Source organism: Chrysemys picta, chromosome 9, assembly GCF_011386835.1.
Source record: "Chrysemys picta bellii isolate R12L10 chromosome 9, ASM1138683v2, whole genome shotgun sequence".
Lineage (NCBI taxonomy): Eukaryota > Metazoa > Chordata > Testudines > Emydidae > Chrysemys > Chrysemys picta.
The window spans coordinates 27,614,209-28,713,252 of record NC_088799.1 but is presented as its reverse complement, the minus strand read 5'-3'; the positions used below and the strand labels follow the sequence as shown (position 1 = coordinate 28,713,252).

Sequence of the window (1,099,044 nt, the reverse complement as noted above, 5' to 3'; positions counted from 1 at the left end):
GGAGATCGAGCATACAGGAGGTCTGCCTGCTGGAGGGCAGTGGAGGGGGCAGATCAGCAATCTAGCATACAACAGCTGGGAGAGACTAGACAGGTTTACTCCCCAGCTTTCAAAAAAAAAAAAAAAAAAAATCTGTAACGCTACAGCGACTTTAAAGGGTGCTCAAAGGAACACGTTCAGTAGAAGCTGTCATCTCTGCCTTGAGCAAACCCGTGACTTTAAAGTCCAATACACCAAGTTCCAGCATAGCACCCTTGTATATAAATGTATTCCTGATGGGGAAGAAGGGTTACATAAGAATCATGCATGGAGTAAGACAAGGTACTGTGGCTTTCCTACTCCATTATTAGTTGCTGGCCTGAATAGCAAGGCAACAAGAGGTGAGGCAGTACAAGGCAGGAGCAGAGGCACTGCAATAAAGCCTAATATAGCTCCAGGTACATGCCAGCTTCATGAAGTGTGTAGCAGGAGTGGGGTGGTCAGGAGAAGCTACATCTGTGATAAAAGAATCTCACTCATTCTGAAGGTTCAAGGGTTTAACCATTACTCCCACAACTTTCTATTGCCTACCCTTCAGCTAATCCATATCAGCCTGTATCTTTGGATGAAGCCAATGGCATTAACTTGCAGTCACCAATTCATCCTACTATGCTAGTGCCTGATCACTGCTGTAATATTGCCTGTGCACATATTTAAAGGGGCCTGTCATCTTACTTAAGATGTAGTGAAGAGTCCAGGCTAATAACTGTATTGACAGGGTTCCAGCTGCTAGTTCTGAGTTTAGCATCCTACTTAGCAGGACTAGCAAGCCTGGAGTTTGCCATTGTATGTAGCCGGACTAGCATCATTACCATCAATCCCCTACTACCAGTAAACAGTCCTCCAGAGGATCTTCCATGGAGGCACACAATCACTAGTATTGCAACAGCATCCATCTCTGCACACTAATTTATTTACTGCCTGAATACCACAATACTAGCATACTGGGCCTGTGCATACAGCTTGTGGTAGAATGTTTGTCAATGTACTCTTGCCCAACTATGGGTGCACAGTAGCTACAGCAATTGTTCTGCTTTTAAATAGAACACTCTCTACCAAGCCTGTTTACATAGCTTTCATTACATGAATCTGAAAGGACTTAAAACTCCACCAGTGGCAGTCTGGTGTGGGCCCTAGTGGTATATGAAGGTCTGTACAGAAGCATCTAGATGTTTAGTTAGGAAGGAAAGATTTCCCATATCCTCTGCTCAGATATCTGCCCCTTCTTTTTCAGACTGCGTGCATTTGAATTTAATTTTTTTTTTCAGTATAAAGGAAACAGCCAGTTAAAACGAACTTGATATAAATGAATCTCAGCATTCCTTGACCATCCAACTCACTGAGGACAAGGTCTTTTTCCTTCCAAAGGAGTTTAACAAAGAGCTGCACTCTCACTTAAAGCATAGGAGCTCTTCTATAGCTGTGTTCTTGCTACATTTACTGTAGATCTCAATACCATATTCGCTAAGAAAGCTGAGGCTTCACCCCTTTTCCACAGAAAAGATAGTAGCCACCTTCTGTGTTTCCACTGTTTGAGAGAAAAAAAAAATCCATGTTAGGTGGAGGATATACAATCAGAATTAAGATTGTACATGGAACCATACTACTGAATTAACAGTTTAAGGACCTCATCTTTTAATGAGAGTCTAAAGTGTGTTATTTCCAACTTGACAAGTAATGAAGCTTTTGGCCTAAAAGCTAACAGGGGAGTTCTACTTTTAGGAAAGATTCTTTCCTGAAAAATATTTAGTGGCTACAAATATTTTAAGTAAATGTTTTATTAAGCAGAAAGGCTATACATCACTGCTCCAGAGAGCTAGTGAGCAGAAGCAGTCTGTTTAATTGCCTCCATATATACCTGATAGAAGATGCAGTCAGTTCAGTAGAGTAGTCTGAAAATTTCTTAAGTTTGAGCTCAGAACTTATAAGCATCTGCTACCATTGCTGTAGACTGCAACTTCTTCAATCCATAGTTATCATAGTTCAGTGAAACTTAAAAAGGTCTATGGCTTTCTTCCAAGGCTGGGCCAAAGCTATTTAGCATGTAGAATTTAAGCTCTATACAACAGGCCAATAAAACATTTTCAATTCTTTAAAAGTAGGGGAAGGTCATTCAAACTTGACACTTACTACAAACTTTTATCTCAACTAGGCAGAGACTACCATGGCTTTAGTTTGACCAACCACACCATGTGAGCAGATAGCTACATTCCCAGCCTCTGCTGGTTCATTAAATATTATTTCCAAGCTGCAGAAAGATGAAGAAAATACCCATTCCCACTACTCTGATCTTTTGGGTGTTACCAAAGTAACACCCTTCCTATCTCTACTTCAATTTCTGCGCTGAGATGGGGCCTCACAATGCAAGTCTCAAATTTTAACAACTCCTAAGTGAAGGTGTACGGTATAAATGAGAGCAGAATTAAAGCAACACATGGCAAGAAACAGTGTAAAAGCTGAACAGAGCTTAACGGTAGTAGTATAAGTTGACCAGTATGTGCAGTGATCATTCTCTCAGCATTTTCCAAGTTTTAATATTGCATAGTCAAATTCAATCTTCCTGTCATTCTCTAATGCTGAAGTCAGTGTTCACCATAGCAACAGAAAAAAGGATACAACACCTCTGTGCTCTTGCTTGCATGTTTTCATGCAACTGTATGTTCTCTGCTCTTAGATTTTTGACATATGCACACCTCCTTCCCAGGTGATGTATGTAGCTTGTGTCTTTGCAGACCATATGCCAGTTTTGCTAATAAATCTTATTGATCCATGCTGTAGGTTAGTACTGCTTCTGCATTATCAACATGTACCAGTTTAGTGTGTTTTCATATGCCTGACATAAAAGGGCAATCAAAGATGAAAAGATCACTAGTGCGTGACATTAGTGCCCCAAGAATCTCAGCCTTCCTTTGATATTGTCAGTGATTCAAGCACTAAGGCTCCACTTGCTAGAGTGACTGCTTTTATAAAGCACAATATTTGAACAGTTCATGCTAACAACAGCTGTAACATGGTAGAGAGAACACTAACATACTCCTGGGGAAATTCTGCACCTCTGCGCATGCGTAGAATTTATGTCCCTTGCAGAAAAATGACTTTCTGACAAAGGAAGCAAAGGGAAGCCACACGAGCAGACATGAGACTCTCCCCAGTTTTGGGTGCCCAAGGCAGCCGGCAGAGAGGTAAATCACTGGGGGGTCAGGGACGGGGCAGGGGAAGACCCGGCTAGTGGCTCAGCTGCTAGTCCCGGCTGGGCTGGGGAGGACGGGACTTCCTCTTCCCCTGCATGGCATCCAGGGCTGGGTCAGACCCACCCCCAGATTTCTCCCCCGACTGTAGGAAGCTGCAGGGGGAGGGCTCACTGTGCAGGTAGCTGTTTACCAATCTGCCCAACCACCATGCATCCAGACCCCCCTCATACCCAGACCCTCCTGCTGAGCCTCACCCCTCCTGCACCCAGAATCCCTGCGATGAACCCCACTCCCCTTACACCTGGACCACTCTCAACAAGCCACCTGCACCTGGATCCCCACCCTACCAAGTCCTCACCTGCTGCTCCTGGATCCCCACCCCAGAGCCCCACTCCCCCAGTATCTGGACATCTCCCCCGCCCAAGCTCTGCACACTCAGACCCCCGCACCCCCCCACATCCACCCCACCCACCGCTGAGCCCCAACCACCTTCACCTGGACCCTCCTACAGAATCCCATTACCATTGGACCCAGAACCCTGCAACAAGCCCCTGTGCAGCTAAATTCGCCCATTGAGCCGCCCTCACCCAGATTTCCCCACACAGAACCCCCTCAACCCACACCTGGCTTTCCCAACACTAAGCCCCTCTACACTTGGATCCTACCTTCCTGAGCCTGCCTGCCCACACCTGGTTCACCTGGCATGGAGAGGCAGGCCTGGTCCTTGTGCTGTGTCAGGGCTGGGTGCAGGCTCACCGCTGAGTCCATGTCCCGGGAAGGAGTTGCACAGTGATCTCCCATCTCTGTGCAGCCAGTGGCCTGTGCTCCCCAATGCCATGCTGGAGCCACCACATTTATTTGACAAAATTTGCAGAATTTTAAAATATTGTGCGCAGAATTTGTAAGTTTTAGGCACAGAATGCCCTCAGGGTAACTAACAGAATGAGAAGCCCCTGACAAGGGGCATTTTAAATTGGTATTTAATGTTGCCCAAATTTGCACTCCAGTTTTTCCCCTATGAATTACTGATGCACTTTCTTCCAGAATCAGACAAAAGCCCTATTACTCATTCCTTGGCATTCAGGGGCACTTCCAATGGAAAAGTTAGTAGTCCCAATACACATTTTAAGAGCAAAGACTGAAGCACATTGTTATATTCCACCCAAAAGGGGTAAATAGTCACTTAGAACCCATTCCCCCAATCAATCCCCTAGAGTCTTTTATTGCTCAGCCCCTTTATGAGTGGGAAGCCAACTCAACACACAGCCAACCACAATTAAGACAGGTACCTATCTTAGCTACATATACTGAAGGAAATACAGGCTCAGAAAAGAAAACACTCATCCTGAGCTTTAACCATTCTCTTCTCCCAAACAATATACTCATACATAGGTGAGATCTTCCACTGGTGGTTTATAAAGTATCCCAGCACCATTGTATCTGAACACTTCAGTAGAGTGGGGAAGTAAATTCATGCTCAGGCACAAAAGCTGCTGCAAGATGGAGGGTGTCTACTGGGAGGCAGAACTGGATCAGGACTAAGGTGGAGCAAGTCTCACCATAATTTACCCTCCCCCACTCCCATGGCACTTTGTTCAAAACAAGCAGCATGACTGATTAAAGTTAATATTTGGTGGCCATATTCAAAATGAACTGGTGATACTATGAAGAAGATATGCTCAACTGGAGTAGAAGTAGCAGATGAAATTTCATATCCACCTATAGTATAATGCTCAGGTAGATTACAGGCAAATCACTTAAAGTAGCCTTTTTGAAGCCATCTCTATCCCTAAATTATTTCTACTGAAAGCTGATTTCGTTGTGCAGCATGTGATAAAAGCACAATCAGTTCAGAATCAAATACTTTTTTGGGTTCCAGAGAAATGCCATGCTGCATTAGACTAAAGGGATGAGAGCACCTAGCATCTCCAACAGTGAGCAGTAGGATACTGGATTTTTAAGAGGAAGGTGCAAAATTCTCCATCACGTACCTAACCCTGCAATGGTCTAATCACAAAGAGACGAATGTCAGTTTGTGAGCAGCTTTTGTTACAAAGTCTGAGGATTAAGCTTCATTGTAGTTGTACCTAATATAACAGAAGATGTTTTTATTTATCTAAATATCTAGTCCTTTTTAGAGTTATTAAACTATTGGTCTTGACTTTTGGGTAAAGGGGCAAATCAGTGACTTGGAGGTTTGCTCCAGCATGATACCCCATTCATATCTCTGGGACATGCTATTTCCCAGCTCAGTTTAGGCAATACTGATATTAGTCAATGTATCCTTGCTGAGGCTAGACCTGTGGTTTCAGTCCTTCAGCATCAGAGCAGCAGCAGCTGATGATGAATTATCAGATTCAGAAGGAAGGCAGAGGCCTAAGGCTAAACTGCAGTTTCTAATCACTACAAAATATATACAGCCCCCTTGAACAGCAGCAATAAAGGACAAAACCACTCAACACCCTGCCAGCCATAATTAATTTTATTCTGCTTCACTCCAGTAAGGAGGAACTCAGCTGCAAACAATAGCAAAGAAAAACCTATGGCTAGCCCATGCCAGCCAACTTGGGCTCACAGGGCTTGGGCTGTTTCACTGCTGTGTAGACTTCCAGGCTCAGGCTGGAGCTCTGGGATCCTCCCCACCCACACAGGGTCTTAGAGGCCAGAGGTCAGCCCAAGCCCAAGCCCCAAAGTCTAGACGGCCCCACAAGCCCAAGTCAACTAGCACAGGCCAGTCGTGTCTAGTTGCTGTGTAGACATACCCAATAAGGCTACTAGTCATTTCATAATCTAATGTCCAGAACAATCACAATTCTACCTTATCATTGTTAGGTCAGCATACCTCAGGACAAATTAAAGGTCAAAAGGCTGATCAGGAAGAGCATGCAATAGCACCAGTTGATGTGTTACCTGGTGAGGTTTTCTTGGGAGGGGGAGGAGGAAAGTTAGGCAGGGAAGATTCATTGCTAAACCCACCTCTAATCCATAAGCAAAAACCATTTCCTACTTCTAACCACACTAATTGGATCCACACAGATATCAAGGAAAACTTAACTTGCCAAGGGGCATAACTGCACACGGGTGACCTGCTTGTATACACCTGCTCTACATTTTTTCCAGCATTAGGTTTAATGCACTGCGTTTAGACAATGGGTATATGTGATACCTGCTTGTGGCTGACTGGGATCATACGAACTATATGAATGGCAAATACTAAAAGAGTCAGACACTAAGCGTCATCACTCCTGAAACTATTTTCTTAGGCTTTGTTACTAGTGGTGGTAGAACTGGCTACTATGATTCCTCCTTCTGTCTTGCCCCACACATCAAGGCAGCATCCAAATCTTGTCAGTTCTTCCTCTATAACATCTCTAAAATCTGGCCTTTTCTTTCTCACCACACAGTAAAACTCTCACCCAAGCCATCATCTCCTCAACCAACTTCTCCCTAACAATCTGTATTAAGCCATACAAGTCAATTCAAAACAAAGCTGTTAAAAATCATGCTTTTTTTGCCTGCCTTCACCATATCACTCCTCTGAGTCCCTCAACTGGCTCCTCATTTTTACAGAGTTCAAGCATATTGTCCTCATCACCAAGGCCCTTCCAACTTATCTGTACGTGTATCTTATGTCATGCCCTCGTATAGTTCTTCCCCTCCATGCTTTGTGCATAAAATGTCCACCCCTACCTAGTTTATGAAGGTCCTACCCTCTTCTCCCTAAGACACATTTGTACTGTAAGACCTGCATGAAGTCATCAACTGATAATAGCTATGTAGAAGGTAAATTCATACAAATAACTAGGTAAATGTGAATTACCAGTTAGCTTCATCCTCCCTCCCTATTCCATACTATTGTTTCTTACACACACTTGTTGCATCTTGTTTTAAATTATATTTGTAACCTGCTGGGGCAGGAATCATGTTTTTCCACCTATTTATGCAGCGCCTAGCTCAACGGGGCCCTGATTTTGATTGAGTGCCTTTGGGCACTATGGTAATAGACTAAATAAATATTGCCACCATCATGGAATTATCCAGTCATGTTAAGTCAGCCTTCCTGTTAGGACCATTAAACCAGAAGAAAAAATATAAATATAATGGCTTTGGATCTGTTATTTTATATCTGAACAGAATAGGAACTTCTACCCTTTATATTTAATTTTAAGAATTTAAACTATTCACCCAAAACTAATATCATTGGATGTGCAGTTGCCGTTCAGTTACAATTCTGCACTAATACCTAGAATATTGACCAGCTGATGGTAAATGGAAAGAGGAACATGTCAAAAGCAAATTTTGACCCACTTCCCTGTTACTAGAAACCCTTCTTGAATTTCCCCAGACACACAATTCCCTGCTTCTGATTCTGAGCCCATGATAGTTGAGCCAGGTGTCAGTTATCACATTGGAGGGCAGCATGGAGCAGTAAGGAAGCATATGTCTGGGGATAGAGGCAACTGGGACGAGATTGGTGCTATTTAATATCACCTCTTCCACCTAAGAGCTGAAGTTGGATAAGTTTGAAAGAACAGAACTATAGATTCTCAACTAGCACTTGAGTAATTTTTAATCAAATTGCTCCTTCCCCTGTAAATCAAGTTCTAGACAGATCAGTGTTCCACATGGCATCTTCCAACTTATATATATAAAAAAGTATTTAGTGTTGGGGAAAAAAATTATAAAGCTTCTAACCGCTTAAAAAAAGAAATTTTAGTTATTTTCTCCAAGGTCCAAGTGGGGTTACAAAAAAAGCACAACATCCTTTTATACTGCATACAGCAAAACTATATATGGTGGCATATTCCAAAATCCAAAACACATGGATTGGTTACATGTAATAGTATGTATGTCAAAACTAGAATTTACGTGTTCTTTCCCACATAGCGCCAAAAAAAAAAAAAATTCATATAGAATTACAATTTGTATACACTTAAATGGAATTGTTAACAGAAGGAAAACATTAAATGTAAGTATTTTACATTTACAGTCAAAATAGTTCACTTTGATAAAATCCTGGAGACTCTTGAGAAGCATTCATTCCCTGTTGCAACTGTACATTATACACAAAAGTGTCTTCCTCTATATTTTACTTATATTTTAGAACCTATACAGACTGACAGAAAATAAATCCATAATTAAATATCAGTCTTCACAAGGAGTTACACATTTTTAGTTTTGCAATTACTATAAACTATCAGTCCTGAAACACAATGAACAAGACCTGACAGGTTAAAAATAGTTATGTTCTAGTCTGCATTTTATTTACATTTTTTAATGTTTCTATTTGGGGGAGAGCGGGGGGGCAGATGGTCATATTTTCAGTGCCAGAAACATACAATTTGCATTTTCATTCTAGAAATAGGTCAGAAATTTACAAATAAGAATGCACAGTAAAATAAGTTATATAATTCTGTTTTGAATTTTTTTTGGTCCACCTCTCAAATAAACTACTTGTATACAGAAATGCTGTAATGTTTGAAATATGACTTTTTATAAGTTTAATGAGTACAAAAATATTTAAAGAATTTTTTTAATTAACATTTAAATAGTCAAACCAATTTTTATCCTTGTCAGCTGATTTCACAGGTCTACATTCTATCTGCCAAAGTACCTTCGCAGCATAATTATAAAAACACACATGGAGTGTGTGCACATAAAAACTAATGCCACATCAACTATAGTACTATATCCTTTATTCAGAAAGAATGATTGACCTACCCTCTTACAAAATTATAAATCAATCAGAGTCTTAATTTCATTGATCTTGGTTTGTTTTACTTCACTAACAGTGAGCTTTTTAGCTGCAAAGGCTCCTGCTGCAAGTTCCCTCTTCTTTTTCTGGATTTTCAGCATATTTTCTTCCACTGAGTCCTTCACAATGAACTAACATACATTAAAAAGAAAAAAAAAAAAACACACTTAAAGTAAAAGGCAGACATTTTCAAAAATGGGTGCCTAAATTTAGGCACTTAAGTGATTAATTGGAATTATTCTGTACTTAGCATATTTGAAGTCAGGCCACTTATTTAAGTGCCTATGTATGGATTTAGAAATATAGGCCCATGTTTCTGGAAATTTTACCGAATATGGTAACACTCTGAATGAAATGTGGCTCTATCATTCACTTACTTTGCCAAAAGAGTAAGTGGCAAAGTAAACATAAGAAAGGCCGTACCGGGTCAGACCAAAAGTCCATCTAGCCCAGTATCCTGTCTACCGACAGCGGCCAATGCCAGGTGCCCCAGAGGGAGTGAACCTAACAGGCAATGATCAAGTGATCTTTCTCCTGCCATCCATCTCCACCCTCTGACAGACAGAGGCTAGGGACACCATTCCTTACCCGTCCTGGCTAATAGCCATTAATGGACTTAACCACCATGAATTTATCCAGTTCTCTTTTAAACTCGGTTATAGTCCTAGCCTTCACAACCTCCTCAGGTAAGGAGTTCCACAAGTTGACTGTGCGCTGCGTGAAGAAGAACTTCCTTTTATTTGTTTTAAACCTGCTGCGTATTAATTTCATTTGATGATCCCTAGTTCTTGTATTATGGGAATAAGTAAATAACTTTTCCTTATCCACTTTCTCCACATCACTCATGATTTTATATACCTCTATCATATCCCCCCTTAGTCTCCTCCTTTCCAAGCTTTGGACCCGTTCCAAACCCTTAATCATTTTAGTTGCCCTTTTCTGAACCTTTTCTAGTGCCAGTATATCTTTTTTGAGATGAAGAGACCACATCTGTACGCAGTATTCAAGATGAGGGCGTACCATCGATTTATATAAGGGCAATAATATATTCTCAGTCTTATTCTCTATCCCCTTTTTAATGATTCCTAACATCCTCTTTGCTTTTTTGACTGCCTCTGCACACTGCATGGACATTTTCAGAGAACTATCCACGACGACTCCAAGATCTTTTTCCTGACTTCTTGTAGCTAAATTAGCCCCCCATCATATTGTATGTATAGTTGGGGTTATTTTTTCCAATGTGCATTACTTTACATTTATCCTCATTAAATTTCATTTGCCATTTTGTTGCCCAACAAACAGACAAATCTTGGGTCTTGGGGGAAAGGAGTAATCTCTCTTCTGCCTCCATTTTGATTATTGGAATAACAAATTCTTCCTACTTGCTGCTGACATCAGAAGAGGAACAACTCCAATTTCCTAAATGGGATCCCCCCCCGGTTGGTGTAGGAGGAGGAGGGGGAGACAATTGGCTGGTGAAAAACAGATCAGCAGCTAAGAGACCTGCAGTGACGTAACGAAGAGCACTTGGGTCCCTCCCAAAAAAGACCAAAACCCTGGCTGGCTGGACAATAGCAGCATGCCTAGGGACCTACAGACTGGGTTAGTGGCTCGATTCCATTCAGGCTTCTGGAGCTTGAAACACCCTGAGAATCCAGAGCACAGAAGCTCAGATTCCCCTCACAGCAGTTCTAGTGGGTAGCCAGGAAGGGGTGCTTTCTAGGATCTATGACAGAATGGTGGCAGTGCAGTAGTACGTGAAGATTTTTACAACACTGTTGCAAAGGCTTATACTTCTGCAGGTCTGCAAGAGCACGTCTGTTAGTTTGTCTCAGGTAAAAGCTATTTAGCAAGCACAAATTACAAGCGGTTCATGAAGAGTGGCTTCTGGGCCTGTATGCGCAGTGAAGTCTACCTGCTGCTGATCAGGAGAAATTGGAGTTGGTGGCCAGGATGCACTCACATGCCATGAGGCACAATGGGTCACCTGCTCCAAACCAGCAGCCAGAGGGGTCCCTTTTTCTCCTATACGGCATGCAGTGACAAAGCAGATGGGGCCCATAGATGATCCAGCAGAGGTATCTGCAGTGACTAAAGATCCAGAGCTGTGGAGGTTGGAGGAGACATGGATGGAGCAGGAAGCCAGACATCAGAGTGAGGAGACAGAGCTGGAGCAACAGACGCTTGCTGACCTGGACAAAATGCAGGCAGCTCGAACAGGAGACGAGGGTCAAGTCACGCCCATGGGACCCAGGAGGAAGGACATAAGTGTGTGCCTCATCAGGGGCTAACATACAAATAGATGAGGGAATGATGGACGCTATCACTCTGCCTGCAGCTGAATCACTATGGACACTAACCTTTGTTCTGGGATTCTGACTGTGGAAAATTATTTTTCTTGATGTGTTTTCTGTAGTAGTGTACCAGGATCAAATTATGAGGGTTCAGGTACAAGCCCGTCATGACCAGACTCAGTGCTTGAGGGGGAGAGTTCGACATCTACCCTCACTGGGGAAACTGAGTCAGTGCTGAGTGTGTCTGTGGCACAGCTAAAAGGTGCTGTGGCTCAGAATCTGCTGGGAGCAGCGAGATAGTGGTACAGCTAGGAAATGCTGTGGACCAGAACTCCACTAGAAGTAGGGAAGATTACTGGGGGCGACGAGACACTGGCACAGCTAGAAGGTGCTCTGGACCAGAATGACGCGGGGAGAAGGGAAACAAGGTATGGCTGTAAGGTGATGTGCCTCAGAACTCCCCTGGAACGAGGCAGACTCTGGGTGGTAAAAATGCTGACAAATCCATGCTACCCAGTAAAGAATAGGAAAAGCCCAGACAGGTTATAACCACAGTGGCAAGTGAAGATGTTAAGGAGAGGGAAAAGTGCCCTTTAATCTGTGGGTTTAGCATGGGCATGGGAGATATAATTAAACCTGAGGGGGATGAGAGAAGGAAAACACCTCACCTCTCCCCAAGGGGGAATTAACATGGGAACTAACCTATGACTGTATTTTAGTTTGATTATTGGAACAGTTTATTAGCTGAATGAATGTATGAAGTTCAAATTAATAAGCGGATACCCTGTCCAGGCAGAGAGACTTTAAACCAAGATCTGTGGAGTAGACAGCAGCTAATCCTACTGAATCTATATAGGGGAAAGCTGTGGCACAGAGGCCCATTGGTACCAGCTGACAAAGGATTCGCTGTCCTGTAACCGCAACTCTTAAGAAACCTGACAAATTCACTACAGCTAAACACACTGCTTTCATGGTATTTATCCATAAATTATATCCTGTAAGGTCTGTAATAAAAGCTTAGGTCATACTAATCCTCACAATCATGGCATCATGTATGGATGGATGATATTTAAGGAGTTGTGTGTATGTAGTGAAAATATAAAGACTGTCACCAACTTAAAAAACAAAAACAAACAAACAAAAAACAGGTTTCTTCAAATCAGGAAATAGGATGTATATTCACCTATCTCAATTCACAGGTCAATTAAGCATTGTAAACCAACACAATAGGAGCCAAATTTATATATAAAGTGAACAGAGGAATGGTAAGTCACTGGAGACTAACCCACAGGGGTTGTCCTGCCTCGGGGTGGGGGGTGGGGGAAATAATAATAAAAATAGAATGTAAGGGAAAAAGTCTCATCTATTCACTGAGAAAAAACACCTGGTAGAAGGGGATGCTTCATGAACACTTGGATCCTGGTTTGTCTGAAACCAGCTAGCTCTGCAAAAGTCAACTTTTTTTTTTTTTTGGGGGGGGGGGGGGAGAGAGGAGAAGAGAGAAATCTACATCATATAGGAAAGATAACCATTTATAAGTGTAGACCCTGGTTTGTAATTTATCATTTTATATGTAAAAACAGTTTTGTTTCTAATTATCCTTACTCAGTAGCTCTTAAATCTTAATCTTTGATAATAAACTTGTCTGTTTTCACTATAAATATATACCTCAGTGCTATGATGTCAGATAGGCACTGATCCTCAATTGAATCAAACCAGTTAGTGTGTATTCAGTCCATTTGGGGATAGCAAATCTGGTAATTTCTGAGACTGTCCAGTGACAGGTGCTGGATACTATGAGGGCTCAAGGATTGGGGGGCATCTATTGATAACCTGCAAGGCAAAGAAAGGCCTGGCACAGCTCTGAGGAGATTGTAAGAGTGGCTAACAGACTGGTGGTGTCAGGGAGCAGCTGACACCCAGTTAGGCATCAGCAAGTCTTCCTCTGACTGGACATAGTGAGGAGTAAGAAGGTGACTTGCAGTCCTGGGCACCTTGAGAAAGCATCACACCTACCAACCTTAGGATTTCAGACAGGAACAAGCAAACTCTGCTCCAAAAATTAATATCATCTCTTCAGAGAGAGAGAGGGGGTTCATACCCCATTATTTTTGCACAACTGTCACAAAATTTCACATTTCTGTAAGTGAGAAAAACAACATAGCCCAAGCTAACATTTCAAAAATGGAATCCCAACTAAAGTTATAGTTATGTTATACTATAGCTATATCCTCTGCCCAATTCTTTTAAATAACTCTTTATTTAAAAGAGCATCACTCCTATATCAAAATCACAGTTGTTCAGACAGCTCACCTTAGTGATGATAACATTTTGCTTCTGGCCAAGTCTGTGACATCTGTCAAAACACTGGTCTTCTGCAGCAGGATTCCAAGCCTATCAATGATATATGATCATCAATCTAAACCTTATGGTGAACAATTAGTTTTTCAAAACTACACTGCGAGTACATTAAGACACTAAGAAATTTTAAAAATGAATTCACTAAAACATGTTACCCGTAACAGTATGGCCTATGATAAAAGTAGCCATGTGATTAGCATTGTTTATTTTTATCGGTAACTGTTATTCTTAGGGAATGTGACATGATCACACTATTCTATAGAAGGATGTAGGGTGGATTAAAAAAAAGTTTTTTTAAGTAAAAAAAAAAATCATTTATATTTTCAGTAAAACCATGGATGAGTTTGTAATCAGGACCAGCAAATTCCAGCAAGACTCCATAGATGAAAAGCTCATTCAGTTCATTTATGCAACCAGTTCTCCCTTTTGTTTTGTTCAGAACAAACATTCCATTGACATGGTTCAGTCATTACAACCAGGCTACACTCCACCCAGCAGAACAGACATTGCTGGAAGGTTGCTGGATACAGTGAATGAGAAGGAAACTGAACGATGTGCAAAAAACATTGATGAGAAATGTGTTAATCCGAGCCTTGATGGGTGCAGCAATGTACACAATGATTTAGTAATATGTGCTTGTGTGACAACAGAAAATGCGTTTGTCTATCTTTAAGAAAAAATTGATACATCAGGAAATGCCCATGCAGCAGAGTACTTAAAAAACAGGCAGTAAAAGCTATAACAAAAGCTGAACAAAAATTCAAGTGTCAACACAGCTTTGTCACCGACAATGCTGCAAATGTAGCAAAGATGAACAGAAATCTAAAAGGGGGAACCTGAAATGTATATAGGTGCAGTGCTCATCTGATGCATCTTTTAGCCAGACTTAAAATACCACTCCAGGAATAAATGAAAATGTTGCTGAAATTGCAAAATACTTCATCACTTTTTGTCAGTTTCACTAAAGAGAGCAAGATCCAAACTAATTCTCCCCCATGGTGTACAACTGAATTCAGTGGTTGACTGCTTTGAGCTATTTATTTAAAAAACTTGCCTATTCTGATGACAATTTGTGATGAAAATCGGGACAAAATAAATGGAACTATCACAGCCAAAGTAGTCAACATCAGACTAAAGGGAAATGTAGAAGATATGCTGAATGTCAAAAAATCCATTTTCATTGCCTTAGACAAACTGCAGAAAGATTACTGCTGTATTGCTAATACAGCTGACTGAAGAAAGACTCCAACAACAAAAGTTAAATTGCAGGTAGTAAAGATGCGATGGATCAAGCAGTTACTCCACCTCAATTTCTTGCCAATATTACCAACTCAAAATACTAGAGTAGATATCTCACTATTGAAGAAGATGCTGCTGCTATGACATGGCATCTAATCTCATCAATCATGCCAACCATAAGAGATTTCACGGCTGGAGGTGAACCATTCAAGTAATACATGTTTGCTGAAGATATTTTAAAGAACATCACACCACCAAACTTGTGGGAAGTCCCTAGCTAAGTGCCTGGAACCAGTTTGTTGAAGTGCTAAATCAGCTTTTGACAGCAATAGCCTCTTCTGCAGGCACAGAAAGAACATTTTCTTCATTTGGACTAATTTATTCAAAATTGAGAAATCGAATGGGAGTTGAAAAAAAGCAGGAAAATGTGTCTCTCTTCCAGTCTAAGAATAAAAACGATGAAGGAGGGGATGAGATCTACTAGTTTTAAAAGTATGAAGAACAGCCTAAGTGACTTAGGAGACTGTGCTCTCATTTTCAAGATACTTAGGTGAGTAGGAACTTGAGCTCCAGTCTAAGCTAATCCTAAAAATACAAGGTGAATCACATAGTGCACAAGCGAAGCAAACACTGCCAAGGAGTTCATCTTGCAGCCATGGTCATCAAAAAGGAATATAGGGCAAGTGAGCCTGCTCCACCCTTTATGCCCTCAGTGGAGGACATAAGAGGGTATAAAAGCGGCCCCAAAAGAAACTGCTGACCAAAAAAAAGATCTGATCTCATGCGCATGGGGTGCATGTGCACCAAGAGCAGGAGCTGTGTGGACAACACAGAAAGAATAACCTTCTGTTTCTCCATCTGCAGTCACTTCGTAACAGGAGTGCTAAACTCAAACAAAGATGTTTAGACTGAAAATGGCTCATGCACAACCCCAGTCAGCTGCACTCTGTTTTCTGTGGTAGTTTTTAATGTCAGTACCTCACATGACGTTCCACTAAATTTGACTTTTAGTAAAAAGTCTACTACTACTATTGCACAAGTAGTTCTGCCTTTTCCAATTTTTTTTTATGTCTACACTGCAATTAGACACCCGCAGATGACTCTGGCTAAGGGGCTATTTAAATGCAGTGTAGACGTTCGGGCTCAGGCTGCAGCCCACACTCTGGGCCCCTCCCACCTCAGAGTCCCAGAGCTCAGGCTCCAGCCCAAGGCAGAATGTCTATACACAATTAAACAGCCCTTTAGCAGAAGCCCTGTGAGCCCAAGTTAGCTGGCACAGTCCAGGGTTGGGTTTTTAATTGTAGTATAGGCTTTACACCCACCCCTTCCTAAAATCCTGAGGGACCTACAACTAGTTTTGCATAGATCACTGTCAACATACCAGTGTTAAGTCTATTACTTACAGGATCCATTAAAAACACTCGTGAAGCAGCTGTCAGATTTAAACCAACTCCACCAGCTTTTAAGGATAGCAGCATTATGGTCGGGGACCCTGTTTGCCTGTCTTGGAAGCTCTGAATTGCTTGTACCCTCTTCTTCCGTGCCATGGACCCATTCAAACGAGTAAACACAAACCCTGATTCTCTGGAGTAAAAGAAAAACAACATTTATCAAGTCACTATGACAACAGGAAATACATTTATTTAAAATCCTGACCTCTGCTGTGAATGTTTAAAAGGTTATGCTTCTAGTCAAAACAGAAATTAAGATACATGGATCTATACCATTAAACAAAGAGTAATATGATTCTGTAACATTCTAAAAGAAAAGCATATTTTGTCCAATTTATTTGAAATGGACATTTCACAGACATTTCAGCCACTAAGAAGTACAAAATTATAATTAGTTCAACTTACTTCAGTGGAGTTTCTATTAGAGACAGGAAAGTGGTGAACTGAGAAACAATCAGACACTTTACAGCTGGATTCTGCTTCCTTAGGTCTATCAAAGCATGCATTAGAGCATTGATCTGAAATGCCAAAAATTAAGATTTATGCAATAGGATTATGATCCCAATCTTATGGATACTTCAAAAGCTTTGTTCTTAGGTACTGTGCTGATGCCTGATAATTTATCGTATTAGCCTGTAATAAAGCAGGGCAATCCTAAAGACTTTTTTTTTTTTTTTTTTTTTAGAACAACTCCTGAAAAGAAAATAAGAACTGGACAGTTTTTATGGTTATAAAAGGTGGCTATTGGGAGGTTGGCAACGTTTGGAGAAAGTTTCCTGGAGGAATTAATATCAATCTAATCTGTGTAGCCAATGCACTTTTCTCCTACTGACAAGTGTCAACAATCTTCTTCAGGCCAGAAAGCATGCAAAGAGGAAGGACGTGGAGGTGGAACTCAAAGCAGTGAGACTGAGGTAGGGGTTCGGGGGGGGAAGGGGAGGTAGCAGTGCTATAGAACATCAGAGGAGGAAAAGGAAGATCAAAGATTCCTTTTGGAGCTGAGAAGAATAAAAAGAGTGACGTCCCTCCACCTTTGAGCCCAAAGGCCAAATATATTTGTTCTTCAGCTTCTATAACTGTCAGGATAGAGATATTTTTAAGGGCTCAATATATACTGACTTTGAAAGAGCAGTAACCTTCTTGCAAATTTAAATTAAGTTTGTTGACAAATTGTCAACTTCTGCAATTAAAACCAAAAAAGGAAATCAAATGAAGGCAGGAAAATTTCAGATTTGGCAGTAAGATCTTGTACACTGATGAGGTTGAGGCCAAACAAAAAAAGATAAACTTTAAAAACAGACATAACCAGTTACGTGAACTAGTGAAATGTTAATAAAACATTTGTGAAATATAATGTGAGAAGCTCATTTATTTAATTTTAAATGTATGAACCTCAGGAATTTAAAGAATTTTCTAAACAAATTTATTCATTCATTTCTGATAAATTAAAGATGATTTACTTACATTTAGTTACAAAATATATCTTCAAAAGAAAAAAATATTAGGATTTCTGCTCTTTTACTGAAACAATATTTTAATTATTACGCTCCACAAACAGCCCTTCACTAAGGGAGTTCTAGGTCAACAACATTACTTAGCTGCAATTTGCACTACTTTTGTCTGTTTCCTTGTTGCAACCAAGGCTTATGGTAGGATTTTATGGTTTTAGTAGTGTTGTATTAACTTGATGTATACACTGAAAATTCAATTTTAAAGCTTAGAAAAATATTTCTATTTAACATGCTACATTTCACTACACAAGACAGTGGGAAATTACTTTTGAACTGGATATCCATTCCCGATCGCCCTTCTTCTCAATGCTAGAATCCGACTCCTCCGGAGGACATTCTACCAAATGTTCTACTCGAAGTTCGTTCCTACAAAGAGGACATTTGGCATTTGGCTATAAAATAAAAAGTGAGTTGAAACATTAGGAAAAGCACTTTCTTCATTTTAGATCAGATTAAGAGCATCCCCCCCCCCCCAAAAAAAAACCTACTTTATCATTTGCACATCAAAGAGTTCCAAGATTGCCATTAAGAAGTACATTCAGTGAAATTGAGGACTGCATTTTCATCCAGGCTAATTCACACATGGTACATTTTTCCACATGATAAATAACTCCTCCAAACCACACCTGACAATCATCAAAGCGAGATGATTGTATGTGCTATACCAGGGGTAGGCAACCTATGGCACGTGTGCCAAAGGCGGCACACAAGCTGATTTTCAGTGGCACTCACACTGCCCGGGTCCTGGCCACCGGTCCGGGGGGCTCTGCATTTTAATTTAATTTTAAATGAAGCTTCTTAAACATTTTAAAAAAACCTTATTTACTTTACATACAACAATAGTTTAGTTGTATATTCTAGACTTATAGAAAGAGACCTTCTAAAAATGTTAAAATGTATTACTGGCAAGCAAAACCTTAAATTAGAGTGAATAAATGAAGACTCAACACACCACTTCTGAGAGGTTGCCAACCCCTGTGCTACACCATTAAGACTACACTGACGTTTCCATTTTAATACTATTTTATTTACACTTCAAAAAAAATTGAAAATATTTGTTTGGAACAACCCAAACATTTGTTTATTTTTAAACTTTGAGCTAAATATGGTATATCATTCAGGTCTTCTGGAAAAGGGAGGGAAGAGAAAAGCTCTGTCTTCAAAATATTAGAAGCAGAAAAATAAACCATTTTTAAAAAAATATCTGAGTTCTTAGCTCAAGGATAGTCTTCTCTCTTTGCAGTTAATCTTTCACATTTCATTTTTAAAGTTCAGCGTAGGGATGTGTTTATGCTATATTTAGGGGCAGATATTCGGACACTGGCGGTCATTTTTTATAGGTGCAAATAACTGCAGACATAATTTTATGCCTGCAAATATTTGCTCCCACTGAAATGGAGACCTGGTTAAGGCAGAGCCAAGAATTTCTCTATTAACATTTCCATGGGGCTGTATTCAACAAACATAGTATGGATTGTCTGTGCTGCAGGAATGGAGAAGGGCAAGAGTTCTAGTCTACGAGCTCTAGAGAAGGAAAAGGAAACTTTTACCCCCCCCCCCCAAAAAAAAAAAAAACTTAACAGCCTTAACAAAAAAAACTTCTGGTTTGAGGTTTTGACTGCTGAATTATGACAAGAGAGAATGACATCCATGTAAGAAATAAAGTTTGACAATTTTGAAATAATTCTTCTCCCCTGACAGTTGACTAACACAAGACTACTCAAAAATGATAGGTAGTGTTGTAACTGTGTTGGTCCCAAGGAATTTTTTTTTTTTTTTAAAGTACATCAGAAGCAGGAAGCCTGCCAAACAGGCAATGGGGCCACTACACAACAAAAGTGTTAAAGGAGAACTCAAGGAAGACAAGGCCATTGCAGAGAAGCTAAATGAATATTTTGCATCAATATTCACTACAGAGGATGTAGGGGAGATACAGATGCTTCTCGACTTACGCAAGCATTCCGTCCGGAACGCCTTGTGTAAGTCAAATTTTGCGTATGTCAGGGACATATACCCAACAATTACGCAAAAAAACAAAAAAAACCGCTTACGGAACTTCTTCCATAAGTGCAGGTTTGCGTAACCCAGGGAGCGTCTGTACCCACATCAGACCTATTCTTTTGGGGCAACATATCTGAAGAACTGTCCCAAACTGATGTGTTAATAGAAGAGGTTTTAGAACAAGTTAATAAACTAAAAAGTATTAATTCACAAGGACCAGATAGTATTCACCCAAGAGTTCTGAATATGAATCAAATATGAATTGCAGAACTACTAACAGTGGTATGCAACCTATCACAGAAATCAGCCCCTGTACCAGATGACTGGAAGGCAGCTAATGTAATGCTGATTTTTAAAAAGGGCTACAGGCCAGTGAGCATATTTTCAATACTGGGCACTTTGGTGGAAACTATAGTAATGAACAGAATTAAGCAGACACACAGATAAATACAATTTGCTGGAGAAGGGAAATCATGCCTCACTAATCTATCAGAATTCTTTAAGGGAGTTAACAGCCATGTAGATAAGTTGACACACTGTACTTGAATTTTCAGAAAGCCTTTGACAAGGATCCTAATCAAAGGTTTTTAAGGAAACTAAAGTAGCCATGAAGGGAAGGTCCTCTCATAGATCAGTAATTGATTGAAAGATAGGAAAAAACTTGGCCATATATACCTAGCCTTTCACAATGGAGAGGTAAACAGCAGGATCCTCCAAGGATACAGAGACTGGATGGAACCTGTGCTGTTCAACATAGTCATTGATGATTTAGAAAAGGGGGTGAAGTGGCAAAGTTTACAGACTGTACAAAATTAAGTCCAAAGCAGACAGCTAGGAGTTACAGAAGGGTCTCACAAAACAGGGTAACTGATCAACAAAATGGCAGATGAAATTCAATGTTGATAAATGCAAAAGAATCCACATTGGAAAAAATAATCCCAATTATACATATTCAATGATGGGTTCTAAATCACCTATTACCACCCAAGAAAGAGATCTTGGAGTCACCATGGCTAGCTTTCTGAAAACTTCAGCTCAATGCACAGCAGTGGTCAAAAAGGCTAACAGTATGTTAGGCACTATTAGGAAAGGGATAGAAAATAAGACAGAAAATATTATAAATGCCACTATATAAATCCATGGCGTGCTCACATCTTGAATACTGTGTCCAATTCTGGTTGCCCCATCTCAAAAATGATATAGTGGAATGGAAAATATTCACAGAAGGGCAACAAATATATATGATCAACTGTACAGAATGGCTTCCACACAAGGACAGACTAAGAAGATTAGGGCTATTCAGTTTAGAAAAGAGACAACTAAAGGGCAATATGATAGAGGTCTATAAAAATCAAGAATGGCGTGGAAAGAGTGACTAGAGAAGTGCTATTTATGCTTTCACACAATACAAAAACTAGTGGTTATGAAATTAATAGACAGCAGGTTTAATACAAATAAGAGGAAGTCCTTTTTCCACACAATGCATAACTAACCTGTGAAACTCATTACCATGGGGAGAGAGAGAGAGAGAGAGAGAGAGCTCAGTGGTTTGAGCATTGACCTCCTAAACCCAGGGTTGTGAGTTCAATCCTTAAGGGGGCCACTAAGGGATCTGGGGCAAAATCAGTACTTGGTCCTGCTGAAGTACCAAGTAGGTGAAGGGAGGGGGCTGGACTCAATGACCTTTCTGTTGTGATAGCCAAAAGTATAACAGAATTCAAAAAGGAAAAGGTCCTATCAATGGCTATTAGCCACAATGGTCAAGGACGCAACCCCATGCTCAGGGCAACCCTAAATCTCTATCAGAAGCCCAGAGTGGATCACTCCATAATGCCCTGTTCTGTACACTCCCCCTGAAGCTCTGGTAAAAGTCACCGTTGGAGACAGGTTACTGGGCAACATGGATCATGGTCTGACCTAATATGGCTACTCCCATGTGAGAGAGACAGGGTAGGTGAGATAAGCTTTCAAACTACACAGAGCTCTTCCTCAGGTCTGGAGAAAGTAACCAAAGTGTCTGAGCTAAATACAAGGTGGGGCAGATTGTTAAGCATAAGAGTTTCAACGCATGCTGCAGGAGATCACTCAAAATGAAGTGGGCAATTAAGGATTAGCAGGCAGGAGGGTGGTGTGACAATTTGCTGTAAAAAGCCACACAAATCAGTGCTGCTTTTTTTTAGTGTCCAGAAGAGTTATGAATTTAAGTTCCCATCTTTAGATGGCGTTATGCAGGTTTCCTTTGAGGACTGGGACCGAGAGGTCAGATATGGAGTGATTGCTTTATGACAAGTGTTCATCCACGGGTGATACGGGGTTTTTGTCTTTTATCATTTTTCTGTGTGAATTTATTTGACAAATCACATCATGGAACAGACCACCCAAATATCCCAGAACTTTCTGCAGCACAGAAAACAACAAACCCACAGACAGCACACCTTTAGTTGTTACCTACCATCCCCATACTGGGAACCATACAGGGTATCATTAAACAGTTACAACCCATACTTGATGGGGACCACACAATTAAATAAATCTTTACTAAACACCCTCTTCTGGCCTTCAACCACCACCCAACCTCAGCAAGCTCATCATCAAGCAGGCTCCCCAGAGGCCAGGATACACCAACTCAAAGCAGCATGAGACCAGGCCAAAACAGATGTAAAACATGCAGACGTATCTCCACAGCTAAAATGATCAATACCCCCAACAAACGCACCTTTCAAGATGAATGGGTCTTACACATGCCTAACGCAACATGTAGTGCACCAAATGCCCCAACCACTGAGGACAATCAATATGCTCTTGAATGAACACACACCGAAAATTTTAAAAAACAAAAACATCATATCACTCCTGGGTGAACACTTTTCACAATCACCTCAAATCTGACCTCTCAGTCAGTCCCCTTTCTCAAAGGGGCCTGCATAATACCTTCAAAAAATGAGCCTGAGAACTTAAATTCATAAGTCAGCTCAACATTAAAAATCATGCACTTAAAAGAGACTTATCTGTCACACCTTGTATTTAGCTCAGATCCACTGGTTGCCTTCAAGACCTGAAGAAGATCTCTGTAGCTTGAGAGCTGTCCCTCCACCAACAGAAATTGGTCCAATAAAAGAAAAAAAATTACCTAACCTACCTTTGCACTCTCAGTTTTCGCTATCTCATGCTATCATTCCTTAACCTTCCACTCAGTTTACTATGGGGATAGACAATAGCATCACCAACGTCAACATAGTGTAGGTAGCCTCAGAGTGAACTATTATAAAATGATTACCACTGACCTCTGGTGACAAATCTAGAGTACACATTTCCTCTGCTCAATGCATAGGTATACAGCTTGAACAGATGACAGCTGGCATACAAAGGGGTTGGTGGGTCTACATGCTGTAGGGGAAATTACAAGACTGTTGGGGCTTCCAAATGATCTTTTTTACTCACTTGCACAAATTACAAACAGAACTGCTAAAAAGGATCAGATCCTAAAGGGTCTCCCATATGATGCTAGCGACTTCTTCAGTCACTGAATAATTTTTTTAAAATTCCAGTTATTTAAGTGCTGTTAAACAATACAACAGAAAGTCGCAGTCGAATAGTAAAGAGAGGTGTTTTTGTCCTCACTGGGAAAAAACACACACCTTACTTTTTAGATTCACTATTAATTGGTCATCTTCAAAACACAAAATAATTTTGATTTCTTTTAAATGCAGATGGAGAACATGCTAGCCAAAGGCTTAAACAAAGTATGCATACAACACTATACGCGATGCTATCATCTTTATTTCAAAGACTAAAAAGGAATGACCTGGTATAGCACAGCAGGAATCTCAAAAAATTAATCCCATTTTATCATGAGATTAAAAAAAAATGAACAATGACTGGTAAAATGTGCACTAGAAACAGTTGTGAGGCTCTTATTAAAGCTTATGGGACATGCGGGTGCAACTCCAAAGACAAAATTTGGGCCTTAGGCTATTACAGTAGGCTTAGCATCCATCATATACTCTTTAGCCTTACAGCTGCTCTCTATTTATTAATAGGATTATGATTTGTCATCTGGAATGCAACGTTACCGCCGCTCTGGTTGAAACTGACTGACGTCAACACCGTTACACCAGGGATGACTATGGCCCACTGCCTCAACAAATTCTATGTAGTTTATCAACACAATGGGCAGATAAGCTTCTGGCTGTCCAGACTCAATCCATGTTGCTTTGGGATTGGTCACTACGATTAAATGCAATAACAAAATAGCTAACCTGTTCACTTTGGATGACTTCACAAATGCATGGTTTACAAAACACATGTGCGCAGTGTGTTATCACAGGAAGGTTCAGAGAATCCAAGCAAATTGCACATTCTTCATCTGAGCCAGAGCTGAGAACCAACTTCATTTTATTTACTAACTTCTCACGTAATTCTTCAGGAGTACTATCACCTAATACATACAGAAAACATAGTTTTGTTAAAAACCAAAAAAAGATTTTACACATGGGGCCAGATCAGCAGCATAGTTCCATTGAATCCAACAGAACCATGTTTATTTACACCAGTAAGGATCTGGCCTACAATTTATAAACACACTTAAATATGGCAGAATCATCAAGAATAATTCTGTATTACTATCTAAAAACATTTTTAAGAATATTCAATTTGAGTCACTCAGACTAAAAACTCAAGAAACCCTAACTGACTATGGGCACACTGATCAGTACAGGATGCAACGTGCTCAGTGACTGAGGGGAAAAGAGCATTGTTTACGCAACAGCAGTTTTACACAGTGCTTCTATTATGGAGATATTGGTAGCTACTCTATAGTTGAGATTGCACTGTGATTTCTGCTTAAAAGGAGGAACAAATCTATCTGTTTCACACTAATTGAATGTAGTGTCCAAATTTAGCATAGTAAAACTCTACATGGAAAATTTATGTCCTATGAATTATTTTTTTTTAGGGATAATGTTTAGCAATATTTTAAATTGCTTTCTTTTAAGTTTTGCCCCATTTTTTCAAATTTCTTTGTTTCCAGAAGCTCAAAACTTCATACTGATCCTGATGACACATCAGACATATGATCATTTTGAAATTTTAGAACTGGGCATCAGAAGTTATAACTTATATTCAGGATATCTTAACTGGACTGTGCTAAATGCAGTCAATGGACCTACTCAGATCCAGCAGCTACTTTCCATTTTCTGAAGTTACAGGGACATCTGCCTCTGCAGTGGAGCTGCACACTCTTGGATTCCGAAAACTGTGCCTTCAACTCTCAGCCTTCCCCCCACTCTGTCCTAGCCCCTATAATGGCAAAGGATCATGGGGAAAAGAAAAACCCACAGCTTGCAACTCCACTGCAGAAGCAGTTTCTTCTTCTGATAAAGCTACAGGGCTGTTCCCCCACACCTCACTCATCCTCTTGTCCTCAGAAGGGGAGAAGTGGGCCCAATACATTAATAAACTTTCTATGGCTCAGCAGTGCACAGCGGTCCTCTGATAAACGTCCTGCAGTTCAACAGTCAAGAGCTTGATTGAGGTCTGTAACAGCAGAGCTATCAGATTCAGGGAGGAGAGTATCATCTCCTCCCTGTTTTTAGCCTCCATGACCTCCTATTCTGCTCTGCTTCCCCCCACATGTACTTGCTGACGTATTCAGCTTTTAAATGTGTACTAGTGTTGATAGATCTAAACATTAAAAGTTGATTATAATAGGAAAGAAGGACAACATGGTGGGAGCATGGGGAGCAAGGCTACCCGGGGGCAATTTAGGCTGTGAAGGGCACTGGGGAGAAGTAGGCCAGGACAGGGAGCAAGGCATGGGGGCAGGGGAAGGAAAGGAGGTCATGGGAAACATCAGGGCTTTGCAAAGGGCTTACAGGGGATAATATGTATTAATACCAAATAGCTAATCACGTGTACTAAAAGAAGACTGTCAACGCTGATACATACTCATTAAACCCTGGTAATTTCCACCACCATAAAAACCAAAACATGTACCTTAAAGTTCAGTTTGCTAGACTGTACATCCAAATTCATTAAAAAAAGGCAAAAAACATGCAGTTAAGCCATTCAACACCCTCCTCCTATCTACATGCCGCTCCTTATTCCTCCATTCATAATATACATAGGTCCATTTTCATCCTTAAAATACATGTTGATTGAACTTAGTCCACAAATATAAAATTCACTAGTGCATGCACATGCAGACTTTACATAGCAATTACAGAACGGATATCAAATTTAGAATGACAGATCACCCATTCACAAATTTTCATAAGCATTACAGAAAAAACAAACAATCTCACAGCCACCATTTACAGAGACAGCATACCTCATTTATTTACACACTAATACAAAATCATGTATGGAACTACAGTACAATTTATAAAAGCCACCCTAACCCTATATTAATGATTAAAATAATCAGCATTTGAACACTCAGAATGGTTGTTCAGGAAAAAGATAGTGTAAGGGAGATATTTAAGGATGACAATGGGAACCAATGAGTAAACTGTAGATGGGTTGTTGAATGACTCAGCTAGATATTTTGTTCTTTTTTTAGGGCTTGCCTTTGGTGGGATGTGAAGAGTAGCATATATAACTATAAGTTAGGGGGAGCAGGTAAGTGGGGGAGATGTTTTAAAGAACAATCAAAAATTCCAAATATTGTAGGTAGAACACATTAATATACCCAATTAAATGCTAATTGTTTTTGTCCATAATACAGCAGGTAAAAAAAAAAAATCTACCAATAACATTTCTATTCTTGGGACTCGAACTAAAATGCTGTTACAGTTTTTAGAACGATATACAGAAAGTTCATCTACTCACCTATTTGACAACTGGAAGACGATGTATTTGTGCAAAGATGAGGATGGCAACACAGCTGCCTCAATCTGAGCAAGACACCAAGGACATCTGCATAATGTGCTAGAACAGTTCCTTCATTAAAATACCTGAAGAACAATTTTAACATTATAGTGTGAAAAACATTATACCCTAAATACATGGTCTCAATGGGTCAAGTTCAGCAACATAAATCGTGTCCTATTCTTACAGTCACCTTTTACCTGTTTTTCATGCAAAACATGCCCTTTCATTTTTTGTGTGTTTTTTTTTAAATGTGTACACACCCAAATGGCAAAACTGGAGCACTACCACTTACCTAAACAGTGGTAGCCCTGAATATTAGTGTGACCCCTGAATCTGACCCAGACTTTAATGAAATTGCAGCCGATTACACTGTACACTTTAACTCACAGAAACCAGGGACTTCTGAATGTCTGAACATTCTCAACTATTAAAACTTCTTGTGGTGTAGATTTTCGAAGAGGTACATAGACTTTTAGTCACCTATTTTACATTGACCCTGGTTCTCCACTCACCCATACTAATGTAACTTCACTGAAGTAAGTGGGCCACCAACTAAAATAAATCATGTGGCTGAAACCTTGTGCAATGCTTTGAAAAAATTACTGCTCTGTGTAAGGTGTGTGCGCCACGGTTTCTTTGTCCTGTTTTGTTAAAGCTGTGAAATGCAAAAGCAAAACTGAAAATCTTTCCAGGTTATCTAAACTTACTAAACTATATATATGCGCTTACCATACAGGTCAAAGTAGGAAGTTCCATATACCATCATATATCAGTAACTAGTTCCTAAGACTCATTTAAATTTAAGTTCTACTTGTTTCTGGAGAACATTACATTATTCTCATACATTATTTCAGGAAACAAGTTTTTCAAGTGCTAAAGAATTATTTTTAAGACCACTGTTAGTGTATTTTGTATTCTTTTTGCTTCTCTCAAAGCCAGTTAGGCTCATTTATGGCATATGCTAAACCATTCTTCATTTTCTTCCTCATACTAACAATTGAACAGATGCTACAGTCATTTGCAATTATTAATTCAGGGCATACTAAGAGTGAAAAGTGTGTGTGGGGGGAGATGAGAGAGAGAGAGAGAGAGAGAGAGAGAGAGAGAGAGAGAGAGAGAGTTTGGCATATTTTAGATACATTCTGCTATTACAGCTAATATGCTTGAAATATCTGGACCGGTAGTTTTCAGAAGTCAGACTACAAAGAAAACTGACAACTCTAACAGTAACTGCACAGTCTATCTTTTTATCTACCTGCTAATAGCAGCTTTGCCTTCGTTCTTCACAGACTGATAGATTTTTCTCTCTTCCTCTGTAAGCGTAACATGCTGAATAAATACCTTACGTTCTGGTAACTCCAAAACAGGCTTTCCTTTAATTTTGCTTGTTTTCGTTCTCCTAAGGGTGATGTTTTTAATTAGGGACTGTAAACGCCTAGAAAGACACATGAACCAGTCTTTAGTACACTAACACAAATTACTCACAACTTTTTTTTATTCAGTTTACTGTCTGATTCTTTTGCATAAAATCTAAGCTTGATAATTTTAGTGCGGTATAGCATACTAAGTTATATACTATGTATTGCATTTTACCACCGAAGTATAAATAAATCTCATGAACCAAAAATGTACATTATGTTTAAACAAAGTACAAATGTGTAAGTTTGTCATGATGCACTGGCAACCAAAGATCAGATTTATTATCCACAAACATTTTACAAGCTCTTCATACCTCAGTCCCCCTTGCTCTCCCAGCATGACAGGGCGCTGGATTGTTCTGCGCCACCACTCTCTATCAGTAAAAGGTTTCAGTTTTAAAAAGGAGAGAAGAGACCACAAATCCTTTAAGGAATTCTGGATAGGAGTGCCTAAAATAAGAAAAAGAATCTAGAAAACCTTAAGAACCAAAAATATAAATTTGATTAAAAGTAGTCCACCCTCCACAAATACACAGAGCAAAGCTTTAAAACCCAGAGCACAAAATTTTTTTTTTTTCCAGATTGTTTCATATAGTGGATCTGTGACTCAAAGTATTAGTTTTCATAAACAAAGCACCATTACGCTAGCATACACTTTTTCAGGGGAGTCTTTCTGCAGCTATTTTAACTGCATATTTTAAAATGTATTAGTTTTCCCATATAGTTCCACTTTAAAGAAACAGGCAGGATTGAGGAAGAGAGAGAGAATTGGCTGACAAAGATTCTAACCCATATAATAATGGGACAACATATTAAAATCCATCAGATAACACACCCCAGGTAAAGGGAAGAGCTGTCAAAAAAAGAAAAAAAAAAGTGTTAGGACTTTAAATGATCTTAAAGAAATAATCTATTTTAAATGAATTTTTAAATACACCCCAACAGCTGATAATAAAATGACTCGTTTTCTGCACAAAGTGGCAGTCTCAGCATCTACCACAGAAAACCCCTGAAGTAGCCATACACTTGGCTGAAGTTATGTCTGCAATTTAGAAGAAACTGGTGGTTTGGAAGAGTTGGGGGGATTCCAGCCTGCTCACAGCAGTTTTGACACAAAAGGGCTTTGTTAAGATCGATAGGCATAAAATGTTACTCTGTATTTGTTCATTTTTCATAGATCATCATCATCTTGTCAGACCTCTCATCTTTTAGTCTAGGTGCAAAGGTCATTACAAATCCTTTAGTCTTTTTAAAAAAATAGTTTTCAGAACCAAAGCTTCAGTGCTTCTCCCCTCCTTTTAAAACAAGCAGCTGAGTACTAATAGGAATTCAAAAACAAAATAAAACAAAACCACACACAGTAGTTTAAGTAAAGAAAAGCAAGTATAGTGAAAGTTTTCAGTTTCAAGGGTTATTCTTAAAACAAGCAATTTTTAAATACTGAAATTTCACACTACTTGCATGCAGATCTGAAAGGATATAGCCAAAGTCTTCTCCACCAACAATATTTTCTGTCAGATGCAAAGATAGCTTCAGCCCAAACTGAGCACATAGTACAGTAACTCCTCACTTAAAGTCATCCTGGTTAACGTTGTTTTGTTGTTACGTTGCTGATCAATTAGGGAACATGCTTGTTTAAAGTTGTGCAATGCTCCCTGCTCCCCTAAGTTCCCTGTGCAGCAGCTGCCCAGCAGGCTATCAATTGCTGGCAGTTCAGCTCTCCCTCCCCTCACTGTCATGTGCTGCTCCTGCCCTCTGCCTTGGAGCTGCTCCCCGAGACTCCTGCTTGCTGTGCGGGGGAGAGGAAGAGAGGGGCTAATGTCAGGGTGTCCCCCTGCACCCCACTTACCCTATCTTCCATAGAGCAGGGGACACACATGACAGGGTCTCAGCAAGCTGGTCTAATTAACAAGGCAGTGTATTTAAGAGTAGGGTCAGCATACTTAAAGGGGAAATGCACATCTCTCTCTCACACACAGGGTGTCTCTCTCTGTCTGGGATGCAGTCTCCCCCTCCCTCCATTCCAGCTGCCTTGTAGAGTATGAGAGTTAACCCTTGAGGGCTCAGCCAATTGCTAATTCATCATTTAGCAGTAAGGCATTTTCTGGGAAATATGCAAGCCTCCGACTCCTCCACCTCAACCAAGGTAGGTAGGTAGGTGTGTGATATAGTCTTTTGTCTGATGAAAAAAAATTCCCTGAACCTAACCCCTTCATTTACATTAATTCTTATAGGGAAATTGGATTCGCTTAAAGTCGCATTTTTCAGGAACATAACTACAACGTTAAGTGAGGAGTTACTGTACCAGAAAACAAAAAACCCTCTATTTAAAAAAAAGGGCACATATAACTTCTTAAGAACGACTGAAAACGGAATAAAATGATTGAGTCTTTTTCTAAGAGGAATACTTCAAAAATACTCTGAAATGCTAGACTGTTGTGAGAAATCTAAAGTTTGCAGACACTAGAGAAACTTGGCCACTGATCTTATGATTTGATACTATGAATGACAAAGAATAATTTTTGGGCCTAGAAAAGAGAATGAGAAAGACTATATAGGCTGGTGCTTAGAGTACTCACCCAGGATGTGGGAGACCCACGTTCAAGTTCCTGCTCCCGTGACTTTTTAATTTATAAAAGGTGGAACAGGAGAGACCCATACCAGAATCTCTCATAGTCCAGTGTTAGGGCACACTCCTGTAATGTGGGAAACAAGTTCAAATCCCTTCTCCACATCAGGCAGAGAAGATCTCCCACAACACAAGAGAACACCCTAGCCACTGAGGTAAAGGTTTGAGAGGTTTTCTTCCTTCCCTCGCAGCTGTTTTGTGAAACTAGACATCCAAATACCCAAAATTAAAACCAAAAATCATTTTGACTCAATTTTTTTTGACTTTTTGATTCACTAATTCAACCCAAACAAAATTTTGTTCGGTTTTTCAGAATTGACAACAAACGGGAAAAAAATCCATTATTCACCCAGCTCTATCCATAATACATGCCTTTTGGGCATTATTCCTTAGACAGCACGTTTGCAAGTTGTTGTAGATGGTTTGCAGTTCACTTAGGCCCCAGATCAGGAAAGCATCTCTACTCAGGCCAACAGTTAGGCAGATGATTAAGTGCCATTGATTTAAGCCAAACACGTGCTTATGTGTTGTCCTGAACAAGGATTTTTCCTGAATCAAGGACTAAGTGAACAAAAAAAATCTGGGTTTCAAAGAAATCAAACATGCTGGTTTGTGAGTCAGTCCCTTCCTTCTTTGCTGATCATGTAAAATGAAGCTGGGATAATAGCATTATTTTAAATAGTTTAATTTGGTTGCATTCTCATCAACTTTTATAAAGATGATAGCTACAGCAGTTTTCTATGGACTTTTAATTTGCTACTGAGGACTTATGAAAAACTCTGACATTACTTTTTCAAAACCATTTTGAGATCTTCTTTCTGAACTAAGATTAATTTAAGAGCAGTCTAAAATAAGTGTGAACTTAGAGCCCAGCAGCCAAAATAAATGTTAGGTTTTCTGGATAAAGCCAAAATGAAAACATTTCTTTAAAAATGTAGTGTCACTGTAGTACAAAAATAAAGGTTAACACTGCAATTATTGTAGTGTAAAATATTTTACCTGTCAGTATCCATCTTCTCTGTGCCTCCAAATTTAATGCAGCTTTAGTTTGCTGAGCATTTGGGTTTCGAATTGTGTGCCCCTCATCCAACACCACTCTCAGCCACTTTAATCTGTGTAACAGGCTATCGCCTCTGCTCTGAAATACAATTTTATTTTTGATCCTGTAACTCAAATCAAAATAGACCTTTTTGCAACTATGATAAATCAAGTCATAGACCTAACACATAGCACAAGTGAGGTAGATTCATTAAGACAGATTTCTAATAGTAGAAAGTATATTCATTTTTATCTTGCTTACTCAAAGAACAGTAAAACGAGGAATGTGAGGAACCCACTCTTTTGGATTTAAAGAATCCCTGGAAATGTAAATCAAGTGCCTAGGACTAAGAGGATGCAAAAGGGTGACCAGAGCAGAAAGCAGAGAAGTGGGCTACATGATGCTAAATTAAATAGGAGGGGCCATTTCAAACAACTGATACCCAGATATTTTAAAAGGACTGAGATTTGTATGAAAACAAACCTAGCCAAATGCATGGATTCACATATAACAGATATCTTATTCAGGAAATTAATACATCCCTCAATAAAACAATCAGTTTTTACATACTTTCATAGACTATGCATAGAGTCCTACCAAATTCACAGCCATGAAAAACACATCACGGACCGTGAAATCTGGTCTTTTGTGTGCTTTTACCCTATACAGTATAGATTTCATGGCGGTCCTGCCTTCAAAGCTGGGATCCCAGCCAGCAGCCACCGCTCTTCACCTGCCCATCTCTGAAGGCAGCGGTGGGGCCAGCAGCAGTGCAGAAATAAGGGTAGCAGTACCACAACCCCCCCTCACAATAACCCCGTGACCCCTCCACAACTCCTTTTTGGGTAAGGACCCCCTACAATTACAACAAAGTGAAATTTCAGACTTAAAAATAGCTGAAACCATGAAATTCATTATTTTTGAAATCCTATGACCATGAAATTGACCAAAATGGACTGTGAATTTGGTAGGGCCCTAACTATGCAATTCAAAAAGCTTGACTGAAGTGCCTTGGCTGTGTAAAATTAAGCAGCAGAGTTGGAACCTTTAGATCCACTGCAGAGAGCTCTCCAAATTGAGCTAACAGAGTAACTAATAGCAGTAGTATGTGGTCATCCTTAGGCCTGGTCTACACTAATCCCCCAATTCGAACTAAGGTACGCAACTTCAGCTATGTGAATAATGTAGCTGAAGTCGACGTACATTAGTTCGAACTTACCGCGGTCCAGACGCGGCAGGCAGGCTCCCCCGTTGACTCCGCGTACTCCTCGTGGCGAGCAGGATTACTGGAGTCGACGGGCAGCACTTCTGGGTTCGATTTATCGCGTCCAGACAAGACGCGATAAATCGAACCCAGAAGTTCGATTGCCAGCCGCCAAACCAGCACGCAAGTATAGACAAGCCCTTAGTGTGGATCACCACTAGAAGGGGCTGGGACATTTTGCCAGAGGGTTTCACAGATTTTTTGCTGACATCAGAGCAAAGGTGAGACTCAAGAACCTTGGGTTCCATTCCAAGCTCCTGAGGGGAGTACCCTATATAGTGAGAACAAACACTTCTGCTTAATCCTCTCCCTCCCCCCACCGCTGCCCTTCAACCTCAATCTCTTCTGCCCTGTCCCAGTCCAGTCTCTTTTCCATCATGGCTCCTTGCCTCAGTCCCATTCTCTTGGTCTACCCAATCCCAGTCCCCTTGCCCAGAAAATCCTTGCCTCACCCCTCAGGGCTCCCCATCGGTTATTCTTCTCCCCCACTTTCATTTCCCCTGCCCAACCCTAGTTCCCACCCATCCCCTAGCTTCCTGTCCCCAATCTCCTTGCTCACACAGTCCTCTGTCTCTTTGCTATCCCAGCCTCCATCTTCCTCTCCACCCACACTTCCCATCCTGACTGGCCTCCAGGGCTCCTCATTCAGTTTTAGTGTCCCCCCATACCCCCAGCTCTTTGTCCCAGGTCTCTTTTCCCAACCAGTTCTTGTTCTACCTTTGCACCCTAGTTCCTTGTCAGTTCAGTCCTCCCTCCCATCTTAGAACCAATGTGGGAAGGAGATAAGCCCCAGTCTCTTCCTCAAGCTCTTCATCCAACCTCAGTCTCTACCCATACCTCTATCTGCTGCCTCTCAGCCCATCTGCCCCCCCTACTCCTAATCTCCTTGCACACCTAGTCCCAAATTACCAATTGCCAACCCTGCCCCAAGTCCCAGTTTTCGCCTTTCCTCCAGTTGCCTGTCCTAACCTGCTCTCCGCTCAAGTCTGACTCTTTCCCCCCCGCAGCTGAATCAGGCAGCTTCCTCCTCCATGCTGCCAGGGGACTGAGGGGTCACTGACAGCACTAAAGATACACACTCCCTGCTCTCAGTTCAGGTGCCCAGATCTAGCACAGCCCACTGCTACCCAGAACTGAAATTGTAAGGAAAACCCTGCTCAGCCCCAGACTAGATCAAACCCAATGCAGTCAGAATCTGTGGGGAATTTAACTGCTAAAAATAATACAATAGATACATTCAAAGAACGCCTCCCACTCTTCATAAATGGCCATTTTAAGTTTGTTTGGTTTTATATCATCTGATATAAAAAGTTGCTATAAAGACATTTAGTATTTTACTTACTCCATAATCGCTGGCTAAAATGTTGTAGGTTGTTAGTACTATGTCTTGTTTTGAAAGAAATGATGGGTCTTTGCTGCGATCAGGACCATAATAAACATATATATTCAAGTGAACATCTGGCCTGATATGTTGTTCAAACTGGTCCTGAAAGAAAAGTCATTAGAGAAACTGCGATGAATCAAATGTTGCCACATAACTATATTCTTTAAGGATGGCTTACAAAAACAACTGTAGATTCTGTTCCGACTCTGTGGCATACTGCAACTACCAATGGTGGAACATAGGACATATAACAAAAGTCAACTGTTTTGGGATAAGAGAGGCAGAGGGAACTGTAGTAGCCAACTTAATTACAGCAAAAACAGAACCAAAAACAAAGCAAAGCTTCATAGTGAGTCACAAGGAATTGTACTGCAATGGAGTTGAGGGGAGGGACGGAGGGAGGAGATATTTTTTACACATGTGAAATAAAGCTACAATGGCATTTCTGAATAAATAAGAAAAAATAAATGAAAGAATGACAGGTTAAAAATTATTAGTATGTCTCGTGCTACTAACAACATTTTATTTAAAATGAAAGATTTTCAAAATCTACTTTTCATCATTAGTGTTTAAATTTTTGCTCCTCTTTTAAATAAAATAGTTGTTCTTCACTTGTCCCTTTCTTTTTTGTTTCTAAAGTGTTTCGCCTTTGTCGCTCTCCAGCACTAGCACCATGTTGCAGAATTAGAGCTGCTGACAAAAAGAAGGGGTAAAGTCTAAAGATACTTTTTATTGAAATCAGTTTATCACAGTTCTAGGACGCAAATATAATATATGGAGGGAGTACTTTAATCTCCCTCACTCTGAGTTCTCCACACGAAGCTTCATTTGTTGAGTTTTCTGCAAGTTTCTCCATTACTGAATAAGTATGAGGCAGCATTATTTCTGGTAACTTTATTATAGTAACTTCACGAATCACCAGAATCTAGAGAAGGAATTATAGCTAGAGCGAGGCAAGATTTTTCAGATGAATAGTTTGCAGTTTCAGTTGATTCAAAACTATTTGTGAATTTGTCTCAATTTCAAACAATGACATGAAAACTGTAGTTTCAAATGCCAAGTCCACCGTCCAATTTTGTAGTTTTACAAAAAAAATTTAAACAGACCAACAACAAAAAATTGAAAAAGCAAGAGTATTTTCTCTCATCTCTTTTCAGTTTTAATTATCTTTGTGTTGTAAAATCCAATGGCATAAAGCTTCGACAAAGACATGTGATTTTTAAGCTGAGTGTCCCTTTAACATGTTTACAAACAATGAACTTCTCTCCTGCAATAAAAAAGGAGGGTGGAACTGTGAACCTGTGTGGAACCCATTTGCTCAATAATGACTCTCCTCACAGGGTGACCAGTATTTGTAGCTCTTTAATGGACATGATATCAGTGAATAAAAGCCACTTAGTCTCATGGGACCACTATGTCACTTCAATTTGTTCTAGTATCAAAAATTACTAGGGCTGTCAAGCGATTAAAAAAATTAATTGCGATTAATCACTGTTAAACAATAATAGAATACCATTTATATAAATATTTTTGGATGTTTTCCACATTTTCAAATATATTGATTTCAATTACAACACAGAATACAAAGTTTACAGTAACACTTTATATTTAATTATAAATATTTGCACTGTAAAAATAAAACAGTATTTTTCAATTGACTTAATATAAGTACTGTAGTGCAATCTCTTTATCATGAAAGTTAAACTTACAAATGTAGAATTATGTACAAAAAATAACTGCATTCAAAAATAAAACAATGTCAAACTTTAGAGCCTACAGGTCCACACAGGCCTACTTCTTGTTCAGCCAATCGCTCAGACAAACAAGTTTGTTTACATTTGCAGGAGATGTTTAGCATATCTGGCACGTAAATACCTTGCAATGCCGGCTACAAAAGTGCCATGCAAACGTCAGTTCTCACTTTCAGGTGACATCGTAAATAAGAAGTGAGCAGCATATCTCCCGTAAATATAAACAAATTTCTTTCTTGTAGCGACTGGCTGCACAAAAAGTAGGACTGAGTGGACCTGCAGGCGCTAAAGTTTTGCACTGCCTTTTTTTTTTTTTTTTTTTTTTTTTTACATAACTGCACTCAAAAACAACAAAACTACATTTGTAAGTTGCGCTTTCATGATAAAAAGACTGCACTATGGTATTTATATGAGGTGAATTGAAAAATACTATTCCTTTTATCATTTTTACAGTGCAAATATTTGTAATAAAAACATTATAAAGCGAGCACTGTGCACATTGCATTCTGTGTTGTAACTGAAATAAATATATTTGAAAATGTAGAAAAAATCCAAAATATTTAATAAATTTAAATTGGTATTCTTGTTTTACAGTGTGATTAAAACGGCGATTAATTGCAATTAATTTTTTTGAGTTAATCAAGTGAGTTAACTGCAATAAATCAACAATGCTAAAAGTTACCTATTTTTTGAATAACTGCTTTATTTCAAAATTAGGAGAAGCAGTAATTTTTAGTCAAATGACATGTTACTGGAGCAATGTTATTTGTACTGTCATAATTAAGAGTCACAAAATATTCAAGAATTAACATGATAATGTAAAACCTACAATCCAGTTGCTTAGGACAGAGAGCGGACATATGATCAGTGTTGTTCTGGGACCCTCTTCAGAATCATTTTTCTTAACAGACTGTACACTTGCAGTATCTGAGAAAATAGAAGTGACACTCAGCAGGATAATCATTTACCTTAATCCTTTATTTTGAAAGATTATAACAAACACAATGCTAAAAAAATAAAAATAAAAAAAATAAAAATTGGGTAGTTCCCTGTAGTCCTTTTGGAGGTCCCCATCAAAATAATGTAAACTTCACAGGATAAGAACCATCTGTATAGTATTTCAGTTTGAAAAGAAATAAAAATTCATAAGACTTGTGTTTATTTCTGCATTACCTTTTTTCTTTGCTTTCTTTTTTAATGGAGCAGATGGAGATGCAAGAGCAGACGCAAAGCCTGTGTCTTCTTGGATAATGCAAGAAGCTGCTGCCAAAAGACCACATCCAAATGCAAGACATTTTAAAAATGTGTGCATGGGTAGGTATATTTTTGTTACATTTATGTCACACTAAGTGAAACCTGTTAACCAAACAAACTGATTTTCTCACTGTTTTACAGGTAGCTATTAACATGGACGGTTTCAGAGTAGCAGCCGTGTTAGTCTGTATCCGTAAAAAGAACAGGAGTACTTGTGGCACCTTAGGATGCATCCGAAGAAGTGGGCTGTAGTCCACGAAAGCTTATGCTCTAATAAATTTGTTAGTCTCTAAGGTGCCACAAGTACTCCTGTTCTATTAACATGGAGTAACTCTCAAAGGGACAGAATCTATCGGCTATTAGGACAAACGATTTAGCACAAGTTTCACTCCAGGAGTACACACATACATAAAGTACTTTAGACTTGTTTACACAAACACTTAGCCCACATCAAGCTGGGGTGTAAACCTACCCTCCACTAGCCTGCCATGCACTAAGTGCCCATGTGGACTCTGCTGCTGAGCACGAAAAGTTCCCTAGTGTGCTGGGATTTACTCTGGTTTCAAAGCAGCATAGATCAAAGCGCACTAGGGAACTTTTAGTGCACGCCAGCTGTGTCCTCACAGACACGTAGTGCAGGCAAGGAAGCATGAGGTAGATTTACATCCCAGGTTGCTGCAAAGTGTTTATGTAAACAAGCCCTCAATGCAGAATACCTATAGTCTTTCAGATTTTCTTCCATGCGAGGTATTTAGTTTGACAAATAACGTATGTTCTTATACTTTTAGATTAGCATCTAAGCATTTTATCTTGTAATATAGCTTTGCCTTTCAAATGCGCTTTTTCCATCTCTGTGCCTACATACTACCCATGCTTGTCAGAATCTAAAGCATCTCATGTTTCCTCATTAAACCTTCCACTATCCCATCCCTTTTACCACTGAGGAAAGGATTCTCTTCAAAGCCTGTCACATCATTACTTAACAGCTTTTCTGGCTGAAGAAGTAAGAAACATAAGCCCAGGGAAGGAGTGCATCAACACTAGGCTAGCTCAATAGCCCTTTCTTAAATAAGAGTTCAAGGTTCTACTTCTAATAGATAAATTTACTCTTATAAATGGTTAAACCGAGTTACATGCTTACAGCATTAAACACACGTCTGCAGGAGTTTTACTGAAACATTTGTAATATAGATTTTCTTGATAAGAAGTTGGTCTGAAGTATCTTCTAGTGTACAATTTCTGCTTAAATTTCTGGTATGAAAACATACTTATACTCCAAAGAAACATACTTTTACTTCTCTTTCTGGTTGCTGGGAGATCTTTTTCACATTTGGCTGAAAAGAAAAACAATTGATTATTAAAAACTGAATGAAATTAAATTCTATTTTAACCCAATTATTTAAATACAGCTCACTTCTTGTTTGTTGTGGTAGCCACTCTTCAGATTCTTCTGAGTCACTGCTTACTGTATATTTGGGTTTCTCAGCTTTAGCTCTAAAATATTAAAATAAAAACTTCACAACCAGTACTAAAACTTGAAGAGCGTGTTTTAGCCACACAGACTAACATGCAATAGATATGGCCAATACGCTTTGAAAAGTTCCTCTGAGGGTGGGGGACAAAACAAAATGTACTCTGTTCATTGTTGTACTTCAATATGCAAAAAAAATTCTGTAGAGAGACTATTTTCTCATAAATGTAAAAAAACAAAAACAGATCTTTACACTAACCAATAAAAAGAACAAGCTGTGCCATGATGAAATGGCATGAACATATTAATATGTTTCAAACACAAATCAAGCCAAAAGCTGTCCCTTTTGTCTACAGAACAATGCATCTAAAGCAGTGGTTCTCAAACTTCATTGCTCCGTGACCCCTTCTGACAACAAAAATTACTACACGATCCCAGGAGGGGGACCAAAGACTGAGTCCGCCCGAGCCCCACCACAAAGAGGTGGGGGCCAAAGCTGAAGCTCAAGAGCTTCTGCCCTGGGCAAGGGGCATGTAATCTTAGTCCTGGGCAGTGGGGCTCAGTCTTCGGCTTCAGACCCGGGCGGTGGGGCTCGGGCTCTGGCTTCAGCCCTGGGTCCCAGCAAGTCTAACACCATCCTTGGCAACCCCATTAAAATTGGGTATGTGACCCACCTGGGGGGTCCCGACTCAGTTTGAGAATGCCTGATCTAAAAGTATACTTGAAACACTGAGAAAAACTACTGAATTTAGCCCATCAGAATTTTATATCAAAGTTTTTTAAATAATAAATACAGAATTTCTGGTTCATTTTAATTGTGAAGTCAATACCTGGCACTGCTATCATACCTATCGCTCAGTCTCAATTAGTGGTCTGTGATACTTCCCACCTTAGAATATACACTACAGCGTATTTCTGACAACAGTAAGCTGCAGCTTGGGAAAGAAAAGAGAATATTGCTGCTATGGACACTGGCAGATAAACGAAGCAATCTAACCTTGTTGTTTACATTCTTTTTAAAAAATTCAATGGGTATGAAAACAGCATTACTACAAGAATGGATTACAGTTACCACCTTTGATACTATTATACTGGCAAGAGGGATAAAAACAATTGAGAATGTAGGCAAGAGTCACTTAGAAAAAAAGTTCATGATGGGCAGAGGAGAGGACACAAAACACTTACCACCTAGATAAGATCATCCTTACTCCAATCCAACTGATGTAAAAACCAGGAAGGCACTGCATCTTCTAGTTTCTTGCTAATCTCTTCAATTTTATTCAAATGTCATGTAGCAAGCCAGCAAAGAGAAAAAGTGTGTTTCAGGATATTACCTTTTTGGTCGGAAACTAGAATATTGTGACTGAACAGTTTCACGCTTCTTCTTTACACTAGAAATGTTGGGCTCCACATTACAGCTGGTCCCTTCAGGAGAAAAAAAAAAAAAAGTTATGAAAAGAAAAATACGGTCTTTCTGCCTGAAAGCCAAGCTACCTGAGAGCTACTTGATGAATAAAACTAGTACAGATTTAGATCACAAATAATGTTCTAAATTCCTCAGAGTGAAATTAGCATAACTGGCATTTTGAGTCACGACTGTAAATGTGAAATAAAAATACTATGAAGATCTTCCTAATATATTTCCAGCCATCTAAAATGCTGACATAGTAAAACAACCACTCACCACCTTGCCCAGCTAAATTTGCATACAAAGAAAGTAAAAAAGTGTTAATGGCCGTGTGACGGAACACACCCCAGCATTCACACCCTACACACTACTGTAATAATCTTCATAGTAGGTGTGCCTTTGTAAGATATCATTTGAAAACTCATACTTTGCTGGTCAATATTGACCTGATAAAATACATGTGGCAACATTGTATGTGAAGTTATAAGACTACCGTGTATGATGTTCAAAACTCACGTTCCACCAAAGTGGTCAAAAAGTCCTGTCTTGAACAAAGGAGTGTATGTTTGCCTTAAGTTGCATTTAGGGCCTGGTCTACACTACGACTTTAATTCGGATTTATCAGCTTTAATTCGAATTTACCCTGCAACCGTCCACACAACGACGCTATTTATTTTGATGTAAAGGGCCCTTTAAATCGATTTCTGTACTCCACCCCGACGAGCGGAGTAGCGCCAAAATCGATTTTAACATTTCGATTTAGGGATAGTGTGGCCGCAATTCGATGGTATTGGCCTCCGGGAGCTATCCCACAGTGCATCATTGTGACCGCTCTGGACAGCAATCTAAACTCGGATGCACTGGCCAGGTAGACAGGAAAAGCCCCGCGAACATTTGAATTTCATTTCCTGTTTGCCCAGCGTGGAGAGCACAGGTGACCACAGATAGCTCATCAGCACAGGTAACCATGCAGGCTGATAATCGAAAAAGAGCACCAGCATGGACCGTACAGGAGGTACTGGATCTGATCGCTGTATGGGGAGAGGATTCAGTGCTTGCAGAACTTCGTTCTAAAAGACGAAATGCCAAAACTTTTGAAAAAATCTCCAAGGGCATGATGGAGAGAGGCCACAATAGGGACTCAGATCAGTGCCGCGTGAAAGTCAAGGAGCTCAGACAAGCCTATCAAAAAACAAAGGAGGCAAACGGTCGCTCCGGGTCAGAGCCGCGGACATGCCGCTTCTACACCAAGCGGCATGCAATTCTAGGGGGGACTGCCACCACTACCCCACCTGTGATCGTGGATTCCGGGTCGGGGATAGTCTCATCAGTTACACCTGAGGATTCTGCCGATGGGGGAGAGGAGGAGGAGGAGGACGAGGAGGACGAGCTTGCAGAGAGCACACAGCACTCCGTTCTCCCCAACAGCCAGGATCTTTTTCTCACCCTGACTGAAGTACCCTCCCAACCCAGTACCCAAGACCCTGACCCCATGGAAGGGACCTCAGGTGAGTTTACCTTTTAAAATATAAAACTTGTTTTAAAAGCAAACGGTTTTTAATGATTACTTTGCCCTGAGGACTTGGGATGCATTCGCGGTCAGTTCAGCTACTGGAAAAGTCTGTTAACGTGTCTGGGGATGGAGCGGAAATCCTCCAGGGACATCTCCATGAAGCTCTCCTGGAGGTACTCCAAAAGCCTTGCCACAAGGTTTCTGGGCAGTGCATCCTTATTCCGTCCTCCATGGTAGGACACTTGACCACGCCATGCTTGCAGCAAGTAATCTGGTATCATTGCCTGACAAAGCCTGGCAGCGTATGGTCCCGGTGTTTGCTGGCATTCAAGCAACATCCGTTCTTTATCTTGTTGTGTAATCCTCAGGAGAGTGATATCACTCATGGTAACCTGGTTGAAACACGGGAACTTAATTAAGGGGGCAGAGGTGGCCGTTCCTACTGGGCTGTTTGCCTGTGGCGGAAAATAAATCCTTCCCTGCAGTTAGCCAAGCGCAGATGGGAAATTGGCCCTGAGCTTTTCGCGTTTGGCGAGCAGGGATCTTCCCTGATACCAGCCACGCGGTGGGGGGAGGGGTACAGCGATCATCCCAGAGAATTCATGGCGGGGTGGGGGGGGTGGGGTGGTTAGTTTGTTTTCTGCTGCTGCTGAATGTTAACAGAAAAACCGCAGCACTCTGCAGGCTATGCTTGGTATGTGGGAAAGGAGGGCGCAGAAGCTGTAAGACAATGGCTTACCATGGCCGCATGCAAGCCGAATTCTGTTGCCCGGACCTGTGATCTCTAGCAGCAAAGCCACAGGCACTCAGCATTAAGAGGCAAAATGCGACCTTGCACAGAAATCACATGTGCCATGTAATGTGAATAGTGTTGGTCACCGTGAAAGAGTATAAGCATTGTTCTGCAAAATGTATCTTTTTAAACAATTCTCTCTTTTTTCCCCTCCCTACAGCAGCTGCAAATTCCTCAAGCCTCCCTCCTCCATCCCGAAGGCTATCACAGATAAGGCGTCGTAAGAAGAGAACGCGAGATGAGATGTTTTCTGAAATTATGGAATCCAGCCGCAGTGACAGAGCTCATCTGAATGAGTGGAAGGAAACGGTTTCAAAGTATAGGAAAGAAGCCAGTGAACGTGAGGACAGGAGGGACCAACGTGAGGACATGAGGGACGCTCGACATGAGAGGTGGCGGCAGGAAGATCAGAGGCGGCAGGATGCAACGCTGGGGCTGCTGCGTGAGCAAACAGACATGCTCCGGCGTCTGGTGGAGCTTCAGGAACGGCTGCAGGAAAACAGACTGCCGCTACAGCCCGTTCCCCCCTCCCCCCTCCCCATGTTCCATATCCTCCTCACCCAGACGTGTAAGAACGCGGGGGGGGGGAGGGGGCTCCGTACACCTTCCCATTCCACCCCAGTAGACAGCCCAAGCAAAAGGCTGTCATTTTTTTAACCTTTTTTTAGTGGCCTTTTCCTTCCCACCGATCCTCCTCCCAAATCCCACCCGGGTTCCCTCCCTCTTTTTCTAATCTATTAATAAAGAATAAATGATTTTTAAATGATAGTGACTTTATTTGGTTTGAAAGAAAGCTGGAGGAAGGGGGAGGGTGGGTTCCTTACAGAAAATGAGTCAATAAAGGGGGCGGGTTTTCATGCAGGAGAAACAAACAGATATTTCACACTGTAGCCTGGCCAGTCATGAAACTGGTTTTCAAAGCTTCTCTGATGCACAGCGCTTCCTGGTGTGCTCTTCTAATCGCCCTGGTGTCTGGCTGCGCGTAATCAGCAGCCAGGCGATTTGCCTCAGCCTCCCACCCCGCCATAAAGGTCTCCCCCTTACTTTCACAGAGATTGTGGGGCACGCAGCAAGCAGAAATAATAGGGAGATTTCTTTGGCTGAGGTCAGAGCGAGTCAATAATGATCGCCAGCGACCTTTTAAACGGCCAAATGCACATTCTACCACCATTCTGCACTTGCTTAGCCTGTAGTTAAACAGCTCCTGACTCCTGTCCAGGCTGCCTGTGTATGGCTTCATGAGCCATGGCATTAAGGGGTAGGCTGGGTCCCCAAGAATAACTATTGGCATTTCAACATCCCCAACGGTTATTTTCTGGTCCGGAAAGTAAGTCCCTTGCTGCAGCCCTTTAAACAGAGTAGTGTTCCTGAAGACGCGAGCGTCATGAACCCTTCCCGCCCAGTCCGCGTTGATGTTCGTGAAACGTCCCTTGTGATCCACAAGTGCTTGCAGCACCATTGAAAAGTACCCCTTGCGGTTTATGTACTCGGTGGCTTGGTGCTCCGGAGCCAAGATAGGGATATGGGTTCCGTCTATCGCCCCACCACAGTTAGGGAATCCCATTGCAGCAAAACCATCCACTATGGCCTGCACATTTCCCAGAGTCACTAACTTTCGTAGCAGCACCTGAGTGATTGCTTTGGCTACTTGCATCACAGCAGCCCCCACAGTAGATTTGCCCACTCCAAATTGATTCCCGACTGACCGGTAGCTGTCTGGCGTTGCAAGCTTCCACAGGGCTATCGCCACGCGCTTCTCAACTGTGAGGGCTGCTCTCATCTTGGTATTCTGGCGTTTCAGGGCAGGGGACAGCAAGTCACAAAGTTCCATGAAAGTGCCCTTACGCATGCGAAAGTTCCGCAGCCACTGGGAATCATCCCACACCTGCAACACTATGTGGTCCCACCAGTCTGTGCTTGTTTCCCTTGCCCAGAATCGGCGTTCCATGGATAGAATCTGCCCCATTAACAACATGATCTCCAAAGCACCGGGGCCCATGGTTTCACAGAATTCTGTATCCGTGTCCATGTCCTCATCATGCTTGTCGCTGCGCTGCCGCCGCCGCTGCCTCCTCGCCTCATTTTTCTGGTCCTGGCTCAACATAAACTCCACGAGAACGCGCTAGGTGTTTACAATGTTCATGACTGCTGTTTTGAGCTGAGCGGGCTCCATGCTTGCCGTGGTATGGAGTCTGCAGTGTTCACCCACCCAGGAAAAAAGGCGCGAAATGGTTGTCTGCCGTCCGTTGCTTTCATGCAGGGAGGGAGGGATTGAGGAGGTGAGGCTGTACCCAGAACCACCTGCGACAATGTTTTTTGTCCCATCAGGCACTGGGATCTCAACCCAGAATTCCAATGGGCGCGGGAGACTACGGGAACTATGGGATAGCTATGGGATAGCTACCCACAGTGCAACGCTGCAGAAATCGACGATAGCCCCGGTACTTGGACGCACACTGCCGAATTAATGTGCTTAGTGTGGCCGCATACATTTCGAATTTATACAACCTGTTTTCCAAATTCGAATTATATAAATTCGGATTAATCCCGTAGTGTAGACATACCCTAAGTAGTAAACAGAGTCATCAAGTAGGAAGGGGAAACAAAGGAAGCTCAAACTGGTAGAAAAAAACAGTGGAGAACATCCTTCCACACAGACTCTGTCTCCTAGTTCCCAACTGGAAAAACATTTTCAGGAGAGGGGCAGGGAATTGAAACACCCCAAGACTGCCACTCTCTCTCCCTGTCTGTCTCTGACATCGCACCTAAGTTGACAAAGGAAAACAGCTGTTGGACTCTGGGGGGGCGTCCATACCTGAAGAGTTTGGTCAGTAGCCTTGCTGGAAGCATGTGTTGAGAAATTTTGCTTGAATTTAACATAGTTTGTTAAGTTAAAACACTTACTAGTGCCTATCCTGATTTTTTTTTAATAACCATTTCTGACTTTTATGCCTCATTACCAGTACTCACTTAAAATCTCTCTCTATAGTTAATAAACTTGTTTTACTGTTTCATCTAATCCAGTGTGTTGAAGCTGAAGTGTCTAGGTAACTCTATATAAGATAATAAACTGGCATATTTTTCCCTTAAAGGAAGAACAGACTTAATATAGCTATGCTGTCCAGGAGTAGGCTGAGCAGTACAGGACATACGTTTCTGTAGGGAAATCTGGGACTGGGGGTGTGTTGAGGTCCCCCTGCAGTATAACCAAAGCTGATGAGAACCAGTGAGTAACTAGCAGGCTGCAGTTACACATGACACTCCGGTTATGGCTTGCATGCTGGAAGGCTGTTTGTGAGCAGCCCACGTGGGAGCTACTTCAACAAGGCACTGTAAGGCACCCAGGTTGCAAGGCAGCGGTGACACAGCCCTCCACTGATCTGAATTGTACCCTAGTATGCCACAGCCTGGTTCTAACTGACATAGCTTTGATGTCAGTTTGATAGAAAGCTAAAGATACAAACTAGCTTTCTAATCAGACCCTGAAAGGTATCCTAATACATTTATTGGCTTTTGTGGGATTATTCTAGACCCTTTTTATTTTAAAATTACTTTTGAAATAGATGACCCTTATTAATGTTAGCTTAAAAAGAATACAACATTAAGGATGGGCCTGTATTTAGATATTAATATTTTTTAAATCATACATTATTCTTGGACATTTAAATTGTTATTTAAGTATCATATAGACAATCATGTAAGTTCATACTTAAATACAAAGCACTTTGAGAGAAACACAACTTGTCCCAACAGAGAAGACCAAAAGGACTCAGTCCACATAACAAGAGACAATTAAACATTATTTGACCAAGTACAGTATCAGAGTCTGGCTCTATCCAAAGCAGGTTTATTAGATTAGAAATGGTAGTTAGTAGAGATTTGGTATGTCCTTGTTACTAGCACTGTTTACACCGAGAGGAGAACAGATATTGTGAAATGGAGAAATATGAGACCAACACTGAGCTGATGAAGAGCTAGGGAGCAGAAATAACTAGAAATGTTTTACAACAGAAAAAAGTCTTTCCTCTATAGCGGGATACAGTGACCTTTACCTTATATTAAAGTACATAATAATAAAACCTTACACTTGTGTGCAAGATCAAGGCATAAAATTGGGTCTGACCACATTATTGTAGTAGACCCAAGTACAAAACTTACAAGACACAAGGAGAAAATTAATGTAAATACCATACGGATAGCAAAGACAGTCCCAACAAAGCTACGTCAGGATAGAGCACTTCCAAGATGAGGGTTATTCTAGCTGCAGACTTGACTAATTAGGGATATCTGAGTTTCTGGGTTACCTAAAACTAGTTAAAGTCAACAGAAACAGAGAGCTATGTTGTAACCGATCCATAAATAAAAAAGTAAATAAGATCTTCATCTTAAATAATTGTATCTGTTGGAGAAAAAAGAAACTAAGAATTCCCAAGAAGAATATACATAAAAGTAAATTCAAGAGATAAAATGTAGTAGGATAGACCTGGCGGAGGAAAACTGAAGCAGCTAAACTTGCAGAAGCAGTTTTGGTGTAAGTGTAAATAGTACTCAAAAATGTGTGCACATAAATACCAGAAAATAAAAGGTGAGGAAAAGGCATGTACTGTATGCAATTTCTGCTCTCTCCAACTCAGTAACTTTCCTTTCACAATGAGTTCAACCAAATGAATGCAATGGTGCTACACTTTTATATTACTAAAAAACCCTCACAATCTTGGGGAAGAGAGTGGAAATAACAAGGTAACTTTGACAAGTCAGATGATCTCCATATGCCTCAGTTTAAATGTGTATTTTATTACTTCTCTTAGAGCTACTGAGAGGCTTAACTAGTTTGTAAAGACCTTTCAGGTCCTCAGAGAATTGCTACTGTAAGCAGACCTGGCGAAAACTCAGGATTTCTGATTCATCAGAAATTTTGGCATTTCAAAGTCTGGTATAGAATGAAACCAAAATTATCAATATTTCTCACAAACTAGAAATTCTAAAAAGATATTGGTTTTTGGAAACACTGCCTTATGATGTTTCTGAAACAAAATTTGCTCTCGGGGACCACAGCAGAGGTAACACTGAGAGGAATAGCGATTTGATCCAGCAGCTGCCAGCATTACCAGAATTTGTGGCTCCATACTTACTGCCAAAGGGCACGGACCCCAGGGCTTCCAAACTCCAGGGGAGCCAGCTAACCCATGAGTCTGGGGTCCCTGATCTGAGGCAGTATGCATGGCAGGGTTACCCTGGAGCTACAGACCCTCAGAACCCATCCCAGGACTTCCAGGCTCCCAGTTCTGTGGCAATAATCCTGGGATCTCTCATGTCTTCCCAGCTCCCTACCGCAGAACTGGGAACCTAGCCTGAGAGCCCTGGCAAAACCCCAGTTTCTTAGGGCTTCCAGACTCTGTGCTGCAAAGCCAGGACCCAAGCCCCAGTTAAAGTCAGGACTTCCAGGTCTGCCAGGCTCTTCGCTGCGTAGGAGCCTGGAAACCCTGGCATAGCAGAGCTGCCCCAGAGCCATGGACCTTGCAAACCCCAGGGAAGCCCACATGGTTGGACTCCTCAACAGCCTGCCAGGCTCTGCCAGAACCCTGCTTGTGATTTGGCAAAAGTTCATCGAACTTGACTAATTTTTGTGAGCGATTTCAAGTTTGATGAACCGACATTTTCCAGTTTGGTTGGAAAATTTTCAACTAACTCTAATTGTAATTGCATATTGCTATTCTAATAATAGTGTTGTTGTATATTACTGAGTTAACAGATCTAGCGCTAGCATGTATTATTCATAATTCAAGTACTGTTGTGTCCTTTCACATTTTTACTGTTACCTTTCAAAAGTTCATGTCCTTCATTTTTCACACCAGTGACAACAGATTCCTAAGGAAAAACAACAGTTTATTCTGTAATGTAGTAACAACTAATATGGTAGCTACGGGTTTCATCTGTCTAGATAATTATTTTTTGCATTCAAAAAGATTGATTTAGTGGTAATATATTTACATTAATCAAAAGATTAAAAAGTTATGAGTTTAACACATTCATATAGTTAAAAAAAAAAAAAAAGGCAGATACACCAAAAGGGAACTGTAGACAGGCAGAAAGAGAACTTCAAATTACACGGGTATACTGGAAGGAAAATAAACCACTAAACTTTTCGGACTATTCTGAGCCCAGACACAAAGCATTACCACATAATTTTGATGCAATCATGCTTTTAAAAAAATCCTAATTCCTGTACAGATTACAATAAAATAATCAGACAATGTTTGTACTTACTCTTTCCACGGCATAGTTAAATCAATTTATGGGAAAGGGAGTGAGTGCAGCAAAACTGGCATTTGGATTAGATGATCCAAGAGGACCTTTTCAATCCTCCCTCCCTCCCTATCCTTTTTTAAACTATATGGTAAGAAGGTGTTCCACAAAGTAAATAAATCTGAGGTGTTTCCCCCCCACATTCAGACCCTCTGTTTCATATTTTTAGGTATAGTCTCTGCAATGCATGGGAACTATATAAGCGAGTCCTTAGAGGAAAACATACTTATTTGTGTATTCATCTCTAAATTTAACTCTTCCCTGGAGTACATCGTTTCAAAGTTCAAACACACAGACTATTTTGTTTCAAAATATATTTAAATTAAGTCCTCTAATTATATCTGACCTGGCGGTGTAACATAATACCATTCTGCTTCTTACTTTATATCACTGGATATTATAAGCATAAAAAGCTCATATCAACTGTAAAAATGATATGAGGTAAGGATTTTTGATTACTTGCTAGAAGAAATTATTTCACACAAAAAACAGTAGTCATGGTGTGCCATCCTTTAAAAAAAAAAAAAAAAATACATCTTACCTTATGCAACTGATCGCTTTTAACCTTTTCAACAGGAAGAGGTTTGCCATCATGAAAGTTAGTAAGAATCAATGCAATTGTTACAAGTGTTTTACCCTAGATAAAATGCAAAGGATAAAATTTATGTTTTTTCCAGAGATAAGTCAAACTGTATTCAAATTCACTAAAGCACTACACATAATTACCAATCCCATATCATCAGCCAGTATTCCTCCAAGAACATTTTCTGGTCGTTCTTTTTCAGCGAAGTTTGTAAGTGTATTACAGTAGAAGTTATTTTTCTCTTCCCAAAACAGTGGCAACTCCTTACTGTTCTCACGTGAAACCATCCAAGCTAAAGCCTGCTTTTGGTGTGGAAGTAATGGTGTTCCAACAGCCTATAAGTCAAAAAAAGTAATGTTATACATCTTTCACATGAAATAACCCTTTTCCCTTTGGGAAGGGGGAGGGGAAATAACGTTTGATTAATTGCTCTCTTAAAACTTAAATTAACTGGTATTTAGGACAACTCATTATTCTAGCATGACACTGCTAAACTTTGAAGATATGTATAGATGTTTACATATGAAGTTTGTAACACAGAATTTAAGGCTTGATTTAAAAGCCTATGAAAGACTTTTTCAATAGAACAAATACCTCTGCTCCTTCCATTTCATGAGTTTTATCATCTTCTTTCAGATCTTCAAACAATTTGTCAAACTCACTTTTAAGCTGCAATGCATAAATACAGAAGTTGCAATTAAACTCAACTTCTACATTAAATAAATACTTGATGACATAACGGATGCCAGTCACATGGCCATATGGATACCCAGATCTCCAAATGACTCCTGGAGCCACTAGACTCTGTAAACTGCTGCTACTGGGGAGGGTAGGTAACAAAGAAAAAGCAGAAGTAGTGGGGAAATAGCCACATTCAGATCCCAACTTGGCACTAAAATGTGCATTATAAAATAGGGTGAGGTATACTGGCACAGCTATGTGAAAAAATCTTCACGGTGCTGAGTACACCTGGCCAAATTTAGACTTCAAATGGGTGCAATTCAAATTATATCTGTGAAACTCTTTAGCGTGAACCAAGGCTTTTCATGGCTTGATAATTTAAATGGACAAAGTCAAGTAAAAAACAATAGTGAGCAAAATATTGACAAATATCTAAGATTATTACACAATGTGTTTCTTTTAATTTTAATTTGCACATTTGACAGCACCTTGCGTCCAATTGGTTTCACTGTTGCTGTATGTAAAGCCCACTGAAACAAGGTATAGAAAAGACATTTAAGGAAATAGGAGAATGGCTTTAAAACCATAAAAACTGGCAAATGGACTCTGGGGCAGGTATAGTAGCTGAACCTATAATGGTTAAAACAAAAAACAAAACAAAAAAAGATTTCAAGTTGACTGTGCCCTTTAAAAGATATTTGTTTCAGAGTGGAAAATTGTAAACAAAATACTTCAGTGCTCATGAAAAAGGACTAATCCTCACTTTCATGAGCACCAAGTTCACTTTTTTAAAAGTATATATTTTCAACATAACTAACTACCAAAAAAACCACCACACACCTGTTCTGTTGTCATCTGCACAGCACCATGCCCTGGAGCACTGTAGCTTGGTCCAGCTCTCCCAGAAACCCAGCTTGATCCAAAACCAAATTCTGAACCTGTGTTCCATTTAGAAAAAACACAAACACAGCAGTTAGAGACTTGGCTTGCTCAGATGACTGATAACAGGATATGGTGCCTTTTTCTCCCAGTTTGTTTTTTATTCAACTATGTGTGGTAGAAACCAAAAATTTTTACCAACTAATGGCTATTTGTGACATATGGGAAATGACTATGAGCATAGTTCCTTGTGAAGAGTCCTATTGCTTACCAGTTAGGCATTTTTATTCTTACATTTTGTAATGTTTTAGTAGTCTAACAATTCAATGCACAATTAGATCAACAACAAAAAGGAAAGTGCTGCATAAGGTTTTGCAAGTATAACATATCAAAGCATGACCTGTTGATTTCAAGAACCCTGGTACAAGGGGTTTCTGGGGAAAAAGAAATGTTGACATGATTACATTTCTGTTATAAGAGGGTTTGATTTTTCACCATGCAAAAAGATGAAACTCTGTTTCACTCACATTAAGATCAGGACTATAGTACAGTTTCTTTCATCTTTGTTTTAAATATATTAAAGCACTTAATTATATCTACATGCTCAACAATTTTACAAAAAACACAACTTTACTAATGTCAACATTGTATGTTCATCTACCTTTAAATTATACCAACTCTATGATCTAACCCAGTCAGGAATAAGGAAAAGAAATGGGCCTAATACTATGCCTAAAGCCAACACGCTCTCTTTTGCACACCTGCAGGAGAAGCAATATTTTGGGTCAACACTATGAAAAGAATTAGCATGAACACTTGACCCCCTTTCTTTCACAAGGAGGTTAGTGATACTAACACAATTTCCAGGTCATACCCAGGCTGAAAGACAGAAAAGGATAACAAAAAACAAAAACAAAAAAGATTCCAGAGAATAACAAATCTGCTTTGCCACAACCTTCAATCACTTTTCATGTCTACAAAGTCAAGGAAAAACCCACATTATAGCACAGATGGAGCACAACTGCACATTCACTATGAACCCGGATCTGGCCCGTTTGGGGCTGGTGATGTTGCCAATGAATCCACAGAAATATTACCATTGACTTCACCAGGAGCAGGATCAAGCCTTTAAAGTTTCTTCTAAAGACTGAGGATTTGCAAAGGTCATCTTTGAAATATTTTAAAGACAAAAACAAACAAATCTATAACTTACTTTTTGAAGGAGGAGCCAATTTAAATCCATGCATTTTCAATTCATCTAGAACAGCTTGCTTATTTTCTTCTTTTCCCCAAAAACTCATTTGTACAGGCATAGTAAAGGCATTCTTTGCTCCATAAGGGACAATCCTGAAGAATAAAGAAAAAAGGAACATACCTCTCACTTAAAAAGTAAAACATTTCATAGCAGACTCCAATGGAGAAAATATATAATTAATACTCCCATGAAATAAAGAACTTGTTATAGTCATTAGAACATAGAAACAGTAAATCACAAGTTCCACCAAGGAAGCAGACTCCTAAGAAAACTATCAGGCATTCATTTATATAGTAAGATTCCATTACTGGCATTCTGCATGTCATTATGAAACCCAGAATCTCCATCGTGTCAGTGTAAACGGTATGGAAACGGCTACAAGCATGGTTGAGAGTTTTTTGTTCAGACAATCATCAGGTTGAATCATCAATGGGATTTGTGATGTGTTACCAATTTGTTTTAAGTTCTCAGCCATTTTGACTTTATGAAGTATACCTATGTAACATACAGCTACAGTAAGTCAAGTATTTGTGCCATACCAAGAGTCTCCAGACCATCATGATATCAGAGAGAATTCAACCAATCATTGTTGTTCTACAACTAATTTTCATGCAACAATTTCAATTGGCTGTATGAGGCAAACTGCACAGATAATGGATTACTTGGCCCAAGTGCTATACCCATTCAACAGCCCAAGCTTTCAGCTTCTACTACAATATTAAAATATATAATGGGCCAGATTCACATTTGTACGAAAGCCTGTTTTACACCACTATGGCAGCATATAACTGTGCTTAAAGTAACTTTATGCTCATTTTAAACCCCTTTACCCTACCAGAATAGTGTGAAGTGCCCTTAGCATAAGTAAGAATAAGGCTCATAATACAGTATTTTTATATGATATTAATACATTAGAGATGGAGCAGAAAGTTACAGTTGCCTAACGTTTTCAATTATAAGATCCTGTTTTAGTTACTTATAACTTTTTGAAACTTTACCCACTCAGGTTGAAGTTTTCCATGCAAAATGTCTGCCTGGGGATGAATTTTTCTGGAAAGTTTCAGCAAACACAGTTCAACTGCTCCTCAAATTAGTTTAGGGGAAATAATGTATTATTTTGTTCATGTTAAAAAAAAAAAAATCTTACAAATATTTCATTGGGAAGCTCTAACACTTCCATGTTTTGGAGCAGGGACTTGAAATTTAGCAGGAAACAAAAAACACCAAGGTGCCAAGGACATAGCTAGAGAAATTTTTAAATCAATTTTTTTTTTTTTTTTGTGAGAGGGGAAAAAAAACTGCAGATTTGACAAAACCTTTCACAAATTCATATCAGTTCTGTCAAAGTTGGTCATGTGTAAAAAAAAAAAAAAAAAAAGAAACCCTAAAACTGAGAAAAAGTTAAAACAGTTTGTTATGACATTTTCTATGGGAAATGTTTCAAATTTTTTGGTTCAAAACAACTTTGTTTCAAAATTTCCTTTAGTTTTATAAAAATATCAAACATTCAAAATCACTTGAAATCAAAACAAAAAGTTCTGTTTTAGGTTGTCCTAAACATTTTATTTGACCCAACACATTCCCCCCCCCCCCCCACCCAGTTTTCTGGAATTGCCAGTCTACCAAAAAAACCAATCCATTGTTGGCACAGCTCTAGAAATGTTTCTTTTGCTGTCCCTCATGACAAAATGTCTAAGTGTAGCCAAGTCAGAAACCTACAAAAAATATCTCAGTTCCCACATGTTCAGTAGAGGTATATTAGAGGCTGGCAGCATTAGTAATAAGGTTTCCAGAGGATGCTATTCATGAAGGACAAAAACAAAAATGACACAAGATGAGTCTGCAAAGAGAATAAAGCTGCAAATATTGTTAAAAATAGTGCCGGAGTGGGAGCTGGAATGGGTGAGGAGAATGGAGAGCAATTGCTTGTACAGGACAATTTACACTTTAAGAGCTCAAAATCTGAAGACAATATCCAAATTTAATAAAAATCTAAAAAATGATTTAAATAGTTTCACAATTTTTCCACTCATCTCAGCATGTGTTCTGATTTTTGAATTCTTGGAGTTTGGCACTACAGTCACAGAAAGATGGGATTAGCAAGAGTTAGCCAGGACTGCCAAATTTTCATGACAATTTTACACCGGTTTAACATTATATAATTGCTACTTAACATAAAACATTTTTCTGATTGTTACTGTTTATCAAATCAGAATCAGAAACTGATTCACAGCCACCTATAATTAACATTTTGCAAAAAATCACAATTTTGCCTGTGTTACAAATTGTCATTTTCCAATAAGACAGTTGCTCAGAACTACCAATTTTATTGTATGTGCATGATGAGAACAACTTTTTGCCACATTCACTTTCAGGGGGAAAAAAAAAGAAATTTTCTTTTACAATAAGTCTGCATAATGTATTAGAATATAGATTAGTTCAAAATTTTCCTACAGAAGAAAAAATGTCAATGAAAATTTAATTTTTTGTTTTTGTTGAAATTTTCCATTGAAATATTTTAATTTTCTGAAAAGACTGAAAAATTTCAGCCAAAAACTTTCTGGTTTAGAACAAATATTTTGATGAATAAACAAAAGTTTTCCATGGAAATGAGACACTTTTGGGAGGAGGGGGAAATCATTTAGTCAAAAATCCAAATTTTCCATTAAAAACAGTTTCAAACAGAAAAATTTTCACCAGCCCTACTAGAATCCTTTAAAGGAGCCAAACCAATGAGTAAGAATTACAAAGTAATCTTTTGTCAATTCTACTCTCACAGATGCCTCTAGAATTTGTCATTTACAGAGGAAAATGAACTGCAATCTGGATGGTTCATAAAGGGAGCCTATAGCCTGTTATGGCAGCCATCAGTGTTACTGGCAGTAATCTCAGCTAAAGGAAATACACTTTCATTGTTGCTACATAAAATATACTAAAAATATTAAAATTGCCATTATCTTATAAAAATGAAGCTAAATATTTCATCTGCCCACTTACCCTTCAACTATTGCTAGCTTGTTGTCCATGATGTACGCCAAGGGCGCTGCAAGTTCTTTTTTGATGTGGCCTACCTGGTTTCCATTTACATTGTTTACTTTTACTGCATTTTTATCATAGAGGTTATTGGGCTCTCTCTGAAGTGAAACCATTTCATTATTGTTAACCTGCCAAAAAAAAAAAAAAAAAGCTCAGACTTGTTTAGTTACAAGTTATTTACAGAAATACCTAAATGTATAGCCATTCTGAAGCTAAATTTAAAGATTATTTTAGCATAATAGGCTGGTTTTACCTCTAATAATTCTTTATTCAAAATACTGAAGACTTTAGAAGTTAGGTAAGAGGTGGGCTTCAGAGCCCAAGCTCCATCCTGAGCAGCTACTTCAAAGTACCGTCTACACAGCTATTTTTAGAGCACTAGCACAAACCCTGCTAGGCCAAGTCTGTCAACCTGGATTGGTAGGTTCGCTGCCTGCGGGCTGGTTAGACATATCCTATAATACTTTGTACTTATTCAACACTTCTCATTTGTAGAATTCATGGCTCCTTACAGAAAGCTAGTAAATATCAGCATTCCCTTTTTACCAGTGGAGAAACTGAGGGATAGGTATGTTAAGTGACTTGCTTAAAATCACATGGGCCAGATATACAATCCATCTCTCCTGGCTTCCAGTTCTATTGAAGTGCTATATCATCAAAAGTCTCCTCCATCCACCAACACTATAAAGACTGTGGCTAGCAGGACTGAGCTAGCTACAAGGATCTTTGCACAGTTCTAAATGAGTGTACAACTTGAGAAAGCAGAAAGGGGAGGGCACTTTAAGGAAAACATCTTCCCTTCCACTACAGTCAACTTCCTGGGGGCTACTCTTATCTTATCTCCAGCCAGCTCCAGAGTAAATAACTAAAGCAGATCTAAAAGATACCTTAACAAATCCTGAAGTTTAAATTGCGGGTTTAGACTACTGAATTCTTCTCTTGGAACTGTATAGAATCTTAAATACACTGATACCAACAAATGAATGAGAAAACCTTAGGACTTGTCAGAAAATACTGAAAAGTTGTGAAATTTTAACAACAGAAAGGCAAAATGTTCAATTTTTTTCCCACTTTCCAACTACAACTGCTTAGTAGCACTTTATTATTCAAACTGCACTTACAACCCCTGTGTAATAACGTAATCCAACCACATTTCCTCGCAAGGTTCCAAATAAAACAGCTGAATCTGTATCTTCATCTGTCCCAGGAATGTCATCTGTACATAGAAAGTCTTCTAACCCAAACTGGGAATAAAAATCACGAGAGGTATAATGGGAATAGTTTCTATCTCCTCCAAGATGGGCAGATTGTAAGTATTTCCAGGCAGAATCTCTGCAGAAAGATAGAATAGAAGTTATTTGACATTATATTTAAAAAAGTAGTCTGAATGTTTCAATTACTCTTGATCCCCTTTTATAAATGTCTATTTAATTTTCCCTTTTATAGTGTGAATGTATATATTTCACATCTTTATGTAACCATTCTACCTTACCTGGCAATTTTCACCTAAATTATACCCTTAAAAAAAAAAAAAAAAAAAACTGTCTCCAAGACATTACAGACTCACACAAACAACACATTGTCAAATTATTTTTACTATTTAACTGACTAGAATATAATCTTCAAACACTAAGAAAAAGAGTCAACACTGTAGAGTAGGAGGTTTTGAATGCTTTTAGGGCAAGATTGAGCAGCAGAAGACTAAAAGGATCTTGGTTTTATTTCTTCAGAATTTTTTCTGCTGAGTGGGGGATCAAAGGAGCAAGGGGCAGAAGAGAGTAATGTTTCACACAACAGAGCACCAGAATACTGAGTTGGTCAGGGTTCCTCATGCTCAGAGGTTTATAATTTTCTGCTGAAAAAGGATACAGAGACTTTGCCATGGCAAAAATGCTTTCATTTCATTCTCCAGAAAGGGCTGGAAAAAGGGCAACACTGGCGTTTTTCAATAAAATACTGCCCTAAGCTTCACTGCCCCCCATATTCCTAACTTTGTCAAAAGTCAGAGAGAATACGCAAAAAGACTATGTTTTTCCAACCTTAATAAGAACATAAGAACGGCCGTACCGGGTCAGACCAAAGGTCCATCTAGCCCAGTATCCTGTCTATCGACAGTGGCCAATGCCAGGTGCCCCAGAGGGAGTGAATCTAACAGGCAATGATCAAGTGATCTTTCTCCTGCCATCCATCTCCATCCTCTGACAGACAGAGGTTAGGGACACCATTCCTTACCCATCCTGGCTAATAGCCATTAATGGACTTAACCACCATGAATTTATCCAGTTCTCTTTTAAACCCTGTTATAGTCCTAGCCTTCACAACCTCCTCGGGTAAGGAGTTCCACAAGTTGACTGTGTGCTGCGTGAAGAAGAACTTCCTTTTATTTGTTTTAAACCTGCTGCCTATTAATTTCATTTGGTGACCCCTAGTTCTTGTATTATGGGAATAAGTAAATAACTTTTCCTTATTCACTTTCTCCACACCATTCACGATTTGATATACCTCTATCATATCCCCCCCCCCCCGTCTCCTCTTTTCCAAGCTGAAGAGTCCTAGCCTCTTTAATCTCTCCTCATATGGGACCCATTCCAAACCCTTAATCATTTTAGTTGCCCTTTTCTGAACCTTTTCTAGTGCCAGTATATCTTTTTTGAGATGAGGCGACCACATCTGTACGCAGCATTCAAGATGTGGGCATACCATCGATTTATATAAGAGCAATAATATATTCTCAGTCTTATTCTCTCTCTCCTTTCTAATGATTTCTAACATCCTGTTTGCTTTTTTGACCGTCTCTCCACACTGCGTGGACATTTTCAGAGAACTATCCACGATGACTCCAAGATCTTTTTCCTGACTTGTTGTAGCTAGATTAGCCCCCATCGTATTGTATGTATAGTTGGGGTTATTTTTTCCAATGTGCATTACTTTACATTTATCCACATTAAATTTCATTTGCCATTTTGTTGCCCAATCACTTAGTTTTGTGAGATCTTTTTGAAGTTCTTCACAGTCTGCTTTGGTGTTAACTATCTTGAGCAGTTTAGTATCATCTGCAAACTTTGCCACCTCACTGTTTCCCCTTTTCTCCAGATCATTTATGAATAAGTTGAATAGGATTGGTCCGAGGACTGACCCTTGGGGAACACCACTAGTTATCCCTCTCCATTCTGAGAATTTACCATTAATTCCTACCCTTTGTTCCCTGTCTTTTAACCAGTTCTCAATCCATGAAAGGACCTTCCCTTTTATCCCATGACAGCTTAATTTACGTAAGAGCCTTTGGTGAGGGACCTTGTCAAAGACTTTCTGGAAATTTAAGTACACTATGTCCACTGGATCTCCCTTGTCCACATGTTTGCTGACCCCTTCAAAGAACTCTAATAGATTAGTAAGACAATTTCCCTTTACAGAAACCATGTTGACTATTGCTCAACAGTTTATGTTTTTCTATGTGTCTGACAATTTTATTCGTTACCATTGTTTTGACTAATTTGCCCGGTACTGACGTTAGACTTACCAGTCTATAATTGCCGGGATCACCTCTAGAGCCCTTTTTAAATATTGGTGTTACATTAGCTAACTTCCAGTCATTGGATACAGAAGCCGATTTAAAGGACAGGTTACAAACCTTAGTTAATAGTTCCGCAACTTCACATTTGAGATCTTTCAGAACTCTTGGGTGAATGCCATCTGGTCCCGGTGACTTGTTAATGTTAAGTTTATCAATTAATTCCAAAACCTCCTCTAGTGACACTTCAATCTGTGACAGTTCCTCAGATTTGTCACCTACAAAAGCCGGCTCAGGTTTGGGAATCTCCCTAACATCCTCAGCTGTGAAGACTGAAGCAAAGAATCCATTTAGGCTCTCCACAATGACTTTATCGTCTTTAAGCGCTCCTTTTGTATCTTGATCATCAAGGGGCCCCACTGGTTGTTTAGCAGGCTTCCCGCTTCTGATATACTTAAAAAACATTTTGTTATTACCTTTGGAGTTTTTGGCTAGCCGTTCTTCAAACTCCTCTTTGGCTTTTCTTATTACATTCTTGCACTTAATTTGGCAGCGTTTATGCTCCTTTCTATTTGCCTCATTAGGATCTGACACACTTTTTAAAGGAAGTCTTTTTATCTCTCACTGCTTCTTTTACATGGTTAAGTCACGGTGGCCCTTTTTTAGTTTTTTTTAGTTAATATAGTCCTATATAATAAGTGCTTTACAAACACTAGTTTATTTGGCATGGGTTCTCTCAAAGAGCAGAGTGGCTGTTCTCATTGATGATACCTGATCACTTCTGCCTGACATCACATTTATGGACTGTCAGAATCCACTAGAGACAGCAAGTGGGAAGTAATATAAACAAATTATTATCTGCATTAGCAATCTACACTTTTCAGGTGAGATACAATGAGGTACAAAGCCAAACTGTAATAAGTCACTTAAGTTGCTTTATTGAATACGGTACAGTTCAAGAAGTGAAATTATTACTTTTATAACATATTTATAACACTTCTGAGACAACTACTCAGTCCTGGCATATATAGTCATACTGGACACTCACAGTAAGAATCTTCACCAATGAGATGAAGATTCTTTCTTATACTCCTCCTTTCTTATTATAAAGAGAAATCCTCAATAACTCCTCAGTATATTGTACTTTTTGGCTAACTCATAAAAACATCTGTGACCATGTATGTCAAATACATGTATTCATATCAATGCAAAGAAAAGCACTAACACTTGCTGATCTTTACAAAAGCAACACAAAAATGAATGCTCAGTGCTTTGGAAGGCTGTTAACAGTTAACAGCATAGCACATCATAACTGCACAGCAAGACCTTCCTGCACAGTCATATTATTTACTTAAATTATCTTAAACTACTGTCAGTGTGACTAGGCTTCCAAATGCTGTGTATTTGGAGCATTGTCTGGATCAACTTTGGTTTCTTTTGCACAATATCACTCTAATTTTAGAGCAGGGATAGGCAACCTGCGGCACGCGAGCTAATTTTCAGTGGCACTCACACTGCTGGGGTCCTGGCCACCGGTCCGGAGGGCTCTGCATTTTAATTTAATTTTAAATTAAGCTTCTTAAACATTTTAAAAACCTTATTTATTTTACATACAACAATAGTTTAGTTGTATATTATAGACTTATAGAAAGAGACCTTCTAAAACGTTAAAATGTATTACCGGCATGCGAAACCTTAAATTAGAGTGAATAAATGAAAACTCGGCACACCACTTCTGAAAGGCTGCCGTCCCCCGTTTTAGAGTAATCCATGGTTGAGTAAGAACCATGGAATCAAACCCACAATTTAGCCAGGGTTTACCACAAACTCATCTAAGCTTTGCCCACCTGAGGGCTATACTAGCAACCTGTCAATTCGAAAGCCACATATATGTTGTGCCACATACCTCTTATGTTCTAATAGGACTAAACTGGCATTACATGGGTGTGTGACGGGGAAAGTGAAATACGCAATCAACTCCACCAGCTACTGGCTTGACATGGAAGGGAACACATACCATACCCGTATAAAGGGTGGCTGAGCAACTGGTTCAAGGTGTATTTGCTTCCTGTGGAACTCCAGGTGAATCATCCATAATTCCCCTGGGACTCCTGAGGCAGCACTTTCCTCTCTATATACTAATTCAAGTAAGATGTGCTTTAAAGGCACAATCCTGCCCTGATTTTGGAAATGTGGTGGTAGCAGAGAATAATGACTTAAATGCATTAATGTAACATGTATAACTGAAGTGGGAATGCCAAGATTTAAGGAGCACTAGAGCCCAGCTAAGGAGAAACAACAGCGCTCACAGGATGGGTAAGGGAGGATGGAAGAGACAGGCATCTCACACCAATGAGAACTGGTCACTCTCTTTCCATTATAACTGTCACATCCTCTCAACACTACAAATGATAACTGTCTCCATAATAGGCCCCCTAACCCCCCGGCCCAGGGTGCCCAGCTCCACCAGCCATCCCGGCCCAAGGCACCCAGCCCCAACCCACCCCCTCAGCTCCACCAGCCCAGGACACCCAGCTCCAACCCACCCCCTCAGCTCCACCAGCCCCCCCCCCCCCCCCCCAGCCCAGGACACCCAGCTCCAACCCACCCCCTCAGCTCCACCAGCCCACCGCCCCCAGCCCAGGACACCCAGCCCCAGCCCACCCCCTCAGCTCCACCAGCGCGCCCCCCCCCCCCCAGCCCAGGGCACCCAGCCCCAGCCCACCCCCTCAGCTCCACCAGCCCAGGACACCCAGCTCCAACCCACCCCCTCAGCTCCACCAGCCCACCGCCCCCAGCCCAGGACACCCAGCCCCAGCCCACCCCCTCAGCTCCACCAGCGCGCCCCCCCCCCAGCCCAGGGCACCCAGCCCCAGCCCACCCCCTCAGCTCCACCAGCCCAAGGCACCCAGCTCCAACCCACCCCCTCAGCTCCCCCAGCCCAGGACACCCAGCTCCAACCCACCCCCTCAGCTCCACCAGCCCCCCCGCCCCCAGCCCAGGACACCCAGCCCCAACCCACCCCCTCAGCTCCACCAGCCCAAGGCATCCAGCTCCAACCCACCCCCTCAGCTCCACCAGCCCCCCGCCCAGCCCAGGACACCCAGCTCCAACCCACCCCCTCAGCTCCACCAGCCCCCCCGCCCCCAGCCCAGGACACCCAGCCCCAGCCCACCCCCTCAGCTCCACCAGCCCCCATCCCCAGCCCAGGACACCCAGCCCCAGCCCATCCCCTCAGCTCCACCAGCCCAAGGCACCCAGCTCCAACCCACCCCCTCCACCAGCCCCTTCCCCCAGCAACCGGCCACGCTGACCGCAGTTACACGAAACCTGCCCCCGGCCCCACCCCAGCCCTCACCTCATGCACATCCAAGCCATGGTGCTGCCGGGGGCCGCCGCACGGCGAGGGTGACAGAAGAGCAGGCCCAGCGCCCGACAAGGGACCGGAAGACGCGCAGCCCACCAGCGATTTCGGTCCCAAGCCCGCCGCCGTCAGTGCAGCGAAGCGCTACCAGCCTGACTGACAACAACAGCACCAATCCCATCCAGGGTTTCACAGTCCTCAGCCAATGAGAACAGTGCTGTGGAAAAGGGCGGGACTTTCTCTATGCGTTCTCTGTGCGACGAGGACAGAGCCGACGAAGAGCCGCCAAACCCTCCGTCAGCCTCCGCAGTGTCCCTCCGCCTCCCTTGCACCACCCCTGCGAGTGGGCTGCAGACGGGCTGGTTGCAAATTAATCCCCCCTCACCGTAAGCGGCCACCCTGCTACTGATAGCTCTGTCCGAGGTGGTCTTCGGCGGGCTCAGTGTCCAGACACAACACTCATGTTGCAAAGCGTGCAGAGAAGAGATGCAAGCAGGGGTCAAGGTCGTCTGGCTCACCTGCCTCCTAGTAAATCAACAAGGAGTCCGATGGCACCTTAAAGACTAACAGATTTATTTGGGCATAAGCTTTTGTGGGTAAAAAACCCACTGTTCAGATGCATGGAGTGAAAATTACAGACGCAGGCATTGTTATACTGACACAGGGAGAGAAGGGAGTTACCTCACAAGTGGAGAACCAGTGTTGGCAGGGCCAATTCAGTCAGGGTGGATGTGGTCCACTCCCAATAATTGATGAGGAGGTGTTAATACCAAGAGAGGGGAAATTGCTTTTGTAGTGAGCCAGCCACTCCCAGTCCCTATTCAAGCCCAAATTAATGGTGTTAAATTTGCAAATGAATTTTAGTTCTGCAGTTTCTCTTTAAAGTCTGTTTCTGAAGGTTTTTTTGTTCAAGTATAGCTACTTTTAAATCTGTTACAGAATGTCCAGGGAGTTTGAAGTGTTCTTCTACTGGCTTTTGTATGTTATCATTCCTGGTGTCTGATCTGTGTCCCTTTATTCTTTTGCATAGAGACTGTCCGGTTTGGTCAATGTACATGACAGAGGGGTATTGCTGACACGTGGTGGCATATATAACATTAGTAGATGTGCAAGTGAATGAGTCCCTGAGGGTGCAGCTGATGTGGTTGGGCCCTCTGCAGAGCTGGCTCTGGCTTTTTTGCCACCCCAAGCAAAAAACGCCGGGCCAGCCAGAGCAGCAAAGGGGGGGACAAACCAGCCGGCTGGAGCGGTGAAGGAAAGGAAAAACAGAAACAAAATACCCGCGGGGCAGCCCCCGGGCAGCGGAGTGCGCACCCCGGCTAGCAGGGGGAGAGAGAGAAGGGGGGCCCCCAGGGCTTCCTTAAGCGGGGCGCTTCCACGCGGCCCTTCCGCGCACGCCGCCTGCCAGGAGGGCTCTGCGTCACTCTGGTTGGCAGGCAGGGAAGGAAGTGGGCTGCCCTCTTCAGCGTTCTGTACGGCTGAAACTAACCCAGGAACCAATCCCTGTAACAAACCTTGTTGCCTACTCTGTCCCCATATCTACTCTAGCAAAACCATCAGAGGACCCAACCACATCAGCTGCACCCTCAGGGACTCATTCACCTGCACATCTACCAATGTTATAGATGCCATCATGTTTCAGCAATGCCCCTCTGTCATGTACTTTGGCCAAAAGGGACAGTCTTTATGTAAAAGAATAAATGGACACAAATCGGACACCAGGAATGGTAACATACAAAAGCCAGTAGGAGAACACTTCAATCTCCCTGGACATTCTGTAACAGATTTAAAAGTAGCTATACTTGAACAAAAAAACTTCAGAAACAGACTTCAAAGAGAAACTGCAGAACTAAAATTCATTTGCAAATTTAACACCATTAATTTGGGCTTGAATAGGGACTGGGAGTGGCTGGATCACTACAAAAGCAACTTTGCCTCTCCTGGAATTGACCGCTCCTCATCAATTATTGGGAGTGGACCACATCAACCCTGACTGAATTGGCCCTGCCAACACTGGTTCTCCATTTGTGACGTAACTCCTTTCTCTCCATGTGTCAGTATAATAATGCCTGCATCTGTAATTTTCACTCCATGCATCTGAAGAAGTGGGTTTTTTACCCGCGAAAGCTTATGCCCAAATAAATCTGTTAGTCTTTAAGGTGCCACCGGATTCCTTGTTGTTTTTGTGGATACAGACTAACACATTTACCCCCTCATACCTGCCTCCTAGTGATATTTAAACAGCTCCAGCTACTTGGTTTATCAAAGAGCAGGTTAAGAGCTGGCTTAACTTCATCGTGGTCTATAGCTACCTGTATGGGAAAGAGATTTCAGAGTTTAGATGGGTCTTTAATTTAGCAGAGAAAAGCATCAAAATGAGGCAATTTTAAACTGGTTGGGTAATTAACCATTGCAATAATAACTCACCTGCAGAGGTGGTGACTTCTCTAGCACTTGCAGTCTTTAAATCTGGACTGGATATCTTTCTAAAAGATATGCTATAACTCAGGGGTAGGCAACCTTTGGCACGCGGCTCACCAGGCTAAGCACCCTGGCGGGCCGGGCCAGTTTGTTTACCTGCCGCGTCTGTAGGTTCGGTTGATCGTGGCTCCCACTGGCTGTGGTTCGCTGCTCCAGGCCAATGGGGGCGACGGGAAGTGGCCCGGGCCAAAGGATGTGCTGGCCACCGCTTCCTGCCGCCCCCATTGGCCTGGGACGGCGAACTGTAATTGCCCTGTTCCGTTTATTCCCTCTGAAGCATCTGGCACCAGCCCATAGGCACCAACTCCGTGGGTGCTACGGGGCTGGAGCACCCACTGGGAAAAATTAGCAGGTGCTCCACACCCAGTGGCAGCCAAGCTCCCTCCACCATCTCCTCGCCTCCTCCTCCCTCAAGCTCGCCACATCCCTGCTCCTTCCCCTCCCAGTCCTTCCCACCCGCCTCCTAACAGATGTTTGACAGCACTTAGGACTTTCCGGGAGGGAGAGGGAGGAGTGGGGATGCAGCGTGCTCGTGCTCGGGAGAGGAGGCAGTAAAGAGGCGGGGCAGGGGTGGGGACTTGGGGGAAGTGGTGAAATTGGGGCAGGGTAAGGGTGGTGTAGGGGTGGGCAGGGACAGGGCAAGAGGCCGGGGGGGGTGTCAAGCACCCATGTGGCAGAAGAGAAGTCGGCGCCTATGCACCAGCCTTTGTTAGAAGACAGGATACTGGACTAGATGGATCATTGGTCTGACCCCGTATGGCCATTTTTATGGTCTAAAGTACTTGTCTCTTGCAGGATTGGGCCTGTTGACAATAGTTTAGTTATGGGTGCTCCCAGAAGTGAAACTGAACTGAAGCTGGCTACCACTGCTGCCACAGCTGTAACTGAATGAGCTGTAATTTGATTCTAAAAGCTATCACTGTAGTTGATTAATGATGAGAAGAATGCAGACACAACCAGTTTTTTGTTTCGCAACACAAGACTAATGCAAAATAAAAAAAAAAGGAAAGGAGGGAGAGTGGACTTTTTAAAAGCTTTTTTGGCTGCATACTATATAATACCCCCACCATTCAAGAATACATGAGATTTCAATAAAGAAACTCAAAGGATGCTTTCTGAGGTCATTAAGGAAATAATGCTATTTAGTGAAACAGTGGGTCTTTTGGAAGGGGGATCTATAATGTAACTGTCACTGATAAATCTTCCTGCTAGCTAGGAGAAAGTCACAAATACAAAATTGTGTTTTTTCAGCTGTTTATCCATTAAAGTGTTCCACTGTTCATGTAAGGATTATCAATTGGACAAGCATTCTAAGTAGTGAAATTAATACATCAGAATTTGTTGACTGTATAAGGTTTTCCACAATAACTTCAGTTCTCTGTTACAGCCAAAAGAAACATTGACAACTAAAGTCAGACTTTTTTTTTAAACTAAAAACTATTCATGCAGTGAATGGCTTAAACAGCAACTCTCAGGAAGGACAGTTTGAAAACTGAACTACTCTGCCTTTTAGAAGCCAATTTAGATGAATCAGGGAGCACACTGATGTTTCAAATAAGAAGGTTGCTTTCTGGACATAATCCTGTTCCCACTGAAGTTAATGGCAAAATTCCCATTCATTTAATGGTATAGCATCAGGGTCTTCAAATGCATCTCCACTTCGTTGATTATAAATTTTCAGGTCGTGGATACTCCAGCAAATTTCAACTTGCATTTGTGCCTAGATGCATGCAAGAAAAGGTACATCCAGTTGGGAGATCATAAGTATGTCTGCATATTTGTCACAGACTTTTTAATAAAAAATCACAAAGCTGTCACAGTAAATTTAGTAAAAGTCAAAGGTTACTAATTTTACCATAACTGCTACCTGAGTGTTGATAAAAATTACCCTCCTCCTCACCCAACGAGGGGGCTGGTCACCTGCAGCAGCACCCTTTACCACTGGCTCCACAACCTTCATCCTGGCCTCGTGCAGAGGGGAAGCCCCAGACATATGCAGAGGGATGGCTAGTGTCCTGTGGGGCTAAGCTCAGCACCCCACACTTACCCAAACTGGCAACTCCTGTGGCACCCGTGTGGGCTGGGCCCAGTGACCTGCCCTGGGCATTGCAACCTGGCTCGCAGGGTTACAGTGTTGCTTAGGTTTGGCCCACCCCCATCATAAGGGAGGGTGGGTCAAGCCTCAACAGTTCTGTGAGCAGAGAGCTGGCCCCATCCCTATTGGACAGGAGCAGCAAGAGCCACTACTTTGGGGTGAATCACACACACAGAAAAAAGTCAGACAAATGGGAAAATCACATTTTCCATGACTCTCCCCCCTGCATACCCCTGTGACAAATCTGCAGCCCTAATGAGGCTGCTTATCAGAGATGGTCAGAAACATTCTGATAAAAACATTTTTTCCATAGGAATTTGCTGATTTGTCAAAATCGGAACATTCTGTGGAGATGGTGTCAACAAAGTTTCAATGGAACCCAGGCAGGGTCTGACAAAACCCTGCCGCCCAGGTGGGGCCTGCCAGGCAGGCAGGTTTCTGTCACAAACCTGCCTGGTTTCCTGCCAGTTCACCAGCCTCCTCAGTGGCTCTCCTGACAAAGTGTGGGAGAGCCTAGGCTTTCTGCCTCCTTAACAGCCCACCTCGGAGACTGATGGGGAGTCAAAAGGGAACCCTCGGTTCTTGGCCAATCCCAGTCTCTCCGGTGGTAGGGAAGAGGAAAAGAGGAGCCCTGGAGAGGGGGCAGTAGCCCCCAGGACCTGGCTTTCCACTTCCCAGAACCCTGGGCCACCATCTCCTCATGCCATCTCCTTCCCCACTTTCATTTCCAGGAGCACTTCAGGAGAGATGGCAATTTGGTGAGAACATGGCAGGTAACCTGGGCCCCCTCATTGGGATACTTCTGGTTGTGGCTTTGCCAGGATCCCAGGGCTTATTGGGAATTGGAGTTACCTTTCTCTACCCTTCTCCACTGCTTATCATGCTAATTATGATTACCTTGTGCTCTCCCCATATGCTTGTTGTAGCCACCTGTTGTGGTTCCTCTCACAACCTCATCTTGTAAACTCTTTGTGGCAGGGAATTTATTTTTAGTACATATTTGTATGGTGCCCCTGGCCCAACAGGACTGGGGCCTCTAGATGCTGTTGTGATACAAATAATAATAATAACAAGACAGTAGCACAGGCACTGACTTTTGTTTTCCTGGTGGGTATTCCACCCCAACTCCACCCCAAGACCCTGCCCCCACTCCTCCCCTTCCATCGAGGCCCTACTCTTGCTCCACCTCATCCACCCCGCTCCGCCCCGCCCAAGGCCCCTCCCTCGCTCCACCTCTTCCCATCCCCCAATCCGCCTCCTCCTCCGATGCCCCCCTCCCGTGTGCCGCTCTCTTCTCTCAGGCCTCTCCCGCAAGGCCTCCCCACCCGCCCGCTACTTGCTCCTCTCTGCACTCCCCTGAACGCCTCCCACGAGCAGAACAGCTGGGCGGCCCGCCAAACAGTTGATCATCTGCTATCCCTGGGGCCCGCCCAAACAACCGATCGGCAGCCAGCCCCAGGGCCTGCCCGAACAGCTGATCGGCGGCTACGGTTGCCAGGCATCTGGTTGAAAAGGGACCCTGGCAGCTCCAGTCAGCACTGCCGATCAGGCCGTTAAAAGTCCGGTCAGCAGCGCAGCAGGGGCTGAAGCTAAGGCAGCTCCCTGCCTGCCCTAGCTCCGCATGGCTCCTGGAAGCAGCTACCAGGTCCTTGCAACCCCTAGGTGCATGGGCGGCCAAGGAGGCTCCACGCACTGCCGCTGATCCTATTGCCGGCTCTGCAGCTCCCATTGGCCAGGAACCTTGACCAATGGGAGCTGTGGGGGCAGCAACTGTGGGCACAAGGGCAGTGCACGTAGCCTCCCTAGCTGCCCATGTGCCTAGGGGCTGCACTGCAGGGACTGGCGGCCTGCTTCCTGAGAGCTGTGGTAGGCGCTGCCGGAACCCCGCACTGTTAGATTAGATTCCGTTCTGTTGTGTTTCCCTCAGTTGCCATTTTGGGTTTATAAAAGAACAACTAGTCCTCCATATTGGGAACCCTCCTTCATGGAGCATTTGGCGCCTTTTTCCAAAGAGTGGGAAAGGTAGGGTCATGTGACAGCCTAAGTCTGCCCAGCAACTGCAGACTACTTAAGGGTGGTGCGCCCATCACTCCGGGCTGTCCATCAGAGTGGCAGTCAGTCTCCCACACACACAGCCTGCTGTTATCAGCCCCAGAGCAGACCAGGATTTGGATGAACCCCCTGCCCCAGCCCGGAGCTCTCTCCCACACCTCAAACCCCTCATCCCCGGCCCCACCTCAAAGCCCACACTCCAGCTGGAGCCCTCAACCCCCCTCATGCACCCTAACCCCCTGCCCCAGCCCAGTGAAAGTGAGTGAGTGTGGGAGAGAGTGAGTGACAGAGAGAGGGGGGATGAAGTGAGTGGGGGCAGGGCCTTGGAGAAGGGATGGGGCAGGGGTGGGTCTCAGGCAGGGGGCAGGGCAGAGGTGTTTGCTTTTGTGCGATTAGAAAGTTGACAACCCTACCAAGGGCCCGCCCAAACAGCTGTGGCTGGTTGGTGCTGAGCATCTGCTATTTTTTTCCCAGTTAGTGCTTGAGCCCCGGATCACCCACAGAGTCGGCACTTATGGACAGTAGGACTGTAAGACCAAGCCCCCCAGCTGGAATGACCAATGTGACTGGGTGCAACACACAGGAGTGCACCCTGCACCCTGTAAAGGGGTGTAGTAGATTTCACAGCTGTTTAGATCCATCCAATGCTCTGAGGCATTGTACTTGTCATTGTGCAATGAATGAACTGTAGCACACCAGTAGACCCATATAAGAATAAAGGATAAGGATGCAGGGATCCAGAGTCATTGTCAGCTCTATTGTTTTTAGTAAAGTTTTATTGACACTTCCTTTGGAAAATATATGAAAGCAACTGAAGCATCAGTTGCAAGCTTGCTCCCCAGCTACAGCCGGTATGTTGAAAACTCTCTCAGTCAGACTCATTTGCAAAAAATTGAAGTAAAGTAATGGTGGACAAGGACCAAATTATCATTATTTAGGCCAAAGAATTTATATTTTTGAGTGAGAGGTGAGAGGGGAAGCAAAATCAGGACTTAGGTAAATTTACTTTCAAGTTTTAATAAATGAAAAATATCTCCTCTCTCTCCTTGGTTAATCCAGTCCATTTCATACACTTAATTCCCACAAGATGGCACTGCTGTGTACTTTTTCCTTCTACCAATGCATTTATCGCCTAAAATCTGTAATTACTTTGTCTTTGATCCCAGTGGAGAGATACCTCTAAGCAGTTCCTTAAACCAGATTTCTTTTCTTATTTTATCATTAGCATATACTGTCTTATTTCTGTTTGATCAGTGAATGTGTCCCCATGCTAATAAGTGCCTTGTAGTGATTAGATCAGATCTTCTCAACAAGCATGACTGCAGCAGCAGACAAATGGAATAATACTGCACTCCAGTTCTCTTTACTTCCAAATCAATATACGTGATACTAGTAAGAGCATTTCATAGTAAGCGTATCTCTTCAACATCTCTCTCTCTCTCAAATAGAGAGTGAAACTCTGCTAGGCAGGTGTAATATTAGGAAAACGGAAGAAACTTTCCAGATAGTAACGATTCAAGAAATTTCTACGTTACTGAAACTGACACTTACGTTGATATAATTAGAAAGAAGGCCTGTCTCAAAGTTAATTAACTTTATCTGAGGGTTCTCTCTCTTTCTGAATTCACTTTACTTGCTTTGGGTAGAATGAGACTGATTTGGGCATTAGGTAAATATGAAGTTTGCAACTGGACAGCTACCACTAACTATCCAAACTTTGTATTTTATTTCTTCAAAATCTCTGTTCCATCCCTGTCCTGTAGTTACTAATTTGGACTAGATTTCCTATTCCTTGTGATGGGCTTGATCCCAAGAAGTTTGAGCAGTGGGAATTCATGGGGAGTTGCAGGTGCTTAGTACATCTGGAGGTCAGGCCAAGTTTCAGCACCCCAGTTTGAAAATACTGGCCTCACTGACTGGTCTCTGAATACAGTAGTGCCAACAGCTTGATGAGAACTCAGGAATGTCAGCTTCCAGCCGCACACTGAGTCCACAGGACCAGGCTGCCTTTTAATTTCTGGTACTAACACTCAGCTGAAATATACTACAATTTGAAAACAATAATAATGTATTGCCAATACTACTGGGATACCAAGACAATTTTCCTTTAAAACTCACTGGTATTTTGGTGAGAATTATGTTTACACTTCGATTGTCAAACAAATAAATAATGCAAAATAATTCAGAATCTTATAATTTAGGAATTCACTGCTTCTTCCTTATTTGAAGTTATGGAGATCATGTGGAGGCACAGTGGGAACTCCAAGAGGCAATGTGCTGGGAACAAGCATAATGCCTACTAGAGTAACATGTAGCATGGCCATTTCAACATCCTGGGACAGTATACAATACGGGTTGTCCTGGAATGGAGTTGAGAGTAATGGATTGTGGCCCTCCCCTTAAGGCTAACATCAGGTCAAAGGTATCAAACCTGGCTGATAACTTTGTCCATGCTCCTCTGCTCTATTACACTGAGAGTTCCCTCTCGAAAGGTATAAACTAAGAAAGGTTACTGTATGGGTTTCATCGAGATCCTGTTCCATTTGCATATAGATTGGCATAGCAGCTGGTGACCTGCTGCACCAGCAGTTCTAGGTCTTTTTGTAGAAAATTAGACTTCTCCCCTCCTCTTAGGTTTAGAAGTTGTATTTGCTCCTGGAATTTCTCTAGATTCTAGGGCCAGCCTCAGAAGACATGTAAATCCCAGCAACCTCCAAATCAGCAGAAGACTTATTTGCTGCCACAAAAATAGAGTTGTAGACAGTTTCCATGAGAGTTCTCCTCTTGTGTGACAGAATCCTATGGAAGCATTCCAGCTTGTCTTTGCATCTGAATAAAAATGTGCATATGCCTTTCCTTTAATTAGGTGAAAACCAACTGCTGACGCAATTTTGAAAGTGAAATCGATCGTTTTCCTAAATTCCTCTTAGATGGCCTTATGCAGTGGCACATTGTAGATATCAAGAGAGCAAAGTACCATCCCAAGTGCATATCCCCTCTCAATGCATTGGACTGGAAAAATGCATGGGAAAGCTGAGAAGAGTAAAATAAGGACATTAGCTTTTACTACATTAATCCATGTTGGAAATAAGTTTGAAAATGCTGAATTTAGCACTGTGGAATTTAATGACAGTGTATTGGGTATTTTGACCAATTTTTATTAATTATTTACAGTAGCTCTCATAATGTGCTAGATGCCTTCCAAATACTCATGAAGGAGGGTCTCTGTTCCAAGGATCACACAAACTAAAAACAGATTGACAAGGAGACAGATTAGAGGAAAGGGAGCAATAGGCAGTTCATGTATAATTCAGTTCTGTTCACTGAAGGCCACAGATCAAAAGAGGGGCTTTAAACAGGATAATGGCCTTGTGGCTGAGTATCAGAAGGTTGTACCACACATTGGATAGCATCACACTTCTGCATGGAAGCCATTATGGAGGTGTGTCATAGAAGGTGTCTCTTCAGCACACCCCTTTATGTCCTCTCATGACTCTGCAGGTGCATTGCACTCAGCCCCACTTGGGCCTTTTCAGACAATTACCCAGATCAGATTAGTTCAACCCCTCTTTGTGGGGGCTGGTTTATTCACTCATTCTACAGAGAGTAACTCACTTATTTAGCCACTCAAGTTCATACTCACTGAGTCCATGTAGGAATCCTGGTCAGTTTGCACCTCTGTTCAAGAGGTCCCAGCCCTCCTGCTAGAGCTGAGCTGTATTTCAGATAATCCCTTTGTCCCTGGGGGGACTGACCAGTAAGCAGTACTGCCCTTAACAGGCTGACTACCCCCATACAGGTGATTGTGCAAAAAGCTGAGAACCAGGAATACAAGGCTGGAAACACTGGCAGAGTGGAAGAGACATGGATAATTCAAAGCCTGACAAAGGAGGATAAATAGGGAGATGCAGAGCCACAAAGAGCTTTGAAGGTTGTGACCAGACCCTTGCATGTTATGTGATAGCAGAACTGGACCCAGTGGAAGAAGCTGATCATATCAGTAGATGAAAAGGGAAGGAAGCTCATAAACTTTTATTTCTCATTTATTTCTTTATTCTCTTGTCTCAGAGATGGAAAGACCTTTTGTATATTGCCAGAGATACAGAGAGAGAGAGAGAGAGAGAGAGAGAGAGAGAGAGAGAGATGGTAAAATATCAGGACCCAATTCTGCTCTCAGTTATACTGAAAGAGGTCTTTTTAATTTATAATTGAGAGTAGAAATCAGCCACAAAAGAAGTAAAGAGTCAAAGAAAAATTAACAGTACAAATATCAAATGATCCTCAGCTGATATATATCAAGGTAGCTTCATTGATCTCAAAGGCACTATGTTGATTTATACCAGATGAGGATCTGGCCCTAGTGTTTAGTTGTTAATTTTGATGGAATAATGGAAATGGAGGGAAAAAGTCTATTATGCTTTCATCAGAATTTGCAATGTATGAGGATGATAATGGCCTATGAAAATGAGATACTGTAGGCCTTTCTGATATGGGCATATTGTAGAACATTTAGCACATATTGGACCTGATCATCCATTCTGTTATACCAATTTTATACCATTAATTTAAATGGAGTTACACTGCTGTAAACATGTACCTAAATGGAGGTCAGACCCATCCTATTTACTTCGCAATGTGATATTTTAAACAAAGGGAGTCTGAAAGGCTTAGAACAGAGGTCTTTTAGGGGATACATCAACTCATCTAGATATTTGCCTAGTTTTACCACAGGCGACATAAAAAGCACTAGTGAAGTCAGTATAAACTAAAATTTCATACAAAGACTTGTTTATACTGCTCAAGATACTATACCCTGAAATATAAGTACAATATTTATATTCCAATCAATTTATTTTTTATAATTTTATGGTAAAAATGAGAAAGTAAGGAATTTTTCAATAATAATGTGCTGTGACACTTTTGTATTTTTATGTCTGATTTTGTAAGCAAGTAGGTTGTAAGTGAGGTGAAACTTGGGGTATGCAAGACAAATCAGATTCCTGAAAGGAGTACAATAGTCTGGAAAGGTTGAGAACTGCTGGCTTAGAAGATTGTTAATGAGATATGAAGCCTTTTACCTTTTGATCCCAGATTTATATCCAGCGCACATATATAGTGACTATAAATTGTTGTCAGCTGATGGCTGTAAAATTAGCTGGTATTTTCATCCAAATCTTAGTGGACTGGATTTCACACCACTAAACTATCATTTAATTTGGTACTTGGACGATATATCAAGCATTATTTCTTTATGAAATAAAGAACTTTATATACTGTAATAGGTAATTTAAACAAACAACCTCAATATGTTTCCCTTTCAAGATGACTACTGAAAGGTTAGATCCTGGTTCGTCTCCTAGAATAGACTACAAAGACTGTACCAGTTTTGGTATGGATAAGTATGCTATGGACCTGAATCATCAGTACACTCTGGATACTTTGAGCCACTATAGTGATACAAAGCAGCCACAAACCCAGATAAATTGACTGGCCATCAGAGCAGCACAAACTAGCTGTAGTGTATTGGTGAGCTGGACCCAATGTACATGTGATTTATCTATATGTGTGCACCCCCAATTTTAAAAATGTCCACATTAGAAGATTGAAAAGCAAGCAGGTTAATAAGCAAGTTCTATATTAACAATATAGAACAATAACAAGGTGACACTTTGTCTTTAGATGCCCTGCATCCGTATAGTGCCTTAATAAGAAACAATGGGCCAGATTCTGAGTTAGTTTTAATCAGCATTGCAGCTTCTATGGACTTCAGTGGAACTTTCTAGTGACTTCAATGGATTATGACAACTTCAGTTGTGGCCAGTGCTTACTGGAAACAGCTAAGGATTTATCTTCACTTGTTTGTTAAAGCAACATGAGAGGTAAACTGCAATATAGCAAATATTCTGTGTTATGTTGTTGTTTTTTCCGAATAGGATGTGGTGGACCAATGTCTTTAGGCAGATGATTCTGATGTAAGGGTGTTTGTGACTGATTTACTCTATAAACTAAGCTCATCTGAAGCAGTCCCTTCAAATTTGCTAGCTGAAAATTAAGGTAAAGTAATTAATATTTTAATTCATGTTTAATTTTAAAGAGTTTAACAAGAACATTAAAATTAGCAGAGCACTAATTTTAACCTAGTCTGATGAGTAGTTCTGCTAAAAATAAATAGAAAAGATCAAATGCAATGTACTATTTGTCTTATAACAGAAGACATACTTCTGGGATTTAGTGATGAATATAAATAAATATGATGATCAAATTATTAACACCTTAGTATAGAAGGAAAAATATGTAAATATTGTTTAATTACATGAAAACTACATGGGACTTTTGTTAATTGTTGTGCTGAATAACTCCATTCTCCTGTTGACTACCTGTAGTACATCCAAAAATAGTGTCCCTGCATCATGGATAATGATCTAGAAAACAGAAATAAATAAATTCTACTTAATAGCAGAAATGAACAATACTTAGTGTCATGTTTTAACTATAAGGGGAATCTATCTATCATAAAGAGCCAAATTCTGCTCTCCATTATACTGATGTAATGCTGGTGTTAGTTGTGAGCAGAATTTGCCCTGTTACTGTATTGCAAAAATTGCTATATAATTATTGCAATTAAGTTAATATGCCTGGGCACTTGTGTTTAGTTGTCATCAGTTAACCTTTAGTTTCCTTTCTATTTAAAACTGCACCTACACTTTGCATCAAAATGTAGATTATATGGTAAGAGAGTTTAATATGCGCAAACTGATTCTGAATCAGTAGTTTCCATTTATTATTAGTGCTCAGATTTGTAGGGGGTCCACAGTACCACCAGATCAGCTCCAATTTTAGCTTCATAAAGGAACACATGCACATAGTCTATATTTCACACTGGTAACCATCAAAAACATGATGTTTCCTGGTTTACTGTAATTGACTTTATTAATGACATTTGTGGTATTCTCTCTACTTGAAGGGCTAGACAGTGGCTTTTAAGCCACATCTCTGCTTACAGAGCTGTGCAGAGCCAAAATGCCCCGAAGGAGCATTGGAAAGGATTGGTGGGTGGTGCAGATTAGCCCCCTTGGGTATTGTGGGTGATGCAGAGGGGACTGGGCCACTGGAACTCCTTACTTGCATACAATCTAGCACAGGATGGAGAATATTATGACCATGGTAATATTAATTATAGTAAAACAGTAAATGTCACACATTTTTGCCTTCTTTCTCTTTGTGAATTGTCTACGATTTTTGCAAATGTATTCATAAATCAAAAATTAGTTTCCAAATACCTGTGGTAAATAATGTTTGCTCTGTAAGGAAGCTGCAGTAAATATTCAATTATGATATTCGAAGTCTGAGAGGTGCTGATCATTTTTGATTGGAGGGATAAGTCACAAGTAGTATCTTGTCCTGAGCTTTTGTCAAAATGAGTGAGATAAGAGATTGATGGAGTGATAAGGGTGATTGTGTCACCAAACATGTTACCTGCTATGATGATATCTCAGAAATGACGTTATGACCTAAACTTTTGCATTTCCAGGGTCTGGCCTTACCCCTTACATCACCTGACCCACAACCCAAAGGCCCACCTTACCTAGTGAGGGAAACCAATAGGATTTTCTTTATGGCCCCAAATCCCTAAACCATTGTCTGATATGTTGCACCACCTATAGAAATAACAGACAGCTAAAACAGTGACAAAGCTAAAATAAAAAGAGAGAGGTTTAAAATATATGAAAAGAAACACCCATCTGTACTACCTGCACACATTCATATGTGATGTTATAGCAATTTCAGAGAAATAAAAAGAAATGTTATCATATCCCCATACATACATGCAAAGCCTATATACACTGTCCTGCATGTATACAGGACATGCGGAAGACATACCCCAAAGTACAGAGACAGGCATATTTGTTTTCAGTATTTTTTTAGAGAAAAAAAAACAAATGTGCTAGCTTAAAAGAACTGTATGTGAGAAATATATGTTTTTGCTTATTTTCTGATTTGATATCAGAGCTACACATTATCTAACTTTAGACTAAAGCTGAGTAATGATGCAAAATGCAGAATTTTGTTTAAACTTTTCTCTGTAAAAGAGGTGATAACATTTTTGACTGTTCTTACCAAATACAGTCCCCATTTTGTAAATTAAACCTGTAATTCTGCCATAATTTAAGTTACCCATAGACAGAAATACACGCAGGCATCTTATTTTATTGTGTTTTCAAATAATAGAATGTAATTTTACATATTTTGCATTATGAATGTATTTGGTTCATTTAGCAAAATACAAATTAAAAATCTAAAACACGAGCCCCATAGGTACAAACTTCTCACAACACATATCTCACATGAAAATACATACTGGCAGATAATTTGTTTAAAAGGAAAACTGTGAATACCAGGAGGCCAGACTGCTTACAAGAAAAAACTGGCTTTCTTTCTGACTTCTTCAGAGTTGTCAAAAGACCTCATTGCAAGGCTATATCTAGCCTAATACTTCTTGTCTACAGACATTGAGTCAGTGTGGGATTAAGTTTTGGGCCCATAAACTGTGAGCAATGCACACAGGTTTACAGACTATCTTCCTCTGCTCACCCCCTCTCTTTATACAAAGGTCTCATTGGATTAACATTTCAGAAATACGGGGGAAACTGCACACCAGTTTTTGTGCAAAAGTTAATGCATATACAGATTTACTTAACAGAGTGGCTTTACCAATTTTGCAAAGACATACAGGGCTCATATGAACACCAAGAGCAAACCAGTACAAGTACACCCAGACAGAAACACAGGAAGTTAAGTTAGACATAAACATCCACAGGAGTACAAAAATGCCACTTGTAGATATACAGGGTTTTATAACAATGATTTCAGAAAAATAATGAATTTACACAAATTAATTTAAAAACAGTTGCACCAAACCCTTAAATGAAGAACACTTAATATCTACAATAAGGAAGTTAGGTGCCTATGCTCTTTGAAAATCCCACGAGGCATCTAACTACATTTAAGCACCTAACTACATTTAAAAATCTGGCCCTAAGTCCCATTTTCAAACATTAATGAGACTGGGGCATTTAATATGCTACAGCAGCACACTGCAGTGCTGCAACTGTACCACTATAGGGCTTCAGTGTAGATATACACTACAGCGATGGGAGAGGTTTTTCCGTCACTGTAGTTAATCCACCTACCTGAGAGGCAGTAGCTAAGTTGACATAAGAATTCTTTTGTCAACCTAGTGCTGTCTACACCGGGGTTAGGGCAGCATAGCTACATCTCTCAGGGGTGTGAATTTTTCAAACCCTTCATAGATGTAGCTATGCTGATGTAAGTTTTCAGTGCAGACCAGCCCTTAGGCACCTAAGTCGTTTTTGAAAGTGACACTTACCCTTTAATATGTTATCTATTTGGAATATAGGAATATAGTGTTGTTTAATCTTCTCTGTATGTTTTAGAAGATAAATGAATGCCAGCAACTTCAGCGAGGAATGCGTCTTTGAGCAAGTTGATACCATAATGAAATATCTCCAGCTGGCGATCTACATACCTACTTTCATTCTTGGTTTGATTCTCAATTTGCTAGCCTTGTGGGTTTTCTGCTGCTTTTGGAAGAAATGGACAGAATCATCAATCTACATGATAAACCTTGCTCTTATGGATCTTCTTCTTCTTTTCTCTCTTCCTTTCAAGATGTACTACTCCATACAAGAGGGGCAGTGGGTCTTGTGCACATTTATGGAATCTCTCTATTTTGTCAATATGTATGGAAGTATTTTCCTCATTGCCTGTATTAGCTTGGACAGATATATTGCTATCAGGCACCCTTTAAAAGCTAGGCTTTTCCGATCACCTAGGAGGGCAGGCATGATATGCTGCTGCATTTGGGTTATAGTTTGGCTTGGCAGCATCCCCATACATAACTTTAAAAACAGTGACAAGGTCAGCTGCTTCCACAATATGTCAGAACAGACATGGAGCATGTCAGTCATCCTTTCTGTTGAAATCTTTGGATTTCTCATCCCATTTACTGTGATGGTTTATTGTTCTGTTAAGATCATCCAGACTCTTCTAAAATATAACAACCGACAAGAAAAGAAGGCTGAGCAAGTTACCAGTGTATGGATCATTGCAGCCAATCTCATCGTGTTCATGGTTTGCTTCACACCAGTCCATCTGGGGATCTTTCTACAGTTCCTGGTAAAGCGGAACATCATTGTGGACTGCAGTGTGAAACAAAGTATTAGCCTCTTCATTCAGCTGGCGATGTGTTTAGCCAATGTCAACTGCTGTCTGGATGCCATCTGTTACTACTTTGCTGCAAAAGAATTTCACAAGAAAATTTACTTCAGGGATTTAGCAAAACCATTTTCTGTCTCTCAGACTAGTGCTGGATGATTGAACTTCATGCTAGAGAATAATGTCGTTTCCTCAGATAAAGCTTGTCTAATAGATTTCTGACAAAACTTAAGTTTATTGCTTTAAAGTAAGATTACCCCAGTAATCTTGTATGTGTGCATGCATGTATTTGGGGGGAGTGACAGAATGTGGGCATGCATGCAAATGTGTGTTAGAGTGCATATGCACATAGAAAAATATTGTAAGCATTGTAAAACTGAACATCTTTCTTTTCTTTGAAACAAAACAAAAAGAAAATGTAAAAATAAAGAACAAAAACAAGATGGGAGAAATAAACTTGCTAAAGTAGAAGAATCCTTGTAGTACAAGTGTCCACTGAAATCACTCATTCACCCCAAATCTACCCTTTCTAAAATAAACAAAAACTGTTAGGGATGGATCAAAAGCAGAACTATTTATCTGAAGGTCTTCTCCATCTTTGGAGGTAACTGTGCACACAAATTAGGCATGCATTTTGAGTGTGCAGTTGTGCAATTGGCTTATTAAAAAACAACAACTTAAGAGTCCAGTCAAAATGTAGTCATCATGACCACTATAAGTTATCTGGTCCTGGCTTCCTATAGTGACGATTTTCAGAATATCCAACAGGACTAGGGTGACCAGATCACCCAAGTCAAATATCGGGACGCGGGGGGGTGGGGGGAGGGTGACGCATGGGGGGGGGGGCGTGCGGGGGGGGGGCCAAAAAAACCCCTTCCTCCGCAAGCGCTGGAGGGAGGCCCGGGAGACTCAGGGGAAGCGAGACTCAGGGGAAGCGCGGGGCCGGGGTGAGTAAGAGTCCGGCCTGGCCCCGAGCAGGCAGGACTCAGTTGGGTGGTAGGGAGAGGAAGGGGTCGGCCCACGGTGCCAGGCGGCGGCTGTTCTTCCCCCCGGGCAGCGGGACTCGGGAGCAGCTGCTGCTGCAGCTCCCACTGCCGCGGGGGAAGGAAGCGGCCATGGCGCTTGGCGGCTGCGGCTCTGGCGCCCCCGAACCCGGGCCTGCTGCGGGGACCCAGTAGCGCGCACGCTGCGCCCAGCCCAGCCCCTGGCCAGTCGCGTCTGGGCTGCTGCCCAGCTGGTGCTATCGTGCGGTAGGGTTACCATACGTCCGGATTTTCCCGGACATGTCCGGCTTTTGGGGGCTCAAATCCCCGTCCGGGGGGAAATCCCCAAAAGCCGGGCATGTCCGGGAATATCGGGAGGGCTCGGCCGGGGCCTCTTTGTCTGGGGTCGGCAGTGCGGGGCCGGGGCCGGTGCGGGGCCGGGGGCATGGTGCCGGGCCGGGAGCCGGGCCGGGCGCGCGGTGCCGGGCCGGTGTCCAGGGGCGCAGTGCCGGGCCGGGGGCCAGGCCGGGCCAGGGTCGCAGTGCCAGGCCGGGCTGGGCGCGAGGCCGGGGAGCCGGGCCCGCGGGGCCGGGAGCCGGGGGGCGGGGCCGGGAGCCGGTCCGGGGTCGCGGGGCCGGGAGCCGGTCCGGGGTCGCGGGGTCGCTGGGGTCGCGGGGCCGGGAGCCGGGGGGTGCGCCGGGCCGCCGGGGGGGTGCGCCGAGCCGCCGGGGGCCGGCAGTGCTGGGCGGGCCGGGGGTGGTCGGCCGGGGGCCGGGGCCGGCACCCCAGGGCCCGAGCCGACCCAGGCTGGAGCCGCCGGGGGGCCAGCCTGGGCCGCGCCTCCTCCCCCCACACCTCCCCTTACCTGCTTCAGGCTTCCCGCGAATCAAATGTTCGCGGGAAGCAGGGGAGGGGGCGGAGACTTTGGGGAGGGGGCGGAGTTGGGGCGGGGCTGGGGGCGGGGCCCCGTGGAGTGTCCTCCATTTGGAGGCACAAAATATGGTAACCCTATCGTGCGGCGGCCACGGAGTGGGGGCAGCAGGCCCCAGCCCCCCCGTCCCGCTCGGTCCCGCAGGGGAACGAACGGGGCTGGGCTGCCGATGCCTCCACCCCGGGGCCGCCGCGCGATAGCACCAGCTGGGCAGCAGCCCAGACACGACTGGCCAGGGGCTGGGCCCAGCGTGCGCGCTGCTGGGTCTCCGCAGCAGGCCCGGGGGGTTCGGGGGCGCCAGAGCCGCAGCCGCCGAGCGCCATGGCCGCTTCCTCCCCTGCGGCAGTGGGAGCTGCAGCAGCGGCTGCTCCTGAGTCCCGCTGCCCGGCGGGGAGAACAGCTGCCGCCTGGCCCCGTGGGCCGCCCCCCTCCTCTCCCTACCACCCAACTGAGTCCTGCCTGCTCGGGGCCAGGCCGGACTCTTACTCACCCCGGCCCCGCGCTTCCCCTGAGTTTCCCGGGCCTCCCTCCAGCGCTTGTGGAGGGAGGAGGAATGGTGAGCCCGGGGAAGAGGCGGGGATTCGTGGAGGGAGCCAATCGGGGGAGGAGGGGGTGGAGTCGGGGCCGGGGGGGGGGGGGGCGCGAGCACTTCCGGGCTCCAGGCTCTGGCGCATTTCCTTGTTTGTCCAGTGTCCCGACCGCACGTCGGTCGGGACGCGGGACAAACAAGGAAATATCGGGACAGTCCCGATAAAATCGGGACGTCTGGTCACCCTAAACAGGACCAACTCTAGTTTGGGATTTGTGAATGTTTCCTTATCAGAACTTTTCAAATCAGCATGGGATGTTTTTGCAATTATGGCATGAATTGTCCATGTGAAAAAATGAGACTAGTGCTCTTATTGACACACCATATAAAAGGAATTGTGGTGTAATCTAGCGTATTTATACTTAAGGCAAAGATATAGAACAATACATACAAGAAATTTGCTGCCTTCCTTTGCATTGTTTAACTTTGATAAGAATATTATAAAGGCATATGAATCATGCTGCTATAATCAAAGAGACTTTCAGTGTTTCAGTTATGGAATTTATTTTTCATGACCTTTTAACCCCATCATAACAATTTGCTCTTCCTGAGTATTCACATAAGAAGTTTCTAGTCCTTGGAGTAAATCAGTTTTTTTCAAATTTGAAAAGAAATTGATTTCCCTAAAAGGGCACAATTGTGCTGCTTTTAAAAGAAAATTGTATAGGCAGTTGATCAGTTGTATTGACTAACTGCATGCGTGCTGCAGCTGTGTATATTTATGCCTGTATCAGATGCATATATGTTTGACCTAAGATGTGTTAGCCAATACTAGGAGAATGACTATAACTAATAGGTACAAAGAGCTCTATTGCACACAAATGGCTCTATTGTAACTTGTAATTGGGGCAGACGGGAGAGCTTCTCTGCAGTGGTGGATCCCAGAGACAAAATGTGGCTTTCTTAGTGCTGCAGTTTCAGAAACTCATATTCTTGAGGATATTATGAGTCATTTCTGCCTGCATCAGCCATGTTACTTAGCAAATTGTCAGCTAAAGATTTTTGTGAGCAATAGGGTATTCTTATTTTTTTTTAATTAATACATATTTTTATTTTAATTATAGATTAGAAAACCATATCTTCTTTGAATTTCTTGGGATGACTCTCCAATGTCATAACACTTGTGGGCTCATTTGCATCCTTCAGACTGAATTACTGCTTTCAATGCCTGTATTGGACATTTTCTTTTGAAAACAGTTATAAAAATTAGTCAAATTGCATTCTCCAGGATGATAATGGGGACTCACAATTGTGGCAGTAGAACACAATTGAATCGTCAGAAATAAACTCACAAGAAGGTAAGAAGAGGCCACCAACTCCACAAATTTCAGACAACTAAAAAAAGAATGGAAAATAATTTCTAACTCTATAATTTTCTTCACCCTATCCACTTTATTCCCTGAGAAATCCCATGAGTTCCATCACTCCTCTTTCATACTATGTAATTATCTGACAACTTATATTTAAATTTAAATAATTTAGCACTCTTTTAAAATAAAACATAACATTTTAAAAGTTACAGTCATAGAATAATATTGATCCTTCTTTAAAAAGTTTTGTTTATTTTGAAAATTAAATTGAGAACCATCCGTATGAAAATTCATTTATTTATTTTTTTGCTTCAAGAAGATCCTTCCTAAGTGTTGCTGATGTAAGTAGCAAAGATACTGGAGGCTCTTTGTAACTAGGAGCAGCAAAACTGAAGAAATCCAGTGTTTCTCAGGCTAAATAAATAAATAAAATCCTCTGGCAGTCATGAAGGACAATCTCTGACCCAAGGCCACTGATCAGAGCTACTGCATCTGGTGTCAGAGCCATTGCAGAAGGGTTCTGGTTAGTAAATTATTTTTTTTTACTTCTCACCAGAGTAGCAATACCTGTTAGGTTTAAGGGGGATAGGTGCACAGATTCAGCAGGCAAAGGAAGGAAATATTTGGTTGTTCTCACAGTTACAGGGAGAATCTTAATTTCCAGAGCCTGCCAACACCAGAAAGAGGACAGGCTGGACATCCATATATTCATACCACTGGCCAGAGAGTCCAGGTTGCACTCCGTCCCTCAAATGCAGATGGAAGTATGCATGAATTGCAGAAGTCCATAATCAGAGGAGCCTCTTGAGGAGATTAAGAGAACTCTATGTACAGATGTGCAAGGATTGTGGTTCTATCTGTAGTGAGAATTCAATTTAATTTTTAAAATTAAAAAAATTGTGGTCTACCTCAGAAAATTGGCAGTAAAAATAGCATCATGGGATTGTGTCTGAATGTTTTGCTGATCAGATTTGCTCTATTTATGAATAAAAATATAGTTTTCCTAATTGCTAGCTCTACAATTTCAGAGCAAGATCTGAAAGTCAGGCTGGGTTATTTCTTTGTTATTCTTGGTCATCACCAATAAGAAAGATTTTGCTGACCCAACATACTTTTATATAACTCCCTTGTCTTCAAATTATGTCTTCAGTCACACATGTAGATGAAAGCAGAATGTGGCCTGGATTTATTCAGAAATTCATAGCAGTGCTGAGTATTTATGACCAATAGGAGTTTAGAATAGTCAAATCTTTTCATCACTAACTTAAGCAGATCTGGTAGTAATATTCAGCAAAAAGATGCCATTTTTGCATCATCACTTTTCAGAGATGAACTGCACTTTTAGAAAAATAAAATCAAGATCAGTCTTTGTAGCTAAACTTTCAATTTTTTAGTTATTATTCTGAGTATAGCTTTCTTTAATATAAATTGTTGTTAATTGTTGAAAATCTTATGAAAAAATAAAATAGAGAAGCTCCAACCTCTGAAATCTACAACTACTATTTGTAAAGTTTTGTAGTTGTATGTGAGGTTTTTTTTCTTTTCTGCTTGAAGCCCAGACACACCATTTCCCATTTTGCAGACAGAGACAAACGGAACTGGCTGCCCACAGTAACCGTCTGAGATCAAGACTCAGAGGCAGACTAAAGTAGAAGAACACCTCTTTTGCTCAGCTCAGCAGTCTGAAAATTCATAAGAAACACTTTTGAATAAACTTTGACATTAAAAACAAAAAAACACATTGGTCTTTCTGAGTCAATGCTTTTTGCCATTTGAACTTTCTGGTTGCTCTGAGCAAAATGAGAAGAGCTTTCCCCTCTAATGTTTATTCCTAACACATTCTACCATATATAGTCACACTAGGAGCCTGAAATTCTTGCACAACAGAAACTCCCACTATGGTCCGTGCCAGCCGTATTAAGATGTTAATGAAGTATCATCCAGATGAAAAAATCAGGTGATGACAGAAAAAAAGTAAGGACCCATTTAAAATTTCACATTTTCAACTCTGCTTTCCTCTGCAATCTTGAATAAAAGTTGATTCAAATAACTAAACACTTTAATAACAGTCTGTATTTGATCTGAATTCTTTTGAACGAGATACTAGGTGCTTGTGTTCAGTTGGTTATCTGTCATGATCCAACCCCCCTCAAGTCCTTTTCAGTGTCACTGCATTCCAAGATACAGTCCCCCCATCTTGTAAGCGTGACCTACATTCTTTGTTCCTAGATGTATGATTGTAGCATTTGGCTGTAAAACATATGTTGTAAAAATGAGCCCACCTTTCTCAGTTTTCCAGATTGGTCCATCTCACTGACCTGTCCCCAGCATTATTTACCACTTCACCAGTTTGTTTCATCTACACATTTTACCAGCAATGATTTTATATTTTCTTCCAAGTCATTGATAAAGATATTGAATAGCATAGGATCAAGAACAGATCCCTGCGGGACCCCACTGGAAACACCCCGAATGGATGTTGAGTCCCCATTTACAATTACTTTTTGTGATCTATCAGTTAATCAGTTTTTAATCCATTTAAGATGGACCATATTGATTTTGTATGGTGCTAATTTTTTATATTATAATGTCATGTGGGAATAAGTCAAACGCCTTACATAGGTCTATTATATTAACACAGTTACCTTTATTAACCAAATTTGTGATCCTGACTACCTAATCTCCTCTCCACCCATGTGCCATTCAACTGAGACACTTTTGCTGACTACTGCTAGATTTGATAATCTGGTGGCAAGGTATTCTCAGTGGAGGTTCCCTGACTCTAGAACTCACTTCATCAACTGGTCAAATGAGCCAAAGACTATTGATCTTCAGAACACAGTGAAAGGACCATCTATTTTCTCAGGTATTTCTGTCTGAGGTTGCTTATTGTGTTGAAGATATATAGTTAATGGTGGATGACTTCCAATATTGACAGTAGTTAACAAGTATTTTTGTGATGGGTGCTTTTATAAGGTAAATAAATATGTATAATGAAAAGGGGCACTGTAGAGTACTTTAGGCCCAAACAAGGGTTTATTTTATGTGTAATGTTTTTATATTGCTACATTCCTCTCTTCTGTTCCTTAGGCATGCAAGTTACGTTAGCTTAATTCTTAAACTCCCTGCCCGATTCACCTCTGTATTCATGACGATATAACTGACTTAATTCCACTATGCCACCCATGTGGTGAAACAGTGCTTTAAGGGAGGCTCTAAGTTTGGGTCAAAGTGTTGGTGTCACTAGGCATCACCCTAGGTAACTCGGGGGGGTTGGAAGACCCGAGAGTCGATGAAGCCCCCCCGCTCTAGGACAAAGTGAATCAAAGCCCCTGCATGTTAAACTTTACTAACCTCACAGGCCAGCAGCTGGGAAGCAGTAGTGATAAGGGAAACCTACATGCTTCTAGCTAAAGGACAAGATTACTTGCAGAAAGAAACAGTGAGAACAAGCTGCACAGCCAAGGTCGTGTAATGTAACCAGAGGGAAAAAGGGGCAGAGGTGGGAATGGAGGAGGGGGGGAGAGAAAGGGCGGGGAAAGAAGGGAAAGGCTTAGCTGCAAAATGTATAAAGGATAAAGGCCGCTTATGTTGGTGTGCTTGATTTGAGACGTGCCTATCTCCTTGCTCCACTTTGAGATCTCAAATAAACTTTGTTTGCTTCTCCACCCTGGTGTGTTCATTGGCGCGAAGCACACCGGGCAACGGACCCCGCTGTTGCTGTCCTCGGGCACTCTGTGCCGGCAACAAAAGGATGGATATCTTTTCCCTACCTAGTAGCTTTCAAGCTGAAAGTTGCTGTTACAAAGAGAGGGCAGAAACCTTTCTGTTGTCTTTGCTCTTTACACAACAATATGAGGAAACCACAGGCACACAGATAGGTTCCAAATAACCCTGTTTATTAACTCTATACAAACATGCAAGGCCTAGTTATGTGTTTAAGTAATGTGCTCCTTGGCAACCTTCCAGTAACTTTTGAAATACAGAGTACAGTTAGTGCCAGTAGAAGGTTCACAGCTATTTAAAGGTATACTACCCTGTTCCTATAGGCTTCAGCCATTAGTGTGAGAACTGTGGGAAACCTCCCTTGGGGAAGGGAAATGTCACCATTACAGAAAACTTGAAAGCGGCTATTATAGAGTGAGGTGAAGAGAGGCTATTGTTACACAGAAAGGGAAAGTGGCCATTACAGTTTGCTGATGGCGTCTCCTAGAGCCCAAGGCCTGCAAGGTCACACTATTGCCAACTCTTGCCATTTTGGGTAGAGTGGTTGGATGTCAGAGCGTCTCAGAGCACTTCTGGCAAAGTTCAGCCACGCTAGAAGCTTGCTGAGTCTCTCCCCTCCACTGGCCACTCTCACAGGAGGGTTGGGGAGAGGAGTGAGTAAAGGGACCTGCAGCTCAGCACAATTTCACTCCTTCCTCCCTTCCTATGAGAAAAACTGACAGGCTGTCACCCCTGCAGCACCCAGCCTGGGGAGAGCCAGAGGGGGTGAAGCGCTTCTACTGGAGAAGCCCCTCCCAGCCTGGGAAAGTGGAGATGGGACCTTGCTGCGGACCCCAGGTCTGGGAGAGGGGGCTGGAGAACTCCAGAGGTGAGGCTGGGAGAAGGCTGAATTGAGGGGGGAGCAGAGGGGTCAGACCTGAGAGGGGGTGAAGTGATGGGAGCACAGAGAGGCTGAACTGAGTGGAATGGGAAGGGGGGGCAGCTGAACAGATGGGGGGGCAGGATTAATACACCTAACCAGCACACGTGGGACAGTGCGTAGATCTAATTAGAGCGGGCAAGGGCTCTTCAAGAATCAAAAGGGAAAGACCAAAAACACAACACAGGATTGTTGTATTAAAAACAAAAAAAACCTCATCACGTTTGGGCCAACGTTCATTCTGTGACATGCCACCAACTGTCTCAGCCCCTCGTGGCAGAGGAACGCGCCTAGCCAATGAATGGGTAGGGGGCAGAGCGCGAGAGGCTGGCCGCCAACCAATGGGGTGATACCGCGTGGAGACAGAAAGCGCGAGGCGAGGGGCAGCGGCGGTTAGCTGTTCACAGTTGGCGCGTCTAGCAGGCAGAGGCGGACGTAGACTCGCGATTTTGAGGCGTTCCCCCGTTCACGAGGCACCATGGTGGGGAGCGGGAGCCGCAGGGACGCGGGGTTTGAACTATAGGGTGCCGCTGGGGGAAGGAAACCAGGCAGCAGATTGGAGGGAGCTGCAGGCGGGGTTGAGGGGATGCACTGCGGTGAGGGAGCCGCGGCGGCCGTTAGGTAGAGCGAGAATGGGAAGGGGAGCAGCTTCCGCGGGCGTGAAGCGCTTGAGCGGAAAGTGAGGTGGAAATCGGGGGAACGTGGGCAGTCAGTGGAACTGTAGCAGCGTACGCAGCCGCGAGGGGAGTTTGTTGGCCTTTGGTGGTTGGCCCCTCGCCCAGGCAGAGGCGGACAGGGAGTCTGGGTTGTGTAGCGCGCTGCAGCGTGGTAAGGGAGGATTGAGGCCGAAGGGGAGCACATGGGGAGGCTGCGGAGGGGAAAGCGCGCGCGCGCGTGGATATTTGCGCGCCAACCATGCCCCAGTATTCTGTGCTTCGGGAAAGTGCCCCCTTTTCCCTATGTGGAAAGGAGCGCGCGCGCAGCCAATCGGGGGGTGGGAGTCTGTCCGGCAGCCAATGGAGTTGTACCACGTGTGGCCTAGAGGCGGTTGGCGGGCACAGTCCTGGAGCAGATTCGATCTTTTGAGATGGAGTTTTTCGCGCCATGGTGGGGAGCCATTAGGGCAGAGGTCGCGAGGACTTGAAGCTGGGCCAATGGTGTTGGAAAGGGGCCTGGAATAGAATAGTGAGGGGAGCATTTGAGCATGAAAGTTCTCGGGGAGATAAGGGATCTGGAGTGAATGAGGTGGCAACTGGGGTGAAATCAAGGAGAATTTGAAGAGACAAGGAAGCTATGGTGCGACCAGGTGGAGAAGAGGGGGTGCAGGCACAATGGAGCCCATTTTTTCTCCCTCCCCCAACCTATTTACTCCCTGATACAGGGTCCGGGGGCCATTTAGCTGATGGAGGAGGCTGATTTAAAGGTGCATGGGTGTGTGGTACAGAAGTGAGTTATGGGATGATAATTGTAGGATTAAAGGGTGCTCCTGAGCAGGTAAAGTGACATTCAGGGAGCTGAAGGATGACATTTCTAGATAGGCATCTGAAGAAGTGGGCTGTAGCCCACGAAAGCTTATGCTCTAATTAATTTGTTAGTCTCTAAGGTGCCACAAGTACTTCTGTTCTTATTTCTAGATAGAGTAAGAGAAGGAGATTTGCTGCCCGGTGGGGAGGGGGGAATATTGCTGAATAAGTAGTGGTAAACGTACTTGAGATCTGTTTAGATTCATCAGGGAAAGTTAAAGGCAGATTAGGAGATTTGGTTCTGGACCCTCAAAGGATCCAATAGTGGAGCCACAGAATAAAGAATTGCCAGGCAGATGACCAGAAGTAGATTTAGTGTTAGAGCACCTCACCCTCCCTGATTGAACTAACCTCGTTATCTCCATACTGATTTATACCTGCCTCTGGAAATTTCCCATTACTTGCATCTGAAGAAGTGAGGTTCTTACCCACGAAAGCTTATGCTCCCAATACTTCTGTTAGTATTAAAGGTGCCACAGGACCCTCTGTTGCTTTTTTGATTAAGCTAAGAAAGGATAACTTGTTGGGTAGATTCTGATACCCTTTATCTAATGCATCATTAGACAAGAGATTGGAGGTTTTGGGGATCATTAATATAGACATTTCTGCCCTGAGTATATAATATTATTCAATGAAAAATAACATGCAAATTAAAGAAAGGTGTAAAGGAAGCTAACAGGAACACTTATCAACGATAATATGTATGCAGCATGCTGGAAGGGAAAGATGAGATAATATAATACTTGTACAACTAATTTCATTCATAAGGGTTAAAACTGGAAGATGGAGGAAATTTTGCACAGTACTTTATTATTTAACCGTTGGAACAATTTACCAAGTTTCATGGTGGATTCTCCATCACTGACAATTTTAATATCAAGATTGGATGTTCTTTCTAAAATATATATTTTGGGAATTATTTTGGGGAAGGTCTTTAGCCTGTGCTGTACTGGAGGTCAGATTAGGTGATCACAGTGGTTCCTTCTGGGCCTAGAGTCTATGAAATGAATCTGTTTGTTCTCCGTTTTGTCCTCCTTTACAGCGTGAATGTATCTCTATCCATGTTGGTCAGGCTGGTGTTCAGATTGGTAATGCATGCTGGGAATTATATTGTCTTGAACATGGAATCCAGCCTGATGGTCAGATGCCCAGTGACAAAACCATTGGAGGTGGAGATGATTCATTCAATACTTTCTTCAGTGAGACAGGGGCTGGTAAACATGTGCCCAGAGCTGTATTTGTGGACCTCGAACCAACTGTGGTTGGTATGTATACAGTATGAAGTTAAGAGATCTCTTACTTAAGAATACTTCACTATAATTTGTTTTTCCATTTAGTTTTTCAAATGAAATGGGAACAGGCCACCTTTTAGATTGTGATAGTCTTAAATGGACACTGTAAACTTAAAAATACATTTCTGTCTACATATTTTTACTGTTAAGTTAATAAGACTATTGTATTTAAAGGAGGCTGAAATGTTTTCCCTTTTGTGTGGATAGCAAAGATAAGAAAACACATTTCAAAAAAAAAAAAAAGGAAAATAGAAAATCCACAAAATATTGGTTGGGGGTTCAGGGGCAGGTATTGTACTGGAAATTTTATTGACTGACCGTTAAAGTACTTCCAACTCATGTAGTAAAAAAAACATGTTTGAAATGCTGTTCTTCTGTATTTTTTAGAAACCATATGTCCTAAAATGCTTTTGCTGCAATGAGTGTTTGCAGTTTATTTTGTCTCAAACATAACTGGGAAGATACACAGTTGGTAAAGACCTTTCATGAATAAGGTCATTTGAAGTGCACTGGTGGCATATGAGGAGCATGTAAATGATATCTTGTTTATCTGAAGGTGATTACTACAGTGCAGTGGTCTCCAACCTTTTTACACCCAAGATCACTTTTTGAATTTAAGGGCAACCCAGGATCTGCCCCACCCCACTCACTCCATCCCCCACCCTCACTTACTTTCACCGGGCTGAGGTAGGGGTTTGGGAGGGGGTGCGGGCTCTGGGCTGAGGGGTTCGCAGTGTGGGAGGTGGCTCTGGGCTGAGCCTGGGGTAGGGGTGCAGGAGTGGGTGAGAGGTGCAAGCTCTGGAAGGGAGTTTGGGTGCGGGAGGGGGCTCCAGGCTGGGGCAGAGTGTTGGGGTGCAGGACGGGGTGCAGTGTGTGGGCTCAGAGTGAGTTTGGGTGCAGGAGGGAGTAAAGGGGGTTGGGCTGCGGGAGGTGGTACAGGGTGCTGGCTCTGGGAGGGGGGTCAGGGCTGGGACAAAGTGTTGGGGTGCAGGATGGGGTGGGGTGCTGGCTCTGGGAGGGGGTCAGGGCTGGGGTTTGGGGTGCATGAGGGGATATGGGGTGCTGGATCCAGGAGGGGGCTCAGGCCTGGTTTGGGGTACAGGCTCTGGGAGGGGGAACAGGGCTGGTTGGGGAGCGGCCTCCCACTGGGCAGCACTTACCTCCGGCAACTCCCAGTTGGTGGCGCAGCGTGGCTCCCGCTAAGGCAGGCTCCTTGCCTACCCTGGCCCCACCCCACTCTTGGGAAGGGGCCAACGCGCCGGGTGGCATGAGGCTCCTCGCGTGCTGCCCCTCTCTGCAAGCACCACCCCCGCAGCTCCCAGTGGCCACAGCTCCCAGTTCCTGGCCAATGGGAGCTGTAGGGACGGTGCTTGCAGGCAGGAGCAGTGTGTGGAGGGAGACCTCTCCAAACACGGTACCGTGCTGACCACTTCCGGGAGTGGCATGGGGCCAGGGCAGGCAGGGAGCCTGTCCTAGTGGCAGCCCAGCTTTGCCGGCGGAGATCGCGATTGACCGGTTGGTGACCGCTGCTATAGTGGCTAATGGACCAATTAGCAGACCAGATTGTAACTTGAAATAGAAACCGTTTGTATTTCTAACGCATGTTTCATTTGAGGATTTCAGGTAACTTTACCAAAGTGGGTAAGTAGTGTAATCTCCATTTTATAGAAGGCTTTCCATCTAAGGCAGGGGTGGGCAAACATTTTGGCCTGAGGGCCACATCTGGGAATAGAAATTTTGTGGTGGGCCATGAATGCTCACAAAATTGGGGTTGGGGTGTGGGAGGGGCTGAGGGCCCTGGGATGGGGCCAAAAATAATGAGTTCAGGGTGCAGGAGGGGGCGGGGGAGTGGGGTGTGGGGAGGGTAAGAGTTCCAGCTGTAGGTGCAGGCTCTGGGGTGGGATGTAGATGAGGAGTTTGGGTGTAGGAGGGGGCTCTGGGCAAGGACTGGGGGGTTTGGAGGGTGGGAGGGGGATCATGGTTGGGGTGTGGGAAGGGGTGTGGGCTCTGGGGTGGGGCTGAGGATGAGGTGTTTGGGGTGCAGGAGGATGCTGCAGGCTGGGATCGAGGGGTTTGGAGGGCAGGATGGGGATCGGGTGCAGGCTCCAGGCAGCGCTTACCTCAAGCGGCTCCCAGAAGCAGCAGCATGGCCCTGCTCCAGCTCCTCTGCATAGGGGCAGCCGGGGGGCTCCGCTTTGCACACTGCCCCCTCCCCAAGTGCCACCCCTGCAGCTCCCATTGGCCGCTGCTTCCAGGAGCCGCGTGGAGTGGCCCCCGAGCCTGCTCCCCAGCGGGAGCTCAAGGGCCAGATTAAAACGGCTGGCGGGCCGGATCCGGGCCATAGTTTTCCCACCCCTCATCTAAGGCATAGAAAGGGGAAGTGACTTGATTAGGGTCGGACACCGTTAATGGCTAAATAGGTAGAACTTGTGTGTCACAGGAATGTTAGGACCCAATGCCTTCAGCCTCCTGGGAAGCACATCCTCATCTGGGTTATTTCTCTTGAGCTTGGCTTCCTAATTTTTTTTTTTTTTTTTTTTTTTTCAATGAAAAAATATTTTTAAAGATCTTTATGGAACACATCCTTTGAAAAAACAGCTCCTTAGAGCTTTACTGATACAGGAAGCATTGATTTCCTTTTGAAATGTCACTGCTGTTGTTTCTCCTTGCCATAAGATGGAAATCACCACTTCTTAGCTCTTCCATGGTTCCCTACCCAGCATCAATGCAGTAGTGTTGTACTTAAAGTACTGCACAGGATCTTTTCAGGGGGAATAAGGCAGAACGCCACATTTATTAGTAATACATGTATTCATTAACACTGTATTATATGCATATAATATATTACACTTACACACACACACAAACACACTCCGTCTTGTTGTTACCAATTAGTTGCTCCCCTTAACTTCACTGGCCAGGTGAGTTAGATGGGGGAGGGGGTGGAGCCGGGCTTCTGCCGATCCGGATCGATGCTCCCATGTTGACAAGACGAGACCCGGGGTCCTCTGCAAGACACCTCACTTTTATAGCAGCTTCCCTCTCATGAAAATCTATACCGGATTCAAACTCTGTGTTTGTGTCCATTGGTCCTTTGTGCTGCTTTCTTTTGAGTGTTGTCCCAATGCTGCAAAGAGGGTGTTTCCAAAAGAAGGTGCTTGCTTCTAACCCCCGAGGCCCTCAGTATGTCTGCTTGTCTTTTATGAGCCCACTTGACACGTTTTATTGTCCTAGCCCCTCTCCAACAGTTGAGGCTGTCTGGAGGTGCTGCCTTCCATGCCTTGCTCATCCACACCTCATTCATTCAACTGGGCAATTGATTAAGAGTGTGGGGTGGGGGAGAGCTCTTGTTTTACTGCTAGCAAAAAGAATTTTTTCTTCTATCTTATTCTATTCTTAGGGGCTATAATATTATACCAAGGGCAATGCAAAGTTTCTAAATGAGGCTTTGATACAAAGTTCCATGAAAACAGAGGTCACACGTGGGTAGACCCACCACAAGGTTATATGAAGAGGCACAATGTAAAGTCATATGAAAATTATCAGAGATTGATCTACAGTAGTAATATGTTGCTTTTAAAATCAGACTGAAATATAGCATTGGGAGCTGTTATAGGAATCCCAGTTTGCCTTCCTCAGTTATGAAGATTAAGTACAGTGGCCCGGATGAGAGGCAGATGCACAAGTAGTGAGACAAGTATAGGAGCAAATATAATTACCAGTTTTGGATCCCCTTGCTTCTATGAATCTTCTAAGATTATCACTTAAAGAAGAAGAAATATAAAAATCTTCTTTTCCCCTTACCCAAATTACTTCCATCCTTTAAAATAATGTGATTTTTTTAAATTGTTTTACTGTTGTCACAGCATTGTATTTCCATGGTTTAATGTATATTTAACCGACTCAATCGCTTAGCATAACTATTGTCCTGCATGCTCTCTCAAACCATTACATACTGTTTGAGCCACTTACAAAGTAATAAAAAAACCTCCTATTCTTAAAACTCTTCAAACAAACTGAAGTAAAGTGTGAGATTTTTTTCTCATTAGAATATGGAGCTGTGTGTCTGAGTGGAAGTACAAAGTAGGTGTATCAGAGTTTGCAGTTGAGGAAAATTGGGCTTTGTATCTCCCATTCATGTTAATAGCATCTTTTTTTGTCCATTTGACATCTATGCTGAGCTGCAGGCAAAGTTCAACTCAGTCTCTATCAGCTTAGTCTCTAACAGCAATCTAAAGGCATGCGATGGCTCCAAGGGTAGGTCCCAGTTTTCCCTGGTGGTCATAGGGAACATCAGCCTCAACCAGCTCTTTGTAGGTACATCATTGTCTCCTGAGCAAAGGGACTGAAATTGTTAGGTCTTTACACAAGAGGTGTGTATGTATGTATGTGTTTATAGCAGGGGAGGCTCTTTATGTCCCCCCGTTCCCCTCCCCCGGTGCACCTACATAAATGTCAAGTAAGATGTAGTGCTGAGGTAGCATGCCAAAATTATCGATAGAGAATGGAACAGACCAAATTTACATCTGAATATTTTGTATTTTTGTAGATGAAGTACGTACAGGCACTTACAGGCAACTATTCCATCCTGAACAACTCATTACTGGGAAAGAGGATGCGGCTAATAATTATGCCAGAGGCCATTACACCATTGGAAAAGAGATTGTTGATCTAGTGCTAGATCGCATTCGCAAGCTGGTAGGAGTTCAAAGAGCAAGATCAGTATTTAAAATATTTGCATCAAATCTATCTCTTGCCATACATAATTGTGAAACTGAAGGTTATGTAAATACATACATAAAACTGAAGGTTCTGGTGTGTTTCTTGTACACCCAATGCTTTCTAGTTACAGAGTTTATGTTCTGTGATTCCTTTCTTTGACTCAAATTTTATTGGCTGAACATTTTTCATCAATATTACTTAGACACAGACAAATGGATATGAAATACAGTATTTTTTTTATGAGAACCCAGTAACATCTGTTAGTGATCTCTACTCTGAAATTTTTGCAGATGGTACTTGTACTCTGCTCCTGGCATCATGAATACTTTTAGGGTATAATTTTCAAAAGCATGTAAATGACTTAGGAACCCAAGTCCCATTTTCAAAAGAGAGAGAGTTTGTCATCTCTTTTGAAAATGGGACTTGGGTTCCTAAGTCATTCAGGTGCTTTTGAAAATTTTACCTGTAATTTTTTCCAGTGGTAAATAGATGCCCAATCCAATATGAGCCAAACATTGAACATAAATTCCCAGAACCTGAAAAGCTGTTGTGTGAAGTGATATTCTCAGCAAGGTGAGTTAACATTTCTTAAGCACAGTAAGCCAGCAATACAATTTCATTGCATTGATGTGCAGTCACAACTCTTTTGAATTGAACTGTCTTCCTATCACATGTCTTGCAATACAATTTCAACATATTAAAATCTTAGAACTACTTAAGAATGACTTAATTTAAAATCTAGGTATTTAAAAGTAGTTCTCTAATTTTAACTTACTGAAATTGTATTGCGAGGCATGCATATGAAGGCATGGTTCAATTCAAAATGAAAGTAATTGCATGAATGCTAAAACCAAGATTTTGCTAGGTGTGAATTTTTAAGCCAGTTTACAAACACTGTGACTGTTTTACAGTCTAACTGTAGCAATACTTTTATGTGCAACTGTAATAAAATAATCCTGCTCATATTTATATCAACTAGAGTTTTGCTTTTGACTATACTAGAAGTATATTTGCGCCCTAAAAATGCAGTTTGGTTTTGAAAAGTGATTCAAATTGACATAATAGGGTTCAAGTTTTTCTCAGCATGCATCTATATCAAATTTGCTTAATTTACATGTAAATAAAACACCTTTTTCTAACTACCAATTCTGCAGCTTCTGCCAGGACAGTTAAATTGGGTTCTTTGTTACTTATACATCAGCAAACCATCACAAAAAAAAGTCTATACTGGCTATCTTTTGCCCCATTTATACCTGTAAAATCCCTTTGTTTTCAGTAAAGCTGCACAAATAGAATAGAATCCATTTACACTCACACAGCTGTGGGCCATAATCTGTTTTTATTTACACTGGTGCTAATCTCAATCAAGTCCTTTGACCTCAATGACCGTTCCTTCCCACTTTTGTGTGGCCTTTTTTTTTTCTCTCCTTTAGGCTGATCTGTGCACAGGGCTGCAAGGATTCCTCATCTTCCATAGTTTTGGAGGAGGCACTGGCTCTGGATTTGCATCTCTACTCATGGAAAGGCTTTCTGTTGATTATGGCAAAAAGTCCAAACTAGAGTTTGCCATTTACCCAGCACCACAGGTTTCTACTGCTGTAGTGGAACCCTACAACTCCATACTAACTACGCACACAACATTGGAGCATTCTGACTGTGCCTTCATGGTAGACAATGAAGCCATTTATGACATATGTCGTCGCAATCTAGACATTGAGCGTCCTACTTATACCAACCTAAATCGACTCATTGGGCAAATTGTCTCATCCATCACAGCTTCACTGCGTTTTGATGGAGCCCTCAATGTAGATCTGACTGAGTTCCAGACCAATCTTGTCCCATACCCACGAATCCATTTCCCACTGGCAACATATGCGCCTGTCATCTCTGCTGAAAAAGCATACCATGAGCAATTGTCTGTGGCTGAAATTACCAATGCTTGTTTTGAGCCAGCCAACCAGATGGTAAAATGTGACCCTCGCCATGGCAAGTACATGGCCTGCTGTATGTTATACAGGGGTGATGTTGTTCCCAAAGATGTTAACGCAGCCATTGCCACTATCAAGACTAAGCGAACCATTCAGTTTGTGGATTGGTGTCCAACTGGATTCAAGGTATTTAGAAACTTGTCACATTGCTTAGTTTAGGAATTGTCAGTCAAACATTTGAAGGTAGTTTTCATACTATAATGCAGTAGTGTGCACATTGTTGTACTATTCTTATGTCAGGTTACATTTTAAATATGCATGAGTAAAGCCTGCAAAAATGAGTAGCTGCTTTCATTATTTAAATTTGTGATCAGAACTATATTTTTACAGGGTTTTTTTTTAAGTCATAACCTACTAATACTGTACTTATCTAAGTGGAATTACCTAGGAATGTGGCCATCTTTAATGCACTCAAGTGCATTTTCAACACAAATGCAAATTGCATAACTAAGCTAATTGGAGGGATTAACATTCTTAGATCCAAGTTTTTAAAGGAATATACAATAGAACAGGGGTTCTCAAACATTTTTGTTCTGAGTTTCTCTCTTTCTCCCCTCCCCCCTCGCCCCCGGCAATAAAAACTCCATGGCCCACCTGTGCCACAACAACTGCTTTTCTGCATACAAAAGCCAGGGCTGGTGTTAGGGGGTAGCAAGCAGGGCAGTTGCCTGGGGCCCCATACCACAGGGGCCCCCACAAAGCTACATTGCTTTGGCTTCAGCCTCGTGTTGTGGGGCTGAGGGCCCCAGGCAATGGGACTTCTGCTTTCTGCCCTGGGCCCCAGCGAGTCTAATTCTGGCCCTGCTTGGTGGACCCCCTGAAACCTGCTCAAGGCCCCCTAGGGGGCTCCAGACCCCTGGTTGAGAACCACTGCAATAGGAGAATGAGTGCCTGTATATTTTGTACCAGTGAATGCAAATACAGGATTTTGATCCACTTTTCTTTTTCACAGGGGTTTAAAAACTTTGCCATTCAAGGTATTAAGAACTGTAAATTAACCAGTACCAGCTGAACAAGTAACATCGCCTGCCCCTCACATACTACTTACTCTAAATAATGCTTCAGAAACACTTTGTCTATTGCCATAAACCAGAAGTGTCTTTTTAGTGGATTACTGGTACACACTTCCCGATGATTATGGCGGCTGACTTCATCCTCCTGATAGTGCACAAATTACTTAAGTACACTGTGGCCTGGCTATTGCTATTAGGCCAAGATTTCCTGACCCCCCCATTCCTCCAAAAATTGGGCTTCTAAATCTATATTTTTGGTTCCTAAATACATGTAGTGTGTCAGCACTCTGAAAAATCAGAACAACGCTCATTAAATTAATTAAGAACTGCTTGGTACTCAGGATTTTTGAAAATCAGGTCATTTATTTATTCAGGTGCCTGGATGGTGATGTAGCCTAATAAAAGTATGGCTATTAATAAAAATCTTGCTCTGAGAATTTATCTACTTTAACATTTCAACTATCAAAGAGATTTAAAAAAAAATGTCTTTAGGGGAAGCAGATTATGAAATTGTAACATGGTTCCTTACGCAGGTCAGCATCAGGTTCTCAAGCCATGTCTTGGTTTACTCCCTTACCCATGTCAGCTCGCTAGTGGTTCACACCCAGCACCTGGTGGATGAATATTTAGCTGTCAAGCCAAATCAAGTGTCCATGCATTGCAGGGCACGGAAGACCAAATACAAAAAGAGCCTTCAGCCCTTTTCAGGGTTCAATAGTGTCTCAGTCCACCCGACTTCAGAAGTCTCCTTGGTCCTCCCCAGCCTCTGTTAGTAGTCTTCCCCACAGGGTCTGCCCTGGTGTCCTCTCCAAAACCCTGCAAATAGAACCTGGCATTTGAAAAGGAAGGTATTCTTTCTGGCTTATGCAGCATCACCTATAGAAAAGAGTCTGCTGACCAAACTACCCTTACTCGACCTTGACCCAACCCCGTTTTCCTCAGTGGTGTTACACACATGTAATAGAAATTTGGCCCTGTAATTGGGGTTTAGTTGATTCCGTTGATGAAGCACAAAACAGTATAAACTAGCTTTTTCACTCATCGCTGTGCTAACACTGCAGGCTAATCAGTAAACAGTAGTGACATCTTATAGTTATCACAGAGTAAGAAGATAGACTGAGTTCTCAAAAGAACCCTACTGGTTAAATTCATTTACTCTTAGCATTAAATAAGAGTCAAATGGTGTGACCCTTACTCAGCATGAACAAGGGGGGGCAGAATCAGGGCTGTGGACAAAATTAGGTATTATGCTAAAAATACACATACAGGTTGTCAGAAGCTGAGAAGTTATTTGTGATGACATTGTTGCCAACTGAAAATGAGGTTGTGTTTAGTGTTTTTCTTAAAACTTCAGCTGCTGAAATCATGATATTGCATGAGAATTTCAACTTTCATTTTAAAAAAATGTCTAGCCCTTATGGTTTCAGAGACTAGCTCAAAAATATGAAGCAAGTGCACACTAAAGTCTCAAAACAGGAGGCAGATAAAAATAACTCAACAGTTTGATTTTTTTTTTTTTTTTAAGCCAATGCCATGATTTTCAGGAGCTGGATTTAGGATTTTTGAACATTTAGAGTTGGCAATATTGTACCAGCATAGAGAATGGTAATCCCTCTTGCACAGTATTGTCAGCATGTCTTAGTTTGCTAAATAAACTATGAGAAAAATAGACGAAATGGACACTTTGAAATACTAATTTAAGGTTGCTGTTTTTTTCCCTCAAAGGTGGGCATTAACTACCAACCTCCCACTGTAGTGCCAGGAGGCGACTTGGCCAAGGTGCAGCGTGCTGTGTGTATGTTGAGTAATACAACTGCTATTGCAGAAGCCTGGGCTCGTCTTGACCATAAATTTGATTTGATGTATGCTAAGCGTGCCTTTGTACACTGGTATGTTGGAGAAGGGATGGAGGAAGGAGAATTTTCTGAAGCCCGGGAAGATTTGGCTGCGCTTGAGAAAGATTATGAAGAAGTGGGTGTAGATTCTGTGGAAGCAGAAGCTGAAGAAGGGGAGGAATATTAAAAGATAGACTAAGTCAGAAAATGTTTATTTCAACAGTTTGTTTTTTTTTAATTCAGTTCACTTGTTTGGTTTTCAAATAAAAGTTTAAATGTTATAACAGTATTTTTGTTTGTTATTTACAAAAAAAATTACAAAGCAGGAGTATTTTTAGGCTAAACAATTAAGTAATAAGTGTATTTGTCAAGCAACAAGAAAAGGATGTGGCCTGATGATAGCATGGGGTTTTGTGCTAACCAAAATGTAAATAAGCTATAAGGTACATCGAAATGGTGGTTTTTCATGCCCATTGCTGCTTCTGAAATAAAACCCTATGCATTTACAAACCTCAAAAGATGCAATTTAGCAACAGCGGATACCCAGCAGAGTGACTGCTAGACCTGCAGGCCCTGGCTATCACATTTCAAACATCTGAGGGGGGTTGAGTGGAGAGAGAGAGATTTATTTTATCATTATCATTATTATTATTTTTACAGGGAAGAGGCCCTGTTTCATGTAGAAAGGAGTGTGTGGGGCGGGGGGCATATTGTGGATCACCACTACTATCCTCTTTTCCTTATGCTGCCTTGGTTCAAGTTGTCCCTAGCTTTGTCTGAACCAGTTTACTCATTTTTCACAAGCACCAAATATCTTGACAGAGGAAGACATGGAAGTATCATAAAAAGAAGAGTGTGGGCCAGACTATGGGTGTACAAGAACTTCCGCCCCCAGCTCCCTTGTTCTCTTTGAGCAGAAGCCAGCTGTAGATGCAGTCTCTGCTGGTGTCCCTTGGAATGCAGATTATTCCAAGGGAACAGGGAGTGTACTGTCCCACTTCCTGTCTGTACACCTTGCCAGTTGCAGAGGGAAATGCATGCTACCTCAAGGATTTTTTTTGTTTAAGGTTCATTCCCTTTGAGCCTAATATCTGGGCACTCCAGAAGGCAGTATGTCGCCCTGAGGCACAATACCTGCTGGGGCTAAGAATTGAGCTATTGTGCAAGTTAAAGGCTTAGATATTAAAAACTTGGAAGTTGAGAATGGTGAACAATAAGGCAGAATCTCTCTGGCCTGAGGTGGCATAGGATTCTGTTTCAAATAAATGGGAGATGGCCTTCCTCCCTCAACTAAGCAAACCTACACTGGTGGCTTATGACCAGACCATTCTCCTTCAGCCATGGTATATTTGTCCATCTTTCCTCTTAAATCCTCCTAACTCACTGAACCCTGCACCTGATGTTGGAAATGGGAGGGAATCATTCAAAGCGAGAAGTCATCAATACAGTTGTCTCCAAAGGGGTATTCTAAAAATGTGTGCACAGAAATGTGTACGTGGAGCCATTTCTCACATATTCCTCCCAAGGCCCAAATTATAGAAGTTCATTTCTATTGGTGGATATAAACAAAGTAATTACATAGCTAGGTATTTAGTGGGTAATATGTTCAGGGATACAAGTATGGAACATGGTCCTGTTATGCATGAACACCATGATAACATAAGTAGGTGTTTGTTACTTTGGTTACATATAGAACATCATGGGCTGGATTGTGACGAGCTGTATAGATGTGCATTGGGAAAGAGGATGCAAGAGGCCTTCCCTCACTTGCACTCGTTGGGGACAGGAAGAATCTCAGTACTTGCGTTCCCAGAGTAGAAAGAGTTTGGAACTCCAATGCCATTATAAACCCTCTCCTGTGTAGTATACGACAGTAACTCCCCACTTAACGTCCTCTCTCTTAATGTTGTTTCAATCTTAGATCCCTGCTCAATTACAGAAAATGCTCCATTTAATGTTGTGAAATGCTTCGCTATAATGTCGTTTGGCTGCCTGCTTTGTCCATAGCTGGCAGCCCCCCATCAGCTCTCCTATGCCCCCCCCCTGCACAGTGCCTCCAGCCTGCCGGCAGACCCCACAGATCAGCGCCTTCCCCCTCCTCTTGCCTGCGGCAATCAGCTGGCTTGCAGCATTCAGGAGGGAGGGGGGAGGAGCGAGGCTCCCTCTTCCTCCCCTGCCTCCTGAACGCTGCACAGGCTCCCTCTTCCTCCCCTGCCTCCTGAACGCTGCAAACCAGCTGATTGTAGGGTTACCATACGTCCGGATTTTCCCAGACATGTCCGGCTTTTTGGGCTCCAAATCCCCATCCGGGGGGAAATCCCAAAAAGCCGGACATGTCCGGGAAAATCGGGACATGGGGGCCGGCGGTGCCGGGCCGGGGGCCGGTGGTCAGCCGGGCCGGGGGCTCGGGGGCTGGCGGCTCGGGGGTCGGCCGGGCCGGGCCGGGGGCTTGGAAGCCGGCAGTCGGCCGGGCCGGAGGCCGGCGGGGCCGGGCCGGGGGCTCGGGGGCCGGCGGTCGGCCGGGCCGGGGGCTCGGGGGCTGGCCGGGCCGGCGGTCGGCTGGGCCGGGGGCTCAGGGGCCGGCGGGGCCGGGCCGGCGGTCGGCGGGGCCCAGCCGGGGGTGCTCGGCCGGGGGCCCGGGGCCCGGCGGTGCTGGGCGGGCTGGGGGTGCTCGGCCGGGGACCGGCAGTACTGGGCGGGCTGACCCAGGCTGGAGACGCCGGGGGGGGGGGCCAGACTGGGCCGCGTCTCCTCCCCCCACACCCCCCTTACCTGCTTCAGGCTTCCCGCGAATCAAATATGGAAGCAGGGGAGGGTCGGAGTTGGGGTGGGGACTTTGGGGAAGGGGTGGGGACTTTGGGGAAGGGGCAGAGTTGGGGGCGGGGCGGGGCCCCGTGGAGTGTCCTCCTTTTGGAGGCTTAAAATATGGTAACCCTAGCTGATTGCTGCAGGCAGGAGGGAGGGTGGAGCATGTATGCCGAGTCCTTGCTCCTCCCTCCTGCCCCCTGAACGTTGCAAGCCAGCTGATTGCCGGAGCAAGGAGTGAGGACACAGTGCATCTTTCCCCTCCATCCCCTGCCTCCTGCCCACGGCAATCAGCTGGTTTGCGGTGTTCAGGAGGCAGGGGAGGGAGGGAGAGCCTGCACGCCATGTCCTTGCTCCTGCCTCCTGAACGCTGCAAGCCAGCTGATTTCTGCGGACAGGAGGCGGGGAGGGAGGAGCGAGGATGCAGCACGCGGAATAAAGGGGAAGGATGGGGGGGGAAGAAGAGGCGGGTTAAGGGTGGGGGTTTGGGGGAAGGGGGAGCATGGGCGGGCCGAGGGTTGAGCCCCCCGCCCCTGGTGCTTGCAGAGTAGGGGAAGCTGCTGCTGCGCAACGTGCATCTCCTAGCTTACAGCACCTTCAGCCTCCTTGCCTTCCTCATTGTCTCCAGTGCCAGTGGGCTGTGCCTGTGTGGGGTAAGGTTGAGGCACCTCTCAACTATAGTACTGTATTGTATGGCCAAAAAAACCCCCTCCATTTACATTAATTCTTATGGGGAAATTGGATTCGCTTAACATCATTTCACTTAAAGTTGCATTTTTCAGGAATATAACAATGTTAAGTGAGGAGTTACTGTACCTTAGTGTTGGTTCCCCAAAAAACTGGGAAAGGCTTCTATAGGTGTTCTGTGATCAGAACTACATTGGCACTCCATTGAGATGAACAGGCATTGTCTGCACATTTCAGAGCATTACATCCTCTGATCCACCCCACATGCCCCTGATCTGCACAAATTTGCATAATTTGCAACATAGGTATTTTAGAAACCCCATTTTTCCTGTGTAATGGGAATTCACAGAAGAATCAGAAATGTACATAGGTGGTTAAAAGACCACTGACTAGTATTGTATGCAAGTAAATAAGTATTTCATTTTACTTGTCTGCAGTTACTGTAGATGATTTTACTAGGCCTGTCAAGCGATTAAAAAATTAATCACAATTAATCGCACTGTTAAACAATAGAATACCATTTATTTAAATATTTTTCGATGATTTCTACATTTTCAAATATATCGAATACAAAGTGCTCACTTTATATTTATTTTTGATTACAAGTATTTGCCCTGTAAAAAAACAAAAAAAAAATTATTTTTCAATTCACCTAATACAAGTACTGTAGTGAAATCTCTTTATCATGAAAGTTGCACTTACAAATGTAGAATTATGTACAAAAAAACTGCATTCAAAAATAAAACAATGTAAAACTTCAGAGCTTACAAGTCCACTCAGTCCTACTTCTTGTTCAGCCAATTGCTCAGACAAACAAGTTTGTTTGTTTGCAGGAGATAATGTTGCATGCTTCTTGTTTACAATGTCATCTGAAAGTGAGAACAGGCGTTCACATGACATTGTTGTAGTCGGCATTTGAAGATATTTATGTGCCAGATACATTAAAGGAGGAACCTGAGCCTGAGAAGGAGCCAGAATTTACCAATGTTCATTGCCAAAGAGCCACAGTAATACATCAGCAGCCCCGTATCAACTCCCCCGCTCCCAGCGCCTCCCACCCACCGGAAACTCTGCCGATCAGCACCTCCCCCTCCCTCCCTGCACCTCCCGATCAGCTGTTTTGTGGTGAGCAGGAGGCTCTGGGGGAGAGGGGAGGAGCGAGGGCATGGCAGGCTCAGGGGAGGGGGGCGGGAAGGGCTGGAGAGGGGGCAGGGCCTGTGGCAGAGTCAGGGTTTGAGCAGTGAGCACCCCCTGGCACATCGGAAAGTTGGCGCCTGTAGCTCCACCCCTGGACTCAGTGCCTATACAAGGAGCCACATATTCACTTCTGAAGAGCTGCATGTGGCTCCTGAGACACAGGTTGGCTACCCCTGCATTAAAGATTCATATGTCCCTTCATGCTTCACCCACCATTCCAGGGGACATGTGTGCTGATGACGGGTTCTGCTTGATAACAATCCAAAGCAGTGCGGACTGACGTATGTTCATTTTAATTATCTGAGTCAGATGCCACCAGCAGAAGGTTGATTTTTCTTTTTTGGTAGTTCGGGTTCTGTAGTTTCTGCATCAGAGTGTTGCTCTTTTAAGACTTCTGAAAGCATGCTCCACACCTCGTCCTCTCAGATTTTGGAAGGCATTTCAGACTCTTAAACCTTGGGTCGAGTGCTGTAGCTATCTTTAGAAATCTCACACTGGTACCTTCTTTGCATTTTGTCAAATCTGCAGTGAAAGTGTTCTTAAAATGAACATGTGCTGGCTCATCATCTGACACTGCTATAACATGAAATATATGGCAGAATGCGGGTAAAACAGGAGAATGCATACAATTCTCCCCCCAGGAGTTTGGTCACAAATTTAATTAAAGCATTATTTTTTTAAAGAGCATCATCAGCATGGAAGCATGTCCTCTGGAATGGTGACCGAAGCATGAAGGGGCATATGAATATTTAGTATATCTGGCACGTAAATACCTTGCAATGCCAGCTACAAAAGTGCCATGCAAATACCTTTCCTCACTTTCTGGTGACATTGTAAATAAGAAGAGGGCAGCATTATCTCCTGTAAATGTAAACAAACTTGTTTGTTTTAGCAATTGGCTGAACAAGAAGTAGGACTGAGTGGACTCGTAGGCTCTAAAGTTTTGCATTGTTTTGTTTTTGAGTGCAGTTATGTAACAAAAAAAAATCTACATTTGTAAGTTGCACTTTCACAACAAAGAGATTGCACTACAGTACTTGTATGAGGTGAATTGAAAAATACTATTTTATCATTTTTACAGTGCAAATATTTGTAATAAAAAATAATAGACACTTTGATTTTAGTTACAACACTGAATACAATATATATGAAAATGTAGAAAAAATCCAAAATATTTAATAAATTTTAATTGGTATTCTATTGTTTAACAATGTGATTAAAACTGTGATTAATCGCTATTAATTTTTTTAATCACGATTAATTTTTTGAGTTAATCGTGTGAGTTAACTGTGATTGACAGCCCTAGAAGTTACATTTATTAACTAAATTAGCCATTACCAAATTATTTACCAGTGAACTATTCAAATAAAAATTACAACTTTCAAAAGGAAAAAAATAGGACATAAGTGTGCAATGGAAATGTTCTTGGAGTACCGCTTTCTGACCAGCCGATGTCCCTATTGATATGATTTTCCTTTGATGACAGGACACTGAAAGATTGCTAGGTTTAAGATGTCTCAGTTTTTAAAATTCCATATTAATTTTTACTCCTGGAAATTATATTTTCCCAAAAAAATAAAAGTAGAGAGAGTGGTTCTCTGAATGCATTTAAGCTGTATTCTAGTAAAGCCCATTGATGTAAATGGAAGGATTCTCTTTTTACTTCTAAAGCCTCAAGTTCAGGCCAATAATTCTTTTCCCTCACCAAATGGATCTCCGGGAATGGCGAACCGCGGCCACTTGGAGCTGTGGGGGGCCATGCCTTCGAATGGTCAATGTAAACAAAATGTCTCGTGGCCCACCAGCGGATTACCCTGATGGGCCGTGTGCCAAAGGTTGCCGACCCCGGCTATAGACACTAACTTTTCACATGGTAATTTAATTTTTTTTTAATTAAAGCTAGTGTTAAAATTATATAATACACAGGTTAAGGAAAGAGTGTCTGTACATCTGGGCATAGTGCTTAAATTGTCCAAAAGTACAAAATTTGATTTAAAAGTAATGCAATACATATACTACATAACTTGCAATAACCTAAATTTAGGTTAATAAACTATACAATTTAGATATTAGCATCCAAATATTTGGGTACAGCACTCATGAAAGGTTATACAGAGAGTAGCTTGTGGAAAGCAAATATAGCAATGAGTGCAGCATTTAGGATAGGTTGTCCTTCAGTAGATACAATCCATCAGAGAAGTATTCCAGTTATTTTCTCGACTTTGCTTCTCAATGGCACTTCAGCTCATCTCTCCTGGTATTGCCGATGTCCAGTGATGTGTTCTAAATAGATGTCCCTCAACCACCTGATGGAATCTGACGCCATGACTTGCTACACTGAGTAATCACACTGTTAAAAAATAGAATACCAATTTAAATTTATTATAAATATTTTTGGATGTTTTTCTACATTTTCAAATATATTGATTTCAATTACAACACAATACAAAGTATACAGTGCTCACTTTATATTATTTTTATTATAAATATCTGCACTGTAAATAAGATAAACAGAAACAGTATTTTTCAATTCACCGCATGAAGTACTATAGTACAATCTCTTTATTGTGAAAGTACAATTTACAAATGAAGAATTTCTTTTTTATATATAACTGCACTGAAAACCAAAACAGTACAAAACTTTAGAGCCTACAAGTTCAGTTAGTCCTACTTCTTGTTCAGCCAATCACTAAGATAAACAAGTTTGTTTACATTTACAGGAGATAATGCTCCTCGCTTATTTACAATGTTATCTGAAAGTGAGAACAGGCATTCGCATGGCACTGTTGTAGCTGGCATTGCAAGGTATTTACGTACCACATATGCTAAATGTTCGTATACCCCTTCATGCTTCGACCACTATTCCAGAGGACATGCTTCCATGCTGAATTTAATTTGGCATTCTATTATTAAGAGTATGATTAAAACTGCTATTAATAGCGACTATTTTTTAATCTCAGGACTGAGGGTTTTTTCAATCATTTGACAGCCCTAATATTTATCCTTGCCTCCTTTAACTGTTTTCTTTTTTAAAGTGTCTGGAAATACATCATTAGATAAATTAAACTCAGGATCTTTTCATTATACTGAAGTTTTCTTTGCGAAGGGGCTTTATTCAGTTCCAATAGGCTTTTCAGATCATATCCCATTAAGGGATTAGAGAAAACTTTTGAAATGTCATGTGAGAGCAAGTGCAATTCATGTTGATTTATAGAGAATGCAAAGATATATAATCATATGACTCTCAGCTGAAGATCCTAGTGACTATCTTGGTTGCAACTGATTCTGTATGCCTGAGGCATTGGAGAAAAAACAATCTAATCTTTTTGTTTCTATAACCAGATATCTGGCACAAAAGGAAAAGCTTTAAAAGCCAGAGGAGAGAAAACATACTATGCACATATGAAGATCTTTTAGGTTCTATAGGTGTCAGTAAAGCAATTATAAAGCCATCCAAAGGTAAATTATATGTATTTTAGAAGTACTTGTAAATATTTATTTGCTGAGTCCACAAGAGATAGAACATGCCTAACAAAGAAAAGAACAACTGCACTGAAAAACTTGCCATTTCTTTGCTTTTAAGTTCTAAAATTCTCATCTATGCTCCTCATTGTCCAGACCTCTGAGTCGCTAAAGAAAAGTTGGGCTTTTGGAGTGTTTAATTCATCATAGGAAGAACAATGAGCAGATACAGAATACTTTATTTCTACTCTATTTTATTCACAAGTATTTTTGCCTTTCAGTAAAGATAAAAGAAACAGCAAGTTTCACACATGTGATTCCACTTTCTGAACTCCAGCTAAAGACCTGTGTCTCCACACCTTCATTCAGCAGCAACATCTCTGTTTGCTCCAGAAACACTATTTCCAACTCTGGTGCGTGTCTGTCCCAACCCTGCCTCAGACATATCAAAAGTCCTTTTGTGTTTGGCCTATCACTCAGAAGTATGTCTCTCTAAGTCTGCCTCAGTAAGGTACCAGATAGATGTGTACCTGTCAAGACATGGATAAGTACAGTACACACTGACAGACATGCTAACACAGAGATATACGCCCATGCTGTGATATGCACACTATAACCCACACAAATGCGGACACTAATAGCCGTGCAAGCACACTGGTGCGCACACAGATATAAAACACTGACATGCATGTTTACACAAGTGCGGGCACTAATATGCACACTAGCACTCGCAGATGTAGATCCTCGCACGATGCGTGCACTAACAGTTGTGCGCGCACGCTCACACGGACATGCATTGCTAACACACATGCACGCGTAACTAATACACCCACAAAAGTGTGCACCCCCTAGCTGAGCACATATATACCCTCCCAAGGCCTGAGCTCATTTGGGCTCCAACGCAGGTGCTGCCCCTTTGGGAAGCACCGGCTGGCGCGGACGCCTCTCCCCACCTGACCGGGACAGGGCGGCGCATGTTGCGGAAGGGGCAGTCTCCCCTGCTCTCTGAGGCTGTGCGGGAGGAGTCGGTGTCTGGGGGTCCCCGGGCTGCAGCCTGCCCTGGGCCGTGGAATGCGGTTTGGTTCCGGTGCCCCGGTCAGGAGGGCACCATGGTGCAGCTCTACAACCTGCACCCATTCGGCTCGCAGCAGGTGGTGCCCAGCAAGCAGGAGCCGGCGCTGTTCTGCTGCGGCCGGGATGCGCTGCTGGTGGCCTGCGCGGCGGCCGGCTGCAAGGTAGAGGCGTTTGCCGTGGGCGACCAGGAGCTCTGCGAGCCGCTCGGCTGTTTCAACACGCTGGGCCGGGTGCTGCACATGGCATACAGCGAGGCGGGTAAGAGCCGGGACTGGGGCGGCACCAGCTCCGTGGGGCAATCTCCGGTGTCTTCACGGAGCCATCGTACCCTGTGGGGATGCGGCGGGAAGGTGGGGTGACCCTGCGCAGGGGGTACAAGGTGATGTGCCCAAAGCGATGTTGTCAGAGTTTCTGGGTCCTGTGAATGCAGTTTCGTCTTGCAAAACTCAGGGTCGTGCTGGAAAGGACTAGGCCAGTAGCAGCCTGTTGGGGCCGATAGGGAAGTACAGCCCTTCCTCAGCTCTGTGCCACTGAAAATGACTTGGTTCTTTTGAGACAAGGAGGGTGAGGTAGCCAGTATCTTTTATTGGACCAACTGCTGTTGGTGAGAGAAACGAGCTTTCCAGTTACACAGAGCTCTTTTTCAGGCGTTGTTTCTTCTGTTTGTTCCACCTTCCGATCTCGGTTTTTCAGCTGCTTCCCCTGTTCATTGAACAAGCCCTTCCCCCAAGCAAAAGGAGATTCTTTCAATACAAGATGTATGATTGCGTTTGATTCCTCCTTTGTTGAAAATGATGGGGATGGATGGAAGGGGATTTCACGGGACTCATGGCACAGTTCTGATTGCAGGATCAGGGACTGGATGAGCTCTCAAGTGCCACAGAAAGAAAGGTTAGAAAGAGCCATTGAATTCTAAGGACTCTTCTTTGGCTCTGAGCTAGAGCTATGGGACCAATGGAGCCATGGGATACAGAACTGTAGTGAGCAGTGGGTGACTTTGCCTATGGAGTGTGGAAGGAGATATTTTTATGGTACTTAGGATGTGCTTCACTCTGGCTAAGAAATGTTCAGCTCAGATTTCTCAGGCTCTTAAGTACCATATTTTCACAATATTACCTCTTTTGGAATCTTTCAAACAAGTTTTTGACTCCTTGGAAAACAACTTGCAGTTTGCCGTTCAGCCTAAAACATACACCACTGCCATCAACACCTTGATCGTTATAAAGATTTGTTTTCAGGGTAAGCATATTGTCTATTAAGTGTGAACCTAAACAGGAGACTTTTTTTTTTTTTAAGCATATATGCTGCTTTTGCATATTCTGCTGAATTTATTTTTAGTAAGAGGATAATCCCCCCTCCTTCCCCCCCACCTTCAGACTGAACTCTTTCCTCGTAGCTGAGTTTTTTCCCATGATTAAAACTAAAGATTGAACTACAGGATGGTAAAATGATCCGCCTGGAAAAGGACGGAGGTGTTGACTACACTGTTCTTGGAGTACATTTTATTGTAGTCTTGACTTCTGTTTCAAAAGAGGTCTCTGGAAACTTTTCTTCTGGTTAGCAAGAAAAAGTAATACTAGGATTAGGGAATAAAAGCACTTGTGCACCTACTGAAGTCTAGATTGGATGGTAATTTTAAAAAAATTTCAGAACGTATGTACTAGTACACTCTCTCTAAAGTATACTCCAGATCTACATAAACTTCTCAAGTGCATGCTGGCCTAGATAATTCACATTAAAAGTATTGTAATTTATTATTAAGTACTGCTGACAATAGCACAGAACCCTGGCAAACAAATTGTCTTTCATTGGGGTAGGAATCCTCTATCACTACATTGCTTGTATGATGATGTAGGAGTTTATAAGATTAACTGTGCTTCTAGTTTTTTTAACCCTTTTTATTAAAGAAAATTATCTGGTAACAAGAATAACATTTCAGACAGATTTTACAAACTTGCTTAATTCCATAATTCTTTTAGTCAAAGTGCATTGGATTTAGCAGCAATAGGATGCAAACAGCATAAATTATATCTCATCTATGGGTTAGTGTTACCACAGTATTGTTGGTCTCTTTTCAGGAGATTATTTGGTGACAATTGAGGAGAAAAACAAGGCCACCTTCCTACGAGCTTATATGAACTGGAGATGCATGTCAACAGGGAACACTCGAGTTTGTGTCCGGATGGTGGGTCACAAGATGGAAGAGTCATACAGTGAATCTTCTAAAGTCCAGATGTCAATTGTGGAAATGCCTCTTTCAGATCCACCATTGTGCATTTCGTGTTGTCCTGTAAACGGAGATCTTCTTGTTGGCTGCAAAAATAAACTGGTCATGTTCTGCTTGAAATATCTTGTCATAAATCAGGATCTGACTGTATTGGATTTTAAACTTTCCTTAATTTTGCACATCGATAACGTCACCCCTACAGAAGTAGCATTTTGTGCTGGGTACATAGCTCTAACAACAGAGTTGGATGTTTTAATCCTGAAGCTGGAACCCATTCATAAAGGTGCAGATAATACTGAACTATATGCAGATAAAGTCAGAGCACCAGAAAAGCTTGTAGATGAAGGTAAATATGGAATTTAATTTTCCTTTTCATAAATCTGGAGATTGACTTGTATTAATTTCAAAGTGTGCTGAAGGAAGTTGGTTGCTCTACAAACTTTTTCAAAACATCTGAGAGGGACACATCAGCTTAATATTGCATTTGTCTGAAATGCATTCTGTATTTACACGGAACACCAAAATGATTTATTCCCCAGTCCTGCAAACATGTTTAGCTGTTCTTCGTTGAGACTACTCACATGCATAAAGGTATGCACTTGCATAAATGCTTGCAGGATCAGGGCCTAGAGTCAAAGCAAAAGACTGAACTAATATTTGCATATTTGTCAGCACTTTGTGTATAGTCAGCTTCAATGCTTTTGTGTCTAGTCAGTTGCTGAAAAGACCCTATAAACATCAACAAGGTGCCCTAAAATCTTTTATTTTAAAAGGAATTTAAAAATACAAATAATTCAGGCTGTATTGTATAAAAGGTGGTCTATCAGAAACTAGAATTTTTAAAAGTTAAATCAGTAGTGTGGAGAGCAAAAAGGCAAGTTGACAGGTTTCCCATTTAAATTTCTCATAGCTTGCAAGGATGGCTCTGAACTTCCTCAGATGACGGGATGGAGGCCCGTAGTTGTTGTTCTGTTACTTACAATTAATTGGCAATTTCAGACCTCTTTCTAGGTCCTTTTGGGCACTACTTGCTTGAGCAAAAGTGATCATAGAATCATAGGGTTGGAAGAGACCTCAGGAGGTCATCTAGTCCAATCAAAGCAGGACCAACACCAACTAAATCATCCCAGCCAAGAATTTGTCAAGCTGGGTCTTAAAAACCTCTAAGGATGGAGATGCCACCACCTCCCTAGGTAACCCATTCCACTGCTTCACCACCCTCCTAGTGAAATAGTGTTTCCTAATATCCAACCTAAACCTCCCCCACTGCAACTTGAGACCATCTGCCACCACTGAGAACAGCCTAGCTCCATCCTCTTTGGAACCCCCCTTCAGGTAGTCCACAGAATATCAGGGTTGGAAGGAACCTTAGGAGGTCATCTAGTCCAACCTCCTTGCTCAAAGCAGGACCAATCCCCAGACAGATTTTTACCCCAGTTCCCTAAATGGCCCCCTCAAGGATTGAACTCAACCCCTGGGTTTAGCAGGCCAATGCTCAAACCACTGAGCTGTCCCTCCTGGCTGCTATCAAATCCCCCCTCACTCCTCTCTTCTGCAGACTAAACAAGCCCAGTTCCTTCAGCCTCTCCTCGTAAGTCATGTGCCCCAGCCTCCTAATAATTTTCATTGCCCTCTGCTGGACTCTCTCCAATTTGTCCTTCTGTAGTGGGGGAGGAGGGGACCAAAACTGGATGCAATACTCCAGGTGTGGCCTCAGCAGTGTTGAACAGAGGGGAATAATTACTTCCCTCGATCTGCTGGCAGTGCTCCTACTAATACAGCCCAATATGCCATTGGCCTTCTGGGCAATGAGGGCACACTGCTGACTCATATCCAGCTTCTCGTCCACTGTAATCCCCAGGTCCTTTTCTGCAGAACTGCTGCTTAGCCATGCTAAGACCACATTCAGCACTCCATTCTAGCTGCTTCTCTCAGCTAAGTGTTACTTCTGTTGGGGCAGACACACTTCTGAATGTCCACACAATGTTTATATAAAAGATCTGCTACTTTTCTCCAACAATCACACTGCACTTTCTCTATATTGGGAAATATAGTTGTTCTCTGTCATTACCCTGGACTTTTAGGTTCTCTAACATTCTAAAGATTGAAAAGAACCAACAATTTTATTAGCAAACCAGAATCCCTACAGTTTGAGGCTGATACAAATTACGTCTCTGCCCTTGAAGTATTTAACTGAACACTCTCTCATTTTATTCTTCTGTAAAGATTTGCATGGTACTGGTTTGGAAAACTGATACAATGTTTTAATTGTTTAAGGTGTAAAAGATGAAGTTCCTTCAGCCTTTTCTTCCCAGCATGAATCGGATGACTTTGTCATCTGTCAGAAGCCTATGGAACTACTTGGGGAGGAAAGCAGACTATGCGGAATACTGGTAACACTGGAATCCACAGAGTTAGCAAAAGAAGACACAGAATATTTCCAAGTGCGGTACCTCCTATACAGGTAATAAAAATTGCACTTGACACTATATGGCATGTGTGTGCCTATACTGTGTTGATGTTTTGCCTTTTGGGGGCATGAAATAAGCCATAGTTCACTTCCTGTAGGGCAGAATCCTTATAAATTGAGCAAAGCCTAAGTAAATGGGTTTAGGTTTAAGGAAATTGCTCTGAAACACTGAGGGAGGGTATCCTCAAACCCATCCCTGTCCCATTCCTCAGGGTTTTCAAATCCACCTAGCTAGCCTATAGTCAGTTTCTGCAGGGAATGTGGCCTGCTATTCCATTCCACAATGGATATAAATCTTCTGGCTGTGTTTCAAACATCCCTACTTCCCATCCCGTCTCTGTGCGGCAGTGTATAGAGCTTCCACAGCAGCTTCTCTTGTGTTATGGAGAAGGCTCTGCACTGTCTCACTGATCCTAGAAATGCATTTTTTCCACAGTGTTGGAGCCTTACTCTGGTTTGGGCCTTTTATTGGTTGAGGCTGCATATTCCAATCAACAGGGCACTAGTTTCTGCTGTTGACTTGCTGTGTGACCTCCATTCAAGACACTTAGTCCACACCTTTGAAAGTTAGGGCCTATCTTCAGCTTTTATCAACTTCAACTGGATTTGTATGTGCTCAGTCCCTCTGACATTCAGTCCCTCTCTGTTTCCAGCCAGAAAAAAGAGACAATTAACGCTGCAGAATGTTCTGAACTCATGGGATGAAAAGCACTAAGTTAAAGGGCCAATATTTCATTTTATTAGCTATCAAAGCCATTCAAATGGTTGGGCAAGCTGAATTATGACAGCAGTTCCTGCTCAACAGTAGATTCCAAAGTAAAACATTGAAGAAAATGATTGGCAAGCTGGAGGGGGGAAAGAAAAGACTAGAATCTAAGATGGAAAGTACTGGCTTTAGTTCAGATGAATAAAGAAAACAGGGGACTTGTATAGTTAGAATGGGGTGCAAATCCATGGCTATGTCTCGTTTACTTATTTCCCATCTCTGGTACCCAGAGGTTTTGTTGTAAATAAGCAGATAAAGGATCCCGTTTAGAGGTCTCTTGAGGCCGCTGTGCATATAGCGGTGGAAGCTGTGTGTGCCATACACTTGCCATCACTGTGTCCCCCCTGCTGACAGCCGCTAAGGCCCTGGAGTGGTCTCTTTTCTCAAAATAGCCCTCCATCCAGGTCACTTTAAAGTGTACTCCCTCCTTGGATATCAACGTCCCAAATAGACAGTATCCAACCTGACACCAGTCATCAATACGACATCTTCTTCCTCTTCAGGCTTTTCTTCCTTTCCACTTTTCTGTCAGAGTAATGGCTCCGGGGTTTCTCCTTGGAATCTTTACCAAACTGAGGTGTTCTGCTGAAGACACCCAGAACTGTAAGCCACTGTGCTACCTGTCTGCCTCAGCAGCCAAGAACTTTGCTGCTGCTAAGCTGTGTGTCAGCTCCCTGACATACCAGCTTGTCTGCCTTTCAAGACTCGATCAGTCTACCTGCTGTGCAGGTAACATACAGTAAACCCTAGTTCCTGTGTTTCCCCTAGAGGTGTCTCTCTGCAGTGTCACTGTGACATAGAAATTATTGAGTTTGCTGTCTCCAAGAGACAGTGTACCCACCAGGTAGCTAGGTTAGCTGAAGAGACACACTTCACTTTAATACACAGCCTTGAGATGGTTTTGTAATAAAACAAGAATAAGTTTATTAATAAGAACAGAGGTTTGAGTGATACTAAGCAAGAGAAAAAGACGGTGCCACAAGTACTCCTGTTCTTTTTGAAAACAAAACAAACACGCTTTCTAGTGACTAAAACTTAAGTCTAGCAGTTATATATTTGCCTACAACAGTTTCTCACAGCAAGTTATTCGTGGCTAAGGCCAAGAGGATCCAACTTCCACAGAATCAGAGGATGCAGTTTCCTCTGTTTCCTAAGTGATGGAAAATTAAATGTCTTGCTCCCTTTATATTACCCAAAGTCCACGGTCTCTGCCTTAAGAGTCATGAAGGTGTTCTGGGGTGCAGATTTTGTCCCCCTGATAAGCTCACTAAGTTGTCTCCTCTGCTCATTAGCTTGACAGCTTTGTTTACCTTTTATATGTAAATGTGCTTTCATTGTCCACTACCTGTAGTAAAGCCAGTCAGACAGGCAATCCACATTTCTTTGCCTAGCCTTTGTCCGATTTGGTGTATGCAGTACCTCTCAAACACATTTTAAGAACATATTTCCAGGTCACGCGCACACAACTGTACACAACATGCAGTGATTTTTTTTAAATTATTATTTATTTTTAGGGACCAGGGTGTCACCAGTTTACATATGATTCCTTACATAACCCCTTTTAGATACAAGTTATGACAACAATGTGGTATGGGTAGCAGAGTGTCAGGCTTGATATGACTCACGGTATGGTGAGCCCTCTGTGAGTTGGCACTGAGTGGCTCCCAGGGTCGCACAAACTCAAAACAGAAGACATAGAAACTCCTGCCCCTTTTCCAGGTTTGAATTTTTAATCCATCGTGGCTCATCCCTAGCTCTTCATTCTTTTGCAGAATGCTGACTCTCAGGGGCTATCTTCCTGAAGTCTTGCCCCTACTCTGGATCCTGAACTCCACTCCACTCTTCCCCCAAGGCCATCTGCCTGTGGGTTGGCCTTCTCTCAGGCCCACTTCAAGAGTCTTTCACTCCCGCTGCCCTCTCCCAGCAGGGCTGGGATGTAAATTCCCTTCTGCAGCTCCTCTACTCTCTAGTACTCTGATACACCTTCTATTCTGAGCATCCTCCCTTTATAGAAACCACCCAACTCCTCTCCCAGCTGCAACTCCTCTTTGACTGAACCTGGCCTAACCTCCAAGTACAATCAGATGTGTTAATTGGGCTCGCAAGCCCCTATCGACCATTTCACCACCTGTGTGGGGAAACACCCCATCACACTTAGCTATACTAAAAATGTTTGTAGTTGGACTTTTAAGAACATAGTTTTCTTCTTCGAGTGCTTGCTCATATCAATTCCACTTAGGTGTGTGCACATACCGCCTGCATGGATGTCGGAAACTTTTCCCTAGCAGCTACCCGCCGGGCGGCTGTGGAGCCCCCTGGAGTGGTGCCGATATGGTGCTCTATATATGACCCTGCCGGCCCAACCCCCCCCTTCAGTTCCTTCTTACCGCCAGTGACGGTTGTTGAAACAGTTGTCTCTTGTTATCAAGTGCTCCACTACTCCCTAGCTATCTTCCCATCTCTGTATATAGTTACCATTGTTTAGTTAATTGTTAGTTGTCATCTAGTGTTAAGTATAGTTTATAGCAGTTGGGAGGGGGTCTTCCCCTTCAACGAGTTCCCCGTGGGGCTCCTGGGCATCCCAGGGCTTCAAACCCTGCACCTTCTGCGGCAAGTCTATGCCCACGGGCAATTCCCCACAACTCCTGTCTTTGGTGTTTGGGAGAGGCCCACCAGGCCGACAAGAGTAAAATTCGCAAAGTGTTTAAACCCAGCATAAGAAAGGAAACGAAAGGGACATTCGCTTGAAGCAACTCCTCATGGAGTCTGCTCTCCGCCCTTCACAAGATTCGGGCCAGAGCGCCTTGGTGTGGAGCGCTCCTCCAGTGGTGCCGTCTACAGAACTGCAAAAGGACTTGGCACGCCCTCCTAGGGATCGACCATCTCCCTGGGCCCAGAAGTGTCCCTTCCAGCACCGCTCCCGGCCACCCGTAAAAAGTGGGCCATGGGAGGTCCTCAGAGGCCTGAAGCGGACATCGCGGCCCCAGCAGGACAGGGTATGGACCATGCCCCTAAGACCGACAGACCCTCCACTAGGTCTCAGCCTGCATGGGCCCTTGGTCCCCCAAGCAGCCCTGCACCACCAGAACCCCTGCAAATGGAGGAGGTCACACTGCCCTTCACCCTGGATACCTTTGAGGCTGCTAGAGGGCTCATTCAAATGACTGCGCCTCCACCAGCCCGAGCCCCGGTACTGTTGAGGGGCAAACCGGCAATGTTTGGACAGTCTGCCCCCAGGCCAGCATCACTGTGCCGCTCTGAGTCCCAGCGCCGTTCCAAGTCCCGGCACCGCACGTATGCTACGCGCCGGTCTGACTTGCGGCACTGATCTCACAGCCCCGATCCTCAAAGCCGTTCCCGCTCGAGGTGGTCGTTGGCTGACAGGTCGTGGTCCCGCTCGAGGTCTAGGTCGCGCTCTGACACCTCTCAACACCGCTTGGACCGACGTCATTCTGTGCACCACTCTCTGTTGTGGCACCGCACCTCTCCAAGCTGTCAACCACAGCACCGCTCCCCTTCGTGGCACCGCTCTGTGTCGCAGCACCGGTCTCCATCGTGGCACCGCTCCACGTCACGGCCCTGGCCCCGGTCACTCTCTCAAGTTAACTCTCCTTCAAGGTGAGATCCAACTTCTCGGCACCCATCGACCTCACGGCACCGCTCTCCATATCGGCACCGATCACCACACGAGTATCGCTACTCCCCACGGCACCCATCAGGGGACGCAGTGCCTTCCTTGGTGCACTCGCGCACCGCCTCTCCTTGGGCGTCACGCTCCCAGTCTCCCTCCCTTAGGTCGGGTAGGGCGTCAGGAGCTTCAGACATACCCCGATCAGGCCCGGGAAGTGTTGGACATGACACCTCAGTGCCCCACTGGCAACCCCAGTGGCAATTCTGGACCTCTTGGCCATACCACCAGGCCCAGGGCGCCCCCCTGTCACCGTACCGTCGTCACATTTGGGGCCCCGTCTTCCCGAGGCAGCCCTCAGCCGGGACCCAGCACAAACTCTGAAACCAGCTCCACCCCGGGTAGAAGCTACCCCCGGTGCTCAGGAAGATCCAGATCCAACAGACCAAGGGGCTGTTTCTGACCCGGTGCTCCCAATAACATCTTTCTCATCCTCCCCCGACGAGGTTGTGGCAGGTAGGTCCACATCCGGCCCACCTCCTATGGACTTCAGGGCACTGCAGGAGCTTCTCCAGCGGGTGGCCCTGAATATGAACCTCCAAGTGGAGAAGGTTGTAGAGGATGAGGACCCTGTGGTGGACATCCTGGCACCGGAAGGGCCTTCTCGAGTAACTTTGCCAGTGATTAAAACCATTCAGTCTAATGCCAAAACAATCTGGCAAACTCCGGCCTCCATTCCCCCCACGGCCAAGGGAGCCGAAAGGAAATACTTTGTCCCCACGAAGGGGTATGAATACCTCTTTACCTATTCCACGCCATGTTCCCTGGTGGTAGATGCGATAAATGAGCGAGAAAGGCAGGGGCAGCAGGGACCCGCCCCTAAATCAAAGGACGCAAAACGCCTGGATCTCTTTGGGAGAAAGGTTTATTCCACCAGTGGTCTTTCCCTTCGGATCGCTAATCAACTCGCAATCCTTAGCAGATATAATTACAACTCTTGGTCTGCTATTCAAAAGTTCCAGGAGTTTCTTCCATCCGAGTCACGCACGGAGCTAGGGGCCATTGCCGAGGAGGGCAGACTAGTGGCCTGCACCTCTCTTCAAGGCTCACTTGATGCTGCGGACGCGGCAGCGCACACATTGGCATCTGGCATTGCTATGCGACAAAATGCCTGGCTCCAGTCCTCGGGTCTCCCACGTGAAGTACAAAAAACGATCCATGACTTTCCGTTTGCTAGCCAAGGCCTGTTCGCCAATTCGAGACTGCATACCCTGAAAGATTCGCGCAACACCATTAAATCTTTAGGCATGCATACCCCGGCAACTCAGAGAAAGCCGTTTAAGCCACAGCCCATCCAACAGCATTCCTTCCCTGCTAGACCCAGGCAGGATTTCACCAGTAGGAGGAGCAGATACTCTCGGCGCAGGCCATCACGCCCTCCCCCTGGTCAGGGCCAGGAACAGTCCAAGCCCCCTCCAGGCCCTAAGCTCACCTTTTGAAGATGCGGATGAGAACGGATTACCAGTCCACAACCTGGTCAGCTCTCCTCCCTTTCTGAACCGTCTATCCTGCTTTTATCGTGCATGGTCCCTTATTACATTGGACGGATGGGTCCTCCGTGTGGTAGAGGCGGGATATTCTATCCACTTCTGTTCCACCCTGCTCTCCCACCTCCCTTGCCCATCCCTCTTAAAGGACCCCTCTCAAGAGCAACTCCTTATTCAGGAGACAGTCCCTCCTCGCTCTAGGAGCCGTGGAGGAGGTGCCTCAGGAGCTCAGAGGCAAGGGTTTCTACTCACATTACTTCCTCGTCCCCAAGGCAAAAGGAGGCCTACGGCCCATTCTGGACCTCAGGGAGTTCAACAAATATATCGTCAATCATTAAACACTGGAATAAATTGCCTAGGGAGGTTGTGGAATCTCCATCTCTGGAGATATTTAAGAGTAGGTTAGATAAATGTCTATCAGGGATGGTCTAGACAGTATTTGGTCCTGCCATGCGGGCAGGGGACTGGACTCGATGACCCCTCGAGGTCCCTTCCAGTCCTAGAATCTATGAATCTAAAGTTCTGGATGGTCTCCCTGAGCACAATCATTCCTTCCCTGGATCCAGGAGACTGGTACGCTGCCCTCGATATGAAGGACGGTTACTGTCACATTTCAATCACCCCGTCTCACAGACGCTTTCTTCGGTTCGTGGTGAACAAGACTCAGTATCAGTTCACAGCTCTCCTATTCGGCCTGTGCACAACCCCCCCGCGTCTTTACCAAATGCATGGCGGTTGTGGCAGGTTTTCTTCGCCGCCATCACATACATGTCTACCTGTACTTGGACGACTGGCTTATACAAGGCCAATCTCGCCAGCAGGTAGATTCTCAGGTGCGAATGGTCAGAGACACGTTCGACCACTTGGGAATCATTTTGAACGTCAACAAGTCTGTTCTCACCCCAACCTGAACAATAGAGTTTATTGGGGCAGTCCTGGATGCAAATCAAGCAAGAGCATTCCTCCCAGAGGCCCAACATCTAGCCGTTGCACACATAATTGCCGGTCTGTGCCGTTTTCCCACTACCACAGCGATGCAGTATCTCAAGTTGCTGGGTCACATGGTGTCCTGCACTTACATGGTACAACATGCCAGGTTGAGGCTCAGGCCCCTACAGGCGTGGTTGGCGTCTGTGTATCATCTGGGCCGCGACAGTCTAGACATGGTGCTCACCGTTCCAAGGCATACCCTCGATTCCCTGCGTTGGTGGCTGGACCCTCACATGGTGGGCGCCGGAGTCCCGTTCCACCCTCCTCAGCCCACTCTGACCCTGGTAATGGATGTGTCCGTGTTTGGGCTGGGGAGCACACCTTGGGAGCCTGACAACTCAGGGTTTATGGCAAGTAGAAGAACTGACCCTGCATATCAATATCAAAGAACTCAGGGCTATCCGTCTCGCGTGCCAAACATTCCTGCCCCACCTATAAAACAGTGTGTAGCAGTGCTGACAGACAACACAATGGCCATGTTTTACTTGAACAACCAAGGCGGAGCCCGGTTGTCTCCTCTTTGTCAGGAAGCCCTTTTACTGTGGAAATTCTGTTTAGCCCACTCCATCCTTCTCCAAACTTCATACCTGCCGGGTGTTCAGAACGTACTGGCAGACAGCTTGAGCAGACGAATGGTCGATTCATCCGGATATTATTCACTCCGTTTTCCGCAGCTGGGGGTTTCCCCAAATCTATCTGTTCGCTTCGCGGACCAACAGGAAATGCCCAACCTTCTGCTCCTTCCGAGGTCACAGCCCGTGCTCGATTGCAGATGCTTTCCTGATTCCATGGTCCGGCCAATTACTTTACACCTTCTCGCCATTTCACCTAGTCCAGAAGGTGCTCCTCAAAGTCTGCAGGGACAAAGCGGACGTCATACTGGTGGCCCCAGCTTGGCCTCGCCAGTGCTGGTACCCCACTCTCTTGGACCTCTCGATCCAGGCCCTGCTGCATCTACCTCTCACCCCCAACCTCCTCTCGCAGAACCACGGTTGTCTCCTCCATCCGGACCGTAAATCTCTCCATCTCATGGTTTGGAGGCTCTGTGGTTGAACCAGGCTAAGCATGCCTGTTCGGACTTGGTGAGACAGGTGCTCCTGGAAAGCCGCAAACCTTCTACCAGGATTATATACAAAACGAAATGGAAAAGCTTCTCCATTTGGTGCGCTCAATGGCAGGTGCTCCCCCTCCAAGCTTCAATTCCGTGCATCCTGGACTACCTAATACACTTGAAGGGCCAGAATCTAGCATTCAGATCGCTTAAGGTCCACCTTGTGGCCATCTCGGCATTCCACCCAGGCGCTGACGGCGTTCCGTGTTTGAACACCCCATCGTGGGACATTTCCTGAAAGGCCTGGAAAAAGTCCAACCCCCCCAATGAAGCCCCCTGTACTGGCCTAGGACCTTAACCTAGTCCTTTCCTGTCTTATGGGTCCTCCTTTCGAGCTGCTAGCTTCCTGCTCACTCCTCTATCTTTCCTGGAAGGTCGCCTTCCTAGTGGCCATTACCTCAGCACGATGTGTTTCTGAGCTATGGGCTCTCACGTGTGATCCACCATATACCATTTTCCATAAGGGCAAAGTCCAGCTGAGGCCTCACCCAGCTTTCCTACCAAAAGTTGTATCCCATTTCCACATTAACCAGGACATTTTCCTGCCGTTTTCTTCCCAAAACCACGTGCTAAAACTCCGAGAGCAGCAGCTGCATTCACTGGATGTTAGAAGAGCACTCGCCTTCTACATAGATCGAACAAAACCTTTCCACAAGACAGCCCTCGTCGCCATAGCGGAGCGAATGAAAGGTGCGCCGGTTTCTTCCCAGCGGATATCTTCATGGATCACCGCATGTATTCGCGCCTGTCATAACTTGGCGAATGTTCCTCCGCCTGCTGTTAGGGCTCACTCCACGAGAGTGCAAGCCTTCTTGGCGCATGTACCTCTCCAGGAAATCTGCTGGGCTGCCACATGGGCTTCGGTGCACACTTTCACGTCCCACTACACCATCGTCCATCAATCTCGTGATGATGCGGCCTTCGGCAGGGTGATTCTTCAGTCTGCAATACCTTGACTCTGACTCCACCTCCGAGGTAAGACTTGGGAGTCACCTAACTGAAATTGATATGAGCAAGCACTCAAAGAAGTAAAGACGGTTACTCACCTTTTTGTAACTGTTGTTCGAGATGTGTTGCTCATATCTATTCCATTCCCACCCATCTTCCCCTCTATCGGAGTAGCCGGCAAGAAGGAACTGAAGTGGGGTCGGGCTAGCAGGGTCATATATAGAGCACCATATCAGCGCCACTCCAGGGGGCTCCACAGCCGGCCCGACGGGTAGCTGCTAGGGAAAAGTTTCCGACAGCCGTGCACACGGCGTGCGCACACACCTAACTGGAATAGCTATGAGCAACACATCTCGAAGAACAACAGTTACAAAAAGGTGAATAACCGTCTTTTTTTTAATAACTAATGATGTCTTAAAACAGCTATATTTTCTACAGTTATTGCTATTTACTTGTCCTAGTTAAATGTCTTGTCGTGGTTTCTCATTGATTTCCTATGTTTTTTTCTCTAGACGTTTTACTCCAGATCTGTCATCTTTCGTCTTCTCTGTTGAAGAGACCAAGTTGCACTCTCTACAGCTACTGCCTATGTATCAGACAGGTAAATGTCTGCATATACACAGACTGTGTGATTTTTTTTTTTTTTTTTTTTTTTTTTTTTTGCTACAGAAGGTCTAGGAGAAAACGTGCTTTGTGTTCCCCTGCTTATCCACTTTCTATTTTAGCAGTTACACACTTTCATGAAAAAATGACTTCCTCGTTTTCAATGACTTGTGCTGAGCTTCCAACAATGTTGTCCTCACAAAGTTTATGCAGAACTTAATCTGTAGCGTCATAATAAAACATTGACTTAAACTTAATCTTCCTGTGTGGCAAGCTGACATTTTATGGCACAAGAGCATTGCTCATAAAGGTTGTTTAAATTACTGTTAATGTTATCATAAGATGCTAGGCTACTTATAACCAACAGTAGGAACTTAATTTATATAATTGGAGTGGAGTAAACATTCCAAATCCCACTAAATAGGAATGTATAGTACATGGTAAATCAAATGTTAGCAATAGCTTTCTTTTATTGTTATGTACAGGAAGTTCCATGGCAGTCAATGGAAAAACCGCAGCCAAGAAAGAATTGCTGTGTGTCTTCTGTTTTTTCTCCTTGCCGCATGTTGGGTATCTCTATGCTGTTGGGAGCTTAGTAGAGCTGCTTTCTACCTATCAGTACTCGGAAAAATCTCAGCAGGCAGTTCTTACCCCACAATTCCTACATGTTATTACAAGGTACTATGTTATAACTTTGATTCTTGTGTTCTCTGATCTCTGCTTTTCATCATCTCCCTAAGTCTTCTTCACACCTTTCAGTGCAACTTCCTAGGTTTGCTTATATGACCGTGCTGCTGCTTCCACTCTATGGCTCAATCCACACAAGAAAAATTTTTGAATACACGTGTACTCTGGCAATAACTAAGCAACCAAATCTTTTTAATCAATATTGTCATTTCTCTGCCTTAGTAACAGCTTGCAGTGTTTCACAGTACGATGCAGTGCAGCGGCAGCTCGTGAGGAGGACCCATACATTGATACAACCATGAAGGTGCGCTCCTAATAGTCTCATGACAGATGCAAAACTTAAAAAACAAATGTGGGTACCAAAAGGGCATTTATCTTCCTCACACTGCTGTATGCCTTCTCTTTACATCTTACTTAATTGCTTCAGCCTATAGAAACTAGTAACACAAGAAAGCATTAATGATTTGACTTTAATATTTATTTCACAGTGGTACATTCCTCTGTTCTATTGGGTGTGGAAGTTGTAGCTGAAACAGCATATACTATTGCTCCTTAAAATCCTAAATCATTAACAGAATATTTATGAAGGCTTTACAAATGTGAATTTATTTTTGTAACTTTTAACTAATAATAATGGAATGTGATTGCCTACTTTCCTGCCAAGACCTGAATTCAGGTTCAAAGTTCACCTTGTGGCAGCTGATTACTTTTCTGAAGCCTAAAGTGATGTAGCAAATATACCTGGAAGCCCTCTCTTCTCAGCTGTTGTAGGAGAAACATAGGCCTCTGAGTTTGAGTCTTGGCAAGTAAGGTTTTCAATCCATTAGAGGCTTAGACTTCGCATTCTTCAAACTGTTTCAGTAATAAACTGTTGAATTATCAGGACTGAATTAATATCTATATATTTATTATTAGGGCAGACAGGTTGAAGCATGTTTTAAGCATATTTTGGGGGACTTTCCTATATGCTTTTAAAATATATTGGTTGTCATGTAATTGCTGAGAGAGGGAAGTTGTAGCGCTCTAAACAGGCACTCTACTGTGAAATAGAAGGTGTTTTTCAATATGAGAGTGACTTTCATATAAATGGTGTATGTGAATCTGAACTGAGAGTGTGCATGATTAAAATAACCTAAGAGAAATCTTGGTGATTTCTCCAAGAAGCACATAATCTACTTGATTGATAGTCAATATAACCAGGTATAGTTGCTTGACTAAGTGGATTCACTTTATGCCTGGTGTGTTCCCAAAGGATTAAACATCTTCTCATTCTCCTGAAACTGTTCATCCAAAATGCTGTTCAGGCAGACTCATTTTGCCTTAGGCCCAATATATAGGATAAAATGGTGCTTAAATGATAGAGGTAGAAACCAGTTTAAGATTTGAGCGAATCGGGAATTAAGTTTTCTAGTACAGAATATTGTATGTAATGTAAGTGTTTTTGTTAGTTTATATACTATAGGCATCTCATGTTGGGATTCCTATAGTTAAGGTTGCCTGACACTTTCTGTTATAAAACCCTGTTGTTCAGGGTGGATTGTTTGTGCGTTGTTGTTTTTGGTTGTTGTTTTTTTAAAGCACTGATTTTAATCACAATTTAAATCAGCAAGCAGGAAACTGATTTAAATAATCAGTTTTAATCTTGTTTTGCATTTGTTCTCATTGATGGGACAACCATTAAAGCATGTTGATTTGCAGCTAATGTAGCCTTTACACTAAATTTGGTGCTTTTTGCTAACCAGGCAGATGCACTATATCTATACGCATTTCTTTAAGCAGTTATATAGCTGAATAAATGCATGTTAAATCTTAATTTTTGCATTTTTATGATGATCTAAAATAGTGAATGATGCACTTATTTACTACATGATGATTTCCCCCTTCGGGACTTGTCAAACTACAGTTGGATGGGAATTAACATTGGATTAAAGTTTCACAAAACCAGCATTTTAAAATGTACTAGTTACATCAAGCTACTTTAAATGTGCAGGGTACGCACACCTTTTTGTCAACTGTCTAAAATGGGCCATCTTGATGATCACTACAACAGTTTTTTTTTTTTTTTTTCTTCTGCTGATAATAGCTCATCTTAATTAATTAGCCTCTTACAGTTGGTATGGCTACTTCCACTTTTTCATGTTCTCTGTTTGTATATATATATCTTCTTACTATATGTTCCATTCTATGCATCCGAAGAAGTGGGCTGTAGCCCACGGAAGCTTATGCTCAAATAATTTGTTAGTCTCTAAGGTGCCACAAGTACTCCTGTTCTTTTTTTGAAGAAAAAGTATGTTTATCAAAAAATATTTTCGCATTTAAAAAACTAATTTAGTAAACAGTTAATAAGTTCCTTTGTAATTAGTTAATGGACTGTTTCTGGTTGCCATGGGCCAGATTTTCAAAGCTATTTGGGAACATAGTAGTATTTTTCAAAAGTGTCTAAACAGATTACACACCTAACTGTCATTGAAAGCAGCGTAATTTAGGTGCCTAATCTGTTTAGGCCCTTTTGAAAATACCACTAGGTGCCTAAATATCTCTGAAAATCTAGTCTCCTATCCTTCAAATTCTAAGACTTAGTAGATCTGCCCCTCTTCCTCACGGATTTTATTCAGACTGGAAGAGGAAAACAACCTTTCCTGCTTTTTCAATTAGTCTAAATGAAGAAAATATTCTGTCCACTAGATAAACTGAAAATACAAATACAATAAACAAAAATAATTAAAATCAAAATCTTTTCTCACAACAAAAACAGGAAAATATTTACATTTGGAAAATTTAAATATCAGTATTTGCTCCATTGTAAAGACCGAAAATAACATAGATACTTTCTGCAGTACATGACATTGTGACATATTCATGAAGCTTGAGTTGACTTCAAAAGTTAGATGTCTTCCCCTGATTCTATATATGATTAAAAAAGCAGCACTCTTTAACTCATAAACAAAATTTGAGGAGGTCTCATTGATACAAACTTTTTTAATTTGAATGATAAATAGTTTTATAGTGAGTTTAGTCATTAACATAGGTTGTCCTAAATTTCAAATGTATTTTAAAGAGGTTTATTATTTTAAAATAAACCTAAATAAAGTCATATATTATTTTTTTTTATCCACTCTTCTGTTTTCAGTTCCTTATAACTTAAGCCATTCAGGCAGCAATTTTCTATGTGGAGTGCTTCAGGCTGAATTTTTTGGGGAAGCTTCAGCTAAACCTGTTCAGCCACTTCCAAGAATAAGGTTAGGGAAATACATGTTTTCCCAATGATTTTAAAAAGGTTTGGTTTGTTTGTTTGTTTTTACAACCCTCACTCTATGGGCAACTGTAATTCTGGCATTTCCTAACTTTTGAGTTCTTGGCTTTGTAACAATAATGTTCTTTTAATGTAGTTTTTTTTGTATGTAATTTTAAATAGTTTAAAATGTAACCCTACCTATGAATTCAGATTTTTGTTTCTATCTTGTTAATTATAGTTCTTTAACCCTAAAGTCATCCTTTCCTTTACAGGCTTGCCCACCTGTGTCTCTAGATGTCTGCGCATTAAGAATGCAGCTTTTTATAGGGCTGAAAGCTATTTGTCACTTCAACAACCATGTAATTCTTCTGACTAAGGCAGATAGTGAAGATATTACTGAAAGAAGAAAGCCTCCAAGAAGGGTCCTGTAAGTGCTATTCATGCTATTCAATTTCATGAAAGAGGCAATTTTGGCTTGTTAGGGTTGAAGGCGTGTATATGAAAGGGCGGTATCTGTTGGAAATATAATTAGTCTCAGGATGAGAATAGTAATCAAGATTATGAATTTTTATTGAGCTTTAACACGCCAAATGAAATGGTCCTTATTCCAATGGATTGTCTTGTAAAATTGTGGAAAGGGTAGAGGAAGGCTTATAAATGTCTGTAACCTAGTGTATAAATTACTCCAAGATGCTGAAAAATTGATACCCTCCAAAGAAGCAGTGTGTTACGTTATTAGAAATAAATATGCTTTTTATTCCTACTGTCTTTTATGTTAAATACACATTATAGATAGATTTGTGTTTCTGCGTGACAAATGCTAGAATACCAAAATAGATGTATCACAGCACAGAACAAGGTGTAGTTCTCATACATTCTCTTGTGGGGATTTTGGGGGCATATATTGCCAAAGGCTGGGGTATATTCTGGGGAGGACAGTGTACTTCTGTCCCAGAGAACAAAGTCTAATAGGTATAACAAAAATAGTAGCAGTCATTGGGCCAAAATATGCTCTGTTGCACATATGAAGTCATTAGGGTTGCACAGTTCTAACTGAAAGCTGAGTATGATGCACTACTTTCTATATTGCAGGGGCTTTTAATAGAGTTCTCTGCCACAGCTATCTGAACAACACATTTATCAATCTAATTGATTCAAACGTGTAACTGTATTTCAGCAGCTATATTCAGTTGAAAAGAAAGGTATCTAAATTACTTCACATCATATCACATAAGAAAATGACATAAGTAGTTCTCTATTTTTGGATAGTTGTAAGTTGTGACCTCCCAGAATACTAGAACTTCAAAATATTAGGGACCTTGCCAATACCTGAGATGAAAAAGTTAAGGTTTTGTTTTTTTTTTTTTGACCCACCGTCTTATAGTGACCCCTGTAAAAGTTACTGAAGTGGTAGAACTGTGCTGAATGCTGTGTGAGATGCATGTAAAATCACAGGTACAGATCCTCATCTGGTATAAATCTTTAGCTCCATTGAAGTCAGTGATGTAAATTGTACAGCTAAGGATCTGTCCAGCAATTCCTGCCCACAAGACCTTATAGCCTATGGTCTTGTCTACACATGGAGTTATTTAGGGATAGCAATTGTACTCCCTACCTTTATCCAAATTAACTTTCAGATGTAGACAAGATCTAAAAGATATCTGTGCATGTGTGTGTGAGTAGTTCCTGATTCTGTTTGCTTCATGCAGATATCAGTTTAGTAAGTCAGTGATATAAAGCTTTTATGTTCAGTCACATAATTTTTATTTGGACAGCAATGGCTCCATTCTTTCCTTCTCTCATTTCAGTTCCAGAAAGGCTGATAGTGTCAAACTCAAGACTCCACCCGAGTCAGAACCTGGCTGGAATTTATATATTGTGAATACTATTTCAACCATCCAGCTTTACAAAGAAATGGTATTGCTCAATTCCTGTTTGATTATTGGTGATAAAAGCATCATGTTGTGGATTAGATGTCTGAGATAGCCTATCATGTATATACTGTAGCATGTAATCAGTCAAGATTTAAAATTGTTGTTTCTCCCAACTTTAAAACTGTTTATAAACATTCTGCCTTGTGAGCTAAAGACCTAAGTATTTCTTTAATTTGTTCTAGGTAGATTACAGTAAGACATACGAAAATGTAAGAACGGAGAGTTGCATCCATCTTCTAAGTGAGGCTCACTTGTTAGTTAGAGCAGCTTTAATGGATCCCAGTCTGATGGAATCAGAAGAGAAAGAGAAGCTCCTGGCAGCATTCAGAGAAAGTTGTGCTCACCTAGGAGACTGTTACAGCAGGTTTGTACTTTGAAAGATGTTAATTTTGGGTTTCCCAGGGTGCCCTCCTAGGTCAATTTTAAGAATGTTGGGATCGCTTGTTCTCATCACCATTTTACACTTGTATTGCATATACAATCTCTGGGCTGACTGTAAAGATTTTCATCTCAGTTTGGTTTCTCATTCATTAGACTTGTAGTCTTGGCTTAAGTATGGAGTAGAAATATGTAAATGCTGAAATGTCTCCAGCCTCAAACCGTTTACGGATCAGGGTGAAATCTTCTTTTTTTTTCTGTAAGATTATTGCTGCAAAGGTCCCAAATTCTTTTTCCCCCCATTGCTTTCAGGTTTAACACTAAGGATGCCCATCTTGCCCTGCCTTACTACAAGATGTCTGGCTTATCCATAACTGAAGTTTTGAAGAGAATAGACTCGGTGGTAGAGGGTGGAACACAGAAATATGAAAAAGGATTTATCTTTTACTTAAATCATTCTCTTTATGAAGATTTAAATGAAGAGTTAAGCAAAGTAAGAATAGGAACTTTCTCTTTAATCTACTGCTTATTTCCTATTCTGAGGAACTTGGGACACTTATAAAGGAAGCATTGCTTAACTTTTGAAATCTCCATATCTGTTGGCTCATGATTATTCTCCTTTGCATGTGAGAGGCACAAGGGGGACCCATCCTAGTTTTGCCGACCAAATATAAACAAGACGTAATTTCTATAAACACAAAGAGATTATCAATGATATTTCCTGTTCAGACTCTCCTCAGAAGAATGTATTGTGGTTTTTGTTGTCATGATGCATAAACGTTTTCCAGAGACAGGGCCCCAACCAAGGCTGGGGATACCAACATGCTAGGAAAGTCTTCGTTCAAACTTTTTTATGCTACCCCTATCAATGTAATGAACCGAGCCCAAGCCACATCTCCAAATGCCACCTTTAAAGGGTGCTGAAACTCCATGTCTGCTCTCCCAGCCCTTCAGAGGAATTTTGGTTGAGTTGACAGAATGTCTCTGCAGACATGCTGTCAGGTGGCGTTCCTTTGCCCCTACCGCTGTGGCTTACCAACTACAGTATGCCCCTATGTTTGAAAGCAAGTCTGTATCATTTCTGCACACCAGTAGTTTGATTTTATTTATTCATTCCAATGTATATTCAGGAGGCTAAGCTTATTTTAAATGGCTTTTATTTTAATAGGAATCGGCAGCCAAAGTGCTCCAAATATTCCATCTTGCTGAACCAAACCAGCTGCCCCATGTGCTCTGCAGTCCGTGCATGAAAAATGTATGTCCCTTGATGGCAATGGAGCTTTTGCAGAAAGTGGAACTGATTGTGCCATCAGTGGTATTGACGCTAACCAAAGCTGCCATGGCTCTAAAAATGGGAGACCTAGAGGCATATAAAAACGAGATGGACTGTTATACAGAGGTACAGAATGCTGCCCATGTAGTCACCTTCCCATTTAGTACCAGATTCTCTGTTAAACCCAACTCAGTTGGTTTGGGTTATGTCTCATGGCAGGGGGAAATCCTGCTCTTCCCCCACACGCTTAATGGTCTTTATTGGGCATCTGGGAGGAGGTGGGTTGAGGGGTATGAGTTGTTTAGCTTGTGCTCCAGGGAAGCTAGAATTCCCATTAATATACACATGGGCATATAATTAGACTATTACTTTAATATTAAATATTATTTTAATAATCACAAAACACTTTTTTTTTTAAGTGTTTCTAAATCAAAGTACAGTAAATAAATTAAATATTAGTTGGAGCATAGTAGCCTCTGCAGCCCCTGTGTCTCCCTCCTTCCCCGACTCCCCCCCGCCCCGAGGATAGGTTGCATAGTCCCACCTGACCCTTGGCTTGCACACCAAAAGTCCTTGGTGTTCGTGTGTGAAGAGCTGTGGGCAGGATGTCCATGTCATGGATGTAGAGTTCCCTGTATCCAGTCCACTGCTCTCTTCTGTTTGACTGTAGTCAAGGCACTTTGTCCTTATTGAGAGAGGAGGAGAATGTGCTTTGGTGCAGTCACAGTAGGAATCCTATTTAATGGAAGGAAATGTAGCGCAGCAGGGCTTGATATCAGTCATCGGTGGTATGGATTTACAGACACTTTGAAGGGAGGTCATTATACTCTGACTAAATCTGACCCTGATGTTGATGTTTCAGTCCAAATCCCCATGTGTGAGGTTAAAGGCCACAAACTAGTAGGGTTGGTCAGGGCACGTAAAGACGAGTATTGCAAGAGAGGAAGAGATATTGGACCTGCATCAGGCTCTTGAGTGAGCTCATCCCTTTTGCATTTTTAAATCCGGTTTAAAAATGGCTTTGGAAGGGAAGTCAGAAGTGTCTAATTTTGAGGAGAAAATAAGCCCATGGGTGCATCACAGCCTGGGGTTGATGCCAGAACCATCACTAAGTACATGCTCAGCCTTGATTTCTGAACTGCAGAGTGTGGAGGTTAGGATATGTTAGAAAATCAGCTACAGTGTTGTTCAGCACCACCTGCTGTCTCTTCCGCAGCAAAGCATGATCATCTCTTTCTAACTGGATGCAAAAGTACTGATGAAGTAATATAAATGAGGAACAAGGTAGGTCCTAGAGAATAAAGAGAGCCTCAGATGTCAGGTTGATCTATGATAATTTACATTTGCTGCATAAACAGCAGCAGCTGATGAATAAAAAGGGGCTATTACAATATATACTGCTGCAAAATCATTTTTATTATTCATGGGTAGCATTTTCAAAAGCACCTTATTGATTTGGGAGCACAAGTCCCATTGAAAGCCATTTGGGTGGGGTTTTCAAAAGCACCTAATACATTGGTTTTGGTTTACAGTCAAGTCTAGTTTTCTGTGTGTGTGTATATATAGTGAGTAAAGTTTAGACTCATGGAACTGGAAGATCCCTAAGACAGGGAGCAAGAACAAATGGAATAAAATCTTACAACATTAAGGGTAAAGTATGGAGGACCAGTGCAAACTCCTTGTGCCATATAAGGCACATGATGGGCCTGCAACCCCGGCACACCTTGGATGCCAGCCATGTATAGGGCAGCACTGTGGGCTACACATGGCTGAGATCCAAGATTCTACAGACTCAGTGGCCCAACTGCCCACGCAAGTGGTGCAGAGTATCTGAAGTCATTACTCCTGTGCATAGCTTGAAGTAGCAGCTGTGGGGAGCTGCACTACAGTACCATGGCTTGGCCTAGTGAGAAGGGATATAGTTCACTTCCCATATCCTCCCTGCATTTCACCTACATAAGCCAGACTGCTTGAGTAAGCCCTGAGTTTGGGAAGGATTGAATTCTTTGCCTAACTTGTAAATGGATGTGTCTGTAGATGAGACTGGCATATGGCTTTATTGGGGAACCAAGACTTCTGAGGCAGCAGAGAGAAGGGCAAATTGTTCCGACCGAACTTGCCGTTCATCTGAAGGAGACGTGGCCTGGGTTGCTGGTGGCTTCGATGTTGGCTTTACACGAGAACAGTAAAATTGAATTGGAAGAAGCAGACTCTTACTTCGAGGTTTGTCTGTTTGCGGGATTGTTGCATTTTTAAAATTTTGATTTAACTTCTACAAAGCCCAGGCCTGGTGTTAACAACTAGAGGTGACCAAAACAATCCGAGTGGTCCTCGAGTTACAGCAGGAAAAGCTTTATGAAAGCCCAGCGGCTTCTGTCACTAAGCTTGACAGAAATTTTAACTGGAGTAAGAAACTGGTTCTTTTTGTGAATGGTCCAGCCATTAAATTTAGCCAAAGAAATGCATTAAATTTGTCTTTATGCTCTGCATCCGTCAGTTCAACCAAGCACACATTGATCTTGGAGACTGGGATTTTCAAAGGGAGGTAGGCATCCGGTGCCTATCAAAATTTAATAGGAATTGGGTAAATAACTCCCATGGGCCCCTTCTGAAAATTGCATCCAGGATTAATACCATAGCATACAAATCTTTTTCTAAAGGGTATCAAGTCAGATGTGATGCTACATAATCTTCTATGTACATATTCAAAAACACTCTACAAATGAAGTAAATAGTCCTCTCAAACCTGAGAGAGGTGGGCCTATCCCCACATTACAGATAGAAAAACTAGAACAAGTGGCAGGTTTCAGAGTAGCAGCCGTGTTAGTCTGTATCCGCAAAAAGAAGAACAGGAGTACTTGTGGCACCTTAGAGACTAACAAATTTATTAGAGCATAAGCTTTCGTGGACTACAGCCCACTTCTTCGGATGCATAGAACAAGTGGCTTATTCCTGGCCTCAAAAGAGACCTCTGTCAGAGCAGGAATTAGAACTAAGGAGTTCCTTGCTCCACAGATCTTGACTATTCTTCATTATAAGGGGTTTCGGTCATTTTAGAGCCAAATTATCTCTATCCTCACCGCACCCCCAGGCCTTTTGTGATCTCACTTCCATCATTCTGAATTTTCATCATGAAATTAAAGATCTAACAGTGTAGTTAAGGTTAATGTAGTTGGTTTCAAGTTTAGGGGTTCAGTGTAAATGCAGTAATCAAGGTCCCCAACCTGTCTGGCCAGCATTTAAAAGCCCAAGGAAAGGTTCAATGGTGATGGGGTCCCCCTTGGTGCAGTCCTCCGAACTCCTCACAGAGCCCTATGATTAGCTCCCACTGGCAAGTGAACTGGGGGGTGCTTCCTTTAACTTAGCCCCAACTCTCTGATTAGAATGACTCTTCAAAGGGGACTTGCTTAGGTGTGGACATATTCTAGATGGTGTCAGCATTTCGGCTCTTTAAACATTTTACAATGTGACCACCGTTGATAGCAGAATAAAAACTCACAAAGGAATGTGTTTCTTGCATACCAAACCTATACATTAAGGAATCAAGAGTTTAAATATGTTGCATGCACTTCTACATTGTCCGTCACCACAGTAGCTGGCATCACATATACTAGAAATACATCAGGATTACACAAAAACAAGAACACACTCATCTATGACGAGTAGAGGGAGACTTAGTCTTGTCCATTGAAACTTTTGTACATTCAGATTTCTGTTGCTGTTATTATTATCTTACCTTAGCACCTAGGAACCCTAATCATGGACTGGGACCCCATTAGGGTAGGTACAAACACAGAACAAAGACGGTCCCCTGCCCCAAGGAGCTTACAATTTAAGACATGACACTGTTGGATATAGACAGACGAGGCAGTATAGATAAACAATGAGACAATGTAATAGTCATCTTGATTTTCATTAATATTTGAATCTTCTGTGGTGCTCAGATGCTGTGTGGGAAGAAGGAAGGTACTAACCCTCAGCTCTTAGTAGACTTCTGGGAAGCCCTCCTTGTAGCAAGCTCTGAGAAAGAAATACTCCAGGAGCTCTTATTCAAGCTTACTTCACAGTACATTTGGAGACTATCGAGGAAGCAGCTTCCTGATACCAAACCACTGAAAACAACAGAGGATCTGGTAACTATACACTGCAAATACATTTGCATGAAACAGACAGTGAGTGTAAGGGAATATTCAGTCATAAAACCATCTTGCAATGCTTTAATTCTGGACAAATTGTCCTTAAAAGTGGTGAGAATGCGAGCAGATAAACTTACGTGTTGAGTTACCAAATGCTAATTCTTGCAAAGAACTGCTGGCTTTTGATTAACAGGTCCTTAATGCTGCTGTTGTGGGGGTTTCAAATTGTCTTGTGGAAAAATGCATGCATATTTGTCAGTTCCAGTTCCTGACATCAAGGGGCACTGACATGAAACTAGATTACCTGTAGTTTGACACTGCAGTGTTTCAAGGATGAACTTGTATCAATTATCCGTGTTCTGGGTCATATAAATTACTTTAGAGTATTTGGATTTTGATCATCTGTTAATCTGGAGCTAAATGAGAGACCTAACTTCAGGAGAACTTGGCTTTACCAGCCCTTTTGGGTGGAAAATTGAACATAGTTTCAGGTGCATTATCTGAGTAATGAGCAGGGAAGGTGCCAGCTGAACTGCTCACATAGTAATTTTAACTGGCTAATAATGGAGTAACACAGGCATTGGGCGTACAATTAAAGCCTTGCATTGTTTGATTGGTGGGAGGAGAGGCTTCTAACTAACAAATGTGAAATAAATCATTGGACCGCATTAGGTTTCAAGGCATACTTCATTCACCTATTCTAGTTTGAATATTTACCCAAGATAGAAATAATAGCTACTTTTCTAAAATGGCATCCTTTATTCAGAGATTTCCTTCACTGGAATGGGTTTCATATGTGACCATATTGATTTGAAATATTTTTTCTAGATAAACTCCTGTAATCATTATGGGTTAATTTTCCCTTGGGTGACCTTCATAATGTCATCGGGACGTACATGTGATAAGTATCCTGAAGATCTTTCAAAACTACAGGTATGATGCTCTTATATCTTCACTCTCTACAACTTAGGCCTCTACTCCTGTGAACACCTAAGCATATCCTTACCTTTAAACATTGGAGTTGACCCATCAAAGTTATGTGTGCAAAAGGGTTTGCAGAAATGGGGCCTTGTGAATGTCTCTATTTTTCTTTTACCGTTTGTGTATTTTTCTTAATTTGTGTAAAACTGGATTTCAGTGCTTCAGTCATGCAACCATTTAAATTGTTTTCTTAGTTAATGGGTGTTAGGTTACGTGTGAATAGAAATTAATATTTGGAGCAACTGGACTTTCTTCAAACTCTGTAGAGAGAGCTGCCAGAACGGGCAGTAGAAGCTTCTTTGGGAGTCAAAAGAAAGAAGGTATATCTCCATATTTTCTTCTCATAGAACTGGAAGGGACCCTGAAAGGTCATTGAGTTCAGCCCCCTGCCTTCACTAGCAGGACCAATTACTGATTTTGCCCCAGATCCCTAAGTGGCCCCCTCAAGGATTGGTTTAGCAGGCCAATGCGCAAACCACTGAGGTATCCCTCCCTCAAAGAGTGAAGGAGTGGAAGTGGGTGGAGAGGATGGAATTTTTAGTTTATTTTGTCTACATGACGGGTCCTGGACATGTGCTGGTGTCTGGAAATTCCCCTCCTCGGTGGTGAGGAGACTTGAGCTTAATCCTGAGAGATCCTGAGTGGAGCTAGTCCGAAATTCTCCAACGGAGCATTTTTCCAATGGAGAATGCCCTTTAGTCAAAATCAAAACGTTCTGAGATGGTTTGACGTCTGATGGAAAGCAGCCAGGCTTCTATTGGAAATGTGTGAGGCTTCCTACTAGCTTGCCATCCTGGCCCCTCAGCAGCTTGTTAGGTGGGCTGAGGGGAGCCAAGAGCGTGGTAGCAGCTAGCTCGCAGCTTCACATCAGCCTGGGGTCCCAGGATTTCAGGGTCCCGGGCAGTCAGCCAGGCAGACTGCCTGTGAGGCAGGGACCCCAGGGCTTTCACAGAGAATTTTAAAATTTTTGGTTTTCATTCCAGATTGGAACAAAACTAAATTGTGAAATCTCAAAATCCTTTGCAAAATGAAATTACCTGTCTTTGTATAGCTCTTGCCTGAGCGCTAACATGCCCTTAGTTGTTGCATGCTGTTTCATGACTTTCAAGTTGTCCCTTTGGCTAATCCATGAACCAGCCAAGACAGGGTGTTCAGGGGTGGGATATTGCACATGTCCTGCCATGCTGTACAGAGTTAAGGTGAATTAGTGGCTGGAATGGGAGGAGGTGTTGGATGTTGCAAAAAGGATAAACATAGCATGAAATGCATCTTTCTTGATGGTGAGGGGGGTTACCACCAACACACAATAGATATTTTTAAGAGGGTGTGATGATTTGGGGCTATCTCTGTACAACTTATGAATTCTGATTGATATTGTGAAACTGTATTATGAAAATCTGCTGTGTCATGAGTGCTGTATGTATGTTGGGTCCACCATTGCTGACGGGGCCTGCACCAGGCAGATACAATAAGAAGATACTTAGGACTTAACTCTATTTAGGTGCAAACATCTGGGACAGTGGGTGAGCTGTGTCCTTAGAAAACCAGTTTAGTTTAGTTTACTCCGGAAAGGAGCAGGGAAGGTGGGAATAATGGAAAGTTTCCAGGAGAAGAACAAAACAAGTCAGGTGACCAGGAAGGTGTTAAATAAACACATAGGAAGAAGACCACATGAGCCAGGAGAGAGCAAGATCACATAAGATCCATGAGAGAGAGAGAGACCAGCTAGCATGCAACAGCCTGCGTGAGGAGGGATTCCCTACCTGCCTGCCTTCCTGGATCCAGATGATTCCCCAAGGGCTCAAAATGAAGAGTAAGCTAGAAAGTGAGGGACATTTCAGTTTCAGATGTTTGTTGTTTTGAGCTGTACTCTCCTGTGCTTTACATTATTAAATATAAAAGAACATATGGGTGCTAGAATGTGTAAAGTCTATGCATTGACTGCTTCGCTACTACTGTGGCCCCTGAGAGAGTTAAAATGTAAACCAGAAGCGTCACATCTTTGGGTGGAATTCGGGGGGAGGGGTGTGTTGGGTCTGTGCAGGCCTAGGGCAGGTAGGTCAAGGAGTCCCATTTCCAAGAGATGGTAACTGAAGGTCAGTGCCTACGAAATGTGCCAGAGAGGCCAAATGAGGAACCAGTGCTGCTGCCTGCTGAGGTTCTAGGAGCTTGAAACATCGTGGGGATCCAGAGCAGCAAAGGTTTGTATTCCCCCTCAGAGCAGTCCTAATGGGTAGCTGCCGGGAGGGGGGGGGCGGGTGCTCGCTAGGATCTGTGACAGAGGACCACATAATAAATTGAGTAATATCTCAGCTGCAGGGGGAAAACTGTAGTTTTAAATCAAGGGGGATGGGGTGAACTGTCAATACCAAGGCTGTGTACTTTCTTGTAGAGCCATGGCAGCTCAGATGACTGAGTACAGGAACTACACCAGGTTTAGTGGAGGCCTTGTTTACAATGATCAAACAATCCAGCATAAATTCTTAGGTGATTCTGATTCTTAGGGTGGGCAGAATTTGGTTCACATTGGGTCTAAATGAAGTAAGACTGTTTAAACCTCTTGCTAAACAGCCCAGTATGTTGCTGATGAATATAGATATGATGTAAAGCTGTTAAAACAATACTTCTGTCAGTCAAACTAAACTATGATAGAGGAATGGTGCAAATGATGGGAGAGGAAATGATCAAAGAATTATGTAAATAATGGTCATGTATACTTATATTCTACTCAGTATTTTTAGCCTAATTGTTTAACCAAGCAATATCAGAAAGACAAAACTATTTCTTTTTAAATTAATTTTGTTCGCATGTGAGCATTTTGTCTGTTTTGACATCCAAACGGCAAGTTTTCCTCTTGTCCTCAGTCTCTTTTATGTGGTCCATCAGTCGACATAGCTTCAGTTCTGCCTTTCTTGGAGCCATTATCAGAAGACAGTAATGCTGGTCTCAGTGTCCATGTTCTTTGCACTACGGGGGTAGGAGAGTATGAGAAATCCATTGACAAGCTCCTAGAGAAGTGTCCTGAAGCACTCCTACCATATGCCCAGCATGAGCTGAAAGATGAAAATCGGGTGAGCTTTTAAAATGCGAATCTAGTAATTTATTGTAGTCTTTCTTTCTCTTTCTTTTCAGTAGTTGTTAGCTGTGCATAGGAGAATTTGTACTACACTGCAGAGATAATCAAATGGCACAGATTTCTATTAAAGTTGAAACTCCCATCCTTAACTCACTCTGAGCCTGAAACTGCTTGCATTGAATTTTATGGCCAAATTCCCATTGACTTTAATGGGAACAGGGTTGGACCTTTTTTGCCTAAGTGTTCTAGCACCAAAGGCCATAAATACCTGTTGCTTAGACACTTGCAGTGCACAAGTTTAATGCGACAAGATAGGAGTTTCATCCTTACCCTTAAAAAGCAACAGAGAGTCCTGTGGCACCTTTAAGACTAACAGATGTATCAGAGCATAAGCTTTCATGGATGAATACCCACTTCGTCAGACCCATGCGTCTGACGAAGTGGGTATTCACCCACGAAAGCTTATGCTCTAATACATCTGTTAGTCTTAAAGGTGCCACAGGACTCTCTGTTGCTTTTTACAGATCCAGACTAACATGGCTACCCCTCTGATCCTTACCCTTAAAATTCATAGATTTCATTGACTGGGTTCAAGTCACATTCATATAAATGTCCAATTTTTGCTTTTGTGTTTTTAAGATGGTAGTTTTTACTGCAGATGCTCCTGGTCAAAGTTACTTATACTTAGAAATATGGATTATATATGGTATTTTAGTATAGACTCTCTTTCTGAAAAACTCTTTGGGCTGAGGTTTTCCAGATTAGTTTCATCCTGAAGGTGTGATATTTTATTTTATTTTATTTTATTTTATATTAAGGTTGTGGAAAAAATGTTCAGATGGCTGAGTTACTTGCAAGCAGAGAGGGGAATAATACACTGATATGCTGTAAACAGAGAAAGCTGAGTATTTTTTGGCTTACAAGTAACTCAGAAGTAGCTGAACTTTTTCATGTGAAACTTGCCACAATAAAAAGAGAAAAAATCATTATTAATGTCTCAAAATGCCATGATTAAATATGTTCCCTGCTCCCTAATAACATATGAACTGTATTTTCATTGCCTGATATTGCACCACTGATGAGCAGGAACTTGAGTCTATTCGTGCTTCCTTCCCCCGTGGCCTATAATATTTGAGGAAGAACTTGATCTCTCCAATTCTGGTCAAGGCTCTAGCAGTACTGCTATGGTTTTTCCCCACTCCTTACCAATTAACTGCTAACATAAGAATAACCATACTGGGTAAGATCAATGGTCCATCTAACCCAGTATACTGTCTTCTAACAGTGGCTGGTGCCAGATGCTTCAGAGGGAACAGAAGAGGGCAATTATCGAGTGATCCAGCCCCTGTTGTCCAGTCTCAGGTTCTAGCACAGAGGTTTGGGGACACCCAGAGCATAGGGTTGTATCCCTGACCATCTTGGCTAACAGCCATTGATGTGACTATCCTCCCTTAGCTTGTCTATTCTTTTTTTAACCCAGTTATATTTTTTGGCCTTCACAACATCATCCCCTGTCAATGAGTTCCACAGATTGACTGACTGTGTTGTATGAGGAAGTACTTCCTTATGTTTGTATTAAATCTGTTGCCTATTAATTTCATTGGGTGACCCATGGTTCTTGTCTTATGTGAAAGGGTAAATACTTCCTTATTCACTTTCTCTACACCATTCATGATTTTATAGACCTCTATCATATCCCTCCTTAGTCGTCTTTTCTAAGCTAAGCCATCCCAGTCTTTTTAATATCTCCTCATATGGAAGTTGTTCTGTACTCCTAGTCATTTTTGTTGCCCCTCTTGGTACTTTCCCCAATTCTAATATATCCTTTTTTTGAGATGGGATAACCAGAACTGCAAGCAGTATTCAAGGTGTGGGCGTAGCATGGATTTATATAGTGGCATTGAAATTTTCTGTCTTATTATCTGTCCCTTTCCTAATGCTTCCTAACATTCTGTTAGCTTTAACTACCACTGCACAATGATCAGATGTTTTCAGAGAACTATCCACAATGACTCCAAGATCTTTCTTGAGTTATAACAACTAATTGAGACCATCATTTTGTACATATAGTGGGTTACGTTTTCCAATGTGCATTACTTTGTACTTATCAACACTGAATTTCATCTGCCATTTTGTTGCCCAGACCCCAGTTTTGTGAGATCCCTTTGTGACTCTTCACAGACAGCTTTTGGACTTCACTATCTTGAGTAATTTTGTATCATCTGCAAACTTTGCCACTTTGCTGTTTACCCCCGTTTCTAGATCATTTATGAATATGTTGAACAGCACTTGTCCCAGTACAGATCCTTGGGGGAGTCTGCTATTTGCCTCCCTTCACTCTGAAAAATGTTCAGTTAATAGTGGACATAACTTCTGCTGAATATATCAGCAAAGGGGGAGACACTCCAGTAAGTGGAAATGCTGGAACCCCAGTCAGTACAGCTGGGGCTCGTGTGTGCTCCCTTTGGCCCTTGATCAAGAAGTGGAACAGAGAAAACCAATATCTGGGGTAATTGTAGCCTTGCAATACTGCAGGCAAAGACTAATGGGAGAAGAGAAAGAGACCACACAGAGTTTGAAGAGAGATGGATAGTGTTTTCTTTCCTCCCCTCAGTCTTTATAAACACAAAATGAATAGCTTTTTGTGTTATTAAAATTTAAATGGTGTATTCATGCAACATTAAGATTATTGGAGGTGGAAGGGGTATATCAAGAAACATAAGAGCATAAAGTTCTCATAGAACACTTTTTTACCCACACTGCATCGGGCTATAATGAGAGACTTAACTTATTTGTTAAATCCGTAACCATAATAATGCATTAACCTTTTTTTTCCCCCTGCGCTAATTATGTGGGTTTGTAGTCTGTCTGAACCACATGCACAGCCTGTCAGAAACAGGCACAGCCTTATCTTCAGTGGCACTAGGGGGTGCTATCATCACTCTAATTTGCTGAGTTAAAAAGGATCACACTGAAGTCTGAAAACATTGCATTTCAAAGCACTGTGCAGACTAATTAATTACTAGGCCCATCTCAACTTACACCACTTTTTTTTTTTTTTTGTACCATCTTTGATGTTAGTTCAAAGTACTTATTAAAAATTTGTGTTCACAACCTACTATTCATAGTCACCACTAACTTATTTTTCTTCTGTGGGTTTATTTTTGGATGAATTAGGCCCTATGGTGGAACAAACTGCTTCCTGAACTTTGTAAACGAACCAGATATGTTGGAGATGACTACTCCATTCTCATCTCATCGCTGAAAGGTAAAGAACTTGATTTACAACTAAATTCCATATGTGAAAGCCTTTGTACTGCATCTAAAGTATTTGAAAGCTGTTTCCTCTAGAAACTGCTGTGACATGGCATTTTACCATCATTCAGTTTGGGGAGGAAGGTCTTTCTCTACTCATAATGTAACTCCGCAGAGACAACAGAGTAGTACTGTGAAATGTGCAGTAAGCATTTACACACATCCAAAATTGTTGCATACATCCTTATTTTTTTAATTAATTATTAGGGCTGTCGATTAATCGCAGTTAACTCACGCGATTAACTAAAAAAATTAATTGAAATTAATCATGATTAATCGCAGTTTTAATCACACTGTTAAACAATAGAATACCAATTGAAATTTATTAAATATTTTTGATGTTTTTCTACATTTTCATATATATTGTATTCTGTGTTGTAATTGAAATCAGTGTATATTATTTTTTTATTACAAATATTTGCACTGTAAAAATGATAAACAAAAGAAATAGTATTTTTCAATTAATCTCATACAAGCACTGTAGTGCAAACTCTTTGTCATGAAAGTGCGGCTTACAAATGTAGATTTTTTTTTTTGTTTGTTTGTTTTTTTTTGTTACATAACTGCAGTCAAAACCAGAACAATGTAAAACTTCAGAGCCTACAAGTCCACTCAGTCCTACTTCTTGTTCAGCCAACTGCTCAGACAAACAAGTTTGTTTACATTTACAGGAGATAATATTGCCGCCTTCTTATTTAAAATGTCATCAGAAAGTGAGAACAGGCATTTGCATGGCATTTTTGTAACTGGCATTGCAAAGTATTTATGTGCCAGATGTGCTAAAGATTCGTGTGCCCCTTCATGCTTCGGCCACCATTCCAGAGGACATGCTTCCATGCTGATGATGCTTATTTTAAAAAAAAATGCATTAATTAAATTTGTGACTGAACTCCTTGGGGGAGAATTTTATGTCTCTGCTCTGTTTTACCCGCATTCTGCCATATATTTCATCTTATAGCAGTCTCGGATGATGACATGTTGTTCATTTTAAGAACACTTTCACTGCAGATTTGACAAAACGCAAATGTGAGATTTCTAAAGATAGCTACGGCACTCAACCCAAGGTTTAGGAATCTGAAGTGCCTTCCAAAATCTGAGGGTGACGGGGTGTGGAGCATGCTTTCAGAAGTCTTAAAAGAGCAACACTCCGATGCAGAAACTACAGAGCCCAAACCACCAAAAAAGAAAATCAACCTTCTGTTGGTGGCATCTGACTCAGATAATGAAAATGAACATGCATTAGTCCGTACTGCTTTGGATTGTTATCGAGCAGAACCCATCATCAGCATGGACACATGTCCCCTGGAATGGTGGTTGAAGAATGAAGGGTCATATGAATCTTAAGCGCATCTGGCACGTAAATACCTTGTGATGCCAGCTACAACAGTGCCATGAGAACACCTGTTCTCACTTTCAGGTGACGTAGACAAGAAGCAGGCAGCATTATCTCCTGCAAATGTAAACAAACTTGTTTGTCTGAGCAATTGGCTGACTGAGTAGATTCGTAGAATCTAAAGTTTTACATTGTTTTTTTTAATGCAATTATTTTTTTATACATAATTCTACATTGATAAGTTCAACTTTCATGATAAAGAGATTGCACTACAGTACTTGTATTAGGCGAATTGAAAAATACTATTTTGTTTTTTTTTTACAGTGCAAATATTTGTAATAAAAAATGAGTATAAAGTGAAAATCTAGAAAACACCCAAAAATATTTAAATGAATGGTATTCTATTATTGTTACAGTGCAATTAATTGCGATTAATTTTTTTAATCATGTGATTAATCATGATTAATTTTTCAAATCATTTGACAGCCTACTAATTATGCATGACAGGAATCAAAGATTTTTCCAGATATAAATACGGGTAAAGACATCACAGAACTATCCGTTGAAAGTAATGTGCAATTACTCATTTCTGTAGCCAAGACAGGTGAAAGGAATGCCTGGGGAAATAACTGCCTGGCTTGTATTGAGAACTGTACTGGTGTGCAGTGATTCTAACCACAATAAGGACTCTCTCTCTTCATAGCTGGACTCTTGGCTGAGGGAAGCCATGTTGTGTTGCTTGTGGTCACTGGGATTACACAGAAGGAAGCAGTCAAGTATTTGTTCTGGGGGATTTGGATCCTTAGCCAAAGGAAGTGACTCTCTGACTCTTTGATTTTCCTCTTCCTGAGACTGGAACTTTTTTCCCCTCTTCCTCTGGAAACTTGGCTGAAGGGGCAGTGACCAACCATGGCAGCTGCCATGGTCCCCTTACTCATTGTTATGGAGGAAATAAATAATAGACTAGTGGTTTGACTCTTTTATAGCCAATTCAGAATGCTGAATAAAATTAGTCATATTTTTCCATGACAAGACCTTTACAACACCTGCACAATGTGTGAATAGAGGAGTGTCACTACTGGGTTTCCATAAGAGAATGGCAGTACTCCCTGTCAGAAGCATAAAAGCGGTAAACTTCTGTTGTCAGATACTCATTGTCCAACCATTATCATCTCATTGTAATTGATATTAGTTGGCTCAGGAGAGCCTATAATTAAATAGCTTTGTCTCATAGGTTGCTCCCAAAGTACCAACTGCTGTGTTACACCATCAGCATAGCTCTATTTTAATGCTTCCTTTCAATTTTATACAGCACTGAAGGTGCTGGATGAGACCTACCTGGGATTTGGTATTGTATGTGGAGGTGATTAGTTCAGATAGACGTTATAGTGGTGTGTCTCAATACTTCATCCATAAACAACCCTGAATTGCTACCTTCACTTCTCAAACTGTTCCCCAGTTGCCAAATTTATCTGCTGCTATTTGGGTCTTTCTCTTAAATCTACTGTAATCACAATATTTAGATAACTAAATCAGCAAAATAAGTTAAAGATCACATCTATAATGTGTTGCACTTAATATAGATGATTTTAAACATAGTATTCTTTCCCTGTGCAGAAACTTTATCAGTTGTTGCCATGGAATTGGAGCTAAGGGATTTCCTTAATGTTCTACCAGAGGATGGGACTGCAGCATTTTTCCTGCCACATCTACTTCAGTGCAGCAAAAGGAAATTGGTGACTTAAACACAATGCAAAGTGTGGACTTGAAAGCACTGGAATAAATAGGCAAAACTAAATGGTGGAATTGTACATGAAATATTGTGGGAGTCCATCTACTTGCAAACTACCTGGGTATATTGTAAAAACTGGCCCCTCTGGGTTGTGGCCTTTATTATATGGTATAATGCAATGACAATCACCACTTGAGGTTGAGTATCAATTTTGTAGATGAAAGAAAAGTGTTTCCAGTGATAAAATGTCACTGATACTGGCAAATCGAAAGAATCCCTGTTTATCCTATGGAACTGAATATTGTGGTGTTCAGCCAAATAGTTGATGGAGTTCAGACATTTCCTGAATGAGAATGTAAATTCTTAATGGAGAAAAATATAGCCAGAAGGAATATTGTACTACTTAAAGTTGCACACAATTCTATCCCACTGTAGTGTTCATGTAAAAGTGAAGCAGGGAATGGAAGCTGTCACTCTTGGATCCTGTGTCTTCAGCTAGTTAGGCCCCAATCCACAAAAATAGGTAAGCTCCTGGGTGTCTTTAAGCATGTGCACAGTCTCATTGACTTGTTCTTCCAACTGGAATTTCTAGAGACTTATTATGTGCTTATAGATATGCACATGCTTGAGTAGTTAAATTGAGTTCAGGTTGGAAGAACAAGTTAAGGGGACTGCTTGCATGCTTAGAGTTATGCAAGACTTTGCTGGATCAAGTCTTATTCATCAAGTGTGTAGAAAGTGGTTCCCAAGAGAAATAACTGTTTTCTGTAAGTAGGTGACAGATGTTTCGGTAAGGCGTCGCAGATGTTTTCTGCTGTTAGTGATGGGAGAAGAGGAAACTATATTCAGTCTCTAATGAACAACAAGCATCTTCACCTCTGGTTCACTTCTTTCCAGCTACATTATTTTCTAGATGGACCACCAAACTACCTGTCTGATGTCTTTGTTTTTACCGTGTATTTTGAAAAGGGGTCTCTCAACTATAAGGTCATTTTTCCCCCCTCTGTTCTGAGTGGAAATGCCTTGGTCTTTCAACTGCAACAACTACTATCAGGATGATTGTATGAACAGTGATAATTAAAGTTGAGTATTTCATTTTAATTGTATTAAACTGTTTTTCCAATATTCTTCAATAGAGAGAAGAGTTCTTTTATACAATGTTACTAACAACTCTATTCTAAACAGCTGTGAGCTAATTGCAGTCAGACTATCACAATAAGGATCAACCATCTGAGAATCTAATTAGCTGACAAATTGGATTTCATATTGGAGTAGAGAGAGCCTAGAGCGCTGGGCTTGGGGCAAGATTTGAGGCCTAACCCAGAGGCTGTGAACCAAGGTCAGGCCACGTATTAAAGCAGATACTTACACGTCCACTGTCCAGTACGTGAACTTGGCAAAGTTGTTGCTAGTGTACTAGCAACTAGATATTTACATAAATATATTCCAGCTAGTACAGATACATCCCAATCTAGTACAAGATAAGATGGTTTGACAAAATAATGAATAAGGATGTTTTATGCAAGATATCCTGAACAAGGGGAGGTAACAAACAGATGTAATGAAATACATAAGGTGGTATGTAAACTATATTCCAATTGTTTCTCAGCCTATAAATTTCAGGATACTTTGTCTAAATCCTTTGTCCAGCTGAGGGGGCAGCTGAAAGTCCTGCTGCTGATTGAGCCGAGTCCATTGTAATAGGCATACACGTGTTAGTGTACCTGTAACCATGAAGCCTGGGCACTAGTACCGTTCTTCATTGACAATAAACTTGGCCGAGCGCCTTCGTCACCAAACTGTGCCTGTCTTTCTTTGAGTGACATCAAGGTCTGCTGAATTAACATGTTGCACTGTCTCCAAGGCCAGAAGTACTGAGCAGCCTTAACAGCGTTACCGAGGCAACGACATTCCAGCCTGCAGCACTTAACAACACTGGGTAGTACTATCGAGGTCTGCTGAACCACTTATCTGTGCAGAGCTGGACAGCACACTGAAAGAACACACACATGGAAGCCAACTGACAACACATGTAACCAGTCTCACAAAAGCACTGACATTGCTTAGGTCTGGTCTACACTGAAAACTTACATTGACATAGCTACGTCTCTCAGGGGTGTGAAAGATATGGCTGTCAGGAATGTGAAATTTTTCACACCCCTGAGAGATGTAGCTATGGCGACCTAATCCCTGGTGTAGACAATGGTAGGCCAATGGAAGAATTCTTCTGTTAATCCACCTCCCCAAGATGTGGTAGCTAGGTCAACTACAGCAACGGGAGAACCTCTCCTGTTACTGGAGTGAGTGAGTCTCTACATTGAAGTGCTACAGTGGTGTAGGTGTAGCTGCAGCTGCGCCACTGTAGTGTTTTAAGTGCTGGTATACCCTTAGACTCCCAAATGGTCATTAGAAAGTATCCTTTAGATTCCAAATACTTAACTTAGGGCTTATCTACATAAAACACTTCACTGCAGACACTCACTGCAGCAATGGGAGGGGTTCTCCAGTTGGCGTAGGTAATCCACCTTCCCGAGAGGTGGTATCTAAGTCAACAGAAGAATTCTTCCAGCAACCTAGCACTGTCTACACAGAGGGTTAGGTCAATTTAACTGCATCAGTCGGGTGTGTGGGTTTTTTCCAGTCACATAGCTGGGTCGTTGTAACTGTTGAATGGAACCCAATCCACTAGGTGCCCTCTGAGTATGCCTGACAGATCGGGTCCTGCCCGTGATTTCAATAGCTGAATACCTTTCTTCCCTGGGTATGTGAATAGCTCTGAGGCTTAAGTAGGAGATAGGCACATGGATGCCTAGAGGGAGAAAGATAGGCACCCATGCCTGCTCATGCCCAGAGGCAGAAAGATAGGCACCCAGGGACCTTTTACCTTGAAAAACTTAGGTGCTGAGTGAGCACCTTCAGTGTTGGATGGACATTTTGTGGATCATAGTGGAGCCAAAACTGGGAGTTAAGTGCCTAAGTACTCTTGTGGATCCCACCTCACCTGCTTCTTTATCAGTTCATTTCCAGTGATGCCTAAGACACCCGTGACTCTTGAACTCTGGTGAAAGCAGCTGGGACAGAACTCTGTGAAACAGATTTTATGTTTTAATTTGTAGTCACACACTGCAGTAGGGTTCACCCCACACCAGGCCCTGAAGGGGTTAAGGTGGCTAGGTTGGCCAATTAACTGCCTAGCCTGCACCTGGAGGAGGAGCCAGGAGACATGAGGACTAATGAAAGGATGAAGCTCACCTGGACAGGAACAGACAAGGCTTGTATAAAGCAAGGTAGCTGAAAGCAAAATGGGACTGCAAGGAGGAGGGCTGTAGTCTCTGAGGCTAGGGAGAGAGGGGAGTTTGGCCTAGAGGGAAGGGAATACCTGGAGGAGAGTGAGGAAAGAGCTCGAGGGGCATTTTAGGAAGCAGTCCAGGGAAACAGCAGCAAGGTGTGGGACAGAGCAGACCTTAGCTGTTGCTTGGGTGTCTGGGGTGGAACCCAAAGAAAAGGGAACCCAGGCCCAGGCCCATCCTTACCAGCCACTAGGAAGTTGCACAGGCTGGGCAGTGAATTGAAAGATTGCCTGGGACAGCCAGTACAGAGAGACTTTGGTACATATCCGTGTCTCCTCACCCAGGGGAAAACTACAGTGTCCTGGCCAAAGGGCCAAGCCACAAAGAGGGAGCCATCAAATCCTGAGACCGAGTGAGCACCCAAAGGAAGAGGCATTAGACTGGCAGAACTAATCCCCAGCATGAGGTGCCCTAGTGGTGAGTAGAGCATGCCGACACACAGATATACTGGGAGTTGTGATAAGTGCTTATTTACATATACTAGTTATTCAGGGGTAAATGACAAATGCCACTCTTATCAGAAGTAACAGAAGCAGCAAATGGCTGTACCAGGAACCTCTTTTAATGTTCAGTGGTCAGTTATACAAGAGGGTTTTTTATTTATGCAAAGAGTAATTTATAGGCTATGTATTCACATAGCTGTTCCAAACTATGGCCCATGTGTTATCAGGGTTCTTCTTGGTGGGCCAAATGAAGCCTTTTGTGAACCAAGTTGAGAAAGGAAGTGGTCCAGATGTCCTTTCTTAAGAAGTGCTTCATCAATTGAAGACTTTGGAGAATCCTCACGATGAGTCAATTCCTTCATTCTGTTGTGATTTTGTGTGTGAACTATTCAAACATCCTTGTGAAGAAAGATTGTTGCTCTGCAAAGGGGAAAAGTGTTTCTGTAACACCTCTTATCAATGCAAAAAGCTATTTTTGGTTTGTAAGATAAGCCTAACACAAAGTGATTTATCTCCGCGCACCCATTTTTGGAAGAAGTTAGGTGGGATTTTGGATTTGGATCCTTAAAGTGCTGGGAGTTCAAATTGACTCAAGTCATAACATACAACCCAAACTCTGTATCGTTATGAGGGATCCATTTTACTACATAGGTGTGTAGGGTAAAACAGATTTTACATATCTCACAGTATATTGTGTAAATCAACTTTTACTTGCTGTACAGGTTTGGTATAAGCTATACTTGTACTCTGTTTTCTAAACAAGATTTATTTACAAAAGTTAGATGCATTTTCTGGTATTCAAGCTAAATTATGTACACATTTAAATATCTCCGAGAGACTAACATGGCTACCAATCTCCTCAAAAACAATGAGGAGTCCTTGTGGCACCTTAGAGACTAACAAATGTATTTGGGCATAAGCTTTTGTAGGCTAAAACCCACTTCATCGGATGCATGGAGTGAAAAATACAGCCAGCAGTATATATATTTTATAGCACATGAAAAGCTGGGAGTTGCCTTACCAAGTGGGGGGTCAGTGCTAACGAGGCCAATTCAATTAAGGTGGAAGTGGCCTATTCTCAACAGTTGACACGAATGGGTGACTATCAGAGGGAAAACTACTTTTGTAGTGCTAACGAGGCCAATGTGATTAAGGTGGCAATGGGCGACATCCAACCATTGACAAGATGGTGTGAGTATCAGCAGAGGGAAAATTACACTTTTTAGTGACCCATGCACTCCCAGTCTTTATTCAGGCCAAATTTGATGGTGTCCAGTTTGCAAATTAATTCCAGTTCTGCAGTTTCTCGTTGGAGTTTGAAGAAAAAAATTCTTCAACAAAAAAACTTCAAAAACAGACTCCAACGAGAAACTGCAGAACTCTAAGGTCCACAAGGACTCCTCGGTGTTTTTATTTAAATATCTATGACTTTTAAGTATAAATCAAGGGTTAAAGATGTTTTACTATCTACTTTCTGGTATTTTCAATTGCGGTGTTTACTATAAACTCAACATCTTTTATCCCTTTCTAGCACAGGAAAGTTTTTAGGAGTGCTTTTTTAAAAATGGTGCTCATTTGATTTCAAAATAAGATTTAATTATTCCTCAGATATCTACGCATGGTGTTTGTTTTAAATAAGAAAACTTGTTTTTAATGAGGGCCCATTCTGCAAATCCTTTGTCTTTTATGAGCAATCGCATGTGAGACAGATTTTTGTCTGAAGGATCAAATCTCAACTCTCATATATCTGGGGAGGGGAGGGTGGATAGGAAACTTCACTACTACCTTCCTTTTATTATGTTGATGGCCAGCCTTCTCCTTAACTAAAATACCCTCCCAAGCATAAGAGATTTTTCCTGTTTCTTTGATCTGTTCTTCTGCCCATTGTCATATCCTGTACCTACAGATCCCTCCCAGACTTCATTTTCTCTAGTTTTGGGGGGGGAAGGATGGGGGTGGGAAGGGGAATCAGGCTTTTTGTAAAACAATTGTTTTACAAGTTCTATATTCTTTACCTTCCAGGCCCAGGCCAACGTTTTCTATATGATTAACACTCCCTTATGAAACCTTACTACTTTTAAAAAATAATTTTAATAGGGGCTTTTCAATTTTACATAACAGCTATGGGGAAATATTTATGTAAAATGCCTGTAATACTATAGAAATGGCATTACTTAGCTATTGCAGTATTCTTTCTCATAAATAAGAGTGAACACTGAAGGGATAATGTTTTTATTCTCACTTTCACCGGTGTGAATCTGGTATAATTTGACTGCCTATGGTCCTAATTCTCTAAACACTTCTCCATGTGAGCAGTTCCATTGACTTCAATGGAATTATGCATGCATGTAGGTAAAGATCATGTACCTTGGTAATTGCAAGAATGGGGCCTTTGCCCAGATTCACAAGTGTAACTGAAATGATGATCTAAAGTGTATTTTTACACTTAAGATCATAATGCATGCCCTGTTGTTTGTTTTGTATTACTGTAGTAACCTCTCCTCATATCCTTTTGATGTCCATAAGAGTTAGCAGGAAGATTTTGATAAACCTTAATTGTAAAAACTTCATTTAAGAGTTTGGATTTTTGTTAGAGATCATTAGAAACCAGGGTAACATTTTCAAAAGGGCCTAAATCTCACTGAAAGTCAATAGGTTTTAGGTGACTTGGGCACCTAAAACTAATCAGCAGTGCTCATGAAAATACCTTTAAAATGGCACATTTTATAAGACAATTCATGAATTCTATGTGCTCCACCCAAATATTTGACTTTCCTGTTTACAGTAACTTTTTTCTTTTCTTTTGGTTTAGAACTATAGTAATATATCTCACATTTGGGAATAAATAAGCTACAGATTGATTGAAGGTTTCTGGTACAGGGCCAGAAATAGAAATATAAGTTTGTGGCCAGTGGAATTGTACGTGTTCAGCTGCTTGTGGAATCAAGCCTTTTATCAGCGTTAGTTGCCCCTGCTTACACATGGAATGAGATTCTCACCCCTACTCTGGGCCTTTTAATGCCTGAGAAGACTGTCAGAAAGGCAAAAAGAGGATTTAAAATCCTGTGATGCATCAGGGAATTCCTCCCTGGATGCAGGAAGTGAGAACGACAGCTGCAGGCTGTGTTCCAAGGCTGCCCGTGTAAGTCTTAATGTAGGGGTTGTGCTGGGGCAGGGCCTTGGCATGAAGCACTGTGGAGATTCTGGGCAGTGTTACCCATATGGCAACCCAAGGGAGCTGCTGTAACTTACTGTTGGTATGATAGTGCCTAGGAGTCCATATTGAACTAGGCACTGTACAAACACAAAATAAAAATGACAATCATTGTCCCAAAAAGCTTACTTAGATAACCGCCCCCTTCTCTCCTAGGCTGTCTAAATTACACTGGGGGCTGCGCTGGCCCAGGTTTCTAGAGCACTCCAGAATCAGGAGTGCAGGGGATGCTTAAAGCTACCTTCTCTCTGGTTGTGAATTCTGTGCTACACCTACAAGAGCATAGAATTTCACCCAGGGCTGAATTTGGTCCTTTGTAATACACTTAGGCCTTCTCATCTCTCTTCTTCCCCATGGGCCTGATAATCTGCTGCTCAGCACCTCTCGGGACATGCCCTATATTCAGTAATGCATCCTTAAACATGTCCCTCTGATTGATCTAGGTTAGACATTCTTACCTTCTTTGGGGAGCACTGTGTAGGTAGCTTCCATGCCACCATGGATATGGTCAGTCACATGACAGTGCAGTAACCAGGTGCCAGGGTACTTTGGAAACATTTCCACAGTTTGAAATGTGCCAGGGAAAAGGTCAAAGACATCGGCCCGGTACACTCCAGTTTGCTTCAAGGGGAAAAGTAACAATAGCAATTACACCCATGCAATGGATAAATACACAGTGCTGCATCTATAGATGGCTGTACAATGGGCTACATTCTCCTGAGGTTTACATAGGTGCTCACTCTCTCTCAGAAGTTATTCAGTGGTCTTAACAGGACTTCTAATGGGAATAAGATGACAAAGTTTTGGCCCAAGATGTTAGAGAGACAAGGTGGGTGAGGTGACTTCTTTTCTTGGATCAACTTCTGTTGGTGAGAGAGACAAGCTTTTGAGCTTACACAGAGCTCTTTCTCCAATATGTCAACTCCAGAGCAGCCTCACTTCACAGATCCATTAATTCATACATTCATAGACCTTCCTTTCAAAATTTCTAACTAAAAAAATGTAATTGGACAACTGTGTGAGGGGGTGGGGGGAAGCACAATTTTCATATCTTGAGTGTGGCAACTTGGAGATAAATTATGGAAGTAGCATGAGATATGTACCTATACTAAAATCTCATTATCAAACATTATCTAGCCTTCCCTCATACAAAGGTATTTTGGTCTCAGCAAATATTTTTTATATATAAATACTGTAACTTGTTCTTGCAGGACTGTGGTTTAAGATTGTAACATCCCATTCCCTCATAATCCTCATGAAAAGAGTGAACACAGTAAGAAATGAACATAAAATTAATTTTACCTTATAATCAAAGCTATGGCCATGGAAATGTGCTGTATGCATGTCTACTTCATTCCCCATTCCCATCAGGTACCAGCTTACTTTGTCTCCAACATGCATTGTAAGACCATGTAAGTTTCCAAACAGTTTTCCATTAATGGCTGGGGAGAGGGGGATACAAAACACATTTTGTTTTGTTATCTAGGTTTTAATGGCAGAGGAATTTGAGAGTTTAATGCTAGTGGCAGACAACCAGAACTACTTTGAATGTCCCCTTGAAAAAAATAAAGGCACTGACTGAATGTACTGTCCCTATCAAATAAGGAAACCTATGAGGATAGGATCTGATGATGATATGATACATCCCACATTTGCTCAGTGGGAAAAGAGAGCTCTACCCTAGCATGGGGCTGATACTGTGAGGTCTTGTGAATCTTCAACTCCTGTGGGACACAGAATCGAAGCTATCAGGAGATGCTCAGTACCTTTCAGGATTAGGCCTTATATTATCATTTGGCCCAACATGTATGCTTGTTCGATGAAATTTAACAATTTAGGTTGATTTTAGGGATTAGGATTTCAACCTGGATAACTTTTTTATGGGTAAAAAATTAGAATATGATAAAACCATATTTTATATTTCAGTATTTTTATTTAAATGGAACTTAAGCATATGTTTAAGTGCTGTCCTGACAAATAAGGGTTCTTGCCTGTCTGAGTAAGGCTTGGGCCCAATAACTGGATATCCATTAAAGCTTGGAAAGTCACATATGCACCCAGAACCAAAAGATCACAAGACTTCTATGGCTGTCAAATTTGTTTCTGATTTCAAAGATACAGTGAAATGAAATTGGGAAATGTACCATGCATTTTATTGCTTTCAATAAATTCCTCGTCTTCTTTGTTTACTTTGTCTGGATTGGCAGAATAAGTTTTGATATTTTCATCCAAGTACCAAGACTCGTTTTCATCAAAAATCATAAAAAGAAGAGCAAATTCAACTCTCTTTTGCAACAGAAATTTGGGCAAATACTGCTTGGGACACACGACAAGCGTCCCTATTAATCCACTGTAGGTATCCTGAAAACACAAAAACAAAATTCTCATGGGTGCCTTATCTAAGTAGAATGAGCTTTAATAGCTGACTGAAATACTCATTAGTAACAACAACACTACTGAGGCTGAGAATGCATTATTGTTGGCATTTGGTAATTGACAATTGAACAAGGAAATGTCACAGATAAAGAGGAGGGTTATTCATTTAATCCTGGGGCAGCACAAGGTGCAATACAGCATAAACAGCAACTGTTTCTTCTCTCCGTATATTGTAGTTGTTGCTCGAGTTAATGTTACAAAACAGCTTTAATTTTAATCCTGGTTTAACTTGCTTGTCTCTCTTTCCAAAATTCCTTAGAGATATTTTTTTGTACTTTGTCTCCATTCAAGGGTGACTTCAACTAAACACATATGCAATAACCTCTGTTTTCAGATTTATTTATTTATTTTTGGCACTATTGTGCTCACTTTGCATGTGGCATTGTGGCAGTTTTCCATGCAAATGACCAATTACATATTTGCTCCATTAATTCTCATCAGAATTAATGGAATCAGCTCTTTCGCTTTCAAGGATTTTTAGGATGGTTGCTTTAAATATTAGTTTAGGCTAACCAGTACATAATAGCAGGAATGCAGTGAAATTACAAACCAGTAACTCAGTATGGAATTATTATGCCCTTTAAAGTAACAAGTCTGTCTAAATAGCAGTAGTAGCAGGGGCTTTGGTTTGATCAGAGAAAATGGAAGAGTTCAAACTCCTTTCCTTTTCACTGTAAAGGAATTTTTGTTTAACTGTCATTAGAAATGTACCTTAACTTTATCCACAATTGAGTAATAAGCCCAAGGAATACAGGAGGGATCTCCTTTCCCAGAACCAGATCGGTTAGGGATTTTCCAGACGTATGTTCTTGTTTCACCTGAATTAAATAGATATTAGTGTATTTTAAAGGTGTATTCACTTTGTTCACCCTGTCCACAATTTTATTTATTCAAAGATACTGATGGCAAGTGATTCAAAGGATGTTGTCAAGGATTTTAGGTCTAAAAAATTGATCAAGTTGATGGGGTTCTCCTCCCCCCCACCCTCCACTTGACAATCAAATCATGCTTCACAGGACATTTTAACAAACAACCTAGTGCAAGATACAATTCATTGCCCTTCAGGAAAAGTTATCATCTAAGAAGTTGTCCTGAAGCAGATGGTATTTTAATTTACAGTTTATTTTTGCCGTGAACTTCCTCTTCTTGAGTGCAGCTGTGGCTGACTCATTTATTGTTATTTCCCTTCTGCGGATACCTGAACTCTTGCTCAGATCCCTTTGTGTGATGGCACTATTCAATTCTGCCACTTCTTAGCAAAGTAACTCTGTATTCTATGAAGAAGACAGAGAACCCAGAATAACTTTTGAAATAACATAGAAATTGTATAGGCAAAATCATGCTGTTCTTACATGGCCAAATCTCCTATTTTCTTCAATGGGAGTCTTGCCTGTTTAAGGACTGTGAAATGTGACTGCAGGATCTGGCACTGTACTTCTAAGGCCAATTCTAGATTAAAAAGTTAAGTTGACCCAGCTATGTCGCTCAGGTTGTGAAAAATCCAAACTCCTTAGTGACATAGTTAAGCTGTCCTAACCCCCAGTATAGATAGCACTAGCTTGACGGAAAAAGTCTTCTGTTGACCTAGCTACTGCTTCATGGGAGGTGGATTAACTATGGCAGGGGTCGGTAACCTTTCAGAAGTGGTGTGCCGAGTCTTCATTTATTCACTCTAATTTAAGGTTTCACACACATAGATATAGATATAGATTATATATATATATATATATATATATATATTTTAACTAAACCAGGTGTAGGCAACCTATGGCACGCATGCCGAAGGCGGCACGCAAACTGTTTTTCAGTGGCACTCACACTGCCCGGGTCCTGGCCACCGGTCCAGGGGGCTCTGCATTTTAATTTAATTTTAAATGAAACTTCTTAAACATTTTAAAAACCTTATTTATGTTACATACAACAATAGTCTAGTAATATATTATACACTTACAGTAAGAGACCTTCTAAAAATGTTAAAATGTATTACTGGCATGCGAAACCTTAAATTAGAGTGAATAAATGAAGACTCGGCACACCACTTCTGAAAGGTTGCCGACCCCTGAACTAAACTATTGTTGTATGTAAAGTAAATAAGGTTTTTAAAATGTTTAAGAAGCTTCATTTAAAATTAAATTAAAATGCAGAGCCCCCCGGACCGGTGGCCAGGACCCGAGCAGTGTGAGTGCCACTGAAAATCAGCTCGCATGCCGCCTTTGGCGCACGTGCCATAGGTTGCCTACCCCTGGTACTATGGCAACAGGAGAATCCCTTCCATCACTCTAGTGAGTGTCAGCACTGAAGTGCTATAGCAGCACAACTGCAGTTGTCCCACTGTTGCATTGTAAGTGTAGCATAGCGTAAGATGCAGTGCAATAACTGTAAATGAGGAGCATTACATGCTAATTAACCAGTAGTTCTATGAAAATATTATAACTGATTGTATTTTCATGAAAGTAATACCAGCTTAGTAAAATTGCAGTGGCTGAGCAGAAGAAGGGTTTTGTTTTGTTTTTTCCATCCTAAGCCTTATTAACCAGCTTGAAGTTTGCTGTGAGCATAATGATATAGTAAGTGATATAGTTTACCTGGCGGAGTTACAGCAACAGTGGAACTGTCAGTTTTCACTCCGTGGGCATGTATAGAATACGGTCTCGTGGCCAAATTCTTAAAAACAATTGTAACTTTGTCACCAACGTTTGCGAGAAGCAACGGACCTGTTGGGTTGAAAAGAAAGACAAATCTTTCCCGGCTCGAAAGATGGTCATGCCAGTAAAAAGGCCACTTCTTGTGTAGGGATATTAAAGAAGGTACTAACAGTGATTCCCCCAAGTGACAGTGACCCCCCAGTAATTTGTCCCCCAGACTTTAAAATCCAACAGTTTCACCAAGTACAAAAATCTCTTGGGTCTTCTGTTAAAACTTGTAAGCTACTGTCTGTAGAAACCATTGATTGTATCTGTCCTGTGAAAGATACTTTATCACTATGTAAAACTTACAAACAAGTTAATTGACTTTGTTCTTGAAGTAATTGATACAATGTAAACAAACGCTATAAGCCGTTAAGTGACTTTCACATCATTGTTAACAGCAACGGCTCCTAGGAACAGACCCCCACCCTCTGTGATTAAAGGGCCAGGAGTCTCAAATGAATTAGCACACACCCCAAAAGTGGTGGAGACAGTAAATTAAAATATGGTTAAGATATGGAATGTATGTTGATGAATGCTTGATGTACATGAATGGTTAGGGAGGTGCCAGCCTAGAAAGGGAGTATCCATCGGCCAAAGAATGTGTAAATTGGACCACCAGACCCCTGGAGGGTAAACTGGGATCCACCCCACCACCTGGAAGGATGAGAAACTCAAACTTTTGACAGTGTGGAGCCACCAGGAATGTGCCATCCGCTGACTGAGTCAGCAACAGCAGGATGAAACAGGTCCCATAGACTAACATAGGAATTAATTCCTATAAGAATGGACTCTCAAGACTGAGGATTTTGAGTCTCTGGTTCTGCTGCCAGCCTCCAGGAGCATCAGGCGCACCTGACACGGACTTGGCTCCATCCTAATGACCAAGATACCTGGCCAGTAACTTGGCATGAGCAACTTCTAGGCTGGTAACTATAACACCTACACAGAACTTGAATGAATGATTCTGTGAATGAATATATATATATATATATATATATGGAATAAGTAGTCAAACAACGTTGTTTACTTTTATCTTTTGCTTTACCATTATATTTACAATAAATGTGGCATCTTTGCCTTATCCCTCTTAATAAGATCCTGCTGGTTTTTATTCTCTTGGTATAACACTTGTGTTGTGTGAACATGCAGCAGAAGTAGGCATGAGGTCTCTACTCTAATACCTAGCCCAGGAAAACTGAGTCAAAACCTGGTGAATTATTCATTATGGAAAGAGTAGATTCAATAAGCACAAATCGTGTGTGTATAATAATTGTAAATTGTATATTAGACTCAGATTAAGGCCAGAAGGAACCATCCTGATTATCTAGTTTGACCTCCTGCACATCACAGGCCGCAGAACCTGTCCCATCCACTCCTGCAATAGGCCCATAACCTCTGGCTGAATCACTGAAGTCCTCAAACCTTGATTTTAAAGCCTTCAAGTTACAGATAATCCACCATTTACACTAGTTATAACCAGCAAGTGACCAGCGCCCCATGCTGCAGGGGAAGACAAAAAACCACAGGGTCTCCACCCGTCTAACCTGGGGGGAAATTCCTTCCTGACCCCACGTATGGTGATCATTTAGGCCCTGAGCATGTGGGCAAGACCCACCATTCGGACCCCCAAAAGAATTCTCTGTAGTAACTTGGAGCCCTCCCCATTTAGTGTCCCATCTCGAGCCACTGGAGATATTTGCTAATAAACACAAATGGTATATGCCATTGTAGGGAACCTTATACTATCTCCTCCATAAAACTTATCAAGCTCAGTCTTGAAACAAGTAAGACTTTTTGCAACCACTGACCCCCTTAGAAGGCTGTTCCAGAACTTCACTTCTCTAATGGTTAGAAACCTGCATCTCATTTCAAACCTAAACTTGTTGATGACCAGTTTATATCCACTTGTTCTTGTGCCAACACAGGCCCTTAATTTAAATAACATCTCTCCCTCCCTGGTGTTTCTCTCAGATGTGTTTATAGAGAGAAATCACATAACCCCTTCGCTTGCTTAGCTTAAGTTTCCTCTAGTAAGGCATGTTCTCCATTACTCTGATCATCCTAGTAGCACTTCTCTGCACCTTTTCTAGTTAGAGTTTATCTTTCTTAAACATGGGAGACTAGAATAGCACATAGTATTCCAGGTGAGCTCTCACCAATGCCTTGTACAGTGGTAACAACACTTACCTATCTCTACTGGAAACACCTCGCCTAAGGCAGCCTAGGATTGAATTAGCCTTTCACGGGCACATCACATTGGCAGCTCATAGTCATCCTGTGATGGACCAGTATACCCACGTCCCATTCCTCCTCCTCTGTTGCTTCTGACTAAGTCCCCAATTTATAGCAAAAACTCTTGTTGTTCATCCCTAAGTGCATGACCTTGCACTATTTAAGTCTTATCCCACTTCTATTACTCCAGTTTTCAAGGTCATCTAAATCTTTTTATATGATATTCCAGTCCTTCTCCATATTGGCAATACCTCCCAACTTTGTGTCATCTACAAATTTTATTAGCACATGCTGTCTTTTTGTGCCAAGATCATTAATGAAAATGTTAAAAAGATTGGCCCTCAGACCTATCCTTCTGTAACTCCATTAGTAACCTCCCTCCTGCCAGTTCACATTGCAGTATGACCTACTGTTAGTGTTACCAGGGGTCCGGTTTTTGACACCTGGTACTGACTGGGCCATTAAAAGTCCAGTTGGCAGGGCTGGCAGGCTTCCTACCTGGCTGTGTGCGGCTCCCCGCAAGCGGTGACATGTCCCTCGGCTCCCAAGTGGAGGGATGGCCACCCGGGCTCAGTACACTGCCTGGCCCTCAGCACCAGCTCCCATTGGCCGGAAACCACAGCCAATGGGAGCTGCGGGGGCGATATCTGCAGGTGGAAGTAGCGCACAGAGCCACCTGGCCGCGCCTCTGCCTAGGAGCCGAGGGACACTTCGCCACTTGCTGGGAGCTACCCGATGTGAGCGCCACCTGGAGCCCACATCCCTCACCTCCTCCTGTGCCCCATTCCCCCTCCTCAGCTCAGAACCCCCTTTCACACTCCAAACTGTTCTGCCCCAGCCCAGAACCCCCTCCTGGACCCCAAATCCCTCATCCCTGACCCCACCACAGAGCCTGCACCCCTAGCTCCTGCCCCAGCCTGGATCCACCTCCTGCACCTTGAACCCCTCATTTCTGGCTCCATACATACCCCCTCGCACACCACAACTGCACCCAAAAGCACTGATTAAAATGTAATGTGATAGTTGAATGTGTACTACAGCAGCTTAAAAATAACTGATAATTTCAACTAATGGACATAGCTGATGTATTACTCTGACCAACATTTTCAAACTTGTGTCTGAAGTGACTCACCTAAGTAGGTAGCCTAATTTTCAAAGGTGCTGAGCATCTGCAGCTCTCGTTGAAATCCGTATGGATTTAGCCGTCCAATCTTAGGCCAAGTTTGAAAATAGTGCTGTATATACCCTAAATACAATGCATGCGTTCATAAATTGGGATTTCCTCTTCTACTGCAAACACAGGTCCAATCTCACTACATCTATGTAAATCAGGACTAATTACATTCAAGTCCTATGGAGGTATCCTGGTGTGAGTAGAAGCAGGCCCAGTATTGTTCTGCTTACTCTCTAGTTTGTCTTGTAGTCTAGAAATCAAGGTATTCTGATAGATGAAGTCTGCATTTCTGTAAATTTATTATGACCATACCTAAAATTTCCAGATGCTGCTGCTCCTCTGCCCTTTCCTTGGGAGTGCTGAACGTCCTGTCGGTGTATTCCCTATAAACAACTTTCTTGTACTTCGAGCCAATGAACTTATCTTCTTTATTTAAAAATGGATTGCCAGGGCTAGAGGAAAGGAGACAAACTCAGGAATTCAATAAAAGCCTCTTTCTGTGTTCCTACAGCATCCTTCACAACGGTGTGTCAGAGTCCTGTACAGTTAACCATAATAAATTTGCAAACACTGCTATATGCTACAGTAAATGTACCTCTGAATTGGCTATTTCTACTATACAAATATTTTTTGTTGTGATGTGCCTCTGGCCCATAAAGAAAACAGCCACTGGGAAGAAGCTAGAACCTCAGCAGAGATCAGGAGGCCTACAACCACAAAGGTTCAAATTCAGCAGGTGAGCACTGACCTGAGCGACTTGTGTATGTAAACATTGGGTCCCTGCCCATGTACCAGGCTGAACTGAGACCCTGGTCATTTTGTGTGGGGCTATGCTGATACAGAAGCTGTTTTCCCCAGAAGTGGCTTTGGCACCTAAACCGCCTCACTCTAGAAGGGGGGGTTCCCAGCTTTGGATCGCAAGCAGACATGGGTGCTGCCACATCCCTGGTTTGAAGTGGTTTCTATCATATACAGGGTTTACAGTTTGGTTAAATGGCTCTCAGCCCCCCCCCCCCCCCCCAATGCAAATTGTTCCAGCATCCCTACATGCAGAGAGAGGTGCCTCGCTGCAGCCTGCAATTTGGTGCCTGTGACACTTTCTCAGGGTATCCCGGACTGTGGGTCACCATGTTCCCCACCCCCACTCCGCCTCAGCGAGAGAATCTTGCTGGTATTAAACTTAGTGTGTGTCTCAGCTCCCTGACAATGTCTGTTAGCCACCCAAACAAACTCCTCAGGGCTCTGCGAGCCCTTGCTTTGCCTTGGAGATTAACGCTTGATATACTCTGGGCCCCGGACACCTCAGAAGTGTCTCTCCCCCTGTTGTGTCCAGTCCCCTCCATAGACACTCTTAGTAATTATCAGGTTTGTTAGTATACACACACCAGCTTGTTCGATTCAACTAAGTATCAGCTCCATTATAACACCTCCGCACTGTAATCGGTTTATACTGAAAGCAAGTATAAGTTATTAACAAAGGTTAAGATTTTAAGAGTGAGACAGGGTAATATGTTACAAATAAAACAAGTGTAACACACTTCACTAGATTAAAAATCATAACTCCTAACAAGCTAACCTTGTCTAAAGCAAAGTCCATTGTCTAGAACCCCCTGTGTTTCTAATCTCTGGTGCCTTGCATACACCATGAACGGGTGGATGGGAGACTTAACTTACAATGCTTAATTTACAATTGACTGAGAGATACACGTCTTACATCCTGTCTGGGAAAAAGCCTGTTTGTCAGGTCTCCCTGGTTAGACTTTCAAATAGAATTACAGTATTTATACATAACTTTTTAAATATCAGTGCATGCTTTACACAATAATATCCATGACCAGTATGATACCAGCTTTCATTTGATAACTTACAAGATGCTATTTATGGATGAATGCCATGAAAGCAATGTGTGGGTGTAGTGAGTTTGTCAGGCCAATTAGGAGTTGCTGACAGAATAATGCAGTTGGCACCAATGGGCCTCTGCGTCACGGCACTGACCCTGTGGCTTGGGCCAGGCTTAGGACCCCCCCTTGGTGGCATCTCCTATTGGCTAGCTTAGATGGCTCCCCACCTAGCACACTGGCTTTTGTGGATCCCATACTTGGGTATCTATCTCTTCCCATTCATTGTACAGGGAACCTGGGCACCTATAACTGTCTTTGTGGATTACAATAATTTTCAAGGTGCCCAAAAATTTGGTGTTGCAATTCTCAATGTCCCAAAACCTAAATTCCTTTGTGGACCCAGACTCAAGTGTCCCCAAAGATAGGAAGAAACCTGCAGAACTCTGCAGGGACTGAGAATTGCTGGAGAACAGGGTAGTTAATTGAGAAAACAATGAAATGGGGGGCAGGGGAACAGCTGAATGGAAATATGAGCAAACTAACAGGTGTAAATATAAACAATTACTTGGTATATTTCATTAGCCTTGCCTGGAACTGGAAGCTGAACAATTTTTAGTAGGCAGTGAATACCACGGCTGGGACTCATAGTCACAAAACACCCTAGCTATCACTGACATGAGCTCATAACTGGGGCAAACCAAACAACCAGCTGACTGAGACAATAATAATAGTAGTAGTAGTAGTAATACATCAAGGCTAAGGCCTCATAGTGATGCAGATCTGGTTATGGGGTAACAGTTCTCCTCCTTAAAATAAGTTTATACATATGTGGGAAGTAAAGAAGAGAAGGGTAATTCTCCTTGGTAAATGTTTACCATCTAAACCCTGCATGAGGTTCTCCAAGCAAGTAGGTAAGATGTTACATACAAGTGTTTGTGGCACTATGTACCTCAATGCCCCCATCTTCACCACTGTCATGTAATTATGATATGTTTTGTACAAAATATGTCATGTGAGGTATCATAGGAACGGTCATGATCTGCTGAAACCCATTGTTCTGTCAAAATATATATATCATTAGTGGGTATGAAATTCAGATTTTGCTGTAGGGTTGTTGAAATATGCTGTAAATTTGGGAGTCTCCATTGCTAGTTCTTTAGTGACAACAAAGGCGGTGAGCCACACCCCAGCAGGTGTTACAAAACCATTAATCAGCAGGGGAGTTGTAAACAAGGATTTTTATAATTTTGTAAGAGAAGCACCACACAACTGGGACTGCTCAACCCTGTGACTCAAGGCCCACCAGGAGATGCCTGGGCTAGTTTCCTCCCCCCTCCCCCACACAACCAAAAAAAAGTTAGGCCGTGTCTACACTGGCACTTTACAGGACTGTAACTTTCTTGCTCAGGGGTGTGAAAAAACACCCCCTTGAGCGCAGCAAGTTTCAGAGCTGTAACGCACCAGTATAGACAGTGCCCCAGTGCTGGGAGCCGTGCTCCCAGCGCTGGTTGCTATGCCCCTCGTGGAGATGGGTTTTTTTTAAGAGCACTTTAGCGTTGCTAATGTAGACGTGCCCTTAGTCTCATATATGTTGGTGATGGGGTTTTTGGATATTCATTGTTACCTTTCCTCATGGAATTCATGCCTCTCATGTTCCCATGTCCTGTTGGGAGAATAGTCCCATTCAACTTCCACTGCTGCAATATAATAAGTCTTTTCACGCAAATACAGCGATGTAGACAGATTCCACCAACGGCATTTTTTCACTTTGTATTTCTGTTTCATGCCCCCGGTGTAGTGATCTGTTGTCAAGCACTCCACTTCAAAAACCCCTAGAGAGAGACACACACACATAACAAGCAAGGAGATTAAAAGAAAACTTGCACAGATAGGAACCCTCAACCTATGTGTCCTCTATGTCTGTGCTGTATCACCTGTGTGTTGATTTAGACTATAAACTATTGAAGCACAGACTATAAGCTCTAGCAACATGCAAGGTGCCTGTCCAACGGTTCTACTCACAGTAGTAAACATGTGTAAATACTGGCAGAATTGAGGCCTTAGATTGTGCTAGCCCCCACCCCTCTCAGAGAAATAGGCACTGAAGGAAGGTGCCAATCTCTCTGTTTAGCAATTCCCAGGAGAGGAGTCAGGCAATTTGGGCACCTAAGTAGCTTCTCACTCCCCCCCGCACACACACACACCAGCTACAAGTTATTGGTTAGAGCTGGTTGCCTAGGATGTGGGAGACCCAGGTTTACTTTTTACCCCCTCTCTGCCAGAGGTGGGGGAAAGGATTTGAGCAGGGGTCTTCAACCTCTCAGGAAAGTGCACTCACTAATCACTGAGCTATGGGATATTCGGATGTGGGGCTCTCCCAGTTTGTCCTGGTGAAGCTCTTTGCCTATGGGTAAATAATGAAAGAGTGATTTGGAGCAGGGGTACTGGAGCCGGGGCCTCCCACTTCCGAGGTGGATTTCCTAACCACAAAGTCATTTTTTCTCTCTCTCTTTCTGAGACCCAATGAGTGTTCCATTGTGAATAAATACTTAATAGCCAGAGGCTGCCGACCAGATCTGGCCCTGTGTGCAACATAGGCAGCTAAACGCCTGTCTTCCCCTGGTTTGTGGATTGCTCTGGGGCTTAGGTGGGAGATGCCTGGAATGAGGCACCAGTGTTCCTGCCCAGAGACAGAAACATAGGTACTGAGGGAACTTCTATCCTGAAAGTTAGTCACTGAGTGAGTGTAAGAGCCAACAGTATTCATTGTGATCCAAAAAACCCTGCTGGAGACAAAATTGGGATTTAGGTACCTAAACCCAAGATTTAAGTGCCTGAATCTGGGCTATCGGTGCCTGAATCCGGACTTTAGGCGCCTAATTACCTTTGGATTCGGGCCAACATCTAAAACTGTTCTCAGCTTTACACCTTCTTTCAGTCGTCATGTTCTGTAGTAAGCAATGCTCCATAAAGTGGCAGTCCTCACACTTTCATTCTGGGGAGCACTTTGGAACAGAATCACCTTCTCTTTGCCTAGCAACTCATTGCTTGGCTCAAATTGACTAGATTGTGGCCTGACCTACACAGCCAGCCAGGCAAGGATACAAGGAGATTCCACTTCCTGCTCTTCTGTGCCACTGCATAACCTCCCAGCACCTTGGTTTTGGGGTCAGAAGGATCTGCACACCCACTACCTCCCTCCAAGCAAGAAGGCAAGGAGTGGGTAGAGTTTTGATTCCATCCCTGTGCTGGCCAGCACAGCCTAGCTGGTGCAGGGAGAAGTGGGGGTAGCAATCTACTACTAATAATGGGCAATAGGGAACAGAGAAAGACTTGTATCTGCCTGAGGTATGAGTCCTTCCCTGTACTGCTTCTGGGAAGCAAAACTACCCACACCTTTCACAAGGCATAATGTACAAGCACAATCTAGTGCTAAAATGTGTCATTTTGCAAAGCACTGGGAGGGCTCCACTGGCTACAGTTGGTCCATGGTTCATTGTCAGAGAACTACTGCCATAAAATGATCAACAATGAATTTCCTGGTCTAAGCTGCTAATATTACATTTGCTATGGTAGATGCCTATATCAGAGGCAATGCCACAAAGACCCGAGTGCCCACACTAAAGGGGAAGCATAGTAAGGATGGTCATTTATTCACCTTCAGAGTCAGGCGTCATAATAGCTGTAAGAGTGGTGTGTGGAAACAGGTTTGTTGTGTCCCTTCTTGTTCCTTTAGTTAGGAAAGTGTTTTCTGAGAAGTAGATCCCATGGATATCAACCTCCGATCCCAAGCCAATCAAATGCCAAGAAACAGTGTTTCCTTTACACATGTCAAGGCCGGGCTGGTTTCCATACATATATCCATTAATAGCTACAGGAAAGTTGTGAAAGCCAAAAGTATTCTGATTAGTGCATGTAACACATTCTCTGTTGCATCCATATTTGGTAACACACGTCGGATAATGTGGTTTCCTAGTCTGGCAAAATGCATCATTGTCCTCTTCTATCATTGTCAGAACATAGCAACTTCTAAACTCTCTATTTTTTTATAAATAAAATATTCAGTAACTTTGAATTACATACTTTATTTTCTTGGAAAGTATGAGTCTGATGAAAAACCATTGGGAAAATGGGACCTTTCAATTCAACAGATCAGCTTCCTCTGTGTATTCAGAGTAACAGCCGTGTTAGTCTGTATCCGCAAAAAGAAGAACAGGAGTACTTGTGGCACCTTAGAGACTAACAAATTTATTAGAGCATAAGCTTTCGTGGACTACAGCCCACTTCTTCGGATGCATCCGAAGAAGTGGGCTGTAGTCCACGAAAGCTTATGCTCTAATAAATTTGTTAGTCTCTAAGGTGCCACAAGTACTCCTGTTCTTCTTTCTGTGTATTCAGGAACACATTTGCAGACTTTATTGACTAAAATACAGTTTCACTGCTTTTTACTCCAGCTATCACTTCAGGGCTAATACAGCTAAGAGAGAATGAGATGGATTCTATTCCTTCTTGGTATTAAATGTAATTGAGTGTCAGTTAGCTACACCTGTGCAAACCTAGCAAAGGCAATAGAGCTGCACAAGTGTCACTGAGGGCCTAATTTTAAGGCAATGGGGGTTGCACAGGTGTCAATGAGACCAAAACTTGGCTTGCTGAATTTGGTGATGAGGCACAAAAGACTCAGTTTGTGTAGTAGCCTTCACTTTAAGGTGAATTTTTAATGCTGTTGGAAGGTGCCAGAATCAGCCCTTCAGACTAAGATCCTTCATTCATCCACATAGCTCTCTGCCTCTGCTGTATGTTTTCTCACACTTCCCAATCCATGTCCTTCAGCCCACCCTTGGAGGGACACCCCTTAGGGCAGTTCACACTTCATGCCCATTCAGTCTTCTCGCTCTCTCTGCTGAGACTGCCATGAGGGGTGCATATCAGTGCTAGTAGTGGTGTAGATGCCTGTCTAGAGATCATGGACTTGTTCCCTGAGACACTGAACAACTGTCAGCTGGGGCTGAATTGTGAAGCGGTGGCCTATAGATAAGTAAAGTATCTTCAAACAGCTTATTACTGTACATTAGGGGAGTTGTAGACTATAACTGAGTACAAACACATCCTCAAACTGTTACTTAAGTGACCTTTATCCACCAAACAATGGATCCATTATAAAGATGTTAATCCTCAATGAATGCTTAATATTCAGTTTGCATTTATTATTATACAATAATATTCTTCCTATATCTACACCAGTTAGTTAAACTGTACCAAGCACAATCTTGTCCCTTGCTGCAATCTCCTAGGGCAGAGATGGGCAAACTATGGCCCGCGGGCCACATCCAGGCCATGGGACCGTCCTGCCTGGCCCTTGAGCTCCTGGCCCCTACCCCGCTGTCTCCCCTCCCTCGCAGCTATGCCGCCAGTGCTCTGGGAGGCGGGGTTGCGTGCTCCTGTCTAGCAGCGCGGCAGCATGTCTGGCTCCGGCTGGGCAGTGCAGCTGTCAGACATGCTGCTCTGAGCAGCATAATAAGGGGGCCGGGGGGCTGGATAAGGGGCAGGCGGTCCTGGGAGGCAGTCAGGGGACAGGTAGCAGGGGGCGGTTGGGTGAGGCAGAGGTTCTGGGGGGGCGGTCAGGGGATGGGGAATGTGGGAAGGGTGGGGGGTTGGATAAGCATCTTGGAGTCTCGGGGGGCGGGGGTGTGGATAGGGATCAGGGGACTGGGAGCAGGGGGGTTGCATAGGGGTGCGGTCCGAGGGAGCGGTTGGGGCGGGGGGTCCTGGGAGGGGCCAGTTAGGGGACAAGGAGAGGGGGGAGGTTGGATGGGTCGGGGGTTGTGAGGGGGGCAGTCAGGGGGGCGGGAAATGGGAGGGGGCAGATAGGGGGCAGGGACCAGGCTGTTTGGGGAGGCACAGCCTTCCCTACCCGGCCCGCCATACAGTTTTGCAACCCCAATGTGGCCCTCGGGCCAAAAAGTTTGCCCACCCCTGTGCTAGGGAGACATTTTAAATTGTATTTATACACTGTTGTACTGCAAAAGAGCTTTTTACAAGTAATTCCTTAAAAATAATTGAACTACATTTTCAAAATAGTCTCAATGCAGCCTCTAACTTTCTACATAGAAACATGTAGCACACACCAGAATTTGCTTGAACTGAGATAAAGATGTGTGTGATACTGACAACATGCTTGTAGCGGGGCGGCCTGGCTTCCAGGCGCCCCAGGAAGCGATGAGCCAGAAAAGCCGCCAGAGTGGGCGGAACCACCGCGGCCTGTCCCCGCCCCCCGGAAGTCAAGGGGCGGGATAGGAAGTATAAAGGCCAGGCCCCAGCGCTCAGTAGCTGGCCGGCAGCGGGAAAGGACAGACGCTGGTGCCCGAGCTCCCGCGGACCTAAGCCTGCCGAGAGCCCGGTATCCTGAGGAGGACTGGCCGAGCCTGCCGAGAGCCCGGTATCCTGAGGAGGACTGGCCGAGCCTGCCGAGAGCCCGGTATCCTGAGGAGCGGTCTGAGCTTCCCCCCGCCGAGGGCCCAGAGGGAGCGACAGACCTACCTGGTGCTCGGGGCCCGGAGGAGCCTATAATCTGCAACCCAGCAGACGGAACTCAGGAGAAGCAGGTACCCATGGAGGAGGAGATGGGAAGTGGCCCGGGGATAGCAGACCCCAAACCCATGTCAGTGTGTTGCGGTCAGGATCCCCACTGACTGCGCGGCAGACGGACTGCTGCGGATAGGGCCCCGGGCTGGAACACAGTGGAGTGGGTGGGCCTGTGTTCCCCCCCCCGCCACCCCACGCCGGGTGGCAGTCTCTCCTCCTCCTCCTCCTTGTCCAAGGGGCCTGGGCCCCTGACAGACTATTGGTGTGCTGCCCCGCCCTAACCTAGGGCCTGGGCTAACCCAAACTGACCCAGCCCCTGCTACAAGGCCTGGGCCACTGACTAACTATTGGTGTGCTGCCCCGCCCTGACCCAGGGCCGGAGCTGTTAATTGTGTGCTCAGTCCCTGCATAGGGGCCTGAGCTCTGAACTGCTAATTGTGTGCTCAGTCCCTGCATAAGGGCCTGAGCCCTGAACTGTCAATTGTGTGCTTAGCCCCTACCCAAAGGTCGGGGCCCTAACTGTTATTCGCTTTGTAGCGGGGCGGCCTGACTTTCAGGCGCCCCAGGAAGGGACGAGCCCCACCCCGGACCTACTACAATGCTATATAAAGTATTTGCCTATTTAGTTATAATAAAGTTAAGTCCTTACAGTGCATCTTGTTGGACTCCTGGAAGTCCTCATCTTCCTTGTCAATGTCATTAGGATTTATTAGAAACATCAAAATGTTCTCATCCAAATACCAGCTCAGATTCTCATCAAACACTGTGGCAAGTAGGAAAAACTCCTTGTCTACATTTTTCTGTGGATAAGAACCAGCACAAACAGAAAAATACAAATGAGTAAACTAAAGGACATCAAAGGGCTTCTATTCGTTAATTACTTTGTGAATATATTTACCATAAGGGAGGCATACATAAATATGGATGGATAGATAGGAACTCATCTTTCATCTGAGGAACTCAAAACTCTCTAGCCACCCGACCTGGTCTGTAGCTACCCACACTCTTCTGCCAAACTGTCTCATTACTGACCTGCAGAGACCACCCCTAGAGATGAGGGGGAACCTCAGTATCTATATCATTCAAGCCCCTGGCCTTCCTGCTGAGATTTGCCAGCCAGGATGCCACTTGATGCCGGTGGTGGTGGCTTTGTGATGTGTACATCAGCCCATCAGGAACTGGACTAGAATCCTCATTTCATACTGTCCAACAAACACCCATTAAATAGTGACAATCTATAGTCACTGCTTACCATGATCTAGAAATAGCCCATTCTCAGTTCTCTACTGAATAATCCCACCATCCCAAACAAACAAGACACACATCTTCCCACCCACCCCCCAAAAAGCCCCCCCAAAGAAAAGCATGTTTAGCCTGGCAGGCTTTAGTTCAGGAAGGGAAAGCAGATTGAGTTAGAGTGATGTAAACACTTTCACTTTCTCCTTGAGTTACCTGTTTCCCAGATGGAAGCAGAGTTCCTTTCCTGCATACTAAGAGAGGGCCCACAAGGCCAGAGTTGGTGTCTTTGACTGAATCTACAGCTGAATAGTAAAGCCAGGTTAAGCAATCTGGATCTTCCTGGGTGGGACCCACATCTTCTGATACCTTCCACTCATACGTATATGTAGCACCAGGACTCACGTGTGAAGCAGGAGCTTCAGTGCCTGTTATAAAATCAGCATTAAAAATCAAGCTCAATAGCTAACCTCCTGGTCATAAACACAATTACTTTGATCACAATATACAAAATATATATATTGGACGAAATATACAAAATATTGTATGCATCAAAATATACAATTGCTTGTTCTCTGCAGGAATCTCCTGGTTTCCATATTCACCTCCAGAGATGGTATGGTACAGTGCACCCTCATTGCCCTTGCTGTAGCTCACACCGTGAGGCTGAATGCTGAATGGGTGGCTGCCGTTGTTCTTGAAGGTCACCCTGATGATGTCGCCCACTTCTGCCTTGATGACAGGTCCTTGTAAAGAGCACAGATTTCAATGGTCAGACTGTTTTGACCCAGGTGGGACATAAAGCTGAAGGACTGACACAGGACTCGTGGAAGACAGCAGAGTCTTTTACCTCCTTGAGTCCTTCAACAAATGTACCCTGATCTTCGCCAATGGTAAAGTGCTTTGGGATCTAGAATACACTGCTGCACGTGCAGCTGCAGGGGGCACTCACTGGAGTCCAGCACAGGCAGCTGGGCTCCAGCTTTCATTAAGGGAGAAGCTATGGGGACTGGATGGTTGTGGGGGCAGAGAGAGGCTACATATGAAGGAAAGGAAGGCAGAGGAAACTGAAGGGAAGATGGGTACAGTAACAAAAAGGGTTGTGGCAAGTGTTCTCTTCAGCTAACCGTAGCCCTAGATGGTACCCAGGGAATGAGAGAGGTACTGTCTGAACCCTCTCTCTTTTCCATTTAATTACCAGCAAGTGAAATTCATCCTAGGCAACAGCACATGTAACCCCAACCCTATAATCCTTTTGCTGCCCAAACACGTCCTCCATCTCCTCCTGGTATCCTGCCCATCACAGACACCAGCTCTACCGCTACCTCCCTCCATTCAGTTCATGTACTTCTTCACTCACCCCTCAACAGAAGTAACCCAGTCAATGAAAGCACCACCTGCCCTCCTACCATTCATTCTTTTACTCTGTAGCAGATGCCAGGCACCACCTCCCTGCTCATTCATGGAGCTGACTTAACCCTCTCAATGCCAATATAAATTGTCATTTCCCCCCTTTCTCCCATATGAAGCCTGTAGCATTTATAAGCTCTGTCAGTCAAACCAGTCATGTTCAAGGGGCTTACAAATGCTGCAGGTTCAGAAAGGTAACAAACTCCACCAGCTTTGCCTTAAATTGTTTTAAACAGTCTCACCTAAGAGTCCAAGATGTTCTTCCTCGGGGAGCCTTTTCTTACACTTTGTGAAGGTGACATCTGTGTACTCCTTATAAACCGCTTTTTTATAAGAACCACCAATTCTTTTTTCATTTTGTTCAAAAAATGTCTGAGATTCACTGTTCAGAAGACATTTGATAGAAACAAACAACTTTTAATAATACTGTGCTCTAAGCTAGTGCTTTCATCAGTAGCTCTCAAAGTGCTTTACAAAGGAGGGCAGTATCTTCCTCATTTTACATTTGGGGAAAATGAGGTACAGGGAGGTGAGGTGACTTGTCGAAGGTCACCCAGCAGGAGCAGAGCTGGAAATAGAACCTAGATCTTCTGAGTCCCACTTTAGTGCTCTACCCACTAGATCATATTATAGCTCGGTCCAGCAATTAAAGAATCATGAGTATGCAGAAAAAGCCTAGCAGACCCCTACATTAAATTCTGTACAGCTTGTTTTTCTTTTCTGAGATCCTGCCTTGTTACTCTTATGTACACAGTGCATTAGGAGACCCACAAACAATAGTTTCTGGCCAGTGCTTTGTAATTTTTATTTTGGTTTTAGGAAAAAAGGTATTTTTATTATCAGTTACACAAGAACACAGTGAAATAAGACGAAAAAAACAATTAAACAAGTTTGCAGATTTCATGAAAGCTTACTCTGTGATTATTTTTTTTTAAATTATTATTGCCCTTTTCATTCACTGATCTCACAGCACTTCACAGATTTTAATTAATTAAGCCTCAGTCCAGGAAGGTAACAAAGCGTTGTTAAGCCCATTTGATAGATGAAGACTAGAGATGTTAAATGACTTGACTAAGGGTATGTCTTCACTAGCAACAGCAGCGCTTTAACGTGGCTGTGTAGTCGCGGCAGAGTGCAGGGAGAGAGCTCTTCCAGCGCTGTAAAAAACCCACCCCCATGAAGGGCGTAGCTACCAGTGCTGGGAATGCGACTCCCAGTGCTGGTGCACGGTCTACACTGCTACTTTACAGCGTTGAAAGTTGCAGCGCTGTAAAGGGGCAGTGTAGACAAGGCCTTAGTCTTAGTTAGAAGAATCATATATAGCACAAGGGGTAGATTCTCAGCTGGTATATGTTGTCCGCTGATTTCAATAGACCTGTGACAACTTACACCAGCTGAGGATCTGGCCTCTGATTCGCATTCTCTTACCACTCTAGACTGATGGATGACCAGTCCAGAAATTTTCAGGGACCCTGATTGTTGTGTATATATTGTGATACAACATTTCTTCATTCCCATGTAGTTATTAATGCTACAATGAAACTTCCTTCAAGGTCTCAAGGGAAGTAACAGGCATAATTGTTATGGGCTATATATTGCAATCAATGTTTAAGAAGCACTGAAAACAAGAGGGATTTTTTTCCTTAAAAATCAATGGCTCTTTATGGCTGTGTATATTTAGCATGTTCAAACCAAATCTGTTTTAGTAAACGAAGCTTGTTCACTTGTGGCTATAGTCTATAGCTGCTTTCTTATTTAATAGGAGGTATTTACCTGTCAATAATTAATTGTTGTCCTGTAAAATTGTTTATTGCAGATGGACCATAGTTCCAGATAATTTCCTCAGCTGCAAGGTAGTAATGTCTTATATTTGTATATTCATTGTGATCTGTTGTAGGTTTTTTACAGTCTTTTACTTCAAATATGGCCTGCATACCACCTGGGGAGGGAGAAAAAAGGGAGATACAAATACAACAAACCTTAAGTGGAGAGGGAGGGGATTTTATGTGAACTTTTTTTTTTTTTTTTTTTCTTCTTCTCCCATTTAAAATTGTCTGTTTCCTTCCCCTGGGACTCACTGTTGCATGATATAAAATCACAGACAAAAGCAAACTACATGAAACACCACACCCAAGCCAAATTAGTGTGTAGTATGCAATACAGGCTGCTATGTCGTGGTAAAGGATGTCTTTGTCTTATGAAGGTACAGTTCATATTAGTGACAAATAAGATTAGAATTGAGTGAAAACAGACTGTCAGATATGCTTCAGCTTAGGCAAAATGCTATTAGATTGGCTCTGCTTTCACTCAGAACTTAATCAGTGACTCATTTGTGAAATTCCTAGGCCTCGTCTAAACTAGAAACGGTTTGCAAGTATAACTGTACCAGTAAACCCTCCTAGTGGAGATGGAGTTTATACCAACAAAAGGACTTAAAACAGTTCCCTAAAGAACTTAAACCAGTGCCCGGAGTGAAATAAGCTATACTGACCAAAGGAATATTTTGTCATTATAACTGCATCTACACCAGAGCGTTTACAGGCATAGCTACATCAGTTAAGAGTCTGAGGGGTGGGGTGTTTTCCCCCTTCCCCCCCGCCCCCCCGACATAGTTGTGTCAGCAAAACATTTAAGTGTAGACCAGGCCTTAGATGGGAGAGAAGAAGCCACACAATGGGCCATGAGGTACAGAATAAATTACTGTGGCCTTGCCTGAACTTGGAATGAGACCCAATTTAGCCACTGGTGGCCAGCAACCAATGTAAATAAAAGAAGCTACGATTCACACTGGCTGAGCTTACCCCATTTGCAAGCAGAGATAAACTTATCCAGTGTAAATCATGGCTTTGCTCATCTACATTTGGAATTTGCACCAGTTCCTGCCCACATATTACTGAATCCAAGTAGTGACAATATGTCCATTGACTTCATTGGGCTTTGGTTCAGCCCTTAGTGTAATGCATTCCTAGAAGAACTGCTGAGAATGTGAGACCGCTTTGTTAACTAGACTGTGATATATCAGATGACAGTCTTCCTAACATCAATGTTCATGCAAAAGTGACTCAGTAAAGGGTAAGCTCAGGCACAATTAATTCAAATGGTTAGATCATTCCAGTTCTGACTGGGGTCTTGTATCCACTTATATAATGTTTACTGTGGCTCTTCTGTTTTTTGTATCATGATTATGGCATGCCAAATAAAGCACTCAGGTATGCCACATTCCCCTGTAGATTCTAAGATTCAATAGACAGTAACTTATTTCATACCTTCTATGTGATCATTGACTTGGCAGCTAAGCAGCCATTCCCCAGGGTTCTTCGGTACCATAAGAGCATCAACAAAGGTAGCAGGGAAGAGGCTGATGGAGTCAATGCGGTGATTCCTTTCTGTAAAAACCTGTCCATGGAAATAGGCTGAGTGGACATCAGCTTCATTACCCATGCCAAAAAGATGCCATTTCACTTTGTCTTCTGCACACATGGTGAGATTGGGAAGATATCCATACATGTATCCATTGATTGCTTAAAAAATAAGAAATGCTATTTATTATATATTCACCATCACAGGGCTCATAGACCTTTGTGCAAAAACGTATCTTGCCAGCCATGTAACACTAAAATCACTGCCACTATACTATAAGGTAGAGATGAGCACTAACCAAAACTCGGATTCTGAGCATCCTTCTCATTAGGTCATGGGGTTCCAAAACCTGAATCCAAATCTGATCTGCATGGCTAGTATTTGTACTGTGGTCATCAGTCCTTTCCATGAATGTTTAGTTCAGGCCAGATTTAAGGCTAGAGTCTGTGGTGACACTAAGCAGCACAGACTATGTTTTGGAGTATAGTATAATGCTTGGGGGGAGGAAACAAACTTCTGCCTACAGTGGTCTGGGAAACTATGCTAGTACAGATTCAACAGCAATTTGAGCAGCCCGGTAGGTGACTCAGACCCACTGTATATGCCCTTTGTCACAATTACATGGTTTGGTTTTCCCACACCTCTGGTCCTGCCAGATACTTGCCCTTTTTGTTTCTAGTATTAATAAGTATTGCCCCAATCCTGCTCACACTAAAATCAGTGGCAAAACTTCCATTGACTTCAACAAGAGCAGAAGCAGGCCCTAAACCTTCACTTTTATATAAAAACATCGAAAAAGAATAAAGCACTTAATTAAACAAACAATCTAGCTATAGCTCATCTTTTAAAGATTAGAAAAGGAATGTTAATGGGATACAACAATGATGAACAGATCTTTAAAAAAATTCTTACAGTGCATTTTATTGCTCTCCTGGAAGTCTTCATTCTCTTTGTCAACTTTGGCAGGTTCGGAGCAATATTTCTCAATATTGTCATCCAGATACCAACTGAGATTTTCATCCATCACAGCGAACATAAGGATAAATTCAGCATCAATGTGTTTATCTCTTCCTCCATCCAGTGTGCCTGAAAAAATAGTCATTTTCATACACTGGCTGGTGAAATGCTCCTTTCCTCAATTCTTAGCTATAGTAATTGTGACGTTGCACTCTATATGTTTATGGAAATATGCTTGAGTGTGAATATAATGTAACTGAATATGTTTTATGCAAAAGGTCTCTTGTAAGATATCATTACAAAGCTTATAATCTACTGAGTGTGTTAGCCTATTTGTATGTATGTATTCTTGTATCTAAAGCTAGGAATATGAAGTATTACTCTGACGTCCTATTGTAATTATGCAAAGTGTGGGCCATTAATGGTGGTTTAGAATCTTGATGGATCCCATTGACTAGGACAATGAACTGTGAATGGGTTTGTTTACCTACAAGCCTTCCTATGTATATGTCTTCCAGCTACTAAGTAATGAAGAAGACGATCTCACAGGACATGTGAACATGTCACATGATACTCAAATCCATCTTAAACCCTGGTGCTTTTCCACTGAGAAGGAGGGGTGGGAACCCAGGGAGAGACAAAGGATTTCTGCCTTGTGCCAAAGCTATAAAAGGGGGAGGAACAGAACAAAGGGGGCTGCAGTCATGATAAATCCCCTAGTTACCACCTGAGCTGGAAGTAACAAGGATTGTACCAGGGGAAAGGATTGGGCCCAGACTAGGAAGAAGTCTAGTCTGTGAAAGAAGCTTATTGGAGTATCTCTAAGGGTAAGATTTACCTGTATTCAGTTTCTTAATGTCTTAGGCTTAGATTTGCATGTTTTGTTTTATTTTGCTTGGTAACTTACTTTGTTCTGTCTGTTATTACTTGGAATCACTTAAATCCTACTTTTTATACTTAATAAAATCACTTTTGTTTATTGATAAACCCAGAGTAAGTGATTAATACCTGGGGGAGCAAACAGCTGTGCATATCTCTCTATCAGTGTTATAGAGGGAGGACAATTTATGAGTTTACCCTGTATAAGCTTTATACAGAGTAAAACAGATTTATTTGGGGTTTGGATCCCATTGGGAACTGGGTGTCTGGGTGCTAGAGACAGGAATACTTGCTGAGCTGTTTTCAGTTAAGTCTGCAGCTTTGGGGGGTGGTTCAGACCCTGGATCTGTGTTGCAACAGGTTAAAATGTCTGGCTCAACTAGACAGAGTTCTGAAGTCCCATGCTGGCAGGGAAAATGGGCTCAGAGGTAGTTTCAGCACATCAGGTGACAGTCCCAAGGGGGGTTCCGTGACTGAGCACGTCATAGTAATGTTAAGGTAGATTTATATTGGTTGCCTTTAAATACAAGTTGGTATGTCCGTCTCCTATAGATTATTCTAAGAGAAAGATAATGTAGAGTGACACTACAAAAAGTGTTTTGATAAGTTATTGCTCATTACTAAGGCCAAATATGACAGGAAACACCTTTCACCAGATTTTGCTTTAAAAAAAAAAAATAATCAAAATAACGTATGTGTAACTGGTAGGTTTCATTTTACATTCTATATATGTGCAAACCCCCACACTCAATACCTTATATTCATATTATGCCTTTCATTCCAACTTATTCCAAAGCACTTCACAAGCTATATCAATTATTCAATATGCACAAATTCTCTATACCCAGGGATTCCTACTCAAAGGCAGCTGACTCTGGGATGAAAAACAGTCGCTGTTTAAAAGCATATAGCAACATTACACAGCAATATCTATCTCTTATGAAAATGGAAACCAAGTTTCACTCTTCTGCTTCCTGCTGTTTACATATTTTATCTCTCTTACCTTTCCTGCAAGTTATCAAAGGTCCAACAAGCCCAGAGGCAACATCCTTTGGGGCATCTGTGTGCGAGTGATAAATCCTGGTTATACAATTACTATCTCCCTCAGCTGGACCATGATCTTCTGTCACATCCCATTTGTAAGTATACAGTTCTCCAGGCTTCACAGCATCATCTTTCTTTAGCAAATCTTTGGTATTGTCAGGATAAAAAGCACCTAGGGTACATAACATGCAATGCAGTCAATGGTAACACATCGGCTTCATGGTTTGGAATGAGATTTACAAGTTACAAGCAGGATTGTGTGTGGTTTAGGTAAAGCTACTGAAGATGACTCTTCGACATCTTACACTCTGTAAAATGGAGCTTGTGCATGTTATAAAAGAAGTTGGTAACAATGCACCTGTAATGTTTTGACATTGATTAATTGTGGCAGTAACATAGCCCAGATTTCCAAATAAATAATTCTCAAAAGAGCAGGTGAATACATCTTGTGATGGGTGCTCTATTAAATAATGTGACAAACCCAGACCAGTGGGGTACAGGAGTCTGGTAGAAGGCAAATATACTGATCACTGGATGAGTAGTTTTCTGTTCCCTGAGTGACTAGAGAAGGGGCTGTACTAGAGTAATCAGGAACCTGCTAGAACCAGTTAAGGCAGGCAGGCTAATTAGGACACCTGAAGCCAATTAAGAAGAAGCTGCTAGAATCAATTAAGGCAGGCTAATCACAGCACCTGGGTTTTAAAAGGAGCTCACTTCAGTTTGTGGGGGGAGTGTGAGGAGCTAGGAGCAAGAGGTGCAAGGAGCTGAGAGGGAGAGCTGCTGGGGGACTGAGGAGCGCAACCGTTATCAGACACCAGGAGGAAGGTCCTGTGGTGAGAATAAGGAAGGTGTTTGGAGGAGGCCAGGGGGAAGTAGCCCAGGGAGTTGTAGCTGTCAAGTAGCTGTTATAGGAGGCATTATAGACAGCTGCAGTCCACAGGGCCCTGGGCTGGAACCTGGAGTAGAGGGTGGGCCTGGGTTCCCCCCAAAACCTCCCAATTGACCTGGACTGTGGGTTCTTCCAGTGGGGAAGGTCTCTGGGCTGTTCCCCAACCCACATGGTGAATCTCTGAGGCAAGAAAATCCGCCAATAAGCGCAGGACCCACCAAGATAGAGGAGGAACTTTGTCACAATAAGCACTGGTCGCATTAAAGTCACTACAGTGTTCCTGCAGGATTTTGCCTTATAAATCTATGTAATGTACAGTAACTTCTAGAAATGTCTTTAGTTATACCTTTATCATTTCATATTAAAGAAATAAAATTCACATTGTATTTTTATTTTAAGTTAAATGCGTTTCCATTTAGTGTCCATGCATGAGGTGTTTATCATTGCTTAATGATCTCTTTTTCATGTTAACATCAATTTTCTTCAAATTACCTTAGTAGCCCTGTGTCTCACCTATCGACCTTGTTTGCTGAAGTGTTGATCAAAAATTGTCCTCTTTGCAGATTGATAGGACCTTAGTGGGTTTCTATTCATTTCATATTTTGGCCCTTGAAAAACCTTCCGTGATCTCAGAAATGTCCCTAATTGAATCCTATCTTCTTTTGATTAAATCCTCTCTTAAATCCTAATTCTGTAACTTTTACTTACTTGAGCAGTCTTCATTGCTAAAAGGAATCCCACTGAAGTCAATGGGACTTTTGAAGTACTGATTAAAATCTGGACAGAATCAGCTGAAATTTACCTTCATTTTCTTTAGTGTATTTCACACCATGTGGATGAAGAGTATAGGATCTAGAAGCAAAGTTTTTCAAGTGGATGATAATGGAATCTCCAACTTCTGCCTTGATAATGGGGCCTAGGAATCCCAACCAGTCAGGCTTCTCAACTGTTTTTTTAAAGGAGTTATCAGTGAACTGTTTGTAGACAGCTTTTTTGTAAATGCTTCCTATTCTGTCCGGGCCTCTTTGGAGAAAAACTCTTGCCTGTCTGCAGAGAAAACAAACATAGCCCTGTCAGAATACACAGATTCTTGAAAAAGAATCTATTAAAATGCCAGGGATGATATTATTTGTATTGTGATAGCACCCAGAAGCCCCAGTCATGAATCAGGGTCCCATTGGCTAGATAATGTACAAATACATACCAAAAAGACAGTTCCTGCACCAAAGAGCTCAGAACCTAAATAAGGGAGAGACTAAACATTTGATATTGAGACAGATTTTTCTACCTACAGTTCATAGGGGGATGATAGTATCATTTGGTATATTCTGAGTTCTTCATACATGGACAAAGTAAACGAGGGATGGCTTTCAAAACTTTTTTGAATATATGTTAAATTAATTTTGAATTTTAAACTGAAATGGGTTATTTTACCTTAAAGCAAAACTTGGCTAAGAAAAAAATCCTGCAGCTCCTTATCCAATGCAGGAATATAAATACAAGGGTGTTTGGCTCCATCTCTTCTTATGTTTCCGTAAATACAGTGTATATGTCGCTCACAAATTATATTGAAAGCGTTTACGTTTTATTGAAATAACACATTACATATATACCTTAATTTCTTTAAATCTCATTACAAATGATAAAACTGTTACTTCCATTATTAAGTTATGGTGGCTATAGAGTCACTCAAAGTGGAGAAGAGATATTACTCAGGTGTAGAAAGAACATTAAGGATATTCTTTATTGAGGTGGCTGATGTAGGCTGTGCTAGTCAGGGAGAACTATAGTTCTATCTCCCTAAGTACTGGCCTGGGTCAGATATTTACAGATGAGATTACTGACTATAGCTGGGGAAATTTGGGCTCAATTGGATGTTTATGTGGTGCAAGTATTAGCATTTATGTACTCTTAAATTCTCTCCTGTTGGCTCCACTGAATAAGGACTGCAGGACTGTGCCCTTTGAATTTGTGAGTTTTAAAAGGACGATGCCCTTTTGCAGGTTCCCCATTTTATTAGAGATGATTCAAAACCTTTTAACTAATTCTCCTTGAGCTTTCATAGCTTATATTAAATAGGAGCCAGATCCAAGCTGCCCCTACTTCTTTTTTGTTTGTTTTTTGTTTTGTTTTTTGCAAAATCATCCAAGTTAGTATGACTGGAGAGACGGTATAAAACCTAAACTTGTCTCAGTGTAGACTGGCTTTGAGAATGAGTGAGCCTGGCACACACACAGAAGGTGTGACAATTGAAAGAAAACTGATCCTATCATCATAGAAGTTGGCAGGAGTTTTGCCATAGACTTCAATGTGGTGGGTGGAAGGGGAAGCAAGCAAGTTTATTTTTAAAATATTTAAATATTTTAATATAATTGTGATATATGCCATCATGTGCCAGCAATGCCCCTCTGCCATGTACATTGGCCAAACCGGACAGTCTCTACGCAAAAGAATTAATGGACACAAATCTGACATCAGGAATCAAAATACTCAAAAACCAGTGGGAGAACACTTTAACCTGTCTGGTCATTCAGTGACAGACCTGCGGGTGGCTATATTACAACAGAAAAACTTCAAAAACAGACTCCAAAGAGAGACTGCTGAGCTAGAATTGATATGCAAACTAGACACAATCAACTCCGGTTTGAATAAGGACTGAGAATGGCTGAGCTGTTACAAACATTGAATCTATCTCCCCTTGTAAGTATTCTCACACTTCTTAACTGTCTGTACTGGGCTAGCTTGATTATCACTTCAAAAGTTTTTTTTCTCTTAATTAATTGGCCTCTCAGAGTTGGTAAGACAACTCCCACCTGTTTATGCTCTCTGTATGTGTGTATATATATCTCCTCAATATATGTTCCATTCTATATGCATCCGAAGAAGTGGGCTGTAGTCCACGAAAGCTTATGCTCTAATAAATTTGTTAGTCTCTAAGGTGCCACAAGTACTCCTGTTCTTTATTTTTAAAAAGTCCCTGTCTACAATGGCCAGGGAAACTGCTAGCACTGACTCATGTTTGATTACATGATTGTCAACATGGTGCTAATATTGTTAACTAGGATATTTAGGCCTATAGCCCATGTAATGACTGCTCACATCAATTGCCTTAGTTGTTTCAAAAGGACTAATTGCTGGAGTAAGGATTAGTCTGTGAGGAATCAATCCCCTAATTAGGAAAACATTGTTTGACATTCTGAAGTTCAAAATTCCTCTGATTTCTACTCCTATGCGTAATTTGCTTGTACAAAATCCAAAGCATTTAGTGTGGGGCTGAACCCTGGGTAGGCACAGTTTGTTCAGTCTGTCAACCACACGGCTTCAAAGGACTGATAAGGAGCTCTGTGTAATTTGGAGAGCACAGACTCAGTGCAAGACGCTGAGTTACTGGAAGTCAGATTTCAGGAAGCTTTGCCAGACAAAAATTATAATCAGGGAGCATGTTATGGCTCTTCGTGGACTGTATAAATAAGTGTCTACTTGTAAGTCTTCCTGTTGATAGCTGCATTGTGTTCTTTTCTTTCTCTCCCCTAATAGATAATAGGGTTCATAAAAACACAGCCTCATAGCCTGAGGGTTCAGGAAAAGAGTGAGAGTTAAGGAGCAGTTGAAAATGAAATGGAAGACATGATGAGCCAAATTCATCACAAATATAACTCTACTGAGTTGAGTAGACTTATACCAGGGATGGATTTGGTCCTCTGTAGCTTGTCACAAAGCAAATAAGAGGAGTGCAAACGCATCATCTGACAGCACTGCTCAGCATTTTGCTCTTCAGACTCCAGATCATTTACTCTCATTCCATTGCCCATCCAGCTGTTTGTTGGATCACTGGTTTCATGCTTCATGCCTAACAGCTTCTTAGAAAGAGAATGAGACTGATCGATAGTATCCCATGGGGGTTATGTCTGAAGAAGGGATGTTGTTTAGAGTGAAAAAATTTGAACCCTTCCACCAAAAACCCCAAAAGAAAGTTTCCCTCATTTTCTTTTTTGATTCATCTTTTTTCTATCTGATTTGATGATCTCTGATCTTTTTAATTGTCCATATTTTTGCTCAGTCTTAATTTGTCAGCCTTTTAAAATATTTCACTTTTTATTTTTTCTCTAAAATTTTCTTTCTTCAAAACACTTAATTTCTTATTCTTCCCCACTGACTATTTATATGCTATCCAGTGTTTTCTCTTTCCTTTCTCCGCCTGTCCCAATGTTACCTCACCATTATCCATCCTCCTCATTCACCTTGGCCCTCCTTTCACTCAATAGTGGGGGTGTTGTACAAACACCCCCACTCTTCAGCCCATTTGGGATAGAGGGAACAGAGTACAGTACTGTTCTTCTGACAAATGAAGGTGGCGAATGTCTCAGAGGGTGACTGACAGTGAAATTGCGGATGTCACTCTTCAAATATGCATGAGTTTACAGCCCCATGGTTCTAGGATGTCAGACTTTTAGAGATTTATCTTTATCAGTTAGGAGCATGAAATCATTCCACATGCTTGTGTCAGTATGGCTCAGTTCATTGCATAGTTTATAGCCAGCTCAAGTTCCTCATGAGGACTTGGGCTCCTAGCCAGTGCTGATGCTGCATTGCTGTACTTGTGCTAGCCTTTTCTTCAGCTGGAGCTCCTAACCCCTGATATTTGCTGTGGTTCAAACAAAAAACACAAATGAAAACTCAGCCAAAACTGCTGAGTTGCACTCAGTTTCAAGGCTAAAACCATAAACATGCCCAGGTGCTTTTGGAAGGTTCATAAAGTTCTCTATGAACTTAGTGTGAGGTTTCAAGTTTACAGCAAAATGTAAAAACAGAGAAATTTGATGTAGTCTCAGGATCTGTAGTGAAAGTTTCCAGACCTTGCTGAAGTAGGTGAAAGCTTAGTTCAGTGGTTTGTGCATTGGCCTGTTAAACCCAGGGCTGTGAGTTCAATCCCTGAGGGTGGGAGTTTAGCCATCTAAGGCAAAAATCTGTCTGGAGCTTGGTCCTGCTTTGAGCAGCAGGTTGGCCTAGATGACCTCCTGAGGTCACTTCTAACCCTAATAATCTACCTATGATTCTAAGTATCCCTTCTCTCATTAAAACAGGCTTGAATATCTAAAGCCTGTGTATTATATACTAATATTATTTGTATGGCAGTACTGCCTGTTGTGTTAGGCTCTGAACAAAAAGATGGTCACTCCCTCATAGAGTTTACAATTGAAGTATCTTGTAATTCTATAAACTAAGATTCTGAATGAGTGTCAAATAATCCATCATAATGGTCTATGTACATTACAAAATATGGGATGGTAGTAACCATATTAAGTCCTTGTCTCTATGGCAAAAACAACTTACTAAAGAAGCAGTTTGTTGCTGACCTGCAGCTGGTGGGTTCTTTTATTTCAGAGACTGTTTAGGTTCCAGATGTAGTTATGTGAGTGAGATGTATTCTCACACTTATGGCTGATTTACACATCTGTGTGTAATCATCTTACCAACTATTGCATGTCTTGTGCTACTCTTATCTAACTCATCACTTCATGAATAATGTTCACTTCATGAATAATACCAAAGTGTCTGTGCCAGGTGAGAAACGTTTTTTTCTACACTACAATGTAATTCTAAAACTGAATAGTGCAGAAACTCTTATGGCCTTAGCAGAAAACCTCCAGCAAAATTGTGAAGTCATTAAACATCCAAAGAAGTGGGCTGTAGTCCACGAAAGCTTATGCTCTAATAAATTTGTTAGTCTCTAAGGTGCCACAAGTACTCCTGTTCTTCTTTTTGCGGATACAGACTAACATGGCTGCTACTCTGAAACCTGTCATAGGAATTAAAGGTGCTCCAGAAGAAACATGCAGCAAATGTCAGGAAGTTGCCAACAAAATACACCAGATTCTTAAAACAGTCTGCAAAATCTATTTACAATAGACTTCTTAATACTCCTACTTCCATTTCCTCTCCTTTGGAGATGCTTTTCCATTTCCCCTCTTCATGAATTCTCTCTCTTTTTGAATAGATGCTTTCTCTCGTATCTTTTTCACTAGCACAGACTAAGGCCTGATCTTGCAGTGAGCCCTGTGTGTGTGTGGAACCCTGTGTCCACAGGAAGCCCCTCTCTGGAGGAATGCAAGGGTCTGCCCATGCAGAGCTTACTGCAGGATCTGCAGTTAGTTTCTCTCCTACTTGTACAGTGATTGATCGTGGTCTCTTAGCATTTTGATGTTACATACAGGATTCCATTGTACTGGCAGACAGAAAGAACAGTCTCAATGTTAAAAATAAATCAACAGAAGAAACATCTACTGTGAAAAAGGAATTGTGAACAAAATAATGTGAAATTAAACCAATGATGCATATCTCAGTACTGTACAAATGGGATTAACTAAAATAGCCAAAAGTTAGAGAGAGCTGAATAGCACAGCTTCAGTGCTGTAAAATTCTGAGTTTCCACAGCCACCATTTAAAAAAAACAAAACAAAACTTACCTTTAAATAAATGTATGAACACACAGCATATCTATTTATTGACAGATCAAAATTACACATCATTAGACAGTCAGGGCCTGATCCTGCCATCCTTAATCAGCAAAGCATCTGTTGTAATCACACTGTATTCCAATGGGAGTTTTGCCTATGTGAATGGGTGCCTAGTCAGCTGAAAGGCTCTTCTTCCATAAATACAAACAAATTATTAACATGTTAGGAAAAACAGAAGACCTCTTGCAAGACCTGTAGAAAATTACAAGGAATAAGGGCCTGATTCAAAGGCTATTCAGAGCAATGGGAATCTTTTCATTGACTTCAATGGGCTTTGGATCAGGTCCTAAACCAGCAGTGCCTGCACCAACCATTATTGTAAAGTCAAGAGCATTTATATGTAGTTAGCACAAACTAAGTGTTACTTACTCTTCTTCTGAAAAAAGCTGCCCAGATATTATATTTTTATTCCCAGGTGCGTAGTTCCAAGTGGTCTCTGTAATCCCAATGTAATACTCTCTGCTCACTGCCCAGACTTGGCAACCACAACAAGCCAGCAAGCAGCTTAGTAAGAAAAGCTTCATTTTGCAGTCATAAACCTTGTTGGAATGATGGAGTAAAACACGAGACCAACATTGTGTCCCTTTATAAGACCAGTTCCCCTCCCACCCCCCCAATATGCTTTGATCAACAAAAGAAAAGGTTGCACAACGCCCCTATGTTGTCAGAGTAAACAAACATTTGGATTCCAGTAACTAAGTTGACTCAGGTGATGTAAAGTAGGCAAGACAGTTCCTTCGTTCTTTTTTTGTTTGTTTTTTTAACCTATCATGCACATTAGTTTATGTGCAATAATTTTGTGGATCAATTTTCAAGTGTTTCTGATTTAAAGGAACCCTGAATGATCACAGTGACTCTGAACTCATTTAGTTACTATGTCATCTAAGTAAACTCTTTGCTTTTCCTCTTAGTTTTATTCCTAAAACTCTAAGAATATTGGGGGAAGCTCCAAACTGGCATCTGTTTTCATTTTGACGCCATCAACCCTTGCTTTTCTTCAGTAATGCAATAGAAGAGAACCAGAATCTGTGGGTTGCTCATGTGGGGGCAATGATTCTGCTGTATGCCCCCCTACTCCTTTTGAACCTATGGAAGTTCCTCTTCCTCCCCTTTATAGAGCTGGGACTCTATAGCCAGGCTCTTGTGGAGAGAGTGGGGAAAAGAATTGGTAGAGGAAGGACCTGGTCCCCTGCAGGTGGCAGCTGATATCTGAGCATAGCACCACCCCTCCATTAATGTGGCACTAATACCTACAGTAGCATTTGTGACGTTGTGCAGTCTATATGGTTTTATAAAAATATAAGATGAAAAATATAAGTGAATGTAATGTAACTGGGATATGCTTCGTGCAAAAGGTCTCTTGTAAGGTATCATTACAAAGCTCATAATCTACTGAGTGTGATCATCCTATTTGTAGAAATGTACCACTCTAGTATCTAAAACTAGAAATATAAAACATAACTCTGAGGGCCTATTGTAATTATGTAAAGTGTGGGCCATTAAGGATGGTTTGGAATCTTGATGACTCCCATTGTCTGCAGACGGCTGTATTTACCTGTGAGTCTTCCTGTATATGTGTGTGCTGGCAAGTGAGTAATGAAGTCTTGCAGTGACATGTGATCATGTCACCTGAACTGGAATCCATCTTTAACCTGGTGCTTTTCCAGTGAGGGGGGATGGAAACCCAGAGGGACAAAGGGTTTCCGCCTTATGCAAAAGATATATAAAGGGGTGGAAGAGAACAAGGGGAGGAGCCATCATGAAGAATCCCCTAGCTATCACCTGAGCTGCAACAAGAGCTGTACCAGGGGAAAGAATTGTGCCCAGGCCTGGAAGGTGTCCAGTCTGAGAAAAAACTTACCGAAGCATCTCTGAGGGTGAGATTATCTGTATTTAGTTTGATTAGGCATAGATTTGCGCATTTTATTTTATTTTGCTTGGTGACTTACTTTGTTCTGTCTGTTACTACTTGGAACCACTTAAATCCTATTTTCTGTATTTAATAAAATCACTTTTTATTTAGTAATTTACTAGGGTTACCATATTTTGTGCCTCCAAATGGAGGACACTCCAGGGGCCCCGGCCCCGCCCACGCCCCCGCCCCAACTCCGCCCCCTCCCCTGCTTCCCGCGAACATTTAATTCGCGGGAAGCCTGAAGCAGGTAAGGGGGGGTGTGGGGGGAGGAGGCGCGGCCCAGGCTGGCCCCCCCGGCGGCTCCAGCCTGGGTCAGCTCGGGCCCTGGGGTGCCGGCCCCGGCCGACCACCCCCGGCCCGCCCAGCACTGCCGGCCCCCGGCGGCCCAGCCCCGCGACCCCGGCCCGGCGACCCCGGACCGGCTCCCGGCCCCGCGGGCCCGGCCCCGCGGCCCAGCGCACCCCCCGGCGGACCGGCCCCCGGCCCCGCGGCCCAGCGCACCCCCGGCGGCCCGGACCCCGGCCCCGCGGGCCCGGACCCCGGCACGGCACCGCGCCCCCGCGCCCAGCCCAGCCCGACACTGCGACCCCGGCCCAGCCCCGCAACCCCGGCCCGGCGACCCCGGACCGGCTCCCGGCCCTGCGGGCCCGGCCCCGCGGCCCAGCGCACCCCCCGGCGGACCGGCCCCGGACCGGCCCCGCGGCCCCGCGGCCCAGCGCACCCCCCGGCGGCCCGGACCCCGGCCCCGCGGGCCCGGACCCCGGCACGGCACCGCGCCCCCGCGCCCAGCCCAGCCCGACACTGCGACCCCGGCCCGGCACTGCGCCCCTGGACCCCGGCCCAGCACCGCGCGCCCGGCCCGGCTCCCGGCCCGGCACCATGCCCCCGACCCCGGCCCCGCACCGGCCCCGGCCAAAGAGGCCCCGGCCGAGCCCTCCCGATTTTCCCAGACATGCCCGGCTTTTGGGGATTTCCCCCCGGACGGGGATTTGAGCCCCCAAAAGCCGGACATGTCCGGGAAAATCCGGACGTATGGTAACCCTAAATTTACTCAGAGTATGTATTAATACCTGGGGGAGCAAACAACTGTGCATCTCTCTCTATCAGTGTTATAGAGGGCGAACAATTTATGAGTTTGCCCTGCATAAGCTTTATACAGAGTAAAATGGATTTATTTGGGGTTGAGAATAGCTAGCTAACAGGAAAACAGCCCCTGCAGGAGCTATTCTGCTGTGGGGAAAAACTAGATTTTCCCTTCCTCGTGATTGCCCAGATTATTTGGAGTTGGGAGTGTGGTCCCTTAAACTACTCTGCCCCAGAAGAAATATAATTGTCAAGTTCATGAACTGAATGTCCCAGGGTTTTCTGGACCCATTTTTTCTCCTGTGACCTTTCCATGGGGGAGGAGGGCTATATCTTCTTATTATTTTCAAAACTAAGGAAAAAAACAATTCTGCAATGACAAGGAGCATAACATAGAGCCCGTGTGCAGGATAGCTTATAACTGCAAGATACAAAGTATGTACAGAATGGTCAAGATTGTCTGACCTAATGGATTAATCTAAATCTACATTTTCAAAGGTTTGGCCCTGCAAAATTTGTACATGCACCTGTTGAATGAAAATCCCACAAAAGTGGGAGCTCCAAGTGTGTTTTCCAAAAGCACTTAAGTGACAGTCCCATGGTTCTTGCACTTTTATGTCACCGGGGTGTGCAAAAGAGGAGTCAAGCAGGGGCATGGGGCCCTAGGATGGTGGCGGGGGCAAAGAACATACCCCTCCAAAAGTGATCAAATTTGAAATTCCTGTGCACGTCCCTGTATGTCATTTGATGGAGAGGGATGACAGAAGAGAGATCACTTGATCATTGCCTGTTGGTCCACTCCCTCTGGGCACCTGGCATTGGCCACTGTCGGTAGACAGGATACTGGGCTAGATGGACCTTTGGTCTGACCCGGTACGGCCGTTCTTATGTTCTTATGACATTTTTGAAAATCTCCCTTCACATGCAGAAACAGTCACAAGCACACACTTTAATAACAGCACTTCTATTTGCATAGAGGCCCAAAAAATTCAAATGAGATCTTATCAGAAGCTATTTTACTACATTACAAGCCCAAAATTATTTATACTCTTTCAGACAGAAAATTGTCTACAAGTCAGTATATTGGGTAAACCCAGCAGGTTCCTTTTTCATTACATGGCAATCCAAACATGGCTTTACATGAACTGTTCATAGAAAGAGCAGAGTAGCAATTTTAATTACCATTCCTATACAGCAGTGGTTCCCCAGTGTTACAGGGGGTTCTTGGGGGGGGGGGATCCCTAATGGTGGACAGAGCTGTCCCTGGGGACCCTGGGCAGCACGGGGCCAGCAGCCCAGAGCCCCTGGACTTCCAAGAGCTAAGCAGATCAAAGCAAGCATCTCTATCACACTGAGATTTAAACTTCGAGACTCCTTATAAGAAACAGAAAGGGAGGTGAATATTTTTTGCTGTTTTTAAAATTAAATAGGCAGCTAGTATTGTTTTTAAAACTATTATGAAGAACAAGTTTAAGCTTTGTTGTAACGTGCTTGTTTGCCTGGACTGCTCAAGACCTGAATGCTTTTGTAGGAGGAACTCTTTTGAGTTGGCTTCTTAAATACCTTCATGCTGTTTCACATCTGATACTCCTTGATGAAACATAGGAGCCTTGTCTTATAACAGGCTTATTCAAAGTGATACAAGCTACGAAAGTAAGATCTTGGAAGAGTGTTGCTGTTTTCATAATGTAATAAAAATACTGTAATGATAAATAATAATTAATAATAAATAGTGTATAATAAGCATGTCACAACACATTTTATATTTCCAAGATCACTGCTTTTATAATTTATACTCAGGTAAAGGAGAAAATCCCTGGAAATATTCATTTTTAAGAGGGGGTTCGGGAGACTTGACATGCTAGTGCAAGGGGTTCACAGGCTGTTAAAGTTTGGGAACCACTGCTATACAGGAATTCAGACCGTGTTTACACAAATAAAATACCCAAATTTGCTTTTTGCAAAATACCTTAAATAACAGCTGTATTAAATGTAGGATTCATTATCTAGTTCTCTATATGGTACACAGCAAAAAAGCAGCAGCAACTTTCAAGTGATGACTTGGGTTCATAGGGTTCACGCCGCAGGGCTGGAAATCAAGTCCAGGCTCCAGCCTGCCCCCGAACATCGCCATTGCTGAGACCCAGCTGACTTCCCCACTGGGTTGCTCTGGGAGCAGAGTGATTCTGGTGTTCTGTGTGACACTGTGGAGCTCTGCTTCACTCTCAATGCAGGCCTGGCCTGTGCTGAACACCTTCAATCTAGCCTTAGTGAGTGATTCTCCATTGACTCAGTTTGTTTTACTGTGAATCTCTGGGGCAATAGAGATCTATTACTGGACAATGTGAGCCCATCTACCTTCAGGTACAACTTCCATTGATTTCAAGGAGAAATTTTTGTACCTATGCATCTGAGGCAGATATTCCTGCAAAAGGGCTCAGCAGCAAATAATTGTGCTGGCTTTTTTACCATTAGGTTTCAGAGTTACTTCTCCATTTATATGAATGGGGGCAATTTGCAACTTTTTTAGAGCTACAACCAGGATTAATTTGGCCTGTTGTGTCTATTCGCAGACTTGGGCAGTCTGTATCACATGTATCATTTTATGCTCAGCGGACTTTCTTCACAAGGGAACAACTCTCTTCTGCATTATATCAACTTTGTTTGCTGACTCTAAGGTCCATTCTCCCGGCCTAGATCCATTTTTTTCTGCAGTCAGCACTGCAGAATCAACATGCTGCAGCTGCATAAACAGATCACAGTTGCCAACTTTCACGCGGTAAATAAGCACCCTGACTTTCACAAAAAAACAAAAATAAAGGTAATCCCATTTCAAAACAAGGCCAAAACAAGCCAATTCCCAAGAACCCCAACACTCTACATGACTAGATCCCGCCAGCGTGCAGTCTGGGACTGTGGTGGGCCTGCTGTGCACCCTTGACTCTCTCCCCTCTTGCCTCTGCTTGCCCCCCCCCCCTTGCCAGGAGCTGATAAAAAAAAAAAAAGAAGCAACAAGCCAAAAACTAGCCAACAAGCAACTCACAAGCCAATTAAGCCAAAAACAAGCCCAACTTCAGCATTTTTTCCGCAGGTTTGGCATGTCTGAAACAGATGTTTACTTTGCCTCCTCTACCATCAACAAAGTTACCAGCTATGTTCGGAGTTCAGAATTGCTGTTATCGCATTGAATAGGGGAATAGGCACAAAGTAGGAAGAATGCAGGTTGGGTTTTAGCTACCAGGCAGAGCTAGCAGTAGTTACAAAGATCTAGTTTTGGGTTGGTAATTGGTTAGAGAGGCTTTCATCTCTAGGTCATTAGTCCAAATCCAGCCTTGGTTTATCATCTGAAGGCCTATGTTTTAGCTTAGACCCCAGAGGATCCTGACACAGGTAAGGGTCATTACCAAGGCAGCATGGAGAGATGCTTGCATAGCTGCTGCCTATTTGGTGGATAAAGAGAAGATTTCATTATCTAGAGCTGTCAAACCAGCTCTTTTCATGAGCAATAAAGTCAAACGTCTTTGTTTGAAACTACACAGATGTAAAATGGAAGCTTCTGACAGAGTAAATATGGACCAACAAGAGTTACCATGCTGGAGGGACAAAGTGAGAAACAAAGACAAGGGCTCTTGCATAAGCTTCTCTCTATCGCCAACAGAAGTGGGTCCAATCAAAGATATTACCTCACCCACCTTGCCTCTCTAATATCCTGGGCCGGACAGGGCTACAACAATACTGCACTGCACACACAGTGAGAAACAGTCAATCCTTCTCAGTGGTGCTAAAACAAACCATAATGATACCTACAAATAACATCATTGTTTCCTATGGCTTATGGGTCTCCTATCTGGCTTCATGATCTTCTCGTCTCTTGCTCATGTCTCTTCCCAGCCAAACCCATGTCTTTTTGTTCCATACTTAGAATAATTGCAAGAGTGCTTGAGTGAGGGTGGTGTTCAAAAGATACCAGTAAACCATTTGCTGTAAATGTCCTTTAAAGTTTCTGGTCTCACTCAATTCAATAAAACCTCTCTCAATAGCCACTCTGTGCTTAAGGAGATAATACAGGCTTATCTCATTAATCAACCCAGAGCCTGAACAGAATACCTTGTTTATTGTCTTTCACCAATACAAAGGAGCCTTTTACTTAATGAAGGCTTTGCCATGCTGGGGATTTCTGTTCTTGAGACACACCACTCATGTGATTTCACAATCAAAGATAAATCATCAAGAACTTTAAAAAAAAGAAGCATTAAAAAAAAATCTCCAAAAAATAGCAATTCCACTGCATCTAGGGTTGAAATCCAGATTAAACAAGACATTTGGTTGGAAAAGGTTTTTATTTTCCGCACACTGGATATAAGTATTTGGGGGGTGGAAATCAAACACCTGTAACTTCACATATTTGATTGCTACAACAGTGCCCCAGTGTTACTCTAGTCTAGGGGGAAATGTTCTGGTCTAAGGAAATGCCAAGTGGGCAGCTTCACATTTTGCCAACATTCCTTTCCACCATGCACCTCTGACCTCCCATTCCACCTTGGAACGTGATCTTGGGGACTAAACCTTTTGTGACATTAGGCACTGAGACCCCTACAAGATGACAAGCCCTTACGGTGTGAAGCAAAGTCTCTTCCCTCATTAAGAATGGCCATCCATCTGGTGCTCTTTTAATCCCCCTCTTTTATCCAAGTATATCCCATTCCTCTGCTCTCTAATTACAATAAGACCTCAGCTATGAACACCAGAGTTACAAACTAATCACTCAACCACACACCTCATTGTGTATTTCCAGTTCCAAGTCAGGCAGCAGCAGAGACCAAAAAAAAAAAAAAGGAAAGCAGCATTTTTCTCTTCATAGTAAAGTTTCAAAGCTGTATTAAGTCAGTTGTAAACTTTTGAAAGAACAACCCTAACGTTTTGTTCAGCGTTACAAACATTTCAGCGTTACGAACAACTTCCATTCCTGAGCTGTTCATAACTCTGAGGTTCTACTGTAATTCCCCCTTTTATGGAAAATTCCTGTAAAATTTAATGGGAATTAAACTACTAGTTGTCAAGCTGTCTGGAGTGTCTCAGGAGCATGAGTACCGACCTCAGGGCAGACTGTTGAGAAGCAGGCACAAACCTCAAACTGGTTGTGAGTTCTAGACTTAAATTTGATCTATCAAGCGAAAACGCCTCAGGCATTTTAATGGCCTCCCCATGGAGTCACAGACAATCCCCTTTGAGCTGCTTTATTCTTTTTCAGAGCATGTTGCCTTTCCTGCTGATTTTTATAGGCTCAAAATCTCCTCCCATCTCTGTAATGAACTCTGTATTTAGAAAGGTATTTGTAAACTAGATTTTTTTTTTTTTTTTTTTTTTTTTTTTTGCTCACGAGGTTTAATGTCCTAAGGGCTTGTCTACTTGGTGCGGGCAAAACACATGAGAGGGGAGTGATTTATAAAGCACTTTAATGTGTCTCGCTCTAACTGTCCCATATAGACGCTACTGGTGTGCTCAGAAAGGACTGTTAATGTGAAGTAGGTTCCTTTTTAAAGTGCATCAGCATTCAGCAGGGTCTACATGGGGCAATTAGAGTAAAACACACAAGTGTGCTTTACAAATGAGACCCTTCTGGTGTGCTTTGCTCCGCTGTGTAGGCAAGCCCTTTTAGCAATTCTCCTAAAATATGTTCTAAAGGGATTATTTGGCTCTGAGTATCTAAAGATAAAGAAACCAAAACCTGTTATTCGGTATGTTGGTGATACCAGGTTGAGCATAGCTGCCTTCCAAGCAGTTGACCTGGGGCTTTAAATCACGACTGGATATTTTTCTAAGTGATATGCTATAGCTGAAAAAGAAGTTAGGGATGCAATGCAGAAATATTTGAGTGAGGTTTTTGGCCTGTGTTATGCCGGAGGTCAGACTAGTAGAAGAACCCTTCTGGCCTTAAAATCAAGTAATTTTCTATTGATCAAGAAATTGAGGCCTGACCCTATACACTGATGTCAATGGAAAGACTCCCCTTGATTTACTGAGGCCCTTGGAGACCATCTGAAATATTTATAAAGTCTAAATAAGGAGACGAGACAGTGGAATCTATGAAAGCATGGCAGCTTTACAGCACTTTCTTTATTGAAAACCAGAGATCTCTCTGTGAAGGCAGTTCCATAGCGCTCATACAACGCAAAATGGATGGCAAAGCAAACGAGACACAGTTATCATTGTCTTTCAGGATTAGTTGTGGTTAAGAAATGGCTCTCGTTTTAAAGAAAACATGGGAGAGCTTCATTTTTAGCTATCAAAAACCATTTAAGTGAATCTAAAGGTACATCTCATGAAAGATGTGGGTGTGAAAAAGAAATCAGTGGAAAATTAGTTTTAATGGCACCCACAGATCTGGTATGTAGAACAGTAAACACTGGAGGAGCGAAGCCTGGCTGGCAATGAAGCGTTCTCTGCCACATTCAGATAATCCCCGGCTGCCAAAGGAAATCGGAAGAAGTCAAGGAGACTTGTAGCATTAACTCTCAGTATAACTTACAATTTGCACAATGGAAACATCCACATGATACTAAATCAACAGAGCTTCTCAGGATAAAACAGGGCGCCCAACTGTGCCATCAGTGAAGACAGAAGCAAAGCTCCTATTGACTTCAGTGAGAGCAGTATTGGGGCTCCAGGCGAATCAAACCTGTTTATTACCTACCTGAGTCCTTAGCAAGCAGAGTGTTATGTGGGGTTCAAATCCCTGAAACAGTGACATTCCCATTACAGGCTGTTAAAAGGGGATTTTTATCTCCATTTACTCCAGGCATCTTTTGTTTCACTTCTAGTAAGTAATGTAAATTCTGTTGATTTCAACACTTCATAAAGGAAAAACTAATAATTTGTAGTTTCTCAATACTTCTGCTCAGCCAATGTGTTTTTTGCCTATTTCAGCAGATGCTTTTGCTTTATAGGCCAAGGTAAACATGCTAGAGTTTTCCTTCCCTTCTAGAAACACTTGCCAGTGCATTTTGATAAGACAATCACTTGCTGTTTAATAAAAGCAAAACAACCCCAAGGCTGTTCAGAATGATCTGCCCACGATGAACATTGGGGGCTGCATAAGAACACTAAAGGCTTCCAAAGCTTAATGAATATGGCCATTCTTGAGCTAGCACTTCCAGCTCTACCCAGCCGCCGGAGCGGACAATGAAACATGTCATACACTTTTATAACTGCTGGCTGCCATGCTGAAAATGTTATTTCACACCATAATGCCTACTAGCGGGACCACCTATTTAAACTAAGGTCATTCAACATTATTTTTTATTGTTGTGTTGTTGTGGACCAGGAGCCCTTTGTGCTAAATCCTCACTTCTGAAGCAGGGATTTCTTGGTCATTTTAATAGGGCTCTGCTGATATGTCCCACAGAACAACATTGTGCACATTGACATAAAATACATGCCAAGTTCTTGAGTGCCAAAACCCACCAGGTTGTTTCTTACTCTCTCAGCTATGAAACCCACTTGATGTTAAAGACAAACTTGGACTTGTTCCTAGGAGGTAGATGCTCAGTACTCTTCACTGACACCGAAGTCCTGTATTCTCTATATATTAAGTACTGATGTTTAATTTTCAGGGTCATTTTATTTAACCTTCACAGCCCCACATTCCCAGTAAGATGAGTTTAAGTGAGAAGCCTGGGATCCCTGCATGTTGTATGGAATGACAAGATGAATTTGAAAAGTATAATATGTTGTTAGATGCACTTCACTACGAAGACTGGTATCAGATTAGGAAAGTAATGTTTCAAATTCATAAAAACCAATGGCCAGATCCTCAGCGGGTGAAAATCGGCATCTGAGTGAAGTGATGGAGCAATGCTGATTTACATCACCCTAAGATTTGGCACAGGGTCTTTTGTTACCTGTATAAAGACAGAGTAGGTCCCACAGAGTATCTGTTTTAATTCAGCCATCGCTTTGAGAAAGCAGATAATCACTTGAAGTCCACTAAGGGCTATGAGAATAGAGAATAAAATGATGTTCCATTCCACTACGTGCGCAGGTTCAGTGCACTGAGACCAGGAACTGTACGCAGTGAGATAACTACCAGAGAAACAGAAAAATGGGGAAATTAGACCAGTTTAATGCCTTGAAATTTAACACTCAATAATAATAATTCTAACAGTAATCAGACAAAATAATAAAATCTGTTTGTTCTGATGTCCTGGAGCCAAATTCTGGTCTCAGTTACACCAGTGTAAATCCTAAGTAGCTCAATCAAACCCTGTGGTGTTACTCAAGATTTACACTGGTGTAACTGAGCCCAGAATCCAGATCAGAGTTCACAGAATACATCTTCTTCATTCACTTCACTGCATTTTTGTCATGGAAGTGGTAGAAGTTCTGCATTTTCTGCTAATGATACAAACTGAATTTAAACAGAGACCATTTAGAACCCTTCTTTTTCATGAGTTTTTAACCAGCATAGATCAGCAATGCCCAAATAATATTTCACTATGACAAATGGATGGAGTGGTGACTGAGGGCACTGCCTAAGGGAGTATCACCGTTTGTTATTCCCATTTGGACTTCAGGCCACCCTCTGCCTCCCGGCTAGCCCTATAGAGTATGTCGTTCACCTTCTCTGTTGTATCATCATAACAACGTGAAGGAGATGCAGTATTGCCATCCTCAAGAGATCAGAAACCGTGAATCAGATGTCTCTCTCCGTCCACGTGTGATAATTTCAGAGTGAAAAGTCAGCCTTTAATGCACACAACTGCATACCTCTCCCTGTCTGCTCAGATAGAGACACCACTTACCCTCTCCTCACCCTGAAGATAGGAATGGAAGGCAATTCCCCTATTGCTGTCTTGACTCTCTCCCTTCCGAGTTTATTCCCTTTGATAAAAGAAGGGCTGGATGATAAATAGTTTGAGAACCACTGACCCAATTAATGCACCATGATTCACACTAGCACATAGAATTTATTTTATTATTTAGAATTGATGAGTTACAGATTACATATCAAAGAACTTCTAACTTGTATCAGCCATTCATACAGGTGATAATGGCACAGTACAAACAATATAGGATTGATCTAGCCTTTAGCAAGAAGCAGCACTTCCCTGACACCCCTCCCCACACAAGACTTCTCTGCCCAACACAGGGTAGCACTTTGGACCCCCCTCTCCCACTGCTCCCTCTGCTTTTGGGGCCCCTTTCCACTCCCCTGCACCCTAGACGTGCCTCCTGCTCCCCCTCATTCTTCCCATCAGTCTTTCACAGTGTCTCTGCTGCCCCTCACTGCCCCTGTGTTCTGTCCACACCCCTCTCCCCCAAACCATAATGTGGCAGGCATTTCCCTGTGGGCTTGGCTTCAATCTCATTGAACACAGTAGGAGGTGGCAGCCTACTTTAGTAAGGGCAGTCTCACTTCCACATGCTGATAGACTGCAGGGACATGGAGGCCATCTTGCTGGCTTCAGCCTCCTTAGTAATGGGAGATGGTGACCATTGTGAATAAGGGAAAATTCCTGCATTGGCACCTTTCAAACAGATTAAAAAAAACCATATCACTTGCGTGGTGATAAAATCATGAGAGTTGGCAATACTGGAGATGGCATGGTGTTATTATTGGTTCCAAGAACCATCACTGTAATCATATTTGCTGGCCTCCATTTCGTCTCTATTAATAAATTACACAGTTTGGGCTGAATCCAGAGTCCCTCACTTGGCATCTGGCCCTTCATGTTCAAATCAGGCTCTTTTTTATTTATGAATTTAAAAAATAAAATAAAAACCAACAGAACATTGTCATTATTAGTACATATCTCAATGGTGTCACCATAACCTAAAAACAGAGAATACACCACATGCGTATAAGGATCCACTTCTTTTGTCTCTTCTCTAAACTGAAGTCAGTAATTCCTATATTTTAGAGCCATGGCTTTCAACCTATGGTCTGTGGACCCTTGCAGGGGCTGCAGACTAAGATTTTCAAAGGGGTCTGCACCTCCGTTCAAAAATTTTTAGGGGTCCACAAATGAAAAAAGGTTGAAAACCACTGTTTTAGGGAACAATCCCATACTTGCTGAGGAATTTGGCTTTTCATCTTCTTCTATCTAGGATTTCGTGACTAGTCCAATGCTTAGTGTACTCCACTCGAAGTTGGAAGAACTTGACTTTATCTTACTTGAAATATTTGCATATTAAAAAATCTTATCCTTGAAAAGGAGACAGTTTCAAACTTCTGCATTCAAAGCAGTCACAGGTTGTAGATCTGTACTTGACATATTCTTAGGAGCTTTGATGTCTCACTGGAAGATAAGCCGAATTAGCTGAACATTAAACTTTCTCTGTAAAGATGCAAATAATTTTTTTCCTTTGTGTATTCTGCTCAGAAACAAATTTGAAACATACACTATTCATTGTGGAGCAAAGATTTTTAAAAGCTAAGAAAATACATATGCTGTGATAATGGGTAAATTTATTTTTAATCTATAAATTACCTCCAAAAGGACCTTTTTACCTTTTTTCTGTATAGTTTCTTATAGTAGATATATAAAGATGTTTCTTACCCCCCTGCAGTGTCTTTGAAGATGTAACCCCAGCCAGCTGGCGTATTGCAGAATGGGCCTTGCACTAAGCCCAAAGTAGAGATGATGACACTATATCCAGAAAAAACAATTCCAAGCAGGGCTAACACAACTGAAATGAAACTCTGTATTGAAGAGAGAATAAATGTTATCAGCATGGGGGTTTCTCTTAGTCACCTAATCAGAGCCAACCACCAACCAATGTGCCCTGGCTCCTTTGCCAGGTTTGTACCTTGCATGGTTGTTCAAAATGCAGTAGGAAATGGGATCAGGACAACAGGGAGACCCATCCCTGGCAATAGCATTTTCTCTTTTGGGATTGTGTCCTCAGGGAAAATGCTAAATTTCTCCAGAGGTAAGACAGTTTTACTCCCATTGTTTTTTAAGCTGTACTTTTGCAAACACATTATAGGAGGCCAGGAGGGCATCACAACACTCATAAGACTTGTTTGCATCCCACTCAGCATTTACAGCAGATTATTTATTTTCCATCTAATCGCTTCCAAATGTCAGAAGGGAGTGTGAGGAGGTGAAGGAGCAATTCAGCAGGGGAGAGAGTTGAAAGATAACAGTCCAAGGCCATCAACTCTTTTGTTTCCTGGGGACTTCACATGTGCAGTCGAGGAAGCAACTGGACTTGTGGTAACCCGTGGGGTTGTCTCTACCCTGACCCAGGGTTCGGTCCTAATACAGAGAGAGGAAGGAACTAGCCATAAAGAGGGAGTCAAGGTTTGGCTGGGGAAATGGGGGAGGAGGGGAACTCAGAATGAATGCTGAATAGAGAAACAAAAGACAAAACAAAGACTCACCCTGTATGTTTTGTTACAGCTCTCGCTCTGGCAGCATTGATAGAACGTGTCACGCTCCAATGTTATTAGAAGTGCTGCTAACAGAAGCATCTGTAAGGGGGAGACTGTAAGATGAGTGGAAATAACTGGAGATACTGCGCCTGATTCTCTCCTGCCCGTGCACAGTAAGTGTAAAATGCCACCAGTCTGAACTGGTAGCACTTTACACCCACTTTGCACAGAAGTGTACGACTGCTGCAGGTGCACGGCAAGGGAGAGTCAGGGCTACCGTATTTATTAGACATAACTGGAAATTTTGCAGAAAAGAACTAATGAGCTTCACTTCTCTCTCTGCCAGTCCTCCACATGTAGCTTAGGACTTTTCTCAAAGTGTTAAGTTATTTGACATTGGTTGAGTAATTTCACCAAGTAAATCTTGGACTTTAGATCATAATAGTTTCCAACACTTAAAAAAAACATCCAAGGATGATTCAGTGAAGCAACCAGGACTCTGGACATTTCTCTGTGGGAGAGCTGAGTTGTGGGGCCTATGGGAAGGGCCATACGAGGAAGGGAGGGATGGGCCCTCTGGGTTGGAGGAATGGGGAAGGTAAGAGGAGGAGTGCTAATGTAGACAAGGTGGTGGCAATACCAGCATTTTAAGCACCATGTTGTGTAGATCTGTTAAAATACCAGCAGCCAGCTGGATTTCTACCTACATTAGGACTCTCATGGATGATCCCACCATTGGAACTGAGCCAATAGTAACTACAATGGGAAATTTTAGTAAAAATATCCTGGTGTAGGCACAGCCTGAACTCTTGCTATTTGATTCTCTGTTTGTAAAATGAGGATAATGGTAATTCTCATGAACTCCCATGAAGGGCTCTGAAATAGAAAAGTGCTAAATGGAAGTTTTGAAATCTCTATATAAGGTATTTTTAATTTTTGTGGTTGGTGTTTCCCAAACCTCCAGCTTACTAGTGTTTCTCCTTTTGAGTTTCTGGGCCTCCAGAAAATTTTCTCTGATCACTACAAGTTTGACATTTTTCAAAGACTGATGTAGAACATACCCAGTGATAGTTTCAAAATTAGGTCTCATCTTTATTAATTTAACATCTTTCCCTTTTTAATGCAGAAAGACTCTACCAAATAGAATTGACATTAATAATATAAGGTACCTGTCTAAACACATAAGAGGGCTGTGGCTTTTACATTGTGTACTATGTTCATAGGAACTAAGGGTGCTGGGAGTGCTACCGCACCCCTTGCCTTGCAGTGGTTTTCACCATATACAGGGTTTACAGTTTGGTTCAATGGCTCTCAGCAACCCCACAATACAAATTGTTCCAGCACCCTTGACTATGTTACCACAGATAAGAATATTAAAAATCTATTAGAAAAAAGTTATTGTGCATGATCTTCCACTGGCTGTAATGGATTGACTTGTCTACGTTTTTACACAGCAGCAGAGTTTTATTGATTAGTGGCCATAGCACATCGTGGTATAATATGCACACATCTGCAGTCAGATTTGCAGTTACATATATAAGAATTTCATTTTTAGCATAACTCCAAACCCAAGTAGATGGTTAGCCAATCCCCTCCCACACACTACTGCACAAGCTTTGCTTATGTGACAAAAAGCATGCAAACTCACCTCCCAAAATCATGTAAAACAAAAAATCAATCACGTACATGCCAGTTTTGTTCAGCTGTCCATGATCAGTGCCCTTAATTTTTAAAGTTGATCAAATTTGCTGCCTATAAAATTAGCTAAAATAATTCATCTCCCCTTTAAAAGCAAGATCATGACACAATCACACCTTACAGCAGGGTTATCCCTGTAGATGTGATTGTGCTAACATCATTTGTACTAGCATTTACAACTCAATAAAATCCATAGAACCGACACTTACCATCACACCAGAGAAACATATTCCTTCAAAATACCACACGTAGTTGGTGAGCTGGTTACTGGTGGCGTATGAAGTTTTCCCATTAGGGAAGTATAACAGGATATTAACAACAATACTCCAAAGTGCAAGAGGTATCAACAGACAACTCAAACAGCCTCTGCATTTTTGTAAACCCATCTCTTAAGAACTTTAAATACTTTCGCTATTCTAAGCCCACACAGGGCTACTTCTTTTAAAGTTGCAAACCCCTGCCACTTTCTTGTTTTGATGCAGTCATTTTGTATTCATGGGAACCTGGTTGCTGGGTTCCAGTGCTAAAGTGAGTGCTTTACTGTTTGTAGAACAAAGGGCAAAATATCACTGGCTGAAGGGCTAGTCCATCTCCTGTGCTGGAGCGTGTGACTGTTTCTTTAAGTAACTTTTGTTTCCCTCTAAGGTCTATTCCTTGGGGAGCTTAAGATTCAAATGAGTGTCTAGAAGAATCAGAAGGAACACAACACAGGGTTATAACAACAACATATCAAGCATGTGTATATCACTTTTTCATCTTCTAAAACACGGTTTAGAAATATTAACAAAGCAATCCACACAGCACCCTGCACACAACATGCCTCGCAGGTAGGCCCTGGACTGTGTAGGGTGACCAGATGTCCCGATTTTATAGGGACAGTCCTGATTTTGGGGTCTTTTTCTTGTGTAGGCTCCTATTATCCCCAACCCCTGTCCCAATTTTTCACACTTGCTGTCTGGTCACCCTAGGACTGTGAGACCTTCCAAAGTTTACTATGTTCTGAGGGGCAATGAAGTATTATTAGAACTAACATATTTCGTGTACTTTATGTTATTGTCTTACAGCACTCTTGTGAAGTAAGTAGGTATCACTGTTCAAGAACTGGGTTCTATTCCTGGCCCACTTCTGTGTCTGTTTTCCCCCCACTCCCTTTGTCTCTTCTGTCTATTTAGATTGTATGCTTTTGGGGGCTAGGGCTGTTTCTTACTATATGCATGTTTGGGGTTTCTAAGTGCTAAGTAATATCAATTATGAAGAATAACTTGAGCAATGGGCAAAGCAAGGCACAGAGAAGATAAGGATGGTCTTGTGGGTAAGGCACTAGAGTGGAACTTAAGAAACCCCTGGGTTCACGTCTTTGCCCTGGGACACAGATTTCCTGTGTGATGTTGGGTATGTCACTGATCTTCTTTTTGCTTCAGTTCCTCCTCTGCAAAGTGAGTCTAATAATGCTCCTCAGGGTTTGTGAGGCTAAATGTATTCATGTCTATGATGGGGCCCATAGAAGTTTCTAGATAGAAAGGCTGTGTATTACCTATGGCTGCAGAGAAAGCCAGGATTACAGCTCAGCACACATTGGTACCTGTACAATGGCTTTATACAATATCTGTAAACAAAATTATTTGAAGGGGGGAAATAGCAAATGCATGGGCAGGGAACTGAAAACAGCAAACCTTCACTCAAAACACAGCTTGTTTGCAGTCCTGTCCCTGTAAATGAGGGATCTCCTCTAATAGCTTGCGTAACCCTTCTACCAGGTGGAGCCAGCAGCAACCAGGGCCGGGTTCAAAAGCTCGGGGTCCTTTTCCATTGATACAACAGAGAACCAGCTCGAGCCTCCACCCAGTAACCTGGGAAACTTACACACCACCCCAGGCACCTCTGAGAGGTAATACTTCCCCACTTACAAGCACAGAATCTGAGTGTAGAAAAGAAACTTTTAATTAAAGGGGGGAAGTAACTTGGCGTTAATTTGGGAAACACTGCAAACAGAGTTCATAAACATAAACCACGAGTAAAAGACCCACCCTCAAATAGGTTGGACAGTGTCCTTTTCCCATCAGGTTCTTAAGTCCAGCAACCCAAAAGTCCCTTTCACGTGCCCAACCCTTTTCTGCACCCCGCTGACAGTTGCTGTCCTTGGTCAGTGCAGACCCAGAGTTCAGAGGTGTATCTGCAGAGTTCACCTCACTCCCTGGGTGGGGGGTAAAGAGGTACCTTACTCATTCCACTGCTCAGGCACTCACTCGCCACCCCTCTCTGCCAGCCGCCCTGTTGGCCGCTTATCACACCTCTCTGCTGCACCAGCCACTCATTCACCAGCTGACTGTAAGTCACCTTCTGCTGCCACCTGCCTCTCTGCTGTGACTGCTGCACATCAGTCTCTTAAAAAACAACAAGGAGTCTGGTGGCACCTTAAAGACTAACAGATTTATTTGGGCATAAGCATAAATAAATAAATCTGTTAGTCTTTAAGGTGCCACCAGACTCCTTGTTGTTTTTGTAGATACAGACTAACACGGCTACCCCCTGATACTTGACATCAGTCTCTTAGTAATTTCCAGCCCCTTGCAGGCTGGGCAGAAACACTGCCTTATCTCAAGTGATTTCAGCTCTCAGTGATTTTTAGCTCTTAGCAGGCAGGGCAGAAAGACAGTCCTACCACACCTGATTTCAGCTCTGATTGGGTATTTAACATAACAAAGAGGCTCCTAAAGAATCCTATTTAGCTCTATTTTTTTAACAGTGGGGAGGAACAGGTTAAACCAGTCTAGGGAGAACCCTTGATGAGATTATGCAGTCTCCCCAGCCCTCTTACTTTCACAGGGCTCTGACATTTGAGCCCGTGGCTTAATGAGGTTCTTTGAACTGAGGGTGGCCCCCTCATTTGGGACAGGTTAAGCACCTGATGCTTTCCTGTATACCTACAATAATTATAGGTTTCAGAGTAGCAGCCGTGTTAGTCTGTATCCGCAAAAAGAAGAACAGGAGTACTTGTGGCACCTTAGAGACTAACAAATTTATTAGAGCATAAGCTTTCGTGGGCTACTGCTCACTTCTTCGGATGCATATACCTTAGAGACTAACAAATTTATTAGAGCATAAGCTTTCGTGGACTACAGCCCACTTCTTCGGATGTATATGCATCCGAAGAAGTGGGCTGTAGTCCACGAAAGCTTATGCTCTAATAAATTTGTTAGTCTCTAAGGTGCCACAAGTACTCCTGTTCTTCTTTTTACAATAATTATAACATTGATAACCATATTTCACTACCCCTGCATTCAGTACTAAGGTGATTTGTACCCAAGACCAGCCGAAGTTGATCACTTTGACACCGCAGTATTTGTTGAATATGTAAGCAGAGCAGGAGCAAACTGTATTTACATAAAGACATCCAAAGTCTCTCCCCCGCCCAGCTAGCTGTTAGGGAAGCATTCATTCTGACCCTGCTTACACTTGTAATGCACTAAAAATTTCTCATGTACAGAACAATAGAACATTTCCCAACTGGTGGTTAATTGTATTGGGAAGTATAATTGGGATCATTAAGGATTATAGAATTATGGAATTGGAGATTATCCAGTCCACCTTTGAGCCAATACAGGATCTTCTCTGCAGAATGTTTTCTAGGGTTTTGTCTAATCTAATTTAAAATGACGTAAACAATGAGTAAGACTACATTTTAGCCACGGGTATTTTTAGTAAAAGTCACGGACAGGTCACGGGCAATAAACAAAAATTCACAGCCCATGACCTGTCCATGACTTTTACTAAAAATACCCATGAATAAAACTTGGGGGAGGGCTGCCCGGGGGCCCTGCAGGTGCTGGGGGAGGGTGGCCCGGGTGCCGCAGGGGGCAGACGACGGCACACAGCCTGGGACCAGGGGTGAAAGTAAGGCGGTACAGGCTGGTACAGCATACCGGTAAAACGTGGCTGCCGGTACAGCTGATGTTAAAGCGCTGCCGCGGCAAAGGACCCTGCTTAAAGTGCTGCCATAGCAGAGCTTTAATGTCATTACCCCTTTTGCCCCCCTCGGGCTGCCAATGGGGGAGGGGGGGGCAAAAGGAGCAGCTGCCCCGGGGCCAGAGATTTAAAAGCCCCCGGCCCTTTAAATTGCTGCTGGAGCCCCAGGTGGAGCAGGCCAAGCAGCACGGATGGGCTGGCTGGGGGATGCTGACCACCAGCCCCACCCCCTTCTGCCCCAGGCCCCGCCCTTCCCGGGGGGGCGGAGTCATCCACATACCAGTAAGAGTTCAATTTTACTTTCACCCCTGCCCAGGACCCCCGCTGGTGCTGGGAGGGCCCCAGGCAGCGGTGTGTAGCCCAAGAGCCCCACTGGTGCTGGGGGAGCACGGGCCGCGGTGTGCGGCTCGGGATCCCGCTGGTGTTGGGGGGAGGTTGGCGGGGCCAGCAGCCTACCTACCTGGCTCCCCCCCCACCCCCGCAGCAGCAGCAGAGTTTGGGTGTGGGAGGGGGCAGGATGTCAGGGCAGGGGACAGGGTGAGGCGGGCTCTGGGCAGTGCTTAAGTGGGGGGCTCCCTGGAAGCAGTGACATCCCCCTCGCTCAGCTGCTAGGCGGAGGCATGACCAGGCACCTCTGTGCACTGCCCCCGCCCAGGGCACTGCCCTCACCTCGGGCACCACCCCTGCCCAGGGCACCGCCCCTGCAGCTCCCATTGGCCGGACTGCTGCAGAGCTGCCTGGCCATGCCTCCACTCAGAGCGCTCCTCACCCCACCCCGTGCCCCAACTCCCTACCCCCTCCAAAATCAGGGCTGGCTTTAAGCCGATTCAGGCAATTCCCCGGAATGGGGCCCAGCGCCTAAGAGGGCCCCACAATGTCCGGGGCTGCCGGCGGAGCAGGGGAAAAAAAAAAAAAAAAAAGCCGTGTCCTGCTTCTCCCCCCTCCCTCCAGCACTTGCACTGCCATGCAGCTGATCAGCGCAAGCCTGGGCGGGGGGGGGGGGGTGAGGAGGAGGAATGCGGTGTGCTTGGGGAAGAGGCGGGGCCAGAGCGGGGATTTGGGGAGGGATCCAATGGGGCAGTGAGGGGGCAGGACTGGGGGCGGGGCCAGGGCAGGGATTTGGGAGGGATCCGAGGGGGCAGAGTCGGGGCGGGGCCGGGGCGGGGGGGTGTGAGACAATTTGCGTCCCGGCGTGGGGCCCCGCACCTGCTAAAGCAGGCCCTGTCCAACACCCAAACTCTGCTGGGGCCTGGTGGCTCAAGAGTGGCCTAGCAGTGGCCAGTGCGCTTGGTGCAGGGGCTGCCTGAGCTGCCCCTGAGGCAGGTGCACTGGCCACTGCAAAAGTCACCGAGGTCACAGAAAGTCATGGAATCCGTGACTTCCGATACAAACTCACAGCTTTAACAATGAGGCATGCACTCACTTCCTTGGAAGTCTATTTCAGAGCCTTTTAGCTCTGGGCTGTCTGGAAGCTTTAATAAATATGCAGCATACATTTTCCCTGTTAGTTCAGTCCTATTTTGCTACCATCGAGAATACTGCTCCATCCTTGATCTGTTGAACTAAGTCCTCAGACACCCTGTGGCGACTCTGCCTTGTTTGCTGCCCATTACATATCAGACAGAGGTTTCGGAGGGCTCCCTCTGGTGGATATTAAAATTCAACTTTTGATGCTTTTGATGCTTTTTAATATTATTATAATAACTATGTTATTTAGTTGTATTATTTTGCTGTGTGAGATTTTGGGTCACATTCTGCTCTGTTATACTGATATAAGCCTGGAGGAAAATAAGTGATGCAATTCTGCACTTACAACAGTGTAACTGAGGGCAGAATTTGGCCCAATACTGCATGCAACTTGAAGAGGTGTAATAAAATGTGGTGCTGCAAAATCCTTTTTGATATTCACTAAATGTTTGTTTCGCTGTGAAAAGTGTATAAAGCAAAAGACAGACTTTTCGCCCAACCTTACCTGGCATTACTATAGACACCTGTGCATTCCAGAGTATTAGGGACACCACACTAATTACCTTGTTTTTTGGGGGTGAGACTGGGGACCTTGTCCATTTCTGAGGAGTTATTGAATTAATTCATAAGAGCCAATGAAGAGGCTGAGGCCACAAAAAGGGAAGTTGTACTGAATAAAAAACAATTAAACTTCAGGAGGTTGGGCTGTGAGGATACTTTGGGATATATTTTCCCTTTGCTCCCTAAATGTATGAGCTGCTTAGGCCCCAGTCAAACTTTGCTCTTTGGGGTCCTCTTTAAAGCTGATTCTGTTCTCTGGTTGGTTTATGCACCATTCAAAGTAGCAGTAGTGAAATCACTAGGAGAGCACAGAAGGAAGATGTTCAGTACTAGTTTTGTGATTAGACCATTCTCTCCACCTTTCCTCTGACGTGAGCCTTCTTTCCCCCGATTCTTCCTCCTTTCTCCAGGATCCTCTGTGTTTCTTACAGGTCTCTGAGGATCCCTCATTTACCCCCTGTCTTAATCCCAGATTCCCTACACTGTCTTGGGGCCTGCTGTTGCTCCTATTGAAGTCAATAGCAAACCTCCCTTTGCAGATCTTGGCAGCTTAACAAGACTGGATGGGATGGGACGTCCTTCATTGAGGCTGCTCCATAGTGATCCAAGGGGACATTGTTGATTAAAGCAAGGCATGTCTCATCCACAAGCTACATTTTTATTCAGAGCCCAATGGTTAGTTGAAAACCTGACAGCATCTGCTTTTTTTTTTTTTTAAATTGAAGCCTACAGTAAAAAGTGGCCATCTGTGTTTGTAATCCAATTTGCTGCTGTTTCCAGCTATATTCTGTTCCAGTTAGACTAAGCCTCTCTGAAAATGAGATTTCCTGCACAGAACTTAGTCTGCACAAATAACAGTAAATGATGCAATTCAGGTGCCTTGTTACTCAAATTAAGTTCTGCAGATACCATATTAAATTGGCTTGTTCCTTAGCATGTTGTGATGCTAGAACACACAGTAGCCGTTTTATATGTAGTATTAGGCAAAACTGGTAAACTCCAAGGTCAGTTTCTCAACCATGTTGATCAATGTTGCAAGAGCCCCCGTTCTGTTCCTGTAAACCTCTGGGAGCAGATGCTGTTACCAAAAGTCTTTGATTACTCATGGGGTGAGTGACTTCTCTGCTAACTGAATCAGACTTTATTTAAAGTAATTATTTTCCTAGGGTTTGTTTGCTACACTTGCTGTACACGCTGTTGTGCATCAGCCATTAAGAAAGGATTTCAATTGGATTTTTCATTCTGATGTGGTCTCAGGGACCTAGCACTAATGCTGCGTACTACCACTACAGAGATCGGGGCTGAGCTCCAGTCAAACTTTTCTCCCTTTGTGCACTAATTCTAAAGCTGATTCTGACCTCTCCTCTGTGTCCTGTGTGGATAGATAATGCAAGGAGAAACAGCCATCTGAGCCCAAGGTAAAAAAGTACAATTCCAATAGCATATTATATTCTGTGCTATTCCTGCCCCTTCTCCCAGCTCCCCACCCTTCATCCTTAGCCTAAGGTTAGAACTCGGTTTTCCCTCAACTTAACTCCACCACTCCTCCCTCAAATAATTCTGTTTCACCACGAAAATATCAGCCCAGACCAGCAGCTAGAGAATATCTTATCCCATACAGGGAGGACAAAAATGCCACAGCTACAGGAGGCACAAACACATAAGAGCTGCCATACTAGGTCACACCAGTCCATCATGCCCAGTAGCCTGTATCAGATAGTGGCCAGTACTTGTACTCTACCAACTTCTTTCCTATCCTTTATGCTAGGATATAGAGTTCATCTTTAATAAATTCATCCCTAGAGGATGTCTCCACCCTCCACACCTGTCGGCTTTTCTCTAGTCCTTAGTTTAAAAAATCCTCTACAACCAGCAGTGTGGTTCCATTTTGGTTACGGTTGAGCCCATCTCTTCGGTAGAGGCTACTTCTTCCCCCAAAGGCTCCCCAATTCCTAATGAACCTAAATCTCTCCTCCCTACACCAGCGTCTCATCCATGCATTTAGATCCTGCAGTTCTAAAGGCTGAGGCAGTGACAGTTTAGCTTTAACAAACAGCATCTCTTGAGTTCATCCCATGGGAGTTGAACGAATGACATAGACTGTTAAAATGGATTAGGCACCTAGGCTCAGATCCTCAAACATATTTAGGGGCCTATCTGCCACTGAGGATCCAGGCTCTACAGCTGCGGGCAAACGTCTTCCTTGCATTGCTGTGGATCAGTGAGAGAGATCAGGGCTACATGTTTATCAATTTCTTTTCTGTCTCAAATGTGCATTCTCAGTGTGCAGATTTAGTTGGGAGGGATAGTGTGCTAAGCTGCACCTCAGAAATATGTGTTTAACTTCTGGATACCTTAATTTATAGTGATCATCTTCCTCGCTTGGAGTACTATTATATAATGTACATTTCTGTCTCTGTGGAAAGACTGTAGCAATGCAATGAATAATCCCCAGGATTATCCATGGATCTGAAATATCCTTTCCAAGAATGTCACACACACAAGTCAAATGACTTGTAACACCTTTGCTAGGTTCCAAAGTGAATAATGGTGGCCAGCATTTTTGGCTTGAATCTCTTACTTCTAAGAGGCAAGGTGCATACCAGCTTTTCAGCTGTGGAATGGCACCACCTTGTGCCAATTAATTACTAGCTTGGGGCACATCAATGTGACTTTTCCTTCCGAGATGATATTCATTATATGCTGTAAACCATATCTTGAAGGTCTGACAGATAGAGCATTTATTGCAACATCCCTGAAAGACCTTATTGTATTAAGTTTATGTATTATTGAGGGCCGGGATTGTGTATACAAGCTCTCTACAGGGGAAATGTGACAGATGTGAGACCTGGGAATTCAAAAGACTATATAGAATATGTGCCAGACACGTATGGGACCTTTGGGACAAGAAGTGTGAACTGGATTTCCTGGAAATCCCTAGGGAGGGGTTAATTCAAAGTCACCAACTCCAATTATGCTAAAATTAAGCTGTTTGAAGCTATGCTCTGAGATGAGGGTTAGTGGCTGCTGAATACCTGTTACAGGGGCCAAGGTCAAAGGCCCAAGCTGTATAAAGAAATGGCTGACCTGCCCAGTCATTTCTGGTTCTGAGACAGATGCACTTGTTACTCCAGGAAATCCCAGTTGTGGGTTTTGAAGGAGTAAAACCTACCAGAGCCCTAGTTTGGAGTTGGGGTGAGTTCTAGTAAGGTTTCTAGCTTTATTGTTTTAGTATGTCCTCTGTTATGCTTCTACATTAAGAATAAAAATATGCTTGCTTACAAGGAGCTGTGAGGTAATTTATAACTGCCACCATTAGACTGGTCAGAGCCTGCAGAGTGACAGAAAAATGCAAGTGGTGGCCTTTTTAGGCAGTCTGGCTTGCTGTGGATATCTCAGTGTTCATGGAGCTGTGAAGCCTTAAATCCCTGGACAGAATGGAAAGAGATGCTGGTCTCTGCCCAAGCGAGGTTATAGCTGGGACCAGAATCCTAAAGCAGGTGCCCTTGGTAGACCACAGAGGGAGAATACAGGTGCATTTCCCTGAACTGTGACAAAGCTTCTCACACACGATGTTGGAAGAAATCTGTCTCCATTTTGCTCACTATTTACATCTATGAGGTCAGATAGTGCCAAATTATCACATAATGTTTGGAGTTTATTCATGCTGCATGATGATCTTCTCTTCTGAGAGAATCACAGAACTGGTCTGAGGCAGACAGGATACATCAGCATGGTTATGTGTCACAGGGTTATTTATCTTTTTAAATTATACTCAGATTCCTGCAGGGACTTGCTAATGCTCACCTGCAGTTCTTGGGTTGAGAAGTTTGCACAAGAACTTTTCCTAGTAAATAGGTTTGTTTGTACAAAAACATGTTGCAGGTAAGATCTTGGTTCTACACCTCCTTCCCCTAGCTGCATTCCAGGTTCTCCAGCATTTTTCCTCAGTCTCTCATTGTTACATTACCCCTAATGCAGCCCCACTGGTGGTAGCAATGGTGGAAGCTCTAGTGTAAACATCTTTCAGGCATTTTAACCATCATGAGTCTAAACTTGCTCAGATCAGGCTTAGACAACATGGTAGTTAAATGCTGGTGACCAATGGCAGCCTGTCTACACTTGTGCTCCATTGGTACTACCAGAGGTGGATTTATGACATTGCAGAAGAGAGGCAGAAAGAACCTATTTATCTACCAGCAATAATCAGGGAATGGAAGGGACTGGAAGTTGCATCTTCCTCCCAGCTGGAGAGGAAGGTAAGTGCTCCGATCTTTCCCAACAGTGAAGAGTCGAGGAAAGAAATGGTGAGATCGCAGAAAAACTAAGGCCTTATGTACATAGGAAAAAGTTTGACCACTATAGCTCTACCTTTATAACCCCAGGTGGACACTCTTCTTCTAGTATAAGAGTGACTTTTTGCAGATTAGGTTAAACCCCTTCCCAAGTGATACAAGCTTAACTACAACAAGCCACTGTTATGCTGAACTAAGAGTGGCCACAGAGGGTTATAATTAAAGCACTTTAAATACACCCCTTAGCTTATACAAAAAAAAATTCCCATGTAGACATGATCAAGAGAAACAAAACAGCAAAAGAAGGCAGAGGGGTTGGGGAGAGATGGGGGTGGGCGGAGGAGACGCTAAAAGGCAGCAAAGCTCTAGGAGCAATAGAACTCTGGACCGGAAAGAAAACACTGACAGTGGGTGGGTGTATATATTCTATTTTATTGTCAAATAGAGAGGGACAGAAGTTTGAAACAATCCAAGTTACTACTCCCCTCCCAACTCCCCATTTTCCTTTCTTCAGACTCGTCTTTTTTTCCTACTGTTCTATCTCCACGTCTTTCCTGGGGCGATAGGGCTCCTCAGAATGTGCCTACCCTTGTCTGTCCATTATTTGGCACCATCTGTATTTTCTGTTAGACTAGATGACTACCAAAAACATGGTCTTCGTGGTATTTGGTGTGACCCAATTAAAGCAGCCTTCCTTCTGTGAGTGACAGCTCCTACTGGGGGCTTCAAGGTCAGGATGGCAATGGAACTCTAATGGGAAAAGCAGCTTCTGTATGAAAATCAAGAACTACCATGTCTGTAGTGAGAAACTCTACCCAGCAACACAATTAATCAATCAGTGACTTGCATTATGTTTAAATAAACCAATGAAATCCTTGTATGCAAGGTGTATGTTTATAATGACAAAAATCACAGTAAGCAAAATTCTGCTGTCAGGTGCAAACACATAATGACTATTGTGTTCTTTGGGAATCCTGCACATCTTTCCAAGAACAGAACCTGGCCCAATCTGTGAATTAATAGTGACAGTGCATAGTTTGGCAAGAAGAAATGTAACATGAATAAACTGTTCTCTGTATAATTTACAGTATGTGCAATACAAAACAAGACATTCAAATACGTTTTACAGAATACCACAAAGATATAATTACAGTGATTTTAGTCCATTTCAGGAGCAGATGTTCTAGCAAACGTATTTCTGTGGGGGGGGAAAAAGAATATGTGTTAAATGAGGGAGAACAAAATCACAGACTCACATACTTTGTTATAAAGAAAGATATCCTATCTCCTAGAACTGGAAGGGATGTTGAAAGGTCATCAATTCCAGCCCCCTGCCTTTACTAGCAGGACCAAGTACTGATTTTTCCCCCAGATCCCTAAGTGGCCCCCTCAAGGATTGAGCTCACAACCCTGGGTTTAGCAGGCTAATGCTCAAACCACTGAGCTATCCCTTTTGTTAACACAATAGTTCATCGTACAAAGTAAAGTTAATAGGCTGTATAACGTGTCTTCAGCTTGGATCTATTTCCATGCCCTCTAATCCTCAAAAATCCATTTATGACAGAGCCAGAAATATGTCTCAATGTCCCCAGTTAGATCATGGTGGGGAGGAGGAGTGAGAAAGAGACAACAGCTTCGAAGGTGCCATCATAATCTACCATGTCAATATTATCCATGATTAAAGCTGTGTGCAATAAACATGAAACATCTCAAAAAAAAAACACATTTTAAATATCTGCATAAAGAATGGCTTTTGAAACATCTTTGAGCAGACATCATTATGGCTTTCGTTGCATTTTAAGGGCAATCAAGTTTTACCATCATTCTGTACATGATTTCTTTTGTTTTTGAGAACTTTGATCTTTTTCATTGTAAAAGTTGCCAGCTTTTTCCTTTCACAAAAGAATAAAAGCTATGGAGGACGGAGAGGCACAGTGAGGGAATAAAGACCTAGTGGATGCCAGGGACAGTGGGTGTTTCCAGGATAGTTGAGTGAACCTAGCGCAGCAGACTATAGACCTGCTTGTCTGGCATCCTCAGTTGGCCATATATTGCTCCCACTGAAATCAGTTTGGCAGTTTTGCAGATGTTTCAGTGAAAGGTCAAAAACAAACTAAGCCGCAAACCTATCATACAATTGTGTAATGTTGTAAAATGGGGGCAGGGTAGGAGATTAGGACAGAGAATTTTTTCCTTACCACAAGACTTAGTTCGTGCCTGAAGCATATACTTTATTCCCTGCATGGCTAAGGTGACCAATAATTTCAAAAGGTAGAAAAGGAGATTTCCTTCTCATGTGCATATCTAATTCCTTGCATGTAGCTGATCACTTGCCCAAAATCACTCCCGTTGTATTACAGTCAAATGCCCCAAGGTGTTTGTGAACGATGTGGCTCAAAGCTCACTTACTGAACCTGAGCTTCAGAAGAGGAGCCATGACAGGGAAATAATGGAACTGAATGTTCTCCTGGATTAGACCCTGATGTACTTTAGTTACTGGCTAATACATTAGGCTATATGCTTTTTATTATCTGGGAGGTGTGGTTGTAATCAAATGATCTCTTGAATAGATGCACTTACCTCTTCCCGATTACAGCAAACCCCACATATTCCTCCGAGAAAACCGTTGATTACTTGGATGGAACACAGAATTAATTCAATCCCCCCAAAGACCAGAAGAATGGAAAAGAGGGTCAAGTTCCATTCCACGATATTCCTTGGCTCCCGACACTCAGACCACCTGTCATGCTCAAGCAGATACCTGTTCATATCAATTAAAAATGTATTAGAAACTCATGATTCAGTGAAGCCTGTCACTCCCTGGTATTTAATGTATATCAAGAGAGCAGTTGCAATATGTGGACCTAATTCAGATACTACTAACCTTATAAGTGAGGATGAGGGAAGCAAAGGTTTGCTTCATGCAAAACTCCCTGACACTCTAGAATGCAGAGCAGTTATTAGGTATAGACTTTTGATAAACCTAGCCTTGATTTTGTTTTTAAGTATAAATAGAGGGCAGGCACAGGATTGTAGGGGACAGAGGTAGCGTTAACATACCTTTTTATTCTCCCCAATTCCAGAGTCAGACGGAGTGATCTGGTCCTCAGCATAATTTAGAGCAGTCACAGGGCTGCTCTAAGTTATGCCTGGCCATGGCCATGCCCTGGCCCTTTTTCTCCTAGGATTGGCTGCTAGGATGGGGGCTAGGATGGAATTGGTGTAGAACACAGCATGCTGGAGGTTGCCCTTTTGCAAGAGTGTAGTGGGGCGGTTACCCCGCTCCTACCCTGAGCTTAAAACAGCCCTGGGAGAGGGCTGTGGCAGGGGAAAAGCTCAGCTGATAGGGAAAGCAGCCACAGCTGCAGCCAGTGCAATCAGGGCCCAGCTGGCCCTTGTAAGAGGGCAGTGGGCCAGAAGGAAAGAGAGACACTTCCTAGAGGGAGAAGGACCTGGCTGCCTGAGAAGCTGACGAGGGTACCTAGGGTGGAGCATTGCTGGGGAAGGGCAGAGGGAGCTGGGGAACTCCAGCCTAGCAAAGCTCCAGGCTGCAGGCCGAGTTAAGGGTCCACAAAAGAGTACTGGGACTGCAGAGGGGCAGCCCATAGATAGCAGAGGCAGCTGGTCCAACCCCCCCTTGCCAACGATGAGTGGTTAACAGACTGTCATCTGCCCCAGTGAGCGGGGGCTAAATGGAGACTGGCAGTAGCCACTGAGGTAAGGTAGGGATAGTGGGTTTGGGGTGCTCCTGGGAGGGGAGACCCAGAGTAAGGCGGTACTGCAGTGGGCAGAACCCCTGGACAAAGGGCACCGGGGTCCAGGAGAGACATGGGGGCCAGCGGCAGGCGTGACATCAGCCTACAGAGGGCGCGCCGGGCTGGAAGGAGCTAATTCCCTGGACAACCAGCAAGAGGCGCCGTGCCAGTGAGTCGTTGTCCCGCCACAAAGGGACTTAAATGATGCGCAGCCTTTTGAATGAGCTGAGCGCACTGAACACTTCTCAGATGGGGCTCAGAACCTTGCAGGATCTGGCCCTTATTTTAAGATAGTGATTGCATCCAAAGGGAACTTTGCTCTCCATTTGTCACCGTCTTACATGAGACACTCTACTTGGTATCTGCAAACGCCCCTGAACTGCTCTGACCACAGGATGAACTCACTGTGTCCTAAAAGTAAATGCCTGCAGCTCCTGCCCAACTATCTGATCAGAGTATTCAGCAAAAAATGACTCATCTTCTCCTTTCTGTGCCAGTGAAAGCTAAAGAAACCATCATGACAAAAATAGCCAGATGTGTTCAAATCAGATTCTCTGCTTCAGGGGGCCAGTGGAATGTAGGTGCTGCTTCCTGATTCTCAGGCCAGCCAGCTTTGCTCTGGCACCAGATATGCACTGCTCTGGAAACAGGCCTCAAGGGACTACCCACCAGTAAGGTATTGCTGGAGTACGTCGTGCTCTAACCATGCATGCACTCCACACCCTTACTATGCCCCTTACATGGGGGCTGACTTGGAAGTGATGTAGGACTCAGCTATGCCAACTCTATGTTTCATGGGGACTCACTCCACAAAAGGAGAATCCCAAACTAGGGAAATCCAGGGGCTTTTGGGCACCTTTGTGCAGACCAAATAGTTCTATTGTGCGAATATATATCTGGTCACACTTTTTATATTAAGGATACCTTCAGAAATAATTTATTTTACATGAACTGTGTGTAAAGTCCAGGGTTTAAGCTTGGGAACATACCTTGGTATCAACTGCAACAGCTGGATAAATTCTACCACATTGAGTTGGAAATGCTACCAAACCAAGATGTTCTAAACTAATTTAAAGATCTTTGATATGTGGCTTCTGCATCTTGCTTCTTAACTCTAATAACCCTACTATTAATCACCCTCTATGACACATGGTTTCTCAATATGCTTCAGAATCTTAAGCATTCAAAATCTATAGGATCATCAGGATAGTGTGTTTCTGGTCTCCCTTTTTTAAAACTGATTGTTAATAAAGTCCTAAAACTGTGTCGTCTGTCGTTGATTTCCACAGGACGGGGTAGGGGAAGGGGTGGGAGTCAGAATTTGGTTTGTGGATCTCCCACAGTTGCGTAGACAGGAGAGTTACATGGGTGATGCTCACAGCCCCTGGGAAGGAGGTTGTCATTCATGCTGAAACACTAGGGGTCTCTGATGATAAATGCAGCTTCTGAAAGAAGCACTATGATGACCACCTGCAGAATGCTAGGGAACGGTTGCTGGGCTGCTTGAGAAATATTTCCAGGCTATCGTGGCTAAAACGGGCCATATCCAGAGGCCTGTCACGCAGTGTTTCCTATGATAAGGAATGATGCTGCTTTGGCAGTCATTTTGTAAAGCTTGGGATAGTTGTGAACCCCAGTTTACATGGTCTTGAAAATTCTCTTTCAGCCTAAGGGTACCCATCAGCTTTGCTGGAGGGGGAATAATCTATGAGCCAATTAGGTGGTGAGGCAGGGTGAGAGCTGGAGAGGAAGAGAGGGTGTGTGCTGCTTGGAAACAAACAGTTTATTGCGAACACAAATAACTTAGTGACCACACACTGGTCCTGATTTCACAGGTACTGACGCCTCTTGAAACTTTAGTGGGAGTTACAGATGCTTGACACCCCTTATGATCTTGCTCCTCAGCTGTACAGAAGATGATTAGGCCCCCAAAATGAGAATACAGTAGATCCATTAGTTTCTACAAAGATCAACAGCCTTTCTCCCTCTTGACTAGTTTCGGGTCCAAAAGGCAGTCCTTATTCATGTGAGTAGTCCTATGGAAACAATGGGACTACTCATCTGAGTAAGGAGCAAATTAATGGGACAGTTTCTCCTCTCATTTTACACCAGTGCAAACCTGTGTCAGTGTAATTACCCTCCTATAAAACTCAGTAAGCAGTATCAGGTCCATGGTGTTTATATACTGCAGTGCACAGCTTGCTGGTAAACAGACTACTCACCCTCCACTGGCGTTAGTGAAAGGATAGACCCAGTTCTGTTCTACAGCGGAGAGGCAGTAAGGGCCATGGGATAAACCTAAAGCTGAAATGATGAAACAGTAGCCGGACCCCAGGATTCCGATGAAGGCGGCCAGAACAGAGGACAGCATCTGCAGAGTAAACACACAAGTGATTCTCAGCATTCTGACCATTCCCTCTGAGGGCCCATCCAAAAATGATTAAGCAAAAAGCTCACTTACTGCACAGCTTTTCCCACAGTTCTCATGCCCGCAGCATCCACAGCAATTATCGTGTTCTAGTCCAATGAACACTGCAGCTGGGAGGAATATCTACATAAAAACAAATAATTGTGCCTGAGTGTTTGGTAAACTACCCTACAGGCAGGACTGTCCCTAGGGGGTGCAGGGCCCGGGGTGGAAGTGATGGATTCGTCTCTTCTGGGACCAACCAAGCCAGCCAATTACATTGGCCTGCGGAGCCCCCCAAAGCGTGGGGCCCGGAGTGAGGGGACCCAGGGTGGAAGTGACAGATTCATCTCTTCCAGGACCGACCGCACCAGCCAATTGCACCGACCTACGGAGCCCCGCAAAGTGCGGGGCCCAGAGCGGACGTCTACAGGCCATGCATATCAAATTCTGTCCTCACTTTGTTTTTATTTAGATTTATAATTTCACTATTTAAAAATTCTGCTTAGCCGATTCAGTCTTACCCCCATTCTGCTCAAGCAGAGTTCTCCCCTTGGCTTCAAAAGGGGCAAGACTAGGCTTAGGGATAGACTGTGATAAACTATGAGAACTTCTTTTTTTCCTGTTTGTACAGTGCCTAACACAATGGGATCCTGGTCCATGACTGGGGCTCCTAGATGCTACTGCAATTCCAATAAATAATAGTAATATTCTTCGCTGTCAATCCAACACAGTTTTTGACACACGGTGGGTCAAATCCTGCAGTCCTCTCTCAGCGAAAGTGCTCAACAAAGTAGATGGGAGTTTTCACTGAGAGAAGGGCGGATTATGGTTTTGTGGGGTCCTGGACCAGAGTAAATGGGGGCCCCTCTGAACCCCTTCCACCTGCAGTCCCTCCCGCACCCACGCTCCTGCTGGGGAAATGGGGTCAGGGCTTGAACCACCCCATCCCCTCGCCTAGCACTCCTGCCCGGGAGCAGGGTCGGGGCATGAGGGCTTGCCCCGCTCCACAGGAGCGCCAGGCGGGCTGAGCGGAGCAAGCCCCCATACCCTGACCCCGCTCCCCAGCTGGAGCACCGGGCAGGTGGAGCAAGCCCCGCATCCTGACCCTGCTCCCCGACTGGAGCACCGGGCAGGCGGGCAGAGCGGGTCGGGGTGTGGGGACACCCATTTTTCTGGGGCCTCCCAATTGGCCAGGGCCCCTGGGCACGGGCCCGTTGGCCCAATGGCTAATCCACCACTGACCACACTACTAGGCTATTTTGATTACATCCATCATTTCAACTATAATGAGGTATGATGACACTAGTTACTGAAAAGTAGTTGCAAGTGTTTTGTTTATACGGGATATCTAATATGAATGGAGTAAAAAAGCAAGAAGTTTCTATTATTGGTAGAACTGGGCAAAATATTCCATGTAGACAATATTTTTCCTTTGTTTTCCAAGTTCACAAAACTGCCATAGAATTGCAGAATTTGTGTGAAAACTTCTGATGAATTGACACCTCTCAGATTTTGCACTCTGAATCAGTTAAAATAAAAAATTCACACTTGCAAATTTTCAACCTGCGGTGAAAAGGGAGTGAGCAGCATGACCTAGTGGATTAAACACAGAAACTGCTGAGGCCTCAGCCAATGGCTGGCCTTAGTCATACTTTGTACTCATAGCACTTGATAAACACTATCCAGTGATTGCTCACACAACCCTTAAGAAGGAGGTAAATATCTGTTGTGAGCACTACACACATACTTTAAAACATATGGAAAAGTAAAAAAAAAAAAATTCTTCAATTGAAAATCACAACCAGGCACCTGCTGGCTCTTAAATGACATACTAGTGCCCAAATCCTCCAAAGACTTATTTAGGTTCATAACACTATGCACTGAGCAGGCCCATTAAAGTCAAGCTGGAAATAGTCACATAGTTAAGTAAGTCTTTTAATGTAAGCTTCAAGGTCCCCATCTTGCAATCGGGATCTGCACTGATGCAGGGTTCCGCTCACATACAGCTCCTTTCAGAATCGGGGCCTAAATTAACCATCTGCTGCCCTGTAGTGAAAGTTTCAGTACTTCAGAAACATCCTTGCCTATTTCTCTAACACACTTGGTAAGGCAACTCCCATCTTTTCATGTGCTGTATATTTATACCTCCCTATTGTATTTTCCACTCCATGCATCTGATGAAGTGGGTTATAGCCCACAATAGCTTATGCCCAAATAAATTTGTTAGTCTCTAAGGTGCCACAAGGACTCCTCATTGTTTTTTCTAACACACTGGTGTGACAATAAACAACTGTTGAATTTCCCTGAATAAACACCTAGGACATGGCAGCAGCCAATGCCTTCCAGAAATCTTAGGCACATTTGAAGAAATAGTTACTACTTTTAATCAAATATAATCATTTTAAAAAGGAGAATAGATTAATAGTAAACTACTTTTATAAAATACAATACAAACCCAGGGCCCAAACCTGCCAACATTTACACATGTGCGTAACTTTACTCACATGAGTAGTCCCACTGAAGAAGCAGGACCTTAGTTTGCATTTCTTTGTCATTAAAACTGGGAATGCTCCCGAGATTTAAATCATACAAGATGGCAGATGAATAGTGTGATTAATAGTAATAATTTATATGGCATCACATATATGCTATAAAGTTACAGAGGTGTAAAGACTTGACAAAAAAGCAGTCAGACAAAAATCCTACAACTGACAGAGAAATATGAATCTTTAATCTTAATGTTCCTAGTAAGAAAACAAATTAAAACACGCTAGCTTTAGTTACTTACCAAAATCCCTCCTCCTATAATTCCATGAAGGCACGTCACATACTTGCTAAGCTGATGTTCTGAAGCGAATCTTGTTTCACCATTGGGAAAGTAAAGCAAGATGTTAGCCACAATGCAGAGGAAGGCAAGAATGAGCAACTTGTACCCAATGCACCTAGCACACTTTCCAAAACACATGTCTGAAATTCTATAGATCTTTCTTTAGTAGCTCAGCACTACCACAGACCAGCCTGTATGGTACCCATCCAAGTGAAAAAGTAAGAATAGGTTATAGTCACACCTTCTTAAATACCCTGGGTTACTTAGTTACCTGGATGATGATTACATGTCTACATGAGTGTCAGGCCTGGTTGCAGAATGCAGGAGCAAGATGAGAGGAACGTCACCGCCCATTTTAAATGAAACATTTCACAACAAACGAAACCCAAGGCAGGGAAACAGTATTTTCCCACAGTGCTGCTTTTGGCTTTAATACACAGTTTGGAATGAATTACAGTGGACATGATTAGGCATGAAGAACAACTTTATGCCATAATGAAAGCTCTTTTGGGAATCAGAAAAGGGTCAATAAAAATTAAAAGAAAATGAAAACCCGTTTCAAATTCTAGGTTTATGGCCTGATTCAAAACCCACTGCAGTTAGTGGAAAGACTCCAAGTGACTTCAGTGGGCTTTGTATCAGATTCTTAGTGAACATGTAAGAATAACTGAGCCTGCTGGTACTTAAGAATGTGTAAAACACAATCCCATGTTTTCATCAATGAATAAGAACTCATATGGCCTTGGGATGAAGCTGAAAGATGTCTTAAAAAAAAAGCACAGACATGCTCCTAAAAATGTGTCCTTTTGTATTAATTGTCATTATAGTCTAAATTCAGGTTTAATTCAGATTTGTTAGCGGCCATTTTTGTCACATCTATACAATGCAAATCTCAGTAGAAAATAGTAACTTATTACAAAAAATATTATTGGAATGAAAATGTTTGGAGTTCTGACTGCAAGAAATAATCTTAGGAATAGATAATATAGAAATAGCACATGCTAAAACACACTAGCTTGTAAAAAAAAATTGCTCCTGACAGCGAAATATACTACAGTAAGGACATGAAAATTAGTCTTCCTTTAAGTAGTACATGGCATGTAGAGGAAAAGGACCACTAAACTTAAAATTTTCAGACAAAGCAAAGAACTTGAAAGTGCTTTTGTCTCTTAGGCTACACAAGAGAATATCCTCAAACTCTGCAGAACAGGAGCAGAGAGAGAGACAGACAAATGGTCAATTTAAGATTAAACAGGACTGACATGAATTACATTTTTGGAGACTTCAGTGTGAACTATTAGACCCTCTGTGTCAGTGGAGTAAGGTGCAAAATTATTGTGTGAAGATACTTGTTTAAAAACATACGTAATGAATATTAGATACCAAGATGTGTCATTAAATCTTCATTTTTAGGGCAGTTGGTTTTTATTTTGTTTTTGTTTTTTCTCATTTCAACTCATGGAAGGTATCAGGCTGCTACTGCTTCCATCTAAGAGTTATGGAGTAGATGTGTTGAAAAAGCAGTCCTATAATCAATGTACGTAGAGTCAAATCCTGCTTCATCACTCAGGCAATTTGATTTACAAATAGGCCTACTCACGCAAGCAATGCAAGCAGGCTTTGAATCTTTAAAAAAACAGTGAACTTTCTTGTGCAGATGTGGAGGCGTCATGGATCCTCCGGGTATTGTAACTTTTGGCCTTGGTAATTTCCTTCGATATGAGATAATATCCTCTGATTGTCAATAATGTAGGGTTGAAGTTATTGTGTGTGTTATCTTTGAAGAATTTAAACTAAATGTAAACATCATCCCTTAGATTTCCTCAACAGCAGGAGAGTATATACTCTAACCAGATGAATCTTCAACTGAAAACTCCCTTAATTGTGTTATATTTAATATATGATCTCTGGAAACCAGATACAAAAATCTGTTCTGTTAATAAATTGTATACTTCCATATTCTTAAAAGTAACAAATTACATATGGTCAAGAATTTCCTATTTAATTTGATTTTAAAAGCATAATTTAATTGTGAATTGAAGTATTTTTTCCAGACCAAAGGAATTAAGAATGACAGTCCTTTTAGCACTAGAGATATCTGGTAATTCAATATATTTCTTCTATCCTGAAGCCAGTATTTGGCTTGTCAAAAACTGGAGTTTCTATTCTTATTGTCATTTAAGGGACCAGTCCTGCATTTAGTTACATAGACAGTCTTCCATGACACAACTAATTTACATGCAGGACAGGAGCAGAAAATACTCTTCTCAACAATTATACTAAGAGCTGGGATCTGATTGTGATCTCACTTCCACAATTGTGTACGTGATGAGCTCCTCCACTGAAGTTACACCACTGTAAGATCAGAATAAGACCTTAAGACTCGTATGCAAGAGCTACATTTTCCGTGCTTAGGATACAAGGACAACTGCTTACTTGCTCAGTTATAGTCTCATCTGCCTCAGTGAATTGCCACTCCTTTTTTTCTTACATAACTAACCCCATAACGATGTTGTCTATCTTGAAGATGAGAAACTCATGCCAGAAAATTACATAACATGTGATGTCAATAGAAATGCATAATAAAAAGAAAGAACTAAGTGAATTCTAGATTATGGCCCCAATCTTCAGCTAGGGTTGCCAACTTTGTAATATATAAAAAACGGACTCTCCAGCAGGAGTGTTGGAACCTTCCCTGCCCCGCCTTGTCCCCCTTCGGCCTTGCCTCTGTCCCACCCTTTCCTCCTGAGAACCCACCTCATTTTGCTTCTCTTTCCCCCTCCCCCCGTCGCTCGTTGCTCTTCTCCTCTCTTCCCCCCTCTCCCGCGTGGGTCAGGAGGGACTTGCTTGCAGAGCCGGGGCTGGGAGCTACAGCTTCCTGACACAGGTAGGAGGCGGCCCTGGGTGAGTAGGGGCTGGCGCGGGTGATGACTCGGTGCCTCCCTACCTGCAGAAACCAGACTTTGGGTGTCTGGTCAGTAGATCTGACCGGACACTGTCGGGTCCCCTTTTTGACCAGACTTTCCGATCAACAACCGGACACCTCGACACCCTATCTTCAGCGCTTGCCAAAGAGCACTTGGCACAACTCACTGCAGGGAGGGTGGGTGAGACACAAAGGTGGCTTAAAATGACCCCGCACACATTTCTACACTTTGATCTATGGCAGCTGGGGCTCACTGGGGCACAGAGATGACCAAGACATGCCCCTTGTTTACCCAACTACATCCTTGTGCCCACCTCGGGGAGCAGGTTTGGTGAAGGAGCCATTAGCGCAATTGCCCTTTAGCCAATGACCCCCGTATTGTTCCAGGTCTGGATCAGCCAATGACGCAATGCAGAGCTGATGTGGGGCCGGGTATGGCCCTCGTGTGCCAGAGATCTCGCAATGCCTAAGAGTAAAGGCCACTTACCTAAGTGCCTAAACATGGATTTGATTTTTTAAGAGACTCTGAGTACCCAGCAGCCCCTTATTTTTTAAAATCTCAGTCAATGTTACTTTGTTCTTACAACAATAGAGGGCAGCTTGTTTTGTTTTTTCCCCCCCACAAAACAATTAGAGACAGACATTCTGGGGTGCTGAAAGCAGGCACCAAACCGAGAAATCACTGAGCTAACTTTACACTCAGGCTTTGAAAAGCTGCACAGAGTATAATAAAGTAGTAATTAAATCAGTGAAGAAATAAGCTTTACAAATCAAGTAGGAGAGGAAGGATGGTCTTGTGGTTAAGGAACCAAACTAGGCCGCAGGAGATCTGAGTTGAAGTCCTGGCTTCCCCACCAGGCTCCCTGTGTGGCCTTGTGCAAGTTACTCAGTCTCTCTGGGCCTCTGTTCTCCATCTGTAAAATGGGGATAACAGTAAGAGTGCCTTTCTCTGGCTTGTCTAACAAGGGCAGGGGCTGCATCTTACAATGTGTGTGAGGGTACGTAATAAAAAGGGGCCCAATCTCAGTTGAGGACTGTTGGCGTTACTATAATACAAAACCAGTTATAATAAACGAAAAGAAAAAGGAACTGGGGATTTTGTTAAGTAAAACACATGGCACCTACTAAAATGATTAAGCTTCAGCTGCAACTGCAACTAGTAGCTCTGCTCTGTAGGGGCCAATCCCTTACTAGTGATGAGTACTTGTGACGTCCATTTGGCTCCAAGTGAACCATGCCCATAATTGGCATCCTTGATATCAGCAGCACTGCAAAAAAATATCTAACAAAATACATGGGTGGTATCTTTGGGCCTTGCAGTTCTGTTATCTGAATTCTACAATACTCTATAATACTCACAATGATATTGATAAGACATCACCCTGTATTAAAAATAAAATCAATGTCCAACTTAAATACAGGAAACAGGCCACCAGAGACATCCACTGTATCTGAATCAGAGAGGAATCAAGAAATAAATAGAGGGCCCCAAAGAAACTTGTGAGAACAAAACTGAACAACACCCAGGTTCCTAAGCAGGTCAGCCAGCCCATCTAAAATCAGTGGAGGAGTCATTGTTGCAGTGATAAGAACTGGCCCTTGCTAAAGACGGGGGTCACACCCCTCCATATGTACCTGGATATTAGAATGAAAAGGCTGGAAAACACCCTAATCTATGTACATTGGCCAAACCGGACAGTCTCTACGCAAAAGAATTAATGGACACAAATCTGACATCAGGAATCAAAATACTCAAAAACCAGTGGGAGAACACTTTAACCTGTCTGGTCATTCAGTGACAGACCTGCGGGTGGCTATATTACAACAGAAAAACTTCAAAAACAGACTCCAACGAGAAACTGCTGAGCTAGAATTGATATGCAAACTAGACACAATCAACTCCGGTTTGAATAAGGACTGGGAATGGTTGGGCCATTACAAACATTGAAATCTATCTCCCCTTGTAAGTATTCTCACACTTGTTATCTAACTGTCTGTCTGTGCTGGGCTAGCTTGATTATCACTTCAAAAGTTTTTTTCTCTTAATTAATTGGCCTCTCAGAGGTGGTAAGACAACTCCCACCTGTTTATGCTCTCTGTATGTGTGTATATATATCTCCTCAATATATGTTCCATTCTATATGCATCCGAAGAAGTGGGCTATAGTCCACGAAAGCTTATGCTCTAATAAACTTGTTAGTCTCTAAGGTGCCACAAGTCCTCCTGTTCTTCTTTTTGCGGATACAGACTAACACGGCTGCTACTCTGAACCCTAATCTACAGTTCTCATATTGCAAAACAAAATGATCTCAGCTATTCTGCATATGAATTGCTCTCAACAGCAGTACAGGGCAGACATTGCCAGAAAACCTGTTCACCATCTCCAGGAAAATTCAGAATGGACATGCTTGAACAGGACTAAGGAAATTTCGCTTTCATGCTTCTGGCCCATATATATGTGAAGAGAAGTTTGTGACTCATTCTGAGGCCATGAACACATCCTGGTAATAATAGCAATGCCATACCATTCCCCACAACTCTGCTTTCTATTTAAACAAATGGCCCAGATGATCAATATACCACATTCAGATACATATATCTGCCCTTCTATGCACTGACTGATGATAGCCTAATTCTCCATGTGCTCAGCTTTGCTCTTCATCACACTTCCAGTGTACAACAGTGACACTTATACAAGAACTGTTCAGCATTTCAGCATGTTGCATGCTATGTTGTTATACAGCCAGCTTCACCAACAGGCATACATAGCCAGTGTTCCATATATTGTCTATAACAAGCAATTCCAATACTTAACACCATTTGGGCAGTTTTACATGCAGATTGCAGATCATAATGTAATCTCAACTGGACCTGCCATCCTGAACAGTGCTCTAGGGCAGCTAGTCATGCACAGCAGACAGCAGCAAGTACATATCAAATTGTGTGACTGAGAGTATGTATAACAATGCCTATCAGCCACAATCACTGATGAATGCAGCCCAACTGGCTCTGAAAAATAGCTAATTTAGTCCTCATGTTTATATGACAACCACCTGTACCCTGCATTAAAAGTGATAAAAGGAAATACTTCTTTACATAATTTATAATTAAACCGTGGAACTCATTGCTACAAGATACAATTGTAGTCAAGAGCTTAGTAGGATTGTGAAAAGGATTAGGTATTTGCATGAATAATGAGCTCATTTCAGTTAGCTCGGAAAGAATAAAAACATATAAGGTATGCAAACTGTCTTGGTTCATCAACAAAGCCATTAGCTGACAAAGATTAGGAAGATACTTCCCCTTTGGGCATCTTTCCATAATAATCTCAATATGGTTTTTCTTGCACCTTCCTATGTAGCATTGGGTACTGGCCACCAGTTGGTTGGATGTTATGTCTGAATGATACATCTGGGTGGTGTAGCTGGGGAAAATAATGCTGCTGCATCAAAGGTGGTTTTGTGATAGGTTGTGGAAAACATGAGCAATGCATTATGTGCATATTGGCATGGATAGGCCCCACAATACAGGTGTGTTTTTACAATCTAACCCTCACAATTTTTATTAGGGTTTATTACGTCAGTGGTTCTCAACCTTTCCAGGTTACTGTATCTCTTTCAGGAGGCTGATCTGTCTTGCATACCCAAAGTTTCACCTCACTGAAAAGCTACTTGCTTCCAAAATCAGATATAAAAATGCAAAAGTGTCACAGCACACTATTACTGAAAAATTGCTTGCTTTCTGATTTTGTCTGTATGAAATTTTCATTTATACTGGTGCTTTTTATGTAGCTTGTTGTAAATCTAGGCAAATATCTAGATGAGCTGATGTACCCCCTGGAAGACTTCTGCATACCCCAGAGGTATGCATATCCCTGGGTGAGAACCACTGTATCACGACTGGTCACACGCGCACATTCTGGCTCAGACTGCTGCCAAGAGTGTCTGATTAATATGCCATCACCTGTTACCTCCACAGCATGGAGCCTTTCAGCCAATTGTTCAGAAAAGAGCCCATAATGACCTCTGGCACCTGCCTCCATCCACAGCTTCTCCTTATACAAACCGAAACAGACTCACACCTGAGCAGCCAACCTCCCAATACACAGGTGCTACATTGTTCACGTTTTCCACAACCACCCATAAAATCTCTACGCTGTAGCTATTATTTTCCCCAGCTACACCGCCCACAGATGTATATCAATCACCGCACCCTGCAAAAGAACTCTCAATGGGGACCTCAGTTCTGCTAACATCACAGCTGGCCAGGCTCGCCTGCACAAAACTGACTGCAAAACTTTCATATTATCCATGGCCAATTAGTTGATTCAGCCAAGGAATTCTAATGTAGAGGAGGTACCAACGCAGCCCCAGCACCAGATTTCCTTGGAATGTCAAACAAAACTGGATAGTTATTCCACAAGTAACATTTAATATACACACATCCCTCTTGCAGGGACACAAAAGCTACTTTGAACAGCAGCACAAACCTACTATAAATCACTGACAGCTACATTACATAGGAACTACATGTTAAGTGTGCAACATCATTGCAAATTATAGCTGCATAGTACCATGGTGTGTGTGCTATCCCATCCCATCTCCTAGAACTGGAAGGGACCCTGAAAGGTCATCAAGTCCAGCCCCCTGCCTTCACTAGCAGGACCAAGTACTGATTTTGCCCCAGATCCCTAAGTGGCCCCTCTCAAGGATTGAACTCACAACCCTGGGTTTAGCAAGCCAATGCTCAAACCACTGAGCTATCCCTCCTCCTCCCCATTTAATGCTTAGTATGTAAATAGTAAAGCTGTTGGAAAATAGTCAGCAATACTAAAATTCAGCAAAGAACAGAAAAAATAATTGCAGTGTTTGTCTCACCAGCATTATTAACCAGCCAGTTTTGAAAAACTGCAAGGTTACTGCATTACTCACTCTCTGAGTCTGGGCTCTAATGATGGAATGCTGCTACTGGAATTGTTTTTGCTAACGAATTCTGTGAGTGGAGTTCTGTGAATCTTATTCTGGATTGGTCTTGATAGTTTAGGGAACAGCCCAATTCTCCTGCTTGGGCAGCTGAATTACACTTCTTAGTCATTAGCTGTTTTTAATTTTTCTTTCTAATTTGCCTTTGTCCATTTTAAAACTCGGATTGAGTGTTCTGTTGCATGTGATGGTGCTATACAGCCAGTTTCACTGATGCAACAACTACATAAAGTGGTCATCATTGGACATTAACTAATGCCTTAGTACAACCACACTGGGATTCAGAACCCTCTTAGAGCCCTCGTTCAGTGTTCTCTGGTCAAACCATCTGTTTCAACAAGAGCTACTTTTTGACCGTGTGTATGTCTGACTGTGATGTTGCATACAACACTGTACCTGTGCCAGTGTTTAAAAGATAAAAGCAGAGGACTACAGTAGCTTGAGCTCTATTCCTATTTCTGCCACTGATTCACTGGGTGACTTTGGACAAGTCACTTAACCAGTATGAGCCCGTTTCCTTATCTGTAATACAGGGATAGTAATACTTGCCCACCTTTCTAAATGGCTTTGAGATTCTCAAATGAAAGGGGCAATGCAAGTGCAAAGCACTATTATTAATGTACTGCCAGGGGCGGCTCTAGGCACCAGTGCACCAAGCGCGTGCCTGGGGCAGCAAGCTGCGGGGGGCGGCCTGCCGGTCACCGTAAGCGCGGCACTCAGGTTGCCTTCGGCGGCATGCCTGCGGGAGGTTCACCGGTCCCACAGTTTCGGTGGCAATTCAGCGGCGGGTACGCCGAAGGCGTGGGACCGGTGGACCTCCAGCAGGCATGCCGCCGAATCCGCGTTACCAGCAGACCTCCCGCAGGCATGCCACTGAAAGCCGCCTGACTGCCATGCTTGGGGCAGCAAAATACAGAGAGCCGCCCCTGTGTACTGCAAGCAACTTTAACTACATAATGTGCATGATAGTGGCAGCGTGTTAATCAGCACAGACTAGCATATTGCTGGCACCTCCTGGCTGTGTAAATTGTGTTCCCCCAATGCAAGTGGAACACAAATATGCTGATACAGTTTCTGCATGTTCATGGTGGTAGCCATGCTGTGCAGAATCACTCCCTTTAGACTGAATGGCTCCGAGGCTAGCGCAATGGACTGGGAGCAAGAAGAGCTGGGTTGTACTTTTGGCTCTGCCATTGATTTGGCAAGTCATTAAACCTCTGTGTGTCCATCTGTAAAATGGAGACATATTAACAATGGGGTGGGGGGAACATTTGCCCACCTCTGCAAAGTGTTTTGAGCTCTATAGTTTAAAAGGGATCAGTACTGTTAATCATATCAGATTTTAAATTATATTTGCAGAATCAGAAAAATTGTACCTGTGCTCTCTTTATTAGCATAGGCTACCTCAAGTAGTAGAAATTAATAATCAAGTTCCTGATGATAGTTAAATGTTTTTCTAATTATTTTTGCTGGATAATGCCATAACTACTTCTTTGCAGTGTTGTTGTAGCCCTGTTGGTCCCAGGATATGAAAGAGACAAGGTGGGCGAGGTAATATTTTATTGGAGACATAAATGGTTTGAAGCAGGCAATTAAGGGGAGCAGGCAGTTTGGTGCGTTACAAACTGTAGTAATAAGCCATAAAACCAGTGTCCCTGTCCAGTCCATGGTTTTTGGCGTCTAGTACAGTTATGAACATAAATTCCCAAGCTTGCCTTCTGAAGGTGTTATGCAGGTTTCCTTTGAGGACAAGTATTGAAAAATCAGTTATGAAGTGATTGCTTTGTGAAAAGTGTGTGCCCACAGATGATATGGGTTTTTTGTCTTTTTCTGTGTGAGTTCATTCAAGAACGTAGTGATTGTCTGGTTTCACCCACATAAGTTGTTATTGGGGCATTGATGGACTGGATGAGGTACACCACTATGTGCTTGCTATCCTTAACTGCCCACTTGAGTGTTGTGTGCAGGGAAAGTGCTGGGAATTTGAAACATGGTAGCCACCTCCTTCTCCCACTTTCTTAAAACTCATGGAATTTATGGCCATTCCTACCTCCAATGCAGTCGTGGAAAGAATATTTTATTTGTGTTAACAGACTTGGACAGATTGCAGAAAATTGCTAAACATTGATTCCATTAAGACTGAGTTTCAAATTAAAGTTAATTTCAATTGTACAAGTAGCATTTTATGAACTGATTTAAAAAAACAGAGGTATTGACATTTTAAAACTGATAAGTACCATTTTAAACATTAAATTGAAGTTTATGATAATTGCATTCTATACTGAAGGGCAGCAGAAACGTACACTTGAGAGAAAAATACATGATATGTTAATGGAAATGGTGTTTCCCTAAAACGTCTCTTAAAATAAAGCATTGTTCCTTACTTTTCATGTACTTTTCCCTTATTTTCATGCAACAAAGGTGGTCACTCTAGACAGGAAACCAATTCTTAGGGCACTTTGGGCAATTCATTTTTCCTCTCCTTTAGTTTATATTCTCTTTCAATTTCTAAAGCACCTGTCAAAGTGTCAAGGCACAAAACAAGATAATCAAAAATGAGCTACTGTGGTCCAGGAATGGACTTTATTTAAAAAAAAAACAACTCCCTTGTTTGGGTGAGTGTAACTCTTAGAGCTCTTTAATTAGTTTTCCACAAATATGCTGCAATAGTCATCTGACATTTGCTGTTAATATTTTTGCCATTGTTAACTAGAATAATCATAGAAAGTGAACACAGGCAGAGGGAATTCATTTAAAACTTCAAACCAAAGTTCACACAAATTTTAACTGAAGCATTTACCCCCTCTGCTTGCTACCGATTCCCCAAGCAGGCTTCAAAGAGATGATTAAAGTAAGCCAGATTAGACTGTAGGAAAACATCCTCATATCAATTTTTAATACACTTAAAATTTGCATGCAGTGCTTGTACACTGTCTTTGGAGAATGAGACCCTTGATATAAATTGTGCAGTGTTTAATATCTCAGAGTCCTTTGGTAGAAACAAAACATGAAGTTGATCTGAAACTGGCTGATGGCTGATCAGTCAGCACTGGGATAAAGAACATAGATCAGCAAGGCTACTGCTCTGTTGGGCTGCAGGTTTTCATGGCCTGTCCAGAGGATACTGAAATGAAAGGCTCTTAAATAAGCAGTGAATCCTTCTGATGTTCTGCCAGACATTCCGAAGGACTTACATTACTTACATCCTGCACGTGTCCTTGAGGCTGCGTGAACCCACCCATTACTCCAAAGGAGCACAAGAGGTCCCCAGGGTCTGCTGCAGTAGCAAGGGCAGGAATGATCATGTGGTACAGCCGTTTGCTGGGGGCGAGGCAGTTCAGGTGACTGGGAGATCGTGAGAAACTGGATCCTCTATTCTAGAAAACAAATACAAACCCTTACTAATAGAATAGACCCCCTGGGATTGCCAAACACGATTCATCTGGCTGGACAAGAACCACGCAGCCTAAAGTAAACATGTACGATAGTTACTAGCTTTTCAAATTGTTGGCCAGCTAGCCCACTGACTGACATCACACATGGCATCACCAACATGTACCAAAAGCTGTGCAGCAGCGAGAGCAGCTCACAAAAGCTATTCCTATGCAAGACGTGGAGCACCCAAGTAGGCTCTTGGATATAGGCAGATGAGACTATACCCAAACAAGCCCACCCATGCACTGCTGAGGAAGATAGCCTGAGAAATGATCATACTAACTACAGTGAGCTGCTCTCAAATGGCAGCATTTTAATAGTGACCACTGTAGCAACTGTTTGGGCCTAGCATCATGCCACCGAAGTGTGGGGTCCGTGTCTGGGCCTCATCACTGAAGTCCGTGAAGGTCTGTGGCGCTCCTGCTCCCAACTAGGGGTAAGTTTGGCCTGGGGATACAGTCAGGAAAAAGTCACACATAGAACAGTTAGTGCCAACGTAGTCGATTCAAGAAAAATATACAAGAAGTATCATGCCAAGAAACAGGTGTATTACAAATGCCCTGGAGCTCACAGATTCAGTCTTGGGGTAAAATTTTCAGAAGTGCCTAAGTCACTTAGGGACTCAAGTCCCATTTTCAAAAGTGACTTAAGCACTTAGAAGCCTAAGACTTCTTGAAAGTTAACAGGTGTGAGGTTCCTATGTGCCCAAATCACTTCTTAAAATGAAACTTAGACTCATAAGTCACTTAGACACTTTGAAAATATTGCCCTTAGTCTCTATATTTTTTATTTTTAACATGATAAAATTGACCATTTTCTAATATACAAGCAAGAGTTCAATCCAACCATTAAAAGCCAAATGGTTCTTTAATTATAATTCTTTAATTCTAGTGTGATAGGTAAGGAAGGTGGGGTGGAATAGGGCAGGGGCAGGGGAATGTGGGAGTGAGGGGAGGGGCGTGGGGCACTGGGGGAGGGGGATGAGATGGGGAATGGGAATCATGGGGAAAAGCAGGAGCCTGGCATGCGGCATCCCCTCAGCAGCAGCTGGGGCTCCCCTGTTAAGCAGGCTCATTGAACTGGAGCCAAAAATCAGACACCTGGCAACACTACCTGGACCCCCTTCCGCCCCCCGCAACTGACCCCCAACCATCTTCACTTGGATCCCCTGCAGAGTTCCATTCCCCCTGCACCTGGAACCCCCCAATGAGCTCCTGTGCATCCAGATCTCCCACTGAGCCGTCCGCACCCAGATTGCCCCACACAAAAACCTCTCACCCCACACCTGGATCCACCCACACTAATCCCCTCCACACTTGGATCCTGCAGGACTGAGCCTGCCCACCCACATCTGGTGCAGAGGGGAAGGGCCCCCGGGTGTTTCTCGGGCAGGCCCGGCCCTTGCACTGTGTCAAGGTCAGGTGCAGTCTCACTGCCGAGTCCCTGTACCGCTGGGGGCTTCAGGGTGATCTCTCACCTCAATGCAACCAGTGGCCTGTGCATCCCCACTGCCATACTGGAGCCACATTTATTTATTGACAAATAAAATATGCAGAATTTTAAAATATCGTGTGCAGAATTTTTATTTTTTTGGCACAGAATTCCCTCAGGAGTATATAGGGTATGAAAGGTACTTTAGACGGCAAATTCTCGAAAACAAAATATATGAAATAACCTCCATTTCTCAATAGTTTTGGCAATATTCACATATATTTATAATTCATAATCTCCCAATTATTAATTTCTGAACTGCCACTTCTAATCTTTACTTCTGTTTAATGCATATTACTTAATGTGATGTGGCTTAGCCATTTTGCTAGAGAAAAGAACAAGATATTTCTATATATGTTATCTAGATATAACACTTACAATCTATTATGGTTCTGCTCATGTTCCAAAGACTTTTTATAATACAAATTCAAATGAAAATGTACACTCTAAAAATATAAAATTTGAATCTATCACAAATGTATAACAATTTTTCTTGGCTGTGGGGGATAAAATAAAATTTGAAAATAAGAAATGTTTCAATTCCATATCCATTGTTACTTATAGCTAGTATTAACTGGCCAAAAATAAATTAGCAAAGGCTAATTCATTTTCACTGCGCAAGAAATGATCCAAGGAAGAATGTATGTAGTTGTTTATGTAGGAGAGTATTGAAAAATCTACATGGGTCCCATTGTTCTACTTGTTAAAAGCTGACTGGGCTTGTCATTACGGTGACCTGCTGACCATGGCCGTTTATGCTATTAACAGTAAGTGTCAGGCAAGTCTGAGCTTGAAGCATCAAACTCTGTTTATAAACAATTTATCATGCTAACTTGGTATAAAGCCAAAGAAATACCTATGAAGATTTGTTTATTTGTTTTTTAAACACTGCAACTCATTTCACAGTCTGATCTAACTTAATAAGAAAATATATATTAAGAAATGTAAGTTTAGGATACTGTATGGCAAAGCACTCTAACTGCCTTTTAGAGAGTTTTCATGCAGACTAAAACATGTTATGTTTGGAAAAAATGTCTCACTTGTAAAGTAAATCCACAGCCACCTGGTTCCAGTCCTATGCCAAAGCCCATATAGTCGCTGTTGATGAAAAAAGAGTCATTGCCTTGAGCATGGACCACAGTGAAGTAAACTGTGTCACTTCCTACTGGTAGCAAGTTTCCTTTATTATATTTGTCACTGGCTATAAAACAGGGAAAATAAAAACCATTAGTGTGCATCAAAAATCACTATTTTATGGCCCAATTTAAATTGCATCATAAGGGTCGCATGTTGCTCATCTTACTCCTACAAGTAATCTTAGTTGAAGTCAATGGGAATATTCCTATAAGTATGACGAGCAGCATTTGGCCCTGAATTTTTTGGTGTGGGTTTTGTTTATTAAAACAAAGGGCCAGATTCAGGTCTCTGCTAGTATAATCTGGATTAACTCCAAAACCAATAGAGTATAACGAAGATTAGAATCTGCCCCAAAAGGTTTCAGAGTAGCAGCCGTGTTAGTCTGTATCCGCAAAAAGAACAGGAGTACTTGTGGCACCTTAGAGACTAAGCTTATGCTCTAATAAATGTGTTAGTCTCTAAGGTGCCACAAGTACTCCTGTTCTTTTTGCCCCAAACGGGACATCATGTAAAATTCAACTGACATCATTGAAAGATAAGGCCCAGGAAGGATCCAAAGTCTGTAGTCCTTTTATGACCTAGGTAAGGCCTAGATCAATAAGTGGTTTCTATTGTATATCCCATGTTTGGTTAAGTACAAATATGGCACTGCCAACAAATTTAAGTAAACACTCTTATCTAAAGTACACAAAAGCAGGTTAGCACGCGTTGGTACTTTAAAAAAAAAAATCACATTTAGAAATACCCTATTTTAGTCACTGGTCTCTTGAATGTTGAGACCCGTCATAAGTCTTTCACGCAGTTCATGCAGTTCATTACTTTAAGAAATATATTAAAAATATCCTTTAAAACCACCCTCAAACCCCTGGCTTCGCTATCAACTAATGGAATTATTTCTCAGACATTTCAACTAGAAAGAGGGACATGACAGGGTTGTCCCCTCATCCCTCTTTTTTAATGTCTCACTTGAACCACTGGCAATAGACATATGTCAGCGATTGAAGAAGTAACTATAAAGAGGAAAAAAATACAAAATCGGTTTATAGGCTGATGACATTTTGGTACTATTGAAGAATCCATCCTCATCAATCCCATCATTATTGAATCTAGTTGATATTTTTAGAAAGATCTCTGGTTTTTGCATGAACTGGAATAAATCACAAGCAATGAAAATATCCAAAAGACCAGCTCCTTCTCAGTTTCAGCATTTTCTATTTCAAATATACAAGGAAATATGCAAGGTGCTACTATCTATGCTAATCATCCCAAAATAGATTTGCAACACACAGCGAATGTTGGAGATGCAAACAGTCACATGCCAACCATTCACACATCCTCTATACCTGTCATAAAATGCATGTGGCCTGGAACACAATATTCAGTGCTTTCTCAAAAACTTAAAGCATTGTTAGTCTTTCCTTCCCCAAGCTTGTGTATTTTACGGGTGCTGGATGAGTTGGTATTACATTGCAATAACTATTTTAATGGCCAAAAGAGTTATTCTGAGAAAATGAAAATCTGAAATTCCTCCCTCATACACAGACTGGCTTAGTGAGCTCTCTACTACTGCGTTAATGGAAAAAATGACTGTTGAATAGAAACATCTGGAAAAAATAGGAGGATGTCTGTTCACACATTGCATACTTTTGCAGTTTATTATATATTAGTCCCTGATACTCATAGGTTATGTTCTCACTTATTTATACTTTTAGTCACTTTAATAATTGATGCCTGCATGACCTCTATGCGTTCTGCGGGGGAAGAAGGGGAGATTGTTCAGTTTTGTTCTGTTTTTTCCAGGCTTTACAAATAATGAACACTGAATTTTGGTTTTGTATGGTATTTCCATCCTGCACATGTATTTATATATGTTTTATTTTGTGTTTATATTTTATATAAAAACAATAGAAATAAAGTTTAAAAACCCCACCCTAAATGTCTATGCTTAAAAGGGCACTGTAGAGTTTGACCAAAATGTAAACATCTCCAGCCTCCAATGTGTTATTCCTTCCCTCCTGATACTAATAAAACTATTAGCCATACACATACATACAAGAACAGTGTTAAAACTCCAGCTGGTAAGCTGGATAAGCCACCAGCGATGTGCTCAGGGAGCCAGATTTGTTGCAGGTTTCAGAGTGGTGGCCGTGTTAGTCTGTATCGGCAAAAACAACAAGGAGTCCTTGTGGCACCTGTGAGACTAACAAATTTATTTGGGCATAAGCTTTCATGGGCTATAACTCACTTCATCAGATGCATGGAGTGAAAAATACAGTAGCAGGTATAAATATACAGCACATGAAAAGATGGGAGTTGCCTTACTAAGTAGGGGAGTCAGTGCTATTGAGGCCAATTCAATCGGGGGGGATGTGGCCCATTCCCAGCAGTTGACAAGAAGGTGTGAGTATCAGAGGGAAAATTACTTTTTGTAGTGACCCAGCCACTCCCAGTCTTTATTCAGGCCTAATTTGTTGCAGTGGCTTATGCACTGCATGTCACACTGTCTCTTGTTTAGTCCCCTGCCACCTTTATTCTATACTGGCTGGGATGGGACTAACCAAGAATAGATTTTCTCCCACTCTGTCAGAGCAACAAAGTCAGAGCCCGGGAGTCTGTTTTGCGGAGGATTAGGAGTTTGAGTATTGCAGTCCTTCTTTTGGAGAGCTGGCAGATTTTTCAGTATCAGGGGCAGTGGTGTATTTACATATGCAGCAGATAGGCCAGTGCCCTGGACACCAGCACTTGAGAGACAAAGAGAAGGGTTGCACAGATGATTTTTCATACCTTGTGTGTTTCACTATGGCCTTCTGGATGGCTCTCTGATCACAGGGATCGAGATACAGGGCCTTTTCTTAAATAGAGCAGGCCAGGGAAAACATTCTTAATTTGGACCCTGAACAAGAGAGAAGATCAATCATCATTGGGTGACTTTTACATTAAATTGTTTCAGGGATTCATTTTGAATCAAACTTTGAGTCAAACTTATTTTAAGATATCTGGGCTACTCTCCACTTTTTACACGCTATATATAGTGCATATTTTAAATAAAATCCACTCCTTGATTGTAATAAGCCATTATTGCCCTAAATAAAAGAGAAAACTGCCACTTTTATCTATTCATATGTTGAATCATGTTTGATAGTTTCCTATCACATCTCATTTTATCTTTTAGATACAACCTGGGCTAACGACGTAACACAAACAATAAACTCTTTGTACTTTACACTGAACAGTTTAACACAGGGACAGATTAGGGTTAGAATAAAAGGATATTCAGACCACAGCATATGCAGAAATAAACAAAAAACTCCAACAACTCTTATAAATAGAGCCTACTTAATACTATAGAATGGACTTTTCTTTCTCACCAAGATCAGAAATGTACTTACACTACTAATCCACAAAAGCAAGCGAAGGAAGAAGCCTTACCTCTGTAAATTAACTACCCCCAAGCATCTTTTAGCATACATTTTAGAAAGAAGTTCTTTTGTAGGTACTGGAGCTTTGTCATGGTCAGCACAGAACCAGAAAGTAACAGAGAAGCTGAGTTTCAAGGCTTCAATCAGCACATGTAAATAGTCAGCAGTGTTACGGCTCATGTCTAAAAATGGCAACAAAAAAGACAAACATTTTAGTTTATTTTTAACCTTTCAGTGTTTTTTCAGGCTATAATGACATTGTTTACCTTGCTGTTATTGGACGACATTAATTACTGAATTGATTTCAATGGAGTATTACCAGCGATGGATTTGATCAATTCTTTCCAAGGATACTAGGGAAATAATCATTCATTTTGGACTTAAGAATTCTTCAGAATTTGGCATATAGTCTTCAGGGGTATTAGGTGTTTTATACCACTTGACCCTATCTGAACAACTAGTATCAAGCTATTTATAAAATATCACACTATTTTTGAAGTTATACAGGGCCTCTCTTCAAAGTTGATAGTGTAATTTGCTAAATTTTCAAATTTATATTAAATGTTCAAAAACATAAATCTCAGAGAGGCTGTTTCATACTAGAAAACTTCCCAGTCGAAGTCCCACTGTACTCTGTTTACTATATTGTGATATTTAGTAGAGAATTATCCGCTGTAGAGTGGAGTCATGTCTAGTAACAATTTTATTTCCCCTTCTGCTTGGCTTTGAGGAAAATTTTCTTCAGCGTTGAAAAAGAACATTAACATGTCTGGAAATCTTCCTTTTGTGTCTGCTTAAATCATCCTTAAAGGAAAATTTTACAGACACAGAAAAATTCTTTCCATTGGACATAACTCAGACCTTTAATATTAAAATTGTCTAAAATGTGCAGGGCTATCAAAGCTGTGATTCCTTGTCCGTTTGGAGGGATTTCCCAAACATTCATATTCTGGAATAGTAAGACACATTATTATTCCCCCCTTTTAAAAAAAATACTTTCTAAAGGTTTCCCGAATATTATGACATATGTATATACCAACAATGATGTAATAAAACTGGCATTTCTTTAAGGCAAAGAGAAACCAGGTAACATTAAGGTGGTATAGCTTTTCTTTCACTCAACCTTGTATAACAACAGTATGGAACCCCTATAAAACAGTACACTATTCTACATCAATGGCCCAAACCATTGTCATTATACTAGTGTAAGCAATGTTGTTTTCCCCTTTTATTGTTGCCATAAAGGATGAAATGCTGGTCCTCTGCCTGGGAGCGGATTTTGCCCATAAACTAAATACAGACATTGGCTTTGTAAAACACTTTGAGAATTCCCATATATAGTCTTTCCTAAATATACGTTGGCTCAATGGAGTATGTGGGAAAACGGGATCCTATGTTTCAAATATCATAAATAAAACTTATTACTTTGAGTGCTTATGCAAAGTTGTCCTCGTAACATTGAACTTATCCAATTCAGCTTGTTAAATCTAATGTTAAAACCATTAAGTTCTATATCTGCTTCAAAAGGTTAAATACCTATTTATCTGAAAAGTTTATCAGCATTATCAGCATTAACTGAGTAATATATAGAGTTGTCTGTCTTTGAATATTAAATTATACCCTATAACCCTGTGAGCTTATTTTTAAATTAATAACAAATGAGCCTGCCCTGTGTTCTTTGACAACATCCTCACTTACGTCAATTGGAGTATTCCCTGAGTAAGGACTATACGCAGGGATTGGCAACCTTTGCAACGCGGCTGTCAGGGAAATCTGATGGCGGGCCGGGACAGTTTGTTTAACTGCTGCGTCCGCAGATTCAGCCGATCACAGCTCCCACTGGCCGCAGTTCGCCGTTCCAGGCCAATGGGGGCTGCGGGAAGCAGCGTGGGCCGAGGGATGCCGCTTCCCGCAGCCCCCATTGGCCTGGAACGGCGAACTGCGGCCAGTGGGAGCTGCGATCAGCCGAACCTGTGGATGCCGCAGGTAAACAAACCAGCCCGGCCCACCAGCGGATTTCCCTAATGGGCACCGGCCAAGGGTTGGCGATCCCTGGACTATAGGTTTGGATCTAGACTTGCCAAGTTATTTCAAAATAGCATGCGTAAGTTGCTCTGGGTATGTTCCCTTGTATCTCTATTTAGCAATATTACTCAGTATATAGTGGGTGTGTATCTATGACTAATGATTTTATTAGCAGGTCAGGAAGCACTGACTGTCTTTTGACATACCTTAGTTGTTAGTTGGATGTGCAAGCACAGCGTTTGCCTATGTATGTACTCCATGAATAATGCAAGAATCAACTGTTCATATGGTGAGAATAAAAACGATGCACTCAAAAAATGCTGCTCAGCAATCCTATGATATTGGATTAGTGGGAATATTAAAATATCCAAAATATAATTTCCAAATCCATGTGACATCACACACAGCCAGAGAATACTGCATTTGAAAACACTTAGGGCCCAATCCTGTATTTTTTTATGCACCAACAACTCCTGTGGCACTTAATGGGAGTCTGGGATATGCAAAGAATGCAAGATCAAGCCTAAGAAACCACCAATCCCTACCATTAAAAAAATATTTGTCTTTTGCATTTTCAATGAACATCGTGCTTTGGGAAGGCTCTGCACTGACAGCTCTGGAGACCTGTACTCACAGAGCTGGTAAAAGCACATGCAGTCATAGCATCCCCACACTGCATTACAACTCTGAAAGGACCATCTTTAGAGGTGGGAAAGTAAGTTAGTTTCTGTGCCCATTCAGTAGTTGGCATCTCTGCTGATACTGCCAACATGAGGGCCAGTGCTGTATGAGTTGTGATAGTGGTTTTCAAGGAGAGGAATCCCATCCATTAGGAACTTTGCTCAGGCCGCCCAGGTGGCTGGAATTTAAGTCAGCAAAGTGCAAAAAGGAAATAAGATGCCCATTTTTAACAGGGAAGATAATTAGCCATTGGAACAGATCCCAAGGGCTGTGGTAAGACTCCAAATGATGGAGAATTTAAACCAAGACTGGATGTCTTTCTAGAAAATATGCTCCAGTTCAATCACAACTTGATGGGCGAGATGCAGGAGTCCCATCATGAAATTCTGTGTGTTATGCAGGATGTCAGACTAGGTGATCACTCTGGTCATAAAAATCTATGAGTTTCACGGCATATGAGTTTCATGTAAGTCACTGAACAAAGTTCAGATGACAGTTTTCTACATTGCCTTATTAGTGTCCTCCCAGGACATGGCTGAACTCCCTGCAGCTGCAAAGAACAGGATGTTTTTTTGTCTCCCTTCAGGCTGGGGAGAAAGAGAAATCCGCTTGTGTGACAAGGGAGGAGAGGGAGTCAGATGGAAGGAGGGTGTGAGAAAGAGCATCAAGAAAACTGTTGAGGTAGTAAGGAGGAGAGAGAGTACCTGGATATGGGCTTAAAATGTTTCTGAAACTCCACTCTGGTCAATACTCAGTCTTAGTCCATCTCTTTCTGCAGACGTTCAGAAAGTCCCTTTCCAACCACCCCACAGTTACACATTCCCAAATCCAACCCCTGCTGGAAAAGCAAAGAAGGAGAGAGTCTGATTGTGATCCCATTGTGTAAAGCTATGGAAAATCTTCAGGTCAGCAGTGGGCATAGGGGAAAGGAAGGGTTTTTATTTTGCCAATCTGGCCACCATACAGAGGAGAAGTTGTGGGACAAAGGAAAGAATTCCAAAGATGATTGGCAAGGAAACCTCAGTTCCATTCCAGTCTAGGCTGCATGACAGGAAAGTCCTACTCTGAAGTATGAGGGATGGGGAGGTAGGAGAATATAAAAACAATGAGCAATATATGGTAGCTTCTTGTGGAAAAAGCTCTGAGTGGGGGGAGGGATAAAAGGCCCAGGAAATCACAAGGCTGAATTTTCTCCTAATGCTCCCTTTTCTGGCCTCAGGGTCCAGTTCAGCAAGGTACTTAACAACTTGCCTAATTGTAAGCATGAGAGTAGTTCTATTGATTACAATAGTTCTGGTGCTTAAGTTTAGGCACAGGCTTGTAAGTCCCTTGCTGAACTAATACCTCAAAATTCAGCATATTTTTGGCATTATCAGGGGACTCAGCTCCTAAGTACTTACTCAGTGAGAAGTCAATGGGAGTTTTCCCAAAGTAAAGACTTCAGGAGGTGTACAAATAGGGCCTAGAATTCACAACCTGAATGAGAGAGATTCACTGGCAGGCAGAACACTAGTTTGCTTTCTTTTTAGTATGAATGTTTTCAGATGGATCCCTGCTGAGTGGCAAAGTGCAGCTGCTGGCTACCTCAGCTGTGAATATTAAAATAAACTGCTTAGCTCCTGTAAGTCACATAGAAAGTTGCACTGGACAGCAGATCTACTCAGCTACCCCTCGCTTCCCCCTTCCCTGATAAATACTGCAGCTCAGTGATTTCTTGCTGAATTCCTTGAAAGGCCTGGAGCTTTTTCCCCATGCTGAACAGACTGTCCAGTCTACATTCTATTAAAAATAATTACAATTAAAAGAAATAGTTTCCACTCTTAACTAAAAAAAATTGATTTGCTTTTTAGCCATTCATTAGCTCATCATATTCACATTTACAAGCTTGAATCAAACTCATGGATCAAAACACTTCAAACCTCAGTGTTCAAAATCCAGATCTGAATCAAAATTTTACAGCTTGAGTCCATCTTTAATTTGTAATTAATTCATTAGCTAATTGCTAAGAAACAAACAAAACAGGGCTATGTGTTCTATGTTAGAACTGCACAATTGCAAACACACATTACCCATAACTAGCTGATGTGAACATATATCTAGAATATTTGTATGCCTATATAGCCAGTTAGGCACCTAGGTGGCCTTCTGCACACAAATGGCATATGCATTCACAAGGACAATACTTGAGTTATTAGTGCATGGTGCATATTCGCAGATATAAATTAGGCATGCAAATACATAAGTACACTTCTTCATGCCTAACTTGGTAAACCAAACTCATGATCTCTACCGAGTTCAGAATACTGAACTGTCCAGAATACCTTGAATTTGTGAAAATCAGTTTGACTTCATCAGTGACATGATCTTCTAAATCCATTATTCCTCCATTTTTCTGAACAGTTTCTATAATAGCTTCTGCAACACAACCTTCATAGAATCTTTTCTTGCCAGATTTTGTCAGCTCCTGAAAGAGTTGTAGCATGTAGCCTGGAAACTACAAAACAAAGGACATTCTAGCGAGGCAAGTTTGTCTTGGTCAAAGTTAAATTGGCATCTTCAAGTGGATTAAACTATTTAACTCTACTGGTTATATCATTTGAATTATTTCAGTGATTTACATGGGCCAGATGTGTAAAATCCACTCTGAGAATGATTGTGCATCTGGGAGAACTTTGCTCCAGTTCTGCCTCGTCTTACATCCTATGCAACACATTCAAAGCATTGCATCTCTATTGAAATGGTAGTCTGTCAACAGGGAAGCACTTAGCTTGTTGTCCCTTTTGGTTACTTTAAGCCATCTTTGGTTGAGTTCAGAGCTTTTTGAGCAATATCTGTTGTATCTAGTACTCCCAAAGGGTTAAATTTGTCCTGGCTTACACACTTGCAGAATTCACTAACTCGCATTTAGTAATCCACAATGCTTTCTCTATCCACCACATCACTAGTTTTGATTAGTGAAGACATGACATATTTGCATTGGCAGCACATAGTGTTACATCAGCAATGTACTTTGCATTATTAATATATAGGCAAGGTATGGGCCCAATCCTACTCCCCCTGACGTCAGTATCGAGAAGAAACTCTCAGTGACTTCAGCTCAACCATGACTGAGCCCCAAGTCAGAAAGTTACATTTCCATTGAATGGTAAGAATGGAGAGACTAAGCCAGGAAGAGAAACTAAGTTTATTAAGCAGAAGAAGCCAAGGTATCACAGATACTAGTGCTTCAGCAGGTAGGGCAAGTAGCTTTGTCTTATAATTATATGTGCATGAATGTGTAATGCATTTATTCAAAGAAGCAAGGGTGTGACAGATACTAAAGAACTAGCATATAGGTCACACAGCAATAACTTAATGTTAAAAATTAAAGGGAATTCCATAGCTATATAAGTAAGCAAAAGACAGGGCAAGGTGCATTTTTAAGCTACAATAATGAGATGCCTTAGGGGTATAGCAACAACCATAGCTTGTCATTACCAAGCCAGGATGCTTACTGTGACTTTAGCATGTTAAATTCTAAAGCCAACTGGCTGTTAGCTAAAGGCTAGTCTACACTGGCAATGTTAAAGTGCTGCTGTTTCGTGGTATGCAGGAGGCTGTGTGGAGGAGGGCAGTGATGAGCTCCCAAAATCCTAAGAACCGGTTCCCTACCGGGTCATCGATGGCACTTCGGCGGCGGGGGGGGTCTTCACTCGCTCCAGGTTTTCGGTGGCATTTCAGCGACAGATACTTCACCCGGAGCGAGTGAAGACCCCCACCCCGCCGCCGAAGTGCCGCCGAAGACCCGGTAGGGAACCGCACGATGACTACAAGCCCCACGTGCCTGTTTCTCCCCCCCATCCGACCCCAACCCACGTCCTGCCCCCAACTGACTCCCTCAGAACCCGCAACCCATCAACTCCCCCCGCTCCTTGTCCCCTGACCACCCCCTCCCAAGACCCCCCACCCTAACTGCCCACCCCCTACCCAACTCGCCCCGCTCCCTGTCCCCTGACTGCCCCGACCCCATCCACCACCACCCCAATAGACCCTCGGAAACCCCACACCTACCCAACCCTCCCCGTTCCCCGTCCCCTGACTGCCCCTTCCCCCCCGAGCCTCTGCCCCCTCCAACCACTCTCTGCCCCTTATCCAACCCCTCCTCCCAGCCCTGGCCCGGCCCCCTTACCATGCTGCTGTGTAAGGATGCCGTGCGGCCGCTGGAGCTCGCAGCCCCACCCCCTTACCATGCCGCTCAAAGCGGCAGGAGCTGCAGAGCTGCCCAGAGCGCTGGCACCGGCAGTGCAGCACGCTGGGACTCTGCAAGTGGGGGGAGAGCGGGGGAAGGGACCGGGGGAGCCTCCCCAGCTGGGAGCTCAGGCGGGCCGGGCAGGACGGTCCCACGGGCCGGATGTGGCCCGCGGACTGGAGTTTGCTCACCCGCCCAACCCTTTAGGAACCGGTTCTACACCGGCTTCTAAATTTAACAACCAGTTCTTGCGAACTGGTGCAAACTGGCTCCAGCACACCAATGGAGGAGGGGGAGGAGCGAGGGCACAGGAGGCTCAGAGGAGAGGGTGCGAAGGGGTTGGAGTGGGGGCAGGGCCTGTGGCCAGGGCTGGCTTTAGGAAGTGCGGGGCCCAATTTGAACATTTTAGGCGGGGCCCCGACAGGGATGACTAAAAAAAAAAAAAAAACACGTAAAAAACGCCCTTTTATTTTTTCCATGTATTATTTACTTTCCATAACTATATAAATAAAATAAAAATTGTATATTACATACATTGCTAGCTGGAGGCAGGGCAGGGGCTGACTGGAGGTAGGGTCTGCCTGGAGGCAGGGCAAGGGGTGTAGGGCTGGCTGCGGGCAGGGCAGGGGGTGCGGCAGGGGCTGGCTGCAGACAGGGGGTGCAGGGCTGGTGCGGGCAGGGGGTGCAGCAGGGGCTGGCTGCAGGCAGGGAGTGCGGGGCTGGCTGCAGGGAGGGGCTGGCTGGGGCAGGGGGGGCAGGGCTGGAGGCAGGGCAGGGGGTGCAGCAGGGGCTGGCTGCAGGTGGGGGGTGCGGGGCTGGCTGCAGGCAGGGGCTGGCTGGAGACGGGCTGGTGGGGGCAAGGGGTGCGGGGCTGGAGGCAGACAGGGGTTGGTGCAGGCAGGGCAGAAGGTGCGGGGCTGGAGGCAGGGCAGGGGGTGCAGCAGGGGCTGGCTGCAGGCAGCGGGTGCGGGGCTGGCTGCAGGCAGGGGCTGGCTGGAGATGGGCTGGTGGGGGCAGGGGGTGCGGGGCTGGAGGCAGGGCAGGGGGTGCAGCAGGGGCTGGCTGCAGGTAGGGCAGGGGCCCCCCTGCTTCTACCACCTTGGCCCTTTAAATAGCTGCCGGAGCCCTGGGGAAGCTGTGGGGCTCTCGTGGCTATTTAGAGGACCGAGGCAGCAGAGGGAGCTGGAGCCCCGGCACTTTAAATATCCCCCGGAGCCCCCTGCTACCCCGGGGCTCTGGTCCAACCACTAGACCCCCCCATAACCGCCATAGCTCCCCCTTCTCCTCCACTGGGTACATAAAACTACAAGTCCCAGCATCTCTTGCTTCCCCCGTCCCACCTCCTGAAGAGGCAGCCAATGGGCCGGAGCCGTTTGCTGATTGGCAGGTGCGCGGGCCAGTGGGGGCGAGCCTGTGCCCGGCGCGCGGTGGCAGCTGGCGATGGCCCAATGTACAGGCCCAACCACTCGGCCTTCTTCACTTTAAAGCGCTGCCCGTAGGCCGACAGGAACTGGTCCATCTGCTTGTCCAGCTCCTGCTTCAGCTCCTCCAGGGCCGCCTGTTTCTGGGGGTCCTCGCCCTGCAGCTCCCCCTGGCAGCGCTCCAGCAGCTCCTGGCGTTTCCCCTCCAGGCGTCGCTGCATCTCCACGGGCTTCACTTCTATCCCCAAACATCCTCATATCTATCTATCCCCTGCATACAGAGGTTCCCAGAACTGACGGCTGGGACAGACCCTTACCCAGAGTGAGGTGTGATGGTTCCTTCCCGCTATCTGCCCCCCGCAGCAGGGGCTCCTAATCTGAACATCCTGCCCTCCTCTCCCGCTCATTCCCCTGACCTGGGGTGTTGGTGCCTGTCTTGTTCTGGGCCATCTTCTGTCCAAACCAGGCCTCCAGCCAGTGCCCAACCCCCCCAATCAGGCCAAAGACCCCGGCCCCAATCCCAATGGCCACTGCTTCCTCCCGCCCCACTAGAGCTGCACCCGCCCTGATGCCTACTCCGATACCCGCACCCACCAGTGCCAGAACCCCGCCCCCCCCCCCCCCCCCGCCCAATGTACAGGCCCAACCACTCGGCCTTCTTCACTTTAAAGCGCTGTTCATATCGCGGCAGGAACTCCGCCATCTGCTTGTCCAGCTCCTTCTTCAGCTCCTCCAAGGCCGCCTGTTTCTGGGGGTCCTCGCCCCGCAGCTCCCCCCCGGCAGCGCTCCAGCAGCTCCTGGCGTTTCCCCTCCAGGCGTCGCTGCATCTCCAGGGGCTTCACCCTCAGGCAGCTGCTCGTGCTCTGGTGGTCACAGTCCTGCCGGGATGGGGGAGTGATCAGCCATTAGGGACGAGCATTAGCGTTACCCAGCCACAGGGGGCGCCGCCTCCTCACACACCCGCAGCCCCCTCACTCCCGATCCGCAGCCCCCTGCTACCTCAGCCTTGCCTCCCCCCAGGGATGCTGGTGCCCCTCACTCCCAATCCGCAGCCCCTCTGCACTCACCAGCTCCTGCACAAATTGCTCATATTCCCTCCTAGTGGCTTCTACTGCTCTCCTGTTTAACTCCTGTCTCATCACTGCAAATGCCTCAGCCATCTGTGTGGGGAGAGGGAACGGGGTTGGGGGTGCGGATGGGATGGGCCCATCTCTGAACTGAGAGCCCCCCCACAGTCACCACCTTCCCCACATTCGTACAGGACCTGCTCCTCGCTATCACCTCCGAACTGGTCCCCAACCCCCCACATTTCAATAGAGCCAGACGGCAGCACCTCAACCCCACAGCCATGACCACGTTGCTGCCACCCCAGTGGAGGGGCTGGTTCTCTGGCAGGGCTTCCTTCAGGTCCCCTTATCTCTTGGGTGCTAGGAGTTCTCGATCAGGACATTTGGTGGAGCTGTTGTGGTGCTCCCTTCTGGGCTAGTGTGATTGGCCAATGTCAGGAGGACCCGGGGTTGGGGTCAATAGAACCAGCCCCCACCCCAAATCCAGGCTGGAAAGAGAGAGGCGGAGGGAGGGGTGACCTGGTACCTTCATGGGTGAGGAGAAGTCGTAGCGTTGGGTCTTCCAATATTGGGAGACGCCCTGCAAGGAATAACGCCCGGGGGAACTGGGATCAGGGACAGTGCAGGAGGGGGTGGGGACTGGGGGAGCAGAGCAGGGGGTGGGAGGGGAGAAGATGAGGGTCTCTTACCATCTGGCGTCCCTGCCCTGCTCCTGGTGAACTGAGTGCCAGGGTGGGGCAATAGGTAGCACCGGGTGCCGCTCACCCTCAGGGCTTCCAACACCAGGGGCTGCTCAGCAGAGACCTCCAGGTCCTGCGGGAGTCAAAGCAACATTTGTGGCTGTCAGCAGGGAATCAGACCCGCTGTGGAAACGTTCAGCTCCGCCCCAAAGTTTGCTGTTTCCATGAACACGCGTGGTATCTGATCATTACCTGTGTGATTTCTCCAAGATACTCCTGCCCCGCGTCCGCGCCGTAGGCTCCAGAGAGCTGCCAATCTCGCACCAACAGGTCCAGGCGCTGCAACAGAGAGCACAGGAGAAGGGTCACACTGGGGCTGGGGGCACAGAGAGGAGACCAGAGCTGGAGGCTGTTGTCTAACCCAGCCACGGACACTGAGACCCTGGGCATGACGTGGGCGTGGAGGGAGAACAATGGACTGGCTGTTTCTTTGGGGTTTGTCCAGCATCTGGCACAATGGGGTCTGGGTCTAGGACGGGGGCTCTGAGGTGCTCTGGCAATAGAGACAGTAAATAGGAATAGTAAGAATCAGGTGGGATAACAGGACTGGTGGGGGGTGGAACAAGCATTATATCCTCATATGGGGGGTGATGGGAAACAAGGACCCACCTGGATTGGGGCCAGATTGCAGGTCCCTCTAACCTCCTTCGCAACCTGAATGAACATCTGAGATGCAGAAAGAGAGAGAGAGAGAGAGAGGGCAACATTTTTCCATCTTGAACAAACCATCCCCGCACATGTGACCAATCAAGATTGGGAATGCAAAATAAATGAGTGAAATAAATGCCACTGAAACTAAAGGGATCCCAGACAACATTCAGTGGAAACTGATCATTGAAGAGAGAAAAATTGACAAAATGAAGAGAGAAAACATAATTTCAAACAACAATAACTCAACACCAGTAATCAAAGATATAAAAGCAATAACTGAATTCAGAAAACCCAATAGTTGGTTCTAGAAAAGCAGTCACAGAAGACACAGAAAGCCAAAAATCAAACTCATCAAGCCAACAATTGGAGACCAAAAAGAAATAATGAAAAGAAGAAAACTAGTCATTGGAATCAGAAAACCAGTGATTGAAACCAAAAAGCATTGAAATAAATCACACAATCACTTAACAAAATCAACACACTAATAATTAATGCCAGAAAACCAATGGTCAAAAATAGAAAACCAGCATTTATCAAAGTCAGAAAAACAGTAATCAAAGCAAGTTATCGGGAATTAACGTCTGAAAGCCAACAATAAAAAATAAGTATTTGAAATAAGAAAACTAGTAGTCAAAGAGTCAAAACCAGCAATGCAAGTCAGAAAACCAGATATCAAAGTCAAAATACTGTACCCCAAAGTGAAAGACAGAAAACCAGTAATCAATATCAGAAAAGCAATAACTGAATGCAGAAGTCCAATCAACAAAGCCAGAAAAGTAGTAATGAAAATCAGAAAACCAATAGCCAAAACAGAAAACCAATAATTGAAGTATGAAAACCAGATCAAGGTCACAAAACCAAGTCAAAGTTAGAAAATGAATAGTCAAAGACAGAAACCAATAGTATAAAGAAGCAATAAGTGAACAGCAGAAATGAAAAAAAAGTTTAAACACTCCAAATATATAAAGAAAAATTAAAAGCCGGTAATCAGTAGAGAGACACTAATAAATGAAGCTCTGTAAACAAACACTGAAATCTTGTAACCAATAAACAAAAAGCAGAAAACCAATAATGAACCGCTCCCCTCAAACCAGTGAGATCAAAATCTGACAATCAAAGAATGAAACCCAATAAATGAAATGGGAGTGATGATAACTAAAGCCACAAAACTGACAAGCATGGACCAAAACACAATGAACGAGAACTGAAAACCAAAGGCTGAAAATCATAGATTGAAACCTGAGAAACAATGAGTGGCACCCAAAAACGTGCAGAGAGAAACCCAAGAAATGCTAACATTTGGCTGTTCTTTGAAAGTGGAAATTGGCATGAAAACATTCTGATTTTGTCAGCTTTCCATTTTTCAACAAAACTTTTATTTTCCATCTCCTCACATGGTCACTATGAAATCAACTGACAACTAATGGTGGGTACGAAATAACAAACAGCTAATAGCCAGTAGTGACTCACAAATAATCAATAACTGGCAGCTATTAATGAATATAAAATAACCAATTATACAAGTTAGTTAATTGGCTAAGTGAAGTAAAAGGCCTAAAAGACAACCGGATGACATTTCTCTTTGTCTGTCTGTATCGTGATCACTTTTTGAGACCACATCTGATCAATTCCCAAATTTCAGGGGACACGCTGGGCAACAGTTGAAAGAACACTACTGACTTGGGGGCGGGGGAAATTGGAAAACGGGAAAGCCCAATTTCCATTTAGATCTGGTGAGTAGCATCAGCAGCCAATGAGGCAATCACTCTGGGGAAGGAAGGTAGCAGGGACTTCTGGGTGCTGAGCAGGGAGAATGGGGGGCACATAGACCCCTGGCACAGGGGGAGGGGGAATGAAGCACACACAGAGGTGGGGCTGGGGGATGGGACATAGGTTTAGGGTTAGGGCTGGTTGGGAAGATTCCAATGGAACATTTTCCCCATCACAAACCCTTAACTAACGCAGAGCGATGCAGGGTGCCCAGGGCTGGCTCCTGCCCACCCAGACTCAGTGTCTGGGTGCAGGGCATGTGCAGGTGGCTCCTGCCCCATATGGGGCACAGGCAGAGAGCAGGGCTGGGTGCCACAGGTATATTGGAGCACCAGCCCAAGAAGGCCGAGGTACGGTTGGGCGGGCATTTCCCTTAACTCTGCTGGCCCTGGCTTGGCTGAGCACGACATTCTGGCAGGGCACATTCTGTGAGAAATGCTGATTTCTGGGGGCACCTGTATCTGGGCTACCACTTGCTCCATGGTGGCACGGTGCCAGGGCCACCGAGAGAGGGTTCAGGCCCCCCAGCAAGGGCGGACCGGCTAAACAGGGCCGACGAGAGGGGGGGGAAGCTGGGCTCCAGACCCCCTTCCGGACCGCTGGGCCCCGGGCCCCCTTTCGGACCGCCAGGTCCCGGTAATTTGTACCGGTTCCCCCTCATTGTCAGCCCTGGTTCCACCCACCTCAGCTCTGGGTCACCAAAGCTACCACAAGGCTACCTGACCCTCCCGGAAACCTGAGTCTGCAGGCGCATTTCAGATCACTTACGGGAGTGAACCGGGACACAAAAGTCTCTTCTCCACCAGCACACCAGCAGGTCTAGCACTCAGCAGTGAGAACCAGAGCTAATCGGTTAATGACAAATAGCCACCAGGTAATGATAAAGAACTAGAAATATGACAGTCACTAATATTTGATTAATTACTGCTCACGTATTACTGTTCAGACTCATTGCTCAAATCCCAGCCTGGGGCAAGATCTCTGGGACTTTCTAAACATCAATAATAGCCTCTAGACTGCCCCCCTCCAATCCCTACATCACCCAGGGTCTTGGGTCCCCCCAGCAGAGACCTGGCTGGCAGGTCCGTGTCAGTAGAGCTGTGTGTATCCTTTGCCCTACCCGCCTCCAAATAATCTGCCTCCGTCTGCTTAAATGTACTGGAAATGTTAAAGATCTGGAAAATAATAATAAGAAAAGGTGAGCCCCCCTGCCAACCCCACACCTCACCCCACCGCAGCACAGCCCCCCTGCTGGCCCCCTCACCCCGCTCCCCACAGCACGGCACCCCTGCAGAGCCCTCAGTCCCGTCCCCCGCAGCACGGCTCCCCCACCCAGTAGGAGCTGAGCAATATGCCCAACACGGAGAGCTTGATGCTGGTCTCCATGCGGCGCTGCAGGTCCAGGGAGCCTGTAGGGAACTACAGGGCTGGGACCTTATCCCCATCTGCCCATTTCTTTCCCCCCTCCTCCAGCCCCTCCCGTCCCCCTGCCCCTGCACAGGACTTTACCCCTTCCAGACTCCCCCATTCCCCTCCCCCCCCCACTACTCCAGTCCCCTGCTCCCCTTAGAATCTTCCCCCCACACCACTCTCTTTCCCCTCCCCTACTGCCCCATCCCCCATTCCCCTGCCTGCTTCCCTGCCCCACTCACCCTCCTCCCCTGGGCTTGGACCCAGAGGGGCTGGTCCCAAATCCACACGCCCCTCGTCACGGTCGCTGTCCCATTGCGACACCCAACCCCCCGCAGGGCCTCATCCTCTCAGCCCATCCATGACGCATCCACAGCCTCCTGTAGGGGGTGACCAGGGCAAGGTCAGAAGGGAACGGGGATTGGGTCTGGCATTCTCAGGGGGCAGGGTGGTGGGACACTGGGGGAGGAGGTGGAGTTCTAAGGGTCTGGGGGTGGGGTTACAGCTGGAGGATGGGACCAGTGGTACATGGGGAGGGGCCATGACTGAAGGGTGGGGCCTGTGGTGCAGGGGGAGGGGCCACGACCAGAGGGTGGGGCCTTTGGTGCACGGGGAGGGGCCATGGCTACAGGGTGGGGCCTCAGTTGCTCTGCCCTGGGCCTGGTACAGCGGGAGGGCCCTGCCTGGGGAGAGGGGACCTTTGCTGTAAGGGGCATGGCCAGTCGTGGAGGGGGAGGGGGCCCTTGCCGAGGTGGGTGGGGTTTGTGTTGCAAGGGGCAGGGCCCTGGCTGGGGTGGGTGGGGTCTCTGGTTCAGGCGATGGGGCTATAGCTGGGGCTCCTGTCCCCACCCACCGGGCTCTGGAGCCGGCGCAGCAGGCAGTTCATCAGGAAGGATTTTCCCCGGCACTGCTCCCCAATGATGGACACCAGGCAGACGGGGGCGTCCCCCACCCCACCCTGCTCCAGGCAGAGGCTCAGGACCTTCTCGTACAGGATCAGGCTGCCTTTGTCATCCAGACGAACCAGCTGCACCGGGCGCCCCGGCTCTGGCTGAGCCCCCGGCCCCTGCTGCAGGGACAGAGCAGGGTAGAGCTCGGACCCCATCCCAGAGCCAGCCAGTTCCTGCTTCTGGATGAGAGCCCCGTGCCCCATTCCCATCCCCTGAACCAACTAGTCCCTGCCCCTCAGATCAGATCCTCTTGAGCCATTTCCACCCCCCGTGAGCCATCCAGTCCCCTGCCCTCCAAATCAGAGGTTGCGCCCCCTAGAGAGGAAAGGCCCTGTGTCCCATTCCCCACCCCCTGATCCAGCCAGTCCCCGCCCTGCGCCCCTTTCCCCTGATTCAGCCTGTCCGGTCTCACCAGCTCCATCTCTTCCCGCAGGGGCTCTGTGATTTTCTTCACCAGAGCTCTCAGCCGCGTGTCTGGGGTCATCCTGTCCCTGGAGCAGGGAGTCCGGCACTCGGGACACTGGTAGCCCTGGGCCGAGACCCCGCACCAGTGAGCCACGGGGCAGCCCTGGCAGAAGTTGTGGCTGCACTCGATGGAGACAGGGTCGTCCAAGACATCCAGGCAGATGGAGCAGCTGACGTTCTCCCTGAGTTGATCCATCTCTCTAGACCCGCTGAGTGGGGGGAACCTACTGGGTCAGGACCTGGCACCCGGAGCAGTAGGGCTCTGCTGCAGAACGGCTGATCTCTAGCCCAGGTGTGCCCCTGCCTGGCAGCAGGAGTCTGGGGAGGAGCGAGAGAACATGGGAATATTTCTGTGAACAAGCTGTGTGACTCAGTTTACCTGCCCACTTTGTGTCCCTGTCCACCGGGCAGCACCAGAGAGAGTAGACGGATTCCAAGAAGTCATGGCGGAGATTGGTAGATTCCCAGGCCAGGAGGGACCAAGGCTGAGCTCCTGGATAACAGACCAGACTACTGCCCCCAGTTAATTCCTGTTTGAACGAGAGCAGATCTCTTAGAAACACATCCCACCTCGAGGGAGAATCCACCGCACTCCTTGGTACATTGTTCCCATGGTTAATTCCCCTCCCTGGTAAACACGGATATCTTCTTTCCAGGCTGAATGTGTCCAGCTTCAACTTCCAGCCATGTGGTCACGTTAGAGCTTTCTCTGCTAGCCTGAAGAGCCCATTATTAAATATTTGATCCCCGTGTAGGTGCTTCTAGACTGGAGTCAAGTCACCCCGGGAGGTGGGAGCTTCTCTTTGCAAAGCTAAACAGCTTGAGCTCCTGGGGTCTATCACTCCAGGCCACGTTTTGTAATCCTTTAAGCATTCGCTTGGCCCCACTCTGCCCCCTCTCCAATATATTCACATCCTTCTTGGACTGCTCCGGAACTGGACACAGGACCCCAGCAGCGGTCGCACCAGCGCAAAATCCAGAGGTAAACTGACCTCTCTGTTCCTACGCGCGATTCCCCTGTTTGGGCATCCTTAGCGCCTTTGGCCACACTGTCACACGGGGGCTCACGTCCAGCTGATTATCCCCCATGGCCCCCTACACTCTGTCAGCATCTCTGCGTCCCTGGAGAGACACCCACCCCTCCACCCCCCACCGGGCTGGGAGCATGGCCGACGCTCTTTGGCTGTATCACAGCACGTGTTGTTGGCTTGTGCCCAGCCTACCCTAGCGCTGGGGCTGTTGCTGACACTGGACTTTTCTCTGCTGTCTACGGCCTGGCAGACACCATGTGCCACGGGTTAATCACTGGCAGTGCCACGCCCGGCAGAGGCACAAGCCTCTGAGAGGAGTTTGATCTCAGTCAGACTCGCTGCCGAGGGCAGCTGGGGAGACACAGGGGCTCCTGGAGCCCGAGTCCGGGAGGCACCGAGCTCGGCCTTAGGAAAGGCCACGCTCAGGGCCTAACAAGGAAATAGCTTCCTTCCCATCATACAGTGAGCTGGGTGCTGACTGGCCGAGCTTTCCTCCAGCTGGCGTGAGAGCAAATTCACCCTCTCACCCCCACAGAGCCCTGGGCATTGGGTGGGGGAAACTGAGGCACAGAAAAGGGAAAGAACATGCCCTGGCCCAACCCCACTCCCCTAACGCTGGGCTCTGGTCCTGGAGCACCAAAGTCTCCTCTTTTTCTGCTGGAGACTCCCCAGTTTCCCACCCTGGGATCCCTCCCAGCCATCGATGGGCTCCAAAGGGGACCGGCTCTATCTGTCCTACCATCAGTGATGTCTCCTGAGCAAGCACCAGGGCCAGCCCAATTCGTTTTTTCATCCTAAGTGGACACCCCCTCCCACCCCCGTCAAGATAGAAGATGGGAATTTTGTTTCCCTCCCTCTTTGGATGAAATCTATCAGGATTTCATCCACCAAAAAGTTGCCAGATTCACAGGGCAGTTGGGGTTTTCCTGCAATCCCCAGCTGCTGGAGGCATGGGATTGCTGCGCTGTGATAAGGCAAAGCAGTGCGCATCACAGGCACAAACTAACCCACGGAAAGAGCCAGCCCCCTAAAAAAGAGGGGTTCTATATATTTGCTTGCTGGTCTTTGGAGCCCCTTTTCCAGCTGCTCCCTCCAGTGGCAAGGGCTGGAAAAGCGGCTCCAAAGACCGGCAAGCAAATATATAGAACCCCTCGTTTTTGTGTGTGTGTGTGTGTGTGGGGGGGTGAACATCTGAGGGGCCGGCTCTCCTTCCATAGATTAGCTTGTGCCTGTAAATGTCCCGATCGCGGCTAACGCAAGACAAGCCACTGTTCTGGGGGATTCCAAAGGCCCAAGGGTTTGCCCGGGTTTTAGCTGGTTGAACTGGTCAGAGTTTGACAGTGTTTCAAATCACGCCATGAGCCAGACCCAGCGTTGGGGGTAGATTAGCCGCTGTCTGAGCCTATCTTTCTGCTGGACAGAGGGCAAGGTCCGAACTGACCCTGTCCCACACCCCCACCCCCAGCTGCTGGGAATTTCCGCTCCACAGAGAGCCAGGACTTATCATGTGACTTGGCAATGCCCTAGCACAGTTAGGGAGGGTGAAACATGGGGAACAAGCAGGGACGATCCTGCCCCATGGGTGGGGAATAGACTGCGGGGGACAATCCTGCAACCTGGGGGAATAGAGCACAGGGGACGATCCTGCCCCTTGGTGCGGGAGGGGGGAGGGGGATAGAGTGGGGGGGACAATCCTGCTCCTTGTGGGGGGATGGGCTAGATTGGGGCAAACACCCTCCACACGCCCTCCGCCTCTTGCTCTTAGCCGGCCAAATCTCCGCTTCTCTCTGTGCAGGCAAAATTTTGTCTGAGAAACAAAACCGTAACTCCGTGTGTCTTATTCTTCCAGCAGCCCAGCTGGTGGGAATTTGAAGGTGGGTGGGGCGGCCCTGCTCTCACATTGTAGTGCGAGGGGGTGGGAGGCAGAGTGGGAGGGGAGCACAGAGAGGCCCGGAGAGATGGGGCCAGGCTGGAAAAGCAAGTGACAGAGACTGGAGGGTGCAGAGAATCTTCATTCCCCAGATCCCCCCACGGGCTCTTTGGAGCAGCAGGGTCTGGAAGTGCACGTGCTTTAAAAGGCACTGAAAGTGCCAGGAACTGTGATCAACTTGGGGGGCCGGACAGCTTGGCCAGAGATACACCCCCCTAGTGAATTTCTGGATGTGACCACTGCCTCTCCGTCCAGAAATGACATCCCAACTGCCTCTTCTCAGAAATGAGGCATTTCTTAGAACTGAAAACAAAAACCCTTAGCAAATATTGAACTCTTTCCACCGCTGGGTAATGGTCACCTGGGGCTGAGATGCAGTCACCTCTGGGGTGGAACAGCTGAGGAAAAGCAGCACAGCAACACTACATGGGGATGGCTCGCCCAGCGCTGAGATGCAGCTGTCTCTGGGGTGGCTTCTTCAGATAACGTGATCTTATGAATGGGTCCTTTTGTCTTTGGAACTCACTGCCACATGAGCCCTGCTACGTATCCTGGAGCTCTTTGCTGAGGCTTTTTACTGCTTTTTACTCCTGTTTGATGGTCTCCTGTCTGGTATTTCCCAGGTTTTGGTTCTTTAGATTAAGGGTGAACCACTCAGTAAGACTTAGGCTAGGTCTACACTACCCGCCTGAATCGGCGGGTAGAAATCGACCTCTCGGGGATCGATTTATCGTGTCCCGACGGGACGCGACAATCGATCCCCGAATCGGCGCTCTTACTCCACCAGCGGAGGTGGTAGTAAGCGCCGCCGACGGAAAGCCGCAGAAGTCGATTTTGCCGCCGTCCTCACAACGGGGTAAGTCGGCTGCGATACGTCGAATTCAGCTACGCTATTCACGTAGCTGAATTTGCGTATCTTAAATCGACTCCCCCCTGTAGTCTAGATGTACCCTCATAGACATTAAGGTCAGAAGGTCATCTAGTCTGACCTCCTGTACATTGAAGGCCACAGAACCTCACCACCCACTGCTGTAATAGAGCCCGAACCTCTGGCTGAGTTACTGAAGTCCTCCAGTCGTGGTTTAAGGACTTCAAGTTACAGAGAATCCACCATTGACACTAGTTTAAACCTGCAAGTGACCTGTGCCGCGTGCTGCAGAGGAAGGCGACCCCTCCCCTCAGGTCTCTGCCAATCTGACCTGGGGGAAATTCCTTCCTAGTCCCAAATATGGCGATCAGTTAGACCCTGAGCTTGTGGGGGAGACCCAGCAGCCAGACACTTGAGAAAGAATTCTCTATAGTAACTCAGAGCCCTCCCCATCTAGTGTTCCATCACCACCTGTTGCAGATTTTTGCTGCTAGCAGTTACAGATCGGCTACATGCCATGGTAGGCAGTCTCGTCATACCATCCCCTCCAGAAACTTATCAAGCTCAGTCTTGAAGCCAGTTAGGTTTTTTGCCCTCATTTCTCCTCTTAGAAGGCTGTTCCAGAACAAACTAACTTCTGCCTGAGTCTGTAGTGGGCCTCACACAACAGCTATCAGAGGGGGGGCGAGCTGGCCTCAGTCCATCTCAATGTGGTGCTAACTCTGAACCCTACCAATGGCAAGCCACTTCTCAACACCCCACATCTTCACTTTGGATCTCAGGCTGGGAGGCAGGAAGGCAGTGATCAGACAATGAAAAGTTACACAGCCAGCTGTGAATGCTGTTGGGTTTTCTCAGAGTGCATCACGGCCGTGACACCCTCCACTCTGCATTGGGTTTGTTTCCTGTCTGACGCGGGTGGAAATCGAAAGAAACATGGGAATGGCTCTTTCTGGGAAAGAAAAGATTTAGCAGATTTTATCCACTGTCTAGGCATGCAGCCAGCATGAAGCCCCTCAAAAAGCACTGAGTTGCAGCTGATGCTGGGGTGGGACAGGTGGGTAACAGCTGCAGAGTCGCACTGAAGTTCTCAGTGGGGACCTTGCTGTCACCAAAGGCTGTTCCAGGGGAGCATCTCCTTTGGGCTTTTACTGCCATTGGCCATGATACACTGACACTCTGGAACCCTGTATCCCTCAGTAGCACACAGTATTCACCACTGTGATATGATTATGAGATGTTTTGTATTATGCATGCCTTGTGAGGTGGTATGTAAAATGTCTGGATCTGTTGAACATTAATAACCTGTTGGATGGGATGTGCTGTCATTGTATGGGAAGTTATGCTCTCTGTGCGTTTCTGAAATATGTTGTGAGGTTGGGAGACGCCACAGTCAGCTTTACAGTAGAATCAAAGGAGGGCCAGAAAGGTGTTGATGGCCCATCAGGAAGAAACCACTCTCTGAGAGACTCCTTGGAGAGGGCACTTAGTCAGTGGGGTACTGCCTGACCAAGGGGCTTGCCTGACCCCCATGACACAGCAACGCTCTTTCTATCAACTGAAAGAGAGTATAAAAGAGGGAAAGAGACATCATAGAATATCAAGGTTGGAAGAGACCTCAGGAGGTCATTTAGTCCTGACCTTAAAAAGCTCTAAGGATGGAGATTCCACCCCCTCCCTAGGGAACCCATTCCAGTGCTTCACCACCCTCCTAGTGAAATAGTGTTCCCTAATATCCGAGCCTGGACTCTGTGACTACATTAGTCGCCAACAGGGGAGTGTGGCAGGAGAGGACACAGAACATGACTACAAATAACTTTTTCTGGACTGCTGAGGTGGGGGGAGAGGCCAGATTCCATCCGGCGCTGTAGGACTCTGAGGACGCTCTGCGATCGGGAGCGAAGTCTCTGTAGCCTCGGGAGGTGCAGGTTTGGAGACATGTGGCTCCTACCTAGTCCAAAGTAACCTGCCGTGCTCCCCCATAAGAGCCATGTTAACAGGCAACACTGCCTCTCTTTCTCCTTGGCCACATGTATCGTGTTCTTTATCTGGTGGCTAGTCCAGAAAAGGAGGACAAGCGCTCACTCCTGCTATCACCTGAGGGAGTTGCAATAATCCCAGAATCTGGGACTTCAAGCCCCTAGAGTGACCTCTTACCTTTATAGACCCCCTCCCCCCATCATACACAGCTATTTTAAAGTTTAGCCTGATAGTAAAGAGACCCCTTTTCAACCCTTCACCACACAAGAGAAAGCCGGCAGCATTTGTCATTAACTATTTATTTCTCCTCTCCTGGCTCCCAAACTGCTTCTCCTCCCTACTGCCGCCAGACACCTTCGAGTTCTCCCTCTTCTCTCCCGGCTCTGCTCACTTGAGTGCAGCAGCTCAGCGGATGGTCCAGCTTTACTCTTTCACTTCCATTCTTCTTCACTTCTTTGGGTGGCTGCATTTGCCATTGAGCAGGCTGATGGAAATACCTGAGTGCTCTGTCTAGGCCAGGGGTCTCCAACACACGGCCTGCGGGGCTATTTCTCTAGGTAAGCGGCTCCAGGCCATAGGCCAATGCCATCCTGCACCCCAACCCCCTGCTGTGAGCCCCCTGCCTGCACCCCAACCCTCTGCCACACCTCGCACTCTCTCCTGCCCCCTGCACCCCAACCCGCTGCCTAGAGCCCCCTACTGCACCCCAACCCCCTACCTCACCCCTCCAACTCCCTGCCCTGAGCCCCCTGCCTGCACCTCAACCCCCTGCTGCACCCCAACTCCCTGCCCTCAACCTCCTGCCACATCCTACATCCTTCCTGCACCCCAACTTCCTATCCTGAGTCCCCTTCTGCATCCCCCACCCCCTGCCCTGAGCCCCCTGTCTGAACCCCAACCCTCTGCCACACACCACACTCCCTCCTGCACCCTGTACCCCAGCCCCCTGCCCAGAGCCCCCTACTGCACCCCAACCCCCTACCTCACCCTGCCCTGAGCCCCCTGCACCTCAACTACCGCCCTAAGCCCCTGCCACACTCCTCCTGCCCCCTCTGGGGGCAGGACTGGGGGCAGCGAGGGGGGGTGGTGTCAGTGATGCAGCCCTCGGGCCAATGAACTAGTCCTCAGCCAGCCCTCGTGGTCATTTGAGTTTGAGACCCCTGGTCTAGGCTCACAGGCCCAGCAGCTAAAGCCAAGCGCTGCTGAAAGCAGGGGGAGATTAGCCTGGATTGGCAGGAGTTGAGGCTTGGCCCATAGGGACCCCAGGCACTGCCGCTGCTGCCACCTTCATGGTGAATCCTCCAACGCCTCACCAAAGGGCTCTTCCACATTCTGCAAACTGGCCTCACTGGCTGACTGTCTAGGAGAACAGAAACCCTTTGTTAGAGCCGGAGAGTCTCTTGCCACAGCTCCCTGAGGGTCACAGTCAAACACCTGCGAGTCTCTAGGAGGCTCTCAAGCAGTTCCCTGCTCAGGCACTTGGCACCCACTAGCAATGGTCTCTGACAGCGGCATTTCCAAGGGGAGCTCAGCAGATGGTCCCTTCTATGGCTTCCTGAGTGGGAGGGAGGTCGGTCTTGTCATTTAAGGCCTAGTGTCAGAGTCAGGGCTCCTGGGTTCTCGGACTTTGGAAGTGGGTGGAGTCTAGCGGTTGGAGCTGGACTGGTATCAGTCCCATGCTTCCTTCCTGCCTCTGTCAGGGACGTCGTGTGTGACCTTGCAGCCAGTTGCTTTCTATCCCTATGCCCCAGCGAACAGGGATAATACTGACCCACCTCAGAGGGGCTGGCAGGGGTCACCAGCGTCATGACTCAAGTTGGAACCAGTTGTGCTCTTGGCAGTGAAGGGCCCAGATTCAGTCCCCATGGATGCCCAGGGTGTCTGTATTGTGGCCCTGGTTTGACACAGCTAGCATTACAGGCTGTTTAGCCCGGTCCTGGCCAGGCGTGGTGCATCTGCTCCTGGCCCTCTCATCACACACAAGAACATGGCCCACCAAGGACAATCCATCAGCTCCCATCTGGTGTTCAGCTCCAGGATGGATGGGGAGCCCTAGCCGGACCATAGAAAGACAGGGGGGTGTTCTTTGGTGGAAACTGCTGGAGCTTCAGCCTCTGCTCCCACCTCCACCCCCACGCTAAGGGCTTCAAAAGTGGTGCTTGACCCCAGGTAAACAATGTAGCCGAGCTGAGGCCAGAGTGGGACTGATCCTAAGAAAAGAGCAGATTTCTCCTCTGCTCTAGGGAGATTCCCCTAGGAAAAGCAGCTGGGGTGGGGCGATACAAGCACTACCCCTCAGCCCTTGAATAGCGGGCAACTGGGACTTTGGGAGCCAAGGGACTGGTGTATCTTGCTGGAGATCAGAAAGGGGCAATGGAGAAGTTGTACCAAAGTCAATGTCACGGCTGGGTCAAGTGCAGCCAGACCTACTGGTCAGAGCTAGAGTCCACACTCACATGACAGGAGTGTAGAGTCAGCCAGGTCAGGATACTGGAAGATCAGCAGCAAAAGACAAACTTGCTATCACCACCACAACTCAGATGCCAGGAAATCAAGCCAGGGGAGCGGCAGCAGAATCAGGCAGCGCATGGTCCAGAACCGGGAGCAGGCCTGGTGTTCAGTCAGCTTCGTGTTCCTGCTGCTGTCTTACGCAGGGCCAGTGAGCTTTCCTGGGACTCCTCCAATAGGACCTCATGAGTGGAGCCTCAAACTGGGGCTGAACTTCATGGGTCCGAGGTAAGCAATTTTCAGCAGGCTTCCAGGTGGAGGGTTGGAGCGTGGCTGCTCCCATGAACCCTGCAGACCCAGGTTGGAGACCCCTGGGTCGTGACAGTGAGTGATCTCTCCCCGCTCAAACCTCCTGCAGCAGGAAACAGTCTCCAGGATCCTGGACACCGCCTCTGAGAATAAAATGAGGATATCATGATGAGAAATAGGGCTCTGTACCAGTGCTGGGATCCAGGGACAGGGAAAGCTCCCAGCCAGGCTATGCATCGGGGATGCCATTTCTCCCCCAAGAGACCCACACGCCCCAAGAAGTAAATGGCTCTTACCTCAATGAGGGACTGGGGTCTTCCATCTAAGCCTCTTTGAGAGCCGGCATTGCTGGGACGAGGTGACCTGTCCTCACTGCTCCCTGACGTGGCTCAGCTACAGGAAGCGCCCGTCTGGGAGGCTGTGCCAGATCCCAGGGCCTGGAAGACAGCTGGGAAGGAGGCTCCTATTCCTGTCACACCCAGAGACCCCATAGAAGGGCCAAGGGGAGAATAAAGGGCAGAAGGTGAAGCTAGCCCTGAGCCTCTGTCCCACCCCCACCTCCTCAAAAGTGGAGCTTTCCGAGCTCCAGTGGGGCTGTGGCCCTGACACAAGGGCTTTTCTGCACCATATGGGGCAGGGAGAGCTCTGCCTGGGCGCAACGGGAATGAGCGGGGGTAGACCAAGGAAAGGGGGGAGGGGAGTGGGTGCAAGGGAAAGGGTTCTTCCCTCTGCCCCATATGAAGGAATTTGGGGGGCAGAGGGAAGAACCCTGCTCCACAGAGAGAGGAGAGAGTTTCTGTGAGTGCCAGGGGGCTCCATTTCCCCTTCTCGCTCTCCCAATCAGAGGGAGGCCACTCCAGCTGGCCCAGTCTGGTCCTGACCAGAGTCTGCAGGGTAGCAGTGGGCCCACAATAGGGCTGGGCGGTTTTGACGGGGTTGGGACTCACCAGCAAGGCGCCTCCCGCTGGTCGCTCTGGGAATTAGCTCAGTCCATGGGAACGCCCTCTGCTGGCAGCGTCCCATCCATCTCTTGTCCTCCGTTGGCATCTGGAGCCGCGTTGCTCACCGCTTGACACTGCCTCCAGCAGTGCCCACTAGTCCATCCTCACCCCATTCCAGGGGCGGGGGTTAGCAACAGTCCTTGCACCTGCCTCGGTGGCCAACTGCAACCCCCAAAGTCTAGCCCCTTGTCTCAAGGGCCGGTTACAATTTGTCTCGGCCATCAGATGGCCCGATGCAGTACTGCCCAGCCCAAGATGCTGGTCTCCTGCTCTGGGGACAGACCTTCCCCCATGAAATTCTGGGACAGACTACCTGCTGCTCTCCTGGGCAGCCATTATATAGGGCCTAGCCTAGCCCTGATTGGCTGGCTCTAATCTCGGCCCTGATTGGCTCTCAGTAGGCCCTTCCCTGATTGGAAGACGGCTTGCACAGCCATTCTGGCCTACTCTAGTTCCCTCTCACATGGGGGTGGGGCAGCCGTCCCACCACAAACCCTCCCCCTTAAAAATGCTCACGGGGGAGGGGAGGAAAGGGGTCCCTATCACCACAGCTTCCTTCGTAGTGGGGCCTGCAGGGCATCCCTTTCCTCTCACAGGCCCTCCAAAGTCTGGAGCCAGCTGCTTCCCAGCTGTAGGGTCTGGGTTCCCACTGTTGAACTCCCTGGTCCTACGTGGGTTCCTACTTCTGTTTGGGTTCCCACATGGGCCCTCCTGGCTCCTATGTGGGTTCCCTCATTTCAGTGGGGCCTCTCTGCCCCAGCCCCTTTCTCTCTAGGGGCCTCCGTCTTCACCACCTCTTCTCTGTGGCTAGTCTCTGACCGAGCCCTTGTCTCAGACACTCCCCCTTTCTGCCTCAGGGGGCAGTGCCTCTTTAGATGTCCCCGTTGGTGGCAGTGGAAGCACTTTCTGGGTCTTCCCCCTGCCACATCCCTACTCCTGCTTGTTTGGGCCCTAGCCCTTCCTTCTGGGCTGGCCCGGGCCTTGGAAGTCCTGTAGGGGCACTCTCTTCAGGTGCCCTGGCTCCCCACAGACCCAACAAGCTGGGGGCCCCCCTGTTACTTTCACAGGGGGTGCCTTTTCTGGGTGGGGCCTCTCTGCCCCCTCCCAGGAGGGACACTCCCTCCTTTAGTGTCCCTGTCACCTACAGGCGAAGCAGTTCAGCGTTCCTGGCCTCTCGCCCTCGGTGCCGGATCTCTTGTTTGGTCTGGGTGCCGACCTCCACAGCAGCCAGAACAACTCCCTCTGCTGTTCAGCAAGCCGAGCCACCCAGGCCCTCCAATAGAAGTCTCTTTTCTCCACCATTTTGGTCTCTCCATGTGGCACAATCTGCCTAGTCCGCTTCCCTCCAGCAGTGCCCCCTAATCCATCCTCATCTCCTTCCGGCGGGGAGGGGAAAGCAGGTTAGCAACAGTCCTTGCACCTGCCTCAGTGGCCAACCAAAACCCCCAGAGTCTACCCCCTTGTCTCAAGGGCCGGTTGCAGTTTGACTCAGCCGCATGGCCAGGTGCAGTACAAGAGGGAACGGGGGGACCCAGGCCCACCAACTACCCTGGGTCCCAACCCAGGGATCCTCCAGTGGCAGCGTCCCTACTCTCCCCTTGTCCAACTGTCCCTGGGACACTTCCCCTATGGGCCCTTTCTATCAGGGCCCGCAGTCTGGCAGGTCTTGGGCCGGAGCTGTAGTATGCTCCCTTGAGCCTGCCCAGCACTGCTTTTTCAGAGATGCTGGTCTCCTGCTCTGAAGACAGACCTTCTCCCATCAAGGTCTAGGACAGACTGCCCGCTGCTCGCCTGGGCAGCCTTTATATAGGGCCTAGCTTAGCCCTGATTGGCTGGCTCTAATCTCGGCCCTGATTGGCTCTCAGTTGGCCCTTCTCTGATTGGCTACCAGCCTCTGCAGCCGCTCTGGCCTACTCTAGGGCCCTCTTGCATGGGGGTGGAGCAGCCGCCCCACCTCAGCGATCAGCTGTCGCAACCAGGCTGTGGCCTGGGCTGCAGGCTGGCTCCAGGCACCAGCGGAGGAAGCGCATGCCTGGGGCGGCATTCCGTCCATTCTTGGGGCAGCACAGGCCAGGCGACTTTTTTGTTTTTTGCACTTCAGCAGTTCGGGCGGCGGCAGTCCGAGCGTTGTTGTTGGGTTTTTTTCTGCTTTGGCAGTTCAGGTGGCAGCAGTCCAAGTGGTTGGGGGGTTTTTTTGGTTTTCTTTTTGCTCACTTTGGCAGTCCGAGCGTTGTATTATTTTTTTTTGCTTGGGGCAGCAAAAATGGTAGAGCCGGCGCTGCTGGGCTGAGGTCGCTCAAGTGGTCAGCCCCTCAACACACTGTATTGGGGGTGGCTCAGGCCTGGGCGGGGCCCAAGCACCCCACAAACAACCAGACTTCAAGGGCGGGCCTTGGCCTGGGTGGGGCCCCGGTGGCCAGCCAACAAACAGTTCCTGTCCTGGGCTAGAGCCTCCTTGCACCGTGTAGGGGATCAGCCACCCGGGGTGGGGTGGCAGGGGGACGCGGTCCCACCCTCCTCCCCCGCGTCCCAGCCCAAGGCGCTGGCAGGGGCAGGATTGGTTGCCCCTGCGTCGGCGGGGATCCAACCGCAACACGCCGACTGAGCCGCGCCAGGCTCTGCAGCCAGCAGCTCCTGGGCTGCCCCTGGGCTACTTCCTGCCTCCCCGGGGTTTGGTACCTGCGGCCTCCAGGCCTCTTCCGGCTCCTTGGGGTAAACCGCAGCGGGTACTCCAGGCCAGTCCTCGTCCATGTCTGGGGTTAGGGTTAGGGGACTCTGGAGAACAGGCCAAGTGTCCTCCTCTGTTGCAGGCTGTCCCCCAACTGTGGTGAAGGGCCGGCCTTTTATATTTCCGACCCCACGCCCCGGTCCTTATGGCGAGGGGGGCGGGGCGATATCGACTCCGCCCTCCAAGGGGCGTGTAGGGGGGCCCTCGCTCTCCCGCTCGGAGGGAGGACGCTCAGTTGCAACAGAGTCTACCAGAGGCCCCGGTGGCCAGCCAACAGGCGAGGGGGGTGGGGCAATATAGGCTCTGCCATCCAAGGGGTGTGTAGAGGGGCCCTCGCTCTCCTGCTCGGAGGGAGGCCACTCAGTCTCACTACACTCCCCGTTTAGAGGGAGCAGGAGTTGCTGGTGGCCTTGGAGGCAGAATTCCTGCAGCGCCTCCGGCACTTGGCGCAAGTGCCGGATGATGTGAAGTTGGTTCATTATGTTGGCCGTCACGACCTCCTGCTGCAAGGGAACGAGGACCTGTCAGAGACTCAGATGCCCCCGTGGAATCAGGGGGAATTAAGGGCACCTGGGACCAGCAGCAATTCCACCCAGCACCCGCGCACCTCTGAGGGATGAAGTCCTGCTCCTGACCCCCAGAATGGAGTCTTGTTTTCCTTTCAAGGGACCTCCAGTGCCAACAACCTCCTTGTAGGGGGAGCTCCTGCCACCTCCCACCCAGTGCCCCTGACAGATGTTCCACCTCCAATCCACAGCTCAAGTTCTCTGACCCCTCTCCTCCACCCCCACCCAGGTTGGGCAGGGAGGGGGCTCTAGCGGGGCGGGGGGTGGAGGGATTCTGGCAGCAGTGAAGTGGGATGTGGGCAGCTTGAGACCTTTCCCCAAGTCATCCCAGCCACTGAGGCTGAAGCCGCAGGATGGCAGCCCTGGTGAATGGGGCAGATCAGCAGCCCCTGCTGACTGAATCCTCCCGTTCTCTCTAGAACGAGTCCAACCCTGCCGGCAGCAGGACGAGCTTCCCCCGCCCATGTGCCTCAGAACTGCCCAGTCAGTCGCCATCACCCCTCAGTCCTTGGCCTCCCAGGCTGCCAGTGACGGGAACAACTCTGGGTGGTGGCACGGGTGACAGGAGAGGCTCGCAGAGGGCACGTAGAGGACTCTGCTACCCTTCCCAAGAACAGAAGTCCGTGCTGAGGCAATGCTTGTCATTCATTCGCCTTGCTAACGAGCTGGGCTGGAGCTGCTCCGGGAACAAGCTGGCTCCCTCCTGCTCATGGAGGTGAATTCATCTCCCTTCCCAGGAGCACCTGCTCTCACTCTCATTCCCCACCGGTCGCCTTGCTGCCAGGCCGGCGAATGGCCAGAGGATGGGAATGAGGCCTGGGCCCCGCCCCAATCTCCTGAGTCTAATGCAGCTGCTCACCTTGCTCCCCATCAGCTGCTCGGCTTGCCCCAGGAGGGAGTAAGTGAGGAGCAGCCCAGCCTGGCTGACACGCAGCAGGGGGTCGTGCATGGCCAGCACTGCTGTCTGCAGGAAGAATCTTCTCTGCCCCGCCGAGAAAAATTTGGCAAAAACCTGAAACCAACCAGATGTGAGGCTTCAGCAGATTGCCCAGAACCAGACTCCAAATCCTGGTCTAGAACGGCAACTCCGTCGCGTGGCTCCAGCAGGCAGCCACCCGCACTGCCAGAGCTGTGCCATGCCCTGGCAGAGTGTCCTTACCTCCCCAACCCTGGCTGTGTTCTTATAGCCGAGGAGCCTGCTGTCCTGGTGCCAGTCCCAGCACCAAAGGTCTTGGACCTCATGGATGTTCAGGTCTGGAAAAGAGAGAGACACATACACATTGGTCATTCTGGTTGCAGGGCTTGTGTCCTTCCAATCCCATATGTGGCTGCACAGTGGACAGAGCCCAACAGGACTGTGGGGGTGGTGGGGAACACAGAAAGAGATAGAGAGAGCCTTATCCGCCAGCCGGGGTCACTCGGAGAGAAATTGGCTGGGGTCCCAGTCTCACTCGTCTAGCCGTGTTCCTTACCCCTCTGGCGCAGCAGGAGCTGGTAGAGCCGGTAAACCCCCTCCCTGGCCTGCCGGCTGATGTCCTCGTCTGGGTCACCGACGAACAGAGCCAGCTGTGCCACGTGGTGGCCCATCCTGGGGAATTCAGCTGAGTTCTAATGGAAGGGAAAAAAAAAGGGGACTCCATCAGCATTTTCCTGTCAGCTCCCAGTCCCCGCCTGGGCCAGGACTCTCCTTCCCCTCAGCCCCTCTGCAGGAGATGCTAGAGGATAGGAGCTAGAGCTGAATCCTTAGTTATCTCTGCCCGCAAGGGAGCCCGGAGAACAGAGATGTGGGCAGGGCCCTCCAGGAGGATTTGCTTCCCCAGTTGCTCCAGGATGACAAGAAGGCAAGAACCTGGAGCATGGTCTCCTTACAAGCGAGAGTCGCCACTTAACCAGGACAAGAAGAACTTGACTCAAGCCAGGCTCATTCTCTGCTCTGACTCTGCCTCCCCAAGAGGAACACTCCTAGCCCACAGCCCCTGCAGCAGCAGATCCTCCAGCCCATTGAAGTCAGCCTGCCTACGCCTGGAGTCAGGAAGCTGGGCTCAGAGGCCACTTACGTCAAAGTCAGGGAGAGTGATGACGGACGTCAGCAGGGCCGCACTGCTCCTGATGGCCCTGGCTCTCTCTCGTGGCACCCTGGACACGGTCCAGTAGTTAATGTGCTGTGGGGAAAGGAGGCAGCTCAGGATTGATGAGGGGGTGCATGTGTAGTGCTAATGGCCCCCCCCCATCCCAAGGGGGCTGAGACATTGCATGCGGTGAGGGTGGAATATCAGATTCATTGACCGCAGAGCTTTAGAAGGGGACTCTTGCCCCCAGGACGATGCTTGTATCCTGCAGGTCACAACTTGTCATTGTCTCTCTAGATTGGGACAATGCTTAGTGTCAGGGCTGGTCCCATCCTCCCTGAACTCCTGGTTCCTGAACAGCTCCCCAGGAAGGAGACAGACCCCTCCCCCCTCCCTGGCTCTCAAGTCCCTGGCTGGGTGAAGGGACTGAGTGTGAGCACAATCCCCCCAGGAATCTCGGGGCCCGTCAGAGACAAGGGTTGATTCTCTGGGGCCCTCCTGTTTCTCTAGGAATGAGGCTGTGGCTCTTCTCTGAGGACCATCTTCTGGATCTCCCAGGAGGGGTTCAGACTCTCACTCCCCAAGCCAGCCGGGGGCCCTGTGGTTAGTGCTCAACACAAGCAGGCAGAGCTCTGGCTTGAAGTCCCAGCTCCTTCCTCTGTCCTTCAAGGAGGAAAGGCCTGACCCTGCATTGCACTGACTGCCCTGACCAAGGATGGCCACTGGGGGCCCAGCTAGGAGGACAGACTGGAAAATGGATCTAAGAGTTAAGGTAAAATTGCCCCCACCCCCTCATCGGGCTCACCTCCAAGATGTAGTGGAGCTTGTCCGTGTCTGGGGTCTTTGCCAGCAGGTTCCCCAGCATGGCGTCCAGGAGGTCTGGTATGACCCTATGCAGATCCTGCAAAGCAAGGGAGAGCCATGGGTCAGAGTTAGGGAAACTGGGTCTACACCTGCCACAGGATGGGAAGAGGGATCTCTGGGAAGCACTGGTGAGACCCCCAAACACATATCCTGGCCTCTCTCATTCACATCCCACTGCAGGCAATTAGCAAGGATTCGGGCAGGATAACAGCTGGCTGATCTACCTGGACTTGGTTGGTGTCCGTCTGCGTGCCCAGAGTGAAGACTGCGTGCAGGGTGGCTCGGAGGAGGTGGGTCTCCAGCTCCGGCTCCAGGGCAGGTGTCATGGTGCTGGCAAGAGAGAGGAGCCGGTATTAGACTGTGCAGTGCGGGGGTGGGACTGGCACCAACACGGACGTGAAACTGCAGGGAAATAGGCAGAGGCTGGCGAGAATGGAAACTGAGGCACTGAGCCAGGGAATGATAAGGCCAAGGTTTCCCAGATCGACAGTGGCAGGGCAGGAATGGCGCCTGTTCCCTGGACCCTGCTGCCCCTCCTGTATCTGATCCTGGGAGTCAGCCTCTCCCCAAAGCCATTGCAATGTGACTGGAGTGAAAAGAATAGAGCAGCCAGGAGAGGGAGTGACCCTTCCTGCCACCTCTGCCAGAGGAGCCACCCTTGGGAGGTGAGCTGGGAGTGGGAGGGGCAGTGACTCCCAGCCATGGGCCTGAGCAGCACCGGGGTTAGGGGAACCGGGCGGGAGGGTCTCGGTACCTGAGGTTGGCCACAGCAATGAGGGAGTTGGCCAGGACGGCGTCGGGTGGAGAGTTAGGAGGAAGCTCCTCAATGAGCTCCTGTGAGACGCAAAGGAGACAAAGGAGCGTGTGAGATTCGGGCCTCACTGACACTCCCCAAGGAGGAGATTACACAGCCAGCAGGATCCGCCCAGCTGCCTCCCGCTCCTCCGATTCCTGCCCACTAGTTCTCCCGTCTCCTCTCCCCAATCTTCAGCCCCAGCAATCCCTGCCCTCAGCTGCCCTCCAGCACCAGCCATCCCCCAATCCTCGGCCCGGGGAGACCCCTGCCCCTCCCATATCTCTGTCCACCCTCCAGCTCCCGGGCGCCGTGTCTCACTCACCACAATCCTCTCCGCCACAGCCGCAGTGTGGCTCCAATGTGTAGTCCCCTCTCTGTTGGGCAGCGAGGCACGCGGGGTAGATGGCGTGCAGGAACACGAGCTGCTGCGCCTCGTCCTGCGCCCACCAGGAGTGGGGTTAGGGGAGATAGAGCCAGTTAGCCAGGGACCTCCCTGCCCCAGCCACACCAGCTGCAGGACTTAGGCCTGAATGGGGGATAGTGGGGACCTGCCTATTGTTCAAATCACCCACGACTCCTCCACAATCAGGGTCAGGAACTGGGACAGTGCCTGTCGGGGGAGGAGACCCCGGCTGGTGTGTGACAAACACCCCCATCTTGGGAGTCCCAGATCATGAAGGAGAAAGGTCCCCATTAGAGCCAAGACCTTCTGCAGGGGGTCGGGATGCTGGGAAGGAGCAGGACAATCTCAGTTCCAGCACAGCTGGGGAACGTTTGTACCTTTTCTCGGGCATGGAGCTGCTCTCGGATGTTCATGAGAGCAGCCTCCTCTGTTACCAAGTCTACCCGTTCTTCTTTCTCCTCGTCGTTCTCGGAGTCCCTGGCGGACGCTGCACCAGGGAGAGAAGGGGACAAGGTGACTCCTGCTGCCACTCGGGGGAAGGACAGGGACATGGTGGGACAATGTGTCCCCTTCCCACCTCCGGGACATAGGGCAGATTGGGCCCCACACTCCCCCCTCTCAGTGATGGCATCAGCCTCCAACTCCTTCAGGAGCCCATAGCAAAGAGACCCTCCCCACTGTCCTGGACTCCCTTGGAGGTGCCTCCCCCCACCCCCGCCCAATGGAGCACCAAGGACCAAAGTGGCAGCATCTAGTGTCCGTGGGGTTCACATGGCTCAGGCCAGACACCTGGGCTGGAGACCCGCCCCCATAGCACTGCTCGAGGGCCTGGGCCCAGGGTGTTCACAGCCCCCTCCTCACCCCTCCCCGAGCCCAGCCTGGCTCCTCACCTAGAACATTGCAGAAGCGTCCGTCGGCCAGGCTGCTGGCCGAGTCGCAGGCGCTGCTGCTGTCGGATGGGGAGCGGCCCGGGCTGCTGGGGCTGGCAGAGGGATCCTCCACCTCCTGCCCTGGGGAGGCTGGAAGGTCCTCCCTGACCGAGCAGGGCGATGCCCCCTGTTGGAAGTTGGGGCTGGGCTCCTGGGGCCGCTGCTGCCCACACAACAACAAGCCCCAGAGCCACCCAGCCCGGTTCCACCCCTGGGCTGGGTCCTGCCTGCCCAGCCGCAGCCTGGCCCAGCTCCATTTTGGCCTTGGAGGTGATGCTCCCACCTCAGCGACTGTGCCTGTAGTGGGTTTCCTCCGCCAGAAGGCTGGGCACTTCCACCTCCTGGCGCGGCCGGGAGCTTCTTCCCCTCCAGCGGGGACGGAGGGGCCGCTTCGCTCCTGGGGAAGATGGTGGCTGCTTCCCTCAGGCTCTGGGGCCACCTGCACAGCCTTCTTCCTGAACATCCTCAGGCGCCTGGCCATCCTGGAACCCAGCGGGGAGCAGGCGTGAGTCTGGGGTCAAGGCAGCCTCTCACTAACCAGCCTGTTTGGTCCCTCCCCATCCCTGCCCCAGCCAGAGCAGCTCCTGCTCCCCTCACAGGGGTGCAGGGAGGGCAAGCTACCCCCACTGGCAGGAGTTCATTGCATGCTCTCCTCCCCCTCATCGCTCCCCCTCGTCATCGCTGTGGCTGCAAGAACCAGGGAGTCTCGTCCTTTTCGAGCACTGGGGTCAGTCACAAAGACACTGGTCACTTTGGACAAGCAGCTACCTCCTGCCACCCCAGACCACACTCACACCCCCCCATCCTCCGGCCAGGCTAGAGAAGGAACAGAACCCAGGCAGGGCAGGCTTTAGGCCGATTCGCCCGATTCCCCAGAATCAGGCCCCGCGCCTAAGAGGGCCCCGCGCACTCACCCCAGCGGCATTCGTCTTCGGGGGCCCCGCTCCCCTGGCCAGTGCGGCAGCCCCGCGGGGCCACCTCCCCCAGCCGGCAATCCGAAGTGCCGCCCCAGGAATTGGGCCCCGCACTTGCTAAACCCGGCCCTGAACCCAGGAGTCTGGACTTCTCCTGGGAAACCATTCCCCACTTCAAAGTCCCTAGGCATAGCAAGGCCAGGGCCCCCTCGGTTCCCATTGATTTCCATGCTCAGCAGCTCACTGGGTCTGGCCCAGCTCACAGACTCTCAGCCTGGGGAACAGTCTCCCACAAGGGAAGGGCTGGGAGCCCCATTGCTGGGACCTTGCCAAACACACTGGAGACGGCTCTGGAGAAGCCCCTTCCCGGTCTGAGAGCAAGGGGTTCCTCGGCCAGCAGCAGGGGGTGCAGAACACCGCCCTAGTGCAGGGGTGACAGCGCCTCCGGGATCCCGACATCCCAGCACTTTACACACCTTCCTGGAGCCTCCCAACCCCCCTGGGCTGTCGGGACTGCGACCCCAACCCCACTGATGAGAACCAGGCCTGGGAGGGGAAGCTACTGGCACAGGGTCACACCAAGTGTCAGAAGAATGGATGGGACCCAGCAGGCCTTCTTTCCAGGCCCCTTCGCTAACCACTGCTGCACACTCCCTCCCACAGCTGGCAATTACAACCAGGCCCCCATGTCCACTCCCCCTGCCTTTGAGAGAGAGTGTGCTCCGCTGGAGTGACTGGACCAGGGGACTGGGAGCCAGGACTCCTGAGTTCCATTGCTGGGTTTCCTGTTGGTTCCACTGATGGTTGTTTTCCTTTTCCTGTGGGACTTTGGGCAAGTTGCTCCCCGCTCTCTGGCTCTGTCCCCAGCAGTCAAACGGGGATTTCATACTTTCCCACTATTGGAAAGTGCTGGGAGAAGCCCCCAGCAAAAGCTGCTCTGACAGCGCTAAGCAGCATCTGCCCATTGAAGGTGGGAGCGCACTGCCCAGGAGGAGGAGGGTTTGGCTCTGGGGTTTCACTTCAGCCCAGTCTAGAGAGAGGGGCCCAGCCATGGACTTTGGCTCAAGAAGACCAAGTCTCCAATTTGTTAAGGGCGTTTTGAATTCCAATCCTGTGCTCCACAGTGCTTGGTGTCATTTGCAAATTGTAGAAGCATGCTCTCCACTCCATTTTCCAAATCCTGAAGGAAAATATTGAATAGTACCGGCCCCCGGACTGATCCCTGCCGGACCCAGTAGGTACACCCTCTCCGTTGGACAGCCAGACATGGAGAAGGGCTCTTGGAGTCTGGGCTTTCAACCAGCTCTGCACTCACATTTCACTGATTACATCTAGACCACATTTCCCTCGTTCACTTGTGAGAATGTCCCATGGGACTGTGTCAAAAGCCTTAGAAACACCAAGAGAGATCACATCTACTGTTTACCCACCTCCACTAGGCCCGGAACCCTGCCAAAGAAGGAGCTAGGATTGGTTTGGAATGATTTGTTCTTGACAAGTCCATGCTCACTAGTAGGGTTACCATATTTTAATTTTTAAAAAGGAGGACACTCCATGGGGGCCCAGCCCCACCCCCACTCCGCCCCTTCCCCGCCCCCAGCCCCGCCCCAACTCTGCCCCCTCCCCTGAACGCTCCGCCCCCTGCTCCTCCCCCTCCCCTGCTTCCTGCGAATCAAATGTTCACGGGAAGCCTGAAACAGGGAGGCAGCAGGTAGGCTGGGGCGGGGTGCAGCGCGTCCCAGTCCGGCCCCACTGGCCGAGCGGCTCCCTCCATGCCGGCCCCGGCCCCCGGCCAAGTGCCTGCGCCCCCGGCCCCGGCTCCGGCCGAACACCACGCCAGCCCCCCGCCCAAGTGCCCCCGCCCCCGGCCGAGCACCGCACTGGTCCCCAGCCAAGCACCGCGCCGGCCCCCAGCCAAGTGCCCGCACCGCCGGCCCAGCACCGCGCCGGCCCCTGGCCCCGCGCCCCCGGCACGGACCCCAGCCTAGCACCGCACCAGACCCTGGCCGAGCACCGCACCGGCCCATGGCTCAGACCCCAGCCCAGCACCGCGGCGGCACTGGCCCCCGCCCAGCACCGCGCCGGCACCGGCCTCCAGTCCAGCACCGCACCGGCCCACGCCCATCACCGTGCCGGCCCCGGCCCCCAGCTGAGTACCACGCCGGCCCCTGGCCGGGCCCCCGGCCCAGCACCGCGCCGGCACCCGGCCCCTGGCCGAGCACCGCACCGGCCCCCGCCCGAGCACCGCGCCGGCCCCCGACCCCAGGCCGAGCACCGCGCCGGTCCGTGGCCAAGTGCCTGCATCGCCGGCCCAGAACCGCGCCGGCCCCCGGCCCAGCACCGTGCCGTCCCCAGTCCCCGGCCCCCAGCCCAGCACCGCGCCGGCCCCCGCCCAGCACCGCGCCAGCCCCGGCCCCCAGCCCAGCACCGCACTGGCCCCGGGCCCCGGCCGAGCACCGCGCCGGCCCCCGGCCAAGTGGCCGCGCCCCCGGCCAAGTGGCCGCGCCCCCGGCCCCGGCCCTCGGCCGAGCACCGCGTCGGCCCCCTGCCAAGTGCCCGCACTGCCGGCCCAGCATCGCGCCGGCCCCCGGCCCCAAGCCCTCACCAGAGAGCCCAAAGGATGGCTCCTCCGGCCGTGCCGTTCCGCCCCCGCGGCCCCCCCTCATGGCTCCTCCGGCCGTGCCGCCCCCCCCCATGGCTCCTCCGGCCGTGCTGCCCCCCTTTGCGTGCAGGAGGTCAGGGCAGGCCAAGCTTCAGAGCGGAGCGTGGGCCCCGCCCGCTGGTGCCATGGTAACCCCTGACTAAGGCGCCACTTTTGGAAAATGTGCTGAGGGGAAGTGGCTGCTTCCCCTGCACCGCCCCTAGCTACGCTACTGGTGGGGATCACTGCCGGGGCACTATTTCAGCCCCACATTTTTGGGTGGACCTCCCACCGTGGGAGCTGCAGAGCACTCCCCCGCGACACACAAACACACACACCCTGGTGTTGGGAGGGGAACAGGGGAAAGGACAAAAGAAGCAAGAGAAGAAAAGAAAGGAGGGAGGGCTGGAGGAAAAGGTGAAACAAAAAGGACAAACCCCAATGTCCCCAGTGATTCTAAGGGACAAAATCCCAGGTGCGGAATAAAATTCTGCCTCCTTAAGCTTGTGTTTTCCATGCCTAGAATTCAACTCTCACCCGATGGATCAGACTGAACAGGTTTCAAACCTCGAGGAGGCTCTTACCTTCTACACAGGGACGTCTGCTTTCTAGTACAAATCACAAAAAGGGAAGGAGAAAACTCGACAGAGGTTCCTCCCGCCGCTCACGTGCGTGAACCCGAATGTTCTCTCAGTCCTCAAAGAGAGACCTCGAGACAGAGACTTGCTGAAGCAAAGCCACAGGAGTCTCTGAGGTTTCCCGGGCCACTCGCCTCTGTCCTGCCTGGCTGATGTCAGCATCTCTCTGTGAGGTCAGCACCTTTGACCAATAGTCTGAGGTCCTGCAAAAGGCCTTTGTGATGTCACTGCCATGCCCCTCCCTTGCTGTGCTAATGTCTTGCCCCTGGGCAGGCACTTGGGAGCTTTGAGCTATTCCCTGTGGATCACCCCACTCAAGGAGTGTTCATTTTAGGAAGCAAGCCGACTAGACAGTAAAACCTCAGACGCTGCTCCCAATGCTACACTCAGTTTCTCAGAAATTAGTAGACTTGATGGCCAGAAGAGACCATTAGAGCATCTAATCTGACCCCCTGCATGTCACAGGCCTCCTGTATGACACCATAGCTACTTTGGGGGCAAACACATTCCAGAAAGGCATCTAGTCTACATTCAATGACATCAAGAGATGGAGAATCCACCACTTTCCTTGGTAGCTTGTTCCTGTGGTGAATCATTCTCGCTGTTGAATATTTGTGCTTTATTTGTAATATGAATTTGTCTCTTTTCACCTTCCAGCCACTGGGTCTTGTTCTACCTTTCTCTGCTCGATTAAAGAGCCCTTTAATACCCAATCTTCTCTCTCCATTAAGGCACTTCAACACTTCAATGAAGTCACCTTTCAATCTTCTTTTGATAAGCTAAACAGGTTGAGCTCTTTCAATCGCTCACTAGAAGGCATTTTTCTCCAGCCCTCAGAACATTTGATGGCTCTTTGCTGCCCCAGTTCCAATTTCACAACATCTTTTTCAAAGGAGGACACCAAAACTGGATGCAGTATTCCAATATCAGTCTCACTGATGCCGTGTCACCTCCTGTGATGCTATTGACATAATCTGTAACTGTATAGATCACCGTTGTGACCACTGTTATATATTTGCAGCCAATATTGTATAAAGGTTGTCGTGGAAGGGGTCTATGGAGAGGTTCTGATTGGTTGATTATAATTATGCTATCTGTATATGCTCTATACAAAGGACTGAATGACCCATCCCAGCTGTGGATGTACTCCAGAGACTTGATTTGAACCTGCAGTTTATTCTATCACTGCTACAAGCCTGAACCAAGAACTTTGCCATTATTGTATGCAGGGCTGGCTTTAGGAAGTGCGGGGCCCAATTTGAACATTTTAGGCGGGGCCCCGACAGGGATGACTAAAAAAAAAAAAACATAAAAAATGCCCTTTTATTTCTTCCATGTATTATTTACTTTCCATAACTATATAAATAAAATAAAAATTGTATATTACATACATTGCTAGCTGGAGGCAGGGCAGGGGCTGACTGGAGGTAGGGTCTGCCTGGAGGCAGGGCAAGGAGTGTGGGGCTGGCTGCGGGCAGGGCAGGGGATGCGGCGCTGGAGGCAGGGCAGAGAGTGCAGCAGGGGCTGGCTGCAGACAGGGGGTGCAGGGCTGGTGCGGGCAGGGGGTGCAGCAGGGGCTGGCTGCAGGCAGGGTGTGCGGGGCTGGTGCGGGGAGGGGGTGCAGCAGGGGCTGGCTGCAGGCAGGGGTTGGCTGGAGACGGGCTGGTGGGGGCAGGGGGTGCGGGGGTGGAGGCAGGGCAGGGGGTGCGGGGCTGGTGCGGGCAGGGGATGCAGCAGGGGCTGGCTGCAGGCAGGGGGTGCAGGGCTGGTGCGGGTGGGGGGTGCAGCAGGGGCTGGCTGCAGGCAGGGGGTGCGGGGCTGGCTGGAGACGGGCTGGCTGCAGGCAGGGCAGGGGGTGCGGGGCTGGTGCGGGCAGGGGGTGCAGCAGGGGCTGGCTGCAGGCAGGGGTTGCGGGGCTGGCTGCAGGCAGGGGCTGGCTGGAGACGGGCTGGTGGGGGCAGGGGGTGCGGGGCTCGAGGCAGGGCAGGGGGTGCAGCAGGGGCTGGCTGTAGGTAGGGCAGGGGCCCCCCTGCTTCTACCACCTTGGCCCTTTAAATAGCTGCCGGAGCCCTGGGGAAGCTGTGGGGCTCTCGTGGCTATTTAGAGGACTGAGGCAGCAGAGGTAGCTGGAGCCCCGGCACTTTAAATAGCCCCCGGAGCCCCCTGCTACCCCAGGGCTCTGGTCCAACCACTAGACCCCCCCCCCATAAGCACCATAGCTCCCCCTTCTCCTCCACTGGGTACATAAAACTACAAGTCCCAGAATCCCTTGCTTCCCCCATCCCACCTCCTGAAGGGGCAGCCAATGGGCCGGAGCCGTTTGCTGATTGGCAGGTGCACGGGCCAATGGGGGCGAGCCCATGTCCGGCACGCGCTGGCAGCTGGCGATGGCCCAATGTACAGGCCCAACCACTCGGCCTTCTTCTGGTGTGTGTGTGTGTGTGTGTACACACCAGTGCGAATTGAGAGTTACCAGAAGACGCCCAGAGTACTCTGCGAAGTCTTTTGGCTCGTGACCAGAACTACTCTAACGCAAGGCCGGTAACTAGAGGATCTTTTAGGAGATCTGACCCACGGTGGGCTGACTCGGCCTGGCATCGTCCGGCAAGGAAGCTACCTGGGTCTAGGAGCATGTGAACCCATCTTCCCTCTCCTTTCCTCTCTGTGTGAGCCACTGACAGTCTGATCATCTCGCTGGATGCAAAGAGAATGAGCGGCGCCGTCTCTCTGAGACTAGCCGACGCTCTTTGCTGAAGGGAGGTGTAGGAGGGTCGTGGCCATCCTCGTTAGCCTCTCCTGTGTGAGTATCCTGTAGGGAGAGATCCTTAGTTTCTGAGCCACTAGCGTGGACAGGGCATCCTCCCTGTGTGTGTAATTAAAAAATGGGTGGGGAACAGTCTAAGCATTCCCTCTCAGCCCCTAAGGGTACCCCAGCTTATTTCATGTACGTACATTATGGTCCGAAAACCTGCAGGTATTTAGAGAATTGAAATCTTTACACGCGTGCAAATCCATCTAAACAATGCCCACTAGAAGGTACCTTCAATTTAAATAAACTTACATATCTCAGAAAAACCCTGGCTTCGCCAAAAGCCTCTAATACGCAGTGGGAGCAATTTGTCTATTGGTAAAAGAAAGCAACAAAGAGACTCCACGAGTCTCGGGTGCGGAGTCTAAAAGTGATATATTAAATATCACTAAGGCTAAAAAGGCATTGCAGTAAAATCTAGCAAGTTCAAAAATTCAGAATTTCCTAAATAACCAGCTAATGGCCATTCAAAATGATCTTGAGCATCAGGCTTGGCCCACTGCCCTTACAGACACATCAGAAGTACCATCTAATCTCTGGCCATAAAAACATACTTGGAGACTTTCTGGGTGAAAGTGCGGACGTTCTCAGTGCTCCTTCCAAGCATATGAACCGGTTAGGGGGGTGTGGGCTCCCACATACCGAATCCTGCCGGGTCCATGAAAAAAATGCATGTGGAATTGGGTAATTCACCAAAACATCTAAAAAATTAAACTGCCTGGTATGCCTAATCAATTTTTAGTCAGTGCTCCTAAAATTACACCTGACATTTAAATAAAGTTAGAAAGTCAATGGACAATTTGGCCGTTAAAACCCCCACAGCTTCAGAGTATACGTAAACTAAAGCCAAAAAAAGTTGTCACTGTTCATAATTACGTTTGCTAAAAAAATAAAAAACAAAAAACTACCCTAACAAAACATTTACTTTTCCAAGCTAATAATAGCTGTGTGTATATTAATGGCACCACATTGCACGACATACATTTTAATCTCACTACCACTGCAGCAATCATATTATCTACTGGCCTGCAAATAAAGTTTTGCAAATAGCCCTTAAGTTCCAAATACCCTTTAATTAAACTAGTTTAATACCAAATCAATTTCAAAATTTGCTTTCACTGTTACCAAAGGTTCAAAAAATCTCTAAAGTACAAAAGCAAATTCACATGCTTCAAAATATATATCAAGTTAAAAAGTATGTCTTTCATACAGCTTATAAAATGTCCACCTTATGTACTAAATATAATATATTATGTTTTATAACTAAAAATGTACAACAACCCCATCATATTATCGCTATAAAAATGTTATTGCTTGTATTGTTGTTAGCTAGTGTAAAAGTATGTTATTATTATTGTAGAAAACATAATAATAATACCTTTCATGTCCATGCTCATCATGCATTATCATTACATCCAATCAAAACCCCTAAGATTAAAGCATCCAATGTAAAATCTAAATTCCAAAACTTAATGCAAATAAAAATTTAAAAATATTTGTTGTACTAGTAGTACAAAAGGGGGGGTTGTGGAAGCAGAGAAAAAGTGACAGGAAGGGGATTGCAATGCATGACAGTTTGTTAGCAAGAGTCAGGCTAATTGTAACCCTAATAACGCGAGATTTGTAGACGCGAGGATTGTGTGAGGCGAGTGGGAAAGAACTGTGTGAGAAGTTGTTGCGACCTTGTGTAGATAATGTGTAGAAAATATTGTATGTAGACTAGAGTCAAAACAAGTGAGAAAAATAAGATATCAAGATGGCCTATGTATAAACAAAATGCAGCTGTTGCTTATTATTGTCTGTAATGAAAGGTATAAAAGGTTTGCTGTAACTGTTTACCACTAGAGAGACCTGTTTAGCTCTCTCCCTCTACGCAATTGTTAGAGAAAATAAAGTATCTGACTTGTTGTACCCAAACAAAAAGTGAGAACTCTGTTATTCTCCAACACTATCTATCTATCTATCTATCCCCATCCACCCGATCTATCTATCTATCTATCCCCACACGCCCCATCTATCTATCTATCTATCTATCTATCAATCTACCTATCTATCCCCTTGCATACAGAGGTTCCCAGTGCTGAGGGCTGGGACAGAACCTTTACCCGAGTGAGGTGTGATGGTTCCTTCCCACTATCTGCCCCCCGCAGCAGGGACTCCTAATCTGAACATCCTGCCCTCCTCTCCCGCTCATTCCCCTGACCTGGGGTGTTGGTGCCTGTCTTGTTCTGGGCCATCTTCTGTCCAAACCAGGCCCGCAGCCAGTGCCCAAGCCCCCCAATCAGGCCAAAGACCCTGGCCCCAATCCCAATGGCCACTGCTTCCTCCAGCCCCACTAGAGCTGCACCCGCCCTGATGCCTACTCCGATACCCGCACCCACCACTGCCAGAACCCCGTCCCCCCCCGCCCAATGTACAGGCCCAACCACTCGGCCTTCTTCACTTTAAAGCGCTGTTCATATCGCGGCAGGAACTCCGCCATCTGCTTGTCCAGCTCCTTCTTCAGCTCCTCCAGGGCCGCCTGTTTCTGGGGGTCCTCGCCCCGCAGCTCCCCCCGGCAGCGCTCCAGCAGCTCCTGGCGTTTCCCCTCCAGGCGTCCCTGCATCTCCACGGGCTTCACCCTCAGGCAGCTGCTCATGCTCTGGTGGTCACGGTCCTGCCGGGATGGGGTAAGTCGGCTGCGATACGTCGAATTCAGCTACGCTATTCACGTAGCTGAATTTGCGTATCTTAAATCGACTCCCCCCTGTAGTCTAGATGTACCCTCATAGACATTAAGGTCAGAAGGTCATCTAGTCTGACCTCCTGTACATTGAAGGCCACAGAACCTCACCACCCACTGCTGTAATAGAGCCCGAACCTCTGGCTGAGTTACTGAAGTCCTCCAGTCGTGGTTTAAGGACTTCAAGTTACAGAGAATCCACCATTGACACTAGTTTAAACCTGCAAGTGACCTGTGCCGCGTGCTGCAGAGGAAGGCGACCCCTCCCCTCAGGTCTCTGCCAATCTGACCTGGGGGAAATTCCTTCCTAGTCCCAAATATGGCGATCAGTTAGACCCTGAGCTTGTGGGGGAGACCCAGCAGCCAGACACTTGAGAAAGAATTCTCTATAGTAACTCAGAGCCCTCCCCATCTAGTGTCCCATCACCACCTGTTGGAGATTTTTGCTGCTAGCAGTTACAGATCGGCTACATGCCATGGTGGGCAGTCTCGTCATACCATCCCCTCCAGAAACTTATCAAGCTCAGTCTTGAAGCCAGTTAGGTTTTTTGCCCTCATTTCTCCTCTTAGAAGGCTGTTCCAGAACAAACTAACTTCTGCCTGAGTCTGTAGTGGGCCTCACACAACAGCTATCAGAGGGGGGGCGAGCTGGCCTCAGTCCATCTCAATGTGGTGCTAACTCTGAACCCTACCAATGGCAAGCCACTTCTCAACACCCCACATCTTCACTTTGGATCTCAGGCTGGGAGGCAGGAAGGCAGTGATCAGACAATGAAAAGTTACACAGCCAGCTGTGAATGCTGTTGGGTTTTCTCAGAGTGCATCACGGCCGTGACACCCTCCACTCTGCATTGGGTTTGTTTCCTGTCTGACGCGGGTGGAAATCGAAAGAAACATGGGAATGGCTCTTTCTGGGAAAGAAAAGATTTAGCAGATTTTATCCACTGTCTAGGCATGCAGCCAGCATGAAGCCCCTCAAAAAGCACTGAGTTGCAGCTGATGCTGGGGTGGGACAGGTGGGTAACAGCTGCAGAGTCGCACTGAAGTTCTCAGTGGGGACCTTGCTGTCACCAAAGGCTGTTCCAGGGGAGCATCTCCTTTGGGCTTTTACTGCCATTGGCCATGATACACTGACACTCTGGAACCCTGTATCCCTCAGTAGCACACAGTATTCACCACTGTGATATGATTATGAGATGTTTTGTATTATGCATGCCTTGTGAGGTGGTATGTAAAATGTCTGGATCTGTTGAACATTAATAACCTGTTGGATGGGATGTGCTGTCATTGTATGGGAAGTTATGCTCTCTGTGCGTTTCTGAAATATGTTGTGAGGTTGGGAGACGCCACAGTCAGCTTTACAGTAGAAACAAAGGAGGGCCAGAACGGTGTTGATGGCCCATCAGGAAGAAACCACTCTCTGAGAGACTCCTTGGAGAGGGCACTTAGTCAGTGGGGTACTGCCTGACCAATGGGCTTGCCTGACCCCCATGACACAGCAACGCTCTTTCTATCAACTGAAAGAGAGTATAAAAGAGGGACAGAGACATCATAGAATATCAGGGTTGGAAGAGACCTCAGGAGGTCATTTAGTCCTGACCTTAAAAAGCTCTAAGGATGGAGATTCCACCCCCTCCCTAGGGAACCCATTCCAGTGCTTCACCACCCTCCTAGTAAAATAGTGTTTCCTAATATTCGAGCCTGGACTCTGTGACTACATTAGTCGCCAACAGGGGAGTGTGGCAGGAGAGGACACAGAACATGACTACAAATAACTTTTTCTGGACTGCTGAGGTGGGGGGAGAGGCCAGATTCCATCTGGCGCTGTAGGACTCTGAGGACGCTCTGGGATCGGGAGCGAAGTCTCTGGAGCCTCGGGAGGTGCAGGTTTGGAGACATGTGGCTCCTACCTAGTGCAAAGTAACATGCCGTGCTCCCCCACAAGAGCCATGTTATCAGGCAACACTGCCTCTCTTTCTCCTTGGCCACATGTATCGTGTCCTTTATCTGGTGGCTAATCCAAAAAAGGAGGACAAGCGCTCACTCCTGCGATCACCTGAGGGAGTTGCAATAACCCCAGAATCTGGGACTTCAAGCCCCTAGAGTGACCTCTTACCTTTATAGACCCCCTCCCCCCGTCATACACAGCTATTTTAAAGTTTAGCCTGATAGTAAAGAGACCCCTTTTCAACCCTTCACCACACAAGAGAAAGCCGGCAGCATTTGTCATTAACTATTTATTTCTCCTCTCCTGGCTCCCAAACTGCTTCTCCTCCCTACTGCCGCCAGCCACCTTCGAGTTCTCCCTCTTCTCTCCCGGCTCTGCTCACTTGAGTGCAGCAGCTCAGTGGATGGTCCAGCTTTACTCTTTCACTTCCATTCTTCTTCACTTCTTTGGGTGGCTGCATTTGCCATTGAGCAGGCTGATGGAAATACCTGAGTGCTCTGTCTAGGCCAGGGGTCTCCAACACACGGCCTGCGGGGCTATTTCTCTAGGTAAGCGGCTCCAGGCCATAGGCCAATGCCATCCTGCACCCCAACCCCCTGCTGTGAGCCCCCAGCCTGCACCCCAACCCTCTGCCACACCTCGCACTCTCTCCTGCCCCCTGCACCCCAACCCCCTGCCTAGAGCCCCCTACTGCACCCCAACCCCCTACCTCACCCCTCCAACTCCCTGCCCTGAGCCCCCTGCCTGCACCTCAACCCCCTGCTGCACCCCAACTCCCTGCCCTCAACCTCCTGCCACATCCTACATCCTTCCTGCACCCCAACTTCCTATCCTGAGTCCCCTTCTGCATCCCCCACCCCCTGCCCTGAGCCCCCTGTCTGAACCCCAACCCTCTGCCACACACCACACTCCCTCCGCCACCCTGTACCCCAGCCCCCTGCCCAGAGCCCCCTACTGCACCCCAACCCCCTACCTCACCTCTCCCTGCCCTGAGCCCCCTGCACCTCAACTCCCGCCCTAAGCCCCTGCCACACTCCTCCTGCCCCCTCTGGGGGCAGCGAGGGGGGGTGGTGTCAGTGATGCAGCCCTCGGGCCAATGAACTAGTCCTCAGCCAGCCCTCGTGGTCATTTGAGTTTGAGACCCCTGGTCTAGGCTCACAGGCCCAGCAGCTAAAGCCAAGCGCTGCTGAAAGCAGGGGGAGATTAGCCTGGATTGGCAGGAGTTGAGGCTTGGCCCATAGGGACCCCAGGCACTGCCGCTGCTGCCACCTTCATGGTGAATCCTCCAACGCCTCACCAAAGGGCTCTTCCACATTCTGCAAACTGGCCTCACTGGCTGACTGTCTAGGAGAACAGAAACCCTTTGTTAGAGCCGGAGAGTCTCTTGCCACGGCTCCCTGAGGGTCACAGTCAAACACCTGCGAGTCTCTAGGAGGCTCTCAAGCAGTTCCCTGCTCAGGCACTTGGCACCCACTAGCAATGGTCTCTGACAGCGGCATTTCCAAGGGGAGCTCAGCAGATGGTCCCTTCTATGGCTTCCTGAGTGGGAGGGAGGTTGGTCTTGTCATTTAAGGCCTAGTGTCAGAGTCAGGGCTCCTGGGTTCTCGGACTTTGGAAGTGGGTGGAGTCTAGCGGTTGGAGCTGGACTGGTATCAGTCCCATGCTTCCTTCCTGCCTCTGTCAGGGACATCGTGTGTGACCTTGCAGCCAGTTGCTTTCTATCCCTATGCCCCAGCGAACAGGGATAATACTGACCCACCTCAGAGGGGCTGGCAGGGGTCACCAGCGTCATGACTCAAGTTGGAACCAGTTGTGCTCTTGGCAGTGAAGGGCCCAGATTCAGTCCCCATGGATGCCCAGGGTGTCTGTATTGTGGCCCTGGTTTGACTCACCTAGCATTACAGGCTGTTTAGCCCGGTCCTGGCCAGGCGTGGTGCATCTGCTCCTGGCCCTCTCATCACACACAAGAACATGGCCCACCAAGGACAATCCATCAGCTCCCATCTGGTGTTCAGCTCCAGGATGGATGGGGAGCCCTAGCCGGACCATAGAAAGACAGGGGGGTGTTCTTGGGTGGAAACTGCTGGAGCTTCAGCCTCTGCTCCCACCTCCACCCCCACGCTAAGGGCTTCAAAAGTGGTGCCTGACCCCAGGTAAACAAAGTAGCCGAGCTGAGGCCAGAGTGGGACTGATCCTAAGAAAAGAGCAGATTTCTCCTCTGCTCTAGGGAGATTCCCCTAGGAAAAGCAGCTGGGGTGGGGCGATACAAGCACTACCCCTCAGCCCTTGAATAGCGGGCAACTGGGACTTTGGGAGCCAAGGGACTGGTGTATCTTGCTGGAGATCAGAATGGTACAACTTCTCCATTGCCCCTAAGTCAATGTCACGGCTGGGTCAAGTGCAGCCAGACCTACTGGTCAGAGCCAGAGTCCACACTCACATGACAGGAGTGGAGAGTCAGCCAGGTCAGGATACTGGAAGATCAGCAGCAAAAGACAAACTTGCTATCACCACCACAACTCAGATGCCAGGAAATCAAGCCAGGGGAGCGGTAGCAGAATCAGGCAGCGCACGGTCCAGAACCGGGAGCAGGCCTGGTGTTCAGTCAGCTTCGTGTTCCTGCTGCTGTCTTACGCAGGGCCAGTGAGCTTTCCTGGGACTCCTCCAATAGGACCTCATGAGTGGAGCCTCAAACTGGGGCTGAACTTCATGGGTCCGAGGTAAGCAATTTTCAGCAGGCTTCCAGGTGGAGGGTTGGAGCGTGGCTGCTCCCATGAACCCTGCAGACCCGGGTTGGAGACCCCTGGGTCGTGACAGTGAGTGATCTCTCCCCGCTCAAACCTCCTGCAGCAGGAAACAGTCTCCAGGATCCTGGACACCGCCTCTGAGAATAAAATGAGGATATCATGATGAGAAAAGGGCTCTGTACCAGGGCTGGGATCCAGGGACAGGGAAAGCTCCCAGCCAGGCTATGCATCGGGGATGCCATTTCTCCCCCAAGAGACCCACACGCCCCAAGAAGTAAATGGCTCTTACCTCAATGAGGGACTGGGGTCTTCCATCTAAGCCTCTTTGAGAGCCGGCATTGCTGGGACGAGGTGACCTGTCCTCACTGCTCCCTGACGTGGCTCAGCTACAGGAAGCGCCCGTCTGGGAGGCTGTGCCAGATCCCAGGGCCTGGAAGACAGCTGGGAAGGAGGCTCCTATTCCTGTCACACCCAGAGACCCCATAGAAGGGCCAAGGGGAGAATAAAGGGCAGAAGGTGAAGCTAGCCCTGAGCCTCTGTCCCACCCCCACCTCCTCAAAAGTGGAGCTTTCCGAGCTCCAGTGGGGCTGTGGCCCTGACACAAGGGCTTTTCTGCACCATATGGGGCAGGGAGAGCTCTGCCTGGGCGCAACGGGAATGAGCGGGGGTAGACCAAGGAAAGGGGGGAGGGGAGTGGGTGCAAGGGAAAGAGGTCCTGCCCCATATGAAGGAATTTGGGGGGCAGAGGGAAGAACCCTGCTCCACAGAGAGAGGAGAGAGTTTCTGTGAGTGCCAGGGGGCTCCATTTCCCCTTCTCGCTCTCCCAATCAGAGGGAGGCCACTCCAGCTGGCCCAGTCTGGTCCTGACCAGAGTCTGCAGGGTAGCAGTGGGCCCACAATAGGGCTGGGCGGTTTTGACAGGGTTGGGACTCACCAGCATGGCACCTCCCGCTGGTCGCTCTGGGAATTAGCTCAGTCCATGGGAACGCCCTCTGCTGGCAGCGTCCCATCCATCTCTTGTCCTCCGTTGGCATCTGGAGCCGCGTTGCTCACCGCTTGACACTGCCTCCAGTAGTGCCCACTAGTCCATCCTCACCCCATTCCAGGGGCGGGGGTTAGCAACAGTCCTTGCACCTGCCTCGGTGGCCAACTGCAACCCCCAAAGTCTAGCCCCTTGTCTCAAGGCCCGGTTACAATTTGTCTCGGCCATCAGATGGCCCGATGCAGTACTGCCCAGCCCAAGATGCTGGTCTCCTGCTCTGGAGACAGACTTTCCCCCATGAAATTCTGGGACAGACTACCTGCTGCTCTCCTGGGCAGCCATTATATAGGGCCTAGCCTAGCCCTGATTGGCTGGCTCTAATCTCGGACCTGATTGGCTCTCAGTAGGCCCTTCCCTGATTGGAAGACGGCTTGCACAGCCATTCTGGCCTACTCTAGTTCCCTCTCACATGGGGGTGGGGCAGCCGTCCCACCACAAACCCTCCCCCTTAAAAATGCTCACGGGGGAGGGGAGGAAAGGGGTCCCTATCACCCCAGCTTCCTTCGTAGTGGGGCCTGCAGGGCATCCCTTTCCTCTCACAGGCCCTCCAAAGTCTGGAGCCAGCTGCTTCCCAGCTGTAGGGTCTGGGTTCCCACTGTTGAACGCCCTGGTCCTACGTGGGTTCCTACTTCTGTTTGGGTTCCCACATGGGCCCTCCTGGCTCCTATGTGGGTTCCCTCATTTCGGTGGGGCCTCTCTGCCCCAGCCCCTTTCTCTCTAGGGGCCTCCGTCTTCACCACCTCTTCTCTGTGGCTAGTCTCTGACCGAGCCCTTGTCTCAGACACTCCCCCTTTCTGCCTCAGGGGGCAGTGCCTCTTTAGATGTCCCCGTTGGTGGCAGTGGAAGCACTTTCTGGGTCTTCCCCCTGCCACATCCCTACTCCTGCTTGTTTGGGCCCTAGCCCTTCCTTCTGGGCTGGCCCGGGCCTTGGAAGTCCTGTAGGGGCACTCTCTTCAGGTGCCCTGGCTCCCCACAGACCCAACAAGCTGGGGGCCCCCCTGTTACTTTCACAGGGGGTGCCTTTTCTGGGTGGGGCCTCTCTGCCCCCTCCCAGGAGGGACACTCCCTCCTTTAGTGTCCCTGTCACCTACAGGCGAAGCAGTTCAGCGTTCCTGGCCTCTCGCCCTCGGTGCCGGATCTCTTGTTTGGTCTGGGTGCCGACCTCCACAGCAGCCAGAACAACTCCCTCTGCTGTTCAGCAAGCCGAGCCACCCAGGCCCTCCAATAGAAGTCTCTTTTCTCCACCATTTTGGTCTCTCCATGTGGCACAATCTGCCTAGTCCGCTTGACGGTGTCCTTCTTCAGGCCACTTCCTTCCAGCAGTGCCCCGTAATCCATCCTCATCTCCTTCCGGCGGGGAGGGGAAAGCAGGTTAGCAACAGTCCTTGCACCTGCCTCAGTGGCCAACCAAAACCCCCAGAGTCTACCCCCTTGTCTCAAGGGGCGGTTGCAGTTTGACTCAGCCGCATGGCCAGGTGCAGTACAAGAGGGAACAGGGGGGACCCAGGCCCACCAACTACCCTGGGTCCCAACCCAGGGATCCTCCAGTGGCAGCGTCCCTACTCTCCCCTTGTCCAACTGTCCCTGGGACACTTCCCCTATGGGCCCTTTCTATCAGGGCCCGCAGTCTGGCAGGTCTTGGGCCGGAGCTGTAGTATGCTCCCTTGAGCCTGCCCAGCACTGCTTTTTCAGAGATGCTGGTCTCCTGCTCTGAAGACAGACCTTCTCCCATCAAGGTCTAGGACAGACTGCCCGCTGCTCGCCTGGGCAGCCTTTATATAGGGCCTAGCTTAGCCCTGATTGGCTGGCTCTAATCTCGGCCCTGATTGGCTCTCAGTTGGCCCTTCTCTGATTGGCTACCAGCCTCTGCAGCCGCTCTGGCCTACTCTAGGGCCCTCTTGCATGGGGGTGGAGCAGCCGCCCCACCTCAGCGATCAGCTGTCGCAACCAGGCTGTGGCCTGGGCTGCAGGCTGGCTCCAGGCACCAGCGGAGGAAGCGCATGCCTGGGGCGGCATTCCGTCCATTCTTGGGGCAGCACAGGCCAGGCGACTTTTTTGTTTTTTGCACTTCAGCAGTTCGGGCGGCGGCAGTCCGAGCGTTGTTGTTGGGTTTTTTTCTGCTTTGGCAGTTCAGGTGGCAGCAGTCCAAGTGGTTGGGGGGTTTTTTTGGTTTTCTTTTTGCTCGCTTTGGCAGTCCGAGCGTTGTATTATTTTTTTTTGCTTGGGGCAGCAAAAATGGTAGAGCCGGCGCTGCTGGGCTGAGGTCGCTCAAGTGGTCAGCCCCTCAACACACTGTATTGGGGGTGGCTCAGGCCTGGGTGGGGCCCAAGCACCCCACAAACAACCAGACTTCAAGGGCGGGCCTTGGCCTGGGTGGGGCCCCGGTGGCCAGCCAACAAACAGTTCCTGTCCTGGGCTAGAGCCTCCTTGCACCGTGTAGGGGGTCAGCCACCCGGGGTGGGGTGGCAGGGGGACGCGGTCCCACCCTCCTCCCCCGCGTCCCAGCCCAAGGCGCTGGCAGGGGCAGGATTGGTTGCCCCTGCGTCGGCGGGGATCCAACCGCAACACGCCGACTGAGCCGCGCCAGGCTCTGCAGCCAGCAGCTCCTGGGCTGCCCCTGGGCTACTTCCTGCCTCCCCGGGGTTTAGTACCTGCGGCCTCCAGGCCTCTTCCGGCTCCTTGGGGTAAACCGCAGCGGGTCCTCCAGGCCAGTCCTCGTCCATGTCTGGGGTTAGGGTTAGGGGACTCTGGAGAACAGGCCAAGTGTCCTCCTCTGTTGCAGGTTGTCCCCCAACTGTGGTGAAGGGCCGGCCTTTTATATTTCCGACCCCACGCCCCGGTCCTTATGGCGAGGGGGGCGGGGCGATATCGACTCCGCCCTCCAAGGGGCGTGTAGGGGGGCCCTCGCTCTCCCGCTCGGAGGGAGGCCGCTCAGTTGCAACAGAGTCTACCAGAGGCCCCGGTGGCCAGCCAACAGGCGAGGGGGGTGGGGCGATATAGGCTCTGCCATCCAAGGGGCGTGTAGAGGGGCCCTCGCTCTCCTGCTCGGAGGGAGGCCGCTCAGTTGCGACAGAGTCTACCAGAGGCCCCGGTGGCCAGGCAACAGGCAAGGGGGGTGGGGCGATATAGGCTCTGCCCTCCAAGGGGCATGTAGAGGGGCCCTCGCTCTCCTGCTCGGAGGGAGGCCACTCAGTCTCACTACACTCCCCGTTTAGAGGGAGCAGGAGTTGCTGGTGGCCTTGGAGGCAGAATTCCTGCAGCGCCTCCGGCACTTGGCGCAAGTGCCGGATGATGTGAAGTTGGTTCATTATGTTGGCCGTCACGACCTCCTGCTGCAAGGGAACGAGGACCTGTCAGAGACTCAGATGCCCCCGTGGAATCAGGGGGAATTAAGGGCACCTGGGACCAGCAGCAATTCCACCCAGCACCCGCGCACCTCTGAGGGATGAAGTCCCGCTCCTGACCCCCAGAATGGAGTCTTGTTTTCCTTTCAAGGGACCTCCAGTGCCAACAACCTCCTTGTAGGGGGAGCTCCTGCCACCTCCCACCCAGTGCCCCTGACAGCTGTTCCACCTCCAATCCACAGCTCAAGTTCTCTGACCCCTCTCCTCCACCCCCACCCAGGTTGGGCAGGGAGGGGGCTCTAGCGGGGCGGGGGGTGGAGGGATTCTGGCAGCAGTGAAGTGGGATGTGGGCAGCTTGAGACCTTTCCCCAAGTCATCCCAGCCACTGAGGCTGAAGCCGCAGGATGGCAGCCCTGGTGAATGGGGCAGATCAGCAGCCCCTGCTGACTGAATCCTCCCGTTCTCTCTAGAGCGAGTCCAGCCCTGCCGGCAGCAGGACGAGCTTCCCCCGCCCATGTGCCTCAGAACTGCCCGGTCAGTCGCCATCACCCCTCAGTCCTTGGCCTCCCAGGCTGCCAGTGACGGGAACAACTCTGGGTGGTGGCACGGGTGACAGGAGAGGCTCTCAGAGGGCACGTAGAGGACTCTGCTGCCCTTCCCAAGAACAGAAGTCTGTGCTGAGGCAATGCTTGTCATTCATTCGCCTTGCTAATGAGCTGGGCTGGAGCTGCTCCGGGAACAAGCTGGCTCCCTCCTGCTCATGGAGGTGAATTCATCTCCCTTCCCAGGAGCACCTGCTCTCACTCTCATTCCCCACTGGTCGCCTTGCTGCCAGGCCGGCGAATGGCCAGAGGATGGGAATGAGGCCTGGGCCCCGCCCCAATCTCCTGAGTCTAATGCAGCTGCTCACCTTGCTCCCCATCAGCTGCTCGGCTTGCCCCAGGAGGGAGTAAGTGAGGAGCAGCCCAGCCTGGCTGACACACAGCAGGGGGTCGTGCATGGCCAGCACTGCTGTCTGCAGGAAGAATCTTCTCTGCCCCGCCGAGAAAAATTTGGCAAAAACCTGAAACCAACCAGATGTGAGGCTTCAGCAGATTGCCCAGAACCAGGCTCCAAATCCTGGCCTAGAACGGCAACTCCGTGGCGTGGCTCCAGCAGGCAGCCACCCGCACTGCCAGAGCTGTGCCATGCCCTGGCAGAGTGTCCTTACCTCCCCAACCCTGGCTGTGTTCTTATAGCCGAGGAGCCTGCTGTCCTGGTGCCAGTCCCAGCACCAAAGGTCTTCGACCTCATGGATGTTCAGGTCTGGAAAAGAGAGAGACACATACACATTGGTCATTCTGGTTGCAGGGCTTGTGTCCTTCCAATCCCATATGTGGCTGCACAGTGGACAGAGCCCAACAGGACTGTGGGGGTGGTGGGGAACACAGAAAGAGATAGAGAGAGCCTTATCCGCCAGCCGGGGTCACTCGGAGAGAAATTGGCTGGGGTCCCAGTCTCACTCGTCTAGCCGTGTTCCTTACCCCTCTGGCGCAGCAGGAGCTGGTAGAGCCGGTAAACCCCCTCCCTGGCCTGCCGGCTGATGTCCTCGTCTGGGTCACTGACGAACAGAGCCAGCTGTGCCACGTGGTGGCCCATCCTGGGGAATTCGGCTGAGTTCTAATGGAAGGGGAAAAAAAAGGGGACTCCATCAGCATTTTCCTGTCAGCTCCCAGTCCCCGCCTGGGCCAGGACTCTCCTTCCCCTCAGCCCCTCTGCAGGAGATGCTAGAGGATAGGAGCTAGAGCTGAATCCTTAGTTATCTCTGCCCGCAAGGGAGCCCGGAGAACAGAGATGTGGGCAGGGCCCTCCAGGAGGATTTGCTTCCCCAGTTGCTCCAGGATGACAAGAAGGCAAGAACCTGGAGCATGGTCTCCTTACAAGCGAGAGTCGCCACTTAACCAGGACAAGAAGAACTTGACTCAAGCCAGGCTCATTCTCTGCTCTGACTCTGCCTCCCCAAGAGGAACACTCCTAGCCCACAGCCCCTGCAGCAGCAGATCCTCCAGCCCATTGGAGTCAGCCTGCCTACGCCTGGAGTCAGGAAGCTGGGCTCAGAGGCCACTTACGTCAAAGTCAGGGAGAGTGATGACGGACGTCAGCAGGGCCGCGCTGCTCCTGATGGCCCTGGCTCTCTCTCGTGGCACCCTGGACACGGTCCAGTAGTTAATGTGCTGTGGGGAAAGGAGGCAGCTCAGGATTGATGAGGGGGTGCATGTGTAGTGCTAATGCCCCCCCCCCATCCCAAGAGGGCTGAGACATTGCATGCGGTGAGGGTGGAATATCAGATTCATTGACCGCAGAGCTTTAGAAGGGGACTCTTGCCCCCAGGACGATGCTTGTATCCTGCAGGTCACAACTTGTCATTGTCTCTCTCTAGATTGGGACAATGCTTAGTGTCGGGGCTGGTCCCATCCTCCCTGAACTCCTGGTTCCTGAACAGCTCCCCAGGAAGGAGACAGACCCCTCCCCCCTCCCTGGCTCTCAAGTCCCTGGCTGGGTGAAGGGACTGAGTGTGAGCACAATCCCCCCAGGAATCTCGGGGCCCGTCAGAGACAAGGGTTGATTCTCTGGGGCCCTCCTGTTTCTCTAGGAATGAGGCTGTGGCTCTTCTCTGAGGACCATCTTCTGGATCTCCCAGGAGGGGTTCAGACTCTCACTCCCCAAGCCAGCCGGGGGCCCTGTGGTTAGTGCTCAACACAAGCAGGCAGAGCTCTGGCTTGAAGTCCCAGCTCCTTCCTCTGTCCTTCAAGGAGGAAAGGCCTGACCCTGCATTGCACTGACTGCCCTGACCAAGGATGGCCACTGGGGGCCCAGCTAGGAGGACAGACTGGAAAATGGATCTAAGAGTTAAGGTAAAATTGCCCCCACCCCCTCATTGGGCTCACCTCCAAGATGTAGTGGAGCTTGTCCGTGTCTGGGGTCTTTGCCAGCAGGTTCCCCAGCATGGCGTCCAGGAGGTCTGGTATGACCCTATGCAGATCCTGCAAAGCAAGGGAGAGCCATGGGTCAGAGTTAGGGAAACTGGGTCTACACCTGCCACAGGATGGGAAGAGGGATCTCTGGGAAGCACTGGTGAGACCCCCAAACACATATCCTGGCCTCTCTCATTCACATCCCACTGCAGGCAATTAGCAAGGATTCGGGCAGGATAACAGCTGGCTGATCTACCTGGACTTGGTTGGTGTCCGTCTGCGTGCCCAGAGTGAAGACTGCGTGCAGGGTGGCTCGGAGGAGGTGGGTCTCCAGCTCCGGCTCCAGGGCAGGTGTCATGGTGCTGGCAAGAGAGAGGAGCCGATATTAGACTGTGCCGTGCGGGGGTGGGACTGGCACCAACACGGACGTGAAACTGCAGGGAAATAGGCAGAGGCTGGCGAGAATGGAAACTGAGGCACTGAGCCAGGGAATGATAAGGCCAAGGTTTCCCAGACCGACAGTGGCAGGGCAGGAATGGCGCCTGTTCCCTGGACCCTGCTGCCCCTCCTGTATCTGATCCTGGGAGTCAGCCTCTCCCCAAAGCCATTGCAATGTGACTGGAGTGAAAAGAATAGAGCAGCCAGGAGAGGGAGTGACCCTTCCTGCCACCTCTGCCAGAGGAGCCACCCTTGGGAGGTGAGCTGGGAGTGGGAGGGGCAGTGACTCCCAGCCATGGGCCTGAGCAGCACCGGGGTTAGGGGAACCGGGCGGGAGGGTCTCGGTACCTGAGGTTGGCCACAGCAATGAGGGAGTTGGCCAGGACGGCGTCGGGTGGAGAGTTAGGAGGAAGCTCCTCAATGAGCTCCTGTGAGACGCAAAGGAGACAAAGGAGCGTGTGAGATTCGAGCCTCACTGACACTCCCCAAGGAGGAGATTACACAGCCAGCAGGATCCGCCCAGCTGCCTCCCGCTCCTCCGATTCCTGCCCACTAGTTCTCCCGTCTCCTCTCCCCAATCTTCAGCCCCAGCAATCCCTGCCCTCAGCTGCCCTCCAGCACCAGCCATCCCCCAACCCTCAGCCCGGGGAGACCTCTGCCACTCCCATATCTCTGTCCACCCTCCAGCTCCTGGGCGCCGTGTCTCACTCACCACAATCCTCTCCGCCACAGCCGCCTTCGAGCAGTGTGGCTCCAATGTGTAGTCCCCTCTCTGTTGGGCAGCGAGGCACGCGGGGTAGATGGCGTGCAGGAACACGAGCTGCTGCACCTCGTCCTGCACCCACCAGGAGTGGGGTTAGGGGAGATAGAGCCAGTTAGCCAGGGACCTCCCTGCCCCAGCCACACCAGCTGCAGGACTTAGGCCTGAATGGGGGATAGTGGGGACCTGCCTATTGTTCAAATCACCCACGACTCCTCCACAATCAGGGTCAGGAACTGGGACAGTGCCTGTCGGGGAAGGAGACCCCGGCTGGTGTGTGACAAACACCCCCATCTTGGGAGTCCCAGATCATGAAGGAGAAAGGTCCCCATTAGAGCCAAGACCTTCTGCAGGGGGTCGGGATGCTGGGAAGGAGCAGGACAATCTCAGTTCCAGCACAGCTGGGGAACGTTTGTACCTTTTCTCGGGCATGGAGCTGCTCTCGGATGTTCATGAGAGCAGCCTCCTCTGTTACCAAGTCTACCCGTTCTTCTTTCTCCTCGTCGTTCTCGGAGTCCCTGGCGGACGCTGCACCAGGGAGAGAAGGGGACAAGGTGACTCCTGCTGCCACTCGGGGGAAGGACAGGGGCATGGTGGGACAATGTGTCCCCTTCCCACCTCCGGGACATAGGGCAGATTGGGCCCCACACTCCCCCCTCTCAGTGATGGCATCAGCCCTCAACTCCTTCAGGAGCCCATAGCAAAGAGACCCTCCCCACTGTCCTGGACTCCCTTGGAGGTGCCTCCCCCCACCCCCGCCCAATGGAGCACCAAGGACCAAAGTGGCAGCATCTAGTGTCCGTGGGGTTCACATGGCTCAGGCCAGACACCTGGGCTGGAGACCCGCCCCCATAGCACTGCTCGAGGGCCTGGGCCCAGGGTGTTCACAGCCCCCTCCTCACCCCTCCCCGAGCCCAGCCTGGCTCCTCACCTAGAACATTGCAGAAGCGTCCGTCGGCCAGGCTGCTGGCCGAGTCGCAGGCGCTGCTGCTGTCGGATGGGGAGCGGCCCGGGCTGCTGGGGCTGGCAGAGGGATCCTCCACCTCCTGCCCTGGGGAGGCTGGAAGGTCCTCCCTGACCGAGCAGGGCGATGCCCCCTGTTGGAAGTTGGGGCTGGGCTCCTGGGGCCGCTTCTGCCCACACAACAACAAGCCCCAGAGCCACCCTGCCCGGTTCCGCCCCTGGGCTGGGTCCTGCCTGCCCAGCCGCAGCCTGGCCCAGCTCCATTTTGGCCTTGGAGGTGATGCTCCCACCTCGGCGACTGTGCCGGGAGTGGGTTTCCTCCGCCAGAAGGCTGGGCACTTCCACCTCCTGGCGCGGCCGGGAGCTTCTTCCCCTCCAGCGGGGACGGAGGGGCCACTTCGCTCCTGGGGAAGATGGTGGCTGCTTCCCTCAGGCTCTGGGGCCACCTGCACAGCCTTCTTCCTGAACATCCTCAGGCGCCTGGCCATCCTGGAACCCAGCGGGGAGCAGGCGTGAGTCTGGGGTCAAGGCAGCCTCTCACTAACCAGCCTGTTTGGTCCCTCCCCATCCCTGCCCCAGCCAGAGCAGCTCCTGCTCCCCCCACAGGGGTGCAGGGAGGGCAAGCTACCCCCACTGGCAGGAGTTCATTGCATGCTCTCCTCCCCCTCATCGCTCCCCCTCGTCATTGCTGTGGCTGCAAGAACCAGGGAGTCTCGTCCTTTTCGAGCACTGGGGTCAGTCACAAAGACACTGGTCACTTTGGACAAGCAGCTCCCTCCTGCCACCCCAGACCACACTCACACCCCCCCATCCTCCGGCCAGGCTAGAGAAGGAACAGAACCCAGGCAGGGCAGGCTTTAGGCCGATTCGCCCGATTCCCCAGAATCAGACCCCTCGCCTAAGAGGGCCCCGCGCACTCACCCCAGCGGCATTCGTCTTCGGGGGCCCCGCTCCCCTGGCCAGTGCGGCAGCCCCGCGGGGCCACCTCCCCCAGCCGGCAATCCAAAGTGCCGCCCCAGGAATTGGGCCCCGCACTTGCTAAACCCGGCCCTGAACCCAGGAGTCTGGACTTCTCCTGGGAAACCATTCCCCACTTCAAAGTCCCTAGGCATAGCAAGGCCAGGGCCCCCTCGGTTCCCATTGATTTCCATGCTCAGCAGCTCACTGGGTCTGGCCCAGCTCACAGACTCTCAGCCTGGGGAACAGTCTCCCACAAGGGAAGGGCTGGGAGCCCCATTGCTGGGACCTTGCCAAGCACACTGGAGACGGCTCTGGAGAAGCCCCTTCCCGGTCTGAGAGCGAGGGGTTCCTGGGGGCTGTTTGCAAATCCAATCTCCTTTGGGAGAGATTCTCTCCCCCTCTTTCTGCCTCTCCCCAGACAGACAGGGGACGCCACCGAGGAACCCTAATGCCACTCACTTGCTCTGGTGACGGAGAGAGATGGATGGAGGATGTTCAGGGTCGTCCCTCGCCCTTCTCCTCACTCTCCAAGCCCAAGGCAGGCTGGAGAGGGTGGTGGTGAGCTGAGGAGTTACCCTGCCCAGGAAGCAGGCAGGGTGATGGCACGGGGCGATCGGCTGGCTGTGAAAACAAGAGTCTGTCTTATTGCCAAGGGACAGAGAAACTCGGCCAGCAGCAGGGGGTGCAGAACACCGCCCTAGTGCAGGGGTGACAGCGCCTCCGGGATCCCGACATCCCAGCACTTTACACACCTTCCTGGAGCCTCCCAACCCCCCTGGGCTGTCGGGACTGCGACCCCAACCCCACTGATGAGAACCAGGCCTGGGAGGGGAAGCTACTGGCACAGGGTCACACCAAGTGTCAGAAGAATGGATGGGACCCAGCAGGCCTTCTTTCCAGGCCCCTTCGCTAACCACTGCTGCACACTCCCTCCCACAGCTGGCAATTACAACCAGGCCCCCATGTCCACTCCCCCTGCCTTTGAGAGAGAGTGTGCTCCGCTGGAGTGACTGGACCAGGGGACTGGGAGCCAGGACTCCTGAGTTCCATTGCTGGGTTTCCTGTTGGTTCCACTGATGGTTGTTTTCCTTTTCCTGTGGGACTTTGGGCAAGTTGCTCCCCGCTCTCTGGCTCTGTCCCCAGCAGTCAAACGGGGATTTCATACTTTCCCACTATTGGAAAGTGCTGGGAGAAGCCCCCAGCAAAAGCTGCTCTGACAGCGCTAAGCAGCATCTGCCCATTGAAGGTGGGAGCGCACTGCCCAGGAGGAGGAGGGTTTGGCTCTGGGGTTTCACTTCAGCCCAGTCTAGAGAGAGGGGCCCAGCCATGGACTTTGGCTCAAGAAGACCAAGTCTCCAATTTGTTAAGGGCGTTTTGAATTCCAATCCTGTGCTCCACAGTGCTTGGTGTCATTTGCAAATTGTAGAAGCATGCTCTCCACTCCATTTTCCAAATCCTGAAGGAAAATATTGAATAGTACCGGCCCCCGGACTGATCCCTGCCGGACCCAGTAGGTACACCCTCTCCGTTGGACAGCCAGACATGGAGAAGGGCTCTTGGAGTCTGGGCTTTCAACCAGCTCTGCACTCACATTTCACTGATTACATCTAGACCACATTTCCCTCGTTCGCTTGTGAGAATGTCCCATGGGACTGTGTCAAAAGCCTTAGAAACACCAAGAGAGATCACATCTACTGTTTACCCACCTCCACTAGGCCCGGAACCCTGCCAAAGAAGGAGCTAGGATTGGTTTGGAATGATTTGTTCTTGACAAGTCCATGCTCACCAGTAGGGTTACCATATTTTAATTTTTAAAAAGGAGGACACTCCATGGGGGCCCAGCCCCACCCCCACTCCGCCCCTTCCCCGCCCCCAGCCCCGCCCCAACTCTGCCCCCTCCCCTGAACGCTCCGCCCCCTGCTCCTCCCCCTCCCCTGCTTCCTGCGAATCAAATGTTCGCGGGAAGCCTGAAACAGGGAGGCAGCAGGTAGGCTGGGGCGGGGTGCAGCGCGTCCCAGTCCAGCCCCACTGGCCGAGCGGCTCCCTCCATGCCGGCCCCGGCCCCCGGCCAAGTGCCTGCGCCCCCGGGCCCGGCTCCGGCCGAACACCACGCCAGCCCCCCGCCCAAGTGCCCCCGCCCCCGGCTGAGCACCGCACTGGTGTCCAGCCAAGCACCGCGCCGGCCCCCAGCCAAGTGCCCGCACCGCCGGCCCAGCACCGCGCCGGCCCCTGGCCCCGCGCCCCCGGCACGGACCCCGGCCTAGCACCACACCGGACCCTGGCCGAGCACCGCACCGGCCCATGGCTCAGACCCCGGCCCAGCACCGCGCCGGCACCGGCCTCCAGTCCAGCACCGCACCGGCCCACGCCCATCACCGTGCCGGCCCCGGCCCCCAGCTGAGTACCACAGCGGCCCCCGGCCCAGCACCGCGCCGGCCCCCGGCCCCTGGCCGAGCACCGCGCCGGCCCCCGCCCAGCACCGCGCCGGCCCCCGGCCCCAGGCCGAGCACCGCGCCGGTCCCTGGCCAAGTGCCCGCATCGCCGGCCCAGAACCGCGCCAGCCCCCGGCCAGGCCCCCGGCCCAGCACCGTGCCGTCCCCAGTCCCCGGCCCCCAGCCCAGCACCACGCCGGCCCCCGCCCAGCACTGCGCCAGCCCCTGGCCCCGCGCCCCCGGCACGGACCCCGGCCTAGCACCGCACCAGACCCTGGCCGAGCACCGCACCGGCCCATGGCTCAGACCCCAGCCCAGCACCGCGCCGGCACTGGCCCCCGCCCAGCACCGCGCCGGCACCGGCCTCCAGTCCAGCACCGCACCGGCCCACGCCCATCACCGTGCCGGCCCCGGCCCCCAGCTGAGTACCACGCCGGCCCCTGGCCGGGCCCCCGGCCCAGCACCACGCCGGCACCCGGCCCCTGGCCGAGCACCGCGCCGGCCCCCGGCCCCAGGCCAAGCACCGCGCCGGTCCGTGGCCAAGTGCCTGCATCGCCGACCCAGAACCGCGCCGGCCCCCGGCCAGGCCCCCGGCCCAGCACCGTGCCGTCCCCAGTCCCCGCCCCCCAGCCCAGCACCGCGCCGGCCCCCGCCCAGCACCGCGCCAGCCCCGGCCCCCAGCCCAGCACTGCACTGGCCCTGGGCCCCGGCCGAGCACCGCGCCGGCCCCCGGCCAAGTGGCCGCGCCCCCGGCCAAGTGGCCGCGCCCCCGGCCCCGGCCCTCGGCCGAGCACCGCGTCGGCCCCCTGCCAAGTGCCCGCACTGCCGGCCCAGCATCGCGCCGGCCCCCGGCCCCAAGCCCTCACCAGAGAGCCCAAAGGATGGCTCCTCCGGCCGTGCCGTTCCGCCCCCGCGGCCCCCCCTCATGGCTCCTCCGGCCGTGCCGCCCCCCCCCATGGCTCCTCCGGCCGTGCTCCCCCCTTTGCGTGCAGGAGGTCAGGGCAGGCCAAGCTTCAGAGCGGAGCGTGGGCCCCGCCCGCTGGTGCCATGGTAACCCCTGACTAAGGCGCCACTTTTGGAAAATGTGCTGAGGGGAAGTGGCTGCTTCCCCTGCACCGCCCCTAGCTACGCTACTGGTGGGGATCACTGCCGGGGCACTATTTCAGCCCCACATTTTTGGGTGGACCTCCCCCGGCCAGGCCCCCAGCCGAGCACTGCGCCGGCCCCCAGCCAAGTGCCCGCACCGCCGGCCCAGCACCGCGCCGGCCCCTGGCCCCGCGCCCCCGGCACGGACCCCGGCCTAGCACCGCACCGGACCCTGGCCGAGCACCGCGCTGGCCCACGGCTCAGCCCCCGGCCCAGCACCGCGCTGGCACCGGCCCCCGCCCAGCACCGCGCCGGCACCGGCCTCCAGTCCAGCACCACGCCGGCCCCCGCCCAGCACCGCGCCGGCCCCCAGCCCCCGGCTGAGCACCACACCGGCTCCTGGCCCGGCTCCGGCCCAGCACCGTGCCGGACCCCGGTCCAGCACCGTGCCGGAACCGGCCCCAGCCCCTGCCGAGCACCGCGCCTAGACAGCAAGGCGGTGGCAGAGCCAGAAAGAGAAGCCACCAGTCCTGACTCCTGTTCTAATGGACAACAAACCCCCCAGAAGCACGGCAGAGGGGAGAGTAAACCAGTCCGGTCCGGTACAGCGTAGCGGCAAGAGCCAGTACGCCGTGCCGGACTGGACCGGCTTCCGCGGCGGTGATTTAAAGGGCCCAGGGCTCCAGCCGCTGTGGGGAGCCCTGGGCCCTTTAAAGCGCCGCTGGAGCTCCGGCAGCCGTTCTCCCGCGGTGATTTAAAGGGCCCAGAGCTCCGCAGTGGCTGGAGCCCCGGGCCCTTTAATTCTCCCCTGAGCCCCGCGGCTCCCAGCCGCCCCTGCAGCTGGTAGCTCCGGGGTGATTTAAAGGCCCTGGGGCTCCCAGCCACAGCCGGAGCCCCTGGGACTTTAAATCTTGAAAGGCCCCGCCTCTTCCGGTTGAGGCTACAGCCCCGCTCAGGACTCCGGCGTAATGGTAAATCCTTTAAGTTCCTTTCACCCCTGGGCAGGGATAGAGCCCAGGAATCAAGATGGTGGGGAAATTTCATTGAAACCGTTTCTGTCAGAAAATCCCATTCAGACTAAACCAGTTTGTTTCTTGAACTCATAACAAGTGGGATGAAAGTTCTTTGCAAAAAGATTTTGTTGCAAAACAAAAGCATCTCCTGTTTGTCACAGTGTGTTAAATTGTCTCCTCGCACACCAAGAGGAGACACTTAGATCTCGAAAATTAGATAAGATGCTTCAGTCTCAGCTAAGTAGTTGCTGCTCTTATCAATTTCAAAATAAAAAATACAAATAAAATAAACTATTTTAGCTATTCTATTATGTCACAATCTGATCTGAGTAAATGTGATAGGACACTTCATATTATGCACTCCTCCTAGTGACACTCTCCAATGGATCTCCATCCTCCACCCACCGTGAGGTAAGTAGGAGCGGATCATTATTGTCCCTACTTGAAAGAGGGAGAGGCTAAGGTTGAGAAAGGAGAATTGACTTGTCTTAGGTCACACAGCCAGTCAGTGGCAGAGTTGGGAATAGGACCCAAGAGCCCTGATTTTCAAACTAACTATCGGATCTTGAATTTCCTGAATAAAGTGCTCTCAGATGAGTTCCAGACCAACAAGAGTGCACAGTAATTATTCAGCAAGTATTTTCGGAGAACTGCAATGGTAGAGAGAATCATGAGCTGCTCAGAGACAATTAATGCAGAGAAGCAGCAAAATTCATCAAACCTAGAACTGCTTATGACTTATTTACTTGGTCTTAAAAGAGAACAAGGACCTGAGTCTCCTCCCTGTCAATAACCCCCCGCTCAGCCAGTCAGGGTAGAGGTTGAGGACGGGAGGCTGAGGGTTCTCACCAGAGAGCCCAAAGGATGGCTCCTCTGGCCGTGCCGTTCCGCCACCGCGGCCCCCCCTCATGGCTCCTCCGGCCGTGCTGCCCCCCCTTTGCGTGCAGGAGGTCAGGGCAGGCCAAGCTTCGGAGCGGAGCGTGGGCCTCGCCCGCTGGTGCCATGGTAACCCCTGACTAAGGCGCCACTTTTGGAAAATGTGCTGAGGGAAAGTGGCTGCTTCCCCTGCACCGCCCCTAGCTACGCTACTGGTGGGGATCACTGCCGGGGCACTATTTCAGCCCCACATTTTTGGGTGGACCTCCCACCGTGGGAGCTGCAGAGCACTCCCCCGCGACACACAAACACACACACCCTGGTGTTGGGAGGGGAACAGGGGAAAGGACAAAAGAAGCAAGAGAAGAAAAGAAAGGAGGGAGGACTGGAGGAAAAGGTGAAACAAAAAGGACAAACCCCAATGTCCCCAGTGATTCTAAGGGACAAAATCCCAGGTGCGGAATAAAATTCTGCCTCCTTAAGCTCGTGTTTTCCATGCCTAGAATTCAACTCTCACCCGATGGATCAGACTGAACAGGTTTCAAACCTCGAGGAGGCTCTTACCTTCTACACAGGGACGTCTGCTTTCTAGTACAAATCACAAAAAGGGAAGGAGAAAACTCGACAGAGGTTCCTCCCGCCGCTCACGTGCGTGAACCCGAATGTTCTCTCAGTCCTCAAAGAGAGACCTCGAGACAGAGACTTGCTGAAGCAAAGCCACAGGAGTCTCTGAGGTTTCCCGGGCCACTCGCCTCTGTCCTGCCTGGCTGATGTCAGCATCTCTCTGTGAGGTCAGCACCTTTGACCAATAGTCTGAGGTCCTGCAAAAGGCCTTTGTGATGTCACTGCCATGCCCCTCCCTTGCTGTGCTAATGTCTTGCCCCTGGGCAGGCACTTGGGAGCTTTGAGCTACTCCCTGTGGATCACCCCACTCAAGGAGTGTTCATTTTAGGAAGCAAGCCGACTAGACAGTAAAACCTCAGACGCTGCTCCCAATGCTACACTCAGTTTCTCAGAAATTAGTAGACTTGATGGCCAGAAGAGACCATTAGAGCATCTAATCTGACCCCCTGCATGTCACAGGCCTCCTGTATGACACCATAGCTACTTTGGGGGCAAACACATTCCAGAAAGGCATCTAGTCTACATTCAATGACATCAAGAGATGGAGAATCCACCACTTTCCTTGGTAGCTTGTTCCTGTGGTGAATCATTCTCGCTGTTGAATATTTGTGCTTTATTTGTAATATGAATTTGTCTCTTTTCACCTTCCAGCCACTGGGTCTTGTTCTGCCTTTCTCTGCTCGATTAAAGAGCCCTTTAATACCCAATCTTCTCTCTCCATTAAGGCACTTCAACACTTCAATGAAGTCACCTTTCAATCTTCTTTTGATAAGCTAAACAGGTTGAGCTCTTTCAATCGCTCACTAGAAGGCATTTTTCTCCAGCCCTCAGAACATTTGATGGCTCTTTGCTGCCCCAGTTCCAATTTCACAACATCTTTTTCAAAGGAGGACACCAAAACTGGATGCAGTATTCCAATATCAGTCTCACTGATGCCGTGTCACCTCCTGTGATGCTATTGACATAATCTGTAACTGTATAGATCACCGTTGTGACCACTGTTATATATTTGCAGCCAATATTGTATAAAGGTTGTCGTGGAAGGGGTCTATGGAGAGGTTCTGATTGGCTGATTATAATTATGCTATCTATATATGTGTATCAGTTTTGTAGTTGACGTTATGAATATTGGCTCTATACTGTCTGTATTTCAAACTTGTGCTATGCTTCCGGGGAACACCCCAGACAAGTTGGTGTTAGTTCTGCCTAGCCTGCTTGATGGCCCACTGAGGACCATGAGCTACACAATTGATCCATTGAGAGAAGGTAGATACACCTTGTGATTCAGCAAGGCATGCAGGGACCTGCCTATGGACAGAACTCTAAGGTTTTTCTATGCCACATGCTGGATAGAGTGTCCTTGGGACAAAGAAAGCAAAGACCACATGGCAAGACACTATAAAAGGCTGATGCCTCGTCTCCATCTTGTCTTCAATCCTGCTTCATACTTCTGGAGGGACTTTGCTATAAAAGGAAGCTCTATACAAAGGACTGAATGACCCATCCCAGCTGTGGATGTACTCCAGAGACTTGATTTGAACCTGCAGTTTATTCTATCACTGCTACAAGCCTGAACCAAGAACTTTGCCATTATTGTATGCAGGGCTGGCTTTAGGAAGTGCGGGGCCCAATTTGAACATTTTAGGTGGGGCCCCGACAGGGATGACTAAAAAAAAAAAACATAAAAAACGCCCTTTTATTTCTTCCATGTATTATTTACTTTCCATAACTATATAAATAAAATAAAAATTGTATATTACATACATTGCTAGCTGGAGGCAGGGCAGGGGCTGACTGGAGGTAGGGTCTGCCTGGAGGCAGGGCAAGGAGTGTGGGGCTGGCTGCGGGCAGGGCAGGGGGTGCGGCGCTGGAGGCAGGGCAGGGAGTGCAGCAGGGGCTGGCTGCAGACAGGGGGTGCAGGGCTGGTGCGGGCAGGGGGTGCAGCAGGGGCTGGCTGCAGGCAGGGTGTGCGGGGCTGGCTGGAGACAGGGGCTGGCTGCAGGCAGGGCAGGGGGTGCGGGGCTGGTGCGGGCAGGGGGTGCAGCAGGGGCTGGCTGCAGGCAGGGGGTGCGGGGCTGGCTGCAGGCAGGGGCTGGCTGGAGACGGGCTGGTGGGGGCAGGGGGTGCGGGGCTGGAGGCAGGGCAGGGGGTGCAGCAGGGGCTGGCTGTAGGTAGGGCAGGGGCCCCCCTGCTTCTACCACCTTGGCCCTTTAAATAGCTGCCGGAGCCCTGGGGAAGCTGTGGGGCTCTCGTGGCTATTTAGAGGACTGAGGCAGCAGAGGTAGCTGGAGCCCCGGCACTTTAAATAGCCCCCGGAACCCCCTGCTACCCCAGGGCTCTGGTCCAACCACTAGACCCCCCCCCCATAAGCACCATAGCTCCCCCTTCTCCTCCACTGGGTACATAAAACTACAAGTCCCAGAATCCCTTGCTTCCCCCATCCCACCTCCTGAAGGGGCAGCCAATGGGCCGGAGCCGTTTGCTGATTGGCAGGTGCACGGGCCAATGGGGGCGAGCCCATGTCCGGCACGCGCTGGCAGCTGGCGATGGCCCAATGTACAGGCCCAACCACTCGGCCTTCTTCACTTTAAAGTGCTGCCCGTAGGACGACAGGAACTGGTCCATCTGCTTGCCCAGCTCCTGCTTCAGCTCCTCTAGGGCCGCCTGTTTCTGGGGGTCCTCGCCCCGCAGCTCCCCTCGGCAGCGTTTCAGCAGCTCCTGGCGTTTCCCCTCCTGGCGTCGCTTCATCTCCAGGGGCTTCACTATCAGACAGCTGCTCATGCTCTGGTGGCCACGGTCCTGCCAGGAGGGGGATGAGATCGTCCATGAGGGACAGGAACTAGCATTACCCAACCACAGGGGGAACTTCTGCCTCACACACCTGTAGCCACCTCAACTCCAACCTACAGCCCCCTGCTAGCCCAGCCCTGCCCCCCGTCAGTCCTGTCGATGCCCCTCACTCCCGACCCGCAGCCCCTCTGCACTCACCAGCTGCTTCACAAATAGTCCATATTCCCTCCTGGCAGCTTCTACTGCTCCTCTGTTTGCCTTCTCTCTCATCTCTGCCATCTCCGCCATCTGTGGTGGGAGAGGGAAAAGGGTAGGGGTGGGGATGGGATCCCCTCTGAACTGGGAGCCCCCCTTCCCCCACTCACCACCTTCTCCTAATTCCTCCAGGACCCTGACTTGCTGTACCCAAACAAAAAGTGAGAACTCTGTTATTCTCCGACAATTTGGGGGCTCGTCCAGGATGGCAACGCCCGCAGAGGTACCGGCAGCTGCTACGGATCGTTCCCCTTAGAACCCCATGGCACCACAATAGAGGTAAGAGACCTTTTAAAATCTCTATTGGGGTGTCAAGGAAGGACTGTCTGTGGAGCCGTCTGTCCCTGTTGGGCTCACACCATCCGAACTTATTGACTGTGCAGCAAGATCTGATGCAGAGCGGTTCTGGGGAATTGTTTTGCCGCCCCCAATAAGGTAGTTGTATGTGGTTCTGGGGACCTGTTAGTTTGGCCGCCCCCATATGCATATAAAAAATGCATAGGTATGCACCGGTGCTGAGGGGTTTTTACCGCCTCATAGTGTATTGAGTCTGGACATAAGGTACAGATGCATCGTGGTATTTGGAAATAAAGGCCTTGGTGTGTGTGTGTGTGTGTGTGTGTGTGTGTGTGTGTGTGTGTGTGTGTGTGTGTGTGTGTGTGTGTGTGTGTGTGTGTGTGTGTGTGTGTGTGTGTGACTCATAGACTCATAGACTCATAGACTTTAAGGTCAGAAGGGACCATTATGATCATCTGGTCTGACCCCCTGCACGCTGCAGGCCATAAAACCATCCCCGCCCCTTCCCTGGACTCTGCTGCTGAAGTCCCCAATCCTGTTATTAGTGACCTCAATCGGCAGAGACCCTCCTGCTAGAGATCCCTGCCCCATGCTGCGGAGGAAGGCGAAAAACCTCCAGAGGCTCAGCCAATCTGCCCTGGAGGAAAATTCCTTCCCGACCCCAAATATGGCGATCAGTAAGACCCCGAGCATATAGGCAAGAGTCTCCATCCTGACCCCTTTTAGCCATTATGCTATTTACCTACCATTGCTTGGTTTTCCTTGACAACTATGTTTTACCATTAAACCATTCCCTCCATAAACTTATCTAACTTAATCTTAAAGCCAGACAAGTCCCTCGCCCCCACCGTTTCCCTCGGAAGGCCGTTCCAATATTTCACCCCTCTAACGGTCAGAAACCTTCGTCTAATTTCAAGCCTGAACTTCCCCACGGCCAGTTTATATCCATTCGTTCTCGTATCCACGTTAGTACTAAGCTGGAATAATTCATCTCCCTCCCTTGTATTAATCCCTCTAATATATTTAAAGATAGCAATCATATCCCCCCTCAGCCTTCGCTTGGTCAGACTAAACAACCCAAGCTCCTCTAGTCTCCTTTCATACGACAGGTTTTCCATTCCTCTGATCATCCTAGTGGCCCTTCTCTGCACCCGTTCCAGTTTGAGTTCATCTTTTTTAAACATGGGAGACCAGAACTGCACACAGTACTCCAAATGAGGTCTCACCAGCGCCTTGTACAACGGAAGCAGGACCTCCTTATCCCTACTAGATATACCTCGCCTAATGCATCCCAAGACAGGGGCTGGGGGCTGGGAAGGACGCTGAGCCCTGAGTAGGGGGCGGGGCTTGGCTGATTAGGGGGCCCATAAAAGCGGCCTCCCAGCCAGGCAGCGGCACAGCTGCGAGCAGCGGCACCGGAGGCAGCAAACAGGGCGGCTAACAGGGGAGTTTGAGAGGGAGTGTGCAGGGGGAGGTAAGGGGGGAGGCAGGAGGGCGCGGTGTGGCATGTGCTCTGAGTCCACAGGTGCAGTGGGCAGAGATTGCAGCAGCCATGAGCCAAGCAGCAGCAGCAGCAGACAGAATGCAGATGGCTGCATGTGGAAGCTGTGGTATGTATATGGTCCTAGCAGGGGAGCCGGAACACAGGTATGTGTGTATGAAGTGTCGCCTGATAGAGTTACTGGAGGAAAAGATTAAGGGGCTGCAGATGCAGGTAGATACCCTGGTGGAGTTTAGGCGGGGGTTTGAGCAGCTGATGGAGGACAGGCAAGGGGAGGCTGAAGGAGAATGCCCTATGGTGGAGGTAGAGGCAGAGGGAGAGGATGGTGAGAGGGGAATGGAAGGGGGAGAACATGGGAGGTGGAAGCATGTGACTGTGAGAAGCAGGCCAAGGAAAAGAAGGGCCAGTGAGGGGGGAATAGAACTCAGGAATAGGTTCGAGTGTTTGGATACCGAGGTAGAGGGGCAGCAGGTGGCGACTGAAGGTGGAAGGGTGAGGAAGAAGAGAAGAGCTGCTAGTCCAAGAGAGAGGGGGGAGGATTTGATGGAGACAGCACCAATTCTGGGCCCCGTGAGGATTCAGGAAGGCATAAGGGAAGATAGGAATAGGCACAGGTCAGGACTAGAGGGATCGGAGACTAGATTACTAGATCGCACTGTTGCCAGGCGACGGCAGGTGTATGTAATTGGAGACTCTTTACTGAGGAGATTAGATAGGCCTGTGACCAGGGCGGACCCGGAGAACAGAAGGGTGTGCTGTCTACCGGGCGCAAAGATACGCGATGTGGACCTGCGATTGAAAAGGATCCTACAAGGAGCAGGTAAGAACCCCCTGATAATCCTTCATGTAGGAACGAATGATACGGCTAGATTCTCGTTAGAGAGGATCAAGGGAGATTATGCCAGGTTGGGGAAGACGCTCAAGGAGATAGAGGCTCAGATTATCTTTAGTGGGATTCTGCCCGTTCCGAGGGAAGGGCAGCAAAGGGCTGATAGGATTGTGAGAATAAATAGTTGGCTAAGGGAGTGGTGCTATAAGGAGGGCTTTGGGATGTATGGCCACTGGGAGGCTTTCGGGGACAGACACCTGTTCTCGCGGGATGGGCTTCACCTGAGTAGGGAAGGAAATAGACTTTTGGGAGGGAGGCTGGCTCATCTTATTAAAAGAGCTTTAAACTAGCAAGTTTGGGGAGACGGTTGGGAGATGCACAGTTAATCTCCACGCCAGATTCCAGTATGGAGAAGGTGAGTAAAATGAGAGGAGAGATAGCTGTGGAGATGAGATTGGACATAGGAAGGACAGGAGGGACGGATACTAGGAGGCCCGCAACATATAGTGCTGCTAATGGGAGACGGGCTAATCGACATACATTAGGGTGTCTATACACCAATGCCAGAAGCCTAGGTAATAAAATGGAGGAATTGGAGCTCCTGGTCCAAGAGCTGAAACCAGATATCGTAGGAATAACGGAAACGTGGTGGAATGACAGTCACGACTGGAACACAGGTATGGAGGGGTATGTGCTGTTTAGGAAAGACCGGAACAGAGGTAAAGGTGGGGGGGTGGCATTGTATGTCAATAGTGAAATAAACTGTAAAGAAATAATAGTGGATGGATTAGACAACTCAGAGTCCGTCTGGGCAATACTTACAATGGGTAATAGGACTTCTAGAGCCTCTCCGGGGATAGTGCTTGGAGTGTGCTATAGACCGCCGGGATCGACCCAGGATATGGATAAGGAACTATTTAATGTGCTTAGAGAAGTAATAAGCAATAGAAACTGTGTAATTATGGGGGACTTTAATTTCCCAGAAATAGATTGGGGAACAAACGCTAGTAGCAATAATAGGGCTCAGATGTTCCTAGATGTGCTTGATGATCAATTCCTCCATCAAGTGGTAGCTGAACCGACGAGGGGGGAGGCCATTTTAGATTTGATTCTGGTAAGTAGTGAGGACCTCGTTGAGGAAGTGGTAGTAGGGGACAATTTGGGCTCCAGTGATCATGAGCTAATTCGGTTTAAAATACAGGGAAGGAGTAACAGAATTAAGTCAAAGACTAGGGTTTATAATTTTAAAAAGGCCAATTTTAACAAATTAAGGGGACTGGTAAGGGAAGTGGATTGGGCAAACGTATTAATGGATTTAAAGGCAGAAGAAGCCTGGGATTACTTTAAGTTAAAGATGCATGAGCTGTCGGAGGCCTGTATTCCCAAAAAGGGAAAAAGATTACCAAGCAAGAGATTTAGACCGAGCTGGATGAGCGACCGACTCAAAGGGGCGATTAGGAAAAAACAGAAAGCGTACAAAGAGTGGAAGAGGGGAGGGATCAGTAAGGAAATGTACCAAAGCGAAGTCAGAGAATGTAGAGATAGAGTGAGAAAGGCCAAAGGCCGTGTAGAATTGGACCTAGCGAGGGGAATTAAAAGCAATAGTAAGAGGTTTTACAGCCACATAAACAGGAAGAAAGCAAAGAAAGAAGAAGTGGGACCGCTGAAGACTATTGCCGGAGAGGAGATCAAAGACAATCTAGGCATGGCGCAATATCTCAATGAAAATTTTGCGTCGGTGTTTAATGAGGCCAATGAAGGGATTAGGGATACTAGCACCATTACAGAGGGGCGTTCGGGATGGGGGATTACCGTATCCGAGGTAGAAACAAAACTTGAACGCCTTAATGGGGCTAAGTCGGGAGGACCGGACGATCTTCATCCGAGAATATTGAAGGAATTGGCGCGGGAAATAGCAGGCCCGTTAGCGATAATATTTAATGAATCTGTAAACTCGGGGGTGGTCCCGTTAGACTGGAGAATAGCTAATGTGGTTCCTATTTTCAAAAAAGGGAAAAAAAGTGATCCGGGTAACTACAGGCCTGTCAGTTTAACATCTGTAGTGTGCAAGGTGTTAGAGAAAATTTTGAAGGAGAAATTAGTTGAGGACCTGGAGGGTAGTGGCAATTGCGATAATTTACAACATGGTTTTACGAAGGGCAGATCGTGCCAAACGAATCTGATCTCCTTCTTTGAGAAGGTAACGGATTTATTAGATAAGGGAAATGCGGTGGACCTAATATACCTGGATTTCAGTAAAGCGTTTGATACTGTACCCCATGAGGAATTATTGGTTAAACTGAAAAACATGGGGATCGATTTGAAAATCCAGAGATGGATAAGGAATTGGTTAATGGGGAGAATGCAGCGGGTCGTGTGTGTGTGTGTGTGTGTGTGTGTGTGTGTGTGTGTGTGTGTGTGTGTGTACACACCAGTGCGAATTGAGAGTTACCAGAAGACGCCCAGAGTACTCTGCGAAGTCTTTTGGCTCGTGACCAGAACTACTCTAACGCAAGGCCGGTAACTAGAGGATCTTTTAGGAGATCTGACCCACGGTGGGCTGACTCGGTCTGGCATCGTCCGGCAAGGAAGCTACCTGGGTCTAGGAGCATGTGAACCCATCTTCCCTCTCCTTTCCTCTCTGTGTGAGCCACTGACAGTCTGATCATCTTGCTGGATGCAAAGAGAATGAGCGGCGCCATCTCTCTGAGACTAGCCGACGCTCTTTGCTGAAGGGAGGTGTAGGAGGGTCGTGGCCATCCTCGTTAGCCTCTCCTGTGTGAGTATCCTGTAGGGAGAGATCCTTAGTTTCTGAGCCACTAGCGTGGACAGGGCATCCTCCCTGTGTGTGTAATTAAAAAATGGGTGGGGAACAGTCTAAGCATTCCCTCTCAGGCCCTAAGGGTACCCCAGCTTATTTCATGTACGTACATTATGGTCCGAAAACCTGCAGGTATTTAGAGAATTGAAATCTTTACACGCGTGCAAATCCATCTAAACAATGCCCACTAGAAGGTACCTTCAATTTAAATAAACTTACATATCTCAGAAAAACCCTGGCTTCGCCAAAAGCCTCTAATACGCAGTGGGAGCAATTTGTCTATTGGTAAAAGAAAGCAACAAAGAGACTCCACGAGTCTCGGGTGCGGAGTCTAAAAGTGATATATTAAATATCACTAAGGCTAAAAAGGCATTGCAGTAAAATCTAGCAAGTTCAAAAATTCAGAATTTCCTAAATAACCAGCTAATGGCCATTCAAAATGATCTTGAGCATCAGGCTTGGCCCACTGCCCTTACAGACACATCAGAAGTACCATCTAATCTCTGGCCATAAAAACATACTTGGAGACTTTCTGGGTGAAAGTGCGGACGTTCTCAGTGCTCCTTCCAAGCATATGAACCGGCTAGGGGGGTGTGGGCTCCCACATACCGAATCCTGCCGGGTCCATGAAAAAAATGCATGTGGAATTGGGTAATTCACCAAAACATCTAAAAAATTAAACTGCCTGGTATGCCTAATCAATTTTTAGTCAGTGCTCCTAAAATTACACCTGACATTTAAATAAAGTTAGAAAGTCAATGGACAATTTGGCCGTTAAAACCCCCACAGCTTCAGAGTATACGTAAACTAAAGCCAAAAAAAGTTGTCACTGTTCATAATTACGTTTGCTAAAAAAATAAAAAACAAAAAACTACCCTAACAAAACATTTACTTTTCCAAGCTAATAATAGCTGTGTGTATATTAATGGCACCACATTGCACGACATACATTTTAATCTCACTACCACTGCAGCAATCATATTATCTACTGGCCTGCAAATAAAGTTTTGCAAATAGCCCTTAAGTTCCAAATACCCTTTAATTAAACTAGTTTAATACCAAATCAATTTCAAAATTTGCTTTCACTGTTACCAAAGGTTCAAAAAATCTCTAAAGTACAAAAGCAAATTCACATGCTTCAAAATATATATCAAGTTAAAAAGTATGTCTTTCATACAGCTTATAAAATGTCCACCTTATGTACTAAATATAATATATTATGTTTTATAACTAAAAATGTACAACAACCCCATCATATTATCGCTATAAAAATGTTATTGCTTGTATTGTTGTTAGCTAGTGTAAAAGTATGTTATTATTATTGTAGAAAACATAATAATAATACCTTTCATGTCCATGCTCATCATGCATTATCATTACATCCAATCAAAACCCCTAAGATTAAAGCATCCAATGTAAAATCTAAATTCCAAAACTTAATGCAAATAAAAATTTAAAAATATTTGTTGTACTAGTAGTACAAAAGGGGGGGTTGTGGAAGCAGAGAAAAAGTGACAGGAAGGGGATTGCAATGCATGACAGTTTGTTAGCAAGAATCAGGCTAATTGTAACCCTAATAACGCGAGATTTGTAGACGCGAGGATTGTGTGAGGCGAGTGGGAAAGAACTGTGTGAGAAGTTGTTGCGACCTTGTGTAGATAATGTGTAGAAAATATTGTATGTAGACTAGAGTCAAAACAAGTGAGAAAAATAAGATATCAAGATGGCCTATGTATAAACAAAATGCAGCTGTTGCTTATTATTGTCTGTAATGAAAGGTATAAAAGGTTTGCTGTAACTGTTTACCACTAGAGAGACCTGTTTAGCTCTCTCCCTCTACGCAATTGTTAGAGAAAATAAAGTATCTGACTTGTTGTACCCAAACAAAAAGTGAGAACTCTGTTATTCTCCAACACTATCTATCTATCTATCCCCATCCACCCAATCTATCTATCTATCTATCCCCACACGCCCCATCTATCTAATCTATCTATCTATCTATCTATCTATCTATCTATCCCCTTGCATACAGCGGTTCCCAGTGCTGAGGGCTGGGACAGAACCTTTACCCGAGTGAGGTGTGATGGTTCCTTCCCACTATCTGCCCCCCGCAGCAGGGACTCCTAATCTGAACATCCTGCCCTCCTCTCCCGCTCATTCCCCTGACCTGGGGTGTTGGTGCCTGTCTTGTTCTGGGCCATCTTCTGTCCAAACCAGGCCCGCAGCCAGTGCCCAAGCCCCCCAAAGACCCTGGCCAAAGACCCTGGCCCCAATCCCAATGGCCACTGCTTCCTCCAGCCCCACTAGAGCTGCACCCGCCCTGATGCCTACTCCGATACACGCACCCACCACTGCCAGAACCCCGTCCCCCCCCGCCCAATGTACAGGCCCAACCACTCGGCCTTCTTCACTTTAAAGCGCTGTTCATATCGCGGCAGGAACTCCGCCATCTGCTTGTCCAGCTCCTTCTTCAGCTCCTCCAGGGCCGCCTGTTTCTGGGGGTCCTCGCCCCGCAGCTCCCCCCGGCAGCGCTCCAGCAGCTCCTGGCGTTTCCCCTCCAGGCGTCGCTGCATCTCCACGGGCTTCACCCTCAGGCAGCTGCTCATGCTCTGGTGGTCACGGTCCTGCCGGGATGGGGGAGTGATCGGCCATTAGGGACGAGCACTAGCGTTACCCAGCCACAGGGGGCGCCGCCTCCTCACACACCCGCAGCCCCCTCACTCCCAATCCGCAGCCCCTCTGCACTCACCAGCTCCTGCACAAATTGCTCATATTCCCTCCTGGTGGCTTCTACTGCTCTCCTGTTTAACTCCTGTCTCATCACTGCAAACGCCTCAGCCATCTGTCTGGGGAGAGGGAACGGGATTGGGGGTGCAGATGGGATGGGCCCATCTCTGAACTGGGAGCCCCCCCACAGTCACCACCTTCCCCACATTTGTACAGGACCTGCTCCTCGCGATCACCTCAGAACTGGTCCCCAACGCCCCACATTTCAATAGAGCCAGAGGGCAGCACCTCGACCCCACAGCCATGACCCCAGTGGAGGGGCTGGTTCTCTGGCAGGGCTTCCTGCAGGTCCCCTTATCGCTTGGGTGCTAGGAGTCCTCGATCAGGACATTTGGTGGAGCTGTTGTGGTGCCCCCTTCTGGGCTAGTGTGATTGGCCAATGTCAGGAGGACCCGGGGTTGGGGTCAATGGAACCAGTCCCCCCCCCCCCCCCCCCCGCCCCAAATCCAGGCTGGAAAGAGAGAGGCGGAGGGAGGGGTGACCTGGTACCTTCATGGGTGAGGAGAAGTCGTAGCGTTGGGTCTTCCGATATCGGGAGACGCCCTGCAGGGAATAACGCCCGGGAGAACTGGGATCAGGGACAGCTCAGGCCCTTTCCCCCCGCTGAGCCCCTTCCCGCTCCCTGCAGCCCAGCGCCCCCTACTGAGCACCCTGCCCCGCTCCCTGCAGAATGGCACCCCGTATTGAATCCCTGTCCCCGCCTTGCGGCCCATTTTGCTGTCTCCCATCCAGCCCCCCCCCACTTTAACAGCCCCCACTCTCCCACCTTGATCCTGGCAGCCAGCTGAGCCCCCGTCGGCACCTGCCCGGCTCGCTCCATCCGGACGTGTGTCCCTGCTGAGTGCACCACACTGGTGACATAATCACACAGGTACTGCCGGAAATCCTCGTCCATGTCTGCAGAGGGGAAAAGGACCCAGGCATCCGGGAGGGATCCAGGTGTCCAGGGTAGGACACACGTTAAATGTGATTGGGTGGGCTAGTTTCTGCCACAGGAAATGAGATTCCATCTCTGGGCAACAGCTGCTTAATGCCCCCCACCCCACTGATGGGGGAAAATGGGGGAGAGGCATGAGGGGGCAAGGAGAGGCTGCAGTGGGGAGACAGCAGTCTCCACTGGGTGGTGCCAGGGGACCCATGAAGACCCAAAAGGGGGACACCAGCAGCGTTCCTCTAGCAGACCAGGACCCCAGCAGTGACCCCGCCCATGTCCCTCTCCCCTCCCAAACAGATGCTGTGACCCAGCAAGTGCCCCTGTGCAGTGGGCAGTAGAGTCAATTCTAAGTCAAGGGGGGTGAGCTGGGCACTGGGATTTTGGGGTGGGGGAAGTGCAAGAGGGGAAGAAAGGGGCAGCAGAGGAGAGAGGGTGGGGATGGGGGCAGGGAAGAGGGTGGGGGCAGTTCAGGAGGGGGTGGGGACTGGGGGAGCAGAGCAGGGGGTGAGAGGGGATGTGACAATGCGGTTCTGGCGGAACCCAACTGAGAGCACCAACTCAGGACAAATTGCTAAAACAGGGCAGTTACAGCCCAAGGCTGGGGTTTTTCCACCACTAAGGCAAACCAAACCAGCCAGACTAAGACTTCAGTCTCATCCCACTGGCTAACCGCAAGTCTCACAAGCAATCTCCTTAGACACTCCAGTTTCCCAGTATTACCACCAGTGCCACTCGTTATGGGGACAAATGGTTATGAAAACCAATACTCCAGTAAAAGAAAAAGGTTCTCCTGATCCCAAAGGACCAAGCCCCAGACCCAGGTCAATATACAAATCAGATCTTACCCACAAATCACGCTGCTGCCAATTCTTTAGAATCTAAAATCTAAAGGTTTATTCATAAAAGGAAAAAGATAGAGATGAGAGTTAGAATTGGTTAAATGGAATCAATTACATACAGTAATGGCAAAGTTCTTGGTTCAGGCTTGCAGCAGCGATGGAATAAACTGCAGGTTCAAATCAAGTCTCTGGAATACATCCCCAGCCGGGATCAGTTCAGAGCTTCAGTTTGTAGCAAAGTTCCTCCAGAGGTATGAAGCAGGATTGAAGACAAGATGGAGATGAGGCATCAGCCTTATATAGTCTTTTCCAGGTGTAAGAACACCTCTTTGTTCTTACTGTGGAAAATTACAGCAAAATGGAGTCTGGAGTCACATGGGCCAGTCCCTGCATACTTCGCTGAGTTACAAGGCGTATCTGCCTTCTCTCAATGGGTCCATTGTATAGCTGATGGTCCTTAATGGGCCATCAAGCAGGCTAGGCAGAGCTAATCTCAGCTTGTCTGGGATGTCACCCAGAAGCATAGCATAAGTTTGCCATACAGACAGTATAGAGCCAATATTCATAACTTCGACTACAAAACTGATACACACATATAGACAGCATAATCATAACCAGTAAACCATAACCTTGTCCTAGACACCCCATTTGACCCCCTTTATACAAGATTTGGGTGCCACTACAGGACCTTGGTTGCAACAAAGATCTATACGGTCCCAGTTTATGTCAATAACATCACAGGGGAGAAGATGAGCTTTTGCGAACAGGGGCTGCTAACAGGGAGTTTCGCAAGGGAGTTTGGAAGGGAGCAGGAAGGGGGCGTGGGTCCCTTGCCGGTTCTATCTGTTTTCCCTTTATTCCCCTTAATACTTATAAACCAACTACATTCAAAACTTCTTGCTTAAACAACCCTTTCAGCGGACAGGGGGCTGCAGACAGGAGTGTGACAGAGGGAGGCTTACGATGGTTAGGAAGACCCGCAACACCTGTGCCAGCACTGCTTCTGTCTCCTCCACCTGTGCCTGTAGCCAGACAGAGCACCTGAGCATGGATGCTTCTACCCAGATCCTGGTGTGGTTTTGCAGAGACTGTAACTTGCAATTTCCACTTACTGATATCCAGGCTGGGGGGACCATCCAATGTGAGAGGTGCCTGCTGGTGGAATCTCTCAGGCAGCAGGTGGGAGAGCTACAGGAGGAGGTGGCTAGGTTGAGGAGCATCCGAATCCACGAGCAATTCCTCGACAGTGTCCATGTGGAGACAGCTGAGGTAGCTGTCCCAGTACACAGGACTGCTGATACACCACTGGTGGAGGAGGAGATGGCTCAGGGTGGACACTGGCAGCTGGTTACTTCTGGCAGCAGGCAGTGCTCCACCCCTGCTCCGAACCCTCCTGCCGTGGTAATAGGTAACCGTTATGCTCTTCTTGATACAGGAAAGAAGGAATCACTCCCTACAGTAAAGGAGGAGAAGCCTCGTACCCCTAAGGCTGGGAGGTCTGCTGCCACCACTGCGAATAGGAAACGTAGGGTAGTGGTGGTCGGAGACTCTCTGCTGAGGGGGACGGAGGCGCCCATCTGTCGCCCTGACATTTCATCTCGGGAGGTATGCTGCCTGCCGGGAGCCCGTATCCGAGACGTTATGGAGGCATTGTCGAGGATTATCCAGCCCTCTGACTACTATCCCATGCTACTCATCCATGTGGGCACAAATGATACTGCGCGGTGTGACACTGAGCGGATCAAGAGTGACTACAGGGCTCTGGGAGTACGGGTGAAGGAGTTTGGAGCGCAGGTGGTATTCTCTTCAATTCTTCCTGTCAAAGGTAGGGGCCCGGGCAGAGACAGATGCATCATGGAGGTGAATGCCTGGCTGCGAAGATGGTGTCGCCAGGAGGGCTTTGGCTTCCTAGACCACGGGATGCTATTCGAGGAAGGACTGCTAGGCAGAGATGGCGTTCACCTTTCGAGGAGAGGAAAGACCCTATTTGGACACAGACTGGCTAACCTAGTGAGGAGGGCTTTAAACTAGGTTCGACGGGGACAGGTGAGCAAAGCCCACAGGTAAGTGGGGAACATGGAGACCGGGGAGATGGGTCGGAAACGAGAGGGAGTGTGGGCTATATTGTCAGAGAGAAAGGAGGGTCAGGACAAAACTGGGAGGAAAGATCAAACCAGTATCTTAGATGCCTATATACAAATGCGAGAAGTATGGGCAATAAGCAGGAAGAACTGGAAGTGCTAATAAATAAATACAACTATGACATTGTGGGCATCACTGAAACTTGGTGGGATAATACACATGATTGGAATGTTGGTGTGGATGGGTACAGCTTGCTCAAGAAGGATAGACAGGGGGAAAAGGGAGGAGGTGTTGCCTTATATATTAAAAATGTACACACTTGGACTGAGGTAGAGATGGACATAGGAGACGGAAGTGTTGAGAGTCTCTGGGTTAGGCTAAAAGGGGTAAAAACCAAGGGAGATGTCATGCTAGGAGTCTACTACAGGCCACCTAACCAGGTGGAAGAGGTGGATGAGGCTTTTTTTAAGCAACTAACAAAATCATCCAAAGCCCAAGATTTGGTGGTGATGGGGGACTTCAACTATCCGGATATATGTTGGGAAAATAACACAGCGGGGCACAGACTATCCAACAAATTCTTGGACTGCATTGGAGACAACTTTTTATTTCAGAAGGTTGAAAAAGCTACTAGGGGGGAAGCTGTTCTAGACTTGATTTTAACAAATAGGGAGGAACTCGTTGAGAATTTGAAAGTAGAAGGCAGCCTGGGTGAAAGTGATCATGAAATCATAGAGTTTGCAATTCTAAGGAAGGGTAGAAGGGAGAACAGCAAAATAGAGACAATGGATTTCAGGAAGGCAGATTTTGGTAAGCTCAGAGAGCTGATGGGTAAGGTCCCATGGAAATCAAGACTGAGGGGAAAAACAACTGAGGAGAGTTGGCAGTTTTTCAAAGGGACACTATTAAGAGCCCAAAAGCAAGCTATTCCGCTGGTTAGGAAAGATAGAAAATGTGGCAAAAGACCACCTTGGCTTAACCATGAGATCTTGCATGATCTAAAAAATAAAAAGGAGTCATATAAAAAATGGAAACTGGGACAGATTACAAAGGATGAATATAGGCAAACAACACAGGAATGCAGGGGCAAGATTAGAAAGGCAAAGGCACAAAATGAGCTCAAACTAGCTACGGGAATAAAGGGAAACAAGAAGACTTTTTATCAATACATTAGAAGCAAGAGGAAGACCAAAGACAGGGTAGGCCCACTGCTTAGTGAAGAGGGAGAAACAGTAACAGGAAACTTGGAAATGGCGGAGATGCTTAATGACTTCTTTGTTTCGGTCTTCACCGAGAAGTCTGAAGGAATGCCTAACATAGTGAATGCTAATGGGAAGGGGGTAGGTTTAGCAGATAAAATAAAAAAAGAACAAGTTAAAAATCACTTAGAAAAGTTAGATGCCTGCAAGTCACCAGAGCCTGATGAAATGCATCCTAGAATACTCAAGGAGCTAATAGAGGAGGTATCTGAGCCTCTAGCTATTATCTTTGGAAAATCATGGGAGACGGGAGAGATTCCAGAAGACTGGAAAAGGGCAAATATAGTGCCCATCTATAAAAAGGGAAATAAAAACAACCCAGGAAACTACAGACCAGTTAGTTTAACTTCTGTGCCAGGGAAGATAATGGAGCAAGTAATTAAGGAAATCATCTGCAAACACTTGGAAGGTGGTAAGGTGATAGGGAACAGCCAGCATGGACTTGTGAAGAACAAATCATGTCAAACCAATCTGATAGCTTTCTTTGATAGGATAACGAGCCTTGTGGATAAGGGAGAAGCTGTGGATGTGGTATACCTAGACTTTAGTAAGGCATTTGATACGGTCTCGCATGATATTCTTATCGATAAACTAGGCAAATACAATTTAGATGGGGCTACTATAAGGTGGGTGCATAACTGGCTGGATAACCGTACTCAGAGAGTTGTTATTAATGGTTCCCAATCCTGCTGGAAAGGCATAACGAGTGGGGTACCGCAGGGGTCTGTTTTGGGACCGGCGCTGTTCAATATCTTCATTAACGACTTAGATATTGGCATAGAAAGTACGCTTATTAAGTTTGCGGATGATACCAAACTGGGAGGGATTGCAACTGCTTTGGAGAACAGGGTCATAATTCAAAATGATCTGGACAAATTGGAGAAATGGTCTGAGGTAAACAGGATGAAGTTTAACAAAGACAAATGCAAAGTGCTCCACTTAGGAAGGAAAAATCAGTTTCACACATACAGAATGGGAAGAGACTGTCTAGGAAGGAGTACGGCAGAAAGGGATCTAGGGGTTATAGTGGACCACAAGCTAAATATGAGTCAACAGTGTGATGCTGTTGCAAAAAAAGCAAACATGATTCTGGGATGTATTAACAGGTGTGTTGTGAGCAAGACACGAGAAGTCATTCTTCCGCTCTACTCTGCTCTGGTTAGGCCTCAGCTGGAGTATTGTGTCCAGTTCTGGGCACCGCATTTTAAAAAAGATGTGGAGAAATTGGAGCGGGTCCAGAGAAGAGCAACAAGAATGATTAAAGGTCTTGAGAACATGACCTATGAAGGAAGGCTGAAAGAATTGGGTTTGTTTAGTTTGGAAAAGAGAAGACTGAGAGGGGACATGATAGCAGTTTTCAGGTATTTAAAAGGGTGTCATAAGGAGGAGGGAGAAAACTTGTTCACCTTAGCCTCTAAGGATAGAACCAGAAGCAATGGGTTTAAACTGCAGCAAGGGAGGTCTAGGTTGGACATTAGGAAAAAGTTCCTAACTATCAGGGTGGTTAAACACTGGAATAAATTGCCTAGGGAGGTTGCGGAATCTCCATCTCTGGAGATATTTAAGAGTAGGTTAGATAAATGTCTATCAGGGATGGTCTAGACGGTATTTGATCCTGCCATGCGGGCAGGGGACTGGACTCGATGACCTCTCGAGGTCCCTTCCAGTCCTAGAATCTATGAATCTATGAATCTATGAGGGTCTCTTACCATCTGGCGTCCCTGCCCTGCTCCTGGTGAACTGAGTGCCAGGGTGGGGCAATAGGTAGCACCGGGTGCCGCTCGCCCTCAGGGCTTCCAACACCAGGGGCTGCTCAGCAGAGACCTCCAGGTCCTGCGGGAGTCAAAGCAACATTTGTGGCCGTCAGCAGGGAATCAGACCCGCTGTGGAAACGTTCAGCTCCGCCTCAAAGTGTGCTGTTTCCATGAACACGCGTGGTATCTGATCATTACCTGTGTGATTTCTCCAAGATACTCCTGCCCCGCGTCCGCGCCGTAGGCTCCAGAGAGCTGCCAATCTCGCACCAACAGGTCCAGGCACTGCAACAGAGAGCACAGAAGAAGGGTCACACTGGGGCTGGGGGCACAGAGAGGAGACCAGAGCTGGAGGCTGTTGTCCAACCCAGCCACGGACACTGAGACCCTTGGCATGACGTGGGCGTGGAGGGAGAACAATGGACTGGCTGTTTCTTTGGGGTTTGTCCAGCATCTGGCACAATGGGGTCTGGGTCTAGGACGGGGGCTCTGAGGTGCTCTGGCAATAGAGACAGTAAATAGGAATAGTAAGAATCAGGTGGGATAACAGGACTGGTTTGGGGTGGAACAAGCATTATATCCTCATATGGGGGGTGATGGGAAACAAGGACCCACCTGGATTGGGGCCAGATTGCAGGTCCCTCCAACCTCCTTCGCAACCTGAATGAACATCTGAGATGCAGAAAAAGAGAGAGAGAGAGAGAGAGAGAACATGGGACTATTTCTGTGAACAAGCTGTGTGACTCAGTTTACCTGCCCACTTTGTGTCCCTGTCCACCGGGCAGCACCAGAGAGAGTAGACGGATTCCAAGAAGTCATGGCGGAGATTGGTAGATTCCCAGGCCAGGAGGGACCAAGGCTGAGCTCCTGGATAACAGGCCAGAGAACTGCCCCCAGTTAATTCCTGTTTGAACGAGAGCAGATCTCTTAGAAACACATCCCACCTCGAGGGAGAATCCACCACACTCCTTGGTACATTGTTCCCATGGTTAATTCCCCTCCCTGGTAAACACGGATATCTTCTTTCCAGGCTGAATGTGTCCAGCTTCAACTTCCAGCCATGTGGTCACGTTAGAGCTTTCTCTGCTAGCCTGAAGAGCCCATTATTAAATATTTGATCCCCGTGTAGGTGCTTCTAGACTGGAGTCAAGTCACCCCGGGAGGTGGGAGCTTCTCTTTGCAAAGCTAAACAGCTTGAGCTCCTGGGGTCTATCACTCCAGGCCACGTTTTGTAATCCTTTAACCATTCGCTTGGCCCCCTTCTGCCCCCTCTCCAATATATTCACATCCTTCTTGGACTGCTCCGGAACTGGACACAGGACCCCAGCAGCGGCCGCACCAGCGCAAAATCCAGAGGTAAACTGACCTCTCTGCTCCTACGCGCGATTCCCCTGTTTGGGCATCCTTAGCGCCTTTGGCCACACTGTCACACGGGGGCTCACATCCAGCTGATTATCCCCCATGGCCCCCTACACTCTGTCAGCATCTCTGCGTCCCTGGAGAGACACCCACCCCTCCACCCCCCACCGGGCTGGGAGCATGGCCCACGCTCTTTGGCTGTATCACAGCACGTGTTGTTGGCTTGTGCCCAGCCTACCCTAGCGCTGGGGCTGTTGGTGACACTGGACTTTTCTCTGCTGCCTACGGCCTGGCAGACACCATGTGCCACGGGTTAATCACTGGCAGTGCCACGCCCGGCAGAGGCACAAGCCTCTGAGAGGAGTTTGATCTCAGTCAGACTCGCTGCCGAGGGCAGCTGGGGAGACACAGGGGCTCCTGGAGCCCGAGTCCGGGAGGCACCGAGCTCGGCCTTAGGAAAGGCCACGCTCAGGGCCTAACAAGGAAATAGCTTCCTTCCCATCATACAGTGAGCTGGGTGCTGACTGGCCGAACTTTCCTCCAGCTGGCGTGAGAGCAAATTCACCCTCTCACCCCCACAGAGCCCTGGGCATTGGGTGGGGGAAACTGAGGCACAGAAAAGGGAAAGAACATGCCCTGGCCCAACCCCACTCCCCTAACACTGGACTCTGGTCCTGGATCACCAAAGTCTCCTCTTTTTCTGCTGGAGACTCCCCAGTTTCCCACCCTGGGATCCCTCCCAGCCATCGATGGGCTCCAAAGGGGACCGGCTCTATCTGTCCTACCATCAGTGATGTCTCCTGAGCAAGCACCAGGGCCAGCCCAATTCGTTTTTTCATCCTAAGTGGACACCCCCTCCCACCCCCATCAAGATAGAAGATGGGAATTTTGTTTCCCTCCCTCTTTGGATGAAATCTATCAGGATTTCATCCACCAAAAAGTTGGCAGATTCACAGGGCAGTTGGGGTTTTCCTGCAATCCCCAGCTGCTGGAGGCATGGGATTGCTGCGCTGTGATAAGGCAAAACAGTGCGCATCACAGGCACAAACTAACCCACGGAAAGAGCCAGCCCCCTAAAAAAGAGGGGTTCTATATATTTGCTTGCTGGTCTTTGGAGCCCCTTTTCCAGCTTCTCCCTCCAGTGGCAAGGGCTGGAAAAGCGGCTCCAAAGACCGGCAAGCAAATATATAGAACCCCTCGTTTTTGTGTGTGTGTGAGGGGGGGTGTGAACATCTGAGGGGCCGGCTCTCCTTCCATAGATTAGCTTGTGCCTGTAAATGTCCCGATCGCGGCTAACGCAAGACAAGCCACTGTTCTGGGGGATTCCAAAGGCCCAAGGGTTTGCCCGGGTTTTAGCTTGTTGAACTGGTCAGAGTTTGACAGTGTTTCAAATCACGCCATGAGCCAGACCCAGCGTTGGGGGTAGATTAGCCGCTGTCTGAGCCTATCTTTCTGCTGGACAGAGGGCAAGGTCCGAACTGACCCTGTCCCACACCCCCACCCCCAGCTGCTGGGAATTTCCGCTCCACAGAGAGCCAGGACTTATCATGTGACTTGGCAATGCCCTAGCACAATTAGGGAGGGTGAAACATGGGGAACAAGCAGGGACGATCCTGCCCCATGGGTGGGGAATAGACTGCGAGGGACAATCCTGCAACCTGGGGGAATAGAGCACAGGGGACGATCCTGCCCCTTGGTGCGGGAGGGGGGAGGGGGATAGAGTGGGGGGGACAATCCTGCTCCTTGTGGGGGGATGGGCTAGATTGGGGCAAACACCCTCCACACGCCCTCCGCCTCTTGCTCTTAGCTGGCCAAATCTCCGCTTCTCTCCGTGCAGGCAAAATTTTGTCTGAGAAACAAAACCGTAACTCCGTGTGTCTTATTCTTCCAGCAGCCCAGCTGGTGGGAGTTTGAAGGTGGGTGGGGCGGCCCTGCTCTCACATTGTAGTGCGAGGGGGTGGGAGGCAGAGTGCGTGTGGGAGGGGAGCACAGAGAGGCCCGGAGAGATGGGGCCAGGCTGGAAAAGCAAGTGACAGAGACTGGAGGGTGCAGAGAATCTTCATTCCCCAGATCCCCCCACGGGCTCTTTGGAGCAGCAGGGTCTGGAAGTGCACGTGCTTTAAAAGGCACTGAAAGTGCCAGGAACTGTGATCAACTTGGGGGGCCGGACAGCTTGGCCAGAGATACACCCCCCTAGTGAATTTCTGGATGTGACCACTGCCTCTCCGTCCAGAAATGACATCCCAACTGCCTCTTCTCAGAAATGAGGCATTTCTTAGAACTGAAAACAAAAACCCTTAGCAAATATTGAACTCTTTCCACCGCTGGGTAATGGTCACCTGGGGCTGAGATGCAGTCACCTCTGGGGTGGAACAGCTGAGGAAAAGCAGCACAGCAACACTACATGGGGATGGCTCGCCCAGCACTGAGATGCAGCTGTCTCTGGGGTGGCTTCTTCAGATAACGTGATCTTATGAATGGGTCCTTTTGTCTTTGGAACTCACTGCCACATGAGCCCTGCTACGTATCCTGGAGCTCTTTGCTGAGGCTTTTTACTGCTTTTTACTCCTGTTTGATGGTCTCCTGTCTGGTATTTCCCAGGTTTTGGTTCTTTAGATTAAGGGTGAACCACTCAGTAAGACTTAGGCTAGGTCTACACTACCCGCCTGAATCGGCGGGTAGAAATCGACCTCTCGGGGATCGATTTATCGCGTCCCGATGGGACGCGACAATCGATCCCCGAATCGGCGCTCTTACTCCACCAGCGGAGGTGGTAGTAAGCAACGCCGACGGAAAGCCGCAGAAGTCGATTTTGCCGCCGTCCTCACAACGGGGTAAGTCGGCTGCGATACGTCGAATTCAGCTACGCTATTTCTGTAGCTGAATTTGCGTATCTTAAATCGACTCCCCCCTGTAGTGTAGATGTACCCTCATAGACATTAAGGTCAGAAGGTCATCTAGTCTGACCTCCTGTACATTGAAGGCCACAGAACCTCACCACCCACTGCTGTAATAGAGCCCGAACCTCTGGCTGAGTTACTGAAGTCCTCCAGTCGTGGTTTAAGGACTTCAAGTTACAGAGAATCCACCATTGACACTAGTTTAAACCTGCAAGTGACCTGTGCCGCGTGCCCTCATTTCTCCTCTTAGAAGGCTGTTCCAGAACAAACTAACTTCTGCCTGAGTCTGTAGTGGGCCTCACACAACAGCTATCAGAGGGGGGGCGAGCTGGCCTCAGTCCATCTCAATGTGGTGCTAACTCTGAACCCTACCAATGGCAAGCCACTTCTCAACACCCCACATCTTCACTTTGGATCTCAGGCTGGGAGGCAGGAAGGCAGTGATCAGACAATGAAAAGTTACACAGCCAGCTGTGAATGCTGTTGGGTTTTCTCAGAGTGCATCACGGCCGTGACACCCTCCACTCTGCATTGGGTTTGTTTCCTGTCTGACGCGGGTGGAAATCGAAAGAAACATGGGAATGGCTCTTTCTGGGAAAGAAAAGATTTAGCAGATTTTATCCACTGTCTAGGCATGCAGCCAGCATGAAGCCCCTCAAAAAGCACTGAGTTGCAGCTGATGCTGGGGTGGGACAGGTGGGTAACAGCTGCAGAGTCGCACTGAAGTTCTCAGTGGGGACCTTGCTGTCACCAAAGGCTGTTCCAGGGGAGCATCTCCTTTGGGCTTTTACTGCCATTAGCCATGATACACTGACACTCTGGAACCCTGTATCCCTCAGTAGCACACAGTATTCACCACTGTGATATGATTATGAGATGTTTTGTATTATGCATGCCTTGTGAGGTGGTATGTAAAATGTCTGGATCTGTTGAACATTAATAACCTGTTGGATGGGATGTGCTGTCATTGTATGGGAAGTTATGCTCTCTGTGCGTTTCTGAAATATGTTGTGAGGTTGGGAGACGCCACAGTCAGCTTTACAGTAGAAACAAAGGAGGGCCAGAAAGGTGTTGATGGCCCATCAGGAAGAAACCACTCTCTGAGAGACTCCTTGGAGAGGGCACTTAGTCAGTGGGGTACTGCCTGACCAATGGGCTTGCCTGACCCCCATGACACAGCAACGCTCTTTCTATCAACTGAAAGAGAGTATAAAAGAGGGACAGAGACATCATAGAATATCAGGGTTGGAAGAGACCTCAGGAGGTCATTTAGTCCTGACCTTAAAAAGCTCTAAGGATGGAGATTCCACCCCCTCCCTAGGGAACCCATTCCAGTGCTTCACCACCCTCCTAGTAAAATAGTGTTTCCTAATATTCGAGCCTGGACTCTGTGACTACATTAGTCACCAACAGGGGAGTGTGGCAGGAGAGGACACAGAACATGACTACAAATAACTTTTTCTGGACTGCTGAGGTGGGGGGAGAGGCCAGATTCCATCTGGCGCTGTAGGACTCTGAGGACGCTCTGGGATCTGGAGCGAAGTCTCTGGAGCCTCGGGAGGTGCAGGTTTGGAGACATGTGGCTCCTACCTAGTCCAAAGTAACCTGCTGTGCTCCCCCACAAGAGCCATGTTAACAGGCAACACTGCCTCTCTTTCTCCTTGGCCACATGTATCGTGTCCTTTATCTGGTGGCTAGTCCAGAAAAGGAGGACAAGCGCTCACTCCTGCTACCACCTGAGGGAGTTGCAATAGCCCCAGAATCTGGGACTTCAAGCCCCTAGAGTGACCTCTTACCTTTATAGACCCCCTCCCCCCGTCATACACAGCTATTTTAAAGTTTAGCCTGATAGTAAAGAGACCCCTTTTCAACCCTTCACCACACAAGAGAAAGCCGGCAGCATTTGTCATTAACTATTTATTTCTCCTCTCCTGGCTCCCAAACTGCTTCTCCTCCCTACTGCCGCCAGCCACCTTCGAGTTCTCCCTCTTCTCTCCCGGCTCTGCTCACTTGAGTGCAGCAGCTCAGCGGATGGTCCAGCTTTACTCTTTCACTTCCATTCTTCTTCACTTCTTTGGGTGGCTGCATTTGCCATTGAGCAGGCTGATGGAAATACCTGAGTGCTCTGTCTAGGCCAGGGGTCTCCAACACACGGCCTGCGGGGCTATTTCTCTAGGTAAGCGGCTCCAGGCCATAGGCCAATGCCATCCTGCACCCCAACCCCCTGCTGTGAGCCCCCTGCCTGCACCCCAACCCTCTGCCACACCTCGCACTCTCTCCTGCCCCCTGCACCCCAACCCGCTGCCTAGAGCCCCCTACTGCACCCCAACCCCCTACCTCACCCCTCCAACTCCCTGCCCTGAGCCCCCTGCCTGCACCTCAACCCCCTGCTGCACCCCAACTCCCTGCCCTCAACCTCCTGCCACATCCTACATCCTTCCTGCACCCCAACTTCCTATCCTGAGTCCCCTTCTGCATCCCCCACCCCCTGCCCTGAGCCCCCTGTCTGAACCCCAACCCTCTGCCACACACCACACTCCCTCCTCCACCCTGTACCCCAGCCCTCTGCCCAGAGCCCCCTACTGCACCCCAACCCCCTACCTCACCTCTCCCTGCCCTGAGCCCCCTGCACCTCAACTCCCGCCCTAAGCCCCTGCCACACTCCTCCTGCCCCCTCTGGGGGCAGGACTGGGGGCAGCGAGGGTGTCAGTGATGCAGCCCTCGGGCCAATGAACTAGTCCTCAGCCAGCCCTCGTGGTCATTTGAGTTTGAGACCCCTGGTCTAGGCTCACAGGCCCAGCAGCTAAAGCCAAGCGCTGCTGAAAGCAGGGGGAGATTAGCCTGGATTGGCAGGAGTTGAGGCTTGGCCTATAGGGACCACAGGCACTGCCGCTGCTGCCACCTTCATGGTGAATCCTCCAACGCCTCACCAAAGGGCTCTTCCACATTCTGCAAACTGGCCTCACTGGCTGACTGTCTAGGAGAACAGAAACCCTTTGTTAGAGCCGGAGAGTCTCTTGCCACGGCTCCCTGAAGGTCACAGTCAAACACCTGCGAGTCTCTAGGAGGCTCTCAAGCAGTTCCCTGCTCAGGCACTTGGCACCCACTAGCAATGGTCTCTGACAGCGGCATTTCCAAGGGGAGCTCAGCAGATGGTCCCTTCTATGGCTTCCTGAGTGGGAGGGAGGTTGGTCTTGTCATTTAAGGCCTAGTGTCAGAGTCAGGGCTCCTGGGTTCTCGGACTTTGGAAGTGGGTGGAGTCTAGCGGTTGGAGCTGGACTGGTATCAGTCCCATGCTTCCTTCCTGCCTCTGTCAGGGACGTCGTGTGTGACCTTGCAGCCAGTTGCTTTCTATCCCTATGCCCCAGCGAACAGGGATAATACTGACCCACCTCAGAGGGGCTGGCAGGGGTCACCAGCGTCATGACTCAAGTTGGAACCAGTTGTGCTCTTGGTAGTGAAGGGCCCAGATTCAGTCCCCATGGATGCCCAGGGTGTCTGTATTGTGGCCCTGGTTTGACTCACCTAGCATTACAGGCTGTTTAGCCCGGTCCTGGCCAGGCGTGGTGCATCTGCTCCTGGCCCTCTCATCACACACAAGAACATGGCCCACCAAGGACAATCCATCAGCTCCCATCTGGTGTTCAGCTCCAGGATGGATGGGGAGCCCTAGCCGGACCATAGAAAGACAGGGGGGTGTTCTTGGTGGAAACTGCTGGAGCTTCAGCCTCTGCTCCCACCTCCACCCCCACGCTAAGGGCTTCAAAAGTGGTGCCTGACCCCAGGTAAACAAAGTAGCCGAGCTGAGGCCAGAGTAGGACTGATCCTAAGAAAAGAGCAGATTTCTCCTCTGCTCTAGGGAGATTCCCCTAGGAAAAGCAGCTGGGGTGGGGCGATACAAGCACTACCCCTCAGCCCTTGAATAGCGGGCAACTGGGACTTTGGGAGCCAAGGGACTGGTGTATCTTGCTGGAGATCAGAAAGGGGCAATGGAGAAGTTGTACCAAAGTCAATATCACGGCTGGGTCAAGTGCAGCCAGACCTACTGGTCAGAGCTAGAGTCCACACTCACATGACAGGAGTGGAGAGTCAGCCAGGTCAGGATACTGGAAGATCAGCAGCAAAAGACAAACTTGCTATCACCACCACAACTCAGATGCCAGGAAATCAAGCCAGGGGAGCGGCAGCAGAATCAGGCAGCGCACGGTCCAGAACCGGGAGCAGGCCTGGTGTTCAGTCAGCTTCGTGTTCCTGCTGCTGTCTTACGCAGGGCCAGTGAGCTTTCCTGGGACTCCTCCAATAGGACCTCATGAGTGGAGCCTCAAAATGGGGCTGAACTTCATGGGTCCGAGGTAAGCAATTTTCAGCAGGCTTCCAGGTGGAGGGTTGGAGCGTGGCTGCTCCCATGAACCCTGCAGACCCGGGTTGGAGACCCCTGGGTCGTGACAGTGAGTGATCTCTCCCCGCTCAAACCTCCTGCAGCAGGAAACAGTCTCCAGGATCCTGGACACCGCCTCTGAGAATAAAATGAGGATATCATGATGAGAAATAGGGCTCTGTACCAGGGCTGGGATCCAGGGACAGGGAAAGCTCCCAGCCAGGCTATGCATCGGGGATGCCATTTCTCCCCCAAGAGACCCACACGCCCCAAGAAGTAAATGGCTCTTACCTCAATGAGGGACTGGGGTCTTCCATCTAAGCCTCTTTGAGAGCCGGCATTGCTGGGACGAGGTGACCTGTCCTCACTGCTCCCTGACGTGGCTCAGCTACAGGAAGCGCCCGTCTGGGAGGCTGTGCCAGATCCCAGGGCCTGGAAGACAGCTGGGAAGGAGGCTCCTATTCCTGTCACACCCAGAGACCCCATAGAAGGGCCAAGGGGAGAATAAAGGGCAGAAGGTGAAGCTAGCCCTGAGCCTCTGTCCCACCCCCACCTCCTCAAAAGTGGAGCTTTCCGAGCTCCAGTGGGGTTGTGGCCCTGACACAAGGGCTTTTCTGCACCATATGGGGCAGGGAGAGCTCTGCCTGGGCGCAACGGGAATGAGCGGGGGTAGACCAAGGAAAGGGGGGAGGGGAGTGGGTGCAAGGGAAAGAGGTCCTGCCCCATATGAAGGAATTTGGGGGGCAGAGGGAAGAACCCTGCTCCACAGAGAGAGGAGAGAGTTTCTGTGAGTGCCAGGGGGCTCCATTTCCCCTTCTCGCTCTCCCAATCAGAGGGAGGCCACTCCAGCTGGCCCAGTCTGGTCCTGACCAGAGTCTGCAGGGTAGCAGTGGGCCCACAATAGGGCTGGGCGGTTTTGACAGGGTTGGGACTCACCAGCATGGCGCCTCCCGCTGGTCGCTCTGGGAATTAGCTCAGTCCATGGGAACGCCCTCTGCTGGCAGCGTCCCATCCATCTCTTGTCCTCCGTTGGCATCTGGAGCCGCGTTGCTCACCGCTTGACACTGCCTCCAGCAGTGCCCACTAGTCCATCCTCACCCCATTCCAGGGGCGGGGGTTAGCAACAGTCCTTGCACCTGCCTCGGTGGCCAACTGCAACCCCCAAAGTCTAGCCCCTTGTCTCAAGGCCCGGTTACAATTTGTCTCTGCCATCAGATGGCCCGATGCAGTACTGCCCAGCCCAAGATGCTGGTCTCCTGCTCTGGAGACAGACCTTCCCCCATGAAATTCTGGGACAGACTACCTGCTGCTCTCCTGGGCAGCCATTATATAGGGCCTAGCCTAGCCCTGATTGGCTGGCTCTAATCTCGGACCTGATTGGCTCTCAGTAGGCCCTTCCCTGATTGGAAGACGGCTTGCACAGCCATTCTGGCCTACTCTAGTTCCCTCTCACATGGGGGTGGGGCAGCCGTCCCACCACAAACCCTCCCCCTTAAAAATGCTCACGGGGGAGGGGAGGAAGGGGGTCCCTATCACCCCAGCTTCCTTCGTAGTGGGGCCTGCAGGGCATCCCTTTCCTCTCACAGGCCCTCCAAAGTCTGGAGCCAGCTGCTTCCCAGCTGTAGGGTCTGGGTTCCCACTGTTGAACGCCCTGGTCCTACGTGGGTTCCTACTTCTGTTTGGGTTCCCACATGGGCCCTCCTGGCTCCTATGTGGGTTCCCTCATTTCGGTGGGGCCTCTCTGCCCCAGCCCCTTTCTCTCTAGGGGCCTCCGTCTTCACCACCTCTTCTCTGTGGCTAGTCTCTGACCGAGCCCTTGTCTCAGACACTCCCCCTTTCTGCCTCAGGGGGCAGTGCCTCTTTAGATGTCCCCGTTGGTGGCAGTGGAAGCACTTTCTGGGTCTTCCCCCTGCCACATCCCTACTCCTGCTTGTTTGGGCCCTAGCCCTTCCTTCTGGGCTGGCCCGGGCCTTGGAAGTCCTGTAGGGGCACTCTCTTCAGGTGCCCTGGCTCCCCACAGACCCAACAAGCTGGGGGCCCCCCTGTTACTTTCACAGGGGGTGCCTTTTCTGGGTGGGGCCTCTCTGCCCCCTCCCAGGAGGGACACTCCCTCCTTTAGTGTCCCTGTCACCTACAGGCGAAGCAGTTCAGCGTTCCTGGCCTCTCGCCCTCGGTGCCGGATCTCTTGTTTGGTCTGGGTGCCGACCTCCACAGCAGCCAGAACAACTCCCTCTGCTGTTCAGCAAGCCGAGCCACCCAGGCCCTCCAATAGAAGTCTCTTTTCTCCACCATTTTGGTCTCTCCATGTGGCACAATCTGCCTAGTCCGCTTGACGGTGTCCTTCTTCAGGCCACTTCCCTCCAGCAGTGCCCCCTAATCCATCCTCATCTCCTTCTGGCAGGGAGGTGAAAGCAGGTTAGCAACAGTCCTTGCACCTGCCTCAGTGGCCAACCAAAACCCCCAGAGTCTACCCCCTTGTCTCAAGGGGCGGTTGCAGTTTGACTCAGCCGCATGGCCAGGTGCAGTACAAGAGGGAACAGGGGGGACCCAGGCCCACCAACTACCCTGGGTCCCAACCCAGGGATCCTCCAGTGGCAGCGTCCCTACTCTCCCCTTGTCCAACTATCCCTGGGACACTTCCCCTATGGGCCCTTTCTATCAGGGCCCGCAGTCTGGCAGGTCTTGGGCCGGAGCTGTAGTATGCTCCCTTGAGCCTGCCCAGCACTGCTTTTTCAGAGATGCTGGTCTCCTGCTCTGAAGACAGACCTTCTCCCATCAAGGTCTAGGACAGACTGCCTGCTGCTTACCTGGGCAGCCTTTATATAGGGCCTAGCTTAGCCCTGATTGGCTGGCTCTAATCTCGGCCCTGATTGGCTCTCAGTTGGCCCTTCTCTGATTGGCTACCAGCCTCTGCAGCCGCTCTGGCCTACTCTAGGGCCCTCTTGCATGGGGGTGGAGCAGCCGCCCCACCTCAGCGATCAGCTGTCGCAACCAGGCTGTGGCCTGGGCTGCAGGCTGGCTCCAGGCATCAGCGGAGGAAGCGCATGCCTGGGGCGGCATTCCGTCCATTCTTGGGGCAGCACAGGCCAGGCGACTTTTTTGTTTTTTTGCACTTCAGCAGTTCGGGCGGCGGCAGTCCGAGCGTTGTTGTTGGTTTTTTTTCTGCTTTGGCAGTTCAGGTGGCAGCAGTCCAAGTGGTTGGGGTTTTTTTTTGGTTTTCTTTTTGCTCGCTTTGGCAGTCCGAGCGTTGTATTATTTTTTTTTGCTTGGGGCAGCAAAAATGGTAGAGCCGGCGCTGCTGGGCTGAAGTCGCTCAAGTGGTCAGCCCATCAACACACTGTATTGGGGGTGGCTCAGGCCTGGGCGGGGCCCAAGCACCCCACAAACAACCAGACTTCAAGGGCGGGCCTTGGCCTGGGTGGGGCCCCGGTGGCCAGCCAACAAACAGTTCCTGTCCTGGGCTAGAGCCTCCTTGCACCGTGTAGGGGGTCAGCCACCCGGGGTAGGGTGGCAGGGGGACGCGGTCCCACCCTCCTCCCCCGCGTCCCAGCCCAAGGCACTGGCAGGGGCAGGATTGGTTGCCCCTGCGTCGGCGGGGATCCAACCGCAACACGCCGACTGAGCCGCGCCAGGCTCTGCAGCCAGCAGCTCCTGGGCTGCCCCTGGGCTACTTCCTGCCTCCCCGGGGTTTGGTACCTGCGGCCTCCAGGCCTCTTCCGGCTCCTTGGGGTAAACCGCAGCGGGTCCTCCAGGCCAGTCCTCGTCCATGTCTGGGGTTAGGGTTAGGGGACTCTGGAGAACAGGCCAAGTGTCCTCCTCTGTTGCAGGCTGTCCCCCAACTGTGGTGAAGGGCCGGCCTTTTATATTTCCGACCCCACGCCCCGGTCCTTATGGCGAGGGGGGCGGGGCGATATCGACTCCGCCCTCCAAGGGGCGTGTAGGGGGGCCCTCGCTCTCCCGCTCGGAGGGAGGCCGCTCAGTTGCAACAGAGTCTACCAGAGGCCCCGGTGGCCAGCCAACAGGCGAGGGGGGTGGGGCAATATAGGCTCTGCCATCCAAGGGGCGTGTAGAGGGGCCCTCGCTCTCCTGCTCGGAGGGAGGCCGCTCAGTTGCGACAGAGTCTACCAGAGGCCCCGGTGGCCAGGCAACAGGCAAGGGGGGTGGGGCGATATAGGCTCTGCCCTCCAAGGGGCATGTAGAGGGGCCCTCGCTCTCCTGCTCGGAGGGAGGCCACTCAGTCTCACTACACTCCCCGTTTAGAGGGAGCAGGAGTTGCTGGTGGCCTTGGAGGCAGAATTCCTGCAGCGCCTCCGGCACTTGGCGCAAGTGCCGGATGATGTGAAGTTGGTTCATTATGTTGGCCGTCACGACCTCCTGCTGCAAGGGAACGAGGACCTGTCAGAGACTCAGATGCCCCCGTGGAATCAGGGGGAATTAAGGGCACCTGGGACCAGCAGCAATTCCACCCAGCACCCGCGCACCTCTGAGGGATGAAGTCCCGCTCCTGACCCCCAGAATGGAGTCTTGTTTTCCTTTCAAGGGACCTCCAGTGCCAACAACCTCCTTGTAGGGGGAGCTCCTGCCACCTCCCACCCAGTGCCCCTGACAGCTGTTCCACCTCCAATCCACAGCTCAAGTTCTCTGACCCCTCTCCTCCACCCCCACCCAGGTTGGGCAGGGAGGGGGCTCTAGCGGGGCGGGGGGTGGAGGGATTCTGGCAGCAGTGAAGTGGGATGTGGGCAGCTTGAGACCTTTCCCCAAGTCATCCCAGCCACTGAGGCTGAAGCCGCAGGATGGCAGCCCTGGTGAATGGGGCAGATCAGCAGGCCCTGCTGACTGAATCCTCCCGTTCTCTCTAGAACGAGTCCAACCCTGCCGGCAGCAGGACGAGCTTCCCCCGCCCATGTGCCTCAGAACTGCCCGGTGAGTCGCCATCACCCCTCAGTCCTTGGCCTCCCAGGCTGCCAGTGACGGGAACAACTCTGGGTGGTGGCACGGGTGACAGGAGAGGCTCTCAGAGGGCACGTAGAGGACTCTGCTACCCTTCCCAAGAACAGAAGTCCGTGCTGAGGCAATGCTTGTCATTCATTCGCCTTGCTAATGAGCTGGGCTGGAGCTGCTCCGGGAACAAGCTGGCTCCCTCCTGCTCATGGAGGTGAATTCATCTCCCTTCCCAGGAGCACCTGCTCTCACTCTCATTCCCCACCGGTCGCCTTGCTGCCAGGCCGGCGAATGGCCAGAGGATGGGAATGAGGCCTGGGCCCCGCCCCAATCTCCTGAGTCTAATGCAGCTGCTCACCTTGCTCCCCATCAGCTGCTCGGCTTGCCCCAGGAGGGAGTAAGTGAGGAGCAGCCCAGCCTGGCTGACACGCAGCAGGGGGTCGTGCATGGCCAGCACTGCTGTCTGCAGGAAGAATCTTCTCTGCCCCGCCGAGAAAAATTTGGCAAAAACCTGAAACCAACCAGATGTGAGGCTTCAGCAGATTGCCCAGAACCAGGCTCCAAATCCTGGCCTAGAACGGCAACTCCGTGGCGTGGCTCCAGCAGGCAGCCACCCGCACTGCCAGAGCTGTGCCATGCCCTGGCAGAGTGTCCTTACCTCCCCAACCCTGGCTGTGTTCTTATAGCCGAGGAGCCTGCTGTCCTGGTGCCAGTCCCAGCACCAAAGGTCTTCGACCTCATGGATGTTCAGGTCTGGAAAAGAGAGAGACACATTCACATTGGTCATTCTGGTTGCAGGGCTTGTGTCCTTCCAATCCCATATGTGGCTGCACAGTGGACAGAGCCCAACAGGACTGTGGGGGTGGTGGGGAACACAGAAAGAGATAGAGAGAGGCTTATCCGCCAGCCGGGGTCACTCAGAGAGAAATTGGCTGGGGTCCCAGTCTCACTCGTCTAGCCGTGTTCCTTACCCCTCTGGCGCAGCAGGAGCTGGTAGAGCCGGTAAACCCCCTCCCTGGCCTGCCGGCTGATGTCCTCGTCTGGGTCACCGACGAACAGAGCCAGCTGTGCCACGTGGTGGCCCATCCTGGGGAATTCGGCTGAGTTCTAATGGAAGGGGAAAAAAAAGGGGACTCCATCAGCATTTTCCTGTCAGCTCCCAGTCCCCGCCTGGGCCAGGACTCTCCTTCCCCTCAGCCCCTCTGCAGGAGATGCTAGAGGATAGGAGCTAGAGCTGAATCCTTAGTTATCTCTGCCCGCAAGGGAGCCCGGAGAACAGAGATGTGGGCAGGGCCCTCCAGGAGGATTTGCTTCCCCAGTTGCTCCAGGATGACAAGAAGGCAAGAACCTGGAGCATGGTCTCCTTATAAGCGAGAGTCGCCACTTAACCAGGACAAGAAGAACTTGACTCAAGCCAGGCTCATTCTCTGCTCTGACTCTGCCTCCCCAAGAGGAACACTCCTAGCCCACAGCCCCTGCAGCAGCAGATCCTTCAGCCCATTGGAGTCAGCCTGCCTACGCCTGGAGTCAGGAAGCTGGGCTCAGAGGCCACTTACGTCAAAGTCAGGGAGAGTGATGACGGACGTCAGCAGGGCCGCGCTGCTCCTGATGGCCCTGGCTCTCTCTCGTGGCACCCTGGACACGGTCCAGTAGTTAATGTGCTGTGGGGAAAGGAGGCAGCTCAGGATTGATGAGGGGGTGCATGTGTAGTGCTAATGGCCCCCCCCATCCCAAGAGGGCTGAGACATTGCATGCGGTGAGGGTGGAATATCAGATTCATTGACCGCAGAGCTTTAGAAGAGGACTCTTGCCCCCAGGACGATGCTTGTATCCTGCAGGTCACAACTTGTCATTGTCTCTCTCTAGATTGGGACAATGCTTAGTGTCGGGGCTGGTCCCATCCTCCCTGAACTCCTGGTTCCTGAACAGCTCCCCAGGAAGGAGACAGACCCCTCCCCCCTCCCTGGCTCTCAAGTCCCTGGCTGGGTGAAGGGACTGAGTGTGAGCACAATCCCCCCAGGAATCTCGGGGCCCGTCAGAGACAAGGGTTGATTCTCTGGGGCCCTCCTGTTTCTCTAGGAATGAGGCTGTGGCTCTTCTCTGAGGACCATCTTCTGGATCTCCCAGGAGGGGTTCAGACTCTCACTCCCCAAGCCAGCCGGGGGCCCTGTGGTTAGTGCTCAACACAAGCAGGCAGAGCTCTGGCTTGAAGTCCCAGCTCCTTCCTCTGTCCTTCAAGGAGGAAAGGCCTGACCCTGCATTGCACTGACTGCCCTGACCAAGGATGGCCACTGGGGGCCCAGCTAGGAGGACAGACTGGAAAATGGATCTAAGAGTTAAGGTAAAATTGCCCCCACCCCCTCATCGGGCTCACCTCCAAGATGTAGTGGAGCTTGTCCGTGTCTGGGGTCTTTGCCAGCAGGTTCCCCAGCATGGCGTCCAGGAGGTCTGGTATGACCCTATGCAGATCCTGCAAAGCAAGGGAGAGCCATGGGTCAGAGTTAGGGAAACTGGGTCTACACCTGCCACAGGATGGGAAGAGGGATCTCTGGGAAGCACTGGTGAGACCCCCAAACACATATCCTGGCCTCTCTCATTCACATCCCACTGCAGGCAATTAGCAAGGATTCGGGCAGGATAACAGCTGGCTGATCTACCTGGACTTGGTTGGTGTCCGTCTGCGTGCCCAGAGTGAAGACTGCATGCAGGGTGGCTCGGAGGAGGTGGGTCTCCAGCTCCGGCTCCAGGGCAGGTGTCATGGTGCTGGCAAGAGAGAGGAGCCGGTATTAGACTGTGCCGTGCGGGGGTGGGACTGGCACCAACACGGACGTGAAACTGCAGGGAAATAGGCAGAGGCTGGCGAGAATGGAAACTGAGGCACTGAGCCAGGGAATGATAAGGCCAAGGTTTCCCAGACCGACAGTGGCAGGGCAGGAATGGCGCCTGTTCCCTGGACCCTGCTGCCCCTCCTGTATCTGATCCTGGGAGTCAGCCTCTCCCCAAAGCCATTGCAATGTGACTGGAGTGAAAAGAATAGAGCAGCCAGGAGAGGGAGTGACCCTTCCTGCCACCTCTGCCAGAGGAGCCACCCTTGGGAGGTGAGCTGGGAGTGGGAGGGGCAGTGACTCCCGGCCATGGGCCTGAGCAGCACCGGGGTTAGGGGAACCGGGCGGGAGGGTCTCGGTACCTGAGGTTGGCCACAGCAATGAGGGAGTTGGCCAGGACAGCGTCGGGTGGAGAGTTAGGAGGAAGCTCCTCAATGAGCTCCTGTGAGACGCAAAGGAGACAAAGGAGCGTGTGAGATTCGGGCCTCACTGACACTCCCCAAGGAGGAGATTACACAGCCAGCAGGATCCGCCCAGCTGCCTCCCGCTCCTCCGATTCCTGCCCACTAGTTCTCCCGTCTCCTCTCCCCAATCTTCAGCCCCAGCAATCCCTGCCCTCAGCTGCCCTCCAGCACCAGCCATCCCCCAACCCTCGGCCCGGGGAGACCCCTGCCCCTCCCATATCTCTGTCCACCCTCCAGCTCCCGGGCGCCGTGTCTCACTCACCACAATCCTCTCCGCCACAGCCTTCTTCGAGCAGTGTGGCTCCAATGTGTAGTCCCCTCTCTGCTGGGCAGCGAGGCACGCGGGGTAGATGGCGTGCAGGAACACGAGCTGCTGCGCCTCGTCCTGCACCCACCAGGAGTGGGGTTAGGGGAGATAGAGCCAGTTAGCCAGGGACCTCCCTGCCCCAGCCACACCAGCTGCAGGACTTAGGCCTGAATGGGGGATAGTGGGGACCTGCCTATTGTTCAAATCACCCACGACTCCTCCACAATCAGGGTCAGGAACTGGGACAGTGCCTGTCGGGGGAGGAGACCCCGGCTGGTGTGTGACAAACACCCCCATCTTGGGAGTCCCAGATCATGAAGGAGAAAGGTCCCCATTAGAGCCAAGACCTTCTGCAGGGGGTCGGGATGCTGGGAAGGAGCAGGACAATCTCAGTTCCAGCACAGCTGGGGAACGTTTGTACCTTTTCTCGGGCATGGAGCTGCTCTCGGATGTTCATGAGAGCAGCCTCCTCTGTTACCAAGTCTACCCGTTCTTCTTTCTCCTCGTCGTTCTCGGAGTCCCTGGCGGACGCTGCACCAGGGAGAGAAGGGGACAAGGTGACTCCTGCTGCCACTCGGGGGAAGGACAGGGGCATGGTGGGACAATGTGTCCCCTTCCCACCTCCGGGACATAGAGCAGATTGGGCCCCACACTCCCCCCTCTCAGTGATGGCATCAGCCTCCAACTCCTTCAGGAGCCCATAGCAAAGAGACCCTCCCCACTGTCCTGGACTCCCTTGGAGGTGCCTCCCCCCACCCCCGCCCAATGGAGCACCAAGGACCAAAGTGGCAGCATCTAGTGTCCGTGGGGTTCACATGGCTCAGGCCAGACACCTGGGCTGGAGACCCGCCCCCATAGCACTGCTCGAGGGCCTGGGCCCAGGGTGTTCACAGCCCCCTCCTCACCCCTCCCCGAGCCCAGCCTGGCTCCTCACCTAGAACATTGCAGAAGCGTCCGTCGGCCAGGCTGCTGGCCGAGTCGCAGGCGCTGCTGCTGTCGGATGGGGAGCGGCCCGGGCTGCTGGGGCTGGCAGAGGGATCCTCCACCTCCTGCCCTGGGGAGGCTGGAAGGTCCTCCCTGACCGAGCAGGGCGATGCCCCCTGTTGGAAGTTGGGGCTGGGCTCCTGGGGCCGCTGCTGCCCACACAACAACAAGCCCCAGAGCCACCCTGCCCGGTTCCGCCCCTGGGCTGGGTCCTGCCTGCCCAGCCGCAGCCTGGCCCAGCTCCATTTTGGCCTTGGAGGTGATGCTCCCACCTCGGCGACTGTGCCGGGAGTGGGTTTCCTCCGCCAGAAGGCTGGGCACTTCCACCTCCTGGCGCGGCCGGGAGCTTCTTCCCCTCCAGCGGGGACGGAGGGGCCACTTCGCTCCTGGGGAAGATGGTGGCTGCTTCCCTCAGGCTCTGGGGCCACCTGCACAGCCTTCTTCCTGAACATCCTCAGGCGCCTGGCCATCCTGGAACCCAGCGGGGAGCAGGCGTGAGTCTGGGGTCAAGGCAGCCTCTCACTAACCAGCCTGTTTGGTCCCTCCCCATCCCTGCCCCAGCCAGAGCAGCTCCTGCTCCCCCCACAGGGGTGCAGGGAGGGCAAGCTACCCCCACTGGCAGGAGTTCATTGCATGCTCTCCTCCCCCTCATCGCTCCCCCTCGTCATTGCTGTGGCTGCAAGAACCAGGGAGTCTCGTCCTTTTCGAGCACTGGGGTCAGTCACAAAGACACTGGTCACTTTGGACAAGCAGCTCCCTCCTGCCACCCCAGACCACACTCACACCCCCCCATCCTCCGGCCAGGCTAGAGAAGGAACAGAACCCAGGCAGGGCAGGCTTTAGGCCGATTCGCCCGATTCCCCAGAATCAGGCCCCTCGCCTAAGAGGGCCCCGCGCACTCACCCCAGCGGCATTCGTCTTCGGGGGCCCCGCTCCCCTGGCCAGTGCGGCAGCCCCGCGGGGCCACCTCCCCCAGCCGGCAATCCAAAGTGCCGCCCCAGGAATTGGGCCCCGCACTTGCTAAACCCGGCCCTGAACCCAGGAGTCTGGACTTCTCCTGGGAAACCATTCCCCACTTCAAAGTCCCTAGGCATAGCAAGGCCAGGGCCCCCTCGGTTCCCATTGATTTCCATGCTCAGCAGCTCACTGGGTCTGGCCCAGCTCACAGACTCTCAGCCTGGGGAACAGTCTCCCACAAGGGAAGGGCTGGGAGCCCCATTGCTGGGACCTTGCCAAACACACTGGAGACGGCTCTGGAGAAGCCCCTTCCCGGTCTGAGAGCGAGGGGTTCCTGGGGGCTGTTTGCAAATCCAATCTCCTTTGGGAGAGATTCTCTCCCCCTCTTTCTGCCTCTCCCCAGACAGACAGGGGACGCCACCGAGGAACCCTAATGCCACTCACTTGCTCTGGTGACGGAGAGAGATGGATGGAGGATGTTCGGGGTCGTCCCTCGCCCTTCTCCTCACTCTCCAAGCCCAAGGCAGGCTGGAGAGGGTGGTGGTGAGCTGAGGAGTTACCCTGCCCAGGAAGCAGGCAGGGTGATGGCACGGGGCGATCGGCTGGCTGTGAAAACAAGAGTCTGTCTTATTGCCAAGGGACAGAGAAACTCGGCCAGCAGCAGGGGGTGCAGAACACCGCCCTAGTGCAGGGGTGACAGCGCCTCCGGGATCCCGACATCCCAGCACTTTACACACCTTCCTGGAGCCTCCCAACCCCCCTGGGCTGTCGGGACTGCGACCCCAACCCCACTGATGAGAACCAGGCCTGGGAGGGGAAGCTACTGGCACAGGGTCACACCAAGTGTCAGAAGAATGGATGGGACCCAGCAGGCCTTCTTTCCAGGCCCCTTCGCTAACCACTGCTGCACACTCCCTCCCACAGCTGGCAATTACAACCAGGCCCCCATGTCCACTCCCCCTGCCTTTGAGAGAGAGTGTGCTCCGCTGGAGTGACTGGACCAGGGGACTGGGAGCCAGGACTCCTGAGTTCCATTGCTGGGTTTCCTGTTGGTTCCACTGATGGTTGTTTTCCTTTTCCTGTGGGACTTTGGGCAAGTTGCTCCCCGCTCTCTGGCTCTGTCCCCAGCAGTCAAACGGGGATTTCATACTTTCCCACTATTGGAAAGTGCTGGGAGAAGCCCCCAGCAAAAGCTGCTCTGACAGCGCTAAGCAGCATCTGCCCATTGAAGGTGGGAGCGCACTGCCCAGGAGGAGGAGGGTTTGGCTCTGGGGTTTCACTTCAGCCCAGTCTAGAGAGAGGGGCCCAGCCATGGACTTTGGCTCAAGAAGACCAAGTCTCCAATTTGTTAAGGGCGTTTTGAATTCCAATCCTGTGCTCCACAGTGCTTGGTGTCATTTGCAAATTGTAGAAGCATGCTCTCCACTCCATTTTCCAAATCCTGAAGGAAAATATTGAATAGTACCGGCCCCCGGACTGATCCCTGCCGGACCCAGTAGGTACACCCTCTCCGTTGGACAGCCAGACATGGAGAAGGGCTCTTGGAGTCTGGGCTTTCAACCAGCTCTGCACTCACATTTCACTGATTACATCTAGACCACATTTCCCTCGTTCGCTTGTGAGAATGTCCCATGGGACTGTGTCAAAAGCCTTAGAAACACCAAGAGAGATCACATCTACTGTTTACCCACCTCCACTAGGCCCGGAACCCTGCCAAAGAAGGAGCTAGGATTGGTTTGGAATGATTTGTTCTTGACAAGTCCATGCTCACTAGTAGGGTTACCATATTTTAATTTTTAAAAAGGAGGACACTCCATGGGGGCCCAGCCCCACCCCCACTCCGCCCCTTCCCCGCCCCCAGCCCCGCCCCAACTCTGCCCCCTCCCCTGAACGCTCCGCCCCCTGCTCCTCCCCCTCCCCTGCTTCCTGCGAATCAAATGTTCGCGGGAAGCCTGAAACAGGGAGGCAGCAGGTAGGCTGGGGCGGGGTGCAGCGCGTCCCAGTCCAGCCCCACTGGCCGAGCGGCTCCCTCCATGCCGGCCCCGGCCCCCGGCCAAGTGCCTGCGCCCCCGGGCCCGGCTCCGGCCGAACACCACGCCAGCCCCCCGCCCAAGTGCCCCCGCCCCCGGCTGAGCACCGCACTGGTGTCCAGCCAAGCACCGCGCCGGCCCCCAGCCAAGTGCCCGCACCGCCAGCCCAGCACCGCGCCGGCCCCTGGCCCCGCGCCCCCGGCACGGACCCCGGCCTAGCACCACACCGGACCCTGGCCGAGCACCGCACCGGCCCATGGCTCAGACCCCGGCCCAGCACCGCGCCGGCACCGGCCTCCAGTCCAGCACCGCACCGGCCCACGCCCATCACCGTGCCGGCCCCGGCCCCCAGCTGAGTACCACAGCGGCCCCCGGCCCAGCACCGCGCCGGCCCCCGGCCCCTGGCCGAGCACCGCGCCGGCCCCCGCCCAGCACCGCGCCGGCCCCCGGCCCCAGGCCGAGCACCGCGCCGGTCCCTGGCCAAGTGCCCGCATCGCCGGCCCAGAACCGCGCCAGCCCCCGGCCAGGCCCCCGGCCCAGCACCGTGCCGTCCCCAGTCCCCGGCCCCCAGCCCAGCACCACGCCGGCCCCCGCCCAGCACTGCGCCAGCCCCTGGCCCCGCGCCCCCGGCACGGACCCCGGCCTAGCACCGCACCGGACCCTGGCCGAGCACCGCGCCGGCCCACGGCTCAGCCCCCGTCCCAGCACCGCGCCGGCACCGGCCCCCGCCCAGCACCACGCCGGCCCCCGCCCAGCACCGCGCTGGCCCCCAGCCCCCGGCTGAGCACCACACCGGCTCCTGGCCCGGCTCCGGCCCAGCACCGCGCCGGACCCCGGTCCAGCACCGTGCCGGAACCGGCCCCAGCCCCTGCCGAGCACCGCGCCTAGACAGCAAGGGGGTGGCAGAGCCAGAAAGAGAAGCCACCAGTCCTGACTCCTGTTCTAATGGACAACAAACCCCCCAGAAGCATGGCAGAGGGGAGAGTAAACCAGTCCGGTCCGGTACAGCGTAGCGGCAAGAGCCAGTACGCCGTGCCGGACTGGACCGGCTTCCGCGGCGGTGATTTAAAGGGCCCAGGGCTCCAGCCGCTGTGGGGAGCCCTGGGCCCTTTAATTCTCCCCTGAGCCCCGCGGCTCCCAGCCGCCCCTGCAGCTGGTAGCTCCGGGGTGATTTAAAGGCCCTCGGGCTCCCAGCCACAGCCGGAGCCCCTGGGCCTTTAAATCTTGAAAGGCCCCGCCTCTTCCGGTTGAGGCTACACCCCCGCTCAGGACTCCGGCGTAATGGTAAATCCTTTAAGTTCCTTTCACCCCTGGGCAGGGATAGAGCCCAGGAATCAAGATGGTGGGGGAATTTCATTGAAACCGTTTCTGTCAGAAAATCCCATTCAGACTAAACCAGTTTGTTTCTTGAACTCATAACAAGTGGGATGAAAGTTCTTTGCAAAAAGATTTTGTTGCAAAACAAAAGCATCTCCTGTTTGTCACAGTGTGTTAAATTGTCTCCTCGCACACCAAGGAGACACTTAGATCTCGAAAATTAGATAAGATGCTTCAGTCTGAGCTAAGTAGTTGCTGCTCTTATCAATTTCAAAATAAAAAATACAAATAAAATAAACTATTTCAGCTATTCTATTATGTCACAATCTGATCTGAGTAAATGTGATAGGACACCTCATATTATGCACTCCTCCTAGTGACACTCTCCAATGGATCTCCATCCTCCACCCACCGTGAGGTAAGTAGGAGCGGATCATTATTGTCCCTACTTGAAAGAGGGAGAAGCTAAGGTTGAGAAAGGAGAATTGACTTGTCTTAGGTCACACAGCCAGTCAGTGGCAGAGTTGGGAATAGGACCCAAGAGCCCTGATTTTCAAACTAACTATCGGATCTTGAATTTCCTGAATAAAGTGCTCTCAGATGAGTTCCAGACCAACAAGAGTGCACAGTAATTATTCAGCAAGTATTTTCGGAGAACTGCAATGGTAGAGAGAATCATGAGCTGCTCAGAGACAATTAATGCAGAGAAGCAGCAAAATTCATCAAACCTAGAACTGCTTATGACTTATTTACTTGGTCTTAAAAGAGAACAAGGACCTGAGTCTCCTCCCTGTCAATAACCCCCTGCTCAGCCAGTCAGGGTAGAGGCTGAGGACGGGAGGCTGAGGGTTCTCACCAGAGAGCCCAAAGGATGGCTCCTCCGGCCGTGCCGTTCCGCCACCGCGGCCCCCCCCTCATGGCTCCTCCGGCCGTGCTGCCCCCCCTTTGCGTGCAGGAGGTCAGGGCAGGCCAAGCTTCAGAGCGGAGCGTGGGCCCCGCCCACTGGTGCCATGGTAACCCCTGACTAAGGCGCCACTTTTGGAAAATGTGCTGAGGGGAAGTGGCTGCTTCCCCTGCACCGCCCCAGCTACGCTACTGGTGGGGATCACTGCCGGGGCACTATTTCAGCCCCACATTTTTGGGTGGACCTCCCACCGTGGGAGCTGCAGAGCACTCCCCCGCGACACACAAACACACACACCCTGGTGTTGGGAGGGGAACAGGGGAAAGGACAAAAGAAGCAAGAGAAGAAAAGAAAGGAGGGAGGACTGGAGGAAAAGGTGAAACAAAAAGGACAAACCCCAATGTCCCCAGTGATTCTAAGGGACAAAATCCCAGGTGCGGAATAAAATTCTGCCTCCTTAAGCTCGTGTTTTCCATGCCTAGAATTCAACTCTCACCCGATGGATCAGACTGAACAGGTTTCAAACCTCGAGGAGGCTCTTACCTTCTACACAGGGACGTCTGCTTTCTAGTACAAATCACAAAAAGGGAAGGAGAAAACTCGACAGAGGTTCCTCCCGCCGCTCACGTGCGTGAACCCGAATGTTCTCTCAGTCCTCAAAGAGAGACCTCGAGACAGAGACTTGCTGAAGCAAAGCCACAGGAGTCTCTGAGGTTTCCCGGGCCACTCGCCTCTGTCCTGCCTGGCTGATGTCAGCATCTCTCTGTGAGGTCAGCACCTTTGACCAATAGTCTGAGGTCCTGCAAAAGGCCTTTGTGATGTCACTGCCATGCCCCTCCCTTGCTGTGCTAATGTCCTGCCCCTGGGCAGGCACTTGGGAGCTTTGAGCTACTCCCTGTGGATCACCCCACTCAAGGAGTGTTCATTTTAGGAAGCAAGCCGACTAGACAGTAAAACCTCAGACGCTGCTCCCAATGCTACACTCAGTTTCTCAGAAATTAGTAGACTTGATGGCCAGAAGAGACCATTAGAGCATCTAATCTGACCCCCTGCATGTCACAGGCCTCCTGTATGACACCATAGCTACTTTGGGGGCAAACACATTCCAGAAAGGCATCTAGTCTACATTCAATGACATCAAGAGATGGAGAATCCACCACTTTCCTTGGTAGCTTGTTCCTGTGGTGAATCATTCTCGCTGTTGAATATTTGTGCTTTATTTGTAATATGAATTTGTCTCTTTTCACCTTCCAGCCACTGGGTCTTGTTCTGCCTTTCTCTGCTCGATTAAAGAGCCCTTTAATACCCAGTCTTCTCTCTCCATTAAGGCACTTCAACACTTCAATGAAGTCACCTTTCAATCTTCTTTTGATAAGCTAAACAGGTTGAGCTCTTTCAATCGCTCACTAGAAGGCATTTTTCTCCAGCCCTCAGAACATTTGATGGCTCTTTGCTGCCCCAGCTCCAATTTCACAACATCTTTTTCAAAGGAGGACACCAAAACTGGATGCAGTATTCCAATATCAGTCTCACTGATGCCGTATCACCTCCTGTGATGCTATTGACATAATCTGTAACTGTATAGATCACCGTTGTGACCACTGTTATATATTTGCAGCCAATATTGTATAAAGGTTGTCGTGGAAGGGGTCTATGGAGAGGTTCTGATTGGCTGATTATAATTATGCTATCTGTATATGTGTATCAGTTTTGTAGTTGACGTTATGAATATTGGCTCTATACTGTCTGTATTTCAAACTTGTGCTATGCTTCCGGGGAACACCCCAGACCAGTTGGTGTTAGTTCTGCCTAGCCTGCTTGATGGCCCACTGAGGACCATGAGCTACACAATTGATCCATTGAGAGAAGGTAGATACACCTTGTGACTCAGCAAGGCATGCAGGGAGCTGCCTATGGACAGAACTCTAAGGTTTTTCTATGCCACATGCTGGATAGAGTGTCCTTGGGACAAAGAAAGCAAAGACCACATGGCAAGACACTATAAAAGGCTGATGCCTCGTCTCCATCTTGTCTTCAATCCTGCTTCATACTTCTGGAGGGACTTTGCTATAAAAGGAAGCTCTATACAAAGGACTGAATGACCCATCCCAGCTGTGGATGTACTCCAGAGACTTGATTTGAACTTGCAGTTTATTCTATCACTGCTACAAGCCTGAACCAAGAACTTTGCCATTATTGGCTGTGGCAGAGCCAGGGATTGAGCAGTGAGCACCCCCTGGCACATTGGAAAGTTGGCACCTTTAGCTCCAGCCCTGGAGTCAGTGCCTATACAAGGAGACTCACATTAATTTCTGAAGAGCCACATGTGGCTCCAGAGCCACAGGTTGGCCACCCCAGCGTTAGGCTCATATTAACCACAAGGCTGTCAGAAGACAGGATACTGGGCTAGATGGCCCTTTGGTCTGACCCAGTATGACCGTTCTTATGTTCTCTCAGGTGAGTTCCCTAACCAGCAGGCTATGAAATATTCTGAATCAGGGCACCTCAACTTCCCCTGTTTGAAGCTGTTCCACTGTGGATAAATAATCAGAGAGTCACTGGGCCAGAGAGAGAGCACAAGCATAAGAATGACTCTATGGCCTGGTGGTTCAAGCATTCAACCAGGATGTGGGGGAGACAGCATCCAGTCCACCTGCTCCAATGATTCTTTAATTATTCATCCAAAGTAGAACTGCAGAGTGCCTGATTAAGGCAGAAACATGGTGTCTAAGGAACTTTTACTGGAAAAATGTATGCACCAAGGGAGTTTAGGTCCCTACAAGGTTCAGCAGGGGGTGTTTTGTACATACCATTGGAGCTTGATTCTGGGGTTTAGATGCCTAATATGGCAGTCAGGTGCCTAAATCCTGTTGTGAATATAGCTCTTGCTGAACAAGCCAAGTAGAAAAAAGTCTGCGAACAGAAAGGGTTATAGCTGCGGGAGAACTGCAATCTATTGACCTCAGATGTCTGCATTATGTGCCCCTTTACTAGAGGGTTACAAACATTGGGTGGGATAGGGAATTTGAGGGCCTAATTCATTTCATTTCTGGTTAGTGGTTGCTGTAGTTGGTGCTGACAGCACAGTTTACATTTGAGGATTTTTTAAATTTAAATGAATCTGCTGTGTTTTTTACTATAGCTTTATTTGATCTATGTCTGGAATTTAAGATGTGGGCATACTTGTTATACCTTTATTTTGTTCAGCTTTCAATAAATATTATTTATTTGTATTGCTGTAGCACAGAGGAACCGATCTGAATCACAGAACAAAAAGGTGGCTTCTGCCTCAAAGATATTATAATCTCACTATAAAACAAGACACAACGGCTGGATAGAGAGAGACAGGGGGAGGACCACAAGTGAACAATGAGACAATATTGGTCAGCATGCTAAGCAGTGGTCTCAGGATTAGAATTTAAAATAGAGCGCATCTACAGAAAGAATGGATGGAGTATACAGAAAAATGACCTCTCCCAATGAGAAATATGTTCAATGAGTTTTTTAACAGGTGGCATGGGATTATTCAGGAGAAGATTCTTCATACAAGACCAATTAGTACAGCTGTAACCTTGGCCCCATATAAGTCAATGGCAAGAGTCCCACTGACTTTAATAGGAGAAGGGTTTCACAAGGCTTTTTTCTACTCATACCAGTGTAACTCAAATGACTTAAAGAGTTACTTCTGGTTTATACCACCATTAGCGAGATCAAAATCAGGCCCTATGAATGTTAGCCGCTGCACTGCGGGGTTCCACCACAACCTCTGTGTAGAGATAGAAGGCAGCAACCTTCTTTGATGTGACAGGGTTTTAGCATTTCAAAGGCAATGGTGAATCAGACAGTGCATTTTGCCCCAGGAGGTACTTGGTACTGAAGGGATGAAAGGACAAACAGTGGGATGAGGTGTTTCGTCTCTCTATATAACAAGGGAGTGTTCCCTTAAGTAACAGGTTACAATCTGGTACCAAGTTGTTAAATATTAACAGGAGACAACTAATCAACTGAAGCTCAGTGAACTCCTCTCCTTAATCATCCAGACACATTAAGAAACAAAAGGAAAAAAATGTTAACCATTTACAAAAAATATATCTATTAGAACTGTCCCATAATAATTTCTGCAGGATATACGGCATGGTAATTTTGGGGGTGAAAGGCATAGTTGTGCAAATCATGTACTTTTTTTAACAAACACAATAAACATTTAAAGTGTTACTTGTTCGTATTTTTTACATCTAGACCTGTGTTTGTTAAGTTTGTCTCCTACTTCTGATCTCCTGGTTACCTGATCCTGCCGGACTCCTGCTCTGACCAGTAGTTCAGACCACTCACATCCCAGTTGTGACATTAATAAGGAAATGCATGCTAAAATAAGTTTAATTTTACAAACAAAGCAAACACTTTGTTGGTTCCAAATGTCCCAGGGACTGTAATCTAAAAACAGATTTCCTTATGTCAAAGGTGTTCGCCAAAAAGGGATTGCAGAACCCTTGTCCATGATGAGGAGTGTGGCCATGAATCAGTAGCTCTTTCCCAGGTTTGTTTCCTGGTGCTTGTAAAACATGAACACCACATTTCCAATGATAGGCAGTAATCTCTGACACAGGAAAACATTTCTCAGCCAATTTGATAGCAGGTTGCAGAATCTGTCCCATGAAGAGCAGAATAAACAATTAGGAAAAGATGACAAAATTATTTCCAGATTATTGCATTTGCAACTCGGGCCCAAAACTGCAAAATCTTGCACATGGGCTTAACTTTACACATAAGTGGTTCCACAGAAGGCAGTGAGACTACTCATAAACATCAAGTTAGATATGTGTAACTGTTTGTACGAGCAGGACCTTAGTTCTTACAAAGAAACCAACACATAGCGTATCAGACTGCATCAATATGGCACTTTACCTACAACTGTGCTTAAAGTGCTACATTTGTTTTGGAACTTCTGATTCTTATTATTTTACACATGCAATGCCTACTTGTACCAGTTATAGGTAAGTAAGTGACACTTCAGTGGAGTAGCACGGTACCAAATTACTTTTTCCCTCCTGTTCCCCTGTAATGGCCTATGTAGTAGGGTTTTGCTCAGCTCAGTTTTTATGGCAGGAGAGTATCCAGATTTCAATGCTGACTCTTTATCACTGTTTTTTCTCACCTATTAACAATGAAAGAAGGGCAGGTCTAGGAGGATAGAAGACTTGCCATCCCTGTAATTCTGGGACACGATTTTCCCACCTTCCCTTCTTGCTAACACAACAGTTGTTGAATGGAGCACAAGCGGTGCCCCGTGCTGACTACCCCACTCCTCCCTCAAGAACTGAAACCTCCCATCTCTGCTACACTCTCAACTGCTACCAGTCCAGGGAGCACAAATCCTAAGTATTGCTCCTAGCTCAGTGCTCAAGTGAGCTTTTGATTTTCAAACACCTCTCAAATATTCTTGGTAGGGAAGAGTATTAGGATGGGATGGTGTCATGATCACTCCCCTAATGCAGTAAGTGGGGGGTAATATGAAAGGGAACTTTAAATGTAAATGGCTAATCTGCTTGTCTTTGGGATTTTCTTTATAACATTTCCCTCCATTTAAAAAAAACGCACTACTGTAATTTTACAAATTAGTGTTTCCTATATAAAGGAACAAAAGGAGAGCCATCTATTTAAACAAACACCTAAAGGTAGCTCCTGAATTTTGCCTTCCCATTCCTTTTAAAATGAAAAAAACCTAGGAAAGGACATAAACCAGAACTTGAGACCTAACCCAGCCCCTTAGGAAAGTTTAGATCCATATCCAAGCTTTGCAGTTTTGTCCCATTAGAAAGATGGGGCAGGACCAGGGCCAGAGCCAGAACCGCAACCCCAAATCTGAGCACATGTCTGCACTTGAACTCCTCACCCATGAACATTGTCCTTCGGTTGTGAAATTACTTGAAAAAGAGAAGACGCAGACATCAAAAGGAAACAAAGCTGGATTAAACAGCAGATTTAACAAAGATAAGATAATGGGTAAAAAACTCACAATACTGCTAGCAGAATTTGTATTTATGTACCTAGAACAATCTCTATGTGTATTAAACAACATTTTTAAACAAACATTTTCACTGAGCTTCACCTTTTTGCTTCCATATAGGGAAACAGCTTCTCACCAGCTAGCTGTTGTACTTGGCACAGTGATATTATGAGCATGAAATGAAGAACAGCTCAATGGTCAATGCCTCTGGAGACCTGCCACTGCAAGGCAAACAGAAGTACATACGTAACAGAACAAAATATCAGGCCATCAGGTTCAGTTAACAAAAGAGTGATAGTGACACTGTAAGCACAGCACAGCAGTAACAGCATGCCCAGCAACAGCATGAAAATGCACTGGAACAATTATACCAAAGTCACATTTTTCACAAAACAGTTCCCTATGGCCCATATCCTGCAGTCTTTACTCTGCAAAAACTCCTATGAAATAAAATACATTAGTTGACAACCATATTTAAAAACCAGTTATTTGAATCGCCACCTTGACTTTTCCCCTATTTCATTTCTGTCATAAAGTCAGCAGTCATCCTGTCAGGGACACTTTCTGTGAGGTGCCTTACTTAGCACAGCTGACAACTCACTGGAATGTCCGTGGGAGTTGACAGTGTGTGTATCAGAACCTCACAGGAGATAGCTCTTTGGAAGTTGGATTTCCCGCTTGCATAAAATACTGGGTTCTAGCCGTTTCTGAGATAGTCACTGCTAAAAATAGATCAGAACTGAAATGGGGCGAAAGAAGGTAAAATGGTAATCAGAAAAATGTAGCTTTAAAGCCTGCCATCTTATGAACCACCAGGAGTAGAAGTAAATGCTGTATCATGCTGGTCAGCAGGTTTTCAATGAGATACAGCATTTAGGCCCAAGCCTACAGACCTTGTAGAGCAAAAAAATTCTAGCCTTGGTGACTTGTGAAAAAATTGAACCTTCAAATTGTCACTGGTCCCTTCAATTAGTAATATTTCTGGGCCCTGTTCCAGTATTCAGTATGGCAAGTCCAGGATCCCAAACCAATGTAATTTTTTTCTACTACCCTTGTGTTTTAAGTTTCAATCAGACTTTATCTCATATTTATTTCCAAGAAATTATCTGTATTTTGCTATCACTTTTATATCGTTGATATAGTTTGTGCAAATTATTGCAATGAATAATGGAAAATATTTTCCAAGGGAAAGGATTCTCTAATGGTATTTCCAGCAGAGAGCTCAGGGGCCCTTAGTACAATTGGATATAACTCAGGGTTACATCATTAAAATAGTTTCCTGATTCTTCATAGACAGGTGAAGAAAATCAGTGTTATCTGCATTAGAGTATTCATTGCTCTCCCTCATGACCATAACAAACAAGAATGTAAGGGCACCTGGAAGTGATATTCTTTCCACAATAATACCCTCTAGTAGACTATAAAGCCAACTGCCTGCCTCCTTTATAGCTTCTTGATTACACGTACAATAAAAGTCCACTGTGGAATAACAGTTATTTCTTTGCCGTTATGAATAATGCATTTGAATGGAAGTCAAATATAGGAAAATTAAACAAACAATTGAAAAGGAAACGAGGTGCAAATCTGGACTCTGACCTCTCCCTAACAAATGTCTCTCCAGTGAAACTGGTGCTGGAGACTGGCTAGCCATCTGGAAGTTTGACTGTCATTCAAAAAAGGTATTACACAACTCAGCCTGAGGGCACTCATGTAAAAATGAACAAAGAAGACATGACAATGATGTTATGGATGTTGTCAAGTCTTGTGTAGACAGAGTCTGACTCTGTACGCCTTTTTTTGGTGAAATTCCTATTGAAATCAGTCTAAATTCTGCTCTCAGTTACACTTATGCAATCCCAGGTAAGCCTAGTGGTTTGAACTGGAGTTTTGCTTGTATAAGGGGCTGAAAGATCAGATTCATGGTGACCCTCTCATCTGAACTTGCTCACCCAAAACAATACCAGTCTAGGGTTTGATCCTGTGAGGCAGCTGAGTGCTAGCTGCTCCAACTTCCACGGAAGATTCTAAGGCTCAATCCTGCTGCCATTCAAGTCAATGGGAGTTTTGCTACTAATTTCAAAGGCAGCAAGATTGGGCCTTTATTTAGGCCATGTCTACACTATAGCTGCTACGGTGGCACAGCTATGACGCTGCAGCTGTGCCACTGTAGCACCGTAGCATAGACACTTCCTACATTAACAAAAGAGGTTTTTCTATTGATGTAATTAATCCATCTGTCTGAGAGGCAGCAGCTCGATCGTCGAAAGAATTTCTTCCTTTGACCTGGCTGGATCTTCACTGGGGATTAGGTTGACCACACTATGGCACACAGGGAGTGAAATTTTTCACGGCCATGAGTGACGTAGCTTAGTTGATCTAATTTTTAAATGTCAACCGGGCCTTACTCTGAACTCATTGGGAGCTCTCTCTGGAGTCATCCAGTCACCAGTAGATGAATAACTTTAGTTGTTATACAAGGAGGATTTTCCCAACCTCAAACAAAGCACTTCTGAAAGCCACAACCACTCCAATCTGGCTAACAAATAACACTTCCCTTTTTTGTATCAGCCTCCTGTGACTTTCAGTAATGAATAAAAGTCTTTAGTTATTACAAGGAAATCCAAAATACCTTCCCTTCTGCTCTGGATTGTGCTTTTATAAAATGAACCCTAGAGATGTGATTCTGCAAGTCTTCTGCACATGGAATCCCTTTTTAAGCCCGTGTGAGCTTTCCCCACCCAGAGGGCTTACAGGAGCAAAGCCTAAATCAGATGGTAATTAATGTTATTAATTTTATCTTTAATTTTCAATAAAGTCAGGCCAGTGACAAGTGAAAATTTGCAGAGACTCAGTCGGGAAAACATTTTTTTCTAATCTGATGTGATGTTCTGTAACCAGAGACCTAATCTTCCCTCAAAAATCAGCATTTGGATCAGCAAAACCCACAGCGTATAAGCCCCAGATTCAAGAGTAATAAACTGGCCTCAATTCAGCAGAGTGGTCTGGAAATAATTCTGTGCCTGACAGTAACATTTCACCCAGATGCTTCTTCCCGGAACAATTAAAGATCTCTTGCTGATACTGCCCTTCTTGTCCCTGGTCTTCAACCCACAGACACTCACTTTTCTTTCACACATTTGAACTAATGCCATGGAAGGAAGGGAGAAAGGTGCAAGAAGAAATATCATAAAGTGAAAAGAGATTCTGGGCCAGATTTGCTCTCATTTATAACAGTGTAAAACCAAAATAACTTCCTTTAAGTCAGGAGTTACTCCATATTTATACTTGGCTCCCTAACTCAGGGGTTTTCAAACTTCCTTGCACCTCGACCCCCTTCTGATAACAAAAATTACTACATGACCGCAGGAGAGTGGACTGAAGCCTGAGCCCACCTGAGCCCTGCTGCTCTGGGTGTGGGAGCCAAAGCCGAAGCCCAAGGGCTTCAGCCCCAGGCAAGGGGCCTGTAACCTGAGCCTGTCAGCCAGGGCTGAAACCCTTGGGCTTCAGTTTGGGCCCTGGGCCCCAGCAAGTCTAAGACAGCCCTGGTGACCCCATTAAAATGGGGTCGCAATCTACTTTGGGGTCCTGACCCACAGTTGAGAACCGCTGCCTTAACTGTTCAACAATAAAAATTCTGAAAACTTTTCTTATTTTAAAAAAGGGTTTTGTTCCTTAGAAAGATAGAAATGCTAGGAACTAATTTCTAAAACAAAAATATGAGACTACTGGCATGCGGGGAGGGGAGAGGAGACTGAGAGAAAAGAAGAAACAACATAACCATCCATCAGAAACTCAGAACAATACAAGGGGTGAAATCCTGCCTCCACTGAACTCAATCAGAGTTTTGTTATTGACTTTAATGGGGTTGGATTTCATCTACAGAACTTAAGGAACAGATAACAGAGCCTCTTGTTTTTTACTCATCCAGGGCTTTATATCAGTGGTTCTCGAATGTTTTCATTTATACCAGTTCATTAGAGGAAATCCTCTTGTGGACCATCTCCCCATCCTCCATCTTCCCAGCATCAATATGAAAAGGACTCCGCAGACCATCAGAAAAGATCCTACAAATAGATACCAATGGCCCTGGGGGACACTTTATGGAGGTACATTCCATATTGCTACATGCCACAGAAATTTACTATGTCACAATGAACATTGTACCACTCTGAGGATACATGATGTTATTAACCTCCTACAACATGAATAACCCCAGAAAGAACAGGAAATTTACATGAGACTGAAAATGTTGACAATAGCCAATTACATTTCCTCTGAGGGAGATGAAAGACTTAATTTTGTTCCTCTAGTGAATGATCTGGTAGAAACGTTAAGCAGTTTTATGTAAATGTTTCTCCTGCTTAAAGCAAAGAAAAGCATTTTTATATCCTGCTCTGGCAATATGTCTGACTCCGTCATGTTGAATGGAAAGAGAAAAACTAAATTATACCGGGCAAGAGGACCGAGACATTAAACAGATAGCTGCTGGGCTCTGACGCTGATGAGAACCCTGTCTGTTTGTGAATTTGTAACTAGCCAGACACAAAATTAGGGAAATGATTCTGATTTTTATAGGAATGGGTTATGACAAAATTGTAGTCATAAAACAAGCATTTATGAAAGCATGTGATCACGCGCATGCACACAAATGTTTTACATCTAACCCTAAATGTAACAGGTTTTCCATCTCTATTGTTTCTGATTTAGCCACTAGGTGAAATATCATCTATTATTGCTAATCCATTCTATTGTTTTTCCAGTAATACACAGAGTTCAGAATCAGGATTGAGGCTTCTTTATGTTAAAAATGTACAAGCCTGGAGTAGAAAACACTGTCCATACCTCAAAGAATTTACAAGCTAAATAATAAAGATGCAACAAGTGAGTATAACAACAACAAAAAGGTGTTTACATAGGCACAGCTAGATGGTTTTGAATCAATTTGTATATTAACAAATTAGAGAAACATCTGAAAGTCCTACTGCCCAGCTACCTGGCTGTTATTAGTTGGCAATTTCCTATAGAACAGAGGTTCCCAAACTTGGTTGGCGGCTTGTTCAGGATAAACCCCTGGCAGGCCACGAGACGCTTTATTTACCCGAGCGTCTGCAGGTACGGCCGCTCGCAGCTCCCTGTGGCCGCAGTTCGCCGTTCCCGGCCAATTGGAGCTGCAGGAAGTGGCACAGGCTCGGCCACCGCTTCCCACAGCTCCCATTGGCCAGGAACAGTGAACTGCGGCCACAAGGAGCTGCAGCGGCCGTACCTGCAGACGCTGAGGTAAACAAAGCGTCTCGCAGCCTGCCAGGGGCTTACCCTGAACAAGCCACGAATCAAGTTTGGGAACCCCTACTATAGAACTAAGCAGGTTTTAAGGGTGGCCACTTTATAAGCCAGTTCATCAAAGATGTTTGGCATGGTGGCTGGCCCCTTTAAGAAGAGTCAGGGTCCAGTCTATCCATGACAGGCTTTCTAAAGAGAACAAGGCTTTCTTGGCCCACCTGTAGTAATTAGCTGCCTAAGTGGCTGGTTGGCAGCTAATTGACTAAGGAGCACCTGTACCTGATAAAAGGCTACCAGAGGTTAGTTAAGAAGGAGTTTTCCTAGCAGAAGAGGAGAATTATGAAGAGCTGCTTGCGAGACAGGCTCAGAAGAAGGATTGCTGATGCTGTGCTTTCCCAATGCTAGGCGGGACAGCTGACTTACTAGCGCAGAGCCCAAGAGGAGGGCTGTGAAACTTTTCAGAACAAGAAGGGTAAGCCTGCCTGGCTTGTAGTATGCAGGCCCAGGACTGCCAGACTCCTGAACTTGAGAGAGAAGGCCTGTGGGACTTAGCACCTAGGCTCCCAGAAGGATGAACTTCAGGGACTAAAACAATTGTACCCTAAAGAAGAACGAATAACTTAAGTCCTGTGCAGGGAGAAGCTTGTCTGGGAGAGAATCATTGTGAGATTGCACAGGAGAGGGGTCAAAGTGCCAGGAAGACTTTCTATAATGCTTTCTTATAACATATCTTCACTGGTAATAGAAGAGGAAGTCCTCTGTATTGTGCAGTTTTGTTTTTAAAACTATGAGCCAACATACAGTCAGACAGCTAATGTTCAGGTTCCCAGATGCTAAAATGATGGGTGTGGAATAAGACATTAAAGATCATCTTCCCCATCAGCTCTGCTTCCTTGCCTCAATGCTAATATGGAGGGGCCATCCACTCCAGGGCTAACAACTATTTACTAGTAGTTTGGTCCCTAAACCAGCTCAGTCTTTAATGATGATAAGAACTGGACCCAATTTCTGTGATGTTTTTTATTAATGGAAATCACCTCCACTAGGGGCCGAGTCAAACCCACCAAACATGTCCCTTAGAGCACTTGTCTGCTCTAGGTAGGCCCTACCTAGAAAAGACAAATGCTCCATCTAGAAAGGTTCCCCCAGCCTATTTCTTCTTTTAAATATTCTGAACACATCTGCTTTCCTATGTTCATGATGCTATTAATGTGTAACTCTTAAAAATATCTGTCTGAAATGACATCTGTCACAGGCCCTTATCTGACCAGAAATGTCAAGAACAAAGGTTAAACAAGGTATAGGGTAGGCGGTGCATGTTGCCAGCCTCTGCTGTAGGAAATGGCTGGGGGTAATCTAACGGTTAGTGGAGCCCACTGCAAGGGGAAAGCTAGTGATATCTGGCTTTCCCCCACAGACAATTTTATCCCATTGACTATCCTTCATATGCTTCACTATGTGAAAGTGAAATGAATTATATTAAAGAACTAGAATGAATTAAAGAATGCTGTATGTACCTTTAAGTAGAAATGAGAAATGCTGCAAGCCAGGGGGCAGGAAAGCAGACATTAACTGCTTAATGACTCATAGACTTTAAGGTCAGAAGGGACCATTATGATCATCTAGTCTGACCTCCCGCATGATGCAGGCCACGAAAGCTGACCCACCCCTTTTCCCTTAACTCAGCTGTTGAAGTCCCCAAATCCTGTGATTTAAAGACTTCAAGTCGCAGAGACTCCTCCAGCTAGCGATCCCTGCCCCATGCTGCGGAGGAAGGCGAAAAACCTCCAGGGCCTCTGCCAATCTACCCTGGAGGAAAATTCCTTCCCGACCCCAAATATGGCGATCAGTAGAACCCCGAGCATGCAGGCAAGATTCTCCAGCCAGACCCTCATTGGCCACTGATACTATTTACCAGCGATGGCACGTTGTTGACTAACTGACTAAAATCACTTAAGGGCAATTGGTGAAACATTAGCCTTAGATCGATAAGAGTTAATAAGGAAGCAGGATATGCATATTGTGCCCCATGAAAATTTTACAATTTTGCTCTCTGTCCCTTTGTTTAGTTCGCACCCTTTTATCTGTATAAATAAGACTGTTTGAATCTTGCAGGCGGGCCTCACATTATCTGAATGTATTAGCAGAGCGCTGTACTAATAAAACAAAGTGGTCTAATAAAACAAACCTACCTGAGTCTAACTTTTGACAACTATGATAGCATCCCCTGTCTTGTTTTATGAGAACATCGATCCCATACATGCTCATCTTCCCCATACGCATATTGTCTAGTAACCTGTATGACCCCTGCCCTGGATATAACTGGCCTCCACTATGGCTTCCCCTTCTGTGATATACACCTCCACTTCTAATATGTGGCCCCTTCCCTCAGACGTCCCTGTGCATTCCCTCCCCTCCTTTATGAGATGTGCAAAAATGGGCCCTTGGCCTGATTCACCAATGAGGAAAAACGGTTTACACATGCTCACTGTCTTGTTATGTGGGTGCCTAAAGGCCTGTGTTCCCTATTGACCTGATCCTTCCCTCTACTGAAGAACAGGGTAGCAGGAAGAGAGGAATGGTTTGCCTCTTGGACGGGCAAAGGACCAATTACCTCTAGCTTCCCACCCAACCAAATCCCCTTATTGCCTAAACTGAAATGATGCCACAAATAGGGAAAGCTGTTGTCATGTGTACCTATTTTTAAAAAAAATCTTTCAAAATATGACACTGCCCCCAGTTATTTTATGCAGATTCCTTCGGTATTTCCTTTTTTTTTAACTATATATAACTTTTCAACAGCACAGGCCTAAATGGGTTCGGTTTTGGTGCTGGTACGCACCTTTGGTCCCAGATCTTCTCCCACTGAAGTCAATGGCAAAACTCGTAGAGCTGGGAAGGGGAGAAGAGAATAACCACGCTGGACATGGCCCAATCATTTTTTGGCCAGGCCAAACCTGAGTGGTGCTGTGACTTGGTGCGTGGTATTGCAGTACCACTCACTCAAATTGGGATTGGCCACCCTTCCATCATGATGAAGTAGCACGTGGGCCAAATTTGAATGAGTGAGTGTTGTGACCTGGTGCATGGGATCAGTGGTGCTGTGACCCTGTGTGACAGGTTGCAATACCACTCACCCCACCCAATTTGGAGAGGATGGGTGTTGGAGGTCAGGCTGTTGGGGGTGGGGAGGGGAGGTTGACAGGGAAAGAGGAGGGTCAGGTGTGGTGGGGGGTTAACCTAGGGCGCTCTGCAGCCCCTGACAAAACTTCCATTGACTTCAGTGGGATCAGAAGCAGGCCCTGAGGCAATCTAAGAATTCATGACACATACTGAAATTCAAACAACCTCCCCTCCCCACCCCCAACAGCACAGTGAATGGCTACAGAAATTATGGGGCTGATTTTTCACAAGTGCTGAGTACCCATAAACTTCAGCTGAAGTCAAAGCAGTAGCAAGTGCTCAGTTCCCCTGAAACTCAGGTCATAATTGCACAAATAGTACAATCATCTTGCGATCCAAGTTTTAAAAAATGTGGGTTATGATGTGAGAACTGACAGTTTGCTACTTTTTTTTTTTAAGTGTGAAGTACCATTTTCTTTCTCCATCTATTCAATCATAGAACCAAAAGACTATTCCTAAGACCAGTATTTGTTGCAGGGAGCTGATTCCAAGCAACACAACCACTGATACAAACCACCGGGATCTTCGCAAACAGAACTTAAGCTATGACATCGTCTCCAGGCCAATAAATGTGTGTTTAGTCCAACAGAAAATCTAAAAACAAAACAAAAACACACACCCACACATTAGAGAGCTGATGACTGAACACGAATCTATCTGTGGTCATCTCTATTAATAAACAGGCAAAATCTTAGTACCTGCTCTCTTATATTTTAGCTTACACACTGTAATAGTACTTTTGCCTATCACATGTCCAACGATGCTCAAAACTGCACAGCTGTATCCAATTGACTGCAATTAGAATTTTTTGAATAAGTCTCTAGTTAGATTATTTATTCAACAACTACATTTTTCTCTCTGAACAGATTGTGGTTTCTCAAACTTATTCTTCATTTTAAATTATTTGCAAAAATTACCTAGTGAATAATTCTAGGTCTGTAACTTGTCTGTATATCGTTCATTTTTTAGACTGACATGCCAAACCTTAGCTGTTTTAGGTGGACGCACAAGTTGTATAGTATGTTTCCACCTCCTCAGTAGGCCCTTCCCTCCCTGCATGGACTGCTGCAGTCACAGCTCTCCTGGGGGCAGGGAGCAAAGGGCTGGAGCTCTTCACATGACAGAGCAGGTGCAGAGTGTCCAAGGAAGCTTGAGTATCCCTGGTGCAAACTAGAGCTGTCACCTCCTGAGGCACCCCTGTCCCACTGACTGCCCCTGGAGCGGAATCACAGGCTGTGTTCCGAGGGATAGGACCAGACTAGAGACCTGCCAATGGGACCCCCAAATCAGGTGCCCAGAAAGGACAAGTGCAGTCAGAGAAAAATAACTGATTTGACTTGGTCTGTTTGGAAAAACCTTCATTAGAACATGGGTTTTGGTAGGGTTCTTTTTAGACCGTTGATGAGAGATCAGATAAATTAGCTCACTCGGGTTCTTTTTTTATTCAAAGCCAAAACAACCCAACAGAGAAAGGAAATGTGCTCCAGTAGCACAACTGGTTAGTGCATGGTAATTATAGAGTAGTATAGTATGGAGTGATGCTGGTGTTGTGAGTTCAAGTCTTGCTTGGCACATCAGTTTGGGGGAGGTGTAGCTCAGTGGTTTGAGTATTAGCCTGCTAAACCCAGGGCTGTGAGTTTAATTCTTAAAGGGGCCATTTAAGGATCTGGGGCAAAAATCTGTCTGGGGATTGGTCCTGCTTTGAGCAGGGGGTTGCACTAGATGACCTCCTGAGGTCTCTTCCAACCCTAGTATTCTATGACAGGATTAATGCTTTGTTTCCCAGACTGGTAAAGTCTGGCAGCATTCAAATCTGTTCTGAAATTATGAGTTACATACACAGAGGGTTAAACACATACTTAACTCATGTACAACAATGGAAAGTTACACCCACTTTTTGATCAATTTCTTACCTTGTTTTGAATATAGCTTTCCAGAAGTTGGCAAACCCAGAGATATCATGCATCGGCACTAGGCTGGTAAGGATTGCGTATCAGTACAGCCGCCACAAAATCATCTGTCATGTCTGTATGAGCTGTAACTAGCACATCGTCATATTTGGCAAGCTTTAACAGAACATGCAGCCCTCTGACAGATTCTACATGTACAGGGAACTGGGGGTGCATACAGTTCACTGTAAGCTTAGCATAAGTAAAAAGCATGCTGAGAATGTGATTCAGAGTTACACACTGTTAGCATAAGTAAAAAGAATACAAAGCCTTCTAGAAATATATATTGGCTAACAGTTCCAACTGACTGAAGTTTTCTAGTGCAGTCATGTATTGAGGATCGCTTAATATTTAGAATTTATCTCGATAACACACTTCCCCACTAAGGGTTTGTCTATACCAGAGCAAGAAGTTATTTTTAGAATGTGGTGCTAACATGTTTTTAAACACAACATGGCCTGCCTATGCTAGATATTCTGTTGTATTTTAAAATCAATGTTTGCCAAAGGAAAAAAGGGAAGTTGACAGAGAAACAATTGCCAAGGCCAAAGAAAGTATTGCAAACATTTGAGATTATAAAAATAAAGTTCTGAACAATTACATCCCAGTGCCCTTCTAACTCATGTTACTGTTCAGATCCAGTTGTGGTGAGTTTGTCTCATAGCAACAGAGTGAGCTGGCAAAAGGGATTTTTTTGTCATATGTTGCTTGTGCATATAGAACAAGAGTATATTATCAGGATGCTTGTTTGCAAAAAGCAGGACAGGATTGTAGCAAAATTAGATTTTCATTTTGTGGTATCAGCATTCGGGATATTTTCACTCATCCTCAAGGAATCTCCTGCTTGTGGATATGGTATTTCTCTCTGAATGTACACTTCAGTCAGGAGGACAATTTTAGATGCGTGGGTATGTTGCTACATGTACAATATATAGGATCTTTTGAGGTGCCTTTATTGATGAACCTTGATCCATTATTTTGAAATGTTTTCATTACTCATCCTTAACCTTTTCCTGTTGCTCACAGAGTCCTGATGAGTCCAACATAAATATATACACTAATCTGCCTTAAAAAGAATTCAGGAAACTTCTGCTCTGGCTCTGAACTGAGGGCATGAACCTTAAAAGAATACTCTGCTCTAAGATGGCCATATGCTCTTTCCCATTACATAGCACAAAGGGACGTGCAATGTAGCAACTAGTTACCCAAAAGTCTGGGAATTTCCTATGTGAGTAAGCAGTCTCTCAGTGCCAAGCTCCCAGCAAGAAATATAATGTACGCTAATCAGGCAAAGGCACGGGAAACCCACAAATCCGCTGCCCCATGTGAAGTTGAAGGTCATGTATGATTGAATCATGGATTGCCTAATCCTGGCCTCATGTTCCAAAAAGACACCCAGATTTGGAAAGAATGTTGGTTAGAGCAGAAAGCAAGACCCTCTTCTAGGGCATATGAGTCCGCCCTTTGCTGTGGAAAAACAAGAGTGAGTTTGGAGTTCTGCTTTTAGCTCAGTCTGGATGTCACTTAGCCGTAATCCATTCCTGCTCACAGGCAGTCATAACTGAACACTTAGGGGCTGGCAGCAGCGAAACCAACCAAGGCCTTGCATTTAGATGAAGAGTGAAGTCAGTTCAAGTAACTCAGTAAGAGGCTGGAACAGAAGTATAAGGAGTCTGATCATGCTAGCTGGCCTGCAGGGTTATTGACAGAGAGGGGGAGCAGGAGAAATGGTGTCCTTTTATTTTTTTTATTTTTTTATTTTTATTTTTTATTTAAGGTCAGCATCTTCAATCTGGACCCGGAGTAGAAGATTTGGGATTGTTTTTAGAGGAGAGGGTTTGTCAGGAATCCCAATAAAAGTTTTATCATGGCATCTGCCTTTGAGTTACGTGTCAAGTGGGGGAGGGTTGTTGAAAGCAACACAATTTATACCTTTGTTCCTCTATGCCATGCCAGCGTTCACAGCTGTGGGGAAAAGAGTCATACTCTTGTATTGTTGTTAGTGTAGCACCGAGAAGTCCCAGTCCGGGACCAGGTGAGCTAACTGCTGTACAAACACAGAACAAAAAGATAGTCCAAGCCCCAAAGTGCCCACAATCCAAGTATAAGACAAAAGATAACAGAGGGTTACAGACAGACCAATGGGGGAGTACACAGAAACAATGAGACAATGATCGTCAACATATTAGGCAGTGGGATCTGCCACTAGCAGCCAAAACTGTCAAGTTTTGCCTTGGTTTCATGCCAAAGGGAAGTTTTGAGTAGGGATTTGAAGGTGGATAATAGGGTAACTGTGTGAATATTTATGGGGAGCTTCTCCCAAAAGTGAGGGACAGCATGAGTGAAAGCACAAAGGTGCTTGTTTAAAAATTTAACAAGTGGGCGATGGAGGCTGATGTGGGCTGAGTGCAAGCAGGGGCTAACCTCTGGATACTGAATGAGAGATGATAGGTAGGGTGGGGATAGGTTGTGAAGGGCCTTGAAAGTGAGGACAAGGGGCTTGGCTGCACAAACAATTAGTTTGTGGCAAGCTGGGGTGTGAATCTACTCCCAGGAGCTGCTGCAGACTAATTGTCTATGTGCACCTTGCTAATGCGTATTAACAGCTTGTTAATGTGCTTTGATCTAGTCCTCTTTGAAACAGGACAAGAGCACAGCAGGCTAGCGCAGGCTAGATTCACACCCCAGCTGGCTGCAAACTAAGGGTATGTCTATACTGCATAGTTGTCGCCAAAACTTTTGTCTTTCACGGGAACTCAAAAAAGCCCCCCTGCCGACAAAGCTTATGCCGCTCGCGGGGCTGGAAGTATTTTGTCGGCAAAAGTGCTGACAAAATACCGCAAAAGAGCGTTCACACTTGCTGACTTTTAACGACAAGGCTGTGTCGACACAGCCTTGTCGCTAAAAGTTCCGCAGTGTAGACAATCCCTAAATGTTCATGTAAACAAGCCCATGGAGCTTATAATTGATACAATAGAGAAAAGGGAGCTAGTGAAGGGATGCAAAGAGAGGAGGGGTGACGTCATCAAAGCGAAGGGCTAGCAAAATAATCTTAGTAGCAGCAGCATTCTGCCCTGATATCAGTGGGGCAAGATTACATGTGAAGGACCAGACAGAAGGCTGTTGCAGTAAATGAGATGTGAGATGAGCATGGACAAGAGTTTTTAGGTGTGTGGAGGGATAGGAAAGACTGTGCCTCAGCGATGTTATACGGACAGAATCTGCAAGTCTTAGACATACTGTATTTTCTGGCGTATAAGACTACTTTTTAACCCAGGAAAATCTTCTCAAAAGTCGGGGGTCGTCTTATACGCCGGGTGTCGTCTTATAGGGCGGGTGCTGAAACTTCCGAGCCAGACTGGAGAATCTGCGGTCGCCGCATATGGTGGGGGGAGCTCAAAAACGGCCGCGGCCGCATCCCCGCCCGATGATGAGGTGAGGGGGCGCCTCACCGGGAAGGTGTAAGTGAAGGGCGGAGCAAGCTGCAGGCGTCCGGGATGCCCGGGGTATGGAAAAAAGAGATAGAGCGGCGCTGTGCCCAGAAAAACACGCCTCTTTCACCCGTCTGGCCCGCCCTTGTATCCTATTACCGTACCTCCTTCTCTGCCTCTCAGATCTTGCTCCTGAGGACTGCAGTGAAGCGGCGCAGGCGCGCATGTGCGAGATCTGAGAGGCAGAGAAGGAGGTAATAGGATACAAGGGCGGGCCAGACGGGTGAAAGAGGCGTGTTTGCGCTACCGCTCTGATAGTCTTGGAGACAGGGAGGGCTGGGCAGGCAGGGAGAGCTGACCAATCCAAGCAGGCTTTGTATACAACAACCAGCCAATCGCCGGTAAGGTACATCGCTTGCCGTGATTGGCTGGTTGTTGTATACTGGGTACCACATACAGTACAGCACCAGTATCTGTACCTGTTCATACAGTATAGCACCAGTACATACAATACAGTATACAAATGTCCAACAGTCAAAACCCCATCATGGCTCCACCAGCAAGAAGAAAGAAATATGAAGCCAGTTTCAAACTTAAAGTTGTAAACTTTGCCATGGAACATAATAACTGCGCTGCTGCAAGACAATATGGAGTAACAGAAAAGATGGTTCGGGACTGGAAAGCAAATGAAAAAGCATTAAAGAGTATGCCAAGGGGTAAGTGTGCATTAAGAAGAGGCACTCCACATTGGCCAGAACTCGAAAAACATGTAGCAGACATGGTGAATGAGCATCGCCAAAACGGTTATGTAGTGACACGAAATAAAATACATTTGTTTGCACTTCAGTGGGCCAAATCTAACCCAGATCACAGCAACAGATTTAAGGCCACTGTATCCTGGTGTACTAGATTCATGGGAAGGCATAATATGGTACTGAGGCAAAAGATGAAAATTGCCCCCAAATTACCTGCAGATCTTGATAGCAAAGTAAATAGTTTCCATCGATACGTAATACAACAGCGCACTAAACATGGCTATGCATTAAGTAGTATTGGAAATATGGATGAAACTCCAATGAATTTTGATATGGTTGGAAATAAAACTGTCCATCAAAAAGGTGAAAAAACAATTTTAATTAAAACAACAGGACATGAGAAGTCCAGTTTTACAGTGGTACTAGGATGCACAGCTGATGGCGCCAAACTGAGACCAATGATTATTTTTAAAAGAAAAACAATGCCGAAATTCAAGTTCCCTGTTGGTTGTTTTGTACATGTGAATGAAAAAGGCTGGATGGATGAAGAAGGGGTAAAGCTATGGCTTGATAATGTATGGAGCAGGCGACCAGGTGGACTTATTCAAAAATGTAGTCTACTGGTGTGGGATATGTTCAGGGCTCATTTAACTCCCAGCACCAAGCAAATGCTTGCAAGACTAAACACAGATGCGGCAGTTATTCCTGCAGGATTGACATCGTTGGTACAGCCACTGGATGTGTGCCAAAACAAGCCATTTAAAGATCGCATTCAAGAACAGTGGAATGAATGGATGGTTAGCGGCGAAAAGTCATTCACAAAAGGAGGAAACATGCGTGCTCCACAGTTGGATGTTTTGTGCAAGTTTGTCATAAAAGCCTGGAATGATATTGACGCAGAAACAGTAATCAAGTCTTTCAAGAAGTGTGGCATATCAAATTCATTAGATGGTATGGAGGACGACTACTTGTGGCAAGATGAAGAGGAAGCCGAAGCTGAGACCACACCATCTGATACGGAATTCGATCCGTACAATGACTGCCTTACAAATGTATCACAAGATGTCATTGATGTACTTATGATATCAGATGATGAACAGGAGGATTTTGAAGGCTTTTAAAGGGAAACTGTCACGCCAGCAAAACCTGTAAAAATACCGTAGCTTGCAGTTATGATGGGCGTTGCTAACTCGCCAGGGACTTGCCCGGCACTTGCTCTCTCTCTCTTGTTTGTTATCTTCCTCCTATCATCATCAGTTCCAGTTTGGTTGACAGCTTAGAAAACAAACAGCATGGCAGCTCCCATGGGTTTATTGTCTTATCCTTCCTTTCAGCTTTAGAGCGAATTAGGAAAAGTTTAATCCACTTGCACTGTTTTATGTTTACATGTTTGATGACAAACAGCCTTATGTTTATAAGTGACAGTTTTCCTGCTAAGTACCTGCATGTCATAAGCATTTGAATTAAAATTACCATATTGAAATCAAATCTGATGTTTTTTTAATTTTTTTTGGTGTGCGTTGGAAGAGGGGTAGTCTTATACGGCGAGTATATCCCAAACTCTATATTTTAACTGGAAAAGTTGGGGGTCGTCTTATACGCCCAGTCGTCTTATACGCCGGAAAATACGGTACTTGAATGTGAGGCCTTAGGGGGCCTAGTTGAAGATGGCACCCAGGTAATAGCCTGAGTGACAGGTGCAATGACCCCCAAAACTTAAGAAAAAAAAAAAAGGATTTTGCTCCATCTACAGTAGCTGTATACTGTATGACCATCTGCGCCCATTGTACTATCTGAATTACACACACCCTCCACCAATGGTGAATGACATGAAAGTCCATTTAATGTGGTGGATGGTGGAAGGGAGGAGAGTGGAGACTTTCCGCTTTGGAATTTCCTGCCTGTGAAGGCAGTTGGCAGGCCACAGAAACCCATGGCGACTCTGTCTAAACCAGGGTCGGGCAAACTTTTTGGCCTGAGGGCCACATCGGGTTTCGTAGATTGTATGGAGGGCCGGTTAGGGGAGGGGGTCATGGCCCGGCCTCCACCTCCTATCTGCCCCCCCCAGGACTCCTGCCCCATCCAACCCCCCTGTTCCCTGAGGGCCCCTCTGGGACACCTGCCCCATCCACACACCCCGTTCCCTGTCCCCTGACTGCCCCCAGACCCCTGCCGCCCAATCCAACCCCTACTTTCATTCCTGACGGCCCCCAGGGACCCCTGCCCCATCCAACTACCCCTTCTCCCTGTCCCCTGACAGCCCCTGGAACCCCTGCCCCTTACTGCCCCCTGCCGCACCATCCAACCCTCCCTCCTTCCTGACTGCCCCCCGGGGACCCCTGCCCCATCAACCCCCCCTCCTTCCTGACTGTCCCCCCGGGACCCCTGCCTCCATTCAACCACCTGTTCCCGCCCGACCACTCCGACCCCTATCCATACCCCCACCCCCTGACCACCACCCCGAACTCCCCTGCCCTCTATTAAACCCCACCTGCTCCCTGCCCCCTTACCACGCTGCCTGGAGCACTGGTGGCTGGCGGCGCTCCAGCCGCACTGCCCGGCTGGAGCCGGGCCACACTGCCGCCGCAACCACACAGCTCAGAGCACCGGCTCAGGCCGGGCTTTGCAGCTGCGCTGCCCCTGGAGCTCACAGCCCCACTGCCCAGAGCATTGTGCTGGCGGTGGGGCGAGTTGAGGCTGCGGGGGAGGGGGAACAGCAAGGGAGGGGCCGGGGCGAGCCTCCCGGGCCAGGAGCTCAGGGGCCGGCCAGGACGGTTCCATGGGCCGGATGTGGCCCGTGGGCCGTAGGTTGCCCACCCCTGGTCTAAACCCACCTAACGCTGGCCTGTAGCTGAATAGCATATGCTGAGTGTGCTGCCTAACATACAGAACTTCCTCCAGTGGTTTTTGTGCCTGTTTGTTGTGTTGTAATAAGCCTCTTATCCAAAATGTTTGATTTGACTAATGGATGACTAATGAGCACATTTCTTTCTGAAATGCTCCCCATTAGGTATGAACATCTCCATGTAGGCACACTGGGTGAGATTTCTCCTCTCTCTCACTTAGGGCCCCATCCTGCTCCCCTTAAAGTCAGTGGGAAAACTCCCATTGACTTCTGTTGTGTGAGCCTGGAAACAGATACATCACAGATCCAGGTCTGGGTAATGACAGGAACATGTGTATCTTGGCATGACACAGAATGGAGGAGCTTATGACTGCCCCAAGGGAACTCTCTGGGCATTCAGAGCCAGAGGGAGCCATAGAAGAAGGGCACAAAGTAGTGAGGCTCTGAAAGAGGCAGGTACCCCAAACAATGGATATGATTCACTACACTCCCTGCCTCCGGCAACATAAATATCTGCGGGGTTTTATTGACAAAACCAGCAACTAACACAACTTCTAGATAAGTGACCAAATAGCAAGTGTGAAAAATCAGGACACTGCGGGGAGGAGGGGCGGCATGGGAGTATAGTTGCCTATATAAGACAAAGTCCCTAATATTGGGACATCTGGTTACCCTATTCCAGAACCAGTACCCTGAATCACCACCTAGAGATGGATCACAAGTCCCACCTATCCAGAGGGCACTTAATGCACTGATATAGCTCCACCAGTTCACTGGGAACCACAGGTGTTCAACGCTTTGGGTTTTGTCCGGAGGAGGCAGCATCCCATCCTCGGCTCAAAAACTCGTGGAACTATGTCAGCCCCAGTATTTTAGGTGCCTTCCCCAGCTAGACTTTCAGTGGTATGAGACCAGGCCCTTATGCTGGAGTGAGAGGAGAATCAGACCCACTGTATCTTTAATTGTGAGTTACTTACTTTTAAAAGCAAAGCACTGAAAATTCCCATGGCATCAAATCCTGAGGCCATTACGTGACACTTTGAGCCAAAATTCTCAATGCAGCCAATGGGTGTTTGACTGACCAAAGGCTGAGTAAAAACTGAGTTTGCAGATGAAGGATCTCTGCTGCACTCCTCTTAGGAAATGCTAAGCACCCTGAAACTCTACTGAAGTCAGTGGAGACGCAGGCGTTCAGCAGCTTGCAAGAGTTCATTCCAACGTAGGCCCTCGCATACTTTTTTCCTAAGCACACAAAGTAAGGTATGTGGTATTCTGGGAGTTCTGCTTAACCTCTTTACTGAATTTAAGATGGATTTTATATCACGTAAAACATATTTTCCTTCCAAAGCAAAAAAACCCCCAGAAAATTGAATGAATACCACAATTTTAAAACGTATTATCTATTTAAATAGCAGTGAGGATGTAAGATAGAGCTGGAGCTTTCATATCTTAATCATATGATCTGGCAACTGATAAAAATGTGCTAGGGTTATTAAAAATATGTGAGTTTCTAATTCAGCCTTTCCTGGAAATGGCCTCATATTGTGCAGCACAGCTTCCAGAGGTTACAAAATAAACATAAAAGTCAGCCTTTCAAATACAAGTATGGAAAAACACAGGCTCTGTGGCCCAATCTGCAGAAAATGTCTGCTGTCTTCTGGGCAATATAAGTTCTGGAAGGCCATGGACGTCAGCACCACCACACCCTACTCTGTCAGGGGAAAAGGTCACCCCACTGTGGTAGGCACAATGAAAAACAATCTGTGGCTCCATGGCAGGGAGTGAGACTTGCAGAGCTCTACAGGGGAGAGAATGTCACGTAAATAAGCTCCTCCTGGTAGCTCTGCATCTTCCAAGTCTCAGGGCCGCACAGTTTGTGGAAGTGAGAGCATCCCTGCTCATGACAAAAGACATGTTTTTAAACCACAAGAACCATATGGTGCTACTTGTAATATTCTGCCTTGTGAGCCAGCCTAGGTTTAACACGCTATGGACTTACTGCCTTATAATTCTAACTGGTCCACAGACATTGCTAAGTACATCCTTTCATACTCCTCTAGACTAACTCCGTTTTTTTGAAAAAGCAACAGAGGGTCCTGTGGCACCTTTAAGACTAACGAAAGTATTGGGAGCATAAGCTTTCGTGGGTAAGAACCTCACTTCCTCAGATGCAAGAAGTGAGGTTCTTACCCACGAAAGCTTATGCTCTCAATACTTCTGTTAGTCTTAAAGGTGCCACAGGAGCCTCTGTTGCTTTTTACAGATTCAGACTAACACGGCTACCCCTCTGATACTTGACTCCATTTTTTTGGTGTTGAACACTCAGATTATTCAATGTAGAAAGTTAGAGCCTGCTTCTGCTATGACTTACACCAGTCCTACACCATTGTAACTCCATTGACTTCAGTGGAGTTACTTCCCCTCATGCTGGTGGAAAACAAGGTAACAGGCACTTAAAGTATTACCATGATTGTGAGCTAAGGGCCAGCCTCACTCTTCAGTTTTGATCACAATTCTCAACAGGTGCTTCTTTAGGCAGGTAGGGCCATCACGGTTTAAAAGCACAGCACGCAACTGTACATCATTTATGAGACTGATCTGCTTTTCAAACAGCAGTGGAATGAAATAAAAAATGGTGATGGCTATGGTAGCAGAATGAATAGAGATTAAAAACTGATTTCTCCTAACATTTTTTCTGATAATCTCTTAATTTGTACAATTTAACACGCTAGACTTGATCATCTCATCAGTTGTTCTCATGCAACTCCTATCTGTCTATCTATTTACATGGCCCTCATTACCATGATATGTGAGCACCACAAGTATTTAAGAGAAATAATAACCATTGCAAAATATAAACTTTCCCTTCATAACCTGTCAGAGCAAATTTAACCAGACAGTTGATTTTTTCTGCCTGTGAAGGAATGTAGGAGGTTGAGGTTGATTGTGTATGTGTGTGAAGAGCTATTGAGGGAAAGCTAAATCCATGAAATAAGTTTTGCGGTTGGTTGTGAACATTGTGAAGTTTGGGGTCATCCTTTTCTTTCATGGGAATGAATTTCTGGTGCCCAGGAATGTTCTTTCTTGGGCACTCACAAGCCTTTCCCCGCCTGAGTTCAGTCGGAGTCCCAAGTGCACAGCTGACAGAATGACCATGCCACTTGGATTTCAAAAAGAGCCAGGAAAAAAACATGGCAAACTAATAGCAATATTACTACTAGGACTGCTGCTAAGAGTAAAGTAATATGATCTTTGTCGTTCTTGTGCTTGTTGCAGTCTTTGACCAAAAATGACTACAATTTTGTGTACAATCAATTCTGTGTACATTGCTCGGAAAAAGCCACGTAAAATACAAATTGTTCTGATGGGCCTTCTCTGTGCTCCTGGATGGGTGTGCTAATGGCAAAGGTGGCATTTATCCTGGTATAGACAGTGGGCCAAATTCAGAGGCGACATTTAAGGTGGCATCAATTAGATTTCTTTTATGTTCAGAATCTCTTGCACTCCCTGAGGGTATGTCTACACTACGAAATTAGTTCGAATTTATAGAAGCCGGTTTTATTGAAATCGGTTGTATACAGCCGATTGTGTATGTCCACACATAAAATGCTCTAGGTGCTCTAGTCGGCAGACCGCGTCCACAGTACGAGGCTAGCGTCGACTTCCGGAGCATTGCACTATGGGTAGCTATCCCACAGCTATCCCACAGTTCCCGCAGTCTCCGCCGCCCCTTGGAATTCTGGGTTGAGATCCCAATGCCCGGATGATGCAAAACAGTGTCGCGGGCGGTTCTGGGTACATGTCGTCAGGCCCCTCCCTCCCCCGTCACAGCAACGGCAGACAATAGATTCGCGCCTTTTTATCTGGGTTACCTGGGTTACCTGTGCAGACAACATGGAGCCCGCTCAGCACAGCTGAGCTCACCGTCACCATATGTCCTCTTGGTGCCGGCAGACGTGGGACTGCATTGCTACACAGCAGCAGCTGCTAACTGCCTTTTGGCGGTAGACGGTGCAGTAGACTGGTAGCCTTCATCGGCGATCTGGGTGCTGGCAGCCGTGGGGCTTGCCTTTTGGCAGTAAATGGTGTATTATGACTGTTAGCCGGCCTATTACAAGTCGGGTCATCGCACGTTAGCAGAGTCTTCCCCGAGCAGCCGATTGTGCAATAGGCCTGAAGACCATCGTCATACACTGCCCCGTATTTGCTGCCAAGCACCCAGAAAGATGCCGAGGGCTATCAGTCACGCTGCACCGTCGTCTTAAGATGTAAAAAAATAGATTTTCTCTGTATTCATTTGCTTCCCCCTCCCTCCGTCAAATCAACGGCCTGCTAAACCCAGGGTTTTCAGTTTAATCTTTGGGGGGGACCACTCTGTGACAGTTGTTTGTGTCTCTCCCTGATGCACAGCCACCGTTCTTTATTTTAATTCCCTGTGCCTGTACGCCATGTCGTCACTCGGCCCCCCTCCCTCCTTCCCCTAGGCCGTCAGATACTACGTTTGCGCCACAGCTCGAGCCGAGAAGCGGTTCGCGCCTTTTCTTTGAATTCTGGGTTGAGATCCCAATGCCCGGATGATGCAAAACAGTGTCGCGGGCGGTTCTGGGTACATGTCGTCAGGCCCCTCCCCCCTCGTCACAGCAACGGCAGACAATAGATTCGCGCCTATTTACCTGGGTTACCTGTGCAGACAACATACCACGGCAAGCATGGAGCCCGCTCAGCTCAGCTGAGCTCACCGTCACCATATGTCCTCTGGGTGCCGGCAGACGTGGGACTGCATTGCTACACAGCAGCAGCTGCTAACTGCCTTTTGGCGGTAGACAGTGTAGCATGAGTGATAGCCGTGGGGCTGGCAGCCGTAGTGCTGCATTGCACCAGCCCCTTCCAGGCGATGGTATATTATGACTGGTACCCATCGTCGTCATACTGGTATGGCTGTCAATCATGGCCACCTGGGCAGACATGCTACTGTTTTGATGATGACGGTTACCAGTCATAATATACTATTTTCTGCCAATTGCCCAGTATTGTCTGCTAAGCACCCAGAAGAGGCCGAGGGTGATGCTGGGTGCTGGCGGACGTGGGGCTGGCAGACGTGGGGCTGCATTGCTACACAGCAGCAGCCCCTTGCCTTTTGGCAGATGATGGTATTTTATGATTGGTACCCGTCGTCGTCGTATTGGTATGGCTGTCACTCATGCTGCAGCGTCGGCTGCCACCTTAAGATGTAAAAAATAGATTTGTTCTGTGTTCATTTGCTTCCCCTTCCTCCGTGAAATCAACGGCCTGCTAAGCCCAGGGTTTCCAGTTTAATCTTTGGGGGCACCATTCTGTGTGACAGTTGTTTGTGTTTCTCCCTGTTCCTGTACCTGTACGCCATGTCGTCACTCGGCCCTCCCTGCCTCCCTCCCTCCCTCCCGCCCTCCTTCTCCTGGTCCATCAGATACTACTTTCGCGCCTTTTTTCTGACCAGGCGCCATAGCTAGCACTGGGATCATGGAGCCCGCTCAGATCACCGCGGCAATTATGAGCACTATGAACACCACGCGCATTGTCCTGGAGTATATGCAGAGCCAGAACCTGCCAAGGCGAAACCCGGACCAGGCAAGGAGGCGATTGCAGCGCGGCGACGAGAGTGATGAGGAAATTGACATGGCCATAGACCTCTCACAAGGCACAGGCCCCAGCAATGTGGAAATCATGGTGTTACTGGGGCAGGTTGATACCGTGGAACACCGATTCTGGGCCCGGGAAACAAGCACAGACTGGTGGGACCGCATCGTGCTGCAGGTATGGGACGATTCCCAGTGGCTGCGAAACTTTCGCATGCGTAAGGGCACTTTCATGGAACTTTGTGACTTGCTTTCCCCTGCCCTGAAACGCCAGGATACCAAGATGAGAGCAGCCCTCACAGTTGAGAAGCGAGTGGCGATAGCCCTGTGGAAGCTTGCAACGCCAGACAGCTACCGGTCAGTCGGGAATCAATTTGGAGTGGGCAAATCTACTGTGGGGGCTGCTGTGATCCAATTTGCCAGGGCAATGAAAGACCTGGTGATAGCAAGGGTAGTGACTCTGGGCAACGTGCAGTCAATAGTGGATGGTTTTGCTGAAATGGGATTCCCAAACTGTGGTGGGGCCATAGACGGAACCCATATCCCTATCTTGTCACCGGAGCACCAAGCCACCGACTACGTAAACCGCAAGGGGTACTTTTCAATGCTGCTGCAAGCCCTGGTGGATCACAAGGGACGTTTCACCAACATCAACGTGGGATGGCCGGGAAAGGTACATGATGCTCGCGTCTTCAGGAACTCTGCTCTGTTTCGAAAGCTGGAGGAAGGGACTTTCTTCCCGGACCAGAAAGTGACCATTGGGGATGTTGAAATGCCTATCGTGATCCTTGGGGACCCAGCCTACCCCTTAATGCCATGGCTCATGAAGCCATACACAGGCAGCCTGGACAGGAGTCAGGACCTGTTCAGCTACAGGCTGAGCAAGTGCCGAATGGTGGTGGAATGTGCATTTGGACGTTTAAAAGCGCGCTGGCGCAGCTTACTGACTCACTCAGACCTCAGCGAAAAGAATATCCCCATTGTTATTGCTGCTTGCTGTGCGCTCCACAATATCTGTGAGAGTAAGGGGGAGACCTTTATGGCGGGGTGGGAGGTTGAGGCAACTCGCCTGGCCGCTGATTACGCGCAGCCAGACACCAGGGCGGTTAGAGGAGCACAGCAGGGTGCGGTGCGCATCAGAGAAGCTTTGAAAACGAGTTTTGTGACTGGCCAGGCTACTGTGTGAAACTTCTGTTTGTTTCTCCTTGATGAACCCTCCAACCCCCCCCCCCGACCCGGTTCACTCTACTTCCCTGTAAACCAACCACCCCACCCCACCCTCCCCTCCCCTCCCGCTTGCAGAGGCAATAAAGTCATTGTTTTTTCACATTCATGCATTCTTTATTAGTTCCTTACAGAGGTAGGGGGATAATTGCCAAGGTAGCTGGGATGGATGGGGGAGGAGGGATGGAAAAGGACATACTGCATTTTAAAACTTTAACTCTTATTGAAGCCGAGCCTTCTGATGCTTGGGCGATCATCTGGGGTGGAGTGACTGGGTGGACGGAGGCCCCCCCACCGTGTTCTTGGGCGTCTGGGTGAGGAGGCTATGGAACTTGGGGAGGAGGGCTGTTGGTTACACAGGGGCTGTAGCGGCGGTCTCTGCTCCTGCTGCCTTTCCTGCAACTCAACCATACGCTCGAGCATATCACTTTGATGCTCCAGCAGACGGAGCATTGCCTCTTGCCGTCTGTCTGCAAGCTGACGCCACCTATCGTCTTCAGCCCACCACCTCTCCTCTCGTTCATGTTGGGCTTTTCTCATCTCCGACATTGACTGCCTCCACGCATTCTGCTGTGCTCTATCAGCGTGGGAGGACATCTGCAGCTCCGTGAACATCTCGTCCCTCGTCTTACGTTTTCTCTTTCTAATGTTCACGAGCCTCTGCGAAGGAGAAACATTTGCAGCTGGTGGAGGAGAAGGGAGAGGTGGTTAAAAAAGACACATTTTAGGGAACAATGGGTACACTCTTTCATTACAAGGTCGCATATTTCGGCTTGCAGGCAGCCATCGTAGGCCACAGTGTTTTGGCTTTTTTAACCTTCTTAACATGCGGGAAAGGTTGCAAACAGCAGCGCATTTCCCATATCAAGGATGAATTGGATTGTCCATTTAAAATGGGGTTTCAATGTAAAAGGAGAGGGCTGCGGTTTCCCGGTTAACATGCGGCACAAACACAAGTAAACCCCCCCACACACACACACACACGATTCTCTGGGATGATCACTTCACCCCTCCCCCCCACCGCGTGGTTAACAGCGGGGAACATTTCTGGTCAGAATAGCAGGAACGGGCGCCTCTGAATGTCCCCCTTAATAAAATCACCCCATTTCAACCAGGAGAGCTTTCTGGAGATGTCCCTGGAGGATTTCCGCTCCATCCCCATACACGTTAACAGACTTGCTTGCTTTTTTTTGTAATGTTTACAAATATTTACAAAGCTACACTCACCAGAGGTCTCCTGTGTGCCCTGAGGGTCTTGGGTGAGTTCGGGGGTTACTGGTTCCAGGTCCAGGGTCACAAACATATCCTGGCTGTTGGGGAAAACGGTTTCTCCGCTTCCTTGCTGCTGTGAGCTACCTACAGTACCTCCATCGTCATCTTCCTCGTTCCCCGAACCGTCTTCCCTGTGTGTTTCTCCAGTGAGAGAGTCATAGCACATGGTTGGGGTAGTGGTGGCTGCACCCCCTAGGATCGCATGCAGCTCCGCGTAGTAGCGGCAAGTTTGCGGCTCTGCCCCGGACCTTCCGTTTGCTTCTCTGGCTTTGTGGTAGGCTTGCCGTAGCTCCTTAATTTTCACGCGGCACTGCTGTGTGTCCCTGTTATGGCCTCGGTCCTTCATGGCCTTGGAGATCTTTTCTAATACTTTTCCATTTCTTTTACTGCTACGGAGTTCAGCTATCACTGCTTCATCTCCCCATATGGCGAGCAGATCTCGTACCTCCCGTTCGGTCCATGCTGGAGCTCTTTTGCGATCCTGGGAGGACTCCATGACGGTTACCTGTGCTGATGAGCTCTGCGGGGTCACCTGTGCTCTCCACGCTGGGCAAACAGGAAATGAAATTCAAACCTTCGCGGGTCTTTTCCTGTCTACCTGGTCAGTGCATCTGAGTTGAGAGCGCTGTCCAGAGCGGTCACAATGAAGCACTGTGGGATAGCTCCCGGAGGCCAATAACATCGAATTCCGTCCACACTACCCCAATTCCGACCCGCAAAGGCCGGTTTTATCGCTAATCCCCTCGTCGGAGGTGGTGTAAAGAAACCGGTTTAAAGGGCCCTTTAAGTCGAAAGAAAGGGCCTCGTTGTGTGGACGTGTCCAGGCTTAATTCGGTTTAACGCTGCTAAAGTCGACCTAAACCTGTAGTGTAGACCAGGCCTTAGACATACTTACATTCTACTCATGTGTAAGAAGGTATATGTTAAAACAGCCCTCACCCTACTCTACCCGCTTACAACATTTTAAACAGGTCCTGAGCATGTTAAATGCACTGGCTTGGCTCCCATTACACATGGATAAATTAGCTGTAAGTAGGTCTAATGGAATCTTATAGATTCCAAGGCCACAAGGGACCATTGCGATCATCTAGTCTGATGTCCTGTATAACACAGGCCTTAGACTGTCCCAAGAATAATTCCTAGAGCAGATCTTTTAGAAAAACATCCAATTTTGGTTTAAAAATTGGCCATGATGGAGAATCCACCATGACCCTTGGTAAATTGTTCCAATGGTTAATTACTCTCACCATTAAAAATGTATGCCTGTGTGATGCATGGCTAGAAAGGGTTAAACATCCTGCAAAATAAATAACCCTCAAAAGACATGTGGGGAAATAATGTTCGTGTTTTTGTGTATTTACATATGTATGAGAAGGCTCTACAGTAATCTACAGTCCCTGTCTATGCTGTATTCTAATCATCAGAGGTCAAAAGAAGATCCTATCATTTAAATGAATTGTAAACACATGATATCTCTGCATTCCTCTCTCTTTGAAATGTACTGTGAATGGTGGAGGAACGAGCAAATGGCCTTATGTTAATTTGTATAGCTAAGTACTGGTGATGGACCTCCTTCAAAGTCATCCTAATTACCTTTTGTTCCCTGAGGAAATCCCAACTTGTCAAAGAGGACATGAAATTGTATAAAAGGTCCTTGGGTCCTGATTCTGTCATCTCAGATCCGCTTAGGCTTCATCAGGGGAAGTTTGAGTCACAAGACTGAGATCCCAGTTATGCTGGTACGCCCTGCATGTGAGATTTGGACATTGAACTATAAACTATGAACTATTTCTGAAAGAACTCTTTGCAGCTACAAAGCTCACTATCTCTGCTATGAATCTGCACCTAAATGAATTGAACTCTTGTCTGTATGTACATTGATCTTTTAACCGGACTCTCTCTCTTTTGTTTTTTAATAAATTTTAGTTTAGTTAATCAGAATTGGGTGTAGCGTGTATGTGGGTAAGATCTGGAATATTCAATAACCTGGGAGGTAATGTTTCCAATCCTTTGGGATTGGTAGACCCTTTTCTTTTATACAATGAAATAAGATTTACAGAAATTTTCATCATATTTGATGTGGGTATCTGGGTGGAGGCCTCAGGCTGAATCACTTTAAGCAAACTGTGTTGTTTGAACTTCTGAGTAACCAGTAAGGTAATAAAGAAGCTGTTTTATGCTGGCTTGGTAAATCTAAGTATTGGAATATCCACTAGCTTTTTGGGGTTTGGCTGCCCCATTCTTTGCAGTTCACCCTAATTGAGTGACCATAGCTAGCCCCCATTGGGACCCCAGTCACACCTTATTTCTAGTGTGAGAGAGATACCTTCTGTATCTCCTGTGAATGTAAGTGAGTACTGCATAGGAAATCTATGGCCTTATTAAACATTATATTCCTCTAGTAACGCAGGCCAAGATGAAAGGTTTTCACTTGCAAATCCTAAACAAAGCCTAAAATTGCTTGGGAATCCTTTCTCCCCCAATAATTCCTTCCTATAGTAGTACATTTTCACCTGTGTTGTTGTTTCTGTTTGTTTTCCTAGTTTATTTCATTTCTATAGAATGTATAAATTATTGTGCAATATGGGTTACATTCTATCCATAGTTTAACTGGTGTAAATCCAGAGAAACTCCATGGACTTCTGTAGAGCTATTTAAAATTTCACTTGTAAAACTTGAGAACAGAATTTGAACCAGATGTAAGCGGGGGAATGGTCCCGCTATTGTGGGGAAATTTCCTGACTTCTGCACTACCCCGGTGAGGTGGGCAAGCGAAAGGATCTGAGTCCCCGCTCCCACTTCCTTTACCCAGAGGCCTCCCTGCCCTTGAGGGCTCCCCTTCCACTCTCCTGTCTGGCTGAGTCCTCGTAACCCCAACAAGGCTGGGCCCAGGATTCCTGGGGGGCTCGACCCCCAACCCTGCTGTGGTCACCTAGGACAGGGGCTAGGGTGTCCCCACTCCGGGGTACTCTCTTTACACTGGGCACCTCCCTGACCCACTGATTATTCCATACAATTTAAAGCAAATACAAGTTGTTTAATTAACAATTAATCTAAAGAAAAGAACAAGGAAAAATGGGAAAGGTTAAAGGAAAACACATCACCCTGCTCTGTGGCAGGGAACATCACAACCAGTGTCTCTGGAATGTCAGGGCAGGTCACAGTCTGCTTCTTGTAGGTCCCAGGCCTCCTTCTCAGGCCCAGGCCGTGCTGCAGAGACGCTGCGGGTTGGACACTTGCAATGGTGATGGCCACACACCTCCGGGCTTTGAGTGGTGGGACCCTTCTTCCCAGCGTCAGCCCCCCGTAGGGTTAAGGTCCCCCTCCCGGTCTGGCCTGCAAGGGCCCTTGTCTGGGGGTGTCTTTCTGTGCTGGGCCCTTTGCCCAGGTTCCCCCTTGGCTGGCCCCACTTGCTCACCACACCTGGCTCTGTGGCTGCAGCTCTGCTCCCAGCACAGGATCTGCTCTCCCCGGGCTGCGTCTCTGGCTCTGTGGCTGCACCTCTGCTCCCAGCACAGGATCTGCTCTCCCCGGGCTGCGTCTCTGGCTCTGTGGCTGCACCTCTGCTCCCAGCACAGGATCTGCTCTCCCTGGGCTGCGTCTCTGGCTCTGTATCTGGCACGGTTCTGCTCTCCAGCTCAGCTTGGGCCCCTGCTCTCTCCTTAGCTCGGCCCCACTCAGTCTGACTCAGGCCATTCCAGTTCACACGGAGGACGGGACCCCCTCTGGCCTCCTGACTCCCTGATTAGCCTGCCCGCCCTGTCAATCAGGCTGATCTGGAGCATTGGCCTCTCCCCATGGTTCCTGGGGACTGTCAGTCTCAGGCTCCTGATTTGCCCTCGACCCTTCCCCTTTTAGTGCTGGGAGCTAGCCAACCAAAACACCCCCACTGAATGTTAGTAAGGGGGCAACAGTCCCCTTACATTCCCCCTTGCTAAAATACTGCCACATCCACAATATTCACACCGGTACATCCGGGCCCCATGGTAACAACATAACCCATGTCATTGTATATCAACAACCCATTAACAATTATCAAAAGAACATTTAACATATTTAACATTCCACATCTACTTCTTAATACCATACATAACAATATTCATTAAAACACTACATAGAACCAATAACATAATTATCTCTAAGTCTAACAGGAAGTACACCCTTATTAGCCCTCTGGGACCTTCTTAAGACTGGTGGTTCGTTACCCATATTTCCTATTTCCCTATCCTCGGGTAATACTGGGTCAGTTTGAAGGATCTGGCCATTCTCGTTAGGGTTTGGGTTTGCCCCACTCGGTCCCTCTCTATATTCGGTTTGTGGGACTAGAACCATTTCCCAATTGGTTTCAGCCTCCTCGGGGTGTACTGATCTACGCCTCCTATGGTCCCTGTCTGGACTAAGAGTGCAATGTTTCAACTGGTCCCTATGTACTACTCTCTCAGGACCTCCTCGTTCAGGCCGGATGGTGTAAACTGGTAGCTCAGGATTGTTGTGAGCGACTACAATGTGGGGATTTGACTCCCATTTGTCCTGTATTTTATTACGCCCCCGGTGTCTATGGTTACGAACTAGTACACGGTCACCAGGCCTGATGAGAGCCCCACTGGACTTGCGATCATAAGTCCTTTTCCTACTCCGGGCTGTGTCTTTAGTTGTATTGAGAGCAACGTCACAGGCTATCTTCAGCCTGTCGTGGTGACCTTTGACCCAGTCATCCAAATTGGTCACCTCATCCTCCTCAGGGCCCTCTCTGTCCAGAATATCCAATGGCAACCTGGGATCCCTCCCAAACATGAGATAAAAAGGAGCGTAACCTGTCGACGAATGGACATGGCTGTTATAGGCCAACACCAGCTCAGGAAGATGTTCCTGCCAGGCTCGCTTCTTTTCTGGCGGGAGCGTTCTTAGCATGTCATGCATTGTCCGGTTAAATCTCTTGCACTGAGCATTTCCTTGCGGGTGATAGGGTGTTGTTCGGCTTTTGGCTATGCCATACAATTTACACAATTCAGATATCACCTCTGATTCAAAATTCCTCCCCTGATCCGAGTGTAACCGTGCCGGACAACCATAGTACACAAACCAGTGTTTTATGAGGGCTTCCGCCGTTGTCCGCGCTGTCTGGTTTCTAGTTGGAACTGCAACAGTGAATCGGGTGAACATGTCCGTGAGAACCAGTATGTTCTCATACCCCTCTGAAGATCTCTCTAGCCGTGTGTAATCCATCGCTAGGACCTCCATTGGGGCAGTCACATTAGTACAGGTCAAAGGGGCTCGGTTGGGAGGAAACACATCCTTGGCTAAGGCACACCGTTTGCACTGACGGATCCACACTTGCACGTCGCTACCCATCGTGGGCCAGTAATAGTTTCTCCTCATTACCTCCAGAGTGCTCCTGTCTCCAAAATGCCCCCCATGATCATGCCTGGCTTCATAAACTTGACGGCGGAGTGACACAGGCACCACTAACTGCCACACTTCTTCACCATCTCGGGGATGATATGTTACCCGGAACAGCACTCCACGATGTAATCTAAGTCTTTCCCACTGTCTGGCTAGCTTCTTAGACTCGGGGTATCTGGCCCCAAATCTCCGGTCTGGCCTCGTTTGGCTCATGACTGCCACTAAGACAGGTCCAACATCACCTTCTCGTTGCAGAGTTTGAATCTCCTCCCATGAGTACCCCGAGATTATTGCGCTCTCTCCTCTTACCAGGTTTTGTACTGCATCCTTTACCGTCACTTCGTCCTCGGGCTTTGGATTCTCTAGCCACAAACACGTACGCACAACATCTGCAGGAATGACTAGGAAGTCTTTCTCCAGATCCTCGCCCTCTTCTGACTCCTCCTCCAGAGGCAATCTAGACAGGGTGTCAGCATTGATGTTCTGCCTTCCAGGTTTATACTGTACTTCAAAAGTGAACTCAGCGAGTTGGGCCACCCAGCGGTGTTCAATTGCACCTAAGTTAGCCGTTGCCAGGTATCGGAGTGGATTGTGGTCTGAGATTACCGTGAATTTAGAGTACACTAAATAATCCTTAAATTTTTCAGTGATAGCCCACTTCAAGGCCAACAGTTCTAGTTTAAAAGCACTGTAGTTTTTGTCATTTCTTTCTGACCTCCTCAGCCCTCGGCTCGCATATGCGATCACACGCTCGGCCCCCTCTTGCTTCTGGCTGAGCACCGCACCTAGGCCGTGCAGGCTCCCGTCTGTTGTCACTATAAATGGCAGGCTAAAGTCAGGATATGCAAGCACAGGTGGTGACATCAGCCGATGTCTTAATTTGTCAAAAGCTGTCTGACAGGCATCATCCCACACAAAACATTGATCCCTTCCCTTCCTTTGGGCAGGCTGGCCCACTAGTCCATATAGCGGTGCAGCAATGTGTGCAAACTTTGGAACAAATCGTCTGTAATAGCTCATGAAACCTAGAGCCTGCCGCACTTGCTTGGCATTCTTGGGGACCGGCCAATTTTCCAGCGCCCTGGTCTTCTCTTCATCTACCTGGATTCCATCCTTTGAAATCACATGGCCCAAGAATTTGACTTTTTCACGTAGGAGGCAGCACTTACTTGGCTTCAGCTTCAATCCATGTTCCTTCAATCGTGTGAAAACCAAGTCCAATTTTTCCATATGACTCTCAAAATCCTTGGAAAACACAATAACATCGTCCAGGTATATCAGCAAAGTGTCTAAGATATAGTCTCCTAACACCCCCTCCATTAGTCTCTGGAACGTAGCAGGTGCATTACACAAGCCGAATGGCATACGTGTCCATTCAAACAGCCCAAACGGAGTCGTCACTGCTGTCTTTTCCCGGTCTCGTTCTTCCACTGCAACCTGGAAATAACCAGAAGTTAAATCGAGGGTTGAAAACACTCTTGCACTTCCTAATGCATCCAGTGACTCTTCCACCCGGGGTAGCGGGTAGGCATCCTTGTGCGTTACCTCATTCAGTTTCCTGTAGTCACAGCAAAATCGCACCCCACCATCTTTTTTTATTACAATCACTGCGGGTGATGCCCACGGACTGTGGCTTTCTTTAAGGACACCTTGAGTCACTAGGTCCAGAATGTGTTTTTTTACCTCCTGGAACACTCGTGGTGAGATCCGCCGGTGTCTCTGTTTTATCGGGACAGCATCTCCAGTGGCTATTTGGTGTGTCACTGTGGTGGTGTAACCAAAGTCCCGCTCATCCCTGGAAAAGACCTCTTGATGTTTCTCCAGTAGCGCCCGCAAACGGCCAACCTGTGTAGGGGTTAGCTGTTGGAGGTCCACTTGGACTGGAATGGGTAGCTCTCCATCAGGTGCCGCTTGCGATGTGGTAACCTGTGTGCCTTTTTTTACTTCTATCACCCGCAGCTCATCCCCATTTTCTTCCAAGGCCACCCCCAATGGGGGCACCACTCCTTCAGGACGGTGTACCTCTGCCACTCTGGTTCGGGGGTACAATTTTATGGCCTTCTTACTTGAGTTTAACAGCCTGACTGGCACTTTTCCTTTGCTGGCATTAGCAAGTACATTTGCAACCAGGAGCCCATTAGGGAGACTGGCCCCAGGTGTTGGCTCGACAAGCACTCTGTATCCGTCAAAGTCGCTTGGCACCCGGCAGCGCCCATCAATAATCTTCTCACTCCAGGGAGGTATAACCACCTTCTGTCTCCCTGCCACCTTAACATAGCCAATTTGTCCCGTTGGACCCGGGAAACGTCCATGTCTCTCCACTTGGGCTAGTACCCGCTTCAGTGTAGCGTCCTTCCTAGGCTGCCCGTGACGGTTCATCTCCAGGGTTCCTTCTCCTACCAACAGTAATTCTTTCAGCTCTCTTATAATATTCATCCCGAGAATTCCCGGTACTCTGTTCTCCATTAAAGTCTTTCCTGAAGCTGTGTCCTTTAGGATAAAAATGCATTTCCCAGGGATTGTTCGACCCATGTACCCTACATCAGCTTCAAGACACCCCACCACAGGGATGGCAAGTCCATTAGCTGCCGTTAGCTGTACAAATCGGGTATTATGCATGGTCAGATCTCTCTCTTTTAAGTAGTTTCGGAAATATGATTCAGAAATAGTGGTGACTTCTGAGCCAGTGTCTATCAAACAGCGGGTTCTCACCCCTGCTATGGTTATATCCACTGTCAAGCAGTCCCCGAAAGCTCGGCCACAGAAGTCGTTGAATACACTAACATCATCAGGGTCCTTTTCCTTGCTGCTGACACACTGCCCTTTTCCTAGGGACAGCCGTAGAAACCCTTCAGTCCCCACTTGGCCTTCTGATGGTTGGCTGCTTGCTCCCGGTGCCTTTTGAATTTCAGGCGCCTGGGACTCCAGTCTCCTTCTCAGTGTACAATCTCGGCTAGTATGTCCTGGCCTTTCGCAAGTATAACAAATGTATCTTCCCAGCTCGTCCTTCAGTGGAGATCTTCAGGATCCTGGGGCCCTTGGATATCTTGGCATATTAGTGGGAGGTTTTCCTTTCATCACCTCAGTCATCACTTTCAGCATCTCCCCCTGCTGGACCGCCAGTTTTTGGACAGCTTCACTCAAGCTTTCCAATGTTAGCTGTGTTTGGGGCAGGGCCTTTTCCCCAGCAGCTGCATTCACAAGGCCGCCACTTCGTGTACGGGGGTTAGTCTTTGCTGTCTCTGCCACAGGAACTTCCTCTTCTTCTGACCACATAATAGCAGCCTGCATGAGTTCATGGAACTTCTTACTGGGCTCTTCCTTAAACCTCCTTTTCATTTCACGGCGGAGGGAATCATCCTGGAGCCCCAGCACTAACTGCTCTTTCAGAACTGTATCTGGGTCTGGAACTCGCTGAGGGTCTCGCCGCTCCACTCTGCTCATTTTCTCCTGGAGGTCATATGCATATGCCCGGATAGTTTCACCGGGCTCCTGCTTTCTCTCAAAGAACTCCTTTAGTCGGGTTCCAATAGGTACCTTGTCCCCATACACTTCTAGGAGGAGTTCAAATATCTTTTCCACATTTTTTTTGTCTGCCACTGCCATGAACTTTACTGTGGCCTTGGCCTGGCCCTTGAGGTGCTCCTCTATGAAGTCCACATGATCTTCTTCAGGTACTCTTAGCACACGCAGAGCCGCCTTCACAGACTTGACCCACTCCTCTACTGTAATGTCTCCTGGTCTAGTCGGGAAGCCACCAAACTCCGTGACCTTCCGCTCCCGTGGGACATAAATAGTAGGGGGTTTCTTAGCTTCTGCTGTCTGTTGCTCTATTACTGCCTTGGCCAGCGATAAGGCTTCTCTCTGTTCAGTTCTAGCTTGCTGTAATGCCTCCGCTTGGTCTGATAATCTGCGCTGAAGTTCAGCAAACTGGGTTCGTAGTTCTTCAATTCCAGCCATGGTAGGGTGCTCAACTAGGCCCGGACCATGCTACTAGAACTTAACCAGAAAACCAATGGGATGGACCCTGTGGATAGGATCCTGTTCGTGACGCCAATTATGTAAGCGGGGGAATGGTCCCGCTATTGTGGGGAAATTTCCTGACTTCTGCACTACCCCGGTGAGGTGGGCAAGCGAAAGGATCTGAGTCCCCGCTCCCACTTCCTTTACCCAGAGGCCTCCCTGCCCTTGAGGGCTCCCCTTCCACTCTCCTGTCTGGCTGAGTCCTCGTAACCCCAACAAGGCTGGGCCCAGGATTCCTGGGGGGCTCGACCCCCAACCCTGCTGTGGTCACCTAGGACAGGGGCTAGGGTGTCCCCACTCCGGGGTACTCTCTTTACACTGGGCACCTCCCTGACCCACTGATTATTCCATACAATTTAAAGCAAATACAAGTTGTTTAATTAACAATTAATCTAAAGAAAAGAACAAGGAAAAATGGGAAAAGTTAAAGGAAAACACATCACCCTGCTCTGTGGCAGGGAACATCACAACCAGTGTCTCTGGAATGTCAGGGCAGGTCACAGTCTGCTTCTTGTAGGTCCCAGGCCTCCTTCTCAGGCCCAGGCCGTGCTGCAGAGACGCTGCGGGTTGGACACTTGCAATGGTGATGGCCACACACCTCCGGGCTTTGAGTGGTGGGACCCTTCTTCCCAGCGTCAGCCCCCCGTAGGGTTAAGGTCCCCCTCCCGGTCTGGCCTGCAAGGGCCCTTGTCTGGGGGTGTCTTTCTGTGCTGGGCCCTTTGCCCAGGTTCCCCCTTGGCTGGCCCCACTTGCTCACCACACCTGGCTCTGTGGCTGCAGCTCTGCTCCCAGCACAGGATCTGCTCTCCCCGGGCTGCGTCTCTGGCTCTGTGGCTGCACCTCTGCTCCCAGCACAGGATCTGCTCTCCCCGGGCTGCGTCTCTGGCTCTGTGGCTGCACCTCTGCTCCCAGCACAGGATCTGCTCTCCCTGGGCTGCGTCTCTGGCTCTGTATCTGGCACGGTTCTGCTCTCCAGCTCAGCTTGGGCCCCTGCTCTCTCCTTAGCTCGGCCCCACTCAGTCTGACTCAGGCCATTCCAGTTCACACGGAGGACGGGACCCCCTCTGGCCTCCTGACTCCCTGATTAGCCTGCCCGCCCTGTCAATCAGGCTGATCTGGAGCATTGGCCTCTCCCCATGGTTCCTGGGGACTGTCAGTCTCAGGCTCCTGATTTGCCCTCGACCCTTCCCCTTTTAGTGCTGGGAGCTAGCCAACCAAAACACCCCCACTGAATGTTAGTAAGGGGGCAACAGTCCCCTTACACAGAGAAAGATTATGGAAATTCTTAATGTTGATAGAAATGCTGATTGAAAACTAATTCCAGTAGATCTTAAAGCAGAGGTGGTCCACTGAAAAGCCAAATAAATCAATATTTGCTTAAACGTTACCTAAATAGTCCTTCAGATCTCCCCCCCCCCTCTAAGGGACATATTCAGTTATTTTGCTCTTACGTATGCATATCTTTATCAGGGTATATGTCTCATCATTAGTTCAATTTCCCCTGTACTTTATCCATCTGACGTTTAAATTATGTCACCTTATAATGGCATCTAGAGCCAAACCCTGTTTTGTATGTCTTATCACACATTCTATGTAGTAAGGAGCAATTAACTTATCACCTAGTAAATTCAAGGAATAAATACTTGTGAATAATTTAAGCAAGTCCTTTTTTTGCAGTATGTAAGCATCTGATTTAAAGAGACCTTCTGAAACATCTGATTCTGCCCCCTGATGGAGACATTATGCTGGATTAGATGAACCACTAATGTGATGTAGTGTGGCAAATCTTATGTTCCTACTAAGAGTTCTAGCACAGAGAAGAACAGTGGGAATCCATTTCCAAAATTCCATACGCTGCTATCACTGAGAGCTTTTGAGCTTTGCCTTCTGTTGTTTCCAATGTCTCTTAGTAGACCTTGTACTGGCCCTGTCTCACAACCTAGGGAACAGCTGACTTGCTGCTCCCACTGTTTCCAAAACAAAGAAGAAAAGAAGAAGAAGAAACGTATTTTACTGTTATCATGCCTTTCATCTCAAAATGACCCCAAAATAGAGTTATGGAAATGCACCTGCCTCTGCAATCAGTTGCATGCTGGACAATGGAAAGAGTTGCCCGGGGACAAGGGAACAAATTCCTACTTGGAAAAAAAATGCCACTGGATCTTTAAACCCGTACAGACAAGACCAGACCTTGTTTATTAAGGTCTCATCTAACAGCTCCCAATAGAATAAAGTGTAGGAACAAATCCTGATCTCATTTATACTGGTGACAATCTGGAGTAATTCTACTGAAATCAGTGGAATAGCTCTAGATTACTCTGGGGGTAAATAAGAGCAGAATTTGGCTCCTAAAATCATCTTCTCAACATTGGAAGGATGAAAAGCTGATTTTCATCCTTTTCAGTTTTTATTCATGATTCTACGTAGTGCTCATATGAACCCCAACCTGGTGATAACCACACTAAGCCATCCGTACTAGCACTGCTCACCCCTCAGCCTTTTTCAACCAATTTGATTTATGCTGGAGCATTGAAGTATAAAGAGTTTGGAGACTAAAACACCTCAAGGAGAACAGAAGGAGGGGCCTCTCTGTGATCAGGTCTGAGTCAATCAAAAGTTTCTGTATCAGCAGTGTTCAGATTGAGAAGAGCTTTGGGGGAGCCTAATGCAAAAAGAGCAACCATCCAATATGTGGATAGCATCCTTCACAGCACCACAGAGGCACAGTGGGCTGTCCTAGGTATGGTTGGTCTTGGTGCAGCAAACCATGCCACACCAGAATTGACTCCAGAGGGGGCATGGGAGTCCACAGCCAAGTAGCATTTTCATCCAGCCTGATGTAGGAGTTCCTGGTAGATTGTTCTGTTTCTTGTAACATGATCTCGTTTCATGGCCATGTTATACTGTGAGACAGCTACTCCATGGAGAATGTTTGAAACGGGAAATTGAATGGAGCCTTCCATATTGACCAGGCATCTGAATCACTGTTTTATTGATTTATGAGGTCACTTCTATAAATGAACTTGTTCTTTTGTGCCTCAAGCTATTATAATTATTTTACTCACCAGTTCTTGGATTTCCATATGCTGCCAATAAAAAACATAGTTTTCAGTGGGTATCTGCAGTTTCCAGCTATATACGTAAGCATGTTCATTTCTCTTAATTAAGGCAACAATAGGCATATTAGAAACATATGATTATCAGTTACCAGCCAGAATTCCAGACTGAGTGCTCAGTACTTGCCTGGCTCACAATATCTCATGGACAGCACTGCGTGGAAAAATCAGGAGATTGTTACTAGTATTTGCTCAATCAGGGGAATAGTTGGCTCAGGGGGTTAGCGCACTAACCTTTCACCTGCAGAGTTTCAACTCTCGATGGTTGGACAGATTTTAATAGCCTTACACACCCTGAAAGTACATTACTCCTCAAGCAGGCTCACTAAAGTCAACTTGAATAAAGGGATCAGAATCTGGCCTGAAGTCAGATGTGAAAATGGGTTTTGTAGTTTCCGCCATTAACCATCTGCATCACTGGGAAAATGACTGTACTCAGTTCTACCGCCAATGTTGTTAATGATTAAAAATTAATCATTATGATGTGTAATGTTTATTTATTCCTTGTATTACAGTAGAACCCAGAAAACCCATTCTTTGCTTAGTAGAAGCAAAGGCTGGAATAGCAGAGTTATATCTCAGTAATGAGTCATACTGGGGAAGCCCACACAGAGCCTGACACACCTTCTCATACCTGTGCTTATTGTCCCTCGCTTGTATAAACGTTACATTTAGCCACAAAGAAGATTTCTAACATCACAACTTTTGGCTTAAATAAACACTGTCAGGCTTGGCATATGTGAAACGTGACCTGTTTTTTGTTTTTGTAAACAAGTGCTGTTCTTTATACACACTAGGGCAGATCCCGCAGTACAGTAAAGCTCCCTTACTGCTCTGATGGTGAAAACAGCCCTAAAATTGACAGATTGTGCCACTTGAACATCCTCTGCCTAAGGAAATCTTTGGGTTGTGCAATGACGTGGTTAGTGGCCTTTATGCTACCTGCCCTTCTGGCTTCTGATGCAGGGGACTCGGCAATTGAAAAGGCAGGCTGGCTGGGGCCCTTTGCAGTCAGCAGCAGCCCGTGTAAATTAGAGCAGCCCTGAGGCACAAAACTACTATGAGAAGAAAACTTGTTCAAAGTTTGAATGAAAAATACTTCAATGGTATTCTTTTGGGAAAAGTCACCTGTTTATGAACAGAACTCAGAATTAGATGTCACCTTGGAGATTTGACTAGAATGGAATCCTTGACTTTCTACCAGCGCTGAGCATTAGTGTGAAACTCAGGAGAAGAGGGTCATATTTAGGGGCTAAGTGTGAAGGAAAAGGTCTGAAGTTTAGCATATGTATTAAAAGGCCCTGAGGTCTGTTTTTAACTGAGGCACTTGTTTGAGGGTCATTCACTTTGGTTTGTTCCACCACATTTTGCACATGGCCTAAACCCTATTTGTAAGCTGTGCAGCCTGTTGTGTGCTAGGTTTCCTGGAGTGGGAATTAAAAAACGCTAAGGACCAAATTCTGCACTATTACACCCAGGAAACACCATTGGGATCATTGACATTTTCATGGATGTAGTTCAGAGGATAGAGCCAGATTCAAAGACCATTGAAGTCAAAGGGAGTCTTTCCATTTCCTTCAATGGACTATCGATCTGGCCCACAGTTTGGCTCCACCACTCAGTATTTAACTGAAGAGACTAGCAGCTTTACTGAGGTCTGTATAGAAAGTCCCAGATATCCGGTGTGAGCATGAACTGGGTGTTTTGTAAAACCAGGTTGGATTATTTGGGGGCTCCTTACTATGATTGCCCCAAACTCCTGCTAAGGGGCGTGGAGAGGACATATTACATATCTCTTTTTGTAATGGGAAAGGTTCTTATAATACACATAGTCATATCAACTTCAGAATTATAACTATCCACAAATGATATCTCAGCACTAAGGCTGTGATCCTCCAACTTGTGCAGATACACACGTGTGCCTGCATGGAGCCCACTCAAAGTCAACAAGGCTCTTCATGAGCTCAGGGATCTGCCTGCCACAATTCTGCTTGTAGGATTAGGATCTAATGCCTATTTCTGTTTAAAGGGCTCAACCTTACTGTATTCACTCAGAGAAACCTCTAACTGATTTTAAATGTAAGTTTTGCCTAAGTAAACAGTGTGGTGTCGGACTCTAAGAAATCCTCCTTTAAGACAACAAAGAAAATCAAAAACACAAAAAAGGAGGACATTCAATGACTCTTTTCTAAATGCCCCCATTACGCCAGGATGCTAATGGCAAAAAATGCCTATGTAAATTCTGATTCTGATTGTGCACTAATTCTTAGGAGAGTTCAAAATAAGAAATGCTTATTAGCTTGACCATCCTAAGCCATTTACTGGGGGGGATTCCTGACTGCAGCTGGCTACAACCATCACAAACTGATTAATGACATGTTTTCTTTTCAGTGACAGCTAAGAATTATTTTCCAATGTGGGCATGGACAGTGTGTTACAAAATTGACCATCCAGAACCGAACAAGCTATTTTCCAATAATTGGACTCCACATAACTGACGGTCTAGTCTGCGCTGGTAGAACATTAACAGAGGCTATTGGTCGTCATGGTAAAAACAGAGGTTGGTCTGACTGTAATCTCATTTATGGGGGGTTCAGAAAATTGACATCATGGTAGTGAGAGCTTATAAGTAACTGGAGCACTGGCTTACTAACAGACTGCAGCCTCTCCAAAGGAAACATTCTATAGGCTGAATTCCCCAAGGGCAAAACAGAATTGGATTTTGTAAATTATGCTGAGACACTCCTGTTTAAAACACTGACAAGAATAAGGGATTTTCATTTTTCTTTAGTTTTGTTTGTAATTTTGTTTAGAAAGCATGTGCTCCGGTGGTTGTGCCAAATGCCTGGGAATCACCCTCATTCCTCTGGCTGTGCTATGTACTCTAGCTAACATTTTGCTGTTTTTCCCCGGAGGAGAAGTCGTAAGCAATAATGAACACATCACAGATGAAGTTTGGTACTTTGGAGGGATGTTGGGATCCGGTGTATTGGTGAGTAGACAAATCCTGAAATTTTCACTTTTATTTTCTAAAGTAAAAGGTTGGGTTTTACTGTAATTCCCCTGCACTTCAAATACAGTACAACCAACATTGCAAATGATTCTTGATGGTCCACTTTGTTTAATAAGTAAATAGGCAATTTAAAACTTGTTTTGATTTAGTAATTAAAAATTCAATGTAGTGATAAGAAAAATAAGACACTGGACTAATAGATTAAAACATAAGGTTAACTCAGAATGGTCCAACCTAATCAAACTGTATTTTTATTGTTGGTAGATGATCTTTCCTGCCTTGGTATTTTTGGGCCTTAAGAATAACGATTGTTGTGGATGCTGTGGTAATGAAAGCTGTGGAAAGAGGTTTGCGGTAAGTGGAAAAGAAGGATGTGGCCAACTCCCCCCCCCCCCCCCCAAAAAAACAGCCAAATGGTGACAAACAATGACATTTATATCATGTCTGTCCATATATATTTATGATGTTCTAAAATGTGAATATGTAGTGCATGTGTTTGTTGTCCATAGCACAAAGTGAAAAATCCTGGTATCCTTTTGTGCCCTAAGCCAAGGATTATTGATGTGACAAGATGTCGTTGTACCAAGACCCCTTGATAGTACCAAGACCACATTTATCATGCTGCCTTGTTGGCATGCCAATGCAATACAGCTGTAGCCCTGACATGGCTTGTTAAAAGTGGGTACCAATAAAATAAATTTCCTAAAGACCCACATTTTGCTTTTCTCAGATGAGGGGACAGTTATTTTTTTTCTTTTATGACAGATGTCTTTTGCTCCATTACAGTCACCGTATAGCTTTACTGTGGACCCTACACAATATGTAATGTGGATCTTCTGAAAAATATTATAGCCATTTCCATCATACAGTGATTTCTTCCTTTTAGCAAATCCACAGCACACCATAAGAAAGCCCCTCACTACCCAACAATATTAAGCAAAGGGCTGAAAAGGGTGGTGGTATGGAACGTATGATAGCAAAATAATAGGTTAAAGTAACAGTCTGTTGAAAGCAGTGTTGTTGTAGTCGTGTTGGTCCCACGATATTAGAAAGACAAGGTGGGTGAAGTTGTATCTGTTATTGGACCAAATTCTGTTGGCGAGAGAGACAAGCTTTTGAGCTATACAGAGCTCTTCTTCAGGTCTCAGAGAAGAAGAAGAGTACAAGAAGAAGAACTTTGTGTAAGCTCAAAAGCTTACCTCTCTCACCAACAGAAGTTGGTCCAATAAAAGATAGAACCTCACCCACCTTGTCTCTCAGCGTGTTGAAAGGCAGCTGCCAGGAAGCAGGTGGGGCATATAGAGTGGTTGCTTCGAAATAAGATCCAGCATAAATTGTGCACCTCAAATTGAAGTTTAAAAGTCGACTCAGTATCAGTGCCAATTATAGGGCACGATACAGAAGCACTCTGCAGGACTGCATTTTGTTTGGTAAGAGGTCTCCAAACTTTTAAGTATTATGACTTTTAAGGTGGGGGGAAAATTGTATTTCAAATGGAGGCAGGTCCAAACAACCCCCCTTCACCTCCCCCAGTCTGAAAATCCCTACACTGCACCACCACCACATTTTGGGGAGCTGAGATGCAGAGTCCAGTTCAAACTTTTTCTATAATGGGCTAAATTAAAAATATGGATCCAAACACCCTGAAGACCAGGGCCGGCTCCAGGCACCAGCCTGGCAAGCAGGTGCTTGGGGCGGCCACTCCGGAGAGGGGCGGCATGTCCAGGTATTCGGCGGCAATTCGGCGGACGGTCCCTCACTCCCACTGGGAGCAAAGGACCTCCCGCCGAATTGCCGCCGCAGATCGCGATCGCGGCTTTTTTTTTTTTGGCTGCTTGGGGCAGCCAAAACCCTGGAGCCGGCCCTGCTGAAGACATAGAGGATTTTTGGCTGTGGAGCTGAACTTTTGGGCTTAGGCTCATTTCTAATTTCAAATGCCACTTCCTCCATCGTACACAGTGGAGGGGTGGAGCAGCTAGCACAGGAGATGACGTAGCTGCCTCCATCTACTCTATGCCTGTGGAGACCACTTCTACTTAGGGATAGCAGATTTAGCGGGCTGGAGAATTTGGTCCAGAATCTTTGTAGAAGAATGCACTTCTCATACTCAGTAGACTAGAATGGGCCAGATTCTGATCTCAGTGGCCTGGTGTAAATCCAGAATAACTCCACCAAAGTAACAATTACTCCAGATCTGAACACCTTCCACTAGTGCATTAAGTGATGTGACTACGCATCTCTCACATGTTGTTTGTTCTTTCATCCTCTCTCCAGGGCCCTGATCCTGCATCAAGAATCACTAGCACAATCCCCTCACAGCTGTGCAAAGTCCTGTTGATTTAACTAGGGCTCTGCATAGGTGCAGTGGGTTGCAGTAGTGGATCCCAGTGTAGGTTTAGGGTCCAAGTCAAACTTTTCTTCTTTATTGCTAAATTAACGCTGGAGGGAGTTAATTAAGCTTAGAAGCCACACATTCCACCCCATGACATCTCGCTGCCAATTTTCTGTCACAACAATTTATTATCCCAAATCAGTTCAGCTGTTGGAGAGCTTTTATATCTACCACATATTTTGAACTGTTAAATACATTTAATGCTTTGTGGATAGATTCTACCATCATTTCACCTAGGCAACTCAGTTGAATTTAGCTGGATTGTATACCTGAGAACAGAATTTGTCCTTTCATGTTAATTTGAACACCAGGCTTATGTTATGAAATTAATATTGTCTTGGAATGATTTAAAGATTTGATTATGTGAAAGTAACAAAATGTTTTCGAAGTGCAAGCAAAGGCTTTGGTTCCTCAGTGATTTTTTTTTTTTAAATAATCATGAAGAATGCCAGAATAACATTCTTGGAAAACAAAGTCTTCATTTAGCCACAGAATAGATGCAGCATGAGTAGTAGAAGTATTCCCACCTACGTCCTTCAACTCTGGTCTAAAAGGGCCTTAACCTTTTGGTGTAATATTGTAGTCCATACCTCATGTCCACTCAGTCCTTTGCCTCTCAACTGAAAGTGCCATCTCTGCATTAGTGCCAGCTGTGACGTTGGTTATGATGAGCACAAATACACAATAGGAAGTAAAGAATGTGAAAAGGGAGGGGAAATTTACTGAGGCAGAATATAATTAACCAGACCAAAATTTGATCAGGACACCAAAATTAACAATTCTGCTCTGCGAAATGTGCCATGGCATCTTCACAAACGGTTGGGACTTCAATTTTGGCCATGATCTCATCTGACAGAACAGTCAGTGTGGCACAGTGCCCCCGGACACCAGACAGGGTTAGTACTGATTGAGGGAAGAGTGCCATATACTGAATCACCATTACCACTTCCTGTAGTATCAAGGTGTTCCTTTGAGGTCTCCTATGCAAATGCTACTCCAGTCTGACTTGGTTTAAGCTTCTAAGGACCAATGGGAATTGCAGCACAAAGTGTGATGCCTGCAGACATGCAAGGTACATTAGAGTCTAGTTACATAATGCATTTATCTTAACTGTTCAGAAGTTAGGGTTGAGACTGTACTACACATTCACTTAAGCAGGATACATTTAATTGTTTGTAAGAGGTCAAAAATAACTTAATCTTTTTCTGTCTCTATCAGATGTTTACTTCTATAATATTTGCAGCAGTTGGACTTCTGGGAGCCGGATACTGCTTTGTTGTGTCAGCGGTTGCTCTAAATAGAGGCCCTAAGTGTAACAATGGCAGTAATTGGAACTATCCATTTGAGAATGGGTAAGATATTGCACTGCATCATGCATGGGTTAGCTAGAAAAGATGTGATATATTCACTCACTGAAGCAGTACTGCGATAAGGAAGTTTGTGATGTAATTTCTAGCTTTAAATTTTTTGTGTAAATAGGGAATCGCACACAATCACATTACTGAGACTGCAATGTGGCTGCCTGTTGGATGAAGTATTGCCGTATACTGTGACAGTACATGGCTACACAATATTCTAGAATAAGAATACCATCCCCAGCTGAAACTAGAGGTTTCAAAGAGCCCCAATTAAGATAAATTTACCACTTGTCAGTTTATTCCTTAGATTTTTAAAGCAGTATGGGGGGCTAGACTATAATCATATGATTAAGAGTGTTTTTAATGGGAATCTCAGATCTGAAACTGAGGCTGTTAATATTTAAGAGTTAGTCTTTATGTAATTTTATTTTGGTTATGGAAATTGGAGGGTGTTGTCCACACTATGTAGCTGAAACTTCTTTGGTATCATGCATGTGTGTCACTTGTTCATATCCCTGGATTCCTTAAGTCAGCAAAGTTCAAACTGGAAATAAGATGCCCATTTTAACCATCGGAACAGATCGCCAAGGGATGTGGTAAATTCTCTGTTACTTGGAATCTTTAAACCAAGGTCAGAGCGCTCTCTGAATGATGTATTGTAGTTCAGCTGAAGGGTGTTGGTCAAGGTGAAGGAACCACTGAATGAAATCTAGGGCCTGTGTTATGCAGGAGGTCAGATTAGATCATCATAAACATCCCTTCTGATCTTAATACTGTTACTCTCTAAATTAACAGAGCATTAGGCGTATCCAGAGGCAATATTAAAAAAACAAACCCAAACTGGGTTTTGAAATAACCTTCACATTTTCATTGAAATTGGCAAAGTCCAGAAAATGGCAATGAGGTCTGTCATTCCATCCTTATCTCATTGTACTGTGCCTCAGGACTGGCTTTTAGAACAGCCAGGGATGTGTTTGTGCTGCTGTGTTATCTAGGCACGAGATAAAATACAGGTGACTTGTCAGCATTTGATGGTTTGTTAGAAACGTTATTTCCCTTTTCTCATTGTAGTAGAATTTCCTTTGTTTTGTTTTAATAACAATGTAAAACCATAACAATTAAGAAAAATATTTGGGTCTGAAAATTTACCATTGTTTCCATGTTTGCAACTCCCATTGAAAATCATTTAACATTTTGTAGCACTGAAGTCAATGAGAGTTGCATCCTCTAATCCAGGGGTCGGCAACCTCTCAGAAGTGGTGTGCTGAGTCTTCATTTATTCCCTCTGATTTAAGGTTTTGTGTGCCAGTAATACATTTTAATGCTTTTAGAAGGTCTCTTTCTATAAGTCTATAATATATAACTAAACTATTGTTGTATGTAAAGTAAATAAAGTTTTTAAAATGTTTAAGAAGCTTAATTTAAAATTAAATTAAAATACAGAGCTCCCCAGACCGATGGCCAGCACCAGGGCAGTGTGAGTGCCGCTGAAAATCAGCTCGCATGCCGCCTTTGGCACACGTGCCATAGGTTGCCTACCCCTGCTCTAATCCAAGGTCAGACTTTGGTGCTTAGAGCGTTGAAATCTATCTAATCTATCCCTGAGATGAAATGAGAGCAATCGATATACACTAAGGATGAATTTAGCTCCCCGTGTTCTAAATGCAACCCTATGATTAATGATACGATTCTGTCATGGAGGTCACGGATTCTGTGACTTTCTGGGACCTCCGTGACTTCTTCTAGGGCAGGACTGTGGAGTAGTTGTCAGCCCCAGGGCTGCCAGAGCAGGGGCCAGCCCTGGAGCAGTGGCCACCAGAACAGCTGGTCAGCAGCCAGCCCTCAGGACACAGAGCAATGGTCACTGGAACAGCAGGCTTGGTCAGCCCTGGTGCCACCAAAGCAGTGGCCATCATGGCCCACCCCAGGTCCACCAGAACAGCAGCTGCCGGAATAGCTGACCAGCCCCAGGGCCACTGAACAGCTGACTGGTGGCCCACTGCCATGGTTCCCGGTCCGCTGGAGCAGTGGTTGGGGCTGGATTAGCCCCTCCTGGGCTGGAGCAGCAGCGGTCAGCCCCTGACACAGGAGCAGTGGCGGGGCTGGAGGAGCTGTAAGCCCCGGCAATGCTCTGTTTGTTCCCCCATCCCAGGATATTTTTAGTAAGTTATGGACAGTTTGTGGGCTTCCAGGAATTTTTGTTTATTGCTCACTGTGACAGAGTCCCCCAGGGTGCTACTTGGAACTGGGGTACCACTGGGCCCTCTGACCCACCAGCCTGGGCTCCCTATCACACTGTGACAAGCTGCAAAGCCCTCCAAGCTTGCACTTTCACCAGCATTCACCCAGGTAGGGACACACCAGCTGCAGTCACATGCAGGCTCTCTAACCGCCAGCCTCCCAGCCTAGGACCCCAGAGCAGTACCGTTCTGCCCTGGTCAAATCTAGCCAGTATATGGGTTTAATACACATTACACCTCTCCCTCAATGTGATGAGAACCATGCACACTTGTGGTAACCAAGCTGAGATTTTCCCCAGAAACCTTAGTCAAATGCACAATGGTTTGGATTAAAACATAAAATAAGTTTATTACCTACAAAAGATAGATTTTAAGTGATTATAAGTGATAGCAAACAGATCAAAGCAGATTACCTAGTAAATAAACAAAAACGCAAACTGAGCTTAACATACTAGATAGGTAGGATAAGAATTAGCAAATTCTCACCCTGAGTGATAATCAGGCTGGCAGATTCTTAAGGCACAAGCTACATTAGCTTTGCAGCTTGGGTTTCCCAGGTATACATACACAGCCACACATTCCATCCCAGTTCAGTCTTTGTTCCTCAGGTGTTTCCAGGTGTGTTGTGTAGGGAAAGTGAGGTACCATCATGATGTCATTTCCCCCATTTATATCTTCTTCCCACTTGCTGGAAAGCTTTTTTGCTGTGACCTGGGTCAAACAGTTCCCATTGTGTAGTGCTATCTCTGAGAGGTTTCTATGGTACACAGTCTTGTGTTTATGTGCATTTCCTCAATAAGCCATTAACATTGTTTGGCCTTTTTACTGTTGTACCTGAAAAGCTGCTTGTGGGTGTTTTCAACCTCACAACATGTTTCATAACTTCACATATGATGATAGCACATACAATCCAATGAGATATTAATGTCTAGCAGATCAAGACTTTTAGAATGATACCTCACAAGGCATACTTTGTACAAAACATATCCTAATTATATAACAGTGGTGAATAAGGGGGTGCCAGGGTGTCACATCTGCGACCTGTCCCTGACTTTTACTAAAAATATCCATGACAGAATCTTAACCTTATCTATGATATGCATATGCATATATAGATGTACTGAATTTACCACTAGATGTCAGGGTTGCTCTATACAACTGCATAACTGGAACTGTGTTTAGTAAGAAAAAACACTTGACTTTCAAAGAAAGAAGGATACAAGTTTGGGTGATCACTGAACAGGCAGATCTTTGGCATGGATCTTATTTGATGGTCCTTCTCATCTTCTTCCTTGCTTTAATCCCATTAGCTGGAGTCCACCCTACAAGTCCTCACCCTCCAAAGTGCTCTGTTTGATGCCATATCCTTAATCACACCAACATGTCTTCTTTTATGACATCCTACCACTTCTTGCTCAGTGTCTCTGTCTTTTTCATTCAGTCTTGATCTGTTGGGCCCTCTTACCCACACTGTTGTCAGGACTGTGCTTTACGTGACCCAAGCCATCTGAGCCCGCACTCCCTCATTTTTTCATCTATGGGTGTTTGACTTTGTCTCTAACATACACATTTCTCACGTGGTTTTTTCTGGCTTACACCACTCAGCCATCTCAACATTTGCATTTCTGTGGAACAGATCATTTGCTCATGTTTCTTCTTTGTCCAGCACTTACCACCATACATTCTAACTGGATGGACCACCATTTACTAGACTTTCCCTTTTACTCTTCCTGGTATCTTCCTGTCAAATACTACACCACTTACCTCTCTCCATCTGAGCCAGGCATTTATTATCCTATCTCTAATTTCAGCCTCCATTTCCCCATTTTTCTGGATTCTGGAACCCAGACACTTCAAATTTTGCATTTTTTGTATTGTCTGCCCAGCCAGTTTCAAAGATAACTCTTCAGTGCTCACATTACTGAAAGTACATGCTATATACTCTGGAATTTCTCTCTGCTTATTTTGATCTCTCATCTCTCCAACCCATCTCCCTGTTTATTATCTAGACCATGTTTCTACTCACTGCATAGAACAATATCTACAGCGAACAGCATGCACCAAGGTGTCTTCATTTGTGAGTTTGTTGTGAGGGTATCCAGGATGAGAATAAGCAAGAAAGGGCTCAGTGCTGATCCCTGATGTACTCCCCCACCTTTATCGATAGTTCATTCATTTCACCACTAGAAGTTTTAACTATTAATGTTGCATCTACATACTTGGCGTGAACAAGCTTCATATGAAGTTCTGGTACATCTTATTTGACAGTTCTTGCCTGACAAAATAAAATGAAGTATATAATTGCCTTCAGAACATATTTATTCTTTCTTTACCTGCTCTTTGTTCATGCTGTAGTCAGCGAGATGATGTCAATGTTTATAAATGCAATGGAATTATTTGAAATCAAAACTCTTTCATTATTCCACAAGCAGAAATATAAAGTATCATTAATAGTGATGTGGAAATTATTTTAGAGTCAAGTGGATACAGTGACTCACTTTTCAGATTACAATAACAACAAACTAGTAGTAACACTAGTACTGCATTACTGATTTACATTGACTTCTATTCTTTCTCATATGCTTTTTTCTTTTTTACACAGGAATTATCTAAGCAATGACACCATGTGGGCCTTGTGCAAATCACCTGAACACATAATTCCCTGGAATTTGACCCTCTTCTCCTTGTTGCTGATAATGAGTGGAATTCAAGTAGTGCTTTGTGCTATTCAGGTTGTCAATGGACTCATTGGAACAATCTGTGGGGACTGCACCTGTTGTGGATGCTGTGGGGTAAGCAAATTAGTGTCTTCCTCATGTGATTACATTAATCAATAATGCATGTAAATATTCTTGCCCCACATAATAACTTAATGTAATTGCAAAACTCCCAAGTGTGTTATGGAGAAAGGATTTCAATGTTGTTTTAAGTGACATACTGTGGAAGATTTAAAAGATACTGTGCCAGATTCTCAGCGCTGCTAAGTTCCCTTTGCAGTGCTCTTGCAGCTTAAAGGGGACTTAAAACTGCCCTAAGTGGGAACCTGGGGATTTCCTGGTCATAGGGGAATCCCTAAATGGCATAAAGCTGGTGGAGCCAGCTCTGCATCACCCCCTACCAGCCCTCATGAGGTACAGGGAATGTCAGAAGCATGCTGGCGATTGGTAACGGGTGAAGCCCAAGCCCACTGCGCTCTAGTGAGGTCTACCAGCACAACCGTTCTAAGGTGGATTTTGCAGTTGGTGCAACTTAGACCAGCCCTGAATCTGCTCTAAATTGCAAGAGGGGCTGAACCAGCCCCACACAGCCTTGGGATAATGTGTACTGGAATAATTCCAGTTCAAACCCTGAAAGCATTTACACTTGCTGAAAACATAATCTGAGTCTCTGACAAATTACAAAGATTGAAACAATGCACATTTACAGAGCTTATCTAAGATTCCCACAGGGCTTGCAAAATAATAATAAAATCCATTAAAACTCACATGAATATTAACCAATATAAGTGATCTTTGTATTTTTATCCTTCTAGGGAAATGGAGCTATTTAAAGAGAATGAAGACTGCAGAAATCTCTTCATATGAGGAGAATCCCTTTAGAGGCACTTCTTTTGTACGTTACTTGGTGAGCCATGTTCCTCTGCACACACGCTGACTAAGAAGGTCTAGAATGAGGGGCATTTCATGCTATTGCTACAAAGCCCTGACTGCCCTTCACATGCCATTTAAATCCCACGTCCTAGAATGAATTAAGTGGCTGTTCAGCTATTACACTTATATTTATTTTTGTAAAACAGCTTCCATTTGAAAAGAACCTCTTCAGAGTGGACGTTCATCATCTCTTATGAATTAGCTCTCTGACTGGGGACTGATGAATGCTTCTAATACAAGTTCAGTTGTAATTTAATTGTATCTGTTTCTTTTTTGACACTTATGAAATGAAAATGAGACAAAGCTGTAACTTTCTTTTGAACTCTAGAATAAAGTTTTATTTGTTTCTACATAGAAAAGTGAAGATTTCTGTGCTCCAGACCTGAGATAATTAAAATGCTATTTGTAAAAAGACTTTGTGTTATTAATGATTTTCATTTGAAGTCTAATGGGATTTTCCTTTTCGTTGACTGTGATTGACACACAGCATCGATCCTGCACAACATGATTATTGTGCATATAAATACAAGGGCAAAAGCGATGAGCACACTGGGCAGTGTGGAATGCAATCCTGCAGGAATGAGTGTGTTGTCACTAAGCCCCCAAGTTATTCCTGACTCATATCAGGAATTAAGCCAAAAAGGGAAATACATAGCAATTTAATATGATGATGATGATTTTGCTTATTCCAACATTGTCTTAGTCACCCACTATCTGTCTTACTCCAGTCACTTCAATCAGAGATGTAACCATAGACACACCTGAGCTAGTTTAGATCGATCTAGCTTGAATAACAATAGCAGCGAATCTGCGGCAGCACCCGCTAGTGCAGGCTTGTACAGCCATTACTGCCTGGCTTGATTTCTATTCATTTCTGTAATTCAAGCTAGCTAGATCAATGCTAGCTCGGGTACATCTACACCCATGCTGGTGTGTCATCTCTAATTGCATGGTAGACATAGACTATCAACTAATGAAGTCAACACATGGGACTGGAGACTTACTGCTTACTTGTTCTTTTTTCTACTTGCAAAAGGCAAAACTGATAGCTACAAAGATAGCGACAACTCTGCATGCTGGTCATAGGAGATCAGTACTGCCCTTAGATGCAAGTCCCATAGAAGTCAATTGGCCAAATCCTGCAGTACTTGTTCAGTCAGAACTTCCACTGAAATCAAGAAACCAAGCCATACAGATCTTTCTCAGTCAAAATTCCCACGACAGTCAATGGAAAGTTGATCAGAACAAGGACTACAGGATGTGGCCAGTAGGAGTTATGCCTGTGTATCTGGGCTTGAAATGTTTGCAGAAGGAACTATAATACTCTGCATAACCAATAACTTCATTTCACTAGAAGAAAAGGATTTTGTTTTTTCCCCTCAAAGGTATGGGAGAAGAAAAGATCCTACCTTGTCAGCTACTTCTCAATGAGAAGTATTCTTCTTCATAGGCCAGGTCTACACTATAAACTTACATTGGTATAACTACGTCGCTCAGGGTGAGAAAATCCCGGTGTAGACAGTGCTAGGTTGACGGGAGGGCTTCTCCTTTCAACGTAGCTACCGCCTGTCAGGGAGGTGGATTAACTTTGCCAGTGAGAGAAGCTCTCCCATCAGCATAGTAATGTCTTCACTGAAGTACTACAACTGCAGCATTTTAAGTACAGACCTGCCCAAAGTCTCTTCTGCTCCGTTCAGAGCCCCTCCTGCACCACCCAGCCCTTTTGGCCCATTCAAGTCCCACTTGTCCTTTGCTCCCACACCTGTGCACTTACCCATGCACCGTGTGCTTCTCTCACTTCCTGATGTTCCCCTTTGTCTGCAAATAGCTAAATACTTGTTGTATTGGCTGACGTGAAGGAATTTGGCACCTATGTGCTACAGCAGCATTGGTAAGGTGCCTAAATGACTTAGGTGCCTGAGTCCCATTTTCTGAAGTGCCGTAGGCCCAGCTCCTCAGAGCCATTGAGGCTCCTCCTAACTTCACTGAAATCGGTGCCAATCATTGGAAGCTAGGAGCCTCAATGTCTCTGAGAAGTTGGACTTTAGGAAACTGGGTGGCTGGCCCTTTAAGGGGAATGGGGCCCAGCCTCCCTTGCAGTGCTGCCAATGTCAGTGACTCTGTCAATACCAAAGGGAAAGCCCAGGGCCCCACAAAACCATAATCCGTCTCCGATAATACTGCACCTGTGACTGATCAGCTACCTCCCAGCTGAGACTAATCAGATAATATAAAAGCCTGCAGGTGGCTCAGTTGGGGGTGGAGAGTTGTTGTACTCATGTTAGCACCTATAGCAGACGCTGGAGCAGGGTGATTCTCAGGCAAGTAGCTGGTGGGAACCTGTAAGGAATAGCTAAGACCCTGCAGAAGAGCCCGGGTCCAGGGAAAAGACAGGATTTATATAGGGTTACCATACGTCCGGATTTTCCCGGACATGTCCGGCTTTTGGGGGCTCAAATCCCCGTCCGGGGGGAAATCCCCAAAAGCCGGGCATGTCTGGGAAAATCGGGAGGGAGGGCTGGGCTGGGGTCGCGGGGCCGGGCGCGCGGTGCCGGGCCGGGGTCCAGGGGCGCAGTGCCGGGCCGGGGCCGCGGGGTCGGGCCGCCGAGGGAGTGCGCTGGGCCGCGGGGCCGGGAGCCGGGCCGCCGGGGGGGTGCGCTGGGCCGCGGAGCCGGGAGCCGGGCCGCCGGGGGGGTGCGCTGGGCCGCGGGGCCGGGAGCCGGGGGGTCGGGCCGGGGGGTCGGGCCGCCGGGGGGGTGCGCGGGGCCGGGGGGGCCGGGGGGGTTCGCTGGGCCGCGGGGCCGGGGGGTCGGGCCGGGAGCCGGGCCGCCGGGGGGGGTGCGCTGGGCCGGGCCGGGGCCACGGGGCCGGGCCGCCAGGGGGGTGCGCTGGGCCGCGGGGCCGGGAGCCGGGGGGTCGGGCCGAGAGCAGGGCTGCCGGGGGGGTGCGCTGGGCCGCGGGGTCGGGCCGCCGGGGGGGTGCGCTGGGCCGCCGGGGCCGGGATCCGGGGGGTGCGCTGGGCCGCCGGGGACGGGAGCCGGGGGGGTGCGCTGGGCCGCCGGGGGCCGGCCGGCAGTGCTGGGCGGGCCGGGGGTGGTCGGCCGGGGGCCAGGGCCGGCACCCCAGGGCCCGAGCCGACCCAGGCTGGAGCCGCCGGGGGGGCCAGCCTGGGCCGCGCCTCCTCCCCCCACACACCCCCCTTACCTGCCCAAGCTTCCCGCGAATTAAATGTTCGCGGGAAGCAGGGGAGGGGGCGGAGACTTTGGGGAGGGGGCGGAGTTGGGGCGGGGCTGGGGGCGGGGCCAGGGCCCCGTGGAGTGTCCTCCTTTTGGAGGCACAAAATATGGTAACCCTAATTTATATGTGGAATTTATGTTGAACTGTTTCATTGTAAAGGACTGGCCTGAGAAAGAGGCCCTGAACCAGAATTTGGGTGTGGTGCCTTCCTGGCCTGGGAAATAAGCCAACAGCCCCATTCACTTTCAATGCAATTTAGGCCCCCTAAGTGACTTTTGAAAAATGAGGCATGTCATTTAGGCACTCCCAAAAACTTTACCCAGTGAGATTATGGTTGACTGTTTTAGTGGCCAGATTTAGGGTGGACTATCAGCCTCTATTCTAACGTAGGTTTGTAGAGGTAAATGTTCCTAGAAGAACTGTGGTTTTTGTATATCTCAGTAGCAACCTGACCAGTTGGTCATGGACTCTGTGAGAGAGCTCATCTACCGGAGTGCTTTCCTGGGCCAAAATGATAGTGGACAAAATGGAGGCCTAAAGAATTGTGACGGAGGAGACGTTGGGGGCAATAACTTACCATAGAAAGCTAAGTGGTACTGCACAGTGATGGTTTTAACAACTACTGTAACAGAGATCCAATTGCCAGAGGTAAAACTCACAAATAAGCTAATGTAACCCTGCTATGAACAAAGTTCTTTAGGAGATAAGATCTTTATTTTAAAGGAACATTGCAATGTTGGATTAGTGGTGGAAAGGCAGTGTTCCAGTGCCTCCTACCTCTTCCCCACGGACCTGGTGCCTTTCCTACCAACCCCCAAAAAAATCTCTGATAGGAGAAGTTGCTCATTGACCTTAAAAACACCAGGGAAGGAGAGAGAACCAACAGCCATCAGGCTTCCTTCAAAGACATGTGACAGAAAGGAGGGGGTTCTGTGGCCTTGGGGCCTTAGAATGCCTATCAGCAGGGGTGAAAGTGAGCCGGTTCAGGCCGGTACATCACAAGGTGAGCTGGTTTGGTTTTTTTGGGCAGGGGGGAGAAGGGGAGGAAAGATGGAGTCAGCAATTTGAGTGAGAGAACATGGGGGAAAAGTGATTCTGCTCTCCAAATTGAAGATAGTGACTATCTTTTTCACCTCCCAATTTTTTTCCTTATCATTATAACAACAACATTAATATAGCTGGAAGCCTGGGATCCAACTATGCCCCAACACTGCAATAATGAAGTGTGTATGTAAATCCACTTAGGAATAGGGTTACCATATTTCCACAAGCAAAAAAGATGACACTGGGCAGGGAGGAGCCCCGCTCTAGCCCTGCCCCTGCCCCACCCCCATCCACTCTCTCCCACCCCCTGATTGCCCCCCTCAGAACCCTCAACCCCCCCCCCGCTCCTTGTCCCCTGACTGCGCCCTCCTGGGACCCCTGCCACTAACTGCCCCCTAGGACCCCAACGCTTATCTAAGCCGCCCTGCTTCTTGTCCCCTGACTGCCCCCTCTTGAGAATGCCCTACAACCCTACCTGTCCCCTGACTGCCCCGACCCTTATCCACCCCCACCCCATATTCACACCCCCACCCCCAGACAGACCCCCGGGGACTCCCATGCCCTATCCAACTGCTCCCCGCCCCCGACAGGACCCCCAGAACTCCTGACCCATCCCACCCCCTCTGCTCCCTGCCTGCCTCGACCCCTCTCCACACCCCTGCCCCCTGACAGCCCCCCCAGAACCGCAGACCCATCTAACCCCCCCTGCTCCCTGTCCCTGACTGTCCCAACCCCTCTCCACACCCCTGCTCCCCTGATAGCCCCCCCAGAACCCCAGACCCATCTAACCCCCCTGCTCCCTGTCCCTGACTGTCCCAACCCCTCTCCACACCCCCGCCCCCCTGACAGCCCCCCTCAGACCCATCTAACCCCCCCCGCTCCCTGTCCCTGACTGTCCCAACCCCTCTCCACACCCTTGCCCCCCTGACAGGCCCCCCCCAAACTCCCAACCCATCCAATCTCCCCTCCCTGTCCCCTGACCAGGGCCGGCTTTAAAGAGCCCAGGAATCGGGCTGCACTCCAGCCGGGGTTGCAGGGCTTGGGGCCGGGCTGGAGGTGCTCGGCTGGCGCTGCTGGGGCCCGAGCCGGGCTGGGGCCGGGCCGGGAGTGCTGGGGCCCGAGCCGGGCCGGGTCCGGGCCAGCTCCAGGCACCAGCCCACCAAGCTTGTGCTTGGGGCGGCACCTGGAGGGGGGCGGCGCGGCACTCCGGCCCCCGGGGAAAGCGGGGCCACGGCTGGGCTCGCCGCCCTCCCCACGGCGCTCTGGTTGCCCTCCCCCCCCCCGGCGCCCTCCCCCCGGCTGCCGGAGCTGGGGCTCGCCGCCCTGCCCCCTGCGCTCTGGCCGCCGGGGGGAGAGCGGAGCCCCGGCTGGGGCTCGCCGCCCTGCCCCCTGCGCTCTGGCCGCCGGGGGGAGAGCCGAGCCCCGGCCGGGGCTCGCCGCCTTCCTCCCAGGGCTCCGGCCGCCCTCCCCCCCCGGCGCTTTCCCCCCGGCCGCTGGGGGGAAAGCGGAGCCCGGAGCTCCGGCCGCCCTCCCCCGCCTCCCGCGGGGGGGGGGGGAGCGGCCGGCGGCTTTTTTGCCTGGGGCGGCAAAAAAGCCAGAGCCGGCCCTGGCTGGGGGTGCTGGGGCCCGAGCTGGGCTGGAGCCGCTGGGGCGGCTGAAGCCACTGGGGCAGCCGGGTGCCGCTCGGCCAAGGCCGCGCCTCCCCGGAGCTCTCCTCCTTGCGCCCCCCCGCCCCAGCTTACCTGCTGCTGCCTCCCGCTTGCCCCTGCTTCTTTTCAGACTTCCCGCGAAGATCTGGTTCGCGGGAAGCAGGGGAGGGGGAGGAGCAGGGGGGCGGAGCGTTCAGGGGAGGGGAGGAGGGGGAAGACAGCTGCGGCCGGACAGTATGGTAAGGCTGCAGGGGATGGGGGGAGCCGGGAAGGGGCTTTGGGTGCCCAGCGGCGCTTGGCCGCCGCTTTTCTCTCTATAAATAGCTGACCGGGTGAAATCCCGGACATTTTTAGATTTTTAAAAATCCCCCCGGACGGCTATTTATAGACCGAAAAGCTGGACATGTCCGGGGAAATCCGGACATACGGTAGCCCTACATAGGAACCAATTTTGTCTTCACTTCTATGGGAGCAGCTCAACAGGACTTCGATAGGAGTTTCATGTAACTAAGAACAGAACCAGGCTCCTTCTGCATATAGAATATTACAGAATATAGGTAAACATTCCCTGCCTCCCCCAGCCGTGCTGGAAGACTGATAATTAGTGTCTAATCTTGTTTTGAGAAGCAAGTTTGTTAATTCAGGAATATTAATCAAGTTTCTGTGGCAGAAACCTCGTGTGTGTTTGTACAACAAAGTCTTTCAACTGAGTCTTGAAGAATATTTCTGCTTTAATTCCATGTTAGGCCGTATTGCGCCTATGTCTTCTCATGATAGACCTGTTATAAAACAGTTTCTTGATGAGTCATCTCCCAAGATGTCATCCATTTAGGAGCGGGGAAGGCTCAACATTTTGGCCTCCCCAGATGGCAATTTAATAGTCCCACTTGCTGGCCTTCTGTGCTTGCTTTTCATCAGCTGCTCCACTGTAGGCCACATCAAGAAAACTGTCACACACGAGAAACCTGCAAGGGATTCCATGGAAATGCTTTGCCTCTGCGCAACTGTTAGTCCCACTTTTCCCTTGAGAATCCTTACTGGTAATGCTTATTGCCGCAGAGATCGTGCCTAGAGAAACTTTGAAGACATTCCTGTGAATCCTGCATTTCAGTTGCAATCTTTTCTAGCAGGGCCTCAAAGTTCATCTTTATCTTTAGCATCAACAGTAAAGCTTTTTGCTGTTTTTTCCTCAAGCTTTTTAAAAAAGAATTCTTTCAAGTGTAATGACTAGAATTGTGCATAATGCGCACACAGCACAACCACGTCTGAGTTTCTTTGCGGGGTTTCCCAGATTTGTCTGCCTGTCTGCCCAGATTTTCAGATTTCATGACAAGAAAACTAGGCTGATCACAGTTAACTTCAGGCCGGCCCAAGCACTCTGTTCCTCCGTAGTTCCTGTCAGTGTCCCTTTCACAGCCGTGCCACTTGTGGCCCTGGCACCTACAGCTGCAGCCGCACCGAAAGAAAGTTCTGAGATTGCAGCGGTGGTTCTGCATGTCTGTCTCAGGAAGAAAGGATGAAGTTAAGCAGCTATGAAATGTTTCTTTGAACAAAGATGGGGGAAGGCTGCAAAATTGGGGTGTGTGTAAAAAGGAAAAAGGCACCTTTTCCACCCATTAGCCCTACTCACCCAGGGCTGTCAAAACCTTGCCCTTCCACTCACCTCTGACAAACATTTATGAAAATGCTCCTTAAGGAAGTACCCAGAAAGGCCCCAAACCAGTTCTTTTCAGTTTACTCCTATGCTATCTGCATATGCAAATCTTTGTCTCAGTTTCATTTCCAGAGCTGAGCTGTCAGCAGAAGGCATCAGGTAATTCCTTTCCAGCTATGTTTGACCAGTGGGTTCTAGATCAGATGCCGCCTTCTATGGTCCAGAGTGTCTCTAACACCTCTGCATCCATTCCCCAATGCTCAGATGAAAGCCTGGGCATGTGTCAGGAGCACTTTTAACCTGCAGATTTTTCTAACTTGGTAACCTTCTGGCATTTAGTGTTGTCTCAGGGGGAAAACAAAAGGAAGAAAGAGAATGGAAAGTGTAGTAGGACTGAAAGCACAGCGGAGCAAGTCAGAGCTGCAAGGAATAGCCTGTAAGGGCTGAGGGTGGCCATAAGAAGTGAGACACTGGCAGGTCCCTCATGCTAGGGAGCCTTTGTCTCTCGTAGGTGGTGCTTCACTCACTAGGAGCCTTTTCTTCTTTGTTCGTCTGCTTACAAAAAATGGATTTTAAAACATTTATTCAGGCTGTTGTGATCAGTGATTGTACATAATTATTGGGTGTCATTGGGTTTACTAGCTGGATCACAGCAGTTCTTGCCCTATACCCCACTAAAAGGACTGGGGTGTGGGTTTTTTTTTTTTTTTAAACCTTTAGTGCTGCCAGAAAACACTTCCATGGAAACTTGTCAGGGACTGAGTCATCCTGGGACTTCATCTTTACCCCACATTCTGTTCTATCACACTTTTATTCATGGAGATGGGTACGATGCACATTTGCTTGTTGGTCACCGGTGTGCCTTAGGGCATGGCTGTCAGGCCATGAGACGTTTACAAGCATAACATACACTTGAAGTGTCATTTCTTTTGCAAGAGTCCTTTTGCAGTGATAATGCAGTTACAAGTAATATCACCTGCTGCTGGACACAGCCACACCTGTTAACAATTCTGAGCTGGAAAGGAATATCAGTTAATAGCTGCCAGAATTCACCAATCGGCACATATGTATCTTTGCGTTGCAGACACTTATTTCGCCATTTCATTAGGATCATGTGCACTGCAGTGGCTTTCAGCACCTACACTAGGAACACCACGCCAGGACCACATACTTGCAGGTTGGTTTCCTGATGGACGTTATCGACATTTCAGCACAGGGGGCTGCAAATGCCAATAGCAAGAGCAGTGTCTGGTGAGAAATAATAGTGCATTGTTGAAGCTGTTAGATGAAGATTTTATGGAAATCCCCATCTTATTAGCACAATCTTCTCCCAGTGGGGCACCTTTGGTTCCAGTTCAATTTTACATATTCTCTCCCCTTGCAGTCTGTGGAAAAAGTGATTTGAAATCTCTGCAAGTTAAAATTCATCAAGTTTCAGAGCTATGCTATTCTATTCAGGTTCTTATTGCATGCCCATCACCACGGTATCCAAGCCCCTTCTCCATTCAGTGCTAGGGGCTTGTGCCCATGTTGTGTGAATAGAGGGTCCATCCACATAGATCTCAGGCAGACAAGCTCGGTCTTAGCTCCTGCAGCTCTCTGGCAGCACAGCTCAACTATGTTGCCATTGGCTTCCCCACTGCAACCTACATCTCTCCCTGAGCAGGGAAGAAGCCATGAATGGGGAACTAATGCCACACTAGATTCTCGGGAATTAAGGCACTGTAAAATAAGAACATTAGCCTGATTTAACAGATGTGAATGACTGGAAACTGATGCTATTGGCTTTTGGCTAACATGGCCATTTTAAAGGAAACACAAGCATCTTTCGTTGGGTAGTTGTTCCCTTTGAACTTCAGAAACAAAACTTCTGAAAAGACTCACCAATAAAGTAACATATAGATCGCCCGATAAATGACATTATGCTGATTATTGTATTCAACTTGGTGCACCTGGAGTACTAAATACAAATGGAGAGATACAGCATTTGACCATCCTGGTGTACCAGCCTCATCAGCGGATTTCCCTGATGCGCCACGTGCCAAAGGTTGCCGATCCCTTCTCTAGGGCATAAGCTGTCATTGCTTCTCCAGTTCTTCTGTGCTCCCATGTCCTCCAATTCCCTCACGACTCTTTCTTTCTGCCCCTCACCTCTTTGTTTCTCCTTGCATTTTATTCTTGTCTCATAGTTCTATCCATGTCTGAACTAAAATCTGCCCATCCCCTTCCTTGCCTTAATTTTACCTGGCACTTTGCCTCTGTCTTCACTGATCAGCCCCCAATTGTTACTGAATTTACATTAGAAATATTGGTGCAATTCCCTTAAGAGGTAACTTGAGGTGAACCACACCACAGAAGTCCAATGGACTGCCAGTTATGACATATGCTATAAGGAACTGGAACTAGACACCAAGAAGCATGGATACTGTGTTCCCTTGGAAATCCAAAGTCAACTGGCCCACCTGTTTCTTATCTGTGTCCTGTAGACTTGATGCATTCCCCATGACTTTGAGATGCCCTAAGGTCAGATGCAGCTCTGATTACAAAAGGAAATGCAAGTGTGAGTCTTGTCTTAGTCTCCGGTGGAGATTAGCTCACATCACATAATTCTCGCACAATTGGGCTCGTTAGGAGCTTCTGCTCATGATGAACTAGTTATTTTTAGATCCCATCGACAGTTTCATGTTGGATATTCATTAGTCCAACTCCGATTTATATTATTAATGGCATTAAACATTTGCACTGTGCAAAAAGAACAGGAGTACTTGTGGCAGCTTAGAGACTAACAAATGTATTAGAGCATAAGCTTTCGGGGGCTACAGCCCACTTCTTTGGATTGCACTGTGCAGTTACCCATCACTTTACAGATCACAGATAAGACACATTCCTTGCTCCCAAGACAAGACCTATCAGGCGCAGGACAGCTGTTAACCTTTAATGAAAAGATACGTGTAAGATAGTTACATCAACAGGTGCTAGAGTAAAGGATGATATCACATTCCATAGTAGTATAGTGGAGCAGATGGATGCTGCAGCTGTTTCCAGCTACCTTTGATGTCATAATTTTATAACTGCTTGTGCAATGCATTATTAAGGCCCCTCTTTTCTTATTAATGCAAGTCACAGCAAATGGATTCTATCCTATTTGACATATTTGTGAACAGCTTACCAGGCTACAGTGCTTGTAAGTCCTTGAAGTACTTTACATTCCTCTGGTGTAGAATTAGAGTACATAAGTAGTATTTGCTGTAGACAAAGGGCACAGAATCAGGGTTTCAGGAAAACAGCCTTAGGAAAAAAGATGTGGTTGAGATTCAGAAAGGCTAAGGGATTTGAGAAAGCCAGTCTAACAAGCAAATTGTTTGGGGGATCCTTCTGTTTTCCTTCACCCAGTGGGCAGCATGTATATGTTAAGTTCTAACTACTTTTTTAAAATGATCACCTTCAAAGCACCTTTCCAAAATAGTTACTTAAGCCTCACAACACCCCTGTGAGATAGAGAGGAAGAGAAATTATTTACTCAGCTGTTAATTAGGGAAAACATTATGTGATTTGCCAATGAGAGAATCTGGATTAAGTCTCAGGAGCTCCTGGCTCACCGGCCTGTGTTCAGATCACTAGTCCAAATCACCAACAGCACTTCTGTTATAGTTGGGGGCACAATGTGTTAATGCATTAGCCAATCACTCTGGGATCAAATCCTGATTTCATTCACAAATGGGGTAGACTCGTAGTTCCTGTTGTGAATGTTTAACCACATCATAAAGTAACCCCCACGTTTTCCAAAACTGGTAGTCTTTGACCAAGAGTCTCAGGATTAGAATGCAGTGTTTTGCAGATCCTGCATTAGCACAGGGGTAATTTGGGGAAATTTGTATACTGCTTGTTCATAATAGGATTTAAAGCCAAGCAGGCTACAAGGGCTTCATTTTCATGAGCACTGAATTCAGACCTGGCACTTTGCCTCTGTCTTCACTGATAAGCCCTTACATTACAGGTTTCAGGGTAGCAGCCGTGTTAGTCTGTATCCTCAAAAAGAACAGGAGTACTTGTGGCACCTTAGAGACTAACAAATTTATTAGAGCATAAGCTTTCGTGGGCTACAACCCACATCCGAAGAAGTGGGTTGTAGCCCACGAAAGCTTATGCCCTTACATTACAGATCTTCAAGTTCATTAGGTAGGCTGAGCTGTAATCATGGAAGGTACGGCTTCATTTTATCTTTAAATATTGGCTCTAACTAATGGCTAATGAAGGCAGTGCTTTAAGAATGGTCCTTTGCCGCGGCAGCGCTTTAACATTGCTGCCCACCCCCTGTCGGCAGCCCTGCCAGTACGGACCCTACAGTATGAGAGCAACATATGCCACAACACAGTTGTATGAGTGCAGTAACTGATTTTACAAAAATACACAATGTTATGCAGGTCCTGTGGCACCTTTAAGGCTAACAGAAGTATTGGGAGCATAAGACTTGCATCTGAAGAAGTGAGGTTCTTACCCACGAAAGCTTATGCTCCCAATACTTCTGTTAATCTTAAAGGTGCCACAGGACCCTCTGTTGCTTTTTACAGATTCAGACTAACACGGCTACCCCTCTGATACTTGAATGTTATGCACTTCACCCATATCACATATCACATATCAGAGTGCAGGATATATGGCCTGGAAGCACGGGGAAGTCGAAGTTCACAAGCATATGTTTAGAACAATTTCAGTATTCGTCTTAACAACACATGGTAGATAAAGGCCAGATTTTCAAATGTAGGCCTGGAACATACAAGCTCATTGACTTGTCTTCAGCAAATGATGAAAAATATTCTGTTAATGTGAAATTCACGCCCTGGGCAGAGGGGCAGCCCCAGGCCAATGCACCACTTACACTATATTGTGAGGGCTTAAGTGGTACATTGACCTTAGGGTGGTGGTCCTCTCTTAAAATGAAATTCATTGAGTGACATTGTAGTAAAGCACTAATAGTGGTGAGTTAGGAGGTGGTGGGGGGACAAATGAGTAGTGTGCCTCTGGGATGCATGTTGGATGTGGCATGGGTGGGTGTAACCAGGATATCTATCACCTAATACCTACTCATAGCTATTAATAACCTGAACCATAATTCTGTATATTAAGGTTTCTTTTGCTAAATGTTGGCCACTTAAGCCAAAGGTAATCTCTTTCCACAGAACTGCTTCTTTACTTTATTCCAAGTGGAGTTACACAATGCTCAGCAAGTTCTAAAATCCTCCAGAGAAATAATAGTAAAAAAAATTTGTATGGAACAAAAATGCAGCCAAAAGCTTTAATTCATTTATTTATTTTCTCTTGTATAAGATCAAAGAAATAAAAACCAGAACCAAACTCCGGGTACAATAGTTTGATCTGATTGATTCTGATGCATACCCTCTGTATGCAAAATAACCTAAATTAAAAACAACTGCTCACACATCATAACATAAAATTAGAAAGTAAATAAAAAAGTTAAAGTATTAGCACATACATGGATGCAGTGTATTAAGAAACAGTTTGTTTCATCACCCATTTTCCCATATTCAAAAGACATTTTAAACTCTCTCAGCCCCCCAAAACACCCCAGCATTTGTTTTCATAGTCAACCCACCCTCCCCAAAAAGTTACATTCTAATAGTGTTATCAGAATACAAGTTGTAATTAACATCCTATTACTTCGTAGCCCCAACATTTATGTATGTCACTCTCAGTGATGGTCAACAGTACAACTGTCCCACTAGCATATTTACTGTATTGAGACAAGTAGACAGTGTGAATTCAGTAAAATAAATGTAATTTCACAAATTGAGATAATAGTGAAATATTGTAAAAAATTAAATTGTTTCAATAGAATTACAAATACATATGCTTTTTGAATACTTATACTTCTGTCACAGCCTGTTTTTAAAGTCAGAAAACTCCTTGAAAGGAGGACTTCACAACAAACAGGATAATATGGGGATGGGGGAGAGTGTTTGTGCATGTGATCCAGCACATACTCTCTGTAGAAAAAAGAACATGTTGTGGTGTAAAAAATTACTTTATCTTCACCACCATTTGATTCAGAATGAAAAAAGGGTTGACCTAACTTACAGGCAGTTGGCTTTACAGTAGCAATAATGGTTTACATAGCACCTTTCCATTCAACTCTGCTGCTGTTTTATGATCACAGGAATATGAAAACAATTACAAAATGTAATGTTTCTGGGCCTTATTCTCTTCACTCAACCCTCCCGACCTACACCAGTATACATGTGGAGAAGCAGGCACCAGATTTAGAATTCTGCTCTGTGGAGCTTTGTTTTTTATGACAAAAAAACAAAACAAAACAAAAAACAATTAAAAACACTGACTTACTAGTAAATGCTTACACTAATTTTTCTAAACTTTAATTATAAGATTGACTGAATCATGGTAGGGTTCAGATCACCTGGTGTAAATTGTACTATTAGGCCAGTGACTTCAATGGAGCTTAACTGATCATACAGCAGCTGAGGATTTGGCTTTAAAAGTTTTACTGTCAAAATCAGATACCATAAATCCCAAATTATCTGACTATATAAAGCCATTTGTGTAACTAAAAGAACAAAACCGTAGGACCATCTGATTTTCATTTAAGTTTATAACCTGAAACATGATTCATGATAATACAGTAACAACGTTCAGCCCCACTCGGTCCCTTGTTTGTTCAGAAAGATAATTTCCAATATCTTAATGCTTAGTTCTAACATAAGTGGGGGAAAAAAATAAAACAATGCCCATTCAGCAATATTCTGTGCAGATGCAACTCTGCCTCCTCATCCCGTGTTATATTAAAATACATATATAAAGAACTAGTCTTCTCTGTATAATAGAACTTCATTGGGTAGGTCTCGCTCCTCTCTTGCTTAAAAGACAAGACAGATTCCATGCCACTGTGGTAACATGCAACCAAGCAGCTCTTCTCTCACAAGGAAGTTTCTTGTATTGGGTTCATGGTATGGTATTGTTTAAGTGAACACAGCTGGTTCTCCTTACATGTGTGTCCCTATCTGCAGCCATCCTTCTCTCTCAGGTACGGTTATTATTTTCTGTTACTTAATCATTCACCTTTCCAATCTAGTCCATATTTCTGCCACTTCATCTCTAACCCTTTCACCTGCCTCTTTCCCAACAAGATAGAAAAAATTCTTTAGTGTCCAATATTCTGGTGCACAGATAGGATCTTATGGATTAGACCGGACAAACAGACATTTACACTGAGTGCTACATCTCTTGCTTTCCCCACATAAACTGGATCAAGCTCAGAGACTTGTATTAATGCCTTTCATAAACAGATACATTTTTTTTTCAAAATAAAAAGCTTAAATTCATAGATTATAAATAATAATAAGTTCAAAATACTTAAGAATTTCAGGACTTCATTTGCATTTCAGGGAAACTTTGCATGCTTTGTGTCCTTGATGCTTTCTCAGCCCCAAACATTTGAAAAAGAAACCGTTATAGGATATACAGTTGATATGAATATACAGGATAGTATGCCATGTGTCTTGTATACCAACTCTAGCAAGCAACAAGGATTAGGATTTTAGCAACTTTACCAGACATACAAGCACCTGCCTGGTTATCACTGATCTGATAAAGTGACCATCTGTTTACAAGTATTCAGTTACCTGTACAGTTTCATTGATATTGTCAGTTAAAAAACACTACTACTGAAAACAAGAAGAACAAGGCTTTTTTTTTTTTTAAACTGCTTATGGTATTGTCAAGTTGTGCCACTCTTTTCTGTCCTGATTTTTAAGTATATTTTTGCAGTTGTCAAAAATAGAGTTGCCACAGATTTATTTTAAAAAATGTGTTCATGTATTTAGTTATAAAATTGTAGTGCTTAATAAAATAAACATCAAAATCTAAGATGCATTTTTTTAAAATTACATGTTTATGATTTTTTTTAAGGCGGTAGTTAGTACCAATCTGGTTATTTTACAATATTATTGTAGTGTCAAACTGTTACTGAACCACTCAGCTACTTTCAAATTGGAAGTATTTATCTGGAAGCTATACAGTAATATACTGAAAATAAACTGCAATAGTACGGTTTGTGCCTTTGCAAATGTATAATAAGGATTATCATAGTTGCTATGGAATCAGAATTATTCTGTATTCCATACTGCATAATCTTACTAATAATACAATGATTTTAAAGCTCAAAGCTCAAGTTAAATAGATAAAAAAGCATTTGGTACTATTGTCATAAATATAATTATAAAACTGCACTTGTGGTCTGATTCTGTGCAGGTTTTTTTGAACCAAGCTGCCTATGTGTGGTCAGCTTTTTTGGTTCATTAAGAGTCGTAATTTTAACTGAGAGCCCATGAGTTTAATCATGGACACAGATCTCTATCCCATACTCTGCCCATCTGCGATTCCCATCCCCCCAAAAAGAAACACTTCTATATGATCTGTAAAGGAAACACAGGTTACAGATGTGCAGAAGCAGTTCTTGAAAAACAGAAAGAAATATATATTTTATATTTAAATGACTGTCAATCAAATTCAGGCACAGGTTAAATTGACCATAAAGGTGATATAGCAAGTCATTAAGGCAGCAAGTGTATATCTGAAGATTTTCAGATGCTCTACCTCTATTTCAAGAGGGAAAGGAAATGTTGGCTTGTATTAAGGGCTGAATCAACACTGAGTGATTATTAATTACAGCCAGGTAAGGAACGGCTCACTCTTGTTGAGTACGGACTCCACATCATTGAGAATAGGGATCAGGTCTTCAGACTCTAAAGTCCCAAGGTCTACATTTGTTCCTGGAAGACAGTCGAGGAAATCAGGGAAACGTGTCTGTTGCGAACTTACATTCATGGGAGTCTGCGCCACAGTTTCGCCTGTAAAAGAAAGAAGAATCGTAGAGATGCTGGCTCCCTTCTAAAAATGATTCTAAAACAATGCACACGCTGAAAATCGTAGGCACACTTCCCCCTCCCCCCCGCCGCCTCCCACAATCACTGCATTACAAGTATCTTCTATAAACACTACCGTCAAGCCTCCTTTGCTTACAGAAAAGCATATCCAAGAGAAGGATTTCTCTTTTGTTGTGCTTCAAAAGCACAAAAAAGTTCTTTTGAACAGTATTTGAATGAGCAGCCTCTGTCCCCTCACTTAAGCAGTACAGTGAAATTCATCCCTGTGCAGAGGGCTAATGGAGTCAAACCCCACTTGAGCACTGTGCTCTGGCTCTCTGCACAGGAGTGAATTTCATCCATAGCCCATAGTTCAAACTAAGGCTAATGACTGTTTTACAGGAACTTTCCTTTGCAATGTTATTACTCTATTTTTTTGGGCTCAATTAACAATAATGAACAGTAAAATAATTAAGGGCATAACTGTGTACTCACTGCACACCCAGAACTCCCACTGATTTCAAAGGGAGTCTTGAGTCCCATTGACTTCACTCACTTATTTCAGTAGCTGGAAAGAACTGATGTGTTTACTAATCATTTACTTTCATCTTTTAAACAACGTGAAGATAGTAATACCAAAAAAATCAATATCTAAATGAACTGGATACATGTTTGGAAAGGAAATCCCAATGCAATTGTTCTTCTTAGGAGACTGTTCTCATGACGCAATGAATTCCCACAGAACTAGACAAAGCAGAGATGTGGAAGAGCTAAAACCAATTCACCTAGGATTAGATTCTGCCATGCTTACTCATGTGGGGTAGTACTTTATTCCCGAAGAATTCCACTGACTTAGTGGTGTCAAGTATCAGGCCAAATGAGTAAAGAAAGAATCTGGTCCTATATCCCCGCAAATCAAATCTGGGGCAGATACATAGGAAATCCTTCCAAAACTCACTGGCTCACTTTTGGGCTATATCTTCAATTTTCTGTCAGGGGGATTTCACACACAACTCTCCATACTGACAGATGAAAAACAGGGCCCCTTATTGTGCTCCCTTTTTCAAGTTGCCACTGAAGAACTTGACCCTACACATTCCTTGCATGCCCCAAATTCCCACTGAAATCAGTGATTGACGTAGATCAAGAAAGCTGAGAAGGGGGCCAGCTGCCCCACAAAGATGCCAATCTGGGACCTTGAATTGGGTGCTGTTTGTATCTGGAGTCAGAATATTAGGACCCACATTGTGAATCTCACCCATATATGAATAACAGCCCTGCAGCTAACCATACCAGTAATAAAGTGGAATCCTGAAGTCACTAATACTGTTAACAGAAAAACTATAAGCAGAGTTCACTCTAACAACAACTACAATTTTTCATTTGCATGACCAGGGAAACAATAAGCAGGTTTTATTCTTCACTATAAATTAGGGTGACCAGATGTCCCGATTTTATAGGGACAGTCCCGATTTTTGGGTCTTTTTCTTATATAGGCTCCTATTACCTCCCACCCCCGTCCTGACTTTTCACACTTGCTGTCTGGTCACCCTACTATAAATAGAGTTTTACTATATCAGATTCCACTGCAAGCAGTTGAGTGGTATATGCTTGCTGGAAGTTATTTATATTGTGATAGCACTCACAGGCCTCAATCATGGATTAGGGCCCATTGTAGTAAGTACTGTAGAAGTGCAGTACTGTACTATGTTATATTAACTTTTCAACAGTCCTACATACATTTAGATTGAGGTCTTTCAAAGCCACCTAGGAGATCTGGTTGACAATTTTAAACTCTTACCCTTAGCATCCAATTCATCATTCCTTGCATACCTCAGAGTATTGGGAGGGCAAGGAATGCAGGACTGGGCTCTCAATTGGTAGTGCATGCTCCGACTATATCTTAAAGCATCTTTTTATTAGTTAGGCTATGATTTTATCACAGAGGTCATGGAAGTCACGGAATCCATGACTTCCAAAGACCTCTGTGACTTTATCCCGCAGGCGGCTGGGAGCTGCAGCATACCGCTGCCGCCTGGGGTGGCCAGGAGCCACAGGGTACCACTGCCACCCAAGGCAGCGGGAGTACCCCGCACCTACCAGCTGTCATAGGTCGTGGGGGACCCCGCAGCTCCCAGACACCACAGGCAACTGAGAGCTCCTCAGGCTGGGGGTGCCGGAGGGCTCCCAGTGGCCATGGTCAAGGGGGGACCCCACAGCTGCCGGCCTCTGGCAGCGGGGGACTCCGCAGCTCAGAGCTGCGGAGGGGAGATACCCTGGAGCTCTGAGCCCCCATGGGTGGTGGGGGCCCCTGGAGCTCCCAGCCAGGCCCCTGCAGCTGCCCAGCAGCTCCCCATTTTGTGATGGATATTTTTAGTAAAAGTCAGGGACAGGTCACGGGCTTCTATGAATTTTTCTTTATTGCCCATGACTTTTACTAAAAATATCCATGAAAAAATCTTAACCTTATTTATTAGGACTGGTCGAAATCAAGGCCCCAGTGAAGTCAGCTGCAGAAGGTCTATTTATTTCAATTAGAGACGTAAATAGTGGTTAAAAAAAGTAACCGTGTAACTGATAAAAATTTTATCGGTTACAAGGTTAGACATTTAACCAGGGAACTAGTGGTGCGGGGGGTGCTGCAGCACACCCACGTTTTACACGGGGGCCACACTGCCAGCCCCCGCGCCCAGGTCCCGGCTGCCAGCCCCACACCTGGGACTCTGCTGCCGGCTGTGCACCCGGGATCCCTCCTGGCTGCCATCCCCAGGGCGGCAGCGGAGTTCTGGGCTCTGGCAGGCAGTGGAGTTTAACCATTAACTGTTAACCAAAACCGATAAGACTGATGCTTATCAGTTAACTGGTTAATCTTTTACATCCCTAATTTTAATAGGAGGAGGCTTTCATGCATTATAACTTAAGGGTTCCAGTAGAGACAATACTCTTCATAGGCCCCATCCTGTGAAGTGCTGAGCACCTTTAACAAATGCTGGCATAAATGTGACCAAATGCACTGAGCACCCTGCAGGAGGGGGCCCCATGGCCTGTCTATTCCTATATGTGGAAGGATGAGAGATTATTACTCATTTCACACAATTAGAAATTTGGTTATAAAACACAATTTATGAAATTTTAAGCAAAATAAGTATATTCCTTGTTCCTACCTGTGTCCATCTCATCTACATTGCTGAGGAAATCTTCAGGTGTTGTTGGTATACTGTAGCATCCTAAGCCTAGGCCACTGTCTGTGCTCTGTTCCCTGGAATGGTATGGCCCACTATGAATTGAAACATGAAGAAGCCTCAGTAAAGATATTCTTAGAAATAATCCCTGAGGGTGGTAGTTGAGAAAAGGAGAACAATAGTCCAAACACTAGACTTAAATACGTCGTTAGATGGGCACTATGTGTGGTCATTTGCACTAGTACACAATAACACAGAACCAGGCCCAACCTATGTAACATTTTCAGGCAGGCATTTTCAGAGCAGTGCATAGGATTTGGGCACTGTCTTCCCCATACCATTTTGTAAATATTGCCCTGATATTTTTAGTCAGGCCTCAATCTGGCCTCCAGTACTGCAGAGACAATTTTGTTTCTGCAACTGCACCCATTTGGAGATTTAAACACATGACTTGTGAATGTAGTTAGGCTTTTAAATGGGTGCAACTGTAAACATGAAACTCAGCCTACAATTGGAGGCCATTTTTTTAAAGTCTAGAGCCAAATATCTAGTGGTTGCTGTAGAACCAGTTTTTATTTCGGAGGGAAAAAAACCTAAAACTTTCTCTAGATATAAAAATTGCATTCCAATAGTTCTGCAGTCTAAAATAATGTAATCTATCTGTAATACTGTCTCCAACATACTTTTTTTTTTTAAGGTCCTCTTCTGTCATCTGAAGCATAAACAAAGTTTTCATCTTACCTGGTCTCTCTCACTGAACAGTACTACTGTCCATATAATTTTCATAAAATAAATGTCTGAATGGTTAAGATGTGGCCAGTTCCTTCTTGAGACGACACCACTAAGTTTTCAGAGTTGCACTAGAATTTTGCCAATCTTTATAAAACTTTGAGAATTTAGGAGTTTGCTAGGGAAATGCATCTGCAAAACAATCTGTGCCATAGATAAAACAACAGAACCAAACAGTTGATGAAGAGGACATTAACTTGCCTGTTCAGGAAAGGATCCGATCCATTATTTGTAATAGTCCTCATGTCTTGTGTCATGGCAGGTGTGTTCACAGCAGTCTGAACTGGGGCCATATTCTCTGATTCCATGGGAAGTTGTCTGCATAGTGCAGCTTCCTAAATAAAAATTAATAAATAAGAGAGTAAGAAAAAAGGTAAAGTTACTCAAACATCTCAGAGACATGGCAGCAAAGTGCCTTTACATCTGAAATACCCATTCTAATAAGAAGTGAATCTACAATTCAATTGTTTTTACTTGGGAACCTGATTCCAAACACTATAATTATGATTGCTGGTTTAAGAAGTCACATACTGGCTACAGGGGCAGATGTTCTCCAAAGCTACAGACCAGGGGTCAGCAACCTTTCAGAAGTGGTGTGCCGAGTCTTCATTTATTCACTCTAATTTAAGGTTTCATGTGCCAGTAACACATTTTAACATTGTTAGAAGGTCTCTTTCTATAAGTCTATAATATATAACTAAACTATGGTTGTATGTAAAGTAAATAAGGTTTTTAAAATGTTTACGAAGCTTCATTTAAAATTAAATTAAAATGCAGAGCCCCCCAGACCGGTGGCCGGGACCCGCGCAGTGTGAGTGCCACTGAAAATCAACTCGCGTGCCACCTTTGACACGCATATCCCTGCTACAGACCATGACTAGGTCTTCACTGCAGAGTTAACTACACTGGAGTTGGCCTATATCAGGTGAGCACTCATGCTGCAAAATAACACAGAGCTGCCCACAGCAACTGAATTACTACACAGCGATTGCATTAGCACCACAGAGTGACTGTGCTAGCAGCTGACAAGTTATATGAACTTGAACTGTAGCCTATGTACTCCCCAATGAGCCAATCAACTCGAGTTAAAAGCAGCATCACATTCAGGGGGTTTGTGTGTTGGTAGGATGTGAGTCAGGAGCCATGCCCAACTTATAACTCGAGTTAACTCTGTATTGAAGCCAAGCCCTTTGAAAGAATTAAGGCATGACTCAAAGTGGCAATTATAAAACTTTTTAAGAACCTGATTCTGATCTCACATTTGTTTTATAGCAGTGTAATTCCATTGATTTAATGGAATTATTCCTGATTTATACTGGTATAAAAGAGACCAGAGTCAGGGGCTAAAAATAGACTGTCAACTACTAGACAGACTAATTTATTAGATCTTATAACAGCGCCATCTGGATGAGTAACAGAGTAGCTAAAACATTATCCAGGAATCAGGAATTTGATCCAACAATCTTTAGGGTGAACTGCCTATGGTGTTAATGATCTGTTTCATGTACATTGTACAGAAGATGATAAATCAGTAATTAGAGCTGACGCAAACATTTGAAACTTGTTTCTCTAAACTCTCTTTTTAAGAGACAAATCCAGAGAAACACCCTTGTGACTGTATTTCTGTGGAACAACAGTGACATCTAATGGCAAAATGGATGATTACATAAGGTGCATTATTTCCTAGAGATGGCCCAAAGGAATACGTCTCCTATTCAGAGGTGTAAGAATCAATAAAGTCATATCAGTTATTCACCTCAATTACTAATTTAAAAAAAATGAATTAAAGGAGCAGTTTCTACAAATCCTGGTAGAAAATCTTTCTCCATTCAACCAATTTCAGCCACTTTAATAGGAAAATATTTAACTCCTTTAATATGACAGTAACTATTCCCACTAGTTTTGAAATTAGATTAGTAAAGAAGACTTTATGAAAAGCTAAAATTAAGATTGTCTCAACTAATACCATAAACATGATGTAACAGAATATTCAGAGTTTCTTTGCCTAGGACAGGGGTGGGAAAACTTTTTGCTCCATGGGCCACATCGGGGTTGTGCAACTGTATTGAGGGCCGGGTAGTGAAGGCTGTGCCTCCCCAAACAGCCTGGCCCCCACCCCTATCCGCCCCCTCCCACTTCCCGCCCCCTGACTGCCCCCCTCAGAACTCCCAACCCATCCAACCCCCCCGCTCCCTGTCCCCTATTCACTCCCCCGCCCCCTGACAGCCCCCCCAGGACTCCCACCCCCTATCCAACCGCCCTCTGCTCCTCATCCCGACCACCCACTCCTGGGACCCCCCGCCCCTAACTGCCCCCCGGGATTCCACCCCCTTATCTAACCCCCCCTGCTCCCTGTCCCCTGACTGCCCTCCCGACTCCTATCCACATCCCCGCCCCCTGACAGACCCCCTGGGACTCCCACTCCCAACCCTCCCTGTTCCCCATCCCCTGACCACCACCCCAGAACCTCCACCCCATCCAACTGCCCTCTCCTCCGACTGCCCCCCAGGACCCCTCGCCCCCTTACCCAACCCCCCTTACCCAACTCCCCGCCCCCTTACCAGCAGCAGGAGCTCGCAGCCGCGACACCCGGCCAGAGCCAGCTGCAGTTCCCACGCTGCCCAGCGGGAGCGGCAGGCCAGAGCGCGGCCGGCGTGGCTGCAGGGGAGGAGGGACAGCGGGGGAGGGACTGGGGACTACGCTCCCCAGCCAGGAGCTCAGGGGCTGGGCAGGAGAGTCCCACGGGCCAGATGTGGCCCATGGGCCATAGTTTGCCCACGTCTGCCCTAGGACAACTAAGAACCCTTTACTGGTGTTTGAGGAAAGCAGAGTCAGTCCGGATTGCAATGAGGACCTTTTGGTGTTTTAAATGGTTGTTAATGAAGTTTATTGCTGTTTGCTCAAGACCTCTAATCTCACGTGATTGTACTGTAACTTACTCTTTACTTGAAGCCAAATTTTCTCTTTACTTAAGGCCAAATTCTTTCCTCACACATGCAACTCCCTTTAACATCCAGGTGAGTTGAACAAGTATGAATACCTGAGGGCAGAATTTGGTGCCACGTGTTTTATTGTACCTGTAGCTTACTCTTCCAGTGATACTGGCCAATCTGGACTCTTCACTTGTAAGTGAGTAACTTTTACCTTAACACCATATTTTAGGATAGACGCTTAGTATTATGTTTCATTTAATTGTCAAGATATGAGTTGAGTATGCGAAGAGTAAACAGACTTAGAGCCTTTTTGTAACACCATGTCATCTTGTTTGCCACGCTAAATTATAAAGCCTGCTGGGCAGCCTTCCCACTTACAATTCAAATCAGGTGGATGACAGCAGATAGAACCTAAGTTCGCTCTCACGTGAGTGACATACGTGACACTATTATATCTGAATCCTAGAGCACTGCCAAATTTCTACTACTGCACCAAAGCTTATTGAAAAGGATTTTTTTAAAGCATAAACTATAAAGACCAACCAAAAAAAAAATCAAGCTGGGAGAATAACAGGGCAGAGAGAGGAAAGAAGAACAAAAAAAGATGCAGGAGGAGGTTTGCTAGGATCTGTTTTGCTACAATGCAATCTTTAAGCCATTCAAGGCCATATTTTAGCAATTTGGGCAATATGTTTTCCAGTCATAACTGGGGCCTTCATACATTATTAATGATAAGATTTTGGCAAGGGGCAGAAAATACTGACTCAATATGGGAACTATTTATTCTGTTTGCAAGGATGTAAAATAATTTAAAAGTAAGTTTAGCCAATACTCTAGAGTAGAACTGAGTCTGAGCCAAATAACTGTGAATATTAATATATACTTCTCTCCCGGGTATTTGGAACCAAGTCCTATTCAGAATGGATGGCATCTTTTTACTGGCTCAGGCTTGTGTCACTGCTCCTGAGGTGTTCCCCCAATTAAAGGAAGGGCAGAAGGCAATGGATGAAAAGCATAGGACATGACTTGCATGTAACTTATTCGGTCACTGCCAAGCAGAACAAAAACCAAACAACTTTTGATATCTATTTCTCAGGTAAAACACACAGGACAAAACACAAAACTTTGGGCCTGCTCCTGCTGCCACTGGGAATTTTGTCACTGGCGGCAATGAGATCAAGATTGGGACCTCATTGTGTGCATCACCAAAAATAGTGAAGATTTACAAAGTGACATTTTTTAATTTGGTCACCTTCATCACCTAAAGTTTGTTCCTGCTGGATGTCATGCCAGTTTTGCAATTTCCAGAATGCAAAATAAGTTCATTGGAACTGTAAGGAATAGCAGACTGAATAATCCTGTCTGTGCAAAGGTGACTGGGAAACCTTCCTGTATGCAGCAGCCTGTATTCACAAGGGACCACACTACATAAAACCAACATTTTAACAAGTTCTGGTGCCACTTATAGTAGCAGAAGTCCTTGAATCTGACTAGAAATAGAGAAAAATGAATGTAGAAAGAGATTGGTCTATAAAATGTACTTTACTGGAAAAGGTGATATTAGTGATGAACCAGCAATGACTGTGAGTATCTACCAATTATCTATCACGGGGAATCTGCATCACAGCCCAGCCAAAGAAAATCTACTGAGGTAAGAGTTATCCAGGTCACATGCTGGTAGAGGAGAAAGGCCATTTCTGAAGTGAATGTTTGTTTACAATCAGTAGGTGGATGCACAGCAAGGGAGTTTTGCAACTCTTTTGATTAAAACGGTCAGATGCCTAGCAGGTATGCTATTCCAGTCTCCTGTGTTTCTACAGCAGGTAATGATATACTGGCAGCTGAAAGCTCTCTCCAAGTAATTTTCCATAATTGTTCTCAAACACTGTCAAAGACATAGTTAATTCAGAGTAGCCAGTGAATTCCATTACTCAGGAAGATGTCTTCACTCCACTGGTCCATCAAGTCATTGGGAAAGTGTTATGTTAAATCAAAACAATGGGCGGGAGGGAAGTGGGGGGAAGGAGTCAAATAAGATTTTGAATAATCTGTACACTTCCATAGACTCTGTTGTAAGTTAAATGGAGGATGGAGATAAATACCTTCTCTCTCTATGGAAGACTTTCTAATTAACCTATCCCAGGAATACTGAGGTGCCTTCTTTTCCCACTTTTCTGCCTTCTTCCATGAAGCCCTGTATGATTGGAACTGCCTCCCTCTTTTCACAGACACCAAACAACCTCCACCTCATCCTTCAAGACCCTGATTCCTTTGGTAGCTTTCCAGTGTTGCAGTCTCCAAGGTTATGCAACATGGCCACACAAGAGATCAGCTGCTTGTTAAGGAAACGCAAAAGGGTCAAAATAAAAGGCAAGCAGCAGTCTAATTTGAGCTTGAGGCACCTATATAAATGGCAGTTGCTCCAAAGGCTGAGGAGAGAGGGGTTGCAGATGTAATCCAAGTAAACTCATCATGAACCAGATGAAGTGTCAGGTTATTCATCTAAAGTCAGTAATGACAGCTGTGCTACTAATGCAGTTCTCTCTCATGAAGATAAGGCAACTCCCAACACCATTGTAGTCTGTTCCAGGGGCCACGGAGTGCCATTTAAAGTGTGTGCGGGGGGAGGGGGCACAGATTCCCTCCCAACCTGACCCTCCTCTTCCACCTCTCAGGTACCCCGCCCACCAGCAGCTTAACCCATCCTATTAGTCTCTGTACCTACCTACTCCAAATCTGAGCAAGTGGTGTGGTGACTTGATGCATGGGGTCACAGAGCCACTCAGGTTTGGCTTGGCTGCCCCTCCATCAGAGACAACGCCTAACTGTTGATAGTTTGGGGGCAGGGGGCGCACAAATTAAAGGTTCTGGTGGTATGCAACGGGGTTCAGGGAAGGGCATATAAACCCTGGCATAAGGGGCTGACAGGCCAAATTTGAGTGAGTAGCATTGTGACCTGGTGCCTGGGGTTGCCATGCCAGTCAGGTTTGGCTTGGCCAAAAAGTGGTTGGGTCATGGCTTGGGTACCCCCACTGGCTCCACAGCCTATGGTCTGTTCAACACTGGTTTGCTATACCATACTATTACAACCTAGCCCAGTTCTCCTCTCTGGATAGACCAGTCTGTTAGTGAACCCATCTGATGAATCCCCCATGGTTATAATAACCCTGCTGGTTCTGGGCAGAGGCTGGCCACTGTTCGTAGCTCTGGATCTCACAGGCATGCTCTTGGGTGTAGACCATGTGTATGATATCCTTCTTGGGCAATGGGCTCCTTGCAGTTGGGCCTTCTTAAATCTCGTAACCAGGGCCTCAGCCCACCCATCCCAAGACCTCAGTTGCTTAGACAAGATTCCCCAGAGTCCACCTGGCTGTGGGAGCTCTGGTTTCTAGTTAAATCCAAGACAAGTGGCTGGAAAGCAAGGAACACAGGTTTAACAAAGGAATGTGTTTAACATTACGGTTTACTCTTAACAGAGCACACTATAGAGTTACAGATCTTGGGAAAAATAACTAAATCCTGAACACAGCCTGATCCGCCCTCACCCCCATGTCTGATCCCACTCCTCCTGTTTGTCCTGGGTTTGAGCAACATCCTTAGGCTAGGCAACCCTTCCCTGCCTTCATTATCCTGGTCTTCTTCCCTGTGCTCGTGGTCTAGTTCTTTGCATAGTGAAGCATCCTTCTTTTAAAACAATCTCTGTCCCCTTTTTGCTCATGTGCTTCAGATGGGAGATTTTTGGGTCCACTCCCTCACCCACGGTTGGCTTCTGTATAGAGATTAATTAAAAGTCAATGGCCCTACTAGTAGAAAAAAGTTATTCAGCTTTGATGGCCCTTTATTGCTCTGTCATAGTTTTTCAGACATAGTCTTTCCACTAGGTGTCAAGCCCCTGCTATAAAATGGATACTCTACTCCACAAAGGAAGTTGCAATACAAAATATGAGTCCCTGAAACAAATTGGGATTCACAAAACAAAATGGATTTCACAATTTGATACAGACATATCCCCAACCGGTCAAAAATATCATACAGCGACAGGACAAATTCTGCCCTTGGCACTCGCAGGTACAGAGCGGCTGCACTGCAAGTTTGACTCCCAAGGAGAAATTCTATCTGGCTCAGGCCCGTTCCTGCCATGGTTCCCAGAATGCACATGCCAGAGCAGTAGCAGCACTGGCCCATGAGAGGGGTTAATGTGCTCCTTGCTCTTTGCTCAGCCAGCTCTGTAAGTGGTACAGAAAGGGTGGTGGGTGATGTTCCCAGCCTAACACTGCCCCCTTTGGGACAGCAGCTAGAAGGAAGCAGGGGCTGCACTCCCCAGTGGAATGCTGGGCAACTTGTGCAGAGGCGAAAGGAGAGTGAGGAAGAGCAAGGCTCCCTCCTTTGAATCCAGCCTTTGATCTTTCATGAGAACTGTGATGCAAAATACTTTAGAGAACTAAACTGTATTGAAGAGACCAGACAGGATATGGTATATATTGCTGTCTGCTACTCTCCCTGATCCATCTCATTAATAACTAACTAACTAAATAAAATAATAAAAGGGTTCAACCAGTATAACCTATGGTGTAAATGTGAACAGATATAGTGAAGGCTGTGTGAATACTATCTGTAGAAGAGTGGCTTATTTCAATTTAGTTAAATCTGTTCTGAAGACTTAATTGAAATAAATTACTTTTCTATGAAGATAAGATTGTCCACACTGCCTTTTGCACTGGTTCAACTATATCAGTTTAAAAGCTGATTCAAGTTACACTGATGCAACTTTCTCATACAGACAAGCCCTAGCACTGTCTCCATACAGAAAGTTATAGGAAGGCTTTTCTAGATCAGTGGTTTTCAAACTGCAGGTCGCGACCCAGTACTGGGTTGTGGAATGTAAGGCACTGGGTCGCAGCGACTCTGGTGAGCACCGCCGACCGGTCCATTAAAAGTCCCGTCAGTGGTACTGCCCGGCTAAGGCAGGCTAGTCCCTATCTGTTCTGACACCGCGCTGCGCTCCAGAAGCGGCCAGCAGCAGGTCCGGCTCCTAGGCTGGGGGGCCACGGGGCTCTGTGTGCTGCCCCCACCCCGAGCACCGGCTCTGCACTGGCTGGGAACTGGTGGGGGCGGTGCCTGTGGGCAAGAGCCACACAGAGCCGCTTGCATGCCTCCACTTAGGAGCCGGACCTGCTGCTGGCCGCTTTCTGGGCGCAACGTGGTCCGTGGTGCTAGGACAGGCTGGAAGCCTGCGTTAGCACCCCCACTGCGCCGCTGACCGGGAGCCACCCAAGGTAAGCCCGTGCCCCAACCCCATGCCCCAATTCCTTGCCCCAGCCCTGGGGCCCCCCCAAACTCGGAGCCCCTTCCTGCACCCCAAACCCCTCATCCCTGGCCCCACCCCAGAGCCTGCACCCCAGCCCAGAGCCTTGACCCTCTCCCACACCCTAACCCCCTGCCCCAGCCCAGAACCCCCTCCCACAACCATAACCCCTCATCCCCAGCTCCGTTGGGTTGCGAGCATCAACAATTTTCTTCAACTGGATCGCCAGAAAAAAAGTTTGAAAACCACTGCTGTAGCTCCCTTGCTTTGTAGCTCAAAGACGGCCTTGATACTCAAGGCCTGTCTAAATCTTGGAGTGGAGAAAGCAATCCTCAAATAGATTGCTGACTATGCTATCACTCTGAAGTAGAACAGTCTGAATCCAGATACTATATCTGGCTACATAGTCAATTAATTTGGGCATGAATCTCTCCTAGATGGACCAATCAGTAGTTGGCACCACATTTTCCAGAGAGCTCAGTATCTGAATTCCCTGGCTAAGTGATTATACCAGTTCAGCTCCAGCACAGAAAACACCAAACAGTATTAAATTCCAAGTACACATTGCGAGACTCTCAGTTTGTGCAGGAGCAGTGAGTCCAGTGCTCTGGAAAGAATGGCCATTTTGTCAAAAAATTCTTATTTGTGGGAGGAATGTTTTGAGAAAAATTTTCTGAAATAGTTGACCACTTATCATATTGCCCACAAACTAAACAGCCTGATAAACATGAGGTACCACAGCTGTTAAACGCTTGATGCTATTTTGTTAAGTGTTCTCTTATCTTCTCCCAAAAATGAAATTATCATAATCATAGCTACAGGCAGAGAGTTACAGAAGTTAAACCAAAGTAACCCCACATTAACTGAAATTTATATTAGAAGGTTTGTGGGTGTGTTTGCAGTGTACCAAAATATTACAAATACCAGTTTAAGAAAGTGTGACTTCTCAAAAATTTCTTCTCTTTCTACCAGCCACGAGAGCTCTCCTTCCATATGCCCTGCTGGTGTGTGAATTTTCTTTTTTACAACTACTGCCATCTAGAACAGTGGTTTTCAAACTTTTTTCTGGTGACCCAGTTGAAGAAAATTGTTGATGCCCGCGACCCAACGGAGCTGGGGATGAAGGGTTTGGGGTGTGGGAGGGGCTCAGGGCTGGGGCAGAGGGTTGGGGTGTGGGAGGGGGTCAGGGCTCTAGGCTGGGGGTGCAGGCTCTGGGGTGGGGCAGGGGGTTGGGGTGCGGGAAGGGGTCGGGGATCTGGGCTGGGGCCAGGGATGAGGGGCTTGAGGTGCAGGAAGGGGCTCTGGGTTTGGGGGGGCTCAGGGCTGGGGCAGGGAATTGGGGCATGGGGTTGGGGCACGGGCTTACCTTGGGCATCTCCCAGTCAGCGGCACAGCGGGGGTACTAAGGTAGGCTTCCTGCCTGTCCTGGCACTGTGAACCGTGCTGTGCCTTGGAAGCGGCCAGCAGCAGATCCGGCTCCTAGGCGGAGGCGTGCAAGCAGCTCAGTGCGGCTCTTGCCCACAAGCTCCACCCCCCCAACTTGGAACCGGCCAATGGAAGTGTGGAGCTGGTGCACGAGGCGGGGGCAGCGCACAGAGCCCTGTGGTGCCCCCGCCTAGGAGCTGGGTCTGCTCCTGGCTGCTTCTGGGGTGCAGCACAGTGTCAGAACAGGTAGGGACTAGCCTGCCTTAGCCGGGCAGCACCACTGACAGGTCTTTTAACGGCCAGTCGCTGGTGCTGACCAGAGCTGCCGTGACCCAGTGCCTTACATTCCACGACCCAGTACTGGGTCGTGACCCACAGTTTGAAAACCACTAACAGACCCATTTCCAATCACAAATGGGATTAAGCAACAATGTGTCCTGGCTCATAGCCCTTTTGGTCTATTCTTAGCTGTGATGCTATAAGAAGCCATTCATAGCTCTTCAAATGGCATCACAGCTATAAAAACAAGTCTTAAAAATTAAGCGTCAGCATTATAATCATTGAGGGCATATTAAACATTTCAAAGGCACTCTGACACAAAATCTGCACAAAACCAACATTTCTGACTCGACCATTGAGCAACTGGTGATGGATCTTATTGCAGGACACCATGTCTTAAGGGTGGGTGTCCACACTTTTGAGAAGAATCACACTGAGCTGCTGGAAACACAGCGTCAGGCATGAAAACAATGTGCAGCTCAATCAACACAACTAGGCAAATGGCTCTTTGGCCAGTGCGGTAAACACTGTTCTTCCTGAATTGTTCTACGGAGTCACGCAATGTCCCATTAGTACAAACTGTGATTGTCGACGTTGTCCTTGAAATCGAGGTGACTAGCTCATTATCATCATCACTCGTTCCCTGCTCTGGTCCAGCTCTGCTTTCTGGTGCAGGGGATGCGGTGTGCTTTATAAGCATTGCTGTCAATGATATACCCTCTTGTTTCTTGGCTGACACTGCAACAAAGACCATGACTGCCTGAACAATCCACAGGGGCACAAGGAAAAAGGCTCCTGATGCTCCCTCCTTCCTTTTGCACAGCACTGCAGGACTAGTTACTATCTAGCCCAGCAACACAGTATTAGGCTCCTTATAACTGAAGTGCCTGGCAGTGCGCTGCTGCTGTTCCAATGCCATGTGGATGACAGGTTTGGAGACACATGCTGTAGGACTCCAGCATTCTAGACAGCAAAAAGACAATTCAGCAGCCTTTGGCATTCACTTCAAAGGGGAGTGAATGCCCATAATAATCTGCCTGGTGTTGCAGTAGAGGTTGTCAAAGAGGGAAGGGGATGGGGAATCAGTGGAAACAAAAAGAAAAATAAATGCAATATCCTGAGATTACAACATTGTCAAAATACCTGCTTCTTCGGTGGGTATTTGCTAAAGCTGCCAAAATCTTTAGAGGCTTCAAAGGGGTGCAGCATATTGAATTATTCATTGTATTTGTACATACTTCTGATGTAAACCTCTTTTCAACAGTAAGCCAAAGGATTCTAGAGATCCACTATCACATCTCCTGCAACCCTCCCTGAGAAATATCTCACTGCACATGCTCAGGTTCCAAACTGCCCTTTCAGAATGGGAAGAGAGACTGGTTTGATTTTGCTAATCATTATCATTCCTCTCCTGCTGATCCTCTCACTTATGGTAGAAAATCGAGCATTTCGACACTGCGTGTGCTTTCAATACATAGGGTAGGGTTACCATATTTTGAGTGTCCAAAAAGAGGACACTCCACAGGGCCCCGCCCACGCCCCAACTCCACCCCTTCCCCAAAGTCCCCGCCCCAACTTCGCCCCCTCCCCTGCTTCCCGCGAACATTTGATTCGCGGGAAGCCTGAAGCAGGTAAGGGGAGGGGTGGGGGGGAGGAGGCGCGGCCCAGTCTGGCCCCCCCGGCGTCTCCAGCCTGGGTCGGCTCGGGCCCTGGGGTGCCGGCCCCGGGCTAGCCCCCGGCCAAGCACCGCCGGCCCGGCCCCGGCCCCCAGCCCAGCACTGCCCCGCCGGCCCCCGGCCCGGCCCAGCACCGCCGGCCCGGCCCCAGCCCCCGGCCCAGCACCGCCGGCCCCCGGCTCAGCACCGCCGGGCCGGCCCCGGGCCCCAGCTCAGCACCGCCGGGCCCGCATGTCCTGATTTTCCCGGACATGTCCGGCTTTTTGGGATTTTCCCCCGGACGGGGATTTGAAGCCCCAAAAGCCGGACATGTCAGGGAAAATCTGGACGTATGGTAACCCTAACATAGGGCTAATGGCCAGGCTGTGCACTGGATATACCCTTCGGACTGTTGCTGCAGCCCCAGGACTCTAGGAGCCCAGCAGCCAGTGAGCTCCCACCCCACAAGGACAAAATGCTGGTGGATCTGCATCTGGAACTCTCCCACACTGCTTCTCCCTTGTTCAGGCTTCCCATACCTTCCCTTTTCTGAATTAGAATTGCAGAATTCTGCTGGGCCCTCTGCGCCCATGAAAGTGACATCTGGGAAACATGACCTTGGCTTGGTTTCCCCTGCACTTCATGACAAGGTGAAAAGTTTCTGAAGTTCAACACTTACACAACCATTCAGCTCATAAAGAGAGAGTGGAAACAGGGCACTTTCTCTGTGTGAGCCTTTCAGACCTTTCCCACTGACAGCTCCTCTAATAACGTCCATCTCCAACGGATTTTAGAAAGGCTGGTTTGCCATTTTTTCTCTGCAAGACTGACAAAAATAATCAGTGGGAAAGAAATTGGGAAAATTGAAATGCTTCTGAAATGACAAGGCAAGGCAAGATTCAAATGAAAGCTGAGTCACATTCTGCTTTATGAAACAAAGAACCCTTATTAAACATCAACTGCTCAGCTCCCCACTCAATTGCTGAAGGAAAGAGAATTGTTACTTTTTCAAACGCTAGCCTTCACCTACTAAAATGAAGGGGAGGGAAAAAAACAACACTCTAACTAGAAACCTCCTAGAACTCTGTATTCCTTCACTGCTGGGTGTGTCTCTCCAGCAGAGCAGCTGCGGAGACAGGAATGACTGGAAAGAGCCAGCCAGCCAGCAGCTGCTGTCAAGCTGAAAAGAGATTTGAGGGACCTGCCAAAAGAATTCCACTCCCTTTCACCCAAACCCTTTTCACCTCATTTCGGTCGCCTAGCAGCAAGCACATACACTTACTCAGCATTTTTTTCTTAGACAGGTTGCATTAAAAAAAGCAAAAGCAGCAGTGAAGGATTAGGATAGGAATAACAATGTTTCAACAATGAAGCCCCTCAGGGGTTTGCTACACTCCATCATCCTGCTAGGCCTCAGTACTGCTCTGACTGCTGACAAGAAGTTTATAAAGTTCCTGTTGATTAAGACTACAGGCTACAGATTGCAAAGATACTTTTTTTTTCTTTACACTTTATCTTCTAGGGCAGTGGGGCGCCCAAACTTTTCCTGTCGTGCCTCCCCTTACCAGTAATGGGATCTGTCTGTGCCTCCTTCCATTACGGTATAGTTGGCTCAGCAGAAGAGCTTGTGCTGAAGGCAAAGCTGGGGGCAGAACTGGGTATGGGGAAGGAGCTGGGGCTAGAGGCGGAGCTGGCCTGGGGGTGGAGAGGGAATGAGGGCAGAGCTGGGCTGCGGGTGGACCAGTGAGCGGAGTGGAGCTGGGGCCAGAGCTGGGCTGGGGGCAGGGCACAGCTGCATCTGGGGCTGGGGTTGGGCTGGGAGGGGAGTGGAACTGTGGCTGGGGGTGGAGCAGACTGCTCAGTGTGGAGGACTACACCTAGTGCGTCATCATACTTTTATTCACATGTGAAGAAGCATAATATGACTCCCTGCTGCTTGCCACACATGTACTTGCAGCATCAAAGGGACTTATATGAGGTGTGAGAGTACAGAATTTGGGTACAAGATGTTTGCAGGATTAGGCCTAAACTTTAAGGGCCAAATTCAGTACTGGCATAAGCAGATAAAATTCAATTGGCTTCAGAGGAGTTGTCTCTGCTTTGTGGCCCCAATTCAGCAAGGTACTTAAGCATATGCCTAACTATAAACATGTGAGTAGTTCTACTGAAGGCACTGGAACCATTAACTTAAAATTTGGCACGTGTTTAAGTGCTTTGCTGGATCCAGGCCTATAACAGGACTGCATTTTGATCTTTGATTTTTTTTCTTGTTTGTTACAAATGTAACTAGACAGTGTTATGCAAAGTTTCAAAGTGTCTTGATGCAATCTTTAAAAACATTTTTTTTAATGTGTTTATAGAAATATTTGTAGAAAAAAGGATGAAAGGAGTTGTAAATACTAGTGAAGCAAATTAGCACATTTTATTAGAAAGGGTATTTGCAAATTCTCTTATGCTATATTTGTCCAGCTCTACTCTTTACATCATATAGTTAAAATAGGGTGTCCTTTCTCACTATGTTAGCAATCCTTCCTGTGCTGGTACAGAACACCAGTATTTGATAGCAGAACCTGTAACTTTGAGCCAAAATCTGCACTAACAGCTACACATAGGAAATCCCAAAATAGAGGAAAATTGTTGATTCTTTGCAATCCATCTGTAGATACTATTGTTACAGTGATAATTCAAATAAGACTCCAAGAAAAAAGAATTCCAGACTGGAAACGTCCCAAAGTTTTGATGGCAGAAATACATGGTAAAATGTTCTGGAAGGACCTTGGACTTCTTATTCCTTTTATCAGTAATGCTCCTAGGCACTTTGAGGCTAACAGAGGAAAAAGAGGTAATCACCATTCATTACATTTTTGCCGCATATTGGCAAGGAGAAACGAACCAGCTTGCTGTTAATTTGTGGCTTTGAGGAAACTTTCCATCTGTCCTAAAATAAGTTAGATCCTATATGGGCAGGCAAACATCCCTTTCTGGTAACATCTGCTTTGATAATCCAGATCTCTGTTTCCCTCTTAAAAGCTTCAACGACATGATGACACTTTTGCTCCTTGCTCCCCCAATATGTTCTAAACATTCCAGTCTATTCTCATCACTAACATATCTTCCCTCATTAATTCACCTCCCTAGGTAAAAAAAATAAAAAGAAGAAAAAGTAGATTCACTTAATTGTGGCAAGATAGTCAGAGGCCAGATTCTGCCACAGTCTAGGGGCATTTACTAAGGAATTTTGATTTGAGCTCCTCTTTGCTACTTGCACCAATCACTATAAAAGAAATATCTAAGATCAAAATAAGGAAGTTCAAAATTATATTGTGATAGTGACTATTACAAGCAAACAAACACTGGTACATTTACAGTACACTAATAAAACACCAGAAATATTATGTCAATTGGTGTCATTACCGTAAGAGAAAACATACTTCTATTTGCTGCCAAGAAATGTGATACTGTATTTAGAAATACAGTATAAACAAATGTTACCCTGAAATAACTACATGTATTTAGGCACAAATCCCAAGTCAAGACGACTGTAATCATGAAATAATAATTAAAGCAACAGATTTCTAAGATTTTTCTTTGGTGAAAATGCACCATTTTTTTAGATGTTTGGAACTCTGACTGCCCATTTACAAGGCTACGGTCTATGACCATAATATCCTCAATAAAACGTACTCAGTTCACACTGTGTTCCTAAGGGAAACAGGTTATTTGTGTTCTCTAAGGAAGTTGATTAATATACTATATAACATAACATCATCAGCAGAGTACTCCCTAACAGAAGAAACACATCCTTTGCAATTGTTAAAACTGTTTATTTCCTTAAAGCAGTGCAAAGGAAGCTACATATCTATTTGTATTGTATGAGTCATTATAAAGCTGAGCCTTAAAAATAAGAATACACAAAATGTAAAAAAACAAAAAAACCCACACTGCCCCTGGAAAAATTACCAGCCAGACCACATTCATGTGAGATGTAACTCAAAGTTGTACTGTAATCAAAGGGCAAAATGCCACCAGTAACAAAATTTGGCCTCAAACCTCTAAGACAGACTGTTGGGAACAAATTCTGGGAGTTTTGCCATTGTCTTTAATGGGACCAAGATTTGGCCCACAGTGTTATGCTAGAGCCAAATTCTGCTTTCACTCAAATCAGTGTAAATTCAGCTGAGATCAACAGAGTTACTTTGGATTTACTAGGGTTACCATTCGTCCGGATTCCCCCGGACATGTCCGGCTTTTTCGGGTTAAAAATAGCGTCCGGGGGGAATTTGTCAATGTCCGGACTTCCCCTCCTCCCCCCGCCCATGCAGAGCGTGCGCGCGGCTTACAGACCAGCCGGGGCTCCGACAGCCAGAGCCAGAGCCCTTCCTGCACTTCCCCCCCGCCTCTCTCCTGAAACTTGACACCACTCCCCTCCTCCCCCTCCCTCCCTGCATTCACAGGCCTTGGCTACACTTACCCGCTAGTTCGACGGCTGGAAATCGAACTTCTGGGTTCGACTTATCGCGTCTAGTCTGGACGCGATAAGTCGAACCCGGAAGTGCTCGCCGTCGACTGCGGTACTCCAGCTCGGCGAGAGGAGTACCGCGGAGTCGATGGGGGAGCCTGCCTGCCGAGTGTGGACCAAGGTAAGTTCGAACTAAGGTACTTCGACTTCAGCTACGTTATTCACGTAGCTGAAGTTGCGTACCTTAGTTCGAATTAGGGGGGTAGTGTAGACCAAGCCACATATCGCCAGCTGTTGGTCTGGAGCTCCGAGCCTGCTCCCCTCCCCCGCTGTCGAGCGCGCTGCTCTGCAGCACAGTAAGGGGGCCGGGGGCCAGAGAAGCGGCAGGGAGGTTCTGGGGGAGGGGGTAATCAAGAGACAGGGAGCAGGGGGGAGGGTTGGATGGGTCAGGGAGTTTGGGGGGGGGCTGTCTGGGGGTTGAGAGTGTAAGGTTTTGGGCAGTCAGGGTACAGGTGGGAGGGTCTCAGGAGGGGGCAGTTAGGGTACAAGGAGCGGGGAGGCTTAGGTAGGGGGTAGGGTTCTGGAGGGCAGTTAGGAGCAGGGGTCCCAGGAGGGGGCAGTCAGGGGACAGGGAGCAGAGGGGTTTAGATGGGTCAGGAGTTCTGGGGGGGGCTGTCAGGGGGTGGGGGTGTGGATAAGGGTTGGGGCAGTCAGGGGACAGGTAGGGGGTAGGGTCCTAGGGGGCCAGTTAGGATGTGGGGAAGGTCTCAGGAGGGGGCAGTCAGGGGACAAGAGGCAGGGAGGCTTAGGGAGGGGGTGGAGTCCTGGGGGGCAGTCAGGGGACAAGGAGTGAGGGGGAGGGTTGGGGGTTCTGAGGGGGCAGGAAGTGGGAGGGAGTGGAAGGGGCAGGGGCGGGGCTAGGACAGGACCGGGGGCGGGGCTAGGACAGGGGCGGGGCTCCTCCCGTCCTCTTTTTTGATTGTTGAAATATGATAACCCTAGATTTACACAGTTGCAAAAGAGCAGAATTTGGTCTCTACTCTCTGCTGTTATAGCTATTATGTATTTAGTTATGAAACTGTCAGGACTTCTTTTTTTCCCCATATACTGCACCTTTAAATTTCTAAGGACTTTTAGATGGAGAAATAAGTAGCCACTTTGTGTTCTGTTCAGTGCAGTTTGTGAAAAGAAACACACACATCGTGTACTCGCTAAGACTATTTCCTTTTTTTGTTCTCTTTATCTAAAAGAAAAATTAATTCTGGCTGTACTTGTTTGTGGTTTGTGCATAGAAAAAACATAATTAGACGCATCAAATGAAAAATGTTTGCAGAAAGAGTAGCAGTACCTGTCGCAGAAGCTCCTCCTGGCGCATCCTAATTCTCTCTCTTTCCATTTGGATCCTTTGAAGCCTCAGCTTCTGTTGCTGCTGCTGCTGGGTAGTCAGTGCATTGGGCATGTTCAACAACCCACCTTGAGGGTTCTGGGTAGGATGGCTCTGCTGGGACATGGTTGTACTTGGTGTCATTTGTTGCTGGTGTTGGTGATTCATTACTATGAAAGAGAATGATAGACCTGGTTATGTTACAGTGTCTGAATTCTACTTTAAGACAACAGAGGGCCCAGTACATATGTTCTCCATCTGCGTTCAGTGTACAGTTATTGTTCACACATGGATAAATAGCAACTACTCCCTCTGATGAGATTTGACATAAGTAATTATTTAATAATTAGTTGTCAGTGTTTAAGATTCAAAACCAAAAGTTCAGTTTAGGTTAAGCCCTGATATGATCCAATACTTATCTAACGTTATCATAGAATCATAGAATGTCAGGGTTGGAAGGGACCTCAGGAGGTCATCTAGTCCAACCCCCTGCTCAAAGCAGGACCAATCCCCAGACACAATACTTTATATAGTAAAGTATATAAATTTTTTTAAATTCAATACATTCCCTTGTACATGACTAAGTCTACAGCATGTAATGACCTGGTTGAAATATTTTCATTATTTACATGTTTATCTTATTGACGAAGCTAACTGAATTATTGTAGAACAAGTCAGTGGTCTTGACAGTTTTGTAACAGTGGTGTTTTTCCACAAGTAGTGGAAAAATAACTTCTGTACATCATTAGTGGAGATAATACTGTCCAATGAGTTAGGGGGCTAGCCTGCGATGCAGGAGACCCACGTTCAATTCCCTGCCTTGCTACAGACTTCCAGTGTGACCTTGGAGAAATCACTTAGGCCCAGATCCTCAAAGGTGTTTAGGTCCCTAACTTTCACTGATTTGAAGCCTTACTCTCTCTTGGCCTCATCTGTAAAATAGGAAATAATAGCTTTTCCCCACCTCGCAGGAGTGTTGTAATGATAAAACACATTAAGGATTGTGAGGCAGACTGATACTAAGGTAACGAGGGCCATAAAGTACCATAGAGAGAGAGGGAATGTTATATGATGAGAACCAATGACAAGCGTGGCTCTTAGAAGTAACAAAATTAGTTCAGCAGAGGATGATACCAGATACCAACAAGAGCTCCAATGAAACTAGATAGCCTTTTAGTCCATTTATTAAAGCTCTTACAATTCACATTTCAAGGTAGGTGAAACAATAATAAATATGGTACAAACAGAGTTAATCTGAATCATGAGCACTTTCATAAATAAAAAAACCCAAAGAAATAGTAATAAATACAGATCAGCTGGCTTTTGCCCACTTTTCCTGACAGATGTTTTTGTGCCTTTTGAACAAAGAGTACCTCTTTTTCCCCACATGGCCTCAGCCATTTTGTTTTTCGGCTGCAGTCAGTGGAAAGTTAGCCATCTGTGCTTACAGTATGAGAACTGTTATGAATAGCAAAACAGCATAATTTGCAAGTTGCTGGTACATTAAACCAGTGGTTCCCAAACTTGTTCCGCCGCTTGTGCAGGGAAAGCCCCTGGCGGGCCGGGCCAGTTTGTTTACCTACCGCGTCCGCAGGTTCGGCCGATCGCGGCTCCCAGTGGCCGCAGTTCGCTGCTCCGGGCCAATGGGAACTGCTGGAAGCAGCAGCCAGTACGTCCCTTGGCCTGTGCTGCTTCCAGCAGCTCCCATTGGCCCAGAGCAGTGAACTGCGGCCACTGGGAGCCGCGATCGGCCGAACCTGCGGACGCGGTAGGTAAACAAACCGGCCCGGCCCGCCAGGGACTTTCCCTGCACAAGCGGCAGAACAAGTTTGGGAACCACTGCATTAAACCAATCTCTTTAGCAAAATTAGGAGGGAAAAAACACCCTGCATTGAGAGAATATACCAGGAATAACCTATCAAAAGGCAGACTTTAAAAAGTTTTTACTAAACAGAATAGCCCAAATTCATCACGGGTGTAACTCCATTAGGTCAACTGAGTCAGATAAGACTGACTTTCCAGTCCACAGTTTAAGTCCTGGTGTACACTACAAACTTATGTTGGTATAATTAGGTAGTTCCAAGTTGTGGAAAATCCACACCCCTGAGCAACATAGTTATACTAATCTAATCCCTTGTGTAGACAATGCTATGTTGATGGGAGGGCTTCTACTACTTGGGGAGGTGGCGATCTATGCAGATGGGAGCAGCTCTCCCATCAGTATAGGTTGCATCTTCACTAAACTCTACAGTGGTGCAGCTGCACCGATGCAGCACTGTAACTGTAGATAAGCCCTTAGTCTCTTTTCAAAATGAAAAGTATAATAAATTAGAGATTACAAAGACTAATTTAGATCCGTTTACAATAGAGGCATATGTAAATCTTCAAGATTCTTGGGTTGTATGTATAGAGTGTCTGATATAGTTCATGTCTTACAAAGAAGATCTAGATACTCCTCAGCAAACTTTATTAATATTTGAAACCTTATCTGTGGGAGCATTCAGATTTGGAGTAGACCCATCAAACCGCACCCATGATGGAGTATTCAAAACATTTGTCTTTGGAGGATAGCTCTGCAGAGGGAAGGTGAGGAGGGGAAGCTTTTTTCAAGTAAAATTGATGCAACTGCACTGAAACTAACTGAATGCTCCCCAAACAACACCGGAAATAGACTGGTCAGAGAGTTAGGCTGTGTCTACACTGCCAATTTCACTGCTAAAACTTTAGTTATTCAGGGGTGTGAAAAAACATCCCCCTGAGCAATGAAAGTTTTAGCACTGAAAAGTGCCAGTATAGACAGCGCTTTATTGTCGGGAAAGCTACCACCCTCATTCGGGGTGTGGGGTGGTTTTAATCGCCGGGAGAGCTCTCCCCCGGCGATAAAGCGTGTCTACACTGCCCATGTCACAGTGGTGCCGCGGCTGCGCTGTAACGTGGGCAGTGTAGACATACCGTGTCACTCAAATCAAGGTAGCTTGTTCTGCTTAAATTCAGGGACCACCAATCAGGGGCAGAATTCTTTCTCAGCTGGTGGCTGTTCAATGATATATGTGAAATAAAACAATAGTCTCAATGCAGCTCCTCAGTTGAGCATGTAATCAAAAGACAGTCAGAACAGGCACTCTCAGCAGTGCGACTGATTTGGACATGGATATTGAACCCAGGGCTGCCCAGAGGGGGGGGGCAAGTGGGGCAATTTGCCCCAGGCCCCGGGCCCTGCAGGGGCCCCGTGAGCCGCTCCAGGTTTTCGGTGGCACTTCAGCGGCCGGCGCCGCCCAGTGAGTACAAGCACTGCAAGCGGCCAGAAAAAAAAAAAAGCCGCGATCGGCGGCAATTAGACTGCTCTACTGCCACTGCTTCATTCTTCGGTGGCAATTTGGCGGCGGGTCCTTCCCTCCGAGAGGGACCCACTGCCGAAGACCCGGCCCTGTCCCAGGCCCCCTGAATCCTTTGGGCAGTCCTGACTGAACCACCCTCTGATCCCTAGATGTGGTTCTCTCCAGGATTGGGCTGGGGCAAAGAGGTGATATAGGGCAAGGTGGGGAAGCCTGCACTACCGTTTGTGCTCCATATTATCCACGGGTGGAATACTTCAGTTTCCAGTATTGTCAATCCAATACTTTTCATGGAGCACTAAAACAGTGCACTTAATTTCCCCCATCCCCACAAAAACAAAACAAAAAGCCAACCAACGAACCAAAATAATAACAACTAACAATAAAGTTCTCCACATGCATTGTCTGAATCCAGATTGGATAATGGTTGGCAGCCACAAATTTCCTTAAAAGTTTATTGAACTTCTCTGCACTGATCCATTGCCAGTCCTTTAAGTAAGGAATAACCCAAATAGACAAGCTTCCCTCTCCAAACAAGAACACCCCTAATCTCAAAACACTGTCTTATAAGGAAAATGTTAAAGAAGTTTTTCCTTCCAAAGAAACAGGGATTTTTATCTCTTATCTTTTTCTCATTGTTGCTCCTATCACAAAGAAAGCCAAAATTTTAACTGGTTTCTCTTCCTGTCTGCAGACCAGAATGAGTTTATATTATGTGGATGTCTGACCTTCAGAGTATCTGGTCTTTCAGTATTGTAGATAACAATAAAGATAGAATGAGCAACAGGGACTATTGCAAAACAACAAGCACTACTCAAACTATGTGTCTGAGGTCTTGTCTACACTACACAGTTTTGTCGACTCAAGTTACACAGACGATCAGAAACCGGTTTAATTACATCACTTGTGTGTGTCCACAGTTGGTGCTTTAGCATCAACAGTGAGATCAGTGCACTGTGGGTAGCTATCCCACTGTGCTACTTGCTACCTTCTGCAGCTAGGAGTTGTGGGAAGGTGGAGTGGATCGCAGTGCATCATGGATGCAGGCTCAATGTCCTACGATGCAGTTTTTTCTGTCCCAGGATTCCATCAGCTTTCGACTGCATTTTATGGCACTTTTCAACTGTCCCTGTTTACTACATGCCAGCCATCTCAGTCTGAAAGGATGGATCCTGAACTGCTCTCTACTGTTGTGGTCATTGTTATGAACATGTCACAGATGGTCATGCAGTAGATCATGAACCCCCAATCTGAACAGGAATCAGAGTTGCTTGACTTGCTGTGTGCAATGGAAAGAAACAACATCAGATTACTTTTGGCATTCAGGGAGCAGCTGAACACAGTGGAACATCAGTTCTGGGCTGGGGAAACAAGCACCAAGTGGTGGCATTGTTATGCAGGTCTGGGATGACAAGCAGTGGCTGCAGAACTTTCTGATGTGGAAAGCCACCTTCTTGGAACTGTCTGCGGAACTTGCCCCAGCACTGCGGCTCAAGGACACCAAAATGAGAGCTGCCTTCTTGGTGGAGAAGCACATGGCGATCACTGTGTGGAAGCTGGCGACTCCAGACTGCTACCGGTCAGTCACAAATCAGTTTGGAGTCAGGAAGTCAACTGTTGGGGCTGTGTTAACACAAGTGTGCAGGTCCATTAATCACATGGACTATGAAAGACTGTGACTCTTGGCTATGTGCAGGAAATAGTGGATGGCTTTGCGGCAATGGGACTACCTAGCTGCAGTGAGGCAATAGGTGGCAGACGTATTCCAATTTTGGCCCCAGACCATCTTGTGATGGAGTACATCAATACAAAGGGATACTTCTCTATGGTACTGCAGGATAACCGTGGGTGTTTCACTGACATCAACACAGGGAGGTCCAGGAAGGTTCATGACACATCTACAGGAACACTAGCACGTATCATAGAATCGTAGAATATCAGGTTGGAAGGGACCTCAGGAGATCATCTAGTCCAACCCCCTGCTCAAAGCAGGACCAATTCCCAACTAAACCATCCCATCCAGGGCTTTGTCAAACCTGACCTTAAAAACCTCTAAGGAAGGAGATTCCACCACCTCCCTAGGTAACCCATTCCAGTGCTTCTCCACCCTCCTAGTGAAAAAGTTTTTCCTAATATCCAACCTAAACCTCCCCCACTGCAACTTGAGACCATTACTCCTTGTTCTGTCATCTGCTACCACTGAGAACAGTCTAGATCCATCCTCTTTGGAACCCCCTTTCAGGTAGTTGAAAGCAGACTAAACAATCCCAGTTCCCTCAGCCTCTCCTCATAAGTCATGTGCTCCAGCCCCCGAATCATTTTTGTTGCCCTCCGCTGGACTCTTTCCAATTTTTCCACATCCTTCTTGTAATGTGGGGCCCAAAACTGGACACAGTACTCCAGATGTGGCCTCACCAATGTCGAATAGAGGGGAATGATCACGTCCCTCAATCTGCTGGCAATGCCCCTACTTATACAGCCCAAAATGCCATTAGCCTTCTTGGCAACAAGGGCACACTGGTGACTCATATCCAGCGTCTCGTCCACTGTAACCCCTAGGGCCTTTTCTGCAGAACTGCTTCCTAGCCATTTGGTCCCTAGTCTGTAACAGTGAATGGGATTCTTCCGTCCTAAGTGCAGGACTCTGCACTTGTCCTTGTTGAACCTCATCAGGTTTCTTTTGGCCCAATCCTCTAATTTGTCTAGGTCCCTCTGTATCCTATCCCTACCCTCCAGCGTATCTACGACTCCTCCCAGTTTAGTGTCATCGGCAAACTTGCTGAGAGTGCAGTCCACGCCATCCTCCATTAATGAAGATATTGAACAAAACTGGCCCCAGGACTGACCCTTGGGGCACTCCGCTTGATACTGGCTGCCAACTAGACATGGAGCCATTGATCACTACCCGTTGAGCCCGACGATCTAGCCAACTTTCTATCCACCTTATAGTCCATTCATCCAGGCCATACTTCTTTAACTTGCCGGCAAGAATACTGTGGGAGACCGTATCAAAAGCTTTACTAAAGTCAAGGAATAACACATCCACTGCTTTCCTCTCATCCACAGACCCAGTTATCTCCTCATAGAAGGCAATTAGGTTAGTCAGGCATGACTTGCCCTTGGTGAATCCATGCCGACTGTTCCTGATCACTTTCCTCTCCTCTAAGTGCTTCAGAATTGATTCCTTGAGGACCTGCTCCATGATTTTTCCAGGGACTGAGGTGAGGCTGACTGGCCTGTAGTTCTCCGGATCCTCCTTCTTCCCTTTTTTAAAGATGGGGACTACATTAGCCTTTTTCCAGTCATCCGGGACCTCCCCCGATGGCCATGAGTTTTCAAAGATAATGGCCAATGGCTCTGCAATCACATCCGCCAACCCCTTTAGCACCCTCGGGTGCAGTGCATCCGGCCCCATGGACTTGTGCTCGTCGAGTTTTGCTAAATAGTTCCAAACCACTTCTTTCTCCACAAAGGGCTGGTCACCTCCTCCCCATACTGTGCTGCCCAGTGCAGCAGTCTGGGAGCTGACCTTGTTTGTGAAGACAGAGGCAAAAAAAGCATTGAGTATATTAGCTTTTTCCACATCCTCTGTCACTAAGTTGCCTCCCTCATTCAGTAAGGGGCCCACACTTTCCTTGACTTTCTTCTTGTTGCTAACATACCTGAAGAAACCCTTCTTGTTACTCTTAACATCTCTTGCTAGCTGCAACTCCAAGTGTGATTTGGCCTTCCTGATTTCACTCCTGCATGCCTGAGCAATATTTTTATACACCTCCCTAGTCATTTGTCCAATCTTCCACTTTTTGTAAGCTTCTTTTTTGCGTTTAAGATCAGCAAGGATTTCACTGTTAAGCCAACCTGGTCGCCTGCCATATTTACTATTCTTTCTACACATCGGGATGTTTTTTTCCTGCAACCTCAAAAAGGATTCTTTAAAATACAGCCAGCTCTCCTGGACTCCTTTCCCCCTCATGTTATTCTCCCAGGGGATTCTGCCCATCAGTTCCCTGAGGGAGTCAAAGTCTGCTTTTCTGAAGTCCAGGGTCCATATTCTGCTGCTCTTCAAGCAGGAACTTTCTTTCCAGACCAGAAGATTCCAGTGGGGGGATGTTGAAATGTCCATAGTGATCCTGGGAGACCCAGCACACCCCTTACTCCCATGGCTCATGAAGCCTTATATCAGAAACCTGGACAACAGCAAGAAATGCTTCAACAATAGGCTGAACAGGTGCAGAATGACTGTAGAATGTACCTCTGGCAGATTAAAAGCATTCTGGTGCTGCCTTTATGGCAGGTTAGACCTAAATGAGGAAAATATTCCTGTGGTCATAGAAGCCTGCTGCGTGCGCCATAATATTTGTGAGGCTAAGGGTGAAAAGTTTCCCCTAGGGTGGAGTGTGGAGGTGGATTGTCTGGCTGCTGAATTTGAGCAGCCAGATACCAGGGCTATTAGAAGGGCACAACACGGGGCTATCTGAATCAGAGAGGCTTTGAGGTGACATTTTGACAATGAGCACCAGTAATCTGTCTTTCTGTACAGTACTCTGCCATGCTTTTGTTAGCTTGCCGCCTTGCATGAAAATTGTGATGATTCCTGCCCAGAATTTGTAGTCAGCAAATGATCAAATTGCTACTATGTATTACTCCCAGCAGCAACCACTACCTGTAGGAGACAAATAAAGATTGGTTATCTTTCAGAGAGTTCGTTTTTATTTAATATCAATTAACAACGCACACAAAAGGTTTGGGGGAAAAGAGATAAGAGTGCAGGGCAGTGTAGGCTCTCACAGCTGTGTGTAAGTCCAATTATCATTTTGGAAGCTGTCTGAAGGGGTGGAGTGAATGGGGTACCGAGACGTTCCGGGACATTGCAAGGAATATGTGGGAGGCGTTTGGGAAGGGCAAAAAGAGTTCTGTATCAGCTGCAGGGAGAAGCGAGTACTACCTGGAGCGTGATTAGGGAGTTCAACATCTGTTTGCTCCTCCATCACTTTTATCATCCACTCGTGACCCTTTACAATGTGCTCCTCACTCTCCTTTCTGTCCTGCCTTTCTATTTAAAAATTTTCCTTCAGGGTCTCTCTCCACTCCCTGTGTTCTCTTTTTTCAGCCTCTGAGGATTGGGGTACTTCTCGGAACATGTCCTCCTTGCTCTGCATTTGTCACTTCCTTATCTGGCAGAGGTGTTCCATCAGTTTGTAGAGGGTTCCCCTGAAGATCACATCTACAAAAGCATAAGAAACAGGATTGTTAGTTCACACACAGCACTGAATCATTATAGTAAAATACACCTCTTTTTACATACAAATCACTTTCTCACTGTCCCTTGGCAAGCACACATCTCAGCAAACACCCTAAACACCGTGAGTTCAGCCTGGGGGGTAGGGGGGAGTGGGGGGTTTGGTGCTCAAGATGGGGCAAAGGGTCTAGGTGTTTTTTAAGGGGATCACTGCAGGTGACTAGGGACAATATTGTAAATTCTGCCATCATTTTCCACAGGCAGGGGTCATTGAAGCAGATATCTCACTCCTGAGCATTAGCAAGGATGCATCTCCTGCACATGTGCGGCTTCAGGTCTGGTCCCTATGCTGCTCGCCTGTGTGCCGCTTTGGTCCCGGCACAAGTGATTGCCGATTGGCACGGGAAAGTTTCCTACAATGGGGGAAGGAACAAACCAGCTCTGCCAAGGAACCTCCAGCAGAGGACTGGCGAGTACCTCCAGGACAGTTTCCTAGAGATCTCTCTGGAAGATTCCCATGAAATCTCGGTGTGCATTAACACTCTGTTCTGCCGCACAAGGAAATGTGGAGCACACAGAAACACATCTAGTCTTGTACATTTCTATCCCTTCACCCACTTCTAGAATATACAGAGCAAAGGACAGCTCTACCTCATATAACTGAGCAGCATCAACTCAAAAAGATCACTCACCTGGGCTCTCCTCTCTTGCATTATGCACGCCAGAGACGGACTGCTGGGACTGGCTAGACCCTGCTGCGTGCTCCACATCATCCTCCAACTCGACCTCCTCGTCCACGACTTCATCCTCGGGGTTGAGTCCACTGTCTGCTGCCTCCAGCCCCAATGAAGTATCAATTGGGCTCATTGAGTTGGGGTTGCCGCCAAGGATGGCATCCAGCTCCTTATAGAAGCGGTAGGTCTTTGGCAGAGCACAGGAGCACAGTTGGTCTCCCGTGCCTTCTGGTATGCCTGCCTCAGCTCCTTTATCTTCGCAGGGCACTCCTGCGTGTCCTGGTTGTAGCTCTTATCCAACAAGCCATGGGAAACCTGCCCATAGGTATCCAAGTTCCTATGGCTGGAGCGGAGCTGGGACTGCACAACTCAGATGTGCTCCAAGAGGGAGAGCGTTTGCTGCGTGGAGCCGCCATGGTCAGCTGGGAAGATGTGATGTGAGCTCTCCACACAGAGCAAACAAGAAGTGGAATTTCAAAAAATCCCGAGCCTTCAAAGTGGGAGGGGCAGATGCCTGTGTACCTGAGTGCAGGGCAGTGGAGTTTGAACTGCTGACCAGAGCGTTCAGGATGGGCATTGTGGAACATCTCCTGGAGGCCACTTACAACGACATAACCAAATGCAGTGTCTACACCGACACTTTGTTGATATAACTTTGCCGCAAAAAGCTCTATACCTCTCGTCAAGCCACTTGTTGGCAAAGCAGGAGAGTTTTGCCAGCAGAAGGAGCATTGCAGTGTGTATGCTTCCACTGTTTTGTCGACAAAACCGGCTTTTGTCGACAAAACTGTGTAGTGTAGACAAGGCCTAAGACACAGAGAAGGTCTGATTGTCTTCTTATGTAAATCAGGAGTAACTCCACTGAAGCCTAATGAGTTAAATCATGTAAAACTGGGGTGAGTCCTTAATTCTGCAAACAGTTATGCAAGTACTTAACTTCGCATATGTATTTAAGCATGTGTTTAAATCTCTGCAGTATCTGGGCCTAAGTGAGAGGAGAATCAAGCCCAGCATCATTGATCTCTTGAGGAAAATCACAATACATTAGATTAGATTCTTCTTAAGTGCAAATCTTTTAAAAGTATGGGACAAATGTAAAATGCTGGGACAGAAAAAGTCTATGAAAATATCACTGGACAAACACCCTGCCTGTGCAGATTCTCTGAGGGAAGAGCAGGGTGACAGCCTGAATTGTAGCAGTCTTATGGAATGTGTTAGTCATGGATGTCTACTGGCACAGCTACACTAGAGAGTTTACAGCAGCGCAGAGCTCTCTAATATAGCAGCTCTAAGCTGACAGGAGAGAGCGCTCCCGTCAGCTTAACTACTCCAGCCCCTGCAAGTGGCAGAAGCTATGTCGACGGGAGTTCTCCCGCCCACACCGGAAATTCTATAGCCCACAGCTCTCCTGCCTCCAGCAGATCTCAATTCTCTTTTTGCACCACAGATGGGCTTCTCTGGGGCTAGAGAAGAGAGAAGGGGAAGAATAGGGCAATGCTGTTGAGATGGACCTCCTAGTGTTATGCCCCCCTTCATCCCTCCAAAACAGATCTGAGTCTTTCCCTTCATGGAAGTGGAAGGGAAAATCTGGCTCTCTATTTGTAAACTAGTCACTTAAACTAGTCACTTCTGAATACCGAGTCTGTATTTGGGAATTAGGTCACTGAAATGTACAACTTATAATGTACTTTCTTTCCTCTGCTTTCCAACCATTTTATTACTGTTACATGCTATAAGCTTGGACTTACATTCTGGTGTTAGTGCAGTGAACAGTTTAAACATCACAGGAATATAAAAAATTACATGACACTGCTTGACCCATGAGTGATTAAGTACGCTATACAGCATATGATTATTTTACTAATAAACAAACAAAACAATAAATCAGTCATTTCACTTCCAACAATAAACTACTTCTATCAGCTGAATCTGACATAATGATTTACCTAAAGGAAAATTTTGAAAGTTTCACTGGAGGAGATGGTAGTATTTTATATGAGAGCCCTTTATATTAGAACATTGTGGTATAGACAGGCAGCATCAGACTGGGGAGGAAAGGGCTTCTAAAAAAGGAGAGAAGATAAGCCTCTGATGATGTCTGGGCCTCTGGTGACGGTAGCTGTGTCTACCAACCAAAACCACTGGGGCCTGGATGTAGGAGGCAGGAGGGGATGTCTTTTCTTCCCTTAGATAAGGAGCTGGAAGTGCCCAACTGACTCTGCTTCATATTGTGATTTGCTCATGGACCCAGCTGACTGACTCTGTGCTTTCACTGCAATATGTGCCCTCCAGCCATTTTCTGCCTCTTGTGTTTGAATTTAGGGAAGCATCTTAGATCACGCCTATAATGTACAAAACAAAACAATATTGATTTCAAATACAGCAGGGAACAAGGGACAGGTAGGACCACTCCACTGCCTGTGCTCTCTGGCCCTTCTCCATAGATGGTTCTGTGGATCTAAGTTCTGTTGGAACAATGGTCCTTGCCAGGCAGAACTTGGATCCACAGAGAAATGGTGCTGTTCTAGAACTGTCACTCCTAGGATGGGTCTTTAGAAGGGCCTCCAAGTTCTGGATCACCTGGAACTATTCCTGTAGGCCAGTTTGAATCTTCAGACAAGTCAGTTTTTCCAGCCACAGTTTTCAGCTTGTGAAATGGGGATGAAATAATTATGTATCAGCATAATTATCAGTTCTACAGGCATACAGTTTTTCCATAGCCATAGCTCGCCAGACACATTGAAAATGTTAGATATAGAAGGTTGTTTGCAGTGTTGCTATAGCCGTATTGGTCCCAAGATATAAGAGACACAAGGTGAGTAAAGTAGTTGGACCAATTTTGGTTGATGAAAGAGACAAGCTTTCAAGCTACACAGAGCTCTTCTTCAGGTCTAGGAAAGATGCTCAGAGTGTCACAAGCTGGAGCAGATTGTTTAGTATAAGTAGTTAACACATCTTCTAAGAGACCATTCAAGGTGAAGTGGCACCTTTGCAGTCATAGGGCAAAAAAGGAGGGTTACTGGGTTACAGAATGTAATAATAAGCCATACATCCAGTGTCTTTATTAAGGCCATGTCTATACTACAATATTATGTCGACCTAACTTAGGTGGCATGCACCCACCAGAGTTATTAAATCGCTTGTGTATGTGCACACTTGGCTCCTTGTGTCGGTGGAGCGTGTCTTCACCAGCTACGTTTGTATTGATTGTATTGTCGGTGGCTCCTGAAAGCCAGTAACAGTCGACATAAGAGTACACTTATAAAGGCTGCAGATGATACCAAGCTGGGAGGGGTTGCAAGTGCTTTGGAGGATAGGATTATAATTCAAAATGATCTGGACAAACTGGAGAAATGGTCTGATGTAAATAGGATGAAATTCAATAAGGACAAATGCGAAGTACTCCACTTAGGAAGGAACAATCAGTTGCACACATACAAAGTGGGAAATGACTGCCTAGGAATCGCAGAAAAATATCTGGGGGTCACAGTGGATCACAAGCTAAACATGCGTCAACGGTGTAACACTTGCAAAAAAAGCAAACATCATTCTGGGATGTATTAGCAGGGGTGTGTAAGCAAGACACGAGAAGTAATTCTTCCACTCTACTCCACGCTGATTAGGCCCCAACTGGAGTATTGTGTCCGGTTCTGGGCACCACATTTCACGAAAGATATGGACAAATTGGAGAAAGCCCAGAGAAGAGCAACAAAAATGGTTAAAGGTCTAGAAAACATGATCTATGAAGGAAGATTGAAAAAATTGAGTTTGCTTAGTCTGGAAAAGAGAAGACTGGGGGGGGACATGATAACTGTTTTCAAGTACATAAAAGGTTGTTACAAGTAGCAGGGAGAAAAATCGTTCTTCTTAACCTCCGAGGCTAGGACAAGAAGCAATGGGCTTAAACTGCAGCAAGGGAGGTTTAGATTAGACATTAGGAAAAACTTCTTGATTGTCAGAGTGGTTAAGCACTGGAATAAATTGCCTAGGGAGGTTGTAGAATCTCCATCATTGGAGATTTTTAAGAGCAGGTTAGACAAACACCTGTCAGGGATGGTCTAGATAATACTTGGTCCTGCCATGAGTGCAGGGGACTGGACTAGATGACCTCTCGAGGTCCCTTCCGGTCCTATGATTCTATAAGCAATGCACTGCCTCCACTGACACCACATCAACCTAATTACATCGACTCTGACTCTATGCTGATCAGGGAGGTAGTGTTACTAAATCGGCATAGAGAGGCACTTACTTTGGTGGGAGCCAAATATAAGTGAAGACACTTCCACAGCTAGGTCGACGCACGACAACTTACGTTGACCTGACCGTGCAGTGTAGACAAGGCCTCAGATCATGATTTTTAGTGTCTAGCAAAGTTATGAATTTAAGCTCCCAGGCTCAACAGATATGTCAGCTTCCATTTGTTTAACTGCACTTTTTACCAGGGTATCCGCTGGCAAGTGTTCATCGACAAAGTCTTATTTAAAATGGGGAATTACATCCCTATGACTTGAAAATCAGTTTTCCCTGGTGAGAAAATTCCCTTCAAATTCTTAAATGGTTCATATATAGACAAATATGGGCCTGATTCTTATCTAACCAGCTTTATGCCAGTATAACTCCATGAGAGTTACCTCTGATTTACACCAGCATAAATGCAATCAAAATGAGGTCCCATAAATAAGTTCAAGACATGCTGTGTCTTACTTTTGTGAACTCAACTCAGAGATCTAGCTCCTCAGGTTTTATGTATGTGCAACTTGCACACACAGCATGCAGCTTTTTCATTATGGAACTTTAGCAAATCAGAAATCTAAATCAGATCAAAACAAATATCTCCCTGGAATAAACAAGGAAAAATAAGGATGCTTCCAGTATGTTTTAAACCAGAACCTCTCAAACAAAAGGATTTTGTACAACCATTTCACTTACAATACATGAGCATCCTCCAGCATCACTGGAGAAAAACCTCTACCTCCTTGCCAATGGGAGAAACTACCCTCTCTAACTGAAGCATTATCTCCCATTCAGAGAACACCCCATACCATCTCCAGACCTGCATCTGAAATTAAAACTTCATTCCGCACAAACCTTGCTGGGCATTGTTAAAAACATGAGACATCTGTAATCCCACCTTACATTTCAAATGCTGAAGTCAGACTGACCTCAGAGGCCCTTGTGGTGGGATTCACCCACTATTATGGCTGGTGGGATTTCTGCCAGAGGAAGGCAGCTTTAATTCCTGCCAAGGACTCTGCCAGTTGGGGCTTCTGAGAGGATAATTGAATCAGTACATTCCCCATACACCCAGACTTCCTTCCTGGCCAGCACCCAAATTTTCTGAGCTGTGCTGGCCCCACACAACCTCTCTGATGCAGAGACAGCAGTGGATGCTTTCTGATGCCTCAACCTATCCTGGTGCACTTTCTGCCTCTCTTCCAAAGTCTGTGCTGGCAAAAGCAGAAATGATGTAGTGATTCATCTTCTAGTAGGCATGAAAAGAGCACTTCATCCAAAACCTTATGGTGGTCTCAATTTCCCTTATTATATAAAACATCTTTGTATGCCATAAAATCAGATGGTTTGCTCACATTGATCATGAATAGTTTCCTCTTTGTCTTATGATGGAGAAAAGTAACTGCCTCCTATTTTTACTTGTGGCAACGTCTATGACTTTCCCCAATATATTATGTATTTGCCCTGTCACTTTCACTATTGTTTAGATCTTCAAGAATCTAAACAAACAATTACTCAACTCATTATGGCTAAAGTCAAAGTTCATTTTCCCAGGAAACGTTTTATTTGGGGCTGCTGAATGAACCCCAGTGTATACTTTTACCAGATCTATACCAGCAAAGCTGATTCTCAGCTTTACAAACATTTACAAATTAAATATTGCAACGGACATGGTCTCTACAACATCTAACTCTTCCAAAAGTAAATCTCTGTGTAAAAACCTATGGCTGGCCCGTGCAAGCTGACTCGGGCCAAGGGGCTGCTTAACTGCATGAAGACATTTGGCCTTGGGCTGCAGCCCACGCTCTGGGACTCTCCCACCTAACAGGGTCCTAGAGCCCAGGCTCCAGCCCAAGCACAAATGTCTACACTGCAAGTAAATAGCCCCTTAGCCTAAGCTCCGCAAGCTCAAGTCAGCTGGCATAGGCCAGCCATAGATGTCTAACTGCAGCGTAGACGTACCCTATACAATAATTTATAACAAATGAAGTGCTTCCCCAGAGAATTACCAGTATTTTTTTAGCAGTTTCCTTTAAAGGGTCAACACCAACATGAAAATCACATTTCCATCCAAAAATCTTTTTAAGTCCTATTTTATCAAAACCTCAGATTACTATAATTGAAAGATGAGAGAATACAAATATATTTCTCTCTATTATTTCAGTTTGTTTGGTCTGAGCACATGGTATATTTGCCCTGTATAGTCAAATAGGTGCCTATCTTGCAATGAAATCAATTTGGGCAAATCCCTGCATGCACCCATGCATAAATTACTTCAGTGCCAAGCTTCTCCTATTGTTTGTATGGGGCATCCACAGAGCAACAGGGGAAAGAAACATTAGGAGGGCGGGGAGTGGGAGGAAGAAGGACAATGCAGGTGTAGCAGCTGAAACTACTTTGAACTCATTTGTTTGGTGTTGGCTATATTTCAAGTTGACAGTGTCCCATTAAACTGGCAATTCAGTATCAGAAAGATAGTTCTCATGGAATACCAATCAATGGATAAACAGCCTGTCTACCTACAAATCTGAGATTTATTTTGAAAAAAAATGCCCACCAGCTTGTCTTTCATCAAACTTGGATTACTATTCAACTTTTCTTGGAATGACCCCAAACTTTTATGGATTTCCTATCTCCTTTCTCATGTGAACCATGTAGTTGACCTCTTTTTTACTAAGTAGGTTACAATAAGACTTTTGTTGCATATATTTAATGCCATTCTCACTTATGGCCTGATCTCACCCACTGAAGTCAATGGAAAACTCCCTTTGATGCCAACCGGCACTGGATCACTCCTTTTCAGTACAAGTCTATTCTATACATGGTTGATCTTTAGGATATAATCATATTACAGTACAAACACTTATTGTAGTACTTGCTTGATTTCATTGTCACAGTATTAGTTTTTGTTTTTATTTATGTTCATTTCCTACTGTGCATTCTTGTTATATGAACTTTAAGAACAATTTATTTTTTGTAGATGGTTTATGGATATATTAAGGTTTTACTATGCAGAAAAGAACAGAATTTGGGTCACAAAGAAGAAAAACCTCACAATTCAAGTATAAACCAGACTACTCAACATGAATGCTGGTTTTAGTCCAGTGATATTCATCTGGCAATCCAGTGGTGTTGTATAACATAAAATGTGGAACAGTATTCTACCCTGACATGTTCCAAAAGGCAAGTTTAAGGTGGCATTTCTAATACGACTCTCTTATAACAAACAAGTTTGTTTTGCAGAATGATGCAAGCCTGCTCAATGAGCAGCTATTATCCAACTTACCAGCTCAAATGAAAGTGAACAAAATGTATGAGACCTGGAGTAAATAGCTATAAGTTCATTAGAGTCAGTGGAGTTGCAACCATTTAGTCCAGGTCTGAAGTTGGCCCAATGTGATTTTCTTTATCCAAATAATAAGTAAGTTAGATTTTCAGACATTGGAGGAAAGGCTTTTAAAATAATGTTCCTTGCTGGATATAAACAAAGCAGAGATCATTTTGTGGTCAAAAGAATCTGCAAGCAGCAGAAGCCAAATAATGCAGGTGTAAATTATTTCTGACATATATGTCGAACTGATTGTACCAACTTTTATTTATTTCAGTGTCAAGCATCTGAGTGCAGCTGTGGATTTCTTTTCCCCACTCTGTTTATGGGCAGTCCACAGCCTAATTCATATGAACTCGCCAGCATCAGGTGTCACGCAGCACGGTCTGATGAAAAACATATGTCTGCAGAGGTAAAAGACAAATCTAACCATATTACAGTTTTGACTTAGTCACGACATTGTGAAGAAAAAAAGACCAGTCTCTCCCTCCTTCTCTCTCTCTCTCTCTCTGCTCCTGCCAACAAAGAACTGCTTGTTTTACTTATTTCCCAGAAACTGCATTAGCCTTCCAACAAGGTCAGCAAAAATGCTGCTTTTCAGTTCAGTGTGGATTTCGTTCCAAAAAATCTGTAAAGTATTAAACAAAAAAGTTGCACTATCCCATTGAACACAGAGCACCTTCACTCAGCTTTCTGGACTGAGAATGACCATGTAGAAATTTCTCAACAGTTCCAGCTGTATGCAGAGGGGTCTGTGATTTGTACTTTTAGCAACACTTTCCTGTCTTCATTGCTTCAGGTTTAAAACAATCTGCAAGTATAGCATCAACACTGAATTTAACACAAAACTGTCTGACAGATCTTTTAGAATAACTGAATAAATACCTGGAGTGTTAGCTTTTCTTTAGCACAGCTGGTCTTAAAATGGCAGAGGCTGGTTAGAACTATATCTTAAATTCCTTAGCACTGTTACCAATAACAACTCTTACTTAAAAATTAATAATTATACAAGTGTTTTTTATACTTCCTTATTTTTGTTGTTTCTCTGCTTTTAGCATTTCATTCTGTTTGGACTAGGAAAATGAACTAGTCAATTCCACTTTCTGGTTCTCTTGTATTGGCACAATGCTGAAATGTTGGGGTTGCTAGCCTTGAATGCTTACATCCAAACAGAAACATGTTTTCATTTAAATTAAAAAAATAGGCTTTGAAAAATATTCTAGTGTCTTTTGAACACATTGTTCTTTGAATGTTCCAGGTTCATGCTACTGAAGTTAACTCCTGTTGGTCACTACAGCTTTGTAGCTGTTTCTCTGTAAAATATGAATAAGTTACTCTAATCTAGTCTGTACTAAATCTGCCTAAATTGCTTCTTGGTGGTTTTAATTTCAAATAACCTGAAAACGTGCTTTTCCAGAAGGAGGGTGGCACAAGCCTCATTTCCATGTAATATGCAGGGTCCTCCAGGAAGGGTTCCATCTCTCATATAAATCATATTTCATTAACCATAAACATCTCCTAACATTATTCACCACAGCCACATCTGACTACTGGCTGTACATTTCAGGATATCCAATAATCAAAAGTTATTTGAAACAGAAAGCACTTCTACAGTGCTGGTGATGTATGGATACAGTCCAATTGGGGAAATAACAAACTCTTCCTCTCAATATTACAGATTTCTAGCCAGATTTAAGCAAACTAAGTCTGGCTAAACACAGACAATTCCAAAACACCAAATATTATGTTGGCTATCACTGAAATACATCTTGCCGGTCTTAAAATCTTAGGCGTCTGTGTGGCCTTATCCCTGGAGTCCCATAGTGATAGTGTAACCACAATGACATTTTATCATCTTCAACAATAGCACAGTTACACCCCCTTTTATCACGGCAGGATATGGAAACTTTGGTTCATGCCTGTATTACTGCTAGAGAGAATTACTGTAACTTTTTATTGATTGGACTTCCTCGCTGATTAAAAACACTAAAGCAGGTGCAAAATACCATGAACCACATTATTACCAGGCCCAAATTAAGTTACCACAGAGCATTGTAGTGGTAGGCCAAATATTTTAGTTCACAAGTGAATTTCTGTAATACAAGCCATTGCTAGTAGAAGCTGCTTTCCCTGTTAAAATTTACCCTTTTAACATATGATGTCTTCATCTCCCTAAGAACAATTTATTTAAGCTGCTGAAACTGTACATCTCATACCACTGGGCTCATACTTGCTAGTAGACTTTTGCTCAGGGAAAGACCTCTCTCTCTTTGTAGTGAAATTCTGAAGTTTTCTTCCTCCAGAGTTTAGTGCAGCTCTGTTTCATACAGAGAGGAAGAATGGTCTAATGATCACAGTATAAGACTGAGGGTATGTCTATACTACCTGCCGGATCGGCAGGCAGCGATCGATCCAGCGGGGGTCGATTTATCGCGTCTATAAATAGACCCCCGAGCGCTCTCCCCTCGACTCCTGTACTCCACCAGCATGAGAGGCGCAGGCGGAGTCGATGGGGGAGCGGCAGCAGTCGACTCACTGCAGTGAAGACACCGCGCTGAGTAGATGTAAGTACGTTGACTTCAGCTACATTATTCACGTAACTGAAGTTGCGTAACTTAGATTGATCTCCCTCCCTCTCCCTCCCCCCCCAGTGTAGACCAGGCCTAAGAGTCAGTGTGGATATAAAAGTTAGAAGTTCCGGAGTCTGTTCCCAAGTCTGCTACCTATTTTGCTGTGTAACCTTGAATGAGTCACTTAGGGTCTGATTTTCAAAGGTGATGAACTCTCACAGACAATACTGAATTTAAAATCAGGCTCTTCACTTTTCTATGCCTCAGTTTCTTGATCCATGCCATAAGGCTAATATTATTTCCCTCCTTCGAAGGTGTTTTGAAGCTTAGTTAGTGAGTTAGTGTGCATACAGCACTTGAGATGCTCAGCTGAAAAATGCTCTACAAGTGCAAGCAGAAGCACATATAGAACTACCTGCCCTGCCAGTAATTGATCCCTTAAAAATATATAATGTGTGCTCTGTAATTCCATCTTCTGAAGCTCCTTGTGTGGCATCTATTTATTTGTGATGCCAGAATCTTGCATTTGATAAAGAAAAATGTGTGAGGAATTATTCCAGGTTGCCATGAACTTAATTTTCACCAGGCCCATTTCTGTGGAAATCCATCTAGTTTCCTCCCCATGTTAGACTAGGCTGCCTCACCTTTGCATACCCACAGCACTTCTTATCACCTTCCAACAGCTTTCCCTCAATTCTCTAGGTCTGTATGAGTCCACAGCCTCTGGTGACCCTCCTAACTGGATGACAATAGCATGTAACTGATGAAGAAAGTGGCAGCAGAGACATAAATAACTTGATCCAGATATGAAAGGAGTGTGAGAATATAGAAATTCAGTTCTCAGGAATGACAGTATTTACACAGTTGTAATACTACATATGTTCACATCAATGCATTTATATTGGCGATTAATTCTTACAAAACCTGTGAAGAAGGTATGGTAAGTATCATTACATCATTATTCCCACTGAACAGAATTCCCTGAGGCAGCCTTTCTGCAGAAAGGCTAGCGGGCAAAAGTGGAGCTAGCTGGGTCAGATAAACACTGCAGATCAGGGCAGAATTCAGAAGTCTGGCAAAGCACAATAGAAAATATGTTATGGAGGAATAAATACGACAGCAGGAGTAAGAATAAGTAGGCAAGACTGTCTCCACACTGATGCAGGGGGTTTGAGACCCACAGGGACACAGCTCTGCTCCAGTTCTTTCTGCGTGACTCTGCTTCATCTCGCTGACACTTCTGGCCTGCCAGACAGCCCGTATGCGACCGCAGCTTTTGCACTTGCACCCATCAATCACATCTCAGGGCAAAGATTGCTGAGGCATACAAGCTGCCTGGCATGCCAGAAAAGGAAAATTCCAAGTGGGGAGGGTCAGGCAGGAATTCCATTTCTGGGGGTGCTGCTGCTGTTAGATTGCCAACAGTGAAGAAGGAGACAGAGAGGATGGTCTAGGGCACTAGAGATAATGATGGGATCATCCAAAGGCACTATTGTTTTACTAGTTTATTTAGATTGATCAGCACATTTTAACAACACTCTCTGAATACGTATATGGAACACCTAAATAAATAATTAAACCCCAAAACATTTATAAAGTGACAAAATGCCAACAAACTTCTCCCAAACTATCAACCCCAGGACCCTACTTAATAATCCCCAGGCCTCTAGAAAAAGCATAATAGAACAATTGGGCCTTGCAGTATGCCCTGAAGGTCATAAAATCTAGGCTCTGACAGACCAAAGCAGAAAAAAAAAAAATCTAGCTGTGAGGACTCCTCCTTGAAAAAGACCTGCCGTCAGCTTCTCTCTTTCAAAATGGAAGGGTACAAGCTGGAGCACCTTAGTTACTTGCACTACCGTGAATTCATAAAGAGAGACATGGACTCTGAGGAAGGCAGACTCATGAATATTATGGGATTTTGTGGTTTAAGGCTGTGTAGATCACGGAGCATAGGTATAACATGCTCCACTTAGAAGATAGACACACAGATTCTGTATTAGTTGTACTTTCAGAATAGCCTTGAGGTGTAGCTCCATGTAGAACAAGTTACAGAGATCCAGCCTTAAACTAGCCAAGGTAAGGATGGCCATGGTGAGGTCCACATCTGAAAAGAAAAATCCAAACCCCCAGGTTGTATATCTGGCAATCAATGGTAAGCATATCCTCTCAGATGAGAGTGCCAATATTATCTCTGCCATTCTATAAAAGCACCTCCATTTTTCCTGGGTTGAACTTCATCTAGCAAGACCTTAACCACATCCCAATCTCTGCCAGCACTGTTGAACAGGGGGATTGAGAGAATAGATTGCTGTGGAGCCCCTCATCATAAGGGCCTCGGGGCACATGTACAATTACCCCAAAAACACTCTGAGTTCTCAGAGAAAAAGGACAGGAGTCACTTAGGAACAACTACCCCTCTCCTCACTTGCTCAGTTGGAAACAATTGGAATACCATTGCGAGGACAAAGCAGGTGAAGAGAGCATTTAGAAGCCACTATATCATTTTATTACTCAAAAAGAAAAAAGAACTGTAACACTTTACAAAGTCATTGATAGTAGTCTGTCTGCAAAACTATTCATCCTCAGAGTCCTCATAGCCAACTGGTTCCCTAGGCCTTAAAGGGCAAATCATCAAAACAGGCCTTTTGCCCAAACACTGTGGCTGAGGGCCTGGTGTGTGCACATAAAGCCCTATGCAACCATTAGGGATTCTAGGGCAATGAATGCCACAGTCCCTTTATGGGAGTAGAAGTTATGCTGACTTCCTCACCACAAATTATTTAGAAAAAAGCAGGCGATAGCAGTTGTTACTGATCACTGCCAACTAGCAACATTCACCGGGAAGTATTTTAGCTCTACAAAAGAAGAAGATAAATTACTCTTTCACTTTAAACTGGGAGTAGAGGAAGAAAAGACCATCTGCACTCATGAAACTTTCAAAAACTGTACAGGAATGATAAAATTGGGGGTTCAAGACATGGCTCAAAGAAAGTTGTGGGAACTTCACCGGGAGTGGTGATTTCGTTAGTGAGCTATACAAATGGCTGAATAACAGGACATTTCAGCTTCACCTTTCTTGGATAGAGCATTGCATTACGAAGCCTTTCAAACTCAGAGCAACAAAAAAGTTCCAGTGGGTCAGAAAGGATTGAGCCATGCAAGAATTCTGGTCATTACATAGACAAAACTATTAATTTATCACAGGAATTATTTTAATTGGCGGGTAATACAAAAGCTCAAGACTGAAGGCAGCATTCACAACTTCAATTAAGGAAAAACTGAGCTGTCTTACATTTTGATGGGGCTGTTATGGGAGAACTAGTTATGGGAAGATAAAAAAGTCCTCCAAATATATCTGGGGCTTATGCAACATAAGGATGCAAATGACAATATGCCATGTCAGAAAGGTGCAAAGCTATGCCTTGAATAAGCTCAGAGATGCTAGGGGAAGCCCATGCTTGAGTATCTGATATTCATAATAAAGTGGACTCTTAAATAACTAGGTAAGAAAAACCCTTAAGAATTTTAAAAAGGTGATTAAAAAGCAAAATTTACTGTCGTTCATCTATGACCTTCTATATCTAAGCATCTTTGGAAGGATTAATCAAAAATTCACAATAGAATATTAAAGACAGAAACAGAGACTGACTTCTTTTACCAGTCATTTATTCCAAACGTATCTAGCGTTTGTAGTAAAGCCTCAGTCCTGCAACTGATGGTACACAGCTGTGTGCCTGTACCCATGCTGAGCCCCACTGACTTCTTTGAAACTTGGCCTAATTTTTGGTTAGACCTTTTCTAAATAGCAACTACTCAGCCATATAAACACAAATTGAATTATATCAAAAAGTGAAGCAAGTAATCTGGTGTGTTTTCATTACATTTCATATTAAAGCAATTTGCATAATGATAAATCTGGGCAATATTTAATTAAAGGCCAGACTGTGTTCAGCAACTTCAGTAAGGGTTGTATGTATGCACCAAAGTAGTCCGACTGAAGTAGCTCCAAGGAACCAGAGTGAAAATCTGTGTGTTGCATGATGCACAGTATACAAAGAAATCAAACATTCATGAGGGTCTGCTTTAAAAAAAAATACTTGCCTACATACAGGCTAAAACAATACTCAGCAACCCTCTTACTCCAGGGATTGCTATTAAGGTCACTGCAGATCATATTTCTTTACAACCCTAAGTTTCAAATAATCCCATCGGGGTCACAATTTATATTCAAGTTCCGTTTAGAAATGGTTTATAAAAGATTAATAACTGATTAATAGATGTAATGAGCATGATACAGATGTAAGTAATGTTTGTTATACATTGTAAGCATCATATTTATCTGTCTGACTATATAACAATCTATTAATCATTTATTAACCATTTATAAATGGAACCTCAATATAAAGTGTGATCTCCATGAGCTAAACACTTGGGCAAATTATTAAGAAATAATACAAACAAATAATATACACTTAACAAAGAAGGCTGTATCCTGTGCCTAGACTGAGGTTAGCAGATAAGAAAAGATAGCAGACTTGTGTCTCTAGTCCTAATGAAGGTATTAGGCAGGATTCATAGACACTTCAGAATGGTTCACTGCCCCTTTTTTATTGGGGCAGATCAGTTTGGAGACCACTTTTCACTCACTTTGGAGTAATATTTTTTTTCTTTCAGTCATTTGAGAAAGACAGCTAGTCTTCTTCACCTGATCCATTCATGTTAGGTTAGACAGAAACTGGATTCATGTGCAGATTCAGCATTAAATAAATGGGGCATATCAAGTGTTGATGAAAGGAAAAGAAATACTATCTTTCACTGAGGCCATGTCTACACTACCACTTATGTCAGCAAAACATATGTCACTCAGGGGTGTGAAAAACACACCCCTGAGCGACATAAGTTACACCAGTATAAGTGGTAGTGTGCACAGTGCTATGTTGGTGGGAGAGCTTCTCTTGCCAACACGGCTTACCGCCACTGATTGGGGGTGGTTTAATTATGTCAACAAGAGAGTTCTCTCCCATTGGCATGGAGCAGCTACACAAGAGATCTTACAGCAGTGCAGCTGCATCGGGACAGCTATGCTGCTGTAAGTTCTCTCGTGTAGACCTAGCCTCAGGTCTTCAGAGACACTTCCTTCACCCTATAATTAGAAAACTCCTCCTGCTAAAGTAATCTGTTCTTTGTACAGCCAGATACTAACAATTTTGGAGACACAAATGAGTGAGCAGTTTAGAAATTCCAGGCTTAAAAAAAAACCCCTAACATTTGCTAGCCAATTATATTGATTTTAAGACCAAATTCTGCTCTCAGTTACACATGTGCAACTTCATTGACTTCTGCGGAGTTGGACTAATCTGACCTAGCATATAAGCATATATTGGCTTTACATGAGTATGTCTAGAACTAACAAGATCCATCAAAGAGAGAAATGCCTTCAGTTTTCTATATTAAATAGCAGTTATAAAAACAAACTTTTAAAAGGTAGTGAGAGCATCAGAACTGGTAAAGCTATATGAAACCGCAGATGTGTAGCTCATAAATTTACCACATAAACCATAGTTAAAAGGGTGTGTGGGGGGCGGCATAGAAAAGGGCTGCAGATTCCTTAAAATCTGTCTTCAAATTTCAATGACCATTCACTATAGATTTCTCTATGCCCAAAGCCACAAGCATATTCGGATTTGCTATCATTTAGTCGCATTATTTGCTTTTGATAAAAAGTTTATAAGTGCCTTTGCACGTTTCCCAGAAAATATAGCTGAAGGGAAGTTATAAACCAGTACAACAAGCTGTACAAAACAGACCACATTTTCCATATCATCACAAGAAGCATAGCAAGAAAAACACATGTTAGTAATTGGAAGTGCAGACCAGGACTCAGACCTGGAATACTTAAACGTCTTGCTTGTAGGTGGCATATCTTCAAAAGAAAAACTTATTTTTTAATTCCTACAGTGTTGAAAAAGGCAACAGACTGAGGCGTAGACTGCTTTTGCTAAAAGGTTAGGAACCAACTATCGCCAGAAGGGCGGTTTATCTTGTTATCCAGTTTTCATTTTTCCTGTGATGTCTGGTAGGATGTTGGCACAATAGCTTCTGGCTCAGGGGCCGGAGCACTATTCCAGCAAACTGCTCATTTAAATGTCTGACATGAACCCAACAAAGCAGGTTTTATAACAACACTGGCAGTGTCACAAAATAGCAAAGGGACATGTCATTTTCTTTTGGCAAAAATGATTTCAAAATAGACACACCTGATATGGAACTGAAAACTGGTTATGTGTACTTTGAACTGTCACATCCAGTATCCAGAGTGTGTTTGCATGAGGATAGGTGAAAGTTTTTTGGGGGAAGGTTTAAATCACAATCTTGCAATCTCTGTAAGTATGAACACTTTCCAATTAGACCAGGGGTCAGCAACCTTTCAGAAGTGGTGTGCCGAGTCTTCATTTATTCACTCTAATTTAAGGTTTCACGTGCCGGTAATACATTTTAACATTTTTAGAAGGTTTCTTATAAGTCTCAGAGTAACAGCCGTGTTAGTCTGTATCCGCAAAAAGAAGAACAGGAGTACTTGTGGCACCTTAGAGACTAACAAATTTATTAGAGCATAATAGTCCACGAAAGCTTATGCTCTAATAAATTTGTTAGTCTCTAAGGTGCCACAAGTACTCCTGTTCTTCTTCTTATAAGTCTATAATATATAACTAAACTATTGTTGTATGTAAAGTAAATAAGGTTTTTAAAATGTTAAAGAAGCTTCATTTAAAATTAAATTAAAATGCAGAGCCCCCCCGGACCGGTGGCCAGGACCCAGGCAGTGTGAGTGCCACTGAAAATCAGCTCGCATGCCGCCTTCGGCGCACATGCCATAGGTTGCCTACCCCTGAATTAGACTAAACTGAATTATTTGTTTTTGTTTTTAAATAAAATGCTGTTCCTGTTTTTATTTAGTAAGTTAATACAGTTTTCTTTTTTAGGGTTTTAACACATACATTTCAGTGGTCTATCTAGATCAGTACTTGGATTGTAAAACCAGAAATCCTGATACAGAACCTGATACAGAGCTGATGAAAGAAAAGAGTTATCCTACCATGCAGCCAAAACTCCCAAGGACTTGCTGTACCATCTCACAAAGAAGTAGCTAGGCCCAGAAAAAACCCTGTCATTTGTGTTGAAGAAATCACCAAATCGATTACATTAATGTCGACACTGTGGAAATTAACTTTTTACTTCTATCGCAGTAGTGTCTAGACCTAATAACAGACTAGGATCCTATTGTTCTAGACCCTGTACAAACACAGAAAAGATTGCTCCAAATTATGTGGGGGTGGGAGGTTGAATGAAGTGTACGGAGTAGTTAAAGGTGAAGTCAGTGGAGTTGTCCCAGGGATGAACTTGACCCAAAGTATTTTCCTTTCACTATATTATGGCATCCAAATCCCTTCAAGGAGAAATCCCCAACTAAACCAATGGGTGGTGCCCCACCTGGCTTTTATTTTTAATCTCTTGAATCCTCATTGAGACCCCACACACACAACCTTTAATTTAAAAATACTTTTTTTGTTTTGTTTTGTTTTTTAAATCACTACTTAATGGCTTTGACTCTCTGCCTTTCCTCAAAATCTTTGGGGAAATCCTGTCTTAAAAATTATAATGTGTGGGTTTTCCCCCTCCTTTTTTTTGGTACTGTATGGCGAAGTTAAAGGTGGCAACACCAGCTGAAGGATTGACGTGAGCAAAAGAAAAAATTGTCCCATCTTTTTCCTTTTGAGCCTTTATTTTAGGATTGCTATGAACACAGAGTGAACTACTGGCAGCTGTGATTTTAAATAATACGCACAGAGCAAAGTGTTGGTATTACCATTTAGTGTGACTCACTAGCCTTTTGGAGTTTATTCAGGTTTCTGCTTCAGATGTCCATTCTCGTGACACATCTGCTACTGTCCACTGACTTGCATAGCACAACCAACAATAGCTTTGTACTGTAAATATCCAAGCAGTGACAGTTGTTAGGAAAAAAACAAGTGGTGAGAGCATGGGGTGATTTACCTTAGGGACTAGTTATCAGTAAAGTACTTATAAACAAAACATGAAAATGAGTATATCTTTTGTATTGCTGCCATAGGTGACTCTTGACAACTTAAAGATTTCTGGAGTCTTTTCAATGTGTGAAAAGAGATCCCAGCTGAATTACATATGCACAGAACATATACACACAAACTCAATGGCCAGCTCTCCACTAAAATCTGGTTTATACTCTCAACCAGACCTCTTTGATCTAACTGTCTGATCTTGGGCAAGTAACCTGACCTCTCTATGTTTCATTTTCTCCATATGTAAAAAAAGTTATACTACTTATCTTTGTAAAGAACTTTAAGATCCTCAGATGAAAGGTGCAATATAAATGCAAAGAATTATTAATTATTATTCTTATTATTTCTTAAGCATATAAGGAAGGTTTTTCTTTCCTTTTTAGTTTCCTCTTAAATCTTCATGGACTTACCGTAAGCACATGCTTAAAGTTAAGCACATTCCTAAGTGTTTTGCTGACTCAACAGGTACCTAAGTACCCAAGCCATTCAGCAAATGTCTTCACATTTCATTATTGAAAATCTAGTATTTAAACTGTTTCTTTTAAAATCCATTCCATTTGTAAGTGGTTCTCACATCCCTCCACCTGACATAGATCAATGTAAATAGAATAGCTTTGTTTTGAAAGCATTTAAGCAACTTCTGCTGCAGAATCTAACAATCTAATACATGCAATGGACTTGATCAGATAGAGGAAAGGCTCAAGGCAGATTTCTTCTACCAGAACTTTGTACTATAGCTTTGAGAATGATAAAATGTAGTGGTGGTGAAGGCATGTTTTATAGCACGCTTGAATGGAAAAGTATTGGGGTGATATATTTTTCTGTCCTCCTCAATACCACAAAAGGGATTTGGCGTGGAGGTTCCAAAACAAAAAGCCTCTTGACAATGTCAGAACCTTATCTCAAGCAGTAACAATGTTGTTATTCCCTTGTTCCTGAGATTTCGGAAAGAAATAATAGACAGAGGAAACAGGGACTATACTATTTGGCCTGATGACAGGATCACTGATGTCCACAGTTACCTGCCCTCAAGCAAAAAGTACATTGGAAAATGCTAGTATAATAAACAGCCAGTTCCACTCCTTTTTTTTTAAGTTAGGAAATGACTTGCAATACTTACCCAGATTTGGCTGGGACATTGCCATTGATCTCTGCGGCACTGGTGTCGAAGTCGCTGCAGGATGATGGTTCATATGATTCAGTGGCTGATTCATGGTCTTTCGAGGGTCTTGCCATGTTGTAATTTTTTCAATATGACTGCAAAAGGGAAAGAAAGGGAGATCAATTTAAAAGGAAAACCTCAAGCATACTATGCAGATTGTCAGAACATAGTGCCATAAAAGGAATCAATTATTCCTCAGATCCTTCATTTATCCATCCTTCTCGATTCACCCCAATCCATTTATAAACACCTATAATGCTGTCCTTTACTTTTACTCTTGAATGAATTGCAGCCTTCCAAGTTTTCTATCTGCTGTGACACCACTTTGCTTACCTTTCCGTATGGATCACCTTCACGAATTTGGACAAATGGTGGCACTCACAATGATGTCTTTGACAAATTAGATGTCTTCAGGTCACCAGGACCTGATAAAACCTAGCCTAGAATACTCAAGGAACTGACTGAGGAGATATCTGAGCCAATAGCGGTTATCTTCAAAAAGACGGGAGAAATTCCAGAGGACTGGAAAAGGGAAAATATAGTGCCAATCTATAAAAAGGGATATAACAACAACCCGGGGAAATACAGACTAGCCATCTTAACTTCAGTAACTGGAAAGATAATGGAGCAAATAATTAAGGAATCAATTTGCAAACACCTAGAAGATAATAAAGTGACAAATAACAGTCAGCATGGATTTGTCAAGAACAAATTGTGTCAAACCAACCTAATAGCTTTCTTTGACAGGACAACAAGCATTGTGGATGGGGGGAAGCGATAGATGTGGTATATCTTGATTTTAGTAAGACTTTTGATGCTGTCTCACATGACCTTCTCATAAACAAACTAGGGAAATATCTCATAGTAGCTCCATGTAGGTTGTAAGTGCATAACTGGTTGGAAAACTGTTCCCAAGAGTACTTATCAGTGGTTCACAGTCAAGCTGAAAGGGCATACCGAGTGGGGCCCCACAGGGATCAGTTCTGGTTCCAGTTCTGTTCGAGATCTTCATCAGTGATTTTAGACAATGGCATAGAGAGTACACTTATAAAGTTGGCGGACAATACCAAGCTGGGATGGGTTGCAAGTGTCTTGGAGTATAGGATTAAAATTCAAAATGATCTAGACAAACTGTAGAAATGGGTCTGAAGTAAATAGGATGAAATTTAATAAGGACAAATGCAAAGTACTCCACTTAGGAAGGAACAATCAGTTGCACATATACAACGTGGGAAATAACTGTCTAGGAATTGCAGAAAAAGATCTGGGGGATCACAGTGAATCACAAGCTAAACATGAGTCAGTGTAACATTCTTGCAAAAAAAGCAAACCTCATTTTGGGATGTATTAGCAAGAATGTTGTAAGCAAGACACGATAAGTAACTCTTCCGCTCTACTCGGTGCTGATTAGGCCTCAACTGGAGTATTGAGTCCAGTTCTGGGCACCACATTTCAGGAAAGATGTGGACAAATTGGAGAAAGTCCAGAGAAGAGCAACAAAAATGATTGAAGGTCCACTACAATTTTCATAGAATCATAGAAATGTAGGGCTGGAAGGGACCTTGAAAGTCCAACCCCCTTGAGATAAGACCAAGAAAGCCTAGATCATCCCTGGAAGGTGTTTGTCCAACCTGCTCTTAAAACCCCCCAACAATGAGGATTCCACAACCTCCCTTGGAAGCCTATTCCAGAGCTTAACTACCCTGATAGTTAGAAAAAGGTTTTCCTAATATCTAACCTAATTCTCCTTTTCTGCAGATTAAGCTCATTACTTCAGTGGACATGGAGAACAATTGATCACAGTCCTCCTTATAACAGTCCTTAACATACCTGAGGACTCATCAGTAAGGCTATTAGTCACGGGTATTTTTAGTAAAAAAGTCATGGACGGGTCAAGGGCAATAAACAAAAAGTCACAGCCAGCGACCTGTCCATGACTTTTACTAAAAATACCCCTAACTAAAACTTAGGTGCTGGGGGAGGGGGCGCACTCCAGCAGACCCTGCTGCTCTGGGGTGGGTGCTCTGGTGGTCACTGTTGCTCCCAGGGGGTGGCCTGTGGCCCCACTGCCGTTCCTGGGGTGGGGCGGTCCATGGTCCCGCCGCCACTTCTCCGGCTGTAGGGGGGAGGGGAGGAGGCCCTGAGGCACCGTTGCTACTCCTAGACCACTACTCCCTGTGGCTGGCCCTAGGGACACCGGACCAGTGGCCAGTGTGGCTGCAACTGCAGAAGTCATGGAGATTCCGGAAAGTCATGGAATCCCTGACTTCCGTGACCTCCGTGAAAGACTCGCAGCCTTACTCATCAGGTCCACCCTCAGTCTTCTTTTCTCAAGACTAAACATGCTCAGCTTTTTAACCTTTCCTCGTAGGTCAGGTTTTCTAACCCTTTTATCATTTGCTTTGCTCTCCTCTGAACTCTCTCCAATTTATCCACATCTTTTCTAAAATGAGGCACCCAGAATTGGATACAGTATTCCAGGTGAGACCTCACCAGTGCCAACAGGACAGTTGCCTCCCGTGTCTTTCACACAACACTCCTGCTAATACACACCAGAATGATATTAGCCTTTTTTGCAACTGCATCACACAGTTGACTCATATTCAATTTGTGATCCACTATAACCCCCAGATCCTTTTCAGCAGAACAACCACTTAGCCAGTTATTTCCCATTTTGTAGTTGTGCACTTGATTTTTCCTTCCTACATATACTTGCACGTATCTTTATTTAATTTCATCTTGTCAATTTCAGACCAATTCTCGATTTGTCAAGGTCATTTTGAATTCTCATCCTGTCCTCCAAAGTGCTTGCCACCCCTCCCAGCTTGATGTCATCTGCAAATTTTAGAACCATACCCCACTCCATTATCCAAGTCATTAATGAAAATATTGAAAAATACCAGACCCAGGATTGACCCATGCAGGATACCGATAAGCCCTTCCCAGTTTGACAGTGATTGACCATTGATAACTATTCTTTGAGTATTGTCATTCACCCACTTGTGCACCCATCTTATAGTAACTTGATCTAGACCACTTCCTTAGTTTGCTTATAAGAATGTCATGTGGGACTGTGTATAAAGCCTTACTAAAATCAAGATGTATCATGTCTATTGCTTACCTCCTACCCACTAGGCCAATAACCCTGTCAAAGAAGGAAATTAGATTGGTTTTGCATTACGTGTTCTTGCCAAATCCATGCTGGCTAATCCTTATAACTCTTTTATCCTCCAGGTGCTTACACACGGTCTGTTTAATAATTTGTTCCAGTATCTTTCCAGGTATTGAAGTTAGGCTGGTCTATAATTCTCTAGGTCCTCTTTGTTCCTGTTTTTAAGGACAGGAACTATGTTTGCCCTTCTCCAATCCTCTGGGAACTCACCCATCCTCTATGAGCTCTTGGTTCCGAGACTGCTTCAGCTAGTTCCTTAACTAGCCTAGGATGAATTTCATCAGGCCCCGATGACCTGAATATATCTAATTTATCTAAATATTCTTTAACCTGTTGTAACACTTTAGAGTGCTCTACAATCACTTCAGTCTGTGGCTTGAGTAGTAAATCCAGCATTCCAGCCCCACTCAAAATCCTTGTGGCTTGCCTCATTTCAGATCTTGACTGCATAGTCGGCGTAGATGTCTCAGAAGCAGTGGAGAAGAATGCCCTGACGCTGTTACTAACTATGAATTGGAAACACAGCAAACTGGTATCAGACTTCTATAGATTTGCTGTGTTCACAATTCACACACACACACCTATCTGTGTGTGTTTTTGCATATTTACGGGAAGGGGGGTGCCCCATGCCCTGTATACAGGACCCATCACTGGTATCTTCACTGGACTCTGTTCCGGACCAATTGTCACCACCTTCCTGTTATCACAGTCTCCACCCCTCATCCTAAGACTCCAGTTGCCTTTTCCTCTCTGGGAGAGCTGCAAATCAGGTTACAGCTGTCAAGCTATCTGGAGTGGCTCACAAACGCGACTGCCAACCTCAGGACAGACTGTTACAAACCAAGGCACAAATCCCAAACTGGGTGTGAGTTCTATACTTAGATTTCACCAACCAAGTATCAGCTGTGAACTCCTCAAGCACTGTAACAGCCTTAACATGGAGTCACAGTCAGTCCCCTTGGTCTGGTCTATCTTGCCACCCAGGCAAGCTTGTTTTTGTGATAGATGGCCCCTTGCACTAAAAATCACATCATCATTCAGGTTACTTCCAGTTCCAAAGGACCAGACACCTACCCTGGGTCAATTGTATGTGAGATCACAACAGCCTACTGTGATGTTACCGTCCCACTCCTCCAAAAGCTCTAAAGTCAGGTTTGGATATTGCCAGAAATAATATAAACCCCAAGCAGAAAAAATCCTTAACAAAATGAACAAGTAGTTTTGAGGCTGTCTTTATACCTCTGATAATTGTTTGCTTGTTTGTTTTTACTTTTCATTTCACATTTAACCTACTCCCAGTCTCCACAACTGTAGATCACACACCTGAGTCACTTCCTTTCAAGCCTCGCCTTAATACTTTCTCCTTAGCTGATCATAGGCTATAGCAATACACCTCACTCATGTTTCCCGTCCCCCATTATTTCATCCTTCCATCTTGCCCTCCATGCAAGCCTTTACCACTATTAACATTTCAGCTTTTTTCCATGTATTCTACTTCACTTTCCCTTTCTGTCAGTATAAGAATCATTGTAGCCGGTTCTGTGAAATGATCTCTTTCAAGTCTACCTCCAACTCTAAAGTGTTATAAATGGTTTGTATGAAAGTTGCAGTTATAAAAATAAATTTGGCAATGTTCTCTAGTGCAGTAGATCTCAAACTTTTTTACTGGCGACCCCTTTCACACAGCAAGCCATTGAGTGCAACCCCCCTAATAAATTAAACACACTTTTTAATATATTTAACACCATTATAAATGCTGGAGGCAAAGTGGGGTTTGGGGTGTAGGCTGACAGCTTGCGACCCCCCATGTAATAACCTCGCGACCCCCTGAGGGGTCCTGACCCCCAGTTTGAGAACCCCTTCTCTAGTGTATAGTCCAATTTACTTTTAAATAGGGTGGGGGGTAATTATAGCAACTGTCAATTCTTTTTAAAGGCCCACCATTCTGTTTGAACTGGCACACTAAATTCAAGTAAAAAGATTAAATTTAATCAGGGTTGTGCATTTGGGATTTCTAACAAACATATAGGGGGAAAATGTACTGCCCAAGTAGGGATAAGCATGTATTAAAACATAATCTTTAGAAATTACTGAAATACTATCTTAATTAATCTTATGTCAGAATAGATTCTTCACTTTCAAGTTATTTTACAATCCTTTAAAATGTAGTCAAGATAAAAAAATTAAGCCAGATTAAAATTTCCTTCTAAGTGATTTTCAAAGGCAGATACAGCTTTATAAACTGGAAGCATACATTCCTTTAGAAGAACTTGATGCACAAGTTAAAGTATTTATAAAGCCAGTTGTATTAGGTAACCCATAACTTGTCAGAACGTGCCTGTGACTCTTACTACAAAACAGAAACCTTAAACTGCAACTACCAATTATGTACAATAGGAAGAGCTCTTAACAAAAAGAAAAACACACAAGAATACTAAAATACCCGGCTTTAAAATCCTCCTCTCTTATCAAAGTTCCTTTCAGTATTAGCATTCTTGCATTTCAATGATTTCCTGCAAGCAACAGGCATTAATAGACTAAGAAACATGATTACTTTTTTCTCATTCAGACCAGCAGCAGTGATCACATACAGGGGTTGCATTACTTGAGTCAGTATTGAAGATATTAATGATATTTGCAAGTTATATGTTTATTTTACTTCTTTTGATTCATGTGTATAACAAAGGTACCTGTCCCAAGCTCTTAGTAATTCGTACATACTTTAAAACCATCATTATATAAACAATACATGACTATTAAATAAGCCAGCAATTTCTACCCACCCGACACAGGAAAATCAGCAAGAAGAAATAAAGTCAAACCCAAACTGTACTCCACTTCATCCATAAATACCAGGCCTCATCATGCCCCTCCTCATCTCAGAGCTTGGGTAAATAGACTGGCCTTGCAGAGTGCCCTGGACTATTTCAGACCTTGCATGTGGGGACCAAGCTTCAATGTTAGGGCACTTTAGAATGAGGTAAATATATTTTTTAGTTTAACAAAACAATGGAATTGAAACTCTTTGTTTTTATTAATACATCTATCCTAGTACGATCTGTGATATACTATAAATGCCACAGTCAAGTGATAGCTGTTCTTTTGGAAACATTTGTCACATTTGTCTGTCAGAGCACTTGATTTCTGATCACCAAATTAGGATGAAATGAGTTGCAGTTCTGTAAAAGAGGTTTTTTTCCCCCCTCTTTGTATCATGAGCCAATTCTCCGCCCATTTCATGCAATTTAAAATATGCCCACTGAAGATGCCCTGCCTACCAGGGATTACAAGGAACAGCTCTGCCATTTGCTTCCTGTGAACTTTGTGCCTTTTCTTAGCTATTAGAACAGTCAGGATTAAAACAGCACAAAACATGAAGAAACCAAACAACATCTGATATAAATAAACAAAGAATCATTTTCTTTTTAAGTTAAGACATTTTTAGAAAGTATTATTGCAATCTTACACAAAAATCAGCACAATCTGCACATTTTGTCTTTATTAACTGTAAGTTAAAGATGTAAAACAAATTTAATCAAACAAGCCATGTCACTGCAATAAAACCCTTCTCAGATAAAAAGACTTACAAAAACTGATGATAAAAATGTTCTGCAAATTGCCATGCAAAGCAGCTAGTCACAAAACTGTAGCTGCAACTAATATTGGTATTGTTCAAAAACTTTATCCTGTTTACATGAACAACAATAATCTGTGCCTTAATTATACATGTGAGAAGTAAAGCAATGATAGCCATGTGACAAGGCTCCTGAACATCCCAAAGAATTGAGAAATTGATCCAAAAATGTAGGGATCACAGATCTAAAACTATGCAGCTGCATGACCCCCCTCCCCTCCCCCCCAGGAATGCTCTATGTAAATTTGAAATGTTCTCAATAGCCTTAGCCAAAAGCCACAAGTGCCCTGAATTGCCCATGTTGATGCCAATCTAGCAGTGTACAAACATATCTACTCCATTCAAAAACTTGAAGAGAGAGTTTCTAATATAGGGGCTGAAGTATGGCGTTCATATTGTGATTCTCAAGATCAAGGAATTGTTGATCACTACTGGAACTTTTAACTAAGCCCACTAGACAGGTTTTTATCCCATTATTCAAGGAAAAGACTGTGATTGACCGACACTGTTTATTTAACATTACTAGATGTGAAGAGTTATTGTTAGTAAAAAGAAAATTAGTACCAGTACAGGTTTAAAACTAACACCAACTCTAAAAATTAGATTCCAACTCTAAAGGATCTTGCAAAAAAAAAAATTATATGGCATTTAGAGAGGTAGCAGGAAGTATGAAAAGAGGAAGATGGTTCATTTTCCACTCATATCCAATGCTGTTTTTTAAAATAAACAATAAATCACAGCTCTCTAGATAGTTTTTTTTAACCTTTTGGAGACCAAACTAAGCCCTTGCAAAAGCATGTATATCCCCCCATTCCATTGAAATCAATGGATTTATACCAGGGTAACTGAAATCAGAATTTGGCCCAATGTCTTGTTACCTGGACCAGAAAGGTCTAGGTTGGACACTGAAAAAGCTGCATGGGGTGAGCCTTATACCAATCCCATGACCTCTTGGTTATCAGAACTGACAAGTTTCAATTCAAAGCAATCTCTTTTATGCTAAAGGCTGATGAGCAAGACATGGAACTTCGTGAATGGGTTTCAAACTTTCGAATGCAGAACATCTGGGTAGCTCCTTGTGTTCAGTCTAAAGTTCAAACACTCCTTTAGGGGAGAATCCAGGAAACGCATGAAATTCCAGTATCAGAATCAATTAAGACAGTGGTTCTCAAAGTCGCTTGTTCAGGGAAAGCCACTGGCGGGCCGGGCCAGTTTGTTTACCTGCCACGTCTGCAGGTTCAGCCGATCACGGCTCCCAGGCCAATGGGGGCTGCGGGAAGCGGCGCGGGCTGATGGATGTGCTGGCCAGCCTTCCTGCAGCCCCCATTGGCCTGGAGCAGTGAACCGCAGCCAGTGGGAGCCGCGATCGGCTGAACCTGCGGACGCGGCAGGTAAACAAACTGGCCCGGCTCGCATGGGGCTTTCCCTGAACAAGCGGCGGATCAACTTTGAGAACTACAGAATTAAGATACATTACCAGCACAGAATCACAAACACTGAAAGAGACATGGGTCTTATGCAGAACACTATTATAAAAGTATAACAACATGCATTAAGTTTGGTGGCCAACCTGAATTCAGCAGGGCTGTGCAAGTGTAACTAAGGGTTGAGTTTAGCATTATTTGTGGAACTGTATTGCTTAAAAGTATGATGCTGGTCCAGTGCTTGAAGTAAAAAAAAAAGAGGAGACTGTTTCACTAATACTAGTGAAATGTCTTTGTAACGAAGACTCATTTAAGTATTTCAGCTCAAGTCTGTGTATTTCTACGCAAAATGGAGAGAATCACTATGCAAAGGACTCTCCAAACACCCTTACTGAGGGTTTATATGAGCCCAGCTGCTCCCTGTTTTATTTCTAGAACTACCAATCCCACAAGGCAAGATTTTTACAAAAATCAGACAGAGAGAGAGAGAGAGAGAGAGAGAGGGGAAAGCTTCAGGCAAAACCAAGTAATATAAATCACAAATCATCCCTTCAGTGTTAAGAGGACAATACTGCAATGCAGTTTTACTCTGTTACGTGGACAAGACAAACTACTCCGAAGACGGACAGCAAAGCTTTAACAGCTCATACCATTTGATTCTTATGGCTTCACTGGCTAAAGGCTAAGTATGTATTTATCTTGCAGTATTAAAGTCAGCATTAGGTCTGAGCCTGGGTGACAATGTGTAAAAGCCCCTTGACAACAGAGCCTTCTCTAAGGCCTTGTTTACGTGGGAAAGTTTTACCAGTTAAACCAATATGGTTATACAGATATAGCACCTGTGCAGACACTTATATTGGAATATAACTATATTGGTTTAAATTTAGACCTTAAGTTATAACGTAAAACTTATTTCGGGTAGACAAGACTTAAGAGTTAAGACTTGTTTCAGCAGTGTAATTGTAGCCATGTCAGTCCCAGGATGTTAGAGAGACAAGGTGGATGAAGAAATATCTTTCATTGGACCCACTTCTGTTGGTGAGAGAGACAAGCCACTCAAAAGCTTGTCTCTCTCACCAATAGAAGTTATTTCTATTTCTAAATTACTGTGAGGCACTCACATATTACAGTGATGCGGGCCATATAAGTAGACAGAAAAGACAAAATGCAAGGGTAGGATTTTCAAAAATGCTCAGCTGTGGGCTAACACTCCTCTCCCTGACATCAAAGGGAGCTTTACCATTCATGACTTCAAACATGAGCTCTATGCCCATGAACTCTGGGATCTTAGTGGCTGTCCCATCTTTGTAACATGGTAAAGCAAAAGTCCTTATCTATTTTTAATAAGATTTTTATGATTCTGTTCCATCTCTAACTCCTAGTGCTTTGTGACAAGTTTCCTATCTGAATGTGGGCTTCCCACTTTAAAATGTGAAAGTTCTTTAGAATTTTGAACTAATTCATGTATCATATTTTCAAACTGTTAGGCTCTAATCCCTGACTTCCACTGCTGCCTTGCCAAGAGGGATCAGTTACTTTAAATTAGTAAGCAGTAGCATGAAAAGTCTGTTAGTCCTCCTTTTGCCATTACCCACTCTAATGATAAATTGACCTCACTGGTTTCTATTTCATGGATTTTTTCCCCCCCAGCCCCCATTAGATTCAAACCTAGTCATCTAAAAAGATGAAGGGGAGAGGAGGAGGATGAACTAATCTGAAATCTATTATTTTGCAAGTGTGCTGTCACATAAAATAATACAAGTTTACAATTTGGCTATCACTACCAAAGGTTTGTCACAGGGACGAAAAGAGTGGATTTTGTGACTGAGCCACATCAAAGTAAATCTGCTTTAAGGCAAGCGAGAAGCTGATGACTCATCAACATCAACAACCCACATGTTCTGACTCATTTACTGCTCTTCACAGGGTGACAGCTCACATTGTGCTAGAGAACAGTCATCCACTTCCGGCTATACAACCATTATTAAACATTGGGAAATCTGTTTACATCTCTGTAAGCAGAGCCAAGTCATTGCCCAACTTTTTTTTCCTTTCTGTTCCCTGAAAGAAAGGAAGAGGGGGGGAAAGACGTCTTTTCTCAATTCAGAGTAATTGCAAGTGCTTTAGTATTGTACCATGTGGTGGGCAGAGTTTTATATAAATGGATAGTTTTTTGTTTTGTTTTTTAATTTAAAAAGCTGACCTCGGGCCACAACACTGTGGTCTAGTGATCTCACTCACTGAGCTACACTGCAATTTCTGGTAAAATTACAGCCAGATCCAAGCCGCACAAAAGTTCAATGACCCCTAGTATGAAGGATCCAGTAATGAAAGAGTAACTGTACATCAGGGAGTTAGAGTGTAATGGAACTGCCTTCAATATGTTAGTGTTTCAGGAGCTTATTTTAGAAAACAATCTATTTGCACAGAACAGACATATGGCAAATCTCTGCACTAAGAGCTTCCATTTACTGCCTAGCCAGTGACCTCCAACGTGCTCAGAAATAAACCTCTCTTTCATGCAATAAGGTAACAGCTCCATCCTCCCCAGAGCGATAGCTGCTACTTTTGGCAGATTGTTATGAATTATACATTTTAATCACCATTTTCCCTCTCTCTAAGTGACATTGTTTTAAGTAACTGTTAATGTCAGAAGCAAGCTGACCAAATATTCTCTCAAGATCAAGGTGGGACACACCTCACATTCAGAAGGCCTGCATTCAATCAAGGCTCTCGCTTTGCATGACCAAAGTATATGCATATGACCAGCAGAAATCAAGTACTAATTTAAATGTTCTTCACCCTAGTTATTGTCTAAACCTAAGCTGTAGGCCTGATCCTGTGAGGCGCTAATATTGAGAGTGTTCTGATTCTTGAGTGTTATAAGGGTTTAAGCTTCAGCAGAGCATTTAAAGTTGCCTAAATGTCCTGCAGGACACTCCCCAGTGCCACACTTCTTGTGAATTCTCACAGACTCTGTCACACTCAGGACTGACTAGGGAATTTTAGGAAAAAATTCCCATCAGTAACAATGGGAACGGGAAGCCTATATAAAGATAAAGCACCAGCAGCTTTCGATATTTCTACCACAGCAGTTAAACCTGTCCAGTAGGGTTTCCCACTGGTATCACTGGTATGGCTGAACCTGAGGTAGCACTAGTGGGATTTGTTTCCTAAAATCCCAGTATAGACTTGGCCTCAGAGATGGGAACTAGTTGCAGGGACAGAGACAGAATATAGCCAGGATAGAATTAAACAGCACTGTGTTTAATTTATAACTTATTTCTTGTTGTTAGTTAAGTAAATTATTTCCAAACCTGTCTCAGTTATCATTTAACTACACTGCACCTGATTCTCAGGTACAATACAATCCCCTTTTATACTGCTTTGACGACATCAAGCAGCCCTAAAATTTGCACCCACTCTAAGGTTAGGGTTGCCAACTTTCTAATTGCACAAAACCTAACACTCTTGCCACACCCCCTGTCACGCCCCTTCCCCGGGTGCGGGTGGGAGGTAATGGCTCTGGCTGGGGGTGCAGGCTCTGGGGTGGGGACAGGAATGAGGGGTTTGGGGTGCAGGAGGTGGCTCTGGGCTGGGGCCAAGAGGTTCAAAGTGTGGGAGGGAGTTCCGAGCTGGGCCAGGGGGTGTGGGTGCAGAAGGGGGTTCAGGGCTGGGACGGCATTGGGGTGAGCAAGGGGTATGGGCTCTGGGGTGGCGTCATAAATAAGGGGTTCAGGGTGTGGGAGGGGCCTCAGAGCTAGGGCAGGGGGTTGGGGTGTGGGAGGGAGTGCAGGCTCCAGGTGGCGCTGACCTCAGGCGACTCCCGGAAGCGGTGATGTGTTCCTCCAACTCCTAGGCAGAAGCATGGCCAGGCGGCTCTGCGCTCGCTGCCCCCATCCACAGGCACCGCCCCGGCAGCTCCCATTGGCTGCAGTTCCCGGCCAATGAGAACTGTGGAGCTGGCATTCAGGGCAGGGACAACGCATGCGGAGCCCCCCGGGCTGCGCTTCTGCCTAGGACTCGGAGGGACATGTCGTAACTTCCGGGGTGTCGCACGGAGCCAGGTAGGGAGCCTGCCAGCCCCACGCCAACCAGACTTTTAACGGTCCAGTCAGTGGTGCTGACCGGAGCTGCAAAGATCCCTTTTCGACTGGCTGTTCCGGTCGAAAACCGGACACCTGGCAATCCTATCTAAGGTCACTTTACATTGCCAGAGTGGTGTAAAGGCACTTTACTGCGACTGAGACTCAGGCAAGCCTCCATCTCTAAAGATTGAGCCCAAGGTTGAGATGTTTGGTTTTGTTTATTTTTATGTGTGTGAAGTCCTCTCATTTACCAGCATTTCAGCAACTGTCTTCTATTATAGAGTACTTTGATTTAGGGTACAGATGAGAAGGAAACCTGTATTATTACCTTCCTAGCTGTTGTTTCCTTTTGCAAGACAAGTTCTGGCCTGCTGCAGCTACTGTTCCCCCAAGCTCTTTGGACACTCCCTACCCAAAAGGAAGTCCAAAGGCTCTCACCTCACCAGGTGCTGAGCAAATGCTATACAGAATTTTCTGTGTTTGTGTTGCTCTTGCATGCACATGTGTATTTCTAACAAGAAAAAGAAGAAAGAAGAAAGTCTATCCAATCCTTTTTCTTTTTCTAATCTAATTTGCTTTAAAGTTTCACTACTTAACTACCATATTATATAACAACAGTGCTAGGAAAGGATTCACCGAATCATATGAAAAAGCAATATTTAATTTTATTAAGTGAATGTCAACAGCAAATCAACATTTCAGCTGGCATGGAGTATATAATGTCACAGGGAGAGAGAAATAATATGATTTCTTTATCCATTTATTATGGTGGCACCGGCAAGTATCACTGTCGTTAGTGGCCTTGTCAGTGTTTCCATTAGATCTCTTATTTTCAGGGGTTTGTAACAGAGCTGTAAAAATTTTGCTCCAGACAGAAACGTGGCATCCCAGATCTCAACCTGGGAGTAAACTTTATTGCACAACTGAAGGGGCAAGGAGGAAGCAAATTTTAACTATTTTTACATTTAAAAAATTTACCCCAATTTAGGATTTTTTGTTGTTGTTGCTTTCCTAAGACTACTGTATTGCTATTTATATACTTCTGATGTTCCACTCCTTTACTTTTGGTTTTATATTATTTTGTTTAGAAAACTAAAGAAAATTTTCTGGTGCACTATTCATATTTTGGCTTTTAGTTCAATTAATATCTTTGGCACCTTTAGACCCCAATCCAGCAAGCATTTAAGCATGCAAGTAGTCCCATTGGAAGCAACAGGACAACCCATTTGCTTAAAGGTAATAAGATATGCATATCTTATTTTTGTTATCCTGTCTTCCCTATCTCCAATCCACCTGTTTATATCATCCAGCTGTTATATCTGATCTTTAGACTGTAAGAGCTTTGGGTCAGGGACTATCATTTACAATGTGTTTGTACAGCACTTAGCACAATGGGGCTCCGGCCTGGATGGCCTGTAGGCTCTCCCATAATATAAGTGTTAAATAATTATGAGTAGGGCCCTACCAAATTCACTGCCATGAAAACCGTGTCACGGACCGTGAAATCTGGTCTTTTGTGTGCCTTTACCCTATTCCCCCTTCACGGGGGAAGACCAGCGTTTCTCAAATTGGGGGTCCTGACCCAAAAGGGAGTTGCAGGAAGGTCACAAGGTTATTTTAGGAGGATCATGGTATTGCCACCCTTATTTCGGTGCTGCCTTCAGAGCTGGGCAGCCAGAGAGTAGCGGCTGTTGGCCAGGGACCCAGCTCTGAAGGCAACGCCCCACCAGCAGCAGCGCAGAAGTACGGGTGGCAATACCATACCGTGCCATCCTTACTTCTGTGCTGCTGCTGGCGGTGGCTCTGCCTTCAGAGCTGGGTTCCTGACCTGCAGCCGCCTCTCTCCAGCATCTCAGCTATGAATTCAGCACTGCCTCCAGCAGCAGCACAGACGTAAAGGTAGCAGTACCATCCACAAGCCCCCCTCTCCCACCACCACCACCACACACAACTCCTTTTTGGGTCAGGGCCCCTACAATTACAATACCATGAAATTTCAGATTTAAATAGCTAAAATAATGAAACTTATGATTTTTAAAATCCTATGACTGTGAAATTGACCAAAATGGACCATGAGTTTGGTGGGGTCCTAATTATGAGAGTGAGTGGGCAAAGTGTAGTGCTTGAACACAGAGCCAACTTTCAAGACAATGGGGAGAAGAGAACGGGATTACTTGGATAAACAATTCAAGACACAGAAAATGAATCAGAAAATTTACTTTCTTTTTTCGAGTTAATATTTGATATCGTCTCTCTCCAAACTCCGCCCCACCCCCCAAACCCTTCCAATAAGTACTTTCTCCTTCACTTCCCCTCCCCTTTTCTCTTGTCTCTTCTCCACAAACCTCCGGACATTTCTAACATAACCCATTGCCTCAAGAAAATTCTCTCTCTTGACTCACTTTCTTCTCCCATCATTTGGTCTCCATCTTAAGGTCTTACAATAATTGTTATTTGTTTATTTGTAGAATTCTTTTGCCCCTGATACCTTCACAGCTCTCTAAAAACGTGTTCCTGCCCACGCCCTCCCACTTAAAAAATCCACCACTGACCACCACAATCTCTAATCTTCTCTTTCTTTGCAAAGGGAGTAGCTTTCTTTCTTATCACTCCAAATACTTCATACACAAAACAGTATCCTTCACCAGATCACTCCTGTCTTCAAACAACTTCACTGACTTTCTATTTATTTCAAGATCCAGTTCAAAAAAGCTTTCCATGTTTCTAGAACTCTCCAGGGACTTGCTCCAGTCTATTTCACAGTACTTTTCTCATCTTACTCCTGTCCCCCTATCCTCTGCTCATCTACTGTTGGCCTTCTTTATGTCTCCTTGAACAATTCCATTAGTAATGGGTATGAGAACTTCCTCTTTTGCAGCTCCTTCCACCCAAAAGAACCTTCCTATATATCTCTACCTTATCAACACCCCATCTGTTTTCAAATCTCATTTGAATACACTAATGCAAGATAAACTCGTATTGTACTAAACGTAGGCCAGGCAGGGAAGAAGCAAGTGGGAGTATGTCAAGTTATGCTGTACTGGGGAGGAGGGACATCTCGCTAATAATTAAAAGAATAAATCTCAGTTCTTAGTTGATTAGGCCTTGGTCCCCTCTCAGATAGATTAAAAAACAGCACAGTGTACCTTCTGCATCCTCAGTGGACGGAGAGATGTCCCATTTCTTTTTCAGACTATACTCTAGTCCAGTGCTTCTCAAAGCCGGTCCGCCGCTTGTTCAGGGAAAGCCCCTGGCGGTCCGGGCCGGTTTGTTTACCTGCTGCGTCCACAGGTTCGGCTGATCGCGGCTCCCACTGGCCGCGGTTCGCCGCTCCAGGCCAATGGGGGCTGCGGGAAGCGGCGCGGGCCGAGGGATGTCCTGGCCGCCTTTCCCGCAGCTCCCATTGGCCTGGAGCGGCGAACCGCAGCCAGTGGGAGCCGCGATCGGCCGAACCTGCGGACACGGCAGGTAAACAAACTGGTCCGGACTGCCCGCGGCTTTCCCTGAACAAGTGGTGGGCCGGCTTTGAGAAGCATTGCTCTAGTCAATCTAGCCTATGCTAACTACTAAAAAGCTGTGAGATAGTTGATTTAGTCAGGCTGTTGATAGGTTGCTACACCACGTCAACAAGTTTTTTTTTTAATTATTGTTGTACTGATATTAGCTTTTCAAATGCCTTGAGATCCTGTTCCAGTACTATATGTTAAATATTCCACATACAGAGTTGTTTTTCCAGCTGCAAAACAGTTTTTGACATTAAAAGCCATTTTATAAGAAGCTATTTTTCCAGTCACTGAGCTATGCTAAATGTTAAGCGTTTTAACAATTGCTTTTTCAGGTTCTGTGTGGCTATACATATTTTTAAAGTTATTTTTCCAATCATGCAGTGGTTCTAAAGGTAACTGTTTGAAAGCTGATTTTCCGAGCCACTCCAAATGCTAGTTATTTTAAATCAGTAATTGCGTCTGCATTTTTTGTTCATTTGCTTGTTTGTTTGTTGATTCCTTTATAAACAGATTTATATGGTGGCACAAAAAGGAAGCGAAACTTTGTTGAAAATAACTAACTTTTTTGCTTGGTCTTTTACTTGAAGTTACCAAGTGTGTAAAAATATATTTGTGTTTTTGATACGTGGACTCTAGATTCTGGGCAAGTCACTTCACTTCTTTGTGCCACAGTCTCTCCACTTGTACAATGGTGATAATATTTACCTGCACTGAGCTATGGGGATGAAAAGTGATACAGACAGAAGTGCAAAATCAAATGTATTATTATTTTAATACTGTTTCACGATGGATTGTAAGAGGCCATGCAGCTGATCTAGAGTGATCCATATGTAAATGTAAGTTCTATTAGCCTTACAGAACCCTGCTCGGCAGGGGGAATGTACGACCGATGCCTTCAACTTCTTCAGGATCTAAGTTTTCTTTTTCAAAATAGTGGCCTCCTAGTCCATATGGTTAGGGGAAGAAAGGGTGCTTAAATCATGGACTGAATGCAACTGGTCTTGCAGCTGCAGGGGCAGTGTGAACGCAGCTGCTGTTATACTGTCTGGCCTGTAGCAGGAGCTCCAGCATCCTGCCTCAGTTCAGCAGTGGAATGAATGGAGGAGCAGCTGCAAGAGCTGCTGCTCCCACCACTCCAGTCTTAGACCTATGATAAAGGAAGTAAAGATTAATGATTTCCCAAGGAACCTGCTACCACAAGCCTTTCCCTTCAGACCCTATGAGGCTAGGGCCAAAGCACTTCTGCGCTGGTGCCCTACAGTATCCATCATTGTCTTTCCTTCTGCCCAGCTATGGGCAAGCTTATGAGCAAGACATACCTAGGCTAGTAAGTTTTCTGACAATTTTAAATAAATGCAGTTACATCTCTGTGTGGCCCTTATGATTTCTAGGCTTTCGAGCAAGAGAAGGGCCAAAGATGCTGTGAGTAAGAAAACTTCCCCCTCCAGTTCCGTTGTCAGCTGTCTGGGGAACAGAGCAGGAAAATAAAAATAAATAAAATGAAAAGGCCCAAACCCACCTCATTTACTTATACTACCATTATACTATTATACTATATGGAAATATCATTGGCACTGCCTATTTGGTAAGAGCTGTGAGAAATTTCCTGAGTTCTTGTACAATCACATTTGAGGGAAGGAGAAAAATGAAAGTCCAGAATGGAAAACCCAAATTTTTTAGCCTTTGGATGTATCAGAATGCTGGTGACACTCAGGACAGAGTTTCCTACAATTTTACAAATTCCAAAAAGGATTAATAATTCCTGAAACATGAATTTTTAAGTTTAAGTAATTTTTAAGTAAGCTGTTATTGAAAAAGATTAGTGAATAGCAGCAGCAGAGTGAATTGTTTATAGAATTTGGTTTGTGTCAACATACATAAATATTGAGGGTTTTACATTAGCATGGTTAATTTCATTTAACTGAAAATTCCTTTTAATGCTGGAATAAAATGATAAATCAACAGCAATTGTAATTCCTCAGTTATAAAAACAATGAGCTAAATTGTGTCTATGGTTCCCATGGAAGTCAGTGGGAGTTGTGTGTATGTCCATGGACATCCAATTTTGCCCTATTGATAAAATTCACCTTATGCAGATGCAGCCAAAACAAGCCTATGCACTACTTAAGTTCTGCTTAAGCCTTGATTTCTGACACTATGCATCTGAATATGAAGAAACATTACTGAATGAATGATGGTAATGATTTACTATTTGTACCACGTTCAAAGATGCGTAAGGGGCTGGTGAAGGCCTTTCAGCCTCAATTCAGAAAATGTCCCTCTTATGAGAGTTTGGATGTCTTTGTGGTTTTTTAATTTTCCATCTTAATGTGCTGTAATTTAAATATGTACTGTGAATCCAGTATGGTTTTCTGAAGAGATGGAAGCTTTTTTATTGCAGTATGGGAAACACCAGTATTCTACAAAACACCACTAGCTTTTATGGAGTCAAGATTTATTTAGAACAATCTCTGTTGGTAATTATTAGACAGTAATGAATCCACAATAAAATATGGGATCGAACTCACCCCTGGAACAAACAAGTGAAGTGAATTCGGAAGTATGCTTTTGCTTCTTTAGAGTTAATAGGTGTAAATGTGAGTAATAATCTGTCCACATGCAACATTTTGGGTGAAAGAGTTACTGCATGTGTAAAATAGCCCTTCTTTCCTTAAGGAAAAACCTGGATTTCAGTTTTTCTTCTCTAAAAGAGGAGATACAGCTATACATAATGATCTCTCAAGGCCTGTCTATTCTCTGCAAAACTCCCAAAAGACTTCAGTGAGAGAAGGATTGGGCCCACTTAACTATGTATAGAAAAATAAAAAAATCATTTAAAAAGAAATTTTGAAACTCACAAGTAGATTGAAAAAACATGGTTTTAGCCCACAGCAACGATATTTACTGGCATGGCTCAGCATGGCAACACCAACAGTTCCCTGACTACAGTGGCATAAACGGCGCCACTATAATACTACCATGAATGCCTTGCCTGAAGGTGGTTAGTTTGAGCAAGGGTGGGGCCAAAAAATCTCTAAAGGGGATAAAGAGGATCAAGGAAAATTCTATAATTAAGCAATATTTCACAGCAACCCATGGCAGCTGTTAAAACTAGTGGGAGAACTGGGTGGGGGTTTCCAGATTAGCTAGCAACATTCTCCCTCACCAGATCAAATGTAGCCTATCACTCTTCAGCAGTGTGTATCACTGCTTCACAGCACTACCAGGGACATCTTATATCCAACACCTGTCAGTGCTGGAGACTCATGGCTGCGCTTCAATTATTGCTGTCATTTTCCTAATCCAGACAGGGTGGGGGATTTATTGTGTTCAGTAAAAAAGATTAAACTGAAAATATTTTTGTCATTATTAAGAAAAGTACATTCTCAGTGGGGCTTTTTATTCCATTTCAGCATTAAAGGGAATCACACTTGTGAGAATCCTTCTTTAATGACTGAAAAAACCCAGCATGTTAATTACATCTCCACTTCAAATCGTCTGAATTTGCTAGCTGAACCACCACACAGGGCCTTACGAACATATCATCCGTACTGCATGTGCAGAGACGCCCACTGATCTGTATGGTCATTCTGTGGGCAGAACAGGGGCAGGACACGACTCAGTAGTTGTATGAGGAAACAAAGTTTTCTCTGTCAAATTCGGCTTCCTTTTGTTCTCCCATCCCCCACTTTTGAGGCCTGGAAATTTCTGGCCAACTCCTGGGCTCAGATTGCAAAGTGAAAATGCAGAGAGACCGCCTTACAGTGACAATTTTTTTGTTACTGCTGGAATACCATGACACAGTGACTAGCATAACATATCTCAACAATACTCACTAGAGCCACTGATATTACTGTTATTCATTAATTAGACTGCAGTAGTTCCCACAATGTGGGGGGCACTTTCCAAACAAATTAGACAACCGTAGTCACTACCCTGAAGAGATTAAGATCTATTTTGGTTTTCATTAGGAAATAGGGTGACCATACATTCCATTTTGGCCGGGACAGTCCCCTTTTTAAGCCCTGTCACGGCTGTCCCAACTTTTTTTTTTTCCAAAGGAGGCATTTGTCCTACTTGCTTTTGCTGACTTGATCAGTTGGCAAGAGCAAACGGGACAAATGCCCACTTTTGTCAAAAAAAAGTGGGGTGAGGTATGGCGGAACGTACAGGTTGCCAATTTTGATTGGACAAATTCCTGGAGATTTCATCAAATGACATAATCTTTAATTAAAGATTAATCTTTAATTCCTGGAGACTCCAGGCCAATCCTGGAGAGTTGGCAACCCTAGTGAGGGGGCAAGCATAGATGCCAGTGCACACCCCACCCCCAACCCCCGCCACAGAGGCAGTGCTGGGGAGGGGAAGCAGCATTCCAGCATGGGGGTGGAGGGGCAGCAGGGTTCCAGCAATTCCACTGAAGAAAATGGGGTTTCACAGAATAACTAAAGGCAGACCACAGCAACTATACATTTGCCTTGACTGTCTTTCATTACCATACTTAAATTCAGAATCATAATTTTGTCAACAGCCAGTTTTCCCTCTGGCCTCCACACAATTAAGGTCTAGTGTTAATTGGAAGAATGCATTCTCACATACTGAGAAGAGATTAAATCGTGGGTCCTTACCTTATGTCTACATTCTAACGATAGTGAGGTAATTGCCACATGTGTAGGCATACTTGAGCTAGCTTTAATCCGGCTAGACTGGGTACGAATATCGGTGAAGTCACAGCAGCACAGGCTGTACAAGCCGACCTGGGACCCTGGGTACATTGAGTGGCTACACTGAAGTCCCTGCTGTTGCAGCTTCACTGCTATTGGTACTCATGCTATCTAGATTAAAGCTAGTCTACACATGCTGCAATCACACCTCCAACTGCAATGAAGACATACCCTTAGTGTCTTCTGAGTCTGTGAATCTGTGTGGTATTCCCTCAATTATGTTGGGACCAGAAGTAAAATTTGCTTTTAACAAAATTATAATTTAGAATTTATGCCCTATTTACATTAAGGAAATACACATAGTTAACACTCTTGCAGACCCTTAGAATAGATGTGTTACACCATTGCAAAGCAGGGCTTATACCAGTGCAGCTTGGTCCAGCCAGTAATGACAATCAAGCCAGATTTACAGAGACTACAGTCCACACTGTGCCCTTGGCAATACCCAGGCAATTCAACTCCCGTTTTCCTCAGTGGAAGTGAGGTGTAATCACAATAGTGACTTCAGAATTAGAAGTTTAAAGGAGGCCCCAAATGAAGATGAAAACTGTGTCATAGCTCTAGAGGAAGCTTAATATTTTGGAGTCAAGGGAGCACCTCACACGCTCTACTTCAGATAATTAGATGGGAGTGGAACACCCTACCCACAGATGTCAAGTCAATGGGATATTACCAAAAGTTAAAAGAGCAGGACTGTAATATAGACAATCTTATGTATATGTAATAAGCCATTAGAGTCTTTTTTTAAAAAAAGGTGGGGAGAGAAAAACAGTTTTCCATGAACCTATTCTTTACAACAAATTTCCACTATAACATTTTTTATCTGTACCACAGTATGGAAATTTGACAGGTCAGCAGAATAAATGTTTTTCCACAACAGTTCTTTTTTTCTGCATCACTTAAAGGAAATATCATAGGGTTGGTTTTACTTCAGATATTCCAAAGAAGAGAGTTTTATGACTTTTTCAATATACACAACTGCAATGTCCAGTTATTTGAGGCTGCTCCACCTACCCACAGATGACAGGTGAGAAATAATGATAGTTCCTGTGGGAAATTATCCAACATCATGTTCTGACACCACAGTGATCAGTGCTGTATAGGACAGATTAGTCTTCAATACATTACCTTAGGATAGACATGGATAAATTTACAGAGTGTATGCACACACTGGTGCTGATCCAGGGTTACACTGCAGCTTCTTTGCGCCATCCCACCGGCACAGAGTAGCTATAAGCCTGGCAAACCTAGTCACTGGAAGATTCTTCCTGCATAGTGCAATCCTCTTGTGCTGGAGGAACACTGTAGCAGCTTGTGTGTGACACCTTGCTCCTGACACAGGGGGTTGGCCATAACACTGCTGTTTCTTGCTGATCTTTTGCCAGTTGAAAGAGACCTTGTGGGGTGTAGGCTGCTGGGTGTAAAACAGAATAGCTCTGAGGGCGCACTGATTTACAGTGGCCCTGGAACTGTGAGAGCACAAGGGTGATTTAAGTCACACCTTTGCTGCCACTCATTGCATCCCTGGGTCCTGTACTCAGCACAGTTCACCCCAACAAAGGGGCTGGCCCATAATTTTGCTAACAGTGTTCCTGTGTTCTATAATTAAATTCCTGAAACAACAGGTAATCTATGGGTGGATACTACACAGAATAAATGGGTGAGTTTAGGTTTGCAGGGCAGTGTATGCTTCAGTACAAGTTCAGTTATGGTCAAGACAATTTGAAAACAAACAAAAAATCTACTACAGGTAGATTAATGGAAATCTACAAATAAGTTTTATCTTCGATATCTGAAACATTTTTCACGAGTGAACGGACATTTTACTTCATGAGTTTAAAAAAATAAGCTTTTTCCAATAAAACCTTACAACTCCTACCTCCTAAATGTAACAGATGTGTCTATTCTTAGTGCAGTCTCAAAATACTTGTTGGCACTCAGAATAAATGAGTTTCCCTTAGCCCATGTATACAGCTGTTGCAAAGCACTATGGGTGGCTCCTCTCAATAACCTTGAAACAACTGGTGAGAATGGAGCACCAGGCACTGAAAACAGCTGTTAAATCTTATTTTCTAACTTTAGCATGTTACTTATCTCCTGATACTAACCACTCACTGTAAATCAGGAAAGCAAAAACACCTTGTGTTACTCAAAACCAAAGTATACCAACAGCATTTTACAGGAGGATATATAGAGAGAGATTGCCTGATAAAATGAAGAGTTTAAATCTATATGCTAGTGATCTGATTTATACAATTAATTACAGCAACTGGAATGAATGAGATTTTGTCCTTTGTGAGACCACTAGAAGCACAAGATCAGTATGTCTCAATCTCTTCTCCTTTACAACTTCAGTAATTAGGATTATGCCTACTACCATCATTCAATAACTCAACTATTCATTTCCACTTTCTATGACTGTATACAGTATGTTAGCCTGCAGACTTGTCTAATAAAATTCATGTCACTTGCCTTTACCAGCACTGTTAATGTTTCATGAAAATTTCATGAAGCTGTAACAAGGGGACACAATGTAATTATTTATATTTAATTGATTGAGCCACAGTTCCTGTTTTCCTATTGCACATTCATTATAATTACTGATTCTGAAGCTGGAACATTACAGAAATATTTGAATATTTATTATCCTATGTGAACTACTAATTAAAATAATTTCTTCACTGAAGAGTTGCTCTTTTTCCTGAATTAGTTTCAACAGTGTTTGCTACTGTGAAGAGAACTTTAAGAATGTCTTGCTAAGCCTCCCTGTAATTGACTGATTCCATTGTTAGTATATGCTGTGGACTTAAAAACATTAAACTAGTTATACAAATGGAAACAAAACACCCTTTGAGTTCTATTGATAACTTAACCTTTAGAGTTTGGATGAAATCCCAATTCTTGAGAGAGGGAAAAGAGGACATTGAATGAAACTATTATATACAACATTGTCGTGGGATTTTTTTTAATATATACAGTACATAATGATATAAATGCATTTGTTTGATATGGTTTTACATAATTAATATTTAAAGATACATATGGTTCTTTTACATTTTTCCTGTATTTGTATATGGTCTATATGTAATAAATAATCTGAACACAAATATGCCTTTTCTCAAAGATACTTGAGTGTCTCTGATTTATGAAGACATAGAAGGTGTTAAATACATGACAAAATGAAAAATAAGTAATTGTTCTGTTTGGGGTGGAGAGCCATACAAAATTTCCCAGTGATCACTCCTGGCTACTTACAAGTACAACAACTATGTCAAAAAGAGAAACATCTAATAGCAATTAAAGTTTAAATGAAAAAAATGGGGCTGAACTGTAAAAACAGAAGCATTAGAAAGAATAAGGAACAATAACTTATAATTTACTATAGTGTTGATTAGCATGCAGATTTTAGAATTGTTGCTATTAAAAATGTATTAGTAAAAATTATTATTTTTTTTGTAATCGAGAACTACGTAGCAAGAAATTCATCTTTCTAACCGAAGAGCTAAATTCTGCCACTAAGTCAAAGGGAGTTGTGTGTATACATATCCCAAGGCAGAGAGTGGCACAGTCTTTACAAAGTATCAGAGGGGTAGCCGTGTTAGTCTGGATCTGTAAAAAGCAACAGAGAGTCCTGTAGCATCTTTAAGACTAACAGATGTATTGGAGCATAAGCTTCCGTGGGTGAATGCCCACTTCGTCGGATGCATTCACCCACGAAACCTTATGCTCCAATACATCTGTTAGTCTTAAAGGTGCCACAGGACTCTCGGTTAGTCTTTACAAAGTTAGGGCAAAATTCTCCTCTAAAAGCTGTACTTCAGGGACTATTAATGCCACCAGAAGTTGTGTATACGGCAGCATGAGTACAGAAAATTCAATGCCTTTTCAACACCATTTCTTTCTGGATCAGATAAGTAACCAGGGTTCAGTACATTACTGTATGAGTAATTTGACTAAAACGTCAACACTTGCTATATTTATATAATTTACAATGGATTAATTATTTTTGATCTGTGATTAAAAAATAAATACTCACAAACATTTTTACGATCATTACAGTATTACCAAGCACATGTTCTGTCTTGGCTCTTTCTTTCTTGTTGTTACAGAAACAAAATTTGTTTTTCACTTCAGAACCTCATGTTGACATCTTTTTGTTTTTGACATATTGCAGAACTAGGAATTTCAGAAAGGGACAATAAAATGGCATTACAGGAGCCTCTGGAATCTTTAAGTGTGCATAGCAGTTCTAATATTTTCCTATGACAAGTTTTCTTTTTCTTGCTCTGCTCAGTCAGAGTTTCCAACTGATAACACAAAAGGCTTTCAGGAACTCATTTCTCTAATGGACAATTCTCTTCCACTGGAAAATTAGCACTACAGTTCAAAATACACACACTTGTGTAAAGTAGGTCCTGGTACTGCAGCTCTCACTCAGAGATCATTCTCATAACCCCAGCTTTCAGGTCAGCACATTGATTAACTTATAAAAAAGAGGTAACAGCTTCTGGTCTGTAGCTCTCTGACCTTGAGAAGCCGTAGTCTTTAGATTTTAATACAAATGGCAATTGCAGTAGTGCACTAGACATGCAGAGCTGGAGTAGGCCCTAAAATATATTTTCTCTGTTGTCATGCCAGCAGCTTGTTTTTCCTCAAAGCTCAGCATTCCTAATTCTTCAGGACATAAAGATGGTCAATAAGCCTTTAATTAGTTTGTCAAACTTACTTTGGCAACAGTGTTTTCCCCAAAGATTTATTAAAAATTAAGATGTTAATAATGTATATCAGTAAGAAGTGTCATGCATTAATGGGTCTGCTCTTGGAACTACTCACGTGAGTAGAGTTAGTCCGGTGTATATATATTTGCAAGATCAAGCTCTACACCGTAGTTGGAATTATATAAAATTGCAAACACACACCTCAACATTTTAGAAAATATTTTGTGGGTACTAAAAAGATAAATGCTAAGAGAAACTCTGCAGTAGATGAGAAATATATAAAAAGTTTCTCAGCAGTTCGGAGATTTTGTTCAATGATTTGCCAAATAACGATACGATCATATCTAGAATAAAAGAACTGCCTGTCTCTGCCAGAACAATTGAGAGACGCGTAAGCAAAATGGCAGAAAACATTAACAAAAAGCAGACGACTGCATTAACAGACACAGCAGTGTTTAGCATTGCAGTTGATGAGAGCGTGGATATAAACGACCTTCCACATTTAGCAGTTGTTGTAAGATATTGTGCTTCCAATGAAATCCAAGATGAACTTTGTTGCCTGTGTTGCATGGCACATCAAAGGGGGAAGATATAGTGGAAAGTTTTGTAAACCATTTTGAGGAAAGAGGAGTTGACATCAGAAAAATTTTGTGCGACAACAGATGATGCTCCTGCCATGGTCGGAAAACAGAAGGGATTTGTAAAGTTACTTGAAGATCAAATTGGCCGCTTGACAGTCAAATTTCACTGTATCATCCATCAAGAAAACCTGTGTGCTAAAATTTCTAATTCAGAGCTTAATAATGTGATGAATACAGTGGTGTGAATTGTGAATTTCCTTGTTGCTCGGTCTGCTTTGACGCACAGACTGTTTCAAACACTGCTAGAAGAGATGGACAGTGCTATAACAACATTCCACTTCACAGCAACATTTGGTGGCTAAGTCGTGGCAAGGTTTTGGTGCGCTTTGTAAACTGTTTTGATGCAATGAAGGCCTTTTTGTCAGAAAAAGGACAAAACTACCCTGAACTGGATGGTGACAAATGGCTGTGTAAGCTCATGTTTCTAACTGACATCACTGCTCACCTAAACGAGCTCAACCTCCGTCTCCAGGATGCAGGGCAAACGGTTCTGGATCTTTATGAAACCTGGAAGGCATTGGTTGTAAAACTAGCAGTTTTTTCTTGGGATATTCGAACTTCGACTTTCCGCTACTTCCAACACATAAAAGAGCTATCAACACATTGCACAGTCAGTGTCGATGAGATTGGAATGTACATGCAAAAACTGGAATCAGAATTTTCTGACAGATTTCAAGATTTCCAGTGATTTGGCCCAATGCTTTCTTTTCTAATTAACCCTGAAAAGTTCAATGAAAGTGACTTGGATTTGTCTGTATTTTAGTGGATGGGTGTTGAAGATTTCAAAATGCAGCTCATTCAATTAAAAAGTTCAGAACTGCGGGCATCAGTTTGGAGATCTGCAGAGTGCACTTGAAGCTACCAAGAAAAGTTATGGGGCCTCCATTCTGACCTGCTGGATGTCCCTGCCAGTGAAATTTAACTGTTTGAAGAAAATTGCGTTTGCAATGCTTTCAGCATTTGGATCCACATACCTGTGTGAACAGGTATTTTCACACGTGAAATCTGTCCTCTGTCCCTCTCGGAGCTGGTTAACAACTGATCACTCAGAAGCCTGCGGGCAGCTTAAAGTATCCAAATATGTGCCAGACATTGGAAAACTCAGCAAGGAAAAGCAAGGGCAAGGATCACCCTAAACTGATAGGATCTGCATTTTAATTTAATTTTAAATGAAGCTTCTTAAACATTTTAAAAACCTTATTTACTTTACATACAACAATAGTTTAGTTATATATTATAGACTTATAGAGAGAGACTTTCTAAAAACATTAAAATGTATTACTGGCACGCGAAACCTTAAATTAGAACGAACAAAGACTTGGTACACCACTTCTGAAAGGTTGCCGACCCCTGCAGTAGACAAACATTAAAGTTTATCCATTTGTCACTGCTCCAATACATGAAATTTTTGTTCTGCAGATATATTCAATGAAACAGACAGACATATGAGGTACATTGGGTTGCATTTCAAGATCACCTACTGCTTACGCAGGCAAAACTTCCATTGACTTCAGTGGGAGTTCTGCTTGCAAAGGAAGTATGTGATCAGCCCCTTAGGTGGCTAAGAAAGAATTTCAGCTTTGTGCTGTTTCCAAGTACCGTTCCTCCTTGCAGTGTCAGACAGTCAAAAATAAGACATATTCTTTCAAACCTGTATGTGGCCCATCGCAACATTTAAACTAAGTTTAAGAAATGTTTCTAAATTAGTTTTATAAGATATAACAACATGCACTTCAGCAGATGGTATCCAGTTTCTAAACAGATCCATGCTGCAGCTAGGGTCATTCTCCGCCTCCGCCCCCCGGCCCCCCCATTTTTCCCTTGCTTTGCACATCTCCCTCCAGCCTGTCTGCCTTGGTGTTGGTTTGAGAATCCTGCCTTCCCACACTGATCATCCTGGGGCCTCAGCCCTCATTGGCCAGCAAGTCAGCAACAAACCACACAGAGATTAACATTCTTGAGGCCAATCATAGCTTGGGTGCCAGGTTTAAAAAAACAAAATGGACAACCAAACAAACCCACAACACTCGTATCTCATTCAGATTCAAAAAGAATGTGATTCACACCCTGTGGATGATATGGGCAGAGAAAGGAGATATAAGAATCATTCTTGTGTCTGATGTTAACAATTCCCACTAATCAGAGAGATGCACAGTTACACTTCCTTTTTTCTACGACTTTTTGTCCAGGTGCTGAATGCCCTAGAACCAAATAAACTCCATGAGTTAAATTCTGGGCCCATTCAAGTCCATAGTAAAGCTTCCATAGACTTGAATGGGGCCAGGATTTCATCCCACGTTTTCACCATTCATTGTTTTCTTTATCCTGTACCTCGAAGAGTCTCTTAATCATCAGGGAGAAGGTAAAACCATTATAGGTGCAAAATCGCTTGGAATAAAGAAAATTAGAGGGATCCTAAATAATAAAAAGTGAGAGAAAGATCCTGCCCGCTTCAAAATCCCACACAGGGTAAGAAAAATTTTTAAAAGTACACAAAATTGGGGCACTTGTTGCTAGAGACTTGTTGCTAGACTGATCCTAAGCATCATCAACCCCAACCCCTATGCTGTTCCACTGACTTTATGAGTTGAGGCCACAGGGATTCCTACTCCCCAAGGAATCACACATCCCCTCAAGCTTGTATAGGTTTCCCAATAAAAGATAACAGTGATACTTGGCCACAACATCCATTCCTCTGGAAAAACCCGAAAACTTCAGAAGGCCTGAAAGTTCCACAAGTTTCAGCTTGAGACTTTTCATGGGATCATCCATTTGAGCGGGTTGGGGGCTTCTCGGACTTGTGAAAAGTCCAAGGGCTGTACCCATACTTGCTTTTACACACTTTTGTTATCCCTATGCTTTTAACTGTGGTTGTCAGCTTGCTAGGGAAAAAAAGATTAATTTTCAAAATATGTTCCTTTTTATTAACAGAATTGGTCATCAATTGTTTTCTGTTTATATAACTCCTCCTCCCGCTAGCCTGATCTTGTGAGGTGCTCAGCACTTGTTCAGCTCAGCACCAAACACTGTCAAGCTAAATGAGGGCCAGAGAGACTACAGAATTTCAATTTCTGGAGTTTACAGATTGATCGTCGGTCATTACTACATCCTAAACTTCGACTTCTAAAATGCTGGTTACTGCACTTTAGAAAGTCTTAGTTCACCAAATCTGGAGACATCCAATTTCAAGGATTTTGTTTGTTTGTTTGTGATGGAGGGGTTCAGCTAGTAGATGGGTTATTCTTGGACCCCATTTCTACCTTCTAAATGATAAGCTGATTAGTTCTCTTGGAAGAAAAAACAGTACAAATAACCAGGCTAATCACTAAAGTTCAGAAAGATGGCCTTTAACAATCTCAAACTACTGTGTATCCAGGAAATCCTGCCAGACAGTTGCTGTTTGCAAATGGCTGGGAAATATGGTCTTTTGCCATCAAAAACAGATGAAAAGCAGGATCTGGTTAAAAGACTGTCTTTGCCCAAACGAACCCTTTCCAAAATAAAGAAACAGTGTCTGCTAGCTGCTAATTGACCTCAGCTGAAGAAGGGTGACAGTTCTGCATTGGTGCTCACTTCAAGAATTTTAAAATGGGGCCAGGATTTGAAATGAGATTTAGTTGAACACAAGGAAGTGCTGCCAATTCTGACACTGTGGTAAATCCAATGTAAAGTACTCCCTTCTAAGTAAATCTGCCTTTTTTTTTCCCCCAATCTAAGAAAAAACTTAGTCTAGGAAGACTTCCATTAAGCGGAGAATAATGAGCACACTAAAAAAAAAAGCTAGCTGCAGTTGGTTACAATTATGCAATTATTTTTAAAGAATAAAATAAAACCCCCAAAGGTTTTCTGAATTATTTTGTGCTCGTGCAAGTCTGAGAAGATGCATACACTGCAATGCAGCATGCAGCATTTAAACAAATTAATGCTGTGACACACAACATCACATAATGATTAGGATACAAACTCTGGCTCTAAATCTGTTGATTCCATAATGCTAAACCAAATGTATAGTCTGATCTCACAAAGCCAATGTGACATCTACAATAAACCTGAAAATTGTTTTTTCAGCATTTATCTAATCAAACCAAGTTCTGGAAAACCTAACAAGAGCATTTGAATCCATAGTAAAAGTGTGACCAATCTACACTTTCAACGTTAGAATACAGCAATGTAACTTTGTAAAAATAATATTTTCAATGATTGTGAAGGGTATTTAAATAATAGATAGTGCTAATGTTATATAAGGTTCATAAGTAAATTAAATTCTGATGCTTAATTTATACATATAAATAAAAGACAAAAAATGATTTGGGACAGATTCTACCACCCTTACTCATGTTTAGTATTTTACTCAGCAAATAGTCGCAGGTACTTTTGTGGGACTACTTGCAGAACTGAGAATGAGTAAATACTTTTGGTAGATTGTATTATATTGTTTTGGGGGCCTTCAAAATCCCTGTTTTAGTGAAAACATAAATAATGTGCAGTAATAAAATTCAATACAATATTAAAAGAAAAATTGAATCCTTGACTGCAATTAAAGTAGTAGGTGGCATAAAGACCTCTTTGTCAATAACTCTACAGGAGAATGGAAATGAAGATAGGTTCCACAAGGAATTTTACCATCTTAACAAAGATTGATGATGATTTTTTGGCATGTTGAGCTCAGACAAGAAGAATAGATCTGTTAAAAAAAAACGTTTTGAATTCAAATTATGCTTTTTTCAAAAAGTCAGCCATGTTAAGACGCTTTTAAAACTAACAATAAATCTAATAATCAGCTTGTCAGACAACAGAATGATGTGAATTATTCTAGTCTTTTCTAATGTACTGTTTTCACATCAGCTTCTTTCATTCAAACCTAAAATTACAGTCTCTTTCAGTAGTTATTAGTTAATCATGACCTGGGATATAGATAATTTCTGTGCCCTTCAGGCTATGATCTAACATCACAGACAGTATTATATTACGTACCTTTCTTTGTCCATGTATTTAATGATGTTGAACAATAACTGATAGTTTCTTCAAATAATGCATTAATCGTGTGATATTAACTATGGAATAAAATGCTGTCATAGTAACGTGGTCTGCTGCATAAACATCAAGGCAAAGTCAAATTTTCTGAAATAAAAATGATGAGGTGAAGCAGTCTTGTTTTCAAAGGAGGAGACGATGCTGTAGCAATGTTCAGCAGCAACACCTTATATTCAATCAAATGACTGGTGCTGGTTTAATTTTAGGGATATGGACCTTTGCACAGGGAGATACTTGCTAAGATTCTGCTCTCAGTTAACCACTATTAGTCCTCAAAACCACAATTACAATCATTGGAGTTTCTGAAATTTACACCAGTGTAACTGAGCTCAAAAGTATATTTATTATACTAGTCTGGATGCATTCGGCTGATTTACAACACTAACAAGACCAGTTTAACTATACACAGTAAGTTATTTTTAAAAATATATTATAATTTGATTAATCTGCTGGATGCAAGTGGATGAAATTTTATTTGTATGTATTACTTACTGTTAGACAGTTCAAAATGTTCCACTACCAAGCAAGTTGTTCTGATTGGGCCTGGACCTGTTCGCATTAAAGTCAGTGGTAATATTTCCATTTACTTCAGTGGGAACAGGATAGGATCCCCTATGTGCTATAATACAGGATAATGTGCTAGCTTGCTGATAGAACATTCAAATAAAACCAAACATTTACAGGAGGGGGGGGGAAAAAGAGGTGGCATCTTTTCTTTAACAATAAATAATAATAATAAAGATAGTGTACTTTCACAAAAAACAAAATCCTGGGCAGAGGTGGAGTAGAGCCCACTAGAGCTGTGTGGATATTCCACACTCTACATTTATGGAGGTCACTACATATCCTAAGTGAGAGCCCCTTCAGAAGTGACCATATAAGGCTTCTTCAACTGCCCCACTTCTCCCCATGATTGATGCTCCCTTTGGGCCCTGGAAGATGACTTTTGGAAGGCACCATATGATTAATTAAAGAGGAAGAATGTGTTAGATTCAAAAAGAAAACAACAACATTACACTTTAGATATTTTCTTATAGCGCTCTACCTCAATAATGTGCAAATGTATCTTCTGCTGTTAAGTGCCAACAATACATGGAAAATATCCTTGGGAGCCCTTACTGACTTAAGTTTATGTATGTTTGGGATCCATTGTATTCAATGAAAAGGTTATGTATTGTTGTGGGCATGTAATCTCTCTATGAGGATGATGGGATGTGAGGCCTAGGAGTTCTAAGTACTATACTGAAAATGTGCCAGACAACAATGGACTTCTGGGACAATAAGTGTGAAGTGGAGTTCCTGGAAAATACTTAGGGAGTGGTTAATGCTAATTCCCTATTTTCGGTTATGCAAAATCCCAGGCTTATCTGCTACCTGTTCCTGAAGACTGAAGATTAAAGGCTTGAGCTGGATAAAGAAATGGCTGAACTGCCCAGCCTGATTCTGGGTCTGTATCTGAGACAGTTATTAACCTGTAATCATGGATAAAACTCAGTTGTGGATTTTGAAGGACTGACACCTACCAGAGCCTGAGGCTAGAGTTGGGGTTGACCTCTGGTAAGCTTTTTAGCAAGTGTGTAGATTCTTTTATTGTTTTTAATATGTTTTCTCTGGAATGCTTTCACTTTAAGAATAAACATGCTTGCTTACAAAGAGCTGTGTGGTAACTAACTCCCAGACATACACTGAGCATAGCCTCTCGAGAGAAAGCAAAGCAGAGATCTTTTATACAGTCTGGTTTGCCGGGGACATTGCAGTGTTGACAGGAAACTGTGCAGCCTTAAATATCATATCTCCCAGTCATGAAGGAATGAGATGCAGATCTCTGCCCATGAGTGGTGACAGCTGAGAGCCAGAAGCATGGATGGATCACAGAGGGGCAATACAGCTGCAGTTGTCCTGAAACTATGACAGGGCTCTTACCTCCAGTATGAAAAATGTACGTACCTATATGTAGCAGCTATTGCTAGGATTCCAAGGACTCAACAAATAGTACACAGGACATTCACATTAGGGACTTGATTTTCAAAGATAGCCTTTAAACTTTGTGAATGCAATTTTGCACCTGCCATTAATGAGACTACATTTTGGCATCCACAAATTTCAGGCTCAAATGAGAGGGATTTAGATATTATCTGACTGAGCCCAGAGATAAGGAAATTAGATTAGGAAATCCTTTCATAATTTAATCAGATGCAAATTTATGCCCACAAATTTAGAAGCCAACTGAAGGGCTGATTCATTATTTTATAGTCCATATATCATAACTAGGAAAAGGACTTTGAAACGATCTATAAATCAGTGTCAGAGTTTAACAGGCTAGTTGTAGGTTTACTGTGAATACTAGATATTTTTGTTTCAGTATTTGGATTATTATGAAAATATATATTTTATACCCACAAAAAAAAATACCCTACACTAAAACAACATTATTAAGGTCACAAAGTCAAGCACTCAAAAATTAGGAAATGCCAGAATGAAGGTTGTCTGTGCCTTTTGAGGAAGTTTTTCCTCCAAAATTCAAAATGTGGAATATTTTGATCAACTAGAAAAATGTCAATGAAAATGTTTGTCAGCATTTTTGCGGGTTTTTCCTCCCTGTACATCAAAAACTTTTGTTGGGAGTTCAGAAAACTTCTTCTAGCTCTAGTCAAAACTCATAATCATTGCAATTTAATAAGCAATATTTGCTTTTATAATAAAACTCAGGCATCTGTGTCCTTTGACCAAGTTCTTTCTTTTCATCTCTTCTTAACACTTGTCTTCACTAACAAAAAAGTGTTTTTACTTTGGGATAACTAATATACATTGGCTATCCCACTGTAAAATCACAGTGGAGACAAGGCACTAGGTTTTACTGTGAAGTAAACTAGCCAATGTCAACTCTAGTCGGGGATATAATGCTAACCTTGGCTAGCTACCTTGCAGTAAACATCACACCTGTATTGTTTCCACTTAAGATTTTAAAGTGAAATAACTATGGCGGATTTGTTACCTTGTTGTTTAAGCAGCAAAGACAAAGCCTGAGCATCACAGTGGCCCACCTCTGAGTCAATGGGGGAGGGATAGCTCAGTGGTTTGAGCATTGGCCTGCTAAACCCAGGGTTGTGAGTTCAATCCTTGAGGGGGCCACTTGGGGATCTGGGGCAAAATCAGTACTTGGTCCTGCCTAGTGAAGGCAGGGGGCTGGACTCAATGACCTTTCAAGGTCCCTTCCAGTTCTAGGAGAGGGGATATCTCCATTTATTTCAATGATCAACTGCATGACCATTCTTATTGGGAGGTCATAATTTGTATTACTATATTAACAATAAGGTTTGCTCAGGTTTAAACACCAAATACATTCTTACCACTCTAATATCTATCTTAACAATACTAACATACAGAAGAGCCAGGCTGGTGTCCAGCTATGCATTTGTCAGTGTTCAGTAAGGCCTGGGACCTTGGCTTGAGGTGGTACCAGGTCTGTCAACGCCACATGTAGTGTCTACGCTAAAGTGATTTTTTATTTTTTTTATAATGGAGATATCCTATCTCCTAGAACTGGAAGGGACCTTGAAAGGTCATCGAGTCCAGCCCCCTGCCTTCACTAGCAGGACCACGTACTGATTTTTGCCCCAGATCCCTAAGTGGCCCCCTCAAGGACTGAACTCACAACCCTGGGTTTAACCCTGGGATAAAGTGGCACAGCTGCACCGCCATAGTGTTTTAAGTGTAGACATACTCTTATTCTCCCTTTAATTACAGTAAATCAAGCATGTCAGCATCTTGCAGGTACAATGTAAACAAAACAAAACAAAACAAAACAAGGTTGTTCCAAATCTTCCTCATTTAATGAAGGCCTTGTCTTCACTAAGAAAAAGGTGTGCTTTTAACTGACAGAAGTTAGTTAACACATGATAAACCCTTCTGTAAACATGGCTATTTGTATTTCAAAAATGCCAATATCTTGACATTCAAACAACTTCAAATGTTTGATCGTGCACTGCGGAGGAAAGGGTGCAAAGGGCGTGAGGTGTGAAAGATTTGTATGTGGCGAACGGTGGCCAAACACTAGATCAAAATTACTTAAAATAAAATGACAGTTCTTATATCTTAGGTAGTTAAATTAATACTAAAAGTATGTAACTTAGTTACTGCTATTTCAAAGCATTTTTTTAGTAGCCATCATTGTTTTATTATCTTGATCATATGAACAGTTCTGGTATGTATCAATGAGTATTGTCATTTTACTGTTTATTTCCTATAAAAAGTCCAGTCTGCTGGCAGATTTTTGACAAAGGAAATTCTCAATTGTTTTAAACAAGTTCTATTTACTAGAAATATTATATTTTGTGTATGTGCATGTATCCTGCATGTTACCACAAATGAAGCTCAAAGTGGCACTTTCCAGCTTCATATCTCTGTATTTCTTGCAGGAAGTATGTCCCAAAGAGGATATGAGTCACATTATTTTTTAAAAAGAGTAACTTGGAATATAGATAAAATTGCAAATAGAATCTCCCTAAAAAATAAAGGGTTTTAATACCATGTGTCCCATACGTAACTTAAGTCTTTAGACTAGGACAGATTTAAAGACACACCATCTTCCTTCTTGCATCATTTTGGCACACCTTAAAATGAGATTAAAATCTAATACAGAACAACATGCCACTTTAATTTCTAGAGACTAAATGTACCTGCATCGCCCCAATTTACATCTGCATAACAAATGAGATGAGGAAGAAATTAGTAGAGCCAAAGTCCTGGAGCTGCAGCATTGCACGCACAAAACTTACAAGAATTTGACATTAAGTCATTAGATGAACGTTGAACATTTTTAATAGAAGAAGTATCAGACATGGAAAAGAAAACCCTTTTGATCATTGCTCATAAAAAGCCCTATCCTGATTCTACAGAAGCAAGTGGCAAAATTCCCATGGGCCTCAAAGGGAGTAAGAGCAAAGGCTTGTCTGCTGCAGGACAGCAATGCATAATATGTCTAGCAGCTCTTCTCTCCTTCTACAGCTCTCACTTGAACAGCTCCTATTCAAGTAAAAGGGAGTTTTGTGTGTGCAATGCTGCAGCACCAGGCCCTAATACAGATTTGTTTTTCTTGTTTGTAAAGTCACAGTGTGGTAAAGATTTTAAGTATACATTAATAACTCTTTTACTAAAGAATAACAATCAGCTCTGAGTAAATAAGACAAGTGAAAGGAAAATAAAATTGAAAAGGGATGATTTATTATTTTAGTTCCAAGTTTAATGACTTCAGTGTAAAAATAAAGTACTGTTTACAAGTAAACAAGCAAAATAAATTGGAAAATTAAATGAGCATTGTGCAAATTAAATTAGCTTATAAGAGCTTTTTGCAAAGATCTATGCAGAGTTTGTCTTAAAAACAAAGCTTTTCAAATGAGTAAACTTCGATTTTCCCCCTTCAAGAATGACTTTAAAGGCAATTGTATTCATTTACGTCACTAGCACAGCTGCTAATGCTGCTAGAGTTACAAAACACCACATTGTATTTCAGTGGAGGTATGATTAGTGAAGCCTGAGAACCAGTCCTCCTACAAATGTTAGCTAGAGATGGGTAAATTATTTCAAACACTGTGTAAGTAAAGAGTCCTTTTGGTCACAATAGTAATTGTTTCAAGTGGACAAATGTGGTTGAAAGGGATCTTCTCTTTCTCTCACTCTCTCATTATATAGTGTTTAAGTTACAGTATTCTTCATGGGCAAAACTATTCTTCCTCTGACATTTAGTGAGACGTGATCAATCTCTCATGGGTCTCATATTTTACAAACCTCAAGGAAGATATTCTTGGAGGCTTTTAATAGCAGAATTTATTTTTCTTTCTTATGACTCTTGATGAACTGCCCATTTAAAAAAATATTCAAACAACAATACATTGGCCTCCACATTAAAGTGATCACACCAGGAGATCTGACCGTGATTTTCCATTCTCAAGTGGCAGGATGCTGGGTTTGTCTGCACATTCTCCAGTACTGGGCCTGAATTTGCAGTCCCTTCTCTGGCAGAATTCCCACTGAAATCACGGGGAGTTTTGCCTACACAGAGGCAGCAGGATCAGGCCTAGTGTGTGCACTGGCAGCTGTAAACATAAACACATGCTTCCATTTTAGCTTGCTTTAAGTTACTGGCTATTTCAGCACACACACACTGGTTAGGAGATGAAAATGGGTAAAAAAATCAATTCTGCTGTTATGTGGCTCATGGAATGTTTGCAAGTCTGGCGTATTTTTAAAAAAATGGCTACCCAACTGACAGCGTGTCTTCCAAGAGAAAACTACTGCAATATAAAATATATTCTAATCATTACACTGACTACACAGAAAAAGATATCACTAAAAAAGCTTTGTTTTTAAGAAAAAAACAGGTAGCTGCCGTGCCACCTTAACAGCTTGCTGATGTAGATTATGCTATAGGAAAATGTACTTCATCAAATGAACATATCCTGTAGAAGAGGACTTTCACAGTAAGAATGATTCAAATCCCATCAATATCAGTGGGAATTTGCCTGAGTAAGGAATGAGTAAAACCTGAATAAGACCTCAAGGTGTATCATAATGATAAATAATAATAGCAATAAGTGCTTTGTACTCTTCCTTAGCACCTTCCATTTGAGCAGCTCGATGCATTTTGCCAGAATTAATTAATTAAACCACTTAAAACCCCTATTAGATAGGCATTAGTACTCCCTTATTTCCAGATGGGAAAAATGAGGAAGAGAGAAACTGAATAATTTGCTGAAGGCTCTCAAAACAAATAAGTGATGGAGCTGGGAATAGAACCCAGATCTCTTGACTCCCAATCCTGTGCTTTAATCACTAGATAACTGAATGGTAAATTCCATTCAGTTTTTTTAAAAAACAGATTTTGAGCTAACAATGTATACTTGCAAAAGAGATTTAAAATATTCTCAAGTTTTTTTTTTTACAGCTAGAAAATGTGCACTACAAGTCCTCATCACACATTAGCATTTACTTATTCAAGAATACCTGTTTTGTTCAAGAGCAGCGAATTTCAAATAAAATTATTTTTATCCTGAACTGCTGAAACAGTGGAATAAAAATAAGCCAGTGGAATAACAGCTATTTAAAAAAGCAACAGTGCCATTTAAAGGAAAATTCCAATGATCAGTTAATATTTCAGAGGCAAACCTGGAACAGCCCTATGCACCTGCTAAGAGGCTTGGGAAATGAGGGCAAGAGAAGCCTTTCCTAGTTGTGCACTTGTGTAAGGGCCAGACATAATATGGCTGGGGATAGGGTGCCCAGATGTCCCGATTTTATAGGGACAGTCCCGATATTTGGGGCTTTTTCTTATATATGCGCCTATTAACCCCTACTCCTGTCCCGATTTTTTCCACTTGCTGTCTGGTCTCCCTAGCTGGGGAGCACCTCACTGTGTTAACTTGGTGATAGCCTTACAAAAGAGACACAGGGTGAGGCCCTGACCCCAAACAGTAGGCAACGGAGCTGGCCTGTGCAAAGAGAAGAAGGCCAAACATTTCATGCACAAAAAGTATGGTGGAGCTTCAGTGGCAATATGCACTTCCCCATAACCCCAAGAAGAATTCTAGTGAAGTCAGCAAGAATTCTTCCTGCTCTTCCCACTGTAGCACAATTCCGATGCTTGCCCAATACGTGGTTATAACTTAGAGTCAAAGTATAGCCCCAAGTTAGTTAGATAAATATTTACTATGGGTAGAATTCATGTCCTCTGATCAAAGCCCAAGAAGCAACTAGAGGTGCAGGACAGGTGTGTGTTGGAGGCATGGCTCAGGGTATCTGTACATAGGAGCCACAGTTACTGTCCAAGTACTACAGAAGCAGCAACACGCCACTGCACAGCCTCTCTGTGGGGTTTTCTTCTATGGATCAACCCAAATTGTGGAACTAGTGGCCATTCCTTCCTATTTGCTTACCTATCTAAAACTTCCAAGTGCTATTGCAAAGATGGGTGCCAGATAATTTAGCTCCACAGAGTTCACAGAGGAACAGAGTTCCATGTATTCTGTCCTTCCCAGTCCCTTTCCACACAGTGGAAACACACACTTTGCACTGCACAGAGCACTTACCTGCCTGTGGAACCGGACACAGAATTTCACATATTCTGAACACAACATCTTCAAAACAGTTTTTAAGAAAAGCTGTTTACACTGTTTCCCCTCAATGTCTGGGGCTTTTTCCATGTCTCTCTTCCTTTGGGTTGCTATTTAATGATACTTCCTAGCAGAACGCCCATTCGAATGCAGAGGCCAACTAACAGAAACAGCTTCACCCCATGATGAACTATAACTTTTTGCATTTTTGGTTAATTTACTCTAACAGGTGATTAAAACACTGTTTACCAGGTTAGTGGTTTTTTAACCATACCAACACAGATTAGAAAATATCTTATTTCCCAGGCATTAAAAAGATGACGATTAGATACAGGCTGCAATCAACAAACTGTTGAGGTGGCAGCATCAGCACTAGCTATTCTTTTTTCATTATACTCATAACACTATCAAGATAGTACAGTATGCTTCTGAGTGTCTGAACAGCCTGGGGATAAAGATTTTCTTCTGATAATCGAGAGTTCAGATAATCAGAAGGGCAGGCACCATGTAGCCCAGGGGTCGGCAACGTTTGGCACGCGGCTCGCCAGGGTAAGGACCCTGGCAGGCCAGGCCAGTTTATTTACCTGCTGACGCGGCAGGTTCGGCCGATCGCGGCCCCCACTGGCCGCGGTTCGCCGTCCCGGGCCAATGGGGATGGTGGGAAGCCGCGGCCAGCACATCGCTCGCCCGCGCCGCTTCCCGACGCCCCCATTGGCCCAGGACAGCGAACCGCGGCGAGTGGGGGCCGCGATTGGCCGAACCTGCCGCATCAGCAGGTAAATAAACTGGCCCGGCCCGCCAGGGTGCTTACCCTGGCGAGCCGCGTGCCAAACATTGCCGACCCCTGATGTAGCCATTCAGTAGAAGGGTGGCTTCATTCGCTGCCAGAGGCTCATCCTCTTCCTCCTCGCAATCCTGACCAGCAGTCTCCGCTGCGCCCCACCAGGACTGCAGCCTCTGTAGCAAGATGCAGTAGACAAGATTCACCAGTGCTGGCACATGGAGGTGTAAATTAGATCTCCTTGTCAGCTAGGCACCCCCATAGCTTTTCTCTGTACCCATGAAGGCTAGAAACTACAGCCTGACAAACTTAAAAAGTTTTACTGGTATAACTATGTCCATTAGGGTTGTCTGTTTTTGCTGACATAACTATACCAGTAAAAGCCCTAGTGTAGATACAATTATACTGTTATAATTGTGCCTACAACTTATTTTGGTTCCTGAAAAGGAATAATCTATACCAGAATAAGGATTTTTAGAATCTATAACTGCAACTACACTGGGGATGGGGGGTTGATGCTTTAACTGTACTGGAATAGTTAAAATGGCAACACTTTCTACTATAGACAAGCTTTTACTTTTTTAAATGAACACTGAGATGCTCACCTAATTCCAAGATGGCAGGAGCAGAATTTTTAAGACAAACACCAAATATCATGAAATTAGTAATAAAATCGCAAGAGCTGGCAATACTGAGTATCAACAGTGACGCTCTCCCAGTGATTGGAATAGCTTTTATTATTACATTGCTGTTTTCCACTAAACAAATCACAAAGCATATCAACACAACTTTGCTGACACTGCGTGAGAAAGTTTGGGGAGGAGCGTGCCTGCTTAGTATTTACTGATTTAGTTAAGTTAGACATGCTGTGAGATGCTCACCCTTTCTAACTGATGATCAGTAGAAACAATAATAATTTACTCTGAGATAGTTAACAAAAATAGTTATGGAATGAATGCAAGCAGGATTAACAGCTCTGTATTCAGAAAATAGAATAACTCACACATTACTTGTAATAATGGAAGCCACGCATGCCATTTGTCCTGGAACTGTATTTTTTTGCAAATTTCACTACGGAAACATTGTTTTATTTTTCCAATTTGGACTCTTAAAGCCCTATTTTTATTTGGAAGCTCTTAGTGCTCATAGAGCAACATATAAATATAACCCTGGCTAGATATTGGTATAATGCAGACTAGAGTTATGCTATATTGGCATAATGCAGACACATGTAGCTCTGCCAGTATCCCTCCTTTTTTACCTGCAACACACTAACCTTACGTAAGCAGCACAGACTGCTGATTATGCCATGCTGGTTTGTGGATGTGGACAGATGTCACAATGGAGAACATAGAAAACTCATGGCACTTTGTGACCAAGCATGCATGAACTTTGGTCCACAGAGGCTGGAAACATGACTGAGCATTAAACCCTTGCGGAACATAGACTAATAACCCCTTTCCCCCTCAAAAACATTCTGATCTGGAAACCTTTGTTTTCTGTATTATTCTGAATTTTTTTTAAGGAAGCTATAACAGTAGCTACTGTAAAAATATTAATCTCGAGATTTCCTTTCATAATTTTTTTACACTTTAAACAAAGTTTTTCCCCCAACTTGTCACCATTAGCTTTCATCCAGAGGCAAAAACCATGAAATAAAAACTGCCATCCACAAGGGTTTTTATTACATTATTTTTTTCACAAATAAGCAGTTTTGTAGAAAATTGTATCATTTGGAACCACTCTGGTCTGTTTTGGGTGAAAACATCATTAAGTAATTTTCTGAAACAAGTATGTAACAGAAAGCTATCCATGTCTACTGGGCTCTTTCCAACACTGATCCTGCAAGGCAAAGACAAGGGACCTCACAGGATATGACCCCTAAACTGTAAGCTCTTCTGGGCAAGAACTGGTGTTTTAGGGGTCCATAGAGTACCATGCACACTACTGGGGCTGCAAAAATAAATAAAAACTTCACTAACAGTAAAGTACATATTACACAGAAGTCAGAAGTGTAGAGGTTATTCTCTTCTCTGATTCATATGGTAGAACATGACTCCAATACGCTGTTCTCCCTTTATGCATGTTGTCATTTGGCTTCCTACATGTGTTTGCAGGGGGTGTTTTGCAGCATGCAGGAGACCAGAATGGTAGAGTTGAGGTTTCTATGCAGATCTAAGGGAATTTTGCCCTCAGGATGAATGATTTCCATAGCGAAAATCTTTCTGTGCATATGCAGTAGCTAATTTTTAATAATACAATAATTCATGTTTTCTTTTTTTCAGAGGACCAGAAGCAATTATAACATATTGTCAACTAACAACCTTGTCTCATTCCATTTATAAATCAAAGCTGTTTTTTTTTAATTAATACAAGTGCAAACAAACATCTTAAACTGGTAAATTTATTTTCACTTGTTCAGCCTGAAAACATTTAATCATAGAAGTGCCGATACTACTGTATGTATACTGGTTTGACCAGTGCCATTGGTTGTTTTGCCATTGGGAACAGATTCAAGCAACTTTTATTAACACAAGTAGTTCCACTGAATTCAATGGGACTATTCACATGAGTAAGAGTTGCAACAGGAGTTCTGTAGTTTGTAAATGTTAATATAGCTGAGGCTTCACAAACTTATACAGACTGGATGTACTCTAAAGGTAATCCTTTATTTGTTCACAATTTATTCTGAGCATTGGTTTAGTCAAGGGTTTGTATACTTTTATTTAAGGCGGAATACACTGTGCATAAAACTGTTTTATATATGGTTCAGAGTGGTTCTGAACCTTTCCAGACTACTGTACCTCTTTCAGAAGTCTGATTTGTCTTGCACACCCCAAGTTTCACCTCACTTAAAAACTACTTGCTTACAAAAACAAATACAAAAATACAAACAGTCACAGAACACTGTAACTGCAAAATTGCTGACTTTCTCATTTTGTCTGTATGAAATTTTAGTTTGTACTGACTTCGCTAGTGCTTTTTATGTAGCCTTTTGTAAAACTAGGCAAATATCTAGATGAGTTAATATACCCAGTGGTGAGCTGGAGCCGGTTCCCACCGGGTCGCAAGAACCGGCTGTTAAATTTAGAAGCCGGTGTAGAACCGGTTCCTAAAGGGGCCGGCGGGTGTGCAAACTCCGGTCCGAGGGCCACATCCGGCCCGCGGAACCGTCCTGTCCGGCCCACCTGAGCTCCCAGCTGGGGAGGCTCCCTGACCCCTCCCCCACTTCCCCCCCCCTTGCAGAGCCCCAGCGCGCCAGTGACAGCGCTCTGGGCAGCTCTGCAGCTCCTGCCACTTTGAGCATGGTAAGGGGGTGGGGCTGGGAGGAGGGGTTGGATAAAGGGCAGGGAGAGGTTGAAGGAGGCGGAGGTTCTGGGGGGATGGTCAGGGGACGGGGAATGGGGGGGTTGGGTAGGCATGGGAATTCCGGGGGTCTGTCGGGGTGGTGGTGGATTGGGTCGGGGCAGTCAGGGGACAGGCAGTGGGGCAAGTTAGGTAGGGGGCAGGGTCCTGGGGGGCAGTTAGGGTGGTGGGGTCTCAGGAGGGGGTGGTCAGGGTACAAGGAGCGGGGGGGTTGATGGGTTGCGGGTTCTGAGGGGGGCAGGATGTGGGTTGGAGTCGGATGGGGGGGAGGGAGACAGGCATGTGGGGCTTGTACTCACCGCGCGGTTCCCCACCGGGTCTTCGGCAGCAGGTGTGTGTGTGTGTGTGTGTGTGTGTGTGTCTTCACTCGCTTCGGGTGAAGGACATGCTGCCGAAAACCCGGAGCGAGTGAAGACCCCCATCCCCCCGCTGCTGAAGTGCTGCCGAGGACCCGGTAGGGATCCGGTTTTTAGGATTTTGGGAGTTCATCACTGAATATACCCCCTGGAAAGACCTCTGCATACCCCACTGATTCAGACAATATGGGAGGAAAGGAAACAATCACAACACAACATGGGTAACTGACACACATTTACTCTCATATTGTTTGGTACCTGTATAAATGTAATTGTGGGTAATGGAGTCTATTTCACTGTCACTTGGGGTGCTTAACAGCATCCTGTTTTTCTAGGAAGATGAACCAGGCATTTCTGTCTCTCCAAGATAAAAAAAAAAAAAAAAGCCTGAGAAAAATATTTTTCTAATAGAGGCCAGCCTGACAGAAAAAGGAAATGTACATGAGACAATATCCTCAGCAACAGCCATCCCTTTAGTAAAGTAGACCAGACAATATTCCAAAACTACTCAAATAAATGCAAACATCTGATTATATCTACAGGGAAAATTTGCAAGATAGCACAAAATAGAAACTGACAAAGCTCCTAAAATAAGGGATATTCATTATACTGTTTTATTTGCAAGACTATGTCTTCTTTTAGCCCTTTAACATACAGCTTTCTCTAAGATTCATATTGCAGAAAGAATGAGGAAGACAGAGAATAATCAAGATACCCTATGTCAAAAATTCAAAGTGAAATGGATGTTTTAAGAGAGAGACTTTGCCAGAGCCACACTGCACCAAACAGTAGGAGCAATTAGCGTGCCAAGTTTGGGCATTCATTTGAATTGAAAAATCAATATAAATGCCTCCATATGACTTCTTTTAGTATGAAAGCCCAAAGGCTTTTATTTAAATTAAGTTCAAAACAGTGTTAATTAAACAACATTCAGACTATGGCAGGTTACTGTTTTTAATAGGAGCAATTGCGAATCATGAAAGAGCTGCTTGCTGGACATTCACAAGTCCTGAAATCATTTTTGAGGCCCACAAACTGTCAGCACATTATTATGCTACATCACAAGGGGATGATATTGCAGCACAGCATGATCTTCACCCAGATGTGATAGTAATGCAATGACATGATGGCAGAGTTTGGTCCATGAAACAAATTCATAGAGGCGGAACTATAGCTTGTGACACAAACCAATGCAAATTACAAAACTCCAAGTTAAGGCCATCTCTGCATCCTTAGCATATGCCATTGTGAAAAGAGAACAAAAAGAAAAGTATGAATTGTTCAGGGATATATAGACAACTGGATGAGGTAAGAATAAAGTTAAGCTTTCAGTGCTCTATGTCAAGAATGTACAATAACTCCTCATTTAAAAGTCATCCCGGTTAACGTTGTTTCATTGTTACATTGCTGATCAATTAGGAAACATGCTGGTTTAAAGTTGCGCAATGATCCCTTATAATGTTGTTTGGCAGCCGCCTGCTTTGTCCACTGCTTGCAGGAAGAGTAGCCCGTTGGAGCTAGCTGGTGGGGGCTTGGAACCAGGGTGACCAGCAGCCCCCCTATCAGCTCCCCGCTCCCCTAAGTTCCCTGTGTGGCAGCCGCCCAGCAGGCTATCAATTGCCAGCAGTTCAGCTGTCCCTCCCCCCACTGCCATGTGCTACTCCCGCCCTCTGCCTTGGCGCTGCTCCCAGGAGCCTCCTGCTTGCTGAGCGGGGGGGGGGAGGGGAAGAGGGGGACTAATGTCAGGGTGTCCCCCTCCCCCCTGCTCCTGCCCCCCGCTTACCCCTTCTCCATATAGAGCAGGGTGGGGACATGACAGGGCTCAGGACGGAGAGAGCTTGTTGGCTGCAGCTGCTGTCTCAACTTCCTGATCTACTTAAAAAGGCAATGTACTTAGAGTGGGGTCAGCGTACTTAAAGGGGCAATACACATCTCTCTCTCTCCCACACACAGGGTGTGTGTCTCTGCCTCTGTCTGCCATGTTGTCTCCCCTCCCTCCATTCGTGCTGCCTTGTAGAGTGTGAGGCTACATTAACAACAATGTGTTAACCCCTGAGGGCTCAGCTGAATGCTAGTTCATCATTTAGCAGTAAGGCATTCCCTGGGAAATATCCCACCCTCTGACTTCACCACCTCAACCAAGCTTCACACTCATCATTGCTGTGTACAGTATTAAATTATTTGTTTAAAACTTATACTCTCTGTGTGTGTAGATAGATAGATAGATAGATAGATAGATAGATAGATAGATGGTCTTGTCTCGTGAAAAAAATTTCTCTGGAACCTAACCCCCTCTGTCTACATTAATTCTTATGGGGAAATTGGATTCGCTTACATCGTATAGCTTAAAGTCGCATTTTTCAGGAACATAAGTACAACGTTAAGCGAGAGGTTACTGTAATAGCCTGCGAATGTAGTTTTTGCCACACATTATGTCTCCATCACTGCCACTCTTCCAGTAGGGATTCTGAGAAGTTCTATCCTTGATAATTATAGGAGTATAGTTAAACCTTTTCTTTGCAATTTACAGTATGGATTAGAGATATTGATTTACTTTTTATATTATTGTACTATATAGTAGTTTGAGATGTTTGCAGCATGAGGTTCTATAAAGTATATTATATTGTGTATTGTAATGTTTTGCTGTGCATGCAATTAAAATAAGGCATTATAACAAATGTGTAACAGTTTGTACATTATGCATCCTTAACACTAAAGGTTTTTGCAAAGCTGTTTAAGTGTTAATTACTCAACCTTCCCACTCCCAACCACATGTTTTTTGGGGGGGTAAGGGGGTTGTGTTTGTTTGTTCATTTACATTGCTGTAACTTAACGAAGTTGATCAATCTTTGTCAGGATTTGCTTACATAGAAAAATAACCTTCACTTTTCTGAAGTTAGCCCAGACTTAATTTTTATGAGCAAGGTATAAAGCCTTCAAAATAGGTCATTGTTAGTTTGAAGTTTAATGACACTTCCCATAACTCTAGAGATGTCACAAATTGAAAACTCATTCCATCTTCACTATTGTCTGCCTTCAGTGATTTGATAGACTAAAGATGCAGCGAGAAAAATAAATATGAAACCACATCTAATAACTTCTGGTGATATAGTACTAGTTATTACGATGGATTGAAAATCATGCTTTTATTAAATTTGCCGTATATTCTTTTCACGCTCACCATTTACTTTTTGAAAAGGCAGGATGTGTTTCAAATCACAAAAGTCTGCATAAAAAAGTTACAGTTCAAGAATTTACAACAATTATGTAGCGATAAAGGAGAAAACTGTACTGCCAACATTTCAGTGATTAATCTTGGGGTAATAAATTAAGTCATTCAGACTAATTAGCTATTGAAGTATTCTACTTTTTGCCAGTCAAGTTCAAAGTGTTGCCGCAACCATAATTTGGGAATTTAAGTTTTTATTCCCCCAAGCTAATATGATGATCAGCACCATAACCTGCAGGTGCACTCATAGGGTGTTGCATGCTAAACGCAGTGGCCTGCCATTAAACTCTCCACATTCCTGTACTACTGTTTCAACATGTTGTTGGCACAGATCCAGCCTTGATCACCATTCTGCTGCTGCACAAGGAGGATTTTATATTTGCTCTGAAACCTAAAGTACAGAAACTTTATGCATAATATTTTGCCTCCATTTCATTCTACTTTTACTTAATTTTTCTTTACCTTTTATTAAATGTTCACAGAAAAACCCTGAAAATAAAAAGTCTACTGAACAAAAATATACATATGATTGATCAAAACAGTTTTATAAGATAGTATAATTTACATTATTTCTTCATTAATATGAAGTCTCCACTTTAAAACAAATTTTAAAAGTACCAGTTAACATTTTAAAGACGATCTTTCAAGTAGCCTAAAATAATTAAATTCATTACTTATTCTTGGTTCTAACAAATTAAGTGGCGGATTTTTACAAATCTGTGTATGGATTTTCTTTTTTTAAATTTTATTTGAAGATTCCATTTCAAAGAGAATTCTACTGGGGAAACGAGGAACATAGACCCCACCAGAAAAATAATAAAAACCTACAAAGGTAAAGGGGGCCAAAAAAAATCTAGATAGCATCCTTCAACTCAGAATAGTCCTGCTTAGATAAGCTAGAAGCCAAGAAAAAGAAAAAAAATAATCTGCATTCTAGCCATCATTGAATAGGAGTTATCTGACATATTCCAAGGCTGGGGAAGGAGGTCTCAGTGACAAAGGCAGCTCATTCATCTTGCCCACAGGTATATTTAAATTAACAACAAAACCTGGCGAACAGCCAGGTGACGCTTGACCATCCCCAAGATAGGAGTATTATTGTTCGTTTTCCTAGCTCAACAGCTTCTACGAAATGGAACCAAACACTTCTATTGTCACAAAAAATAATGAAAAAAACAGAAGGGAAAATTTTATTTTGAAAACTACACTTTGTGCCTTATCCTGACAAATGGTGAACCCCTACAACTTTAGCTGACGTCCACATTAGGTATGAGGCTCAAAATCACTCAGGATTAAGTCCTATAGTCTACATTTTCAAGAGTGAAAAGTGTTTTTGAGTGCCCAACTAGAATCACCTTAGAAGACCCTGATTATTTCCAGAAAGTGCTGAGCACCTGCTCTCTGAAAAACAGTCCCCTTTAAAATGAATCATAGAATCATAGACTATCAGGGTTGGAAGGGACCTCAGGAGGTCATCTAGTCCAACCCCCTGCTCAAAGCAGGACCAATTCCCAAATAAATCATCCCAGCCAGGGCTTTGTCAAGCCTGACCTTAAAAACCTCTAAGGAAGGAGATTCCACCACCTCCCTAGGTAACCCATTCCAGTGCTTCACCACCCTCCTACTGAAAAAGTTTTTCCTACCTAAACCTCCCCCACTGCAACTTGAGACCATTACTCCTTGTTCTGTCATCTGCTACCACTGAGAACAGTCTAGATCCATCCTCTTTGGAACCCCCTTTAAGGTAGTTGAAAGCAGCTATCAAATCCCCCGTCATTCTTCTCTTCTGCAGACTAAACAATCCCAGTTCCCTCAGCCTCTCCTCATAAGTCATGCGTTCCAGCCCCCTAATCATTTTTGTTGCCCTCTGCTGGACTCTTTCCAATTTTTCCACATCCTTCTTGTAGTGTGGGGCCAAAAACTGGACACAGTACTCCAGATGAGGCCTCACCAATACCGAATAGAGGGGAATGATCATGTCCCTCGATCTGCTGGGAATGCCCCTACTTATACAGCCCAAAATGCCATTAGCCTTCCTGACAACAAGGGCACACTGTTGACTCATATCCAGCTTCTCATCCACTGTAACCCTAGGTTCTTTTCTGCAGAACTGCTGCCTAGCCATTCGGTCCCTAGTCTGTAACAGTGAATGGGATTCGTCCGCCTTAAGTGCAGGACTCTGCACTTGTCCTTGTTGAACCTCATCAGGTTTCTTTTGGCCCAATCCTCTAATTTATCTAGGTCCCTCTTTATCCTATCTGTACCCTCCAGCATATCTACCACTCCTCCCAGTTTAGTGTCATCTGCAAACTTGCTGAGAGTGCAGTCCACGCCATCCTCCAGATCATTAATGAAGATATTGAACAAAACCGGCCCCAGGACCGACCCTTGGGGCACTCCGCTTGATACCGGCTGCCAACTAGACATGGAGCCATTAATCACTACCCGTTGAGCCCGACGATCTAGCCAGCTTTCTATCCACCTTATAGTCCATTCATCCAGCCCATACTTCTTTAGCTTGCCAGCACGAATACTGTGGGAGACCGTATCAAAAGCTTTGCTAAAGTCAAGGAATAACACATCCACTGCTTTCCCCTCATCCACAGACCCAGTTATCTCCTCATAGAAGGCAATTAGGTTAGTCAGGCATGACTTGCCCTTGGTGAATCCATGCTGACTGTTCCTGATCACTTTCCTCTCCTTTAAGTGCCTCAAGCTGAGTGCACACACACCCCAAGAAAGCATCACCTTTGTCAGGAATGGGAATTCAGCTTGCAGATGGGTTGCTTCAATGGATTCAGGGAATCCAGGAAAATAAATATTGCATATAACTCATGCATGACCTAAGGATTAGGCTATCTGTAAAACTGGTAAATCATTAGAAGTACATTAGACATTATAGTTTGCAAGACAAAGATTGAGTCCAACTCTCCTGTAAGCCCAATGAAAAACTGCCACATTAGCGTACTCTGGGTGGATCCTCACATATCGGTATGGATCACGCCTTTGCTAGGAAGAAGGCAGATCTGGAGCAAAGCCACTCTTGGAACAGCATTGATTTCTACTCCTTTGTCTTCATCCCACATATGGAAAGGTGAACGGGATGAAAAGACAGTGGGGGAGCCAATGGCAGAATGGATCATCAGCAAACCAAACCATTCAGCCAGGATGGGAACAATAACTCAGGGGACAAAGCAGAGGGTCTAGCCCCTCCACTGGATATCTTCACAGTTACTCAGGGTCCATGTATGAAGCCTAGACCCATAGCCCTTCTGTGAAGCCACAAACATCTCTCCATCAGGGGGAAAATATGATGCTAACACCATATAGTCAAACTCAAAGTTTTGGAACTATATTCCACTTCTGGAAGGAGAAGGGAGGAAGTGCTTTCTATGGGATACTGTATCCCACTCTGGAGCCAATCCTGTAATCCCTTATTCAGATGAATAATTCTTACTCACAGGAATAGTCTGGGTCGATGAGACTACTTGCCTGAATAGGCATAGTTCACTTGAGTAAGGATTTGTGGAATCAAACTCTTTGTTGGTAACAGAAAAAAAGCTACAACAACACACCTAACCAAATTTATTTTGTAATGTAAGCCTTCCACCATTAATGTTTCTTGGTATCAGGAAGTTTATCTAGTTAAATGTTTTGCAACACCTTCATTAGATTGTAGGTACGATAAATAAATTTTAAAAACCTATCAGATCACATGATTTGTTAAAGCTGTGCCTTACTTACAGCTTGTTTTTTTCCACTGCCTTTTAAGATAAACAGTCATAAAGAATGAGAAAAAGTTCAGCAGCACTGATCAAACAAAGCCCCAGCTGATAGTGTCTTTTAAAAAAATACTTTAATAAAACCTCAACCCCTAAATAGGACTATTAATTCAAAAGTAAAATGTTGGCCAACTAAAAAGAGGACTTAAAAGAAATTACAGAGAGCCATTTGTCAATTCATGTCTCAAACTTTCCACATAGCTTTGTTTCCCCTTTCCAGATGTAAATTAAATGCAAGGTAAAAACAATAACCACTGCTCCCAAGGGTGGAAAATGTAATATCTTATTGTGTAGTATTCCTGCTGAGTCAGATGCAACCGAGTCTCTGTTACAGCTGATCACGTCAATAGTCCTTGAACTAACAATTCTCTACAAAGGCCTTGACAAGATAGATCAGAATAACTCTGAAACCCAGATTTAACTCTCAATTGTTTGGGTTTGTGAATAAACTGTCAATAAAGAATTGAAAAATACTTGCATTTTACAGGGAGAGAATATACTCAAAGTCAAAAATTACCCAACAGTACCAAATAAATACCTCCAGGAATTCTCAACAGCCAGACTTTATAAAAAAAATTTTTCAGGTCAACTTTAATTGGGCTTGTGCCTGTCTCTGTTTCAATATTATGTTTAAAGAAGGTATTTTATTGTTGCTTTAAAGTCTGGGAGGTTCTTTCTCTCTTTCTTTTTAAACTTTAGGAATATCAGGAGTGCCAAGTTTGGCCTTTCCTGGCTTTGCCAAAAGATCTCCTAGATGCTTAGTCTATAGGGTTGCCAATTTTGGCTGGACGTTTTCCTGAAGGTTTCATCACGTCATAATCTTTAATTAAAGATTAATCTTTAAATCCTGGAGACTCCAAGACAATCCTAGAGGGTTGGCAATCCTATGCTCAGAGCATGTATACTGTGAGCTCTTCTTACACATTTATTAAATGAGCGTAAGTGTTGAATCTTTAACAGATTTAGTTTCTGGAAAATGTTAGTCAAGCACTGGAATTAAATGTGTTATATAAAGAAAAAGTGTTTTAAAACACCTAATTCAAAATCCCTTCCCTTCTACTTGCTCAGTTTCACACTCTTGATTCTTCTGATGTCATAATTTCACTGATTCTCCAGTCACCACAGTGTCGCCCAAGCATAGACAAAAATCTGAATTTTTAATGTAAAACATGATCAAACAAGTAGAACCTCACACCCCTTCTTAAAAAAAAAAGTAATGTAGGTGATAGGTACAGCCTACAAACTGGGTGAGGCCAAGGTGGGAGACACTGTGGCCAGGCTAGCTAGGAAATGAACTGATTCAGCACGTCTTCAGGAGAGCCTTATCGTGAAGCACTGGGCTGTTAACTAAGCTGCCCTCCACCTGGACCTAGAGGGAAAGAAGCAGAAGGGTCAGTGGCTCTACCACCTACCCTCCATCAGCAAAGCTGCCCCTGCCGGCACGGGGATTATATATTGCACATGTACAAACACACGTGCCTGCCTATAGGCTGAATCTGACCCATCGCTTTTTATTTGGGTTAACTTCACCTTGCCTATTCATTTTTAACCTAGGCATGGGCAGTGAAGTAATATGAACGTGCAAAAAAGCATTTTTCCCATCCTTATTTCAAAGCACACAGTTAAACTTCTGTCTGCGTAAGCATGCAATAAGATGCGTAAAATGTCAAAACAATTAGGAAAATGTAGTGTCAAAACCAAAATTTGAAAGAATAAAACCTTTTGTAAAGAACTCCCACACTAAATTCTAGTCTTGTCAGCTTGAAAATCTTGACCTTTTAATGTAGTCCAAGACAATGCTGTACAGTACTGGCTATGTAATGCAGGCTGTATAATGTAATAAACTCATTTACTGCTGCAAAGCCCGCTTTGTTTGAGCTCCCCAACGCCTATTCTAGGTGGATTATGGGACAGGAGCTGCAAAGGGATGGTCCAGAGAATGTCTATATCAAACTTCCTACAAGGTTTAGGCAATAGCACAATTTATACAAGAATTACAAGGAGTCTGGTGGCACCTTAAAGACTAGGACTCCTTGTTGTTTTTGTGGATACAGACTAACAGAGACAATTTACCATCCACTGTGTCTGTTTAGTTTTCCTTAGACAAGGACACTGGGCTAGTCAGTTTCTAATCCATTCCAATTTCTGATACTCATGCCCTTGCTCAATGCTATCTGTCTTCTATCTTTCTTAGGTACCTATGCCCCCATCACCATTGTATCTTAGTGCTTCCTAATCTTTAATGTATTTATCCTTACAACACCCCTGTGAGGTAGCGAAGCACAATTATCCCCATTTTAACAAATGGGGAACTGAGTCACAGAGAGACTAAGTGACTTGCCCATGGCAGAGCAGAAAATGAACCCATGTTTCCTATAGCCCAGGCTAGCACCCTAGCCACTGGGCCATCCATCCTCCAGAATACTGTTGTATTTAGGTTTAAGCATACTGCATGTAAATGCTTCAAGCTAAAAAAACATATTATTCAGATTTGTACAGCTGACAGTAAATGTCCTTTGAAGTTTTAGGAAGCAATGAGATCTTACAGTTTACCAAATTAAAAACATATTATACTCTAATTTAAAAAAATACAGACTTAAAAAAATATAAATTACGTCTTGATTAAGAACTTCTATTTCAAGTTCATTTTGTGAGGCCTTTCTTTTTATGGCTCACTAAACACTTGAAAAATGGGAATGAGAAATATTGAATAGAAATGGTGAGAGTGAATGGAACAGGAAAGCTAACCTTGGGAAAAAAGGATGGAGTGGAACAGTAGGATTAATAATAGCGTGGAGCGTAACTGGGCCACTCACTATGACTCGGTGGCTTTTATCCTCTACTGGGTGAATTATTGGACAGTCAGAGAAGCTCAATCCATAGAGGAATTGGGAAAAATCAATATTTAGAAGAGCTCCATACAGAAATGAAAACCCTGCCCCAGAAAACTAAGGAGGCATCAGCATAGGTGCTGGGATTAGGGGTGCTGTTGTACCCCCAGCTTGAAGCAGTTTCCATCATATACAGAGGTTTACAGCTTGGTTCGATGGCTCTCAGCACCCCCACTATCAAAATTGTTCCAGAACCCCTGAACATAAGGAGATGTTACTCTAAAAGTTTAGTCTAACGGCAATAAGCTCTGTTCAGCTTCCCAAACAATTGTGCCTGTGCCTGTATATTCTTCCCTTATGTTCAGAAAGCAACATATTTAAACAGAAAACAAACTAACAAAAAATAAAAAAACAGGCTCTCCTCAACTGCTGGAGCCACATCTGCATTTTAAAAATTATCACAGGAAAGAAATACTAAAGTATAGTATAATTCCCCTGAGATTTACATTATTTAAGAGTTCATACACCGGGCACAGGCGTCAGCATAACACTGGGTCTGGACTTTGATTTAACCAAATGTAAAAAAAAAAAAAAAAAAAATTTAACTCTCCCTCTCTATATAAAATGAGGAAAAAAATTAATCAATGCCACAAGTCTGTACATTTAAATTCAGCCCATATGACATTTCCTTGTAGTTTAATTGCTTCCATACAATTTATATCTGCTAGTCACGCTAGGCCCCAGAGTACTATATATGCTTTGTTACAAAGAAGCTCTTGTCCTATAATAACCTCCATAATCAAAGTAAAGGAATTATGGGTAAGGCTGAGCAGACTGAGTGAAATAAACAGGTTTTCAACTTCATCCAAAGCATACTTAAAACAGGAAACGAGTCAAGCCTAACCACTGGCTCTTCCATCAGGATTTGAGAGAGAAAACAGCAGAGAGCTGCAAATGACAGACTGTGTAGTCTCTACATTGTCAGACAGTTGAAATCAGACACATTTATCATTCGGGTTCAGCAGATTACCCTGCATACTGTAGCCTATTTATGCATTATAGAGTTGAGGTGTTCAGGGAGATTTTCTTTTCAATTAGCTCATATCACTTTAGTGAGTTTTAAAAGTTGGTAACACCACCAACTCATTAAAAAGATTAAAAAAACAAAACAAAACAAGAAAATTCCATACTGATAGTTCTCCCTTCTTACTCTAATCAGCCCAAACAAGTTATAAATCCTTTACTTCTTTAGTTAGGTCAAGTACACATTTTCTGGAATGATCCCAAACAAAAAGTTTAGTGTTCTAGGCTAACAGTATGAAAATATATGTAAAAGGTAGTTAAACAGCCACTTTATTTTTGTTACCCTTCAGCATACAATATCTATTTGCAGGTTTTTCCTCCCCTTAAAAAAGTACTAGTAACTAGCTGATATTTGTTTTGAACACTACTGTATGTGGAGCAATCAAATTTCCTGCTGACACCAACAGATAGATACATAGGTGATTGGTGTCATCCATTCAATACGCCCAAGGACTTTGGGCCTATTCCACAGACAAAGTTGCACTAAATGTGCAATTTTATACCAAGTTAGCTAAAGTCGTGTAACTCTGCATGCGGACACTTAAAATCATATAAATGTAGGACTGGAAGGGAGCTTCTATTCATTAAATAAGTTTTGCTTGTGTCATTACATTTACAGGTGCAAGCTAAACAGATATAACCAGTGTTAAACTGATAGAAAATAAACTGATATAAGAGTATCCACACAGTGATTTGCACTGGTTTTAAAATAAATAATTTTTAAACCAATTTAAGTTAAACTGGAGCAACTTCTGAATGTAGACAAGCCCTTAGTGATAGGTTTCTCACATATTTCACCCAAGAAACCTTTCTTGGCAATATTTCTGAGGCCTACCGCAGGGCTCATGTTTAGCCATCTTCAGCTGGAACTTCCAGCAGAGTCATAAATAAGCATTTTAGTGCCCGGGGCAAGCAGTCATATTTGCGCCCCTAGAGGCAACATGTGGGGGGATCACATGCCCCCCCGATTTATGCCTCCCATTTAGCACAGCGGGTTTCAAACTGTGGCGTGCACCTCCCTAGAGGAATGTGCCCCACAGTTTGAAAACCGTCGCCTCCTGCCAGGAGCCAGCAGATCGGAAGCTGATGGAATGGCCTTAGTCCACTCGGGCCCCCAGCTCTCCATGCTCTGGGAGCCAGAGTACTGGCTGGCTGCCCACTCAGCAGACCTCCCTGCCCTGCTCCCCGAGCCAGGCCGCCTCTGCGCAGCCTGGTGCTCCCAGACAGAGCTGGTGGCACAACTTCAATTGGCGCCCCAACATGCTCTTGCCTCAGTCCTGAAGGAGCTCTGTGCTGGCCGGCAACATCCCCTGAAGCCGACCCCTGCCCACGAAGCCTGGCTGCCATGAGATGCTCCCCAACGTGCTCCCTGGAGTACTCATTCCTCTTGGGCATCTGGCTCTCAGCAGCCCAGTCAGACCCCGCTTGCCACCCAGGGACTTGCCATTGCAACAGGGTTACTCTCCCCACACTCCCTGTGCGCAGAGCAGATTCGCCCCTTGTTCCCCTTGGCTGCCCTACCCCATGGCTTCTGGTCACACAGACTGAACTCTGAACTTGGCCACACGAGCCCGATGCCCAGCCCAGGGGACAGGCAGCTGCTGGCAGAGTGGACTTGCTCGCACCAGCCCCAGAAACCAAGGCCGTGAGAACAGAGCAACTCCTAAAGTTACCATATTTCAAGTTCCCAAATAGAGGACACTGACAGGGAAGAGGAATTGGAGATGGCATTAGGGGGGTGCTGGAAGGGTTATTTGGAGGGCACTGAAGGAGGTACCTGTGGCAGGGGTACTCACTGGAAGTGGACTGCAAGCGCTGGGCTGGCTTAACCGGGGGGCCCCAGCTGCTGCATGCAGGGCTCCTGCTTCCCCCTCCCCATTCCCCCTGCCCATTTCCTCCTCTCCCTCCCTCCACATACTCCACCCCATTCCGCTATTCCCTTCTCTTCCCCTGCCCTATCCCATCCCCCTTCCTTCCCCACTGCCTCTTCTCCCCACCTCACCCCCCTTCCCCTCTTACAAAAAGAGAAATGAATTATCTAGTCAGATCACATATTTACAATTTCCTCCAGTGAAACAATCTGATTTTAAAACCATCTACTCTAAGTATTCATATACGCCTTTGGAAAAGAAACCTTATATTTCAATGGAATTAGATATTATTTGTTATGCATATTCCTTCTTTTTATTTCACTCTAAACTATAATTGTGTGTTTAATCTTACATTTGGCAGCCCTTGCTCTTAGTATACAAAACAGACATTGTTAAATAGTCCATTTATAACCAGTGTCAGTAAATATGATCTGTCACTTCAGCTGCAGCAGCTCTGTGGAGTCAGCTTACAAACACACTAACTTAGAACTCCAAACTCTGCTCTATTCAGCACCTCTCAAATCAAGACCCAAAATAGATACTTATCAGTCAACAAGATGTCAAACAGCTCTCAAAAGGACTTTCCAGGTCCTGGTCTACATTTACAATTTAGGTTGATATAGCTATCTACACCCCTAAGCGCTGTAGCTGCACCGAACTAACCCCCAGTGTAGATGCAGCTAGGCTGACAGAAGAATGCTTCAGTCGAACTAGCTATTGTCCCGTGGGAAGGTGGCGTTCCTACAGTGACAGAAAAACCCCTTCCCTCATTGTAGGTCATGTCTAAAATACAGGGTATACTGGAATAGCTACAGCTCTGTAGTTATGCCACTAGTCCCATAGTGTAGACATGACCTATGAACGCTAGACACTGTGTCTTAACTGCCTCTGAGTTTCTGCTATAAGAGTATTGCCATTATAATTCAATTTACATTATTGATTTATTCTTATACCTTTGCATACAAATTTCATAACTAATGGTAACAAATTTCATAATATGCTTGTATATTCCAATGATTTGTAATTCAAAATGTTTAACCCAAATAATAGTTTGCTAACTAACAACTGGTGAATTATGAGGTTAAATTAAACACATTGCTGCAAATTCTGGGATTGTTAAACTCTTGGTAATAATTACAAAAGTTGTGCTACTAAACCATAATGTTTTCATCTGCCATTTTTCATTTAGTTTGAAAGTCTGAAAAGTTTTTAAGTTAACCTGAAAATGTTTTTGTCTCCCATTCGAACAACTGAAAGTATTACATTTCCCTTAATGATTTTTAATCCACTTCTACACCTACAGTTAAACATAAGCTTGGTTAATAATCACCACAGCTCAATAATTATTAAAATGTAGCTACAGACAAACACAAAGAACAATTACTTTCACATGTGTGATACTGGTGGAACATGTTCCTTTGAATATAGCTTTTTCAAGGTTTCAACACAGGCCCTGATCCTGCAAGATACCGAGTGGAGAAACCCCCAACTCCACTGAATTCAATGGGAATTGAGAGTTGAGAGCACTCAGCACTTCACAGGATCTGGCGCCTATAGTGAATTTAGGTCTGGTCTATATTTGAAGTCGCACCACTTTAACTAAAGGTATTATTGTAAGCCTATTTAAAATTAAATTAGTGCACCTTTGAATATAAATGTCCTTTTTTCATACATTGAGTGTAAAGTTCAATTTGAGTGCCACAAAATTAATATAATGAAATGGTGCATGTGCTAAATTAAAAATGACTAAACTTTAGAGATTTTACATACACAATAGTTCAACAGGACAACTCACCTAAAGCGAAGATATAATTGAAGACAAATTGTTACCTGTCCTGTTAAGCAACTCTATAACTTACAATAGTGAAGCCTATCCAAGCTTATACCCACTTGACTGGATTATAACAAATAAAAATGAGCTAGCTGATACCTGATGTCCCTGTATCTTACATACTACTTTCTACTATTTTCTCTTTTATATTCTCTGTAGTTTGACTAACTGCACACCTTTGCAGCAATACAAATAAAAAGTGCCTAAAAATTAACTATATTTGTAAAACATGTTTTATTTCTAATTAATCTATACACATGGGAGATCCTAATGCAGTTTTTCAGTTCTTCAATTCAATGTTTCGGAGGTAACATTTGGCATGAAAGTTAATATCTTAAAACTTGGAAATCAACCAAAGCAACACAATTAGCAAACTCACAATTCCCTGCCAATCTCCCTAATGCAATGCACGTTGTCATTAATCGTATGGAAGTTTGCATGTACCATATATGTATATTGTAGACACTGGGTAATACATTTTAAAACTATACAAACATAAAAGAGACATATCAAACGTAAGATGACTGCACTCAACAACTTGTCTTCAGGAAACTAGTGTAAGCTTTTGAATAATCATTCATGAAGTTTCCTTCCTGTTCTATTCTATTATTCTTGACCATCCCTAATAACTCACATGTTTATACAAGTCCTGCATGCAACCCTGGCAATGTACTCTTTGTAATTTGTCAGATATATGTAGACTACCTTTAAGCACCATTATTAGCTGGGAAAAGTACCTAAAACTACCAGAAAGTCAGTTTTACCTTCATGTAACAAGACAAGAAGTTTAAGGACTTTGTACTAAGAGTGTTTAGACTGACATATTATACCTACAATTTTTACTACTAAATGTATCTGCCCAAAGACCATAATTAGGCTTGGCAGAATTCAACTTTTTTTTTAAATCATTTTGATGGATAATATTGATTTTATTTTTAAGCGGTTTTTCAATTTTTATCAATTTTCACATTTGTGCAAAATTATGGGGTTTAATTTTTCTTCAATTTTTATCTATTTAAATTTTCACAGTTGCATGAAATCATGGGGAAGGTCAGATGTTGCTATATATAATTATATAATGACAGATGTTGAGACTCAAAAAGTTAAAGTTTTATAACCATTAAAACAAAAAAATTTCTGTGTTACATGTCAAAATATACAGAGCCTTATATCAAACTCTAATAAGTTCTCAAGCTCCATATTTCTTACTTTGCCTATCTGTACATTTCAATTATCAATGGAAATATTTTTTGTTGGTTTGTGTATACAATGAAATTGACATTTACCTCTATTTACTGATAAATAGGGTGACCAGATGTCCCATTTTTTGGGACTTTTTCTTATATAGGCGCCTATTACACCCCCACCCCCACCCCCGTCCTGTTTTTTCACAGTTGCTATCTGGTCACCCTACTGATAAAAATCAATTTATTTCAAGTCTAACTATAATCAAATTAGGCACTCAAACTCAAGATGTAAAAAGTGAGTATGTATGTGAAAATACAGTTGCAAATTTTTCTGAGCAGTGAAATTCTCATTTGTTACTATTAAAACACAAAAAGCCAAATTTTGCTTTCAGTTCCTTGCGTACAACCACAATGAACACAGTAGGGTTCCAAATGTGTAACTGTCAGCAGAATATGGCCCACCATCTACAGCTTTTATTAGTATTTTCGATCATAACTTTCAGCACCAATGTTACTGACCTGCAAAAGAAATGTACTAAGGTTTCTCATGATTGATTCCCAATTATTATCTCTACTGAACTTAAATTACATTTTTCATAATGACTTTTTCAAACCAAGTTTAAATGTGTGTGTGCATGTATGTGTGTGTGCCTGTGTGTGTGTGTATATATATATATATATATATACACAGAGAGAAAACTCTTCATTGTTGAAAGTGTAAAAGATATTTTGTTTGCACTGTAATAAAACAAACAATCTTCTTCAAATAATACAGAGCCAAATCCTGAAGTCCTCATTTAGTCCTTAATTAGACAAACCATAAAGAACTTTGCGATTTGCACCTTATCAAACTTTGGTTAAGAGAATCAATTTTCAAATTCCACTTGGATTTTCTTTTGTATATGGTACTACAAATTACCAAATCAATGGAATATATAGACTATGCAGTTCCTGAACCTGTAAGTGTTCTCCATGTGGAACCGAATGAACTGACTGTGGGGTTATGTACGATCCCCTGCTTCTTTAAACTGTATTAATGGATTTATTTGCCTCTCCTATTGGATTGCAGTGCATCTCCCTCCGGCACAGGCCAGTCACTCAAATTTTGCACAGGAATGAGGGTTTGACCCCCCAAAAAGTAATTTAAAAATCACAGAATTTAGAAATGGAAAATACTTAGTAGATCAAGTCCATCCCCATGAAACTGGAGAGATAAAGTCAAATTCTGTTCTCAGCTGCACAGAACCTATGGAAGTTACTCTGGATTTACACCAGTGTAACTAAGAAAATAATTGGTCCATAGACTCATGATAAGTAATGCATTAGACATTAAAGTGATACTGGTAAACCTGATCTTAAATTAAAGGTACTTTAGCATATATTTAGGAAAACTACTGTAATGATATATATTTCACCAGCTACCAAAATCATCAAATCTGTTTAGTTTTGATGCGTGCATTCTGACACTCAAATGCTCTGTTAATAAAAGTCAGACATAGTTGAATTGTCGAAGAATAAACTTTGGTTTTGTATTAAAACTTTCATACCTATAAAGGACTTTGTAAAGTAGTTAAATACACACATTGATTGTATACAGCAGCCATTGTGGACTCAGAAATAGATACCACATACCCTTGGACATTATAACCCCTTTTTTATTGAGCGGGAATATTGGCAAGGGGACCAGGATTATCCCCTATGCACGGTCATGGAATCACTACCTTCCACCTGGACAGTCATTAGAGATGGGGAAAAGGCACCTAGATTCTAAAGGATGAATGAAATACTCTAAAAGGCATTGCAAAGTGCCTTCAAGTGACATCATCATAGGACCTAATCACATCAGCCATACCATCAGGGGCTTGTTCACCTGCACATCTACCAATGGGATATATGCCATCATGTGCCAGCAATGGCCCTCTGCCATGTACATTGGCCAAACTGGACAGTCTCTACGTAAAAGAATTAATGGACACAAATCTGACATCAGGAATCATAATACCCAAAAACCAGTGGGAGAACACTTTAACTTGTCTGGTCATTCTATGACAGACCTGCGGGTGGCTATTTTACAACAGAAAAACTTCAAAAACAGACTCCAAGGAGAGACTGCTGAGCTGGAATTGATATGCAAACTAGACACAATCAACTCAGGATTGAATAAGGACTGGGAATGGCTGAGCCATTACAAACATTGAATCTATATCCCCTTGTAAGTATTCTCACACTTCTTATCAAACTGTCTGTACTGGGCTATCTTGATTATCACTTCAAAAGTTTTTTTTCTCTTACTTAATTGGCCTCTCAGAGTTGGTAAGACAACTCCCACCTGTTCATGCTCTCTGTATGTGTGTATATATATCTCCTCAATATATGTTCCATTCTATATGCATCCAAAGAAGTGGGCTGTGGCCCACGAAAGCTTATGTTCTAATAAATCTGTTAGTCTCTAAGGTGCCACAAGTACTCCTGTTCTTTTTGCGGATACAGACTAACACGGCTGCTACTTTGAAACATTGCAAAGTGAGTAGCTTTCTAAATCACAAAATTAAAAATAGTGAAGATGTATGACCTCTTGCCTAACACCATCACACTATACATTAATACCAAAGTAAGCCACAGCGTTGCTGCGCTTTTACATCAGTGGTTGGCAGTAGTTTAAATACATTTATGTAGTTCCCTGCTGGAGACAGGTCCGTAGTGGTTTGGACCAACTACTGCAGAATACTGTAGTACAAGGACACTATTTTTTTTCCTGTTGTGGAACCCAGTTTAATAGAGAGATTGTAAGACTTATAGATAACTCCTCTCCCGTTTGGAACTAATTAACATCTTACATTCATTAGGGCAAATATTTTTATTTTTGAGTACAGTACAGCACTGAGTACATTGTCTGCACAAACAATAATAAATAGTAATCCCTATGGCACTTTCAGAAATTACTTTGGAATTTGCTATAGGAAAGTAGTATTAGGAAAATATGTATGTATAATAATTATCTTTAATACTATACATCTTGTCGGTCCTTTCTGGAAAAAGCATATTCATACTGTCTCCTTTTGCTTCCTATCTCCTCTCCCTTTCCCTACTCCATGCACATGCTCAATAATATAAAACGGACCAGATGTGAAACCAAGCTTCCAGTCCCCCACTGGCACTAGAAGGAAAACTTGGGGCATGCCATATAAACAAAACACTACCAACAATTACACTGCTTTTTCCCTGAGCACGCTTTTATTAGTAAATTTTACTTTAAACTGCTAGCATTTACTATAACATTTTTTAAAAATACACAATGGTAAAGATAAAAGTTGCAACCAGTTCCACAAATTTGTTCAGTACAAAAACTGTACTCTATGCAGACCTGTTTATCCTCTGGAATGAAATCACAATCCAACCAGAAACACTAACACACAAAGAGAAAACACTTGAACCTTAGACTTCATTTGAAATATTAGGCTATGTCTCCTATAAAAATAACACCATAAGTGGTAATAAGTATTAGTTGAAGAATCCTTATTACTACAGACACATTTCTGCATGTTGAATAATATGAAATTGATACTGTCATATACCAAAAAAAGGACCATGCATAGGCATGCCTATCTTTCCAGAAATCCTCTTTATTAGAAGAAAAATCAAATTTAAGGTTTTTCCACACATGCACACACAGCAAAAATGTTTTAGATAACATTACTGCATGAGTGAATGTGTTTATTAGTCTGCTTTCCATCCCCCCACTTCAGTGGTTTGGTATTTAATTACAGGGTGGAGCGGTCCTGGGGCTACTTATGTTTCTTCCAGTCATAGCCAGAACTCCCCTACAGGAATTAACATGCAAGACTGTGATCTCTACAAGTTATAGCTAGTTCTTGGTCAGCAAAGCTAACCAAAACGTATTGTTCATTAACATTTACACCATTACTTTCATTTAATCATCTTGAAAAGATAGATAGATAGATAGATAGATAGACATGCTGAATTTACTTTAAAAATCTTAACAAATACAAAAATATAATGTGCTTTGATAAGAGTAGGACAACTTTATTTTTGCTGTTTGAACTTCCTTCTGCTCCTCTCCCTCACAACTGATTTATGCCAATGACTCTGCACAAATAAATGTTGAAGACAGGATGACAATGTAAACTTTTGAAAAGATAGCCTCTAAGAATACACAAAGTTAACCTTATATATGTGGTCTGACCAAAACTGTTTTTAAAATAAATTAATCTGACTGACCAATCTTATTACTTGTTTCTGACATTACAGATTATTTTTCACTTGGCTCTTAAGAAACATCATTTAACACTATTTTAAATCAAGAACAGGAGTACTTGTGACACCTTAGAGACTAACAAATTTATTAGTCTCTAAGGTGCCACAAGTACTCCTGTTCTTCTTTTTGCGGATACAGACTAACACGGCTGTTACTCTGAAACCTATTTTAAATCAGGATTTCTCCAACAAATATTTTCTCTCAAATATATTATACTCAGTGGTAATATCTGAGTTTAAAAATTGATTATTAGGTAGCTAGGTGTTATCCTCAAAAAAATAATACTGCTTTGCCGTATAACAAAACTTTCATTCCACACATTTTTAATTATAATAAAAAATCCCAGCAATTTAATGATTAACAAATTCTGTTGGACAAATAAAACCCTAACAAACAAACAAAAAGTCCACAACACACACACAAAAGATTCCAGGTTAGACAGCGATTCACACACACAATGTCAACCTTAATTAAAGGAAAGAATAGTAAGTTGTGAACCAAGACATGTCCATTTTTAAAAGTACAACAAATAAAGCACAAAGTAACATAATAAAACAAAATTCCGCAAAACCTGTCCTGATTTTTTTTATTATTGTTATGGGAGAAAATATAGAAGATACTTTTATTCAGGCTTACATGTGCAGGAGATCAGAGGGCCATATTCTTTTGGCCTATATAGCAGGAATGCATCTAACTTTGTGGAGTTTTCTTGGCTGAATATGAATAGTTCTGTGTGTCACAACTGTGTGGCATGGGCTTGGAGGTATAGCTGACAATTTTAAGATCAGATGAACGAAATGAGTAATGATAAGTAAGTACTGCTCCAGGATAACTAGGCCACATAAATGACACATGCCTTTTTACACTTGATCATATCTTTTGATACTTATTTACCAAATGGAATGTAGAATACTAAAGAAAAGAAGTGCAACTTAAGAAATGGACAATCATCTGCAGCAAATGGACTTGTGTGCTCCCATGTGCATTTCCCTTTCCCGGGCAAAAATAGAAGAATGATGGGAAATTGTAAATACTGGTTTTGCAGCTGGGCCAGCATTATGCGCACAGCATGGGTGAAGGTGAGAGCACAGGAGATCACTTTGATCTTAACCAAAAGCCAGATTGCTGACAAAAGTATAGTAACTCATCATGTTTAATGCCACCATCAGCCAAACCCTGAAAATACCTGTTGGCTGAGTCCTAACAGGTATTAACAGAAAAACCTGTATTTAAGGGTGACTGTTTACAGTGCTGTTATCAGTCTCTTTTTAGTCTTTTCTTTCTTTCTATAGCTTTGTCATTGCTCTCTTGGGGACTAATCCTGAAAGATACCCAGTGACAAAGTCTCCCATTGCCTTAGGTGGTAACTCAGAGCACTCAATAACTCACAGGCTCAGACCTTAGAAGCATGCTTATTTGAGCCATCAGAATGTTATCACCAATGTAGACTAACATAAAATGGCAGAATAGGGAAGGTGTATTTTCATGTTTCACAGTAACCTGGAGTACAACCAAAGGCGGGACCTCAAGTTCCACAGGGGAAGTGCATAAATGGTTTGGGTTTTGGGTTTCGGAATCATCCTCAGGTTGCAAAGTGGTCAAGTGATGAAATCATAATAAAACCATGTCACTGATTTTCTTCAGAATACAATCTTCACTAGCTTTACTTCTAGCCCTCTCATACATTGTTGATGCAGATGGCATATATTATGTCATGGCTAGGTTCAAGCTCAAGGAGCTTCCTATTTCCCTTGATGGGAAGTTGTGCTAAATGAATATAGATCTCCTGCAGCCTGAACAGTTGAACTCCCACACTATTCTTATATATTTGTTACACTAACAAGGTTTTCTGTTACTGACTGTTTACAAACTGAATATTCTACCACTTTGTTTACAATGAACTCTGGAGTACAGGAATAAATCTATTAAAAGAAATTTACCAAAATAAATACAGTGATTATCAGGCCTGCTTCACTGCTATGCACCAGTTTGATGTCGATGTCAGAAATAAAATATAATACTCTTTTGGCCAAAATTATTAACCAAAACGATACTGGATGATGTTGCCATACATACGTCTTAAAAAAAATAGATGTCACTAGTATAAAGAAGCATCCAATGTCACTAAAGATATGGAAGCTAAAAATATAATTTACACCGGTTGCACTGCAGAATTACATTCCATTTTCAAAAGCCACCCAAGATATGAAGGATGGCCTTGTAACTAACGCCAGGAGGCCTAGGTTATGTTCCTATATCTACCACAGATATTCACCTTAGGCAAGTCACAAAACTGCACTATGCCTGTTTCTCATTTCTGTAAATTGGGGATAACAATTCCCTACTTGACAGGATTGTTGTAGGGCTTAATTAGAGGATGTAAAGTGCTTTTGAATTCTCAGACAGAAAGCAGTACAGAAAAGCATAGTAGCACAGCCTAGTAGATAGAGCACTGGACTAGGCCTCAGGAGACATGGGTACTAATCCTGATTCCCCTACTGGCCTGCTGACCTTAGGCAAGTGACTTCACCTCTCTGTGTCTCAGTTTCCCCATCTGTGAAATGGGGATAATGAGGCTTACCTCCTTTGTAAAGCACTTAGCAATATACTGATGGAAAATGTTATCAAAAAGCAAGGTATCTTTATTATTTTTGTACAGTGTCACAGAACTGTCTAATTAAGGATCATGTTGTTGAGACTCCATGGCAATAAAGGATTGAACTAAGGACACTAAAGCAGCTTAATCTGAAGACCCTCATTTTTGTGAATTTCTATCTCAGTTATTTAACCTAGTTTACTTGAATGAATGTGCATTAATACTAATTACTGTGGAAACAATGGGAAAAGATAACCTTATATTTCACTGAAATAAGTGTTAATATACTGCAATATTTAACCTGTGATACCATTTAGGTCACATTTTAATGCCTGCAACACAGCATATACTCACCTGAGACCATGAAAACAATCATACCTATATTTTTCTCTTGCTATTTATTAAGTATTCTCATCCTGTTTATCTCCAAGAGTCCTTTCATAAATTGATCATGAAAAAATCATGTGACAAACCATGACAATTGTATTATGGTGGAGTGAACTGACTATAGTAATCTAAGTAAATTTCTCTTTTTCAGTACTAACAGTCAAGATAATTTGCAAATCAAGGAGATAAAACAAACAAAAAACTACAGGATACAGAAACTTCACAAATGGCGTATTATCTCCTATCCGTATGGGCTCAGCCTTCAGTCAGACTCCATCATTCCTTATAGACTCACTTGTAAATGGGTGTGCCCAGGTCCTCCTGAATGAAATTCCTTAAAATGGAGTGATCCGTAGAATGTCTCTCTGTGATTTCTATGGTCTCTATGTGTATGTGACTTGTGAGAATTTCATGAACTTCTCCATGGCACCCACACCAATTTCTGAGTTTCAACAACATACATAAGACCATTGGCAACCATCCCATACCATAGCCTTTGCTATCTCCACTTCAGCATCAACATGTGAGAAATATGGCAACCAGCCAATTAACCCTCCCCCCTTCATCATCAAAACCTGGCAACCACCTTATAGTCCCCATAACTACCCCCCAACCAGCTTCTATGTCATCCTAGAGGAACATGGCAATGACTAACTTCATTTTCAACAGTCAGTAACCCTAGGGCCCCTTTATCCCCACACGGTGCCCCAGTGCAAGAATCTTCTTTGCCCCCATCATCAATGTTTTATATAAGGAACTTGGTAAAAGCCCTCATTTGCCCCCCACACCTGGCCGAAGTCCCTTTTACATCCATCTATCCGTCCCTCCCCAGCCAGCTCATGGTCCCTTTCACACATCCCCTTACACGGCCAGCTTAAGGTCCCTTTTACACCCCTCCACTCACACAGCCAGGCCAAGCCCCTTTAACCACCACCACCACCACCCCCCACACACAGCCGGTGCAAGGCCCCTTTAAACCCACCACCCCAAACACACAGCGGGCCCAAGGTCTCTTTCAGCCCTGCCCTTACACCTGCCCCCAGCCCCCCTCGCCCCGCCTGGATCTCCAGGCACCCTGGGCCCCACTTACTTGAGGAAGTATCTCTGGCCCGTGTGAGTGAGGGCCATCTCCCAGCCGGGCGGCAGCGGCAGCTCGTCGGTCACGTCGTAGGACTGCTGGCGAAGGTGAGCGTGCTGCTGAGCCGGGCTGGGGGTGGCCCCGGCCCCGGCGCCTAGCAGGGAGGCGGGCGAGGAGTGTGAGCGGACATGCTGGGCACCAGCGGCGCTCAGCCGGGGCGGGTGGCTGCCCGAGTCAGTGCTGGACTGGCGGGAGTGCGAGCCCGAATCGGGCTCCTTGAAGAAAGACTCGGGCAGGATCTTCTTCCTCCAGGAGCTGGGCTTGGGGTTCATTACCGTGTTGAAGAGCGCCTCGAGCTCCGTGTCCAGGTCCTGGGTGACATGGATCACTTGCTGCCCCGGAGGCGGAGGGACGGGAGCAGGGTTCATCTTCTGCACCGCAACACCAGCTCAATGCAACAAACTTCCCAACGGGAGGCAAAGAATCAGCAGCGGATCAGGGATCCAGGGCAGATCTCCCCTGAAAACGTGTCTGTATCCCGTCAAGGGGTGGGCAGTCAGCAGCGAATGGGGGGAAGGTGTCCCAGGCAGCACCCCCACAAACTAGGGGATGGGCAATCAGCGAATGAGGGGTGCAGGTAGTGCCTGTATCCTACAAGGGCCTGGGCGATCAGCAGCAGATAAAGGCACTTCAAAGCAGCCCCCCACAAAACGTCACTGCACCCCTCCCTCGAGTGCCCGGCGACCGGACACTCAGCAACAGACCAAGCAAAGGGTCCGAGCCAGTCCCCTCAAACACGAATCTGTATCTCGCACGATCGAGTGCATCCGAGTCAGTCCCCACGCAAAGTTATGCAACTTTCTCTGAAACTTTGGCTACTTGCTGCAATTCCCTGGGGGGGGGGGGGGGGGCTCCTTTAGAGGGCGAAGGAAGAGTTCTCGCGGCTGTCACCAGGCGAGAGCTGGCTGCTGTCCGGATTCCAACGGGGAGCAAGGCACGCGGGGGAGGGGGAGTCTGGGACGTTCCGAATCCGAACGTGGGGACCCAGGGAACGTTCTATCTGCCACCCGTGTCCGGATCCGGGACGGAGTCGCTCGCTCGCTCTCCGCCTCCTCCTCCCCCAGCTGCACAGAGGCGGGCAGGATCAGGACTTTGCTTCTTCTGCGCTGGCACCGCGTTGCAAAGGCGAATTTGAAGGTGGGGGGTGATTCTGTCCTCACATCCTCACAATCCAGGCTGCCTAAGCCTGACGCACAAGGCGCTTTGCGCTGCGGGGGCTGCGCCGCTGCTGCTCCCAATCCCGGTCTGTCCCAAACAAACTTTGCGAAAAATTCTCAACCCTGAGAATAAGGCGGGGCAAAAAGTTGGGGAGCGGCATTATTCATGAGCAGTGTGCCTAGGGCAGCCCGAGTCCCGCCCCCTTCTCCTCCCTTCCGAGCTCCAGCCTCCCCAAAGCCGTCGTGGAGTCTCAGCTATGCGAGAAAAGGCTCTCGGGGGTGAGATCTGCGGGGCTTTCGTCACTCAGAGTCCCCGGCGGCGGGGCTGGTTCAGGTTGCAACACTTGAAGGCACAAGTGGCCTTATTAGGCGGAGCAAAGGTGCCGCCTGGTCGGCTGTAAAGAGAGATCGGCCCGCCGATCCCCTAAGGGAGCCGCAGAAGGGCACAGACTCCCCCGGTCTGCTGTACCAGCCCCGATTGCAGCGTCGGGCCAACGTCCCAGTAACAACGCCAAGCGGTGCCGTTTTCCCATCGTTACCATATTTGGTATCCTGAAGAGGAAACTCGATCTCCCACCCCCGCTTCCCAGCTCCGTGAGACACACCCGGGCGGGTAAAGCGAGCTTTGACCTGTGGGAGGACCCCTGCCCTGCCCTGGGGGCGGGGGGAAGAACCCTCGTCTCCTGTGTCCCTGTGGGGAGAAGAGCCCGGCCCTGCGGGATCCCCCGGGAAGGGCTGTTCCCCATGGGATCCCCACAACTTGCGGGAGGATGGAGAGTGCCAAGCCCTGCTAGGGGAAGAAGAGCCCTGGCTTCCTAAGGGTCCCCCAACTCTTTAGAGGAAATCTCTTAATTCCCCCTAAAGGAGTGACGTGGCACCAGCTCTCCATCTTCCTGGTAAGGCTTCTCACAAGAGACCCCAACTCTCCCCTCTTCTCTTTAACTGTTGTAGTCTCCTGGGGCAGATATTAGGAAGAGAGCCTCCCCGGCCCCTTGGAGATGGAGTCCATCTGCACTACAACCACAAGTGTATTTGGGGACCCTGCAGAGTTAATTAATCCAACAGAGTTAATTCCTTATTGTAATGAGGGGACTATTGAAGTCTCCAGCTCCAGCTGGAACATGATCTGAGGTCACAGTTAAGGTCTCATCCATTCTTCAAGATGGGGGTTAAACCATTCTTTAACAGAGGTGAAGAAAACTGTGTTAACTGGTTGCCTTGACAGTTGTAATTTAGTTGACCTATTTTTTAAAAATTGCCCAATCTGAACCCATGCTTTATTTATGTGGGGAGGAAGGGGGGAAACTAGGATGTAATCTGAGCCCCCAATATGGATGTCATATTATGAACAGGGGGCCTGAACCATTCTACCTAGCATGGTTTGGTATAAAGGTGGCAAGTTAAAGTTTGTGTCTTTGCATTTATTTCATGCAACCGATATTTTATATTAAAATGGATTCTGAAACTTCCTTTGACATTCTATATTTCATTCAAGGTTGCAATTCAAAGAAGTTCCTATAATGCTAGGAAACAGTTTTTTAAAAACTGATTTCTAAATTGTTTCCTCTAACAGCATTTTGGTTCTAATGGAGACAGATTACTACTTTAAAAAAATTCTCAAGACTGTTCAAAAACTGTAATTCAGCTCTCAGAGCAAAAATTTCTTAGATGAAGCCATTTTTAATGGCAGTTTAATAGTGAATTTAGAGCTGAGATGCTCTGATGACAGGTGCCAATATAGGAACTAAACCGATAGAAATGGATGGCAGTGAGAAGCTGAGATCCATAATGACACAAATTATCTGTTTCTAGCTATTTCTTCTGCACTTTGTCCTGTAGCTACACAGAATCTATTTTAAACAGTTTATAAAGAGGTTGGCTTTATGACGACAAGTTAGATCTGAACTTTCTCTAAAATTTTATTATAGACCCACCTCAGTCTGATACATGCATAAGTAGTAACATTTCAGCTATAGTGCTGATATTCTTCTGCATCTGTCCTTATCTCTATTCATCAGTCATTTATATCCTACAGTAAGAACTAGTTGGGTTTGTCAGAATACATTTTGCTCCATTTAATTTACATCCAGTAGCCTAGTTGCCTTCAGAACTTTTTCCTCAGACTTACTGTAAACTAAACCTCTAGGCCTTGCAGAATCTCACTCATTTTCCCAGTGAAGATTCATGAGGTACTTTTGATGCTCTAGCTTGTCTTTGTAGCTTTTAAGCATACACTGATAGGGTGTGCATTACTGAGCTATTTGCACATTTCACAGGTACTCAGAGACATTAAACCTTTGGCTTTGTGCCTAACAATACACCCAAGGTGTGCCCCAAATGTTCTACTATTGCCCACCCTGATGTGGTTTATTTTGTATTATAACAGCCATGTAAAAACACTCTCTAGGAGACATAACTAAGCTAGCAAAGGACAACCTCCTCCCTTCCCTACCACCCCATGGATGCAACTACGTTGACAGAAAAGTGCCTCTTGTGGCATAGGTAATGTTGTTCAGGATGGTGGTGGTCTTATGCTGGCAGAAAAACTCCTTTGGTTGGCGTTTATGGTGTGGACAAGGCCTAAATTTGACTGACATAGCTATTATAGTACATTTCACTGGGGTATACAAGGTCCTCAAAGCATTTGCTGCTATAGTTATGTCAATTAGGGTATGATTTTCTTATTGCACCATTTCTATACCAGCAAAAGTCCTACTATAGAAACAGACATACCAGCTTAAAACTGCTTAGAATCATAGAAATGTAGAACTGGAAGGGACCTTGAAAGGTCATTGAGTCCAGTCCCCTGCCTTCACAGCAGGACCAAGTACCATCCCTGACAGATTATTTTGCCCCAGATCCCTAGATGGCCCCCTCAATGATTGAACTCACAACCCTGGTTTAGCAAGCCCATGCTCAAACCACTGAGTGATCCCTCCACCCCTTGTATTGGTATAGCTTATTTTGCATGAAAAGTGGCACAAGCTATATCAACAAAAGCACATTTTTGCTAGTTTGAGTTATGCTTACATTAGCTATACTCTTGTACCTATAATGGCAAACCTTTTCTAGTATAGACCTGGTCGTGATTCAAAAACCAATAGATGCAAGATGCAATTTGCAGATGTGCCTGAGGAAGGCTTCTCAAGTTTGGATTTCCTTCCTTTCCCACTTAAGGAGGTTATATGACTTTCCCAAGCTCAGCAGGTGAATGAAGAGTAGAGCCCAGCTATCCTGACACACAGGCCTGTTTTGTATATGTATTGTACGCCCACTAGGGTTGCTGGAAATATGATGTCAAACGATGGCAGTATCACATTTCCTAAAACATCTAGAATGCACATTTTTGGTTACAACTGAACAATCCAACCATATGTTGTCAACCAACAGAATACAGCAATATTTTCTTCATTTCCTGTCCTAAACTGTTGGGTAATGTTGTGCACCATTAAGCCGATGCTATGGTGCATCTCAGAAATTGCTGCAGCTATTGAGAGTGTAAAATTGGTAAGGTGCTTTGTAACTGTTGGGGTAAAAAGCTACAATATATATATTAAAGGATTGTTTCTAATACACTATCTAGCCAATCATACTTTGATTTATACCTGATTTGATGCTGTGATTTTCAATAAATTATACAAAGGACCATAAAGAAAATCTCAACTATTTTGCCTTTTTCCCCCCCTGTAAATGAGAACTAGTATATAAATCTAAGTATATAAAATGCTAATCACTCACCTAAAACAGCAATCAAAACAATTTATCCCGATTTTAAAAATACATGCATTGCTTTCTCCTGAATCATCCTTTGGATTAGGGCTTGATCCTGCTAACCCTTACTCAGGCAATTAAGGGTTTCCAGATTTGGGCCCTAGGATATGTGGTTTATGACTGATTTATAATCCATAGAATCTTTCTTCCCAAAGAACTTTACAAATTGTATACATCCAACACATCTAAAATGCAGTCATCATTGGGGGTGCATGGTGATAAACCCATCAGTATGCGGGACATCACAACAATTGTGCAAAGATGACATTTTTGCAAAGGACACTAAGTTAAATGTCTATGAAAAGAATACCATGGAATCTTTAATGTTCATACAGCACAGGCAGGACCTAAATTTTTAAGTTACCTTCAGAGAACCCTGTCTATACAACTCTGTATTAACATTTTATGGATGAAGGTCTGAGTCAGCCTTGCTGGGATTTGAATCTGTGATTCACAGTCTAGGTAAGTCAGACTGCAAGCTGAGACCCCTTACACCAGGAGTGGCCAACCTGAGCCTGAGAAGGAGCCAGGATTTACCAACGTACATTGCCAAAGAGCCATAGGGATACATCAGCAGCCCCCCCATCATCTCCCCCCTTCCTTGCCCACAGCGCCTCCCACTGTGGGCAGCCCCGCCAATCAGCACCTCCCCCCTCCCTCCCACCTGCTGCGATGAGCAGTTTCACAGCATGCAGCCAGGGCCCAGGGCCCAGGACACACACACCCCCTTCCGCCCATTCCTGCTGTGGAGCCACAGGTTGGCCACCCCTGCCCTACACCATCCCCTGAAGCAAGGAGAGAATTGGATCAGGTGATGCAGCTATATGGTTTCTGGAAAGGAATGGCAAACTTGCAACATTTCAGCTTTTTGCACACCTAAAACCCAGACATTTAAAAAAAAAACCCAACAAATACATTATGATGTCAGGATGAGTAAAATAAGGGTGGCTTAGAAAAGCCTTTAGCCTCTCACTTCAGGACATAAACAAACCACTAATTCCTGAAGTTAGGAAGAAACCCTTCCCTATGGGCAGTTTATTCCATAACTGTCCACTGTGGATTTTTTCCAGGTTTCTCTGGCACAGCTAGTACTGACCACCACCAGAGATGTTCATCAGATACAGGATGGAAATTCCTATGTTTCTACATCATGATGGGCCAATGAAGATGACAGAATACGCAGAAAAGGCAAAACTGTCAAAATGAGAGTGAAAACGCTAAGGAAAAGATTATATAAATGATAGCAATGCAAGCAACTCAACAAGTGAATCAAACAACTGAATCAAAATATATCTTATTTGTTAGAATAAAAAGTGTTTGGGCACTAGTTTAAGTGATACCTGTACTTTGAACTTGAATAATTAGAAGCTATCCTGATTGCCATTTTTATATAAACCATAGATGCAAAGTTTTCCATACTAAAGCTATCATTGTTTGCCATAGCTTCATGGAATAATGTTAGCCTTGTGCAGATGTTTCCTGACTTTTGCATCCATGATGTGTTAGCCATTTGATCTGTCATTAACAAGGTAGATACCTTTTTGCACATTAATTTATAAATATACAAACAAATTCCACAGATTCTATTTAATGAAAATTGTTATGCTATTGCCAGTGAAAGTGTATTAAGTTTTACAAACAGCAGGGTAGGCAAACTAGTGTGGGTGTGGGGGGGGATCTTACACCATTTGAAGTGTGGCAGAAATGTATTGCATATGTTCTGAAGCACGCTTGGTCATGATGGTTTGTATCTCAGCCTGAATGCTATTTTCACTTAGGTAAATTTGGGTGTATATATTTGTTGTTTCTCTTGAAACAGGAGGTTCTTGCACTTTGATAAATGGATTGAAAGGTTGATTGGATTGATATCATTTACTGTATAGTGTCTCTAATTCATACAATCTGTAGTCAAATTGAAATTCTTTATTACATAAATCACATAAACATCATTTGTTTTGCTCTTAGCAGTCTGCCCACTAATCCATCTCCAACAGGACTACTAGTAATATTTGAAGCTTCTGAGCAGGTTTCAAACTACCAACTTAAAACAAAACCTGCCACAAAAATGTCCCCTCCCCAACACCCACACTAATATGGATCAGGTAAAAGCAGAGATTTAAAATTATAGTGGGACAAGTTTCACTTGCTATATTCAATCCTCAACCAAAAAAAGCTTTTATGGTCCAGTACCTGGACATAACCTGAAATGGGTGTAGAGTCTCCACAGAGCTGGGGCTGTGCTCCACACCAGACCCAATAGGGTGAGATAGGAGATTTACTTCCTCTTACTTAGATAAACTAGAAAGGCATAATTTAACCTATAAATGTCATGCCAGATTATCTCTAATCTCAGTTTTTCATTGCTACACAACACCTGTTGCAATCCATGGAAGGTTACAAGATACAAGAGACGTGGGGCTTGTCTACACACAAATTGTTACTGAAACAAAATAAATTCTCACACCCTTAGTTATTTTGGTGCAAGTCTCTCTGTGAACAATTATTTCACACGAAGAGTGCCCTATTTTATTTTGTCTTTACCATTTTAAATCTGGCAGATCCAGGAATAAAGCCCAAGTCTCCTGGGTACAGTGGATATGATATGGGACCATACCAAATATAGCTGGGTTTGTGAAATGTGTAGTGAAATGAATAAGGAAGGACATAAAACTACCTCACAGGGCTGTTGTATACAGTGTTTTTGTAGCCACGTCAGTCCCAGGATATTACAGAGGCAAGATAGGTGAGGTAATATTTTTTATAGGACTAACTTCTGTTGTTGAAAGAGAGAGAAGCTTTTGAATCTACACAGAGCTCTTCTTCAGGTCTCAGAAACTTACTTGGAATGTCACAGCTAAATACAAGGTAGAACAGATTGTTTAGCTTAAGTAGCTAACACATATTTCAGTGCCCATGGAGAACAAATTGGAGGATCAGTAAAAACAAAAAACAAAAAACATTTATAACTTGGAATACACATAGGGAGCAGATCTGCTGGGTAGAGACCATTTTAAAATAATTTTTCAGAGTAGCACCACGCCTTAACATGAAATTTAAATACAACAGATTGATAAACATGTCAATCTTTAAAGCTATTATAGTCATACTTAACTTCCTTAGAGAATGTTCTAGGCTTCATTAATTACTGTTTGCAAATTGCTGCAAGGTCTTTGGATGAAAGGCCACATTATCATAATTATTCTATTATATAATTGTAAAAGTTGGGTCCATGTTCCTGCTATAGGCTTCCATTTTCAATAGTTATATTTAAAATTCAGCAATGTACAATTCCTATTTGAAATTTGTCACACAAAGCCACACCCTGTTTTAAAAACAATAGTCATTCCAGGTTCAGTAGCTTTTTGTGTTCAAATAATGCAAAACTAACTTCATTTCATTACACACGGTACACAAATACATCATAGCAACAGCTCCAAAAACAACATATTACATCTTCCAAATTATTTTTTTAAACTTGAAAACAATGCATAATAATGCCAAGCCAAGAGACAGATCTTAACTTATGGCTGAGGAGGAGAGGGCACAAAGGAGGTTGTATGGCCCCCCCTAATCCTGACATTGGCCATGTGCCAGTCTATTTTCCAGAGAGCTGAAGGCCAAGTGGCTGCTCTAAATTGTGATGTCTGCCAAGGGCCTCAAGAGGCCACCCTGACAATCAGAGATGTTCTAGGCATGATCCCTTCCCACTGGCCATGCTCTCTGAATAGCGGCCACCAGTGGTGGTGGTGATTAAGAGTTGCTATGGTGGCTTGACACCAGCTGATCTCTCTCTTTGCTGGGAAATCCATACATGGCTAATTAAGCTGGCTCCACAGAAGCTTTGAACAGGCTGACCAGCAAAAAGCTGCCCAAATGCATCAATGGATTAGGACCAGAGACTGTAATTGATTTTTATGAATGGTTGCTGTCTCAAGTATAGCCCAGATTTAGATACCCTTATTCATGCTAAATAGCACTTTACTCCACAAAAGGTCCTATTGAAACTAATGGTATTTACCTATACAGCAAGCTACTAAATATTGCTCCTAATCAAAATCTGACATTAACCTAAACATACAGATTTTAGGGCTAAATCTTATTCCCTTATTCACACAAGCAGATTGCCTACAATGAGAGGCAACCAAGAGATCCCTTAAGGGTGCTGGGGTTTTTCCTTTTTATATTCAACAGTTACCCTTTACTCTTCTTGCAGAAACAAGACCATTTCCTATTCCTCTATGCATTATTATTTTTTCAAGTTCTGAAAGTGACCTCAGAACCGGCTCTTTATTTTTATTGGCAGAAAATGGAGATGATAAAAAGGTAGCCTATTTAAAAATTAACTGGATTAGAGTTAAGGACATTACCTCAATGTTTTTAATAATTTATGAGAAGTGAAGAAGGCCATGTGCTCTCCAACACTAGAAGGGTTGATTCTGGAAAGCAACAGCAAAGCCATCAGGAAGGAAGGAAATTTTACTTATTTCCTTTAAAAGAACTCTCATTCTGTGTGCTTCAGAAATGGGTGAGATTTGAAATGAGCACTGTAGAAATTCCAGATCCAAATTTGGATTTCAACTTTACCACAGCTCAGGGGTACTGAGACTGGGGGCACGTCTACACTGGCAAAGTTACAGCGCCACTCAGAGAGCGCCGAAGGAAAACCGGTGCTGTGCTTTCACTCTGACAGCTGTCTGCACAAGTGTGTTCACACTTGCGGCGCTATTTGGAGCAGTGCACTCTGGGCAGCTATCCCATAGAGCACCTCTTTCTCATTTGTTGCTAAGACTTGTGGGAAGGTGGGGGCGGTCGTGGGGCATCCTGGGTCCTGTCCCAATGCCCCGTGATGCATTGCTTTGCACTCCAGCAATCCCTGTGCTTCTCTCCGCATTTGGCGCCATCTTTCAACGATTTTTCAGGCTGCAGGAATGGATCCCGAGCTGTTGACCAGTATGCTGCTCGCACTGACCAACACGTCACGAGTGGCAGTGGAGTTATTCCTTAAACTACAAAGTCAAGAGGAGTGTGACGTTGATCTCACTACGCGTAATAGCTACGACACGAGATTGCTTGTGGCATTCACGGAGGTGCTGACCACAGTGGAATGCCACTTTGGGCTCAGGAAACAAGCACTGAGTGGTGGGACCACATAGTGATGCATGTCTGGGATGACGAACAGTGGCTGCAGAACTTTCGCATGAGGAAAGCCACATTCATGGGACTGTGATGAGCTAACCCCAGCCCTGCGGCGCAAGGACACGAGAATGAGAGCTGCCCTGTCACTGAAGAAGTGCGTGGCGATTGCATTGTGGAAGCCGGCTACTCCAGACTGCTACCAATCGGTCACTAACCAATTGGAGTCGTGTTGATGGCAGTGTGCAAGGGCCATTAATTGCATCCTGCTCCAAGACCATGACTCTGGGCAACGTATGTGACATTGTGGATGGCTTTGCACAAATGGAAGGGCAATCAATGGCACACACATTCCAATTCTGGCACCAGACCACCTAGCCACCGAGTACATAAATCGCAAGGGGTATTTCTCAATGGTTCTCCAGGCACTCGTGGATCATCATGGGTGTTTCAGATATTAATGCAGGCTGGTCCGGAAAGGTGAATGACGCACGCATCTTTCGGAACACTGGTCTGTTCAAGAAGTTGCAAGCAGGGGCTTTCTTCCCTGATCAGAAGATCACTGTAGGAGAAGTAGAAATGCCCATTGTGATCCTGGGAGACCCCGCTTATCCCTTAATGCCGTGGCTCATGAAGCTATACACGGGGCAACTTGATAGCAGCAAGGAGCGGTTCAACAACAGGCTGAGCAAGTGCAGAATGACTGTGGAGTGTGCATTTGGCCATTTAAAAGCCCATTGGCAATGCCTGTATGGGAAGCTGGACATGGCCGAGGACAATATTCCTATGCTTATAGCCGCACGCTGTATGCTCCATAATATTTGGGAAGAGAGAAAGCTTCGCTCAGGGCTGGACCACGGAGGCTCAACACCTGGAGGCTGAGTTTGAACAGCCAAAGACCAGGGCTATTAGAGGGGCCCAGCACGGGGCCGTAAGGATCAGGGATGCTTTGAGGCAGCAATTTGAAGCTGAAAGTCACTAATATTTGTTGCTATGTTCCGGATTGCACTGCCTGTAATGCTGGGAGGTGATCGGTGCACATGATGCAAGAGGGGGCCCTTAACATAATTGTATGTTGCTTTGCAGTGCTCTTTTTGCTTTCACTTAATAGAATAAAGATTGCTTTCAAACAAACAATTATTTTATTGAAAGACAACAACCAAAGGAGAGAGAGTCAAACGGAAAAAAAAACATCAGTAGGGAGGGTGATGGGGGAAGAGACGGTATCAAGAGGAAGAGGGGTCCTGGGACAGCTACAGATTTGTGAATGTCCAGGATCATACCCAACCTTTTCCTTTGGAGTACGATGCAGTGGTGCTGGACTTCAGCACAGTCAAACTGCAGAGGGATGGGTGTTGAGTGCAGTGGGTAGTGGGAGTCCACACTGCAGGACTGTGAGGAGGGAGGAGTGGAATGCTGCGGATAGAGAGTGGAGCCAGGAGGTTGATAGCAGTGTGTTGGTGGTGTCTTGGGGGGCACATGGGAAAGAGTTTTGCGACAGCGGCTGCAGGGGAGGGCGGGCACGGAGCGGCTCAGTTTGAAGCGCTAGTATCACCTGGAGCGTGTCAGCTTGGCACTCCATAACTGTTAAGAGCCGCTCTGTGGCTTCTTTCTGATGTGCCACATTCTCCTTTTGGTCCCCCTTCTCGCTATCCTGCCACTCCTTCAATTCTTTTTTCTCGGCGGCGGAGTGCATCATAACCTCACGCATAAAGTCCTCCTTGGACGCTTTCTAATTCTGCGCAGCCGTTCTGTTGCCAATAGCAAAGAGGGAGGCTGTGCTCCCAAGGTCATCTCTGTGAAGTTTAAATGCAACAGTTTACAGAAGCAGTATTGTTTGCAACACAGACAACACTGTTTCAGTGCTTTAAAACACAGCCAGTACTCTCACACCTGACACTAACTGGCTGACCCCAGGCAAGCACACATGAGCCACAAGACCCCCACAATGGTGAGTAGCCACAGGGGCAGAGTAAATCACTGTTCCAGGACCCTGCTGTACAGTGGGGACGTGGCTCTTGGAGAGAGCCAGCACTGTAGGGTGGGCCTGATAATCATTCCTGTCCCCACACTTTCCACAGGATGTGATCATTATGGAAGATATCTCACTGCTGAGAGTGAGCAGGGAATCAAGGGAGGGTCTTCTCCAAGCCTGCGGCTTCCGCTGTGGTGCCTATGTGGCTAGCTTATGCGCAGCAATGGTCCCCCCCCCCCCGTGATGGCACAGTGGCACAGGAAAGTTACTGTTTATGGGGCAAGAAACAAAGCAGCTCTGCCGAGGAACCTGCAGGAGCGGATTGCCCAGCATCTCCATGAGAGTTTCCTGGAGATCTCTGAGGGAGATTCCTGTGAAGTGAGGGAGTCAACAGCCTGTTCCACCGCTCAGACTAGGCATGAGGTGGGAGACAAGCCTGCTTTCTGCAACCCTCCTGCCCCCAACAACTCGCTTCAGCAATTCCCAAAATCAGATCCACTTACCAGGGCCTCCTCTCCTGTTTGCGTTTCGCCAAGATCCAACTGCTGTGACTGGCTAGGCTCCTCCAGGGTAGGAAAGAGCTCCTGACTGCATGCATCTCTGGCCTCCGAGTCATCCTCTGCCTCTCGATCCCCCTCTTCATCCAAGATTGCCTCCTCCTGGCTTGGTCCACTCTCGACTGGCACGTAAGCCAACAAAGTATCCACAGGGTCCTTCGCAGTGGAGGTGGGGTTGCCATCGAGTATCACGTCCAGCTCTTTGTAGAACCGGCAGCTCGTGGGCACAGCCCCGGAGCAGTGGTTTGCCTCCCGCGCCTTGTGGTAGGTGTTCCTCAGCTTCTGCACTGCAATGTGTCTCGGTCATGGCACCTTTCTATCATGCATCTAGAAATCTGTCCGTAGGTATCATAATTCCAACGGCTGGAGCACAGCTGTGACTGCACTGCCTCCTCTCCCCAAAAGCCCATGAGGTCCAGCAGCTCAGCATTGCTCCAAGTGGGGAAATTACCTGGTGCATGGAGCAGGCATGGCCACCTGGAAAGATGCGCTGATACCACTGCACGCATCACCGAGCAAACAGGAAGGGGACTTTCAAATTTGCAAAGGAATGTATGGGGTGGGGCTGACAGTTGGTCACCTGAGGGCAGGGCAGTAGAGTTCAAACCAATGGCCAGAGAGGTGAGAACAGGCATTGTGGGACACCTCCCAGAAGTCAGTCGCAGCACTGTAATCACCACGGTGTCTACACTGGCACCGCAGCGCTGTAGCCCTGACACAGAAAGCTCTAAGTCTCTCGTTGGGTCGTTTTTTAAGAGTGCTGCATCTGCGCACTAAGTGGCTTTGGTAGTGTGTTACACCTCGGGAGTTCCAGCACACAAAGCTGCTTTACTGCGCACAGACTTGCCAGTGTAGACAGGGCCTGGGTTGCTAGTTCAGGCCGTTGGGTTACATCTGCACTAGAGAACTGAACCACTGGTAATTCAATCAATGGAATTATACTGGTGTAAGTGGCCATGCTGCAGTGCATCCAAACTAGCCAATATGTTTCAGTTTTACCCTGCCTCCACACGGGTATTCGATTCCATTGCTGACTTGCGGAATCTTCCACCTTGAACAACAGAGGCAAGGAAAGAGAGGAATTTGCACAATTGGGGACAGGGGCCACTTCTACCCTCATGTGAGGCTGAAACCACCCATTTAAGAGCAGGGCTGGCTCCAGGTTTTTTGCCGGAGTGCCGCCCCTTGAAAAATGCCACCTCAAGCACATGCTTAGGAGGCTGGTGCCTAGAGCCGGCCCTGTTTAAGAGTCAGATTGCGTTAATTAGAACCCAGCAAACTGTCCCTGCAGCCCCTATGTCTGCCTGAAAAACCCGCCCCAATGGCACAAATAATGTGAGCAAGACACGAGAAGTCATTCTTCCGCTCTACTCTGCTCTGGTTAGGACTCAGCTGGAGTATTGTGTCCAGTTCTGGGCACCGCATTTTAAAAAAGAGTGGAGAAATTGGAAAGGGTCCAGAGAAGAGCAACAAGAATGATTAAAGGTCTTGAGAACATGACCTATGAAGGAAGGCTGAAAGAATTGGGTTTGTTTAGTTTGGAAAAGAGAAGACTGAGAGGGGACATGATAGCAGTTTTCAGGTATTTAAAAGGGTGTCATAAGGAGGAGGGAGAAAACTTGTTCACCTTAGCCTCTAAGGATAAAACCAGAAGCAATGGGTTTAAACTGCAGCAAGGGAGGTCTAGGTTGGACATTAAGAAAAAGTTCCTAACTGTCAGGGTGGTTAAACACTGGAATAAATTGCCTAGGGAGGTTGTGGAATCTCCATCTCTGGAGATATTTAAGAGTAGGTTAGATAAATGTCTATCAGGGATGGTCTAGACAGTATTTGGTCCTGCCATGCGGGCAGGGGACTGGACTCGATGACCTCTCGAGGTCCCTTCCAGTCCTAGAATCTATGAATCTATAAAAAGCAACGTACTTTGCAAGGGGTCTTCGTCTCCCAGTTTCTCATCTTGAACCTGCTCAGCTGCCATCTCCAAAGCTTGGGACTCTCTAAACTGGGCCTCGGTTCCAAGCATAGTCTTGGGCATCTCCCAATTCAGCTCCTCCTCCTGGGTCCTTGCTGAAGACATGAAGCCGGTGTTCTCTTTCTTCTCCTCCACATCTTGGTCCCTCACCATCATAGTATACAGAGTGCCTCCATACTATCAAGCAGCAAGAACTTGGTTCAGTGCATCTGACTGGGCGGGTTTGCCTCCATGCCAGCTGCTACTTTGGACCTTGTTATATTGCAACTTCAGCCCTTTAATATTTTCATAGCACTGTGTGCTATCCTGAGCAAGTTCTGCTTGGTAAGACATTTAGACAACCAGTCACAAAGTTCAGCTCCAACTGGATCACCTTGCCATCAGTACCTGCACATCCGCCTCTTGCCAGCTGGCAACACGCATAGAAAGTGTTTTTCTAAGACATTAGACATCCTGATAAAGAAGTGGATCTCAGGACAATATCATATCTGGAGAAGCTGAGGTTGGCAAAATAGTATACAAATGAACAGTGTATGCAGCACTTGGTATAAAGGTTTCTGGAAAATGTAACCTGGGATAGTAGAGTACAGACCATCCACACAGGTGACTTGTACAGTGCAATGGTGTCAGGAGGACTATTTTCACTGTAGGGACTATTACTCCAGCACTAGCCATCTGCACCAGCACTGAACTGGTGGAGATTGTTTACAGAGGCCCGCCGTGCAGCGATTAGCTTTGCTGAAAACAAGTGAATATTGCAGAATATAGCATTTGCCTATGCACCACTGAGAGAAACTGCATAAGCGCACGAGACATACAGAAATGCCTGTGGGATATGCATTGATTATCATTCCCAAATGTTCTATATTCCCAAGGTCCAGTTGGAACTCTCCATTCTATTCAGAATATGGTGGTGGAGGGACAACAAAAATACCCCCATACCTTACAATGATGCCCCACAGACATGGTTACAGAGATTACAAACAGTTGCACATGGTACCAACTGGTCCACAGTAGCTGAGAATAGCTGCAATAAAATAGGTTTTCTTTAAGATGGAAAAGATAGGTGTGCTCAGACCCTCATTGGGACTAGGAAGTGAATGACGAGAGCCTTCTTGGACTTGACCCAAATCCCACTGAAGTGAATGGAGAGACTCCCATTCACTTCAGTGGACTTTAGAATGGGGCCCAACTGAGGAGAGGTCAGTGGGGCAAAATATGAATTGGCTACTCAGGCTATTCTTGCACTTACTCTAAAAATATGGAAGACCAGCACTGACACTGAAAAAAAACAATCAATGGAGATACTAAGTAACTCAACTTGATTGTAGTTCGCTACTTGATACAATCCCCATGTGTGAGATGTGCAACACACACACACACACAGGACACACAGATGACAGACTAAGAAAAACTTGACTATTCTTTCTCTTCTGACAATCAAAGGCTAAGCTATATATAGTCTCTCATTTCACATCAGTTTTCTAAACTAGCAAATAGTGCTTCATAAGCATCCCAAGGAATCTATAGTAAACAAGTCTTTTCATGGATCAGATGCATAACAAATATGACACTGGCATCCAAGGAAAGGGAAACACCATTTATTTCCTCCCCACACAACACCCAGTAGCCCTTCACTAATCTTCTCAAGCAGTGCTTCAAATGAATGTGTAGTAGGCAGTGGTGCCCACCCCTCGCTAATGCAAAACCAACTCTATCAACCTCCACTTTAGCACAGGACTTTGTGTTCTGAACTTAATCCATTCAGAGAACATCCCACTACTGCAAAAGATATATCCTCTGCACCTAATCAAATACTTTTTCTCCATCAAATGATAGCAACAGCAGCCGAGTCCCAGTAGACAAGGCTAGTGGATCAAATTTAGTCAATAATTATCAGAGGAACATCTGTGCTTAACAAAACCCTTTCTGATCTTCGTAGATGAGATACAGTAGCCCTTCTACAACCTGCTAGCTGGTCTTAAGTAATGAAACCGAATAACAAGACTCCACACCAAGGGTCTGCCATTTTTTTAAAATAGGAAACAATACTGATATAAACTTCCGTTGCAGATGGGAGAGGAAATTTAGTCATCATTGTGTGAGTGAACAATTGTGTGAGGGAACCATGAACATTGGCTATTCTCCCCTATGTTCTCCCCTCCCCCCCAAAAATCAAAGAATAAAATAAACTAAACTAATTAAGCTTGAAACTTCTAAATTAAGCCCCTTTTTTAAATAGCAAGAACTGCTACAGTTTAATGCACGTCTGCTGTCTTTGGCTTTAAATGCTACTTTCCACAAGGAGCAAAAACCCAAAACACTAAGAAAATTACAACAATTAAAAAGTGTATTTTATACCATAAATCTTGAACAGCAGCAAAGGAACATTATTATAACATCAACGTGGAAGGAGGGGGGACAGCACGAATTGAAGCCAAATCACACGTACAAAACTCCCCTTCACTATCTGGTCTCTCTCCACTACAGTTCCCATGGTGTATAATGCACTCCCACTAGTAACAACAAAGCGATACTAACATCCAATTCACTGAAGCTACAAAATGTTATACTAAAGCATGAATGAAATGTTAGAAGTCCCATTTTTTTGTCATCCATGTTAGATGCTAAAAGCCACTTACATTTCTTAATTAAAACAACATTCACATGCAATAATTAAGTCAATGTTTCCATTATAAAGCCATCTTTCCACAGGCTGGAAAACTTGCTACAGCTGACCTGTCAGAGAAAAATCCAAGCCATAGAATGTTTTAATCAACAAATCTGAAAAAAAGAGGATGAAGCAGCAGTTGCACTTTTGCTTTTTCCTAATAGCTTTCTTTAAAGCTTAAACACTATCATTGCTTAACCCATAATATTGCTTTTGCTACTGTTCAGATCCCCTGTGTTTACAGTAGAACCTCAGAGCTACGAACACAGCAGGAATGGAGTTTGTTAGTAACTTTGAACAAAACATTATGGTTGTTCTTTCAAAAGTTTACAACTGAACATTAACTTAATACAGCTTTGACACTTTACTATGCAGAGGAAAAATGCTGCTTTCCCTTTTTTTTAGTAGTTTACGTTTAACACCGTACTGCCTTTTTTTTTTTTGGTCTCTGCTGCTGCCTGATTGCATACTTCCAGTTCCAAATGAGGTGTGTGGTTGACTGAGGAGTTCATAACGCTGGTGTCCATAACTCTGAGATTCTCCTGTATGAACTTACGCAGAGCCATTGGGGTTTGCATGTACAAACTATTATCTAAGCTAGCCATTACTAGCTGGTTGCCAGAATGTGCCAGTAGTAACTACTAGCCCTTAGTCAAAGTCACCACTTGCAACGACTCCCGCTGACCATTCTGGCAATTAGCTCTGCCAGCGCACTCTCCTTCCAGTGCGTCTTCCCCCCATCCTGTCTCAGGCCTTGTCTACACTACAGGGGAAATTCGATCTAAGCTACGCAATTTGAGTTACGCGAATAGAGTAACTCAAATCGACATAGCTTGGATTTAATTACCGTGGGGTACACACTACGCGATGTCTATGGGAGACACTCTCCCATCGACTCCCCCTACTCTTCTCAATCCGGTGGAGTACAGGAGTAGACCGGAGAGCGATCTGCAGTCAATTTAGCGGGTCTTCACTAGACCCACTAAATCGACCGCCGATGCATTGATCGCTGCTCGTGGATCCCCCCGTAAGTGCAGACAAGCCCTCAGTCTGCAGCCCTGAATATGCAGCCTATTCTTCGTGGCTTGGCCCTCTGGCCAGGTCACTAAGGTCCTCCCCTTCCAGGGAATTCACAGTCTTTCCAGACCTGCTGTCTAGCTGATACTTCCAATGCCCTGGCCACTCCCCAGGGGCTGGGAAGGGAACCCAGGCCCACTCTCTACACTGAGTTCCAGTCCAGGGCCCCTCAGCTCAGCAGTCCTGGACTTTCCTTTCCTAACCCTCACTCCTCGTTCCCTGTACTGCTTCCTACCATTGGTTCCCCTTCTCTCTCTGGGTCTACCAATTCCAAAACCCTCCTCCCTCTCTCCAGGGTATGACTGCATCCAATGCACTCTGCAGTCTCCAAACACTGCTCCCGCTTTGCAGGAAGAGACTGCCCTTGCCCAGCAGCAGCCTTGCCCAGCAACAGTGACCCCTATCTGCAGCCAGCTACCTGGCTTTATAAGGGCCCCATTTGTTCCTGCACAGCCTGTTCCTCTAATTAGGGCTGCTTTCTTAGCCTCCAATCTACTAGGTTAATTGGCCCATCTGGCCTCCATTAACCCCTTCCACTCCTGCATGAGGTAGCCACCCCATCACACCCTGCTATAGTCAAGGAAGTGCTACCATATTACACATCTTTGCAGAAAGTTAAACAGTAGTAGAGTGCTTTGGCTAACATAAGTTAAACTTAAAAGTGGACTGACTCTCTTATTTGCAAGTCTAGCCAGAAACATAGGAAACATCTAAAACAAACCTACTATTTGTCTGTAATGTGACTTTGATGATATATGCAGCATTACAGAATTTGTTGCCACCTCTTCATAAAAGCATCTTAGCAGCTACTAACAGAAGTTATGACAGGGAAAAGAAGTGGGAACCTTAAGAGTTAAATTCAGTGGTTCTATAAGCATAAGAATTTAGATGGAAGACCAATCCTGGTAAAATATCACTCCTTCTCAGTGTAAGTATTTTTTTATTTTAAGAAAGAACACAAGAGAAAAATGTTGCTTGACAAATATAGCAATGAATACACAATTTTGTATTACATTGAGGCAGCCCTATATAATATTAGGGACACTCATCAAGGAGAGATAACTAACGTAGCGCTGACCAGACTAATTTCTATATTGAGTTAAAGCACAAGACAATTATCCTAACTCACATCAGGCAGCTGTATAAAGTTAGCAACAAAGGAAGTTCGGCCTGTAACCACTGGCTCAAGATCCTGGCACAGGAAAGCATTTCATCTGATCCAGATGTTTATTTTCCTCAAAATGTATATTTGTGAACATTGTTTTCTACTACTGTTTCACAAATTACTTAATGAGATAAGTCACAAATTAATGTTATTTGATGTTGCGGACTATTCGCCTACAATGATTTGTTTTCATTTCTCCCAAGGCTTGTTCCAATTGCTGAATTAGGTGGAGCAGAGTAGCAGGGTCAGTTTGTAATATTTTGGTTGTCTGATCTCCATTTTGATCAAGGTGTAGTTTTATAGTGACAGCTGGTTTAATCTGTTGTCTCAGACTTCTGCTGGCAAGCTTTATGAAGATATTCAAATGAGATGAAATGGGGAAGTAAGGGGAAAAAAAAGAAACAGTACGTGTTAAAACAAAGAAATATGCTAGGTACCCAAGTGTCAATTTGGAACTCAACACTTCTGCAACTTTATTCATAGACTGACATAGTTTACTCTTTCCATCTGTATCTAGTTTTATCATTATTAGATAATGATTGCAGTTTCTGGTTTAAACCAATGTATTTTTTTGCAATGCTGTCATTTGACAATGCTTCATTATATATTACACCAAAGACTTTATTATTTAGTCTATTTTATTGTTTTTAAAGTTATCCTTTAATTTAGTATATAAATCTCTGACTGAACTCCGCATTGTAACAGTGCATAAAACAATGAAATCATTTCGCAACATTAACTATATTCTTTATCTATCTTAAAGCCCCCCATCTTCCAATGCAGACTGGTAAATAAACATCTGCAAATATTTATATAAATGCAGATACTGCAGCCTCAAGCATTTTAAAAAGATTGAATTAACCTTATGTTTTTCACAACAGCCTGTTCTGCCAAAATGTGCTAAAATGAAAATCAGATTATCTACTAATACTAGGGTATGTTACCTGCACATCTAGTCTCCATTCAAGGCTGTGGTAACTGGGAAGCTTTGGGGCCAGTTCACCAAGAATGCTTCTGATCTCCTTTCTGTTGTCAAGGTAAAGCTGGAGCAATAATTTGTTCAATTCCTCTGAGAATCCCAGGACAAGTACAGAGTCTTGGAAGTCTATCTCAGAGATCTAGAAATTATCAATTTAGAATGTAATCAGGAATTGCACAACTGTTGTTGCTATCATTATGTTACTTGCTCCCCGGAATCTATATATTACATTTTCTAAAGTCACATTACCTAGTTACATTTTCATGCAGAAATATAAGAGAGGAATTCCATATCTAGAACCCATCAAACCTCTCACATGTTAACTAATGTATAAATGCTGATATGATATTGCTACCAACATACATCAACTTCAATAATAATATTCAAATGCAACTACTCAAATAAATTAAAAAGGGCAAAAAAATGCTTAACATTTTTGGTACACCTATTTGAAAGTAGTAAGAACCAAAATAACGTACCAATAGAAGGCGCTTATAACAATGACTTACTGGGCCTTGACCGATCCTAGTACATTTCTAGATGTCAAATAAATTTATAAACTACTGTGTAGCATTATTATTAAAATTTTAAAGTACTCAGGCATTTTAGAAATTTCAATCTATGTATGTAAGCACCGGGTGCAACACCAGAGCTCACATTACATTAATCTAGAGTGGCCCTTGTACTTTGACAGTCCCAGATCAATGGTTTTCTACATGTATGTTTTATTTTATGGTCTGGTTCAGTTTCTATTATTCTGGAAGGAGTCATGTACTTGAGAGAAGAGTCTTTCTTTTGCACTGTTGCCAACAGCTTTCACATATTATAAGTGTTCCATGGCAAGCTCTATCCCATCAAAATACCAAGAGAATTTATTTCATTTTTCAGGTCACCCTACTTTCCAAAGGAAGATATTTCACTCTATTCCAAGAATTGGAAGCAATACCAGAAGAATACAAGTGAACGACATTAACTCAGGACTACTAGTCAACTGCTCCACTTATTTCATACATTTGCAATATTCAAGTATCCTCTTACTTCTTGAACAGTCTTCCCAATGGGAAGACAATTTATTAACCAGGTGTCTTTCTTTCTTTCCTATTTGCCTGGATTCACATTACCTTTTATGGTGATTTAGTTAAAATCTCACAAACTAAGCAGCATCAGGCCAATCAGACCAGTAGTAGCCTGGGTAGCTCCAAGGAACAACCAATAAGAGGAGTTAATCTAGTCTGTATTCAGTACAGCGTTTGAACAGTGTCAGAACTCAAAAAATAGATTTCCCTTCACTTAAATTGGATTGTTTGTTTTTTAAAGCATTATTCCTCACCTTCTGTTCTTTATTGTTGTGTATTGTTGCTATGTGCTGTTAAAAAAGTTTAACTCCAGAGCCACTGAAATGCACATGCTAGGCAAAGTGAAGTGAATCACATATACAGTGCTTTGGGATGCTTAATATTACGATACTATGTAAAAATGATGTTGCCTTTATACACACCCTTTCATTCTCCCATCATCAAGAAGTTGTCAAATTTTGAAAACCTGACTTGGGTTCCTTGTCTAAGTGTTTCCAGCATTGTAGGCATATTGTGGAAGCCTTTGTTTTCCAATAAAAAACTGGAGGACTTCTCTCAAACTTTTACCCCCAGATATATACTATCGCGACATTATCCTTACCATGAGCTTGGAGCCCTCAGTGAGAAGATATGTTAATCCCTCAACTCCATGCTGAATAATGTCACTACTAACATTAAGTTTTCCTGAAAACAAAACAGATATTCAAGACAAGGTAAGGTGCATCTGTTCAGGCTATAACACACATGGCATTTAAATACATAAATAAACAAACAAATAAAATAATTTTAAAAAGCACAGCAGAACTAGTACTGACTTAAGCATACATTGCATGGTAAGTCACAACGGGGCCTGAAAGAACCCTTTAGAGTTTATGATATGATTTAATAAAGTAGAATGCTCACTTGTGTATCACTTTTTAAATCTAACCAATGGTGACCAGATTGGTACTAGTGTTGCCAACTTTCAGACTTTGCCCTTTGGAAAGGGAGGCATTATATTAAAGGGACACAAACACCTAAATTATTTAAACCACAGTTACAAGTATAATTTATGATTGCTATAGATGAAAGATTTAAAAAAGAAAAGTAGTGTTTTCAGTTGGTTTTCTCTATACATTTGATAATCCTTAGGGTACAGCTAATTTCATTCCTCCACCTCCCAGCTATAATCCACTAAACAGACAATTTTACCCTGATAATTGGATGGGCCTTTCACAAAGCAACAGGAGACAGAAAAATATTTTTTGAAAACCAGGAAAATGTTACTGTAAAACAACAAAAATTGGAAGAGAAATTCAGAAGCACCAGAAATTTATTTTGTTAATTGCATATTTCAAGTTGATGACATCCATTTAAGGCATCATGATGTTACATCTGTCCCAAATATATTTCTGGATTTTATATTGCTGCTCAACACTGTAGTACAAGGGAGGGGGCAAACTATGGCCCGTGGGCCGGATCCAGCCCGTCAGGGCTTTCAATCCGGCCCACGGAATTGCCAGTCCCATGGCGCAGTGGAGCTAAGACAGGCTCCCTGCCTGTCCTGGCCCTGCGTTGCTCCCAGAAACGGCTGGCACCATGTCCCTGCGGCCCCTGGCAGAAGGGGGGAGGTAGAGGGCTTTGTGCACTGCTCTCGCCTGCAGGCATCGCCCCCTGCAGCTCCCATTGGCCAGGAATGGGAAACCGCAGCCAATGGGAGCTTCGGGGTGGTACCCACACATGAGAGCAACACATGGCAGTGCCGCCTGCCCCACCATACCCCACCCCCAGTAGCCACTGCCGGACATACAGGCCGCTTCCAGGAATGACGCAGGGCCAGGGTAGGCAGGGAGCCTGCCTTAGCCCTGCTGCGCGCTGCTCCACCCCGGAGCCACTCAAGGTAAGTGGCACTGGAGCCCACACCCTGAACCCCTCCTGCACCCCAACCCCCTGCCCTGAGCCCCCTAGCCCCCTGCCACACCCCTTCACCCCAACCCCCTGCCCTGAGCCCCCTCCCACACCCCCTCCTGCATCCCAACCTCCTTCCCTACCCTGCACCCCAACCCCCTGCTGCACCCCACACTCCTGCACCCCACCCCCTGCCCCAAATCCCCTCCTGCACCCCACCCCCCTACCCCAAGCCTCCTGCTGCACCCCAACCCCCTGCCCTGAGCCCCCTAGCCCCCTGCCACACCCCTTCACCCCAACCCCCTGCCCTGAGCCCCCTCCCACATTCTACACCCCCTCCTGAATCCCAACCCCCTTCCCTACCCTGCACCCCAACCCCCTGTTGCACCCCACACTCCTGCACCCCACCCCCTGCCCCAAATCCCCTCCTGCACCCCACCCCCCTACCCCAAGCCCCCTGCTGCACCCCAACCCCCTGCCCTGAGCCCCCTAGCCCCCTGCCACACCCCTTCACCCCAACCCCCTGCCCTGAGCCCCCTCCCACATTCTACACCCCCTCCTGAATCCCAACCCCCTTCCCTACCCTGCACCCCAACCCCCTGCTGCACCCCACACTCCTGCACCCCACCCCCTGCCCTGAATCCCCTCCTGCACCCCACCCCCCTGCCCCAAGCTGCACCCCACCCCCCTTCCCCGAGCCCCCTGCTGCAGCCCACCCCCCTGCCCCAGCCCTACATTCATTGCCCTGCATACAATTTCCTCACCCAGATGTGGCCCTCGGACCAGAAAATTTGCCCACACCCGCTGTAGTATCTAAGCACCTTCTATATGAAATTATCAGTAACAGCCAAGTCCCTAGTGGACTTCATGGAGTCTATGGCAATTCTCCCTTTTCAGGGTAAAATACTCCTTAGAGTAGGGCATATGTTTTTGATTAATAAAATCTAAAATATCTAGGTTTTTTAAATTAGTGTTTTAAAAAACTGAGTTTTAACAATTCCCCTTCAGTCCAGCAAGGTCCCAGGCAGCATTACCCTTCTGCCCCGCTTCTCTCGCTCTTACTTGCGGCTCCTTCGTAGATTTTCGGGTTGGTGCCTTTTCTTAAGAACTCCACTGCGATACGGCCAAATTCACCAACAACTGAAATGAAAGGAGATTAAACGCTCTGCAGACCTGCCCAGTGACTCCTGTGCTTGGGGTAACCCTCGGGCAGTTCCGGCCTCTTGGGAGACGGGGCGTTTTGCAATGCCAGGGACACATTTCACACCTCGGCCAGGTCTCCCTCATTAACAGAGCTGCCGCGTGGCCCCTGCAGAAGACCCTGGGCTCCTAGGGGCCCCTCAACCACAGCGGGCTCCAGAGACGGGTGATGTCAGGCGCTTTGGGAGCAGGGCAGAGGACCCTGTTTCAGTTTATCAGGGCAACAGACCCCACTTCGCTGCCCAAGGGGGGCCGCGCTCGTGCTGGGGGCTCGTGGGCTCGAAGGAGCCCGGCCAGGGCGGAGGAACAGTGCGGGGGAGCGGGGCAGGGCGAGCCGGACCTGCGCTGTCCACCTGGGTCAGGAAGCCCAGGTGCTCCTTGTGCTCCTCCGATAGCACCAGCAGCATCTTCCCCGCGGACTCTCGCCTGCTCCGCTCCTAGGCCGGGCGCCTCCCCGCGGTCAGCTGACCCGCTTCCCGTCAGGGTGGCTCCGCCAGCGCGCTCCGGCCGGCGAGCGCAGCCCGGCACACGGGTTCCGGGGCTCCAGGAGCAGGGGAAAGGCCGGGCGGGGAGCGGCTCTTCTGCACGGAACGGGGGCTGGGCCTGCGTGTGCCGGGGACAATTCAACCCCCCACCAAGGGTCTGTGTCCGCACAGCTAAGAGCCGCATCCAGATTTCAACCCCCCCGAGAGCAGGAAGGTCTCCACGCCCGAGTGTGGGTCAGATTTATCCTGCAGTGCGGCCCACCCAGAGCGTGGATTAACATCTCCGCCGTAGTTTAGGGAAACTGTTTCAGTGCTGCTACTGATTTATAATTTCGTTAATTCCCACATTCAGGGTTTGATCCCGCAAAGCATGAGTGTAATCAAGTCCAGACAGTGCTTTACGCGTGCAAAGCGCTGTACGAGCCCTGCCCCTCACTAGTGAAGAGCTAAAGAATTGGTTTCAAACATTGTTAATATTTATAGGTGATGTGTAGCTGTGCTTCACCTCTAGCTTCCAATTTACTGTAAATTATTCAAAAGGGAAACGAGAGAATAAAGCAGCTAATACTTATTTGTGGGTGCCCTATGTAGGTGGGTGCACTAAGATTCCCACAGCTGGCAGATTTTATTTGGGAAGAAGTTAATTTAGAAATGGAAAAGGCCTGTGGATACCGAGTAAAATATTTACAAATTTAGTTTAAAAGTCACCCATTCATAGATATTCCCCCCCCCCCCCCCAAGTTTTTACAAATCTGGTGAAGGCATAGGGTTTGCTTCATAGACGTGGGCAGCCCATTTCATGAGGGTGTGCACCCAGGGAGACCTGCCCCCATCCACTCCCTCCTACTTCCCGCCCCCTGACTTCCCCCTTCAGAATCCCCAACCCCCTCTGCTACTTGTCCCCTTACTGCACCCCTAGGACCCTACCCCCTACCTGTCCCCTGACTACCCTGACCCTAATCCACACCCCCGCCCCCAAACAGACCCCCGGAACTCCCATGCCTATCCAACCGCTCCCCGCCCCCTGACAGGACCCCCAGAACTCCCGACCTACACAACCCCCCCTCCTCCAACCCCTCTTCACACCCCTGCCTCCTGACAGCCCCCCCCAGAACACCCGACTCATCCACCCCCCCCAGCTCCTTGTCCCCTGACCCCCCCCTCCAGAGACCCCTCCCCCAACTGCCCCTCCAGGACCCTCCTTGCTCCCTGTCCCCTAACTGCCCTGACCCCTATCCACCCCCTGCCCCGACAGACTCCCATGCCCCATCCAACCCCCCCTGCTCCCTGACTGCCCCCTCCAGAGATCCCCCACCCCTAACCACCCCACCCTGCTCCCTGTCCCCTGACTGCCCCCACCCCTTATCCAACTCCCCTGGCCCTGGACCCCTTACCATAAGATGAGGCTCCTAGCCTCCTCGTGGAGCTAAACACTGCCCTGCGGGAGTGCACAGCCCCGCCCCCGGAGCGCTGCGCACGCAGCGGTATGGCTCCAGGGGAGGGGCGAAGGTGGGAGAGGGGTCGGCAGCTTGCAGCGCTCGGCCGGGCGCTCCGGCCCGGGAGCGCAGACCCTGCGGCTTGCCGCGCCGGGAGAGGGAGCCATTTGCCCACCCCTGCATTAGGGTGTGCCTGGGCACACCCGGCACACCCTGTGCGCATGCCTATGTTTGCTTATCCCTAAATCCACTGTCCCCTCCAAAAAGGGCAGGAGGAAAACAATCAGCCTAATGTTCTTTATCGTTTTTCTGCCTGTTCCTTTTATCTAATTTTAAACTATTGGAAATATTAATAAACAGAAAATAATATTCTAAATGAAAATGTTTCCAACTGGTCTGAGAGACTGCCTGGGATGAGTAGGAGAGGTTTTTGTTTAAACATATCACTCATCTACTACAGGGCTAGGAACTGTAAAAAATCCTATAATAGTTTCATTGTGGATATCTGAAAAGAATTATATAAGCAAAATAGATCAGATTTTGATTTTACCAATGCTCTACAATGATACTCAAGTATCAGAGAGGTAGCTCTGTTAGTCTGGATCTGTGGCATCTTTGTGGCTTTTTGTTTATTGATGACATTGTAATTCCTATAAAGTGCAGTCTAGTGTAATATGACCACATTGGGACCAATTCTTTCATGCCACAAAAACAATGAGGAGTCTGGTGACATCTTAAAGACTAACAGATTTATTTGGGCATAAGTTTTCATGGGTAAAAAACCCACTTCTTCAGATGCATGGAAGAGGTGGGTTTTTTTACCCGCGAAAGCTTATGCCCAAATAAATCCGTTAGTCTTTAAGGTGCCACCGGACTCCTCGTTGTTTTTGTGGATACAGACTAACACGGCTACCCCTCTGATACTTGGTTTCATGTCACAGTGGACAAACTGCCACAGATTTAAATGGGAGGAGGAGCAGATCCTAGATTTGTAGTTAAAAGGTAGTAACCAATTGGTTTTAAGTACAAGTATGGTATATAAATGTGCAGCATTGAAAATAAAGATATTATATGCTAATACCTGTCAAAAGAAGATATATAAGAAAAATGGAAATACATTGTAATCATTTTTATTTTTACAATTCTGTAGAAAAACAATCTTATATTTTGTGTGTGAGATTCATGTTGACATTGGTTGAGAAGAATACTGAGATGTCAAAAATCACAGGCAACATACAGTGCAATCAGTTGCTAGACCAACAAATCTATTCCAGTTGTTAATTTAATAGCTCACCTGTCCATCTTTTCTCTCATAGGAGTGAGGGGGCAGAGAAGAAATACACAGGAAGACACACATACGCATTGTTACTCCTGCTTCCCACAGAACCACTGACGATACTATCTCAGGGCATGTCTACACTGCCCTGCAGTTCGGACTACGAGACTGTGAACAGCAGTGCGCACCTAAGTCCTGTGCTGTAACTCTCCTGTGCAGACACTGTGGGAACAAGGTTCCCAGTACTTATTACCACAGTCCTGTTTGAAGAGGACTATATTAATGTAAATGAGAAACCTTTTTGCTTGTGCCTGCAGCATCCACATGGGGGAGTTATAGCACAGCACTTTGGTGTGCACTATTCTTCACAGCCCCATAGTCTGAGGCAGGCCAGGCAGTGTAGGCATGCCCTCAGAGACAATTTTATCATTTTATATTTCAATCTGAAAGTGCTACCTGTATATCAGGGACATTTTGAGAGATGGAAATGATTTATTAAGCACTCTAGTCCATATGCCTGCCAATGCAGGAGATTTCATTTTATGAAATGGCAGGATTTTAAATGTGTGACCCCTTTTTCTTTGTGTATTTTACAGTACTTCTAATTCAGTTCATCTGACAGGGTATGTAATAGAATATTTCACACTAACTGGGGTCCCTGTTCTTCTCCCATTTAAGTCAATGGTAAATCTATGATTTCTGTGGGAGACAAGTCAGGCTCTGTACACCAAAATGCTTTGCAGAGATAAGTAGTACAGCCTCAGTTAGAGCCTGATCATGTTAACTCTTACTCATGCAAATAAGTCTTACTCATTCTAACATTAGCTGATCAAGTCAGTAGATAATCACCCCTGTCATGTGACAAGGATGTTAACTTTTTTTAACCCTTTCCCATATCAAATGACTGGGGTCAGACAATAAAGACCAGTCTCTTAAGCCAGGTCTACACTCAAACATTAAGTCAATCCACCTAAATCACTCAGAGGAATGAAAAATCCATATTCCTGAGTGATGTAGTTAAGGCAACCGAACCCCCACTGTAGATAGCACTAGGGTGACAGAAGAATTCTTCTGTTGACCTAGGCTATGTCTACACTACCACAGTAAATCAACCTACACTACGCAACTCCAGCTACGTGAATAACGTAGCTGGAGTCGACATACCTTAGGACGAATTACCGCAGGGTCTACACCACGGGAGGGGTGGGGTCGACGGGAGAAACTTTCCTGTCTGCCCACCTTACTCTTCTCCTCGGGTAGAGTACAGGGGTCAACTGGAGAGCGATCTGCTCTCGATTTGGTGGGTCTTCACTAGACCCGCTAAATTGACCGCTGGTGGATCGATCTCAGAGCGTGGATCCTGGCTGTAGTGTCGATGTAGCCCTAGCTATCGGCTCTTGGGAGGTGGATTAACTAAGCCAACGAGAGAATCTTTCCCATCATTGTAATTAATTTCAACACTAAAGCTCTGCTGCTGTGCTGCTTAGTATTTCAAGTGTAGACAAGGCCTTGCAAACACTCCTGTTCATCACACATTTACTGCACACAGGACTAGTCCCTTGAGTTCAATGGGACTGCACAAGTAAGGATTACTCATATAAGTAAGGTGTGACAGAACGAGAACCCTAAATAAATATCTCAATAGAAGAGAGAAAGAAAGTATGCAAGAGAGAAAAGATAGATTTGCAGATGAGACTTAAAAAGGGTAGAGAGACACAGGGCAGACTGTTCCGGATAGCAGGAGCTGCAGAAAAGATTTTAATCAAAGTCATTTTGAAACTGTTTTAGATATAGGAGTGGAAGGTCTTTAAACTCCTAGGGAGTGCCAGAGGATGAAGTCTGCTAGCATGACTAGAGGTTCAATGGGAGATTCTCACAGGCTTTGCTTAGCACATTAAAGCTTAGTCCTAGGTGATCTAATTTTTCCTCTCACGGTAGTGCTATACAATGCTGAAAACCTTTGGTTCATACTAATCTAATGAGTCATTCTTTTTCCCTTACACGTTGTATTCAGTTTTTCAGAATTATTTTTGTCACATGATTTAATCTTTTTTCTCTTTAGAGCTAAAGAGATCAAACATCTGAAACAGATGAAGCCCAGAGCATCCACTAATGATTTATACATTATCTTCATGTAATGTATTAATTGTTAATATACCTTCATTGACCATATCTGTGTACTATGTCAGTGGAAAAAATTGAATTTAGGATGCTTGTCAAATAGGACATTGATGATAATGTTAGAGCATTCAAACATAGGCTTTCTTCCCAAACTACAGGTTCCTGGAAACATTTAATATGAAATCAGGCCTTTATCAGTATACAGGTTTGCAGACACTCTTCTTAGCTAGGGTTCTTGCAATTCCCAGTTGTTGAAGCCATGGTTTCTCTTTAAATGCACTGCAAGACAAGTGACAGGACAAATTAACTGTTTCCATATACATATATCGGCTTATATCGTATATACTCAATCATAAGCCGATTCGTTTATAAGCCGACCCCCCCCCCCCAAGATGGATAAGTAAAAATGGAAATTTTTTATAACCCGTTCATAAGCCGACCCTATAATTCAGGGGTCAGCAAACTCTGGCTCCCTGGCCATCAGGATAAGCCGTTGGGGGGGGTCGAGATGGTTTGTTTACCTCGAGCGTCCAGAGGCACGGAGGTAAACCTAAGTAAACGAAGTGTCCCAGCGCACCAGCTGCTTACCCTGACGGGCTGGGACAGCAGCTGGTGAGGAAATTTTTTTTGTGGGGGAGAAGCTGGGAGTCAGAGGAGTAACCCCTGTGACCACCCCCCACATGACCCCACCCCTGGCCCGGGACCCCCACACTCTCCCCATCCCATCCCTTTCCACCTTATCTGGGGAGGGCCAGGGGAGAATGTCTCTGACCTGGTTGGAACTGCTCTGGCAGGCTGGGCAGCGCGGCCGCAGCATGTTCCAGCAGGCTGTGCTGGGCGGCGCAGCCCCAGCCTGCACTGGGGGGTGGGGCCGAGCGGCATGGTTGCAGCCTGCCAGCCTCAGAGCTGCAGCTGCTTCGGAGGCTGGGGAGAGAGCAGTGTGGACAGAAGTGGAGAGACTCTGGCCCTGCCTCTTCCCTTCTGTCTCTGCTGGCTGTGCTGCCCCTCCTTGCTCCCTCTGTTGGGCGGAGGGACTGTGTCCCACCTCTCCCTCTCCTTACCCGTTCATAAGTCAACCCCCTTGTCTGGTGCTTCCCTTTTTTACTAAAAAAATTCGGCTTATGAACGAGTATATATGGTATATCTTGCACCTTTTGCACAGGCAAAACTGCACCTTTTGCACAGGCAAAACTTCCATTGACTTGACTGGGTATTTTTCCCAAGAAAGCAAGATCAAGTTCATAATATACAATTCTTCTCACTAATGGCCTGATTATCAGTCTGACTATGCACAATTAATTGTCTAATTTGTGTGTACAATACCATGATTGAAAGTAATTGAATGTGCATATTATATGGTTAGATACAAACAGGCCATGAGCAGCAACCTGATATGAGTGCACACTGGAACTGCTGTAGTAGTGTGCACAAATTAGACACACAATTGCTCACAGGAAATTTAGAAAATCAGTTAAATGTATGGGAAATAACAGTGAAGAAGAAATATCATAGATTTTATCCAGTGATAAATTAAAACCATTTTTACACATCTTTTATCTACAGTGTCCGTCCATCTAGTATTATTTTGATAACCCCAAAAAACGCATTCACAAAGTATATTTTAAAGCATTTTTATCATATTACCACATTACTTTGTATTCATATATTTTATTCTGTAATCCTCAAGGATTGTTTAATATTATTGCCTAAAAAGAAGCAAACAGTTTTGATAGAGCATAAGCCCAAAGTTTGAATCAGCAGATTCATTTACACAACGCGTACACTACTGTTTTGGTAATAGAATGTGTCGGTCTGTGGCCCTGATCATGGCCTTCAGATTCATGCATCTATCTCCCCTGCTAGAGCAGGGATCTGTGGCACCTACAGCTATATGCATGTTACGCACAGTGCATACTGCTGGGCAGCAGTGAGGGGGAACAGCATTGGCCATATCACTGCCCATTCAGATTTGGTCATAACAGCAGAGGGGGGAGTGCTACAGGGATTAAACTGAGTGAGTGGTGTTGTGACCAGGTGCATGGGCATTGCAGCACTATTGAAGTTTAGCCTCATGTCATGACAGAAGGGACACAGTGCCAAACCTGAGTGGCACTGCGACTCCCCTGCACCAGATTACAATACCATTTATCCCCTCCCTGTCCTGACAGAGGGCTGGTGGTAGGGCCAAACCTGAGTGGGCAATGAGGTGGCCAGTTCTGCTCCTCTTTACTGCTGCTGTGGGACTGGCTCCTGCACAAGAGTTCCTCAGGGGATCTGCCTGGCCCTGCCCCGCTTCAGCACCCTGTGTCCCATCTCAGAGTTGGGGACCTACATAGCACCTGGGCAGGCCGGTCTGGAAGGCAGGGGTGCAGCGTGGTGCTAGGGACAGCAGCTGCAGCAAGGATGGCTTTACAGCAGTGGCGAGCACAGCGGCGGCTCCAGGCACCAGCGCTCCAAGGTGAGGGTGGCAGTCAGGCAGCCTTCGGCGGCTTGCCTGCGGGAGGTCTGCCAGTCCCGCGGATTCGGCGGCAATTCCAGTGGCAGGTACGCCGAAGCCGCGGGGCCGGTGGACCTCCTGCAGGCATGCCGCTGAATCCGCGGGACTGGGGACCTCCCACAGGCAGCCGGCCTGCCGTATTTGGGGTGGCAAAAAAGCTAGAGCCGCCCCTGGGTGGGCAACCTGCGGCCCACCTGGGTAATTTGATTGCGGATCGTGAGACATTTTGCTGACGTTGATCGTCCGCAGGCACGGCCCCCCACAGCTCCCAGTGGCCACAGTTCGCTGTTCCCAGCCAATGGGGGTTGTTGGGGGCAGCCTTGGCCAGGAAAAGTCTTGTTTGTGCATCTCCACTGAAGCGAGGGGGAGGTGCAGGGCTTCTGTGCAGGGATATGGAGGTGGAGCAGCCAGTCATTCCAAAGACAAGGCAACCCTCCCTCTTCCAACAATTAACAGAGAACTCTGAAGAAATCCATGTGGAGTGTTCCTCCTCCTATACTCCTACCATTGGTTTTACTACATAAGGACAGCCATACTGGGTCAGACCAATGGTCCAACTAGCCCAGTGTCCTGTCTTCTGACAGTGGCTGGTGTCAGATGCTTCAGAGGGAGTGAACAGAACAGGGCAATTTACTGAGTTCCAGTCCCAGGTTCTAGCAGTCAGAGGTTTAGGGACACCAGAACATGGGGAAGGAGGTTGATCTGACAATAAAGTGCCACATTACTACTTAAGAATGGCAACTAGAATCAGAAAACCATAGAAATGTAGGGGGACTGGAAGGGACCTCAATAGGTCATCTAGTCCAGTCCCCTGCACTGAAGCAGGACTAAGTATTAACTAGATCACCCCAACAGGTGTCTGTATAACCTGTTCTTAAAAACTTTCAATGACAGACTCCACAACCCCCCCTAGGCAATTTATTCTAGTGCTTAACTACCTTTACAGTTAGAAAGATTTTCCTGATGTCTAATCTAAATCTCCCTTGCTACAATTTAAGCCTATTACTTCTTGTCCTGTCCTCAGTGGGTAAGGAGAACAATTTATCACCTCCTCTAACAACCTTTTACATACTTGAAGACTGTTACCATGTCCCTCCTCAGTCGTCTCTTCTCCAGATAAACAAACCCAATTTTTTTTCAATTTTTCCTCATACGTCATATTTTCTACACCTTTAATTATTTTTGTTGCTTTTCTCTGGATTTTCTCCAATTTGTCCACATCTTTCCCAAACTGTGGTGCCCAGAACTTGACCCAATACTCCAGTAGAGGTCTTATCAGTGCTGAGTAGAGTGGAAGAATTACTTCTTGTGTCTTGGTAATACAACACTCCTGGTAATACATGCCAGAATGATGTTTGCTTTTTCTGCAACCCTATTACATTGTTGACTCATATTTAGTTTATGATTCACTGTAACCCCCAGATCTTTTTCGGCAGTACTCCTTCCTAGGCAGTCATTTCCCATTTTGTATTTGTACAATTGATTACTTCCTAACTGCATTTGTCCTTATTGAATTCCATCCTATTTACTTCAGACCATTGTTCCAGTTTTGAAATCTACTTCTGTCCTCCAAAGTGCTTGTAATCCCTCTCAGTTTGGTATCATCCATAAAATGTATAAGTATACTCTCTATACCATTATCCAAATCATTTGAACAGAAGTGGACCCAGAACTGATCCCTGTGGGACTCCAATTGATACGCTCTTCCAGCTTGATTGTGAATCACTAATAACTACTCTCTGAGTATAGTTTTCCAGCCAGTTGTGCACCCACCTTGTAATAGGCTAATCTAGGCTATATTTCTCTAGTATGTTTCTGAGATCATGTAAACCAATATCAAAAGGCTTACTAAAGTTGACATATATCACCATCTACTGCTTTCCCCCTATCCACCAGGCTTGTTATCCTATCAAAGAAGGATATTAGGTTGGTTTGACATTATTTGTTCTTGACAAATCCATGTTGACTCTTACCTTATTCAAATTGATTGTTTGAATTCAGGTACTGAAGTTAAGCTGATAGGTCTATAATTCCCTGGGCTGTCCTTATTCCCATTTTTATAGATAGGTACTATGTTTGACCACCCTTTCAACCTGCAAAAATGGGACACATGCAGGAGCCCTGCCCCCCAGCTCCTCTATGTCCCCCTGAGACTCTGGCCAGGCCAGAAGTCAAAGCTGGGCAGTGGTAAGAGCCGCCTAGGGAGCCTGGGCTGCTGTGGGGAGCACTGGACCCTCCACCTGCCCTGAGTGGGAGGCCGGGGTGCCCAAGAGGCATGCCACCCAGGGCAGGTGAATCATCCAGGGCTCCACACAGCATTTCGGGCTCCCTGGGTGGCTCTCATTACTGCCCGGCTCCAGCTTCTGGCCTGGGGCAGGGCTTGGGGGGGAAGAGGAGGCAGGGCCAGCTTTAGGACCTGCGGGGCCCAATTCAAATACCCGGCGGCGGTCCAGGTCTTCAGCGGTGGGTGGTCCTTCACTTGGCTCTGGGTCTTCCACAGCACTGAAGGACCCCCCATGCCGCCGAAATGCCGCCAAAGACCCGGAGCGGACCCCCCTGCCACCAAAGCACCGCCGAAGACCTGGAGTGGACCGCCGCCAGGTGAGTAAAAAAAATTTTTAAATTAAAAAGACGCCTAAGGCGCGGAGCCCTCTTAGGCGCGGAGCCTGATTCCGGGGAATCGGGGGAATCAGCCTAAAGCCGGCCCTGAGAGGAGGAGCAGGGGACAGGGCCTCATGGCCTGGGGGGGGGGTGCTAAGGCCCACCTCATCCATCCCACCAAGAAAAGGTTGGCATCACCCCTAAGCCTCGGGCAGGCACGGAGTGGCGCCACAGGAAATTTGGGACAAATGCTGACCTGGACTTGAAATGTACATTTTGGGACTGTCCTGCCCAATTAGGGACAGGTGGGTCACCCTACCTCTGCACAGTGTGACCTTGCATGTGCCATAAGTATGAAGTCACACTGTGCAGAGGACACCATTTTGTAGAGCAAAATGGCATCCTCCATGCAGTATAACCTCACGTGTATGGGGTATGCAAGTTCACGCTGTGTGGAGAATACCATTTTGCTCTCCAAAATGGAGTCCTCCATGCTGTCTGGGGTCTCAGGAGGAAATAATTCATTAAAATGGGGTCATGCCAGCAAAAAGTTTGGGAACCCGAGTTATCGCTTAGTGGAAATAGACTCAAGCTTGGCACTGGCTCTGTTCACACTTGTCAATGTTTCCATTTGCACCTTGGAATCATACATTGCTCTTCTCCCTGTCTTTCAGCCATAAAAAAAATCTGACAGATTCTTCCTGCCACCTATTACTAACAGCAATTCAAAATCATCTGTTTTTCTTGACATTTTTCTGCCCTTTAACAGTTTCACACCCACTTTCTTCCCCTGAGGGCAAAGGAGTTCACCCTCCTCCCAACAGTTTGATTTTTAAAATGAAAGGAGACAATAACAATGTGCCAGATCCTGAGCTTCTCACTCAACATTTACTGAGACAAATTCCCATTAACTGAATAAACACTAACACCCTAATTCATCAAGACACAAGTCCATGAGGAGAGTCTTTGAAGCCAATGGTGCTTAAAATTAGGCATGTACTTAATTCCCTTATATCAGTCCAAATTCTGATGTCTTCACTTAGTTGCAGATTCAACAAGGTAATTATTTTTCCTTTAAAAGTATCTTATTAACTTCGTCTGCATAATTTACATAACCCCCCTCTTATTTGTGCATGTTTAATATTCCTGGGAATGTGTAGTACTTCCTCACTCATAATTTACTGTAAAAAGCAACAGAGGGTCCTGTGGCACCTTTAAGACTAACAGAAGTATTGGGAGCATAAGCTTTCGTGGGTAAGAACCTCACTTCTTGTATCTGAAGAAGTGAGGTTCTTACCCACGAAAGCTTATGCTCCCAATACTTCTGTTAGTCTTAAAGGTGCCACAGGACCCTCTGTTGCTTTTTACAGATTCAGACTAACACGGCTACCCCTCTGATACATAATTTACTGTGTTACCTAGTCAGGGGTGAAAGTAGAATGGAGCTCTTACCAGTACGGGGGCGCTCTGACCCGCCTGGAAGGGGCGGGGGTCAGTGTCCCCCAGCCAGCCCATCTGCACTCCAATGGCAATTTAAAGGGCCCGGGGCTCTAGCTGGTGGTGGCAGCAGCAGCCGGAGCCCCAGGCCCTTTTAAATCGCGGCCCCAGGGCAGCTACTTCTTTTGCCCCAGCCCGTTGGCGGCCCCGTTGGCTGCCCCTTTTGCGCCCCCCCTATTGACAGCCCAACTGGTAGGGATCCGGCAGGGCCGCCAATGGGGGGCGCAAAAGGGGCAGTGATGTTAAAGTGCTGCCATGGCAGTGCTTTAAGCAGAGTCCTTAAAGCCCTGCCGCGGCAGCGCTTTAAAGTCAGCAGTACGGGCCGGTACTGGTGGCTACTTTTTACTGGTACGCCGTACCAGCCCATACTGCCTTACTTTCACCCCTGTCCCTAGTTCTTCTGTGTTTGTTGTTTAAGAATTTTTTCAGCATTCTCTGAAGCTTACTATTTATATTTCTAGACTGAAGGGCATTGGCTAAGTGCAAGGCTTCTGGTCAGCTAAAGATGTTCTTCTATCAACGATTATTCTCAGTACAAGGCCTCAATTGTAACTGATATGTACGTTAATAACTGCTACCAGTAGGTGGCAGTAATCCCTCATCAAACATATCCTACAAAAATTTCCTGCTAATATCTATCCGCAGTGTTGTTGTAGCCGTGTGGATGCTACGATATAAGAGAGACAAGGTGAGTGAAGACCTTTATACACCTCAGAATCATTAATTACAGTAAAGGAAGAAAAAAATTTCTGGAGGGAAAATTATCATTCTTTTATTGCCAACTTCTGGTGATGAGAGAGACAAGCTTTCAAGCTACACAGAGCTCTTCCTCAGGTCAGGGAAAGGTATTGAGAGCGTCACTGCTAAATACAAGGTCAAACAGATAGTTTAGCGTAAGTTGTTAGCACATACTCTAAGGGACCATTTACCTTAGTACCTTTCCCAGACTTGAGGAAGAGTTTTGTGTAGCTCGAAAGCGTGTCTCGCTCACCAACAGATGCTTGGTCCAATAAAAGATATTACCTCATCCACCTTGTCTCTGCCAATATTGGTTATTTGTAACTTCCAAGAAAGTGCCAATTATAATTCACCAGTCCATGATTAAAAAACCTTAGTGACCAGTTGTAACGTCACACAAACAAAATACAGCTTTAAAAAACCTGATAGTTTTTGGATCAGCTTCTACGTATTTTGGTTTCTTTTCTCATTCATTTTAATAACGAGGGCAAAACAGAACTGTAAATCAAATCACATTATTATACCTAGAAAATACAGTTACTTACCTGTTGTAACAGTTGTTCTTTGAGATGTGGCTGCAGATATGTATTCCACAACCCACCCTTGGTGGCAGATCTGGCAATGCTCTTGCACATGAGCCTCCCCCAGACACTTCAGACAGCTGAAGTCCGGGTCGCTCACTGGCATAGGCTTGCCACAGGAGGCACAGAGTTTGAAGTCTGGAGACTGGGGCATGTCCCTCTACGCAACTGTGGGGTCTAACTATATACACTACTAAGAGAAATAAACTAAAGGTAACTAAACCTGTGAAGAAAGAAGGGAATAACAAAGCCACTAGATGAAAGCCTTGCCAAGGCAAGAGGAGTTGTTCCAGCAACCATCTTGGGCGGTAAGAAGGAACTGAGAGGGTGCGGGTTGTCCGGGACCCTTATACCAGTGCACGAGCGCATAGCATCAGAGGGCGCTAAAGCTGGTCCAACGGATACCACTGAAGGAAAAATCTCTAACGACTGTGCCTGGGGCACGCCCACACCTAATGTGGAATGGACATGAGCAAGCACTGGGAGAAGAAAATATAAACACCTGGGAGGAACATAAATAAAGAAGGAAAACAAAAGAGAATACCATACCTGGCAATAGCTAAGCAGTAGATTGCATTATCTCTTGGAGTTCTTCCATTGTGTTCTGAGAAACACTCAGAGGAGGAATTTAAGAGCAATTTAGCATTAGGTGTTGAATAGTAGAAAGGAGGGCGTGAATTTCTGAGGCTAGAAATAGGGGGCAAAGGAACTTTAGCTAAACACATATTTTGGTCCATACTTTCATCTTTTCTAGGCTGAGCAGCCTTCTTTCTAATATTCTTCTTTTGGTGAAGTCTGTGTATGTTAGGGAGCTTATTCGTGTCTTCCAATGGAGGTAATTTGAGCTTTATTACTTTTTGGTTCCCCTTTGTAATTGTCAAGGGACATGACTCTCTCTCATGTGGAGTTTGATCAGTTAGGTTTGGTAACTGATAGTCCGTATTGCCTGCTGCCTTGATCCTGGCTTTGGAAGTCATTTTCGGCTTTGTGAAGCCATCCACAATAACAGTGTCCCCCACTCGTGTTCTGAAGACTGCAGCCTGGTTAAGCCATTTCGTGGTAAAGATGTGACTCTGAGCCCTAAGCAACCACTGCTTTAATTTAATGTAGATCTTCATGGGAAGTGAAAAATTAGGATAAGAAACCACTGACCACATTTTGGTAACTAAATATAGCACACAATCCTTATGCTTGTGTTTGATGCATATGTTCAGAGGAATTTGCCCTGCTGGATTTTGGCACTCTAGGCACAACACACTATAATTGACAAAGGCCTTCAGTATAATTAGTTGGCCTGCTTCTGCAGCTGCATGAACCGGACATTTAGTTACATCTGGATGATGTGTTTCCTGACACCATTCTCGGTAGGGATGAACACCCACAGCCGCATTGGGTCTCACTCCTTGTTTCAGGATCCATGCCGCGAGCTCAAGGTGCCCAAAAAATGCTGCCATGTAAAGAGCCACCCTCTTCTGATATCTGAAAAAAAGAAACATGCAAAAAAATTAATTAACTGAACTGAAGAAATCCAACATCACATAAGCATTAGAAAAATACTACCTTTCAAAATGATGTATATTTCTTTGCAGAATGACAGCACAAAAATATTCAGCCAAACATATGCCAAGATATGTCTGTAAGTCTCATAATTTTGTGCTCTAATGGGCTGATTAGATAATATGATCCCCATATGAATAAGTAATTTGTACCTTTGTTAAAAGGCTTAGTCACTGTTGATCATATTTGTTATCCACAAATGAAAACAGAGGCATACGCTGATTTTACAGTCTGTGGAGAGAAGATTTTAAGATGACCCACTAGAGATATCGTGGGTGAAGAAGGGTTTCATAAAGTGGAACAGGATTTACAGTTTACACAAGGTAAGGTGTTTCACATCCACATGACATTCAAAAATGTGAGAAGATGAGTACCATGAGATCTTTAAAGGCCAGTGTAAAAAGAGTGCAAGTATTTCAGAGACAAATAGTTGGACATTTTAAAAGGGGGGGGGGGAGATTAAATGATACAGGTACAAAATAGGGGACGAGGGTTAAAATACATGTAAAGAGGATAGACTTGTCTGGCTAATTCTTATCTAACAATTCCTTATGTTCTGTGTGTCCTTGTTCTTGGTAAAGACAGTAGAAACCACTTGCTATGCAAAGCCACTGCCACTAAATAGAAAAATAAACCTTAGACTATCACCACAATCTACATATGGAGTAATATTGACACTGAGCTACTATTTCATATACTGTAATCCATATGACAATTATTTTCATTATATTGCATCTTTCATTACATTTCCACTAATCGAGAGCTACTCTATTCTAGCTTAATACTCCGTTCAAGTCCGTTATTCATACATTGCCCCTTTTATATCCTATAGTGCATTCATAATTAGATACCACAAAGGGGCACTGTGTTTATAATGCCCAGATTTAAAGGAAACAGATTAAACTCAGATGAGATATTGCCATCTTCTGGAAAGTAGTATGACTTGTAAAAAATTGATGGGGTGATGAACTATTCCCGACAGCAATAGGCTATTTGAACTCAGGGCAGACTCTATAGTATGAAGGCACTAATTAATTATTTCCAAATCTATAGCGTCAAGTCATTTGTTAGCTAGCATCAGTTGTAAAAAGACACCATTTGTTTATATTTCTGACACTTTACAGTCTGGGTTTTTAATTAGTAAATTAAATATTGAGGAATCTTGTGCTCTACTCCTGTTATAACCCCCATAAGATGGGGGAAACAAAAAACTTGATAAAGTCAAGTTCCACAAGGTCTGTAGCCATGTTCTAAACATGGTGCCACACTATCAGGCAGTGCTGTGATTTCTTACACGGGCAAAGGCTGGTATACTGTAGTTCATTTAGAATAAATCTTATTGTGTTATGTCATGTCTAAAGATCTTTCATAGTCAAATGATCTTCTTTATCCAGTTAGGTCAGTAATAGGATGCTTTTCCCCATGCACTGATAAGATCTGGGATCCTTTCTCTCCTTTGTATCTCTCACCAAAGCTATGTACTGCAAAACAATCTATATGTGTTCAGAGTTATTAAGGGGGCATTAAATATGGCATTGGATTGCAAAAATCTCCATGAAAATGTAGTGGCACAGTCACAAAAGCTACCTGGTCCCCTTTACCATAACAACTTAAAACTAATTATATTTTACTTGCCTAGAAAAACTCATTCCAGGTGAATGGGCAAGTAGAATTTTACAAGGCTAGTTCTTGCTCGGTTGCAAGAACAGTTTATTAAAAACCAATTGTGAAGAAGTGATGGTGATCTTTAGGGCAGCCTTCAGAGATGTCATTACAATTCCCAAATGTCCAAATAAGAGTGACTTTTTAAAATACATACACTCCTGTTGTAAAATAAAAGTGTGATCCTCAGTCAACTGACGTCAATATGGATCAGGCTCCAAATTACTAAAAATGGTAGCTGGTATATTTTTTATATTATGGAGGATATTTTTGCTATACTCCCTTTAGGAGATATTTCAATGCTTGAATAGTACCTTACATCAAAATACTGAAGTAAATTGGCAGTTAAGTCCAAGACATAATCAATTTTCAAAAGACATTATTGGGGAACAGAGGTGCTTGGACTGGAGAAATTAAAATGGGCTAAAAACCAAACGCAATTAGTTACCGTACTTGAGTACTGGTTCTTCATCAGACAGGAAGCGTTGGACTGTATGCTTGTTTCCTAAGAGGCACCCAGTCAGGAATTCTTTCCATCCATCCACACATCCAGGCGAAGTGTTGTGCCTACCAACAGCGAGATGCAATCACTTAGCTTGCTTCCAGCTTTGTTATTTTTGCAATTTATAAATGTCTAAACCTCTCGGTTTGCATATAAAAGATATTTGTCTGCAACCTACTGGCTGAAGTGTGTGTACCACAACCCTCCACTGGAGGGCATGTCAGGCCACACACCTGCGAATAGCTTGTCCTCTAGTGGCTGGCCAGAAAAGAGAATATAAGTCCCCTATCACTGTGAATTTACCAAACTACCCAACAATCTGAAGAAGTGTTAGTTTTGGCTAGTTTATATTCAAAATAGGGGATGTTTGTAGTCTGTTGCACACAGATGGGATATTAATTGGTTACTTGGTCTGAAATAGCCTGAATTTTGTGACCTTACAGGCATGTAGCAAAAACCGTCTATTGGAAGGGGTGTCAGAGAGGGTTGAGGGTATGGTCTCAGAATGATGGGTGGATGGGAGGAGGCTGAAAGGAGCTTTTTGTAGCTGGCTGGCTAGTTGAGTTGTGCTGTTGTTCCTCTCTGATGGTTTGCTTTTTAATGCCACTGGAAGTATTATGTTGTAAACGTGATTGAGTGTCTAGGCACCTAGAGCCTGTGTATAGGTGTCTTTCTTATTATTTAAACCAAAATTTAAAAAAACAACAGATAAATGATACGTAAGAAAGGACCTTGAGGTTTGCTACTAACAATCCACTATAATTTGATATTCACATTTTAAACATAGTCACAGACCCAACTTCCTGTAAAAGATTTGGGGCAGTGAAGTTCAGCAGGAATTTCCTGTTCTAGGAAGTATTGTAATTAAAACTTCCATTAGAGGGCATTAAAAATACTCTGGTCTCAGTCCTGATCTTTTTTTCATGGCTGTAACATCCACTGGTTTCTGGGGGTAGAAGTTGGCCCAGTGTTAAAATTGCAAATATCAGATAGGCTGTGAGATTCTAAATTTAATAGTTTAGAGCCTGTTCCTGGCAGGCTGATTTTATGTTCACACTTAAATTCCATGGAGTTATGTGGGTGTTAAATCAGTGTGAGTGCGGACAGCTCCCACACACAAACCCCCACATTTGCAATGATTGCAACAGCAATTGTGAATGCATCAGGACTGCAAAACTGGGCCTCTAAGTTTTGGATCTCTAACGTGTTTCTGTTCTGGTTTGGAATGTTACTGTGTATATACTGGGTTCAGGACCCTGCACCAAATATTCACACCCAAGATAGTAGAATTATTGATCAGATTACCTAACTCATGATTTCAATGGTTCAGTTTCTGTATGTATACTGTTGACCAAGTCCTGGGGCTTTTTTTCTGAACAGTTTTATAAGCAGTTTACATTTAGATTGTCTGCTGGTGAATGTTTATTTCTGTAATACTGTATAAATGGTATCAGATGTGTGTTTGACCAGCAACTTAATTATCCATCTTTTGTAAATATACTCCTAGAAACCAAACATTACTTGCTTGTTGTAAGTTTGTATTTGTCTGGGTTATTTTATATTTATTCCCTTTCTAAATATTATGGGGACAAATTAAACATTGCCCTGTACCTTGTGTAGTCATCCACATTAATGGAAATTTGAGCAGGTGTAAAGCATTATCAGATCATAATAGTAGTATTTTACACCCATTTTACACTCATTTTATACTGGTATAAATTGACTATACAAGGTGCAGAATTGGTCTGTATTTCGTATTCACTCTCCAGACTTAGGACTATAGTATGTTTAAGTCTATATTAACATGCTAGTTTATTCCATACATTTATCCACAAACGTACATTTTCTACTTCAGGGAAAAATAAACCATACGATAACCTACTGCTTTTCGGACGTCAGAAAGTTAGGGTGGGGGTAAATTCTCCCTTTACATAGGCACCGATTCAGCAAGGTACACAATCCTAACTTTAAGCAAGTGAGTAGTCCTATTGAAGCCTGATCCACCTCCACTAAAATGAATGGGTTTATATGGAGTAGACATGAGGGAAGAAATTGTGCCCTTATCTGTACTATTGGTTGTCATCCATAGTTATACGTGTACTGTGTGATTAATTTCATTATTATTTTTTCTTTCTTACCAATGGGTAAACCAAGGTACAGGGAGGCTGGGTGCTATGCTCAAGGTCACGTAGTGGCTTGTTGGGATACCCAGAAATAGAGACTAGGAGTCCTGGCTTCCAACCAACCAGTTTAATCACTAGTGCCTCAGAGCACGGGGGGGGGAGGTGTATGTGCCTTCTAAAAAACAAAAACTGTGGATGTCCTCATTAGCCACATAAATGTCTAATCCTTTTTCAGTGCTACTAAGCTCTTAGCACAGAGCGCCACAGATAATTTACATGCTGTATGGAATGTCCCTTTGTTCTTGTTATGAGAAAGTGTAAATAAAGGTGCCCTGTTAGCCATCTTTCCAGCAGTCATTATTACATACACCTATATCTAGTCCCATCTTCTGTCTCCTCTCAAAACTAAACAGTCCCTGTCTTTTCAGTCTCTCATACAGAAATCTCTCCGTATACAATCCCATTTTTGTCACTTCTCTCTTAATCCTCTCTGCTATATGTTTTGAGATCAAGTGACCAGAACTGAATATAACATTTCTGAAGCTCCATGTTTCCCTTGTCGTAGCCGTACCATCAGTTTTTGGGCCTCAAGAGCCTCTCTTTCAGAGTCTGGCTACCTGCAAACTATCCACTGTTGGTATCCTTACAAGTTGAAGATCACTGTAAGTCATTAGAATATATTGTAACTAATTGGGCATAAATACATGCACACTATGAATGACTGAATCACAGAAATGTAGGATTGGAAGGGACCTCGATAAGTCATCTAGTCCAATCCCCTGCACGGAGGCAGGACTAAGCATTAACTAGACCACCCCTGACAGGTGTTTGTCTAACCCATCCTTAAACACCTCCTGGGACAGAGATTCCACTACTTCCCTAGGTAATTTGTTCCAGTGCTTAGCTACCCTGACATTTAGGAAAAACATACCTAAATCTCCCTTGCTGCAATTTAAGCCCATTTAAGTCCTGTCCTCAGAGGTTAAGAAGAACAATTTATTACCCTCTTCTTTTTATCAACTTTTTACATACTTGAAGACCGTTATGTCCCTCCTCAGTCTTCTTTTCTCCAGACTAAACAAACCCATTTTTTTCAATCTTTTCTTGTATGTCATGTTTTCTAGACCTTTAATCATTTTGTTGCTCTCCTTGGGACTTTCTCCAATTTGTCCACATCCTACCCCAAATGTGGTGCCCACAATTGGACACAGTTCTCTAGTTAAGAGAGCTGAGTAGAGTGGAAGAATTACTTCTCACGTCTTAGCTTACAACACTCTTGGTAATACATGTGTGACAGAGTGCCAAGCAACAGCACCTGTTCCAGCAGTCTGACCATAGCAACTTCAGTTAGTTGCCCTATGCACACCTGAATGTGGGAACTGAGCCAAACTGATAGGCTGGAAGAGTTAATAACTAATTACCTCATTAACTCAGAAGATAAAAAGGCACCGGAAGGAAGTACAATGGGTGGGAGAGAAACTGCTGTAGGCTGGTAGAGCCAATGACATAGGAGATTTCTCCCCTGCTGGGCTTAGAAGTCCCCAGCTGGCCTGTGCCAGCTAACTCAGGCTCCGGGAGTTCAGGATAAGGGGCTGTTTAATTGCAGTGTAGACATTCAGTTTGGGCTGCAGCCCAAGCTCTGGAACCCTCCCACCACGCAGGGTCCTATAGCCAGGGCTCCAGCCTGAGCCCAAACATTGACACAGCAACCTAAGCAGCCCCTTAGCCTGAGCCTGCTGACATGGGCCAGCTGTGGGTTTTTAATTGCAGTATGGATATACCCTTAGAGCCCCACAATACTGATAAAGCTGCTGCACAGTCTGTGAACAAACTTTGTAAATGAATCACTTGGTATTTTACCTGAAGAAGGTCTCCAAATAGTTTTTTTTTGTGTGGAAAGAGGCAGAAGTGGAGCATGCCTCTGCCACAGCATCCCAGAATGATGTTTGCTTTTGTTAGAACAATATTACATTGCAGACCCATATTTAGGTTGCGATGCACTAATGCCCCCAAATTTATTTCTGCAGTACTCCTTCCTAGGCAGTCATTCCCCTTTTTGTATTTGTGTAATTGATTATTCCCTCCTAAGTGTAGAACTTTGCATTGTTCTTATTGAATTTCTGTGTATTCTCCCATCTTACAAGCAACACTCAATCTGATAATAATCCTCATTCTTCTCTCCCTTACACCAGTTTTATACCAGTGCAGCTCCAGTGAAATAAGTCCCAACTTACAATGGTACAAGTGCAGGCCCAATATTGTTACAAGGGCATGCAGAAGTGCATTATGAGTTCCTTTTGTGCATCATTAATTTTTGTCTCTCCACCTGCCTTTCATGTTGTTTTATTTTGAAGGGCATCATATGACCCAAAATGTTTTTTTAAATACTGTGATCTGCATTAGAAAAGTATCAGTAATATTAATACTTTTCAGGTTTCCCTAAATATTAACTTAATGATAAATATAACATGTCAGTTTTCTGTATTTAAGGAATTAGACACGCATTTGGTCAACATTGCTCTATTTAGTAGATAGTGAAAATAAAACCATCTTATACCTATATCTAACTGGTAATCGTTCAGTATGTTGCAGTCATACATCTCCCTGCCCTCTGGAGTCCTGAGACAATAAACACTATTTGGAAAGCCACATTTCAGGGTTACCAGTGTTTTCAAAAGGGACACTTTTGTAGCAAGAAGATAAATACTCCCCTTAATGGGCACTTTCTCTTGAGTTACAGCATTGTATACATAGAAGGCTGGTTTGTCTTCTTCCTAAAAACAAAAATAATAATGACATAAGTACTCCAGCAACATTGCTCTTGTAAATTGTATCTATAGTTTAGGTACGCTGTTTTTACACATCTAAGGATCTACTGCCCTTTTTGTTTGAGTGTGCTCTAGTGGATAGAGCAGGAGACTAGGTTCTATTACCAGCTATCCCTCAAACTGGTTGCTTGACCTTCACCCATTAACTTCAGCTGAGTAGCATCCGTGAGTTAGAGCAGAATTTGGCTCTATTAGTGAAACAGGAGGAGATGGCAGAGAGGATATCTTACAATTTACAATCTAGACTTCCTATAGGATCTTTGACTGCTTCTGGATGTTCAGATAGCCAGCCAGCCACGCCCCCCTCTCTCCCCCCCCCCCCCCCCCGCATAGTTGCTTTTGTTATCTCTGGGCTTGACTAAGGCCTTGTCAAAAGCCTGTACTTTTGTCTTCTCCAGATTGACTTACTGCAATATGTTCTTTGTGGTGCTATACCTGATGATAAAGTTAGTCAAAATTTTCAATGAAATTTTTTGGGTTTCCCAAGCACCACTAGCTGAAGATCATTCACATTTCAACTAACAGAATAAGGCTGTCTACCCACTTGATGAGATTTCAGCCCTTCATAGTTTGGGTTTTGTGTCCCTTATTATTTCTGTAGTGTCACTGGCATGCTCGACACTTAGGACTTGTTTTTACTAGAAAATGTTATTGTATTTGACATGACTGTTAAAAGTAGCATAGATGACAGCATTAGACACTTAGGGTAGTGGCTGTTCTAGATTTGATTTTTGACAAATAGGGAGGAACTGGTTGAGAATTTGAAAGTGGAAGGCAGCTTAGGTGAAAGTGATCATGAAATGGTAGAGTTCATGATTCTAAGGAATGGTAGGAGGGAAAACAGCACAATAAAGATAATGGATTTCAAGAAGGCAGACTTTAGGAAACTCAAGGAGTTGGTAGGTAAGATCCCATGGGAAGCAAGTCTAAGGGGAAAAACAGTTCAGACAGTTGGCAGTTTTTTAGAGACATTATTAAGGGCACAATAGAAAACTATCCTACAGAATAGAAAAGATAGGAAGTATGGCAAGAGGCCACCTTGAATTAACCAGTAGATCTTCAATTATCTGAAACTCAAAAAAGAGTCCTACAAAAAGTGGAAGCTAGGTCAAGATAAAAGGATGAACATAAACAAATAACACAAGTATGTAGGGACAAAATTAGGAAGACCAAGGCACAAAATGAGATTAAACTAGCTAGAGACATAAAGAGTAACAAGAAAACATTCTACAAATACATTAGAAGCAAGAGGAAGACCAATGACAGGGTAGGCCCATTACTCAATGTGGGAGAGAACAATAACAGAAAATGTGAGAATGGCAGAAGTGCTAAATGACTTTTTTGTTTCAGTTTTCACCAAAAAGATTTTGACTGGACTTCTAACATAGTGAATGCCAGTGAAAATGAGGTGGGATCAGAGGCTAAAATAGGGAAAGAACAAGTTAAAACATTACTTAGACAAGTTAGATGTCTTCAAGTCACCAGGGCCTGATGAAATACATCCTAGAATATTCAAGAAGCTGACTGAGGAGATATCTGAGCCATTAGGTTAGCGATTATCTTTGAAAAGTCATGGAAGATGGGAGAGATTCCAGAGGACTGGAAAAGGGGCAAATATAGTGCCAATCTATAAAAAGGAAAAGAAGAACAACCCGGGGAATTACAGACCAGTCATCTTAATTTCAGTACCCGGAAAGATAATGGAGCAAATAATTAAGGAATTTATTTGCAAACACTTAGAATATAAGTAACAGTCAGCATGGATTTGTTAAGAACAAATCATGTCAAACCAACCTAATAGTTTTCTTTGACAGGATAACATGCCTTGTGGATATGGGAGAAGAAGAAGGGGTGATATATCTTGACTTTCGTAAGGCTTGTCTCGTATCACCTTCTCATGAACAAACTAGGGAAATACAACCTAGATGGAGCTACTATAAGATAGATGCATAACTTGTTGGAAAACCGTTCCCAGAGAGTAAATATCAGTGGTTCAGAGTCAAACTGGAAGGGCATGTCAAGTGGGGTCTCACAGGGATCAATTCTGGGTCTAGGTCTGTTCAATATCTTCATCAATGATTTAGATAATAGACTCATAGACTCATAGACTTTAAGGTCAGAAGGGACCATTATGATCATCTAGTCTGACCTCCCGCATGATGCAGGCCACAAAGCCGTCCCTACCCTTTCCCTTGACTCTGTTGTTGAAGTCCCCAAATCCTGTGGTTTAGAGACTTCAATTAGCAGAGAATCCTCCAGCTAGCGATCCCTGCCCCATGCTGCGGAGGAAGGCGAAAAACCTCCAGGGCCTCTGCCAATCTACCCTGGAGGAAAATTCCTTCCCGACCCCAAATATGGCGATCAGTAGAACCCCGAGCACTTAGGCAAGATTCTCCAGCCAGACCCTCATTGGCCATTATACTATTTACCAGCGATGGTACGCTGTTCCTTTGACTAAAATCACGTTATCCCATTAAACCATTCCCTCCATAAACTTATAATGGCATAGAGAGTACACTTATAAAGTTTGCAGATGATACCAAGCTGGGAGGGGTTGCAAGTGCTTTGGAGGATAGGATTAAACTTCAAAATGATCTGAACAAACTGGAGAAATGGTCTGAAGTAAATAGGATGAAATTCAATAAGGGCAAATGGAAAGTACTCCACTTAGGAAGGAACAATAAGTTGAACATATACAACATGAGAAATGACTGCCTAGGAAGGAGTACTGAGGAAAGGAATCTGAGTGTTATTCAGTCTTGGTCAGCATTGTGTCAGCTGACTCAACTCTACACAGTCATGTTCAAACCACATCATACCATTTTCTAGTGAAGGCAACCTTCATGAGACCAGTTCTCTCCTTATATTCCATTCCAACAACTGATATCAGCTGGGACAGTTAGTCTGACAATTCCTAGATTTCCATGCCTAGGGGTTGTTGACAAAACATTATAGGATGAAGGCTTTCACCTCCCAAAATTAATGTCACCCTTTGTTCCAACAAAGCCAGAATTTATGGACCTTCATGTGCAAAGCTTTTCTATTATGCACGTTTTTTCTAAAGGAAATTGGATTTAGTGGAGAGGGTCTCAGTTTTGGTGAATTGAGAAATCAATTACTGTTGTTGATGCTGCGTCATTTTGCATATATTTTGTAAATAGTGTTTTAAGTACTGATTGTTGATGTGTCTAGTGTTTTCTGATTGGTGTTATGGAAATGCACGTAAATTCTCAACCCTAAAGAGAGCCACATGTTTACGGCCTACTCCCCAGAGGTGTTGAGCATCTCAAGCAAAATGCTGTGGCCTCTCAATTATTGACTCTCTGGAGGCGGTCACCACCTTGCAGGAATGGGCAGTGACTATACAGATTTACCCAGGGAGGTGCTGCATCAGGGTTTAAAGAGGCAATTTAAAAAAGAATTCCTACCACCAAATCTCTGCCTCTTCCGAAGAAAAAGCAAACACACAGCATGCAACATGCATACAGATCAAGGACTTGATTAAATTCAATTTATCTTTCTCCCCAGGGAAACAGCAACAACAATAATGCTAGAACCAGAAGACTTGGAGTAAACAAGCAGCTAAGTTTCTCAAAGACATCTGAACACTGCAGTCCTTTTGCCTCACTGTTCCACTCCTTCTTTTTATGCGCTGCAGCAGCCCTAGTGATGCTGTGCCAGGAGCAGCAATAATTCTGGCCAACTAATCCTATGACAGAGAATGGAGCAATAAGCAAGACTAAAAATGTTCTTTATTGTTTATGGACTGAGGGACCTACATACAGCCAAGCTATCTTCAGGATCTTTCCCGGCTTATATAACAACCATGGCGAGAAGCCAGGCTTGTTAGTGCACAGAAGCTGCTGCCTTGCAGCAGCCCACCTCATTAATTACTGAACATGGCTTTGCAGTTTGCAGCTAATCCAAAAAAAAAAAAAAAAAAACCCCACTCTAAAAGACAGTCTTCCCTGTGTGTATGAAACAGAAATCTAAGGTGCAGTACTGTTGTGTACTTTTATCATGTCTGTTTCTACAATGCTTCGTTTTGCCTGGTATTTTTTTAGCATCAGCACTTATCTCCCTTCTGACAAAAAATTGAAGGTCAAATTGTGCCTGGCCCAGCATAGATGAGTTTGTGGGGAGAAAATGCAGGGATCCTGTTCTCCCTCTTTCCAGCACTCATGCAGGAAGCGTTGCTGAAAGATCAGCTGAAGCCTACCGCCCTGAAACTCAGATCTGGATGAAATGTGCTTGGCACAGGACCTGGGATAGTGGTGATCACAGGTGGCTGTACACCAACATTACATCCCTCAGTCCTGAGGCTAGCCAGGGTCTGGTTTTATCCTCAGGGCTGCTCTAAGTTGTGCTGACTGGTAATGGTCCCAAAAAGTTTATTGCCCTCCCGCCCCCCGCATGGCCACACTGCCTCCACTGGAGGCTGTAATAAGGTGATGTAGGGGTAGTTACTCTGGCACTTCACCTGTTTAAGACAGCATTGGCAGTCCAAAGAAATGGACAAGGCCAAGGATCTGGTCTTATTAATGCATGACTTTTGCATAACCCCCACAGCAGTGGTAACATGGACATGATTACTTGTATGGATGACAGGTGCACAGAGTACTCTAATTTAGTAGCCGAGAAGATCTGATATGCTTATAGACAAGAAGGGTAGTTAGGAGCCCCATGACACAAAAACCACACAAATGCCATCCTGGAGAGAATAAAAGTGATCCTCATGGTGGATGAAAAAAGCCAAGGTTGTTACAGACATTGACTGTGAGGGCCAGAAATAGTTGTTTTGGGTTAAGATTTAATACCAGCTGTAAAAGTCCTGTGCAAAGCCTGTCACCATATTAAACAGTCCTTTTCATGCAAAGGGAACTACTCCTCCTTCCAGCCAGAGTGAAAATCCTCCAAGAGGAGGAGTTGTATTTTCTTTAAAATAAAGACAGCAATCAGCCACCTCAGAAAATTAAGGAAAATGACCTGTTATGGGATTTGGGAGAGGGAGAAGACTCAAGAAAAAGACTATGTGGAGATAAAGGAAGAAGGAGGAACACGTCAGGACCCCAATGGGGCCCTGGGTGATCGCTACTTCTTACCACCCAACACAGATGTAATGAGATTGACTGTAGGACAAGTGCTAGTAATAATAATGGGTCTCAGATTTTTCTGGATGCAATAGCTGATGGATTCCTTCACCAAGTAGCTGAAGAACCAACAAGAGGGGATGCCATTTCAGATTTGGTTTTGGTGAGTAGTGAGGACCTCATAGAAGAAATGGTTGTAGGGGTCAACCTTGGTTTGAGTGATCATGAGCTAATTCAGTTCAAACTAGATGGAAGAACAAACAAAAATAGATCTGGGACTAGAGTTTTTGATTTCAAAAGGGCTAACTTTAAAGAATTAAGGAAATTAGTTTGGGAAATGGATTGGACTGAAGAACTTGGGGATCTAAAGGTGGAGGAGGCCTGGAATTACTTCAAGTCAAAGTTGCAGAAACTATCAGAAACCTGCATCCCAAGAAAGGGGAAAAAATTCATAGGCAAGAGTTGTAGACCAAGCTGGATGAGCAAGCATCTCAGAGAGGTGATTAAGAAAAAGCAGAAAGCCTACAAGGAGTGGAAGATGGGAGGCATTAGCAAGGAAAGCTACCTTATTGAGGTTAGAACATGTAGGGATAAAGTGAGAAAGGCCAAAAGCCATATAGAGTTGGACCTTGCAAAGGGAATTAAAACCAATAGTAAAAGGTTGTATAGCCATATAAATAAGAAGAAAACAAAGAAAGAAGAGGTAGGACCGTTAAACACTGAGGATGGAGTGGAGGTTAAGGATAATCTAGGAATGGCCCAATATCTAAACAAATACTTTGCCTCAGTCTTTAATGAGGCTAATGAAGAGCTTAGGGACAGGGCCGGCTCTGGCTTTTTTGCCACTCTAGCCAAAAAAGCCTCCGGCCGCCCTCCCCCGCACAGCGCGGCAGGGGAGGGAGGCTGGAGCCCCGGGGCGAGGGCAGCGAGCCCCGGTCGGGGCTCCGCTCTCCCCGGCGGCCAGAGCGCCGGGGGGAGGGCGGCGAGTCCCGGTCGGGGCTCCGCTCTCCCCGGCGGCCAGAGCGCCGGGGGGAGGGCGGCGAGTCCCGGTCGGGGCTCCGCTCTCCCCGGCGGCCAGAGCGCCGGGGGGAGGGCGGCGAGTCCCGGTCGGGGCTCCGCTCTCCCCGGCAGCCAGAGCGCCGGGGGGAGGGCGGCGAGTCCCGGTCGGGGCTCCGCTCTCCCCGGCAGCCAGAGCGCCGGGGGGAGGGCGGCGAGTCCCGGTCGGGGCTCCGCTCTCCCCGGCAGCCAGAGCGCCGGGGGGAGGGCGGCGAGTCCCGGTCGGGGCTCCGCTGTCCCCGGCAGCCAGAGCGCCGGGGGGAGGGCGGCGAGTCCCGGTCGGGGCTCCGCTCTCCCCGGCAGCCAGAGCGCCGGGGGGAGGGCGGCGAGTCCCGGTCGGGGCTCCGCTCTCCCCGGCAGCCAGAGCGCCGGGGGGAGGGCGGCGAGTCCCGGTCGGGGCTCCGCTCTCCCCGGCAGCCAGAGCGCCGGGGGGAGGGCGGCGAGTCCCGGTCGGGGCTCCGCTCTCCCCGGCAGCCAGAGCGCCGGGGGGAGGGCGGCGAGTCCCGGTCGGGGCTCCGCTCTCCCCGGCAGCCAGAGCGCCGGGGGGAGGGCGGCGAGTCCCGGTCGGGGCTCCGCTCTCCCCGGCAGCCAGAGCGCCGGGGGGAGGGCGGCGAGTCCCGGTCGGGGCTCCGCTCTCCCCGGCAGCCAGAGCGCCGGGGGGAAGGCGGCGAGCCCGCCGTGGCTCCGCTCTCTCCGGCGGCCAGAGCGCCGGGGGGAGGGCGGCGAGCCCCGGCCATGGCCCCACTCTCCCCGGCGGCTGGAGCCGGAGCACCGTGCCGCCCCCCTCCAGATGCCGCCCCAAGCACAAGCTTGGTGGGCTGGTGCCTGGAGCCGACCCTGCTTAGGGATAATGGTAGGATGACAAATGGGAATGAAGATATGGAGGTAGATATTACCACATCCCGAGGTAGAAGCCAAACTCAAACAGCTTAATGGGACTAAATCAGGGGGCCCAGATAATCTTCATCCAAGAATATTAAAGGAACTGGCACATGAAATTGCAAGCCCATTAGCAAGAATTTTTAATGAATCAGTATACTCAGGGGTTGTACCGTACAACTGGAGAATTGCTAACATAGTTCCTATTTTTAAGAAAGGGAAAAAAAGTGATCTGAGTAACTATAAGCCTGTTAGTTTGACATCTGTAGTATGCAAGGTCTTGGAAAAATTTCTGAAGAAGGAAGTAGTTAAGGACATTGAGGTCAATGGTAATTGGGACAAAATACAACATGGTTTTACAAAAGGTAGATCATGCCAAACCAACCTGATCTCCTCCTTTGAGAAGGTAACAGATTTTTTAGACAAAGGAAATGCAATGGGTCTAATTTACCTCGATTTCAGTAAGGCATTTGATATGGTTCCACATGGGGAATTATTAGTTAAATTGGAAAAGATGGGAATCAATATGAAAATTGAAAGGTGGATAAGGAACTGGTTAAAGGGGACACTACAGTGGGTCATACTGAAAGGTGAACTGTCAGGCTGGAAGGAGGTTACTAGTGGAGTTCCTCAGGGATTGGTTTTGGGACCAATCTTATTTAATTTTTTTATTACTGACCTTGGCACAAAAAGTGGGAATGTGCTAATAAAGTTTACGGATGACACAAAGCTAGGAGCTATTGCTAACACAGAGAAGGACCGGGATATCATACAGGAAGATCTGGATGACCTTGTAAACTGGAGTAATAGTAATAGGATGAAATTTAATAGTGAAAAGTGCAGGGTCATGCATTTAGGGATTAATAACAAGAATTTTGGTTATAAATTGGGGACACATCAGTTAGAAGTAACAGAGGAGAAGAAGGACCTCGGAGTATTGGTTGATCACAGGATGACTATGAGCCGCCAATGTGATATGGCCATGAAAAAAGCTAATGCAGTCTTGGGATGCATCAGGTGAGGTATTTCCAGTAAAGATAAGGAGGTGTTAGTACTGTTATACAAAAACAACAAGGAGTCTGGTGGCACCTTAAAGACTAACAGATTTATTTGGGCATAAGCTTTCGTGAGTAAAAACCTCACTTCTTTGGATGCATACTGTTATACAAGGCACTGGTGAGACCTCATCTGGAATATTGTGAGCAGTTCTGGTCTCCCATGTTTAAGAAGGATGAATTCAAACTGGAACAGGTACAGAAAAGGGCTACTAGGAGATCTGAGGAACGGAAAATCTGTCTTATGAAAGGAGACTCAAAGAGCTTGGCTTGTTTAGCCTAACCAAAAGAAGGCTGAGGGGAGATATGATTTCTCTTTATAAATATATCAGAGGGATAAATATCAGGGAGGGAGAGGAATTATTTAAGCTTAGTACCAATGTGGACACAAGAACAAATGGATATAAACTGGACACTAGGAAGTTTTGACTTGAAATTAGACGAAGGTTTCTAACCATTAGAGGAGTGAAGTTCTGGAACAGCCTTCCAAGAAGAGTAGTGGGGGCAAAAGACATATCTGGCTTCAAGACTAAGCTCGATAAGTTTATGGAAGGGATGGTACGATGGGATAGCCCTTTTTTGGCAATTAATTGATCTTTGATTATTAGCAGGTAAATATGCCCTGTGGTGGGATGTTAGATGGGGTGGGATCTGAGTTACTACAGAGAATTATTTCCTGGGTGCTGGCTGGTGAGTCTTGCCCACATGCTCAGGGTTTAACTGATCGCCATATTTGGGGTCAGGAAGGAATTTTCCTCCAGGGAAGATTGGCAGAGGCCCTGGAGTTTTTCGCCTTCCTCTGCAGCGTGGGGCACAGGTCACTTGCTGGAGGATTTTCTGAACCTTGAGGTCTTTAAACCACGATTTGAGGACTTCAATAACTCAGACATAGGTTAGGGGTTTGTTACAGGAGTGGGTGGGTGAGATTCTGTAGCCTGCATTGTGCAGGAGGTCAGACTAGATGATCATAATGGTCCCTTCTGACCTTAAAGTCTACGAGTGTCCATATAAGAGAAAATTAAGACTATTGATTATTCCTCAAAAAAGGTTTTTAAATGACTTACGGCTATACATGCAACACAGACAGCATAGGAAAAGGAGAAATAGAGACCAGCATTGAATAAGGATTAATATAAATGGCAAATTATATTGCAAACAAGCACAAGTACAGGTAATATTATGCATCAATTACTTACTACTATAAATCATACTATTAGCATTGAATATAAATGGCTGGTGATACTGAAGGCAAGTACACGCAAAGCTACTGTTACTTATTGACTACCAACTTTGCACGTACTGTTCCCGCCACCAGTGGGCACAAGCATAAGTAAACTACTATATTAGCAACTTATAACTACTGTATTCCTAAACAATGTAATACTTTTATTAAGATTTTACTACTATTTTTAATACTGCAGCATTGATACGACTTGAGATCAAATTATTCTGACACTACCATTTGTAATACTGTAGTGCCAACACAACTTGAGATCAAATTAGCTTGAGCAACCCAGACTTCTCTACTCCGTTACTTTATACTGCATGCAACCAGACTTTTTTACTTTAAAACCTTACCCTGCCGAGAATACGTTACCCTTTAGTCGACCGCTCTTTGCACAGATAGTCGGTGTAGTTCAGGGGGTGTGGGTCTGACCGATCAAAGAGAACAACCTCTTAGACCAAGACACACACACAAGCCCACCTGAGGCTCTATACAGTTTATCTCACCTGCCCGCCGTGTTTTGAAGCAGGTCAACCAATCAGGTTAGGCCAAATGTTTACTGTGGTAGTTGTGGTTACTTTGAAATGATGATCTATGCACAGGTACACAACTCTGATTCTCCGAATACAGCCAATTGTCCTAATTGTGGTTAATATGTCAGACACAAAACATCTGAAGCAGCCTAAAGAAGTGCTTGGTTGCTTTACACCTTGACCACAAATCCATATCTAATTTTGCAAAGCCTGCTTTTTGCAGCTGACCACAAGTCTACAATATTTCCGAGTTTACACTTGCTACACTTGCTCTGGTTGCTATGCTTGATCTTTGAGGCTTCCGGAAGTTTTAGGCCTAACATTGAATAGTCTTATCATGCAAAGGTATTGTCAAGCTTTTGTCATAGTTATCACAGGCTACAAGGGACATTCAGACACTGAAAAGCCCTGTATAAAAAAAAAAAAAAAAAAAAAAAACTTTTATACCTTCTTTAACTGAAGTACTTTCTGTTTTTCTTGTAACTGGGAACAATCCAGTCAAAATACTGTTTAAAAATAAATGTACGTGATGGCAATTGGTAATTATCTCATTTTAATTTGTGTAAGCCTCGCTCAGCTGTGTTGTACACTTTAATGGAATTACAGACTTTTAGTGAACATGGGTTAAACTGTAGCCCCCACATGCCATATTCTGTCTTTAGGGCCATGTGTGCAACAGCACTGAAAAAGGAGGACCTTTTGGTTAAAACACAGCATTGAGAGTCAGGCAACCTAGATTGCATTCCTAGCTGTACCCAGATTCCCGGGAAATGTCTCTTAACTTCCGTGCCTCTGTTACCCAACATGTAATATGGAAAGAATACTTATAATAACTAATTATACCTGGCTTACAGGGATGCTAGGAGATTTAATTCATTAATGCTCAGACAATGTTTGAAATCCTCAGATGTGTGCACTGTAGAAGTGCGAAGTATTATTTATTGACTTTCCAATTGTAAGTGAAGACAGAATTTGCCCTAGGCAGGGCCAGCTCCAGGCACCAGCCCACCAACCTTGTGCTTGGGGCGGCACCTGGAGGGGGGCGGCGCGGTGCTCCGGCTCCGGCCACCGGGGAGAGCGGAGCCGCGGCGGGCTCGCCGCCCTCCCCCCGGCGCTCTGGCCACGGGGGAGAGCGGAGCCGCGGCGGGCTCACCGCCCTCCACCCGGCGCTCTGGCCGCCACTCCGCCCTCCCCCCGGCGCTCTGGCCACCGGGGAGAGTGGAGCCGTGGCGGGCTCTCCGCCCTCCCTCTGGCACTCTGGCCGCCGGGGAGAGTGGAGCCCCAGCCAGCTCGCTGCCCTCCCCCCGGCGCTCTGGCTGCCGGGGAGAGCGGAGCCCCGGTCGGGCTCTCCGCCCTCCTCCCAGAACTCCGGCCGCCAGCGGAGCCGCGGCAGGCTCACCGCCCTCCCCCCGGCACTCTGGCCAGTTGGGGAGAGCGGCCTGCGGCTGGGCTCGGTGCCCTCCCCTGCCACGCTGGGGGGCGGGGGATGGCGGGTGGCTTTTTGCCTGGGGTGGCAAAAAAGCCAGAGCCGGCCCTGGCCCTAGGCAGCCCAATTTTGATGTCTAAATATACTTTTAATAGCCTGTATAATCATTGATGTGTCTGAAACAGGTATATATAAACAGCAACAATTTAGACAGCTAGATGCAGGTCTAGGTGTCCAAATTTAGGCTACCAGGTTTGAAAATTATGCCCAAAAGACATCATATATGTCATGTTTTCCTTAGTTATATATTAAGGATACAGTTATTTTACCAAACCGTACCAGCCTAAGTTGCTATTGTATTTTGTGACATCTTTTGCATTGCTTATTTCCTTTAATAGTGTTGGCATAGAACTGTAATACAGAATTAGGAGTTATTCCCCTGAAATTTTAACTCCTCCTCATGTATTCCAGCAAAAGAGTGACTTTTGCTATACACAACAAGAAAAACCCAGGTTATTTCAATATAGGTGCATTTAGAAAGCAAGATGAAATATATTTTCTATTTCCTGAGAATGAAGGAAGAAGAGATTTTCCAGTTACAGCGGAATTGCAAAGTAAGATTTTGGTGTTCTGAATTTTTGCATCATACATGCTGTTTTAGATAGTACAATGCAGGGAGCACCTGTTTGATTTTTTTTCTTTTTTCACATTTCACAAACTGAAATAAACTAGTTCTTGATAAACAGTTTTATTTTGAATTGGACTGAGGCTGGAGCCAGGGTCGAAGCAAAGCAATTTCCACTTTCTATGGCGCTGTCCCCTCCTACCACACCACATTTCCATGCAAAAATTCAGCGGGAAATTTATACAGCTGGGAGCTCTCAACTCCCACTCATGTCCTCTGCAGCTGCTACTAAGCACCTACAGGGGCAGGTGGACCCAATCAGTGACAGCATGTCTCCTGGTGCAGTTGTGTTACTAGAGGAGAGGGAGGCCAATGGAACCAAATAAAAGATGAGCCATCCACGTGGATGAGTTCCTGCCTCTATAGAGAGGGAGATGGGGAAGAGCCCTTCCCTGGAGAACCAGTGAATGCACTGGGTCAAGAGGCCTTACTCCACAGATCTCCAAGTCTCCACCCCTCCTGCCCCCAGATCCTTTCCCTTTCAGGGATTATGTAGATGAAACTCTGCAAGGAAATCTTGCAGTTCCCTGATCCTCTTCCATGGGTATTCTCCATGGCAAGGAGGAAGCCAAACCATGATGCTAAGTTATAATGAATGATAATTCTTCTTAGAACTATGCCTCTAAAATTAACTCAGAATGCTTGGTTCTCACTAGATATAGGGATAGGCTTTGGTTAGGCTTTAGGGTTCAGCTTAGAGGTCTAATAAGGGCCAGGGCTCATCATTGTTTTTAATGGTCTCAAAATCTCAATAGTTGATTTTGAGATTTCAGCCCAAAATGGTGAAAGTCTCATGAGATCAGCTGCTTATGAGATTTCAGTCATCTTGAATGCTGGCAACCTTGCAAGATTAGACCTCTGAATGGTAAGCATTTCTCACACAAGTTTGTCCACAACTGAACCATGAATGGAAAAATGGCTCATTCTGGTTTAGAATCCAATTCAGAACCAAAACCATTGGGGTAGGATTGGAGCCAAGGATTGGGATATAATCGACACCCTCTGAAATTCGAAGAGGTTCAAGTTCAAGGTTCCAGCTGTGGCCTCTCTCTCTCTATTCTCAACAATAGTATTATAAAGACTATACTATGTGCTGTACTTAAAACTTGCTGCACTTAGCTTACTGGAAGCCTGTGCAAGTGGGAGTAGAGAGACAAGTGCTATTTTTCTATTTAATGCAATTTACCTTTAGCTTTTCTGCACTTCATGAAGGAGCAGCAGCAACTGACTGCCAAGGTATATATTCAGCAGAGGAAAAATGACAGATCATGACCTAAAGTCAATTTGTGATCACAGATACTGAGGGAAGGAATGGATTTGGGGGTGACAGAAATATATTGCTGACAAGATCCTCCTAAATCTATTGCCCACAGTGGGAAATGGGTATTGTGCTGTATCAGGCTTTTTCTCCCTATTTGTAAAGGTCTTTCATTCCACAAATTCAATTTCTGTAGCGAGACCCTATTTTTACAGTCTTTAAAGTTCCATGTAAATAGATGCAAGCCCAATCATTCATGTTACCATAACAACTTTTTACACTCATTCTTTGAAGGTCAGGGGGCTACTCTTGAGGTCAGATATTTTCTACTGCTGCTTAGTGATGTTAAATTTAGCACAGGGTCTAGAAGGAGAACCAAACAACACACAATTTCTGGACAACTTAAGACGATCAGTTTTTTAATCATACTGTACCTTAACAACACATTTAATAGTCGAGGAAACTGATATTCCTATGTCAGCAAGGATCCAGTTGTCCTTTAGTATTGCTCCTGCATAGGTCAACTCCAAATATCGTCTGCCTTGTTTGTCTTCAGAAAGTGGAATGTGGAAATAATCCTAAAAATGAATAATAAATTGTGAAAAGAACGTCTATGCAGCAGTGATTCCTACCCAGAACAAATCTGCATTCATTATTGGTGTATGTATATTACAGTAGTGCCTTAGAAAATGCTCTTTGCCCCACAGGGCTTACAGTCGAAGTAAAGTGTTCTAAGAACATACAACTGCTAGATACAAGATTTATACCTTGTTTTGAAAAGAAAATAGTGTTGAGATCTAAGACCCTTGATTTAGGCTAGGTTTATTTTTTGCTTATAAATTACATAAATTCTCTGTATAGGAGGCTAAAGAACGTGATGAAGTTTTGCTGCTACAAATGAATACATCTGATCTATTACAAGTGACACAAAGCTAAAGCAAAAATACAGAGGCTGTGACCTTCTTGCTGGGGAGTTATGAAAGCTCAAGTTTTCCCAAGTGGCCTCTGCTTTTGGTTACCGCATATGTTTGGGTGCCCAACTTTAGGGACCTAGACTACCAGCATCAAACTTGGGTGCCTAAAATGAGGCACCTAAATGAATATTTAGGTACCTGAATTAGATGTCAGGTGGGATTTTCTAAAGAGCTCTGTATTGGCCTATCTCAGGGGTAGGCAACCTATGGCACGCGTGCCAAAGGCGGCACACAAGCAGATTTTCAGTCACACTCACACTGCCCAGGTCCTTGCCACCAGTCCAGGGGGCTCTGCATTTTAATTTAATTTTAAATGAAGCTTCTTGAACATTTTAAAAACCTTATTTACTTTACATCCAACAATAGTTTAGTTATATATTATAGACTTATAGAAAGAGACCTTCTAAAAATGTTAAAATGTATTATTGGCACGTGAAACCTTAAATTAGAGTGAATAAATGAAGACTCGGCACACCGCTTCTGAAAGGTTGCCGACTCCTGGCCTATCTGATCTCATGTAAAAAACGCCCATTGACTTCAGGGGGAGCAGAGTTAAACCAAACTGAGTGCTTTTGAAAATCTCACCCTACATATTCACAGCTGGCATCAGAACTTGTGGACACCAAAATTAGAAGCCATTTTTAAAGTGTGAGCCTGACTATGCAAGAACTCTGGACTCTCTCCTTGAAAGGATGAACGTGACATAAATAGTGCTTTTTCTTGCTGTGTCAAAGTAAATGCATAAAACAATATAGGGTTAATTCAGACAATGCAGCTAAACCTGCAGCCAGAGGGACTCCTGAATCACAGGAGTCTCATCTCACAAGGAGCAAGTTAAAATGTCACTGTGATCATTCTGGCACCATGTAATGTAGAGTGCAAGTTGCTGCACATGTGCCTGGAGTTCAGTGGTGACAATTTGAGACCTCTGGGGACTCAAGTCTCTCTTTTAATTCCAGCCTTGACTGGGGCGTCCCACAGGGTCTTCCTTCCTCCATTGACTGTTCCCTTGACTCTCTACACAAACACACGCTAGCTCTGAACACTTTCCCGGTTGCTCCCATGAACTGGAACACCCTTCCCAGAGCTGCTGGTGAAGGAGACAATCAGATTTCACATAAAATTGTGGCACTTGTTGTCAGTGGTTCAAAAAGATGCCTTCGCAGAGAGACCAATGCTTGTCTGAATTTGCTCTGACACAATGCCACTGAGCCTGTAAACCATCATAAAAAGAAAACAACCCCCAAAAGTAAACTCAGATTTATGTATCCACTTTTAATATTTCTGTCCTGATTCCAGAATATACTACATTGTATCAGCACCAGATATGAGCCCTCCCTCACTTGCTTTCCGCAGAAGACGAAGTGCCTAGACATGTTATGTATGTTACACATGTAAGAAGTGAACATTATCTATCTCCTGTACCTTTACAAGGTAAAAGTTTGTTTCTGAATATTTCCCTGTTAAAGAATAAGGGCTAGATTTTTATGCTTTTCTGGTAGCATAGAAGGACCATAAAGCTGGCAGATCTGATCAGGAAGGGATTCCATCCCACCTGTACAGTAGAGTCTATGTGGGAAACATGGTTAGGGAGAAAGAGATGTGTAACCAGTGTGCTATTGAATTCCTGAGGATTCTTACTTGAGGGAAATGCCCCTTGGGGTTGGCTGCTGGCAGCCAAATGCAAGTTAAAGTAGCCCCGAGATTGCTCTAACTTTCACCAGGAGCCTGTCTATTATAATGGTAGTATAACGGTAGCTTTGCCTGCTGCCCCCATCTTTCATATTGCAACAAGCAGAGCTAGGCTAAATCTGAAAAATCAGGCAGTAAGAGTCTCAGAAGCCTTACACAGAAATCAGGGATAGGCAGCCAGAAGACCTATAAAATGAACTCCCTTACATTAGGGCAGGGAATACTATGCAGTATACATTTATATTATACATGTATTTAAACCATAAATTAAACATATCAAAATTAAAAATAATTAGCTTGATAATTAGTTAAACACCTACCTTTATCATCAGTTTTACAGCTTGTACAGTTTGGTCTGATGAAATGTCAAAAGATTCACAAAATCCTTCAAAAGCTATGAAAATCCTCATCTTGCAAAATGCTCTTAAAAACTGCTAGGAGACCTTGCTGAGCTAACAAAACACATGCCTTGCCAAGTTCATATCCACAATTAATGACAAAAGACAAAAACAAAAAAGCAAAATCCATACTACAACAAGCCAGAGAAGACTACAAATATCGAGCCTAAATGCAAAGAGTTTCTTCTCTTCAAAACAAATGCCTGCCAGAAAAGCCCTGCAGTAACAGGCAGCACTGACCGTGAGATACAATGTCATGAATGTGTTTCTCTAGCTCAGCTGAATTAGGGGGGGAAAATTCCCCCCCCCCCCCATGCGCTTACTGCAACTAACAAACCCCATATTGATTAAGGCAAGTGTGAACAAGTTTCAAACATGTACATACAGGATCCAAGCTAATCGCACTTCTACCATCATACCCACTGTCCACGCAATCAGTAACTATGCTTAGTCAAAGTGCTACTGATTAAAACACTGAGAGTTATCAAACAAGGATCCTTGGCAGCTGTTAAACTGAAATGTTTGCTTATTGCCATCTGCAAAGTGTTTTGTAAATAAGTCTAAGCCACATTTATTCATGTTACCATAACAACTTTATTTGTCTATTTACACTTCTGAATCCACTGTGAGAAACATTAGCTACTTATATTGTTTTTAAAAAGTAAATATAAAGACCAATAGTTTGGGTGTGTGAGCTAGTGTTTAGAGCATGGGAATAAGCTTTAGGATTCTTGGGTTCTCCACCAGAAGCAGCAGCCATGCACCTTGAATAGCAGAGTGGAAAGATGCCCTGCCCCAACCCATTGCTGGAGGGGAGGGATGCTGGCCATAACCTGATTGTTTGGAATTGAGAGCCAATCAGCCAATGGAGAGGCAGTAAATGGAGCTGGGGAGAGTGGGGTGGAGTCAGAGGGGATGGGTAAGTGGAATTGGAAACATAAATTAGCTTCGGCAGTATTTCTATTGTGGGGGCACTAGCTCCTACTACCCTCCTGGTTCTACCACCCTTGTTCTCCTTCACATGCCATTAACTTACTCTTTGACCTTAGACATACCACAGTCTCTCTATGGCTCAGTTTACACCTGGGCCTTCATTCTGATCCAGCAGACAGGCAGGACCCCTGATCCATGGAGAGCCTCATACTCAGGGAAAGGTTGGAAGGACTGACACTGGCCAGAGCCTTTGTGGAAATGGGGGTTGGGAGGTGATCTCTAGTAAGGTTCTTAGCATGTGTGTAGATTCTTTAATTGATTTGAATATGTTTTCTCTGTAGCACTTTTAGTTTAAGAATAAAATATGCTTGCATAGAAACAACTGTGGTAACTTAACTGTTGGCAATTACAGTAGAACCTCAGAATTACAAACACCAGAGTTAGGTTATGTCTACACTACCATGTGGTCTACACTCTCCCATCGACTTACCTTACTCTTCTCCTTGGGGACAGAGTACAGGGGTCGCCTGGAGAGCGATCTGCTGTTGATTGGGTGGGTCTTCACTAGCCTCTCTAAATTGACTGCAGGTGGATCGATCTCAGAGCATCGCTGCTGGCTGTAGTGTAGACATAGCCTTACAAACTGACCAGTCAAACCCACCTCATTTGGAACCAGAAGTACACAATCAGGCAGCAGCAGCGACTCCCCCGCCCCCTTGCAAAAAAAAAAGGCAAATACAGTACAGTACTGTGTTAAACACAAACTACTAAAATAATAAAGGGAAAGTTAAAAAAAATGTTTTGACAAGGTAAGGGAACTGTTTCTGTGCTTGTTTCACTGAAATTAGGATGGTTAAAAACACCATTTTTCTTCTACATAATATAGCTTTGAAACTTTACTAAGTCCATGTTTAGTTGTAAACTTTTGAAAGAACAACCACAACATTTTGTTCAGAATTATGAATGTTTCAGAGTTATGAACAACCTCCATTCCCGAGGTGTTTGTAACTCTGAGGTTCTACTCTGTTGTTAGCTTCTGAAGAGAAAGTAAACAGGCCTGTTTAGGCAGACTGTCTTTTGCTGGGACTAACACAGAAGGTAGGCAACTGTTCAGCCTGGAGATACGCTGGTCACGAGGGAGCCAGAAGCTGGAGAGTGGGTGCCTATGCTAAACGACTAAGAGGAAATATACAGTTGCCCTGTGACTCTGAGTTTCTCAGATTAAAAATGCTATCTACACTAAGTGAGAAGTTGAGCTGGCATACTCTCCCAAAATGACTAATGGGAGTTTTTCCATGGACTTCATTAGGCTTTGGATCAGAACCAGGGTTCTGCTCTCCTCCCATCTCCCTCTCGTGCTCACCCATGAATACCCTATTGTTGAATGGTAGGATTGTGACAGATGCAGCTCCTTCACTTCACTCTCCGCTGTTGTCATCCTTGGAGCAATGTACTGGTGAGTGGTGAGATTGGGATGTCAGAAGGGAGTTGGTTTGTCTGTCTGCATTCTCTTCCAAATCCCCATCCTCTTTCATAATTTTATTTCTATACTCCATAGGGCAACTGAGATTAGCTGAGATGTTCTGGCTGCTTGTGGCAGTAAGGGCTCCTTACTTGGGAACAGTTCACAAAATATAACCTTTTAATTTTGTTTCAAGTTTTGCTGTTTATATTTTTTTGTTTATGCCAAAATGTATTTACTAAAGCAGGCTGATAGTAAAGATCAGTATTGTTTGAAAATAACAAAAATATTGTTGCCTTCTACTGAGATATACATGAGAGAGCCTTGCAGGCTGGCTTTTCACTGGAGGAGAAATCACTAAGTCTGGATATATATATATAAGTGTAAATAAACTATATACAGCAGTCCTGGAACAGAGAACAAACAGCATGCAGGCAGTAGATGGAGAGATTAAGAGCAAACTCTTTTTCTGTTTGCAACAGCTGCCCCTAAAGAATTTCCATCACAAAAAACTATCAATAGAGTAGGGGTGGCCAACCTGTGTCTCCGGAGCCACATGCGGCTCTTCAGAAGTTAATATGCGGCTCCTTGTATAGGTACCGACTCTGGGGCTGGAGCTGCAGGCGCCAACTTTCCAATGTGCCGGGGGGGTACTCACTGCTCAAGCCCTGGCTCTGCCACAGGCCCTGCCCCCACTCCAGCCCTTCCCACCCCCTCCCTTGAGCCTGCCATGTCCTTCCCCCCCCCCCATCCTGCATGCAACGAAACAGCTGATCAGGAGGTGTGGGGAAGGAGGGGGAGGCGCTGCCGGTGGACGGGAGGTGCTGGGAGCGGGGGGGGGGGAGGAGGAGGGAACTCATGGGGTGCTGTTGATGTCTTACTGTGACTCTTTGGTAAATTCTGGCTCCTTCTCAGGCTCAGGTTGGCCACCCCTGCAATAGAGCATTTCTTCAAAGACTGTACACGGCTTTCATTCCAATAAAAATAAATTGTGAGTCTGTGTGCGACAGTGCTATTACAGGCCTGGCTGTATATCCAATCCAGGTGGGTCTCATCAGAGTTCACTCATTGCTTCCAATTGTGGAGCAGAGCTCCTAAGGCTTTCTCCCAGGGTCAGACTTCTTGTCTGGCATGCTTCCTGGAACAAGGGACTGGAAAAAAGACCCTGTGCTAGAAGAGTACTAATGCTGATAACTAGAGATTCCTTTTTAACTCAAGGAGAAAAGGCATTGCTCTGCAGCCAGATTCTGCAATCCTTACTCAATTTAAGTATTCTTGCTGACTTCACTGGGACTAATTGTTGAATAAAAACTACATAATCAGCCCCACTATCTAACTCTTGCAGGGTGGGGATTCCTGGCACAAGGAAAATAGACTGATCAACCCTTTAATCATAAGAGCCACTTCTGTGGTCTGTTTTGCATGTGATAGTAAAAACAATTGGGGATGAAAGGGTTAAAGAGATTGATTTTACTGCTACTACTACTACGTGGTTCATCTTCTTGTATGATTTACGGTTAAAATTTAATTTTGGGGTTTTGGAGATTTATTTTGTAAACAAAAAATAACTTGTAAAAAAGGAATAAGGATATATGTGACCCAATGTGATGCCTTTCATGCTGCAGCAGACTTTCTGGGGTAAATGTGATCTCACCAACACACAGAGCAAACGTGTGCTGGGAAGTCACACTTAGCAGGAGTCAGCAATTGGAATGCTATGGGTTAGGTAGCTAAATCAGACTTTGTGGTTTTGTCTACTGTAGGAATCTTACCAGTGAAGTTTTTGTAAACACCTGCCCAGATGTGCCAGTGTTGGGAGGAGCCCTAATGGAGATCTCTCTCCAGCAGCAATTTTCAGCATTCTGTCAAGCAGCCCTGCACGTCTAACTGGCCGGGTGCTACTGAAAATGGCTGCTGGAGCTAGAGAGACATCTATGCTAGAGATCCCAGCCTGGCTAACATCAATGCAGCTGTATCAGTATTAGCAGTAATGAGAATTCTTACAAAAAATGGAATGTAGACAAGGCTTAAGAGATAATGTGCTTCCTTCATGACATGCCTGTCCTAATATGGAATTTCTGCCTTGTGTCTGAATTAGTGGGAGTATGAATGTCAGAGAATTTAGCACTCAGGAAGAATGACTGAGTATTGGAGACTATAGGCCTCTGTTTGTCCACTGAACATGTACAGCACAGATAATGACAGGCCCAGCTTCCCTATATCACAACATTTAATGGGCCTCATCCTTGATGTGCAGGGACTAGCTCTGTAGGGGTGGTAAAATGATAGCCTAATAATGCCTGTTTGTTCATTGGGCACCAGTTAGGGTAGTGGAGTTTATGACACTGACATTTATCTAGGAGCTTGACTGAAACCATCACATTAGTTTCATATAGGCAACTTAACAGCCATCAGAGGAGAAAAAATGCAATAGTTATTCACCAAGGTTCTAGCTGAACCAGTAACCTAAAGAAAAAGTCATCCTGTGATGACTCACTCCAAAGATGGTAGGTTACAGATCTCGTTCCCTCACCCCCACCCCAGTCTGTGTGATTCCAGGATTTCAGGTTTCTCATCACCTTGCAGGATCAGGTCTCCTGTCTGTAAAGTGCAATTCCTGATGTGTTTTTCCCCTGCAAATTAATGCTTAAATACTCTTTAGAAAATATTAACACCAGCATCCAAAAATTGTAAGTGTATTTTAATTTAGTAACATGGCTTAGTATCTGACTACTGAACCTACTGTATGATGGTGTCTAAAATAAAACAGAAATTTGATCGCTGGATAAATCCTAATCCTAGGATAATTCTGCCTATTTTAAGAATGGTTAGTCAATCTCTGTTCTCTTGGTAACAAATGCTAGAGTCTTCAGAAAATCCCCAGCATTGAAGGGCCTCTGAAGATGTTAGGGATATTTTATTAAACAGAATTTATATTTTTACCACAGTCCTTTATAGGGCCTGAAGTGGCAAATAATACTTAATTTACTGGTGTTTTGTTTTGTTTTTCACTGAAGTGATTCATTTTGTATGGAATCATATAAGGAGCCCAATTCTGCAATTTTACTCAGGCAGATTTCCCATAGACTATTTTGTCCTAGTATGGACTGCAAGATCAGCTCACAATATACCATGCAGTTAAAATGTAACTGACAGTGGGATACAGTACAGAAAGACACAGACAGAATATTATTGCTCACTTGAAGTCATTTCCCCAAACACATAAGGCAGGGGCGGGCAAACTTTTTGGCCTGAGGGCTGCATCGGGTTTCGTAAATTGTATGGAGGGCCGGTTAGGGGAGGGGGTCATGGCCCGTCCCCCACCTCCTATCTGCCCCATCCAACCCCCTCTGTTCCCTGACGGCTCCCCCCGGGACCCCTGTTCCATCCACACACCCCCGCTCCGCATCCCCTGACCACCCCCGGACTCCCGCCACCCCATCCAACCCCTCCTCTCATTCCTGATTGCCCCCCCCGGGACCCCTCCCCCATCCAACCACCCCTTCTCCCTGTCCCCTGACTGCCCCCTGCTGCCCCATCCAATGCCCCATTCTGACTGCCCCCCCGACCCCTGCCCCCATTCAACCCCTTGTTCCTCCCCCGACCACCCTGATCCCTATCCATGCGCACCACTGCAATCCACGAAACTCCCACTTGGCTGCTGCCTAACTCTATGTAGATGCCTAACTCACTCAGCAGCTAACCTAGGCATCTGAGTTTTAGACACTTGGGCATGCATGCTGCTGCCGCCTTGCTCTAGGCACTTGGGTGCCTATCTGCTGCCTAAGTCCCAGAGTGACTCATGAACTGGAGCCAAGATAGATATTAAGCCACTTAAGTCACATGCGGGGCTTCTGAGCATGCCTATCAGGTCCCATTCAAAACTCTGAGGGAGGGAGAGGTAGGCACTGCTGACACCCCCTGTTGCTTTTAGTCCAGCAGTTAGAGCATTTGCCTGGGCTGTGGGAGACCCAGGTCCAATTCCTCCCTCTTTGCCAGAGCGTGGAGAAAAGATTTGAAGAGTGGAGTCTTTCACTTCTCAGGAGAGTGCTCTAACCACTGAACTATGAGATAGTCTGATGTGGATTTCCTTTCATCTCTCCTGTTGAAGCTGTTCCACTGTGAATAAATAATGAAAGAATGACTGGAGCAGGGTGATCAGGTCTCCAACTGCCAGGTGGATGTCCCAACCACAGAGTCCTTTCCTCTCTCTCGCCCAGTCACTGTTCCACTTCCACTGTGGATAAATACTTAAATAGTGATTGGGCCGGGGCATCCACTCCCCCAGTCACTCATTATTTATCCACAGTGGAATAGCTTCAACAGGAGAGACTGAGGGAGCCTCACATCACAATATCTCAGAACTCTGTGCTAGAGCACTCTCCTGAGAAGTAGATCCCCCTAATTAGTCCTCCACCCCAATAGAGAGGGGGGAATTGAATCTGGGTCTCCCACATTCCAGGCACATACTCTAGCTACTAGGCTAAAAGCTATAAGGTGGATGCTGGCAGCACTCCTCCATGCCCTGCTTTGTGTGGAGTGAGGCGCCTAACTCATTCCCACAAGCAGCAGCTTAGATACCAAAGGTGCCTGACTCTCCAGGTGGCAGGTTCCCATTTGTAGATTGGAAGCAGAGATAGGTGACCATCTCCGAAAGACAGGCAGGGGTTAGCATATACCCCTGTTGTCAGCATCTCTGCACTTAGTTGGTTTTTGTTGATCAGATTTTAAGGCAACTATCTCTCCACATTCATTGTATAAGGCAGAACCTAGGCACCTAAATACGACTTTGTGTATTACAGTGTTGTTCTATGATTTTTTTTAGGCACCTAAATGTGAAGTACTGTGACACTGAGTCTTGCAACACATAACTCCCTTTATTGATCCCACCCCCAATGTTTTTCTGATGTTCTAGTTAACATGGCTTGTTTGGCTGATTGATTACTATTCTTTGCAGTTATTATTGCAAGATTTTTTACTCTCTGTTGGGTTTTGTTATTTTCAGCCTGAAAGGTTTCACACACAGAGAAATCATCTCTGCATTGTAATGAGATGTGCAGCTTTTTGTGTCTTGAAAGGAATGTGTTCTCTGAGGGCACACTTCATAAATCAAAAATTATCGTTCTGTCGCCTGATTCAATAGAAAGTAAAGCTGGTGGCTCTAGGAAAGCTGTTCCCCACAAAGCTACTATAAATAACACAGCAACTGACAATTCTAATTCTAAGAATTCTGCTGTATTTTGTTGAAAGGGACATTTTTAACCTGGCCTCTCATTTTGCATCCACAATTAATTGCGGGTGTAAGTGACAATACTTAGGTGTTTAACTACCTGATCTGTAGAAATTTGGATCCAACATCTAAACTACCTCAGAGTGGGTTGGAGCACCAGCTAGTGGGAAGACTATGGATACAAGGTTCCACAGGGAGCAGTGTTGCCAAGGGTGATGGAGATGACTAAAAAAACCCATAAACTCTCTGTGCAGGTACCCCTGTAATTTGTGGATGCCAAGATATCCATGGAATTTCTCTACCATCCAAGATTTGGTGGGTCATTTATGGGTTTTCAGGGATGTGGTGGGTCTTGCCCTATTCCTACTTCAGGGTGGGTAGCTGCAGAAGGGGAAATCCACACACCCCTGGTTTGAATTAATTGCAGATAATTATATGTACTGAAGTTTGGAGTTTCATGGTTTTCCTGCTTATGATTATATATTCCTTACTCTACTCAGGGGAAACTTCCATTTATATATATACACATACAGATGGACAGAATGACAGATATTCATTATGGTCCCAACTCAGCAAGGTATTTAATTAAGCCCCTGCGTAATTAAGCACACATAGTCCCATTGAAGTCAGTGGGATTACCAACATGCTTGAAGACAGACATGTGCTTACTTGAATATCTTGCTAAATCAGTCCCTACGTTGACTGACTTCAATGGGTATTTTGCCTGAGAAAATAGTGTAGGAGTGAGCCTTTCGAGGGCCGTCCCACATTTTATATACATCTTTACTTCCATCCCACATAAACCTGCTATGATCTCTTTCATATTACTGCAAGTTATTTACAAAATAAATGCTGACATTAGAGAACGTGTTACTTACCTTAAAGAAATAAATTTTACATATTTGTGTATTTTTATGTCTACACCTTCCTTTCAAATTTTTCCTCTGCTTTTGGGACATGGCAGTTAGGAAATAAGAAGGTATATTAAGAGGAGCGAAAAAAATCAGAAAAAGGTAAAGTGGGAGAAGCCAAAAACGAAGGAATGATAGGAAAGGAAGGGAAAAGAGAAACAGCAGGGAGGAAAGAGAAACATAGACATGAAGAAAAGAGAAAAACAACAGGTTGGTAAGTGTACACATAGCAACTGATTTATTGTCCCTATACCAGTAATCACAATTATTTGAAAAAGACAGCTTATTTATTAAAACAAGTGCAAAGAAATATACCATAGATGTTGCAAAGAAAAAAAAATCCAACAAAAACATGGCAACAGTGAACTAAAAAGAAATGCACATATTATCTACCTACAATGGAATGTGGAATTTGTGGGAGCCTGGAGTATGACTTTCTTATAGGCCCACGAGTATGAAGTTTACTCCACTAGCAATCTACAAAACCTACCACTACAAAATATTTATTGCAGGCTCTTTCCTAGCAGAGTTATGCAGTCACTCAGGAACCTTGTGGCTGGCCAAAACAGAAAAAAGGCACAGCCATCCTTGGAGTATATAAACTAAAAAATTCCTCTACCTGTGTTATTTATGCCTCTCCACAGCCAAAACATAGGCTTAAAAATAAATAAAGACATAAAGTAGGCTTACTTGCCTAACCTTCCACACTCCAAAAAAGTATATCAGCAAAACCTGTCTCCCTCTTTGTGGGAAGGGTGCTAATTATATATCCTCCCCAGCAGGTTTTGCCAGGACTACAAATATGGCTGCTAGGAGGGACTACATTTCCCTGCTACCCGTAATCTCCTGGAAAGATTGGGAGGGAAACTAGATAATGTTTTCACCTCTCTTAGCTCATTTGTCAGTCTTGGTCCATCACTGCAGCAGAGGAGATACAAGTTCCAGTCCTCCCTACCCATGGAACTTCAGCCTAGAGCCCTAAAATTAGTCAGCAGTGTGGGTTTCTTTACAAATCCCAGAATGCTTCCTCGGAGTCCTCTTTCTCCTCAGTAACCAGGTTCTGTTCTAGTAAAACCTACAATAAGTTAAAGGTCTAATATACATCCTCAGATAATATGCTCAAGTACTATGGTGATAAACACCATAGAAATACATTAAGTACTATATAATTATTCTTAGAAGAAACAATAAAGAACAGTTAAATATCATTTATGCTAGAGTCAGTTCTGAAATAAAACAGACATTGCTGATGCTACAATAATTTCATAATAAATACGAGGTCCAGTCTTGCACCTCAAAAAACACACTACTGAAGTCACTCAGTGTTTTGCCTGAATAAAAGCTTTTTGTTTTAAGGTAACATTTGCTATCAAAATCCTTAACCTAAGTTACTCCAAAGACAAAGAAAAATACTTTTCTACCAACTATCCTGTGTATTCTCTCATTCCTTTTCCATCCTGTGTTGTCGTCATCTCCCTATTCTGAGGCAAAATCTGTTTTTGGATATTTATTCATATGCACAACTGACCATTTAGAAACCTAATAGACCAATTGTGTGCGCAAACACTTGGTTTTCCTGCACAATCATGGCAAATGCTTGTTTCAAATATCTGTGCACAAAACCAATCATAACTTTTGTTCTTTTTTTGTTGTTGAAAATTTGGCTCTTAAAACCCACTTGAAACAGACAGCATCTTTGTTGTTAAGAGCTTGATTGACTCACCTACACAAAAGTAAAGTGCATCCTCTAACCTATGAAGGTTGAGCAGACTCTAACAAGATTTAAGCCTATGGTTCTAATGAATATAGGTACACTATTCAAACCATGATGCTTAGATCACTAAGCTCGTCTCTCCACAACCCAGATTTTCAGTTAAAAGTGAGTTATACAGGTGAAGGGTCATCAGACTTCAGGTTGAAGGACGATGGCTGAAATTGCAGAATTTCTCTTGCAACATCAAATTCAGTCAAAGGGCACAACTGGGGAACATAGAATGGACAGGAAAATTCTATTGAGTCAGAAGCTAGCTGGGAAATATTATTTAGGTCAATCTTTGTTGCAAGGGAGGTAAACACAAAGGGACAAATTCAGAAGTGATCTAAATTACACATTGATAGGTGGGTGTAATTTACAAGCCAATGGAACATTACCAGGAGAAAGAGGAGTCATCCCTGGCATAGCAATTAGCAGGAGGATGTAAGGTATGTTTTCAGAGGTGATTATGCATTATAAATATTTTGAGACAAATTCAGAGAGCGGTTGTAACCTACACACCCGATGGCAGGAAAGGCAAATGTAAGATAAAATAGGACAAAGACATTTGCCTTTCCTGCCATCGGGTGTGTAGGTTACAACCGCTCTCTGAATTTGTCTCAAAATATTTATAATGCATAATCACCTCTGAAAACATACCTTATACCTAACTCATTATCAAGCATTAGTACCTTTCATTCTAAATGTTTGTTAATTTATTCCAAGGGTTTTCAAACTGTGGTCTGGGTCCACAGACAATGACTAAGGGGTCCACAAAAGGTTGCTGTTACCATAGAACAATGGTTACCATGTGGCCCATGAACCACTGGGGATCTGCAACCTATGTCTAAGATTTCCAAAGGGGTCCACACCTCCATTTGAAAATTTGTAGACATCTGCAAACGAAAAAAGGTGCTCTATTAGAAGAGTACCTCCTCTTTTGTAATAAGGCTGATTACACTGGTCTACAATTTTTGAGAAGTCGTCTGCTTCAGAGATAAAATGTGCTATTTATTATGTATTTTGATGTTCTGAATTCAAATATGACAATTAAAACAACTAATTGGCTACTGTTTCTAAGATATTTAAGTTTTTACATTTTATGTCTATGTATATTTTGTAGATAGTAGAGTTTTAATCATAAATTGTAAACCTAGGTCTTTTCATGTATTTATGGTTGCTTTACATGATAATATTTCACCTGTCCTGTTTATGTAACACTTTAAAAATCAGCAAAAGGGTTATATAAATAAAATGTATTATGAAACAAAAGGCAAAAAACTATTATGTAGTTTAGTCCTATTCAGTGTCTACTGGGCGCTTCTTGACTTGTCTCTTGTATTCATTAAATGGAGCATCTCTTGTCACTGTCCAGCAATAGTCTGCAAGCATTGATGGGCTCCATTTGCTCTGATAGCGTTTCTCCATTGTTGCAATGTCCTGGTGAAATCGCTCGCCGTGCTCGTCGCTCACTGCTCCGCAGTTCGGCGGAAAAAAATCTAGATGAGAGTGCAAAAAATGTATCTTTAGTGACATGTTGCAACCAAGGCTTTTGTATGCCTTGAGGAGGTTTTCCACCAACAACCTGTAGTTGTCTGCCTTGTTGTTGCCGAGAAAATTTATTGCCACTAACTGGAAGGCTTTCCATGCCGTCTTTTCCTTGCCACGCAGTGCATGGTCAAATGTATCATCTCGAAGAAGTTCACGAATCTGAGGACCAACAAAGACACCTTCCTTTATCTTAGCTTCACTTAACCTTGGAAATTTTCCATGGAGGTACTTGAAAGCTGCTTGTGTTTTGTCAATGGCCTTGACAAAGTTCTTCATCAGACCCAGCTTGATGTGTAAGGGTGGTAACAAAATCTTCCTTGATTCAACAAGTGGTGGATGCTGAACACTTTTCGTCCCAGGCTCCAATGACTGTCGGAGTGGCCAATCTTTCTTGATATAATGGGAATCTCTTGCACCACTCTCCCATTCACAGAGAAAACAGTAGTACTTTGTGTATCCAGTCTGCAGACCAAGCAAGAGAGCAACAACCTTCAAATCGCCACAAAGCTGCCACTGATGTTGGTCATAGTTTATGCACCTCAAAAGTTGTTTCATGTTGTCATAGGTTTCCTGCATATGGAGTGCATGACCAAGTAGAATTGATGGCGAAACATTGCCATTATGCAGTAAAACAGCTTTAAGACTCGTCTTCGATGAATCAATGAACAGTCTCCACTCATCTAGATCGTGAATGATGTTGAGGGCTGCCATCACACCATCGATGTTGTTGCAGGCTACAAAATCACCTTCCATGAAGAAGAATGGGACAAGATCCTTTTGACGGTCACGGAACATGGAAACCCTAACATCACCTGCCAGGAGATTCCACTGCTGTAGTCTGGAGCCCAACAGCTCTGCCTTACTCTTGGGTAGTTCCAAATCCCTGACAAGGTCATTCAGTTCACCTTGTGTTATGAGGTGTGGTTCAGAGGAGGAGGATGGGAGAAAATGTGGGTCCTGTGACATTGGTGGTTCAGGACCAGAAGTTTCATCCTCTTCCTCATCTGACTCAAGTGAGAATGATTCTGGTGCATCAGGAACCGGCAGTCCTTCTCCGTGGGGTACTGGGCGTATAGCTGATGGAATGTTTGGATAATGCACAGTCCACTTTTTTTTCTTTGACCCACCTTTCCCAACTGGAGGCACCATGCAGAAGTAACAATTGCTGGTATGATCTGTTGGTTCTCTCCAAATCATTGGCACTGCAAAAGGCATAGATTTCCTTTTCCTGTTCAACCACTGGCGAAGATTTGTTGCACAAGTGTTGCAGCATATATGTGGGGCCCACCTCTTGTCCTGATCTCCAATTTTGCAGCCAAAATAAAGGTGATAGGCTTTCTTAACCATAGTGGTTATACTGAGCTTTTGTGATGCAAAAGTCACTTCACCACAAACATAGCAGAAGTTATTTGCACTGTTCACACAAGTACGAGGCATCTCTGCTCACTTTGGCTAAACAGAAATGTGTCCCTTTGCAAAATCAAACCCTGACAAATAAGAGAGCAAGACACTGTATGATTTCTAGAGCTGATATAGGGCAATTTGTTCAGCAGAGTGATGTAAGCTTCGTTATGACTGCATCATCCATGACTTCTAGGAATAACAAGATGCAATTCATATCATGTATGACGCAATACCAGCTTCAGATTGCATCATTCATTGTTTTGCCTAAAAAGCAAGTACTGTCCAAACCCAGTCATAGATTTATTCATAGATCCAGTCAAAGATGTATTTTAGTCATTTCTGGTTTAAATTGAGATCCTTTCCCTTTATAACTCACTTATTCTCCGCCATTCCCAAGTCAAGGGTCATATATACTGACCCAATAGCATATCTTGAAAACTAGAGCCAATCAACAATTTTAAGCATCATTTTCGTTCTCAGTGACCGAGAATTAGTAAAGTTTGACTACATTTATTTCAGAAGCATTTTGGCTGTAGAGCAGTGTTATATATTACTGGCCTCTTCTACAGTTCTCATCCTCCGTGGAAATATGTCTCTCTGGGAAAATCTATGTGTGGTAGGTACATCTGCAATCTAGTCAGGAACAACCTAGAGCTGGCAGCAACTTAAAGTTAGTGGCAGGACTATGTAGAGCTAGCTAGCACCACTAATTCACTGAAAGGCAGCAGCAGCACCAATGGAATTTGGAGGAAACGAGAACCCACCCCAACCGAAACTGACCACATTAAACGAGCTCAGCCTAGCCCATGGCAACTCTTTTTACTGTTGTCCTTTTAAAGGGGGCACTTTCAAGGTTGGGAGGTCAAACCCTTGCCCCCCCCCCCCCCAGCCATGCTGTGCTCTGCCGCACTGGCAAGGACCCCGCTCTCTGAGCTATGTGCGTTGTGCGCAGCGTGCCAGGCATTTCCACTGGCCGCCCACTACCCAGCCATGGCCCTGGGAGCCCGGACCCCGCGCGCAGGCGGGCAGGGCTCCCGCCCCAACCAGAGAAGAGGGCTGGGCAGACACGACGTGGGTCAGGGTCCCACGCCACACAGTGACGTCACTGCCATCAGCCCAACGAAACAAACGGCCGTTCCAGCCGGGTGGACCTGTTAGTCCTTCCGCCGCCCCGCCAGCCGCTCTCTTCAGCCATTCTCCCTCCGCCAGCGCCTCCCCCTGTCTCTCGCTGTCCTCCTCACCGGCCTCTGCCCGCCCCCCGTCACCACCCTGAGCCCGCAGCTCCCGCCTCTCCTCGCCAGGCCCCAGCATCACGTGCAGGCGCGCTACGTGCGGCCCTACCGGGGCGGAGCAGCCGGTGAGTGACGAGCCGAGCGAGCAATTCCCTGCGCCCGGGCTGGCCTCTCCGCCTATGCAGGGGCCCGGGGCGGGGTTTCCGCCGCGCTCTGGCTCCGCTTCTCTCAGCTGACGGGACAAACCCATTTGTCATGGAGTCGCTGTAGGCTGGTCCCCCTGCCCTCGGCCCCCAGGTAAGAGCTGCCTGTGCTGCGGTCGGTGCGGCGGGGTTGGGGGCGGGCTCCGCTCGGGCCCCCCCGGCCAGCTCAGCCTGGCTCGCTGCTGTCACGCTGCCCCCCACTTGCCCCCGGGGCTTGTGGGGGGCTAATGGATCAGTTGCCCCCGGCGAGCCGAGCTGCACCGGGTTGGCGGCCGGGACTGCGAGCTGGTTTTGCGCATCGAGGCCGAGCTAAGAGCTGGGTCTCCCCAGAAGCAGATTCCCTGGCAGCCCCAACGCTGGAGCTGTTGCTAACTTTCACTTCAGCTGAGTCTGGCATTTCCCTTCCCTCCCCCAGCCTGCAGCGAGCTCAGGGTAAGCAGAAGAGAGAAGAACGAGTGAGAAGAATAAAATGCTGACAAAGCACCACCGATTACAGCTGCAGCCCGGGCTGGGGTTTCACTTCTGTGTTTCTTGTCTGTGGTTTTCTCCAGAGCTGCCTGGCCGGGGATGCTGACCATATTTATGATGATGTGATTATCTGTGCTCTTCCTGGCGACATTTGTCAGCTGTGTAAGGGGGAGCAGGTACTGGCTGGAGACTGCAGCCTAGTGCCACCAAAACTTAATAAAGAGATACAAAAAAATGTATTGGGATATATAGACTCTGTTATTTACTGTCTAGCGCAATCCATGCTTTGGTTGACAAAATCCTGAAATAGCGAAATTTCAGTGCTGTCTGCCATTCTTCAGAGCTATTCACGGGTAATGCCCCTGGTGCTTTTTAGTTTTCACTCCCTGCGCAGCAGCTACCCTTCCTTGTCCAGCCCCAGAGGTAAGGCCATCCTGGGATGATGCAGATTCAGATCTCGTGTGGTCTGATGAGAAGCAATGCACTGAAATGCTGTGGGGAGTATCTACAGAATATTATTAACATTAAGCAGCTAAGGTGGATTTGTCCTCTAATCATGAAATTGTGAAACTAACAAACCTCCCCTGCACTACCTGGAGCTTTTTAAGAACAATTAGAGTGTAAATGAAATGAGTGATCCAGATATTAATGTTTCTAAGTGTTTTCTTTGCTAATGATGAATAGCAGCAGAGTTTACCAAAATGCAAACTGAATTACAAAACTATAGGCAATGGGACAAATTCAAGCCTGGCATAAGGTTTCTTCAGTTGAATTACATCAGGCATGAATTTGGTCAGATATTTGCCAGTTCACTTGATGATTTCACATGATGTGTGTGCACGTAAGTATCTTTATCCTTTCTCCAGTGGCAATCTGAGGTAATAGGGCAAGGACTATCATTTGGATGGGGACGACTTATTCTGTGGCCCACACTTTTAACAGATTGTCTGTGGAGAGGAGAGGTTGGTCCATGAGACTATTATTCAGCACCATCTCCCCTCCCATTAGTGCCTGTGCAGACTTTCCCTCCTGTCTTCAACCACATAAGTTCCCTGTCGCACCTACAGCAATTGCTTACATGGAAAATTAATATTAGGAAGATATTTAATATTTTGTAATTATCTATAATGTAACTTAGTAGGTTTGAATAAGAAAACCAGATAGCTCTCAGCAAGCCACAGTATGCTCTCTGTGGAGCAACAGTGGCCTATGGACACTGATTTATATGAATATTCCTTGACAACAGGGAACAGCCAATATACAATTATGCCTTCTATAAATGCTGCAGTATTCTATGTTCAGTAAAGGGTGATGGGTCAGAGGTTCCATTCACCGTCGTGGCAAGCTGTTCGCCTAATTTCACTTTGTTTTCTATCCTTGGTTATAGGGAGCACTGACAGAAACATCTGGAGTTAGTCTAACATTTTCCCCCTTGAGACCCAATTTTCAGTAGCTTTGTATCTTTGCCAAACTAACTGTTCAAATTAAAAAAAAAAAAAGTTGATACAAGATCTCTGCCTCAGACTGATTTTTTTTTTAAGAAGGTTACAGCAAAAGTGCTTTAGCCATTTCTGAGAACAAACTTAGAGAAAAATAGGTTGTTTTGTCAATGCTAAATTTGTAGCACCATAAAAAGAAATGGTTGTATCTCCAGGCAGTGGAGCAGGACTTGACATTTGACAGGGGGTTGCTTGGGGGCAGGGAGGTGCTTTTTACTCTTTATCAAAATATATCCTGAAGAAGAGCTCTGTGTAGCTCAAGAGCTTGTCTTGCTCACCAACAGAAGTAGGTCCAGTGAGAGAGATTCTCAAGTTTCTATGGGTAGGTCTACACTTACCCGGTAGTTCGGCGGCGAGCGATCGAACTTCTGGGTTCGACTTATCGCGTCTAGTCTGGACGCGATAAGTCGAACCCGGAAGTGCTTGCCGTCGACTGCGGTACTCCAGCTCGGCGAGAGGAGTACCGCGGAGTCGACGGGGGAGCCTGCCTGCCGAGTGTGGACCAAGGTAAGTTCGAACTAAGGTACTTCGAACTTCAGCTACGTTATTCACGTAGCTGAAGTTGCGTACCTTAGTTCGAATTAGGGGGTTAGTGTAGACCTGGCCTAAGTGCAGTCTGCATTGAGCATTCTCTAGCTCTAGGGAATTCCTACATGTCAACTGCACTGATCATATACTGTTGCTATCAGTTGCTCCTTTTTAAAGTAGTAGAGATCTGTGCTTTGAATCTAGAACCCTGCAGATGATCCCTATCGGGGTGAATATGGTTCCAACATGATGGAATCCATTTGCTTTTTTTAAAAAAAAAAACCAAAAGACACCACTACCCCTTAAGAAATTACATAAAAAGAACCTCTAAGGAATAAAGTTTGAAGTCCAGGAAATTCCAGTATTAGCATTGCTTGTGTAACCTTAATTTGGTCCCTTTGTGTATATGTATTGTGATGCAGTCTTTTGTTACGTGATCATATACACCTCTACCCCTATATAAAGTGACCCGATATAACACGAATTCGGATATAACGCGGTAAAGCAGCGCTCCGGGGGGGCGGGGCTGCGCACTCCGGTTGATCAAAGCAAGTTCGATATAACACGGTTTCACTTATAACGTGGTAAGATTTATTGGCTCCCGAGGACAGTGTTATTTTGGACTAGAGGTGTACTATGTGTTCTACAACTCCCCAGCCTCATTCAGTGAACAGGGATCGACAATAAATGAGGCACAGAATTTTGAGAATTGAAAAGCTGTTCTTTTGTGTTTGAGGCACTGCACTGGGACCCATGAGAACTGGGTTCTGTTCATTGCTCTGCCATAGATTTGCTACATGATGTTAGGTAAGACAATCGTAATGTGTATGCACAGTGGGGCTGAATTAAGGTTGTCTGTACAACCTTAATTCTAGTATTTCTTAACTTTGAGTGCTTGACTTTTCAACCTTAATGTTATTTTATCATTATTTGTAATAGAATATCTGCTGAACTAACTGAAGTAGACATAATGTTGCATGTTCACAAATTTCCCTCCCTTTTGAAGAGCTATTATTCTTCAGGTGAATAGTCATACCCCCTGCATTTTCTGTACTTCAAAATATAGCTGAGAAATTGTGATAAGAGGGAACTAATAAAATTGTGGTAAGAGAAACTAACTAGTAACAATTCTATGTATTTATGTAAAAATAAAAGTTCATGGATTACAAAACAGGGTTTTTTTTGTTTTTGTTTTTGAGACAGATTCATGTGACTTCAGTTTCCCCTATTGCTCTGTCAGTCAGTAGTATTACAAAGCTTCATGGGTCTAATTGCTATGCCAGAGTCACAAAATTACTTGCTTCTAAAATGTCAGTTCTTCCTTAACTCCCATTAGTAATATTGAATTAAACCAAATGTATCCAGAAAAGACTCACCTTTCAATATTCACTAAAATGCAGATGGAAATCTCAAAAAACATGATGGGAAAACGCCTGCTCCACCGAACATGCAACTTTTGAAGCTTATGCAGGCAAAACTCTCAGTGATTTTGATGCATGACTGCAGGTTATATAATGTAAAAATATAAACAAAAGTGCAATTCTACAGCTAGTTAAAATTAAAATAAATAAAGAAATGCAATGTTAAAGTTTCAAAAGCATCATTAACTAAGTCCCCTCGTACATGCTATATGTTGTATGGATTTACATTGTACAATCTTTTTAGCAGGCCTGATGTAATTTGAAAAGAGGCTTCCAATAAGGAGGAAGCTAGTATAATGTTTAGAGGATAGAACTGTGAGTCAGGAGTTTTCTACTCTGCTCTGGTAGTGATTCCGCAGCATTCTTGTCTGTGACTCTTGGTCAAGTCATCAAGGTCCCAATTTTCAATCCTGGGTACCTACAATTAGGCACATAAATCCTTGTGTAGTCACTCGAACAAGACTACTTATTCAGAGGAGCTGAGTACCCACATCTCAGTGGAGTGCCTCTTTAACAGAATTTTACAGATCAATAATACTTTTTACTATCTCACAGGCATGTTATGAGGTTTAACTCAGTTTTTACTAAGTGCTTTGAGATCCTCTGATGAAAATTATAAGTGCAAATTATTAACAGTAAAATGAGGCACTCAAGTAAAAAAAATCACTTGTCTGATTTTTTTTAACCTATTGTTGTTATAACACCCAACACTAGTGTAACTGAAAGTTTGTGGGGAAATTACACTATATTATACCATTTTATGTATAGCTAGTTTCACTGCTTCCCCTATATAGTCAGTAAGTTTTCCCTCTGCTGTTTGTGCAAGCAATTGTAAAACCAGAGATATTGCTAGAGAGTCAGAGGCAGGTGTGGAACCTGCAACTTTCTTTAACTCAAATTGGCTAGATATGTTGGTTGTGTCCAATTAGTTACCCCACAGGTAGGTTGTAAGGTTCAGATCATGGTTCATAAAACACCTCAAGATCCTCTTATTGAAGATGTTGTAGAAACACAATGTATCATAAACCATATATATTAGTATCAGAGGGGTAGCTGTGTTAGTCTGAATCTGTAAAAAGCAACAGAGGGTCCTGTGGCACCTTTAAGACTAACAGAAGTATTGGGAGCATAAGCTTGGGAGCTTGGGAGCATAAGCAAGTAATTACTTGCATCTGAAGAAGTGAGGTTCTTACCCACGAAAGCTTATGCTCCCAATACTTCTGTTAGTCTTAAAGGTGCCACAGGACCCTCTGTTGCTTTTTACATATATATTAGCTTAACACACAACTATAAATGACAGTAAATACATGTTCAGTGTCACCTAGTAATGCTGCTGTTGGGATCTTAACTTTTGCAATTCCTGACATGTTTATATTCAGGCTTAGAAGGATTTGATTTTTAACAGATAAATGTTAGTAAACATCGATTTCACTGTACTCAAACAGAAAAAATATTTCCATTGATAATCAAAATTTACAGATAGCAAAGAAGGAAAAATGCTGCTTGAGAACTTAGTGTTTGATTTAAGAATATTTATTTTGTCAACATAACATGTTGAAATATACAATTTGTGGGTTCAACAGTTAAATCTTTCACTTTTTGAATCCCAATGTTTGTCATTAAATAATTCTCACCCCCCTCTTCTCTGCCTCCCTAATTTAAACTGTGAAAATTTAAAATTAAAGTTTTAAAGTGCTTTGAAAATACATTGATATGTCAAAATTATAAAAAATTGAATTTTGTCAACCTTATTTATATTTAACTCTACTTACTTATAATTCCATTAATGTAGTTTCTTCTTCATTTAATTTCCTTGTACTAAAAGGAAAGAATAAAAGATTATCTGTGCTTAATATTGGTATTGATGCAAACTGGGCTTTGAAGTTAATGTCATAATGAAGTAAGCAGGGGAGTTACGCTTTGGTTAGAGGCAATTTTCTTAAAACTGAGTACAAGTGGCAACAGGAACACATTTAAATTGTGATGGGTGAGCCTTCAGTAAAAGAGAGAGGTCTAGATCCTGGGCTTCAGCCAAGGACCTTTTATTGCAGCTCAGGGTAGAAGGTGCAAAGATGGCTTTACATTGTGAGCTGAGCTGGACCCCTGATAAAAATTAGATTAGTGTAAGGGCTGCTCTAATTTATGGTGGCTATCAACATCTTCTGGGGCTATTCCAGGAGCCAGAGATCATCTGGGGATTAGTGACATTCTGGCCACACCTTCTTCTGGTCATGTCCTTAAACGGGCCACTGGGAAGGGGTTGCTATGGGAGCAGCATCCTCCAGCTCCAGGTCTGTTTCATGCTGGAGGAATGGCAGAATTTGCCCAATGCTCTTATGTGATCATTATCTGCCATCCCAACCTTGAAGGGATTTTTGTTTTTCATATTCAAGAATGATCTTGTGTTTGATCACATGGTCTTGTCTAATGAAAAACAAGCAAGCATGTGTCTTAAGTATTAAAATGTATTTTCACACTCTTTTGGTAATTTAGTCTGGGATAAAGTTTCTCCAGAAAGGAGTAATTCTTTACTCTTGACCACATATAAAACCAATTCACTGCACAATCTAATTAATCTATTAGCTGCTGAAATTAAAAAAAATAAGTCTAGGGTCCAGTTGAGTGCAAGTAAACCACACTTGGTATCCTTAAAAACAACGAGGCGGTCTTGTGTGGCCCATTCATGTTCTCTTTAACTAACTGAGCACAGGAACAGGCCAATGAACTGATTTGTAAATCAAATGCTAGGGGTATGCATAGTTTATTGTCCTTTAAAGTTCCTCCTCCTTCTACTCCATAAAACTTTTAGAGTAACATTAAGGGGAGTAGTCGGTAAAAATATTGTTATTATGTAAGTACTCAAAAATAGTCTTCAGTTAAAGACTTTGATAAATTAAAATTAGATGTTATTTTTGTGGAACACACAGTGTTAATATGGAGCTATATCACATCACCCTTTCTGAAGCAGAACTCCCTCTGATTTCAGTGGGGAATTCTGTTTTAAAAATATCCTTAATACAAGGAGTCATGGAGAGAAAAGCTAAATTAAATAAAAATTTTCTTTTAAGTCTATCATGAATATTCCAGAAGGAAAGGGATTCTAGATTTACATTAGCAGAACAGACTGTGAACACTTCCTATTTTATTTGGGTCTTCCAGAAGACATTCCATAATTACTACCTCTGTTTTCAACTCTTCTTCCCCTACCACCTCTGTTCTCATTTTTGTATTTTCCTCTTTTCCTCAGTGTTTACTTTCCATTTAGTTTTGTTTGTTTGTTTTTATTTATCTTCTTATTCAGTGGGACTGACAGATGCACATATTCTGTGTTTAAATAAATCACATAAGGAAAAGGGTACATAAACTAATGTGTTATTGTTTTTTGTATACCCACAGCCCGTCCCTTATTCTGGGGGCAGACATGGGGCAGTGTCCCCCCCCCCCCCCCCCATCTAGAAGAGGGAGGAGAGTCAGGCCAGGTTCCCCAATCATCCCTTGGATCCAACCTTTGGCCCATTCCTCATCTCACCCCTTGCAGGGAGAACAGACTTCTGTAGCTCAAGTGGTAGGCTATGCTGCAGTACTGAAGGTTCAGTGTTCAAACCCTGGTGATTGGGGAGTGTTACAGTTGCATATAATGAAATTTGTTCTTCCTTTTAAAAATAAACAAACCTCAAATTACATTAAATGTTAAAAGTCAAGCATTCAGAAGTTAGGAAATGTTAGATTTATGGTTACCTGTCCACTTTTAATTTGCCCTCCTTATGTGTATGCATTATGGTAGTTTTTAATTACATACAGGTTCCCTCCCCCCCAAGATACTGCCTATTAAGTGCATAGGGAAACAGACTTAATGTTTCATGGGCAACATAAATTTAGCATTTCCTGACTTTACAACCTAAATAATTCTTTTTATGTATGCAGTTATTCAGTATTTGTATAACAATAGCAACTCGAGGTCCCAACTCACATTGGGACCACATAGTATTAGATACTGTACCAGCACTTAGTAAGAAATTATGTTTGCCCTGAAGAGTTTACAGTCTAAACAGGTAAGTCAGACAGAGGCTGAGAGAAAGGAAAGTAACACAGAGTGACTAGAGAGATGTTTGGCAAATGTCATGTTAGTTTCATTTAAAAGAAAATAAATATTTAACAAGAACTGATCATACATACTATGCAAGTACATAAAATTTTCCATCTCTATTATTTACAGTCATTAAAGATCTGTTAAATAAGTTTATGAAAGCCATAAATCTCATAACAGGTTTGAAATAGGTGGGTTAGTTATTCATTTCAAAGCCCCATTGGATTTATTGGAGGGGGGGGGGAAGCGTGATTACCTGAGTGAGACTATGCAAGTAAGGATTATTATTCATGTGAGGCTTGCAGGCCCCTAGTTTGTATTCTGAACATTTCTGAGAAGAAATTCCTAAAAACGATTGCCTAGCAAAACAAAAAAGCCCCCCAAAACAATGAATCAGGAATTTTAAAAGGCAGTTCCTTTTTGAAAAATGATTCAGCAGAGAAGACTTGGTCCCTCTCGTTATTCAGAGATAAAGTTGTTGATTTTAGTGGTTTTACAGGTTTTTAACATTGTAGAATGAACACAACTATGGAAGAGGGAGCTGAGATCAATTCTTTCTTGCACATCAACAGAATTGTTTAGGAAGGGCCAGATTCATAGCTTGTGTAAATTGGTGTAGCTTCATTAAAGACAATGATCTATGCATGTTTACGCCAGCTGAGGATCTAGCTCAGTGTTACAAATAATAGGTCCAATCAGTTACACCTGTGCAAACCTGAAGACAATAGGGCTGCACAGGTTAGCACAGCAATATGAATAATTATGCCCTATTCCTTATTTGTATTATAGTGGCACCCTTGGGCTCAGTCATGCATCAAGGCCCCATTGTACAAACACATAACAAAGACAGTACCTGCTCCAAAGAGCTTACAGTGTGTGAGGGCAAAGATTTCAGGAGTGATTAGAGGTTTTGGGTGCACAACTTGATACCTTGAGATCAGATTTTTATAGGACAGGTGCCCAGCACATTCTAAAAATCAAGTTCATGTAAGGTGTCAAGTTGGGCACCCCCCCCCAAAAAATAAAAAAAAAATCACTAGTCACTTTTAAAAATCCTACTGTGGACTTTAAGGTCTTTGTTACCTAAGACATGCTTTGTGCTAAAATGTTGGTGCTGAGCAAAAGAAACATAATAGTGTCTTTTATCCATAGATCTCGAAGTGCTTTACAAAGGTGGGTATCGTTATCCCCATTTTACAAATGGCAAAAATGAGTCTCAGGTCACTTCACAAGTCAGTGTTTGAGTTGGGAAGAGAAGCAAGATTCCCTGACTTTCAGTCATGTGCTCTAGCCACTGGAATATGTGCCCTAGTGGCTAGAGAACTGGACAATGACTCAGGAGACCTGGCTCTACTACTTGGGCAAGCCACTTTCTCTCCTGGTGCCTCAGTTTCCATATGTGTAAATTGGGGATAATATTGACCTCCTTTGTAAAGCACTTTAAAATCTACTGATGAAAAGTGCTATATTGAATGTAGGACTGGAAAAGATCCCAGTAGGTCATCTAGTCCATCCCCTGTCCCCCCAAGTTGGGGATTTTTTAGGTATACTTAATCCTGCCTCAACACCTGTTTGCTAAATCTGTTCTTAAAAGCCTCCAATGGCAGGGATTCCACACACCAGTTATTTCTGTGCTGCCTAAATAAATCAACACTTTGGTATTCACTTCTGTCTGTAGACCAACAATAACTGGTACCTGCAAAAAGTTAATTAAAAATGAATGTGTGGATTTTGAGTTGTTTGTAATTGCTTATAGTTTAGCTATTAGCTTAATATTGTGGCACTCAGCCCATTAATTCAAAGATTAGCAGCTGACAGTGAAATTTGTGAAGTATTGTATGAAATATTATGCAGTGGTTAAATGCTATAATGATGGGGCTACAGAAAACTATGGGCATATATACACACAAAAGTTGTACCTCTTTAATTATACAGGTATAGTTACAGCAGTACAACACCCTTTGCGTTGACACTGTTGCACCAGTACAAAGGTGCTTTACACGATTATAGGTATTTCTATACATGAAGGGGAATAAGCTTCACTGATGGCACCTTCGTACCTATGTAACTGCATCCACACAAGGGCTTGTGTCATTATAATTATTTCAGTTAAAAAAAAAAAGAGCCACACCTCCTAGCTAAAATAGTTATATTGGTACAAAATCTGTGTGTAGACCAGGCCTAAATAGGAATCATTAATTTATTTTACCTTCTCAATCAATATATTTAAAACCAGGTAATAGCTAGTGACCTTAGAAGCCTAAAAGTCAACTCAGAAAGGTAGTAACATGAGGCCACCTTTTAATATCTTTCTACAGACTGTTTAAATTAATATTGATTGATAAAAATGAGTGTCAGACATTTAATGTCTGAGACTTTAAAACTGACGTGGTGGATTTTTGAAGAAAAGTTCTTTCTGAAAAGGTTAAATCTTTTAAGTTGTTACAGTATCTCATTTCTGTTTCAAAACAAATCACTGTTTTCAAAATATGATAGTTCTGAAATTCTCTCTATTGATTGCTTTGTAAATTATATTTTAGCTGGAAAGTTAAAAACAAAAGCTGAATTGATTTCCTTTGGAATCACTTGACGGGAGTGTTTGATTTCCTTTTAAAATACAGTAACTCCTCACTTAAAGCCATCCTGGTTAACGTTGTTTCGTTGCTGATCAGTTAGAGAACATGCTCATTTAGAGTTGCGCAATGCTCCCTTATAACTTTGTTTGGCAGCCACTTGCTTTATCCAGCACTTGCAGAAAGAGCAGCCCATTGGAGCCAGCTGGTGGGGGCTTGAAACCAGGGTGGGCCGGCAGCCCCCCTATCAGCTCCTCTAAGTTCCCTGTGCGGCAGCCCCCAGCAGGCTATCAATTGCCGGGCAGCTCAGCTGTCCCTCCCTCTACTGCCATGTGCTGCTCCTGCCTTCTGCCCAAGGCCGGCTCCAGGCACCAGGCAACCAAGCACATGCTTGGGGCGGCACCTGGTAAGGGGCGGCCAATCTTGGGGTAGCGGGGGGCAGCGCGGAGCGGCGCGGCATTCCGCGGGGGGGAGGGGCACTCCGGCGGCGCTCGGCGGGAGGCGCTCCGGCACGCGGGCGGCGCGGCGCTCGGCGGGGGGCGGGTTCCGGCTGCGCGGCGCTTTTTTTTGCTGCTTGGTGCAGCAAAAAAGTTAGAGCCGGCCCTGCTTCTGCCTTGGAGCTGCTCCCCGAAGCCTCCTGCTTTCTGTGCAAGGAGGAGGGGGAAAGAGGGGTGCTAATGTCAAGGTGTCCTCCCCCCAAACTCCTTTACCCCTTCTCCACAAAGCAGGGGGGACACACAACAGGGCTCAGGACTGAGGGAGCTTGCTGGCAGCAGCTGCTATCTCAACTTGCTGATCTACTTAAAAAGGCAGTGTACTTAGAGTGGGGTCAGCATACTTAAAGGGGCAATGCGCATCTCTCATACACAGGGTGTGTGTCTCTGTCTCTCTCTGCCATGTTGTCTCCCCTCCCTCCATTCCTGCTGCCTTGTAGAGTGTGAGGCTACATTAACAATGTGTTACCCTGGAGGGCTCAGCTGAGTGCTAGTTCATCATTTAGCGGTAAGGCATTCCATGAGAAATATCCCTCCCTCTTCCACCCTCTGACTTCACCACCTCAACCAATCTTCATAATCATCATTGCTATGTATAGTATTCAATTGTTTGTTTAAAACTTATACTGTGTGTGTGTGTGTATATATATATATATATATATATATACATCAAAAATATAGTCTTTTGTCTGGCAAAAAAAATTTCCCCGGAACCTACCCCCCCATTTACATTAATTCTTATGGGGAAATTGGATTCACTTAACATAGTTTTGCTTAAAGTCGCATTTTTCAGGAACAAAACTACAACGTTAAGCGAGGAGTTACTATAAGAATATGCATTATATGCATGTCCACTGCTTAATACCAACAGTAAGTTGCTTGGATAGCTTGCATATTGTCTGTGTAAAGTATTTTCATTGTTCCTGTCAATTAAGAATAACCATAAAATCTCTTAAAATATTCCTTTGAAAGACAACATTTTAGCTAATCTAAATAGATGTTGGCTAGTTTGCTCTGATCAATAGGAGACTAACAGATATTTTTAGGTTTCAGAGTAGCAGCCGTGTTAGTCTGTATCCGCAAAAAGAACAGGAGTACTTGTGGCACCTTAGAGACTAACAAATTTATTTGAGCATAAGCTTTCATGGGCTACATCCAAAGAAGTGGGCTGTAGCCAACGAAAACTTATGCTCAAATAAATTTATTAGTCTCTAGGATGCCACAAGTACTCCTGTTCTTTTTGCAGATATTTTTTCCTAAAAATATCTGCTACATGCCATGATTATTTATTTTGTTTTGTTTTATTTACAGATATTTAATCTAAAATGCTGTTGTCAATAGGAATGTTAATGTTGTCTGCCACTCAGATCTACACCATCCTGACAGTTCAGCTGTTTGCTTTCCTAAACCTTTTGCCTGTGGAGGCAGATATTTTAGCGGTAAGTGTAATAAATGTTTTTACATGCAAATGAATGGGAATTTCTTTCAGATTTTCCTACTTATACATCATATCATGCGATGCATTTTAAAACATTATCAGTGCAAAGTTAATAGTACCTATAGATTTTACCAATTACATCAAGACTTTTCAGGGAAGGTTAGGGTTAGAGTTAGGTGCTGATATCTCTTTGAAATTCAGTGTGAGTAAGACACCTAACTCCCTTTGGATCTCCTGCCATAGATCTTTAAAAAGAACGCCCCACTGATTTAATTTAATGGTCAAAATAAGATAGCTAGCAGACCATAATACCTTCTACAATCAAGAGCTTTTATAAGTTTGGGGTTTTATGCAGAAAACTGAAAATCTGCCAAGAGCTGTTTTTGCCGTGTTTATTAGAGACTTGTATGGTATCCACCCACTAGGGCTATAGGAAAAAAAAAAAGTCACGGGGAACAGGAAAGTGTGGCTTATGCAGTTTTAGAGCCGTTATGCAATGTTGCATATGTTGACTCTCAGCTTCCACAAAAAGAAAACATTTTAGAACGTAACTGTTTAAACTGAGTATCTTTACTCACTTCCCTGTGAACTAAAATCTTTGTAGGGTGTTAAGGATTCCCTCCCTGGAGACATTTTAAAAAGCTGGTTCATTTCAAAGTGAAGAAAATCCTCTCTTCGGAAGCATGTTCATGAGGCATAGCAAGATGTACCCTTTGCTCAAAGTGCACTTTGGCTACAGCCAGCTTTTTGCAAATCTGGGTTAGCATTAGTGCTTGAATTGAAGGAGAGGTTTTCCCAACATTTAGTGGAATTCATCTTTCTTTCTTGTTATTGTTAAATCATTCCAAATAAAGGAAGACTCTAGAGATCTTTTGAGTTTATTACATGGAATAAAGCTCTTCCACCTGACATCTACATCAGATTGGGTTGGGTAATATGTGGATGAAAGAACACCAGAAAACCCCTAGGGACTGGAAGCAGCAGTGTTTATGATTCATTAGTATAGTGTTAGGAGGCACTATGTATAGTACATTTTTGCCCTAAAGAATGTGAGGTTTTTCTTGTTTTCAATTTGATACATGTTACAGATCTGATTTTCTTTTATAATTATGTTTAGTATAACTTTGAAAATGGAACTCAGACATTTGATGATCTACCAGCAAGGTTTGGCTACAGACTGCCAACTGAAGGCTTGAAGGTAAGAAGCAGCATCTCTGAATACACAAAGTATAAGCTAAAACAAAATTGTTGGAATGTATTTTGTGTGCTATGTTGAAAATAACTTTGTCAACACTAGCTTAAAGATAGATTTATAATTTTCACAGATATACTTTAATATTGGACTAAAAGAGGATGTATGAGGGGTTACCATTTTCAAGCACACCCCCTTCTGTCCATGCAGGAACACAGCCCTCACCTCCCTGTTGGTGCTTGCAATCATTTATTCTGACCCAGATACTGAGAACAAGTCCTTTGGTGGGTTCAATTTATTAACTTTTCTAGAGTACAAAGGATCCTTCTTTTAGCCCCTCAAGTCCAACCCTTAATTTAGCTCTAGGGCGAATGACAACAAGCATCCCACGAGTTCTTCTTCGAGTGATTGCTCATGTGTATTCCACAGTAGGTGTGCGTGCTCGCCACATGCACCGGTGCCAGAAGTTTTTCCCTTAGAAGTACCTGTAGTGGGGGAGCCCCGCTGTGACCCCTGGAGTGGCGCCTCTATATCACGCTGCGTGCTCCCCCCACCCTCAGTTCCTTCTTGCCGCCAGTGAAGGTAGTCGGAACTTGTGCTCCAGCTTTGCTGCAGCGTTTTCCTTAGTAGTACGATCTTCGACCGTTACTAGTTTCTCCAGTTAGTAGCCTGGCTCGGGGCATGCCCCGAGCCCCAGGCTTCAAATCATGTGACTCCTGTCGCAATTCATGCCCAGAAGCGATCCACACTCCAAGTCTCTTCGCTGTCTGGGCGAGGTTCACATAAGTGAGCGGTGTAAAATCTTTAAGTCCTTCAAGCCCCGGACTAAACGCGAACATGAGATCTGACTCCGGGCTCTGCTTATGGAGTTGGCTCTGGCCCTGGCACTGGTGCGCCAACCCGACCTAGCGTCGGGCACCACGTCCTCGGTGCAGAGTGAAGCCCCATCCACCAGTCAGCACCGCTCCCCTGCCAAGGAGCAAGGCAAGACCCAGCGGCGCCGAGACAAGGACAGGGGTGAGGCTGGACCTGAGTTGGGCAGCCCACGATCCCCCTGGGGACCCAGACCTCCGACTCGCGCGGAGCAGAGTAGTCCGGCCCTGTCAGCACGTGACTCCCCGACGATGAGGATTCCGACGACACCGGAGGCAGCTCAGGCAGCGCGCGACATCCTCGTCATGCCGGTACCAAGCGGGCCCCCGAGTTGGGGCCCCGCTCCCGAGGAAAGCCGTCGCTGGGCGCCCACCAGCCCTCACCGTCCAGGTCGGAGGTTAAGGTCCCTGCTCAATCCGCGGGGCCTTCCCGTAGCCCGCGTCAGGTCTTCACTCTGTTCTCGAGGTCACCTGGGAGCGAGTCGCTGGAGTCTTCCTCAGCCCACAGGGGCCGCAGGCGCCGGGACAGAAAGTGTCGACACTCCTCGTCCAGCCACAATGATAGCAGGTCTCAACGCCATCGGCACCGCTGATCATACCACGGCGCGTGCCATGCTCTGAGTGCATCCCGACCGGCACCGACGCGTTGTAGCCGGAGTCGCCGACGGGAGTCCAGAGATAGCACCTCCGACGTTTACGTCTCATCGTCATCGAGGTCTAAATCCCAAGGCCGGACCCGACATAGACGGGACCGATTGAGCCGCTCTACGGCACTGTGCGATCTTTGGTCACCACCCTGCAGACTCTCTGCCTGTATGTCCCGCCAGCCAAGGACAAACTCAGGCCGCAGCCCTCAGCTCCCCCCGTAAGGGGCAGATACGAGCCCCCGCCTAAGAGGCCTGGGGACCAGAGGCGTAGGTCACAGCACCAGTCGCGTTTGGCCCTGCGCCCCGCCCCTTGAAGGGCAAGAGGCAGGGGAAGAGGCATTTTTGACTCTTTGCAGGGGGCCACCTGGCCTGTTGCCAGGGAAGCCCTCCAGTTAATAAAGTTGGTTTTTGGCAACCGTTTATCGGCCTTCAGAGTGCATTGGTCCTCTGTACCATCTCCGAGGGGTACAGGCTGCAGTTCGATGCAACCCCACCACATCATCCTCCGTCCCGGGATGTCTCTGGGGAACCGGAACACGCGCTCCTTTTAAATCAGGAGGTGATGCATCTTCTCGCCCTAGGCGCGGTGGAGTGGGTACCTCGGGAATTTCAGGGCAAAGGGTTTTACTCCCGGTATTTCCTGATCCCGAAGGCGAAAGGCAAGTCAGACCCATCCTCGACCTGCGGAATCTCAACCAGTTTCTCGTTCGCTGCAAATTCCGTACGGTGTTCCTGACCTCTATTTTTCCGACTCTGGACCCGGGGGATTGGTTTGCATCCCTGGACCTCCAGGATGCGTACTTCTATATCCACATATTTGAGGGTCACAGGCGCTTCCTCCGCTTCCTGGTAGGGACAGACCACTACCAGTTTACGGTCCTTCCCTTTGGCCTTTCCACGGCTTCCAGGGTTTTTACCAAATGCATGGCCTCAGGAGGAACGGGCTGTAGATCTTTCCCTACCTGGACGACTGGCTGCTCAAGGACAAGTCTCAGTCCCAGGTGCAGGCACAGATAGAATTCCTGCTAGATACCTGCACGAGTCTAGGCCTACTGGTGAACAAGGAAAAGTCCACGTTAGTCCCGGTTCAGCACATACACTTCATAGGGGCGCTGTTAGACTCCCTGGTGGCCATGGCCTCCCTCCCCCGGAACAGGTTCGAGACGCTCAAAGGTCTCATTACCTTGGTCACAGCCTTTCCGGTGATGATGGCACGGGTGTGCCTTTAAATCCTAGGCCATATGGCAGCATGCACCTCCGTGGTGCGACATGCCAGGATCAGGATGAGGCCCCTCCAACTCTGGCTGGTCTCCCAGTATTCCCAGGCCAAGGACGGCCTGGACAAGGTCGTCACGTTGCCACCCAATGTAGTGGCCGACCTGCAATGCTGGTCCCTCCCGAGCAACATGCTTCAGGGTATCCCCTCCAGGGAGCCCCCTCCCTCACTAGATCTGGTGTCGGACGCCTTGGACTTGGGATGGGGAGCCCATGTGGGGAGCTTCAAAACCCAGGGCAGATGGTCACCCTCGGAATTGCATCTGCACATAAATGTCAGGGAGCTCAGAGCGGTGCGCCTGGCGTGCGTAGCCTTCAGCCAGCAACTGGGTGGAAGGTGGTCAGAGTCCTCACGGACAATACGACCGTGATGTATTATATCAACAGGCAAGGGGGCACGCGTTCCGTAGCCTTGTGCCAGGAATCCCAGCTCCTGTGGGAGTTCTGTATAGCCCACAACATCCTTCTGAGGGCTTTTCACCTGCCCGGCAGGCGCAATACGCTCGCAGATCGCCTAAGCAGGTTCTTCTCCCAACAACACGAGTGGTCTCTGCACAGGGAGGTGGCCAGGCAGCTCTTCCTGGAGTGGGGCATTCCCCAGGTAGATCTATTTGCCACTGTCTAGAATCGCCTATGCCCATGATTCTGCTCCAGGGCGGGAGAGGGCGAAGGGGCGATATCTGACGTGTTCCTAATCCCATGTTCAGGCCGCCTGTTCTATGCCTTCCCGCCCTTCCCCCTGATAGGCAGGGTCCTACAGAAGGTAAAGGCAGACGGGGCTCGGATTGTCCTCATAGCCCCGGATTGGGCCCGTCAACATTGGTACGGGACCCTCCTGCAACTTTTAGTGGCTCCCCCGTGCAGGCTGCCGCTCTGACTGGACCTCCTCTCCCAGGAGGGAGGATATCTCCTCCACCCCAACCTGGCCGTGCTCCATTTGACAGCGTGGCTGCTCCCTGGTTGAATGAGGAGGAGGGGAGGTGTTCTGAGGACGTTAGACAGGTCCTGCTTCAGAGCAGGAAACCGTCCACATGTCGAACCTACCTGGCCAAATGGTATCGGTTCTCCATGTGGGCGAGGGAGAGGGGTTTTTCCCCCTCCTCCGCGTCTATCCAGCTCATCCTCGATTACCTCCTGTCCCTTAGGACCCAAGGGCTGGCGCCCTCCTCGGTCAGGGTGCACCTGGCGGCCATTTCGGCTTTCCACCCCCTGTGCAGGGCCTCTCGGTGTTTTCACACCACATGACCTCCCGGTTCCTGAAAGGGCTGGATCGGGCATTCCCTTACGCTAGACCCCCGATCCCGCTCTGGAACCTGAACCTTATTCTCTCCCGCCTCACAGGGCCTCCCTTCGAGCCTCTCGCCACGTGTTCGTGGTCCCACTTATCGTGTAAAGTGGCATTCCTGGTGGCTATCACCTCAGCCCGCCGGGTCTCGGAGCTTAGGGCCCTGACCTCCGAATCCCCGTATACGGTCTTCCATAGGGATAAGGTCCAGCTCTACCCGCACCTAGCCTTTCTGCCGAAGGTAGTCTCGGCTTTTCACATGGATCCGGACATCTTCCTCCCTGTCCTCTGTCCTAAGCCCCATTCCTCCAATGAGGAATGACGCCTGCACATGCTAGATGTGCGTAGGGCGCTGGCTTTTTACTTAGACCGAACCAGGTCATTCTGTAAATCCCCTCAGCTTTTCATTGCTTCGGCTGAGCGCATGAGGGGGTGACCGGTCTCCACCCAGCGGATCTCCCGCTGGATCACCTCGTGCATACGCACTTGTTATGACCTGGCAGGGGTTCCCCCGCCTCCTACAGTGAAGGCTCATTTGACGAGAGCTCAGGCCTCGTCCGCTGCCTACGTGGCTCATGTCCCTATTCAGGACATCTGCAGGGCTGCTACATGGTCCTCTGTCCATATCTTTTCATCGCACTATGCGATCGTCTCCCAAATGCGAGATGACGCCGGGTTTGGTAGGGCGGTGCTGCGCCCGGGTAACCCTTAAACTCCTACCCGCCTCCATCAGGTATAGCTTGCAGTCACCTACTGTGGAATACACATGAGCAATCACTTGAAGAAGAAAGGACAGTTACCTGTTCCGTAACTGGCATTCTTCGAGATGTGTTGCTCAGGTGTATTCCACATCCCGCCCTCCTTCCCCTCTGTCGGAGATGTCTGGCAGGAAGGAACTGAGGGTTGGGGGAGCGCGCAGCCCCCTTTATGGCGCGATATAGAGGTGCCACTCCAGGGGTCGCAGCAGGGCTCCCCCACTACGGGTACTGCTAAGGGAAAAACTTCCGCCACCGGTGCACGTGGCGAGCACACAAACATACTGTGGAATACACCTGAGCAACACCTCTCGAAGAACGCCAGTTACAGAACAGGTAACTGTCCTTTCTCCAGTCCTCCTCCTGGGGCCTGTGTACTGTAAGCCAGGCAGGTTTACCTTCCTTGTATCCAGCCCACTTTCTGGATCCCAATAGGATCCAGCGGTTCCACAGCCATCCTCCTGGGCCTGTGTTCATTCAGAGCTTCTAGCTCTGCATTGGGAAAGCTTAGTAGGCAGCCCTCATCTCTAGCCACTCCTTTCCCTGGGAGCCTGCTTTCTGTGGGAGCACACCCTTCAACTGAGCCCTGTTAGCCTTTTCAGGTCCAGATGCTCATTACTCAGTAAACTGTCCCCCAGCCAAGTAGGCAGTTAATTGCTTACAGGTGGGTTTATTCTCCTTAGAGAAGCCCATCTTAGGTAGATTGGGCCATGACTCCCCTTAAAGGGGCCAGCCATCCCATGACAGGATGCATCTGTTAGTCTTGTTTATATAGGAAAAATATGGTGGTCTACCATATAGCAAAGTCCTACAGTTCACACTGGTTTTTTTTTGATATAGTATGGACCCCATCTTGCAAGGTATTGCGCTCAAATACTATCCTGGCCTATAGAAAACGTGGTTGTCAGAAAAAATAGCCTGAGTGGCTATATTGTACTAAGTTACTTAGTTTTTGTGATAAAGCTCTTCATGTTTATTTTAGTGATAAGTAAGTTTCTTGTATTCAAACATTCATTGCACTGGTCCCTGTCTGAGGTACATATTAAAGGATGTCTGCAACAGATGTGCACTGATTAAAGTGTACATTTAAACAGATCCTGGAGCTATGCAGACATGTTCAGTCCCCAGTCCAGCGCGGAAGAATTACTTCTCGTGTCTTACAGTACTCCTGCTAATACATCCCAGAATGATGTTTGTTTTTTGTTTTTGCAACAGCGATACAACGTTGACTCATATTTAGCTTGTGATCCACTCTGACCCCTAGATCCCTTTCTGCAGTACTCCTTCCTAGGCAGTCATTTCCCATTTTGTATGTGTGTAACTGATTGCAGAGAAAGGGGAAGTAATCTCACTGGAACTATTCAAAGTATGGGTCCTACTAATAAAGTCACATAGTGTTGCAGATTATAGGGCAGAATACACTTGGTCCCTGGGCAGGCGTGCAACCAGAGTGGTGGCAAGAGGACACAATGAAGAAGGGAGGAGAGGGGAAGAAGAGGGTAAAGGAAAGCTCAGCATAGTACCTGGATACAATGAAAGTCTTGATGCTCAGAACTGCAGGAGGAAGCATCCATGGCAGTGTTAATACTACCTCAGAAGGGACTGGGACTATATCACCCCTTGTGCCCATCTCCGTTCTGCTTCTGCTGGGGGAGTGCATACTGTTCCTTCACAAGTCCACCAAAGGCACAATATGAAATAATCCTAAAAGCAAGAATAAGCATTCAACTTCTTTAACCTTAATTTAAAATCTGAGAGTGAATTATACAGAAAGCTGTAGTTCCTTATGTTTCAATGTTAGATTTAAAGCACACTGTTTATTCAGACCAGTGTGATGCAAGGGATGCTGTGGTGTGAATGATGATAACTCAGTAAAATATCCAGGACCATAGCCACTAAAAGCTTCATATACAAGTTTAAAAACTGATATGAGTTTTAAGAAGCTAGTGTAAAAATATTAATTTAGGACTAATATTTTGAGATAATCCACTGCTCATGCAAATTTGAGCTGCAGCATCTGATATGAGTTACATCCTGTGAACAGCAGAGAGGAAACCCTACAAAAAGAGAATCATAGTAATCTGTTCTTGTGGGGGTGGGGAAGGGAAATCACTAATTTCCATACCGAGATGTGGCCCTCAGGCTAAAAAGTTTGCCCACCCCTGATCTAGAGGATAATTGAGCCATGAGCAATAGCACCACAGGGTATAAGAAACAAATCTTAGGGTCCATTCCTGCTCCCCCGATGTGAGTGACAAACATCCCATGGATTTAAATAAATACAGGATTGGGCCCTATGTTAGACAAACTTATCATAGGACTGGAAGGGACTTCGAGAGGTCATCTAGTCAAGTCCCCTGCACTCATGGCAGGACTGAGTATTATCTAGACCATCCCTGACAGGTATTTATCTACCTGCTCTTAAAAATCTCCAATGATGGAGATTCCACAACCCCCCTAGGCAATTTATTCCAGTGCTTACCCACCCTGACAGGAAGTTTTTCCTAATGTCCAACCTAAACCTCCCTTGCTGCATTTTAAGCCCATTGCTTCTTGTTCTGTCCTCAGTGGTTAAGACAACAATTTTTCTCCCTTGTCCTTGTAACAACCTTTTATGTACTTGAAAACTGTTATCATGTTCCCTCTCAGTCTTCTCTTTTCCAGACTAAACAAACCCAATTTTTTCAATCTTCACTCATAGGTCATATTTTCTAGATCTTTAATCATTTTTGTTGCTCTTCTTTGGACTTTTTCCAATTTGTCCACATCTTTCCTGAAAAGTGGTGCCCAGAACTCGACAATACTTCAGATGAGGCCTAATCAGCATGAAGTAGAGCGGAAGAATTACTTCTCGTGTCTTACAACATTCCTGTTAATATATCCCAGAATGATGTTCACTTTTTTTGCAACAATGTTACACTGTTGACTCATATTTAGCTTGTGGTCCACTATGAGCCCCAGATCCCTTTCCACAGTACTCCCTCCTAGGCTGTCATTTCCCATTTTGTATGTGTGCAACTGATTGTTCCTTCTTAAGTGAGTACTTTGCATCTGTCCTTATTGAATTTCATCCTATTTACTTCAGACCATTTCTCCAGTTTTTCCAGATCATTTTGAATTATAATCCTATCTTCCAAAGCACTTGCAACCCCTCCCAGATTGGTATTGCCCGCAAACTTTATAAGTGTACTCTCTATGCCATTGTCTAAATCACTGATGAAGATATTGAACAGAACCGGACCCAGAACTGATCCCTGCGGGACCCCACTCGTTATGCCTTTCCAGCATGACTGTGAACCACTGATGATTACTCTCTGAGGACGATTTTCCAACCAGTTATGCACCCACCTGATAGTAGCTCTATCTAGGTTGCATTTCCTTAGTTTGTTTATGAGAAGGTCATGTGAGACAGTATCAAAAGCTTTACTAAAATCAAGATATACCATGTCTTCCGCTTCTCCCCCCATCCACAGAGCTTGTTACCCTGTCAAAGAAAGCTATCAGCCTGATTTGCACAATTTTTTCAGGACAAATCCTGACTGTTACTTATCACCTTATCTTCTAGATGTTTGCAAATTGATTGCTTAATTATTTGCTCCGTTATCTTTCTGGGTACAGGCTTGATTACATTAAGAAAAACCCCAACCTCCTAATTACTGTGGGCCAGAATATGGCTAATTTGTACAGAGCTATACAGTGTGGGAAGGTGCTACTAGGCAGTGAGGAACTTCCTCCCCCATCACATGGATCTACTCTGCCACATCCCTACACTGCATTGAAACTAAATATCACAGTTTAACCTATAGTCAGTGGGTGAAAAAATGCAGTATGTGAGTGTGATATAGATTTTAGTACATCATCTGATACAGTGTCTATGAAACTCACACTCCAAATTACTTAACATTGACTTGGATAGAAATGGCTTGAAAACTGGCAGAAATCTCAGAAACAAAGGGCACTAATAAAGGGTAACATGCCACATTGCTGGGAGGTACGAAATGGGGTCCAGCAGGAATTAATGCTTGCTCCCATCTTATTTAATAAGTTAAAATGAAAGAGCAAGGTAATGAAATATATATGAGATACTAAATTGGGAAATGCTATAAATACTGGAGACGACAGAAATAATCCAAAGGGGCCTAGAGAGGTTACTAATGGGGACAGAAAATGGAAATCAGCTTGGAATAATGCAACATAATACCTCTAGGGAAAATACATTAAATATCTATTTCAAATTACGGGAGCAAGAATCGCCAGTGCAGGTTTGTGCTGTGTATTCAGGGGAACACAGAGGGTAATCCTTTTCTCAGAGGCTACAGTATGACCATATCTGCAATGTAGGCAAAACAGACAGAAGAGAAACAAAATGGATTCAAGAGGAGATGGGAAAAGGGTGATGGAGGAGGTGTGGATTTATGAATGAAAAGATTAAAGAGAGTCAAATAAGCATAGCATGTCTCATCAGCAACCTATCACCAGGCAGACAAACAGGTTATACTTTTAACATCTGCATCACAATTAAACAGCCCCTTAACCCAAACCCTGCAAGCCTGAGTCAGCAGATATGGGCCAGCCGCAGGTGTCTAATTGCAGTGTAGACATACCTTGTCAAGCCCCTGTACAGGAGTGGGAGGGAAGTCTCTGTAGCATGCACTGCAACGAAAATAGGAGGAGGTATGTAGTGGACAGGACAGGGAACCAATGGTTAGGAACAGGGAAGGAATTGTTTTTTCTCTCACCATCCCCGTGGAGCTCAGGGAGGAAATGTCATACAGTCAGACCATTTAAGCAAGGTCTTTGACCACGTCTGCACTACTGACCTCACAGCTGTACTGCTACAGCTGTGCCATTGTAAGGTCTCCAATGTAACCACTCTTTGCTAGCAGGAGAGAGCTAGCCCCAATGAGCAGCATTAGCTATGCCTGCAGGAGAGTTCACACCAGCACTTTCGTCATTGAAACTTTTGTCAGTGAGGAGGGTGGCTTTTTTCATACCCCAGGGCTGCCTCTAGGCACCAGCTGAGCAAGCAGGTGCTTGGGGCGGCCAAGGGGAAGGGGCGGCACGTCGGGCTCTTTGGCGGCAATTCGGCAGAGGGTCTGTCCCTCTCGGAGGGAAGGACCTGCCGCCGAATTGCTGCCGAAGAAGAAAGCAGCGCAGTGGAGCTGCCGCCGATCGCGATCGCAGCTTTTTAAAAAAAATTTCTATTATTTTTTTTTCACCGCTTGGGGTGGCAAAAACCCTGGAGCCAGCCCTGCATACCCCTCACCAACAAATGTTTTACCAACAAAAGTGGTAGTACAGACAAAGCTTTAGATGCACCTGCCAGTTGCAAAAGCCATGTCTGCGTGGCTTCAGTGGAGCCTTGATGCCAGGGAGTGGAAACATAAAACCAAAAACTGACATGGAGGCACAGGGCTTGACTTCTCATTGATCCCCTGGTATCAGTGCAAATTCCAAGGGATCTCTAGAGTGTGTGGGTGAACCATCTTCCTTGTGGGGAAACATCCCTGTCTCAACTGAACAACTGTAGAGAAATATTGCAAAAGGAACCTTGTATAAATTCACACACCCTGCCCCATGTTTTCTTGTAGGAGGGCTAGTCTTGTGACCAGGGCTAGTTTTGTTTAAGCTAAGATTATGTCTATACATAGCGCTTCAGTGTAGACAACCACTATAGCAATAGGAGGAGTTCTTCCATCGCTGTAGTTAATCTACCTCCCCAAGAGGTGGTAGCTAGGTCAATTGAAAAAATCTTCCATCAACCTACTGCTGTCTACACCGGGGTTAGGCTGGCATGGCTACATCTCTCAGTGATGTGGATTTTACATCCCTCTGAGATATAGATATTCTGATGTAAGTTTGGTATAAACCAGCCCTGAGACACAGAGAAATTAATTTGCCCAAGTCCATACAATGAGCCAATGGCAGAGATGAAAAAGAAATAAGGATTCTTAACTCTTGACCCTTTAACCATTAGACACACTGCCTCTCTTGATCTACTTAAGCCAGTTGCAGATGAGTGATAGGTGTAAACTGTCCTGATCCTTAATTCCTGAAAGTAGTACTGAAACCCTTTCATTTTTCTGTTTATTAAAAATTGCTGTTATAGCTGCTGGTGTAGATTCAAAATGGTGGTAATTATTATTTGATGCTTATGATCAGGCTTTGTCAGTTGATCTACCGATTGTAAATATAATTATTTATCAGCTACTGAAATAGCTGGTGCCAAAGAGTACAACAAAAGTAGTAAATTCTTCTTTCACTTAGAATGATCCATTCATATGGAACCATCTCTGGCTGAGAGCCCTTGTATAACAGCTCCTTCATTAAACATTCTTCATGTTAGATGTTGGCATTTTCTTAATAAATGCCATCTGGTTTATTGAAACATACCCTTCAATTTCTATATTTGCATGTACTTAACTTGAGCAGCTATTTTTCTATAATGTAGCCTGGTATGACTTGCCTAAAGCTTCTCTCTAAAAGCAGATTAAAGATCCCGATTTATTACTCTAGTTAAAATAAAGTGAATATTTTATAAGCAATTACCTAATAAAAGTAACACATGCTGTATGTGTCAGTACTTTTCCATCCATTGCAGTAAACTTGGGGAACCTAACCTTGGTTCCTTGCACAATGATGCAGAATTTGTAGTGGATATTGCTCTTAATAGTTACAGAAAGTGTAATGTGTCCGTCACCACAAACTCAGCAAAGACCTGATTGCTTAAAGGAACACTAATTTTAAAGTTCATATATTTTTCAAAACAAAGTATCTTATTTCTAATTAGGATTAAATCTAAAGAATTTTAAAAATCAAATTTACTTTTCATGCTTTTTATATTTCCTTTGGACAATGAAAAAGAATAAGTTTTGCTTTGGTTTATAGTCTGTTTTGCTTAGTGGAGCACCTACATTAAAACAATGCTGCAATATTTGGGTTGTAGTACTCTAAAACAGTGTTTCCCAAACCTGGGACACCGCTTGTTTAGAGAGAGCCCCTGGCGGGCCGGGCCGGTTTGTTTAACTGCCGCGTCCGCAGGTTCGGCCAATCGCGACTCCCACTGGCTGCGGTTCGCTGCTCCAGGCCAATGGGAGCTGCTGGAAACACTGCTCTAAAATAATGACATGTTAATGAATGTTGACTTAAAATGGAATTCCTGAAGAATTACTTTTGAAACCTACATTGTATTAAATGCGTTTGTTGTTTATTTAAATAAACAACAATCAGTAACAGTAGTTGTCGATGATTAGACAATTTCTTTGAAGAGTTACTATACTATACTTTTTAATTTTAGCCACAAACAATACAGTCCCTTTCTGGAGAGAGACAGAGTTCTGTGAAAATTGAGAGAAGTCTAAGGAATATGTATGAATGATGCTAATAACCTGTAAAAATACAACTTGACCGTTGTAAACTTTAATTTTCTGATCCACAACAGCACAGCTTCCTATAATTTGCATGTACATGAGAAAAAGAGTAAATGCTTTTATTCTTTTCCTGTTCCTCCTCTTCCTTCCCCCTCTCTTAGGCCTTGTCCACACTACAAAGATTTGTTGGCAAAAGATATGCCGCTTTAATTAAAACCACTGCTGCATGTCTACATTAGTTCCTTGTGTCGGCAGAGTGCATCCACAATAACAGCTCTTGAATCGACACAGAGAGCAGTGCACTGTGGTAGCTATCCCACTGTACAACTGGCCACAGGGTGCTTTGGGAAGGGTTTGCAATGCCTCATGGGGCAGGTACAGTGTCATAGCAGTCTCTACTCCCTCTCCCTCTACCCCCAATCCCCACCACAGCAGTCTGCCTGTGGCTGTGTTCCTAAGTGCAGGGCAGAACAGGAGCATTCCACATTAATGATTTGCTCTTTGTTCCACAAATGGAGCAGCACACTCAGCTGTCAGATTCTTCCTGGAACTTTGAAAGGGGAGGGACATATGCCTGCAGTGCAGCGGAGGTCCAAAACAGTGAGCAGAGCAGTCACTGCAGGCATTGTGGGATACTGGTCCTGTTGGGATCCAGGAAGTGTGCAAACGGAAGCCTGCCCACTGCTGAAGAACCTCCCCCCAGCCTAAGGGGAGGATCCCACAGGTCTGGGATTCCAAATAAGTGCAGGGGACAACTAAGGAGATAACAGGAACGGGAGTGAGGTCACGGGGCTAAACAAAGGGAACCTGACGGGGACACGGAGCAGAGAACCCCAGACAGCGCCCACTGCTCCTCGAAGGTGTCAAGGGAGCCAGCGGACGCCACCCAGAGGAACTCTGCCCGGATGCCTGAATGGATTGAGGAGCAGAAATAGGCCCCAGAGTCGCAGGAAACCCCGTCAGCCAACCTCCTCTCCCTGGTTTTGTAGATGGCCATTTTGGCCAGGGCTAGGAAGCCAGTTATGTTGACAAAACAAATAGCAATGTCTACACTGATGCTTTTTTGGTTTAACTTTGCTGCAAAAAGCTTTATGCCTCTCATTGAGATTGTTGTTTTGATGACAAAATAAAACTGAGGTTTGCCACCAAAAGTAGTTTTGTGGTGTGTACACCTCTCCTATTTTGTCAGCAAAAAGTAGCTTACTTCCCCCCTTAGAATCAGAAGGCCTGCAGCTATGGAAAGTTACAAAATGAAAATAAAGTAGAATCTTTTAATTTCCATATATTAACATTCAAGATCTCCACTATGCTAAAAAGGCTTTAGCATGGCTGACTGCCTCGTATTGCAGAACTATTGATTGCCTGGTGTTACGCTTCTTCTACCTTGTCCAACAGGTGAATAACATTTTATACTGCTTTAATGATCTTGTACTCTGTATATCATCATATGGTGATGCATTATTAATTAAAACTAATAAAAAAAAATTGTCAGACTGGCTTGCCCAGTATGGTGTAGTCTTGACAAGTCATGGATTTAAAAAAAAAAAAAAAAAAAAAAAAAAAAAGACCATCCCCTCAGTACGTTCAAATTATTCATGTTTCAAACAATTCCAGGCACTTTCATTATGTCTTGCTAAGCTTTAGGCTTAAACTTCCTTGTTACCATTAGGAGACAGTCAACCTTTATATTTAGGATACAAGACTGCAAAAAGACAATTTTTAAAAAATATTGATTTTTGACAACTGATATAAAAATTTATAGTGATAAATTATATCTTACAATAGGTTCTTTAAAATTTTGAACATATTCAAGCCTGCATGCCTAAAATTAGGTGCCTAAATCTGTATTAAGGCAGCAAAATAAGTGACCTGCTTCTTCAGAGTTACAAAGTACTTGCAACTCCTAGTGACATCAAGAGAAGCACTTCTGAAAATCAATCCTGAAGTGTTTCAAGTAGCATTTCTTCAAGCATGTGCATGCATCACTGCAACCTTGTAAAAACCTTACACATGTAAATGCAAATCTAGTAAGTACTTTTACAAGTATAGAGATGTTCCTCGTCTTCCCTCTTTGGTAGTGCTTGTTGGCTTAGTGTGCCTGTCGTTCTGTTAATTACAGTGAGCAGGCCTTAAAAAAAAAAAAAAAAAAACCTCATCTTGATAATGTTACTGTGCTATGTGCAGTGTTCCCTATACTGAACTATACATACACTAGAAATTCTGCAAATTCTGAAGTGACATTAGTAACTGTTTACAAGCAAACAGGAAAATTAAGGGAAATTCATGTATATATTCAGTTTGACATTGTGTTTTCTCTGTAACCCCAAGCAGCACTTTGGTATTAAAGATCCTATGTAAATAAATAAAATGTAATATAATGTAAAATTCACAGTGATACAAGATTGAGCTCCAGGAATTTGCTTGGCTTTCTTTTGAAAGTATGATTTTTCCCTAGCACTTGCGTTATGTCACATAGAGCTAGAACTGATAGTATGCTGTGACTTTGTTTCAGGGCTTCCTAATAAATTCAAAACCAGAGAATGCATGTGAGCCCATAGCACCTCCACCACTGAAAGACAACTCCTCCAATGCTTTCATTGTGTTAATCAGAAGACTTGACTGCAACTTTGATGTTAAGGTAGGCCTCTTTCATTTTAAAGGTTTGTAAAATTTAAAGCTGCTGGTATTTCTGAATAATGGCCATAGTTAATGCCAAAAAGGACTCTCCCTGACACATGAAATGAAAGTGTCGCATAATCTAGAGGCAGCTACAGTAATCATAGATGTTGGGTAATTTGTGGCTTTTCACTTAAGATAACATGAAGTTTAATATTATATGCGCCATTTGTTCAGGAAGTAACATCTATCACCGGTAAGGATTGAGGAATCTAAAGTGAAAGGCTCTCCATTTCTGAGGTTGGAAAGTTAGAGACTAGAATTATTTGTTTTGGTGAATATCTAGCTTTAATATTTATTACTTTGATAGAGTGAAAATGGGCCCACTATATGGGGCAACAAGGACATGCTAGCCTCTTGGGCCTTCTCTAGCCTATCAAAAATAGTTCCTGTCATTTGCCACTGATTTTCATACGATAAAACAGGGTTCAGGCATTTTTACCACCATGTGGTTTATTAAGAGCATGGTTATGTGATACAGTAGTTAAAACTCATGAATTCTGTCTACAGTATAGTTTCCACTGTTGCTAGTGCTGGCAATGGATTGTGGTCCTATATATACTAGTATAGAGGCAGGCTTTCTGTCTTGTAACCTGGCTCTTGTCCAGACTGAGACTTCCGCAAGAACTTCACAGGTTTAATACAAAATCTTGCCCCCTTCTGTGTATATGTTGTAGTACAGAGGTAGGCAACCTATGGCGGCACACGAGCTGATTTTCAGTGGCACTCGCACTGCCTGGGTCCTGGCCACTGGTCCGGGGTGCTCTGCATTTTAATTTAATTTTAAATGAAGCTTCTTAAACATTTTAAAAACTTTATTTACTTTACATACAACAATAGCTTAGTTATATAATATAAAGTTATAGAAAGAGACCTTCTAAAAACATTAAAATGTATTACTGGCACGTGAAACCTTAAATTAGAGTGAATAAATGGAGACTCGGCACACCACTTCTGAAAGGTTGCCGACCCCTGTTGTAGTAGGAGCAGAAGGTAGATATAGCCACTTCCCTCTCGCCCCTATGCAGCTTCAGGACAAGATTACAAGAATATTATATTGGGGGAACAAGCTACTGCTTTTACTAGTATGTTACAACCTCAAGGGAACGTAATCTTTTAGCTGGGGGAAGTCAGGCCCCAGGTTCCTGGATGCATTCTGCACTATGCAGTACTAGCTGCTTGTGTGGTCTATTCCTTCTTGGAGCAGCAGTAAGGACACTCAAGAACATATTTTTCCCCCATGACCACTTTGAGTGATCCTGCCCTGAGCTGAAGAGAAGATTCTAGTGCTGAATATCACCAGACCCACCATGCGATTTGTCCTTACATCACTCCTAGGAGTTAGTGGAATTAGCCCTTAATACCTTCATTCCTACATGCTGTAAGAATTGGTGAAAAATTAAGCAAGTGGTTCAAGTTAAAGTTTGGTGTAAGACAAAGGGGCATCATGATGTTCTTAAATTGGACCTTAAGAATGGCAACAAGTTGGAGCATAGGCACCAACTCCTTGGGTTATCCAGGGCTGGAGCACCCATGGGGACAAAATGGTGGGGGCCGGAGCACCCACCGGTATCCCCCCTATCAGCACCACCCCCTATCTCCAGAACCACCTGCCCACCACAATCAGCTGTTTTGTGGCATGCAGGAGGATGGGGGGGAGGGGAGAGAAGCAAGGATGCGGCGCGCTCGCGGGGGAGGGGGCGGAACAGGGCGGGAAGAGATGGGGCTGGGGCAGGCGGGGTAGGGAGGTCCAGCACCCCCTAGCACAATGGAAGGTCGGCGCCTGTGAGTTGGAGGGTGTGATGTAGGGTGATCTGGAGTTAAGCTCCTTAGCTTATGCAGATGACAATGTATAAACACGTTTCAATTAATGATACTCTTCGCTACCTTGGTAAATTGGTGTAGTCAGCTTGGATTTACAACCACTTCATCTTCTTGGCATTTATTTTATCTTGAAAAAGGGACAATAGATAAAGTACTGAAATGCAGCAGTGGAGTCTCAGAACAAGTAAAATCTTATGTGTACCTAGCAAGCTTGATAAGTGCCAATAGTTCCAGCAAGGGTAAGGTTAAAAGGAGATGTGCTGATAAAAATAGTACATTTGGTACCAAAGTGAAAATTTATCAAACCAGTGTACTAACAGTATTACTCTGTGGTCTGGGAGCAGTTGCATTAAATGAAAACAGACATCAGAAGGCTGGAGGCAGTAAAGATGAGAGTTATTCGGAAGAAGGCAGGTGTAAAGTGGAATGATTTTAAGACAAATAAAGTTAGGAGAGTAGAATGTGAAGTCAGCGTACGGGATTAATTGCATTCAAAAAGATTACAATAGTGGGGACACTATAGAAGACAAAGAGATGATAGGATGCCAAAAGAGAGAGTGTGAAAGCAACTGAGACAGTCAGATCTAGAGGCTGACTACTGACTAGATAGTGAGATGTACACAGGAACATGACCTGGCTTCAGGGCCGGTTCAAGGAAGTTTCGCGCCCTAGGAGAAACTTCCACCTTGCGCCCCCTCCCCAGCCCTGCGGTAGCTCCCCGCGCCCCCCTCCGCCCTGAGGTGCCCCCCCCCCCCCCCCGCGGCAGCTTCCCCCCCCCACCCTGAAGCGCTCCCCCCCCCGTGGCAGCTCCCCACCCCAGCTCACCTCTGCTCCGCCTCCTCCCCGAGCACGCCGCTCCCGCTGTAATTCTCCTCCCCTCCCAGGCTTGCGGCGCCAAACAGCTGATTGGCGCTGCAAACCTGGGAGGCAGGAGAAGTGGAGTGGCAACCGCGTGCTCTGGGAGGGGGCATAGGAACGATGTAAAAAAAAATTGGGGGCACCGCTTTTTGGCGCCCCCAAATCTTGGTACCCTAGGCAACTGCCTAGTTTGCCTAAATGGTAGCACTGGCCCTGCCCGGTTGGGTTTAATGGAGGAATAAACCATGGCCAGGAATGAATGGTGATACTGTGCTGCTCTCAGTGTCTGAAAAGATGCTTTGTGATGAGAAGATTTTTATATCTTATTGGTGTAATAAAAGTAAAAATGTGCATGAAGACTATTACTAAATTTAGTTGAGCAAATTGTGTTCTGTGGTTACATGCATGCAGCTTCCATTGCAGTCAGTGGGACAGACCTTGCGCCCACTGGAGTCCATGGGTATTTTGCTATTGTGTTCTACATGATAAGAATTTGGTCCAGTGAGTGTTTTTGCATGCATATATAGGGCAGAATTTGTACTTATAAGTACCATTGTACTTATGTCACTGGTAAAGTTGCTACCTAATCTTTAAGTATGTATTTAACAAAGAGAAGGTATTAATCTCAGGATAGTGAGATACTTTTCAACATTTGTATTGATTTCTTACTTGTGGTTTCATTACCACTTGTTTTCACAAGCAGTAACTAACCTCATTTAAAAGGATTTCTATACTGGTGTTGAGATACTCTGTGATAACCCCTACAGTCAATAAGGGGGGCTTCATAGTTACTAAGAGGTTATCAGGGGATTTGAGGATATGGCAGCAATTAGAGATTAATAACTGAACATTTTGCCAGTTATTGTTGAAATCTGTAATTCTACAGCAACTGAGATGTAATTTTGGAACGAGTCAGTGAATCTACAGCCCTTTTTTTTTTTTAAATGCTATTCTGTATTTGCAGACAGATGGTAGAAATTGTGTTACTTTTTCTCCATTTAATCCATGTCTTCCCCATCCCTCTTATTCTCTTGCCACCAGGGGACACGGCAGCTGCTAAGAGTCATCTTGCTAGTTATAACTATAGCCTTTAGTGCAGGCATTCCCAAACTTTTTCATAGTGTGGACCATGTCTTAATAGAGAGATTTTCTCATGGATCTCAAGCCATCCTTCTCTTCACCATTGTGCAGACCACCCACCTCCTCATTTGCTACTGCATGACATCTCTGTGCAATTCCAGCAATTTTGTAAATGGAAAAATATTAACTGTTGGTAAATGGGTCAATATTAAATGCATCAAGTGTTTTGTCCCTTTGAAAACACTTAATCAGACTCTTAATTTCATCTCCTTCCCATCTATTCTTTTCCTCTCGCCTCCTGCTCTTGGCTCTCTGCTGACTAGTCCTCCACTCCCCCCACATGTACTTTTCTGCCACTTTGTTCCCCTTGCGCTCCTTGTCATACTGCCCAGCAACCTGGTCCTCTTTTGCCCACTGCTCCATCCAGTGGTCACCCTTAAATTTGTAAATTATCTTTGACACCAAAATAACTTTACTCCAATATTTGCAGTATTGAGGTTCTTCTTCGAGAGATGTCCCTGTGGGTGCTCCACTACAGGTGCTGGTGCGTCCCTTCGCCTTCGCCCGGAGATTTTTACAGCAGTGCTCATAGCGGCCACGCATGCTCAGAATCTGCCCCCCGCTGTGACTCTAGGGTAATAGAACGCATGCGTGGCCGGTCTCCTCAGTTCCTTCTCAACCGTCCCCGGCCTGAGACGGAGCTCAGCAGGCTCATTAGAGATTCCTTCACTATTCCCTTAATTATCCTTTAGAAACCATTTTTCTGTCAGTTTTTTCTGGTCAAATAGTTACTTACCCAGTTTACCTAAAAAAAAAAAAAAAAAAAAAAAATTTTCCTGTCAGCCGCGGCTATGCCGGGCTCCACCGGTTTCAAGCGCTGCGCTACTTGTAAGGAGGCTATCCCGTCATCGGACGGGCACTCAAAATGTATAAAATGTTTGGGGGAAGGTCACATTCCCCAAAAATGTGCCCACTGCTCTAAACTCAGCTCCAGGGCACGCAAAGACAGAGAGCTTAAACTGAAACTGCTCCTGCTTCAAAAATCTATCGGGTCAGTTTCAGACCCAGGCATTGAAGCCGGCTCCGCTACCCGACACAGCCCCCCCCCCTCAAAAAAGATAAAGAAGTCTACGAAGAAGGGGCATTTTTCCTCACCAGGCAGGGCTAGGAGGCATACAATTTCTCCAGGCAGATCAACGATCTCTCTGCCTGTGATCCCTCGCCTCAGCACTTTTCATGAGGCAGGCTCCTCCGGAACAGCGCAAAAGCCGCGGGAGGCTTCAGCGCCGCCGAGAAGCTCCGGTGCCGAGGCATCAGGCTTCCAGTTGCCTGCCTCAGTGACGGCACCGTTCGGCACCGCGAATGAGACGGTGCCGACATTCCTCGGCACACCGCACCCGGGGCAGCCCGACTTTTCTCGCCCGGCTCCGACAGCGGCACCGACGCCTGCGGGGCATTCTGACACTCAGATCACAGCCAGAAGCCCCGATCGCAGGAATGCTCTTGTGCAGCAGCCTCTATCGGCTCAGTTTTCATCTCCTGCAGCAGCTGCTTTCACACATTTTACCCAGACAGCTGATCTTCTAGTGTCACCTACCTTGCAGTCTCCGCTCATGAACGCATATTCTGTGGCAATGCCTGAGTCAGGATCTGAGCAGTTTTCCTCCAGTGAGGAGGAAGCAGATCCACAGGGAGTTTTTTCCCCATATCATGATTCCCAGCCCCGGACCCAGAGCAGTAAGGGCTATGGAAATACTATCTCATCCCACTCTCAGGACCATGCCCCTTGGGGGATGAACCCCTGGATGGCACCATCAATGCCCTACCCACCACCATGGCAATACTGGACACCATGGGCATCATACCCTCGGGAACACATGCCCCGTGGCCATTCGACCAGGCGCAACACTGATCCAGTGCCGTCTCCTAATACATACGCTAGTGACACGAGACACCTGGCAACACAGCCACGTTCCCAGGATAAACCTAGCCCTTCTCCCGGTCCAACAGACCCGGAGTTAGCGCCGGAGGAAGCGTTACTTCCCCTTCCCCCCACTCCCTCTGATGAATATACAAAATTCCAGGACCTCTTTAAGAGAGTTGCTAGTGCCCTGAACATTAACCTGGAAGTGGTTCCCGAACAACAGCATGAGCTGACGAACATCCTACAGCCCCCTTCTTCCTCCAGAGTGGCACTTCCAATTAACGCAGCCCTTTTGGAACCTGCTAAGTCCATCTGGCAGACTCCAGCGACAAGCCTACCTACCTGCAAGCAAGCGGATAAGAAGTATTTTATTTCTCCAAAGGACTCTGAATTCCCTTTTACTCACCCAGCACCAAACTCATTGGTAGTAGACGCTGCGAACCAGAGGGCTAGACAACAGTATTCTCGTTCTGCCCCACCTAACAAGGATAGCAAACGACTGGACCTGTTTGGTCGCAAGATCTATGCATCCTCCACCCTCCAATTTCGCATAGCTAATTATACCGCAGTCCTGGCAAAATACGACCATAAAAACTATAATAATTTAATGGACTTTATTGATGACATTCCAGAACAAAGAAAACAACAGTTCAGAGCTATAGTTTCTGAGGGCCAAGCCATTTCACGCACCGCTCTCCAAGCAGCCCTCGATGTAGCCAACACAGCGGCAAGATCTACCGCTACAGCGATAGTCATGCGACGGGGCTCATGGCTCTCCTCTTCCTTTTTTCCTCGAGAAGTTCAGAACACGATTGAAGATCTTCCCTTCGACGGGGACAAACTTTTTGCTTCTAACACGAATGAAGTGCTTCATTCAATGAAAGACTCCAGAACAACCCTCCGGTCTTTAGGTCTCCAGACACCTACGGCAAGGAGACGACAATATCGATACCAACCATACCACCGGCCACGTTATCCCGCATTTACACAACCTTCCCATAGACCGCAGGAACAGCAACAGCCGCAACGTCCACGACCAAGATTCCAGCGACGTCGCCCAAACTCTACAGGGGCGCCTCAACCCCCATCAGCTAATAGGCAGATTTGAAAACTTGGTCGAGGGTTTAGAAAGCAATGCCCTCACTCCAGCCGACACACCAATCTTTAGACACCGCCTACGACCTTTTTTCCAACAATGGAGGAGCATTACCTCCGACAAATGGGTCTTAGAGGTAGTTACAATTGGATACGTCATCCCGTTCCTCTCCTTACCTCCCACCCACCCACCCTCCCCGTCCCTCTTCAGGGACCCTTCTCACGAGCAGCTACTCCTCCAAGAAGTGCAACATCTCCTTCATCTGGGAGCAGTAGAAGTCGTGCCAGAGCAACACAGAGGGAAGGGTTTTTACTCCCATTATTTCTTAACGGAGAAGAAAAATGGGGGATGGCGACCAATCCTCGATCTCAGGCGGCTCAACAGATTCATCAAAAAACAAAAGTTCAAGATGGTGACCCTCAATACCATAATCCCAGCGCTGGAGCAGGGCGACTGGTTTTCTGCCCTCGACCTACAAGATGCCTATTTCCACGTCACTATACATCCGGCCCACAGACGTTTCCTCCGGTTTACCCTTGGTTCCACACATTTCCAATACAGGGTACTCCCCTTCGGACTATCTACAGCCCCCCGTGCTTTTTCCAAACTTCTAGCTGTAGTCACTGCTTACCTCAGGAGACAAGGGGTAATAATATTTCCGTACCTCGACGATTGCCTCCTCAAAGCTTCAACATTCGACGAGGCGCTCCGGTTCACACGACTCACAGTCGAGTGTTTTCTTTCTCTCGGCCTACAAATAAACAGAGACAAATCCACATTATGCCCCACCCAGCACCTTCAGTTCATAGGCGCAGACCTCGACTCTCGGACCGGGCTGGCATCGCTCCCACCCGATCGCTACAATTCCATAAAACAACTGACCACAACTATTCGCAACAGCCCTCAGGTAACTGCCCGAGACTGCCTACAACTACTAGGTCACATGGCCTCGTGCACTTTTGTCGTCCAGAATGCACGCCTGCACATGAGGTGCTTCCAAGCGTGGTTGGCAACGGTTTACAAACCGAATGTGCATTCTTTGAACAAGACTCTCTCCCTGCCTACTCCAGTCAAAAGCTCGCTACGTTGGTGGACCGTCCACTCCAACCTTTGTTCTGGAGTCCCGTTTCTTCAACAGGCTCCATCACGCATTCTGACCACCGATGCATCTATGACAGGGTGGGGTGCACATATGTCTCATCACACAGTACAGGGACTATGGTCACCAACCGAGACCTCCCTGCACATAAATGTACTAGAACTTCGAGCCATTCGCAACGCGTGCCGTCACTTCCTGCCACTAATCAAACATCACCACGTACGCATAATGACGGACAACATTGCTTGCATGTTTTACGTAAACAGGCAGGGCGGAGCTCGTTCCCATTCGCTGTGCACAGAGGCGATGAAGCTCTGGAATTGGTGCATTCTGAACAACATCCGGGTATCAGCTGCTTATCTTCCCGGGATCATGAACACCACAGCGGACGAACTGAGCAGACGCTTCCCATGGGACCACGAGTGGGAGATAGACGACAAAACCATTCACGAGGTATTCAGCATCTGGGGCTACCCTACAATAGACCTCTTTGCAACTGCAAAGAACAAGAAATGTCTCAATTTCTGCTCCAGAGCAGGACTGGGCAAACGTTCCCTGGGGGACGCATTCATGATCTCATGGCACCGAAGCCTATTCTATGCATTTCCCCCAATACCAGTTCTCAACAGGGTCCTGATAAAAATACGAACGGATCGAGCCAAGGTGATCCTCATTGCCCCATCGTGGCCCAGACAACCATGGTTTCCCTTTCTCACCAGAATGTCAATCCAACCACCAGTCTCCCTGCCGCTTATTCCGAACCTTCTATCTCAACAGCACGGTCGTTTTCTCCACCCCAACCTGTCCATGCTTCACCTCAAGGCCTGGTTCCTACGTGGTTCTCCCAACGCGAATTAGATTGCTCCGAACAAGTTCAGGAGGTGCTCCTACATAGCAGAACGCAATCTACTCGCAAGACCTATCTTCAAAAGTGGAAACGATTCACACATTGGTGTTCTGCCAAACACCTTTCTCCTACCTCGGTACCTCTTCCGCTTATATTGGACTATCTCTTGGGCCTTAAGCGAGCCGGCCTTTCTTTCAGCTCCATCAGGGTCCATTTAGCTGCTATTACAACTTTCCACGACAGAATTGATGATATGTCTGTCTTTGCTCACGCTACTACGAAGCGTTTCCTCAAGGGCCTACAAACCTTATATCCAGACATTAAACAACCAACCACCCCCTGGGACCTTCATCTGGTACTGTCTGCCCTAACTCAACAACCCTTCGAACCCCTAGCCACGTGCTCCCTTTTACACCTCTCCATGAAAACTGCGTTTCTAGTGGCAATTACTTCTGCCAGACGGGCAGGAGAAATGGCAGCTCTCATGGCTCATCCACCATATACGATATTTTTCAAAGACAAGGTTACCCTCAGATTGCATCCCAAATTTCTTCCGAAGGTACACTCATCATTCCATATTAATGAACCCATACACCTCCCGACTTTTTTCCCGAAACCACATGCAAACTCCTTTGAAGCCTCAATGCATACACTAGATGTTCGCAGAGCCTTGTCATTCTATTTGGATAGAACCAAACCCTTTAGAAACTCCTCTAGACTTTTTGTCTCTATTGCAGAGCGCTCCAAGGGCATGCCTATTTCTACCCAGAGACTCTCGAACTGGATCTCCCAGTGCATCCGACTGTGCTATCAGATGAAAGGGGTTGCACCTCCAGATGGCATTAGAACACACTCCACTAGATCTCTGGCTGCCTCCATCGCGTTCTTACGCAAAGCCCCCTTGGCTGACATTTGTAAAGCAGCCACTTGGTCATCTGACCATACTTTTGCTAAACACTATGCCCTTATTCAAGGCCCTTTATCTGACATACGCTTGGGCAGGGCGGTACTCTCGACGGCGTTCCTACCAGATCCGAAGTCCCTACCTCCTTAAGATACACTGCTTTTAAGTCACCTGTAGTGGAGCACCCACAGGGACATCTCTCGAAGAAGAAGAGGAGGTTACTCACCCTGTGCAGTAACTGACGTTCTTCGAGATGAGTGTCCCTGTGGGTGCTCCACTACCCACCCTCCTCCCCTCTACTTCGGAGTTGGGGGGCCTCCGTGGTAGAGAAGGAACTGAGGAGACCGGCCACGCATGCGTTCTATTACCCTAGAGTCACAGCGGGGGGCAGATTCTGAGCATGCGTGGCCGCTATGAGCACTGCTGTAAAAATCTCCGGGCGAAGGCGCAGGGACGCACCAGCACCTGTAGTGGAGCACCCACAGGGACACTCATCTCGAAGAACGTCAGTTACTGCACAGGGTGAGTAACCTCCTCATATTTGCTATAGTAAATATAGGGAAATGCATTGGAATATTGCCTCTGCCTACTTGTTTTCAGCTGTTTCTTCAGGACTCCAAACTCTTCTTTGCAATCCCAAAGATGCAATGAGAGCCAACACAATTTTTAAAATAAGTTGCCTAATTTCACACAAAATGGAGCAAAAATTCTTTTTAGGGAAGAATGTTCATGCATGGCAATGCCCTAAGTAATGATTTAATTCTGTAGCCCCTCCACAATGAGCACACTTGCAGAGTTGGTTGCATATCACCAAACTGAGAAGCCTATACTCAAGCAAGAGTCCATATACTTCAGGATCTGGCAACTACATTGTGCCATCCTCCCCACCCGCCGAGTCCTTTGGAATGTTAAAGTGTTGTTAAGCTACAGCTGCCCAGCAGAAGTGGCATGGAACATTCTATCTGTGTAGGTAAACATGAGCAGAATGGTAGGTAGCAGGGTAATCTTTGCTATGTCTGATTTAGAAAGGTGGATGGATGGATAGGTGATTCCAAGGCCTAACAGGACCATTGTGATAGTCTTGTCTGACCCTCTGTATAACACAAGCTATACACAGGGGTAGGCAACCTATGGCACGCATGCCAAAGGTGGCACAGGAGCTGATTTTCAGTGGCACTCACACTGCCCAGGTCCTGGCGACTGATCCAGGGGGCTCTGCATTTTAATTTAATTTTAAATGAAGCTTCTTAAACATTTTAAAAACCTTATTTACTTTACATACAACAATAGTTTAGTTATATATTATAGACTTATAGAAAAAGACCTTCTAAAAACGTTAACATATATTACTGGCATGCGAAACCTTAAATTGGAGTGAATAAATGAAGACTCGGCACACCACTTCTGAAAGGATGCCGACCCCTGCTATAGAACTTCCCCCAAAAGAATTCCTATAGTATGTGTCTTTTAGAAAAACATTGAATCTTCATTTAAAAAATTGTCAGTGACGGAGACTCCAACACAGCCCTTGGTAAATTGTTCCAATGGTTAGTTACTCTCACTGCTAAAAATTTACACCTTATTTCCAATCTAAATTTGTCTGGCTTCAACCTCCACTCACTGGATCGTGTTATACCTTTCTCTGCTAGGTTGAAGAGCCCATTATTAAATATTTGTTCCTGTAGTGGGTTAGCAGGGGCTCCTCACCCTCCAGGCCCATGGGAGGCCACTCCGCCTCACTCTGCCTCTGTTTATTGCCTACTGTGGGGAATTAGTGGGGCGACAGTAGTCTACAGCTGGAGTCTATAGCATGGGCCTGTCGTCAGGGGCCAAGCGACAAACACAGTCAGGGAGGCCAGGCCCTTAGTCAGGATGGGGCACTGAGAGTCTATAGCTCGGGCCTGTGTTCAGGGTTGAGCAGCAAGGGGTTCGGGCATCCTCGCTCCAGCAGATGGCCGACAAGCACTGGCTTCTCAGCCTAGAGATGGGGAGACGACCACTCCAGGGTTGGAGTGGCAGGGGGGACACAGGCCCACCCACTCCACTGCGTCCCAGCCCAGGGCCCTAACAGTGGCAGAGAGGTCTGCTACTGGGTCAGCAGGGATCCTGACCGCAACACGCTGACTGGATCTACGGCAACAACACAGCTGGACTAGGGTTGGCTGTCCTGGCTGGGCCACTTCCTAACTCCCTCTTGGGTTGTACCTGGGTCTGTAGAGGGTTGTCCAGATCATCCAGGTAGAAGGCCTGTGGTAGTCCTGATAACTCCTTCAAAGTCAGATTGGCATATGGCTCTGGCCAGTTCTCAGCTCCACAGCGGCCTGCAGCAATCTCACAGCTCGGGAGCAAACAGGAGGCATCTGGCTCTTCTGGTGGCTGCAGCCCAACTGAGCTCCCAGACCCACATTTTATACTTCCTGTCCTGCCCATGACTTCCAGCAGGAGGGGTGAGCCCGGCCTGGCTCCACCCACCAGAGCTCAGTGAGGGGCTCCTCACCCTCTGGGTCCATGGGAGGCCACTTCACCTCACTACAATTTCCCATAAAGATAGTTATAGGCTGTAATCAAGTCATCTCTTAACCTTCTCTTTAAGGTAAATAGATAGTGATACTCAAGCATACAATAAGGCGTTTTCTAACCCTTTAATTATTCTTGTGGCTCTTGTATGAACCCCTTCCAATTTATCAACATCCTTCCTGAATTGTGGACATTAGAACTGGACACAGTATTCCAGCAGCAGTTGCATCGCTGCCAAATACAGAAGTAGGAGCTTCTCCACCTTTCCCACTACCTAGGGTTACCATATTTTGAGTGTCCAAAAAGAGGACACTCCACGGGGCCCTGGCCCCGCCCCCCGCCCCAACTCCACCCCTTCCCCAAAGTCCCCGCCCCCTCCCCTGCTTCCTGCGAACATTTGATTCGCGGGAAGCCTGAAGCAGGCAGCAGGTAAGCTGGGGGGGGGGGGGGGGGGGGAGGGAGGAGGCGCGGCCCAGTCTGGCCCCCCCCAACTGAGCGGCTCCCTCCAGCCCCGGCCCCGGCGTCTCCAGCCTGGCTTGGCTCGGGCCCTGGGGTGCTGGCCCCGGGCCAGCCCCCGGCCCAGCACCGCCGGCCCGGCCCCCAGCCCAGCACCGCCAGCCCCCGGCCCAGCACCGCCGGCCTCAGCCCCCGGCCCGGCCCCCGGCACAGCACTCCCGGCCCCGCATGTCCCTATTTTCCCGGACATGTTCGGCTTTTTGGGATTCCCCCCCAGATGGGGATTTGAGGCCCAAAAAGCCGGACATGTCCGGGAAAATCCTACACTACCACTCACGCTTATTGCCAGAGACTAGTAGTTGGCATGCACAGATGAGAAGGCGCAGATTTATTCTGTTAGGACCAAATCCTGTAGCTACAAAAGTCCGTGGCAAAACTTCCAGGAATTACAGTGGGAACAGTATCTGGCCCTTGAATAATAAACAAGGGAGACTGTTTTCTGCTTGTGCAGGAAAAAATCTGGGGTGTAGACCTAACACGAGAAGAGTTCAGAGTGGTTCTTTTGAGTGCTGGTGCAATGCACCAGTGGCAATCATGATGGAGAGGACTAAAGGGCAAAATGCATTAGTTATTTATATTGTAATAGTAAAAACTATCATCAAAGCATTAAAAGTGCAGCTGAACTAGTACACAGAGTCAGACAAATTCTCCTCTTGGATATAATAGGGCAGCCTGGCTCTTAACAGCTTCCTTACAGCAGCCCTCTTTCCTTTTCCATGCCCTATACAATCCCTGAGCTGCAACACAGCACCCTCTACCATCAGACCCCATTACTGCATTTCAGTGATTCACATAAAGCACTTCTTTTCTGTTAAATGAAGTGATATCAAATTATTGTGTTTCTCCTGTTAGTGTGTCAAATCCCCACAAAGTGCTTAGTATCTGCAGAGAGCCCACAGATCTCATCAACTTCAGCTGTGGACTACACCTCTCAAAATTTAGCTTGTTAAGTTTACGAAAGGTAAAATTTGCAAAAATTTACTGTTGAAAACTCTAAGCTGTCTGCACTTCTTTTAAATAGATATTTGAAAATGAACATACATCAGTGTAGCATTCATGGAAATCAACTAATGTACTCAGTTTTGAAACTGTATGGTTTACAGTTAAAAATCAATGATTGCTGTATCATCTGCAGATAAATTTGACTTGTTCATTTTCAGGAGCTCATTAAGGCAAAGATTTTTCTCTTCATTCCTTCAAAACATCTTAATTGTACTGGTATGTGAAGCCCTATTATAGCAAAAGCTGTTAGTGATTATTTTAAAATCTTTTGATATAAAAGATTTACTGTGGTTCTGTTATTATTCTGTTGCCTTCCACTATATCCCAGGACCATGAACATCATTATAGATAACAGTGATTGATAGCATGTGTTGTTTTCCATAGATGCCACACTTTAAACTTTGCCTTTTACAGCACCTGTTCTGACCTGTAATTATGGATGCAAAAGTGTAATTTGTGATATTATAAAAGTGATATACAATATTTAAACACAAGTGTACATTCTCTATTCAGTACATCCTGGGCCTGTTTTGATGTTCACGTTTTAGACATGAATCAGAAGGAGACCGCTCTTCATTTAGGGAAAATGTGCTATCAAGGCAAAAGAATTGTTTGCCAGAAAGTTGCAGTGCCTTAGTGCTGTACTGAATTGAACTCTTTGCTTCTGTTGGTGAACGTTATTAATATTATGACAGATTGTACTCAGTCAATATGTTTTCTGCCTTCCACTCTCCTTTTCTTTTAAAGCCTCTTTCAAAATGGCAAGTCATATAGATCAATGGAAATATCAAAGGTTGACACGGAAATTTTAAAGGAACAGTTATAGGAATGCTTTGAGATGGAATAATTTCATGTAACCTAATCTATTAAAATCTGCAACCAGTAGATAGGTGTCTCTCGTGCCTTGTTTTGGAACAGGTGGCATTTTGATCCTGACAGATAATCTTGTCTTAATAAGGAAATCTTTAGACGCCACTGAATATCTTAAGTGGTAAAAAAAATAGTAGCATTCATTTGCAGTTCCACACCCCTGCGCTCCTACTTCTGCTTTATTTTTATTTTTTTAAAAGGTTGTCTGGTTTTCTTTCAAGAATCTTATAAACAATATATTGAAGAAGTTGTTCAGAGCTAGTCTCCTCAAGAGGTCAACAAAGGTTACAGTCAGAGGTTTTGTTCATTGACCTTTTTGGATTCCTTTTACATTTGGCTGCCCATGGAATGTTTGGATTCTTCAGTCTTTGCTATTTTTAACATTCTTTCCTTTTGCGAAGGTGTAGGTGGCCATCTTGTCTGAAGATTGCACTAGTAACCAGAATAAAGTCTGATTTACTAACTTCTGTAACCTGTCCTGTGCAATGACTTAAATTCCATGCTATTTTTTATTTGGTTTGAAATACCAGGGCTAATCTTTTATGGATCTACATTGGTATACATATAGACACAGTCCAGTCTACGGTTATATCTGTCTCACCACTGGCCATGAATTTTATTGTATATATTATTTCTGTTATGGTACTTGCACAGTTAGATTTTTTTTTTTTTTTTTTACCCTGCTATCTGGTACAAGCTTATTACCTGGGGCCCTAAAGTTCCCAGTGTTCAGACTGGCCCTAATTCTCAGCTATTCCACACCGGTGCTTAACACAGGAACAGGGAGGCTGCAGAGGTGGTTTTGTTCTTTAAATCATCTCTGTGGTCCTCACATTCTGGAACTTCAATATCAATTAAAGCAACCCAAGGGCTTCTCTATCTTATATATAGGCCCTAGAATGCAGAGAATACTCAAAGTACAGTGTAATCCCACCCCCATCCTCTCTCTCCCTTTCCCTATCCCTAACATGCTTGAATCCCTGTTCTTCCAGTGAAGGAATGTTGTTGATATTCAGTGAAACATTGATCCTCCAAGCAGCAGGCAATACTAATTTCACTGTGATAACTTCCCTGTCAATCATCTTGTAAGACTTTGCAAAGCCTGCCTGTCTCACTGAGAAAGGGACAAGGCCCCAAACTGAGTGAGAAGGGAACAGTTAGGGAGAGCACAGGAGAATTTGAACTGAGAGGAGCTAGGCCCTGAGAGGAAATAGGCTCTTAATATAACTGTTAATAAGGTGCTAGACTGACAAACTAAAACCTCTATGGTGGTAGTAATGTTTTTTCCTGAAAAATTAACTTTTTTAATTTTTGGTCTATTAACTATCTACTCAGAGTTAAAACCCAGTTTTCGTATGAAGGTGGAAGACTAGCAGCAGGTTAATTAGGGTGAGCACAGTCCAATTTATTGGCGTTGTACAGAATGTACAACTAGCTGCTTTGCAGCCAAGTGGTGTACGTATTCATCTGGTGCAAGCAGGTCACAGCCCTCAGAGCCCATGTACAGCATCTTGAGTTCAGAGTTACTGAAGACACAGAATGAACTATTTGTACAACATCACAGATCCTAGTGAACGCCCTTCTTGGCCACCCACTAGGACTGCTGTGAGGAGAATCCAAGCCTCTGTTTCTCTGGGTTCCCTGGAGCGTTTCATGCTCCTGGAGCCTGAATGGAGTTCAGCCACTGTCCCAAGCTTGGGGTCCCTAGCTCTGGCAACTCCCCTCCCAGAGTATTGGAACCCACTGTCCAACTGCCCCCTCCCACCCCCGGATGAGCACAGTGATGACCCTTCGGACACTCCAGTACTCAGATAAACCCCTTTCCCAGAACTCCATCCCAAAGGTGCGAAGCTTCTGATTTAGTTTAACTCGCTCAGGAGACACACACTTTGTTCAGCCTAAAAACTTTGTGCTGTTTATATTTAATCATGTAGAGGACATGAGAATTTAGATCACAAAACAAAAAAAAAACAATAAATGCAATGTCCATCACTAGCTCACTCTTCACTGAGGAGTCTTTGGGGGAGTGGGTCACCTGTGTTCTGGCAAGCAGGCAGGGTCCTCCTTCCCCTTGCCTAGTCTGCCCCTACAGCACATCCCTCATCTTAATCTGGTTCAAAACAGCTGTCCCAGTCTCTTCCCCCACACCCTTCCCCGTGAGTCCCTTTGTAGGTTCTTGCTTCTTTTGTTCTGCCCGTTAGGAGAAATGGGAAACTACCAAACTCCTCTCCCTATAAACAACAGGAGGGAAGTCTCTTTTTTCTGGTAGAGCAAAACTATTATCCCAGGGTGTTTTACTTTAAGTGCTGATCATTCACCATTGTCTAGGCCCTGGCAGAGGTATGATACAATCCTGCTAACTCATGGTGGATCCACATGAATATAAGGCTTTCCATGACAGTAATTTCATGATACAATTGTCATAAAATCCTCCAAAATTCAGAAGTGGTACACACAGAACCCACAGTTCATCACAGGCATAGCCTATAGAGATGTAGAGCAAGCCCACCTACAAATTGCTTCTCAGATCCTCCAGTTGAGAAAGCCAGTCTCGTGCTGGAATGGGTGCCTATGTGGAATGGAGAGAGACACCTTCTTTGGACCTTCCTTCTGACAGAGATAGTGAAAACTGATAATTCCTTGCACACAGTGGCTCCAGAGGATGGAATTGCAATACAGAGACAGACAAGCTGTGATGAGTGGCGAGTTGATGTTCATAAATGTAGACAATGGGTGTGTGGTTACTGTGCAAACTACATGATGACTTGCCTGCCAGGTGCAAACGTGGCAGATATCACAAAAAACCTAAACAGAACCTATGGTTGTTGTCTCTGTTGGTACAAATGGCATAGGGAAGTGTAGGAGAGGTTCTGGAAGATAAAAATTCCAGGTAGAAACCTTAGATTCAGGACATCAGTGGTAGCTTTCTCTAAAATATTCAGCCAGGCAGTAGGAACTTCAGGATTTCAATGACTGGCTGAGAAGATGGTGCAAAAAGGCAGATAAACTTATTAGACGCTGGGGAATATTTTGGCAAAGTGGAGCCTATGGAGAGGGGCTGGGTTCCACCATAATCCAAATGAAACTGGACTGCTGGCTGATTAAATAAACCAGATTTTGGGGAGTATTTAAGTTAAGAGTGAGGGGAAAGCTGCTAGGAGCTGAGGAGCCAGTAAATTTAGGGTTACCATTCGTCCGGATTCCCCCGGACATGTCCGGATTTTTGAACTAAAAATAGCATCCGGGGGGAATTTGTTAATGTCCGGACTTCCCCCCCTTTCCCCCCATGCAGAGCACGCGCGGCTAACAGGGCAGCCGGATGGTGCCACTTACATGGGGCTCCGACAGCGAGAGGGAATCCCTCCTCCCCCTGCAGCAGAGCTCACTCCCTCCCTCCCTCCCTGCATCGCAGATCAGCTCCGGCAGTCTGGAGCTCCTCCCCCGCTGCTGCCCAGCGGCTCAGGCAGTTCCTGAGCAAGTTCACCAAGACGTTAGGTGAAGAAAGGCCAACAACAAGGGGGCCAGGGGGTCGGAGAAGGGGCAGGGAGGTTCTGGAGGGGGCATTCAAGAGACGGGGGGGGGGTCGGGAGTTCGGGGGGGGCTTTCTGGGGGAGGGTGGATAAGGTTTTGGGCAGTCAGGGTACAGGTAGGGGGTAAAGTCCTGGGGGGCAGTTAGGGGCAGGGGTCCCAGGAGAGGGCAGTCAGGGGACAAGGAGCGGGGGGGAGGGTTGGGGGTTCTGAGGGGGGTGGGAAGTGGGTGGGGCAGGGGCAGGGCCAGGACAGGGGCGGGGCTAGGGCGGGGCTCCTCCCGTCCTCTTTTTTGCTTGCTGAAATATGGTAACCCTAGTAAATTGGACACATATTAAAGATACTGATAATAAAACAGAATCAGTGTATCCAGTAAAGGGTAGGATGCAAATTACAGCTGAACTAGAACAGGAAGAGGAAGTTAAGAATATTCAAAATTCAAATTGGACATTTTATATTGATAGCAAGAATATCCAGTTTTAATTAATGATAAATTGTGTGAAAGGGATATTGAACCTCATGCTTCAGAGTTAAACCACTCAGAATGAGACCTAGTGGAAGGGTGGGGGTTGGAAGGGGAAGATTATTCCACAGCTGCCTGCTGTGAGGTTCTCTGAAGCACTGGATACTGGCCACTGTAGGAGAGTGGATACTGGACTATTTGGACCTCGGATGTGATCCAGTCTGGTAATTCCTATGTTGTTATGATTATGTACACACCAAATTTTAAAAAAATTATAAACTAAAATCTGCTCTGGGTAACAACATAAAAGCACACATCTGAGCAAGATTTGTAATGGCTAAAAATCCCTGTTTTTCATGTTCTACTTACTGCAAAAGTCTGAATGAATTTTCTTTAAAGATTTTTTTAATTCATTTCTGGTTCAGAAATTTCAGCCTAAAACAGATTCTTTGGGAGAATCTCAAAGCTCACTGACATTAGGAGCCAAGAAAATGAACATGCCATTCCACCGATAATGCTTTGCTCTGCCTAAGCCATATTTAAAAAGCCCTTGTATCCTTCCGGTCTCATCTTATTTCCTTTTTTCAAGCTATCCCTTAGGCATGGGCCCTTCCCTGACATGTTCTGCTATGCTTCCCATCTCTCTTTCAAGTCCTCCCTTAATCACACTTACTTTAAAAGGTCTATAAAACCTAGCCCTCCCTGACTCATTTTTTTTTAAAGTAGAAACTCCAGAACAATGAAGGCCCCCTCCAAAAAATAAATAAATAATAATAAAAAAACATACAGATACATGCTAAAATTCACTGTTCATTCACTTTTGCTTTATATTGTATCCCTTCCCCCATCCTTTGTCTGTACATTGTAAATTTTTTATGGCAAGAATCTTGTTTGCTTACTTATCTGCAAAGTGCTTAACACATTTGTGCGACATGCATACCATTTCATTATTTGTATAATCTTTAATCTGAAATTATCTAAATTCAGTTTAAACAATTTATCCCAATTTTAAGGAGTCCAGAGTTGGGTGGGGTTTTTTGTTTTGTTTTTTTGTTTAAAAAGAGTTATTTATAGGTTTGTTTTGATCTACCTTCATAGTTTTAAAGGAGTCTTTTCTTTAAGTGTACTCATAATTCAGATTCAGTTATATGGATTAAAAACAAAATATACATTAAAAAAAATGTGACAAATATGGGATTTTTCAGCCCCCTGCATCATGTAGGTCTCATCTTAGAATTTCACAGTTGTGTGCAATAATGGAAGAAAATTGCTGTTACTCATTTCCTTTTCTTAGTATGTGCATTGAAGAGAGTTTTTTAGCAACGGAAGTGACAAGATATTTTTCTCTCTAGAATCCAGAATCATGGCCTGTGAATCTCCCAAATGATTTGATGCCTATAGAAGCAAGGACTGCAAAAATGCAATTGCCAGTTTCCTTTAGGATAGATAATTGTTATGACAAACTGTACAATAAGGTTAACCTCTTGTAATGAACAGGAGTACTTGTGGCACCTTAGAGACTAACAAATTTATTAGAGCATTAGCTTTCGTGGGCTACTGCTCACTTCTTCGGATGCATCCGAGGGCTACTGCCCACTTCTTCGGATGCATCCGAAGAAGTGGGCAGTAGCCCACGAAAGCTTATGCTCAAATAAATTTGTTTGTCTCTTAGGTGCCACAAGTACTCCTCGTTCTTTTTGCTGATACAGACTAACATGGCTACCACTCTGAAACTAGCCTTGTGCATTTTGCATGCTAACCAGCAGTGAAAGGAACAACCAGCAATCTTTGATACAGCACTTGAGCATGTAGAATGTCTACTGGAGTTGTGTGTAGGGTATTCAAACAGTACATGGAAACAGCTATTGATTGGGAAATAATTACTATCACTTGGGAGACCACTGAATGTAAGCACTGCATTCTCTGATGTTTGGTTGGAAGAAATACAGCTGTCAGTAGAATGAATGCATTGTGTCCCTTTGTACAATATAATTTCTTAACACACAATTTTGTGCATTTGGCTGGGCAGCTATGGCCAAAGAATATTGGCAGCTGTTTTGGGAGTATTTTCAGAATGATTTACAGTATTCAGTTTGTAAGTTGTATTTATTCTAGAGATGAATGAGTGCTAAAAATGGTATTCAAAACCTTAAGTTATGGATGGTGTGTTCTTGGAAGAGAAGCTTGCGCTCTGTTTTCAAAAGTGATGGGGTTAAAGAAATGTCTTACATGCCACCTGCATGATAAAAAGATTTGTTCTATGATCTTGGCAATATAAAAAAAGTTCAAACGTTAAGATTCTGATAATCACATTTTTTAATTTTATATCTATAACAAGGGAGCACAGACATAATAAATAACTGTACATATTCCTAGCTTTGTATTTTGGCTTTTCCTTTTCTCAGGGGGATGGCATTTTATAAATAAAGCATTATTCTTGAAAAGGATTCTGCAGTTTTCTGAAAATGGAACTTGTCCCCTTCAGCTTATCACTGCCCTAGTACCGGATCTTGAGCACCCTGAATAACAGAAGGTCAATGGAAGTTAGTTGGAAGAACTGAGTACCTTGAAGACACTCGATACTTTAAAAGGTTCAGGCTCTGAATGTTTTGACATATTGCTCAAAACTGGAGATGAGGCCAGATAAAGAGCAGCCTTTTTAGCCTGTCTTACCTAGTAGCTTTTCCTGCCAAGTATGGTATGGAATCCTGGGGCAGATCTACTGTGTCAGAAAGCAGTTGCAATATGCTTCTGTAGAAATTTCCATTGCTTTTGAGACGCAATTTATATTAAAATGTGCAACTGAAGCACTTTAAAATTATTTCACTGATTAGAGTGGGTTCACACTTGGGCAGTTGTAGATCACTTAGAAATTTTTAGTGCATTTCCAATTAAAGTACCAGGAAAACACTTGCATGTAAATTAAGCCTAGGTTTCTTGACATGGTGATATGGTCTTAATTGCCAGAGAGGATGTGTCCAGATTGACTCTTTGCTCTTATTTGTACTTGGAGGTATTTTCCCTTTTATTTGGCATAAGATTCACACACTACAAAGAAAATTAACACATCATTGTACTTTCTCTTCGAAAACTTTTCACATTTGTTACCTAGTAGAACATGCACTGCTGTTTTCACCAAGGCCTAGGTGCCTTTTATAGGTGATTACCCTTCAAAATGAAATGAAGCATCTGATAAGAGCAGAAGTGATTATTGTGACTGCTGTATATCCCCACGTCACAAGCATTATTCCTGCTCTACAGTGGGACTAAACATCCACAATACAAGTCATCTAAAGAAAAACACATACAAAGTGTTGACATTTCTATGCTGCTTGCTGCCTTTTAGAACCTATCATTGAAATCAGTGTGGCAAGATTTCGGTTAATAATTGTTTGAGTGAGGAGTATAAAAAGCAAATGATTATTCAAGGTACAGATAGGCTTGTGTGTAAAGATTGATTAACATATAGACTAATATATCCTCCATTTTATTTCTAGTCCATTTTGCTCTTTGTAGTACTGTTGTAGCTGTGTTGGTCCCCTGCTATTAGAGAGAAAGTGGGTGAGGTAATAGCTTTTACTGGACCAACTTCTGTTAGTGAGAGACAAGCTTTTATGTTTACAGAATGCTGCGTTCGCTCAGAAGCTTGTCTCTCACCAACAGAAGTTGGTCCAGTAAAAGCTGTTACCTTGCCCACCTTATCTTTTTGCTGGTCAGCCATTTTGCTCTTTCATTCCCAGTGTGTGCACACCTCACTGTAATGAACCCTCAAGAGGAATCAGCATGAATCAGGGCTTTCTAGGATTAATCATGTGCTCAACATCCTTCTTGAAAAAAGATGCAGGGTGGAAGCATTTTAATTAGGGTTACCATTCTCCCGGATTCCCCCGGACATGTCCGGCTTTTCTGAGTTAAAAATAGCGTCCGGGGAGAATTTGTAAATGTCTGGACTTCCCCCACACTTGCACTGGGCTCCGGCAGCCGGAGAGAGCCCCTCCTCCGCTTCCCCTTCCTCTCCCCTGCAGCTGAGATCACTCCCTCCCTCCCTGCGTTCGCAGATTGCCGGACGTTCGAGCCTCCGGCAGTCTGGAGCTCCTCCCCCTGCCCAGTGCGCTGCTCAGCAGCACTCTGCGAGGGCGGGAACCGGGCTATGCGCTCCATGGGGGAGCGCGGCAGCGTGTCGGGCTGCGTGTGGAGCCCGACACGCTGTTCAGGGTTGGATGGGTCAGGAGTTTGGGGGGGGCTGTCTGGGGGTTGGGGGTGTAAGGTTTTGGGCAATCAGGGGACAGGTAGGGGGTAGGATCCTAGGGGGGCAGTTAGGGTGGGGAGAGTCTCAGGAAGGGGCAGTCAGGGGACAAGGAGCAAGGAGGTTTAGGTAGGGGGTGGAGTCCTGGGGGGCAGTTAGGTAGGGTTACCATATGTCCGGTTTTTCCTGGACATGTCCAGCTTTTTGGTCCTCAAATCCCTGTCCGGGGGGAATTGCCAAAAAGCCGAACATGTCCGGGAAAATAGCTTTGCCGGCATCCCTGCCCCAGTCCCCTGCTTACCTTGCAGCTCCCGCAGGCTGCGAGCTGCAGGCGGATTCCCCCGCGCAGCGGCTGCTGCTCCCCCCAGACACCTCAGCTCGGTGTAGCTGAAGAGCCGAGCTGCCCGAGCACTACCGGCTTCACGGTTTGCTGGGCAGCCCCCAGACCTCCAGACCCTGCGCCCCCGGCCAGGCGCTTCCCCAGTGCAGCTGGAGCCCGGGAGGGGAAGCGCACGGCCGGGGGCGCAGGATCTGGAGGCTGCCCGGCAAACCGTGAAGCCGGTAGCACTCGGGCAGCTGTTTCGCAACTGGGAGGGAGGAGGGGGAATGCGGGGTGCTCAGGGGAGGGGGCGGAGTTGGGACGGGGACTTTGGGAAAGGGGCGGAGTTGGGGTGGGGAAGGGGAGGGGCCAGGGCCCTGTGGAGTGTCCTCTTTTTTTAATGAGGAAATATGGTAACCCTATTTTAATCCCCATTGTTGTAGTGCTTTCCCTTTCTTCTTTTACTTCCTGTTTTCCTCCTTTTGTCCTCCTGTTCGCTTACTTCCCCACTGCATCTCTCTCTCCTGTCACCTACAACCAGGCCTCTCAGTCTGCCACACCCACTAATGCACTATCAGGCCATACCAAGGAGGTGAATGCAATGCTACCTACCATGAAGGTAGAAGTACTGCAGCACTTCCTTTTCCTGACTGTCTGCTGCTTCATCATAGCACACCAGCCCATCATGTATATTTCAGAAGTCAACAGCCCTTGCAGCCTCCCCACACAGTCTAATTGTTATATTTCTGATGCATTTTGATTTTTTTATAGTTTTGCACTAGCGAGTCTGTGAAACATTTCATAATTGCCAAACGCCTAACATATTAGTACCTCTTTCCCCTTGCCTTAATAAAGGTAGTTTATTTCATAAATTGTTTCCTCTGAGTAAAGAATGCCATCTTAATTTATTTTGTGCCTAGCAATATCCCTTTTGTTCTTGTATTTAACACTTGTTCAAATAGCCCTTGAACATCCATCTTCTGTCCTCTAAGAGTTTAATACCTCAGTAAATTCCCCTCTTTGTTTTCCAAAGAATGCCAGTTTACTGTAACAGTACACTCTGATCTTGATGCAGGTTGACATTTCAAGTTCCCTTATGGATTTCTGTCCAGTATCCACCATACTGTGTCTTGCCCTGCTCACATGCATGTAATTCTCCTTTGTTTTAAGTCCCTAATACCTTCACTATCTGTCTTTTATAACTAGAGCCTTCCTGTTTGGGGCCTAATTCACTGGAATAATTGAGGGTGGTTTTTGATTACAGGATCAGACTGAAGGGGGAGTGTCACAAAAAAAGTGCATTGGTGTACGTGGGGGAGATTGTTTTGCAGTGTGCTGTATCTGTATTTATTCACATCTGTGGTTTCAAGGATAATACCTTCTTCCACTGTGACTTGGGTACTATGGGTAGTCACCTCTCCCACCAGGACATCACTACTTCTAAGAGCCATAGTTTGGGCTCAGGTTTGCTGACAGTGAATTTTAGCAGATTCCAGTTGCTTTCCTTCATTCTGACAAAAAACTCAATTAACTGATGTTTAGTTTTCATGCTACACATTTGTGCATTTCACACTTAGTTTTTTTTAATCCTATCATTGAATAGGTAATGGAATCAATGGCTATGACAGTTACTATGCATCCGAAGAAGTGGGCTGTAGTCCACGAAAGCTTATGCTCTAATAAATTTGTTAGTCTCTAAGGTGCCACAAGTATTCCTGTTCTTCTTTTTATGACATTCTAGCCTCTTTATAGTTTAACTTAATATATATGTACCTGGTCAGATGGATTCAGGAAAGACATGGAGCAGTCTCAGGACCTTCACAGGAAAATCCTTTGTTGCTAAGCTACCATAAAGCAACTGTGAAAGAGTTGGAGGGAGTGCTAGGGCTGCTATCTGATTGCAAGTCTGCTGGGAATTCAGAGTTATAACAGCTGACCAGATGCAGTCTAAAGAACACCAGGAAAGGCTGTTAGAGCTCTTGATCTGAAGTTGCTGAAATTCAGTTTCAGGGGTGGGAACAAATAGTAGGAATCTGAGTCTAAGGGTGACCTTTATCAGGATGTTGACCAGAGGAATCCCAGGCTAAATATGATCCATTTATGTATTGAAATGTTTGTGTATGTATTTGTCCCTCCTGTGGCAATAAACTGCCCTTGTTTGTGAACAATCCATTTTTAAAATTTAATTTTACACAAGCAAGATTTGCACACCTATGACAACACAAAAATAAAGTACTTATGCAAGTGATGCACTCACAGATAATGTTACATACATGCTAGCAGAAAGATATGGGTAAAACTCTCCACAGTTAACAAGTACCTATGTATTTATATGCCACACCCATCACCAAGGTGTCTGAGCACCTCACATACATTTAATTTAGCCTCAGTATCACTGGGAAGAATGGAAAATATTACTATCAGCATTTTACAGATGGGGGAAAAACAGGCACAGATAGGATAAGTGCCTTACCTAAAGTCAGAGGCATGTTTGTGGCAGAGTCAGGAACTGAACCCAGCTCTAAGGGTATGTCTACACTACGGGATTAATCTGAATTTATATAATTCGAAGTTTGGAAACAGATTGTATAAAGTCGAATGTATGCGGCCACACTAAGCACATTAATTTGGTGGTGTGCGTCCATGTACCGGGGCTAGCGTCGATTTCTGGAGCACTGCATTGTGGGTAGCTATCCCATAGCTATTCCATAGTTCCCGCAGTCTCCTCCACCCATTGGAATTCTGGTTGAGATCCCAATGCCTGATGGGGCCAAAAACATTGTCGCGGGTGGTTCTGGGTATATCCTCCCCCTTCTCCAGTGAAGCAACGGCAGACCACCGTTTCGTGCCTTTTTCCTGGGTGAACAGTGCAGACGCCATACCACGGCAAGCATGGAGCCCGCTCAGCTCAAGACAGCAGTCATGAACATTGTAAACACCTCGCGCGTTATCGTGCAGTTTATGCTGAACCAGAACCTGCAAAACCAGGCGGTGAGGAGTAGGCTACGGCAGCGCGGCGGCGAGAGTGATGAGGATATAGACATGGAATTCTATCAAACTGCGGGACCTGGTGCTTTGGAGATCATGCTGTTAATGGGGCAGGTTATAGCCGTGGAACGCCGATTCTGGACCCGGGAAACAAGCACAGACTGGTGGGACTGCATAGTGTTGCAGGTGTGGGACGATTCCCAGTGGCTGCGAAACTTTCGCATGCGTAAGGGCACTTTCTTGGAACTTTGTGACTTGCTTTCCCCTGCCCTGAAGCGCCAGAATACCAAGATGAGAGCAGCCCTCACAGTTGAGAAGCGAGTGGCGATAGCCCTGTGGAAGCTTGCAACGCCAGACAGCTACCGGTCAGTCGGGAATCAATTTGGAGTGGGCAAATCTACTGTGGGAGCAGCTGTGATGCAAGTAGCCAAAGCAATCACTGAGGTGCTGCTACGAAAGGTAGTGACTCTGGGAAATGTGCAGGTCATAGTGGATGGCTTTGCTGCAATGGGATTCCCTAACTGTGGTGGGGCGATAGATGGAACCCATATCCCTATCTTGGCACCGGAGCACCAGGGTACCCAGTACATAAACCGCAAGGGGTACTTTTCAATGGTGCTGCAAGCACTTGTGGATCACAAGGGACGTTTCACCAACATCAACGTGGGCTGGCCAGGAAGGGTTCATGACGCTCACGTCTTCAGGAACACTAATCTGTTTAAACGGCTGCAGCAAGGGACTTACTTCCCGGACCAGAAAATAACCGTTGGGGATGTTGAAATGCCAATAGTTATTCTTGGGGACCCAGCCTACCCCTTAATGCCATGGCTCATGAAGCCATACACGGGCAGCCTGGACACAGGAGTCAGGAGCTGTTCAACTACAGGCTGAGCAATTGCAGAATGGTGGTAGAATGTGCATTTGGCCGTTTAAAAGGTTGCTGGCGATTGTTACTGACTCGATCAGACCTCAGCCAAAACAATATCACCATTGTTATTTCTGCTTGCTGTGTGCTCCACAATCTCTGTGAAAGTAAGGGGGAGACCTTTATGGCAGGGTGGGAGGCTGAGGCAAATCGCCTGGCTGCTGATTACGCGCAGCCAGACACCAGAGCGATTAGAAGAGCACACCAGGAAGCGCTTTGCATCAGAGAAGCTTTGAAAACCAGTTTCATGACTGGCCAGGCTACAGTGTGAAAATTCTGTTTGTTTCTCCTGCATGAAAACCCGCCCCCTTTATTGACTCATTCTCTGTAAGGAACCCACCCTCCCCCTTCCCCCAGCTTGCTTTCAAAGGAAATAAAGTCACTATCGTTTAAAACTCATGTATTCTTTATTAATTGATTATAAACATAGGGAGAGAACCGACAAGGTAATCTGGGTGAGGTTTGGGAGGAGGATAGGAGGGAAGTAAAAGGCCACTGAAAAAATTCAATTTAATGACAGCCTTTTGGTTGGGCTGTCCACTGGGGTGGAGTGGGAGGGTGCACGGAGCCTCCCCCCCCACGTTCTTACACGTCTGGGTGAGGAGGATATGGAACATGGTGAGGGGGGAGGGAGGGTATACAGCAGCTGCAGCGGCAGTCTGTTATCCTGCTGCCGTTCCTGAAGCTCCACCAGACACCGGAGCATGTCCGTTTGCTCACGCAGCAGCCCCAGCGTTGCAGCTTGCCACCTCTCATCTCGAGCGGCCCTCATGACCTCACGTTCACTGGAATCTTTCCTAAATTTAGTTACTGTGTCCTTCCACTCATTCAAATGAGCTCTTTCATTGCGGGTGCATTCCATTATTTCTGTGAACATCTTGTCTCGCGTCCTCTTTCTCCGCCGCCTTATCTGAGATAGCCTTCGGGACGGAGGAGGGAGGCTTGAAAGATTTGCAGCTGCTGGAGGGAGGGTTGAAAAAAAGGAGAGAAGTTTTTAAAATGATACATTTTACAGAACAATGCTTATACTCTTTCATGGTGAACAACACTATTCACATTACATAGCACATGTGATTTCATTACAAGGTCACATTTTCCATCTTAATATTGAGTGCCTGTGACTTTGGTGTTAGAGATCACAGATGCAGGTCCGGGCAACAGAATTCAGCTTGCATGTGGCCATGGTAAGCCATTGTCTTTCGGCTTCTGCACCCTCCTTTCCCACATACCAAGCAAAGCCCGTTGACTGCTGTGGTTTTCCTGTTAACCTTCAGCAGCAGAAAACAAACTAACCCCCCCCCCCCCATCCAATTCTCTGGGATGATCGCTTTATCCCTCCCCCCACCGCGTGGCTGGTAACAGGGAAGATCCCTGCTAGCCAAACGCGAAAAGCTCAGGGCCAATCCCCCCTCCCCCCCGCACTTGGCTAACTGCAGGGAAGGATTTCTTTCCAGCCACAGGCAAACAGCCCAGTAGGAACGGCCACCTCTGTCCCCTTAATTAAATTCCCGTATTTCAACCAGGTTACCATGAGCGATATCACTCTCCTGAGGATTACACAGTGAGATAAAGAACTGATGTTGCTTGAATGCCAGCAAACACCGGGACCATACACTGCCAGGCTTTGTCATTCAATGATACCAGATTACTTGCTGCAAGCATGGCGTGGTCAAGTGTCCTACCATAGAGGACAGAATAAGGATGCACTGCCCAGAAACCTTGTGGCAAGGCTTTTGGAGTACCTCCAGGAGAGCTTCATGGAGATGTCCCTGGAGGATTTCCGCTCCAGCCCCAGACACGTTAACAGACTTTTCCAGTAGCTGTACTAGCCGCGAATGCATCCCAAGTCCTCAGGGCAAAGTAATCATTAAAAAACGCTTGCTTTTAAAACAAGTTTTATATTTTAAAAGGTAAACTCACCAGAGGTCCCTTCCATGGGGTCATGGTCTTGGATACTGGCTTGGGAGGGTTGGGAGGGTACTTCAGTCAGGCTGAGAAAAAGATCCTGGTTGTTGGGGAGAATGGAGTGCTGGGTGCTCTCCGCAAGCTCCTCCTCCTCCTCCTCTTCCGCGTCCGCAGAATCCTCAGGTGTAGCTGATGAGATTATCCCCGCCTCGGAATCCCCGGTCAGAGGTGGGGTAGTGGTGGCTGCCCCCCCTAGAACTGCATGCAGCTTGGCATAGAAGCGGCATGTCCGCGGCTCTGACCCGGAGCGACCGTTTGCCTCCTTTGTTTTTTGATAGGCTTGTCTGAGCTCCTTGACTTTCACGCGGCACTGATCTGAGTCCCTATTGTGGCCTCTCTCCATCATGCCCTTGGAGATTTTTTCAAAAGTTTTGGCATTTCGTCTTTTCGAACGAAGTTCTGCTAGCACTGAATCCTCTCCCCATATAGCAATCAGATCCAGTACCTCCCGTACGGTCCATGCTGGTGCTCTTTTTCGATTATCGGCCTGCATGGTTACCTGTGCTGATGAGCTGAGCTATCTGTGGTCACCTGTGCTCTCCATGCTGGGCAAACAGGAAATAAAATTCAAATGTTCGCGGGGCTTTTCCTGTCTACCTGGCCAGTGCATCCAAGTTCAAATTGCTGTCCAGAACGGTCACAATGGTGCAATGTGGGACAGCTCCCAGAGGCCAATACCATCGAATTGCGGCCACACTAACCCTAATTCGAAATGACAATATTGATTTTGGCGCTACTCCGCTCGTCGGGGTGGAGTACAAAAATCGATTTTAAGAGCCCTTTATTTCGAAATAAATGGCTTCGTTGTGTGGACGGGTGCAGGGTTAATTCGATTTAACGCTGCTAAATCCGAATTAAAGTCATAGTATAGACCAGGCCTAAGTCCCCACCCATGCCAAGACACAAAGGAAGAAGGATGGGCTTGTGGTTGTTTTGATTAACTTGGGCTTGCACCTTTTCCAGTAACTTCACCTTCCAACAGAGTTGAAATCACTAAATTTCACCTGATTTCACATCAAAACCTCAACTTTCCCATAACTTTGATGCTTAACCAGTTCACCCACAACTACACTACTGCTTTGGCCCCTGTATTTTTGTAAAAAGTGCCATGGTATCTTTAATTACCACAAGCAGGCAGAAGGCAGATTTTGGTTTTATGTCATAAGAACATAAGTCCCTTCTTAAAGGCATCATTTTCTAAATGAATAATGCGGTGCATTATATTGCCCTCAGCAAACAGAGAATTAAGCAAGATACCTTCATGCATACCCAAAACAGGGTTTGAAAAGTACAATGGAACTAAAATATATATATGTATGCACTGACCTTTTAGGAGTATGAACATGGAACAGATCCAGCTGTTTCCTCCTCCTCCTCTATTACGTGCAGTTTTGGCACTGACAACAGGTGAAAGGCAAGATGTGAAAAAATGATTTGGAGTAAATTGTACAGATTCAAGATTCTTTAAAATGTTAGCCTATTACTTATTCTAACATGTCAACATGCTAATCAGATCAGTATCTTGTGTGGGAAAAGATTTGTCATTAGGTGATGCTGTGTATTGATGCTGTGTATTTCTCAAGCATGTGATGAGGGTCATCATTGATAACTGAAGTGTATTGTTGACAGCCTGCAAGGAACAGAGCTTATTGTTGGAAGAACCTTTTGTACAGCCAGACAAGCTTTGTTTTCTTTTGTGGTTGGAGAGCAAATGAGTGTAGGCAAGTTGCATTGGGTTAGAATGGAGATGAATAATAGTCTTATTACAGCGTTTGGGGGGGGAGGGGAAATCTGCATTTTGAGTGACTAATCATTACTATCAGAGGGGTAGCCGTGTTAGTCTGAATCTGTAAAAAGCGACAGAGGGTCCTGTGGCACCTTTAAGACTAACAGAAGTATTGGGAGCATAAGCTTTCGTGGGTAAGAACCTCACTTCTTCAGATGCAAGTAATGGAAATTTCCAGAGGCAAGTATAAATCAGTATGGAGATAACGAGGTTAGTTCAATCAGGGAGGGTGACGTGCTCTGCTAGCAGTTGAGGTGTGAACACCAAGGGAGGAGAAACTGCTTCTGTGGTTGGATAGCCATTCACAGTCTTTGTTTAATCCTGATCTGATGGTGTCAAATTTGCAAATGAACTGGAGCTCAGCAGTTTCTCTTTGGAGTCTGGTCCTGAAGTTTTTTTGCTGTAAGATGGCTACCTTTACATCTGCTATTGTGTGGCCAGGGAGGTTGAAGTGTTCTCCTACAGGTTTTTGTATATTGCCATTCCTGATATCTGACGTGTCCATTTATTCTCTTGCGTAGTGACTGTCCAGTTTGGCCAATGTAAATAGCAGAGGGGCATTGCTGGCACATGATGGCATATATAACATTGGTGGACATGCAGGTGAATGAGCCGGTGATGATGTAGCTGATCTGGTTAGGTCCTGTGATGATGTTGCTGGTGTAGATATGTGGGCAGAGTTGGCATCGAGGTTTGTTGCATGGGTTGGTTCCTGAGTTAGAGTTGTTATGGTGCGGTGTGTGGTTGCTGGTGAGAATATGCTTAAGCTTGGTCTCTCCTCGCCCACAGACAACCCGCTGCAGCTACTTGGAGCCCTGTTGAAATCAGTCAGGGCCAATATGTAAGCTTACAGACTGTTTTGGGACTCTGCCAGTACCAAAATGCAGTGGGATGGGTAAGAGGCAAAACTTGCAATTGAATGTATTTTGTTTTAGAAAAGATCATGAAAAAAAGATAGATTGACACTTTTTTCCCAATAATTAAAGGGGAAATAGTTCAGATTTTAAAGTTCTATAGGCATGTCTGTGTCCGTCCTCCACTGAGTAGCATGCTTGTAAAGAGTGGTACACGTATACGACAATATATAGAAATATACCAATGTGTAGGGTGGTTTACATTTTCTTAATAGGCATTCTCTTTGTATATGATAATATGTATTCACAGGCCTTGGTATTTAGTGCATGATTCTGCCTTTTGAAGAGCTGTTTACTTGAAAGCATCAGCTAATTTCTTAATGCAGTCTGTGTAGAGAAACCAATACCAGATTCTGCCCTTTAATTTCACAGATTTCTCTGTGCAGATCCTGTTGGAAAGGTCAGCAGATCTGCATTTCTGCCAGACTGGTTGGCATTTAATCCACAGGCTCATAGATAGGTTGCTACTTACACATACTTGCCCTGCAGTGTTTTGTCATGAGGCATTGAAAGGTTTACCTGCTCATATCACTGGTTATAATATGGACTAGCATATTTCCTAGGTATCACATTATCAGAAACTCATCCATGTTTGTTACAATTTTTCATAATGAGGAAAGTCCATCTCAAAGAGGTCTGTTTAAGGTACATTCCTTGTTTTCTAGTTCTGTATGTATAGTATATATGTAATTTAAACAAACATACCTTACAACTCACAATACAGTGAAATTTTATTAATTTGCATTTGTCTAATCCATACAATTTATGATTCTCACAAAAAATCCTGGGTCCAATCTTGTGACATGATGATTTTCTCTTGTGAGGTGAGGTGTACATGTGACTTTCATAGGAGTTGCGGGCACCCGTCATGTCATATCATCTGGAAATTAGGGTCCAATGTTACGTTACTAACCATTTTTCTGTCTGTGTTTCATTGTTTGCTCAACATTCTTATTGCTCGGCACCCAATACTTCTCATGCTGTAATGGTGAAACTTAAGATATCCTATGAGTAGCTTAAAGGGGGCACGTGGTTGGTGTAGACACGTACACACAGACTTTGCAAGAGATTCTAAACCAGCATTCTCATGCTATGAAATAAAGAGCAAATACCCAGATCTGTACAAAAATAAACCCTACACACCTTTCTCTGCCTCATTTTCCTCACCACTCCAGAGCTTCTTTGAGCTGGGGCTCAGGGTTGTTGAGGGCTATCCAGGATCCTTCTGTTTGTGTTTCAGAACCATTCTCCTAGGTCACCTCCTGACCGTGGCCAGTCCATCCCATTCTCTCCTGTCCAAACTCCCTGCATGTCTCAGTGTGAGCCTTTGTCCAGTGCTTTCTTTTATAACCTCCTGCTTGATCACCTCTGTCTGTCATTTTGTGGGGACTATGAAAAAAAATCTCACAGGAACTAAGGACCATCACATACTTCACCACCTTCCACTCCTGATTTAACCATTGTAAATGCAATCAGAATCAGGTCCATAAGTCCAGGTGTCATGTTACTAGATTAAACAAATTTTTAAAAAGTGTTTTTCCGTATTTGTAGCTAGTGTATCCATTTTGTATAGTTCTGTAGAGATAAGCATTGCCTGAACTCCCAACCATATTTACAGTGGTTCTAAAATTGGTTTTTAAAATACTTGGGATACTCAAAGCGACTACATATTTCACAATAGAGTGGTTTTATGGCCCAGTACAGATATCAGGGATGTTGGGAAGAAGTTTGAGCCTGTATCACTTTGAAGTATGACAGGTAAGTGCCAGACTCTGATATTGGTACATTGTAGACCTTTCTACACCATGATTAATTCCACTGAGTAGTACCCCTGAAATCATGGTATAAGCCAGTGATTCTCAACCAGAGGTCTGGAGCCCCCAGGGAGTTGGGGGGGTGGTGGTGATGGTATGCCACGAGCAGGTTTCAGGAAGTCCGTCAAGCCAGGCTGGCATTAGACTTGCTGGGGCTTAGAGCACAAAGCCCACTGGATGGGGCTAAAGCCCAGGACCCTGAGCCCCACCACCCGGGGCTGAAGCCTGAGCAACCTAGCTTTGCGGAGGCCCCTGTGGCACAGGCCTGGCCAATTGCCCTGCTTGCTATCCCCTAATGCGGACCCAGGCTTTTATATGCAGAAAAACAGTTCTTGTAGCATAAGTGGACCATGGAGTTTTTATAGCGTGTTGGAGGGGCCTAAGAAAGAAAAAGGTTGAGAAGCCCTGGTATAAGCAACTATTCAGCCAGATTAAGTACATCGCAATCTGCCATAGACAGATTCCATTATCTCAACTGGGTAATAGAAAACCCATGGACTGGGACTTTTGAATGAAAGGGCAAGAATGAACAACAATGAATATTTTTTCAGGATTTTAAATCAGCCTTAGTCTGATCCATCCAGTTTAGATCAGTGTGTGGTGACAGATTCTGGCTATGCAACTGGAGTTGGGTGTTCCCTGTATAAGGAGCATGAGCCTTAGCTCTGTATTTCTATGCTTCTAGTCTGCCAGAAACACTATGGATAAGCCAGCAAACGGGTGAAGGTTAGCTGGGCCATAGCATTTAGAGAAGAGAACATTGATCCAATATGTACACTCCAAAAAACCTTTTATTAAACTGAAACTTTAGTTGAAACTGGAGTTTAAATTTTTATTTCCAGAGTGCCTTCATTTTAAAGCTCTAATGACTAGTAAGAATGATTTGCATCTGTTCACAGAATCATAGAATCATAGAATATCAGGGTTGGAAGGAACCTCAGGAGGTCATCTAGTCCAACCCCCTGCTCAAAGCAGGACCAATTCCCAACTAAATTATCCCAGCCAGGGCTTCGTCAAGCCTGACCTTAAAAACCTCTAAGGAAGGAGATTCCACCACCTCCCTAGGTAACCCATTCCAGTGCTTCACCACCCTCCTACTGAAAAAGTTTTTCCTAATATCCAACCTAAACCTCCCCCACTGCAACTTGAGACCATTACTCCTTGTTCTGTCGTCTAGTACCACTAAGAACAGTCTAGATCCATCCTCTTTGCAACCCCCTTTCAGGTAGTTGAAAACAGCTATCAAATCCCCCCTCATTCTTCTCTTCTGCAGACTAAATAATCCCAGTTCCCTTAGCCTCTCCTCATAAATCATGTGTTCCAGCCCCCTAATCATTTTTGTTGCCCTCCGCTGCACTCTTTCCAATTTTTCCACATCCTTCTTGTAGTGTGGGGCCCAAAACTGGACACAGTGCTCCAGATGAGGCCTCACCAATGCCGAATAGAGGGAAATGATCACTTCCCTCGATCTGCTGTGAATGCCCCTACTTATACAGCCCAAAATGCTGTTAGCCTTCTTGGCAACAAGGGCATACTGTTGACTCGTATCCAGCGTCTCATCCACTATAACCCCTAGGTCCTTTTCTGCAGAACTGCTGCCTAGCCATTCAGTCCCTAGTCTGTAGCAGTGCATGGGATTCTTCCGTCTTAAGTGCAGGTTTCTTTTGGCCCAATCCTCTAATTTGTCTAGGTCCCTCTGTATCATATCCGTACCCTCCAGCGTATCTACCACTCCTCCCAGTTTAGTGTCATCTGCAAACTTGCTGAGAGTGCAGTCCACGCCATCCTCCAGATCATTAATGAAGATATTGAACAAAACTGGCTCCAGGACCGACCCTTGGGGCACTCCGCTTAAAGTCAAGGAATAACACATCCACTGGTTTCCCCTCATCCACAGAACCTTTGCCTAGAGAGCATTAACTTTAGTCTCATACATAAATATTATGCTACTTTTTCTGAAGTAGGCTCAGAACTATCAGCATGTCTAGGGGCATGATAGGACCATAATCCCAGTCTTTCAATTGAGTTCAGTGGATCAGACCCAGAAAGACTCCATTTACTTCAGTGGGCTTTGTATCAGGCCCTCTGGCTACAATATAGTATTCTTACAAATATATGTAAGAGCTGTTACAGCTAATGGGACTATTGATCTGATGTGTGGGGGAATACACACACATAGAATTGCCATCAACCTTGGTGACAGTTATACCTGTAAATCTACCATATATCAAGGGAAAATGAGACAGTTCTCTAAGCATAAAGGGTCCACAATAGTGAATCCTGTTACTGGATTAAAGCTTTAGGCAGCTTAGTCATCTTTAACAATGATAAATTACAGGATAATATAAGAGATATGCCAAGGGAACAGATTTCTTTTGATTAGAAGACTATTTTGTAAGCAAGTCCTGATGAGGTATTGTATTACAGAAACCGAATTATTTCCCCTTTCAACAGTCTACACAGATGGTTTTAATTGGGGACTTCATGGAGGAGGTGGACTCAATTTTGTTCGTTTTGTCACATTTTTGTTGCGTTGTGGGGGCTGATTCTCTTTACATCAAGGTCCCTGTACATGACTCTGGCAAAAAGAGGCTATGATGTAAGTGAGAATCAGGTCCATTTTCTCAAACTCAGTTTTACACAAGAATAGAGACTTCGCATTTTGGACAGTTCCTTCATTAAATTAAATCAAATAGGAACAAATTTATGTCGAGTTTATTGCAAAATATATTATACATACTGAGTCAATGGCAGGATTTTTCATTGAAGTATAAATTCATTTGCTCCTGGCTAAAGTTAATATCCTTGAAACTTCTCATAATTTGCATTGACATTGATGTTGTAAAACAGACAAACATATTTTAGATTTAATACACAATAGATAGTTGAGTACTCAAAAATGTATCACTAAAAGCTATAGTGGTGAGTTAACTCATGTGCATGCACAACTATCATATACATTCCCCCTTTGTGCATACTGCTGTATTGGTAAGTGGTTGTGAATTGTAAGCATGCCTGCCCTTTCTTACAATAGGGATTTTTGCGTTGGTGTAATTATGCTGGTACAACTCCTCAATTTACACTGGGTCTATATTACCACTTTCAATGCTAAAACTTTAGTCGTTCAGGGGTGTGAAAAAACACCCCCCTGAGCAACAAAAGTTTTAGTGCTGAAAAGCACCGGTATAGACAGCAGTTTATTGCCAGGAGCCACGCTCCTGGCGATAAAGCAACCACCACTCATTCAGGGTGGGTTTTTTTTAAATTGCTAGGAGAGCTCTCCCCGGCGATAAAGCGCATCTACACTGCCCACGTCACATCGCTGCCATGGCTGTAACGTGGGCAGTGTAGACATACCTGTAGATGTGATGCATTGGTGCAAAGTGACTAGCACTGGTGCAATTTACCGCACATTGATGTAGCTACCCTGGTGCAAAAATCCCTAAAATACTAAAGGCCTAAATTTAAGGGATTCATAAACATATACACAGGAAGGGGATGGAAGATTGAAATGACAGTTTTTGACTCCCTCTGCACCTGTGTATTAGTCTCTGTATTTAGCCTCTCATATCCTGGACACCCCCCAGATATATTTTATTACTAGTAAGATAAGAAAGGAACAAGTAAGGGCAAGAAAGGAACAAACATGAATGATGAAGGAATTGAAGGGCTGCAGTGCTTCTCTAATCTGTGTATTTTATAATCTGCTAAAAAAATTGGCAGGCTTTCCCCTCTTAGAGGTTTAATAGCAGAGGCAGCCCTGTGGTTTCATATACACCTCTACCTCGATATAACACTGTCCTCGGGAGCCAAAAAATCTTACCGTGTTATAGGTGAAACCGCGTATATCAAAGTTGCTTTGATCCACCAGAGTGTGCAGCCACCCCCTCTCCCCCCCCCCCCCGAGCACTGCTTTACCGCGTTATATCTGAATTCGTGTTATATCGGGTCGCGTTATATCGGGGTAGAGGTGTACTGGAAGTTGGGTATTATGAGTAAGTGAAAGTAAACTACAGTTGTCAAACTACATAGTTCTTTTCCTTACTAATTCCCCCAATTCACTCATTTGCAATGGGTCTCCCAATCAGTGCAAATTAAAGAGGCTTTACTGGGCTTTAAAAGCCAGCAGTAATCTTTCTAACCTAATTTTAAGGTGGACTGGGAGCCAGTAGAATAGCTGAGAAGAAGAGTAACATGTTTGTTGAAATCAGAAAAATTTAAATGCACCATTGAATTGAGTGAACTATTACTATGTGATAGGTGGTTTAAAGAGATAAATTCACTAACCTTTGCTAATGTGGCTGTGCTCTAATTTTATATACTCCAAAATACATACCAACTGTGACACTGTATGGAATCTGGGGGACACTTGAGGATATTATGAATATAAATACTGTAAAATTGTAATGAGTTATGCCAGATATAACATTTTTGCAGATACCTTACATGGCCTAATTTACCAGATATGATAATCTAATTTATGTGTATGTATCACCTTTGCATTATGGGTTATAGATATGTATATATTTCTGTTTCAAAACTTGTGCTATGCTTCTGGGTGACACCCCCAGACAGTTTGGCATCAGCACTGCCAAGCCTGCTTGATGGACCATCGAGAGCCATCAACTATACAATTGACCCACTGAGAGAAGGCAGATACACCTTATGACTCAGCTAGGCATGCAGGGACATGCCTATGGACAGAACTCTGAGGCTTTCAAGCCATGTGCTGGGCAGCTTGTGTTTGAAACAAAGGAAACATAGACCGCATGGCAAGAGACTATAAAAGACAGTTGCATTTTCTCCATTTTGTCTTCAATCCTGCTTCTTACCTCTGGAGGAACTTTGCTACAAACTGAAGCTCTGCACAAAGGACTGAATGACCCATCCAAGCTGTGGATGTATTCCAGGGGGACTTTCAAGCCAGCAAACTCACCAGTACTGCTAGGAACGTGATATATGGACTTTGAAGTCTTTGTATGTATGTATGTGACTGTTTTACCATCTCTCTTCTTGTTCTTTCCTTTTCCTTTATAATAAACCTTTAGTTTCAGACACTGAAGGATTGGCTGGCAGCGTGGTATTTTGGGTAAGAGCCAAACCTATACTGACCTGGTGACGTGGCTGAACCTTTGGGGTCAGAAGAACATTTGTGTATATGTGAGCAGAGTTTAAAATAACTTCTCACTGTACTGGACTTAGGTGTGATGGGAGCCAGAGAACTGGAATGCATAAAGGGGGCTGTGATTTCTTTTTTGCTTCTTGATAACCAGTGTGGGGGATCAGAAGCACAGTTTGTGACTGGCTGAGGAGAATAATTTCAAGTGTTGAGAGTATCTGCTCTCCTTTTGCAGCCTGCCCTGACCTTGACATTTCCAGTGAGGGCTGCCCTGGGCATCATGGGTCACACCAATATGTTGCTGGACTTGTTCCCTAGCCCTGCTAGGAATTTTTCTTGTAAAAACCTAACACAGCTTTTAGTGAGGGTTAATACAGTCAGTAATTTATTATCAAATTTAGAGAATTAAGTAAGAATTATATAAGTTCTGTCAAGATAAGTAGCCGTGACTTCAGTGGGAAAGTGATCAAATTAAGGAGTAAGGGCCAGATTTGTGCTTCAGTTAGAGCAGTTAAGATCCATGGAACCACCACTGAGACCTTATTTCAAGTTTGCACAGGTGTAATTGCTGTTAGAATTTAGCCCCTTGTAGGAGAAATTCTGCTCAGTTTTATGCCCTGTGACATCAGTGGGATTTTTTACAGTATCAGAACATTCAGTTCATTTCCAGGAATTTCCTTCTGCTGGTGTGGGTTCAGCTTTCCTCCTTCTCAACTGAAAACATAACGCTCTCACAGATGCTATTTGTCTGGTCTTCACAGTGAATCCTCAGTCAGATTGTAAAGTAATGCATATTACAGACCACTGTTTTGATTTGTGTTACTATCAGAGATACTTACGGATGCCAGCAAAGAACAGACTGTAATCCAGATAGAGTAGGATTTCAGAACTGGAGGCTCAGATTTGCATGTGAATTTGAAAACTAGAAGTGTTATCAGAGTTGAGGTGATGCTAAGCACCCTCAATTCCTATTGATTTAAGAGGGTTTGAGGATGCTCAGCCCTTCTCAAGAGCAGCCCATAACAACCTTATTTTTCCATGGTAAAGGCAGCTCCTTCCACCAAGTACCCAGTACTTCTAAGCCAGGGTTCTCAAACACACGGCCCGGGGGCCGCATGCGGCCCGCGGAGCTGTTCCCTGCAGCCCGCCAAGCTCCCCATGCCCCCCCCCAGTTACTTCCAGTCACAGCCAAACTCCCCTCTCCCCCCCCCCCCCAGTTACTTGATGTGGCAGCTAAGCTCCCTGCTCCCCAATGTTTGGGGCCGGGTCTCTCCCCCGGCCCTGCCTGCTGCCCCCACGCACCTCCCCCGAGTGTCCCCTGGCCTCACCTCTGCACCCCCGCCTAGCCCCAAACTCCATCCCAGAGCCTGCACCCCCTGCCCCAGCCCGGAGCCTTCACTCAGCACCCAAACTTCATACCACAGTCTGCACCCCCACCCCCTGCCCCACCCAAACTCCCTCCCAGAGCCTTAGGCAGGTGGGAGTGGAGTTTGGGGGGGCAGCTTCTGGGCACCACCAAAATTTCTACAAACCTGCCACCCCTGGAAGAGGCAGAGCAGTGGTGGAGTGGTGGTGCAGCCCAGTGCAGTGCGGGGGCTTTAACAGAAGTAAATCTAACTAAGTGCATGTTTTGTCCTTTGAGTGAGGTGCATTACCAAGTGTATATATTTTATTAAAACCGCTTGGAAATGACTTATTGTAGGAGCAGCAGTGATCTGTATGCTGTGTATAATGCTTAGCACTTTCCAAGAGGAAGGGGGGAGGAGCACGCTCGGAGGAGTGGGAGAAGAGACGGGGCAGAGGCAGGACCTCATGGAAGGGGTGGAGTAGGGGTGGAGCCGGGGCCAGCGAGGGGGGGTGTCAGTGATGCGGCCCTTGGGCAATGCACTAGTCCTCATGTATCAGAGGGGTAGCTGTGTTAGTCTGAATCTGTAAAAAGCAACAGAGGGTCCTGTGGCACCTTTAAGACTAACAGAAGTATTGGAGCATAAGCTTTAGTGGGTGAATGCCCACTTCATCAGACGCAGGTCCTCATGTGGCTCTTGTGGTCATTTGAGTTTGAGACCCCTGTTCTAAACACTTGCACCAAATAAGAGCACCACGTACTTGGTGAAAGTACTTGGAAGAAATGTAAGCCTTTGTCTTCCCATCACGCTGCAGCCGTGCAGTTTGTCAGGATCTCCATATATTAAGAAAGCTAAAAGGACACCTAACAGAAGTGTTTAAATCTACTTTGACAGCTCTAACTTTGACATACAGTGAGCCTGATTCAACAGCCATTGAAGTCAAGGGGAGTCTTTCCTTTGACTTGAGTACACTTGGATGAGGCCCAATATCAATATTTTGATGCGGTTCCCTGTCTAGGTCTTCTTTTCTGTGCAACAAGCAAGCACATTGGATAACTGCTTCATGCATATCCCACATCCTTCAGTCCTGAAACCCAATTTTCATTTAAATTTACAAAAAAGCAGGTATTATTTTAGAGATAAGTTACACTGGTCTACAATTTTTGAGAAGTCGTCTGCTTCAGAGATAAAATGTGCTATTTATTATGTATTTTGATGTGCTGAATTCAAATCTGACAATTAAAACAACTGATTGGCTACTGTTTCTGAGATATTTAAGTTTTTACATTTTATGTCTATGTATACTGTGTAGATAGTAGAGTTTTAATCATAAATTGTAAACCTAGGTCTTTTCATGTGTTTATGGTTGCTTTACATGAGAATATGTCACTTGTCCTGTTTATGTAACACTTTAAAAATCAGCAAAAGGGTTATATAAATAAAATTTATTATGAAACAAAAGGCAAAAAACTATTATGGACATAGTTTAGTCCTATTCAGTGTCTACTGGGCGCTTCTTGGCTTGTCTCTTGTATTCATTAAATGGAGCATCTCTTGTCACTGTCCAGCAATAGTGTGCAAGCATTGATGGGCTCCATTTGCCCTGATAGCGTTTTTCCATTGTTGCAATGTCCTGGTGAAATCGCTCGCCATGCTCGTCGCTCACTGCTCCACAGTTCGGGGGAAAAAAATCTAGATGAGAGTGCAAAAAAATGTATCTTTAGTGACATGTTGCAACCAAGGCTTTTGTATGCCTTGAGGAGGTTTTCCACCAACAACCTGTAGTTGTCTGCCTTGTTGTTGCCGAGAAAATTTATTGCCACAAACTGGAAGGCTTTCCATGCCGTCTTTTCCTTGCCACGCAGTGCATGGTCAAATGCATCATCTCGAAGAAGTTCACGAATCTGAGGACCAACAAAGACACCTTCCTTTATCTTAGCTTCACTTAACCTTGGAAATTTTCCACGGAGGTACTTGAAAGCTGCTTGTGTTGTGTCAATGGCCTTGACAAAGTTTTTCATCAGACTCAGCTTGATGTGTAAGGGTGGTAACAAAATCTTCCTTGATTCAACAGGTGGTGGATGCTGAACACTTTTCCTCCCAGGCTCCAATGACTGTCGGAGTGGCCAATCTTTCTTGATGTAGTGGGAATCTCTTGCACGACTATCCCATTCGCAGAGAAAACAGCAGTACTTTGGTCTGCAGACTGGATACACAAGCAAGAGAGCAACAACCTTCAAATCGCCACAAAGCTGCCAGTGATGTTGGGCATAGTTTATGCACCTCAAAAGTTGTTTCATGTTGTCATAGGTTTCCTTCATATGGACTGCATGACCAACTGGAATTGATGGCAAAACATTGCCATTATGCAGTAAAACAGCTTTAAGACTCGTCTTCGATGAATCAATGAACAGTCTCCGCTCATCTGGATCGTGAACGATGTTGAGGGCTGCCATGACACCATCGATGTTGTTGCAGGCTACAAAATCACCTTCCATGAAGAAGAATGGGACAAGATCCTTTTGACGTTCACGGAACATGGAAACCCTAACATCACCTGCCAGGAGATTCCACTGCTGTAGTCTGGAGCCCAACAGCTCTGCCTTACTCTTGGGTAGTTCCAAATCCCTGACAAGGTCATTCAGTTCACCTTGTGTTATGAGGTGTGGTTCAGAGGAGGAGGATGGGAGAAAATGTGGGTCCTGTGACATTGATGGTTCAGGACCAGAAGTTTCATCCTCTTCCTCTTCTTCGTCTGACTCAAGTGAGAATGATTCTGGTGCATCAGGAACCAGCAGTCCTTCTCCGTGGGGTACTGGGCTTATAGCTGATGGAATGTTTGGATAATGCACACTTTTTCTTCTTTGACACACTTTTCCCAACTGGAGGCACCATGCAGAAGTAACAATTGCTGGTAGGATCTGTTGGCTCTTTCCAAATCATTGGCACTGCAAAAGGCATAGATTTCCTTTTTCTGTTCAACCACTGGCGACGATTTGTTGCACAAGTGTTGCAGCATATGTGTGGGGCCCGCCTCTTGTCCTGATCTCCAATTTTGCAGCCAAAATAAAGGGGATAGGTTTTCTTAACCATAGTGGTTATACTGAACTTTTGTGATGCACACAAAGTTCACACAAGTACGAGGCATCTCTGCGCACTTTAGCTAAACAGAAATGTGTCCCTTTGCAAAATCAAACCCTGACAAATAAGAGAGCACGACACTGTATGATTTCTAGAGCTGATATAGGGCAATTTGTTCAGCAGAGTGATGTAAGCTTCGTTATGATTGCATCATCCATGACTTCTAGGAATAACATGAGGCAATTCATATCATGTATGATGCAATATCAGCTTCAGATTGCATCATTCATTGTTTTGCCTAAAAAGCAAGTACTGTCCAAACCCAGTCATAGATTTATTCATAGATCCAGTCAAAGATGTATTTTAGTCATTTCTGGTTTAAATTGAGATCCCTTCCCTTTATAACTCACTTATCCTCTGCCATTCCCAAGTCAAGGGTCGTATATACTGACCCAATAGCATATCTTGAAAACTAGAGCCAATCAACAATTTTAAGCATCATTTTCGTTCTCAGTGACCCAGAATTAGTAAAGTTTGACTACATTTATTTCAGAAGCATTTTGGCTGTAGAGCAGTGTTATTAATGTTACAGGAAATTTCAATAGCTTGTAGGTATAATAATGCTATAAAATTTACTAGTAAATTCTTAGTTTTAACTGTCATTTTGCTCAGATTTGTTTGAGCTGATTTTTATTACTTTGACTGGTTTGAGAGGCCTTTTGTCCACTACTTTTGTAATATCTTCTCTATGTTATCAGAAGCCAAGCTTCATCCTCTGGGGTTTGAAACAAGTTACCTCAATAGCACTTATATGAACTCTCCCCAAAATATCAACTGATCTTAACATCAATATATACACTTTGCACATTGAGGGTTTGTTACATACCTCAGAGACTAGTTTGGTTTCATGCAAACTGTATTGTGTCTTTACTTGGGCTTCACATACTGTCATTTCTTTGTCTTTGATATGTAAAGAATGCAGTTCTTTATATTGTATATAAAAGCATTCTTCAATAAAGTGGAAATAGGATTTTTAAGGCTTTGACTGGGAAGCTTTAGTATTGGTGTAACTTGGGGTATGTCTACACTACGGGATTAATCCAAATTTATATAATTCGAATTTGAAAAACAGGTTGTGTAAAGTCGAAATGTATGCGGCCACACTAAGCACATTAATTCGGTGGTGTGCGTCCAAGTACCAGGGCTAGCGTCGATTTCTGCAGCGTTGCACTGTGGGTAGCTATCCCATAGCTATCCCATAGTTCCCGCAGTCTCCCGCGCCCATTGGAATTCTGGGTTAAGATCCCAGTGCCTGATGGGACAAAAAACATCGTCGCAGGTGGTTCTGGGTACAGCCTCACCTCCTCCCTCCCTCCTCCCTCCCTCCCTCCCTGCATGAAAGCAACGGACGGCAGACAACCATTTCGCGCCTTTTTTCCTGGGTGGGTGAACACTGCAGACTCCATACCATGGCAAGCATGGAGCCTGCTCAGCTCAAGACAGCAGTCATGAACATTGTAAACACCTCGCGCGTTCTCGTGGAGTTTATGCTGAGCCAGGACCAGAAAAACGAGGCGAGGAGGCAGCGGCGGCGGCAGCGCAGCGACAAGCGTGATGGGGACATTGACATGGACACGGACACGGATACAGAATTCTGTGAAACCACGGGCCCCGGTGCTTTGGAGATCATGTTGTTAATGGGGCAGATTCTATCCATGGAACGCCGATTCTGGGCAAGGGAAACAAGCACAGACTGGTGGGACCGCATAGTGTTGCAGGTGTGGGATGATTCCCAGTGGCTGCGGAACTTTCGCATGCGTAAGGGCACTTTCATGGAACTTTGTGACTTGCTGTCCGCTGCCCTGAAACGCCAGAATACCAAGATGAGAGCAGCCCTCACAGTTGAGAAGTGCGTGGCGATAGCCCTGTGGAAGCTTGCAACGCCAGACAGCTACCGGTCAGTCGGGAATCAATTTGGAGTGGGCAAATCTACTGTGGGGGCTGCTGTGATGCAAGTAGCCAAAGCAATCACTCAGGTGCTGCTACGAAAGTTAGTGACTCTGGGAAATGTGCAGGCCATAGTGGATGGTTTTGCTGCAATGGGATTCCCTACCTGTGGTGGGGCGATAGACGGAACCCATATCCCTATCTTGGCACCGGAGCACCAAGCCACCGAGTACATAAACTGCAAGGGATACTTTTCAATGGTGCTGCACGCACTTGTGGATCACAAGGGACATTTCACCAACATCAACGCGGGCTGGGCGGGAAGGGTTCATGACGCTCGCGTCTTCAGGAACACTACTCTGTTTAAAGGGCTGCAGCAAGGGACTTACTTTCCGGACCAGAAAATAACCGTTGGGGATGTTGAAATGCCAATAGTTATTCTTGGGGACCCAGTCTACCCCTTAATGCCCTGGCTCATGAAGCCATACACAGGCAGCCTGGACAGGAGTCAGGAGCTGTTTAACTACAGGCTAAGCAAGTGCAGAATGGTGGTAGAATGTGCATTTGGCCGTTTAAAAGGTCGCTGGCGATCATTATTGACTCGCTCTGACCTCAGCCAAAGAAATCTCCCCATTGTTATTTCTGCTTGCTGCATGCTCCACAATCTCTGTGAAAGTAAGGGGGAGACCTTTATGGCGGGGTGGGAGGCTGAAGCAAATCGCCTGGCTGCTGATTACGCGCAGCCAGACACCAGAGCGATTAGAAGAGCACACCAGGAAGCGCTGTGCATCAGAGAAGCTTTAAAAACCAGTTTCATGACTGGCCAGGCTACAGTGTGAAATATGAGTTTGTTTCTCCTTCATGAAAACCCGCCCCCTTTATTGACTGATTTTCTGTAAGGAACCCACCCTCCCCCTTCCCCCAGCTTTCTTTCAAACCAAATAAAGTCACTATCATTTAAAAATCATTTATTCTTTATTAATAGATTAGAAAAAGAGGGAGGGAACCCGGGTGGTATTTGGGAGGAGGATTGCTGGGAAGGAAAAAGCCACTAAGAAAAGGTTAAAAAAATGACAGCCTTTTGCTTGGGCTGTCTACTGGGGTGGAATGGGAAGGTGTACGGAGCCTCCCCCCCTGCGTTCTTACACGTCTGGATGAGGAGGATACGGAACATGGGGAGGGGGGAGGGTGGAACAGGGGCTGAAGCGGCAGTCTGTTTTCCTGCAGCCGTTCCTGAAGCTCCACCAGACGCCAGAGCATGTCTGTTTGCTCACGCAGCAGCCCCAGCGTTGCATCCTGCCTCCTCTGATCTTCCTGCCGCCACCTCTCCTCACGTTGGTCCCTCATGTCCTCACGTTGGTCCCTCCTGTCCTCACTTTCACTGGCTTCTTTCCTATACTTTGAAACTGTTTCCTTCCACTCATTCAGATGAGCTCTGTCACTGCGGCTGGATTCCATAATTTCTGAAAACATCTCGTCTCGCGTTCTCTTCTTACGACGCCTTATCTGTGATAACCTTCGGGATGGAGGAGGGAGGCTTGAGGAATTTGCAGCTGCTGTAGGGAGGGGAAAAAAAGAGAGAATTGTTTAAAAAGATACATTTTGCAGAACAATGCTTATACTCTTTCACGGTGACTAACACTATTCACATTACATAGCACATGTGATTTCTGTGCAAGGTCGCATTTTGCCTCTTAATGCTGAGTGCCTGTGGCTTTGCTGCTAGAGATCACAGGTCTGGGCAACAGAATTTGGCTTGCATGCGGCCATGGTAAGCCATTGTCTTACAGCTTCTGCGCCCTCCTTTCCCACATACCAAGCATAGCCTGTAGAGTGCTGCGGTTTTTCTGTTAACATTCAGCAGCAGCAGAAAACAAACTAACCACCCCCCCCCCCGCCATGAATTCTCTGGGATGATCGCTGTACCCCTCCCCCCCACCGCGTGGCTGGTATCAGGGAAGATCCCTGCAGGAACCAAACTAACCACCCCCCCCCACACCATGAATTCTCTGGGATGATCATGGTACCCCTCCCCCCACCGCGTGGCTGGTAACAGGGAAGATCCCTGCTAGCTAGCCAAACGCGAAAAGCTCAGGGCCAATTTCCCATCTGCACTTGGCTAACTGCAGGGAAGGATTTATTTTCCGCCACAGGCAAACAGCCCAGTAGGAACGGCCACCTCTGTCCCCTTAATTAAGTTCCCGTATTTCAACCAGGTTACCAGGAGTGATATCACTCTCCTGAGGATTACACAACAAGATAAAGAACGGATGTTGCTTGAATGCCAGCAAACACCGGGACCATACGCTGCCAGGCTTTGTCAGGCAATGATACCAGATTACTTGCTGCAAGCATGGCGTGGTCAAGTGTCCTACCATGGAGGACGGAATAAGGCTGCACTGCCCAGAAACCTTGTGGCAAGGCTTTTGGAGTACCTCCAGGAGAGCTTCATGGAGATGTCCCTGGAGGATTTCCGCTCCATCCCCAAACACGTTAACAGACTTTTCCAGTAGCTGAACTGACCGCGAATGCATCCCAAGTCCTCAGGGCAAAGTAATCATTAAAAACCGTTTGCTTTTAAAACAAGTTTTATATTTTAAAAGGTAAACTCACCTGAGGTCCCTTCCATGGGGTCAGAGTCTTGGGTACTGGCTTGGGAGGGTTGGGAGGGTACTTCAGTCAGGGTGAGAAAAAGATCCTGGCTGTTGGGGAGAACGGAGTGCTGTGTGCTCTCTGCAAGCTCATCCTCCTCCTCCTCCTCCTCCTCTCCCCCATCGGCAGAATCCTCAGGTGTCGCTGATGAGACTATCCCCGACCTGGAATCCACGATCACAGGTGGGGTAGTGGTGGCAGCCCCCCCTAGAATTGCATGCAGTTTGGCGTAGAAGCGGCATGTCCGCGGCTCTGACCCGGAGCGACCGTTTGCCTCCTTTGTTTTTTGATAGGCTTGTCTGAGCTCCTTGACTTTCACGCGGCACTGATCTGAGTCCCTATTGTGGCCTCTCTCCATCATGCCCTTGGAGATTTTTTCAAAAGTTTTGGCATTTCGTCTTTTAGAACGAAGTTCTGCAAGCACTGAATCCTCTCCCCATACAGCGATCAGATCCAGTATCTCCCTCACGGTCCATGCTGGTGCTCTTTTTCGATTATCAGCCTGCATGGTTACCTGTGCTGATGAGCTATCTGTGGTCACCTGTGCTCTCCACGCTGGGCAAACAGGAAATGAAATTCAAATGTTCGCGGGGCTTTTCCTGTCTACCTGGCCAGTGCATCCGAGTTTAGATTGCTGTCCAGAGCGGTCACAATGATGCACTGTGGGATAGCTCCCGGAGGCCAATACCATCGAATTGCGGCCACACTATCCCTAATTCGAAATGTTAAAATCGATTTTGGCGCTACTCCGCTCATCGGGGTGGAGTACAGAAATCGATTTAAAGGGCCCTTTACATCGAAATAAATAGCGTCGTTGTGTGGACGGTTGCAGGGTAAATTCAAATTAAAGCTGATAAATCCGAATTAAAGTCGTAGTGTAGACCAGGCCTTAGTTGGTTTGATCTGGTCATCTGTGGGGAAGATACAATGGGACATAATTAGGGTGACCAGATGTCCCAGTTTTATAGGGACAGTCCAGATATTCAGGGCTTTGTCTTATATAGGCACCTATAACCCCCCACTACCATCTCAATTTTTACTCTTGCTATCTGGTCATCTTAGACATAATTAAACCAAAACTATGACAGCAGTCTGTATTTTTGTAATCTTGTGTATGCTATATAAGACAGAATGCTGGCATATGGAGAGTGGAAAAGAAATTTTTTGAAATGGAAACCAGGATCAATGTTATATATCAGTAATTATATTAATATAGACAGAGTAGAGAAAAAGGCATAGAGTAATGTAGCATATGGGCTAAAACCAACATCTGATGGAGAAATAAAAAAAGCCTACATGACAAGGGAGAAAGATATAGAAAAATAGCAGGATTAAGGGTCAGATCTCTCAGTTCCATAAAAAGCATAGCTTTTTTTAATAAGTGAATCTTATTTCAGTCCAAAGTCTGCTCTCCTCTGACTAGGTTGAGTTTTTCTGCATCTTGTAAATATATGCAATGGATTGTTGTTCCATTGGAATGGGTAAGGGAGAGGGAATTAATAAATTGATTTAAAAGTATTGAGTTTCAAAATAGCTAAAACTTGGGAGGGAAATATAGAACATTTTTAGTTATAAGAGACTAATGCACCTAGGTAAACATTCACTTCTGGTTCAAAATAGAATGGACAGATGAGGTTGCATGTGACAAGTAAGAGCACACTTAGCCTACTATTTCCTTCCCTCTGTGGAGAAGCCTTCTAAATCCAGGAAGGAGTCTTGAGGATTTATTTTCATTTTCTTCTGCCTCATACTCTCATGGCCGTGCTTCATGATGAACATTATCGTTCTGGCCAAAGAAGGCAGAGTGTAATTCCTTATTCTGTTAGAAGTGACCCTGCTGAGCAATGCCATGCACTCCCTTCTGAGTGAGTTGGGTCTGCTGGCCTGGAAAAATACAGGATACCTGGAGCAGAAACTGAACCCCAGTGTTTTTTGGGACAGCGTAGAACCAATCCTGACCTACATCACATCACATTTACAGATGCCTCCCTCCCATTACAGCCTATCCTAAACACATCCTTCCACTTACACTCATTTATGATAGCAAAACCCTGAAGCCAGCACCCATCCATATGAGCATTTCTGTGAAATGCACATAGCGAACCCATCCTTGGAGTTGGTGGGACATAAGAGTACCTCTAACACTAAATTGGCCAAAGTCTCAGGTACTAATCATAAAGGCGTTGCCACCACTACTCAGGTTGAATTAGTAGCTTACTCAGTTGATTTCAATAGGATTTCTTGTGGTGTAAGATACTGCTTAACTTCAGCAGAATTGGGCCATATATAGTTTAACCTTACCATACATTTGGGACCTAATCCTGATCCTACTAAGGTAAGTCGGAAAATCTGTATTAACATTAGTGGGAGCAGAATGAGCTTTTGATGGATATGCAGAATAAAAGACTAAGTCATCAGAAATAGCATATGATTTTAAGTTCCAAACGCAATTTTCCTTGACTATGTTCTAGTCCTGAAGCTATGCTCATTCATATTGCTCAGAAACTCTTAATCACACCTCTTCCAGATAGTATTTCTTGTTTTAGGTGTGGGTTGCTTTGCACGTTTTGTTATTCATTAATCTTCCTTCTCTTAGGGGAGTCCTTTCGTTTCCTCTTCAAACCATATGTTTGGTGGTAGTGCATTTTGTAAGTGTGCAGCCTTTCACGTATAGCTCTTATAAAGAGAATTAGATTATATTGGCATCTTGTATTCTTAAAAACAACAACTGTTACTTTGTTTAAACTGTAATAGAATTTTTTGACACATGTGAGTTGGTTTGTAAATATGGGAGAGCTTTCCTTTTTTGTACTCCCTATGCAGGGTATCCTGTATGTTAGTCAAACTCCTGAATGTTTTGAGTTTTATGCTATCTGCTAAAGATTCTGTAAACACATGTACCTTTGATTTTAAAGGAATGCTGTGGGAGTACTACAGTTTGGGAACTCATGCTTAGGTTAAAATTGAAAGAATGTCTTAAAGTTTACTTTAGTGTTTGTGGCTTTGTTTAATTCTTGCACTTTTCCTGGCTTTAACAAAAAAAGTCTGGACAATTTCATTTTCACTTTACTACTTCACTGGGACAATAAGTTAGGAATTAAAATTTTAACGTGAACAGAACAAAGTAAGAAAACATTGAAAGGGCAGTTCTGATGTTATATCAGGTGACCACTAACTGTATTCATTCTTTGAGAGATTCAGGGTAAAATTTTTAAGTATGCTTAATTGACTCAGGAGCTAAGTTCTACCGAAAGTCAGTAGAATTTAGGACCCCAAGTGCCTTCAATACTTTTGAAAAGTTTAAACTTTTATTCTAAAAAAGAGGAATTTGCATTAAAATTGAAGTTTCAACCAACAGTTTGACAATGTCTACAAAAATCATTCAAAGTGATAGTGGACCACTTTTTCCAGTACGGCATGTTAAATAAATGTATAAGTCTCACAATAAGAAATGTTTCTCCATGGATGAATAGTAACTGATAATTGTGTGCAGTGTTGTAGCAATGTTAGTACCAGGATATTAGAGAAGGTAGGTGAGGTAATATCTTTATTGGACCTACTTCTGTTGGTGAGGGAGACAAGCTTGAGCTTTCACAGAGCTCGCTCAAAAGCTTCTTTCAACAACAGAGGTTGGTCCAATAAAAGGATACCTCTCCCACCTATCTGATCATTTTTATCAGAGAGACATGTGGATGAAAAGGATCTAGGGGTTATAGTGAACTAGAAGCTGGATATGAGTCAACAGTATGCCCTTGAAGAAGGCTAACGGCATTTTGGGCTGTATAAGTAGGGGCATTCACAGCAGATCGAGGGAAGAGATCATTTCCCTCTATTAGACATTGGTGAGGCCTCATCTGGAGTACTATGTCCAGTTTTGGGCCCCACACTACAAGAAGGATGTGGAAAAATTGGAAAGAGTCCAGCGGAGGGCAACAAAAATGATTAGGGGGCTGGAACACATGACTTATGAGGAGAGGCTGAGGGAACTGGGATTGTTTAGTCTGCAGAAGAGAAGAATGAGGGGAGATTTGATAGCTGTTTTCAACTACCTGAAAGGGGGTTCCAAAGAGGATGGATCTAGACTGTTCTCAGTGGTACCAGATGACAGAACAAGGAGTAATGGTCTCAAGTTGCAGTGGGGGAGGTTTAGGTTGGATATTAGGAAAAACTATTTCACTAGGAGGGTGGTGAAGCACTGGAATGGGTTACCTAGGGAGGTGGTGGAATCTCCTTCCTTAGAGGTTTTTAAGGTCAGGCTTGACGAAGCTCTGGCTGGGATGATTTAGTTGGGGATTGGTCCTGCTTTGAGCAGGGGGTTGGACTAGATGACCTTCTGAGGTCCCTTCCAACCCTGATATTCTATGATTCTATGATCAAGATTGAGAACAAGTGCTACCATAGATAAAGTAAAGAATGCAAATAACTTGATGAACACTCCCCCTTTGGCTTTGACCTTTATGCCATTTTGGTGAGTGATGTTTTTGGCAAGTCTTTTTTCACTTCCTTTCCATCTCTTTATTTTGTCTTCACTTTGAAGTCATCTTTATCCATAAGGCCATCTGTCAAGGCTGTATCCCCACTTTGAACTTTAGGGTACAAATGTAGGGGCCTGCATGAAAACTTCTAAGCTTAACTACCAGCTTAGCTCTGGTCCCACTGCCACCATTCCCTCCCTGGGAAGCCTTGAGAAACCTTTCACCAATTCCCTGGTGAATACAGATCCAAACCCCTTGGATCTTAAAACAAGGAGAAATTAACCATCTCCCCTCCTTCCTCCCACCAACTCCTGGTGAATACAGATCCAACCCCCTTGGATCTAAAACAAGGAGAAATTAACCATTCCCCTCCTTCCTCCCACCAACTCCTGGTGAATACAGATCCAACCCCCTTGGATCTAAAACAAGGAGAAATTAACCATTCCCCTCCTTCCTCCCACCAACTCCTGGTGAATACAGATCCAACCCCCTTGGATCTAAAACAAGGAAAAATCAATCAGGTTCTTAAAAAGAAGGCTTTTAATTAAAGAAAAAGGTAAAAATCATCTCTGTAAAATCAGTATGGAAATTAACCTTACAGGGTAATCAAACTTAAAGAGCTCAGAGGACTCCCCTCTAGTCTTAGGTTCAAAGTACAGCAAACAAAGATAAACACTCTAGTCAAAGGTACATTTACAAGTTGAGAAAACAAAGGAAAACTAAGACGCCTTGCCTGGCTATTTACTTACAAGTTTGAAATAGGAGAGACTTGTTTAGAAAGATGTGGAGAACCTGGATTGATGTCTGGTCCCTCTCAGTCCTGAGAGCGAACGCACTCCCAAACAAAGAACACAAACAAAAGCCTTTCCCCACCCAAGATTTGAAAGTATCTTGTCCCCTTATTGGTTCTTTAGGTCAGATGCCAGCCAGGTTACCTGAGCTTCTTAACCCTTTACAGGGAAAAGGATTTTGGAGTCTCTGGCCAGGAGGGATTTTATAGTATTGTACACAGGACAGCTGTTACCCTTCCCTTTATAGTTATGACACTATCGCACAGCTATACTATGAAGGTCTCAGTTTTCAGGCTTGGCCTGGAGACTCTGGTTTTTAGAAGTACTAATGTAAAACTGGAAAGCTAAGATCATTAGCATATTCCACACCATGATTTCAGTCCCTTGGGATGTGAAATCTGGCTATATTTTTTCTAGTTTTGAGGATACAGGTCTTGACTCTAGACCAAATATGCTTCCTTCAAAAACACAGAAAGCTTTGAACAGCTCTATGCAGTATATAGCTGCTGCAGCAGCTATTAGTCTGCTGGAAAAGTCCCTGTCTTCAACATTAACTGGCCAGCATGTATTTTATAAGCATAAGGATTACCGGACAATGGGATACGTAGGCTATATCCTTATGAAGAATGTAGGATCAAAGTACTTTTAGTAAGCCCATACTGAGTTAGGATGATGCATGGAACACACTGGAACCCATGCAATAAACAATGATAATGCAAGAGATCAAATTCACACCACGGAATTATCAAATCCTACCAAACGAGAAGCTGCTCATCCCTAGTAGATTGCTGCTGTCATGACTGAATGAAGTTATTGCTTCACAATGGCAGCTTAGGGAGCAGTTATCACCACTCTGGCAACCCAAGGGAAACTACTGCTCCCTTGGTAGCCAAATAGGGGCTGCTTTTCATTGGGCAGGAAAACAGAAAGTGAAGGAAGGAAGAAAATAATTTTGGCTCCAAGTACTATATGTATTATATTTAGGCTGTCAAGCCATTTAAAAGATTAAGTGTGTGGTTAAACAATAGAATACCATTTTAAATATTTTTGGATATTAAATACATTTTCAAATATATTAATTTCAATTACACCACAGAATACAAAGTGTATAGTGCTTACTTTATATTTATTTTTGATTAAAAATATTTTGTTTTTACAGTGCAAATGTTTGTAATTCACCTCATACAAGTATTATAGTGCAATCTATCATGAAAGTTGAACTTACAAATGTAGAATTATGTAAAAAAACTGCATTCAAAGATAAAACAATGTAACACTTTAAAGCCTACAAGTCCACTCAGTCCTACTTCTTATTCTGCCAATCACTATAACAAACAAGTTTGTTTACATTGACAGGAGATACTGCTGACTGCTTCTTGTTTACAATGTCAGCTGGTGGCTAGATATTCACAAGAAAGTGTCAGAGACTGGCCAAGATTTTACTTTGGGCAGGAGACAACAGGTCTGGAGTAGGGAGGTAGATCTGAGGTATCAGCATAAAGATGGCAGTTTAATATGTGCTTGCAGATGACATTACCCAGAGATAAATGTATAAATGACATTACCCAGAGATAAATGTACAACACTGTCACCTTGAATGGGGGATAAAGTAAAGGGCCTCTGATGCTTATCCAACCCAAGTGATCTGACAGTCTAAAATATTTTTATAAATATGGGCTCAGATCATTCAATTACAGCCAAGGAGTTCACTGTGCAATTCTACACAGGGGTGTAAAAATAGCCTTTGCAGTCTCTGGATGATCTTTTGGCATAGTTTAGGGCAGTTTACAGACCCCAGGGGCCCTTTAGCAGCCACATATCAGTGAAGCATAGGATAGCCAGAGGTACAATGCCATGACTGGTTTCAGAGTAGCAGCCATGTTAGTCTGTATCCGCAAAAAGAACAGGAGTACTTGTGGCACCTTAGAGACTAACAAATTTATTTGAGCATAAGCTTTCGTGGGCTACAGCCCACTTCTTCGGATGCATAAAATGGAACATATATTGAGGAGATATATATACACATACAGAGAGCATGAAAAGGTGGGAGTTGTCTTACTAACTCTGAGAGGCCAATTAAGTAAGAGAAAAAAACTTTTGAAGTGATAATCAAGATAGCCCAGTACAGACAGTTTGATAAGAAGTGTGAGAATACTTACAAGGGGAGATAGATTCAATGTTTGTAATGGCTCAGCCATTTCCAGTCTATATGACTATACCCCTTACACTGGCAACAGGGAGGATGCAGGACTTGCTATGTCAGCTCTGTACAATGGAAGAATATCATGCACCATGGTGATCTAGTCATGTCTAGCTAAGCTGAATTCAAGGCCAGAATATGCCGCAATGCAGCTGCTTTGCATTGCACCTTAGGATCTGGTCCATATTCATAATTCTGCACTACTGTGATAACACATTAGTGATATTGTGAACTGACAAGTTAGACATCCAAGCATGATCTAAAGGCAAAGATTATGACTTACATGTAATGTTAAAGATAAGTACTGATTAATCAAAATAAGTTACTCTCTTGATTTTCAGATGTGACAAAGACTTTTTATCTTAAAGTTGAAGATTTTAGGACTAATTATGTAAACATGAAACCTGCCTGTACAGAACTGATTTTTATACCTTCTTAGAAAGAGTACAGTAGCATCCTATTTTAGGAATATGTGGTTGTTTGAAAGAATAATTCCTTATTTCTAAATGAAAGTGGAGTCATTTGCACTCCTAGAATGTTGTAAATCAGTATCTTGTTTTATTGTAGAAGATTGATATATTAATATAACAAGTACTGTATATGACTTACAGGTTTTAAATGCACAGAGAGCTGGATACAAGGCAGCTATAGTTCACAATGTTGATTCTGATGACCTAATTGGCATGGGATCCAACGACAGTAAGTACAGGTATCACTTCTCTACTATTTGAAAGTTATTTCACCCACTATAGTATATGGTATTAACTTCAATTTATTATAATCAGGAGTTCCCCCTTGTTTTAATGTATTTAAGATGTTAGAAGCTGCTGTGTGCACGTATGTGCATGCTTTATAGTATGTATATATATATATGGTATTTGCACCATTATGGTGTTTGTGTTCTGTGCAAGCATTGTTCTGTCTATTCTCCTTGTTAAAATTTTGGTTCAGCTTTTCCATGGAAGTCAAGTGGTTAAAATTTATGAGCAAGAAGAATATGATTGGCCCAATAAACAGCTGGGATGATGTCAGTTCTCTTTTGTTATTACTGAAGTAGGAATACAGCAATAAATAGTTACTGCTGCTCCATGGGATGAGGATCCAAAACATATTGTAATTTTTGGGTAGGGAGTCTTTTCATGCTCACTGTTCTGTGCACAGCTGTCTGTTCACCTAAATAACCACCAAAGGATTACACATGTACATACAGTTTTTCACTGGAATAAATGAAGGTATTCCCAGAACATAGCATACAAGAGGTACAATTCTAGTGTTTGCTGTTTTGATATGATACGTTCATTAAGTAGTAAGTTGAGAACATATTTGCAAGGTGGCTGAAATGTCAGTTTCCTCTTGTGGTATGTATTTCAGTGTTTAATGAGAAAGTGTTCATGTGATTTACTGTTGAGGATTTAAAATGTTCTTTATCTTTACAGTAGCACACTGCCACATAATCCCACTGTTGCCAAGAAAAAATATTCAATTTCTACTATTGCATATTTCAGATAGATTCCAAATATTGGTTCTCTCTTTAGTGCTGTTAGTTTTCTGTGATATTTTGATCCTTTTTCTTCACTTTTCTTCAACTGATTGAGTACTGAACAGGAACATAACTGTGAACAAACACTATTTCCAGATAAAGAGACACCTTTCAGTGAACTGAGAAATTCACTTTCAACAGACAAAACACTATATTGTGGGAAAGCTGCATGAAGTGTTCTCAGTGAAATCCCCAAGCATGTGATTCTTGCTTGGTTTCAAGTTTAGCTATAAACTCAAAATGCAAGAGAGGTTTGCAAGAAACCTTTGAAACAGTTTCAAGTGACCACGGGCCATTATACATTTTTTGCATTGCACTCAGAAAAGTATGGTTCCACATAGTTTCTTTGGGAAACCTGAACACTTTGATGTCAACCAAATTTCACTGGAACTTTGGATTCATTCAACCTTGAAACTTAAAGTCACAGATGCCACATGAACTGAAACCAAGTAAGATGTTCCCCAGGAGTCCTGGGAAGCAAACCCAGACATTTCACACAGCTTTAGTTAATACATAAATGGAGCCTGTCTTGTTAACTGCTCTACATTTTGCACCTCTCTTTTAATATGTACCTTTATATAGTTGCTTGGGCAGCAGCCTGTAGTTATAGTTATGGCACAGGACTGGGAGTCACCTCTGACACTTCAGGCCTGAAGTGTCAAACTAAGGATCCAAAATTAGAGTCTGCTTTTGAAAATTTAGACCCTAACCCAGGGGTGGGCAAACTACGGCCTGCAGGCCAGATGCGGCCCATCAGGGCTTTGGATCTTGCCAGCGGGATTGCCACTCCCATGGTGCTGTGGGCCCCGCGTCGCTGCTGGAAGCGGCCGGCACCATGTCCCTGTGGCCCCTGGGGGAGGGAGGGCAGAAGGCTCCTTGCACTGCCCTCGCCTCCAGGCACCATCCCCTGCAGCTCCCATTGGCCGGGAATGAGGAACCACAGCCAATGGGAGCGTCGGGGGAGGTACCTGCAGGGGAGGTACCTGCAGAGCCCTCTGCCCACACTCCCCCAGGGGCAGCAGGGACGTGGTGCTAGCCGCTTCCGGGAGCGGCATGGCGTGGGGCCAGGGCAGGCAGGGAGCCTGTCTTAGCCCCACTGCGCGCCACTGCCACTCCAGAGCTGCTCCAAGTAAGCGGCGCCGGGCCAAAGCCCGCACCCCGAACCCCTCTTGCACCCTGCACCCCAACCCCCTGCCCTGAGCCCTCTTATACACTCCACACCCCTCCTGTGCCCCAACCCCTGCCCTGAGCCCCCTGCCGCACCCCGCCTGCACCCCAACCCCCCTGCTGCATTCAGCACCCCCTCCTGCATCCTAACTCCCTGCCCTGAGCCCCCTGATGCACCCTTCCCACACCCCAACCCCCTGCCCTGAGCCCTCTTGTACACTCCACACTCCTCCTGCACCCCAACCCCTGCCCTGAGCCCGTTGCCGCACCCCTCCTGCACCCCAACCCTCCTGCTGCACTCTGCACCTCCTCCTGCCTCCTAACTTCCTGCCCTGAGCCCCCTCCTGCACCCCAAACCCCTTCCCTGAGCCCCCTCACATACTGCCTCCTGCACCCCAACCCCCTGCCCTGAGCCCCTTCCTGCACACCGCACCCCCTCCCACACAACAACCCTCTGCCACAGCCCTAAATTCATGGCCCTGCATGCAATTTCCCCACCCAGATGTGGCCCTTGGGCCAAAAAGTTTGCCCACCTCTGCCCTAACTTTTCTACACTTTTGTGTCTCCATCTGTCAAGTAGGGACTAGTACGTCCCTTTCTCACAGGGCCAAATTCACTATTGACTTAAACAGTTGCCACTCCGTTGAATTCAGTGGAATTGAACCCACTTGGTAAGTTGTTCCTCCTGTGTGTAAGACACATTGAGATGGACCATAGAGTAGCACAAAATGTATTGTATGGATTTCTTGAGTTAGTAGAGCTCTAAAAAGCTATTTCTATTTCAGATGCACCAGTGACACCTCAAAGGGTGCAAGAAAGTTATCTAGGGTTACCATCCGTCCGGGTTTCCCCGGACATGTCCGGCTTTTTCAGCATTAAATGGTCGTCCGGGGGGGGATTTCTAATCAAGTAGAAATGTCCGGGATTTCCCCCTTCCCCTTGGGCGGCGCGGCTGATTGGACGCCTGGCCTGATTGAAACCCGTTCGCAGCCACTAAGGCCTCTAGCAGCCAGAGTCCCTCCCCCTCCCCCGCTCCCTCCTCCCCCACAGAGCAGCGGGGGGCTGTGTTTAATTCCACGTGGAGCCTGCATTTCTCCCTCTGCTGGGTGAGCGGGGGGAGCAGGGCAGGCAGCAGGGGGGGGTGCAGAGGCTGCAGGGGGGTGCAGAGGCTGCAGGGCTAGTGGGGAGCAGGGGGCACAGAGGCTGCAGGGCGAGTGGGGAGCAGGGGGCACAGAGGCTGCAGGGGGGGTGCAGAGGCTGCAGGGTGAGTGGGGAGCAGGGGGCACAGAGGCTGCAGGGGCGGGGGGGTGCAGAGGCTGCAGGGTGAGGAGGAGCAGGGCAGGCAAGGGCATAGGGGCTGCGGGGCAAGTGGGGAGCAGGGAAGCACTTAGCAACCCCCAACCAAGATCAGAGCGGAAGGGAGGAGAGGGAATGCAGGGTGCTCAGAGGAGGGGGCAGAGTTGGGGCAGGGACTTTGGGGAAGGGGTTGGAATGGGGGCGGAGAAGGGTTGGGGCGGGGGCGGGGCCGGGGCCCCGTGGAGTGTCCTTTTAAATGTTTGAATATGGTAACCTAAAGTTATCCAGTTAAAACCTGCCTGTGGAAACCTTATACTATAGTATTACTCAAGACCAATATTTATATATTTTTTGAAATAAGATGAAGCACTGTTGAAATGAACCAGTGTAGGTTAGTTGATCAGTGCTTCTCAAAGTCGGGCCGCTGCTTGTTCAGGGAAGGCCCCTGGCGGACCGGGCCAGTTTGTTTACCTGCCGCGTCCGCAGGTTCGGCTGATCGCGGCTCCCACTGGCCGCGGTTCGCCGCTCCAGGCCAATGGTGGCTGCGGGAAGGGCGGCCAGCACATCCCTTGGCCCGCGCCGCTTTCCGCAGCCCTCAGACGGCCAGTGGGAGCCGCGATTGGCCGAACCAGTGGACGCGGCAGGTAAACAAACCGGCCCGGACCACCAGGGGCTTTCCCTCAACAAGCGGTGGACTGGCTTTGAGAAGCACTGTAGTAGAGCATCTATATTTTTGTTTCCTCTCTTTCACTTGTTTTTCTTAATACTGAGAGTTCCTCACCTGAGGTCAAGAAAAATGTTGCAAGTTTTTGTGATTGCATTCTGTGATCGGGGGGAGGAGGGGCGGAAATGTTGCTTTCCTTCAATTGGATTTCTTGTGAGTAGTGAGGTTGGGCTTGCTCATTCCCTCCTTTCTACTTTTGGACTTTTTCCAGCCTAAAGTCATCTCCACTCCTTCATTTATAGGAAAATGTGGAACATATAGGACCAGATCCTCAGCTGGTATAAGTCAGTGTAGCTCCTTGAAGTCAATGAAACTATGCCAATTTGTACCAGCTGCAGTCTGACTATAATTAGTGATGCTTTGGTTAAACTGTAATTTACCAAAGGATTTCTTGTTATCTTGAATATTTTTGAAGAATTATCAGTTGATGTTTGCACAAACAGCAACTCTAAGATACCACTACTAGTAGCACAGGATATCATTTTGTAGATGGACACTTTAGTTAACAGAATATGTTAATAGCATATTGTATACTAAATCTCTCTTAGAAGAGGTCTCCACACACTGATTGTCTTTAAAGAGCCACAAAGACATCATGAGATAGTCTTAATTATTGGTGTGCCCATAGAGCCTGAGTTATGTAAGTCAGTGCTAGTCTTTTGTTCTTTTTATGAACAGTTGAAGTTTTAAAGAAAATTGATATTCCATCTGTCTTTATTGGTGAGACATCAGCTAATTCACTGAAAGATGAATTCACTTATGAAAAGGGGTAAGTAATTATTTACCTTTTTAAATATGTAACCTAATATGCAGTAACATCAGTCCTTGAACTGTTATCACCTCTGTTTAACCTTTACTGAAGATCAAGAATTTTTTTCTGGATGAAATCCTGGCCAAACTGAAGTCAATGGATGGCTTGCCATTGACTTCACTGGGGCCAGGATTTCACCCTCTATACTTTCAACATTGACTGTAAGATGCTTGATCCCTATGAGATTGTGTGCAATTATTTTTAAATAAATAGATGCTCTGGCAGAGTGGTCAGTCTAAGAATCTGAAATTGCAAAAATAAAAAACAAAATCAGACTTTTCAGTAGCTCTTTACTTTAGGCCACAGTTATTATGGCAGGCTGCAGCAAAAATGTATTTGCTCTTAAGTTTTTAAGTTCTCTTGAAGAATACTTACTGAATACTATTTATTGAGCCTGGCAGCCTGAGCACTACTTTGGCAAGCTTCTTGAGACTCATAAGATATTTGTGGCCACTTTCACATTCTTAAAGGATATTGCACATTAGAAGTTACCTTAGGGGAAGCATCATCTAAGTTTCACATTCAGCATGTTTACTCAAAACAAAACTCATGTGTTTGTCAAACTTTAATGTATTTACTATAATTAAAAAATGGTGTAATCACTGATAAAGTTACACATTTATGATAAAAATGCTCACTTATTCATACTGATGGTAGGCTGGCTCCACTTCTCCCCCCCCCCCCCCCCCCCAGGTCCCCATTTTTCACCCCTTTTCGTCTATCAATTGAAAGACTTGCAGCTTATGGTCCATTGTTAACAGATGTTTTTAAAAACTTGGGCAAGGCCCATTTGTACTGATTTATTTAAGTTTTACTGTGTCTGTCTCAGGAACAGAATACCTGATTCAGTGTCCACTGAAGGCATTGGAAAGACTTCATTGACTTTAGTGGGCTTTGAATCAAACCATTGGTGCATTATATAATTTATATAATACAATAGCAATAAAATACCTTTTAGATCATATAGAGGTAAACAGATACCAACCCCAAACATCTTCCAATATTAGCCTAATATAAATCTTATACAACTAATTAAAATTCACCAGTCCAAGCCCAAAATCCCACACTTCACCATGATGATTGAAAATTTAAACAGTTACATGCCTATCCAGTAGTATTATTTGCTCTGAACAAGCAACATTTTTCAAGGCTGTCCTAAGAGAAATAGGTGTGAACTGAATTTTAGTCACTCAGTTGGATAGTTGCTACAAAAACAGAAGTCTAAACAAAATTCTTCCTCCTGGTTTCACAGCAGCAGCATGTCCTGCTGGCATGAGAGACTCAACTTTGTAAGGACCTAAGCTCAGGACTCTGCTTGATAGACTGTGGGAGTGCAGGTGACATACGGGTTTGTAGAATGCTAACTACCCTAGTCTAGCTAAGCCCTTCTAGCTATTGTAGCTACATTAGTACTGAACTCGGAGGAAACAGTCTATTCTACTCTCCAGGATACAGGGAAAGGTGCCACAGACGTAGGGGTGGTAGTGTCAGGGCAAATGGAATAGCAACATAAATTAAGATATTGGCTTTGTCAGTTCTTGGAGGCTGCAACTCACAAAAATAAAAATGAAGCAGCATGAAAGTAATTCTATATGTGAACTGTAGAGACTATGGAAATTACTCTGCAGTTGAGTCCTGTTACAGTCTGATTGAATGGCACATGAGCCATGCTGCTAACTGTTTCACATCAGATATTGTTTTATGGCTCTATGTTATTTCAAGGCATTCATAGGAAGGGAAACAAGTCACTGAATATTGATGGAATATATGAAATCATGCTGAAATATAGGTTCTCTCTTATACTTATGTATTTTTGCAGTTATACTACAGAAAAAATTTTGAATTAATGCAGCTGTAATGAACACATACAAAGCTTGCCTCTAAAATTTGAGCTAAGTTTGGCAAGTTTACTAAGGTTCACAAACCTTTCCACAACACTAGGCAAGTTTTCAGTAGCTTGGAAGGCAGCATAGTCCAGTGACTGGTATATGAGAGTGAGTTATATGGTATCTGGTTTTTGTTGTACAACTTAGGTGAGTCACTTAAACATGATAAAACTTTGAAAAGGAACTAAAAATTGCACTTGGGGTTCTGTGTTTGTTATCCCTCCATTATTTCTGCATCAAGTATCCACATATGAAAAGATTTTTCCTACTTGCCATTTCTGAAAACTCAGCATAGGATATGAACGTCAGGCTGAGTTCTTTCCTGCTCATCACCAGTATCTGAGACTTTGTGAGCCAAATTCTGCAATCAGTTTTAGCTGTGCAGTCTCATTGTCTCCAGTAAGGTCACACAATTGTAAATGCCAGCAAAATATACCCCAGGATAGTAAACAGTTATATTGATGATTGTAAAGGATCCAACAAAGGGAAAACCAAAATACAAACAAAATATATATCTCCCCGCACCCACCCTCCTTTAAGACATTCACAGGAAAGGAGCAGCCTTCAGGTTCAGAAAATCCTTACCTTAAGGCCCGGAGTAAATTCCCCAGACCTGAAGAAAAGCTCTGTGTAAATTCAACAGCCAATAGAAGTTGGTTCAATAAAAGATACTACCGCCATCCACTTTGTCTAGTATCCTGGGCCTGACACAGTTACAAGACTGCATAGGTCTTCCAGTTATTCATGCAAATTAGCAAGGTTCTACTTTGTTAACTAACGAGGAAACAATGACCATTTAAAACTGACTAATTCTAAAACGGGTATACACAGTCTATTTTCAGCTGAACGTCTTTGTGGTGAATTGAATGCACATTAGGGGTAAAACCCTGGCTCCATTTAAATCAATGGCAAAATTCCAATTGACTTAATTGGGGCCAGGACTTCACCATGATAAGTATACGGATTCTAATGATTGCAGTTTTACCTATTTATTTCATTAGTATTACACTGACTGTGTGTTGACCTTTTAAAAAAAAGTGGCTGAATATTTTCATGTTATAGATCAGGGGTCGGCAACCTTTCAGAAGTGGTGTGCCGAGTCTTCATTTATTCACTCTAATTTAAGGTTTCACATGCCAGTAATACATTTTAACGTTTTTAGAAGGTCTCTTTCTATAAGTCTATAATATATAACTAAACTATTGTTGTATGTAAAGTAAATAAGGTTTTTAAAATGTTTAAGAAGCTTCATTTAAAATTAAATTAAAATGCAGAGCCCCCCGGACGGTGGCCAGGACCCGGGCAGTGTGAGTGCCACTGAAAATCAGCTCGCGTGCCGCCTTTGGCACGCGTGCCATAGGTTGCCTACCCCTGTTATAGATACTCCTTTTATGTGCCCGAAGATGCTAATTTTTCTGTTGATGACTTTACCTTTTTGAATTTCTGTTGTAAGCTTCACTGTTTGTTAAAGTTTAATTCATTTTAAAATTGTTTTTCTTTCCCCCACAGTGGCCATATTGTGTTAATCCCAGAGTTCAGTCTTCCTTTGGAGTATTACTTAATTCCATTCCTAATTATAGTGGGAATCTGCCTTATACTCATTGTCATATTTATGGTAGGTGTTGCTCTTTAATCTTTTTCCTTCAACAAAACAAAACAAAAAATTACAGGACTGTGGCCAATTGAAACGAGTATGGCCCTGTATCTTATTTAAAGAAACAAATAAACAAAGTTTCAGGTAGTATGCAAACAGATTGTACTCACCTTCAAAACTTGTGTCATTAAGTTCATGGTAAGAATTCAAAGCACCCTCTGTACCACAGTACTACTTTTCTTTATTTGTCAGTCATCAATCTGTTTTGTTTAAAGGGAATCAAAGCCATAGCAACTGCCCCACAAAAGGAATTCCTTTTCAATGCTAGCTCTCCTTAAAGGATTGTTCTGGCTCAGTGAATGATAGGAGCTGCAGCAGCCAGCAAGTATACTAAGTTTAGTGTCATCCAAGGACCCAGTTGCACAGGGAAGATCACCACTGAATTCCTCCTGACTGGAGACCAATAATGTGCTGCAAATGTTTTAATAAGGAGCTTGTACAAAAATATTTCCCCTTAACCTTGTGATAGACCTTGTCTCCCAACGGTGTATATGCGTTACAGATAGGACATTAGAGGGACTTAGGGTGACCAGATGTTATTGGGACTGTCCTGATATTAGGGGCTTTGTCTTATATACGCAACTACGCCCTCCGCCGAAAAAATAATCCCGATTTCTCACACTTGCTATCTGGTCACCCCGGAGCAGGGATCGGCAACCTTTGGCACACGGCCCATCAGGGAAATCCACCTGTGGGCCAGGACGGTTTGTTTACCTACAGCGTCCACAGGTTCGGCCGATCGTAGCTCCCACTGGCCGCGGTTCGCCGTTCCAGGCCAGCGCCCCCATTGGCCTGGAATGGTGAATCGCGGCCAGTGGGAGCTGCGATCCGAACCTGCGGATGCTGCAGGTAAACAAACTGTCCCAGCCCACCGGCAGATTTCCCTGACGGGCTGTGTGCCAAAGGTTGCCGATCCCTGCCCTAGAGGGACTGGGGAGACAATGCATTTAAATAAAATACTTTCCTCCCTCTCTCTGATGTGCCTATCATTGTCGTATCTAACCAGAACAAACAACTCCAGTTGCCAAGCATACTAAGTGCCTCATGCTGGGAACATTTTTATTTTGATCCTGAAAAATATCCTGAGTTGATTAATAGTCTAGCAGAGTGTTCAACCTTGGGCTTGGGGTAAAGACCTTGTTAGAACAGCTGGAGAGGGTGAGGGGGGGATAGCCTTCCCTGTGAAAACTTTTGGAAAATACCTGACATCTGGTGCAACCATAGTACACTGCAAAAACAAAAGAATTGCTCTTCAGAAACATTCATGAGCCCCAGGGGTAGGCCATCTGTGGCAGGGATGATTTAGTAGTATAAAGAGAGGGAGGGTGAACTCCATTAGAAGCAGGGAAACCGTCTCAAGCTTCTTGTCAGTTTGGCTAAAAAATTTTAACAAGGGGCTGCTGAGAGCGCCTAAGGGTATGTCTACACTGCAGCTGGGAGCTCCTGAACAGACAGACTTGCACTTGTGGGGCTTGAGCTGGCATACATCAGTGTGGCCATTGCAGCTCAGACTGCTCTCAAGCCCCTGCACTCCCCCAGGCTTGAGACCTGAGCTGCAATCCAAGCCCTAATGTCCACCCTGCTATTTTTAGTGTGTTAGCAAGAGCCCCACTAACACAAGTCTGTCTATCCAGGCTGGGAGGATCGTTCCCCTCTGCAGTGTAGACATACCTCAAGTGTACCACTCAAGCACATCACTGCTCCTCCCAAAGAACTGGGATGGAAGCTACTTATGATTTGAATTTGAACTTTTTAATCCAGTTCTCAGCAGGAATCTTCACCCTGGTCTGCACTACAGAGTTAGGTAAATGCAAGGCATCTTATGTCAACCTAACTATGTAAGTGTCTGCACTAAAATTTCGCTCCTGATGATGTAACTCGCCCGCTACACCAACTTAACTCCACTTCCATGAGAGGGGTATAGTCAATGTAGTTAGGTTGACGCAGTGTGAGTGTAGACACTGCGTTGCTTACATCGACTGTTACCCCCTTTCAGAAGCTATGCCACAATGCCCACATTAACGGTTCAATCGGCGCAAGCGCTCCTGGTGAGGGTGTGCACTGCCGATTCAAGGAGGAAATTACTGCAGTGGCTATACACCAGTGTCAGTTAGGTTGGGAATTTTGTAGTGTAGACATGCCCTTCAACTGGGTGAGTAACTTAGAGACTCGCTCCCTAACTATTCACTGATCAGAGTCTCTGGTCATTCATAATTCTCCTTTTCCATAAGAAGCAGCTTCCACATCAAATGCAGTATGGTGCATGTTTACAACTCTTTCAGTGATGACTCATGTTACATTGATGGTTATTTTAGTTATTTTGAATTATAAATTCAAATTAAATTATAATTTTAAAAGCGACTTTGGCATCATTAAAACGTCAGTGACATAAAAGATTAAAACCAGATACTTTTCCTCTTCCCAAATCCAAAGAAGAAAAAAATAACCAACCAGAGATTACCTCAAACCCAAACAATACCTTGTCTTACCCACAAACACCAGCCCTTATTATGTCCTTCTTCCCCAGGAGCATGGGTAAATGGATAGTGCAGTGTGTCCTGAAGGTCATCAGATTCAGACACTTCAAGCCAAGGGGTTAATAAATTCCATGGATGATGGCCCTCATGGAGAATGCTCCATGAACAGCCTTTTCTCTTAAATTCTCAGTGCTCCAGCTACAACTCCAGCACTTCTGTTCACCTGCTCAGTGTGAAGCTGAAATTCAAAAAAGCAACCAAGATGTTAGAGTGCATAAGGAATGAGATGGAGAACAATACAGAAACTATTGTAATACTATTATGTAAATCAGTGGTACTAGATTTACATATCATCTAGAATACTGTGTGCAATACTGGTCACCCCATCTCAGAAAAGACAGATTAGAGGGCATGGAAAAACCCTCATATGAAGAAAGATTGTAAGGTAAATAATGCTAATCTTTTCAAAGGAGATGAATAAGTGGTTATGAGAAAAATATATAAAATAATGCATGGTCTCTAGAGAAGATAGATTATGAGCTTGATTTCATTAGAATGAGAATTTCACCCCAGGTTTCCATCATGGATGCCTCATCAGTAGAGATTCTTTCTTTAAAAGGTGCTTCTTCATGCCTTTTTGTAGACTTTTGCCACCAGTTTAGCTTCTCATACTCCATCTTGGTGTTAGAATAGCTCTAAAGCTTCCTTGTGAACTTCAGGGGAGTCTTCTTCAGAGCAAGAAATTAGCTTCTTTATAGACTGATTTATGTAGATCTGCAAGGAACAAGACTGATATAACAGAAACTAGATTGAACTCATCAAAAGGCCACATCTCCTTAGAATTGCAGCTATTACCCTGACAATAGAAAAGACAGGTTTCTGCATTACAAATGACATTAACCGCATTACAGGAAATATATGTGGAATTTTGTTGGGATAGCAGCAGAATATCCAAGCAAAGGCCATCCATACAAGTTGAACAATTTGTCTTTTTTAGGTATGCCCTTTAAGCGTAGGACCTATAGATGTCAATGTAGAAAAGGCCAATGCTGTGAATTAGCACAGTTTTGTAACAATTGAATGGGATAGCAGCACTGTGGTGGTGCCTAACTGACTCTTGCTGAAATGAAAGCCCTGATTTTGGGACCAACTGTCTGTGCAAGGCTGAAGGGTTGGCGGGATTAATTTTGGGGAGCAAGCCACCCACTTGGTGAGGCACAGCTGAGGCACTGTGACTACATCCGGTGAGTCCCTTGCTCATATATTGGGAAAAAGCAGGGGAGAAGGGTAGGTCTGTAAACTCTTCCTTGATGTTAAAAGTCATGTAAATTTATGTGAACCAAATATAAACTACTTTCTTTGTCTGCAGATAGCCTGAAACAATGGCTCTTAGAGGTCTGGACTCCTGTGCTTCCATTAATCTCCTTATGATGTTAACTTTAATTTTTCATATGGAACTATAAATATAAAGAGAGCGATATAAATATTTCCAGGTGAACTGTGGGATGCTGACAGATGAATACTGGGTCAGATTGTGTGCTGAAGAATTGCAAGCCCTCATTTTGTTTACTTGTACTTAAATTGTAAAATTTTTTGAGATTCTTTACAAAAAGGACATTTAAGACAAGAAGGTACCTATTACAAACAGTGCAAAGGGCAAGATTCACCATATATTCACTGAACATACAGCCATACAAGGGCAATTTAGTACAATTCTGTTTGACTTTAAATTTTATAAAGCACACTTCCACTAGGCAATTATTTTTTATCCATTGTGTAACTGCTTAAGCCAGATTTTTCTGTATAACATTTCGAATGAAGGGCAGGAATATCAGAACCATTCTGAGCCTCATAAATCAACAGTGTAAGATACAACTGCAGCCTGTTGGATAAATGTTTACAAGCAGAATTTTAAAATGTATAATGGTTAATTTTGTGTTTACACCAATTCATTTTGCTAAAAGTTCTTTTAGATTGACTGTGAATGGTAAAAATGTAACAGTTGCCAGCACTTCAGCTTTATTCCACTTATAGAAGAAAACAAAACAAAAACAAAAAACTGTTTCTAAGGGCTAGCTACACTGGCAGTGCTTTAATGTGGCTTGTGTGGTCGCGGCACAGCCCACCTCCACGAGGGGGTGGCTCCCAGCGCTGGTGCACTGTCTACACTGGCGCTTTACAGCGCTGAAACTTGCTGCACTCAGGGGGATGTTTTTTCACGCCCCTGAGCAAGAAAGTTGCAGCGCTGTAAATTACCAGTGTAGACAAGCCCTAAGGTGAAAGGTAATCCTTTCATGATATAAATGTATTACATCAGGTCAGGCCATCCACAATTGAATTGACCAGGACATTTCTCCTTAGAATTGCACTTCTTCCATTTCCCTCAATTGTATCTTCCTAGAGCAAGGGAAAACAAAAAACCAACAGCAGCTGAGCTGACCCAAAAGGCCACTGCTACAGTACATTGTTCCCAGGGGACCAGTTGTCTAAACCAACATAATCTAAAGATACCAGGATAGATATTACAATGATAGAGCCATCACAGATTATTTAAAAAGTAACAGAGGGTCCTGTGGCACCTTTAAGACTAACAGAATTATTGGCGCATAAGCTTTCGTGGGTGAATGCCCACTTCATCAGACGCAAGTAATGGAAATTTCCAGAGGCAGGTATAAATCAATATGGAGATAACGAGGTTAGTTCAATCAGGGAGGGTGAGGTGTTCTGCTAGCAGTTGAGGTGTGAACACCAAGGGAGGAGAAACTGCTTCTGTAGTTGGATAGCCATTCACAGTCTTTGTTTAATCCTGATCTGATGGTGTCAAATTTGCAAATGAACGGGAGCTCAGCAGTTTCTCTTTGGAGTCTGGTCCTGAAGTTTTTTTGCTGTAAGATGGCTACCTTTACATCTGCTATTGTGTGGCCAGGGAGGTTGAAGTGTTCTCCTACAGGTTTTTGTGTATTGCCATTCCTGATATCTGACTTGTGTCCATTTATCCTCTTGCGTAGTGACTATCCAGTTTGGCCAATGTACATGCAGAAGGGCATTGCTGGCACACGATGGCATATATAACATTGGTGGACGTGCAGGTGAATGAGCCGGTGATGTTGTAGCTGATCTGGTTAGGTCCTGTGATGGTGTTGCTGGTGTAGATATGTGGGCAGAGTTGGCATCGAGGTTTGTTGCATGGATTGGTTCCTGAGTTAGAGTTGTTATGGTGCGGTGCGTGGTTGCTGGTGAGAATATGCTTAAGGTTGGCGGGTTGTCTGTGGGCGAGGACTGGCCTGCCTCCCAAAGTCTGTGAAAGTGAGAGATCATTGTCCAGGATGGGTTGTAGATCACTGATGATGCGTTGGAGAGGTTTAAGCTGAGGACTGTAGGTGATGGCCAATGGAGTTCTGTTGGTTTCTTTTTGGGCTTGTCTTGTAGCAGGCGGCTTCTGGGTACACGTCTGGCTCTGTTGATTTGTTTCCTTATTTCCGTGTGGGTATCGTAGTTTTGAGAATGCTTGGTGAAGATCTTGTAGGTGTTGGTCTCTGTCTGAGGGGTTGGAGTAGATGCGGTTGTACCTCAGCGCTTGGCTGTAGACGATGGATCGTGTGGTGTGTCCGGGGTGGAAGCTGGAGGCATGAAGGTAAGCGTAGCAGTCGGTGGGTTTTCGGTGTAGGGTGGTGTTAATGTGGCCACCGCTTATTTGTACTGTAGTGTCTAGGAAGTGGACCTCCCGTGTAGATTGGTCCATGCTGAGGTTGATGGTGGGGTGGAAGCTGTTGAAATTGTGGTGGAATTCTTCCAGGGTCTCCTTCCCATGGCTCCAGATGATGAAGATGTCATCAATGTCACCAACAGAACTCCACTGGCCATCAACTACAGTCCTCAGCTTAAGCCTCTCCAATGCATCATCAGTGATCTACAACCCATCCTGGACAATGATCTCTCACTTTCACAGACTTTGGGAGGCAGGCCAGTCCTCGCCCACAGACAACCCGCCAACCATAAGCATATTCTCACCAGCAACCACGCATTGCACCATAACAACTCTAACTCAGGAACCAATCCATGCAACAAACCTCGATGCCAACTCTGCCCACATATCTACACCAGCAACACCATCACAGGACCTAACCAGATCAGCTACAACATCACCGGCTCATTCATCTGCACGTCCACCAATGTTATATATGCCATCGTGTGCCAGCAATGCCCTTCTGCTATGTACATTGGCCAAACTGGACAGTCACTACGCAAGAGGATAAATGGACACAAGTCAGATATCAGGAATGGCAATACACAAAAACCTGTAGGAGAACACTTCAACCTCCCTGGCCACACAATAGCAGATGTAAAGGTAGCCATCTTACAGCAAAAAAACTTCAGGACCAGACTCCAAAGAGAAACTGCTGAGCTCCCGTTCATTTGCAAATTTGACACCATCAGATCAGGATTAAACAAAGACTGTGAATGGCTATCCAACTACAGAAGCAGTTTCTCCTCCCTTGGTGTTCACACCTCAACTGCTAGCAGAGCACCTCACCCTCCCTGATTGAACTAACCTCGTTATCTCCATACTGATTTATACCTGCCTCTGGAAATTTCCATTACTTGTGTCTGATGAAGTGGGCATTCACCCACGAAAGCTTATGCTCCAATACTTCTGTTAGTCTTAAAGGTGCCACAGGACCCTCTGTTGCTTTTTACAGGTTCAGACTAACACAGCTACCCCTCTGATACAGATTATTTAAATACATTCATCTCCAGGGCATCTCCTACTCTGAATTGCAAGTAAAATACCACCTTGGATTTTTACACCTCAGTGCAGTGTGTGGCTATAAACTTGTCCTACACTGCTAACAAGTTGAGGGCAGAAATACATTTGACCTGTGTCCTGTTCCTTTTTCTCTGTAGTCATGAATGAGAGGTTACTCAGATATCCAATCAGACCTTCGCTTCAGCCACTGGACTGAACCCTAAACAGAAACCAGACATGCTCTCCCTAAAGATTTGTTGGAATTGGTCCTCCAACACTTCTTCCCATGACGCTCAGGTTTTAAATAGGAAATAAATAAGAGGCTGTCTAGCATCTAAATCCCAGATGATTAACTGCAGTTGTTATGCTTATAAGAAGCACACAGGATCTTTTTCAGGGGAAAAGGCAATAAGTCGCATTTATTGGAAAAACAACAATTAGCATATGCATTCAATCACACACACACAAAGTCCCGCCAGTCAATGTTATAGTTACCAGTCCAGAGTCCGGATCAATCTAGTGGTCAGCTAGGTTTATTGCAGGTAGGGAGGAGCTAGGTTCTGTCGGTCGCGCTATGATGCTCCAGGGAAATCTTGGCAGGATGAACCCAAAGTTTCATGGCAAGCACCCTGTTTATATAGTGATTTTCCTTCATTGGGACCAATGAGTTTTGCACCATCACGCTGTTGTTTAATGAGTGCTTGTTTTTTTAATTTTTTTTTTTTTGTTTGTTTGTTTTTTTATTAAGTTTTTTAGGGAGTTACCCGAGGCTGGTTTTAATTACACCTATTTTGTTCCCATTGATAGGTGCCTGTTTTATTTTTAAAGTTGTTAAAAGTAACATTTCAATAGGAGCATGTTGTAATCTCCTGGCACCCTTGTGTTTGTCCTTGATTCCTTCCTAAAATACCCGGTCTGGTAATGGCCTTCACACTTCTTTTTTAACACACACATTCCTCGTTCACACACAAAACAAAATTAATTTACACAAAACCTTTCAACAAAAACATCAAATTGCAATGCAAAAAATCATTGCATTTTTTTACTTATTTTAAAATGCTCTACCTATATAACATAATGGGAACCCTGAAGTCTGTCACTGCCTTAAAATCAGCTTCAAATACAAATTCTGGCTAATGCATCTTTACCAGTGGCCCATTAGGCCATTCCTTTCTGCTATTCCAAAAAAAAAAAAAAAAAAAAATGGCTAGCAAAATATAATCAAATCATACACCTATACATTTAATACATGCTACATTATTATTCTTTATTTTTTATTTTAAATTATATAAAATACAAACATAGAATCCTACCACTAAACAATTCACACCTGGAAAAAAAATGCCTGGAAGTTCAGTCTCCAAACAACAGGAACATCTAAATATAATATAAATGCAAAGCAAAAAATGGCAAGTTTGTTTTCCTCAGGGAGGAATTACATTGATATCAACATTTCAGTTAAACTGTCATCAGATAGCATGTTCATAACACACATTGTGTATTTAGTCTGTATTACTCATACCTACATTTATACTTACATTATATTAAACAAAAAAGAGATAAGGGGTAGTTTTATAAGAATAGCAGTGGTCAGTGTTGTCAGACGCTCCCGGTGTGGTGCTCTGCTTTGTTCATTGTTGATATCAATCGGCTGCGTTCGTGTGTTCCCTCTGTGTGCTGCCCTAGCTCTGCGCAGATAGCTGACACAGCAGATCCGAAGAGAACCCCCAATGACCACAGACTCTAGTAAGGTACGAAGGCACGTCGGCCAGGTTTATTGTCAAATGAAGCACAGTAATAGTTCCCTCTAGACTTTACTCTAGAGGATGTACGACGACTATGTGCCCCTTGGCAATGGACTCAGCTCAGTCAGTGGTGGGACTTTCCACTGCCCCCTAGGCTGGACAAAGATATCCACTCAGGGATGCATTCTTATACACAGATACAAACAAGTTACACATCACTCCTGACGTATTGAGGTGCTACCTCTACGCAGCAAGGTACAACCCCTCTACGTAGCAAGGTGCTGCCTCTCACCTTGTACATGTTGGTTTGAACAAAACAACTCTATTCATCATATTATTCTTTTGGCCCTGTCATTGGGATGGGTCAGCCTGTTCCTTGTTGTGTGTGGAATGTACAAGTATGCGAATGTTCTGATATCTGGTGTCCAGTACCTTTTAGGTATGTCTCTTTTTGCAGCATCAGCCCTTTCCTTGCCAGCTTCTGTGAGCAGGGCCTGCCTCTGGCTCACAGCTTAACTTTGCTTTATGTTAGCAAAGTCTTGACCATTACTTTAGTTCAGGCCTCAGGCCTCATACTGGGCCTCTGATAGGGTTTATGTTTCAGGGCCTCATCTTACTACAGTCAGAAAGTGAAAACAACTCCTTAAGTGATTATCAGATGGCAAGGAAAGTTAACATTGTTTATAACACTAATATTCAACAGTGTTTATTGTACCATAAGGTAGCTAGCTGCACAGTCTCTTCTGCTTTGGCTATATAATTGTTACAGTTATCAAAATGGTGAGCTCTGCCATCTTCCAAGTTGGATTGTTCAGTTTGTCTTTTAGCACCATTGTAGATAAGGCGGTCTCATCATTTCCTTTCTAAAATTGGCCATGAAAATAATCTCATCATACAAAGTCAGGATATAGTAACAGACTAAAAATATCTGTGGGACTGTAAGAAAAATAAGAAGGATTTATTCTGTGTGATCAAAGGGAGCAAGATAGGAGACAGCCTGAAGTTAGAAAAAGGGAAACTGAAGCTAGGTGCTACGAATAAATTCCTACTAAGCAGGGAATAATCTGCCTGTGGAGTTACACTGGTGTAGAACCACTGTAAATGAAAACAAAGTCAAGCCAAATGAGCCATATACTGCCATGACTACACCACCTTCAACCCCATTGACTTAAGCCAGGGTGCTGCTTCAGTGGGGCTGTACAGGATACAGCAAGGAGTTTGCCATTATTTCCTATTAAACTATTTTCTGTATAAATGTTATATATATTCAGCTTTTAGTATCATGATCATCTAGAGATCTTACTGGTGTAAAATTATCCTGCTTCACTGCTGTTTGTATGTATACCTCTTTGCCCTTGAGTCCAGCTAGGACAAATATGGTTGTATGTTACCCCAATCCTGAGGACAGTTCATCTTTGGCTAACTTAGAATGGTTGCTCACAAAACAAAACTGGCTATTTCATTGTTATATTGCTGTCTTTTATGTTTCTATCATCTTATTTATGTCTGCTTCTTTCCAGATCACAAAATTTGTGCAAGATAGACATAGAGCAAGAAGGAATCGGCTTCGAAAAGATCAGCTTAAGAAGCTTCCTGTACATAAATTTAAGAAAGGCAAGTGGATCTTGATTGTCTAAATAATCCAACTCCATTGGTCTTAAATAAATACTAATAACCAAATGGATTTTTTTTATAGCTTTGAAAACCAATTCTGAGACTACTTAAACTGGATAGTGCCATTTGAAATGAAAGCACATTCTAACAAAACAGACATCTTGGGCCTGATCCTGCTCCCACTGAATTAGAGGGAGTTTTGACATTTGCTTCCATGGGAGCTGGAGCAGACCCTACATGTACTGTTGTGCTTTAGGAGTTTATTATGGTATTTTATACACCTCATACTCCTGGGGGAATTATGCACCACTGCGCACATGCAGAATTCATGTCCTTTGCAGATTTCTTTGCTTCTCTGCAGAAAATGACAGGGAAGCAAAGGGAAGCCACAAGAGTGGTCACACGCCCCGCCCCAGGAGCATGGGTGCATCGTGTTGGGTGATTGTAGCAGCTGCCAGAGAGGTAAATCTCTGCTGGGGATGTGGCTGGGGTGCCCTGGCCCGTGGCTCCTACCCTGCGCCAAGCTCAGCTGCTAGTACCAGCTGGGCGGGGAAGACAGAACTTCCTCTTCCCCTGCAAGGAATGGATGAAGCCGGATGAGATCCACCCCCAGATGCAGGAAGCGCCACACCCCCTCCTCCACTTCCTGCCCCATCACGCCTCAGCCACAGTAGGAGGGATCACTGTACGGGGAACTGCTCCTCCCATCTGCCCAACCCCTGTACATCCAGACCCCCTCGTACTTAGATGCCTCCACCAAGCCTCACCCTTGCACCAGAATCCCCTGCTAAGCCTCACCCCTGCATCCAGACCCCCCTACCAAGCCCATCCCCCTGTATCCAGACCATCTCCTGCTGTGCCCCACACTTGAACCCCCACCCTCCTACATCACCCCTGCACCCAGATCCCCACCCAGATGAGCCCCCCTGCACCCAGATCCCCACCCCACTGAGCCCCAACCAGCTGCACCCAGACCTCCACCCCACCAACCCCCACTCCCTCAGCACCCTGACCTCCCCATTGAGTCCCCCACAACCAGAAACCACCCCACACCCGGATCTCCCCCACACTAATCCCCTCCACACGTGGATCTTGCCATCTGAGCCTGCTTGCCCCACACCTGGATTGGGGGCCAGGGCTGGGTGTGCTGTGATAATTTGTCCCCTTGGTGCGCATGGAGGGGAGAGGCAGGGCCCTGGGGCGTTTCTGGGGCAGGCCCGGCTCTTGCGCTGTGTCAGTCTGTGTTCCGGGGGCAGGGCTGCAGGGTAATCTCCCATCCCCTTGCAGCCTGTGGCCTGTGCTCCCTACTGCCATGCTGGAGCCTCCACATTTATTTATTGACATAAAAATATGCAGAATTTTTCAGAATTTTAAAACATTATGCTCAGAATTTTTATTTTTTTGGCACAGAATTCCCTCAGGAGTAACTTTAAAGCCAGTGTTAAACTTAGGGTTATTTCTTATGTCCTAAATTTTAACTGTCAGCTCCTGCACACCCCAATGGTTCCCTTCCTGTTTTCTCTCACTGCATTGACAGCGACTACAAGACAATGTGATGTTTTATTTAGTCATGTGTCTGGAAACAGAAGTATTTGGGGCATGTAAGTTGCCCACTGTTTTAGAGGCTCTGGATAAGGTGAACTGTGCTGTGGGTATAATTACCCATATTTCTGCAGTGTGTGCTGCCTTCCCTCCAATGGTCCTAGAAAGCCAGGGGATGTGATCAGTTAAAAATTTAATTCCAAAATATTTATTTTGTATAGAGTTAATCACTAAAAGTTAGTCAAAATGACTAAATGCACACTGAGAAATTAAAAGGTCAATAATTTATTTTATTCAGTGCAGTAGAACAAGCCTTTGACAAGGTCCCTCACCAAAGGCTCTTAAGTAAAGTAGGCAGCCAGGAATAAGAGGAAGGTCCTCTCATGGATCAGTAACTGGTTAAAAGATAGGAAGCAAAGGGTAGGAATATAGGGCCAGTTTTCACAATGGAGAGAGGTGAATAGCTGGGTCCCTCACAGATCATACTGGGATCTGGAAAGGGGGGATGAACAGTGAGGTGCCAACAATACAAAATTACTCATCATAGTTAAGACCAAAGCTGACTGCGAAGAGTTACAAAGGGATCTCACGAAACTGGGAAACTGGGTGACAAAATGGCAGATGAAATTCAACATTGATAAGTGTGAAGTAATGCACACTGGGAAAACATAATCCCAACTATACATACAAAATTATGGGATCTTAATTAGCTATTACCACTCAAGAAAGAGATTGTGGAGTCATTATGGATAGCTCTCTGAAAACATCTGCTCAATGTGTGGCAGCATTCAAAAAGGTTAACAATGTTAGGAACCAGTAGGAGAGGGATAGATAATATAATACCACTATATAAACCCATAGTATATCCATCCCTTGAATACTGTGTACAGTGCGGGTAGCCCCATCTCAAAAAAGATGTATTAGAATTGGAAAAATGTGACAAAAGTGCATCTAAAATGATTGGGGTATGGAACAGCTTCCATATGAGGAGAGATTAAAAATACTGGGACTGTTCAGATTGCATAAGAGACTAAGGGGAGATATGATAGAGGTCTAGAAAATCATGAATAGTATAGTGAAAGTGAAAAAGGAAGTGTTAAATTTACCCCTCTACATAACACACAAACAAGGGTTCTTCTTCGAGTGCTTGCTCATATCCATTCCATTAGGTGTGTGCGCGCCGCGTGCACGATCGTCGGAAGATTTTTACCCTAGCAACACCGGCGGGTCGGCTGTGGAGCCCCCTAGAGTGGCGCCTTCATGGCGCTGAATATATACCCCAGCCGACCCGGCGCCCCCTCAGTTCCTTCTTACCGCCCCTGACGGTCGTTGGAACTGTGGAGCGCTGCTTAGCTGTTCTCCACTCTCCCTAGCTTAGTTCGTTATTCGCAGTTATAGTTATAGTCCTAGTGTTTATAGTTAAATAGTTCAATAGTTTTAAGAGTTGTCTAGTTGTTATAATAGTTCAGGGGATTAAGGGGGTCGTCTCCCCCTTTCTCCCCCGGCCACGGGGCCGGGCTCATGCCCAACGCTCCCGGCTTCAAGCTGTGCGCCTCCTGCGCTAAGCCTATGCCCACGAGCGACCCGCACGATTCCTGTCTGAAGTGCCTGGGAGAGTCCCATCAAACAGATAAGTGCAAGATCTGTAAGGCCTTCAGACCAAGGACCAAGAAGGAGCGGGACTTTCGGCTCCGGCAACTCCTGATGGAGGCGGCACTTAGTCCGGACGCTCCATCTACAAGTCAGGCCCCGGCACCTAGCGCCTCGGTGCGCAGTGCCCCGGCGGCACCGGCCATGACGACCACGCGAGTGGCGTCAGATGAGCCTTCCCGGCACCGGACCTCGTCAGCACCGCAAGCACAGCAAGTGCCTCGGCGCCGGTCATTATCCCCAGGGCATAAGAAAGCCCATAAGACGGGGACCTCCGTGCCGAAGACGCTGGCTCCCCCAGTGCCGGGGGTAGAGCCGCGTACGCCGGTGGAGCACCGGAAACAGGTGCCTCCAGCACCGTCGACTCCGGCGCCGAGGCCGTTGAGTCCGGTGCAGACGGCGTCTCCACCGAGGCCGGCGGTGATACAGTGCCTCCCGTCGACGCCAGAGACCTTCGCGGCGGCGAGAGACTTAATAGCTCTCACGGAGCCGGCACCGCCTCAACCACCGGCACCGTTGCCTCGCCCGGTCCAGTCGAAGGGGAAACCTGCCTTGATGCGCCCTCCATCACAAGGGCTGGAACCTCGGCACCGATCCAGGTCCCGAAGCAGGTCCCCACGCCGCTCGCAGTCCCGGCACCGAATATCACCTCGGCACCGGTCGTACTCGCGGCCAAGATCTTCTTCGCGGCACCGCTCTACGTCTCGGCACCGCTATGATCGTCGGCACCGATCAACGTCGAGACGTAGTTCTCGGCACCGCTACGGTCGCCGCTCGACGTCGAGAGGCCGCTCCCGGTACCGGGCATACTCCAGGTCCTCGTCGAGGTCCAGATCCGACTCCCGGCACAGACGAGGTCATCGGCACCGGTCGCGGTCCCGGCACCGATCGCCGGCACCGCGTGGAGATAGATCATCTCCAGACCGGCACCGTGCGGCACCGCAGCCCACGGGAATCGTCTCGACGCTCTCGGCACCGCCATGGCCATCGAGATCGGGGTCTCGCTCCTCGGAGGACCTCTCGAGATCGGCATACCCCCCTCAGGGGCAAGCCGAGGAACAGGACTTGGGCCATTGGCAGAACATAACAGAGGACCATTCTCATGGCCCATCTCACTGGTCGTTTTGGACCCCGTGGGCGTACCATCGGGCGCAAGGGGCTCCAGTTGCTTCGACCTCTCGCTCCGGTCACTCTGTTAGAAGGGCCCCGGAGTCCACCATCTCTCGGCCTCCGCCAGGGGGCATGGAGGCTTCCGTGTCCGCACCACCTGACGCCCTGGACTCAAGCGCAGGTGATGCTCCGGCCCAGGAGCAGGGAGACCAGGACCCTCCCTTGTATCCTGTTCCACCGGAGGCATCTTCCTCTTCCTCTCCGGATGAGGCAGTGGCGGGCACATCGTGCACAGGTCCACCTCCAATAGATCTTCGGGCTCACCAAGATCTTCTGCATCGGATGGCCCGTAATATGGACCTGCAGGCGGAGGAGATAGTGGAGGTGCACGACCCCATCGTGAATATCCTCGGAGCGGATGCCCCATCGAGGGTGGCGTTACCCCTGATCCGCACGATACAAGCCAATGTATCTACGATATGGCAGACTCCTGCCTCTATCCCACCCACAGCGAGAGGGGTGGAAAGGAAATACTTTGTCCCGTCTAAAGACTACGGGTACTTGTATACCCACCCCCAGCCGTGTTCACTGGTGGTGGCATCAGTGAACGCAAGGGAGCGCCACGGTCAGCAGGCCGCAGCGCCCAAATCGAAGGAGGCTAAGCGCCTCGATTTATTCGGCCGTAAAGTTTACTCAGCCGGAGGGCTGCAACTTAGAGCGGCTAATCAACAGGCGCTCTTGAGCCGCTATAGCTTTAACTCCTGGAACTCTATGGGGAAGTTCAAGGAGTTGGTTCCCCAAGAGTCCAGGGAGGAGTTTGGAGCCCTGGTGGAGGAGGGTAAGAAGGTGGCTCGGACCTCCTTACAGGCCTCCTTAGACATAGCGGACTCTGCTGCGAGAACCCTGGCCTCAGGTATCGCTATGCGGAGGATCTCCTGGCTCCAGGTTTCGGGTCTGCCTCAGGAACTGCAGCAAACCCTGCAGGATCTGCCCTTTGAAGGACAAGGGCTGTTTTCAGAAAAGACGGACTCTCGCCTGCAGAGCCTCAAGGACTCCAGGACGATCATGCGTTCCTTGGGGATGCATGTTGTGGGCCCTCAGCGCAGGCCATTTAGACCGCAGCCTCAGCGCTTCTACCCCCCCCCGCCTCGTCAGAGACAGGACTCGACCCGGAGGCGAGGGCGAGGTGGTAGAAGAAGGTGGACCGGCCCCCAACCTGGTCAGAACCAGGGGCCACCTAGACCACCTTCAGGCCCCAGGCAGAACTTTTGAAGGTGCGGTCGAGGACGGCGCCCCAGTCATCCCACAGGATCCAGCCCCATCCTTTCGGGATCGCCTTTCCCATTTCCACCGTGCCTGGTCCCTTATAACTTCGGACCGTTGGGTCCTTCGCATGGTGGACAGGGGATATGCTATCCAGTTTTCTTCAATCCCCCCCTCCTCCCCCCCTTCCCCGTCCCTCTTCAGGGACCCTTCTCACGAGCAACTTCTTATACAGGAAGTTTCCACGCTCCTTGCTATGGGGGCCATAGAGGAGGTTCCAGTGGAGTTAAGGGGCAGGGGATTCTATTCCCGTTACTTCCTCATTCCCAAGTCCAAAGGAGGTCTGCGACCCATCTTGGACTTGCGCGGACTCAACAAATTCGTAGTAAAGTTGAAGTTCCGCATGGTCTCTTTGGGGACCATTATCCCTTCCCTCGATCCTGGAAACTGGTTCGCCGCCCTCGACATGAAAGATGCATACTTTCACATCGCAATTTACCCGCCTCACAGACGCTTCCTGCGGTTCGTGGTAAGCAAGGTGCACTACCAATTTGCAGTCCTTCCCTTCGGCCTATCCTCGGCCCCAAGGGTATTCACGAAATGTATGGCTGTCGTGGCAGCGTACCTTCGTCGGCAAGGGATACAGGTGTTCCCGTACCTAGACGACTGGCTGGTACGCGGTCGCACCAAAGAGCAAGTTCGAGCTCACGTCCACATAATAGTGCACACATTCAACAAGTTGGGCATCCTACTCAACAAGGACAAATCCACTCTAGAACCTACCCAGAGAATAGAATTCATCGGCGCAGTTCTAGACTCCAGGCGTGCACAAGCCATCCTGCCAGACAACCGCTTTTGCACCATCACGAGCCTCATTCAAGGGCTCAAGGCCTTCCCAACTACCACGGTGAGGTCGTGCCTTACCCTGCTGGGTCACATGGCTTCTTGCACGTACGTAACCAGGCATGCCAGACTTCGGCTTCGCCCACTCCAGACCTGGGTGTCATCAATATACCGCCCACATCGGGACAGCCTGAACATGGTGGTCACGGTCCCGAACTCGGTCCTGACCTCCCTCACCTGGTGGCTAGATCGCAATGTGGTTTGCGAGGGGATGCCGTTTCACGCCCCACAACCCTCTCTGCACCTGGTCACAGACGCTTCATCTCTGGGTTGGGGCGCCCATCTCAACGAACACCATACCCAGGGCCTGTGGACTGCACCTCAGCTAGCCCTGCACATCAATGTTCGGGAACTGATGGCGGTGCGCCTGGCGTGCCAGGCATTTCTCAACCTCCTACGTGGCCGCTGTGTGCTAGTTCTCATCGACAACACAACGGCCATGTTTTACATCAACAAGCAAGGAGGAGCACGTTCGTCAATTCTATGCCAAGAGGCCATGCGCCTGTGGGACTTCTGCATCGCCCACTCAATCCATCTCATGGCATCGTTCCTCCCTGGAGTCCAGAACACGCTGGCGGACCGACTCAGCAGGTCCTTTCAAACACACGAGTGGTCTATCCGTCCGGACATCATACATTCCGTTTTCCAGAAGTGGGGGTTTCCCCAGATAGACCTGTTTGCATCTCGAGACAACAGGAAGTGCCACGTGTTCTGCTCCCTGCAAGGTCGAGCTCCGGGCTCCCTCTCGGATGCGTTTCTCCTTCCCTGGAAAGACCACCTGTTTTATGCCTTCCCTCCGTTTCCTCTGGTTCACAAGGTACTGCTCAAATTGCGCAGAGACCAGGCACAGGTGATTCTGATCGCCCCAGCGTGGCCGAGACAACATTGGTACACCACGCTGTTGGAGCTCTCGGTTCGGACACCGATCCCGCTTCCATTATGCCCGGATCTCATCTCTCAGGACCACGGCCGCCTGCGTCACCCCGACCTGCAATCACTCCACCTCACGGCGTGGCTGCTCCATGGTTCACCCAGGCAGAGCAGCAGTGCTCGCACTCTGTCCAACAGATTCTGCTGAGCAGTAGGAAGCCCTCAACACGGACCACATACTTGGCCAAGTGGAAGCGGTTCTCCTGTTGGTGCGAACAACGAGCCACGTCCCCGTTACAGGCACCTATTTCTCTCATATTGGAATATCTCCTCTCCCTAAAACAGCAAGGGTTGGCGATATCTTCCATTAGAGTTCACCTGGCCGCTATATCGGCCTTTCACCCAGGGGAACTCGCGTCTTCGGTATTCTCTAACCCGATGGTCGTTAGATTCCTCAAGGGCTTAGACCGGATGTACCCACAACAACGTCAGCCCGTTCCGACGTGGGACCTCAACCTGGTTCTCTCCAAGCTCACAGGTCCTCCATTCGAGCCACTGGCCACCTGTTCACTTCTGTACCTATCCTGGAAGACAGCCTTCCTCGTAGCCATCACCTCAGCAAGGCGCGTTTCTGAACTCAGGGCGCTTACATCCGAGCCCCCTTACACAGTTTTCCATAAGGATAAAGTGCAGCTCCGCCCACATCCTGCCTTTCTCCCTAAGGTGGTTTCTCCTTTTCATATCAACCAGGATATATTTCTCCCGGTCTTTCATCCTAAACCACATGCCACTCGCCAGGATCAACGTTTGCATTCTCTGGACGTACGCAGGGCCCTGGCCTTCTATATTGACCGCACAAGGCACTTTAGAAAGACGACGCAACTCTTCGTTGCAGTGGCCGACCGAATGAAAGGCTCACCGGTCTCCTCACAACGCCTATCCTCCTGGATTACGTCTTGCATCCGGACTTGCTACGACCTGGCAGGTGTCTCAGTACCTCACCTCACCGCTCACTCCACGAGGGCCCAAGCTTCCTCGACGGCTTTCCTGGCGCAAGTTCCGATCCAGGACATTTGTAGGGCTGCGGTTTGGTCGTCAGTCCACACGTTTACAGAACACTATGCACTAGTGCAGCAGTCCAGGGACGATGCTGCCTTCGGATCAGCAGTTTTGCACACAGCAATGTCTCACTCCGACCCCACCACCTAAGTTGGGCTTGGGAGTCACCTAATGGAATGGATATGAGCAAGCACTCGAAGAAGAAAAGACGGTTACTCACCGTTGTAACTGTTGTTCTTCGAGATGTGTTGCTCATATCCATTCCAAACCCGCCCCCCTTCCCCACTGTCGGAGTAGCCGGCAAGAAGGAACTGAGGGGGCGCTGGGTCGGCTGGGGTATATATTCAGCGCCATGAAGGCGCCACTCTAGGGGGCTCCACAGCCGACCCGCCGGTGTTGCTAGGGTAAAAATCTTCCGACGATCGTGCACGCGGCGCGCACACACCTAATGGAATGGATATGAGCAACACATCTCGAAGAACAACAGTTACAACGGTGAGTAACCGTCTTTTACCAATGAAATTAATAGGCAGACAATTTAAAAACAAACATAAGGAAGTACTTCACTGTGCATAGTCAACCTGTGGAATTTGTTCCCAAGGGATGTTGTGAGGGCCAAAAATATAACTAGGTTCAAAAAAGAATTAGATAAGTTCATGGAGGATAGATCCAGCAATGACTATTAGCCAAGATGGTCAGGGATGCAACCGTATGCTCTGGGTGTCCTTAAGCCTTTGACTACCAGAAGCTGGGATTGGATGACGGGCTGGATCATTCGATAAATTGCCCTGTTCACTCCTTCTAAAGCATATGGCACCAGCCTCTGTCAGAAAACAGGATACTGGGCTAGATGGACCATTGGTCTGATGCAGTATGGCTGTTCTTATTTTCTTAACAGCTGTCTCAAAATGTCCTGCATGTTTTGGTCTGCTTCCGAAGAAAAGGAGTATCTACTGCACACTTCACTTTTGGTCTTTTACACACACTATAATTTTGCCATGTAATAGTTCATTTGTACAAGCTAGGAGTAGGTACAAAGTAACAATTGAAGAGAATTTCATAAAAATAAATGGCTACTGCAAAGTTCATGTTAATGTGCAATGTATTTGGGTGTGCAAAAATATCACTTTAGGGATTGGTTTAGATTCAGGGACAGAGCCATATGCAGTTCTCCACTGCCTCTGATAACGTTCCTGCATTATTAATGACATTGTAGGTACTACCTGCAAAGCAGCTGTTCAGTTTAAGAGTTTGTTCAGTGTCATATGCAAAGTTGGTCTCATAAAAAATTAATAAGCTTTTCACTTTACAGGGTTGACTGAACCTTGCTATAATATTCTATTTCTCTGGGGATAGAATTGGCTATAAAGGAGTGATCTCAAGCCAAAAGGCTAATGTTAATTTTGCTCCCTGTTAAGGATCCCTAATTAAAACCAGAAATATTAAGCATGTTGGGGGGTTTTTTTTTTTGCATTTTCCATTGAAAACACAATTTAGTGTTCCTTCAAGCAAGTCAGTTCATGGGGTTTACTGTTAATTATTTATTGTATGTGTTTAGTGAGAGAGAAAGAGTAATGTCTCAGTACCATCCCAATTGTACACATAGCTCCTGTAGCCAGAGTATTTGTAACAACCTACTCACTCTTTTCGTGGTTTGCCTTGTTCTCCCTCCCCTTTCCTCTTGTTTAATTGTTTTAATTTAGACTGTAAGCTTTTTAAGAAAGGGATTGTCTTCCTAGCAGGGCCGGCTTTAGGCCAATTCCACCAATTCCCCCGAATCGGGCCCCGCGCTTAAGAGGGTCCCGCACCCAGTGGCAGGGTCGCCCAGAGTGGGGGGCAAGTGGCAGAGAATCCCTTCCCTGGCTAGAGGCACCTTTTTAATTTTTACTCACCCGGCGGCGCTCCAGATCTTTGGCAGCGGGTCCTTCACTCGCTCCGGGTCTTTGGCGGCACTTTGGCGGCGGGTCCTTCAGTGCCGCCGAATACCCGGAGCGAGTGAAGGACCCGCCGCCAAAGACTAGGAGTGCGGCACGGTGAGTACAAGCCCCACGTGTTTTTTTTAATGTGTTTTTTTTTTTTTAGTCATCCCTGTCGGGGCCCCGTCAAAACTGTTCGAATCGGGCCCCGCACTGCCTAAAGCCGGCCCTGCTTCCTAGAAAGCTCTCTTGGTAGCATCATGAGAAGTCTAACTGGGGGAGGTCTGAAGATGATCTATACACAAACTCATTGATTTTACTTGTTCAGCTGGATGGTGACTGCTTCAGGTGACACCAGGATGAGGGGGGGAGGGATAGGTCAGCGGTTTGAGCATTGGCCTGCTGAACCCAGGGTTGTGAGTTCAATCCTTGAGGGGGCCACTTAGGAATCTAGGGCAAAATCAGTACTTGGTCCTGCTAGTAAAGGAAGGGGGCTGGACTCTATGACCTTTCAAGGTTCCTTCCAGTTCTAGGAGATAGGATATCTCCATTAATTTTAATTTAATTCCACCTGTCTCTAAAAAAAGAGGTCACCTTTTCTTTGCTCTTACAAATGGCAACGATCTGCTTTACATGCATAAATGCAGTTTTTCTGTGCAGATTTGAAGTTTGTAAAGTGTACAGATTTGAAGTGTTCCAATTTGGAGGTTGAATAAAGACTTTTCAGGGGAGAAAGAGGAAAGTCAAAACATAGTAGGAAACCTTAATTGTTTAGGGGGAGAAGATAAGGGAAAGAGGGACAAAAATACCCAAGATCCAAGACAACTGGGGTTCCAGAGCAGTATAGAAAGAGTAAAACACACACAAGCAAAAGCAAAAAAATTAAAAAAAAACCAACTTTCCTCTGTTTAATATACATTCACCACTTTTTTACAATCAATACATAATTTAAACTATTTAATATTTTGAAAATATATCATTTGTAAAAAACAAGAGTTTTTTTCATGCATGTATCTGTGTGTGAATATTGCACACATCTGCAGCACACACTGTCATTCCCAGCCAGAAAACATGCTGTGGCTGGCTAATTAGCTCACTTTTGTATTTAGGGGAGATATTGTTAGTGACCTCTAAGTAGGGTAAGGAAGTGCAGGACCTTGACATTCTCTGATTAGCTTTTATCGTATCTATAGCAAATGTACTCAGACAGCAAGCTGTGAGGAGACTAAACCCTTTGTTCTATAAAAATATGAATCAAGCATCAGTGGATCATTTAAAATGTTTCTGTGGCAAAATGCCACTTGTGGCAAACTTATGGACCTCTTTATATAGCTCCCTTCCTTCCATACCAATCAGCATTATTAGATAAAATCTGAGATCAAACCTGCATCTGAGCCATCAGAGCAACTTTATTTTTAACCTTTTTTTTAGGTCTGATATCGTATATAGAAAATTTGATCATTCAGTAATGAGAGTAGCAATACCTGAAGCAACTGGAACCAATCCTGTGCTCCACCCAGGATACTCTCCGCATCCTGCATGATGTGACTTAGTTATTCTAAGTATCAGTGTTAATCAGAGTATTGTAGAATGCAAAACTTATGTTTGAATATTTAGAATACAGTAAGTCTGAAATGGGCCATACTGAGCTATCTTATTAAAATTAGTAACAGGAATAGAATGGACTGTCAGCTTTCACAGCCTTCTGCTGTTAGCGGATAACATTTTTCAGCTAGAGGTCAGTAGCCTTCCATTGCTGCTCAGGCCTCAGGCTCTGCCCCTCCCCTCTCATGTAATGCGATAGAAATCAATGGAGTTAGACCAAAGAAGAATTTAGTCTGTTTATTTTTCTTTTTCCCCCCTACTGATTTAAAATTTACCAGCTCATACTAGAGTTGAATGTAAAACCTTTTGGATAGCACTATACCAAACATGTATCTGGAAAAAAATATTTTTTAAAAAATCCTAGAATGATATGGATTAATTAAGGACCTGGGTTCTCTCATCCCATAAATCCAGAGCTAATTTTAGTTTGCAGGACATTTTTGGGGGTTTTTTCTTCTTTAAACTGATCCATTTTGTAAGCGGGTTATTTATTTTTTTAAAAGGCATAGTCTTTGTAAGAATAGCTGTGAAACAGATCCACATCTCTGTTTCTCACTTTGTGGAGCTAGTTCTTATTCGTAGATAGATCTTTATTTCCTGCATGAAAAACTGAAGCCTTTATTCTTGAAGGGGAAAATGCATCCCGGATGCAACTACACTATTGATCTAATGGAGCTTCACCAGCATTTAACTTGTCCTGTGGCACCTTATAGACTAACAGACGTATTGGAGCATAAGCTTTCGTGGGTGACTACCCACTTCGTCAGATGCATGTAGTGGAAATTTCCAGAGGCAGGTAACACGGCTACCCCTCTGATACTTGACAGCGTTTAACTTGTGACTTAATCCCACCACACCATACTCCTTTTCCTCTGTAGCCATTTAGACTTAGGTTGAAAATTTTCTAAGCAAGTGGGTCTCAGCGTAGTCCTGGGCATCCCATGCCGAGTCTTCATTAGCAAAATGTTCAGAACTACCAGTTCTTGATATTGAAGGTCCCATCAGAGTTGATTAAAAGCAATTCCCCTTTACTCTGTCCCCCAACAAACAGAAGCTAGTGAATTAAGTACTCACCAGTAATAGCAACGATCACAAACAGCAGCACCAGAGAATCCAACACAGCTACATATTTTTTTATAGTAGTAATCCTCCCGAGACCTTCCATATGACTAATAGTGGCCCTACTGACATTGCTGACACTCCTCCTCACCAACCCTGTACTGTCTTTCTAAATTTAATTCATGTTGATGTAGATACATCATGAGAAGTCAGTGGGGTTACATCAGAGATTAATCTGGCCCACTTTCCTTTTGAGTTCCTGCTTGACCAAACTTAAAGGTCCTCATTTTGTCCTCCGATTAAGTCATTTGGACCCAAGTAATTAGGTCTATAGAGACTGAAGTTAATACTCCAGATTTTTCTCAATTACACTGGTGCAGTCTTATTGGGTAAAATTTTGTTTAGTCATACCAATGCAGTCTTTGTTGATCCAAATTCTATTTTCAGTTATATGGCTATAAAGATGGATCTCAATAGGGTTGTTCAGCTTTACATGAATGTTATTCTTCACTGGAACTAGCACACAGATCTGACCCTTACCATCTAATTCTTATGAATATCACATTTTCAGTGTGGCATTGTTTTATAGATCCTTGGTGTGTGTACGTTGTAGTCCTCTTCTTCCTTCTGTCTAATCCCAACTACTGACTTAGCAATAAATGAGATGTGTGCTCAAGGGTAGATAGAGGCTGTAGTCTTAGCCTTGAGTATTGGGTGGTGCATAACTGTGTTGACCCAGGAACTCCAGGAAGAAATTGTGTCTCAGAAAAAGTACAATACTTCTCCAGGTTCCCCTCTTACACCAGGGAACAGAGAGCGTAGCATATTCCTTGTCCTGCTGGCTGATATATGGATCATGGGTCTGGCCTCTCCCCATTTGCTTGTGGGGGTGGTATTGAGCATGCAGCCCCTACTTTCCCTGCTGTACCCAGAGCCACTATCCAGGAAGATCCTAGGCTGCTGCACAGAGGGCTGGGGTCAGTCTTCTCCTTATGGCCCCATGCAACCACATAGGACCAGGGCACAATCTAGCCTTGACTATGCAGTGCAGATATTTTGAATTCTTTTCTACTGACTTTCAGCAAAGAGGCAATACTTGGGCTATTGAAAGGAAGTTTTAAAGCGGATTTTCCATGTTGTTTACTATTCCTGGGGGCTTGTGAACAGCAGCCTTCATTTTTGTGTTAGTTGTAGATCTTGTTGTTTAGTTACAATGCAGTGGGCTTTAGGGTATTTGAACTTTAAACCATTTGTACTTAACACTTTCTCTGAAAATTATTGCTTAAATATACAAACAGCTGGAAAAAGTTATAAATATTTGATCAAGTTGCCTTTGTTGAAGTGATAGAGTGAGTACATGGCAGTTCACATCAATAATGTATTAAAGTGGGATTTGTTCTTAGAACTGTTAATTCTGATATTACATATGGGTAAAATTACCAGCAATTCAAGATCAGATCGATAGCTAGATGAGCCTCTGTTACACTGAGATGACATTGTATACTCAAAATTGGATTGTGTTTAATGAACACTAAAAGCTAGTTAAATCCTGGTGTTGAGCATTTGTAAAACTCAATCTTCTAACATCGCCTCCCTTCTCTGTCCTTCCCCATTGTGTCCCTTTGTCGTCCCTAGTCCTGATTTCTCTCTCTCAACCTCCCCCATAAACAACCCTACCCATAGTCTAATCCTCCTATCCTCAGACTCTTTATGCTCTCAAACCCTCCCCTCCCCCCAAAACGTCTTAAATCTGCACACAACTGAATGGGACCATCTATCCTTAGCTGTCTGATCATTGGTTACTCTTAGCCTCACCCCCAGTTTCCAATCTGTGGTGTAACAGACTCCATTCTCACCCCTAACCAATACATTCAGACTTCCTTCCATTCTCATCATCCAGTCAATACGCTCTTCCCTTACTCTTTACCTACCCCCACTCCATGTACACAGATTCTCCATGTCCACACATTGTATCACTCCCATCTCCACATACAAGAGGGCAGAGAAGGCAATAAGTGACAATTTTGAAAGCAATAAGCCAGTTTGAGACTAAATAGGTGGGAAATAGTAATTCTTAGTAGAGGTAGCTGATGCATATAATGTTTGGTGTGTGCAAGAAAGCAATGCTTTCTCCCCTTAGTTTGGGTTTCTTCAAGCTACTTTAGCTGGTAAGCTTCAAAGCAACATTCCAATAATCTAGCTGAGTTGTTGATACTAAAATTTCAGGAAGGTCTTTGGTAAATCAGTGAGTTGCTATGAAGTTTTTGGACCTCATATAATAATTTCTTAGAGATGACAAGACAAAGAAATAGCTCCCCCTTAAAGTTGCACACACACACAAAAATAGGTCATACCGGTAGTAAGACTTCAGCCCTATTATTCTACAAAGCTCCTTTAAATAAAGTGATCACTGTGATCATATGTCTAGACAGCATGGACCAAATTCATCCTTGATGTTACTATATTCAGAGAAGTTACACCAAAGACAAATTTAGCCCAATATTTGTTGTACATCAACTTGGCAATACAGGAATCAAATTAGGTTGATTGATGCTTCTGTTGAAGATAAAATTTTCCAAGGCACTAATGCAAAATCTATTAGCACCCATAACAGGACCCATAACACATGAGGTGCACTTCTGTGTTATAACATCGGATAGCAGGCAAAAGATTACAGGAAAAAATAGGTCTCTGTGGAGGTAGCGTGCTCTACCATCTGTAAAAAGAACTTAATATAAAACACAAGATGTCACACAGATTTTCTATCTTGAGATGGGGCCTGATCCAAAATCTACTGAAGTCAATAGGAATCTTCTCACTGACTTCAGTAAAGTCATGATCCAAAGCCCACTATATAAATATTCATGACAGATAAACACACTGACAAAATATGTATCCCATCCTGTGTCCGAAGAGTTACAACAGTTACCTAGTAAGTAGGGTTAGCAACTGGAATGGAAGACACCTTCTATGGGGTGGCTTTTGTGCCCTTTCCCATTAACATGCCTATTCTCTGAGTGACCCCACATAACAAAAGGTACGTGGTAGAAGAACTAAACCATAAGTAAGGATTCTCTAACCAAAGTAAGGATTCTCGATACAAAGTGTGTGTCCTGATTTCTCATGTTGTAAAAATGTTATTCAAATAAGAATAGGCAAAATCTTGGGCACACAGAATCAGTGGGGCTTCATATCTTTTGCTGTTTAATTTGTACCAAAAATTAGCTATCAAATACATGACCAATTCAACTTCATCTACTATGCTGTTTGACCGTAATGAAATTTGAACAGTATGAAGAATAGAAAATGTGTGAATTGGGCTATATTGTAGCACAGAAAAGCTAGCAAGGAGATGCAATTTATATTAACATGGAATTTAAGGCAAAATCAAATAGATTTCAGATCTTGCACAGCAAAGGAATAACGGTGTATTCAAATGATCATGCAGAAAACAAAATATTTTAATCTTGGGGAAAGTAGAACATTGGAAAATAAAGATGTGACTTGTCCTTGATGGGATCAAAGCACATGAACTATGTGGGGAGAAAAGAAAAGAATTAAGCCAAAATTTTCAAGTTTGGGTGCCTAATGTTAGGGTCTAAATCCACATTTAGATATCAGTGCCAAGATTTTCGGAGCTGTGACTTGCTTACCACGTTTGAAAGTCAGGACTTTTATTTAAGTGTCTAAATATGGATTTAAGGACTAACTAGTGCTTAAATTTGAAAATTTTGACTCAATCTTCACATTTAAAAAATGTGGTATATACTACACTGTAAGAGTATGGGTAATTTTACGCTAAGGTTGAGATCCTCAAAAGTAATTAGGTGCCTAGCCTAATGAGAATCAGGCACCTAAATACCTTTTGAGGCTCTAGGCCTAAGTAACTATTTTCAGCTCAGTGTTAGATGATGGGAGTGGACACCATATGTTCATATGTTGAAATCTAAGAACAAATCAAAACATCCTGTACATTAGTTTTTCAAAAAATACTCGACTCCATTGTGCCTTATGACAGTTATAATTTTCCAAAATGAAGGGCTGCAAAAGAGGAAGTGATTAGTGACATGTCATTTACATTATTACATAGTAATAAATATAGGTCTGCTATTTACTAGGAATTTATAAATTGATTTATTCCTTCAAATGGGATTATCACTGATCTAATTACTGTTCTTTATTAGCCCATCTGCCTGGCTGCACAGTACTTTGCAGGTCTCATAGGGAGAAAAAATAATAAAAAAAAAATCTTGGCAATTTTATTTCTCCATCTTGCATTCTTAATAAGTACCAGAAATATTGCAGTTCTACGGATAGATGAATGAGGTAACTGTTTAATAAATATCAGAGGGGTAGCCATGTTAGTCTGAATCTGTAAAAAGCAACAGGGGGTCCTGTGGCACCTTTAAGACTAACAGAAGTATTGGGAGCATAAGCTTTCGTGGGTAAGAACCTCACTTCTTCAGATGCAAGACTGAAGAAGTGAGGTTCTTACCCACGAAAGCTTATGCTCCCAATACTTCTGTTAGTCTTAAAGGTGCCACAGGACCCTCTGTTGCTGTTTAATAAATGTGTATTTATGTATCTCAATCAATTAAAAGATTATTGCGTGCTTATGAGGGGTTTTGCACATCACATTTAAGTAAAATATTTTATTCATAATTTCTAAAATCCCTTGTAGTCTTTTGCTGTTTCTAGTGAGTGGATGAGGAGAATGTCTGCAAAACATCTGGAAAATTAAACGGTATGAGTTGCCAAGGTGCTGTATGGTCTGGGAGGTGGGATTTGGCCATCTGAGAAGAACATAACAGGACATGGTCCTACTAATTCATAGATGTCGTGAGATCCACAGGGGATCACACAAATCTCAAGGCACCTTTGAAAGGCTGGCATGTCCTGAGTACCTTCTCTTATTGTAACATGGCTCCCTTGCCTGTACCTGGATGGATCCCTTTCCCAGTGAGGTTTGAAAGCAAAACACAAGAATCCATATAAATAATGCAATTTGTCCAATAAAATCCCAACAAGTTTGTTGTGGGGATAGTGATGTGAAGAGTAGCTCTCCTAGTATCAGGCGCCACAACCAAACACAGAAAAGCTCCAGAAGCACAGAACTCATGAGATTGGAGGGAGGGGCAATGAAAGCATATTGACCTAGCCTTGCCTCCCTATGACAGATTTCCGGCCAAAGGAGCAGATTTCCTTCTTCTTTAATCCCCTCCATGGGAAAAAATGGAGGGACATATGACTTGTGTTATGTATATCATCTTCTTCTTCTTCTTAGAAGCAAGAGGAAGACCAAAGACAGGGTAGGCCCACTGCTTAGTGAAGAGGGAGAAACAGTAACAGGAAACTTGGAAATGGCAGAGATGCTTAATGACTTCTTTGTTTCGGTCTTCACCGAGAAGTCTGAAGCAATGCCTAACATAGTGAATGCTAATGGGAAGGGGGTAGGTTTAGCGGATAAAATAAAAAAAGAACAAGTTAAAAATCACTTAGAAAAGTTAGATGCCTGCAAGTCACCCGGGCCTGATGAAATGCATCCTAGAATACTCAAGGAGCTAATAGAGGAGGTATCTGAGCCTCTAGCTATTATCTTTGGAAAGTCATGGGAGACGGAAGAGATTCCAGAAGACTGGAAAAGGGCAAATATAGTGCCCATCTATAAAAAGGGAAATAAAAACAACCCAGGTAACTACAGACCAGTTAGTTTAACTTCTGTGCCAGGGAAGATAATGGAGCAAGTAATTAAGGAAATCATCTGCAAACACTTGGAAGGTGGTAAGGTGATAGGGAACAGCCAGCATGGATTTGTGAAGAACAAATCATGTCAAACCAATCTGATAGCTTTCTTTGATAGAATAACGAGCCTTGTGGATAAGGGTGAAGCGGTGGATGTGGTATACCTAGACTTTAGTAAGGCATTTGATACGGTCTCGCATGATATTCTTATCGATAAACTAGGCAAATACAAATTAGATGGGGCTACTATAAGGTGGGTGCATAACTGGCTGGATAACCGTACTCAGAGAGTTGTTGTTAATGGTTCCCAATCCTACTGGAAAGGCGTAACGAGTGGGGTTCCGCAGGGGTCTGTTTTGGGACCGGCTCTGTTCAATATCTTCATTGACGACTTAGATATTGGCATAGAAAGTACGCTTATTAAGTTTGCGGATGATACCAAACTGGGAGGGATTGCAACTACTTTGGAGGACAGGGTCATAATTCAAAATGATCTGGACAAATTGGAGAAATGGTCTGAGTTAAACAGGATGAAGCTTAACAAAGACAAATGCAAAGTGCTCCACTTAGGAAGGAAAAATCAATTTCACACATACAGAATGGGAAAAGACTGTCTAGGAAGGAGTACGGCAGAAAGGGATCTAGGGGTTATAGTGGACCACAAGCTAAATATGAGTCAACAGTGTGATGCTGTTGCAAAAAAAGCAAACATGATTCTGGGATGCATTAACAGGTGTGTTATGAGCAAGACACGAGAAGTCATTCTTCCGCTCTACTCTGCTCTGGTTAGGCCTCAGCTGGAGTATTGTGTCCAGTTCTGGGCGCCGCATTTTAAAAAAGATGTGGAGAAATTGGAAAGGGTCCAAAGAAGAGCAACAAGAATGATTAAAGGTCTTGAGAACATGACCTGTGAAGGAAGGCTGAAAGAACTGGGTTTGTTTAGTTTGGAGAAGAGAAGACAGGGAGGGGACATGATAGCAGTTTTCAGGTATCTAAAAGGGTGTCATGAGGAGGAGGGAGAGAACTTGTTCACCTTAGCCTCTAAGGATAGAACCAGAAACAATGGGTTTAAACTGCAGCAAGGGAGGTCTAGGTTGGACATTAGGAAAAAGTTCCTAACTGTCAGGGTGGTTAAACACTGGAACAAATTGCCTAGGGAGGTTGTGGAATCTCCGTCTCTGGAGATATTTAAGAGTAGGTTAGATAAATGTCTATCAGGGATGGTCTAGACAGTATTTGGTCCTGCCATGCGGGCAGGGGACTGGACTCGATGACCTCTCGAGGTCCCTTCCAGTCCTATAATCTATGATTCTAGCTAAGATTTTAGACGGTTTCAAAGCTGCCTAAGGGTGTCCAATTTGGCAGCTGGGATTATGGGCTCAGATTCAGTCAGGATGGAAAAACCAGAGTTGTTTTGCTAAGAAAATGGTAGAATTGAAGAAGTAGGAGAGACCAAACTTGCAGTGGAGGAGCTCACCTTGGCTGCAGGACTTCCAGAGATACTCAGTTGTGCAAGAGCGGGAGTTGAGGAAGTGGATGTTGGATAGGGTGACCAGACAGCAAGTGTGAAAAATCGGGACGGGGGTGGGGGGGTAATAGGATCCTATATAAGAAAAAGGCCCAAATATCAGGACTGTCCCTATAAAATCGGGACATCTGGTCACCCTAATGTTGGAGATGAGCCAAGGCTGGGGGGTGGGCTGGGAGGGGGGTGACCTTAAAGGGCATTTGAGAAATGTTTTTTGTTTCGGTTAGTCAACACTATCAGATATTGCTTGTCCGCTAAATTTTGCGGTTCTTGTACAATCCTCACTGATAAAGCTTAATTTTGTTTATCCAGTCTAAAGGGGAGTATGATGGTTGAGCACTGGGCAGCTTTCTGAATGAGTACTGTATATTAAGGACTCCATTCACTTTCCAACAAACATACCAGTCAAATCAGTATTTTCAAGAACAATGTGCAACCATTTTTCAGGATTTCATTATTTTCAAGGAGCATCTTTTTGAGAAGAGGAAACCATCCAGTATTTTAATGCATTGTCTCTACTATCCGTCACTGTCAGTTAATATCCCAGATATCGGTGTTGAACTTTGCAACCATTCTGTAATTAGAGAGGATCACTAAATACATTGTAACTGAGTAATAGGATCAAGAAATTAGATGACGGTTTTTAACCATCAGAGAAGTGAAGTTCTGGAACAGCCTTTCAAGGGGAGTAGTGAGACAAAACACCTAGACTGGTTTCAAGACTGAGCTTGATATTTATGGAGGGGATGGTATGATGAGATTGCCTACAATGGCACATGGCCCATATGTGACTGCTAGTAGCAAATATCCCCAACAGGCAAAGATTGGACACTAGAGGGGGAAGGCTCTGAGTTACTACAGTACATTCTTTCCCAGGTGTCTGGCTGGTGGGTCTTGCCAACATGCTCAAGGTCTAACTGATCACCATATTTGGGGTTGGGGAGGAATTACACTTCTCCCCGAGGAATGACATGCATTCTCCAAGAGCAGCATACGCCAGAATTTTCTTGTAACACCACTTATGTTTCTAGGACTTACTGCTTGGAAAGCAGATGAGGCAGCAAAGAATTTTACAATAATATTGGTGTTCTACTAGCCTGAACACAGGGCCATGAACAAAGAAATCCTGAGTTCTAATCCCTGCTCTGTCACTAACTCACTGTATAGCGGGGGGGGGGGGAGGTGAGGGCAGGGATAGGGAGAAGAAAAACAAAAAAACCCACCACTCTCCCACTCCCCATTTCCCCATCTGTAAAGTAGGAATGATAATACTGATCTACTTCATAGTGCTGTTGTGGGGATTAAATAGTTAATGTTGGGGCAGTACTTTTAAAGCATGAAGCACGATATAAATATCACATAGTAGTAGTAGCAGCAGCAGCAGCGTGTACCTTGATTGCCCTGCCTGCTGCCAAAATGTGTAATGAATAGGTTATATAATTTGGTGTATTTAATAGATTTCTCCCTGAATTACTAGGGGTGACACAGAAACACACCGCAGACATTTGCAGCACACATTCTTTCTGCTGGTCTATTATATAATATTTCACTCACCTTAGTAACTTCCATCTCCTCACCCTTTTCCATCCCAACCCAATGGCTATTACTCCACTGATATTTAACAAACCAGTTTTTCCAATTTGCCTTGTTGTGCAAAGTGTTTTGGCTTGTGTTGGTTTGTTTTATTTGGTAGTGTCTGTCATAACGCAGAAGTCAAGCAATAGATAGATTTCCTCCCCTCCCCACCCCTCAACTGTGAAATATAACAGAAGAATTTACTGCACTAAGGTCAATGTTAGATGGATATTGAATGATTTACATCATGAATCTCAACCCCACACATAAACTGAATTTTGCTATCCACCAGAAAGCAATGTCTCCCTATCCGAATACAGTGTGTGCTTTGGCTTCTCATCTTACATGCAATGCTTAATTCAGAAAGACTCATTGCTTTTATACTTTCTGCTGTTTTCCCTGTAGCTGGAAAATACACATAGCAGATACCAAACACAACACCACCAATGTAATCTACTGTTCATCAGTCAGTATAAAATTTGAGATGAGTAAAGTATAATCCATATTTTGATAAAGGGGTGTGGCTGATACTGCATTCCTTGGCATCACTATGAGCATGTGGGTTGCACAAGCATTCAGGTTGCAGGATCAGATCTTACGAGAGAGACAGGAGTACACATAAGTAGGGGGGGTTTCTCCCCAGAATACTGAAATATTGCCTAAATATTGGAGAGTCCCGTGAAGGACTTCACTAGGGTACAGCACAGCTTTAGTTGTGTGAATGAATGCTGTAGATGTGTATTTTCAGAAATACAGACAAGTGAACAGGGAGCATGGTTAAGTCAGGAGGCTAAGAGTCAAGAGTGTGGAGTTTTATTCCCAGCTTTGCCACTTATTCACCAGTGATCTCATTCAAGTTCTGCCCATCTTTATCTCCCTCTGTAGGAGGAGTATTATGTTGTCTTATCCAGATGTTGAGAGTGTTTGCAAAGCACTTTGAGCTCCTTTCATAGATGCTGTTGAAGTGTAATATATTATCTATTTTCCTGAATTTATTTTATATTGAAAGCTCTAGGGTGGAGAATGATCCTTATTATGTTTGTAAAGAACACTGTACATTTCCAGTCCCCCATTTGTTATTTTAATAACCTGAACAAGCATCTCCGAAATGATTATGTTTTCTTACTGCAAGGTGACTAAGATTTCAATATTGGGAAAATGGGAAAGGTGTAAAAGCTTCTTGGTAAAAATCAGGTGAAACAGTAGACTGATTAATTAAAGTAGACCTATTGTTAATGAGGTGGCTCAGTTCTTAGTTCATATTAGTTACAATCCTAAAAAGAGTATGCAGTAATCCTAAATCATCAGGGCAGAAAAGAGAAATAATTAGACTATCCTTTTTTGGTAATGTGAAGTAGAAGCTAAGCCCTGAGTTGGAAGCTGAAACCAAGTTCATTTATGTGTAAATATGTGGATAGCATCAGATTGCTACCCTACTGTCCCAGGCTTTTCTTTTATGAATCAGCTGGAAGGTATTTAAATAGAAGTTATGCTCTGTGTGTTACAAGACTGCACAGAGTAATTGGGAAAAGGTGTTGTAGAAAACTAACCAACTAAGCAGATAAAAAAAAGTTGGAAATATACTAAGTGCTGCATTTTCTTTTTTAGAAAAACTAACAAAAGGTGCATTATTCCAACAATGTGCATTGAGCAAAACAAACCGTAACAACCTGCAATTTAAAAAACCCAAATCTTAAAAAGCCACCTGACCAATTAAAAACACTTTTTAATATATTTAATACCATTATAAATGCTGGAGGCAAAGCGGGGTTTCGGGTGGAGGCTGACAGCTCGCGACCCTCCCGTAATAACCTCGCGAGCCCCGAGGGGTCCTGACCCCCAGTTTGAGAACCCCTGACTTAGTCCTACTTCTTGTTCAGCCAATCACTAAGGTCTGGTCCCCACTAAGTCCCCACTTCGGACTAAGGTACGCAAATTCAGCTACGTTATTAACGTAGCTGAATTCGAAGTACCTTAGTCCGAACTTACCGTGGGTCCAGACGCGGCACGGAGGCTCCCACGTCGATGCCGCGTACTCCTCTCGCCGAGCTGGAGTACCGGCGTCGACGGCGAGCACTTCCGGGATCGATTTATCGCGTCTTAACCAGACGCGATAAATCGATCCCAGAACATCGATTGCCTGCCGCCGGACCCTCCGGTAAGTGAAGACGTACCCTTTGACAACCAAGTTTGTTTATATTTACAAGAGATAATGCTGCCCACTTATTTACAGTATCCCCAGAAAGTGACAACGGGTGTTCGCATGGCACTTTTGTAGCCAGTGTTGCAAGATATTTACGTGCCAGATGCGCTAAACATTTGTATGCCCCTTCATGTTTCAGCCATTATTCCAGAGGACATACTTCCATGCTGAAGATTAGTTAAAAAAATGGTGTCTTAATTAAATTTGTGACTGAACTCCTTGGGGGAGAATGGTATGTCTCAGTCTCTGTTTTACCCACATTCTGCCATACATTTCATGTTACAATAACTCCTCACTTAAAGTCATCCTGGTTAACATTGTTACGCTGCTGATCAATTAGGGAACATGCTCGTTTAAAGTTGCGCAATGCTCCCTTATAATGTTGTTTGGCAGCCGCCTGCTTTGTCCACTGCTTGCAGGAAGAGCAGCCCATTCCAGCTAGCTGGTGGGGGCTTGGAACCAGGGTGGACCGGCAGCCCCCCCATTAGCTCCCTGTTCCCCTAAGTTCCCTGTGTGGCAGCTGCCCAGCAGGCTATTAATTGCCAGCAGTTCAACTGTGCCTCCCCCGACTGCCATGTGCTGCTCCTGCCCTCTGCCTTGGAGCTGCTCCCCGGAGCCTTCTGCTTGCTGTGCACGGGGGGTGGGGGGGAAAGAGAGAAGAGGGGGCCTAATGTCAGGGTGTTCCCCTCCCTCTTGCTCCCCGCTTACCCCATCTTCCATAGAGCAGGGGGGACACACGACAGGGCTTAGGACGGAAGGAGCTTCCTGGCAGCAGCTGCCGTCTCAGCTTGCTGATCTACTTAAAAAGGCAGCGTACTTTGAGTGGGTTCAGCGTACTTAAAGGAGGAATGCGCATCTCTCTCACACGGTGTGTGTCTGTCTGCCATGCTGTCTCCCCTCCCTCCATTCGTGCTGCCTTGTAGAGCGTGAGGCTACATTAACAACAACGAGTTAACCCTTGAAGGCTCGGCCAATTGCTAGTTCATCATTTAGCAGTAAGGTATTCCCTGGGAAATATCCCACCCTCTGACTTCACCACCTCAACCAAGCTTCACAATCATCATCGCTGTGTACCAGTATTAAATTGTTTGTTTAAAACTTATACTGTGTGTATATGTGAAAATATATATATATATATATATATTAATATATATATATATATATATATATAAAAATTATAGTCTTGTCTGGTGAAAAAAGTTTCCCTGGAACCTAACTCCCTCTCCCCCCATTTACATTAATTCTTATGGGGAAATTGGATTCGCTTAACATCGTTTCGCTCAAAGATGCATTTTTCAGGAACATAAGTACAATGTTAAGCGAGGAGTTACTGTATAGCAGTCTCAGATGATGAACCAGTATGTTGTTCATTTTAAGAACACTTTCACTGCAGATTTGACAAAACGCAAAGAAGGTACCAATGTGAGATTTCTAAAAATAGCTACAGCACTTGGCCCAAGGTTTAAGAATCTGAAGTATCTTCCAAAATCTGAGAGGGATGAGGCACGGAGCATGCTTTCAGATGTCTTTAAAGAGCAACGCTTCAGCACGGAAACTACAGAACCCGAACCACCAAAAAAGAAAATCAGCCTTCTGCTGGTGGCATCTGACTCAGATGACGAAAATGAACATGCATCAGTTCGCACTGCTTTGGATTGTTCTCAAGCAGAACCCATGATCAGCATGGTCGCATGTGCCCTGGAATGGTGGTTGAAGCATGAAGGGACATAGGAATCTTTAGCACATCTGGCATGTAAATATCTTGCAATGCCAGCTACAACAGAGCCATGCGACCGCCTGTTCTTATTTACAGTGTCCCCAGAAAGTGAGAAGTGGACTTGTAGCTCTAAAGTTTTACACTATTTTGTTTTTGAATGCAATTATTTTTTATATTTGTAAGTTCAACTTCCATGATAAAGAGATTGCATTACAGTACTTGTATGAAGCTAATTGAAAAATTCTTTTGTTTCTTACAGTGCAAATATTTGTAATAAAAATATAGAGTGAGCACGGTATACTTTGTATTCTGTTGTAATTGAAATCAATACATTTTCAAATGTAGAAAACATCCGAAAATATTTAAACAGCACAATTATCACATGATTAATTTTTTTAATCGCGTGATTAATCACGGTTAATTTTTTTAAAATCGCTTGATAGCCCTAATTTCTGACCTAAAATACATTAGATTGAAATGCAGGAGACCTTTCAACCAAGAAAGATTTTTGGTAGCTACACATAATATGTTTACATCCCCGCTTCATATAACACCTATCAGAAGCTACACTCCTGGTATATATGACTGGGCAAACTTTTCTGAAAGTTAATTCTGGCCTCCCTGTCCCCTGAAGAATCTTCTTGCTGTATTTTACCTGAATATTTAGCCCATCACATAGTTTTAGTGTTTGTGTATTTCTTTAGTAATTGCAATTTATCAGGGGTTAGGTTGTTAGCATACCTCATTACAGAATATAATATAATGAACAACTGAGGCAACAGTTTACTACATGTTTCAAGGATGTTACTAAATGCCCACACAGAATACCAGATTGAGAGATTAAAAATATTGTAAAAAGTAATGCTTTAAGTTGTTAGTCTGGTTGTGTGTGTTGTATAAAATGATAATAAAACTGTAGATTGTTTCCTTTATGTAACTAAGAAAATACGTCAGTATAACTTCTGGATAAGTTTGGAAGGGATACACGTAGGTATATAGAAAAACAAACATAAGAATGTGAATCTAAATATTCACTGAGGCAAGAGAACACTCGTGTTAAAAGTCTGCAGCTTTGGCAGTTCAGCTTGTCTGCATCGTCCTCCCATCTGAGACAAGACCAGCAGGCATGACCACAGCCTATGGTGGGCCAAGGTCTGCAGGCATATACACAAGACACTCAATGATTCTCTGGGCCAAAGCAGAGACACCCCCCCCCCCGTAGTAAGTCAAATTCTTAATAAAAAAAACACATGGTAAAAAGGAATATGACAGTTGAAAATTGTTTATATGCTGGGCACCATACCGATAATGTAAATCTTGTTTGTGAGGTTTATATTATTTAGTAGTGTGTGTGTGTGTGTGTGTGTTTTCTCTTATGACTAGATAAGTAATAGCTCCTTGTTCATTATTCTGATTTCCTCCAGTCCTCCTGCCTCTAAAAAAAGAGAAATTCTAGTTTGTCAAATTAAAATGGGGCATATGAAAATCAATATTCTTCTGCTTGTTCTTTAGCTACTATATTTTTAATTAACATACTCCACTGATAGTTGATGCATCTATATTATAATGTAGACATATTTTAAATACATTTTTAATAAGAATATTAAAGAAAAGGCATTTCACACAAGCTTGAGGAAATATGGCAACCTTATCAACCTTCACTTGAGAGGAGAACAGATGAACACACAGTTCAAAGTAGTAGTATAATGAAAGGGACAATACAGCTTAAAAAAATTGCTGTGGATGGGAAAAGATAACAGTTGACCTATGAACATTAAAGAAAGAACCTATCTGTATGTGTTTGAAGGTTATACAGCTTGTTATACAGCTTTTAATGTAGTATTGATTCACAATTTTCTGCTGCAGGAGATGAGTATGATGTATGTGCCATTTGTCTGGATGAATATGAGGATGGAGACAAGCTCAGAATCCTTCCTTGCTCTCATGGTAAGCAGCTGCATATTGGTTTTTAATACTTTAATTATAACAGTTATTTAAAGAAAATATTGGTGTCCAAAACAGCAATGAATTTATTTACTGATTGATTTATAAAAGGTAGCCTCTCTAATGTGGCCCAGAGTCTATATACAAAATTGGATTAAAAACAGACAATTTTGGCTTCTAAACAGCAACAAGAGAAGGATAATCATAATGAGAACACAGCTAATCACCCAACCAATGAGTCCACCTTTCTTCAGTCAGATGCCCAATAGAAAATATGGGCCTGACATTGGTGCCCTGAAGCAGGGCCAGCTCTACCATTTTTGCCGCCCCAAGCAACAACAAAAAAAGCCACCCAGACTGTGCCACCCCAAGAATGGAAGGAATGCCGCCACTTAGCATGTGCCGCCCCAGGCACATGCTTCCTCTGCTGGTGCCTGGAGCCAGCCCTGCCCTGAAGATCAGACTGTGTGTGTCAGTTCAGTGGAGAAGTGCACTCCAGAGTCAGACTCTACATACAGTGTATGTTGCAATCAGTTCCCAGACATTTAAATCTAGGGACTGTTTGCTCAGTTTATCTCTACTGCCACAGCAACCTAGAGAGAGAGAGTCTGTTGAGTAGTCTGGAAATAAACCCATTTGGACCTGGAAACCAGTGCTCTGCTAGGAGAGCTGTAAGATGTAATAGATTCCCTGTGACTAATTCTGCCTAGCAGGGAGCCAGCCATGTTGTGCATCAGCTGCTGGTCTTGATTAGTCTTCCTCAAATGTCGCCACATTGCAGTAAGTGGATCCAGATCGAATAGAAAAGATTGCAAAGTCTAACCAGACACAGGTAAAAATTGGTATTCTTGGCTATCCACACCAGCTAGAAATCCAGGAGCAATCAGGGGCCCAGGACCTCCCCCAAATTGTTAACATCTTGGACAATGGTTGGACAAACCCCCTAACAAAAGGGTCAGGAGCCATCCCTACCATACCCTTATGATCCTTCCTTCAGTCCACTAGTCACATTGCCTCCATCTTGTCTGGACTGAGCCTTAGCCAGTTTGTTCTCAATGTCACACCCTCACCAGGCACTGCAAAAGAGTATCATCAGGTCAGATGAAAATGAGACATCTGATGACAGTGCAGCCAAAACCATCTCACATAGTGGCCTCACATACCCATTCTGCTCAGTGAGAGACTAAATAGGGTTTTGTAGAATTCCATACAAAAGAACCTTGAGGGCAGACAGACAAATGCCTGGGACTTCTCAGAAAGAAAGAACAGAAATATGGCATCTACCCTAGCTAAGGGCCACAAAGTTAACCAAATCTCACAGTCAAAGGCTACTGACAGATCTAAAGGAATCATCATGAACACTTGTCCTAGGAAAACATGTTAATTACTACATGTTAAACATGACTTTATACATAGTATAGAAAGTGATGCACCATGTTTAAAAACATATTAGTTGGTCATGGTTAACCATAGGGTTCCTGACCAGCTAACACACCTGTCCTGCTAGGTTGTGTTGATCATCATGTTAGTTAAGACATTTTCATAAGATGCATTTTCTCAGTTTAGATAAGGCCATTGAGATCAGTACAGTTGCTGTGCCAAATCCAGCCCTAATACCAGGCTAAGAGATCAAGGAGATTGGAAGACTCCAGTAGACACCAGTGAAAATTGCCTTGCCACAACCTTCTCAGGAAAAAAAGATTTCCAGCATCAAAAACTTTTTCAGCAAGGGTCTAATGATTGTTCACTTGATGGAAGCTGATGAACCATAGATTCATAGATTCCAAAAATGGTTATTATTTATATTACAGTAGTGTTCAGAGGCTCTTGTTAGGATCAGGACCCACTGTGCTAAGTGTTGTCCAAAGGTAAACATGACCAATATCCCAACTGGTTTACAGTAACCAACGTTCTCTGAAGAGGTTCACTCACCACAAGTGGCGCCGCCTTGTGGTTCATCTGGGGATTAGCTCTCGAGCAGTCAGATGTCCCCTCCTTTGCTTGCTCACCCTGTGGTCTCTATCTGGACTCAGTTGCTCCCTCCAGCCAGATTATTATAGTTCTCCCCTTCCAGGATATCAAAGTCCCACTGGACAAACTGTCTCAGGCAATCTTTTGATCCACTACTCAGTCTGTGCTGCTTTCCCAGTGGCTGGTAAGGGAACCTGGACCTACCCAGTATTCTGGGTTCCAGCCCACATACACTCTGGCCAGCAGCCACAGTCTGCGTAAGCTCTGACCCTCTTGCTATTTTTCTGGGCTCTTTTCTACCTTTCTTCCTTATCTCCTAGCCCACCTCTGCATCACCACTGGAGCTTCCTCTGCTCCCTGTGGCTACTTCACCCCTTCTAGAGTTCTTGCCAGAGTCTACAGTCCAAGGCAGGATCCCAGGGCCTACTCTCCCCCTATATCACCTCCACTTTGTACCGTGCCATGCCTCACCTAGCCTCTAGGGAGGGACTGCAGAGCTCCTCCCAACAGCCCCTTCTTGCCTTTATATAAGCTCAGCCTGCCCCAGCCAGCTGGCCTTCATCATCAGTTAACCTTTAGTAGTCCCTGCCTCTCCTCCAGGTGCAGCCTATAAGCTTAATTGGCCCATTTGTCCCCAATCAGGCATTGTGTGTGGTTGACACCCAAACACAAGATCTTTTAAAATCAGCATTATTTAACATAAAACTGTAACACAAAATTATAACATAACAAGAGTAACCTCAGACTCTCATGTTTACCTAGCAAATGACGTACCTGTTTTGTTTCCTGACAGCATATCATTGCAAGTGTGTGGACCCATGGCTGACTAAAACCAAGAAAACATGCCCTGTATGTAAGCAGAAAGTGGTCCCTTCTCAAGGGGATTCAGACTCTGAAACAGACAGCAGTCAAGAAGAGAACGAAGTCTCTGAAAACACCCCTTTGTTTAGACCATTAGCTTCAGCTAGCACTCAGTCATTTGGGGCTTTGTCAGAGTCTCATTCCCATCAAAACATGACTGAATCTTCAGAATATGAGGAAGACGACAATGAGGATATTGATAGTAGTGATGCAGAGGATGGAATGAATGAAGAGAGTGTAGTGGTTCAGCTACAGCCCAATGATGAAAGGGAGTACAGAGCGGCAAATACTGTTTGAGCTTCAAGGCTGCTAGTGATCAATCTCGTAAGAACAAAACTGTTCATAAAGCTATACTTTACATACACTTATATAGGGAATACATTCTATTTGGTGATCTCTTTGGTTACTTCAATAGATGCAGCTCTTCATGTAGTGTTCTATGTTTTAGTCATATTACAGACAGATTTTTTTGGTTGTCATTCATTCACATATTTATCTTTTCAAAATGAACAGTTTAACTGGACTTCACAATACTAATGAATAGTGCTGGGAGTCTCCATCAGTAGGGATATCACAGTAAACCAGAGACTCTACTTTAAATGTCAGCATCTTGTTGAAATGGGATATAGTCAAGAAAGTAGTTTTTTTTTTTCCTGATTACAGCTTGTAGGTAAGATTGGCTTATATTGATAGTTATATTTATTAACCGTACGGTAAGCGCTACCCCTCCAACCCAATCAAAAATGTATACGGTTCCTGTGTCTCTGGGGTTTTCCCAAGGCTGCCACCACTACTGAAAGAAGGAGGTAGAACAGTTTAGTATTCTTTTAGCTAGCTGATCACAAAGCAGGGAAACTGCTGCTTTAATCTTGACAGCTGTGATTCTGCTACTTTTCCAAGTAATCCTATTGAGCTTGCATGAGCAGTTTAAGGTTTTGAAGGAAATTTCAGAATCAGTTAGATTTAAAATAGCACACACAAAAAGATTCATAATGAACATCTTATTAATCGGCCCCATTTGCTGATAGCAGCCAGACTAATTTCCTATGACAATAATGCAGGGACTGGGAGTGACCAAAACAGCAAGGCAAGCAAAGCTGTATATAGAAATACTGAATTGTAGTAACTGTTCTGTTGATCCTCACATCATATACCTCTAAATAAGGAGCATTTTATGCTGCATTAGTCTGCTAAACTATGTACATAGATAAATTGTTTTTTCAAGTATTTGATTTGAAAATGAGTGGTTATAAATATTTAACAGAACTCTGTACTTACTAGTGTATCATGAAAACCTAAATTATATATAATATCATTATAACTATGTATAATCAAAATGCAAAGATTTTTTATATGGCCTTGTATAAGGGGGATTTGAAAGAATGTTAATAAACATGTTTTCCACTTTAAGTATTAGCAGGAATTTATTAAACTGTCACATTGCATACATGCTGCCTTTTTATTTATAATATAATTAAGGCCAAAGACTGATGGTAAGTGTGACAGTGTACCCCATAAGGCTTTATGGGAAGGGGGTGCTTATAAATGTATGTATGACATAACTGGAATATGTTTTGTGCTACCTGTACCATGTAATATATCTCCGCAAAGGTTATGGTCTACTATAGCTATTCATCCTATTTGTACATATATATCATTTTCTACTCGAGGTTAAGAATATGGGCTGTATGCTTGCTTGGTTTCCAAGTAAGCTTTGGGAGGCATTTGGTCAGCTTCTTTAGGAAGGAATTCGCCAGGTTAAGTACCTGATCAGGAAACACTTGGGGAACAATGCATCTTGGAATGCTCCAATCCACATAAGAAGTCTTCCTGGAGACATGCAAGATACTATGTGGACAATGGCTTCGGCCTGTAAAGACTGAGTCGTGCAGGGACATGTGACTTGCCCAGGTGACTCCAGAACTCCATCTTGGAGCTGGACTTTGCATAGGAGGGAGGAGGGGGGGTCTCCACTCACAAGAGAGAGTCTATTTAAACCCGTGGGAGACCCCTCCATTTGGTCTTCAGCTGGCTAAGGAAAGAGCTTCTCCACCCCCCAGGATACTTGAAGGGAACTGGAACAAAGGACAGTAACTACAGGGGGTGTGAGTGAATGCTGGACCCAGGCTAAAAGGAGATTAGCCTGTAAAAGGGAGCACTCTGGAACTGGTGAGGAACTTATCTGTATTCAGTTTGATTAGACATAGATTTGCGCATTTTATTTTATTTTACTTGGTGACTTACTTTGTTCTGTCTGTTACTACTTGGAACCACTTAAATCCTATTTTCTGTATTTAATAAAATCACTTTTTATTTAGTAATTTACTCAGGGTATGTATTAATACCTGGGGGAGCAAACAACTGTGCATATCTCTCTATCAGTGTTATAGAGGGCGAACAATTTATGAGTTTGCCCTGCATAAGCTTTATGCAGGGTAAAATGGATTTATTTGGGTTTAGATCCCATTGGGAGTTGGGCATCTGAGTGCTAAAGACAAGCACACTTCTGTGAGCTGTTTTCAGGTAAACTTGCAGCTTTGGAGCAAGTGATTCAGACCCTGGGTCTGTGTTGGAGCAGACGGGAGTGTCTGGCCCAGCAAGACAGGGTGCTGGAGTCCTGAGCTGGCAGGGAAAACAGGAGCAGAGGTAGTCTTTGCACATCAGGTGGCAGCTCCCGAGGGGGTTTCTGTGATCCAACCCGTCACAGTGGCGTAGTCGAGCAGGGTCTGTGCACAGCTGATTGCTTTGAGATACTGGTAGTGATTTTAAGTGAGTTTTAAGTGTGGTGGCTGGAGAACAGACAAAGTGGTTACTGGTTTATTTTCTTTTTACTTATTTCGGGCAAGGGAAGTAGGGACAGAAAAGGAAGCAAAATAAGATGGAAGATCAGAAGAAACTAAAACTGCACAGGGTACAAATTGCCCAGAAAAGCTGAACGCTGGGCACTGTGAAAGTCTCTGTTAACTAAGAATCCCCTGAGCTGAGTGCATCTCAGTTTCAGTGAACTGCAGAGGGGTTGTGGCCCAGCACAAGAAAGCAGGAAAATGAGTACTAGTGATGCTGCTAATGGACTAAAGCTGGCCAAACTGGAAGCAAAAGAGAAAGAAAATGAACATAAGAGACGGCTGGATCTAAGACCATTAGAAATTAGTGTTGTGGAGGCAGAAAATGTAAGGGAAGAGGCTGCCCACAAGAGAGCTATGGAGGCGGAGGCAGCGAGGGAGCGAGCGAGGGCGGAGGCAGAGACAGCTGCCCATGAGAGGGCTAGGAAGGCCCAGAGGGAGGCCCAGAAACATGAACTGGCTGTTATGGAGTTGAGGAGACAAAACCCTCCCCCTGCTGGCTCCACTTCCCCAAAAATCCACAAATGGGAGCGACTATGTCCACAGTATGACGAGTCCAGCGATATCACCAAATATTTCATCACCTTTGAGAGACTGTGCACCCTCCATGCCATCCCTGAAGATCAGAAGATGACCACATTGATAGCAAAATTGTCTGGCAGAGCTCTGGACATATTCAATAAGATGCCTATTGATGATGCTTCAAACTATGGTAAATTTAAGGAGCTGGTTTTTAAACAGTTTCAGGTTACACCTGAAACCTACAGGGTTAAATTCAGGAGCCTTAAGAGGGGATCTGGATTAAGTAATGTGGCTTATGCCAAAGAAATGAGAGATTTGGTAGATAAATGGGTGCAGGGGAAAGGCATTACCAGCTTTGAAGGGATGTGTGATCTGGTTACTCAGGAACACTTCCTGAACATGTGCAGTGATGAGGTAAAACAGTATTTGTGGGACAAAAAGGTAAATGCAGTGGATGAATTAGCTGGGTATGCAGACTCTTATGAGCAAGCACAAGCTGCAGTCAAACACAAACCACTGGCAGAGGGGTATAAGGTAGGGTTACCATATTTAAAAAATAAAAAAAGAGGACACTCCACGGGGCCCTGGCCCCGCCCCCTTCCCACCCCTGGCCCCGCCCCAACTCCACCCTAACTCCCCCTCCTCCCTCCCAGCCACGCGAAAAGGGCTGCCCAAGCGCTACCGGCTTCACGGTTTGCCGGGCAGCCTCCAGACCCTGCGCCCCCGGCCGGCGCTTCCCCAGCACAGCTGGAGCCCGGGAGGGGAAGCGCCCAGCCGGGGGCGCAGGGTCTGGAGGCTGCCCGGCAAACCGTGAAGCCAGTAGCGCTCAGGCTTCGGGCAGCCCCCATGCCTCCGGACCCTGCGCCCCCGGCTGGGCACTTCCCCTCCCGGGCTCCAGCTGCTCTGCTCCTCCCCTGACTCTTCGGCTCTGTTTAAGAGCCAAGCTGCCCGAGCCAGCACTACCGGCTTCGGGCAGCCCCCTTGCCTCCGGACCCTGCGCCACTGGAGCAGAGCAACTGGAGCCCGGGAGGGAAGTGCCCGGCTGGCGGCTCGGGGTCCGGAGGCACGGGGGCTGCCCGAAGCCGGTAGCACTGGCTTGGGCCGCTTGGCTCTTAAACAGAGCCGAAGTCTGAGTCAGGGGAGGAGCAGAGCAGCCGCGGGAGAGGAAGTGCCCGTCCGGTATTTTTCCCGGACATGTTCGGCTTTTTGGCAATTCCCCCCGGACGGGGGTTTGATTGCTGAAAAGCTGGACATGTTCGGGAAAAACCAGACGTATGGTAACCCTAGTATAAGGTTGGGGGAAAGCAGAATCACTGTTTTATCCCTGGGGAAAAAGGAGGCTGGGTGTTCACCTCCTCATTCCCCTGGTACTCGTCCCAAATTTCCTGTGCAAGCAGAGGAGCCCAAGAGGTGCTATCATTGTAAGTCCACTGAGCACCTGAGGAATAAGTGTCCCTTGCTGAGTGGAAACAGGCAACAAGTAACACATGAAGCTGCGGCTTCTCAGAGCCAGGCTGTTGCCTCTTTCCACACAGGATTTGTAAAGCTTGCTTCCACACAACCAAGCAATGATAAATTGAATGGTCAAATGCTTCTTGGATTAAGGGACACGGGGGCTGAGATTTCTGTGGTCAGGAGGGACCTGATCCAGGAAAAGGATTTGTTGCCAGGTAAAATGGCAGAATTAGAGCTGGTCAGGGGTTACAAAGTCCTTGCACCTTTAGCTAAAGTACACATGCAAACTTGGGATTTACAGGCTGAGCTGACTGTTGCAACGGTGGCACACAATTTTGCACCGTTTCTACTAGGGAATGATTTCTTTAGTGTGGCAGAATCTGTCCCAGGGTTGGTTAGCAGTGAGAAGGAGGTGGGGGTGAAGTCACACGGACTGCTGGGGGAATAGGAGAGTGTCTCTTAGATTCTTCTGCAGCAGTAAAGGATGCAGCTTCGGGGGCAGGGCTGGTTATAGCCAGTTCCTATAGCCCCGGGGCTCAAGGGAAGTTCCAGAGGGAGGAGCGGGATGAAGCCAGCTCCTGTCCCGTAATCATCTCCCCGGGGGAGGGGGATGTACCACCTTGTAGCAAGGAGGCCACCACAGCTACTGACTGCCAGGAAGTTGCAGGTCAGCAGGGAGCCGGGCCTGCCCTGGGGTGCACAGAGGCGTGTGTCCCAAAGGTGGAAGTTGGGGTCCTGGGGACCGCTGTAGTGGGAACAGGCCCCAAGGACTCTGTAGCTGAGTGCCAGCCCAACCCGAGTGGAAGGGGGGGGGATTTTGCTGGCCAGTGAGAGGTCTGTCGTAGCTGGTAGCTGTGAGTCCACAGCTGGGGCAGGATCACCTTCCCTTTTAGGGGGACACGAGAGTGTCGGACCCAGAAGGGAGCCCAAAGAGGGAAGCCCAGATGGAAGGTCGGGGGGGGCCAGAGAGTCCACCCACCTTTTGTAGGGAGGGGCTTTCCCAGGAGGAGGGTGAAAAGTCTGCATTCAAAATGCCAGCCCCCTCTCCTGTGGATCAGGTTTTAAGGGTAACCGGGGGAGTCAGGTCTCCTGGATGAGGGGGTCCATCCAGCTGACCCATTGGAAACAGAAAGTGGGGTGCCCAAAGGGGTCCGGAGCACCCCAGGGAAAGATGTTTTTCTTGCTACACTTGCAAGAGATAAAACTCTCTCTCCAAGGGGGGAGGGGGAGAATCTCTGCATGGGAGGAACTTCACAAGGGAGTGGGATCCAGCCCAAAGAAACTCCAGAGGGAGGGGCCGAGGGCAAGCATGGTTGTAGTACACCCTTTCCTGGCCAAAGACCCAAGCACATGCCCAAACTAGAAGTCTTCCCCAAAGAGGCAGAAGAATCTGCTTCAGAGTGTCTACCAGAGGGCACAGAGATCTGGGAAAATGCAATAGACGCTAAACAAGTCAAATTGAGTGAACGAAGCCTGTCCACCATAGATTTGCGGTTAACCTTGTGTCTTTTGCTAATTCACCTATGGGTTAAAACAAAAGAATACACACTAGTGGTAAACCCTTTAAAAATGTGGGACATACCTAATTTGTGGAAGAAGCTGTTATACATGCTGGGGATGGTGAAAAGACAGCCCCACCAGCATGTTACTTTACAGCCCAGACCTGTAAAAAGCAGCAAAAGCATAACAGGCCCATGCTGCTGTGTACAAGGGGAAACTGAGGCACACAGCCTCATGGTATTGGTGGCTAAATGCCAAGACACCTCCACTTTAACAGATATTGCTGTCTGCATTCTGTTAGCAATACTACATCCCAACCTGTTTGCAAGCATCTGGGGACCAGAAACCCCAAAACGGGCTAGAACCCCTAGGAGTGACATCATGTGGTTTCAAGGTACTGAAAAGGAGTGTGTCCAAAGACAAACAGAAATTTTACAGGTACTGCCTCTGCCATGGACAGTGTCCAAATCTCTGGCAGTAAGTTCAGGGGGAGGGTGTTTCTGTGATCCAACCTGTCACAGTAAGGTTATGTATTTAAAAAGAACCAGGAAATACAAATGTTACGGTTCCCATAACATTAACTCACTTAACGTTGCACCAAAGGTATATCGCAGGATACAATAAACAGTATAGTAATCAACATTATGTGCACTGTAAGTGTGATAATGTTTCATGGAGAACTTAAACTTTTGTATCACTCCCTTGTTTAAATTTGTGATCTTAAAGCTGCACCAATGTAGATTTTTTTTGCATGTAATTTGTGTAATCGTCAGGGGGGGAAACATGGAGAAAAGAGAGCCTGTGCCATTAATCACCCCTACTACCCATGCTGGTGGCCCCTTAAAGCCAGCAGAGTCTATATCTGTGAATTGGTAACCAAATACCCAAAGCCGGGTTCAAGAGATTCCTGGTGAGGCCCCACTGTTTTCACAGCTCTAATGCACAGTGCAGTCACTCCTTTCTTGCCTACCACCTGGAAAAGGAAGTCATTTATTTTGGACAGGTTCATTAGTAGTAAGGGAAGACTACTGCACACTACTGGAGGAAGTCAGACTTAACAGGCTGTGGGGGCATGGGAGTTGTTGTAGATGAACAACGATGTCTCTCAGTCCCTCACACCCCCAAGCATCCCTGGTGAGGGCAGGCAGAATGTAAGGCTTATCCTGTATATCATCACCATACTTACACACCCAGACGCAGTTTTTAAGTGTAAATGTTATTTTCACTTTCAAAGTAAGCTGTGTAGTTATTCTTCAGTAAAGTCCAGGCATACACCTAGTGGGAAGACTGAAGTTCAGGAAAAATCTAATTTAAAATGAACTCTGTCTTTTTTTCCATGCACTAAACCAGGGGTCGGCAACGTTTGGCACGCGGCTCACCAGGGTAAGCACCCTGGCGGGCTGGGCCAGTTTTATTTACCTGCTGATGCGGCAGGTTCGGCCAATCACGGCCTCCACTGGCCGCAGTTCGCCGTCCCGGGTCAATGGGGGCGGCGAGAAGCGGCGCGGGCGAGGGATGTGCTGGCCGCGGCTTCTTGCCGCCCCCATTGGCCCGGGACAGCGAACCGCGGCCAGGGGGGCCACGATCGGCCGAACCTGCCGCGTCAGCAGGTAAATAAAACTGGCCTGGCCCGGCCCGCCAAGGTGCTTACCCTGACGAGCCACGTGCCAAATGTTGCCGACCCCTACACTAAACAAAGCCTTGCCTCAAACAGCTGGCATATAGTAGGCTGCCTGATTGGCTACACACCTGATTGGTTGGAAGAGTCACCACACTGGCTCCTAAGCTCAGCAGCAGTTCAATTGGCTGCTCGAAGGCACTTAACTACAGTTGTTATAGTGCCTGGTTGTTCCCAGCCCTGCTCCTGCCTTGCGTTACTCCAAGTCCTGAATTTTGGGTTTGACCCTTGACTCTGGCAGCCAACTCCTGTTGTAACCACTGGCCATGACCTACCAGAGTCCCAGTCACCCACCAGCTAGACCAGGCTTATAGAACCTCCAAATGTGGGTAAAGGGATATTTTTGTATGGAAAGTAGTGAAATTTTGTCTTAAACTCATGTAAGGACCCATGTTAACTCCAGTGTAGATATACCCATTCACTGATAGATCCTCCTCCCTTCAAAAGTAAGAGCGAGTGTCTTCAAAGTTTTGATTCACAATATATGTGAAGCTAAACAATTCTACCACTCTGTTTATGCTACCATGTGCAGCTGGCTCCCATCTTTGATGACCATTTGTTAAAATTATGCCTATCAAATCCAAATCCAGCGCCAGTTGCCCTAAAAAAATAGAAGTTAATGTTTTAAGATCTAGCTGTATTTTGACTGCTTGTTTAAAAAAGCATGTCAGCCTTCATGAAGTCATACGTCATTCTTGAAGTTAATGTGGTAAAGTAAATGTAAAGTTCATACATTTGAAAGCATTTGCAGCTGTTTCAGCACAAGATAGTGTAGGCATACTCTGCAACTATCTCAAGATTAATAGAACTATTTGTGTAGCCCAAGTATAAACAGCTCTTTACAAAAGAGGGTCCCAAGCCTAGCGAGGGGTGCATTACGGTGGCTCCTGAAATGGGAGAAAGCAAAAGGACAGGAGGGAATAGGTCCCATGAAATTTCCAGCCCCCCCAGGACTTACAGGTTAAGCTTGAGGCCTCTTAGGATGTGTAATTTGGAGCCATAAGATCTTGCAGGAACAAGCGCAAGATTTGGAGCCATATGCTCAGAGCCACTTCCTGTTTGCCAGTTTCCAGCGGTCAATCCGCCCTCCCTCTGCCCGCCTGGATGGGACTGCAGCAGGGCAGCCTCTGTGGGGTCTGACACTTCCTCCTCCAATTGCAGGTGGGCCACCAGCTGTGTGAGATGGCAGGACCATGCCCTGCTGTCTTTACCTTAAAGTGATTAACTTTTGTGGTTACCCATGTGGAGCTGTTCAGGGGGCAGGTCCTGGGCCATGGTAAGGGCTGCCTCCTCTCCCCATGGGCCCTCTGGGGCTAGGGTAGTGGGGGCTAGGCATTACTAGGGAGGATAGGGATGAGCCCCATGGCCTGGGCAGAGCCCTGGTGGGGTATTCTGGCTGCCTCGGACTGTGGGCCATGCCCATGAGTGGCTATTTGCTGCCCTGTGGGACTTGAATTGGTGGCTGCAGTAGCTGTTGGATGTGCGCTTGGCTGGCTTCACTCCAGCTGGACACTGCCCCAGGAGTAAGCCCAGTTTGCCCTCCTGGCTGCAGGGTGGAATTCACCTGGTGATTCTGCCTTTTTGTTCCAATCTAGTTGGTTCTTACCCTGGGCCCATCACTGCTCCGGCGGGACAGTGGTGGCTAGATTGATCATCCTGATCTGGGACTAACATGCCCTGCCTTGGTCCTTGCTCCTGGTACAGAGCCCCTTTCTGTGTGCCCATTCCCCATACTCGAGGTCTCCCCTTAATCTCTTGTGGGGCCTTAGCCATACTTGCAGTGTAAATCTAACTAACATAGAAACTGGCACTGTTGAAAACCTCCAATCACTAGCAATAGCTGGAATGTCCAGGGTTGGTGCTGCTGGTGACTTGGTCCTTCTGAGCTGTGGCCAGCAAGACTGATATAATCAGACACTTAGTGAGGACTGTCCATTTCCACTCCAAATATAGACTTGAAGTCCTTTCCTACAGCAGTTTAATGGGATAACGGTCTGCTTTAAACTGATGCACTTTAATTAGAGGTTTACACACTTACATAGTTACATTAGGGCAAACGTCCTTAAGGTAGTTAGGTCCTTAGACTGCGGAGCATAGTGTGTTCATAACTGGCCACTTGTTCTCGTGAACTTGGGTGTTAGTTCCCATAACTCCCACAGTCCCTACAACACTTACAGCATCCAGGTTATAAAAGCTGCTCCCCTGCCCTGCCCCCACCCTCCCACAAACAAACAACAATAACAAAAAAGTGAGCCTGTTTCCTCTTTATCTCTGCTCTTCCCGGAGGAGGAGAGGAGTCTTTGTCCATGAGAATGCATCCTTTTAAATTCTAATTTATAAACTGCAGGAAGACAATCCTCTGCCATTGGAAGGCAAATGACTACTCCCACCACCCCTTGCTGAGCTCTCACCCCTCCTAATGGAAGCCAAGACAATGGTGTAGGAATAGATCATCTGGTGAAAGATCTAGAAAAGCCCTGTGACCCATGCATTGAGCAAACACTGGATGAGATGTGGAAAGGGTTATGTGAGGCTGTGCAGAACTGATCTGGTTGTTAGCTTAATTTAGTGGGTGAAATGTCTCAGCAGAGACATTCCCATACTTTCCCCTCCAGTGTACCCTTGCTTACAGAGTTAAAGCAACTCTGCTTGTCAAGTAAGGTGCCACCTCTTTGCTAGACTCTGCCATGATGGGGATATGGATAAACAGGGTAGCCCCAATGTTCTGTCCCTCTGCTCATGCAACTGTGCCATGTCCCCAAAGCAGGATTCAGCCTTCAGTTTTGCATGGTGGCAGTCTGGTCTGTTAAATGGGAGAATCCAATGGCAGCTCTGCTGACCCCCATGGCCTAACTGGAGCTATAAGAAACGGCCATAGTGTAGGTGGGAGCTTAATCCCCCTTCCCAGCCAATGCCTGGATTTAAAAATTGTATTAAAGCTAATGTTAAAAAAAATTATATAATACATAGGTTGAGAAAAGAGTGTCTGTACATCTGGGTATAGTGCTTAGATTATCCACAAATACAAAGTTTGTTTTGAAAGTCATTAGATACATATAGTACATAATCAGCAATAACACAAATGTAGGTGAATGAATTTAAGAATACAGTTTAGATATTTAGCATCTGTGCATTTGGGTACATTACTCATGAAAAAAGTTAAACAGAGAGTTGGTGGCGGAAAGCAAAATATATCAATGAGTGAAGATTGTCTCTCTAATTGAGAATTTAGGATAGGTTGTCCATTTAGAGAAAAAAACAGTCCATCGGGAACATATTTGAGTTACTTTCCTGACTGCGCTTATTACACTGCCTTACAGTATGCCCTGCTCAAGCACATCAGTCAGTGACAGTGCAGGATTCTTCCAGTCAGAGGGGTGTTTCATGGACCCACAGACTGACTACAGTGTGAATGCACTAGTCACATGCCGGAGAACCCAAACACTCATTCCCAGATTCCTGAATGGGGAAATGGCTCAACACCGGAATTTCTTCCATGTCTCTCCCTGTGTGCCCTCAAGTGGGCATGGAGAGTGCAGATCAGGTGCTGAGCTAGCAGAGCCACATCTGGGGTAGAGTCCTTCTTGCCCCAAATTGCCTGTGCTTGTGCAAAGTACATTGTGCTCTGAACAGAGGTTTGTCTGTCTCTGTCCTCCCTGACAGGAAATGGAATGCACTTAACTCCACTCTTGTTAGAATGATTTAAGCCAGGGGTCTCAAACATGCGGCCCGTGGGCTGCGGCCCGCGGAGCTCTTCCCTGCGGCCCGCCAAGCTCCCCGTGCCCCCCCCCCCGAGTTATTTTACGTGGCAGCTAAGCTCCCTGCTCACTGTTCCCCAATGTTTGAGGCTGGGTCTCTCCCCCGGCCCCGCCTGCCACCCCCATGCGTCTCCCCCGAGTGTCCCCCGGGCTCACTTACTGCCCCGGAGCCTGCAGCTCATGCTGACTCCACTCTGCTCTGCCGGCTTCCGGCATCACCTGCTGCCACAGGGTCCTAGTGCCCCCCTACACTATGGCCAGGGCAGGCTGCCCTTCCCCTTTCCTTCTGCCCTAGTTCTGAGCCTCTCCAATGCCCTAAACCCCTCATCCACAGCCCTCACCCCTCCTATCCCCAAACTCCATCCCAGAGCCTGCACCCTCCACCCCCTGCCCCAGCCTGGAGCCTGCACCTAGCACCCAAACTCCATCCCAAAGCCTGCACCCCAGAGCCCCTCCCCCACCCAAACTCCCTTCCAGTGCCTTAGGCAGGTGGGGGTGGAGTTTGGGGGTGGGGGGAGGTTCTGGGCACCACCAAAATTTCTACAAACCTGCCACCCCTGGAAGAGGCAGAGCAGGGGTGGAGTGGTGGTGCAGCCCAGTGCAGTGGGTGGGCTTTAACAGAAGTAAATCTAACTAAGTGCGTGTTTTGTCCTTTGAGTGAGGTGGATTACTGTTGGTGGCGCTTAGCACTTTCCAGGAGGGAGGGGGGAGGAGCAGGGAGCCGCGCGCTCAGGGGAGGAGGTGGAGAAGAGACAGGGCAGGGGCGGGGCCTCATGGAAGAGGTAGAGTGGGGGCGGGGCCGGGAGCAGCGAGGGGGGGGTGCCAGTGATGCAGCTCTCGGGCCAATGCACTAGTCCTCATGTGGCCCTCATGGCCATTTGAGTTTGAGACCCCTGATTTAAGGGAAGGACACCAGGACTTATTCTGACTCATGTCTCACCCACTGCCCTGTAGAAGAGAGAGATTTCCATTCCTAGCCTGGGGCACAGCAGCTCTTCACAGGAAGGGGAAGGAGTGACTTCACCTGCATGGAATCCCTAATGTAAGGAAGGCCCTCTCTTCTGTCTAGAGATAATTAACACTACCCAACAGAAATCTGCATGCAGTATTCATTTCTCAGCCAAGAATGTGCCTGGGCTTAACAGCAGCATAGCTAATGCTCTCTGGATTGCAGGTCAACAGATTCAGAGCACTAGCACGGGAGGCCAAGAGCCAGAACTGCTGTCACCAGTCCTATGGAATCTTGGTTGCCAGAAACTGTATCAGCAGGCAAGGGAGCACTTACACTGCACACTTTTTTAGCTTACACAATGGTATTTGAGGAGTTTATGGGGGGAGTGAGGGGGTCTATCTATACCGGAGCCCCAAATGTGGTGGTTTGTGAAGAAGTGAGGTTTTTACTCAGGAAAGCTTATGCCCAAATAAATCTGTTAGTCTTTAAGGTGCCACCAGACTCCTTGTTGTTTTTGTAGATACAGACTAACACGGCTACCCCCTGATACTTTATAGCTAAACAGTTACCCAGGGTGGCCTTTTACTGTAGGTCTGTGGATCATCCCTTTTAGGGATTCATGCTCTGCAGAAAGGGGGAGGGTTGGGCCTGGGCTGCTGGGACGCAGAGCAGTATCAGGAAGCCAGTGATCTTGCAGGTTCTAAGGCACTTAACTGAGGTTCTTCCTCAGGCCTATCCTTCAGGGGATGAGGCTGTACTTTTCAAGGCAAGTCTCTATGTTAGTTTTCTTCAGGGGTCATCTGGGTCAGTGAGTTGTTTCCTTCAAGAACGGGAGACTCTTTGGGGTGGGCTCTCGAATTACAGGATGTGTAGTGGGATGGTGACTTTCTAGGGCTCAGGTCCACAGCTCAAAAACTGGTTGAATTGGGGTGAGGCTGTTTCTCTGCACTGCTTTGTCGGGTATCTGTGTCCTTACACTTGCTGCAGGCATATGTGGGTCAGAGGTCACCTGGGGATAGTCCCCTGTTCCTGCAAGAAGGACCATTCCTTCCAACCAAATTCCAATTGCGGGAGTGTTTAGGAAGGGGCTGTCATTCTTGGGCTTGACACCAGAAAATGATTGATCCCACTGGTTCTGTATAAGGGCCACAACTGTGGACTATCCATTTGGGTTTGGATACATCAGAGATCCAGGTTAGAGGGCACAGGTGATCCAGGGCATGCAAGTTCTAGGTGTGGCTGCCTGGCGGGAGGCTGATACAGGTGGTGAACCCTAAGCACCACAGGTTTTAACCATGTCTGCTTCCTTCCCCAGGTCTATCATACAGAATGTATCAGAGCACGCCTACAGCTGGGGATAGGGATTTGTGGGCACAGCATTGTGCACTAGGTTTACCGGAGAGTGTGTAATTTTAAAAAATGATATTGCAACTTCTCCGACTGCCCCCCGCTACCCCATCCAACCCCCCCCCCCAGGACCCCTGCCCCCATTCAATCCCCCTGTTCCCTGCCCTCTGACCGCCCCAACCCCTATCCACACCCCCAGCCCCTGGCCATCACCCCGAACTCCCCTGCCCTCTATCCAACGCCGCCTGCTCCCTGCCCCCTTACCGTGCTGCCTGGAGCATCGGTGGCTGGCGGCACTGCAGCCGTGCCGCCCAGAGCACCAGGACAGGCAGCTGCGCCACCTGGCTGGAGCCAGGCACGCCGTCACCACCGCGCAGCACAGAGCACTGGGTCAGGTTGGGCTCTGCAGCTGCACTGCCCCAGGAGCTCGCAGCTCTGCCGCCCAGAGCATTGCGCCAGCGGTAGAGCGAGCCGAGGCTGCAGGGGAAGGGGAATCGCAGGGGGCTAGCTTCCTGGGGCAGGAGCTCAGGGGCCAGGCAGGAGGGTCCCACGGGCCTTTGCCCACCTCTGATTTAGACCTAAATACTACACAAGTTACTGCAAGAAATAAGCAGTAAAAGATGAGACAGTAAGTAATTAACAATATAATAAAATGCAGCATCCTTAGGAGAGGAAAATTACAAAAAAACAAACCACCAAACGCTAGTATGGTGACATTCAGTTTTAGAAAGGGGGATTTCACAGCTTGTAAAAATGGCACTGAAGTCAAAAGCAAAGACATTCAAATCCTTTTGGCGTGGACACTATTTAAGGTAACATTTCTCAAAGTGTGAAGCATGCACCCTTAGGAGGCATGAAGGACTAGCCAAAGGTGGAGTAAAGGAAAGCAAACATTTATAAAGTGAAGCGAGTGCAATCAGTGAGTTTGTAGAGAGCTTGAAACAATGGCTCTGGAATTACCCCATTCATTTCACTGGATGCCAACTCAGATGCCACTTATACTTTAATGTTAACATTAACTATTTCACTGTTCAATTCATCCTAGGAGAGGCATAGCATTACTTAAAGAGTAGTGCAGATGTATAAGTTAAGACATTCAGGCCTTTAACAATACATTAGTAGGATTATAGGGAGGGGAGGAGGGACACAACTGGTTCAATTTTCCAGAAAAGAGGGAGGGTTCAGATTTCAAAAGTTTGGGAAACAGATTTAAGGAAACAATGGAGAGTCTCAGATGGCATGCATACTTCTGAACAAGGCAAAAAGTAAACCGGTATGGCTAAACAGAAAACTCAAGAGAGATCTTTCAGAAAATGGAAATCAATGCCTAGCAGAGACTAATAAGAGTATAAATTAAGCAGGCAACATGCAAGGAGGAAGTTAGGAAGGCTACACCAGAATCTATAAAGCAAATAGCTAAAGATATGAAAACAAATAATTAAAAAATGTATGGAAGAAAGGCTGCAAGGGATTAAGTGAGCAACTAAGAAGCACAAGTCACATTTAGCTTCTCTGTAGCATCCTTCTGTTCATTAATTTTCACTACAGAGGATATTGGTAAGATACCTACTCTTTTCAGTAATAAATGAGCTGGCTGAACTACTAATAAAAACTATGAAATTTCCATTAAAATCAGTGACTACAGTAGAGGTGTGCATGCTAGAAAATTATATACTTTTTAAAAAAAAGACAAGACTGGGAGCTATAAGCTAGTAAGATTTATTTCTGTACTTGGCATAATGGTTGAAACAGTAATAAATTGAACTATTAAAACATCTAGGTTATCATGATAGGATAGGGAGTAAGTAGCAGGCTTCTACAAGGGGAAGTTGTTCCTCTCTAAGTGTTCTTTGAACGGTCAATAACGTGGATAAAGACTGGTCATTTAGAATTTCAGACAGCCTTTAACAAAATTTCTCAGGTAGTTATTAATTAAATAAAAGTACTCACGGGGAGGGGGGGGGGGAGGGGATGAGGCAAAGAACTAACATGGATAAGAAACTGGCTGAGACAGAAAAGAGAAGGAATTACTCAATTTTTATTATGAAAATTTAAGCAAGGGGAAGTCATAAGGTTCTGCATAAGGACCGGTGATATTTAAGCTATTTATTAATGCTCCTTTTTTCTGGATCAATGTAGCAGCAAGGTTTGCAGATGATAGTTTAGGTTAGTCAAGACCAAGCTACTCTGGAGGGATCCTAACAAAGTGAAGGATGGAAAACACTATTGCCTATGAAATTCACCAGAGACAAATGCAAGGTAATGCACAATGGAAGGAGTAATTTGTGCTAACTATACTCCTTACTAGGTTCTACACTAACATACTAGAAAAAAATTCTAGGCATGTGAAGAACACAAAGACCTCTGCTAAAATTTCAGCATGGACCACAAAAGGAAACAATGGATAATAAGGAATAGGATGAAGAATACTAAAAATAGGCTATGATATAAATGAACGCTATTCCCTCACCTGAAATACTGTATTAAATTTTGGTGACCATGTCTCAAAAAAAACAGCAGAAATTGGAGTTCAGACAAGCAATGAAACTGGGCATGAAACAGCTTACCTATGCAGAGTGATTGCCACTGAAGTGCTGTAAAAGGGAATGTGATAAAAGGTATACAAAAATGAATGTTATACAGAAAGTAGATTGAGCACTTTCCTGTACTGTTCTTGTATTATGAGAGGGTGAATGAAAGACTGCAAATTTTAACAGAACAAAATATTATTCATACAATGCAAGAGTTACTCTATGGAACCCTTTGCTACAAGATACCACTGAAGTCAAGAGCTTAGCAGATTTAAAAAACAAACAAGTATATGGATAAAGAGAACATCCAGAATTTCAACGGGGGGGGGGGGGGGGGAGGGGGGAAGAAAGGGGGAAGAAAAACCAACAAAAAATATTCTGGTGGAGACAATCCCTCAAGCTTCGGGGCATAAACGAGTCTTAGTGATTTTCCCTGCAAGTAGGTTATTCCTTACCTGTCTATTGCAAGGTTTCTTCTGAAAGATCTGATATTGGCTGTCAGATGTTACTTGACTAGATAGACCACAGGATTGAGCTAACAGATTTGTTTCTTATTTTGGTGCTAAAGGAATACTCAAGACTCAAAGCTGTTTTAAAAAGGGAGGGAGGATGTCTTTGCAGCATAGTGAGTTGTCAGATACAAGAGGAAGTGCAACTGAATTAGGAGGAAAGGAGAGACCAATGATAGCAAGGTAAGAAAAAAAGTTAGGCAACCAAAATTTTTAGTCAGGTGAAGTAAGATATGGGTGTCAATGGAGACAATGGGCTGAAAGTAAGGAGTAATCAAAAGTGTGAAAAGGTACACATGAGATAAAGATAAGAGTGAAAAAAGAAGCGCCCCCTTTGACTAAGGATGGTCATGGGGATGTTACTACTTAGCCTGGTGAGAGTACTTGTGGTGTGTAAGCAGCAGGCTCAAAGACTGAATGGAAGGCAGGGGAAGATTGTTTAAGACAAGTAGTGGGACAGGACAGATGAGAAGATTTTTCCAAGCACAGTTTAAGAGGAGCCATCTGGAATCTTAGGGCTTGTCTACACTGGCAATTTACAGCACTGCAACTTTCTCACTCAGGGGTGTGAAAAAACACACCCCTGAGCCCAGCAAGTTTCAGCGCTGTAAACCGCCAGTGTAGACAGTGCTCCCAGCACTGGGAGCTACGCCTCTCGTGGAAGTAGTTTTTTAAAGCTCTCTCCCTGCGCTCTGCCGTGACCACACAAGCCATGTTAAAGCTTTAGCATTGTCAGTGTAGACTAGCCCTTAGTTAAGATTAGGGTCTCATGGTTTGCCCTTGTTTCCTTCCTTGGATACTTGCAGAGACACTTCCTATATCCTCAAAGTGCACTATGTTTAGAAGTAGCCATCATGCCCAGTACCAATGTAGCTGGTGTCCTGAGGACTGGCTGGCACAATTTGTGCACAGTGATCAGTCAAGACCATGTGAAAGACTTGTTGGGTTTGAAGCTGGTTAACTAGCTGTGTGCTAAACTGTTTGACATGTTTTCTCCAAGAGCAGTGTGGATTTGTACAAGAGGGTTAGCTCTTATACTAGTACAGCACTGGTCACATCCAGCCTGTTTTAAAGGAGTGTAGGTTGCAAAAAGTGTTTATGCATTCACATACCATTGAGGCGGCTTGGGTAGAGAATGTTTAAACAGCATCCCTAACAGGAAAGAGAAACTGCCATGAGATCTGCTGGATTAGTGAAGTTAACAACACTAGTTTCCCTTAGTTAAAGTATCGCCTTCTACCATACAAGACGTTTAAGAAGCAAACATGAAGACTATTAGAGCTCTTGCTATGACGTAAGCTCAATAAGTGGTTAAGTCAGTTTAGTGTTCTAAACAGTCATCTTTACAGCAAAAGGACTAGTACATCAGTACAGTAATGCTGTTCCACACGTTTACAATCCCTGCAGAGCTGAATTACATTTTTAGAAACACACAAACACAAAGTTAGTGTAGTAAGCTACACGATGAAGTATATTGCTTCAGAAAAGTCTGGTGCATAAAAAAGTAACAAGAGTCTGATTTTATTTGGTTGGAATAAATTTATTTCGTCTGTAAACAAGGTGTTTAATAGTTATGGCATTTTTTTAAATGCATATTAAATCAGATGAGTTAGACTGTATCCCAGATGTAAAAGTGCAGGGAAAGAAATGGACAAATCAGCAACAAGAATTTGTTTAAATCTGTACATTATCCACAAGGCCCAAATAATAGAAGCAAATACAAGAATGTCCCTAAAGTAGTGCCATTCAAAAGAAATCCTTATAGTCAGTTAAAATCCATCTCACAATAGCAACAGTTCATTTTTTTTTTAAAACAATAGTATGGCACAGAATACATATTAAAAAATTAATCACAAGACAGCCAAGTCAGTTATTCCAACCAATACCATCTCCCATTTATTCTTTTGTATACAGAGTTCTGCAGTTCTCTTTAAATGGACATACAAGTTTGTACCGTGCTTGAATGGACAATTTGGTTACACATTTTAGATGACTAGTGCACGAGGCATTTTATTCCACAATTTCTGCAGCAAGGGTGCGGCAGGCCAAATGACTATTTCAAATTTGAAATGGTATCATTTTAACAATTTTAAGCTTATAAACTACCACCCCTCACGCAAACATTGGTATTAGAGCAGCATGTTTCTTTACATTATCAGTTAGATCTGACAGAAAGATTGGAGTATAGGCTACCAGTATATAGCTGAAGATGGCAGTTTTCCACAATGACCCTGTAGTTTCATATAAAACCCCAAGCTGCAAATTAAAAATTGGTCCTATGAAAAACTGAAATCGGACACACTCCAGATGGTTATGTTGGGATATCTAATGTCCATAATGGCGGCTTTTTATAATTCAACTACAGAACTGGAGCTGGCAAAAAAAAAAAAAAAGTGCCTGAGCTATTGCAATGATGGAATGTCCCTAGGTATTTATTCAGGACAGTGGTTGTAAGATCACAAAGAAAATGCATCTACATCTTTTGATAGTTTTGCAGTTGCACCCATTAAGCAGTGTGTGCTTCAGACACTATGAAGAGTTTTGTAAGTTTACAGTGAAGTGCAACAACAAAACTAAATGAAACACAATAGCTTTTGAGCGCAAATTGGTTAAACAAACCAGGCACTGTATAAAAATAGGTGGAAGCAAACAAAATGTGGATGAAAGAGTGGACAAGGAGAGAAGTAAAGATATGCATGCACTTCCCCCCCCCCAACCATGCTCTACAAAAGGAAGACTAAATGAGCTGTGTAATTGCTCAAAGTGCTGAAGAGACATTGATCAAATTAGATTGTACAATCGGCACCTTGTTTAGTGTTTAAATTATTTTAGTTGTCAATATCGTATTAATTGCTAAGACAAAGCAAAGCCTAGACTTGGCATTCTTCCCTTCCTAAAACATTTTTCAAGGTATCATGCATATCATTTTTATGCTGAGAAAATGGTGCCAGATATGGGACTTGATTACATACAGTGGTTAACATACAAATGAACACGAGGGTAACTGGAATCATGATATTAGAAAAAATGGATAAATAAAAAAACAAAACATAAAACAACTACCATCTACAGTCTGGTAGCACAGTGAACATAACTGGTTGGTGATGAAGACAGTTGCTAGGTGGATGGGGAGAGGCTGCTTAGATGTCAGACCTCCTCAGGTATAAAGCCAGTTCATATGCTTTCTTGTTCAGTGTCCCTCCATGGACACCTTCCTTTCCCATAACTATAACCAATGCTGGAGTACACAATGAAACAAAACAGAAATGAACAGAATTAAAGAAAAAAACACCTTTCCCCACCAACAAAGGGATACAAAGGAGACACAGGTTCATACCCCATCATCCTGCATTGCTAATAAAGTTTCCAGAATGTAAGGTTTAAAGCTCACTGCCAGGAAAGTTTAATAGCAATTTTCCCCTAATACTTAACAGTCTGCCTAGCAACTAGAACCCAGAGTCTCTCAAGTATTTTGCCATTGAGTATGCCTTCTTATTCAATCCGCCTCCATGGACCCCTTCTTTGCCCATTACAAAGACCAAGACTGAAAGAGAAAAGAAAAAAAAAAGAGGTTTTAAAGGAGTGTGTTAGACAAGGAAATAATGCAAGTTTTAATCAGACATTGCAATAAGTACACAAATTCAAGTTTTAATGGTTGGATATTAAGCTGGCTTTACAAGAGGTTTCTAAAGTATAGATGTAGACAGGGTTGGGAGAGAGTATCCTCCATGACTTCAGAGATGGAGAAGTTGTGTGCTAGCCATAAGACTTTGCAAAAAACCTGAACATATGCTGTAACTTCCATTTTAAAGATAAAATTTATCATGGTGCATGTTACCGTCTGACCTCTCTGACCAGGAAACCCTGGGTACATCTTATAAGGTAAACAAAGTAATGATGTTAAAAAGGAGAAAGGTAGCAATGTCAGTACACATAGGAGATTCTAGTATTTTTAGACTAGAGATTAAAGTTCAGAGTGGTAATGGGTACATTCCAACTTTACCAAGTATGTTTTGTTTGGCAGTTTATTGGTAAACTTTAAGTAACTTTTAAGCAGAAGTCTGTGTTTATGACACTACTGTAAGAGTAAACCAACAACTCAGTTCTGGATGAAATGTTGAGTTCCTCCTTCCATTATAGTGCAATTAGCTTTTTGTATGGAGTAAAGTAATTTTGAGCTGATTTTAAATCTAGTTTCCCCTTTCCCCCCACAGTAAATTGACTACAAAAATAAATGTTGTTTTACTGCGAAGAGTTTCCTACAGAACTCTAGTCAATAGAACATTACATGCCATAAGGCTTTACATGCTAACTGCCAGCAGATGTCACTAGAACAGAGTACATGTAAACTTGGAAGGATTAGATTTTTGTAAGTAAAGTTGGTAGACGTCTATTTCACCATCCACACAAGCCAATGAAATACTATTTCCATCAATAAATGAAATTTACAGATAGACAAAGTAAGAAATATTATATGAGAATGAATTAAGAGTTTGATAGGAGGATATTTTCTTTGTATATTTTGATGTGATGTTGACAATTTGTGTTTTAACATTTATAATACACCTCTACCCCGATATAACGCTGTCCTCAGGAGCCAAAAAATCTTACCACGTTATAGGTGAAACCACGTTATATTGAACTTGCTTTGATCCGACAGAGTGCGCAGCCCCGCCCACCCCGGAGCACTGCTTTACCGCATTATAACACGAATTCATGTTATATCGGGTTGCGTTATATCGGGGTAGAGGCGTACTATTTTTTTGAATCTACTAACATTAAATAATTCTGTCTCCCCTCATTGTGTGACCCTCCCATAATTTTACACAACTGAACATTTAAATCAATAATTGAAAAAAATGCTTCAAAGTAAACACTGAAATTATAAAAAATAAAAATCAAATTATGCCAAGCATAACTACATGTTATAAATTTTGCTTCACAAGAACACTGGCTCATTTTAATTGTGCTTTGAATTAGGAATGGTGAGACAGGAATCACTGCAATATAGATACATTTTGCCTATGTGCGGGTATACAGCAGAACATCACTAAGACCAGATCATAAGGGGACATATCTTAAATAATATAAACTTCAAAATCACTATAGTAAACAATTATCTAGATAGGGATACTATTTTCCTTATAAGGAAAGGAAGAGAATTAGTTACAGTCACGGCCCAAGCAGCACAGAAATCTTTACCTGTTTCATTTGACTGTATTGTTAAAATACTGGTAACATCTCCATAGCCTACGTAAAAATACACAATACAGCAGTGTCTCTGTAGCTCTATTTTGTTTATACATTGACCTTGGTCCCTAACATACTCAGTCTACAACAGCTAACAACAGAATGCCTAGATAATATCTTGGATGTCCTCATGTTGCTTGTACCCAGGGTTTTGAGAGAAGTTTCTTTTGGAATGGAGTCTAGCTCCTTGCAAGTAGGGTGTATGTTATAGAAGCTTAGATGAAACGCACAAGTAGTTAGACAAGCTTTATATAAATAGCCTGCAGCTACCCAATTGGACAGAGTTCATTCATTGGCTCAGAATCAGACTTCCAAGGTTCTCAACAGGAAATTGTAAAGAGTTAGTGTAAAACTTATGATTCAAACTAGGTAGTTCCATACAAGAAATTCAAGTCTTTGTGGAAGAAATTTTAATAGAAGTCACTTTAGAGCAAGTTTATGCTGAACAAGAGATTTCAATAGGATATAACAACATCCACCATCATTATGACCCTATGCTTTGGACTCCAAACATTTTAACTGCAATATACCTAGTGCAAATGAGTGACAGACTAAATTTAATCCAACTGATACACAGGCTACACTAGCTTGTTAAAATCTGTAGGCACAAGTAACCATTTGAAAAAAATAGTTAAATGCCAAACTGTGGTCATTCATCTAGGACTGCTAGATACGATCTAGTCCTGGAAAATAGGTGGACCACAATTACACCAAGGTTGCATTGTGGAAATTAAAAAAAAATCTTTTTATGCAAATTAATGTAAGTAATTTAAAGATTAGAGCCCAGTTTTGAAGGCTGCATTCTTGTTTTGCTAGTTTAAATTTCTGGGGGGGGGGAAAAAAAAGTTACAGCTTACCTCGACCAGCTCTGCCTACAGCAACATTGTATGTTGGCTCGCCACCATGACTCTTTGTCCTGATGTCCATTGTGCATTCACTATCAACATACAGGCTATCTCTGATCACAGAGCACTTCTTTGCACCAAGAGTCAGACCGTTGGTGAAGAAACCCTCTCGGTCTTTTCCTACAATCATATCTATTTCTATGGGCTGTTAAAAAAGAAATTCAGTGTTATATAGCAAGCTCTCACAACTACCTTTCACAGAAGACATTGGATTTCATGTACTTTAAATGAAGTAGTTTACAGATTAATTTCCACTCAAAAGAGACTTGTCACCAGCAAAAAGATTTGAAAGGGACACTCAAGCTTCTCCTAAGACAAGACACTTTAGAATCAAGTGTTTTGTTATTCACAGATATATTTTAATTAATTTAGTACCATTTTCAGTGAACACAAGTGCTGTTTTGAGATGTTTCAAATATTAAGTTATAGATTAAGTCTGCAATACTGATAAGGCCTAGAAGTTAGATTCCAGTAAGTTGTCTTTTTGAAGAAGGCAATGTGATGTCATCAGGCATTTTGCTAACCACAGAGCCATTTATTTTAGTAAGTGAATGAATCAGACTTTTGCTACTTGATAATGAGGTACCAAAAAAGCCTTCAGGACCGTGTCTAGATAACAATGATGCAGGTGCGTTCCCAGTCCCATTTGCCTTAACAGCAATTGGTGGGATATCAAACTCCTCCCAGGTCAGCTGCCACAGGTCTCTGAAAGGTCAAACAACAACTATGTTTCTAATGCAAAATGTAGCCAAATTGATGATGCACAACAATGTTCAGCTCTGCCCTTTTCTAGGCAAGGAATGTTACATAATATCATGCCTAAGTTTCAATGACTCAGACAGTAAACTCAGATACATAAAGCCATAGCTCCAGCAAACACATAGGTCTCTCAGTACCCTAAAAAGTGGGGGAGGGGATCACAATGCTAAAGTGACCCCTCTGTGCACAGGGAAATAGTGTTGTCTAGTCCCAGCAGGAGCCCAAGACAGATTGCATTTAGAAAGGGATCAGGCTACATTAACCCCCCACGCCTTTCACCCACAAAGTCTGTGCCCCCTTCCATGGGGGGAGTCTCCCTGCAGCACTGCTTTCAGGATGGAGGAGGAGGAGAAGATGGGGGTGGGGTGAAGGCAAGACAGGAGCAATGTGCTTTCTAACGGTAAGAAAGCATGTAAGGAGATGGGAGGCGTTGCCCTCCAGAACTGCACAGTCATAGCAGGCCCTGTGATTTCCAATCACACACCGGGACTCTGCCAAGCCACATCTTAGCAAGGCACAAAGACACCTGGGGGAGGGGACCCGGTCAGCAGCTGGAAATCCTCAGGGCACCACTTATTTAACCATATTCAGGAAGGGCCGGGCTGGTGGCAGGGCTGGTTTCCCCAGCGGAGCGGTGGCCTGTATGGCTACTCCCCACTGACATCACATCCCATGAAGGGGTATGATGAGGAGGGGGTGCTGCTGTGGCCATGCAATGAGATCACTTAACTATGGGGGGGGGGGAGCTTTTATGCAGGAGAGCTGCTTTTGCATACCAAGGCTACCAGCAAAGCGGGACCTAAGGAGAAAAAGGAGAACTGGCAAGCACAGGAGCGGGGGGGGGGGGGGGGGGGGGAGAGGGATCCAACACGAGCCAAGCCCTCCTCTCCTCAGAGAAAGCAGTAACCCCAAATTCCCGTGCAGAAGGCAGAGACCTACAGGACGGATTTGCAGGGGGAAGGTGCATCAGTCTGCAGCAAACCGTGCATCATGACACAAGGTTATAATCAAAACATGCAATTCACCACCACCACCCACCAATATAGGTATGGCCTAAAAGGGCTCCCAATTTAAATAAGTCTTCCCCCTGATCCTTAAAGGGTTTCCAAACCCTTCCCCATGGGAGCAGGGCCCTTCCCTTGGAAGATCTGAGCCGTGGGTGGGAAGGGGGCTGTGTTGCAGGAACAGGGATGATTAATACCTCTGAGGAGGACAGACGGGGAGGAAAGGACAGAGAGAAGGAAGGGGGTGGGGGGAAATCAATGGCAGTGCGCCATCTTGGAGATGAAAAACATGTAGCCACCAGCGAGGATTCACGAAAGCCTCCTACGCCGGATACGTAAGTCTGTCCGCAGCAATGAGGCCTGGGCGCAGGGAACCCTACGCCAAGTCTCTCTCGTGCCCGGTCTTTCTCTCCTCCTCCCTCCGCCGCATTGCCGGCTCCGGCTTAGCCCGCGCGGGCAGCTCCCAGCACGGCGCCGCGGCCCGAGCATCCCGGGCGGGGGTGGTGAGCGGGGCCGGTCCCCGCTGACCGCCAGACTCGGCGCTACCGGGAAAGCGCCCTGGGGAGCTGCCGGGCCCCACACGGCCCGGGGGGGGGCTGCAGGGGGTACAGCTGGCGGGGGCGGGACCCCCACTGGCCGCTGCCCGCGGGCGCCAGGAGCGCACGGCGGCGGCTCTTTGCTGCATCACCCCCCCAGGCGCGCCGGGTAGGGGCTCGAGCCGGGCCGGGCGGGAGGCTCGCAGCCGGCGCGGGGGCCGCGGCCCTTACCGTGATGCTCTGGAAGATGCCCCCGGCCGTCGCGGCCCAGACGTACTTGGCGTCGCAGTAGCCGACAATGGCGGCCTCCTGGCAGCAGCCATCGCACATCAGGTTGTCCACGTAGCTCTGCCAGCCGGCCATCGTCTTCGCCTGGCGCAGTCGGGCGGAGGAGCGGAGGGCGGCGGCGGCGGCGGTCTCACACGCGCGCGCGAAGCGGCAGCCGAGCCCTGCAGCGAGCAGCGCGCGCCCGGCCACGGGGAGAGGAGAGGGGGCGGGGCCGCCACCGCCGCGCTGTTGCTGCTCCCCCTCCCCTCGGCCGCGTCTCTCCGAGCCGCCGCAGCAAGAACAGCGGACGGGGGAGGGGTGGGGGAAGAACGCGGAGCAGCTGCGCGAATCCTTCCGCCGCGCGACGGCCCCGGCGGAGGGATACGTTGGGGAAGGGGCAGGGGCAGGCAGGGTGCTGATGGAGGGAGCCGGGGAGATTGGCGGTGGTGGCGACTCGTGGCAGCTGCCTGCAAAGCACGGGGGTGGGGGCGCCTGTCCCCTCGTGCGCTCGCCAGTGGGGTCTGCCTGGCACGGCTCGCGACCCCTGAGCAGCCCGGCCAGCCTGCATGGAAGACAGTCAGTGTGGGTGACGGCTCGGATCACCCAGCTCCCCGGGCAGTGGTTTCCACTTTCCCCCTGCACGGGGTGACAGATGGCGAGCCTGGCACCTGTACTGCAAACGGGTGGCAGAGGAGAGAAGAGCCTTGTTGTGGCACCGATTGCGGTACTGGGGAGGTTGCTCTGAGGTCTTTCTCAGTAGGAGAGATGAGCCTTGCCCAGGAGGCAGCAGGCATCGGTGTGTCTAGCGTTATCTTTGTTACCGGTCAGACCTTTCAGACTAGACAACAAACCTGCCTGGAATCCCAAACATGCTTGTTGGGATTACGGACCAGATTCTTGTTTCAGCTGTTAACCTCGTGCGTATGAGTAACTGCGCTGCATCGAGCCAGTGGATTTACAGCAATGTATCAGCGCAGACTTTAACCTCTATATTTAGTCATTGAGAGAAAGTAGATCATTATTCATTAAACCGTCAATGAAGTAATTGCAAGCTCAAGAGAGTTGCAGTGATTTTCTTTGCATATTCCGGAGTAACTGGTTTTAACATAAAATGTGGGGCTTGAAGTTCGCCTATTGAAACTTTGCCTGTTATCACAAAACCAAAGGATGTGAGAGTGGATTGTATGTAAAGATGATGAAAGCTAAATTATTACCTTTTTATTTTGTTATATTTATCTGAGGTTGCTTGTTTCTTATCAGTCTTTTGGAAAACTCAACTCTTTGTCTAGGTGAGATTTCAAAGAGCATATTTCATGCCATAAGAAACATTGAGGAAACATTTTATTTGGAAACAGGCATATTATAGAGTAGTATACCCACTCCAGAGTTAAGGTTTCGACTGAATTTGTATTATTAACTCAATTTTTGCTATCGGCCCCAAAATAAAGGGAAATCCCTAAATAAAGTAGTATTCCCTTTACAATTGATAAGTTAGATCTGCAGTAGAGGTTCAATTTTTCTACCAAATTTGAAGTAAATTAGGCAAGAGATTCCTGAATTATAACTATTTTAACTTCTCTCAACTAAAAAAACCTCCTGTCTGATATTCACCAAAGGTGCATCTGCACTAGTGGTACCAATGGTGCAAACTAGCATACACCACGTCCAGGTGTACCCCCATCTGATGCCCATGCTCTGTCTACCGTAGAGTTTGCAGCATTAGTAGCATTGGTGAAGCTGCATTTTTACTGAAAATTAGGTAAGAGGAAACAGGGCAAAAAAAAGCAGCTAAAAATGTACTTTACTAAACTAATCTGTTTGAGATCAAGTCATAGGACAAGAAATCTCTAATACTTTTTTGTGAGATTTTACTTTGATAAAGGAGAGCGGGAGATGTAAAAGTAAGTTTAATGGTTTCATCTGTTCAACTTTTTGGGGAGAAAAGATGCATTCCTGCAGTGCTGCCTTTTACACCCCACCCCCCCCTCTGCTAGCCCCTATGCCTCCTGTTGATTTCCTAAGGAACTCACATCTTGTGGAGAAATGGGGAAGAGCATGGAACTGGAGGGAGAGTGGAACACTTGGGAAGGAAGTATGGGGAAGCAAACGGGGAAAAGAAGAAACTACTTATGGATTATAAACAGCAGAGCATATAAGAGGAAGTTTAGAATAGTCAAAAAAACCCATCAAAACTAAGAGATTGGACAGTTTGTTGGAATTTGAAGTGAATTTATTTTGTTGCTGGGTGCTTGTTTTTTTACACTTACTGCTGCATTGTCATCGATTAAAGCACTTTCTTTCTAAAGAGTGCATGCAAAATGGAAGAAAGTTCAAAACTGAAAAGTCTCATGAGTGAGATTATAGACTAGAGGTCCTGGTGGAAGCTTTACATATTTCTCTGGCCAATGCACTAGCCTTCTCAACATACGATGTGACTGTGGAGGGTTATTGTCCTCCTCTTTGATTTACTTCCACAATATAGTCTGTCTCATATTCATCTTTTAATAGTGTCCTTGGGCAGTTTTTTCTCTTTCCTCTGAGAATGGCAATTACAAACATGAACTGGGATTTTGGTATGCCTGTGTTCTTTCTATGTATAACTCCTTGTTATTCTACACATGCCATGCTTTTTTTTTCAGGTTGCTAAATTATGGGCAAAAGGATGATAGGATGACTTCTTAGGATCTGTGGAATACTATTGATACTTTTGGTAGAAAAGAGTGGAAGTCTGAGGACAACTTTATCCTTGTGAAACATGCAGCTGTGCTCTTCTATGGAGATGGTGCTCAGTTCTGAAATTTTCCTAGATGAGGTGATGGAAACAGAGGGCAGCAGACAGAGGCACAGCAACAGCTACAGGGTGCCCAGCAAAGCAGAAATAAGCACATAGTCAGCAATCCACAGCCCACCAAACAGACAGCGGAGCCCAGGAGGGTGCCTGAGCCACACATCATAGCTGAGCTGAATCCTAAGGGACACCTGAGCCCCATCAGGCAGGAGTAACCAAGTCCAAGTCCTTTGGTGTGGCATCTCTTTTGACGTTTGTCTCATATTAGGATCTTTCATTTTGACATCACGTATAGGCTTAGTTTGCGGGTGAATGCAAATTCAAGTCCTGTTTTGTACAATACCTTACATTTTTTCACCAGTGTTTGAATGTAAGATAAATCCCAGAATATGCCCTGGAAGAGAAATTCTTTCTAGTTGCAAGAAGCCTATTGATTACATGATCTGAGTATGAATGTTTTTTTTCAGGACCAGTCTTCAGTCACCAGATTGTTAAATTTTCAGTTTGTTTGGTCAGAGTCGATCCTTTTTCTGTGAGTATAAAATAGGGTCCAGCTCTCTAGGCATCCAGTTTAAAATCTCTGGATTGAAGCTCCATTCTTTCAAGTTTCTCGCATTTTGGTTGAGCCAGCTGGCTCTTATGTTTTGAGATCCTTTGGCGGGGGTTACTTTTATTCATTTTATGTTTCCATCTGCCCAACAGAACAGCATTGGGGCATTCTTTAAAAAGGCTCAGCTCTTGGCCACTGCTGGCTGGTTCACAATACATTACTGTTTTGATATAGTCCAACTTTGCCAACATATTTGCCACTGACTAGTGGAATTAACTCAAGCAAAGGCAGATTAATCTCCTGTTGATATAGTAAGATTTGTGTGTTGACCCTAACCATGTATCAAAATGGTGGGATCCCCATCTTGTTACACTAACATCTGTTATAATATTCTCCCTTCGTGATGTTATAAAGGGCAAGTTCAGGTTCCTCTGAGTTTCTATGGGAGAAGTAGTTTCTTCATTATGTTCCTGAAAAACTGCAGGAATGTTGAGATGGACTGAACAACGGTTCCATGTGGTTTAGATTTCTAATTTTGGTGAGCTTCCCTTAAGATAGGATGACTTTGCTTCCTTGGTATTTTTTGGACTTGTGGGTGTAAGGGGGATTAAGTGGGTATGAGGTTGCTTTTATGTAATTTACTATGAAGCTGTGATTCAAAAACATAGGGATTATGCTGGCTGTGGCCTCTTTCAAATTCCTTCTTTGACTCATCTTTATCAAGGTCAGAAATCTTGTCCAAAACTATCAAAACCTTGATGCGCTCTGTGATAGATAACCTGAACAATAGTGGATCCCCTGGAAACTGAAATTTTTGTTGATGAGAGGAATAAAAGGAACCTCTGGATTTGTGGTAAGCATATGGAATAAACTCCATTTTAGACGTTTATGGAGAGAGCTTATTTTGCTTCTTATATTTCAAAGCACAACCATTTTCTTTCTAATGAATCTTTCCCCACTGAATTTTCCTCAGCCGAGAGCTGTTTGCCTTGTGTATTTTCAAACCAGCTGTGGAGCCAAAAATGCCTGCATGTTCCTGCATTTTGTGATGAGTGATGGGATCTAAATTTCCTTTTGGATTTTTTAAAATTTATTTATGCTATTTGTTGATGTTTGGATTTTTATTTCTGAGTTCCTCTTGAGGGAAGGGGAAAGGTCTGTACCTTTTATGTTTGATAGAATCCTTCAATTTAGAGAGTTGGAAGCTGTCATTCAGGAACAGAACCTCATCCTATCCAGGCTGAAGTCTTTTGTGCTTGAGTTAGGGCAATTGGGCTCATTTTCGGGAGCTGGACCAAGGTGTGGTTTTCTGCAGCTCAGGGTGACTAGAAGCAGATGAGATTCCAGATTGCTTCCTTTTAGCAACTTAAACACAGAAGTGGGCTTTTTCTTACCCTTTCAGAAATGGGCCAGATAGGCTAAGCTTTGACTCACCTTCTCAATGGGCTACACTCATCATCATCTGTTGAGTGGTTAGAGGTGGGCTTCACATGGATAGAGGGCTGCCTGGCAGACACACTGTGGTGGTTGTAGTATGAATAGAAACCTCAGATTCCAAGGGTGATAGTAAAGAACTACAGAATGAACCTCCTACCTGGAACTCCCTCACTTTATTAGGGCCAGATATGTTTAAGAGGAACTCCTCTTGAACTGGAGGACCAAGAACTCTATCAGCTGATTTTATCTCCAGTAGTCTGAACCAGAGCAGTGGCACATAATATCCTCCTGTGTTTCAGCCTATATAGAGGCCCAGCTGTCATTGCCAGCTAGGAGACAGGGTTGGGCTTAAGGGAGCCACTGCTACTTTGGCAGCCATCTTGGTGGCTCTTTGGCCAGAGGTGGGGAAATTCGGCCACACTTGCATTTTTGCTCTAAAAGGCTACACACAGTATTTTCTCAAAGGCCATTATATTTTTTGAGATATTTGAGAAGCATAGAATATCAGAGAGTCCTGTGGCACCTTATAGACTAACAGGACTCTTTGTCACTTTTTACAGATCCAGAATAACACGGCTACCCCTCTGATACATAGAATATCAGGGTTGGAAGGGATCTTAGGAGGTCGTCTAGTCCAACCCCCTGCTCAAAGCAGGACCAATCCCCAATTAAAATCGGAAGAATAATCCCTGCTGGCGTGTCCCTGAAGGAGCCTCACTAACAGCACTTAGTCTTCACTGCGCTTTCTCTCAGAGGCATGACATATTGGCTCAATGATGCGTGGTGGGGGTGAGGTCTAGAGGGGCTCCTGGTGACTGACAGCTCAGTCTGTCTCATCCCCTAATGTCCATAAATACTGGACCACCATGATAATGTTAAAATTCCAGTGACAATTAGAATATTACCAATCTTGTCACTAAGACTAGCTGTTTGTAACTTCATGTATTTCTTCATTGATGGACCAAATACTATTTCAGTGGGGTTACAGGGATGTAAATGAGTGCAGAATTTGGCAAGGGAATAATGCTACTACTTATTGTTTATGTAGCACTTCACATTTTCAAAGCACCACATTCCACAGTGATGCTCAGATACTGGGGTGAGGGAGGTCTAGGGAAGAGCATGAATCTGAGCTCTCCAAAGCCCTGTAACAGTTGTGTCATCACAGTCATGTGTGGTATCATCACATCAGTGTATGAGGAAGGAATGCAACTGAACATCAACAAAACAATGACACCAACTATACACAAAGTGCAGTCAAATATACAAAGTAAATTCATAGGAAACAAAATGCTTTCCCCACCCCAGTTTTTGTAATCTTAGGTAACTGTAGTAGGTACAGAATTTTCACATAGAAATATGATTTTAAAATTGATGGTGCCCCTATGTTTCGCAAATGAAAACGTGAACTCTGCAGAAACCACAGATATCAGAAGTCTATGGCCTTGGCTACACTGGCAGTGTACAGCGCTGCAACTTGTTGCGCTCAGGGGTGTGAAAAAACACCCCCCTGAGCGCAGCGAGTGCAGCGCTGTAAAGCGCCAGTGTAATCAGAGCCTGCAGCGCTGCATGCTCGCTCGCAGCGCTGCAAGCTATTCCCCTCGGAGAGGTGGAGTACATACAGCGCTGCGAGAGCTCTTGCAGTGCTGGCGCTGCGACTACACTACACTTGGCGAGTGTAGCCAAGGCCTAAGGGAATACCCTGAAACTACACAAAACAGGAAATCCCACACTTGTGGATTTCTAGTGCCTTGACTATTGCTATTCATTTCAATACATTTAGCCCAACAAATCTTGTTTGATGCATTGTTCTCTTCCAGTTGGCAATTAAACTTAGTCATTTCATGTGTTACTTTTGATACTTCCTTTGTAAACCACATTGTGTTTCCTGTGACAATCTGTGTGCTTTACCACAAGTGCTTTCGGAAGTAGAGAGGGTGAAACTGATTTAGTAGTACTATGAGTTAACAGTTTCAGTTGTGGTGAATAAAACCGAAGGAGCAAGAAAAATGCCATCCAGATTCTAAGGGCTTGTCTATAGAGTGTGGCAATGTGCGCTACGGACCAATTAATGCACAATATGTTGGTGCACTTTAGAAACCACACCCCATAGTGTAGATTACTCCACCATGTAGATAAACCCTAAACTTTTGTTTAACCTCCCTTCCCCCAAGTTTCTAGCCCTCTTGGTTATGAAGTTAACCTTCCAAATATGAAGGAATGGCAAGTCACTGCAGAGAGGTCTTCCTGAGTCTACAGAGAGCCTGAAATAATGACTTTGAGGTGTGAACTTCCCCACTCTGATCAGCCACAGATGGGAGACTTTACATGTCATTACTATTTCATCACAGATTATTTTAGTGGCTGGAATGGGGAAGATGGTGAGAGTGAATCTCCTGGGTAAAAAAACGAGTTGCTGCAGGTAAGGAAATGCAGAGAAAGAAAAGAGGATACATTCAAAGATAGAGAAGGAGGGTAGAACACACAGAGAAGTGGATGCAGAAGGGCAGCACAGGGCAGACAGAGCAGGGGGTCTTACATGGAAGCATATTTTCCCATTGAGTGTCACTCAACATGACTTAACTGATGACTAACTGTTCTGTTATTTGTGTAAACCTCCCTGTGGCGGGGCAACAACTCGCCAGCCCAGCGCCTCCTGCTGGTCGTCCTGGGAATTAGCTCTTTTCCAGCTCCAGAGCACCCTCTGCTGGCTGATGTCGTGCCTGCCACTGGCCCCCCATGTCCCTCCCGGTGCCCTTTGCCCAGGGGTTCTGCCCACTGCAGCAACCCACAATCTGGGTCTTCCCACCCAGGGACACCCCCAACCCTCTTATCCCCACCTTGCCTCAGTGGCTACTGCCAGTCATCATCTAGCCCCCGCTCCCTGGGGCAGACTGCAGTCTGTAAACCACTCATCATCAGCAAGAGGGGTTGGACCAGCTGCCTCTGCCTATATCTGGGCTGCCCCAGTACCTTTGTGGGCCCTTAACTCAGCCTGCAGCTTTGCTAGGCTGGAGCTCCCCAGCTCCCTCTGCCCTTCCCCAGCACTGCTCCACCTCAGGTGCCCTGCTCAGCTCCCAGGCAGCCAGGTCCTTCCCTCTCAAAAGCAAGAGAGAGAGTGTGTCTATCTCCTAGCCTCTGGCCCTCGGCACTCTTATAGGGCCAGCTGTGGCCTGATTGGGGCGTGGCCCCACCTGTGGCTGCTTCCCCCAATCAGCCTGGCTTTTCCCCACTGCAGCCCTCTCTCAGGGCTGTTTTATGCCCCCCACTACACTCCCATTGACATCAGTGAGAACTAGAGAACTGTTTTTGACTTGTCTAAGGCTTCATTTCCATTTTCTATGAAACTCCACTGGCATTTTAAATGGAGCTTTCTAATGGTTCATTATGTTTTGCAGTTTTTGTGCCACTTTGGTATATGTAAATGGAAACAGTATCACGTTCTGAGTGCAGTGCTCTATCATCAGGCCAATGTGTCACTCTTTCAGGTTTAATGTTAATCAAAATATCAGCAGCATCTTTCTGGCAGATCATACACTTGTCATAGTCTATGTCCAGCTTTGGCCTTTTGAGTCATGTCATGTTCCTATTATTAAGTTGGCAGGGCTTTATGTTTTTCTATCTGACATTTACTTTATGTGATCATTATTAGGCTGATTGCTGCTGCTCATTCCTTTTACCCTCTGCTGGATAGTCTGCCAGTGAACTTAGTTTTGTTAGAACTTTATTGCATTTTATTTTCTATATAAATCGCTTAGCCAAAATATCTATAAATCTGACTGTCTTGGTCATTTCCTTTGCTGATAGTAAAATATTCTGCTGTTAGTGTGCTACCACTGCTTAATACTTGTTAAATTGTTATAGGATTTTTGGATTATAGAACTGTATCAATATTTATCTATTTTTATAAAATTGCCAAGCAAAAATCTTTAAGATGGATTTAAGGTTGCAGGGACATAGCATTTTAGAAATCCAGGAAATATAATTTCCAAACAAAAGCACTAACTTGAACTCAAATTACAACCATAACTTTAATTCTGCTCCATACAGCTGCAAGCATATGGTATTCGCACAATGAAGCAGAAAATATTGCAGAATTTTCTTTTCTATGTTTACTCTGTCAATTTTTGGCATTTAGTAGCAAATTACTTTCTAGTCCCAAAATATCAAGTTGTAGCTCTGACTAGTAGTGGAATGCCCTGTCCCACTCTGCATCAAAGAATGATTGGTACAACAGTTAATATCAAACAGATTTTTGGTACACTGAAGAGGCTACTTCGTCTGGAAGAGCTATTTCTACCACAGCTGCCAAATGCGGTGTATATTAAGAAGAGGGATGAACCAATTTGTGAAAAACAATTCTATCTAGAATCACCTACATACAATCACCAGAGAAGGACAAAGAAAAATTAAATCAGACAATGAATGCTCTCATTAGACGAGGTGTTCGTTTTAAATTCTACTACTACTGAATCAAAGTGTAGCAGCAACAATGGTGACGATGAAAGGAAACAGTAAGAAAACACAAACATGGAGGAACAGGGAAAAGACGAATGGAAGAAAAGAGAAAAAATGGCATAATGAAAAGTCCGTTTCTCTTATAATATATTTTAGTTATTTTTATTTTTACTGTCCCATTGAAACTCTGGAAACAGAAGACTTTCTCTATCTTGTTTAAACCTCACAAAACTACTGTCCATAATGAAAAAATAGCATACAGAAAAATATATGGATAAGTATTTCAACACAGCATAATTGATTAATCAAGCAATTCTACATCGGTACCTATTGTTCACAGACATTTCTTCTTAGGGTAGGTCTATACTTACCTCCGGGTCCAGCGGTAAGCAATCGATCTTCTGGGATCGATTTATCTCGTCTTGTGTAGACGCGATAAATCGATCCCGAATCGATCCCGGAAGTGCTCGCCGTCGACGCCGGTACTCCTGCTCCGCGAGAGGAGTACGCGGAGTCGACGGGGGAGCCTGCCTGCCACGTCGACCCGTGGTAAGTTCGAACTAAGGTACTTCGACTTCAGCTACGTTATTCACGTTCTGATTCCACTTCTTCACTCTGATTTCCCAAGACCCACTTTGATTTTGGGGGGAATTCAGGCAGCCAGGGGTATCTGTATAGATATAATTTACCTCCACTGTGTTTCCTAACTCCATCAGCTCCTGCACAATTTGAACAGGGGTGCACCTGTTGAACTCAGCTATTAGGATTCCCGTTATTGCAGCTGTCCTTGAAAGTGCTCGTAAATGGGGTTTCAACAGTGGAGAGATGAAAGAATCCAGAGGAACTCAGATGCACAGTAGAGCATGGGGTCCATTATTTTTTTTTTGTCTATTTGAGAATATTTGACACATATATATTAATTTTCCACTAGAATGTTTACCATTTTCTGCTATACAAATCTTTATTGTTACTACAACAGAAGACTCGGGCTGTGATGTCTAACATGTGTCTTGTGGTAAAGCCACTAACAGGTACATTTTTAGTGATTAAGATTGGAAGAACTTTGAGGAGGGGGAGGAGGAGGGGGAGGGAAGCAAAGACACTAGTTGGATGTTTCTGTGTACACTAGTTTCCATAGCCATCTATCAAGCAAAATGGTGGTAAACTCTATTGACTGTTGATAATCTGAGTCAAATGTTACTAGACATAGGAAACTAGGAAAGCAACTCTAGCTTTGTGCACATAGTTTAATGTTACAATGTAAGCCAAAGTTTTCCTTTTAAAATATATTCTAGTATATCCATCTTAGTGATAATTGTACTGTATAGAAATCAGGGTAGAGCAATGTAGTAAACAGCAAGGGCCTAATCCTTTAAAAACAATTGACATTCTATTTTCTAGGTGTGAATTGGTTGAGTAGGTTGGAGTGTGCACTGCCTGAGCATTTGATCTGAAAGACAATTGAAGTGTTGTATTGACATTCTACAGCTTGGAGGCACCATTTAGGCAAATGTGGGTGTAAGGGGTCAGACTCACCCCTGCAGCACCTCCTGCTGGTCGTCCAGGGAATTAGATCACCAGCCTCTGGAGCGCCCTCTGCAGGCCGGTGATCTGCCTTGTCGTCTGCACTGGCCCCCGTGTCCCTCCCAGGACCCCGGTGCCCCTTGCTCTGGGTGCTGCCCCCTGGCAGTACCCACACTCACTGGGTCTCCCCTCCCAGGGGAACCCCCCCACTAAGCACACCTCACCTCAGAATAAGGCTACTGCCAGTCGCCATCTAGCCCCACGCCCAGGGGCAGACTGCAGTATCAGCCACTCATCACAGGCAAGTTTGGGTTTGGACCTGCTGCCTCTGCCTACCCAGGGCTGTCCCTTTGCAACCCCAGTACCTAGCTGGCCTTACTCTAGGCCCACAGCCTGGAGGGTTCCCAGGCCAGAGCTCCCCAGCTCCATTAGCCTTCCTCCAGCCCTGCTTTCCTCAGGTACCTCTCAACTCCAGGCAGCCAGGCCCTTCTCTCTCTAAAGCAGAGAGAGAACTGTCTGGGCTTCTGGCTGCCCTGTCCTTTATAGGACCAGCTGAGCCTGACTTCCCACTCAGCCAGGGAGCTGTTTGCCCCAGCCACAGCCCCCTGCCAGGGCTGTTTTTAACCCCTCTGGACCGGAGTGGGGTGACCACCCCGCTACAGTGGGGTTGTATCTCAAAATCAAACATTGGCATGGAATTTGTTTGAGATGTTAGTCAATTAAATAGCTATTCCCTCCCTACCACCTATTTTATTTGAGGAAATACCACATTTCACACTCCTGTTATTTCTTCTGTCCATAACATCTTCCTGTTATCTTCCATTCTCCAAGCTGGTGCAAGATTTTTAACTCCATGGGTCTTGATAGAGTCACTCATGATTTACAATAGTGTGAAAGAATAATGACATCCATTAATTGTTGTCTGGGAAAACATTTTCCATTTAAAATAGTAATGTACAAACTTTTATGAGATCTATTATTTTAGGAAACTGGTTGGTATAAATAAAACTATATATAGTACTTTTTGTGGTATTTCCACAAGTAATGTATCTCATTTTTATTAACCGAGTTAACCATTGTATAAATGTGATTAACTTATATGTAAGTAACAGCTTGACCTTTAACTAAGATTAACTGATCCAAGCTATCTTCTTTGCCAATTTTTTTATTTTAATCTCAAAGAACAAAGACTTTGTATAGAAACATGTGGAATGTGTTATGAAGTGTGCAAAAATCCTTTCCAGATAATGTTTTTAATTATATTTTTGAAAACTATGATTGTCTACCATTGAAATATTTTCAGTAGTAGTCGACAGAATACCTTTTGCTTGGCAGCATGCATGTATTATAAAATACTTAAAATGGCAAGATCCCTTTCAGAACTAAAATTGCCATTTTAATTACTTTTTTTGTAATTAGCAGCTTGAAATTTTTTCCATTAAAAGAAGAGAGAAAAGAACTAAATGCACATATAATCGTATCCAAATCTTTGGATTTTTAACCGAAGGATGTAAAGGGTGTGTATGTGTACGTGCATGTTCATTCAGCGTGCTGAGTTCTTTGATTTGGGCCAGATTCTGTTCTAATTTCTTCCCTTGCAACCTCACTGACATCACTAGAAGTGCATAAGAGGAACTGAGGACCAAGCAGAGGCCCTGCCAGCCTTGGGATCAGTACCACAATAGCTAGAATTGTGATAAAACAGGGATATTTCCAGGAGAATTCTGGCATTTTTCCCCTTAGAGCATTGATAGGATGGTTTAGCTAGCACAAATCGCAGGGGGGAAAATCCTTATCATTGCCACCTTGGTATTCTATAGACTACTGCATTAAAAACAAATTAAAAAAAACTGTTAAAAAGAGTGTTTAAAATTGCAAAGTCAACACTCAAAAGTTAGGAAATGCAAGAAATAATGTTGCCTGTGCAACCTTTATTATGCCCAAGCTATCATAAAGGCTTTAATTACATGTGTCATAAATATAAAGGGAAGGGTAACCACCTTTCTGTATACAGTCCTATAAAATCCCTCCTGGCCAGAGGCACAAAATTATTTTACCTGTAAAGGGTTAAGAAGCTCAGGTAACCTAGCTGGCACCTGACCAAAAGGACCAATAAGGGGACAAGATACTTTCAAATCTGGGGAGGGGGAAAAGGCTTTGTTTTGTCTGTTCTGTGTGCTTGCCGGAGACAGATCAAGAAAGCAAGCAATCTAACTCCATTAGTATTAGTAAGTACTAGCGAAGGAATGCGTTAACTTACTTTTATTTTGGCTTGTGATTTCCTTTGTAGGAGGAGGGAGGTTTATCCTGGATTTGTACTTTAAGGTTTTGCCTAGAGGGGAGATCCTCTATGTTCTTGAGTCTTTTGTTATTCTGTAAAGTACTTACCATCCCGATTTTACAAAGGTAATTATTTTACCTTTTCTTTAATTAAAATTATTCTTTTAAGAAACTTATTGATTTTTCATCGTTTTAAGATCCAAGGGTTTGAGTCTGTGTTCACTTGTACCAATTGGTGAGGGGATTATTCTCAAGCCTGCCCAGGAAAAGGGGTGTAAGGGCTTTGGGGGATATTTGGGGAAGGTAGGGCTCGAAGTGGCCCTCCCTAAATGTTTGTTTAAATCACTTGGTGGTGGCAGCGTTAATTTAACTTAATCCAAGGTATAAGAAAGAATTTGTGCCTTGGGGAGTTTTTAACCTAAGGTGGTAGAAATAAGCTTAGGGGGTCTTCATGCGGGTCCCCACGTCTGTACCCTAAAGTTCAGAGTGGGGAGGGAACCTTTACAACATGTTCACATACTTTCAGTTCATTTTTGTTTCTTTATGGCTTGTTTATTTACAGGCACTCGTCTCATTTTGATTTGGGATAAGATTGTATGGTAAACCACTGTGGGGAGTTGCTATGCTGACTGGTGAAGAAAGCTCTGGCAAAGGAAGTTTTGTTGGGGTAAAGACTCCATGGGTGTCGCCCTTTTGTTTGCTTTGGTCTTCTATAGTGACATTAGGCAAATCACTCAAGGCCAAAGTTCCAAAAATATCTACTAACTTTAATATTTGGATGCCCAACTTGAGGTACCTAGGGCCTGATTTTTAGAGTATGTCTAGATCTTACTGACTTCAAAAGGAGTTGTGGGTGTTCAACATCCCTCAAAATGAGGCTTAAAATGTCTCATGTGTGACACCTAAAATTAACTTTGAAAATGTTGGCCTTAGCCCCTCAGTCATTTAATTTTCTTAAGTACAGTAGTCTTAGAAACAATGGATCAATAGATAAAAGCCATAATTTTATAGCTGCTTATAGTTTTTGTACTCTTCGCTTTGCCAGCATCCTTTGACAGGCTGTACATCAAGAGCATGAGGCAATAAAGGCCTAATCCTGCTTCCACTGATGTCAGTGGAAGTAGCATTGGGTCCTTTTGGGTATATCTCTACGCTGTAGTGTAAGCCCTGGGTTAGTAGAACTCAAGTTAGCAGCCTCTGAGCTTGTTAATCTAGGCCTTGAGCATCTACACTCATTTGTAACTCTAGGTTATGAATTGTTGAACTCTAGGTCCCAACCCGGGGCTCTAGGTCTACACTGCATTATGTGGGCCTGAGTCCAACCACCCATATCCCAGACTTCCTAGTGCCCTCCCAAACTGTGACTGCTTTAGCCCTTTGTTCATGAAGCAATGTGGGAAATCTTGACTGTCCAAAGGACAAAAAGTTGACCCATAAGATTGTGGGATACTTTTGCTGCACTCCCAGAGAATGAGTCCAGTGGGGCTGTGTCTACACTTCAAAGCAATAGGGCTTGAACCTTGGGTCCCACCTTGACTCAGGCGCAGATCTTCCACCCCTGTGGGGTGCTGGGAGCCAAGCCCTGAATTAGGATATTTTGCATGTAGATGGAAGGGGGGTTAGGATTGAGCCTGAGCTCAAATCCTGGGTTTACACTGCAGTGTAGACATACTTTTTTGTTACAAAATGTGTTTTGTTGCATATGTTTCCTTGTGGCACAAAGGTAGTCTTGCCAAAACCACTGTCCAGTCACTGAGGTATTGAACTGTTTAATTTGCTTCCATATTGTGCTTCTGTACCATTTTATTAAATAGTTAAATATAGTAAGCCAGGAAATCTATATTTGGAAGAAACCACAAGCCATATTATCCTGCAGCCAGTGCAAAGCAGATCATAACAACAAAGATCACATGTTAGATCTCAAAGGCCTTTTCTCTGCTGTGCAAAGCATCCTCAGCCCCTACTGAATTTAACAGGTGGTGAGACCACTCAGCATCTTGCAGGATGAGGTACCTCTTTAGGAAACTGTGCATAAATGCAGGTCTTGCTAGAAAGGTACTATCATGGTTTCTTTGTCTCATACAGGCAGGACTTCACTGTGCTGTGAAACTTTTTCAGAAACCATGTTACTGTATAGAAAATGCACATACAATACTGCAGAAAGCATCATTTGTACACCAGTTTTATAGCATGGTTAGGAGTTGGCTGTACCATCTCAGGAACCAGTGTGAGCAACTTTCTAGGAAGGATTGTTTCAGAACTGTATTCTAGAAAGATGCTAGCATGGTTTCTTTGGAGCCTTGGCCAAAGTTTGATGGCCATTTTGAGAATATCACCTGTCTGCTATCCACTAGTGGCATTAGCATTGGCTTTAAAAGAAGCATCTTGTCTCCTCTTTCAGACAAATTAAAGTGTCACCCTCGCATATTTGAGTGGTGAGAAGCAATAAGCAAATGGAAATGGGCCATGATTCAAATAATCAGCTTAATTTGGGGGAAGCAGTAAGGAGGTTATGGATACCTGCAGATGCCTCACCTACAAAGTATATAGTAAGGGTACATTATAGTTTATTTATATATTTTTCTGTTTACAGAGATAGCTTCATAAACTATTAAGCACAAGTGCAATGTGTTGAGCATCTCTATAACACTTGGAACAGATCCTCTTCTGATGTAAATGGGCATCACTCCATTGAAATTAATGGGGCTACTCTCTTTTACACCATCTGATAATCTGGCCTTTAAAATTTACATTCTTATATAAATATCACATAATCAAACTTAAATGATGGTACAGTAAACTGCTTCATAAACTATTAAGCACAAGTGCAATGTGTTGAGCATCTCTATAACACTTGGAACAGATCCTCTTCTGATGTAAATGGGCATCACTCCATTGAAATTAATGGGGCTACTCTCTTTTACACCAGCTGATAATCTGGCCTTTAAAATTTACATTCTTATATAAATATCACATAATCAAACTTAAATGATGGTACAGTAAACTGCTTCATAAACTATTAAGCACAAGTGCAATGTGTTGAGCATCTCTATAACACTTGGAACAGATCCTCTTCTGATGTAAATGGGCATCACTCCATTGAAATTAATGGGGCTACTCTCTTTTACACCATCTGATAATCTGGCCTTTAAAATTTACATTCTTATATAAATATCACATAATCAAACTTAAATGATGGTACAGTAAACTGATGAACTGACTTTTCTTTTGCTTTCTCTTTTAGATTCTCTTATATACCAGTTAACGTGACTGGACTACACTTCCTGTCATCTAGCAAGTGGACCAGAAGATTTTCAAAGAGAGCCACATAATTCCCACTGACCACAGAAAGTTGAAAAATTCCTCTTTCTAAATGTGGAGGTTATGATTCAAGTTAATTTTAACATTCAAATGAGCAGTTGAGGCCTTTGAGGTATGCCCATCACTGATCAATACCCTTACCGGTAGGAGAAAGGAAAATAAATGGGATCAGGAGTTTGTTGCAAAAAATCTTAAAACACAAAAAACAAGGTCATTTAGTACATGACTCAGGGACCAACACAGGATATCGAAATATAGTTCTGTATTATCCATTGTTTTGCCCAGTCTCATTGTAATTGCCCCAAGTATGTGGTTTCCACCATTTCACTTGAGAAACTACTCTGTAATCTACTAGATCTTAGGTACGAATTTTTCGTCCTTTTCACCAACACCACCAAAGAAAAAAGGCTTGTTTTTATTCTACCATCTCCCACCCTCCAATGTTAGTCTACAACAATACAATTAAAAGCAATCCTGTTAGCACTCTTTATGAGTTTTATATTCTTTCACTTCAGTTCATTTTCATGCAGCATTTGGTCTGGCTAGCTGTTGTAAGTTGCTATATCCAATTCTACAAAGTGTTACTGGAAATACTTATGTATTCAAGTTGCTATACACAAATACATTAAATTGAGTTACACAAATAAAACTCTTAAAAAATCCTAAACATACAGGGCTTTATTTTCTAGCGCATAAAATAAAGTTTTGAAAAGTTTTAAATATTTCTTTGATAAGGGAAAGAGAAGGATCAAAGGATACCTAATACCATGGTTGTGTTTGTTATTATTTTGTTGTTTGATATGTTTAGCTAGTTTTAAATATTCTGATATCTTAAGACCATAATCAGAAATTTAGAATATAGTGACAATAGGGTCCCTTTCTGTTCCCACTGACTTCAAAGGGGATAGAATTTGGCCCTGTGCTTACATAATAAGACTACTGTCTTGTGCCAATGTATTTTACGTGCAACCGTAAAGCCATTTGAAAAAATAACACAGGGAGGGAGTGCGGATTTGTGGTGACAGAATGTAAACTGGATTCTAATCCTAGCACTGACGCAACCCGGCAACAGGTTACAATTAGTCCCTCTTGACTTCAGTGGGGTGCCATGCAAGTCCGGTTTGCTTGCATAGCATACATTGAAGGATCAGGGCAAGTCCACTTAGGGCCCAATCTGACACCATTGAAGACAATGGAAAGACACCTTTTGACTGCAGTAGAAGTTGGGTTAGGCCTGTAACCTCTCAGGGCCCAATTCAGAACATTGACATAAGTAAGTGCGATTCTACTGGAGTTGCGCCTGGTTATATCTGATCTGAATCTAACCCTCTGTGCCTTAGTTTTCCAATCTGTGACATGAGGATAATATTTACCTACCCCATTGGGATTTATCGATTCAGAGGGTATAGCTACACTGCAAAAAAACACGCAAACACACACACAAAAACCCACAGCAGCAAATCTCCCAGAGTGTAGGTCACCTAACTCAGTCTCACAGTATGGGCCTAAAAATATTTAGTTGACTCAGGCTCTGAGACTCCCAGCCGTGGTTTGTTTGATTTTTGCTGTGTAGCTATCCTCAGAGAGTTTAAGGCCAGAAGGGAACATTAGATCACCTAGTCTGACCTGTATATCAAGAGCAATTACATTTTACTTAGCTGCCCCTGTCCTAAGTCCAATAACTTGTGTTTGACTATAGCATATCTTCCAGAAAAGCCTCCAATCTTGATGTGAAGACACCAAGAAATGGAGACTCTACCTCTTGCTTTGGCAGCTTTGTTCCAGTGGTTACTCACCCTCACAATTAGGAATTTGTGTCTATGTCTGGCTTCAGCTTCCAGACACAGGTTCTTGTTCTCTTTCTCCGCTGGATAAGAGACCCCTTTAATACCTGCTATTTTCTGTCTGTGAAGGTCCTTTTACATTGTAATCAAGTCACTGCTCAGTTTTGTTTTTTGTTTTGTTTTTTGTTTTGTTTTATAAGCTAAGCAGTTGGAAAGAACTCTTTAATTCTGTCGCTAAAATGCATTTTCTCCAGCCTTCAAATAATTTGTGTGGCTCTTTTCTACACCCTCGTCAATTTTTCAACATCCTTTCTAAAATGTGGACATCAGAAGTGGATGAAGCATTTCAGTATCAGTCTCGCCAATGCTGTACCCATAGGGAGAAAATCACTCCCTATTCCTACTCACTTGTTTATACATCCAAGGATCACAGTAGTACTGTCTGCCACAGCATTGTATTGGGAGTTCATATTAAGTTTCTTGTCCACCATGATACCTGAATATTGTAAAACTTCAATGAACGTGCGACAGACTGAGAGTGTCTGACAGAAGACACTATGAACTAGCCTGTCCCTGAATTTAGTGCAAGTGCTTACGGGCTGGGGGGCACTAGTGGTGGGGGAGAACATAAGGAGCATTATTCCCACCTTGCTTTGCATAGCCTGCTGGTGAGCCAGGGACAAATGCAGTCCCTGCCCTGGGGAAACCAGAGAGACAGCTCCCTCAGTGCAGCCAATGAGCACCAATTGTTCCTACGAGTACACCTTGCATCTGCTTCATCCTGGACAGTAGAGATGGTCATGTCTGGGTGTGCTTTGGGGAGCAAGAGGCACCATCTGAAAGGACAGTGCAGCTTACACATTCCCCTGTGTGCTGAGTAGCTGAAGACTGTATTGTGCCTCACTGCCACATTCTGCGCGCTGTGGCTAGTGCCATAATCTAGCCCAGTGAAGAAGGCATAATAGAAGAGCTCAGTATTTAACAACAAACAGTCCTGCACAACACCACGTCCAGGGATGCTGGAACAATTTTTATAGTGGGGGAGCTGAGAGCCATTAACCAAACTGTAAACCCTGCATATAATGGAAACCACTTTAAGCCAGGGGGTGTGGCATCTTAGGTTCTCTGTTATACCACTACTGCTATGGGTCATCTAACTGTACACACTGTCAGGACGGGGGATCGGTCTGAAAAGCGGAACTAAGGACAGGCACACTGCAGAATATATTTGACCCATCCGTAGCTCTGTAAACGTTTTGGCTATAGGCACATCCACAATATATATTTGGGAGCCATCTAATTTTGCTTTGTGATCTTGTAGCAAACAAACAAACAAACAAAACAGAAGCACTCTACATACAGTAGCCAGAGGTGCTGTTTCCTAGGGTCTTTTTGTATGAAGGATCAATGCTCCTCTTGAAGCATGGCAAAATTCCCATTGGCTTCATGGGCACAGGATCAGTATTGTGTTGGAAAAGCACATGTGCTTATACAATGGCTTGATTAAAATAAATTTTCTAGCCTCTGCACCAGATGCTAGGACTCAGTATTTTTCCTAGCGTCAAATTACCCTCAGTCCAGTCTAAATGTAATCTGAACTATGTTAAAGCATGCAAGATATTTCCAGATAAAAATATATTGGTAATACACACAAGATGTGTTTGTATTCAAAATAAAGTGTCCCCTCTAGATAATACTTAGTCCTGCCTCAGTGCAGAAGATTGGACAAGATGCCCTATTGAGGTCCCTTCCAGTCCTACATTTCTATGATCTAATAATATTGGGCAGTTATCCTTTGTAGATCTCAAAGCACTTTACAAAGAGGAGTAAATCAAAAGCCATTTCATAATTGGGGAAACCAAGACAGAGCGATGAAAAGACTTGCCAAAGGTCAAACAGCAAGTCAGTAGAACAGCTGAGGACAAAACCCATGTCTCCTAAAAACCAGTCCAGCTCCTAGCCAGTCAGCCCCCCTGCTTTCCAATACATTCTGTGGGTGAGTCAAAGCCCATTGAAGTGAATGGCAGGACTCCTGTTGACTTCAGTAGGCTTTGAACTGGGCTCTATAATGTTAACAACCATGGCTGAGGACTCAGCTACAGTACTGTTGACCCACTTACATCAGGGATCCATTTTGCAGTGTATATCTGATTTAACTGTGTATTGGTAGTGTTCCTGTTAGAAGTTTAGACAACTAAATCTAACCTGGTTCAGGTGTATAGTTAAGCTCTGGGGTGCACTACACACTGGAACAATATTGTACTGAGGTTCCCCTTTCGAGGCTGTAATTGTAGTGCAGATGTGTTTATGGAGATACGGAGTTCAGCTAACTGCAGGAGAATCATAGGGTCAAATTCACCCGTAGTGGAGGCAGGTGCAGCTCCACTGCCATTGATAAAATGGGGCCACAATGTTTCCCTTTTTCCCCACAGAACTCTTATACTGAAGAGCCCAAATACCCCCTTATACAAGTTTGAAATGAAATAAGTGATTAGAAGAGCAGTTAATCCATCTTTCTTCACATAATACTTGGGGGAGCACTTCTGTGCAACTGTCAAGATTCTCTTTAAAGGATGTTACCATCCTTCCATAAATATAAAACATGTCACCATGCACAAATCACTCAAACATAATCTTACACATTTAAACTGGCTACCCAGAGAAGTTAAAATAAACTAGAGTTGCAGCTAATTCAGAATAATTCACACTACTCTTTATCATCAGGATAATGAGATCAAGCAAGTGGGGAATGTAGCAGAAGTGACAGTGTTAAACTCTGCTGTTATGTTGGTGTAAATCCAAAATAATTCATTAACCTGAATAGAGTAACTCTGGACAGGTGTACATGTTAGCACCCTTTCTCATGGGGAAAGCTCTAAATCTCTGACTGGGATTCTTAAACATAATGCATTATTACATCCAAAGATAGAAGTGACAGAAAACATTGATTTATCTTTGAGTGCTGAGTTTTTCTGAGTGCTGGCTTAAGAGCTGAGCCTTGTAATATCTTATTTATCATTTTTATTGGACATTTCTTGATCTGCCACTTCAGAGAGCTGAGGTACATAGGACTTCTTAGGAAGCCACACTTCTGGAGATGTTTCCCTTAAATCCTTTCATTGGTGCTTTTTGTCAGTCTGGCATAAAGACCCCATTGTGAATGAAATATGGAAATGGAAAAAAAAATGTATTAAGAGCAAATACTCATTTTTCAAGAATCAGGGTCCAATTCAGATCTTGCAGCAGTTTAACACTGAGGTAACTCCATTAACTTCAGTGGAGGTGCCCCAAAGTCACATCAGTGTGACAGAGAAGAATTGGGCCTAAAGTAACTACCGCAACAAAAGGCCACAGCAAGAAGCTCCTAACTGAAAGCTGAGTTTGCTGCCTTGAATATTAATGTTTCAGTTTTCTTTCCAGCTAAGTTACAATTAAATGGCAAAGAGGAAAAACTTTTTGTTCTATGATTACAATGATGCTAGGCTTTAAAAACAAAGACACACACAAAAAAACCCTGGTGTGGTTTATGTCACAGGAATCAAGAAAAGGGAACTTATTCAGATGAAGTGTTATCAAGCTTTTATGCTCCATTTTGAATTAATATAAGTAAAATGTTTTTCTTCAACTGGTCATGAGTCTTGACCTTCAGAGTCTGGTATGCCACCCATTTCTTGTCACTGGGCTTTGCCTGAGAACAAGTGGCAATCTTCCAATGAAATACCTTTTTTGCACTTGCAAACAGCAGTAGTTGTACCAACATCTAGCAGAAGAGAAGCTGTGCTCAAAGCAGTAAAATCAAACAGCAGTCAGGTTTACGAAAATGCTTCTTAAGTGAGCCATTTAAAAGCAACCCCCCCACCATCACCATAAAATGACAGTCACAGATGCATAAAATACACCACTTTCACAGTATTATTAATAATACCAGCTTACTCATAGGCCCAACTAGAGTATGGCGTTACAGGTGACCGGCAAACAATTTATTTTGAAAAATGTCAGGGTGGCATGTATAACAACACCCAGATTCTTTTCCAACCCCCCATAACTGATACAGCAAACCCAGAGGGGCTGGGGCTCTGAACAGCCAAACCTAGAGATGCCGGGGCTCAGCCTTGGCGCAAATTAAGCAACTACCCCTCCTCCAAGGCACAGTTTTATTTTTTGAACATAAAACTTTAGGCAAAACAGAGCAATTCTGTCCAGAGGCTTTTCCCCTAGTGTCTCTCAATGCTGAAAAGAGGATGTGCACTTCCTCACCCTTCCATCCCTTGCCTACTACAGAAACCCATCTCCCTCCTACAACTCCTCCTTGACTCAGGCCACTTGCTGGCTTTTATAATCACTTGATCCCTTCCCAGCTGGGTCTGATCATTGACTAAAGATAGCTGGCCCCAGATTTCTGGCCCTTAAAGGGGAAGACCACCCAGTTCAGAAGACATATAAGATTTTTTAAAAATAAAATAAATCTGTTTTTATTTTTCTCAGAAATATCTGGAATGTCAAGTCTGATCTGGGATTTAGGGGAGGGCTTTTTAGGGCCTCATACATGATCTGTCCCACTTTAGTTGAATCTTTCACCGTTTCACTAGTTCTCCAGTCATCAGAGAGTCATCCAGCATAAACAAGACTTCAATTTCTAATGTAAAAGTAAGCAGGGAAAAAGGCTTTTTAATTTTGAAAAGAAAGTAGATTAGGGTTACCATATTTAACAAATAAAAAAAGGGGACCCTCCACGGGGCCCTGGCCCTGCCCATTTCCCACCCCCAGCCCCGCCCCAACTCCACCCCTTCCCTGCCCCAACCCCGCCCTAACTCTGCCCCCTCCTCCCTCCCACTCCCAGCCACGCGAAAAGGGCTGCCCGAGCGCTACCGGCTTCACAATTTGCCGGGCAGCCCCCAGACCCTGCGCCCCCGGCCGGCGCTTCCCCAGCGCAGCTGGAGCCCAGGAGGGGAAGCGCCCAGCTGGGGGCGCAGGGTCTGGGGGCTGCCCGGCAAACCGTGAAGCCGGTAGCGTTTGGGCTTCGGGCAGCCCCTATGCCTCCGGACCCTGCGCCCCCGGCCGGGCACTTCCCCTCCCGGGCTCCGGCGGCGCAGGGTCCGGAGGCATGGAGGCTACCCAAAGCCCGTAGCGCTCGGCTCTTAAACAGAGCCGAAGACTCAGGGGAGCAGCAGAGCCGCCGCAGCCGGAGGCTCTGCTCCTCCCCTGACTCTTCGGCTCTGTTTAAGAGCTGAGCTGCCCGAGCGTTATGGGCTTCGGGCAGCCCCCATGCCTCCGGACCCTGCGCCGCCGGAGCCCGGGAGGGGAAGTGCCCGGCCGGCGGCTGGGGTCCGGAGGCAAGGGGGCTGCCTGAAGCCCATAACGCTCGGGCAGCTCGGCTCTTAAACAGAGCCGAAGAGTCAGGGGAGGAGCAGAGCCGCCGTGGGAGGGGAAGTGCCTGGCCGGCATTTTCCCAGACATGTTCGGCTTTTTGGCAATTCCCCCCGGACGGGGGTTTGATTGCCCAAAAGCCGGACATGTCCGGGAAAAACCGGACGTATGGTAACCCTAAAGTAGATGGCCCTTTCAGTCCATCTTTATGCACTACAAAGAAGTAAATAAGGACTCAAGTCTAATTCTTTTGTTTCCTTTGCAGGTCATCTTTAACAGCACATTGAGGGAGTTCTCAGTACTGCTCTTTTCTGTAATAGACAATTTTCTGCATGCCAGGTTTACCAGAGCATCAACTCATCCATTTACATGCTACAATTTCTTCTCCATTGGAAAGACTGCAAGAAATGTCTTTTTTATTTTAAATAAAAGATTGATTTCCACAACAAAAATTGCAGAAAGACCTTTTGATATTGTCTTTTACTCACCTCTCTTTTTAACGATTTTCATTTTAAGTAATATGGGATTGAACACGTTCAAAAACTCACAGGATCATGCCCTTTTTGCTTATAATAGTTATTAATACATCCATGATTTTATAACAAGATCTGCTATCTCCTGATTAAACAGAAAGATCGCTGCTCTTATCATTTGAAATATTAATAATAATGAAGTAGGAGCTGTATTTTAATCTTACTTACACCAGTGTAAATCTGGAGTCACACCCAATGGCGTTTTAGTGAGACAAGGGCAGCTGTTCTCAAACCGTGGGTCAGGATTCCAAAGTGGGCCGCAACCCCATTTTAATGGGGTTGCCAGGGCCAGCACTAGACATGCTGGGACCCAGGGTTGAAGCTGAAGCCCGAGCTCCACCCCCACCTGGGGTGGCAGGCCTCTAGCCTCCTTTCATCCACACAGTAGGGAAATGGGGCTCCTCCCCCACCCCCAGGGTCATGCAGTAATTTGTTGTCAGAAGGGGGTCGTGATGCAATGAAGTTTCAGAACTGCTGGACTAGGGCACTATTGACATCAAAGTGAGTTCTGCTCCTGACTTCAATTGGAGCAGGATCAAGCCCACAGCATGTAACGTTAAGCAGGTACATAAGTATATGTAGGATCAGGGCCTTAAATTTTATCTGTCTTAAGTACTTATACAGCCGCCATCACTGCATCATTTAAGTACTTCACAATTTCTAATGTATTTATCCTCACACCACTCCTGTGAGATAGGTTAACCATTGTCCCATTGGGCAGAAGGGGAACTGAGGCACAGAGCAATGGAGTGACTAGCTCGGGGTCACACAGGGTATTTGTAGCAGGAATTGAACTCATGTCCCCCCGCAAGCTCTGCTCAAGCCCCTGGACCTTCCTGTTTCTCACAACCTGTTAGTGAAAATGTCTGTATCATTCCAGGTCATTCTGACTGAACTTGCTTTAAAAAAAACTGGCATGAGACAATCTGTCAGGCATATGGAACGCCCCATGTCCTGGATAAGTCCCAGTCGGACCTTTCATACTCAGCCAACTACAGACAGCCAAAGTGTCACACCATCAAAGCTTCCTATGGCTATCATGAGAATGCAACAGCTTTTTAAAGTAGTTAGCAACTAACCACGCAAGTAGCGTTCAGCTCATGTCTGGAGTACTGGCAGTGCCGTGTAACAGTACTCCTCTGTTCTCTGTAGGCTTCAGGCTGCCTTTTTTATTCGTGGCCACTGACAGCACTTGCAGCCTGCGGCGTCCCTACCCCACATGCTGCCATCTGACTCTCCTTTTGGCTTCACCTCCGCATAAATGAAATATCAGATCCAAGGCAAAGGCAACAGGAGGGCTAGGGTTTTGTCTGGGGTTTTTTATAAAGACCATATGACAAGTTAAAGGGCCAAATACTGTTCCTGGTGAAATCAATGGGAGTTTTACTATTGAACTCAGTAGAAGCAAGTTTTCTGCCTACACTGCATTTATAGGATTTGACCCTTACCATCTCCCCTTTCAATCCCCCACATGCCTAGGGACAGATTCATTCCTGCACCGGTGTAGTTGCCAGCACAGGGACAGAGGGTCTGACTGTTTTGTAGTGTTGTAAGTGCTGAATGGTTGCTATGTTTCCACCCCAGAGGTGGCTGCAGTTCAGTGGCTTGTTTGATTATCCCTGTGCAGGTTGTAAAGCAATGACTGTGGTTTCCTTTGGAAGGACATGTGCTATATGTTATCGTTTATTATTAATAATAATTCCTGCTTCATGGGGTAGGTTTTACCTTTCCCTAGGAAAAGAAAGCATTACCCCAATAATCAGAGGTAAGTGTGTAGGGCCCAATTTTGCAAGGTGCTGAGTGAATCTTGTGTGGTGCTGAGTTATCTCAGCTTCAGCACTCAGCACCACAGGATCAAGCCCTTAAAAGAACAAACTCCCTTTGTCCTCCTGTCTGTTCATAAGGCATTCTCCTCTTCTCCCCTTCAATTCCAGCCCTTTTCAGAGCTGCTATCGCACTCATGCCCAGCAGCCCACCAGGCCCAGGGATCTGTAGCTCTGGAGGTTTCCTGGATAGCACAGTGCTGCTGCTGGACCTTCAGAAACAGCCCTTTTATCACCTTATTTCCTGTCCTCCTGCCAAAGCCAAAGAGAGCGTATTTGATTATTTTTCCTGTTTTTTTTTTTTAATTCCTGGCTTTTGGTAATCAATCCCCCACAGACACCCCAAGGCTCTGCTCAACTCTCTTTCCATTGAATAACTTAGTGTAAGCCCTTGTAAAGTTTGCCCTAAAATGGATTCAGTCCAAGCCTTTTGTTCCTTAGTAAAGTACAAGCGACAGACAGTAGATTTTTTTTTTTTCTGTTTAATGTGTATAAGCTTCTTTTGGAAGCTTGGTCCAAAGAACATTCAGTTCATTACTCAAGGCAGCTTATTTAGAGCTGCTATTTGCTCAGGAAGCAAAGCTGCTGCTTTTGAGAAAAGTGCAAGTAGTTCTTTATGACTTTTCTATTTCCTCTTTTAGGGCCCAGCTGAGAACTACTTCTTCCTTTCTTATTAGGCAAAACTCCCACTGGGCCTCATTTTCTTCTCACTCCCCTGCAAGTCAGGAATAATTACACAGAAGCCAGGGGAACTACATCAGAGTAAAACTGGTGGGAGGATAACCAGGGCCATCGACAGAGGGAGCTCTGCCTGAGGAAGGCAGGTCCTTACCTCATCATACAACCAACCAGCTGAAGTCCCATCTACACTAGAAGAAACCTGTATTAGTCTATCCCGCTTTTGAAAACTGGTTTTGTATAGCACAGGTTTAGGAAATGGAGCCTGCTCAGTATGAAAAACTGTAAGGTTAGATTTCCTACAGTGGTCTACATTGCTTTCAGAAAAATGCCTTAAACCTGTGTTGAGTCAAACTGGTCTTTCATTCAGTATAGCTAACAGCTAATCTGAATCTACCGTTGGCAGGGCTTTAGCATAACTGCCAGGCTGAAAGTGCTCAGTACATTATTGCCCTATGTTTCCTTGTGCTAGCCTAGATGTAAGACAGGCATAACTCCCCCATTCTGGGGAATAGCCTTCAGCACAGGGAATGTTTGTGCCTCAGGAGCCCAGGGGGCAGACAGCATGGCATAGAGGCCTAGGGATAAGTCAGTGTGTGGGTGGGATTGGGGGTGGCCAAGATACACCCATATCTCAGCAATTCTGTACTCCTGCAGAGACCACTAGAGCAGGGATATAAATTAGGTAGCCCTAAGCTGCATGGCCCCTACAGACCTGACTTGGAGAGGTGCAAACTGCCTCGCCTCTGTTGCTGCTGGGGTGACCAGATAGCAAGTGTGAAAAATCCGGATGGAGTGGGGGGAGGGGGTAATAGGAGCCTATATAAGAAAAAGACCCAAAAATCGGGACTGTCCCTATAAAATCGGGACATCTGGTCACCTTAGTTGCTGCACTGACACCTGAATCAGGGCCTAAATGATTTACCACATCAGCTACTTGTTAAGGTTGTGACATAGTAACTAGAGACTAGTGATTAGAGGGAACTGGGACTGAGGACTTGTGGGTTCTATTCTTGGCTCCGAGAGGGTGTGTTCTCTTGTAACTAGAGCAGAGTATGGCTTGTGCAGCCTAGTCCAGGTGGGTTTTGGGAGGGGCTCAGGGGAGAGTGAACTAGAGGTTAACTCTGAGGACTGTTTTCTATTCCTGGTCCTAGGAAAGACCATGGTTTAGTGATCACAGCTGGAATTTTGGCATCAAACATCTTAAGAGACCCAACCAAAACACAACCTGCACTACATTTTAGGGATGTGGGAAGAAGAAACTAGTCTCTCCCACATGTCCATGCCCTTGGATCTGAGACAACAAGCCTCACTTGCTTCTCGGTAGATTTATTTCAACTGTATCCCTTCGATGTCTTACTCCCAGTCTTCTGCTTTAACCATTAGACAAATAGGAAAGAATCTGGCCCTAACATCTGTACACAGCTGACAACAATTAGATACGGATAAAGGACATACCATCAGAATATAGCCACCCTCTTTGCAATTTAAAATATATTATCACAAAGGTCCCTTATGGCCTTGGAATCTATGAATCTATCTCCTTTTTGAAAAGTCTTTATTTCTCTGTTAAGATCAATCTGACCTAATTCAGCTGTAGCTATGGTTTTTTGAAGGCCTCACTTAGAAGACACCATGGTGGGTTGGACTGAGGCTAAATCATCACGTTCAGTTCAGCAGAGATTGGAGCTTTAAGGCCCCAAGGATTCCACTGTTTCTTTAGTCATTTAAATTGATTACAATACATTTTTAAAATAGCAGGTAGGTCTCATTTCTTTTTAATCTGTTCCTTGGGCAAACCATTCCAAGGGGGTTAATGTGGTTAACAATTCCTGATGGGTACAGTTGTTGTGCTACAGTTGCTTGGTGGGAAGGAATCTTAGCAAGCCAGCTGCAATTAACTCAGCAATAAATCCTGTCCCTTTGTAGAAAGAACAAATAGTATAAGCTGTGGAGTGCCAAAAACTGACCTAGCTTATTTCTTCTGCAGCTCCACTGACTTCTCACCCCATGATGGCACTGATGGTGTGGGATGCTTCTGCAGTCAGTTCCTGAAGTTGAACACTCCCTGGCCAGGCTTTCTCACTGGAGGGCCCACACCCATGGACCCAGACTGTGACTTAGCCATAGAGGGGACCATCCATGTACCGATCTCACTTCCAGAGAGGCTTAGCCCTGCCCGTCTCTGCATCATCCTTGTCCTTAGCCAGATAACAGAAATCTCTTCACACAGTCTGGGGTCTGTGCTGTGAGAGAGGTTGTTAACTGGGCAGGCTGTGGGGGAGGGAGAATGTAACTCATCTTCCCTTCCAACTAAAGGCACTATTAGGGAAGCACTGGCATTGCCGTACCAGATCAGAGCAGTGGCCTTTCTAGTCCAGTATCCTGTCTCTGACAATGGCTAGCATCTGATGCTTCAGAGGAATGTGCCAGAAATCCTGCATCAGACAGTTATGGCATAGCCTGCCCAGAGACCAGTCTCTATCACTGTTCATGCCCTAACCCCCATCAGGGTTTGGTATGAAACAAGAGGGTTTGCAACCCACATAATTTCTGTTCAATCTACTGTAACTGTTCAATTTCCATAGAAATGTTTAATCCTTTTATCTTCTCTGCACTTGGCCACTATATCTCATCTAAAGTGCTTTAAAGCAGACATTTTCATGCATAAGGTCCCATTCACCTGTGATACACTGCTGCAAACATTTATTCCCATGAAATCAATAGACTACTCATACGAGAAAAATTATGCCTGTGTATAAGTGTTTGCCGAATCAGGCCTTAAACAGCAAATTTTAAAGAATATGTCCTGAATTCGTTTCATTGAAAAAATGTCTTTAACAATTTTAAAGATTTTCTGCTTGCCTGTTTGTTAGAGGGTCTTTTATGCAGGCCTGAGAATAACAATAGTACATACAACATTTCCAGATGTAAATGTGACAGATGTCGTCTCTTTATTCTGCTAGCAGCACTGAAGTTCATCAGCTATGATATCACATCTGTCAACAATGTGTATCCTAGAGTGTAACTCATCTACACTTACCTAATGAGAAAACTGGTTGTAACTCTTCGTTTTACATCACCTAAAGCAATGACCATGACACACCTAGGAATAAAAAACATACACATCTTTGAACATACTGAACCATATTTTCAAAGCAGAATTCTTTACATTCTCCAGGCTGCCACAGTTTAGACTAGCTGGTGGCAATATCTTTTAAATATCAAATTAAACAAATGAGAATATTATTTCCGTCAAGTGCTCTACCTCCTCATTTTATTTCTTTTAGCTCCAGGCTAATGATATTGCTTCTGAATCAACAATGAGTCATGTCTCTTCAGCAGCCTGTCTCCTAGGTTTGTTTTTTTTTTTAACAGCTTATTCACCCTCTTTGTTACATTGGCTTGAGATTAGAAATGCATAATCAGTCCCTCCACTTCCATCTCTTTCACATTTTCAGGACTTCTCAAAGCTATTACCCTTTGGATAATAAAGATCTGGAATTTTGTACTTTAAAATCTAGTAGCAGTGAATAGCTCAACTGGAATATCAACCCACATTTTCTTTCTCCCCAAGAATCCTCTGAAATGTGGGCACTTTTTTTCTTTTTCTTTTGCTGAGTCTTCTAGGCAGTGGAGGAGTACAGATATATTTATGGACTAGTGGCTGTGTAAGCACTCCTAAAAGTGCTGCACTGGAGGCAGCTGGGAGCACTGTCAGAAGCTGTGTGAATGAACTTCCAGAGGGTGGGGAATACCTCACACATTACTTGAGTGACCACCAACCCTACTGCTAATTCACGGAGCAGCAATGATGACCTTTAGAGGGAGCAATGTCCAGGCTTCCTAGGATTAGGGTGACCAGATGGGATAAAGAAAATATCGGGACACATGGGGAGGAGGGGATCCTGCCGGCGGAGCAAAAAAAAAAAAAAAGCGGAGTCCCGCCGGCAGAGCAAGGGGAAAAAAAAAAAAGCGGAGTCCCGCCAGCAGAACAAAACAAAAACAGGAGTGCGAAATATCGGGACAAATTGCGTCCCGACCAAACATCGGTCGGGACGCAGGACAAACGCCTGAAAATCGGGACAGTCCCGATATGGGACGTCTGGTCACCCTACCTAGGATCAAAGGGAGAGTCATGCTGGCACAGAAATTAAGTAGAGATGGTAGAACTGCAGAGAACACTATCTCTTCCTGCCCTCTAAAGAGAGAGATTGAGACTGAAAACTCCTGCATAAAATCAGACCTGACTTTACATAAGTGGTTATTTGGAGGATGTCTTTGAGCACTCACTAGAGCAGGGATGGGGAATCTTTTTTCTGTCAGGGGCCATTGACCCACAGAAAAAGATCAGGTGGGCCCCACACAGCCCTGCGGATGGGCGAGCTGGCGCTCGGAGCTCCAACTCTGCAGGGGTGCAGAGGCTCTGGGCTTCTGCTAGGCTCCAGGGTGGGGCCAGAAATGAGGGGCTCAGGGGGTGGAGTGTAGGAGGGGGTGAGGGCTCCGGTTGGGAGTGCAGGCTCTGGGGTGGGGCTGGGGATGAGGGGTTTGAGATGCAGGAAGGGGCTCAGGGCTGGGGCAGGGGGTTGGGGTACAAGGTCTGGGAGGGAGTTAGAGTATAGGAGGGTGTTCCGACCTGGGGCGCGGGTTCAGGGTGCAGGCTCCAGGGCTAAGGCAGACTCCCTGCCTGCCCTGGCTCAGCACTGCTCCCAGAAACGGCCAGCATGTCCAGCTCCTAGGCAGAGGAGGCCAGGGGGCTCTGCGCTGTGCGCGCTGCCTGCACCTGCAGGCGCCGCCCCCGCAGCTCCCATTGGACATGGTTCCCAGCCAATGGGAGCTGGGGCCGGGGGATGTGCCAGCCACTTCCGGGAACTGCATGGAGCTGACCAGACTTTTAATGGCCTGGCAACCCTAGCTTCCCCCTGCATCAGGACAAGCCGGCACTTGCAACTCCAGCCCCACAGGAAAGTGCTAAGGTTTAGGGCTTCTGGCCCGAGGCGTGGAGACTTAAAGCAGCCCACGGGCCGTGGGTTTCCCCACCCCTGCACTACAGGTTATACTGACATGTAACATCCATTCTAATTCAGGCTAACACTGAAGAGTGATTTCCTAGAAATTGGTACTCCTAATAAATATGGGTTTTATTCTTCTATGACTAAATTTCACACTGTGTTAGTGTCTTAAAATATCGATGGCCAATTTCTGCATTCTGTTGCTGAGTTCACTGGAGTTACTTTGGATTTACACCAATACTAATGAGGGCAAAAGGAATCCCTCTGTAGAGGTTATTTAAGGAGGAGGAACTTTTGAGTTGAGTGGAATAGATAATGGAAAACGGTGTTTGGCTAAATCAGAGTGTCAGAGCTAAGGAAATATTCCTAAAATATGTAAAGATAGATATCATTGCCTTCCATCATAGGGCAGGAGTGTGGCCTAGAGATGGCAGCACTGGAATACAGGAGTCAGGAAACCAGGATTCTGTTATCTACTTGCTACCAGTTTACTGTGTGATGTCACTGAACAGTCTTGTATCTTAGTTTATCTGTAAAATGGGGGCAATAGTACTTATCCCCCTTTGCAAACTTCTTTGAGATCCTCTGCTAAAAGCATTGTAGAAGGGGAAAATATTAATCTGATGGAAATATTATAGTATTTTTGATGTTCATATATACATATACAACATTCATGGATTTCCAGAAAGAATAAGTTATTGTACAGATAAGTAACCATTTTTTTAGCCCTTCTAGCACTGTACATCTCATTGACAGAAGTACAGTTTAGTATAATGGAACTTTACCTTCTTCAAGATGTGTATCTTTACCTTCTTCAAGATGTGTTATGCATATACTCCAACTGCAGATGTATGTGCACCCAATGTACTCTAGTCAGAGACTTTTGCCAGCAATACCACTAGGAAGTGCATGCACCCCCTGCTCTCCTCATGCACCCATCTGAGGGCATAAAAAGGCATCTGCTGCCTCCCTCTCTGTTCTTTTGCACCGCTGTTTATCTAATGTCTGAACTAGCAGGGAAGGCAGGAGGGACGTGGAATGTATATGCATACCACACATCTTGAAGAAGAGTTACTGTACAAATAACCATTTTTTCTCCTTTGAGTGATTATGCACGTGTACATTCCACTGCAGGTGACTCATCAGCTGTTCCTTTACAAGTGGAGGGACTTCAGACGGTCTGAACAGACGTTGTAACACAGACTTGCCGAAGTTGCTATTATTGAGTGAAGCTGTAATACAGAGGTCGGCAACGTTTGGCACGCGGCTCGCCAGGGTAAGCACCCTGGCGGGCCGGGCCAGTTTTATTTACCTGCTGACACGGCAGGTTCGGCCGATTGCGGCCCCCACTGGCCGCGGTTCGCCGTCCCAGGCCAATAGGGGTGGCGAGAAACTATGTACAGATGACCACCTTGCTGCTTTGCATATATCAGCTATTGTGATATTGCTTAGAAAGACTGAAGAAGTGGACTGAGCTCTGGTGGAGTGAGCCATTATTCTCGGTGGAGGTAGGGTGACCAGACAGCAAGTGTGAAAAATCGGGATGGGGGTGGGGGGGTAATAGGAACCTATATAAGAAAAAGACCCAAAAATCGGGACTGTCCCTATAAAATCGGGACATCTGGTCACCCTAGGTGGAGGAGAGATTTTAGCAAGATCATAGTAGAGCTTAATGCAGTCAGAAATCCAACATGAGATTTGCTGAGCTGACAATGATTGACCCTTAACTCTCTCAGTGCAGGCTACAGAAAGCCTGGGAGAGGTTCTGAAGGACCTACTGCTGTCCAGGTAGAACATTAAAGCTCTACGAGTGCCTGAGATATAAAGTCCTTCAACTCTGGAAGAATGGGGTTTTGGGAGAAACACCAGAAGTTGAATAGTTTGGTTCAGTTGGAAAACTGACACTATTTTTGGCAACAACTTGGGGTGTTGCCCAAGGGAAACCTTGTCTTTATGCAAAACCATGAAAGGAGGGACAGCCAGAAGAGCTTGAAGTTCTGAAATCCATGTTGAGGAAGTAATTGCCACCAGAAACGCTGTCTTCATAGACAGTAGAGATAGTGAGATTATCGCCATAGATTCACAGGGGGATCTGATTAGCCTAGAGAAGACTAGATTGAGATCCAATTGTGACCAAATGTACCTCCTATATTCACACCGTATGCACTATTGTAATTATCTTTGTACAAAATATACATTGTGAGGTGTCAATTGAAAATTAATAACTTGATGGTCAATAATATTATGGTGAAATGTATGTGGCAACATTGTGTGTGAAGTTATCATAATGCGAGAGGCACATGTACAAACTCAGGTAGCCCAGATTAGGTAAAACCAGTCAAGCAGGTCTTAAAAGGATGTGTATTTACCTCAATTTGCATATGAGCTGTAAACAGAATCCTCAGAGATAGGAGAAAGTAAAGAAAGAAGACAAAGAAAATCTCTCCCTTCTGTTTGCAGAGATGCAGAAGGAACAGAATGAAACCTCCCCCCTCCACACACACACCAGTTTCCTTGCTCTCAGCTAAGAACAATTTTTTGATGGGGACTGAACTATAAAAGTGAGAGGCAAACACCCCATATTCTCTCTCTCCCTGTCCATCTCTCTTGAACCCAAGAAAACAAAAGAAGCCAGCTCTTTGACTTTGAGAATGATCCTGACCTAAAGATTGGTCAATAATGCTGTTGGGAGCATGTGGTAAGAAGTGTACCTTGAACCAAGCCTAATTTGTGAAGTTAGAAGCAATTTATCTTTATTTATCTTGTAACCATTTCTAACTTTAATGCCTTTGCTTGTACTCACTTAAAATCCTATCTTCTTGTCTTAAATAAACTTGTTTTTTTCTGTAATCAAAACTCCTCCAGTGTTGTGGTTAAACTGGACTGTGTGGTAACGCCATTTAAAAGAAGCAAATTGGAGAGACAACGGATTTAAAATAGCTGAACTGTCCAGGAAAAGGCTGGACAATACAGAACATACATTTCGGGGATGGGGGGAGGAGTAAATTCAGGACTGGAAGTGTGTTGAGGTCACCCTGCAAGTAGTAACCAAGGGTGGTGGAAGCCAGAGCGTGGCTGGTGTCTGCTGGGATCAGACTTGCTGATCAAGAACTATGGCTAAACACAGACACTCAGGGTGTGACTTGCATGCTGGCAAGCTGTTTGTGAGCAGCCTAGGTCGGAGATACAGCAGCAAGGCATTGTAATGCTCTGTGACGGGATCCCCAGGGTAGAACCTGGAATTGTGGGACCACTGTGCCCCCTTAATCCTCCAGCCTGGGCTGTGTCTCACAATGCTTTGCTAGTAACAAGCAGCAAACCCCTCCAGGTGCTGTTATCACTCAGCCACCAGCATGCAGAGGCACACCCAGCTAAGTTGCGTGAATACTGTCATGAACTATACACAGGGAAACACCAGCAAATTTCCCAACCCCCCAGCCTTGCACCCCAGAAATATACCATCTTGCATAGGCGCTGACTCCGTGGGTGCTCCAGGGCTGAAGCACCCACAGAAAAAATTAGTGGGTGCTTAGTACCCACTGGCAGCCAGCTCTCCCACATCCCCCCAGTACCTCCCATCTGCTGGCGGCCCTGTCGATCAACTCCTCCCCCTCCCTCCCAGCGCCTTCCACCTGCCGTGAACAGCTATTCCATGGTGTGCAGGAGGAGCTGGGGGAGGGGGCAGAGCGGGGACAGGGCGTGCTCAGGGGAGGGGCAGAATTGGGCAAGAAGAGGTGGGGGAGGGCTTGGGAGAAGGGGAGGTAGGGCTTGGGCGGAGTGGTGGGTTGAGCACTCCTGGGGCCTGGAGAAAGCTGGCGCTTGCCTTTGCCGTCTTGCACTGCTCACAATCTTGTTTTAAATGGGAGATGGAGAAATGCAGGAGGGACCCGAAGGGATGAAGGAAAACTCTACAAATCCTAAGGCAAACAAACAGGGCATAAGCCTGTAAGTCCCCCAGTGGAGAAAGTGAGGGAGATATACCACACCCTACTGCCCAGAGGCCCCACACCTTACCCTTCTTTACCCATCCGGTGTAAAGAGAGTGTGAGATAACCCCAAAGATGCCAGAGAAGTGAACAAACCTGCTATGATTCTCTGAAGAACTGGGAGAGAGGATGCCTGATTTGCAGGCCACAGGGCCTCCTTTTAATTTCTGGTGAAGATGTAGAAGTTTTTTTGAGGAGAGATGGTGGCCTCCATGGACTCTGGCTGCTTAGCTGAACTTCCAATGTTATGAAACCTTGCAAAGGAATCAGGGCCGGCTCTAACTTTTTTGCTGCCCCAAGCAGCAAAAAAAAAGCGCTGCCCCCCGCCGAGCGCCGCGCCGCCGGAGCCCGCCCCCCCCGCCAGAACACCCCCCCCCCCCCGAGCGCCATGCCCTGCGCCGCCCCCCCCGCTGAGCGCTGCCGGAACCCCCCCCCCAAGCACCGAGCCGCCCCCCCGCCCCAGCGCCGCACCTGCGTCGCCCCCCCGCCGAGCGCCGTGCCTCCGGAGCCTGCCCCCCCCGCCGAGCACCGCGCTGCCGGAGCGCCCCCCGCCCCCCCTGCGGAATGCCGCGCCGCGCTCTCCCCGCCGCCCCTTACCAGGTGCTGCCCCAAGCATGTGCTTGGTTGCCTGGTGCCTGGAGCCGGCCCTGAAAGGAATGGAGATATTCACATTAACAATCACCTAAAACTCCCTAATATGCACACATGACATCCCACTCCCTGGGGAGCCCCAAAACCATGGCTTCTTCTCTGAATTATCCCAATAACATTTTGGGATATGTTGGCAACTGTGAAATGAGTCACTTGAAATTGCTCTACTGAGAGAACAGTCTGCCTTACTGGAGAAGTCACATGGCTTGACTGGAATGAGCCTACAACCATCATCTCACCTCACCTCCTTCACAGCATGTTCTTTTGTGAAAACAGAGGGTCAGTGCCTAAGGATGTAACACTTCATGTCAGAGCAGTTTAATCCTATCAGGTTTTCTCTTCTGGGGCTATGGTTATTGTCTTCTTTTTCAACTCCCATTTAGTTTTACTGAAAACGGATGATCTATTTGATCTTGTGATAGGAACAACAAAGGACCCTTTAAAAGAAGACCAGCCCTAAGGCAGCAGTGGTCGCCTCTTCAGTGAGAATTGTTGAGACCCATACACAAAGAACATAGAAAGCACAAGCAAGGACGGTCCACATTCCTCACCCCTTAGTTGCAGGGGATGAGAGACATGACAGGGGCTCTGACAATCAAATGACAGAAGGGGACACATTCTGAATTTGGCCCATGAAGTTCCCACTTACACTAGACACGTGCCAAGAGCTTCCTTCATTTTTATGCCTGATGCTGCTGGTGAAAACTTTGTTAAAAGTTATTTCTGAATATTTAATAAATATTATTTCAATATTGTGAGTCATTAGAATGAATGGTTTGTGCTATGTGCTGGCACAGTGTGTTCCTCCTTTATGCACATGTGCCAAGTGTGCAGATTAATAGATGTGGCTATGTGAAGGAGGAGGAATGTGCTTCCCATTCTGCTGACAAAATGCTCCTTTGGATGAGAATTTAATTTGGATGAGACATGAAACTGGCTTCCTTTCTGCCCATCACTGATGACTGGATGCCAGTGAAAGACCCCTTACTACTGTTCTAACAAAGCTACAAGCCTATTTATAGAAGCATATATTTTACTCATATTACCAAATGCTTGGAAAAAGAGGAAGTGGAGACAGGGCCGGCTCCAGGCAGCAGCCGACCAAGCGCGTGCTTGGGGCGGCTCCTGGTAAGGGGCGGCCAATCTTGGGGTAGCGGGGGGCGCTCAGGGTTTTTTATTTTGGGGGGGGGGTTGGTTGGGCGGCGCTGGGGGTGGGGTGGGTTGTTTTTGTTTTGGCGGCTGGGGGGGGATTCGGCAGCGGCGCTCCGGGGGAGGGGGGGTGGCGGCGCGGCGGGGCGCTCCGCGGAGGGGTGTGTGTGTGTTCGGCAGCGCGGCTCGGCGGTGGGGGTGTTTGGCGGCGCTCAGTGGGAGGTGTGTGTGGCAGCGGGAGGGTTCGGCAGTGCGGTGCTCCGCGGGGGGGGTGGGGGTGTTCGGCGGTGCTCCGCGGGGGGCTGGGGAGTTCGGCAGCGCTCCGCGGGGGGCTGGGGAGTTCAGCGGCACAGCGCTTTGTGGGGGGCTGCGGGGGTTCGGCGGGACAGCGCTACACGCAGGGGGGTGGTGGCGGCGTGGTGCTGAGGGTGTGTGTTATGGCGGCGCTATGGAGGGCGGCACTCTTTTTTTTGGCTTGGGGCGGCAAAAAAGTTAGAGCCGGCCCTGAGTGGAGAGACCATAAACCTGATTGCTGGTAAAATGCTTTAAATTTCGAAATTTTGCTTTGAAAGAAAAATAATCTTTGTTGTTTATTAAAACCAAACGTGGGCTAACGCACCCCTGAATTTAGGGGATAGCTCTGAATCCAAACCTAGGGATAGTTCTTCTCTATAATGGACCTGAATGAAAACTCTAGATCCAAAAACCCCAAACTTTGGGGGAGTTCAGATTTGGTTCCAAACTTTGAAGTCATCTCTCTTAAAATAAGAGGCACGTAGTGCATTTATTTGGCACAAGGGAAATCAGATTTGGAAAAAATGACAATGGGCAACTCTCTCTGGGTCACCTGTTCTTTTCTTTTGCTTTGTCCTTCAGCTACTGTATGAATTTGTCCTCCAAGCAGTATGTAAACTCTAATAGTCCATGGGTATCATTTACTCTCCCTCCCCCGCACCAGAAACTGGAAGACACTGAAAAATTTTCCCACACTTCAGATCACAATCGTAGTAGTAATGGACAAGTAGGGGCATTAATAGGAATTTTAAGCCTGAAACTGGGGAAGGGGGAAACAGTGTCAGGCCCCCTAGTTCTTTAGCATGTAGTGAGGGAAGAGGCTATTTAAAGTCAATTCCATGATCAAGGAGTTAAGGTTTTCACAACCTAATATGCAGTTTCCTACTATGAAAGCCCTACCACATGCTGGCTTCTTCTACTGCCCTCATTTACAATGCTCCAGTTTTTGCTCACATTTTGTGCATTTAAATATTCAGATTTGCAGAAGTGATAGTTTGTGCAAGCAAAGCAGAATTTGGAGGCACACAAGAATTTGGGTGACCAAAACCAAGAGGAAACTCAGAGTTCCATATGAAAAATGTGACCCATACTGTTAAATGCAGTTGAGCTGTGAATGGTCATTATTGTAGGTATATAGCATGTTAGCACTCATGTAGCAGTCCACTTCCAGCAGCTCCCATTGGCCCGGAGCAGCGAACCGTGGCCACTGGGAGCTGCGATACGCCAAACCTGTGGACGTGGCAGGTACACAAACCAGCGCGGCCCGCCAGGGGCTTTCCCTGCACAAGCGGTGGAACAAATTTGGGAACCACTGGTCTAGTGACTCATCTTTGACAGTCAGTAGTGTTTCAGGGGCATACTAGTAACAGACAGTATTTTAATAATGCCCTATGTGACCTCTCCATTAGGGACAAACAGAATACCAAGGAGCTTGCAGAAATCACTAACACAAATTTAAAATCTGAACTTTGTTAGTCCGTGTTAGCAAGTGCAGCATACTTCTAACAGATGGTTTCTCTGAGAGTTGTTTTTTTGGAAAAATGGGTTACACTAACCCAATCAATTTGTTTCTGTTGCAGTTGCTCATGCCTGCGCCCCCCCTCACTCCTCCGGCCAGCAGCCGCCTTTGGAAAGGCGCCGCTTTTGGCAAATTTGCTGAGGGGAAGCGGCTGCTTCCCCTGCACCCCGCTAGCTATGCTACTGTCCCTGTCACACTCCACCCCACTCCCCCCATTCGAAAAGCACATTGCAGCTACTTGCATGCTGGGATAGCTACCACAATGCACTGCTCTCTATGGCCGTTGCAAGAGCTGCTAATGTGGCCACGCCAGTGCGCTGTCTGTGTGGACAGACTACAGCACTTTCCCTAGTGTGCTCTACGAAGGCTGGTTTAACTCAAAGCGCTCTACATATGCAAGTGTAGCCATGCCCTCTGAAATGTTCGTAGCTCTGAATAAAACATTATAGTTGTTCTTTCAAAAGTTTACAACTGAATCTTGACTTAATACAGCATTGAAACTTCACTATGTAGAAGAAAAATGCTGCTTTTAACCATCTTAATTTAAATGAAACAAGAACAGAAAGTTTCCTTACCTTGTCCAACCTTTTTTTTTAAACTTTCCCTTTTTTTTTTAGTAGTTTATGTTGAACACAGTAATGTACTGTATTTTGCCTTTTTTTTTTTTGATCTCCGTTGTTGCCTGCTTGTGTACTTCCGGTTCCAGTTGTGAGGTGTGTGGTTCACCAGTCAGTTCGTAATTCTGATGTTCGTAACTCTGAGGTTCCACTGTATACGATATGCCTGTCATTTCAGCGGGTTTGATAATATTATTGTAAGGGCAGGAAAAACCATCAAAAGTAATGTCCTAAAACATTACCAGGCTTCTCAAGGGTTTGAGCCTGAAATAAGAAAAAAAAAATTGGTTTTGTTTTGTTTTAAGAAATTACTGTCTTGCCTTTAAAAAATAAAATAAAATAAAAGGTTAACAAGGTTGTGTAGAGGTGACCATTAAAATGATAATAAATGGTTATGTCCTGACACCAAAAGAGGCTAGCATGTGATGTGCCTTTTACTTCAGTATGGGGCACGTCACAGATACTAGAAAATAGCTACACTCCCTGCTCTTTCCCCCCCTAAACACTGGGTCTATTCCTAGTTTTTGTAGCATAAAGGAACTGTTATCTTTTTGCCAGGCAACTAACAACAAAAGTTCTGAAGTAGAAGCAAAACACAAAGGGCTAATATTCCTGAAGGAGAAATACGTTAATGTCTTAGTCATCATTCATTATTATATTTTTAAATTACTCTGCTGGTTGCAATAGTGGCTGAAGATACTGTATATAAAACCAGCTCAGGTGTTACTAGTTGCAGAGAAATTACCATATTCCCTATTTGTACCAGAAAAGATGCCAGTGACAATTTCAATAAGAATAGTAGGCTCAGTGGAAAATTTGTACACTAGAGCAGCAAATCTTTAAATCTTTTTCCACAACATGGAATTTATGATTCTCGTGTTTATTGTCAGTTCAACTTGGTATTAGAAAAGAATGAGAGCATCCTACTGTGTAATGGATAAAATTCAGATAAATGTGACAAATATTCTTGTGCATACAGTATGTTCCTTCATGGTTTATCAGTGTTTAAAAAGGTACTTACTTTTAAAAATTGTTTTAAAGAAATTTTAAAGACAAAAGTAAAAGAGGTAGGGAATCTTTCCAGGTTACTGAAAGATCAAATATGAAAATGGCCTAGGTGGGGAGTAAGTGGAATTCAAAGATGATAGCTGAGATTCTGCGCTCCAGTCTTTCATTCAAGTGAATAAAGGTGATGAAGAATTAGTTTTACAAAAATAAAGATACCACACAACCAGCTGCAAAAATCTTTCACCTACTACAAGACAGGCCAAACAAAGAAAGTAACAGAACGCCACTAGCCGTCATCTACAGCCCCCAACTAAAACCTCTCCAGTGCATCAAGAATCTACAACCTATCCTGAAGGATGATCCCTCACTTTCACAGACCATGGGAGACAGGCCAGTCCTCGCTTACAGACAGCCCCACATCCTGAAGCCAATGCTCACCAGCAAGTCCCTAAGGTGCCACAAGGACTCCTTGTTGTTTTTGTTGATACAGACTAACAAGGCTACCACTCTGAAACCTGTTACCTGTGTCAGTGACTCTTCCACTGATTGGACCAAATTCTGCTACCAGATTTGTGTGTGAGGCTATCGATGTCAGTGGGAGACGGACATATGTATCCTAGGGCAGAATTTGGCCCGCTGACTTTAATGGGCCAATTCAGCAACAGAAACACAATCACAATTTGAAACTGGTTCTTGTTTCTTATACCAAGACACAGAGAAGGAAATTGCCAAATGAAAAAGGTACTCAAGGACAATTAATTCTTTTTACTTCTCATTTCCGAGCTAAGGCTCTCGTTGAAGGAAAACACAAGCATTGAAAAAGATAAAGGAAATACCCTTAGGAGCAATACTTCTGTACATCTGCACCCAATACCTGTGCACACCTGTACATAATCCTTGCGTACACATCTACACTCACTACCTGCCTACAAAAGTACAAAATACACATAACCACAGCCTGAATTTGACAACTTTCCAGACACTATACAAGATGTTATGACACGCCAGGCTACGAAAGGAGCAGAGGTGCCTGGAGTGTGCTGGGATGGGAAGCGTTGTTGAGAGTTGGGGTGTGAAGCAGAACCCTTTCTGTACTTACAGTCAGTAATGGGAGTGTTGTGGTGGGACGGGAATGTCAGTTTGTGGTTTTTTGACCTTCTGAGCGGTGCTGGTATTCATTTTATTCATACAGCACCCAGAACGCTGGTTAGATGCTTTATAAATATTCATTTTTAAAGGTTCTGCAAACCCAAGAATCCCTGGTCTCTAGGGCACAGTGCAGCTGAATTCTATAACAAATTGTAAGCTTTGCAGCAGTATGAGATGCAGCAAGAAACACTGTGAAAATCAGGGTTATTTAAAACTAAATGATTGATTGACACAGCTTGATCAGCTGTGTCAATATTTAATTTAATAAAAGCCTCTGTGACTGATTGCTGTCATATTTCCAGGTTGCTGCAGAAACTAGTATTGATTTCCATCCCTCCTCCTCCTGGCTTCTAGGAGGATGTTGGGGGAATGGGCTTTAACTCCTGACTGCTGGGAAGGAGGGAAGAAGACAGGACACTGATCTGGAATAACTTAGTAGGAAGACAGCAATGGATGGGGTGGGGTAGGAGATCTGACACAAGGCAGCTGTGGAGGGTTTTAGAGGGAGTGTACGCTGCTTGGAGATATTCACTCGCTCAGGGTTATGTGGTGTCCTGACCTGAGGGCAGTAGCTGTGGAATGCAGCTGCTCTCCTTTCACTCCCTTCCATCCCTAGGCCCATCCTCAAATTTCTGCACAATCTACACAACTCATACAGAGGGTCTTCCATCGGATCCTAGGGACGGAGGAACAAACAGGGCTGTGGAGCCAGCACGCCAACGTGTTCTATCAGCTTTAGCTGCCCTCCAGTAGTAGCACTAGGGGATGATACTCTTGTTGTTTCATAAAACACTCAATAGTCTTGACCTTTTTACTGATTTTAAGTGCTGTGGCTGCTTAAGTTCAAGGCATTTCCTTCATCAGGCTTTAGCTACAAAGCTTCTTGAAGTCAAGTTAAAATGCATTTAACTTAGTACAGTACTTATCTTGTGGTCTCACTCTAGCCATACCTCTAATTATATCATAGGCTAAGTCATTTGCTTGCTACTGCCTTAAAATTAGGCTTTTCAATCTATGAAAAGGTCTTTTCTTGCATATTTGGGAAGCAGAACAATTTTCTCTGCATCTTAGTCAGTCCTTTTCAATTCTGTCAAATATTTATCATCCTGAATGCCCTCAGATAAAAAAACAACAACATCAAATAGCCAGTGAAGACTTTTGGTGTTTGTTTCATTATATAAATAAAACAGGACAAAGAAACATTATTCAAGACACCAGGCTGTATCATGCAGATCCATTTACAAAATAAGGTAAATGGCGCTGATAAACCAAAGTTTCACCTTATCTTGATATTATTCTTAAGGAAAGAATTTGCACAGCACTCTTAGCAGACTTGTACACAGTAGCAGAGTTGGTATGAAAAGCTACTGCTATTATTAGATATATACATACCTAACTCACACAAAGTTATGTTAAAAAAATGTTGTATTCAAGCACTCAAAAGTGAAGAAATGTCAGAATGAAGGCTCCTTAATGTAGGCCCTTTGTGTATAAGCACTGTGAGGCACTTTTTAATTACGTGACCACATACTATTTTTTCCCTGCCTCGTTCAGTGAACAGGATTGATAGTACTCAGTGAATGAACAGCTATTCAGTATTTTGTTTTAGCCTCATTGGTCAATGTGTGGCCCCAGGCCTTATTTACCTCACACTATTCAAACCCTGCTCTGAAGACAATCATTAAATTTTCTCATGGGCTTTTCTATGGCACTCATCACTATAGTATCTGAGTGCTTCACAAATATTTAATTTATCTTCACAAAACCCCTATGAGGTGAGGGGATGGTATTATCTCCACTTTATAGATAGGTAGCTGAGGAGGCAGAGAGATTAAGGCCAAGAGTATCCATTAATTTTGGGTGCTTGATTTGAGACACCGAGGACCTTATTTTTCAGAATATTTAGCTTTATACATTCAAGTACAGCTCTCATTGATTTCAGCTGGAGACGTGAGTACTCGGCACTTCTGCAAATCAGACTCCATAGTCTCAAATTGGGAATCCAGAAAATGAGGAACACACAATTAGTGGCCACCTCTGAAAAGTTTGGTTTAAGTGACCTGCCCAGCATCACATAGGAACTCTGTGGCAAAAGCAGACATAGAATCCAATTCGCCAGGACAGGATTCAACTGCCTTAACAATGAGACTCTCCTTTCTCTTCCTGCAATCCCCTGCCTCATTTGCTACACATCATCCAACCTCTATGATACATGAGGCATATATTCTGGGAAGAGGATCACATGGGATATGTAGTATTAATGGCACAGTGCTTAACCTGGATGTAAACACACCTAAAATATTGCAGTATTGGTTCCATAATTTAGGAAGAACAGAAAAAAATACAAATTGTAACAAGAAACAGTGGTTACAATGGGCCCAATCTGAGACCCCAAAAACTAAACAACCCATTTGAGGTATTCAAAATATGGTAGTGAACCTTGGATGATTTATGTTTTTACAAAATAATCATGACTAAGGCTGCGAGTTTGTCATGGAGGTCACAGATGTCATGGATTCCGTGACTTTCCGTGGCTTCCATGACTTCTTCAGCAGCCGGTGCGGCTGGCCTGGGGACAGCTCAGGCAGCCCCTGCACTAGTCTCACCAGCTGCTGCTGGGACAGTCTTGGGCCACCGTGCCCCCCGCCCCCAGCAGCAGCAGGAGTTTAAGTGTGGGAGGGGGTAGGGGGTTGGGGAGCATGGGATGGGGTGAGGCGGGCTCTGGGCGGTGCTTACCTCGTGGGGCTCCCTGGAAGCGGCAACATGCCCCTCGCTCAGCTCTGCGTGCTGCCTCTGCCTGCAGGCACCATCTCTGCAGCTCCCATTGGCCACAGTTCCCGGCCAATGGGAGCTGCGAAACCAGCACTTGGGCAGAGCTGCCTGGCTACACCTTGGCCTAGGAGCTGAGCGAGGGGGATGTCCCCACTTCCGGGGAGGCACGGAGCCAGGTAGGGAGCCTGCCGGCCCTGCCACCCTCTCCCCCCAAGCACCAGAGGGGGATCCTGGGCCATGCGCTGCCACCCTCGCCCCCCACAGCACCGGCGGGGGTCCTGGGCTGCCCCTAATACCCGTGGCACCCCTGGGCCAGCCACACCCCCCCCAAGATTTAATCAGGGGTATATAGTAGTAGTCGTGGACAGGTCACAGCTCCATGGACAGGTCCATGACTTTTACTAAAAATACCCATGACTAAAATGTAGCCTTAATCATGACAAATTTGTTGTTTTGCATGAATCTGACATTAAACCAGATGAAACTCAGACCAAGTTTTGCTTTAAGCTTTGAGTTCATTTGAACCTGTGCCTTAAAGCACAAATCAAGAATTGTGAAACCGCACAGATCAAAACTGAAGAAAACATTTGCACAGGCCCATGCAAAGTGAAACCACTTTGTTTCACACCTCTATAATGGGTTACAGAGCACCAGAACTTAATTTATTTAAAACCCAGCGAGTTTCTTTGTTCATATACTGTAGGATGAACCTGGGTTGTGACACACAGACAGACGCAAAATAACAAAAATTTAGGACAATATTCAGACCTGGAGTAAGTAGCTACAACTTCATTAACATCAGTGGGGTTCCACTGGCTTACTCCAGGTCTGAATTTTGGCTCATAATGCACAACTGAACCAGATCACATTGCTCTTCATTTCTGCAACCAAGCAAGAGCACATCAAGGCTCTCAAACCACATTCTTGCAATGTGTCCTGCATGAACCATGTTGTACATCCCACCAATTTCTGATTCACTAAACTAAGCATGAAAAGATTCTGGGCTGTAGGGCACTGATAAAGAGAAATTAGTGCTCTCGACCCAGATTAATGAAAACAGCCTACCTTTTATATGAGGAAAAACAAACAAAACCAATTAAATATGATTTCATTTTCCTCCACTAACCAGTTCTCAGTCTTCTTAGGAGGGCAAAGCCATGTCTTGAAATCAGGATCTCTAACATCACACAATCTGATGCAACATTCAATAGTTATTTTACTCTGATCATTCATCACTGTCATTGGGGGCAATATGTTAGTTGCCAACAGCTTTGTGTGAGAATCAATATGTTAACATACCATGAGCCATTCTGTGGTCCCGCCGTACATAAATGCATATCAACAAAAAAAAAGTGATATACTATAAAATCTACTGCCGTATTTTATATATTTTATATTACCCTCTATGGCAAGTCACACCAGGATTAAGATTTACAGACATAGGCTGGACAATTTTCTCCATATGTCACATTCCAGTCTCTTAGATAAAAGGACATTTAGAATATTCTGACCCCACGCTTGTAAGATGTACATATAATGTAGCATGAATAAACATGACAGGGGGCTTCTTTTTCTACCCATTTAACTTACTAAGGATATTTTTGTACGGTTCTTATGTCCAAAATGACAGGACTTGCATTAATGACATTACAGCCAATCTTATTGCTCAATCTAGCCCTTATCTGCCCCCCCCCTTTTGTTTAAACAGGCACCGGGCCTGATTCTTATTTACACTGCGGCCCCTTAACACCACTCTGGTAGTGTAAAGGTAAGTGTCATTTATGCCCAGTTTGAAGCCCCTCTGCACTGCAGGGGACCTTAGTGTAAGGGTAGGTTTATACTTACCTCCTGGGTCCAGCGGTAAGCAATCGATCTTCTGGGATCAATTTATCGTGTCTTGTCTAGACGTGATAAATTGGTCCCGGATTGATCCCAGAAGTGCTCGCCGTCGACACCGGTACTCCTGCTCGGCGAGAGGAGTACGCGGCATCGACGGAGGAGCCTGCCTGCCGCGTCTGGACCCGCGGTAAGTTCAAACTAAGTACTTCGACTTCAGCTACGTTATTAACGTAGCTGAAGTTGCGTATCTTAGTTCGAAGTGGGGGGTTAGTATGGACCAGGCCCAAATGAAAATCAGGTTCAACATGAAACCACTTGTTCATAAAAGCAAAGTACACTATGTAACTCTTCATTTTTATAAGTAACAAAGCTTCAGTTTCTCCATAGCATTGCACTGGATATTACTCTGATGACCACCAATATTTTTCTGAGAAACTTTGTGCTCATAAAAGGGGCCAGGCCTGACAGCCCCGGAGCGTGAAGTTCTCTGTCCTACTACTGATTCATCAAAGTGCCTTAACCCCCATCCAGAGGGACAAACTCTAAGGGCCAGAAGACAGTTCAATCTCCTAGTCCATTTAGGAACTGATCCAAAGTCCACTGAAATGAACAGAAAGACTCCCATTGCTTTCAGTGGGCTTTGGATCAGGCACTTAATCCTTTGCCTCTACGCTGAGCCTGCCAATAAGATTGCCAGTTATTACTAATTACATAGCACCTAGTCATGGACCCGGACCTCCTTGTGCTAGGCGCATACAAACACAGAAGAAAAATATGGTCCCTGCCCCAGAGAACTTACAATCTAAGTATAAGACAAGACACAACAGCTGGATACGGAGAGACCAATGGAGGAGAATGATTGTGTATATTATGTGGGTGCTTGTTGAGTAAGAATTGAACTGAGACCACCATCATCATCTCACATAGGCCACCAAAAAGCCATCACATGGTCGTCCCTTTCTGTCCTTTCCAACCTGGGCTGGAGTTCCCCAATAACCTAGAGTTGAAACCAGGGTGACCAGACAGCAAGTGTGAAAAATCGGGACGGGGTGGGGGGTAATAGGAGACTATATAAGAAAAAGACCCAAAAATCAGGACTGTCCCTATAAAATCGGGACATCTGGTCACCCTAGTTGAAACAGGCTATATTCCATTACCAGTTCCTAAGCAGTCTAGTCCCCCAGAACAGATATCAATAGAAGCTAGTTTCTGATTTACACTCACAGGTTTATTTGTTTTTAAAATCTTACACAAATGGATCTTTAATAAACTAGAGATGCACAGTCTCTTGATTTCAACTACATTTCTATTCTGCAGCTGCTGCCCTATGGTACCCCAAAATGTATGCAGAGAGGGGCCGGGTCATACCAATTTACTTAAAGAATAAGAAGTGACAGACCATATTGTAATGCTGATTAACATTATCTCTCAGGTGCCTAATAAGGTACAAGATGAAGTTAATTATTCCCAATACATCCAAGAAGTATCTTTAGTCCACTTCACTCCATGGCCTGGTTATAACACCAAATGATTTTACTAAAAGCAACAACTGCAATATTGAAAAGATGTATGAAACAGCTATACACAAAAGTAATATAAACCATCACAATAAATTAGAATCTAAAACACAAATACATATAAGCCAGATCCTATGAATGTGTCCATGTGTGTCCAAAAAAATGGATGCCTGGCAACCCTACTCAGACCTCTGGTTGAGAACTGCTGCCTTATATTAAACCGATGCAACTCCTCTCTTTCCTTCTCCCTGTGCATGCCCACTGCTCCATATCTGTACTCTAATAACAAATAGCTTATTTTTCAATTGCTCTTCACTTGCAACACTGATCGCAGCTTTGCGTTTGATTAAATAAAGTCAAGGAAAGTTTGGCCTGTGTCAGGGCTGCAGGACCGGGCCCTTAACTGAAAGCTCTGATACCCTCCTGAGTAAAGTCTACTCCTCTTCAAGCGTTTTGAGCTCTGCTACTAAGGAGACTGGTCAGAAACCCTCATGAAGTGATCTGCAGTACACCTACTCTGTGGGATGCTGAGTGTGACTGTTCATGTACCCAGAACCATAATGCTCAGTCAGTGGAGTGCCTGTAATAAACCTGCTAGTGTGTCTGTATATCACTGCCCTCTACTGGATAGAAAGGCAGACCAGCTCAACTGTTTGATTATGACTGAACTGCACAGAAAATAAAAGCCCTAATACCGTTCTGTCCACTCCAATACAGATTCCTCTCTAGCATAGAGACCTGTGTTTGGCAGAAAAAGTTTGTGAGTTCTTTCCTTGTTGCTGCATGTGTGTGGTTATGGTGATGTCTGTAGATATGCTGTCATGGAGTCATGCCTGATGGCAGCATTTAACCATGTGAGAAATCCAAGCTTTTTTAGATTTTAGATTTTGCAAACCCTGAGTTAGCCTGACTATGGGAGAGTACCAGTATGTGTTACCCTGACTAGTGTGTACAACCACCCTCTCCTGGAGAGAACATCTAGTCAGCTACTGTTCAGCTCAGTGTAGGAGAAGGACTGTACAGAGAGATTTGTGGGCAATACGGAGAGAACATTCATTTGTAGCAGGTTAGCACAATCCAATAGTTACAATGGCAAAGTGCACCATCTACTGAAGTAAGGAGTGGGGTGGAAGGTTCAGATTAAGAGAGAACAAGTTGAAGATCTGGAAGGATATTACAAGATCTGAAAGGATATTAAATTGTAGAGCAAATAGTTTGGAAATCTGGAAGAAGGATGGATATACTCAGGTCCCCTAGAACAGCTAGCCTGGGCACGACCACAACCTCCATACAGAGCATCTGTCCTCCAAATATTAAACTAGGGTTACCATATTTTGAGTGTCCAAAAGGAGGACACTCCACGGGGCCCCGGCCCCGCCCCCCGCCCCAACTCCGCCCCTTCCCCAAAGTCCCCGCCCCAACTCCGCCCCCTCCCCTGCTTCCCGCGAACATTTGATTCGAGGGAAGCCTGAAGCAGGTAAGGGGGGGGTGGGGGGAGGAGGCGCAGCCCAGTCTGGCCTCCCCGGCGTCTCCAGCCTGGGTCGGCTCGGGCCCTGGGGTGCTGGCCCCAGGCCCGGCCCCCGGCCGAGCACCCCCGGCCCGCCCAGCACTGCTGGTCCCCGGCTCCCGGGCCCCCGGCCGAGCACCCCCGGCCCGCCCAGCATTGCCGGTCCCCGGCCCGACCCCCGGCTCAGCACCCCTGGCCCCGGCTCGGCACCGCTGGCCCGGCCCCCCCGGCTCGGCCCCGCCGGCCCGGCCCCCGGCCCGGCACCGCCGGCTCGGCCCCGCCAGCCCGGCCCCCGGCTCAGCACCGCCGGCCCGGCCCCCGGCTCGGCACCGCACCGCCGGCCCAGCCCCCGGCTCGGCACCGCCGACCGCCGGCCTGGCCCCGCATGTCCCGATTTTCCCGGACATGTCCGGCTTTTTGGGATTTCCCCCCGAACGGGGATTTGGAGCCCAAAAAGCCGGACATGTCTGGGAAAATCCGGACGTATGGTAACCCTAATTAAACTAGCATAAAGACTGAGCAAGCTATTAGATTAAACCTTGCTTGAAACCTAGACAAAAATACAAGCAAGTAGTGCCTTCCTCCACATCTGGTTTGCCAAGTGCGTACACTCACTCCTCTTAGACAAGGATCATGCGCCATACAGAACACTCATCACCTTACAGTGAATGATCCGCTCTGTTGCAATCCGAGGTATTGTTATCAAGTATCTGCAAGGTCATGATTCACACTCTAAATGTAGAAAGATTCCAGGTGCAGTGACACATGCTGTACTAGATTTATGTGCACAACTGCCATTGATAGCTGTGAGAGATGCACATAGCCAAAATTGGTGTATGGCTCTTAGAGCTTTTAATTTCACTCATATACATCACTTTAAACTCTCTTGTGTCTATGTGTTTTAGTATGTGTTTTCACTCTATTAACAAGTTTCTGTCTGATTACTATGTATCTCAGGAATTTAAAAATCAGTAAGACAAAACAATGGTCACAATATATTCATGGCAATTGCTGTTTGATGTTAGCATATAGCCAGGGATGGTGCAAGGAAGTTTCGCGCCCTAGGCGAAACTTCCACCTTGCGCCCTCCGCTCCAGCCCTGCAGTAGCTCCCCGCGCCTCCCCCCCGCCCTGAGGCCCCCCGCCGTGGCAGTTGCCCCCCCCCCGGGGAGCCGTGCGGCAGCTCCCCACCCCAGCTCACATCTGCTCCGCCTCCTCCCCGAGCACGCCGCCCCCGCTCTAATTCTCCTCCCCTCCCAGGCTTGCGGCGCCAAACAGCTGATTGGTGCCACAAGCCTGGGAGGCAGGAGAAGTGGAGCAGCGACGGTGTACTCGGGAAGGGGGCGTAGCAGAGGTGAGCTGGGGTGGGGAGCCCTGTGGCAGCTCCCCCCCGCCCTGAGGCACCCCCGTGGCAGCTCCCCACCCCACCCGGCCCGGGGAGCTGTGCGGCAGCTCCCCAACCCAGCTCACCTCTGCTCCGCCTCCTCCCCGAGCACGCTGCCCCACTCTAATTCTCCTCCCCTCCCAGGCTTGTGGCGCCAAACAGCTGATTGGCACTGCAAGCCTGGGAGGCAGGAGAAGTGGAGTGGCGACCACGCGCTCGGGCAGGGGGCATAGGAACGCTATAAAAAAAATTGGGGGCACCGCTTTTTGGAGCCCCCAAATCTTGGCGCCCTAGGCAACAACCTAGTTTGCCTTAATGGTAGCACCGGCCCTGCGTATAGCCCTGGCAAAACATATGCCCAAGAAGCTCTGAGGAAAAGGGAGGAGATATAATTGATAAAGTGATATAACATTTGTGTAAATTAAATTTAAATGTTCCTGGGAAGGCAATTTCATTAAGAATGATGATCTAACATCTCAGAACTCTGTATTTTTAATCTACACAATTCACAGTAATTGATGTCTCAGTGAATGGCTGTATAGTATATCTTATCTTCTTCACATAAAGGCAAAATAAGTCACAATGTCATTGTGACAAAACTATTTTAAATTGATATACAACAGTAAAATGTAGCATTCAGAAACATTTTATCATTTGGTAAGATATATTGCTTTGTATTTCCAATCTTGTTCCTTATAATACAGTGTTTTGAAACCATATCATATAACTTCCCATTTTATCCAGATGCCTAGATTAGGATGCTCAAACATTTGCTCTTTTGAGAATTTAGCTTGTAGATCTTCAATTATATGGCATCTGTGTTCGTAATCAACTCCCTTTCTGGATTTCCCACCTAATGGGACAACAGGCAATGTTTAGGGACTTATTAGGAACTCTTAGAGTTGTTCTGTCATGATGGGCCCAGAGGTTTGTTTTCTATTAATCAACTAGGAAGCTGAGTCTTGATGCTAAAGTACAAGTTCATGATCTTCAAACATGCATTGAAGATGTGGCAAAGGGAAGTTTCTATATACTCCTTTTGGGAGAGAAACAGATTTAATAGATTTTAAGCCCAGAAGGGACCATTGTGATCATATAGGCTGACCTCCTGCCATAGACTTTCATTCAGAAATTCCTGCATGTAGCCCAATAACTTGTTTGAACTAGAGCAAACCATTTAGAAAGACTTGCTTTAAAGACTCCAAATGATGGAAAATTTATCAAACCCTGTAGTGATCTGTTCCATTGGTTAATTTTCTTCACTGTTAAACTTTATTGGATTTAAAAATTTTGCTACATTCAACATGTGATACTCTAAAAGTGCATAATTAAAGGTATCAGACATCTCCTCCCCATGTAAGTACTTATAGACTAGGATCAAGTCACCTCTTAACACTCTCTGATAAACTAAATAAATTGTGCTCAAGGAATTTCTTACTACAAGGTATGTTTTTCAGATCACAAATCATTTTTGTAGCTCTTCTCTGAACCTTCTCCAGTTTTCCCAACACTTTAAAAAATGTGGCTACTGGAGCTGGATACAGTACTCCAGTAGCAGGCTCATCAATGCTGTATGCAGAGGCAATACCTCCTCCCTGCTCCTTGATATTCCCCAGGTTAATAAGTCCAATTCGCTTGTTAGTCCTTTTTGCCTTAGCATCACACTGGGAGCTCATGTTCAATTAGTTTATCTATGTTCACTTGCAAATCCTTCTCAGAATCACTGCTTTCCAGAATACAGGCCCCCATCCTATAAATATAGCTGACATTCTTTGTTCTTAAATGACTGGATTTGCATTTAGTGGTATTAAAATATGTACTTTGATTGCACCCAGCTCACCGAGTGATCCAAACCACTCTGTATCAGTGATGTGCCCCCACTATAATTCATCGCCTTACCAGTCTTTGTGTCATCAGCAAACTTGATCAGGAATGTTTTAGCACTAAAACTATTCAGCTCTGAAAAACTGTTGGTTTGTCATCTCAGCTGCAGGAACACAATGAAATAGACAACTTTGTTAATTCCTGCTAGGCTCTTCTTCTCTCAGCCTTACTGGTATCTTTTGAAATCAGATCAGTTTTCCCACTTTACCTTTAGCTCGATGATATCTTTATGGCCACCAAAATTTTCTACAGAATAAAGCTTTTCCAGGTGGTTAGCAGCAGAAAATGTGAAACATGACTTTCCACTGCTCAAAATCAACCTGCTTGGTCTTTACTGCAGGATGCAAAGCAGCTAGTTTGATGTCAGGAATGAGGTCACAGTGGTTAAAGTCAGTGGCTATTTCTCTCTTCTTTCAATCCCTTTTGGGTATTTGTCATCTTGGATTATTGGATGTTGAAGGCAACTCAGAATGATTATGTCCTCCGGTTCAGACAAAACTCCACCTTCCCTCTTCAGGAACCTTTCACAAGATTCTTCTGCAAGTCCCCTCCATGGTGCTTTGCATTCACATCACTAGTGGAGGGCTGGACCACTGACTTCCATGGGACTTCTGCTTGAGTAATCTGACCAAAGATTTCAGGTCTGAGCCCTGTCATAATTCCAGGCAGAACTGGCACACCTCTTGCAAGTTGGAGTGGTGTTGCAGGAGAGCCCTTACTCCAGAGCTCTCACCCACAGAAGCAATGAGTCCGCTCAAACCGCTAGATGCTAAAGAGCACCCTCTTGTGGATGATCTCAATTATTAACAGAAAAGCTAATGCAGAACATAAACAAAACTGTTACCCCAACATCTCAGCTGGGTGACCAGGTAATTCTTAGTTCATCTGTCCCATGAGTCCAGTTCTAGCCTCTTCCCAGGCTCTTCCCTGGGGGTCTCTTGGTTCTAGTCTTTGCCCCTACTGTTAGGCCTCTTGGTCCTACTAGAGTAAGATCCTTCTCTGGAATCAGGGTTCCAGGGAGATCTGTCTATTGCAATTCTTCTCCTGGGACAGTATGTGATCCTTAGTGTCTGGAAGACCCCTGGCTGAGACCAGGCCCTATTGGATGCCTGCCAACTGCAGCCTTCCATCTAGGGGGGCTCCCCTCTCTCGGAACACCTCTTACAGGCTCTCCATTCTGGTGGGTTCCCCAGAGAACTCATCCTGTCTGTTCCCTGGCTGAGGCCTCTTCTAAGAGCTAATCTCCACAGGATCTTCCTGTCTCCCTTGGGAGTTCTCCTTTAACTGAGCTTGGGTAACCTTTATTAGGTCCAGATGCTCATTTACTAATCAGCCACCTGGGGCAGTCAATGACCTCCAGGTGGGGCCTTCATAGGTCAGTCATGGGCAGATCATGCTCTAACTCCCATAAAGGGCAACTGCCCCACGACAGGCCCACAGATTGAAATTTCTAATCAGTGAGGTTGCATGTGGTGTAATTCAGAAGTCAGTGCGCCCAAACATGAGAATTGGCTAAGCTCTCCTGCATACTACCATTGGCCGGGCAGCTCCAGAGAGCAGCAGGGTTCTGCCAATGCCCATTACCCAGCCCCTACTCTGCCAAGGGACTGTGGGGTAGGGCTGGCTACGCCACCCAAGGATTCCCTACTACCAATGAAATCCTTAGTTGCCCAGTTAGAGAAGCTTTATCATCCTTTTGCAGAGCTGGAGTGGCATAAACAGGTTGTCTTAGAGGGTGGGATCCAGACCAACGTAATTGAAGGTAGTAACCTGTGAACCACTGTACCATTATTCAACACCGGGTACAGGAACCTGAGATACCATCAACACTGTGACATCATCGTGTTGAATTCAGGGACATGTGTCAGGCATGTCAGTGACTTGTCCACTGGTACACTTTATTGGACATGTATGCAATCAGAGCTTTGCTCTTCATGTAGTGTTTGACGTTACTGCCTTGGAACATAGCACTACTTTGTTTACAAAACATGTGATATGTTTTGCCCTTTTGCTGTGATTCTAGAACTGTTTTAACAGAGACTTGTTTCATTGCTAGTGCTGCCTAGTTTTGGACCTAAATTGCTGGTGTCAATGATCTAAACTTGACAAAGAGCCCTGTGCTCTTCTTGTACAACATTTGACTATCCTGGAATATAATTAAGTTGAGCTTCTCATTCAGTTAGATGATCCATCTTGAAAATACATATTGAACTTGCCCTTTTGATGCTGTTTTTCTTAACCACACTCGTACCTGTGCCACAGAGTCTGTTTGTGCCAGGTGGGATGATAATTTGTATATAATCAGGTGTCCAGTGGTAGGTGGAGAGGCAAGCTAAAACAAAAGGTCTGTGTTGTCAGATGGAACACACACATAATCAAACTCCAATATCGGAGACTTTGGTTCAACATTGACCAGCTGCAGTGGGAATGTCAATTTGTTAAGCTTCCCCACAACCTGATCTGCAACAGCACATGGCAGGCAGAGGAAGATTAACCTCCCCCCCTCCCTCCACCCTCCCCTGCCCTAATAGTGTTCACTTTTCCACACAGGAAGATATAGGCCTAAATGTTTAAAAATAAACAAACAGCCATCATCATAAAAACACATAGAATAACCCCATACACTTGAACACAATATAATAAAGCCACATTTTTGCACATTCTGGTTGTAACTGAATTAGCTGCTGATGGCTGTTGGTTGCATAATACGACTTTCCACTTTCCTTTTATTTCTCAGGACAGCTCTGAAACAGAATGAAATCTACCAGTGAAATTGGAGTATAGTTTTCAATGAGGCACATTACTCTTTTGACCCAGCTCCAGAGCATTTCAAAGCCTACAGTTACTATAAACAAGAATACAGAGAACTGGACTGGAAGAGGGTGAGGGTAACAAGGATTAAAAAGGGCATGTGATTCCAGATGCCTTTTCAATGGTGTAAAGCTAGAACAAATGAAATCTTCATGTCTGGCTGTGCTATGTGCGGTGAAAGACCTGAGATGCATGGCGCTAAGGAGCCAGGCCAGGGACTCTTCCCTCGTCTCTTCCATATTATGAAGAAAGTTTAAATGGTTCTCTTCTTCCTCCTAAGTCAGAGGTTCTCAAACTTTTGTACTGGTGACCCCTTTCACACAGCAAATCTCTGAGTGTGACCCCGCCCTTCTAAATTAAAAACACTTTTTTATATTTAACACTATTATAAATGCTAGAGGCGAAGCATGGTTTGGGGTGGAGGCTGACAGCTCGCGACCCCCCATGTAATAACCTCAAGACCCCCTGAGGGGTCCCGACCCCAGTTTGAGAACCCTGTCCTAAGTCTTGTCTCCTCTTCCTCCACTGTAACTATCATACAAGAAGTCCAAGAGTTTCTGATCTGGACAATAATCTGAAGAGATCAAATATTGCAATCACAGCAACATTTTTGCTAATGAAACAATGCTCTATTTATACAGAATCTGTTTTGGGCTTTCTCTGCCCTTCCACAGCATCCTTAATAAGGTTCTGGTCCAGGACTAGCACCTAAGCGCTATAACAATACACACAGCAGAACAGTATTTGAGCATGCCCCATGCTTACTGTAGCAGTGGCTAACACCACAAATTACGACCTTGTCAAATAAAGCTTTGGAAAAAAAATGAAAAATAGCAAAACTAAGTCAGTGAAGAGAGTTGCATCTAGTGGTTAGAGCAGGAGCCTCAGAGTTCCAATCTTGGCTCTGACACCTATCCCATCTGTGGCTTTAACCAATTTACTTAAAGTGCAGTTCTACTTTGAGAAGTGGTTTACAAGCAACAAGATTTATTGTCAGATCTACAAACTCAGCCAGGACTCAGATTCAAGCTAGGTTCATTCCATCTCTCATACATCAGCAGCAGCAGTAAGGGCTCTACAGGCCAAATTAGTCTATTGGAGTAAACCCACTGCCTTCAAAGTAAGCCCTCAGTGTCACCTTCTGAACTGATTGGAGCTTAGCAAACTCTTCTGTTGATGAGCCACAAGATGGAATAGAATTTGCATCTCAGTCTCCCATAGCTGTGCTGATTCTGCAGGGTTAATGGGAGTAAGAGATAGTAAAGACATTTTTCTCACAAAGGTAACCATGTATGACTCTGAACGCACAAAAGGAGCACATCTGTTGAGTAAGAACATGCCATTTTACATACTCATTTTTCAGGGTTAAACTGTCCCCTGGCTCATTTTTCTCATCTGTAAAATGGGGATAACATTTGCTTAGACATGTTGTCATAGTGATTAGTTAGTTAATGGTTGTAAAACACTTTGAAGACGGTAAAGAGCTAGTGATAGTTATCACAGAAATTACTGCAGCTGTCATAATCTGAAGTGAATTTGTGCCATTCCTTCCCTAGGATTGCAACATTTCCTTTTAGTGAAGAAACAGGCAACCTTGAAGGAAAGGAGTCAATGGAGACAATAACAGAGTGAGACTGGTGGTTTGCGCAAAAAGGAAACAACTAGTCTTTCAATATGCCACATATCCAGTAAATCATGAGAATGGTATGTAAAGATGGGGTTCAGAAGTGATTTTGTGAAACAGAGTCTGGGATTTGGCAATGCTTTAAAAAGCAGATGTTGTGTCTATGTGGAAGATAACATTTTTTTGCTGCCACAGCTGCATGTATTTTTGATCTAGTTTTCAGCTCAGAGAGATCTGTTACGTGACAATCTGTTCCCCTATGTATATGAAAAGACCTTCAGAATTAGGCTTCGATCTGATCTAAGTCACAGGAAGGCTCCCGCTGAGTGCAGTGGTCACCAGATCAGGCCCCTGCTTAGCCAGGGTTTAAAGTGGTCTGAAAAAGTGGGGAGGGTTTATCAACCTCTTCCCCTCCGACACACAGCTGCCCATCCCCCTGCCCAGAAATTAATTTTGTCCCCAAATCAATCTTCTGTCCCTCATCAGTTCTGCCTCCTCCAGCCCCTCCCCACCCTCAGTTCTTTCCTCACAGCCTCACCTCTGTTCTTCCTGGAGAGCCAGCATTCTTCACCCCCATCTCCCAGGTTGTGGGGAGGGTGGGAGGGGCTGCAGCAGGATCTCCTTTCCCCCTTCCAGACCACCTACTGCAGGAAGGGAAGGGGAAGAGCAGAAGAACCAGCACATTGCTCAGAAGTGGGGAGGCAGGAGAAGGGAATGGAATTGCCCTGACCTGCTGGACTCCTTCTGCTCCCTCCCCACTTCCGTGAGAATGGAGTCAGATCCTGAGAGGAGGGGGAGAGCTAGGCCTGCTTCCTGCAGCAGCCTTGATTAGCTACTCTTCCCCAGGAGGGAGACAAAGGGGGAAAGTAGCCAATCAGAAAGGGTTTCCCCATAGCCCCATCAGCAACCATCTGGCTTTTTCTACCTTTTCTTTGGGCCTGCAACCTAGTACACTTTGCACACTGTACATAGCAGAAATTTAGTTTCCATGAGTGTCAGCCACAGGATTCCTCTGAGCCTGATATTGATTCAAGGATGGTGGGGAAGAATCTTTCCCTAGACTGTGGATCACTTAATTCTGCTTTTCCACTCCCCTCCCCCCCCCCCCACACACGCTTTACCGTGGAACTTTCTCTCACAGATTTGGACACCAACATTGGAGGCATTCAGGTTCCAAATTCTTTGGGTATGTCATCTCTCTCTGGGCCTTCTCCTCCTCACACAAACCATACTATAGTCTTATCCCAGCTTCCCCATCTCTATGAAGCCTCCAATAGGACATCCTGTGTCCCTCCTATTTCACACTCTACAGTGCTCGTTTCCTTCCCTCCTGTTGTGCTAATAGTCTCATGAAACCCTGCCCCTCTTTCAAACCATCCAATAGTCCAGTGGTTCCCAAACCATGGTATGTGGGTAGTTAGTAGCCTGCAGAGCACATACTGGTCATCCATGGAAGGCTGGTTGGGTAAGAACAAACATTTGTAACCTGAATCAAACAGGTGGGAAGTGACCACAAAAATAATATGCTTCTGAATCAGGTTTGAGGTGAGTCAGGTTTGAGGTTTGTGCTGCTGGCAAGGGGGCACTACAGATGTATTTTTTAAAATAAGCTGTTCATTCACTAAAATTTTGTTATGAACAAATGAAATTCCATCATAGGGCAATGACAGAACCAGCACTCCTATGAAACCACTTTAAAACCAGATTTCTGCTTTAAGTTTCAAGGGGGACCTCCAAGATCCACTGTAACTGGGCAGGAGTTGGGGAAGCGTGTCATGATTTGTATCTATGTACTACTGTACTCTACTGGAATCGAAGGGTCTTGATCATATATAACAGTCCCCTCTACTACTGTACTTGAACAGATGAAACTGCTGCTTTAGTTTCCTACTAAAGACTTGTACTTTGAAACCGAAGGTCATTAGTTCACAAACCTAATGCCTCTTCTGAGGTTGGTGCATGTATCTGGCACAGATTATTACAAGCTGATACAGGGTGCGAAATATCAAATGACATTCTAGTGAGAAGGGTATGAGATACAGTTTCATTCATTGAAACTTATGTGCATGCGACATTTCAACTGACATATCCTGTAGGGCTTTCAGATGTATATGCAGCTCAACTACTGTGACACTGAAAACAATACAGTATATGAAGCACTGTCAATAGACTCAATATAATGCTAGTAGGAGTGTTTGGATTTTTTAACTCCACCAAGTTTGTCTCCAATACCATTATCATGTTAATGGAGCACTTTTTAAAAAAAAAATTTTTTTTTTTTTTGGACAAACAGAACTGGCATCATTAGACTCTTTCCAGTGATCACAAAGGGCGATATGAATGTATTAATCATGGTGAAAGCTAGGTGTTTGTCTATAGACTACATACATTATACATAGAGCTAATATTGATTTTTTTAAATTGCATTTGATATATTGATTTGAGATGTTTAGATTACAGATGAAGTTCCCTTTAGGCTTTATTAACACTCAGCTCAGCATGTTTCTGAGTCATACTTAAGTTTGCCCTTTTACAACAACATGTTGTAAACATGAGCAAACATGTTAGAAGTGAAGTGAGACAGTTCCATTGGCAGCAGCTCAGGACTTTTAGTTGTTCGCCTTGTGTTACTTATCCTATTTTAAGGTATGACTGAATAAGGATGGATTCTGTAATCACAATGCTTATGTATAGTTGTTTGGCCTTGTAAACCATGACTTAAAATGGGATTTTTTTAAAAGGTAATCCTCACCCCCAAATTAACTTTTAACCAACAGATTTTAAAATGTTCACTGCTTCATCAACCTTCGCCTTTGTCAATTATGAGCAAGATCTTGCAATCTTTACTCAGGCAAATAATCCTTAATTCAGGCAAGTAGTTCCATTGACTTCAATGGGCCTACTTGTCTAAAGGAGAGTGTGACAGAAGGCACCTCTGTATTCATACCCTACACACTATTGTAATAAACTTTGTACGAACAGGTATCATTGAAAGCTAATCACTCTCTGGTCAATCATTAAAACCTAATCACTTGCTGGTCAATAACATCATGGTGAAATATATGTAAAATTATATGTAAAGTTATAGATTCATAGATTCTAGGACTGGAAGGGACCTTGAGAGGTCATCGAGTCCAGTCCCCTGCCCGCATGGCAGAACCAAATACGGTCTAGACCATCCCTGGTAGACATTTATCTAACCTACTCTTAAATATCTCCAGAGATGGAGATTCCACAACTTCCCTAGGCAATTTATTCCAGTGTTTAACCACCCTGACAGTTAGGAACTTTTTCCTAATGTCCAACCTAGACCTCCCTTGCTGCAGTTTAAGCCCATTGCTTCTTGTTCTATCCTTAGAGGCTAACGTGAACAAGTTTTCTCCCTCCTCCTTATGACACCCTTTTAGATACCTGAAAACTGCTATCATGTCCCCTCTCAGTCTTCCCTTTTCCAAACTAAACAAACCCAAGTCTTTCAGCCTTCCTTCATAGGTCATGTTCTCAAGACCTTTAATCATTCTTGTTGCTCTTCTCTGGACCCTTTTCAATTTCTCCACATCTTTCTTGAAATGCGGTGCCCAGAACTGGACACAATATTCCATCTGAGGCCTAACCAGAGCAGAGTAGAGCGGAAGAATGACTTCTCGTGTCTTGCTCACAACACACCTGTTAATACATCCCAGAATCATGTTTGCTTATTTTGCAACAGCATCACACTGTTGACTCATATTTAGCTTGTGGTCCACTATAACCCCTAGATCCCTTTCTGCCGTACTCCTTCCTAGACAGTCTCTTCCCATTCTGTATGTGTGAAACTGATTTTTTCTTCCTAAGTGGAGCACTTTGCATTTGTCTTTGTTAAACTTCATCCTGTTTAACTCAGACCATTTCTCCAATTTGTCCAGATCATTTTGAATTATGACCCTGTCCTCCAAAGCAGTTGCAATCCCTCCCAGTTTGGTATCATCCGCAAACTTAATAAGCGTACTTTCTATGCCAATATCTAAGTCGTTAATGAAGATATTGAACAGAGCCGGTCCCAAAACAGACCCCTGCGGAACCCCACTCGTTATGCCTTTCCAGCAGGATTGGGAACCATTAATAACAACTCTCTGAGTACGGTTATCCAGCCAGTTATGCACCCGCCTTATAGTAGCCCCATCTAAATTGTATTTGCCTAGTTTATCGATAAGAATATCATGCGAGACCGTATCAAATGCCTTACTAAAGTCTAGGTATACCACATCCACCGCTTCCCCCTTATCCACAAGACTCGTTATCCTATCAAAGAAAGCTATCAGATTGGTTTGACATGATTTGTTCTTTACAAATCCATGCTGGCTGTTCCCTATCACCTTACCACCTTCCAAGTGTTTGCAGATGATTTCCTTAATTACTTGCTCCATTACCTTCCCTGGCACAGAAGTTAAACAGAAGTTATGAACATAAGATGAAATCATGACTGAAGTGTGTTTACCAGACAAGTCTGGGAAGTGGGTAAAGCTGTTTCTCCGAGACAAAGAAAAAGTTGATGCTTCTAGCCAGGTGTCAAAGATGATGGGCCATCACTAAGGCAAAGTTTTTGTCATGGATATTTTAAGTAAAAGTCATGGACAGGTCACGGGCAATAAACAAAAATTCACAGAATCTCTGACCTGTCCCTGACTTTCACTAAATATATCCCTGAAAAAAGGGACTGGTGCTGGGGCTCCTGGTCCCGCACCACTGCAGTGCGTGGGAGCGCCGGGGTCCTCCTGCCACTGGGGCTGGGCTGCTGCGGAATCCCCTCACCCCCGAGGGCAATTGGGTGCTGCAGAGAGTGCCCCTGCCACCTGCCACGACTAGGCAGCTGTGTGGTCCACCAGCTGCCCAGCCGTGGCAGACAGTGGGGACTCCCCGCAGCTGTTTAGCCACAGTGGGTGGTGGGGCAACCCCCTGCACCTGCCCAGCCAGCAGGGACTCCCTGCAACTGTCCAGCCATGGCGTGTGGTGGTGGGCAGCCGGGCAACCCTGCAGCTTCAGGGTCCGCCAGCCCCCCACCGCAGCTGGGCAGCTGCAGGGTTCCCCCACCAGGGCGGGGAGTTGTAGGAGCGGGGCTGGCTGGGAGCTCCAGCCTCGAGGCAGAAAATATCACAGAAGTCAATGGAAGTCATGGATTCTGTGACATAATCATAGCCTTAGCCATCACCTATCTAGTGGCCATTCTTTGGCATGGAAGGGGGGGGAAGGCAAGAGACTAAGATCTGTATCTTAGCAAGCAGGGGTGAAAAGCAACAGCATAACACCTCTTTCCTACCAGACTCTGTCTCCTTGCTTTCAGCTGGAAAGAACTTTATCTAGGGGTTACTCAGGAAAATGCAATTCAAAGAGAGACTGAACTATAAAAGTGAGGGGCAAAACCACCCCCAAATTCTCTCTCCCTGTACATCTCTCTTTCACCCAAGAAGTAGACCAGCCAGAAAACAGCCAGTGGACCTTGGGAGCAGATCCTGGTGTGACAGTTTGGTCAGCAATGTTACTGGAACATGTGGTATGGGACTTCATCTTGAACTAAGTCTAGTTTGTTAAATTAGAAAGTGTTTTCTCTTTATTTTTCTTGTAACCATTTCTGACTTTAATGCCTCATTACTTGGGTTCACTTAAAATCTCTTTGTAGTTCAACAGACTTGTTTTATTCTTTAATCAAAACTAATCCAGTGTTGTGAGGAGAGGCCTGGACAGTGCAGTCAATGTGTTTTTGGGGGAAATCTGGGACCAGGAGTGTGTTGGGGTCACCCTGCATATAGTGACCACGGCTGCTGGGAGCCAGAGAATGACTGGTGTTTGTTGACAGGCTGCTGGGGTCAGAGCTGTTGGACAGGGCCGTGGCTTTCCACAGATACTCAGAGTGTGACCTGCATGCTGCAGGCTGATCGTGAGCAACTAAAGTTGGAAGATACAACAGCAAAGCACTGCGAGGCACCCAAGGTTGCAGGGCCAGGGTGACACAGCCACTCATTGATCTGGACTACACCCTGGAATATCATAGAGGGCTACTGGATCAGACTCACAATGAGCTACCTAGCACCACATGAATCTCATAAGAGCGGTCAGATTTCTCCTGCATCATGCACCTCAGCTAAATAAAAGTCTCAAATTGCTCCAGGACCAAGTTCTGGTACAGTGCTTCCTAAACAGCGATATCTGCTTCCTGTCATGGGGGTATTTACACTAAAGAGAACACTTATTTCCCTACATCCACAATTGAATTCCCACTGATAGGAATGAGAAATTAATTCAGATTTCAAGACTATGATAAGCCATACCAACCAGGATGTTTTCAGTTGGATTTTCTCTACCATTGTTACTCTTTTGTGCCACAGCTTTACCCAGATGGTTTGGCTAGTTTAAGGGATAGGTGGTAGACTACATAAAGCTTTTCATGTATAGGGTCACCAGGATGACTCCATCCCACACTGGCAGTGACCAAGAGACCATTAGTATTGGATGGTTGTTCAGTAACCTATGTAAAATGTGTTACTGGTCTCAATTTAACATGTAAAATATTCCATCATTGTAGCTTTGAGTTTTACTCACAGAATTGATACTTCTGAAAACTGCACATGCTGTTTGCATGGCTCCTTCCAATATTTGTAGTGATGTAGCTTATTTTCATGTCCTTTGTTTTATTACTGCACTGGGCACAGCAGGAGAAACAGTGCCTTCCTGTAAATGTATGGTAAGTGTTTGGCAGCTCAAAGGAAAAACTGGAAAAATCAGGATTGATAGCAGGTAGCCAGGAAAGGGAAGGGCTGAACCTAGAGAGGACAAAGTTTGAAGTGGAGAAAGGAAGGGACAGAAGGCAAGAGTTCTACAGTAGTTACCTTACAGTAAGTACCTCCCATCTTTTTAGATGAAATACTATAAAAACCTCAATGAAGTTACACTCATTCTCTGCAAACTAATCATAATTTTGATTGTAAAGTGCCTCGTGAGACATCCCAGCTACTATTGAATACAGACCTGAATGACTGATTAACCTTAGCAAGCATTATTCAGTTCCCACACATACCATTGTTAAAGAAATGAATGGATTAAATCATTCAAGAAACCATAAATCTAAGATACTCATTTAGCAGGAAGAAAATAAATGCTGATTTTTTTTTTCCTTTTCAGGGCCAGATTTTCTTGTAGCCAGAAATCAGCCTTTTGATTTTATACCGCAAAACTGCATCTACATACACTTGTATTTGTGCATGTGTGAACTGGGTACCATGTGTACTCATGCAAATATCTGGTTATGTACACACAATGGGTGTGACCATAATGTATTGGGTACACATGATGGGGTCACTCACCTCAAGAGCCTGCTATCAGTTACGTGTGATACCGCAATCTTTGTCCTGCTCCTGGCACCCCTTGTAGACACTCAACTTAATTAGGCAGGTCTTCAGTGGCTCAGCCCTCTGGCCAAGTCACATAGTCTAAATGGATCAAGAAACCCGTTTGGGGATATTCAAGTCCAAAACATACCCAAACAAAAGTCTTCCAATCCCTTGTTCAGGCTGGACTCAGCCCCTCCTTCCTGAGGGTGCTTTCTCTCTTCAGCCCCTCTTGGGCTCCTCCTTTAAATCCAGCCCTCTGCTCAGGATCCTAAAGGAAACTTACTCCTTCTCAGGGGTTAGTAAGAGTCCTGCCAGAACCACTGGTCTACCCTCACCAGGGTCTTCAGCCTGGTCTCTGGGCCCTTTTAAATCTAGCCCCTTTTCTTGGGCTTATAAGCTAGCCATGTCTCTTTCTGAGGCTTAAGCCACTCCAGCACTTGCTGGTGGGGGGACCCAGGCCCACCCACTGCTACAGATTCCAGGAATCCTACACACAGCAGTCATGAACTGTACTTGGTTGCTGCTACACTCCCTGGGCCTTTTTCCACCTGGCTTCTTGTCTCTGTCCATTACTTAGGGCTAGGGCTCTCAGCTCCTCTCACTCCCAGGTTTAGCAAGTGCAGCCCCTCAAGTGTCCCTGGGCCAAAGCACCCTGCCTCACCTTGCTGGTCCAAGCCAGGAATTGACCCACTCAGGCCCTGCAGCTCCTTTTATCTGACCCTGCTGGGCTCTGATTGGCTGCTTGTGTGGAGCCTTTCTAGGCAGTCTGGAGGACCCAGCCTTAGAGCCCTGAAAATCCACAGGTATCCACTTTATATTCGTGGACCATTTCTGCAGATAACAGCATGGATGGGGATACAAATTTTGTATCCGCACAAGGCTCTGACGGTAAGAGTGGGTGGGCAGCTGTGAGGAACCATGGTGCGGATCCTCCAGCTGCCCTGGGCAGGGGGTTGGGGTCAGGGACAATGGGCGGGGAGGCTGGGGGGCAGGGTTAGGGGCTGCTCGGGCCCCCCGCTCAAGGCAGGTGGAGGGTCCATCACAGCTCTGCACTGCTGCCCTCCCAGCTCTTATCGTGGCTGGGCTGCGGCTCCGAGCTTCCCCCCTAGCCAGAGCCGGGTCAGAGAGAGCTGGATGGGCAGCTGTGGGGAGCCTGGGTCTCTCCACCTGCCTTGGGTGGAAGGCTGGGACACTGGGTGGGGGGCTGCTCAGGCCCCCCCGCTCAGGGCAGTTGGAGGGTCCACCGTGGCTCCCCACAGCTGCCAGCATGTCTCTCCCCGACCAGGCTCCAGAGGGGGGTGTGCCTTTGAGCCTCAGTCCGGCCCCTGGTGTAGATCCCTGAAAATCTGCGGATAGCTGTGGATGTGGATATCCGTAGATCGTTTTTGTGGATCATGGATCGGACGTGGATACACATTTGTGTATCTGCGCAGGGCTCTACCTACCTTCACTGCTCCTATCCTCGGGAAGGGTGTGGTAGGACTGCAATATGGCCTGGTACACCCCTTCACAGTACCAAAATCTCTGCATGCGGCCCCTGGGTGGAAATTTAGTCTTAAAAAGTTTAGGACTGACTGGTACTTTGAACTCTATACTTACATGGTAATTATTTATTATAATAAATAATATTTATCTAATGTAAAATGTAAAATTGTAGAACGTTGGGTTTGGAGGTAGTATCAGTGTAGACATGTACCTCATCAGTTTTGTTATTGTGCAGAGGAGCATGAGAAGTTAGGCAAAAACAGAGTTATAAAAAATAACTGTTGTATTTTAGAAAGAAATTCAGCATACTCTGGAATAGTCGCTACACTACACTTTGTGCTGTTAGGACTTTATTTTTAGAAGTGGTCATCCATTTTGTGCAAATATTTGTCTTTTAGAAGTACAAATATCTGACCATGCTCTTAAGATACGTGTTTAGACTTCCCAAGGACATCTATTGTGTCTGCAATTATTTGCGTCTGCAACTATTTGCGTCTGCAACTTAGTGGATGCAAAATGAAATGCCAAGTTGAAGCTTCTTAAAACAATATACATCAGGTCCTTAGAATTTAAAAGCATCAAATTGGTAGAAAATTAATCTGATTTTGAGAACTTAGGGATAGGTCTTTACAGCAAATACTATTTTTCTCAAAAAACAACAACAAAATGTTCCCATGCAGTAATAGAGAAGTTAGAAATCCAGTTCAGCCACATAGAGCTTTAAAACAGCCTCCATAGTGATTTATAGGGTTATTAATCTGGACACTGTTTGGGCTAACTTTTAGGATGAAAGTAAAAGGATTAAACACTGAAAAACCTAGTTATTTCATCTAGTTATAAAACAAAACACAGACAGAAATAAACCAAGGGCTGGAATAGGGAATGAATTACTGAGTTTTGTTGTAGGCTGTTGTTAAAAACCACAAATGTCACCAATTACATACTCATTTTTCATACCCTACCTGCCATCTGGGTACTGATAGCCACCCAACAGAAAAATGAGTGCTTCACTGTCTCTAATGGAGAGTGTACACTTACTGTGAGTCGGGAACCCATTAATCGGCTGCCATGCTACCTTGTGCAGTGATCCTGCTAGCTTGTATAAACTGAAGAGGTTTAGGGTGTAGATGGGAGACCTCCCAGGAAGATCTCTGTGTGACAGAAAATAGCGTTGGCAACATATAATCTGCTATTTCAAAGTTGCTCAGCACTCCAACTTCTCTTGAACTAAGTGAAAGTTGTAGGTGTCAAGCACCTCTGAAACCCAAGCCATTATTACTAGTCAATTGCAATCTTTGCTTTGTCAATACGGAGTCAATGCCCTATTGTGGCATTATGGGGCACTGGGTTACTGGAGTGTGTTTGGCTGAAATATAAAACTGAGTTTCTGACTTCTTCAGATCATTAACAATTCCATGACACTTTTCACAAGAGTAAGGATATGTTCAATGGACCTGGTTGAAAAATGTTTCTTCTCCCTCCCCCAGGAAAAGTTTCAGCAAAAAGTTATTTTAATCAAAATTGTCCATGGAAAATTTCAACTTTTTTCTGAAAAACTGAAAACCAAAAACCTTTTTGGATTCTCATTGCTGGAAAGTCTAAATTTTCCATGGAAAGCAGAGACATTTTCTGTTGAAAATTTCATTTAGTCAAAACCCCACTTTTCCAAGAAAGCATCATTAACAGAAAAATTTCAACCTGCCCTAATGTTAAACCTTGGTGTACTGCTCAGATTATATTCAGCCTATCTAAAATTCCCTGCAGTTTCTATTAGAAAAGGTACTTTGCACTTGCTGCCCTAAGCCATTGCTGTGTTTCACCCTAGCAATTAAGTGATCCACGTGTACAGTTTGTAGAGTACTTTGGGGTCCTTAAGATTATCAGCATTCTTACCACACTGAAAAATTAGAAGCACCACAAGGACTTTGTTACAATGCTGCCCTCACTGATATAGGAATATGAGAAAATGAAGCCAGTGCTAATGTATAAATGTGGTATTTGCAAAACTTGCAGTCGCTAATTTAGATGCTGGGTTCAGAACACTCAGCCTTCTTGACTTGCTGGTTCTAGGACAGTGGAAAACACTAGGAGAAATTTTTGACATTTCTCAGCACTGGTGTCTGGTAGGTGGAGACATTTTCTTGTGGTTTGGCATGAGACATGGCATTATATCACCTGATGGCCACATGCGGTTTCGAGATACAAAGTAAACTTTAAGATATATTTAAGCACACACAGAGAAAGTTTATTATAATAAAGGGAGCTGATCTTGAGGAATGTATTTGGTTGACGGACTGGTTGAGAGAATCTCTTTTGGAAAGGCTTAAACCACAGGTGACTGTTTAGCACAAATATGCTTCAAACATGCCATACGGGTACTTTCAAACAAAGAATCTCTATAGACAACTCAGGGGATGAATTCACCTCTTCCCCCACCCTACACTCTAGTGTAGAACTATCACTGGTTACTGTCTGTAAGTGGCAGGAAGAAGTCTAAAGTAAAGTAAGTCTCCATGTTTCTAGTAATCTCCCACTAGAAAGTGCCTGTGATATCTTTTTAAAATGGAAAAATCATTCTGGTAGAGGAATTAAAACTCTGCAGTAGAAGATAGGGTGTTCTGTTGTAATAGTTTTTGTGTGGGAGGGATTCAAAGGAGGTCCTCCCCACCCCCACCAGCTGAAGCTGTGGTTTCTAAAAACATCTGTCACAGGCCAAGAGATTAGGTAATTTCTGATGTAGCAGTCAGTGTTATCAAATTTAGGGCCTGTGCTGGCAAACCCTTGCTCACATGATTCGTCCTCTTGACGTCTCACCTGGGACTGTAGGATTAGATCTGTATTTTAAAGGCAAACATTTCCCCCTTCAACAGAAAAACTTTCACTCTGCAGAAGGATGTGATGATTCGGGGAGGCTGTGTAGGGAATGGGAAACTAGATCTCCAAATGTTTCTTGCATGGCCATCCATGGAACTGGCTGGGGTAGGACACAGGGATCTGTTACTAGGTGGAAGATTGGATCCTTCTATCCTCAGGGAGAGGAGGGGCCTACTAAGGGGGCAGAGGCCAAACCAAGCAGAGGCCACTCCAGTGATGCTCACTATGGTTTGGAGAGAACTTTCTCTTCTTCATCCCCATGGATTTGCTCTTGGTAGGAAGAATTTGCTTTATAGCAGGGATCGGCAACCTTTGGCACGCGGCCCGTCAGGGAAATCTGCTGGTGGGCCGGGATGGTATGTTTACCTGCAGTGTCTGCAGGTTTGGCCGATTGCAGCTCCCACTGGCCATAGATGTCCTCGGCCCGCACCGCTTCCCGCAGCTCCCATTGGCCTGGAACGGCAAACTGTGGCCAGTGGGAGCTGCGATCGGCCGAACCTGCGGACGCTGCAGGTAAACAAACCATCCCAGCCCGCCAGCAGATTTCCCTGATGGGCCACGTGCCAAAGGTTGCCGATCCGGCTTTATAGCTTGAAACCTGACCTTCAGCCCTTACTCACGTATGTGAAGTCTGCAAAAACAGGACCTTACTTTCAATATTGCAAACTTTCAAGGTTCATATTTAAATCAAGCCAAGAGCTGACTGCTATTAAGACACATTAGCTAAAATGACACATCAAAAACAGAGTTAAAGGAGAACCTATAATGGCTCTGTAAGTATACAAAGTAATAGTTTGCTAGCACACACATTCCAGTACCATGTGCCTTTGAAATTAACTCAGCTGTATTTATGAAATCTGTCCTTGGGCCAGAAGCTTAGTTTTCAAAGAAGTCAGAAAGTAGCAGAAGAAAGATCGCCTGCTAATATGCCTGCACTCTGACTCTTGCATGTTAAAAAAAAAAAAAACCCTCTCTCTCTGTAACAACTGTTTTGGAACTTGACCCAGCATTCTTTCCACTAGAGTCAACAGGAATTTTGATTGCACAAGCAAAGTTGGGCCCTTAATTTTCATTCTTGCTTTTAAAATAAAAACACAAAGTGAAATATAGTGCTATATATTTATAGCAATCTGTATATGTAGTAAAACAGAGGGATCTTAAAGCACAAAAATATTTAAGACAAGGCTATTTGTTCTAATTGCATATAATCTAGATGAAGTTTTAACTTCGTGGGTCCCATCCTTTGTAGGGGAAGGATAGGTTGGTGGTTTGAGCAGTGGCCTCCTAAACCCAGGGTTGTGAGTTCAATCCTTGAGGGGGCCATTTAGGGATCTGGGGCAAAAATCTGTCTGGGGATTGGTCCTACTTTGAGCAGGGGGTTGGATTAGATGATTTCCTCAGGTCCCTTCCAACCCCGATATTCTATGACCCTGCTCCTACTGAATGGGATTTTTGCTATTGTCTTCAAAGAGAAGTAGTAGTACATGGCACTGTGTGAATATTGACAGAATTCTAGATGATACCTGTTATAAGTCCATTTTGTTGTTGTTTTCAAAGTCTTGGTGTTTTTTGTGGCAAGGGTGATTACTGGAAGCTACCGGATTTCAAGTAAGATATACCGTAAGTCCCTGAGCCATCCTTGTGATTGCTAGGAGGCCTTCTCTAAGGAGAAAGCTATTGTGGAAGAAGATTTTCAAATCATAAGATAGAAAATTCTTAAGATATTACCAAACTATGTAAAGGTTCCCCTTCAAATGATGTTAAAACAATTACCTCAAATTTAGGTGATTTTTTTAAAAAAATAGCCTTTTACAAAAAACTTGCAAGTGGTCATTTTAGATAAACATAAAACTATTCCCTTGCAGTATCTACAACCTGGGCATTGCAGTATTGTGCTAGTGCATGAAACCCTGAAAGTGAAACACAAAATGTGTTTTGTGACAGCACAAAAATGAGAGACAAGGTAAGTAAGGCAATATCATTTACTGAACCAATTTCTGTTGGCGGAAAAGACAAGCTTTCAAGCTTCACAGATCTTCTTTGACCTGACAAAGAGCTCTGAAATGTGAAATCTTGTCCCCGCCACCAACAAAAGTTGATCCAATAAAAGACCTCATCTATCTTGTCTCATAAATGAGGACCAACCTGGCTACACCACTGAAAACAAAATATGAAAGTGACTAGTCTCTTCTTGTTATCCAAACAGAGAGGTATAAAGTAAACAAACAGCCAAAATGGAGCAAAGTAAATTAGCTGTTTAGACTTATTTCCCTAACACTAATCTATTAGGATAAAAGGACTTTTTTTTTTTTTACTACATACTTTAACCTGGCATTGCCCCTTTAAAAGCAATAATATGCTTAGGTTTGAGTTTTCAGAAGTGCAGGTCTTTATGTTTTCTGTCTTGCTACTCATTTGACTCTCAAATTAATCAGCACAGGACAATCTAATGTACTAAATTAGAGGTAAGATTCTTCTCCATACTTTATAAGCCAAACAAGTAACTCTAAAATCAAGCATCTGTTTTCAAACAGGCTTACAATAATCCATCAGGAAATATTTTACACACTCTTCAAGGAGTTGCTTTCAGAGTAATCTCTTCTTGTGTGCAATTAACATTTCCTTTCATTCTATCTCTCGTGCAACAGTAGTTTAAGACAATGCTGTGTATTTATCATGGGAAGCCACTTATTCCCTCCATCTTCATGCCTCTTTGCTGCACTGTTAATGGATTCAGATTGAAAACAGAGAAGGAGTATAACTAACAACTGCTCTTGGCTCTGTCACATGACAATAGCTTACACCGGCACATGAACTTCTGTATTCTTGACAGAATTCTCCACAACCTTGCAGTCATGTGTAACTGAGCAGCTGACTGTTGGGTGACTAGTTGTCTTTGTTTAGACAATTGGTGCATCATTGTCAGACAATCACTTGGGTAATGGAGAAGCTGAAATCTTTGGAGAGTAAGACAATAGGGCAAAATTGGATTTTTCTTGCATCTATAAATGTCTCCATAGGAACCAAAGTCTGAAATAACAGTAGGTTCTGATCTCCAGGCATGTGCATTATTTCCATTCCCAGTCTCTTGCATACCTTTGGGGAATTATTATTTTCTTTTTTTGTTGTTTTAATGGTTGTGTCCTGACCAACACTGAAGAAACTCATCCTGGATATATCTGTACTAGCCAACTACAGCCTAGTATCAAACCTTCCATTCCTGAGCAAGGTCAGATAAGCTATCCAAAGGCCACTTCAATCTCATCTGTTTGAAGCTAATAGCCTAAACCACCTGGCACAGATTGCAAGGACATGGGACAGAAACCACTAAGTGCCACTAATGGATGATCTCCTGCAGTCAATGCAGAGGGCAGGCATCCATTCTTAACATCCTCGACACTTCTGCAGCATTTGCAAGTGGCGACCATAACATATTGCTGTCTAGCCTGAGAAAGATGGTAGAAGTTCAGGGTAATGCACAAGTAGTGATGGGAAGCTGTACTTCCACTACTAGATCCCTCACTTGTGAAGTCTAACAAAGATCAATTCTCTCTCTGGTCCTAGTCAACATCTACATGCAGTCACTAGGTGAACTGGTAAATTGACATGGACTCAAGTGCCAGCAATATACAGATGACACACAATGGTACCCATCCTTCACTAACTATGACCATACCACTACCACCGACATGGCACGGTGCTTGGATGAGATTTCCATATGGATAAAGAATAGCTAGTTGAAGATTAACCCGAGCAAGACAGAGGTGATGCTGGTGAAGAGAGGAAAGAATTTTGACGAGTTTATAGTGCAATCTCCTCTGGTTGAAGCTACACACCCACAATTGGTCAATTCAGTATGTAACTTCAATCCATATCTTAGGCGTGCTTCTGGGCTATACACGGATGCTAAACTCTCACACAGCAGCCATCACTGACACTAGCCACTCCTCTGCCTGTCCACACACTAGGACTGCTGTGAGGGGAATCCAAGCCTCTTGGCTCCGGATTCCCAAGGGAGTCTCAAACTCCTGGAACCTGAATGGAGTCCAGTCACTGCTCCAATCTTTTGGTCACTAGGCACACTCAGGGTGGACACTTACCATATGGCATCCCTGCCCCAGTGTTGGAACCCACTGTCCAGCTGCCTAACCCCTGGGTGCAGCACTGACCCTTCCGACTCCCCAGTACTCAAAATACTCCTCTCCCATAACACCACCCCAAAGGTGTGAAGCTTCTGATTTAGAGATTGACTTCTCTATGGGCATTCAGTAGCTGTGAAGCAGTCTCTCATGCACACACACCTCTGTGTTCTTTATATTTAATCATGTAAAGCACAGGAGAGTTCAGATCACACAAAACAGAGCATCTCAAAACACCAATGTCCTTCATTAGCTCACCTTTCCCTGGGAAATCTGTGTTCTGTCAGGCAGGCAGGATCCTCCACCCCATTGCCAACACTGGCCCTGCAATAGCCTCCCTCATCTGGTGCAAGATGACCATCTCCCTCAGTTCCTCCTGCTGGAGTCACCTGCTTCTTTTATCTGCCTTTTGCTAGTTTTCCATTACTCCCAACCCCCGGCCGTCCCCTCAGACAAGAGAAGGAAGTGTCTTCTCTCAGATTGAGCAAACCTATTATCCCAAGGTGTTTTAGTGCCAATCATTTACCATTATCTCTGGCCCAGCAGAGACATGACAACCCTGTTAACTCATGGGGGATTCACACATATTCCTATATTATATATACATATATACATCATACACACACACTTTCCATAACAGTAATTTCATGATACGATTTCATGAAATCATCCAAAATTCAGAATGTTACAGACCGAACACCTAATTTGCCACAGCAGCATCCACGAGTAACACTTTACACCAACTCTGGTTGGTTAGGAGACTCTGTCCTATCCTAGAGAATGATGACCTGCCCCCAGTTATTCATGCCTGTGTCACATCTGAGCTATACTGCAGCCATGCAATACAACTGACCATGAAGCCTTCAGCCTTTAGTCAATGCCACCTGGTACAGAACACTGCACTCTATCTCCTCAGCAACACAGGCTACCATGGAAACATGGATTTCTTGCTCCCTACAGATTATCAAATCAAGTTCAGAGTTTCAGTCTTTGAAGTGCTCAATAACCTGGGCACAACATGTCTAAGATCAACTGAAACTCCAGTATGAAGACTGATTAACAACTTGACTCCTCTGGCACAGTGGAACTTTCTACAATAAAACTCATCTGTGCAGGAGGTCTCTTGGGACCAGCCCAAGACTGTGGAATGAACTCCCTCAGGAACTAATGACTATCACAGACCTCACCACCTTCCACTCTAAGTGTGAGGTGCATTTTCTTGACCTTGCCTTCTCTAACATTATACATATATTTGTAAAAAATTCCAAAACCAAAACATTCCACTGCGCATACACATGACTCTCTGGGGAGAGGATGAGAAAAACAAACAAGTGACACATGTTAGTCATGTCATTTAATGCACTACTGAAAGGTGCTCAGGTGGTCCAGTGATAAATGTGGTAAAAGAACCTATATAGAAGAGGGTGCTCCAGTAGTTCGGGCACTTGCTTGGAACTTGGGAGATCTGGCTTCAATTTTCTGCTCCTCCAGAGACTTCCTGTGTGACTTCAGGGAAGCCACTGTGTGCCTCAGGGCACGTCTACACTACCCGCCAGATCGACGGGTAGTGATCGATCAGGGATCGATTTATCGCGTCTAGTGTAGACGCGACAAAAATCGATCCCCGATCGCTCTGCCGTCGACTCTGGAACTCCCACCGCGGCGAGAGGTGGAAGCAGAGTCGACGGGGGAGTGGCAATGGTCGACTTACCGCCATCCTCACGGCCAGGTAAATCGACCTAAGATTAGCGTAGCTGAAGTCGTCGTATCTTAGGTTGACCCCCCGGCTAGTGTAGACCTAGGATCAGTAAACCTTCTGTAAAATGGGACAGTAGTACTTCCCCACTTCTCAGGGAAGTTTGAGAAGATAAATACATTAAAGGCACTCAGAGACCTGTAGCCCCTCACCCCAAGAGGTGGGTCAAGCCTCCTCCCTGGTGCTTGTTACTTGGGAGTGGCTTCTCCCATCTCCTCACAGGTGTTGGGTCATGGTTTCTTTTTCTAACATCTGATGTGTCCATCAAAGGTGACTCCTCACTGTGCCTGAGATACAAGGTATCCTGTCCCTTGGAAAATTATAATGTTACTAATGGGCAAGCACTATAAGACCCAGCAACAGTAAGTACATCAATATAAGTTTTTGGGTGCATCACGGTACAACAATATAAAGCGGAGATTTACTGGGAGCAAGAAAATAGGATCTGGTAGAGGAAAGGGTTAGAAGTAGCTAATAAGTCAACCAATCCCCCACATCACAACACTCACAAATCTTCCCACCTCAAGATTGCTCCCTGGAACCTTCCCCAGGCAGAGGGCACTGCTGAAAAGGAGTTTGGAGAGGAGTGTGGCTCTGCTGTGAATGTTGGCTGGCTTAATAAATAAATAAATAAATAAAAGTGTCCTCTTACTGTGTCTTTGCCTCTGGGCATTGGAAGGAGGTGCTGGTTGGAACGAGACCTGTCTTTCCGAGACTGAGGCCAAAGAGCTGGAATGCTTCAGAAAAATCTATCAACGATGACCTGAAGGTTGTCATGTCTATGGGCCATCAAGGTGCAGTCATCTCTGAAAAGTGCCTTGACGAGAAGTCTCTCCAGTATCTTGGTCTTAGCATTGAGTCTTTGAAGAGCAAAGAGGGAGCCAACAAGATGGTAGCAGATGTATATGCCCTGATCCAAGTCCCTTGTGGCATGGCTGAGGACACAGGCAAAGAACAAGCTGAACAGCGCTGGAGCAAATACACTGCCTTGCTTCACTCCATTCGAGATTTCAAATGCATCAGAAAAGTCATCACTGGCGAGCACTTGCTCTGTTATGTGGTCATGGAACAGACGGATGATTTGTATGAACCTTCTTGAGCAGCCCAGTTTATGCAAAATAGCCCATAGACCATTGGTAGGCAACCTATGGCACGTGTGCCGAAGGTGGCACGTGAGCTGATTTTCATTGGCACTCACACTGCCTGGGTCCTGGCCACCGGTCCGGGGGCTCTGCATTTTAATTTAATTTTAAATTAAGCTTCTTAAACATTTAAAAAACCTTATTTACTTTACATACAACAATAGTTTGTTTATATATTATAGACTTATAGAAAGAGACCTTCTAAAAACGTTAAAATGTATTACTGGCATGCCAAACCCTGGGGGTAGGGATAGCTCAGTGGTTTGAGCATTGGCCTGCTAAACCCAGGGTTGTGAGTTCAATCCTTGAGGGGGCTGCTTAGGGATCTGGGGCAAAATTAGTACTTGGTCCTGCTAGTGAAGGCAGGGGGCTGGACTTAATGACCTTTCAAGGTCGCTTCCAGTTCTAGGAGATAGGATATCTCCATTTATTATTAAATCAGAGTGAATAAACAAAGACTCAGCACACCACTTCTGAAAGGTTGCCAACCCCTGCCATAGACCCTCTCTGCTGACCATATCAAAAGCTTAGGTCAAATCAATGAAAACTGCTTACAGGTCCATGTTCTGCTCTAAACATTTTTCCTGGACTTGCCTTACGATAAAGTTCATGTCCCTAATACTATGATCTTGCCCAAAACCATACTGCGCTTCTGGCAGATTCTCCACAGATATGTTTGCAATGAGTCTGTTCAATAGAATGTGAGCTAGTATTTTCTCTGCTGTACAGCGGAGAGCAATGCCTTTGTAGTTTCCGCAGTCAGCTTTGCTGCCTTTGTTTTTGAACAGTGACACAATAATAGCATCTTAGAAGAAATGCCACAAGATTTCATTCTCTGAAATGCTATTCAAGATCTCATGAAACACCACAATAGCCTTGGGTCCTGCTACTTTATACAATTCTGCTGGAATACCATCCTTTCCAGATGCTTTGCCAGAGTTCAATTGTTTGACGGCTTTCATAACTTCCTTAACTGATGAAGGGAGGTTGAGATCCTCTTTGATGGGTTTCTCGGGTAAATGATCAAACACCGATTGACTGTGGATGGTCTATTGAGTGGACTACTGAAGTGTTCAGCCCATCTCTGTATCATTCCCTCCTTGTCTTTGATGAGGGTTGTGTCTGTCATCTGCCAACTTAAGGGGGCTGTGCCAGATTTAGATGGTCCATAGACTACTTTGAGAGACTCAAATAACATCGTTGCTTTGTTTGTATCTGTGTAATGCTGAACTTCTGCAGCTTTCCTTTCCCACCACTCATCCGGCATTCTCCTAAATTCAGACTGGGTCTTGCTCTGTAGCTATGTAGCCCCTGCCTCTGCTAGGTCCACAAAGTCACTCTGAGACCCTGGGGTTAGTAACCACTGGCGCAGTTTATTCATAGGCTTGTTCCCACCACCATTTCACCATGTACAGCTGGTCCTTCACCATTTGCAGGAGGAAGGAGAGAGCAACCTCCCTGCTTCCACTCCCTACCTTTTCCCTTTCTTTCTGCTCCCCCCCAGCCCGAGGCTTTTATACAGCCCCAGGCTAATTAGGCAGCAGCTGTCTCTGCTTCCTCAGTTAGGTCCAGGTTATCTCCTGCCAGCTCTCATTTATTCCCCTAAATGGGAGTTGGCATGACAGAGGGCTGAATCAGCAACTCTTTGCCCAGCACCCTGTCACACACCTCCCCCACCTTCTCCAACAGCTTCCTCTCCTTCCTCTACCGGGGGAGGACTCTATGGGGGAGTCTTTTCCCTTCTTTCGGGTCAGTCCCAGTATTTGCCGTGTGGGGTTCCTTAAGTCCCCACCCACAGAAACGACATTGTGTGGTGGGTGGACAGCTCCACTGCAACCCACAGGTCCTTGCATCATTCACAGCCCCCTGGGTGTTTCCCTGTTTTTCCTCCCTTCTTTTCCGTCAGGGGTTCAGGGTTGGTCCTGGCCCTCTCCTGGACACTCAGGGCCTCCTGTTCCCAAGCTCTTCCAACTGGGCCTGGGTCTCTTCCTCTGGAGGTCCACTAATAAGGGCCTCCGCTGGGTCTTGCTCTCCGGTCAAGGACCCTGGGGTGGACATCTCACCCATAACTTCCCTCTCCCTTCTTGGGCTCTGTTGTCTAGGGCCTCTCTGCTCAGGGTTCTCTACCCCCATCCTCAGGGATTCTCCCTCTGCCCACCTTCCCTCCTAGGAAGGGGTCCCAGTCTGTACCCACCACCACCACCACCGGATAAGGCAGGCCCTTTACTACCCCAACCCATTGCCACTTAATCCTGCCCGGAACCTCGAGGGGCATCTGGGCCATAGGGTATTGCCTCCTATCCTCGTGGATGCATTCTATGTCCATCTTTGCACCGGGAATCCACCTGTGCGGCGGCACCGGCTTCCTTTGTACTAGATAGCAGGCTGAGGCAACCAGCCTGGCTGGTGTTTCCTCCCCACCATTACTGGAATGGTGGACAGCTTCCACCCCTTCCCCTGCCCTCCAGCATTTGCCCAGCCACAAAACTCTGCCCACCCACAATCCACGTGCGGGCAGTCCCTCTTCTTGTGTCCCAGTCGTCCGCACTACCAGCACACAACCAGTCTGGACCACGTGGAAGCCCCTCAGATGTCCTCCCATTTGTTCTCCGGGCTTTTCCTGGGTGCGGGTTCTCTCAGCCTTCTCTCAGTCTTCGCTTCTTTGCTTGGCTGTCCCTCCTTCCTGGGGAAATCCGCCTCCACCTACTCCTCCGTAAGGATTACAGCCGCCTCGACTGTATTCGGTTGGTGCCTCCTCACCCACACCTTTATGTTCTCGAGGACACCCTGTAAAAACTGCTCTAGGACGAGCACATCCATGATCTCCCCCACTGTCTGGGCATCTGGCCTCAGCCAGCGGGTGGCCCAGTCTATTAGCTTTGGGGTGAATGCCCGGGGCTGCAACCCCCCCCCCATCCACCTCACTTACTGGAACTTCTGACGATACTTCTCCATGGACGGCCCCACCCGATCCAGCATGGCTGCCTTTACCACTTCATAATTCCTGGCTTGCTCTTCACTTAGGGCCATGTAGGCTGCTTGGGCTTTGTCAGCTAGGTAGGGAGCCAGTCGCAGAGCTCAGGTTGCCCTGTCCCATCCAGTCCCCATGGCTAGCTGCTCAAATGTGCCTAGGAAAGTGTCAGAGTCATCCGTTGGGCCCATTTTACACAGTCCTAAGCCTGGCACCCGAACACCATCCCCGCCCGTGGGACTCACCACTTTCTGAGAAGCTGCTGTTGGATGCCGGCCTGCTCCCGAATGAAATCCTGCAGGCTTTTCTGCTGTTCTGCCTGCCAGGTGAGCAAGGCCTGTCTCTCCAGCTGGTGGGCTTGCTGAAAACTCTGCATTGCCTTCTGCATCTCTTCCTCCTGCTTGACCAGCCATTGCTGGGTCTCCTCCATCTGCAGGCTGCCAAACACTTGCTCTGGCATGGATCCTAGATAAGCCCCACATAGCAAAGCATGGCAGGGCCCCCTTGGCTCCTACCTCTGCTAGGTCCACAAAGTCACTCTGACACCCTGGGATTAGTAACCACTGGTGCAGTTTATTCATAGGTTTGTTCCCACCACCATTTCACCATGTACAGTTGGCCCTTCACTGTCTGCAGACAGAGAGCTACCTCCAGTCCCTACCTTTTCCCTTTCTTTCTGCTCCCCCCTTGGTTTCTTTCCCCTGAGGCTTTTATACAGCCCCAGGCTAATAGGAAGCGGTCTCTGCTTCCCCAATTAGGTCCAGGTTATCCCCAGCCAGCTCTAATTTATTCCCCTAAATGGGAGCTGGCATGACAGAGGGCTGAATCAGCAACCCTTTGCCAAGCACCCTATCACAAGGTACTTAAACCTATCTTTCTTTGAGATGGAAGTGAGTTCATTCTGCCATTCAGCAAATGCTTTCTGCTTGTCACTTAGGAGTTTGGAAATGTCCTTGTTGTTCTCCTGGAACCAATCCTGGTGCACCCTTTTCTTTGGCCCCTGCACTGATTTAGCTGTGTCAATAATCATGTTTGAACTGGTTCCATTTTTCTGTTGGGTTGCCAGTGACTGGCAGGCATGAAAAAAGCTTGTCATCAAGTGACTGCTGAAACTGCACCTGATAGTTGGTGTGCTTGAGCTTTGCTATGTTGAAGGCTGTTCTATTGAGTTTGGGGTACTTGCGCTGTGAAGGGACTATATGTAGGTTGAGCACTGCTCTTACCAATCTCTGGTCTGTCCAGCATTCTGCACCACAGATGGCTCTGGTAATTCTGACATCACAGATGTCTCATTGGCGGGTGATAATATAGTCGATCAGGTGCCATTGTTTGGACCATGGGTGCATCCATGTTGTTTTATATTTATCATTTTGCCTAAAGATCAGGGCCGGCTCTAGGTTTTTTTGCCGCCCCAAGCAAAAAAAAAAAAAAAAAAAAAAAAACCAACAACTCTCTCCAAGAGTGCCACTGCCGAAGCAAAAAAAAACCTCAAAGAGCGCCATTGCCGAAGCCAAAAAAACCCCAAAACACCTCACTGGAATGCCGCCCCTACAATTGTGCCGCCCCAAACACGTGCTTGGTTTGCTGGTGCCTCGAGCTGGTCCTGCTAAAGATGGTGTTAGTGATGAGCAGAGCGTGTACCCAAGAAGAGGAGTCCACTGTTGTTCATCCTTCCCACTCCATGTCGTCCAATCACACCTCTCCAGCCACTGCTGTCTCTACCAACTCTAGCATTAAAGTCTCCCAGCAGGATGAGTTTGTCATATGCAGAGGTTGATCAACAATGGAGTGCATAGCTGTGATAAGGCATATGCAATTGTGCACTGAAAGTTTAGCCCTGATTCTGTCCCATATACTCTTCTGCCATAGGTAGAAGGTGACATTGTTTAAGACTGTGAAATCCCCTGGATCACTAACTTAGGGCACCTTCTTTTAGGACTTTTGCCAGTCAGATAGGTTTTCTCCATTCAAAGATCTGTATACATTTGTTTAGTTTTGTTACTGAGTCTGTTTCCAGGATACAATTAATTATGCTTAGGAGAGAGAGAGCAGGTTACTCATGAAATACTTCCTTATTATGTCTCTGGAAGTTTCTTTTTTCATTCCCTGGAAAGCAATGTTGCTGCTTTCATAATCAAATTGTGGAAATTAATATGTATTGATGTGCGCATTTGGAAAATCTGAAGATGTTGCTGTAGCAACGTATTGACATGGCTATTGCTCACAGGACCTAGTTTCTAAGAATAGATATTCATTGTGTTTTCATCTTAAAAGCTTTGTGGTGGCCTGGATGGTACAAGAGGATTTGAGAGGCTCCAGAAACCCTTAAAGGGTCCAATCTAATGTCCACTAAAGTCAATGGCAAGATTCCTTTTGACTTCAATGGGATTGGGCCAATGATTTTATGGGAGACAGCCAGGCCTGGCTTTGAACTTATCAGCACTGAGCAGTCCTGGGGGCCACATATACAAGCTACAGTTTACTCCTTGGCAATAAGTAGCAGGTTTGACCTAAGACGTAAGAGTGCATGTTTATTGTATGGTGAGGCTGTTCTTGGTAGGAATCCTGTGTGAATATTAGATTTGTATTGTGGAAATGCTCACCATGCACCAAACACTGTCCATACATGCACAGGAGTACGTACTGGTCTTACATACTGGCCTTACCCTGAAGAGCTGGTTGTTCTGTTACATGTTTTAATAGGACCTGTGGGCACAGAAATGGAAGAACATGTAGTCAAAGTTCTTTCACTGAATCTTACCTCTGAAGGATGGGAGGTGAAAAACATTGTGTCAAAGATTATATCAACAAATGGGTCGTACTGTCCCTTCTGTGAGAGTTACCCAAATATTGGATTAGAACTCCAGACCTGAACCTGCATCATTTAAGTCAATAGGAGCTTTACAACTGACCCCAATGGGTACAGAATCAGACCCTCTGTGAGGTTTTGTATGCATTCTTCCCAAGCATCATTCCTTTAGGGGTAATGGAGGGAGGAAACAGGACTTGTCTTTCCCCTGTCCCCATAAATAACAGGAGCATCTGTCCCCCCAAAAAGTCAGCAGGTCCCCAAGATCAGCAGAGGTGCTCTGCTTCCGCACAGGCTCCCTACCCCCTGTGACCCTCATCCAGACTCTTCAGAGATATGGAGCCAAGGACTTCATGAGTTGGTGCCTGTGGAAGACCCCCTAAAGTATGTGGGTCAGACATGTTGGGGAGAAAAATAATGAAGTTAATGCTGATTCAGCAGCATTAATTTGTCCATGCCTTTTTTAGAGTTTTCCTGGGTGTGTGCGACCACAGACCTTTGCAGATTTGCCTCCTTCTCTTTAGCACTTTATCTCTTTTCTGCATGTTATCTCTAGTCAGCTATTATATTACAGAGTCAAGGACACTGCTAAGGAGGAGTGCTGTGAACTACCCTTAAAGTTTATTTGTCATCTCCAAGTGGGGGTGGACAACTAGGGATCACATCAACATATGTTTTTCTTCCTGCAGTTGTGAGATAAGTATATGAGCTCACTTCTGGATACTGTATCATCTGTGATTTTTACCCTTGCTCTCCCTGATCCCATGATTGCTTTTCATGGGCACCTGACGCTAAGCTGATCCAGCTGACATCTCTCTCTCTCAGCCCACTGGCATGACTCACTTTTATCTATCTCCTCCCTCTTATTTGATAGAAAGGTGAATATCGTATTCCAGAGATATCAGGGTGATCAATAGCAATCTGTTAATCATTTTCTTCTTTGTTAATAATGTTGAATTGTTTGCTCATATTTACAGGATGGGCCTGATTCTCCACTCTGTCTCCATTAGTTTTACACAAGTGTGATTCCACTGAAAACAATGAAGTTACGCTGATGTATGACTGGAGTAAAGCTGTGGAGAATCAGGCCCCATATTTTCCAGCTACTTTTCCTACTCTTTGTTATGGCTAGACACCATTTGGGTAACGTGAGGGAGGGCTAGGGAGAGAGAAATCAGGTATCTAGGAATGTGGATGCAAGGGAGACAAGAATCACTCATTCTTCTGGCTCTGGTACCATAATTCTCCATTTCTATGTGTGATATGCCTGAGGATACTCTTTCCTCAGGGGCTGTATGGATCAGTCTGGCCCTAAGCTTTGATTTTTTTATTCCCATACTGCTGGTATATTTATGAGTTAGTTATGCCACATCTGAAGGGGTCTGACCATCTAGTAGCTAGCTAGGTGACAGGACTCAGGTCCAAGTCATATATCATTTGTTACTATGATAGCATTTAGGGCCTGGGTTCTAAACCTGGAGGTCAGGAGTATTAAAAAGATGAACAGCTGGGAAAAAAAAAAGTAGTAAAAATACATACACACTTCACTAATATGAATGATCTTTCTCTAGGCTCTCTCAGCTGCTGGCAACCCTTATCTTATAAGCACAGAGGCAGCTTTCCATATAGGATTACATCTGTGACTAAAGAACTGTTAATTTTCACTTGTCTGAAGTATTTAATTTCTTCAGTGTTTGCTCATATTCATTACAGATTGAATCCTGGAGTCTTTATTCAGCCCTTAATTCAACCAGAATCAAAGCTCTGATCCCACAACTGGACCCAAGTGGAGAAGACCCCTGTGCCTGCACAGAACCAGTTGCAGGATTGGGTCCCACATTCAGAAAACTGAACACCACACTACAAGGCTAATCCAAGAACACAATTAATATAACAATTGGAAAAAAAATAACATTTTGAAAGCATCCTCTTTCTCCACTGTTTTCTAGGAGTAGAGAGGTTATTTTACCTTTATATTTTGCACTGGTACAACTGCTTCTGCTATACTGTGTCCAATTCTGGTGCCCACAATTCAGGAAGGATGTTGATAACTGGAAACAGAGAAGAGCCACAAGAATTATTAAAGGATTAGAAAACATACCTTGTAGCGATCGAGCTCTTTGAATGTATCTATTTGGGTTAACAAAGAGAAGGGTAACTTGATTACAATCTGTAAGTAGCTACATGGGGCACAAATATTTAATAATGGGCTCATCCACCTACCAGAGAAAAGCATAATATGATCCACTGGCTGGAAGCAGAAGTTACACAAATTCAGATTGGGAATAAGGCATAAACTTTTAATGGTTAAAGTAATTAACCACTGGAACAATTTATCAAGGGTCATGGTGGATTATCCATCACTGTCAGTTTTTTAAAATCAAGATTGGATGTTTTTCTAAAAGATCTGCCCTAGGAATTATTTGGGCAAAGTTCTATGGCCTGTGTTATACAGGAGATCAGACTAGATCAGGGGTAGGCAACCTATGGCACGTGTGCCGAAGGCAGCACGCGAGCTGATTTTCAGCGGCACTCACTCTGCCTGGGTCCTGGCCACCAGTCCGGGGGGGCTCTGCATTTTCATTTAATTTTAAATGAAGCTTCTTAAGCATTTGAAAAAAACTTATTTACTTTACATACAACAATAGTTTGTTTATATATTATAGACTTATAGAAAGAGACCTTCTAAAAACGTTAAAATGTATTACCGGCACGCAAAACCTTAAATCAGAGTGAATAAATGAAGACTCAGCACACCACCTCTGAAAGGTTGCTGACCCCTGGACTAGATGATCACAATGGCCCTTTCTGGCCTCGGAATCTATTCTGCTTTCAACAATCATTCTTGGGGAAAAAAGATCATTTCTACAAAATGTACCAAAATATTCTTCTTGCATTTCCATGTTTAGCCTGTATAATGGTAATAAGGCAAAACAAGCATTTGTCAGTACATTCCTAGAGATTTTGCACTTCTTGGGTGGCTGAAGGCACCTGGTATTGTGAAATAATCACTTAGCAATTCACTGCCCATGGCCTCTCATTGTTTAATTATTGAACATTGGAAGAGAAATGGGTTGAGTTACCTTACTTGTTGGCAAATATAACCACCTGCCCAGCATTTCACGTAAAGTGTACAATACTGTTGACTTTCATGCTTGCATGCTACCAAGTTTTCTTTAAAAAAAAATGAAACTAATGTAAAGATGTTTTAATGATTATATAGCACCACATATAGCCCCAATTCAGCAAATGACTTAAATACACGCCTGATTTAAGCACATGATCTCTCCTAGTGAAGTCAATGGGACTAGGCTACATGTTTAAAGTTAGGGATGTGTTTAAGAGCCATGCTGAACAGAGGCCTGTGTGCATGATGTCACTTTACAAAACAAGTAAGGATCAGGGGCAGGACAACGGATTCTTCCCTCCGTGGCCCTGGCCCTGCCCCTCCTCTTCCCTCCAAGGCCCCACCCCTTGGCCAAGCCAGAAGCTGGAGCCTGGCTGGGGAGTCCGGGCCCTTCCTCCTGCTGGGGAGTGGAGGGGGCGAGAGAAGCCCCCAGCCTATGTCCCCTCCAAGCCCTACACCCAGGGCAGGTGGAGGGTCCGCTGCTCCCCTCGGTTGCCCACATGGCTCTTACCCTGACCCAGCTCTGGCTTCCGGCTTGGCCTGGGGGTGAGGCCGGAGAGCCGCAGCTGGGCCATGGTAAGAGCCGCCCAGGCAGCTGTGGGGAGCCATGGACCCGCCACCTGCCCTGGGTGGGGGACCCGGGGAAATGGGAGTGAAAGCTCTACTGGAATTCCTTTTGGAGTCCTGCTAAGACAAAGTGTTTGCTATTCTCCACCTCCTAGTCCTACCTTTTCAGCTGAGCAAAGCAAGGCCTATAATACCCACACCCTCATCACTGCCATCAAGCCACACCCTTTTTGCAAAGCCACATTGCTTCCCTGCATACGGAGCTGTCCTGGCTGCTGGGAGGAGAGAAGAGAGTTATCCACTCTCTCGCCTGTTCTCCAGGTTTGAATGCTAAGGGGATTTCCATTCACATCTTCCCACTTCCCAAGTACTGGAAACAAGAGATCTCCCACATGTGGGGGGGGAGCTCTTCATCCTCGGCTATTGAAGGAGACTGTGTGTGTGTGTGTGTCTCACTCCCCACTGCACACCAAACCTAGGTTCTCTAAACAGACAAGGTCTCTTTTTCCTGCTGTGAGGAGGTATCCCTCCTCTCTGCTTCCAGCTGTGGGGCTCCTCAGTCTCTGAAGCAGAGGGAGGTTGATGGTTTCTCCTGTGTTGGAATCTGACAGTTTCTTTCCCCAAAGGGATTCTGGCTTTTGCTTCTCTCTCTCTCTCTCAGAGTGTAGAGCCTAGCGGTGCCTACTCTCCCTGACCATAGCAGGAGATAGAGATTATACCCATTTTAAAGATAGTTTTAGGTGCACTGACTTTAAGGGTAACATTTTCTAATGTAGGTGCCTAAAGTTACTTACCTAAACCCACAAGTGGCCTGATTTTCAGAGGAACTGAGATTCAGTTGGATTTTTAAGTACTTAGCATCTCTGAAAGATCAGGCCACGCTTAGGTGCCTGGCTTTGGTTAAACTTTCTCACATGTGACATGGGTGCCTAAAATGACCAGCGATTTAAAATGAGTTAGTAACATCGCCAGCAACAGAACCTAGGGATGAGACTCTGAGTTGCCACAAACAGATGGAGTCATGGTCCCTCCTCTGTAGGGTGTCCAGTCTAAGGCTCTGATCAGGGCCGGCTCCAGGCACCAGCCGAGCAAGCTGGTGCTTGGGGCGGCAGCTTGTAGGAGGCGGCATTCCGCCCAATCCTAGGGTAGCACGGCTGCTTTTTTTGTTTTGTTTTGTTGTTGTTCCGCTCCGGCCGCCCTGTAGGGGGCAGCGGTGTGGAGGACGGGAGCGCCCTGCAGCAAGCCCGGCAGGGCAGCCCGCGTCCTTCCCTCCCCGCCGACCAGAGTGGTGCAGAGCCCTCCCGGCAGGGGGCACAGCAGGAGGGGCCACGTGGTAGCGCCCCGCTGAAGCCCTGGCCGCCCCCCTTCTCTCTCTCTCCCCGCTCCCTCCCCCTCCCCCCGCTAGCCGGGGCACCGCAGGGTTTTTTTTTTGCTTGGGGCGGCCAGAAAGCCAGAGCCAGCCCTGGCTCTGATCTTGCCATTGATAGAACATGAGCTGACTATTATGACCACATAAAGCCCCATTGAGGAGTTGCAGAATCAGGGCCTCAAGTAACACAAGAAGGGTGGAGGAGTGAGAGAAACAAACATCCATTTACTTTATATTCCTCCTGTTTACATAGGGATGGAAATAAGTCTCAGGCTGAGGGGGAAGGAGGGAAAGCTAAGTATCATGCACAGACTGATTTCATGGCTGTGATCAACACTCAGCATTTCATATATGAAAGCATTTTCCAAATGTTAAACCTCAAAGCACCCTTATGATATAGTTATCTCATTTTACAGATGGGGAAACTGAGGTACAAAAGAGTTAAGATGACTTTACCAAGGTCACACAGGAAGTTTGTGGCAGGGCTGACCAGGAGCTGGTTCTCAGCTGGTGTAAGATGACTTCGGTGGAGCTATGCTGACTTACCCCAACTGAGATTTGGGGCCAGATCTGTGCCATAATCACAAACCCTTCAAAATCTTCTTGATAATACCTGCTTCATGCTCCACTGAAGGTAGACAATTTCTCTTCAGATTTGGCAAGGGACTTTTGAGTCCTTGTGTTGCCACAAAAATAAAACCAATTAGAAAGAAAAACAAGAGAAATTGGCATTGGATTCCCTCTAACCCATGTTAGAAGTTAAAAATATATCAGAAAACAAGAAGATTGCACAATATTTACTAGAAGGGAAGGGAAAGGTGAAGCTGTTCTGGATCAATTTCCTCCCCCCACAAATTTTAGTGCTGTGGAATGATATGAAAGTGGCAAGATACAGTACATGGAGCAGCAGTAGCAGGTGCTGACAAAGTAATTACAACAGTAGAATTTATAAAAGTACTGACATTAAAGCACACATGAATAGATGAAGAGAGAGCTCCATCTGCTGTCATATATTATGTAGGCAAAAATAAACAAGATGACCATATTTACTGGCCTATAGCAAAATTACCAGTTATCACTTACTCCAGTGAGGAGAAAAGGAACGATTAACTGAAGACTAAAACATGCAGTCAAGAGTCAGTCCCTGCCCAATAAGCTTGCATTCTAAACAGACAAAGACAAAAGAGTGGGACAAGGAAGTATTGTACTATTATCCCCATTTTACAGAAGGGGAACTGAAGCACAGAGATTAACTGACTTGCTCAAGGCCACACAGGGAGTCAGTGGCAGAGCCAAGAATTTACACCAGAATCCCTTCCTCACAAGAGGATTCTTCCTCCACATACTCCTGATTCCAGAGATCTCATGTAGAAACGAGGTAGGAATTTGCTCAGAAACTATTGCAGCAGGAAAAAGCCCTGGACAGATACAGAGTTGAGTTCTTCTGTTCCACTGGCCACTCCCTGGCTGAATTCACAGGTGACGTTTAAAAGAGTTCTGTCTGAAAAATACTGATTTTCTTCCACTTCACAATCCTCTTCCCTTTTATTTATGTTTCTTGGTGGTTCTAGATAAAGATCTGGTTGGTCATAAAAAGGGAAGTAAAAGTGTCATCTCTACATAAAGAGATGGATTCAAACCCTTAAATGATTAGGCATTTTCTATATCACTACAAGAAACGTGCAGTATTACTATCCCCATACTAGCTTACATAGCTAGAGACATTTTTCTGTATAAGACTGAGGAGACATTTAAACTAGAGATGGGCCCTAAACAAAACCTAGATCCAAACTCACCTAATCTTTGGGATTGAATGGGAAGTAGATTTCTGAACCCAGATCCAGATCTGAATTTCTCTTTACTATAGAGAACTGAAACCCCAGACCTGAATGCTCCCCAACAAACTTTTGGTGGTGGTAGGTGGTCAAAAAATCTAAATGGGACCCAGACTTTGCACTGGCACATATCTCTATAATGGGGTGAACCAAAACCCAGGATCCAGTCATCCCTGAATCTTAACCTTTAATCCACTTCTACTTGAAACATCAGTTTTCATAAATACCTATATCTTACAAAAGATGAGATAAACTACCCATATACATATACCTATTATACTGTACAGGTGTGTTAGATAGCAACCCTGTTTGTATACTTTTACTACTCTAAAGCAGTATGTACAATCAGGGTGCCAGAGAAACAATCATTGTAGGATCTTTTGTAAAAGATATTACAGTATTTATCAAACAAATGTCATTTTCTCCCCCAAGTGATTTACTGATAACGAAGATGCAGATCACTCTGCACCTGCATGAACATCAATGGGTTCAAAATTCTGCTCTCAGCTCTCCACAGTGAAGCACGAGTGACACACTGCTCTGCACTGAAAGGCCATTGATGTCAGTGAGAGTTTGCGCATATGCCGTCTGCGACACTGCACCCCATATTCTTCATAGAGATATTATTATGATATGATTATGGCATAATTATGATGCATTTTATGCAAGATGGGTCATGTGAGATATCAGTGAAAAGTTTATGCTTTACTGAATATGATTATCCTATTTGAATGCATGTATCATTTTTGTATCTGAAGTTAGGAATATTGACTATGTATCTGTATTACAAATGTGTTTACACCTGGGGAACACCCACTACACAAGATGCTTTCAGTCTGAAAGGTTGGGTGAGGAAGGGACATCAGAGAAAACAATAGGCCTTAAAAGAAGCTTATTTCACACCTGGGCAGCTGTCCTGAGGACACTGCAGACAACCTCCAAGTAATGGCTGCGACACTACAGGGACATATGACCAGGTCACCTGGTGCTGGACTCCATCATGGGATAGCAGTATTTTTCCACTGGCTGGTGTGGGAATCAAGCTTTGAAACAAAGGGTTCCCACCATACGCAAAGCTATATAAGGCAGGGGAGTGAAATCATCATGGTTCTTCACTGACTCCTCACCCAAAGAGACTCCTAGAAACACCTGAGGAACAAAGACTGAACTGGGGAAGTGCTGGACCCAGGCTAATGGTATTTTTAGCCTATGAATGGAACACCTGGGGATTCCAAGCTGTAAGCAAGTGCAGCTTGCCCCTTAGAAATCTGCAGCCTGCTTGTATCATCACTTAGGATGAGGATCTGCTATTCATATCCATCTCTTTAGTATATTAAGCTTAGTTTGTGTTTTTGTTTATTTGCTAGGTAATATGCTTTGACCTGTTTGCTATCCCTTTATAATCACTTAAAATCTATCTTTTGTAGTTAATAAACTTGTTTTTGCTTTTGTCTAAAACCAGTGTGTGGGAGTCAGAACTCGGGGCAGAAAACTGTTGTGTATTTCTCCACATTGAGGGAGGGGGTAAATTTCATGAGCTTATGCTGTATAGTTCCCCATGCAGTGCAAGACGGTATAATTTTGGGTTTACATTCCAGAGGGGGTGCATGCCTGAGTAGCTGGGAAGTTCCCTCACTGGAGCCTTCCTATGTAGGGCTGGTTACAGCATCTGCATGTAACTGCAGCTGGGTGTGTATGTGTGCTGGAGAGGGCTTAGCAGCTTGTCACAGCAATACAGGATAAAGGGAGCCTAGGCTGGTGGTTCAGGGGGGGTTCAGTGGTACCCCAGTTCCAGATGGCATCCCGGGGGGAATCCATCACACCGTCCACTCTATACTATACTGTATATCTATACTATACATCCACAGTAGGAATTTAGCACAGAGCAGACTTATCAGATCAGAGCTGTGTGCCTAGCAGACATGAGAAAAGAGTTTTCTCCTTAGAGCTTTACAGAATGCAAGCTTTACTAGACAGACCACAGCATGGGTGGCCAGTGAACTAGCTAGCCCCTGGCCCTTCCGCTTTTGCCTCAGGCTCCACCCCTTGCCTTCCCCTTCTGCCCTCCCTCTCCTGTAGGAGCCCAGAGCACCCCCCGCAATGCCCCAGCCTCAGACCACCTGAGGGCCCCCAACCCCAGCCCCGGAATTCTGAGCAGCATGGTCGCATAGCCCCCAGCCCCAGAGCTTAGGGCTGCTGGGCAGCGCAGCCACAGAATCCCAGCCCCAGAGCTCCAGGTGGGCCCCCAACCCCAGGCAGCGCAGTCCCAGCACCCTGAGCTCGGCCCCAACCCCAGCCGCCCGAGTTTCTGTGGCACTGGCCCTCTGCCCATCCCAGCCCTAGCCAGCCTGGACTATGGAAGAGGGGGAACCAGGAAGGAACTGCAGGAAGGGGCCTAGGGGCGTAGCATGGGCAGGGCCATGCCAGACTATTGTGGGAGGCACAGCCTCCCCCGGCCTAGGATACCCGCCACCCAGGCACCACAGCCCACCGCTATCTGGACACAGTGTTGGGCACTGTTCTTTTGTTCTACCTCTCTGGTATAAAGAATGTATTCAACATAGTGATTTTTTGGTCACATAAAAAGTGGGAATGATTTTGGATGGCTGAATTTTTTGTCACCACCTATGACACAGATATTTTCTAAAAAAAAGGAAAAAACAAACCATTTCTGTTTAGCCAGGTCTTTATGTGCCCACCACTGAAGCATCAAGTAAAATGCTTGCAATGCTAAACAGCTCAAGAAACACAGAAGACAACAGCCTTTTGCCAACACCGCACTGTCTTGTGCTGTATGTATGCAGGGTGTCAATCTCATTCATATAGAGTGAGAGTCACACACACACACAAAGACAGCCCAAGTAATTAAATCATCTGACTGTGTGTGACAAGTAGGCAGAAACACCACCACTAACTAGTGTCCTCTCTGGATCAGTTTATAACAATAAATACCTCTACATACACATGCATATGGAATTATTGGACCAATAATCTGCATAATTTTTCTGCATTTACAGACCTTTATGTCTGCCTGTTTTAATGGCTATTTACCTGTGAATAGCATAACAACAACAATTTTTAAAAAACATTTAAACAATCTGAAAACTTCTTCCTTGGATGTGTGACACAGCCAAGTAGTTCTTAATGTAGCAATTCCACATACTCAGCAAGAGGAACAACAAAGGAATCATAAAATAGTTTTCATGACAGCTGTCAACAATTAAATTGTATGGGGGCTTTGCTACTAGAGAGCATGACGAAACTCATGGAAATGTGAAACAGATTTGGAAAGCGAGCACTGAAAGTATGTGCCAGAAACTATGGAATCGATTGAAGACAGCAAGTGTGTCTCAAAAGCTGTCAAGGAATGATTTAGTTTGACAAATGGTTGTGACCGACCATAAAGCTGTGCAAAAAAGTGAACTCGGGCTATAGATCTTCACTGGGACAAAAATAATTAAACATATCGGATATTGATAATTGTGACTAAATCTAGATTTCCAGGTAAGGGCCAGACCCTGCAAGGTGCTGAGCACCTCTTGAGAGATTCTGTATTATTAAAAATATTTCGCTCTGATCAGTCACCTTCACATTTCAAGGCCTGCTTTAAAAATCAAAGGAAGTATAATTATCTCCATTTTACAGAGGGAAGCTGAGGCACACAAGCTGATTTTCAGTGGCACTCACACTGCCCGGATCCAAGCCACCGGTCTGGAGGGCTCTGAATTTTAATTTAATTTTAAATGAAGCTTCTTAAACATTTTAAAAACATTATTTACTTTCCATACAACAATAGTTTAGTTCTATATTATAGACTTATAGAAAGAGACCTTCTAAAAACGTTAAAATGTATGACTGGCACGTGAAACCTTAAATTAGAGTGAATAAATGAAGACGCAGCACACCACTTCTGAAAGGTTGCTGACCTCTGGCCTATCCATTGCATGATGCTGTCTCTCTCAGGGCTTATCCACAGGGCGCTTTAGTCTACATTAGAGCAGTGTAAATTTCATTCTACACTCGCATGTCACATGCTAACTGGAAGTGTCAACCCTGCTAGCAAACAACAGAATTTCCCTAGCACACACTAATAGTTCTGTATCAATGGGCAGCCATGTCTGGAGTGCCCTTCTGCAGCAGGGAACAGCACAACAGGCACCCTGCCTCCATTTCCCCTTTCTAAGTCCCTAGTAATGCCATACAAGCTTATCCTCTAGTCCATCAACATGGTTTTATTATCAAAACGTACTGCAAAACAGTCCATAATGAAAGTCCCCAACCATTTCTCTCCTAAGTGAGAGCAGCCATTAAGATCACCGATGTTTCATCCCACAAGGCCCCACATATACACCAGTGCCTTCAACCACTCTGGAACTCCCAGTCCTTTTTAACAGGACCAGCCACCCCATCCCTTCCAAATGGAGTGCAACCCCACTCTTCCCAGCAGGAACTCCCACAACCACTGTATTGGGGAGCCTCCTTGGCAGGTGAGCATCCCTCACTCCCCTGATCCTCTCATAGTTCCTCTAGGCCCAGCTCTCTGACCCTGGAGATATCAATGGTTAGGCTCCTCCCCTGCCTTCAGCCCTCTTTGGCCCTTGGCTCCAGTTCAGAGCCACCAGGCATCTCCCTCCTCTGCTGTAGCCACTGCCCTCACCCTTCTCCAGACCAGTCTCTCTGGCTTACGGACATCATCCAGCAAACCTCTTATTAGTTTTCTTGTCTTCTCCCAGATCCCAAACATACAGTTTCTGATGGTTCTTACCTACCCTTGACTCCCAGCTAACATCCATCCATCCATCCATCCATCCCTCTCTCTCAGTTTTGTTTCACAAGTCTCTCTCTCTTCCTGGGTCTCCCTCTCATCCTTTATAGTCCCCAAGTGCTGCCCCACACTCTTTAACTGGCCAAACGGGAGCACCTGTCCTAGCACCGGGGCACTGGACTTAATTTATATACTGGGGTCAGCCATTCTATAATATACTGTTTGAAATGGGACTACATTAACAAGCACTAGGGGACTTTTGGTGAGTGCTAGCAGGGTCCATGTGAACCAGTTACTGTGCGACACACTAAAATGTATGCCCTTCTGGTGAAAAGTAAAGCATTGTATAGACAAACCCTCAGTTAAAGTCAATAGATGATGAAAATTATCATCATTTTCTGGGAGGTGCTCATCCCCTTGCAGGAGTGAATCACAACTGAAGGAAGCAATGAAGATAGTAATAAAGTAAACTACACCAAACAGGTCAGCAATGGAAACACAACATGTTTTTTGCATTTTTGCCAGAGAGCTACAAGAATCTCCCGGTGGGTAAACGAGTTATTGACTAAATACTGACATTTCTAACTCTATTAATAATCTCACAAAAGTGCTAGAACCTCCTTGAAACTAGAAGAAAAGTTGAGATATTCACATAATCCTTGTCTTACATAAGTGCAGTCAGTATATCAGGGTTTAAGTTCTGAGAGCAACACTGACATCAATAGAAGTTCTCTGTGTGATGTATGGCATACATAGGAAAAGGTACATTTTTATAGGGCTACTGCTTTCACCACCAGTTAGCAGCAGGGTCAGGCCTACAGGCTATGTTCAGCCAATGAGTTTGTTCTGCTCCTGTAATGTATGTAGTTCAGTCTTCTCAGGGAGAGGTTTGGTAAGCAGACTTTCTATGGAGCTAAGTAGTTTCTCCAGCTTGCTCATGAAATTTGCATTAATTTTCAATTAATTATTTACTCGTCTCTTTAATATAACAGGCCAAATTCTGCCCAGTTACACAATCCATCAACTCCAAAGGGTTTGTGACTGAGGATAGATTTTGGCACAGTTTATCCATGCACTGCACAATAGGGAAAACAGATTACCAGAGTCTAGATTTCCTCATGCAGGTTTGATTCTGGAGAAGGAAACTACCTTTAATATTGTACCAAACATGTTTAAATGTTGCACATAAAGACACTCAAGCGTGACATTTCCACACAATGATTGACGAATGGTAGAAGGGCCACAGAGAATTAGTTCTCAATTATGCAGACATTTTCAGAAACTCTTTGCTCTGCAAATTACAGGTAAGATTAGTTTGTGCCTGTCTCCCCACCCCCAAAATTTCTAAGCAAAACTACTTTTGCAGAAGAATGTAGGATCTGGAATGGAATTATCTAGGGAGTCAGCTGGGAGTCATTTCTAGCCAGTGCTAGGTCCAGAAAGACCTGCAGGAAGCTCCACGTCTCTTATCGGGAGAAGTGTTGTATGTACTATAGACTGGGATGGAGGCATGCTCTCGGAGTGTTCATATTCAAAAAGATAACAAGATGCCTGTACATCTGTTGCAGCATGAACTGACATTTTAGCCTGACATTGAAATACTTAGTTTACCTGGAAAGAGAAGAATCTTTCAATTCTCATAAGCATTACTTTTATGACTTGAGTTGTAATTGTGCAATAAAAGATGTTTCCAGTCATGAGTCTAAACTTGAGTGTAAATCACAGTTCTCTAGATTGTGACAGACCCAGACCAGTGGGGTACAGGAGTCTGGTAGAGGTCAAATATACTGGTCACTGGATGAGTAGTTTTCTGTTCCCTGAGTGACCAGACCTATTGGGATCCAGGAAGTGGATAAAGGATCCCCCCCCAGCCTAAGGGGAGGGTCCACAGGACCTGGAGACCAAAAAATTACGGGGGACAACTAATAAAAGAACAGGGACAGGAGTGAGGTCAAAGGGTCAAACGAAGCGAACCAGATGGGGATACCGAGCAGAGAACCCCGGACAGCGCCCACTGCTCCTCGAAGGCGTCAAGGGAGCCAGTGGACGCCGCCCAGAGGAACTCTGCCCGGAAATGTGAAAGAACGGAGGACTTGAAATACGCCGCACAGTCACAGGAAACTCCATCGGCCAACCTCCTCACTCTGGTTTTATAGATGGCCAGTTTCGCTAGGGCCAGGGAAGGAGGTTGACCAGGAGGTCCTGCGACTTTGTGGGGCAATGGATAGGGAGTGCATAAATAAAAAGGTGAGGAGAAAAGTGCAACCAAAATCTTAACAAAAGATCCGTGAGGAGCCGGAATAGGGGCTGCAGCCTGGCGCACTCCAGGTAAACATGCGCCAAGGTTTCCCTCACGCAAAAGGGGCAGGTGTCTGGGATAGGGGTAAACCGCGCCAAGTACACGCCTGTGCTCACGGCTCCGTGAAGGAGCCGCCAACTGATGTCCCCGGTGGGCTTCGGGATCAGAGCAGAATAAAGGCTGGCCCACCGGGGCTCCTCACCCTCCAGAGGTGGCAGAAGGTCCCGCCACTTCGTATCAGGAGGGGACGCGAGGGTGAGGACATGAAGAACATGGAGCACGAGCATGTATAGATGTTTCCTTGGCGCGGTCCGGAACAGAACTGGCTGCAGATGGTGCAGCTGGCTCATGGCGAATGGACGGGGAGGGGGCTGGTTGGGTCCACGGGGTAGGGGCCCGATGAAAAAGTCTGGAGGGCTCGGAGTGGAGGGTGGGCGGGGCGTGCCCTCTCGCAGGACCCGGTCGAGATAGTCCCGAGCAGCGGGTGGCAAAGCGTCCCTCACCTCCTGAAGTACACGCCGGGGAGTACGAGGTCTGGAGAGCCCCATGTGCTGAGCGAGCGTCAGGGGATCCAGCCAGTCTCCCCGGTCGTAGTCCAGGAGGTCTCCGACTTTGGTGACTTCTGCTAGGACCAACCTCTGGCGCACCATGGGGGACTCCGCCACCTGCACACGAAGCTGGGGGTTGTATAGCAGGGGCTCCGCGAGGAGATCTGCCCCCACGGTGGCCGCCACGGACCTGGTCACTGAAAACAGTTTCCAGGTCTGGAGGAGGTCCTGGTAGAAGACCGGCAGCTCGGAGAGGCCTCGCGGAAGACCTCTCAGATGGAGACAAAGGAGCTGCCGGTCATATCGGAGCCCTCGGAAGCGGCGCAGGAAGGCGTGCGCCAATACGCTCCATGCTGGACTACCTGCACCATAAAGGAGCCTCTGCAGGGCCTGGAGGCGGAAGACGTGGACCTGAGTGCGCAGACACTTCAGGCCCTGCCCTCCCTCCTCCACGGGTAGATGGAGAACCCCTGCAGAGACCCAGTGCAGTCCTGACCAAAAGAACTCCAGAATCAACATCCGTAGGGTGGTCAGGAAGCCCGGGGCCGGGACCAGGGTGTTGAGCCGGTACCAGAGCATGGACAGGACTAGTTGATTGAGCACCAGTGCTCTCCCTCGAAGGGAGAGACACCGGAGCAGTCCTGTCCATTTCCGGAGCCGCTCCGACACTCTGCCCTCTAAACCTAGCCAGTTCTCCGGCGGAGACGGACGCGTGGCAGAAAGGTAAACGCCGAGATAGAGCAGCGGACCCGCGCTCCACCGGATGGCCTGAAGCGTGGGTGGGAGGGAGCTCGCCTGCCACCCGTCCCCTACCACCAGGCCAGAGCTCTTGACCCAGTTGACCCGGGAGGAGGAGGCCGCCGAATAGATGGTCTGGCAAGCCTCCACCCGCACCAAATCGCCCGGGTCCTGGACCACGAGGAGCACGTCGTCGGCGTACGCCGACAGGACCAGCCGCAGCTCCGGCTCCCACAGCACCAACCCTGCCAACCTCCTATGGAGGAGACAGAGGAAGGGCTCGATCGCCAGAGCATACAGCTGGCCCGAGAGGGGGCACCCTTGACATACTCCTTGTCTGAAGCTGACCGGTTCAGTCAGGGTCCAGTTGAGCCTGACCAAACACTCTGTGGAGGCGTACAGCACCTGGAGAAAACCCACAAACTGGGGCCCGAAGCCAAACGCTCGCAGAGTGCCCAGGAGATACCCGTGGTCCAGCCTGTCGAACGCCTTCTCCTGATCCAGGGACAGGAGAGCGAACGACAGACCATCCCTACACCCGAGTTCCAAGAGGTCCCGGACCAGATACAAGTTGTCGAAGATGGTGCGGCCCGGGACGGTGTAGGTCTGGTCTGGGTGGATCACGTCCGCCAGCACGGACCCTAGCCGCAGCGAGATGGCCTTCGCTACGATTTTATAGTCCGTGCTGAGGAGCGAGATGGGACGCCAATTCCGTAAATCGCGGAGGTCCCCCTTCTTCGGCAATAAGGTGAGCATGGCTCGCCTGCACAAAAGAGGGAGGACCCCGCCCTGCAAGGACTCGGCCCAGACGGTGACAAGGTCCGGGCCGAGGACGTCCCAAAACACGTGGTAGAACTCCACAGTCAGCCCGTCCATGCCCGGAGATTTATTGGTGGGCATGCAGCGGAGGGCTTCCGAGAACTCGGCCAGAGTGAGAGGCAGTTCCAGCCGGTCTCGGTCGCCCGCGCTGACCGTCGGGAGTTCATCCCAGAGCATTCTGCAAGCGTTAGGATCGGTCGGATCCGGGGAGAAAAGGCTTGCGTAGAAGGCCCTGGCCCTCCCGCACATTTCCGCCGGATCTGTGAGGGGGGTGCCGTCCTCTGCTAGAAGGCAGGTGACGTGCTTCTTAGCCCCCCTCTTCTTCTCCAGGGCGTAGAAGAAGCGGGAGCTGTGATCCATCTCCCGAAGGAGGCGGATGCGGGATCGAACAAAGGCACCTTGGGCCTGATGGGCCTCGAGGGTCTGCAGCTCTTCCTGCTTCTCCCGGCATGCTCCGCAGAGGGATGGATCACCGGGGCTGGCGGCCAGACGCCTCTCCAGCTCTAAGACCTCCCGTTCCAACTGCCCTATCGCCACATCCCTCTGTCGGCTGGCGCCCCGGGTGTAGTCATGGCAGAAGAGCCGGGCGCGCACCTTCCCCAGGTCCCACCACCGCCACGCCGAGGGAAAGGCACGCCGCTGCCCTCGCCAGGCCAGCCAGAACTCCCGGAAGGACACCACGAAGCCCACATCCTCCAACAAGCTATTATTAAAGTGCCAATAGGCCGGCCCCAGCCTCTCCGCGCAGAGAGAGGCTGTCACGGTGGCTAGATGGTGATCTGAAAAAAGGGGCCGGCTGGACGCTGGAGGAATGGGCCCGGGAAAGATGGAAGCGTGACATATAGATGCGGTCCAACCGGGAGTGGTACGACCGATGGACTTCCACCCGGACAAAAGTGAATGTCGAAACGTCATCCGGGTGGTGGTCGCGCCAGACGTCCACCAGGGAGTGATGTTCGACGATCTCCCGGAGGACATCCGTGGCGGCCGGGTGCTGCTCGGTCCCCGAGCGGTCCCGTTCCTCAAGGGTGGCGTTAAAGTCCCCGCCCAGGACCAGGCACTCGCGAGGATCCAAGGTGCCGAGGAAGGCGGACGCCTGCTGATAAAAACACAACCTCTCCGGGCCCAATGTCGGGGCATAAACGTTGACGAGATTAACCACAAGCCCCTCCATGCAGACCCGGAGGTGCAGCAGGTGGCCTGGCACAGCCTCGGCAACCCCCAGCACCTCCGGCCGTAGGTCGGGGGAGAACAGGGTCGCCACTCCAGCCGTACGAACTGTGAGGTGGCTAAAATAGACCCTGTCCCCCCACTCCAGCCGCCAGCTAGCTTCAGCGGCCGGATCCGTATGGGTCTCCTGCAGAAAAATCACAGAGTACCCCCCCACCCCCCCGAAGGAAGGAGAGCACCTGGCTCCTGCGGAGACCCATCCTACAGCCCCGGGTGTTTAATGTTGCGAAGATGATCGGTGCCATGAGGAGGGCTGGGGGGGGTCCTCGCTAGCAGAGACACCCACGGCCTCCGTCGGGCCGCGCAACAATCCGTGACCTACCCCGATTAGGCGATTAAGGAGTCACGGAAGAGGTGGACCCGTTGGTAGGCCGCGGCGGCCTGCCTCCCGGTCCTCTTACCCTCCCCCATGAGGGCCCTCGCGGCCTGGAGGATCTGATGGAAATCCTCCCATCACTGGAGTGCAAGCTATACCTTGTTGCGGGAGCCACGGACGTCCTCAAGGAATTCCCGTAGCTCCTCTCTCAGCGTATGGGGGGGTGGGGTTATCGATCTATGGCTATCCCCCAGCGGGGCCCCTGTCTCAGCCCCATGGCCCACCGAGATGGGCAAGCAGGGGGCAGACCCTCGACGTGGCGTCCGATGGGCTGGCGCCACGTGGCCCATCTCAGACCCTGGCTCAATGGGGGGCGGCGGAGGGAAAATAGCAGCCCTTGGTGGGTCGGGACAGGGAAAAACAAAGGCCGCTCCTTGGGGGTCATCCTCTGGGATATGGAAGGAGACAACCCCAGGGGCGACAATAGCATCATGGGAAGTGGAGGGGACAGGGATGGGGTCGGTGTCAGGGGCGGGGTCGGAGTCAGGAATAGGGACAGGAGAAGGGGCGATAGTGGGATCAGGGGCCCCAGCAGCCAGGCCACTGGGTGGGGGGAGTGGCACTCCACAAAGGGGCTCAGGGATTTGCAGGGAGGGAGGTGGGCCCTCGGCGATGCCGGACTCGTGCTCCAAGGCAGATGGTAAGGCTACGGCATCCATAGGTGGAGAATCAACGACGGGGCCCCCACCCAGGAAGGGGGTCGGCTGCCCCTCAGCCACGAGGGAGTCCCCTGGCGACTCGGGTCCCGGTTGCATGGCACTGGCCGTCGCCTCAAGAGGCTCGGCGGCCGCTAGCGGGGTGCCACCTGCAGCCGGGTTGGTGGAAGAGTCCAGGGGCTCCTCAGAGGCGGGAGTGGAAGCAGTGGGTAAGAGGACAGAACATGGGGAAAGGGGGGGGCTGAGGCAAGGTCGCTCAGATCGAGGCCTGCTGGCAGAGGGTCGTCCTCCCCCTGGGTAACCGGGGTCAGACCCAGGGCCTCGATCTCCTCATAAATGGAAGGGAGATCACCTTCCACCACCCCAGGGTTCTCCCTGCCTGCACCCGAAGCGACGCTCCCCTTGGTGCATGCAGGGGCTTCAGATTGTAAGGGGGCGAGAGGGGCTCCATCAGGGGCTTCCATAGGAAGGGACACCGGAGGAGGGGTAGTGCTTTCCTCCGATGCTGCCACGTCTTTCCCAGCTGGTAATGGTGGACAAAACCTACCCGGGGGCAAAGCGGAAGGCTCAGCATCGGTGCCCCCCTTCCTGGTCTTCCGGGGGGCTACCGCATCAGATGGAAGGAGCGGAGCTCGAGCCTTCCGCTTGCCCCGCTTCCCCTGCACTAAGGATCAGTCCTCCATGGCATCATCTGGGGGCTGGCTAACAGGAGTCGGGTCAGGGAGCAAGAGCGAAGGTTTAGGGACTCGGGGAGGTAATGGTGGGGCAGCATGTAGGAGGGAGGATTCTCTCTGGGGCATGCCCTCTTCTATGCCCGGCGATATCCCTACCTCACCCTCCTCCACAGGCCCCGCCAGATCGCAGGCGGCGGGGGCGGGGCTCTCTCGCTCGTGGTGCACTGGGGGAGATACCCCTTGGGCCCGAGCGGGAGCGTTGGTGGGCCGGAAAGGAGGAGGGGCGGCTTTGGGCGCCGGGCAGCTAGGGGCACCAGCGACGACGGGGCCTCGGGGGTCCCAGATGTCCCTCCGTGCCAGGCCAAGGGGCAGACCCTCTGGACGTGTCCTATCGCCCAGCAGAGGTAGCACCGGGCCTCCCCCGTTGAATAATGCACCCGGTAGCGGGCCCCCGGTAGGGGACCAAGAAGGACCCCTCGAGCGCCTCACCGTCACATGCCGCCGGCGGCAGTTGTAACTGTACCTGCCGGCAGAACGAGAAGACATGACGGAGGGCGGGGTCTTTGCAGCCCAATGGGAGAGGGCTGACCACAGAGATCGGCCTCCCCAGGGTAGAGAGGGCGGGTAACAGGGCGGCATTTGGAAGGAAGGGAGGGAGGGACAGAAGTCAGGACCAGTCGGGTGCCCAGGTCTTCTAGCGACTCCAGGGGGACATACACGCCCCCCACCGCCAGGCCCTTCTCCACTGCCTCCTGGGCGGCGTCCTCCGATGCTAGGAAGATGACCTTTCCGTACATCTTGGAGGCCGCCACAATGGCCGTGGGCCCCACCACCCTCGCCAACGCCCGCACGTAGGTCTCCATGTGGGGCGAGGCGGGTACCAGGAGGCAACGGACACCGTGCTTCCTGGTCAAGGTGGGGAAGGGGCCCCGGCCGCTATAGACGGTAGCAGAGGCGGTGGATGGGGGAGATGATGTAGCGGCAGGTGGGGGGGGCCGCCGCCACCTGGGCGTATGCCCTGGGAGCTGGGGGTGGGACACCTACAGAGCTGGTGGAGGGAACAGCAGGGAGGGACGCCGCGGCCTGTTGTGGGGCCGCGGCAGTGGGGGCACCCCCTGCCATGGAGGGCCTGGCTTTTTTAGCGGGGCCTTTACCCTTCTTTGTGCCCTGGCCCTTCCTGCTGGCTGGGGGGGACTCTCCCAGAGTCAGAGGGGGCGAGGGACGTGGCAGCAGCAGAGGTCACCTCGTTACCCACCGCTGCCAGCGCTCCAGCAGGGGTGGTAATAGGTGGCTCAGCAGCGGCGGTTGAGGTAGAGGCTGGGGGGGTGATGGTGGGGCGGGTGGAGGAGGGGCAGCAGGGTCTGCCCGAGGGTTCTCTCTCCTCGTCCCCTGCCATAATGAGGATGGGGGGAGAGCAAACACTGGAGGGGGGTTAGGGAAGAGGGAAGCAAGTCAACCACTCCTCCCCACTAGGCTGTAGGCAGAGGAGGAGGGCGCCAAAAAAAGGGGGGGGTGGATTGGGGGGCTATCAAGGGCTAGGGGTCAGTCACCGACTCAGGGAAGGTTTCTGGCTCCTCTTGTTGCACCAAGGAAGGGAGGATATAACAGCATTGGGGGGGTGCAGTGAGACAGAATCAAACTAAAACGGGGAGGGGTACAAGCGCATAGGAGGGGACATGGGCGCACGAGGGGAGGGGCTAATCAGGACAAGGGGACCGCAGGGGGAAGGGAGCAACCAGGCGGGAAATGGGGCAGAGGAACTACGGGGCTAGCGTCAGAGGCTGGGGCGGGTCAAACAAAAGCTGCAGAGGGAAAGGGCGGGGCAGGCAAACAAACTGGAGCTAGCGAGGGGCTGGGGCAAGGGGGGAGGGGCAAAAGGCAGCAAGGGGAAAATGGGTAGGCAGCAGGGGCAAAGCTGGGGGCTTGCTGCAGGGGGGAGGGGGTCAGTCCGAAAAGGGGGGGGTACGTGCACCCACGTGCGCTTGTAACAAAAAGAAAGTCCTTGGAAGCTGGCTGCTGTATCAGGCCCAATGGTGGCAACAGTGCGTAGCAAGCCTAGGTGAGCAGCTGAAATCCCAGAGGCAGGAGCTCAAGGTAGATGGTAAGTAGCCAGTGGGGGTGATGGAGGGGGCAACGATGATGGTGGTGGTGGGGAGGGGAGGGGGACACAGATGGACCAGGGGGCAGGCTCCACACCACACCCCTTGTGTCTGCACAAACACAGTCTAGACCCCCACCACAAGAGCACAGTTCAAAAGTTACTCAGTCCGGGAGGGCCCCCTCCACGGTGGTCTGTAGAATTCCTACACGCTCCCCCACTGGCAGATGGTCCTCTTCTTCTCCTCAGGGCTCCAGCAGCTCCGCAGCAGCTCCAGGCAGCAGTCTGGTGGCCACCAGGAAGGACCCTTCTCAGGTGGAGGTGGTGGCGGCATCCCCAGCAGCAGGAGCAATGGTTGGGGTCTCTCCCTCCCCTCCTCTGGGGAGTGAGCCAGCAGGCCCCCCCCCCCAAGGGGCTGTAGCTGGAGCAGCAGCAACCAAGGGTGTGGGTGGGTCTAGCAGCCAGCCAGTCAGCAAGCAGGTAGCAGAGAAAGAGGAGGAGCAGTCCCCTCCCTACCTTCCTCCCTTCCACTCTCCCTCCAGGCCAGAGGGCTACAGGAGAGTGATCTATTAGTCCCAGGTCAGACAGGGTTTCTGTTCCCTGACTAACCAGAGAAGGGGCTGCACTAGAGTAATCAGGAACCTGCTAGAACCAGTTGAGGCAGGTAGGCTAATTAGGACACCTGGAGCCCATTAAGAAGAAGCTGCTAGAATCAATTAAGGCAGGCTAATCAGGGCACCTGGGTTTTAAAAGGAGCTCACTTCAGTTTGTGGTGTGAGTGTGAGGAGCTGGGAGCAAGAGGTGAAAGGAGCTGAGAGTGAGTGCTGCTGGAGGACTGAGGAGCACAAGCGTTATCAGACACCAGGAGGAAGGTCCTGTGGTGAGAATAAGGAAGGTGTTTGGAGGAGGCCATGGGGAAGTAGCCCAGGGAGTTGTAGCTGTCATGCAGCTGTTACAGGAGGCACTATAGATAGCTGCAGTCCACAGGGCCCTGGGCTGGAACCTGGAGTAGAGGGTGGGCCTGGATTCCCCCCAAACCTCCCAATTGACCCTGACTGTGGGTTCTTCCAGAGGGGAAGGTCTCTGGGCTATTCCCCAACCCACATGGTGAATCTTTGCAGCAAGAAAATCTGCCAATAAGCGCAGGACCCATCAAGATAGAGGAGGAACTTTGTCACAAGATCTAGAGGGTTAATTGCACTTCCAGTCTTTTGAATTAGTACAATTGATAACTTCATACATGCGGAGACAGTCTGTGCAAATAGCATTTACTAAGAGAAGATTAAAAATCACTTGAAGATGAAAGAAAAAGGGTTTGATTATGTGTAATGCTAGGGGCAGTGATTGTTTGCAACACAGCCCAAAAACAAGTGGAGCTACTTCTGGACTGCTTAACAAAATGGAAAGTGATCCAGGAACAATGAGCTTAATCCACCTAGAAGCCTGACATCTTTGATTAAATATTAACCAATGAGGTCTACTTTTTGCAACTTGTTTTAAATGGGGCCACACTGGACCCTAAAATGCTTTGTGCTCTCATCCCCAAACCATGCTAGCAGATCAATTCAGAGAATGGATCTGACTGCACAAATTTCAAATGCAAGACTGAGTACTGTGAGAATTGCTGGGTCTGAAGCTGTTTTGTTTTGTCTACACCAACAGTGAAATGTCAGTGCTCTCAATGATATCAATATCGCACAGACTTATTTGATTCATGGTTCTCAGACTGACAGACATGCTTACATGAGGGAATTTAAGAACTGTAAATTGCAGATATTTAATAAACACAGATAACCCTCCATAATTTCTAATAATACACACACGGACATTTTCTAGGGACATTTCAGAAGATGCTAATCATAGATTCAAACACTGGTAAGCATGGTAGAATAGGTTAGCAAATAGACTACTATATTATAAGACATTTCTATCTTTAGCAAACAAAGAATTCTAACACCAATGGAAGTGTGGACAGGTTTTTTTTTTTTTTTTTTTCTTGAAAAGAGTTAATTATGTCATTCAACCAAAACCATACATTTGACCTCTAAGCAGCTGATATTAAGCCTTCTAAAATCTGACAGCTACTTATCTTGATAGTTTAGCAGCAGCATGTCTTACTACCATTCTGGATGGATTTCTTCATTCCTCTGAATAGCAATGGAAAGAAGTACGTATCCAATGGGATGCTCCATTGAGTGACTCCTGTTAGCTTTCCTTGGGTTCTATTCTGCCACCCTTACTCACCTTAAGGTAAGGTACTACTTACCCCAGAAATAAGTGCCACTGAAATCAATGGGACTAATTGCCGAATATGTGCTGCTCAACTTTGTCATAAGGATGACAAATAGCACCCTTCATCCTAAGGGATCCCAAAAGCACATAGTACCACTGAAATGTATGGGAAGGAGGGCAGCAGCCAGATGTACATGCAGTACGAAGGGCACAACTAGAATGCTCTGGGGCAAACCTTCTCTCAAAAAATGACATAGTGGGCTTGAGTCTTATCTTGCACTAGTATCACGGTAGAATAACTCCAGAGGCTTCAGTAGTATTCCTCCACACTCAGGCCGGCTCTAACTTTTTTGCTGCCCCAGGCAAAAAAGAAGAGCGCTGCCCCACAGTAACACCTCTCCTTCCCCCCCCCCCCCCCCGAGCACCGGCCCGGCGAAACCCCTGCCCCCCCCCCCCCGGAGTGCCGGGCCGCCAAAACCCTCTCCCGAGCGCCACGCCGGCCCGCCCAGAGCGCTAGGCCGGGCCACCCAAACCCCCCAAGTGCCACTGAAGCCCCCACCCCCCCCAGTGCCGCCCCGCCAAAGCCCCCACCCCCCCCAGCGCCGCACTACCGAAACAAACAAAAAAAAACCTCGAGCACCACCCCACAAACAAAAACACCGCGAGCGCCCCCGACACCCCAACATTGGTCGCCCCTTAGAAGGTGCCGCCCCAAGCACGTGCTTGGTCGGCTGGTGCCTGGAGCTGGCCCTGTCCACACTGATGCACATAACAGAACCAGGCCCAGAATCAATGATGCCTATACACAGCAGACAGAACCAAGCTTGACTCAGTCACAAACAAGGTGAAAAATCACTCACATCATTCTCATTCCTTCCAAATGAGTCATAGCATTTAGAGAGACAAGGGGGGTGAGGTAATATCGTTTATTGGACCAACTTCTGTTGGTGAGAGAGACAAGCTTTCGATCTTACACGGTGTCTTTTATTATTTTCCTGTGTGAGTTCATTGGAGAGCATAGTGATGGTCTGGTTTCATTAACATGGTTAAAAGCAACAGAGGGTCCTGTGGCACCTTTGAGACTAACAGAAGTATTGGGAGTATAAGCTACAGAAGCAGTTTCTCCTCCCTTGGTGTTCACACCTCAACTGCTAGCAGAGCACCTCACCCTCCCTGATTGAACTAACCTCATTATCTCCATACTGATTTATACCTGCCTCTGGAGATTTCCATTACTTGCATCTGAAGAAGTGAGGTTCTTACCCACGAAAGCTTATGCTCCCAATACTTCTGTTAGTCTCAAAGGTGCCACAGGACCCTCTGTTGCTTTTTACAGATTCAGACTAACACAGCTACCCCTCTGATTAATTAACATGGTTATTATTGAGGCATTCAGTGCACTGAATGAAGTACACCACATGTTGTAATAGACATGTGTAGTAGCCATGAATCTTGAAAGGTGTGTTGTGGGGGGTGTTGATCATTGTAATAGTTGAGAGATGTCTGCAGGTTTTGTATCTGTTGTTCTGGCAGGGTTTGGTGCTGCTTTGAGTTGGTGTGCCCTGGTCTGTGGGGAGCTTGCTTCTGATGATGAGGTTGGGAGGTTGTTTGAACTCTAGAAAAGGGGGTTCAGGAAAGATTTATTTCAGGATGGGGTCCCCACGAGTGTGGGTTGTAGTTGTTTGATGATATTCACACAGGAAAATGATAAAAGACAAAAATACCACATCACCTGTGGGTGAACACTTTTCACAATGTGATCGCGCTATATCTGACCTATCAGTTCTCATCCTCAAGGAAACCTGCACAAAACTTTCAAAAGATGAGCCTGGGTGCTTAAATTCATAACTTTACTAGACACTAAAAATCATGGGCTGAATAGAGACATGGATTTATGGCTTATTACAACAATCTGTAACCAACTAACCCGCACAGCTGCTTTCTTCCCCTTCCTCCTTTCCTTCCTATGAGTGGAGGGGTATTAATGGGCCACTTCACCCTGAATGGTTCCTTGAAATATGTGTTAACTACTTATGCTAAACAATCTATTCCACCTTGTATTTAGCTGTGACACTCTGAGGAAGTTCTGGTCTACATTGCAGACCAGGGGTGTGTGAACTACGGTCCCCGGGCTGGATCTGGCCCCTCAGGGCTTTGGATCCAGCCCGTGGGATTGCCCCCCGTGGTGCCATGGGCCCTGTGCCACTCTCAGAAGTGGCCGGCACCGCAGCCACCGAGCAGGAGGTCAGAAGGCTCCATGCACTGCCCTTGCCTCCAAGCACCGCCCCCTCCAGTTCCCATTGGCTGGGGACTGGGAACCATGGCCAATGGGAGCTTCAGGGGAGTTACCTGGAGGCACGGCAAGGGCAGTGCATGCGAAGTCTTCCACCCCCCTTCCCACAGGGGCCACAGCACTTCCTGGAGTGGCGTGGCATGGGGCCAGGGCAGGCATGCAGGGAGCCTGCCCTGGCGTGCGCCACTGCCGCCCTGGCCCTGGTGTGCGCCACTGCCACCCTGGAGCCACTTTAGGTAAGTGGCGCTGGGCCGGTGCCCAAACCCCCTCCTGCATCCTGCCCCCCAACTCCCTGCCCTAAGCCCTCTGTCTCCACCCCTCATGCACCCCAACCCCCTGCCCTGAGCCTCCTTCCACAGTCCGCACCCCTCCTGCACCCCTGCCCTGAGCCCCCTCATGCACCCCTGCTCTGCCCCAATCCCTTGCCCTGAGCCCCTTCCTGCACCCCCTCCCACACTCTGCACTCCCTCCTGCACCCCAACCCCTTGCCCCAGCCCTGCATACAATTTCCCCACCCAGATGTGGCTTTGCCTCAGCCCAAAAAGTTTGCCCACCCCTGCTACAGACCTGTATCAGTATAACTACATTACTCAGGGGGGTGAAAAATCCACACTCCTGAGTGACATAATTATACCAACCTAATCCCCATGTAGAAAGCTCTAAGATAGTGGGAGAGCTGCTTCCGCTGACATAGCTTTTGCCTCTTGGAGAGGTGGATTAACTACACAGCTGGGAGAGCTCTCTCCCGGTGGCACAGAGTATTTTCATTAAAGCGCTACAGCAGCGTTTTAAGTATAAATATGTCCTTAGTTTACCAGACCTCAAGAAAAGCTCTGTTCAAGATCAAAAACTTGTTTCTCACCCCAACAAAAGGTGATCCAATAAAAGATACAACCTCACCCACTTGTCTCTCTAATATCCTGGGACTGACACAGCTACATTACATCATAGCATTTAGTCACATAAATGTATAAGGAGTTGAAACCCTGGGGAAACTGCAGCAGCAGTATGAAACCAAGATCAGGCAATACAAATCAAATTGCTGGTCAGATTGAAAACAAGAAGGATGTTTAAACAAAAGCATGAGAGAAAAAGGCTAAGAAGCTACACATATGCAATAGTTGACTGATTCCAAGGTGTAGAAGAGATGAGGCTTTACTGAATGTACCAACACAAAGAGACACATTTATGGATCAGAAACTGCTAATTCTATACAGTGCCATGTGCTAAAAATAAAACGGTAGCAATCTCACAGAAATTGCAGGTGATCACACCACAGGTAGAGGGGTCTTGTATACAGTACTTCTACTGAAATCCTGCAAGAACCTGCAGGTTACCATAGACTTCACTGCAGGGCTTCAGCAAATTTTCTCTCTGAGAGAGAACCAAAGTAATTGTTTACTTCTTCATTGTTACTACTTTGCAGCTGTAATGGCAAGATGTTAAGAATTACCAGTGCCTCATTCTGCATCCCCAAGGCTTTGAAATAATGTATAGGATTGAATGGAATGTGTGTCCCTCTGTCTTAAAGAGTCTGAGCTAAAGCTTATTGAAACCAGTGGAAAGACTCCCATTCATTTCAATGGGCTTTAGATGAGGCTCTATAACAAGGTTTCCTGATTCATTTACAAGGCAGGCATTCATTCAGACCCTTGTCTACTTTATGCTGCAGTATCATGGTCTTGTGGTTAGCAAGAAATGTTTTCATTTCCTTAACAGTTTATCTTGACATACCACCATTTTGTTAGAATTAGAAAAGCAACCTCTGCATCAGATCCAAACACACTTGCACATACGATCAATCGACAGGGCCCAATTGTGCCACAAACTGATTCATGCTGCACTCTAATCTCCAGCAGCTGTGGACACTGCAAGAGAAACAGGAAACTTGTCTATATCCATGCAGCACCTGCTTCGTGGGAAGGAAAGAGACTTGACAATAGCATTAGTGTAAATCTATATTTAGCTGAATTATATAGCTCTGTAGTCACTGGGGCAGTAGACGGTTTGACAATTCATATCCACTAGCTTTCCTGACTGAAAGCAGATTAAATTATTTAGGAAAAGGTTGTCACATTCCACTCACTAGGTTCCTTGAGCCTTCCAAGGGTGACTTGGGTGTTATTTAAACTCCTGGTGTAAATTCCTGCCACACATTCACAAGCTGCTCCCTGAAAAAACAGCTGATACCTCATCAAACATATTGATGGACATTCTAGTTAGTTCCGCTTCTAGGTCACATCCTTTCTGGAGAGTTTCTTGCCTTTGTTTTTAATTTGATTATAAAGGGCTGAATGTTTGTTTTAAGAAATAGTTATTTATTATTTGTGTTCATCTGCTTCTGCTGTTTGTTCCTACTTGAATTTGTGACCCTCTGTTATGATATCAATATCATTTCTCAGCAGTGTTGCAAACCAAGGGTAATGGCTTTGAGTGGGTAATGCAAATCAACTATTGAGGAGCTCTTAATACAGATCCCATCTTATTTATTTAAATGTTTTTTAAAAGGGTATTTTGGCTCTGATGATGATTCAATAATTATCACAAGCTGGGCCCAATAAACAGACCTCCTCACCATCTGCCAAAGCATTTCTACTCTTCTGTGAAGAAGGGTAGATGAAAACAGGGGAAGTTACATAAATAAACCTGACCCAAAACAGAAATAAACTAATACAAATAGGACTGATTAATGAGATTTTAAAACAGCCATGCACTCTGATATCCTCAGTGGTACAGCCAGGGGACATCTATTGAAGTCCCGGTCCTAGCTCACTCCTGATTGAACCTCAAGGAGGCAAGAAAGGGCAACCTGGCTGATCAAAATGTACTTGGTGGGACGCAGAACAAAAGATGACCCTAAAAATGCCTTAATCTGAGAGTACTAAGGACTTAGCAGCACAGTTAATTGCCCCATCCACCATGGAGAAGTACGTGCATAAGGCCTCGTCCCATTGGTTGGAATGCTGGAAGGGAGAAATAAAAATAGCTAACATGAAGTTGTTTTTTTTTTTTTTACTGTTTGGACTCTCACAAGGGCAAGAGCTAAGAAACAAAAAGCAGAGATCGCCGGGATCAGCTTGGGTTAAACCCTAAAAAGACATTCAGTGTTGACAGCAACAGAGGGTCCTGTGCAGAGCCGGCTTTAGGAAGTTCGGGGCCCGATTCGAACAGTTTTGACGGGGCCCCGGCAAGGATGACTGAAAAAAGAAAAAACACGTAAAAAACATCTGGGGCTTGTACTCACCGGGCGGCACTCGTAGTCTTCGGCGGTTTGTCCTTCACTCGCTCCGGGTCTTTGGTGGCACTGAAGGACCTGCTGCCAAAGTGCTGCCGAAGACCCAGAGCGAGTGAAGGACCTGCTGCTGAAGTGTCGCCGAAGACCCGGAGCACTGCCGGGTGAGTAAAAATTAAAAAGGAGCCTCTAGCCAAGGAAGGGATTCTCAGCCACTTGCCCCCACCCCGGCAGCCCTGCCACTTGGGCGCGGGGCCCGATTCGGGGGAATTGGTGGAATTGGCCTAAAGCCGGCCCTGGTCCTGTGGCACCTTTGAGACTAACAGAAGTATTGGGAGCATAAGCTTTCGTGGGTAAGAACCTCACTTCTTCAAAGGTGCCACAGGACCCTCTGTTGCTTTTTACAGATTCAGACTAACACGGCTACCCCTCTGATACTTGACTCAATGTTGACAGATTACTGAATCTCTATCACCGACTGAATCACAGACTGAAACTCATTTGTTATATGTGCTTGTTTGCTTTAACCTGTAAATAACTCTCATTTCTTTTTTCTAGTTTAATAAACTAGCTAAAGGTTTATTTAGGGTTGGCTACAGGCTATGTTTTTGGTATCAGAACTAAGGTACAAATTGATCTGGTGTAAGTGACTGGTGACTTGGAACTGGAAGCAACCTGAATATTTTGAGGGGTTTTTTTTGTGTGTGTAAGTGACCATTTATCAGATCTAAGTCCAGCTTGCCTAGGTGGCAAGATAGAGAGGAGACCCCAAGGGGACTATCTGTGACTCCATGGTAAGAATGTTACAGTGATCTAGGAGTTCACAATTTTTGGGGGGTTGGTGAAATCTAATTAGAAAACATACCACCAGTTTGGGGTGTCTGCCCTGCTTTTGACAGTCTGCCCTGAGGCTGGCACTCTCAATCATGAGCCACTCCAGACGGCGTGACACTGGTTATTCAGTTATGGCCTGTGCCCATCTCAATGAGTCATTGTAAGAGAAACATATTTTTAAAAATGTGTTGGTGCAAGCAGACCTTCTTTAGGTAAAGGGACAGATCCACAGCAGGTGTAAACTGGCATAGCTGGAGGCATCCATTTGTTTTTGAGGTTTTCTCCAGTGAGACTCCAGCAATCCCAAGCACTAATGATAAAATGTGATGAACTCTAGTAATGGCCTTGAAATAACATCCTGAGACTTCATTACTATTAATGTATTTCAATATGTTACAGCCTACAGGCAGGGCCGTCCTTACCCATACGCAAAGTATGCAGCTGCATAGGGTACCAGGATATTTGGTGCTCTGCGTGCTGCTCCAGCCCCTACTCCAGCTCTTCCCCAGGGCCCCTGCTCCGCCCCCACTCCCCTAAGCTCTGCAGCAGGGCCAGGCCTGCACTCAGTGTCAACGGGAAGCGCAGACCTGGCCCCAGCCACGCCGCCAGTGAGTACTGGGGGGTGGTTCCCATAGGGGGGATAAGTAGGACCCCAGAATAGCTAGGGACGGCCCTGCCTACAGTGATAGGGTTCACAGGCAACTGGGACATCCATGGGGCAGAATGGAGAAGATGGAAGTGCTGGAAGGGAGATCAGCAGAAAGAGGGCAGAGAGAGGAGCCAGCCCTAATTCTTAACAACCCAGTAATGACTTTTCTTTCCTGAATTGCTTCTGGTTTTGGAAGAGAACAAGACAAGAGTCTGTTCCTGCCCCTTCTGCCCCCTCTTCCTCTCCTTTACTTTGCCTTCCCTTTCTCTTGTGGTCTCTCCTTATCCCGACTCCTCTACTCACTCTGCTCCCTCACTGTTACTCCTGTCCTCCCCAGCTCAATAAAACAGGCACTCTCTGAAGTTGGCTTTTACCACTGGAGTTTGCAGTGTTTTTGTAGCCATATTGGTCCCAAGATATTAGAGAGACAAGGTGGATGAGGTAATATCTTTTATTGGACCAACTTCTGTTGGTGAGAGAGACAAACTTTAGAGTTTACCCAGAGCTCTTCAGGCCTGGGGCAGATACTCAGAGTGTCACAGCTAAATACAAGGAACTAGATGGGTGAACTAGAGTGCCTCGTGATAAAGGAGGATATTGATATAATAGGCATCACAGAAACCTCGTGGACTGAGAGCAATCAATGGGACACAATCATTCCGGGGTACAAAATATATCGGAAGGACAGAACAGGTCGTGTGGGGGGTGGGGAGTGGCACCATCTGTGAAAGAAAATGTAGAATTAAATGAAGTAAAAATCTTAAGTGAATCCACATGTTCCATAGAATTTCTATGGATAGAAATTTCATGCTCTAATAAGAATATAACATTAGGGATCTATTATAGACCACCTGACCAGGACGGTGATAGTGATGATGAAATGCTAAGGGAAATTAGAGAGGCTATCAAAATTAAGAACTCAATAATAGTGGGGGATTTCAATTATCCCCATATTGATTGGGAACATTTCACTTCAGGATGAAATGCAGAGATAAAATTTCTCGATACTTTAAATGACATGGAGCAGCTGGTACGGGAACCCACAAGGGGAGAGGCAACTCTAGATTTAGTGCTGAGTGGAGCGCAGGAGCTGGTCCAAGAAGTAACTATAACAGGACCTCTTGGAAATAGTGACTATAATACAATAGCATTCAACATCCCTGTGGTGGGAAGAACATCTCAACAGCCCAACACTGTGGCATTTAATTTCAAAAGGGGGAACTATGCAAAAACGAGGGGGTTAGTTAAACAGAAGTTAAAAAGTACAGTGACTAAAGTGAAATCCCTGCAAGCTGCATGGGCGCTTTTTAAAGACACCATAATAGAGGCCCAACTTCAATGTATACCCCAAATTAAGAAACACAGTAAAAACTAAAAAAGAGCCACTGTTTCTTAACAACCATGTAAAGGAAGCAGTGGGAGATAAAGACTTCCTTTAAAAAGTGGAAGTCAGATCCTAGTGAGGCAAATAGAAAGGAGCGTAAATGCTGCCAAACTAAGTGCAAGAATGTAAGAAGAAAAGCCAAAGAGCAGTTTGAAGAATGGCTAGTCAAAAACTCCAAGGTAAAAACAAAATGTTTTTTAAGTATATCAGAAGCAGGAAGCCTGCTAAACAACCAGTGGGGCCCCTTGATGATCGAGATACAAAAGGAGCACTTAAAGATGATAAAGTCATTGTGGAGAAACTAAATGGATTCTTTGCTTCAGTCTTCATGGCTGAGGATGTTAGGGAGATTCCCAAACCTGAGCCGGCTTTTGTAGGTGACAAATCTAAGGAATTGTCACAGATTGAAGCGTCACTAGAGGAGGTTTTGGAATTAATTGATAAACTTAACATTAACAAGTCACCGGGACCAGATGGCATTCACCCAAGAGTTCTGAAAGAACTCAAATGTGAAGTTGCAGAACTATTAACTAAGGTTTGTAACCTGTCCTTTAAATCGGCTTCTGTACCCAATGACTGGAAGTTAGCTAATGTAACGCCAATATTTAAAAAGGGCTCTAGAGGTGATCCCGGCAATTACAGACCGGTAAGTCTAACGTCGGTACCGGGCAAATTAGTCGAAACAACAGTTAAGAATAAAATTGTCAGACACATAGAAAAACAAACTGTTGAGCAATAGTAAACATGGTTTCTGTAAAGGGAAATCGTCTCTTACTAATCTATTAGCGTTCGTTGAAGGGGTCAACAAACATGTGGACAAGGGGGATCTAGTGGACATAGTGTACTTAGATTTCCAGAAAGCCTTTGACAAGGTCCCTCACCAAAGGCTCTTACGTAAAGTAAGTTGTCATGGGATAAAAGGGAGGGTCCTTTCATGGACTGAGAACAGGTTAAAAGACCGGGAACAAAGGGTAGGAATTAATGGTAAATTCTCAGAATGGAGAGGGGTAACTAGTGGTGTTCCCCAAGGGTCAGTCCTTGGACCAATCCTATTCAACTTATTTATAAATGATCTGGAGAAAGGGGTAAACAGTGAGGTGGCAAAGTTTGCAGATGATACTAAACTGCTCAAGATAGTTAAGACTAAAGCAGACTGTGATGAACTTCAAAAAGATCTCACAAAACTAAGTGATTGGGCAACAAAATGGCAAATGAAATTTAATGTGGATAAATGTAAAGTAATGCACATTGGAAAAAATAACCCCAACTATACATACAATATGATGGGGGCTAATTTAGCTACAACAAGTCAGGAAAAAGATCTTGGAGTCATCGTGGATAGGTCTCTGAAGATGTCTGCCCAGTATACAGTGGCGGTCAAAAAAGCAAACAGGATGTTAAGGATCATTAAAAAGGGGATAGAGAATAAGACTGAGAATATATTATTGCCCTTATATAAATCGATGGTACGCCCACATCTCGAATACTGCGTACAGATGTGGTCTCCGCATCTAAAAAAAGATATACTGGCACTAGAAAAGGTTCAGAAAAGGGCAACTATAATAATGAGGGGTTTGGAACGGGTCCCATATGAGGAGAGATTAAAGAGGCTAGGACTCTTCAGCTTGGAAAAGAGGAGACTCAGGGGGGATATGATAGAGGTATATAAAATCATGAGTGGTGGATAAGGAAAAGTTATTTACTTATTCCCATAATACAAGAACTAGGGGTCATCAAATGAAATTAATAGGCAGCAGGTTTAAAACAAATATAAGGAAGTTCTTCACACAGCGCACAGTCAACTTGTGGAACTCCTTACCTGAGGAGGTTGTGAAGGCTAGGACTATAACAGCGTTTAAAAGAGAACTGGATAAATTCATGGTGGTTAAGTCCATTAATGGCTATTAGCCAGGATGGGTAAGGAATGGTGTCCCTAGTCTCTGTTTATCAGAGGATGGAGATGGATGGCAGGAGAGAGATCACTTGATCATTGCCTGTTGGTCCACTCCCTCTGGGGCACCTGGCATTGGCCACTGTCGGTAGACAGGATACTGGGCTAGATGGACCTTTGGTCTGACCTGGTACGGCCGTTCTTATGTTCTAAGGAAAATACATTGGAGACAGTAACCTGCTGCTTCTTGGTTCATCAGTTCCCTCTTGTGGTTTTCATGATATACTGCACTTAAACTATTTAACTGTATTTAAAGCTAGCTACAGTTCCCTTTCCCCTTGCCCTTTGTATCTCCCACACCCTCTATTTTCTGCCCTACCTTTTTTGATCTGTCTTCCTCTGTCCCTGTTCTTCTTTCTTCCCTTTATCTCTCTCTCAATAGCACATTCCCTACTTCCCAGTCCTCTGTGTTCTCTGTCCCACAACTTTGTCTTATTTGCTCTCTCACCTACTGACTTCATGTAGGAAGGCCTTTGGGCACCAGGTCCCAATCCTCTGATCCACCCAGAAGGAAAGGCTTTACATCCTCTCTCTAGTCTGGGGGATGAGATCCAAAGCACATACCTTCTGGAAGATCCTTACGGCTGGCCACGGGGGAAATGGCTGGCTGGACTTCTCTTCCTATTCCAGCTTGGGATGGGATGTTCAGAACAGTTGTACTAGGATATTTAATGGCAGACCAAAGGGAAGTGTTCAGATGTGTTTTCACCAGCACCAGATGCCTCCTGAAATGAAAATACACTGATGAATTTTTATTGTCTTTCCAGACCATGTAGTAATAGTAATTAAATCTTTGTTTACCACATTAAGAGCTAATTGCTTGGAAGAACCCATGTGGAATTATTCAAGACTACAAAAATGAGGCCAAACACTTTCATTTTTCCAACTTTAATAAAATTCAAGAGTAGAGCCACATTTTAAAAAACAATGTTCATGGGGATAAAAATCACTGCTGATACTGTGTGAGCCAACTTACAACTTGCGAAAGAATTTGTAGCACTGAGTTGTATGCCCCTAAAAAGAGGGGTTTACAGTGGGGAATGCTATCTCAACCTGAACATCAGAAGAACTAATAAGGTGCTGCTAATACATATATAGTGTGTGTGTGCATGTACACTAACACAGTATAGCCTCACTAATTCACCTTAAAGAGCCGGAGACCCACAGTGCATTACTGAATTTCTTTGAAATGGCAAGTAAATGCACAAATATTGCATCCACTTATCAAGCTATGGGGCAAGTTTATCACTAAATTACACTCACTCAATCAATGGGGTACTATGTATAACTGACAGCAGAACTTTTTTTCTCTTTCTCTTTACCATCCTCTGCGTCTCCTCACCCATCCTCCCCAGGAGCTATCTTCCTACCAATGTATTTTAATAAACTCAGGAATGCATGTAGTTTAGCTTTAATGATCAGAGATAATGTTTCACAGTGGTCTAGTAAATATACTTAAACATTTTGTGAAAATAACAAAATCTTGCTAACATGAGACCTCATTACAGCACAGTTTCTGCTATTCAATCTGCTAACAAGCGAGGAGAGAGCTGCCAGCTTTTGCACGAGCTGTGTTTGCATTCATGAGGTTCTGCTGTGCGTGCAATGCACAGCTTAAAACTCAGGGGCCCAGGAGTTGCTCTTGAAAGATGAGAAGAAAACAGTGAATGGAAACTGACAGGATTTTTTTTGAAAAGTATTTCAGTCAAGAAAGATCTGGGATATGAATCGCTCAACTGTCTTCAGTTTCAGTGATCACAGAGCTGTATTATGCAGCTAATTTTAGTTTCACGCTAATGCTATTGTCAAATCTATTTCCTTTCTGTGAAGCAGGTGATGCCTGGGTTTAGATACAATTTGTAGATGATACTGCACAGCTGCGAGGGGTGGATGAGCAGGTTCTTATATTCTAACACCTGACATGAGTATCAGCCCAATGTTTTGGATTATTTCAACTAAAGACAAGGCTACAGCTCTGTGTACTCCACAGGAAGCTGGAGCTCCACTCTGCCGCAGGCAGTTGAAACTCCTGCTTCAGCTTCGTTCATATTAAAAAATGGAGGGTTTAAGCAATGAAATATGAAGATAAGCAAAACATTCTGTACAATTGCCCTTACGATTTTTTATGTTAAGTTCAATGTATTTTATTCTGACCCCACATTTGCACAGACTTTTATGCTGACAATGCATAAGTGCATTGTAGAAGTTGATGGGGGGGGGGGGGGGGAGGAGATGGAAGTTATGGCAGCTGAGTAAGGGACAGTTGAGGCTTGCAGCCTTTACAAAAGCATGAGAGGTGGTTTGGAACAGTGGGATAAATACACCAGCAGGATATCTCTGCTAAAAGTGAAACAGCAATGCTGGCATTCAAATGTTCATCTTTAGGTTTCAGAGCTAACAACCTCTGGAGCTGAATGGAGCAGCTCACATCTCTTCAACCTATTGTTTCAGACTGTTTGCAGACTCAGCAGAGTGTCACTACATCTATTTATACGTGGCTCACATTTTCAAGGCTCTTAATACCATAAGGGCAAGAAACATATTTTTTTTTTTTTTAAATAAAGGTTCTGTGACAAGAGATGGAGTCCATGGCCAGAGAATACTTGGTTATAGAAACAAACTCCATAGTGCTCTTTGTCTTGTTCTGGTATGGGTTTAGCTGCTAATTATTATTTTATTTTCTGTCATTTGTTTTAGGAGCACTTCTTTTTGTATTTGTAAATACCTCAATCTCTGACTATTCTACATCTCCTGGCAGGCTCCTCTACCTTTGAAAATTCAGTGTAGTCTACAGTTGTCTCTCTTCTGAGTCTTAGGCATTGTGACTTTGAAATCTGGTGTTCACAGTACAGGGTAAGGATGCATCTAACTGGGGAACCATCAGAGCCTATGAGATTTGACAGCACTGGATTTGCAGCAGAAAGGCAAGTGAGGTGAGGACCAGATGTTCAAAGGCAGTGGCAGCCTGAGAAGAAAGCTGTGAAGGTCTGATAGGGACTGTGGTGTGCTCAGAATTAGCATAATCTTGTAGCACACTTTTCCTTTGTTTAAAATTACTGTGAAACTCTGAAATGCCTAATGGTCTGACTTGTTTATTTCCACTAGGGAGAGTACTGCTAATACTCAACTAGAAATTTTACAGTTATAAAGAATTTTTTAAACCTTCAGTAGTAGCCGCCATTTGAATTTGTTCCTTCAAAGATAAAACTCCTGTCTTCATTCAGACATTTAAAGGGACACTGTCAAGATTAAATCATTTGTTTAAAAATATTTTGCCTGTGTTTCTATTAATGCCTGAGAGTAATAACTAAAAGAATTTTAGAGAGACAAGGTGGATGAGGTAATATATTTTATTGGGCCAATTTTATTGGTGAGAGAGACAGGCTTTTGAGCTACTCAATGTCACAGCTGTGACTCACCGTGTCTCTCTAATATACTAGGACCAACATGGCTAGCACAACACTTACTTCCAAGCCCAGTGCTACTCACTCTCAGTGGTTAGCAGCAAGGCCAACAGTAACTGTTTGTGGGACTGGGCTTGTTCTGTTTTACATGGTTCCATTTTACGTGATTGTTCACTTTGTGCATGTCACCCAGTTCAGATAATGAAACTGGGCGGGTCATTTTCACTTTCTGTGTAAAGTCAGCTTTCTTTTCCAGTTCTCATGCATTAATCCAGAGCTAACGTATTAGGGTTTCCAACACTATAAGAAAATGTTTAAATGATCAACAAAGCTAAATTCTGTTTTCACTGAAACTGACACCAATGGCTGTAGTCTCCGGAGATATAGAGATGGCACCAAATCAGAATCGATTATCTACACATGCCTGACTCCAATTCTGACAGGCCAAACTGCTCCTTGTGTTTGGCTTTGGAAAACCAAAATTAGACTGACAAGGTTTTGCACTTCAAAACAGAAACTACCCCAGGAGTTCTGAGCTCTCTGTAAAAACCCTTTCTCTCTCCCTGTTTTTATTAAATTGTATGTCTAAACTAATTGACATTGTCCCTTTAAAACTTTCCATTGATTGAGAAAACATTATATGCCTGATCCTGAATAACTGGCTTTGACTGGTGTGGGATTGGGCCAGTTGAAGCAATAGCTCTTGTCGCCAACCCAGTAGTGTAGCCTGTCTAAATGCACACTCTGGACTAAATTCAGCCATGCCATGAAGAGGGTGTGCTTCAATTGAAGAAGTTTTTGGAGTTGCATCCTCTCATGCCACGGCTGAATCAGGCCCTTAAAGAGTAACCAGCAGTTTCAAATGTTCAGCCCATAAACTCTCTTCTGTGGACCTGGATGGGTTGTGGTTGTTATATATGCAGTATTTGTTTTTATGATCAGGCTTTACTTTGGATCACATGCCCTAAAATCTTTAACACGATTCTGGTTTCATATTTACAGGTTTGGAGTGCAATCTGAAGTGCCTCATGCAGGGAACTGAACACCCACATTGGAGATGAGGGCACACAGTCCTGTCCAGAAAGCACTCTGCTCCTCACAAGATCTTCCCCTTAGTGTGACAAATATATGCAAAACATCAAGGGTTGCTTAAACATAAATGCAATTACACTAGAACTTGGTTTTCTATAAGAAAAGTCTATCTGAGCATTGTTTGTGCTGGACTGAACTTCAAACAGAATTGCTGCTAGGAACTGACAGCAGACTGTGTATGACAGCCAGTGATATGTAGCATAGTCTTGTCAAGAGAACAGATAATCCCCAGTCCTTAAATATGCATTCTCTTTATGTTGGCAACGTATGGTTTTGCAGGAATCTTACCAGCTATCCTGGACACAATACTTACAAAGCACGAGTGAGAAATGGCAACATGAATAAATTTAGTTTCAAAACTTGTTAACTAATGAATAGGGGTGGGCAAAGATAGTAACACATATTGGGTTTACAGCACAAAAATGTTCAAAAGGTGAAAGGAACTTTTCAAAAAACATATGTTATTTATTACCACTCAGATATAGGAGTTCCAACAACTGAGGGAGTAAATTAATTCCTGCTGAAGTTTATTTCTCCCTAGTTAGATCTATTTTTCACATAGAATTTTAAGGTACCAAACAAAAACTTTTCTACAGACTCACTAAAATGGACTGGTTTGGTTGTTTAGTTCATCAACAACTGTTTAATCCATCAACAATCACGCTTTTGGACACAGTCGGGAGTCGTGCCTTGAGTCTCAAATGAATGTGAGCATTAAATGTAATATACAGTTATTAATAATAACACAATTACTACTTATACAGCACTAGGCAGAAGGTGTGAATGGTGTTTTGCCAACATACTGGACAACAAAATTCCTGCCCCGATGAAGTTCCAGTCTTGCTTGTCTATAAGAGCAATTAGTCTGGCAAGCTGGCGTACAAATCTAGCACACTAGCCTGCTGTAGACAGTGGACTAACTGTTTGTGTGGACCCTGTTGTTTCAAAGAGGACTAGATAAAAGTGCACTAAAAACTGTTGATCCACCTCAGCAGTGTCCACGCAGTAAGTCCGCAGACAGATAGTCACAGCAGGCTTGTGTGAGGTAGATGCACACTCCAATTTACTGCAGACTAAATGTCTGTATAGATAAGCTTTATTTACAAGGCCTTCATGTATGGAATGCCCAGATATTTCAAAAGGAGTTTTTGTCCAAGGTGGGCTTGCAGTATAGGACACGGAGTTTGATAAATAGACAGACATATAGTGTAACATGATGCACTTCACAAATAGTAAAATTTTCCATCTGTTAGACAATGGTAGGTCATGTACTGTAGCACTTTACTTGCTAAATATATAGCACTTTGACAATGACCTGATTGTATTACCATGTCATATTTTGGCCTTGTCTACATTAGTGCCACAGCTGTGTGGGCAAGGATCATGTTAACATGGCTCTTGTCAGCAGGGTGCTAATATGGTTTGGCTAATCACTGTAGGCAGGGGTATGAATTTTCTTTTATCATTAAGATAAATAGGATTGCCGCTCTGTCTTTCTGCATACAGAACAGCCTGTTTTTACAGGATCTCTTTTGTAGCAGGAGGCATCCTCTATTCAAATTGCTATGGCTAGGAATGTTCAGCCAATCGAGTGATCTCACTGGCTGAATATCCCTAAAAGCTTTCTAATAGGGCTTACAAAGGTTCATAAAAGTTTGCATCAGTGTCACTTTATTTACACATTCCTTAGATCCGGCCTGAAGCTCTTTTAGTTCTAGAACTACTAACCAAATATGCTAAAGAGCTGCATCTGTATAAACACTAAGCAGTGAAGTGTCAGATTTCCTTCTCTTCTTCACAGTTGTTTGAAGCCAAAAGTTAATGGTATTAGTGGGATCAGATGTCTTGTGTGGTTGGGGAAGGCATGATTACATTAAATCTGTAACTTTGCCATATATTCTTTTAAATACATTTCTTCTCCCTTTTGTGTTTTATCAGAACCTCTCTGAAATAAAATTAGAGCTGAATGAAATTTGGAATTTCCATTCTATGGGAACATCCAACATTTCAACTTTTATTTTCATCCCAAAATGGAACAAAAAGTTGAATTTTTTTAAAAAAGTTGAAAAACAGAAATTCTGAAAAACTTACATTCCAAAAGGATGAAATAATAGAAATGTAGAGCTGTAAGGGACCTCGAGAGGCCATCTAGTCCAGTGTTTCTGAGCCTTTTTGATACCAGGGACCAGCTTGAGAAACACTGATTAGTCCATTCATCTGCGCTAAGGCAGAACATAGTAAGTATACCTAGACCATCCTGACAGGTCTTTGTCTAACTTATTCTTAAAAATTTCCAATGATGATGGGATAGATATGGCAATTTCCTGCAATATCTGTGGGAGATCTTACTATATTAAATGTATATATCACTGTGGGCCAGTGACTGTATGTAATTCCATGGGGTATGGTCACCACAGCTCTGCCAGGAACTAGGAACATTGGGGGGGGGGGGGGAGAGAAAGCAAATTCACTCAGGTTGTAACACCTCCAGAGAGGTACCATCACTTGGAGAGGCTCGCATATACAGTCTAAACTGGATTCTCCAGAGGCCAATAGACAAAGAAAGGACTTTTGGATAAAAAGATATGGGTCAGGCTCCCTAGAGAGGCAACATCTCCCATTATGTACCATGCAGCTTCTTCAGAGAAAAATCCATATTGTATTATGGGAGATGTAGTCTTCTAGGGAGCCCAGCCATAGGGAAGAATAGGGACCCAAACTACAAGTCTCATAAGGCAATGCGCTGGTAGGGAACTACAGGTTAATGTTTTGTTGAACTGATTCAAAATGAAACATTTTGGGTCAGTTCCGTGAAATGAAACATTCTGTTTCAGGTCAAACTGACCTAAAATGAAATATTTCATTCTGATTTCCTCCAATGGAAAATTGAACATTATCAGCAAAATGACATGAAATTAAAAGAAAAATATCCAATATTACTTTAGGTATAAATCCAGTCCCAGTTAGCAGTGACCCATTCTCATCACCATCAGATAGTGTCAAAATGGCCTGTGTGAAATGGTCAATGGGTCACAGTCTTGGTCTCACACAGGTGGGATAGACATCAACACCCCAAGAACACTTTTGCTGGCAGACAAGCAAAGTTCACAAAGAATGAATGGGCATGGACAATATACCACTGTGTCACTTTCAGTGTTCAGGAGAGAGCTTCACCTGGAGAGCAGTGTGGGGAAGTTTCCCTGGCTAATGTTTATGTTGTAACTGTTCTGTGGATGAACAAAGGGCCTCAGACTTCCAGACTGTCATGCACCAATTTTCAGGAGCAGCAAATTTAGTAACGGTGAACTGTGCCCCAGCTCTGAAGGCCAGCACAAGTCCTATGTGCCACTTATATCCAAAGTTGCTCTTTTGAAGGGTAAGATGTGACTTAGGGGCTGCATGGCCTTGTACTGACCATCTGCACAGGGATGAATTTTACCCTAAAAATGTTAAAACAGAAAGCGGGCCAGATCATAGGCGGTGGGTGAATCACTGGCTCGGGGAGGTTAGCCCCGGGCCTACTCTTCTGTCTAAGGCCCTGCCCCTCCTTCCCCTTTCCCCCGCCCCCCCCAAGCCCAGATACCACCTCCCTCCCCTGCAGCCAGGAGCCCCCCCAACCCCAGAGCGCCGAGCAGGCGGCGCACAGCCCCCCCAGCCCTAGAGCACTGTGCAGCCAGGTGGCATGCAGTGTGCGGCGCCTGCCCCAAAGCACCAGGTGGGTGGGCGGCACTCCCCCCAGCTCCAGAGCACCAGGCAGCACATGGCCCAGCCCCGCAGAGCACTGGGCGGGAGGGTGGCATGCGGCCCCCTGGAGCACCAGGCGGGCAGGCTCCCACCCCAGTCCCGGAGCACCAGATGGCGCATGGCCCAGCCCCCCAGCCTCGGAGCACCAGACAGCACATGGCCCCCAACCCCAGATGGGTGGGGCGCAAACCCCCTCAGCCCTGAAGCGTTGGGCAGCACGGCCCCAGTGCCAGGCCCCCCCCAGCACTGGGCAGCCCCGACTACCCCAAGTCCCAGCCACCCTAGCCCCAGCAGGCTTCCCTTCCTGGAAGAGGAGCAGCCTACCTGGGCTGGGGCCAACTAGCAGCAAGAGGGGTTTGGGCAGGCTCAGCCTTCCCTGCCTATCAGACACGCCCCCATGGGCCAGATCCTGCACCCACTGAAGTCAATGTACATTTTGTCTTTGATGTCACTGGGAGCAGGATTGGGCCCAAAATAAACAGTTTTTTTTTAAACCCTGTTTGAGATTCCAGATAATTTAAAAATAAATGTGTAGACTTAAGAATTACCCCTAACCACATTGTAAAGGGGAAATGGAACACATCTTCCAACATCTAAATCCAGGCCTTTTGGCTTCTCCTACAAAAACTGAAGAAACCCCGCCTAAAAGGACTGATCCACAGCCCACTGAAGTGATTGGGAGGCTTTCCATTGACTCCAGTTGGCATTGGTTCAGACCCTAATCTAAGGGTATGTCTAACTGCAACCAGGGCCGGCTCTGGCTTTTTTGCCACCCCAGGCAAAAAAGCCTCCCGCCGCCCCCCTCACCCCCGGCGGGGAGCGCAGCAGGGGAGGGTGCCCCGACCGGCCAGAGCACCGGGGGAAGGGCGGTGAGCCCGCCGCGGCTCCGCTCTCCCCAGCGGCCGAAGCGCCGTGGGGAGGGCGGCGAGCCCAGTCGCGGCCCCACTCTCGGGCCGGAGCGCCGTGCCGCCCCCCTCCAGGTGCAGCCCCAAACACATGCTTGGTGGGCTGGTGCCTGGAGCCGGCCCTGACTGCAACTAAAAACCCACAGCTGGCCCATGCAGGCTGACTCTGGCTCAGGCTAAGGAGCTGTTCAATTGCGATGAAGACATGTGGACTCGGGTTGCAGCTCGAGCTTTGGGACCCTCTCACCGCGCAGAGTCCTAGAGCCCGGGCTGCAGCCTGAGCCCACACGTCTAAATCGCAATTAAACAGCCTCTTAGCCTGAGCCCCACGAGCCCAAATCAGCTGGCATGGGCCAGCCACGGGTTTTTAACTGCAATGTAGACATCCAATCTAATTGGAGACAGTTACTTAAGGCACTTTGATCCCATTTCAACAAGATCTAGATAAAAGAGCACTAAAAAACTGTTAATGCATGTCAGCAGGGTCCACACTGTTAGTCCGCAGACAGATATTCCGTAGCAGGATTGTGTGGGGTAGATTTACACCCCAGCTTGCTGCAGACTAAATGTCTGTACAGACGCTCCCCAATTTACGCAAGTGTTCCATTCCAGAACATCTTGCGTAACTCGAATTTTGCTAAGTCGGAAATGTATACCCAACAATTATGCAAAAAAACCCAAAATCAAACCTCCTATTTCTAGCTTACGGAACTTTTTCCGTAAGTGCGGATTTGGGTAAGTCATGTTTGCGTAATCCGTGTGTGTGTGTGTGTGTGTGTGTTGGAATACATAAGCTTGATTTACAAGGCCTTCAAGTATGGAATGCCCAGATATTTCAGTGGGAGTTCTGCCCAAGGAGGGCTTGCAGTATAGGACAGAGTTTGACAGATAGCCATAACGGAAAATAGGGCTCCCAAACTATAACTCCCATGAGGCAACGTACCATAATGGAAAAATGCACTTTATTGCAGAACTGACTCAGAATGAAGCATTCTGAATGTGTATTAGTATATATATATATATATATAAAATAATTTAAGGGCCTGCTGCTCTGTACTTTTTTAGGTGTTAGTGGTGACGACAGAAACATGGAAATTCAAATTCAGATCTTGCTAGGTACATAAATGTGGAGGGAATTCTTTTTTATATATACACAGGTATTTATTTATCATTTAAAATCTATTTGTTACTGATTGTGGATTTTAAATAGTATTTTTTAAAGTATTTCAGTTCATATTTAATTTTTACAAGGCAACAAACACTTACAGAAGCCTGTGTAATGTCGTCAGACAGATTTACTCATATTTTCAACTGATTGAATTTCTGACAACCAACCTTTTCTAAAGATGGCTTCATTTGGTCCTCTTAAAATGTTAAATGATTTGGACAGCTCAGTAATACAACTCCCAGGCTGAGTCACTAATCACAAGACATGCCTTGTAGATGTTAACCGGAACCTGCAACAGGAGAAAAAATTGGGCTTATGTCTTTTTTGTCTGTTTCTTTCTTTGTGGTGGATAAATAAGGCCAGAAAGATATTTAGTTTTTCAAAACAAAAAATTTCTGCTTCTTATATTACATTAGAAATTCTGGTCCTCTCTAAACTGGAAAACTCTGCTGACAGAGGAAGTATTGAAATAGTGACATCACAAGACAGTGGAAGTAGAGCAACTGAACAGGTACTTTTAGTTAGGCTGTTTAAAATGTTTTGTTCTTGTTAGCACATATTAATTCCAATGACTAATTAGCATCTTGTATAAAGTAAACTTTTGTTAAAGATTCAACACCTATGCCCCCATCAATTTTGGGGTGAGAACTCACAATAAACATCCCTGAGACCTCCCAAAGATTCTCCAGCAAAACCAGGGTAGACTTAACATTCCTCATACTTCTAATAAGTTTAAACAAACAACAGGAAAACTTTTCAGACCTTCTATCCACTTCATAAACAAACAAAACAGGACACCAGCCCAATTTGTGATCCTTTTACAGTCATTTTAAAACATGTTTTCCAAAGGGCTGATTGTTACTGGCCATTGCAGTTACACAGAATGAAGGATGGTGCAAGGAGCCCCTTTCCCACACCCCACATCAGTAACCCCAACCAGCTGGTGTGACCCACATAATGGCAATGCGCCGCTGTAGTCTTGAGACCAGATTTCTAATCAGTGACTCAGCTGCACTCCGGGTAAGAGTGTGTGTGGGAAACGGCTTATGGCTCCCTGATTCTAAGGACTGGTCTGAGTCTGTGCTAGCGCTGGCCCAAAGAAGTTTTAGAGCAGATGTGAGGCTGATCTAAGTTACATCCCTGCTGCAGGCTCCTTAATGGATCCATCCCTTTTAAAACATTCATTAAAATATGGTACTTTATGCAACAAACTTCACGGAGATATACTGCAAGTTGGTGAGCTTGCTTAAAACAACCTCAGTACACTTAAAATGATATGGAAAGGCAATTCACGTTAGGGTGCTATGTTAACTCTTTTCTTCTGTCTTTAAATCTGTCCAAGCATTCAAACTGAATTAGTCTAATTGGAGACTGATCATTGCACTCGGCATGAAACAAAGAGCAAAGATAACAAATCCAATGGTGCTCTAGGCTTTGCCAGCAAACACTGACAGCATTTGTAATATATACAGTATTTTGGTGGTAAATGCTTAAAATTCTTCTTGTATTTGCTGTCCTCAGCTCTAGTGTGGTTAGCAGCTCTTGCCTTGGAATGGGGGATGTGCAGAGTTCTAAGACATCATGATAAGCTGAGCCTGGGCTGGTCTAAAGCCTGCTTTGTGAAAAATTAGAGAGATTCTCTGACAAATCTACAGAGAGTTTTCTATCTTCTTGCCCATCCTTATGCAGCTCTGTTTACATGCTACAAACAGAAGTTGAGGAACACAATCAACCATGAACTAAGTGTAATAAAGTGCAACAGAACAAAAATGTCCACCTGAGTGTATCCGGAAGTGGCCCTCGCTGTTTGTTGTAGCCTCTCAATGCAGATAGTTCATTTTATATAGAAAAAGGTGACATAGTGTTTTCATTTTGATTTATGAAGATTCAGAGATACTGGACTTTCACCTAACTGGGATATTCCACTCCAGAATTACATAGTGCCCTAGAGTCCATTTTTACCACTCATCAAATACATGTTCCCACTTAAAAGCCAGTTTTAATGTTACAAAACCACAGAAGAAAATTAAGATTAAAAATAAAATGTAAAATTAATTTCTATATGACAAAACACCTATGCCATTGACTTGAGGTAAGTGTACTAATATGTGTATCTTTAAATGGCCAAGACATTGAAGCAGTTTCTTGAGAAAGTTTGAGTTCATCTCATTGATGGAACTGAAGTGCACAGGTGATTATGCCACACCCTGGCTTTTCACTGCTGTTGGTTTGAAAAAAATAAGCGAAAAGCTGGTGCATCCCTTACCGCCCACCCCTCATTTGGAGCATTGCTTATAATTGTTCACATCTAGTGAGGACACTGTGAAAAAGAAACTCACCACAGCATCTCAGAATGACAAAAATATACAGTCAAAATGTATATGAGACCTATGCAAAAATAAAGGGTTTGATTCAGGGAATGACTTCGTTAGTGGCTGAGGGCATCCAGCACTTCCCGAGAAATGCTAGCCATCTCATGCAACTGGGCTCAAAGTGACCCATTTAAGGTTTTGCAGCAGCTGTTAACTGCCAAATTCAATGCTGAAAATTGTGCTGACTTCATTTGTGATACGGGTGCATAATCTCGGAAAAAATTTACCCTTTGTGCTGTGATCCCATTACCATTCTCAAATTAAGCAGTGTAGGGCTGGTGGAATACTTGAAAGGGAAACCAAGATACTACAGAAAGTGGTATTTGTAATTCCGTAAGTAACATCCTTTGCTTTGAGTCTGTATTCAGCCAGTGTCTCAGTAGGATGCTGGGTAACATAGTGATGCAGAAAGCCTTGGTTTTGGGGATACTGAGTAACCCTGAAATCTCAACTTCCTATGGTTATTAAAAATCCCATGATACAACAGCTAATTGCTTTTGGAGATTATCAAGAAATAAAAATGTGCAGGATTCACACTCATAAAGAATGGGCTAGGTGTGAGGCTGCCACTTCACAGCACTATTCCATTATCGACCTCACAGAATATCAGAGATTAAATTACTACTGACTCTGTGAGCATTACTTTACCTGGATTCTCTATGATGAACATTTTGAACGTCAGCATTTGGTGGTAGCAGCCACTGAGGAATCTATGGGGCTAGAGCAGTGGTTCCCAAACTGGGGTTCGTGAACCCCTGGGGGTTCGCAAAATGTTATAGGGGGTTCTCGGGGAAAAATTCCCTAATGGCGGCCAGAGCTGTCCCTAGGGACCCCGGGTAGCATGGGGCCAGCAGCCCGGAGCCCCAGGACTTCCAAGAGCTAAGCAGATCAAAGCAAGCATGTCTATCACATTGAGGAGATTTAAACTTCAAGACTCCTTATAAGAAATGGAGAGGGAGGTGGATACTTTTTACTGTTTTTAAAATTAAATAGGCAGCTAGTATTGTTTTTAAAATTATTATGAAGAACAAGTTGAAGCTTTGTTGTAACGTGCGTTGTTTGCATGGACTGCTCAAGACCTCACTGCTTGGGTAGGAGGAATTCTTTGAGTTGGCTTCTTAAATACCTTCATGCTGTTTCACATCTGATACTCCTTGATGAAACATAGGCTCCTTGATATAAGCTACGAAAGTGAGATCTGGGAAGAGTGTTGCCATTTTCATAATGTAATAAAAATACTGTAATGATAAATAATAAATAGTGTGTAATAAGCATGTCATAAAAACAAATTTTATATTTTCACTATCACTGGAAATTTTTAAATTTATACTCTGGTAAAGGAGAAAATCTCTGGAAATATTCATTTTTCGCGAGACTTGACATTTTAGTGAAAGGGGTTCACAGGTTGTTAAAGGGGGGAACCACTGGGCTAGAGGGACTGGGGGAGGGAGACCAAGAGGCAGAGTGGAGACACATAGCCATTATCCTACAAACTACCTTTGAGGCTTTCCCCAAGATCTGTGCATATCTTGAGAGATCCATAGATTCTCTAGGCCAGTGATTTGGGTGTTCTTTGTGCTGGTCTCTGGAGGAGACAAATCCCATACTCTTTATGGAACAGAGAGGAAATCCACTAGATGAGGTCCTGGGGCTCGATCCTTTGCTTTGGCTGTTTTTACTGCTGAGGCAGTACCAAGAAGCCACAATGCTACCCTAAAAGACAAGCCAAGGATTCCCCCATCCTCAGGTGGCACAAGGTCAGCATTGTTGCTTCTATACCTCCAACTCCCTTTGTGTAAGCGATGTGATGGGTGCAGGAAGCGGACGTGTCAGGAAAGAAGGGGGTGAGGCAGAACACGTGACACTCCACAAGACTCCTGGCCATTTAGGCTGCTGGTTATACACAATGTAACTCAGAGAAGCCCTGAAGATGCGCTAAGTTACAACAAGGGCTGATACAGCTCCAGCTATTAGTATAGCTGGGGAACACAAAGATGCCAATTTCCCTCCACCCCCTCCAAAGTTATGGTCTTGGTGCATAAATCACTGTTTTAAATTATCTGACCTGTGTATGTAGGAGGTCAGACAAAATGATCTGGCCCTTCTGGACTTCCAAATCTATGAATCACTGTTACAAGTCAAATGAGATAGGTGGTTAAACAAATTATCTCCGAGCATATTAAACAGTGGAGAGCAAAGAAAATAAAAAGCTTTCTAAACTAGCATTACACTGATTAAAAAAAATAGTTTCTTGACGGCCATAAACACCACTGAATAATCCTTCGCAAGATAAATAATCAGGCTGTAAAATTCCAGTGAAAAGAAGGGAAGCAACTAAATGTTAAAACACTCCAGATGGACCATTTTTCATTTCCCTTACCGAACCAATCAGGAACATACAACCAGGAACATTTTCCTAGGAGACAACCCTAGGGGAAAAAACCTACTTGTCAAGTTGTCACACTATTTTAAATTCAGCCCCAGTTGTATCACTTTAACATAACTTCCCTGCCACACTGTTTTTCATTCTATCACATAGTGGTTGGTTCATATTCACAGTGTCTCCCTTCTTATCAGCTTGGCAGCCTTGATGCATGTTTTTCAGTCTTCATTGATGACAGAATTTATATGTGCACTCCATCATATCCAGAAAAATATAGCCAACAATGAGGCCCTGAACTGGGTAAAAGCCAACATTCGAATGGCATGAAAGATGAGAAAATTTTGAATGATGGAAATATGTTAATCAAAAAGACCTCTATTGTCTGGATATAACATGAAAATAGTACAGAAATCTGTGATTTTTTTATTATTCTTTTTATGATTTGGTGGTCCGATAACATTAATGGAAAAACAAACAAAAAATTTCACAAAAATTGTTAATGAATTAATTGTATTTTAAATTTTCTTACAAAACTCTTGGTAAAGTTGTACCAGTTTAACTAGTTGTGTGATTTAAAATTGATTTAGTTAAACCAGTGCAAAAGCCTGTGTGGACCCTTGACCTTACATTGATAAAACCCTGGTTTATTCTGATTTAGCTTATGCTAATTAGGAACAAGTTTAAACTAAAGTGAAATGAGACTCTCTTAAACTTGTCTAAAGAGGGTTTTGCACCAGTTTAACTAAACCGGTTTAAAAGCTTTGATATAACTTCTGTATGTCAATAAGGGGTATGATGTGCAGACACACAAAGGGAGAGAGTGCTAGCGAGAGAATGAGAGACATGATGGGCTGATCTGGTGAGGTGTGACTGTTTCATTGCATGAGTTTGGGATGATTACATTACTCAGGAGTGAGGAATCCCCCAGTGAGCTAGGCAAGTCATTTCAAGTGAGTTCCAATACAAACTTTATACCAAAGCATCTGTCTAGCTTTGTCTATCTAGGTTTTTATAATGTCTTGTGGTATGTGTCATTACACATTTTTTTCATCAGCAGTTAAAATATCCTCTTTATTTCAGAGCAGGACCAAACACAGAAACACAAATCTGGACTGTTTCCTGAACGGCACTGGAAGCCAGTTCCAGGAAAGTGACAGCCAATCCCGCAACCCTGAGTCCTTGACCACGCTTCCACTTCCTCCTCCCAACTCCACTGCTGCTACTTTCTCCAGACCCTGGCCCCACAAAGGCTCCTCTGGCTGAGTTCCACCCTGGCACCCTGCACCTTTTCCATATTGGCTAAAGTCACCCTGACATGCATGGGCTCTGATGTATCGCAGGGGGGTCAATTATCAACTGCCCCTGTTCTCGTCTCAGCAGGCACAATGACCTAACTTCTCATTACTGCGGCCATTAAGGAGTACCACTGAACTTTCCTTTCTCTCTGATTCCATCCTGTCTAATCCTCAGCTGATCTGTCCCACTCTCTGTGCACCTCCATCAGCCATTCAGTGGTGACGGCAGATATAGGGAAAACAATGAATAAACAAAGAAACAACATTTGTATTATTTTGCCAACATTTGTATTATTTCCATACTGGGTCTTTTTTTCAAATGAACAGAGACCTACATTTTAAAGGCCTTTCAGAGGGATGAATGAACACCACGCTGATAAAGGGACAAGCCAAGGTTCAGAAGGAGGGCTTATTTTTTTGAGATTAATGACGACTGCTGTTATTACGACATAGTTTGAAGGTTATTCCTAGCAAAGGGCTCTCAAGTGACTAGCAAGGCTGATGCAAGAAGCACAGATGAGGTCCAGTGAACATTGCTTTGAATGCTGAATCCTTCTTGATACTGTTTGATACAGAGCTGGAGGAACAAGGGAGCAGCTTCTGTCAAACTGATTAGATGTCCTGGTGTGCTGCTGCCCTTCATTTAGCTCTGTTCTGCCAGCATGTTCCCAGGATGATGTGGATATGAAGGAAGGCTCAGTTTTCAAGACAAGTACAAAGCCTCCCAAAGCTTGTACCATCTGTCTTGGAGATTGGGGAAGATTTGCTGTGCCTGGGGTGTTGGGACATACCAGAGGTGGGATGAAGTTGTGCCATTTAGATGTAGAACTGGATCCAAATCTGAACTTTCCCAAAGTTTGGGGGTGTTTGGAGTTGGTATTTCAGTTTGGCCCATTATAGCAATAGGCCTAGTTCAGACAGTTTGGCTCTAACGTCCCCAAAGGATTTTTTGGGTGCGGACAGAGGTTAGGTTGTACCAGCTGTTTGGGTCTGGTACAACTCTAGCATATACAGTAATATGACACCAACAATGAAGTGATAGCTGTTGAATATTTCATTTTTCTATCTCTTTTGCTATTAGAGGAAGGATGGTTTTATGGTTGAAATCACTGGATTGGGATCCAGGAAACCTGGGTTCAACTCCTAGCTCGGCCATAGATTTGTGTGTGTGTGACTTTGAACAAGTCACTGAATCTTTCTGGGATCCAGGTCCCCATCTGTATAATAAAACTTTGTTTCGCCTACCCTTTGACTGTCTTGCCTACTTGGATTGAAAGGATTTTGGAACAAGGATTGTCTTCTACTGTGTGTGTACCATGCCTAGCCCCATGAGTCCCTGATCTCAGCTTAGTCCTGTAGGTGCTAATGTAACACAAACAATAATAATATTATCCAACTACAGCTACATGATCAGACTAGGTAAGACCAACAGAACTACAAGCTAAAGGCAAAAAATTATTGTCTTGCCTAACGTTGCCTTGGTTTTGTGAGATTCTGATCAGCCCTATGGAGAACACTCTTGCAAGCCAAAGAGAACCCCCACAAAGTACCTATTAACAAAATAATGCATTATCAGTTATTTTATTTTTGTTGTTGTTCTTTTTCCTTTTTGCCGCTTCTCCTGGTGGGGTTTGCGGTGGCAGCATGGAGAGTAGGGAGGACCAGACCTCCTTTTCCTCCACAACAGGTTCCAGCTCCTCCTGGGGGATTCCCCAGCGTTCCCAGGCCAGCCAAGAGATATAAACCCTCTAGCGTGTACTGGGTCAGCCTCTGGGCCTCTGCCCAGTGGGATGTGCCCAGTAGAGTTCCAACGGAAGCTTCTCAGGTGGCATCCTTATCAGGTGCCTGAACCACCTCAACTGGCTCCTCCTGATCCAGAGGAATAGCGGCTCTACTATGAGGCCCTCCTGAGTAGCCGAGTCCTCACCCTATCTCAGAGAGTAAGCCCAGCCTCCCTTTGGAGAAACCTCATTTCCACCGCTTGTACCTGCGATCTTGTCCTTTCAGTCATTACCCACAGTTCATGACCATAGGTGAGGATCTCCTCCGAGGATCATTATCTTCTTGCGGTGGAGGGGCTTGCATGTTCTGATGAACCCCAGGACTATGTCATCTGGATTCTAGAGCTCCTGGGAGGGTGACCCTAGGCAAACAGAGCATGGGGGAAGTTCCAGACTAAAAACGATCCACCTCAAGACCCTTATGAAAGCCCAAAAATGACCACATGATCCTTGCCTGGACTAGGACTACCGGGACCTACCCCTGGGTGTGGTGTCACGTGAGAGTCTCATGACTGGGCGGTGGGCCAAGGCAACGTGGATCCGTCTCGTGGGCTCACCACCCCCAAGGTGAAGGGTGAGGGTTGGGTGCGATGCCAGAATGGCAACAGGAGGGACGGACGGACCACAACAGACTGGCCCTCCGCAATGGAAAGTGGAAATTTTATATTTGTATTTTAAAAAGATCAATATTAAGGATGCTTAACATACAATTTAATAAAAAATAATAAAATATCTCTTTCTGGACCATTCTATAGAACAGGGGTAGGCAACCTTTCAGAAGTGGTGTGCCAAGTCTTCATTTATTCATTTTAATTTAAGGTTTCGCGTGCCGGTAATACATTTTAATGTTTTTTTAGAAGGTGTCTCTCTCTAAGTCTATATTATATAACTATTGTTATATGTAAAGTAAACAAGGTTTTCAAAATGTTTAAGAAGCTTCATTTAAAATTAAATTAAAATGCTGATCTTACACCGCCAGCCTGCTCAGCCCGCTGGGTGTGTGTGGGGGGGGGGGTTCAGGGCAGAGGGCTGGGTGTTGTGGGGGTGCAGGGCAGAAGGCTGGGGTGCTCCCAGTCCCCTACCCTGGGCAGCTCAAGGCAGGGGGCTGGGAGGGATATGCCCTGTTCAACCCCCTTCCCCAAGACCCGTCCCTACCTCTCTCTGCCTGCTCTATGGAGCAGCGAGCACGCTGCGCTAGCTCTGCTCCTCTGGGAGGAAGAGGGGCCGGAATGCACCATGTTGTGGGAAGAAACGGGGGAGGGAGGAAGCTTGGCTGCCGCAGGACCAAGCTTCTGCCTCCTGCCCCCGCAGGGGAGAGCGATGGGTGGGGGGCCTGAGTGGGGCAGGGGGCCAGGACCCCACCACCACCACTCTCCCCTGCAGGGGCAGGAGACAGAAGCTTGGTCCTGCGGCAGCCAAGCTTCCCCCTTCCCCCCGCTTCTTCTCCCAGCGTGGTGCATTCCGGCCCCTCCTCCTCCTCTCACTGGGCAGGCAGCGTGCCACTCAAAATTGGCTTGCGTGCTGTGTTTGGCATGTGTGCCATAGGTTGCCGACCCCTGCTATAGAATTTAATAGAAAATTATACCCCTGCTATAGAATTCTATTAGATGAGTAGAAAAACGACAGAAAGACTACATAGTTTTCTATTAAATTCAATAGATTTTTAGAAGAATTTCTATAGCATCCTATTAAATTTCTATAAATTCAGTCCCTATTAAATTCTATAGGACTTTTTCCTAAAATGTACTTTGTTTTTCATATTTAAAGTCTTTTGCCCACCAGTAGAAGGGGCTATTAGATGGTCCATCACACGGTGCTGGGGCATGTGACCAAATTCTTTTGTAAAAAGAGGTATCTTATTGTTTAGATAAACTTAATTCAATAAGCAGAATTTAAAAACTTAATGGTTCTTTGTTTAAAAGCCAGATTCTACAAAAATGTTCTGAAATAACACTGCTCTACAGCCAAAATGCTTTTGAAATAAATGTAGTCAAACTTTACTACTTCTGGGTCACTGAGAATGAAAATGATGCTTAAAATTGTTGATTGGCTCTAGTTTTCAAGATATGCTATTGGGTCAGTATACACGACCCTTGACTTGGGAATGGCGGAGGATAAGTGAGTTATAAAGGGAAGGGATCTCAATTTAAACCAGAAATGACTAAAATACATCTTTGACTGGATCTATGAATAAATCTATGACTGGGTTTGGACAGTACTTGCTTTTTAGAAAAACAATGAATGATGTAATCTGAAGCTGGTATTGCGTCATACATGATATGAATTGTATCATGTTATTCCTAGAAGTTATGGATGATGCAATCATAACGAAGCTTACATCACTCTGCTGAACAAATTGCCCTATATCAGCTCTAGAAATCATACAGTGTGGTGCTCTCTTATTTGTCAGGGTTTGATTTTGCAAAGGGACACATTTCTGTTTAGCCAAAGTGAGCAGAGATGCCTCGGACTTGTGTGAACAGTGCAGATAACTTCTGCTATGTTTGTGGTGAAGTGACTTTTGCATCACAAAAGCGCAGTATAACCACTACGGTTAAGAAAGCCTATCACCTTTATTTTGGCTGCAAAATTGGAGATCAGGACAAGAGGTGGGCCCCACATATATGCTGCAACACTTGTGCAACAAATCTTCGCCATTGGTTGAACAGGAAAAGGAAATCTATGCCTTTTGCAGTGCCAATGATTTGGAGAGAGTCAACAGATCATACCAGCAATTGTTACTTCTGCATGGTGCCTCCAGTTGGGAAAGGTGTGTCAAAGAAGAAAAAGTGGACTGTGCATTATCCAAACATTCCATCAGCTATACGCCCAGTACCCCATGGAGAAGGACTGCCGGTTCCTGATGCACCAGAATCATTCTCACTTGAGTCAGACGAGGAAGAGGAAGAGGAAGAGGAAGAGGATGAAACTTCTGGTCCTGAACCATCAATGTCACAGGACCCACATTTTCTCCCATCCTCCTCCTCTGAACCACACTTCATAACACAAGGTGAACAGAATGACCTTGTCGGGGATTTGGAACTACCCAAGAGTAAGGCAGAGCTGTTGGGCTCCAGACTACAGCAGTGGAATCTCCTGGCAGGTGATGTTAGGGTTTCCATGTTCCGTGAACGTCAAAAGGATCTTGTCCCATTCTTCTTCATGGAAGGTGATCTTATAGCCTGCAACTACATCGATGGTGTGATGGCAGCCCTCAACATTGTTCACGATCCAGATGAGTGGAGACTGTTCATTGACTCATCGAAGACGAGTCTTAAAGCTGTTTTACTGCATAATGGCAATGTTTTGCCATCAATTCCAGTTGGTCATGCAGTCCATATGAAGGAAACCTATGACAACATGAAACAACTTTTGAGGTGCATAAACTATGACCAACATCAGTGGCAGCTTTGTGGTAATTTGAAGGTTGTTGCTCCCTTGTTTGGTCTGCAGACTGGATACACAAAGTACTGCTGTTTTCTCTGCGAATGGGATAGTCGTGCAAGAGATTCCCACTACATCAAGAAAGATTGGCCACTCCGACAGTCATTGGAGTCTGGGAGGAAAAGTGTTCAGCATCCACCACCTGTTGAATCAAGGAAGATTTTGTTACCACCCTTACACATCAAGCTGGGTCTGATGAAGAACCTTGTCAAGGCCATTGACAAAACACAAGCAGCTTTCAAGTACCTCCGTGGAAAATTTCCAAGGTTAAGTGAAGCTAAGATAAAGGAAGGTGCCTTTGTTGGTCCTCAGATTCGTGAACTTCTTCGAGATGATGCATTTGACCATGCACTGCGTGGCAAGGAAAAGACGGCATGGAAAGCCTTCCGGTTAGTGGCAATAAATTTTCTCGGAAACAACAAGGCAGACTACAGGTTTTTGGTGGAAAACCTCCTCAAGGCATACAAAAGCCTTGGCTGCAACATGTCACTAAAGATACATTTTTTGCACTCTCATCTAGATTTTTTTCCACCGAACTGCGGAGCAGTGAGCGACGAGCACGGCGAGCGATTTCACCAGGACATTGCAACAATGGAGAAACGCTATCAGGGCAAATGGAGCCCATCAATGCTTGCAGACTATTGCTGGACAGTGACAAGAGATGCTCCATTTAATGAATACAAGAGACAAGCCAAGAAGTGCCCAGTAGACACTGAATAGGACTAAACTATGTACATAATAGTTTTTTGCCCTTTGTTTCATAATAAATTGTATTTATATAACCCTTTTGCTGATTTTTAAAGTGTTACATAAACAGGACAGGTGAAATATTATCATGTAAAGCAACCATAAACACATGAAAAGACCTAGGTTTACAATTTATGATTAAAACTCTACTATCTACACAATATACATAGACATAAAATGTAAAAACTTAAATATCTTTGAAACAGTAGCCAATCAGTTGTTTTAATTGTTATATTTGAATTCAGCACACCAAAATACATAATAAATAGCACATTTTATCTCTGAAGCAGATGACTTCTCAAAAATTGTAGACGAGTGTAATCTCTGTCCTCACCCACCCTATGTTGTTATCCTCCTGTCTTTCTGCATGTCATTACCTCTTCTTACTGCATTATTCCAACAGAATATTTCTGATTTACACTGGAGCCATTCTATGGAGACTCACACTGTAGAATCTTAGAGCCTGGTTCTACACTGTCTCGTACCATGTCTAGTCGTTCACACCTCTGTGAGGTGAGTGCCAAGTGGCTGTACAATAATTGCAAATCAGAATGGTAGAGTTGGCCGCTCACTTGGCACAGAGGTGTAAAATCACAGCAGTTCAAGGCAAGGAAGAATTGACCCCTAATGCTGATGTAACTTAGAAAAGAATAAGGCCTCCTAAGTTTCAGATTCTATCCCCAATGCATTTTGTGTTTTAACATAAAAGAAAAAAGGAAGTTAAAAAATTTCTCAGTTCTGATTTAATAAAATTTTCATGAGAAATAGGATTTTATTATCATTTTGCTCCTGCAAGGTACTGAGCGTTGCTCTCCACAGAATCCAGTGGGAGTCAAAGGCACTCTCCTAGGACCAGCCCTATGGGAAGGTTGATTTAACACGCTGTTCCCTTCACAGGCTGTGTTATCCTTCCTTCCCTTTCTTATCAGCCTCTCTTTCTCTCCGTGTCTTAAATTGTCTCAGTTCCCTCTCCCATTCTATTGTACTATTGCCCTATATCAGCTTTAGTAAATTTCCTACTTATCTCAATATTATCTTATCTTTCTTATATTCCAATACTTGTGGACTTGAGGAGAGATGAGGTGTGAACGTGAGGCATTTCCTCACTTCTGGTGGAATTGGACCCGCACCCATTCTGTGAATCACCCATCAGGAATGGTTCTCTCTAGCTCAGAGACACGTGAAGAGCAGCCTTATTTTCTTATGCAATAGACCAGCTTGCATGGCATGCAAGTGCCAACACCCCTGGGCCTGGATCTTTTGCAAGGGCTTTCTTCCTTCCCCTCTCGCTTGGAAAAAAAACCTACTCAGCCTGAACACTGATTATTTTCTCTCTCCTTATTAAGAGCATATCACTGAAATATGTGTATTATTCTAAACTTCAAACAGTTTCTATAATGCATCCTGTCCAGAGGCAGGAGCCTGGAGACAACAGATTACAGCTGTCAAGGCATGAGGATCTTGGAGATACACAGGGAAGACCCACTCCCCCAGGCCCAGATTGGTGCTGCATTGCTCTGCTGGCCTTCCTCTTCTGAGGTACATCTCCAATAGAAATGATTTGATGGGTGACCTAGGGGGAGCTAATGCTGCTTCACTTGAATCTCTCTGCAAGGTTACTAGGGGACAGTGCCAGTCCCCAACTTCAGGCTTTCCCACCTAACCTCCTTACAGAGACCTTTTCAAAGTGCTGGTGGGGACAGGCAGCTGAGCTGTTCAAGGGGATGGAGGAATAGTGCTCAGAAGGCAGCAACCCCCCATTTCTGTACTGGCTGGGGGAGGACCCCCTCTGAGTCTGTGTGCTGATACAGACAGACTTTTTCTTCCCATTAATTTACTTCTCCCCTCCCCCCCCCCCAAATGAAAAAAATAAGAGAATCCAGGGTAAATAAACAGGAATCTTTTAGTAAGGAGTTCCCCAGTAATCCCTGCCCACTCCAGGAAAGTAAGCAAAGAAACCTATATAGGAGTCTCATTCATGTTTAAACAGACAAGGCTCACGAGCCTAAAAGACAGAAGAAATAGAAAGATTTACTGTCTGTATCTGATTAAAGTGAACTGTTTAAGGAAAGATGAAGCAAGTGAGATGAACTGATCAAAAACAGATAAATGCTGTAACTACTATAACAACATGTATAGTTAGTGTAACACGCTGCTTACACTTCCTCCACTCTGCTGTATTCTTCTTCCTAGCACACTTGATAGGCCCTTACTTCTTATGCAAGGAAATGAGTTGGACCTGATCCTTCATGGTGCCTAACTTTCTTTGAAATCAATGGGAGTTAGGTGCCGAGGATCTTGGCCCAAGTACTTTGACAGAGGTGCTCAACACCTCACAGGATCAGGCCAATGTACTGCCAATCATTCTGTTTAGCTTGATTGAAAAGAGGCATTAAAGGAAAATGTCACCCCAAGTAAGTGACCCATTTTGATCAAAATTGGAAGATGTGATCTGACATTTAGAAATAGTGCTTGCTTACAAATGAGAAACATACTACTTCCTTATTAATGTTCAGGCAAATCCAGATATTCTTATTTACAGTGAGTACTGTAGTAACTTAGTTCATGAGTCGTCCCATTGATCCCAGGAGAAATCAGTTAACCTGAGTAAGAGCAGCAGAATGCGGCTCACATTAAATTTAAATATACTGGAAGCATTTCTAATGCCTCACAGCCTGGTGATTATGCTGTTGTGATATGCATCTGTTATCCACAAATCTTTTCCATTGTTTTTCAAATTTGCCTTCATAATTTTAAATAAGCATGGCTCCTACTGAAATTCAAAGTAAAATTGCAGGAGAAACCTAACCCTTTTGTTTCTATTTGATTTTAAATTTCTGTTTCTGCTCTTTTTGGTTGACATATTTTTGTAGTGTGTATTTGAGAAAGCATATATATCAAGAAAGAGTGAAAGGAAATAACTGGAAAACAACAAAATAAAACTGCAAGTTTATCCACCAAATCTCTTCCTGAGCCATGGATGGCTTCTATCATTCAACAGTTCAGAACTGCTACAGAATTAAAAACAAAAACCACACAAAGATTGGCAAAATGAGCATTAAAAGAAAGAGAGAGAAAGGATTAGTATGGGGAACTTGGTGACCTAAAAATAGCTGATCCCACCCCTCTCCAGTGATCTAAAAATAATAGGTCTCATCTCTTGGCAATGATCTAAAAATAATAGAGAATACCCTTCTCACAAAGTAATTTGGCCATCACCCAAGACATAATACAGAAATGGGACATGGGATTCCTACAACTATGAAATGTGGTATTCTATTTGGCATAACTGTCATATTATACTAAGCCAGTTACTTTCTTTTTTAATCCTAATTAATACTCGTATTCTCCACTTCCTCTTGGTGTTAGAAATGTAGAGCAGCACTATCTTCTAATATAAACCAGTTTCTCTGGTCAATTATAACTTAAAAGGGTCTGGCTCTTCTCTGCTGATAGGAGCCGTCTGTTTTCTGGCAATTGATTGATTACTTTATGACTGTCCTATGAATTATCGGATGATTTCATGAATGGAACATTAGAGATATTAAGGAAACTTCTGGCATCAACTCAAAGAGAAGGAATCAATTTACTGGTCATTAAAGATACCAATAGATTAAAGCCTTCTACTCACCCACAGACTACGTAGAGTCCAGGCAGTGGCAGTATAATTTTGCCAACAATGCCCTGCCCAGTGCCTACCACTCAGAGTGAAAGGGATGTGTCCGTGCCTATGGTAACTTTACTTCTCTCCTGACAATGCCAAAAAGTTTCTCAATCATTTTTTTGACGTAGACAGACACTTGCCCACAGGGAATTGATCTTATTGTTCCAAACAAACAACCATCAGGTAGTAATATCTTTTAGTCCCAATAAGCCTGAGCTGGGTTTTGACTCTGGGCTATATAGAACCCATAAGGAATGAATCTTTTGATTAAAAAATCCAAGTTGAAATCTCATAAATCTTACATCCAAATAAAAGAATCCTTTTGTCGGATTTAATCCTCCCCTAAATTATTTTATGCCTCATTTGCATTTTGATCTATTTGGTCTGAGAGCTATACAGGGTGAATGCAAACGATTACATGCTATCTACTGTAGGAGATACAGTTAGCATTTAGGATAGTTATTTTAAAGACAATTTCTATATGTTTTATAGACTTAGAAAGCTATTAATGGTGGCAAAACATGTTTAAATGTGAGAATACTGAAACAGTTTGGGCCCCCTGTAACTTTCTTTCTACTTCTAGAATTTCATCTTTACTCAAAATAGATCTCAATGTGCATGCTTTAAGTATTATATTCCAAACACAAGTACAACATAAATGCGATTGAAATGGATCTCTGGGTTACATCAAGAAGTAAAACACGGACAAGGGAATAGAGTACAGTAGGTCAAACAGCAATCTCTTAAAGATACAAATAGTATGAATAAAATAGGGTTCATTTGTACACTGATAAAAAAAAATGCAACATCTCAGGTTAATGATGTTGAACAGTATTAAAAATGCAATCAAGAAATAATGCTGATTCTAATTAAGAAACAACAGGAATTATAACCCACCTTACACAGTGTTCTGTAGTACAAGGCTGGGTGATTTTAACCACTCAGAAAAGGGCAACAAAGAGTCCTGTGGCACCTTATAGACTAACAGATGTATTGGAGCATAAGCTTTCGTGGGTGAATACCCACTTTGTCAGATGTTAGTCTATAAGGTGCCACAGGACTCTTTTTGCTGTTTACAGATCCAGACTAACACGGCTACTCCTCTGATACTTCACAAAAGGGCAACATTCACCAGGCTAACAAGCCATGCTGAGCTATGGACAGGAGCTGTAGCTGCTCCTGCAGCCACTAGATGCTGCTGTGGAGCCTGGCTTCAGGAGGCCTGTGTGGCCTGCCTGCCTCCCCGCTGGTTGTGCCCCCTGGCAGAGCAGGAAAGGAGCTGAGACAGCATCAGCAGCCAGAGGAGGGGTGGAGGCGGTGTGGCAACAGCACATAACAAGTTGGATGGCAGGGAGAAAAGGTGCTCAAGAGTACCCTAAGCTACCCGCTAGCACTCACCGACTCAGACACCCCAGCATCTACCTACTGAGCCTAGCAGTCCCAGACAATATCCACCCCATCCCAGCATCCCTAGACAACCTCCAATCTGTGCATACATGCTCCAGGCTTCTTGTTGCCAAGTTTCGTGCAGCCTGGGCCACGTCTTATTCTAGGCACTACTTGGGGCAGGATGTATTCACCATAAGCTGAAATTTGTGGTGATGTGAAAATTATAAGTGATTATGAAAGTTAACTCTTTAAATATGTTCTTAATAACTTAGAAATCTCAGATTCATTAGGGCCCTTTATCAAACATACTTTGGATTTACATGGTGCAAGTAAGAGGAGCATCTTGCCCAGTACCTTTGATAAGGGGCCCTAATGAGTCTCAGTTTTCTAAGTTTTATTTACATAGTATTTGTGATAGACCATAAGACTGGTAACTGGGGACAATAAAACTCTGAACTCCATGAAGGAAGCAATACCTTGACAACAGATTCAAGGTGACAATGGATAATCTTTGGTCAAATGGGTGTATAGTAAATATGAGTCATCTAGCGCACACACAAATAGTGTGAAGCGTCATGGGAGTGCAACAAATATATCTTGTCGTCCAAAGTCCACTGAGGCATCAATAACATTCCATAATAAATAATCCAATTATAAAATCCATAATGTAATTGTCAGGAGGTGCTATGATTCAATCAAAGAATTTAGCGATTACCTAAACCTGTTGTTTCATTTCCTCTTTCCCACACTACATACAAAAGTGACATTTTCTAAAGCTTTCTTTCTGTTCTGGCCATGCCACATTTGACTAAGGGATTCTCCCAAATAAAGTATTCACTAGCATGGTACTCAGGGGCATACACCTACAGGTATTTGATCATTCCTTGATCTCTATCAGTCCTCTGCTAGAACACTGCATTCTTTTCAGACAAAGCTCTAGAGTCTTCTTTTACAAGCTATCAACAGAAGTAAACAGAGCCTGAGGGTGAAGAGCCCAGCATCATTTAGTTTAATCCAAACACACAGTTGGATTTGATGCAATGATTGCTTTGCTTTTTTTCTTTCTTTCTAGGAACATCTTTAGGTTGATTAAAGTTTTCTTCACATTTATTCTTTTGCAGGGCTCTATTTTTGTTTTGTTTTTCAGTTTTGTTTGTTTACAGGATATCTTTTAAAATGTAGAGCAGTTGTTATTGCACCTTTGGTGGGGCACAAGAAAAGACCAGGGAGCTTTCTGGTGCTGTGCATTATGAATGTATTGCTGATATTGTCTGGCTAGAACCAGCTTGGGATAAGCAGGTCTGAAGAGTTAACTGTAAAATAAGCAACAGAGAGTCCTGTGGCACCTTTAAGACTAACAGATAACGGTGCCACAGGACTCTCTGTTGCTTTTTACAGATCCAGACTAACACGGCTACCCCTCTGATACTTGTAAAATAAGGTTTTTTCTGCAGGAAGGCTCAGGGCCTGCTATGGCAGCAACATGGCTGGAACAAGTATTCCCCCTAGAGCAATGGTTTTCAGCCTGTGGTTTGCGGATCCCTGGGATTCGCAGACTATGTCTAAGGGGTCTGTGAAAGAACAGTGGTTTTCAAGTGGGGTCTGCAGATCATGTCTAAGATCTCCAAAGTGGTCCACACATGACAAAGGGTTGAAAACCACTCCCCCTAGAGAGTGAGGTGGCATCACATGGTTGCCTGCTCTACTCTTGCATTGGGACTGATGGGAGGAGGAGCCAAAGAGAAGGTTTTGCTTGTGACACACTCAGAGTCTGTGCCTAATAAGGATGAGGTAAATGAAAAGGACAAGGTAGGTCAGTTACACTGATGCATGCCATTAGAGAGTAAAGCTCCAAGGTACTGTAGGCTAGAATCTCAGCTGGTGGGAATCCATGTAGCTCCATTGAAGTTCAATTGAGCTCTCCTCATTTACATCTCTAGAGAGCCTGTTCTGTAGGACTTCCCACAGGATGGGAATAACTGTATCTATCATTTGTAAGGGTTTTTCACATTTGTCATATTAATTTTTAAATGGGCCCATTTCAGCACAGATAAAAAAAATCCATTTTTGGTCCATGACTTTAATGACAATTTAGCCTAAAAAAGGACAAAGGCACAGAGCCTGTGAACACTTATGCATGAGTGATTTTACACAAGAGTAGTCTCAAGTAATGCATGCATATATATGTTTGCAGGCTCAGAGTCTACAGTAAAGAGTTTGGGATTTGCTCTTCAGGATTAATGCATTGTTATTATTTATTGGTATTGCAGTAGCACCTAGGAGCCCCATTCATGGACCCCCATTGTGCTAGGACCTGTACAGACTCAGAACAAAAAGATGGTCCCTTGCCCAAACAGCTTACAGTCTAAGTAGCATTGTTTGTGTGCTTTCAACTGCAAGTTGTTCTTTGGAAAAACCTGAAGGAAACTAGGCTTAAGTCCCCTAAAGATAGTTTAAATATTCTCTTTGAGTTATAAGGTGAATTTTGAACCTGAAAGTCTCTTCACCACTAAGCAAATGCACTGCCAAGAAGTCACACATGATCACCATACAAACAGGTGACAATGTATGAGGAGTGTGAGGACATCTCTATGCCACAATGCTGGCATCTATCTCAAGGTGCACTTGTCCACCTGTTCACACACAGAGATATTTGACTTAGCAGTTTAGACCTATTTAGCCATGGGCATGTGCATATAAAATACTATGACTAAGGAAAATTTACCAACAAGACTATCAGAGGGGGCAAGGAGAAAATAAAGCAGTGAGCATTCTGATCTGGCAATCTAGTGGCCCTTTATTGGGTGCAGTCACTCACACAGGTGATCTGAGTTTATTCCTTCCCACCCAAGGCCAGCAAGGACTGGCTTCATTGTGTAAGCATAGCACGTTGTCCCTGAAGACAAAGGAGTGTGGTGTGCACTGTTTGCAAGAAACACTCTGCAACTGCCCTAAGATTGGTGGAATCAGGCTCCAGGAGAGTGAAAGGGAAATTCAGCCCAGTAAAATAACTTTTGGGAAGGGAGAGAATGAAAGGGGAAAATCTCCCAAGAATGTGGGAAGTATACTGGGCAACATATAAATGGAGCAGGGCTCTTCTCAAATTAGTCTCGGTCTTTCCCCATTGCAATGGGTTTTAGTTAAGATATACAGAGTGGAAAAGTAGCTGGAAAGATTAATCACAAATATATAACCTACCAACAAGCCTTCCAGGCATAATTACCTGACGTTTGCTGAGCTGGTTGAGCCTATTTCCATTCTATGATTTTCCAAGTTCACCCATGTGTGAAAAGGGTACGGATTTAGAGGGCAAATGAGAGGAGAAACTTCAGTAAGGAGAGAGAAATAGTGCAGAGACTTCTTTGAATTATGTTTGTTTCAAGGGAAACCAAGGACAAACATATGCACTCATGCTGAAGTAGAACTTTTGAATGTGAAAAGAAGGCAATAGAAAGGTCCCGAAGGATCGATGTCAAAAGAAGTTGATATAAGCTATTTCACGGAGTTAAGGAGGAATTGTAAAATAAAAGTTACTGACCTGAGATGGACGGGAAATTCATTTTTTTGAGTGAATCCAAAGTTTATTTCATTTTATAAAAAGATCTTCAAACTGTACCTAATTGTTCAGACATCTAGGGTCAAATTACATTATTTGGATTAGATTCTGAACTCAGTTACACATTGGTATAAAGCTGGAATAACTGTCCACTGACTTCAACTGGGTTTGATTTCAAAGAGTTATTCTAGATTTACGCTGGAGTGACTGAGATTGGACTATGGTCATTGGTAACAGGATGTAGGCTCGCCTAGCCAGTTTATGCCCATGTTTGGTGAATCCCTCAAAAAATTCGAATAGATTGGTGACACACGATTTCTCTTTACAAAAGCCGTGTTGACTCTTTCCCAAGATATCATGTTCATCTATGTGTTTGATACTTCTGTTATTTATTATACTTTCCGCCAATTTGCCTGGTATTGAAGTTAGTCTTACTGGCCTGTATTTGCCAAGATTGCCTCTGGAGCGTTTTTAAAAAATAGGTGTTACATTAGCTACACTTCTGCCCCTACAGAGGCGGATTTAAGCAATAGATTTGTCACGAAGTGTGGGGGAGTCAGGGCCCTGCACCCCCCACTTCCTGCGATTCACCGAGACTCTCAGCCAGCCAATAAAACAGAAGGTTTATTAGACGACAGGAATACAGTCCAAAACAGAGCTTGTAGGTACAGGAAACAGGACCCCTCAGTCAGGTCCATCATGGGGGGCAGGGAGCTCAGAACCCAGTTCTGGGCCTCCCTCCATTTCCCTAGCCAGCTCCAAACTGAAACCCCCTCCAGCAGTCTCACCCAGCCACAACCCCACACCCCTGGCTCCTCCTCCAACCTTTGTCCAGTTTCCTGGGAAGAAGGTGTCACCTGGCTCCAACCCCTTCCTGGGCTCAGGTTACATGCTCATGTATCATCCCTCAAGCGAAGTCACACCCTGATATCCCACCACCATCCAGCACCAATGCAGACAGTATCAGTAAAACTCCCACGCAACATTCCCAGGTCAAAACTCCCCACTCCCTACTCCGTCACAAGGTTATATACCATAGTTAGTAGTTCTGCAATTTCATATTTCAGTTCCTTCAGAACTCTTGGGTGAATACCATCCAAGTCCTGGTGACGTATTACTATTTAATTTATACATTTATTCCAAAACCTGCTCTACTGACAAAGAATGGCTCGGGTGTGGGGATCTCCCACATAGCCTCTGCAGTGAAGACCGATGCAAAGAATTCATTTAGTTTCTATACATTTTTGTGAAGTTCTCCTTTTTGAAGTTAAATGCTACTGAGTTGGGCTTTTTGGCAATTTTTCTCCCTACAAGGACGTTAAATTTAATTACATTATGGTCGCTATTACTGAGTGGTTCAGCTATATTCACTTCTTGGACCAGATCCTGTGCTCCACTAAGGATTAAATTTCCTCTGCTCTTCTGGGTTCTGGGACAAGCTGCTCCAAGAAGCTGTCATGTATGGTGTCTAGTAATTTTATCTCTGCATCCCTTCCTAAGATTGTGTTTTCTGCCATTGTAGCCTCTGTAATCTCCCTGAGCATTTCACAGTCACTGTCCCTATCCTGGTGAGGTGGTCAGAAGTATATTCCTATTCCTATACTTCTATTGTTCAAGCATGGAATTTCTATCCATGAGTGGGCCACTTCACACCACTCTGAGCCTCCCATGCTTTCAGGATTATCTTGTACTGAGGATCTGCACATAGCAAAGCACTTGCTAAGGATTAATTTAATAAATATTATAGTACAACAGCAGTTCAGGTTGAGAAGATTTTTCTGTTTGAAGGACGATACTTCAAAATTGTTTGCAGTGTTGTTATAGCCATGTTGGTCCCAGGATATGAGAGAAACAAGTAGGTGAGGTAATATTTTTTATTGGATCAACAAGCTTTCGAGCTTCACAGAGCTCTTGTTCAGGTCTACAGACCTGTCTAAGCTAAATACAAATTGGGACAGATTGTTAAGCACTTTTCACAGAGTGATTGCTCCATAGCTGACATCTCAATCCTCACCCTCAAAGGAAACCAGCACACCACCTTGAAAAGGTGAGCCTGAGAACTTAAATTCATAACTCTTTTAGGCACTACAAATCATGGACTTAATAGAGACACTGGTTTTATGGTGTCAAGTATCAGAGGGGTAGCCGTGTTAGTCTGAATCTGTAAAAAGCAACAGAGGGTCCTGTGGCACCTTTAAGACTAACAGATCATCAGTGATCTACAACCCATCCTGGACAATGATCCCTCACTTTCACAGACCTTGGGAGGCAGGCCAGTCCTCGCCCACAGACAACCCACCAACCTTAAGCATATTCTCACCAGCACCCACGCACCGCACCATAACAACTCTAACTCAGGAACCAACCCATGCAACAAACCTTGATGCCAACTCTGCCCACATATCTACACCAGCAACACCATCACAGGACCTAACCAGATCAGCTACAACATCACCGGCTCATTCACCTGCACGTCCACCAATGTTATATATGCCATCATGTGCCAGCAATGCCCCTCTGCTATGTACATTGGCCAAACTGGACAGTCACTACGCAAGAGGATAAATGGACATAAGTCAGATATCAGGAATGGCAATATACAAAAACCTGTAGGAGAACACTTCAACCTCCCTGGCCACACAATAGCAGATGTAAAGGTAGCCATCTTACAGCAAAAAAACTTCAGGACCAGACTCCAAAGAGAAACTGCTGAGCTCCAGTTCATTTGCAAATTTGACACCATCAGATCAGGATTAAACAAAGACTGAATGGCTATCCAACTACAGAAGCAGTTTCTCTTCCTTTGGTGTTCACACCTCAACTGCTAGCAGAGCACCTCACCCTCCCTGATTGAACTAACCTCGTTATCTCCATACTGATTTATACCTGCCTCTGGAAATTTCCATTACTTGCTTCTGATGAAGTGGGAATTCACCCACGAAAGCTTATGCTCCAATACTTCTGGTTTTATGGCTCATTATAACAATTTGTCACCCTACTAATTACTAACCCATAATTGCCCACTTCATTTTAAGTGGTCTCTTACAGCATATCTGAACCCCTTACGCTTAACAATCTGTCCCAATGTGTATTTAGCTTAGACATTCTGGTTACCTGCCCCAGATCTGAGGAAGAGCTCTGTGAAGCTCGAAAACTTATCCCTCCCACCAACAAAAGTTGGTCCAATAAAAGATATTACCTCACCTACCTTGATTCTTAGGTTCCCTGAAAAAACAGCTTCTCTTAAAGTTCACAGATTCTACCAATTTTTTTGTGCCCACCTGGCTTCTTAGATGCTAATGGCTTAATGGGCCAGGAAGCAGGGGGTGAGCTGGAAATGGTGGCAGGGGTGCTATATGTCATAGAGAATAGTGGGGGAAGCAGGCATGAGGAAGACACCAGTCTTCTCTCACATATGTAAAGTTATTGTTATCACTATATAATAAAACTGTCAAGTTATTGTGACATAGATCATGTCTAAGATTTCTCTCAGCAGCTCTTTTAGCAACTACATACTCCAGACATTTCAAAGCACAGCCCGTACCTCCATTCTATTGTCACAAAGTATATCGGGTTCAGGGGCACTTCGGAATCACCTATCAACCTTGTGATCTAGTGGAAAGAACAGTGGACTGGAACTCAGAAAACCTGGATGACTTTGACCTGCTGGGTAACTTTGGTCATGTCACTTCATCTCTCTGTCCCTCAGTTTCCCCATCTGTACATGGGGATCAATGATGTTTCCCTCCTTGAGATCTACTGATGAAAAGTGCTATGTAAGAACTAGGTATCATCATTACCTGCCCACAGAAGTGTCTGAACTGCAACCTACATGATAATTACAGCTGCCTAAATGACCACTAACGCCTATCAACAACAGTTCTCTTTCTGTTTAAAAAAAAAAATAACAAGGAAGTTAAATAACAAAAAGCTTTGTTAACCCAGAGTTAAGGTTGATCAGTGATAGCTCGGGTCATTCCAGAACATGGAGTTCAGCAAAACTCTGATTTCTACAAACAAAGAAATACAGAGTTGAAATGCATGCCCACACAACCTTAACTCTGCCCTCTTTGACCGATGTCCTCATATGCCCATAAAACATACACATACTCTGCCTTTGCCCTGTACTGAATGGGGACAACCTCCACCTGCCCTACACTCATACACTTAAGCCTACTCTACAAAAAGAGCATCACGTCTGCTAAATATTACAACAACTCCTTCAACCTCTTTTACAACCCCCGCACCCTTATGTAATTGATGCCATTTAACACTATACTTTCACTTATCCTTCATTAAACTCTCAGACCACACTCATTTTCCAACTAACTGCTGATAACCCCTATGGCAAGAAGACCCCCCACTATTGACTTAGTTTATACAACACAGCACTGAAATGAAGCACACTGGATCTCTCAAAGCACACATGCACCTCTTTCCTTTTATCACACACACACACAGAGGTCAGGAAGAAAGGCTCACATGCACCCGGGGGTAGCGGCATGCCCCCACAGATCACCTCATACCACAGTCACAGCTCTTCTAAGTTTCAACTAATTCCTCCACCATTCAGTACAGTTACCTCTAACACAGGAAATGCAGCTGGAGTGCATACAGATAATTCCCGGTGGCTATTGCCAGATCTAGCAGGGCGGAATTAAGATTACGTGGGCACATACCTTAATTCTATATTTCCTGGTTTTCACAGGTTTGAGTACTTGACATTCTGGAGGGCCTAAGATATCACCAGGCTACCTTAACTGTGGGTTCATACATTTTTTTGCCATTTAATAGGTTATGTTTTCCATCATACAGGAGATACTCAGCACCTTACAAGATAGTGAATTGTTGTGCTTGGAGAGTTTAGTCCACATAAAAAGCTAGTGCAGTGGAGATCAGATAGCTCTGAGAACTGATAACTGAATTCATAACCTTCTACCTCAAAATCATTTCACATGTTCAAATTGAGTCCTGGATGGGATTCATGGAAGGTCAGTACTGCCTGATGGCACTTTGATGGCCTACGTGAAGTATGCTGGTCTGGCTCTAACTTTTACTACGAAGATGTCATATCACAAAAGCCAGCATCATGGTGATCAAAAGCCACCATCAGCATGATGCCAGTTAACAGAAATTAATTGGCATGGAAAATGAATTACCCTTTCAACACTAGAGGTGGAACACTTTGGGGGAAGCTTGTCCTGCTACTGCCCACCTGGATTCCAGAACAGTCAATTGGGCATATTTTACCAATACTAAAATATATTTAAAAGCCGTGCAAGTCTTATGTTTTTGACAGACAGAGTTACAGATAGCAGGGACTGTGTTAATGGCAAAGCATGTCATCATAGTACACCTGTCTTTAAACCATGAAACTACTGCATCTTCCTTTGTTAATATGTTACAAAGAATTTCCACCTAATTCTGGAGATGGGTCAAGTTGCAAAGTTCAGATTTGGGTCTGGACTTGTGGATTCAAGTTTCCCCAAGTCATAGGACCTTTGGATTTGTTGTTCCAGTTCAGGCTTACAGTCAATAAATAATTTTCTTTCAGAAAAAAAAGGTAAAAGATAATCACTGCTCATATGTGTTATGAAGACTGTGGCTCTCTACAAACTATAGTCGCCCAGCACCATTTACATTAAGCTCACACTGACTTCAGCTGGAGTTCTATGCACCAATCAGTGGCAGGATTTAGCTCAATGTAGGAATTCAAAAAGTGAATCACAATGTATAAAAGTATAAAAAATAAAATCCAGAATGCCAAGACCTCGTTCTAATGAGTTGTTTCCTTTGTTTTCCCAAGCTCTGTGCCTCAGACATTCAGATCAGAAGTAAACAATAACAGTAAAGGCACCACTTCAGCAAAGCACGTAAGCAGCTGATTAACCTTAAACTTTAACTTTAAGCTTATAGTTAAGCAGGTGCTTAAGTGTTTTGTTGAATTGGGGCCTGCGTGAGCAGTTTGCAAATGTAACTTTTACATCTGCAGGAGTTCACATTGGTGCTTGTCTGTACAAAATTCACCAAGCTCTGCCAATCTCACAGCAGTTAGTTATGTGGCACAGATAGATACTTCAACTTTCTGGATAAAATGCTTTCATGCAGGCTATCTTCTTTTAATGCATGCTGTCTTTTTAACAGGTGATCCTGAAAAGTAGCTGACATAAGGACATAAAAAAGTCTAACTCTACAGTAATGTGCTCTTTGCATTTCTGACTAAAAAGAGCAGGTGCTGACTAGTTAAATTATGAAAGGGAGAGTGAAATTACTGGAAGGTTTATACCAGAGTTTAACTATTTGTGGTCCTGCTTGAAAAAGGAACACAGTCAATATACATTTTAACTTTGAATTTGTATTTCTTCAATCCGGAATGAAGAATGGCAGATATGTTATGACAGCAAATTCCATGTATGTCTTATGCCATCTGCTAATAGCATGTGTTGGCAGTTATGTTACCAGAAACGATGAGGAACAAAGAGAGTGTCATTCTGCAGAAAATGACACAGATCTGAGAATGAGTGTCTCTTGTTACAGAGAATATGATAACTCAGCTATCACTGTATGGGTCAAATTCTGCATAAATCCAGGGTAACATCATTCACATCAGTGTGTATGAGAACAGAATTTGGCTCTGGTCTTAGCTTACAAGTTCCATGGCTGTCACTGCTGAACATAAAGTAGTACAAGCATAGCTGAGTTAATGCTAATTCCTTTAGTAAGATGGCCTTGTCAGAATTCCAAAAATGAAATTCATTCAAGAAAAAAAGGACACAAACAGAATAGCTTCTCCATTTGAAAATCACTTCAGATCATACATGCAATGTGCAATAAAATAAGTATGGAACATTGTAGGGGAAACTGATAAAAGTTCACTTCATTCTCTGTTCTTAAAAACCTTTACTACAGTAATTGCCCTGTGGCCTTTACAAGCACACTCATGGTCTAGGAATTCACAATTATCACTAAAGCAGAAGCACCTACTATTAGTAATAAAGGAGAATCTCCATTAGCAATACTCGGCCTATGGCATACAGTTGAGTAGTTCTGATTTCATGCAGCAGGAGTGGCCAAACGTACTTACCCTCTGAGCCACATATGACAATTTTCAGAAGTTCGAGAGCCGGGGCACAGATGCTGGGGCTGGGGACTTCAGCCCTGCAGGAGGCACCTGCCGGGGCTCAGGGCTTCAGCACCGCTCCTGCAGGCATGCCCCACAGGCTGAAGCCCTGAGACCTTTCCCGCCCCCACCCCGGGGAGAAGCTCCTATCCCACCACCCCACTGCAAGGCAGAGGTCCCAAGCTCCCCCCTGCCCAGTCTAGTATGTGGATAATGGGGGGGCTCTGCAAGCTGCCCTTTAACTGGAAAAGAGCTGAATATGGCTCACAGGCCATGGTTTGGCCACCGCTGGCATTATCGTACACTTAGGCCTGGTCCACACTAACCCCCCACTTCGAACTAAGGTACGCAAATTCAGCTACGTTAATAACGTAGTTGAATTCGAAGTACCTTAGTTCGAACTTACCGCAGGTCCAGACGCGGCAGGCATGCTCCCACGTCGATGCCGTGTACTCCTCTCGCCGAGCTGGAGTACCGGCGTCGACGGCGAGCACTTCTGGGATCGATCCCAGAAGATCAATTGCTTACCGCCGGACCCGGAGGTAAGTGTAGACCTACCCTTACACTCTAACTCAGCGGTTCTCAACCTATTTACCATTGTGGGCCTCATATGCAGCTCTCTATGGGTTATGTGGGCTACAGCCGCACACCATATCATAGAATCATAGAATATCAGAGTTGGAAGGGACCTCAAGAGGTCATCTAGTCCAACCCCCTGCTCAAAGCAGGACCAATTCCCAGCTAAATCATCCCAGCCAGGGCTTTGTCAAGCCGGGCCTTAAAAACCTCCAAGGAAGGAGACTCCACCACCTCCCTAGGTAACGCATTCCAGTGTTTCACCACCCTCCTAGTGAAATAGTTTTTCCTGATATCCAACCTGGACCTCCCCCACTGCAACTTGAGACCATTGCTCCTTGTTCTGTCGTCTGCCACCACTGAGAACAGCCGAGCTCCATCCTCTTTGGAACCCCCCTTCAGGTAGTTGAAGGCTGCTATCAAATCCCCCCTCATTCTTCTTTTCTGGAGACTAAACAATCCCAGTTCCCTCAGCCTCTCCTCATAAGTCATGTGCTCCAGACCCCTAATCATTTTTGTTGCCCTCCGCTGGACTCTTTCCAATTTTTCCACATCCTTCTTGTAGTGTGGGGCCCAAAACTGGACACAGTATTCCAGTTGAGGCCTCACCAATGTCGAATAAAGGGGAATGATCACGTTCCTCGATCTGCTGGCAATGCCCCTACTTATACAGCCCAAAATGCCGTTAGCCTTCTTGGCAACAAGAGCACACTGTTGACTCATATCCAGCTTCTCGTCCACTGTGACCCCTAGGTCCTTTTCTGCAGAACTGCTACCTAGCCATTCGGTCCCTAGTCTGTAGCAGTGCATGGGATTCTTCCGTCCTAAGTGCAGGACTCTGCACTTGTCCTTGTTGAACCTCATCAGGTTTTTTTCGGCCCAATCCTCTAATTTGTCTAGGTCCCTCTGTATCCGATCCCTACCCTCTAGTGTATCTACCACGCCTCCTAGTTTAGTGTCATCTGCAAACTTGCTGAGAGTGCAGTCCACACCATCCTCCAGATCATTAATAAAGATATTAAACAAAACCGGCCCCAGGACCGACCCTTGGGGCACTCCGCTTGAAACCGGCTGCCAACTAGACATGGAGCCATTGATCACTACCCGTTGAGCCCGACCATCTAGCCAGCTTTCTATCCACCTTACAGTCCATTCATCCAGCCCATACTTCTTTAACTTGGCGGCAAGAATACTGTGGGAGACCGTATATACTACCTGTATGGCCCTGAGAATGTCACATGGGCCGTAGCTGTGTGCTGATTGGGCAGCAAATGGCTTACAGGCCGTGGGTTGAGAACCACTGCTCTCTAATTAGTACATTTTAATGCCAAAAACATCAAGAGAAATTCCATGAGAAACTCTGATCTGTAAATGTCTGTGTCATATGTTTAGTTACAATGATTTGATAATGGATGGAACTGGTTATCAGTAAAGGAGAAAGGTGAAATGCAGTTGTGCTATTCTGCTGGGGAAATAAACAATAAGGAACAGACTATGTTGGACAGAGAACATCTGAAATCTACTATGGAAGTTTGATCTTCTAGATTTTAAAATGGTATAGCTCAGTGACTACACTGAGCCATATTCAACTCTTCTGTAAATGGAATTGCTTCCATTTAAGTCACTCAAGTCATATCTCCTTACAACAAGGCTGGATTTGGCCCATTACATTTAATAAAAATATCATTAGTATGTCAGAGAATTATAATTTAATAGGGGGCTGGTACAAGAAAACCTGACAGTTCTCACAGGAGACAGAACAAAGAACCTTATAATCAGGCTAATACACATACACACAAAAAGAAAAGAAAAAAAAGTTAGATTTTGCCTGAGCAGGCTGGAGTTCACACTGTTATTCTTGGAGAAGGAGGAGAAGGGGAAAAACTTGAGACACAAGGAGGAATTCCGTGTGACTCACACTTTTTCGTGGCCCTTTATTTTAGCTTAGAAATGTTCCTTTATTTCTCCTCAGGACTTGTGAACTGAGCACCAATATCTACAATGCTGGAAACTAGCCATATCATCCTAGTTATACTATTACATAATTCATGATATTTTCAGGAGGAAGGGGGAGATAAATAAAACGGTTTTCTGAATCTTTCAGGTCTCTCACTTGGTCATAACTTCTGCAGTAATTTCATTTATTGCAACAGTTGATGAAGAAAAGGAAACAAAACAATCCAGGATAATATAGTCAATGCAGGTATTGAAAATGGCATACCACATTGTAATATAATATATTTGCCCTGATCCTGCATTCCATGCATGCTCAGATCTCCCATTGACTTCACTGGAAATTATGGGTGTGCAAGGAATGCAAGATCAGGCCAAATGTGTATAAATGTTCAACTCTTACATCACGCTCACTTAAGATCAGTTACATTTCAACTAAAACCTCAGCAGCACTTGCAGTCAAATTCCAATACCCTTATTTATACTGAGTAATACTTCACAAGTGGTCCCATTGATTCAGTGTAAATAAGGATATCAGAATCTGATCTTTAAGTACGAAAGTGATAGGCACCTTATAAATAATGTAATAGATAAACAGCATTAAGAGTTAATGAAAAATAATGCAAATAAATGCATATGAAATTAAATGGATCCTACACTAAAACAAACTATAACTTCCAGCATTCTCTCTGCTCCATGGCATTTGTATGTATAATGTACTACATTTCATCCCAAATCAATGTGTTGATGTCTATTCCCTGCATTCTGTCAAAATATATAACATTCTTATTTTAGGAATAGCAGGGTGACGGTCTCTCCTATGTAGTTCATTCAATCCATATTAAAAAGTGATATAACTGTAGTAGAGAGAAACAATCAGACCTGAAAGAGGGACAACCTAAGAAGGTTATAATTCAAAACTAAAGATACAGAATTCAAGCAATTCCTTCTTGTTTTTCTCTCTCTCTTTCTCTATGTACTGCTGGAGCGCCCATCACTGCAGCACCTAGGAACTGATTTATTTTAAAGTATGCCTAGTGTATTCTCACAGCTGTCAAAAAGCAAAAGTCAGAGATGAAAGGATTGAAATAAATCTCTTATAGGACTGCCTCCTAGAACACTCCTCTGTGTGTTTTATCTGCTCTACTCAAACATCTCTAGTGATGATGCCTCAGTGGCCTCCATCAGCCAATTATTCTATTGTTTAGCCAACCTTACTCTAAGAATTTTTCCTCATATCTAACCTAATTTTTTTGAGTTTCAAGCCCTTACTCTTTGTTAAGTCTGCCCTTAACTACTTCAAATGATTCCCTCCCCCCTTTTGTGTAATTACCTCAAGTGTTGGCATTTTCTCCTTTAAGCGACATGAATTCCCTAACCTCTTTTCATATATTATGCCCCCTCAGTCCTCTATCATTTTAGTCACCCACTTTAATTTATCCAGGATTTTTTTAAATTCAGAAAATGCATAATACTCTGAAAAGTGATCTTACAAAGCTGGAAGAGAGGAGTTAGCTCTCTGGTCCTACATGTGGAGAGGGGTAAGGCACTCTGACCCTGATGCGGTCACTTTGCATCACTGGAGTATGACCTTAAACCAGCCCTAATTTGGCTGTTGGGAATACTCAACAGGTGTACCTGGCTTTCTGCTCCCGATTCCATCTTCCTCGGTCATAAGAGGCATGTTGGAGATGGGTAAGAAGGGGCATGCCTGAGGCAGGAGGCTGAAGGGATGGAACACTTAGGCTGTTCTAAATCATGAGAGCTGTTTCAAACCCTGGCAGCCCAAAGTTTGGAGAAATAGAAAGTTCACCTTCCCTTGCTTCCTCAGAATATGCAGGTGAGGATCTGGCCTGAGTATACATCCCACTGTTACGTATCTACCTACATTCAGAAACATCCAGCCAATATGCTCATGCAGTTTGGTTAAACATCAAAGAGAATGGAAAGACATACAGGTCATTTTGTCCATCCCTAGGACCACTTCAGGATTGTTTCCTATAGGACCTTTTCTAGCGTTGGGTCCAATCCAGCTTTAAATATCCCTGCAAGTGGGACTGCCATCATGTCCACTGAAAGACAATTTCAATCTCCACCCTAGACCCTCTCACCAACAGGAAGTTTATCTTGAACTTCGCCAACCTAAATAGCCTAGTTATCCCTCAGGATTCCAAGTGAGCCACCAGCAGATGGGGCGAGCGAGAGTGCAACTATCAAGGGGGTGAGAAAAAGGGTGTAGCGACAGAGTAAACATGTTTGGAAGGAACGGATAAAGGGAGCAGCAGCCACCAAGAGTAAGAGCAGGGAGGATAGCGTGAACTTCCAGAGGAGAGAAAGGAAAATAGGCAGTAGCCACCAAAGGAGAGGGGAGAGGCAGGAAGCAAAGGAGTGGGACCTCTAGGAAGAGGGGGAAAGGGAGCAGCAGACTCCAAGGAAGGAGGAAGAGAGCACTGCAGCCAGTGGAGGGGGCAGAGCTGTCAGAGGAGGGGACATGATGAATTACACCACTTTCTCCTCCCTTCACGTAGTGCAGTATTTCAAGCTACTACACTCAACTTTGTGCCAACACTTTCCCATTCATCCCCCTAAGCAGTTATTCCAAATCCTTCTTCTATGCATGTTTAATGGGGCTAAGAGGAGCTGCTATGTCACTGTTAAAAAAATGAATATACTGATGATTCTGGTGTTTTGCCTGCCCACTTAGCCTGCCCACTCCAGCTTGCTAAATGGAGGCAGCAATGTAAGGGATATTAACAAGTGTCAAAGTGCTGAGTGCATCTGATAGTTCCAAAACTAATCTGAAGGTAAATTATATTAGGCTTGCAGCTCCTCAAAAGTAAATATCTCTTTAGAGCAATGATCATAAATGTCTTTAAGGAATTCAATACCCAGCTGCCTCTAGTTCTTCAACCCCAGTATCTCCAGGAGTTTATTGCTCAGTAACGGAATGTATGGTGTTTTGTACAAATCTACAGAGGCAATTATGAGCAGCTACTTAAATAGCCCTGATTATGTTTAGAGAAGGCTGTTCCCTCAAAGTGGCTAGGCTCCCAGAATAAACATATTGCCACAGATGACCAGCTGATATATGCTTATGGACCTAGGACTGTTTGTCCTCCAGCCAACCAGGATCTAAAAAAAGGCAGTTTGCTAAGTTTAAATACCCCAAAATAAAGCTGAGCATGCAGGAGACCCAAATAGCCACGAGTACTCCAGCACACTACTCAGCAGAAGCTATAAAAAGAAGCATTTAAAGGGGCTTTACTGCAAAACAGGGTACAGCTAAGTTTCCTGTGGTATCACAGATCAGCCACATAACAGTTAGTTGGTCCAAAGTGCACACCTGGGGAGACAGAGAGGGCTTAAATATAGGCATTTAAATGCCACATTGAAAAAGAAAGAAAAGCCAATGTTTGGGACCTATGAAGGGAGGAATAGAACTCATAGGAGATACCCAGCAAGCTTTCTTTATCATCTTTGCACTGCTAAAATACAGGTAAGTATTCATTTACATTTGGTGTAGAACTTTATCTAGACTTGTAAAGCCCTGCTTAGCTTATCAGGGTACACTGTTGACCGACACATGGGAAACCAGCTGTCTATTCTCCTTCCCCTCAGCTTCACCGTGTTGATTTTAACCCCTCTGGTCCCCTGAAGTAATCCCCTAATAATTGCATTCACTATTAGGAATATTTAAATAATTTGGGGAGAGGCTATAAACACTTACTGGATCAAATTCTCCTCTATGATCAGCAGGATCTAATGGTCTCTATCTGTCCACCTCCCATGGCATACCCAGGACTCAAGAATATGGTTTTGGTGACTGTGACGTTCCCCGGGTGTTATCCGGACCCGTGATCTGCTAGTCCCTCCAATACTTGACTCTGGGAGCCAGCCTTACCCTGCTCTGCTGTGAGAACCCCCACTCTTGGGCTGTACATGCACAGCCTCTGGCATGTAAGCTGATCCTTGGATTGTGCAACCAAATGACACTAGCCAATATCTCTGGTCCCAGCACAATCCCAGGAACCTCCTTCTTGCAGTGTCCAGTTATGCCCGCTGGACGCTGCTAGCTTATATGAGTTCGTCAATTTAACAAAGAAATTGATATGTTATCTCAAGGGGAGTCTCTGACACGCTTCAAACCAAACGCACTGCTTCAGTAGAATAAACAAACAGATTTATTAACTATAAAGACAGATTTTATGTGATAATAAATCAAAGCATAACCAGTCAGATTTGGTCAAATGAAATAAAAGCAAAACGCATTCTAAGCTGATCTTAAAACTTTCAATGCCCTTACAAACTTAGATGCTTCTCACTACAGGCTGGCTGGTTGCTCTTCAGCCAGGCTCTCTCCTTTGATCAGTGCTTCAGTCGCTTGGTGTGGTGTCTGTAAATGTAGGTGGAAGAGAGAGGAAGAGCATGGCAAATGTCTCTCCCTTTTATCATGTCCTTTCTTCCCTCTTGGCTTTGTCCCCCCCCACACTTCAGACTCAGGTGAGCATTACCTCATCGCAGTTCCAAACTGACCAAATGAGGGTGACTCCCTCGAGAGTCTAACAGATTCTTTTGTTGTTGCCTAGGCCAGCGTCCTTTGTTCCTGTGAGGCTGGGCTGGGTTTGTCCCATACCTGCCCTGATGAGGTGTGAATTGCCTCTCTGTTCTTGGAGAGTTTTTGCCTGAGCTTGCTTTAAGCCATGAGGATACATTTTCAGCCTCATAACTATATACATGAAATTATAACCTACAACATTACTGTAACAATTACTATAACATCACTATAACAACCATGCTCGGTGCATCATGAGCCTTCCGAAGAAACCCAACATGACAAACTTTGCATTGGATACCACACAATCATTACACTTACAAGGATGAACATGGGGGTGCTGGGTGTTCCCCTGAGGTACAGAGCGTCACAGTGACCCTATGCCAAATGTATTGTATTTGTTGTTATTCCACTTATTTTGCATATGAACACTGAGAAGTTACAGAACAAGATTCAGATGGTCACTAGTGACTGAAATAGCATGTGTCATGAATAGGACCTTACCAAATTCACAGCCATAAAAATGCATCACAGACCAAGAAATCTGGTCTCCCCCGTGAAAGCTGTATAGTATAGGGTAAAATTACAAAAAGACCAGATTTCACGGGGGAGACTAGCATTTCTCAAGCTGGGGGTCCCAACCCAAAAGAGGGATGTGTGGAGTCATAAGGCTATTGTAGAGGGTTTGCAGTATTGCCACCTTTACTTCTGTGCTGCCTTCAGAGCTGGGCAGCTGGAAAACGGTGGATGCTGGATGGCAGCAGCAGCACAGAAGTAAAGGTGGAATACCATATCATGACACCCTTATTTCTGCACTGCTGCTTGTAGCGGCGCTGCCTTCGGAGCTGGACTCCCAGCCAGCAGCCAAAGAGCTTCCTGCAGCTGGGGGAGGTTCCTGTAGGTGGGTCTGACCCAGCCCCTGAGAGTCCCTTGCAGGGTAAGAGGAAGTCCCGTCCCTCACCAGCCCAACCAGGACCAGCAGCTGGAGCCCAATGTATGGTAAGAGCCCTCAGCCAGGGTGCCCCCAGCCTTGGATCAAGTGCCCTGGCACTCAGGAGTTAAAGTGGCCTTGGACTGGCTGGGGTGTGGGTGTGGGGGTGACCACGGAAAACCACCCTGCCACCCATGGCACCCTAGGCAGTCGCCCACGTCACCCACTCATAAGGCCACTATGCCCCCCGCGAGTGAGGACTCCTCCATACCATGCCATTCTTAGTTCTGTGCTGCTGTTGGCAGCGATGCTACCTTCAGAGTTGGGCACCCAGCCAGCAGCCCCTACTCTCCCGACGCCCAGCTCTGAAGGCAGCGCCACTGCCAGCAACGGGATAGAAGTGATGGTGACAATATTGCAATAGCCTTGTGACCCCTCCTCATAACCCCCTTTTGGGTTGGGACTCCCACAGTTACAACATCATGGTGATGTTGCACTCCATAGGTTTATGGGAATATGCTTATGAGTGTAAATATAATGTAACTGGAATATGCTTTATGCAAAAGGTCTCTTGTAACGTCTCATTACAAAGCTTATAATCTACTGATTGTGTTCATCCTATTTGTATGAATGTATCATTCTTGTATCTGAAGCTAGAAATATAAAGTATTACTCTGAAGTCCTATTGTAACTATGCAAAGTGTGGGCCATTATTGGTGGCTTGGAATCTTGATGGCTTCCATTAACTAGGACAGTTGGTTGTGAATGGCTCTGTTTACTCACAAACCTTCCTGGGTACGTGCAGGCCACCCCTGAAAGAATGGAGAATGAGGTCTTACAGTGACATATGATCATGTCACCTGGTACTGAAATCCATCTTAAACCTGGTACTTTTCCATTTAGAAGGAGGGGTGGGGACGCAGAGAGACAAAAGATTCCTGCCTTGTGCCAAAGCTATAAAAGGGGGTGGAACAGAACAAAGGGGGCTGCCAGTCATGAGAAATCCTCTACTTACCTACCACATGAGCTGGAACTAAAAAGAACTGTACCAAGGGAAAGGATTGGGCCCAAACTAAGAAGGAATCTAGTCTGTGAAAGAAGCTTATTGGAACATCTCTGAGGGTGAGATTTACCTGTATTTAGTTTCTTAAATGTATTAGGCTTAGACTTGCGTGTTTTGTTTTATTTTGCTTGGAAACTTACTTTGTTTTGTCTGTTATTACTTGAAACCACTTAAATTCTACTTTTTATACTTAATAAAATCACTTTTGTTTATTAATTAACCCAAAGTAAGTGATTAATACCTGGGGGAGCAAACAGTTGTGTATATCTCTCTATCAGTGTTATAGTGGGCGGACAATTTATGAGTTTACCCTGTATAAGCTTTATACAGAGTAAAACGGATTTATTTGAGATTTGGATCCTATTGGGAACTGGGTGTCTGTCTGCTGGAGATAGGTGACTTGCTGAGCAGTTTTTGGTTAAAGTCTGCAACTTTGGGGGCATGGACCAGACCTGGGTCTGTGTTGCAGAAGACTAGCATGTCTGGCTCAACAGAGCAGGGTTCTGGAGTCCCAAGCTGGCAGGGAAAATGGGCTCAGAGGTAGTTTCAGCACATCAGGTAACAGTCCCAAAGGGATCTCTGTGACCGAACCTGTCACAACCGTGAAATTTCAGATTTAAGTATTTGAAACTGTGAAATAAACTATTTTAAAAATCCTATGACCAAGAAATTGATTAAAATCCACCGTGAATTTGGTAAGACCCTAGTCATGAAGTAGACTGTATAGCCATTCAGCAGCACAGCCCCCTATTGTTGTCTGTTGTTTATATCCATAAGTAGAGACTGATTAAAACCAAAGACTTGTATTCAGCCTCCTCCCAAAACTTTGGTGAGTTAGATAAAATGGAACCCCAAACTCAAATGAGGTGGGGGGAGGAGAATCCCAGACTGAACTTACTCCTGGAAATCATCTGAATATCTGCAAATCCTAACCACCTTCAGAGAGAAAGGTAGACCATGCTTCTTCTGCCTAGCTCTCCTGTAATAACCACGTTCAACAAACAAACAAACAAATCCCTCTACCTGGTGGACAAAAAGAGGGGGGGAAATGAGTTTCCTTGTGTTTATTTTAAATTGTATAAGGTGATGAGATACTACATTGCTGAGCACAGTGTAGACAGACAAATAGATCGATCCAACTGACTATCCATCTTGTTGACAAGATTTTGAAAAAACAAAACTAAAACTCTTCCAGTTTGCCCATTACAGAGATGGGACAAACCCAAAACAGTTTATCTGGCCCCTCCAACTTCCACAAACAATGGCAGATCAGATAAAATGGGACCTGGATCCAAACCATCCCAAAATTTTTGATTTTGCAAAACAAAAACCTAGCTTCCTCAACCTACCTCTAATTATAAGCAGCATATCAAAGAAAAGTGACATGGATGTATGTGTTCATTATATGTTGCTTTATTATGAGTTTAATACTATGAAAGCTATGGCAGATTGGCAGCTCAGTCTGCTTAATTTATTTATATGCAGTGTTGTTGTTGTAAACGTGTTGATCCCAGGATATTGGAGAGACAAGGTGGGTGAGGCAATATCTTTTACTGAACCAATCTTTTGGTAAGGGAGACAAGCTTTCGAGCTTACCCTCTGTGTAAACTCAAAAACTTGTCTCTCTCACCAACTGAAGTTGGGCCTATAAAAGATAATACCTCACCCACCTTGTCGGTCTAATTTATTTATAGTCACTAAGTGATGACACTCATCATTGCACTTTACCAATATGCATTAATTTAATCTCACAAGCCTTGTCACTCCTTCACCCCGCCCAATGTGGTTCTTTTAGCATCATTATCCCTACTTTACAGATGAAGACATAAAAGAGTTAAATGAATTGCCTATAGCCACACAAGAAGTCTGTGGAAGGGTCGGGATTAGAACCCAGATCTTCTGATTCATAGTCCCACACTTTTTAACTACAAAACCAGCCTGCCTTTCTACTAGCCACATGAGAAAATCAGGTCCTAGTTTCTCAGTTCCTGTGCTAACCTGGGTTCTGAAGATTGTACAGAGGCAGTGTGAAGGCAGAGATTGTAGCACAACAGTAACTTTTCTGGCCACTTAAGAAGCGACATTGATAGGCTTTCAAGAAGTTATTTGAATTCCCCTAGTAATTCCCCTTAGGCTAACAGAATGCTGCAGTGCCGCCTCCTCTGTCAGTGCTGATATCATCACCATCCTCCCTTGTTACCCAGGCTTGTAACCTAGGGGAGTCATATTTGAACCTTCACTCATCTCCCTCCTCTAGGCTGGGTCCAAATCTTGCCCCTTCTTCCTTCATAACATTTCTAAGTTCTGTTCTGTCTGTCAGCACAATTAATGCTCTTGGCCAGACCCCCAGCACTTCCTGTCAAGATTAAAGCAACCACAGCTTCTCTGAAATACATCACCAGCCTTTCCACCAGCTTTCCCCTTTTCCACTACATCTTGTTTGCACCTTCAAGACCCTTCACAACTCTGTTTTTCCCTGCTTATGTGCTCTTGGTCTCTTAATGTATCATGCCTCATCATTCTGCTCCAACATCATCATAACGAAGTGTTAATTCTGAAGCCTAACAGCAATTTAAATTTCAATATTATTCACTATTTTAATGCTGATCATTTTTTGCAGAAGTAGCCAGTTAATGATTTTAATAGGGAGACAGTTGCTAGGATGCTGCACAGAAATGCATGCAGAACTAGGAGTCTGAGACAGGAGAGATCCTTCAGGGAACCCGGACAAACAGCCAAGGTTGGGGAGGAAAGCTCAGTGTGAGGTTGATATTTTTTTTACTGTTATCTGAGCTACAAATGAAGCCAACCTAAAGGAGGGGGGACAAATGGACTACAGTACAATCTCAGAGTTACGAACACAGCAGGAATGGAGTTTGTTCATATTTCTGAAATGTTCGTAACTCTGAACAAAACATTATGGCTGTTCTTTCAAAAGTTAACAACTGAACATTGACTTAATACAGCGTTGAAACTTTACTATGCAGAAGAAAAATGCTGCTTTCCCTTTATTTTTAGTAGTTTACATTTAACACAGTACTGTACTGTATTTGCTGTTTTGGGGGGGGGTGCGGGGGTTGGTCTCTGCTGCTGCCTGATTGTACTTCCGGTTCCAAATAAGGTGTGTGGTTGACTGTAACTGGTCAGTTTGTAACTCTGCTGTTCGTAACTCTGAGGTTCTGCTGTATATACAGTGTGAGTGTACGCACAGGAGCTCCATCTGCTTTATAATGAGTCTGTCCAGTACTGTTGGACTCAAGTTAGAAATTGCCACATAAAGGTGCTAAGAGGTCTGTGTTATACAATCTGCAGCCACCAATTTTCCCCTCCCAGATCTCCTAATTTCAAGTCCCGTATTCTAATCCCAGAGTCAAACAATTTTGTGTGGGCAAATATAGAAGTATTTAGACTGTAGAGTCACATGGATAAGTAATGTAGTTTTCATTTACCTATCCAGTCTCTGAGCCAGTGAGCCCTACCACTTAATTCATGGTATGGTGCAATTCCGTGCTAAATCACTAGGTGTCATGTGACTGTGATTTGAAGGAAAATTAATTTGGGGAAGTTCTAGTTAAAATAAAGCCAATATTGCAGCATTGCATTAAAGAGTTAAATATTAGTTTCTTAGGGTCCACTTTGTAGCTGAAAAAATGGCCCAAGAGACTTCTCAGACCCATCCATGACACTTCACATGTACCCGGTTTCATTTCTCCATAGGGCCCCTCCTCGTGTCTCTCACCTTTCCTCCACCTGCAACTACTTCACCTCTCCTTGACCCCCAACCACTCCTCCAATGTCTCTGCATAGCTGGCATAAACCAATCAAATTCTCTCCCAAGTACTTTAGTGAATGCAGTCTCTTTGCAGTGCCTCCTATTTCTATGGTAACCCAGGATAGGAGGGGTGGCATATCACTATAGAAGTTGCTGCAAAGGCCTTATTGGTATGTACGAGCCATTTGGGGATAGAAAGCCTCATTCCAACCATCATAAAAATGGCCAAAACTTTTGCTGTTTTCAATGATACACTAGCACCCCAAATGTAAATACAAAAGAATTCAAAGCAGAGCCAATTAAAACACAAAAAGAACAGGAGTACTTGTGGCACCTTTGTTAGTCTCTAAGGTGCCACAAATACTCCTGTTCTTTTTGCAGATACAGACTAACAGGGCTACTACTCTGAAACCTGTCAATTAAAACACAGTAAACAAACAAAACCAAGCTGGTGATGACCCTACTATCCCATTGACAACTATATTTCTTTTGCTAACCTACTTGCAAAATAAACCACGGCCTATTCGCAAAATATCATAGCTACTTTCCTCAATATCCTCTGAACAGAATACATTTAGCAGTGGAACACAGTGAGCTGGGATTCAAACAAGCGAACTTGGGAAATATGTTTTAAATAGAGCTTGGCAATGTATTCAAATAATTGATCTGAGGAATTTAGGGATTTTTTTTCTGTTTGTAAATTATCTGGAAGAGACTGATTTTGATGTGTATGTTTATTTGACATTAATTGATGAACTCTTAATGGGCCTGTTTTTCAGAGGTGTTGAGTATCAGCAGCTCTATTTGTCTTATGAGTGCTTAGCACCTCTGAAAATCCGATCCTAGAGAGAACTTTCAGCCTATGGCTTGATTGTGAACGGTTGTCTTTGATTATGTCTTGTGGCTATTTACATTGCATTACTTGTTATTTGCAGTACATGACTGGTCACCTAAGTCATGTGATAGTGTTTCTGGTCCCTGACTGGATGCTTGAAGAAGGGAAATGAAAGGGGTTTCAAGAGGTTGTACATGCCCTTCCATCATGAATCTTTACAAAAATGTATATTCACCATGACTTTGCTTTACATGTACATTCTTACAAACAAGAAAATTACTAGTATATTCATGAAACATTGAATAAAAAAAAGGCAGTGAATGCTGTCAAAACAACTTTATGGTTTTACTCGGAAGAATGCTTAGAAATAGGATTCTGCATAATTTACTGAGCTCTAACTGAAAATTAGAGATGGTTCTAAGCCACAAAGTTCTGATCTGGATCCAAACTACTCCAAATTTTGGGTGGGGTAAGGGGAGGAATTCTGGTTAGAGTTTTGGTTTAGCTCTTTATAGAAATAAGGGCTAGCTGTGTTGTGCAGAGCTAGATCTGAACTTCCCCAAAATTCAGCCTATACAAGTTTATTATAGTCCTGTACATAAAAAGTGGAGAACCTGTCAACCCTCAGACCTTTTTCTTTGGCAAAAGGAGTCTTTGGTTAACATCACGGCTTTAAATAAGTTATAGACAAAAGTATTTTGTAAGAAAGTTTTCAAGGAATTTTAAAAGGTGTCTGTTGAGCAAATAAGGTGCCACAATAGAAATAACTCAAGGCAGAAAATATAGATTGAAGTAAGAAAACGTAGTGTTGAGATCAAATAAGGGGAAGATAAAATTATGCAAAATAAAGGTATGAAAACAAAAGGGAGTTTAAAAGAGGTGAAGAGTGGGAAGCAATGCAATTCAAAGAGGTGAAGAAAGGGGCAAAGAGACAGGACTGTAAAAGAATGAAAAAGATGTCAGAAGAAGTAATAGAAGAGCTTAAAAGACAGGGCAGAAGCACAGGTATGCTATATGGGAAGACACAGAAATAAATCTTTAATTAAAGATTATGTCATGTGATGAAACCTCCAGGAATACATCCAACCAAAACTGGCAACCTACTAACAAGCTTTCTCATATCTGGCTGCTTGTGGCCTGCTGAGAAGCCAGGGTGCATGTTTACACTGCAGCGGGGTAGACAGACTTGTGCTAGCAGCCGCAGAGCTCGAGCTAGCCTGCTAAAAATAGCAGTGTGGACGCTGCAGCTTGGACAACAGACGCCCTCGGTCTGAGCTCACGTGACTACTCCAAGTCTCCACTGGAGCCACAACATCCACACTGCTATTTCCAGCATGCTTGCGTGAGCCCCACAAATCTGTCTGTTCTGGCTGGGAGGCTCACTCCAGCTTCAGTGAGGCCATACCTCAGTGTGACCTCATGTCAGTGGACAAAACATAAAGTGGAAAGGATGACTCAGATCTAGAAAGCAAGGATTTATCAAATAACTTTTAAAGCAAACACTTAATTATGTGTCTGAATAGCAATAGTGGATTTACATTAATGAATATGAAAGCTGAGGAAATTGTTTGCACCTAATTTAATCGGCACACATTATTTCCTCAATACTTGTTTCCTCCATGTACTACTGAATTCACCAGAACTTTGTGTAGAGCTGCACAGTATGAAACAACAATTATGGACTTTTAACAGGTGCTAAAATCTGTAACATTAGAGAATAATTTCTACTCTAATTATAACTCCATGAAACTAACATCACACGTATACAGATAGCCAATAAACAAATATATACTGACCAAACTCAGGGGCCAGGGTGCAACACAGTCACTTACTGCTTAACACGAGAATGTTGTTCAGCAAAGCATTTTCAAAAGGGCTTCCTTCTGATATTACCAGGTTGCTGGAGTTTGTATATAAATGTAAAAGAGAAGGCCAAGTAAACATATACCCTCGGGAAGGGATAGCTCAGTGGTTTGGCCTGCTAAACCCAGGGTTGTGAGTTCAATCCTTGAGGGGGCCACTTAGGGATCTGGGGCAAAATCAGTACTTGGTCCTGCTAGTAAAGGCAGGGGGCTGGACTCGCTGACCTTTCAAGGTCCCTTCCAGTTCTAGGGGCTAGGATAGGGAAGATTTAGGAATTTGTGCTGAAAGCCAAAAAAAAAACCCATTCTATACACGCTTCTGAAGTTGGATGCAGAAATTGGACTCAGGCCTTTTACTGTTAAGTCACAGGGCCACTAACACAACGTAACATCTCTGGGCCAGTTTCTTGAGCAAGGTTCAGAGATTGTGGAAGCAGATTTTCAATACCTCCTTTGCTGCTGCTTTGAAGCAGTAAAACAGGTCTGAATTTACAGTAAACATTTTCAAAGCTGGATGCCTAAAGTTAGGCGCCTGAGTCATTATTTAGCACCTAAATATAAGTATCCTGATTTGCAGAGTTGCCATTAAAGTCTATGTTAGCTGTGGGTGTTTATCTAAAGACCACACTACTTCTATGTATAGTTTCCTAAATCTAGTCACTCTTTATGTATATCACAGGATTGAAGTATATATTTGGAGGTGATATATATGTTAGTTATGCTAATATATGGAAGCAAAGTAAATATAGATAGTAAAAAATAGCATACTGAGGAGAATGGCAGGCAAGCGGAAGGTAGACAGAGTGTGCAAGGAAGAAATTTGGGGGAAGATGAACTGGAGATTCTCAGTGATAGATAGACTGGAGAACATGTCTGAGGTGGACATGTGATAAGAATGGGAGAAGACTGAACATCAAAGAAAACATGGGAGAAAGAGGACAGCAAGAAAGGACATAGAAGACCAAGGATACAATGATAAGGGAAGTGTGAAGAGAAAAAGACTGGAACTCCAAGACCTAAGAACCCATGCCATGAACTGGAAGGAGTGGTGAAGAATCATGGGCACCTCTGACCCTAGTGTCAACAGAAAAGGAATCAAGAAGTGAAGTGATATACATTAGTTATACGTTTAGCTATGCATAAACTAAATAAACCTTTAAAAAAGAAATAGCAAATAATAAAGACTATATTTTTGTCATGAGAGGTTGAAAAGGTCAAAAAGACTTAAAAAAACTGGAGAGATGTGTCAACTTTACAAAGTTGAGCTCTGGTATGGCAACTCCTATGCTGAAAATTGTTACTGTTATCACAGCATACACCCTATTCTTTTATGTTTGCACTATATATTAAAATAAAGGTAGTTTGAGGTGCAAGACAAAGACTGACATGTTGGAGGGCTTCTTTTAAACTAAGGCAGTGTGATCTAATGGTTAGAAAAAAGGATGTGGAATCAGGATATTTGGGTTCTATTCTGACTCTACCATTGAATCACTGTATGATGTTGGCTGTTTCCCCTTACTCATCCATGCCCCAGGGCTTGTCTACACAGGAGCTTTTTGCGGCACATCAGGTAACGTTCAGTACACAAGCCACAATATTAGTGTGCACATCGGACAGAGTGCCTTCTGTCAGTGTGCAGCACTGTGTACACACAGTGGCAATTTGCTGCGAATTGAGGGCATGGCATTCTCTGAGGATATCCTGTGCTCCTTTCCTTCATTGCTTGGCAATGTGCATTCTGGGATTTTTCTTCCTTTGCATTTTGGGATGCATAGTAGAAGCTAGACTAGTTAAAAAAAAAATTTAAATCCCATTATTCAGCTGTCTCTCCCCCATACTTCCTTTATGGACAGGCTAGCACCATTTTTGAATTGCTGTTGGTCAGCATGGATCTCTTTAAAACAGTTGCTTCATAATAGCTTCATCTCACCTGGATCAGATAATTACATGCATACAGGTATGTGCTTCAGCTGACAATTCTGCTTTTCATATTGACTACTGTAGCGTCAAAGACATTGTTCTATGGTTCAGTGACTTGATATACTTGACATGTTGCACACTGTTGGGTTGATAAGTGTGCAACACGTGCAGTAATTCCACATACTATACTAAAAATCCATATATTTGCAATGGATAAGGTCACTGTTCATACCTAGTAACCAGTTTTAAACTATTCTGCTTAATCAATATTTTTTCCAAAGAAGCAAGAGTGATTGTAATATGTCACAAATCATAGATATTTCCATACTCACATTCTTCTGTAAACTTAGCTACATCAGTAAGTTTAATTTTGAATTGGTGAAAATTAGATTGTTAGATTGCTTCATTCTCACAACATAAACTGCTTCAATGTATATCATGCAGAGCTAAGTTTTTGCTAAAGTAAGAGTCTTTCACCACTTCTGAAGAAAAAGGACTAGAAGTGGCATCTTGGAAAAAACATGGTGAGTTAGAGTCCTAAGCTACATGAAGGTATTTGACATTCTTGTGGTTAGTCACAGAGTGAGGAGCCAGAAGACTTGGGTTCTCTTTCTGGATCTGCCCCAGAATTCTTGTGCGACCCCAGGCAAGTCACTCGTGCTCCCTGTGCCTCAGTGTCCCCATTGAGAGGAGGCTGTGATGTTCCAGTGATTCATATTTAATGGATTTTTTTCTCTTTCTTCTGTAATCAATTTAGCTGACTATTTTTGTTCTTCTTCTCTTCCAGTAATTAGATTTTAATATAGTGAGCCAACCTCGAAGAAATGACTTCAGTGCAGGATGCACTAGCTTGCACCCGGAAAAATACTGAAACTTACATAATGTTTAATCATTAGAATTTAATTATAGTGCTGCATAATTTTACATACGTGAGAAGGACAGCTGCACTCTTTCAAATAGACACAAATCATACCAGTTCAGTAATGTTGGGAAGACAATGAATAGCCTCTGAGACTAACACCAGTGTCACGCTTTAGAGTAAATATGAAGGACTTCTGTAGAGCAGTGACTGGCACACCATCCCTCCACTGCTTCAACCAGGGCCGGCTCTGACTTTTTTGCCGCCCCAGGCAAAAAAGCCTCCCATCGCCCACCCTCACCCCCCCCCCCCCCCCAGCGTGGCAGGGGAGGGCGTCAAGCCCGGCCGCCGGCCGCTTCCCCGACCGGCCAGAGTGCCGGGGGGAGGGCAGCGAGCCCGCCGCGGCTCCGCTGGCGGCCGGAGCCCCGGGAGGAGGGCGGAGAGCCCGGCCGGGGCTCCGCTCTCCCCGGCGGCCAGAGCGCCGTGAGGAGGGCAGCGAGCCCGGCCGGGGCTCCGCTCTCCCCGGCGGCCAGAGCGCCGTGGGGAGGGCAGCGAGCCCGGCCGGGGCTCCGCTCTCCCCGGCGGCCAGAGCGCCGTGGGGAGGGCAGCGAGCCCGGCCGGGGCTCCGCTCTCCCCGGCGGCCAGAGCGCCGTGAGGAGGGCAGAGAGCCCGGCCGGGGCTCCGCTCTCCCCGGCGGCCAGAGCGCCGTGAGGAGGGCAGAGAGCCCAGCCGGAGCACTGCGCCACCCCCCCCCCCCAGGTGCCGCCCCACGCACAAGCTTGGTGGGCTGGTGCTTGGAGCCAGCCCTGGCTTCAACTTTGCCCAGTTTCAACCAATACAAACAGTTGAAATCACAAAGCAATTCAGCAACTATCTCTGGACCACTCACTTAGTCCCAAGTGACTTTATTACTAACATGTATGGTAGGGATAAGAAAAACATAGTTACTGAGTTGCTTCTTTGTACATCATTTACTGGTCTTGTATTAATTGCTGATGGTTGTTTTGAAAGCTAGGAAACACCATGCTGTCCACTGTAAGAGGACATCTCTGAATCATATCTATCAGTATACTGAAGCTGTCATGTTTTAGAATGATAATTATGATGTTATGGTGCTTTTCATCTGAGGAGCGTGGAGCCCTTTTGTTGCAGTAGCCCAAAATAGACTGAGTGCAGTGCATTCTGGATACACCTCCTCCTTTCCTGACATGCCCCTTCCCCAGCCATGCCTCTGATATGCTCCTACACTGGGGGCTGTGAGGGAGGTGGCATAGAGCCTTTCTGCTGATCCTGTGCTGCTCAGGGAATTCCCAGGTGGCCATTTTCACTGGTTTTATGGCCCCTGTATGCCAGCAGAGTTGGCATATTGGCAAGAGGGCCACACAGACCCTAGAGTCAGAACCCAGGTCCACAGACTCTCTCTCAGCCCCCTGTTCTAACCATGAGGCGATGCTGCCTTCTGTACTTGAAATTGACTGCAAATTTTCTGTTCTTCAAGGACTAAGAATCCTGTTATGAAATAAAAAGCTGAAGTTTTTGTACCTATTGTTAACCTCTTCTGATGTCTTTAAGAAAATACAGTAATATAACAAGATCACCTAGTCCAGATGTGGGTAAACTACGGCCCGCGGGCCACATCCGGCCCACGGGACTGTCCTGCCTGGTCCCTGAGCTCCCGGCCGGGGAGCCTAGTCCCAGGCCCCTCCCCCGCTGTCCCCCTTCCCCTGCAGCCATGCGGGCCACGCTCTGGCTCGCCGCTCCCGCTGGGCAGCGTGGGGAGCGCAGCTGGCTCTGGCCAGGTGTCACGGCTGCGAGCTCCTGCTGCTGGTAAGGGGGCGGGGAGTTGGATAAGGGGGGTTGGGTAAGGGAGCGGGGGGTCCTGGGGAGCAGTCAGGGAGGAGAGGGCGGTTGGATGGGGTGGAGGTTCTGTGGGAGTGGTCAGGGGATGGGGAACAGGGAGGGTTGGGAGTGGGAGTCCTGGGGGGCCTGTCAGGGAGCAGGGATGTGGATAGGGGTCGGGAGGGCAGTCAGGGGACAGGGAGTGGGGGGGTTGGATAAGGGGGTGAGATCCTAGGGGGAAGTTAGGGGTGGGGGTGTCCCGGGAAGGGGTGGTCAGGGGACGAGGAGCGGTTGGATAGGGGGTGGGAGTCCCGGGGGGGCTGTCAGGGGACGGGGGTGTGGATAGGAGTTGGGGCAGTCAGGGGACAGGGAGCAGGGGGATTGGATAAGGGGTGGGGGGCTCCGGGAGGGGGCGGTCAGGGGACAAGGAGCAGGGGGGGTTGGATGGGTTGGGAGTTCTGAGGGGGGGCAGTCAGGGGGCAGGAAGTGGGAGGGGATGGATAGGGGGCAGAGGCCAGGCTGTTTGGGGAGGCACAGCCTTCCCTACTCAGCCCTCCATACAGTTGCACAACCCCAAAAAGTTTACCCACCCCTGACCTAGTCAGTCCTTTGGGATGGGGATCATGAAAATGTACATGAGACTAACTTATGTCTCCTATCTGGAATACTTCAGAGTATTTGTCAGTAGCATGTGTAATCATGTACTACTTGTTAGGCAGCCAAGACAAACCAATAAACACTTGCCAGCTGCATGATTTCCATCCCACCCTCCTTGCCAAGGGAACAGCAGGTGACAGCTTGACTAACCCAGTGTCAGACATTAGCAAACAAACATACACTCATATTTTGCTGATTTCTTAGATAAAGCGTGCTTTCTTGTCCAGGTAGAGAGTATTGATTATGGCCAAGATGTTCATCTTAGTTTTATGAATTAATTCTTCAAGAATGTAATGTTTTTTCTGACGACAATTCAGTACAACAGAGAGAAATAACAAGACAATGGAACTAAACCAGGACTACCAATACATGAAGCAGGATATTAAATTTTCTTTAAGGAAGCTACTTTGCTCTTATATTCACTGATGATACCTCAGTGTTGTTCTTTGAAACTAGGCAGTATGAGCAGGTAGAGCAATCTTTTATACAGGTGGTAAACAATTTTTTTCATATTCCAATACAAGTGTAAGTAAAATAAGTAAGGAAGGGAAGTCTTGTGGCTAAGTCACAGGATTGGAAACCCAGAAAGCTAGATTCTATTCCTGAGTCTATCACAGACTTTCCACGTGACCTGCAACAAGCCACTTATAACTTAATTTTCAGATGTGCAAAGCATACCCACTAGAGCTGGCTTTGAAACTATTCAGTGAAAAAAAGACAAATTTTTGATGAAATGTTTCAACAAAATTTTTCATATTTCTCAAGGAGAAACAACTCCCATTAAAATCAACGGTGTCTCTGAAAATCAAGTCTCTCGTTGCCGTTCCCCACTTGTAAAATGGGGACAATGATATGTCCTCTCAGAGGGGCTGTAGAGGTTATATCATTCATATTTGTAAAGTGTTCTGAAATCCTCAAGTGGAAGGCACTATGGGAGTGCAATGTATGATAAAAATATATGGAAATTAGAATCACAAAAAGGCAGGCTCATATTTCAGCATATAACAGAAAATATTCTTTACATTAGCACATGAGATTCAATATCTGTGCTAAAAATACAACTACACACACAGAGCTTATGGAGTGTCTAGCCCCCACTTGGACTGCACCTCCATGATGTCTAGCTGCTATGGGTAGCAGAGAAGTAATATTGATGCTGCAATTTGTTTGGAAGCAAGGGTCTTGCACCAGTTCTTTGGCTCTGTTGCCTTCATATTACAGATGTTTCTCCAACATAGTCATTAAACAGCCCACATATATCTGTCCTTGCCAAACCTTCCAGCATGGTAATCTGCATTCCTCATGCCTCTCGATAATATGCTTTTTCTCATGTATTTATGTTGTCAGAGCTCACACTCACTTTCTTATTTATACACATAGGACCAAATTGACATGGAGTTACAGCAGGGATATATATAGCCAATAGCCAAGTAATCCTGTCTCCACCGTAGCAGATCCACAGCAGTTTAGCACAACATAAATCATGTAGCCTAATCATTGAACAGTACAAACATTTTATACCTTGCTCAAAAAAGTACTAGGTCCATTGGCATCAGTAGCTACAAACCTTTGATCTCCCTGCATGTGTCAGGGAGATCTCATCCACTTCCTTAAGTAAAGATCTCCATGAGTCTCTTTTCTCTGTGGTCTCCTTTCAGATCCACCCCAGAACTTCTCCGGAGCCACTTCAGCCTATCAGGCCTCTCTCTGCTATTTCCTTCATTCCTTAGTAAACTTTACTTCCTCCCAAAATGCTCGTGATCTTTCAAAAACCCCCAGCCTTTCCCAACCAACCACAACACCAAGAATCTTCTTCTAACCAATAGAGTATTTACAAGCACTGAGCCAAACCAAAACCCCACATCAGAACATCTCAGAAGTTCAAGGATGTTTGGAATCTGAATCTGGATATGGACCAAATTTGGCAGCTGACCTCTTTTTCTAAGGCAGATCAAATAAAAATTCAGATCTGAACACCCCCTATCTTTGGTTGATTTGAGATCTGAATTTTTTTCAACCCCCTGCTTTGCATGGAGAAGACTGGAGGTGGGGTGGTCAGCAACATTCTGAGACTTGGCCCTGATCTATACTACAAACTTATGTCAGTATAACTACATTGCTCAGGGGTGCAGGAAGTCCTGACCAAACTCCCAGTGTTAACAGCACTATGTTAAATGGAGGGCTTCTCCTATCAACATAATTACTGCCTCTCTTCACTAAGCACTATAGCAGCGGAGCTGCAGTGGTGCAGTCATGCTGCTGCAGCGCTGTAAGGACAAAGGAAGTTGTTAATCCATCACTACTTCAAAACACAAATCTCTCTGCTTGCTACCATGTCCCACAATAAAAAGATTTTCTAAAATCTTGACTGTTACTCAAACACTAGGTCTCGTCTGCACACATTTCTCCTTTCACCCTCTGCTGTTTCTGTTTTACTCATAATTTTTGTATCTATTTTTACATGCTTGATTCTAACTTGTCTGTTGTTAAATTAAGCTCTTTGTTTATTTATAAGGTTTAGCTGGCAACTGTCTCTTCTCTCAGACCCAGTTTGTTTTTCATATTAATTAGACTAATTAATAGCAGGCTTAATACATTACTTACTGTACTTATTTAAGACTGCAAAAGCAAACAAGCCTCAAAACCTCTGTAAAAGATTTTATCCAAGAAAGGAAATGCTGAGAAGAGAAGGGAGAAATTCCAGTGATGGAGGAGAAAGTGCACCCATCAATGCTCTTTGTGGGAAAAATATTCCACTAAATTTTCTTCCAGTCATCTTCCTATATGTGCACCTCACTCGTTAAGATCTAATCCTGAAGAGTTCTTTCAATGGGAGGTGTGGGCATTCAGTACCATACAAGATGAGGGTCTATACTCTGAAGACAAAGTGAGGAATGTCCTGCTGTAAGGGAAAAAATCATAATGAACAACAAAACTTGCCAGGGCAGTTTAAAGAGTGGTCATGCATTGAAACTGAATGACCAGTGGGAATGTTTTGACAGCTCTGTGATGGAGTGCAAATCCTACACTGGACCAGGGCAGGAAGGTATTTATGGTCTGACCTATAGTCAGTGGCTGCAATCAACTCCACCCTCAACACCTACCAGAAATATTCCATCTAGAAGAAATGAACAGGAAGGGGACTGGAAATAAAAAGGAGAAAGCAGGAATCAATGGCTGGTTGTGCTGGTAGAGGGAGGATCTCATGCTGTCATGCCTAGAAAGAACTGGGTCCTAAGGGTCTAAGAATTAAAGCCTGCCTGGAAGATAGGGTAGGAGCAATGGGGTTTATATAACATAAGGGAAAGCCTGGAGATCTGCTCACTGGATTTTTCCCTTTGGTTTCGTATGTACAAAGAGTTTGCAACTCTGATGAATGGAGACACTCTCCAGATCTTCCTGAGATAGAGGGAAGGACTAAGGAATGGACTAGAAAAGTGGAAGGAATTTTTATCTCTTTGGAACTGAACCCAGCCTATGCCTGCTTTAGGGTGTGAAACTTTTGTTGATCTTTTACAGTATTATTTTGATTAAGAAGGGCTTTTTCACTAAGAGATATGTCTTCTTTCTGCCTCCTGCTGTGGCCAGAGGGACCTCTACTTCATGACTGGCACCTGCCTAAGCCTTCCTACTCAGCTATTTTCACTGTAAAGTTTATTTCACACAGCACAAGTCAAAGCTGTTTTATTATGTCAAGCTCTGCAAATCTGTGCCTGTGTTGTATTGCAACACATGACCCATGCATTCTGAAAGTGACCTATCTATTTTCATATAAAAGGACTCTTGTTTCTGATATTTTTGCTATCAATACCCAGAATGCAATTCCTACCATTGTGAATGTGTCCCCAGAAATATGCCAGATGCTAAAATGTTGCTTGCTTTTCCTTTGTCTTCCTGAAAACAAAGTCTAGGTTATTCACTCAGTTCCCTATGAGTCATTCCAAACTCTTGAATCGTTTCTCACAGATGTGAAATCATTTTGCTGAGTTACTACTCTGGAGAGCTCTTTTGCATGACCGGTTTATCAGTGAATGCTAGCAGACTCAAGATTTACAATGCTTCGTTATCAAGGCATGTGAAATATTAAACATGGTGACTAGACCAACCAGACCCACCCATTATACTTCTGTGGGCCCCCATCCTAAGGGCCTTGTGAAGCAAGCAATACCAGGCCCATGTACAATGGAAATATGCTTGTACTGAGTACGGGAGTGGGGCATGCAGTGGCACTCTATACTGCTCTGTGGACCTTAGTACTGCCATGAGGAGGGAGGGACTGGTAGTTCTGTTGGAGATATGGCCAGTGAGTTTGCATACAGTGAAACAGTGGGATCCAGATGCCATGCAGGAGGAACGCAGTGGCCCATTTTTGCTAATCTCCAGCTTTGTCTTTACTGCTAAAAAAAAAAATGCATGGGTTAGCTATCCCGCTATAAAAACATAGTGCAGACAAGGCACATTAATTTCAACACAAGATAGACCAGGCAAGGTCACCATTATTCCCTCTGCCCATGCTTGACATTGCCTAATTTACCTCACGGTAATACTAAAGTGGGTTGTCTCCACTATGATTTTACAGCAGGATAGATAATGTGCACTAGTTACCCTAGGGTAAGAACATGCCTTTTCTTAGCAATGAAGGCAAAGCCTTCATATCCTACAGTTGCCAAGCATGGGCAATTTCCCTCAGTTTGAATGCTCTGCAGCACTTTTTGTTGTAGAGGATTCCTTGCTCAGCCCTGGTGGGCTTCAGAGTACCTCCCTCAGAGCAACACCCTTCTAGGGTTTGAGCTTCCAAGGTGCTGAAAACTCCTGCAAGGTGCTGAAAGCCCTAAGCACCTCTGCTGAATTCAGTGGGTGCCAACAGCTCACAGGATCTCACAGGGTCGGGCTATTATACAACTGTGGCTCCATTATGCACAACTTGGCCCATAGTATGAAAATATGTATACTAATTCAATTGTTAGCTTTGAATCAGTTCTAATATTAATACCAAGCAGTTTAATGTTGACATGGTTAGATGTTATAATTATCCTGTATGCTCTGCGGTATATGTCTCATAATAAGTGTTGTGCTTTCTTATTAAAGGCCAGCTCTGTTGAATAGCCATACCTTAAATAGCTGCATGAATATTCACTTCAAAAAAAGAATTTTTAAAAATATCTGAGAGTGTTTCATTAACTGTAGTCAGTGAATGGGACTGATGTGCCTCAGTGGAGACAGGTATCATTTTAATGATACTACCCAGCAGTAGCCAGATCTGGTGTAATGTGGGATTGAATGAATCAGCTCTACCATTTGAAAACTTGAGGAATCAGCGTTTAAAATCTGTTTTAGGAAAGGCTCTATGATTTAAAAACAACAAGAAAAACACCCCAAACTCTGGTTATTTTAAGAGTAAATTTAATTTTGGTTAATTCATCTATTTTTAAAAAAATGTAATAGAATATAAAACTGTGAATCTTTGACTGATTTTTTCCTTCTCTTCATCTACAGACAGTCAAGATGACACCTTACTGTCTGATTGATAATCATTCCTTTATATTATGTTTAACTTAGGGATGTATTATGTACTGTTTTAGAGATTTACTCTTCTTTGTAATTAGATGTAGTGAATGGACTAGTTCTTATATTGCATTTATGATGTATATCTTAAAGGAGGTTGTAACTCAGACATGTCACGTGCTTAGATGCAGAGAACTAAAAATAGGAGTACTTGTGGCACCTTAGAGACTTTCATGCAGACATCTAAATATGTATATTTTTCATATTTCTAACCTGTGGGAATCTACATGGGACAACAGCAGGAACTGATCTGTCACCTCTCTACACTTATTAGATCCACCGGATTCAGAGAGCTGAATAGAGTATATTAATTAAAGTGTTAATTTTTGTCATATTTCCTAGTTAATTCTGTTTGATACATTTCAAGTTACGTCAGTGTAAACAGGGCTAGGCCTCTTATTTTTCCCTCTACATCTCCCTTTTTAAGAGAGAGGCACTTATACATATTTCCAGGGGTTCTAACCCTTCAAATTTTGGGGGTTCAGAATAGTTACAGTATTAAATCTGGAAACTTCTTGGTTTGCTCTCACTCCCTATCCTTGGGATAGCAGCACAGGGCAGTATGAGCCAGCTAACAGCTGTGCAAGCACTCCTGTAGGAATAGTCAGGTATTGGAATCACCAACCTAGCAAAGTTAAAGAGGGTAAAGCCACATGTTCTGAAGAAATAAAGAGCCTTTATGCTTGCCCTACCAGAAGGAGCTTTGCTATAAGAAACAAACAAAACTTGGACCTGATTCCACAACTCCTGATTCCCGTAGGTATCACCACAGAAAACAATAAATTACTGATGTGAATATGGGAAATGAGATCATGCCCCGTGCTCTTTGTTCTTAAGGCAGAACTACTATTTTTGCATGAAACTATCACTTTATTTAAGCATTGTACTATATATATGAATATACTATTCATAGCATTTTGGTGCATACTTTAGAAATGTGTTACTAATTATCAGACCTAGCTAAAACACTTAGAAAAGGCAGAATTTATGTATTTCAAATGTTTAGAATTTTCTCAAGCTGTGTTATCTTTAGTGATTTTTCCACAGTAGCTTGGCAAGCTAACTTTATTTGTCTCAATATTGGACATCAGCTGATAGGTACTTAAAAATGTCAAATACAAAAACTACAAATATTTTTTTCACATTACAGATTTGGACCGTGAATCCCATTAAAACTTCTGATATCAAATTAAAGCTAATTATATCCTGTAAATACATGAAAGCATCTTTCATGACATTGGGGTGTGCAATAGGACAGACCCAATAATGCTTTCTTACAATATTCTCAGTATATTTTGCAATTGCCTTAAAGATACCTGGAAAATAAAATGGCTTAGATTTAGGATGAGATAATATACTGTATTCCTGATGGAGCAAACTTTTATCAAGATACCTACTGCACTGTCCTTCTTGGTGTTCTTTCTTATACATGGAAATTTCATGTTTCAAATAGGGCCTGGTCCGTACATTACTGAAGGCAATGGGATACATATGAAGCTCATAGATTGGTCCTTATGGAAATATGGTAGGTTTATTACAATAATAGAAAGAACTCCTCCCTTCCGCCCAGTGAAGCTGCATCCTACATACCGTATAAAATAATTCTTTTCATTAGAGCTGGAGTAACACTAATAAATTATTACAATTTAAACATGACTGTACATGCACTGTACTTCGTTATTTATTTGCCAGCAAAGGTTTGCATTCAAACCCACCAGAGGAAGGAAGTTATTATTTAAAGAAAATTTAAATTAAGATATTGTTTCAAAAAAAAAAAAAATGTTCAATGGGATCATTATCATCAAGCTTGGACAAGACCCATTAGGGCAGATTCTCCATCCCAACCAAGCTCTGGTCCAGCACAATGGAGAGTAGGGGCTGTCAGGAATCCAGTTGCAGCTCCTTGGTTCTAAGCCATCCAGCCTTGGCACAAGTTAGAGCTGCAAGGGAGAAGCTTTGACTTACGACACTGGTGTTACACCAATGGAGGAAAGGGTGTAGAGGAATTCTGTTACTACTGAACCCCATCCCTTCCTCCATCCTGTCCCTGGAGTACCCCAACATACTCCATCCCTATACACCTCTGCTGGGCGTGAGGGTGAGGCTGGTGCAGGAGACAGCAGAGCCACCTCTGGCAAATTTCTGCTGGCAGAGAATTCCCTACTCAGGAAGAATTCATCACCAGGTATCTCAAAACACTTCAAGTCTATATTTGTGAGTAAGAACAAGGCTATGAGACCGCAGATTAGTACCAAGATCTCAGTGCTGTTGTGTGTTGCTGTAACTAAATAGTGTGGCTAGATTATCCCCTTCATGTACTGGACATACAGATCCTCTGCAGGATATCCTCTGTGGATCTTCCTCAGCCCATACAGAAAGAGGGGATGGTGGTCTTAAGACACTATCCTTATTTCCCTTGAGATGCCACAAATGCCTCTTTGGGACTGGGAGTATACAGACTCAGAGTTTGGGGGGTGGGGCTGTGGTGGGAGAAGACAGAGCATGCAATTACAAACACATGGCACTATTCCCTGCAGACCTGCCAGGTGACTATGTGGAAATAACATCAGGGATTAATGCTGTTTAGAGCAGTGTAAACTCATTCTGTGGCTGATACAGAACAGTCAACTCAGCAATAGCTGTATGGCTCCTGCGGGAATAGTGGTGCAACAGGAGAAGGGCCATCCATTAGAGCCATATAGGGAACAACCATCCATGCAGGGTAGCTATTGTCTCAGGGACTTAAGAGAATGTTCCCTGTAAATCCCCTGGGGATCCATACATTTGGAAGGCATCACTCCCCCTCCATGGTCCACAATGCCTTTCCATCCAGGGGATCCTTTGAAGTAAACTCTATGAGATTCCTAATTTTCTGGCCTCCTCCAGTTGGTTTGTCTATGAGAGGGGGTGATCTGGTCCACTGTTGGGAGACTTCTTTAGTGTCAGGATTACTCTAATCCAAGATCTTCTCTCTTTTATTTTTAATGCTGCAGTAACATTTTGCAGCAAGACTTGCTGCCAATTCCTGTACAGGAAAATTTCGGTGGCAGATCTAAAGATTTAATTTTGTACAAAATAAAAATTCATTCAGTTTCCCACTTGTAATTATTATCTCTATTTTACTCACTTTGCTAAACTACACTGAGCTCTCCAAATGAAAAGCATAATATACTGTAAATGCTAAATATAATGTATTATTCCAAAGTCATCTGAATAACAGATTATCTGCCAATTTACCCATATGTATGATGTCAATGAGTTCACATTTCTTAAGGTCAGAAGACAGAATGAGTGTGATGTCATCCTAATGTTAGCTTCTCTCCACATTACAAAGCCACCACATAATGTGGCAAAATTATTAGTCTCTTCTTAAGTGAGAACTGAATGGCAGAGTTTAGTGGACCAAATTTCAATGTTGTCTGTCTGAATGGGAACACAGGATTGCTATTATGGATCAGAACAGAAGTCCATCTAACTCAGTATCCTGTGGCCAGTACTAGCTACATCAAAAGGTGGTGCAAGAAATCCTGCAGAAGGCAGGTACGCAATAACCTGCACACAAGCAATGCTTCTTCCTGACTCCTGTTAGCTTTTGTCCTGAAGCATTTGACCCCCTTCCAAAACTCTGGGTTATTTTTATAAATCCTTACTATTGTAACTAAATATTCTTGTTATCTACGTAAATGTCCAGTCCATGTAAATATCCTACTTCTTCAAATCCTGGACATCTATATACGCATTGTGGCTGTTTCAAATCAGTGCAATAAATTCACCAGCAAAATTGAAAATAAAATAAAGATTTGAATGAAGATTATAAAGTGCAAAATCTGTCCTAGTCCAGGGAACATGTACATCAGGCACTTTACAAAATGGGATATGTCTAAGAAACTAGAACTATTCTGAAGGGACAATTACACTTTCATAAGCAAAGCTAGGTAATTTCTGGAAGTGTTTATTTCTACCCAGTACACTGTAACAATTGTAAAAGAATAATCCTGGTCTGTTAAACAAATACTATATGTATTTTAAGCTTGTGTTTACACAAAGAATAGGAATTGTTCCTAAAAAGTTGTCATGGACAAATTATATCCTTTCCTCCCAGATGCAGACCTTGTAAGGGTCATCCAGTAAGCTAGCTTGCTGCAACACACTTCACTTGGGGCTAAACATTTAGGTCCATGCAGAAACTTTGGCTAAGGAATGGCCCACTTTCTGAGTGCCGGCAGACCATTGAGAGCCTGCTGGGACAGAATCTGTTCCCCACTGCAGCCCTTATGCTCCACTCTGGAAGCATATACAGCTGTCAATATGCTGCAGTGGGCTGGGGGAGAATTCCTTTGATGCAAACACAGTGTAGAGCCACCATAACAAACCCCATTCTTCCCTCTTCACAAGTCCCAGTGGAGGAGTTTGCTGGGGAGAGGACTTGCGACAGGTAGGGGCATAGCTGTAGTACTGAGCACTACAGAGATTTTGGGTGCATTGCAACCCTTAGGCAGCCTAGGATGGGCTGCTGCAAGTCAGAGCAGACAGGAGCTGCTCTAACTTATGCCTGGGGCCATTTTTGCCCTTAGCAGCTCAGAATCCAAAGGGTGATGTAAAGTCACCTTTGCCCCCACCACTTGGGCTGTGCCTTCTGTGCTTCGCCTCCCAGAGGTGCATCACAGAATCTGACTCATTACACCTTTTGATTCATATCTTCTACTGGATGTTCCTCCATTTCCAAGTGAAATTCAAAGCCCTGGTCAATGTTTACAAAGCTTTGAATGACCCTGACCCAAGTTTATGTAAAAGACAGGAAATGTACATAATGTACCTCTCTCTCTCTCTGAGCTACTAAATCAACTGCATTATGTATAAATGATTACACTGTCCTTCCCATGGGTGATACGTGTGAGAACTGGAGAAATGGATTTTTTGGGGTAGTGGGACATTGCCTCTGGAATAATTTCCCACAGAATATGCATCTAAACCAAATCAGACCACATTTAAATCATGTTCTGTTGCAAGAGATTTCTCTTTGTCTTGACTCCCACTTACTGTAAATTGGAACCCCTCTGCCCTAAGCCCAATTACTAGGTTTTTTCCATCTTCTAAAGCTTCAGAGTTGAAGTATATTTCTTCCTATGGGCCCAGTTCCACAAACCTCACTCATATGAATAATTCTTATTCATGAACGTGGTCCAACTGGCTTCATGAGAGTAAGCCTTTACAAGATCATGCTCTATAGCTGTTAACAGTAATAAATACCAACCCACAGTGCAGCTAGATAACACAGTGATGGGTACACTGTATCAATCTAAAGATTGATTGTCCTGATATATCTTACATATTTATATAACTAGAGTCAAGGTGGTGAAAAATAATAATATGATAATACTAATTAAATAATAAATTAAAAGGCCAATTCCTTAAATCTTTACTCAGTCATAACTGCTATTCCCTTGAATTAGAGTTCTGTCTGAATAAAAATTGAGTAAAGAATCTGGGATTTGGCAAAATAAAAGTAATTGTGATGATATCCTGTCAATAATAACTAATTAAAAAGTTTTCCAAACACAGGGAATAGAAATGACCCTCTTTCGAGTTTGTGTGACTATTAGGTATTCCATAGACTACAATGCTTTCTTGAGTTAGCAGCTACTACAGTCTATTGGATAAGCAGATAAGGCTTCAGAACTCTTGAAATATCAGCTTCTGCAGTACTCTGAGATCGCATGACACATAAGCCAATTGTAGTTTATCATGAGTATGCATATATTACCAGTAATTTGCACTTATTTTTATTTTGCATCTACAGATCTCAACATGGATTACAAGGTTGGGTAAGCATCATTCCTATTTCACAGATGGGGTAAGTGAGGTACAAAGAGGTTAAACAACTTGCCCAATATAAGACATCAAATTATTGTCAGTGCAAAGATTAGAACTCATCTCCTGATTCCGAGCCCCATGCTTCACCTACTAGACCACTTTGGCAAAGAAATATTCTCAGGAAATTTTCAGATATTATTTGTATAATAATAAAGTTATAATGCTTCATGGTATAGTTATAATGCCACCATGACGAGAGATTCAGTTGCACAACTTCTGTTTAGAAAAAGTGATGTCTTCTGTTTGTCTTTTATTTTGAACGTAATGTGAAACAAATAATAAATAAATCAGCCTGGTACTGGCTGCTGTCAAGCTGTACCACCACTTGAAATCCAAGTGGTTGGGGGGAATCTTTTAAAGAGATCATATTTCATTGTTGTGCCCTTAGCTAGAAATGCCAATTTGGTTGTTTCTCTTTCCAAGACTCATTTTCACATGATGAGTCAGTGATTGCCAGAAAACCTCCTTGTCTGAGGAACAAGCACCAGCAGAAAATGTGCTCCAACCACATTCCCGTAAGGTCTGCAAATGTCAGGTACTTCAGACACGTGAGTGTGTGTCACATTTATATCCTTTCTGCAACAGCTTCTACTGCTTTATCTTAGGGCTGATCCACCCAGATTTGTTCTGATCTAACTATATCACTTTAGAAACCAATGTAGTTAAATCAGTGTAATCCCTTATTGTGTATGCAGATACACTGGAAGAAGGGTGCTTATACTGGTATAGATTATTTCAATAATTTTACAGAAATAAGCTATACTGATATAAACACCCACTTTATACTGCTATATCCATCCTAAGGCGTTGCACTACTCTGTATAACTGGGATATAATTATACTGGTACAACAACTGTGTGTAGACCAGTCCTTAGATTTGTCTGAATAACAAATTTTCTCTTTCACTTCTTGCTAACAGTCTTTCTAACATAAGAGTTCTAAATGCCTAGTAACTTTTATTTTTTGTCAGGAGTGGGGTGTGAACACAGGAAATGCAATACTGGATCAGACCAACATTCCATCTAGTCCAATATCTAGTATCTGACATTAGTCAGCTCTGGATGTGTGACTGAAAGGCATTAGAAAACCCTTTAACACATTTAACTGTGTAGGAGAAATTCCTTCTGACCCTAGCTCAGAGGTGGGCAAACTATGGCTTACGGGATCCTCCTGCCCAGCCCCTGAGCTCCTGCCCCAGGAGGCTAGCCCCCAGCCCCTCCCCTGCTGTTCCCCCTTCCCCGCAGCCTCTGCTCGCCCCGCCGCCGGCGCAGCGCTCTCGCCGGTGGGGCTGCGAGCTCCTGGGGCAGTGCAGCTGCAGAGCCCGGCCTGTCCTGGTGCTCTAGGCAGCGCGGCTATAGCACCACCAGCCACTGGTGCTCCAGGCAGCGTAGTAAGGGGGCGGGAAGCAGGGGAGGGTGGGTGGGTGGATAGAGGGCAGGGGAGTTCGGGGTGGTGGTCAGGCGGCAGGGCAGTCAAAGGGCGGGGAACAGGGGGGTTGAATGGGGACAGGGGTCCGGGGGGGCAGTCAGGAAGGAGGGGGGGTTGGATGGGGCAGCGGGGTACAGTCAGAGGTTCCAGGGGCGGTCAGGGGACAACGAGAAAAGGTGGTTGGATGGGGCAGGAGTCCCGGGGGCGGGGAGGAATCAGAAATGAGAAGAGAGGTTGGATGGGGTGATGGGGGGCAGTGAGGGATGGGGGTTCTGGGGGCGGTCAGGGGACAGGGGAGGTGGATGGGACAGGGGTCCCGGGGGCAGGGCCAGCTTTAGGCCAATTCCCCCGAATCGGGCCCCGCGCCCTAAAGAAGAGCGCCTAACTTAGGTGCCTTTTTAATTTTTTTACTCACCCGGCAGCAGTCTGGGTCTTCGGCGGCATTTCAGCGGCAGGTCCTTCAGTGCCGCGGAAGACTCTGAGCAAGTGAAGGACCCACCGCCGAAGTGCCACCAAAGACCCGGACCACCACCAGATATTCGAATCAGGCCCCGCACTTCCTAAAGCCAGCCCTGCCCGGGGGTGCTGTCAGGGAACGGGAGGTTGGATGAGGCAGGAGTCCCGGGGGGGGAGGGGTGTCAGGGGGCGAGAAGCAAGGGGGGATAAGGGGTGCGTTCTGGGCCACGCCTGGCTGTTTGGAGAGGCACAGCCTTCCCTAACCGGCCCTCCATACAATTTCCGAAACCCGATGCGGCCCTCAAGCCAAAAAGTTTGCCCGTCCCTGCCCTAGCTGATGATCAGTTGATGCGCTGAAGTAAGTGGATTGATAGCTTTATAATTTTATCCTTCCTGATGTAAATACTGCACAGACCTTATTCATAATGGGGCAAATTCTGATGTCTTTATTCAGAGAAATTCCCAGTGGCTTCAATGGAAGTTTTGTCGAAGTAAGGATTTGGGCAACTGAGTCTAACCAATTTTTATTTTTTTCTAATTTTAATAATCTCAGTCTCTGCTTTGAAAGGCAATGTGGTTTAGTGGCTAATGTGCTATACTGATTAAGCATCTATTCACAAGTAGTCCCATTGAAATCAATGGGGATAGCATGAATGAGAACCCAGGATTGGGTACTAAGCCCTCCTTATCCTTACATATCTTTTGATTGTAAGCTGATGAAGTTAAAATCCTGAAGAAGGGAGAATTCAGCGACTGTAGATAAATGACTATGATGTGCAGCCTCTTCTTAATATCCCAGAAAGGTGCATGGGAGTGAAGGTCTCTGAGTATATGTAAGTATACATTTAATTAAAGCTGTTCTTTTAATTTCCTTACAGGTGCATGCATGGTGGGAGCAAGGAGTGGCTGGGATTACTTAGCCCTTTTTCTGATTCATACCACAAGGGCACAGAAAATTAAAAACATCTGTTTGATTCCAGTGGTACAAAACATGAGTATCATCTGAGATGTACAAACAAGAAGGCTGACATTATTTGCAGCAAATGAGAGGATAATTAGACACCTACCAATGCTACAGTCACATTTCCTGTCACATGGAGAGGATGACACACCAAGAACGGATTTGGAAAAACTTTGCTGACAGTGAAAGTGGAAAGAATGTAGAATGAACCTTCCTTGATAAAAACATACTACAGCATTCAGCAAAATGGTCCAAAATATTACTGCTTACAATAGCATTACTGCAGGTACAAATCCTGTGTCTTTTTTCAATGGAAGCTTTGCCTAAATAAGGACTGTGAGACTTGGCCTACACTCCCTTACAGTGTTTTCAGACTTTATTAAGCTTTTATTAGGCCTGAATTCAGATTCAGAAGCATGACTAAAGCCAAAAATAGCAGTATAGTATTTGGGTAAAGCTGAGTATCTCTGTATGTTTTATTTTTTGGCAGGCCTTTTTAAAAGCGTCAGGCAGCCATTGATGGGGACAAAACATGAGTTTTGGTAGTACTGAGGGTATTTTCATAATATTTTCTTTGATGTTGAAAAGATCAATGACTAGATTTTCAGCTGCTGTAAGTCAGTGTAGTTTCATTGGCTTCAGTGGAGCTATGCTGATCTGCATTTGATGAGGATATGGCTTCAAATCTCATGAAATGTACTGGGATGCAGTAAAAAAGCAAGTGGAAAAATGTAAATACACACACACAAAAAACGAACAGTAGGCATGCAAATCAAATAGCCCTCATATACACCATTGAGGACTACTAGTCATTTGTATTTCCTAAAGTCTATTCTTGTAGCAATTAATTATATTTTGTTACACAGATGTAAATCAGCATAAACTCTCTGAAGACAGTATAGCTGCTCTAGATTATGCTAATGTAACTAAGAACAGAATTTGAGCTGTATTATATTTATGAACTTGGAACCAAACTCTTATTTCTGGAAAAAACTATGTACAGCCCTTTTTTAAAAAACCTGCTAATCTACTGGTTCTAATCATTTAAAACAAAACGGAGAACAATCACAAAGCAGATGGAGGGGAAAAATATTATTTGGTTCCTTTTTTCCAGTTTAATAACAGTGAAAATTAGTATCTGAAAAACTGTCTTACCTGTCTTTAAACTCAGTGGCCTCAAGGGTGTTACTGAAGCTCTTTCCCTCAAGGATAAAAGGGAGGGGGACAAAGACAAGTTCTTTCAAGATTACTCATTTGTCAGAGCTGTGATACCTGAGCTTGTAAAACAGGATCTCTCTCACCTGTGGAAAAATGACACAAGTTTTTTCAAGCTATTATCTCTGTCCCCTATACCTGCCCATATGTGGAGTCAAATCCTGCTCTCCTTAATCATGGGAGTATTCCTAATAATGCTCATAGGACTAACTGCAGGAGTAAAGCAAGCACAATTTGGCCTGTAATCAGGATCCCACCATCAAATGCTTAGTCACAGAGTTTTTTTAGTTTATAAATCAATGGACTAGTGCCAGTAACTATTGCAGAGTGGAACTAATCCAACTGGGCTACAGTCAATATTAATTATGGGCTGTGCTGGTGTGATTTTCATTTCAATATTTCCTTTAACAAAGACAAATCTAAAAGGTATTAAGTCTGACATTTTAAAAAGACAAAAACAGTTATAGGGTTCTCATCTATTTGTAACTCCATGTAAATTATGGAAGGAACTAATTCACACAGAGCTGTGCATTCTATGAGGTAAAGGATCATATATACCTGTCCCTTTGAATTTCTCAGAAGACATTATAAGCCAAATTTCTGCAGGTTCCTATGTTGCCTAGCTAATTTTCATTGCACTCAGCTTGGCTTTGTGAATATTAGCGAAAGTAAAACCCCAGATCCAAATAATACTTTCAGTAACACCAATACAACCCCACTGACTTCTTTGGAATTGCAGCAGTATAAGTGAGAGCAGAGTTTGGCCCATAATCTTTGAAGTCCTCTGAAGAGGATAAAGTCCAGATCTTCAGCTGGTATAAAATGGTGTAGCTTAACTGAAGTCAATGGTGAAACACTGATCATAGAGTTGCCAACTTTCTGACTGCAGAAAACCGAACACCCTTGCCCTGCCCCCTGCCCTGAGGCCCCACCCCTTCTCCGAGGCCCCCTCCCCCCATCGCTCACTCTCCCACACCTTTGGCTCACTCACTTATTTTCACAGGGCTGGCGTAGGGGGTTGGGTTGCGGGAGGGGTGAGGGCTTCAGCTGGGGGTGTGGGCCGTGGATGAGAGGTTTGGGGTGCAGGAGGGGCCTCTGGGCTGGGGCAGGGGGTTGTAGTGTGGGAAGGGGTGAGGTCTCTGCTGCTAGTACACACAAACCAAAGAGCAAGCAAAGGTGAAGTGGAAACGTACGATACAAGGAGAGGTCCAGGAGGAAATTAGAACAAGGAGTGAAGCATCTCCCTTTTCTTTGTAGGAGGTCATTACCCCTCCCCCACCTTCTGCAGCGTTCCTTCCTTGATCTCTCTGATAAACTCTCAAGAACCTTTTAGTAACTCGGAGCCAAAAGTCTCCTTTTACCCATATCTTGTACAGTATGGAAGTGCCTGCACATTTTATATAGGCCTTTCGACAGATGAATTAAATGTGGCCAGCATGCATTATATAACCCACACATACTGTACATGCTATATGACTTATGTAATATACATTACAAAATGCATTGTCTAATGGTTAGAGTACCAGACAGGGGACCAGGATTTCCAATGTTCTCACTCTGGGTATGTTTACACTTAAAACTCTGCAGTGGTGTAACATTGCACTGCTGTAACGCTTCAGTGTAGATACTACCTGTTGGCATAGGTAACCCACCTCCCCAAGAGGCAGTAGCAAGGTTGATGGGAGAATTTTTCCCTAGCGCTAGGGTTGCCAGCTTTGGTTGGACGAATTCCTGGAGATTTTATCACATGACATCATCTTTAATTCCTAGCAACTCCAGGTTGTCCTGGCAACCCTACCTAGCGCTGGCTTACACCGAGGGTTAGGTTGGTACAGGTACGTCTCTCAGGGGTGTGGATTTTTCACACCCATGGGAGACATAGCTATACCAAAATAAATTCCTAGTACAGACCAGGCCTTTGCTTTAGCCAATGATTTGCTGTGTGACTTTGAGCAAATAATTTGAAATTTGTGTCTCTATTTTCACATATGTAAAATTTAGATATTCACTTACCAACGTTGCAGCCCAGCAGATATTCCAGTAGGCTCCATTAGAATCCTTCAGCTAGATACGCAGGCTAGCTATTCCACAGCTTGATGGTTCCAAATAATCTGAAAAGTTTTATTAAACAAATCAGGTATCCCCGACTCTCACAAAACTTAGTCACCATTGGCAGACTGACTTCCTGTATGTCACAGCAGAAATGCCTCAAGTGTCATTCACACTTTCACTCATGAAGGCCCTTATGATTGTAACAACTTCCCACTTAGGACCAGATTTTGGCACTTAATTATTGTCTCATCTTAGGAACAGTGCAGAGTTGTACCAGCAGGATCTCTGGAAAGCAGGATGATTTGGTAAGGCATGATACCACTTTCAGCTCTGTAGTATGGATGGGGAGTATGTCCAATATGCCACCCCTTAGAGGGAAATTCATGCTGTGCCTTCTGTGGCTAGTGAGGTTAGTAGAACCATGGCCCCCTCACCTTCTTGGCTAGCACCCTAGGATGAAGTCAGGACAGGGATTGCAAATGTATCCCCTATACATTGCAGCTGCAAAAGGGCCATCCACATTCTGACTATTGATGTACTCTAAAGAACCTTCACCTATTCCTTCAGAAAAAATCAGCTATGACCACACCTCATTCTGAATTGGTTTTGTATTGTTTTGCACTATATTGTATCCATATGTATCTTTAGACTGTAAGGTCTGTGGGCTAGAGCAGTGGTTCCCAAACTTTAACAACCTGTGAACCCCTTTCGCTAAAATGTCGTCTCGTGAACCCTCTCCTAAAAATGAATATTTCCAGGGATTTTCTCCTTTACCTGAGTATAAATTATAAAAGCAGTGATCTTGGAAATATAAAATTTGTTTTTATGACATGCTTATTACACACTTTATTATTAATTATTATTTATCATTACAGTATTTTTATTACATTATGAAAACGGCAACACTCTTCCAAGATCTCACTTTCGTAGCTCGTATCACTTTGAATAAGCCTGTTATAAGATAAGGCTCCTATGTTTCATCAAGGAGTATCAGATGTAAAACAGCATGAAGGTATTTAAGAAGCCAACTTAGAGAGTTCCTCCTACACAAGCGTTCAACTCTTGAGCAGTCCAGGCAACAGAGCCGGCTCTAACGTTTTTGCCGCCCCAAGCAAAAAAAAAGAGCGCCGCCCCGCCGTAACACCCCCCCCGAGCGCTGCGCTGCCCCGCCCTGCCAAAACACACCCCCGAGCGCTGCCCCGCCCACCAAAACGCCCGCTGAGCGCCGCCCCACCCCGCCAAACCCCCCCGAGCGCCACCGAAATACCCCCCGAACGCCGTGCTGCGCTGCTGAAACACCCCCCCGAGCACTGCCCTGCCCCACCCAACCCCCCTGAGCGCCGCCAAACCCCCCTGAGCACCACACCGCCCCACCGAAACCGCCCTCGAGCGCCGCCAAAACCCCCCCGAGCGCTGCACCGCTGAAACACCCCCCCGAACGCTGCCCCGCCCCACCAAAACAGACCCCCAAGCGCCGCCCCACCACGCCAAACCCCCCCCGAGCACCACCCCACCCTGCCGAAACACCCCCCCAAGCGCTGTGCCGCCCTGCCGAAACACCCCCCCGAGCGCCGCACCGCCAAAACACCCCCCCCGAGTTCCGCGCCGCCAAAACACACACCCCCCAACACCGTGCCACGCCACGCCACCAAAACAAAAACAACCCATCCCGCTGAGCGCCACCCAGCTGAAACAAAAACAACAGCAAAAACCTCATGCGCCGCCCCGCCAAACCAAAAAACAAACAAAAAAAAAAAACCAGCGCCTCCCACCACCCCAAGATTGGCCGCCCCTTACAAGGTGTCACCCCAAGCACATGCTTGGTCGGCTGCTGCCTGGAGCCGGCCCTGCCAGGCAAACAATGCACGTTACAATAAAGCTTAGCTGCCTATTTAATTTTAAAAACAGCAAAATATATCCACCTCCCTTTCCATTTCTTATAAGGAGTCCTTGAAGTTTAAATCTCATCAGTGTGATAGATTATGCTTGCTTTGATCTGCTTAGCTCTTGGAAGTCCAGGGGCTCGGGCTGCTGGCCCCGGGCTGCCCAGGGTCCCTAGGGACAGCTCTGTCCACCATTAGGGATTTTTTTCCCCGAGAACCCCCTATAACATTTCACGAACCCCAGTTTGGGAACCACTGGGCTAGAGGATGCTATCTCTTGTTGGACAAAGTCTCAAAGTTCAGAACTGGATCCAAACTTTACCAGAGTTTAATGGTGTTCAGATCTGAGGGTTTGTTCAGGCCCACATTCGGTTACTTTGTTTGATCCATTTTACAGGGCTGTACAAATTTACAATGCTGCATAAATAATGGATAACAATATCATTCAACTAATCACCGCTGCCTTTAATTACTGGCACGATGTAATAAGAAAAACTTCAGCCCTGAATGAATTAGATGGCTAAATATCCTAAATAATTAAAGTGGTCAGGACACCTTTGATCTATACAGTGTCCGACTCATACTCAGATGTCTTGAGATCCTCATTGCCAGACCAAGAGAAAAAAATCAACAGAAATTGTGTTGCTTTTCTACAGTCGTAATAATTCAAGTAGTAAGTTCCAATGCTGAAACAACAGGCAGTTCAGGAAATACTTCTTTCTCTTATTTCAGCCAATCTCCTCTTAGTATGATTATGTCATCTAAAAATTATGCAATATGACAATGTTGAAAACAAGCCAAAATTCCTGTCCCAGTGAGATCACAATGAAACTGCTTATGAGCTAAATTAGTCATAATGTACACTACAGATAAGTCACTTTAACAGTGTATATTACTGTATGAGTAACTGTCAATGCAAATAAATACCATTGTCTGAGTAGGGAAATCCACAACACTCAGACTTTTAAATAATTAAAACCAGTCTACTCACTACCTGAATAATGTAGAAGATATGTTTTTTTCAATTTGCAAATATTATATAAAAAGTGAAAAAGAAAACCAATAAAAAAATAAAGGCCACATCTGTGCTGACCAATAATAGGTTCATACAAGGCATACATCAGCACAGAAAGTACTTTGTATCCATTTTCAGGAGAATTTATTCTGAAACTTTCTTTTTCTTTACAATGTTTTAAGTTATGTGATTTAAATTTTGTATTGAATTTTAAAAAGATGAAAAGAGAGGAGATGAAAAATGGAGGGGAATAAACAGCTGTGAGATACAATCATCCAGAGAGAAATAATCCACATATACAGACAGCAAATTTTCCTCATGTTTAACGCTACATGTCAAGAAAGTGAAGATTGTTTTAAAATCCCTAACTTTATCAATAATACAGTAACTGACCCACTCAAAATTTGCAGGACCTTCCAAATTAGTGTACCCTAGCTTTAAGGGTCTGATACAATTCACTTCAACTGGAATATGGACCTAAATTTTTCCTGGCATTTCCCCAACAGTTAGCCCTCAATCATGTAGCAATCCATAATAAATTTTAATATGAACATTTCCTGTGCTTTTTCTAATACCAGGAAGACTATTCAAATCACAACTATTTTGAGTCCACAACCTAAGTCAGTGTTCCGAATGATATTTAATCTCTGTATCATCTCCTTCCAAAAAGAAAACACAATAGGACAATGCCATAGTATGCAGTATGCAACAAGTAGCCATTGTCTTAATTGAAATTCCAACATCTGTTATTACATGTTATGTTTAAGTATTTTGGCAGGGGTCCAGTTTGTTCTAAACAAGATTTTCATTGATGTATTCATCTCAATTTGAGAGTAAATGAAAAACTCTTAATATTTCCACAAGTTCTAATCAAGACTTGTTAGAGAATCACATTTAAATCAAATCCCCAACTGATCCTGCACTTGACCAGCATTTTAATGAAAGATAATACTTTATGGACACAAGACACTGTAAAACAATTGTAGAGGGATATGAATGTATGGTATTTGGGGAAGGGGCGACAGGAAGGGCCAAAAACTGCTTGCCAATCTCTCATTTTTAGAACAGATTTATGTGGGAGTTTTGCCTGAGTAAGGACTTCAGGATTGTGTCTTCTAAATGCACTGACACCTTTTAGTAACTATTTAAATGGTCCCAACTGTTCTATACAGTTTTAGTAAAGCTAATACAGGGTTGAGGCTTAAATTTATAAGATTTTTAAGATTATTCAGTACCTTTATCAACATATGTTGCTTCTGATTCCCTGACTGACCATGTAAAGATTGCATTTTCTTATTCAGCAGATCTGCACCCTGTGTGTGTATTCAGAATTATACCTGCTTTTTTTTTTTTGACTAAGCTGGGCTTTATTTAAAAATTGCCTTTTATGTCTTTTGTCATTGTAATTCAATACAGAACTGTTAAAGCACGCAGGATTATTTTCTGACTCATTCATCACAAACAGAATTGTTAATAATAATGTGTATAAACCTTTATTATTGGTTATTAGAGTTGCACAAACAGTAAAAAAAAATTCATGAAGATTTGACAAATTAAAAGATAAATTCTGAATTGCCGTGTTCCCAACACATTTCTATGTGCTTTTTGCAAACATTCATGTAAGATATGTTCATATAAATGTTAATGGAAAATGAATTTCACACTGTACCTGAAATTATTTCATGAGGAAACAAAACTCCTTTCAAGCAGAAGGGGAAGCGGTTGATTTCTTGCTTTTCCTACTCAATTTGTCCAAGAAAGACTGCTGTTTCTTTGCAATAGGATAATGTGGTCTGCCACTGCAGAGGGGTAGGTTCTGAAGATGAAGCCATGCTATGTTGATTGTATCTCTGTTATGACTATTCTCATGTATGGGATCCAAATGTGTATTTTTGACAGATCATTTCTCCCTTCAGTGCTACCACTCTTGTTCAATGTGTGTGTGTTGATGACCAGTAAAGACAGTTTAAAACTGAATAAACAGTAAAGACAGTTTAAAACTTCTTCATAGTGAAATTGAGGGACAGACTTGCTGAAATGCTCCTCAGAGCCCTGTTTAGAGGCTATTACAGGGATCCAATCACAGCTTTCTCAACTAGCAGTTCACAGAAATAACTATGCCACAACTACTGTATGTAAATGATCATTGTAAATGATAATGGAGGAGAGGAAGCTGGAGACCAGTAAACTAAGACAATGCCCTCAGATTATATGTGAAATATTGTGGCATGTGGAATACTGCTTAACAATGCAGCACCAAAGAGTCTATTGCTCCCTGCCCTGACCCATTTCCCTGACACGAAGGCTATTAAAAGACCTGCCTGTGGATTTCCCAACTAGGACTGTGCACATATGCCCACACCATAATTACCATTTTGTCTGAGACAATGACTGTAGTGAATGGTGGTAGGTAACAGAAAATTAGAGTCCAGTAAATTCAATATAAGCACTTTATATATACATTATATGAAATATTGCAATCCAGTAAACAACAACATAGCACAATGGGGACTGGATGGTGTTCCCAAAGCAATAGGCCAGAGCCCTATCACAGAGACAATTAAATAAGCCAGCCAAGGGTCTAATTTCACTCCAGCCTATTATTAAAACAGTATGATTTTTCTAGCAATGATGTTTCAGGCAAAGCTTGGCCTACGTGGTTCAGAAAGGAAAGGGTTTTAAAAGTCCTAAACTCCTGGCTTGCTAGCATCTCCTAACTCCATAAACTGTTCCTCATTTCCCCAGGAGAGACTCAAAGGCCCAGAAACTTAAATGGACACTTGCTTTTTTATTACTGTTGTAGCCAACTGAAGTAGGGACAAAAACAATAGCATGTGGCTAAAGTTGCCAATCGCATAGCAGCAATATCAAATAATGAATAACAAATAAATGCAGGGATCATTTTGGAAGCAATGCATAGGCTGCAATTTGTTTGCATTAAATATTAATCAAATAACTTTAAAGAAAGAAGAAATTCTTAAAAATCAAAATCAGTTTGCAAACAATTCACACAGAAAAGGGATGAAATTAATTAATGTGACTGAAAGACTTTGGTATGAATTAATTGGCAATGTCTGATGGTGATGATGCACAAGTGCCCTTTTTACTTGTGAACTGATCAGATTGGGTCTGAAATCATTGAGAAACAATAAACCTGGACCCCTACAATGCCATTCTTGATCAAAAGCCCACTGAAGTGAATAGAAAGGCTCCCATTGACTTCAGAGGGCTTTGGATCAAGCCACTCAAGAGTCACCTTGTAATGTGCAGAACTTCACCTTAAGAATTCTGTTGTGGTATCAAAGGCATTTCTCACAAGATGAAGAAGGTGAGGATCACTAGCAGTGGCAGCAGTAGGGTTGGTACTATCATGAAAGAAGAGAAAGACATTTCTCCCCAAAAGTGCAAATTATCTGGTCCTATAAGTGCAAGAAGCCTTGCCCACTGGCCATAGCATCATATCCTCAGAGTTGGCACCAGCCCAAACTTGTGCTTCTGATGCAGCTGTTGCTCTTTGCTTTCTGCTGTCTTCACTGACATTCTGATGCCATTTGGTCCAGTTGTAGCATGGGGAGATGAGACATGCCCATCTACTGTCCTGTAACTGTGCATTGCACAGGTCAGATTCGCTAATGACATTACAGTTGGGTCCTCCTTCAGGACGAAGCTGAGGGTCTAACTATGATGCTTTTGTATCTGCAACTGTGTATATTTTCACATCTACACTATACCCACTTTCTTGATTCTGCTCCTGCTGGTGTTTGGTGCAAAGTGATACTGTTATTCTGTATCCTGTCTGCTAGTTTGGTGCAGGTTTAATCAGATTCATACCGAACACCAGGAAAGGAAGACTGAGGTACATCTGTCTGAAATAAAATTGGTATCTCTTTGTAGGAGAAGGAGTGTTATGACCTCTGTTTACAATTGTCTTCTGCCTAATGGGGCCCCAGCTCCTCTTCTGGATGACAGCTCTGTGTATGTCACCTACAATTATTTTCAAAAGCTTGGGGACTGAAGAGTAATATCTTTATGCTATAAACTCACAAAACTCATGAAGCTAGTACTTAATCATAAAGGACTTGTTTATAATTGAGAAAATCATTATCCATTTACACATTAAAATGTTGCTTGATATGCCATCACCTTTGTAAAGTATACCTACTGGCTTTTCAACATTATTTAAGAGCTTCAAGACAATTCCATTAACTAAACACCCAGTTTCTCTGCTGAGTGAAGCCCATGGGTAGACTTGCCTTGAGATAGGTAATTATTCTGGAAATATCAGTAGTGGTCTTAAAAATGTTGTGATAGTCTTCATTTCATCCAGAACTAAATTTTCAACGGTTTCATCAGTTTGCTCTGAGAAGCAAGAAAATTTCCACTGTTTATCTCTGCATTCTTGCAAGTATTAAATCCCTCAAACTGCTGCACCCTAGCTCAGATAAAGGTAACCTTGACCAGACAGCCCTCTGAAATCAGATGGTCCAGGTCACAATTTGCTTTATGTTATTAGCCTGGCACAGAAACCTGAACTATGCATCTACAGATCTATAACTTGATTGGCTTAGAAGATATCAATACTGAAATTCGATTTTTAAATGTTTTTGTAAATCCTATCTTAATAGTGCTGGTGGCCCACAAATCTTACTCATCCTTTGAAAAATGTCTTTAAGAAATCAAGTACCATGGAAACCATTCCACTGTTTACAAAATGCAGAGTACCATAAACATCTATTATGGGCCTAATTCTACCATTCTTAGTCTGGTTTAATAGTCTTCCAATCCCACTGATGTATTTGATTTTATTGACTTCAATGGGACTACTTACATAAGTACTACAACATGAGTAAGAGTGGAAAAACTGGGCCCTATGTGATCAGAAATCTAGGTTTATATTTTTCCAATTCTATCTAGTGCCTGTTAGTACAGAAACCCCAATACAAGCAAATTCCCTCACTTCTGTAATATCTGAATGGTATCTTGAGAGGTATAGATATTAACTATGTCAAAAGCTCACAGGTAGGCAGGTACTGGAAGCTTTTCTGTTTATAGGCATCAGATTGGAACGAAAATATACACCAAATTCTCTATCAGGTACAATGAAAATATACACCAAATTCTCTATCAGGTACAAAATATGTGTGCTTGCAGAAATGTAACAGATACTGCAAAATAAATATTATGCCATATATTTTCCATGAAAAAGCAAAGAGATCAATGACAGTCTGACTAACCTGTATCCTATAGGAGATAGTAGCAGTAGAATTGCCAGAAAAATACCCAGTACCTAGATATATAGCAGTTCCCACACAACTCTATTTATCTAGTTGTAATCCTTATATGCTCATCAAGTAAAAAGGAGAAGAAAACGTACTGTGTATACAAGTAAAATTATTAGAGAAACACATACAGGGCTACCTTTGAACCTGGATGTCTTACATTTGTGACCAAGTGGATTTTCTGCAAGCCACAGTTGTTCAGCAAACACATCACCATCAAATGATTAGGTCAGTTCCTTCAGAAGGACAATTAAAGGTGATTTCTAAAAATTCTTTAAAAATTATAATTATGCCACCATTATCCTACTATCCTCTGACATTTAAAGCAAACAACACTTCTCTTCCACACTGCCATCTAAACTTATTATTATGCTCCAAAAGTTATGCAAGGACCTACAATCTAGGAACTCAGTTGTGCAAACCATTGATTTCAATGATTTACTCAGGTATATGTAAAGGTTTGCAAGATCAGGCCCTAGGTTATTTAAACTACCTGACTAGTTAACAGAGACTAGTGAAAATTTTCTTTTTGCTCTCATGACATCCTATATTAATTTAAAAACAAACAAACAAACTACCCTTACCATTACTTTTACTTACAAACTCTGAAGAATGAATGTAATCAAATCAACTTGTGGAAAATATGAATAATAATTGATAACAATTCATAGTACAGAATGAAGTTAGTACTTATGGTGCAAAGAAATGAAAAGAATAATTAGCATCAGGGAGCAACACACAGATATCAGAAATTATCCTGCTGTGAATTGGTGAGATCTTCCATCATAATACATTGCTCCCAAACTGAGGAATTTGTAAAATCTATAAAATCTACCAGAAATAATTGATTTTCTTAGCTCTTGTCATTATAGCTTCAATATACTTTAAATCAATATTAACTTGGAATATTTACAGGTGAAAATGAATATGTCACTGATCTCTATGAAAAATATCTGAAACTGTTTATATTGTTCTTTTAACACCAGTTAAACAAAATCTGATCTGGATTCCATTTGATCACAAGATTGGAATGCCAAATATGCTGTAAACTGAGATATTTATTAATCAAAATGAAAAAACCCTTAAAATTCATTAATCTTTAGCTGCGTCCTTAAACTTTTACTGCTTTCCAATTTTTTAAATAAATATTCTGATCTTAAAAGCTGTTAGATGTTCTGACAAATGGACCCAACAGAAAAGACAGGTAACACTGTTTTATTTGCTGATGTTTAAATACTTTAGACTGAAACTAACTCTGTTCCACGAATAACATTCAAAATTAAATTTGAAGACTCAAGTAGGAACTCCACTGTGGGCATCAGTACACATAGTAGCAGAAAGTGAGATTTTGATGTAATGTGACCAAGAGACCCCATGTTGGTATAACTTAATCTGGTTAATCAGAACAAGTTCCCAAATTCCAAGACAGATTTTGAAATTTACAACCCCTGCACCCACAGAATGCTGTGCTAGAATGGCTGCACTAGTGGAGCCATTCACCTCAGGGGTGGGATAGGTGTAGTACCACTGTCCCCCTTCCCTGGAGGATCTGGTAGGGAAGCACAGTGCTATTTCACTTCCAGACTTTAAATCTGAAACAGAGGCTTCTCAGAGATGTGCTGAGACAACAAATCGCCTGGCCACTGATATAGTATATACAGGTAACTAATTAACAAAGGATCTCATCCTGCTCCTGCTGAAGTCAACTGGAATTTTGCCACTGACCTCAACTGGAGCCAGGGTACAGTATTATGGGAATTATTAGAGGATGTATTCCCAAAACTTGTTGCTCCTGCAACAATGGTTCGTTTTGTGATTCTAAATATAGTAGCTGCCTTATAATCTCCTCCTAAGTAAAAATCTGCCCAGCATCAATAACATAAGGCAAAATCATACTGGACTTACTGCTCAGATTTGACTTTTCTTCTGTACTAATTTAGGTTCTTCTGCCTCTAAAATTGCATATGGTTCAAGATGAAGTGGAAAACAAAACATTTATTCACATTGTATGAATTCTGGCAGACTCTGAAGTCTATGCCCTAATGAGACAATTAGGTAAATGAGAGCAGCCAAACCAAACAGATAAAAAACAGACGGGCTCATACAGCCCAAAAATAATTAAAAATTACTAGGCTATTACAAAACATACTGCTGAAACATCAGTATTTATGAAATTGGTACACATCATGCTACTATTTGTCTTAATCATTTATATAGTGCCTTAGATGTGTACAATGCTTTCCAACAGAGTGTGCTGAACAGAGAAAAAAAATCCTGCCCCAGAGAGCTTACAGTCAAACAGCTGGAACAGAAGCAGCACAAAATAATATGGGGTAAGTATAAAGAAACAAGCACACAGAAGAGCATATTAAACTAAAGACTTGTTCACTTATCTGTACAAATGTTCCATGATAGAGGTTGACATGCCTTGTTTAAGAAAAACACTGCTCCCATTGAAATTTAATGAGTTTTGCTACTGACTTTAGTTGAGTCAGAATCAGAACAGTAGATGAGACCTCATAACATTTACTCTTTCCCATTTGCACTTTAAGTATACGTTTCCATATGCATGAATGTTTCCATCTGTTGTTTTGTTGTTGAGCATAATTATTTTCACATTGTTTGGGAGTTTCTTTATTTAATGCCTATTTCTACAAAGAAAACAAGAACATCACAAAGACAATTAGAACAATTTTGTCAGGGTCATGTAAAGGGAAAGTGGCATGCTTAAGACACGTGAGATTTTCAGCAAAGCCTGAAAATCAACACACCAGCTGCTATTGGCTGGTTCTCTTTATACTAGTGTGGTCTTTATAAATGCAAAAATCCAAACTAGCCATTCAAGTAACTAATTCCATTTTTTTAAATTGCTTTGTTCTGTTTTCTGCCCCCACCTCTAAACAATCTGTAGCCTGTAATTCATTTTCTTCTCCTACATATTCTAGTCCTTTATTTTGCTGTTTAAAATTTAAGCTGACTCGTACAATATGATATTTAGACCACCACAGCATCTCATCCTTGTGTGAACTTTTACTCCAACTCTAAATTACTGGATCTACAACAAATACCTGTTGTATTTTCAATCAAGGAAAACACAACAAGTATTTGGCAAGAATTTTCACATTTCTTGCACCCTTAGTTTAATAAATTGAAACATGTATATTTGTCCATTGGAAGGAAAGACATTCTGCTATAGCTGCTTGGTTTTCATTTTCAGCTCTTTGCTTAAGATCTTGATACAGAACTCATCTGCAAGAAAGGACACCCTCAAAATATCACAGTGATATAGCTAAATTCATATATATGGAAGCTGCCTTTTATTAACTCCCAAAAGTATGCTCAAATGTAATACAAATAAGTTGCTTATCAATTTTCTGTTATTTTGCCCAACTGAAATTGCGGGTCCATTGTTCTAGCCTGTTCAAACAAGTAGTAAAAGATAGTCCCTGCCCTAAAGAGCTACTGTCTGAAGAGACCAGACAAATGGTGGGAAGAGTAAGAGAGACATATAGGGGGAAGTGATTTGTCCAAGGTCACACTGCAAATTAATAGCAGAGCTGGGCCTAGAAACCAGAGGTGAAATCCTACTCCCACTGATTCTCAGTCCAGTAGCCTACAGACCATGCTGCCTTCCCACACTATTGATCTTCCTCAGTTATCATCCTAAAGCCACAAAAATGAACCCTGCAGTCCTATGTATCAGTCCATTGCATTTTGGGGAAAAAATGTGACAGCCTGATTCTCTTTGATATGTTGTAAAACACTGTCTTGAAAACCGCTAGCTAGTCATAAATGTTACTATTAGGCATCTTAATATATTAGTATTAATATATTAACATATTAGTAAACAAACAATACTTTAGCACTGTATTAATTAACTGAAACAACTTTTACTAGTCCTCAACAGAGGGAAGCAGGCTGTCTTCATGGTATATTACTGGTGAATTGCTTCACTGTAATCTTGCTACACTGATGGTGGCACTTTTGCTGTCTCAGCCTCCTCAGTTGTTAGATATACTTGTCTGCATGAGAGCAATGAATGAGATCTGCATCTATTAAAATACAGATGTACTCAAGTACTCAAGAGGAAGAAGTACTGGTGCAGAAAGTCACTAATAATTCACTGATACTGAAGCCTTGTAGAGGGATTCCACAAAAACATACCTGGGCATATGCAGCATAGGCAGAGGGTTCTGTACTACATCGATATGTTGGGTACACATAAAAGAACTCAAACATGAGTTATGTGGGATGTTCTTTTCACTGACCCTGGCAGATATTTTTGTTCAAAACAAAAAAGGAATACATATTTGCTTGACATTGAATAAAAGTACCAGTATGCCCAATATACTAGAACATTGTTCAGTAATAGTTCAACCTTGCAAAAATATTATCCCTGTAACACTGCCAAGGCCATTGTATGGGTTATTTGTGTATGTTTCAGCCAACCTACCCTGGGGCTGAAGCAACTTTTATACTTGACTTTTTAGAAACCTTTCTGTTTTGTTAATGAATCAGTGTGTCTTGTTCATTCTGGTTCCTCATCCTTCCCCTAGTTTTCCATCCCTTATCAAGTTCCCCTCCCCCTCCCTTGAACTACACAAAATTTCAGTCAAATAACCCATGCTGATGAACACTCATTAACTATAGCTTGCTTGAAAGTGGCTCATTACACGGTCGTTTCAAGTTACATCAAAATCCCTGTGTAAACACTATTCATGAATGGAGTGGTTAGTGATTAACTCTTTCAATCCAGGATTTGGGATTTCCTAACACTAAATGCCAATATATTTTACGCAGTGCCAGTGAGAAATGAGTTGGATGTTCTGGTGTGTAAGTATTATTGGGTACAAAGGCAGGAATACATCTTTGATACTTTAAATTTCAAGCCTATATAAACCAAAAGCCAGCTCTACTCTGCAAACAAGTACTCACATATGTTAAACTATGCGCTATACCAGTGTTATAATAATGACATCAAAATTACAAGAAAGAAAGAATTTTCTATTCTGAAATAATGTGTTGGGGGGGAAAAAAATCTGTTCTCCCAATCTGGAAGCCTACTGTGCAATAGTTAATGTTGAACAATGCTGTCCCATCTGGTAACAGTGAACTCCAACTAACTTATAAATTTATGGATTCCTTTTCTCCTTCCAATCATTTCTAAGAGCCCGTCTATTCCATTAGACTCATCAGCATTAACTTCCACACCACACTTTGCTAGCTATAACTGCATCCATTTGTGCCTTTAGATTGTTAGCTTTTTGGGGCAGGGACTTTGGTTTTTTGTTTAGCATGTTATTTATCTGTGAAGTAACAGGTACAAATACCATATTATGTAAATAATGATGATAATGAACAAATGTAGTTAACTGAGAAATTTTATATTTTTGTAGAATAGAGACAACTTCAAAGATACCAATTTTTGATAGATTCAAATAACTTATTTAAAGCCAGATTATGCCATCCTGACCCATGATGAATACAGAACCTTACTCTGCAAGCGGATGGCATGGATCAGTGTTCACTTTGCATTCCACATCACTACCGGTCCAAGCCAGGGAAGCTAATGATCTAACTAGCAGACCAAATTTGGTGATGCATCCTGGTCACCTGCCACCTGCATACACTAAGGAAAAGATACTGCAAGCAGTCTAACTCATTTCAGAGCATTCGTTATATTGTCTCATTCTTGTATTCTGGTATCCATTTGTAAATGTAATACTTATCTGTCTTGCGGATTAGGACATTGTTCTTATGAGCACTATTACCCCATAAGATTTATTGTTAATCAGAAGCGTTTTACCATAACTGGCCAGGGTTATATGTGAGAAAAATGCTCAAATGCCTGCAATCTGAATATTTTTTAAATGTGCCATAGTGTACCAAAGTGATTTCAGATCTGTACAACTTCCTATCCTTAATCACTGACATACTGGCCACTACATGCCCCCTACCTGAAACTTCCTTCAAAGGTCACCATCGTTCATAGATGTCCTGTGCCAAACAGACCAGTTGGCACAAGCCACACTCAAAGCCCAACTAACAGTGACATAAGAAGCTCTGTGAGCCTATTTCACTTCTATGACTAAAAGGCTTTTACTCTGCCTTAGGATATGCTAAATAAAGATGTGAAGAACTATTCCACACTGCTCATTATCCTGACTGCCTATAAACAACCTCAAACCCTAATACCTCTCATTGAGGAGAGCTCTCAAGCTAACCTGAAAAAAATCAACCAATTTCCTTCTGACTTCCTTGGTATCCATGTTATAAACTGCAGAGCCATATGATAAATAACGTTATCAAACATGTTTAGCTACTTGACTTTCCCTCTGCTTTCTAATCCACCACTGTTGTGACTACTTCTAATATTCAAAACATCCAAGTAGTTTCAAATAGCTGCCATTCAAAAAAAAAAAAAAAAAACTAACTTGTCAAATAAATGTTCCCTTCTTCATCCATTCCCCATCAAATAAGGAATTTCATCCTCCTCCCCAAATAACACTGAGCCGACTTGCAGGACAAGCAGTAATTAATCCTGGACCAGTGACAGCTTCAAAGTTCAGTGTCTCATGACCCACCGGGGCTTGAAGTGGGTACTTTGTAGCATTAGAAAGTCAAGAATCCATTTTGGCAGTGGTATAATGCTTTTGTTTCTATACCTCTTAGAACATGAAATATCAGGCTTTAATACTGCAACTGATGTCTCAAGAAGATGACACTGGTCATTTTAGAAGATCCTGAATTATATACATTAAACATAATTTAGTCTCTTCCTGAGATTTTTGCATTTGGACCCACAATCACCTGGCTTTACAGGTAAAGCAATATGAAAAAGTAGCATTAATTAATTTTTAACACTCAAATATTTTTATGCATAATATTTGGCATATACAAAATCCATGATGGAGTGCTGCAGTATAAAGGGGTTTTTTTTAGAATTTATTCAAGCTAATTTACTCATCATTTTGCTACTTCTAAAGTCAAGTTCAAACATATGCCAATAAAACCTTGTAGCACACTACCGTGTATTCCGTCTATGTAAATTTACCTCACTGCCATGAAAAGCAGTACATCCCATTCCTACAGCTTTTTTACTCATGGAGATATTCAGGAATAGTTATTCTGCTTTCAATTCACACCCTTCCCTACCAGAATAACATTCATATGTAGTCAGGCCTAGTATTTAGGTTGCAAAGTTTTGAGTAAATATTAAATTAATGGAGATATCCCATCTCCTAGAACTGGAAGGGACCTTGAAAGATCATTGAGTCCAGCCCCCTGCCTTCACTAGCAGGACCAAGTACTGATTTTGCCCCAGATCCCTAAGTGGCCCCTTCAAGGATTGAACTCACAACCCTGGGTTTAGCAGGCCAATGCTCAAACCACTGAGCTATCCCTCCCCCCTTATTAAGTCCTTGTCTACACTGCCACTTTACACAACTGCAACTTTCTCGCTTTCAGGGGTGTGAAAAAATATCTTGTGGTGCCGCAACTACACAGCCATGTTAAAACGCTGCCGTGGCAGCGCTTTAATGTTGCTAGTGAAGACCCTAAATCTTTACCTTCAGAGGGATTCCTTGAGAGCAGTTCTTTTCTTCAATTAGGAGTGCTGGCCACACCCAAACTCTCTTTTCCAAATCTTATGGAACATTTTGATTCTACCAGTTCAAACCTTGTCCTGCTAATGGAGCATCACCTAAACTATTCTGTTCACTTTCTGAATGGTAGTAGAGAGAAGAATATCACCCCATCATGTTGCTTTTGACTTATGAAGCCCCAAATGACCTGTAACCTGCCTGAGAAACTGCCTCTCTCCACATGCCACTGTACCACAATTGAGATCTGCAATGTGATCAAGCTGGTTTTCCCTCAGATGAAAATGGAAACTTTTTTTGGATTGATGACCCCTTTTCCTTAGATTACTCTCCCCAGCTCAAATTTGTTGATGGACATGTTGCAAAGCCCATTTATTCAAAGGGCTGAAACATCGTAAGTTCTGACTGACCAGAAAATGTGGTACACATGATGGTTAGTCATTTTGGTCTGCTGGACAGTGATTAGGTGAAATTTGGCTGGGTGGGGGGAAGCAGAAGTGCTGATGCCTTAATCTGTCTAGATATTGTAAAATCCTATTATATATGAGGCTTTTAAACATATGTCAAGGGCCCCCAGAGCCTTGAATGGGAGCCCTATAGTGTGTTTCTAACAGGGGGTATTTGATTTAAATCATGATTTAAATCACTAGTCAGGAAGATTCTATTTAATCATGGATTTCTACATAAAAGTGAGTTCTTGTTGGTTGTTATAACCTTAATACATATTCTTCCCAAGTCAGAGATAGATGTAGGTTTCATTTTTAGAAGGTACACACTATACATTTTAAAAGTGATTTATTTTGAAAACTTTTCAGATTAGCTTTACAGCTGTATCAGAAAATGAATGATTGTTTGGTTTTTTCATTTACCAAAGGTAACTGAAGCAGATATTTATGAAGTCATTGACAGGTGAACTATATCCAATTCAACAGGTTAATAATTAATATTTGGAGGATTTTCTTGCCATGCTGTATTAGGAGGAGGACATCACCAGACAGACATTTAAATTGTTTTATTTAACTAAAACAACAATATTATGTATTCTGGATTTTTTTCTTCAACAGCAAACATAGAATATTTTAAGAAAACAAGCATATGATTTGTTTAATTTAGTTAAACATTCAAGTTTTTTAAAATCAGGTTTGTTTTTGTTGTTTTTGTTAAAATTGCTTATAACTAAAATAGTTAAATGAAATATTTAAAAAAAAAAATTAAATCGACTATGTCAGACAAGTCAACATGAGAAACTTAACTTCTGCAGCTAACTCAGTCGTCTTCAACTTCATTTTCCTGTTTGTTCATAATCTGGAAAAGAAAAACAAGCTTTCCTGCTTTTTCAGGTCCCAAACGATTTCTCAATTTGGAACGAATTAGTCCAAAGGAAGAAAATATTATTTCTACACTGGCAGAAGAAGCTACTGCTGTTAAAAGTCAGACTATCACTTCAATAGTCTCTGAATCCAAGTGCTTAAGTGACTTCCACCAGTTCACTGGTGTGACTTTCTTTAAAACATCATCAGCAAACATATATTTCTTGAATGGGTCATCTGTAACTCTGAAAGTTTATTATAGTTGGCATTATGGAGAGATGATTGCTGGATGTCCATGTCATAGCCAACTCCTCTTCTTCAGCAGTTAAGGTTTGACCCTGGTACCAAGTATTGAGAATATTTGCAAGAAAATGAGCTGGAGATAGTGCTTGTCCCATTTGTTTTTTTAATGGTTGTTTAATTTAACTCTTTCATTGCATATTTCTCTTTTTAAGATCTCAGTCAGTTCCTTCCAAATTTCAACAGTGTCAGTAATAAAACAGCCATTTCCCTGCATTTTGTTCAAGGCTACAGAAATAGGCTTCAGGGTACTCAGCATGAGTTCAACATTTCTCTTAAGCCCAATGTTGAGAACTTTGGCTGTGACCGTGCCATCTATTTTTTCATTATTTTGTTCACAAACTGTCATCAGATTAGGCCAGTTCTTGATATAGTACTCAAAACAGTCCACTACTGAGTTCCATCGCATGTCTTGTGGGAGAGTTAGCTTGGTTCCTCCCAATTTCTTCAGAGCAGCTGCTGCAAAGTGGTTGTTACGGAAGTATTTTGCAATTTTAACATTAGCCTTTATTTCTGGAACACTGAAGTCTTTGGCTAGGAGGTGCATCAAATGAGCACTGCAACCATATGTTATTAGCTTGGGACTCTCTTCTAAATAATTTCTTCTCATCTTGGATACATTTGCAACATTGTCTGTGATCAAGCTGCATACCAGACATTTGAATATTTTTTCACAGTTTGTTATAGCTGTGTGCATTTCCTGATGTATCAATTGTTTCTGTAAGGAAGACATTCCCTTCTTCTGTTGTCACACAAGCACGTACAACAGGATCATTGTGGACACTGCTCCACCCATCAAGACTCAGGTTAACAATTTCACCCTCTAGATCTTTTGCACACTGCTCAATTTCTCTTTCATACACTTTATCCAGCAATTTGCCTGCGACATCTGCTCTGTTGGGTGGACTGTATCCCGGTCTTAATGATTGAACCATGTTAATGAACTGTGGGTTCTCAATCATACAGAAAGGAGAGTTTGTTGCATAAACAAACCGGGCAATTTTTTCATCAATTACCTTTTTTTGTAATCTGCTGGTTCTTATCACAATTTATCTCTGGTTGTTTCTGGATGATGGAGATTTTTTTTTTCTTTTTGATACAGGTGATATACTGTGGCTATGTGAAATACATGATGTGACTGAAACACTGTCATTGGCAGATAACTCTGAAACTACAGAAAATGATGGTGATCTTGAAGGTGGATAGTCCTCATCCTGTATGTTGAGGATGGATTCTCCTAAACAAAATAAGTCAATGCAGTTATTTAATTATTATTACCATACTGCTCATTTAGTATTATTGCATTCACTGACACTCAGTACTACTTTAAAGGTGAAATTGTAAAAGGAAGATCTGCCTATTTCAGCTATTTATTTTTTATCACAACTATATCTAAAATGATAGTATCATAGAATAACAACTATATTTTTTGCTCAAACATGATAATTCAATAATAATCCAGAAAGAAGACAGGTAGTCCTTAAGAAAGAAGTATGAAATAAAAAAGTTTACCAACCTGAAGATCCTGCATGTTCAAACATGTTCCTTTCATATCACTTCTCATGATGTAGTTTTATTCGGGCAACCAGGCCTTGCATTTCTTTGTTGCACTGTTTGCATTTTGCATGCATGCCTGTTTTACCCACAGGTAGAGGAACTTCATTAAAATATTCCCAAACTGGGTCTCTTTTACAGCCTGCTGCCATTATAAGTTTTCCCTTCTAGTGAGAGAATAGCATGGTAGATCTCAAATCAATGTAGGCTACACTCAGAAAGACCACAAGACTTCTGGAATATGCTGCTCAAACAGTTTCACTTTTGTTTCTGCTGCCTGTCCCTCCCTTCTCACATTTATCTCCAGACTTCTTCTCCTTGTCCAGATCTATTCCACCCCCAACAATCTTCTATTCATTGAACTTTTTGAAACTTTGCACTTTTAGAGAGAGGTAAGGGAATGACTCTGTGTACACAAATTTGCAGAGGGACAATAGAGTTGAGGTCTGTTATTTCTCCCCTCTATATATTATTTATTTATTTATTTATTTAAAAACATTTTTGCTGTTAACAAGCATATTATCTCTGGAGACACAAATTCACAGTCTGAGAACTGCAAAAATAAGCATCTCTGATGGTATCTTCTAGACTGAGCCCCATTTGGTAGATATTGGATAGAAAGATTAACCTAAATCAGTGGTTCTCAAAGCCGGTCCGCCGCTTGTTCAGGGAAAGCCCCTGCTGGGCCGGGCCAGTTTGTTTACCTGCTGTGTCCGCAGGTTCGGCCGATTGTGGCTCCCACTGGCCGCGGTTCGCCGCTCCAGGCCAATGGGGGCTGCGAGAAGGGCAGCCAGCAAGTCCGTCGGCCCGCGCCGCTTCCTGCAGCCCCCATTGTCTTGGAGCGGTGAATCGCGGCCAGTGGGAGCCGCGATCGGTTGAACCTGCGGACGCAGTAGGTAAACAAACCGGCCCGGCCCGGCAGGGGCTTTCCCGAACAAGCGGTGGACCGGCTTTGAGAACCACACTGACCTAAATAATGTATACAGAAGCCGCTGGAACCCCATAAAATTGGGTCTCTAATCCAGGAACTACTGGAACTTATTTACAAAATTTTCTTAAACATTACATGAATATATTGTCTCATACTATAGAATTAGAATGTATAATCCCTATTCCATGATGAGATAACTTTGAGCTATAATGTATCTATCTTAATTAAAAAGAAAAAGAAAAGGTTCAGAGAAGGGTAACTAAAATGATTAGGGGTTTGGAATGGGTCCCATATGAGGAGAGATTAAAGAGGCTAGGACTTTTCAGCTTGGAAAAGAGGAGACTAAGGGAGGATATGATAAGAGGAATATAAAATCATGAGTGAGGTGGAGAAAGTGAATAAGGAAAAGTTATTTACTTGTTCCCATAATATAAGAATTAGGGGCCACCAAATGAAATTAATGAGCAGCAGGTTTAAAACAAATAAAAGGAAATTCTTCTTCACACAGCGCATAGTCAACTTGTGGAACTCCTTGCCTGAGGAGGTTGTGAAGGCTAGGACTATAACAGGGTTTAAAAGAGAAATGGATAAAATCATGGAGGTTAAGTCCATTAATGGCTATTAGCCAGGATGGATAAGGAATGGTGTCCCTAGCCTCTGTTTGTCAAAGGGTGGTGATGGACGGCAGGAGAGAGATCACTTGATCATTACCTGGTAGGTTCACTCCCTCTGGGGCACCTGGCATTGGCCACGGTCGGTAGACAGGATACTGGGCTGGATGGACCTTTGGTCTAAGCCAGTACGGCCACTCTTATGTTCTTATCTTTAGATAGGTTTTTTCCTCAAAATCCGATTTTTTTATGTATTTTTTCTTCTGCATATTAAAGTTTCAAAGCTACATTAAGTCAATGTTCAGTTGCCCACTTTTGAAAGAACAACCATAATGTTTTGTTCAGAGTTACGAACAACCTCCATTCCCAAGGTATTCGTAACTCTGAGGTTCTACTGTATATAATTGCTCAAATAACTGTTTTTGATTTACTGTATCCTCCTGGTTATCAAAAAGAAGTACCAGACAGTGCAGAATTGCAAATCCAGATATTTTAATTGTTACCAAATACCAGAATCAAAGCTTTCTTTAGAAAAATAACTAAAAACTCCAAATGCAAAACATGATTAAAATTGATTATTTAAATCAAGGTTTCCTGCTTGCTTTTTTAAATCATGATTAAAACTGATGATGTAAATCACTTTGATTTAAATCAGTCTACCCTATATTTAAACCTTTGTAAAAAACTCAAACTGAACTTTTTAACATTTTCAGAAAAGTTCAGCTAAATATTTTGTTTTCTGTGGTTTCCTTTGTACTTCTTGATTTAATCTTGAAGCAAGAGTACCGAAATAGCACAAATGTGACTGGATTTTGGTATCCAGGAACATATTCTATGATATTCAAGGAGCTGACAATATTTAACAGTCTGAATGAAGGAGATTTAAAAATATAATGAATAGGGAACTCATGAATGAAATGTCTCACTGAAACATTATCATCAGAGGAAAATACTTTTAAAACTTCCTTAATCAAAAATGAGGGTACATCACCCCAAATGAGCAACACGTTTGGAAGAGTGCCCCAAATGTTCAAATCTGGGTCCCTGAAGTTAGGCTTCTAAATCCATAATTAGGAACCTAAATACAAGTGGTTTGATTTTCAGAAATGTTGAGCATCCACAAATCCTACCGAAGTCAATAATCAAAAGCAGCTTTAAAAATCATCCCAAAGAGGATAGGCTGAACTGGACCCATCTTGTTTTTAACATAGAGGTATGGTCTTATGTAGGTGCTCTCGTCTTTAACACAAAGGTGCCACCCAACAAGATGACAGACAACATAAAATGCTCTGTCTCAGGCCTTGTCTACACTGGCAAGATTCTGCGCAGTAAAGCAGTTTTCTGTGCTGTAACTCCCGAGGTGTACACACTGCCAAGCCACTTAGTGCACAGAAACTGCGCAGTTGTAGCGCTGTAAAAAAACCACCATAACAAGAGACGTACCGCTTTCTGTTCCGGGGCTATAGCACTACGGTGCCAGTGTAGACACCGTGGTCGATTACAGTGCTGCGAATGGCCTCCAGGAGGTGTCGCACAATGCCTCTCTGGTCATCGGTTTGAACTCTATTGCCCTGCCCTCAGGTGACCAACTGTCATCTCCACCCCATAAATTCCTTTGGAAATTTGAAAGTCCCCTTCCTGTTTGCTCGGTGATGTGTACAGTGGTCTCAGCACATCTTTCCAGGTGGCCTTGCCTGCTCCACGCACCACGTGATCCCCCACTTGGAGTAATGACGAGCGGGTGGACCTCATCAGCATTTGGGGAGAGGCGGCTGTCCAGTGCTCCGGCTGTAGGAATTATGACACCTATGCACAGATTTCACGATGCATGACAGAAAGACGCCATGACCAGGACACACTGCCGGGTGAAAGTGAAGGAGCTGCAGAACGCCTACCACCAAGGCGTGGGAGGAAAACCACCACTCCAGCGCTGCGCTCAAGAGCTGCCGGTTTTACAAAGAGCTGGACACGATACTTGGTGGCAACCCCACCTCCACTGCGAAGACCACTGTGGATACTTCGGTGGCTCGCATGCCAGTCGAAAGTGGACCGAGCCAGGAGGAGGAAATCTTGGACAAGGATGTGGAGTGGCAGGGGAACCCAGAGGCAGAGGCTGACTCGGAGGTCACAGATGCATGCAGCCAGGAGCTCTTTTCTACCCCAGAGGAAGCTTGCCAGTCACAACTGTCAGATCTTGGTGAAGGACAAACAGGAGAGGAGGCACCTGGTAAGTGGCTTTGATTTTGGGAATTGCTGAAGTGAGTTGCTGGGGGCAGGAGGGTTGCAGGCTTGTCTCCCATCACATGCCTAGTCTGAGCAGCAGAACAGGCTGTTGATTGACTCCCTCTCCAGGAAACTCTTGTGGAGATACTGGGCAATCCGCTGCTGCAGGTTCTTCAGCAGAACTGCTTTGTTTCTTGCCCCATTAACAGTAACTTTCCCACGCCAGTGTGCCGTCACGATGTGGGGACGACCATTGCTGCACACAGGCAAGCCGCATAGGGGCCAGGGCGGAAGACGCAGGCTTGGAGAAGACCCTGCTCACCCTCAGCAGCGAGATAGCTTCCATAATGATCACATCCTGTGGAAAGTGTGGGGACAGGAATGATTATCAGGCCCCACCCTACAGTGCTGGCTCTCTCCAAAAGCAACGTGCCCAGTATACAGCAGAGTCCAGGAAGAGTGATTTACCCCGCCCCTGCGGCTACTCACCATTTTGGCTACTCACCATTTTGGGGGTCTTGTGGCTCATGTGTGCTTGCCTGGTTAGCGTCAGGTGTGTGAATACTGGCTGTGTTTTAAATCATTGAATCAGTGTTCTCTGTGTTGCAAATAATCCTGCTTCTGTAAAATGTTACATTTAAACTTCACAGAGATGACCTTGGGAGCCCAGCCTCCCTCTTTGTTATTGGCAGCTGAATGGCTGCGCAGAATTAGAAAGTGGCCAAGAACTAAAGAGGACTTTCTGCGTGATGTTATGATGCACTCCACTGCCGAGAAACAGAAATTGAAGGAGTGGTGGGACAGCAAGAAGAGGGACCAAAAGGAGAACGAGGTACGCCAGAATGAAGCCATGGAGTGGCTCTTAAAGGTTATGGAGAGCCAAGCAGATACGCTCCAAGCGATACTAGTTCTTCAAACCGAGCAGCTCCACGCCCATCCTTCTGCAGCCGCTGTCGCAAAACTCTTTCCCATGCACCCCCCCCCAACACCGTCAACACACTCTTATCAACCTCCTGGCTCCAGTCTATATCCATGTCATTCCACTCCTTCCCGCGCCCCACAGTCCAGCACTGCAGACTCCCACTACCCACTGCACTCAACACCCATCCCTCTGCAGTTTGGCCCTGCTGAAATACCATACCCGCTGCATTGTACTCCAAAGGAGAAGGTTGGATATGATCCCTGGACATACACAAATCTTTAGCCATCCTGGGACCCCTCCTCCTCCTGGGACCTTCCCTTCCCCCACCCCCTCACAGCTGATGTGTTGTTTTTTGTTTGACTCTCTCCTTCGGCTGTTGTCTTTTAATAAAATAATTGTGTTTGAAAGCAATCTTTATTCTATTAATTGAAAGCAAAAAGAGCACTGCAAAACAACATACAATTATGTTAAACCACATATTGCATCGTCTGCACCAATCACCTCCTAGCATTACAAGCACTGCACTCCCGAGCATATCAACAAATATTAGTGGCTTTCAGCTTCAAATTGCTGCCTCAAGGCATCCCTGATCCTTATGGCCTCGTGCTGTGCCCTTCTCATAGCCCTGGTCTCTGACTGCTCAAACTCAGCCTTTAGGCACTGAGCCTCTGCGGTCCAGCCCTGAGTGAAGTTTTCACCCTTCCCTTCACAAATATTATGAAGCGTACAGCACATGGCTATAAGCATAGGAATATTGTCATCGGCCAGGTCCAGCTTCCCATAGAGGCAGCACCAGCGAGATTTTAAATGGCCAAAAGCACACTCAATAGTCATTCTGCACTTGCTCAGCCTGTTGTTGAACCGCTCCTTGCTACTGTCAAGTTGCCCCATGTATGGCTTCATAAGCCACGGCATTAAGGGGTAGGCGGGGTCTCCCAGGATCACAATGGGCATTTCAGCTTCCCCTACTATAATCTTCTAGTCATGCACCTTTCTGGACCAGCCTGCGTTAATGTCTGTGAAACGCCCATGGTGATCCACAAGCACCTGGAGAACAATTGAGAAATATTCCTTGCGATTAATGTACTCAGTGGCTAGGTGGTCTGGGGATTTCTGGGATGCGAAACAATGCATCACAGGTCATTGGGACAAGACCCAGGATGCCCTGCGACCCTCTACACCTTCCCACAAGTCTTAGCGGCAGAAGAGAAAGAGATGCGCTGTGGGATAGCTGCCCAGAGTGCACCGCTTCGAATACTGCTGCAAGTGCCACAAGTGTGAACACGCTATTGCGCAGGCAGCTGACAGTGTGAAAACATAACAGCGGTTTCCCTTCAGCACTCTCTGAGCGGCGCTGTAACTGCCGGCATTGTAACTCTGCCAGTGTAGACATGCCCTCATTCTGAGCACCACTTAGCGTCTCAGAAGGACTGCAGATTTCTAGCATTCAACTGCGGCCGAGCTGCTAGAATCAGTATGAAGCAATCCATGTTGTGACTTGTAGTTTCTGCAGGCTGCATTTCTGTATTAAGGATCCAGCCCCAGAAATTTACTTAATTAATTAATCTCATGAAAGACCCCCAACTGTCAAAACTTATACACAATTTTGAAACCATAAAAACAGACTAACACGGCTACCCCTCTGATACCTGATTTTTAAAGGTGCTGAGAACATGGAGCTTCCATGGACTTTTACAGAATTTGAGGGTACTCTGAAATCAGCACTACAGAAAATAATTCTGCTTATCTTCAGGTGCCTAAATATGGTCCCCGTGAAGGGGGGCATATCCCTGTATTGATCATGAAGGAGTAGATGGGGTGGCACATCTGTTTATTGAACTGCGGGTTGCTATGGCAGCAAAGGGAGTATCCCCATACTGAACATGGGGTCTATAATGTAGAAGGAGCACACACCCCAATATTCAACACAAGGACCTGCGAGGAGTAGTGGATGTCTCCCTAGCTTGTACACAGAGACCTGGGCCCTGTGGGAGGCAGACCATATCTCTCAACTTTACATGGGGTAATGGGGGGACCCAGTCCCATATTGAACAGGAGGTCTTGCAGGGAAATGGGGGTATCCCCGTACTGAACATGGGGCCCTGCGGAGAAAGGGAGCACCCCCCATATTAAACACGGGGTCCTAGCCCCATAATGAAATGGGGACCCTGTGGGCAGGAGAGGAGGGGGGCGCCTCCGCCTACTGCCCCGTGGTGGGAAGTGGCGTATCTCCGTACTCAACCCGGCGTTGCGGTGGGGGGCGTATCCCCGTACCGCTCCAGAGGCCCCATATGGGGAGAGGGAAGGTGGCGGCGTATCTCCGTACTGCCCCCGGGGCTCCGTGTGGCGAGGGGGCGTATGCCCCGTACCGCTCCCCTCCCGAGGCCCCGTGGGGGGAGAGAAAAGGGGGCGTGTCGCCGTACTGCCCCCGGGGCCTCGTGGGGGAAGGGGGCGTGTCGCCCGTACTTCTGCCCAGGTCCCGGAGGGGGAGAGGGAGTATCCGCTGTACAGCCCCCGAGGCCCGTGGGGGGAAGGGCCATAGCTCCCTACTGAACACTGGGCCCCGTGGGGGGAGGGGGCGTAGCCCGTACTGAATCCGTGGCCCGCGCGGGGGCGGAGGGAGCAGATCCCGGTACTGAACCCGGGGCTCTATGGGGGGGTGTGGAGGGAGCAGATCCCCGTACTAAACCCGGGCCCACTTGGGGAAGGGCCGTAGCCCCCCCGAACACACAACCCTGAACATGCAGGCGGGCGCTCACCCCTTTCACCTCAGGGCGGTACCACACCCGGGCGGGCGGGGGACGCCAGCCGATGGAACATTCCAAACGGTTAATACGACGCTCTGAGGAGGAGTTTTCACCCCTACGTGGTAGCCCAGCCCTGGCTCCACCCAGCGCTCTGCCTGGGAACGAATGTCCGTCAGTGCGTGGGCAGGGGGCGGGTCTAAGGTGTCGATGTCAGCACGGTGCTGGATTGGGAGAGGGGAGTGAGTGTCGTCGCTCTTCCCACAATGCATTGCGTACAATTTGAGCCCCATCTTGAGAGAGGGGAGTGAGCAGTTTGAATTTGAGCTCCCTCGGTGTCTGAGTGCGGAGCGCACCGAGTGGGGGCTGGGCCCAACGCTGCTCGATACCCCGCCCCGCCTGCGGGCCGGGGGTTGCTCCCTTGCCGCTCCCGTCGCTTTGCGGAGCCTCGGAGGGGGTGTCTCGGCTGTCGCCTCTGGGACTATCTGGGGTCGCTGCGAGCGGGCTCGTTCCCACCAAGATGCGCCTGGTGCTGATCTCCAGGTAGAGACTACAAGAGACGGGGCGGGCGGGGGAGCCAGGGGGCTTGGCCTCACCCGGCCGCCACTGCCGTGGTTCCTCTTCGGTCAGGGACTGACTGGCTCTCACACGAGCGGCCTGCTCGCCCGCCCAGGAGCCCCGGGCTGCCGGACGCCGCCACCCCGGTCGCGCTGCGAGGAGCAGGAAGCCTGCTGAAGAGCTTCGCCTGGTACTACCAGTGCGGCCGCACTGTGAGGCCGAGGAGGCCGCTTGGCTTCAAGAGGGAAAGAGGAGGCCCGGAGCCCGGTAACCACAATCCTCTGTCCGGCGAGAGGGAGGAGGCTTGCTGAGGGGCCCGGAGCTCTGCTGAAGGGGGAGGAAGAGGAGGAGCCGAGCCGACCACCAGCCCGGTGTGGTGCCCGATGAGCTTGGGGCTCCGTGGCTGATCCAGACGCTTGAGGAGGAAGCCAGAGGATGTATAATAGCGTCCGGGTCTCGGCTAATTGATCGTGACAACCTTCGCCTCTCCCTCGGACGGGCTCGGACTCTGCCTTCTCGCCGGGGTGCAGACAGCTTCACCCTTGCTGGCAGAACTCCCTCCCCAAGGAGGCACCATGTCCAAGATGCCGGCCAAGAAGAAGAGCTGCTTCCAGATCACCAGCGTGACCACGGCCCAGGTGGCCAGCAGCATCACCGAGGACACTGAGAGCCTGGACGACCCAGACGAGTCCCGCACCGAGGATGTCTCCTCCGAGATCTTCGATGTGTCACGGGCCACGGACTACGGCCCGGAGGATGTCTGCGAAAGGAGTTCTTCCGAGGAGACTCTCAACAACGTGGGTGACGCCGAAACTCCCGGTGCTGTCTCCCCTAACCTTCTCCTGGATGGGCAGCTTGCGGCTGCGGCAGCGGGGGCCGCGGCTGCGCCTCCGCCGGCTGCAGCTAACGGGGGGGCCATGCCCAAAAGCACCGCGGTGCCCCAAGTAACTGCTGTCCAAATCCCCTCCGCGGCGCCAGGAGGCAGCAGTGCGCAGGCTTCCGCTCCAGGGACCATGTCTCAGACGACTGCGGCCGCATGCAGTTCACGCTTCAGGGTGATCAAGCTGGACCACGGTACGGGGGAGCCCTATAGGCGGGGACGATGGACGTGTATGGAATTTTACGACCGGGACTCGGACAGTAGTGGCGTCCTGGCCAGGACTGGGGATTGCATTAGACATAGCAGCACCTTTGAGCAGGCTGCTCAGGAAAGAGATAGTGGCTTGGGTGCCACGGGGGGCTCCATGGTAATGTCGGCGGTGCCAGCATCGGCACAGGGCCCAGAGTCCCTAGCTGACAGCTCCCTTACTGCTGTGTCACAGCTGCTCCAGACGGAGAAAATGAACCAGCCCTCTTTACAGCAACCTAATTTTGTCATTGGGCAGCAACAGCAGCTGCAGCAGCCCATAGGTGGGGCCATTCCTCAAAGTACTGCTCAGCCGATGTATTCTGGGGCTACAGTAACGAATCAGCAGACTGTGGTACTGCCGCAGCAAACCCAGTCACAGGTAAATGCACAAAGTGTTGTACAGGGGGGACCTAACGGGAAGGGTATGCCACCTCCGAATGTAACAGTAGCCCAACCGAGCATGCCCATGTCACAGCAGCAGGTACAGCAAGCAAATGTACCAGTGACTCAACCTCAGCAATTTGCTTATCCTCAGCCCCAAATTCCACCAGTGCATCTACTGCCAACACAAGCTTCTGGCCAGACAGAATACATGCAACACATGACAGTTATGCAGAGTCAAGGAACTATTCAACAAGCTACTACAAGCTCTGTTCCAAGTACTGGGGCTTCCAGCCTTCCTGTGGGCCAGGTGGCTGGCCAGAATCCTTCACCTGTTGGAGCACCGATGATGGGAGTTTCACCACAGCCTAGTGAAGCAGTGGGACAGGGATCAGGATTGATGCAGAGTGGCCAGACTCCATCTAGTCAGACTGTCATACCGCAGCCGGGAGGTGTGGTGCAGCAAAGCATTGGACATACAGGGGTTGTACAACAGAAATCCATTACTCAGCATCAAATGGGTGGAAGTAGTCAAGTGTCTGGAATGCCTGGTGCTCCTCATGCTATAGTCTCTGGAGTTCAGAACGTGCCTGCAGTTGTGCCCGGTACAAGTGTGCCTAGTGTGTCTACCACTTCTGTTACTATGCCAAATGTCCCTGTTACTTTAGTTCAGTCACATCTGACCAGCCATACACCTGTCAGTAGGAGTACCGGTGTTGTCCAACAACATGTTGGACTTTCACTAATGCAAGGCACAACTAATGTACTTACAAATCTGCCACAATCCAACCTTGGACAGTTTCAGAGTCAGACTCAACCTTTAGTAGGCCAGATTGATGATACTAGAAGAAAATCAGAACCCCTACCTCAGCCACCACTTTCTCTCATTGCTGAAAGTAAGCCTCTTGTGAAGCCTCCCATTCCAGACACTCTCACAAATCCTCTTCACTTACCTGCAACTACTCCTATGAACAGTCTTGCCAGCTCTGTATTTGGCATATCTATTCCTGTTGATGGTGATGAAGACAGGTATGAACCATTTTATTATAACTGTTTAAAAATTCATGTAACTACTTGCTCTCTTACATATAGTTGGCAGGTAACAAATATATATAATATGAGAAAATAGTCTTCCCTTCGGGTCGTCCGTCCCCCCCCAGCCCATCTCTTTCTGAATGCATTTCAAAACTCAACTGCTAATAGGTGAGGGAAAATGGCTTAATAGAGATAAACAAAACCACAGTGCTCCAGAGAACTAGCATTAACCAAATTCCTTGATTGCAAAGATCATAAAAAATCAAGTTCAATAGCAGTATAAATTAGAAATATGTATTAGCATAATTCAAGCTTTTTGAATTTATTTTATATAGTGGTCCAGTGAGTTGAACAAAAGTGACCCTCCCTCTACTTTTAGCATAGCCATTCTTAGGGAATTCTTATCCTCTCAGTACACATGTAACTTCATTATTAATGGAGAATTATTTTGTTAGGTAATATTGACTGGAACTGTCAGATTTTATCAACTTTAGTAAAGGGTACAGTGAGAGTATACTATCAATTGATTTGTATGAGTTGCAAAGTGGGTTTTGTTTTTTTTTTTCCTCTAATGTAGATGGACTTTTAAGATTCCTTAAAGTACATTTAAAAAAAAAAGTATATCTTGTAGGTTTTGCTGGATGGGTAAAGTTCTGTGGCCTAAGCTAATCAAATATGCCTGAATTTGAAGGAGACTTCCAGGGAAAGGAGTGTGCTAAGGGTTGAAAATGATCTTGGTGGGGTAACCTTGTGTTGTAAAGGGAGCTAAATACATTGTTACAGTTGAGATTATTATGAACAAGAAGACAGAAATGTGTGTGATGAAATGTGCCTATCGTTCTTTAGGGAACCAGAATAACCTTTTCAAAATGAAAAATATTCTCATTCAAAGACATGTCCTGTAACAGTTCACACATCTAGAAAGAAGTACCAAGCTTTGAAATGTAAAAATCTGGCTTGTGCAGAGTAGTACTAGTAAAAACTTGCTCTCATGTGGGGGAAGGTAGAGAATAATTTCAGTAGCTCTCCTACAAGGTGTAACTTTAAAACCCAGAAGAGCTTAATCCAAAACACTGATTTCCAGGTTTGTTTGTTTTTAAAGGGGAGGGGATTCACTGAAATATTCTGGTGCAAAATAGTTACTAAATCTGAACACTCCTTATCATATGCACAGTCTGATATACTGTGTAAATCACAGTATAACGGGCTTGGGGGTTTGGTGACCAGTAGAACAAATTCATATAGTCATTATCAAAACTATAAACTGCTGACTGTTTATAAACACTAACGTTACCTTAAAAGATGAACTTTATTATAGGTCACTTCAGTGACTTTCATAAAGCTCAAAATAGTTTCCAGACTTCCAAAAGACATCACATTTGTTGTGGATATTCCCTTAGCACTCTTGCTATAGTGAAATCTTAGAGGATGCCTTTTCTGCTTCATCAGCCTCCTTGCCGTCATGTCCTAACTTCTTTGGGAATGTCAGTAGGAATGCTTGACTGTCTTCATTGCAATAAGCAACAGAGGGTCCTGTGGCACCTTTAAGACTAACAGAAGTATTGGGAGCATAAGTTTTTGTGGGTAAGAACCTCACTTCTTCATTGCAATAGTACCATCTTGTTATCAGTACCTTTTTGAAAAGGTTTTGTTTTTAAGGGAGAAATACTTTGTGTTCAGAAACTTTTTTAATTATTCCCATCTAGAAGTAAATCTGCAAATAAGAACTAGGAAGTGAGTTATATTCTAAACATCCTCTTTTCCTGTGTTATTAGTTTCTATGCTGAGTACCCCCAATTTGTGTGTTTCTCTTAAGGTACCTATACTTCTCAGTCATGTATTTCTGCTTGGTGTGACATGAAAGTATATTCTGTGTCCATGACATTGCGCTAACCTATGGATATGAGGCTAGCTTTTAGTGAGGGTAAAGTACTGGATGTACTTCATTGCATGGGTGTTTAAAGCTCTCGGCCTTTTTGAACCTTATAAACAAAGACCCCATTCCTTCAAGCTGTTATGCACAGGTGGAGATTTCAGTGGGGCTCTGTGCAGGAGTCAGTCCATATAGGACAGTTTGCATGATTGAGGCCTAAGAAATTAAATAACTTGCAAAATCTTGTGCAGTTCACTGCAGAAAGCACCTAAAGATACAGTCAACTTAGATCACATTTGTGTCTGTGCAAATAACATAAGACTGCCATAACTGAAAATGACTTGTTTGCTCTTTGTTTCACAGCACTCTTTGTACAGATAATGTTATTGTTTCTCCTGTGCAGATGCTTTCCCTGTTTGTGTGGGTCTTTCATGCAGCAACACAGAAGAGAAACTTTTTTTAAACTAGGAAAATATTAATGGGAGGAGGGAAGGAAGAAGTTGCTGAGGAAGTGGGGGGTGGAAGTTGTGTATAATACCTGGAATTACTTCCATTTTTGTAATTGACAAGATTTGAAGTTGACAGGGTGCCTAACTGAATACAGTTCACTCTTGTCCCAAGTAGGCCAGTTCCGTGCTTCAGTGGGCTTCCATGAATGTACATACACAAGCATTGTGTATGTTGGGGGAATATTAACAGGAGAAGACTGAATTCAGGGGACCTAAAAGAGGTAAACTATATCTTGAATGCCTTTATCCTTGCCATTGGAGCATTCCTTGTGATTCTTAACCCTATTTGCAGGTCGCCTAGAACAGTCAGCAAGCTAGACACAGATGGACCCCCTTTTTTTTCCTAGCAGTCTTTTTGTAACAACGCAGATTTTTTTTAAATGTAAAGTTTAAATCTTGGAGGGCCAAAATCTGCTTTCAGTTACCTCAGTATAGCCCAATGAACTACAGTGGAGACTGCATAGCAGAGAGAATTAGGCTTGGGGTGATATATAGTCTAACATTGGTGTCAGTTGTTCAGTGGAGAGGGCCAAATTTCCATTTAAATCATGGTACATGGGCTAGACTATAAATTTAGGACAGCCAGCTTCCCTCACACTACAGAAAAAGTCCAGGGGAAAATATGAATGGCCCTTGTGTAGTAAATGATTAGCTATTTGTTCAGTACCGTATTGTTGCATTCATTATCACTTGGTAGGAAAACCATGTTCACTTTCAGGACCACTACTATTTTTCTTCTTCCTTTCTCTGTTTCTTTCCAGTTTTACTGTTTTCCTCCATGTTCTTGGTTCAGTTTTTTCCTTTTCAACAACTTAAATTCCAACCTCCTGTGGGCTCACTTGCACCCATTTTACTGCTAAAACAATCAGCAGTGAAATAGTTTGACAGTGAAATGTCATCACTGGGCTTAGAGTTGACAGTGTGATTGAAATTAATAGAGGTTTTAGAGTTTACACTTTGAATCTTTGTTTTAGGCTGCCTGCAGACTCAGGAAGCTAACATTGTTAGTTTACATTTGGCACATATTTGAAGGATTTTTCTTTGCAACCATAAGGGCTAGAAGTGTCTAAAAATGAACATTTAATTTTCATATCTGATCATTATGGTTCATGTAAATACATCAAATGGTTGGATGTTTGATACCTCTGATTAAGTTATAGCACTTGTAGTTTGACAAAAGAATGAACTCATTATATAGGTAACTTTTAAAAAGAATCTCAAATGGTGGTCTTTCAACGGTTCATACATAGCTCTGCATATGCAAGGTTTCTATTTATTTTGTAAGCTGTTACATATTTAAATGTAGTGAGTAATAAAATGGGAAGGCTAGGATTCATACAAACTTCAGTTCGCATAAGATTATGCAGAGTTAGGTAGCATCTGTGCAGACAGTATGAAACTTTTGTTTTAAGGTGTATTGTGTATATAGTCCATCAGTAACCAGATCTAAAATGTTTCTTGTAAGGTGGCAAGCAGACTGTAGTTTGGATCTGATTTTTGGTAACCCTTACTTAAGTTGTTGTTCCTTTCTTTTACAAGATTTTTGAATAAAACTATTGTATCTAGTCCTATTGTTGACCCAGTGAATAAAGAGGAAATGATTAGTCAGTAAATCTCAAATGTCAGGAGCGAGGGATAGAGAAATGTTGGTATGCAACAAAGATTTAAAAAAAAAATCTTACTGATTTTAGCAGATGCTTTCACAAAGAGGGGAAAATGCTTTAGACTGCAGATACTTTTCATAACTTGCATAACAAACAGTTTTGGTTCCCGTCTCCAAATTAAGTCAGTGGACTGAATAAAATGCAACAATATTTGAGGATGGAGGAAATACTACATTTAGTCAGTGGGATAGATCTAAGTGTTGAAATTACCACATATATTGGGGAAATGAAGAAAAATGGTAAGTGTCAAACTAAGAAAAAAATTCTAGCTTGTCTTTCATGCTTAATTTTTAAAAATAGTACAACTTAAAGTTCTTGGTGAAATGGAGTTGCAGATCTTAATAAAATCTAATTAAATTGGAGTATTTCACTAGACTTCTGAAATATATGGTCTTGTTTTTGTAGAGGTGTGAAAAGGTGGATACTCGTATAGTGAAACTGTCTGTTGGGTCCAAACATACATGCTAGCTTAGGACTGTGTTTTGGCACTTGAAAAAATATGTTGCCACTGTTAAAAGAATACATTACTGAGAGAGCTTGTTCAAACCACCTACATGTTTGGCAGACTTCTGGGGCAAAATATTACCAGGCATGTTGGAAAAGGAGCAGAGTAGAGATCATTTTCCAGAGATAGCTGACCAATGTGAACTGCACAGGCTATATTCCAGGAACTCTAATGAATGGCTGCAATTGTGAACTGTCAGCTACAGCAGCTAGACTGTTGAAAACCTGATTGTAAGGACCTCTTCATGGAGTATATCTCTCTATTTAGTTAAATGGCTTATTTGTATAGCATGCTAATTGTTGCTAATAAAGTATTATAATTAGTAAAACTGAGCTCTTGAGGCCTCATTCATAATTCAAGAACAAAACCTTGCATGGGCATTAACATTACTTTGATAAGGGTCTCTTTATGTATTACTCAAGGTGCATATTATATGCTCTATTCCAAAAGAAAAATAAAGGCTTATGCAAATAGATACAAATGACAGTGCTTGAATTGTGCTGTTGTTGAATACTGTCCCTCTTTTCGCTTTGTTCTTAAGTCTACTAAGACTTCTCCACAGCTGCAGAGCTTAATGTTTTCAGTCTCTCAAATCAGAGGATCTCACTTAAGTAGAGCTGAAGGAATATCTGTAGGTGTACGCGAAACCCAAACATGGGCAAATCCTGTTTCAAGCCATGAATGTCTTCAAGTAGATCAGTGTTCCTTCTTCTGTCTCCATGATGAAAACATATTTTGAAAAGCACAGTTAAAATAAAACTCAGTGAACAAAAATCAGCCAAATGACATACAGATGCTAATACAGCTTTATTTTAAATTGTATGAGGTCAGCAGCAATGAATAAATTGATTTAAAAAAAAAATTATACAACCAGTTAAAAGTAACTTTCATTAACATTTCCTTCAAAGATGAAATGCAGTAATTTACAAATATTTTTAAAAGGAAATTGTGGACCTGAATACTTTCTAAAATTAGCTAATGTTAAGTCTGTTTTCCAGGGCATAGTGTTTGAAGTGTCCTGAGAACTCTTTAAAATTCATATACACTTTGTAATGAGTCTTTGCTCCTTTGTTTTATGAGGGTCTCTTGAGCAGTGGGGAAAATGGACAAAGGTGCTGTCAAATGAATAAACAAATCCTATTTTAAACTTCTCTCACTGAAGTGTTTTAGCTATAACAGGCAAAAAAATAAAAATTTTGTTATTGATGGTGTCCCTAAAAGATGCTCTTTTTTTTATTTCTTTCTGGCTTTCCCTTCTAGATTCTTCTGATCACATGCGGTAGATTTATCAAGCCTCTTTCATCCCAATAGGTTCTACAGTACTCCATAGATAGCTACATTAGCTATTTCTTTCCTTATTCTCTCTAATGTGGCAACTGTTCCACATAATCTGTTTGCAGAAGTAATGCTAAAATGTTTTTAGGAGAGGAAGTGAAGATATATAATTAAAAAAATGACTGACTGACTGGAGAATGTAGGCAGCCAGAATCCAACTACCAGCATTGGAGTTTAGCCCAGATGCTGAGTTTCATTTTTATGAAAAGTACTGTAGAATCTTTTGTGACCACAGGTGCCATTGTAGTGAAGAGAAACAATTTGATGTTCCCTACTAAATGTGTTGGGTTTTTTTCAATCTTTCATTTATGTTCTGAATATCTGTAAACTTTCAGTTGATGCTTAAGATACCAATTTCCAATCTTGGTATTCACGGAACTGAATAACTATTTTTTGCTATTTGTCAGCATATCAGAATTGTCTGTGCTTATTGTATACGTCAGCAAGCATTAGCTATAAGAAATTTTATGGATCTCTTCCAAATTAATAGAAAACTGATCTTTAAAAGGGTGTGTGTGTGTGCGCACACTTACTTTGCAGTAAGCATCGTGCAAGCGCTATAAAGTGTGACCAGTTTGTAGTTGTGTTGGATAAATCGTGATGACAAACTACTGCAGTTGGCACCCTAGCTGACAGTTATGAAGAGAGGTAACTTCTTTCAGTTATTAAGAGTGAACTGTTCTTATCCCCAGAGATGGTTCTCCCAAGTTTAGCGTGATAACTGTTGAGGTGCAGTGTAAGGCTGCATTTTTCACTCCCTGTTCTATAAAAGTTCTTTGGTGTAAGAAGAGAACTTCCACTTCCATCAAATCTGTATGCTTCATGAGCTCAGAAATAGGATAGTTTATTGAAGGAATGGTACGCTTTGCTATGTATATCAACTATGCCAACCTAACAGTAGGCCAATAAGCCTGGCTGTTCGCTCATCTTTCTATCGCTGTATGAAAGACAGTGTTGCGAACAGCCACCAACAGTCTAATTGTTGTTTGTCAAGGGAATTCCATATTTTCCCTTAGTAGATGTTGGGAAGGAATTCACCACTCAAGTCTCTGATGTTACTGTGAACTAATTGCATCAATTCTGTCATTACTCCTTGGTGTGAGAACACTTTCATATTGCAAGTATAACTGAGGAGGAGATGAGATGTTAAACTGATCAATGATGGAGGATTGTACCTCTTACTGTATATGGTGGCGCCTAACTATCAGAGAGAAGCTCACATTCTTCACAGTAATGGTTGTGAATTGAAGCACAGATGCAGTTCAGCAGAAACACACAAGTCCTGTCTCCCCAGCCTCAGGAAGAAATGAGGGGAGAAGGGTGGAATGGAAAAACAGTAGTCCACAATCTGATCTTTATCTGCATAAGGTACTGTGTGTTAAGTTCTGGTTGCCTCTTAAGAACTGTGGACAACTTGACAGTAGGTGGAGCACAGTGCTGCTCTTGTTACACTAGCTATGCTAATATAAGTTGAAATTTGATTTTCTCCTAATAGTCTCTAATGTTAACCCTACGAACACCTCTGCAGGTAAATTCATTTGCTATAACTCTTGCAAAAAATATGCAACGCTTACGTTTTTATTCATGTGCAAAACATAATTTATTTGAATAAAAATTGTTTTCACATAGCTTTGTACAAAAGCAGTTTATACAGCATTTATCAACTACTGCATGAGTTGTTGCATGCTTTTGCACAAGCAAGATACTAAACAAAATGGAAGCTTGAAGTCCTGATTTTGTTGTTGTTCCCACTTTTAATGTTAACTGAGGACTGAATTAGTAGAGCAAAAAGAGGAATAACCAATTAAATCTAAGGGTATTTTCCTGTTGCCTCAATATGAACTTCAGCAGAAAACTAACAGCTCAACTTCTTTCAGTGAGAATTAAAAAGAATAAGGCCAAATCTGGATTTATTGGCTATTTGGATAGTACAGTAAATTTCTCTCACTCCTGTAATTGAAAAATGATTCCCTTTCAATAGATTAGTTTATTTAAATTGCTTTCCATAACTTGCACAATGCACTTATAAATACCTTTTAATGCCAGCTCTTCGTACCTTTTGTTTGATACAAGGTTTTGACTGCAGCAGCCATTATGGCTGCTATCCTTTTAGTATAGGTCAGTGGGTTTGAAGTCCTAAATCCCACATTACCGAAACACAAATCAAATATTCTAAGAATTGTAGTAATCAATTTTCAAGTTACATATTTATTTTTTTTGTACCTCCTGTTACTGATGTAACCTTGGGCTATACTTACTACCCTCTGTTTACAAGTGAGTGCTTTTTTTTTTTTTTTTGTATATTGACATGAGAAGACATTGAACCACCAGATGTAGAAATTTACAGCAAAATTATGTTTAAACTCTTACCCTTTCAAATTGGCAAACGGAGGTAGATAGCCAACTGTTGGCTTAAGTAAACCATTTCAAAATGCCCGTCCCTTGTGTTTTGTGTTTGGTTTGGTTTTTGTTTTCCTTCAGATATAAAAGCAAGTACTTTGCACTTCTTACTATTTGCAGTATGTTTGACAGTATTCTAAGGGTAGGTCTACACTTACCTCCGGGTCCGGCGGTAAGCAATTGATCTTCTGGGATCGATCCCGGAAGTGCTCGCTGTCGACGCTGGTACTCCAGTTTGGCGAGAGGAGTATGCGGCATCGACGGGGGAGCCTGCCTGCCGCGTCTGGACCCACGGTAAGTTCGAACTAAGGTACTTCGAATTCAGCTACGTTATTAACGTAGCTGAATTTGCGTACCTTAGTTCGAAGTGGGGGGTTAGTGTGGACCAGGCATAAGAGGTAGAAGTGAGAACTCCAGTAAAGGATTGTTACAAATGGCAGTTGATTGAAATTCCCCCACTTTGTCAAGTGACAAGACTTCTCCTTCAGGGTTCTCAGACACTTAATGGAATTCAACTAATAACAAATTTGCCTGTGTGTTTTTAATGGCCTTTCTACAGCCAGTTGATAGTCTGAGGCCTACATCTATCTATACATTGTAGCCATAGGAATAAAAGGCAATGAATTTTAACTTTGCTCTTAGAGCTGGATTGAAATAGTATCTACTATCAATCTAGTGATGGTAGGAATTAGCAGAGCTATGTACTGGGACAGTTTATCTGGTCTTGTTGACTTCCTGCATCCATTCTGTAACCAAAACAAATCTTCAGGCTTAGATACAATTAAAGCTCACATGCAAGCCAGAATATTTATCCTACTTATCAGTATTGTGTGCAGAATTTTTTGGGGGTGGAGGTGAAAGCAAAAGGGATAGTTGTCTCCTTTGGCATGTAATGCACATAAGCAGGATTGTTTCCCCTCCTGAAGGAGAACTTCTTAGATTCTGGTGTAAACAGCGCTGCTGCAGTATTTGCCACAAATGATTTTTAGCTTAATATGAGACAGATGGATTTTCCCAGCTTATTCTTCCGTAATTATATCCTTGAATGTCGTCCTCCATCTGGAAAAGTGAGTATCTGTGGAGTAATAGACAAAGGCTGACATGATTATTTTTAATGGTGATTTAGCCTGTCTTGGTCTCAAAGGGTCCCTTCCCCATCTTTAGAAGCTTCTCTTCTTTACTCCCTCCCCCATTTCCCCCATTGGAAGTTGATAAATGTTGAGAGTTGAAATAAGTGATCAACCCCAAAATAGATAAGGGAAATGGAAGAGCTGATGCCAGCATCTCAGGGAGCCAAACTGGAAGGCAGCAAAGCTGGCTTTCACTGAACTTCCTCATGCTGCACACATGAGCCAGATTGTTTGTTTGTTTGTTTGATTTTAATCCCCTCTTAGAGGCTATGTGATTCCCTTCTCAGGATGAAAACTTGTTTCTTCTCCAGCACCTTGCTTTGAGATCCAGGAGAAAGGTACAGGCTGCTGGTAGGGCTATACAATTTCCATCAAAAACCGAATTAAATGCTACTAGGAGGTGACTAGAATTGTTTAGGTAGCTCAATTCTGATTGTGGGGTGCAATGGGAAGCAACAGGGCCCTTGGGGAATAGAGCCAGCTTCCTATACATTAAACACCTAGAGCGCCTAGCATCAGAGTTCATCCTGCCCCTTGCCTATTTCCTTCTCCAGTTCTCTGAATGAAGCCCCTTTTATCCAGTCAAGGTGCTTCCCTTTCACCTCTTTCTAAGACCGTTGAGAGGAGCATGAAGGCAGCCACTACTGCTCCACTACCACTGCTAATGGGGGAGACACTTTGTCCCTAGAAAAATAGGAGGTGTAAGTTGACTTCTAAATATCAAGCTTAGTATTGAATTATTTGGGTTTTTTTTTATGGTTTGAGCCATATCAGAACCATCTGAGTTTTTGTCACTAACTTACAAAGCAAAATAATTTTTTCCAGTTGAAACTTCTTCAAAAACAGTACCATCCTCTTGTATGGAGAACTTTAAGAGCTCCGTTCTGCTCCCAGTAAACTTAGTTGCAAAACTCTTGCTGATCATGGCCTAGTTTGATGAATGGTCATACTAAAATGGAACACTGATATAAGAATATGAAGTTTGCAAGACTCTGAACTCAAGTTTGGTGTTCCAAGGCAAGTACTCAGAGCAGGATGGGTTTAAGGTCCTGGTTTAATAGGATATGTAACTGACTGCTCCTAATGAAAAGTGGAAATACCTGGATTTTGTGTTTTGGAACTTTATTAAATCTGCATTTGTTCCTTCAGTCCTGTTCAGCTTTCTCCTCTAGCCCCTCCCATTTACCCTCTTGGCAGTATGTTCTACCGTTTAATAAGTTTGAAACTTTCAAAAAGAAAGTAAGTTTCACATTGCAGTCAGTGAACCAAATAAATAAAGAGAGAATGAAATATTGACTTGAAAAAGAGCTCAGATATTAAGCTAGTAAACTTACTTCTGTCATCCCAAATTCCCTTGTAATCTTAGCTGACCCATGAACAAGTGCTTGTATAATGTAGTTGGTGTAGGAGCTAATCCAGGGGGCCCCAGTGTGCCATCTGAACGCCTTATGTTACAAGGGTGGTCTTCTCCGCCCACGGCTACTCACCTGAATAATTGCAAGCTATTCTTGCTGGTGAATTCAGTTTATTGTTTAAATAATTGTCATTCCTTTAAGAAGAGAGATGTTGGGTGAGGTAATATCTTTTATTGAACAATCTTCTGCTGGTGAGACATGCTTTTGAGTTACACAGAGCTCTTCAGTTGACCTGGGCTCTGAGACTCAGTGTTGCAGTTTTTATTGCTGTGTAGACGTACTCTAAGACTCTCATCTTGTACCTTCCTCTGCTTCAGTCTTCCAAACTTATTCCCGCCCTCATTTCAGCCTCAACAGATCCTCCTAAATGAGCTGCAGTTCTTGTAAATGAGATCAGGATGCAAACCTACCAGAGTAATGTGATCTGGGGGCTCGGTATTTCTGTTTGCAGTACATCAGGACCAAAAACCTCTGGGACTTTATATTTGCTCTTTTAATGTTTTTTACTTGGGCTGTGGTCTCAGGGATATACTACTTCACACTGGACACCATCCCAGTATTATATTTGACCTCTAATGGGGAAAGCTGGATTTTTAAAAGGGGGACTTGGTATTCTCCAAGTCAAATGGCTTCCTCTTTTCTACTGCTGCACCCCTTAACCTCTCTCCTTCTCTTGTCTCCCCCTCCCCCCCACCTTCTTTTTTATATTGCATGGCTCAACAGTCTAATACACTTGGTGATAGTAGTTCAGACCTGTTCATTAAGCACCCATTTTGTTATGTCAGTTCGTGGGTTAGTTTTTCCTGTGGGGTAGCTCTTCCTGTCAAGTTAGTTCTTTTTTCTTGAACAGACCAAAACTAACCTACCTTGAATATAGCAGAAGAAGACTGGAAAGTGCTTTCCAATATACTTGCAATTTGTCTAAAATGCCTTTAAAAAGCCCTGTGTTCTTTTATAGGTTATCAATTTAAAAATAGATGAAGCTTGTGAAATACATGTGTTGTGGTTATAAACCATAAGTTTCATATTTAATAGTAGCAGGTTTTGATATCTGCAAATACATGCATTCAGGATTGGAAGTAGGTGACTCTGTTTAAAATCACTTCCTGAGGAAGAGGGTTTTTAGCACCTTTTTTTAATGCACTTCAAGCTCTTTTCTGTCTCCCCTATGCAAACAAGACTATCTCAAAACTTAAGCTATGATAGCTCATGCTATACAAATGGTATCTAAAATCTGGAGTTTAAAAATTTCATTGTTTGTATCTTTGAAGCATCTATTAAAAAATGGCATAGATACATTAACAACAAGGAGTCTGGTGGCACCTTAAAGACTAAGGGATTTATTTGGGCATAAGCTTTCATGGGTAAAAACCTCACTTCTTCAGGTGCAACTGAATTTTTACCCATGAAAGCTTATGCCCAAATAAATCCCTTAGTCTTTAAGGTGCCACCAGACTCCTTGTTGTTTTTGTAGATAGACTAACACGGCTACCCCCTGATACTTGATAGGTACATTAAGCTACTATATTTTCCCAGTTTAGGGTGGTTTTGTCATAACGTGTGTGTGAGAGAGAGACTTTTTAGGATGCATATGTTTGAATATGAGAACACGATACTTGTTGGATGAACAACGTTTAATAGAGCAGCTTTCAGGTCAAATTCCAAACTCCTAGGGGTAATAAATGACACATGCTGGCCAATAATGACCAGGAACTGTAGTATGTATGGGGCTTTTTTTTTTTTTTTTTTTTTTTTTTAAGTAAATACTCCAAGTAAATCCTCTAGGTTGCTGTAGGAATCAAATGACACTTTTATCTTGTGTGCACAAAAGTTGATTTATTTTACATACAATTGTGATTTGATATCTTCCCTGCTTAAGTTAAAGAAAGGTGTTGCATAAATACTTAATCTGTTCTCATGTGGAATCCTGTAGACTCTTTTAGTATGGTAGGTTCAGGAGGGAAAGGCTATATACCAGGGTAGATTAATTTTTTACAATGTCCTCTGAATTACTTTAGAAGAGCTTCTTGTGCCATATATATTTAGGGAAAGGCTAAGTAAAATTCCCCATCTCCATGGCAAGTGCATTGTAGCATCAGTAGAACATATTACAGGCAACTGCATTGAAAACAACTGGTTTACAAAAGGGGTTACGTTTCAGTGCTGTTCTGCAGCCTAATATTGACTCCTTATCGGCAAATCTGTTCGTATAGGTTCCTGGTACCTAAAGAATCTAGACAAACAGATATAATTAAATCAATGAACTCCTTATGGAGGTTGTAGTTGTACAGGGAGTGCTTCTATTGAATAGCTTATTTCACGAAATCCAGGGAAATTAGCTATACCAACACACAAACCTTTTATGCTGGGGATTAATGGGGATTAATATCTGTCTGTTTAAAAAAAAAAAAAAAAAAACTGATTAAATGGGTAGACAAGTCCTTGGATAGAACCCTTGAAGGGAACCTACATTGATGTTCCACCAACCCCTGCTCCCATCAGGAAGATTTAGAGTACTGTTCCAAGGAATTCTACACCTGTAGTACAAGTTTCTACTCTATGAAGTGATACCTCTGAATACTTTACAGCAAATTTGATCAGCTGACCTGTCTCCTCCATTGACAGGATTAACTCTGGTGCTGTTTTTGAGTCCAGTGCTGTTTCTACCTCACCTCTCACTTGGTCATTGCAGCCGATCCATGTTATGCTTTCCTTGTCACCTTTTGTTTCCCTCCATCCTTGTTTTTTATGCAAGTTATGGCCCTCTTTCTTTCCTTCCAACCACCTTTTTTCCCACAGGTGTGAACCTCTTATCAATGACCCTCTCTCTGCTCAGGTTGAGCAAAGGCACCCCTCCCCCAAGATTCTAAGAGAAGCATGTTGCTGATACTTTTCAACTCTATGCAAAGCTGTCATTGAATTGTGAGAAGGGAAGGTGGAGAGAACAGCTTCCAGGTATCTTCCTCAGTGCTCCATGGTCTTGACCATAGCTAGCAGGTGTTGACTAGAAGCATCTTCCCTCTAGCGTAGGCCACTTGCATTGTGACCAACGAATGCTGTTCATACCAGTGCTTTTTGTCAGTAAAACTTGTTGGTCGGGGTGGGAGGGGGGTGGGGGTGGTGTGTTTGTTTTTTGTTTTTTTTTTTTTTTTACACACCTCTAACCAACAAATGTTTTACTGATGAAAGTGCAGTGTAGAAAGTGCTTTCAGACACAGCGACCTTAGCCAGTGCCTTAGTAAATTTTGCTGCTAAACTGCAACAGAGCATGCTACTAAATCCTCTCTGCCTCTGGTTCCCCACTACCATAGGAGAAACTCCCTGACTTGGTTTTATGTTTGGAGCGTGATTTTAAAAACCTCTGATTCAGTCAGGCTTCTCAGGAGCTGTAGAAATGTACTTGGGCACTGTTCTTTTCTCCAGTCACTGACACTTGGGTCTCTGACTATATATTCACTGATAGTGAATGCAGAAGCCAGGATGTCTTGTTAATTAAAAACCCTGTTTTAGTCTCTAGATAGTGTTTCTGTCTTGGCCCTTCACTTTCTTAGTCAGTTTAATTGTTTGCCCCACCCCGGTTCCAATGCCAAGTTTTCCCCGCCAATCTCATCCGATGTTCTGTACCATGCTCTTAATGTCTGGCCTGCTACAGTAGTCCCCTTCTTGGTGGCTTTTGCAAAACCATGGAGACATTTTGGGCTGCATATCTAAGGTGACTTTCTTTTTAAAAAGACACTTTTATGTCAACATTTTTAGGGTCTCAAAATACTCTGTACTCTGATTCCTGTTTTCATCTGCTCCACTTAGCTTAGAAAAGCTCCATTTGGAAGAATGGAAGATATGAGAGGCTGAAGTCTCTATCTCGCTCTTCTGCCTGTGCCTCAGAAGAGGGACTAGCTGGCTGCCAGGAGCCATTGTGATGCTGGGCACTAGAGCTTGAAAGCAGGGCTACTCTGTGTCCCCGCTGCTAGTGCCAAGGCAGCATGGAGGAGGAAATGGCATAACATGCTTAAATGTGCAGAAGGACTAGGGCAGGGGGTGGGAGGATAGGAGCAAGGGAACAGGGACAGTCTCTGGAATAGGCAGTGGGGGAGGATATGAGGAGACAGATGGGACAGCTGGTAGGGACATGCTAGTGGAAGGGGCAGGCTAAGGAAGATGAAGTGACAGGGTCTAACTGCTAGAGCATGCTTTTCCAGAAAGAACCCAGGATTTGAGTCCCAACATTCCTCTGCTGTTAGCAAATAACTCTGAAATCCACTGGCAAAGGATGTCTCATTCCCCTTTAGAGGTTGGTCTGCACAGGATAGCACCTTACTATTGCTGTTAACTAGCAGAGCTCTGTGCAGTGGGTCTTAAGGTTTCCGGGGGGGGGGGGGTGTATCAGTCTGATTCCACATAGTGGAACGTCTTGGTTTTTAGTTTTTTAAAAGCTTAGGAAATGGCATCCAAAAATCTACATTAAAAGGGTATTAAGGCTGCCAAATCAAGCACTCAAAAGTTAGGAAATGTCAGAATTAAGGGTGCCTGTACTCCTTTCTCATTTTGCATATGAATTATGATCTTCAGTTACATGACCACATACTATTTTTTTCCACAGGCCCCCTGCCTCATTCAGTGCACAAGACAAGCAGTGCTCAGGGAATGAATCAGGGTTGTGTCCTGAATGAGGCTGTTCCCTGTAGGACTCCTTCCTCATTTGCTGCAGAAGATGGAAAATGTGTAGTGAATGAGGCAGGGGACAGCAGGAGGAGACAGGATGTTTCTCATGGTTAGGTCAGTTGAATGCCACTCTGGTACATTGGATTCTAGCCCTGCCTCTCCCACAGTCCTTCTATATGATGTTGGGCAAGTCACTTAAACCAGGCTTTTCCCAAGTAGCCACTAACTCTTTTTTTCTTCATATTCTGGGTGCTCAGTTGAAAATCTTGGAGTCCAATTTGCAGTAGAGCTGAGCACTCAGAAATGCAGCTGAAGTCAATCGGACCTGTGCACAGAACATATACAATTCAAAATACTCTGAAAAAATCAGGCCCTGGGCATCTTCAACTGAGCATTCAGAATGAGTAGACACTTCCAACTTTGGCCTTAATATTTGTGCCTCTCTTCCCATTTGTTCAAAAACAAAAACCCACAACTTTACCTGATAGAGGCTTTGTAAAGATAAATTCATTAACGTTAGTGAAATACTTAGATACTATGGAGATGAGCATCAGAGAAGCCCATAAGAATGCTAATTATATATTCAGTGTAGGTTTTAAATGGTGTGCTGTAAAGTGAGGTTTGGAGTCATTGAGAATTAAAAAAAAATATAGTAAATAGTTACCCATTCAGTGATCACCATCCATTCTGTGCACTGAGTCATGAGTCTTGTGAGGGAAAGGGAGAATATATGACTTTAAAGACTGTTGTACATATTCACAAGAGGGCTAAATTAAGGTTGCACAGGCAACCTGAATTTTTGAGTGCTTGTTAAGTGACTTCAAAATTCTTAACATAGTTCTTTGGTATCTGATACTAATGTTAGGGTTATATACTGATACACCCCTTGCTAACAGAGGCAATTTTCCCTTTCTGACTGTTAAACGTGGAATCTAATTCCTTCTGTCACCCTGAAGTCTGGAATTAGAATGGTGTGGCATGCAAAGATGTGGAGATACTGGTTTGTTTTGTGTGTGTGTGTGTGTGTGTGTGTGTGTGTGTGTGTGTTTAAAAAAAAAAACTGCATGTGAGAGGGTTTGTTGGATTTGCTGATCATAAAATTTAGTCTTCAACTTACCCTTTCTGGCCTCCCATTCATATATAATCAGCCTAAAGTTCAGATGTCCACGTAAAATCCTTGAGTTTAAGGTGAAGTAGCACTTCTATGGAGGGAATCGGGGAGTAGGGATTTTGAATGCTGTTTTAGTGTACTTTAGCTTTTGTAAATATGCACATCTTTGGATATAGGTATTCAAAATTGTACATATACAAAACCACCATATTGGTGTGCTATTATCACCATAACATGGGACCTATTTAATTAATGGATTTTTGTTGCACCATATATGCTCTGGCAGAAGCAACTCGGAATAGTCTCGATTATATGTTGAGAAACAAAGATTAGTTCTGAATCTGCATCTCCTTCACGGTATACTGCAATCGACCACTGGGACAAGATAGTGTTTCTCAACTATTGAACCATGATCGTGAAGTTTAGCAAATGAAACTCAAAATTCACACCTTGGACACTTAATAAGCTATGCCCAGAGGGATGTATTTTAAATGTCTGCTCTGTTTATCATCCGGAACAAGAAAAAAAGATGGAGTATGAAAAGCTGAACATTCTTCATATTTGTCTGAGTTGCTATGTGTCCGTTCTCTGTCCTTTCCATTTGATTCTTGAGTATCATAGGAATCCTTCAACTGCTTTCTACCAAGCATTCCGTTTGAACAAGTTATGTGAATCGAACTTAAGTATCGAATGTATACATGCATGAACAGCTTTGCACCATGCAGTGTCTCATCATTTACATAATGTGTTCATTTTCTTCATTTAGTGCCTTTGAAATCAAGATGCTTATTGGATAGACTAGTACATCAAAGAAATCCAAAGGCAGTTCAGTCGCTCAGATGTTAATCTTCTTAAACTTTACAGAATTGAAAACATCACCATACAAGCTTTTTTTTCTCTTCCTTCTCCTGTGTATATCTGAAATAAACTACCTAAATTGAAAGGATTTAAATGCAGATCAATTGCTAGTAGCTCACCTGTATTAAAACAACAATATGGATGTCTAAATCTAGTGCAAATACCTAAAATTCCTTTTCCTTTTTTTGAAGGATGAGGTTTTGGGAATGACATTTTAAAGGCCCTAATTTTTTGGTAAGTTTATAAAAATGTCCTGTTTAAACATATGCACTTGCATTGAGGGGAAAATGAAGGATTTTATTTATGGGCAGTTAAAAACAAATGAATCAAGCCAAGTAACTGTTTCACTTGTTCAATTCAAGTTAAGTCACCCTGATGGGGAAACAAACTTCATTCCTATAAATGAAGAGATGCTGTACTTGGTCCTCCTTTGTATCCAGTCACTGTTGAACCCATGGTGAGAAACTGCAGTAAACTCAATTTTGTTTTATGGATATGGCTTGTCAAAGATATATTACCAGTTCATTAACAGCAGCAAACAGATTTGCTTTTTCACATTATTAATTGACTTTAAGGTTTTGTAGACATTAGATTGAAGTCCTGGTAAGAAAGATTGATAGATATTAATTATATATAATTTAAGGCTTGTGGTGCATTGGCCTGTCCCAGAATCTCTGATTCACCAGGTCTGTGGAGTATAAATTGTGTTCACTTGTTGAATGTTGATGAGCAGTTCATCATTCTGTCTTGTTTGCACTTGACTTATTGAAACAATCTCTTCAAAACTTGCACAAAGCTTCATTGGATTCTTTAAAGTTTGCTTGGCAACATTTGTACACTACAGAGCATAGCACTGAATAACACCAATGCACTCCTTGCTCTGTTTTCACACAGAGAAACAGTGAAGATACTACTGCATGGTTTAAAAAGAAAGCAGAAAACATACTACCGTGATATCACCTAGTAAATATGAAATGGCACTTAACTCATGTGTCCTGTTCAGGGCTTTGAAGTTAGGGTTGACTAGTGTGCAGTCTGGCCACTCTAAGTGTGTGTGGTTTCTAGGGCTAAAATCACATTGGCCAAAATGCCTGTTACTATTATTTCATTACATAGTTTTATTAACATGAATAGTCTTACTTCAAACTTCAGTACTTCTACTGTAACTCTGTATTTTTATTTAATGTGACACTTTTAGGTACAAATCCCTTTGTTGCATTTGTAAAAAAGTGGCAATGTTTAGGTCCAAAATACTTCCTTTATTTAAACATATCAAAAAATGGGTTTTGGGGCCTAAAAAGGTTATCCTCTCACATACATATTGTGTACAGACCATTAGTCCAGTTGAAATATTTTTTCTAGCTTTGTTACTTTATTATTTGTCACTCTTATGAGTAGTATTATATATAAATACTGGTAGATTATAAATTTATAATCTCCTTCTAGTTTTGGATTTTATATTTAGTCATTAAGCTAAGTAGTATGGGTATTGCAAATGTCAATGTACAAAGTCTTACCATGGATGTTCAAAACCTGCATCCTGGAAACATAAATGACTATACCAAGAAAAGGTAAAACTATACTGTTACTACTACTTTAATGCTGGGAAAATGTAAATGGTTTCCTTTATAAATTCCTGTTTTCAGTCCTGAAGACACAGCTGTGCAAACTTTTTTTTTTTTTGGTAAGGATGTCTTCGCTGATTTTATGTGTTTTGCTATTTTCTAGTACAAGCAAACGATTTAAAATGAAATGTAGCAGGCATTTTATCTTGATTTGTTACCTTGGTGTGTAGGTTTTATGGAGGTTTTAGATTTTAATACCACTGCTGAAAGTAATGGCAAGAGCACATGCACAGTAGCAGTTTGCCAACCCTGAATGCCAAAAGTCACTAACCTGTCAGAAGTTCAACTTCCGAACTTATTGGCTTGAATCTCCACTGATGATTTTTTTTTTTTCTTTCTTTAAGGGTCATGTTCTTAGTTCTGTTTAACATGCAAAGTGGTTGGATTCTGACCTTAGGTGGGCAACAAAGAATTCCCTTGGTGGACAGAGAACTTAGTGCTTCTGTGAAGCTAGTGGCGACAACTCTCGTGCCCAGTATTCTGATTGGTGTAATGTCCCTTAAACATATTGTCTTGGAGACATAAGTTATTACTCCTGGGGGAATTCTGCACCACTGCGCATGAGCAGAATTCATGTCTGGTGCAGAATTCCCCTTCTCTGCCCTGCCCTGCAGCAAATACTTTCTGCCCAAGAAGTGCTGCAGTTCCACCTTTCACCCACCAGAGGCTACTGTGACACCAGAACAGCCAGCTGACAGGCAATAACAGCTAGCAGCCTGCTGTGTTCATCTCAGCAGCCTGCCCATGGAGCCAGGTTAGGAGGCAGAGTGGGGCACATGAGGCAGCTGGGGCTGTGTGTCAGACTGGGTTCAGAAGGGTTAGTGGAGGCAGGGGACACACAAGCACATACTCAAGAGCTAGTGGGGTGACAGCATTGAGCCAGGGCAATATGGGGGGAGGGAGGCTCCAAGGCCATATGTGGGAGGGGGGCAGATGTGCCTGATTGAATGGGAGAGGCTCGGGATCAGCCAGGGTCTGCATGGGGGAGGCTCACCAACTCTCTAACAGTCCCCCCCCCAATCCCAAAGAAACTTTTCCATACTTCTCCCACTGACACCCAACAAACATCCAGCTTCACTCCCAGGCTCCTTCCTGCTCCCTCAGCTCTTCCATTATCCCTGACTCCCCCAAGCCTTTGCACTGCTTCTTTGGGGTGCAGGAAATACATTTCTGTATTGTAGTTGAAATGAATTACTCAAAAGTTCTGTATTAGTATGCCTAGTAAGGAATCTGTTTGTCCAAAAAAAAAAAAAATCCTGAATCTTTTTTTTCGGAGGGGGCAGTGTCTGTATTGTTACAGACATACTTGCTGGCACTGGCAGGTATTTTGAAATGAATCACCAAAATGAGACTGTGATTATATTGTGTTTTGAAAATATGTAGAATTTTGCATATTTTTAAAATTCACAGAATTTTTAATTTTTTGGTGTAGAATTCTCCCAGAAGTAAATTATGCTGGGACTGGCAGGCACAGAATCAGGGACCCATAATCAGCTCCCTGATGGTCCATCTCCCTTATATAAAGTGGAACTCTGATGGGGGGGGGAAATTCAAGCCCTAAATAGCTGACTTTATCAGACTTCAATGATCTGATCACTGTACAAAAAAATTAAATGTTTCTTGTCCTTTTAAGAAACTTAATTTGTGGAAGAAGAAATCAATTTTGCAACCTTGGTCTAGCCATGATAGGGAGCGACCTGTGGCTTTCTTAACTCTTTCTTTAATGTGAGAATTTCTTCAGTGTTGTCAGAACATTGTTTAATCTTGCCTTACAACTCCCCCCCCTCCCTCACACTAATTAATAGGATTTATATTCTCCTGTAGCTAACCATCTTTTGGGAATATTGAGTCAATAAAGCTGAACATAAATTGCTGCAAGAGCTAACAAAATATAGTGAGGTGATATTCAAATGCAAAGAGACTAAAATAAAAGATTAGAAGAAACCTAGACTTTCATCACAACCTAACCTTGCATGGCAGGAGGCTGGCTATAAGTGACTTTTTTTTGTACTTGGTTGCTTGAAAGCAATGAGTCATTATTGAGGCTTCCCTGGGGAAGTCTGCAAATGTTGTTTTTCCTGCTTACCATTGAAACAGGTGTTGCTAGGTGCACTACTGGCCCCATGAGTTTTTCCTCTTTAATAACACAAGATTATTTAAAAGACGTAAAGGGGAACAAATGCCTCTGACTTGGATGGTGGCTTTTCTTTAAGTATTAATGGTGATAGCCATAAGATCCTAGCTGGATTTATTGCTCTGAAACAGTTATTGTTTACATTGTTGCTACCCTGGCTGAAAACTAGCCAGGTTCCCATGTGTATCCTCACCTCCCTTTGTGCAGTCAAAGCAGAACAAAGGAGACTTAGGATGGGCCAGGAACTGGTCCTAAAATCCTAGAGGGAGGAGAGCAGGGATAGTGCGAAAACCAGTCTAGATGTGTCCTGAACTTTGCTGGACCATAGATGGAGGAAAGGCATTGGAGAGAGAGATTGGCAGTGTTTCCATCATGAATTTCTGTCAAATTTTCATGTGTCAAAGCATCACAGTACAAATAAAACAGGTTAGGATTTGTTTATACCGACAAAGAGCTCCTAAACTTCATCCCTTGTGATGTCTCTGAATGTCTCTCTTCACCCGTTTCTCTGTAAATCTAGTGGACTGATACATGCCTCCTGTGAGGGATTAATCTAAACAAACTATGTATTCCACTCTGAGACTCTTGACTACCAGATGACATCTAGGAAAAGGACAAACTTCCCTTATGGGACTGGGAGAATCAGACACGTGTGTGTGTGTGGGGTGGGGGGGGGGGCAGAAAATAGTGTGTCCCCTTCTCCGCATCCCTCTTGTCATTATCAATAATTGGGGAATTCTTTTCAAACTGGGGTTTAACTGTCTTGGAATTGAGGATTCTGTAGCAATTCCAAGAAATCTACCTGGGAATAGCTTGTTCTTACAACAAAGCAGCCTGGTGACTGCTGAGTTAAATAAACTACTGCCTGAGATGTGGTTTCTTCTCTCATGTAAAGTACACACAATGACATTCTTGCCCCACACATGTACTGCACAGTAGGGGGATATGATGTGACTTCTTCAAATTAAATGCTTCACTAAAACTGAGAGAGAGTTAGCTCCTAGAGAGTGCAAAAATAAAAATTCAGTAAGCCTTAAAATAGACTGTAGGCCACACATAACCCACACTTTTCTTTTGCATACAACTCTAGCACAACATAAAACCACATTTTGGAGGTCCTTCTAAAATAGTTTATAAGCCTTTAAAGAATGTGTAGACTATTACTCTTGTGGCTGAATCTCGTTCGCCTCCTTCAGGTCCTTTCTTAAATTCTCTTTTGCCATGATATCTATTTAAAAAACAAACTTGGCAACTGGTAGGCAGCTGGTATGCTGATCAATATCATGTCACTGTTATCTTGTGCTCTTCGTTTCTGCCTGTATTCCCCGTTATCGTGTCCTATACTTTGTCCCTCCCCCAAAGAGCTTACATCTTTGTTCACGGTTGTACAGCATCTAGCACAAGTGGCTCTTAGGCAATACCATAAAACAGATAAATAATTGGATGTAAATATTCCATACTTTCACTTGATGTTGTTAATGTAGTGATTGGAGCAGCAGATACCCGTTTTGTCCAAATTCATTTTGATTCTAACTGGGTCTTATACTTAAACAATATACTGGTCTGGTAATTTGAGCATTACAATGGGAGTCAAGAACTTGGTGTTAAATCTGAGCTCTGCTGTTGATTTGCAGTGTGGTCTCCCTTTTGGGGGCCCAGTCTCAACCTCTTTCTCAGCTTCCCCATCTATAAAATGAAGAGAAATCTCTCCCATAGGGTGACCAGATGTCCTGATTTTTATAGGGACAGTCCCGATTTTTGGGTCTTTTTCTTATATAGGCTCCTATTACCCCTATCCCCTGTCCTGATTTTTCACACTTGCTGTCTGGTCACCCTACTCTCCCCTGACTATTGTGATAATTGCTAGTATGGTGCTTTGAAAATCGGCATTTTCAAAGTGGTTTATGTGAACTAGCTATGACTATGTGAAAGAGGTGGGGAAATGGAAGAAAAGACTCCTGTATCTTCCTGTTGAGCGGGTTGCCCCCACTTCCTGTAACAAGGCTCCCTCTCTGGTGTAATAGAAAGGAGAGCATCTGCATCCTAAATAGCAGTTGCCTATTGGGGAAAGTGAGCCTGACATATTGTAAATGATCTTAGAACAAATCTAGGGATTTTTTTGTTTAAGCTGTCTCCGGTACTTATGTATCAGAGGGGTAGCCGTGTTAGTCTGGATCTGTAAAAAGCAACAGAGTCCTGTGGCACCTTCTAGACTAACAGATGTATTGCAGCATAAGCTTTCGTGGGTGAATACCCACTTCGTCAGACACATGTAAACTGACACACCCACGAAAGCTTATGCTCCAATACATCTCTTAGTCTAGAAGGTGCCACAGGACTCTCGGGTACTTATATGGCTTCTTCTATTTGCACACCTCCAAAGCTTAAAAAGTATTTATTCTAACAACTCCTCTGAGATGAAGTACAGTTATCCACATTTCACAGATGGGAAAGTGAGGCACAAAGGGCTAGATTCACAAAATGTCTTGGGCCCTCTAACTGCCACTTTAGAAGCCTAAATCCCAGAATCAGACTCTATTTAGTCATAAAGCCACTGCTCACCTCCCACCAGCTTCTTGCTAAAACAGCTTAGGTGCCTATGCCAGAAGAGGTTTGCAGCTGAGAATCCCAAACAGAGAGAGGTGCCTCCCTGCAGCCCAGATTTAAGCACTTAAAATAGAACCTCAGAGTTACGAACATGACCAGTCAACCGCACACCTCATTTAGAACCAGAAGTACGCAATCAGGCAGCAGAAGAGACGGGGGGGGGTTTGAGCAAATAGAGTATGGTACTGTGTTAAACATAAACTACTAAAAAGTGAGGTTTTTACCCATGAAAGCTTATGCCCAAATAAATCTGTTAGTCTTTAAGGTGCCACCAGACTCCTTGTTGTTTTTTGTAGATACAGACTAACACGGCTACCCCCTGATATTTAAAAAAAAAAAAAAAAAAAAAAGTGCAGAAGAAAAATGTGGCTTAGTAAAGTTTCAAAGCTGTATTAAGTCAATGTTCAGTTGTAAACTTTTGGAAAAAAATAACGTTTTGTTCAGCAATACGAACAATCTCCATTCCCGAGGTGTTCATAACTCTGAGGTTCTACTGTATCTCTGAGAGCGAGAGACAGGGCTTAGCACACAGGTCTCAGTTTAGCATCTTCCGTTGGCTAGTTTAGGCAAGGACTGGTCTCGTGTGCTGGCTTTTGTGAATCCCATTCTGAGGTGCCCCTCTCCCCCCACTTATGGCATAGGGAGCTTAGGTACCTAATTCTGGCTTTGTGAATTCCAATAATTTTCTAGGCACCTAAAAAGTTCGGCATGGTGATGCTTAGCATTACTATGCCCAAGTTTCTTTGTGAATCTAAGAACATAATGGCCGTACTGGGTCAGACCTAAGGTCCATCTAGCCCGCAATCCTGTCTTCCAACAATGGCCAATGCCAGGTGTCCCAGAGGGAATGAATATGTTATCATCAAGTGATCCATTCCCTGTCACTCATTCACAGCCTCTGGCAAACAGAGGTTAGAGACATCATCCTTGCCCATCCTGGCTAATAGCCATTGATGGACCTATACGCCATGAATTTATCTAATTCTTTTTTGAACCCTGTTATAGACTTAGCCTTCACAACATCCTCTGGCAAGGAGTTCCACAGGTTGACTGTGCATTGTGTGAAGAAATACTTCCTTTTGCTTGTTTTTAAACCTGCTGCCTATTAATTTCATTTGGTGACCCCTAGTTCTTGTGTTATGAGAAGGAGTAAATAACACTTTTCCATACCAGTCATAATTTTATAGACCTCAATCATATCCCCCCCCCTTAGTTATCTTTTCCAAGTTGAAAAGTCCCAGTCTTATTAATCTCTCCTCATACTGAAGCCATTCCATACCCCTAGTCGTTTGTTTGTTTGTTTGTTTGTTTGTTTGTTTGTTTGTTTGTTTGTTTGTTTGTTTGTTTGTTTGTTTGTTTGTTTGTTTGTTTGTTTGTTTGTTTGTTTGTTTGTTTGTTTGTTTGTTTGTTTGTTTGTTTGTTTGTTTGTTTGTTTGTTTGTTTGTTTGTTTGTTTGTTTGTTTGTTTGTTTGTTTGTTTGTTTGTTTTGAGATGGGGCAACCACATCTACACGCAGTATTTTAAGATGTGGGCGTACCATGGATTTATATAGAGGCAATACATTTTCTGTCTTATCTATCCCTTTCTTAATGATTCCTAACAATTCTGTTCGCTTCTTTGACTGCCGCTGCACATTGACTGGATGTTTTCAGAGAACTATCCACAATGACTCAAGATCTTTCTTGAGTGGTAACTGCTAATTTAGACCCCCTCATTTTATATGTATTGTTGGGATTATGTTTTCCAGTGTGCATTACTTTGCATTTATCAACATTGAATTTCATCTGCCATTTTGTTGCCCAAAGAGACTAATGGCCAGTTTTGCTTTCACTTATTCTCAATGGAATTACCGGGTGCTAAATTCTTCTCAAAATCTGCCCCTAAGTGACTTGCCCTAGGTTACATTGGAAGTCTATTGCAGAACAGGGAATTGAACCTGTCTCTCTTGAGTCCCAGGCTAATACCTTAACCACTGGACCATCCTTCCTCTTATGTTGTTTACCAGAAGGTTCCCAAAACATAAACATAGTTGATTTTCAATAGCTCTAACTAAAACTTACTATTTCCTAGTGAGCTATCAGTACATCTTGTTAGTTTAGCTATTAAGATAATTTAAGTATGCTACCCCTCCAAAACCATAACTTTTTGGTATTTGTCTACTGTTGTTGTGGAGTGTTACCCCAATAGAAACTTATCTTGATTTCTATGATTAAATGGCACCACAGAAGTGTCCTTAGTGACCAAGGATTTGTCTTCATGGGGAAACTGATCGCCATAGCTATAGTGGAATAATTATTCCACTGTGGCTATGCCGGTCAATTTTCTGTGTATACAAGACCTTAAGGTCAGGATCAGATCTAGAATCTATTGTGGATCCCAAAGGAAAGTGGTAACTTCACACAGATAGGCCTAGCTACTCCTGTAAACTGTAATCAAAACAGTGATTTGACTTCAGAAGAGCTGAATAACTTAACTTTTTTTTTTTTTTTTAAGCTCCCTCCATGTCACCCAACGTTGCACAGTTGCCTAAATGCACTGTGTGTTTGGGTGAGGTCAGAGAGTTGTTTATCTACACTGTTTTGGTGACAGGTCTCCACCTTCCTCTGGAGAGCTGCTGGCACCTTGACACTGGTTCTAAAGGAACCATCCATTACAGTAAATCCAACAATATTCCCTACTAACCTCAGAGCCGCTTTTCTGATCTCCTCTTCCACAAGGAAATCTTGCTCTATCTTCTAGGGACAGGCAAAGGTGTGGTAGTGGTGGGAGGGTTAACAAGCCCAAAGACATGTGAACATTATTCTCACTTTCACAGATGTTATTTCACAAGAAATACCAAGAAAGGGGTAAGAAAATACTTAAATCCATGTGGTGGGGATTTTTTCCCCTTGGCCACTGATTTGCAGTAGTCATCTAGTTCCTGAGGAAATAGACTTTACAGCTAATCAATACCTCTTATGTAGGGCATGTCTTCTGTAACTTACTTTAAAAAATGAAGCTTGAAGTTGGTTTACTTCATCAAATCACTGAGATTTGCAACCTTATTTAAATGAAAGAAAATTGATACATAGCAATATGGCTGAGATTTAAATCCATGGAAGTGAAGCAATTCATAACTTTCAACTTGGCTTAGTGTATGTACTTTATTGAGCATTATGTAACCTTTTAAAACTAAACACTACTTTATGAACATAAAACTGAATTTCTTAAACCATGAACCATTTTTATGTCCAAACTTCAAACTACTGATTGCTAACAAACTTTCCCAGAGTATCACTTTTTACTGAGAACAATAATCATAAAAAAATTCAGTCCAGGGGGTAACAAGTATGGAATGTTTCTAAAAATATCACAGTTCATTTATGATTAATTGGTACTTTCATTATGGTGATGATTTAATCCACTTTGACAAGGTTAAATTTAAATAAGCAGGAAGTCTCTGATATTATAATGGATACCTAAACATCTTTCAGGATGCTGCTGAAGGTAGAATGCCTTTAACCATCCACTCCAATTCCATTCTCTCAATGCCTGCTTTTTTTTTTTTTTTTTTTTTTTTTTTTTTTTTTTTTGGGACACTTTCTTACTTATCTTCTTTACTTCAACTTCTTATTCATTTGAACAATATATTTTAACTATTTAATCTCTAGTAAGATATGCTATTTCATTAACTGTAAACATGCACTTAAAGTACTTTACTACAGATAACACTTGCTGGTAGTCATTATGCTCTCAAAGATGCTAGTTCTGTGACTTTCCTTTCCAAATAAAAGCATAGCATGCATTGGGTATAGTACTACTTTGTCCACCAGAGGGTACCTTTTGACAATATTGTAGAAGCTTGTTGATATTTTATGCTGTATATTAACTTACCTGTGTCATACTTCCATCTAACCCCATGCTTTTTAAAACAGAGAAAACAAATAATTGCAGCAATGAAACTAGGATTTTTCTAAACGTATCCGTTATGCATTGTAATGTGGATAGGGTGTGTGGTTACTAAGGCATTTAAGTGTGAACTCTTCCCAGGGAAAAATAAAAATCTAAATAGTATTTGGATTAATAGATTGGGCAGAGGTACAACTACAGTTTGTGCAGTGTTTGCGCACACACATACAGTATTGTGTCTACTTAAGAGCTTGGAAACTTCATAGATTCTAGGACTGGAAGGGACCTCGAGAGGTCATTGAGTCCAGTCCCCTGCCTCATGGCAGAACCAAATACTGTCTAGACCAGGGGTCGGCAACCTTTCAGAAGTGGTATGCCGAGTCTTCACTTATTCACTTTAACTTAAGGTTTCGCATGCCGGTAATGCATTTTTTAGAAGGTCTCTCTCTATAAGTCTATATTATATAACTAAACTATTGTTGTATGTAAAGTAAACAAGGTTTTCAAAATATTTAAGAAGCTTAATTTAATTAAAATGCTGATCTTACGCCGCCGGCCCACTCAGCCTGCTGCCAGCCTGGGGTTCCGTTCACCTAGTTCGGCAGCAGGCTGAGCGGGGCCTGCGGGACCCCGGCTGGCAAGGGGCCGGCAGCCAGGACCCGAGACTGGCAGTGGGCTGAGCAGTGCCAGCGGCCGGGACCCCAGACCGGGGGTGCAGGTGGGAATGTGGGGGGGTGCAAGAGCTCCCGTTTGGTGCTTAGGGTGGGGATGTGAGGGGGCGCAAGAGTCAGGGCATGGGGTGGGGGGTGCAGGAGTCAGAACGGGGGCTGGAGGTGTGTGAGGGGGTGCAGAAGTTATGGCTGGGGGCTTGGGGGGGGTGCGGGGTGCAGGGGTCAGGGCAGAGGGTTGGGGGTGTGGGGGGCTCCCAGCTCCCTGCCATGAGCAGCTCACGGCAGGGGGCTGAAGGGATTATGCCCTGATTTTCCCCCCCACCTTTCTCCAGGGCCCATGCCCCGATTTCCCCCCCACCACCTTTCTCCAGGGCCCCGTCCATCCGTCCCCACCTCTTCTCTGCCTCCTCCCCGGAGCAGTGAGCACGCTGCAGTTCCGCTCCCCCTCCCCCTCACAAGGGCCATCAGCTGATCGGCGCAGGGAAGGAGAGGAGGAGGCTCAGAAAGGCACCACGCTGGGGGAAGAGCGGGGGAGGGGGGAGCTTGACTGCCGGCAGGCAGGACCAAGCTTCTGTCTCCTGCCCCCGCAGGAGAGAGCGGTGGGCGGGGGTGCTGAGTGGGGCCGGGACCCTGGCAGGCGGCAGGCAGCAGCGTGCCATTAAAAATCGGCTCACGTGCCGTCTTTGGTACACGTGCCGCAGGTTGCCGACCCTGGTCTAGACCATCCCTGATAGACTTTTATCTAACCTACTCTTAAATATCTCCAGAGATGAAGATTCTACAACTTCCCTAGGCAATTTATTCCAGTGTTTAACCACCCTGACAATTAAGAACTTTTTCCTAATGTTCAACCTAACTCCCTTGCTGCAGTTTAAGCCCATTGCTGCTTGTTCTATCCTTAGAGGCTAAGGTGAACAAGTTTTCTCCCTCCTCCTTATGACACCCTTTTAGATATCTGAAAACTGCTATCATGTCCCCTCTCAGTCTTCTCTTTTCCAAACTAAACAAACTGAATTCTTTCAGCCTTCCTTCATAGGTCATGTTCTCAAGACCTTTAATCATTCTTGTTGCTCTTCTCTGGACCCTCTCCAATTTCTCCACATCTTTCTTGAAATGCGGTACCCAGAACTGGACACAATACTCCAGTTGAGGCCTAACCAGCGCAGAGTAGAGCGGAAGAATGACTTCTCGTGTCTTGCTCACAACACACCTGTTAATGCATCCCAGAATCACGTTTGCTTTTTTTGCAACAGCATCACACTGTTGACTCATTTAGCTTGTGGTCCACTATAACCCCTAGATCCCTTTCTGCCATACTCCTTCCTAGACAGTCTCTTCCCATTCTGTATGTGTGAAACTGATTGTTCCTTCCTAAGTGGAGCACTTGACATTTGTCTTTGTTAAACTTCATCCTGTTTACATCAGACCATTTCTCCAATTTGTCCAGATCATTTTGAATTATGACCCTATCCTCCAAAGCAGTTGCAATCCCTCCCAGTTTGGTATAATCTGTAAACTTAATAAGCGTACTTTCTATGCCAGTATCTAAGTCATTGATGAAGATATTGAACAGAGCCGGTCCCAAAACAGACCCATGCAGAACCCCACTTGTTATAACTTTCCAGCAGGATTGGGAACCATTAATAACTACTCTCTGAGTACGGTTATCCAGCCAGTTATGCACCCACCTTATAGTAGCCCCATCTAAATTGTATTTGCTTAGTTTATCGATAAGAATATCATGCAAGACTTATCAAATTCCTTACTAAAGTCTAGGTATACCACATCCACAGCTTCTCCCTTATCCACAAGACTCGTTATCCCATCAAAGAAAGCTATCAGATTGGTTTGACACTATTTGTTCTTTACAAATCCATGCTGGCTATTCCCTATCACCTTACCACCTTCCAAGTGTTTGCAGATGATTTCCTTAATTACTTGCTCCATTATCTTCCCTGACACAGAAGTTAAACTAACTGGTCTGTAGTTTCCTGGGTTGTTTTTATTTCCCTTTTTATAGATGGGCACTATATTTGCCCTTTTCCAGTCTTCTGGAATCTCTCCCGTCTCCCTTGATTTTCCAAAGATAATAGCTAGAGGCTCAGATACCTCCTCTATTAGCTCCTTGAGTATTCTAGGATGCATTTCATCATGCCCTGGTGACTTGCAGGCATCTAACATTTCAAAGTGATTTTTAACTTGTTCTTTTTTTATTTTTATCTTCCAAACCCACCCCCTTCCCATTAGCATTCACTATGTTAGGCATTCCTTCAGACTTCTTGGTGAAGACCAAAACAAAGAAGTCGTTAAGCATCTCTGCCATTTCCAGGTTTTCTGTTACTGTTTCTCCCTCCTCACTGAGCAGTGGGCCTACCCTGTCCTTGGTCTTCCTCTTGCTTCTAATGTATTGATAAAAAGTCTTCTTGTTTCCCTTTATTCCTGTAGCTAGTCTGAGCTCATTTTGTGCCTTTGGATTCTGCATGGTCGCCTGTGATGGTGGACTGTCCTGATGGTCACCTGTGCTGATGAGTTCGCCACAGTGGCCAAACAGGAAATGAAATTCAAAAGTTCCCGGGGCTTTTACTGCCTACCTGGCAAGTGCATCAGAGTTGAGTGTTGTCCAGAGCAGTCACAAGGAAGCATTCTGGGATAGCTCCCAGAGGCTACTCCACTTGCCGACGAGGGGAGTAGCGCTAAAATTGACCTTGCTGGGTTGAATTTGGGGTAGTGCAGATGCAAATCGATGGTATTGGCCTCCGGGAGCTATCCCAGAGTGCTCCATTGTGACCACTCAGGACAGCACTTTGAACTCCCATGCACTAGCCAGGTTCACAGGAAAAGCCCCAGGAACTTTTGAATTTCATTTCCTGTTTGGTCAGCGTGGCGAACTCAGCAGCACAGCTCTCTCCTGCCATCAAAGAGCAGCTACACTGCGCACCTTTTAGCAGCATAGCTGTAGCAGCACAGCTGTGTCACTACAGGGCACATAGTGTAGACATAGCCTAAGAATAACTTAAGGGGGGGGAGGAGTGTTGCATTTTAATTCTCCCTGTAAATTGACATTAGGAAAATAAGCAAACTCCAGTTACCTTTTTTAAAAATTCCTCTTTTCTGTAATGTGGTTCACTTCTGGCTTGTTGTGCTTTTAACAGCATCACAGATAGCTGTTGGAATAGCTGTAACTCCCAGCCTCTAAGGGATTCTCAGTTCAATGGGGTTTTTCCTCTTTTTCTAGTAACTGACTAAAAATGAGAGGGAACTAAATGTATATATGTGCCTATCTTGCTGTGGCTTTTTAGAGGGAAGAATGGAGTCCCAGCTAACTGACTCAGACTGGAATCCTTGCTATTTTGAAGGGTGGCAACAAGGGAGAGTGGAAATATAGGGAAAGCGGTTGTAGGTTGTCAGATGGCCCTAAAGCATTGCGGGGGCCAATCTTGATTCTGTTGAAGTCCAGTGGGAATTTTCCTATTGGATTCAGTAAGAGCTGGATCAAGTGTCTTCAGTTGTAAAGAATCTACCTGTCTTTTAAAATAAATAAATCTTTTATTTACAACTTAGAGACTTGATATATTTTTAATCAGAATTCTGTTAGCCTCTAAGACAGCTTTATAACTTTTTTTTAAATGGACAAAAGAAATATTGCTATGCTTGAACCATTACACTCGGTGCTGGAGTCCTATCTAAAGTTTGTTGTGTTTTCTGTAATCTTCTAACCCTGACATTCTTTTGTCCTCCACACTCCCCTCTAAAATAAAAACTCTTTGCTAATCTGATTTGTCGCTTCTAAAAACTTTAGGCAATGAAATGACATTTAACTGTGTTGCTCAAGTGAGTTCAGTGTACTTCACGTGGGTTTAGCAAACCTTCATTCACAGAATCTTCTAACCAGAATATTGATGTAATTAAAAAAGCAGGCAGATCTACTCATTCTAAATGGTAGACTGCCCAGAGATATTCTCCAAAATTAATATATTAAATACTGATAGACGTCCATGTGAGGACAGAAAAGGTGGTGCTCTAGTCATCCTTGTCACTTGTACTCAGTTCATGTTTGGGGAGTTTCTTCTCAGCCATAACATCTAGCGGCTTAATCTAATTTTTAAATGAAAACGGAGGTTTTCATTTCAAGATAGTTGCTTCAGAGATGTGCTGCTGTACTTTACCGCACAGCATACTGGTTCAGTCATAGTCCTGGCTGTTAAGGTTAAATTCTAATTTCAAGGGTCCTAATTCTGCAAGTGACTGCACAGGCAGACCCTGCACCCTGATAGTTAAAGCTGTCTTACTGAAACAGATTAATACTACAGGACTGTTTAAACTTCAAATCCAAAATGAAGATTTCATTCTTACTGTTTAGAATTACACTTTAATATTGTGTTCAAAATGCATATAATCATGCTACAAACTGTTTCCTCTGTGAAAGCAAAACACAAAAATAAACTGTTTACTTTCTACTTCTTCCTCCCCCCTCCCCCAAAACCCCACCTTTTAAAATAAGTTTATTGGTTATGGTTTTTCTCTCCTTAAGTTGCACTTTGGATGCGTACTAGTTGATTATTTAAGATTAATGATGACACTTGAAGGGCTGTCTTTTTTTCTTTTAAATTGATTTTTGTGGTAGGCTAACATGTTAAACTATCTTAGCTAGTTACAGAATAGGGATATATCTGAATCGTAATGCTAGAAGAAAAAGGAAGCTAGCTTTGGTGACCATTTTGAGGAAGGACATCTACAGTACCCTTGTAACTCGAGGAAGCTTGAAAGTTAGCAAGACACTGAAACAATTTTGTTGTTAAATTCATATTAAAATGGGTTGTTTTTTTAATTAGACTGTCTGAAAGCATAAATATTGTCCTCTTAAAAGTCTGCAAAACTCTGTTCCTAAAATGCATTGAGGCATTTTGCCATCTTGTGCTGATGGTCTGAAACCTGATTTGCTAAAACACTCTGCATTAGCACTTGGCATTGGAGAAACATGTCCCATACCAGTAAGCACCTAAATGGGACTAATTTAATGGCCTACAATAGGATTCTAGTTACCTTATTGGATGGGGCATCCAGAGTTTCCTGGGAGCAAATGAACACAGTTGTGGGATTCCAGAATTTTGAGTGTACTTTTTTTTTTTAATGCTCTCATTGATTACTGGCGCACTACTGCAAAGCCATAGGAACACTCCTGATTATATAGCTCCTCTACTGGCAGCTAATTAGTAAGTAAATGCTGAGGACAAATACTACTACAAGGTTGTTGGTTTTGTGTGTCAAAACATTTCATATTGGTGTATGATGTAGCAAGTCGGCATATTGGCTAACATATTACATAACCTTTTGTTTCTCTAAGTGAGAGTGTGGATAATGAGGAAGGGAAATTAAACTATAACTGAACTAGATTAAGGTATATAATGGCTGGTAATTTTAGGTGTCCAAAAGCATGGATTATGGGGGTTATGTTTTATACAGTAAAAACTTTATCTGGCATATTGGGGGGGTGGGGGGGGAAATGGGGAAAAATTCCAGTTAATTAAGAGGGAGGGAGTTTAGGCATGGGAGGGTATGTGGGGCACAGGCTCTGGGAAGGAGTTTGGGTGTGGGAGGGGGCAGAGGGTTGGGCGCGGGAGGGGTTTCGAGGTGCCGGATCCAGGGGGCACTCACCTCAGGCGGCTCCCCGCAAGCAGTGACCTGTCCCTGCTGTTCCCAGGCGGAGGTGCGGCTAGGCAACTCTGCACACTGCCCCTGCCCCACCCCAAGCACTGGCTCCACAGTTCCCATTGGCCGAGAACCAGGGGCAGCACCTGCAGGTGGAGGCAGCATGCAGAGCAGCCTAGCCGTGCCTCTGCCTAGGAACAGCAGGGACAGGTCGCTGCTTGCGGGGAGCTGCCCAAGGTGAGCACCGCCCGGATCTGGCACTCCAAAGCCCCTCCCAAGCCCCATCCCGCACTCCAAACCCCATGTGGCTATTCCTCCGCCTAGGAGCAGCAGGGACATGTCACTGCTTCCGGGGAGCCAGGCAGAGCCAGGTAGAGAGTCTGCCGGCCCCGTGCCAACCGGACTATAAACTGGACTTTCTACGAAGATTAGAAATGCCAGTTTATAGAACTTTCAGGTTGGTACAGAGCCAGTTAACATAGCCATTACTGTAGTTGGTAAACTGAAGAAGCTTGAATGGGGAGTGGCAATATATATATTTCAGAGCTCTAATTGTTCCAGACAGTTAAGGAGAACTTCCACAGAGGATGTAATGTATTATGGAATTCTTAAAGCCTCTTAAGAGTTTGTCTTATGACACATGTACCTTTGCTGAGAGACTGACCTTTAACAATCTATTACTTGCAAGATTTGTATGTACAAATGGTTTCAATGTTTAGTCAAGTAAGAGTAATCTAATATCCACTGAATTTTCTTTTTTTTACAGTGCGTCTGGTGCAAGTGTTGTAGCCATTGACAACAAAATAGAACAGGCAATGGTAAGTAGAAAACAAAGATTCCTATCTCGAATAGGACAAGCAGTTAATGAATTATATGAAATCTTTCAAGCTATGTTCATTTTTATTCAAACATGCTATCTTCCAGATAAGGCAGATTACTAGAATAATATTGAGTATCATTAGCCAGAATTGCAGATGTAATGTCTGTTCTCCTCCCCTCAATTAGGTCTGATTCTTCCATTCCATCATATGAAGAGTGAATTTTCCTAGATTATGGAATGGCAACAGATCAGGATTAGTTTTATGTAAGATCCAAAGAGCTTCCTACCCTTGGTGTTGGTACACAAGAGGTTTTTTTAAACATTTTGAAAGAATTTAACATAAAATCTTGGATTACATGTAAGACACAGAAGACATAGCACACTTTTTAAAAAAAATGTGTTACTTAATATTTAATTAAACAAAATTGAAATCCAACTCTGCCACCTCCTCCCAGTCTGAGTTTTTCTGGTTCTTGTATGCTGTGCAGCAGGATCCTATTATCATCCGCTCCCAGAACACCATTTTTCAGTTATCGTCTAATCACATTGTCCCCCTTGTATGAATTCCTAGCAATAAGACCAGTTGTCTCATCACTGGACTACTTGGCTCCCCAGTACATGCCATCCTGCAAAACTAAATGCATGTGTATTTATAGTATTCATGTTCAGACTTTCAAGTTGAAAACAATCTACAAGATGTTAGTTGCAAAAAGCTATATTCTGTGCAGTTAACGTATGCCTCTCATGAGGCCAAAACCTAGAACACAGCCTGCTGCCTGTTTTTATTATGAAGTGTGGTGTGTTTTTTTTGTTTTGTTTTGTTTTTTTTGGCATTAAAATACATATGTAACTAGAAGGCCATTCAAAAAGCTCCATTTATATTCAGATTACTGTAAAACTTTCATAATTCCTGTGGAGTAGAAAAGATCTTAGTTTTAATGCAAATGGAAATGCCTATGCCTACTCCATTGTGCAGTAGAAGCCATTTAGCATGCCGTGTTTTAGGGCCTTTCAGATTGGAGATTTGCAGCAACTTCCTCAGGTGCTAGATTATTTGCTCTTAAACATTAACTTGTTCATGTGATTTTTTTTTTTTTTTTTTTTTTTAAGTGTTACTGGGCACCAGATGAACTTTAATGGAATAAGTGAAATCATACTAACATTTTAAGACCGAGCAGGACGGAGTTGTATTGTAAACTCTGCTGTTTCAGTTTGTGTAACTACGGACTTACTGTTCACAGGATCTGGTGAAAAGCCATTTGATGTACGCAGTCAGAGAAGAAGTGGAAGTCCTGAAGGAACAAATAAAAGAATTAATCGAAAGAAACTCTTTACTTGAACGAGAAAATGCACTGTTAAAATCTCTTTCAAACAATGATCAGTTATCCCAACTCTCAACTCAACAGGCCAATCCTAGTAGCACTTCACAACTGCAAACAGTGATAGCACAGCCTCCTCAGCCAACGCAACCTCCACAGCAGCCGAATGTTTCCTCAGCGTAAAGCTTTTCTTTCCTCATTAAGAAAAAACTGAAAGCAATCTGTCCTTGTGTGCCACTGGTGTTCTTTCCACTTTATATGAAAGCAAGTAGCCATGCTTCAGTTGTGTGTTTTGGCCTTTTCAGTATTAGACAATCATTCTACAAGAGCTTTCCCTCACTTTGAGATGTCATACAGCGCAGTTGGTGTCCAGTTATGTCATCAGTGCACAAGGGAAATGGTAGAAGGAGTTAATGCAAAGAGTATGCATTTATTTGGTGCGCATGAGTGGGGTCTTTAAGAGCTTTGATGGCTCTCCAAGGTTTCCATTACCCATGGATTACTTTGAGCCTTGCTATCTCATGTAAGAAGTAACAATTCATCTTAAGAGCCACTGTTCTTTCAGTATAAGTAACATTTGCCTATATTAGTTTCATTTATTTGTTTTATTTATTACAGGGCTGCTATTTTCATAATGTACATGAACAATGTCACAGAACTTTTTTTTTAATTTTTTTTAATAAATGTAAGTATCAGTAAAAATTGATAGACGGGATTGCGTTTAATAGATAAAATGTTTAGGCAATAATTGAACAAAAGAATCCTGGCATATTTCTAACACTAATGGCAATTTACCTTTGGTATTTATTGACGGTAGTCAAGACCCAGCTTGAATGTACATTTTGTATAGAGTGTAAGTATGAAGACCATAGTGCATCTGTACAGGTAGTCACCAGTTATTGTGATATAATAAATAATTGATGGGCTATTTTGATGAAGAAAACTTTGCTCATTTCTGTTTCTACTTTCTAATAGAGAGAAATTGCCATGATTCCTCTGCTTTTTGACATTTCGTATGATTTTTTTTTTTTTTTTTTTTTTTTTTTGGGGTGGGAATAAAAAGCTGTGAAATTGTTCAACCTACTTTGTAACCAAAGAAGCAAAGCTGTGTAATTGAGTTTTTTTATTTTATAATGCACATTCTTTATGTATTTTTATTTAGTGTTTTTTCTCATTCACAATTTTCTTTGCTGTCTAGCATGATCTGCATGACCTATAATCTTTGAACCACTTTCGTACCTCATGTTTTTATCCAGCACTCTTATTGTAATATGTAATAGTCTGTGAACAATGTCAAATAAAAAAAGAACGAACAGCTGGTGTTGGTGGAGCTGCGCTAGTGTACTATGCACTAGTTGTTTAAAAAAATGAAGTGAGCCATCTTTTGTTCATTTAAAATGGTGTTTTGAATTTCGTATGAGAAAACGTTTTGTTACATTGCAGATTTTAATGTATTTAATAAATGCAACATGCAGATTAAGTGCAGTGTATATTGAGTATTTAAATTAAAAAAATGTACATTTCATAAATAGTTTCAAGAGAGACCATCATTTGTGTATACTAACACATAGTGTGTCAGAAATTGATGTATAAATATATATATTTTAACACATTTTCTGAAATTAAACTGCAGTTTTGTTGAACTCTTTGATTGTAGATGTGTTCAAAATGTAATCTTAGATTGAATGAATAACAGTTTTTCTTAACATAATTGAAGTTACGCCTTGTTAGTGAGCAATAACTAGTAATAGACTTAGATACTATTCTTAAAATTTAAATAGTAACTTAATATTTGCCCTAGTTACAGTTGACAGCGTCTTGTATCCTTCCAGAAGGTTGAGTGCACCTATACTTAAACCTTGGTAAATAAGGAAATAGCTATGGTACATGCTAGCCCCGCCTCACAATCTTAATTCTGCCCTCTTTGAGGGATGCCTCTCTGACATCCTAGCACTCTATCATTTCAGATGATACAGAATATGTATTTGTTTAGACACACACACACACACACACACACACTCTCACTCACTGACTGTATCTGAGGAACACCTTGACCAAAATGACCCCAAGGTGTATCATTAACTCGACCCCAGCCCCATATGTGGCACAGCAATGTTACAATGAGGTAGTAATGCCACCATGATTAAAGTTACACCGGGATTTCCATTTTAACAGGGATGAGTGATCTTAATTGTTTTCACTGCTTGATTATCTTCTGTAACAGTTTCGAGGTGGAATATCACTGAGGTTTGCAACTTTTAAAAAGGACCATCTGACTAATACTTTTCTATTGTCTGACACTTCATTTGGACTTCCTTTTTACAGAAGCTTTAGCACTCTGAGAGGTGAAACTGATAAGTGTACACTGCATGAATTGTAGAAAGTTGAAAGTTTTTCATTACAAACAAGTTACTGTATACTGGCACAATATATAGTCAATGTGGGCCTTAAGCCAGTCCTCAGAATAGGGCTCTCTGTGATGAGTGTATTTTAATGCTCAGCAACCCTTTTTGATCATGCTGCTGGTGAGAGTTGCAGCAGTTGGCCTTTCTTTTATTGTGCTGATTGTTAAGGAAAAGGGTGAGGAGCATGCTATGTGATTAAAACTAAACACATTGCATGCTGTTTACTTGGAGTCTTTCATATTCCCTCTATGTAATGCACTTTCCTTGACAGTACTTCATTAAAATAAAATCTGAGTATGCATGTGAATTTTAGAGCACTTTGAAATGTCAACTCTTAAACCAGAAGCTTCTTTGAGGACAAAACCTTCAGGAGCCCCTGAGTATGCCCACGCAGAGCAACTAATATGCACAACATACATTTCTTCAGTTGTCAAGGGCAGGGGCGCGACTCCTAATTCACAGTATTTAGGTGCAATTCAGATTCAATACCACTTGTTATTTTAAGCCACCCACTTGGGCTGCCTGAAAATGTTCTGACTAGATAGACACCCAGTCCTGCTGCGCATGTGCAAATGCCTTTCTCTTTGGCTTAACAAGGTGGGTGAGGTAATACCTTTTATTGAACCAACTTCTGTTGGTTAGAGAGACACGCTTTTGAGCCACACACAACTGGCTTTGTGCTATATGGTGTATCCACCTCAAATAACATTTTTAATGGTTCCTCAAATTGCTGTGGATGCCAGACACTGGCTGAGACCAATCCTAAGTGGGAGATACCAGTTTGACTTGGTTCCCCATAGTTTGAGCCCCAGGTATGTGCATAAAATGTTATGAAACTTTTTTTGTTTGAATATGGGAATCCCCTCATCAAGTGTCCTTACATTTTAAGCACCAACCCCACCTTGATCCCCTTGAGATACAGCGATTTTCAACACAATTTAAGTAAACTCGTGGATTTTAGGGCACTTATACTCTTTCACACATGAATTTCTTACTAGTCTTAACCTTAAATATATATTGGTGCTACTGTAATACTGACAGATTCTGGTCATCATTGGCCAGGATCAAACCTCAGACTTCTGGAGCTTAATGCCTGAGCTGCTACTGCATGAGCTAAAAGACACATCTGTCTTAACCAAAGCTGTAGCAGGCTCGTCAATCTCTTGCTGGTCTAGCCGCTGCTATGGGGGACAAAGTGCCACATCAAACAGGCCTGGGTTACACTACCACCATACACAAACATTTTTTTATTACTTTTACCCAAAGTAACAACTTTATTCATTTTCTAATCCAAACTATAATGTGATGACAATCTTCTCTACAAAGTGTAATTACATGCTGATAGGTTAAGGGAACATTTCCTGTCCATCTATTCAATCTTTCCATTTCCATTCAGTGACTGGATTGAGCTTTTTAAAATTTATTGAATGGATGCTGCCCTTCTACACGTTGATTTGTATATGAAAGCAATTATGAGAAGGGAGAATAAGTCAGGTCCTACAGCGTTCAGGGGATGCTTTTTTTTCCCTCCACCTCTGGATTATTATTATTTTTTAAATGCTTTCAATATTGGGTTCTGCCTCGTCACCAACATCAGCACTTCCTTGAACTGGCAGGAGCCCAAGAAGTTAGTGAAACAGGAAGACCAAGTAGTCATAATTTTCCAAATTGCTGCTGCTTCCTGGAGGAGGCACTATGCTATGTGGTCACAAACATGGCCCTCTGCTGGTGCTGAAGACAGTCATGTGGGATAGAAGGAGACAGACAATGAGAGAATAGGCATGAAACTCTCCCAAGGATGATACCTCAACCTGAAAAATCCACAAATGATTTTTAAAGAAGATTTGATTGGGAGCCTTTTTAAAATAAATAAAGCAAGCTCTACTGGTTGATTAACTGATCTTGTCACTGTCAGGTTGTAGCTGGGGCTGTTATTCTTTATGTAGTCACTGTCAGCCAGCTCCCCACTGTTCCAAAGCCGCCTCTTTGTTGTTTTATATGCAAAAGCACCAGTTAAGGCAGTCAACTACTGCAGACTGTTTGTATCGCATTATAGTGTATAACAAAGAAAACAAAACCCCTAGAACATCAGGGGTCTGGCTGGCACTGTAAATACGCACAGGGCAGCAATGCCAGCTGCTCCCTGCTAGTGGCTAGGTCAGCCAATTTGGTTTTTGACACTCTTTCCCCCCCCCCCCCCCCCCCAAGATTGTGTGTTCAAGAAAAGGGCCAACTCATGGCAGAAAGCACAAGGCTGAAGTTTGAGATGAGACTAGGAAAACATGGGAATTGTAAATGGGCCCTTTATGTTCTGGTCATTTCTTTTTCTGTCAGCTGAAGTCTTCCAATGATTCTTTTATCGAAATAAAATTCTTCCATACCAGCATTTTTTCCCCAAGAAAAAAAGACTGTTTATAATAAAAAGAGCAACATCTTGGCTATACAGATGTATGTGCTTTGGGGTTGGATTTAAATTATATGAGAAAATAAATAGCAAAATATACTGATGGTGCGTATTGAATCTCAGTGCTATACAAAATGTTTGGACATTGGTGAATAAGGAAACAAAGATCATCAAGTAGCTTTCCTTGTCTTTTGTTCTGGTCAGTGTGCTGAATGCTTTTGGTACAACTAAAAATTTTCAAAACCTTCCATGGTCTGAAATTGTGCTAATCCTTGAGTCTAGCAAAAAACAAGCAAACAGTTGTTTGAATTTTACTTTGAGCAGGTTTCATTTGCATGTGTCAAATATTTCATCTAAGTAGCAAGACATCTGGATCATCAAGTAGGTACAAGCCATGGAGATTGTAAATCCCAGTGTGCATTGCTCCAACTTGGCCCAAGCAAAACTACCTCAATCAAAATGAAATATTGTGTGTTGAGGGCAGTAGTCTTCAAATTACAGATTTGGATGAAAGTGAACTTGCTTTGGCTCAGTCTGGTGTAGTGGTTGGTTGGCAGATGCTGGCTACTGTTTTGACTGAGAGGGTGTACTCACCCTTTTCCAGTGAAGGTGGCAGTTTATGAATGTCATAGGGTGTAGCTGCCCTATATCATCCTCTTCTGGCCAAGTGTGTCACAGTAGGTGCTTTCTGCCTCCATTTGGGTGTTCCCTGTCTTTCAAAACATACCTTCCAAGTCCCTTGCTCTGGTGAGCTGTCCTGGGGCCTTATCTCAGGAGTTTCCTGTCTCTGACCCACCCCAGCTGTTCCAGGCTTATTAGTTAATCAGAAGCTAGCCAGCCAGCAAGGGATTTAATTACTTCCAAATGGGTCTGAGTTGGCTTGTTCTCCCTTAAAGGAGCACATCACAGGTAGTCTGCTGCCTGACTCCCCTGAAAGGGCCAGCCCCCAGGTCAATATGTTTTGGGGATTCCTGATTGGTCTTGGAGACTCAGTAGCCAAAAGTGCCTTTTTCCATTGGTTCTTGGCATAATGGTGACCATTTCTCTGAGATCCAGAACTCCCTGCAGTTATTTCTGTATCTGAGGTCTCCAGGTTGGATTACTGTAATACATTCAACACTTGAAGACAGCTTGGAAGATTCAGCTGCTGTGGGTAGAAATGGCCCCATCTTAGTAGATTTAGTCACAGAGAGCAGGCCCTCTCAGAGGGCCAGAGAGGCCCAGGCCACTTCCAGCTTTTAAGGCCCGTAGCCATAATAAAAATTAAAAAATGACAACACATGAAAACAAAAGGAGGCACTAAAATGTAACAATTCTCTACCTTTCAACACACACTTGATCCAGCACCAGCCACTAGTTGTGATTTGTTTTATAATCAGCTGAGCTGAGAGGACACATTCATCACGGTCTAACCTTGTGCCATCAGAACCGATATATTTTTATTAATGTTTATGAACATTTTTAACTCTTTAATATGACAAAATCTATATCAGTTAACAAAAAAAATATGTCTTTTTACCAAATCACATTTCTTATTTGCTTAAATTTGCATCTGTAAGCTGAGAGTGTGTGTCACATTTTGGTCCGATAGGGATGCGCATGAAAACAAGTTGCGAAACTTATAAAATGCCAACAAATTAACAAGTGTCTAAATTTGAGGCCCCTTTTGAGCTTGAGGCCCAGGCCAAATGGCCCTCCTGCCCTCCTCCCCCCCACCCCCCCGATTGGCCCTGTCAGGGAGCACATTACACTAGTGGCTCCATAGAGTATGTGACTTTCATTTGTTTCAGGGTGCAATGAAAGGCATTCATATTGATCTTTGAAGTCCTATGTGGTTTGGGTCCTAGCTACCTGAGCTCTCTTTAAGTCAGTACTGTGTCAGTTCATGTCCACTGATACGCTCTAGCTCATAGTCCTAAGATTTGAATGTCCAGGCATCTTGAATGGAAGGCTTTGGACTGTAGAACTCATTTCCCACTAGTCCAACTAAGCCCAAATTTATCAGCCTTCCGGGGATAGTGCAGAGCTCATCTCTGTTTGTTTGTTTGTTTGTTTGTTTGTTTGTTTGTTTGTTTAGGAGTATAGGGCAATGTAGTTGTACTCTGACCCACTGTGTGATGAGTCTACTTTGTAGTTAATATTTGCTATACTAATTTTGTACTAAACAAAATTAAAATAGTAAGTGTGGGTCTTTTCTGAAAATTTGTTATAAAAATGACATTATGGAAGCCTATATTTATTGTATTTCATAGTTTCGAGTAGTTTTCTAATAAAAACATAGGGCATTTTGTATTTTGTCCCCTAATTGCTAGCCCTGCAATTGGGATCTGAAAGTCGAACAGGGAACTTTCTGGTTCAGGCATCATCACCTGTAAGAAAGATTCTATATGCCAAAGTCAATGGGGTTGCACAGGTGTAACTGAGGGCAGCATTTGGCCCTGCAATTGGAACTTTGTTAACAATTTTGTTGATGATGCAAGAGCTGGATTAGCTTCTGTTTCTCTGTCTCAGCTGTATTGATTCTGCTGGGCTAACAGGAGTAAAGAGCCGTGAAAACTTGTTAGTCATTAAAGCCATCAGACCTGACCTTGAAAACACACACAGGAAGCAGATCTGTTCAATAAGAAAGCACCATTTTTGCACAGTTGCTTCTCTGTTTAGAACTGTTATTTAAAGTAATGTTAATTTAGTCCGCTTCTCAGTAGTGTTTCTCATGTGGGAGGGGGAGATTCCTTATTCTGTGTATGGATAACAAGAAGGCTTTAAGAGTTTTCTGGTCTGTAATTCCTCCTTTTGGCCATCAGCCCAGCCATTTTTGTTGGCAAACCCGTGAGTTTAGCCTGAGTGTTTCAAAGTGATTACTCAGAAAATAATGTTCCAGCTAATGTCCTTGAAGTAAGAGAGACTAAATGGTTCAGGCGAATACTAGTAGGAAAGGGAACCCTACAACACTGGGTCATCCAGCCTAGGTTAGGAGTGACTAAATGCTGTAACTAGTAGTTAGCATTTCATTGACCGATACGAACGTATTCTGGTGGATTTAGTCCAACATTAGAAAACTGACAATAATTGGCAAGCTTCTTGGCAATGTCAGCTGAAAAACCATGGATTTAATGGTCCTGGACACTGGACTATCCTAATCAGTGATAGGGTTGCCAACTTTCTAATCACACAAAACCGAACACCACTGTCCCGCCCCTTCTCCGAGGCCCCACCCCTGCTCGCTCCATCCCCTCTCCCTCCTTCACTTTCACCGGGCTGGGGCAAAGGGTTGGGGTGTGGGGATGAGGGCTCTGGATGGGGGTGAGGGCTCCGGGGTAGGGCTGGGGGTGTGGGAGAGGGCTCTGGGCTGGGGCTGAGGAGTTCAGAATGCGTGAGGGTGTGTGGGCTCCGGCTGGGGGTGTGGGCTATGGGGTGGGCCTGGGGATGAGGGGTTTGTGGTGCAGGAGGGAGCTCTGGGCTGTAGAGAGGGTTGAGGTGCAGGGGGGACATGAGGGCTCCAGCTGGGGGTGCGGGCTCTGGGATGGGGCCGGGGATTAAGGGTTTGGAGTGAAGGAGAGGAGTTCAGAGTGCAGGAGGGGGTGTGGGCTCCAGCTGGGGGTGTAGGCTCTGGGGTGGGGCCGTGGATGAGGGATTTGGGGTGAAGGAGCCTCCAGGCTGGGGGTTAGGGTGCGGGGGGGGCTGGGAGTGAGGATTCTGGGGTGGAGCCAGGGATGAGGGGTTTGGGGTGAAGGAGGGGGCTTAGGGCTGTGGCAGGGTGTTAGGGGGGTGTGGGCTCTGTGAAGGAGTTTGGGTGCAGGAGGGGACTCTGGGCAGGGCAAGGGGTTGGGATGCAGGAGGGGGTTGGGGTCCCAGCGGTGCTTACCACGGCTCTCGGGAAGTGGCCGCCAGGTCCCTGCAGCCCCTAGGCGCATGGGCAGCCAGGGAGTCTCCGCATGCTGCCCTCACAGCTGCAGGTGCCACCCCCACAGCTCCCATTGGTCACAGTTCCCAGCCAATGGGAGCTGTGGAACTGGCACTAGGGGCGGGGGCAGTGCGCGGAGCCTCCCTGGCCACCAATGCGCCTACGGGCCACAAGGACCTGGCAGCTGCTTCCGGGAGCCATGTGGAGCTAGGGCAGGCAGGAAGCCTGCCTTAGTCCCAGGCCCCTGCTGCGCCGCCAACTTCACTTTTAATGTCCCAGTTGGCAGATACAACTTGAAGAGGATCAGGAGTCTTAACATAGTTTGCTGGACATCTTGCAATCCTAGGGTCCCAGGTGAGTGGCCCTCCTGATCAATGAGGACACAGTCTGGCACACTCCTGCTTCTTGTGCCCCCATCACAAAAAGGGCCGAGACGTGCTAGATTGTTCCATCTAAAGGAGCAGAGTTTCTATTCTCTCACCCACCACCCAACTCTCTGGTGGATCAAGCAGCCACTAAAAGTACTCCAGTCTTCAGTACCCCAAAACTACACCCTCAGACCAGGGTGCCAAACAGCTCAACCTCCTATGGAAGAAGGTCTTCCACCGCGTCTGTTTACTGATGCCACATGATCCTGCCCTTCAGTTTTTTGAAGGTTGCTTCGGCTCCACTGGAGGGTTTTAACAACAGACAAATGGGAACTGAAAATTATTCCTTATATCTATCTGAATGAGTTTCTGTCAATCCCTACCCACAAACCCCCTTCCCTCTTCCTTTTCAGGGACCAATCTCACAGGGAAATTCTGCATCAAAAAGTGGATTCCCTTCTCCACCACAGAGCCATAGAAAGAGTTCCACAATGGCACCTTCAGGCACCCCAACCTGGGACCACTGCCAGAAGTGTTTCTCCTCTTGGGCATGACATCGCCAGAGTTCAGTGGGATCCCTGCTATTCTAGAATATCTAGTTACCCTTAAAACATCTGATCTCTCTGTTAGTTTCCTATGGGTTCACTTAGCAACAATCAGAGCTTTCCATCTCCCTATCGACAACCACACTGTCTTCATTCATCCCACAACAACTGAATTCCCACCCAGAATTCATCCCAAAAGTAATTTCAGAGTTTCACCTGAGTCAAACCATTCACTTACCAATATTTTTCCAAAACCACATGCTTCTGATGAGGAGAGAAGTCTTCATTCTCTGGACTTTTATCTGCAAAGAACAAAAGCAATTAGCAAGACACCTAGACTTTTTGCTACCATAGCACCCCCACCCTGAGCACCAAAAGGGAGCTCCTGCACCCTCACCCCCCACATTCCCAAATGCACTCCTCGCACCAAACAGGAGCTGCCCCAGGTAAGCGCTCCACACCCCAACCTCCTGGCCCAACCCTGAGCCCCCACCCTCCCTTTAGCTCCTGGCCAGACGGCTCTGCATCCCAACCCCCAGCCTGCTCCTACACCCTAACTCCCTCCCAGACCCTGCACCCCCAGCCCTGTGCTCAGTGCACCCTCAGCTCAGTGAAGAGAGAGACGAAGAGAATGGGCTAGAACCAGGGAGAAGGTAGGTACCCACTCTATGTGGGCAGGGGCAGGGGGGATCCTGTTTACCCCCTCCCCAGCCCTGCTGCGCTTGCAGTTTACCCCTGGCCCCTCCCTTGCTCCAGGGACCAACCCTAGCTCCCACACCGCTGTGCTTTTGCCTCCAGCCCCTGCCTTGCTCCAGTCAGCAGGGACTAATCCTCCCCCCATTCCTCACTGTGCTTATCTTGCCCCTAGCCCCTGCCTCGCTCCAGCTGGGGACCAATCCTTCCCCTCCACCATGCCCCACTATCAGGGTGGATAAAAATCAATGAGTTTTAAAAATAATTAAATCAGATTTTTGAGGAAAAAAACCTATCTAAACACAGTTTTAATTAAGATACATTATCTCATCATGGAATAGGGATTATAAATTCTAATTCTATAGTATGAGGCAATATATTCATGTAATGTTTAAGAAAAGTTTTGTGGGGTTCCACAGGCTTCTGTATAGATTATTTAGGTAGGGCTACCATATGTCCAGATTTCCCCGGACATGTCCGGCTTTTCGGTCTATAAATAGCCGTCCGTGGGGGATTTTTAAAAATCTAAAAATGTCCGGGATTTTCCCCCGGTCGGCTATTTATAGATAGAAAAGCGGTGGCCAAGCGCCACTGGGCACCCAAAACCCCTTCCCTTCTCCCCCCATCCCCTGCAGCCTTACCAAGCTGTCCAGCCCGCAGCTGTCTTCCCCCTCCTCCCCTCCCCTGAACGCTCCGCCCCCCTGCTCCTCCCCCTCCCCTGCTTCCCACCAATCAGATCTTCACAGGAAGTCTGAAAAGAAGCAGGGGCAAGCGGGAGGAAGCAGCAGGTAAGCTGGGGCGGGGAGGAGAGCTCCAGGGAGGCGCGGCCTTGGCCGAGCGGCTCCCTCCAGCCCGGGCCGAGCAGCGCCCGGCTGCCCCAGCGGCTCCGGCCCAGCTCGGGCCCCAGCACCCCCAGCCCGGACCCGGCACGGCTCGGCCCAGCTCGAGCCCCACCACCCCCAGCCCGGACCCGGCCCGGCTCGGGCCCCAGCACCCCCAGCCTGGCTCGGGCCCCAACAGCACCGGCCGAGCACCTCCGGCCCAGCCCCAAGCCCCGCAACCCCGGCCGGAGCGCAGCCCAATTCCTGGGCTCTTTAAAGCCGGCCCTGGTCAGGGGACAGGGAGGGGGGGTTGGATGGGTCGGGAGTATGGGGGGGGCTGTCAGGGGGGCAAGGGTGTGGAGCGGGGTTGGGACAGTCAGGGACAGGGAGCGGGGGGGGGTTAGATGGGTCTGAGGGGGGCTGTCTGGGGGGCAGGGGTGTGGAGAGGGGTTGGGACAGTCAGGGACAGGGAGCAGGGGGGTTAGATGGGTCTGGGGTTCTGGGGGGGCTGTCAGGGGGGCAGGGGTGTGGAGAGGGGTCGAGGCAGGTAGGTAGCAGAGGGGTTGGATGGGTCAGGAGTTCTGGGGGTCCTGTCGGGGGCGGGGAGCAGTTGGATAGGGCATGGGAGTCCCCGGGGGTCTGTCTGGGGGCAGGGGTGTGAATATGGGGTGGGGGTATGGATAAGGGTCAGGGCAGTCAGGGGACAGGTAGGGTCATAGGGCGTTCTCAGGAGGGGGCAGTCAGGGGACAAGAAGCAGGGCGGCTTAGATAAGCGGTGGGGTCCTAGGGGGCAGTTAGTGGCAGGGGTCCCAGGAGGGGGCAGTCAGGGGACAAGGAGCGGGGGGGGGTTGGGGGTTCTGAGGGAGGCAATCAGGGGGTGGGAAGTGGGAGGGAGTGGATGGGGGTGGGACAGGGGCGGGGCTAGAGCAGCCCCCCCCCCCCCCAGTGTCCTCTTTTTTGCTTGTGGAAATATGGTAACCCTAATTTAGGTTAATCTTTCTATCTACCCAATGGGACTCAGTGCTCAGTCTAGAAGATACCATCAGCGATGCTTAGTTTTACAGTTCTCAAACTGTGGATTTGTGTCTCCAGAGGTAACATACTGCTTCAATTATCTTTGGTAAATGAAATAACGAAACAATCATTCATTTTCTGATATTGCTGTAAAACTCATCTGAAAAGTTTTCAAAATAAATCACTGTTTAAAAATGTATATTGTGTACCTTCTAAAAATGAAACCTATATCTATCTCTGACTTGTGAAGAATATGTATTAAGGTTATAACAACCAACAAGAACGCACTTTTATGTAGAAATCCATGATTAAATCGAGTCTTCCTGACTAGTGATTTAAATCATGATTTAAATCAAATCCACCCTGCCCGCTGTGCTCTTGCCCCTGGCCCCTTCATTCCCCATGGGGGCCCACAAATATGTTTGACGCCGTGCCCACAACAAGTTAATCCAGCCCTGCATAGTGCACATGTGTACCCATATGTGGAACACAGATAGAGATCACACATCTTGAAGAACCTCCAGTTACAGGTAAGTAACCTCTATTTCCCTAGAAACTAGAGAATTTGATGAGCATTCTGGTAAACTCTAGTACTTAAGTTTCAGAGTAGCAGCCGTGTTAGTCTGTATCCGCAAAAAAAACAGGAGTACTTGTGGCACCTTAGAGACTAACAAATTTATTAGAGCATAAGCTTTCGTGGACTACAGCCCACTTCTTCGGATGCATATAGAATTAGGGTTACCATTCGTCCGGATTCCCCCGGACATGTCCGGCTTTTTCGAGTTAAAAATAGCGTCCGGGGGGAATTTGTCAATGTCCGGACTTCCCCTCCTCCCCCCCCATACAGAGCATGCGCGCGGCTTACAAAGCAGCCGGGGCTCCGACAGCCAGAGCCAGAGCCCTTCCGTCACTTCCCCCCTCCTCTCTCCTGAAACTTGACACCATTCCCCTCCTCTCTCTCCCTCCCCCTCCCTCCCTGCATTCACAGATCGCTGGCTGTTCGCCGTCTGGAGCTCCGACCCTGCTCCCCTCCCCCGCTGTCGAGCGCGCTGCTCTGCAGCACAGTAAGGGGGCCGGGGGCCAGAGAAGCGGCAGGGAGGTTCTGGGGTGGGGGGGGTAGTCAAGAGACAGGGAGCAGGGGGAGGGTTGGATGGGTCAGGAGTTCGGGGGGGGCTGTCTGGGGGTTGGGGGTGTAAGGTTTTGGGCAGTCAGGGTACAGGTGGGGGGGGTCTCAGGAGGGGTCAGTTAGGGGACAAGGCACAGGGAGGCTTAGGTAGCGTGTGGGGTTCTGGAGGGCAGTTAGGAGCAGGTGTCCCAGGAGGGGGCAGTCAGGGGACAAGGAGCGGGGGGGGGTCGGGAGTTCGGGGGGGGGCAGTCAGGGTACAGGTAGGAGGTAGGGTCCTGGGGGGCAGTTAGGGAGAGGGGTCTTAGGAAGGGGCAGTTAGGGGATAAGGAACAGGGAGGCTTAGGTAGGGGGTGGGGTTCTGGAGGGCAGTTAGGAGCAGGGGTCCCAGGAGGGGGCAGTCAGGGAGCAGAGGGGTTTAGATGGGTCAGGAGTTCTGGGGGGGGGGCTGTCAGGGGGTGGGGGTGTGGATAAGGGTTGGGGCAGTCAGGGGACAGGTAGGGGGTAGGGTCCTAGGGGGCCAGTTAGGATGTGGGGAAGGTCTCAGGAGGGGGCAGTCAGGGGACAAGAGGCAGGGAGGCTTAGGGAGGGGGTGGAGTCCTGGGGGGCAGTCAGGGGACAAGGAGTGGGGGGGAGGGTTGGGGGTTCTGAGGGGGCAGGAAGTGGGAGGGAGTGGAAGGGGCAGGGGCAGGGCTAGGACAGGACAGGGGCGGGGCTAGGACAGGACGGGGGCGGGGCTAGGGCGGGGCTCCTCCCGTCCTCTTTTTTGATTGTTGAAATATGGTAACCCTATATAGAATGGAACATATATTGAGGAGATATATATACACACATACAGAGAGCATGTAGTACTTAAGTAGAACATTTAAAGCATTAACTACTTCCAAGGTTGGTCAGTATTATTATCCCCAGTGTATAGCTGTAAGGACTTTGCTATGCCATTTTCCTGATCTGGGTGATGCTCAGATATCACAGTGAAGAGAACCAGTACAGAACCCCTAGGTCAGACAGATATATAAACTGAAAGGTTAAGAACAAATGATGCAAAGTTGGATGTATAAAATTGGGTATCATGAGGTCCTGGTCCATGACTTAGGGCTGGTCCACATTAACCCCCCACTTCGAACTAAGATACGCAACTTCAGCTATGTTATTCACGTAGCTGAAGTCGAACTATTTTAGTTGGAACTTACTGCGGGTCCACACACGGCAGGCAGGCTCCCCCGTCGACTCCGCGTACTCCTCTCGCCGAGCAGGAGTACCGGCGTCGACGGCGAGCACTTCCGGGATCGATCCCAGAAGATCGATTGCTTACCGCCGGACCCAGAGGTAAGTATAGATGTACCCTAGGTCTCCTAGGTGCGATGATAATACACATAAATAATAAGAATAAATCCATTTTGAGGGATCTAGATAAAATGGCCTGCTTTTCAGAGAAACTGTCTATGACTAGTACCTCTGGATTAAGGTCTATATAATTTTAGATACTCCTGATTTTAAAAATTGTCTGTGTGACTCAACAATGGGACTAGAGGGAGTCCACATCTGAACTGGGTTAGTCAGTCCCTTTCTGTATCCCTTTCCTTTCTCACAGAGATATGCTATTTAGTGAAGACTTTTGCTGATAGGGTGAGGAAGTGACTTGCTAGTAATTTGTCTCCACCTGCTGGCAGAAAGCTTAAAACAGAATGCATCAGATTAGCCTAGGACATTTAAGAAACTAGTTGGAGTAGATGGCCTCTGCAGTGTGTATAGGAGAGATTAGGGTTACACTTTTCTCTGAGCAAGCTTGTACTCCACCTTGTCTTCCAGAGAAGTTTGCAACTCCATCAAATGCACAAGCAGCCATCTGTTTGGGGTCCAATTGACAAGTATTTAACTCTTCTAAGATGTGGGTTGTCACAGATGCAGCCAATGTGTCTTCTATACTTGAATATCTAGAAATGCATCTACTGGCCTATCCCTGACATCAAGATAATGTACACAATGACTTAATACTTGATGCCCATTTGCATCGGTGCATTCATCAGCCATGTATGCAAATGTTTTTAATGTGGTGAGAGAGTTCTTCACTTGTTCAACTGTTGAGTCTTTCACTGTTGCACCGCATGCTTCTAGCCAGTCAGTTGAGTTTCTTGCAGAAAGATAGTGAGCATTTGCTGGTCTTGTTCGGAACCAGTGTTCAGCTTCAAGATGAACGAGTCACAATGCACTAAACATTGGCCTCCAGTTTGTAGTGTGTGGTCAGGGGCGGCTCTATGTATTTTGCCGCCCCAAGCACAGCAGTCAGCTTGGAGCGCTGGTGCCTGGAGCCACCCCTGTGTGTGGTATCTCTTGCTTAAATAGAAAGTAGGATGCCACAGCCATGTTTGTTCACATGAACTGTGTGTCTCCAGCATTCTTAACAGCCTCATTAAGTACTTCTAAAATTGGCTTTGAAAGTGGGCTTATAAGGCTTTCTGCATGTTGATGCACTCCAGAGGCCTGGTGTTTTACAGCCTTTTCACGTAGTTTGTCAACATCGGCTTTGCTGATCGGTTTGACAAACCAAGCTCCTTCACTTTTACCAATGATAGCATTGGGAAGCTTTCCTTCTTCGAACGCTTTTTTGCAAGAGGTGCACCAGTAGCCATCTTTTGTAACTTCAATAAATGGGAACACTTTGATCCACAAACATCAGGTACTGCCTTTAGGTTTTGGAGACACTGTTTCTTCAGTAGGTAGCTGTATTTGTGCTTTGGACTGGTCGGATGTAGATATACCACTTGAACCTTCAGATGACATGTTGATATATTCTTGGTTCTTGATGTGTTCTTCACCTTGGTTAGTTTTTGAGGCCTTTGAGTGGAATAACTGTTGTATTGTTTTTTGTCTTTTCATTTTTACTTTGACCTGCACCATATAAAAGAGATATGAATAAAGTAAATATTTTGTTAGGATAATGCAAATTTAACATAAGGATAATGTAAGTTACACCAAAACACAGAACAGGTCTAGATTTCTAAAAAAAATATAAAAAAAAATTAAAAATGTATTTAATTTAAATTAACTTTTGAAAAGTAGGCCATCATGGAATAAGGGGGAAGTCCTCTCATGGATCAGTAATTGGTTAAAAGATGGGAAACAAAGGGTAGGACTAAATTATCAGTTTTCCGAATGGAGAGAGATAAATAGTGGTATCCCTGAGGGGTCAGTACTGGGACCATTATTGTTCAACATATTCAGAAATGATCTAATGGGTAAACACTGAGGTGGCAAAATTTGCAGATGATACAAAACTATTCAAGATAGTTAAGTCCCAGGCAGACTGAGAAGAGTTACAAAGGGATCTCACAAAACTGGGTGACTGGGCAACAAAATGGCAGATGAAATTCAATGTTGATAAATGCAAAGTAATGCACACTGGAAAACATAATCCCAACTATACATACAAAATGAGGGGGTCTAAATTAGCAGTTACCACTCAAGAAAGAGATCTTGGAGTCATTGTGGATAGTTCTCTGAAAACATCCACTCAATGTGCAGCGGCAGTCAAAAAAGTGAACAGAATGTTGGGAATCATTAAGAAAGGGATAGATAATAAGACAGAAAATATCATATTGCCTCTATATAAATCCATGGTACGTGCACACCTTGAATACTGTGTGCAGATCTGGTCACCCCATCCCAAAAAAGATATATTAGAATTGGAAAAGGTACAGAGATGGGCAACTTAAATGATTAGGGGTATGAAACAGGAGGAGAGATTAAAATGACTGGGAATTTTCATCTTAGAAAAGAGACGACTAAGGGGGGATATGATAGCGGTCTATAAAATCTTGACTGGTGTGAAGAAAGTGAATAAGGAAATGTTATTTAATCCCTCACATAACACAAGAACTAGCAATCACCCAATGAAATTAATAGGCAGCAGGTTTTAAAAAAACAAAAGGAAGTACTTCTTCACACAACATAAAGTCAACCTGTGGAACTCTTTGCCAGGGGATGCTGTGAAGACCAAAACTATAACAGGATTAAAAAAAGAACTAGATAAATTCCTGGAGAATAGGTCCATCAGTGGCTATTAGCCAGGATGGGGAGAGATGCAACACCATGCTCTGAGTGTCCCTAGTCTGTTTGCCAGAAGCTGGGAATGGGCAACAGGGGATGGATCACTTGATGATTACCTGTTCTGTTCATTCCTTCTGAAGCACCTGGACTTGACCACTGTCGGAAGACAGGATACTGGGCTATATGGACCATTGGTCTGACCCAGTATGACCATTCTTATGTAAAAATTAATTATAATAATAAAAATATTTAGTACAGAAACTCCCCAACATAATGACCTCTCAAGATAGCAACGATATGAGATAACAACCTTGGCAAATAATGCATTTTAAAAATCTTGGCCTACTAGGAAACATATTTATATAGGTTTCCATTTCCAGTCACAAATCTAGCATTCTGGAGCAAAGTCACTAAAATATAGTCCAACAAACATGCGTCTGATGAAGTGGGCATTCACCCACGAAAGCTTATGCTCCAATACATCCGTAAGTCTTTAAGGTGCCACAGGACTCTTTGTTGGTTTTTACAGATCCAGACTAACACGGCTACCCCTCTGATACATAAGTACCTGAGACAGCTTAAACACAGAGCACCTCTTCCCATTCTGGCGCTGTGGCTTGTGGGAAGGGGGGGGGGCATTCTGGGTCCTGTCCCAACGCCCCGTGATGCATCGCTTTGCATCCCAGCAATCCCTATGCTTCCGTCCACATTTGGCGCTATCTTTCAACGTTTTTTGTACTGCGCACTCTGTCTTCCCTTTCGGTCTGCAGGAATGGATCCCGAACTGCTGAGGAATATGCTGAGGGGTCTCACCAGCATGTCACAAATTGCAGTCGAGTTATTCCTTAAGCTACAAACTGACAGTGAGGAATCCGATGATGATGTCGACTCGCATAACGCATATGACACGAGATTGCTTGTGGCATTCAAGGTCATGCTCACCACAGTAGAACACCGCTTTTGGGCTCGGGAAACAAGCACTGAGTGGTGGGATCACATCGTAATGCAAGTATGGGATTACGAGCAGTGGCTGCAGAACTTTTGGATGAGAAAAGCCACTTTCATGGGACTGTGTGCTGAACTTGCCCCGACCCTGCGGTGCAAGGACACGAGATTGAGAGCTTCCCTGCTGGTAGAGAAGCAGGTGGCTATTGCAATCTGGAAGTTGGCAACTCCAGACAGTTACCGATCGGTTGCTAACCAGTTTGGAGGGGAATGTCGACCATTGGAATCATGTTGATGCAAGTTTGCAGGGACATTAATCGCATCCTGCTCAGAAGAACTGTGACTCTGGGTAACATGCATGACAATGTGGCTGGCTTTGCAGAAATGGGCTTCCCTAACTGCGGAGGGGTGATAGATGGCATGCATATTCCAATTCTGGCACCAGCCTCTGAGTACATAAATCGGAAGGGGATTTCTCTAAGGTTCTCCAGGTGCTTGTGGATCACCGTGGGTGTTTCATTGACATTAACACAGGCTAGTCCAGAAAGACGCATGCATCTTTCGGAACACAGGCCTGTTCAGGAAGCTGCAAGCCGGGATTTTCTTCCCAGACCAGAAGATCACCATAGGGGAAGTCGAAATGCCCATTGTGATCCTTGGAGCCCCGTTTACCCTTTAATGCCGTGGCTCATGAAACCCTACACAGGAAGCCTTGACAGCAGCAAGGAGCGGCTCAACAACAGGCTGAGTCGGTGAAGAATGACTGTGGAGTGTGCTTTTGGCTGTTTAAAGGGCCACTGGCACTGTCTGTATGGGAAGCTGGACCTGGCCGATGACAACATCCCCATGGTTATATCCGCATGCTGTACCTTCCATATAATTTGTGAAGGGAAGGGTGAAAGCTTGACTCAGGCATGGACCTCAGAGGTTCAACACCTGGATGCTGAATTTGAACAGTCAGAGAGCAGGGCTACTAGAGAGGCCCAGCACGGGGCTGCAAGGATTAGGGATGCCTTGAGGGAGCAATTTGATGCTGAAAGCCACCAGCAGGGCTGACGAGGTGGGCGGGAAGCCGGTACAAATTACTGGGGCCTGGCGGTCCGGAAGGGGGCCCGGGGCCTGGCTTCCCCCCCTTCTCATTGGCCCTGTTTAGCTGGTCCGCCCTTGCTGGGGGGCTCGAACCCGCTCTTGGCGGCCCTGGCCACCAGTAATGTTTGGGGCCCTGCACGGGAGTGCAGAGCAGTGGTTCGAATGTTAGTAGGAATCTGTGTTTGCTACATATGATGCACTGACTTGCAGTGCCTGTTGCTTTCCTGGGGTACAGTATCTTTCATTTAATGCAATAATAAAGAATGTTTTCAAAACCAAAACGTTCATTTATTGAAAAGAAAATTTGTTTCTTGAAAAGAAACACAACTGCTTGGGAAACAGAAAGGGCATGACACATCTGTGCTGTGTGGGATGAGGGAAGGGTAGGGAATGGGACAATCAGAGATTTGTGTTTGTCCTGTTATCATACTCAGCCTTCCTGTCTGGAGTGCTGTGCAATGAGTGCTGCACTTCAGGCTGGCTAAAATGCATGGTGATGGGGGTTGAGTGCAATGGGTAATGGTCGTAGTTTGCAGGGCTGGGTGGTGAAGCTACAGGTGTTGGAGGCAGCTGGTGGCGATAAGAACCCAGATGTTGTGGAAAGTGGGTTGGCGGTGACATGGGGGCACAAGCGAAAGAGTTTTGGGACAGGGCTGTGGTGGTGGTGGTGGGGGGCAGGCGCAGATGTCTCTGCCTGCATTGCTATGAGTGCCTGTATCGAGTCTGCTTGGCACTCCATGATGCTTAGCAGCCGCTCCGTGCTTTGGTGCCGGCGATCCGCATTCTGCTCGCGGACCCTTTCACTCTCCCGCCACTCCTGCACATTAAGATTTTCATGTCTTCTTTGCTTCTTCGCAGACACTTCCTGATTCTTTGGAGTCTTTCGGCCGTTGATAACAAGGACGGCTGGGATCTCAGGGTTGCGTCTGTAAAGCCAAAATGCAACACTTAACAGAGGCAGCATTGTTCACACCAGACAGAGCAATGATTCGGCCGTACGTGTGGACACATCAGGAGTTAGGGCGCCCAGGGCTGCTTTAATGTGCTCTAACTTGCAAGTGTAGCCAAGCCCTAAGATAATACCAGAGGTGAAAGTAAGCCAGTACGGTCTGGTACGGCATACTGGCAAGAGCCAGTACGCCGTGCCAGACTGGACCGGGTTCCGCGGCGGTGATTTAAAGGGCCCAGGGCTCTGGACGCTGCGGGGAGCGGGGGCGGGGGCCCTTTAAATCCCCACCGGAGCCCGGCTGCCAGAGCTCCGGCGGCGCTTTAAAAGGCCTGGGGCTCCCCGCAGCGTCCAGAGCCCTGGGCCCTTTAAATCACCGCCGCGGAACCCGGTCCAGTCTGGCACGGCGTACTGGCTCTTGCCAGTACGCCGTACCAGACCATACTGGCTTACTTTCACCGCTGGTACTATCTTAGGGCTTGGCTACACTTGCAAGTTAGAGCACATTAAAGCAGCCCTGGGCGCCCTAACTCCTGATGGCAGCTGGGCTCCCACGGTGATTTAAAGGGCCCAGAGCTCCGCAGCGGCCAGCGCCCTGGGCCCTTTAATTCACCCCTGAGCCCCAGGGCTCCCAGCCGCCTCTGCAGCTGGTAACTCCGGGGTGATTTAAAGGCCCTGGGGCTCCCAGTCACAGTCAGAGCCCCAGGTCCTTTAAATCTTGAAAAGCCCCACCTCTTCTGGTTGAGGCCCCGCCTCTTCCGGTTGAGGCCACACCCCCGCTCAGGACTCCGGTGTACCAGTAATTCCTTTAAGTTACTTTCACCCCTGGATAGTACCCACATGTGATGTCATCTCCATGTTCTGATTTTTCAAACAGTTGAACAACTTTGTTAGCCATATCAATATCACCCATGGCCCTGCTTGAAACTGAGTTCTGTTAAACAGCATTTCTGACTGGGCACTTGTTGTTTCAGACATTCATACAGTTCACCATAGACATCTTGGCTTTGAAAGAGTTAACTGGAGCTGGTGAGGTCAATTAACCCGTCTGGTTGCACCTAGAGGATGGGGATGGGCCAGGTCTAATTGAACATGAATCCCTGCTAGGGGAGGAGCTAGGTGGTTAGTATAAAGAAAGGAGGCCTGAACTAGGAAACTCTGTAGTTACTCTTTATGATTAGAGAATTGAGGAGAAAGTTGGCCCTGGGAATCTCTTCTAAGTAGAGAAGTCTGCTAGGAGTCTAGGAAAGAACTAGAGCTGCTACCAGAGTGGAGTAAACTTTGGTAGTGAGCTGTGATTAAAAAGGCAGGATGGGAACTTCCAGGGAGAGAGAGACCTTGGAGGTATTCAGCTGAGGTACTAAGTAAGGGACATGAAAGGTCAAGCCCCAGAAAGGCAGAGGATAATTTGTAATCTTGGTTTGGGGATTTGTTGGCAGATTCTAGGGGAGAGTTCTGAGAGTCCTAGTGTTGAAAGAAGGTTAAACTTGGAGAGGCCTGCTGGCAAGCCTGGTAGGAAGTCCAGAGAGGCAGCAGCAAGGAGGCTGATGGAACAGACCTTTGCTGATAGTTATAGGATCTGTGGGCTGGACTATAGAGTGGTGAGTGGGCCTGTGTACCCTTACCAGCATGGGAATGGGAAAAGGACTACTGGAAGCCCTGAGAAAAGGGTATATGGACCATGCAGCCCAAAGTTGAGGGGTGAAGATCTTTTATAAGGACACAGGCTATTTTTTTTTAAAGACTTTGTTACCCTAGGAGGGTGGGACTAAAATGTTGTTTGGCTAGAGGGCTGAGTCATGCAAAGAAGCAGACCACTGTGAGACGGGAGGCACTAGATGAGGAGAGATGGATATGCCATGCCCAGTCCTGCAGGGGTGTGCCAATGGTGAGTTCACCCTTCCTCAGCATCACTTTATTTTCAGAGGTATTTGTGCACGGAGACATGACTTCACATCAGTATTACTCTGGGCCATCTCAGGCAGCCATTCTTCCCTGACCACTTCTTGGCATGGTAAGAACACCTCTAAGTTCCCAGAATTTGTCCCCCAGAGCCTGCAATTCTGCCCACCAATGCCAATGGGGCCTTTAATATTGCTAGGGAAAGTTGCTCCACTAGTTCCCCATGTGTTCTTACAGTGGGCCGATGAAACCTACTCCCATCATAACAGCATTAGAAATAATTGTCTCCACAACAAACATCTAACACAGAGGCCTCAAGTTTAGTGAAAACTATATTTACCTTGCCATTTGCAAGATGGTGATTAATAGTCACCTGCAGTAGTATCCTCGTATCAGAATATCCCAGTGTATTTAAAAAAAAAAAAACCCAGAAAGCCTTTTCTAATATATGAAAAGCATTATCCAGGAAATAGTGCCTTGGATATACTGTTTGTCAAGACAAGTTGATAATGTCCCTTTAGAAAGCCTGTTACATAAAGCAGGTTCTCAAATGTGGTGCACAGAGCATTTGCTGGTAGTCCATGGAGCAGTAGCTAGTCACATGGTGCTGGCTCCTCCTCCCAGTTTCTAGCTGCCATTTTGTACTAAAAGAGAACAGTGAATACTTTCCTAATCTTGTTTTTCCACCTAAGCAATTGGTGTAATTGTCACAGGGAAGTTATCTGATCTTGACTGGATTTGCAAGTGATTTTCACAATCTGGAATGGAAGGCATGATAGTGCATGAGACAACTTCTCTATTACTTTTTATTATTAATACATAGCTCTTACAGAGCACTTTTCATCAGAAGATCTCAAAGTGGTGATTCACACTAGGAAAAAGATTTGGGAAACCCTGATTTAAAAAAAAAGAAAAGCTAAAATGTAAGGCAAGAGACTTTCATGTTGACATTCCTTTCTTTTGCTGGTGGTAATAGTGATTGTTGTATTCATGTAAATACCTTACTCATTACATTTTGGCTTTTTAATTTTTTTTAAAAGGCAATAAAGGAAAAAAGCAATTTGTTTTTGTTTCATCATACGTGGTTTTCTCTCTGGATGTTCTGGGATAATCTTGCTGCTCTTGCTCTGCCATCAAAAGCTGAGTGTGTGTCCATTTAGAGTTGTAGATAATACTGCACAGAGATGCCAATCAGGGCTAATTTGTCATTATGGAAAGATGACTACCCAAATTGCTGAAGACTTCTTCTGTGTGATTCACTGATCTGCCCACTGGGTGCCACTGTTGATACCGTACAATTGTTAAAGTGATCTAAATTATTTTCCCATGGAAGTGGTCTTATAGTGTATGGTGAAAGGGCTGGAGTCAGGAATTGCAGGACCTAGAAAAGGCTACTCCTGCCCACTTCTTGTCACTTCTTAAGGGGGACCAGAGGATGATTCCTAGTACTCTACTTTGGAAAACTGTTTTACTTCCCCCTTGTCCACACCTATCAAGGCCCGTCCCGTATCTCTCTCTCTCTCTCTCCCCTTACATGAGTGTAAGACCTATTTCTCCTATGAACTGAGGTCCAACTCCTCCTCCCAGCACAACCCACAGGTACTATCCCATACCATATCCTCCATGTGACTGTATAACAGTACTCCCTGCTGGTTAGAGCAGGGGACTGAGCCAGAAGAACAGGGTTTTATTGCTTGCTTTGATTGCTATGTCATCTTGAGCAAGTTACAACCTTTCTCAGCCAAAGTTTCCCAAATTATAAAATGAAGATAACTCTCACTCACCAAACAACAAAGGTTAGTTGGATCCAGGACAACATTCAGGGTTGTTCCCCTCTGACAAGAGGCCTGTTCATGTAAATTATCAGGAGTCTTGGTGCATGTCAGTGGTTTTCTTCCAGCAATACAAAGATTTCGGAATTGTTGTTTGTGTGATATCACAGCCTATTAGGACATTAAATATAGTAAATTACAGCACAATAAAAAATTGCTGACGCACACAATCAATTTATGGAAGTCTGCTTCTTTTAAAAGCAGCTGGATGTGGCATTTACCCTAACTCTGTTGTGCTGCATTTTGGGAAAGCCCTACAAGACACAAAGATGAAAATATACAGCTACAAGGCAGAAGAGAAACTGCAAGCTACACCATACAGCTACAACTGTTTTATTTAAGAATGATGCAATGCTTATTTCTTTTTGCATTATGTGCATTAAGATTTTGAAATGAGTATTGTTTTATCAAAGATAAGTCCACCAAATCAACAAAAAAATGTGAGATTCTGTTCATAAAAGCATGTGGCTTTACTGCATTTTAGCTTTGTTTAAAAGCTATTAGCAAATATAACAATAGTGTAGATTAACAAAGATCTTCTGTAAATTATGGAATACTATAATCAAGTGAACAAAAAAAGCTAGACTACCTTTGCATATCATATTAGTTCTGCAAATTGTGTATGCAAACTATACTTTGCTAGTTTATTTTGACAACTGCTGTTTCATTTTTCTTATAATAAACTCTTAGTAAGAGGAGACCTCACTACAGCACACTCTATTAAATCTTTGCTGTGAGTTTTTAATGCCAATTACCAAGTGTGAAGATATGTAAAATGCAATTAGCAAAGGGGAAACTCTTGTTGGTAAATACTTTTCCATATGGTTTTGACCAGTCATGCTTTCAGAACAAAAGTATCCCTGCCTGCTTAGGATTGACGTGTGTGTGTGGTTTGTCCAATTAAAAAAACCTATTGACAGTAAAGGGAAAGTCATTTTTGTATTTTATAAAAATCAGTTGCTGGCTGAGTGCAGATTGGATTCTTGATAAATAGTAAAGTTATGGTCAGATGACATAAGAATCTGAATTTAGCAGACAAATGCGAAGAAATTTAGTATTAAGGATAAAATGTTATCCTGATTGATTCCTACAGGAATTTGTTTTGCCTAGGCACAATCTTGTAGTCCTTAATGAGGCAAATGTCCCATTTAAATGAGAGGGGTGGGTGTTTCTGACCATCCTGTGTTAGGAGCCCTGTGTAATAACTGAGCAGGATGCAGTGTTCTCCCTGTCTCAATTTCATTGCGTGGCGGAGGAAGGGCTTTTAAAATAACTTAACCACAGCTCTGTGGTTCAACTTCCTTTTCTGAATGAAAGCACTTAACAGGTTTCTATGATGTTTTTTTTGTTTAAGGAAGGTGTTATGTAGTTCTGAAGTAGCACAGAAAACAGTACATACTTCACGACACAGGCATATGGTAAGTGCATTCTTTTTATTACTGAACCTAACAGCAGAATAGTCACATTCATGCTGCTCATCATACTGAGCTTTCTGTCACTCAGAGAAGTGTACTGGGTTGGTCAATGCGTAGTTTCATTCTTATGAAACAACTGCATTGTTTTAATGAAGCTCACTTTTTGTATAATATTTAATCGTTAGAAAGTAGGCAAGATTAAAAGTTTAAGCGTGGCATCTCTGTGGCTTTAAAAGTTTAGCACTGTAGAAGCCCAGACAAGCAATAACTGGAAAGCAATGAGTCCTTCACCCCTAAATTACAAATACATTATTTTAAAATGCTCATGTGCTTTGGCTTCATGGATACATTAATTAACCCATAAATCTGGCTACAATCCTTTTTTTAAATGCAAAATTATTGATAGATACCATCATGCAAATAAGGGAAAGACAACCTCAGTGAGAGGGAGCTCCTCCCAATCACATTCAGCTACATCAATATGGTAAAGAGGGAGGTTCCCTAAACCCCAAGATAAGTGCTGAAATCCATTCTCCCTCATATCCCTGAAAGCTTAAAACACACTTTTTCTCAGAGCTCCATCTCCTTGGCTATTCCAATTCAGTGTTCTGGGGATGAGACAGTTACAGTAAGGAACTCAGAAGATTTGAAAGTAACTTTTTAGATACCCACACATTTTATTCCTGGCAAAAGCAGAGATTTATCAATCCATACAAAAACAAAACCTGCATGTAAAAACTCATCCTCCAGCATCCTCACCATTCAGAGTCCTTTTGGTTTTTGGTTAGTCAGGATCCCCCAACTCCTCTCTCTTTCTGCTCCTGCCACAAGCTCTTTTTAGTTTGTTTGGGCCCATTGGTCTCACAGTTCCCAGAGCACATGTGGTTTTTAACAGCATCTTCTACCTCTTCCTTTTTCTGCTGGGGAATTTCTATTGCTCCAACCTCTCTCCCTGGAATAACTAGTTTATTTTATTAAGGAGTTTGGCCAAGCTATGTTCATTGTTCTATTAAGGCACAGTCATTCTGTGTTAATGACTTCTTTAATTGTGTAGCTGCTTCCAGACAGAATGTGTAATACCTAACCTGGTCCATCAGCAAATAGCTGATTCAATAAATATTGAGGGTTACATAATACATAATTCATAAAAATCAGAATTTGTAAGTTCTATAAAGGTTTCCTCCAACAATCTAACTGAAATAATTCTATTCATTTAATCACTTCAGGAGGTTTCATAGGTTTCAAGGCATTATGGAAAAACTCACTGACAGTCTATTGCAGCAGCAGATTCTGTATCATAAGGAAAATATGGGCAGTGTAATGCTAAATGTTGAATGAAAATGTATGCTTGGCACTGTTGCAGTAGGTATGGTGATTACCTGTGTGTCCCTAAACCAGGCTATGTACTGACTGCAATTTAATTCTATTTCATACAGCAGTCAAGTTGAAGGGCTGATCTACACTGGGGGGGAGGGGGAGAATCGATCCAAGATACGCAACTTCAGCTATGTCAAAGTATCTTGGAACGAATTACTTGGGGTCCAGACGGCGCGGGATCGATGGCCGCAGCTCCCCCATCGACTGCGCTACCGCCGCTCGCTCTGGTGGAGTTCCGGAGTAGACGGTGAGCGCGTTTGGGGATCGATATATTGCATCTTAACGAGACACGATATATTGATCCCGGATACATCGATTGCTACCCCCCGATACGGCGGGTAGTGAAGACATACCCGAAGTTAATTCAGGAAACTGGCTTGTGATGCAAAATAAGATCAAATCCTGCCTCTCACTAATGATCCCACTGATATCCTCAAGACCACTCATAAGGCAAAAAGGACTTTGTCATATTATATTATCTGTTTAGTTGACTTGCATTAACAGAATAGTACATGGTTAAAAAAAATCATCTAAGGTAGCACAGTTAAGGACTTTAAATTACACTAACAATATACTGCGTCATAAGATTTGATAAACTTTGTCTTTTTAGATAACACTGAGACTTCCCTACATCTGTTTGCGAAGAAAACTAAATCCAAGTTTGAAAGCGGTGCTTGAGTTTTAAGTGGAAGCAAGCCTGACTCTTTGACACTTACCCTATGGCTGTATTAGCTATTTGCCAATAAATATTACCTACCACTAACAAAATAGTTAAGATTTGGAGACTAATTTTTCTTCAAGGTTCTATAATGAGACACAACTTAAGTCCCATTTTTTACATATTTGGATAAAGACATAGTGCAAAGGAAATTAATGAACAGCTGTTGGCCATATACATGTATTTCATAACCGTAATATGAGACGCTCCAGTATTATGGGAAACATTTTGTTGCTAACCAAATAGAGCCCCTACCACAGACTAGGTCTTTATCTGACAAATCTGCATAGTAGTACCATTGATTTCACACCAGCTAAGGAGCCGGCCTTATATGTAATGTTAGTGGCTCTATTAATGAAGTTTCTAATTATCAGACCTGTTTCTCATTTAAGCATAAGGTTTAATACTTAGTGAAATGGAAACTGGATTAGGTTGGCTAGTTCATGCCCCTGCCAATGCAAAATTAGGCCCTAGAGTACAATTTCTAGTGCTTTATTAAATCTAACCCTGACTAGTTTTAACAGTGCTTTTTGTTAATTCTGAGGGTACGTCTATACTACCCGCTGGCAGTGTTTGATGTATTGGGGATCGATTTATTGTGTCTTGTCTAGACGAGATAAATCGATCCCCAAATCAACACCTGTACTCCGCCTTGGCAGGAGGAGTAAGCGGAGTCAACGGGGGAGCCGCGGCGGTTGACTCGCCGCCGTGAGGACTGCCAGGTAAGTCTAACTAAGATACTTTGACTTCAGCTACGTGAATAGCATAGCTGAAGCTGTGTATCTTAGTTCGACCCCCTCCTCCCCTAGTGTAGCCCAGGCCTAAGTGTCATAGCAATGGCCTTTCTGGGTTAATGACCAAATTGTTGCTGTAACAACTTCACATTAGCAACTGTACAGCCAAACTAGGTATTAGTAGGGAATGACTCTGACTATAGTTTCCAGCCATTTGATTAAAGAAAAACTAGAATACTAGAAATTAGACACTACCGTTTTCCAAGTGTAATAACGTGTTAAGTAAATTTGTGATACTCAAAGCTAGAAACTCACTTTTCTCTCATTCAAGCTATGTGGCTCTCACTACAGCCACATAAGGCTGAGTAACATCAGGATTATTATCCACATCTGACTAAAAATAAGCAATTACTCCATGTTTTCTCTCAGCTCTGTCATGGTGATTGTTATACCATGCTGGAGGCAGCCAACTCAGCTGCTAAACAGCAGAGTATAAAAAAAATTATTCACACTGGACTGAAACAAACTTAACATCTCATTTAATCAAGCTTGCATAAACTGCTATTCAACATAAAATGCAGATAAATTGATATTTAAATTCATTCTAAGTGATACTATAGAAAGGTATTGCCTATTTTGTTTTTACTAGTGCTACGTTAGTCATCTGTACACCCATTTAGAAGTTCACTTAGTCAAAGCTCTTAGTATAGACAACTATAACTGAAAAAAATTAGGAGCTAATTTTCCTATTAAACCAGAAGATTTAGTTTGGAATGGTCAGTACCTACAAGTTTAAAAGGGAGACAATTCACATTTTAAAAGTAATTTATTTAAAATAGTACTGCAATTGTACACAAACTTTTTCATTTACAAATTATACCAATTTCCAAGGACAGAGAACATAACTTGTCTGGCTAAACTATGGGGCAGATCCTCAGCTATATAAACTGTCACAAGCCCACTAATTTCAAGTGGATAGAAGCAGGTGAGGATCTGCCACTAGGTGGTTAGCAACACATCCCTATAAAAGAAGCATAGCTTATTTTTTTAGTTAATTCTTAATGCAACCAAATTAGAGTAATACCCCCTTCCTCTACCCAAAAAACATGCTGGAAAAACAGACCTTTATTTAACCAAAAGTGCACAATGGAAGACTGACTCCACCTTTAAGTTAGACTTAACTATTACAACAGGTAGTTTGACAGCCTATGCTTTTGAGAGACTTCTGCAATAAACAAGGTGTGATACATTACATCACCAAGATAATTTCAGTCTTATACACAAGGAAGTCAAATCAGATTTGTAGGGTTATTTGAATGCCGCCGGGATATTTGACGGGGAAATATTTAAGTGCTAGAGACAAAGGCAGGTTTGGACCCAGTAGTTTGGTTCACATGAAAACATGTTACTTCTCTTTGGAGGTATTGTGTGTGCATTTAAATGGCATGTGTATGATGATTAAGTACATGCATAAAAATATAACCATATAGTATCATTAATTGAAAGTGGTTCAAGAAATATTTACAGCCAAGTTATAAACTCTGCTGCCAACAAAAGTTTAACACTGAGAGTCTTAGCAGCAGCATTTATCATAGCTGCTATGCCTTAACTTGTTAGTACTAAAGCATTCCCAAAGCAGTTGTTGCCTTGTCATGTTTCGTCAGCCTGATCATGTAAAACCTACTGATTTTACATTAATACTTTTTTTATGAGGATAGTCTTGCAAGGGGCATAGAATAAGGTGTTTCACCATTATAAGTATTTGAGCGTCAATGCATTGCCACATGCTATAGTAAAACTAGGCTACAACTACACATGATATTTCATTTAAATAAGCAATGTAATGCAGCAAAGCCCACTCAGCTTCGAGTGTGCTTTAAATTCAGAGTACAGCCACTAAAAGAATCCCTGCGTCTCAATTTTAAATAAAACCACTTCCATTTATACATAGGGTTAACAGATCTCAAGACCGGTGTTTACACAGATGTAGTAGTTCCTACGTATCTACGCTGCATACAGCTTAACATATCTACACAAAAAAACAAAATTTATTCTTCACTAAATAAGTAGGTCCACGATTGTAGATCAACAATAGAATTTTATTGCTTTATACATGGGGTGCTTTTCAAGGCACTGTGGTATTGACTAGAAAACTTGGAATGACTTGTGAAGGAACCTGGAATGACATATGGCCAACATGGAAAGTCGTTCTGGAGCAGGACAGTATCATGAATTAAGTTTTTAGACCGGGGTATCAAACATTGGGAATGACAGTTCATTGTAATTCACAGGAAGATGAAAACAACTTGTTTAAGGTCAGCTCCTTCACATTCCCATCCTGATACTCTGAATAATTTGGAAGATAGCTGCAAAAGAAAAGATGAATACAAGTGATGCTTACGAGACAAGTCAAACAAATCATTGCTAATACTCGGAAGAATCACATACATCAATCGCACACATTCATGAAGGCACACAAGTTGTTTTCTTAAATGACCCTTTAAAGGGTATATCCTTTGTATTCTTAATGGCTTAAAAATTAAGGCCCCCTATTGATATTTATATGGATCTTTTCAGCAAAGGAGACTGATCAAAGAAACAACAAAATGTTGTCCAATGCACAATGTGAAAAGAGAAGTTACTCTAAAAAGTGAATCATCATAGATATATTACTAGGAACCAACAGTAGGCACTAAAGATTGGTTACTCTGCTTTACCCAGTAAGTCAGGGGTTCTCAAATTGGGGGGTGGGACCCCTCAAGGGGTTGCAAGGTTATTACATGGGGGGGTCGCGAGCTGTCAGCCTCCACCCCAACTCCCTCTTTGGCTCCAGCATTTATAATGGTGTTAAATAGATAAAAAAGTTTTTTTAATTGATAAGGGAGGGTCACACTAAGAGGCTTGTTATGTGAAAGGGGTCACCAGTACAAAAGTTTGAGAACCACTGCTGTAAGTATAGTGCTAAAGCAAAAGTACAATAGTGTAAAAACCCTACTTTAAGTGATTTGTAACTTGATAGTGGGGTCCTTTAGAGTCTGTTATATAATACAAGTTGCATGGCTAAATGCCATATCTTAAGCAAGGTTAAGGTTGATAAGCTCAAAACAGGTGGACAACCAACAAGATATTCCCAATCACAGCGTACAGGTACTCACTAAAGTTAATATGACTAGCAGATACACATCTAACTTGCTGATGCTAGGTTGTCTTAAATATTTTTTATAGCTTTCTCATTTATATTGTCGAGTCATTTCTCGATTACCACTGTGTTTGTTAAGATCAGTAACTACACAGATCTGTAAGTCTATGTGTGGCTTTTTGCATCTTTCAAGATTAGTCATTTAAATTAGTTTCCTCTTTAACTCCTGCCAGTCGGTGGCAGTGAGGAGTGACATCAGCTGGGACACCCATCTCACCTGCACACTAATCAGTATCTCCTTCCAGGCTTGCCCCAAGAAAGATCAGACACCTGCGGGGCTTTCTCCAGCGACCAGAGGAGCGGGCACAGCCACAGGGGGGCTTGTTCCAAGAGGACTCTGGCCCCGCTGCTCACAGGCAGGTTTGAAAGGCCTGGCCTCCCTCTCGAGTATGGAGGGAGCACAGCATGAGGTCACCCCTGTGCAACACTTACCTGAGCCACAAACCACAAAGATGAACAGCGCCAACAACCAGGGCCCCACGGATGCCTTCTCCTCGGGGGCGTTTCTCTGCAGGGAGAGCAGCAGCAGCAGCATCAGGGCCAACTCCCCTCCAGCCAAGCCAACCCCCCTGGCTCTGAGGGCTCGCACTGACCCACATGCTCCGTCCCCACAGCCCCCCACGCCCTGCCAGCTCCCCACCAGATCCCAGAGGGAACAAAGCGGTTCACCTACAGGGTCCTGCTCCCCGCTCCCAGCCCCCGTGTGCCAGAGCACGGCCAGGGTCCCCCGCCCCTTCCTCCGCCCGTACCGAGGTCTTGGCGACGTTGCCCCGCTGGGTGATGTTCTTGCTGTGCTTCTCGTTCGCCATCCGGATCCGCTGTTTCGCCACCATCTTCCCCCCGCGCCGCCGGGGCCCCGCGCCGCTCCTCCCCGCTGCTCTGTGGACTTGAGGGAAACGACGGTCCCGGCCTCGCCACTCAACCGCCGAGTCTGTGCCGGGCTGGAGGGTCTCAGGCACTCAACGCCGCCCGCTTCTCCCAGACCGCTGCCAGCGTAAGCACCGAGCTCACGCCCCGCCCAGCGGAAACACGCAACACGGGAAGGAGGGGGCGGCGCCCACCCGGAAGGGAAAAACGTCTCCGCTCTCACAGATCCTCCAATCCGCTCGCTCTACCCCACTACTGCCGGGTCAACGGTAACGAGAGGGGCCATCTGAGGCAGGAAGTCGTGCTTCCTCGAAGCACATGACCGCAGAAGCCCACGTAGCCAAGGAGGCGGTTCCCGCTATCGGAGACCTGGGCGACGTGTGTTTTCTAGAGTCTGTGCTGGTGACTTCTGACCCGGAAATAGAAGTTCTGCGTCCGACCCAACATGGCGCCTTCCACGCCGCTTTTGGCAGGTGGGTTCTGTGCCAATTGCTAAGGTCAGCGGTATGGGGGCAGCTGTCGCTCGGAGGAGCAGCGCCTGCCCCGCTCCCCTTGCGGGGAACTTCCCGGTCATGCTGCGCTGCTAAACCCTGTCCCGCCGCCCTGTTCCCACTCTGCACTGTCACCGTCACGCTCCCCAACCGGGCTATCGTCTCCCTGCCGCTCTGGCCCCTGCTTCCCGGTTCCTTCCCTCCCCCCCCCCCCCCCCCCCCAGGCCTCGCTTCGTTGGTTGCCATTGCCCCCTCCCCAACCTCGTGTCCCCTGCCCGCTTCCCCAGCGTGGGCTGCGATGGCCAGTTTGCGTTTGGTGCTGTTGAGTCTCTGCCTTGTGCCCTGTGGAGCGTCACGCTCCATGTCAGCCTGGCACCTCAGTACACAGGGAGGGGGGCCGTGTCACTGCAAGCTGCCCTGCCAGGGAGACCCCACCCCGCGGTCGCGTGGCAAGGCAGCGTCTTGGGTTCAGCGTGACACGTGCCGTTCGCATGTGGTGATGCGTCTGAGCAGTTTTGCTGTTTGAGAGGCTGTGACATTGTTCACTTGGTGCCACTACATCAGTATTCAACATTACATAGACCTGGAGTTTGCCCATGTTACTTTGTTAGATCTGGGATTGCTTTTGATACTATTTACTTTGAGTGGTATTGCGAATGTGGCTGTAATTATTAGTTGGAGTGTATGGAGTTCTGAAATAGCTAAATTCCTTTCAATTCTTTTTGATAGGATACAGAGCGTAATACTGGGTGATTCATTATCTGTCTCCAGGCCTTCATGTATGGCGTGCTAGAGCATTCCAGTGTGTTGCCCTCATTTTCAATATATATGTGAGGCTGCTAGGGGAAATAGTAAGGAGGTATGTGTTGTGGTGTCTCCAGTATTGGGATGACAGCCAGCTCTGTATCTGCATTTCATTCTCTGCTAAAACTGAGATTATGCTGGTGGAGTGGACTACTCTAGGGTTACCATACGTCTGGATTTTCCCAGACATGTCCGGCTTTTTGGTCCTCAAATCCCCGTCCGGGGGGAATTGCTAAAAAGCCGGACATGCCTGGGAAAATAGGGAGGGGTCTTGGGCCTTGGGTCTGGGCTGGAGCCGGAGCTGCTGGGGCCAAGCCGCTGGGCTGGGGATGCTGGGACCGGGGCTGGGGGTACTCGGCCACCGGCCGGAGCTGATCAGCCAGGGCCGGTGCCCCAGGGCCCGAGCTGGAATCACTAGGGCTGGGGGTGCTTGGCCGGGGTTGGCGTGCTCGGCCAGAACTAGGGCTAGTGCCTCAGGGCCCAAGCCAGGCTGGAAACGCCGGGGCCAGAGCCTCTTGGCCGGGGCCAGCCGGCCGCCGGAGGGAGCCGCTCGGCCGGGGGGGCCGGACTGGGCCTCGCCACCGCCCCAGCCTCAGCTTACCTGCTGCCTCCCTGTTTCAGGCTTCCCGCGAACATTTGATTCGTAGGAAGCAGGGGAGGGGGGCGGAGCGTTCAAGGGAGGGGGCGGAGTTGGGGTGGGGACTTTAGGGAAAGGACGGAGTTGGGTGGGGCTGGGGGCGGAGTTGGGGCGGGGCCCTGTGGAGCGTCCTCCTTTTATTTTATTTTTTTATTTTTTATTAAAATATGGTAACCCTAGACTACTCTGCTGGAGGAATTGATGATAATGATAGTTGTTCCTTCAGCTGAAGGAGCTTGATAAGTGCTTGTTAATCAGGTTTGTAACCTTGGGGTTCTGTTGGACTCACTGCTGCTGCTTATTGACCAGCAAGCTGCAATGGCTAGGATGGCGTTTCATAATGAATTCTTAGCCAGAACATTTTGATCTTTGCTTTTGGATGTAGACCTGCCCAGTGATCCATTTATTGTTACCTCAGAACTGGACGGCTATACTATTTTCTACATCAGGCTATGCCTTAAAATTATTTGTGAACACTGGCAGATGCAGAATATGGCACTCTGTTAGTTCAAGACTGTTTCTCAGCGGATCCCCCACGTTAAATATTACTGTTATAAAGAGCATTTTTAAGAGGAAAGCAGCATGGTCTAGTGCTGGGGTGGCCAACCTGAGCCTGAGAAGGAGCCAGAATTTACCAGTGTACATTGCCAAAGAGTCATAGTAATAAGTCAGCATCCGCCCCCAGTGCCTCCTGCAGGCCAGCAGCCCCACCGATCAGTTCCTCCCTCTCCCTCCCCATGCCTCCCACTTGCCACAATCAGCTGTTTCACAGTGTGCAGGAGGCTGGGGGGGGGGGGAGGAAGAGGAGCGAGGGCATTGCAGGCTCTGGAAAAGGGGCAGGAGCCTTGGGGGAAGGGGTGGAGTGGGGTCAGGACCTGGGGCAGAGCCAGGGGTTGAGCGGTGAGCAGCCCCCGGCAGATTGGAAAGTTGGCGCCTGTAGCTCCAGCCCTGGAGTCAGCACCTATGCAAGGAGCTGCATAGTAACTTCTGAAGAGCCGCACGTGGCTCGGGAGCCACAGGTTGGCCACCTCTGGTCTAATGATTAGAATACTGTCTAGGGGAGTCAGGAGACCTAGTTTCTATTGCCATTTCTGATACTGACTCTTTGTGACCATAGCAAAGCCACGTAACTTCCCTATGCCTCAATTTTTCTATCTCTAAATGGCAATATTTTCCTAACTCATTGAGATGCAGAGAGTCTACATTTATTGTTTGTAAAGTGTTTTGAAATGGTTAAATAAAATGTGCCTCATGTAAGTACTGTCTTTACTGCATTTTGTGGTATGCTCAGACTCCATTCAATACCGTATCTTCTGTCTTTCTCTTTCCCACCTCTCCAGGCTAACTGGAAAGGAGGGAATGCGTTTTTCCTTCTGTTCCTCACCTCTGGAAGTGAGGAGTCTCTTCTTGCTCCTGGCTGCTTGGATATAATGGGGATTTCAACTGTTCAAATTTTTCTTCCCCCTTGTCAGCTCTGTCTCTTGCACTGTTCACTACTGCCTGTGGTCTCTACACTGTCAAGTTGCACAGGGAGCACTCCTATCACAGGTGCTTCACTCTTTCTGAGAGTAAGGCCAAGGAAGTGGATTGTGCAAATTGATAATGTACATTGGTGCATAGTAATGTGTGTGGGGCTTGTGAATCACTTTTTGAATATCTACTCCCGAGGGCATTCTGTGCAAAAAAATAAAAAATTCTGGCACAATATTTTAAAATTCTGCAGATGTTGTCAAATAAAAGTGGAGGCTCCAGCATGGCATTGGGGAGCACAGGTCACTGGCTGCACAGAGGTAGGAGATCATTATATGGCTCCCCTTCTGACTTCATTATTATTGACAATTCTACAAAATCCATCTAGTAAAGGACTCATAACATTATGTATTAGGGTTCCTTTTGTTCCTATCAATTTCCCCTTTAGAACAGGGTCAGGTTTGACTTTTTATGTTAGAATTTGATGAGAGAACCTGACATAGACAAAGTATTTTTATTCCCAACTTTTGAGAGAGATTACTGTGTATATTTTTTTCAGACCCATCTGCATGTGGACCTCCCATTGAAATCAGTACGTTTTACATTATTTAATAAAATATATATTGGCTTACAAGGCGGGTGAGCGGGGGGGTGAACTTAGACCCATTCTGGGCAAAAATTATACAAACCTGCCGCCCCTGCTATCTTTAATATCCTATGAAAACACAATATTTAACTAATGCTTATGCATTTACATTTGTTTTGTGACTTCAGTAACAAATTTGGAATGATTTTGGAAAGTCAGCTAATCTGAATTTTTTTTTTTCCATTCACTATAAAGTCCTTCCTAATGGATAGTTTGGGAATGAATCTGGATGTCTGTCCAACTTTATTGACAGGCTATAATAGCTGCAACAAGACAGCACATTGCAGAATTCATATTCCATTTTCTACCAATATTTATTTCATATTTGCTTTGTTCTGAGTTTAGTTTTCAAACTCAGATTTCACAGTGGACCAAATCTTGTCTCATGTCAGCCTGACTTTTTTTGCTGACACCATCTTTATTCAGCATATGCCCTTCATGTATTTTGTCTTTTAATCATCTCTTTGTGGAATATTTGGACAGCATTTTCAATACCATTGTAAAGGTATGTTATTGTGATATTCTTGTGTTAATTGAGAGTCATGAACCCAGTGTTAAGTGCTTCCTGGAAGATTGATGGGAGTTGAGGGCATTCAGCCCCTTGAAGGATCAGGTCTCATGTAAGAACATTTCCCTTCTCTTGTAGATCAGAATAGTTTCCAGTTCATTTTTGTTCTGTTCCTTGTACAGAAGTAGATTTTTGGCATGCTTGATCTTTTCATTAATAAGTGCAGCGCCTCCTGCTGGTTGTCCTTGGGGAATTAGCTCGATTTTCAGCCCGGAGCGCCTTCTGCAGGCCAGTGATCCACTACCGCTTGGCCCCCCGTGTCCCTCCCTGGACTCCGGTGTCCTGTTAGCTGGGGTGCTGCCCCCTGGCAGTAACCCCTTTCTCTCACGTCTCCCCTCCCTGGGAAACCCCCACCCACTATCCCCACCTCGCCTCAGTATAAGGCTACTGCCAGTCATCGTCTAGCCCCCATGCCCTGGGGCAGACTGCAGTATCAGCCTACTCATCATTGGCAAGGTTGGGTTTGGACCTGCTGCCTTTGCCTACCCCTGGGCTGCCCTCTGCAACCCCCAATACCTGTTGGCCTTATGGTAGGCCGCAGCCTGGGGCTTTCCAGGCTGGAGCTCCCCAGCTCCTCTGCCTTTCTCCAGCCCTGCTCCACTCAGGTACCCTGTCTCTAGCTCCCTGCAGCCAGGCCCTTCTCTCTCTGAATGCAGAGAGAGAGTGTCTTCTTGAGCTCCAGGCTCAAGCCTTTATAGGGCCAGCTGGGCCCTGATTGGGGCGTGGCCCCTGCTGAGCCTGCTTTCCCACTCAGCCTGGGCTGTTCTCCCAGCCCTCCAGCCCTCTCCCTGGGCTAGTTTTAACCCTGTCAGGGCTGGAGCGGGTAGCTACCCCGCTACAATAAGCAAATAGATTTTGTTGTCAAGCTTTGTTATATAATCAAAAGAAAACCATTTGACATAGAATAGTTTTACAATATTAAGTTTCCAATATAATCCTCATTTTGGCTACTACTCTAAGATCCATAAAAAAGGGAATATCAGCCTCAACATTGATAAGTTAGCTAGCTCCAGACCTTTTTCCAATTTAAAGTGAACAATAGTTTATTTAACTTTTTTCTTTTCTAGTGCGAGGATCTGAAGGATTCTACATGGTGACTGGACCACCTAGTTTTACTGAGAATACAACATTGCAAAGGTACTTTTGTTCTAAATATTGCATCTTCTGCAGAAAATAAAACAGTTTTTTTAAATATTTAATATACATCTAGTTTTCATTTGGAATAAAAAATCATAAAGTGAGTGCCAATATCTGATAATGAATTAATTTTAATCTAAGTTAATAACTTAGAAAATTGGTGTATTTGAGGGCTTTACATTTGTATACACCCCAATAATATTTGTATTTGGTAGTTGACTATTGCCCCACCAGAGCATGTAAGTATAATTACACAGACAGATTCTGTTATCTCAATTATAACATAAATACTCCCCAGTAATTTCTATGAGCAGCGTGGAAACTGGTTGTAACATTGCTTTTCATCTTGTTTTATGAGAAACCTCTTTTGTGTGATATATTTGACTGTTCATGTGTATTTGTTATGTTTTTTTAGGGACTTCGGGAAAAACTGCAAAGTTTTTGCTTTCAGTAAGGATGGTACTCTCTTTGCATGGTGCAATGGAGAAAAGTCAGTGCTTCTTTTATTATGAATGATTTCCTTTAATTGATATTATGAGATCTGGATATATACATATACACACCTCTACCCTGATATAACGTTGTCCTCGGGAGCCAAAAAATCTTACTGCGTTATAGGTGAAACTGTGTTATATCAAACTTGCTTTGATCTGCTGGCGTGCGCAGCCCCGCCCCCCCGGAGCACTGCTTTACCGCGTTATATCCAAATTCGTGTTATATCGGGGTAGAGGTGTATTGTAGAATGTGCATAAATGGTATCAATGAAAACACTATAAAGGGACTTTTTGTACTCCAGTTGTAGTGGTAGGTTTTGTTTTAAATTAGTATATGAATTATTTATTATTGATTTCATACATGTATAGGGCACCATGGAATCTGGATGCCCTTTTATTAGGGGGTGATATCGTTTCTGTTCACATTGCCGAGTTAAAAAAATATGCAATTCCCAGTTCTGGGACTCATCCCAGGACCTTCAACATAATAGGGTTGCAGCATGATTTCTAGGCTAAATTCTTTAAAAACAAGAGAAGGAAATAATTGTATATGGTCTTACTATTTTGAAAATATTCTGGGTGCTCAGAATGCTTGGAACTATTTGATTGTCCACCAAATGTGGAATTTTCAGTACAATACAAGGTAGTTTAAAAAGAAGTTGGCACTTTAGGCCAGATGCTGTTAGGTACTGAATTCCCTAAGTTCCCAGTGAAATCAGTGGAAAATAAGGATTCTGAGCTCCTTACAGGATCAGGCTCCCTTATTTATAGACTACACAGATTTAGGCCCTCCTATGAAGAATCATGCCTCAGAAACATTCCTTTCTGCAATAATGGTCTATTGATAGTGATTGGAAAGAGGAGATAAGAACCTGTTTTGAGGTTTTAAGATTCTTAATGCTCTGTTTACTCATTACCTGGCTAGTGGAGAATACAAAATGTCTGTTAATGCTAATGAATGTTTTGTTCTCTGCTCAGTTTTGTTCCTCAAAATTTTGAGGTTTTTCACCACTGTGCTATGAATTTTGTTTCAGACAGCTGGAAAGGTCCTGTCGCTGGGAAGTGGGCAGTTAATGTAACCAGTGGGAGCAAGGTCCTACTCCAGTCACTGGAGTCTAGCAGTGGGTTGGATAGGGTGTGATTCTATTTGTATATTGTTCTTTGGATTCCACATGATGCAGGTTGTCAAGGCTGCTTCCCCACTCTGAACTTTAGGGTACAAATGTGGGGGCCTGCATGAAAACTTTTAAGCTTAACTACCAGCTTAGATCTGGTCCGCTGCCACCACTCCCAAATGCTAATTCCCTTCCCTGGGTAGCCTTGAGAGATTCTTCACCAATTCCCTGGTGAATACAGATCCAAACCCCTTGGATCTTAAAACAAGGAGAAATTAACCATCCCCCTCCTTTCTCCCACCAACTCCTGGTGGATCAAGATCCAACCCCCTTGGATCTAAAAACAAGGAAAAATCAATCAGGTTCTTAAAAAGAAGGCTTTTAATTAAAGAAAAAGGTAAAAATCATCTCTGTAAAATCAGGAGGGAAAATAACTTTACAGGGTAATCAAACTTAAAGAGCCCACAGAAATCCCCTCTAGCCTTAGGTTCAAAGTTACAGCAAACAGAGATAAACACTTTAGCAAAAAGGTACATTTACAAGTTGAGAAAACAAAGATAAAAACTAACACGCCTTGCCTGGCTGTTTACTTACAAGTTTGAAATATGAGAGACTTGTTCAGAAAGATTTGGAGAGCCTGAATTGATGTCTGGTCCCTCTCAGTCCCAAGAGCGAACAACCCCCAAAACAAAGAGCACAAACAAAAGCCTCCCCCCCCACCAAGATTTGAAAGTATCTTGTCCCTTTATTGGTCCTTTGGGTCAGATGTCAGCCAGGTTACCTGAGCTTCTTAACCCTTTACAGGTAAAAGGATTTTGGAGTCTCTGGCCAGGAGGGATTTTATAATATTGTACACAGGAGGGCTGTTACCCTTCCCTTTATAGTTATGACACAGGTCACCATCAACCTTTAGTTTCCACAAACGTAAAGTGTCAGGGCTGTTATTTCACCTTGTTATAGTTATTTTTTTACTGTGATGTACATATTCGCTGGACAAAAAAAATTAAATGCAGTATCTTACAGATTTAACTCTATTCTTCCTTGCTATTGTCTATCTGTAACTCAACTTTAACGTTACAGAAACATAGGTAAGAGGTTTTTTGTGGCAGGTTTTTTTTTTAGCTGGAATGTAATTTTTTGCAGCCCAAGTATGTAACATGTTTTTGACCTGAGATTTTTACTTACTAATTTACTTTTTGGTATGATTGGATATGTGGTCTTAAAATGTGTTTTAATCAACATTTAACTAAAGGAAAAAACCCTCCTGCATTTAGTTACATCAGCCAAATGTGGAAGACATCTAGAACAGCCAAACATATGTGAAATGACATTGGCTATTGATTAACCAGGCTAATCAAGCTTTGTTGAAATGACCTCTCTTGGTTCCAGAGTAAATATTGTGAAAGTTGCCAGCACTGAATTACTGCACTCTTTTGATCTCCCAAAGGCAGTTTGCCTTGAATTCTCGCCAAAGAATAATGTCCTGGCAACGTGGCAGGCCTACACAAGTGAGTATTTTACCATCTGTAAAAATACATGAGAGAATTATGCACCAACTCAATTCAACATGAAGACTTGCCATTACTTGATTTGCTTTGATTTGTATAACAATTTGCCATAGACGTCGTGGAGGGAAAGACTGTTTCCTCCATGTACAGGTGCATGGTCAAGAGGAAAGATGCCTACTGAAGCATCAGGTATGGGCCACTGGAATAGTGGTCTGATCTACTGAGCAAATGCTGTTTTAAAAAAATTACTGAATACTACATGGAGAATATGTGTCATCTTAGTGTATGTGCAAAGTGCATCAGGTGGCACATGACTAGGATTCATCACTGAATTTGGTCCGCTGGTTGAGTCATTAGGTTTCCCGGCCAGGTACTGACTGGGAGTAAGACGTGAGCGCTGATCCATGCCTCCCAGAATATGTGTGGACATACTAGAATACAGTTCAAACCAGCTTATAGCCATGCAAATAAGATACTTTATGGAAAGAGTTCATCATAAGCTAAAGAGAAACTGAGACTTTAACATGGGAGTTTAAAGAGTGGCTTGGTGAGGTTCTAGGTGGCAGAACAAATCAGAGTGGGTCCCAACTGTGGAGAGTCACAGGGAGGGAACAGTAAGGCCAAGGTTAAAAGACTGTTGTGAATAGCCAGGTCAATAGGTGTATTATAGATAATGAGTGAAAGCAAAGGTGATGGATGATGGGGGTGGATGTGGTCATGTGGGAACAAATCTTAGAGGACTTGGAACATTTACTTTCAGTTGTTTGCCCACATGGTAGATTTTCTGAGCTCTTTTTTATAAAAAAACCCAACCTTTCCTAGGGTTAGTGACTCTATTCCTGTGCCCTTGTCTCATAGTATAGGGAGGAGAAACCAGGAACTTCAGAGTTCTAGTCAGTTTGGGCTTTCCTGTTGACTTCCTGTATTGCCTTAGGGAAGTCGCTTAAACCTGACTCTACTCTGAAAATGGACTCTTTAAAAATGGCATTGTGAGGGTTCATGTTTATTGACCCATAATGATTTCCATATCAGACATGGTTGCGGGGGAACCTAACCACCAAAACTAGTCTGGAAAACTGAACTCTGAGAGTCATGCTGGATTCATGCTTTTTTGCGCATAAAGATTGTGCAATCCAAATTAGTTCCTTAATTACACTTATGCACCCAAATAGTCTTCAGATTATGCCCTAAGTGTCACCTATGCACCTATTCTGCCAAAGTGGTTAATTGACTGGAATCCAGTTATCTGTTCTGTTGATGTGTGAGCTGCAATGCGCTCCCCTTCATTTTTTCTCAGCTATATTGGCTCTGCAGGGCTAACAGGAGTGAAAAGTTACTTTAGTTACTCAAGTCCGTGGATGGGAGTCTGAATGCACACAGGGAGGTGATCTGATTAGTAAGTAGAGGCTATTTAGTCTGTAGAGTAGTACTGTATTTTAATAGTAGCGCCTCACTACCGCCTGGATATGAAAATTAATTTGGTTAGTGTTTGAGTTGCACTGTTAATAGGTAAAGTGCAATTCAAGTGTAAAGTAGTAGTATTAATGGTCAAACCATTTACTACTATGGTAACAATTTTAGATATAAAAAAAAATCATCTTCTTCTTTTACGATTGATGAGCTACCTTCTGTGGGAAAACCTGCTAGAGGCTATTGTGGGGGAGACAGTTAATGTGGCTCATGGCATCCTAGGAAGCTAAAGGAACCGCAGAATGAAGCCATGGAAAAATAGTTTAGAAACTGGAAATTAGGAGGAAGAATCAGGAACCGTTGCTGATAACAGAAAGTCATCTCTGCAGTAAATACTTTTTAATGTTGCAGATGGCTAATACAATCAAAAATTAATTCATTCAGTAAATCTAACTCCTGGTTTGCTGATAAATTGAAAGGAAGTGACATAGTCACTTGAACATCTTAGCATATAACAAAACATGAACTTGGATAATTAACTACATAGACTCATAGACTTTAAGGTCAGAAGGGACCATTATGATCATCTAGTCTAACCTCCCGCATGATGCAGGCCACAAAGCCGTCCCAACCCCTTTCCCTTGACTCTGCTGTTGAAGTCCCCAAATCCTGTGGTTTAGAGACTTCAAGTAGCAAAGAATCCTCCAGCTAGCGACCCCTGCCCCATGCTGCGGAGGAAGGCGAAAAACCTCCAGAGCCTCTGCCAATCTACCCTGGAGGAAAATTCCTTCCCGACCCCAAATATGGCGATCAGTAGAACCCCGAGCATGTAGGTAAGATTCTCCAGCCAGACCCTCATTGGCCATTGATACTATTTACCAGCGATGGCACGCTGTTCATTTGACTAAAATCATGTTATCCCATTAAACCATTCCCTCCATAAACTTATCTAGCTTAATCTTAAAGCCAGACAGGTCCTTCGCCCCCACCATTTCCCTCGGAAGGCTGTTCCAATATTTCACCCCTCTGACGGTTAGAAACCTTCGTCTAATTTCAAGCCTAAACTTCCCCACGGCCAGTTTATATCCATTCGTTCTCGTGTCCACATTAGTACTGAGCTGAAATAATTCCTCTCCCTCCCTGGTATTTAGTCCTCTGATATATTTAAAGAGAGCTATCATATCCCCCCTCAGCCTTCTTTTGGTTAGGCTAAACAACCCAAGCTCCTCGAGTCTCCTTTCATACGACAGGTTTTCCATTCCTCTGATCATCCTAGTGGCCCTTCTCTGTACCCGTTCCAGTTTGAGTTCATCTTTTTTAAACATGGGAGACCAGAACTGCACACAGTACTCCAAATGAGGTCTCACCAGTGCCTTGTACAATGGAAGCAGCACCTTCTTATCCCTACTAGATATACCTCGCCTAATGCATCCCAAGACCGTATTGGCTTTTTTCACTGCCACATCATGTTGTTGACACATAGTCATCCTGTGGTCTACCAGGACTCCGAGGTCTTTCTCCTCCTCCGTTACTTCCAACCGATGCGTCCCCAGCTTGTAACTAAAATTCTTGTTAGGCAGGAGGATCACAGCATTGAAGAATGCTGGATGCTTCACTAGTGCAAGGTAAATCCAGTAAACTGGAGGAGCATTGCTACCATATTTAAAGAGAAAGTAGATATGTGATTGCACAAAATAAGCAGCTGGTCCAATGAAGGAGTAGGTGAAAACCTTATACTGTCAGAATCTGCCAAATTTAGGACTTGATCTTGCAAAGTGCTTGCACATTCATAAGGGTGTCCAGCCCTTTGCAGGATTAGGAAAGGCCATTGTTGGGGTGGAATAGGATGGTGAGTGAAGCAAACCTAACCTTATTCCTGGGGCCACGACTGCAAACCTATGTTTTTTATTACAGCTGCTAAAGATGGCGCAGCAGGCATGCCCAACCTACAACTTTATGATGTAAAAACTGGGAAGTGTTTAAAGTCTTTCATCCAGAAAAAGATGCAGAATTGGTAAATAATATTTTCAAGTATTAATTATCTGCAGAGAAATGTAGTTTTCAAAACCTAATTTTGAAAGTATGATTTTAATATTGTGTTGGTTCTCAAAATACTTTCTGTTACAAACCGAAAGTATCTATACTAGTATCTTTGTACACATGTGTAGTCAGTTTGTAACATAATAAATCCACTACCATTTTGTACAACTGGGGGGAAATAGTACCATTAGTAACTGGTTGTATGATATTTTTACCACTAACCTCATATAAACTTGTATTGTTGAATCTCTTTGTGAGCATTGGTCTAAACTTAAGTTATGAAATGTAGTTTTTAAATATTGTGATAGTAAATGTTGCCTACTTCAGTTTTTATATTGTCATTTTTTTTTTTTAAATCTTAGGTGTCCTTGCTGGGCAGACGACGAAAGTATATCTGCTAGGATCGTAAATAATGAAGTGCACTTCTTTGAAAACAACAACTTTGGTATGCAAACATTTCTAAGCTTTGGCTTCATTGCATTCTAGATATGTCTCTCTTTTGCCTATCCTCACCCTTCCGCATTTTTCTGATTTTTTTCATGTTGTTGGCTTTATCTGAAATCTTGCTTAAATCCTCTTTTATTTTGTACCCAGAATAAATAAGGTCTTATGAAGTCCTACCATATTTTCAGCACATTGACATTTTTTGTTTTCTACTTCTCAACTGCTCCTCTGTAATGTGAGATCGTTCCCCATTTTAGATACAGAGGGCCAATTCTGCATTGATCTATGGTCAGTGAAGTTCAAAGGATGTGTGTCAGTATAGAATTTGACCCATGATTTCTTCTGTGGGTTGTGCTGAGCTTATCTCTTTCAGTTTCCAAAGAGCCACGAGAAGATTGATGCTTATGGCAACACCATTACTATGGAGCCAGGATATTTTCCAGAGTAGTTCAGCATTAACCAAAGGTGTTTGGGAAGTAAAGAGAACAAGCTGAGGCAGAGGGAAGGAACCCAGGAGAGTTTGGAGATTGCTGAAAATGGAAGAGAACAAAAGGAACTCCAGGGAAAGAGACAAAAAGAGAACAGTGAAAGTAGAAAGGAGGAATTCAGAGAAAAAGAAAAAACGTAGATGACACAAAAGTTGTTTGGGGGCTAATGGTGTAACACACTGCCTTACGGGAGACATGGCTTTAGGATTCGGGGGCAGTTTCTTCTGAAACTAGTGGAACTTGGAGATATAGCGACATGGGATGTCTCTGGCTCCATGCTTGTTGGAGGAGGAAGATTAGGGTGAAAGTCCCTCCCCTATAATTTGGTGACTGGTTTACAGAATAACATAGGTGTTGTTCTGGGAGGAGGCTTTTCACCATTCTTCCCAGGTGGAAGAAACCTTCATAATGCTTATCAAAGGGGAGGTGTTCAGGGGTTATGCTGGGAAAAATCTGGATTCTCATCAGGTGGGGTTTCCTACATGGTGCTCTTATTCTTTCCCATTTCTGATCTGTTGTAGATGGAGAGATGAGACTGCTATGAGAGCAGACACCCTTTAAGCTTTTTATTTAACATTGATCATTATTAGTCTGTGTAAATCCTGCTGGGTTTACATAGCAATGGTGGTTCATGAACTGAATCTTGAAGTTTGTTTGAGAGGGCTAGAAAACCTACATTAATTAAGCCTCAGCTGCCAAGAGAGAATTCCATGATAGCACGGCCACTTCTCCTACTGTGCTGCCTATTGGCCACTCCCTAAGGAGGGTGCCAGGTGTTCCTTTCTCTCTCCTCTATACTCCTTCCCCCCTCCCCACACACAGAGGTTTTATGGCATTGGCAATCCACTCACCCCACAAATCAGTCAGGGTGGTCAAAGGGATGTTAGGTGCCACCTCATCCCTCCCAAAAGCTATAGTAGCAGGAACAAGGCAATGGCTTCCAGACCTAGCTTGGGCAGAAGCTCTCCATAATCTGTAGTGTGGTAGCTAAGGAACTCCCCTATCATTTGGTAGGGAAATATGAGGTGTAGCTACTAAGGTGTTGGGGTCATTTGTCACTTCTGCCACTAAGCTCATTCTGATAGCTGCTCAAATGAGACTGTTTTCCCACTGCCGTATTGTGCGGGAACTGGCACCGAGTGCAGGATTCACTTCCAAAGAAAACTCCTATGTGTAGGGGAGTGATCAATTCACAGCAGGCCTTTCAGAGAGCCTGCTGTGGGGAGCAATCACCTGTGTCCCATCCACGAAGATCCAAGGAGGGGAGCCTGTACAGAGTGGAGCAGGATGTGTGGGAAGTGGCCGCCCTTCCTCTGAAGACAGCCTAGTTAAGGTGGGGGGCTCTGCCACTTGCTTTGATTGTAGAACATGAAGTATGTTCATGTGGGTTCAAAGACTTTCTTGCTGTGTGAACTTCTCCAAGGTTTGTAGAATGTTTTAAACCCAAGGCTTGTTCAAGTGGGTTCAAAGTTTGATGGAGACATTTCACACTCTATAATTGTCATACCTGTGATCATAAAGAGAAATAAATCTAGCCAAAACTTCAAGTCTGAGAGAATACATAATCAAAGATGGTTATCATGCTGCTTTTGCCAAGTAAAGAATCTTTTTATGGTTAAGTACATCGTTCCTTGTGTATTATCAATGGGGTACGCTCATAAAATGGTATAATATAAAAATACATTAAGTAGTGTGAGTTAACAGTGTTTTGTCATTAACCTGACCGTAATTGTGATTTTGCAGATACTATTGCAAATAAACTTCATTTGCAAAAAGTTAATGATTTTGTGTTATCACCAGGACCACAGCCAAGCAAGGTACCTATAATGTTTATTCACAATTCATATATTTTGGTTTTCTTTAATTCCTTTAGAAATCATTGTATTTCTCTGTCTTTGTGCTACTAAGAACAATGTATCACTAATTTAATATAATGGTGTTGATTTAGGTTTCTGTTTATGTTCCTGGAAGCAAGGGTGCACCCTCGTTTGTAAGGTTGTATCAATACCCTAACTTTGGTGGCCCTCAGTCTGCATTGGCCAATAAAAGTTTCTTTAAAGCTGACAAGGCAACAATGCTCTGGAATAACAAAGGTACAGCAGCTATTTAATTTAATCTCTTATATTTTATTCACTAACCTCAAGATTTGGTTATTTTGCTTACTGTTGTTTTTGTATTCGTCAAATGCAAAGACAAAAAACTTGTGTTAATGCAACATTAATGTTATAATTTTAAACAATAAAGTTCTCATAAATTGCCCACATTGCCCTTCATGATCTCGTCCCCCATCTGTATCTGCTCTCATTTCCTCCTAATCATCTTGCTCCCTCAACTCCTTGCATACCTTTCTTTTGCCTGAACACTATAATTTCTTCTTCCATTCTCATCTTTGCATGCTCTTTCATGCTGCCCTGTATATCTATGTAGGACTAGAAAATCTGTTATAGTTAAACTCCAGCCTCCAAAGGAAATCCCACCACACCATGTCCTAATTCTTGTTGACACAGAAAATACTTTCTCCTTTTTTCACGTCCTTTAAAAGCCATTTCATCCAGAAATCCTGCTTCATCATCCTTTCTGTACCTGAACTGGTGTCATGTGTTCTTTAGACTGTAATCTCTTTGAGACAAGGAACATGCCTTACCTTCTTTTGTAAAATGCCACATACATTTGCATTGCTACATAAGATGTGTGGTAAGCACCATTCCACATACTCTTTGACCTAATTTTGCCCTACCTATGTCCACACAACTCCCATTGAAGTCAGTTGGAATCATCTGTGAATATCTGAGAGTAGAAGCTGGCCCATTGTATTCAGTTGTATATTTAATATAATAACTAATAATCGGAAATATTCCATATCTGTGTAACGTGAGCAAATTCAAGTTACTACAGGAATCTGAACATGCATTTCTTTACTTTTTAGTGTATACATGGAGCATATGTTTATCAATAATTTCAATACATTTTATAAAGTGGGATTAAAACACTACATTCTGTACACTCTCATTTGTGTAGTCAAAAATCTAGAAAACTAGAGAACAACAGACTGAAACAGCACAGACACACATTCACATAACTAACGAAACTTTATTAATACATACTTCTAGTCCCATGAACACAGATACCGCCTAATAATGTGGAAAATTCATCTTATACATAATATGTATTGTGTGTGCCTTCTTGTGTAATGTATACAATTCCACTGTGTTTAGACACTTCAAAATGTAATTACATAAAAACACATCACATTTGAGATGAGCTGCATAGTTCACTTTGTGCTTTACCACTCATGAATAATGATGGTCATTTCAAAGTCATGTTGGTAAAACTTTTATACTAACCACCAATTATTACATATACATGTGAACAGAAGGCAATGTTTATATTATATACATGTGTATTTGCTTATTTATGTGTGCGTAAGTGAAATAGATATACATACAAAAGCTACTAATATGCAAAATTGTTTTGTTTTATTGGTAAACTGGCCTGGATGCTAGTTTAGTTAGTCTTGGTCAGGTGGAAAGCTTAATATAGTTAGTGTTAGTGTTATGCATGTATAAAAATTCTCTTTACACCACTTAAAAAAAAACCTTACCTTTAAATAGTTCAAAATGAGTGAATGGGTTTTGCTCACACTTGCTCCATCCTCTTTAAATGAAAAAATATCATCTTTGGCTTAAAAATCAAGAAAGGAAAATTTTAATTGAAAAGGAGAAGATGATAGAAAGTTCTGAGCATGTGATAAGGCATCTATAAAGAAAGTGTCCATATAATCTTAATTATAGATTTCGCAACTGGCCAAACTTAAAATTCTTCCTCTGTGTATATGGTAGTTTCTGTTAGTGGAGACTAAAATGTAGAGTCTCAGGATTACTAGGTGGTTTGCATGTTTAAAAGAATCTTATTATGTTTTGTACCCTAATAGCTACGGCTGTGCTAGTAATAGCTAGTACAGAAGTTGATAAAACGGGAGCTTCATATTATGGAGAACAAACCCTGCACTACATTGCAACAAATGGAGAAAGTGCTGTTGTACAACTACGTAAGTGGCTTTTGGACATTTACATAGTGTTATGTCATATGTTAATGGGAATTGTTCTTAATGTATGCTAAATATCTTACAGTTTCGGTGAAAACTGTGAACTACTGTTTGTCATTCAAATATGTTTCTGCACTAAACAGCTATTAAGGTAGTGAATTTTGTTACCTTACATGGTAGAGTTTCTATGACATCTCCCCTTTCTGTTTAATAATAGTGATGGACTATTCAAAATAAAAACACTTAAAATTCCACTACCAGTCCTTGACACTTGAAAAACTGCTAAATTGCATCATGCTTGGTGGCATATGATTTGCTATCCTGAAGTTCAATCAAAGCATGAAAGCATCCCATATGAGGAATCCCTGCCTCTTTTCGAGGACATTCCATAATAAGTTGCCCCGCCACCCACAAAGGCACACATACAAACTAATCATATCCCCTATGTTCAGTGAAAAGACGCATTGAAAAACAAAAGGGTTTACTATTTTGGAGGAAAAAAATCACTAAAACTTTTGGATGGGACAGTATTGCCAGCCCCAAAAGTTCAAAAATCATGAGTCAGGCTCACCAAAAATAATGAGATTATGTAAAAATTATAGATTTGGTGTTCTTTTTATTTGCCTTCTGCTTTTTGAGCCTTTAGAGTGCATTGGAGTCACATTTTGAAGCTTTCTCCACAGCCATGGGGGCTAGAAACTTACTTTTTCTTTAAGAATGAAGGCTGAAATCATCACATATCCACTTGTCCCCAGGAGCTGGGGCTTTAAGGAAAACAATAATTATCATGAGACTCATGACAAGATCATGAGAGTTGGCAACACTGAGAGATTTAAAACTGACACTTTTTTTGTACAAATAGGGGTGTTTAATCCCAGTGCCCTGGTTCAATACCAAAACCTCTAATCTGTATACCTAAAATTTCCTCTGTAATGGTGTTCTTCCCTCTCTTTCCTTAACTGTGGTTAGGCTTGTTTTGCACTGTTAAAGACTCTTGTGAGTCAAGAGTGTTGGGAGCCTGAAGGCCTGTCTACACTACAAACTTAAGTCGAACTATGTTAGGTCAATTTACAGCAGCTTACAGCAACCAGGGGCAACTTCCACCAATTTAAGAGAGGCAGTGAGGGGGGCTGAGAGCTTAGGCTCTCAGGTCTATGCATAGCTCCCCACTGCAAACCCAGTTGCCCCCCTCCCCAGCTGCCCGTTCCCAGGAGGGAGCTCTGCACCCAGAAGGAGCCCCCAACCTGGGGTGACAGCAGGGTGAATCAGCAGGGAACCTACCATCCTTTCTTGTCAATTTCACCATTCCAGTTAGGGCTTGTGCCTGTGTCTCTTAATACCCTCTTTGCCAACTGACATTTACATTTCAGATGCCTTAATGTACCCCCTTATTTCAAATATTTTTTTTTAAATGAAACTTTGTAGTTAATAATCCCTAATGTGGGTATTCTCTTTGGAGGGAAAAATGAAGTATGACTCGCTTTGTTTATAAAATGGGTTACTGCAACTGCAATAACTATTTCCAGTGTGCGTGCCAAAAAAAAAAAATAGCTACAGGAATCAGTGGTTGAAGCTCTTTAGATATACTGGGTCAACATTTTATTTTAAGAGTCATTACTTTAAGCACTAGAAATGCAGTTGATGTTGTACAAGACATAAGTAAAGCTGTCTATATATACCACTTGGCAGTGATAACCATGTGATAATTTTTACAACTATGTAATGAATCACATTTTTCATTCATCACTGAGCACCTCACTTGCACTCTGGCCACTAATCCATCTCCCCATAACTTAGTCTATTGTTCCAAGTGCCTGAGCAGCTTCAGACAGCCCCCATTTTTAAATAAATATGCCACAAAATGTTTTCTGTTCTTCCCTTGTGATTATCAGGGTCCAGACACCCATAGGGGAGAAGAAGGGGTCTGAACCCCAAAGAATAAGCAATTACATCAACTGATAGTGTATGGTATTACTGTATTGTAAAAGTATCAAGTAAAGTCTTCTATGAAAGCTGGTGATACACTGGTGATTAATATCACTGTGAAATATATGTATTACCACTATATGAGGAATTAGGGATATTCACTGATATTGTGGTTTAAGGTGTGTCTCCTCTTGCTAAGGCAGAAGAGTAACGCAGTGGCTCACAGTTTTGGGTGTCCTGAACAAGATGGCACGCCCACTTACTCCATTAAAAGAATATGTCACTGGTAAGAGGTTCAGGTTGAGCAATACTTATTCCTAGTCCAGTGACAAATTAAAGTCCAATATTTCACAACTACGTAGGCATAGAAACAGGAGCTTTGTACAACTGTGAAAGAGGATATTTGTAGGTTTCTAGTGGGCCATTGCTACTAGTTATCATACTTGAATATTGAGACAAAAATGGGATTTTTCCACACAAAAAAACTATTCTTACTATAGAAGTGGTGATGCTGACCAGAGAAGGAGAGGTAACTCAGAGTTGGTGGAGGGTTATGTGGTGCAATCTCTAAATAAAACTGAGCATAAGACATTGGTTTGCAATATTAATTTCTACCAACACCAAAACAAGTTACCAAAAATTAGTTTTTCTAGAATTGCGAATGATTCAATTTCAGGAAAGCTTTGTAATCATGTTTTTTGTTTTTTATCTAGACACATGTAAATGATATGATTTCATAATCTTAGTTATATTTTTTTTTTCTTTAGCAAAAAATGGTCCCATTTATGATGTAGTATGGAATCCCAATTCCACAGAGTTTTGTGCTGTGTATGGTTTTATGCCTGCGAAGGCAACTGTTTTCAATCTGAAATGTGACCCTTTGTTTGATTTTGGAACTGGCCCTCGTAATGCTGCCTACTACAGCTCTCCTGGACATATCTTAGTACTAGCAGGATTTGGAAATCTCAGAGGACAGATGGAAGTATGGGATGTAAAAAACTACAAACTTATTTCCAAGCCACTGGCATCAGATTCTACGTATTTTGCTTGGTGCCCTGATGGGGAACATTTTGTAACTGCTACGTGTGCTCCAAGACTACGAGTTGGTAATGGGTACAAGATCTGGCATTATACTGGCTCTGTTCTACACAAATGTGAAGTCCCACCAAATGCAGAAATATGGCAAGTTTCCTGGCAGCCATTTTTGGATGGAACATTTCCAGCAAAAGCAGTAACTTACCAGGCAGTTCCAAGTGAACTGCCAAGTGCTGAGCTGAAGGTTGCCCAAGCTTATAGACCACCAGCTCTGAGAAACAAGCCTATAACCAGTTCTAAGCTGGTAAGTAAACTTCATCTCAATTATGTTGGCCCATCATTTCATCTGTACTTGAAATTTGATTGCAAAATACTGGTTGGGGAATGACGACACCAGTCGTGAGGTTGTTTGGTTGTTTGTTTGTATTTTAAGAAATAAACATTTGCCTTTTAACAGGCTTGTTTCACTGATTGCCCCTCTGCTCCCTGTTTGCAGGAATATGTGCTAGGAATGCTGTAATTTTATGGGGCAAATCCTCTTTCCTGCACAAAACTGCCCCTTAGACCAGCAGCACAAACAGTTGCAAATGCTGCGTCATCTTGTTGCTGTTGAACAACAAAGAGCCTGAGTGGGTGGGTAAACTGTCACTTCAGTTGTGGTGTGTTCAGCTGGTTTTCATGAACCAACATGCTAAAGTCAGACATAACACAGATTTGGCCAAGCTTGCCCAAGTACTGAAGTAGTTGAGTGGTTGTTTGCCCTCCTTCAGTACAGTTTGAGCATTTGTGACGCAGTGATACTATTGGCAAGTCCACTGCAGCTTAACTGTTTTCCTGATGTGGACCTACTCCTTTATTTAGCCTTGCTTTGTTTTCTTTTTCAGTTTTCAGAAGTAGATTTGTGTGTGAAGATACTAACTGTAATTAACGATTACAGCCTTGATCTGTTTTTTGTTTTTGTTTTTATTTGTTTTAGAAGGCTTTGATTTTGAGGCTTCTATCTTCCAAGGAGCGATAGACTCATCACAGGCTATCAGCAGTTAGTTATTACTAGGGTCTGACTTCACAGGTGCTACATAAGCAGAGTTAGCAAGAAAAGATTCATTCTGTAAAAGAATTCAGGGAACTATATTCTGCCAGCTTTTATGGAGGAAAAATCAGAGTTGTGGGTGGAAAACATATTTAAATCTATTTGAGCATTTAATGTGTCTGACCTGCTAAAACTAGTTTTTAAGACAATAACAGAGTATATTAATGGTAAGTTTTGGGTTTTCTTAAGATGAACAGCAGGGCGGGGGAAGCTTCCTATCTTGGCTTCTTTAAGATGTAAAAACAAAATCAAATTTGGTCTGTCCTGTTTTTGCTTGAAGGATTAAAGAAATGATGTGGGAGCTTTCTTATCCCTTAACTGGAGGGGCAGGACTGTAAAATTGTTAACAAAGTGCTTTGCTTCCAACTATACATCAGGCATTTGAGTTAAATAGGTGTAAACAAAAAGCAAAGTTTTAAACAGTCTGACTAAAAATCACCTTCCCACTCAATTGTTCAGGTTTTATATACCTAGTACTTGCTTTAGTACTTTTCCAGCCATCTATAGATGCCTCTAGGAGAAACAGGACAGACAAGTCCTAAAAGGCTAGTGTAAAAAACAAAGGAAAATCTTTTTAGGGGTGACACTTTTTTCAGGCTGCCTTCAACCATCAAAAGAAGCAGAAAGGGCATAAACCTGTTTTTTTGTCCTTTGCAGGTCACCTTTTAAACTGTGGTACTTTAACATGTAGAAAATTTTTCTAGAATTTTTATTCTTTTGTAGGATATTTTGAAGTATGGCACATACATTTCAGAAATGTCAATCTTATGTATCCCTTAGCATGAGGAGGAGCCACCTCAGAACATGAAACCACAACCAGGAAATAGTGATAAGCCATTATCTAAGATGGCACTTAAAAATCAAAGGAAGCACGAAGCAAAGAAAGCGGCTAAACAGGTACAGCTAGTATCAGCCCTCTTGGGGTAACATTACATTAGCTTTTACAAATGTGTTGACTAGTCCTGCAGTATCAAACTTTGGCAAAGAAGCTTGTATTTTTGCAGCTTACCTGTATTGTATTTGTTCTATGGCTAGATGGCAGATTTCAGCTTTTGATGTTATCTCTACAGTTTCCACAATTACTAAAACACCCTTCTAAAGTGTATAATACTTTTGCTTAGTAAATTAGATCTGGTTTTGGTTTTCCTGGTAGTGGGGAGGATGGACCACTAGCTATTATAAGAAATAGTTGTGGATGTATATTTGTTGTTTCATTCCTACCAATTTCATTATATTAAGCATGTTTCTCGTCTCTCTCTGTGGGAAGAATGTAGACACAGTATATCAGAACTCTAATATTATGCCTAACATCTTCTGGTAGGAGCTCTGTCTCAAATAACATAACATATAACTGAAAACTTGTCACAAACAATAGAGCGCACCAGAGGACTAATGAAAGGGAGAAATATTCAACAGCTTTTCTAGGTTTCCATGTTATAAAACAACAGAGCTGTTGTTTAAATGGTTTGCAGGAACAGTAGATGAAGTGTATTAACTTGCAGGAGGCCAAAACTGATGGGAGCCAGGAATCAACACCATCTCCAGCATTACAGGATGTACCACGCAGCGCTCTGCCTTCTGTGACATCAGGAGACCCTGAGGTAGACAAAAAAATAAAGAATTTGAAAAAGGTGAGAGATTTTTCTAATGAAGAATAGTTTCCTCTTGTAGAAAGTCCTGACGGGCTAGTCTGATTGTGGAGATGACTAATAGCAGTGAGGTGTAGCGCGTACATAGAGCATACACCTCAGGCAACTTCTCTTCTCTGCTTTCTCATAGTGTAAAGTAGCACAACAGTAACCACTTAAAAATGGGGCTGTGTCTAAGCATGTAAAGAAAATTGGGACTTGTTCAGAACAGCAGTAGTTTTTCCACCTTCCATTCTCAAGAACTGCTGGGTATTGGACAAAGGCTCCCCTCAAAGGGGCAGATGGTATAGCTGGTCAATATTTGTGAAGGAACTAAGTGAGCTTCCTAACCTTGCTTTGCAAATCCTAGTCTCATTTAGGATCTGGGAAGGCTGTTCTGACTTAAGGTCGGGGGAAGAGAGGGTTGGTGTTTATATCTCAGGACTGCCAGGAAGGTATAAAGCTTGCCTTTGATGGAGCAGTGTTGGACATGTATCTCTCTAGATCCTATCAACTGTGTGCAGAGAGAGAGAGTCACTAGAGGACAAAGGAAGTCAGTCTTTCTTCTCAGTCCCCAAACCTACAAAGGGACCCAAGTGTACTGCTTGTGTAGCTCTGTCAGGCTTCAGACCTCTTTGATTTAAATCTTTTCAAACAAGGGTAGAGTTGCATTTGGCCAGTGCTAGAGAAGTTTTCCTATTTCTGCATTGCACAGCAGGCCATCTTCTCTTCGGTTCATAATACAGAGAGATTTTCCTCTCCAAGTCAAGTTAGCTTCCTCTTTCCATATCCATCTCTTCGATTAATGCTCAGCCATGCTGAGGAAAGATGTATGGAGAAGGGGGATATTTACAATGGAGGAGTTCCCTTTCTGAATCTTAGGTGTAGCTTCCCTGTACAAGAAATTATCCTACTTTTAAATTGTTATTGTTATTAATTTAGGGTCAGATTTTTTATGGTGTTTACATTTCAAATGCATGAAATAATCTTCCTAACTCTTCAGCAGGACCGCCCAGAGGATTCAGGGTGCCTGGGACAAAGAAATTTCGGGGGCCCCTTCCATAAAAAAAAAAAGGTTGCAATACTATATTCTCCTGGGGGCCTGGGGCAAATTGCCCCACTTGCGCCCCCCGCCCCCTCCCCCCGGGCGGCCCTGCTCTTCAGGTACTAGAGATGGTTGTTTCCTTACTCAGGTCTATGCATGAAGAAAGTAAGATAGGTTGTTAGGTTGTCTTGGATTCTGTTGATGTGAAATTCTGATTTTAGGTATATAAATGAAAAGTAGATGTATTTCTATTGCTAAGTCTCCCCATCAGAGTTTCTCTTTCTCTGTTAAGCTGATCAACTGTAAACCCAGAAAACTGAAAATTTCTGTTCCTCTCTTGGCTCTCCCATACTTCTGTTTTTCACAGAAACTGAAAGCAATTGAGCAGCTGAAAGATCAAGCAGCTACTGGAAAACAGCTAGAGAAAAACCAGGTATTACTAACTGGCATGTGTTTTTATTCAGGATCATACTTCTTTTCAATGCACTTAAAGGCATATCTATATGTACCGCGCTGCAACCGTACCATGCAGCGCATCTGGTGTAGGTGCTGTATGCCGATGGCGTAATAAAACCACCTCCGTGAACAGCAGAAGCTATTTCAGTGGGAGTAGCTAATCCATAGTACATTTGAAATATAATTCTGGTTAAATGCCTATAAGAGTATGGCTCCCTGTCTCTCTCCCATGTCAAAATCAAATGAAGTGAAAGAACATACATTAAAAAAGGTAAAGCTTCTCTTTTCAAATTCACCGCTAAAGAGGCAAGGCCACCAGTGCTGAGGAACTACTAGGGAGCATGGCCAACAGAACACACACACAGGAGCAAGGGAATCGGTCACCATTGGTAGCTATGTGTCCCTCCCCATCACAACACTCTTGTTGCCATTTGTTCTCTGCAGCCATCTGTGCCGTTACCCACACTCCACTTGATTAGGTTAATGTGCTTGACGAAGAACACTAACTTGTGCTGCTTTTACTATCATAAGTTACACAAATTTTGGATGGCAGCATGCTGTCTGTGGCTACTTCTCAACTCTGTCGCTCCTTCAGCTGGCCAGACCCTTTTTTCACATAATTCCCCCTTTAGCAGATACAAGAAGCTGTTAGTGGAGGGGGGGGAAGTATACTCAGAATCTCTCCATGCATTTCCTCCGTAGTGTTACCCAACCTGAATACCTCTTGAACAGGCTTTTGTATCCTTTCTCCCCGGGTGGACTAGTAGGGAGCATAGAAAGCTTTACGAATATAGAGGAGAGTCTTGTGGTCAAGTGATACTTGGGACAAATTGAGTTCTGCCTCTAGCTCTGCCCCAAACTTCTTGATCCTGAACAAGTATCTTAACCTGTGTCTCTCAGTTCCCTCATCTCTAAAATGAAGATTACATTGTGTGAGGCTAAATTGAAGGGACACCTTCAACTTAAAAATCACGTCTATTTGAAACCCTTTCTGTGGTATAGTCACAAGTAACAACAGACTCTGCTTAGATTACTATAGCAGAGAGATGACGGAAAATATTTTTCTCTATTTTTTTCAATTTTGCATTTCATAGCACTTAAGGCAGATTGAGCATAGTCAATTTCACTATGTAGTTTGTCAGTTTCCCCTGTTGCTTATATGGGTCTTTAACATGGTGCTAAGGAGAGGAAAAACTGCGGGGGGAAATAGGATAATCTGATTATAAAGCCACAAAAATTGGCAGAGAGACTCGGAGGCAAGTGTAGTACTTAAACCTACTTTAACTCGTTTTTGGAAATTCACTAGATTTCAGGTTGACAGTGGCACTTTCACACTTGTAAAACACATTGATTGTATGTCTGATATAAGGAGCTATACAAGTGGAAAGAATTATTACTGTATTGTAAGGTGTGTGGAGAATGTACGTAATGGACTGATCCAAAATAGCAATAATATGAAGTCTTCAATTAAAAAATTAGTATTTTTATACACTATCAATTTGCATGCATAATTTAAACATTAAAATAGAATGTGGTACTAGATCAGCCTCTGTATTTTGAGTCTTTATTATGTCTGCTGCTGTTAAATTACTGCACTCTTATTCTTTGCTATTAGACTTGCATATTAACAATGATGTACATTATTTATTGCATTAAATATTGCTTTTTTACCTCCTGTGTAATAAGCAAAGTGTATGATCTTGTGCTGTTGTTTTTTCTAGTTGGAGAAAATTCAGAAAGAGGCTGCTCTCCTAAAGGAGCTAGAAGATTTGGAACTGGGCTTTTAAAACTTTACTCAAAAGGAATTGGATTGTTACACAAAATTTGTGCAAAATGAGGTGCGTTTTAACCTGAAAAGAACAAAGAATATCCTTCAACTGCAATTGGCTGAGGAAGGACAAATTTACATATTTGCTGCACATCTACATTTGTTAACCCTTTTTTCTGAAATCTGCGCATGTGCAAAATTGTAATCAAACAATGTATGTTCAGTCAGTCATTCCTGCTTCCATTCAAAACCAGAAACACATTCACTCACCGTTTTAAAACAGTGTTGCTTAAAAATCAAAACAAGTATTTTTTTTGTGTGTGTGTGTTTTTGGCTTTTTGGTTGGTCTACCAATTTGATAGCTTTATTAAACTTAAGATACATGTGACCCTTATGCAATAATAGGATTGCAGACAATAATAAAGAGCATTTAACATTAAAGAATTGTTGGTTTTGTGTTACCAAGTCAGAACTTGTAAAATGTACCAACCATTTCCAAGTTATCGCAAACCATCAACTTGAAATCTAGTAAATTTCTAAAAATAAGTTTAAAGTATTTTCAGTTGCTACACCTGCCCCTGTCTTTCCCCATACCAATTTATTGTGGTTTTGCAATCACATTTCCCTTTTTTTAAATCCTTTCCCCTTTTGTTGGATTTTTGTATGTGATCCACACAAACAAAAAGGAAAACAGATTATAGGAGGAAACCACTGAAACTGACTCTACACCGGGTGCTATCAAATGCACAAAGTAAACTGAGAAAAAGAAAATTTGATCTCTCCGTTTATAGTAATGTTAGGCCAAATCTGCAATCTGATTCATATGGGTGACCCTTAAACCAGGGCCGGCTCCAGGCACCAGCCCAGCAAGCAGGTGCTTGGGGTGGCCAAGGGGAAGGGGCGGCACGTTGGGCTCTTTCGGTGGCAATGCGGCGGTGGGAAGGACCTGCCGCCAAATTGCTGCCGAAGAAGAAAGTGGCACGGTGGACCTGCCGCCGATAGCGATCGCGGCGTTTTTGTTTTTCCCCGCAGCTTGGGGCGGCAAAAATCCTGGAGCCAGCCCTGCCTTAAACCAATGTAGAGTCTCAGTTAAGTCAGTGGAGCTCTGCATCGAGGTAGCAAATTGCCCATATGGATGAGACTAAAAGATCGGGGTCATGGATGTTACTTGAATAGTAGGATTATTTTTAAAAATCAGATATAAGTATATTTTCTTAATTGATGATGTCCTATTAAATTAAATTGATCATTGATGGTATAACATTTTCCATTCTTTAAAAAGTAATCTTTCCTTACATTTTGTTTCTGATACACAATTCACAATCACATTTTATTAATTTATGTTGTGTAAATGTTTTCTCTTTGTTTTTGTAACAAATAGCAGTCCACAGTTTTATACTGAAACAGTTTTGAAGAAAATAAGGATTTAAAGATTTTTTAAAATTTATGCTAGAAGAATAAAGCAAAGAATTTAATTTTGCATCTATCTGGTGTCTCCCTCAGTTAATCTGATTTAAAAATGTATTTGTAGTTTTTTTTAACATACATTTAGACATATAATTGCTTTGTAATGTTAGTGTCAGTACGTTACCACATTTGTTAAAGGAAAAACATATGAGACTGTTACCAAAAATAGGAAAAGAAAAGAAACCTTTTATTTTAAACTGAATTCAGCTTGTTTGATTTTGTGACTTGGTTGGAAACAAATGATCTTGACTTTTCAGAATACTGTAAAAATGAGCCATTATGGTTCAATAGAAATTTTTGTGCAAAAATCTACTACTCATTTTAGAGCAGTGGATTTCAACCTGTGATCAGTGGATCCGAGGGGGGTCTTCAGATTGTGTCTACGATTTCCAAAGGGATCTGTACCTCCATTCAAAATTTGTTAGGGGTCTGCAAATGAAAAAAGGTTGAAAACCACTGTTTAAGAGGACTTCACAGTTCCTCAATACAGCAACAATCAATGGAAATGCAATGGTTTCCCTCTAGTGGAAGAATCACATTACTGTTTAGACAGATATGAAACTTTCACTCTGGTGACAGTGCTGAACATAAGAATTTGGAATTGGTCCTGCTAGTGAAGGCAGGGAGCTGGACTCGATGACCTTTCAAGGTCCTTTCCAGTTCTAGGAGATAGGACATTTCCATTTATTTATTTATTTATTTAATTTATAAACATTGGAAATTAAAAAGACTATTTAGACCATCCATACCATCTCCTTTCCAATGTCTGTTTTCTACAGTACATTTCCTGGTTTGACCAATTTGGTTATAAATATCCAAAGTGATGGGGCTTCTACCATGTTCTCTGACTATTCCACATCCTAATAAGTCTGTCAAGAAGTATTTCCTGTTATGTGGCTTAAATTTCTCCTTTTTCAAATTACACCTCCATTTACTGTGCAGCATAGTTCCTCTCTTTGTAGTTAACATCCTTAAAAAACATAAAAATGGTTTATGTATCACACAGACGGTTAATTATTTCCTAACCAAGCTGCCTATATGTAGCTCTGTCAATCTTTTCTACTAAGTCAAACCTTCTAGCTTCTCCTTCATCCCAAATGCATAAAACAACTTTAACAAAAAAAAAATCTCAATTCACATGAAAATCTGTTACAATTAAGGAGGCTAAGAGCAATTAAAAACAAGAGAGATTATTACGAACACTAAAAATGAAGGAAATAACAGTAGTTGGTGTGTGCATGCATTAACTAGGTATTAAAGAAACAGTTCATTTGCAAGCTAGTCAGTTTCCAAAAAAGAGTTATAAGTACGGTCAGTTATTACACTTTCTCTGCCAATTTTTTTGTGGTTCTGTTGAACTTTTTTCCTATTTTTCCTATTTTTTTTATAAGGTTTTCTCTTCCCTGTTGCTGTGTGAAATACCCACACAAGCAACAAGAAAAACTGGCCATACCACAAAGTGCGGTCAAACCCAGAAAGCAGAGTGGAAAAATAGAATAGTTTCTTATCTTGAAGTTACAGTATCCTTAAGTGCTACTTCTAATGGTAATAAGTTTTAAATAAACAAGGTAAGCATGTGATTTTTAACCCTTTAAGGCTGCTGCCAGAATTAAGTAACCTGACATGATTCCCATTATTTTAGTGCTTAGAGGTTTTCAGTGATGTCTGGTTTTGAATTGTGCCTAGCAATCTAAACTATCAATTGTCTTTTTGTGGGGAAAGATATCATTATGGCTGGTTGGCTATTTAATTTAGATTAGTGATCCTTTCTGAAGATTGCCTAACACTGATCTCCTGAGAAAATGTGTAGTTATGGAGACAGTCCTTTCCTAGGGTAGCTGCTACAGCCTTTGAGCCCTTTGAAACCGAGAGCTGTAGTCACAGAGCACATGAGACTAGGAGCAAGCATCTGACCTGCAGGAACCCAAATACAAGGCTTCCTGTCTCTTTTGTTGAAATAGCAGAGATGAGAGACCCAGTGCTCATTTTATTGCCAGTCTTATGATATTTGATGCTTTACATAAAGCTCCTAGGAACAAGTGATTATGCGAGACTGTCAGCTTTTATTTAAAAAAAAAGTTTCTAGCCCTCATGATAGCAGAGAAAACCTGAAAAATCTGACTTAAGTGTACCTTAAAGGGTCAAAACTAGGGCTGTCAATTAATTGCAGTTAATTCATGCGATTAACTCAAAAAAATGAATTGCGATTAATCGCACTTATAACAATAGAATGCCAATTGAAATTTATTAAATATTTTTGGATGTTTTTCTACATTTTCAATATTGATATCAATTATAACACAGAATACAAAGTGCACAGTGCTCACTTTATAGTATTATTTTTGTTTACAAATATAAGCACTGTAAAAATGATAAAAGAAATACTATTTTTCAGTTCACCTCATACATACCCTTCCTGACCCTCCCAGGAACGGGGAACAGACCCTGAGATATCTCAGAGAAAGTCGGGAGGGTTGGCATTCTGCTGTGGACAACTCATTAACTTCGGGATCCTCTCCTTCCTCCCACCCCTCTGGTGGAAGCAAGCTTCCAAATCCTGGGAAATTCCTCCTATGAGTACGGGGTCTGGGAGTTTAGGGACCACTCCCGCTGTTACTCCAGTAACGTTCCCCTGTATCTCAGTCTTCATTGGGATGGTGGGGTAATAATTAACTGCCCCATGGATGCATGTTACCCCCAGTACGTTTGGCCTGCGTTAGCTGGCTACAGCTACGTTTCACTAGCTTCCCCGAGATGAGTGTGATAGCACTCCCAGAGTCCACAAGTGCCATGGTCTCTACCCCATTCAGGCTCACTAGCCTTGTATATTTATGTGGAGTCACTGCAACCTCCACGAGGTGGATTAGGGTGCACAGGTCTGCCCAGTTCTCCAGGTTACACTGCATGGGCTCTTTGGCGTTGGAACACTGGGACGCTATGTGCCCCAACTCCCCTCGTGCATAACACCTATATGTGGTCCTAGGAACCCCTTTTGTTCTTTGGACTAAGGGGTTGAACCCCGCGGTCTTCTGCCCAGGTTGCTTCATCCCTTCGTGGCTCCTGGCTGGTCCTTGGCTCCTCTGCTTCCACCTAGACTTTCCTGGGTGCTAGGTTGTCCGAACTCCCAGGATCGGGGCGGGTCGTTTGATTAAGAGTGAATCTTCCCTGGGTGGTCGGGATAGTTCCTTGGCCATCATTCATCTTTCCACCAGTGCAACTACCTCATCGTAGGAGGAGGGGCCATTCTGGCCTATCCATGTGCGAAGGTCTGGTGGCAGTCCCCTCATGTACCATCTATGACGAGAATCTCCTCTGGACTACGGGCCTCAGGTCGCAGCCCCTTCCATGTGTGGTGGATATGGTTAAATAGTTGGGACCACGGAGGCTTGTTCTGTTGGTATCTCCACTTGTGATACCTCTGGGCCTGCTCTGCTACCCTCATCTCTGATCGGGCCGGATCTCCGCTTTCAACTGGGGGTAATTGGCTGCGGCTTCTGCAGGCATATCATGGTAAGCCTTCTGGGCCTCCCCACACAAAAAGGGGGCGAGGATGCTGGCCCACTGGTCTTGGGGCCAGGCCTCGCGCAATGCGATCCTTTCAAAGGTAAGGAGCTATGCCTCCACATTGTCTTCCACAGCCATCTTTGGTAGATAACTGGTGGCCCTCAGCGCTTGTGTCCCGTTGGGCCCACGGGCTAGGGTGTTCAGAGCTTTTATCTGATCCATCACCTCTCGCAGGAGGGCTCGGTCCTGGGTCGCCTGACTCATAAGTAATTGGTTTGTCTTATGCTAAAACTGCATTGATTCCTGCTGGGCTGTCACTTGAGCCTGGATGGCCTTCTGCTGAGCCACCGTGGCCTGTACTAGTGCCCTCACCACATCGTCCATTGTGGTGAGGACAAGAAAAATCCCACTCTCTTTTTTTTTTTAAGCTTAGTCCGTTGCACTGTCACAATCCCACCCCTAACACCAGTTGTGACAGAGCTCTATCTCGGCCTTGGTGGGTTTTGCGCTTCCTCTTAGCGGCGAGCCAGGGTATTCCTCTCTCCCTCAGAATTTCCCCATGTCCCTGGGCTTACTGTCCACATCTTGTCTGTGCAAGGTTCCTCCCAGCCTCCTTGATGGAAGGGACCCCCTTAGTCTGTAGTAGCCCCTAAGGGCATGGTGGCAACAGGCCAGACATCCAGTTCAGTCTCTCGCCTCTGGTGGGGTCTCTTCCCTCAGACCTTGGGGCCCGGAAGGGCTGTTCACTCTGTTGGGCAGGGTTTCCCTTACCCTTCGCCTCTGTACCTGTGGGGTTTCCCTCCTGGTGCTTGTCAGTATCTGCACCGCCCAGCTCTCCAGTAGTGCACCTTCCTCCCACAGCTCCTATCATGCCCCTATCTGGCTGGAGGGGAGGCTCTTAACAGGTTCTGGCAGGCCCCTTGATTGGCCCCAAGTGTCCTAATTAACCTGAAGTAACCCCTGTTCAGTTACTATGGGAAAAGGGACCTGCTTATCCTGGGGCTAATATACCTGCTTTCTACCACTCTCCTGTAGCTGTCTGGCCTGACCCCATCACTATATGTGTATATATTCATGTTCATTCATAGATCAGAACACGTTAACAAAAGGGGTCAATCCTTCAATTTCTTATTTATGTGAAGCCAATGTGAAGCTTATATGACTAAAGACATAGTCCTGAATAAAGGATTACAGTATAGGGGCCTTAGAATTCCTTTTGGAGATCTTTCTTACTCTGGCATTAGTTTATTCTAGATAATGGAAATCAGAAAAACCTCTCTGCCTGATTGTTTGGGGAAAGTAGCTCTTACAGAAGAAAATGTATTCCAAACTAGGAAGAATAACAGAGTTTGAATTACAGATCATACAACTTTACACTGTTTATGGAAAAAATAAATCTGACTGACTCATCTCAATTTGTATAGTGTTGGGACCACACATAGCCTTTAGTTTCTGGGTCACTGCGTTAATTCAGAATAACCTAAGACTGCTGAGCAGACTATTTCTTGTTGGGTCAACTACCCAGTTTGTACAAATGAATGTAATTCGCTGTCTCTGAATTAACTAGTTTTCAGATCCAGTACTGCCTCAGGCCTTGGCTACACTGGTGCTGTACAGCGCTGCAACTTGCTGCGCTCAGGGGTGTGAAAATGCCCCCCCCCCCGAGCGCAGCGAGTGCAGCGCTGTAAAGCGCCAGTGTAATCAGAGCCTGCAGCGCTGCGCGCTCGCTCGCAGCGCTGCAAGCTATTCCCCTCGGAGAGGTGGAGTACATACAGCGCTGTGAGAGAGCTCTCGCAGCGCTGGCGGCGCGACTACACTTGCACTTCACAGCGCTGCCACGGCAGTGCTGTGAATTTCCAAGTGTAGCCAAGGCCTCAGTTTATGTTTAATGCTCTGGATACATGGAATAATAGCAATAGGGCCTCTGAAATAAAATAAATAGACATACCTCTTTTTTATTTTCTTATGGGTCGTAAATTTTTTCTACTCCAAGGCAGTGATTGTTTGGTTTACACTAAAGTCAGTTTTCCCTCCTACATCTTTCATTTTAGGCTCCCCATCCCATTCTGCTTCCATCATCGATGGATACTTATACCTAAGTACCCATAACACGTTGGCAGATACATTAAAATATCATAGGGGATAGATTAGATTGCAAATACTGCACTCACCCTGAGAGTGACAAGCTCCTCTGTGGTTGCAATACAACTTCATAACCAGCCACGTGAGAGTACTGGAGAAAGTTTAATATGTGTTAACTAGTAAGTTTGAAGCAGCATTACTTGGGATTTGAAAATAGTAGTGAGGATGGATTCCTTAAAAAGGAAGTCTCTATCTGGCTGATAGCCTGGTAGTATCATACATGATGATTTCCGCTCCTTCCATACTGTGAAATGAGGCTCTCAACATTAACCCTTTATTATCAGCTGATACCCATCCAACTCCCTTCCCTTAAAATGTGTGTTGACATAACCGAAATATAGCCTTAACTATAAAGGCACTACTGTTGCCTCTGTAATATATATGAATATACATATGAAATAACTTCAGCACCTAAGTGCTGTTATTTGCATAGAATCATAGAAATAGAAGGCTGGAAAAACCTTGAGAGATCATCTAGTTCAGTCCTTGGCACTGAAGCAGGACCAAGCATACCTATAGCATCCTGACAGGTGTTTGTCTAACCTGTTCTTAAAAACCTCCAATAATGCCGATTCCACAACCTCCCTTGGAAGCCTGTTTAACTACTCTTATAGTTAGAAAGCTTTTCCTAAAACTCTATTGTTGCAGATTAAGTACATTTCTACTTGTCCTATCTTCAGGGGATATGGAAACCAACTGAGCACCATGCTCTTTATAACAGCCCTTAACAGCCATATTTGAAGACTGTTACCAGCTCCCCCTTCAGTGTTCTTTTCTCTACACTAAATATGCCCATTTTTTTTTTAACCTTTCCCCATACGCCATGTTTTTAAACCTTTTCTCATTTTTGTTGCTCTCCTCTGGACTTCTCCAACTTGTCCACTTGTTTCCTAAAATGTGGTGCCCAGAATGGGGCACACTACTCCAGATGAGACCTCACTGGTGCTGAGTAGCATGGTACAAATTACCTCCCATGTCCTAAAACCGACACTCCTGTTAGCATGCATCAAAAACATTTTTTGCAACTGCATCACATTGTTGACTCATATTCAGTTTGTGATCCCCTAGAACCCCTTTTCAGAAGAACTACCATTTAGCCAGTAATTCCCCATTGTATAGTTGTGAATTTGATTGTTCCTTCCTAAGTGTAGGATTTTGAACTTGTCTTTATTGAATTTCATCTTGTAATTTCAGACCAGTTCTCCAATTTATCAAGGTCATTTTGAATGCTGATCCTGTACTCCAAAGTGCCAGCAACCTCTCCCAGCTTGGTCATCTACAAACATTATAAGCATACTCTCCACTCCCGTATTCAAGTAATTAATGAAAATATGAATAGTACCTGACCCAGGACAGACCCTTGCTGGACCCCACTTGATATGTGCTTTCAGTTTGAAAGAGAATCATTGATAACTACTCTGTGTACAGTTTTTCAGCCAGTTGTGCACTTATAGTAATTTAATCTAGACCATATTTCCCTAGTTTGCTTATGAGAATGTCACGTGGGACTGTGTCAGAAGGCTTGCTAAAATCAAGATATAGCATGTCTACCTCTCACCCCCATCCACTGGGTCAGTAACCCTTTCAAAAAAGGAAATTAGGTTGGTTTGGCATGATTTGTTCTTGACAAATCCATATTGGTTATTACTTATAAATCTATTATTCTCTAGGTACTTACAAATTGATTTGTTTAATAACTTCTTCCAGTATCTTTCCAGATATCAAAGTTAGGCTGACTGGGCTATAATTCCTTGGGTCTTGTTTGTTCCCCATTTCATCATACTTGTTATATATCAATGTACCTCAAATATGCCTAAATTATTTTAACTGCCAGTGGATAGAGCAAGGGACTGTGAGTCAAGACTTCTAGGTTCTGCAATGAGTAAAGTAATTTCTGGAAGGTATTGTGACGGACCCAGGGTCTAAATCACTTGCCCCAAAGCTGCAAGTTTACCTGAAAACAGCTCCCAGAAGTGTGCTTGTCTTTAGCACTCAGATGCCCAACTCCCAATGGGGTCTAAACCCACATAAATCCGTTTTACCCTGCATAAAGCTTATGCAGAGCAAACTCATAAATTGTTCGCCCTCTATAACACTGATAGAGAGATATGCACAGTTGTTTGCTCCCCCAGGTATTAATACATACTCTGAGTAAATTACTAAATAAAAAGTGATTTTATTAAATACAGAAAATAGGATTTAAGTGGTTCCAAATAGTAACAGACAGAACAAAGTAAGTCACCAAGCAAAATAAAATAAAATGCGCAAATCTATGTCTAATCAAACTGAATACAGATAATCTCACCCTCAGAGATGCTTCAGTAAGTTTTTTTTCAGACTGGACACCTTCCAGGCCTGGGCACAATTCTTTCCCCTCGTATAGCTCTTGTTGCAGCTCAGGTGATAGCTAGGGGACTCTTCATGATGGTTCCTCTCTCCCTTGTTCTCTTCCACCCCTTTATATATCTTTTGCATAAGGCGGGAACCCTTTGTCCCTCTGGGTTTCCACCCCCCCTCACAGGAAAAGCACCAGGTTAAAGATGGATTCCAGTTCAGGTGACATGATCACATGTCACTGCAAGACTTCATTACTCACTTGCCAGCACACACATATACAGGAAGACTCACAGGTAAATACAGCCATCTGCAGACAATGGGAGTCATCAAGATTCCAAACCATCCTTAATGGCCCACACTTTACATAATTACAATAGGCCATCAGAGTTATATTTTATATTTCTAGTTTTAGATACAAGAGTGGTACATTTATACAAATCGGAATATCACTCTCAGTAGATTATAAGCTTTGTAATGATACCTTACAAGAGACCTTTTGCATGAAGCACATCCCAGTTACGTTCTATTCACTTTTTACCATATTTTTCTAATACTATCCCAGTTACATTATATTCACGTTTTTATAAAACCATATAGACTGCACAACATCACAGGTATATAAATCTGTTTGCAAAGTTGGTAGAGCACTTTGGGATCGCTGGATGATAGGCACTAAATAAGACCCCAATCCTGTGGAGACTTATGCACATGCTTAACTTTATGCATATGTCAAGTATCAGAGGGGTAGCTGTGTTAGTCTGAATCTGTAAAAAGCAACAGAGAGTCCTATGGCACCTTAGAGACTAACAGAAGTATTGGGAGCATAAGCTTTCGTGGGTAAGAACCTCACTTCTGCATCTGAAGAAGTGAGGTTC

The 1,099,044-nt window shown here is 44.6% G+C and overlaps 19 protein-coding genes and 8 long non-coding RNA genes across 47 annotated transcripts; 10 read left to right on the top strand and 17 right to left on the bottom strand.

The window, feature by feature from the left end:
* Nucleotides 1–7,923: 7,923 nt before the first annotated feature.
* On the bottom strand, nucleotides 7,924–62,567 carry HLTF (helicase like transcription factor). Of its 4 annotated transcripts, none has more exons than XM_005312908.4 (25): nucleotides 62,246–62,567; nucleotides 56,498–56,708; nucleotides 55,338–55,504; nucleotides 52,299–52,432; nucleotides 51,047–51,144; nucleotides 50,120–50,194; nucleotides 49,669–49,860; nucleotides 49,484–49,579; nucleotides 48,456–48,504; nucleotides 40,257–40,347; nucleotides 38,866–38,945; nucleotides 38,741–38,785; nucleotides 37,371–37,460; nucleotides 37,027–37,124; nucleotides 34,405–34,548; nucleotides 31,759–31,897; nucleotides 28,445–28,580; nucleotides 27,968–28,147; nucleotides 26,671–26,795; nucleotides 24,102–24,280; nucleotides 18,108–18,233; nucleotides 16,736–16,848; nucleotides 16,283–16,463; nucleotides 13,593–13,673; nucleotides 7,924–9,116 (listed from the first exon to the last, which is right to left on the bottom strand). In XM_005312908.4, the coding sequence occupies exons 1-25, from the start codon at nucleotides 62,263–62,265 to the stop codon at nucleotides 8,964–8,966; spliced, it is 3,003 nt and encodes a 1,000-aa protein (XP_005312965.2). In that variant the 5' UTR covers nucleotides 62,266–62,567; the 3' UTR covers nucleotides 7,924–8,963. The 4 variants fall into 4 exon arrangements, with proteins under 4 accessions (XP_005312965.2, XP_005312966.2, XP_042709590.2 ...); XM_005312909.4 differs by having other exon boundaries at nucleotides 37,371–37,457; nucleotides 62,246–62,412; XM_042853656.2 differs by lacking the exon at nucleotides 37,371–37,460 and having other exon boundaries at nucleotides 62,246–62,412.
* Nucleotides 62,568–78,341: 15,774 nt separating this feature from the next.
* On the top strand, nucleotides 78,342–79,491 carry LOC101934873 (G-protein coupled receptor 55-like). Its single transcript, XM_005312916.2, has one exon. It carries the CDS (start codon nucleotides 78,342–78,344, stop codon nucleotides 79,272–79,274), a length of 933 nt encoding a protein of 310 aa, XP_005312973.1. The 3' UTR covers nucleotides 79,275–79,491.
* Nucleotides 79,492–87,914: 8,423 nt separating this feature from the next.
* LOC101933308 (tubulin alpha-3 chain) lies at nucleotides 87,915–100,227 on the top strand. Of its 4 annotated transcripts, none has more exons than XM_024113193.3 (5): nucleotides 87,915–88,054; nucleotides 90,139–90,361; nucleotides 94,938–95,086; nucleotides 96,544–97,224; nucleotides 99,837–100,227. In XM_024113193.3, the coding sequence occupies exons 1-5, from the start codon at nucleotides 88,052–88,054 to the stop codon at nucleotides 100,131–100,133; spliced, it is 1,353 nt and encodes a 450-aa protein (XP_023968961.1). In that variant the 5' UTR covers nucleotides 87,915–88,051; the 3' UTR covers nucleotides 100,134–100,227. The 4 variants fall into 4 exon arrangements, with proteins under 4 accessions (XP_023968961.1, XP_065413987.1, XP_023968962.1 ...); XM_065557915.1 differs by lacking the exon at nucleotides 87,915–88,054 and adding an exon at nucleotides 88,070–88,401; XM_024113194.3 differs by lacking the exon at nucleotides 87,915–88,054 and adding an exon at nucleotides 88,435–88,680.
* Nucleotides 100,228–108,994: 8,767 nt separating this feature from the next.
* On the top strand, nucleotides 108,995–147,340 carry HPS3 (HPS3 biogenesis of lysosomal organelles complex 2 subunit 1). Of its 2 annotated transcripts, none has more exons than XM_042853658.2 (17): nucleotides 108,995–109,429; nucleotides 111,250–111,744; nucleotides 113,676–113,862; nucleotides 123,371–123,459; nucleotides 123,947–124,139; nucleotides 124,371–124,452; nucleotides 127,656–127,810; nucleotides 129,192–129,300; nucleotides 129,500–129,681; nucleotides 130,008–130,188; nucleotides 130,864–131,094; nucleotides 133,006–133,191; nucleotides 134,913–135,101; nucleotides 135,933–136,037; nucleotides 138,950–139,156; nucleotides 142,339–142,429; nucleotides 144,513–144,753. In XM_042853658.2, the coding sequence occupies exons 1-17, from the start codon at nucleotides 109,072–109,074 to the stop codon at nucleotides 144,626–144,628; spliced, it is 3,156 nt and encodes a 1,051-aa protein (XP_042709592.2). In that variant the 5' UTR covers nucleotides 108,995–109,071; the 3' UTR covers nucleotides 144,629–144,753. The 2 variants fall into 2 exon arrangements, with proteins under 2 accessions (XP_042709592.2, XP_008174966.2); XM_008176744.4 differs by lacking the exon at nucleotides 144,513–144,753 and adding an exon at nucleotides 145,427–147,340 and having other exon boundaries at nucleotides 108,996–109,429.
* Nucleotides 147,341–149,431: 2,091 nt separating this feature from the next.
* Nucleotides 149,432–186,405, bottom strand: CP (ceruloplasmin). The gene is made up of 19 exons (XM_005312912.3): nucleotides 186,169–186,405; nucleotides 180,084–180,328; nucleotides 178,352–178,564; nucleotides 176,425–176,598; nucleotides 175,419–175,673; nucleotides 173,926–174,091; nucleotides 172,395–172,534; nucleotides 171,348–171,488; nucleotides 170,959–171,170; nucleotides 170,156–170,306; nucleotides 166,580–166,792; nucleotides 164,546–164,753; nucleotides 161,393–161,532; nucleotides 157,570–157,698; nucleotides 155,696–155,802; nucleotides 154,693–154,909; nucleotides 153,851–153,990; nucleotides 153,007–153,169; nucleotides 149,432–149,754 (listed from the first exon to the last, which is right to left on the bottom strand). The coding sequence occupies exons 1-19, from the start codon at nucleotides 186,321–186,323 to the stop codon at nucleotides 149,720–149,722; spliced, it is 3,204 nt and encodes a 1,067-aa protein (XP_005312969.2). The 5' UTR covers nucleotides 186,324–186,405; the 3' UTR covers nucleotides 149,432–149,719.
* An 8,475-nt stretch (nucleotides 186,406–194,880) lies between these two features.
* On the bottom strand, nucleotides 194,881–202,469 carry TM4SF18 (transmembrane 4 L six family member 18). The gene is made up of 5 exons (XM_005312914.5): nucleotides 202,082–202,469; nucleotides 200,184–200,273; nucleotides 199,357–199,499; nucleotides 196,699–196,879; nucleotides 194,881–195,264 (listed from the first exon to the last, which is right to left on the bottom strand). Exons 1-5 carry the CDS (start codon nucleotides 202,256–202,258, stop codon nucleotides 195,250–195,252), a joined length of 606 nt encoding a protein of 201 aa, XP_005312971.1. The 5' UTR covers nucleotides 202,259–202,469; the 3' UTR covers nucleotides 194,881–195,249.
* A 10,104-nt stretch (nucleotides 202,470–212,573) lies between these two features.
* On the bottom strand, nucleotides 212,574–245,666 carry TM4SF1 (transmembrane 4 L six family member 1). Of its 2 annotated transcripts, XM_065556910.1 has the most exons (8): nucleotides 245,418–245,666; nucleotides 243,571–243,743; nucleotides 238,554–238,725; nucleotides 221,115–221,184; nucleotides 218,378–218,467; nucleotides 218,139–218,287; nucleotides 214,742–214,922; nucleotides 212,574–213,359 (listed from the first exon to the last, which is right to left on the bottom strand). In XM_065556910.1, exons 3-8 carry the CDS (start codon nucleotides 238,721–238,723, stop codon nucleotides 213,345–213,347), a joined length of 675 nt encoding a protein of 224 aa, XP_065412982.1. In that variant the 5' UTR covers nucleotides 238,724–238,725; nucleotides 243,571–243,743; nucleotides 245,418–245,666; the 3' UTR covers nucleotides 212,574–213,344. The 2 variants fall into 2 exon arrangements, with proteins under 2 accessions (XP_065412982.1, XP_023968965.2); XM_024113197.3 differs by lacking the exons at nucleotides 238,554–238,725; nucleotides 243,571–243,743; nucleotides 245,418–245,666 and having other exon boundaries at nucleotides 221,115–223,858.
* Nucleotides 245,667–248,654: 2,988 nt separating this feature from the next.
* On the bottom strand, nucleotides 248,655–250,528 carry LOC135973569 (uncharacterized). The gene is made up of 3 exons (XR_010590475.1): nucleotides 249,315–250,528; nucleotides 248,898–248,984; nucleotides 248,655–248,778 (listed from the first exon to the last, which is right to left on the bottom strand). It is a non-coding gene; the product is annotated as an uncharacterized LOC135973569 (long non-coding RNA).
* A 34,044-nt stretch (nucleotides 250,529–284,572) lies between these two features.
* Nucleotides 284,573–287,224, bottom strand: LOC135973491 (uncharacterized). The gene is made up of 4 exons (XR_010590361.1): nucleotides 286,582–287,224; nucleotides 285,986–286,429; nucleotides 285,438–285,581; nucleotides 284,573–284,889 (listed from the first exon to the last, which is right to left on the bottom strand). It is a non-coding gene; the product is annotated as an uncharacterized LOC135973491 (long non-coding RNA).
* Nucleotides 287,225–305,143: 17,919 nt separating this feature from the next.
* Nucleotides 305,144–322,452, bottom strand: LOC122173323 (RING finger protein 112-like). The gene is made up of 9 exons (XM_065556909.1): nucleotides 321,548–322,452; nucleotides 321,131–321,217; nucleotides 320,888–321,011; nucleotides 314,831–314,961; nucleotides 314,554–314,607; nucleotides 314,027–314,119; nucleotides 313,689–313,901; nucleotides 305,773–305,862; nucleotides 305,144–305,583 (listed from the first exon to the last, which is right to left on the bottom strand). The coding sequence occupies exons 1-9, from the start codon at nucleotides 321,644–321,646 to the stop codon at nucleotides 305,194–305,196; spliced, it is 1,281 nt and encodes a 426-aa protein (XP_065412981.1). The 5' UTR covers nucleotides 321,647–322,452; the 3' UTR covers nucleotides 305,144–305,193.
* A 5,388-nt stretch (nucleotides 322,453–327,840) lies between these two features.
* LOC135973670 (uncharacterized) lies at nucleotides 327,841–330,202 on the bottom strand. Of its 2 annotated transcripts, XR_010590621.1 has the most exons (4): nucleotides 329,861–330,202; nucleotides 329,264–329,707; nucleotides 328,717–328,860; nucleotides 327,841–328,168 (listed from the first exon to the last, which is right to left on the bottom strand). It is a non-coding gene; the product is annotated as an uncharacterized LOC135973670 (long non-coding RNA). The 2 variants fall into 2 exon arrangements; XR_010590620.1 differs by having other exon boundaries at nucleotides 329,264–330,198.
* Nucleotides 330,203–374,692: 44,490 nt separating this feature from the next.
* Nucleotides 374,693–376,709, bottom strand: LOC135973669 (uncharacterized). The gene is made up of 2 exons (XM_065557913.1): nucleotides 375,815–376,709; nucleotides 374,693–375,270 (listed from the first exon to the last, which is right to left on the bottom strand). The coding sequence occupies exons 1-2, from the start codon at nucleotides 376,353–376,355 to the stop codon at nucleotides 374,801–374,803; spliced, it is 1,011 nt and encodes a 336-aa protein (XP_065413985.1). The 5' UTR covers nucleotides 376,356–376,709; the 3' UTR covers nucleotides 374,693–374,800.
* Nucleotides 376,710–390,968: 14,259 nt separating this feature from the next.
* TM4SF4 (transmembrane 4 L six family member 4) lies at nucleotides 390,969–401,468 on the top strand. The gene is made up of 5 exons (XM_005308208.4): nucleotides 390,969–391,393; nucleotides 391,679–391,768; nucleotides 395,025–395,158; nucleotides 400,007–400,196; nucleotides 400,937–401,468. The coding sequence occupies exons 1-5, from the start codon at nucleotides 391,220–391,222 to the stop codon at nucleotides 400,952–400,954; spliced, it is 606 nt and encodes a 201-aa protein (XP_005308265.1). The 5' UTR covers nucleotides 390,969–391,219; the 3' UTR covers nucleotides 400,955–401,468.
* A 12,452-nt stretch (nucleotides 401,469–413,920) lies between these two features.
* On the bottom strand, nucleotides 413,921–537,197 carry WWTR1 (WW domain containing transcription regulator 1). The gene is made up of 6 exons (XM_005308209.5): nucleotides 535,365–537,197; nucleotides 467,608–467,744; nucleotides 438,911–439,116; nucleotides 421,708–421,841; nucleotides 420,700–420,812; nucleotides 413,921–417,520 (listed from the first exon to the last, which is right to left on the bottom strand). The coding sequence occupies exons 1-6, from the start codon at nucleotides 535,778–535,780 to the stop codon at nucleotides 417,336–417,338; spliced, it is 1,191 nt and encodes a 396-aa protein (XP_005308266.2). The 5' UTR covers nucleotides 535,781–537,197; the 3' UTR covers nucleotides 413,921–417,335.
* LOC112060379 (uncharacterized) lies at nucleotides 537,181–542,289 on the top strand. The gene is made up of 2 exons (XR_002889680.3): nucleotides 537,181–537,465; nucleotides 541,411–542,289. It is a non-coding gene; the product is annotated as an uncharacterized LOC112060379 (long non-coding RNA).
* Nucleotides 542,290–554,648: 12,359 nt separating this feature from the next.
* On the bottom strand, nucleotides 554,649–560,568 carry COMMD2 (COMM domain containing 2). The gene is made up of 5 exons (XM_005308210.4): nucleotides 560,373–560,568; nucleotides 559,895–559,972; nucleotides 557,547–557,629; nucleotides 555,835–556,008; nucleotides 554,649–555,236 (listed from the first exon to the last, which is right to left on the bottom strand). The coding sequence occupies exons 1-5, from the start codon at nucleotides 560,437–560,439 to the stop codon at nucleotides 555,039–555,041; spliced, it is 600 nt and encodes a 199-aa protein (XP_005308267.1). The 5' UTR covers nucleotides 560,440–560,568; the 3' UTR covers nucleotides 554,649–555,038.
* Nucleotides 560,569–563,067: 2,499 nt separating this feature from the next.
* ANKUB1 (ankyrin repeat and ubiquitin domain containing 1) lies at nucleotides 563,068–598,656 on the bottom strand. Its single transcript, XM_008173638.4, is given in 7 exon segments — nucleotides 563,068–565,629; nucleotides 573,814–574,743; nucleotides 576,937–577,024; nucleotides 577,027–577,050; nucleotides 581,666–581,882; nucleotides 595,578–595,721; nucleotides 598,130–598,656. Coding segments are annotated over 7 exon segments (1,578 nt in total). The 5' UTR covers nucleotides 598,220–598,656; the 3' UTR covers nucleotides 563,068–565,544.
* A 13,810-nt stretch (nucleotides 598,657–612,466) lies between these two features.
* Nucleotides 612,467–748,188, top strand: RNF13 (ring finger protein 13). 2 transcript variants are annotated; one of them, XM_042853660.2, is made up of 10 exons: nucleotides 612,467–612,808; nucleotides 625,268–625,395; nucleotides 626,512–626,592; nucleotides 641,303–641,428; nucleotides 697,174–697,261; nucleotides 701,968–702,058; nucleotides 705,496–705,601; nucleotides 716,130–716,223; nucleotides 743,832–743,912; nucleotides 746,674–748,188. In XM_042853660.2, exons 2-10 carry the CDS (start codon nucleotides 625,282–625,284, stop codon nucleotides 747,036–747,038), a joined length of 1,146 nt encoding a protein of 381 aa, XP_042709594.1. In that variant the 5' UTR covers nucleotides 612,467–612,808; nucleotides 625,268–625,281; the 3' UTR covers nucleotides 747,039–748,188. The 2 variants fall into 2 exon arrangements, with proteins under 2 accessions (XP_042709594.1, XP_005308271.1); XM_005308214.4 differs by having other exon boundaries at nucleotides 612,545–612,980.
* LOC135973490 (uncharacterized) lies at nucleotides 687,360–689,730 on the bottom strand. The gene is made up of 2 exons (XM_065556908.1): nucleotides 689,058–689,730; nucleotides 687,360–688,000 (listed from the first exon to the last, which is right to left on the bottom strand). Exons 1-2 carry the CDS (start codon nucleotides 689,602–689,604, stop codon nucleotides 687,507–687,509), a joined length of 1,041 nt encoding a protein of 346 aa, XP_065412980.1. The 5' UTR covers nucleotides 689,605–689,730; the 3' UTR covers nucleotides 687,360–687,506.
* Nucleotides 748,189–765,355: 17,167 nt separating the features above from the next.
* PFN2 (profilin 2) lies at nucleotides 765,356–772,806 on the bottom strand. Of its 2 annotated transcripts, none has more exons than XM_005308212.5 (3): nucleotides 772,522–772,806; nucleotides 769,944–770,136; nucleotides 765,356–767,380 (listed from the first exon to the last, which is right to left on the bottom strand). In XM_005308212.5, the coding sequence occupies exons 1-3, from the start codon at nucleotides 772,651–772,653 to the stop codon at nucleotides 767,283–767,285; spliced, it is 423 nt and encodes a 140-aa protein (XP_005308269.1). In that variant the 5' UTR covers nucleotides 772,654–772,806; the 3' UTR covers nucleotides 765,356–767,282. The 2 variants fall into 2 exon arrangements, with proteins under 2 accessions (XP_005308269.1, XP_005308270.1); XM_005308213.5 differs by having other exon boundaries at nucleotides 765,356–767,074.
* A 176-nt stretch (nucleotides 772,807–772,982) lies between these two features.
* Nucleotides 772,983–789,582, top strand: LOC101947347 (uncharacterized). 3 transcript variants are annotated; one of them, XR_010590360.1, is made up of 3 exons: nucleotides 772,983–773,846; nucleotides 775,197–786,261; nucleotides 788,839–789,582. It is a non-coding gene; the product is annotated as an uncharacterized LOC101947347 (long non-coding RNA). The 3 variants fall into 3 exon arrangements; XR_010590359.1 differs by having other exon boundaries at nucleotides 772,983–785,720; nucleotides 786,157–786,261; XR_010590358.1 differs by having other exon boundaries at nucleotides 772,983–786,261.
* A 6,520-nt stretch (nucleotides 789,583–796,102) lies between these two features.
* Nucleotides 796,103–990,999, bottom strand: LOC101948442 (uncharacterized). 4 transcript variants are annotated; one of them, XR_010590356.1, is made up of 9 exons: nucleotides 990,861–990,999; nucleotides 964,434–964,531; nucleotides 962,361–962,506; nucleotides 898,519–898,640; nucleotides 888,603–888,763; nucleotides 856,332–856,413; nucleotides 808,696–808,745; nucleotides 808,195–808,352; nucleotides 796,103–802,206 (listed from the first exon to the last, which is right to left on the bottom strand). It is a non-coding gene; the product is annotated as an uncharacterized LOC101948442 (long non-coding RNA). The 4 variants fall into 4 exon arrangements; XR_010590355.1 differs by lacking the exon at nucleotides 898,519–898,640; XR_256918.4 differs by lacking the exons at nucleotides 796,103–802,206; nucleotides 808,195–808,352; nucleotides 808,696–808,745; nucleotides 898,519–898,640 and adding an exon at nucleotides 812,360–812,592.
* Nucleotides 988,508–1,031,766, top strand: TSC22D2 (TSC22 domain family member 2). Its single transcript, XM_005308216.4, has 3 exons — nucleotides 988,508–993,942; nucleotides 1,028,751–1,028,802; nucleotides 1,030,046–1,031,766. The coding sequence occupies exons 1-3, from the start codon at nucleotides 991,979–991,981 to the stop codon at nucleotides 1,030,304–1,030,306; spliced, it is 2,277 nt and encodes a 758-aa protein (XP_005308273.2). The 5' UTR covers nucleotides 988,508–991,978; the 3' UTR covers nucleotides 1,030,307–1,031,766.
* A 17,984-nt stretch (nucleotides 1,031,767–1,049,750) lies between these two features.
* On the bottom strand, nucleotides 1,049,751–1,054,275 carry LOC135973488 (uncharacterized). Its single transcript, XR_010590353.1, has 2 exons — nucleotides 1,054,117–1,054,275; nucleotides 1,049,751–1,050,410 (listed from the first exon to the last, which is right to left on the bottom strand). It is a non-coding gene; the product is annotated as an uncharacterized LOC135973488 (long non-coding RNA).
* LOC135973489 (uncharacterized) lies at nucleotides 1,052,186–1,057,705 on the top strand. The gene is made up of 3 exons (XR_010590354.1): nucleotides 1,052,186–1,052,318; nucleotides 1,055,519–1,055,582; nucleotides 1,057,567–1,057,705. It is a non-coding gene; the product is annotated as an uncharacterized LOC135973489 (long non-coding RNA).
* Nucleotides 1,057,706–1,059,215: 1,510 nt separating this feature from the next.
* On the bottom strand, nucleotides 1,059,216–1,062,493 carry SERP1 (stress associated endoplasmic reticulum protein 1). Its single transcript, XM_005308217.4, has 3 exons — nucleotides 1,062,357–1,062,493; nucleotides 1,062,040–1,062,115; nucleotides 1,059,216–1,060,774 (listed from the first exon to the last, which is right to left on the bottom strand). Exons 1-3 carry the CDS (start codon nucleotides 1,062,438–1,062,440, stop codon nucleotides 1,060,734–1,060,736), a joined length of 201 nt encoding a protein of 66 aa, XP_005308274.1. The 5' UTR covers nucleotides 1,062,441–1,062,493; the 3' UTR covers nucleotides 1,059,216–1,060,733.
* A 312-nt stretch (nucleotides 1,062,494–1,062,805) lies between these two features.
* Nucleotides 1,062,806–1,090,205, top strand: EIF2A (eukaryotic translation initiation factor 2A). Of its 5 annotated transcripts, XM_005308218.5 has the most exons (14): nucleotides 1,062,806–1,062,947; nucleotides 1,068,158–1,068,227; nucleotides 1,068,643–1,068,717; nucleotides 1,071,226–1,071,344; nucleotides 1,074,669–1,074,768; nucleotides 1,075,157–1,075,239; nucleotides 1,077,470–1,077,543; nucleotides 1,077,675–1,077,819; nucleotides 1,079,658–1,079,774; nucleotides 1,082,465–1,083,036; nucleotides 1,084,603–1,084,719; nucleotides 1,085,325–1,085,453; nucleotides 1,086,863–1,086,928; nucleotides 1,088,673–1,090,205. In XM_005308218.5, the coding sequence occupies exons 1-14, from the start codon at nucleotides 1,062,920–1,062,922 to the stop codon at nucleotides 1,088,736–1,088,738; spliced, it is 1,761 nt and encodes a 586-aa protein (XP_005308275.1). In that variant the 5' UTR covers nucleotides 1,062,806–1,062,919; the 3' UTR covers nucleotides 1,088,739–1,090,205. The 5 variants fall into 5 exon arrangements, with proteins under 5 accessions (XP_005308275.1, XP_065412975.1, XP_065412974.1 ...); XM_065556903.1 differs by lacking the exon at nucleotides 1,077,470–1,077,543; XM_065556902.1 differs by lacking the exon at nucleotides 1,071,226–1,071,344 and having other exon boundaries at nucleotides 1,062,891–1,062,947.
* The last annotated feature ends 8,839 nt before the right edge of the window (nucleotides 1,090,206–1,099,044 follow it).

Excerpts from the sequence above, each read along its gene's own strand:
- HLTF (XM_005312908.4), bottom strand. The coding sequence starts at position 62,265 with ATGGCTTGGATGTGCATGAG. Across the intron at positions 48,505-49,483 it reads AAAGCGATCAGTTGCATAAG|GAATCTGTTGTCACTGGTGT; the intron begins GTAAGATGTATT and ends GTTTTTCCTTAG. Across the intron at positions 13,674-16,282 it reads GAGTGTTTTTAATGGATCCT|GCTTGGAATCCTGCTGCAGA; the intron begins GTAAGTAATAGA and ends TATCATTGATAG.
- LOC101934873 (XM_005312916.2), top strand. The coding sequence starts at position 78,342 with ATGAATGCCAGCAACTTCAGCGAGGAATGCGTCTTTGAGCAAGTTGAT.
- LOC101933308 (XM_024113193.3), top strand. Across the intron at positions 90,362-94,937 it reads CCTCGAACCAACTGTGGTTG|ATGAAGTACGTACAGGCACT; the intron begins GTATGTATACAG and ends GTATTTTTGTAG. Across the intron at positions 95,087-96,543 it reads TAGATCGCATTCGCAAGCTG|GCTGATCTGTGCACAGGGCT; the intron begins GTAGGAGTTCAA and ends TCTCTCCTTTAG.
- HPS3 (XM_008176744.4), top strand. The coding sequence starts at position 109,072 with ATGTTGCGGAAGGGGCAGTCTCCCCTGCTCTCTGAGGCTGTGCGGGAG. Across the intron at positions 123,460-123,946 it reads ACTGCCTATGTATCAGACAG|GAAGTTCCATGGCAGTCAAT; the intron begins GTAAATGTCTGC and ends TGTTATGTACAG. Across the intron at positions 127,811-129,191 it reads AAGCCTCCAAGAAGGGTCCT|TTCCAGAAAGGCTGATAGTG; the intron begins GTAAGTGCTATT and ends CTCTCATTTCAG.
- CP (XM_005312912.3), bottom strand. The coding sequence starts at position 186,323 with ATGAAGCTTTTCTTACTAAGCTGCTTGCTGGCTTGTTGTGGTTGCCAA. Across the intron at positions 166,793-170,155 it reads GGAGTCCAACAAGATGCACT|CTATTAATGGATATATGTAT; the intron begins GTAAGGACTTAA and ends ACTTTCCTGTAG. Across the intron at positions 153,991-154,692 it reads TGAAAGCAATAAAATGCATG|CCATTAATGGAAAACTGTTT; the intron begins GTACATTTCCCA and ends CCCTCTCCCCAG.
- TM4SF18 (XM_005312914.5), bottom strand. The coding sequence starts at position 202,258 with ATGGGTTTACAAAAATGCAGAGGCTGTTTGAGTTGTCTGTTGATACCT. Across the intron at positions 200,274-202,081 it reads TATGTTTCTCTGGTGTGATG|ATGCTTCTGTTAGCAGCACT; the intron begins GTAAGTGTCGGT and ends TCCCCCTTACAG. Across the intron at positions 199,500-200,183 it reads GCTGTAACAAAACATACAGG|AGTTTCATTTCAGTTGTGTT; the intron begins GTGAGTCTTTGT and ends TCTTCAATACAG.
- TM4SF1 (XM_065556910.1), bottom strand. The coding sequence starts at position 238,723 with ATGAGCCGTAACACTGCTGACTATTTACATGTGCTGATTGAAGCCTTG. Across the intron at positions 221,185-238,553 it reads GGGGTAGTTAATTTACAGAG|ATTCGCTTCAGAACATCAGC; the intron begins GTAAGGCTTCTT and ends TGGTGAAACAAG. Across the intron at positions 218,288-218,377 it reads ACTGTGGGAAAAGCTGTGCA|ATGCTGTCCTCTGTTCTGGC; the intron begins GTAAGTGAGCTT and ends TTTACTCTGCAG.
- LOC122173323 (XM_065556909.1), bottom strand. The coding sequence starts at position 321,646 with ATGTTCTCTCTCTCTCTCTCTCTCTCTTTTTCTGCATCTCAGATGTTC. Across the intron at positions 313,902-314,026 it reads AGCAATTTGTGCAGGAGCTG|GACCGTGACCACCAGAGCAT; the intron begins GTGAGTGCAGAG and ends CCATCCCGGCAG. Across the intron at positions 305,584-305,772 it reads GACTATTTGTGAAGCAGCTG|GACCGTGGCCACCAGAGCAT; the intron begins GTGAGTGCAGAG and ends CCCTCCTGGCAG.
- LOC135973669 (XM_065557913.1), bottom strand. The coding sequence starts at position 376,355 with ATGGAGTCCTCCCAGGATCGCAAAAGAGCTCCAGCATGGACCGAACGG. Across the intron at positions 375,271-375,814 it reads GGGCACACAGGAGACCTCTG|CTGCAAATGTTTCTCCTTCG; the intron begins GTGAGTGTAGCT and ends CTCCTCCACCAG.
- TM4SF4 (XM_005308208.4), top strand. The coding sequence starts at position 391,220 with ATGTGCTCCGGTGGTTGTGCCAAATGCCTGGGAATCACCCTCATTCCT. Across the intron at positions 391,394-391,678 it reads TGTTGGGATCCGGTGTATTG|ATGATCTTTCCTGCCTTGGT; the intron begins GTGAGTAGACAA and ends TATTGTTGGTAG. Across the intron at positions 395,159-400,006 it reads AACTATCCATTTGAGAATGG|GAATTATCTAAGCAATGACA; the intron begins GTAAGATATTGC and ends TTTTTTACACAG.
- WWTR1 (XM_005308209.5), bottom strand. The coding sequence starts at position 535,780 with ATGAACCCTGCTCCCGTCCCTCCGCCTCCGGGGCAGCAAGTGATCCAT. Across the intron at positions 421,842-438,910 it reads AGGAGGAGCTTCTGCGACAG|GAAGCTGCACTATGCAGACA; the intron begins GTACTGCTACTC and ends ATTTTTATTTAG. Across the intron at positions 420,813-421,707 it reads TCGGATCCTTTCCTGAACAG|TGGGCCATACCATTCCAGGG; the intron begins GCAAGTTAATGT and ends TTCAATTCATAG.
- COMMD2 (XM_005308210.4), bottom strand. The coding sequence starts at position 560,439 with ATGCTGCTGGTGCTATCGGAGGAGCACAAGGAGCACCTGGGCTTCCTG. Across the intron at positions 559,973-560,372 it reads GACCCAGGTGGACAGCGCAG|TTGTTGGTGAATTTGGCCGT; the intron begins GTCCGGCTCGCC and ends CTTTCATTTCAG. Across the intron at positions 555,237-555,834 it reads AATGGAGACTAGATGTGCAG|CTTGCCAGCAGAAGTCTGAG; the intron begins GTAACATACCCT and ends ATCTTCATAAAG.
- RNF13 (XM_042853660.2), top strand. The coding sequence starts at position 625,282 with ATGCTGTTGTCAATAGGAATGTTAATGTTGTCTGCCACTCAGATCTAC. Across the intron at positions 697,262-701,967 it reads TGGCATGGGATCCAACGACA|TTGAAGTTTTAAAGAAAATT; the intron begins GTAAGTACAGGT and ends TTTTATGAACAG. Across the intron at positions 702,059-705,495 it reads GAATTCACTTATGAAAAGGG|TGGCCATATTGTGTTAATCC; the intron begins GTAAGTAATTAT and ends TTTCCCCCACAG.
- LOC135973490 (XM_065556908.1), bottom strand. The coding sequence starts at position 689,604 with ATGCAGGCTGATAATCGAAAAAGAGCACCAGCATGGACCGTGAGGGAG. Across the intron at positions 688,001-689,057 it reads CCCCATGGAAGGGACCTCAG|CAGCTGCAAATTCCTCAAGC; the intron begins GTGAGTTTACCT and ends CCCTCCCTACAG.
- PFN2 (XM_005308212.5), bottom strand. The coding sequence starts at position 772,653 with ATGGCCGGCTGGCAGAGCTACGTGGACAACCTGATGTGCGATGGCTGC. Across the intron at positions 770,137-772,521 it reads GCATCTTCCAGAGCATCACG|CCCATAGAAATAGATATGAT; the intron begins GTAAGGGCCGCG and ends CTTTTTTAACAG. Across the intron at positions 767,381-769,943 it reads TGTAGGCAGAGCTGGTCGAG|TCTTGGTCTTTGTAATGGGC; the intron begins GTAAGCTGTAAC and ends TTTCTCTTTCAG.
- TSC22D2 (XM_005308216.4), top strand. The coding sequence starts at position 991,979 with ATGTCCAAGATGCCGGCCAAGAAGAAGAGCTGCTTCCAGATCACCAGC. Across the intron at positions 993,943-1,028,750 it reads GTTGATGGTGATGAAGACAG|TGCGTCTGGTGCAAGTGTTG; the intron begins GTATGAACCATT and ends TTTTTTTTACAG. Across the intron at positions 1,028,803-1,030,045 it reads ACAAAATAGAACAGGCAATG|GATCTGGTGAAAAGCCATTT; the intron begins GTAAGTAGAAAA and ends TACTGTTCACAG.
- SERP1 (XM_005308217.4), bottom strand. The coding sequence starts at position 1,062,440 with ATGGTGGCGAAACAGCGGATCCGGATGGCGAACGAGAAGCACAGCAAG. Across the intron at positions 1,062,116-1,062,356 it reads GCAACGTCGCCAAGACCTCG|AGAAACGCCCCCGAGGAGAA; the intron begins GTACGGGCGGAG and ends CTCTCCCTGCAG. Across the intron at positions 1,060,775-1,062,039 it reads CTTTGTGGTTTGTGGCTCAG|CTATCTTCCAAATTATTCAG; the intron begins GTAAGTGTTGCA and ends TTTCTTTTGCAG.
- EIF2A (XM_005308218.5), top strand. The coding sequence starts at position 1,062,920 with ATGGCGCCTTCCACGCCGCTTTTGGCAG. Across the intron at positions 1,075,240-1,077,469 it reads CTTTGAAAACAACAACTTTG|ATACTATTGCAAATAAACTT; the intron begins GTATGCAAACAT and ends GTGATTTTGCAG. Across the intron at positions 1,077,544-1,077,674 it reads CAGGACCACAGCCAAGCAAG|GTTTCTGTTTATGTTCCTGG; the intron begins GTACCTATAATG and ends GTGTTGATTTAG.